The following is a 1,153,433-nucleotide window of genomic DNA, read 5'->3' on the forward strand; positions in this document are numbered from 1 at the left end:
TGTTCAAGCCCACCAGCCACCCTTGGGAACTTTGTGGGGCAGTTCTACTCTGTCCTATAGGGTCATTATGAGTCAGAAAGGACTCAATGGCAACAAGTTCATACTTGTGGTTATAATCCCATTTGGCAATGGGTTTTCTTTGTTATGTTAATAAGACAACATGAAGCTGATCAAGTAGCCAAGGAATAGAAGCTGAAGAGGTAAGGACCTTCCTTCAGAGCTGACAGAGAAAGCCTTCCCCTAGAGCCGGCACCCTGATTTTGGACTTCTAGCCTCCTAACTGTGAGAAAATAAATTTGTGTTTGTTAAATCCACCCACTTATGGTATTTCTGTTATAGCAGCACTAGATAACCAAGACACTCCCCATGCCTGCCTCCTAAACGCAGGCTTTCAAATGCAGAGCCGAGCATGTTGGGGAAGCACCTATGTGTGGAACGGAACCTGCCAATTCCTCCAGGAGCTGAGAGGAAGAGGGAAGGAGAGAGAGTGAGAAAGAGAAAAGGCGGGGTTTGGATTGAATCGTGCCCCCCCAAAATGTGTGTCAAATTAGTTAGGCCATGACTCCCAGTATTGTAGGATTGCCCACCATTTTGTCATCTGGAGTAATTTTCCTATGAGTTGTAAATCCTCCCTCTATGATGTTAATGAGGCAGGATTACAGGCAGTTATGTTAATGAGGCAGGTCTCAATCTACAAGATTAGATTTTATCTTGAGTCAATCTCTTTGGAGATTAAAAGAGAGAAGTGAGCAGAGAGACAGGGGACCTCATGTCACCAAAAATGAACCAGGAGGGGAACGTGTCCTTTGGACCCAGGGTTCCTGTACTGTGAAGCTCCTCAACCAGGAGAAGATTGATGACAAGGACCTTCTCCCAGACCTGACGCAGAGAGAAAGCCTTTCCCTGGAGCTGGTACCCTGAATGTGGACTTCTAGCCTCCTAGACCGTGAAAGAATAAACTTCTGTGTGTTAAAGCCATCCACTTGTGGCATTTCTGTTATAGCAGCACCAGATGGCTAAGACAGATGTTAAGATGGGGGTGCAAGGTAAAGGAGGCTATACGAAGCTGCATCCCACACCCTACACCCTGGACCCTCAGACTGTTTCAAAATACTTGGTGTCAGCAGTCATACTGCTGAAGCAGCCCAGTCTTGTGCACAGGTAGATGTGGGGGGAACCCAGGGACAGCGCTTGAATGCAGTCCCTAGGGGCAGGGGTGACCATGGGGAAGGAGCCCGCCCCACCCCAGGAATGCACAGGAATCAACGAGGGGGGGGGGTTCTCTTCCGTGGGATCCATAATAGTGTGCTTTGAGCACGTTTGTCAACCTTGAGGCGTGGAGGGGGGGCCCGGCTAATATTTAGGTTCTACTTTTCGTTCTTTATTTGATGCTTTTGTCTCCTTGAGGCCAGGCAGCCCAGCTCTCAATTTGGAACCCAAAGATTCCATCCCATTCTGCAAGCCTATTCAGCTCAAGGTTTGTCCAATTGCCAGGTGACCAGGCTCTGCCTTCAGATGAAAGGAGGTGCGTGTGCTGTGGTATATCAGAGAATGTTCCTTTCAACAGAACACAAGCCCCAAGTCCAGGCGCAGGCAAAGGTTTCTAAAGTTTCAGGCCAGACTCTCACGTTGGATAAAAGGTAACATTTTTTTGTCCCCGCTCCTTCCCCCACTCACAAACCTGTCTACTGCCCCGTCTCTGGAACAACTCTTAATGACGCCTTTGGAAAGATGAGTCACAGCTCCCTGTGACAGGAGCCAGGCCTCTTCTATTTTTAGCAAACACCCCCACATCCTCTCCGAACGGCTGCTAACTCTGGACTCAGGTTAACAGGAGGACTGGTCTTTGCACCGGTGACACGACAATGCCCGACTCGGGTTACCTCCCGGACTACCCGCTCAGCTCAGACTTAGTGAAGAGATTAAAGCTGGCCCTGGACTCCAGGGACGAGGACAGAGTGGCAGACGTGATCTGCTCTGAAGTCAAGCACGTGGACGCCGTTATAGAACTGTCCAATGACGACTGGATGAAGGACCCCTCGGCCCAGCTGCCCCCCGGGGTGCTCCTAGGTAACCAGAAGGCATTGGCTACGTTTGAAACTGAATTTCCACCACACGGGCTGATACGCAGCTTGCGTTTCAGGGGTGGGTCGTTCCTGGGCAAACGATACATACTTGGGTATCAGTCATGTGTACGTATGTGTTCGTATTTATACGTATATGTTGCTGTTAGTTGCCATGTATGCATTGCTGTTGCTAGGTGCCGTTGAGTTGATTCCAACTCGTGACACCCACCACGTGTGCACAGAGTAGAACTTCGCTCCATACGGTTTTCAAGGCTGCGGCCTTTCTGAAGCAGGCCACCAGGCCTTTCTTCTGAGTTGCCTCTCGGTGAGTTCAAACCGCCAACCTCTCGGCTAGAAGTGGAGCACTTAGCCATCCGCGCCACCCAGACGGTGGTGCATGTATGTATGTATGTACACACACACACACGTGCGCACACACTCACACAAACATACTGTATCTACTGTGTGTATACATCTGTGTTGCACAAGCAACAATGGGCACAACACAAAAAATTTAAAAAGAGAAAAATTAGTCCATCTCTCACCATCCTAACATAGCAGCTGTTTTCGTCTATTTTTTCCCAACCTTGTCCATTTGCTTGTGTAAATTTCACCTACTTATCACCAAAGCATAAAGATAATTTTTTTTTCTTTTGAGTTAATGCTTCTAAAGTATTTTCCACGTTCCTACAAAGTCTTCTTCATTTCAGTGGCCGATTAAGGTGACTGGGAGCCCTTGTGGTGCAGTGGCTAAGAGCTCAGCTGCTAACCAAAAGGTCAGCAGTTCAAATCCACCAGACGCCCTTTGGAAATCCTACAGGACGGTTATACTCTGTCCCGTAGGGTCGCTATGAGCCAGAATTAACTAGAAAGCAGAGGATTTGGTGCTTTGATTTTTTACTGTGTGCACAATAGTGCAGAAGATGGAGAACATAAACCTGAACGACACAGGACTCCCTCCCCGGAGCTTATGGTCCAGCCAATGTCACCACAGGGAGGTTGTGGGGAGTCTGGAAAAGCACAGACCTGGAGTGAGGCGCTCCAGCTGGCTGTACAACCTCAGGAAAGTCACTTTCCTTCTCTGGGCCAATCCCCACCTTCTTACCTAGGGTGTGAGATTAGATTGGTCCTTCCATATCAAAGGCCCACAAGCTTCCTGAGAAAGGCCGCCATGCTGGAATGAGCTTGGAAACGTTCCATGCCAAGTCCCTCTCTCCAAGGCTGTGGTTTTGCCACAATGGACAAGGTTACAGCTGCATTGGGCATAGTTTCTTATCTGACCCCAGAATTTTGCTTTCACATCAAGTGACAGCACGTAGGATTGGTGTTTGTGGACACCACCAATGGTGGCTTTGGGAATGGCTGTTCTGGGTCAACGTTTAGGTCCCTTCTAGCCCCATGTTTCCCGATGATCACAAAGATCCTGCTGCAGCCTGAGTCGGATTCCCTTTGCCTGAGCATGGAGCAAACAGTCTCTCTTGGTCAGCATGAGTCCTTGGAGAACACCCAGATCAGAACAAGAGTTGTTTGGATTCAAGTGTATTTGTGGGGTCGTTAGGAAATCTTGAAGTGTGGTTAGAATTCATGGTAATAGACTTGAAATGCAGTCTGTGTAATAAAGGATTTGGCTGGCCTGATTCCTGGGAGGTAGCCTCTGAATCCTTGGAATTTCCAGAGTGATGGAACGTCTTTGTTATTGACGGTGGACCCTCGGACCACGCCTGACAGTTTACTCCGATGAAATGATTCATGGTGGTCCCCTAGGTAGTTTATGCAAACAAGACCACTCAGAGTGGGGGCTGGCCGCACCAGAAAGGCTGACCAGGTGATTAGAGGGTTGGTGCTTTGAACCAAGTGACATCAGCTTGATCCCCAGGGATAAGAGGGGACTGGAGATCAGGTTAATCACGTGACCAAGGATTCAGTCCATCACTCCTGTGTAATGAAACCTCAACAGAACCTGGACAGCTAGGGCTCTGGTTGACAATGCTCTGCCTATTGCCACACAGTGGTGTGCCTGAAAGCTGGCATATCCTGACTCAACAGGGAGAAGATAAAAGATGTTTCACGTTTGGGGCCCTCTCAGACCTCGCCTCATGTGTCACTCCCTTCCACTGGTTCTGAGGCTCTAATAAACTAGAACCCTAAGTACAGCACTTTCAGGGAGTTCTGTGAGAGTTCTAGTGAATTCTCGAAACCGAGCTGGTGGGAGGAACCCCAGAATTTGTAGTCAGCTGGTCAGGCGTGAGTGTGACCTGGAGACCCCTGAGCTGGTGTCTGAAGTGACAGCAGTCTTGTAGACGACTGGGCCCTTAGCCCATGGATTCTAACCCAACTCCCTCCAGGTAGTTAGAAGTCAAGTGCACAGTCCATATTGTGAAGGGATACCATCAAGAATGTATACCCCAGGAAGGGGAACGGGAAGATGAAGAAATGGTGCTGCCCAGGAAAATGGGGCTGGGCCAGGTGACTGGTGAATAAGGCTGAGCCCCAGCCCACCCACCACAGCCTCCCCATCTGAGCCACCCACCTGACCAGACAAGAAGCCCCAGCCAGCCACACCCTGAACCTGACAAGCACCCAAATTTCAGGTCTGTGAGTGTCTCCTCAGCTCACCTACAGCAACCCACCCTTCCTGATGCCCACAGGGGGTCACCTCCTCTTGAAGGCCACCCCTGCCCTCCAAGACCGAAACCTCACCTCACCTCTTCACCTGAATACAACAACTCAGTCTCCATCAGTTACCAAAAGACACGGCCTTGCTGGGCAATTTTCATAGACCAGCTGAGTACATCACGCTCACATACGACCTCCTCAAAGGCAGGAATAGGAACCCTGGTGGCACACTGGTTAAGTGCTCAGCTGCTGACAGAAAGGTTGGTGGTTTGAACCCACCTAGAGGTTCTGTGGGACAAAGACCTAGTAATCGGCTCCCATAAAGATTACAGCCTAGAAAACCCAGTAGGGTAGTCCTACGCTGTCACTTGGGGTTACTACGAGTTGGAATTGACTCAACAGCAACTAACAACAACGGCAAGAGCCTTGCCTAACACTTGGTCGCATCCAGAGTCTGCTTGAGTTCTTGGCCCAGAGAATTAGCTCAAAACCCGGGGCTGGGGGACGGGTGTCGACGGCCAAGCCCTTTGCTGGCCTTCAGCTGGGCTGGCACCGGTGTATTTCCACAGACACTGTCGGGGTTGGGTTGTTTGCACAGAAAATGTTTGAGTCTACATTCTGCCAAAGCCAACTCTCTCCTTGCCAATATCAGCAACAGTTCCATTATCTGTCCTTGCCTCTTTTCGATACCGAGTGGCTCACTAGCCACCAAGTACACGGAGAGGGAGGAAGGACGGCTGGGGGCGGGGCGGCGAGGCCCATCCTGCCCCCAAACGCATAAACTGTACAATTTGGTAACTGGCGTAATCAAAGTACTTAAGAAACAACTGATTACTAATTGCTATTATTAAGGATGTCAGCATTCCGTGATTTTGCTGCCGATATATTATATACAAGTCAAGATGCTACTTGAATTCTTGATTGAAATAGAAAAATAGTGGCATTATGTTGTGTTTGGGGTAATGGTATTTAAGCATCTGGAGGCAAGTTAAAGAAATACTAATTGAGATTTTATTAAGAAATTGCACCCGGCAGTACATATAGGTGAGGACTGCGTGTTGATGAGCCTGTGACAGACACACATGTGTGTGTAAAATGTGGTCAGTCTGCAGAAGACAGCGGACTTCTCGTCCAGAGAGTGCTTCTAAAGGTGTGGCACTGGGCATGCCATGGTGGTGGGCCACATGGCCCCTAGTGTCAGCCGTTCTGCCTTATATGTGAAGAGGTGTAGCCCTTTGGACAAACAGTTGAACGAGTTAGAGGACCACAGCTTCTTCCTGCTGTTGCTGTCAGCTGCTGTCAAGTACGCCCCTGACTCAGGGCAACCCCGTGCACAGCAGAACAAAATGCTCACTGCTCAGTCCTGAGCCATCCCCATGATCAACTGCAGATCAGGCCATTGTGATCCATAGGGTTTCCATTCGCTGGCCCACCTTCCTAGGCCATCTTAGTCTGGAAGTTCTGCTGAAACTCGTTCAGCGTCCTAGCAATGCATGAGGTGTGTTGGCCGGGAATCGAACTTGGGTCTCCCACATGGAAGGTGAGAATTCTACCACCGAGCCACCACTGCTCCTGCCTTCAAGGAGTCATGTTCTGACACAAAGACAAGAGCGCATGTAATGATGGTGGCCTCTGAGACATGGTGGTGTAATGAGAAGGGCACTGCACCAACAGTAAGGTGACTGGGCTCCTGCCTTGGCTCTACCACCAGCTGTGTGACCTTGAACACCTCAGTCCCTCCCTCTGAACCTGAGTTTCCTCATTAAAAAAAAAAATAGATTGCTCCGGCTCATCCCTAAGGTTCTTTACAAATTTGAGTAACTAGGTTCTAAACTGAGCCCTGGTGTTATAGTGGTTAAGATCTTGGCTGCTAACCAAAGAGTAGGCAGTTCAAATCCACCAGCCGCTCCTTGGAAACCTGATCAGGCAGTTCTACACTGTCTTATAGGTTCCCTGTGAGTTGGAATGGACTCGATGGCAGTGGGTTTTATATATATATATATACACACACATAACTGGGATTGGGTTTTATATATATATACATATATATATATATAAACTCTTCTGCTAACCAAAAGGTCAGTTCTACTCTGTCCTATAGGGTCGCTATGAGTTGGCATCGACTCCACAGCAATACGTTTGGTTTTTGTGGGGAAGATGAACTAAACCCCATCACCTCCCCAGGTGTGATGACTCCCAACAGGAGCCTCTGTAGACAACGTCCACCTTCCAGAAGGTCTCCAACGGCCAGGCGCAGGCCTGAGGGCTGTGAGGGTGTCTCCTGGGAGGCTGGTAGGAGACTGGTTTGGGATCTGGGATGTGCGGAATATGCAGCCTTTTGGCTCGGAGTTGGGGCTGTGTGGTGCAGTGGTTAAGAGCTTGGCTGCTAACCAGAAGGTCGGCAGTTCGAATCTACCAGCCACTCCTTGGAAACCCTATAGGGCAGTTCTACTGTATCCTAGGGGGTCGCTATGAGTCTGAATCGACTTGACAGCAACGGGTCTGGTTTGGTTTTTGGTTTTTTGGCTCAGGGTCAGGCCTGGGCTGGTTGTTAGGGGGATAAATCCCCAAACCAGAGCATGTTATAACGAACTGGCCTCGTATGAAGGCAAAGAGCCAAGAATCTGCAGCACAGTAAGACCCTCCTATTCGGGATGCGTTTCTCCTAGGCTATCTTGGGTTGCAGGTCTGAGGACCCAGAGCTGGGTGGCGGCATGAAGCCAACACTCTTCCCAGGGCTCCATGAGGCCTGTAGTCCACCTGTCATGGCTGGAGTTGCGTCCTCCAAAAATATGTTTTGTAAATTCTAACCCCTATCCCTGTGGACAGGAGCCCTGGTGGTGCAATGCTTAAAGCACTCAGCTGTACCCAAAAGGTCGGTAGTTTGAAGCCACCAGCCGCTCTGCTGGAGAAAGATGCGCAGTCTGCTTCCACAGAGATTACAGCCTTGGAAACCCTCTGGGGCGGTTCTACTCTGTCCCCTGGGGTCACCATGAGCCAAAATCAGCTCCGTGGCACCTAAGAACAACATCACAGCTGCTGATGTAATCCCAGGTGAGAGCAGGGTTTTCTTTGTTACGTCGATGAGGCCTTCCCCAGGCCGGGTGTGTCTTACGCCAACGAGGCCGTCCCCAGGCAGGGTGTGTCTTACGCCAACGAGGCCTTCCCCAGGGAGGGTGTGTCTTAAACCTCCTTTGAAATATAAAATGAGCAGATTGGGCACAGAAGCCAGGACACAAGGACGGAGGAAGACAGATGCCACACCACACGAAAATCTCCAAAGAGCTGAGGAACGGGAGCTGAAAAGAGACAAGAACTTCCCCCCAGAGCTGACAGAGGCAGAGAGCCTCCCCCTAGAGCCAGTGCCCTGAATTCAGACTTCTAGCCTCCTAACTGTGAAAAAATTAATTTCTCTGTGTTGAAGCCATCCACTTGTGGTATCTCTGTGATAGCAGCATTAGGAGGCTAAGACACACTTCTGTGCCTCCATTTTACAGATGGGAACACTGAGGCTCCCACTTGGCCACTCACAGGTCAGTAGCAGAACGTAAGCTAGCATGTGTCCCGACTTGCAGTCAAAGGCTCGTGTTGCTTACCCACCCAGAGGCATCTTGCAGAAGGATCTGTGAAAAAATGTCCCCCCTGGAGCCATGTACAACTCTTTGACTTGAACATTATACACTGTTAGGATTGAACTGTGCTCCCCACGAAGATACACTGAAGTCCTAAGCCCTGTACATGCGAACGTGACCGTGTTTGGGGAAATTGGATCTTTATTTGAAGATATTGTCAGTGAAGTTAAGGAGTTCATATCGGAGTAGGCTGTGCCCTAATCTTATATGACTCGCGTCTTATATAGGTGCCCTGGTGGTGCAAAGGTTAAGTGCTTGGCTGCTAAGATTGGTGGTTTGAACCCATCTGGCAGCTCTGTCAAAGAAAGACCTGGCAATCTGCTCCCATAAAGATTACAGTCTGTGGGGGAACATCTAGTTCAATTGGCATAATACAATTTATAAACAAAATATTCTATATTCTACTTTGGTGAGTAAGGTCTGGGGTCTTAAAAGCCTGTGAGCAGCCATCTAGGATACTCCACTGGTCTCATACCTTCGGGAGCAAGGGAAGGATGAAGAAAACTAAAGACATAAGGGAAAGATAAGTCCAAAGGACTAATGGACCACATCTACCACAGCCTCCACCAGACTGAGTCCAGTACAGCTAGATGGTGCCCGGCTACCACCACTGACTGCTCTGACGGGGATCACAATAGAGGGTCCTGGACAGAGCTAGAGAAAAATGTAGAACAAAACTCTAACTCACAAAAAAAGGCCAGACTTACTGGCCTGACAGAGACTGGAAAAACCCAAGAGTATGACCCCAGACAGTCTTTTAGCTCAGTCAAGAAGTCACTCCTAAGATTCACCCTTCAGCCAAAGATTAGACAGGCCCATAAAACAAAATGAGACTAAAGGGGTGCACCAGCCCAGGGCAAGGACTAGAAGGCAGGAGGGAACAGGAAAGCTGGTAATAGGGAACCCAAGGTTGAGAAGGGAGAGTGTTGATGTGTCATGGGGTTGTTAACCAATGTCATAAAACAATATGTGTACTAACTGTTTAATAAGAGGCTAGTTTGTTCTGTAAATCTTCATCTAAAGTACAATTAAAAAAAGAAAGAAAGAAAGCCTAGAAAACCCCATGGGGAAGTTCTACCTGTCACATGGGATCGCTATGAATCAGAGTCAACTTCATGGCACTCAAAAACAACAACCAAAGCCTACAGCCGTCGAGTCAATTCCAACTCACAGCAACCCTCTAGGACAGAGTAGAACTGCCCCTATAGGTTTTCCAAGACTGTAATCTTTATGGAAGCAGATCGCCGCATCTTTCTCCTGCAGAGTGGCTGGTGCATTAGAGCTGTCGACCTTTCAGTTAGCAGCCAGGAGTTTAGCCACTGACCACCAGGGCTCCACAACAACAACAGTGTGTTATAAAAGAGAAGAGCAGACAACGGAGACAGTCACACACAGGGAACAGCACCATGTGAAGATCTGTCTACAAGAGGCAAAGGAACGCCAAGGATTGCGGCAGCAATGTAATCTAGGACAGAGACACGGAACAACCCCTCTCTCAGGAGGAATCAACACAGCCCACACCCTGATTTGGACTTATGGCCTCCAGAGCTGTAAGACAATAAGTTTCTGTTCTTTAAAGCCACACACTTTGTGGTATTCTGTTACTGCAGCCTCCCACGCACATATACACACACACATCAATAGCACGGGGTCCCTGGTTTCAAATAATTCAGCAAAAGTATTCAGAAAAAAAAAACACATGGGCAAATAAGTGGGGTGCTCGGGTGGAGAATAAAAGCAGAAATAAGAAGCAAGAGGTCACCCAGGACAGGAGGAGCAAGGGGAGGGCAGTTCCCTGTTCCCGGCTGTGCACCCTGCGCAGAGCCTGTGGGGGCAGGGGGAGCCTGCTCGGAGCGAAATGAAATTAAACCTTTCTAAGTACTTATAAATCAGCACCTAATGACACTATCCCACCACCAGCCTGAGCGTTGCTCTTATTACTTTGATTCACAAGCCAGGAAAAGATCCGGAATTATGCACAAATTATTGTCCCATCTTCTTAATTAACGCTGATTGCAAAATTCTTGCTAAAGTCCTTGCTAACAGACTCAATTATGCGCTGCCTGAATTGATTCACCCGGATCAAGTGGAAGTTATTAGAAATACACTTTCCTACAATAACATCAGATTATCTTTGAATATCGTTAAATTATTTAGGAATAAAATGGCTCCAGTGCCAGCCCTGGCTTTAGATACAGAAAAAAAAAATCTCCCACCACCTAGAATTAAAGTAATTTCTTTGCTTCCTCCAAGACACACGCTCTAGGCTCTTCTTTTCCCAGAAGCAGGTTGATGAGATCACATACATGCCTTAGAACTAATGGCCCAGCTTCAAAGGCATATGGGCAGGAAGAAAAATTCTACAGGGTCCATCTCAGCTCCCCCCAATATGAACCCTCGCTGCCTGCGGTACATAGTGCAATTGCAATTAGACGAAATCAAGATATTTTCAGAATCAAAATTGAGAAACAGGCTAATAAAGAAATAATGTATGCTGATGACATACTTCTATTAGCATCACTCCCAAGCACACTGGAGGGCTTGGGAAGAACAAAAAGAAACGAGAATAATAGTGAAGAGTCTTTTCTACGTTTCCAAGAGGACACTAGTTCTCTGTGATGGTGTGCACTAATGACATAAGCGTGGCGAAGGAGCTAAGTGGAATGCCAAACACCGTCTCCAGCCTCGTCCTACCTTCCCAATCCAATTTCCCATTATTTTCTAACATAACACCAAATTCAGCAGCTAGATCTTGAACCAGAACTAGGTCTGTTGTGTTTACCATAGGCTGGCACTTATTTGTTGTTGTTAGTTGCTGTCGAGTTGTTCCCGACTCACGGCAAGCTCACGTGCAACAGAACGCAACATTGCCTGGTTCTGCACCATCTTCATGATCGTTGGTGTGTTTGAGTCCATTGTTGTGGCTATCCTGTTACTCCATTTCACTGGCGGTTTGCCTTGTTTTTGTTGGCCTTCTGCTTGACCAAACATGATGTCCTTTTCTAGCAACTGGTCTTCCCTGATGGCACGTTCAAAGTAAGCAAGCCGGAGGCTCGCCATTCTCACTTCTAAGAAACTTTCTGGTCATGTTTCTTCTAAGATCTTGGAGCTTAGTAGGGGCCTAACAAACGTTTACAACCAAATAGCGTATGGAAGACACTATTAAAATCTTGACAGACTGTAATCAAAAGGAAGGGAATCTAAATAAAGGGAGCAAAATAGGCGACCATAGACACATGAGGCCATGGCGTCTTACAGAAGGAAGTGGGACTTGGCTAGAAGTTGGGGTGCATAAATCTGAGGAGAGGGAGGGAAATCCAGGCCAATAAATGGGACTACATTATGGGAAGAGTCATAGAAATTATGGATGATGCAAATGGTTAACACACTCAGCTGCTAAGCAAAAGTCTGGAGATTCAAGTCTACCCAGAGGCACCTTGGAAGAAAGGCCTGGCCATCTACTTCCAAAAAATTAGCCATTGAAAACCCTATGGAGCACAGTTCTATTCTGACACACGTGGGGTCACTAAGAGTCAGAACTGACTTGACAGCAGCTAGTTTGGATGGATATATATATCATATATATATAAATATATAAATATATATACACACACACACACACAGCATGAGACAACAAATTCTAGACATAGGTCTTTATACTTATTTGGACCAGCAATGAAAAGCCATTCAGCAGAGAAACAAGACCATCTAATTAAAAAAAAAATCTCTTTTACGTAAATAGAAAGGACAGAAGTGGAGAGACTGGGGCCAGTAGACCAGCTGTTATGGATTGAATTGTGTCCCCCAAGATATGTGTCAACTTGGCACGGCCATGATTCCCAGTATAGTGTGGTTGTCCACCATTTTATGACCTGATATGATTATCCTGTGTGTTGTAAATCCTAACCACTATGATGTTAAAGAGGCAGGATTAGAAGCAGTTACATTAATGAGGCAGGACACAATCCACAGTATTAAGCTGTATCTTCGGTCAATCTCTTTTGAAATATAAAAGAGAGAATCCAGCAAAGCGGACAGGGACCTCATTACCACCAAGCAAGAAGAGTCAGTAGCAGAGCACATCCTTTCGACCCAGGGTCCCTGCACTGAGAAGCTCCTAGACCAGGGGAAGATTGATGACAAGGACCTTTTCCCAGACTGAGCAGAGAGAGAAAGCCTTCCTCTAGAGCTGGTGCCCTGAATTCAGACTTCTAGCCTCCTAGACGGTGAGGGAAAAATTTCTCTTTTTAAAAGCCACCTATTTGTGGTCTTTCTGTTATAGCAGCACTAGATGACTAAAACAGGCCAAGGAGGTGCTACACTCTTGCTGGCCATCTACTCATGCCCACTCTCACCTGCTTCTTTACTAATTGAATCCCCGTTTTATTTGGCAATACGATAAAACCTGCGAAAGCCAGAAACTGTGTAACGCAGAAACCTGTCAAAGAAGGAAAACTCAAATATTTTCCACTACTTACAGAACAATGAAAAAGTGTTAACTACACCCTGTCAAAAACAGAAAACTTATGAGACCTGAAAAACAAGGCAGTCTTATCAAGTTCCGGCTCTCACAGTTTCAACCATATCTTGTGGAAGGTAGGAACAGCCTTGTCCCACAGTGCTAGTCAACAATGAACTTAACCACAGGTCAAAGAGGGCGGAAGAAAGAGTCAGAGAATTTGAAAACAGAACAATAGAAAGTATCCAATCCGAAGAACATAAAGTAAAATGGTTGAAAATAAAATAAACAGGGACCCTAGAACAATATGGTCCGTGGATGATGCAATCGGTTTGCACTTGGCTACTAACCAAATGGTGGCAGTTCGAACCCAGTGAAAGAAAGCCCCGGTGATCTGCTTCCGCAATGATCACAGCCAAGGAAACCCTATGGAGCTCAGTTCTGCTCTGTGTGTAGGAATTGACTCGACAGCAATGGGTTTGGTTTGGTTTGATGGGACAATATAACTGTCTGGCACTTTGTCGTACTGTGGGGGCTTGCCTGTTGCTGTGATGCTGGAAGCTATGCCACCGGTATTCAAATACCAGCAGGGTCACCCATGGTGGACAGGTCTCAGCTGAGCTTCCAGGCTAAGACAGACTAGGAAGAAGGACCCAGCAGTCTACTTCTGAAAAGAATTAGCCAGTGAAACCTTGTGAATAGCAGGGAAACATTGTCTGATATAGTGCTGGAAGATGAGCCCCCCGGGTTGGAAGGCACTCAAAAGACCACTGGGGAAGAGCTGCCTCCTCAAAGTACAGAACCTTAATGACATGGATGGAGTCAAGCTTTCGGGACCTTCATCTGCTGATGTGGCATGACTCAAAATGAGAAGAAACAGATGCAAACATCCATCAATAATTGGAACATGGAAAGTACAAAGTATGAATCTAGGAAAATTGGAAATCATCAAAAATGAAATGGAACCCATAAACATCGATATCCTAGGTATCAGTGAGCTGAAATGGACTGGTATTGGCCATTTTGAATCAGACAACCATATGGCCTACTGTGCAGGGAACGACAACTGGAAGAGGAATGGTGTTGCATCAAAAAGAACATTCCAAGATTTTTTCCTGAATACAAGTCTGTCAGTGATAGGATAATATCCATACACCTACAAGGAAGACCAGATAACACTATTATTCAACTTTATCCCACAACCACTAAGGCCAAAGATGAAAAAAATGAAGATTTTTACCAACTTCTGCAGCCTAAAATTGATCAAACATGCAATGAGGATGCATTGATAATTCCTGGTGATTGCAATGTGAAAGTTGGAGACAAAGAAGAAGGATGGGTAGTTGGGAAATATGGCCTTGGTGATAGAAACTATGTTGGAGATCGCATGATAGAATTTTGCAAGACCAACAACTTCTTCGTTGCAAATACCTTTTTTCACCAACATAAAAGGCAACTATACACTTGGACCTTGCCAGATAGAATACACAGGAATCAAATCAACTACATTTGTGGAAAAAGACAATGGAAAAGCTCAATATCATCAGTCAGAACAAGGCCAGGGGCCGACTATGCAACAGACCATCAACTGCTCATATGCAAGTTCAAGCTGAGACTGAAGAAAATTAGAACAAGTCCACGAGAGCCAACGTACAACCTTGAATATATCCCACCTGAATTCAGAGACCATCCGAAGAATAGATTGGACTCTTTGAACACTAGAGGAGTTGTGGAATGACATCAAGGACATCATACATGAAGAAAGCAAGAGGTCATAAAAAGACAGGAAAAAAACAAAAGACCAAGATGGATGTCAGAAAACACACGGAAACTTGCTCTTGAACCTCCAGTAGCTAAAGCGAAAGAAAAAAATGATGAGGTAAAAGAGCTAAACAGAAGATTTCAAAGGGCAGCTCAAGAAGAGAAAGTAAATACCTTTGCAATGACATATGTAAAGACCTGGAGGTAGAACACCATAAGGGAAGAACACGCTAGGCATTTCTCAAGCTGGAGGAACTGAAGAAAAAATTCAAGCCTTGGATTGCAATATTGAAGGACTGTACAGGGAAAATATTAAAGGATGCAGGAAGCATTAAAAGAAGACAGAAGGAATACACAGTCATTATACCAAAAAGAACTGGTCAACACTCAACCATTTCAGGAGATAGCATATGATCAGGAACCGATGGTACTGAAGGAAGAAGTCCAAGCTGCACTGAAGGCACTGGGGAAAAACAAGGCTCCTAGAACTGACAGAATACTAATCGAGATGTTTGAACACAGGATGCAGCATTGGAAGTGCTCACTCGTCCATGCCAAGAAATCTGGAAGACAGCTTCCTGGCCAACTGACTGGAAAAGATCCATATTTATGCCTATTCCCAAGAAAGGTGATCCAACCGAATGAGGAAATTATTGAACAATATCACTAATATCACACCCAAGTAAAATTTTGCTGAAGATTATTCAAAAACGGCTGCAGCAGTATATTGACAGGGAACTGCCAGAAATTCAGGCTGGATTCAGAAGAGGACGTGGAACCAGGGATATCATTGCTGATGTGAGACAGATCCTGGCTAAAAGCAGAGAATACCAGAAGGATGTTTATCTGTGTTTCACTGATTATGCTAAGGCATTTGACTGTGTGAATCATAACAGATTATGGATAACATTCTGAAGAATTGGAATTCCAGGACACTTAATTGTGCTCATGAGGAATCTGTACATGGATCAAGAGGCAGTCATTTGAACAGACCAAGGGGATACTTCGTGGTTTAAAGTCAGGAAAGGTATGCATCAGGGCTGTATGCTTTCACCATACCTGTTCAATCTGTATGCTGAGCAAATAACCCAAGAAGCTGGACTACATGAAGAAGAACGGAGCATCAGGATTGGGGGAAGACTCATTAACAGCCTACGTTATGCAGACGACACAACCTTGGATACCGAAAGTCAAGAGGACTTGAAGCACTTACTGATGAAAACCAAAGACTGCAGCCTTCAGTATGGATTATACCTCAGCATAAAGAAAATAAAAATCCTCACGACTGGACCAATAAGCAACATCATGTTAAACGGAGAAAAGACTGAAGTTGTCAAGAATTTCATTTTACTTGGATCCACAATCAACAGCCTTGGAAGCAGCAGTCAAGAAATCAAAAGACGCATTGCATTGGGCAAATCTGCTGCAAAATACCTCATTAAAGTGTTGAAAAGCAAAGATGTCACTTTGAAGACTATGGTGCACCTGACCGAAGCCATGGTGTTTTCAATTGCCTCATATGCGTGCAAAAGGTGGATGATGGATAAGGAAGACCTAAGAAGAATTGATGCCTTTGAATTGCGGTGTTGGCGAAGAAGATTGAATACACCATGGACCGCCAAAAGAACAAACAAATCTGTCTTGGAAGAAGTACAATAAGAATGCCTCTTTGAAGCAAGGACAGAGAGACTGTGTCTCACGTGCTTTGGACATGTTGTCAGGCAGGATCAGTCCCTGGAGAAGACATCATGCTTGGTAAAGTAGAGGGCCAACGAAAAAGAGGAAGACCCTCAACAAGATGGATTGACACAGTGGCTGCAACAGTGGGCTCAAGTATAATGATTGTGAGGATGGCGCAGGATCGGGCAGCGTTTCGTTCTGTGATACATAAAGTCACTATGGAGTCAGAAGTGACTCGACTGCACCTAACAACAACAACAACATAAGCAACTGGAGCCCTCAAGAAGAAGAAAAGAGAGAAAATGGGGCAGAAAAAAACATTTGAAGAAATAATTACCAAATGTCTCCCAAATTTTGTAAAAGACATAAACTTACAGATTTGAGAATTTCAGAAAACCCCAACCAGAAGAGATGTAAGAGATAGAGTCAGACATGTACGTGGATGTCTGGATGCTCGATTACTGTTGTTGAGTCAAGTTTACCTTGAGGCTAACTCTTTTATTACCATTGGGTTAACAGTATACCAGCCACTTTTTACGCCTCTGGATGTTGTAGGTAGTACACTGTTCCAGTTCTAAGGCATTTAGCATCAAGGTGGGTCCCTTTTGAAATGCGTGAAGCTCAGCAGACAGGAGTTGGAGCTTCACTGTTGTGTAGGCTGAGCATTCTTCCTGAATGTGTTAGTTTTGTAAACTTTTGATTTTCTTCCCCTTTATTTCTGTGAGATAAGCCTTACAAGCATAATTATGACTTTCCTATGTGATAGTTCAGGAGCCCTGATGGGTTTGTTTTGGTTTTTCTGTGTCACATTTGGAAAGCCAGAGGTTCCGCATGTAAGCTAATGGAAAGCAGCCCACAATAAATACCTTATCTAGCTCTCACCAGTATGTGGTCGTACGATAGTTCGGTGCACCACTGATGGTTTGTATTACCAGGCCATATTTCTCAAAGTCCGTATTACCAATCGAAAATTTAAACACACTCAATTAGTAACCATGCATTGCAGTACTGAAAACACATGCCATCAAAAAAAAAAAAATTTTTTTTAAGGAGAAAAAATGTAATAATGAAAGGGCTAAAGAACAGGGTTCGTTGGAGGTATGCAGAGAGAAGGGGGCAATAATAGTTTCCTATTTTTTTTTTTATTTGGAGATGAGCCGTGTCACTCTCCTGCTCACAAACCTACTGCCTCTATCAGGGTCAGCACATAATGGTCTGCCACCTGTTTTTGTAAATAAAGTTTTATTGGGACACAGCCACACCCATGCGTTTACATATTGTCTATTTCATGCTACAGTGGCAAAGTTGAGTAGTTGCCACAGAGACCTTACGTATGGCCTACAAAATCTAAACTAAATACTATCCGGTCCTTTGCAGAAAAAGTTTGGTGGCCCCTGGCCAACAGCAAAAAGCTCAAACTTCCCTCATAGCTGATGTCTAAGGGCGGAAAAGATGTGTCATGAGAAAGCTTACCCCTGCCATCTGCCCCAGCGTTCCTTCATGCACCCTACACTCCAGAGCGTGGCTGGAAGCAGCTGTCGGTCTGAAAACTGGCACTGACATCAGGAGTCAGACTTAGAAATCTTTACAGCAATTTGATACACTTTATAACACAACATCCAGGGTGTGATCCGTGGGCTTATAATGAATTACGTACTTTTTCCTCATCTCATTTTTTCCAGTAATTAATTATCATTACATTTTGAAAAAGAATCAGTGTGCAATAAACTGGGAGGGGGGAGGGGAAATCCCTGGTCTTTCACCTCAGCTAGCTGAGCAGTTCTGGTCTAAACCACCCCTCAATTACACTATCCAGGGGTCACCCTTCTCGGCTTTTGCATAGGCCGTCTCCTGTGCTACTTCCTGTCTGTTCCTCACCTGCTCTGACAACACACCCACCCATCCTTCCTGGGGGCTCATGAGCCTCAGCCAGTTTCACAGTTTGACGGTGAGCAGAGTGTGCCTGGCCAGATACTTATTAGGGATAGACAGCTGTGAAAGGCAGATGGAGAAGTTGATCCACGACGCACGCTGGACAGGGCCATGGCCAACCCCAAGGGGCACTTTGAGCCAATAGAACCTGGTACAGTTTTCCCACGTTGGTCAAAATGGCAGACTTTTCTACCATAGCTGGATCAGTCACTGGGTCTGACCAGCCTGGAAGGGCAGCCCTCCGGAACTAACACGGAAGGACTGAAGTCTCGATTCAGGGAGCTGGCTCTGGAGGAAGGCTTTCTCTCTTAGTTGGTTCTTGGGGAAGGTCCCTGTCTCTTCAGTTTCTGTTCCTTGGTTCCTTGGTAACCTTCATGTGGCGTGGCATCTATCTTCCCCCATCTCTGCTCGTTTTATCTGTTCCTTTTATATCTCCAAAAAGCCTTAAGACACACCCTACACTAAAACTGCCCCATTAACATAACAAAGAAAACCCATTCCTAAATCGGATTCTAATCACATGTATAGGGGTCAGGGGAGACCTGGTTGCAAAGGGGTCAAGAATTCGGCTGCTGTCTGGGGTCTTAAAGGTTTGTGAGGGGTCACCTAAGATAATCCACTGATCTCACCCCACCTGGAGCAAGAGAGAATGAAGAAAACCTGAGACCAAGGGAAAGATTAGTTCAAAGGGCTAATGGACCACAAGTACCACGGCCTCCACCAGAGTGAGTCCAGCACAACTAGATGGTGCCCAGCTACCACCACCAACTGCTCTGACAGGGATCACAATAGAGGGTCCCAAACAGAGCTGGAGAAAAATGCAGAACAAAACTCTAACTCACAAAAAACGACCTGGGTTACTGGTCTAACAGAGACTGGAGAAACCCCAGGAGTATGGCCCCCAGACACCCTTATAGCTCAGTAAAGGAGTCACTCCTGAGGTTTACCCTTCAGCTAAAGATTAGACAGATCCATAAAACAAAATGAGACTAAATGGGCACACCAGCCCAGTGGCAAGGACAAGAAGGCAGGAGGTGACAGGAAAGCTGGTCACGGGGAACCCAAGGTTGAGAAGGGGAGAGAGTTGACATGTCGTGGGGGTGGCAACCAATGTCACAAAACAATATGTGTATTAATTATTTAATCAGAAGCTAATACACTCTGTTAACCCTCATCTAAAATGCAATTAAAAAATAAAAAAGATTACATATAAAAAAAAAAAAAGCTGTCTGCTAAACAAAAGGTCGGCAGTTCGAATCCACCATTTGCTCCTTGGAAACCCTGTGGGGCAGTTCTACTCTGCCTATAGGGTTGCTATGAGTCGGAATCGACTCAATTGTGACAGGTTCGGTTTTACAGGGGTTGGGGTTTACAGCACATATATTTGGGGGACATAATTCAATCCAGAATACTGGATCAAACCAAAAAACTAAACCCATTGTCGTCAAGTCCATTCCGACTCATAACACTGGATAAAAACCTGTCTGGTCGCTATGAGTCGAAATCGACTCGACGGCAGTGGGTTTGGGTTTTTTTTTTTTTTTTTTTTGTACTGATGAAAACAGACATTCTGAGCAAAATCAATGGTGGGAAAAAAGGCTACATATGAACACAAGTAGACGATAAAGTTAAAAAAAAATTTTTTTTCAGGAAAAAAATCCAACCATCTAGGAAGAAAACCAGGTTGCCTAGAAAGAAACCAGCAACTTGCAACGTCCAACCAGTGGTTCGTACCATTAAATACCGGAAGATAATGGGGCGACACACACTAAGTTTTGAAAGAAAAGGGCTGTGCCTAAAATTTTATATCCACTAATTACACTATGGAATTTCATCATCTGGTTCTGCCATAGTTTATTAAATCATTTCACTAGAGTTGGTCCTTTAATTGATTTTTATTGTTCTCTTTTGCCAATAATATAGTCAGGAACACCTTTGTACCTAAGTGTTTTGTGCGTTACTTAACATCTCCTTAGAATAATCCCTACCAGTAGAATTTCTGGATAAAGGAGAACAGGCTTTTTAAAGTGCTTAATAAATATTTCCAAATTGTACAGAAGATTTTTCCTACTTGCCCTTCCACCTGCAAACCAGGAGTGTCAGTCAGTTTCATGGAAGTCTTCCAAAACTTGATTTTTAAAAATCTTTCCCGATTTGATAGGCAAATCAAAGTTCTCTTATTATTATAGCTTGTATTTTAAATTAGTAAAATTGGGCATTACCCAAATGTTGCATAGATATATATTTAATGGAGTCCCAGGGTGCCACAAATGGTTAGCCCTGGACTACTAACCAAATGGTTGATAATTCAAATCCACCCAAAGGCACCTCGGAAGTAAGGCCTGGCCATCTGCTTCTGAAAGGGCACATCCTTGCAAACCCTACGAAATGGTTCTACCTTGCATACATGGGGTCTCCATGAGTCAGAATCAACTCAAGAGCAGCCAACAACAACAACAAATGCTTAATTAAAAAAAAAAAGAAAAAAAACCACTGCCGTTGAGTGAATTCCAAGTCATAGCAGCCCTGCTGGACAGAGTAGCACTGCCCCACAGGGTTTCCACGGCTGTAAATCTTTACGGAAGCAGGCTGCCACATCTTTCTCCTGAACAGCGGCCGGTGGCTTCAAACCTCTGACCTTTCAGTTAGCAACTGAGCGCTTAACCACTGCATCACCAGGGCTGCTAAATGCTTAACAGTCATCTTTTTTTTTTTTAAACTTGTTTAAAAAAATGGGAAAAATAGGCACGACATTACAGGAAATATAAACAAAATGCTTCTTAGTCATTTATATTTCCTATAATCCCGTGCCTGTTTTTCTGCTTTTTTTTACCAGTAAAAAATAAATAAGTGTGCTGAACTTTAAACCCATCAGACAACACTGGCCTCTGTTTCCTCTGTTCGGAGTAGCACCACCTGGGGACCTCTGTCCTCAGCCACAGGATGCGCAAAGGTGTCCTTTCGGGAAGGAGAGAAAGGGTGATAGGGCATAACCATCCGGCAAAACCAACTTCAGGAGATAAGTATTTGGCTCCCTGGGTGAGATTCATAAAAAAACAATCAGCCTGAATGTGCAATTTGTCTCAAGAGGCAGACACTGCAATTTTATCATGTAATTAAATCCCCACGACAGTGGTGAAGAAACTTGGTCGCGTTTAGCAGGGAGAGCTTCCATGGTATGGTTTCCAGCAACGCCCCAGACCCCATAAACGTGATTTCAGGGCTGTTGACTCGCGGCTGTGCCTGATGAGGGCCTGTTGGCCCTGCTTTACATTTCACCAGGGTGGATACCAAGTTCTCAAGGGCACCTTTGTCTCTGAGCCTCCAAAAACGCCCTCCTGGGCTCTCGGGGAAAGGAGCACTTGACCTTTGTGCAAGATCACATTCATAATGGGAAGCGACCTTGTTGTTTTGTATTATCTGTGCTGGGCTCCGTAGCAATGTGGGGAAAATAGGTTAGTGAGGGTTTTTTTCTTTTTTATCTATATTGTATTCTTCCACATGGTGGGAATGAGATTCCTTAATAATGTGAAATCAGTACGGACAATTTAAGTCATTATTAATAGCTATAACTTGATTTGAGGAAGCAAAATGTTTTAATGTTTTGTTAAATGAAGTGTGCTGTGCTAACATTGTTATTCAGAGGGAAGGTTAAGATACTTTAACATTTTTGAGATTAAATGCCTGTGTGACAAACACGGGCGAATGTGTGGATGTGTCCTGTGACTCTCAAAAGTAAAGCCTTAGAGACATGTCCGGTTTCTTATTTTAAAGAAAGAAGAAGAAAGGGGAGTAGAGGACCAGTGGTCTTTAGAAACTAAATAGGGAAAATGAGGGCAAAAAATGTGCAAGCAAACCCATTGTAAAACCTGGGATTATTGTGTCAATTGACAGTAATGTTAGTATCCTAAGGTCCTGTTGGGTTTTGCCCATGACCACTTACAGAAACAATTCATTCAGCAAGTACAAAATTGACTGTTGTCGTTAGTTGCCATCCAGTTGACTCCAACTCGTAGTGACCTTACGTACAACAGAATGAAACATCGCCCAGCCCTGTGCCATCTTCCTGATCTTTGTTATATCGGAGCCCATTGTTGTGGCCACCGTATCGGTCCATCTCGTGGGGGTTTCACTTGTTTTTTTCACCCCCCACTTTACCAACCATGATGTCCTTTTGTTGTGATGGGTCTTTCCTATGACGTGTCCAAAGCAAGCGAGGCGAAGTTTCACCATCCTACTTCTAAGGTCGTATTTATTCCAAGACTGATTTGTTTGTTCTTCCGGCAGTCCATGGTATATTCAGTACTCTTCAACAACACTGCAATTCAAAGGCACCAATTCTGCTGTCTCCTTTATTCATTGTCCAGCTTTCACATGCATATGGAGTGACTGAAAAGACCATGGCGTGGGTCAGGCACACCCTACTCATCAAAGTAACATCTTTGCTTTTTTAGACATAATTGGCCAGGAGAGCAACATACATCATCATATTTAAGAAAGCGTGAAGCGGGCACAGTCTCATGATACCTACAAGTGTACTGACTTCCTGGCCCTATTTCGACCATGTACTTGGACACTTGACCTTAGAAAGAAGCCAGACACTTGCCCAAAGGTGAGGAAAGAGTTTGCACGTTTACCTTCCCCCACTGTCGCAAACCAGTAGCTAAGCGTTTGGCTGGAAACCTCATGAGACAGTCTACTCTATCCTATAGGGTCGCTATGAGTTGGAGTCCACTTCACGGCAACTATTTTTTGGTTTTTACTGCCCTTAAGATCTCAACCGTGTGGCGTCCTACAAAGGAGAAAATTCTACCTCCTAGCCTGGACGGTGGGGAGCTGCTGCCTTGGGGAAGTAGCCTGACGCTGCAACACAACCCTCTGTCCCCCCATTTCAGACTCAGCTGGGTTACCCCATAGACAGCACACAGAGTTAATCCTCAGACGTTCTAAGGAAACGAATCATTTGTCGTCTCAATGACAGGCAGCAAAGATGTCTGTGTTACATGAAAGTGATGATTACCGTTCAAATGCTCCCGTCTGTGTGTCCCATTATAATTTCAAGGTGGTTTTTCTTTTCTCTTCTCATTCAGTCCAGAGGGAAACCTCCCTCTCACTAACTACCAACATTATAAGCCTCACCTACGAAGAACTAGTTTTTGTGTCTCCTGAGGATAAAACATCGTGCTTATCGTTTAAGTCCCAAAAATATTTTTTGAAAAACTCTATTCAAATCCAGTTGACTGGCTGGCTAGTTACTAGAGAAATGTAGTCTACTCACCCAGCCATCCAGAGAAAAGCTGGTTATCTTCTCCTGCTTGGACTCCTGTCTTCCTTTTCCTAAGTCCACATGCTGTAATGAAAGGCCATAGACATTCAATCTGCTCAGTGCTGTGCCACGGTCCATCTGTATAAATAACATGCCTCCTTTAAATAGGTATCATTTAATAGTTCATCTGAAGAACTAAGAATATTAAATGCATTGATTTGGAGAAAATTATATTCATCAGAAGGAGTCCTGGTGGCACAGCAGTTAATCACTCAACTGATAGCCAAAAGGTCAGCGATTCCAACCCACCAGCTGTTCCAAGGGAGAAAGGTGTGGCAGTCTGCTTCTGTAAAGGTCACAGCCTTGGAAACCCTGCAGAGCAGTTCTACTCTGTCCCGCAGGGTCCCCGGGAGTCAGAATTGACTCAGTGGCAAGAGGTTTGGTTTTTGGGGGGTTGATATTCATCAGAACCCCTCTCTTTCAAGAAAGGTATATATTTGTTCAGAAGAATTTCCTTGACCAGCTGAAACGCTGTGGGGCCTGAGAATGAAGGGAACCATGCTGAAACGGGAGGGGGAAGATTTTAGTGGTCACACCAGAGAGGGAGAGAGGAAGCCCAGATGGAGGAGCAAGATGAAATACGGCCTCGGAAACTGTGATTGTTGTTGTTAGCTGCCATCGAGTCAGCCCCGCATTCATGACGGCCCCACGCACAACGGCCCACAGCGCTGCCCAGTCCCGCACCATCCACGTGATCAGCGATGGATAGGACCCTGTGCCCCATGGGGTTGTCACTGGCTAATCTTTGGAAGCGGATCACCAGGCCTTTCTTCCTAGTCTGTCTTAGTCTGGAAGCTCTGCTGAAACCTGTTCACCATCACAGTGACACGTGAGCCTTCACTGACAGGCAGACAGTGGCTGCACCTGAGGTCCACTGGCCAGGAATCAAACTCAGGTCTCCCTCGCAGAAGGTGAGAATTCTACCACAAGGTCCACAAAATGTAATGCCCATTGCCGTCTAGTCGATTTTGACTCATAGCGACCCTATAGGACAGAGTAGAATTGCCCCGTAGGGTTTCCAAAGAGGGCCTGGTGCGTTCTAACTGTTGACCCTTTGGTTAGCAGACAAGAGCTTAACCACTGCGCCACCAGGGCTCCACAGAATGTGATAGGCCCCTTCATATCTTCAGTATAGCCACCAAACCCACTAAATGATTATACTAGTGGGTTAGCTTGCAAATAAACAAACCAACAAGGAAAAATGAAACTAGCCAATTTGGTGCACCAGTGTGGGGGCAGGGTAAAGCATACAGAGCCCTCGCAGACACGGAGGGCGGGACGCATGGGAGCCAGAACACAGACAATCTGGGGAATCCTGGGGGGGACTCTAGATCCTACAAAGACAAGGGTCCCAATGAATAAGGGGACCTCAACTGACACCTGACTGACATGCGTTACTTGTACAGACATGCTTTGAATGTTTTACAATAACTTCAATTAATTTACTGCATGTATGCCACCTAAATCTGGGGACCACCGTCAACGTATCCACAGCATCGCAAATCTCTGAGCTTAAAAAACAAGAAAGAGAAATCTATAGTGCCAATAATGGAACTCACAGCCATAAGCGGCAGCTTAAGCCACAGGATGCGCAAGGGCAACTGGATCCCATATGCCTTTTAGTGTCTAGGGTTTGAAAGTTGGCTTGGAGCATGGATTGAGTCAGCCCATTGCTCCAGCCTGTGACCATCTTTTGGAATTCTGATTAGGCCATGCTCCAAGTCACGCACCAATTTCATAAGCTGCCTTCATATCTTCATTCAGACAGACTCATGTTCACTGATAAGTATGTTCTTATACAGGACCAGGTTGAGGACAGATTTCACAGTTTTCCTTCAGAGCTTGTTGTCATTAGGTGTCGTCAAGTCAGTTCTGACTCATAGCGACACTATGTATAACAGAACGAAAAACTGCCCTGGCCTGTGCCATCCTCACAATTGTTTCTATGCTTGAGCGGGTTGTTGCAGCCACTGTGTCAAGCCATCTCATCAAGGGTCTTCTGCTTTTTGGCTGACCCTCTACCAAACATGATGTCCTTCTCCGGGGGCTGATCCCTCCGGACAACATACCCAAAGTATGTGAGACGTAGTCTCACCATCCTTGCTTCTAAGGAGCATTCTGGCTGTACTTCTTCCAAGACAGATTTGTTTGTTCTTACGGCAGCCCATGGTATATTCAGTATTTTTTGCCAACACCACAATTCAAAGGCGTCAATTCTTCTTCGGTCTTCCTTATTCATTGTCCAGCTTTCGCATGCATACGAGGTGATTGAAAACACCAGGCGTACCTTAGTCCTCAAGCAACATTTTTCAGAGCTTGTCTGCACATTTGAAGCACCTGGGAGTTTTTGATGGGCCTGCAGCCCGGGCTGCACTCCTAACCCCTTCTGCGGGAATCTCTCGGGTAGGGTCCGGGCCTCAGTGTTGTCTGCAGCTCTTCAGTTCAATTGTGCAGCCGAACTGAGAGCGACTGCTTTTGAGGTATTGTGTGTACTAATTCTCCACTTGGAGTTATTTAGCCAGACTTCCCTGATGCATGTTGTTGTTGGGTGCTGTTGAGTCAGTTTCAACCCATAGCAACCCGGCGTGGTGGGGAAGAACTGCCCTATAGGGTTTTTCCCTAAGCTGTAAACATTACAGGAACAGGTCGCTGGGAGTCTCTCCCTTGGAGCCAGTGGCTGAGTTTGAACCAACAACCTTTTGGATAGCAGCCGAACACTTAACCATTGCACCACCAGGGCTCCTAGTGAAGGACCCAAGTTTTTTCCGTCTTCTCCAAAAGGCTATGGTGAAACCTGCCATTACAGGTTGAGATACATATATCTGATGCCTGCGTCCCCTCTGCAGAGGGACGGAATAACCACATCACCAGAGAAAACGATGTTCGTCCATCCTGACTCCTCCTAGAACCTACACAGCCCCAAGTGTCCCCACTCCCTTTGTGCAAAACCATCTTTTTCATAATCCATTTAGGAATCTTGCCCAGGCTGGATGTCAAGTTCACCAGTCTGAGGAATCTGAATGATTTTCTTATTTGAAAATGAAAACACTAGTTTTCTGGTCCTTCTTCCATTTTATCGGATTCCTCAAAAATTTTGACAATTGCTCAGCAACTTCCTACTCAAATTCAGTCTTGGAAGAAGTAGAGTCTCCATACGAACTGAAGTAGGCAGAGAAGGTAAGGCTTGACTTGCATCTTGAAGGCTATGAGTTGGCCTTGACTAAGCTGAGGAGGATAAAGACAACAAAAATGAGATGAACATGGCTTGGCCCCAGCAAGGTGTGAATGGCCAGAGTTGGTGCGCGGCAGGCAAGAAAGGGCCTGACCAAGCGCACCGGATCGGGAGCCGGTACTATCCATGGAACTAAAGGATGTGGTTCAGCTGGTGGGAAGGAAGGATAAAGAACTCTTCTGCGTCAGGTCCTTTGGTCCCCGCTTTGTCCGTCTTGTGCACGTTCAGAGTAAGGGCATTGTGTTTGTTGCCTCTAAATCCCCAAAACTTAAGAACTCACCCTGTTAAAAAAAAAAAAAAAAAAAAATAGGTGTTGTTAAATGCCATCAAGTCAGCTCCAACTCGTAGCGACCCCACGTATAACAAGATGAAACATCTCCTGGTCCTGCGCCATCCTCACAATCATTGCTGTGTTTGAGCCCATTGTTGCAGCCACTGTGTCAACCCATCCAGTTGAGGGTCTTCCTGTTTTTCACTGACCCTCTACTTTGCCAAGCATGATGTCCTCGGAGTCCCTACAAGTTGAAATTGACTTGATGGCACCTAAAAACAACACACCCTAGAACACAATAATTATTCCATAAATGTTAATTGAGTGAATAGATGAATGAATAGGTTGGTTTTCCGGTCTGTTTATTTTATGGATAGTTACACATACAGCTATGCTAGTCTTATTCTTTAAAAAAATTAAAAAAGATAGCTCTCTGCCCTGCCCCCACGCCCATGAAATAATCAACATGTCCCACCTACAACACCAATGATGTCTACCATGAGCTATTTTTAAAGTTCTGACAAAGACTCAAGTCTGCTTCTCAACTACTGCTCCCGCCCCACTGAAATCCAGCTTGTGTATTTACGGGAGCTGTTGACAAATAGTGCTTGGGAGGCTAAATTTAGTGCAGAGCGCAGTAGCTTTCAGTCCCTGGACTTGGCTCTCATATACCAGCCCCTTTTAAAAATAACCGATGACAAATCACATCAGGTAGAGAAGAATTCTTCAGTTTAAAGTGAAACGAAAACTCAAGTTGATCACATTACAGTCGTGCATGAATAAACCCTTCAGAAACCTATCTAATTACAATCAGTCTAAGAAAATAATGTGGCAAAATGGCGAGGCTTAGTGAAATGAAATATCCAGAGAGCTTAATAACGCTTTTGGAATGAACAGAGTGACCACAGGGTATTTTAAAGGAAAGAGGGGGAAGAGTAGCTGGCAGAGCAATTTCATTCCGACGTGTGATCGGTAAGGAAACCAGTCTCCGCCGTATCTTCGTCCATCATTTTATGCAAGCAAATGCCTTTTGTGTCCGTAGGGGCTGTAAGTTCCTTGCAAACAGGTCTGTGACTTCTTTACCTCTACATTCTCCGCAGCACCCAGCAGTGTCCTGGGCACATACAAAAATCCAAACCCACTGTCGTCAAGTCTGTTCCAACTCCTGCCAACCTCACCTGTTACGGTGTAGAACTGCCCCACAGGGTTTTCTTGACTGTAATCTTCATGGAAGCAGATTGTCAGGCCTCTCTTCTGTGGCACTGCTGGGTGGGTTCAAACCGCCAGTCTTTCAGTTTGTAGCTTGGCTCAAGCCATTTACGACACTCAGGGACGTCGTGGACCTTCAACAAGCTTCTGCCGTTCCTTGCTGATGACTGCGCTGCTTTGGCTGCTTGCTGCTGCTGTTGATGAAGAGGATAAACGTTAAAACATGGGAAACGAGGTTTTTAAAAGGCCTCAGGAAGCGCACCGACAGCCAAAGCCTTCCTACAGAACTTGGTAAGGTGCAGGGAAGGAGCCTTGGTGGCACAGCACTTAAAGCACTCAGCTGCAAACGGAAAAGCCAGCAGTTCCAACCCACCAGCCACTCCGAGGGAGAAAGATACGGCAGTCTGCTTCCCTAAAGACTACAACCTTGGAAACCCTACGGGGCACTTCTACTCTGTCCTACAGGGTTGCTGAGTCGGGGTTGACTCTGCAGCGACTTTTCTTTTTAAGTTGCAGGGCAGCCCAACAGATCTGAAGTAGAGTCCTATCCCCCAGCATCTGAGCCCAGCCCTAGGCCAGCCAAGGTTCACCTTACTACAAATGTTCTTTCTCAAGAGAAAAAGTGGGCAGATGGCAAAGAATAAGAGAAAGAACCACTGAGGGATTTTAATATGGTTGAGTAAACTTCAATGAGGTCAATTCATTCATTCTTTCAACCGTTTTCACTGAGGGCCCATTGTATGCTAGGCGCTGAGAACTCAACTGCAGGAGTTTCCTAGAGCCACCATAACAAAGTGCCACAAACCGGTTGGCTTATAAGAACGGAAATGTATTGTCTCCCAGTTCTGGAGGCTAGACGTCTGAAACCAGGACGTCAGCCCTGTTGGTTCCTCCTGAGGTCTCTGAGGGAGAATCTGGCCCATGCCTCTCTCTTAGCTTCTGGTGATGGCCAACAACGCTTGGCATTCCTTGGCTCATGTGCGCATCACTCTGATTTCTGCCTCCTTCGATCTGTGTGTTCCTGTCTCTGTGTCTCTTCTCTTTTATAGTGACACCAGTCATATAGGAAAAGGACTCACACTACCCCAGTATGATCTCACGTTAACTAAGAACATCTTCAAAGACTGTGTTTCCAAAGAAGGTCTTGCTCACAGGTACCAGAGTTTAGGGCTTCAACACATCTTTTGTGAGGACACAATTCGATCCCTAACACCAAAAGAGATTAAGAAGCAGTCCCTGCCCCCGAGAAGCGCGTGGTCAAACGGGGTCACAGACAAGTGCTCAGCAGCAACAGTGCAGTGTGCAGGCACCATGGTCTGCTCAGGGGACCCTTGGGACACCCTATGAGCACAGACTCTGGGTCCAGTCATGGAGGTTTGGGGAGGCTTCCTGGACAAATCATGTCTAAGCTGAGTCTTGAAGAATGAGTGAAGACAGCCCGTGACGAATGGAAAATAAGAAACCCAGGCAACAGGGACAGCTTGTACAGACACCTGGGGTGACAGATTAGGCCCCTGGGCTGGGGTGTGGCTGCTCAGGAGACAGCAGGGAGGGAGGAGGCAGGAAGACCCCACTACTTGTGTTAGAGTGTTTGGGCTTTGACATCTCAGGGTTGAGAAACGTTGAGAGTTGCCTGAATCTCTGAGTTCTGTTTTCTCACCTGCAAATGGAGCCCAGGACAACACCCTGCGGGGGTGCCAGGACACAGAGCCAATGCAATGGATGTCTGGGACACCGTGGCTTTGTTATATGCTCACCCTACCTCCCCAAGCACAGAGCGCTGGTGGGCCCTTTCCACCACCCTCTGACAACCCCAGTGAAGACAAACCCATGGCCCTGGGGCAGCCAACTCAGGTCAGGACCAAGTCATCACCTCCATACATAGCTGTCCATCACCAGTGTGCACCCTTCAGCTTTCAAGGTACAGTCTACCCTGTGAGGGCATTGCAGACATGTCCCTCCCCACCCCACACCCCTGTAGCCCTCCTCCCCCAGGGGAAACAGGGGCTTTACCACTTAGGGGAAACCTGCAGGTCCTAGGATAGTCTGTGCACAGGCATTTATGCTTGTCTACCAGGTATATGGGTATATGGGGCCCTGGGGGTGCAGTGGTTAAGAGCTCAGCTGCTAACCAAAAAGGTCCGCAGTGTCTAAATCCACCAGCTGCTCCTTGGAAGCCCTATGGGGCAGTTCTGCCCTGTCTTACAGGGTCTCTATGAGTGGGAAATGGGTTGGTTTTTGGTGGTTATGCTGCATTATAAAGGCACACGGACAAATGGGATTTCTCCTTCCTCCCTTCACTGAAGCCCCTTCTCGGGAAGGTGGGGTGCACTTGTCTGGGCTCCTGTTGTTGTGGAAAATCTCGGTGAAGAGGACAACCCACAGACCAGGAGACTCTTCAAAACAAAGAGCCTGGTTGGAGGCAGACAGCTTTGGGGGAGCTTAGAGAAAGGAGGTGTGTGCCAGGGTGGTTTCACGTGGAGAGGAGGCAGAGAAAAGGGTGTGGGGGAGGAATCTTAGAATTTCAGATCTGAGAAGGCCTGACAAGCCCTACTCTTTGACTCCAAATCTTTTTTCTTCTTGTTTCTGTGTTGTTGTTTGTTTGTTGTGGCCCCTCGTGGAGACAGGTTCTCACAGTTAGCACTGGATGGGTGGGGGTACCTGCTATTCACACCTCCCTGGCCAAGCCTCCACGTTCACAGCTCCTTGGCCAAGCCTGCATGTTCACATCTCCCTGGCCAAGCCTTCATGTTCACACCTCCCTGGCCAAGCCTCCATGTTCACACCTCCCTGGCCAAGCCTCCATGTTCACACCTCCCTGGCCAAGCCTCCATGTTCACACCTCCCTGGCCAAGTCTCTGTGTTAACCCTCTGGGTGTGTGCCCTCAGCTCTTCCCTTCTGTCCATCCAGGCTATGACCTCCTGGCCCTCTTTCCTTCCCTCCAGCCTCTGGTCACACACTTTTAATTGTCACTCATCCGGACAGAGCAAAGGACCCTGTAGCCTAACCTCATTGGCCAGTTCCAACTTCCTGGGGGGGGTGGGGGATAGGGAGAGAGGAATTAGAAAAAAATTATGGGAGTTGTTTATTATCTATGTTATAATAAAAAAGTGAGCTGGTTAATTCGTATACTATAAAATCCTGAACCGAACTGCAGTAACTAGCAAATTATTAATGAAGAGCTGGGAGCCCTAGTGGCACAGCAGTTGGGCACTCAGCTGCTAGCCGAAAGGTTGACAGCCGGAACCTACCTGTCGGCTCCTCAGAAGAAGATCTGGCAATCTGCTCCCATAACAATCACAGCCAAGAAAACCTTAGGGGGCAGTTCTATTCTGTCACGTGGGCCCCTGTGAATACCACCAACACCATTCCTAAGGGGTCATTGGCGGTTTAGGGGCAGAATTCTCGCTTTCCACTGGGGGGAACTGAGCTCCACTCCTGGCCAGTGTGTCATGTTTGTAGCCACCACCCACCTGTCAGTGAAGGCTTCTGTGTGGCTGTCATGCTGAACAGGTATCCGTGGCGCTTCTAGACTAAGACAGACTAGGAAGAAAGGCCTGGCAATATACTGCTGAAAATCAGCCAATGAAAACTCCATGGATCACAATGATCTGATCCTTAATCAGTCATGGGGACGGGGTCCCCATTAGTTCAGGCCAACTCCACAGCAGCCAACAACAGCCATTCATAAGAATAAAATTTGTGACGCTCCATCTCCTCGGCAAGGGAAGCATGTTTTAGGATCAGTTCTCAGCGACTGGAAGAAGCTCACAGGTCACCAGAGGCCCCAGATCATGTCTTTGGGAATCCCTGGGTCTGGCCCTTTGGAGCTTCGCAGCCAGGGGCATTCACAAAGAGCGTGGTCACCTGAAACATCCAGCCGTGCCTCCCTCACGCATCCTCGGGACTACTGCAGTCCGCAGGACACACATCCATGGATCACAGGCCACAGCAGCAGAGAGAGTGGGTGGGACAGACAGCAAGAAGACACCCTTCAAAGCAAGAAATAGAAGGTTCGCTTATTTTAGGTCGGAATAATTTATTAGTGACAATTAGCTGATTCACTGTGGGGCCTTGGCCAAGTTTCTTCACCTCTAGGCCAGGGATCAGCTTTTTCTGTAAAGGTCCAAACAGTAAATATTTACAGCTTTTCAGACCACTCAGTCCCCCTAACAACTGCTCAGCTCTGCTGCGGTGAGAGCAAAAGCCATCGTAGATAATATATAAATGGACGAGTGTGGACGCTGGAATTTGAATTTCATATCATTTCCACCTATCACAAAATAATAGTCTTCTTTTGATTTTTTCTCAATGATTTAAAAATGTAAAAACAATTCTTAGCTCACCGGCCATACAAAACCTGGGAGTGGAGGGTGCCGACCGGTGGGAGCTGTTGCTTTTGCCAGCTCTAACATCGAACAGTAGATCTCACTAAAGTTGGTACCACCTTCCCTCAGGAAGAGGCTAAACTCTGGGCAGCAAAGAGCCCTTTCTGGAAATTGGATCCCAACACCATTGGCCCAGTTTTGAGCAGATCCTATTGGGATCTGACAACTTGGTATGGTGGACCAAGAACAGATTCTGGAGGCAAATTCATGTGGGTTCCAATGCCAGCTTAGCCACTGAGTCGGCTCTGACCCGCGGTGACCCCGTATACAACAGAAGGAAACGTTGCCTGGTCCTGCGTCACCTTCATGATCATTGGCTTGTTTGAGTCCATTGTTATGGCTGTTATGTCAACCATCTCATTGAGGGTTTCCTTCATTTTTGCTGACTCTCTACTTCACCAGCCATGATGTACTTTTGTTGTGATGGGTCTTTCCTGACAATGTGGCCAAAGTAACCATCCTTGCTTCTAAGGAACATTCTGGTTGTATTTCTTTATCCAACTTTCTCATGTATATGAGGCGACTGAAAAGACCATGGCTTGGGTCAGGCACGCCTTAGTCATCAAAACGACATCTTTGCTTTTCAAGATTTTAAAGGTCTTTTGCAGCAGAATTTCCCAAGGCAATGTGTCATTTGATTTCTTGACTCTGCTTCAAAGGGTGTGGACTGATGATCCAAGTAGAATGAAATTGTTGACAACTTCATTTTTGTCAAAATTGCTTTATAGAAAACAACCTACTTCCTTCATGGGGTGGTTACTAAGAGTAAACACAGTAATTCATAAAGAGCAACGACAGTACTTCATAAATGTTTGTTTCTTCTGAATTAAGAATTTCATTCCCAAATTTTATATGCAACACATTGTGTGTGTGCTTTTTAAGTAAAATACAAGAAAATGTTTAATGAGCAAATTCGTCTTAGCAAATATGAAACTCCCAAAGAGAGTTTCACTGTTCTTTTTTTTTTTTTTTTTTACTTGAGAGTCTATTACTTATTTGTTAAGAATTTTGGTCACTGAAGTCATATTACAAGTCAGTCACTTAACCCACACAAACAGGTATGAAATAAATGCTATTTAAGGCTGGGAAAATGCCAGGATAAGGGGGAGTGTGTGCCTAGGGTCTGTGCTTGCCATGTAGAGAGCTGTTTTTGAGCTACACAGGTGTGCTGTCTCTAGAATTCATATCTACATCATCACAAGGTGTGGCTGAGCCCTGGGAAATTTCAGGGGTCATGTGACCCTGGTCGTATCAAGTAACCATTATCACATCGGAGCCCACAGGAGTTATAAATACACCACCATCGAGCCCCAGCTGGATGACAATTGAGTAATGACAATAGAAATAGCACATGCCCTCTATATGATCATCTTTCCCCTTCCTGAAGAGCTTCTCGAAAATCAACTGCTTTGCAATGGAGAGTTGGCCTGAGCCGGCTACAGGGAGGCTGCAGATCTTTCAGATGGACAAAGAGCCTCTGGTTAGAGATGGGTCCCCAGTGCTCGACTACCACGCTGCCTTGGTCACCGGAGACCTGGACCGCCTTAAGCCCCTCATGGACCAGTTCTTCCAGGATGGCAACCTGGTGTTTGAGATCTACACGGATGAGATGGAGTGGCGGGTGAAGCCCCCAGCCACCTTTGGGCTCTCAGGTACCCTTGTTCCTTCCTAAGCTCAGCTGTCTACTTTTAAGAAGCTACTAAGAGTCTCTCGGCACCGTGGTTAACACACGCCAGGGAAAGGACTCTAGCAATGAGAGTCAGTTTGCCCACGTTCTAAGATGCAGCCTTTAGGTGAGGGGAAGGGAGAGAATGAAGTGGGCAGGCAGAACTGTTGGTGCGAATGCCCATCTAAAGGTGGAAGTGCCTGTTCTCGTTCAAAGACAATGTTGCTTTGGGCAGCCCAGGAAGGCGGGGGCAGGAGAGGAACGTCTCTGCTTGGAGCATGTCCGGGAGTGAGGCCCTGGCGTGCAGCTGTGTGTGCAGCAGGGTGGCAGGGCACAACCGGCATCAACAGAGGAGGGGCCACCAAGCTCTGTACCCATCTTCTCCGGGGACCCGGGGACCTGTGAACGGGGTGCAGAGGGGAAGAAATCGGGGGTCCTTATTGTAGAAGTTTGAGTACACTCTTGCCACCTGAACTTGGTGGTGCTGTGCTGGGCAGACAGGCAGGTCCCCCAAGTGGAGGGACCCCCCCACCTCCAAGCGGGGAGACAGCACAGAAAAGACACATGCTGATCCCCCCCAGGCCATCTTGGTAGCACTCTGCAATGGGCACCCCACCAGGTATGGGTTCAGGTGCCAAACATTTACCCAGAGGGTCCGTGTTCTGGAATAAGGCCCAAGTGCCAGAGAAGACCTACCAGAGCAGGAGGGTGTGAGAATCTGCAGTCAGGGGGCCCAGGGCAGTGTCCTGTGTCCCTGACACCCAAGCACTGGCAGGCAAGGAATGGGGAAGGCCGGCTTCAAAGGCCCAACACAGTTCAATTTACACCTCGCACGGGAGAAGGGGAAAAACCCACAACGCTGAAAGGCCTAAGTCCTTCGTAGTAGCCAGTGAGGCGGCAGGAGCTGTGGGGAAGACCCAGGACACGTCCAGTCTGGGCTTCCCAGCTCCCAGCGAGGGAGGACACAGAGCCTTCTGAGCCTCCTCTCCTTACCTGTCCCAAGTGGGGTGCAGGCATCTCCTCCAAAAGGCTGAGACGGCAATCAACCAACAAGGCCAGCGGCTATGCTGCTGTTGTTAGCTGCCGTCATGTTGACGTGGGGGCCGACTCATGGCGACCCCATGTGTGCAGAGTAGAACTGCTCCATGGGATTTTCAGGGTTGTGACCTTTCAGAAGGAGATCACCAGGCCTGTCTCCCGAAGCATCACAGGGTGGGTTCCGACCGCCAGCCTGTCAGCTAGCAGTCAACCCTTAACTGTTTGTGCTACCCAGGGACTCCTTCAGCTTGAATGCTCAGTTAATGTTTACCTTTTTTAAAATCACATACTTCCCGACCCTGGACACACAGATGTCACAATTTCAAACCGATATTCCGTCAGCCCACCTCTTACACGTTGTCTGAGTCCACAGCCTGGTTCTTCTCTTTCACTGGAATCGGTCCTGCCCTGACTCCTGCGGTTTTTCAGGGGAGAAATTGAGAATGTTCAGAATGAAGGACCTTCCTGTTCCTGAGTGGGGAAGCTGCAGCCCCAGGAGTCCGTGCTGCCAGGGCTCAGTGCAGGCTGGGACGAGAGAGAAGGCCGGCGCAGGGGGCTGCCTGGGCCCAGGGCCTCTTCCCCTCCACCACCCGGCTTCCTCGGCAGCAGATTCAGGACAGAAATTATCAAGCTTTATTATAAAACAAGAAGCCCTGGTGGTAGAGTGGTTAGATGCAAACACACCAGCTGCTCGGAGGGAGAAAGATGTGGCAGCCTGCTTCTGTTAAGATTACAGCCTTGGAAATCCTAGGGGAAGCTCTGGTCTGTCCTATAGTGTCACTATGAATCGGTATCGACTTGACAGCAATGGGTTTGCTTTTTTTTTTTTTTTTTCACTATCATTAAGGAGCCCTGGTGGCATGACAGCTATTAACAGAAAGGTTGGCAGTTCGAACCCACCCAGTGGCTCCACAGGAGGAGCACCTGGCGATCTGCTCCTGTAAAGATTACAACCAAGAAAACCCTGTGGGCAGTTCTATACTGTCCTACAGGGTGGTTGTGAGTCAGAATCCACTCGACAGCACACAACAACTAACCTAAGGGTTGACAATTCGAAACCACCCAGTGGTACTTCAAAAGGCCTGGAGACATGCTTCCATAAAGATTAACCAAAAAACCCAAACCCACTGCCTCATAGCAACCCTATAGGACAGAGTAGAAGTGCCTCATAGGGTTTCCAGGAAGCGGTTGGTGGATTCGAACTGCCTTTTGGTTAGGAGCGGAACGCCTGACCACTGTGCCATAAAAATTACAGCCAAGAAAACTCTGTGGAGCAGAGCTACTTTGTAACGCACAGGGTTGCCATGAGTCGGAACTGATTCCACACCAATGGGTTTGGTTTTTGTTATAGAACAGCACTCCCTAGCACTCTGCCCTTGTTTGTATGAAGACTTTCTGGAGGCTAATTCCACCTGCCCCTGAAAGGTGCGGAGGAGGGACGGTGCTCCCAGTACACAGGGCTTGGTCTAACAAATTTGTGGAATGGTCAGTCAGGTACAACTTGGGAAAAAGACAAGGAGTCAGGGAGGTTATGGAAAGTAAAAGCACGTCATGACAGAGGGCACACAGGTGTACTCCTGGGGATAGGGTAACTGCATGTTGGGATTGTAGGGGAGGCTCTTGTACGGCAAGCTGGGTGGGTTCAGCTAAGTTTCTCAGGCTGGGGGAGGGGACGGCATTTTGAATAATTGTGCAGGCTCCAGGGCATAGGAAACCCTGATGAAGTAGTGGGTAAGTGCTATGGCTGTTAACCAAAAGGCTGGCAGTTCAAATCCACCAGGTGCTTCTCGGAAGCTCTATGGGGCAGTTCTACTCTGTCCTATAGGGTCGTTATGAGTCAGAATCAACTCGGCAGCGGGTTCCCCCCACCCGCCCAGGGCATAAGGACTGTCCCTGGTTGTTGGGTATCTGGCCCGGGGCGATTGGGGGTGTGCACAGAGGCTTGGAGTGTGAGGACCTGACAACAGGAGTGGCTGGAGAGTGGACTGAATCAGCTGTTCTGGAAGAATGGACTGGCCTCCAGCAGGGGCCTCAAAACTGGGTCAAGGCAAAATTTTAAGAAAATGGCAGTGCAGTGCACAGAGTGGGTTCACGGTGGCACCCTCGGTACCAGGACTGTGGTGGGGGATACCCATCTAGTAGAACAATACAGTTCTTCCAAGGAGAGCACTGACGTGGGGAGCTGGTGTTCGGGGGTTCTGCTATGGGGACAGGGGAGCCCAAGTCTGTGTTCCTCCTGGTGGAGAGCCAGGTGGGTGATATTAGGAGCTACCTGTGCTTTCTAACAGAGAAAACTGCCCGACCTCAGACCCCGGTGCTCACCCAGGTGCTCAGGAAGGCCTGGTGGAGCTCAAGGCCATCTCCAGGGATGCCGGAGAAGGGTCCTGGCCCTAAGCTATGGCCACATCCCATAGCCCATGGGAAGACTTGGGAATCCAGGGCAGGTGAGCAGAGCTGCTGGGGGGTGCTGGAGCTTAGTCTGCCCTGAGAATGGAGCACCCCCTTCCTTGCCCAGTAAGGAGACTTCACATCTCAGGAAAATTAACCGAATCTAAGAACCAGGACCCAGGTTATTATTAGCATTCATCACCCCTCCAAATGAAAGCCCGGTCTTCACCAGGAAGGGCAGCCCGATCTCGAGCGAACCCCTGTCCCCAGGCCTCCACCACCATCTCTCCACCACCAGGGACCACAGGCCACCATTTGCCCCGAAGGTGGAACGGTCTCCAGCCTTTGGGCAGGCTAGCAGGATGTTCCACCTGCCTACAGGTAATTAACGAGTGGTCCTTCACAACTTCTCAGCATGGGTCCCAGGAAGGAGATGCCTGTGCAAAGGGTCTCCTCTGCAGCTCATTACAGCCTGGGTATCGATTCTTCCATCATTATCAGCAGGCATCCTGCCAGGTGAATTCCTGTCCCTTGATGTGTATTCACCAGGGACTGCTTCCCCATTCCCACCGGTGCACAGTGCCGCTAACAACCCTTCCACCGGCCTTTTGAAAGCTCCCAAGTTTGCAGAGAAGTAAAATGCTCCATTTTATCCCTCAGGAAAGAGCAACCCCATGCACACACACCAAACCCTAAAAAGCGCAAAGAAACAAACCAGGATCGTGCTGACTGTGGTCCCCCAGATCAAAGCGGCCTTCTGAAATGCAGCCGCGCTGGCGAGACTTTCTGGGGTCTTTTCTTGAGCAGACTTGGGGATGTGGGTCACTTTGTTTTGTCTGTGGTCTTAATGGCATAAAGGGGTAACTCTGGGGCTTGAGAAAGGGTTTGATTCTAGAAAAATCCACAGTCCAGTGAGCACTACTCTTCCTCCCCTAAACTGCTCCTAATTCAGAGCCTGGACAATGCAAATATCTCACTTATCTTCTCCCCATGGCCTCTTCTTTGTTCAGAGTTTAACCCCTTGATTCTTACTCTGATTCCTCTGTCACCCCATATTAGGGAAAAACCTCCTGCCTCCCACCCTTCCCAGCCCCACCTCTCTGCCTCCATTTTGTCCTTTTTATTTCTTCTCTCTCTCTCCCTCTCTCTCTCTCCCTCTCTCTGTCTTTTTCAGTGTGTCTGTCAGCTCTGGATCTCTGTCTGTCTCTGTTTCTGTGAACTTTTCTCTCTTTCTTCCATCTTTCTTCACTTCTCTTTCCCTCGATGAGGCTCTCTGCACTCTCTGTCTCTTCACATCTTTGGCTGTCTGTCTCACACTGTGTATCTCTGTATCTGCGGTCTCTACACACACTCCTTCCCTCCTCTCTCTATATAAATATTGTCTCTCTCTGTCGCTACATCTCCTCTCTTTCTCTCCTCTCTCTGCCCAGTAGCTGTGTCTGGCTGATTCTCAAAGTGTCCCTCTGGCCCTAGCCTTCTGGGTCTTTGTACCTCTCTGTACAAGCCCACCTGGCACCTCTGGGAGCCGGTTTCACCCTCATTCGGCCTTCCTGATGGCCAGCACCCCTCCCCCATGGCCCCCAGCTCACCTCTCCCCCCTCCCCGCCCCAGGCCTCTGGACCCTGGAGTACAAGCGCGAGCTCACCACGCCCCTGTGCATCGCCGCGGCCCGCGGTCACACGACCTGCGTGCGCCACCTGCTCGCCCGCGGCGCCCGCCCCGACGCCTGCCCGGGTGGCCGCGGCGCCCTTCACGAGGCCTGCCTGGGTGGCCACACGGCCTGCGCCCTCCTGCTGCTGCGCCACGGCGCCGACCCTGACCTGCTGGGTGCCGACGGCCTGGCGCCCCTGCACCTCTGCCGCACCGCCGCCTCGCTCGGGTAAGGACGCACCGCCTGACCCCTGTCCGGGCCGGGCCTGCGCACCTCGACCCCGCCGGACTCTGGATCCCAGACCCAGTCCCAGCCACCCCGCCCCGACCCAGCCCGGACCCGGATCCAGTCCCAGCCACCCCGCCTTGGACTTCGCCCAGATCTCGCAATCCCTGCCCAGTCCCAGAACCCTGCTCCGGGACCCAGAGGTACCAGCCGCATGCCAGGACCCCGCACCCAGACCCCGAGTTGCCTGCCTGGACCCCAGATCACAAGACCCCACCCTGTCCCTGGACCCGTCTATTCCCACTCCTGGACCCTGACTCCCAGACCTCTGACCATGCCTGGATCCCCTGGCCCCCTCCTCCCCCCAGAACCCCGGCTTCTCCCACGAGGTACCCAGACGAGTCCTCAGCCCCAAGTTCCCACACCCCGCCCCATCACGGCCTGTCCCCAGACCCCGGACCCCGGTCCTCGACCCCCAGACCCCCCGACGCCGGACCCTGATCCCCCAAGCCCCCAGACCGCTGCTCCCCCAGCCCGCCGGTCCTTGGCCCCCGGACCCCGACCCGGGACCCCTGATCCCCGGCCGCTTCCCCCGGTTCCCCGATACCCCGGCCCCCCGGTCTGCGAACCCCCGGTTCCCCGGCCCCCGGGCCCCCCGACCCCCCGGCCCCCTGACCCCACCGGCCCCGGGTCTCCCGGCCCCCCCCCCGGCCCCCGGGCGGGTCTAATTAGCGCTGATTGCCGCGGAGGGGGGAGGCGCCACACCGCGGTAATGAGCGGTGATCACCTCCTGCAGACTTCGGCGCGGAATCACTCTAAAAGGCCACTGACGGGGTTGGAGGCTGAAAAATTAGGGTTTTTAATGATAATTTTATGCAGAATAATTGTCACAGTGTGACATAAATGGTTAGCTTTTCGGGCGGGTGCTTCAGCGGGCTTCGGAGCCCCATAAGGAGGCTGAGCTGGGCCCTGCGAGGGCCGCCCGCCCAGGTCCTGGGGACACTGGGGGACCTGCCCAGGTGTCCAGCCCCGCGGCTGTCCTCAGAGAGCTGCTGTCCCCTCGGGTCCAGTGGGTCCTGGAGAAGCAGCCAGGGGCCACGGCCTCGCTCACACGGTTGATGTCGGCTTCCTGGCTTGCACTTGTGCCATCCGGACGTTTCTTTTAGTCAGCCTGTCCCAGCCCCTGCCCTTGGATTAAAATTTCTTGACCTTTTAGTTCTGTAATGAGGATTACATAAAAGCACCCATGTGAAGTGCATGGAGGAGCCCCTGAGCAGCATAAATGGCTAACCACTCACTACTAGCGGAGAGGTTGGCAGTTCGAACCCACCCAGCAGTGCCTCAGAAGAAAGGCCTGGCAATCTGCTCCCAAAGTCACAGCCTTCAAAACCCTATGGATTAAAAAAAAAAAAAAAACTATGGAGCGGTTCTGCTCTGCACACATGGGGTCGTCATGAGTTGGAATCAGCTTCACCGCCACACAACAAGGAGCTTGGAGCATGGTGGTCTCAGAGAAACTGTGACCCTTGCTGGTTAACCACCTTGTTTCCTACATTGCCCTAGGGCTGCTGGGCTCTCAGAGACCAAGACAGGGACACCATCCAAGAAATGTCACTTGGGTTCAGAATGGAGACTCAGAAAAGAACAGGGAGACTACAGAGAGTCTTGGGAAGCCTGGGCTGTTGAGTCTGAAGGACTGAAAATTCTAACAACATTTTTTTAAAGCAGCTTTTCGGAGGTGTAATTGATACACCGTAAGCCACGCGTGTTTAATGTGTACAATTTGATAAATTTTGACATATGTACAGACTCACGAAACCATCCGCACAATCAGAGAGTGAACATATCCATCAGTCCCCAGTTTCCTGTACCTGTTGGAATCTCTTACCCTGGTCCTCCACCCCTCACCCCCAGGGACACACTGATAGCTTCTTTTCCTATGCCTGTTGTCGTAGGGTCAATTCTGACTCAGAGCAACCCTAAAGGAGAGAGTAGAACTGCCCCATAGGGATTCGAAGGCTGTAATATTTATGAGTCATGTTGGCAAAGTGGTTAAGAGCTTGGCTGTCAACCAAAAAGTTGTCAGTTCAAATCCACGAGCTGCTCCTTGGAAACCCTACAGAGGCAGTCCCACTCTGCCCTACAGGGTCACTCTGAGTCTGAATGGACTCAGTGGCAACAGGTTGGGTATTGGCTTTGCAAGCAGATGGCCACATCTTTCTCCTGCAAAGCCGGGGTTGGTTCCAACCAATGACCTTTTGGTTAGCAACTGAGCGCTTAACTACTGCACCACAAGGACCCTCACATCTGAGTTTTCTATAATTTCATATAAATGGGATGTATTCATTTTTTTTCTGGCTGCTTTCACTCAACATAATTGTTTCCAGATTCATCCATATTGTTGTTTGTATGGGTAGTTAATTCCTTCTTATTGCTAAGTGGTATTCCATCATTCCATGACGTGTTGATCCACTCACTGGCTGAAAGACATTTGGCTGTTCCCAGCTTTTGGTTGTGCAGTGAACATTCATGTGCGAGTGTGAATGGGCAGGTGCTTTCATTTCTCTTGGGAAAATACCTAGGAGTGGAATGGCTAGGCTGTGTCATAAGAGTATATTTAGCCTTTTAAAAACATTGCCAAACTGGTTTCTGAAGTGATTGTACCGTTTTCCATTCCTGCCAGCAATGTAAGAAAGTTCTCATGGACCCCCAGACTCCCCAGTACTTGGAAACCTGATGGGACAGTTCTGCTCTGTCTTATGGGGTCACTATGAGTCGGGACCGATCTGACAGCAATGGGTTTGGCTTCACAGGTGTATAGTGGTAGCTCATTGTAGTTTTGATCTGCATTTCCCTGATGACTGATATAACTAGTATTGTTTTTATTTCAATTTATGATTGCATATAGCTACCATATAAAAATAAAATTGATTTTTTTGCATATTGATTTTTTTATCTGGCTACCTTGCTAAACTCACTTGTTGCTCTAGGAGCATCTTTTGGTAGATTCCATGGGATTTCTACATAGGCAATCATGTCATCTGCAAATCAACACAGTTTTACTTCTTTTCTACTTTCATTATTCCACTTCTTTTACCCCACTTTGATTACTTTTCCCCTTCTTTTATTACTTTTTCTTGCTTTGTTACACAGGCTAGAGCCTCCAGTGCAATGCTGAGTAGTTGTGAGAGCAGGCCTCCTTTCTTGCCCCTGACCTGTGGGGAAGGCACTACGTCTTTCACCACTAAGCATGATATTAGATGTAAGTTTTCGTAGACTCCTCTTTTCGGGCTGAGAAAGCTCTGTTCCATTTCTGGTTTGCTGGACTTTTTCATTATGAATGGATGTTGAATTTTCTCAAATGCCTTTTCTGCATATACTGACATGATCATGTGGTTTTCTTTTTTTAGTCTGTTAATATAGGGAATTACATTGACTGACTTTTGAACATTAAACCGACCTTGCATTCCTGGGATAAACCAATTCCGCGTTTACTAGCTGCGTATCCTTGGGCAAGTTATTTAATTTTTCTGTGTCTCAGTTTTCTCATCTGTAAAATAAGAGTGCTCATTGAAACTACTACCCAGGATTATTTTAAGGTTCAAATGCGTTAACACAGATAAATGCTTAGAAAGAGCACATGGCATATAATCAGATTAGGTAGGTGCTAGCTGCTTTTCTGGGGCTCCTCGAATAAGCATGAAGTCCATTTTATAGGAATTGAAACAGAATTTCACTACTTTAAATTAACAAGGAGGTTTGTGGTTGTTGTTTTTCTTCATCTCTGTATTTGTTGGTCATCAGACTGATTGATTTGCTATAATGTCCTTGGTCAAGAATAGAACCCCCAATTATGACACTGTAGCTATGGAAAATACAACCCATTTCATGATATTCCATGTCTAAGAGTACACCACAGCCCTCTTCCTAAAAAAAAAAAGGCATATCTATATTTACTTTTCCCTAGTTCAGAATTAAGTTCTCTAAATGCAACATGGTTTCCTGGATTGGATCCTAGGACAGAAAATGGACATTAGTGGAAAAACTGGTGAAATTCCAATGAAGTCTACAGTTCAGTTAATAATATTGTACCAATGGTAAGTTCTTAATTTTGATAACTGTACCATATGAGTCGGAATCAACTCGACGGCAGCGGGTTTGGTTTGGGTTTTGTACCATAGTAACGGAAGAAGTTAACATTAAGGGGAAGCTCAGTGAAGGGCATACGGGAACTTCTGTAAATCAAAAACTATTCAAAAATAAAAAGTGAAAAGAGTAAAGTTTGGTTCACAACTTGGGCTCCAAGCCCCTACTTTTGCAGTATTTTTTTTTTTAAATACTACCTTTTACTAAGAAATGAGAAAGCATTACCTACTGCTGTTGTTATTGTCGAGTCAGTTCCGACTCATAGCGACCCCATGCACAACAGAACAAAACACTGCCCGGTCCTGTGCCATCCTCACAATCGTTGCTATGCTTGTGCCCATTGTTGCAGCCACTGTGACAATCCACCTCACTGAGAGTCTTCCTCTCTTTCACTGACCTTCTACTTTACCAAGCATGATGTCCTTCTCCAGGGACTGATCCCTCCCCATAACATGTCCAAAGTATGTGAGACATAGTCTCGCCATCCTTCTAAGGAGCATTCTGGTTGTACTTCTTCCAAGACAGACTGGTTCCTTCTTCTGGCAGTCCATGGTATATTCAATATTCCTCACCAACACCACAATTTAAAGGCGTCAATTCTTCTTCGGTCTTCCTTACTCATCATCCAGCTTTCGCATGCATATGAGACGATTGAAAACACCATGGCTTGGATCAAGTGCACCTTAGTCTTACCTACTAAGAGCACAAAATAAACATAAACTCCTCTGGATCTTGACAACAGCCCTTAAGCCAAACCAGCAAGCTTGCATTTGGCATCCTGAGAGGCTGAGCTACGTGCTGATCGCTAGAGCTGCTCACCTTACACGCAGTACAATAGAAGCCAATTTCCTGGATTCAACTGGGTTTTTCAAAAATCGTACAGATCCCGGACGATTATTTAATGAGAACTTTTAGAACATCTTTTTATTAAAGTGGGGATTTTTAATCTCTGCCTTCTTTTTCTTCTCATTTTCTCTCTTGGCTGTCTGTGTCTCTCCATGAGCATCTCCTTGGCTGTTTAATCTGACAGCCTTAACGTATTTAAATTCTGGTTATTGGAGGAAAGTTTCAGTGATGAATAAGCTCGAAGTTCAGGCAGAACTGTGGGACAGTGGACTCCGAATCCCTTCAGTACGAATAATTACCGTGGAAAACGCTGGCAGGTTTCATTGACCACCTCTGCAATAACACGGGCAACTGTCTTGAAGGATAAAAAGTTAACAGATGTCAGAAGGGGCTTGAGCCTTCAACCAGGGCTTTTCAACTCTAAAGAGTCTTCCTAAAGTTAGACTCTGAGGAGGTCTGGCTTCAGGTAGTAAAAACATCACCACTTTGACAAGAAAGAGCTGCTTTCTCTGGACTCTTTTTATACATAGTAGATTTTAGGCCATCCTTAATTTTTTTTTTTTACCTTACAGTAGAAAGGGGGTCGTTGACCTACGTACAGAGCCATTTCATTTTCTTAGTCTTGATGACAATGGCCTCCACGCCTCGAGCCCAGCTCTGCCCCGTCCCCGTAGTCGGCAATTCACCATGGGCACAGGACTGCGAAACCTTTGAGTCTCCGAGTTCCTAGGATTAAAAAAAAAAAAAAAAACTTTGCTACTTTCCTACCAGCAAGCTTCAGAATTCAACCCACAAAAAGGGATATTGGCGCTTTAATCTAGGAGCTTTTTGAAGAGATTTTCCCCAAAAAATTCCAGTAAAGTTACTCTCTTCACATTAGGTAGTCTGCGTGCCATCCTCACCCTATGTATTAGGGGGGTCCTCTCCCCGACCCTTTTCTTATTCTGAGGTAATTAAAATGAGAAAAGAATTAGTAGGCTCCCGAGTCTTTTTCTTGTCTAGAGCTGTCTTCATTTAAAAGTGGCATGGCTGCTTCCTCTGGGGGCATGCTCATGAACAGCCTGCAGGTTAATTTTTTTCTCCCAGTGTGTTGATTCAATTAAATAAACATAATTTATAAATCCGGTGGACCTGTAAATGCACCTAATATCTTATGTGGGGGAAAAAAAAATCACTGACAATTCTTTGCTATTGCAGACCCAACAGGTTGACACCTGGGCAGGGTGAAATGAAGTACGGCTTTTCCTGAAGGAAGCAAGGCGTTCCCTCCCTGGTCAAGATCAGAGCAGAGTTAACTGGTCAAGGTTCTCATTCCAACCCGTGAGAGCCTTCTGGGCAGGTTAACCTGAGTAGGTGCCAGGTTTACGGGCACTGATACATAATTTCCAATTTCCAGATGAGTGATTGATTCATTTTTCAGGTAGAGGGGAGGAAAACTTGGTCTTGTTCAATAGGAGGTTTAGGCATCTTGAGAAATATTGAAGAATGGGGTGTCAGAGAGGGGCTGCCCCCATCGGATGGTCTGGTATTTATAGAAGAACTTCACATTCCTGAGCACTTTGAAGCAGCTTACTTCATACGATCTGCAAACCATGGCTATTCCCATTCTACAGATTAGAAAAGTAAGGTGGCATACACCAGAAACTGGCAGAGCCAGGACCCAAAGCCAAGTGTTGTCACTGAGGCCTCTGTGCTCCGAGGGCTGTGCTAAAGGAGTGTCTCTCCCTTGTAAATCTAAATTGTTTTAAAGACTGTCTATAGTCAGGAAGCAGCACTGGTGGGCCAGTGGTTAAGAGTTGAGCTGCTAACCAAAAGATCGGCAGTTTGAAACCACCAGGCGCTCCCTGGAAACCCTATGGGGCAGTTCTACTCTGTCCTATAGTACTCTGTCCTATAGGGTCGTAGTCAGAATCCACTCCACGGCAATTGGTTTTTTTTGTTTTGTTTTGTTTTTAATCTCTAACAACTGCCTTTCGAATATGCTCTGTTACAGGTTTATCCCCTCCTTTGCCCATAGGGTTTTTTTTTTTTTTTGCCCATAGGTAGCATCTTCAACAGGTTTCCCAGCTTTCTGGCCACTTGCTGGGTCCCATTTAATACTCAAGACTCACTTTCAGGAATCAAAATCCAGTTGGGGTCAAAGCAAAACTTCACCTTCTGGGCAAAAGCCTTGATCAGACACTTCACAAAAGATGCACAAAAGGCCAGTAAGGACATGAAAAGGCACTTAACAACATCGGGGAAGTGCAGATCGAAACTACAATAGAATATTATTTCACATTCAACAGAATGGTAAAATAAAAAAGACCAACGACACCAAATGTTGGCGAGGCTATGGAGCAACTGAAACTCTCTGTCAGATGTTGTTGGCAGTGTAAAATGACATAGTCACTTCAGAAAACTGGCAGGTTCTTAGGAAGTTAAAGGTACACCTAGCCTATGACCCAGCAATTCTGCTTCTAGGTGTTTACCCACGAGAAATGAAAACATATGCTTGTACAAGAATGTTCATAGCAGCTTTATTAATAATGGATGAGAAACACCCACCGCCATCCAGTCAATTCTGACTCAAAGTGACCATATAGGACAGAGTAGAACTGCCCCATACAGTTTCCAAGGCTGTAAATCTTTATGGAAGCAAGCTGTCACATCCTTCTCCCTTGGAGTAGCTGGTGGCTTCAAGGCATTGACCTTTCAGTTAGCAGCAGAACACTTAACCACTGTGCCACCAAGGCTCCTTCTGGACAAAAAAAATAGATGCTGGCCAAAAAACGTACCCATTTCCATCAAGACAATTCCAACTCATAGAGACTCCATAGGACAGAGTAGAACTGCCCCATAGGGTTTCCAAGGCTGTAATCTTTACAGAAGCAGACTGCCACATTTTTCTCCCTTGGAGCGGCTGGTGGGTTTGAACTGCCAACCTTTTGGTTAGTAGCCAAGTGCTTAACCATTGCACCACCAGGGCTCCTGACCAAAAAATAGAGCCCTCCAAATGCCCATCATAGGAGAATGAATAAACAAACCGTGGCATACCCATACCACTGAATATGACTCAGCAATAAAAAATTTTTTAAAAACAATGTGTTACTCGTATGTGTGCCAACATGGATAAATGTCAAAAACATGTTGAGGGAAAAAAGCCAGACACAAAAAGTAGAAACTTTGAGAAAAGACAAAACTAAAACACGGTGAGAGAAATCCGAACGGTGTTGCCTGTGAGGGTGACAGCTGACTGGTCAGGAACACCAGAGACCTGACAGGGCAGATGGAAAGGATCTACATCCTGCCTGTGGTGTTGCTTACACAGGTATCCTCATTAGTCAACATCTATCCCACTATACTCTTAAGATTTGTGCATTTCTTTGTATGGAAGTTTTACCTCACTTTTAAGTTAGTTGGTGTTACTTTGGCTCCAACTCATAGCAGCCTTAAATATAACATAATGAAATGTTGCTCAGTCATGCACCATCTTCCTGACTGTTGGTATGTAGTCCATTTTTACCTTCCAACCTAGGAGGCTCATCTTCCAGCACTATGTCAGACAATATTCTGATCCATAAGGTTTACATTGCCTAATTTTCACCAGGCCTGTCTTCCTAGTCTGTCTTAGTCTGGAAAGGAACCCTGGTGGTGCGGTGGTTAAAAGTGCTTGGCTGCTAACTGAAAGGTCGGCAGTTCAAACCCACCAACCGCTCCTTGGGAGAAAGATGTGGCAGTCTGCTTCCATAAAGATTTACAGCCTTGGCCTATGGGGCAGTTCTACTCTGTCCTATAGGGTCGCCATGAGTCGGAATCAACTCGATGGCACACAACAAAAACTTAGTCTGGAAGCTCTGCGGAAACCTGTCCACCATGGGTCACCCTGCTGGTATTTGAAATACTAGTGGCATAGCTTCCAGTATCATAGCAACACGCAAGCCACCACAATAGTGGTTGATATACATACGTGTATACAAACGTGCAGAACAGCAATCGGTGTTTATTTTTATACAAACATGCATACATATATACACAAAACTTTTCTCTCATCTAATTCAAAGCTCTCCCACCTCACCCCCACCCCTGCTCAAGAGAGGGATGTAGTCTTTTTCTTCACTTTTCCTCCTTCTTCCCCTCTCATGCTGATGTTGCTGGATCTCCATCTTTATCCAGTGTATTAGGACCAGAAAAGCAGAGAAAGGGAGAGAAAAGGTTGCTGCCCATTTCTTGTTAAGGAAGGGAGGTCACTAGAAGTGAAGCTTCCAGAAAGTCAGATTCCACTTAGTGGCCCTGTGAGGCAAACAGTGAAGCTGAGTTCTCAAAGTTTGTTCCCTAAATCATGTCTCGGTCCACCAAGGTGCAGGGCTTCATTTGCAATCTGGGGAGAAGATACCCAAAACATCGTCATTGCCACACCATTCAACACATCAGAGAAAGCAAAATGGTAGCCATTGCTCCAAGGGAAACCAAGAGGACAAAAATAGTTTGACCTGTTTCTCTCTTAATCTCCTCCTTGCCCTCAAGGATGTGTCTGTTCACAGCAGACAGTTCAGTTGTAAACGCTTATACTTTATAGTCTTGTAGCTTAGAATCCAGGAGAAAGGCAGCGAGAAGAAAACGCAGAAGCGAAAGGGGTGGATGGCAGGTTCCCAAAGGAAAGCCTCAGCAGAAGGTACAGGGAAATAATGTGAGACTGCTCCTCCATCAAAGTCTTGGGGCTATGGCACCCCAGCCCTTCATCCAGAGCCAGCTGGGGAATCGAGCCACAGAGGGAAGCTTCTTGCAACGGCTTCATTAGAAAACCAGGCTGCATATTCTTCCCAGTCTCTTCTCATGCCCCCTGAGGCTCCACAGGTTAGCACATGCCCTTCTGCCTCCACCCACCCCAGGACCCAGCCTGGCTGCTCCAGCCACCTATTCCCTGGGGCGAATCTCCACCCCGTCTGCCACCGTGTCCACTCCAAGGAGGAAAGGTAGCATAGCGATGCTTCCACAAGACCTGCTCAGAGCATCCATTCCTCTCACTGGGCATGTTGCTTCGTGTTAAACCCCATCTGTCTGTCTGTCTATCCGTCTGTCTGCTGGGATTCCAGCAGCGATCGTATGAGGGAAATGTTGTTGTCGTTAGGTGCCATCAAGTCAGTTCCAACTCATAGGGACCCTATGTACCACAGAATGAAACATTGTCCAGTCCTGTGCCATGCTAACAATCGTTATGCTTGAGCCCATTGTTGCAGCCACTGTGTCAATACATCTCGTTGAGGGTCTTCCTCTTCCACTGACCCTGTACTTTACCAAGCATGACGTCCTTCTCCAGGGACTGATCCCTCCTGACAACAAGTCCAAAGTACTTAAGACACAGACTTGCCATCCTTGCTTCTAAGGAGCATTCTGGTTGTACTTCCTCCAAGACAGATTTGTTCATTCTTCTAGCAGTCCATGGTATATTCAATATTCTTCACCAACACCATAATTCAAAGGCATCAACTCTTCTTCAGTCTTCCTTATTCATTGTCCAGCTTTCACATGCACATGATGCAATTGAAAATACCATGGCTTGGGTCAGGTGCACCTTAGTCTTCAAGGTGACAGCTTTGCTTTTCAGCACTTTAAAGAGGTCCTTTGCAGCAGATTTGCCCAACGCAATGCGTCTTGGTTTCTTGACTGCTGCTTCCATGGGTGTTGATTGTGGATTCAAGTCAAATGAAATCCTTGACAACTTCAAACTTTTCTCCATTTACCATGATGTTGCTCATTGGTTCAGTTATGAGAATTTTTGTTTTCTTTATGTTGAGGTACAATCCATACTGAAGGCTGTGGTCTTTGATCTTCATTAGTAAGTGCTTCAACCTCTTCACTTTCAGCAAGCAAGGCTGTGTCATCTGCATACTGCAGGTTGTTAATGAGTCTTCCTCCAATCCTGATGCCCCGTTCTTCTTCATATAGTCCAGCTTCTCGTATTATTTGTTCAGCATACAGATTAAATAGGTGTGGTGAAAAGATACAACCCTGACGCACACCTTTCCTGACTTTAAACTACACAGTATCCCCTTGTTCTGTCCGAACAACTGCCTCTTGATCTATGTACAGGTTCCTCATGAACACAATTAAGTGTTCTGGAATTCCCATTCTTCACAATGTTATCCATAATTTATTATGATCTACACAGTTGAATGCCTTTGAATAGTCAATAAAACACAGGTAAAGATCCTTCTGGTATTCTCTGCCTTCAGCCAGGATCCATCTGACACAAGCAATGATATCCCCCGTTCGACATCCTCTTCTAAATCTAGCCTGAATTTCTGGCAGCTCCCTGTCAATATACTGCTGCAGCCGTTTTTGAATGATCTTCAGCAGAATTTTGCTTGCGTGTGATATCAATGATATTGTTCTATAACTTCCACATTCAGTTGGATCACCTTTCTTGGGAATAGGCATAAATATGGATCTCTTCCAGTCAGTTAGCCAGGAAGCTGTCTTCCATATTTCTTGGCATAGTCAAGTGAGCACCTCCAGCGTTGCATCTGTTTGTTGAAACATCTCAATTGGTATTCCATCAATTCCTGGAGCCTTGTTTTTCGCCAACGCCTTCAGAGCAGCTTGGACTTCTTCCTTCAGTACCATTAGTTCCTGATCATATGCTACCTCCTGAAATGGCTGAACATCGACTAATTCTTTTGGGTATAATGACTCTGTGTATTCCTTCCATCTTGTTTTGATGCTTCCTGCATTGTTTACTGTTTTCCCCCATGGAATCCTTCAATACTGCAACTTGAGGCTTGAATTTTTTCTTCAGTTCTTTCAGCTTGAGAAATGTCATTGTATTACAGTGACATGAGGGAAATAGCACGGGGCATACCAGGATGTTCCAAGGACTCTGGCAACTTCAGGGATAGAAACCCCCACTCACAAGACAGATGCTTCTTAGTTCTAGCAAAAGCGCTTATAAGCAACATCCTTATAAGCAATGCCTTTTTTCCCCTTGGGGGAAAAAAAATGAGTGAATCTTGAATTTAGCCTTATTTTTGTTCTCTGTTTATGGTGTATCTACCAAGAAAATGTGCTTTATTGTCTTGGTGCTCTACTGTCTTGGTCACCTAGTGCTGCTGTAACAGAAATACCACAAGTGGATGGCTTTAACAAAGAGAATTTTAAGTTTGAATACTCTCAGCTTTTAGTCTTGACATCAGAAATTTATCTTTATCTCACTGTCAGTACTTTCTCTCCTGGCCCAGGAGGCAGCCCATTTTAACCATTTTTGAATGTACAATCCAGTGACATGAATTATAGTCACCGTGTCGTGCACCCATCTCCGCTATTCATTTCCAAAATGTTCTCATCACCCCAGACAGAAACTCAGCACCCATCAAACGATAACTCCCACTCCTTGACCGCCCAGCCCCTGGTAACTACAGTAAGCTTTGTCTCTGTGCAGAGATAGTTCATGTAAGTTAGCCTTATTTGTAAATAGCTGCTGATTGCTGTTGTATGGCTTTTTCAGTATCATTTCTGGTGGTTGTTCGGTCCTTCTTCTATTAGCCAGTGGCCGCAGGGGTTCACACCACAGGCAGGAGAACTACCAAACTAGTTTCCAAGAAGTCAACTCTGACTCATGGCGCCCCCATGTGTGTCAGACTAGAACTGTACCCCACAGGGTTTTCAGTGGCTGAATGTTTAGAAAGAGATCACCAGGCCTTTCTTCCAAGGCAGCAGTGAGGATCAAAGGAGTCGTTTGAGAAGTGTTGAGGAGATAAAGTCAGCAGGCAACCCCAGAGTAAAACTGTGCTCCTTAAGGCTGTCGGTGGCTGAGCTTTTGGAGGCAGGTGGTCAGGCCTCTCTTTTCAGGCTCCTCTGGGTGGACGGGAACCAACAACCTTTTGGTTAGCAGCAGAGCACGTTAACTCTTTGCACCACTCAGGGAGAGCTTGTTGTTGTTGTTGTCAGGTGATCATGAAATGTGCCATGCAGAGTTGCTGGCAGGACAAGGCAAGAAGTGTATCACCAGGCCTGCAGTAGGTGCTCCACAGGGCTGCCCCTCCCTCGCCCTGTCCTGCCCTCAATGTCTTGTCAGTCTGTCCAGCAGTTCTCATGGAGTACTCAGAGGAGAAGCACGTCTCCCTGCCTGGAAGGGCTGTTGGTGTACAGAGCATGGGGCATGTTCTCTGCCTACTGAATGAGTGAATGAATGAATGAACGTTTAGTAACAACTAATGGAAACTGCCTAGTACAGTGCCTGACTCAGAAGTGCCCACAGATGAGAAGAGGCAGCATGGTGGGCGGGGTGGCTGAGCGCTCTGAAACCAAGTCAAGCAGCCGAGGTCTCTACTCTCCCACCTCCTGGCTGTATGTCCTTGAGCAAGTCACCTTCTGTGAAGCCTCCCATCCCCACCTGCGGAGTCCACCTGTAACTCAGAGTTGTTTCCAGTACTAAGGATCACATTTGTAAAAAAAAAGGACCAGGTACTGGGGCTTCTAGCTCAGAACCAGGAAGTCGTGCAATACTGTGGGGACAGCTGTGTGCTTAACAGAGTGATCTGGAAGGCTGGCTGGCTGGGGAGAGGGGATGAGGGGCAGCCTTGAGCAGGCCTGGGCTGAGAGAAGAGGCGTCTCCATGGAGCGCATGCAATGCTCAGAGGCACGGCAGGTGGGTTTGTAGGAGTGGAGGCAGCCGGGTCCAGGGAGGTGAGCCGTGAAAAGTCCAGGCTGAGGAGCTGTACCTTCCATACCTGGGAGGGGGCTAGGAAGACGCTGGAGGGTGGGTGGGAGCAGTGTGTGGGGACTGAGGTCTCAGAGTCCTCCTTCTACCTTTAGAACTGAGTTGAAATGAAAGTAACTCAACCGCCCTTGAGGGCTCCTCTCTGTTAACGTCTGCCTTTCTGCTGTCAGGCCTGTGGTCCTGTAACACCTGTCACTGCACACGCTATCACACACGGAGACACGAGGTCGGAGAGCGAGTGTGTTTGTCCAGACTGCTTCTAATCAGAGGCTGTTCAGACAATATAGTGTCCCCTTAATCCTTGTAAGATATAAGACAAAGTCGTTCTGACATCCTCGGATGGGAATTCTACCCCTGCTTCCTGACAGTCATGGCTGACAGGGACTCCAGGCCTTTCTGGCATTTGCTTGTCTAATGGGATAGCAGGAAGCCCGCTCCGAAACTCTGCCTGGGTTGAAGGGCTCAGCCAAAGCCAGCCGCCCACACAGTCCGGTCAAGGACCAATGGAGCCTTCTCTATCCACCAGGGACACAGACACACACAAGGCACTGAATGTGTCTCAAGGATGGGCCTGGTTCCAGGGGCAGGTCTAGAGGCCCCCACGACTGTCTCGTCTCTTCTCATCACTGACTGCCTTGTACCCACCCACCCCTAGACCCCTCTAGGCTTGTCCTTCTGTGGCACTGACGTACGTACTTCCCAGCTGCTCACTCCTGGACCTATCAATGCGAGGTTTGGGAGTATCTGGGGAACTTGGAAAGCTAAGCTGTCATTCTTAGAATCTGTGAGCCTGTTACTGTGGCTGGTGGGGGTGGTTTTGTAATTAATAACCCCTGTTGTTCTTATCTTAAACTGTCGCTCCAATTTTTTTGCAAAGTTTGGAAATGAAAAAAGGAAATAAGAGCAACCATCACGCCATCACTGAGAGGTAAACACACACTGGATATCTCCAGGAGAGACAGAACTAGAGCTAGAGCTAGAGATATCAAGGGGACATTGGTGGTTCAGTGGTAGAATTCTTACCTTCCATGTAGGAGACCCGGGTTCAATTCCCGGCCAGTGCGCTTCACACTCAGCCACCACCGTTCCCTCAGTGGAGGCTTGCATGTTGCTAGGATGCTTAGCAGTTTCAGCAGAGCTTCCAGACTAAGGCAGACCAGGAAGAAAGGCCTGCCAATCTACTTTCAAAAATCATTCAATGAAAACCCTGTGGGTCACAGTGGTCTCATCCACAGCCTCTCATGGGGATGACACAGGACCGAGCAGCGTTCCGTTCTGTTACGCAAGGGTCGCCATGAGTCGGGCTGACTCAACAGCACCTTACAACAACGACAACACAGATACAGGTGTTGTATAGGTGTCTGCTTTTTTAAAATGAGACAGTACAGCGCTGTTTTGCAGCCTGGTCTTTGCGTGTGGGCCCGTGAATCTCTTCCCTGTCGTTGGCGAGGCCTCCGCATTGTGGCTTTAATGACTGGCCATGAGCCAACAGAGATGCATTGCAGCCAACGAGTTGCATTGTGTTTGTCTCATGCCTGTGGTCACAGCCGCTCTAAGGAAGGGCCAGGGTTTGGCAAATTAGAAACTCTTCATTAAAAATGAAAAGGTCACCTCCAGCTCTCCAGAGGATGGGTCGTCCCCTTGTTCTTCTGACAGGTATTGGTGTAGCAAATAACTGGCCATTAGCAAGTTATGTTGTGGAAGTGGGAGAGAGGACAGGTTTTATTTCCCTGGGCTGCTTTAAAAGGAGAGAGAGAGAGAAGAAAATGTTTTGTCATTGTTTGCAAGCACACACAGACTCAGTGGCAAAATGAGACGGAACCCTTGATTTCTAACCTCCTGCGGCACTGCTCAAAATTCCTCCCAGAGAGACAAGTAGGAAGCAAACCTGCAGCACTCTGATTGTAAAATTTGCATTCTCTCTTGGCTGGTTATTGTCCCAAAGGACATTTCACATTAAACTGAATGTTTGTAAAGATCTTTCACCCAAGACAGACCACTTCTCAAGACACCGCTGGTATGGAGGCTCAGAAAATACAAAGAGAGAAGAAAAACGCCAAGAGTCCCTGAGTGGAAAGAGAAATGGATTTAAGGCAGCCGCTTCCAGCCCCGAACTCCCAGCGGACGATCTTGCTCTGAGCCCCACGCAGGTAAAGAATAGCCAAAGCAGCGGCGAGAGGAAGAAAAGCTGGAAGATATTAAAGAAACGCATTTGCTCCACACATTGGCTTTTAGGGAACGCCGTCGTGAGCTGAGCCCTGCAAGCGGCATGAAGAATCGGAGAGAAATACACCCCGTTCCTATACTGAGGAGCCAGCTATCCAAGAGAGGAGTCAGAAGTGCTCACAAACACGGGAGGTGTGGTGTGATGAACACTGTCCAGCCCTTACATACCAGGTGGATGACAACAGAGGTGTGGTCCCTCTGCTGGTGGCCCCGGGATGGCTTCCCAGAGGAAGAGGGGGAGAGATAGGAACATGTCAGCCATGACAGGAGGCAAGGGGAAGCAGCAGCACCCACAGAGGCATGCAGTGTGAACAGCAGCATGTGTTTCTAAGAACCACACCTGGTCAGGTAGGATGCAGGCATCCACCCCAATGCATAGATCACCAAATGGGGTGTGGCATCAGGAAAGGAACCTGGTGAGGTCCCCGGGAGCTGGATCATGAGGCATCCAGTGTCCTTTCCATAGCAAGCAATGGGCGCCACTGGGTATTAAGTAAGCACGTGTCATCAGTTCCCACTGGAATACCTCTTTCTGGGAAGTCTGGAGCTCGTTAGATCAGAAATGGGACACACTGTAAACGGTTGGTCAGGAAATGAATTGGGCCTCAGCAAGGGGCAGTGGGGATGGAGGGAGGAGATAGTAAAGGGATGGAGTGACCACTGAGATGGGCAACCAGGGCAAGGAATCCAGGACTCCCGATGTGTGGGACTGAGAAGCAGACACAGGGAGGGAAGCAGGCTTATGCGGAAGGGGCAAACTCCGGGGTGGACACGCGGTGGAGTTGCCACGTGGGGGCTTTACATACCAGCATCTGGAACCCAGGGAGAGGTCTAGCTGGACGCAGAGACCTGGGGAGCCAGCATGGAGAAGGCAATGGAGCACTCACGGGGTCACCCAGAGAACCCCTCGGGAGCACCGGTGTTATGGCGTGTGCATTTAAGAAGTAGAGGAGACTGCACGAGAGCAAAGGTCAGAGGGCACAGAATGGAACCCAGGGCCAGTAAAGGTTTTAGGAAGAAATAGGTACTATTCAAAAGGAAAAAAAAAAAAGTAAGGTTAGAACTGAAAAGTGCCCGTTGGACGCGTGGGGTCACCCTGAGTCAGAGAACTATCAACAGCAACTGGTTCAGGTATTTTTGAAGCTACTTTCCAAGATCACCACCAGGTGTCCTGGAGTGGATTCTGACTCCTGGCGACCCATGTGTGGCAGAGTAGGACGTGCTCCACGGGGTTTTCAACAGCTGTGACGTTTCAGAAGCAGATCATCAGGGCCTTCTTCTGAGGCACCTCTAGTGGACTCTGCCAGCCTTCTGGTTAACGGCCCAGCGCTTAACCATTGGCACCACCCAGGGACTCCAAAGGAGCACCAAAACCAAAAACCAAACCCACCGCCATCCGGTCAATTCCGACTCATAGCGGCCCTATAGGACAGAATAGGCCTGCCCCACAGGGTTTCCAAGGAGCGCCTGGTGCGTTCAAACTGCACACCTTCTGGTTAGTGGCCCGAGCTCTTAACCACTGTGCTACCAAGATTTCCAAAGTAGCACCAAGCGTTTACCATTTCATCGTAAGATTTACCCTGTGTGTGGATTCCGATGAAACGTTACCGGCCATGACCACCATTTAATAACCGGTGGGACACTACTTAACAAAGCTGCTTTCCCCAGTGTGGTCATGATGTCAGATCTCATTTTTTTTTTTTTTTTTTTCAGTTCCGACTCCTGTGGCCCTTGTATGGGACACATAGGGGTCGCCCTGAGTCAGGATCTGCTGGCTGGCAGCTAACAACAAACAGGTCCCTCCTCTCGGATTACCTTTGCTATCTTAAGGAGCAAATTTGCCCGCTGGGTGTTCCAAGGCCAGCCAGAAAGCAGCCTGCTGGGGGTGGAAGGGGCAGGGGCTTAGGGTCTGGCGCCCCCGGTAACCGCCCTGGCCTCCCCGCAGGTGCGCGCAGGCGCTGCTGGAGCACGGGGCCTCGGTGCACCTGGCGGACAGCGCGGGCGGGGACACGCCGCTGCACGTGGCGGCGCAGCGCGCCCTAGACGAGCACGCGCGCCTCTACCTGGGCCGCGGGGCGCGCGTGGACGTGCGGAACGGCCGCGGCGAGACGGCGCTGAGCGCGGCGTGCGGGGCGCTGCGGCAGCCCGACGAGTACGCGCGCGGCCTGCGCCTGTGCGCGCTGCTGCTGCGGCACGGCGCCGACGCGGACGCGCGCGACGAGGACGAGCGCAGCCCGCTGCACAAGGCCTGCGGCCGCGCGCACCCCGACCTGGCGCGCCTGCTGCTGCGGCACGGCGCCGACGCGGGCGCGCTCGACTACGGCGGGGCCTCGCCGCTGGTGCGCGCGCTGCAGGCCGCCGCCTGCGCGCCCGAGCCCGCGCCGCCGCAGCTCACGGTGCAGGCGCTGCTCAACCACGGCTCCCCCAGCGTGTGGCCCGACGCCTTCCCGAAGGTAAGGGCGCTGCTGAGGCTTCCGTGCGCTGGACCGCAGCCCTGCAGCGCAGAGGCCCCGCCCGTGCGCTGGGCGGCGGGCAGCGCTTCTCAAACTTGAGCGGGCCGGGAACCCCCGAGGATCCTGTTAAAATGCGGATTCCGATCCCGGGGGGCTGGCGTGGGGCCCGAGAGTCTGCATTTCTAACAAGCTCCTGGGCGAGACTGCTGGTTCGGAACCGCACTGTAAAAAGCAAGCTCCAGGAATCACTGTAGAAGCATGCATTTGGGGGTCCCCAAGCATACCAGAAGGTATTCTTTCAAAGTGGTCACCTGGGGACGCTGCCGTCATGGCTTAAAATATTTTGGCAGCTCATCTTCCTGTGTAATTTTCAGAACAATAATAATCGGTTTCTCGTAGCATCTGGCATTTGATATAGAACAAAATTACCCCAACTGAGCCTCCACCTTGTGAATGATAGCACCTTCCACGTTTACGCATTTCTCGCGTTCTGTCCACACCGCACTCCCGTGAGATATCCAGGTACGTGGAGTTGGTGTTCTCACCCAGGCAACTATTTTCTGCGTGGCAAACCTGATGGCAGTTTTTTCGGCTCTAAATCTCACACTAAGTAGTTCTCTTAAGGCTACTTAATGCAGTGATTTCAATGAGTTGAAATCAAATCTGCGGCAACGGGTTTTGGTTTGGACTCTTGAAAGAAATGCTAGCATTTTTATGTTCTACAACACCTATGCTTTATATTCATAACGTGTGTTGTAACGTTTCCCGTTACTAGCAGGCTTAGTCCGTTCCCCTCGAATCCACGGCATGTTTGCATTAAGCGAAGAAGCACACTCCAACCCCTGTTGTATGAACCTGCATAAAGAGCAGAAAGAAACACAGACTTTCTACTCCATGGTTCACAAGTGGGAAACATCTGGGTAGATTCTTTAAGAGAAAAGAAAAAGAGTCAATGTATTTCAGCAGTGACTACAGATAATCCTTTATTAGCCTTGAAGTCATGTCCCTTTGAGTGCTCTTTGCTGCCCACGTTTCAGAGTCCTAAGTGTGGCCCCACAGTTGTCATCCCTGGGGACAGAGCTCTAGCCCCTCAACTCTGGCTTTCAGGGCTGCTCCTACCTCAACCTAGAGACACAGGACAAGGCTCGGTACCTCCCCTCGGGTCTCCCCTCCCCTGGGATCCCCAATACTCTGCCAGCCACACAGCGATGGGGTCCAACCAGTGGGTCTGGTCATTCTCCTGTTCAGGTTGGGGTGGCTTTTAGTTTGGGGCCAGTGGGTTGTCAGGAGAGGTCCTGGGTGGTGCAAATGCTTAACGTTCTCAGCTGCTAACCAACAGGTTGGAGGTTCTGGCCCACCCAAAGACACCTCAGAAGAAAAGACCTCGCAATCTGCTTCCGAAAAATCAGCCACTGAAGACCCTATGGAGCACAGTTCTACTCTGACACACATGTGGGTCGCTGTCAGGGTCAACTCAACAGCAACTGGATGGTTTTATGGTAGTGGGAACCAAGAGGACACGAGAAGCACTTGGCTTTGGGAGGTGACAGCAAATCACCAGTCAGTTCCTCTGTTGGGGGAGGAATTGGAGTTCCCCTGGGCATTCTGAGTACTTTGAGGCTTTCACAAACAGCTCTACCCACCATTGCCTCCCCGAACATCGCACGTGCAAACCTTCAGCTGATGTTTGTTGAATGAACAAAAGGGATCCCAGCAACTCCCGAGTGTGTGGCCTGCCCTTAGATCTTTGGAAATGGGACTTCGTTCTCTTTGCTCAAGAGGGCTCCCCAGCAAAGAAGTGCAGATGAGACCCACAGCCACCAGCGTCCGTGTGCTCCTGGCCAGGAACAGGTTTCGCATGGGAATGTACTCACCAGTCTGAGAATCCCCCAAGCAAAGGTACAAGTGTCCGTGAGTCGCTGGCCTAGCCCCAGGACAACGTGAGCAGAACACGGTGGGTATCCGGCAGAGGTGGCGCCTTCCTCCACCCAGCCCTGTGCGCTCCTTACGAGTGTTCCACCGGGGACAGGTATAATCACTGCACTCAAGATCAAAGGCACAGGCCACTCGGCTCAGCAGCCCCATGGAGCCTGCAGCAAACACGTTCAGACGGCCACAAAGATGCTCGGTGGCAGGACTCCAGCCCCATGGCGAGGCGTACACAGAAACACAAGGGAATGTCACTGAGCATGCTGTCCATGGGCAACAGCCACACTTTAAATAGATGTAAAGAGACACCCACGGCGCTCAGAATTACTGAGGCAAAAGGTTTCACAGCGAGCTCATGGCATAAATCACAGTCCCCCATCCCCAGACAAAGGCAGGATCACGGCGGCAGGCGGACGCCAAGCCTGTCAGAGCGGCGCGCAGTGTTCCACCAGCACACATCAAAGCCGAGTCACGGCTCCGGAAGCGAGCATGTTGACAGTGCCAGGCCTTTGTGCCTGGCTGACCACTAGTTAAGACCATGAGGTAGAGGTGCAGGCAAGGGCAGGTGCCGGGCCAGGCTGCCACCAGGTGTGAATTCTGGAAGGCTCAGGACAGTGTGGGCCCACTGTCCCAGACCTGGAGGAGAGCAGGCAGGAGGGCGTAAATCACCTCCCCTCTCCCCAGAGCATAGACCCAGACCTGTCTTGCAGCTGCCACAAATTGTGGGTGAGATGATTGGTCTGGATAAAGGGGTTTGCTCAAGTGAGCTCTGTTTCTCCTTCCTCCTGTCTCTCACCCAAAAGACAAATTCCTGAAACACTCACGAAGACCCATCTTATCTTTTTACAGGGAAACACTACTTTTCTGGTCCCACCTCTCTGTAGAACTCGTTTCTGGTTCTCCCCCAGAGTAGGATGTCACAGCTGCCGGGGTGCTGTTGTTAGCTGCTGTCCAGGCGCCTCCAACTCGTGGCAGCCTTACAGGTGACGGTGAAACCCTGGCCCGTTCTGTGCCATCTTCACGATGGCTGTTTGTGTCCCTTGTTGCGGCTATTGTATCTCATGGAGGGTTTCCATTGTTTTCTCTGACCCTCCAGTTTACCAAACATGATGTCCTTTTCTAGCGATTGGTCCCTCCTGATGATGTGTCCAAAGTGAGCCAAAGTCTTGCGATTCTCACTTCTAAGGAGCAGTTTGGTTGTATTTCTAAAACTGACTTATTTTTCTTCTGGCAGTGCGCGGTATAGTCAGGATTCTTTGCCAACACCACAGTTTGAATGTGCTCAAGGGCCTTGGAGGGCATTAAGTCCAGCTGCACTCAGATGGGGCGCTACTTACCCGAAGTCACAGGGCTGGAAAGTAGCAGCACCAGGACTGGACCCCACGTCTTCACATCCAACCCAGTGCTCTTCCCTGCCTCCTCACGGGACCCCCTGTGGCTCACAGCTCTGATAAAGCAGCCAGCTTCATTTGCCCCTTGTTATCTCCGGATCCGCTTCCACGACCACTTTCATTTGCAGTCAGCATGTGTGGTTGCCCCTCCAGGCCCATCCCCCATTTTGTGCTATTTCCCAAAGAATGTATTATTGTCTTTTATGGATAGAATTGTGTGCCCAAAACATGTATGTTGTAAATCCTAACCTCTATACATGTGGAGGAGCTCTGGTGTCCCAGTGGCTAAGAGCTCCGGCTACTAACCAAAAGGTCGGTGGTTCAAATACACCAGCCGCTCCTTGGAAACCCTATAGGGCAGCTCTACTCTGTCCTGCGGGGTCACTGAGTCACAATCAAATGGATGACAAAAGGGTTTTTTTGTTGTGTTGTTTTGGTATACACGTGTATGCAAACCCGTTTGGGAATGGGTTGTCTTTGTTATGTTAAGAGGCCATGTCACTGCAGGGTATGCCTTAAGCCAATCACCTCTGAGATATAAAAAGAACAGATTAGCACGGAGAAGCAAGCACAAACGGAGGGGAAGATACAGGACACACACCACAGGAGATTGCCACAGAACAAGGAATAGACGCTGAACAGAGACAGGCCCCTTCAGCCAGAGCCAGAGGAGAGAGAGCCATCCCCCAGAACCGGCACCCTGAATTCAGACTTCCAGCCTCCTGAGCTGTGAGAAGATAATACCCCCTCGTGGTATTCCTGTTACAGCAGCAGTAGGTGACTAAGACACCATCCTACAGAGCAGAGGTCGCCAGCAAACCAGTGGGAATAATATGTATTATCAAACAAGGCAGGGACACCACCAGCCAGGAAATATTTCCCCCAGACCACCTCTTTGTCAGCAGGGCATTCCACAGGTATCCTGTAAACATTTATTCACTCAACAAACATTTCCTGGGAAGTGCTGTGCTAAGTATTGGAGCCACAGTGGGGAACAGGAGCGTATGTACTTCCTGCCCTCATGGAGCTGGTGGGAACCTGGGCAGGTAGCCACACACACCACCTGTCATGAACTGAATTGTGTCTCCCAAAAATATGTGTCAACGTGCTGATCGGTGATTCCCAGTATTGTGTGACTGTCCATTTTGTCATCTGATGTGATTTTCCTGTGTGTTGGAAATCCTAGCTCTGTGATGTTAATGAGATGGGATTAGCAGCAGTCATGTTGATGAGGCAGAACTCAATCTACAAGATTAGATTGTGTCTTAAATCTCTCTTGAGATATAAAACAGAGAAGTGAGGAGAGAGACATGGGGACCTCACACCACCAAAAAAGCAACGCCAGGAGCAGAGCACGTCCTTTGGACCCAAGGTTCCTTCACTGAGAAGCTCCTAGACCAGGGGAAGATTGATGACAAAGACCTTCCTCTAGAGCCAACAGAGAGAGAAAGCCTTCCTCTGGAGCTGACATCCTGAATTTGGACTTCTAGCCTCCTAGACTGTGAGAGGATAAATTTCTGTTCATTAAAGCCATCCACTTGTGGTATTTCTGTTATAGCAACACTAGACTAAGACATTACCATACAGTCACTGCTTTACTTTGGAGAAAGCTGCAACACCAAGGCCCACTGTCTGGGTCAGAGGCCTCCGAGCATGTGATGAGCAAGCCTAGATCTGAAGGCTGAAGACTTAGCTCTGTGAAACTCTGGCAAGAGTGGAGGGAAAAGCCCTCCAGGCAGAAGGAACAGCATGGGCAAATGTCCTGGGGCAGAAAAGAGCTCTGCTGCTGCATACCTGCATGCGCTCTGAAAGACTGCTCAGTGATAGCCTAGGGACCAGAGGGGAAACTGCGGGGAGGAGCCAGGTGAGACCGGACAGGTAGGCAGGGGCCTTGTCGTAAGGACAATGCTGCCACACTGCCTCTCATTGCCGTGGAGTCAACTTGGACTCCCAGCAACCCTACACGTGTCAGAGTAGAACCACGCCCCATAGGGTTTTCAGCAGCCAATTTTTGGGAAGTAGATTGCCAGGCCTTTCTTCTGAGGTACCTCTGAGTGGACTCGAACCTCCAGGCTTTCAGTTAGCAGCCAAGCGCGTTAACCATTTACACCCCCAGGGGCTCCTCTAATGACAATGGGCATCTGCTAAATGGTTTTAAGCAGAAGAGGTGACATAATCGAATCAGTGTATGAAATGATTTCTCAGCTCCAGGGTGGAGAACACCTGGGGTGGGGGGAATGGCAGAAGTCAGACTGTTGTGGAAATCCACTTGAGAGATGGGGGTGGCCTAAACAGTGGAGGATGGCAGCTGATGTAGAGAGTGACAGATTCCAGATGGATCTGGAAATCTCCGTCTGGCCTCACTCACCAGACACTGGCCGTGCTGAACACGAGGACCTCAAGTTTTCACGCCCTGATTACACAGTTCGGTAAGGTAGCTTTGCAGGATGTGCCCCACATCACAGGATTTTAGGGCTGAATGCTGGGGTAGCAGTAGTCAAAAGCCAGGGCCCGTCTCAGGCCTTCCCAGCGGTGTGTATGCCCTGGCCCACTGGACGCTCGGAGAGGAGCCAGCAGGAGCAGCCTCTATTTTCTTGCCCTTGTTTCTTTTCTCCATCTACATATAAAGCAATGTGCCTGTGTGGTTTTCCCCTTAATTTTCTTTCTGCTGCCTCATTAGCTGAAGAGCGTGCGCGTGGCCACTAATGACATCAGCCTGTCAAAGTAATGTGGCAGCCGCGTCTCCGCAGACAGCAAGGAGGCAGCGGAAATTTTTAAACTGTGTTGGCGTAAAAATAATGAAGGCAGCCAGCTGCCTGGCAAATATGAGGGGGCATGATGCTGAGAGGCTGAGGAGGGGCCAGGAGCCCCAGAGAGGTGGAACAGAGGAGAGACAGGAGATGAATTCCCGGAGACAGGCAATAAGGCTCGGTCACAGTCTGTGACCCAGGGAGGAGGGGCCGGGCCAGGAGGGGGTGCTTTGCTTTGCAGGGGAGGAGGCAGCTCATCCCAGGAGCCTCCGTGCTACCTTCCATCACCAGGGACCATTTACATTTTGCAGAGAGAAATAAAGGGCCAATCAAAGGGTCAAGGTGAGCAAGGCCTGAGGAAGCAAGAATTGCCCGGAACCCCATATAAATATAGTCCATCTAGATCCAAAAGAATCCACTGTGAACCGTTGGCCTTAATGGTGTGGTGTCCCCCAGCACAGAAAGAGGGTGGTTGAAATCAGACTGCCCTGCCGGAGTGAAGAGTATGTTAGTGGCGGCTTTGGGGAGCCAGAAATATCAGCCTGGCAAAGCACAGCATAGGATAGGGGAGATGAGGTTTGTTGAGGCCAGAAGTGAGGAACACAGGCTGGACCATGGTCCCCCCTCTGTGGCTGGTCTCTGCGGTCACTCTGTCTCTCTCCTTCCCCGAAGCCTGCTGACGTCAGACTCTATGGCAGAGATGGATTGGAAAAAACAAATGTGGGGTAGGGAGAGGACAGGAAATGATGGTTCTTAAAATGCTGATATGATGCCCCGTTCAGAGCTGCTCCTGTTTGCTCACTAAAGTGTCTGAAGACACAGCTGATGGGAGGGAGGGAAAGGAAATCCACAAGATAGCCTCAGGTCTGAGCCTAGGAAGGCTTGTCCCTCTGCTGTTCTGCTGTGAGTCTTTGACCAGACAGGCACATTAGGGAGGGAAGAAAGGAAGGAAGGAAGGAGAGAGGGAGGGAGGGAGAAGGGAGGGAAAAGGGAAGGAAGGAAGGAAGGTAGAAGAAGGAAGGAAGGGAGGGAAAGACCGGGAAGGAGAAGGAGGGAAGAAAGGAATGAAGAGGAAGAGAAGGAAAAAGGATGGTAGAAGAAGGAAGGAAGGGGAAGGAGGGAAAGAAGGAAGGGAGTGAGGAAGGAAGGGAGGAAGGGAGGGAAGAAGGAAGGAGCCAGCCCAGTTGTAGGGGACACTTGTGGCAGTGCACTGTGGTGGAAACCAGAGTTGCATAGCAACCTGATAATGCTGCCAGAAGAGGCAGGAGAAGAGGCCTCCTCCCCAAGCCCAGGTAGACCAGGGACCAGGGCGGGCCACCGCACTCCACCCTGTTCTCACGTGGCCCCTCCACTGTCTCAGGAGTGGACAGACAGCAGGTCCATGGACCTCCCTGCACGTTATGGAAAAAATTTCAGAAAAAAGAACATGGGACAGCATCCAGAAAATGTAGAGGGAAAGCATACATCTCATCGTAAGATCCAGATGGATTTTCAGAAATTGTGGGCCATCCTCCCTGGAGTACAAGAACACATAGCCCCTGTGATCCATAAAAGTAGAACAGATGAAGATGAGAAGTCAGTAGGATGGCACGAAAAGGAAGACAGAGGGGATAAAGCAAGTTATTCCAAGAAAGGAAGAGCACAATAGTAGACTAAATCAGAGCTTTGAACCGGTTCATTCTGGTTCAAGCCCCTGCTGAGAATTGGCCTTTCCACATGAGGTATACTGAATCAGAATCTACAGTTTAACAAAATCCCCAGATGATTCTTATGTATAATAAATTTTGAGAACCAGTGGTTCTCAGAATTCGTCCCTAATGAGCTGCATTAGCAGTGCCTGGAAACTTGTTAGAAAACCACATTTTTAGCAGGACTTTGAACAGGAATAAACCTGTTTGAAGCCCTGGATTAAACACACATTAAAAAAGAAAAACCAGACCCACTGCCATCATGTCGATTCTGACTCACAGTGACCCTATAGAACAGAATAGAACTGCCCCATAGGGTTTCCAAGGAGCAGCTGGTGGATTTCTAACTGCCGACTTTTGGGTTAGTAGCCGTAGCTCCCAACCAATTGATTCTTGAAAAGAAGAATCAAATCAATGACGTAAACTGGGGTGCTGTGGTGCCCTCTGCCTGTGTGCCCTGAGATCCATGCCCCCCATTCCCCTGCCTGCTCTGTATCATGGGGGGAGGCTAGCCCCTTCATTCCCTACTTCTCAGGTCCCACATCAGTTGGCTTCTGGCTGGATTCAGCCATTGGGAGAAATCAGTGGGAAATGGGAGTGTGGAGAATAGGGAACCAGGGCATTTCTCCTCCTCTGTCTTTGCCTTGGGTAGCTTCTCCAGCAGCCCCTACACCTCCTCCATGCCTCCAACTCCCTCCAGAAAGATCCTCCCTTCATGGTCCTAGCCCCTACTGGGCAGACCCTAACTTGGTCCAGTCCCTGCCACCTGGAGAATGTCCCTGGTCTCTGGACTCTGATACCACCACCTCTTCCCATCATCTGATCAGCTCAAGGGGTGTTAACAACTTCCCATTTTTGCTAATCTCTGGACTACCTCACCTTCCCCTTATTAGCCTCCTAGCAGTTCGATTACCTGTACAATCAATTCCCTGTATTAAATTCTCTCTAGCTGAAATACCTAGAGTAGTTTCTTCTTCCTGATTAGACCCTGACTGATACAGCCAACAGTAGCAGAAAGCCCAACTGAAATTAGTTTTTAAAATAAGGAAATTTGTTATCTTACCTAACAAGACATGCAGAGGTAGGGCAGGCTTAAAATTGGTGGATTCAGGGGTTCAATGAGGTCATGAAGGAACAAGATGCTTTCCAACTTTCTGCTCTGCCTTCCTCAGGGCATTCCCTTTGTCCTCGGGCTGGCTCCTATCTTGGTCACAAGATGGCGTCCAGCAGCCACTGGGCCAACAGCTTCCTTGTTTATGTGTAGTTGCTTCTCTTTTCCAGAAGTCCTATGGAAGTATCTCCTTGTGTCTCATTGGCCCTAGCTAGCATAAACTTACCTCCCCAAACCAGTCACTGGCAAGGGGAATGGAACTACCATGATCTGTTGGAACTAATAATCTGGAGTGTGGGGTAGTCAGCCACCGTTTCACTCTGAAGGAGCACTAATGTTCAAAGCTCTTCTTGGGCTGAAAGGAAAGAACAAAGCCAACAAGCTGAGAGAGGTGATGATGGTGTGGAGGAGAGAGTAGAGAGCCAACCCACAGACAAGTGACATTATGAAGACGAGCCTAGAACAGATGGATCAGAAACAATAACCAAGGACGTGATAGAAGAAAACTTACAGAATTTGGATGGGTGTCTTTGTAAATCAGTGACAGGAGACACATACCTGTATACGTTCTAGGAAAATGTTCTAAAAAATGCCTGGGGAAGAACTTGCAATGCGTGCAAGCAGAAAACAGATTTTTCATAAAAACATAAAAATCAGCCCAGACACAGAGTTCTCTGTTTCAGCATTATTAAAAGACACATGCCTCTTCAAACTGGTTATCTGGTCTCAGTCAGCCATAGAAAGGATCCGAGTCCTCGTGACCAGGAAAAAGACTTTTGTCTGTTCCACGGATACAAGCGGTTTGCACTGGACTACTAACCGAAAAGTTGGAGGTTCAAACCCACTCAGTGGTGCTGTGGAAGGAAGGCCTGGCAATCTGCTTCCATAAAGAAAACAGCCAAGAAAACCCTGTGGAGCTCAGTTCTACTCGGTAACACTTCAGGTTGCCATAAGTCGGAATCCACTAGATGGTAATGGCTTTTTGTTTGTTTGTTTGTTGTCACTAATACAGAGACTCTCAAACTCATTTAAAACAAAGTGAAACAAAAAGGTTAAAATTAAAGAACGGACTTGCTGGCCTGACAGAGACTAGAGAAACCCTGAGAGTGTGGCCCTGGATACCTTTTCAGCTCGGTAATGGGGTCACTTCTGAGGTTCACCCTTGAGCTAAAGATTGGAAGGCCCATGGAAAAAAATAAGACAAAAGGGGCGCACCAGCCCTGGGGCAGGGGCTGGAAGGCAGGAGGGAACAGGACAGCTGGTAATCGGGAACGCAGGGTTAAGAAGGGACAGTGTTGACGTGTCACGGGGTTGTTAACCAATGTCATAGAACAATGCGTGTACTAAGTGATGAGAAACCAGTTTGTTCTGTAAACCTTCATCTAACGTTTATTAAAAAAAAAAAAGAAAAAAATTAAAGAATGGGCGTAGGTAATTCTTATAATACAGACTTTAAAATGATATATTTTAGTATTAATATGCAGCCTTAAAGAATCCCAGAGAAATACACAAAAATGAGATAAAAAGAATTCACTTGCTATTGACCAAAGATACCACCATAGTGAAAACACTATCATGAATCTTGTATGCCAAAAAGACTGTTAAAATAGAGAAACTAAAATAATAATTTTTAATTCATGTCTCCATCTTTCACAAGTCAAGTGGGAAAAAAGGTGTGGAAGCTCTAAGTTATAAATGTGATAAATATACATTGAACTATGAACCTCACAAATAGAATACAACTTCTTTTTCTAGGACCCCAAAAGCAAACTTTGTTTAAAGCCGTAATGCAATATACCAGAAAAGGAATAGCAAAAAGTTAACTTTTAAAATAACATTTTGAAAATTTTATAGCACATTGCCAAATAATTATTGGGTCGATAGGTATTTAATTGCAGACTATTTAAGAAGTAAAGATAAAGAGGGCACTCTGCCTCAAAATTTAGGATTTGTGAGCATAGCTATGTACAAAGGAAGAGTCCTATCATCTTAAAAAGTTGCTTTTTTATCATTCGTCAAGGGGAAAAATGTTACTAAATTAACTGAGCAGTCAATGCAGGGAACTGAAAAGAGAGCAGAGCTGCTACCTAAAGAGAGGGGAGGAAGGGATTAATAAAGACAAAGGCAAAAATTAATGGATTGGAATATTCTGACATAGAACTAATCAGCGAAATCCAACAGCTGATTCCTGGGAAGCAAACCATTAAAGTAGACAGACTTCTAGCAAGACGAAACCAAAATATATATATATCGAAAATACAATTACAGAGAATCACAATGAAACCAAATCAAACCAAAACCAAACCTGTTGCCATCAAGTCTGCCCCCGCCTCATGGCAACCCCATGTGTTAAAGTGTAGAACTGCTCCTTGGGGTTATCTTGGCTGTGAGCCCTGGTGGCATAGTGGTTAAGCACTGGGCTGCTAACTGGAAAAGGGCAGCAGTTCAAACCCACCCAGTGGCTGCACAAAAGACAAGACCTGGAGATCTCCTCCCATAAAGATTGCAGCCTAGGAAACTCTACGGGGGCAGTTCTACTCTGTCCTATAGGATCACTATGAGTCAGAATCAACTCAACGACACCCAGCAACAGTCTTTACAGAAGCAGATCACCGGGCCTTTCTTCCGCAGCACTGCTGGGTGGGTTTGAGCCACCAACCTTTAGGTCAGTAGTCAAGCATGGACTGTTTTTGCGACCCAGGGAGCTTTCCAAATGAGAAGAAGGTGGTTACTCGTAGATACAGTGGCAATATCTCCTATTCGCCCTTCCAGATTTACTGCACACCCATCGGACTACATCTACAAGGCTCTTGGCCCTCTGCCTTCCAGTTGGGTTCAGCCAGTAGGGTGTCCCAGCAGGAAAACAGAGGGAAGGAGAGTGTGGTCAGAGAATTTATTCCTTCAGCTCCGCCTCTGTTTCAGGTTGCTGCGTGTCCAAGGTTGCCCACTCCACAGGGCTCTCTTACCCTTCAGTCCCAGGGTGGTAATAGCTCTGCTACCACCAGCTTCAGGCCGCTTCACTGTCCGTGGAGTCCCACCTTCACTGTGCACACTCTTGCACCCATACACACATGCAATGCTAGATTTACTTACAATGAAATTGCCTTCCAGGCAAAAATAGATAATGAAATCAATTCAAAAAGTCAAAAGTAGATATACCAATAACAATGGAAATTGAAAATATCAAAGAATTAAACCCAGTGCAGTCAAGCTGATCCCGACTCATAGCGACCCTATAGGACAATTACCTGCAGCTAAATGCCAGGCTTTCTTCCTTATCATGATGTTGCTTACTGGCCCAGATATGAGGTTTTTTGTTTTTCTTTATGTTGAGGTATAATCCCTACTGAAGGCTATAGTCTTTGTTCTTCATCAGTAAGTCCTTCAAGTCCTCTTCACTTTCAGAAAGCAAGGTTGTGTCATCTGCATAATCGCAGGTTGTTAATGAGTCTTCCACCAATCCTGATGCCCTGTTCTTCTTCATACAGTCCAGCTTCTCCGATTATTTGCTCAGCATATGGATTGAATAAGTATGGTGAGAGGACGTAACCCTGACACACATCTTTTCTGCATTTAAACCATGGAGTATCCCCTTGTTCCATTGGAATAACTGCCTCTTGATCTGTGTACAGGTTCCACATGAGCATAATTTAGTGTTCTATAATTCCCATTCTTGGCAATTTCAAGGATTCTATTTTACTTGGATCCACAATCAACAGCCATGGGAGCAGCAGTCAAGAAATCAAATGACGTATTGGGCAAATCTGCTACAAAAGACCTCTTTAAAGTGTTAAAAAGCAAAAATATCACTTTGAGAACTAAGATGCATCTGACCCAAGCCATGGTCTTTTCAATCACATCATGTGCATATGAAAGCTGGACAATGAATAAGGAAGACCGAAGAACTGACGCCTTTGAATTATGGTGGTGAAGAATATTGAATATACCACGGACTGCCAAAAGAACAAAAAAGTCTGTCTTGGAAAAAGTACAGCCAGAGAGCTGTGAGGATGGAGAGACTACATCTCACATACTTTGGACATGTTATCAGGAGGGACCAGTCCCTGGATAAGGATATCATGCTTGGCAAGGCAGAGGGTCAGCGGAAAAGAGGAAGACCCTCAATGAGATGGACTGACACAGTGGCCGCAACAGTGGGCTCAAACACAGCAACGACTGTGAGGACGGCCCAGGACCGGGCAGTGTTTCGTTCTGTTGTGCATAGGGTCGCTATGAGTCAGAACCAACTCGATGGCACCTAACAACAACAACAAATCTGGGCTTAGACAATTCCAGGTGGAAGATCTACCATGCCTTCCAAATACCGATAATTGTCTGCTTTTTTAAATCTTCCAGAATATTAAAAAGAAAGAAATCTTCCTAGATAATTTTGTCAAATTAACACAAAATGATATTAAAACCTGACCCAAAAGAGCTCAAAAAATAAAACTATAAGCCGGACTTAGTCATTAAAGAGATGCAAAAATTGTAACAAATTTAATCTGGTGTTATTTCTGAAAGAATAACACATTATAGCTAAATATGGTTTGTTTTATGAAAGCAAAAATGGGTCAATCAGAAAATTTTTTCTATCAAGTTGTTTAGAGAAAGACAAAAAATAAGATTCAGTAATAAAATTTGTAGTAACCTGGGAATAGAAAGATATCCCCTTAACTTAGAAAAGAGTGTTTCTGAAACCAGCACCCCAGATTACACTTACGCTGAAACCTTAGAAACAGCCCCCGTAAAATCAGGTATAAGATGGTCATGCCCGCTATCAATACTGCTTTTTAACATTGGACTTAAAGCTCTAGCCAGTGTCAAGACAAGACAAGAAAATAAGACAAGAAAAATAAATGAGAATAATTTTGAGGAGAATGCACTGTTGTGTATTTGTGAATAATTTATAAATATTTACAAAATGTCTTTAATAAAGTGCACTTACAAATCAATGAAAATTAGCACATCAATAGAAAAATGAGCAATTTGCAAAAGCACAATAAAAAATAAAAAAAGAAGTTAGGCAAGTGTAAGGGGAGCCAGTATCATGTGTGATTTAAATACTTTGTGCGAATTGACTCTGTGTTCAGAAAGCCCCAGCTAGCATGATGCAGGCTAGGCTTAGTTGTTGACTCTGAGCATTTTCAGGTTTCTGTATGTATGTATGGACCCCTGGTGGTGCAGTGGTTAAGAGCTCAGCTGCTAACCAAAAGGTTGGCAGTTCAAATCTACCAGCCACTCCTTAGAAATCCTATGGGGCAATTCTACTCTGTCCTACAGGGTCCACACACACATACATATATATATGCATACATACATGTACATGTATATATACATACGTGTATGTATGCTATATATACACACACATGTGTGTCACATATATCATATATGTGTCGTATACATATATAGATATATAGTACCTGTCTTAGAAAAATTGCCTAACTTCCATTTTCTTAACCAAGAAATAGGAAAAACAATTTTAAAACACTTGTTACATCTTAGACCTCAAAGACAGAGAGCTATGCCCTAGCCCTACCCTCTCCTCCGCAACAAAAACCTGATTTGGATCAAATCAAGCCTCTAAATCTAACTACTAATTTACAAAAATAAAAACACAAGGGAACAACAGAATGTTAGACAATCCCACAGGAATGCAATCAGAAAACTCCTGAGAGCGAGGAACTCTACGGGACCAGAAACTCAGTTTCTTCAAAAAATAAATCTCATGACGCCAGGAAGAGAAGCCTAAAAATACATCATATAATAAATATCACTGTGTGGGCCTTGTTTGGATTATTATTCAAGCAATTTTTTTAATATAATAATAGCATTTAAGAGAAATTTGTTAAATATTTATTAGATATTAGATGACATTAAAAAAAATTTTTTTTACATTAAGGAACTATTAATTTTTCAGGTGTTATAATGATATTGCATTTATGTTTTTTTTTTAAGGGTCCTTTAAGAGAGACACTGATATAAATAAAATGATAGAATACATGGAATTTGCTTTAAATAATATTGGGGAGTGGCGATGGGGGTGTGAATGGGGCAAGATTGGCCACAATTGGTGGTGGGCCCTTGGGGCTATTCAGTCTACTTTTGTGTGTGTTAAAACACTCCATAATAACTCCATGAACTACTGCTTCCCTTGCCATGAGACCAGAAGAACTGGATGGTGCCTGGCTACCATTACTGAAACTTTTGATCAATGACTCAAGAGATGATTCCTGATCAAAAGGGGGAAATGTGGGACAGAATTTCAAATTTCTTGTAGAAGTAGGACTTACTGGACCCATTGAGGCTGGAGGAACACCTGAATCTGTTGCCCTGAGACAGTTTTTTGAGCCTTGAACTGTATCTATCCCCTACAGCATCTTCAAACTAAATGTTGAGCTGAATTAGTAAAGAATATTACCTTGAGCATTGCACTCTTTTAAAGACATGAGATCAAATTGACACAGTAACTCTAAAGTAAGAATAAATAGTTTATGGAAGAGTGAGTCTACGTCGATGGGGGTGAAATGATATGGGGAGAGACAGCTAGAATGGTGATGCAACGTGAAGAATGTAACCAGTGTCACTGAACTCTACGTGTAGAAATTGTGGAATAGGTGTGAGATCTGCTGTGCATGTTTTCACCAAAAATACTCCATAATAAAGAAAAGTTTATTTGAAAAAAAACAAATCATGTTGCCATCTTTAAGATGAAGCCGATTGCCTTGAATTGTAAATTTGCAGGTAAGAAAATAGAAATCCTTTGTCAGTGGGGACTGTGAAAATAGAATGTCAAGGCCAAGTCAAGAGGAAATGTAGCAGTAAAACAGTTCTTCTTCCCCAATTCTCAATTTCCTGACATATTAGAAAATCGAGGGACACCTTGGGAACTCCACCCTTGACCAAACTACTTCCCAACAGAACCTCATTGCCTGCCATGCCATCAGGATCCCTCCTGGGAAGGGGAAGGACCAAGCACCGTGTCCGACTGTTGGTCACAGCCATTGCAATGATAAGAAAGAGTCCAGTGTGGCACCTGCTTGGTGCTGATTTGTGTATTCGTTCCTTTGATCCCTGTAATAATCCATCCTCCTGTTACTGTTGTCCCCTGGGGGCCAAGGCACAGTGAGTTTGTAACTCGGCCCAGGTCACACGACAGAGGTGAGACCTGTTGAATTTGTATTTTATTCTCCAGAACTGCTGGAGTTTAAGAGTTGAAAAGACTTTGTTGTATATTTTTTAAATTTTTTTGGTGAAAATAGACATAGCAAAGAGACACCATTTCAGCAATCTCTACACGTACAATTCAGTGACTCTGATTATGTCCTTCAAGTGGTGAAACCATTCTCAGCCTCCTTTTCCAAATCTTTCAACCTCCATTAACATACACTCACTGCCCCCAAGCTGCTCGTCTAACCTTTTGAGTTGCTGTTGTCAGTTTGATCCCACAGAGCGTGTAGCACAGTGCTAAGAGGCTCTTTAAAGAGGTAAAGAGGCTTGAGTGAGTCCAACTCGCCCCCTCGTTTGAAATTCCTATCTCCCGAGACCTCATCGTTGTATGTGACATTTCCGCCTGCGTGTTTGCTTGCTTGCTTGCTCAGAAGTCTTAGTTCAGACACTGAAGAGACCGTTTTGAACAGGTAAGTGTGTTTTAGCATTCTGTGCATCCTGCTCTTACATGACCCGATAGTATGTCAAATACATGAAAATGTTCTGGGTTGGGTTAAGGTTCTCTCTCCCCCTCCCCCTCCCCCTCCTCCCCTCCCCCTCCTCCCCTCCCCCTCCTCCCCTCCCCCTCCTCCCCTCCCCCTCGCCCTCTCCCTCCCTCGCCCTCTCCCTCCCTCGCCCTCTCCCTCCCTCGCCCTCTCCCTCCCTCGCCCTCTCCCTCCCTCTCCCTCTCCCTCCCTCTCCCTCTCCCTCTCCCTCCCTCTCCCTCTCCCTCCCTCTCCCTCTCTCCCTCTCCCTCTCTCACTCTCCCCCTCTCCCTTTCCCCCTCTCCTCTCCCCCCTCCCTCTCTCCTCTCTCTCCCTCTTTCTCTCTCTCTCTCCTTCTCTCTCTCTCCCTCTCTCCTCTCTCTCCCTGTCCCTCTCTCCCTCTCCCTTTCTCTCTACCTCTCCCTCCCTCTCTCTCTCTCTCTGTCCTTCTCTCTCTCCTGTTCCCTTCTTCTCTCTGCTTTTTTGCTTTTTATAAAAACTCTCAACTTGCTTCCTTCAGGGGGGCACTTCGCGGCTTTGCTGGGAGCTATTACCCCGGTTCATGAATCTTTTCTGAAACCAAATAAACGCTATAAAACTTACCTTGTCAGAATTTTCTTTCTAACAGAACCAAACACACCCCCACACCTCCTGCACCTTTCCCACTTGGACCCCAAACCCAGCCACCTCAGCTGAGCTGTTAACTCTCCCGGTCAGGTGCTGAAAACCTGTGCATCAGCCCCCACCGTCATCGAGGTTCTCTTCAACTCCTACGCTCAGCTCCGTGTGTCCGAGTCCTGGAGGGAGGTGATCCCTGAGGAAGTACTTCAGGTGAGGAAGCTGCCCTTCTTTCTCGCTTTAGTACAAAGCATTTGCCTGTTTCTGCTTACCCGCGTGTGGAGTTGTACGCTAATACCCAAGTAAGTTTGAAACATCTGAAGAAGGAAAGAAGAGGGGAAGGGGGATTGTGTTTGTCTATTTCTGTTTTGCTTCTGGAGGCTCAAAAGTCACACAGCCAAGAGCCTACTGTTCTAATGGAGGGAGGGGGCTGTTGGCTGCAAGGAGCGGAAGACCAACCCAGGCTGACTGAGGAATGTCAGGGGCCGGGTAACCAGTGTCCAGAGAGGGGTACACACAGGGTCCGCCTGATCCAGAGGTCTTGGCTCCATTTGTGAGACGCTGGTCTAGTCTCTGCGTGTCAGCTTCACCCTACTGCTTCAGGGGTGACTGGGGAAGCTGCAGACATCACAGCTGTAAACATCAAAGGCCACAGGTAACTGTCAGCCTCAAAACGGGGAGGGCGTTTTTTCCAGAAGCCTCTAGAAAATTTTTCTTATCATGTTTCGTTGAATCGAGTCCTGTACACATTGTTGTTGTTGTTTGCTGTTGCTAGCCACCGTCGAGTCACCTATAAGTCACAGACGACAGAATGAAACACTGCCTGGTCCTGTGCAATCCCCATGATTGGTTGCGAATCGCACCATTGTGACCTGTAGGGTTTTCACTGGCTGATTTTCAGAAGTAGATAGCCAGGTCTTTCTTTCCAGTCTCTCTTAGCCTGGAAGCTCCACTGAAACGTGTTCAGCCTCCACTGAAGATGGGTGGCGGCTGCACGTGAGGTGCATTGTCTGGGAATCGAACCTGGGTCTCTTGCATGGAAGGCGAGAACTCTACCACTGAACCACACTGCCTCATTGTGTGCACTTCACTTAACACCAGAGCAATACCTGCGCTGGCTGGCTTAGAACGGGGCTCCTGAGCCATTCCCTGGCAGAAGGGAAGGGCTTCCCATGACAGGTTTAGATTAATGGTGTCCACCCTGGAGCTGCAGGCGCTATGGGTGGGAATGGGCAGACCAGAAGTCACCCACGAGGGAGTTCCCTCTCACTGCACTTGAGAAAAGTATACAGGATGTTTCATGCAAAAGGGTGCCTCTCTTTTCAGTTCCCTGCGTGGGGCAAACAGTTAAGCATTCAACTGCTAACCAAAAGGACGGAGATTCTAACCCACCCACAGGTGCCTCAGAAGAAATGCCTGGCAATCTGCTTCCCAAAGGTCACAGCCTTGAAAACCCCTCTGGAGCACAGTTCTACTCTGACCCATGTGGGGTCACCATGAGTCAGAATAGACTTGATGGCAGCTGGTTTGGTTTGGTATCTGGTCTAAGCCATAGAAAGGTCTACCCTGCAACCAGGGACCCTGTGACTGGAGCAAGGACGTCCGTCTGTCCCAGGGTCACCAGCTGACACTCCCCTGCTTCTCTTCGCAGATGCACCAGCCTTTCTACCAGTCCCTCTTCGCGCTGGCCGGCGCCCCACGCTGTCTGCAGCACCTCTGCCGCTATTCCATCCGAAAGCTGTTCGGCAAAAAGTGTTTTCACTTCGTACCCCTGCTACCCCTGCCCAAGTCCCTGCAAAACTATCTGCTCTTGGAGCCACAGGGGGTTCTGCACTGAAAACCAGAGCCGTGCAACCGAGGCTCCTTCTCACCTCCCTCCTACGTGGAGGCCGCGTAGCCGAGGAGCACCCTGGAGCAGGGGGCAGACCCGGGTGGGACCCCTCTGGCTGCCCCTCACTCTCCGTGTGACTGTGGAAGAGCACAGACACGCCAAGCTTCTGGTTCACCCAAAAAGGAATTTGTAATAAAAGCCCTTTCTACCATTCAGGGTTGCTTGTGTGGGACTACACGGAATCATGAACATCACAGTCCAGTACTTTGTATCATAAAGTACATTTTAGGTTGAACTAAAGGGCATACATGTTTTCCTGAGTTTTGTCCCCCACCCCTAGTGAGTTGGCAGCACACATGCCGGTACCCAGCCTCAGACCCTCTGCCTCCTATGAATGGTCCCCCACCCCTGCTGGAGCCTGGTCACCAGAGAGGCACTTGCTTCCATAACAAGAGTACTTTCCTTGGGCCCATTACAGCCTAGGGCTCCTGAGACGGACATTGAAGGAGTGGAAACCAAGCATATTTCACCCCATATGAGCCTCTGTCTGACACCCTCTCCAGCCCCAACTGAGCCAGCACCAGGCAGTAGACCAGGGGGCTGAGCACCAGGAATATTCACAGGTTGGTAGAGAGTCAATCAGCTCAGCCTGAGATGCTCTGAAGGCCAAGGGCACTGTGGTCATCCTCCAAGGATAAGTGGCAGCTCTCTCTTTTATTTTCCAGTGGAGCCACGTGTCAGAAACTGCTGGGAGAGCCTCGGGGCACAGGGTGCACGCCTAGCTGGATGTCATAGTTTGGAAGGGGAGTTCTGACCATGAGTGAAACCCACGGTGGGAGTAGAAAGGAGGGCCAGCAGGTCTAGTTGTATATGAAAGAGGTAGCCAAGCTGAGCCTTGTGGATGGTCAGGCTCAACACGGTGGATCAGCCAAGGGAGTGAATGGATAGCATCCCCCAGCTCCTGCAGCTGCCCACCCACATCCCGCCCTTTGACACATACTGACCTGCTCTACAACCTGAAGCCAGTTGTCGTGGAGTCAGCTCCAACTCCTGGTGGCCCCGTGTGAGTCAGAGTAGAACTGCACTGCATAGGGTTTTCAACGCCTCATCTTTCAGAAGTAGGTCACCAGGTTTTCTTCCAAGGCACCTCTAGGTGGACTCAAATCTCCAACCTTTCGGTTAGCAGCCAGGCGCATTAACTGTTTGAGCCATCCAAGGACTTCTGTTCTACAAAAGAGCTGTATAAACACAGCTTCAGGGTTCTGCTCTACACACACCCCAACAGATGGCTCTCCCGAAGCCCTTCCTAGGTAGACATCCTGGAGTCACCACTGAATGGAAAGGAAAACTTGAAGGAAGGCAGTGGTGTGAAAAAGTGCAGAGCACAGTGAGGGGATAGTGATTCACTCGTCCTGTAGCAGAGGAGGGTCCTAGAACTTCGAAACTGGAAGGAGTTAAGGCGGAGGTGGTGGAGGCAAGTTAGAAGGGCCTTGGCTTCCAGACCAAGGGTGCTGGACTTCATGAGGAGCCACAGAGCAGGTGAGTGATGGCGGTCACAGTGCGACTCTAGGAAGACTGCTTTGCCCTGGGAAGAGATGCAGCACACTGGATGATGGGCATGCAGCCCGTGGCAACACTGTAGGGACAGGGTTTCCAGACCCGGGCTCTGAACTCAGACACAGCTTCAGATCCAAGCTCCTCCACTTAGCAATGGAGGAACAGTGGGCAAGCTCCGTAACCGAAATGCGCTGCAGTTTGCTTATCTGGAAAGTGAACGTATATGCACGTGTCTGCGCCTCTCCCACTGGGTTAACTGGTATAAAATGGAGAAGACGGGGCTAATAGAATCTTGATGAAATGTGGACTTGGACTCTGGAGGTCTGAAGTGGGCCAGGATGCTGCATTTTTAACAAGCTGGGAGGACACCCCTGCTGCTGTTGGTCACCAGCCCACTGAGCGGAGAGACTGCAAGGCTTGGGCCCTGAGCCCTGCCCAGAGGTTTTCATTGGCTGATCCCAGCCCTGCCCCTCATGTGAAGCCACCAACTGCCTGTCAGTGGAGGCCTGTGCGTTGCTGTGGTGCAGAACAGGCTTCAGTGGAGCTTCCAGACTAAGACAGACCAGGAAGAAAGGCCTGGGGATCCACTTTCCCACATGGACGGTGAGGATTCTACCACTGAACCACGACTGCCCCCATTATTATCACAATAAAGACTATTCGAAATGGGAAACAATACCAATGTTTTTTGTAAGAACAAAGAACAGGGGTAAGAATACTAAGAAATCAGAGCTGCAGAAGCCATCAAGAGCCCAGTCCTCCCCAAATTCTTCATGTAAGAGCCTGAGAGAACACACTTGCCCCAGGCAACTATGTTCTGCCGCCCCCACCTCAGAACACTGTTTGCTTAGATTCCTAAAGTGCGTTAAATTCTAAATACGTTTTGGAGAGTCCCAGAACAAAGCAGAGCTCTTTAAAGCTGATGTTGACTTTATGCTTCTAAAAATCTAAAGAATAATAACCAATTACTAAGTTTCCAAAAACAACTTTTTTACAGCTTAAAATAGCATCGTTTATCTCATGGTGAGCCCCAAGTGCCTTTCTGAAATTGTACCATTTTGAAGAAAATTTGTTCCTTTTCACTGTTTTCACCCCCAGTAATTTTCTTTTGAAATTCAGATGGTCCAAGGAAGAGCTAATACAGGACGTTCCTTGGTGATAAACCATTCACTCCTGCATCTGGTCCTCTGTTCCTTCATGTAGCCAGCCTTTGCTGAACACCGGTGGGGCTGAGCCCAGTGCTGGCGGGCTGCAGCCTTCCCAATGAACAAGACAGACTTGGTCATGGCCCTCCTCGCACAGCCCACCGCCAAGTGAATAAGGGCAACTTGTCAGAGGGAAGGTTGTGGGGAGTCTTGGACAGGCCAGGAAGACATGGGAAGGGAAGGTTCCCCTTCCTGGCCACCTTATTTCCAGCTGTCGCTGCATTGAATGAAGACTGCTCTATCCCAGGGTAGATGGCTTCTCTAGCTATCACTGTGACTGAGTCCTACAGGCAACCATGTGACTTCTATGATGAGCACCGCTTCACTCTATTTTGGCCAAGTCAACACCATGTCTAGTTGCATGTGGAATACAATGTCCTAGTCAATACCATGTCTAGGTGTTTATGGAATACAATGCCCAAGTTAACACCATGTCTAATATATGGAACATAGTGTCCTGGTCAACACCAAGTCTAATTGTACATGAGATACAATGTCCATGTCAACACCATGTCTAGTTGTATATGGAATAGAGTGTCCTAATCAACACCAGGTCTAGTTGTATGTAGAATAGAGTGTCCTAGTCAATACCAAGTCTAGTTGTATGTGGAATACAAGTCCTAGTCAACACCATGTCTTGTCGTATATGGAATATAGTGTCCTAATCAACACCATGTCTAGTTGTATATGGAATACAGTGTCCTAGTCAACACCATGTCTAGTTGTATACGGAATATAGTGTCCTAGTCAACACCATGTCTAGTTGTATATGGAATATAGTGTCCTAGTCAACACCATGTCTAGTTGTATGTGGGATATAGTGTCCTAGTCAGTTACAAACTAGTCAATTACAATACCCTGGTCAATTACATGTCTAATTCTATACGGAATACAATGTCCAGTCCCTCCAGCTTAGGACTCTTGGTCAACATGGACCAATAAGCAACAGTTACAGAGCAATGAACCATGCTTCCTAAGAAATCAAGAGTCCTTTACCCTACCCCCAACTCATCAGGGACATCACATCTGCCAGAGAATGAGTAAGGGATAAATTGGCACTAGACGTTAGTTTGGGGTCATCTTGGTTCTAGTGGCTGTTGAGATGTGCTCAATGTTGTTCCCAAGTCATGGCCATGACCAGGTAGGACAAAATAGGTTAGTGTGGCTATTCAGGGCTACCTTAGTCATCAAACTGGACAGGCTTCATTTACAGTTGTGCAGAATTTAATTAAAAAAAAAATTACAGGAAGAGAGGGAAAAAAGAAGGGAGGGAGTAAGTTAATTGATAATAAACATCCTAAAAGGCATTTTAACTTGAGGAAAAATTACCTTAGCTTACTTTTCCTCGGAGAACAAAATACACACCAGTATTTTTTATTAAGGAGCTCTGGTGGTGCAGTGGTTAAGTGCTCAGCTGCTAACCCACCAGCTCTTCACAGGAGGAAGGTGCAAAGTCTGCTTCCCTAAAGATTTACATCCTTGGGAACCCTATAGGGCAATTCTACCTGGCCTATAGGGTTACTAGGAGTCCGAGTCAATAGCAGAGGGTTGGGTTTGTTTGTTTTTTAAAGGATCTGTCTTAGTTATCCAGTGCTGCTATAACAGAAATACCACAAGTGGGTGGCTTTAACAAACAGAAATTTACTCCCTCATAGTCTAGTAGGCTAGAAGTCCGAATTCAGGGTGCCAGCTTTAGGGCAAGGCCTTCTGTCTCTGGTGGCTCTAGAGGAAGGTCCTTGTATCTTCAGCTTCTGCTTCCTGGCTCCCTGGAGCTCTCCATGTGCCTTGGCATCTGTCTCAGCCCAACTCTCTCTTGCTTCCTTTATTTGCTCTATTTTATATCTCAAAAGAGATTAACTCAAGACACCACGCCCTACAGTAATCCTGCCTTATTAACATAACAAAGATAACCCATTCCCAAATGGGATTATAATCACAGGCATATGGGTTATGAATTACAATACGTATCTTGGGGGCATGTAATTCAATCCATAACAGAATCTAAAAAAACTTCTTTTTTATACTGTTCATTTTGAACATCATCATTTTTCTCCTTTATATTATATATACTCAATTCCAGAAGGCCTAATTTTTTCTTTATTTTCAAATTTATTTTTTTATGTAAATATATATATATATGTATTTGTTGTTGTTAGGTGCCATTAAGTCAGTTCCAACTCATAGTGACCCTATGTACAACAAGAATGCTGCCCGGTCCTGTACCATCCTCACACTCTTTGCTATGTTTGACCCCATTATTGCAGCCACTGTGTCAATTCATCTCATTGAGGGTCTTCCTCCTTTTTGCTGACCCTCTACGTTACCAAGCATGATGTTCTTTTCCAGGGACTGATCCCTCCTGATACCATGTCCAAGGCATATGAGGCAAGGTTGCCCCATCTTTGCTTCTAAGGAGCATTCTGCTGTACTTCTTCCAAGACACATTTGTTCATTCTTCTGGCAGTCCATGGTATAGTCAATATTCTTCACCAACACTGTAATTCAAAAGCATCAATTAATTCTTCTTCCGTCTTCCTTATTCATTGTCCAGCTTTCATATACATATGAGGCAATTGAAAATACCACAGCTTGGGTCAGGTGCCCCTTAGTCCTCAAAGTGACGTCTTTGCTTTCTAACACTTGGAAGAGATCTTTTGCAGCCAATTTGCCTAATTCAATACATCCTTTGTTTCTTGGCTGCTGCTTCCATGGGCGTTGATCGTGGATCCAAATAAAACGAAATTCTTGACTGCTTCCATGTTTTCTTTCTTTATCGTGATGTTGCTTATCGGTCCAGTTGTGAGGACTTTTGTATTCTTTCTGTTGAGGTGTAATCTATACTGAAGGCTGTGGTCTTCGATCTTTATCAATAATTGCTTTGAGTCCTCTTCACTTTCAGAAAGCAATGTTGTGTCATCTGCATATCGCAGGTTTTTAATGAGCCATCCTCCAATTCTGATGCCAGGTTCTTCTTCACATACATATATATATATACATATATATACGTATATATATACATATATACGTATATATATACATATATATACATATATATATACATATATATACATATATATACATATATATACATATATATACATATATATATATATATATAGTTTTAGTTGTCGTTAGGTGCCGTCGAGTCAGTTCTGGCTCATAGCAACCTTATGTACAACAGAACAGAACACTGCCTGGTCCTGCGCCATCCTCACAATCGTTGCTTTGTTTGAGCCTATTGTTGCAGACACTGTGTCAGTCCATCTCGTTGAGGGTCTTCCTCTTTCCTGATAATATCATGCTTGGTAAAGTAGAGGAGAGATATATATATATATGTATTTGCCATTTCAACATTTTATACGTACAGGTGAGTGACATTGGCTACGTTCGCCATGCTGTACAGCCATCGACACTCCTTTGTTCCAAGTTTTTCCATCACCCTTAACAGAAGCTCAGTATCCCCTAAGCAAGGACTTCTTCTTTCTTCCTCCTTCTTTCCCCTGGTAATGGCTAGTAACCTTTGGTCTCTGTACAAACGAACCTTGAAAACATTATCCTGAGTGACATAAGCCAGTTGCAAAAGGACAAATGTATGATCCCACTTATATGAAATATCCAATTTGTTTTTTATTGTGCTTTAGATGAAAGTTTACAGAGCCAATTAGTTTCTCATTAAGCAATTAATACACATATTGTTTCGTGACAGTGGTTGCCAACACCACGACATGTCAATACTCTCCCGTGTGTCCACCTCGGGTTCCCCGTTACCAACTTTCCTGTCCTCTCCTGCCTTCTAGTCCTTGCCCCTGGGCTGGTGTGCCCATTTAGTCTTGTTTTGTGTCATGGGCCTGTCTAACCTTTGGCTGAAAGGTGAACCTCAGGAGTGACTTCAGTACTGGGTTGAAAAACTATCTGGGGGCCATACTCTTGGGGTTTCTTCAGTCTGTGTCAGACAAGTAAGTCTGGTCTTTTTTGTTTTTGTGTGAGCTAGAATTTTGTTCTACGTTTTTCTCCAGCTCTGCCCAGGGCCCTCTATTGTGATCCCTGTCAGAGGAATTGGTGGTTGCAGCCTGGCACCATCTAGTTGTCCTAGACTCAGTTTGGTGGAGGCCATGGTTCTTGTGGTCCATTAGTCCTTTGAACTAGTCTTTCCCTTGTATCTTTGGTTTTCTTCATTCTACCTTGCTCCCGAAAGAGTGAGACCAGTGAAGTATCCTAGATGGCCGCTCACAAGCTTTTAAGACCCCAGACCCTACTCACCAAAGTAGGATGTAGAGCATTTTCTTTATAAACTATGTTATACTCATTGAGCTAGGTGTCCCCCAAGACCATGATCCCAATCCCTCAGCCCAAGTAACTTAGTCCCTCAGGGAGTTTGAATGTGTCTATGAAGCTTCCATGACCTCGCCTTGGTCAAGTTGTGCTGGTTTCCCCAGTATTGTGTACTGTCTTACCCATAACCCAAGTTGCCACTTATCTATTGTCTAGATAGTGTTTTTCCTCATCCCTCCCCTTCCTGCTAACTATTAAAGATTGTTTCTTTCAGCGTGTAAATCTTTTCATGAGTTTTTATAATAGCGGTCTCACACAGTATTTGTCTGTTTGTGATTGACTTATTTCACTCAGCGTAATGCCCTCCAGATTCATCCATGTCATCAGATGCTTCACAGATTCATCGTTGTTCTTTATGGTTGCAGAATACTCCATTGTGTGTGTGTACCAGTTTGTTTATGCATTCATCTGTTGATGGGCACCTAGGTTGTTTCCATCTTTTTTGCTATTGTGAACGATGCTACGGTGAACATGGTTGTACATATGTCTATTCGTGTGTTGGCTCTTATTTCTCTAGGATATATTTCTAGGAGTGGGATTGCTGGTTCATATGGTATTCTATTTCTAGCTTTTCAAGGAAGCGCCGTATCATTTTCTGAAACGGTTGTACCATTTTGCATCCCCACCAGCAGTGCATAAGAGTTGCGATCTTCCTGCAGCCTCTCCAACATTTGTTATTTCCTGTCCAATTTATTTTTTAATGATACATTCACATGGTTCAAAACTCAGAAAGTTATTAAAAAAAAAAAAAGGGTAAATTTTGCCTCTACCTGCTATTTCCACTAAAAAAGACAGCAGAAGGGTCTTTTTCCTCCAAACTTTATGGGACATCTTTGATTAGGACTTGTTACCTGACCACAGAGAATTCAGAAACACACTCACAGTGGTCCTGGGGAGGTCCTCCTCTTTCTGTGCCAACCAGACCCTGAGCAGTATGAGATGACCACCAGACACCATCCACAGCCCACTGACACAGCGTGACTATGACGCCTTGTGTTTAAAATTCTAACGGCAGCGTCTTCTCAGTGCGTTGGTGTCAATGTAATGTTTTTATTGTGGTACAAATACACATAAGAAAACTTTTGCCATTTCAACAACTTTTGTGTAAACTACTCAGCCATGGTAATTACATTCGCTACGTTGTGCAACGTCGCTGTTATCCGCTGCCAAATTTCCCATCGTCCTTGACAGAAATTCAGTGTCTCCTAAGCAGTTACCCCCTTTTCTCCCTTCCTCCCACCCCCGGTGAGCCTAGATCAGTGTTAGTCTCTACACTCGCCTAACCTGGATATTTTGTATCGGGGGATCACGCAGTGTTTATCCTTTTGCAACTCTGCATTAATTTCGTTTTATGTTACTGAGTCATCATCCATTCATCATGTCATGAAGAAAATCAAAACTACTGACTCCTTAAGTCTCAGAAGCATTTGCTGCCCCAGTCACTGCGTATAATTATCAGGTTCCAACCTCGGAAATGGCCCTTTAGACAGATGTTCATAGCACAAGCTGTTGAACTTTTGCAACGAGCACTTGACCCCCTAAAGAAATAGTGTAAAAAGTAGGTTTGGAGAATGAGCTGGTCTGCTCCAGGGACCCAGCCTCCTCCGGACCACGCGTGGTTGTTAAGGCACTGGATCACAGCAATTGCAGGAGCTGTTAGCTCACTGAGAGGGCTGGCTTTTCATATTTTCAGGGCTGCCCCAGGACCGAGTGATAAACCAAGATTATTGCACCTTTTGTTCCATTGTTTTAGGGATAAAGTATTCCTTAGTCAGATTTGCTATGTGCAATTAGGATATTCTGAAGCCCCAGTGTTTCAGCCCTAATCAATACTATATTTCTTGGTTTAAGTAAGCTTTAGGAGCATCCAAATACTCTCCAAACTCCAAGATTCACCCTAAAATCAATACCTTTCAGAATTTAACTACATATCCAAAAAATAATTCAACATGACCAAGTGTGATGCATACCAGGTATGCAGAGATGGTTCAACATTAGAAAAAACAATTAATGTAATCCATCATATAAATAAAACAAAAGACAAGAACCACATGATCTTATCAATTGATGCAAAAAAGGCATTTGACAAAGTTCAACACCCATTCATGATAAAAACTCTCAGCAAAATAGGAATTGAAGGAAAATTCCTCAACATAATAAAGGGCATTTATACAAAGCCAACAGCCAACATCATCCTAAATGGAGAGACCCTGAAAGCATTCCCTGTGAGAACAGAAACCAGACAAGGATGCCCTTTATCACCTCTCTTACTCAACATTGTGTTGGAGGTCCTAGCCAGAGCAATTAGGCTAGATAAAGAAATAAAGGGCATCCAGATTGGCAAGGAAGAAGTAAAAGTATCTCTATTTGCAGATAACATGATCTTATACACAGAAAACCCTAAGGACTCCTCAAGAAAACTACTGAAACTGATAGAAGCTGTCAGCAGAGTATTGGGATACAAAAATCAGTTGGATTCCTCTACATCAACAAAGAGATCTTCAAAGAGGAGATCACCAAATCAATACCATTCACAGTAGCCCCCAAGAAGATAAAATACTTAGGAATAAATCTTACCAGAGATGTAAAAGACCTATACAAAGAAAACTACAAGACACTACTGCAAGAAACCAAAAGAGACCTACATAAGTGGAAAAACATACCTTGATCATGGATAGGAAAACTCAAAATTGTAAAAATGTCTATTCTACCAAAAGCCATCTATATATACAATGCAATTCCAATCCAAATTCCAGTGACATTCTTTAATGAGATGGAGAAACAAATCACCAACTTCATATGGAAAGGAAAGAGGCCCTGGATACTTAAGCATTACTGAAAAAGAAGAACAAAGTGGAAGGCCTCACACTACCTGATTTTAGAACCTATTATACCACCACAGTAGTCAAAACAGCCTGCTACTGGTACAACAACAGATACATAGACCAATGGAACAGAATTGAGAATCCAGACGTAAATCCATCCACATGTGAGCAGTTGATATTTGACAAAGGCCCAAAGTCCATTAAATGGGGAAAAGACAGTCTCTTTAACAAACGGTGCTGGCATAACTGGATACCCATCTGCAAAAAAATGAAACAAGACCCATACCTCACTCCATGCATGAAAACTAACTCAAAATGGATCAAAGACCTAAATATAAACTCTAAAACGATAAAGATCATGGGAGAGAAAATAGAGACAACGCTAGGAGCCCTAATACTTGGCATAAACGGTATACAAAATGTCACTAACAATGCACAAACGCCAGAAGAGAAACTAGATAACTGGGAGCTCCTAAAAATCAAACACCTATGCTCATCCAAAGACTTCACCCAAAGAGTAAAACGATTACCTACAGACTGGGAAAAAGTTTTTAGCTATGACATTTCTGAACAGCGTCTGATCTCTAAAATCTACATGATACTGCAAAAACTCAATAACAAAAAGACAAATAACCCAATTAAAAATGGGCAAAGGACGTAACAGGCACTTCACTAAAGAAGACATTCAGGCAGCTAACAGATACATGAGGAAATGCTCACATTCATTAACCATTAGAGAAATGCAGATCAAAACTACAATGAGATTCCATTTCACTCCAACAAGGCTGGCATTAATCCAAAAAACACAAAATAATAAAAGTTGGAGAGGTTGTGGAGAGACTGGAACACTTATACTCTGATAGCGGGAATGTCAAATGGTACAACCACTTTGGAAATCGATTTGGTGCTTCCTTAAAAAGCTAGAAGTAGAACTACCATATGGTCCAGCAATCCCAATCCTTGGAATATATCCTAGAGAAATAAGAGCCTTTACACCAACAGACATATGCACACCCATGTTCATTGCAGCACTGTTTACAATAGCAAAAAGATGGAAGCAACCGAGGTACCCATCAACGGATGAATGGATAAATAAATTATGGTATATTCACACAATGGAATACCATGCACTGACAAAGAACAATGATGAATCTGTGAAACACAACATGGAGGAACCTGGAAGGCATTACGCTGAGTGAAATTAGTCAGTTGCAAAAGGACAAATATTGTATGGGAGCACTATTATAAGAACTCAAGAAATAGTTTAAACAGAGAAGAAAATATTCTTTGATGTTTACAAGGGAGAGACAAGAACTATTTTAGGTGAAGGGAAAGACAACACACAATACAGGAGAGGTCAGCACAACTGGACTAAAGCAAAAGCAAAGAATTTTCCTAAATAAACTGAACACTTCAAAGGCCAGCATAGTAGGGGTGGGGATTTGGGGACCATGGTTTCAGGGGACACCTAGGTCAACTGGCATAATAAAATCTATTAAGAAAACATCCTGCATCCCACCTTGGAGAAAGGCATCTGGGGTCTTAAAAATTAGCAAGCAGCCATCTAAGGTGCATCAATGGATGTCAACCCACCTGGAGCAAAGGTGAATGAAGACCACCAAAGACTCAAGGTAATTATGAGCCCAGGAGACAGAAAGGGCCACATAAACCAGAGACTACATCAGCCTGAGACCAGAAGAACTAGATGGTGCCTGGCTACAACCGATGACTGTCCTGACAGGGAACACAACAGAGAACCCCTGAGGGAGCAAGAGAGCAGTGAGATGCAGACCTCAAATTCTCATAAAAGGACCAGACTTAATGGTCTGACTGAGATTAGAAGGACCCTGGAGGTCATGGTCCCCAGACCTTCTGTTAGCTCTAGACAGGAACCATTCCCAAAGCCAACTTTTCAGACAGGGATTGGACTGGACTATAGGGTAGAAAATGATACTGGTGAGGAGTGAGATTCTTGGATCAAGTAGACACATGAGACTATGTGGGCAGCTCCTGTCTGGAGAGGAGATGAGAGGGCAGAGGGGGTCAGAAGCTGACTGAATGGACACGAATATAGAGGGTGGAGAGAAACAGTGTGTTGTCTCATTAGGGGGAGAGCAACTAGGAATATATAGCAAGGTGTCCATAAATTTTGTATGAGACTGACTTGATTTGTAAACTTTCACTCAAAGCACCATAAAAATTTTAAACAATATGAATAAATATAAGTTTTTTTAAATCAATACATTTCTGTTTTAAAACAAAAAATGAATTTCATTAAGTTGCTAAAATAGGCCTGAGGTCCATTTCTAGAGCCCAACGTTGGATTGCGGTATTAAAATTCATTTTCGTAGAATCCTGCAGGTGGCGCCATAAGCAAACGACTTATGGGCTCCCACCAACCTGCTCTCCCTAGAATTAGAGGAAGAAACAGGAAGATTTTAGCTCACATGATAAAGGCACAGGAGCAAGGAAAACTACATTCGTAGAGTATGTGATACAGAATCGCGCTGCTCCAATAAAAAAAAAATTCCATAATGAAAATATTGATTATGAAATTGGCTTGCTTCCTTTGTATTAAATATGCTCATTTTATAGGCAATATGTTGACAAATAAATACGATTTTAAGCTGACTCCTTTATGATGCCGTAACGACATCCCAGTCCTCATCTGAGTGTCAGGCATTTCTTTAACAAAATCATACATTTGCCATCGCAGTGTAACTGGCTGGGTTTCCAGCCCTCATCCAATCTTCCGGAATGGTATTTCTGCAGTCCTAACGTTCTTTGCTTAATCACTCCAATAAGGAGAGTAGATTTCTTTGTAATGCAATTTGTAAGCAATAAACATGATTGAGAATGCAGTATTTGCTATCCAGGACGTTTAATGCGGGTTTTTAATTCGGAGTGTGATTATTCATTTGGTAGGCACTTTTCCCATTCACCTTTCTTTTTCCTCTCCTAGCAAAGTTGGTAAGTTCGGAGAACATTGGGGGAAACGGGGTTGCAGTACACTTTATGCAAGCCAGAATCTGATACAGATGTTATGAAGAGAACATTTTTTTTTTATCCACTAAAGACAGGAGGTCACATTAACTCCTAATACAGACACATAAAAATGTGATTATGAGTTCTAAACAGAACGCAGTAGGCTCCTACTTAACCCAATGAGATTTCTAGGAAGTGATGCATAAATTCTTCAAAAATGACACATTTCTCACCTTTCATTCCAATTAAGTTACTGAGGCAGCTAACAGCGACCGGCACAAAGTACGGGCTAAAATGAAGGTTTTTTTTTCTTGTAACCGTGTCTCTGTGAAAGTATATTTTTATGAGAAGCAGTCAATATTAAGCTATTATTTTTCAGCTGTGCTGGAAGGGATGTCTGGAGTCTCTCTTGGCAAGCTCTCCCCCGAACAGCCTGCTCCTTTGTCTCTGGGGTTTGCTAACAGGAAGAGGGAACTGCTCCGCAGGGTGCCGCCCCGCTTTCTTTGGGGTGAAAGGGATCAGCATGGGAAGGGCTCCCCTGGTTTGCACCTGGGCTGGGCTCCAATCCCTGCCCACAGGCTTGTGACCGCGGGCCCCAAGGGCGCCCAGCGCTGGCCTTACTCCCCCGCGGCGCCGGGTGGAGGTGGGAGAGGTGGGGCTGGCACCCGCTGTGATCCGTGGACGCGCGGGACCCCGTCCCTCACCCCGGGCTCCCGGCACAGGCCTCGGGGTCCTGGGACCCCAGCAGTCACCCTGGGAGTTGGCAGCCCAGCTCTGGGTAGGGGTAGGAGAGATGGGGCTGGCACCCACTCGGGTCCGCGAACGCGCAGGGCCTGCCCTCCCCCCTCCCTACCCCCACTCCCCTGGCGCCCGGCCCAGGCCACGGACTCCTGATCGTCCACTGGTCACCCGGGATGGGATGGGGGCGTTGTCGGGGGCGCGGGAGCCCCGCTTGCTCCAGGCAGTCTGGGGAGCCCCCACCGAGGTGGAGGGGCCCGGGGGTCCGGTCCCACCCTCCCCAGCCCCGCTCCCAGGGGAATGGGGGTTCGGGACTGCTCCCTGCGACAGGGACACGAGCAGCGCGGGGCTGCCCCGGGGGGAGCCGGAAGGGGGAGTCGGGAGACAAAAGGAGGAGAGCTTTCCTTTCCAAAAGCTGTTTTGCAAAGCCTCGTCCTGGGGTTTGAAAGGCACGGAGAACGGCGGCGAGCAATCCCAATCAGAAATGCGATTTGAAGTCCTAATGAACTTGATTGCGTGAGCATTTATAATTCCCATGGCCCTAAATGAAATCAGATATAATCAGAGGACCCGGGGAAGGGAGTGTTTACAGCGACGCCGGGCTGCGGCCGGGCGCACGGCTCCGGTATTGATGTCGAAAATGATGGATCGCGCGCGAATGGCAAATATACTATTTGTCTAATGGCTCGGCAATTAAATTCCCCTGTAAATGACCCATGCCTCATTTCATCCTAATCTATGGAATTTTGATTGAATTCGTCAGCTCTAATTGAAAAATACTGCACTTTAATGTCTGCATTGCAGTTTCGGGACGAGAGTGGCTTTAATGAGACGATGCCCCTCTGACCCAGGAATATTTGAGACTTTTATTCGGAATTTAAAGCCAGGAGATTGCTCAAAGCAGCCTGGCGATTTCCCCTTCTGGATCCGCGGCGAGCTGTCTCCAGACATGATTTAATAAACGCACTTGAGGATAAATGTGCCCTGCGACCGAGGGGACACCCTCCCCGAAAGGAGGGAGGCTGGGTGGGGGCGTTCCGGGAGGGGCCGAGGTGGCCGCCCTCCCTGCCGCCACGGCCCTGGCCGATTCCTGGACCCCGGCCTCCGCCTTCTCGGGCCAAACCCAGGTTCCTTCCACCCCCAGAAGGAGGCCCAGGAGCTCACGCCCTGCGCCCCCCGAGAAGGGATGCGCACACCCCGAGATTGGGCCGGCCCCCGCTCGCTTTATATGCAAATGAAGAGGCGAAGCCATCCCCGAGAAATTAGCTACTTGCCGAAGCATATTTACTAGATTGAAATGAGTTAAGAAGTAACACTTTAAGTCGTGCAAACGCGATAATTGGACCGCATTAAAACTGGGGGTGTTTGCTCCCTTCAAAAAACAAAACCAAAAAAAAAAAACGCCGGGAGGAGATAAAAGCGCGAGTGGAAACGACGACCCCGCCGCGCAGCGACCCCAAGTCCAGAACTGCGTGGGGTGAGTCCCCGCGGGGACCTTCGGGGCAACCCCTTGGCGCCCCAGCTGGGGGGCAGACCCGCTCCTCCGCTCGGAGGGGCCGATCCCGACCGCGGTCCGAAGGGGGCGCCGTCGAGCCAGGGTTCCGGGGGTGAGCTCAGAGCCCTGGGCGTGGGAGGGGAGGGGGCGAGGTCGGCCTTAGACCCTCGCCGGCAGCCGGGGTCCCGCCCCCAGCTTGGTCCACCCCACCTCCACGCCCCGGCGGTGTTCAAAGCCCCAGCCCTGGGGCCTGGGGATGCAGGGGACGGAAGCAGGAGCCTAACCCACCCCAAAAGAGGAACGTATTCAAGCTTTGTGTAAAACAGAGTTTATACATCTTTATTTAAAACAAAATAATACGAATTGACGTAAAAATCGTCTCCTCGGGACCGATGCGGGACTGGGCTTTAAGCGCAAGCTGCGGACGCTCGGGGTGCGGGCGGACGCTGGGCCAGCCTCAGCGCGTGGCACCCGGCCGCGCTCCCGGCCTCGCTCTCCCGGGAGCGCCTGGAGGTCAGATGCCAGCTGCATCTGTTCAGCTTGGGGGCCTTGGTTTGGTTTTAAATACACAGAGTCCTGTGATGTTCTTGCTCTGAGCGCCCCGGCTTCCCCTGCCCCGCCCCGCTCCCATCCAGGCAGCAGCGCAGAGGGGAGGGGGCCGTGAGGTCACAATTTAGCTACCTGGCGCTCCGCCAAAGCAAGATTGCGCGATCCAGTTCGTTCCCTACAACGACTCGTGACCCCAGCTTTAGGGCCGAGGTCAGGTCGCTGGTGGAAGGGAGCAGGGTTTCTGACCATTTCGCAGAGGGAACAACAGAGGTTGGGGCGAGGGGAGCTGTGCGCCTAGGGCGCTCCGGGCAGATGTCAGAGTTCTTATCCCTCGGCTTCCAGGCCCTGCTTAGGGCGAGTCAGGGAGCCCTGACAGCGTGACACGGGTTTTAAAGAGGACCGAGGTGGATTTTCTATTTTCACGCTCAAAATCTGGTCGTATTTCTTATACCTTCAGCAATCACTTAGGACAAAGGCTTCTCCTGTGGCCTAGACGTATAACGGAAAGAAACTGAGAATCTTTTTTTCCCCAACTTCAGGCATGAGAAAGATCCTCTCACCCCTTTTAATCCCCGCCCCCCCCCCCGCCCCAAGAAGTGGCGCCCCGACATCTGTCTGCTGGGTAGAATCGCCGGGCCCAAACAGGCCCTGAAGCAGGTGCCATTACTGACATGGCCCATAGGGGGCGTGCTCGTCCCTGAGCACCCAGCACACCCAGGGTGTTTTTCAGCTCTTCTCAAACTATGAAGCTTTAGATAAAAACTGTTTCCTGCGTTTCTTCACTGATTTATTAAAACCAGTAGTACTTGAGTTCTGTGTACAGAAACGAATCATGTTAGATTATTAAAATAAAACGTAAATGAAAAATAATAATAAACTGGTTTGCACAATACATTTCCCAGTTCGGTACATTTGAAAGTACACATTTTCAAATAACTTGCAATGTTCTGGGTGGACTGAACGTGAAGCATTTTCTGCTAGAATGAAGCTGAACCTTAAGAAGGCTCCCATCTTTTGAGTTGTATTTGTTTTGTTGAGTTTTTTGTTTTTCTTTTTCAGTTTAAGTGCAAAACACAGCTAAAAAATAAATAAATAAAATTTCCTGCAAAAAATTGGAGAACCAGGAAAAAAATATATAACCAAGAAATAAAGCCAGGCTTTCACAGTAACAAATAGATTCCTGAATATCTGTCTTCTTAAAAATAAATTAAAAAACAGCAGGGTAGGGTAAGCAGAAGAGTCCCTAAACTCAATGAGTGACTCAAAGCTGGTCCCCACGAGGCCCCGTCACCTTCATTCTCTGAGCCGTCCTGATCAGTTTCTGCTCCTTAGGAAGCTGCACGCCCACAGTCGTCACAGATGGACACACTGGATCACTGCTGCTTACTTCTCATCCCAGCAAAGACCAACATCCTCACACACTCAGGAGAAGGAGAGCAGGGGGGCAGACGGGCTGCAAGAGGCGTCTTCACAAAGCCCTGCTGCGACCGACCACCCTGCTGTGGCCTACCACCCTGCTGTGGCTGACCACCCTGCTGTGGCCTGGTCAGAGCAGCCACCCAGCCTCCAGAGGCAGCTCCCAAGCCCCCAAGCCTTCTCCCTCTCCGGGGACAGTGACAGTGTCCTCTGGAGCTAACAATGCACCTTACTCTTACCTCAGTGGCCTCCCCCAGAAGTGTGAGGGTGTGAAGGACCTGCAGGAAAATGACATGTGTGTGCAGCGGCGTTACAACTTCATCGTGTAAACACTACATAGGAAGCTACAAACACCTTTTCTTTAACTCTGTGCTCATCATTCCCCCAAAAGAGCTCTACTCCCTCAACAGAAACAAACTCACACAAGGGGACAGCATGCCACATGCTCTGGTTTCCTACAAAACCCAGAAGTGACCCCGAGGGAGACACTAGGGACAACATTCGGAAGTCTTCTGGAATTTTCCCACTGAGCCTCAAAGAACTGCACTCTCCTCGTTCTCTTGTTTCCCAAGTTGATTGGCATTGCCATTAGCAGGCTGATTGCTGGATGGAAATTCTGTGGGATCTTAGGGTTTGTTCTCTGACCTCGTTCCTGGTTCCTTCTTTTCCTAAAGTTTGGAAACCTCAGACCACACGCATAAGGGAGATGTAATTGTTTGCCCTAAAGTCATGCAAATTGATTCCTGGTTTCTTCCTCAGTTAACAGGCAGTTGGCAAAGCGCAAAGGTTCTTCCGTTTCAAAGGCCAAGAAGGCCGCCATTCCCCATCATTTCTTCGATCCCCACTTGGAAGGGGCTGTACACTTCCGGGACCCAAAGCAGTGGGGACAATTAAAGGTCTCAAAACAAGGATGCTGTCCTTCCTCCCCACCCATTTGGGCCCCTTGGGCAATGGCAGGGATTGACGAGGGCAGAGAACGTGCGCGATTTAACTACGGAATGTTTTGAGACTGTCCAAACCTGGCAAATACAGCTGCCCGCCTACATTTGATTTCTCAGGTATGAAAGAAACCGGCTCATCCCCTAGTGAGCCCATGACCTGCACCCTGCCCCCAGGCCAGTGAACAATGGAACAGGGGGTGGGACAGGGTTCAAGTAGGGGAGGAGGAGTTGAGACCCGGGTACAGCCTCTCCCGACTCTCCTCTTTTGCCTTCTCCTTGGCTCTGGTTCTCAGTGGCTTTCAAGTCCCCCAAACAAGTCCAGGATTAAGGGGTCCCCCTCCAGTGGTTTCTCAGCAGGCAGTCTTCCCCTGGTTCTCCCAGGTGGGTGCTTGGAGTGAAGCGAAGTGTTCCTCTTTACTGTTTGGGAGGGGGCTGGTGTCTTGGGTTGCCTCCATTTCTTTGCTGATCAATAGAATGACCTTCCCACCCCCATCAGCACCCACTCCCTCGCTATTCCCTCCTGGGGAAAGTGGGACCTTTTTCAGGATGGTCTTCCCAGTGAAAGATCCCTAGGTGGTACAAAGAGTTTGCACTCAGCTGCTAACCTAAAGGTTCAGTGTCACCCAGTGGTACCTCTGAAGAAAGGTCTGGCAATCTGCTTTCCTTAAGATTACAGCCAAGAAAACCTATGGGGCAGTTCAACCCCGTAACACATGAGGTCTCCATGAGTCGGAATAGACTGGACAGCAACTAAAGCAACAATAACGCCCTGGTGAGCCAGGCTGGTCAGTTACAGGCATCCCCATCCCTGAGTTTTCCAGATAAGCTTACTTGTGAGGGAACGTTGTGCAGTGATCCCACCAGCCTTCCTTATCAGGGGAGGCAGCGGCCGTTCCAATTCTTCGTCCTGTAGCCAACACCTCTCCCCTCCGTTTACCCCCAATGTCCTGCCTCTGTCTAGTGACATGCTTTCTGGGTCAGGTCTGCTTAGTGGAAGGAGCAGTGATCAGAGGAAGTAGGAGCTCCACTTTGCAGGTATTTCTTGGAGTTCTGGCTAACAGCAATCCCTGCTTTGTATTCAGTCTCTGCAGAATAGAAGTCAGAAGGCCTCCCTGATGTGGGCAGCTGCAGATCCAAATACCTTCTTACTCCCTTCAGTGTGATTTCTAAAGAGTTAAGCAAATGCATTGGAGGCAGAATTCGACCTCTTAAAAGGACAACAACCCTGCAGGGGATCCGACTGGGGCTAGGGGGCTGGTTTGGAAGAGTCGGGTGTCCCTCGAGGCCCCGGCTGCAGCGCCTGACTCGCCGAGTTCTTGGCCAACCTCTCCTGGACACCCTGCCTCTTCGGGGCGTTGGAGTTCGCGGGGCGCGCAGCTGAGCCGGGGCCACCCGTCGCTGGCCAGCCGCTTCCTCCTTCATCATTCATGGGGCGCCGCGTGTGTCCACCCGGGGCCCCTCACGACGTGCCGCCAACTTCCAGGCAGGCAGGTGCGGCGCGGGGACAGCAGTGGAGCCGGCACCCCAGGAGGGCTGCGCAGAGGCGATCCCCGAAGCCCCCGTCGGGCCGGCGCACCCCCTCACCCCTCAGTGCCCTCTGCCCGCGGCCGCGGGATTAGCATCTCTGTGAAGTCCCGCAAACAATGCCCGCTGTGCGGGGAGATGAAAGCCGGGCGCCGCCGAGTGGCGGGGCGCGATTGAAGTCCCCAAAGGTGGGGCCACGAGATCCTGGGGAGCAGATGGGGGAGAAAAATCCTGGTGAGGGGCGCCCCACGGCCTGCGCCTCGCTCCCTCCCTACCGCCCCAGGGCCTGGAGGTTGCTGCCAGGCGCCGCCTCCCAGACCCCGAGACTGTACCAGTCCTCGGCAAGGCGGCAGCGAACCCCAAGCCTGCGGCACTCCTCGCTAGGTCCCAGCCTCAGCCGCCTCTGCAGTCCTGCCGCCCCGACCCCCAACTTGGTCTCTGCCTCGGGCTCCCTATTCCCGACCCGGAGCCCTGCGAGGTGGGCGCTTGGTCAGATCCGATGAGGACCCCCTGGCCGGGTCTAGTTGTGCCCAGGAAGGCCTGCTGTGATGGGCGCGGGAGCTGGACTTTGAGGGCGAAGGCGCCAGGTTGGCAGTTCCCTCCGGTGGTCCCGAGCTCCCCATCCCCCACCCCTAGCGTTGTTCGGAACAGGAACCAGAACCCGGCCCCTGTGCCTTCCAACGCCTGCGCCCCCAGCCCCGGGAGTCGACTCCGGCGTGGAGAGCGAGGGGAGCCCCAGGCTCCAAGCTCTGGCAGCTGGCACCAGGGGGCCCGGTTCGCGGGTCCCGGTCCACCGTCCGGAGGGCTCTCAGGCCGTGCCGGACACCCCTGTACCCCAGATGCTACAAGGGCTACCCCCGGGCCCGGGCAGCTGCGGCTCCCGGTCTCTGTGCGCTGGGGTGGGAGGGCGGTGCAGGTGTGAAGGGTCACGTTTCCAGGCCTTAGGGCCTGCGGAGAACAGTTTCCAATTCCTCTGCGGAAAGGCCAAAAAAAAGAAAAGTCTCCTCCCCTTCACCTTCTTGGTTTGCGGTTGTTTTGTTTCTGTGAATCTGAGGGTGAGGGACAAAAAGCAAAACTTTCTACATAAGAATGTCTTGCGCGCACAGAGTCTGGCAAAGTGTTTCTCCTTCAGGGCGCTTTAGAAAATCCCCTGTTCGCCTTTCCGCATGGCAAAGGAGTGGAATAATGAAACCAAAGACTTTTATTTTATAAACCACTTGATCTTTGCTTGGGAAACTCTATTAATTGAATGGGTTTGCCTTTTTTGCCAGTCCCCTTTATCATTATTTATGGGCTTTAAATTGTTTAAAGTTCCCTTGACGTTCAATTTACAAGTTTGGGGACTTTTTTTGTTCTGCCTTTTGTCCTGGAGAAAGACATCGTGTTGGAAGTGCTTTGAAAAGCCAAACATGAGAGGCTGGCAATGAAAGGGAAGCGGTGAGATCCCTTTTAATTCCGTCCTGTTGGTGAATGGCTCTTTTACATAATTGCAGGAGCTATTTCAAAGCCAGCCAAGGGCTGACTTCACTTAGAACCACATGGAGTCTATTTTGGGCTTTCAGATTTAAAAAAAAAAAAAAAAAAAAAAACCCTGAATAAAATAGTTAAAAAAGATGAGGCTTCAGTGCTTTCTGCTACTTGCAAATTGGTGTGTCTGATGGGGAATTTTACACAAGCAACCCTTTGTAAGTGCGTCTTGGGCTGGAGAGGGGCTGCTCTGGTTTAGCTGGGTGTGAATCTCAATTGCCCTTGCATAAATAAAACCCATCCCAAGCCATTTCCCGACCATTGCCAGGAGCCAGAGCTGCGGCAATGACCGAATGGTCAGGCCACTCAAAATCCCTGTAAATACAAACTACCCGGTTGCCCCAGAAACCAGCTTGTCGCCTGGGACCGGGCGGCGTGAGCGGGCGTGGAGCACGCGAGGCCCGCACATTTCCCGCCGCCCACAGAGACCTGGGGCACCCACGGCCACCCTTGTCCACGACCACTCGCGACCTCGACCCCAGCGGCGACATCGAAGCTCCGGGTTCGCGGGGCTTTCTCCTCCGCTGAGGGCTCGGCAGGTTTGCCCATGAATATGCATTTCTGTGTGCATTTTGCATTTTACACTAGGCTTTCCTACACCTGCGCGCCAGCGGTGACTGGGACAGCCCCGAAGCGCGGGGACAACTTAATTACCATCACTTTTACTGGCATCTCAGGTTTTAAGTGGCGTTTAATAGGATCCTGACACCAGCTTGGCACCGGCCTAGGAGCTGGGCCAACTTCATGCGGGCCGGAGGGAAAAAAACTCCGGGAAGTTAGCTGGAGTTGGGGGACCCAGCTCTCTCTTAGGGTGCCTCCCTCACTTTTCCTAATTGGGGTGGGGAGGGAAGGGACCCTTCCAGCCAAGTTGCAAAGATCTGTGCCGGGTGGTTTTCCCGCGCAGATGGGGCCAAGCTGAGTCACCGCTGGCTTTGCAGTTTGAGGCAGTTAGGAGCTGAGCAGGTAGGGAATCCGAAGGATGGATAAGCCATCTACCTGTCGCTTGCTGCCCATAAATCTCACCGAGGAACTGAGGAAGAACTCGAAAGGCTTTTATTATCTGTAGTCCCCACGCTCTGAAAGCTTTGCAGGTAGCTGAGTTGCCGAATGAATCTTGTTAATCACGCCGAAACACACGGATCCTTTTACGACGCTAACAGTCGTTTTCTAAGCAGTTAAGCATTAGATGAGAAAATATTACTTCATTGCATTCCAGAAAAGGCACACTAGTAAATAAAATTCATATTGATGAGAATTCTCTGAACTCACTAAGAATAGAAGATTAGTATTATAACCTCTGCAGTCAATACTTTCTGCGGCAATTTATGGATGTAAATAATATGCCATCAAATTATTTCAAGTGTAGCTATAATTCAACGGACCTAAATCTCCTTGCTGAACTTTAAATGTAGAATTATCACCTAAACAATCTAAGAAATCCCTGCCTCTTGGAGGGTAATCAGGCGGCGGAAGTCCTTAGAACAATATTTTTGCGGCGAAATAGCAAAGCGAATGGCACCCTGCCCAGGTAAAGTGAGTAACGGCTTACACACACACGCCAGTGGCAAGCGGCAAGGGACCCGGCAGTAGCAACGTGAATCAAGCAAGGAGTGGAGTATTTTTTTTCTTAGTATTTAAAAAAAAAAAAAAAAGGCAAGGTAATGATACTCGAGACTGGGTAACTATCTCTTAATGAGAGGGAGTATTTATTACGCTCATAAAGAAATCAGCCTTTTGCCCTGGGCTTCGTGTTTTTTTTTTTTTTTTTTTTTTTTTTTGTGGGAGTGGAAAAAGGAAAGAGCTTGGAAACCCTACAGAGAAGTCCTTCCCCGTGGATCCCTTCGGGGGTCCCTGTCCCCTCGCACGGCCCGCATGAAGTGAGTGCAGCTAGCGTCCTAATGAATTCCTTTCAAAGCGCCTGCTGCCGCTGGAGCCATCTATTACTGCGGCCTGGAGTGGGGGAACGCGCCCGCGACGTCTTTGTCCCGGTGTTCGCTCAAGAAGAGGAGGAGGCGAAGAGGAGGGCTGCTGGCGGCAGGGCCTGCCAGCTTTCTCAGCGCCCCGGGGCGCCGAGGACGCACCTCCTGTCTCTCCTCCAAGGCTCCTGGGTGGGCAGTGAGTCCGCGGCCAGGCTCCTGGCTGAGCAGGTCTTCTGGGATTAAGACGTCCCCTGGGGAGCCTTAGGGTTTGAGCGAGAGAAAGAGGAAGAGCGAGCAACAAGAGCTTCAAAGACGCGGGTCGATAAATTCATAAAGATCGATTTATCTTTATCTCCCAATTAAATGTGCTTGTAAGTGATACATAACACAGGCCAACGCGGGCCAACTCCCCAACCACTAGCGCCTCGGCGTGATCTGATTTTCAATGACCTGTGCAACAATGCCCTTGTCTTCCTCGCCCGGGCCGGTGCTGTCTGCAGTTACTGGCGGACGCCTAGACCCGCAAAGTTGGAGCCCAAGCCCTGGAGGCGCGTGAACGCCCGGCGAGCTGGCGCGATGCGCACGGTCTGTCCTCGCTACGAAAGGATTCCATTTTAAAAGGGAACGTAAGAGTTGAAAGCTTTTTGTTTGTATATGGGGGAGGCACAGGAGCACCTTTACCCCCCCCCAAATTCTGGGGTCTTTACCATTGTCGAGGCGGGGCAACATCTTGAGGGGATCATCTCGGTCCTGCGGTCAGCAAAGGAGACCCGCGAGCCCTCGAGTCCTCGAGCTGAAGACCAAGCTGCGGCGCGGGGTGAGCGCTCCTTCAGTTCGCAACGTGCTTAATTAGCGCGTATTTACAAACGCAGCTTTTATTTGAGCAAACATCATAAAGCTTTCATCAGATAATCTCACGTTCTGCAATCTGGGGGCACAGCACCTCCGCCCTTCCTCCCCGAGGATGGAGCAGATAAAGGATCCTCTTTATTATCATAATTATCGTGGCTGTTATTTTGGTGTGCGCTGGCAAAGTGTGTAAATAGGTGCGATGATTAAGGATGTCATGAAAAATGAGAGAAGGGCTCGCTCACCGGCGGACCCGGATCGGGATGGGGAGGCGGCAGCCTTCCTGTGCCGCCCGTGACAGCGCAGGGACACGGCGTGCGGCCCGGCGGGTTCCCAGGGGCCCCCAGCGTCCGGGGGGTGAATCTAGAGGTAGGGACTCTGTTTCCCCACCGCGGAGCCTTGTCCGATTACTGGAACAGCCTCGGAGCGCCAAGTGCCCGGCGAACGCGGGCACTTTGCCCTTCGCAAATGCCAAAGGGCAGAAGCGCCCCCAGGCCAGGCGCGGCACTGCGCGCCCTGGAGCTGCCCTTTGGCGGCCTCAGCGAGGCCGAGCCCTGGACGTGCCGGTTAACCGCCCTCTCAAGTTTGAGCGGCGGGTTCGGGGGCAGCTCCGGCTCCAGGCCCGCGCGCTCCGCCGCCCGCGCCCGCACCCGCTCGCGGCCAGCCCGGTGGGGGGCGGGGCTCGCTGGCGTCCCGCCCCCGCGCGGCGCAGCCAATAGGCGGCGGCGCCTGGCCCCACGTGAGGCGAGCCCGGCCGGGCAGACGGCGAAATGTGAATGAGAAAGAGGAGCGCGATTTAAAGGTGCTGGCGGCGCCCGCCGAGACCAGAGCGCCGGCTCCGCGCTCCCAGCGGCCGGCCGAGGGACGGGCGCCGGCACCGACCGGCCGACCGACGCACCGACCGCGGCAAGCCGGGCGAGGGCCCAGCCGCGACGCGCGGGCGCCGGCGCCGGAGGGCGGGCAGCGCTGCACGAGCCGCGAGCCCCGGCGCTCTCCACCCGGGCGCACGGCCTCCCCGCGCCGCCCAGCCGGGCCCCGGGGCATGCGGCGCGCCCGGGACTGACGGCCGGTGGCACCTGCTCTCCCGGCCCCGGCGGCGCTCCCGGCGGGCGTACCGGCGGCGGCAGCGCGACGCGGGGACTTGTCGCCGCTCGCCGGCCTCTCCCGAGCGCGTCTATGAGCGCAGCGCTCCCGCCGTCGCTGATGATGATGCAGCGCCCGCTGGGGAGCAGCACCGCCTTCAGCATCGACTCGCTGATCGGCAGCCCGCCGCAGCCCAGCCCCGGCCACTTCGTCTACACCGGCTACCCCATGTTCATGCCCTACCGGCCGGTGGTGCTGCCGCCGCCGCCGCCGCCGCCGCCCGCGCTGCCCCAGGCCGCCTTGCAGCCCGCGCTGCCGCCCGCGCACCCGCACCACCAGATCCCCAGCCTGCCCACCGGCTTCTGCTCCAGCCTGGCGCAGGGCATGGCGCTCACCTCCACGCTCATGGCCACGCTGCCCGGCGGCTTCTCGGCGGCGCCCCAGCACCAAGAGGCGGCGGCCGGCCGCAAGTTCGCGCCGCAGCCGCTGCCCGGCGCCGGCAACTTCGACAAGGCGGAGGCGCTGCAAGCCGAGGCCGAAGACGGCAAGGGTTTCCTGGCCAAGGAGGGCTCGCTGCTCGCCTTCTCCGCGGCCGAGGCGGTGCAGGCGTCGCTCGGTGAGTCGGCGGCGTGCGCGGCGGGGCGGGGTGCCGGAGGGGTGAGGTTGTGACGCCGCGCCCCCACCGACCCCCAGCCGGCTCCCCCGCCCCCCAGAGGAGTGCCGCGGGGCCTCCGGCGGCAGTGAGCCCACGCAACAAGCGAGCTCCCGGGGGGCGTTTAGCGCCTCCGCCAGCTGCTGGGTGGGCGGTTATCTGGCAGTGTGTTTGGCCCTGGCCCGCTGCGGAGGCCCCCGCCCCCGCCATTGCCGTGACCTGGGGTCCTGGGTAGGTTTCGGCGTCGAGAGGAGGCGGGACGGACAGCGTGCCTAGGCCGGGCATGTGCCCAGGGGCACGCAGATCCACTGAACCCTTCACGGAGCTTGCTGCTTGGCCGGGAGAACCGAGTTCCTGGGCTGTTGTGCGTCTACGTGTGTGTGCCTGTGTGTGTGTGTTGTGGTGTCTGCTGGGAACCTCTAAGGCTATGAAACTTCTTTTTGACCAACATTATGTCTCAAAAAAAAAAAAAAAAGACAGTCTGGGATCAGCACCCCTTACTCTCCCACTCTGGCTACTGTGAAATTGAGTTTCACCACATTTCACTTCTTGGGGGATGAGGTGGGTCGTGACACTCCCCCCTTCACACTGAGCCCTCACCAGCTCCCACCCGGGGACAAAGGGGACGCCCTCTTGGGCCTCCTGTTTCATCTGCTCTCGGCTGCCTGTCGGAGGCCGGGAGGGTGCACGGGCCTGGCGGCCCCTTGAGTGATGGTCCTGGGCAAGGGGCCCCGCCTGTACTGTCCCCTCCTCTCCTTTGAGCTTTCTCACTCCTCCCCCCCCCCACCCCTCAAAGGCCAGGAAATCACAATGTGTTAATGTCATAGAAGGACAACCCGCCAAGGCGGGGGGGAATGCCCAGTGACGATGGGAAGGGGAAGGCAGGCCGGTGTGCGAAATGTAATAAAACGCCGTTTGGTTTTGCTTTCAGTCGGGGCTGTCAGAGGGCAAGGGAAAGACGAGTCAAAGGTGGAAGACGACCCGAAGGGCAAGGAGGAGAGCTTCTCACTGGAGAGCGATCTGGACTACAGCTCGGATGACAATCTGCCCGGCCAGGCCGCGCACAAGGAGGAAGACCCAGGCCACGCGCTGGAGGAGCCCCCACCGAGCGGCGGCGCCGCGGGCAGCACCACATCCACCGGCAAGAACCGGCGGCGGCGGACTGCCTTCACCAGCGAGCAGCTGCTGGAGCTGGAGAAAGAATTCCACTGCAAAAAGTACCTCTCGTTGACAGAGCGCTCCCAGATCGCCCATGCGCTCAAACTCAGCGAGGTGCAGGTCAAAATCTGGTTCCAGAATCGCAGGGCCAAGTGGAAACGGGTGAAAGCCGGCAATGCCAACTCCAAGACAGGCGAGCCCTCCAGGAACCCCAAGATCGTCGTCCCCATCCCAGTCCACGTCAGCAGGTTCGCTATTCGAAGTCAGCACCAGCAGCTGGAACAGGCCCGGCCCTGAGGGTCCAGGGGGCCCTGGGTCTGGTGCCCACTGTGAAGAAGCCACCCCCAGTGCCGGAGGCACCCATGGTGGACTCACTATGTTTGAAGCTAAACTCAAAGCCACACCCCAACTTTGGACATCCCAAACAAATTGAGAATATATTCACGACACCTGCTTCAATGACTGCTTTCGGAGGGGGAAGAGCCACGCCAGAAAGACACACTAAATATTTATTATACTACTGTACTGTGTACATAGATATCTATATAGACTGCACCTCAGCTGCTGTATTTTGAAAGTTACAGGACCAAATGACCCAGTCCTGGTCTTGACCCACATTCCAGAAGAAAACACAGCCACTGCTGTCAGCTGCAGCCCGTAGCAGCCACCCTTCCTTACTTTTCCAAAGGTAAACATCAAAAACAAGAACAAACACTAGGCTTTAAACTTATTTTTGTTACTGTTTTGGCTTTTTTGAGTTGACTGAAAAGCAGACATTGTCGGCAGCCTGGAAATTTGCTTTGCTTCTGTTTGGTTTTGCCTGGCTTTCTTTCCCTGGGGCTGCATATCCGATCTGAGCCATGTCAGAAGCACGTCTCTGTTGTTTTTAATTTATTTCAATGTAGCTTATTTTCTTTTTAAGTTATGACATTTTGACACTCTCAGTCTTGTGAATAATAAAAAGGAGAGAGAGAGAGAGGGGAAAAAAAAAAAAGACCACTCCCTGGGCCTCATCAGTGTGTCCAGAATCTGATGGTCTGGGACCAGTACTGGACAATCGTTCACTGTTCAGGTCATCTCAGGCTGGCTGGGCAGTAGCTACACAGCTCCTATGAGGCTTAAAATCAGAGGGCAAAAGCTGCAATTGGGTTATAAATTTAGGGGTAGAAATCTAACATCTCCCACTTTGCGCAGCCTAATTAGTACTCAAGAGGCTGGCAAACTTTGGTCGGGAGGAGTTGTGTGGCCGGAGGAGGGAAAGCAAGAGCCTAGTGGTGGCTTTGACCAAATTCCTGGTTCTCGAAATTGACTAGAGCCAGGGAGGAACACGTTTCCTTCCAGACCTCTCCGGCCCAGAAAGGAGCGGTGGTTGTGGCCCGGCGGGGCGGAAGGTCCATAAATCAGACGCCAGGCGTTATCTTCCGGCAGGCGAGGACTCCCAGTAAGCCAAGCCGGGCAGCTGCAGCGCGGAGGCGGCGGCGGCGGCCTGCGTGCGCCCGGCAGCTGGGAGCACCCCGGGCCCGGGCACCTGTCTGTCCCGTCCAGGTCGCAGGGAACGGACCTGGACCCCCGCCCACCCCAAGGGGGCCCGGGCCGGCAGCCCCACAGAGTGGGGAGTGGAGGAACACAGCTGGGTTGGGGGTGCGCTCGCCTGACCTGAAAGCTGGGCGGCTTCCAGACTCCGTGGCGCGGCCAACAGGCCCAGGGAGGGGCGCACCGAGAGCCCATGCCCCCGCCGGTGCCGCTTCCCCGAGCCTGGTCCCCCTTTGCCGTGTCTTTCCCCCAGCCCCGCAGCGCCAGGCTGAACGCGAGAGCCAGGCGCGCCGCAGGCGCCAGGGAGAGAACGGCGGTGCCCCGGGGATGCAGCGGGCGACCGCCGTGCAAGAGCCCTGGCAGCCAGCAGCCTGAGGAGCGGAGAGGAGCCGTGGGTTTTGGCAGCCTCGGCCTTCCGAAAGGAGCGAGGCAAGCCCGGGAGTCGGGCGAAGCAACGGCGCGCCGCACCCGCCGCGGCTCTCAGCCCCAGAAGGGGAAAGCATGGCCGAGGACCAACGCTAACGTTGACTCAGGTGGGAGTCACAGCCCCCCACCTCCCTGCGCCGGCCGGAAGGGCCTGGGGACCCGGGCCTCCGATGCCTCGACTGAGCCTCACAGGCACCAGGTGAGGGCCGGGGACCGAGTCACCGCTTGCCGCCGTGCTCCCAGAATTTCCAGCGGCGGGAAACGGTCCAGGCCTGGTTATCCAGCACAATAAACCGAGAGGTCTGTCCCGAGGGCCTCCGCCGGCTCTGCCGGGGCTCCTGGGCCTGCGGGTGCGGGTGCGGGTGCTCCTCGGCCGCCCTGCCTCGGCGCGTGGTGCACAGGGCCTGGGCGTCTCCGCATGCCTCCTGCCAGTAAGCACCCAGAGGCCGGAAGACGCCATCTGCTCGAGGCAAGTCCCCACTGGTCACAAGTCGGCTGCTGTGGCATTCGAGGCTCGTAGGGACACCTCCTACACACACGCACACACACACACACACCCCACACACACACAGAGCTGGGGTGGTTGTTTCCCAGGCCAGGCACGTGTCCTGGAGGGACCCTGGCTAGTAGTGCAGAAGCCGGGTGGGAGGACGTGGGTAGTAGCCTCCCAGAGGTCGGGCGCCCACACCTAACACTCCGGTTCTAGGGGAGGGGTCCCGGGCATTAAGATCCAGGCATTCTGAGAAGATCTTGAAGGACCCCCTTCTGTGCCAGGCCGTAAGGAGTGTAACCCCCAGCCACCTTTTCCAAAAGCCCATTGCAGGGATGGGGGGAGGGGGCGAAGAGGCCAAGCCTTGGCTACATAAACCCCCTATGGTAGCTGCGCCCCTGACCAGCCTTGGGAAAGCAAAGCTCCCCCCAAATCGGGGAGTCTTCGGGGAGCTCCAGCCTGTGCCCAGCTCTGGCCCTTTCTCAGCCTCGGGGATCCGCGCCCTTAGGGAGCACAAGGTGGAGCCGGCGAGGGCTCTCCAGCCCCGTGGAGGTGGCGCCCCTGCCACCCACTGGGGCGCTGCCCCCCACCCCTGAGCGGCGGGGGCCCCGAGACACCGGTGCGGAGGCCAAGGCCGGAGAGACAGGCTGAGGGGAGGAAGATAAACAAGCGGCGCTTGATGGCCGCTGCCACCACGGCCGCCATCATGGCTTTCATTTGGCTGCCTAATGAGTCACATCACAGGCAGAGAGAAAAATTGTCAATCGCCCGGGCCCTAATGAATTTTTTTGCAAATTGTAATCAAGCCAGGCCGTCTCAGCTGGCTGATTAATGAGACCCACGAGGCCCGGCCAGCACCTCAGCTTTTTATTCCATCCCGTCCTCCCTGCACTAAATTAACAGCAACTTGTCTGAGCTTCAAATTAACTCCCAATGATTAATTCTGATGGGGGGGCCTGAAGAATAGCTTCTTCTAATAGGCTCTGGCCGGAGATGCTGCGGGAAATTAATGCACTTCCCCTTTGGCTGCCGGCTTTAATCCAAGGTTGGGTTTTGACATCACTATATTTGTTGTTACAATAAATTCCACTTACATCTGCAGATCAAATAATTACGCTGGAGAGCACCGCGGACCTGCACCCCCAGCTGTTCGCGGGGCGCCTCCGGGCTGCCCCCATCTGGTGCCCACCGAGCAGGGTAGGGATCACAGGGGGCCTCAGGAACAGCCACCAGAGCCGGTGACCCCCTACCCTCTCTCTCCGCCACGCCCCCAGCCCAGCCCCCCAGACCCATGGGAGGGGACTTTGAACCCGGAACTCCACGCTTCCGGGGCGGTGCCCTTTAGATCTGTCCTAAGACTCGGCAACCTGCTCCCGCCCTGCTCCCTGCAGAAGGCAGTACCTGGAGGTGCCCTGGGCGCCCTGGGCCGCTGGGCTGTTATCTCCAGAAAAAAACGTCAGCGGCCTGGGCCGCCTGCGCTTGGGCCTTCCCAACCCCAACCCGCTCTGGAATTTTCGAGAAGTAGTGCAGGCTTGTGCGCCTCGCTTTCACCTCCCGCTTTTCAGCTCCCCTCTCCTCCCGTGGTTCTTTCGAAGGCGCCTTTTCAGCTAAATGGGATGAGATGGGGGCGCTCCATATCCTCACGAGCCCGCATCTGGCTGGAAGGACCATCCCAGCGCTAAAGTTGTCCCCACGCCGGCCTTTCCCCCTCGGTGCGTTGCTGGCGCGACCGGCATTCCAAGACGCCCTTGCTCTCGGGGTCAGTGCTCACTCCATCTTGTTTCTGTTTGTTCTAGCTTAATTGGCTTAATCATTTCAGCTGTGTCTGGCAGGCCTCGGGCAGGGCTTCCCGGCTTCTCTCTCCAGCCCGGGGCGTGTCCCAAGCCGAGCCGCACGCTGGTCCCACTGGCGGGGGAACCTCCCTGTGTGCACCAGAAGCCCAAGTGACGCTCTGGCGCCGCGGCCTAGGGATGCGGTCACCACTTGATTCTTGCCTCAAGGCCTTCCCAGCCCGGGGGCCGCGCCCTCCAGAGCCAGCGGCTGTAGTACTCAGGATCGGCGGCCCTTGCTGCCTCGGCGCCCTTGCCTCTCCCCGGTGGGCCCGGGCGACCAGCGGCGGCCTCCTGGAGAAGGAGCGTCCTGTGTACGCGCCCCTATGTCTGTCCCCAGAGACCAGGCGTCCACCTGGCGCGCCCAAGTCTGGGGGGCCTCTGGTGCGCTTCCTTCCCAGGGAGCCCCATGCCGGGATCTGTGGTGGCCGCGGCCCAGGCTTTGGGGTGCCGCAGCCGGGGGTCTACGGGGAGAGGCCCGGGAAACGACATTAATCTTCATTTCGGGTCCTTATGGTGTAAACAGGAGAAATATGATCTTGGTAAGCGAACATGAATGTAAATCACACCGTCGGAGTAATAAAGCACCTGAAACCCCGACACACAAAAGCAACACCATATGTGTGAAGACAACATAAATTATAAATTACATCATAAAAATTGATTGCCTATTTGAACAGTTCAGAAGCGTGAGACCTAAGCTGACTTCAGCCCTCGGTGGCCTTGGGGAGCGGTCAGTAGGTGCATTCCCCTCCACCGGGGAACCGGAGGACCTGAGAACCTGGGCCCCGAGTCTCTAACCAGCGCTGCGCTCTGGCCGGTCTGCATCCTGGACAGGGAGCGCACTGCGCGCCCCGAGGAGGGGACAGGCCCGGAACCGTGGGAGCAGTACGCGGATCGCTGCCTGCTGGGGGGCGGGGGGAAGCGACACTTGCGCAGGGGCTCCTGAGGTCTTGGCAGGGCCCATCCCCAGCCCAGGAACCGCCCAGCCGAGACAGGCAGCCCTTCCGGCCTTGGAAGCAGGTCGGATCTCTAGCCCCGGCCTGGAAGTCCCTGCTAGCGCCTCCCTCCCTCCCCGAGGATTTGGCTCCGTGATGAGCAGGGGGGTGTGTGTGTGGGTGTATGAGGATAAGTGTGTGAATGTGTGTGTGAGCAAGGGTGAAACTGTTGGTGCACGCGTGGGCATGTGTGTGTGTGCATGCCTGTGTGGCTGTGCGCCTGGCTGTGTGCGGGAACTTGGGCGTGTGCACGCGTGAGTGCGCGATCCCCTCACACTTCCAGCCCGACTCGGCCAGGTGTCCCCACTATCCTGGATGCATCCAACAACCAAGCGCCGGCCTCCACTGGCTAAGCAGAAAATGTGGCTGGGCCAAGCCGAGCGCTGCTGTGGCCGAGCCTGGGCCGCAGGTTCCCGGCCTTTTCCCGGCAGTGATCCTGCCAACCGCAGAAGGCCCTCGCCGGGTCTGAGCCTCGGAACTCCTCCCCCCATTTTTCCCCACTGCTTGCAAGTCTCCTGGGTCTGGTCTCTGCCCCTACCCCTGAGTCCACATTCCCTGGTTTGGACTCTGAGTTTCCAACACCCCCCCACTCCACCCCGCGGGGAGCCTCCACCCCTTCTGGTCCCCCCCTCCGCAGTCCACGTCAAGCACCCCCCCCAGTCTGGTCTTTGGGCTCGCCCCACCTCCCGGCTCTGGGCCCTGAACCGAGCCAAACCCCCACCCCCGCTGTCCACCTTGTCGGGAGCTGCGGCCCAGCCCCTCTCTCTGCCCTTGTCCCGAGCACCAGCGCCCATCGCCCAGGGCTACGTGACACGCTGGGCTCGGGCAAAGGAGAAAAAGGCCAGGACAGCTCAGGGAGAGACTGCGGGACGGGGAGGGGACCCTGTCCCGCCTGCCAACTCGTGCGCCCTGTAGGCCGCGAGTGAGCGAGGCAGGACACCCGGTCGCGTGGGGACCGGCGCTGGGAGCTCCAGGGAGGGTGTGCGGGGCCTGGCGGTCCACCCTGGCGCGATCCCGGCCCCGCGCGGTCTTGCTCCGGTAACGCTTTGGGCAGAGGGCGGCCCTCCGGGGTGCTCCCCTGAGTCCAAAACTGGAGGTCCAGCCCGAAGGCGCGGCCATGGACCGAGGGCGACCCGGGCCTGAGGCAAAGGCGTACTTGCCCGAAGCCGACATCTCTTTATTTCCAGCCACTGGAGGCCTCGCGGCCTTTGTGAAGCCGGCCAGTCTCTGGTGTGGCCGCGCGTCGTCGTAAAGGGCTCCGCGGCCTCCGGAATGACAATAGCTGGAATGGGATTACATCGACCTGATCCCATTAAGCCTGCCCACTCCTCCGCCTCGGCCCGCCTTCTGCGGGCGCACCTGGCACCACCGGGCCCCGTTGGGGTGCAGCCTTCCGGGTGGGAAGAGGCCGGCTGACCCGGGCAGGGAGCTTGGCCCCGGCTCTGCATAACAAAGGCACCCTCACAGCCGCGCGGGAGGGGTGGGGGGGGGCTATCCACTCACGCTACACAGGCACCCTGGCCCAAAGCCCTGGAGGCAAGCAAGCCAGGCTCCCAGAGACCCACTGTGTGTTCTGCAGTGCAGCTTCCATGGCACCCTTCCCGCTGCTCCTGCATGGTACGGGCCTAGGGTGCAAGCAGGGAAGGAAAAGGGGTGACCCCATACCCAGTTCATCACTTGCCTGGGCCCACTCAATCCAGACAGCTTCCAGGGAGGCAGAGGCCAGCCTCCCTCCCTTTCTGTGGATGGAGCAGCCTCCAGATCCAGACGGTCAGGCCGCCCTGGATCACCCCAAACCTGACCTCTCCCCCTCCCAAGCCTTGCGGGCCCTGAGGCCAAGGCCACTGGTGCAAATTCTAGCCTGGAGGTCAGGTGCCTGGGGAGAGCGACTGATGAGTTGGGGAGGGTTGGGAAACGGAGGCTGGGTGAGGTAGGGCTGGAGAGGAAGTGCTCTGGCACATTTTTGCCAGTGGAAACCAGCTGGTGGGGTGGAGTCTGGAGCACTGGGTCCTTGCTTCAAGGCTTCCTTTTTTGTTCTTAGTAAAGTGTATCATAATTATTTGAAATTGGGTAGATCTTGGGGGGTGGGGGGTGGGGGGTGGGGGGTGTGGGGGAGAGGGAGAGAAGGCAGCCCAGAGAAGAGGTCAAGCACAGGAGAAGAGGAATCAGATTCTAACAGAATCTCTCCCCTTAAGTGTTGTTGGGTGCCATCAAGTGGATTCTGGACTCAGCGGTTCCAGGTGGTACAGAGGGGCACTGCTTCATAGGCTTTCTTGGCTGTAATCTTTACAGAATTAGATCGCCAGGCCTCTCTTCCTTGGAGCGACTGGGTGGGTTCTAACCCCCAACCTTTCCATTAGCAACTGAGCGCTTAACCATTGCGCCTTGGTCCACTCACACTTCGGTGTCTTCAGCTGATGAATGAACAGGGGGTGCCTTGCCCAATACCAAGGCTTCTTGGTGTCTGGAGAGGTTAACTGCTGTCATATAGATGCAACGTACCTGGCCTTGGAAGGTGGTGTAAACCTTTTCTGCCTGAGTACTAACCTAAAGGAAACCCTGGTGGCGCAGTGGTTAAGAGCAGGGCTGCTGACTAAAAGGTTGGCAGCTGGAATCCATCAGGTGCTCCTTGGAAACCCTATGGGGCAGTTCTACTCTGTCCTTTAGGGTCACTATGAGTCAGCATCAACTCGGTGGCGAAGGGTTTGATTCTATTAACCTAAAGGTTGGCAGTTCAAGCCCACCCAGCAGCTCCACAGAACAAAGTCCTGGCAATCTGCTTCCACAAAGATTAACCCATTGCCGTCCAGTCAATTCTGATTCATAGCAACCCTTTAGGAGCAGAATTGCCCCACAGAGTTTCCAAGGAGCTGCTGGTGAGTTTGAACTGCTGACCATTCTGTTAGCAGCCAAACGCTTAACCACTGGCACCACCAGGGCTCCAAAGATTACATCCCAGAAAACCTACGGAGCAGTTCTACTCTGTAACACATGGGGTCACCTTGAGTCAACCCACTGAAGGTCAACTTTTTTTTTTAACTTAACGTTGGAGCCACAGGAGAAGTCCACTGAGGGCTAGGTCACCGCTTTGGACTCAGATGCCTGGGCTCCCCTTCTTTGGTACCTCCCTGAGCCTTGGTCTCCCCAGCAGCATCAGCTGGGCTGATTGAAAGAACCAAGGCTGATCAAGGGCTCAGTGCAAAGCTGAGTGTTCTGGAAGCATTAGCCACTGTTCCTATTCTTATCTATCTAGATAAGGTGCCCCTGCTGAAGGCGGCACAAAAACAAGGGCCCCCTGAGCTGGCGTGGCTCCTCCCTGGGCTTAGTGTTTGCTGTGTGTATCCCTGGTGGTCAAGTGGTTAAAGAGCTTGGCTGCTAACCAAAAGGTCAGCAGTTCGAATCCACCAGCCACTCCTTGGAAACCCTACAGGTCACTTCTACTCTGTTCTATAGGGTTGCTATGAGTCAGAATCAACTCAACTGCAATGGGTATCCTTCAGTTTCTTCAAGGAGAGCTCTCTCTCCCAGCTGACTCATCCAAGTTGTTTCGCTACAATTTAATATTATTCTGTTCATTATGGAGATAGTCCAGAGTTTGTAATACCCCTTCACTTGCTTGGCAAACAGGTGTCAGGTGCTTTGCTGGTACCCTCTGTCCAAAAGGAGTCTGATGTTCAGAGACACATGGGCTGGTGACTACAGTGCCCTGGCGTGCCTCCACAGGTTGGTTATCTACCTCCCCCACCAGTGAAGACCATCTCAGCTCAGGCTGTTCCATAAAACCAACTGGCCTCGATTATCAACGTGTTCTGTATCGGTCACTCTAGGCCTGGGAGTGGCAGGGAGGAGGCAGGGACCTGGCTCAGTCTTGTTCTTAGTCTCCGGGACCACACTTGGCAGACGAGGGGCTCTCTAAATGTATAAATTATGAATCATGAAGTGAAGTCCTTCTCCACGAAGGCCTCCATCATTCCCCATATTTGTACAATTCCTCCTTTGCAAGGATCCGCTCCATCCCCCTCCAGAGGTGCCTTGGGGGATAACGCAGAAGGCTGGCCCGGGAGGCTGAGCATCACCATCTCTAGTGAAGGAACCTCTGCAGTGGGAGAAAGGCAGTCGAGCTCCTCAGTGGTTTTCCAGGAGTTCAGGGCAGTGGGCGCCGGACTTGGGGATACGGACCTTAATGTGGCCACCGGCAATGTGTGTACTTCCCGAGCCATTGTTTAAAGTCTAGGCTGTGGTCAGTGCTTTAGAACTTTAGACTATTGATCATTTATAAATGTTTATCAATAGTTTCAAAGTTGTTGTTGTTGTCAGGTGCCCTTGAGTCGGTTCCGACTCATAGTGACCTATGCACCACAGAACAAAACCCTTCCCAGCCCTGCGCCATCCTCACAATCGTTGTTCTGCTTGAGCTCATCATTGCAGCCACTGTGTCAACCCACCTCGTTGAGGGTCTTCCTCTTTCCTGCTGACCCCGTACTCTGCCAAACATGATGTCCTTCTCCAGGGCCTCATCCCTCCTGACAACATGTCCAAAGTATGTAAGATGCAGTCTTGCCATCCTTGCCTCTAAGGAGCATTCTGGTTGTACTTTTTCCAAGACAGATTTGTTTGTTCTTTTGGCGGTCCATGGTATATTCAATATTCTCCACCAACACCACAATTCAAAGGCGTCAACTCTTCTTCGGTCTTCCTTATTCATTATCCAGCTTTCACATGCATATGACGTGATTGAAAATACCATGGCTTGGGTCAGGCGCACCTTAGTCTTCAGGGTGACATCTTTGCTCTTCAACACTTTAAAGAGGTCCTCTGCAGCAGATTTAGAAAGTGGGATTTCCATTATCCATGGCCATGGCTGGAATTTTCCCCCCAATCATGTTCACATTTCAGCATTTTGAAAACTGTAAGTTGCCAGGAAATAAGGATACTCGCCCATTCCTAAGTGAGGATGGTTAATGTGGAATTTATAAAGGACTTTCCTTAATGAATAATAGTTAAGACCGATTTGTCTTCCTGCCTCATTTTGCAAAGTCACATTTGTAAAGTCAGGAGAGCTCCGTTCTTCCCTGGAATTACTCTCTCCCTCCAGAAGGCAGGCCTGTAGTGGAGAGGAGGCCACCCAGGGACATACGGGTGGACTGTACTGGTAACCTCGGGTCTGGTGAGAGTGTGGCGCCGCACAGCTGCCTCAGAAGGCTGCCCCCTCGGCACCCCAGCGCCACCTATATGCAGACCTGGGCTTCTCCACCTGGGCTGTTGGTATTAGGGGCAGGACAATTCTTTGTGGACTGTCCCACAAGTGCCAGAGGTGCATCCCAGTCATGTGACAGCCAAAAGTACCCCTGAGGGGAGCAGAGCTGTCCCCAATTGAGAACACTTGGGCTGGCACTGTGCCAGCAGGTGCCCTTGGCCGAGTCGGGAGACAGGTGGTTCCAGCTAAAGTAGTGTTGGCAAGGCTGTCATCCCCAGTCAGCATGGGCAAGAAAGGGTCTAGGGCAGAGGGCACCTGTGCCAAGGCTGCAGGTTAGCAGGCATTGACCTACGAGTTCTTGGGTCTCTCGTGGGACCCTAGGGAGTGAATCTGAAATGGGTGCTGCTCTGCGGCCCATGGCCTCTAGTCAACACAACAGTGTTATGTCCAAGGCCCTCTCAGACCGGCTGCCAGGGCTCAATGCCCCCTGGCCAGGGGTCTCCTTCCCTCCATGGCCACCTGGTCTCTGCTCACCTGCACCTGCCCTCTCTGTTCCAGCATTCCTGCCCCACCAGGAGCCTCATCCTGCTTCGGAAGCCCCGGCAGCAACTTTGTCCACATGAGCTCCGAAATCTCAGCCAATGCACCTGGGGCAGCTGATAGTGTTGCGGCACTTGGGGCACCTGGGCTTTACAGGTGTTATAGATTGCTTTGTGTCCCTTCAAAGTGTGCATCAACTTGGCTAAGCCATGATTTCCAGTATTGTGTGGTTGTCTCCATTTTGTGATTTGATATGATCATCCTATGTGTTGTAAATCCTAACCTCTATGATATGTTAATGAGGCAGAACTCAATCTACAGGATTAGGTTTTATCTTTAATCAATTTCTTTTGAGATACAAAAGAGGGAAGCGAGGAGAGAGGAGAGGGACGTCATTACCACCAAAAAGAAGAGCTAGGAGTGGAGTGTGCCCTTTGGACCTGGGGTCCCTGTGCTGAGAAACTCCTAGACCCAGGAGAAGGTTGATGCCAAGACACATGAAGATTTCTGAGGAACGGGGAGCCCACAGATGTTGAAAGGAAATAAGGACCTTCTCCCAGAACTGATAGAGAAAGGCTTCACCTGGAGCTGGCAGCCTGAATTCAGACTTCTAGCTTCGTACACTTGAGAGAATAAATTCCTGTTTCTTAAAGCCATCCACTTGTGGTATTTCTCTTATAGCAGCATAAGATGACTAAGACACCAGGTCACGAGGGACTCCATGCAATTCCTCATGTGGGGTTGGCTAGTTCTCACCCACCTCAAGGGAACTGTCTCTTGCTTCCTAGGACACGTCCCTCTCTGCAGAGGTTGGTTCAAGGTCTCACTTCTCCAGGCTCAAAATGCCTCCTCTGTGTCCTTCTGGGGAAAGGGGACCTGCGTGGTGGTCTTCCCTGGTAACCCAGAGTCCTTGAGGTGGATCTGCTGAGTCCTCCTGCCTGGCCAATTGGGCCTTCTTCAAAATGCAGGAATGAATGACCGTAAATGATGACAATGGCCCTTCCACCCCATATGACGCTGCCCCAGCTATCTGACTGCTAAGGAAATGGACACGTTTATAATCTAATTTAGAAACATTTAGCCAAGTCCTTGGCAAGGCTGGAGTCCCCAGTTTCCCAGTAATTTGGCCCATGAAGCCTGCAGTCGGCCAGCATCCCAGAGTGTCCGTTGCTTCAGTTGGAGGAATTAGATAACGTTTTCAGGACATTTTCTCCTTGATGTGATTTCTGCTTGGCAGGGCTGCCTTGGCCTTGAAAGGATGATTTGTAAGACGGGCCCATTTCCCTTCCAGCCCTGAGACAGGTCCCTCCAGACACAGACTGGGAGAATTCCCAGATGATCAGTCCTGGGTCCCCCGTCTGTCCCCACCCCCACCCCTTGCTCTGCTGAGAGACATCAAAGGGGCCTGGAGTGGATGGGAGACCAGTCGTTGGCTGCATGGGAGGACAGGCATCGTAAAGGTGTCAGTGCTTCGCACATTAATGTGTGAGTTCCCTGTAATCCCAATCAGGGTCCCTGCGGAATTATCTTTGAAAATTGACCAAATGATTCTAAAGCACATCTGGTGGCATAAACAGGCGAATGTAGCTGGGAGTTTAAAAGAGAAGTGTAAAGAGAGCAAATGCCCAACATCCATGGTGACAGGCACACTCCCAAGCACGTGGCATTCATTAACTAACTGAATCGTCACAGCAACCCTATGAGGTAGGTATTATGTCCAACCATATGAAATTGCTTCTATTTGACTGTTTTGGGGCCTGCAAAATGACAATTTCATATTCTTATCATCCACATTTTGTGGATGAGAAAACCGAGGCACAGAGAGGTTAAGTACCTGCCCAAGGTCACACAGCAAGCAATTAGTTGATCCAGGAACTAAACTCCAACAGGCTGGCTGCACAGCTAGTGTCTGTAAGATTACGTTACGTCACCAATAGATTCTATCAGCCAGAAATAGGCTTCAGAATATATGAAAATTTAATCTGTGATAGAGAAAGCCCCACACATTCTCAAGAAAGGAAAAATGGTTGAATATATGGTGTTTGGACGACTGGCTAACTCAGGGAAGAGAAAGAACAGATCTTCACCTCCCAACTTGCCACAGATCAATTACTAATTGACCAAAGAGTTCACTGTATAAGTCTTCAAAACCTAGGGAGTTAGCTAAGTAATTATTTGAGAGTGGGAGGGACACACAGTACGAACAGTATAGCTGTCTACGTAAAAAAGTGAAGCTTCTATTCATTAAGGATGTCTTCGTCATCTAGTGCTGCTATAACAGAAATACCACAAGTGGGTGGCTTTAACAAAGAGAAATTTATTTCTTCACAGTCTAGTAGCCTCCAAGTCCAAATTCAGGGCGTCAGCTCCAGTGGAAGGCTTTCTCTCTCTGTCAGTTCTTGAGGAAGGTCCTTGTCCTCAAGCTTCCCCTGGTTGAGGAGCTTCTTTGCTCAGGGACTCCAGGTCCAAAGGACACGCTTTGCTCCCGGTGCTGCTTTCTTGGTGAAATGAGGCTCCTTCACCCCCCACCGCTTCCCTTTCCTTTTATCTCTTGAGAGATAAGAGGTGGTGCAGGCCACACCCCAGGGAAACTCCCTTTATATTGGATCAGGGAGGTGACCTGGTAAGGGTGTTACAATCCCACCCAAATCCTCTTTAACATAAAATTACAATCACAAAATGCAGGACAACCACACAATACTGGGAATCATGGCCTAACCAAGTTGACACATATTTGGGGGGGGGACATAATTCAATCCATGACAAAAGAGATCATAAAACAATTAAAAATATAAAGAGCAACTGGGAGAAAAATACTTATCACCAATATGACAAGGTGGGTTAATATGTTTCTATATAAAAGATATGGAATAAAAGGCAAAGAGAATTGGGAAGGGTATGAATGGAAAATTCATGGAAACTCATTGATTTCCACAAATATTTATGGGGCACTTATTACTTACCAGGCACTATTTTGGTCTTGGTGGGGGGAGCTTGCATTTTATTGGGTGAAGTTGACACTAAACCAACCAACAAAGGGTAAGTAGTGTAATACCAAGCGTTAGGAAGACTTGTACCTGACAGGAAGGAGAAGTCCAGTAAGGAGGTAGGAAGAGGAAGGTGCTGTTCTAGATGAGGAGGGCGGAGACAACCCCACCAGTTGGGTTTGGGTCATGCTCTTAACGAAGCAAGAAAAGCCCAGGTGTGGGGAAGACAACCCAGGCAGAGGAACCGGCAGTCATGAAGGTCCTGACAGGAGAAAGCTCTCCAGACAGGGGGCCAGCAAGGACACTCCTGTGACTTGAGCAAACTAGGCAATGGGGACAGTGGTGGGGCAGTGGGTTCCCAGAAGTTTCCAGGCGCTTGACCATGGAGACTCTTGGAGGCTCTAGGAAGAATTTTGGATTTTCTTTTAGGTGATCAGGAAGCCACTGGAGAGGTTAGAACAGAGGAGTGAATATTTTTTTCTTTACTTGCCAATGTCATTGTTGTTGCAAGCTGTCAAGTCGATTCTGACTCATAGCAATCCTACAGGACAGGGTAGAACCTCCCCATCAGGTTTCCTAGGCTGTGATCTTTGAGAGCAGATTGCCGGGTCTTCTTCCCCACAGAGCAGCTGGCGGGTTGAAATCATCCACCTTTTGATTAGCAGCCGAGCAATTACCCATTGTGCCACCAGGGCTCCTTTATTTGCTAATAGAGATAAAAATGTTCAAACTCAAAGAGGCATAAATTACAACAAAATTACGTGCCACGGTAATTCTTCAAGTCAGCAAATTTTATAACATAAAAATAATATAAAAATTTAGAATATAAAAAATTTTTAAGACCAGGCACTGATACAGGGTAGGAGGTGGACATTCACTCATGGCTAGGGGAAGTACATGCACATGAGCCAGGCAATCTAGTGGTGCAGGAGGCAGCAGTGAACCAGACAGAAGAGGGCCCCTATGCTCATGAGGCAGGCCAACATATTTCTCTCAGCATTTTAGACTTGTTAAAAGATGAGCAACAAAATTTACTGTCAAAAACAGGAACAGGAAGCCACTATTACTACTTTTTTTTAGCATTGTAACTAGAGGTCCTAGCCAAAGCAATAAGATAAGAAAAATAAATAAGAAGGATAAGAATGGAGAAGGGAAAAGTTAGAGTATATCTTTAAACGAAATGTTTAAAAACAACCAAAATAATTTACAAACAACAAAAATCTAAGGCTCTTAGGAAAACTGTCAAAACCTTCTTGAGAGACATTAAAGTACATTAGAATAGATGGAGAGGAAGACACCATGTTCATGGATAGAAAAACTCAATGTCATAAACCGATCAGTTATTGCCAAACTGGCTCTAAGTTTCAATGTGATTCCAATCAAAACTGCATCAAGATTTTTTTTTAAAGAACTTAGGTCAAGAATAGCCATGGCACGCTTGAAGAATAACGTGAAGGGTTTACCCTACCAAATATGAAGCACTATAAAATTCTGGTAATTAAGACGGTATATTATTGATATCCTCCACATATCTGTCAGTTTGTCGTACTGTGGGCGCTTGCATGTTGCTGTGATGCTGGGAGCTATGCCACTGCTATTCAAACACCAAGAGGGTCACCCATGGCGGACAGATTTCAACTGAGCTTCTGGACTAAGACAGCCTAGGAAGAAGTACCTGGCAGTCTACTTCTGAAAAGAACTAGCCAGTGAAAACCTTATGAATAAAACCAGAACATTGTCTCTGATATAATGCTGGAAGATGAGCCCTTCAGCTTGGAAGGTCTCTCTCCACAGATGTAGTTGATTTGATTCCTGTGTATTCCATCTAGCAAGGTCCATGTGCATAGTAGCTGTTCATGTTGTTGATGAAAGGTATTTGCAATGAAGAAGTTGTTGGGCTTACACAATTCTATCATGCTATCTCCTGCACCATTTCTATCACCAAGGCCGTGTTTTCCAACTCCTGATCCTTCATCTTTATTTCCAACTTTCACATTCCAATCACCGGTAATTATCAATGCATCCTGATTGCATATTCAATCAATTTCAGACTATAGAAGTTGCTAAATATCTTCAATTTCTTCATCTTTGGCCTTAGTGGTTGGTGTGTAAATTTGAATAATAGTCGTGTTACCTGGCGTTCCTTGTAGGTATATGGATATTATCCTATCACTGACAGCATTTTACATCAGGATAGATTTTGAAGTGTTCTTTTTGATAATGAACGCAATGCCATTCCTCTTCAATTTGTTGTTCCCAGCTTAGTAGACCATATGGTTATCTGATTCAAAATGGCCAATACCAGTCCATTCCAGCTCACTAAAGCCTACGATATCGATGTTTGTGTGTCCCATTTCATTTTTGATGACTTCCAATTTTCCTAGATTCATACTTCTTACATTCCACATTTCTATTATTAATGGATATTTGTAGCTGTTTCTTTTCATTCTGAGTCATGTCACACCAGCAAATGAAGGTGCCAAAAGGTTGAGTCCATCCATATCAGTAACGTCGACTCTACTTTGAGAACACAGCTCTTCTTCCCGAGTCATATTTTAAATACCTTCCAACCTGAAGAGCTCATCTACTGACATTGTATCAGACAATGTTCCGCTGCTCTTCATAAGGTTTTCACTGGCTAATTTTTTCAGAAATAGACTGCCAGGTCCTTCTTCCTAGTCTGTCTTAGTCTGGAAGCTTTGTTGAAACCTGTCCACCGTGGGGGACCCTGATGGCATATGAAATACTAGTGGCATAGCTTGCAGTATCACAGCAACACGCAGCCCCCACAGTACGGAAACTGATGGACACGTAGGGGATATCCAACAGTCATTAACATTTTATTATTATTTTTGCTGAATAACCCTAATACTTTATGCATGTCCTGAGAATAAAGACATTCTCATATATGACTCTGAATCCATCTTAGAAATTTAACAGTAATACACAAAAATATCCAATATCTACTACATATTCAGATTTCCACAATTATAGTTTTTTAGGACTATAAGAAAACAACAAACCAGTGTGCAAAAGTGTGCAAAGTTGCACATTGCATTTGGTTATTATGAGTTTTTTAAAAAAGGCTCTCTAATTCTAGAATAGCTCTCCTGCCCACCCCCTTCCTTTTTATGACATTGACTTTTTGAAGGCTGCAGGACAGGGTTCTTGAAGAATGTCCTGTTGCCTAGATTTTTCAAAGTTTTTTTTTTGTGTGTGTGTGTGTGTGTGCCATTTGACTCTTTCTTCCATCCCCTGTATCTCCTCCTGTGGATTGTGAGAGTTAATGTTGCCAGTCAACTTGGCTGGGCCAAGGTTCTCAGTGGTTTGGCAGTTATGACGTCGTTTGGCTCAATATCATCAATATCATCAGTCAGAAGAAGGCCAGGGGCCGACTGTGGAATAGACCATCTATTGCTTATATGTAAGTGCAAGTTGAAACTGAAGAAAATTAGAACAAGTCAATGAGAGCCAAAGTACAACTTTGAGTATATTCCACCTGAATTTAGAGACTATCTCAAGAATAGATTTGACATGTTGAACACTAATGACCCAAGACCAGATGAGTTGTGAAATGACATTAAGGACATTATACATGAAGAAAGCAAGAGGTTATTAAGAAGACAGGAAAGAAAGAAAAGTCCAAAACGGATGTCAGAAGAGACTCTGAAACTTGGTCTTGAACGTCGAGCACATAATGCAAAAGGAAGAAACGATGAAGTAAAATTGCTGAACAGAAGATTTCAAAGGGTGACTCGAAATACAAAATAAAGCACTATAATGACATGCACGAAGAGCCGGAGATAGAAAACCGAAAGGGAAGAACACACTGGGCATCTCTCAAGCTCAAAGAACTGAAGAAAAAATTCAAGCCTCAAGTTGCAATAGTAAAGGATTCTATGGGGGAAAATATTAAATGATGCAAGAAGCCTCAAAAGAAGATGAAAGGGCTGTACAGAGTCATTATACTAAAAGAATTGGTCGATGTTCAAACATTTCAAGACGTAGCATATGATTAGGAACCGATGGTACTAAAAGAAGAAATCCAAGCTGCACTGAAGGCACTGGTGAAAAACAAGGCTCCAGGAATTGATGGAATATCAGTTGAGATGTTTCAACAAATGGATGCAGTGCTGGAGGTGCTCACTCGTCTATACCAAGAAATATGGAAGACAGCTACCTGGCCAACCAACTGTAAGAGAGCTATATTTATGCCTATTCCCAAGAAAGGTGATCCGACTGAATGTGGAAATTATCAAACAATATCGTTAATATCACACGCAAGCAAAATTTTGCTAAAGATCATTCAAAAGCAGCTGTAGCAGTGTATCGACAGAGAACTACCAGAAATGCAGGCTAGAGTCGGAAGAGGATGTGGAACCAGGGCTATCATTGCTGAGGTCAGATGGACCCCGGCTGAAAGCAGAGAATACCAGAAGGATGTTCACACGTTTTCTTGACTAGGCAAAGGCATTCGACTTTGTAGATCATAACAAATTATGGATAACATTGCGAAGAATGGGAATTCCAGAACACTTAATTGTGCTCATGAGGAACCTGTACACAGATCAAGAGGCAATTGTTTGAACAGAACAAGGGGATACTATGTGGTTTAAAGTCAGGAAATGTGTGCGTTGGGGTTGCACCCTTTCATCATACCTATTCAATCTGTATGCTAAGCTAATAATCTGAGAAGCTGGACTATATGAAGAAGAACGGGGCATCAGGATTGGAGGAAGACTCATCAACAACCTGTGTTATGCAGATGACACAACCTTGCTTGCTGAAAGTGAAGACGGCTTGATGCACTTGCTGGTAAAGATCAAAGACCACAGCCTTCAGTATGGATTATACCTCAACATAAAGAAAACAAAAATCCTCACAACTGGACCAATGAGCAACATCATGATAAACGGAGAAAAGACTGAGGTTGTCAAGGATTTCATTTTACTTAGATCCACAATCAACACCCATGGAAGCAGCAGTCAGGAAGTCAAAAGACGCATTGCATTGGGCAAATTGGCTGCGAAAGATCTCTTTAAAGTGTTGAAAAGCAAGGATGTCACCTTGAGGACTAAGGTGCACCTGACCTAAGCTATGGTGTTTTCAATCCCCTCGTGTGCATGCGAAGCTGGCCAATGAATAAGGAAGACTGAAGAATTGATGCCTCTGAATTGTAGTGTTGGCCAAGAACACTGAGTATACCGTGGACTGCCAAAAGAGCAAACAAACCTGTCTTTGAAGAAGTACAACTGGAATGGACTACTCACAGCAGATCCCACCATCACCTCCATGGTGGGATCTGCTGTGAGTAGTCCATCAGTTGAAAGAGAGTTTCTTTGGTGGTGTGGCCTGCACCCAATGTAGGTGGACTTTCTGGCAAGGCTGGTGGGCTTTTGCTCACTCTGGATTCTGCAGGTGACTCTTGTTCATCTGACCTCCAGTTCTTGGGACTTGAGCTAGCAGCTTACCTAGAATTTGTCGGCCTCTACAGCCTGTGAGCCAGAGGCCTGCTGTCTGACCTGCCGATCTTGGGTTCACCAGCCCCTGCAGCTACGTGAGTTCACGAGAAGCCTCCAGCCTGACTCACAGACGTGGGACTTTCCAGCCTCGACAACCATGCATAAGCCATTTCCTTGACATAAATCTCTCTCTATATTTTATACTTTATGGGTTTTGCTTCTCTAGAGAACCCAGCCTAAGACTGTGATGCTAAGCTTCATCATGAAAGTGCTGGGAGGGGGACCTCTAAGAAATGACAATGTATTTTATTGTACAGCAATCTTACATTTTTCCCATAGTCAAGTCTGTCCATTTTTCAAAGCTTTTGGTTTTTATATCTTGATGAAGCAGGCCTTTTCCAGTATAAGATTATAAATACATTTTATATTTCTCTAATGTTTTTCTAATTTTTTAAATTTTTACATCTTACTTCCATCTATTTGGTATTTACTTTTACATATATTGGGGCAAGAGTCTAAAAAAAATATACTTGCCCCCAAATGGATAGCCACTTGCCCCCCCTCATTTATTAAATATTTTTTTCCATTGAGTTGAAACGACACCTTTATCATATTCTAAATTCCCATAGAGCTGTGGTCCCTTTTCTAGAATCAAGATATAATTCCCACTGCAACATTGTATCACTTCAGTTTCTATAGTATATTGTGGTATCTGCTATGGCAAGCTCTTCCTCATTGTTCTCCGTTTTCCAATTTTCTTAGCTAACTTTTCACATTTTCTGTTCCAGAGGAATTTCAGAATCATCTCTGAAGTTCTTTTGAAAACTCCATTTCGGGGTGAGGGAACATCTCACAATATTAAGCCTTTCCTTCCAGGGGCCCGGTCCTCCTCTCCCGGTCCGCAGGCAGCTGCTGTCCTTCAGCAACGATTGAGCGTTGTGGTCATATGGGTCTCATATGTTCCTCACGTAGGTTTCTTCCTAGGAATTTTAGTTTGCTATTATAAATGGAGCTCTTTCTTTTTTTTTTTTAACAGGAAAATTTATAATTTGTTACTGGAGATGTTATTGGACATTTTATATGAGTTTTGTCTCTTCTTTTCCAATGTTTATACCCTCACTTTCTTCTTACTGTGTTGGCTAGACCCTCCAATATACTAATGAATGTTGTGGCTGTTGTTGGGTACCGTCGAGTCAATTCTGATTCATAGTGACCTCACATGACAGAGCAGAACTGCCCAATAGGGTTTTCTAGGCTGTAATCTTTACAGGAGAAGATTGCCAGGTCTTTCTCCCACAGAGCTACAGAGTGGGTTTGAACTGCCAACCTGCTGGTTAGTCGCTGAGATCTTAATCACTGCACCACCAGGATTCTTCATAATAAAAAATAGTAATGAACAAGTCTGTATTGGAAGAAGTACATCCAGATTGCTCCTTTGGGGCAAGGATGGCAGACTTCATCTCACCCACTTTGGACATGTTATTAGGAGGGGCCAGTCCCCGGAAAAGGACATCATGCTTGGTCAGGTAGAGGGTCAGTGAAAAAGAGGTAGGTCCTTGATGAGACGGATGGACACGCTGGCTCCAACAATGGGCTCAAACATAGCAACCTAGCAAGGGTGGCACAGGACCTGACTGTGTTTCGTTCTGTTGTACGTAGGGTTGCAATGAGTCAGAACCGACTTGAGGGCACCTAACAACAATAACAGTGGTAATAATGTGTGCCTTCATTTCTCCCTGGCTTTAATGGGAATGCCCAGTTGCATTTTAATCTGTTCCCGCATCAGTTCTAATTTAGCATTTATATACACATGCATGCGCCCAAAGGTAGAACTTGGATCACTCACCTGGGGTTGTAGCTGATCACACTTCAAGGGGCGTCTAGGCCACCATTCAAACACCAGCTTTGCCTCTTCACAGCTTGGCATGGCCTTAGCATTCCCAAACTCTAGCAGCCTCCTTATGCTCTCCTGTAAGATGGAGATTCTCACGCCCACCTCTCTGGTTGACAACTCTAAAGCTCCCAGTGAAGGGCTGCTTAATTCTTATTAGTTCCCTTTTCCCTTCATGGCTGTGCCTTGCTGTCTAGAATCTAACTAATCCAGTATGCCTGAGAGGTTCCCCCACTGGCTGCCCACTAGGGTCACGAATGATGTCCAGAGCCTAACGCAGGCCATTCAATCAGAATCCTCAGAGGTGGGACCAGCATTCATGGCTAGTGCCATCCCTTCATCCCATTCTTCATGCTTTGGACATGGATGCAATGTCTGGAGCTGTGGCAACCATTTTTTGACTGAGGTGGCAACCTGGCTTGCTAACAACAGTGGAGCAGAATGAAAGAAAGAACTCAATTTTTTTTTTTTTTAAATGAATATTGCTGAGGCACAGTCCCTGCCCTGGACTGTCTGTCTCTAGACGGTTTGTTACATGGTATAAAGAAACGTCTTTAATGCTTAAGCCTCTGTAACTTGTGTATTCTATTATTTGCAGCCAAAAGCATGCCTAACTATACATCATTCAAATGACTTTTCAACAGTGGATACAACAATCTAGAACTTGGGAAGTGGGGGCTAAGGCTAGAGATTTAAATTTGAAAGTGAAAGGCAAATGCCCTTCTAGAAAGAGCATGTGGGTAGAGAATATAAGAGGTCAAGGACTGAGTCCTGGGGTCTCCAACATTTGGAAATTAAAGGGGAGGAGGAGGAGGAGCAGCAAGCACAGGACACCAAAGGACAACAGAACGAGCTGTGTGCCTGTGTATACACACATGCACACAGGTGCACATGCATTTGACAGGTGTGTACACACACGTCACATGCACACACACCACCCTTGCTCTGGGGTCATATGGTACCTGTCTACACACTGATCTGCAGCTTGTGTTTTTTATTTACCAGCACATCACGGGCATCTTCCCATGTTGGTACGTACAGGTCTGCCAGGTTCTTTCCAATGGCGAATATCTATCACCTGGATGTTTCATAATTTATGAATCACACATTAAAAAACACTTCCATCCTATTGTTTAATAAATGGAATTGGTACAATTAGCTAACCATTTGGAAAGAATAAAATTTAAATGTAATAAAATACTGGGAGATAATAGAAACATACTAGAAGAGAAATTGAGTTTTGTATCTGCTTGGGTGAGGAAGGACTTTCAAAGCACAGCCTCAAAGGCAAAAATCCAGAGGGCAAGGAATGGTTGATTTGGGGACATTAAAGTTCCCTGCATTAAAGGATTATAAAATTATAAAGGGAATGAGATAATGAGAAAATTTTGTAACACATGATATACAAAGGGTTAATCGTAAAAATAAATAAAAAATGATAAATATTCCAAAAGTAAAGTGAGCAAAGAATATGCAAGGGTAATAAAAAAACAGAACAAATTGCCATTAGACATAAACATTTTCCATCCCGATAGTGAGGAGATGCAGACAAAGGAAGGGCCGCTGTTCTGTGCCCTTAAGCCTGGAAACAAACACCGTCAGCGGCACGTTCGTTGGTGAAGCTGCTGGGCCCAGGCGTCCTCCCTCCGTGAAGCTGCCGGGCCCAGGCGTCCTCCCTCCGTGAAGCTGCCGGGCCCAGGCGTCCTCCCTCCCAGCAGGTGGCTGCGTAGATCCGGTCAGACAGCTTTGCTTTTGGACATGAAAAGTTGTTCCTGATCATTTAAATTTAAAGGAGTAGGTTATGGTGACAATTAAGGGCTCTGCGTTATTATTGATTGGGTCTTGGATAAGGGGGAAATCAGCTATAAAAGACATCACTGGGACAACTGAGGAGATTTGAATGTGGCCACATATTATATCGCAGCAGTGGGAACCGTCCTGGGGGTGATAACGCCGCTGTGACTTGGAAGAACGTCCTTGGGCTTATTTATTTATTTAAGGGTGAAAATCAAGAGGTTGGTAATTTGCTTTCAGATGGGTTAGTGTAACGTAAGTACGTGTGCATGTATGTATACGTGTGTGTATGTATGCATGTGTGAGTGTATATATGTGTGCATATGTATATATACATGTCTGTACATAAATGTAGATACATGTGTATGTGTACACGTATCTGTGTGTGCATATATGTATGCGTATCTATGTGTGCGGGTATACATATGTGTGTATGTATGTGTATATGTATGTATATATGTGCATATATGAGTATTTACATGTATATATATATTCACCTGTGTGTATATATATTTACTCTCTCTATATAGCAAAACCTGTGAAAGCCAGAACGTATGTAACATAGAAACCCACCAGAGAAGGAAAACTCAAATATTTCCCACTAAAAGAAAGTGACAGAAAAGTGGCAGGACTGCAGACTGTCAAAGGCAGAAAACTTGCGAGACTGGGAAAAACTAGGCAGTCCCGTTGAGTTCTGGCTCTCACAGGTTTCACTGTATGTGCATATACGCAGAGAGAGAGAAGGAGAGAGAAAACCAGTACGTTAGAATGTTAACAATTTTGAATACAGGTGAGGCATTTTTGGGTGTTCATTGATAAGTCTTTCAACTTTCCTGTAGGCTCAACATTTTTCAAAACAAAAATTTGAAGGGACGATTGGGCTACAAAATAGTTTGGAGAGCGATATTTTATTTTTAAAATAAATGTGCATACATATTTAAGAAGAGATCGGAAGGATACGTGGCCAAATGCTAAGAGTACCGATTGGGGGAGAGGAGGCTCAATAATCGTTAATTTCTTTTTCTTAAAAAAAAAAAAAGTTATAGAAGTAGTAAATGTTCAGACGAATCAGAAAATCCAAAAAAGCGAAAAGAACAAACGAACATCAAGCTTAATTTCTCCACCCGGAGATACTTTCTGTTAACGTTTGCTGCCTGATCCCTCAGAGCGTTTCCATGCCCCTGTGGAGATATGCGTGTTTAATTGTGTGCGTTGTTTTTCCGTTTGAATAAGGACTACATGTTACATCGTACACACTGTTCAGTAACTTGCTTTTGGCACAGTCTGTTTTATAAACATTTTTCTACCTCCTACGAAGTGATGTTTATTGCTTGCCTGTGGGTTGGGGAGGGGATTTTAGCTATGGTTTTGCCTATTTGGAGGTTCCACATTTTGTCATAATCATGATTATAATTCCTAAGGCTCCAGTGAATGTCTTAAGAACCAGGCACTGTTCTGTGCTCATTCCACATATGAACTCATGTCTTTTCAGAACAACACTAAAACGAGCCCAACCACTTGCTGTGGAGTTGATTCCGACTCGTGGTGACCCCTTGTGTGCAGAGCAGAACCGCACTCCACAGGGTTTTCAAGACTGTGACCTCTGGAAGCAGATCACCAGGCTTTTCTTCCGAGGAGCCTCTGGGTGGGTTTGAACCACCAGCTCGCCTTTTGGTTAAGAGCTGAGTGCTGAACAATGTGAGCTACCCATTTTACAGATGAGGACTGTGAGGACCTAGGAAGTTGCAGAGCCAGTCTTTAACCCAAGCAGCTGGAGTCCAGAGTGCACACCTTAAACAACCCAGCACATCACTTTGACAAGAAGCATGAGACAAAAAGTCACTAAAATGTTCCCTGGCAAACCAGGCCGGGGCTGGTGGAAGCTGCGGCCCCAGCTCTCTGCAGGACTCCGGCGTCCAGAGCACCACCTTATCTTTGGGGAAGTCGCTTTCCTGAGCATGGTTTGGCAAAGTCAAGAGGAATGAATGGCACGAAAGTGACCAAGTCACTATGCATTTCGAGAGCTCACACACCTGGGGCATAGGTGCCAGACATCTCTGCCTTCCCAGGCCCCTCCCTGCTGTGCTGCTGGGTGCAGTCACCTGGACGGATTGCACAGCTGGGGGCAGCCATTTGGGTGCCTGATCTGGTGAGTATCTTGCAAGACAGCGAGGGCCCTGCACACAAATTAATCACCAAATTGCTTAGCCAGGAGCAGTGCACCACCAAGTTCCCCTCACCCCTGTAAGTGTGTGTGTGTGTGTGCGTGTGTGGTTCCCTTTGTAGTGCAGCAATGAGTTATCTTTCCCCTCCAGCTTTAAAAATAAACAGATCTTGAAAGTGAGTGTAGCTAGAAATTGGTCAATACCATATGCAAATAAATAAGTGCTAATTGCCTGCAGTGTCTTTGGGTGTCAGGTACAGTTATTGGGCCACATTTATGGGCCAATTAGGCGCCTTACCGGACTTTAGTGGTGATAAATTGTGGCTTAGTGGCTTCCTAGAACGTGCTGGGGAGAGTGGGGCTGAGTGTAACTCTTCCGTGTTCACTGTGTTCGCAGAGTCTAAGGCTTTTGTCAGGAGTGTGACTTCGCATGTTATAGACAGCCTGCTTCCTGGGAAGTGGAACAGCCCAAGGAAGACTGGTGCAACTGGACACTAGACCCCCCAGTGCCCCAGGGAAGGCAAGGCCACTGGTGGGTGGAGTTTGTACCTTTGTTCACTCTCACATTCATTCAGTGGCTCTTCCAGCTGCGCCCTGGGGCTCCAGGGGGACCCAGACAGACATGGGCCCATGTCCAGGAGCTCAGGGAGGTGCGGGAGGGAGGGTGAGCGATCCCACCCAGAAATGCACACCCTTCCGTGTTCAGAGGTGAAGACAAGGAGAGCGTCCTGTCTGAGCCATTCGCAGAAGAGTCATTTACCTGAGACCCCAAAGATGAGAAGGGGCTAGCCACAGATAGTGCCCTTTCAGGCAGGGGAAATGGTGGGCAAAGGCCCAGAGCAGGAAAGTGGCCAGGCTTGCTGAGTGGCTGGAGCCCAGAGTGGGGAGAGAGGGGGTGCAGTGAGGCTGGTGACCCACAGGGGCAGGGGCACGCTAAGCAAGTTGTTGGGACCATCTTTAGGGTTTCAGGTTTTATCCTCAGAGCAATGAGAACAGGGAAGGAGTTTCAAGCAGGGAGTGGAAGACTGTATCCTTAAGAAAAGGATCATTGGCTCTGGAGAGGGTTTCGGAAGGCAAGAGTGGGCAGAGGCAGAAGCTTCTGGAAGCAGCTTGGTCCCTTGGGGGAGAAGAGGGTGGCACAGGCCAATCCAGGATACTTGGGATGGACCAGGATTGCAGGAGGTATGGGCAGTGGGGGGAGGGAAAAGGCACAGAGGACCCCAGGGCTGGCCAGGCCTTCCAGATGATTCCAAGCTTGTGTGCTGAGGCTGTGGTGGAGGAAAGGGGTGGTTTGAACTTCGTTCCTTCAGGTTCTTTAAGTTACAGCTAGCTCCTAACTCAGCTCTTAACTCTTAACCAATTTGTTTCAGTATCAAAGTTGTCAGTTAATCAAACAATCATTTCATACTTCAGTTGCAGCGTGAGTAAAAAAAAATTAATAAAAAGAACCTCACCACTTTCCATACAAAGTCATGTCAAATAGTGAGCTTCAACATATATATACCTCAAAATAAAAAAAACTCAAAAACCAAAAACCACACCCAGTGCCATGGAGTAAATTTTTTGGCTGTAATTCTTATGGGTCCCACACGTCCGTCAGTTTGTCCTGCTGTGGTGGCTTACGTATTGCTGTGATGCTGGAAGCTATGCCACTGGTATTCCAAACACCAGTAGGGTCACCTAAGGTGGATAGGTTTCAGCGGAGCTTCCAGACTAAAACAGCAAGAAGGGCCTGATGGTCTACTTCTGAAATAAATTAACCAGTGAAAACTTGATGAATAGCAGGGGAACACTGTCTGATCTAGTGCTGGAAGATGAGCCCCTCAGGTTGGAAGGCACATAAAAGATGACTGGGGAAGAGCTGCCTCCTCAAAGTGAGTCCACCTTAATGGCGCAGATGGAGTCAAGCTTTCAGGACTCTCATTTGCTGATGTGGCATGACTGAAAATGAGAAGAAACAGCTGCAAACATCCATTAATAATAGGAATGTGGAATGTACGAAGTATGAATCTAGGAAAATTGGAAGTCGTCAAAAATGAAACGGAATGCATAAACTTCAAAATCCTAGGCATTAGTGAGCTGAAATGGACTGGTATTGTCCATTTTGAATCAGACAGTCATATGGTCTACTATGCCAGGAATGACAAATTGAAAAGGAATCATGTCGCATTCTTCGTCAAAAAGAATACTGCAAGATCTATCCTGAAGTACAGTGCAGTCAGTGATAGGGTGATATCCACATGCCTACAAGGCAGACCGGTTAATACGACTGCTATTCAAATTTGTGCACCAACCACTAAGGCCAAAGATGAAGCAACTGAAAATTTTTACTAACATCTGCAGTCTGAAATTGATCAGATGTACAATCAAGATGCATTGGCAATTACTGGTGATTGGAATGTGAAAGTTGGAAACAAGAATGAGGATTGGTAGTTGGAAAATATGGCCGTGGTGACGGAAACGATGCTGGAGATCGTATGATAGAATTTTGCCAGATCAATGACTTGTTCATTGCAAATACCTTTTTTAAACAACATAAATGGTGACTATAAACCTGGACCTCACCAGAAGGAATACACAGGAATCAAATTGACTACATCTGTGGGAAGGGACCATGGAAAAGCTCAATATCATCAGGCCAGGGGCCAACTGTGGAACAGACCATCAATTGCTCATGTGTAAGTTCAAGTTGAAGAAAATCAGAATAAGTCCATGACAGCCAAAATATGACTTTGAGTATAACCCACCTGAATTTTGAGACCATCTCAAGAATAGATTTGACGCTTGGAACACTAATGACCAAAGACCAGACGAGTTGTGGAATGAAGTCAAGGACATCATACATGAAAAAAGAGGTCACTGAAGAGACAGGAAAGAAAGAAAAGGCTGAAATGGATATCAGAAGACATTCTGAAATTTGTTCTTGAATGCAGAATAGCTAAAGTGAATGGAAGAATTGATGAAGTAAAACAGCTGAACAGAAGATTTCAAAGGGCAGACAAAATAAAGCATTATAATGAAATGTGCAAAGACCTAGAATTAGAAGACCAAAAGGGAAGAACATGCTAGGCATCTCTCAAGCTGAAAGAGCTGAAGAAAAAATTCAAGCCTCGAGTTGCAATATTGAAGGGCTCTATAGGGAAATTATTAATGCAGGAAGCATCAAAAGAAGATGAAAGGAATATACAGAGTCACTGTAGCAAAAAGAATTGGTTGACGTTCAACCATTTCAGGAGGTGGCATATGATCAAGAACTGACGGTACTGAAGGAAGAAGTCCATACTGCGCTGAAGCCACTGGCGAAAAACAAGGCTCCAGGAATTGATGGAATACCAACTGAGATGTTTCAACAAACGGTGCAGCGCTGGAGGTGCTCACTTGTCTATGCCAAGACATTTGGAAGACAGCTACACAGCCAACTGACTGGAAAAGATCCATATTTGTGTCCATTCCAAAGAAATGTCATTCAACAGAATGTGGAAATTATCGAACAATATCATTAATATCACATTCAAGTAAAGCTTTGCTGAAGTTCATTCAAAGGTGGCCGCAGCGGTACATCCACGGGGATTCAAGTCAGATCCAGAAGGTGGGGAGCGAGAAGTATCACTGCTGATGGCAGATGGATCCTGGCTGAGAGCAGAGAATACCAGCAGGATGCTTACCTGGGTTTTATTGACTATGCAAAGGCATTGGACTGTGTGGATCATAACAAACTATGGATAACATTGCAAAGAATGGGAATTCTAGAACACTTAATTGTGCTCATGAGGGACCTTTACATAGATCAAGAGGCAGTCATTCAAACAGAACAAGGGGATACTGTCTGTTTTAAAAATCAGGAACGGTGTGCATCAGGGTTGTATCCTTTCACCATACTTACTCAAACCGTACACTGAGCAAATAATCCAAGTTGGACTATATGAAGAACGGGGCATCAGGATTGGAGGAAGACTCATTAACAACCCGTGATATGCAGATGTCACAACCTTGCTTGCTGAAAGTGAAGAGTACTTGAAGCATTATTGATGAAGATCAAAGACTACAGTCTTCAGTATGGATTACACCTTAACATAAAGAAAACAGAAGTCCTCACAACTGGACCAATAAGCAACATCATGATAAACGGAAAAAAAGTTGAGGTTGTCAAGGATTTCATTTTACTTGGATCCACAATCAATGCCTATGGAAGCAGCAGCCAAGAAATCAAATCTTGGGCAACCCTGCTGCAAAAGACCTCTTTAAAGTGTTAAAAAGCAAAGATGTCACCTTGAAGATGTGCCTGACCCAAGCCATGGTGTTTTCATTCACCTTCTATGCACGCGAAAGCTGGACAATGAATAAAGAAGACCGAAGATCTTCTGCCTTTGAATTATGCTGTTGGTCAAGAATATTGAATATGTATGCCATGGACTGACAGAAAGAACGAACTAATCTGTCTTGGAAGAAGTACAGCCAGAATGCTCATTAGAAGCAAGGACGGCGAGATTTCATCTCATATACTTTGGACTTTTTATCAGGAGCGACTAGTTCCTGGAGGACATCATGCTTGGTAAAGTAGAGGGCTGGTGAAAAAGATGAAGACCCTCAAGGAGATGGGTTGACACAGCGGCTGCAATAATGGGCTCAAGCAGAACAACAATTGTGAGGATGGCGCAGGACTGGGCAGTGTTTTGTTCTGTTATATACAGGGTTGCAGTGAGTCAGAACTGATTTGAGGACAGCTGGTGCTGTGACAGACTTGCTGATCAGTTCGATAAGGATTCTTATTGTTAAAATTTTTTTTTTATTTTTTAACAATAAAAATCCTTATGGAACTGAGCAGCAAGTCTGTCACAGCACCAGTTGGTGGGTTTGAACCGCTAACCTTTAGGTTAGTAATTGAGTACAAACTGCTTAAGCCACCCAGGGACCTATAAAATAACTTCAAAAATGTGTCCTTGTAGAGAAAACGTGGGCAGGGAAGCATAAAGAAGGAAAGAAAAACCACCCACAATTACCCATAATGAGATAACACGGCTAACGTTTGGATTTTTTTTCTGGTTATAAATAAGGATAAGGTCTAACAGTATCTTTATTTAATGGATATCAGTTTTATATACACGTCTGTATCCCAGTTTATTTACATTGTATCATTTTCCCATGTGATAAACACAACTAGAGATGACTACATTATCTTGCCCTTGTTACACACACTGCAGTCTATTCAACTGTCCCTCCACTGCTGGACTTCGAGTTTGTTTGTATTTTGTTATCATAAACACCATAGTCACACACATCTTTTATGTAAAGGTGAAGTGTTGTTCAAATAACTCCTTGGCCAGGTTCCCAGGAGTCGGCTTCGTTCACATCATCAGCAAGCACTGAGTTAGCATTGACTTGATGGCAACGGGTTTGGTCTTTTTTTAACTGTGATGAAGGCAAGCCCAGGCCTGGGTTCTTGGGTCTGAAGGAAGACTCTGGGCCTTTGTGCCCAATTCCATGTTGGTCTGCAGTTACGTTGTTAGCCGCGTAGCCTGGCCAGCACGTTATACAAGCACTTTTGCAATCTTGGCTATAAAATTGAAACACTGTGACGTACCATTCATTCTTGCTTTCCTTACTGGCCTGACAGAGCTTTCCCGGGAACTTGGCTTAAGAACCTGGGCAGGTGAGCGGTTCAGAGATCCCAGCTCTGGGGCCTGGAGGAACTGTGATCTCCCAGGAGGGAGACAGACACTGGGAGGTTGACTGAAGAATGCTGGAAGGGAGGCAAGGTGGGGACGTTGATATGGATGGAGGCAACAAGGCCAGGTGAGCAACGGCCAAGCAGCCTTACCACCTGGGACCCTCTGAGGGGAAGGGAGTGTGATCTGGGTGCTGACAGGATTGTGGGGTGGAATACTGGGGAGCCACAGGGGTGGACTAGCAGAACTGGGGCAATCTCTGCTTTGCCCTTCTTCCTCACCACCTGACCCCACCAGTGGGAGTGTGCCCAGCTGAACATGTTTCCCAGGCTCCCCTGAAGCTGTGAGTGGTCCTGGCCCAGTTCTGGTCAACCCTGCTTTAGTGGAAGTCTTGAGTGGGGCTTCAGGAAAGCTGTTATGTGTTTTGTCCCCCAAAAGATATTTTGAAGTCCTAACTGCTGTACCAGTGAACACAGTCTTGTTTGGGAATAGGATCTCTGAAGATGTTATCAGTTAACACGAGGTCACACTGGAACAGCTGGTGTCCAAGTCCAATCTGAGTGATGTCCTTAAAAAAGACTGGGAGATACAACCCACAGAGGAAAGCCAGCCATGAGAAGGTACATCTATATGCCACGATCACCTGGAGCTACCAGAAGCCAAGCTAGAGGAGACTTTGATCTTCTTCAGTAAGTGCTTCAAGTCCTCTTCACTTTCAGCAAGGAAGGCTGTGTCATCTGCATACGGCAGGTTGTTTATCTTTCTCCAAACCAGTCCTCCAATGCCGTTGCTGTGTTCTTCTTCATATAGTCCAGCTTCTTGGATTATTTGTTTAGCATACAGATTGAATAAGTATGGTGAAAGGATAGAACCCTGACACATACATTTCCTGATTTTAAACCACGTAGTGTGCAGATTCATGCAGAACCTGTACATAGACCAAGAAACATTCGTTTGAACAGAACAAGGGGATACTTCATGGTTTAAAATCATTTTGCCCATAGAATCCTTCAATATCGCAACTCAAGGCTTGAATTTTTTCTTCAGTTCTTTCAGCTTGAGAAATGCCAAGCGTGTTCTTCCCTTATTGTTTTCTAACTCCAGGTCTTTGCACATTTCCTTAGAATACTTCGTCTTCTCGAGCCTGAGCCGCTCTTTTGAAATCTTCTGTTGTGCTCTTTTACTTCATCATTTCTTCCATTTGCTTTAGCTACTCAACATTCAAGAGCAAGTTTCAGAGTCTCTTCTGAGATCCATTTTGGTCTTTTCTTGTCTTTTTAATGACCTTTTGCTTTCTTCATGTATGATGTTCTTGATGTCATCCCACAATTTATCTGGTCTCTTAGTCATTAGCATTCAATGCATCAAATCTATTCTTGAAGTGGTCTCCAAATTCAGGTGGGATATACTCCAGGTCATTATTTTGGACCTTGAGTAAACTCAGACAGCTGTTTAAGAGGGTCTGGCTCAGCTGCCTTTTCTTTCCACCTGGAATGCAGGCGCTGCAGGTGGAACAGAATTTGTGGGTTCCAGTTGGTAACACGTACCCACCACAGATGGCTGAGCAGCGGCTGGAAGCTGGGTCCACAATGACATCCTGGAACTGTCAGTGCAAGCCCTACCTTGCTGACCTCTAGATTTCTTGTGATGAAAATAATCTCTTAATATATGTTGTGAAATATCCATCAGCGGTAGCCAAATAGAATAGTTAGCCGATATCCCTGTAAATGGAACTGACTCCTTCTAAAAGCACATCTTTGTCCTTATCTTCTGTAAGACTTGTAGCCTTTGTAACACCTGTATTTGGGGTGCTGGGTGTCGTGTGCCCAGGGGGTGTGGCGGCCACATTCTCTGCTGATTGTATCAGGCATTTGGGGAAGCTCCATGCTGTCCACGCCATGGGCAATTTCCAACGAAAAATGTAAATATTAACATGTCATGAGATCACGGGGCTCTCTACTACTGACACGGAAGAGTAAAGAAAATAAACACACCCCGTATCTGCAGTCTGGAAGGAATTCACCAAATCGCCGACTACGGTGATATCTGGGCAGTGGTTTTCGAGAGAGCTTTGCTTTCTTTACACTCTTCTGATCTTTAAAAAGATAATGTATTTTTTATGAGAAAAACACAATGGCTCTAATAACAGTAGCATTACTAATAGAGTCCTGAGGTGTTCTGAGGAGCCCTGGTGGCGCACTGGTTAAGTGCTCAGCCACTAACCGACAGGTTGGCAGTTCAGGTCCACCAGCTGCTCCTCGGGGAAAGGGGTGGCAGTCTGTTTCCCTAAAGATCACAGCCTTGGAAACCTTATGGGGCAGTTAGTTCTCCTTGTCCTATAGGGTCGCTGTGAGCTGGATTTGACTTCATGGCAGTGGGTTTGGAGTGGGTTTGAGGTGTTTTGATTTCCTGGTCGCACATGCAGGGTGGGGTGTTGCAGTGCAAGATGACATGAGAAACAACCAGAGCCTCTGGCCAGCCAATCCCTGGCTGGGGGAACCCCGGCCCCTCTGAGCTTTGGTTTCTGATTGGTGGTTCAGTGGTGGAATTCTCACCTCCACGCGGGAGACCTGGGTTTGATTCCGGGTCAGTGCACCTCATGGGCAGCCACCTACTGCCTGTCAGTGGTTGCTTACCTGTTGCCATGATGCTGAACAGTTTTCAGCAGAGCTTCCACAGTAAGACAGAGTAGGAAGAAAGGTCTGGCAACCTGCAACTAAAAATCAGCCACGGAAACCCTTGTCCTTCTAGGCTGTTCAAGTCTGGACCCAAGCTCAACAACACCGTTGTGAAAGGGCTCTCCCTTTCAGTCTCTTCCTGGGCTCTGCATTTTATTTTGGATCACAACAGTCTGATCACAACTGAGCACGGGGATGGCGCAGGACTGGGCAGAGCTTCCTTCCGTTGTGCGTGGTGTCACTGTGAATCAGGGGCTGGCTTGATGGCAGCTAACATCAACAACAAAGTCGAAGGAGTGAGAAGAGATGCCCCAATCTTTCCCTGAGTCCATGAGTGAAGGGTTTGTGGACCCAGTTCCCTCAGGCATAGGGCAGCCTGGGAATAGAACCTAATTAGTTATGACAAATGACCAACATCCAAAAACTCCACGGAGGCTGTATGGACATATTTTCATTTCTTTATTAGAAAGAGGTCTCTACACTATAGCCCCCTCTTCATGACTTTACACATTTTTTCTTTTTTTTTCTCTTAGAATACTGTACAGCTGACACACACACAAAAAAATCCAAGGCAGGAAAATACAAACTGGCATATTTAATCAAAACAAAATCATATGAAATAACAAGCAAAGTGAAATGTCAGTCAATGGTTTTAATTACAGTAAAAACAATATAAATAAAGCCTCACTGACTTGTTGTGAAACATAAACTTGTGGAACGAGGTAATATAAAAAACCACCAAAAGAACCATCTCGGCATAAAGCCCGTGCTGCTCTGTTGGCCTCTATACATTGCTATTTACAGAAACAGAAAAAACGTGCTAAAAAGTGGGCGACGCGCTGCCTTCCCAAAATGGCGTCTCAGTTGTTCCCTGTGACCTGCTCTGATGCCCCTTCCGGAAACACACCCTCGTGGCAAGACGAGAACTCACTTCAAAGCTGGCAGGATGGAGAAGTCAAGGAAAGGAGATTGGGGGGCTGGGTGGTACGGGAGGGTGGACCCCCATCAAGCACCTGGCTGTCCCCGCGGCCCCTTCCGACCGTTCCCCAGGCCATCCCAGTCTGCAGCCAAGCTCAACAGCACTGTTGGAAAGGGCTCCCTCTCCAGTCCCTTCCAGGTCCTGCACGGCACGCATTTTATTACGTACACAGAGCCCCTCCCAGGTGCTTGGAGCTGGTAGGGCTGCCATCTCAGGAATTCAACCTATTTCATACACAAAACCCCCACTTGGGACAGGGGGAGAGAACCATGATGCTTTCTGAGTTTGGGGGAAGGAATTCCAGGTGCAGGTTTCCCCCCTTTTGTCTGCCATGAAGCAGTTTCTAGGTGCGCCTTTGCCTAAACCCCTAGGGTAGCACTCAGCTGTGGCCGAGTACACCGTGTACCCCAGCAGTCATGGGGAGAATGTCTGGGGACCCTGGACGGGGAGGGTGGCTGGGCACTGAGCTATGTGCGAAGGCAGCATGAGGGAGTGCTAGCTGCCCAGAATGGCCACAGCGCACGGCACCTTGGTCTGTTCCCTGTCCCCCCGCCTGTCTGAACAACCGAGGCAGGACACCATTTTCATGGGGGGGCTCCTCGAATGTCAGCGGGCGGGTGGCCGAGAGCTGTGGGGCAGGCTGCCACGCCAGTGTGACTGGCCACCTCGCAGGAGGCGTAGTGGTCAAGATTTCTACAAAGAGCATGCCAAAGTGGTGGAAAGATCTGGAACCAACATTGTTAAGTGGGAATAGCTCCTGGGCGCTTTATACAGGCCACTGAGGGAGCTTCCCGGAGCTGGTGCTCCATCTTTTTTTTTTTTTTAGGTGTCCCAAACAGTTCAGATTTTAGCTTTCTGGGTGGGTTCAGACGCTGCCCAGCACCGCATGGGGTGGGGGAGGCATACTCTGACGTGGGGGCTGTCGTCCCCCAACAACTGGTGTAATTAAAGGGGTTTGCCCCACTGTGAAGATCCCCCAATACACTGACTCGTTTTGTTCCTTCCTTTCACCTGCAGCTCAAGACAAAGGTCACGTAATTCCCACCAGCACTGAATTCTAGATCAGTTCTGAACAAGCTTAGATAAGCCTGTCCCTATCCTATGGCTTAATTCACGACCCCTGGCGGGTGGTCCCCTCTCAGATGCCACATGCCAGGCCAAAATGCAAACATGCCCTGAGTCAACCTCCCACAACTCATATAATGCTTCTTGCTTTGGACAGGTGGCGCAGCTCCGAGCGCTTGTTACGTGGCTTGAAGCCAGAGCGCACCTGCTTGTAGGTTTTGCTGCATTTAACCTGGGCAGCCTCACACACCTGAACATGCGGGGCCTCCGGACCCTCAGCAGAGCCCTCCTGACCACGCCTGCCCCACCCCACCCAGCTCCAGACACTGAAGACCCGTGTGTATGGGATGAGAGCCCCAGAGAGTAGCATCTTAATCAAAGAGGCAGAATTCCTAACACCAAACCCTGGCCTTTTACCAGAATCAATATCTCATTAGTAGAAACGTGGCAGGGAAAGGCTTCCCAAGTTAAGCTTGTTGTATCACTGCTCTGTGGAAGGTATTACTCCACAGGTGGAAACTGTTAGAAACTGGGCTTTTAAAAAAATCTCAGATGATGAAGAAAGACTTGTTTTACAGAGTCCCTTTCCAGATCACCTACCAATGTAAAGATCTTCTAATTTCAACCCTGACATACCACACAGATCCAAATTAAAAAGGGGTGCCAATCTATCTTTAATAAACAGCAGACATCCAGACTAAACAGGGAATTCGTTAATATTAAAAATCCACGCTTTTAAGGGTAGCATTTCTGTTCTATAGGGAAGAACGCAGGGGGTCCTGAAATACTAACGTCTAAGTGGTTGGGTGTTATTTTTTCTCGTAATATGGGGGGTGAGCTTCTTGGTAAAAGACAATGTTGGGGTGTTGTCTCTGAATGGTGCTGCGTCTCTCTAGCCACTGACATCACGGCGTCTTGGGTCCCAGGTTTACTTCCTGTGGATGCAGGGATGGACAGACATCTGAGGACTGCTTTGTAGTTACCTATCCAGCCGTGTTACCAGCCCGCGCCTCTTCTCTCTTCCAGGTGACTGGAAGGAATTTGACGGTTTGGCTGAAAGGTGGTAACTCAGGTGCTTGAATGACAAAGGACCCATCCATGTACCCATTAAGGGTACATGGCAGAGCTGGAGACACACCTGACGGCTGGGCAGTGCCACCCTGGTGACCTGGTCCCCCCTGCGAAGCTGAGCAGCACCCTGCCTGGTTGTCCTCATCTGGGCAGGGGAGGTAGGGTCTGGGAATTAAGGTGTCCCTGGCCACAGGACTTGCTCAAGAAAGCCCCTTAGGAAGCCAAAAAGGAAACACACATCCATAAAGACAACAAGTGAAAACTGAAAGGCTCGATGGGAAGAGCCCTTATTTGTTACTTTTTCGAAAAGGAGGAGGGTAAAAACTCACTTTAAGCCATGACTCAACAACGTGTGGAACCTATGGAGGCAGTGAGAAACAAGATTTTCTTTAAAAGAAAGATGCGTCTCTTCAGTACATAACCACAACCCAGGGGAGTTCTAGAAGCGTCTGGGTGGCCTTGTGGGGTGCATGAGGAATGGAGACAGAGCAGGTGTGTGTGTGTGGGGAGGGATTTGCTTTCCCACATCTCCGCCTTGTGTGAAGCCTGGAAGGCTTGATAACACTCTGTGAGGACTGACATTCTGGCAAGGCTTTCAAACCTCCCTGGGCCAGAATCTGGACATCGCCCTTTTCTGCCCCTGAATGTAGCTCTGATCACAAGGCGGAGGAAGGCTGGTGGAGTTGAACCACTGGCGCCCATGCCACCTGTGAGCAGAGCTCAGGTGAGCAGCTGGGCAGGACATGGTGGCTACAAGAGAGAGGAAGACGAGCTCATGAAGGTCAGAGGAAGGACAGTCGGGGCAGGGGACCTGGGGAGGGAAAGATCGCTCTTAGGTGGACACTCCCCGACCTTGGAGAAACACAGTGGGGGCAGAAGGTGGAAGACCCTGAAGCCACAGCTCTGCCAGCACAGGGAACCCGAGCAAACCCCGACTCACGGGGACCCCAGGTGTGTCAGCACGGAACTGTGCTCCATAGGGTTTTCAGTGCTGATTTTTCATAAGTAGACTCCCAGGCCTTTCTTCTGAGGTGCCTCTGGGTGGACTCCAACCTCCACCCTTTCAGTTAGCAGCCGAGTGTGTTAACTGTTGGTACCACCTGGGGACTCCCTGATGGTCAGAGGAGGTGGGAACAGGGCACCAGAATGAGGAGCAGTGCGTGTGCTGGGGGGGGGGGTTGTCTGAGCCAACATCACAATGGCAAGGTGTGGCGGGAGGAGGACTGTTTGGGCCTAAAGCAGCATGTGTGGATGACACAGGAATAAACTGCAACCCCTTCTTGTCTCTGTTTCCCATCGTGAAAATGAAACTCAGACTAAATAATGCAGGATAAAGAGGGGACCGCAGAGGTGGTAAGTGGGCAGGTTTGGGTTTATCCCTCAGTGGGGCGGTGGTCCCTGGGGAGCCTCACTTCCATCACGCAGGGACAGGGATCAGATAGAGAAGGAAGCTACCAGAGGCTTGGCCAGGAGGAGGGCTGGCAAAGGTGACAATCACTGGCTTCCAGGGCACTGGCTTGGGGACCTGGCATCAGCTGAGAGCAGGTTTCCGGGTGGATGTAGGGTCCTCAGTCCTATCACTTTTCTGTCCTTAATAAAAGCTCCCATCTCTGGGGCCTCCATCCACTGCTGGGCGCCAGGCCGCCATGGATAACACCGATTGAAAACCTCCCTGTGCTACTTTTCAGCTGAAGACTAGATTAGCTTGTAAACTAAACGGTAACACCTGTGAGGAATGTGCACCTTAGAACAATCAACTATAGGAGACCAAATGGGCGACATTTGCCCAAAAGCAAAGATGAGAAGGCAGGACCTGCAGAGAAACTGAAGGGATGGAAACGGGGAAGCAGGGTGACACATCCCGGGGACTGCAACCAATGTCACAGAATAATTTGTGTATAAACTGTTTGAATGGAAAACTAATTTGCTGTGTAAACTTTCACCTAAAATACAATTAAACAAATAGTTCACTGAGTCCCAGAAGTGAATATTTCCCAAGGCGCCTGGGGGGATGGCCGAGCTGGCATTCGAACCTGGGTCCGCAGGCCCAGAGCTGTCGTTTGCATTGGGCCTTGTTTCTCCCTAAGGAACTGAGCAACCTGGATGCAGGTACACAGTCACAGCAATAAGGTGTCAGATGTCACAGAGCCAGGAAGATTGGTGTCTAGGCTGAATCCAAAGAGACTCATTGGGCTGGGCCCAATCTCAGAGGAGGGCGCTTTACACTTGTTTCTAAAAAGCCAGCTGCCCAGGGCTGGCCTGGAGATGCCTAGCCCTGTAGAAAATAGTCTGACTTAAGGGTTTGAGTCAAGGGTAATTTAATAAAGGCCTACTTTCTTCTGTGTCCAAAACAAAACAAAAATTTGCCATTGAGTTGACTCGTGGCGACTCCATGCATACAGAATAGAACTCTGTTTCATAGGGTTTTCAATGGCTATAATTTTTCAGAATGTAGATTGCCAGGCTTTTTTCCCAAGGAGAGTCTAGGTGGACTTGAACTGCCAACCTTTTGGTTAGCAGCTGAGTCTTTAACCATTTGGACCCACCCACGGGCTCCCTCTTCCGTGTCCACTAGCCTCATGATCAGCACACAATCCACGGCTGTCACCTGCCTTTCTAGGACACGCAAATATCATACGCTTTTTGGGAGACATGGAAGCCCACCAGCTGTGGGACCAAAGACTGAGGGCCGGTCACTCGCTCTCCCTCAGGAGCTGCCCATTGTCCCAGGACGATGGGGTGGAAAGGACCGGTGACCACGTTGGGGCCTGATCCTGGCAAGCCCTGCGTCCAGCCCAGTACTAGAGATCTGCTCCTGGGGGGATCAGAATCCCTGAACACTTTCTCTGCAGGGTTTCGTGACCATGGGAGATGTCAGCTAGGCCTGTGATGCCTACATCCCAGTTCAGTGACCACTCGGCCGACAGGGGTGCTGTTTGGACGTGGGAATGGGGAAGTGTCTAGGTTGGCCATGCAGATGCCTGGCACACTGCCACACACCTCCCCCAGCTGGCTGCTTCTAGATGGGGGAAAATTTAAATTTGGAACAAGAAAGGCTAGATGTATTCTGCCATGGTGGTGTCTCAGGTTGTCATCACTTCTTCCAACTTACACAGAAAGAAGCAATGAAAACCTGGTCCCTTCCTGAATGGCACCAGCTCCTAGCTTCTCCAGCCTTAGCCTTAGCAAGGTTTTAAAAGAACAGCGAGAGCAATGGCAGCAAGGTAAAGACTTCTGGTTTGACACTGGAATACAAACAGATTAGCCTCTAGTCACCTTTATTTTAAAAGAAAATCCTTGAAGCCCATGACCATCTTTCCTCTGTTGCCAAAACTTGGGTTCCAGACAGCAGGCTGCCTCTTGGAGCAGATCAGCATTGCTTAAAATGGCAGGGGCTGCAGCAACGTCCCCTGTGCTGGAGGGAGGGAAAAACCAACCTAGCATTCACGTCGTGGAAGATTAAGTGAAAAAAGAAGTCATTTCGGAAAATATTATATTATAAACACATATAATAATATGTACACACTCATATACATCCCAAAGAAGCCGTACAAGAATTCCTTTTTTTTTTTTTTTGTCCAACAGAAGGCTTTTTGCTATGATAAAGCATTCCTATGGTGGGAATTAGCTACAATGAAATAATTTAAGAATCTGATTTTTACTATATCTGCATTCACTACAGAAAGTCTACACTAAAGGCCGTGTGGTGGTCCATGTGTGTGGCTGGGTTAGAACAGTAATGCGTGCTTTAAAAATAGACAATGATTTTTTTTTTTCTGTTCACATTTAAAATAACTACACAGTGACAAAACACAGAATTAAAAAAACGAATGGTGGGATTATGGAATTTTTGTCACAATTCTCAGGCCTATGGCCCCTGCACCTATTTTTCTTGGATACTGGTGAGTTCCAGTGAGTTTAATTAAACAAACAAACAAACAAACAAACAGAAGCCCCAAACCCATTGCTGTTGAGTCAATTCTGACTCATAGCGACCCCGCAGGACAGAGTAGAGCTGTCCCAGAGGGTTTCCAAGGCTGTAATCTCATGGAAGCAGACTGCCACGTCTTTCTCCCAAGGAGCGGCTGGTGGGTTTGAACCGCCGACCTTTTTGGTTAGCAGCCGAGTGCTTAACCACTGGACCACCAGGGCTCCTTGCTGATTTTAATAGAGGTTAGAAATTTCCATGAAACGCTTAGCCACATATAAATCCTCTGTAAAGCTTTATTTTATTTCCACCTATTTTAACTTTTTTTTTTTTTTTAAAAAGTGAAAGAAGAGGAAAAACTCTTACAAAATATAAGGTTTCATAAAGAAGAGCAAGGGGCTTAGAAGAGCAAGGGGCTCTTCCAGTGGTGGCTGGGCAGATAGTACTATGTTCTTCCACACTGTGGTCTTACAGTGTGACATTTTTTCCTGTCATCCTACCAAAGGGCTCTAGGCAACGTTGCCCTTCTTTTTACTCTATGGTATCATGACTTGGTTTGTTCTATTGGACCATCACATTGAAGCAGCCCAATACCACGGTCACGGCAGATCTGGTGACCTCTCAGAAGGAAGAGCTTGGCCACCAGGTCAAAGTCTTAAGGATGCACAGAGCAGTCAGCGGCTGGTCCCGACCTGCCTTGGCAAAGCACCCTGGTCTGGGATTCGGCAAGCACTCTGTCTTGCCGTAGCCCCTGCCTCTTGGTTAGCAAATGTGGTATCTGATCTAAATCATGCTTCTGCTAGTGAGAAATCACACGCCTCCCTCCCCTCCGTCAGATGCGTCATTGTCTTTTTCTCCTTTCTCGATTTTAATAAGCACATTGTACCACCATCTTATCCCGATGTGTTCCCTTTGAAAAGCTGTACATCACATTAATGGAAGTGTTGACTGCTGGGAAGATGCCCGTGTACAATCATCTGTAGCCCTCTTAACTCAACTAGTTGCACATTATTAGTTCACATCCAGTTCAATTTATAAATTAACAGAGGTGCCATTTGTCTGTACAAAAATCGATGCATATTTATGAACGTCTTTTATTCAAATAGATTTTCACACATCTCATCTAAAGACAGAACACAGAAAGCTGTGGAACTCGGGCCACACAGCCCTGGAGTCACCGAGCCCCAACACGTTCACCTTGGCGCAAGGGCAGAAGCTCTGCCTCGCGCCAGGGGGAAAAATAGCCTTTTATATATTTCTTTAGCTTACTGAATGTACTCGAGGTGTTGTGATTGGCCGGATTCATTCTTTCCTTTGGAATTTCTGAGTCACCCCTATTTATTTTTCCCTTTTTGTTTTTACACCAAGGAGACCGGTTTCAAATAATCCTCAGCAACTGATTTCCTCTTTGGACTGAAAAATTAAACAGATACTAAATTATGACAGTGAATTTAGAAAGGAGGGCTCCAAGGGCTCCAAAGAACATGTCGGGATAATATGATGCTTCTAAGAATATTGCAATCCCATTCCGGCAATCACCGAAGCGTGCCGTGTAACTACCTCCTCGGCTAATATGCTTTCTTCTGGGTGATGACTAATCATCTTTTATTAAACAGCGGTAATGCTGGAAGAACTCAACTATACGAGTGTAATGAAGCCAGTACTCTCCCCGGACAGATTAGCTACAACTGATTTGACACACACCATCATAGGGGCTTCAAACCTGACAAACTCTGTGCTTGCTTCTGATTTATGCCGTCAGGCTCCTCGGAGAAGGGATGAAATCCAAGCGTTCCGTTTGGTAGAGGTGAAATGTACTGATGTGCTTAACTGCCAGTTAAGGAAAGTTACCCCTTCTCCTTGCTCCTTGCCTCCCCTCCCCCGGCACCCCCCGTCCCTGTGCCGCCGCCCACCCGCCCACCAAACAGTGTCTGCTGGCCCGGGACGAGGGTCCTGCGGCGGCATCATGTGCTATCATCAAAGGACCGAGGCCCGCCGGTGTCTCCTGCTTGTCACTTGGGAGGTGGTGGGAAAAGGAATCGGTCCTGCGGCCTCCTGCCTCCTCTTCGCCCCCTCAGGACGGTCCGAGTTTTGAGACTTCACGGGGGTGGGGGTGGGCGATGGGGAAGTGACCACCGGGAGGAGGGGGGACGTGGGAGGACTCACGTGCTGTCACTTCCAGGAGAGGCGGTGTGGCCAGGCCACACGGTCGCGGGTATCGGCAGGTGCCGGCGACCCTTCAGATGATGGTGGGTATCCTCCCGCTGCTGTTGTTCCGGTTGTTGTTTTTCCTGGACAGGTTAGGGGTGGCCATGAGGACGAAGCGCTCATCCGGGCAGCCATACTGCAGCAGCACGTCGGTGCACTCCTGACTGGAGGCCTGGCGGGCGTAGGCCAGCGCCGTGTTCCCGTGGGCGTCCCGGGCCATGACGTCCACGCCATACTGCAGGCAACACAGTCCACATTAGTGTCCCTGCTGCCAAGGCAGGGAAGGGGAGGTGGGAGGTGAGGGACAGGGAGGTGAGGGAAAGGGGGTGATGGGAAAGGGAAGTGATGAGGGGGAGGTGAGGGAGGGGGAGGTGATGGGAGGGGGAGGTGAGGGAGGTAAGGGAGATGGAGGTGATGGGAGAGGTGGGGGGAGGTGAGGAAGGAAGTGATAGAGACAGAGGTGAAGAAAGAGGTGAGAGAAAGGGAAGGTAAGGAAGGGAGTGAGGGAAATGGGGGGGTGAAGAAAGAGGTGAGGGAGAGGGAGGTGACGGGAGGGGGAGGTGATGGGAGATGGAGGTGAGGGAGAGGGAGGTGATGGGAGGGGAGGTGAGGGAGAGGGAGGTGAGGGAGAGGGAGGTGATGGGAGGGGAGGTGAGGGAGAGGGAGCTGATGGCAGGGGGAGGTGATGGGAGGGGGAGGTGAGGGAGAGGGAGGTGATGGGAGAGGTGATGGAGGGGGAGGTGAGGAAGGAAGTGATAGAGATAGAGGTGAGGGAAAGGGAAGGTAAGGAAGGGGGTGAGGGAAACGACGGGTGAAGGAAGAGGTGAGGGAGAGGGGAGGTGAGGGAGAGGGAGGTGATGGGAGAGGGAGGTGATGGGAGGGGGAGGTATGGGAAGGGGAGGTGGGGGAGGTGACGAGGAGAGGGAGGTGAGGGAGATGGAGGTAGTGGGAGAGGGAGGTGATGGGAGGGAGAGGTGATGGGAGGGGGAAGTGAGAGAGAGGGAGGTGATAGGAGGGGGAGGTGAGGGAGAGGGAGGTGATGGGAAGGGGAGGTGAGGGAGAGGGAGGTGATGGGAGAGGTGATGGAGGGGGAGGTGAGGAAGGAAGTGATAGAGGTAAAGAAAGAGGTGAGGGAAAGGGAAGGTAAGGAAGGGGGGTGAGGGAAACGGGGGGTGAAGAAAGAGGTGAGGGAGAGGGGAGGTGAGGGAGAGGGAGGTGATGGGAGAGGGAGGTGATGGGAGGGGGAGGTGATGGGAGGGGGAGGCGAGGAAGAGGGAGGTGATGGGAGAGGTGATGGGGGGAGGTGAGGAAGGAAGTGATGGAGAGAGAGGTGAGGGAAAGGGGAGGTAAGGAAGGGGGTGAGGAAAATGGGGGGGGGTTGAAGAAAGAGGTGAGGGAGAGGGAAGGCATGGAGAGGGAGGTGAGAGGGGAAAGTGAAGCGTCCCCCGCCTGCCCCACAGCTTGTATGTGGATATGCACCTGGGATCACACTACAGACCAGGTGGGTGGGGAGGCAGAACTACAAGAGTTGGTGGCACATTTCTCTTAAGGGGAGAATGTACTTTTCACAACTGAAAGCATATCCTTTGTGTAATATAAACAGAACAAAGAACTTTAGTTGGGACATTTCAATTCTGACTAATTGCAAACACAAAAATGAATCACTTTTTGATCTCAGAGGCAATTCATTCTTGGCGGAAATCTGTAAAGTATATAAGAGCATGAGAATAAAAATTACCTAGCATCTTGCTACTCAGAGGTAACCTTGTCAGTATTTTAGTGTATCTCCTTCTAATGCTTGTCCTTGAATCTCAAAGTATACGTGCATAATTGAGACAAAACTACACAAATAATTTCTGTCCTGACTTCTACCACTGAACACGGTGCTGTGAGCATTTTCTTACATCGTTACAAAGTATTCAAAAGCATGATACCAACAGCCATGAAACAGTCACCGTGTGAACATGGTTACTCCATTCCCGATTGCTGGACATCTCATTTGTTCAAAAGTTGTCACTGGTACAAATAAGGCTGTGCCGTGCATGATCACATCAAATCTGCCTCGGGGTCTCTGATTGCAAGAGGCGTGATTACAAGTGGAATTACTAGGTTCAGGAACACAACATTCTAAGCCTCCTGCTCTCCAACAAAGGCAGACTAGCTTCCGCTTCCGCCTCGAACACGTTCGGGAGTGTCATCAGCATGGCGTTAACACTGAAGAAAATCTCGGCCAATTTGAGCGGAAAACAAGGCATACTTTTGCTCCCTAATTTGCATCAAATCACACGTATTACTAGTGAGTAAAAGCGAAGCTGAAACTTCCCTTAGAGTGGTTTTGATACAGTACCTGGGCATCTAATCCTCCCCGTTACCCCTCAAAAAAGTCAGATTAAAAATACACAGAGAGGGGAGGGGGGTGAACAGGCGGGGCGCAGGCATTTTAAGGGCAGTGAAATGAATCTGCACGACACTGTAAGGGTGGACGGTGACATGATGTATCTGTTAAAACCCACAGGACTGACAACACAGAGTGAACCCCAAGGTAAAGAACTAGGACTTTAGTTAGTTACAATGTATCTATACTGGCTCATGAGTTGTAAGAAATGTAGCACAGAAAGGCAAGGTGTTGTTAATAAGAGAACTAAAAGCAGTGGGCGGGAGGCTCTGGGAACTCCCTGTACTTTCAGGTCAATTTTTATGAAAACCTAGAACTGCCCTAAGAAAAAGTGTATTACAATAAAAAACTAAAAACCAAACAAGAACACATATAGAAACTTGCATCACTCTTCAGCTGTGGGTGGCCGACCCCAACTCGTGCCTGGGGGAGAGGACAGGAGAGCGCCCCTAGCAGTGGTGGCCCAGCCCGAGGCCCCCCACGTAGGGGACTTCTCAGCAGGCAGCTTTCTGTGTGCCCTGATGGGGTCCCCTGAGGCTGACGTCCCCAAAGGTGTCCCGCCTACCACTGTGTGGGCACGTGTGCTTCTGCAATGCCAGTCATGGCCGGCTGGGGCAGGGTCTCTTTTTCACTCATTCATGCTTCATGACAAAAGCTTCCAAATGAATTAAAGATAATTTTTTTTTTCTCAGTATAAATTAATCAGAAAAGTCCAAGAGAAGCCTTTTGCAAACTCCTGCCACATCAAATCTCAAGGTTCAGGGCCCTGTATTTTGTGTTAAGTGGATAAAACCACAAAGGTAGGCTAGTGGGAAAACCATGTTCAGTTTATGTCTTTACCGCCACCAAACAAAGAAGATAGGAGTTTTCTGTAAAACCAAGAAGAGGGACACCGGCAATCATGCTTGACCTGAAAAGTGGGGTCATCGAAATGTGGAAACATCCAGAAACTACTAGCCAACAGCTGTACACAGAGCTGCTTGTCTCCTTGAGGAGAGCACCCACTGACCTCATTTCTCCTTCGGTATCAGTCGTTTGATTGGTGCACCTGCGTTTTCAGCCCTCATGTGGTGGAGCTCAAAAGGCATCTACGTTTAAATCCTAAACGCTCTAACGGAATAGTTCTCATCTTCAGACTGGCAGCAATAGCCTTTGTGATGGTTAGCTTATGTCAACGTGACTAGGCGATAGTACCCAGCTGTCTGGTAAAACACTAGTCTAGATGCTGCTGTGAAGGCTGCTATATGTGATTAACACATCAGTTGACTTTGAGTAAAGCAGATTACCCTCGATAATGTGGGTGGGCCTCACCCAATCAGCTGAAGGCCTTTAGAGCAAAACAGGGTCTCCTGAGGGAGATGGATGCTGCCTCAAAACCCTAACATAGACACCCTGCTGGCGTTTCAACCTGGCCACCTGACCTATGGATTTTGGATACAAGACTGCTGGAGTTTCCAGTCTGTCTCCTGACAACTGGAGTTTGGAGTTGCCGGCCCCTACAACTGTGTAAGCCAATTCCAAAAAATAAATCCCTCTCTCTCTCTATTTAACTTATTGGTTTTGTTTCTCTGGAGAATCCTAAGACACCATTCTCCCAAACAGATCCTGCAGAAGCAGACCAAACTGGAGAGCACCCCCAAGGACATGGTTCTTCTGGGCCAGGTGGGGGCCTGGCTGGGAGGCCACGAGGGACTTCAGAGAGAGGCCCAGGTGGGAGGGGCCAAGGGGAGACTGGAGGGAGGGCCACCTACCCAGATAAGGAGCTGTACCAAGACCACGTTCCCCTTCCGGCAGGCCAGGTGCAGGGCTGTGCGGCCATCCCCCTCGCCACACGTCTCGTTCACCTCGTCCCGGGAGCCGTGAGCCAGCAGCAGGATGACCGTCCTCAGGTCCTCGTCGGCGGTGGCCCGCAGCAGGTGCTGGCCCAGCGACAGCTCCAAGCACGGCAGTGGGGCCAGGAAGAGCTTCTGCTCGTACTTGGCCCGGATCCACCGCTCCTTCTCTTCCCTGTGGAGACACAAGCCAGGCTCGTTTACAGTAGGCAGAGGACTGAAGGTGTGGGGATGCCTGGGAACTGTTGGAAACGCCGGCCCTTGGACCTAGCCAGGCCCTGTCTCAGAGCCTGGGGGTGGCCACGGACCCTGCAGGGGCTTCTGATGCGGCCGAGGTGTGAGAACCACTGACCTAAGGCCCATGGCCTGGAACGATCACTTGATTTCGCTCAGCTTTTGGTGCATAAGTTATGTCCTGGGAGAACCACCCTGGTGGTGGGAGCCAGCATGCTTGGATTTCACAGGCTCTGAGATCAGCTTTACCACTGCTGCAAAATTGTGAGTTGTGGTTAAAGGACACATGGCCAGAGTCCAGGTGGAAGGTGGCAGGAAAGCTGGGGAGCTCGCTCCACCTGGGTGTTAATGTAGTGTTTTTAGTTCATGTGTGAGTGTGAACGTGTGCACGCACGTGCGCGAGTATGTGTGAACTCCCCAGGGTCCCTAAACATTTGCAGTTGAAGTGTAGGATCTACCTCCAGGTATGAAAGGTCTGACTTCTAAGGGCAGGCTCAGAAAGAGATACAGACTGAGCTCAGTACTATGTATAATTCTGTAATCTTGCTGGACACTTGAGAAAGGCTGCTGTGGAGGTGGTAAAATGCCACCAGTTCCTTCTATGACCAAGATTGGCAGGGTTTTCTGAGGGAGGTGGTCCTAGGAAATCACACAGCAGCCCCGAGGCCAGAGCTGAGCCTGGACTAGAGGAAGAGGCTGGCTGGGGGGCCACCCCTGACAGTCCAGCCTGGCTGAGGGAGAGCATCCTGGGCTCTGTAGGCGTGATAATGGGACCCCCTTCCACCCTGGGGTCTGAAAAAAATGGGGACACTGCCAAGGGCATCTAGGAGGAGAGCTGATCAGGGAGGAGGGAGAGAAAAGAGGAGAGTGGGATGGGAAGAGAAGCAAAAGGAAGGAAGAAAGAAAGAGAAAAAGAAAAGGAGAGAGGGAGGAAGAAAGAGTGAAAGAAAAGGAGAGAAAGAGGGAGAGAAGAGGAGAAAAGGAAAGAAAAGGCGGGAAGGAGGAAGAAAGAAAGGGAGAGAGAGAGGGAGGAAGGGAGAAGAAAGAGGGAAAGAAAGAAGAGGAAGGAAAGGAGAGAGGGAGGGAAAAAAGGAAAAAAGAAAGGAGGGCGGGAGGGAGGAAGGAGGAAGGACAGAGGGAGGGAGCGAGGGAGGGAGGAGGAAGGAGAAGTGCAGCTCAAGTTCCTATTGGCTGAAAGGCAGAGGCGCTGCTTGGTCCCATACTCTGGGCTCTGCAAATACTTGTGTGGACTCTGGTTTTGGTTTCTCAAAGAAGGATGAATGTAAGAGACTTTAAAAACAATTCGGCAACCCTCAACCATCTGCAGCATCACAGGGAATGAAAAGGCAAAATAAATGAAATAAATAACTAAAAGACCAAAGTGAGATTTTATAAATGGCTCTTGAGATTGGTGAGTCGTGGGGCCTAGATCCACTCATGGCGCTGCACCCTCAGGGCTGGGCAGACGCCCTGCCCAGGATCATGAAAAAAGAAAGAAAAGTGACTTAAATCATGTGCTGCTCTACAACTGCCCCCTCCCCAAATCCGGCATCTTCTCGGGAGGAATAATCAGGGCACACAGCCACAAAGCACACAGAAATTGCTCAGGGCCTTGGCGATATTCTAGAAAGGAAACTCATTTCCCAGGACATTTTTCCTTCTGAAGCACAGAAAAAGGGCCTTGTTGACACCTTTTCCCCATGTTGACACTGCCCCTGGTAATCCAGTGTCGGGTTAGCCCTAATCTGGTTTTAAATACTTAGGCAAACAAAGTCTTCCAGGAGTAAACCTGGATTAGCTTTGCATCACTTCCTGGTACATGGGAGTGACCCCTGAGTGACCCCTGACTCTTTTCATTAGAGATTTCCAGGACAAACACTTGGCCACAGCTGAGAACTGACACCCTAGCTTCCCAAGGGCGACACAGCGCAGGGGCCCTCACACTCACACGCGTTCTGGTTTCTGCAAAACGCAAACACCAAAGTGCCAGCAACATCACCCGATACTGGTTAAGGCCAAAAAAAGGAACTTCTGATGTTATCTAAAAAGGGTCTTTAAAATGTACTGGATTAAAAACTTATGAACGCATTTCATAAATCATTTACAAAAAAGAAGGAGCAAAACTTGAATCAGAGAAAAAAGGACGACAGCAGAGGAGCCGTAGGGATTTTTAAGTGACAGCGCGCTGTCATTTTTGGGTAGTCATTCAAGTCAGAACTATTTTATTCTGTTCCGGTGGATTGTAATAGTCATCGCCAAATTGTCCAGTGATAAAGCAAAGAACTTCCCAGTAGTAACTATAGTCCTAACTGTAATCCTGAAATTGTCTTTCGAATATTCAAACGCCTCAGAGAATAAGCAGGAGCCCAGAGCTTCTAACTCCATTCCTGCGGCCAGTCTGCGCACGCGGAGCCCTGGAATCTGGTCACCCCACAAACAAGCTTGTCTGAACAGATCGAACCCTACACGTGTCTGAGATCATGCACGAGTGCCTCTTTGCTTTTAAAAATTGATGTCGTTTGTAAGACGTCATAAAAGCAGGCCCAGGTGTTGTGGAGCTGAAAGTGTGCATCATTTTTGGGGCCTTCTTTTAAGAGGAAGATTCTAAGATTAAAACAAACAAATAAAAAAACCCAAACCCTTTGCCACTGAGTGGATTCCGTCTCATCGTGACCCTATAGGACAGAGCAGAACTGCCCCACAGAGTTTCCAAGGAGTGCCTGGTGGATTCAAACTGTCAACCTTTTGGTTAGCAGACATAGCTCTTAACACCAGGGTTTCCTAAGACTGAGAAAAAAACTACATATGTGAAATTAGGAATGAGGGACTGGGCATCACAGCTGATCTACCTCTGATCCTTTAAGAGTTGTCTTGGGGTGACAACTATTTGTGAAGGTCTTTAAAACCTCTACAGAGCCCTGGTGGTACAGTGGTTAAGTGCTCAGCTGCTAATCAAAAGATCAGTGGTTCAAACCCACCAGCTGCCCTGTGGGAGAAAGATGTGGCGGTTTGCTTCTGTAAAGATTTACAGCCTTGGAAACCCTATGGAGCAGTTCCACTCTGTCCTATAGGGTGACTATGAGTTTGAATTGACTCGTTGGCAATGGGTTTGGTTTTAGGCTTCTGAAACCTCTAACAACTGAAATGTAGAAAACAGGCTTTATCTCTCTAACTGTGACCAAGGATCACCGTACGCAAAGAGGGTAGCAGAGTTTCCCAGACTTTGACATCTTGGGTGTGTCTGCTTTCCCCTTCCCCCATGGCCACCTGGCCCCACTCACTGCCCAGCAAGGATGCCCTGCAGACCTGCCCAATTCCTGGCTTCTCTCGCCTCCTGGAACCACAACTCGTCACCAAAACTTCTGTGCTGCTTGAAAACAGGCTTCCCACGCCGATTGCTGGGTCCTTCAGGAACACAACATTTCACTCTTTTTTCAGAAACCAGGAGGTGGCCGGAAAGCTAAGTACAGCCACTAAATTTCTGTTCTGTGTCAGGCATAATACTCTCTAACAGCTCAAGTCCAACTAGTACGAAAACAGGCCACAGACAAGGGCATCTGGGTTTGTTTGGGCGCTAATTCAGGAACTGCTATTCCTGTTCACGTGTTTGTTATTATATCTTGTTGTTACGGGCCGTGGAGTGGGTTCTGACTCATAGTGACCCCACGTACAACAGAACAAAACACTGCCTGGTCCCGCACCATCCTCACAATCGCTGCTATGTTTGAGCCCACTGCTGCAGCTACTGTGTTGATCCAGCTCGTTGAGGGTCTTCCTTTTTTCGCTGACCCTCTACTTCACCAAGTAAATTTATTATTATATAATAACATAACATTATTATACTGTTAGATTAACTTACAGCTACCATCTGTGGTCCTTGCCTGCTTTGACAAACCAGGGGTGGAGATCAGCTCTATGTACTTTCTTAAGTGGCCAAAGAGAGGGAATAGGAAACGTCCTGGTCAGTGTAGGCACAGGGTTGCCCAGTCTCCGACATTGCAGAGAGGTGGGTGGGCATGCTACCCCGTTCCTCTTCATGGTGCAGATGTCGGGAAGTCCAATAACTTTTTGGATCCTCGTTTCCTCTGTCCTCATGGTGACAGCTACTGAGCAGGTTGGCTTTAGGATTGTGACTGTGTGTTCACATAATGGCCACAGAGGTCACTCTGCAAATGGCAATTATCCGTGGTAGCTTGACTGGAAGACAGTGACTTCTCTAACAAGTCAACGACACTGTCAAGCACAGCAAAGCCCATCGGTGGGGAAGCGTGTGTGACACCTGGTGGCACAGGCCGGGGACAGGGGTGGCTACCAAAATGCCTGCTGCATGGTTTCCAGTTCTGGATTCTAGTGTCTGCAGATGGGACCTTCCTATGATTCAACGTGCTCAGCATAGCGGGGTGGGGTGCCCTTGGTCAGGGGCCCCGACAGCTACCCCCTGAGGGTGAGAGGTAGCTGGTACTGGGGGTATGGTGGGGTGGTGCTTGGCTGGTTTAAATGGCCGCGGGGTTGGGGATGGTCACTGGGGCCCAGCTGGCCCCTCAGTCCTGAAACGTCCAGGGGCTGGGGGTCACGGGGCCAGTCTGCCCCTCAGCCCTGAGACATCCACAGACTTTTCTGGACAACCTCGTGGCTCAGGGTTCTCATCTGGCTTCTGGGTGAACAGTTAGCACGTGCAAGTCAGAAATAACTTCTTTCCTACGAGAAGATTCTGCCTAAAACCCTCCCCCTCAGAAATATACGATGCAAGAGCACAAATGCTCTAATTGTTACTCTGATGTCCCGGTCTTCCTCTGGGATCCCCAGCCTGGCTTGGCCGAGCCTTCATTTCCCCCAAGGAAGGCCAGTTCAAGAGCAGCATTGCCAGCAGTAGATCACTTCCCCTCGTTCCAATCCCCCAGAGGACCATTGCTCACATCCCCCGTTAGCTAATGAGCTAAAAAATGAATTATTGGAGCGGCTGGCTGTCAGCAGAAAGCAGGGGCCCTGCTCCTCATTCCAGCCTGGTGCTGACACACCTTTAAATAAATCAACCACATGGGAGTGAGAGAAAATGAGAGAACGGGCAAGCCACCAGGAGCGACAGTGAACCAGTCCCCCCAAATAAAAGGGAAGGCTACAACGGAAGCCTCACTAGTAAACATTCTTTTCCCACCTAGAAGGAAACCCCTTTGGGAGATGTCCCTGTCCCTCCTGCTGAAGTACCCGCAGGGCCCAGCAGGTACTGGGGGCACAGGATCAGGGGGTCAGAGGGCAAGTGGGGCCCAGGTCGCAGGAGCTGAGGCTCAGCTGGGTCACCTGGGGTTTGCGGGGCTTGGAGATGGGACGTCCGACGTGGCAACCCCCGACCTTGAGGGTTGGTGACACGACCAGGCTCTGCGCACTCACCGCCAGGCGCCTTCCTCTGCCACGCCCCTGAAACCGCAGATTTAGCGCCTGCCAACACGGAGCCGGCTGCAGGCAGAGCTAATACCGCAGGCAACCGCCAAGCACGGCCCTGCTGATAACAGCAAACTCCAAGAGATGGGAGCGTTCGCCTACTGTGACCAGTGCCCTGGGTGACAGTGACAGTCACTGGCTTTCCTGACAATCCCCGGTGACACGGGGCTCCCGGGGGATCCTGGGACACGTCATGTTTTCACAAATGAACTATGCTTCAGGTGTGGGACAATACTCACCTGTGACGGCGGAGTCCTGCCATGTTTTGAGGAATCATGGCAGGAAGGGAAGACGTCTGGAAAAGGAGGTGGGTCAGTTTAACAAACTTCAAAACAGGAAAGAAAGGGTGGGATTCTGGAACCCACCCAGCTGCTCCTCAGGGGAAAGACCTAGAGATCTGCTCCCATTGAGACTGTGGTGGTTGTTAGGTGCCAGTCAAGTCTGTTCCAACTCACAGCAACTCTGTGTACCACAGAACAAACACCGCCTGGTCCTGCTCCGTCCTCACAACCGTTGTTAGGCTTGAGCCCACCGTTGGAGCCACTGTGTCAATCCATTTCTTTGAGGGTCTTCCTCTTTTTTGCTGACCCTCTATTTTACCCAGGCCTGGTCCTTCCTGATAACATGTTCAAAGTACACGAGGGGAAGGCTCACCATCCTCTATGGGGCGGTTTTACTCTGTCACATGGGTTGCTATGAGTCGGAATGGACTTGATGGCACCCAACAACAAGTACTGGCAAATCCTTTTGGTCAAGTGAAGAACAAAGTGCAGAACCAGTCTCTCAAAGGTCTTCCAGGAAGCTTGGGGAGCTTGGTGGAGAGTCACGCCCAGGCGTGGGTCACCTTCCTGAGAGGTACCATGGTGGTTCGACGCTCTTTGCTGCGTCTTCACGCATGGAAAGCTGCAAGAGCTGCTGCACGGAGCTGCTGCCGCTCAGACCAGTCTGGCAGGGATGCTGCAGTGAGTTGCCAGGGGTAAGGAGGTTAATGAGTTGGAGTCGCAGAAAAGAAACTTTGTAACAAATAACCACAAGGCTTCTAATTGGCTTTAAGCACTGTTTTGTGGCCAGCCAGGATGCAAACCACTAGGTTTACAGACACCAGGAGTGTGTGACAAGATGCCCCACTGGTCCTGGGGGCCCATCACTGTGATAGGACCTGATGATGTCTGGGGTATTTTGATGATATTTGTGGCTATTTGGGAGTGTTGTGGCTATTTGGGGGGTATCGTGGATATCTGGAAACCCTGGTGGTGTAGTGGTTAAGTGCTACGGCTGCTAACCAAAGGGTCGGCAGTTCAAGTCTGCCAGGCGCTCCTTGGAAACTCTATGGGGCAGTTCTACTCTGTCCCATAGGCTCGCTATGAGTCAGAATCGACTCGACGGCAGTGGTTTTGTGGCTATTTGGGGGGCGTTTTGTGGATATTTGGGGAGTGTTATGGATATTTGGAGGGTGTTGTGGATATCTGGGAGTTGTGGATATTTTGGGGCTGTGTGGCTATTTTGGGGTGGCATGGATATTTCAGGGTGGTACGGATATTTTGGGGTGGCACAGATACCTTGGGGTGGTGTGAAGCACCGTCCCTTGATGTCTTTGTCTCCAGCTTGCAAATCCCCACAAATGATCCCTTCACTTAGTGCAACCACCACCTTGGCCCAAAGCCCACCCCACACCAGGTCTAACATGTCCATTTTTATTGAAACCCCTCCCCCCAGAATGTTGAACAACAACAACAACAAAAAATTCAACAAACTTGTTTTGGTGCCTGTCACCTGTCGCACTGTTTCTCTTGGAAACATCCTTTTCCCCCCACAGGACGGGAGAGGATATTTTCAACACTGCTTTGAAAGGCGATGCTAGGGCAGAGCCTGTGCGCTGGAGGATATACTCTGAGATGAGGAGATGGGACTGGAGGAGACCCACCGGAGTCTGAAATGACAGAGCAGGAGAGGAAGCTCAGAGGAGGAAGAGAAAAGAAAGAGCTAGCAGCAAGGAATTTCCAGTGTCCTCTTTCCTGCTGCAAGCAAAACAGGAACCGGGCAGGGAGGCGTGAAGAGGTGGCTGAAACAATACGCTAAGAAAACAGACGGGCTTCCTCTCTCAGCAGGAGGAGCGGCCGGGAGGGCAGCCCAGCGCCTGCATGCATGCCTTCTCCCTGGGCCGCGTTGCTAAGGGTCGGTGCAGGCCTCAGGAACAGCGGGCCAGCAGACCACAGAACCCCGGATGGCATCAAAGACCGATGGCTCTTTATTCCTTAATTACTGAAAGCTTTTAAGAAACTGGCCACTGTAAATCCCGCACTCAGGGACCAGGAGCTGATGGATGAGGATTTATGCTCATGGGGTAAAGACAAAATAAATATCCCCGCCTGACTTCTGATCGATATTATGAGTGTTTTTGCCAACCTGCAGGGTGTTTTATGAGTACAAGGAACACAACAGGATCATTATTAATTAAATAAAGTCAACTATATTAGGCTTATTACTTCTGCGAGTCCCTGTTCGATGTGCTGGCCCAAGGTATGGGAGGTGGCGGGTCCAAGGGCAGGTGCCAGCCCTGGGCAGCCTGGGCGGTGAGGGGGATCCCTGCTTAGGTGCTCCTTCCCAGGGAGAGATTTATGACTCTTTGCACTGCCCTGTGCCCACCAGCTCAGCCTCTTGTCCCTAGACGGTTCCTGGAGAAGGTCCTTGAGTGGTGTAAATGGTTAACACTCGGCTGCTAACTAACCAAAGCTTGAAGGTGCAAATCCACCCAACGGTGCCTCAGAAGAAAGGCCTGGCAGTCTATCTCTGAAAAATCAGCCACTGAAAATCTGGCAGAGCACGGTTCTACTCTGACACACAGGGGGTCACCACAATTCGGGTCAACTCAATGGCAACTGGATTTTGGAGTCCCTGGGTGGTGCAAAGGATTAACATGCTAGGCTGCTAACTGAAATGTTGGAGGTTCGCGTTCACCTAGAGGTGCTAAGAAGAAAGGCCTGGCCATCTCTTTCTGAAAAACCAGCACTTGAAAAACCCTGTGGGGCCCAGTTCTATCTGCTCTGACACACATGGGGTTGCCACCAGTTGGAGCCGGCTGGACGGAAACGGGTTTTTTGGTCTAGTCCCCGAGCTGCTGCTCTGGTCTACTCCTATACCCTTGTCCTAAGTTCAGGGTGGGACCTGGGGCCCTGGTGGCTTTTACAGTGACTGCACTACACCTGTCATGAGCGTTGGGCACCTCCCAACACCTGCCTGCTCAGAACTTGACTAGGCTGAGCAGAAAAACATTCCACAATATAAGCAAAGACGAAGAGGCAACACCACTCGCTGAAGTTTCTAGGCATCTACCGAGATTTTACTTTGAAGTGTCAAAGCAGGCATAAAGGAGAGGCCAGCACTGAGCCACGGGCCTAGGACTAAGGAAACTCTGGCTAATCAATTAACAAAGCCAGCTCAAATTCAATGACCCGTCACCTAGCTACCATGTGCCAAAACCAAGCAAGAGGCCACTGAGTTGATTCTGACTCACAGCGGCCGGACGTGTGACGGTGTACAGCTGTGCTCCGTGAGGCCTTCGATGGCCGATTTTGGAGAAGCAGATCACCAAGGCTTTCTTCAGAGGTGCCTCTTGGTGGACTCCAACCTTTGACGTTTCGGTTGCAATGAGCATGTTAACGTCTGTACCACTCCGGGACCCCCTCCTGTGTGCCAGGCACTCCCAAAGTGCTGAGTGGACAAAGGACCAACCCAGCCTCTCCTGGCAGGGCACCTACTGGCTGTGGGGCCCTGGGCAAGGCACCCATGCTCTCCAAGGCCTCAGTTTCCCCTCTAGAGAGGGTGGATGGTTTAAAGGCTCATTGGCTCTGAAGTTTAGGGTCCCATAGGAGGGTTAGCTCGGGAGCTAACAGCTAGCTAGCTACACGACAGGGTGGAAGTCGTGGCCACACAGCGACCCTAAGAGCTGCTTATGTGCATGCAAGAGCCCTGCTCTGTGGGGTCAGATGCATGTACACCTTCTTCTCACTGGGCCTGCTCAAAGGTGAGTCTCAGCTGAGCTTTGCATTTAGACAAGTCATTCTGAGCTGCATGGTCCACCAGGGCAGCAGACCACTGGTCTTCTTCAGTGACCTGTGTATGAAGCCCAGCACGTTCCGAACAGCCTTGGGGACTCTCCTGGGAGTGATCTTCCCTATCCTCCTAGCCTGCGCTCACGTGACCTGAGACACCCCCCTACTGCCCCAGCACGTGGCCTGCCTCATCTCACCCACCACCTCCCACCATGACTCTACCGCCTCTCGGGCTCCCTTCATGGGAAATGAATCCCAGGTGGAGGAATCCGCCGTGTTCATTCTTCAGTCCCTTTAGATCACAGCACAGCCCCAGGGCTCGTCCATCTCAGACACTTCAGCTACCCTTTGGAAAGCCACCAGGTTGGGACAGGTGGGGGTGTCCACCCTGCTGAGCAGACAGTCTGGTTGGGTCCACACTCACCCCCGCCAGCGAGCACCCAGGCCCCAGGCCACGCCTGGCTGCAGTGGCAGCGGCTCGGTGTCTACGCTGGGCCGGCCTTGGACACCTGGGGCAGGACACCATGTTCCTTGTTCAGGCTAGAAGATGATGCCAGGTTCTATCCAGAGACCAAAGAGGCTTTGAGGCTACGCTGCAATCGCAGTTTCTAAGGTTTCCAAGTAAATTTCTAAGCCCTAGGTTCTTTCTTCAGCTATGTTGTTGTTGTCAGTTGCTGTCGACGGCCCCTGATTTATAGTGACCCCATGCACTACACAACAAAACGCTGCTGGTCCTGCACCACCCCCATGATCTGCTGTAGATCAGACCCTTGTGATCCGCAGGGTTTTCACTGGCTGATTTTAGAAGTAGATTGCCAGGCCTTTCTTCCTAGTCCACCGTAGCCTGGAAACTCTGCTGAAAAGTGTTCAGCATCCTATCAACATGCAAGCCCCCACTGACAGACAGGTGGCAGCTCTGCACGAGGTACACTGGCCAGGAATGGGACCCAGGTCTCCACAGGGAGGCGAGAATTCTACCACCGAGCCACCACTGCCATGTTCATTTCACGTGTGTATACTGAAACATGCAAACGAATGAAGCAGACATACCGATGCCCAGCACCCACAGCCCATCAATCAGGACGTGAGAGCTGGGGAGGACACCGGTTAACTAATATACACACGTGAGGGGCAGGCACGCTGGGGCTGAGGCATCCCAGACTCACTGAGTCTTCATCCCTATCTTTTCCGCGGTCTCCCACCACGCCTCACCTCTCACCTTTATCGGCTGTCATATTAAAATCAAACTTTAATCATGGCTATGGGTTAAATTGTCATTAGGTGCCGTTGAGTCGGTTCCGACTCACAGTGACCTTATGCACAACACTGCCTGGTCCTGTGCCACCCTCACATTCGTTCATGGGTTGAATTACGTCCCCCCAAAAAGATAAACTGAAGACCTAACTCCTGTACCTATGAACATGACCTTCCTCAGAAACAGGGTCTTTGAAGCTGTTCTCAGTTAACATGAGGTCATTCTGAAGCAGAGTGGGTCCTCATCCAGTGAGCGACGTCCTTACAAAAGACAAGAGAAGACACGTAGGGAGACCGCCATGTGACAACAGTGGCGCAGACTGGAGTGATGCAGCTACACGTCAAGGAACCCCAAGGATCGCTGGCAACCCCAGAAGCTGAGCCACAATGCAGGGTCCTCCCCTGGAGCTGTCAGAGCAAGCAGGGCCCTGCCGACACCTTGATTTAGGACTTCAGCCTCCAGAACTGTGGCACAACGAACTCCTGTTGTTTAAACCACTAAGTTTGGGGTGATGTGTTACGGCAGTCCCAGAAACTGAAGGCCATCCCATAGAATGGCCACATACTCTGTTCTTAGCTTTAAAAGGAGGAAAGGGGAAGCCTGTTATTTCTCCATACAAACCAGCTCAACAGCCAGTGCACAAGAATCAAACTGCTTTCGCTGGTACGTGGCCCCTGTTTGATTATTCTTTCTTGCTGGCCTGTGAGCTTAGAAAATGAGCCCCGTCTGCTTCCTAGGATTAAATCGGTCTCCTACCTCCCATGAGTCGGGGCACAGCTTGTGCACGTTCTCCAGCCACGGGAGGCCTGAGGGCTGGGTGGGGACGGGATCTATGGAGTTTAGTAAAATACAAACGGGGCAGTGCGAAACGGGGAGACTCGTACCCTTGGCCCCCCAAATGTGGGTGCCTAAAGGAGTGCACACAAATCTGACAAACCACACTGCGAGTTCAGAGCCGGCTCTGACAGCGGGCCTGAGCCCCCAGGAGTCAAGGGAAGGGATTCACCACTGGGGGACCAGACGTGGCAAGTCCTGGCTGAAGGGGGTGCCCCCTCACTGCCCGGAACACAGCCAGCTCCTTCTCGGCTCTGGGCGGGCAGGGGGCCTTCAGAATGGGCCAGGATTTGTGGCTGGAGGCGGGACTGCATGGAGAGCTGGAATGGCTTGTATCAAACTCCTCTGGAGCCTTCTCAGGGAGCCCTGAGGCTGTGGCTGGGCCTGCCTGGCCACAGTGTGGAGCAGGCACCACGGTGGAAAGCCTCCCCTCCGGCCCTTTCTGCAGGCCTCCCACCTCGGCAGCGCCTCACTCCAGGCCCCCTGCCCAGGGGCCTCAGCTTCTTGCAACTGGGAAGGGCTGGAGGCTTTGGATTCATACAGACCTGGTTTGGAATTCTCCCGACTCTAGTGGAGCGACCTCAGGCCTCTGGGGCTAAAGCCCCACATCTCAGGGACAGGACAAGGGTCGGAAAAGGGTACACATGTGGACCCTGGCCCGGGTCAGCACCCATAAACGTACAAGGGCGGGGAGGCTGGCAGGTACCGAGGGCTAGGGCGGGAGGGGGTGCCAGGTGCTTGAGAGGGACAAGGAGAGCCAGGAGGGAGTGGGGCAGAGGCAGAGGAAGACCCTCAGCAGAGGGTGGTGAGCAGGGCCAGGCTGCCCAGCCAAGAATGAGCAGGATCATGACCAGCATAGCTAAATCTCCCTAGGCGGCTACCCAGTGCCTTGGTGCCCAGGGCTCATACGGGCAGTGGGTCCAAGCCTGTGGGACCGGCACAGGGAACGGCCCCTGGAGTGGCGGGGGACCTTCGTAGGCAGTGTTTTCCTTTCTCTGGAAGGTGGTGGTGGACAGGAGGTGGGCAATGGGAAGGGGAGGCAGGAAGCCTGGAAACCCAGAGGGCAGGACAGAGACAGGGAGCAATGGACAGAGCTGGGTCAGTTAGCAGGGGCTGCCGTGGAGAGGGGGAGCCTGGGGGCCAGGCACATGGCGTGGAAAGCCAGAAGTGGGAGGGGCAGCTGGAGGTGGAAGGCGGGGGAGGGGGCTTACAGTGGGGGTACTGAAAACAATTCAGATCAGTCTAACTTTAAGAGGAGCCCCTGGTTGTACAAACTGTTAACACGCTTGGCTGCTAACTGAAAGGCTGCCAGTTCAAGTCCACCGAGAGGTGCCTTGGAAGAAAGACCTGGCGATCTACTTCTGAAAAATCAGCCACTGAAAACCCTACGGGGCGCAGTTCCACTCTGACACACTCGGGGTCGCCAAGCACCAATTCCAACTGGTACTGGTAATTTTAAAGAAAATAACTTACGAGAAATTTTATATTAGAGAGGAAAAAAGACAAAACATCCAGATTGTCCCAGAAGCAGCAGAGACATTTTTAGCTTTAATATTTTCTAATATTTTTTAACCAACTGCAAAAACTACACAGCCCAAAACCTGTTGTTGTGGGTTCGATTCGGACCCACAGCGACCCTACAGGACAGAGCAGAACTGCCCCATAGGGTTTCCTAGGCTGTAATCTTTACGGAAGCAGACCGCCACATCTTTCTCCTGAGGAGTGGCTGGTGGGTTTGAACTGCTGACTTTTGAGTTAGCAGCCAAGTGCTTAACCACTGCACCACCAGGACTCCCTACAACAACACAAGGAGAGGTTAAAAAGAAAAATCACCCCAGCCACACCACACTACCGTAACTCACAAGCTCCTCTTCTGCCTCGGTGTCCTTTCCTGTCATTTCCCACTTGCATGCTGATTTTCCTAGCTAGAACTTTGGCACAGACACCTTTGCTATTCTGCTCAAAGCCAGTTTTATAAATGAAGATTGCAAGTTAATCTGCACGTTATGTGCGTGTGTGTTTACACGGTCATCGTCACTAAGCTGCACTGGCCGCCTGCACTTGACGTTTCTGCACTTTGGCATTAGGAATGATGCCAGCCACTGCCTGAACGCATAAATCTCGATAAATCTGTGCCTCGCGAGTGAGCCTGGCTGGTGGAGGGAGACAGGCCTCGGTGCTGCGTAATGTGGCATGAAGCGTCCCTGCACCGTGGTGGCAGTCCTGGTGGCGAGCATCCTCACAGCCAATGAAGTTCACCATCACAGTGGCTGATGTGATCTGCTTTGGAACGTATCACACCATAAACAGATAAGAGAAATGGCCTTTTTCCTCTGCTGCGAATACCGTAAAATGGAAACAAGCCCTCGCTGGACGTGCTCCGGAGCTCTGTAAACACTAGGGAGAGGGAAACCCAAGGTCTACTCTTCAACTGAAACGTCAGGGCCAGGAAGGAATGGTGGCAAAGAACCAAGCTCAACCTGGTGGCTTCTCCAAGACTTGCTGGCTAAGGGGTCGTCAAATGCAAGAGAGAAGAAGCTGCAGGTGACAGACTGGCAACACATTTGGAAAGCCACAGAGAAATCTGAGGAGGTTTCTGGAAAAAACTGCCAAGTGGCTTTAGAATTACTATTTTTGGTAATGTTATTATTATTTTAAATAATATTTTATTGTGCTTCCAATGAAAGTTTACACAGCAAATGAGGTTCCCATTTGACAATTCCTACACAAACTGTCCAGCAACATTAGTTACATGCTAATTTTTTAAAAAGACATATAGCATGATTGATTGTGAGCCATACGACGTCTTCTTAAGGTACTTTTCCTTTTAATTTTGGGGAGGGAGGCGTTAAAACAGTCTCATGGTTACACCATGGCCAAACGAATGAATAAACAAAACAATAACAACAACAATAAAACCGGCTTGAACAGAGGAAGATTTCAGGGAGCACAGTATGCAAATAGAAAAGACATGAAAATGCCTTTGCATTTTAACTTGTTTAAAAATATGAAAACATGTAAACACGCCGAAAGACGCACGCAGCCTGAGGATTAGCGGTCTGGGGGCTGCCGGTCCCTGCCGTCAGCTTGATTGACACCACGTTATTTACAGTGGTGATGGCTCTGGAGCAACCCTTCACACCAGCCAAGATTAATTCCATTCCAAGGTAATGACAACAGGAATCTTACTGAAAGCTAGACACCCCTTTTAGAGAAAAACCAACAAATGAATAATAGCTGAGTTTTCTTCCTCCATCAGTCTTAAAGGTTACAAACATTAGATCAAAATCTATAGATGCACAAGAATTTTTTTCTAAGTCCGGTTGTGTACTGGTGGAACTGATCCCAAGCACGGTTCATCATAAGCGTAGAAGCCAATTCTCTAGAATAAGGAAAGCAGTTTGATTTAATAGGCTAAATTCTTTCATCAGACCACCATAGCTCCAGCTAACAGGATCAGGAGGCAGAGAACTGGTCAGATGTTTTGTTTTCCACAACTGACACTGAGTTTAATGCTCAACATCATTGACTTTGATACCATAAAATAAAGTTTGTTTACTCAGCTTCTTCCTGGATAGGGGATCCTAGAACAACAGTGGTCCAGAAAAGGGGTTTGCTCACCTCAGGGCTGGTGTCACAGGTATGTGGCCTCTGGAGTCCCACATGGCCCTGCCCTTATAGGACCCCATGCTTGGTTTCATGCACTTCGGTCACCATCTTGAAATTCTTGGTAATGATTTAACAGGAGGACTCCCTAGGCGGCATGAATGGTTAACCTGCTTGGCTGCTAACTGGAAGGTTGGTGGCTCGAGTCCACCCAGAAGCACCATGATAGAAAGGCCTGATGACCTACTTCCAAAAAAATCAGCCGCTGAAAATCTACGGAGCACAGTTCTACCCTGACACACATGGGGTCACCGTAAGTTGGAACTGACTCAATGGCAACTTTTTTTTTTAACTGAACAAAAACAAACAAAACAAACCCGTTGCTGTCAAATCAATTCCAACTCATAGTGACCCTATAGGAGAGAGTAGAGCTGCCCCATAGGGTTTCCAAGGGACGGCTAGTGGATTCGGACAGCTGACCTTCTGGTTAACAGCCATAGCTCTTAACCACTGTACCACCAGGGCTCCAATTGAACAGAGGTCCCCATGTTTTCATTTGGCCCTGGGCCCCACAAATTCTGCAGCTGGTTCTGGCTAGCCCAGTGGCTCTCAAGTACCCATCAGTGGCAAAACTATCGCCAGTTCACCAAGAAATAGGAAAAGCACAAACCACGTGGTGAGGCTGTCACACTCAATTTTTGAATTTGTAGGATGGCTCTTTCTCTGATACCATGGCCTTCCTACTTCCTGGATGTTAAACTGTCCTTTCTTTTATGAAATGACGGTGACAGAATATGACTTACTTAATGTCCTCAACTCAGCAAAGGTAAGAACCAGCCCCTCTACGTTTACTCCCAAAGACACTGAAACCCTGACTTTTCCCGGATGTCCCCTAGTCTGGTTTTGTCTGCCTCAGCTTAGGTCAAGCATTTTTGCCAAGGGCTCTGCCCAGGTGAAGGTGCTGTTCAGAGGTGACGGTGCTATGCACAGGTGCAGGCGCTGCACACAAGTGTCAGCGCTTCTCTGATGTCCCATCAGGAAGTACTGACCACCATGTTGTCCTGCTGATGCAAGTCCAGTCACAGGCAAAGCAAGGCCCCAAGCCTGTGCTCTGTACAGGGACCTTCTCCCCCTTTATAACTAACTTGTGAACTCTGGGCTGACACCTGAAGCTGCACTTTCTGTTCCTCCGTGACCTTTCCTCCAAGACTTGTGGCATCCGTGGAGGACCCCTGGCTGACTCAACAGTCACAGTCTTGGTCGAAAAATGGAGACTTTCTACTCTCTCATTGCTTCTCTACTCATCAGCTGGGATTCCTTTAAAGTCGATGGATTCTGGAAAATTAAATATGGTATATATACTGTTACTGCTATCATTCTTTTGGAAGCTGAAACTGTTCCAGGTTTGGCCAGGGGAAGCCCTGTGTCCACCTGACATGTCACTGTGTCACCCTTAGTCCTGGACAGTTTCTTGCTTTCTGGTACAGTGGGACGTTGCAGCTCATCACTACCTTCCTGGCCCCATATCCGGAACGAGTCATTTCCCCCAGAAGCCCCGATCCTCTGTTGGACTCACCATTTGTTTTTTCCGTACAATTTTTATTTTGAGGCCACCATAAATCCACGTGCAGTTTAAAGAAATACTACAGAGAGATCCCAGGTACCCTTTACCCAGTTCCCCCCAATAATATTTTGCAAAGGTAGACTCGATTTTTTTTTTTTTTTGGTATAGTGCAAGATCACAAGTAGCATATTGACACAACCCACTCATCTTGTCCAGATTTGCCCAGTTTCACTTACTTGCACTCACGTGCGTGTGCGTGTTTAGTTCCATGCAATTTTATCACCGTAGGTTCTTGTGTCCACCACCACGGTCAAGTCCAGACCATTCCATCACCATGAAGATCCCTGCTGATGCCCTTTGAGAACCACACCCATCTCCTTTCCGCCTGTCCCCTCCATCCCTAACCACTGGCAACCACTAACCCACCTCTATAGGGTTGCTATGAGTTGCAATTGACTTGACGACAAAGGGGTTTTTTTAAAAAAGTATTTCTATATTTTGTCACTTCAAGAATGTTATATAAATGGAATCATACTGCACGTAACTTTGGAAGCGTAGTTCCCTGGAGATTCATTGAGGAGGCTGGTGTGCGTATCAAATGCCTGTTCTTTTCGTGGCTGAGCCATGTCCCGCAGCTGAGTGGTGTCCCGTGGCTGAGTGGTACTCCGTGGCATGGATATACTCTAACCACTCACCCATGGAAAGACATCTGGGTTCTTTCCCGTTTTGGGTTATTAGAAACAAAGGTGCGGTGAGCATTCGTGTACAGGTGTCTATGGGAACACAAATCTTCGCTTTTCTGGGACACTTGCTTAGGAGTGCAACCCTGGGGTCCTAAGGCAGTTGCATGTTTAGTTTTACAAGAAACTGCCCAACTGTTTTCCAGAGTAGGAAAAAAAAAAAAAAAAAAAACAAAACCAAACCCAGTGCCGTCGAATTGACTCCAACTCATAGCGACCCTACAGGACAGAACAGAACTGTTCCATGGAGTTTCCAAGGAGCGCCTGGTGGATTCAAACTGCTGACCTCTTGGTTAGCAGCTGTAGCACTTGACCACTATGCCACAGAAGCAACCACTTTTTAAAACAATAGTTGATAGAATCAAATTCCATTATGAAAAAACAACTGTGAGGGTCCCTATAGAGGAATGTGGCAGCGTCATTTAAACAACAGCTTGGTACGCCGGGGGCTGGCACCCACCGCAACCTCTGCTTCGTCCCTCCAACATTCCCGGACAAAGGCAGAGATGACTTGAAACTTGTTTTTGGAAGGAGATGAGGCATAAAAATGACTACAAACATATAAATGTGTGTGTGGGGGCGGGGAAACGGTATTTGGGTGTCAAATTCACGTGTCCATAAATATGTTGACAATTAAGGATCAAGTTTACAAATTGCCTGGTAAGAAAATGTGAGGCCAGTATCTGTGCCTCCAACAGGACAAAAGTGATGAAAACAGCATAAAAATCAGAACAACTGGAAACAAGTTTGATGCTTAGCGCCTCCCACACGTTACAGCCCCAACGGGAGACACAGGTTTGCTCAGCCCAGCAGGGCCTGCTTTTCCACACCTTTCTACCCTCCTCCCGCATCTCTTCAGGGAACATTTGGGAATTATTTTAGAAGATAAAATGCCTCTGATCTGTTACCCATTAGAAGGCACATGTGAATATTATTTTCTAATTTGTGACTCTTGAGTGTGTGTCTCCAAATCCAGAGAGAAGTAATTGAAATAATTACGTCTGCTCCTGAATATCCCTCTTATGCTCTTGAAATGGAGGGTGGCTCGGTCCTCTTTGCACGATATGCCTGAGGGTTGAATGTATCAAGAACATCAAAGGCCTGAACAGAGCGGCCACGAAACTGCAGTCTCCACCCACCTGTCCTCTGGAAGCCGTCTGTCTCCTGGTCAACTCGCTCCTCCCTACAACTCCTCTCGCCCTCAAACCTCTCCACCCATGTGTGTCCTTTGCCAACAGGGTAACTGTTGTACAAGGTGTAAGCCTGATTTATAACCGAGGCAGCGAGGGTTTTTTAAAATTTTTTTGTCAGGCCTAGTTATAGTGTGACTTGAGTAACTCCTGAAAATTGATAATTTCTTGCTGGTTAACAGCAGAAGGTCCATCCATGAGAGGCAGGTCCCTCTCATAAATTTACAGTGCGTTCTATGCCAATTAGGCCTCGTCAGCCATTCCAAAGGCACAGACGCCAATCAGCTTATCTTTCCGTAAACGCATTCCTTATCGCCTGGAGCCTCGCTGGCCCAGCCCCCCTTTAGATTTCTGAAGAGCGTATCAATGTTATCTGTACAGGAATCAGCCATTTCCACCGGGTCTTTCTTCTTTTTCTTCTGTGCAAACGCCTCTTGGTTCCCCAGTGGTAAACAGGCCTTGGGCGTGAGCACGGAATCTTCATGGGGCAGGATTCGTTTCAGACCTGGGCTTTGACCAACGTGCACATGCTACCGGGGAACCTTCTGGATTACTGACATCACTGGGCTCTTCTGCTAGTAGGTGGCAGCCTACTAGGTGTCTTACTTCTAATGTGTAGTCATTCTAAAGTACCCCTCCCTGTTTTTTTTACCTCGGCCAAGGGGAGACGAAGAAACAGAAAGAAGTATGTCGTTTTTGGAACAGTGGGGAAATGAGCACTTTTGCCCAGGGAAGCAACGTGTAAATTTGCTCTTTGTGTTAAAGCAACTGATCACGTTGTTGTTAGTTGCCCTCCAACTGGCTCTGACTCACAGTGACCCTGTGTACAAGAGTACGAAACGCTGCCCAGTCCTGTGCCACCCTTACAATCGTTGCTATGTTTGAGCCCACTGCTGCAGCTACTGTGTCATTCCATATTGTTGCTGTCTTCCTCTTTTTCGCTGGCTCTCTACTTTACCAAGCATGATGTCCCTCTCCAGGGATTGGTCCCTCCTGATAAGAGGTCCAAAGTATGTGAGATGAAGTCTCACCATCCTCGCTTCTAAGGAGCACCCTAGCTGTACTTCTCCCAAGATAGATGTGTTCACTCTTTGGCGGTCCACAGTGTATTCAATGTTCTTCGCCAACACCACAATTCAGATGCATCAATTCTTCGCCTGACTATTACTGACTTTAATTTTTTTCTTTGGAAAAAAAAGTCATGAAAGGAGTACGTGCTCTTTGGAAAAAAGCCAGCTTTGCGGAAGGGTGCAGAGAGGACTGGGACATCACTGCCCACATAAGCAGTTAGCCTTGCACCCTTTCCTCTTCAACGTTTTCCTGCTCTGCAAAGCACCAGAGAGTAAGGGCGCCCCATCCCTTCTTTCCTTCCTCCAGATGAGCGATGCTGACAATCCTTCCACTTTGCGTACCTTGAAACGTACAAATCGGCCCTTTCTTTTTTCATCTTCTAGTTTGAGTTCTTTGAGTATGATGTTGGCTGCGTGCCTTTGCAATGATCACCACCATCATCTGATGTCCTGATTATCATTCGTTCTTTCACGAAATGTCCATTGGGCACTTGCTGGGAGTAAGGCACCGCATGGATGAGGTGTCTGGGGACAGGTGACGAGAAGCAGAAGGATAAATAAACACATGGCAACAGGAAAAGGGCTGCATTTGACATCCAAGCTGCTGTGAATCGCAGGAACAAGACAAGTCTACTTGGAGAGAGAGTCCATGTTCTCTTGGCTTTTCCTATGTAGATGCCCCTGGATTTAGTTTTTAAAAATCTAAGTGTAGTTAAATCCAGATTTAAAAAATCAACGCTATTTCCTGCAGTTTAAGAACACACAACCCATCAGCAAACACTGGCACATCTATAATCTGGGGATAGCTTGTGACTCGCTGAAACCAATGTTTACATTCAAGGAGGCACCAACCTCATGATGTAATTGATATACCGGTCACTAACCCAATAGTAAACGAAACCTTTGTAGAAATGACAGATAATGGACATGCATACCAGAAGCCTTGCGTGTAGAAGCGTTTTACTTTCCAAAATGGCGGTCCTAAAGGGTGGCAATACCATACCAACACTCCACATGACCTGACTGCTGAAGGGGCCTTTCCAGTTTCTACCAGAGCTGGGAAACATGGTGGAATCACCTGGTTTCTTCTTCAATGTGCACATAAACTCCCTTCAAGACACTGCAAGAGAAAATGTTTCTTTTGCCAGCCTCAATGTGAATATATTGATGACCTCTGATAAGATCAAGTGTTACCATTCTCAATGACACCCCAATTCTCTGCTTAGTGGAGGGCACTCCCTGAGACCTTCAAGGCTGGGGACCAGGAGAGGGAGAATCATTAGGAGGTCCTTGAGTGTCCAGAGCCCTGGTGGCATAGTGGTTAAATATTCCACCAATAACAAAAAGGTCAGCAGTTCAAAGACACCAGCCACTCCTTGGAAACGCTATGGGCAGTTTTACTCTGTCCTACAGAGTCACTAGGAAACCCTGGTGGTATAGTGGTTAAGAGCTACGGCTGCTAAGCAAAAGGTCGGCAGTTTGAATCCACCAGGCGCTCCTTGGAAACTGTATGGGGCAGTTCTACTCTGTCCTATAGGGCCATACTATGAGTCAGAATCACCTCGATGGCCATAGGTTTGGTTTTGGGGTTTACAGGGTTGCTATGAATTGTAATTGACTTGACGGCAACAGGTTTGTTTTTTTTATTTGAGTGTCCAGCCTGGGTGAGTTCCAAAGAGAAAGGTACTTCCATGAAAGGATCACCCTGGAGATGGAGGATCTTTCCTGCCCAAAGGGGAGTCGGGACAGATCTACACATAGCAGACTGTGGATAACCAGGCCCTTTTGACCTGGTGTTCAGGCTGGAGACATCAAGCATGGCCTGTGCCTGATGCTGATGTCTAACCCGACTTACTGCATGTGGCCACGTTCCTTCTACATCTTCCCAGGGAGACAGGATAAACAGCCCTCAAGGTCTTCACTCACCTTCAAGCAGGTTGAAGGTCTCAACCACAGAGGATGATCACAATGACCTCTCTTCCAAAGATCTCTAGTCTACCACTCCCATGGTGGCCCATTCTAGGTTCACGGGACAATAATGGACGGATCTAGTTTAATTTAAGTCATATCCTCTTATTTGGTCCTCTATGAACAAAGAAAATGGCTATGCCTTTGTGTTGTCATCTTACGATAATGCCACTATCATCGGCCTTAAAGTGAAGTCACAGCACCACAAGTAGGCAGAAAAAAAAGCTTTCGAAAATGTCCACATTTTGAAATGTTTACAGGAGGACATTGCTCAGAACAGCCATCCAAGTGGCCCATCCTGGGGAAGGGTACGTGGTGGTCCTAAATCGCAACCTCCATTTTAACATCTGGAGCCCTGGTGGCGAAGTGGTTAGGAGCTTGGCTGCTAACCAAAAGGCTGGCAGTTCGAATTCACCAGCTGCTCCTTGGAAATCCTATGGGGCAGTAATACTCTGTCCTATAGGGTTGCTATGAGCTGGAATTGACTTGAGAGCAATAGGTTTTTTTTTTTTTGGTTATTTTAACATTGAGGTACATTCAGGACGGGATCTCTCTGGAAGGTGTGAGATTTGTGAGACGTGGCAAGCAGGATGTGTCATGAAGATAACACTCCTGAGCAATGAGATTCTCCTTTCTGTGGTACTTCTCTTGTGGCCTTTTCTTGGAGGGGAGTTGTAGGGGACACATAGGACACTTTCAATGCACACAGAACATCCCCCTGGCCTCTGGCTTCCTCCCATTCCCACCTCGCCCCCTAAATAACACTGGGATGCCCATCCCCTGATGGGCTCCATAATGAGAAGCCTTGTCAATCACAGCTCCATTAGCCTGGACAGACTTTCACTTCCTGAAACAATTTATTGGATTCCCAGAAGCAAATGGGCCCTCTTCCTTTTCAGGGCTGTTTTTAGGGAGCTATTCAGAGGGAGTGTGTGTCCCTTCTGCTCCTGCTGGGCGGTCTTTGTCGCCACCACTTACTCATGAAAACAGTTTCCTGAGTTTACCTACCTCCTCCCTCCTGGGTTTCCCCAGTGTTTGCCAAAACTTTTCCCCCACTGTTCAGTGGCTACACAAAACCCACCAGCTGTTTCCAACTACTGAACCAGGGAGGGAGCAGGGGATTTTATTTACAGATTTTTGGAGGGAGGCAGGGCAGGGGGTGGGGGAGGGAAGAGGTGCATGCTTGAAGAAATGAAATTCATACAAAGAAATAAAGAAATGAGGCTGATGAAGGAATGTCAGGAACGCCCTCCTCATATGCAACTCAGGGGTCTGTGCCTCTCCCCCTATTCTGGGTCTGACCTTTCTACTTCTGCCCCAAAGGGTTTCCAGGGCTTTAACTTTCTACAGAAGCTGACTGCCACCTCTTTCTCCTGTGGAGTGGCTGGTGGGTTCAAACCACCCACCTTTCAGTTAGCAGACAAGCACTTTAACCACTGCACTACCAGGGCTACTCTGCTAAAGTTTAACCAACTCTATAACAACAGTGAGGACAATGTCTGATGTAGTACTGGAAGATGAGCCCCCCAGGTTGGAAGGCGCCAAAACACATAGTGGCTGCAACAATGGACTCGAGCACACCAACAACGGATCCTGAAGATGGTGTAGAACCAGGCAGCGCTTCTTTCTGTTGTGCATGGGGTTGCCATAAGTCCGAGCCAACTTGACTGCAACTAACAACAATAAAAATAGTGAAAGATGCCCTAGTTAAAGCTTTATCTTGCGGTCGTTGGTGGCTATCCAGCAGATCCCAACTCATGGCGATCTCCTGTCAGCAGACAGAACTGTGGTCCACAGGGTTTTCAAGGCTGTGACCTTTTGGGAGCAGATCACTAGGCCTGTCTTTGGAGGCGTCTCTAGGTGGGTTCAAACCGTCAACCATTCACTGTTTGTGCCACCCAGGGAGCCAAAACTTCATCTCAGAGTATGTACAAAAAAGTTTTTGACTATATTCACACCACTTATAGGATCTGTTATGAGTGATGACGTAACTGACAAAATTTCCAACTATTAAAACAAACAACAAAAACCACACGACCCACAGTAAAGCTGTTGCCCGAAGAATTGAAAAGGTCGGCCTATCTTTCAGTTTCTCCAGCAAAAAAAGAGGATTCAAAATGACCTAACATATTTTTCTTCTACAGCTCTCCTTAAAGAATAATACACATGGTGCAACCGCGCTTGAGCGTTGAGGCGCCACCCTTTCCGCGTAAATCAGTTTAACTTTTAACCTGGGAACGCGGACCGTGGGTGGCAGAGAGTTATGTCTCGCCTTCTGAGAATTTCCAGTCAATAGTAAATGGGGGGAGGGGGCACCTATGTGCCACAGCGATCCAATCAGCGTGGAATTATGCAGCCATGTAAGAAATAATATCTATTAGGCTAATTCAATCACTGAATACTTTACAGATGAATTGGAATTTAGAATCCAATTATTTCCAACATTCGGACTGTCAGGGCCACTTTTTAAGCAGGAGGTGGGGAGAGAGGGAACTCAGGGTAGCTTTGAAAGTGCAGCGGATGGAACTGATGACGGCAGAGAAATGACAAGTGTCATCGGTGTTTCTGCCATCCCCCTGACCAGCCCCAAAGAGCCCATGGCCAGGATATGGGGATCTGTTATCCCTGACAATGGACAGCCATTGTCCCTGCCAGTACCCAAACAATCCCCCAGGGACCCAGCTCCTCTGGAGGTTCACCTTCACAAAGGGAGTCGCTGAGCCACATCCTGGGGCATCCACGCAGCACCGCTGCCCCCTTGGCCAGGAAACATGCTGGTTGCCCTATGGGCCACCTCGGGGGCCCTCATCCAGCTACGGGCAGTGGGCCTGCTCAGGCCCCCTCCCGCCCCCGGCTGGTTCTCTTTACAGCTGTTCTTGTCTTTATTGACAGCTGGGGTTGCAAGAGGGTGACACAGAAAGGAGGAAAAAGAAGTATTCTGGGACACTGGGCACAGCAGCTTTGTCTGGCCACCTGGAATGGGGTCTGTGGTTCTGGGTGTGGAGAGAGCTGGGGACGAAGGGAAACTGAGTCTGGAGACGTGAGGTGAGCGTTAGCGCAGAGGACGAAACCACTCGCAGCAAGAACAAACCAGCCTTGGAGTTTCTACCTCTTCCCAGAGGATCCCTGTGGAGGGTTCATGCAGCCCTTTAGTATTCTGATGGGCTGAGAATTCCTGAAAGAATGCACGGGATTATTAGACTTTTTTAATTCCCCATTTGTTTAGGCCAGTTCAGGCAAGAGTGGAATTGGGTAAACAGGAATTCTTACAACTGATATTTGAGTTACGAAGAGAAAGATAAATTATTTCAGGGTTTCGGTTATTTAAATCCAAACAGAGGTTTCTCTAGAAGAAAATACTGGAAAATGAATCTTTCCTTCTCCTTCTTTTTTTTTTTTTTGCCTGCTACATTCTTTTTAAAGGATGAGATCCGTGCAGAAGCCGTTCGTGCAGCTATGGCTGGTTTGCAATTCTCACGAATCTCCAACATTCCAAGAGCAGAGTAGGAATGTTGGGGGAAATCGTTGCTTGTGATTCATTCCAAAATGATCCTCACCCCATGAAATGGAGGATTGTACCATGTGCTTAAATCTCAATATGCCAGCAGGTCTGGAGGCTGGCCGTCAGCACCCAATACGCTTGTTTAAGTTGAAGGTGGCTGTGGAGACCCCTTCCCTTTCAGGAAGGCACAGGGAAGCCACCACCAGGAGAGCCATTAACCGCTGGGGCCTCCCAGCCCAGTCCAGGGCGGGAGGGAAATGTGGAGTTTAGGGGCCATGGGGGTTTTATGATGGGGATGCTTCCTGCCTGGCTGTGCAGACGACTCAGCCCTACAGACCCTAGAGGTCCTCATGTGCCTCTCCCCCACCTGGCACACAAAGCACCTATTATCCCTTTAATTACCTCTGGCAGGCCTGCCCCTTCTCCACTAGGACCTGTGTGTGTGAGTGTGTGTGTGTGTGTGTGTGTGAGTGTGCACACGCGTTCACATTTATCTCTTTGATTCATTTAATTGAGGGCAGGTCACAGGATGGGATCTCTCTCAGAAGAGGCGCTCCTTGTTTTAGGGTGATTTATTGCTGCTCTTCAAAACACCTGTTCATCAATCTATCCCTTTGAGAAAAATGAGACTTCCTATCCTGTTTCCTTAAAGTATTTAAAAAAAAAAAAAACCTTCCCATGTAATACATGAAAAGTAAAAATAAATAAATAAATAAAAAACCTTTAAGAAACTCTACTGAAGAATAATCACAAGAAAACCTCCCAGATTTGGGGTCACATTCTCTATGTATCTAAACACATTTGTTGTTGTTGTTGTGTGCTGTTTAGTTGATTCTGACTCCTAGCGACCTTATGTGACAGAGTGGAACTGCCTCTTGGGGTTCCCTAGGCTGTAGTCTTTATGGGAGGGGATCGCCAGGGCTTTCTCCCGTGGAGGGGCTGGTGGGTTCAAACTGCCGACCTTTCAGTTAGCAGCCAAATGCTTAATCACTGTGCCACCGGGGCTCCACACACACAGGTAACTGCTTGAAAAGAAACACTCTCTTCAAAGCAAGTAGAAAACCATCTGCAGCACTTCGGCACCCATTTTGCTGGGTTCAGACCAAAACCGTCAATTCTACATGACAAAACAAAAGCGATCCTTTCCCGTCCTCCAGAGGACAAATCAGCTTCCGAGGTCATATCATCGAAGGAACGAGCTGTCACACGTAACTAACACGGTTCTTCACGCCGATGTTTACATTCCTAGGAACTCAGAGGCTGACTTGGAAAAACCCAGCACCAAGGCCAGGACCCTGGCTGCTGCTTCAGCAGGTCTCCCGAGCCAGTGTAAATGGAAGGTGAGGCCGCTATTCTTTACCAGGTGAGTTTCATAAACCTGTCAGCACTGCAGATAAATTGTTAGACCCTCCTGCGCCTTGTGGGGGTCATCTTCTTTTCTAGGGTGGCTCATGCGACACTCCCCCACCTCCACGCCTCCCTGGGTGCCTCGGAAAGCTCTCCTTCCCTTTGACATCAAATGGGCAGCGGCCGGTAGCAGGACCTGGTCCTCAGCTCCGCCACACGCCTAATTAATGACCCTGCTGGTCGCAGCTGGAAGAGCTGAGCTGGGGTGATTAATTAAATTAGCTGGCAGAGGAAATTACAGTGGAAAAGCCAAAGTTTGATTGCTCCATAATTAACCGCAGTGCAAATAATATCTGCATCTATAACTTGCAGCGATGAGATCAGAAGCCAATTGAATTTGGCACTGATTGAAGCTGTAAATATCCTGTGGTGAAAAATGATAGGTTTGTTCTAGAGGGAAAACTTAGAGAAATGGACATCCAGCAAAAGTGATCAGGGGAAAAGGGCACCAGAGGAAACGGCAGGAAGGAAGCCTTGTCTTTCATGCCGCCTTTTTCCAACATTAAAACAGGCTCTTTTTTTTTCATATTTCTTTTGGATTACTGGCGAGGCCTGCGAGCCTATGTACGCTGCCTCTAAATTTCAGATTTGGCTTCCCACGCACGGAACCTGCGCTAGGGTTCCAATCGTCTTTCTAGTTACAAGGATTAAAACTCCATTCGAAAATAATTTCACAGGCTAATAGGAGGGGTCCGCTTTTATCTCCCCCAGGAGAAGGACGTTCTATTTAGACCATCGAATGAGGGAGCGATCAGTGCTTTTCTGGATAATGACATTTTTTCCCCTCCTTTGTCACAATTTCATGTTCAAAACAGGGTTTCATTAGCAACATGATTCCACTTAAAAGAAAAAGTATTTTATACGGATAATTGCCTGGTAAAAACCGTCAGAGCTTTCAGCAGACGGAAACATTCATTTCTCTACCAGCCACATATTTTCGCTCCCAAGTTATTTCAAGGGGGAAAGTCATACATCTGTGGGAGGAGCTTTGAAAAGTAATGGCTTGGTAGCTTTTGACTAGGAGGCGTGGCATCTGTCTGGCAACTGATCAACATGTTGCCACAGACTTGATACACAGACAGGCTCTCGGTCAAACGAGGAAATGTGGCAGCTGCACCAACGAGACACAAAAGTGACAGAAGAGTTTCAATGGTGATGGCTCGGAAATGTACCCCAGACCTTTCTTCACCTGGGGCCCACAACCACCTGGTAAAGAGGTAGGATGAGTACTGCTATTCTCATTTTTTAAAAAATAAGGAAGTTGAGGCTCTGGGTGGCCGATGGTGTGGTAGCCTGGGTCCAGTTCAGGAAAGTACCAAGTGACAGGGGCCAGGTAGGGACCAGGAACGTGTGAGAGTCATCTACTAAGGTGCTCGAGATGTCATCTCATAGATTATCTCAGGGATGATCCTTTAAAAGGCAGAAGAGCCAAATAAAACGCACCCTGGAGGGCACACGGCTCGCGGCTTCTGCTGGGATGTAATTCACTAAGCAATAGGGAGCCACAGCTGGTCTGTGAGCAGACGAGTGGCCCAGTAATGTGGTGCTTTAGAATCATGAGCCTGGGGAAGTGATATATGGAATGCCTTCAAGGGGGCGAGGACAAGGTCCGGGGGAAGAATGGTGAGAAAGGACAGATGAGCAACACTGCAAAGTTGAAACGTGGAGAGCACCACCTTTCTGGAGAGCAAAGTGGTGATACCGATTGTTGTTTTTAGGTGCCTCAAGTTGGTTCTGACTCATAGTGACCCTGCATACCATAGAACGTAACACTGCCCGGTCCTGCACCACCCTCACAATTGCTGTTATGCTTGAGCCCATTGTTGCAGCCACTGTATTAATCCATCTTGTTGAGGGTCTTCCTCTCTTCCACTGACCCTGGACTTTATCGAAGATAGTATCCTTCTCCAGGGACTGATTCCTTCTGACACGTCTAAAGTATGTAAGACTCAGTCTTGCCATCTTTGCTTCTAAGGGGCATTCTGGTTGTACTTCTTCCAAGACATGATTCTGATTAAACACCTGAAAAGGTCCAGGCCCCAATGCAGACAGACACGTGTACACTAATGCTCATTGCAGTACTGCTGACAACAGCCACAAGGTGGAAATAGCCACGTGTCCACCAACAGGTGAACGAACTAACATGGGGTGTACCCGTACCATGGAGAGACGAAGTTCCGATGCGCGCCACAAGACGGGCGAACCTTGAAGGTGATGCTAAGTGAAGTAAGTCAGACACAGAAGGCCAAATATTGGATGACCCCACTTACATGAAATAGGTGAATGTACAAAGGCCAAGTTTATTAGTAATTACCAGGGACAGAAGGGAGGGGCAGAGAGGGCGTCACCGGTTAGAGACAGAGTTTCTGTCAACGGCGGTGGAGTAATTTGGAAACGGACAGTGGTGATGGCTGTACGACGGATGAATGAAATCAGCGCCACTGAACTGGACACATAAAAAACGCTTAATCAGCGAATGTTTTCTTACATGTTTTTACCACAATAAAACAATTAAAAAAAAAAAGTCCATGCCCATTGACCTAGGATTCCTTCAAGGAAACTATCCTTAGGAGAGGGTTAGCCGAAGCCCCACAAAGACGGTCACACAAACGTGCTCATTACTTCAGTTTTCATCGCAAAGATTCTCAGCGTCCAAAGGTGAATGATCTAACCGACGGCTCGGCCACCTGACGGGGTTTTGTGACACCATTAAAACTAGTGCTTTGAAAGACGTATGATGTTGAAAGATGTTCAGGAGATGGCGTTAACCCAACAAGGGGATTTCAATTTTGAAGAGCGCTGTTTCTTTGAAAAATTTTTGCATAAGAAGATTACACGTAATACAGCAAATTGTTTATTTTGGGGGATGACGGAACCACAGGAAGGTATACTTTTAGTTCTCCATAGGACACTGTCATTTCCCAGAATGTGGCCCTTGACCTTGAGGAGATGTTTCTTCAGGAAGGGCTCCGTTGCCAAATAAGTTTGGGAAATGCTGCATGGGGCTGGGATGTTCACGGCATGATGCTGAGCACCTCGCCGGGAAGTTGTACACACCACAAAGAAGCCTCTTTAATCCGGGTTAATTCCGCTCTCAAACACGTCTCCTCTTCCAGAAACATCCATGATCATTTGCTGAAATTAAAATTCACAGGGATTTTTGGAAATCGCCATTTTGACATGGCACTCTGGTTCAGATGCTGAAAAGGTCAAGGCGGCTTATGGCCCATGTTTAAAATGATCAGGAGATATTTTCAGTATTTAAAAATTACTTCACATATATTTGTACATATATACGTATATGTATATATACGCATGTGTATACATACACATATACATGTGGGCAGAGAGAGAGAGCGCCCTGGCGGTGGAGTGGTTACGTGTTTGGCTGGTAAACCAAAACACAGGTTGGTAGTTTGAATCCACCACGTGCTCCTCGGAAACCCTATGGGGCAGTTCTCCTCCGTCCTTTAGGGTCATTATGAGTCGGAATCGACTCGATGGCAGCGGGTTTGGTTTTCCGGTTTTATATATATCTCTACAGTTTATACATACATACATATACAGATATCTGTATTCTCCTGATCGCGAAAGCGGTCGTATTTCAGTTTTTCAGATCTTACTGAGAAGTATCCGTGAAGGACAGGGTCACCAGTAATTTAGTGGTAGAATCCTTGCCTTCCAGGAGGGAGACCTGGGTTCGATTCCCAGCCAAGGCACCTTATGCACAGTCACCACCTGTCAGTGGAGGCTTGTGTGTTGCTAGGATGCTGAACAGGTCTCAGTGAAGCTTCCAGCTAAGACAGGCTAGGAAGAAAGGCCTGGAGATCCACTTCCAAAAATCAGCCAATGAAAACCCTACGGGTCACAACCGTCCCATTCACAACCCGTCATGTGAGGATGGTGCAGGACCAGACAGTTGTGCACGGGGTCCCCATGAGTAGGGGGCTGACTTCACAGCACCTAACAACAACAAACGTATGCAGAAGCAGAGCTACCAGACACGATGGTTCTGGACGGAGCTGCGCTGCCCTCCACAGGTCCTTCTGCTTCCCTTGTGGGCGGGGTGGTGCCAACACCACCATTTTCATCAGTGTGCACCCACTTGGGCATCCCACAGTGGTCGCTGGGACGCTCATCTCAGGGAGTTTTGCTCTGACAAAAGAATTTTTTTGGGGGGGAAGGCAATTCTCCTTTGCTGTCCTCGCTGCCTCCACTTTTTTTAAAAATAATTTTTATTGTGCTTTAAGTGGAAGTTTACAAATCAAGTCAGTCTCTCACATATAAGCTTATATACACCTTATTACATACTCCCACTTACTCTCCCCCAACGAGTCAGCTTGCTCCCTCCTCCCAGTCTCTCCTTTCGTGACCATTTTGCCAGTTCCTAACCCTCTCTACCCTCCCATCTCCCCTCCAGACAGGAGATGCCAACACAGTCTCAAGTGTCCACCTGATACAAGTAGGTCACTCCTCATTAGCATCTCTCTCCAACCCATTGTCCAGACCAATCCATGTCTGATGAGTTGTCTTTGGGCATGGTTCCTGTCCTGGGCCAACAGAAGGTTTGGGGACCATGACCGCCAGGATTCTTCTAGTCTTAGTCAGACCATTTGGGGTCTGCATCCCACTGTTCTCCTGCTCCCTCAGGGGTTCTCTGTTGTGCTCCCTGTCAGGGCAGTCATCTGTTGTGGCCGGGCACCATCTAGTTCTTCTGGTCTCAGGATGATGTAAGTCTCTAGTTCATGTGGCCCTTTCTGTCTCTTGGGCTCATAATTACCTTGTGACCTTGGTGTTCTTCATTCTCCTTTGATCCAGGTGGGTTGAGACTCACTGATGCATCTTAGATGGCCGCTTGTTAGCTTTTAAGACCCCAGACGCCACACTTCAAAGTGGGATGCAGAATGTTTTCTTAATGCAATTTATTTTGCCAATTGACTTAGATGTCCCCTGAAGCCATAGTCCCCAAACCCCCGCCCTTGCTCTGCTGACCTCCAAAGCATTCGCCCTTGCTCTGCTGACCTTCAAAGCATTCAGTTTATTCAGGAAACTTCTTTGCTTTTGGTCCAGCCCAGTTGAGCTGACCTTCCCTGTATTGTTTTCCTTCCCTTGACCTCAAGTAGTTCTTATCTACCATCTAATCAGTAAAGAACCCTCTCCCACCCTCCCTCCCTCCCCTCTCTGGTAACCACAAAAGAATGTGTTCTTCTCGTTTAAACTATTTCTCAAGTTCTTATAATAGTGGTCTTGTACAATATTTGTCCTTTTGCATCTGACTAATTTCACTCAGCATAATGCCTTCCAGGTTCCTCCATGTTATGAAATGTTTCACGGATTCATCATCGTTCTTTATCGATGCGTAGTATTCCATTGTGTGAATGTACCATAATTTATTTATCCATTCACCCATTGATGGACACCTTGGTTGCTTCCAGCTTTTTGCTATTGTAAACAGTGCTGCAATAAACATGGGTGTGCATATACCTGTTCATGTAAAGGCTCTTATTTCTCTAGGGTATATTCCAAGGAGTGGGATTGCTGGATTGTATGGTAGTTCTATTTCTAGCTTTTTTAAAGCACCAAATTGATTTCCACAGTGGTTGTACCATTTGACATTCCCACCAGCTGTGTAGAAGTGTTCCAATCTCTCCAAAGCCTCTCCACCATTTATTACTTTGTGTCTTTTGGATTAATGCCAGCCTTGTTGGAGTGAGATGGAATCTCATCGTAGTTTTAATTTGCATTTCTCTAATCCGCCTCCACTTTTAAGGGCTGCACAGAGTGTGAAGAGGTGACAGCCCGTCACTGCAGCCCAGGGGGAGTGTCCACGCTGGGGAACCTCCTCCTCCGGGTTTCCGGCACTGAAGAGGCCCCCAAGGGGACCCGGGATTCCTTGAAAGGCTCTGAAAGCCAAGGAAGAGAGACAAGGGCCCAGATTCCTCTGTCCTCATTCCAGGCTAGAATTCTGCCCACTACTGCCATACCAAGGAACCCTGTGAAACGCCTGGATGTTAACTGAAAGGTCGGTGGTTCAAAACCAGTGGACACTCTGCAGGAGAAGGATGTGGCAGTCTGCTTCTGTAAAGGTCATAGCTTCGGCAAGGTCATGGAAGCTCCACAGACACATCCAAACTCCCTGAGGGGCCGAACTGCTGGGCTGAGGGCTGTGGGGACCATGGGCTCAGGGAACGTCTAGCTCAATTGGTATAACATAATTTATAAAGAAAATGTTCTATATCCTACTTTGGTGAGTAGCGTCTGGGGTCTTAAAAGCCTGTGAGTGGCCATCTAAGACGCCCCACAGATCTCACCCCTTTGGGAGCAAGTGAGAATGAAGAAAACTAAAGATACAAGGGAAAGGCTAGTCCAAAGGACTGATGGATCACATCTATCACGGCCTCCACCAGAACAAGTCTAGTACAACTAGATGGTGCCTGGCTACCACCACTGACTGCTCTGACAGGGATCACAATAGAGGGTCCCAGACAGAGCTGGAGAAAAATGTAGTACAAAATTCTAAATCACAAAGAAACAAACACCAGACTTACTAGCCTGACAGAGACTGGAGAAACCCCAAGAGTATGGCCTCCAGGCACCCTTTCAGCTCCGTAATGAGGTCATTCCTGAGGTTCACACCCTTCAGCCAAAGATTGAACAGACCCATGGAACAAAATAAGACTAAAGGGGTGTACCAGCCCTGGGGCAGGGACTGGGAGGCAGGAGGGAACAGGGAAGCTGGTAACAGGGAACCCAAGATTGAGAAGGGAGTGTTGATATGTTGTGGGGTTGTTAACCAATGTCATAAAACAACATGTGTACCAACTGTTTAATGAGAAACTAGTTGGTTCTGTAAACCTTCCCCTAAAATACAAAAAAAAAAATTACAGCCTTGGATACCCTATGGGGCAGTTCTCCTCTGTCACAGGGGTCGCTATGAGTCGGAATCGACTTCACGGCACTTGCAGCAACCACAACATGGTGACATCAGCTGTGAGAGCAGCAGGAACCCTTTGCGGCCTCAGGCCCCATTTATGGTACCTTGTTTTGTCTTGTGCTTTCTTGATAAGCCGGGAGCCCCCTGGGACAGGGGCAGACTGTACTCAGTCTTTTTTTTTCTAGCAGCTTTACTGAGGTATAATTTACGTACCTTCCAAAAACCTGCTCTGAGTGTACAATTAAACCACTTTTTCTAAACTTGGAGCGGTGTGCTCCCATCACCACGCTCCAGCGTGAGAACATTTCTACTGCTGCAAAGAGCTCCTTCCTGCCCATTTGCAGTCAACCCCATCGTCACAGCAGGCAGCCCCTACTCGGCTTTCTGTGCCCACAGATATGCCTTTTCTGGGCAGTACACATAAGACGCATCTAGGCTTGTTGTATCCGGCTTCCTTCACATAGGGACTATTTTATGTTCTCAGGTAATTGTTAGGTAAATGAAAACAGACATTGGAAATCAAAAACAGATCTGAGATGGTGCTTAGTACCGAAGTCATTTTTGGTCACTGTTCAACTAACTCGGCAAATGTGTTTGTCACATTTCTGCATGTTGTTTTAAAAGTGTTGAAAAGCAAAGATGTCACCTGGAGGACTAAGGTGCACCTGACCCAAGCCATGGAGTTTTCAATGGTCTCATCTGCATGGGAAAGCTGGACAATGAATAAGTAAGGCTGGAGAAAAACTGATGCCTCTGAATTATAGTGTTGGTGAAGAATACTGAATATACCACGGGCTGCCAGAAGAAGGAACAAATCTGTCTTGGAAGAAGTACAACCCGAGTGCTCTTTAGAAGCAAGAATGGCGAGACTTCGTCTCATGTACTTTGGACATGTTATCAGGAGGGACCAGTTCCTGGACAAGGACATCATGCTTGGTAAAGTAGAGAGTCAGGGAAAAAGACGGATTGACAGAGTGGCTGCAACGATGGGCTCAAGCATAGTACAGGTTGTGAGGACGGCGCAGGACCAGGCAGTTTCGTTCTGCTGTACACAGGGTCGCTACGAGTCGGAGCTGGCTCTGGCCCCACAGCCACAGCTGTAACCACATTTTGGCTCGGTAATACCCCGTATTTAGGTATTAGCTTTTATGAAGACTATTGTTTAGTCACTATAAGTTGGAATCGACTCGACAGCAGTGGGCTTTTATCACTCGTGAGAGCAAATGGACTCTTTTGATATTTAGAATACACTCAAAATTGCTGAGTTTAAACTTATGACAATCAAGAGCAGCTCGTGGCAGGCTGGGTGAAAACTATCATTAACTTCCTGGAGAGAATAACTCGAATTAACACCTCAGTATCTTTATGCATTAACCAACGATAAAGTCACACGGCTCAGAGGGACCGTCAGGATGATTAAATAATCAGAGAACTCTCCTGTTATGCAGGGTCTTTAGTCTACAAAGAAATGCCTATATCTTTTATAGCTGAATGTGTGTGTGGGTCTGCTTATTTATTTACGGGGAGGGAGTCCCTGGGTTAACGCGCTAGGCTGCTAATTAAAAGGCTGGAGGTTCGAGTCTACCCAGAGGTACCTCAGAAGAAGGGCCTGGTGATCTACTTCCAAAAAATCAGCCACTGAAAACCCAATGAAGCACAGTCCTGATCTGACACACACAGGATTGCCACGATTCGGGGAGACTCCAAGACAGCTGATACAGGGGCAGGGTGGAGAGGGGGAAAGGGGAAAGAAAAGAAGGAAAAGAAAATCACAGACTTTTCAAGCTAGAAGGGGCTCCTTGGTGGCCATCTTTTTAACATTTCTTATTTATTTTTTACTATAACTCCTCACTGCCCCCTCCCCGAGCCCCTGGTAACCACTAATCTACTTCTGTCTCAATGCGTTTGCCGAGTCTAGATATTTTCTGTAAGTGGGGTCATATATTTGTCCTTGTGTGTCTGGCTTATTTCACTCAACACAGTGTTTTCAAGTTCCTCCATGCGTAGCGTGTATGAGAGCTCCACGTCCTCCGCGGCTGAGTAACACTCTTGTCTACACCACCCTGGCGTAGCGTGTGTGAGAGCTCCACGTCCTCCGCGGCTGAGTAACACTCTTGTCTACACCACCCTGGCGTAGCGTGTGTGAGAGCTCCACGTCCTCCGTGGCTGAGTAACACTCTTGTCTACACCACCCTGGCTTTATTCATTCACCTGGTGATGGGCACTTGGTTGTGTCCACCTTTGGCTGCTGTGAATCGTCCTTGGCGGCCGTCTTGCTCAACCTCCCCCTCTTCAGACAAGGCCCAGGTGCTACGGGAATCTGAGAGACCCGCCTGCAGCGTCACACTGACATGTGGTCCAGATGTCCGAGAACCCATGCTTTCTTACCGGGGTCCCCCCCGTGTCAAGCTGCTCCTTCTCATGACCAACTGGTCGGTGAACTACTAGCTTTGAAAGGGTTTGTTACCAAGGACGTGAGGACAAACCTCTAATGAAAACTGCCACCAGCTCTTTAATGAGGAGGGTTGGCTAGTCTAAAGGACTGTCTGAAAGTCAAAAATCACTAGCTGTTTGGTCCCAGGGACGCCCGTGACTTTCTCCACAACTGCACCGCCTTCTCTGAGGGCAGCCAAGAACTTCAGGAGGCCAGAGGCTGCCTTACTTGGTGGCTCTAGATTTTCCAGCACACACGTGCCATAGTGCAAAGGGTAACCAGGATTTGGATGTTTAATGCAACACTCTCAGGAGCCCTGGTGGCGCAGTGGTTAAGCTCTCGGCTACTAACCAAAAGGTCAGCGGTTCAAACCTAACAGCCGCTGCGCAAGAGAAAGATGTGGCAGTCTGTTTCTGTAAAGATTACAGCTCGGAAACCCTATGGGGCAGTTATACTCTGTCCTACAGGGTCACTGAGTCAGAATCGGCTCCACGGCAATGGGCTTGGTTTATTTTATGCAACGCTCATTGCGCCCCTAGGTGGTACACATGGTTATGGCGTGGCTACTAACCAAAAGATTGGCAGTTAGAACTCACCCAGAGGTGCCTTGGAACAAAGTCCTGGTGATCTGCTTCCAAACGGTCGCAGCCATGAAAGCTCTATGGAGCACTGTTCTACTCTGCACCCACAGGGTCACCACGAGTCAGAACTGGCTCTGTGACAATCGGTTTATGCGACACGCAGACACTGCCAAGTCGGGGCTGTCTTACCAGGTCTGTTCTTTGGGAAAGGGCTGGGGTATGAAGCTCAGTGGTCCTCTGGGCTGGCAGTCTCGGGGAAGCAGACCGAGGCAAGAAGGCCCTGCTGGCCCAGGAAAGCTGTGGCCACCAGGCTTCGAGTCCAGGCAGGTGCCATTTCAATACAAGGTCTCGGGACAGCCTGAGACATGGGCATGCTCAGAGGCTGGGGCGCCGGGGACTCATACCTGGAGATCTATCTGCAGGTGCAGGGACCCATCCAGGACCCCAGGCCTTGGGAAGGGGATCCAGGTGTTTGCAGAAATCCTCTGGAATGTGGGCACAGGGCAGCAATAATGATGCATAGTGCTTACCCATCCAGCTATCAGGGAAGGGGCCTGGCACGTTCTAGAACTTGGAACAGGCCTAGGAAGCAGGCATCCCCCTCCCAGGGCGTGGGTGAGAACACTGAGGTCCTGAGAGGTGAAATAATGGCAATGAGTTCATGCCTGTGGATGTGGTTCTGTTTGGGAACAGGGTTTTCCTTTATTAGATCATACCCCGGGAGGAACTGACGCCTTTGAATTGTGGTCTCGGCAAAGGATACTGAACATACCATGGACTGCCAAAAGAACGAACAAATCTGTCTTGGAAGTAAAACCAGAATGCTCCTTAGAAGCAAGGATGGCGAGACTTCATCTCACGTACATTGGACGGACATGTTGTCAGGAGGGGCCAGTCCCTGGAGAAGGACAGCATGCTTGGTAAAATGGAGGGTCAGTGAAAAAGAGGAAGACCCTCAACGAGATGGATTGACGCAGTGGCTACAATGGGCTCACCAAGCATGACAACGATTGTGAGGGTGGCAGGGGGCTGGGCAGTGTTTCATTCTGTTGTGTGCAGGGTCACTAGGAGTCAGACCTGACTCTGCGGCACCTAAGGACGGCAAGTAACCTAATCATGCCTGAGCTACAGAAAGAGCAGATTAGACACAAAGGTACACACACGAGAAGACAAGACGCCATGTGCGGACTGTCTATGAGCCCAAGAAAGCCCGGGGCTGCCAACAAGAAGGAATCAACACGCCGAGACCCTGATTCAGACTTCAGCCTCTAGAATGGTAAGAAAATACACTTCTGTTCTTTAAAGCCCCACCCACTTGTGGTATTTCTGCGACAGTAGCACAAGGAGATGGACTTGGCTGCTCTTTGCCTGGGAAACAATATTTTCTCCAGCTTCATTCAAAGCTTCAGGACCCGCTGCCTTTGGTTTTCCTCATTGCTTAAAATGCGCGGCATACTTTTGTCTTTATCTAACAGTGTTATTGAGATAAAATTCACATACCATCCATGTCTTAGTCATCTAGTGCTGCTTTAACAGAAATATCACATGTGGACGGCTTTAACAGAGAGGTTTATTCTTCCTCAGTCTAGTAGGTTACAAGTCGAAATTCAGGGTATCAGCTCCAGGGGAGGGCTTTCCTCTCCCTGTTGGCTCTGAAGGAAGGGCCTCGTCATCACTCTCCCTTGGTCTGGGAGCATCTCAGCACAGGAACCTCAGGTCCAAAGGATGCGCTCTGCTTCCAGTGCTGCTTTCTTGGTGGTATGAGGTCCCCAAGTCTCTCTGCTCACTTGTTTCTTTTATATCTCAAAAGAGATTGGTTTAAGACACTATCTAATCTTGTTGCTGTTGTTAGGTGCCGTCGAGTCGGTTCTGACTCATAGTAACCCTATGCACAACAGAATGAAACACTGCCGGGTCCTGTGCCATCCTTACAATCGTTATACTTGAGCTCATTGTTGCAGCCACTGTGTCAATCCACCTCGTTGAGGGTCTTCCTCTTCTTCGCTGACCCTGTACTCTGCCAAGCATGATGTTCTTCTCCAGGGACTGATGCCTCCTGACAACGTGTCCAAAGTACGTAAGACGCAGTCTCGCCATCCTTGCTTCTAAGGAGCATTCGGGCCGCACTTCTTCTAAGACAGATTTGTTCGTTCTTTTGGCAGTCCATGGTATATTCAATATTCTTCGCCAACACCACAGTTCAAAGGAGTCAACTCTTCTTCGGTCTTCCTTATTCATTGTCCAACTTTCACATGCATACGATGTGATTGAAAATACCATGGCTTGGGTCAGGCACACCTTAGTGTTCAGGGTGACATCTTTGCTCTTCAACACTGCAGCCGTTTTTGAATGATCTTCAGTAAAATTTTGCTTGTGTGTGATATTAATGATATTGTTCTATAATTTCCACATTCGGTTGGATCACCTCTCTTGGCATAAATATGGATCTCTTCCAGTCAGTTGGCCAGGAAGCTGTCTTCCATATTTCTTGGCATAGATGAGTGAGCACCTCCAGTGCTGCATCTGTTCGTTGAAACATCTCAATTGATATTCCATCAATGCCTAGAGCCTTGTTTTTCGCCAATGCCTTCAGAGCAGCTTGGACTTCTTCCTTTAGTACCATCGGTTCCTGATCATACGCCACCTCTTGAAATGGTTGAACATCGACTAATTCTTTTTGGTATAATGACTCTGTGTATTCCTTCCATCTTCTTTTGATGCTTCCTGTGTCATTTAATATTTTCCCCATGGAATCCTTTACTATTGCAACTCGAGGCTTGAATTTTTTCTTCAGCTCTTTCAGCTTGAGAAACGCCTAGCATGTTCTTCCCTTTTGGTTTTCCATCTCCAGCTCTTTGCACATGTCATTATAATACTTTACTTTGTCTTCTCGAGAGGCCCTTTGAAATATTCTGTTCAGTTCTTTTACTTCATCAATTCTTCCTTTTGCTTTAGCTGCTTGATGTTCTAGAGCAAGTTTCAGAGTCTCCTCTGACATCCATCTTGGTTTTTCTTTCTTTCCTGTCTTTTCAGTGACGTCTTGCTTTCTTCGTGATGTCCTTGATGTCATTCCACAACTCGTCTGGTCTTTGGTCACTAGTGTTCAATGCGTCAAATCTATTCTTCAGTTGGTCTCTGCATTCAGGTGGGATATACTCACGGTCACATTTTGGCTCTCGTGGACTTGCTCTGATTTTCTTCAGTTGCAGCTTGAACTTGCATATGAGCAATTGATGGTCTATTCCACAGTCAGCCCCTGGCCTTGTTCTGACTGATGATATTGAGCTTTCCCATCGTCTCTTTCCACGGGTGTAGTCAATTTGATTTCTGTGCGTTCCATCTGGTGAGGTCCATGTGTATAGTCGCCGTTTATGTTGGTGAAAGAAGGTATTTGCAATGAAGAAGTCATTGGTCTTGCAAAATTCTATCATTCAATCTCCGGCATTGTTTCTATCACCAAGGCCATATTTTCCAACTACTGATCGTTCTTCTTTGTTTCCAACTTTTGCATTCCAATCGCCAGTAATTATCAATGCATCTTGATTGCATGTTCGATCAATTTCAGGCTGCAGGAGCTGATAAAAACCTTCTATTCATCTTTGGCCCTAGTGGTTGGTGCGTAAATTTGAATAATAGTCACATTAACTGGTCTTCCTTGTAGGCGTATCGATATTATTCTATCACTGACAGCGTTGTACTTCAGGATAGATCTTGAAACATTCTTTTTGACGATGAATGCAACACCATTCCTCTTCGAGTTGTCATTCCCAGCACAGTAGACTATATGATTGTCCTATTCAAAATGGCCAATATCAGTCCATTTCAGGTCACTAATGCCTAGGATGTCGATGTTTATGTGTTCCATTTCACTTTTGTCGATTCCCAATTTTCTTAGATTCATACTTCATACATTCCAGGTTCCGATTATTAATGGATGTTTGCAGCTATTTCTTCTCATTTTGAGTCATGCCACATTAGCAAATGAAGTTCCTGAAAGCTCTACTCCATCCATGCCATTAAGGTCGACTCTACTTTGAGGAGGCAGCTCTTCCCCAGTCATCTTTTGAGTGCCTTCCAACCTGGGGGGCTCATCTTCCAGCACTATATCAGACAATGTTCCGCTGCTCTTCATAAGGTTTTCACTGGCTAATGCTTTTCAGAAGTAGACTGCCGGGTCCTTCTTCCTAGTCTGTCTTAGTCTGGAAGCTCAGCTGAAACTGTCCTCCATGGGTGACCCTGCTGGTGTCTGAATACCGGTGGCATAGCTTCTAGCATCACAGCAACGCACAAGCCCCCACTGTATGACAAACGTGACACGTGGAGGTCTAATATTGTAGGTATCCTCAGTGTAACTGCCGCTAATCCATCTCAGTACATCACAGTGACAGGATTTACAACACACAGGCAATCACATCAGATGACAAAACGGTAGACAACCACACAATACTGGACATCCTGACCTAGCCAAGTTGACACACATATTTTTGGGGGACACAATTCAATCCATGACAATACAATCCACTGATTTAAAGTGCAAATTCAAAGGACTCTGGTGTCTTCATTGAGCTGTGCAGCCATCATCACAGTCAATTTTAGAACATTTCATCACCCCGCTAGCAACTACCCCCTTTTCCCCTGATACTCTCCTCCCCCCAGTCCTAGGCAATCACTAACCCACTTTCTATCTCTGTGGATTTGTCTGTTCTGGACATTTCATACAAAAGGAATCATACAATCTGGGATCCTGTGACTGGCTTCATGTCTTACAGGTTCACCCACGTTGTAGCAGGAATCACTACTTCTTTCCTTTTTACTGTTGAATAAAATCCATTGCAGAGCCCTGGTTGTACAGTGGTTAGAGTTCGGATGCTAACCAAAAGGTCAGCAGTCCAAATCCACCAGGCGCTCCTTGGAAACCCTATGGGGCAGTTCTACTCTGTCCTATAGGATTGCTATGGGTCATAACTTATGCGAGGGCAACGGGTTTGGTTTAATATCCATTGTATGAATAGACCACATTTTGTTTAGGCAAATTTTTGTGGGGATGTATGTTTTAATTTCTTTCGGCTATACACCTACAACTGTTAAGGATTGAACTGTGTCCTCTAAAGAGATAGGCTGAAGACCTAACCCCTGTACCTGTGAGTGACCCTGCTTAGAAACAGCTTTCTTCTGTTATGTTAATGAGGCCGTACCAGAGTAGGGTGGGTCCTAACCTAATCCCTTCTGAGTGGGGTCTTGTAAAAAGAGCAGAATAGACACAGACACATACACAGGGGAAGACAGATGCCCTCTGACAGCAGGAGCAGATGCGCCTACAGGCCCAGGAGTGCCAAGCGCTGCCAGCAGCTACTAGAAGCTGAAAGAGACAAAGTAGGACCTCCCCCTACAGCTGATGCCCCCATTTGGACTCTAGCCTCCAAAACTGTGAGAAAATACATTTCTGTTCTTTGAAGCCACCCACCTGTGGTATTTTATGGCAGCACCAGCAAACTAGGACATGCGCTGAGGGATACTTGGATTGTTTCCACTTTTTGGTTATTGTGGGTAACATTGCTATGAATGTTCCCGTACGAGTTCTCGTGGGGAACATATGTTTTCATTTCTTTTGGGTATTTACCTATGAGTGGAATTGCTGGGTCGTAGGGCAGCTCTTAGGAGCCCTGGCGGCCCAGTGATTAAAGCACTCATCCACTAACCAAAAGGTCAGAGGTAAGAACCCATGAGAGGCTCTGTGGGAGAAAGACGTGGCAGTCTACTTCTGTAAAGATTACAGCCTTGGAAACCCATGAGGCAGTTCTACTCTGTCCTACAGGGGTCTATGAGTTGGAATTGACTCGATGGCAGTGGGTATGGTATGATAACTCTATGTTTAACTTCTTGAGGAAGTGATAATTTTTATAGATGTTTCTTGCCTGCCAATAGTCCTTCAGACTTAGTCTGCCTGTTGAACAGAGGTCATTCTCATCATTAACCACACACGAGGGTGGAGCGAGCCTCTGGCCTCTGTGGTGTCCTGGATGTCACCCCTAACCACCCACCCTCTGATAAACTCTGTGCCCCCTAAAGTTCCTATCTATTCTTTCAGATTGCTGTTGTCAATTTGATCCCATAGAAGATCCCTTAAAAGAGCATAGTGCTCAAGGTAGACATACTTTACTAGGTAAGTTAAACTATTGTCTGGTTTTAAAAAGACTCCAGGGGATATTTATGGTTTAAGGTTTAAAGATTAACTCAGGGCAATAGTTCCAGGGGTCCCACAGGGCTTTCAACGGCTGATTTTTGGGAAGCAGATCACCAGGCCTTTCTTCCGAGGCACCTCTGGGTGAACTCAAGCCTCCAAACTTTTGGTTAGCAGCCAAGCACTTAACTGTTTGCACCTCCCAGGGCTCTCAGCCAATAAATCAAAAAAACCCACTGCCGTCAAGTGGATTCAGACTCACAGTGACCCTCTACTAGGGGTTATTATTTTAAGAAATGTAGCCATCTTGTTTACCCACCAAATGTCTCGCCTGGATTTGCAGTTAATTATCTGATTTCAGTTTAAGAGCTGCTCCATCTTACAGGAACACACTCAACGTGCCCCTCTCTCTGCCAGAACAGCTAGTGCGAGACTGAAGGCCTAACCTTCAACGGCCGGCTGCTGCCATTTAGAACACGGTGCAACACGTCCCAGGGATGGCCATTCCTCTCTGGCTTCCATGAGTCACACATGACAAACACTCATTATTCCTGAGTCTCGCCGCCTCATATGTCCATAAAATGTATGCTGCAAAGGGTGCGCCGGACATCTCTACTAAGAGACAGGGTTTGTTCTCCAGACCAGGGGAAGAAATATGACCTCATTCTCTTCCTTAGGTTTGTGCTACTCTCCGTCTCGGCTGCGTAATTGAGTACACAGGAACATATATTATTTCACACCACTTCATAATAATTGAACTGTCTTTTCAGAAACATCCTTCTCGTCTGTCTCAGAGGGTTGGCACAGTGCTAAGTGTTACTGTAGATACTGACTAAATATGTTGACTACTTGATTTAGGACATTGTAGCAAAGACGGTGTACACTGTAATTTTTCAATGAACTTGCTAAACTTGACCCCAAAGTGTCTGGATTCTTAGAAAATTTTCCCCTTTAAAAGCTTGATGGTTTTTCCTTCGATAAAATGTTGTTAGACTCCCTTGTCTCAGGAAATAAGGTTCTCGTAAACATGTACATTAGAAATGTTGCCCCTTTCCCCGTGCCCTGGCCCCTTTCAGCTTCCCTTTCGATAATCCCCTAGCTTCCCCCAGGCAGGATGAGCGCCGTCCCTGCCTACAGAGATGACTGATGGTGTGTTTGCACCATGCCTGAGACCCTGATTTGGGTTTTTAGCCTCCAGAGCTAGGAGACAATAAATTTTTGTTCTTTAATGCCACCACTGGTGCTGTTTCTGTCACCGAAGCCTAGGAGAGCAAGACAGCGGGTCTCCGGGCCTGCACTGGCCTCCCCCACTCCACACCCAGCTCCCCTCTTCAAAGGGGCTCAAGTGATGATGATCTGGGCATGGCCCCCTCCTCATCCAGGCCCCCACCACCTCCTCTGGCCCTCCTGTGATGGTTGAATGGAGATGAGGAGATGGCTTGTCTTTATCTCTGAGTCTCCGGGTGGTGCAAATGGTTCACCGCTCGGATACTAACTGAAAGGTTAGAGTCCACCCAGAGGTGCCTCGGAAGGAAGGCCTGGTGATCAGCTTCCAAAAAAGCAGCCACTGAAAATCCTGAGGAGCACAGTCCTACTCTGACATATATGGATGGGGTCACCACGAGTCGGAGTTGACTCGACGGCCACTGGTCCCGGTTTGTTCTGCTCTCATAGCTGCAGGCCCATCTGGAGGAGCGGTCCTTGCCAAGTCCCACCCGGACAGGGGACCCCACCTGCCGCAGCACGTCTGAGCATGAGTCTGAGAACACGGGGGTGAGCAGCTGGGTCATGCTTACACCCAGGGTAAGGGTCAGGAGTTCGGGGAGGGGAAGAGAAACCAGCTGGAAGGGCCATGAACGGCCGCAGGTCCAGCCCTTGTCTCAGCTTCAATCCCCCTCACACGGAGCCCAGGGCCATCTGAACCCTGCTCTCACGTGTCCCAACAGCAAAGTTGCCATGGGCCTGACAGCCTGGGCTCTGTGGAACTCTGTCAGGCTGCACTGCCCCATGAGCCGCTGATGCTGTGAGCACACATCCAACCACAGTTGCCCTTTTCTCACGGAGCCTCAGCCACACGCTTGTGGGGGCCGTCCTGGGCGCTGCAGGACGCTTAGCAGCATCCCAGGCCTCTACCCACTTGATGCCAGGAATAGCCTCCCAGCTGTCACAACCCAAGGTGTCCCCAGGCATTGCCAAATGCCTGTGGGGGGCAACGCTGCCCGTGGTTGACAACGGTGGCTACATTCCGGTTATCATCTGACCACATGCCCATCGCTGGGCTGTTCTGAGATGTCCTGCATGAAATGTAAGTGGGAACCTCAACGTGCTATCCTTGCATTCTCATAGGCAGACTCACAGGTGCCTCAAGAAGTAGGAGCTATCATTCCCATTTTACAGATGGTGACATGGAGGCCTGGGAATGATTTGCTGAACTGCTATCGGGAACCGAGTGTGGACGAGAACACAGCTCTGCCTGTTTCCAAAGCGGCTGCCCTTGTCCTCTCTGGAGCTGCTGGTCATTGCTCTGTTCACAGCGTCTGGAAAGATGGAAAACCATGATGCTCGCTGCCTTGGTTTTATCTTAAAAAAAAAAAAAAACCCAGAACTCCCAACAAAAAAAGCCTTGGACCAGATGGCTTTACACTAGAGAATTCTATCAAATGTTCAGAGAAGAACTTGCATCAGTACTAATCAAAGTACTTCAGAACACAGAAAAGGAAGCCATACTTTCAAATTCATTCTATGAAGCCAGCATAACCCTGATACCAAAACCAGGCAAAGACACCACAAAAAAAGAAAATTACAGACCAATACAGACCAGGATTATGAATATAGATGCAAAAATTCTCAACAAAATCCTAGCCAATAGAATTCACATCAATAAAATAATATACCACGACCAAGTAGGATTCATACCAGGTATGCAAGGATGGTTCAACATTAGAAAATCAATCAATGTAATCCACCACGTAAATAAAAGGAAAGAAAAGAATCACATGATCAGCTCATTCGACGGAGAAAAGGCATTCAACAAAGTCCAACACCCATTCCTGATAAAAGCTCTCAATAAAATAGGTATAAAAGAGAAATTCCTCAACATAATAAAGGGCATCTATGCAAAACCAATGGCCAACATTGTCCTCAATGGAGACAGGCTGAAAACATTCCCCTTGAGAACAGGAACAAGACAAAGAAGTCCTTTATCACTACTCCTATTTAACAGTGCATTGGAAGTCTTAGCTAGAGCAATAAGGCAAGAAACAGAAATAAAGGGCATCCAGATCAGTAATGAACAAGTTAAACTGTCCCTATTTGCAGATGATATGATACTGTACTTAGAAAATTCAGAAGACTCCACTAAAAAACTACTCGAACTAAGAGAAAGATTCAGCAGAGTTTCCTGACACAAGATAAATATACAAAAACCAGTTGGATTCCTATACACCAGTAAAGAGAATGATGAAAAGGAAATCAGGAAAACAATACCATTTATAATAGCCCCTAAAAAAATAAAATACTTGAGAATAAATCTAACCAGGGATGTAAAAGACCTATACAAAGAAAACTACAAAACACTACTGCAAGAAACCAAAAGAGATCTACCTAAATGGAAAAACATACCATGTTCATGGATAGGTAGACTCAACATTGTGAAAAAGACAATTTTACCCAAAGTGATTTACAAATACGATGCAATACCGATCCAAATACCAGCACCATTCTTTAAAGACATGGAAAAACTTATCATTAACTTTGTATCGAAAGGGAAGAAGCCCCGGATAAATAAAGCACTAATGAAGAAGAATAAAGAAGAACTCGCACTACCTCACCTCAGAACCTACTGCACAGCGACAGTAGTCAAAACAGCCTGCTATTTGTACAATGACAGATACACGGACCAATGGAACAGAATTGAGAACCCAGATGTAAATCCATCCACCTATGGTCACCTGATCTTTGACAAGGGCCCAAAGTCCATCAAATGGGGAAAAGACAGTTTTTTCTAAAAAATGGTGCTGGTAAAACTGGATGTCCGTCTGCAAAAAAATGAAACAGGATGCATACCTCACACCATATAAAACAAAACCCAGAAAGCACCCTACACCACGTGGCATTTTCCTGATCTCAAAACACCTTTAGACCCAAAGCTCTTTGCAAAAAGCTAACTTTGATAGGAAGCCGCATTCCTCAAGTGTCAGGCACAACACTGCCTGGGGCCTAAGAGCTTACCCATCACCTTCCAGAAGCTTCTCTGGCCTTGGGAAACAGACTGCAGACCCACTGCACATAATCCCCTCGCCCCTGCCTCTGGGCCTCTCCTATGCCAAGTGCTCTTGCTCTTTAACTTCACCTGCTCACCAGGAGACTCTTCACACCAGGGGCACGTCCCAGTGAGGTCGATACTTCCAATAAGCGGCACAACGATCCCCTTCACTGCTTTCTCCTCATACAAAGCATCAAAGGACCCATCCCTCAACACAGACAGGAAGGTCCATGTCACAGCAGGCTGGAAACTTCCTGACTTTTTACCTCGGGAGGAAGGTGGGGGAGACCACTGCGAATGAGGAAAATGGACTCAACGTGTCATCCTTCCAGTGCTTGGTAAGCGCAACGTTAAAGCAGGAATTTCAGCTACCCGTGTCTGGCGATTGTTCCCCGTGCTGCTCAGAGGGTATGACAGTCATCAGGCATCTGGAGGCAGACAGGATGTCACTGTGGCAGGGTGTGGGCATGGGGTTGGTGAGGTGAACCCTCCAGGCCGCTCCATTTAACACGGTGAGATTCAGGAGACAGGACCACCGCCACCGGGAAACCCTACTTCCTGCTGACCCTGGTCCCTCTGCGCTGTGTCTTCCTGGGGTCTGATGTCATGTGCACTGACCCTCCATCACTGACCCCACAACTGCCCAGCAGCAGAGGACAGGGGCTTTGAAGTCTGGCTCCTGGGGGATACACTCCATGTCACCAGCTTTGTGACCTTAGGCTGAGCCGTCATGTTCTGTTATACGGGGATAATAACTGCACTTTCTCCAAAAGGGTTCTTGTGAGGGTCAACTAACAGGTACCAGGTAAAGCGCCAGGTGTGGTATCTGTGCTTCCTGGGCATTCAGAGGAGGCCAGGGACTGCTATGACTGTGTAGCATGGGGCAGATGTTGCATGGGCATGGCAGGTCCTGCCCACGTGCCATGTACCGTGAGGACGGCTGCCTGAAGACTTGGTGACTTTTTGTAGCACCAACAGGTCACGTCATCCCCCACTGAAAAAAAAAAACTCACTGCCTTCGAGTCGATTCTGACTCATAGCAATCAACCCTATAAGACAGAGTAGAACTGCCCCATGTGGTTTCCAAGGAGCGGCTGGTGGATTCCAACTGCCAACCTTTTGGCTAGCAGCTGTAGCTCTCAACCACTGCACCACCAGGGCTCCCATCGGCCCCCAGGTTGTACTCTGAGCGTTGTGGCTCAGCCATTAACACTAGTCTTTCCTAGTACTGGAGACCTTGGGGCACGGGGCGGGGGCGGGGGGGAGGCTGGGTGGGTGGCAAACCATTAAGTGCTTGGTTACTAACTGAAAGGTTGGAGGTTTGAATCCATGCAGTGGCACCTTGGAAGAAAGGCCTGGTGCTTTACTTCTGAAAGGTCACAGCCATTGAAACCCTATGGAGCATAGTTCTATTCTGACACATGTGGGGTTTCCATGAGTCAGAATCTCTGGGGAAAGGTACCTGGACTGAGCTGATTCTGCATTGCCCAGCAGTGCCGTGGGGTTGAGTTTTTGGTAGGCCCTCTCCGCGTTCCTCAGTAAGGGTGGCTGGCACCGTGGCCAAAGCAGTTCTTGTGTAGGGCTGTCCTGAACCGTAGCACTCCAGGCTCCCAGGTACTAAAGGCCAGTGGTACCCTCTGCCCCATGGTCATTTCCAAATGTCTGCTGGGGTTGAAAACCCCTGGATGAGTTGGGAAGGCATGGCTAAAGAACCGTGGTCATTTGTATCTATGGCTCCCAGCTTCCAAGCCACAGGGTCCTTTTCTCTGAGGACCTACGGATGACAGGTCTACCATGCTCAGGCCTGGCCTGAGTCACTGGCCTACAACACAGGCAAGTCATTTTCCTGGAGTCTCATTTTCTCTGATTTCAAAAGGTATCTCCTAATTTCATTGAGATTGGGAGGCTCACCACGGAGCCGTACGTGGAAGCCCTTGGAGGTCCTTGAAGAAGTCACAGGTAAGTCATCATGGTTATGTATTTGTCCTGTGCTGTCATTTGTATCGGCTCACGTGCATCAGAGACACTTTTTATACGCGTGAATCCTTAGATTGAATGATGTGTACTCCAGGTAATGTTCGTCTTCCGGACCCCAGGTTGATGAAATTTTGTATCAGTTATAAATGACATTTAATTATTTGAAGCTGTAATGGTGTTGCTGCTGCCGTTCCCGTTCCCTAGGGCTGTAGGTGATTTCTCTGCAGACCAGGACCTGCAGCTGGGGGCGGCATGCTTTGTCCCACCAGGGCTTCAAACCTGGTGGTTCGAACCCCTCCTGAGAATTTGCATTTCCACCTGTCTTAGTCATCTAGTGCTGCTGTAACAGAAACACCACAAGTGGATGGCTTTAACAAAGAGAAGTTTATTCTCTCACAGTCCAGCAGGCTAGAAGTCCAAATTCAGGGCGTCAGCTCCAGGGGAAGGCTTTCTCTCTCTGTCGGCCTTCTCCTCAATCTTCCCCTGGACTAGGAGCTTCTCCACATGGGGACCCCGGGTCCAAAGGACACGCTCTACTCCTGGCACTGGTTTCTTGGTGGTATGAGCCCTTGGCCCCTCACTTGCTTCACTTTCCTTTTAACTCTTGTAAGATAAAAGGTGGTGCAGGCCACACCCCGGGGAAACTCCCCTTACATTGGATTAGGGATGTGACTTTAGTAAGGGTCTTACAATCCCACCCTAATCCTCTTTAACATATAATTACCATCATAAAATGGAGGACAACCACAGGACACTGGGAATCACAGACCAGCCAAATTGATATACACATTTTTGGGGGGACATTCTTCAATCCATGATACAACCCCAGATATAGTGAATCAGAATCTACATTTCACTCACTCCTAGGAATATATCCTAGAGAAACAAGAGCTGTTACACTAATAGACATATGCACACCCATATTTATTGCAGCATTATTCATGACAGCAGAAAAAGATGGAAACAACTTCAGTGCCCATCAGCACATGCATGGATAAATAAACTATGGTATATACACACAATGGAATACTATTCAATGATAAAGAACAATGATGAATTTGCAAAACATCTCACAACATGGATGAATCTGGAGGACATTAAACTGAGTGAAATAAGTCAATCACAAAAGGACAAATGCTGTATGAGACCACTACTATAAAAACTCATGAAAAGGTTTCCATGCAGAAAGAAATAATCTTTGATGGTTACAAGGGAGGGGAGGGGTGGAGAGGCAAAACACTACATAGACAATAGATAAGTGGTAACTTTGGTGAAGGGTCAGACGGTACACAATACTGAGGAAGTCAGGATAACCTGGCCAAGGCAAAGTCACAGAAGTTTCATAGACATATCCAAACTCCCTGAGGGACCAAATTACTGGGCTAAGGGCTGGGGACCAGGGTCTCCAGGGACATTTAGCTCAATTGGTATAACATAGTTTATAAAGAAAATGTTCTACATCCTACTTTGGTGAGTGGTAGCTGGGGTCTTAAAATCTCATGAGCAGCCATCTAGGATACTCCACTGGTCCTACTCTGTATGAGGCAAGGAAGAATGAAGAAAACCAAAGACAGGAGGGAAAGGTTAGTTCAAAGGACTAGTGGGCCGTAACTACCACAGCCTCCACCAGACTGAGTCCAGCACAACTAGATGGTGCCTGGCTACCACCACCAACTGCTCTGACAGGGATCACAATGGAAGGTCGAGGTCAGAACTGGAGAAGAATGTAGAAAAAAATTCTAACTTATGAAAAAACACCAGACTTATTGATCTGACAGAGACTGGCGAAAGCCCGAGGGTGCAGCTGGGACACTTTTAACTCAGTACTGAAGTCATTCCTGAGGTTCACTCTTCAGCCAAAGATTAGACAGGCCCATAAAACAAACAATAATATATGAGCTCAACCATGTACAGGAGGCTGAACAGGCACAGCAGACCCCAGGGTCAAGGATGAGAAGACAGGAAGGGATAGAAAAACTGGACAAATGGAAAAGGTGAATCCAAGGTCAAGAAGGGGAGAGTGTTGACACACCGTGGGGTTGGCAACCAATGTCACAAAACAATATGTGTATTAATTGTTTAACGAGAAACTAATTTGCTTTGTAAACCTTCATCTGAAGCACACACACAAAAAAATCTACATTTTAACAAGATCCCCAGGTGATTCTTACGTACAATAAATTTTGGCCCTTAACCAGCAGCAACTGCATTGCCTGAGAACTTGTTAGAAACGCAAATTCTCAGGACTTCTAACAAGAAGCCGGTTGGATGCTCTGTGTTCCACTGGCCTTGGGCGGTGTGGTTCTGAAGACCAGGGGCTACACTACGAAGCCAATGCTCCGTGCCCAGGAAGCTGGGCCGCGCCATCCTGCTTAACCACTGGATCAAAATCACTGGGCACGAAGGTGTACAGCCGCTATCTCCATTAACACAAAGATCTAATTGTTGAGATTTTATGGCTGAGAGTACCTCTTGTTTGTTCTCGCGCCTATCATTTAAGGGCCTCACTGTCGACCCAATAGCCTGGGGAAGAAAACGAGGCACCATTACCGTTGCTTGTCCTCTGTCATGCTCGCATCTGGCTTGGCTAAGGGTCCTGACTGTGTTTTGGCCCTTGGACCCCTTCAGTAGACTCTGCCTCCATCCCTCTGGCCATCCCTTCCCAGAGTGGCGTTCTGGTCAGGTTCCTAGTTGACAAAATGGGGAGAATGATGCAGGTTTGTTGCGGTGACCACGTGAGGCAGTACCTGGGAAGTACCTGGCTCTCACCTGGCCCCCATGGCCCTCAATACCTTGGGGCTATTATAGTGATTTGGATTCACTTTCTCAACTGGACATCAGGCAACACCTTCCAGCTGGTCTCACCTTCCTTTGGTCTGTTCTACTATGGACCACAGATCTTTGGCTGAAGTGTATGGGTAAACTCCTCCACCGGCTCTCCCTGCCAAATGATAAGAAGACAACTGGCCTACCTGTCCCTGCCACCTGGCACGCTCTCCTGTGCTTTTGCTTTTTTGTCCAGGCCGTTCTCTCTTCCTGGAATGACCTGTCCTGTCTCTTCTCTTTTGGAAATTCCTCGTTTTTTTAAATTGATATAATTCACATGTCATCAAACCCACCCTTTTGAGTTGTATAATTCAGTGATTTTTTAATATGCTCACAAGGTTGTGCAACCATCCCATAAAAAACACTACCGTCGAGTTGATTCTGATTCACAGAGACCCTATAGGACAGGGTAAAATTGCCCTATGGGGTTTCCAAGGAGCGGCTGGTGCATTTGAACTGTTGACCTGTGGGTTAGCAGCCGAGCTCTTAACCACTGGGCCACAGGGCTCCTGTGCAACCATCACCACGAACCTAACCCCAGAACATCTGTGCCAGCCCCAAAAGACCCGTGAGCAGTCACTCCCGCCTCCCTATTCCCACTGGGCCATGGAAAAGACAGGTCTACTTTGTCTCTTTGGATTTGCCTGTTCTGGACACATCATATAAACAACATAATAGGTGGCCTTTTGTGTTGGTTTTTTCCAATCAGCATAATGTTTTCAAGGTTCTTCCAGGTTGTAGCATGTAGCACTACTTCATTCTTTTTACTGGCCCATTGTAGGGATGGACCATGTCTTATTCATCCATTCATCAATTCATGAGCACCTGGACTGCTTCCACTTTCTACCTATTATGGACACTCACGTACAAGCTTTTCCATGGACGTGTGTTTTAAATTAGCGATATACCAACGAGTAGGATTGCCTGGTCAGACATTTAACTCTATGTTTAACATTTTCAGAAACTGCCAAACCGTTTTCCGAAGTGGCTGCACCATTTTCTATTCCCACCAGCACTGTATCAAAGGTCCAATTTCTTTACATTCTTGTCAACACTCGCCACTGTCTGTTTTTGACAACAGCTATTCAAAGCGGGGTGAGGTGGTAGCTCACTGTGGTTTTGATCTGCATTTTCCTGGTGACTAACGATGAGGAGCACCTTCTCATGTGCTTATTGGCCACGTGGATATTTTCTTTGGAGAAATGTCTATCAGATCCTCTGCCAAATACTGTGCTGTTGGTTCTTTTTATTGTTGAGGTGCAGATGTTTTTTACATATTGTGGATAGGAGACCCTTACGAGATATGTAATTTGCAAGTGTTTTCTCCTATTTACGGACTGTCCTTTCACTTTCTTGTTAGTGTTCTTTGAAGCACAGAAGTTCTTCATTTGATGAAGTCCAATTTCTCTATTTTTTTCTTTGGCTGCTTGTACATTAGGTATCATATCTAAGGAACCCATGCCTAATCCAAGGCCACAAAGATTTACACCTGTGTTTTCTAAGCGTTCTATAGCTGTAGATCTTACATTTAGGTCTTTGATCCATTCTGAGTTAATTTTTTTGTATATGGGGTGAGGTAAGGGTCAAATTCATTCTTTTGCATGTGGATCTCCAGTTGCCCAGCAACACTTGCTGAAAAGACTTGTCTTTCCCCCTTGACCTGTCTTAGCATCCTTGTAGAAAATCAATTAGCCATAGACACATGGGCTTATATCTGGACTCAATTCCATCCCATTAATCTACATGTCCACCCATATGGCAGCATGACAGCCTTCACTGCTGCGGCTTCACGGTAAGTTTTGAAATTGGGAAGTGTAAGTCCTCTGACTTTGTTCTTCTTTTTCAAGATTGTTCTTGCAATTCTGAGTCCCCTGACTTTCCCTATGAATTTTTAGGATGAGCTTGTCAATTTTTGCAAAAAAAAAAAAAAGACAGCTGTGATGATTTTGATAGGGGTTGCGTTGAATCCCTAAGTCAACTTGGGGAGTGCTGCCATCTTAACACATTGTCCTCTAATCCATGAATACCGAACGCCTTTCTATTTATTTAGGTCTTTGATTTCTTTCAATGATGGTTTGCAGCTTGTAGTTCTCAGTACACAAGTCTTACGCTTCTTTGGTTAAACTTTTTCCTAAGGATTTTACCCTTTTGGATGCTGCCGTAAATGGACCTGTATTCTTAATTTCATTTTCAGATCGTGCATTGCTAGTGTATAGAAATGCAACTGATTTCTGATTATTGGCTTTGTGTCCTGCAACCTTGCTGAACTCATTTATTAACTGTAATAGTTATTTTGGGGGATTCTTTAGGATTATCTATACATAAGGTAATGATATCTGCAAATAGAAATAGTTTTACTTCTTCATTTTCAGTCTGAATGCCTTTTGGTTTTTTTTTTCCTTGTCTAAGGCAGTGCATATGGCTGTCTTGTTCCTGATCTTAGGGGGAAAACTTTCGGTCCTTCGCCATCAAATATGAGGTTAGCTGTTTTTATTTTTTTTGCAGATGCTTTTACCAGGTGGAGGAAGGTTCCTTCTCCTCCTAATTTGTTGAGTGTTTTCATCATGAAAGGGTGTTAGATTTTGTCAAATGCGTTTTCTGCACCCACTGAGATGATCACGTAGCCACTGTCCTTTACCCTATTAACGCGATGTTGATTGACTTTTGTGTGTGTGTGTGTGCGTTGAACCAACCTTGCTTTCCTAAAATAAATCACACTGGGTCCCAGTGTATAATCCTCTTGAACTGGAGGCAGATACAGAAAGATGCTCTCTGGCTGTGGCAGCTGCTGGGCTGCTGTATTGGATACATTAGGCCGGGCTGGGGCCTGGTGAGAAAAGAAGACTGATAACTGGGGTCTCAGGAGGTGAGGAATGAAGTCCATGGACTTGGGCTACAAGAGGAGGACTCCAGACAGGTTGTGGGCATTTGTTCATACTGCTTGGTGCAGACCAGTGGGTAGGACTCACCTTGGTGTGGACCAGTGGGTAGGACTCACCAGTACACAGGTGTAGACCAGTGCATAGGACTCACCTTGGTGCAGACCAGTGCATAGGACTCACCTTGGTGCGGACCAGTGCATAGGACTCACCAGTACACAAGCGTAGACTAGTGCATAGGACTCACGTTGGTGTGGACCAGTGCATAAGACTCACCGGTACACAGGCGTGGACCAGTGCACAGGACTCACCGGTACACAGGCGTGGACCAGTGCACAGGACTCACCGGTACACAGGCGTGGACCAGTGCATAGGACTCACCGGTACACAGGTGTAGACCGGTACACAGGCCTCACCTCGGTACAGACCGGTACACAGGCCTCACCTCGGTACAGACCGGTACACAGGGCTCACCTCGGTACAGACCGGTACACAGGGCTCACCTCGGTACAGACCGGTACACAGGGCTCACCTCGGTACAGACCGGTACACAGGGCTCACCTCGGTACAGACCGGTACACAGGGCTCACACTGGTACAGACCCGTGCATAGTTAAAACCCAGACTGCTGGGCCCACAGCAGGTGCTGATTTAGCAGACCTGGGGCAGGGGTTGGGGGGCAGGAATCTGCATTTCTAGACGAGGCTGATGCTGGACAAACTGCTCCACAGATACAAAGCAAAATAAACATGGACCCAGTCTTCCTCATCAGCAGACCCCAGCACCTGGGAGGGTGTGGGCACTTGTTCCTCTCACTGTTAGCAAGCAGGATCTAGTACAAAGCTGACTGTGAGTTTTCCAGATTAAAAAGGGGTCCAGGCAACATCATAAATATTATTTCTTAGCATTAAATCTAATGATTAAGTGAGTGGAAACAATAACTAGTTTCATCTTAAAAATAGAGAAAAAAAAGCCCTGTTTTTATCAAAATTGCAGAGGATGGTGGCCATAAAACCAGACCTAGAAATCTGCTGGCCCGGCTCCCCATGTCGTCTCATGCAGATAATAAATAAGATGGTGAACCCTTTGAAACACAGGCTCAACATTTTCAAAATGCAGTGTTGGGTCAAGGACAAGAGACAGGTGTGGTTACATGAACAGCTGAGGCTTGAACCCCACCTCTGTCGGTGGATCCAGGTATTTAGAGTTCTCATCACTGCCTTTCAGGGATGCTCTTAGGGTTAGCACCGACAGCAGAGAACTAAGACTTCAGAATCATGACTGTATGACTCAAAAGGTTAGACTTAACACATGAATGCAAGCTAAAATGAACCATGCTTTACCATTTTTACTTCAGTTACCAAAGTGAAGCTACTAGATTTTATAAATGCAGAGAAGATATAGTTACTATATATAACAAATTTATAGTAATTTATATGTGCACACATAAAACACACATATGTATACACATACATACATGTATACACACGCACATACATATATACATACAGAGTCCCTGGGTTGCAAATGGCTAACATACTTGGTTGCTAACCAAAAGGTTGCAGGTTCAAGTCCACCCAGAGGTGCCCCAGGGAAAATCCTGGCGATGTGCTTTTGAAAAATCCGCCTTGGAAGCCCTGTGGAGCACAGCTCTGCCCTGACATACATGTGGTTGGGGTCGCCATTAGTCAGAGTCAACCTGACTGCAGCTGGTTATCTACACACACAGACACGGATATACAACGGCCGCTGGAAGAGAAGCAGAGCCGGGCGTAAGGGGAGGAGAGGAGAGGGATGCCGCTGAACCGCGGTGTGGCTCTTCCTGTGACTGCCCATCGGACTGGACTGACAGCAGAACAAGGACAGCGGGAGCAGAAGCGCCGAGACTGGATTTCTGGGTTCAGATCCTGGGCCCAGGTGGTTCTCTGCTTGTGCCTGTGTGGCCCGGCAGATGATTTACGGATCCCCACTTCCCACTTCCTGCATCTAGAAATGGGCGTTAAGGAAAAGCACGAGGTGCCCATGGATCCTGTGAACTCTGGATTCATGTTTGCTTCCTTCTTCCTTCATTATTAAGAAGAAAGAAGCTGAGGGGCTCCTTAGAAAAGAAACAATTTCTGGGGCAAAAAATAATCCAACCACCACTGAAAAAAGGGATCCTTTAGGTTTGGGAAATTTCTGCTGCATGAGGAATCAAGATAGAGGCAGTGTTTCAGAGAGCATTTTGGGCCCTTGTTTACAATATCCTCCATGACATCTGACCTCAGCCTCAGAAGGCTAATCTCAGTCGACTCCTTTATACCCACCGGCAGATACACACAGGCTCAACGTGCGCAGGGCACGCAGGAGGAGGCGGGGGGCCTTTGCCAACGACTTACATTTTCGTCTCCCAAGGAGCCCAAAAATTCTCACAAATTCACAAACTCCTTAATTGTTTCCATTGCTACATTTCAAAAATAAGGATGTTCGACCGAGACAGCTCCCTGGCGGCAAACTGGCTCCTGGTACATGCTAGTTTCCTGAAGGACCAAAAAAATGACTGGGGTCCATGGACACCTGGCAGCTACAGTAAACCACTGCACTGTTGTGCCCGTCTGGGTCAAAGGGAAAATGTGAGGGACAGTTGTCCTTTAATAGGCAGGCTCCATTTGACTTAACCTGATGCAGAATCGTCCTAAAATCGCCTTGGTTACAGTCAGAGCTAGTCTGTAAACCGGGCTTGTTCAGAAAGCACCGTGGCTGAACCTAACTTCCCCCAAGCTCCCTGAGCATGGCATTCTAGATAAATGGCTGTATCTGTGGTCCACTGTCATCTACAGGTATTATTTTTAAGGCTGTGTTAATGCACTTCTCATTTGCACATTTACCTAATTGGGTTAATATTTATAGTTGCACGTTTCTGACGAGGGCACGGAGCCCCAGTAAACTCCAGCCTATCCAACAATGTGCTAACGAGGGCCTCCTCATCCTGAACAGCTGCTAAGTGAGTTACGACTCTCACAGTCCGATTCCTTGTCTCCCTGCTTAAAGTGATGTCGCTAAAATATCTTAAGGAAAATCCGAAGGCCCCTAGCAGCTGCTGGGTTGGTGGAACGGCAGATGTGTAAACTTTACCGGCAATAAATGTCCCTCCCTGCAAACCCACGGCTCTTCCGAGTCTGGCCCTGCCGTCATGGACGACCAAGGTGCCTTCCCAGATGGGAGACAGAGAGGGAAACGGCTGACCCGCTGTGCCAGCTGGGGCTGGGGCATGCCCGCCGACAGGCGCACCGCAATGACGGAAATTTGCTTGGAGTTGCAATTAGTGCCACTGTCATTTTCAGGGGCTCCTGCCAATTAATTAAGCCTGTCAAATAGAAAAACCACGGCATTCACATGATAATTTATATTGGAAGAGACGAGCCTCACGTAGCAGCGGCTTCCTGGACACACACAGAATTCTCCCTCCGAGCACTGAGATAAACCCGTGAAAATAAATAAAATAAAACAAAAGAAAAGTGCGGGGCTGGGGGTCGGGGGCAGGGGTTGCCGCACGGGGAAGAAGAAAGTTAAACTGTCCTTGTTATAATTGTTAACTCTGATCGCTGGAGTAGAAGACAGGCTGATTAAAACCCCAAATGAGCCCCCAGCTCCCTGAACCCTCTGCGTCCAGGATGATAGAATCAGGAGTTTATTCATACCATTAAGCCCCAGAGAACTTAATTGAAAGAAGAGCAGATCCCGGACCTTGACAAGCGGGAGGTCACAGTAATTGCTGCCGGACATATTTAACATTAAGATAATCAGGCCATTAATTACCCTTTGGATCATTAAATCAGCCAGTTGCAAAATGAAATTTCTGCCTCTATTACTCACTTGAGAGACCACAGGGGTGGCCTTTAATTTATCAGTGAGTTGGAGATACAAAGGCTGGGGCTGGGGGAGGGCAGCCGGGGAGGGGACGGCGCGGTGGCAGCGGTGGCGGCGGGGGCAGGGATCCATCCGCCATGCTCGGTGATCGTGGCAAATTAACTAGGTAAGAGAAGTCCCGTTTCCAAAGGCAGAAGCTGGGGGAACGTAAATAGATGAGGGCAGACAGGGAGATCAGAGTCTGCACACCACTTAGCAGGATAATAAAGGAAATCATCCTTGATTATCAGTGCTAATTTGGACACTGCCGGTAGCTTGTTATGCGTGTTCTGAGTAGCATTTAATTAATTCAATTGCTTGTTAATGAGGGAAGTGACATGTGGGGGACAGATGCCACCCAAATGCAGATGGGCTCTGGTCAGCATGGCAAAGTCCTTTTTTTTTTTCATTTCTCCCCCTCCCTATTTTTTTTTTAAAAGAAAGAAAACAGGAAAAGGTGTCAAGCACAGGAACGCTCAAAAGAGACAAAACACTGCCTCTCGGGCCAAGAACTGTTGAAAAATAATAAGCTGAGCTGGTCCCCGGGCCGTGTGGGTAGCTGTGTTCCCCAAGGCCACATTTGTAACAGCGCATCTTCACGCCAGAAATTTGAGCCTGAGATTATGGGATTGTGATCTGATGATCAAACCCAACAAGACAAAGACATAGCCAAGTGGTCCTGCTTTTAATATCTCAGAGTTAGCCGTAGGGATCCAATTATTTTCAGTTTGGATACATTTCCCCTTTATCGATATCGCCGTGTGCATAAATAAGATGAAAGCAGTGCTTTGCAATCAAAAGGAGCCAGGCTGGCATCGCGGGGACCTGTGTCTCCACCTGGAAGCGTGGCAGCCAGCTTCTCCCACACAGGTTCCTGGTGCCGGGCCAGTCTTCCTATGGAAGGTGCCATCTTTTTAGAGGTTGAAGACAAGAACGGAGTTTGGGCATGGAGGTGAACTTGCAAACAATGAGAAGGAGAGAAAGGGTGCTAAAAAAAATGGGGAGGGGGCGGAGAACGGGTACTAAATCAGCAAACTCAGTTCTCTTCCAAGTGATACCCTAGAGGTGACGGTGATTTCAATGACGCTGGGAGCTTCTCTCAAGAGCTCTTTCATGGAATTGAAAACACACTTCACCACTTCCAGCTTCCCACTGATTTCCTAGACCAAATCAGCAGGCTCCCACACTACCAGGTAAATAGGCTACCTGCGCTGAAATGCAAATAGGAACCCTCTGCAGATCCTCCCAGGCCAGATGCCCTGATGTGGGGACGGAGAGATGGCACAAGAAGGTGGAGAAGCTGTCCATCCGGCAGAGTGTGGCTTCTGCCAAGAGGCCTGTGTGTGGCACCAGAGGGCTCCCCTCCATCTAGTAGGAAATGATTCTCACTGTAGTATATCCGACATACTGCTCCAGGAGAGGAACCAATGACAAAGCAGGACAACCCAGCTGCGGGGAAGCAGAGCAACCCCTAAAATACAGCCACAGGCAGAAGGTGAAAGCACGTGCTGTTGGCTGTTGCCCTGTCGATTCCGACTCACGGCGACCCTGTGTGTTACAGAGTAGAACTGCCCCATAGGGTTTTCTTGGCTGTAATCTTCACGGAGGCAGATTGACAGGCCTCTCTTCCATAGAGCTGCTGAGTGGGTTCGAACTGCGAAACTTCAGGTTAACAACCAGGTGTACAGCTGTTTATTGAGATGGCTGTGCCGTGTGCTGGGGGTGTCAGAGCCCCCTTTTTACCCTGAACACACAAGGGACCCGAGGCACTGAGGCAGCAAGGTGTAGCACCTGATGTGCGGGTTTCTGGCAGACCAACTTGGTCTGTCTTGTTTTCACCTGTTCATTCATTTGCTCAAGAAATATTCACCTGCCTGCTTTCATAGCTACCTCTGAGCTTACTGGAGCCCTGGTGGCACAGTGAGTAAGAACTCAGCCTGCCAACCAAATGGTTGGAAGTTCGAATCCACCACTAGCCACTCCTTGGAAACCCTACGGGGTAGATCCACTCTGTCCTATTGCGTCGCTATGAGTCAGAATCCACTTGACGGCAACGAGTTTGGTTTTTTGTTTTTCTGAGCTTATTATGGTTCCATTTGGAAGGGTCACCCAAGAGATCGGCGAATGCTGCCTATCATTATACCATCTGTCCCAACACCTGAACAAAGCCCAATTCTCCACCACAACACACTATATATATGATATACAAACTCACACCCTGAGTACCTACAGACAGCAAACGGCCTCTCCTTGCACCCCTAAAATCTTGTTAATCCTGTCCACTGCTACCACCTCCCCACCCCTCCAGCACCCCCATTTAAAATCGATTATTTTAAGCGTGTGCTTAAATGGTATCAATAGCAATTAGAGAGGGGACTTCTGATCCCTGCCCAGATGGAGTCAACTGTAGCATCGATCTACTCCAACATCACTTCTCACTCCAGATGAACCCCCCCATTACCATGGGTACGATGGCATCTTCTCCCCTCCTGTGACGATAAATTTAATATCGAATGCACGGGGAAAAATGGCAGCGGCTGCAGAATCCACCCGAAAAGATTTCTTTTCCCCTTCCTGGGAGTAATTAAAAGATGCTTTTCTTGACTAATGATCCCCCCGTTTAGGAATGGAAAGTCAATATGGCCTCTGCGGCCGTCAGCTTCTATTGATCACCATGCTGCTCAAGTTTGAACGGCAGATCTCAGGGCGGCCGAGAGTCCCTGGAACCAATTAGAAGCTGTCCGAAGCTGCCCTAATCGGGCGCGGACAGCAAGCAGAAGGCTGGCCAGCTGTTCAAAGGCGCCTGTTTTCCTGGCTCACCCTCAGGTCTGGGTGACTCGGATGCACCATTGTTTTGGGGGCTGGTTGTTTCTTTGGGGATGGATCTGTCCTGTTCTGCTTGTCTGTGGTGCGGAGTCTGTGTGTGTTTGGGGGGCGGGGGGAGGAAGGACACATTCTTAATTGTGTTCCACTGTCAGATTGAATCTTCTGAACAAGATGGAATGGACTGGGGCTTCTCGGGTAAACATCTGGGCCCCTTTTTAGAGAATCAAGCAGAATATATTGCCCTTGGCTTTTCCTTAGATAAACATCTATTAAAACATTTCTTTGTAGTCTTAGTTTAGGGCCTTCAGTGAGACAGCCCTGCAGTTGTTTTCTACTAACCTTCTTGGTTCTACAGAAAGACCACAGGCTGGGGTGTGGTCTTCCTTCTCATCCCGGAGAGGCAGCATCTAAACTAGAGGTCCGTTCTCACTTCATGACCTGAATTCCACATGGAAATTCTAGCCCCAGCTTTTAGGGTTTCTTTTTCACCGAATGAATGAGATGGTAGATCCAGAAAGTGGTGATGATGGTGGGTGTTTGAATTGTTATCATGTATTATGATGAGCTGTGTGTGTGTCTTTTAACAGTGTATCTGTTGCTGTTAGCTGTGGAAGAGTTGGTTCCGACTCATGGTGACCCAGCGTACAACAGAATGGAACACTGACCGATCCTGTACCATTTTCAAGATCACTGGTATGCTGGGGTTCACTGTTGCAGCCACTGTGTATTTTGAGTGCCTTTTTTTTTTTAAACCGAGGGGACTCATCTTCCAGCACTATATCAGACAATGTTCTGTCGTGATCCACGGGGTATTTACTCACTGCCTAATTTTTGGATCTTGTACGTAGACCTAGAGGCAGTCATTCAAACTGAACAAAGGGATACTGCATGGTTTAAAATCAGGAAAGGTATGCGTCAGGGTTATATCCTTTCACCATACTCATTTAAACTGTATGCTGAGAAAATAATCTGGACCATATGAAGAACACGCACGAGGACTGGAGGAAGGCTTATTAACCTGCAATATGCAGATGACACAACCTTGCTTGCTGAAAGTGAAGAGGACTTGAAGTATGTACTGATAAAGATCGAAGGCTACAGCCTTCGGTATGGATTACACCTCAACATAAAAGAAAACAAAAATCCTCACAACTAGACCAATACGCAACATCATGATAAACGGAGAAAAGATCGAAGTTGTCAAGGATTTCATCTGAATCTACAATCAACACTCATCGAAGCAGCAGTCAAGATATCAGAGCACTTACTGCATTCGGCAAATCTGCTGCAAAGGATTTCTTTGAAATGTTAAAAAGCAAAGATGTAACTCTGAGGACTAAGGTGTGCCTGGCCCAACAATGGTATTTTCAATCACCTCATTCGCATGCAAAACCTGGACAATGAAGAAGGAAGACTAAAGAAGAATTGATGCCTTTGAATTACGGTGTTGGTGAAAAATATTGACTGTACCACGGACTGCCAGAAGAAGGAACAAATCTGTCTGGGAGGAAGTACAACCAGAATGCTCCTTAGAAGTGAGGATGACGAGACTTCGTCTCACGTACTTTGGACATGATATCAGGAGGGACTAGTCCCTGGAGAAGGACATCATGCTTGGTAAGGGAGAAGGTCAGTGAAAAAGAAGACGACCCTCAATGAGATGGACTGACATACTGGCGTCAACAATGGGCTCCAGCATAATAATTGTGAGGATGGCACAGGACCAGGAAGTGTTTTGTTCTGTTGTACATAGAGTTACCGTGAGTTGGCACCTAAGAACAACAACAATTTTTGGAAGTAGATTGCCAGGTCCTTCTTCCTAGCCTGTCTTAATCTGGAAGCTGTGTGGAAACCTGGCCACCATGGAGTGGTGTGGCTTCCGGCATCACAGCAACATGCAAGCTACCGCAGTGCTACACACTGCCAGATGGGGGTGGTAACAGTGTATCTAGGGCTTTACATTCCTCCAGGATGGGGGCAACACTTTCAACTGGCTACCTGGCCTCTTGTCTCTATCCCTTTTGTTATTTTGGGAACAAGGGAAAATATACATGAACAAATAAATAGAGCACACCACTCACCTTCTGCACCACTGCAAAACTCACTGTCATAACACTGCACCTCATTCCAAAGCCATCCCAGGCATTTACTCTGTTTTCGGCCCTACCCATTCTCACTCTCATTTTCCCCAGAGCCCAACCCCATGGAAAGCGACTCAAGGATTCCCAAACTTCCCACACTGTTGTGAGCTTTGCCCAGGCCATTGGCATCCTCTGGCACATAGACTCTCTGCCCCTTGGCACTGGAAACTGTCCCTTATTTTAAATCTCAGCTCAGGTGCCTTCTCTCCACTGAAACCTCTGTAGAACACACTAGCTGTAGGAATTCCTCCACTCTCTGAATTCTAAGACCTGGCACCCTCAGCTGGTCCTAAGAACACTCCTCACCATCACTGTAGAGTTACAACCACCATGTATCTTTTCTTTCTATGACAAAGTGCTCAATGAGTATTTGCTGAATTTAATTAGAAACAAAACTCCCTGGGAGAACTCCTAAAAGTACAAAGTAACATTCATTTCTCATACATAAATATCTTCTCAGAGACTAGTGAAGTTTTAGACATTCAAAAGTTACCTTTGGAAATACCACATAACAACATCACCATCGCCATCACCTTGGCCCTGGAGAACAACTGTAACTGAGCACTGCTCTTGAGGAAAGTGAATGTGACCGCAAGAAAAGATGGGATTTGGCTCCACTTGTGAAAAAGGAGGAGCTGGTGGTACAGTGGTTAAGAGCTCCACTGTTAACCAAAAGGTCAGCAGTTTGAATCCACCAGCAGCTGCTCCTTGGAAACCCTGCCGGGCAGTTAACTACTCTGTCCTACAGGGTTGCTATGAGTTGGAATTGACTTGACAGCAATGATTTTTTTTTTTTTTTGGCGAAAAAGAAGACTTTGCTATGTCTTAATGTTATAAAGGTGTGATATACGTAATACCAGATAGAAGAGAAAGGTACACACTCAAGAACTTATTAATTTACATGTACCAATTAGAACTATAAAAATACTTGTATACAATCTTAAGAATAAAGATGAAATTAATATAAAATATGTATTGGTTAAAAAAATCAACCCACACATTTGTTTCTAATCATTCTAAATGGTTTCACTAATTATGGTGAGTAGAAACACAAACTTCTCTAATTCATTCAGAATATTAAAGATAGCACATATGCTTCTTTTGCACATACAAGGTAAGGTGTATAAGGTGGTTTTTTTCCCACTTATTTCAATGTTTTCTGCATCCGTACATTAAATTCAATTCAATTTCCAATCATTTTTCATTTTCAGAACTGAAATATCCTTTATGGATACCATATCTAAAAAAACGGACATTAAAACATGAATTAATCTTTTAAAAATGCTGACAGTTGATGACCCAGCATATTTCTGTATGTTAGTGTTAAACAAATCCAGATAAATAATTTTTTAAAGTGTATCATTTCCTCCATTTGTGATAAAGTTACCCAAGTTTACATTACATTGTTTAACTCATATATAAAGAATGCACATATCAGACGGGATGCAATTTTAAACAAACACCCACTCTGCACCTTCCAGCCCCCCGCCCCAAAACATCCAATAGGAGGAGGAAGACTCACACCCTGGCTTCATTCTCTGAGATGAACCAAAGGTGACACGGCAAATTCACTTTTCAGTGTTAATGAAATCAAGTCCACCCACCACTTTTATGTTATTATTACCCCACAGTAGAAAGTGGTTTCTTATCCTTCACTTGGGGCCTCGTCATAGAATTCCACTTGGAGTTTCACTGTATCTGAGCCCTGGTGGCACAGTGGTTAAGAGCTGTAGCTGCTAAACAAAAGTAGGCAGTTCAAATCCACCAGCTGCTCCCTGGAAACCCTGTGGGGCAGTCCTACTCTAGCCCATAGAGTCACTACGAGTTGGAATCGACTTGACAGCAATGGGTTTGGTTTTTATTGATGGGAGTCACTTTCTATCCCTTCATTTCTTCACAACTTGAGAAGGGAATGCTGAAAGCAAACCCTAAACCTTAAACCCCTACCTCATGTTCGGGAGACACACCCACACACCCACTTCCTTCAGGCAGCTATAGAGATGGACTGGTCTATTGTGAGTGTACCAGAAACTCCTTCTATGAAATAGGACTTCTGAGAGGACATACAACTTTATCACCTTTTAGTAACATTAAATATGCATGTATACTCAGAAACGGTTTATAATAGCTGCAAATGAAAAATGTGAATCTAAATGGCCTCAAAATAAATGCGATTTTTACACTGGATAGCAGTTAACATTAATGAGGAGTCACCACACATTATGCCATACTTGGTTGATTAAATGTGTTAGAAATGTATTTTAATATTAAAATACATTTTGTTACCATAAACTCACTTATTTGTGGGGGGGTAGGAGGGGAGCGCCCACTGAAGAGATGCTTATCAAAGATATAAAAATAATAGAACTCAAGAATAAAAAAATCCTAATTAGTGTTAACAGCACAGCTTATGCCCATTAGAAATGTATTAATTACAGTAATATATTCATAAGGTTAGAAACTTATTTCTAAGGGGAGGAGAAGAATCCCCAAGGCCTCAAAACAAACATAAAAAATTAAGGAGTTTGAATTATCTGCATCTGCTGAAGACCAAATTTAAATATGGACATTTCCACGCTGGACTAATCAGCATTCCTATAGGTCACCAGGGCCATTCCAAAGGTGGCTGTTGTTAAGGCCATTTCCAGTGGTTTAACCATTGCCCAAATACATTAGTAACCACACGCCTTCCGAGGTTCCTACCTTGTGGAGTCTAGTGAGGGTTTCGTCCGTCCCTGGCTGCTCTCTTCCCAGACACTGTTGGCCAGCTCGTTCCCAATGGATGACATCACTTTGATAAGCTCAATAGGCCAGTCGTCGAGGTCCAGAGAGCGGACGCGGGAAAGGTGGGTGCCAAGATTTCGGTGGATCCCTGAGCACTCAATGCACATGAGGGCACCCAAGTTCAAACTGGCCCAGTTCGGATCTGCGGAAAGAGGAACAGGGAGCCGGATATGCAATCAGACCATTGTGAGTGGCTCCAGATGCTCTTGGATTCTGAGCAAAATGAATCATCAGGACTCTGTCAACTCAATGTCCAGCAGCCCCTTCCTAGAATCCCATGGAAATGCTCCCTGTCTTGAAAGGTTTGACAGGTTCGTGGCAACCTTCAAAACTTTGGCTTAAGCCAAGCCTGCTCTTGAGATAGTGGGAGTTCCTTTCCTTTCGCACCCAATAAACAATTATGAGTGTTGGTTCGGATGGAGAGATACACTTCCCAATATCTTGATAGCAGCATTCAACTCAAGAGGGCAGATGTTCATGGAAAAACTTGTGTATGACCTGGCATCCACTGGAGAGTTGCTGATAGAGGGAAAGAGAAGAGGTACGAGGGGCAGCTGAGTGATACCCCAGCTCTGTGTCACTCCCAAAGCTGTAATGTCCTCCATAGCTAGCTTGGCAACTGCTGGCACATCAATGTTTTCATTAGTCACACAATGGGCATGTTTAAAAATTTCAGTGAGGAAAGAGAGACACACACCATTAACAAATATGGCTCCTAAGCCCAGCCATAGAGCTGGGACCCGTGGACGGGTGGCATCTACTTCTTCGCCTGGTTACCGGTACTGGGAGCCCGATAGCATCCCCTCTTCCACCCAGTCAACTGCGCTGGGGACTCAAGGACCAGTGATGCCTGCTCCTACACCCAGCCACCTGCACCGAGGGTCCACAGACTGGCGGCACCCATTGCTCTGCCCAGCCACTGGCACTGGGAGCCCACAAACTGGGGGCACCCACTCCAACGCCCAACCATCCATGCTGGGGGTCTGCAGACCAGTGGCACCTCCTATCCCCTCTAGCCACCTGTGCTGGGGACCTGAGGATGGGTGGCACACCCTCCTCTGCATAGAGCTCTAGCAGACAGGGGCATGCCCTTCAGAGGGCACCCATGATCTGGGGGCATCCATCCTGCCTTGTCCTTTGTACTGCCCCTCCCCAACCGGAGGCTTGTGCATGCTCTGACCACTTCTGTGCTGCCCTACCCACCTGCGACCATCAGTTGAGGGTGCTGTACCACCTACCTGGTGACTGACAACCTGGGCACCCTCACCCTGCCAACCTGGCAACCAGCAGTGCACACACATAACACCTCACCCAGCTACCACTGAGAATGCTCCCTGCACCCATGCTCAAGTGACTGGCTGAACAGACACATTACCTAAACAGCAATGCTGGCTACATCCTCAACCACCCTGAAGACCAGAGAACAGAGACCCACACTCACACACCCAGTTACTAACCAATGCTCCCAGAAATAGCTGGTAACAGTCCCAGTGTAGCCAGGCTAGCAACTAGAGTAGCATGGACATCCCACCTACTGGGATGTATCAAAACAAAACAAAACAAAAAATCAGGATGCAGCAAACATATAATAAATAAATATAACAGCACCTTTATGACTCAGAGAAAACAAGACAATATCAAATCACATAAAGAAACAGGACAAAAAGGCTTCAGGAAGTGACCAAAATAAAGAACCAGAAAACCTTTTGGAGGAAGAGATGGTAATGGAACTACCTGACAAGGAATTAAAAATACTAATATATAGGATTCTCTAAGAGATCAAGGAAAACCCAAACAATAGAATTCAGGAAAATACAAGAACAAAACGACAAAATAGACAATTACAAACCATAAAAAACAGCAACTAGAAATCTAAAAGATTAACAATAAAATTTCAGAAATAGAGAACTCAATAGAAGGATACAGGAGGAAAACTGAATCAATGGAAGACAGATTCAGTGAAATAGAGGAGAAATCCCTTGACAACAATTTGAGAAAAAAATTAGAAAAAAAAGTGAAGAAAAATGAAGAAAGGCTAAAAATTATGGGGGGCACTATGAAGAGGAAAAAGTCTATGGGTGATTGGAATTCCAGAAGAGGAGGGGGCCAAAAAAAAAGAGGGGGGCACCCAGGGAGAACTGTCAGCATTGCTGACAGGAAACTTCCCTAATATTGTGAAAGACAAGAAGATATCCATCCAAAAAGCTCAACAAATCCCAAACAAGATAGACCCCAAAAGAAAGTCACCAAGGCATATCATAATCAAACTTGTCAAAACCAAAGACAAAGAAAGAATCCTGAGAGCAGCTTGGGTAAAATAAAAAGTCACCTACAAAGGGGAACCATGCAGGCAAGAAGGCAAAAGGATGGCATATATAAAACCTTGAAAGAAAAAAATTGCCAGCTAAGAATTATATATCGAGCAAAATTGTCTCTCAAATACAATGATGAAATTAGGACATTTCCAGATACACAGAAACTCAGGGACTTCGTGAAAACCAGACTAGCCTTACAAGAAATACTAAAGGGAGTCCTTCACACAGAGAACCAACAACATCAGACGATGACCTGAGATTAGGACACAACCCAGATAAAGAACCCTCAAAACAAACAAACAAAAAACTGAAAGACTGAAAATAGGGAACCAGAGATGTCAATCTGTAAATGATAACATTAAAACAAAAAGGGGGAATAAATGGTGTGTTATACAACTTTCACATGGAGAGGAAGTCAAGGTGATATCAAGAAACAAAAGGCTGCTTTAAACTTAGGAAGATGAAGGAAAATTTCAAGGTAACCACAAAGAAAGTTAATAAGCCTACTCATCAAAATAAAAACGAAGAAAAACATAGTAAACACAAAATCAGCAACTAAAGAAATGAAAAAATAATCCATAAACAAAAAGAACTCAGCACAAAAAAATTAAACAGAATGAAGAAACTGTCAATGCCACACACACACACAGACACAAAGCACAACAAAATGACAGCAACAAACTCATACCTATTGATAATCACACTGACATGGCTTAAATGCACCAGTAAAGAGACAGAGAGTGGCAGAATGGATTAAAAAAAAAAGAGCCATTGATATGCTGTCTACAAGAGACACACCTTAGACATAAAGACATAACAAACTAAAACTCAAAGGATGGAAAAAATATAATCATGCAAACAATAACCAAAAAAGAGCAGGAATGGCAGTATTAATCTCTGATAAATTAGATTTTAAGGCAAAATCCAACATAAAAGATAAGGAAGGGCAATTACAATTACCCTTTATAACAATCACAGACAGGGTCAATCCACGAAGAGGACATAACCATAGTAACTATATCTGCACTCAATTACAGGGCTCCAAAATACATAATATAAACTAACAGCATTGAAAAGAGAAATAGACAGTTTCACAATAATAGTAGGAGACTTAACACACCACTTTTGGTGAAGGACAGAACAACTAGAAAGAGACTCAACAAAGATACTGAAGATCCAAATACTACCATCAACCAACTCAATCTCATAGACATATACAGAACACTCCACCCAACAGAAGCAAAGTATACATTCTTTTCCAACAAACATGGAATATTCTCCAGAATAGGACACAGAGCAAGCCTTGATAAAACCCCAAACATGGAAACAATATAAAGCATTTTCCTTGATCACAATGCTGTAAACGTGGTAATCAGTTAAGAGGGAAGAGCAAGGGGGAAAAAAAATCAAATGCATGGAAACTCAATAACACCTTTTATCATTTCAAAGATGAAATAAAAAAAATTCCTAGAATCAAATGACAATGAAAACACAACACACCAAAACCTTTAGGACACAGCAAAAGCAGTGCTCAGAGGCCAATTTACAGCAATAAATGCACACACCAAAAAAAAAAGAAAAGGGCCAAAATCTAAACATTAACCCTACAACTTGAACAAATACAAAGAGAGCAGCAAAAAGAAGCCCACAGTCACCAGAAGAAAGGAAATAATAAAAATTAGAGCAGAAATAAATGAAACAGAGAACAGAAAAATAACAGAAAGAATCAACAAAACTAAAAATTGGTTCTCTCAAAGGATCAATACAATTGACAAACCACTGGTCAAACGAACAAAAGCAAAGCACAAGAGGAAGCAAATAACCCAAATAAGAAATGAGATGAATGACATTACAACAGAATCAACTGAAATAAAAAAGGATCATGATAGAATAATATGAAAAATTGTACTGAAACAAATTTGAAAACCTATGGGAAATGGACAAATTTCTAGAAATATAGTACCTACCTAAACACAAACTGGAGTAGAAAAATTGAATATGTGCATAACAAAAGAAGAGATTGAATAGGTAATTAAAAAAACTCCCAATACCAACAAGGAAGCCCTGGCTTGGACGGCTTCATTAGAGAATTCTACCAAACATTCAGAGAACTCACACCAATACTACTCAAGCTATTCCAGGGCATAAAAAATGAAAGAATACTCCTGAATTCATTCTATGAAGCCAGCATAACCCTGATACCAAAGCCAGCCAAAGGCACCACAAAAAAGAAAATTACAGACCTATATTCCTCATGAATAATAAACACAAAAATTCTCAACAAAATTCTGGCCAATAGAATTCAACAGCATATCAAGAAATAATACATTATGAGCAAGTGAGATTCATAACAGGTATGCAAGGATGGTTTGACATTAGAATATCAATCAATGTAATTCACCACATAAATAAAAGAATTACTTAATCATCTCAATCAACACAAGGCACTTGATAAAGCCCAACACCCATTCCTGATAAAAAAAACTTGGCAAAATTGGAATAGAAGGGAAACCTCTCAACATAATAGAGGGTGTTTATACAAAACCAATAGGCAACATTATTCTCAACAGAAAAAGAGACTGAAAGCATTCCCTTTGAGAATGGGAATCAGGCAAGGACGCCCTTTATCACCACTCTTATTCAACATTGTACTGGAAATCCTAGCTAGAGCAAATAGACAAGAAAAGGAAATAAAAGGTATTCAAATTGGTAAGAAAGAAGTAAAACTATTATTATTTGAAGATGATATGATCCTATACGTAGAAAATTCCAAAGATTCCACAAGAAAGCTACTGGAACGAATAGGATTCAGCAAAGTAGTGGGATACAAGATCAACATACAAAAACCAGTTGGATTCCTATACACCAACAAAGAGAACCTGGAAAAGGATAACAGGAAAACAATTCCATTTACAAAAGCCCTCCAAAAGATAAAATACTTAGGAATAAATCTAACCAGGGACATAAAAGACCTATACAGAAAAAGCTACAAAAACACTACTGCAAGAAACCAAAAGACACCTACATAAGTGGAAAAACATACTATGCTCATGGATACAAATACTAAACATTGTGAATATGTCAATACTACTCAAAGTGATTTATACATATAATGCAATTCCAATCTGAATTCCAACGGCATTCTTTAATGAGATAATCACCAAATTTATAATGGAAAGGAAAGTGGTTCCAGGTAAGTAAAGCATTATTGAAGAAGAACAAAGCAGCAGGCCTCACACTCACTGCCTGATCTCAGAACCTACTATATACAACCATGGCAGTCAAAATAGCCTGGTACTGGTACAACAATAGACACATAGATCAATGGAACTGAACTGAGAACCCAGATATAAACTCATCCACCTATGGACAGCTGATCTTCAACAAAGGGCCTAAGTCCATTAAGAGGGAAAGAGACAGTCTCATTAACAAATGGTGCTGGCAAAACTGGATGTCTATCTATAGAAAAGTGAAACAGGACCCATACCTCACATCATACACAAAGTTTAACTCCAAATGGATCAAAGACCTAAATATAAAACCTAAAACTGTAAAGAGGATGGAAGAAAAAATGGAACAACACTAAAGACCCTAATTTGGCATAAATAGAATACCAAACGTAACTAAAAACGCACAGACATGAACTAGATAAATACAACCTCTTAAAAATTAAACGTAGAGGGTCAGTGAAAATGAGGAAGATGGACTGACACAGTGGCTGCAACAATGGGCTCAAGAATAATAATTGTGAGGACGGCGAAGGAGCGGGCAAGGTTTCCTTTTGTTGTACACAGGGTTGCCATGAGCTGGAACTGACTCAACAGCACCTAACAATAACGACAAAAATTAAACACTTAAGCTTATTAAAAGACTTCGCCAAAAGAGTAATAAGAGAACCTACGAACTGGGAAAAGAATTTTGGCTACAACATATCTGACAACGGTCTGATCTCTAAATTTTATAAAAAACTTCAACACCTCAAGAACAAAAAGACGATCCAATTAAAAAAGTGAGCAAAGGATATGAACAGATACTTCACCAAAGAAGACATTCAGGTGGCTAACAAACACACAAAGAAATACTCGCGTTCATTGGCCATTAGAGACGCAGATCAAAACTACAATGAGATTTCATCTCACCCCAATAATGGCACTAATTGAAAAAAAAAAAAGAAAATAACAAATGTTGGTGATATTGTGGGGAGACTGGAAGTCTTATACACTGCTGGTGGGAATGCAAAATGGTACAGCTGCTATGGAAAACAGCATGGGTTTTCCTCAAGAAGCTAGAAATAGAAATACCATATGATCCAACAATCCCACTCTCAGGTATATACCATAAAGAAATAAGACCCACGACACAAACAGATATATGCACACCCATGTTCACAGCAGCAATATTCACAAGGGCAAAAAGATAGAAACAACCTATGTGCCCATCAACAGATGTATGGATAAACAAAAACTGTGGTACATACACAAAATGGAATACTACACAATAAAGAGTGACAGGGAATCCATGAAACACCTCACAACATAGATGAGTTTGGAGGATATTGTGCTGAGCGAAATAAATCAATCACAAAACGAGAACTATTGTATCATACCACTATTATAAAGAAACAAGAAAAGGTTTATACACAGGAAAACAAACATTCTTTGATGGTCACCAGGGATGGGACGGGGAGGGAGGGAAAATTACTAACTAGTTAGAAGACACGTGTTAATACTGATGAAAGGAAAGGCAATACACAACATGGGGGAAGCTGGTGCAATATGACCAAGGCAAAGGAAGACCCTGAGAGGAACGCAAGAATAAAAGGCAACTATGGTAATTAACATAGACAATTCTGCAACAACAGTATTAACAAGTAATAATTTATGAATGGATGCATAGGTAGATAGGTATGCTAAAAAGGTGTGGGAGGGTGTAAGGGAGCACACCCAGCTGCAGATATAGGTTTGGTTGTGGATATTTCTACATACAGGATTGTAGGTGCTGCATGTACATTAATATAGACAATAGAGCACACAAGAGGTACAGTTATGGAAACTTCTTAGACATAACCAAACACCTCAAGCAATGAAGTTCCTAGGCTCAAAGGTGAAGGACCATAGACTTGGGGGACACCTACGTCAATTGGCACAACACAGCTCATAAAGATAATATTCTGCATCCTACTTTGATAAGTATTGTCTGGGGTCTTTAAAACTTTCTAGTGGCCCTCTAAGATTCAACTATAGGTCTCTTCCCATCTGGAGCAAAGGAGAATGAAGAAAACAAAAGACTCAAGGGAGCCATTAGTCAAAAGGACTAATGGACCACATGAACACAGCCTATATGACTCTGAGATCAGAAGAACTAGATGGTGCCCTGTTACCACTACCGATCACTCTGACTGGGATCACAACAGAGGGTTCCAGGCAGAGCATGAGAAAAATGCAGAACAAAAAATCAAATTCACAAAAAAAGACCAGACTTACTGGTCTTAGAGAGAGACTGGAGGAACCCCTGAGACTATGGCCCTAAGGGACGCTTCTGACCTGGAACTGAAGCCATTCTTGTAGACTACGTTTCAGTCAAACAATAGAAAGGACCATAAAATAAGCAATGACACCCAAGGGGAATGTGTTCCTTATAACAATTACACAAGATCAAAAGGACACGATTTGCCTAAAAGCAAAGATGAGAAGGCAGAAAGGGGTAGAAAAACCAGATGAAAGGGAACAGGGAGCCCAGGACAGAAATGGATCCTCTTGACCCCACTGCTCTCTCTTCTTGAACATGACAAAAACGTAGACCACCTAATGTCCAAATTTCCTAAGACGTACATGCTCACTATGGAAAAACTAGACAACCCAAATCCCCAAAGACCCTCCCGGTCAAAGATAACTGGAGTTAATAATCCCCTAAAAAGACCCCAAAAGATTCCCTGGGGTCTCCTTGACTTACTGCCCTAAACCCTTATTCATTTAACAATGCATTACGAAGTTTCTCCATCTCAACTCATATATTTTAACATAATTTTTGCAGGTTGCATATTACTTCACTATGAGGAGACATTTTTATTTACTTAACTGATGGTCAATTTTCGACCTCTGGAATGTTTCTAAACAATGCTGTGATGAACATCTTTGTGTCTGCCTGGCTCATTTCCATGGGTCTGGTTCCTGAAGATCTAAGTTGGAGTGAGGGGCATCTATTCTTCAGAGGCTTTCTACGTTCACTGCCAAACTGCCCTGTGGACGTCACCATTAGCAGGTGGGTGGCACAGTTCCCAGCACTTTCACCAAAATTGGATATTTTTACTTTCAAAAAGCTTTGCCAATGTGTGATCTACTGGTGCCCTTGATCTCGGCCTCTCTGGTCTGCTCAGGCCTTTGTTCTCTGAGGAAACACAGCAGGCTCAGCTTGAAGAGCTTCGTTTGAATCCTGCTATATAACTTGCTCCTTTGTGACCTCAGACAAATTACTTGGCCTCTCAGACCCTTCATTTCCTCACTTATAAAATGGGACCTGGCGCGGCACCAGCCATTACAGGGTCAAAAGAAAACACACGTGAGGACTCGGCACAGGCCTGGCAGAGAAGAAGCATTTTTAAGGTCTGGGGGCTTGCTACCTTCTTTCTCCCCTGAATCATCAAACTCCCTCTGCTTGTTCCACTGGTCTCTGTATATCTGCTCAGGTGGCCTCGTCTAAACAATCTTGTCCCACAGCCTCCCCTGAGCCTGCCTCCCTTTTGGACCCCTCCCCATACCCCCTCCACCGTTTGCATTCGTAGGCCCAACCTCCCTACTTCAGAAAGGACTCTGGCAACCTCCTAATTGCCAAATACCATGTTCCTTTGTCCACCTTTGTCTCACCTGACCTCTCTGGCCCTCAGCCTGATTCAAAACTGGGAACTTTATTACTACAGCAATTTTATACAGCTACACACAACAGCAATTCTATACGGCTACACATTACAGCAATTCTAAACTAAACTAAAAGCAGTGGAACTGTCTCTTTGAAAGGAATCGTTAGATATTCTATGGAGACACTTGGCAGACGTTTCTCCTATCGGATCGTCTACTATTTCTTGCATTTTGGGCTGTTAATGATCTTTGTAAATTTCTTCACGAAAAAACACACTTGTGATAATCTACTATTCTCTTCTAACTGCCTTTCACCATGCATTTTGAAAGTAAAGTTTAAAAATGCAAACAACAAAAAAGGTAAACAAAGTACTCCAAGATACTTGAAGGGACCCCGTCCCGAGCCTGAGAGGGATGACTTCTGAGAAGGCTGTCTTCACAGTAGACACAGATGCCAAATCTGTCCTTTCTCCTCCTTGCCAAGGAGCTCTCCTGAAATGGCTCTCCCCCACCCCCCTTACCTGTAACAGCCCAGGATGACTGACCCATATTTCCACATCTTTACCTACTGTCGTCAAGTGGTTCTGACTCATAGCGACCCTACACACTAGCGTAGAACCACCCCACAGGGTTTCCAAGGAAAGACTGATGGGTTCACACTGCCGACCTTCTGGTTAGCAGACGAGCTTTTAACCACTGTGCCACCAGGGCTCCTTCTTCCTCTTTAACCAAAAAAGCCAAACTCTTTGTCATCGAGTCAATTCCAACTCATAGCGACCCAATAGGACAGAGTCTAACTGCCCCACATGGTTTCCAGCACTTGGTAGATTCAAACCGCCTTTTTGGTTAGGAGCCAAGCTCTTAACCACTGCACCATCAGGGTTTTCTCCTTCTCTTCAGTTGACTGTAATTAGCCCATCAGCCTCCCCTTCCTGGCCTCCTTCTCTTGGCCGATTTCAATCTATTTGAAATGGCAGTGCCAGCTCAATCTCCCCAAAGTACAGCTCAGAGCCCATCTCGCCCCTGCTGTGAAAGCCCCAAGGATCTTCCTCTGCTCACAAGTGAAAGTCTTTCCTGGTCTCCACTAAAACCCTCACCCCCCTTGGCTTTAACCAGCTCTCCAGCTTGAGCATCTCTTGCCTTCCTAAATGCGCCCAGAGAAACTGAGATACAAGTCCTGCGTTTTCATGTCCTTTATGGAAGCTGCTCCCTCTGCCCAAGACGACTCCTTCAGTCACGGCCATCTGTCCAAATCCTACCCATTTTCCAGTGCCTCGCTTAATGCTGACTCCTCCATGACGTCTGCTCTAAATCACAATGATGCCAAGTGCTCCCTAACAGCCTTTCTCCATGGCAACTGGTTTCAGGGTCCCTGGGCGCTGGCCTCACCCACTGGTCTCCAGGCTCTGAAGCCTGTTCCCCACCATGCTCATCTTTGTATCCCCAGGTGTACCCAGCTTGGTGCCAGGACCTGCTATGTTGCTGGAACTTCATTTCCGTAGCCTAAATATCCTACTCTCTCTATGTATTTTTTTTTTTTGGTTGCTGTTGTTAGATGCCATCAAGTTGGTTCGGACTCATAGCAACCTTACACACACCAGAACAAAACACTGCCTGGTCCTGCACCATCCTCATAATTTATACATATATATTAAAAAATATATATGTATGTAAAGAACCAGAAAATACCCATTGCCTCTGAGTCCATTCTGTGCCCTAGTGACCCCACAGGACAGAGTAGAACTGCCCCCCAGGGCTTCCAAGGCTGTAAATCTTTATGGAAGCAGGCTGTCACATCGTTCTCCCAAGAAGTGCCTGATGGGTTTGAACCACTGACCTTTCAGTTAGCAGCCAAGCGCTTTAACCACCATGCCACAAATGTTCTTAGGTGCTGTGGAGTCAATTTTCAACTCACAGTGACCCCATGTGACAGAGTAGAACTGCCTCATAGGGTTTCTCAGGCTATAATCTATAGGAGAAGATCGCTGGGTCTTTTTCCGGAGGAGCCACTGGGTGGGTCTGAACCATCAACCTTTTGGTTAGCAGCTGAGTGCTTAATAATTGCGCCACAAGCGTCCTTTGCTTTATATATATAAAAAAGTATTAATGGAAAAAGTTTACCAAATGTGCCCAACACTGTGCTAAGGATACATTTAAAGATTTAAAGGTAAGTCCCCACCCTACAGGACACAAGAAACAAAGCGACTCTCTCAAATGGGAAATAACAGGACACATCACACAACAGAAAGCTTGACGTTAAAGTGGGCAACTTCAAGCAGTGATCTCTGATTGCAACAGTTCAAATTCCTTAGTGTGTCGTGAACTTAATATATTAAAACAACAACAACAACAACAAAAAACCCCAAAGTTGGTTAAATGGGGAAAAGACAGCCTCTTTAACAAATGGTGCTGGCATAACTGGATATCCATCTGCATAAAAAATGAAAAAAGACCCATACTTCACACCGTGCACAAAAACTAACTCAAAGTGAATCAATGACCTAAATATAAAATCTAAAATGATAAAGATCATGGAAGGAAAAATAGGGACAATGCTAGGAGCCCTAATACATGGCATAAACAGTATACAAAACATTACTAACAATGCACAAACACCAGAAGAGAAACTAGATAACTGGAAGTTACTAAAAATCAAACACCTATGCTCATCCAAAGACTTCACCCAAAGAGTAAAAAGATTACCTACGACTTTTCCAATCAGCATCTGATCTCTAAAGTCTACATGATACTGCAAAAACTCAACAACAAAAAGACAAATAACCCTACTAAAAAATGGGCAAAAGATATGAACAGACACTTCACTAAAGATGACATTCAGGTAGCTAAAAGATACATGAGGAAATGCTCATGATCATTAGCCATTAGAGAAATGCAAATCAAAACAACAATGAGATTCCATCTCACTCCAACAAGGCTGGCATTAATCCAAAAAACACAAAATAATAAATCTTGAAGAGGTTGTGGAGAGATTGGAACACTTATACAATGCTGGTGGGAATGTAAAATGGTACACTCACTTTGGAAATCGATTTAGCACTTCCTTAAAAAGCTAGAAATAGAACTACCATATGGTCTGGCAATCCCACTCCTTGGAATATATGTTAGAGAAATAAGAGCCTTTACACAAACAGATATATGCACACCCATGTTCATTGCAGCATTGTTCACAATAGCAAAAAGATGGAAACAACCAAGGCGCCCATCAACGGATGACTGGATAAATAAATTATGGTGTATTTACACAATGGAATACTACCCATCGATAAAAAACAATGATCAATCTGTGAAACATTTCATAACATGGAGGAACCTGGAAGGCATTATGCTGAGTGAAATTAGTAGCAAAAGGACAAATATTGTATGAGAGCACTATTATAAGAACTCGAGAAATAGTTTAAACAGAGAAGAAAATATTCTTTGGTGGTTACGAGAGTGGGGAGGGAAGTAGGGAGGGGGTATTCACTAATTAGATAGTAGACAAGAACTATTTTAGGTGAAGGGAAAGACAACACACAATACAGAAGTCAGCACAACTGGACTAAACCAAAAGCAAAGAAGTTTCCTGAATAAACCGAATGCTTTGAAGGCCAGAGTAGCAGGGGCAGGGGTTTGGGGACCATGGGTTCAGGGGACATCTAGGTCAATTGGCATAATAAAACCTATTAAGAAAACATACTGTACTCCACTTTGGTGAGTGGCATCTGGGGTCTTAAATGCTAGCAAGTAGCCATCTAAGATGCATCAATTGGTCTCAACCCATCTGGAGCAAAGGAGAATGAATAACACCAAAGACACAAGGTAATTATGAGCTTAAAAGACAGAAAGGGCCACATAAATCAGAGACTACATCAGCCTGAGACCAGAAGAACTAGATGGTGCCCAGCTACACCTGATGACTGACCTGACAGGGAACACAACAGAGAATCCCTGAAGGAGCAGGAGAGTAGTGGGATGCCGACCTCAAATTCTCATAAAAAGACCTGACTTAATAGTAGCCAAGGACTGGAACTATTCCCAAAGCCAACTCTTCAGACAGAGATTGGACTGGAGTATAAGACAGAATGATGCTTTTGAATTGTGGTGTTGGCGAAGAATATTGAATATACCTTGGACTGCCAAAAGAATGAACAAATCTGTCTTGGAAGTCCGGCCAGAATGCTCCTTAGAGGCAAGGATGGTGAGACTGCGTCTTACATACTTTGGACATGTTGTCAGGAGGGATCAGTCCCTGGAGAAGGACATCATGCTTGGCAGAGTACCGGGTCAGTGGAAAAAAGGAAGACCCTCAACGAGGTGGATTGACACAGTGGCTGCAACAATGAGCTCAAGCATAACAAGGACTGTAAGGATGGCGCAGGACCAGGCAGTGTTTCTTTCTGTTGTGCATAGGGTTGCTATGAGTTGGAACCGACTCGACGGCACCTAACAACAACAACATAAGATAGAAAATGATACTGGTGAAGAGTGAGCTTCTTGGCTCAAGCAGATATGTGAGACTATGTGGACAGCTCCTGTCTGGAGGGGAGATGAAAGGGCAGAGGGGGTCAGAAGCTGGCTGAATGGACATGGAAATACAGAGTGGAGAGGAGTGTACTGTCTCATTAGGGGGAGAGCAACTAGGAGTATATAGCAAGGTGCATCTAAATTTTTGTATGAGAGACTGACTTGGTTTGTAAACTTTCACCTAAAGCACAATAAAAAACGAAAAAGACACCACTTGATGGCACAGCCCATGACACATGATTCTGAAATAAAACAACCACAATAAGTAAACAGAAATCTCTGGGCAGGAATTAATCAATTCCACTCTATTTTTTATGGAAAAGGCAAATACACAAGTGATCGCTGATTAAGCGAATGGCTGCTTCCCATGTACTGGAAGGATCTAGGCTGGCAGCTGTCTCCGTGGCCCCGGAGGTGGGATCCCAGCTCATCCAGATGCCTGAGACACAACCAAGACTCACAGAGCGCTCAGGAGTACCCGGAAAAGGGCACGCTGCTGTCAGGGAGACTTTATGTGAAGGGCATTGTGTTAAAATAACATCCAAATAAAAATAGTTCAACTCCTTGTTGTTGTTCGCTCCCTTTGAGTTGGCCCTGCACAATGGAACCAAACACTGCCCAGTCCTGCACCATCCCCAGGACTGGCTGTGGATCAGACCACTGTGATCGGTAGGGTTTTTAGTGGCTGAGTTTTGGAAGTTGATTGCCAGGCTTTTCTTTCTAGTCTTTCTTAGTCTGGAAGCTCTACTAAAATCTGTTCAGCAGCACAGCAACAGTCAAGCCTCCACTGACAGATGGGCGGTCACTGTGCATGAGGTGTGCTGGCTGGAAACTGAACCCAGGTCTCCCGTACAGAAGGCAAGGACTCAATTCCTTAAGAGCTACGAAATCACGTATTAAACCTTATATGCTGGATACAATAGATTCACTGCAACAAGGGCAGCAGCCCGCCTCCCAAGGGCCCAAGCCCAGTCCCCCTTTCCCGACACACACTTACTCTGAGTCTCGCAGTCCACACAGTGTGAATTCCCTCTGATGTTTCGTATCGACTGCAGGGCCATGGCTTCGCTCTGACTGGTCAGTCTCGACTGGGCAAAGAAGAAGACGGACAAATGCAAACTGTAAGAGCTCTGAGAGCTAGCAGCATACTTGTGAGTAATGGCAGGGAAAAATCAAACAGATCACGGACATATATAGGACACGGGTGATGTTCAAACAATGACTACTCGTCTGACGTCTTTAGGAAAAAGGGTAACTGACCAAGAACTCATTATACTCCAGAAGAAAGAGCGCATATTAAAACTGACCAGACGAGACCCACTCTACCAGCAACGAGGCGAGAGCTAAGTTCTGGATCATTTGTGAGTGAACACGAGACCCACTGCCACTTGGTGAATGTAACTGGTTGATGTGCTTTTCCTGCCTTGATTCTGCTTGGTATGAAGATTAAAGAATGAGAAAGAAATAATCTGCTTATAAGCCAAGGGTCAGGGCTTAATCAGCGCTGGGGGATATATCTCACAACTCCTCGTCAGGAAACCACGTCCGTGCCACACATCATCCCTCACTGATTCGCTTTTCATTTTAAGATCAGCTCAGTTGCTACAGCAACAAACTGCTACAATTGTTTGTAACTAACCCTCGTGGTGGCAGGGAGGGGCGTGGAGGTGGAGCTGGGTGCACAGCTTCTCAACCTCACCCTGTATTATCTTCTCTAAAATTGATAAACAAACCCCAGCACATGCTTACTGCAGGAAATTTAGAAAATACAGAGAGCGAAAAGAGGAACACAAAAATTTATAAATTAGGGTATGACCACCCATGGTTCGACATTGGTAACATCTTAATATAGTCTTCTAGCTTCTTTTTTCTAAGCACATCTATGTACTTTTAAAAAGACAGCATAGTAGATACTGCTTTGGAATCACCTTTAAGCCTAATAGTATATCACTGTCCTCAAGGCTGCTGTGTCTTTCCCCACACCATCATTTTAAACGGCTGCATAGTATTCCACCAGCAACAACTTACTTATCAGCTCCGCTGTGGAAGGACACGTAAGGTCCTTCCCATTATCCTCTGTTACGAATGGTGCTGTAAAGAACACGCGTATCTCTAAATCTCTGGGTGAGTCGGTGATTATTTACTAAGGATAAATTCCTGCCAGATAAAGGAACTTGTCCCCTGTATGAACTTAATACATTGGTTAAAGCCAAAGCTATCTAATCAGTTTCAGAGAACACTGACCATAAGCTTGAATTTTGGTGTTTAAGACTTTGTGAATTGAACCCCCAAACCACACCCACTGCTGTTGAGTCCATTCTGACTCACAGCGACCCTACAGGACAGAGCGGGACTGCCTCCTAGTGCTTCCAAAGCTGTAATCTTTATGGAAACAGACTGCCACAGCTTTCTCCTGCACAGTGGCTGGTGGGTTCGAACCACTGACCCTTTGGTTGGCAGCCGAGCTCTTTAATCACGGCACCACCAGGGTGCCTTTAAATTGAACCACTGTGTGTCCAATTGTTTCACGTGAAACAGTTTATTGTTTATAAGAGTGATAAATTATAATTTAGTAATTACCATTGCTGAATTAGCATAATGAATTATTGGATTTCTTTATTCCCTTTGGTTCGAAACTTAAGTATTCAAAGTATGTTTAAGACTTTATGTTGAGTTTTCTATATTTTTACAATAAAAAAAGGAATTGATATTGGCATCTGGAGGGTGCGTGAGTACACACATGTGGGGATGTGTCTGTCATTTCTCTGTCCGTCTCTATACGAGTATTTGTACCTGTATAATATCTCAGGTAGATAGGTATCTATGTCTACTGTCAAATCTGGAGCATGTACCAAAAAAAAAAAAAAAAACAAACGAACAAAAAAAACACACCAAACCCATTGCTGTTGAGTCACTTCCGACTCATAGCGACCCTACAGGACAGAGTAGAACTGCCTCAGACGGTTTCCAAGGCCGAGCTTTTGGTTAGCAGTTGAGCTCTCAGCCCCTGTATGTGCAGGCAGCTCCAGGCCCTCAGAGCTCGCTCTCCACTGAGTCGGTATTTTTTTCCTCCAGCTATTCCTGGCTGACATTACTTCTGAGCTTGTCATTCTTACTCCTCATCAGCAAGCATCTGGGGTGCAGGTATGAGTTGTCCTCTTTCAGCTGTACAAGGAGCCCCTTCCCAGGGAAGGTGCCCCCCTGAGAGTGTGCACGCTGGGGCGAGAACAGGAACAGGGAGTTAGGCTGGCGTTTGCATTGGCCCAGGGGATGCAGAATAGAGGGCTGGGAGGAGTCTGGCGTGGGTGTGGTGTGGAAAAGGCAGCGCTGCTCCTGAGTTGCCTGAATCTGGTTTACATGCCACGGATGCAGAGGCTACCTGGACAGTCTGTGACTTTCCATCACGTTTGGACATGCATTTGCCTGGTAAGTTAACACATGTCCTCCCCATTCCTGGTCTGAAGCTAAATCCCAATGCTCGCTGGGTGATATATGCCATTTCTCCCCAAGGACGAGGAGACGTGAAAGCACCCAGTACACATTTCAGGGACCACGAGGGTGGCTGCATGAGGGTGTGACTCAGTAGAGCCAAGGCACTCAAAAATAAAAGGCAATGGTTCTCCCCACCTTGGGTGTAAAACATCTTTGAAAAAGAGAAGCAAATTACATTATAATAACAATGACCGTGGTCTGGTTTACCCTGGTTAAAGAGGGTAATAAAACAGGACACTCTCTCTTTCTCAAAGACAGACTCCCTTCTTAATGACAAAGCTGAACATAAATTGCTGCCAGAAGTTTCTTTAAATGGTTACAGATGAAATCGCAGCTCCATGGACAACGTCCTTTCTTTTACTTTCTGGGTGGTAATAGTTCGAAAAACTCAAAATGCTCTCCAAGAATCGAAAACATCCCAGAAAAGGGACTGGGGCTTAAAAACACCTAAAGCAACAGAAATAATGTCACGGAAGCAATCCTTGCTTCTTCACGTGGGGAGATGACTTTTATAAGGGTTATCACTGGGCAGCAGTCTAGAAAATGCAGGTTAAAGGCTTTTTTTTCCCCCCACTGGCTAAAACACAACAGCAGTGGTAAAACAATAAAAGAACTACCCCTCAGTATTAACTAGAAAGCATATCATATTTTATCAGCAGAGTTTAGAAAATGGAAATTACGATCTTCCCCAAACTCCTCCCACACGCACACATACGCATCTATTATGAGAACATAACAGTGCAAGTTCGGAGTCTGGTTCTTTTTCTGAGTCTCCTCTACGTAAAAGACAAATAAATGTGGAAACAGAAGCCACAAGAACCCAAAGGATTTCCTTATCTACGGCAAGAGGTCATGTTTTCATCCGGGATTATCTGAGAGAGTAATAAATTAAAACAGAACGTTCCGCCACATGAGCACTGTGGAGCCAGGGCGCTCGCACACGACCCACGGACAGACACAGAGCGTGTTTCATCTTTTCAATTATTTAGCCTTCCGCTCGGAAAGAATAACCAGGCCCTGGCAATGGCGTCCGCCGTCTGATTCTTTCCCCCTCCCCTGGGCATACTCTGGGTCTTCAGTTCCCTTTAACGATCAGCGGCTCTTCATATCAGGGGGCGGCCTGCTGTGGGGCTTACCTTATTTTTGCTGCTCTCACATGACTGGAGGCTGGCCAGGATCTGACTCTCGATGGCTTGGACCCACGCATCCCTCTCTTCATACGTGGTGGCTTCAAAGTGCCACGTCTGGCCCGTGAGGGACACAATGATAAACTCAAAGTTTTCTTCTTGTTCTGAAACACAGAGTGGTGGGGATGAAGAGTTGAGCTTTAATGAAACACCAGCCCCTCTGCCAGTCCTCTGCCATAAAAGTGCCTTTGGGTTCCGTCGCGTCCGCCTGGGGCTGGCGGCACACGCAGGACAGACAACTGCAGGAAGGGAGACGGAATCCACAAGCTCTGCACGCTTGAGAGGCAGCCCCTGGATTTCAGCGAGTGTTTGGGGACCAGGGACAGGGAAAGCAGCCTGGGGTGCCAGGGCTCAGCGCTGGACACGGGTGAAGCATCTCAGGGAAATAACTTACTGTTGACCATCAGTATCTGGGGAACGGAAACGAAATCAACCATGCTAATCGTGGGGTGTAGTTTTCATTTCTTTACAAGGGTCTCGGGTAGACGTACAGACACATCACGGGAGGGTCTGTAGATGTCTTTTTAGGGCACAGGACCCTTTAGATTGGGAAAGTGCACTAATGTCCATCACATCCATGCTGGAAGTAAGCACGGGATTCCAGGCAGCCTGGATGAGTCTGGTACAGAAAGGCCTCAGCTGAGACTTGCAGGCCCCGGACTTGGAGGACTCTGTAGGGGCAGCTGTCTAAGCGTTCATGTGGCTATGTCTGAGATTGTGGACACCTTCCTCAATCTATCTGAGGCTCATTTTCCTTATCCATAAAATGGGACCGGAAACCCTGGTGGCATACTGATTAAGAGCTATGCCTGCTAACCAAAAGGCCGGCAGTTCGAATCCACCAGGCACTCCTTGGAAACTCTACCGGGCAGTTCTACTCTGTCTCATAGGGTCACTATGAGTTGGAATCAACTCGACGGCAACGGGTTTGGGTTTTGGTTTAAAATGTGACTGCTGCTTAAATAACATGTCCTCAAAGATGTCACTTTGAGGACTAGGGTGTGCTTGACCCAAGTCATGGTGTTTTCAATCGCCTCATATGTATGTGAAAGCTGGACAATGAATAAGGAAGGTTGAAGATGAATTGATGCTTTTGAATTATGCTGTTGGTGAAGCATACTGAATATACTATGGAATATACTTGTCTTGAACAAGCACCCCAGTAAGTGGGTATATCCAGTTACAAAACGTTTAACAGAGGATTTCTCCTGCTAGAGCGCCCAGCTTCAGGGTTCCCTGGTAACACTTGCCATGAGAGTCTGTGGCTTCCATCAGCTTTGCCACGGCCTGTGATTCCCCCTAAAGATTAGTAACAATGACAGGGGCTGTGGCTGACACCAAAGGGGCAGGTTTCGGATGGAGGTCAGCCCCATGCCCTGGGTGCTGGCTGGTTAGCCCCGTACCCTACACATGGGCTCTGCATTGAAGCCAGCCCCCTTGGAAGGACAGATGGGGGCACACTGCACTCCTCCTGACCCTCCCTCAGGAATGCTCAGGGAAGGGGCTGAGTGGGGACAGAGAGGCGAGGGCAGCTGGCTCCGAGCTGGGTTCCATGAAATAAAGGCACCTTCAGGGAGGAGGGAGCCCTTGAATGGTGCAAACAGTTACGTACTTGGCTACTCATACACAGAAAGCTGGAGGTTCAAGTCACCCAGAGGCGCCTCGGAAGAAAGGCCTTGTGATCTACTTCTGAGAAATCAGCCACTGAAAACCCTACGGAGCGCAGTTGTACCCTGACGCACGTGGGGTTCGCCGTCAGTGACTTCATGGCAACTGGCTTGGTTTTTCTCGGAGGAAGCTGTCAGCTCACTTCTAGGGCACTCAAGGGTCCCTCGCTGTCCAGAGGGCTCTGGCTCCTGAATCTGGGTGTTCTCACTCTCTTTGGTGTCTGAACTCCGGAGAGCTAGTGATCAGAGTTCAGAAAGTGAGGGATTATGTAAAGTTTCACCCCAGTCTAGGTGCCTTCGGGTTTGGAGAAGCAGCAGCTCCGTGTTTATGCAGAAACACGACGCTCCACCTGCTGCAGAGAAGAGGGGGCTGGGCTGGGGGAATTGAGGGGGGCTCCAGACCTCAGCTCCCCCAGTGGTGCCCTCGGACCCTTGGAGACTTGTAGAGATTTTCATTTAAAAAAATTGGCTGTGACTTTCAAACAGGTTTCCCCAGGGCTGACCTGCAATTATGCCTTGCAATTACTGGTTGCGTTCCTGCATCTGTGGGTTTTAAAAAAAAAGTCCAGCTTCTTGATCCATGGGCTTTTATGTTCTCACGCTGTGAATTACAACCTGTCCAATCCTGACTGCTGCAAGGGAGTACCTCAACACTGTCCCAGGGAGCTGACACGTGAGGCCATGAGGAAGGCTCGAGCGAACATGACAGCTGCTCCTTAGGAGTTCTAGGGAATGGGCTCACAATTTTGTTAGTCTGGGACGTTTGAATGCACATATCCAAGCTCCCCTGATCACGATCTACTGGATCTTTGAGTGAGAAAACTTACAACCCTTAGTCCCCCAGTGAAGTTTCTGGACAAGTCGTCTGTCACACAGTGTTCCTGCTCAGTTGTCTAGCCAGAATCTGAGCTACATTTACTAGAAAGAAAGAGAAAAAGGGGCTCAGCTTGCTTCCGTGTGTACCGGGCTTGGTTGCTGTGTTTCTCAGGGGATCCCCTCCCCTATGACGGTTGATGTTATATGTCAACCTGACTAGGCCATGATTCTTAGAATTATATAATTACCCTCTATTTCGTGATCGGATGTAATTACCTTCCATTTTGTCATCTCCTACAAGTAACATGGGTCCCTGGTGGCTCAGTGGTTAATAGCTATGGCTGCTAACCAAAAGGTTGCAAGTTTGAATCCACCAGCTGCTCCTCGGAAACCCTATAGGCAGTTCTACTCTGTCCTACAGGGTCACCAGAGTCAGACTCGACTCGACAGCAATGGGATGTGATAATAATGATAAGTAACATAATTTAATATCTCCATGATGTGATGTGATGTGGTCAGCCAATCAGTTGTAAGGGGAGTTTCCTCGGGGGTGTGGCCTACATTTGGCAAAGCTTGCTTGCCTGCTCTGGATCCTGCATCTGGCTTCTCATCATCTGACTTCCAGTTCTTGGGGCTTGAGCCAGCAGCCTGCCTTACTGCCCACTGATCTTGGAATTCATCAGCTTCCACAGCCTATGAGCCAGCAGGCTGCTCCCTGATCTGCCGATCTTGAGTTTGTCAGCCCCTGCAACTATGTGAGTCAAGAAGAGCCTCCAGCCTGACGTCTGACCCACGAACTTAGGACTTGCCAGCCTCTAAAACCGGGTGAGTCATTTCTCGAGATAAATCTCTCTCTTTCTGTATGTGTATATATAGGCTTCACTGGTTTTGCTTTTCTAGAGAACTCAGCCTAAGACATCCTTCCATGAGCTAGGTACTAACACGGGGTGGAAGAAATTCCATCAGGAGACATAGCTTGTGCTCTCTTCATGTCTCTACGTGACAGGGACAATGCACACACATACACACGGATGATTAAATATAACGCACGCACGTACACGCTGGTGATTTAATACAACGCGCGCACGTACACGCTGATGATTAAATACAACGCGCGCACGTACACGCTGATGATTAAATACAATGCGCGCACGTACATGCTGATGATTAAACATGATAACGAAGGTCTCAAACGCCACGGGCAGAGCAGCAATTTCTCTCTCATTCTAGCGCAGGAGTTGTGCATTGTAACGCTCTTAATATCTCATGGCAAGATATATTACATTAAATACTTTTACATTAAATGGCTAAAGTTCAGTTTGTCCTTGCCCCATCAGCTATGTAAACAAAATTTATCTGTGCATGCAAAATCCACTTAAGAGAACAAATTATTTAAGTGTTCACGGGAATGTAAGAATTCATTTCCTGCAAACGTCCTCCTTACAGTACCTATTCTGTGGCTCCTCGCTCACTTTAAAAATCAATCCTACTACCAACTGGGTGGAAGCTTCCTTTTCTACCATCCTATTACCCTAGTATTCCTTTCCTAGGATCTTCTGGTGGCACAATGGTTAAGTGCTCAGCTACTAATCAAAAGGTTGGCAGTTCAAACCCACCCAGCAGCTCTGCGGGACAAAGACCTGGTGATCTGCTCCTGTAAAGATTACAGCCTAGAAAATCCTATGAAGCAGTTCTACTCTGTCACATGGGGTCACTACGAGTGGAAACGGAATTTATAGCACATAACAACAATGTCAATAAATTTTTCTCTCTCTACTTTCAGTTCATAGTATTTCTTTTCCCTCCATCCTTTCTGCTGCCTTTACCACCTCCTAGGAGACCTGGACCCTGCAATGCTATCCTCGTCGATCCCAAACACAGGTGACAGCCTTCTACAGACTTGGTGACCTCTGCTCAGGCCACTTGCCCCACACAGACACCTCCCTGGACCTCACTCCATCCTCTGAGATGACCTCTTCTCTCTGCGCCTTCACTGCCCACGTTCTCAAAGTCGTGACAGACAACTATACATTCATCCTTTTGTTGGTGGTGTTTGTTGCCAAGTTGGTTCTGACTGTCAGCAACCCTGTGTGGCAGAGTAGAACTGCCCCACAGGGTTTCCTAGGCTGTAATTGTTGCGAAAGCAGGCTGCCAGGTCTTTCTCCCACATAGTGGCTGGTGGGTTCGAACCACTGACCTTCTGTTTAGCAGTCCAGTGTCTAACCAGTATGCCACAAAGGAGAGTTCCTTATCCACCCCTTAACCACTCTCTTTCGTAAAAAAAGTTTCCCCCGTGTCTAGCCTATTGAAGCCTCCATTTACAGGATTACAATGACCTCCCACCAGCCAGGTCCCATAGGTTTTGCTTAGTCTTCTTTCTCACTGACCTCTTTATCTGGGGACTCTTAGACTGTGGTGTGAAACCACCATCCCGAACGTTCTGGCCCTTCGCCTTCTGCCATTTTGTCATAATTTGAGCTCAAGTAAGAAGACAACAATTAACATTAACCAGAGTAATTTGAGATCATATAAAACTACAAATCTGTAATATTATTTAGAAAGGAAAAATATAAAGTGTACAAAAGGGTCACGGCTATGTTTGTTCTGAAAAAATGAATTCTAATTAGTAGGGGAGTAAGTAAGAGAGTAATGGCTTATCCGGAGCCCCGGTGGCACAGTGGTTAAGAGCTTGGCTGCTAACCAAAAAGTCGGCAGTTTTAATCCCCCAGCTGCTCCGTGGAAACCCTATGGGTCAGTTCTACTCTGTCCTATAGGGTCACTATGTATTGGAATTGACTCTACGGCAACAAGTTTGGGTTTTGGGGTTTAATGGCATATTTAAAGTCTTTGCTTCTTTTGTTCAGTCAGATACTACCATTTTCGGCAATATGGCAGACTAGATACGTGGAAGGGCCTCCCTACCGAACAGCTGGATCCTGCATAAAGCATATTTTCTATGGCATTGATGGAATCACAATATGGCATAGTCGCCAAGTCTTCCCCAACCGTCCCCCCCGTCCCCAAATAAATCAAATCCATGAGCTGGAACCAGAACGGTGTGAGATGGTGGACTAACACCTGTGCAGGTGAGACTGCCCTGGGGGCAGAGGCCTTTAATGGGACCACAAGGGTCGTGATAACGTGTGTATATGTTACACGCCATCAAGTCGAATCCAACTCAAAGTGACCTTATAGACAGAGCAGAACTGGCCCATAGGGCTTCCAAGGCTGTAACCTTTACGGAAGCAGACTACCGCATCTTTCTCCCAAAGAAAGGCTGGTGGGTTTGAACCACTGACCTTTTGGTTAGCAGCCAAGCGCTTAACCGCTGCGCCTCCTGGGTTACTTCACGATAAGGTAGGAGAGGTAAACCTAAAAGTCCTGTATCCAGTATTTTGGAAGGAAAGGACTAAAATCTCCCCACGTCAGCAAAGTTGCCTTGGCTCCTAGAACTTCTCTGAACAGAACCACCCCACAAAGAAGATCAACTATGCATGAACACAAAACCAGAGACCACCACACACTCATGGACATGAGACAATGGATGTATATCCACAAATATTACAGGTACAGAATTAAAAATAACTATGTATGAAAGGTTTAAAGAAATAAATGATGGGATCCCCTGAATTTCCAAGCAACAGGAGACCATCAAATGCAACCAGGCAGATTGGAAAAAAGAAGGTAGGCCTTTTGGAAATATAAACTGTAATTGTTTAAAAAATCAAACTCAAACAAAAACTTGAGGGGGTGCATTAAAGAGCTGAGGACAGAACTGGAGAGCTGGGAGACAGATCTGGAGAAAATGGGCTGGAACACAGAACAGAATGACAAGGAGGATGGGCACTGCAAAATACAAATGACAAGGTGTAGAGGAAAGAGTAAGATGGTATACCATATACCTAACTGCCAGTGAGAATTATACAGGACTGTAGAAAGACATGGAACTACAGATAGCACCACATTTACCAAGAAGAAACACAACAAAGAAAACCACCAAAACTGTTTATGACATTGGATAAAACCAAAGACAAAGGGAGGGTCTTAAGAATGTCTAGCAAGAAAAGACGGGCTGCTCTTGAGAGAATCTAAATAACATGACAGACATCTCAAAACCAACAACTGAAGCCACAAAATGGAGAAATATCTTCAGAGTCCTGAGAGAAAATGATGTCAGCAAATTTACATAACAGTAAAGGGCAGGTACAAATTACCCATAAGGTGAACTTACACTGGGACTACCTGTAGAAGCTGAAAAGAGACAAAGACCTTCCCCAGAGCCAACTGAGAGACAAAGCCTTTCCCTAAAGCTGGTGGTCTGAATTTGGACTTCCAGCCTCCTAAACTGTGAGAAAATAAATTTGTTCATTAAAGCCACCCACTTGTGGTATTTCTGTTACAGCAGTCCTAGGAGACTAAGGGAGCTGTCATGGATTGAATCGTGCCCCCCCAGAATGTGTGTATTAACTTGGCTAGTCCATGATTCCCAGTATTCTGTGGTTGTCCTCCAGTCTGTGACTGTAATTTTATGTTAAAGAGGATTAGGGGGGATTGTAACACCCTTACCAGGTCACATCCCTGAGCCAATGTAAAGGGAGTTTCTCTGGGGTGTGGCCTGCACCACCTTTTATCTCTCAGGAGATAAAAGGATAGGGAAGCAAGAAAGCAGTGCCAGGAGCAGAGTGCGGCCTTTGGACCTGAGGTTCTTTCGCTCAGATGCTCCCAGACCAAGGGAAGACTGATGACAAGGACCTTCCTCAAGAACCGACAGAGAAAGCCTTCCCCTGGAGCCGATGCCCTGAATTTGGACTTCTAGCCTACTGGACTGCGACGGAATACACTTCTCTTTGTTAAAACCATCCACTTGTGGTGTTTCTGTTATAGCAGCACCAGATGACTAAGACAGGAGCTCTGGTGGAGCAGTGGTCAAGAGCTCAGGCCGCTAACCAAAAGGTTGGTGGTTCGAATTCACCAGCCGTTCCTCGGATACCCTGTGAGACAGTTCTAGTCTGTTCTGTACGGTCGCTATGAGTTGGAATTGACTGGACGGCACACAACAACAACAACAACAACAGGAGACTAAGACAGTCGATGAGCTGAGGTGATGGATTAACCCAACGTTCTGAGAGAGCGGCCCGAGCAGGCTTCATGGCTGGGCTCCTTGAAGATACAGCTCTGGCTGACTCTGCTCACTGGAACGAACCACGAAAAAGGCACATGAGGGGAAAGGGTAAATGGTCACAAGGCATTCTATGATGCAAAGCCAGTAGACACTGGGCTACATGGGCAGGAACAGGGTTGCAAAGTTCAGCTCAGCCAACAGCCTTGAGTGACCCTAGAAAGCACAATCGAGTTTCATGTTCCAAAGAAGAACAAACACTTGGACCCCGTTCCTCTGGGACAGTCCTTCTTGTTGGACAAGGTATGAGTGTGAGATGGGCAACCATGATAGAAGTGATGCAGTGAATGACAACATGCATCCAAATCCATAGTGCCAGCACTTCTGTGACAGGTTAAAGCACGCAGCATCGTGGTCATTAGGGTCTGTGTGTTGTGCACTGTGCATCTTTAAGGTGTCTGAAGCTTAGAGGACCCCCAGTCATGGTCTGAGTAGTACCTCCCGATTCAGTGATGCGCAGATGAACAGTTCTTTGGGAAATTTTGCTTTAGAGGAATGACTCTGTCTAGCCTCACCTGGCCCTGGAGAGGCCAGAGAGGATACCACTACCCCATCCCACCCCCGGACTCTGCTTTTGTATATAACAAGACCTAGCAACAGCTCCCAAATAAAGGGGCCATGTTGCTGTGAATACTGGATTCTTCCAGGCGACCACACCAATGGGGCTCCAGGGCAAGCCAGAACCATGAATGCAAACAGCTAGGACTCATGTTCAACATGGAAAGAAAGGTAGGAAGAGGGAGATGGGACACCACACAATCTCAGTGCAGAGTGGCCCCCCCCCCCAGGGTACTGCTCTGGGCCTTCGCTGGGATTCCAGCCCCTGCTGCAGACACCTTTGACCAGGAGCTGCGCACTCTTCCCTTCGTGAGTGAGGGATTTCAATCAGTGCGTGAGGACTAGCTGAGATCACCCGTACCACCATCAACGGACGGATTCAGCTTATGTGAGGGCACCCTGTGTTTTCCTCGAGGTGGTCTTTAGGTGGCATTGGTTTTTTCCTGGGCAAGGAAGGTCGGGTAATATGGGAATACCTCCTGATATAGCAACATCATGATAAACGGAAAAAAGATTGACGTTGTCAAGGATTTCATCTTATGTGGATCCACAATCAACGTCTATGAAAACAGCAGTCAAGAAATCAGATGATGTATTGCTTTGGGTAAATCTGCTGCAAAAGACCTCTTTAAGGTGTTAAAAAGCAAAGATGTCACCTTGAGGACTAAGGTGCGCCTGACCCAAGCCATGGTATTTTCAATCAGCTCATATGTATATGAAAGCTGGACAATGAATAAGGAAGACGGAAGAAGAACTGTTGTCTTTGAATTATGGTGTTGGTGAAGAATGTTGAATATGCCATGGACTGCCAGAAGAAGGAACAAGTCTGTCTTGGGAGAAGTACAGCCAGAATGTTCTTTACAAGTGAGGATGGTGAGATTGTCTCACATACTTTGGATGTGTTATCGGGAGGCACCAGCCCTTGGAGAAGGATATCATGCTCGGTAAAGTAGAGGGTCAGTGAAAAAGAAGACCCTCAAGGAGATGGATGGACACAGTGGCTGTAATAACAGGCTCGAACATAGCAACAGTTGGGAGGATGGCGCAGGACTGGGCAGTGTTTCCTTCTGCTGAACAAAGGGTTGCTATGAGTTGGAACCAGCTCGAGGGCACCTAATAACAATGACAGATAGAGCCAGAATTTCCAAACTGAATATCACCATATGACTTTTCTTTGTCTCCCAAGATTTAAAAAAAAAAAAAAAAAGAATAAAAGTATGGAGCAGTTACATATTTAATCATGTCACATACGGCATCCATGAAGGAATAACTTCTTTGTAATGAATAAACTGCATGAAATAATAATGAAAACAATACTACTGGATTCTAACTCTGGGCCAGGGCAGTGCCAGGAAGTTACAACCATTATCCCACTTATTTTTTATCTTAAAATGGTCAGTCATGCTTGATATTAACGCATAACTGGTAGTTTTACATCCATGATTGTGAAAACTAAGTTAACAGCACCTAACAGGTTTTTTTTAACGTTAATGATGGAGCCCTGGTGGTGCAGTGGTTAAGAACTTGGCCGCTAACCAAAAGCCTGGCACTTGGAATCCACCAGCTGCTCCTCGGAAACTCCACGGGGCAGTTCTGCTCTGTCCTATAGGGTTGCTTTGAGTCGGAACTGAATTGATGGCAACAGGTTTTGTTTTGTTTTTTTTGTTTAACACTGAGGATGCTTCATGTTTGGGAGACTATTCAATAATGTAAGGAAATTCTAACATGATACCACTAGGTTTTAAAAAATAAAAACACAAAGCCTTATGTTCTATGATTACCTAGCTGATCTAGCCGCTCTGGCCTTCTCCCGAAGGGTCATCATCTACGTGAAGGGGCCTTCCCCATGTTCGATCTGAGTTGGAGTCACAGAGCCCCTTCCTCTCCTCTCTGGGATGTGCTGGGGTACAGCCCACAGCAGCAGGTGGGAGGAAACCTCTGGGAGCCAGGCCTGGTCCATGGAGAGGTGAGAACACTGCAGGGTAGTAGAGGGAAGCAAGGACGAATGTGCTCAGAGCCCAGTTCTTTCTTGGCCCTGCAGCCAGCTCCCTACAGTTGGTTACACAAGCCAATTTCGCCCCACCTTTTTTTTTTTTTTGACGTAAATCCGTTTATATTAGTGTACTGAGCTGAATAGTGTCCCCCCAAAATTCATGCCCACACGAAACTTAAGAAGTGTCTCTATTTGGAAACTGGGCCCTTTCAGAGGTAATTACAGACGAGGGCACTGGAGTGGGGCGGGTCCTGAGCCGTGACTGGTGGTGTCCTGATAAGAGAAGAGACACGGAGACGCTCAGGGAAGACGGAGACGGAGGCTGACATCAGAGTGATGCAGCCACAAGCCAAGGAGCGCCTGGAGCCACCTGGAGCTGCAAGGAAGGATTCCTGTAGAGTCTTTGGAGAGAACACGCCCCTGCTGACACCTTGATTTTGGACTTCTGGTCTCCGGAACCCAGAGGATAAATTTCGGTTGTTTTAAATGACCCGGTTTGTAGTGCTTTGTTAGGCCACCCTAGGAAACCACCAAGAAGACCCAGTGGAGGGTCCTTCAATGGCTGAGTTTTTGGAAGCAGATCGCCAGGCCTTTCTTCCTAGGCACCTGAGTGGGCTCAGACCTTCAACCTTTTGGTTAGTAGACAAGTGCATTAGGCATTTCCACCACCCAAACCGTACCCATCACCATTGAATCGATTCGGACTCATAGTGACCCCGTAGGACAGAGTGGAACTGCCCCATAGGGTTTTCATTACGGAAGCAGACTGCCACATCTTTCTCCCACGGAGTGGCCAGTGGCTTCGAACCACTGACCTTCTGGTTAGCAGCCGAGTGTTTTAACCACTGTGCTACCAGGGCTCCTGCACAATCCAGGAACTGCAAATACTCGCTGAGCCCTTATAAACTCAGGAGAGGCAGAATTGACTTGAGGGCAACTGGTTTTAATGTGTATCCTGAGGTCACGTAAGTTCTTCATCGGTCAGATGTGGAACCTGAGGTCCAGAGAGAGGAGGGGCTTCGCCTGGGGCTCCCCTGCAATGCAGGGGCCTACGATGCCTGGACGAGTGGGTTTCTGCCATCTCCACATCCAGTCCTGACGATAACACTGGAGAAAAGACCTATTTTATGTGTGTGTGTGGTACACTGCCCAGGCCTCCTTACTGCAACACCTAGTCAATCTCCAGACTCCATCTTTTTTTACACCTATGTATAGTCAAAGTGACTGTTTCTGCTCATTAAGCAAATAGTTCCCAGGCTCTTGGACCCAAATATTTTCTCTTCTTCTGTATGGTCAGAAAAATGAACACCTTCCCCCCTACCATTCGAAGACGAATTTCGACCAGATGACACAACCTTCTTCAAACTGTCAATGGCCAGAAGGATTCCATCACATTATGAAGCAACACGTTAGTGGTCCGTGTTGAGATAAAGTAACTGTCAGGTGAGGCCAAGCCATCAGAAAGACAGGCTGAGTACTGCCCCTCACCATCACCCTCGTTTAAAACGTGAAGAGCAAGTGTTTGAACAGGACCAACATACAGTCGCTATGTTTCATTCAAAGTGGCTTCATTTCACTAATGTTCTTATTGTTAGGTAACGTTGAGTTGGTTCTGACTCATAGTGACCCCATGTACCACAGAATGAAACACTGCCCAGTCCTGCGCCACGCTCGCCATCGTTGTTATGCTTGAGCCCATTGTTGCAGCCACTGTGTTAATCCATCTAGTTGAGGGTCTTCCTCTTTTCTGCTGACCCTGTACTTTACCAAGCATGATGTCCTTTTCCAGGGACTGATCCCACCTGACAACATGTCCAAAGTATGTAAGGCGCAGTCTCGCTGCCCTTGCTTCTAAGGAGCATTCTGGTTGTAATTCTTCCAAGGCAGACTGGTTTGTTCTTCTGGCAGTCCATGGTATATTCAATATTCTTTGCCAACACCACAATTCAAAGGCATTGATTATTCTTTGTTCTTCCTTCGGGGGTCATTTCACTATTACAAATGTACTATTCACGCCCATTATAGTGGCTTAAAACGAGACGTGGTGGTGCAGTGGTTAAGTGCCCGGCTGCTAACGGAAAGGTCAGCAGTTCAAACCCACCAGTTGCTCTGCTAGAGAAAGATGCGGCTATCTGCTTCCATAAAGATTATAGCCTTGGAAACCCTATGGGGTATTTCTACTCTGTCCTATGGGGTCGCTATTAAGTTGGAACTGACTCCACGGCAACGGGTTTTGGGTTGTGTTGTTTTTGCAATTGGTTAAAAAAATAACTGGGAAATATTAAAGATAAAAATGTCTCTGCTGCTTCTGGGACAATCTGGAGGTTTTGCCTTTGGTTTTTGGATAACCCATCGCCGTCGAGTTGATGCCAACTCATAGCGACCCTAAAGGACAGAGTAGAACTGCCCCCACAGGGTTTCCAAGAAGCGTCTGGTGGATTTGAACCGCCTGCCTTTTGGTTAGCAGCCGTAGCTCTTAACCACTACACCACCAGGTTTTTGGATAGTAGCTTATATTTAATTCATTCTGCAAAAACAGAATTGAGGGCACAGAAATCCCGGGCAATATCTGTGTTAAAAGTATGCTCCAGAGGTTTAGATATACACGTGAAGAGCAAAATGGAACCGCTCGCTCCCCTCAATGGTCAGAAATCCAAACACTACCACACCCCAAAGCCTGAAATTAAAAAACAAAACCTGGTGTCCTGTGGACAGGACACGGTCGCTGGGCTTCGCTGCTTAACAGAGCTGTGATTGGGCTCACAGGGATTTAAGCAGTTTTCCATGTTTAACGGTTATTCACGGAAAGGTCCACTATAATAGTATTTTAGCACCATGAACCTGTCGAAATCAACCTGCCCAATTATTCCAAACTACATTAATAACACCGGATATTACACTAATTTTGTCCAGTTTCTATGCAGACGAGGCCCCGTGGGGCTAATTTTGCCTCCTCAGGGGCAAGCAGCTCAGCCATCAGACTGACTTCACAGGAATCCCTCCTCGTTACACAAGTCCAGGCTGTCAAACTTTTTTTTTTTTTTTAAAGGTTAATGGGCCAATCAGTCATCAATTATTTTCGTGGACTGCCGGCAGACAAAGGGTTAATGGGCTCAGAGCAGCTGCAGTGGTCTTGCATGTGAAACCTGTTTTCAACAGGAGACAACTACTAGGGGCGCAGCCTGGGGTAGGTAGGGGTTTAGGGGTGGAGAAGAGATGGACAGACAGACTCTTCCAACTCGGGGAAGGAATCCGGGAAGGATGCCAGTGCACATGTGTCTGCAAAGGCCAGGAGGGTCAACCCTTATGCCAAACAGAGACGCAAAATGGCTGAAAACTGTCTGTGAGGCACGGGAATTTTGAATGCAAGACACGGATCTACTTCTCCTTGGAATTTGGAAGAGCCCAGTGGGTATTTGTGGTCCCTGGGTTTGCAAACAGTTAACATGATCAGCTGCCAACCAAAGGGTTGGAGGTTCAAGTCCACCCAGAGGCATCTCGGAAGAAAGGCCTGGCGATCTACGTCCGAAAAATCAGCCATTGAAAACCCTAAGGAGCAGAGTTCCATTCTTACACGCGAGTTGGAGCTGACTCGACGGCAACTGGTTTTAACAAGTATTCAGAGATCACAAGTTTTACATTGGTTAGACGTGGAACCCGAGGAATAGAGAGAGGGGATGCTTCGCCCAGGGGCCCCCCTGCGATCCAGGGGCCTACGAAGCCTGGAGTACGGACCCCTGATGCCCAGGCCAGTGTTCTATTCCGAAAGCTGCCTGTCCTTCCCAACCCATTTCATGACAAACACACGATGCGAATGCGCTGTCTGAAATGTGCAGAAAGGACAACGTTCAGCGTGGAAGATGGACGTGTCCACCCGCCACAGAGGGGCCACTGTGAGTCCAGGACCTGCAAGGCCCAAAGGCTCACAAACGGTCAGCATTTAAAACTGACCTGACAATAAAACAACCGAGGTCCAGAGGGAAGATAACTGTCCTCTCCATTTCGACTTCTGTTACAATAAAATCGGGACTTTTGTTGTAGGACATACCACTGTAGCCTGATAAACACGTTAATGGCATCTTTTAACCTTTGGCCAATACTCTCCTCGTTTTCACTAACGAGTGAGTATTGGCAATGGGTTTTGCCCACTTCTGCATGGATTCCTCACTTTGTTCTCTTCATGCTCCTTAGGTTTGGGGCTCCCAGTTTTGGGGTCCTCCCTTCTGGAATGCTCCTGTCTCACCTGTTCTTCCTGCCCTGCCACCTGATAACCGTGTTCGCCAGCAGCCCATTTAATGTGATCTAGGCTTTCTTATCTGTAAGGGAGGTGCTGGGCTGGACCAGGAGGGACAAAGCCCCTCTGTGTCCCTTTCTTCTTCCAGGAAAGACATTTGTGACTGATCCTGAAGAGGCTGGCGCAGCGGAGAGTCCTTCTACCTGCACTGTTCCTCCAGGTGGCCACTTCCAATCCACCCCCGTTGGAAAGGGGGACATTTGCACTTGTTTGTCTTCTCTCAGGGTATCTCTGCCTAAGCCACGCAGAGGCCCAGGCTTTTATGCAAGTTCTTGTGAGTCTGGCATTTTGGAATACACTTGGATATTTCTGCTTTAAAAGCACACATTTAATAGGATGTGGTCTAGATATTTTACCCAACTGTGATGAAAACCACACACTTTTAGGGTTTCAGCCAAAGCCCACCACAATGCAAAGCCGCTTTTGAATTTATTTCCAATTTTCTCTCATCTTTTTGTAGAAACACATGGATATGAAGGAAAGCCTGCAGAATACAGTTCGTGATGGAGCAGAACCAAGATGCAAGACAAATCTATCTATATATGTAATACACAGCTATATAGCTATATAATACATATACATATACTATATACGATATGTATACTACATCTATGTCCATATACAGGCAGTCCCTGGATTATGGAGTTCCGGAGTTCCGTTAATAAGTCTGTCTTTAAATCAAGAACAGTTTCAGCTTGTATGTAATGTCAGTTAGTCAAAATGTTTGTCTTAGGATATAATAATAGTGTACCTTTCTATGTAGAAAAAACATTTAAGAAAAAAAAAATCTTCCAGGTACACTAAAACATCTTTAATACAATAATGCGGTAATAATAATACTTATATTTTGATGTGCACTGAGAGTAGCTCCCATCTGTTATTACAAACCATTGTATGTACCTTAAATTTTGAATATAATAGGCTTGAACATAAGTCAAACGTTTGTAACCCAGGGACTGCCTGTAGATACAGACGTATATAAACCAAAAAAACCCCAAACCCATTGCCAACGAATCGATTCTGACTCATAGCCACTCTATGGGACAGAGTAGAACTGCCCCCTTAGAGTTTCCAAGGAGCGGCTGGTGGATTTGAACTGCGGATCTTTGGGTTAGCAGCCATAGCACTTACCCACTAGGCCATCAGGGTTTCCCAGATGTATGTAGTATACCTGTACATAGAAACCACATGTCTATAGATACATATGTATATAGATGTACAAACACACCCACCCATCCTGAAAAGTTATTCATTCTACGCAAAAAGTGAAGATTGTTATTTTTTGCATTATAAACACATGCAATTCACGGTTCTCTGGAAAATATCTTTGGAAACTCTGAGTTTGGTAAATACCTTCTACTTAGCCAAGAAAGTCCCAGAGAAGTTGTGCTGTGGCTGAATTTAGGGGAAGAGCACAATTAATTTTGTGAATGAGCCAATGCCCACAGAGAGACGCCCAAGTCAGGAATGTTTATCGCCGACTGTTAACAAGGGAAGATTCTCATGACCCATGAATGGGGCTTTTATTTTTCAAACACATTTTAAAGGGCCAGGATAGTGTCCTAAGGGCCAGGTGTAAAGAAATTCCACTCTATCGGGCTCCGGTTGCCAGGACAGTAGGGTGCCACACATTTCTTAAGGAGAAGTGTCCACAGCAAACCTCCTGAGAAAACAAACGACTGTATCTAAAACTGAAGACATTTCAGGATGCAAAAGACAAATGCCCTCATGTCCTTCCTTGCCATCGCTCACGTTCCCCAGGCACCCCGTGAAAGTTCCCCAGGCACCCCGTGAAAGCTCAAGGACCGGCTTTCAGTTTAGAAAGACAAACTCGGGGCGTCTGCTATAACTCAGCTAGTTACCACAGAGTCCTTGGTGCACTTACCACTTGTTGCTCATTCTAAGTTAGTCACATTTTTTCCCATGTCCCTTCGCTCTCCCAACTATGGAATATTAGAGTGCTGCCATGCTGGCCTGCCCTGGGCTGCTGCTTCTGCTCAAAGGCCAGCATGAAGTCCAATGACTCTGATCCTCAAGCCCATTGGGACACTGGCTCCACCCTTCGTTGCCACAGGTGTCTGCTCTCCCAGGGGTGCAGGGAGCTTAGATGACAGTCAACACTGTTGTTCTTTTAAAAGACAGAGTAAAATGACCGATGTGGCTTCTCTCTCCATGAAAGAGTTTTGGGGGACACAATTCAATCCATAACAGGTGCTCCTGGCCCTGGGTGAGGTCTAATGGTGGTGAGCATGTCTGAGAGCCCCCTAGGACTCCCCCTCACACCCGTGAAATAGGTCCCACTACTCCAGTTGGAGGGCAGTGGTGGTCCAGTGGTAGAATCCTTGCCTTCCGTTCAGGAGACCCAGGTTCAATTCCTGGCCAATGTACCTCATGCACAACCATCACCCATCTGTGAGTGGAGGCCTGCATGTTGCTGTGATGCTGAACAAGTTTCAGTGGAGCTTCAGACTAAGATGGACTAGGAAGAAAGGCCTGGAAACTTACTTCTGAAAATCAATCCAGGAAAACCTATGGATCACAACTGATTACGGGGCTGGTGCAGGACCGGGCACCATTTCATTCCATTGTGCATGGGGTTGCCATGAGTTGGGGCTGACTCCATGCCAGCTAACAACAGCCCAGTTTAGAAATGGGGAAACTGAGGGACAGAGCAGGTACAACAATGGCCCAAGGCCACAGCCAGAAAGCGAGGCACTGAAACTCAACCAAGACCCCCTGACTGCAGTGCCTGGGCGTGGAGCCACGATCCACACCACCTCTCACACACAAGGTTTGCAAAGTTCCTCGGGGATCAGAAAGTCTGGCCAGAAGTAGAGGAGTGAAGGAGGGTGAATCAGAGCCCTGCTGGAGTCTAGAAACAGTTGCCGCGTGGCCCCAGCTACTGGAGAGCAGCTTGTAGGGATGAGTGTTCTCCGTAGGGTGAGGTGGCCAGTCCCATGCAGTCATACTGCTGTGTGAGTGGGCGGCTCATGTAATGCCGGTGGGCTTCGCACCCCAAGAAAGGCTCCCTTGTCCCCCAATACCTTTCTCCTGTACCTATATGTCCTTTATAAGGGGCACTGATAATGTTTTCTTCTATAAAGGGAGCTGAGCCACCCCTGAGGAGCCCTGGTGGCCCAGTGGTTAAGCGCTTGGTTGCTAACTGAAAGGTCGGTGGTTGGAACCTACCAGCTGCCCCTCAGGAGAAAGATGTGGCATTCTGCTTCTGTAAAGATTACAGCCTTGGAAACCCTATGGGGCAGTTCTACTCTGTTCTGTAGGGTCACCGTGAATCAAAACTGGCTCGACAGAAACCGGGTTATGGGAAGTTATGAGAGCGCCCTTGTATCAGTGACTCACAGTGCGTGGCTGATTCACCTGCACCCAGTTGGCAGGGGAGGCGTGGCCTGGAGACACGTTCATGGCGCCGTAGAATTCTGCGGAATTCCATCTGGTGAATTTGCTGACGCCCTGGCCACCTTCTACGTGGCATCTGCCCTTCTGCTCAGCTCTCTTTGCTCTTAGAAAAATTTACTACACGGTTTACCTTCTCAAGTCCAGCCTCAGCCCCATCCTTAGGTATACTTTTTCCCTTGTGTGTTGACAATGGGGTTGGTAGGCAGCTACTATTTGGGAAATTACACCATTTAAAATATGTCTCTTCCCACTTGCTAGGCTTCTGAGACGGAAAAACGGAGGTTGCACCCTTGTAGAAGGGAACTGAATATCAGCAAACTTGAGGAAGTGTTTTTTTACAAAGCAATGAAGATTTAAAAAAAATTGTATAATATATGTAGAAAGTAAGCTTCCATCTAGGAAACTTGGGTGGATTCAGAGATCATCAGCCTTAAAGGACAGAACAAAAGTAGAGGATGAGGGAAAATGTATTCGTTTCCTTCTTAAACTTACACGTATGTTTCTCAAATAAGTTTTGTTTAGATTTATTTTTATTCACTCCTCACAAACATCTGCTGGGCCTTCCCATGCGGATCAATGAGGGAGTCTGGGCACCCATCCTGCCTTCAGACACCCAGTCTGCCTGTCCTTCAGGGAATTTCTGACTCTTCAAATTCCCAGTTCCTTGGTCTGTAAAGTAATACCTGCCTGCAGGTTGTCCTGAGGATGACAGAGACAATGCAGAGCAGGGGCTGGTGCGGAGTGAGCATAAGAGGAAAAGGGCTTTGGGGAGAGTGCCTCGGTCCAGGGCTGGGCCCTGCCTGCCTCTCAGCAGTGGAATCCCCAGGCAAGCAGCAGACTGGCTGGGCCCTCCCAGCCTGGGAAGGCAGATGTGGACATGTATCCACGGGCTGGGCTAGGGTCCACAGCGATGAGTGAGCATCCATCCACTGAGGACCAAGTGACGTGTGAACACACTCTCTGGGCAGCACCTGCTCACAGTAGGTGCCCTCCCATATTCCAGAAACTCCAGCTCTAACCCCATCCACAGAGAACTTCTGTGTTAACTACACACACACACACACACACACACACACACACACACACACACACACACACACACACACACACACGTTGTTCTTGTTGCTGAGTCAGTTCTGACTCATAGCTACCCTACATACAACAGAACGAAACACTGCCCGGTCCTGCGCCATCCTCACAATCGTTGTTATGCTTGAGCCCACTGTTGCAGCCACTGTGTCAACCCATCTCGTTGAGGGTCTTCCTGTTTTCCACTGACCCTCTACTTTACCAAGCATGATGTCCTTCTCCAATCTACCATCCTTCTTTCTAAGGAGCATTCTGGCTGTACTTCTTCCAAGACAGATATGTTGGTTCTTTTGGCAGTCCGCGGTATATTTAATATTCTTCGTCAACTATATATATATATATATTTGGTACCACTGAATAAATTACTGAAGTGGACCACTTTAAAAATGACTCATTTGGGGATGGATGCATTTAGGCTAGGTAGCCCTGGTGGCACAGTGGTTAAGCACTCAGCTGCTACCCAGAAGGTCAGTGGTTCAAGCCCACCAACAGCTCTGGGAAAGAAAGGCCTGGTAATTTGCTCCTGTAAAGATCACAGCTTAGATAACCCTACGGGGAAGTTCTAGTCTGTCACATGGGGTTGCCATGAGGTGGAATCGACTCGATGGCACCTAACAATAACAACACATTTAGTTTTAACACTCAAAGCTCAACATATAAACTTTCATAAAGGATCACTTTATAGGCAGCGAGTCTGTGCTAACATTCTACATCCAAAGGCTGGAAATCAGAAAGGCGTTCTGATCATTTATTTTACATAATTATACTAACGCTGTGATGTACTATTAAAAGCCGTATAGAATGAGATTACAGGCGTGCATACGTTAGTCTTAAAAGAAACCCAAAGGAAATGGAGAATGATCACGTCACTTAATTGAAAATTCATGAATGTAACTGAAAACCAAACAGAAACTTACAATGACTGAGAGGCCAGAGGAAAGGAGCGGGAGAAGGCTGTGCTGTTGTTATTTATTCCGATGCCCCCAGGACTGCCTAGAGAAGCTGGTGGCAATTGGCCGGAGGCTCCCTGAGTTGGCACCGTTTTCTGGTGGTATTTCTAGACTTTCAGGAGCAGCACACGGCAGGCCATGGAAGGGTGCTGGGCTGGGCAGGTGCTGTGTGTTACCTGACTAGTCAAGGTTGAGAAGGTGGCAAACCATCACACTCAGTGCTAGCCAGAGTCCCGGGCCTTCACCTGCTTTGGCCCACCAGCCATTCCAGGAGGGCCCTCAGCAAAGCTCAGGTGGGAGCTGTGTGCCCTCAAGGTTGTTGGGTGCCACTGAGTCGACCCTGGCTCATAGTGACGCTACAGGACATAGCAGAACTGTAGGTTTTCTAGGCTGAAATATTTACAGGAGCAACTCGCCAGGTCTTTTCTCCTGCAGAACCGCTGTTGGGTTCAAACCGCTGACCTTTCAGTTAGCAGCCAAGTGCTTAACCACTGAACCACCTGGGCTCCTTATCCTCAAGGTTAAGGAGCTCAAACGTGGGTCTCCTTATGGTCCCCCAGTTTTGTATTACAGCCCCAATGAAAACAGGTATCATGATGGTTTTTTTTTTTTAAGTTCCAAGACCGGAAGTTAATAAAGAATTTGTTTTGACAAATGCACACACACGAAAGAAAAAACATTTGGTAAGGACACAGAAAGAAGAAACGATATGCACTCTGGGCTGCACAGCTAACGTTTAAAAAAAGCAAACGAGTACATTAACGGCCTTTAAAATGCAGCAGAAATGATATTTAATGTGACTGCTCCTTGAATTCTATTCTTTCTCTCTGTCTTGTTTTGTCTTTCTCAAACGCTTTGAAGAAGACACCAGCGGGGCAGGCGTCACTGCTACCTTAACAGACAACCATTTTCCCTTGAGGAGCGAAAAAAAGAATTATGATTATTGAGAAATGACGCTTTAACAAGCCGCCGTGCAAGTGTAGTTTTGTTTTCTGGATTCATTTTTTTCTGGCGGAGAGCACGGCTTTCGGCAGCGAGTCAGGAGTAATTGTGAAAGGCAGAAAAAAAGGATGGCAATATAAATCAGCAAAGGTTAATGATCGGGATGTGAAGAGAAGGACTTGTTTACAGAAAGAGCGTGCAATTTAAAATTTACAAGAGATTTAATGCCACTGCTTGGCAATTGCTAAAATCAACAGCCCAGAAAACAGTGACATTAAGAAAAATATTACAGTTATAATCATCCCCAAATAAGTCAATTAGTGTTAGGGCGCAAGCTGGCGATTATTTGACCCATTTGGCTTGCACTTAAGTGAAAAAAAATCTCCCCCTATTATACCGAGATCGCTGGACTGTGACCTATTTTGCATCGCATACACGGTACACCGGCCTCCCTTCCGTGTGTGCTCGGGCTGAGGGGGCTGGTTTTTCCTTGCCTGGCATCAAAATAATTCTGACCCCTGACATTTGTAATCATAAAAAAGAAAGAAAGAAAAGGCAATTTATAATTGTGTTGTTTAAACGAAGGTGGGGGGCAATTCAATCTACTATTATACAAAAGCAATGATGGCTGTCTTTGGTGGAAAAAAAGCAACGCGAGTCAATTTGTGAACTTTGGCACCGGACGACCTTTAGAAACACAACAATATACAGAATTTACAAGCAGTAGCAGCCCATGCAAATGGCCCGGCCCGCCTGCCTCTGGAATGGGGCTGCAGAGAGCATTATGGAGAACGCTGCCACAAAACAAATTAAGACTCTTACTTAAATGTCACGGCACACTATTGTATTTGGCTACAGATCATTACACCTGATACTAACACTTTTAAAAACTGTAATAACTTGGGAAATATTACATTGAGTGCCCACATGTATAAAGGGAAAGGAAAAAAAAAAGAAGAGGAGAAAATAGGTTTCTGAAGTAATTTAAACATCACGACTCTAGGAGGGAAGGGAAAGGTCAAATTTTAAGTAAGCTGAAAGGAACATGAATGGTAAAATAAAACACACAAACAAAAAGATGGAAAGACCACAGAATGGCTGCACACACAATCGGGGCGGGGGGCATGCGGCGGCGGGCAGCGCATCTCCATCTGGGCATCGGGAGGGAAGGAGGGTCGGAAGGAAGGACGGGCGGTGGCAGGGGCAGGCGCGGGCGCGGCGTTACCTTCGGTGTTGGTGCTGCTGCTGCTGTATATATTTCGCAGGCTACCAACACGGTTTAGTTTCCATGCTTTGCGCTTGGCTGCATCCCGAGAGCAGATAGGGGGCAGGGGAAGAAAGAGAGGAAACAAAAAGGAAAAGAAAACCAATGAAAAGGGGAGAAAAGAAAGGTCAAAGTAGCATGTGACGTCACCTCTGAGCCGGAAGGGCAGTTACCTCGAAGCAGGTAGGCCACGACCCCAGAGGAGGGACCCCTCTGTGTCCCTCTGTGGTTATCACGGGGAGCTTAGGAGGAGCTGAGAGGCGCCAGCGTTGTTAAAATCCGAAAAACCAAACCAGTTGCCACTGAGTCGACTCTGACATATGGTGACCCCACGTGTGTCAGAGTAGGGCTGTGCTCCATAGGGTTTTCAGTGGCTGATTTTTCGGAAGTAGATTGCCAGGCCTTTTTTCTGAGGTGCCTCTGGGTGGACTTGAACCTCCAACTTCCAGTTAGCAGCTGAGTACGTTAACTGTTGGTGCCACCCGGGGACTCTGCCAGCCTTGTTAAGTTTGCACAAAATCAAACAGACACCCAGGCAAGGAAGTCCATGCACCCTTGCCCTGCTGAGTTTTACAGACAAACACTGCAGTAACTGGCTTCTTCCCTGGGGCTGGCGGCATCCTTTAAAGAGCTACGATGCTGGCAGCCACAAGCCCACTGACTTGGCAAAACGTGGGGAGCACGTCAAATCAAGAGACCCTGGTTCTTAGTGGTCACGTCTACAATATGTTGCAAAAGATAAGTCTTTAATACACAGGGGCTACTGAAGAAATGAAATGGTTTTCCTGAGCCAAGATTTTGATCTGGGCAGTCAGCTACACCAGCGAAACCCTGGCAGCATTTTGTGGGTCCACTGGTTGAGGGGTGGAGTCTACTGTCTTTCATGCCCAGGGGTTCGGGCAGCTCAGGATGGAGCTCCTGGGAACCCAAAGAGCAAAGGCCATTGGTAAGCCCCCAGCTTGCTAAGAAAGCATGCCCGCAAAGAAGAGGCCCAGCACAGTCCTACAGAAGGAGGCCTGACATGTGCAACTGCTGGAAATGGGCACGGCATGTCCAGGGTTGGTGGAAGGCTGGGCTGAGATGGGGCCCCTGAGCTCTGGGACATTCTTCTCTATGAACACATTCTCCACCCCATCAGGCCCCCACCCTCCCAGCCATGAAGTCAGGAATGCAGACACCTGTGGCAAAGAAGAGGTGGCCCTGTAACTTTCTGCTGGCCCCCCGAGCAGACACGTTATAAACCCTGAAGACATAAACGTGGGGGATCTTTGGGGTGAGTCTCGGGCCAGTGTAGCTGAAGACACAGCCCCAGATTAAAGGGTTGGACGGGTTGGCTGACTCACGCTCAGTAACAGTGAAGGCCATTCAAGTTCCTGGGGAAGGGGGGGTGGGGCCACCCCCCCCCACCCCCAGTTTCCACAGCAAGGCTGAGAAGTAGTCAAACCTTCCGTTAGATTCCATTCGGATAACCGTGTGTCCACTGTAGGTAAGAAGCTCGCACCTGGGAAGGCAGGCGTTTGCACTTCCACAGGTGTGCTGTACCGCGGAACAGGGAGCCAGGCTGACAGCACAGATGGGCAGGAGCAAACGGTCTGCTCTCTAACCTCAACGTCCCCCTGACTCACGAAGTTCAACTGCTCTTCCCTGCTGTGGCCTTACAGTGAGACTCATCTCCAACATTCAAATAGGCTTTGCACGTGAGGTAAGTTCCAGGGTCCAGAAACTGGCTTGCGACCCCTCAGCGTGTCTGACCCAGGTGATGTCCCAGCCTCCAGTGCCAAGCTCTGCTGCTGAATCGAACCTCAAGTACTTCTGTGTGTACCTCGTGTCTTTGTAGTGAGAATACCAAATACACGTGAGAAATAGGAATATCTAAGGAAGCACGGACGATTCTGAAACACAGCCTTGTATACTTGGGATGCAGACTTTATATTAATAATGAGAGCAAAAGTTAAGTTATAGCGGAACGCCCAAGAATTGTTTTGCAGTTTAAAAACCAACAAATGATTTAAGGAGAGATGTAATTACTGACCTAGAAAGCATCTAAAAAGTTGGTGACTAAGGCCCCTTTTCTACAGTCTATGGGCCTGAATTTAACTTCTCACGGGTGGAGAAGTTTCCCTTATCTCTGTATTGTCAGGGTATCTCAACTATCTCTGAGGTCCCACCTAAGCACCAGTCCCAGAAAACACCACACCTGGGCAAGGAGACTTCAGGTAGCCACTAGCGGGAATGTCACGCACAGGAGATGAAGGAAACCAGACTGATGGCAGTTTTCAAGTGTTCAGAAATGTTCTGTCTGTACCGTGTTCCCCAGGTATAACGGACGCTATCACGGAATTACCAGTTATAGCTGCCACTGAGGCGACTCGTGCTCATGGTGACCCCGTGTGTGTCAGAGTAGAACTGGGCTCCAAGGGGTTTTCAGTGGCTGGTTTTTCAGGAGTAGATTCCAAGTTGCCTCTGGGTGGACTCGAACCTCTGACCTTTCAGTTAGTGGCCGAGCAACCATTTCTACCACCCACGGACATCTCGTGGAATTAACTGCATGCTTAATGATTCCCACACGCCGAAGCTGTGGTCTCTTGACCCATATTTCACGAGTTTCAGAAAGTGTAGCCACACACAAAGAGGTTCCATCCCTCAGCGCAAAACTTGCCTCTTTCTGCGTCATTTGCATATAAATAGGCAAAGTCGAGTCTGGGCACCCCTCTGGAAGGGCGGATGCTCCAGTCCAGAAAACCTCTTTCCTCTCTGGCTTTACGCCTTGCATTTTTCATGCCCCGGCCTCCCATTACCAGATAGATGTATAAGCAGGAAGTGAACCTGCAGCCTGGTTTTCTATTAACCTATTGATGAAATAATCAATTCTCATGTGTAAAATGTCATGCCTTTTTCTTTCTCCTTAACAAATGGACTTCTCCTGGCTGATGCCAAGGTCCTGATACGTGCATCTGTCTCCTGGGACATTGATTTCCCTGAGTCCGCTTGTTTAGAAGCTTCTCAACAAGAAAATACAATCATATTATTATCAGTAAAGACACAGGTTAGGTCCAGTGCTGCCGCCTGGATTCTGAGGAATGGCACTTCTAGGGAAAATGGAGACGGGGCCCCAGACAGAACCAGAACACTAATGTGACATGGCCACAGATGGCAGGGCGAGCTGGGTGCTGGCTCACCCAGCGGTTCCACACCATGGCCATTATAGGAGAGGGCCCTGATCTCAGGCCTTTGGAAAACAGAGGATTCTTGGGGACTTCATATGGACTAGCTCAAAAGATTCCACTTTCTAGGTAATCTTCATGTTCATTTGAAAACTTAGGCTTTTTTTGTTTTGTTTTCAGGAATACAGTTTCTTCCTTTAAAAACACCACTAACTTATTTTGATTTTGCACTTGATGCTATTTCATACAAAAGTATTACTTTGGCATCAGATTTCCCTTCACTGGAGGCAAAGGCGGCAGGGTCTGGGGTTCCATTCAAGGTTTCTGCTCAGCTGTTTAGCTTATTTGGTAAGCGACAGTCTCTTCTGAAAATAGGTTTTCACGATGCCTTTCTTAGCTGTTGTCACCCATGTCTGAAGACACAAATGCAAATCTCAATGGACACAAAACCAACCCACAATGTAGAATTTCAGATCCGGTACAAATTAACTGCCCACCAGAATGTAAGTGGCGAGATTGATTTCCTCTTACTTTAGCCTGCAAAGTAAATGGAACTTTCTGAAGCCCAGTTGCGGTGGGCAGAAAAGTCAGCAAGCTTGGGGAAAAGAAGCCATTAGTCAGATGGCATTGTCCCCACAATGGCACCAAAATGTGAACCGTGAGCTGAGACGAGACTGCTAGCTGAAGATCACAGCACAAGGTGGTACAGGCAAACACAGCTGATGGCAGAGAATTAAAAACACAGAGACCTAACCCATCGTCATGCTGATTGGGGCGTATTTTCTAAGGATTAAAAGGATCAACACTTTGAAAAACTCAGGTGGAGACAGTACCGAGACTCATCCACCAAACTGTAAGAAGATGAAGAGTTTAGCCACGTAATATAACAATGTTGTTGCTGGAGCCATTGAGTCCATTCTGACTCACAGCAACCCTGCGTGACTGAGTAAAGCTGCCCCATAGGGTTTTCTAGGTTGTAATCTTTCTGGAAAGGAGCCCTTGTGGCACTATGGTTAAGCGCTCGGCTGTTAACAGAGAACACAGCAGTTCCAACCTACCAGACGCTCCGTGGGAGAAAAGGCCTGGAGATCTGCTCCTGTAAAGATGACAACCTTGGAAACCCTATGGGCAGTTCTACTCTGTGGGCTGGAACCAACTCAAGGGCACACAACAACAATATTCTTTATGGGTGCAGATCACCAGGTCCTTCTCCCCAGGACTTAATCATTCAGGCCACCATGCTCCTTAATATAACAATGGTATTGTTAAAGTTTCCTTTTTTTTTAATACAGAGGAAAAAAATCCTGTAAAAGTTACAAAGGGCCCTGCTGCCTATGCATGCCCAAGGTCTCATTAGTCTGTAAGGCAATCTCTAAATGACAAAGAGAGGAAAGGATGTGATCGGTACCTTCCAGTGCCAAAATGCTCATGTTGACAAGTGTGCTAGCTAACATACTCACGTGGGAAGTCTTGTTAACACAGGCCCTCAAAGTGTCCCTGATGAAGTCCATGTTCAGTGAATTATTTTCTACAGTGGTGCGTCCCAGGTTGGCTGCTGGGGTGCTTACCACCCAGCTCACCAGGTCTGAACTGGACACCCGGATCTATACCTCTGAAGGAAGAAAGGTGGATATAAATTTTAACTCACAGAATATTTCTTTAAGGTGTCTGATACAGGCCAACCCAAAACCACTGCCGTCGAGTCAATTCTGACTCATAGCGACCCTACAGGACAGAGTAGAACTGTCCCATAGAGTTTCCAAGGAGCGCCTGGCGGATTTGAACTGCCAAACTCTTGGTTAGCAGCTGTAGCACTTAACCACTATGCCACCAGGGTTTCCCTGATATAGGCAGTCCCCGGATTATGGACAAGTTCCGTTCCTAAATCTGACTTTACGTTGCGTTTGTACATAAGTTGGAACAGTCAGCTACGGCTCATATCTAACGTCAGTCAAATGTTTGCCTTAGTATACAGTATACCTTTCTAAGCGTAAAAAACATCAAAGAAACACTTCCAGATACACTAAAACATCTTTAACACAATAGTACAGTAATTAATAGTTTCAATGTACGTCACAAAGTAGCACCCATTATTATAAACTATTGGAATTGACTCGATAACACTGGGTTTTTGGGTATTGTATGTGCCTCGAGTTATCAATACAATAGGCTTGCTTTACGGGGGCTGGTTCATAACCAGGGGTTGCACGTAAGTCAGGAGTTCACAACCTGAGGGCTGCCTGTATTTATAAACACTGGATTCCGGGTCGGGATGGTCAAATGAGGGACAGCATAACATACGCAACTCCTCCTGATTACTCACAGACAGTCACCATCTTTTCAAAGAGAGAGAAAGGGAAAAGATGCCAAGGAAGCCCTTCCGCTAACTCAGGGGGCTGGAAATCACCTAAAGTTAACGACTCGCAACTATTATGCATCTCCTTAATTTTGTAAGCTACAACTTTTCATATGGGTTCATGCAATCGTAAGGGACTTGTAATTTTATCTTAAAGGAAATTTCTGTTATTTTGTTCCTCTAAGCAAAATCTTTTTTTTTAAACAACCGCACAGGCACGCCTGAGAACTTATCCCAGACAGTCAGTTTTCAGCGGAAGAGTCTAGATAGGAGCTAAGTGGAAGGAAAATCTTTAGTTTGTTGGCACGCTCAGACAAGCAGGGTTTCATCCTCAGCTCTTTGTCCATCATGGTACCAGGAAACCACAGACTTCGTAATGCCACCTCTGGTCTCCTTCTGACAGCACTCTTTGTTGATTAGATAAATATTCCTCATAGCTGATTAAAAAATGATGCCATCACCAGGCTGTGTGTCCAAGCCCGTCAGCCACGTTGGATGTGAGCGTGGACATGAATTACGACCCCGGCGTGGACCACGCAGGGCTGGCTAAACAAGGCATGCTGCAGCCCTTGGCACTTGTTAGGAGAAAGAATCGGATCTTTTTACCTATGTGAGCAAAGGCTTGGGTTGCAAAGGGGGTGTGCACTCATTTCTGAGAACGTCTTGTCTCTGAACAAAACCAATCACCCTGTCCATTCATACAAGGGAGAGGAAACTTGTGCCTCCCAGAAAAGTCACACGATAACCTTGTCAGATAACGCTACTCTGTCCATGTCAGACTTGTATTTATTTATTTTTATAGGTGCCATCAACATCAATGCCGGCTGTGCAGAGCCGACAGCCTCTGTTCCTCCGAGTATTTCAGTGACCGTGGCATAGGGACACTTCATACAAAGGTCATTCCCCAGGAACCTCCACGGGTGTGAACAGATTCCACTGCTATTTTGTGCGACTCTCACTTTAGTGCACGCCGTCATATCCTGCGATCTTTTGTCCGTGGTGACTGCATTGTGAGGTTAGAGATTGCGGACTTCTTTTGTGCCGGCCATTTGAAAGTTCATTTGCTCAACAAGACTGTGTAAATGTTCTGTTCTCTTAGAAAAGCAGTGGGTTTTTTTTTTCCTTTTCTTCTTCTTCCATAAGATGCAACCCGGAAGATTCTCAGATTTTGTGAACTCGTTACTTTAGCTGTGAAGGGGCTTGACATAATGGTTGCTTCCTGGGGGCAACCACACAGAGAGGTAGTAATGTTGAAACGTCCCTTAAAAGGGCCTTTGAAAGGATTAGACAAAACCTGAGGCCTAGCAAATATGGGGCGTATATTCAGGAAGCAAAATAACTTTGTCGTATTGTTTTCTAGTATAACTAGTATTCTTTTTGCAATTTTATGCCACAGAATACGAAAGGTAAGTTTCCTAACTAAAGCAGCTCATGAAATAAGTAATTGAACCTTAATTATACAATTTTAGTTACATTTTCAATAACTCATAATGGCTTCCTTTACAGCAAATACAATTACAATCTCTATGTTGGTGGCTCCTTCACAGTTCTTATGATTCGGAGACTACGGAAGGCTTCCACGTAGTGGGTTAGTGTAGATGATCACAGTGAACACTGTTAACCCCGGAGAAGAGCGGAAATCAAGTCTCAGCAAAAACTCCAGGAAACGCTATAGAACCAGAAGTTCCAATCAGGTACAGAGCTGGTTCTCCTTTTCGCCTGGAAACATACTGAGTTACAGACCCGGGTTCCACTGCACCCCAAATCCACTGGGTATTCTGGTGTAACACCAAGGGTATAACCCCTAATACGGTCTAAAACAAGAAGGGCTAAAGGAGACGGACCTTTGTGATGAATCTGCAATGTAGGGTTTTAGTTTGGCATCTTTTCAGCTGGAGACCACAAATAGTAAATAATGGAAATTTCTCTCAATGTCTTCGTGGAAAGCAGGTCTTTTTGAGAAGGAAAGCTTTTTTTTGAGGGGGGGATGGTTTATTAGGATGTGGAGATTGGGGTTCCTTGGCCTCTTGGCTTCACTCTCTTGTAGGTACATGATAATAGTGTAAGATAAGAAATGTCCCGGACATTACGAGAAATATTCTGCTTATTGAGACCTGGTAACTCAGACGAACGAGGCACTGGTGGCCCAGTGGAAGAACTCTCGCCTTCCGTCTGGGAGACCTGGGGGTTTGCTTCCCGCTGATGCGCCTCAAGGGCAGCCAGCACCCATCTGTTATTAGAGGCTTGCGTGTTGCTCTGAGCCTCGACAGGCTTCAGCGGAGCTTCTAGACTAAGAGGGACTAGGAAGAAAGGCCTAATGCCCTACTTCTGAAAACCAGCCAATGAAAACCCTATAGATCACAACAGCCCAATCCACAACCGATCATGGGGACGGTGCAGGATCAGGCAGCGTTTTGTTCTGTTGTGCATGGGGCCTCCATGAGCTGGGGCAGCTAACAACAACAGCACTCAGACAAATGGTGTTACAGGCACTCTGTCCATTTAACATTAAAGGACTGAACGCTTGGAATTCCACTGCCAGAAAAGTACTGCAGTGTTAATGGCGCAACAGAAGAATTACAAACTTCTTGCTTGTTTCATTAAAAAAAACCAAATTCTCCCATAAGAAAGAGCAAAGTTCTTATCGGCATTCCCAAGCTGACAGATGTGCGTGAAGTACGCCTTTTGTGGGATCTGCTTGAGCCGAGCAGCCGCAGCCTCGGGAGCCAGGAAGGTCTCCTGACCTCTCTCCGTCACCTGTCCCGCTCTGTGATGTGGATGGAAGGAACCTGGCTGGGCACGCAGGGAGGGGAGGCTGGTGCTCTGTGACCACTCAACCTTCTGGAGGCAGAAATGAGCGATAATGGGAAACATTCTTCTTTTTTTTTCTTCTCAATCTCCTCCAACAGAATGTATTATATGCCTTTTATGGATTTTTCTTTTAAAAAAAAATTTTTTTTTTCCTACAATGCCAGAAGAAATTGTTTTTTAATAAAGCTTGAAATTGCGCTATCATATTTCAAAGGCAATGACCAGTTAAAGCAACTAATCAAAGGTATAATTATCAAATGACTGCTCCTCCTGCTCTCGGAAAGGGGTGTAATTGCAGGGCTGTGATCACTGCCCCACCAGCCTTCACAATGGCAGACAACTGCTTTCTAGAAGCATTTGATCCACCAACTTTGTAGTTCAGTTTCTGCAACTACCGCGGGTGAAACGATACATTTCAGGGTTATTCAGCCGGTCCCATCCTATATGTGGCCATCTGGATTGGAGAAGATTTGTGAAAACACATACTAGCAAAACATTTCTAGCCTTTTGCACTTCTCTGGAAATTTCTAATCCTCTCCTAATTTGAGGCTTGACAAATTGAGGACGCCATGAGATATACGGTGTTTGTGGAGTCAACAAAGTACAAAGATCCAAGTGGGAAAACGAAATAATTCAAAACATTGGACTCATCTTGCGATTATGAAAATATATTCCTTTGACCCCTGTAACAGGTCTCATCCCGTAAGCACCACTCTGACTGTAACCGGACAACGTTCTGGCAGGCTCCTTGGTAACTGTGTGCAATTAAAAAGTCGTTATTACCCTAGGAGGAGCTGGCGAAGTACTGCAGTGTTAATAGCACAACTAAGGAATTACGAACGTCTTGTTTGTTTCATTTACAAAGAATTAAAACTAAATACGCTAACTTTAATTAAGTTTAAGAGATCATGTACGAGAAAAGTCCTTTTGTACCATGGCTGAAGCAAACTTGACTTCATGTTAATTTCACATGACGACGAAGAGCACCATGTCCAGTCCAACAATCCCTTACATTTTCCCTTTAAACGTTTCCATCCATGGTGGGGTCCATCCATATGTACATATAATTATCACACATCGACGCAGCTCAGATACAGACCTGTATCACTTTTTAACGAAATACTCTACATGACCAGGGTTTTCAAAATTATGCCTTTTAAACAGTTGCACCATGGAGGTGGTGTGTCATACCTGCAGCTATTTCTTACTGTTGAACACTGAGTTGTTGCCAATTTTTTTGCTGTTAGAAATACAAAAATAGCTCAGTATAGATAAATGGTTACATACAGGGATATTTATAAATACGTGTGTATACACAGGTGAGTGTACACACATGTATTTCTCTGTTGTCAGCTGAGAGGACCTAAAAGAAATGCTACCCCAGTAGCCATGAGCATACCTATCACTCAGACCTTGGTTTCTAATAATATTCTCCAATAAAGGAAACCAGGGGTCCTTGGACAAATGGTTTTTGATTCTAGGACTGGGCAGGAAATACACAAGAGGGTCTACAGCATCTTCTAGTGCCAGAAAGTAAGGAAGCACTCAAAAAGTGAAAACAAAAAACACCCAATTAGTGGGGGTATGCCAAGCCCTAGTGGCATAGTGGTTAACAGCTACCGCTGCTAACCGAAAGGTCGACAGTTCTAATTGACCAGGCACTCCTTGGAAACTGTGGGGGCAGTTCTACTGCCGTATAGGGTTGCTATGAGTCAGAATCAGCTCGACAGCAACGGGTTTGGTTTTTTTCCCAAAGGGACACAGTAGCAAAGTGAAAGAGCTCCCCGTGGCCAAAGCTGGAATGACTTCAGCAACAAAATCAATAATGTAGTATTCAATGGTAATCTAAAGTATAAACTAAATACCGGCGAGTCCATACCGATATAGAGGACTGAGTAACCAGGAAATGGGGAAGGACAGACACATCTCCCAGGCAGAACTCCAAATACTTTATGTAGCTCCTCTGCCTTCACACAGGTGGAATGTAACTTCCACTCCTTAAGTTTGGGCTGCATAGTGACCACCTTCCAAGGGCACAATATGGACGGGGGAAGTGTCACTCTATAGTAGAGAAAGTGACAAACAGCATTTCAAGTGATCAAGATCAACATCAATAGCCATGAATCATGTTGATAGTACATATCCTTTACATATGATAAATATGGCACTTGAACTCTGTGGTCTTCCTCCTGAAACCCATAACCTCAGTCTCAGCACGAGAAAAATGTGACAAATTCCAATGGGAGGCAGGCTACCGAATACCTGACAAAAATACTCCTCAAAACCGTCAAGGTCATCAAAAACATGGAAAGTCTGAGAAACTGTCATGTAGAGAGGAGCCTAAGCAGATATGACGACAAAATGTAAAGTGGGATCCTGGAACAGAAAAAAAGCAGGAGGCAGGAAGTAAGGAAATCCCTACAAACTATTGTTGTTAGGTGTTGTCCAGTCAGTTCTAACTCACAGCGACTCTGTACAACAGAACGAAACACTGCCCAGCCCTGCGCCATCCTCACAATCCTTGCTTTGCTTGAGCCCATTGTTGTAGCCACTCTGTCCATCCATCTCGTTGAAGGTATTCTTCTTTTTCACTGACCCTCTACTTTTCCATGCATGATGTCCTTCTCCAACGACTGGTGCCTCCTGATAACATGTCCAAAGCATGTGAGACAAGTCTCACCATCCTTGCTTCGAAGGAGCTTCCTGCTTGTACTTCTTCCAAGACAGACTTGTTCGCTGCTCTGGCAGTCCATGAGTCCATGGTCTATTCAATATTCTTCACCAACATCATAATTCAAAGGCATCAATTCCTCTCCGGTCTTCCTCATTCACCGTCCAGCTTTTGTATACATATGGCGGTATTGAAAATATCATGGCTTGTTCAGGCGCACCTTAGTCTTCAAAGTGACATCTTTGCTTTTTAACTCTTTAAAGAGGTCTTTTGGAGCAGATCTGCCCAATGCATTACATTGTTTGATTTTGTGACTGCTGCTTCCATGGGCATTAATTGTGGATCCAAGTAAAATGAAATCCTTGACAATTTCAATATTTTCTCCATTTATCATAATGTTGCTTACTGGTCCAGTTGTGAGGATTTTTGTTTTCTTTATGTTGAGGTGTAATTCACACTGAAGACTGTGGTCTTTGATCTTTATCAGTAAGTGTTTCAAGTCCTCTTCACTTTCAGCAAGCAAGGTTGTATCATCTGCACATCGCAGGTTGTTAATGAGTTTTCCACCAATTCTGATGCCCCATTCTTCATATAGTTCAGCTTCTCAGATTATTTGCTCAGCATACAGACTGAATAAGTATGGTAAAAGGATACAACCCTGACACACACCTTTCCTGATTTTAAACCAGATGGTATCCCCTTGTTCTGTCTGAATGACTTTCTCTTGGCTTATGTACAGGTTCCACATGAGCACAATTAAGTGTTCTGGAATTCCCATTCTTTGCAATGTTATCTATAATTTGCTATGATCCACACAGTGGAATAGCTTTGGATAGTCAATAAAACACAGCTAAACATCTTTCTGGTATTCTCTGCTTTTAGCCAAGATCCGTCTTACATAAGCAATGATATTCCTTGTTCCACATCCTCTTCTGAATCTGGCTTGAATTTCTGGCAGTTCCCTGTGGGTGTACTGTGGCAATCGTTTTTGAATTATCTTCAGCAAATTCTACTTGCCTGTGAAATTAATGATATTATTTGATAATTCCCACGTTCTGTTAGATCACTTTTCTTTGGAGCCATAATACACCAGTATCGGTTCACTACTTGTAAGAATGTACCATACTAATGCAGGGAAAACCGTGTGCGTGTGTGTGTGGCAGGGAGGGGAGTATATGGGAACTCTCTGTACTGTCTTCTTGATTTTTCTGAAAATCTAAAACTATTATAAAAAAAATAAAGTCTATTAAAAATACTATGATAAGCATTTTTGGGCAAGAATATGATCTTTTCCTCTCATTCATTTAAATTGTTTCCTCAGGATAAAATGCCAGGAGTAACATTGCCAAGTTAAAGGCTAGGAATATATGTATTTCTCATCGCTTTACATTCTGAATATTTTATTGTGCTTTAGGTGGAAGTTTACATAGCAAATTAGTTTGCCAATGAATAATTCATACAAAAATTGTTCTGTGTCATTGGCTGCAATCCCTGCTATGTGTCAGCACTCCCTCCATTTCCTCCCTGGGTTCCCTGTTTCCATTCGTCTGGTTTCCCCATCCCGCCTAGCTTTCTCATCTTTGGTTTTGGGCAAATGTCACCCTTTAGGTCTCATATAGTTGATTGTTTGAAGGAGCACATTTTTTGCAGGTGTTACTGTTTATTTCATAGTCCCTTCTATTGTCTGGCTGAAAGGCGGCCTCCGGGAGTGTCTTCAGTTTCAAATTAGAAGGCCGTCTTAGGGCAATAGCCCTGGAGGTTCCTCCAGTCTCTTTTAAACCAGTAAGTCTGGTCTCTCTCTCTTTTTTTTTTTAATTTGAATTTTGTCCCACATTTTTTACCCATTCTAACCGGGGCTTTCTATCGTGGTCCCAGTCAGAGTGTTCAGTAGTGGTAGCTGGGCACCATCTAGTTCTTCCGGTTTCAGGTTAGAGGAGGCTGTGGTTTATATGGGCCAGCAGTCCTTTGGGCTAATTGCTTCCTTGAGTCTTCGGTTTTCTTCACTTTCCTTTGCTCCAGGCAGGGAGAGATCAACAGTTGCTTCTTAGATGTCTGCTTGCAAGCTTTTAAGAGCCCAGATGTTACTCACCAGGCTAGGATATAGAACACTATCTCTATGAGATGTGTTTTGCCAACCAACCTCGATGTCCCAAGACTATGCTCTTGAGCCTTCAAGTTCAGTGCTTCAGTACCAATGTTCAAGTAGTTTCTATAACCGTGCCCCCTGTGCTCTTGTATATATACATGTACACATGGCACCTTTTACAAATACGTATCCAGAAGTATCCACAACCATACCTATATATGTACACAGGTGTGCTCCCCATGACCTCCCTCTCCCTATTAGCATATGTGTTTACCTATGTCTCCACTCACAAATTACTGTTGCTATTACTGTCGTCGCCGGATTATATACGTCCCAGCATTTCCCACAGTTGCCCTTTCTCCTTGCATATCTCTCGGAGTCTGCCCCCGCCTTGGTCACGTTGTGCCAACTTCTCCCAGGTCGCGTGTTAAAGACTGGGAATATTTTATAACTTGGAATATATCCTGGGAAAAGTACTATCTTGTTGCAATGTATCATTGATTCCACTCATTAAATCGGCAACTTTTACAAACTAAACACCATGTGAAACCTTAGTGTGGCATGAACAGCGCATGTGACTCGTGCTATTGAACTTCAACTTGACTGCCTTTCCCAGCTGGCTCCTCGGACTGAAGGCTCTGCAATTCAACGTACGATTGCAAAGACGGGCTTCTTTAAAGGCAATAGTGTACCGATGCCAGCTCTTCCTGGGTACTCTTCTGTCTCCTTTTATTTCATTTAGTATTACTGACGCGGAAATTATGATTACTTTTTTTTTTACAGTGTATATTTAACCAAAATGCACTAGGTTTGAATACTGTTCCTAGCTAACTTTCAGGATTGGCCTTTAATGATGAAAAAATAAGCTCTGATCCATTGAGGTAAAAAAAAAAAAGCCTGTGCTTACGCTGAATTTAGATCCTAGCTTCCAAACCGTACCGTGAAATCACCTTTTTAATATATGTGATAGAGTTTAATAGAGTGACACTAAGCTGGCTTTATGAGATACACAGAGGGGCTTCTGTGATTTCTCTACTCTGGGGAACTTTGAACTCAGGAATGGTCTGAAGAATCCCAAGTCAGGAGTCGGCCAGGTCAGGAGACAAAATCAGCACTTTTTCTTAAACACAGAAGAACTCTGATAAAGTTACATGGTAAGAAGAAGTCTGTAATCACCAATGCATCCAGAAAATATTGTCCAGAATAATTATATATATATATATATATATATATATATATAAATATACACACACACACACACACATAATTTTATTGTGCTTTACGTAAAAGTTTACTGGGCACAGTATTTGAGGCGTCCATTGGCTGTTCACACCAAACGAATTTCATCTACTAAAACTCCAAATAAATTAAAAAAAAAAAAAAGAGAAGAAAACCCATTAAATTGCTTTATTCCACAGAAAACTAGCTCCTGGCCTGATGGTTTTAAGGTTTGGGGCCTTCAGTTCCTCTATGGATATAAACCCATTGCTGTTGAGTCGATTTCAAATGACAGCAGCCCTACAGGACAGAGTAGAGCTGCCCCATAGGATATCCAAGGAGCAGCCAGTGGGTTTGAACTGCCGACCTTCTGGTTAGCAGACAAACGCTAAAACCACTGCACCACCAGGGCTCTACTATGAACATACAATGCAAGAATATGGCACACGGGTGTTATTTGGGAATTTTATATTTTTTTAATTCTTTCAAAAAATTTATATAAGGAGTGCAAGCCTGGTGGCGCAATGGTTAAGCACTCGGCTGCTAACCGAAAAGTTGGTGGTCAGAACCTACCCGATGGCTCTGAGGAAGAAAGACCTGGTGATCTGCTTCTGTAAGGGTCAACCTCTTCATCCCCCACAAAAACAAACAAACAAACAAAAATTCCCATCAAGTCAATCTCTATTCATACCAACCCTACAGGACAGAGTAGAGCTGCCTCATAGGGTTTCCAAGGCTGTAATCTTTATGGAAGTAGACTGCTTTCTCCCTCGGAGCAGCTGGTGGGTTCAAATCGTCAACCTCTCAGTTACCAGCCGAACGCTTAACCACTGGGCCACCAGGGCTCCTTCCACAAAGGTTACAGCCTAGAAAACCCTAAGGGGGCAGTTCTACTCTGTCACATGGGGTCCCTATGAGTCAGAGTCAACTCAACAGCACTCAACAACAACAGAAGGAGTTCACGACGTGAAAACTGCCAAGGAAAATATAACAGGGCAGCAATGAATCACTCCCTTCATGGATGGAGAGCTGGCTCCGGAGTGTACCAGATTTCAGGGGGTTAATGGCAGAATGCGATCAGCATGCTAAGTGTCTCCCATCATCTTCCTCCCAGCAGTACAGGGGCAAGGTAAGATAAAGAACACTCAAGACATGCAGACAAGAGTGGTGTGCTGGGAGGGCTGCTCCCCTCCCACTAGTACATGGTGGCCCCGGGGTGACGCGGGCTCTGTGTCATGGCCCCCTCACCTGTACACAGAGGACTACTTTTTCCCCTCCCAGGCCAAGCGACACTCCAAGAGGGACACAATGCCTGCACCCTGGGGTCTGCTGCTTCCTTCCCTGACTGCATGCAGTCCAGACACGAAGATCTACATTCTCAACAGTGTGAAAAATGTGAGCGAGGCAAACACTGACGTCAAATGCTATTTGAGTAATTTTCCAATTTACTTCTGTATTGGTTCTGCAGACCCTTCACAGTCTTGGTTTTTCTTTGAGGTGAAATTCACATCACAAACAATTAGCCATCTTCAAGGAAGCAATTCAACGGCATTCAGCGCACTGGTCATGTTGTGCCACCACCACCTCTAGTTCCAGAACATTCCATCATCCCATAGGAAACCCTGTGCTCATTAGCAACCATTCCCGAGCTTCCCCAGCCGCTGGCAACCACCAATCTGCCTTCCGTCTCTGTAGATTTGCCTATTCTGGACATTTCATATAAAACGGCGTTATACCATACGTGGCCTTTGGTGTCTGGCTTCTTTGCTGAGCATGTTTCCAAGGCTCAACCACGGCGTAGCACGCATCAGATCTTCATCCTTTTCATGGCTGCATGATATTCCACTGACGGCCAAGACCACACTGTGTTTTTCCATTCACCTGCTGATGGACATTTGGGTTGTTTCCACTTTTTGGCTATTTTGAATGGTGCTGCTGTGAACAGGTGTGGATCCCCTCTGCTGTCTGAGGTCAGCAAGAGCTGCCCGTAGAGCAGCTGCCTCTGGCTATGACTCCAGTCCCTCTGAGGCGACAGCTTGGGAGTTCTTGGCCTGCAGCCTTCCTCATGAACCAGTAACCACACACGTCCACCCGACAACCAGGCATCCAGGGTGGAGAGGGCCTGGCCCACTTAAGGAAAAGGCATCACTAAAGATTGATTCTAAACGTCTCCCTTGTGCAATGCAGGTAAGATTATAGAAGGAAAGAGCAAATAGCTCCCAGCTTGCTTGGGGTCCCTGGTTGGTACAGTTAACACACTCAGCTGCTAACCAAAAGGTTAGAGGTTTGAGTCCATCCAGAGGTGCCTTGAATGAAAGGCTTGGTGATCTACTTCCAAAAAATCAGCCACTGAAAACCCTAGATAGCACAGTTCTACTGACACACATGGGGTTGCCATGAGTTGGAACTGACAGCCATTGGGCTGGCTCTGGTCCTGTTGGTGTACTTGGTAATACAAAAACAGAGCTGCGTACACGTGATCTGGTGCAAGTGACAAAGTAAACTTGTGCTTCCTTCGATCTTTGTGTGTTTGGACAGGTTATATTAGTTATCTTGGAGGCTGACTACACCAGGGAAGCTAGAGCAGCTTAGAAGCTATCAGAATGATTTCTTGTTAATCAACCAAACACCTCAACAGAGCTCAACTCAGGGTAAATCAGTTACCGTATACTGTGTGCATGTCTTGACATAGATGTTATGGGGGCTGAAGGCACAAGACAGAGCTACGGCCCTTATAAAGTGTATTACCGAGCTGGAAACTACAGAAGACTCACCTAAAGATTATATAGAGATATTTTTGAAGATATATAAATAAACTTAGTGATTTTTTTCTCTCCTCGATTTAGCTTTGTTGTTGTTAGTTGGTGTTTGAATCTGCTTCAATTCATGGTGACCTTACGTATAATAGAATGAAGGGTTGCTTGGTCCTGCACCATCTTCATGGTCACTGGTATGCCTGAGCCCATTGGTGCAGCCATTGTGTCAATCCATCTCATTGAGGGTCTCTCTCATATTCGTTGACCCTCTACTTTACCAACCATGATGTCCTGATGGCATGCCCAAAATAAGTGAGTCAAAGTTACCTCCATCCTCACTTCTAAGGAGCACTATGGTTGTACTTCTTCTAAGATTGATTTGTTCCTTCTCCTGGCAGTCCAACATATATTCAATATACTTCGCCAGCACCACACTTTGAAATGCATCAATTCTTCTTCTGTCTTCCTTTTTCATTGTCCAGCTTTCACATGCATATGAGGTGACTGAAAAGCCCATGGCTTGAGTCAAGTGCACCTTAGTCATCAAACGAAGTGACATCTTTGCTTGTGGTAGAATTTTTTTTTTTTTCTGATAAACTAGACTTGGGACATGTTATCAGGAGGGACTAGTCCCTGGAGGACAGTGTACTTGGTAAAGCAGAAGGTCAGCGAAAAAGAGGAAGACCCTCAACGAGATAGACTGACACAGCGGCTACAAACAATGGGCTCAAGTGTAGCAACAATTGTGAGAAAGGCATAGGACCAGGCAGGGTTTCATTCTATTGTGCACAGAGTCACCGTGAGTTGGAACCGACTTGATGGCACCTAGTCTTGGGTGAAAAAGTAAAAAAAACTGGCAAAGATTAGTCTCTCTCTCATTGGTTTCCAGTTTTTAGGCACATGCAGGTGCCTTTAGATGCCATGATTCCACAACATTGTAAAATGCCTGTTTCCCATTAATTCCAACAGCAACACAGACTCACTTCTGTCTCCACAGGTACACAGGTGTATTCCTCATCCTCTCCAGAGGCTTGTCACCTGCAGCCTTAGAGAGACTGCTCCACCCCTGCCCCTTCTTCTGGGTCAACTGGGCTTTACAATTAACAGAAAATTCCAAATGGGCAGCCAAAGGGTTGGCAAAGCTTGGCTCTGCCACAGGTGTAAACAGCAACAATACCACTTCTTTCTAATCAAGATGTCTGGCATTTAAATTATAGGGCAAAATATTTTTAATAAAAAGTCTGGTAGAAGGAAAAAGTACCCACCCATTCACTATTTTCTCAACTAAAATAGAAATTAACTGAGTCAAAGCATAATTTTCAAGAATTTGAAAACACACGTCAGATGCTGCAGTGGGATGGATCACTGTTTTATACGGCCTTTCTCACAGTGGTTTTGTAACTCCTACCAAATGACTGGGTGGGACTATGCAAATGAGGTGGTTGTGGCACACCAAGGGGGTTGGATAGCTTGCTAATAATGCAAACAAGGTGCATGGCATCCTTGTGGGGGTGGGACCATGCAAATAAGGTATATAGAACCCTAACAAGAGACTGGTCAGTTTTGCCATCCTGCTAGGCTTAAAATGGGCCATCCCAGAGGTAGAAAGGAAGGACCTATCACAAAGGAGAGACTGGAGCAGAGCACATCCTTTGGACCCAGGGTCCCTAAGATGAGAACCTCTTAGAACCAGGAGACAGAGAGCGAGAGGTTCAACACCACTGATGGCAAGAAGTGAAGGCAGAGAGAAGGCAGCAGCAGAACCTGGGGACCGGTATGAGACGGCTCAGTGGGCTTCCCAGCTCAAAGAGCAAGGTGGCTACAGTGGAAGAGCTGGCCCACAGAATGAGAGAGCTGAAAGCCTTCAGGCAGGAGGCTTCCTGGCAGAGCGAGGTGTCCCCAGGCACTTATTAGCAGAGCTAAAAAGCTTTGAAATACTTGTCCAAGCAGGGCAGAGGCCAGGCCAGTCCACATGGCCAAGAGGCCGAGGGCCAGGGAGAGGCGTGCCTGCTGGAACAGCTGAGAAGAGGCTGCCCTGATCAAAGAACTGTATCCTGAGTCATTCCTGATCCCGGATTGTAACCTGTTACTTCCCTAACAGACCCTGTTACTGGGAGTATGGACTGTGAGTTCCGTGTGGCCATTGCGATGAATTATGGAACCCAGCAGAGCGGACGGTGTGGTGGGAGGGGCGGCTGGTGTCAGAATTGGTAAGAGGCTGGAAGGTGGGGGCACGTCTGACTTCTGCCTCGCTGAAATCAGCCTTGGGCTGCTGGTGCTGAGGATTCTCCTCCCCGCTCGTGATGCCAGCACCAGGCCATTTTTACAGGTACTTATTATCCCTGAGGTGGCGAGCAGCAGGGACCTGTGTGCCCACTGTGATTCCCATGGAAAGGTGGGTGGAAACGGTGTCTTCAGCTCAGGTGTGGGCGTCGGGTGGCCATTCGGCTGGTAGAAGCCCTGAGCTGTTAACTACAAGTGACTGAACGACAACGGTTGCTGCTAATCGTTCACTGAATAATGAAACTGACGCAACTGCTAAAAGGTTCCAACCGCGAGAAAAATGACTGATGGCTGTTCCATTTCCCGGCACTGCAATTTGCGTGACAAACGGCTGGAGAGCCCTCAGTTCATCTCGGCACACCTCTGCGCCGGCGTCGTGGCGTGGGCGCGCACCTCCAAACAATCAGAACAGCTAATAACCCCGAACCGAGGCTGCGAGGGCCGAAGCCTGGTATTTCATCAAGGCGGATCTCCAAATCAATTTGCACAGTGGATTTTTTTTTGGGGGGGGGGATGCACAATGAAGGAGGGCGAGCAAGAGAAGGGACGGGGGCAAGAAAGAACCACCACCACGGCAACAGCAAAGGGACCTAACCCACGGTTTGCAGCCAGGCACCTAAAACGTGTCTGTAAACTCGGAAATGGGCTCACCAATGGGATCAAGGCAGTATGACTTCTCAGAAGCTCTGTACGGCTTATAGATTATGTGGACGCTGAAATCTGACCTGCGATGTCAAGTGACCTGGGAGGACTGTTGGTTACACCATAGGGTAGTGCCGCTCTGGGCCGAGAATCTGCCTTCCACCACGATGCGTAAATATGTCCTCTTTAGGGAGACCTTTCTTTTTTTTAACGCTGTGGGAGGGAGGTGGGAGACTGGCTTTAAATAAATTACAGGTTTTATTTAGAAGCAACCGTCGGAATAACACAGTGATCTCTGTGAGGATGAAGATACGCCTGACCCAAGCCAAGGTGTTTTCAATCGCCTCATATGCATACGAAAGCTGGAGAATGAATAAGGAAAACCAAGAAGAATTGATGTCTTTGAGTTATGATGCTGGTGAAGGATACCATGGACTGCTAGAAGAAGGAACAAATCTGTGTCAGAAGTACAGCAGAATGCTCCTTAGAAGCAAGGATGGCAAGACTTTGTCTTATGTACTTTGGACATGTTATTGTGAGGGACCGGTTCCTGGAGAACGATATTATGCTTCGCAAAGTAGAGGGTCAGCGAAACAGAGGAAGACCCTCAAGGAGATGGACTGTCACAGTGGCTGCAATGATGGGCTCAAGCATAGCAAGGACTGTGAGGATGGCGCAGGACCGGGCGCTGTTTCATTCTGTTGCACAGAGCGTCACTCACTACAAGCTGGAAGCAACTCAACGGCACCTAACAACGTACGCTGTAAACGGTTAATGCACTGGCTGACTGAAAGGCTGGAGATTCAATTCCACCCAGAGATGCCTCAGATAAAAGGTCTGGCAATCTACTTCTGAAAAATCGGTCATTGAAAACCTTAGGGAGCACCGTTCTATGCTGACATACCCGGGGTCACCATGAGCTGGAGTCAGCTTGAGGGCAAACGGTAGACTGGTAGTGGAAAGCAAAGCTGCCAGGTGGGGAGAGTCTGGTACCTGAGAGACAAGAGAAGAACCTGGACCCTTGCAATGCTGGCTGTCTCTACTTTATGGGCAGTGAGATTCTGAGCATTTTCTAAGTTTTAAGCTTCAGAGAATCTTGACATTTTTTTTCTGACTCAATTCAGGAAGACATTATAGGAGACAATCAGATGCAAAAAGAACATTTTCCAAAGTCGGAGCAACGGGAAGAAATAAAATCCTTACAAGAAATCTTTCCGCAAAAGAGAAATGTCTTTTTCTTCATTAGAATAACGAATTGCGGAGTGAAATGACCTAATTACCCATGGAGCCAGATGACCGTACGTGATTGCCTCCGTTTTAAGAGCCCAAGAAAGGCGAATACCCTGTGTTAGATGCTCATGCATTTAACCAAATGTTGGAAAACTCCCGGTGCCATTCACGAACCTTTGAAAATAACCCTAGACAGAGCAAAATTATTTAAAACCTTTTTATATTTCACTTTATTTTAAACCATTAAAGTGATACACATAAAAATGGAACCACTTTTTTCCCCTAAGCATCCCTCTATGTGGTTCTCTGGACCATTTTTTCAAATTGTACAACTTTCTGATTCATAATGCTGCTTGGGAATAGCCAGTCTTAAAAGTATCAGAACATAACTATATGTGGGGGACAAGCTAGAAATACTTAATTATTTTTATACTTATGCTTCTACTAAAGAAAGGAGAAATGAGAAACACGCAACAATTCTCTAAAAATAAAACCCTTTGAAGTAATTCTCCAGTTATATTAATCCATTGCCGTCGAGTTGATTCTGACTCATAGCAACCCTGCAGGACAGAGTAGAACGGTCCCATATGGTTTCCAAAGAGCGGCTAGTGGATTCGAACTGCCGACCTTTTGGTTAGCAGCCAAGCTCTTAACCATTGTGCCACCAGCACTCCCTAGTTATATTACTAGACAATAATTACAACACTACAGTCTCGGTAAAAGTCACCTTGTTTTAGGCTGTACAGCAGAAGATAAATAAGTATATTTTTGTTGTGGCTGTGTGCTGTCCAGTCCATTCCAACTTATAGCAACCCCATGTGACAAAGTAGAATTGCTCTGTATGGCTTCCTAGGCTGTAATCTTTATGAGAGCAGATCACCAGGTCTTTTCTCCTGCAGAGCTGCTGGTGGGTTTGAACTGCTGCCCTTATGGTTAGCAGCCAAGCACCACCAGGGCTTCTCTCGCTCTCTAGACGATTGTATTAACTACGGCCAAGTGCTGAGATTCACATGGCCACCATAAGGACAGGGACAAGTGTATTCCTCTTCCAGGAATGTGCCGACCCCAGAGGCCCCATGACTCACACCCCCCTTCCCTGGGTATCTGTTCAGAGGTTTCCTTGGTGAGTCTTTCTTGGGCCATCTCAGGTAAAATAATCTTGCCCATCCTGGTGTCTTCAGTCATCTTACTTTGCTTTATTTTGTCCCATTATCACAACCTGGCATATTACATATTTCCTTGTTATCTGCTTTCTGTTAGCAGAAAATTATATTTTCCAAAATGGGCTTCGCAATTATTTCGAGTCCCACACGATCTAGTACATTGCCACTCTCCATCAAGAGGTGGTGTCTATTTCCACTAACCTGGAACCTAGGTGGGACTTTGTGATCATGCCAACTAGTAGAAGTGATACCTTGTGACCTCGGAGGCTGGGTCCCAGAAGGGAAGCTGGCTCCCACCTGGCTCTTTCTCTCCCTTGGAATCCAGCCACCATGTTGGAAGGAAGCCCCGGCCACATGGGGAGGTCATGTGTTGGTGTTCCAGCTGAGAGCCCCAGCTGAGGTTCCACCCAATAGGTGGCCCCCCCTAGTCAGACCTGTGAGCGCATGGGCCTCCAGATGTTTCCATTCCCAGCTTTTGAGCCTCTTCCTGAGTCTTCCACAAGGAGCAGATAAGGTTGCCAGCTGTACCCTGTCCTCATTCCTGACCCACAGAGGCTGGAGCACAATCCATCTGTGAGCTTCCCTTTGGGGTGCTGCACTTGAGGGCAGACCCCATATCTGTTGGTCCCTTTGGCCGGACACGGCGGCACACGGCAGAAACCCTGGTGGCATAGTGGTTAAGTGCTACGGCTGCTAACCAAAGGGTCAGCAGTTTGAATCTGCCAGGCGCTCCTTGGAATCTCTATGGGGCAGTGCTACTCAGTCATAGGGTCGCTATGAGTTGGAATCGACTTGAGAGCACTGGGTTCTGGGTAGCAGCACATGTGGAGTAGTGAGGTGTAGGTGGTTTTTAAGGATGACGACTTGTCTGGAAAATAGCAGCTAATACTCAAACAGCAATTTTGGTATTTTGTTGAACAAGGCAGATCACAATATTTGAACTTTTAAGTGCTGGAAATATGCATTAAACCAATAATGTAGGATAGGAGAAATGTAAGAATGTAGTAGTGGATCAGGGGTTCTACCTGTAAAGCCCTTAGGACAGTGTAATGCCAACTGTCAACTGAGGGAAATATGAAAACATGAGGTTACCAGAAGAACTAGATGGTGCCCGACTACCACTATGGGACGCTGTGATCAGGATCACAACAGATGGACCCTGATAGAAAGGGAGACGAGGGGAAGACGGGCTGGAGGAAGAGCCAGAAGCAAAGGATGGAGTCAACGGAAGAGGCAGGACCGACTTCTCTCCTCTGGGCCCCCTCCCCAGGAGACCTACAGCCTTCCACCCAGGGGGGTATCCCCTCCCTCCCAGCCTCCTTCCACCTGTACCTGGCCTCAGGGAACTGGCCACCAGCTCAAGGGCTTACAGAGCCTTCTCTGTCGCTCACACACAGTACTCACTGACTGTGACAGAGGTGAGGAGTATTTTGAAATAACTTTTTGAGTCTGGAAAAAACGAAGGCAAGAACTAGATTTGGCCTATAAATTAATGATTTTTAATCCTATGTTAGAACTCTTCAAGTAAAAAAACTTGGTGGAGGGGGGAACACCTCTTCTGGGCAAACTAAGCTGATAAGCTGTGACCAGAAATAGAAGGTAGTTAGTTACTGATGATAGCGGCAGTGGAATCGTAACATGTCCAGAAGGGAAGAAAACCAGTCACCCTTAACCGACATCCTGACACCACTCACGGTCCCCGTGCTGTAGGTCGGGGTAAGATGGCAGCTGAGAGAAATCTGGGGAGAGGGGGCCAAGATGGCGGACTAGGTGGACGCTCCCGCGGATCCCTCTTGCAACAAAGACTCGGAAAAACAAGGGAATCGATCACATACATAACAATCTATGAACTCTGAACAACAAGCACAGACTTAGAGACGGAGGACGAACAAATACGGGCAGACAGCGACTGTTTTCAGAACTAGGAGCCAGCGCACCAGGCAGGTGACCTTCGGAGCTCGATCTGGGGCAGAGCCCAGGGGGGCAGACGGCACAGAAAGGGGGCCCACCCCTTCCCCCCCGAACCCATCCCGGGAGGAAGCCTAGCAGGTTGGCGCGGGCGGCGTAGGGGCGCAGCCGGAGGGAGAAACACCCGGGAGGCAGTGACTGATCTGAGAGGGGGGAGAACAGCGTCCCAGCTGGGGTGCCCTGCTGTCCGCCGGGAGTTAGGCGAGAAGCCGACGGGGCGCGCGCGGGGGGGGGGGGTCAGCTGTGTTTCCCTGGAGTGACCCCAGGGCGGGGCCCACGCGTTCGTGCGGGAGGACGCGCACCCAGTCCGCGCGTGTGGCACGGCACACCAGAGGGAGAAATCCCCGGAGGTGTCTGGTCTCAAAACAGGGAAAGCAGCATCCCAGACGGGGAGCCATTCCGCTGCGATCTGGGCACGCGCGCGCGCGCGCGGGCGGGGCATGAGCGCGGGGTCCATTTTTATTACCCTGAATTGACCCAGAGGGCGGGAACACCTGGTCGTGCGAGTGACGCCCTCCCAGTTTGCGCGAGAGGTGCGGCACACTGGAAGGAGAAGTCCCCGGGAGGAACTGATTGGTCCCAAAGCGCAGAAAGTAGCATCCCAGACAAAGTGCCGCCCTGCTGGGGCTTGGGCGCGCGCACGAGCGGGCCGTGAGCGCGGAGTCCATTTTTATTGCCCTGAATTGACCCAGGGGGCGGGCCCACCTGGCCGTGCGGAGGAACTGATTGGTCCCGAAGCGCAGAAACTAGCGTCCCAGACGGGGTTCCGTCCTGCTGGGGCTTGGGCGCGCGCACGAGCGGGGCGTGAGCACGGAGTCCATTTTTATTGCCCTGAATTGACCCAGGGGGCGGGCCCACCTGGCCGTGCAGGTGACGCAACCCAGTTCGCGCGAGAGGTGTGGCGCTCCGGAAGGAGAAGTCCCGGGGAGGAAGTGACTGGTTCCCGAACAGGGAAAGCAGCGTCTCAACCCGGAAGTCATCCCGCTGGGATTTGGGCGCGCGCACAGGCGGGGCGTGACCGCGGGATCTAATTATAATCGCCTGAATAGACCCTGGGGGCGGGCCCACCCGTTCGTGCGGGAAACGCCCACCCAGTGCCCACGAGCGGTGCCGCGCACCGGAGGAAGTCCCCAGGAGGAAGGGACTGGTTTTCGAGCAAGGAAAGCAGTGTCCTAGCCAGGGACCCGTCCAGCCCGGATTTTGGCAAACGGGGGCGGAGCGTGAACGTGGTGTTCAGCTCTATATTCTGTGGTGCTACACTCCTAGCTCTCAGATCCCTCCCCCACCCTCCCCAGGCGACCCCATTAACATCCGAATACCCGGAGCCAGAGAGAGAATTCAGATAGGGATCTGACTGCATTTTTTTTTAGCTGACTACTGGGAAAATCTAGTTTCCCAGTGATGGCTCGGAGACAGCAGTCCATATCAAACCACATAAAGAAACAGACCATGACAGCTTCTCCAACCCCCCAAACAAAAGAATCAAAATCTTTCCCAAATGAAGATACAATCCTGGAATTATCAGATACAGAATATAAAAAACTAATTTACAAAATGCTTAAAGATATCACGAATGAAATTAGGATAACTGCAGAAAAAGCCAAGGAACACACTGATAAAACTGTTGAAGAACTCAAAAAGATTATTCAAGAACATAGTGGAAAAATTAACAAGTTGCAAGAATCCATAGAGAGACAGCATGTAGAAATCCAAAAGATTAACAATAAAATTACAGAATTTGACAACGCAATAGAAAGTCAGAGGAGCAGACTCGAGCAATTAGAATGTAGACTGGGACTTCTGGAGGACCAGGGAAACAACACCAACATAGCTGGAAAAAAATCAGATAAAAGAATTAAAAAAAATGAAGAAACCCTAAGAATCATGTGGGACTCTATCAAGAAGGATAACTTGCGAGTGATTGGAGTCCCAGAACAGGGAGGGGGGACAGAAAACACAGAGAAAATAGTTGAAGAACTCCTGACACAAAACTTCCCTGACATCATGAAAGAAGAAAGGATATCTATCCAAGATGCTCATCGAACCCCATTTAAGATTGATCCAAAAAGAAAAACACCAAGACATATCATCATCAAACTTGCCAAAACCAAAGACAAACAGAAAATTTTAAAAGCAGCCAGGGAGAAAAGAAAGGTTTCCTTCAAGGGAGAATCAATAAGAATAAGTTCAGACTACTCAGCAGAAACCATGCAGGCAAGAAGGGAATGGGACGACATATACAGAGCACTAAACGAGAAAAACTGCCAACCAAGGATCATATATCCAGCAAAACTCTCTCTGAAATATGAAGGAGAAATTAAGATATTTACAGATAAACACAAGTTTAGAGAATTTGCAAAAACTAAACCAAGACTGCAAGAAATGCTAAAGGAGATTGTTTGGCCTGATGACCAATAATATCAGGTACCAGCACAATACAAGGACACAAAACAGAACGTCCTGATATCAACGCAACTCAAACAGGGAAAGCACAAAAACAAACAAATTAAGACTAATTCTAAAAAATAAATAAATAAACAAAATAATACATACAACAGGAAATCATGGAAATCAATAGCTAAACGATCAAAATAATCAAAAAGAGGGACTAAATATAGGAGGCATTGAACTGCCAGATGGAGAGTGATACAAGGCGAAATAGAAGGATACAAGTTAGGGTTTTACTTAGAAAAATAGGGGTAAATAAAAAGGTAACCACAAAAAGGAATATCAATTCCATAACTCAAGAAAAAAGCCAAGAAAAACGTAACGACTCAATAAACACAAAGTTAAACATTATGAAAATGAGGATCTCACAAGCTACTAAGAAAAACGTCTCAGCACAAAAAAGCATGTGGAAAAATGAAATGGCCAACAACACACATAAAAAGGCATCAAAATGACAGCACTAAAAACTTACTTATCTATAATTACGCTGAATGTAAATGGACTAAATGCACCAATAAAGAGACAGAGAGTCACGGACTGGATAAAAAAACACGATCCATCTATATGCTGCCTACAAGAGACACACCTTAGACTTAGAGACACAAACAAACTAAAACTCAAAGGATGGAAAAAAGTATATCAAGCAAACAATAAGCAAAAAAGAAGAGGAGTAGCAATATTAATTTCTGACAAAATAGACTTTAGACTTAAATCCGCCACAAAGGATAAAGAAGGACACTATATAATGATAAAAGGGACAATTGATCAGGAAGACATAACCATACTAAATATTTACGCACCTAATGACAGGGCTGCAAGATACATAAATCAAATTTTAACAGAATTGAAAAGTGAGATAGACACCTCCACATATATAGTAGGAGACTTCAACACACCACTTTCGGAGAAGGACAGGACATCCAGTAAGAAGCTCAATAGAGACACGGAAGACCTACTTACAACAATCAACCAACTTGACCTCATTGACTTATACAGAACTCTCCACCCAACTGCTGCAAAATATACTTTTTTTTCTAGCGCACATGGAACATTCTCTAGAATAGACCACATATTAGGGCATAAAACAAATCTTTGCAGAATCCAAAACATCGAAATATTACAAAGCATCTTCTCAGACCACAAGGCAATGAAGCTAGAAATCAATAACAGAAAAACTAGGGAAAAGAAATCAAATACTTGGAAAATGAACAATACCCTCCTGAAAAAAGACTGGGTTATAGAAGACATCAAGGAGGGAATAAGGAAATTCTTAGAAAGCAACGAGAATGAAAATACTTCCTATCAAAACCTCTGGGACACAGCAAAAGCAGTGCTCAGAGGCCAATTTATATCGATAAATGCACACATACAAAAAGAAGAAAGAGCCAAAATCAGAGAACTGTCCCGACAACTTGAGCAAATAGAAAGTGAGCAACAAAAGAATCCATCAGGCACCCGAAGAAAACAAATAATAAAAATTAGAGCTGAACTAAATGAATTAGAGAACAGAAAAACAATTGAAAGAATTAACAAAGCCAAAAGCTGGTTCTTTGAAAAAATTAACAAAATTGATAAACCATTGGCTAGACTGACTAAAGAAAAACAGGAAAGGAAACAAATAACCCGAATAAGAAACGAGAAGGACCACATCACAACAGAACCAAATGAAATCAAAAGAATCATATCAGATTACTACATAAAATTGTACTCTAACAAATTTGAAAACCTAGAAGAAATGGATAAATTCTTGGAACAACACTACTTACCTAAACTAACACATACAGAAGTAGAACAACTAAATAGACCCATTACAAAAAAAGAGATTGAAATGGTAATCAAAAAACTCCCAACAAAAAAAAGTCCTGGCCCAGATGGCTTCACTGCAGAGTTCTACCAAACCTTCAGAGAAGACTTAACACCATTACTATTGAAGGTATTTCAAAGTATAGAAAAAGACGGAATACTACCCAACTCATTCTATGAAGCCACCATCTCCCTGATACCAAAACCAGGTAAAGACATTACAAAAAAAGAAAATTTTAGACCTATATCCCTCATGAACATAGATGCAAAAATCCTTAATAAAATTCTAGCCAATAGAATCCAACAACACATGAAAAAAATAATTCACCCTGATCAAGTGGGATTTATACCAGGTATGCAAGGCTGGTTTAATATCAGAAAAACCATTAATGTAATCCATCACATAAATAAAACAAAAGACAAAAACCACATGATCTTATCAATTGATGCAGAAAAGGCATTTGACAAAGTCCAACACCCATTTATGATAAAAACTCTCACCAAAATAGGAATTGAAGGAAAATTCCTCAACATAATAAAGGGCATATATGCAAAGCCAACGGCCAATATCACTCTAAATGGAGAGAACCTGAAAGCATTTCCCTTGAGAACGGGAACCAGACAAGGATGCCCTTTATCACCGCTCTTATTCAACATCGTACTTGAAGTCCTAGCCAGGGCAATTAGGCTAGACAAAGAAATAAAGGGTATTCAGATTGGTAAGGAGGAAGTAAAGCTATCACTATTTGCAGATGACATGATCGTATACATGGAAAACCCTAAGAAATCCTCCAGAAAACTACTGAAACTAATAGAAGAGTTTGGAAGAGTCTCAGGATATAAAATAAACATACAAAAATCACTTGGATTCCTCTACATCAACAAAAAGAACACCGAAGAGGAAATAACCAAATCAATACCATTCACAGTAGCCCCCAAGAAGATAAAATACTTAGGAATAAATCTTACCAAGGAAGTAAAAGACCTATACAAAGAAAACTATAAAACTCTGCTACAAGAAATTCAAAAGGACACGCTTAAATGGAAAAACATACCCTGCTCATGGATAGGAAGACTCAACATAGTAAAAATGTCTGTTCTACCAAAAGTCATTTATACATACAACGCACTTCCAATCCAAATACCAATGTCATACTTTAAGGGAATAGAGAAACAAATCACTAATTTCATATGGAAAGGAAAGAATCCCCGGATAAGCAAAACATTACTGAAAAAGAAGAAGAAAGTGGGAGGCCTCACCCTACCTGATTTCAGAACCTATTATATAGCTACAGTAGTCAAAACAGCCTGGTACTGGTACAACAACAGGCACATAGACCAATGGAACAGAATTGAGAATCCAGATATAAATCCATCCACGTATGAGCAGCTGATATTTGACAAAGGACCAGTGTCAGTCAATTGGGGAAATAATAGTCTTTTTAACAAATGGTGCTGGCATACCTGGATATCCATTTGCAAAAGAATGAAACAGGACCCATACCTCACACCATGCACAAAAACTAACTCCAAGTGGATCAAAGACCTAAACATAAAGACTAAAACGATAAAAATCTTGGAAGAAAAAATAGGATCTACCCTAGGAGCCCTAATACAGGGCATAAACAGAATACAAAACATTACCAAAAATGATGAAGAGAAACCCGATAACTGGGAGCTCCTAAAAATCAAACACCTATGCTCATCTAAAGACTTCACCAAAAGAGTAAAAAGACCACCTACAGACTGGGAAAGAATATTCAGCTATGACATCTCAGACCAGCGCCTGATCTCTAAAATCTACATGATTCTGTCAAAACTCAACCACAAAAAGACAAACAACCCAATCAAGAAGTGGGCAAAGGATATGAACACACATTTCACTAAAGAAGATATTCAGGCAGCCAACAGATACATGAGAAAATGCTCTCGATCATTAGTCATTAGAGAAATGCAAATTAAAACTACGATGAGATTCCATCTGACACCAACTAGACTGGCATTAATTCAAAAATCACAAAATAATAAATGTTGGAGAGGCTGCGGAGAGACTGGAACTCTCATACACTGCTGGTGGGATTGTAAAATGGTACAACCACTGTGGAAATCCATCTGGCGTTATCTTAAACAGTTAGAAATAGAACTACCATACAAACCAGAAATCCCACTCCTCGGAATATACCCTAAAAATACAAGACCCTTCACACAAACAGATATATGCACACCCATGTTTATTGCAGCTCTGTTTACAATAGCAAAAAGCTGGAAGCAACCAAGATGTCCATCAACGGACGAATGGGTAAATAAATTGTGGTATATTCACACAATGGAATACTACGCATCGATAAAGAACAGTGACGAATCTCTGAAACATTTCATAACATGGAGGAATCTGGAAGGCATTATGCTGAGCGAAATGAGTCAGTTGCAAAAGGACAAATATTGTATAAGACCACTATTATAAGATCTTGAGGAATAGAAAAAATGGAAAAGAACACATACTTTTGTGGTTACAAAGGGGGGAGGGAGGGAGGGAGGGAGGGAGAGGGCTTTTTATTGATCAATCTGTAGATGGGAACTGCTTTGGGTGAAGGGAAAGACAACACTCAAAACAAGGAAGGTCAGCCTAATTGGACAGGATTAAAAGTAAAGAGGTTTCCGAGATAAAATGAAAGCTTCAAAGGATAGCGAAGCAGGGGCTGGGGTCTGGGGAACTTGGTTTGAGAGGACTTCTAAATCAATGGGCAAAATAATTCTATTATGAAAACACTCTGCATCCCACTTTGAATTGTGGCACCTGGGGTCCTAAATGCCAACAAGCAGCCATCTAAAATACATTAATTGGTCTCAACCCACCGGGAGCAAAGGCAAAGGAAGAACACCAAGGTCACACGACAACTAAGAACCCAAGAGACAGAAAGGGCCACTTGAACCAGAGACCTACAATATCCTGAGACCAGAAGAACAAGTTGGTGCCCGGCCACAATCGATGTCTGCCCTGTCAGGGAGCACAAGAGACAACTCCTGAGGGAGCAGGAGACCAATGGGATACAGACCCCAAATTCTCATTAAAAGACCACACCTAATGGTATGATTGCGACTAGAGGAATCCCAGAGACAATGCTCCCCAGAACTTCTGATGGCACAGGACAGGAACCAACCCCGAAGACAAATCATCAGGCATGAAAAGGACTGGTCAGTGGGGGGGAGAGAGATACTGATGAAGAGCGAGCTAATTAAATCAGGTGGACACGGGAGAGTGTGTTGGCAACTCTTGACTGGAGGGGGGATGGGAAGATAGAGAGAGATGGAAGAAGGTAAAATTGGCACGAAACGAGAGACTGTAAGGGCTGACTCAATAGGGGGAGAGCAAGTGGGAGAAGGGAGTAAGATGTATGTAAACCTACATGTGACAGACTGATTGGAATGGTAAATGTTCACTTGAAGCTTAATAAAAATTTAAAAAAAAAAAAAAAAAAAAAAAAAGATGGCAGCTGAACCAGTCACCCTTAACCAACACCCTGAAACCACTCATGGTCCCCGTGCTGTAGGTCGGGGTAAGATGGCAGCTGAACCAGTCACCCTTAACCAACATCCTGAAACCACTCACGGTCCCCGTGCTGTAGGTCGGGGTAAGATGGCAGCTGAACCAGTCACCCTTAACCAACATCCTGAAACCACTCACGGTCCCCGTGCTGTAGGTCGGGGTAAGATGGCAGCTGAACCAGTCACCCTTAACCAACATCCTGAAACCACTCACGGTCCCCGTGCTGTAGGTCGGGGTAAGATGGCAGCTGAACCAGTCACCCTTAACCAACATCCTGAAACCACTCATGGTCCCCGTGCTGTAGGTCGGGGTAAGATGGCAGCTGAGGGCTGGCTGGGTTTGCATCCCTCCACCAGGAGGCACTGCCCGGCAGTGTGTCTGTGCAGTTCAAAGGGAAAGGGGGCCAACACCAGCTGTATGTTCCCTCCCCAAACCTGGAAGAGCAGAGAAGAGGGTTGCCTTGTAACAGAAATACCACAAGCGGGTGGCTTTAAAGAACAAGTATTTATTTTCTCACAGGTTAGAAGGCTGCTGTTGTTAGGTGCTGTCAGGTCAGTTCCGACTCATAGCGACCTCATGCACAACAGAATGAAACACTGCCCGGTCCCGTGCCATCCTTACAATCGTTGTTATGCTTGAGCTCATTGTTGCAGCCACTGTGTCAATCCACCTCATTGAGGGTCTTCCTCTTTTCCGCTGATCCTGTACTTTGCCAAGCATGATGTCCTTCTCCAGGGACTGATCCCTCCTGACAACATGTTCAAAGTATGGAAGATGCACTCTCACTATCCTTGCCTCTAAGGAGCATTCTGGTTGTACTTCTTCTAAGACAGATTTGTTCGTTCTTTTGGCAGTCCATGGTATATTCAATATTCTTCGCCAACACCACAATTCAAAGGCGTCAATTCTTCCGTCTTCCTTATTCATTGTCCAGCTTTCACATGCATATGATGCAATTGAAAATACCATGGCTTGGGTCAGGCGCACCTTAGTCTTCAAGGTGACATCTTTGCTCTTCAACACTTAAAAAAGGTCCTTTGCAGCAGATTTACCCAATGCAATGCGTTTCTTGACTTCCTGACTGCTGCTTCCGTGGCTGTTGATTGTGGATCCAAGTAAAATGAAATTCTTGACAACTTCAATCTTTTCTCTGTTTATCATGATGTTGCTCATTGGTCCAGTTGTAAGGATTTTTGTCTTATGTTGAGGTGTAATCCATACTGAAGGCTGTGGTCTTTGATCTTCATTAGTAAGTGCTTCAAGTCCTTTTCACTTTCAGCAAGCAAGGTTGTGCCATCTTCCTAATGCAGGTTGTTAGCGAGTCTTCCTCCAATCCTGATGCCCCGTTCTTCTTCATACAGTCCAGCTTCTCAGATTATTTGCTCAGCATACAGGCTGAATAGGTATGATGAAAGGATACAACCCTGACGTACACCTTTCCTGACTTTAAATCAATCAGTATCCCCTTGTTCTGTCCGAACAACTGCCTCTTGATCTGTGTACAGATTCCTCATGAGCACAATTACGTGTTCCGGAATTCCCATTCTTCGCAACGCCTGAATTCAGGGTGCCAGCTCTGGTGCAAGGCTGTGTCTGTCAGCTCTGGGGGAAGATCCTTGTCTCTTCCGGCTTCTGTAGCCCCTGTGTGCCTGGGTTCCTTGGGGATCTTCATGTGGCATCTGCCTCCCCCAACCCCGTCTGTGCCTGCTTCTGTGTATCATCTGTGATTTTTATAAGTCAGATGTGATCAGGTTTGGGACACACCCTACAACGATATGGCCTCTTCAATATAAAAAAGAAAATGCTATTCCTGAACAGGATTACATCAACGGGTTATGATTCCAACACATATTTTGCGGCGACACAATTCACACTATAAATCCATTGCCATGGAGTTGATTCTGACTCATAGTGACCCTACAGGACAGACTAGAACTGCCCCGTAGGGTTACTGATCCTAAACTGTTTACATGAATTAATTGGCTTCCTCAGGGCAATTACATGTCAATTACAAGAGGTATGCTGTATTTGCTCACGAAACTGTACGCTCAAGATTACTGAGTCTTTGATTTTCTTTAAATTGGCCAACTGGATTTATTCGATCAGGTGACATTGTTATTGTCATTGGGTGCCATCGAGTCAATTCTGACTCACAGTGACCCTGTATGACAGAGTACAACTGCCCTATAGGGTTTCCAAGGCTATAATCTTTACGGAAGCAGACTGCCATACCTTTTCTCCCATGGAGCGGCCGGCGGGTTCGAACTGCCGACCTTTCGGTTAGCAGCTGAGCGCTTAACCACTGCACCGCCAGGGTTCCCCCAAGTGACATTTCCAGGCCTTAAATAGATCAACATCATATATGCCATCTTTGTAAATTTATAGCCCTTGACACTTTGATCAACTGAACGTTACAGATTTGATATTTTCCAACAGTTAAAAAACACATTTTGCCAATTTGTTGAAACACAGCCCTGGGTAAGCTGACAAAGTTTTATGGTTGGAATATTACTGTGCTAAAATCTTAAAAAAAAAAAAAAAAAAAATTTTTTTTTTTTTTTTAAGATTAAGAAGTTCTATAACAGACTATTATGAAACCCTTTGAAGCCAGTGCCCTTTACTGTACATGAATTCAGTCCTTATCATGAGTCCTGGGTTAAGTGGAGATCTGGACAGGAGGTAGACTGTAACCAAGTCAGGCACCCTGCCCTCTGCAAGGAGGCACCACTGTGGCGACAGGGCGCAGAGGTGGCCAGCAACGGACCTGAGGCCAGACCTGTCACTTCCTCCATCTGTGGCCTTGAGCAAGTTACTTAAACTTTACGACCCTCAGTTTCCTCAGTTATAAAAACGGGACGACTGGTACCGACCTCAAAGTTCCTGTAAGGGTTGTAAGATAAAGGGTTTATCTTAATAAAGGGCTTAATTGCAGTACCTGACTGGGAGCAAGAGGTCAATAGCTGGCTGCAATTATGATAGCTGGTAGACAGTCACCCGATTTTCTGCACTGCGATTGGTTTCATAAAAAGCCACCACCACATCTAAATTTTGAAATTTTGTTTTCATTAAATTGAGAAGGAGTAAAACCTGTGTGTAACCTGAAGGTAGGAATTCCAGAAAGTTCTCTAAGGGCTACAGCTTTGGGAACCGTGTCTACAGTATATCCTGGCTTCTGCAGAGCCAACTACAAAGGGAAATTACCCCTGCCCACACAGAAAGCAAGAAAGAACCATGTGAAAATCAAGTAAAACAAGAAAGCTATGTATGTATTTAATTAGAAAGAGTCATGTGAAGTTGTTGAGATGCACGACTCATAAACCAGTGGAGAAATTCTAGGATTCTTGACCCTATGTTGCTTAGGGGCCCTTGAACACAAAGCCCTTGGTGGGTTCTTTGGAAACATCTCACACTGTCACTCTCTACGGGGTGTCCATTCACAGTCTCCCACAAAGAGTGCTAATAAGACCTTTGAAGCTTTCCCATCTAGCGAGTCTGAAACAACTATAAGCCAAGAATCTGAATTAAGACTATAACACAAGGAAGCAAAAAGCTCAGTTTGTAAGTTTTCTCTTATATATATATATATATATATAGTCATTTGCTTTACTGCATTATCTTCATAACAGACAATACCATGCAATCATCCTTGTTAGAAAAAACACCACCCTTTCAAATGTTCCTCGGTTCCAAGACCAATAATGGGAAGTAAACCACTGGATAAACTGTGAGGCAACAACTCTCCTGGGCAGAAGGCAGCAGACTGGGCCAAAACCCAACAACGTCCACATTGGCTCCAAGTTACGTAGGGCTGGTCAGTCGGTGGTGGGAAGGATCCATTCCTTCTTCTCTTGCAGATGAAAATCTCTCCGTAATTAATGTTTTTTTTTGCCAAGGTAGAAACGAAGCGACAAAAAGCTCCTCAGAGCTGAGGCCTCACCTGGATTAATGCGGAGTCCTGAGCGCCGCGCTAACACAGTTCAACCTGTCCTCGGTGCCTCACGCGCATGCCCGGCTGCCAGTGCCACGAAAGACCTCAAACATTATCAAACATTCTACCATTGAGCAGAAATTAGACGGAAACAAGGGGAGCCTAAAAATTGCCGAGGAGTTCGGACGCTCTGAACGGCTAATATGTCCGTTTTTCACCTGAAGCCCTCTCCAAGTGCCGTTTTGCCATTAAGCAAAACCCAAAGAAAGGTAATCAATTCCAACTAAAAAGCACTTATCCCGCAATGACAGTGTAGAAGGCGCTTCAAACCCCTGGCTGCCTGCCAAAACCCAGACAACAGCCATCAATGTTTCCGACTAGCCGAGGAGCACAGGGGCCATGCATAATTGACTGGAAGATGGGCTAAAACTGTGCCCAATCAGTGTGTGATCAAAAACGCGTGGAATATTCAGCGCCCCTTGATTACACGGAGGCACGTCCTTTCTCTCTCCTCATGAAATCTCTTCAAGGTCCAGAGTACTGTAATAAGATCATTACTGTCAAGCGGTACGAATCGCAGGCAATGAGTCTTGGGATAGGGAGTCATACTTCACAAGCTCCCCTGGTCTCTCTTTCTTTTTTTTTTTTTGTATTTTACAGCACGCAGAGGCAGCAAGGCAGCGGATAACGATCACATCACTGTGTGGCAACTAAAAAGGCACTTTTAAGAAAAGGCAGAGAGAAATCAGCTTAAGAGAAACTAAAACAAGCTCCCTTTGCCTTTTTTTCCCCCCTTAAAAATTAAATAGAATTAAACTGGGTGCAGAAGTTGCTTTTCATGAACTTGGATGTAATGTCATTGAATTTAACTGTCTGAGAGATTTTCATTTCGCAGCAAAGCCCGTTAGCCCACAGACAAATGGCCAATTTTCCCCAGGTCCCAGGTACAACAGCAGCCGTTGTTAGGTCGTGTGTGTGTGTGTGTGTGTGCATGTGCGTGCGTGTGCAGGGCAGGTTCTAATTTTCACGGTCCCTACGTCTTTCGTTGACGGCACACCCTGTAATAGGTCTGAGATGAGAAAGGGGAGGAGCTGACCGGCAGGAGACCATCTGCAAAGATTACCACACAAACACGCGGCCTTTCTCCCAGACCACAGCTGCTCCAGGGCGTTCACCATACATCTCAGCGCAACCAGGGCCCTGCTCAGAGCCAGCATCCAGGGCGAGGCAGACGTGTGATGAATCCTTCAGTCAGCAATGCAGGATCCAAATGAACGATGGGGGCTTGATTAGCTGCTCCCCTCCTCCCTTCGGCTTCGAACTAGCCTTAAAAATGCTCACTTTCATTAAAAAAAAAAAAAAACAAAAAAACAAAAAAACTCATCCTCAGAATGAACATAAAAGTGGGGTTCAGAGCATATGAGTTAAATGTTCACAAGTTCAAATCAAGAGCCGTCCCCTTGCTACACAGACCCGAGAGTGTCTATTAGATGAGGCTGTACGTGCCGGTGGCTCAGCGGGAGAATTCTCGCCTTCCATACGGGAGACCCAGGTTCGACTCCCGGCTGAAGCACCTCATGCGCGGTCACTAGCTGTCTGTCAGGGGAGGCTGTGTGTTGCTCTGATGCTGAACAGGTTGCAGTGGTGCTTCGGGACTAAGACAGACTCGGAAGAGAGGCCTGGTGATCTACTTCTGAAAAATCAGCCAGTAAAAATGCTGTGGGTCACGACAGCCTGATCAGTTGTGCATGGGGTCACCGTGAATCGGGGGCCGACTGGATGGCAGCTGGCGACAACCACCACCCAGCCTAGCTCTTTGCGTGCAGTGGGTGCTCAGTGTACTTTCACAGAACTGAATCAAATCTCTTCAGTTTGAGTTTACATTAAGGAAAAAGAAATAAAAAGGCGCCCCGAGCCCTTCTCTCGTCCGTTGGCTGGTCATGACGGGAGTCCTCTGTTCTGGCTGTCCCTGCTGTATCTGACTTATCATTGTTTATTCCCAACCTGACAGCTTCCACAAAGGATCTGAGGGGCTTACAGCATGTGTGTGTTTGTGGCAGATGGACTTCACACTGTAGGGTGGCTTCTGAGGTCAACTGTGCTCCATCTAAAACGTCAATGTCTAGGGCAAACCCAGACCTACTCCATTTCACAGGTTCATTCTCTCGGAAGCTGGAGTTACAACTGGAGAACTCTCTTTGGAGAAGTGATCTGGTATGTGAGGAGTAGGTGAGTCCGTCAGACTACGCGGGTCTCCCAGGTTGAAGGGACCCAGGCAGTCTCCTGATGCCCTCATCACAGTGAAAACCACAGCATTTTAGGTACATCTTCCAGGAAGATGGTTTTCACATTCAAGGTATCTGCTTGACTCATCTACCGAGACTCACTAGCCAATGAGTTTAGTGATAAAGAAGTCCTTATTAGGCCAGTTATTACTGTTGGTTCTTTATGCAACTTGAATCTGAGACTTTTGATTCCCTTTCCTTTCACTCCAGGTAGTTGCCAAAATTAAACTCCACATTTAATTGGGAAAGTGCACAAAGATTAAAGGAGGACACCCAAGAACAAGGCATGAAAGTAAGACCTGCATCATTAAGCTCTCGTAAACCTCCCTCACCCCTTCCCTCCAGACACCTCCAAATACACAAAATGAAATGAGAAAACTCCAGACAGGAAACAAACTCTGAAGCCCACTGCTCCTCTGCCCTAACTTCTTGTTCAGCATCACATATCACATAAAATAACCATGGGAGAGAGGAGGGATGAGAGGACCCAGGTCCTAAGACACTTAAGAACCTGTCATATTCTGAATAACAAAAGAAACGGATAGCCCTCCCAATCGCAATGTGCAAACCCCCCGAACGCCATGACAGTCAACAAAACTAAACGGTTTCAGGTTAACCCAGAGCTTCAGCACGCAGACACACCGCTTTCTTGTAATCACGAGAATCCAGGGCAAAAAGCTGTACCCTGCTCAGGCTTGATTCTTCACTTCCTCCTCCAAGTGCCTTCCAAAGCAGCAACGAATGAATAAAAAATCGTCCTAAAGTAAAACGTAGCTGATAAAGAATGCCAACATCTGTTTCTTAGTAACCAAGTAAAAACACAACTCCATTTTGTGACTAATCACCACCACTGGAGATTTACGTTGTTGTAAATCGACAACATTTAAGGAAAACCACCTGTTTTCTGCAGTCTTATTAAATAAGAAAACCATTATGTACTGAGCCTGTAGAATATGACATTACGTTGTACAACAGGCTAGCTTTCCCTAACTTTTACAACTTAATGCTCCTTCTTCTTTCTGAAAGCCCATGCCTCTTTCAAATATTCTGCCTGAAATTCTGGAAACCCTGATGGTGTAGTGGTTAAGAGCTGTAGCTGCTAACTGAAAGGTTGGCAGTTTGAATCCACCAGGTGCTCCTTGGAACCTCTCCGGGGCAGTTCTGCTCTATCCTATAGGGTTGCCATGAGTCAGAATTGACTCGGCAGCAACAGGTACGGTATATGGTGTGCCTTAAAGTCTGCTGCTGTTAGCTGCTGTGCAGCTGGCCCTGGCTCACGGCGACCCAACGCACAACGGAACAAAACGTCGCCTGGTCCTGCGCCAACCCCATGATCAGTTGTGGATCAGGCCATTGTGATCCACAAGGTTTTCACTGGCTGATATTCAGAACTAGATCACCAGGCCTTTCTTCCTAGTCTGTCTTAGTCTGGAAGTTCTGCTGAAACGTGTTCAGCATCACAGCAGCACGTAAGCCTCTGCTGAGAGATGGGTGGTGGCTGCACACAAGGTGTACCAGCCGGGAATCAAACCCAGGTCTCTGCTTGAAAGGCAAGAGTTCTACCACTGAACCCCCGATGACCCCGCCTTAAATTCTAGGCCAGTTTTTTCTGCAAATGTCTTATCTCCATTTTAAGACTCTAAGCTGCTAAGGGTGAGAGAGGAACTGAGTTTTCTTTCTCTTCGTCCCCCACAGAGCCAGACACATAGGACTCTACCCCCCTGGGGGTGATTGCTTGATATTGGGTGAAAGAATAAAATGATTCCCAATTTCAGGTGCTCTCCTGAAAGAGGGAAGGAAAACTAAGTCTGGGATGACATTTGCCAACGCTGGAGTTAAAGAAACTTGTAAACAGCCTCTGTACTGATTGCTCAGTGAGTGCTGGTGGGATAGGCCATTCACTGTGAACCTCAATGGAGACACCTCTGTGTGGCTGGCCCTCGATGAGACAATCTTTCAGTGCCCATCCAGGACCAACCATACGACGATTCAGTAAAGACCCAGAATGCAAAACCAGAGGAACAAGAGGAGAAGGATAAAATAAATAAATAAATTCCCTTCTGAGACATGAAGAACAAAACACCGTGAACCCAAGGGAGAAAACGAGATTTCTGCATACCCTCTTGAATAATAAGACGGGGTAAATCCAGACTGGCCCTGCGTTTTAAAAGAAAGATCTTTGTGATAAAACTTCTAGATATGATGATCCATATAAAAGCCTACGTCTTTACAGAGAATCTGAGGACTATCAAGGAAACTCTTCGGTCTGCACCACTCCTAGATTCAAAAGCCGCTCAACCCACCTCAAAGACGTGCTTTTTACCTGGTGGAAAGAGTTTGAGGCAGAGAATCAAGAGACAGTTCTGTCACCTACCAGCAACCTGACCTTGGACAAGAAAGCCACTTAACCTCTCTCTGCTTCCGACTTCTCACTGGGGAAACGGGGAAATTAATGCTCGATGCAAACTCGTATGCAAGCTACACCGCTAACGAGGATGCTGGGACCTCAGAAACTGTTTCATTTTAGCAAGGATAACCTGACTCTTGGCACCTAGATAAGAAGATACACAAAAGACAATGCCAAAAGATGGCAGGTAATAAAGGTCTGGAGACTTCCTACTGTCTAGTAGCCTCCTCCAGCACGTGCCCCTTACACTTGGTTCTGGTCACCCTCCAGGGCATCTGGTCCCATCCTCCATTCTGGGCCCAAATTCCTCTACAACATCCCAACCAGGGCTGTGTCTGCTGCTGCAGGGGTCAGGGGTCACCGCCTCTCAGGACAGCCCTGCTCTTAGAAAGCTTCCTTTTCATGTTAGAACCAAAATTATCTCCTGGAAGCTTCTACCCAGTGGTTGTAATGAAATCCACCTGGGCTATCCAGAACACTAAAGACAGTCTTCCGCTGGATGGGCCCTCCAGCACATGACCGCAGTTAGAGGCCACCACGTCCTTGACCTTCATCACAGCCCTCCCTCCTCCTAGTGTCTTCAAGGGCCCCCCTCAATGACTCAGGCTTCAGGCCCCATCACCATCCTTACCCACATCAGAATTGGCTTTCATGGTTCTAAAGCAAACCTAAAGTACAGCATCCAGACATGAACACAACTTCGCCCTAAGTATACTTACATTGTTGTTAGACGCCGTGGGGTCAATCCTGACCTGTGGTGACCCCGTGTGTGCAGAGGGGAACTGCACCATAGGGTTTTCAAGGCTGTGAGCTTTCAGAAGCAGCTCACCAGGCCTGTCTCCTGAGGCACCTGTGGGTGGGTTCAAACTGCCAACCTTTCAGCTAGTAGTTGAGTACTCAACCGTCTGTACCACCCAGGGATCCTAAATATACTTAATAATTCCTACCAAATCAATTTAAAATCAAGAGTATCACTGGTATTTTAATACTAATGTTCCTAGTTGTCTGCTAAGGAAATACAATTGGACACAGGATACATAAAATACACAAAATTCTTTTTCAAAAGCTTAATATCACCTTTACTTTCTTATGCAAAGGCCAGGGTGTTGGTTTCTAAGACATTCTTGCTCTTGAAGCTAAACTTAATGGTAAATATCTATTTCTGACATTCTTAACAGAACTAAAAAAAAAACTTCACTGAGTTGGAAAAGAAAATTACAATGAAAAATTCATTAAAAATGGGACCACTAACCCTTATTTCTTCCTGGGATTTTGCATCCAAATCACTGATGGAATTTTAACTTCTTGTCTAGTTTCCCTGGATAGAAACACCAAAACCAAACCCGTTGCCGTCAAGTCGATTCCAACTCAGCAACCCTAATGGACACGGTAGAACTGCCCTGCAGGGTTTCCAAGGAGCACCTGGTGGATTCGAACTGCCAACCTTTTATTTAGCAGCTGTAGCTCTTAACCACTGCACCGCCAGGGTTTCGGATAGAAACACCAGGAAGTTGTAAAGCATTACAAAAAGGACCACCATATTTGAAAGGCTCTCAAGTACTTACATAGGTTGTATAGATGAAAATACATAACTCAGGGGGAGGGTCCTGGTGGGCAGAGGGGAGAGACCTAAATGCTTGGAGTTATGGATTGAATGTGTCCCCTGAAGAGATATGTTGAAGTTCTGAGTCTTGTCCCTGTGAATGCAATCCTACTTGGGGAAACAGGGTCTTTCTTTGAGGATGTTATCAGTTAAGACATACTGGAGTAGGGTGGGCCCTAGTCCTAATCCCTTCTGAGTGGTGTCTTATAAAACGGGAGAGCAGACAGGGAGAAAGCCTCACATCCAGAGAAGGCACCGTGTGAAGAAGCATCTACAAGTAGCAAAGCCAAGCCAAGGACTGCCAGCAGCCACCAGAAACTGGTAGGGGGCCGTGGGGCAGTTCTTCTCTCAAAACCCTCAGAAGGAATCGACCCGGCTGTTACCTTGACTTGACTCCTAGCCTCCAGAACTGTGAGACAGTAAGTGTCTGTTCTTTAAAGCCACCCACCTTGTGGGATTTTTTTATGGTGGCCTGAGGACATGAAGACACCTGGTGTCATGGACTGAATTGTGTCCCCTCAAAATATGTGTCAACTTGGTTAGGTCATGATTCCTAGTATTGTGTGACCATCCACCATTTTGTCATCCTGATGTAATTTTCGTTGTGTTGTAAATCCCATCTCTATGATGTTAATAAAGCAGGATTAGAGGCAGTTATGTTAATGAGGTAGGACTCTACAAGATTAGGTTTTGTCTTAAGTCAATCTCTTTTGAGATATAAAAGACAGACAGGAACAGAGAGACAGGGTGGCTTCACTACCACCAAGCAAGAAGTGCCAGGAGTATGGGTCCTTTGGATTCAGGGTCCACATGCTGAAAAGCTCCTAGACCAGGGGAAGATTGATGACTAGGACCTTCCCCTAGAGCCAACAGAAAGAGAAAGCCTTCCCCTGGAACTGGTACCCTGAATTCAGACTTCTAACGTTCTAGACTGTGAGAGAAGAAATTTGTCTTTGTTAAAGCCACAAGTGATATTTGTTAGATACCACTTGTGGTATTTCTGTTAGAGCAGCACTAGATAACTAAGATAGCTGCTGAGTGGCAGAGCCTGCTGGAGGGATACAAGAAGGCCTTTCGCACCTGACAACCAGAGTGGTCGTCACCTGTCCAGGCCAGCAGCCTCAGGTCCCAGCCGTGGGAACAGTCACGCACACGTCCACCTTCCGGAGGCCCTTCAGCTTCACAAGACACATGACGCCACCATCAGAAAGCAAGCACTCACTGCCCTGGTTCCTTCACCTCCAAGGCAGGGCTAGACACTTTTACATTTTACGACTCTTTCAGATGAGGCTAGCAGTTACAGAAGAGCCCAGCTGAAAAACTAAAGACCACACAAACACCTTTTCAACCAATCATCCTGTAGTCGAATGGATCCACTGGCCAGGTCAGTAACTCAAAATACTCATAAAAACAAGGAATTCTGTAGTCAGAGTCTCTGCTTCTATAATTTACTAAGTTCACTCAGTTCATTTTAAGTGGTAAATATGAAAAAAAAAAAAAAAAAAAAAAGACTGTCCTATGTAAGTGAGGTGGCAGCCATCTTCTCCCATCATGTGCAATATTTATTACTTTTTTTAAATTGTACTTTAGATGAAGGTTTACAGAACAAACTAGCTTCTCATTCAACAGTTAGCACACATATCATTTTATGACATTGGTTAACAACTCCACGACATGTCATTACTCTCCCTTCTTGACCTTGGGTTCCCCATTACCAGCTTTCCTGTCCCCTCCTGCCTTCTAGCTTCTTGCCCCTGGGCTGGTGTGCCCCTTTAGTCTTGTTTTGTTTTATAGGCCTGTCTAATCTTTGGCTGAAGGGTGAACCTCAGGAGTGACTTCAGTACTCAGTTAAAGGGGTGTTTGGGGGTCATACTCTCGGGGTTTCCCAGTGTCTGTCAGGCCAGTAAGTCTGGTCTTTTTTTGTGAGTTAGAATTTTGTTCTACATTTTTCTCCAGCTCTATCTAGGACCCTCTATGTAATCCCTGTCAGAGCAGTCGGTGGTGGTACCGGACTCAGTCTAGTGGAGGCTGCTTGAAGGCTGAGAGATGTGGTGGACAGAACACACTGATTTCCTCACTAAGCGTGCCTGTGGACAGGGGGATTTTGGCTTTTGAGGCAGCATACATATTGATGAGACATAACGTTGGCCTTTTGGTTTCTGAATCGGCGTGCCACAGAGGTAAGAAATATCCAGCATCAGAAGCTTAGGCCTTGGCTGGGGACGAGTACTGATGTCTACTCACAGAGCTGCTGCTGCTCCATCAGTCAGGACTCCGGAGGAGGCCATGTCCCCTGTTGAAGGCCACAGCCTCCGAGGGAGGATTTCCCCAGACAGCTCTGTCCCTCAGCTCTAATGAGCACTCCTTCCCTTCCCCATGTTACCACCCTGGGGTCCACACCATCCCTGGCGCTTCCCCACACCTTTGTAGGCAGTCCCTGCATAAGCTCTCCTCAAGACCCAGGCTGAGGGCAACACCAGATCCTGACTGAATTAGCGGGCTTTCTATGGAGTTGTATTCTTCTTAGGTTGTTGTTAGGTACCGTTGAGTGGATTTTCAACTCAGTGACCCCACGTGACAGAGCAGAACTGCCCTGTAGGGTTTTCTAGCCTGTCATCGTCACAGGAGCAGATTGCCAGGTCTTTCTCTCATGGAGCCACTAACTGGGTTCGAACTGCCAATCTTTCAGTTAGCAGCTGAGCGCTTGACAGTTGCACACCTAGGCTCCTATTTTCCTTGTAATCTAAACCAATCTCAATCTAATCATTTCTCCCAAAGAAATACATGGAAAACCATAAAAATTCAACCACTTTATGGAATCTTCTATTGGACGTTTACATCTCCAAGTGCAACTTTACGGCAGTGGGTGAAGCAATCGGGTAACTACAGTAGCCACCCATTGTGCTCGGCAGAAAAGAGAAACAAACGTTTGCTTAGTGTTAAAACAGTACCTCTAAAAAGAAAATATATACAACTAGCCATAACTTCAAGAACACACCGCTTAACTTAAATGGTTCACACCATGTACTCTGAGCATTGTTGTCAGGTGCTGTTGCGTTGGTTCTGCCTCATGGAATTAGTACGCTAAGTAGGGAGTAGTTTTTTGGGGGGTGGGGGTGTTAAAATGTCTTCTTTTTTTATTCTGCTTAAATGAAAGTTTACAGTTCAAGTCAGTTTCTCATACAAAAACTTATACACACATTGTTACGTGACCCTAGTTGCTCTCCCTACAATGTGACAGCACACTCCTTCTCTCTACCTTGTATTTTCGTGTCCATTCAACCAGCTCCTGTCCCCCTCTGGCTTCTCATCTCGCTTCCAGACAAGAGCCGCCCACATAGTCTTATGTGTCTACTTGAGGTGAGAAGCACACTCTTCACCAGTACCATTTTATGTCTTATTCTCCAGTCTAATCTTTGTCTGAAGAGTTGGCTTCAGGAATGGTTCCAGTGCTGGGCTAATAGAATCAGGGGGCCATGACCTCTGGGGTCCCTCCAGTCTCAGGTAGATCATTAAGCCTGGTCTTTTTACTAGAATTTGAGGTCTGCATCCCACTTTTCTCCTGCTCCATCGGGGATGGGAGTAGTTTTTAAGGCTATTAAGAAATACGGTATTTCACTGAATCTAAAACGCCTTTAATTGTAGGAGGCAATCCGACTTCAGAGATGTAAAAATGTGAAAAACAAAAACAAAAAACATGTGCCTTAGAAAAAATAAAAGACAGCATGCTGCACAAAAAGAACTCATTTATGGTTTGGTAGATTATCTCTCCCAGGGAAAAAGGATACACTTTTTTTGTAGAGAACCTATTGTCTTATTTTCTATTTGAAAGAAGTCACAGCCACTCATATTACAGAAACTAGGTTGCTAACAAGAACGGCGAGGGCCAGGTTCCCCTTTCATCCTAAGCCTTGAACTTCTGAACACATGTCAATGTTACTCATCTGTACTTGAGACAACCACTGTGATTTTCTAACTTGGGTCTCCCTGTCCACGTCACCACCTCAGAGGGTCCACGGGCAGCTGTGGATGATGCATGTCAATCCTGTCTGTCAGACAACGTCGCTCAGGGCACACAGAACAATCCCAGTAAACCAGGAAGTGGACTTGAAATGCCTTAGGCGTCCTAAGCTTGAGGTCTCTTCTCAAACTTCCTTCAAACTCCCCTGGCCGAGGGAGACATCTGTTTGAACCAGCCGCCCAAATAAAATGCAAACGCTCTTATTTTACGTTCAGGCGTATCTTACCTACACAATTTACACGTTAGTCACAAGGGGGTGGGATGATTGAAGTGTGTACAAGGAGCCAGAGGTGGGCTTGATGGTCGGTCTCTACCAAGCTGTGCTTTTAAAAAACAGCCATAGGCATCACTTGGGAACACACCATGAACATAGTAAGACATTTATCTGTGAGAACGGGCGCGCAGCCTTTCCCTAGAGGTGTCTGTGGCGTGGGCAGAGGGCACATGTTACCCGCTCTGGTGAGGGGTCACACATCTGATTTTAATCCCAGCCTCTTGACAGGGCGAGATGCGGCTGCGTGCATGTGGGTGGGAGCTTTTTGCTGGATGGTTGTTTGAAGGGGTCCCATGAGCGCTAAGTGTTTGGGGCTGAGTCCTTTCCCAGGGGAAGGTCAGGAGGCAACTGGGCAGATGCTGCCATCCCATAATCTTCATTTTCCACCACGCTGATCTACTGAATCATGCTCATTTACTGTAACACGAGAAAATCTGCTTTCATTGGCTAAACGACTTAGTAGGAAGCCTTGTTGTCGTTAGGTGCCATCGAGTCAATTTCGACTCACGGTGACCCTATGTGACAGCAGAACTGTGCTTCATGGGGTTGTCTGGCTGTAACCTTGACAGGAGCAAATCACCAGGTCTTTCTCCTGCAGAGTTGCTGGGTGGCTTCAAACCCCCAACTTCTTAATTAGCAGCCGATCACAATATCGCAAGTTGCTGGCACCAACTAGGGACTTTATTCTTAACATGGGTTATCAGAGGCAAAATGGTAAGGAACACGGTGAAGGAGAAGGGCTTTCAGGCCCTTCTCTGCTTGGCCACCTGCTCACAAGAGCCCAGGCAGCGACTGTCCAGCTCTGACCCTCAGTCTCCTCATTATACAGAAACGACGCCGCCCACCTCACAGAATTATGGTCGATAACACCCTCAGGGCTCCATCAACATTCTCGCCTTCTTTGCTAACGCATGCGCTGTGGGCTTCCAGGCTGAGCTCTGGCCGTGAGGGGGAAACAGGCCACTTTCTCTAACATGGTCAACAGTCACACAACGTGCAGTTTTGACCAGTCCAACAGGCAGAGTATTCAGAAAAAGCATGGAGACAACAAAGAGAAAAAAGAAGGCAGGACAAAGATTGTTCCTGCTCGTGTGGAACTCCTGCTGAAGACGGACCTCTTGGGTTATCGACTGCCTCACAATAATGTTTTGAAATTTTAATTTTCTTTTCAAGTATTCCTTATACTTGCTTATTATAACCGCCCTACTTTAACCACTGATGACGCGTCTATATATCTGGGCATTAGAGACGGAGTGTCGGTGGCAGTGGTTAAGCGCTTGGCTGTTAACTGAAAGGTCAGAGGTTTGAATCCACCAGCCACTCCACAGGAGAAAAGACTTGGCTTCTGTAAAGATTACAGCCTTGGAAACCCTCTGGGGCAGGTCTACTCTGTCCTATAGGGTCGCTATGAGTCGGCAATGACCCGACGGCAACAGGAGGAACGCATATACAGTTTTGTGTGTGCAACCAAGTGGCTCACCATCCACCTGTACCTGTGAAATAAAGAAGGTAAGCTCACGTGGAGGAGCTGCTTGGGAAGGGTCACGCTGGGTCATTACTGAGAATAAAATTTGAGGGCTTGGCAATCAAGGAATCAAGACGAACCGCGACAACTGGAGAATTCATAGAGCCCACAAAACCAAAGGGGCCGATGGGCTTTCCTGGAAGAGCCATTTATCATAGTGCTGATTCACACAGCCAGAATTGAGGCAGCTCTCATATTAGAATTCAGACCAACCAATATAGGAGATGATCCCTAAACTAGGAGAGACAACTGTCTCTGTTAGAGGAGTGCAAAGCGGACACCTAGTTAAAGTGGACACTGGACCCAGGTTGCCGAGGTGGGCACTACTGAAGACTTGACAAGGCCCATCAGGGTAAAACAGCGTCACCACCTACAAGCCAACACATGCTGGAAGGCAAGGTAGCTGACAAGGCTGGGCAGTCTCTGGAGTCAGGTGGAGATGTCAGGGCCCCTCGTAATACCTTACCAGCAGAATGCACAAGCAGAGGCCCCCATGAATGTATATTTGGGGTTCTAAGAAGTATCGGCTTTCACAAATTTGAAGAATAACAGTTACTTTTCAGAAATGCAGACTCTGACCCTGGGAGTCCCCAGGAGCCTGGAACCTCACCTTCAGCGGTGCCCGAGAGACCGTCGGCTTTGAAGTTACTGGTACTTTTCTTCCTCCGGTGCTTCTTTCTGTTGGCGTGAGGAGAGGGGGGCGGGTCGAGCTTGGGGCTGGTGGTGCTGGAGATGCTCGGGCTGGAACACACGGAGTCGCCCAGCCCCGTGTCTGTAATGGCACAGAAAAGGCGACAGAATGCAACTCTTTAGCTCTTTGCAAAAAATATTCATGTCTTTCCAAGATCATATGCCCACTGCCCTCAAGTCGATGCCAACTCATAGCGACCCTACGGGACAGACTGGAATTGCTCCACAGGGTTTGCCCCACAGTCTCCTTTATGCAAGGAGACTGCCACATCTTTCTCCTGTGGAGCGGCTGGTGGATTTGAACAGCCGACCTCTCAGTTAGCAGTCAAACACCTAACCACTGTGCCACCAAAAACGAAACCAAACCCACTGCCATCAAGTCAATTCTGACTCATAGCAACCCTATAGGGCAGAGCAGAACGACCCCATAGGGTTTCCAAGGAGCGGCTGGATTCGAACTGCTGACCTTTTTGGTTAGCAGCCAAGCGTACTGTAGCTCTTAACCACTGTGCCAGCAGGGTTCCTCAACACCCTATAAAGCCTTCCAAATAGAATACTATCATTTGGTCACTGGGTAGAGGCCCAGAAGCATCCGATAGTAAAAGATTATGGCGCCTTTTGCTCTCACATGCCAGCCTCCATTCAAAATCAGACATTTATTTCTCTATTATCTTTATGCTTCGGAGAATTTCAAGTTCTTCTCTGCTTGGCATGACGGAGGAGAATAAGGTTAGAGCTTCTGGAAAAAGAAGTGGTGAATTCATGCTTTTCATTCTTATTTTTCTCTTCCCACATGGCACTGACAGAATTAGGAATGAGCCAGAGTCAAGAATACACGTGAAAGCGTCACCTTAAGCGGGCATGGTTGTGTGTGCGTGTGTTTACAAGCACACAGGTTAAATCGTCCCTGATTCTTTCTTCTGCCTCCAACATACATAGACACATATGTACATACACACGGCTGTAACTTCACTTCATTTTGTTCTTAGTAGAAATCTCTGCCATTTGCTTCTCACCAGTGCCCAGCAAGACTTCAGAAATTGACAGAGCAGACCTGCCTATTTCTGATTCACTGCAGCTGTTTATAAAAGTTCTGAAGCCAGTGCACAAACGTGATAACTCACTACAAGTGAAACTCTCAACTTACTGTGCCCATGTTGGTCCCTACCAAAGAGAAGACCAAAATGGTGCTAAACAACCAGGAACGAATACATAATTCAACCGGAACAGGAGCCCCTGAAAAAGGGACGGAGGGGCACAGGTGGTACTCGTCTCCAGTTTTCAGAGCTCTCTACTTTGTGACTCAGCATCTTGATAACACAAAAAAGAGGACGTTCTGTGCAACATATTTCATTCATTCAACTAGTATTATTCTGACCACCTACTGTGGGCCAGTCATTTTTCTAGATGCTTGGGATTCATTTGTGAGAAGACCAGATGAAGAGCCCTGCCCTGCTGGCGCTCACAGTAGCTGGGTTGCAACCCAGAGTGTGCTAGGAAGTGATAAGTGCTACAGGGACAAGGGAATGCAGGGTGTAGAGGCTTGGACGTTGGGGCGGTGGTGGCAGGAGAGGAGGGTGCTGTAAGTAAGGTGGTCAGGGTGGACCTCACTGAGAAGACATCTGAGCCAAGACTTGAAGACGGTGAGGAATGAGGAGACGGATAATTGGGGGAGGAGGAAACAGCTCTATGGCTAAATCTGGTCCAGAGAAAGGCGCATAGCTGGTACGTCCCAGAAACAGAGCCGAGACCAGAGTATCTGGGGCCAGTGAGCGGGGAGGGCGACAGGCTTATAGGTGATGGTGGTAGAGAGAAGAAGGGGGCTACGCTGTGTGGGGCTCACATGAAAAAAACAAAACCCACTGCTGTTGATTCCGACTCATGGCGACCCTACAGGACAGAGTAGAGCTGCCCCACAGGGTTTCCAAGGCTGTAATCTTTACAGATGCAGACTGCCACGTCTTTCTCCCTCGGAGCAGCCAGTGGGTTTGAACAGCTGACCTTTCAGTTAGCAGCCTAGTGCTTTAACCAGTGCACTGCCAGGACTCCTTGTGGGGCTCACAGGCCAATACAAAAAACAGTCAAAACCCAAAGTTGATTTTGACTCATGGAGACCCCATGTGTGTCAGAGTAGGCTGTGCTCCGTGAGGTTTTCAGCGGTTGACATTCTGGAGAAGCCCTGGTGGTGCAGCGGTTACCAGGGCTCAGCTGCTAACCAGAAGGTCGGTGGTTTGAACCCACCAGCTGTTCTGTGGGAGAAAGTTGTGGCAGTCTGCTTCCAAAAAGATTTACAGCCTTGGAAACCCTATGGGGCAGTTCTACCCTGTCCTATAGGGTCACTATGAGTTGGAATTGACTTGACGGCAGTGGGTTTGGTTTTTTTGGTTTTGGGTGACATTTTGGAAGGAGATCACCAGGACTTCTTCAGAGGCACTGCTGGGTGGTCTCGAGCCGCCAACCTTTTGGTTAGTGGCTGAGTGCCTAACCATTTGTGCCACCCGGGCTGCCTTTACTGAAGGAAATTGGGTGGGTGGGGGGGTTGTTGGTGTCCCTGCAAGGTATGAGCAGAGGGGTGATGTGACTTCAAATATAAAAGATACTGGAAATCAAACTGAGTTTAAAATTATTTTGAAAGGTTCTAGAACACTTTAACTCATTGAGAAATGGACAAACATACAACTTAAGGGATCTTCCAAACATGCACAGTTCCAAAAACGCCCCAGGGGGCAACTTTCCACGTGCCCTAACACCGGAGACGTCACCTCTGCATGGCAGGAAGGGGCCACCTTCCTCCCCCTGTGCCCAACACATGTGGAAGGGAAGGCCTTGGCAAGCCCCGCCTGGGGAGCCTGGGCGGCACCTGATGGGAAGACCCCCGACGCCAATCCAACCAAGTCCACTCTCTGTTTGGAGTCTGGCTCACAAATGCGGCTGGAACACCCTTTTCAGTAACTGTACGGCACTGCAGTAGCTGTGAAAATTCAGTGTCTTGGTACCTTTCCTTCAACCTGACACAACACACTGCAAACACCTGTATGCCCTCTGTCCCCCACCTGCAGTGGCCACACAGATGGGTCAGTGTTCTTCAGTGCCAGGGCGGTAGCTACGTCTATGGCAGAGATCAGGCTACAAGCTTCCTTGTGTGGCTCCATCGTGACCGAACACACACCCTGGCTCCGTTTCTTCCTCTCTTAGAGGAAAAGGCTCCTCTCCTCTCGTGAAGGGCGCCCTGGTGGTGCAACCAAAAGGTTGGAGGGGTTCAAACCTACCCAGCTCCTCTGTGGGAAAAAAACCTGGTGGTCTGCTTCTGTAAAGATTATGGCCTAGGAAACCCTATGGGGCTGTTCTACTCTGTCATAAAGAGTCACTCTGAGTTGGAATCTACTCGATTGGCAACAGGTTTGGTTTTTTGGGTTTTGCTCATGAAATTAACCTTCTAGTTTGTATAACGAACACGCATGCACAGCCATGGAATCCAGGATGCATTTCTCAACTGCTAGGGGTCGAGTTGTCCCCCCTCCCCCCATGACATGTTAAAGTCCTAACCCTGGAACCTGTCAAGGTGACTCTGTTTGCAAATAGGGTCTTTGGAGATGTCATCAGTTAACAGGAGGCCATATAGGAGTAGGGTGGTTCCTGATCCTACATGACTGCTGTCCTATAAAAGAGACACAGGAAGGATGCTCTCATGCATTGAACTTTTTCCCCAAAACGTCTGTCAACATTGCTACCCCGTGGTTCCCAGTATTGTGTGATTGTCCACCATTTTGTCATCTGATGTGATTTTCCTACCGTTGGAAATCCTACCTCTGTGTTAATGAGGTGGGATTAATGGCAGTTACGTTAATGAGGCAGGACTCAATCTACAAGACCAGGTTTTACCTTAAGGCACTCTCTTCTGAGATATAAAGAGAGAGGCAAGCAGAGAGACGGGGGACCTCATACCATCAAGCAAGAAGAGCCAGGAGTGTGCGTCCCTTGGACCTTCACTGAGAAGCTCGTAGACTAGGGAAGACTAATGACAAGGACCTTCCCCCAGAGCCAACAGAGAGAAACCCTTTCCCTGGAGCTGGCACCCTGAGTTTGGACTTCTAGCCTCCTAGATTGTGAGAGAATAAACTTGTTTGTTAAAGCCATCCACTTGTGGTGTTTCTGTTATAGCAGTGCTAGGTGACTAAGACAGACACCGCGAGAAGCTGCAGCTGCAAGCCAAGGAGTGTCTGGAGCTACCAGAAGAGGGAAGCAAAGCATGAAAGCATGGAACACATTCTCCCTCAGAGCCCTCAGGAGCATCAACATGGCCAATGCCCTGAGCTGGACTTCCAGCCTCTAGAACTGTGAGACAATGAATCTCTGTTCTTAAAATCCACCTGCTTTGTGGTATTTTGTTACCACAGCCCTGTTGCTGTTGTTGGGTGCTGTTGAGTCGATTCTGACTTAGAGCGACCCTATATGGTAGAAGAGAACTGCCTCACAGAGTTTCCAGATGGCCAGGTCTCTTCTTCCACGGAGCACCTGGTGGGTTCCAACCGCCGACCTTTCCGTTACCAGCCGAGCGCTCAATGGTTGCACCACCAGGGCTCCTTATGGCAGCCCAGGAAACTGACATATCCACTACTGTCAGACCTGCTGCTCCCAGGCGTGGTCTCCCAGGCGGCCCCGGAGCACCACATCTTGCTCCAATTCAGAGGCGAAAAGCTGAGGTACCAGGTGACCTTGGAGGTCATGCAGCAGGTCGGGGGGCCTGGACTCTGAACCTGGCTCCTCATCTTAGAGCCCACGTCGCCGTCTGTGTTTTCTCGCCGCCTCGCCCACACTCCACTCCCCGCCGGCCCCCGGGGCTCTGGTAAGTCTGTTTGGAGTTTCTTGCTGGAGGGGAGACTAATGTCACCACAGCTACCTTCCAGTTGGCGTCTTGGGGCCTGAGGCACTCAGTATGTGAGAGAAACCCACTACTCGGGCTGGGATCACTGGGAGCAGGTCAGTTCAGGACGGGTGGCAGGGCGTGGGCCAGCTGCCGACACAGGAGACATCCTTCAACGGGGGGGCTCTCTGTGCCAGGCAGGCAGATGCCCTGAGAAGGCCTGGCTGCAGCGGCAGGGACACCAGCTGCTGCAAAGCGCCACAACCAGGGGGCAGAGAAGAGGGCGGCAGGGTCAAATCTTGGCCTCGTTCAAGGTGGGGCTAGGCCTTGGTCAAGGGAGGCCACGGCAGGAGCCTGGAGTGCGGCAGAAGTGTGGTCTGGGGCTTGGGACCAGAGAGCCCTGGGTCTCATGGCCAGGCCCCACTTGACCATTCTCAAGGCTGGGGTGACATGGCTGGGCTCACGGGATCATTCTTGAGGCTGGGGTGGCCACGTGGAGACAGCCACGGGTTTCTAGCTCACAGAGCACGGGTGCTGGCATATGAATGTCGTTGGTGTCTAGGTCCTGAGACTTCCCTTCCAATAAGGGGTTTAACCTCCTCCAGTTTAAAATATGAGCAACCAGAACACACTAGGCTTCCATTTGCGACTACCCCTCCTGCCTGACCAGGTATCACTCAACGTGAAGAGCCCCAAAGCCCGGCTCCGAGTGATTCAATGGGCTTGATGCAGGCCACTGCACGCGGTCGCATCTCCTGACTGCATGCAAATAACGCATTTTATTTTGTATCAATTACGGCGCCAGGACAGATGACCACTGTCAGCGGCACTGAGCACAGGAGGGGAGACCCCGCCAGAAGAAAGGCACGCCGAATTAAAAAGTCCAGGCCTCATTACTCCCCTGTGATAGACAGGCCTGGGCAGCCAGGACACGGAGCCGGGACTGCCACTCCACTGCCATCCTGCGCGTTCAATGTCAGCCATTAGTTCTTCCCAATCGGGCATCAATGTTTGACGCACACCCCCAAAAATATATAATCTGAGCAATAATGGTAACAATCTGCAGTCTCTCTGAGCCCCGCACGTGAAGTATGAGTCAGGGAGGCAGCTCCACTTTTCACTCGGGGAGCTGACAAGCATGACCGGAGGGGAAATAAAATAACATTCCCTTCGCATAAATATCACGCGGCCTGCTTGAGACTGATGGGCCAGGAATGTATTCTTAGCTATCATTCCGGCAGACAGGCCCAAGGACACTCATAACTTATTTTACAATCATTTAGTTTCAGCTCAAGTGGAAAACGTGACAACTTATCTCTGCTGACAAGATGCCATATCGAACCGTACAATTAACTTGGCTCCGATTATCTGCCCAGCCGATCATTAGCCGGGCAATTTTTGATGAACTGTTGCAGGGAGCTCGCCTCGGTGATCACCATCAATGCCAGGTGTGCTGATAGGTTTTTGATAACCCTACTGATACCCCAAATAGACTGGGCTCCAGGCAGGTGACTCCCTTGTTCCTGCTGCTGCCAAGGGTCTTGAAGTGCGTCCTCTGGTGGAGGCGTCTGCCTGCACAGTGCCAGGCAGAGGAATGTCTGCGCCTACTGTTACTGCCACAATCACTACTATTATTACTGTGATTACTATTACCACTACAGCTGCTATTACTCTCACTACTGCTATTACTACAGAGCCCTGGTGGCACAGTGGTTAAGCACTCGGCTGCTAACTGAAAGCTCCATGGGAGGAAGACGTACAGTTTGCTTCCGTAAAGATCACACAGCCTTGGGAACCCTACGAGGCAGTTCCACCTTTTCCTGCAGGGCTGCTATGAGTCAGGAGCTACTCGATGGCAGTGGGTTTGGTTTTGTTTTCCGGTACTGCTATTACTATCGTTATTGAAACAACTATTCCTATTATTATATTGCTGTTACCACTATTATTATCATTACTGCTATTACTACCTCTACTGCAACAAGCACTACTATTACTACTGCTATTATTGCCATTACTATTACTACCGCTACCGCAACAGCCATCACTATTCCTACAGCTATCATTACCACTACTACTATTACTACCGCTGGTGCAACAACCATGATCATTACTACAGCTATCATTGCCACTACTACTATTACTACCGCTAGTGCAACAACCATGATCATTACTACAGCTATCATTACCATTACTACTATTACTACCGCTGGTGCAACAACCATGATCATTACTACAGCTATCATTGCCACTACTACTATTACTACCGCTAGTGCAACAACCATGATCATTACTACAGCTATCATTGCCACTACTACTATTACTCTTATCACTACTGCCATAACCATGACCGTTACCACAGCTATCACTGCCCTTACTACTATTACTGTCACCACTGCCATAACCCTGACCCTCACTACAGCTATCACTATCGTTACTGCTGTTATCACTGCGGCAACAGCCATTACTATTCCTACAGCTGTTATTACCGTTACTATCACTGCTGCAACAACCATTGCCGTTACTATAGCTATTACTATCATCACTATTATCACTACTGCAACAACCATTACTACTATTACTATCACCACTGCAAAACCACGACCATTACTACAGCTATCACTATCATTACTACTATTACTATCACTACTCCAACCGTTACCATTATTACTGCTATTACTATCACTATACAACAATCACTATTACTATCACTGCTACAACTATTACTATCACAGCAACTGTTACTATTACTACTGCTATTGTTATTACTGCTACAACAACTGTTACTATAACAACAACGATTACTGTTACCGTTATTACCCTCCTAATGTGCCCTACCAACCCCCACTCTCCCCAGACTCAGAGTCTGTATTTCAGGGACCAGTGGGCCCTCGGAGGCACTGCTCCAACCACTTTTCCTTGGTGGGCTCCATGTGGAGAGGGGGTGCCAAGAATTAGCTACGAAGAGCTGTCCACACAGCCTGGGAGACTGCTAACAGTGCCTGAAGGGCTGGTTGACTACTAACTTCCCACGTGTTTATTAAAGACAGGAAATGCTTTAAAATGTGTTTTCATGAGAATCCTGAATCTATACAAAAAACACAAAGAAAAAGGAAATAGGAAAAAGAAAAGGACGGGCAAAAGCATATTAACTCTCCCTTTTTTCTCTCTTTTTACACATGTTCTAACTTATTTATTGAGCACTATTAGGAAAATTTCCTTTTATTAGGAAAAATATGTTACTAAATACTATACACACACACACATACATATATATGTATATATAAACCAAAAACCCAAATTTGTTGCCATTGAGTCAATTCCGACTCACAGTGACCCTATAGGACAGAGTAGAACTGCCCCAGAGAGTTTCCAAGGAGCTCCTGGTGGATTCGAACTGCTGACCTTTTGGTTAGCAGCTGTAGCTCTTAACCGCTGTGCCACCAGGGTTTCCACATACATATATATATTTCAAAATGATCGAACACAGGGCATCTGTCAGTGCCGGGGGTGGGCAGACCCAGATGTGGACCAAGACTGTCCATAAACTAAAAACGAAGTCATTGTAGGAGCCAGTAAGTTCAAACACGTCTCCTCTGGTAGCAGGTCAACAACGTAAAGCTAACCCTGGATCTTTAACAAGGGCTCTGCTCCCTCCAACGCTCAGACGGATTTGTAGGCTGGTAAATAAGGAAGTGTCCACCTTTGCTATCTGAGGAAATCACAACATCTTGGCCTCTGTTAAAAGCTGAGTGTGAAGTCAAGTTCAAAACCTGGCCCCTTCTCGCAGTCTCTTTGACGGGAGCTTTCAACAGAAGGAGGCTGACTTGGATTTGGATCTCTGAAGGTGTTTCAGAGACTTGAGTTATTGTCCGCTTTCGTCTGCCGCTCGTGGTGCTCACACAGAGGTACACAATGCCGGGAGAAGGGGCAGCGGAGACACGATGGGGGGCTGAGAAGATGACAGGTGTTGGGGGAGAGCAGAGGCCAACACGGTGTCCGCTGAGTTATAAAAGACGGGGAGGAAGGGAAGACAATGGGGGGGGGGGTCAGAACTGACAGATAATACAGGGGAGAAGAATTTCCTACTTGGGCCATTTTCAATCACACCAAGATGTTTCTATAAATTAAATGGAATAAATTGGAACTCAGGAAATCTGAGATTCATATACACCAATCCTTGATTACTGAAATATGTTTATAAGGCCTTAAAAAAAAAAAAAGGCACAAATTCTGATCACTAATTAAATGCTTAATGAGTCAGATGTGCTGAGGGTAATTTCTCTGAAGAGCGTCTGTACAGTGTTCCCCTCAGGTTCTGCCTCTCACTGGGAGACTGAACCACTGTTGAAGAGCCAAGATGGTGAAGGTTTGGGGAGAAGCCGCCTCCTGCAGCCCTGTGAAAAGGGACACCAAAGCTACAATCCCCATGAACAGCCCTCAGAAAGCAACAAGGCTATATCCAAGAGGAGAGCTGTCTGGGGGAACGCTTTCTGATGACAGAACTGGGGAAAGAATAGATGTAAAGAAACAAAAGGGGGAAAAAATCAGACGATGAAGCGGTGAAAAGAGATTAACATCTCCTTAATATGTTAATACCATTAAACGTGGAATTCAACAGCCTTTTCCTTGCTTTCAGTCGCATTGGATTTTTTGTATATCAGCAACTGAAACCAAATTAAAAATTCACAAGAGTGCAATTAGAAAAGACTTGGACTTCAGGACTAAATTGAAAAAAAGAAAAAATATGACAAACTACAACAGCAACAATGACAAAAATGACCTACTCTTTCAGGATCCAAAAACCAAACCAAACCAGTTGGCGTTGAGTCAGTTACAACTCATGGCGACCCACATGTTGCAGAGAACAATGGGGGCCCTTAGAGTCTGCAAGGCTGTGGCCTTTTGGAAGCAGAGTGCCAGGCCTTTCTTCTGAGGCACTTGTAGGTGGGTTCAAACTGCCAACCTTTCAGTTGGTAGTCAAGCACTGAACCCATCTGCACTACCCAGGGACTTCCCTTCTTTAAGGATTGCAGGTCTCATTTTGTTCACCTGAGAATTATGGGTTGGGATAACGCAATCTCCACCACTCCTTCCAGGCCTTTATTGGGGGTGTCCTTCACTCTTTCACAGTCAGAGTTTTCCACAATGAAGATGAGGTCCCAGGTACAGCCAAGAGGAAGATGTGGCCGTGACCACTGAGCCCTGGGACAGGTGCTGTGCCTGGCATTCACCAGACCTCGTGAGAGCACCATGAAGATGAAACGGAAGTTCCACCCCTTCTCAGAGCTCTGAACTCTGCAGCGCAAACGGGACCATCAAAAGACGGGGAACCAGGCAGCCCGGGGTTCCCTGGTAGACAGTTGATATTGACTACTATTATTACCACGATCAGTCTGATGGCAATTACTTTTTAAAAAGGCTGTTGCAAAAACATACATAACACTTGCCAATTCAACGTTTTTCACGTGTGCAGTTTAGGGACACGAGTTACATTAACCATGTGCAACCATCACCAATATCCACTGCCAAATTTTCCATCACCATGAACACAAACTCAATGCTTCGCACAAAATTACCAACACTACATCTTAGTTCTCTCGGAGCTCTAGGATTTGCTTTGGCGCTGTATCATTCATGGAATTTTAGAGACCACTGCAATCTACTGAATCCCCAATCCTGGAGGAATCGACATGGAGAACAAAACAAAACGCTCTCCCCTGGTGATTCTGATGAGCGGCCATATTTGAGAATTACACATTCCTACAAGGACACCGCTTCTCTTTCTCTTATCTTCACCCAAATCTTCTTCATTGTGGTTCTACCTTAAAGGCTGAGGATTTCTAAAAAGGGATACTATGATCTCAGTTATAATGTTATTCTGCCTTCTCTCTTGTTAGTTTCTTTTGTGTAGTGTAAATACTATCATTTCCCAACATTGATTCTTATCATATCTTGGTAGTAACCATGTGAACACACTTACCACCCTAGGTTAGAATCTCAAGTTCACCTTAATTTATTACACGGGAAATAAAACAAAGAAGAAGTAACCTTCAGAGGTACAAGGACCTGGAGAGATTGCTATAGTGGAAGCAAAGGGTGAATTTTATGAAGAAGGGGGAGGGGGGAGAGAGGAAAAGAAGACGGGAGAGGGAAAGGAGAAGGGAGAGAGGGAGATAGGCGGGCGAGAGAGAGAGAGAGAGAGAGGGAGAGAGAGGGAGATAGAAAGAGAGGGAGAGACAGAGAGAGAGAGGGAAATAGAGAGAGAGAACGGTAGAGAGAAAGAGAGTCAGAGAGAGACAGAGAGAGGGAAAAAGAGAGAGAGAGAGGCTGACTGACTTCTGGAATCATAGCATGAGGAGCTCCACGGACCTGCTTCCCAGAAAAACTAGTGAAAATTATTGAAGAAAAAAAAAAAATCGAGCCACTTAAAATCTCTGGAAATGTTCCCAAGCATATCCAGAAAATGAAGAAAGAAGAAAATCTACTTAAAATTCAATAAGAATAGCAACAATCTATGGTATTGGAAATGAGACCCGCCCCCCTCCCTCAGTAATACCAATTCTTCACAAATGCTTCCAAAAACAGAAAAGGAGGGAACATTTTCGAAAGTTGTTCTATAATAAAGAATACTATTTTCAACAAACGGTGCTGGGCCAACTGCATTGTTGTTGTCAGGTATCGTCGAGTCAGTTCCAACTCATAGCAACCCTACATACAACAGAAAGAAACATTGCCTGGACCTGCACCATCTTCACAATGTTGTTATGCTACAGCCCGTTGTTGGAGCCACTGTATCAATCCATCTTGTTGAGGGTCTTCCTCTTTTTCGCTGGCCCTCTATCAAGCATGATACCTCCTCTAGGGACTGATCCCTTCTGATAACACGTCCAAAGTATATGAGACGTAGTCTCGCCATTCTTGCTTCAAAGGAGCATTCTAGTTGTACTTCTTCCAAGACAGATTTATTCGTTCTTTTGGCAGTCCATGGTATATTCAATATTCTTCGCCAACACCACAATTCAAAGGCGTCAATTCTTCTTCAGTTTTCCTTATTCATCATTCAACTGTCACATACATATGAGGTGACTGAAAACACCATGGCTTGGGTCAGGCGCACCTTAAGTCCTCAAGGTGACATCTGCATAGCCACATGCAAAAGAATGAAGTCCGAGCCTTACCTCACACCATATCCAAAATTAACTCAAAATGGATCAAAAACTTGAATGTAAGCACCAAAGCTATAAACCGCTAGAAAAAAACACAGGGTATATCTTCATGAATTTGAATTTGGCAATGGATTATCAGATATAGCACCAAAACCATCAAAAGAAAAAAAAAAGGTAAATTGGATTTTATAAAAATGAAAAACATTTGTGCTTCAAATAACACTACTCAGAAAGTAAAACAACCCACAGAATGGGAGAAAATATTTGCAAATTGTATTTCTGCATATCTCTAGAATCCAGAAATATATAGAGAACTCCAACTCAACAAAAAGATAACCCAATTAAGAAATGGGCAAAGGATCTGAAAAGATATTTCTTCCATATGCATGGCTAATAAGCACAAGAAAAGACGCTCAGCATGATTAGTCATGAGGAAAATGCAAACCCAAACCACAGTGAGAGAGCACTGCATACCTACTGGGATAATCAGAATCAAAAAGTCAGATACTAAGTGTTGGTGAGAATGTCGGGGAACTGGAGCCCTCATACACTGCTGGTGGGAACGTAAGATGGCGCAGCTGCTTTGAAAATAGCCTGGCAATTCTAAAAACAATTAAACACAGAGTTACCATGTTGTTAGGTGCTGTCGAGTCGGTTCCGACTCATAGCGACCCTATGCACAACAGAATGAAACACTGCCCAGTCCTGAGCCATCCTCACAATCGTTGTTATGCTGGAGCTCACTGTTGCAGCCACTGTGTCAATCCACCTCGTTGCGGGTCTTCCTCTTTTCCGCTGGCCCTGTACTCTGCCAAGCATGATGTCCTTCTCCAGGGACTGATCCCTCCTGATAACATGCCCAAAGTATGTAAGACGCAGTTTCGCATCCTTGCCTCTAAGGAGTATTCTGGCTGTACTTCTTCTAAGACAGAGTTACCATATGACCTAGCAATTCACCCCTAGGTATACATATGGCCAAGAGAAATAAGAACACATGTCCACACAAATACCTATACACAAACGTTCATGGCAGTATGCATAACATCCAAACGGTAGAAAAAACCCACATGTCCACCAACTGATGAACAGATAATTAAAATGTGGTATTTTTTTTTTTTTTTTAATATCCATACAATGAAATATTAGTTGGCAATACAAAGGGATGAAATACTGATTCAGGATACAACATGGATGGACCTTGGAAATACTATGCAGAGTGAAAGGAGACAGTCAGGGAAGACCACACGTTATATGACCCCAGTTATAAAAAATGCCCAGAACAGGCACATCTACAGTGATAGAAAGTAGATCAATGGTTGCTCAGAGACAGGGGGTAGGAGGGTGATACCTTAAGAGTACGGGGTTTCTTTCTGAGGTGATGAAAATGTTATAAAATCGAACGTGTTGTGATGTTGCATGCATCTGTGAATATACTAAAAATTATTGAATTGTGCACGTTGAATGAGTAGTTATATGGTATGTGAACTATATCTCAATTAAAAAAAAAGGAAAAAAGAAGGGAGGTCATTGTGTTAAATGCTACAAAGCAATCCAATAAGGAAGACAAAAAAACTCCACTGAGCAATCTAGAAAGGAAGAAGTGAGAGCCTGGAGTCAGGTGGGGACCTGGGGACCCTCGAATGGAGCCAAAGAGTTTTCACAAGACCTGGACCACCTTGGGTGGGTGGGAGGCATTAATGTGGCTGCCAGGAGCTGGACCCCAACTCTGCTGTGCTTGTCTGGGTACCCCAAAGTTGGCGAACCTCTGGTTTAAACTTCCCCAAGCCTCCTCATCCTCATCCCATGGAGCAGCGGACAAGCCCGCGGGCTGAACAGCCTTGATCTTTTCAAGTTCAAGTTTTGTCCTTCTGGACTCACACCCCTCTAGTCTTCAACCTCTTGTTGACTCACATGGTTTTCTTGGCACCCCATCAGCATTTTGCTATCCCCCACCTCTTCCACTAAGACATAAAACAGGCTTCGGAAAGGCATCCTTGTATCCCTCCAGTCATCCCTCATGCCCAATGGCCAGCGGGCATTAAAACCATCATCTCATTTTAGGAGATGAAGGACAGAGCACGTAGTGATCAAGTGAGGCACAAACTCTGGAGGTCAGAGAGGGGAAGTGCAAGCCTGGATTTCAAATTTAAGGGTCAAAACTCAAATTCCTATTAAGTTGATTTTTAGCTGAATGCAAGCTGCAAAGGAAGTTTAAATTAACCCAGTGTACTCCAAAAAAAAATGTACAGGTGCTCAGAGTAGCACTGAGAGGGGGAAATGAAATCATTTCAAGAGATTCCTGCTTCTCTCCAGCCTCATCTCTTTTTACATCATCAGCCACAACCATTCCCCCAGCTTGGTGCTTAAATTACAAAGAGGTTCTGTTTCACACGGAAGGCCTCATGGGCTGACCTGGTGGGGAAGAGCCTGGGCCCCTCTATTGGAAAACTCAATTACATAAAGAAGTTAATTAAATGCACGATCCTTCTTTGGTAACAAAAATTCCCCTTCTTTAGAAAATGTAGCTGCTTCTATTAAAGGTCACATGGAGTCATATTACCAACTGCACAAGAAGGTGTCTTGTCTGAAGCAGGGGAGGCTGGCTTCCCTTAGGCTGAGGCCACAAAAGGGCGCTGTCCAGGGTCCTGAGCGGCTGGTGGTTGCATTCGATTCAAGGCACTGAAATCTACCCAAAAGTGATTCTTCATAGCACACCTGCTCTTAGCCTACTGACATAATGTGGTTTGAAAAAACCAGAGCGGTGCTGTTGTTAGATTTAAGAAAGCCTGACATACAGAGAAGGCCACACCAAAAGAAGGAGGTGATTTGGTTGTGACGTCTCATACCGGTCATCCAGAGTTAAATGTCGTAAAAAGATAAATAATGGAAAAAAAAGTTTTTTTTAAGTTATTAAAGAGCAAGCTTAGTTTGCTTATTTCCCTACTGCTTGGATGAATTTAAAATTTTTGGCCATTATAAATCAACATCTTTGCATATAATATTTTTGATATTTAGAATTGTTACTTCGGTGTAGTTTTTGAGATGTGGGTCTGAGAAAATGAACATTTGGTGGGGTTCTGGGTTCAGGCTACTGGATTGCTTCCTGGGGTTCAGAGCTTCTTCCACCAGCCCTGTGTGAAGGTGCCCACATGATCCTGTCTTTAGAGCCCAGATACAGTCTGTTGGCACACTGGCATTTCACCTCTCTGCTGTCCACAGTCCTCAGGATGGCCGACACTCGGGGACATGAAAGGAAACCGGGAGAGGGCAGTGAGAGAAGCACTCAGTGGGCTCTATGAGAAGAAAAAGCACAGCTGCAGAATGAGAGAGGCGGTTTAGGATCCCCGCCTGGGTGTCTGGCTGTTTGACTTTGGGAAAGCGGTTTCTGGTGGTCGCTGAGTCAGCCTTGATTCATGACGCTCCACGATGTACAACAGAACAGAAACAAACGTTCCTCGGTCCTGCGCCATAGTCACCATCCGTGGTACGTACGCTTGAATCCACTGTTGCAGCCGCTGTGTATTTATTTTGAATGCCTTGCAACCTAGAGGGCTCATCTTCCAGCACTAGACCAGGAAATATTCTATTGTGATCCATAAGGTTTTCATTGGCTAACTTTTGGAAGCAGATCACCAGGCCTTTCTTCCTAGTCTTAGCCCGGAAGCTCTGCCAAAATTTGTCCACCATGGGTGACCCTGCTGGTATTTAAAATGCAAGTGGCATAGCTTCCGGCATCATAGCACCATACAAGCCACCACAGAATGACACCCTGACAGATGACTGGTGGTAGGTAATTTTTAATTTCCTCGTCTGTGAAACGGACAAAACACCACCCCTGAACCCCTGCTCTTGACCTGCCTCACTCCAAGCCTGCAGTCTTCTCCATCTTGGTTAATGGCAACTCCACCCTGCCAGCTCTGCAGGCCAACGACCCTGGGACATTCTTGATGCCTCCCTCTCTCACCCCCAACACCAATCCATGAGAACACAGCACCATACCATCCTTCTACCTTGCACTCAGTGTGGTGCTAGACGGGCTGATGGATGGATGGAAGGACTCACTCACTCACTCATCAGGCTTTCTTCTAGGTGTTGCAAATATAATCCCAAAAAACCAAACCCGTTGCTGTTGAGTCAATTCTAACTCATAGTGACAGAGCAGAACACAGTAGAGCTTCCCCATAGGGTTTCCAAGGTTGATATCTTTATGGAAGCAGACTGCCACATCTTTCTCCCACGGAGCGGCTGGTGTGTTCAAACCACCAACCTTTTGGTTAGCAGCTGAGTGCTTAACCATTGTGCCACCAGGGCTCCTTATTACAAACATAGAAGTAAACAGAACAGAACTCCTCTCCTACAGAGCTTACAATCTAGTGAGGGGCCATAATCAATAGTCAGACATATATCATGAGAGATGCTAGTAAGTACTGTGGATAAAAATAAAGCACAGAGAACAAAGAGAAAACCTAGGTTGGGGGTGCAAGGCCACTGACAGGCTGTTAACTTCCCGTTATCCCGAAAACCTCACAAACACAACTGCAAAGGGTGATTGATTTTTTTTTTAAACCAATACTCACCCAACATAGTTTAAACTAAGCTCTTTCAACACAAAACTGTGACAGAAAACATATACTCCTAACACCAAAGAAGATCATAAACTTAAGGGGAAAAGTTTGGATAACTCTTAGAGAGGATCTTAGAAAATTTACTTTTAAATATGGCAAGGTTAAAGTTAGACCAACTACTGTGCCTTTCACAGACAGCTCACCAGCTCTGGCAGGGGATGGAGCCTGAGGGCCTGGCTGCCAGGGAGACCCTCCCCAGCCCCCCTTGTAAAGGAGGCTGCCCCCTCCCCAGCTCCCTGTTTAACACTGCACCCTTTTTCTAGCTTAACATTTTTTGTGTGTGTGCTCTGCTCCAACTCTAGGTGTTTCTCTCCAGTGTTTTATTTCTCCCTGGTTCCCAGTACCCAGTAAGCATCAAGCACAGAATAGGTACTCAGGAAAGAGTGTCCATCAAAAAACGAAACAAACAACCACAAAACACCCTATGTGCCAAGATCACTGCAATACAAGGAACATACACTCAAGTCAAGTTTTCAAAGCTGAAGGAAAAAAAATCCAGTCTACTGAAAAGCTGGGGGGCTAAACTCTTATCTCAGTATCTCAACACCAGCTGAAAAATCTGTATTAAATGTCCTTACAGTTTTGGAAAATAAGTTAACATATTATGATGATAAATTGTATCTTTAAAAAAAAAATCTATACTCCCCTTGGGCATCACACACTGCCTTTTGTTATGTTTGAAGTGAACAGTGGAAAACATCAGGGAATTTTGGGGCTGAAGCCAAATGCTAATTTGCAAGATCCTCCCCCTCCTTTCTTATCTGCCTTCATGGAAATAATGTCCTGTAAACACTGAAAATTATCCTTGAAAAAATTTCTGTTCCATGAAATTTCACTACTCTCCCCTAAACTGTGGGACAAGAGGTTTGCACACAAAGTGGGACCCTTGAGCTTCCCAAGCCTTTACTGATGGTGGGTGGCAGCCGGAGTCACTAAGGCAAGAGATAGCATCCAGGTATCAAGTGCCTCAAACGGAAGGGCCGGCCACTTGAAAGAGAGGTCCCTCAAGTCACAGGAAACGCCATTCCGTTCCGCCACACCTGGGTCCTAACAATCGCCCCAGTCAACGGGCTCCCAGTTACTGAGTGGGACCCCCTTGCTCCTGGAGCCACTCTGCCCACAGGGCAGCTTTGAAGGGTTAGGTTCCATTGGTAATTTATCCACAGCGACCTTGAGCAGGAAAGTCTGGAGCTGCAGGAGAATGAGGGCAGCCAGCACCCACTCAGCCCTGCAGCGTGACCAAGCTCATCCTTCTGAGAAACATATCCAAGGAGTGTGTGTATGTGACCATCAGACATTAACTGACTCAACAAGCAACAGTGTGAGACACTGCTGCAGACCCTGGGTAAACAGCAGTGAACAGAACAGAAAGATCTTACAGCTTAAAAACAAAAACAGAACAAAACAAAAAACTAACAGCTCAAAAGCCTGATAACAGATTAATCCAATTGTAATTCTACATTGCTACCAATGGATGTGTAGACGCAGAGGTACTCAAGATATCTTTACCTATATCTGCATCACCAGCAGCCTTGGGTTTCCTGTTTTGCACCTGTAGAACCTTTTAACAAAATAGATACTTTTGGTAATAAATACACACACACTTATATATCAAGCCCCCGCATTTAAATTTGAGGATTTCTTCTATGAAATTAAAAAAGTCTGAGATGACTTAACAGTGCCAAGAGAGGATTTTTCTCTCCTGCTGTTTTAGAATTTTGCTAACATGCTGCTAATGACTAATGACTGCGGTATCTATTTTATGAAGATTCCCAAGCTGAAGTTAACCTCTAACTTCCTCTCCCTGGCAACTAGATATTATCAACGGATTCACGTCTCTGAACTAACGGCAGGTGAGCACTGCTCCGGCACCGCTCGTGGGAATAAACACGTTGCAACATTAAGGTTGTGTTATGTGCGCTGAATTTTGGAATCGGTTTGGTCTTCCGTATTAATAATATGAAGCTGATGGCCTTTCAACTTTCAAAATCAAAAACTGTATTTAAAATAATTTACCAAGCCACAGATATGTGGCAGGCAGGGTGATAGATGGAGTCACTGGGTGGTGTAAACTATTAACACGCCTGGCTGCTAACTGAAAGGTTGGAGGTTCACGTCCACCCAGAGGCACCTCGGAAGAAAAGCTGGGCAGTCTACTTCTGAAAACTCAGCCATTGAAAACGCTATGGAGCACAGTTCTATTCTGACACACCTGGGGTCACCATGAGTTGGAACCGACTCAATGGCAACTGGTTGGTTTGGTTTAGGGTGCTAGAAGGCTCCCAAACCTTAACCCAGTCTTGAAAAGTATAGGATGTAACAGATGGCAAATGGTTAGGTCATAGTCTCCATTTTGTTTCCACTAAAAACCTGTAGTTAAGATTGCTCATTCCTTCAACGGAGTCTGATGGTCTCCTGCATTCATCACGTTCTCGGTCTTGATGATATAAAAACTGCCTAGACCACGAAAGACTCTGGGAGGCCAGCATGGTGTGACACTTCTGAAGCCCAAGTTTGGATCATCTATGATTGTGGGGGAATGAGTTCTTTTGTATTCGCATAAGACCAGTGATTCCCTCGGATGCGACCCGTGACAGCCAAAGGCGGTGATAGGGATTGAATTGTGTCCCCCCAAATGTGTGTGTCAACGTGACTAGGCCATGATTCCAGTACCGTGTGACTGCTCACTGTTTTGTCATCTGATGTGATTTTCCGATGTGCTGTAAATTCTACCTCTATGATGTCAATGAGATGGGATTAGAGATGATTACGTTAATAAGGTAGGACTCAAACTACAAGATTAGGTGGTAACTTGAGTCGGTCTCTTTTGAGAGAAGCAAGCAGAGATGGGGCACCTCATACCACCAAAAAAAGTAATGCCAGGAGCAGAGCATGTCCTTTGGACCCATGGTCCCCGCACTGAGAAGCTCCTAGACCAGGGGAAGATGATGACAAAGACCTTCCTCCATAGCCAACAGAGAGAGAAAGCTTTCCCTTGGAGCTGACGCCCTGAATTTAGGCTTCTAGCCTCCTAGACTGTGAGTGAATCAATTTCTGTCTGTTAAAGGAACCCATTTGTGGTACTTCTGTTACAGCAGCACTAGATGACTAAGACAGGCTGCATCTAAGGGGAGTTAGGTGACCCACGTTACCCAGGGTGTCGTTTATCCTGCTTTGCTTGGGGCAATCCCAGTTTATGACTGTCTCCAGCATAATTATTAATATATGGCCACCCCAATCTTAATTCCACTCTATGATCATTTCCAAAAATGATGAAAATAACAATGTTTAGAGTCAATCTGATAGTTACGACTATTCAGCTTTGGGCAAGTGAGTGTTTTAATAGAAATGGAAAAGCCCCTCTAAAAACCCATTTTAGATTTCTGCACTCTAAGCCTCTGAACCCCAAGATGCCCTAGAGCACTGTCATTAAACGGGTCTGGGAGTGGTAAACAAGGCAGGTAATATTGACCTGCCCCGAAATCTGCCAAACATCATACTTGGGACAACTATCTCCACCTGTAACCAAGAATAGTATCTTCACCCAAAGCTGCAGATCTGAGATCACCTCATTTCTCAGTGTTGCTTACAGTACAGACCACCTCAAAGAGTTCAATGAGATCAGTCAAATGGGTCTCTTTGTCTTTTTTCCACAAAAATGAGAAATCACTCAGAGCGTAAACTCTAGCATAAACGAAGGTGCTTAAAAACTAGGATTCAATCTACTTCTGACAAGGAAGCAATTAGTAATTCAGTATTAATTCTAGAAAATTCCTTAAAAAAAAAAAGAGCTGACTTCATCTGCATCACAGTAGTTTTATCTGGTTACTTCTACTTCTTGGAATTTGGGCTTTCTTCTGGCCCAAACAATAACAATAATAAAAGAAAAAACTAACAGCGTTTGGTGACCCTGAGTTGGATCCGCTTTGAGTGTAAAGCATTTTCTTTACCACGTCTAAAATTTTGTCAATATAGTTCAGACAGATACCCTGGTTGATCTTTGGGAAAAAACTGCTTTAAAATAAAGTGAAAGATAAGATTGTGTTCCGAAACATAATAACTGACATTTTTCTCTTTTTCCTGGAGCAAAGCCCCAGCCCCCCGTGGCTGCGGCTGGGGTCAGGGATGGGTGCAGCAGCTCAGCAGGCGAGAGCAATCTGCAGCCGGCCATTCATCACGGAGCCGCGTTCCCCTCCTTCGCCCCGCTGCCATCCTTTAGCCCCTGGGGTGAGGTTGAAAGCCGCGACTACCCACCAGCCTCCCCCGGGAGGACGGGCCCTCCTCCTGCCTCCTGCCTCCTGCCTCGGGAGCACTGCTGCCATTCCCCAGGAACACATCAGACTGCCTCTTCTTCCCGCTCTCCTACAGACGCCTTCCACCCACCATAATTTTCCCCAGAATCTTCCTCCGTCGTTTGCTCCTGTTCACACAAGCTGTGACGTCCCACATTTCAGCATGGCGATGACCAGCCGCCATCCCCTGCTCATCTTTGGGATTCTAGGACTTGCCAGCTTGAGTCCCTTCTTGCAGGTGGAGGAAGGTCTGAGTCAAAGCCCCAGCAGGGAGAGCTTTCCTTGGTACCTGGGCAGGAGACGGTGGTAGGATCTTGGTCCAGATTTATCCAGTTCCCTGGGGCTACAGTCCAGGTGGGGTGTTCACATTCAGCCCAACTCCCACAGTCTTCAAGTCCAGAGCAGATATTGTTGGTAGCCCTGGTGGCACAATAGTTAAGTGCTCAGCTGCTAAAAGAAAGGCTGGCTGTTTGAAGCTACCCAGCAGCTCCACAGAACAAAGACCTGGTGATCTGCTTCCACACAGATTATAGCCTAGAAAACCCTATGGGGCTGTTCTATTCTCTCACATGGGGTCACTAGGAGTCTAAATCGACCACAGCAACAGTCGCTATTGAGTCTGCTCCAACTCATGGCAACCCCATGTAAAACAGAATAAAACATTGCCCAGTCCTGTGCCACCGTCACGATCGTTGGTACGCTCAAATTCATTGTTGCAGCCACTGTGTATTTTTGGTGCCTCCCAACCCAGGGGCGCACCTTCTAGCACTGTATCAGACAATATTCTATTGTGATCCATAAGGTCTTCATTGGCTAATTTTTGGATGTGGATTGCCAGGCCTTTCTTCCTAGTCTTAGTCTGGAAGCTCTGCTGAAACCTGTCCACCATAGGTGACCCTGCTGGTATTTGAAACACTGCTGGCACAGCTTCCCGTATCACAGCAACACGTGAGCCACCACAGTGTGACAATGTGCAGATGTACCAATGAGCTTTTACTAGCTTTCTCTCTCCATCCCTCAGCAGCCAGGGCTTCGGACAGTGGCTTCATGGCTATTTTTAGTATCCTCTCTGATTCCCTGGCTCTGGCCAGAGAGAAGGAAGAAATCACAGGATTCTCTTTCATGAAATCCAAGTTAGTTCTCTAATTCTAGACCTCAGACACTTTTTTCATAGGCAAAGGTGACGCTCTCTTTTCTAATGTCTTTTTCATTCTGCAGGTACCAAGATTCTGAACTCCAGTCCTGTGGATGTCTGAGAAACGAGGGGATTATTGCTCACTCTTGGAGACAGTGCCTGGCTGGCCCTCACTCATTTCTGCCAGGGTATTTACTCAGCTAGAGCAACTAATTGTATTTTGCTCTTATTTTATGAGGACGCGTGGACAATGGAAAAGAGAAAATGCTGATGGGAGCGATAAAGAGCATGGTAATCATAAGCTTAACATACAGAATGGGCCCCAAATGGAATTCGCCAGGCAGGCTGAGAGTGGCAAGTCTGCAGAGCCTCGGATGCTCCCGGGATTTGAGCGGATCTATTCAATTGTGAAGAAAAAGAACAAAACGATGCTGTGGAGACACAGTGCAGAACAGGCTGGGATGGGGTATAAGAGGATTTCATAATATTTCTTAGCTCCTCTAGAAGAGCTCAGCCCTGCCACCAAATTACTTGAAATGCTATGTCTACCATTCTTACAACTTCACCTTTAATACACACTTCCAGGAAAAAAGAATTATACACAAATGTAGGGGCCTGATTGTATCTGACTGCACATCCGCCTCTTCTCAAAAGCAAATCTGATTGTTCAAGCTGTGCTCGGTGGGGGCAAGGAAGGAAGGACTGGAGCAACACGTGACCTAGAACCTTCATTCTAGAATATTCACTGGTATTAGAAATTATAATTTCCTTAATCCAACTGAGGGCTAGGTTGTTGATTCATTCTAGCGTGGACACTTCATGTTTGTTAAAAAAAACAAAACAAAAACATTGCCATCCAGGCAATTCTGACTCATAGTGACCCTACAGGACAAAGTAGAATTGCACTATGGAGTTGCCAAGGAGCAGCTGGTGGATTCGAACTGCCGACCTTTTGATTAGCAGCTGAGCTCTTAACCACTGTGCCACCAGGGCCCCATGTTGTAAACAGTTGCATTTAATACCGGAACGATGTCTCCTTTGCAGGCGAAGGGACAGGCTCTGCAGAACTTTATGCTAATTCTACCCAGGTTTCCTGCACTGGATTGGGTCTTACCGTGTCTGTAATTTTTTCATTGTGTTTTAGGGAACAAAGTTCTTATCTCTATCCTTTCCAATTTCCTTTCCCATTCCTCTGAGAGGATTCAGGTTCATAAAATTTCGGTAAAACTGGTGCTTGCACGCAATTGACTGGTTTCAGAACATAGTCACCGTTTGGCAACGTTCTGTACTGAGTTGCAGGCATGCAGGGCTGAAATCCCTCTCAACTGCTTAACAGCACATTTCCTTAATTATTGGGATCTCAGTTTCCCCTCTTAAAACCACAGAGCAATGCCTGCCAGGATGGGCTGTGAAGATGAACTGAGGTAACACGTCCAGCTCCCAGCTCAGTGCTGGCAGCCTCAGCCAGCCCTTCACGGAGCTCCAGTCATGTAGCTAAGAGGGGCAGCAAAAAGCATGATGGGGACAGGGACCCAGGAGTCCTGACTCTGGTCTAGCACTGGCCCCTATCCACCCTACCCAGCCTCTGCCCTCTTTCTGTCCCCCAAAGCTTCAAACGTCACCTCTGCCTGGCTCTGCTTCACCCTCACTAGTCAAAGACCACCGGCTCCACTGCAAAGACAGGTGCGCCCTGCTCTCTCCTTTCTGATGAAATTCCATGGCAAGTGGAAACCTCCCTGATCACTTCCTCTTCAGCTCCTTCTAACTAGAGAATTCATATTTGAAAATAACGTCTTAGTTATTTAAAACATTTTTAAATGAATAACATGTATTTACTGATGAAAGCTGTAAACAGGAAAAAATTAAAATCTCCCATAATTCCTCTGTCCTTTTGATTCACATGACTGTACACACACACGCGCACACACACACCCCTACACGTACACCTGGGCTGAAAGGCAGCCCAGCCCAATCCAGTGACAAGCTCAGGTTTTGACCTATGTACCAGAGATCTGATGCTTCTCAGCTTCGTGACCCTGGGCAGGTTATTTACACGCTCTAAGCTTCAGTTGTTTTTCTTAAAAATGAGGATAACGGAAACACCTCACAGAGCTGTACTGGGGATGTAATGAGTAATGTATATAAAGCATTTAATCTAGAGCTTACTAAAACTAAAAACCAAACCCACTGCTGTCGACTTGATTCTGACTTATAGGGTTTTCAAGGCTGTAAGCTTTACGGAAACAGACTGCCACATCTTTCTCCCTTTGTAGCAGCTGGTGGGTTCTAATCACTGACCTTTTGGTTGGCAGCCGAGTGCTTTAACCACTGTGCCACCAGGGTTTACCAGACATAAAATTACAGCCTAGAAAATCCTATGGGGCAGTTCAAATGGGGTTGCTATGAGTTGGAATCGACTCGATGGCACATAACAACAATAATAAAAAAGCTATATGGGAATAATATTCAATGACATGATAAGCTTTAATGGGCTATGTGTAAATAAAAAAAGCCTGTTATGATATAGTCCAATATTTAAAAATAAATAAACACACACACATGACCTAGAAAGGTATATACCCCCTAAAGTAACAGCTGAGTGTGGGCGTTATTATTACTCTATTTAAAAGTTTCTCTGCATATTTATTTTTCTGTAAAATGTCATGTTTTACAGTTAAGGGAAAACCCAAAGTCATAATTGTGGAAATCAGCAAAGGGAAATGGTAGTTGACCCAACTGGTAGAGGGAAGAAGGCAAACTTATTAAGATAGTTGGAATACACATAGCTGAGGTCAGTACGGTATGTGTTTTAGCCCCATAATGTCATATCCTCTTACAAGTAAACAAACTCTTTGCGTCGAGTTGATTATGATGCATAGCGACCCTACAGGAAAGAGAACAGCCTCATAGGGTTTCCAAGGAGCAGCTGGTGGATTTGAACTGCCGACCTTTTAGTTTGCAGCCGAGCTCTTAACCACTGGGCCACCAGGTTTCCCCTCTTACAGGTACCCCAAAAAAACACCATTGCCAGGTAGGACTTCTAAAATGGTACATTTATAACCCATATTCTAGAAAAGAAAGAATTTTAAAAATTAAAAGTATAGCATGCTAAGGCAGATTAACACAAATTCAAGGAAATAAAGGACAGTGATTTGAAAAGGACAAACAGTTATTAAAAAAAAAAGCAAAATGAATTGTCCTGGAGCTTGCGTTAAGGTGACTTGATTGCTAACACTCTGGTTTACAATATGACCAGCGGCCTTGAAGCAGGACCTGTATATGAGCCAGGGGCTGGCTGAGGTAACGGCCCAAACCTTGGCTGCCTGAGATGGTGCAGTGCGATGACAATTTGCAGGAATGTGTGTCCTGAATGGACGCAGCCTTACAAATCTCACGGGGGCTGGACTGCCTGTCTCTCTGGCGCTGCCACTGTCACCTGATTGATGGGGGCCCACCTGCCCCGACTTCAATACTCCCCCAACCACCACCATAAAGGCCTCCACACACCGGGATGGTGCAGGTGGCCCTCTGGACCCAGACTCTTCTAGATGTTTTGATGTCAAACCAACAGCAACAGTCAGGCCGATGACTTCTGCGGCGTTGTTTTGGGGTGAGGAGACCCCGAGCTAACTTTTGCATTAATGTGAAGCTGTGACATGCAACGAACAAGAGTGCACACCGGTTCAAAGCTGAATTTCTGATTTGGGGAAACTAAGCTTATAATTTTGAAGCCCTGGTGGTGAGGTGCTTAAGAGCTCAGGTTGCTAACCAAAAGGCTGGCAGTGCCAGTCACCAGCGGCTCCTTGGAAACCCTAGGGGGTAGTTCTGCTCTGTCCTATAGGGTCGCTATGAGTCGGAATCCACTCGATGGCACCAAACAACAGCAATGAGCTTAAAATTATGAAGTACAGAAAGTAATTCTGCTTTCTAATTAGATTATATAGATAAACCATTCCTAAAGAGTTATAATTTTAGAGTTGAGCGTGGGACTATTTGTTCACAAACACTATGAAAAACAGAGTGTCTACCTAAAAGATGGCTGGTAAGCCCAACAAGGTTGTTGGCTTGACTAAATCCTGTGGACAGTGTGTCTCATATTACAACTGAGTGCTGGATCTATAAACAGATGAAAAAAGAAGGTATGGGGATTATACGGAGTATTCACGGACAATATTAAGCCCCCAAATACTATATCTCAAATGTAATTATAATTGTTTTCCTGTAAATGACTTCACAATTTAAGAGATTCTGAAATACAGAACCGTTTCCCTTGAAATGCAGTAAGAGTTTAAAGATCCCACTGCAGAAATAATGTCGCAATTAAAATAGCATTTATAACTAAATGTTTAAGATATTTCTTCATATAAAGAGTAAAATTTTAAGCCATTTAAAATAACCATCTGTTTCCTCGTGATATAAAATTTTTAGTATCATTGCGTAATTAATATTAATATTGATTCCTGTTAATAATCTTATCTGTCAGATAATAAAGCAAAGATGTAATGAAAGACATATTCAGAGAAATCTGAGAACGCAAAGCCAAAGTAATACACAAACGCTAAAGGAGAAAACGCACAGAGTGTTTGAGGAGGCCCCTGATGGCCCATTACACAGCTCTCTGTCTGCCCACATGCATGTACGCATGTTTTTATCTGTTATGGACTGTATTGTGTCCCCTGCTAAAGAGATTTTGGTCTTAACCCCTAGTACTTGTGAACGTGACTGTGTTTGGAAATAGGGTCTTTGAAGATGTTATCACTGGAGTGAACATGAGGTCTTATTGGAGTAGAATGGGTCCCGAGCCCATTTGAGTGGTGTGGTTATAAAAGAGGAGAGACACGGAGACAGACAGGGAAGATGGCCACGTGAAGACGGCAATGCTGCAGCTCTAAGCCAAGGACTGCCTGGGCTGCCGGGAGCTGGGAGAGCTGAGGAAGAGTTCTTCCCTAGAGCCTTTAAGGAGAGTACAGCCCTGCCAACACCCTGAATTCAGACTTCTGACCTTCCAAACTCTGACACAAAGACTTCTGCCATTTTAAGTCATCAGCTTTGTGGCACTTTGTGACAGCGGCCCCAGGGAGCAGATTGTTATTCAGTCATCCCATTCTCGCTCTCCCCCTCTATCTGTGAACCACTCTTCCCTAAGCTTTATTGGATTCCTGCCTTTCTTCTCGGTGCCTCACTCTTTCAAACCCCTTTACGTCTTCCCCTTTTGGCCTTTGTATTTTTAAATTCTCTAATAGAAAGTAGTGGCGGAATTGGAAAAGATCTGGCCACTTTTTTATTCTGATAGTTGACAAAGTCACCAGGGAAACACTATGAAGGGTTTTTCTTGATATCAAACTACCTGATTCCTAGAATGAGGACCTGAGCAAGCCAAAGAAACACAAAGTGAGTATCTTCCTGGCACAGAAGTGTTATAAAGCCACAAGATAAAGGCTTACATTCCTTAAAAAATACATTATTAGAACCTCAAATGTTCTAGCTTTGCAACTGCAAAAGTTCAGTTCATGTTTGTTTTCCGGTTGGAGACACAGCGTGTAATATTGACGAATCTTTTCACCCTACACTACCTGCCTGTAATTCGATGTGGAGGTAGTAAATGACGCTGCCCACAAAAACAAACAAACCAAAACCACCGCCCTAAAGTAGAAACTTTGCAGCTGCAAATGTGAGGGTCTGTAAAATAATAAGGGAAACCCTGGTGGCATAGTGGTTAAGAGCTACAGCTGCTAACCAAAAGGTTAGCAGTTCAAACCCACCAGGTGCTCCCTGGAAACCCTACGGGGTAGTTCTACTCTGTCATACCGGGTCATCATGAGTTGGAATCAACTTGATGGCAATGGGTTTGTGTTTTTAATAAAATACTAAGATATGAAATAATTTTGTAATATTTTAGACTTCTGTATACTACGAAGCTCTTAAAAATGTACTTTACTACACACTAGCACAGAGCTCAGTGAGAAATGATTTTACTAAAACTATGCAAAGTAGAGAGAAAGGGTCACTGAAGGCCTTTCTTGGTGACCATCCCCTCTGGCCTCCCTCTCTCCCCGTCACTGCCCACAGGCCACACGCCCTGCTGGCTTCTCACCCCTTCCAGGAAGTCCCTACCCCATCCCATCTCCACGGGTCCAGCCAACGTTCAAGATGTCTTAGCTCAACTACACACTCTTTCAAAAAGCCTTCCTTAGGTAAAAGTACCTTTGACTTCTTACTGTACTTTTCTCTGCCGTTCTTGTGTACTGACCACGCTCCACTTTGAATTAGGCTATTGGTCATCTCATCTCACGTGCTGGACTGCAGACAGGAGAAACGCAGCAGATACGGCTGAGGGAACTCAAGGCATGCTTGAGCTGACAGTTCTACTGGTGGCTTCTAGATGTCCTAGAGGGACGGCTAGCCAGTTGCCTGGATGGCTACCACTCCGCTCCCCTCACCCATCTCCGCCTCCTCTGTCTGCATGAGGGCTGCAGTTAGCCTTTAATGTCATATCGCTCTCCTCCCAAAAACCGTCAGGGTCACTACTGCCCCCGAGGCTCAAGTGCAAACATTTTTCGGACTGTTCTCCTTATCCTTCGTGGCCTGGCCTTAAGCACCCTTCCTGCCTGCCTCCCCTCCAGCTACTCCCCATTCTCAATGCCTTGTGACCTCCTTCCTTCCAAGAGCTCAGTAGTCTTTGCACACACTCTTCCCTTTGCCCGGGTACCCCGCACACTAGCCCCCTGAGTTCTGACCAGCCTTAAGGGTCCAACTTATGTACTTATCTTCCCTGGGGCCATTTCCACGTACAGCATAGGGCACCACACCACTGCACATGATCAGTGCTATTTATAGTTGTCAAATGGATGAATGAATGAATGAACAGACGAATTGCTATTACAGTCTCAAAAAGGCCTCTTTAAAGTGTTAAAAAGCAAAGATGTCATTTTGAGGACTAATGTGCACCTGACCCAAGCCAGGGTATTTTCAATCGCTGAACAATGAATAAGGAAGGCCAAAGAAGAACTGATGACTTTGAATTATGATGCTGGCAAAAAATATTGAATAAACCACGGACTGCCAAAAGAGTGAACAAAGCTGTCTTAGAAGAAGAACAACCAGAATGTTCCTTAAAAGTGAGGATGGAGAGACTTTATCTCACATAACTTGGACATGTTATCAGGAAGGGCCAGGCACTAGAGAAGGACCTCATGCTTGGTAAAGTAGAGGGGTCAGCAAAAAAGAAGACCCTCAATGAGATGGACTGACACGGTGGCTGCAATGATAGACTCAAATATAAAAGCAAGGACTGTGAGAATGGCGCAAGACCAGGCGGTTGGGGAGTGTTTTGTTCTGTTGTACATTGGGTCGCTATGAGTCAGAACCGACTTGATGGCACCCAATACCACCACCACCATAGTGTCAGTTGAAAATATGCTGAGTAATTCAACATGCAAGCAAGACTTGATTTCAGAACCCAAAGCTGCATGTCTCAGCCACACCCTCACTCCATTCTACTTCTCGCCACTTGACAAAGCATATTTTAATTGGTGTGCTTATTGATTATCTGTCTCTCCCCCCTCCAAGAGACCGGGGGCAGCAGCTGGCACACAGTAAGTGCTCGATAAATATCTGCTGAACAAATGAAATTAAACATGAAATTACGAGCTGTGCGATGCTCCTCATCTACATTTACAGTTATTGGCAGCTGTCCAGCCGGCCCCGACGGGTGGTGGCCCCACGGATAACGGGACGCAGTGCTGCCTGGTCCTGCACCAGCTCCCACCGCCGGGGGTGGATCGGCCACTGCGATAAAGAGGGGTTTCTGGGGCTGATTTTCGGAAGCAGATCACCAGGCCTGTCTCCCCATTAATCTACATAATCTCTACTTAATTTAGCACTGAACAGATTTATGATTCTGAAATGGGTTGAGATAATCTGAGGTAAGAAACTGAGTTGTAAACTCTTCCTACTACTGATTTGAAAATATCGTAACATGCTCCCGACGGTCTGCTGTGAAATTTTTTTGCCAGAATTTATACACACTGTGATAGACGTGCTTTCTGCCACGAGGTGTGCCCGTTCTGAGAGCTCTGCGCACAGTGTTTTGTTAAAAAAAAAAAAAAGTAATAAAAAAAAATGCAAAGAATGCTATCACATGAAATCATATGCCACGCCTTCCCTTGGACCACACGGCCAGTTCCCCTTTGGGGCTGCACCAGTGACTACACACGTCACATGCGTGTTAGTTAACCTGTGAGTGACATCAACTCAGATTCAAGGAGCACCACCAGCGTGCCAGGCACGGCCCCAGGTGCTTAAGAATATAGTAAATTTTTAGAAGTCAAGCCGAGTGAACCAAGCTCATGAACTGGCTACTGGGCTTAAGAGTGGCTCTTTGTGCTTTTGTCTTGAAGATATGAGGGAAAGGCCAGGGAGGAAAGAGGTTCGGGACGAAATCTGTAGTTCTGTGTTGATCATGTGGAGTGTGTCACCTGTCTGACTTCCAGGAGGAGACGTCAGGTGGGAAGGTGGTTGTGTTGAATGGCGTAGAGAGAGGTCATGGCTGGGATGTGACCAGTGAGTCTTCTGAGGTTAGGTCTGCTCAAGGAGGGGGTGCCATTAGAACAGGAGAGAGGACGGGAGAGGAGGGCTGAGTCCCAGGCGACTTGAGTAACCTGAGGTGTAGCAGGAGAAAAGGAGTCCCTGGGTGGTGAAGACTCAAGGTTTGAGTCTACCCAGAGGTGCCCTGGAAGAAAGGCCTGGCGATCTATGTCTGAAAAATCAGCCACTGAAAACCCTACAGAGCACAGTTCTACTCTGACACACAAGACCACCATGAGGAGGAGCAGGCTCAACGGCAACTGACTAGCAGCAGAGGAAGACTATGTAAAGCAACCAGAGAAGAGGAGGAAAACCCAAAGAGCGCGTCATCAGAGGCCAAAGAGAGGATATCAAGCAAGGTGGAGTGGTGGTCAACGGGGCTGACCACTGCTAAGAAGAACACAAAAAGAACCATGACGTGCCTGTGGGACTTGACGAGACAGATGGCCAGCCACCTGGATGAGAGCAGTGCCACCAGAGGGCTAAGATGGAGAAGAGGCTGGCATCCGATGAAGCCAAAGTGGTAGGTTGGGTCACTGGAGAGACAGCCGAGTACAGACAACTGTTCTGGGAAGTTTTGCTGAGGAGGAAAGCTGAAAAGGGGAAGGAAGCAGCAGAGGGACTTGGAGTCGGAGAAGCGCCAGGACAGGTGTGTGCCAGGGGAGGGTTGCGGCACCTGGGGAGAAGGTGATGGCACAGGAACAAGAGGGGAACTGTAGGCACAGAGTTCTCTCGGAGACCAGAGGGGATGGGTCCTGAGGTGGAGGGCCACCTCATTCCTGTACAAGCAGAAAGCAGGTAAGATACTGCTGTTTCTGATGCAGGTGGGTGGGGGGTTTTGATGGGGGAGGACACATCAGTTCCTTCCTATTTCATTGGCGAATATGAAGAGGGTGGGTCACTAGGTGAAGGAGACAGTGGTGGTGGGGAGGTGATGAAGATGCCAGAGGAAAGTTTGAAAGAGTCATTAGGAAACGTGAGTCGTATTACATCACTTTATGTTACAATGTGTCAAAAGGGTCCATCTTGCAACTTCCACCCATTGCTGTTGGCTCAATTCTCTGGATTTATACAGAATGCTGCCAGCCTCTCTTACTCATGATCACCATTTAGCCACAGCACTCATACCCGCCTAACAGGAGTGGTTTTGAACCCTGGCTGCATATCAGGAACCAGAGGGGAACATTCTGGGGCTCAGGCTCCATCCAGACTGAGTGAATTGGGATCTCTGGGCATGGGCTATTTTAATTGCGAGATTATTTCTATGGTGGTATTTTTAAATTCTTATGACATTTGGGCCCAGGCATGGGTGTTTGTAACAAGTAACCAAGTGTGCAACATGCAGCCAGGGCTGAGGTCCAGTCCCTAGAGGCTCCTCCCTACCTCCTGATCCTACAACCACTCTCTATAGGATGTGGGTTTCAGACCCTTCCCTGAACCCTGGTACTCTGCTTTTGGACACTCTGCAATTTGCCAGTATCCTTCTCAAAACAGCCAACCAGTTGCCTTTGAATCAAGCTCAACTCATGGTGACCCCATGTGTGTCAGAGTAGAAATGTGCTCCATAGAGATTTCAATGGCCGATTTTTCACAAGTAGACTGGCAGGCCTTTCTTCCAAGGCACCTCTGGGGGGAACTGAATGTCCAACCTCTCAGTTAGCACCTGAACGCTTAACCATTTGTACCACCCAGGGACAAAAGTGACCCCACAGGAGAACTCAGTAGGCCTGGGTGAGGCGTGTTCAGATCAGAGCCCTGTGAGATGGTGAACGGCCCCTCTCAGACGGAGCGAAGGGTAAGCTAAGACTTCAGAGCCCTTTAACAGAGCCTCACGCAGGTCTCTACCTCCAAGGTTGGTGGCTCTATCTTTGTACAACTGGTTTGTATACCCAACTTCAGGTATTTATTTCCAAGCTGCACTCTGTTAGCTTCCACCTGTTCTGCTGCCTTAAACCGGTAGGATGCTGAGACGACGCCTCTAGATATGTCGCCCACAGACCCGGTGAGCTTGTTGCCCACGTCCGCACACAGGCTGCGGATGGCCGTGCTGGACCGCCAAGGGCAGCCCGACGTCCTCACACAGGGTCCTGGAGACAGTGATTAAGATGCAGGCAGACGTTAGACCTGGACTTGACCAAGAACTGCTGTGTGAACTCAGACAAGTCACTTAACTGCTTTCCATCTCTTTGCTCTGAATCCGGGCTTGGCCACCAAGCTCTGTGTAACCTCCACTTCCTCATCTAAGCTGGAGGTCACGTTAGTACCCATCCTGTGGGGCTCTTGTACCTGCCAAGGAGCGAGTGTTCCACTACGCCACTCAACGTCATTATCGGTAGCAGTAGCAGGGCTGCCTGTTAGCTGGCTAAGGCCCTTCTTCCACCTTAGGGGACTGGATGAGGGCCCCCCCCACAACCGTTGAGTTCCTTGCTGCGGACAAGGCCCTGTCTCCAGGTGACTGCAGTAACCCTCAAAGAAGGAAACGGCCCCCTCTGTTCACTGGGAGGGACTCTTATCTGATTCATGGTGGGGACCAGCAATGGGGGCTGAAAGGGGCCTCAGAGCCAAGGCCCTTATTGTAGAGATCAGGATTTCTTGATCTGGGTACCATGGACGTTTTGGACCAGATCATTCTTTGTGGTGCTGGGGCTGGGGGGGATCGTCCTGTGAACCGTAGGATATTTAGCAGCACCCTTGGCTTCTACTCACTAGGCTCCAGTAGCATTCCCCTACCCCCTAGGTGTGACAATCAAAAAGGTCTCCAAAAGACCCAAACCAAACCTGCTGCCGTCGAGTTGATTCTGACTCAGAACAGAGTACTACTGTCCCAAAGGGTTTCCAAGGAGTGGTCAGTGGATTTGAACTGCTGACCTTTTGGTTAGCAGCTGAACTCTTAACCACTGTACCACCTGGGCTGCAAAACATTGCTAAGTGTCTCCTGGGGGGCAAAGCAGCCCAGGATTGGAAACCATTGGTCTAGATGAAGATACCGAGGGGCAGAGGCACTAAGAGACTCGTGAGGGTATGACAGCAAAAGGCAACAGTATCTTTCTCTACTGCCTGTTTAAAATGATTGCTAGGGTACCGCAAGGTAATTACAGGCAGACTGCTGGTCCTCGGTCACGAAATCCACTGTTCCTATTCTAACCAGCAGGGCAGTGTTTGCCCAACCTCAGTTTCCACTGCTCAGCAGCTAACTGCTGCAAACAGCTGACAGGAAGGAGCTAACGAGACAAAAGTATAATATTAAGTTGCATTTTTCTGACTGGGAGGAAAAAACCCCACACCTTTCACCTCCCGTGGCCAGTTACCCTTGAGAGCTTCTCCTTTCTCCTTTGCCACATGCAGAGAAAGGAAAGCAGGTGGTTCCAAGCATAGATGGGAGCCGGGGTCATCCATTTAATTAGGATGTCCAGCTTGGTGAGGCAAACAGACCGGCAGAGGCTGAGGCAGGAAGTGCCCGGCTCTGAGAGATGAGAGCCCAGGGGCCCTTTAACACTGAGTGAAGCTGAAAGTTGATGACAAGCCCCAGGGAATGGCTTCTGAATCTCAGCCAAGATTTAGGAGGAAATGAAAAGTTCAGGGCAAGTGAGAGAAAGAAAAACATATACCTATGTTGTATTTCCTGAAAAAGCTACCTCTATAAAAAGACAGTTTTTAAAATGCAATGACTTAATGCTAAGCATTCATTTCTCCTCTCAGAAATAACAGCAGCAGAGGGGAAAGACTGTACGCTGTGGAGCCAGAAAGACTTGGGTTTGAATGCTGACTAACTGCTAAGCGTGTAAGGAGCCCGGCTGTTGCAATGGTTAAGTGCTCGGCTGCGATCTGAAGGGTTGCTGGTTTAACCCCCCCAGTACTTCTGCAGGAGAAAGACCTGGTGATTTGCTTCCATGATGATTACAGTCTAGAAAACCCTACGGGGCTGCTCCACTCTGCCCTATAGGGTCGCCAGGAGTCGGGATCAACTCAATGGAACACACCGATGACAACAAATTAAGAGTGTGTTCTTAGCCAAGTTGCTCAAGCTTTTTGGACCTCAGCTATCCAATGAGGAGAAGGACTCTGAGGGAGTATTAGAGGGGAATCTCTGGGCACACGGAGACAGCTAACAATGAGGCAGTCAGTCCACAAACGTAGGTTCTCCCTCCCCCCCCTCATTAAAATCCTCCCATAAATCCAGCCTCCGGGTCAGAGGGTAAGGAGCCCTGGTGCTGCAGCGGTTAAAGCAGTCTGCTGCTAATCAGAAGGTTGGTGGTTTAAAACCACGGTGGCTCTGCGGGAGAAAGGTGTGGCATTCTGCTTCTGTGGAGATTCACAGCCTTGGAGACCCTACAGGGTGGTTCTGCTCTGTCCTATAGAGTCGTTACGAGTGGGAATGGACTCCAAGGCAATGGGTTTGGCTTTGGTTTGGTCAGAGTGCAGTAGTGTCACACTACCACCACCTCGTGGTCATTTGGTAAAATTGCAAGTATAATGTCTAAAGTGAGGAAAAAAGTGCTGAAAGTACAAAAATTACAATGAACTGAGAGTAAACGTTCCTGGAGCCCACAGTGAAGGCAAGTGTGCTGGAAACTTGGTGGTCGCAAATGCAGGGCTACCAACCCTCCTTGGGACAGCTCTATGGGAAGGGAGAAGCAAGAGAAGTGCAGGACAGACAACCACCAAAGCCGCGACTGGTGTTTCTAACCCCAATCGTTAGAACAGCAATACAAAAAAGATTTTCTCCATGGGAAGAAATAGTTAACAGTTAGCAAAAAACTCAAAGGCATCAGAATCAGAATCCGTTGTGTCTAACAGTCATAGATTCTGGTAGGCAGACACACGATGAAGCGGTTAGAAGGAAGCAGGACCCACACACACAGTGGGATGCAGGCACACCTTCCCGGCAGAAAGAGGAAAGATGGATAGGCATCGATACCGGATGCTGACAAGGCTGTACCGTGGCCTGATGGAGGACATTCTGAAATGAGCAGGCTGATGAGAGGTTGAAGAGCTGCGCTACGGAGTAATTTGCAGCGGTGCCATATTGACGGTGACGGCCGGTCAGGGTGGCAGAAGATAAACTGGGTTGGAGTGGGGCCATCAGAACAACCTGATGGCCAAGGAGGCGGCAGGGAAGGGGGCGCTCAGGTGACAGAACTAGAAAACAGGGCACGGCAATGCCTGAGGCTACCAGCCCTAGACTGGTATTCCCAGAGGACCGTGCGGAGGGGCCTCCCGGGCTGCCCCAGCCACTCAGGGATGCACCCAGATGCACACCCAGGGTCCACAGCATTGGGTCTGGCCTTCAGCACCGATGTGATGCACCTCCAAACGCATCTTGCCTCGCAGAGAGCTATGACAACCGAGTATGCTACAAATGACTCCCGAGAGCTCCCACGGCAATGCTCACTGTTGGCTAGCACTTCCAGAGAAAATCACCTACAAAGAAAATGATTAATTAAAAAAAAAAAAAAAATGATTGCAGGCTTCCAATAAGATTCAAGAAAACCCGCGGCCAACAGTTGTTGCAGAGATAATTGCTCTGACTCTATCAATAAAGCTAAGCTGCCCCTCCGTGGACGGCAAAGCCCGATTTCTTTTACCCGGGATGATACGCTGAGGCTCACAGCCCCCTCCTGCCATTCCGGTGATAAACAGTTTAAACTACAACAGGGTCTGACATGTAGATCAATTCTGGGTCCATAAAGAATCTACACAAGAGGTTCCAGGACAGGAATTTACAGCCACCAGTTTTTATTCTCTCTTGCTGCTAAAATTACTTCTGTCAAACACTTAGGAGAGGAAGAAAAAAATGTAAAAAAATTAATTTTTCATGTACTACGGGAACAGCCTTTTTCAAGGCAGAAGCTTTAAGATGAATATGTATCTGTGTTTAAAAAATTACATCGAGCAGCATGGGGTGCTTAGCGGAAGAGGGATTCAATCCTCCAAGTTGCTTGCCAGGCAGCAGACAGCAATTTGAAACGCTGAGCCAAGCTGTCGGGATTTTTTCTACGGGCAGATGTGGGTCTCATGTTAGCAATGCCAAATTATATTAGACATTTAATTTTAAACCTCAGGTACTTAGACGTAGAACCTTGCAACAGTCACAGGTATAAAGCAGTGGAGCACCCCACCTCACAGAATGGATTTCTCTTGCCCTCCCGCCTGCACTTAACCAGCAGCCCCTGGTTTTGCAGTTGTGGCCCCCAGAAAGCTGTTTATCTAATCAGGAGCTCCCTGCAGCTGCTAAAAAGACAGGAGGCTTGGGGGCGGGAGGGGGGACCTGCATGCCCAGAAGGGGAGACTCTGAGCAGTTCTCTGAGGCCAAAGTCTTAATTTAGTATGGGTAAATTTTTTTTTTTTTTAAGGGAGCAGAGAAACACAGGATCCCAGTGTTGTTGGTGCTGATACTACTTTTACAATAAAAGCGTGTGACAATGGGAAGCGTGTGTCTTCATCAGCACAGGGCATTGGGATTCTAGAAGCTTCTTTCCATCCTGCTGCTGGCACAGGGTGAGCCTTTTATGATCCTGATATCCAAACCAGAGACTGGGGTGGGGGAGGTGGGGGGGGGGTGGGAGCAAAAATCATTAAAATAAGAAAGGAGGAGGAGGAGGAGGAAAAGTTTGTTATCAACTGCGACTTAAAAAATACGTGAGCTGATGGAAAAAAACACACAGAGAAAGCTCTTAATTGTGTTTGTTTCTTTTGTGATTATTTTGCAAGTATCCTGGGGAATTCCTAGCAGGTCTTCCGAGGTCGCTGTCAGGCTGTGTGCCTTGATCTCATTAAGTCAATGGGGGGCAGGGGGAGTCTAGCCACTCCATGAATCACCTGGAGTGCGGGGCAGGGACTGTGCTAACCAGAGGGGAGCCAGGACGTCACCCCCCGCCCCCCAAAGGCCGATGGTGAGATGCTTTAGCCCAGGGCAGGCTTCCCAGACATTCCTGAGGACCACCTGGGGCTCTTGCTTGCAGCGCCCATCCAGCGGGACCTGGGGTTCTGCATTTCTAGCCAGCACCCAGGAGACCTCAGAGGCTGCTTGATCTGCAGAGCACGCTTTGAGAGGGAAGTCTGGAGCGGTGGTTCTCAAACTTCAGCATGCCAGGCAATCAGGAGAAGGGCTGGTTACAGCCCAGGCTGCTGGGCCCTGCCCCGGAGCTTTGTTTTCAGGGGGTCTTTTTTTTTTAGGGTGGGGCCTGAGAATTTACATTTCTAAGGGATTCCCCAGGTGATGCAGAGGAAGCATACTTTGGCCACCAGGGTTTGAATCCTGGCTCTTCCCACTAGGTGACCCAGGACAAGCTGTATTTAACCCTTCCTTACCACTTTTTTTTTTTACCACAGCCTGGAGCCCTGAAGACTTGCAGTGGTTATGACCTACTGCTGCTAACTAAAAGGTCAGCAGTTTGAACCCACCAGACTGTCCCTGGAAACCCTGAGAACAGTTCTACTCTGTCCTGTAGGGTCGCTAGGAGTCGGAATTGACTCAATGGCAACGGGTTTGGTTTTTTTTTTTTTTTTTTATTACCACAGCCTATTCATCTGCAAAATGGCACTGACAACGGTGTCCACTGCGTGGGGATCAAACAAGATGATACACACAAAAACCAAAACAAACAAACAAACCCAGTGCTGTCGAGTCGATTCCGACTCATAGCGACTCTATAAAAGCCCTCAATAAATTCCACCAACTACTATTATGACTTCCTTTTCCCTAGAAAAGACAGACATAAGTGAAGATCCCATTCAAACCACAGGAAGTTTATTTTCATGTAATGTTCTGCTTTTCTGTGTCCTATCTGCTATTTAAAACATCACCTGTAAGTCTTAAGAAGCCCTGGTGGCACAGTGGTTAAGAGCTCAGCTGCTAACCAAAAGGTCAGCAGTTTGAATCCACCAGCCACTCCTTGGACACCCTATGGGGCAGTTCTGCTCTGTCCTACAGGGTCACTGTGACTCAATGAATCGATGGAATGGCAACGGGTATTTTTGGTGTCAAAAGACGCCAATTACTTTTGCAGTCCTGACCTCGCAGTACTCTTTGCTCCTCGTTTTGCTGCACCCCAAGTAGCATCTTCCATTTCACTGCAGCTCCTTGGCTGTTCCATTTTTTGTTTCTTATTCTCGGAGTCTTTGCCCAAGTTGCCCCAATGCTTATAACAGCTTCCTCCCACTGTCACATACAAAAAACCCCCATCTGGTTCTTCAAGTCACTGCTCCAGTCTGATTCTCTCCGGGAAGTTTTCCTGGAGTAATGCCCTCCACGATTTCAGCACTGGGCTTTCTCCACAGCTCTCCGTGGGTATCCCTCAGCAGCCTAACACTCAGGGCTGGACGTGTGCTTGTCTTCTGTGGTGGTGCAGTGGTTAAGCACTTGGCTGCTAACTGAAAGGTCGGCAGTTTGAACCCACCAGCTGCTTCTCGGGAGAAATGGCCTGGCCATCTGCTCCCGTAAAGATTACAGTCTTGGAAACGCTATGGGGTAGTTCTGCCCTGTCTTATAGGGTCACTATGATTTGGAATCTATAGGTACAGGTGTTCAGAGTTAAGCCTCCTGAGGTCAGGGGGCATAGCTAGTCTTTAAGAAATACGCCACATGAATGAGTAACTGGTACCCAAGTGCGCTAAGGGAAGTGAACTGGCTCTAAAAACTTAAAAGCAGCATCCCAACGTAGGAGACCTCAGACTCTTACAAACCAAACCTGTTGCTGTCAAGTCGATTCCGATTCATGGCGATCCCACGTTACAGAGTGGAAGTGCTTCATAGGGTTTTTGTAAATGTTGTGATTTTTTTTTTTTTTTTTAATAATTTCTTTGCTTTACAAGTGGGATCAACACAGGTTATGGCTTTTCATTTTGAGCGGCTCTCAACGGAAGGCTCACCAAGACTTCTGTCTGAGCGGCTCTCTAATCTCAGCAGGTTTAAGCCTGAGCTCAGTGTCTTCCCTCCAAATCTGTACGTGGGACACTGGCACGCAACACGCAGCCCGAACCTGGGAATCAGCCTCTCCTCTCTCCACTCTAGTACTCCCAGGAACCAACTAATCACCATATCGTACCACCGTTACCTCTTAAAAGCCAAAAAGCAAACCCACTGCCTTCGAGTCGATTCCGACTCATAGCGACCCTACAGGACAGAGTAGAACTGCCCCATAGGGTTTCCAGGCTGTAATCTTTAGAGGAACAGATCACCAGGTCTTTTCTTCCATGGAGCAACAGGTGAATTTGAACCATCGACCTTTTGGTTGGCAGCCAAGCGCTTAACCACTGCACCACCAGTGTTCCTTTTTTACCTCATAAACACCTACACCGATGATAATTCTCTCTTCTCTAGACACCGTAGTGGGCACAAAGACATTGTTGTTGTTAAGTGCCGCTGAGTTGGCTCCGAGTCATAGCGACCCCGTGCACAAGAGAACAAAACACTGCCCGGTCCCGCGCCATCCTTGTTATGCTTGAGCTCATTGTTGCAGCCACTGTGTCAATCCACCTTGCTGAGGGTCTTCCTCTTCTTCACTAACCCTGCACTTCGCCAAGCACGACGTCCTTCTCCAGGGACTGATTCGTCCTGACAACATGTCCAAAGTATGTGAGACAAAGTCTCATTATCCTTGCTCCCAAGGAGCATTCTGTCTGTACTTCTTCCAAGACAGATTTCTCTGCTCTTCTGGCAGTCCATGGTACAGTCAGTATTCTTCACCAACACTGTAATTAAAGGTGCCAATTCTTCTTTGGTCTTCCTTATTCATTGTTCAGCTTTAGAATGCTTATTGTTCAGCTTTAGAATGCGTATGAGGCGAATGAAAATATCATGGTGCGGGTCAGGTGTACCTTAGTCCTCAAAGTGACTTTTCTGCTTTTTAACACTTCAAAGAGGTCTTTTGCAGCAGATCTGCCCAAAGCATTACATCATTTGATCTCTTGGCTGCTGCTTCCATGGGCATTGATTGTGGATCCAAGTAAAATGAAATCCTTGACAACTTCAATCTTTTCTGCATTTATCATGATGTTGCTCATTGGCCCAGTTGTGAGGATTTTTGTTTTCTTTATGTTGAGGTGCAATCCATACTGAAGGCTGTGGTCTTTGATCTTCATCAGTAAGTGCTTCAAGTTCTCTTCACTTTCAGCAAGCAAGGTTGTGTCATCTGTACAACGCAGGCTGTTAACGAGTCTTCCTCCAATCCTGATGCCCTGTTCTTCTTCATATAGTCCAGCTTCTCCGATTATTTGCTCAGCATACAGATCGAATAAGTATGGTGAAAGGATATAATCCTTATGCACACCCTTCCTGATTGCAAGCCATGCAGTGTCCCCTTACTCTGTTTGAATGACTGCCCCTTCGTCTATGTGCAGGTTCTGCAAGAATACGATGAAATGTTCTAGAATTCCCATTCTTAGCAAGGTTATCCATAATTTACTATGATCCACACAGTCGAATGTCTTTGCAGAGTTGGCACATAGGCGGGCATTATCATTACTATCATCCCAAGTTTGCAGATGAGCAAACAGGCCTACCGAGGTTAAGTAACCTGCCTGAAATCACATAACTAGTATACAGCAAAGTCAATATTCAGGTTCAAGACTGATTCCAAAGACCCTGGTTCTTAAACCCTGTGTCTCTAACTCAGCCATCATGGCTCTGGCTTAAGCCTCATCTTTTCTCAGTCTCCTTATTTGTCTCTCTGGATTCACTGTTTTTTTATAGTTTCTTTTTGCCTTTATTCTACTTTTAAAGCCAAGTTTATAAAGGTATAATATACAAAAATAAAGTTCCACAGAGTTTTCTTGGCTGTAATCTTTATAGAAGCAGATCACCAGGCCCTTCTTCTGCAGCATCGCTAGAAGGGTTTGAACTGCCAACCTTCGGGTTAGTAGCCCAGCACGAACCATTTGGGCCACCCAGGGACCTTCAGTCTCTTACAGGCCCTGTGCGTCACTTTGGCGAAATGTGACTTTCAATAATAGAGCCTCATGATTTGGTGGTGTGGTGATGCCTACTATATACACCTACACTAAAATCTGAGAAAGCCAGAACCTGTGTGAAGCAGAAACCTGTCAGAAAAAGAAAACGCAAATGTCTTCCACTGATAGAGAGCGAGAGAAAAGCGGTAAGACTGCACCCTGTCAAAAGCGGACAACTGGTGAGACGCAGAAAACAAGGCAGTCCCATCGAGTTCCGGCTCTCGCAGGTTTCACTGCACCACCACACGCAGAGAGCTGTGAAGGAGGGGGAAAGTCATCTAGCGAATCTTTATCAAAGAGAGAACTGCGTGAAAGGGAAGTTGGTACCGAATGGATCGTAGACAGAGCAACGTGCCTTTTCTATAAAACCATTCTGATGGGGGAGACAAAGATTTGGGGTGACGGTCTCTTTAGGGAACTTGCTCTTGTAGTCCTCCCTCCCAATATAATTCCTACAGCACTTAAGGAACAGAGCCTAAAAATTGCCACTCTAACCACACCCCACTGGTGACAATTCTCGGTCAAAGTAGGAAATCTTTAGAATGGAACTCTTCAACACGGCAGGGCCTCGTCACTGTCACATGCACCCACAGACACTGGGACGGCCCAGCATGGGGAGCGGGACACCTGAGCTTCCTTCCGCCGTCAAACATGGCTGCTTGTTAGCACCTTACACAGAAATGCGGTGGCAGAACTAAACCTACTTGAATAATAAGACTTGTACTAACAGAAAAATCCGCATACTTTAAAGCATTTGATAATAAATAAGTACGTGAATGGCTTGTGCCTCCTAAACAACACGATGGGGACACTAATCGTAGATGTTCAATAAGGGAAGCCACACCCCAGGTGCTGTGCCATGTACCTCACAGCCACGCCAGGGAGGGAATGACACGCCCATTTAACAGGTAACAGAGGCTACTGCTCAAGGCTGTGACCAGCAGGTGGTGGTGCTGGGCCTGCAGCATTTGTCCAACGACGATAGCTCCCCTCAGCCCAGGCTGTGCTGAACGCGCCCTGGTGAGGGAGGCACGCACACTGCATTACCAGGGAAAGAACAGCATGTGGTTAATTCAAGGAGCCCGGGTGGTACAAGCGGGTTGCAACTGTCTGCTAACCTAAAGGTTGGCAGTTTAAACCCATCCAGTGGCTTCACAAATGAAAGACCTGGCGAACTGCTTCCCTATGGATTACAGCCAAGAAAACTCTATGGTGCTCATTTCTACTCCGTAACATGCGCTGGAATTGACTCAACGGCAACAGGCTTGGTTTTTGGCTTTTGGTTAATTTATAATGACTTTAAAACCCCCTTCATCGGGATTCTCAAGTTGTCGTCATGATTTCAGATCAAAGGCAGAGAGCCTGGAGGGACCTCCCAGAGGCAGATGGCACACATGCGCTACCGACCAAATTGTCTTTTCTTAAATGAGTAAGGAACACTGGCACTGGGGATGCGGTGTGCCAGGAACGGGGTCCCGGGCGACTTTACATTCGTCTGCTCCGCGTCTTGACTCCTCTAGACTCAAGAGCTGACCCTACTGCTTCGACTCCGCCCTCTCACGGGCTTGGGAGGTCTTCCTCTGAGGCCTGTGTGTGGCAGCAGTGTCTGCCTGACGCTCGTAGAGTCACGGGAAGTAGGGGTGCTGTTTACCCACAGCCAGCGTCCTCTTGCAGCAGCTGTGAGGTCTACCGGGAAGGCCCGACGCTCCAGCCTTTTAATTAGAACAAATTATGCTAAAATGACTCTTAGACCCTGTCTGATGGATTGTACACAACCGTGGGAATTCCCTTAAATACTGGTGAACAGGCTGCAGGCAGAGCGCCACAGGCGACACCTGTCTCAGTGAGCACGGCTCCCTCCAAGATGCACACTGCCTGGCTCCACACATGCCAGGGTGCTTTTCAGTGTGCACGTTTCTCTCCCAAGAAGCTGGCCACACTTGTCATAAAGCAAAAAAAAGTAAGGATGATGCAAGTCTAGTAGCAAAAGATCACAGAGAGATCGCTCCAAAAGGTAGAGGCTACACAAGGGGTCATGGAACGCTGACAAGGAGAATGAGTTATTTACTCTGATGAAAAAAGAGAAATATCCCAATGACATTAAGAGGCTCTTGGTGGTGCAAAGGGTGAAACACTCAGCTAACTGAAAGGTGGGAAGTTTGAAACCACTCAAAGGTGCCTCGGAAGAAAGGTCTGGTGGCCTGTTTCTGAAAGGTCACGGCCATTGGACACCCTATGGAGCACAGTTCCCGGCCACCAGGCACCCTATGGAGCACAGTTCCCGGCCACCGGGCACCCTATGGAGCACAGTTCCCGGCCACCGGGCACCCTATGGAGCACAGTTCACGGCCACCGGGCACCCTATGGAGCACAGTTCACGGCCACCGGGCACCCTATGGAGCAGTTCCCGGCCACCGGGCACCCTATGGAGCACAGTTCCCGGCCACCGGGCACCCTATGGAGCACAGTTCACGGCCACCGGGCACCCTATGGAGCACAGTTCACGGCCACCGGGCACCCTATGGAGCACAGTTCACGGCCACCGGGCACCCTATGGAGCACAGTTCACGGCCACCGGGCACCCTATGGAGCAGTTCACGGCCACCGGGCACCCTATGGAGCACAGTTCACGGCCACCGGGCACCCTATGGAGCACAGTTCACGGCCACCGGACACCCTATGGAGCACAGTTCTACCCTGACACACATGGGGTCGCCGTGAGTCAAAGTCGACTAAACGGCAACAGGTTTGGTACGTACGCTAATGGTGGAATGTGAGGCAGCAGGACGCAGGAAGTGTGATATTGGGGTGCCAACTCTGACACGAGTTCTCAGCTGTCACCTCCTTGTCTTGTGACCCCAGGCAAGCCACTTGCCCCTCCACAGCCTTGCTTCCGATCTGTCCAATGGGTATGGAAGTGCTGCCTTCCTGCATCAGAGGGTTTCTCCGAGGGACCAGAAAGAGGATGTGGGTGGGACAGCCCACCAGTGACATGACGCTGCACAGCCAGGAGGCAGGACGCCAGTGCTGACGCGGCCACCCCACGGCTCTGCGCTCGGACAAGAGCGTGTGTTCACCGAAGACCCTGGTGGCCACAGCTCCGTGGCCTGCGCCCTCTCTTACCACTGCTGATGGCCGAGTTTGCAATGACTGTAGCCTCACTCCACTGGTCAGCACTGGAGACAGAGTAGGAACGCTGGTGCATACCATCCGGCCGGCTGTTGAAGGAGACCAGGCTGACGCCGCTTGCCATCTGAGGCCCAGACGCACTAGTGACATGCCCTAGGAATAAACAAGTCAGGTGAACACCACCGCGGACTGCAGACAAGACGCCAGCGCACGCTACCTACGGGGCCTGGAGGCTTGCACGCGGTGTGGTGTCTACGTTCCCGCCGAGGGCAGCCACCGTCCCTCCTACGTGGACGATGGACGGACGTGTCATACAAAGAATGTTCGAAGGGAGAAAATGTGAAGCAGGTCTTAGGTTGCTTACAGAAACATTTTGCAGGAAACCTGGTGCTTCTTATGGCCACACACAAAGCGACCCTAAGCAAAAACACACCACACAACCATAGTCTCTTAGTCCAGCAGGGGTGAGGGCAAGAGACCCTCTGCCACCTAACAGAACATCTCAATGGTGACATGGCCACCGACTGGGAGCCACCTGTTTGGTGCTGGAGGAGGACGCTACTGGTGAAGCTGTACTTTATGATCAACACAAATCAAAATCCCAAGACGCAGACATCGGAGGAAATGTCGACTCTTCAACCACACAAGTTTACTCTTAACGTTGAAAAGACTAAGTGGAGGAAAAATAACCTTAGCGCCATCGTACTGCATACAGACTCTCATGAAAAATGGTTCCACTGTATACTTAATGACTTGATTCAGTTGCTTAACGTCAAAATGAGTTACTACCTGGTCACACTAATTGTAGATTCAAAAACACAATTAAGTGCCCTTCTTGAACATTCAGCCAATCACACCTGGCTGCTAGTGAATCTGTTTGTTAGAATGCTTTATGGCTCTTCAATGACATTAAAAAAAAAAAATCTTCTTCCAATTGCTTTAGTTTAGAACCAGTTACATAAGTTCTAAATTGTTGTGATAGAAGGGTCCCACAATACAAGATCTTAAATACACAGACCACATTAATAGGTCTTAAGTCTGACCAATTACCCGAATTACCACGGAGCTTTCTAAAATTAAAAAACCCAGCCGTCGAGTCGATTCTGACTCATAGCGACCCTAGAGAACAGAGTAGAACTGCCCCAAAGAGTTTCCAAGGAGCGCCTGGCAGATTCAAACTGCCAACCCTTTGGTTAGCAGCTGTACCACTTAACCACTACGCCACCAGGGTTTCCATGTTTCTAAAATTACCCCAAAAGTTCTAAAATTAGAGGCTCCAAAAACTATAGCTTTGGATTCAGAAAGGCTGGGGGTGGAACTCCAGAGAACAGGCCTTTTCAAAAGCACTCCAGGGATTCGCAGGTACAGTGGCTTTACTACAAACAACTGGCCTGACTACAACCCTGCGCGGCCATGGAAAGTCACAAAATCATCTACTGAGACGGTATGTTACAAATACATGAAGCAAGAAGATGAGGAATTTTGCCTTTAAGAATCCCTTTCTACCTAAAAATACGGCGCCCATTTTGTGCTGTTGTCTGAACCGGGGCATTCACTTTAAATATCAAAACGCAAACCACTCATAGAAAAGTCTACCGGATTCCAGAAAAAAGCTAAAAGTAAAATTTAAGAAAGGCATTAGAACAGCCGGAACTTCCATACTCAAAGTGTAGTCCTCAGACCAAGAGCAGCAGTATCGCTGGTGCAGTGGACTGAATCCTGTCCCCACCACCCAAAACACGTGTTGTAAATCCTAACCCCTATACCTGTGGATATACATTTGGGAATAGGGTTTTCTTTGTTATGTTAATGAGGCCATAGCATGCAAGGTGTGTCTAAAACCAATCAACTTTGAGATAAGAAAGCCCAGATGAGGCACAGAAGCAAACAAGCACAAACAGGGAAAGACAGGTACCCCGTGGAGACCACCAAGGGAACCCGGAAAGGGAAGCTGAAGAGACAAGGATGTTCCCCTAAACCCGGCAGAGATAGCCTTCCCCTAGAGACAGCGCCCTGATTTGGATTTCTGGCCTCCTGAACTGTGAGAAAACAACTTGCTGTTTGTTAAAGCCACCCACCTGTGGTATGTCTGTCAGAGAAGCACTAGGTAACTAAGACAGCTGGGGAGCATGTGAGAAATGGGGAATCCCAGGCCCCACCCTGGAATCTGCTTTTTAATAAGATCCCCAGGTCATTCGTGTACACGTTCACATTTAAATAGACCTCATATAGAACTTCGATTAATTAAAAAAGCAACCTCGAACGCAAACCCAGGGAATAACCACTAGCACAAAACCAAGGCTGTAACTAAAGCTGGTCACCACCTGAGACCACGGTTACCAGAGGGGCTGGGCGGGGCAGTGGGCACTGCTGAGTTTAAGCCTCCAGGTGCCCGGTCTACAGACTGGTTCTCATCTCCCCTGTGGCTCTGATGTTCTAAGAGTGTCACTTTAGGGCGTGGACGAGCGCCCTACACAACCCAGAATTGGACGTCCAGAATTACACCCTGAATGGTGGCTCTAATGCCCAGTGCCACCCACCCCATAGCAGCCAGGTGCGGGGCGGAGGGGGGGTGAGCCCTGTGTGCCGTCTCACAGACTCACAGCAGCAATGCAGGGCCAGTGGGGAGGCACCAAGGGACACCTTAAACGCCTTCCGGAACTTTCCATCTGCCATCACTTGGGCCACCCTCTGGGTATGGCCGTGCAGACCACCACGGCCCCTCTCGTCCTGCTCTGACCTGTAGCTGCTCCACTTGCATCTTTTACCCCTAACCCCAACCATACCCCATTCCCAGTTACAGGACTACATAGAAATGACATGACCGAATTTTGGCCAAATCAACGTGTGTGTCTGGACCCAGAGCTATAAAGCAAACTTTCGACCAGATCCACATACCTTAGGCGGGACTCCAGGTTGGGCCCATGGCGTGTTTCTGTTTAGCTGACAATGTTTCTCTTTTTTTTTTTTTAAAGGTTATCATTAATTTGGGAGATTTTGTCTAAAAATCCAAGTTTCTGGCATCCCCTGAAAAATGAGACTAACTGGCAGGCTTGGGCCTGTGTTTGCCTTTGGAAACTGTTACAAATTGAACTGTGTCTCCCTAAAATGATATGCTGAAGTCCCACAGCCCTCCCCTCGACCTGTGAAAGTGACCCTATTTGGAAACGGGGTCTTTGAAGATGTTAAAATGAGTTAACGTGAGGTCATATCAGGGCAGGGTAGGTCCTAATCCAATCTGAGTGGTGTGTCCTGTAGGACAGAAGAGACAGACAGACATAGGAGGGACTGCCACGGTAAGATGTATCTACAAGCCAAGGAATGCCTGCGGCTACCAGAAGCTTAGGGAGCCCTGGTGATGCAACCGAACTAAAGGTTGGGTGGTTCAAACTACCCACTGGCTGCTCGGGAGAAACATCTGGCAATCTGCTCCCATAAAGACTACAGTCAAGAACACCCTACGGGGCAGTTCTGCTCTGTCAAATGGGGTCACCGTGAGTCGAGACCCACTGGATGGCACCCAACAACAGCAACAACAACAACAAGAACAGAAAGGAAAGATCTCCTAGATCCTTCCAAGAGAGCAGGGCCCTGGCGATACTCTGAATTTGGATTCCTGGCCTCCAGAACTGTGAGACAGTAAGTTTCTGTTTTTATAAGCCCCCCAGTTTGTGGTACTCCGTTACAGCAGCCCCCGGTAACTAGTACAGACACAAGGTGCCGAGTTGTTTATATCTCTGTCTGAACCTGCCCATTCTCTCCGAATCCACATGGCTGCATCCAGGACAGATACTGACTCTCCCCACCCTCCCCACTTCATTCAACCACTTGGCCCTCCTAGTCTCCGGCCGTTGGTTACTGGGAGTTATGAAATCTTCCAAAAAGCACGCACCAGGACGTGCTTATTTCAGAAGGAAAACGTTTCTGATTTTCACTCAAGGGAGTCAATCTCTTTTCCATACTCACTCTTTTGCTTTATTTTAATTTCAGTTAAACACTTTTTTTTGAAAATCAGATAATAAAAGACCAATTAGGTACGAGCTACAGAAACAAATGCATCCAGGCACCTGTTTGTTAAACTAACAATAAAAACATTGTGGAGGATAAAAAATACTGTTTCTGCCCCAAACTCGTAGTCTGGGGTTCCACCAACAGGTATGTGCCTTCAAGTGCGAAAGCATAAAGATGTAAGTTTTAGCACAGAGGCCAACCGGCAGTTCACAAAGTCAGTCACGATACTGCGGGAGCAACCGTGCCGGCTGAACATGGTCAGTGAAGCATCTCCCCTGCCCCACCGGGGCACTCCTCAACTAACGATCACACTTCCTGTCATCTCTACTTACTTTTAATAAATCCATCACATCAGTGAAAGAAATCAACTAGCCCCAAATGCTTACTGAATATTTTTAAAATAACTATAGAGATTATACCCCAAAGAATCGAAAGCAGGAAGACAAATAGACCCGTGTACACCAAGGTTCCCCGCAGCACTATTCACAATAGTCAAAAGGTGGGAATGGCCTCAATGTCCATCAACGGATGAACGGACAAATAAAATGCAGGACATAACACACAATAGAGTGTTACTCAGCCATAAAGAGAAACGAAGTTCTGACACATGCTAAGACATGGAAAAGCCTTGGAAACATTATGCTGAGTGAAACAAGACAGTCACGAAGGAACAAACATTGTATGATCCCACTTATATGAAATATCTAGGATGGCCCAGGGGATAGAGACCAGTTTTATTAGTGGCTACAGGGACAGGTGTGAGGGGGAGGGGAAAAGCGGACTTACTGCTGGGGGGGGCCACTGAGCTTGTTACAGGAATGAGAAATCTGCAAACGGACAGTGGTGATGGCTGGATGACATGATAAACACAGCTAATATCACCGAAGTGTACCCGTGAAGAATGCTGAAAAGCCAAGTGGCTTATCACACATACGTTTACCACAATGGAAAAAAGTAAAAACAATCTAATTATAGTGTTTTGTCTTCATTTCTAATGTCTTATTTTTACACACACACAGAGCAACAAAGGCTGGCGGAGGTGAGATTTCATTTCTGTTCCTGAATGAACATGACTAACTGGCCACATGATTCTGCTCCCGCTCCAGGTTTTCACATGTATGTACCCAGTAATGCATGCCCTGTCTGCTACCACAGAGTTTTCACCGCTCTAAAAATACTTTTAAGAATGTAAGTGAGATGCTACATTTAACATCATCCACTTCCATTTTCCCCGTGGCCTTCTCAAACCGAAAAAACAAAGCAAAAACCAAACCCGTTGCCATCAAGTCAATTCCAACTCCTAACGACCCTATAGGACAGAGCAGAACTGCCCTTTAGGGTTCCCAAGGCTGTCATCTTTACAGAAGCAGACTGCCACATCTTTCTCCCATGGAGCTGCTGGTGGGTTCAACTCGCTGACCTTTTGGTTAGCCGACGAGTGCTTTAACCACTGTGCTACCAGGGCTCCTTCAAAGAATGCCAGGGACCCGGTTTTCATTGAATGGTAATCCATTTCAAACGAACAAGTTATTAATTAAGGCTGAGGACCTCAGGTTCTCATTTGTGAAGGAAGCGGGTGACTTTGGCTGACTGAGCAGTTAAGTATATTGAGATGAGACCACCTAGGACGTAAGTGGTTCCTGACACTGCCCTGAGCCCAGTAAGGGCCGCAGTCAGCCTGAAGGACAGCAGGAGGGCAATGCTGGCATGGCTCACTCGAAGCTGACTGCCCAGGGACAGGGCTGAGGTCGAAACCCAGGTGGTCCTCAACGGTCAATACAGACATGTACCTTTGGGGCGTCTACCCCGTCAATTACATCAAATTCTTACATTATACCTCATCAGAAATCAACTAAGCTGTTGCAACCCAGCCATGAAGACTCACAATCCCAGGCTGGCCAGTAGGATTGAAAGCCTGAGATGCCCGGAGTTGGCAGGTCCAAAGGGAAGGTCTTTGGGAAGCCCATCCTGTGAGAAAAAGATTCATGTTCCCTTCCCCATCAGGTGGCCACCTGCACCGGTACCCTCTATGGCTGCACAGCTTCCTTAGTACGCCTGAGGGCTGGGTATGAGGGCTGGGGTCTTTTAGATGGGGAGGAATTCTTGGCAACACGGCTGGGAATTCCTCTCTCTGTATTTCTCTAGAGGGATGAGACTCTAAAGCTGGGTTGTTGTTGTTAGGTGCCACTGAGTATACTCTGACCCACAGCGACCCTATATACGACAGAATGAAACACTGCTCAGCCCTGTGCCCCTCACAATTGTTGTTATGCTTGAGCCCACTGTTGCAGCCACCGTGTCAGTCCATCTCGTTGAGGGGTTTCCTCTTTTTTGTTGACCCTCTCCTTTACCAAGCATGATGTCCTTCTCCAGGGACTGGTCCCTCCTGATAACATGTCCAACGTATGTGAGACAAAGTCTCGCCATCCTTGCCTTGAAGGAGCATTCATGGCTATATGTCTTTCAAGAGAGATTTGTTCGTTCTTCTGGCAGTCCATGATATAGTCAATATTCTTCACCAACACCATAACTCAAAGGAATTAATTCTTCTTAGGTCTTCCTTATTCATTGTCCAGCTTTCACATGTACATGAGGTGATTGAAAACACCGTGGTTTAGAACGTCCCTTTTCCTCGGGCAAATGAGGAAAGTCTAACTCATCAAGCTCGATGCCGTGGACAACTGACAAGAAGCCTTAAGAGGAAGTTGCTGCTCACTGAAATCAAATGGACATGTGTCTCCCCTAGGGACAAGCACCAGGACTGTCACCTCCTTGGTGGGGGGAGGCATTTTCCATTTTTTCCTTCCCATCTTCCTCTACCTCTCCCTCTCTTCATTGCCCCAGTGGCCTATCAGAATCTCGCCCCACCCTACTGGAGACAGACAATTAGCCACGGGCGCCATGTTTCTTCGTGAACACAAGCACCTGCACCCTTTTGTTCTGTATTATCTTTTCAGGGACATCTGTGCAGTGAATGAGGGCAGTGGTGGGCAGTGGTAGAATCCTTGCCTCCCTTGTGGAAGACCTGGGTTCGATTCCCTTCTGATGCACCTCAGGTGCAGCCACCACCCATCTGTCAGTGGAGACTTGCCTGTTGCTGTGATGCTGAACAGGTTTCAGGAGAGTTTCCAGACTGAGATGGGCCAGGAAGAAAGATCTGCTGATCTACTTCCAAAAACCAGCCAAGGAAATCCTTATGGATCCAACGGTCGGATCTACAACCAATCACGGGGATGGTACAGGGCTGGGCGGCACTTTGTTCCATCGTGCGTGGGGCTGCCATGATCTGGAGCTGTCCGGATGGCAGCGACAGCAGTAACAACAACAGTGAACAGACTGGATGAAGTGACCGTGTCTCCCTCCAGAGCAGAGGGTAGGAATGTTTGCCGTCTGAGATAATAAGGATGGTGCTGCCCTCCATGGCAAGGCCTGGGCAGGCTTGCCTGCAGCCCATTATAAAAGACTGGAGTTCCCTGAGCCCCGTCTCCCCTTCTGTAACCCAACACTCTGCTCATGCAGGTGATACCCAGACCTCATGTCAACCTGTGGGAAGTGGAGTTTGGTGAACCAGACAAAAAAGCTGATGCTCTGATGGCTGCCATTGCTGTGAGCAATCAGCTGTCATCTGTCCCGACCCAGAAGCCTCACGTGTGCTACCAGCATACATGAGATTGCTGGGCTAGCTCGTTAGCTTCCAGGTAGGGTAAAATCTCAGACCCTGTTCTAATACTGACTGTCTGGATTTCCGTGTCTCATTGCACTGAGCCACTTCCGTGCTGGGCACACGAAGGGAAGAGTCTTTGCCCTTAGGAAACCTATGACATAGTTTAGTTGAAGGCATAGGGTGAGCGCAGCTGTGGCAAAATGCAAGGCTTAGTAACACAGGAGCCATTAAGAAAGTACAAGAGGCGGGGAAACGACATCTCCTGCTGTGTATTTATTTTATGCTTTGGAACGAGACCTATTATACAAAGGATGGAGCCCTGGTGGCACAGTGGTTAAGAACTTGGCTGCTAACCAAAAGGCTGGAAGTTCGAATCTACCAGCTGCTCCTTGGAAACCCTATGCGGCAGTTCCACTCTGTCCTATAGGGTTGCTATGAGTCAGGATTGACTCAATGGCAACAGGTTTGGTTTTTTATGTTTGATATAAAGAATAACCAATGAAAACTTTATGGACCACGATAGAATACTGACTTGCTTGCTTTGGACACCGCACCGACAGGAACCCATAGCTAGAGGGGGACATCATATTTGGTGAAGTAGGGGGCCAGTGAGGACGAGGACGACCCTTGGTGAGATGGACTGGCACAACTTCTGCAACGAAGGACTCAAACATGCTGGCGATCGCACAACATTTTGTTCTGTTGTAGATTAGGTCACCATGAGTCAGAGCTGACTGAGGGACAGTTAACAACAAAATAACATACAGGGTGGTATGGGAAGAGGGGATTCTACATTCTACCATCCTGGGACAACCAGTAAAGACAGAGTCGGGTCGTACCAGGAGACGGCCGCACGTGCCACCCGTCTGTCGGGGGAGGCTTGTGTGCTGCTATGATGCTGAACAGGTTCCAGACTGAGACAGACTAGGAAGAAAGGCCAGTGATTTACTTTTGAAAATCAGCCTGTGAAAACCCTACAGATCACAACAGAATACTGTCCGATACAGTGCTGGAAGATGAGCCCTTTAGCTTGGACCCCCAAAAAACCCAGTGCTGTCGAGTCGATTCTGACTCATAGCGACCCTGTAGGACAGAGTAGAACTGCCCCATAGAGTTTCCAAGGAGCGCCTGGCAGATTCAAACCGCTGACCCTTTGGTTAGCAGCCCTAGCACTTAACCACTACGCCGCCAGGGAATGCACTCAAAATACACAGTGGCCGCAACCATGGACCTGAGCGCACCAACAATCATGAAAACACAGCAGGACCGGACAGCATTTCATTCTGCTGTACATGGGGTCACCATTAGTCGGAGCCAACTCGATGGAAGCTAACAACAACAAAGAGTGGTCCAACCCTTAACAGTATGGGACCCTGGCTTCTATACGAAGACCCATTGCCATCAAGTTCATCTGACTCATAGCGACACTACAGGACAGAATAGAACTGCCCCATTGGGTTGCCAAGACTGTAATCTTTATGGAAACAGACTGTCACATCTTTCTCCCATGGCGCAGCTGGTGGGTCCGAACCACAGACCTTTTGGTTAGCAGCTGAATGCTTTACCACTGCACTACCAGGACTCCTTCCATATGAAGAAGAGGGTCACAGAAGGACCTATGTGGCATTTCTCTCAGCATTTCCCCCCCAAATAACCGTCTGCCTTAGGATGGACCATTCTGACTCAGAGTCTTCCCTCGAGGACAGCATCCCCACATCAGCTGGCTGCTGGCCCTGATTAGCAGGGGGCGGCCCATTACCATGCTAATCCGCAACTCCAAGCACCGCTTCCTTGATATGGATATGTGTGGATGCTTACAGGGGGGCCGCCTTGATTAGTTCAAGCCTCCATGTGTCAAAGGCACCAGATTCCTCCCAAAGAATGATTTCCCCGTCCTCACATCCCTAAAGTGCACGGGTTGATTTGAAAAGGTACTTACCTCCGCCATATGCTATCTTCCTTTAAACAATTTGCATTTCAAAGTAAGTGTGGTGTTTATATCTGAACGACTGTCTGTATTGTTGACTGCCCCACCTCAAAGGAGCACGGAAAGACGCTGGCTTGTATTGAACAGAAATGTTTTCATCCACTAAATGACATCAAAGACGGCGCTCCTCTTTCCAGCTATGGGCTTATCACATTAAAAACAGCCTTCTCTGATTTTGTTAAAGAAAAAAAACAAATCTGAAACAGTGGCTCTTTCAGAGCATCCGGAAAAAGATTTGTCAACAACCATTTCTTTTAAAATAAAAAATTCTGTTCACCACTCCTCCTAATTCTGGCCTATCTTCACAAACAAGTCTTAACTCTACCAATAAGTTTAACTAGAAAAATAAATAAATAAATAAAGCTTGGATTTTGACTTAAATATGACTAGACAGAGCTGAGCAAGACACTAACTCCTGAGGTTACATGATATTCACGTTTCATGTACGTTGAGAGAAGGGGGAGATGGGATTCTAGAAGCATCTCCAAAAAAAAAAAAAAAAGAACCCCAAACCTGTTGCCCTAGAGTTGATTCCCACTCACAGTGACCCTCTAGGACTGAGCAGAACTGCACCATGGGGTTTCCCAAGGAGTGGCTGGTGGACTGTGAAATCTCATTACTTTAAAAATAGTGATTACCAGAATATGACTGAGGGAAACCAACCTTTCCCCTCAGAAGCCTCACCCTTAGAAGTACAGCAACGACGACTTTTGGGCCCTTCCTCACCCATATCTGACTTTAACTCTTACGGCTCCCAGGGTGCAGCTGTCTGGCAAACCCACAGCGCCATCGGGCCCCGTTCTGGGAAAACCGGGTTTTCTGGAACCAAACCAGATGGTGGAGACTGTTCTAACGGTCACATCACTTCATGTTTGGCCTTCGCCATCTGTTCTGTCCTCTCATTATAAACCCAAAAAGATGACAATTCACAACACCGCCATAAAAAGTGAGATACAAGCGACGTAAGTGCCCGTGAGCAGAGCCATCGGTGGCAGTGTTCGCTATGGAAATCTGCCCACCTTTTGGCAACAGAATTTCTGCCCAAGAGGATTTTTTTTCCCCAAGGCCATGTTCAGTGCCTTTTCTTCAAGATGTGGATGTCCAGGACTGGCTATCACGTGACACTTGTCTTGTAAAAGAGTGCACTTCAATACATCTACTATTGAGAAATTAAAAAACAAAAAGGGAGATAGGAGTCCTGTGTTTCTCAGACTACATGATTCTTTTTTTGTTATGTATTTTCCAAATTATGATTATCAGGGGAAAAAGAACTGACAGAGCCCAGCCCTGGTTGCAATGACAAATGGCATTACCACTGACCACACAGAGCTTTGTGGCCATGCTCAGAACTCAAAATTCTGGAAGTAGAGCTGGAGCGTTCACGGGGACTTCCTAATATGTGCCGAGAGCTAATTTTATTCTGATTTTTTTTTCCTGTTCTGTCATGCCAAGAAAATGGGAGTCCGTTCTATTGTACAAATTTCCTAATACTTATTTTGTGAAATTATAGCTACAAATAATACAATTCCACCGAAGTGAACATATACATAAGTATTTTTCTTATGACCACAGAATATGGAAAACCAAAAACCAAACCTGTTGCTGTCAAGTCGATTCTGACTTATAGTGACCCTATAGGACAGAGCAGAACTGCCCCATAGAGTTTCCAAGGAGCGCTGGTAGATTCAAACTGCCGACCTTTTGGTTAGCACCTGAGCTCTTAACCACTGTGCCAGTAGGGCTCCAGAATATATAAAAATTAAGTTTATATTATACTTCTTTCATATGACCTCCTAATTTTTTTTTCATGTTGTCACACAATCTTCCTCAGTTTTAGACTCCGAACATTTCATTGATTTAAAGTAAATAACTTAATATTACCATTTTCCTATTTCTGGATAAGTTTGGTTATTTCCTGCTTCTCATTATTATAAACACCACCACAAAGGAAATCTTTGGTACTTTCAGGTTTTTTCTTGGGACAAATTCCCAGAAGGTGATTCCTGGGTCAAATAGCATTTCTGACTTGTGATATATGTTGCTAACCAATTTCCTAGTGACGGAATTTGAGAATCCGGAAAACAATTACATTTTGTAATTTGTGACACGGTTGTAATATAATGGGAAGAAACAATGAAAACAATGACGATGATAAGAATATGCCCCATGTGGCTGATACAAACAGCAAATAATGAAAAGCATTTTGTAAATGACAAAGCCCTGTGCATGTATTAAAAAAAAAAATTATTTATTACTAATTTCATCAACAGTGGGGTTTTCCTTTTCTCTAACAGTTTTTTTTTTTTTTTTTGCAAAAGCTTATAATGGTAAGATTGCTAATTTGCTTATTTTTAAAATCTCAAAGTCTGACTATTTTCTTTATGTTTCTCTTATAACAGTGTCTTTCATGTGTGAATAGTTTGTCATCTGCCTGTTACCTGTTTATTTTGGTGTTTTGGTCATCATCAGTCTGCCTGAGTTCACACACCCATCCACTCATGTTTTTACTGAATGGCTACCACCAACCAGTGCATTGCAGCAGGTGGATAAGGCAAGGGTACTCTTCCCACTCACAGCCTTCCTTCCAACACTACAAAGGTGTGATGATCAGGGTTATGCCACTGTTGGCAGAGGAATCATTTGTATAAAGGAAGGAAGAGAGAAAGAAAAGGACAAAGGGAGGGAGGAAGGAGGGAGGGGAGGGAGGGAGGAAGGAAGGAAAGAAGGGAGAGAAGGAAGGAAGGAGGAAGGGAGGGAGGGAGAGAGGAAGGAAGGAGGGAGGGGAGGGAGGGAGGGAGGAAGGGAGAGAAGAAAGGAAGGAGGGAGGGAGGCAGAGAGGAAGGAGGGAGGGGAGGGAGGGAGGGAGGGAGGGAGGGAGGGAGGGAGGAAGGAAGGAAGGAAGGAAGGAAGGAAGGAAGGAAGGAAGGAAGGAAGGAAGGAAGGAAGGAAGGAAGGAAGGAAGGAAGGAAGGAAGGAAGGAAGGAAGGAAGGAAGAAGTCTGTACTTGGGTCAGACACGGGCCCAGCAATGGCTGGCTAACATGATCTGATAGTGAATAAAGGTGAGCTGAACTAGAACCAGGAGTCCCTGGGCGGTGCCAACTGTAACATGCTTGGATACTAACTGTAAGGTTGGTGGTTCGAGTCCACCCAGAGGCACCTCAGAAGAAAGGCCTGGCGATCTGCTTCCAAAAAATCAGCCACTGAAAGCTCTGTGATCCACAGCTCTTCTCTGACACACATGGGGTTGCCGGGAGTCAGAATCGACTCAGTGGCAACTGGTTTGTTAAGTCTAGAAGCACAGACCCGTTGTCCTCCCAACGCTGCCTTGTTGCTTTACCTGGGAGTGGACAAAATGTAGTGTTCGGTACAATTCAAGACGAAAACATAGAGCACACCGGGAAGCAAGTTCCCATTTAAGCGAGTGTACTTTGCAATGAGTTTAAATATTTATTCCAAAAGCAGACCTGCTTTGTGCAGCTCAATGCTCCTCACGGTGCAAAGCTGCCCCCACGGCCCTTCGTGCCCCTTTGTCCCTGGCAACACTTGCTGCTACAACGTAGCAGTGTTTTTATAGAGATGGTCACCGTAATGCTCACCTAGCTACAACCCACAACTTTGTATGGGCTACATGAATGACTTTATACACAATGCAGCCATTGTAACATGTGGCAACATCATACAAAAGAACAAAGCGAAAAACTTTTTTAAAGCAATAAACTTTGGTTACAGCATGCAGGTAACAATGTATAATAAAACATAAAGCCTTAACTTCGAGATGTCCATATCTTATTCCCCTAGTCTCTCACTTGCCACCATGTTGTTGTCAGCTGCCAATGAGTGTATTCCAACTCAGGGTGACCCATGTGATACACAGTAGAACTGCTCCATAGGGTTTTCTTGGCTATAATCTTTATGGCAGCAGATTGCCAGGCCTTTCTTCTGTGGAGCCCCTTGATGGGTTCAAATTGCTAACTTTTGGGTTTGCAGCCACGTGTGCCACCCAGACTCCTTCTTGGTATCATAGTCTCCCAGTAACAAATGTGCAGTTTCTTCATTTGCCAAGCATTAAAACACTTTCTCCTTCTGACATAAATGGATTAGGTGCTTTTTAGACACAAGTCATTTTTATTTGACAGCATTGTTTGGAGGGGAGAAGACAGGGCTCTGCCAGATTTCCCTGGTCATCACTGACTCTTACATCCTTTTTTACAGGACTGGTCCCACGTGTCTGCCCTCCTGAGGACTCATTTCTGTTTCTTTCTCTCCCCTCCAGTCCTTACAAAGCTGATCTCTTACAAACGCATATGACAATCACACGGGAAGCAAGGAGCTCTAAGGAGTAACCGTGTTCAGAGACCTGATGGCACAAAGGACGACTATTTGGTGTTGGCTGAGATGCTTTTGGCTTTTACCACATATTAGAAATATTCTAGGCGTCCTGGTGGTGCAAACAGTTAAGCGCTCGGCTGCTAACTGAAAGGGTGGTTGTTTGAACCCGCCCAGCAGCTCTGCAGAAGAAAAGCCTGGAGATCATAAAGATGACAGCCTCAGAAACACTATGCGGCAGTTCTATGCTGTCACATGGAGTCACTATGAGCCGGAATCAACTTGACAGCACCTAACAACAACGAAAATGTTCCAGAAAGATAAACATTCTCTGAATGAGCTGCGATCACAAGACAAGGGGACACATGGTTTGCAGATGAGACAATGTCCCAATGACTTTGACAAGCTCTTCTCTACCCATGTAGGAAAGAGAATGGAGAGGGAAGTGAACTGTGGCCTTGATTTGAGCGCAAAGAGGCAGGGCTCTGTTCCCAAGTCCCAGGCTCCAGCTGGGGTAGTGCCAGCAAGTGGCTACCTACCGTCTAGAAGTCTGCTGGGACGACTTACTGACACTCTTCTTGGCCCTCCTCTTTCTTAAAGCTCTTCTCCTGCCAACCATTTTGCTGGTCTTGAGAACATCGTTTCAATAGCTGTAACGCTATTCTTTGCGAAACATAAATTTGTAAGAGAGGGAAAAAAGTTTTTAAAACATCCTTTATTTACTTATAGGTATACTGCTGGAATCCTTGTGTGGTGCAAACAGTTAACACTCTTGGCTGCTAACAGAAAGGTTGGAGGTTCAAGTCTACCCAGAGGCACCTCAAGAAAGTCTTGGCAATCTACTTCCAAAAAATCAGCCACTGAAAGACCTGTACAGCACAGTTCTCCTTTGACACACATGGGGTCACCATGAGTTGGGGTTGACTTGATAGCAACTGGCTTTTTTTTTTTTTTTTTATCTGTTACTGCAGAGATGCATAGTTCAGTGTCTTGAACATGCCTCTTAGATGTTTTTAATGAAATTCGTACCAAGAATCAAGTTGCTTTTGTCAGTGTTTACAAAAAGAACAATCCGTTTAGAATTCAAATAACTGGAGAAGGTCTCTTTAAATTGGAAAGTATGATTCTGATTTAGTTTTGAATGGTATACCCCAATGATCTTGACCACAGAGGAATGAAATAATACTTACCCACAATATCCATCAACTTACATCCCATATGATGGATAACAGTCAGTAAAAAAAAAAAAAAACAGTAATATTTACTAAATGAAAAAATAATTACTAGGTCACGTAACTAAGAAAGGGTAACAAAGAAGAAGAAATAATGGTCTCTGCCTCAAAGAGATGGCAATTTAATGATGGAAACAATATAATACAAATTTGCCTAAGCCTCAGAGGGAGAAATGTATCAACACACAAATGAATAGCAATAAGAACTCATTTCTCAGAAAAGCCAAAGAGGCTGCAACTCTTGTAAAGAGTAAAGTATTAACTTCAGTGTCTTTGAATTTCAGATTTAGCTAGCTGTCCCTGAGATTTAGGTCTAAAAGAAACACCACAGTAAGTTCGTTTTCCCATAAAAATAATGAGTTCCTTCAACAGCCCTCGAAATCTATTTCAATGAACAGAATTTCAATTCTCACAAAATCCAGACTTTCTGGAGCCATTGAGGCTGGATGAACCCCCAAAACCACTGCCCTGAGATAATCTTTAACTCTGAAACCATAAACCAAAAACATTCCCTGAAGCATTCCTTAAACCAAACTACAGTCGGAGCTTAACTAATAAAGAATGTCTGCAGTGTTGTTGTTGTTGTTAGGTGCTATCGGGTCAGCCCTGAGTTATAGCAGCAACCCTACGTATGACAGAACAAAACACTGTCCAGTCCTGTGCCATCCTCACAATTGTTGTCAAGCCTGAGCCCACTGTTGCAGCCACTGTATGAATCCATCTCGTTGAGGGTCTTCCTCTATTTCACTGACCCTCTACTCTACCAAGCATGATGTCCTTCTCCAGGGACTGGTCCCTCCTGATAACATGTCCAAAGTAGATGAGACGCAGTTTAGTTTGTTCTTTTAGCAGTCCATGTTGAGCACTGTGCTATTTTAAAGAACTTACTATATGGGATCAAATTGACAACAGCAACTTGAAAGACTAGGTAGGATGCTTAGGGGAGTGAGTTTATATCAATGCGGGAAGAACAAACTGGAAAAGGAGGGTGAAAATGGCTGCCCAGCTTGAAGAATATAATTGGCGTTACTGCGTTGTACACGTAGAAACTGCTGAATTGGTGTACGTTCTGCTGTGTTTAAAAAAAGGACTGCAATGAAAGTGGTTTATGGAAGCAGCTATCACACAACACTGATTTCCTGAGAAATATAATTCCCAGCCAATAGGGCTTCAGGTTGCATGTGTTCCATCTACCAAGTTGCTAGGAAGATATTGGCCAAAAGCATCCATCCAATCTCTAAGTCAAGATTAAGCGTTGTAAACAAAGTCCGAGGTGCGGAGATTAACGGGCAGCTGAGGAAGACACAGTGTGCAAAGCTCTGATGTCCTCAGGAAGCAGGAGCTAGCTGCTCGCCAGCAGGCCCGGAGACCCACGTGGACAGGCACGCGCTCGCGCGGTACCCAGAACCCAGGCCGGGCTCCGGAGTCATTCAAACCTTGCCTAGACGGCTGGAAACTAAACAAAGAAAAACTTTGTTTCCGCGGGACCACAGCGGATCTCGTTTCGACGCTGCATTATTACTATTATTTTTTTGATGGCTGTTTCCACTGGCACAGCAGCTCAGCGCCTGCGTGTCTGCAGTGTGAGCGGTTTTGATAAACAGCCTCTGTGGGCCACACAACGGGGATAATGTATCCTTAAGTACCACCAATGAGCTGCCATTCTGCACAGCCAATTACTTCTGTGCGTCTGTCACTCAAAGGAAAAATGACTGAGCCCATTAGATCAAACCTTTGTCACTGCTCCTAATGCACTCTTAGGCCTCATTAATCTCCGGGAGCAGCAACAGAGCCGCTGGTGCCTCATTGCCTCCCCGAACGGGCCCACGTGAAGCCTCTCATCTCTCCCCCAAGTGCGCCGCGTTAATCAAGCTCTCCTTATTACCCCAGTCCCTGTCACGGCGAAGAGCGCGCTCCCTCTTAAATGCTTTCATTATCAGCCATCTTTAGAGCCGGCTAAGTGGAAAAAGAGAGAGGGAGGAAGAGGACAGCGGAGAAAGGGGAGCAGCAACAGCAAGTCCGATGCCATTAATATTCATGACAATAATTAGTATTCTAGGTCACTGAATATTCATGCTATTAGTTTGGTTTTTTATGGGTTTGCGGATGTCCTGATTGCTGAAGTGTGGAGGAAAACAGCATGGTTGAGACTTCAGATGTCAAAGGCAGTTCAATACTCAAAACACATTTCAGATCCCCGCCCCCCCCGGACACAATCCCCTTCAACCCTCCTGATGGCTTTCCTATTTTGAAACCACTGGGGGCCTAACGTGGAGGGAGGTGGCGAGGAAGAGGGAAAGGTTTCGTCTGACAAAGGTCTAAGCAGCAATCTGGTTAGGATAAAAACATATTCATTGTTGCAAAAACCCAACAAAGACACACTTGAGAGACAAGAAGGGGTCTATCCCTTAGGCCAAAGTATCCTAATCGGGAGTTAGGGAGAACACGGGAATAAAGTGGAGGAGGGACAGACGCCGTGGCCATCCACCTTTCCTTCAGGCTTGCTCGCTACCAGGATAGTTCAGGAAGGCTGTTTGCTGGGAAGGACAGACTTGTTAAGTCTAGCCCATTCTGTCCATTAAATCTACTTATACCCTCTATGGTATTGAAGAAATTCACTCAAAAATATAATTTCTCTGCACACTTCCTTCCTTTTCTTGGCCAGTGATGAGCATAACTCTTGTCAACTCATGATGCACCTCCGAAAAGTCACCCTCAGCAAGCACCGGGCCAGCCTTTTTAAGGAATTCCAGTGTGTTATCCTCACAAGAATCTGGAGACAGGCACAGTTTTCCCATTTTAAGGATAAGAAAACTGACAGAAAGACACCTGTATGAGGTCCCAAGATTGGAGAGGTGGGATTCCACTTAACGTTTCTGATATTCTGATGTATTTCTGAATAGACTTGACCATTAGGTTTTTCTGTTCTCTACCTAAATGTCAAAGTAATTGTCAAAGCTAGTACAAGTCTGCACTCTATATTTTGTGGGTATAGCGCCACTATGAGTTGGAATCGACTCGACGGCAGTGGGTTTGGTTGGTTTTGGTATCTTACCAAACCAGCCTGGCCAAACATGTTAGAAAATACCTTTTATCATTTTATAGCCTTCTCTGGAAGTATACTTGAAAAAAATTTGGATAGATTCTTTCACATGGACAAGAATGGTAACTGAAGACAGTACAAGATCTGTGTCAGAAAAATGGGAACGGATGACAAGGCCATGGACACTGAGAGGAGGGACTGACATTGGAGGTAGGGCAGGCGTGAAGGGTAAGGAGGAACTTGGAACCAAGTCTAGGTAAATCTCTTTTGTATTCTTTTTTTGTTTTGCTGGAACACATCCTTAAGTAATTTTTTCAAGATGTCATTGAGCAGGAAATGTTCTCTATCCCTGTGTGTCAGCTAAAAGTCAATTTTTTTTTCTACCTTCACCCCTGATTGGTAATAATTTGGCTTTGTATGGGCTTCTCAATTTAAAACTATTTGTCCTTTGAAGATAATTCTTCCACTATCTTTTAGCATGCAGTGTTGCTCTTGAGAAGTCTGCAGTATGTCACATTTTTATTTCTCTGTGGGTAATTTTGTTCTTATCTTAGATGCTTTTAGGATTTTTCTCGTTATTCTTATTGGGATTCCTGCTCCATCTAGCTTGATACTTAACTCTTCAAGATGGGCAGACACTGACATGTGCTTCTTCACACCTTTCATTTTCTTCTGTTATATCTTTGATTATCAGCTCTGCCTTTAGTCATGCTCACTATAGCATTTAACCTATCTACTGAATTTTTTATTTTCACATACTTTCATCTTTAATTTCCAGGATCTCTTTCTCCTCAAGGTTTTTATGCAATCTTTTGTTTTGTTTTATGGATACAATAATCACTCAAATCTTTCTGATGATCGTAATTATAATTTCCTCTCAATTTTTTTTTTTCTCAAGTTCTCTTTTTGCTGCCAAATTATTTCTCTCTCTTCTGGGATCCGTTGTCCTTTTGCTCATCCTGGTTCTTCACAGTTGAACTACTGATTTCCACAAACATCTTGGTTGTCCATTCATACTCATGAATAAAAGCCTGGGTAAACTAGACTGAAGAAAAGGTTTTCTCTGCAGCCTTGGGCAACTCCTTCCTAAACAAGGAAGACTGTGGCCTTTGAGTAGGTTTGGGGCAGAAGTTGACCGGCAGGCTTCAGTTTAGACTGAGCGTGTCTGTGTGTGTGTGTGGGCGGGGGGAGGTGGTAATCGGTGAGCAGGTTGCCCATCCTTCTTTCTCCCCAATTCTGAAATAAGGGGAACTTTGGAGGAGGGGTGGCACTTAGTTATGCCCCTAATGATCAGAGTTGCCTTTCCCATCCATTTCTTTGTTTTTCTTGGGACTGAGCAGAGGTCTGACATTCTCCATCTGTTTCCTTCCATTTCCAGCATCAGCGTCCATATCAGCAGGTCCTGCTCTCCCTAGATCTGTTGCTATTCTCTCTGGTGTTATCCTGAGTGTAAATCCATGGTTCTGGTGGAGGGGCTCTAGCCTGCAAGCAATCCTTTAAATAACCATTCAGCCCACTCTTGCCCTGCACCTCTGCCTGACAGAGCTTGAGGCCACCCCTATCTGTATGGCAAATCCTCTGCCCTGGTTAATTTGCCAGGCCCAGAGTGACACCTGGCCTCAGTTATCAAAACATAAGGCAGCTACTTTGATGAAGTATTTTTCCTCCCCTTTCCTAAGCCTATAGCAAAAGATCAGCAAATTGCCAGCATTTTAACATGTGAAATGTAAGCAATTATTTCAGTATTGATAAACAATTCCTCAATACTAGGAAGAAAAAAAGACCCCCCCCCGCAGTAATTTTCTATCCAACTCCACCTTTTGTCCATTTAGCATTTACCACTATCTACACTGATCTTATCTGCACCCTGTTTGTCCTTGAACTCCACCACCCCCACTGCAGTATAAGGTTCCCTAGGGACTGTGTCACAGCACCCCAAATCTCTGAGCACTAATCTGGACCAGGCACATGGAAGATTCAATAAATAATTGTAAATGAATGAACAACACAGGAAGCAAAGCAAGACAGTGTCCAAACCATAAGACTGGTTGGTAGAAATTAAAAGTCAACACTGACGTAAAGTTATACAAAGGTATTTGAAATACAGAAAGCATTATGACTGTATATTAGAAAATCAAGAGAAATATCTGAATCATTACCCCAACTAACAGATTTCAGTACAATAGCTGGATATCAAATATACAAAAACCAGCTTTCTCATTTCTTACCACATAGATGGTATAAAGACCCCCCCCGCCAAAAAAAATAGATTAGCCTTACAATTTCATCAAAAATTATAAACTAACAGAATGGATTAACGAGAGATGCACATTATCTCCGTAAAGAAAAAGGCTAAACTTGGCTGAGGGATAGAAAATAAGTTTTAATATACTGGGAGAATTGTGTTTGATGATAAGAAACTTAATATAGTAAAGATGTCAGTTCTTGCAAAATTAATTAACTGGTTAAAAGCAATGCCAATTAAGGCCACAATGGGATTACTTTTTGAAGAGGGAGGAAGAAAGGTCTCAAGTTATTCTGAAGTTCCTTTAAAAAAAATTAATTGGTGGAAATGGCCAAGAAAAACTGAAGAATAAAAGAATATTAAACTGTGTTATACCACCCAGATGTAAATGAGTCATAAATCTGAGACAACGTGTCAATCTACATGAGGTAAGACAATGTGGTAACAGTAGGCCAGTGGAATACATTCAGCAGCCCAGAAACGTCCAATTTTATTAAATGATGGAGTTGTGAGACAACAGGGACATACAGATTTACAGGAAAGGAAGAAGTCAACAAAGAGAAAGGGCAACTGGTTATCTATGTGAATAAAAAATTTAATTAGATTTCCTATCTCATACAATAGCCCAAAATACATTTAAGTACGTTAAGGGGTTAACATTAAAAAAAAAAAAAAAAAAAAGGAAGAAAAAGAAAAAAGTAGTGAAACTGCAAAACTCAGAACCACACACATGAATTATGACTTGATTTCAGAATTATTAAAGGCTTTCTAAACAACCAAAGTAGAAACAATATAATTAAGAGAGTTATGATTTGATTATATATATAAAAGGGTAAGATCTTTATATAAATACCATAAAATTAAAAAATCAGGTAACATCTGGGTAAGACACCTACAAAATGTATTATAAATGTTAATCTTAATATACAGAGTTGTCACATATAAGAAAAAGACAATTATCTAGTACAAAAATGTGCAAAAGATACAGCTAAGCAACTCATAAAATAAGTATGACCAACAGGTATAAGATTTTTAACTTCAAAGAAAGTCCAAATAAACAGAGCCATGGGATATTTTTACAGCTTATCAGATTAGCATAAATTCTAAAAAGAATACTTAATACCAGTGTGAGCAAGTATACTGAGTGAAATGAGTGCTCCCTTTATATATGGAAGGGTACTTTGTATATAAAACCTTTCTGGAAGTTAATTTGCAAATATGTATCAAGGACCTTACAAATGGTTATTTCCACTGGCTGAGCCATTCCACTTATGAACATTTACTCTAAGGAACTAAAAAGTGATATGCACAAAGACTTAGGTGCAGGCATACATCAGATCTACATGAATTTACCAGAAAATTTACTAGACGGAAAGATACCACACACTGAGCAATTAGCTAAGAAAACAAGAAAGCCAAGGAACCATCAAAAGAAACAAATACTTGCAGTTCACCCAGGTCTGGGAAACAAAACAGCAGAATTCAAATGAGTCAAGAGAGTCAAGAATAAAGCTAAGTAGTATGTTAAGTTCTTTGCCAAATAACTCTACATTAACTAAAATAACTAACAAGTATAAACAATTGAGTGCTCAACTACTAACAGAAAGGTTGGTGGTTTGAACACACCCAGAGGCACCTCAGAAGAAAGGTCTGGAGATGTTTCTGAAAGGTTGCAGCCTTGAAAACCCTAGGGAGTAGTTTGACTCTGCACACATGGAGTTGCCACGAGTTGGAAGCAACCAAGAACAACATTTCTAGCTTAAAGACCATCACTGAAATGTAACATCACTTTACTGAAATTCAATATGTTGGAATTCCTCGTATGAAAGAGCATTCTATGAACAATGATTTTAAATACAAGAAACTTGATTTTCAAAGAGTGATTGAGACTATAAAAGCTCAAATCCCCCCAAAGCTTTAATCTCTTAAAATAGGACGAGCTCATCATTTTACAGATTGATATTCAGTTTTGGATGAAGCCCGTGTAAATTAAATTTTCACAATGTTTCGATCATGTGGCCTCCTCCAGGGCTCAGTCACAGAGTCCGAGGCTGAACCTGACAATGAACAGGGAGTGGTCCACTCCCTGCTGGAGGTCCTTCCACTCTTTCTGGACACCAGCTAGTGGCCTCGCCCAAAGCCCAGACAAGGGTGCCAATCCAGGAGCTTGCCGTGAACCATGCGTGAGGCACTGCCTCCCCCCGAGCAGCACCGTGCCTCTGCTGGTGGCACGCCCCATCCCATGTCCCTACCTGGGATCCAGAGAAGAGGGAGGACCCACGGCTCCTTCATGGGTGTAACCTGGCTGAGGGTTGGCTGGACGTGATAAACGGAGGAACGTAGTCAGGGAAAAGTGACTTCAGTCGTGCCTCAAACCTCTCATTCCTCTAAAGGTGGGGTCTTAAAGAAGCTGTGCATTGAAAAATGGCTTCAGAGGGCACACACCCACCACCTTAACAGAGAGGCCTTGACAGGACCTACTCCACAGCATGGGAAATGGTTTATATGGTATGTTGTACTTGCTCTTGTTTATTTCCAAACATTACATTTTCCTGAGCACAACAAACGTCTGTTCAACCCCAAAGAACCTAAGTCTCAAGAGTGTTGTTGCTGAGTGCAGTCCAGTTGATTCTGACTCACAGTGGCCCTATAGGGACCCTATGGGACAGAGTAGAACTGACGCATAGGGTTTCCAAGGCTGTAATTGTTACAGAAGCAGACTGCCTTCTCCTACGGAGCAGCTGGTGGGTTCAAACCACCAACCTTTCGCTTAGCAGCCAAGTGTTTAACCACTGCGCCACCAGGGCTCCAAAATCTTCCACATCCAACGTGTCTTCAAACCATTGGTGCCCTTCCTCATTCCGTGAGCCTGGCAAACTCCTACCCATTCTTCATGCCCAGCATAGACATCTCCTATGCCCTGAAGCCCTGCCCACCTCCCGGGGCAGAGCTGACCCTGTCATCACTGGCCCCCTTTGTGTGCCGCTACTTTGGCCTGCTAATAGCTGCAACAACGGGCTCAAACATTCCAACAGTTGTGAGGACGGTGCAGGACTGGGTGATGTTTCCTTCTGTTGTACGGAAGGTCACCATGAGCTGGAGCCTACTGGATGGCAACTAACAACTTTCCCTGTAGCCGGTTTTCTCCCTACAGAGGGAGGGATTCTTGAGGGCAGGGAGCATGCCTTATTCTCCTCTGGCCCCAGGGCCCAGGACGGTGCCTGGCACATACCAGAAACTCAGCAAGTGTTTGTTGACTTGAATAAGTAAACAGATAGACTTGACATGAAGGGTCAGAAGGGGAGGGGAAGATGGAGTACACTGTGACTGCCTGCTGTAGACTACAGGTTCTGGAGGTCAGGGACTCCATATCCACAGCATGCTTGATTCCTAACACAGAGCAGACGTTCAATAAATGACTAAATACAAAGTAATGAAGTCCAAACCAAACCCAAAACCGAACCCCCTGCTGTTGAATCGTGTCTGACTCATAGTGACCCCACAGGGTTTCCACGGCTGTAACTGTGGAAGCAGGCTGCCACGCCTTTCTTCTGCGGACCCACTGGTGGTTTTAAACTGCCGACCTTTCGGCAGGAGCTTTTTATTCACCGTGATTTTTTTTCTTTCTTGGGTACTTCCTTTCTCTTCTCCCATCCCATAGAGTTACTGGCACACCATCCTAACACAGGAAGCTCCACGTAAGTCTTAGGAGAAAGATCAGTGGGTCATAAGAGACCAGGCCAAAGAACCTTCTGGCCTTTTTGGAATGACTGATGGTTCCTTTAACAGAAAGTCGATTTTTATTTCAATTAGAAACAACAGCTCACACTTGTGCTATACTTTGCCAGGTTCCTCAGCATTGTCATATATGCCATCTTACCTGGCAGCACACCTGTGAGACAGAAGGCCAGGCAACATCAGCCTGAATTGGTGGCCAAGAAACCGACTCGGTGACCCGCCCCCCAGTGCCGTGCGGCAGAGCCCAGCTTGGTGAACCCCAGGCTCTGGCTACCTTGTCATCACCCTGCTTTCAACAACCTATGTCTTTTACGTCACAAGACCCAGACAGCATAATCTCTCTTTAAATGCACATGACATCTCAGGAGGGAAAGAATACAGCACTGTTAAGAAGAAGAGACAAGCCAGAAACCGCAGCAGAACAGAAATCTATTTTGACAAGACTGGATATAGGTCAGAGAGAAGAGGCTTTTCGCTAGAGGAACAACTAAAAGTTGGGAAGGGATCCCATATGTTGAAGGAGCTTGTGTGTGTTAGTGGGAGGACGCAAACAGTTCTCCACACCATCTGCCTGATACACAACCACAGGAAGACTGCTGACTGCATGCAACCATTTGCAAAGACTTGTAAACCAAAATCAAAAATGGCACTTGGACTGGTTTGCGACCATGCGCCAAAGCTGTCTAAACACATCTAAATTTGAGATAATACTTTCTCTAATCCTGTATTAAAAAAAAAATTCCTTTGAAAGAAAATTAAGTCTAACGTTGTGTGAAATGAAAGAATGACAAATCATAGTTAAGATTTAAAAATGAGGGAATTTAAAATTTTACGGAGGTCAAATGGCTTTCTTTAAATCTTGTTCCAAATGGTTTTTCCACATTCGTATACAAAGTTATTCCAAACTTGTTGCCATTGAGTTGATTTTGACTCACGGTGACCCCATGTGTTACAGAGTAGAACTGCTCTGTAGGGTTCTCAGGCTGTTATCTTTACAGAAGCAGGCTGCCAGGCCTTTCTTCTCCGATACTGATGGATGGATCTGAACAGCCAACCTCTCGGTTAGTTGTCAGGTACAAACTGTTTATGCCCACCAGGGACCTACACAGTTACTAGAAATTAGTTAACAGGCGTCCTTGACACTTTACCAATTAATTCATGTTGTGTAGCAGGCACGTCTATATACCTGGTTCATGTGTGAAACTCCTTTCCACTAACCAACCCCAGGAACACCTAGCTGTCTGGTGTGTGCAGCTGTGGCTCCAAGCACGACTGCGGGCTTGTTGGCAGTCAGGTAACCCGCTGGCGTAGAGACAATGACAAGCCACAGAAGGGATGAGGTGTCTACGCCTTAATCAATAAATAAGAGTTTAAGGTCAATGTTGTCCTCAAGTGAGCACCACACATGTTGCCCTTACACCTGATCCCTTTGGTGCGCTGGCTTGTACGCTTACCTGAATTAGGTGAGATGTGTAAACTGCTCATGTCCTTGGCCAGGCCGTTGGTTTTAGGACTGGAGATGGGTGCGCAGGCCGACGTGGCTCGGGGGGGCCTCTTCCCTGGGACCTTCACAGTGGTTCTCAGGAGGTCAATCTCTTTACCGTGAACATTCTGCATGTAATCCTGTGCAAAATGTCAAATACCCAAGAGTGGTTAATAAGAAGACCCCTTAGAACCTAGGACAACAGTGTCTACTAGATACTGCCAGTTGTACCCCTCTGACCCTTCCAATGAGAAATGCATTTGAAAGATACGAAGCTTTTCATCTGCGTAGTAGTACTGGTGCTTTCAACACTGTACCATGGCATTTATATCAGAGCTTGGCCTCTATGTCCTGAACTGCCCCAGACGCTGGAAATACGTGGTAACATATGAGATGCTTCCCTCACGGGGGATTCAGGGCCAGCTGGAGAAGGGAAGTGTGCACATAGAACTATGTATATCGTTGAATTATTGCTTATTAAATGGCATTAGGAAGCAAGGACCACGCTGTAAATTTTAGGTAAAATTCTATGGAGTAGGGAACTATTTTGTAGTTCTGTCTCAGATGGGAAGAGGCCCTGGGTGGTGCAATGGTTAACATGCTCAGCTGCCAAGCCAAAGGCTGGCAGATGGACTTCACCCAAAGGTACCTCGGAAGAAAGGCCTGGTGATCTATTTCTGAAAAATCAGCTACTGAAAACCCTATGGAGCACTGTTCTACTCTGACATAGACGGGGTCGCCATGACTCAGAGTCAACTCGATGGTCACTGGTTCTCAGATGGGAATGCCATGAGATATTTAGGTAGGACTGAAGCTATCTGGTAGGAATTTAGGTGAAAACTGGTAGCAAAGGGTCAAGCATTTGATGAAAAACCAGGAAGGTATCTGAATGGTGGGTGGTATGCAACTGGAAAAACATGGCGCTTGCAGATGGCTATAAAACAGCTGAATGTTAGAGAAGAAAGCACATCATTGGATACTTGAGTGTTATGTTCCTCCACGTGCACTTGGAGTACCTTCTGCACCTCTTAGGTGAGCGACTAGCAGTTACCAGGGAGCTACAGGGAAGCCTGGTAGATGGTAAAGCTCCTTGTACAGTAATTTCGCAATGCCCTCATGGAGTAAAACAAGTTAAGACTTGGTTGGTGGGTGGGGAAGATGGAAGGTGATTAGGCAATGCCGAATCAGGTAAGAGGACTATTGGTTAAATTAGGTTCCAAAAACCAAACCCAAACCTGTTGCCCTTGAGTCAATTCCAACTCATGCATGGCAACCCTACAGGACAGCGTAGAACTGCCCCAAAGGATTTCCAAGGCTGTAATCTTTACAGAAGCAGGCTGTCACATCTTTCTCTCACTGAGCAGTTGGTGGGTTCGAATCGCTGATCTTTCAGCTAGCAGCCGAGTGTTTTAATCACTGCGCCACCAGGGTTCCTTGCAAATTAGTTGACTTCCTGGATTTTTCTGTAATGAGTCCCCTTGTCTGTGGACACAGAGTACTTCAAGTGCACTGTATGGATACTGGAGTCCTGGGTGGTGCAAACAGTTAACGTGCCCGGCTTCTTACTGAACGTTGGAAGTTCGAGTCCCCCCAGAGGCACCTCAGAAGAAAGGCCTGGCTATCTACTTCTGAAAAATCAGCCACCGAAAACCCTATGGAGCACAGTTCTACTCTGACACACATGGGGTCGCCATGAGTCAAAGGTGACAGACGGCAACTGGTGATGGCATGTAGATTATTAAACTGACATCGCACTTTAAAACAAAGGATATATTCTTACTAACTCCTGAATAAGTAATATTTCAAGTCTGTCAAGACGAAACAGGAAATGAGAATAAACAAGCTTTTTCCCTAGAGGAATCTTGGTGGATTCCCCTTAGCATCTAAAGGGAAAACCCAGCAAGTGTGTGTTATATGTGATTCGGTTGAGGTCCCTGTCCTGTGCTATCACCGTGATGAGTTGCAGAGCAGACCACTGTGATCCACAGGCTTTTCACTGGCTGATTTTCAGAAGTGGATCGCCAGGCCTGTCTTCCTACTCCGTCTTAGTCTGAAAGCTCCACTGAAACCTGTTCAGCACTGGGGCAACACGCAAGCCTCCGCTGACAGGCGGGTGGTGGCTGTGTATGAGATGCCCTGGCTGGGGCTCAAACACAGAGTTCTACCACTGAGCTACCGGTGCCTCACGGATAGGGTGGGAGCTGCAGTATAGGAGCTCTCAAGACAGAGCGGTTCTAAATGCGTCGAGGAGCACAAATGAAAAGCAAAACCAAAAAAACAAACCCGTTGCCTTCAAGTCAGTTCCATCGAAGAAAAAAGCAATCTTGGGTTAGTGCGGGGCGAACAGTCAAGAACTTTCTTTTTTTTTTTTAATGGTTGCTCTTAAGCATCTTTAATTTACTTCCATTAATATCCACAGAAAATATGCAAACCTAGGTCCAAAATCAGACTTACTGCTTGTAAATAATGAATCCCTGCTTGCGTAGTTACTCCTCTGAAAATATCAACTTGCTGTAACTTTCTTCTTTAATGCCAATTCTTAACAAATTAAAATACAATAACAGGAGTGTAATTGAGCATTTATTGCTTATGGGCTCTAAAATGAGGCTAATCAGATAGTGACTAAGCCTCAGCGTGGGCTCTGTTAATAGGCACGTTTTAACATACAATAACCACGATATTTTATTTAAAATGATGATAGAAACGTATCCTACGCCTGCTCTTTCGGTCTGACTGCGGCAAGCCAACCCATTTATCTTTGGCTCAGCATGGGCCAGGGGTCTGTTTTCCTGCTAGAGTTAGATGCTGAAACTGCAGAAGAACTACTTCTATAAATCAGGATATAAGCTTGACAACTCTTGTATTTCAAGCCACTAATTTTTTTTTTTAAAACTTTCCAAAGTGTGCATTTGATAATCAATACAAGTCTTGCAACCTGGTTCTTCATAAACAGCGGACTGCCAGGGTATACTGGTTCTGTGGCTTCTATTTTTTTTCCCAAGAGAAACTACTCGGAGCGCTTTTTTTTTTTTGAAAAACCTCATCTTTTCATCTTGCCTCAGCTTGGTACTTAAGGAATTAAAGCTGCAACCACTAAACAACGTTGCTGCCTTGGAAGTGGGACAAGCAGCTTGGTGCGTCTGTCCCAGGGACCTGGCTGCGAAAAATAATAAAGACTTCGAGCTGGATTTTGATATGCAAATGTTACCGAGACCAGCCTTCTCCTTGTTGGTTGTGGAAAATGCTGATGTAAGATAAAAGGGGAAAAAGCCCTTTAACAAGGCATGAGGGTAATTCAAAGCCAAGTACTTTTAAACAGCACTTAACAAGTCCCCGGGGCCCACTCAAGAACCGGGGGCCCCCCAGAGGTGCCGTCTCCTGCCCCTCAACAGCTTGAAAAAGTAGTAATTGCAAACCTATTTGCATTTTTCTTCTCGAGTTGTCCATGCTCATCATGCGGATTGTTTTTTCCGAGCAGAGGGACCCGTTGGCGAACGCGCCAATAGCCTGGTAACTGCGCGGCTGTCCCCCTGCCGCCCCGCGCCGGAACCTTTGTCGTCCCTTGTTTTTCACATTTCGCTCCTAATTACGTTGCATCTATTGCCGCACACTTAATTAGTTGCATTAATGTGATTTCTTTTCACATAGTCAAGCAATTAAGAGCTATGATTGAGTTTCATTCAATTAGCCTCAACAAACATGCTAATTGATGTCCCAGATGCAAATGAGGTGCGATGAGAGAAACCTGCTAGCAATCGAGAGCTGTGGCAGAGACCCCGGCGCTCAGCTTGCTGACAGAAGCACCGCTTAACGTGCCTTCCACCTTCTGCGGGGCTGTCTTCGGAGAAGGATGCGGAGCCATCAGGGCCTTGGCATTCCAGATTGCTCCCGATACAGAGAATTCATTGACTCCAGGCTGTACAATGCTGTCCTAACATCGCACAATTATGTGTTCCCAGGACTTCCAAGTATCCACTGGGTAACACTTCGCTCCAGCGGAGAGAGCGGTACAGCAGCCTCATCGACATACCGCGTTAGGCTGATTTAAAACGGACTTGTCCCCCAAACGACGACAACCGGGAAGGCCCGTCCATCTCATCTTGGCGATTCCCGAGCCCCCTCTGAGCGTGATAGCCTGTGGTCCTCAGTGGCTGGGGACTTCATCTTAGTCAGCTCTGAGGCATCTGGCACTTGAAGTGAAGCTCAGAATATGGCAATCCATCAAAATTCCCTAAAAATCCTCTTACTGTATTGATTCTCACTGCCTCGCTTCCAGAGGGTTCCTTTGGCTGTCTGGTGAAAGATGGTTTGCCGACGTGTTCATATGGGCACCAGGAGCAGTTAACAAGATCATAAAGGTAAACGGAGACGCTGAACTATGTGACCGGCATCTCCAAATCATATCGCCCAAATAAAGGGTGAGGCGCTCAAAATCTGACGAAGAGACGGTGCAGCCTGCATCGCTCCACTTGGACAGACACTACCTAAACATCTAGCTGCAAGAGGCCTCTTTAAACTGCTAAAAAGCAAAGATGTCACACTGAGGACTAAGGTGTGCTTGACCCAACCCATGGCATTTTCAATCATCTCATATGCATTTGAAAGTTGAACAATGGATAAGGAAGACCGAAGAATTGATGCCTTTGAATTACGGTGCTGGAGAAGAATACTGAATGTATCACAGACTGCCAGAAGAATGAACAAATCTATCTTAGGAGAAGTACAGCCAGAATACTCCTTAGAAGTGAGGATGGCGAGACTGCGTCTCACGTACTTTGGACACGTTATGGGGGGGAACAGTGCCTGGAGAAGGACATGATGTTCAGTGAAGTAGAGGATCAGGGAAAAGAGGAAGAGCCTTGATAAGATGGACTGACACAGTAGACAAGACGGACTCAAACACAGCAAGGACTGAGGATGGTGCAGGACTAGGCAGTGTTTCATTCCGTTGAACACAGGATGGCTGGGAGTTGGAACCGACCTCATGGTACCTAACAATACCAGCATCACCTAAATATTCAGACTCTTGATTCCCACAATTAAATAATGGAAAAAACAACGGAAGTTTTTGTTCCCATTAGGTTTTCCCCGTAAGTGCTGGTCTTTCCTAATCTCCTAGAAAGAGCCCTGAATATTAGAGTTTTGGAAACCCTGGTGGTGTAGCGGTTGAGAGCTACGGCATTCTAACAAAAAGGTTGGCAGTTCGAATACACCAGGTGCTCCTTGGAAACCCTCTGGGACAGTTCTACTCTGTCCTATAGGTTTGCTATGAGTCAGAATCGACTTGACAGCAATAGGTTTTTTTTTTTTTTTTTTTTGGTTTATCAGGTAGTTCCGGTGCCTTTTCTTCTGTCAGCAAGACATCTGGTGTTTTATTTTGGTCACTTACTGAAGCCATCCTGTCCTGTTTTTTTATGCATTTAGATATTGTCTGCTGTCTCTGGGACATTCAGGATATTATTCTGTTTATCGATCATAGATTTGTTTATCTTGCTTTTTTATTTGGTTATGTTTGGGCAGGCAGGCTGCGTGTGATTTGTTGTTTGCTCGTCTGTGGGCATGATACTTCTCACCACCATATCCAGTTGGGCAGGGCCAGTTGCTCAGCTATGGTGCAGTAGGACAGGTCCAGCAGGTGCTCCATCTTCTGTTGGGAGCTCCATGAAGTTGCCTTCCTGTATGCCCTGTCTGCAGTCCTTGATGGTTGAGGTCCAAGATGGTGAATCCATGCTGTGTTAGCTGGTAGGGGACCTCCACTCGGCAGCTCTCCTCATTCTCTGTTCTCTGTCAGTTTCTTATTCCATTCAGTGCTTGGTCAAGTTCTTTATTCCTTCATTTGATGCTTAGGGTTCCAGGACTGATGTTTGTGTCTGTTTTACTTAGTTTTTGGGGCCTTTGCTGGAGAGGGATGGCATGGTACTTCTGTCTATAGCACCATGTTGGCTCCTCGAGACCATACATGCTGATTTAATATTTTATGCAAAGATGCAATTATTTTGTCTAAGTTAGCTAACTCTTAGGATGCACTGAAGCTTGTTCCAGTCTTTACAACATGGCCAATCTAGATGGACCTTTCCTCTTTGCATCATCTAGCTAAGTAGCACTCAACGTGCAGTTCTTTCAGGGGGTCCACGAGTTCAATACTATTAACATTTCTCAAAATAATTCCATGACATTACTGGCTTTTTTCCCCACTGTGTTGATGTTTCCTTTGATGGTGCCAAAGCAATGGTGGGTAAAACTGTTAGCGCCTTAGCAAGGACCAAGGCAGTGGCCTCAGACTGTACTAGGGGTCATTATTCACTGCTATGCTCGCCAGTAAAGATAAAAATCAAACGAGAACACTCTCATTTAAGAATACTCTTAATAAATAAATAAAAAGGTATTGATTTAAAAAAATTTCAACCCTTGAGGGCAGGTCTTATTAATTCTCTGGGTGATGAGAGGGCAAGTACGCCCGAGCAGGTCTGCTGCATACTGCATGATGGCTGTTCCGCACAAAAGCTCTTCTACGATGGTCTGAGTTGTGAGCGTGAAGTAGCCGCTTTTTTATGGGACATGATTTTTACTGGAAAGGACAGCTGTATCAGACACAGACAAACTATGATGGTCTTGGGTATTTGGCAGATTATTTCTTGAAAATGAACAAAGTGAACCTGGCACTTCAAGGAAAACAGCCGACTGTATTTATGGCCAATGATAAAATTTGAGCTTTCCAGCAAAAAACCAGAATTTTGGAAAACTTGTACCCCTCACTATGAGCTTCCCCGTTTCCAAATCCTAAAAGACTTTGCTGACAAGATTGGTGGTGATATTCGCGAATGTGACCCCTTGATGTTATAGGATGAAAAGTGTCACCATTTGGAAATGTGCACAGCTCAGCAAAACACTATTTCCCAAATGACCAACGCATGATGCCAAGGTATGCATGGATAAAAGATTAAAGTGCAAGACAGCTCAATGGGTGTTAACGTAATACAGAAGGAAAAATTTAGTGATATGATCTCAGATTCCACAGTGCATTACCAACCTTTAACAACTATCCAATGCTGACTTCTGATACAGTATCCAAATAGAATTAGTTTTGGAAGAAGTACATCCAGAATGGCCCTTGGAAGGGAGGATGGTGAGACTTTGTCTCACGTACTTTGGACATGTTATCAGGAGGAGGACATGGCACTTGGCAAAGTAGAGGGTCAGTGAAAGTGAGGGGAAACCCTCCATGAGATGGATTAACATGACGGCTGCAACAATGGACTCAAACAAACCAATGACAGTCAAGATGGCGCAGGACTGGGCACCATTTCATTCTCTTACACACAAGGTTGCTGTGAGTTGGGGTCGACTCAACAGCAACAAATAACTAAAATAATAATATCCAAGAAGGATTTTCAAAATTATCTGAAACTGTGATTCAAACGCACCTGCCTCTTCTAACCACATTTATCTGTATATGTATTTTCTTCATATACTTTGACCAAAACACGATATTGCAACAGACTGAAGGCAGACGTGGGAACGAGAGCCCTCTCTTGGACTAAGCCAGCCATCAAACAGATTTGAAAAAATGTTATGCAATGCTATTCTTCTCACAATTCTTCTTTTCTTTCAGAAAGTATATTTTTCATAAACAAGTTTTATTTACATTTACATGTAATGGGTTTATTATTGTTACTTTAAATGAACTACTACATAAATATATAAAAGTTTCTCTTGATTTTAATTTCTAAGATGAGCAGCATCAACAGACACAATCTACATAAAGAAAGTTCTTTGGGGTCCCCAATACTTTTTTAAGAATATAAAAAAGGTCCTGGATCAAAATATTTGAGAACCCTTAGCCTAGCTTAATATTCACAAAACAGCCAATGGCTCTGAGAGTATGATTTTATGTACAACTGATGGGAAGAATATCAGAACCGGACCTATGCAGAGATACTGTAAACGTTTTTCAGGTTTATTTGTCTTCTCTTGGAGGAAGAGAATGACTCATTATCCCCTGTTTTTACTAGACTTCACCAATGTGCAGATTCAAAGAGGAAGCAGCAGTTTGTATAAATACGTTCTATTTTTAAAATCCTTATTTCTGGGCTCAAAATAAAAGTCTGCAAGAGAAGTCGCTGTTAGATACACGTCCATTGCCAGACTCCATTTAATATTACTTTCAAAGGAAACTAATCTATAAAGGCAGACAGAATACCATTTATTCAAAGATCAAGCAGCTGTCCAAGTCCAACATTCATGAAGAATAAACAATAGTCAGTATATATAGTCATATATAGTCACAGGTACAGAGGAACATGACACTCCTAAAAATACTATAAAAAATAGTGTAAAACTATGAAGAATCTTCAGGCCATATCTTTTCAGCTCTCATAACTCAAAAAAGGCAATCTCTCCTTCCTTCCAAAGGATCCCAGGGACAATAGCAAGGTAGCAGGCAGCTTCAAAGAGAAAAATCTTATCAGAAGTAATTTTGTTTCCCAAGACAGGCAACAAATTCCAGTGTTTCACCTCCAGGACTGCCTTTGGACAGACCACTTGACCATGCTGTGGAAATGCCAGTGAACTTGACGGCAGCCATTTGGGGCAGAAGGCACGAGGCCAATGGATATCTATCTAATGGCGATGGTTTTAAGACTTGATTCTTTATTTACTGAATGTTTTAAAAGTCTGGCTAATTGTGTAATAATATTTTCAATGCCCCATATGCATGTGAAAGCTAGACAATGAATAAGGAAGAACGAAGAAGAATTGATGCCTTTGAATTACGGTGCTGGCGAAGGATATTGTATATACTCTGGGCTGCCAGAAGAACGAACGAGTCTGTCTTAGAAGAAGTACAGCCAGAAGACTTTTGGAAGCGAGGGTGGCAAGACTTCATCTCACATACTTTGGACCCGTTATCAAGAGGGATCACCCTGAAGAAGGACATCACGCTTGGTAAAGTAGAGGATCAGCCAAAAAGAGGAAGACCCTCGACAAGATAGACTGACACAGTGGCTGTAACAATGGGCTCAAGCATAGCAAGGACTGTGAGGATGGCGCGGGACCAGGCAGTGTTTCGTTCTGTTGTACACAAGGTCACTCACTATGAGTCGGAACCGACTTGACAGCACCTAACAACAACAATAACAACTGTATAACCACCACCCATCTGTCATTTTGTCACACTATGGTGGCCTACATATTGCTATGATGTTGGAAGCTATGCCACTGTTATTTCAAATACCAGCAGGATCAACCACGGTAGACAGGTTTTAGAGGAGCTTCCAGGCTAAGACAGGTTAGAAAGAAAGGCCAGGCCATCTACTTCCGAATATCAGTCAATAAAAAGCCTACGGATCACAGCAGAATACTGTCTGATATAGTGTTAGAAGCTGAGGCCCCTAGGTTGGAAGGCACTCAAAATACACACTGGCTGCAACAATGGACTTGAGAATAACAATGATCAGGAAGGTGGTGCAGGACCAGACAATGTTTTGTTCTGTTCTGCACGTGGCTGCCAGGAGTCAGAGGTGACTTGGCGGCAGCTAACAACCATTGTGTAATAAAAAAAAATACGCATTGTAAAGAAGGCTGGAGATACGTTCTGGGTGACCAGCGTGTGGCTCGCTTCACATATGCCAGAGAGCTCAGCACTGCAGCAACCGCAAAGCTCTCCAGTGTGTGTGCTGCCCATGCTAGCTACCATCCAGCATTTGTGGGCTACAGTCCAACATTAGCCCAGGCGGATAGGTTAGTACAATATAAATCAAAACAGCAGAAAATTCCAAATTGAATTATGAGAATACCTTTTAGTTCTTGATTGTGTCTTTCTTGATTGACCTAGTATATTGAGCTCTACACTGCAAGAGAGATTTTTCTCATTTTAGTTTAAATTGAATATTACCCTGTTGTAACCCATGCATGGGCAAGCTTGGTCTGTACTGAAGGAGCCTGTCAGATATGGAAATGGCTGCGTGTCTTCCAAATCACGCCTCTTCTACACGCAAGCACGAGCGAAATTTTACAACGAGAAACTTCGGGAAGCCTGCACTATTCTTTTGCTATAAAGCCCATGCTGCTGAGCCAACTCCGACTCATGGAGACCCCATGTGCATCAGGGAAGAACTGTGCTCCGGAACGTTTTCAACGGCTGATTGTTCAAGAGATCACCAGGCCTTTCTTCCCAGGCACCTCTGGGTGGGCCTGAATCTTCAGCCTTTCAGTTAGCAGCCTAGCACTTAACCATTTTCATCACCCAAGGGTGATACTAGTCTTTTAATAATTAAATATTGCTTGGAACAACTGGACCAATAGTTAGATCTTGGATATTTTAACCTATATAGAAATGTTCACCTGAATGATAGTATTTCTAGCTAGATCTCTTTAAAACTTTCTATCTCATCAGAAAGGAGCCCCTGTGGTGCAGTGGTTAAGTGCTTGGTTGCCACCTGAAAGGTTGGTGGTTCGAACCCATCTCCCACTCTGTAGGAGAAAGTCGTGGCTGTTGGCTTCCATAAAGATTACAGCCCAGGTAACCCCAGGGAGCAGTTCTACTCTGTCCTACAGGGTCACTGTGAGTCCACATAGACTTGCCGGAAACATTTTTTTTTCTTTTCACAAATTTCGTAGAATGAATTTTTTAAAAAAAATTTTATTGTGCTTTAAGTGAAAGTTTACAAATCAAGCCAGTCTCTCATACAAAAATTTGTATACACCTTTCTATATAGTCCTAGTTGCTCTCCCTCTAACGAGACAGCACGTTCTTTCCTTCCACTCTCTCTTTTTGCGTCCATTTGGCCAGCTTCTGACCCCCTTGGCCCTCTTTATCTCCCCTCCAGACAGGAGCTGCCCACATAGTCTCATGTGTCCACCTGATTTAAGAAGCTTATTCTTCATCAGTATCATTTCCTATCCCATAGTCCAGTCCAATCTCTGTCTGAAGAGTTGGCTTTGGGAATAGTTCCAGTCTTGGGCTAAGAGAAGGTCTGGGGACCAAGACCTCCAGGGTCCTTCTAGTCTCAGTCAGGCCATTAAGTCTGGTCTTTTTATGAAAATCTGGAGTCTGCATCCCACTGCTCTCCTGCTCCCTCAGGGGTTCTCTGTTGTGTTCCCTGTCAGGGCAGTCATTGGTTGTAGCCGGGCACCATCTAGTTCTTCTGGTCTCAGGCTGATGTAGTCTCTGGTTTATGTGGCCCTTTCTGTCTCTCAGGCTTGTAATTACCTTGTGTCTTTGGTGTTCTTCATTCTCCTTTGCTCCAGGTGGGTTGAGACCAACTGATGCATCTTAGATGGCCGCTCGTTAGCGTTTAAGACCCCAGACGCCACTCTCCAAAGCGGATGCAGAGCGTTTTCTTAATAGATTTTATGATGCCAATTTTGAGGGACGAATTTGATAGAATATGCATCTCTGAATGCAGACACACACCTCTGTTCTCTGAGAACACCAACAATCGCTGTGCCTTTTATCTGACAATTTGACTCAAGGCTGGACAAGCAAACTTCCACTTGGGTTTTTGCCCATCGCGAACGTTAAGTACTTCATCTAATTTTTGAACTTTATTCTAGACTCATGAGTAGCTCAGAAGTCTCACCATATATTTTTTACTCTATGCACTGCTTTCATAGGAATTATTCTGTCTTCCTAAATCTAATGCCCGCCAAAGTAATTCACAGTAACATAATCAGTGACATTTCTAGTAAGTGGCAGTTAATCCCTTGACACCATAATTTCCTGGTTTCCTATTAAAATGAGGAACACTTCAGAAGATGAAAATCAGCCTTCTCTGGGTCAAGGGATGAGGCCTGGGCTCAAGCCTCCACTCTCTTATTAGTCGTGTGCTTAGAGCACGTTTTTTAACCATTCAGAGCCCCATTTTTGCATCCTAAACGTTAAGCACTGCGTTGCCATCCGAAAGGTCAGCAGTTCGAACCCACCCAAAGGCTCCACTGGAGAAAGACGTGGCAATCTGCTCCTGTAAAAAATTACAGCCTAGAAAACCCTCCGGGGGCTGTTCTGCTCCGTCACATGGGGTTGCTATGAGTCGGAATTGACTCAACAGTATCAAACAACAACAACAAAGCAGGGGTAAAAATAGATCCTCGACTCTAAGGAAGAGCTGTGATAATTTAGGAAGTGCTTAAAAGTGTGCCACGCTCTCCATAAATGCTCGCTCGTACTACTTTTGTCCAATAAAAACACAGAAATATTTCCCTTCTGATTCAATGTGGGTATTTCTTGAGGTGAAGGTGGTGTTCTCATTTGAGGTCACTATTCCGACATGATAAGCCATTTTGGGTGACCCGCAAAGCTATTTTTCAGTTTCCAGCTTAGGGGAAAAAAAATTGGCCTCTGCCAATGGTTGGCATTTTCTACTTTTTCTTTCTTCCCCTCTTTTCTCCCCACGCCGCCTTTATTTTTTTTGTGGTGGGGGGGGTGAGCATGGATACGCTAGTCAGACATTTTTATTGCAAAATGCCGTCTGGAAAAGATGCAAACGCAAATTGCTAAAATGCAAAGGGGGAAAAGGGGGGGGAACAAAAGGGCCCCTTCCCTTTGCTTATTGAGTTCAAAGGCATAGCATGCAGTACCCTGGAGCAAACGGGAAGCTACACTAATTTTAAAGCCATAAAACGCTATAAAGTGCCCTGCGGGGCAGGACTATACTGAAGCTAGTGGCACCTAAATAAGACACGGTTCATTTACTTCGCAGCTTAGCCTAATGTAATCATCAGCCGAGTTGTAGCCTAGAGTTGTAACAGGCAAATAGCCACTGTGGTGGAGGCGACACTCCCAGCCACTGATGGGGCTGCCGCTAGATTGCTGTTGATTAGAAAATTTTTCAGTTTTGACAAGCACTTAATGAACATAAATCGCACCTTGATTGGTTTCCATTTGGGGCCACAGGCGCACCTGAGAAGAAGGAACTGTCTCCAGCCTCACCTCTCTCTCCGTTCCTCCCAAGACCTCGGCAACAAGCCGGCAATCAGGTTATGAGCCATGGAAGGAAATATTTATAAAATATCGTAATGAAATGCAATTTCTTAGTGGGAGTGAAGGAGCATTTTCTGGCTGCCTCCCACATCCGCACCCTCCCACAGCGCGTTCGCTGAGTGCCAGGGAGAGAGGGAGGGCTTCTGATGGACTTAGCCTTTTGCCAGGATTCCTGGCCACAATTAGTAGCATTAAAAGGCCAAAAGTGGAAGACAAAAAGAAACAATCTGGGTACAAAGGATGGCCAGGGGCTTTCTGAAATAGCGTGCTGTGTACTGATAAGGCAAAGTCCCCAACGAATCTACTGGAAGCTTTAAGACTCAAATCCACCGGCTACACCCGTAAATTAGCAGAGGTATTTATTTATTTATTTTTATTTATGGTGCTGTTGTTTAACTCACAGTGACCCCATGTGACAGAGGAGAACTGCCCCATAGGGTTTCCTAGGGTGTCATCTTTATGGGAGCAGATCACCAGGTCTTTTCTGCTAGGCAGCTGGTGGTTTCAAATGGCCGACTTTTCAGTTAGCAGCCCAGTGCTTAGCCATTTAAGTCGCCAACACTCCTTATTTATAGGAACACCAAAAACCCAAACCCATTGCCGTTGAGTCGATTCCCACTCATGGCATATATACTCTATCTTTTATTGGAAGGAAAGAAGGAGGGATGGTTTTTCCACATCGAAACCAGGCTAGGCAGTGTCATGGACTGAATTATGTCCCCGAAAAATGTGTGTATTAACTTGCTTAGGTCATGATTCCCAGTATTCTGTGGTTGTCCTCCATTTTGTGATTGTAATTTTACGTTAAAGAGGATTAGGGTGGAATTGTAACACCCTTACCAGGTCACATCCCTGACTGAATGTAAAGGGAGTTTCCCTGCGGTGTGGCCTGCACCACCTTTTATCTCTGAAGAGATAAAAGGAAAGGGAAGCAAGCAGAGAGTTGGGGACCTCATGCCACCAAGAAAACAGTGCTGGGAGCAGAGCGTGTCCTTTGGGCCGGAGGTTTCTGCGCTGAGATGCTCCTAGACCAAGAGAAGACTGATGACAAGGAATCTCCCTCCAGAGCCGACAGAGAGAGAAAGCCTTCCCCTGGAGCCGGCGCCCTGAATTCAGACTTCTAGCCTACTAGGCTGTAGGACAATAAACTTCTCTTTGTTAAAGCCATCCACTTGTGGTATTTCTGTTACAGCAGTACTAGATGACTAAGACAGGTAGGGTGGTGGTTTAAATTTTATAGAAATCCGAAGTCTTTATTTTGTCTCATCTCATCCTGCTTACTTTCACTATGTGTCATCAACATCAAGATGGCGTGCAGTGAGTAAGCATTTTGCCTATTCCATTTGGAAATCCTTAGCATTTCTAACATTCTGGGGGACCATATAAAATAAACAAGGAATTCCTTAGTTAGAAAAAAGACTTGGATAAAGAATCGAACTTTTTTTTCTTTTTTGGCGACAGGAACAAGTTTTTAGTAGCTGATTTTTTAGATATTACATGGAAATATTTATGCCACCATGCCAGCCATTATCTGCCCATGGGTTTGAAAACGCTGATCTATGCAAGGAACAATTTACCATACTGTCTGAAACAGGTCAATCTATGCCAAAAATATTTCCCAGGTCATCCCGAGCACATCTGGGCATGTACTTGGCAAGCACGGGAAGGACCCTTCTGAACTGCAGGTTGGCTGGTTGTTTTCACAGCCACAGGTTCTGGCCCAATATCCAGGATATTAAACTTGCTCAATTCACTATGTTCGTGATAAGGCCCGGCACGTGTTCTAGTGGTTTCTGCCAAGCAGGGTCCTATAAGGCTGGTCAACTTTAAAATTTACCTATCCCCTAGGAGACCCCCAGTGGCTCAAGAGGTTAAGCAGTTGACTACTAACCCAAAGCCTGGTGTTTCAAAGTCAACCAAGAGGCGCCTTGGAAGAAAGCCCTGGTGATTGGGAAAGATCACAGCCTTGAAAACCCTACGGAACCCAGTTCTGCTCTGCTCATGTGGGGTCGCCATGAGTTGGAATCTACTCGACGGCAAAGCGTCTTTTTTTTTGGATAGTTACCCCGTCTTGGGAAGTTTTACATTAAAACCTCAAGTTCTTCTCCACCATGCCTGTCGTGTTGTTGGGTGCCATCGAGTTGATTCCACTTCCTAGTGACCCTACAGGACAGAGCGGAACTGCCCCATAGAGTTTCCTAGGCTGACATCTCTATGGAAGGTGATCGCCAGGTTCTTCTCTCGTGGAGCCCTGGTGGGTTCAAACCATCAACCACTTGGTTTGAAGCCGAGTGCTTAACCATTGCACCACCAGCGGTCCTTTTCTCCGCCACAGACTTTTTTTCAATTCTCAGCAAAAGGAGTCTAAACATGACTGAGAGACATTTCTGTAGCTTAAAGGCACATCATGGCGGCTTCACTTTCCTCAGTTTCAGGAGCTCGGGCTGCACAGATTTGAGAACGAGCCACAATAAACACATGGACTAACTGTGCTCTCATTCATTCATTCAACACAACAGTGTTCTGCTCCATGGGGATTAACTGGATTGCTAGGGATATGTTGAGGACATAACTGACAAGGTAGGTCTCTGGTCACACCAGCTCCCAGTCTCCTGGAGAACCAGGCCAGGAAATGTGCCAAGAGAACCTGGAGAAACACCTAACAGTAAGATACATACAGCAGGGGCCCAAACAGGTCCTGTGCCTTCAAGGAAACTTCCGACAGGAAGTGGCATTTAAGAGTAGACCACAAAGATGAGCAGGGGTGAGTCTGGCCAGGAGGAGGGGCAGGAAAGAACATTCCTTAAGGAGACTACCGCATCTCTCAACACCTGGGACCAGAGAACATGGCTAGTGTGTGGAAGTAGAAGAAAACCAGGAGTGCTGGGGAAGGGATAGGAGGTGAGTCTGTGGAAGGAGCTGGGTAAGGGGAGCCACGGCCTGGTAGGTCATGGTAAGGGAGTGTGGCCTTCATCCTAAGGGAGGTGGTAATACTCTCCACCCATGGAAACACGTTAGAAAAGTAAACAGATGGAAATAAATACAAGTGTGGTCATTATAAGGGGAAGATCAAAAGAATCAGAAATTGTTATTGTAAGGTGCCATAAAGTCAGTTCCGACTCATAGGGACCTCATGTACAACAGAAAGAAACACTTCCTGGTCCTGCACCATCCTTACAACCATTGCTATGCTTGAGCCCACTATTGCAGCCACTGTATCAATCCATCTCATTCACGGTCTTCCTCTTTTTCACTGACCCTCTACCTTACCTAGCATGATGTTCTTCTCCAGGGACTAGTCCCTCCTGATAACCTGTACAAAGTACATGAGATGAAGTCTCACCATCCTCACTTCTAAGGAGCATTCTGGTTGTACTTCTTCCAAGACAAATTTGCTCCTTCTTCTGGCAGTCTGTGCTATATTCAGTATTTTTTGCCAATGCCAGAAGTCAAAGGCATCAATTCTTCAGTCCTCCTTATTCACTGTCCAGCTTTTACATTTATACGAGGTGATTAAAAACACCATGGCTTGGGTCAGGCGCTCCTTGGTCAAGGTGACATCTCTGCTTTTTAACACCTTAAGGAGGTATTTTGCAGATTTGCCCAATGCAACGCGTCATTTGATTTCTTGAATGCTGCTTCCACAGGCACTATCTGTGGATCCTAGTAAAATGAAATCTTTGACAACTTCAATCTTTTCTCCAGTTATCATGATGTTGCTTACTGATCCAGTTGTGAGGATTTTTGTTTTCTTTATGTTGAGGTATAATCCATACTGAAGGCTATATATATAGTCTTTGACCTTTGTCAGTAAGTGCTTCAACTCCTCTTTGCTTTCGGCAAGTAAGGTTGTGTCATCTGCATACCGCAGGTTGTTAATGAGTCTTCCTCCAATCCTGATGCCACATTCTTCTTCACGTAGTCCAGATTATGTGCTCAGCATACAGACTGAATACATGTGGTGAAAAGATACAACCCTGATGCATACCTTTCCTGATTTTAAACCATGCAGTAGTCCCTTGTTCTATTTGAACAACTGCCTCTTAGTCTGTGAACTGGTTCCAAATAAGCACAATTAAGTGTTCTGGAATTCCCATTTTTTGCCATGTTAACTATAATTTGTTATGATCCACACAGTCGGATGCCTTTGCATAATTAATAATACACAGGTAAACTTTTTTCTGGTATTCCCTGCTTTCAGCCAGGATCCATCTGACGTTAGCAACGACATCCCTCCTTCCATGTCCTCTTCTGAATCCAGCTTGAATTTCTGGAAGTTCCCTGTCAATGTACTGCTGCAACCATTTTTCAATTATCTTTGGCAAAATTTTATTTGTGATATTAATGATATTGTTCAATAATATCGGAATTCTGTTGGGTCACCTTTCTTTGGGATGGGCACAAAAATATGGATCCTTCCTAGTCAGTTGGCCAGGTAGCTGTCTTCCAAATTTCTTGATAAAGACAAGTGGGCACTTCCTGCGTTGCATCCCTCTGTTGAAACATCTCAACTGGTATTCCACCCATTCCTGGAGCCTTGTTTTTTTTTTTCACCAATGCCTTCAGAGTAGCTTGGACTTCTTTCTTCAGTACCGTTGGTTCTTGATCATATGCTGCTTCCTGAAATGACTGAACATTATAATCAATTCTTTTTGGTATCAAAAGCCCATCAAGTTGATTCACAGTGACTCTACAGGACAGAGTAGAACTGCCCCATAGGATTTCCAAGGTACACCTGGTGGATTCAAACTGCTGATCTTTTGGTAATCAGTGGTAGCTATTAACCACTATGCCACTAGGGTTTCCCTTTTTGGTCCAATGACTGTGTATTCCTTCCATCTTTTTGTTGATGCTTCCTGCATCGTTTAGTATTTTTTCCATGGAATCCTTCAATATTGCAGCTCGAGGCTTGAATTTTTCTTCAGTTCTTTCTGCTAGAGAAATGTCTTTTGGTTTTCCTTTCAGTTTTCTATCTCCAGATCTCTGCACATGTCATTAAAATGCTTTACTTTGTGTTCTCGAGCTGCTCTTTGAAATTTTCTGTTCAGCTCTTTTACTTTATCATTTCTTTCTTCTGGTTTAGCTACTCTACATTCAAGAGCAACTTTGAGTCTCTCTTTGGTCTTTCTTTCTTTCCTGTCTTTTTAATGACCTCTTGCTTTCTTCATGTATGATATCCCTGATGTCATCCCACAACTAGTCTGGTCTTCCGTCATTAGTGTTCAACAGGTCAAACCTATTCTGGAGATGGTGTCTAAATTCAGGAGGGTTATACTCAAGGTCGTACTTTGGCTCTTGTTGACTTCTTTTACTTTTTTTCAGCTTCAACTTAAACTAGCATATGAGCAATTGATGGTCTGTTCCACAGCTGGCACTTGGCCTTGTTCTAATTGATGATATTAAGCTTTTCCATTGTCTCTTTCCATAGATGTAGTCAATTTGATTCCTATGTATTTCTTCTGGTGAGGTCCACATGTAAAGTTCCCATTTATGTTGTTGAAAAAAGGTATTTGCAATGAAGAAGTCGTTGGTCTTGCAAAATTCTATCATGTGATCTCCAGCATAGTTTCTATCAGCAAGGCCATATTCTCCAACTACAAATCCTTTTTTGTGTGTGTGTGTGTGTGTGTGTTTCAACTTTCATATTCCAATGACCAGTAATTATCAATGCATTTTGATTCTATGGTTGATCAATTTCAGACTGCAGAAATCAGCAAAAATCTTCAATTTCTTCACCTTTTGCATTAGTGATTTGTGAGTAAATCTGAGTCATATTAACTGGCCAACCTTGTAGGTCTACGGATATTATCGTATCACTGATAGCACTAGACTTCAGGATAAATCTTGAAAAGTTCTTTTTGACAATGAATGCATCATCATTCTTCTTCAATTTGTCATTCCTGGCATAGCAGACCATGTGACTGTCCGATTCAAAATGGCCAACACCAGTCCATTTCAGTTCACTAATGCCTAGGATATCGATCTTTCAGCGTTCCGTTTTACTTTTGACAACTTCCAATTTTCCTAGATTCATATTTGGTACATTCCATGTTCTACTTACTAATGGATATTTACTCTACTTTGAGGAGGCAGCTCTTTCCCAGTCGTATTTTGAATGTCTTTCAACCTAAGGCTGTATCTTCCAGGACTATATTAGACTATGTTCTGCTGCTATTCATAAAGTTTTCACTGGGCCATTTTTTCAGAAGTAGACTGCCAGGTCCTTCTTCTTAGTCTGTATTAGTCTGGAAGCTCTGCTGGCATCTGTCCACCATGGTTGACCCTGGCTGCTCTTAACCACTGTGCCATCAGGACTCCAGGTAATACATCCCATTGCCATCAAGTCGATTCCAACTCACAGCGACCCTATAGGACTGAGTAGAAGTGCCTCATAGGATTTCCAAGGAGCAGCTGGTGGATTTGAACCACTTACCTTTTGTTTATCAGCCAAGCTCTTAACCACTGTGCCATCAGGGATCCAGGAAATACATAGTGACCCAAAATTATCTCTACTCCTTAGAAAAACCAGTTGCACTGAGTGGACTCCGATTCGTGGTGCCCTGTCTCAGTTTTCTGGTGCTGCTATAATAGAAATACCACAAGGGGATGGCTTTAACAAACAGGAGGTCATTCTCTCACAGTCTAGTAGCCCAGAAGTCCAAACTCAGGGCGTCGGCTCCAGGAGAAGGCTTTCTCTCTCTGTTGACTCTGGGGGACGGTCCTTGCCATCAATCTTCCCTTGGTCTAGGAGCTTCTCCGGTACAGGGATCCCCAGTCCAAAGGATGTGCTCTGCTCCTGATGCTGCTTTCGTGGTGGTATGAGGTCCCCACCTCTCTGTCCCCTTCTCTTTCCTTTCATTTCTTGTAAGATACAAGGTGATGCAGGCCACACCCCAGGGAAATTTCCTTTATATTGGATCAGGGATGTGAAGTGAATAAGGCTGTTACATCCCACCCTAATCCTCTTTAACATAATCTAATCTTGCCTCATTAACCACAAGCAGAGATTAGGCTACACAACACACAGGAAAATCACGTCCATCACAAAATGGAGGACAACCACACAATACTGGGAATCATGGTCTAACCAAGTTGACACATATTTTTGGGGGACACGATTCAATCCACGACATGCCCTCATATGTATCAGAGTAGAGCTGCACCCCAATGGGTTTTCAGTGGCCAATTTGTTGAAGGAGATCACCAGGCCTTTTTTCTGAGGTGCTTCGATGTTTTGGTTAGCAGCCGAGTGTGTTAACCGTTTGCACCACCCAGGGACTCCATCTCTACTCCTATCCTCCCTCTGGGTAACCTATTGGTTACCGTTTCCTTGAAGATTTGTCCTACACAGACAAAAAGAAAAGCTTCTAATGAGCTGGAGAGAAGCTCAGCCCAAGAACCACGCTAGTCATTGTTACTGCGTGCCATTGGGTCGATTCTGGCTCACATCTGCCCCATGTGACGCAGCAGAACTGCCCGACAGGGTTTCCTTACTGCAGCAGTGTGTGAGGACAAGCCAGGCCCCACAATGCTCTTCTCAGCAAGAAGGGGAGGCCTGTCTCTAAATATTGCCAGTCATTCCAGGATCCAGAGGTTTATATCTGGAATTTGGGGCTCTGGATTTGTCGATTTACTCATCTAGACTAGAGCAAGTCTGGCTTCTGCAGTGTTCTGGGGAAACCAATGAAGAGCTTCTTTGAGAGCAACCGAACATTCACAACCTCAAAAAATTGGAGGCCTTCCTTAGCAGATGTGTGAAGCTAAAAGGAACCAATCGGGCTCTCATGTCATCCTCACCCCTCCAGTAACATGTCCTTACTTTATGTCTGACTTGGCTTTAACGCTGCCTACTTAAAATGACAATCACTAGCAGTGAACACAGTCAAGGCTGCTGTTCTCCCAACACATAGGTCTCTTCTTTTTGTCCTGAATTACTTCTTTTGAGGAGAATGCCTACATAGGAATCATCCCAGACCTTGCCGCTATTTTTCATCGGTACAGAAGAGGGTTTTCTGTCTGATTCTGAAAATGGAAACTTATTGACATCTGTATTCTGGTAACAGTTCAGACTGTTCGAGTTTGACTACTGGCTTGGGGGGAAAAACCTCAACGGCACACAGAATCAAAGGCTTTGTGCGAGGCTGGAGTGTAAGGCACGTGATGAGAAATGGATCTGTCTACTAACAAATAAGCCTACCACCCATCTGTCAGTGTGTGGTACTGTGGTAGTCTGCAAGTTCCTGTGAAGCTGGAAGCTATGCCACCTGGATTTCAAATACTGGCAGGGTCATCAATGGGGATAGGTTTCAGCAGAGCGTTCAGACTAAGAAAGACTAGGAACAAAGACCTGGCAATCTACTTCCAAATATCAGCCAGTTAAAAACTCTATGGATCCCAAAAGGATATTGTCCGATATGGTACTGGGAGATGAATCCCCTAGGATGGAAACACACAGTGGCCACAACAATGGACTCGAGTATACCAATAATCACGAAGATGGCACAGGATGGGGCAACGTTTCGTTCTGCAGTACAGGGGGCACCCATGAACTGGAGCCAACTCGATGGTAACTAACGACAACTCATAAATGTCCTTTAGGGAAGAAAACTCCAGCTCTGCACACGACGCAGAAATGCTTCCCACTTGGGCAACACACAGAACGGGACACAAAGACAGAGTCGGGAAAGCATGAGCCAAGTACGTGATCTGCCCAGTGTGGGGCTGGAAGGTCTGACCGTGGCTGACAGGCAGACCTTCTGAGGACGCGCGGGAGGGAGCTGGGCCTGAGCTTGGAGCAAACGTCCTTGCCGCGGCCCTGTGCTCACTGAGCTCCCGCTTCCAGGTCCATTTAGGACCCCCGCCCCCGTGTCTTTCTAGCTGGAATCTCAGCTGAGCCTTGGACGGCTCAAGATGAATAGGTGGCTACTCTGAACTGTGACGCCCCGAGGTCACGGTGCTTTCTCATTAGCCTCCCCATTTTCTATCAAGGTGGTCCCTAAGGCTCGTATTTAAATCCACTGAAAGGGACTCTGCAGTCCCAGAACAGGCCGTGCTCTGCCCACCTCGGCTGTGATCTGCCAAAGTGTCACCACGCTCCGTGGGGCTCGGGTATCTCCCTCCGGAAAGTCACCCAATTAGGGCTTTTAAAGGCCGTGTGCACGTACGATTTCTCAGAGAAAGAAAAACGTCGACCGCTGAGCAGCAGCACAAGACGGTACACTTGTGTTTCATTACGTTGGTCTTATTTAAGGGACTTAGGTTGCGTTTGCAAAATGTCTAGTGGACATAAAGAAGCAGTTAAGGTGCTCAGTCCTGGGCTAGGCTGACCGACTCCTCCTGGTCTCCTGGAACTCAGTTATTTTCAGCATTACAAGTCCCACGTATGGGAACCCCTTAGTCCTGGGCAGACCAGGACAGCTGGTCACCCCAACTTAGAGTATCCACAAAACCAAAGCAGTTTCATGACTTTAGTTAAGTGTTCCATCTGTTAGCTAAACTGGGTTAAATGTTTAATTTAACAACGGCATCCTTGGAAAGAAAGATGAATCCAGCAAACTGGGTTTTTCTGGGCCCTACCTCCTAACAGCAGTTCAAACCCACCGAGCTACTCTGCAGGAGAAAGACCTGGCCATCTGCTCTTGTAAAGGTTACATCCTAGGAAACCCTACAGGGCAGTTCTACTCTGTCACATGGGGTTGTTATGAGTTGAAACAGACTTCACAGCCCCTAATAATACCACCATCTAACTGATCCCACCCAGCAGTTTCAACCTTGGGACTGTTTTTTCCTCAGAACTTCAAGTACCACCTTCAGTTCACTGAGTGAGAGTTGCTGTTGTTTTCAATTGTGGTGAATCCGCGTGTGACAGAATATCCGCCATTTCTACCACCTTCACGTATACAGTTTAGCGCCATCAGTGATGAGAATCTCGTTGTTTGCTGTCAACCAGGCACTCTTCAGAGTCCCTTACATGACTCTTAATTCTCAGAAGAACACTTACTGTGGCTACTGTCCTTATCTTCTTCTTGGTGAGAGAAGGTATCTGGGTTGTCCGTTGTCATGTTGTTGTTAAGTTGGCTGTGGAGTCAATTCTTACTCATGACATTCACATGTGTACAGAACACAACTGTTCCATAGGGTTTTCAAGGCTGTGATCTTTCAGAAGGAGATGGTCAAGCCTTCTAAGGTGCCTCTGGGTGGGTTCGAATCGCCAACCTTTTGGTTAGTAGTCGAGCACTTAACCGTGTGCACCATCCAGGGACTCCTATCGTGTTGTTTAACCATCACTCTGTCTGTTCTCAAATTTTTCCATCACCCATAACAGAAGCTCAGTGTCCCGCAAGCGCTGAGTCCTCCCCACCTCCCTGTCCTGGTCAACTCTGTTGTCGAATCGATTCCAATTCAGAGCGGCCCTACACGACAGAGCAGAACTGCCCCACAGGGTTTCCAAGGCTGTAATCTTTACAGAAGCAGACTGCCACATCTTACTCTCATGGAGCCGCTGGTGGGTTTGAACCACTGACCTTTTGGTTAGTAGCCAACTGCTTAACCACTGTACCACCAGGGCTCCTAGCCCACCCCTGAGAGCCACAAATAAATTTTGGTCTCACTACACTTGCCTATTCTAGATAATCTGTTTTTAAGTGGGATCATACAGGATTTGTCTTTTTGCGATGGACTTATTTTACATCAAGAGATTCTGATAAAATTTTCAGAGTCACACACTTAAAGTGTGAACTCACCTTAAAAGACAACCTCATCAAACTTCTCAGTGAAATAATTCTTTCTTCAGATTGCCAGGACAGAAATCTTCCAGCCAGCTTCTCAATGTTCACCCTAAAACAAATGGCCCAGGACAGAACGTGGCCTGAGGTTGTGTAGCATGATATGTATGCACGCCGTGGAAGCTCCACAGACATGTCCCAACTCTGAGAAGGCCATACAGCCCAAGTTCATCACAAACCAGCTTACGGAAACAGTGTTGTGGGCATTTCCAGTCTTTCACCCTCCTCACCCTGGCCACTAACCAGAAAAAAACAAAAAACAAAACGTGCTAGAATCAAGTCGATTCCGACTCATAGCGACCCTATAGAAGGGAGGAGAACTGTCCTATAGGGTTTCTAAGGAACGGCTGGTGGATTCAAACTGCTGATGTTTTGGTTACCAGCCAGCTCTAAACCATTGTGCCATCAGGACTCCTGGCCACTAACAGCACCCCTGAAAAGCTGACCCAGCCAGCCCCCATGACTCCAAGAGGCATGCAGTTTGGGAACCACTGATGTTCAGGAAGACCTCAGTGGGGAAAAGAGGCACTGTACCCCAGGACTGAAACCCACATCACCTCTTCCTCCTGTCCCCGCACTGCAGGAGGCACAGGGACCTCCTCAGTTGGAAGCAGGAGTAGCTGAGACAGGCTAGGATATACACGGTGGGTAAAGCGTGGGGTTAAGACTTTAGGGAACCCACATACGACCAAAGATTTTGCTAATATAAACTCTTAGGGCCCATTTTTTCTTCCCTGGTATCCAGAGAAATGATCACCTCCTATGACCTGGTCACGCACAGGCAATCCCATTCCACTGCTTACAGCTGAGGTCCTTTCCTAAGGAAACCATTTAAGGGTCCTAGGGATTGCCCTGAGCAGCAACAGGAAACACATCCAAGTTTTGTAAAAAGGCTTCCTTCCACATCTACTCTCTGTGGTACAGGGAGGGTACTGGGAAAGCCAAAGGCTGTCCAGTGTCATGTTGTTGTTAGTTGCTGTGGGCTTGACTGACTCATGGCGACCCCACGTGTGCTGAGGAGAACTGCTCCATAGGGTTTTCAAGGCTGTGACCTTTCTGAAGGAGATCGCCAAGCCTGTCTTCTGAGGTGCCTCTGAGAGGGTTCGAATTGCCAACCTTTTGACTAGCAGCTGAGCACTTAGCTGCTTGCACCACTCAGGGACCCAAATAAAGGGCCAAGGTGAGGCTGAGCTACATGTCGAAGGAATCCAAGGACTGCTGGTCTCCTAAATAACCTTTTCAGGAACTGAGCTTGGGGATGGGGATAAAGAACAGGAAGTCACATCTAGAAATGATGCCACAGTACTGGGCAGAGTCAGAGCGCTCAGTGAGAAGAGGTCATTAGGGCAGAGGATGGGAAAGAAGGAAGGGCATGTTCGAAGTAATGGGGACCAGGTGGAAAGGGACATCCTGGGGGCCACCAACCCAATGAGGTCCCTTGCTAATTTTCTGAGTTCTGAGTAAGGCAGGCAGGCTATGGAGACCAGCATCCAGTAGCTTCCAAGGCAGTTGACCCATTCCAAGCATACTTGGTAAACTGGTCAACCCTCCACCAATCCAATCTCGTATACAGGAGCACCTGCAATGCCAGGTGTCCCCAATTTTGCGACTGGCGGTTTGCTTCAAAGAGAATGTCAATGCTCTAGGATTCCCCAGCTCGGTGCGCAGCTGGGGCCATGCACCCACTGGTTGCTTTGTCAAAAGGCCAGTTGTGCGTTCTACCACACTTACGCGTGGAAAACATCTGTGTGAATTGAAGCTTGTGCTTCATGCCCAAATGGTGATCTTTCACCAAACTCTTCCAGAGACTTCTGCGTTAATAAGGACACCCTATGTGCTTACCTGGAATTCCCATTCTAGGTAAAGAATTGTGCTCATGAGGAACCTTTACACAGATCAAGAGGCAGTTGTTCGGACAGAACAAGGGGATACTGATTGGTTTAAAGTCAGGAAAGTTGTGCGTCAGGGTTGTATTCTTCCACCACACCTATTTAATCTGTATGCTGAGCAAATAATCTGAGAAGCTGGACTATATGAAGAAGAACGGGGCATCAGGATTGGAGGAAGACTCATTGACAACCTGCATTTTGCAGATGACACAACCTTGCTTGCTGAAAGGAAAGAGGACTTGAAGCACTTACTAATGAAGATCAAAGACCACAGCCTTCAGTATGCATTGCACCTCAACATAAAGAAAACAAAAATCCTCACACTGGACCAATGGGCAACATCATAATAAACGGAGAAAAGATCGAAGTTGTCAAGGATTTCATTTTCCTTGGATCCACAATCAACAGCCATGGAAGCAGCAGTCAAGAAATCAAAAGACGCATTGCATTGGGCAAATCTGCTGCAAAGGGCCTCTTCAAAGTGTTGAAGAGCAAAGATGTCACCTTGAAGACTAAGGTGCGCCTGACCCAAGCCATGGTATTTTCAATCACATCATATGCATGGGAAAGCTGGACAATGAATAAGGAAGACTGAAGAAGAACTGACGCCTTTGAATTGTGGTGTTGGTGAAGAATAATGAATATACCACGGACTGCCAAAAGAATGAACAAATTTGTCTTGGAAGAAGTGCAACCAGAATGCTCCTTAGAGGCAAGGATGGCAAAACTGCGTCTTATATACTTTGAACATGTCGTCAGGAGGGATTAGTCTCTGGAGAAGGACATCATGCTTGGCAGAGTACAGGGCCAGTGGAAAAAAGGAAGACCCTCAACGAGGTGGATTGACACAGTGGCTGCAACAATGAGCTCAAGCATAACAACGATTGTGAGGATGGTGTAGGACCGGGCAGTGTCTTGTTCTGTTGTGCATGGGGTCGCTATGAGTCAGAACCGACTCGACAGCATCTAACAACAACAACAACAACAAATGTGTTTACCGAAGGAACAGAATTGATCTCTTCTGGGCAATCATTTAAAAGAGCATCCAATTTAGTCATTTAAAACTACTACCAAGAGTTTTTAGAAAGTTAGGAAATGGCCAATCTACTGCTTCCATGGCACAAAAGAAGTAAAAGCTGCAGCCCATGCTCTCTGAGCTGCTTTTCTAAGCAAATGTCTTAGAGAACAGACATTGCTGGAGCCTCGTGGTTAAGAGACTGGCCACTAACCAAAAGGTCGGCAGTTCGAATCCACCAGCCGCTCCCTGGACACCCTACGGGGGCAGTTCTACTCTGTGCTATAGGGTTGCTGGGGGTTGGAATCGAATCGATGGCAATGGGTACTGGTTCAGGAGGCTGGGGAGGCAGTACGGCAAGTGACTGGATGGGCAGCTCTGTCCCACCAGCAGGCAGCAAACTCTATCCCTGCCTTGGTCAGCTCTTGGCCCTTGCTTCCTGTCTGTTCAGGGAATATGGCCTAGGGACCTGCAGTGTGATTGACTGCTTTTTTTTTTGGCCTTTCTAGCCATGGTTTTGTAACTCTCACCCAGGTTACTGGGCAGGACTGTGTGATAGGGTAACTGTGGCCCACCAAGGGGGATGGTCAGTTTTGCTTTAAAACGGGGCCAATTTCAGAGCAGAAAGGAGAATCCCAGCACCACCAAGGAAGAACACCCAGGAGGCAGCAAGTTATTTGCACCTGGGATCCCTGCGATGAGAAGCTCCTGGACCCAGGAGGCAGACAGTGAGCTGTAACCTTGAAGACAGTGAGAAGTGGTGGCAGGAGACGGCAAGGTATGCTTCCTGGCCTGGGGACAGACTGAGGGCCAGGGAGCTGCTGCCTGCAAGCACAGCTGGGAAGAGGCTGTCCTGATGGAAGAACTGTATTCTGAGTGCTCCTGAGCCTGAATTGTAACCTGTCACTTCCCTAATAAACCCCGTAATTGTATATGGTCTGTGAGCTCTGTGTGGTCAGTGCAATGAATTATCAAGCCTTGCAGAGAAGTAGAGTGCTGTGGGAGGGATGCTGGTGTCAGAATTGGTAAAGATGGTGGAGAGAGAAGGCGTGTCTGACCATCACCTCATAGGAACCAGCCCTGGGCTGTTGATATTGATTCTGCTTCCCCCTTGTGAAGCTAGAGGAGGTCAGACACTGCCCCCACACCGTTTTTATAGGACCTTGCCTAAACTTTTAGCCTCACTAATACTGGAGCCACCTAGAACTGCCCCGGGAGGAGACTGGAGCCCTACAGACCATGCTATTCTCCACCACAGGCGATGATCTGACTTTGGCCAATACTCCCGAGCACCCCTGTGCCAGGGGTGCCACAAAAGGACAGGACACGGGTGAAATCCCATAATTCCACTTCTTAGGTTCGATCCTGAGAACAGATAAATAATCTGAGATCCCTTTGAGCTTCCGGTAAAAGAAACAACTGTTAGGAGCCTGCGTGGTGCTGGTCTGTTTCCATGGAAACTTGATCCAGGGTTCACTCTTGCTCCAATCTTCCTTGTGTGCCAGGCATCCAACTCTTCGAGTCTATGTGATAACCAGGTCGATGGTGCTAGGGGTGGGGTCAGGGCCCAACCAGGCGGGAAATGATTCCAAATTTCTTATTAAGGAAAGTAGACTCTACCCATGGGTGTCCTCTTGAATACCCTGTCTCAACTTGCAACAGAAGAATGCTAAACGTATTCAGCTGTTATGGATCTGAAGTTCCTCAATAACTTAACAGAGTAGATCCACTCCAGGTACCCTCAGAGAATATACCCAGAATTCACCGCCTGCCCCTCCAAACTTTTATCCAAAACTTGATTGTGAAAATAAAGCCGATGAAGGCCATGTCATCCCTTCTCCTTACCCTGCTAATTAACATCCTTTCCTGGATTAAGCCGCTCCCTTGGGGAGCCATGAACCTGCTTCAGTAATGCCAGTTCCCAGGAGACTTTCATTACCTGAATTGCTCGGAAAATGGCTTTGCCTCTTGCTTGGCATACAATTATGTAACAGACCCTCACTGGACCTCTATACTGAACCCCAATAATACTCATGCTTACTTATGGGGAAAATGGAATTGGCAAATACCGAGGGAGTTCACAAAATGTAGAACATTTTATGAAGCATTGATAGTGACGAACAAACCAAGATATGCAGATGACACAACCTTGCTCGCTGAAAGTGAAGAGGACTTGAAGCACTTACTGATGAAGATCGAAGACCATAGCCTTCTGTATGGGTTACACCTCAATATAAAGAAAACCAAAATCCTCACAACTGGACCAATAAGCCACATCATGATAAATGGAAAAAAGATTAAAATTGTCAAGGATTTCATTTTACTTGGATCCACAATCAACGTCCATGGAAGCCAGCAGTCAAGAAATCACGCGACATATTGTATTGGTCAAATCTACTGCAAAAGACCTCTTCCAAGGGTCAAAAATCAAAGATGTCACCTTGAGGGCTAAGGTGTGCCTGACCCAAGCCATGGTGTTTTCAATCACTTCATGTGCATTCGAAAGCTGGACAATGAGTAAGGAAGACTGAAGAATATTCGATGCCTTTGAATGATGGTGGTGGTGAAGAATATTGAATATATTATGGACTGCCAGAAAAACAAACAAATGTGTCTTGGAAGAAGTACAGCCAGAATGCTCCTTAGAAGCAAGGATGGCGACACTTCGTCTCACATACTTTGGACATGTTATCAGAAGGGACCGGTCTCTGGAGAAGGACATCATGCTTGGTAAAGTAGAGGGTTAGGGAAAAAGAAAAAGACCCTCAACGAGATGGATTGACACAGTGGCTGCAACAATGAGCTCCAGCACAACAATGATTGTGAGGATGGCACAGGGCCAGGCAGTGTTCTGTTGTACATAGAGTCACTATGAGTTGGAACCGCACCTAACAACAATAACAACCAAGAGGTTGGGATGAAAAGTAAGCAGGTATTAGCCCTCTTACAGGGATTTTCCTGTACATACTAGTGTAACCATCTCTTCCTCTCAGCAAGAGGAAGTCAGCGTCCCATGGATGCTACCTGGACCCAGCAGGTGGGTCTGTGTTGACTTGAAATGTCTAAGCAAGGGGAGCTCAGTTTCCATTGGCCAGTGAGTCCGAGCAAGGAAAATACTTTGATTATAATTCTCTAACACAAGCAACTGGGCCAGCAATCAGGCCTTTACTCTTGGACGGGGTCTTAGAAGAGTAAGCCAGGGAGGGGCAGATCCCACTGGTGGTGGAGCAGCTCTGGGAAGGAAACCAGGAAAAGTAGCCCTGCACTGACGTTCTGATGGACAGAACCTGGGTGGGGAGGGGGTGGTACGACTGGGAAGACCTGGAGGGGGCTGTCCTGGAAGAGGTATTAGCCTGGTGACAGTTGGGCCTCCCGGGAATAGGGTTGTATCTCTGATTAGGTTGCCACCCCCCCACATCTGTGAGGACATCATGCTTGGTAAAGCAGAGCGTCGGTGAAAAAGAGGAAGACCCTCAAGAAGATGGATTGACACAGTGGCTGCAACAATGGGCGCAAACATAACAAGGATTGCGAGGATGGCACAGGACTGGGCCGTCTTTATTCCTGTTGTACACAGGGTCGCTATGAGTCGGAAACAACATAACACCACCCAACAACAACCACAATGACAACAGGGTGCCACTCAGCTCTCTGCCCAAAATAACCAAGCAGTAAATAGAGCACCAAGGGATTTTCTCAAGACAATAAAGAACATATATCTCAAAGTCCTCTTGATGGTAATGTGCAGGAGGGATTCCCCTTAACGCCAGAAACAAGTCAAAGACGCCCTATAAACTCTGGGAACCATTTCTGTGTAGCCATTGCTGTAAGACAAGGAGAAAGGCAGTCCACCCCGACAGGCAGGAAACCTCTGATTACCTATCATGTTGGAAAAGACTATTTTAAAGGTCAAAAAAAGTTCATGAGAGTGTAGGGAAAAGCCAGAGAAGGTAAGCTAGCACAATATTTCCCGAAATTTGGTAACCCACAGCCAAAGCATAAAGGTGTACACATTCCTCAACCCAAGAAGCCAGCCGCTCAGGGATGTGAAGAAGGGGCACTGATGAGGGTTACCTGCAATAGGAAGAAGTCAAAGTAACATTCATCAGCCAAATGCCCACTCCCCCTCGCCCCCCATCCCCAAGTGTCCATTTTGAAGCCACTGTTTACTCAGTTAAGACGCACCCAAATGAGGAAATGCTATGGAACCATTAACATGCTGGCCAACAAGTATAGTGGCTCGCCTGGGAAAAGCACGGAATCCACTGTTAGTGAGCAAAGCAGCCCCAGGCTCGGCAGGAAGGCGAACCAACCCCTACGCACAGAGAACGGCTGAGGGTAAAACAGACGTAAAAACGAAGCCAAACCAGCGGCCACTGAGTCAACTCTAATTTGCTGCGACCCCATGTGTATCAAACTAGAACTGTGCTTCATACAGTTTTCAGTGGCTGATTTTTTGGACGTAGACAGCCAGGCCTTTCTTCTGAGGCACCTCTGTGTGGACTCAAACTGCCAGCCTTTCAGTTAGCAGCCAAGCGATGAACTGTTTATACCATCCAGGGCCGAACTATTAACAGTCATGTTCTCTAGGTTGTGTTTTGGAAAGGATTTTCATTTTTTTCAATACGCTTATTTCTCATTACTTGTCGATAAATATGTGTTAACCCGGCAATTGAAAAAAGTATTTAAAACTTCAGAAAATTAAAACCTTAACAGTGATATAACTGAATGACTGGCTAACCTATAAAAACCTATAACCTATAAAACAAACAAACAAACAAAAAAACCTGTTGCCATCGCGTTGACTGTGACTCATAGTGGCCCCATGTGACAGAGAAGAACTGCTCCACAGGGTTTCTGAGGAGCTGCTGGTCAACTGGAACTGCTGGCCTTTTGGTTACCAGCCAAGTTCTTAACCGGGGCTCCGTATAAGCTAGAGATTTCTCTACATCAAGGCAGGTCCACATCCAGCAAGACTCAAGGAATGGGTTGCTACAGAACCAGAAGTAACACCATTATCTTCAGATTTTTATCAAGGCTTGCTGAAAGAATGAATCGTCGGAGGCAGGTCTGCACTTTCCCCCCAAGAATAATATTAATTCTGTTTTTGGATCTAGCTCATATAAATCACTAACATAACTAAAAATAACTAGTATCACCAAAACAGAGAGAGAAGTTTCCTTTGCCTTACGAACCAGTGTGTGCTCTTATTTGACAACAAAGGCTGAGTCTTGAACTGCATTTAAAATTTCCTGTTTTTGTTCTCGGCTGCTCGGGGTTGAATCTTGGGTTCAAATGGAACTGTGTTCTTGATTCTAGATTTTCAGATATACACTCCTGTTCGTTCCTTTCTCGTTTACTACACACTCCTGTCTTTTTAACGTTCATTTAAAACTGTCCTCCGTCTGTGCCTCTTAGGGTAGTTCTTTGTAGAATCTGAGAGCCGCTGCTCAACTGCTAGGGAGGGGCAGACAGAGAATGGCATATGGTCTGATGGAAAGCGAGGGACACTATTATTCATCTCATGATTGAGCGGGAGACCAAGTACGACTTCAACTTCAAACAGAGACAAGAGGATGGACTGCTGTCAGGACCCCCCTGCCCCTGGTGTTTACAGGAAGTCTGCGCCCGCTCATTTCTCCTGCGGCGCTATACTCACATGTAAACTCGGGTGGTAGGTCAGCACGCCATTATCACACAGGGTGACGTACTTCTTCTTCCACTCTTTGTTCAACGATTTGCCACTTCTCTTCAGCAGCATGCCCTACGAGGAAAAAGGAGGCCAATCAATATGAAGTCTTGTTTAAATTAAACAAAACAAAACTGGGTGCATAGATAAGTTTTGGGACCTTTAAAACCTTCTTATCTTTGCCACCTTAAAAAGAGAATTGTGCTGATTTTTTGATGGATATTTCTTTTCTCCTCTCTTTAATACGTGGCATACAGATTCCACAAACTTCTGTGTGTGCGCGCGCAAGCGTGCTCACGAGGACAGTTTGTGATACTGGGAGATGCTAAAAGACGCGCCATGAACTCAACAACTATAATACAAAATGCTATGATGCACTACATTATACGTTTCCTGTAACTAAGTTACTAGCACCTGTAAGTAGAGTTTTAAAGGGTGAAACCTAAATTTTTTTTCTCAAAATAACAACTTTAACTCTGTTCTTACCTTGTGATAATTTGCAAACAGAAACATTTTACTTCACAGTTTCTTTCATTTCAGAGTTTTGATTTATCAAAACAAGTTCCAGTTGCAAACTTTAGCAACAGTATTTAATAAATGAATCGTGTGTAATTTACTTTAATCCATTTTTAATTAAATTGGATGAGGACTTCTCGAAACCATTCAGATTTGAAATTGACACATTTTTGAAGGTGTGTTAAGTCGTCTTTCTTAGGTGACTGACGAGAATTGGCCGCTTTCCTGCAAACCTTCTGCCTCCTTGCCAAGCTTTCCTGGGTTAAGAAAACCTGTTGGGTCTGACCCAGGTACCCCACACTTTTCTCTTTCACGGCTGCTCTGGGAAAAAAATTCAATGTTTGAAACAACTTACAAATAAACCTTTGGAAGATAATTTCTTTGCAAGTCCTTAGTATTTAAAGAAAACCCGTGGCCTAAAGCAGCATGCCTTGCTTTCCTGGACTCTAAACCAACACAGGCCTTCACGGCACTGAGACCAACAAACTGGACCAAACCCACGGGACAAAGTCACCTTGTTACATACCAAGGCAACTGTGAGCTCTGGTTGCATGGTCAGGACTAGGGGACAGGGACAGCCACCACCATTAGCCACGCAATAATAAATACGCAATAGCTGAAAAAAAAATTTTTTTTTTAATAGCTGAAAATCATTACGTTTTTCTCCCTGGTGGGATTCCTAAGATTTTTAAACTTAGCATAACAAAACCTCAAACAAGTTCTCCTATGGGCTCTCATTTTTCCATCATCCATTTCAGATGGAATTCCAACAATACCAGAGGCCGGGGGTCACCGGGGTGTCACCAGAAGATAAGAGATACTCCGGCTTTAGAAAGCTTTGTCCCCAGCACTCAGCACTCAAACAAAAGCTGAGCTGGCAGCTCACACCCCTGGAGCTCGGTACAGATGGACTCAGAGAACTCTGCCAGCAATCTGGGGGTTACTTACACGAGCAAACCCTACATCCTAATTACCCTCCCCCCAGCAAGGGCTCAAAGGCTCCAGGGGGGAAAAGAGGGAAATATTCCAATTAGGAAATGATGTGAAGGGATGAACAGTTGTCTGGGGAATTAAATTAGATCAAATTATTTGGGTGCTAGCAAAACTTAAGTCTCTTCGTGGAAAAAAAAAAAAAAAAATCCAAACCTTGATGATCTCACACAAACTGAATGGCCGGCATTGGCGGAGAACATCTGAGTGCCACACCCTATTCATCATGCCACCACCCCTGTCAGTCTGTCGTACTGTAGTGGCTTCTGTGTGGGTGTGATGCTGGAAATTATGTCACCAGTATCTCAAATACCAACAGGGTCACCCATGGTGGAAACGCTTCAGCGGAGCCTGCAGGCAAAGACAGACTAGGAAGAAATGCCTGTCGATCTACTTCCAAAAAACAGCCATAAAAACTCTATGGATCACAACAGAATGTGATCGATAATACACAGTGCTCAAAATACCCCGTGGCCACAATGACAGACTTGAACATACCAACGATCATGAAGATGGCACAGGACTGGGCAATGTTTTGTTCTGTTGTACATGGGGTCACCATGAGTCAGGGCCAACTCAACGGCAAGGAACAATATTAAAATGCTGCAAAAATCAGCTGGAGCCAAAGAGTGCCCTGGTGTCTGAGGAGCTTGCTACCACACTGAAGCTACAGCCCCAGGGGGGCTTATGCCCACCCCTTGAGATGGCTGCTGGAGGCTGGAGCCCCTGGGTCCCGCCCTCCTCATGCCTCACAGGTACCCCCCACCAGGGCCTGGCCATGCTCACGAGCTGCCAGTTCATGGCAGGGGTGTGTCAAGCCAGGTGGCATCTCTTGAATGGCCTGAGGAATGATACGCTACATGCGTTTCTAAGCAGACCCGTGTTCACTTTCTCAGCCGCTCCCCATAAGCGATACGGGCAGCAGAGTTGTTATAAAACCTGTTGCCATTGAGTAGATTCCGACTCATAGAGATCCCACAGGACAGAACAGAACTTGCCCCATTTGGTTTCCAAGGAGCAGCTGGTGGATTTGAACTGCCGACCTTTTGGTTAGCAGCCAAACGCTTAAGCACTGTGCCACCAGGGCTCCAGAGTTATTAGAGCCGCTCCATTACAGATGAAGATGCCAAGGCCATAGAGGTGAAGGGACTTGTTAGCTACTCTAAGTGCCAAAACCAGACACCCTGCCCTGTGGACTGCTGCTACCATACTGAACCAGTTACCACTGAGCCGGCTCCAACTCACGGCGACCCTGTATGTGTCAGAGCAGAACTGTGCTTAGCGAGTTTTTGCGGCTGAGTTTTCGGAAGGAGATCACCAGCCCTTTTTTCCGAGGGCTTCTGGGTGGACTCCAACCTTTCGGTTAGCAGGCAAGTGTGTTAGCCAGTGGCATCACCCGGGGACTCCTTATGTGTACCAGGAACTTCTAAGCCGCTCAGTTACCGTTTATTCAGTTGGAAAATTTTTATATTTCACTTCGAAAACTCAACACATTATTTGTGTATATTTAGTTTCTGGGTAGTGGGAATTAATGCCATAATGAAAAGGTAGTTATGGTGGCGCCATGGTTAAGTGCTTGGCTGCTCAGCGAAAGGTTGGCGATTCAAACCTACCAGCCGCTGCGCAGCAGAAAGACCTGGCAGTCTGCTTCTGTGAAGGTTACAGCCTTGGGAACCCGGTGGGGCGGCTCTACTCTGTCCGACAGGGTCTCTGTGAATCGGAATCGACTCCACAGCAACGGCTTAATTTAATGAGAACTAAATTTTATCTTATGATGGAACAAATGTTTATTTCCTCAAAAAGTAGCGATCATTACACGCCAGACTCATGGCCGAGATTTCACCACCACCGTCAAATCGCTTGTTTCCGGGGTGAGGGTCTAACGTGCTGATCATTTTCTCAGAGAAGCAGAGCCTACTGTCTCTATACAGCCACACGCCCCATATTGTCTGTCTGGGCAACATCCGACTGCACTGATGTCCGTGGTTCTGTAAGGTTATAAAGCAGCTCAGAAATCCTGACTGGAGAACGAGATGTAGCGATTTAGGCACGCTGCACTCCACAATCACAACGATTCTCAAAAACAAAGAGAAATTCTTCAAGCTGTTAAAGGACTGGCTTCACTGAAAGCTACAAGGCTAACAAAAATTCCAGAGGGACCTATATCAGATATGGAGAAATTGTTAATGATGTGAACTGAGGACCAAACACCAAAGTGAATCCTCTCAGTACGTTGACATCACTGTTAAGGCAGGAAGCTTGCTGGAGATGCTTATAGAAAACGCAGGACCAGACTAGGTGATCGAGCTTAGTACCAGCTCTGGGTGGTTCAGGAGATTCAAACACCGTTTTTTGCCGCATAATGTAAAAACGAGTGGTGAGTCTGCCGCTGCTGATGCAAAGAAGGCAGAAGAATTTATTGAAACCTTAGACGGACGAATTGTGGATGGAGGTAATTTGCCCCAGCAGATTTTTAATATGGACGAAACCTCCTTATTCTGGAAGTGAACGTCTGAAAGGAACTTCACCCATGATACCATGTTAGTGCAACATCCAAATTGAGTAACATCCTATCTCACAGAGCGTATATCGTGGACGTTAAGTGACAGGTCATTGTATTTACTTCATTATCCTATGGACACCTCTTTTGAAATGGCAACTGTTTTTGTTTACTGTTTTCTTAAAGTCAGTATGACGCTTTTCAGCTAACAATTTGTGTAATTCTTGAAATACTGAAAACATCGTAACTCATGTTTAAAGAAGAAGAATGTACTACAACCTGTTAAAAGATTTCGTTATAATTTTTATGATTCTCAGAAACGTGGCTAATCCTCAGACGATAATTCTTCAAAATGGGATTCTGGTCTGTCTCAGGTGAGAGGGTTATAGCCAAGCCCTTAAGTGCTCAACTTTAAGTCTGACCATTTCCCCTCTAAGCGTCTTACTCTACCCACTGGCTCCCTCCAACCCATTAGACTCCTCATGGGTCTGGCATCCCCCCCTGCCTGGGCCACAGGGAACTCCATCCTCTATGCTCAGCTCTTCACTTCCCTGTTCCACCTCCCTTTCCAGTCAACAATCCCTGGGTCCTCAGCTCAGTGAGTGACACCACCAGGCACTCCAACAAAAGCTGGGGTCATGGAGAGTCTTCGGTCTCCATCTCCCTTACCATCCCATCTGACCCATCACTGTGTCCCCATGTTATCTCCTGCATGTTTCCCAAGCCGACGCCCTCCTTTCAGTCCCCCTCCCTCTTGTCCCGGCTACCTCCCTAATCATATCTCTTCCAGACTTGTTTTTCCCAAATACAAGCAGTTTCCAAAACCAAATCAAACCCGTTTCTGTCGAGTCAATTCCGACTCACAGTGGCCCTGTAGGACAGAGAAGAACTGCCCCCACAGGGTTTCTGAAGCTGTAATCTTTACGGAAACAGAGTGCCACATCTTTCTCCTGAGGAGTGGCTGGTGGGTTCCAACCACCAATCTTTCAATAAGCAGCCAAGCACTTAACCACTATACCACCAGGGCTCCTAAGAGCAATTTAGAACCCCTTAAAAGAACAACAATCTCACAGATCCCAGAGAGAGCTCAGTTCCTGGACAGCAGATCAACTCGGTCCCAGTTTTTCTCACATGAAGAAGCCGCCAAGGTCAGACCTTATTATCAAGTCGCCTGGACACAAGATGGCATCACAGGATGCGAGAGGGAACCATGAGTATCAACCACAGCCACCAAACCAAAGGTGTTCCATGCTGCAAAGGACTCTCTGGTCCTAAAGCCTCGCCTCCCTGAGAAGTACAGCACTGGGCTGCAGCAGGCCTGTGTACAGGTCTCAGCCACGGCAAATACCAGGTGGCCTTGGGCAGGCGTGTTGCCTGGGAATTGGTCCGGCTCAGCCAAGAGGATGATGGCAATGCCTACACCTCAGTGAGCTTTTGGAGGAAGATCTCATGAACAAGCAGTGTTGTTCACCTGCGCTTTAAAACAGCAGTGATTTCTATTGTAACTGTTTTTCATACCAGGCATTCTGGAAACGAAAGCCAAGTCTACTGCACTGCTCTCTAGTTTGTAGATGAAGAAGCAGGCAAAGCCATGGCGGCAATGAGGCTGGGAGTGACCTGAATCATAAAAGAGCCTTAAAGCCCAGGTACCCGCCTTGGCAGCGAGGGCAGCAGAGGGGACTGGTCATTGGCTCCCTCCTGCCAGGACTACCAAGAGGATTCCATCTTCAGCCAGTTCTAGCTTCTCTCTTTCCCCCCTGTTTGGATCAGTTCCTGAAGTGTGCACTTCACAAGTCTATCATTCATTTGGAAAACACACTGGGCTACAGTACTGAGACATTCTCTGTTAAGTGGATATCTTAGTACCAGTTACCTCATGGATTGAATTGTGTCCCCCCAAAATATCTGTCAACTTGGCTAGGTCATGATTCCCTTGAATGATTGCCTACCATTTTGTCCTCTGATGTGATTTCCCTGTGTTGTAAACCCTATCACTATGATATAATGAGAGGAATTAGCAGCAGTTATATTGATGAGGTCTACAAGATTACGTAGTGTCTTAAGCCAGTCTCTTTTGAGTTATGAAAGAGAGAAGCGAGCAGAGACACACGGGGACCTCATACCACCAAGAAAGCAGCACTGGGAGCAGAGCGCGTCCTTTGGACCTGAGGTTCCTGCACTGAGATGCTCCCAGACCAAGGCAAGACTGATGACAAGGACCTTCCTCCAGAGCCAACAGGGAGAGAAAGCCTTCCCCTGGAGCCGGTGCCCTGAATTTGGACTTGTAACCTACCAGACTGCGAGAGAATAAACTCCTCTTTGTTAAAGCCATCCACTTGTGGCATTTCTGTTACAGCAGCACCAGATGACCAAGATGAATTATCTCAACTAAATCCATCTGCCTTGATCCAGGAAAAGACAGACAGACAGACACATGCACACACTCACACATATACACACACACACAGTTTGGGTGACCTGGATGAATCCTGACCTGACCCCTGGAACAAGTGGGCGTTCAAGGTAAGGCCAGCCACAGTACCCCAAGAGCACAACCCTGCCCCTCCCAAGCCCACCCACTGTTAGGAGGCTGCCGTCAGGTCTCCAAGATACTTACTGTTACGGACTGAACTGTGTCCCCCCAAAAATGTATGTTAACTTGGCTAAGCCATGATTCCCGGTATTGGGTGGTCATCCACCACTTTGTCATTTGACGTGACTTTCCTATGTGCTGCAAACCCTAACCTCTGGCAATGGGTTTGGGTTTGTATCATGTTAATGAGGTGGGATTAGTGGCAGTTATGTTAATGAGAAGGGCTCAATCTACAGGATTAGGTTGTATCTTGAGTTAATCTCTTTTGAGATATGACAGAGAGAACTGGGCATAGAGGAGAGGGACTTTGTTACCACCAAGAAAGATGCTCTGGGAGTGGACTGTTCCATTGGACCCAGGGTCCTACGCTGAGAAGCTCCTAGACCATGGAAGACTGATGACAAGGACCTTCCTCCAGAACCAACAGAAAGAGAAAGCCTTCCCCTGGAGCTGGCGCCCTGAATTTGGACTTCTAAACTCTGAGAGAATACATTTCTGTTTGTTAAAGCCACCCACTTGTGGTATTTTTCTATTATAGCAGCAGTAAATGACTAAGACACTTGCAAACTCACTCAAGTCCCTCTAGGTACAGAGGGAACCCTTGGTTTGGGAAAGCCATTGTGGCCCCACCCTGGGTCCACGCTTGTCCCTCAGGAAGCGGTCTCAGGGGCCAGGTCTAAGGACTGCTGCACGGCCCCTTCCCAGTCCAGTGTCCTTTTTCATGCATCATCTGTAACCGCAGACGCTCAGTCGAGAACGTGGTGCTGGGCTGACATCCACTTCCCCTGACAGATGCGGGTAAGGGGGATGGGACGATGGCACTGTGCTTCCCTTCACCTTCCTGTCTCACAGCAGGGCTGCTTGGGGCTTCTGTCTTAAAGAACAGCCTACCACAGACCTGGACCTCCTTAACAAAAACAAAACAACAACAACAAAAAACCAAACCCATTGCCATCAAGATGATTCTGACCCAAAGCGACCCCATAGGACACAACAGAACTGCCCCATAGGGTTTCCAAGGAGCAGCTGGTGGATTTGAACTGCCGACCTTTTGGTTAGTGGCTGAGCTCTTAACCACAGTGCCACAGGGCTCCTGGACTTCCTTGGAGGGCTCAAATACCAAGACGGTGCCAGGTTCCTGGACTGCGGACGTAGCGCCCACCAATCTGCAACCCCTCCACCGTCTGTGTCTGCACTTACAGACGCTGACCTGTGACAAAAATACCCTTAACTGCCCGTTTCTTGCCCTCTGCCTTGACCCAACTCTAGCCAGGCTTCTCCCCTCCCCACGGCCCCTACACTTTGCCCCCAAATCTGAGTAGTCACTAAAAGGTAGAACCTGCCTGTTTTCTGAGCTCAGCTGAGGATTGGCTGAGCATGTGGCACTTTTCCTGTCAAACCCTTCTGGTCAGGCTGTCCACTGACTAGCCCCTCAGCTGCTTATCCCATGGATCCTAGAAAAGAAAATCCTTTTTCTGTTCAATTCTGAGATGGCTTGCAGATTTCTGAAATCATACCATTCTCCCTATTGCAATAAAAAAAAAAAAAAAAAAACCAAACGCGCTGCTGTGGAGTCGATTCCAACTCATAGAGACCCTATAGGACAGAGCAGAACTGCCCCAGAGAGTTTCCAAGGAGTGCCTGGCAGATTCCAACTGCTGACCTTTTGGTTAGCAGCCACAGCACTTAACCACCACGCCACCAGGGTTTCCTATTGCAAGAGGATTCTCAAGTTTCTCCCTCTCCAGGCCCAGATTTTGCTTTTAAAAAGGTTAGCCAAAAGTTGAGGAGAAACAAGAAAACTGTGTAATTTCTCTCCATAAATAATAATAATAAAAAAGGCCTGGCCTCAGACTCATGGTTAGATGAGAGCTTGCTGATGGATGAAAGGAGGCAATCGGGGTCCCACCGGACTGCCAATGAGGGAACTCAGGAAGCAACTTCTACTGACTGAGAAAGCATTTTCTTTTTCTTTCTTTCTTTGCTTAAATTAATATTGAGCACTGATTTTTTAGGAGCCATGTGAGCTGCAGAATTTCAGAGTTTAAAGAGATCCCAGGAGTTAAATCTTTCGGTCCTGAATTGGCTACAAAATACCCTTGTATCGTCCCCTGCAGAGGGTCACTGGTCCCTGCTGGAGCATCCCAGAGGACTGGGTGTGTGTGTAGGGGGGGAGGGGGTGGGGTGTCTAAACCAAAATACACTGCCCTCGAGTCGATTCCGACTCATATCGACCCTATAGGATAGAGTAGAACTGCCCCATAGAGTTCCCAAGGAGCGCCTGGCGGATTCGAACTGCCAACCTTTTGGTTAGCAGCCATAGCTCTTAACCACTACAGCACCAGGGTTTCCGGGGTGGGGTGGGGTGGGGTGGGGAGAGGATCTACACAGCTGGACTTGCTGGAAGGTTTTTCCTAATGAGCCTATGGCCGCTGCCCTCCAGGGGGCGCTCCGGGGCCTTAACTAGAGCTGCACCAAGGAAGTGGAGACTTCTCCACGTGACAGGGCTTTGAGTAACCAAGGAGAACCACCACGGAGACCCGCTGAAGATTTCACGTGGCTAAACAAACCACAGGCCTGGTGATTTACTTCTGAAAACCAGGCAATGGAAACCTTATACATCACAGCAGAATACCATCTGGTAGAGTGCTGTGAGATGAGCTCCCTGGGTTGGACTGTACTCAAATACACAGCGTGTTCACAACAACGGACTGGAGCATACCAAAGATCCTGAAGACGGCGAGGCCCAGGCAGCGTTTTGGTCTGTTGTACTTGACAATGGACCCCAACAAAACAAACCAAGCCCTTCTTCACCCCAGACTCTTCCCATAGCAGATGGGTTCAGGTACTTAGCTACCCCAGGCATCCCCATAGGTTTGGCAGATAAATGGAAAGCAAATAACGAGCAGGGAAGAGAAAGTGAATCCATCACCTCCCTTTAGGACAAACTGCTACTTCTAGTAATGTAACCAAACCCCACCAGCTTCCTGGCAGCTCCTCACCGTGTCAGGCCGAGGCTCCTGGATGTGTCTCCTGGGCTTCAGTCAAGCCACAGCTCTGACATCCTGAACTCACACACTCTTCTACTGTAAGTGCCCAGAAAATGTAAAATTCTACAAATAGTTCCCTGTAACTTTTAGAGGACACGAAGTCATGGTCCCATCCGCCAGAAGATGACAGCGGCCGGAAGGCGCTCTGGCAGGGACACATGGGCGGTCAGTTACCATCAGCGAGTGCAAATGGCCCTTATGATTCTAAGTCTCTTTGAGTCCACGTAACCCAGGGCAAAACGGCACGGGAAGATGTCAAATCCAGTGTCCCATCTATCTCTCAGATGCCACTTCTACACATGTGAAACCATCTCTGCTCGAGACTGCTTCCTGCTGACTGGCTGTCACCATGTAGACATCAATTACGGTTAATGTTTAATTTGACTCTCACGTGACTTGAAAATTTATTTGAAAAACACCTATATGTCAGAACACTTACTTGGGGCTCAGTCTGAGCGGAGCCCTGCTCTAACTACCGAGCCACCTAAAGCTCACAACAATCCAACGGGACTTACTCCGAGTATCCCCATTTTACAGATGAGGACATTGAGGCACAGAGGTGTTCTAACTTGCCCAGCGCCTCACACAGCCAGCATGGTAGCTGAACTCCAAAGATGGCTGCTGATGAGCCATGTGTCCTCGTGTTCATGCCCCTGTCAAAATGTGCCAGCACTGACTCTGGGCTGCCTCTGACCCGTAATCTGTTGCCGTTGAGTTGGTTCCAGCTCATAGCGACCCTACAGAAGAGAGGAGAACTGCCCCATATAGTTTCCAAGGCTGTAATCTTTATGGAAGCAGACTACCACATCTTTCTTACACAGAGTGGCTGGTAGGTTTGAACTGCCAACCTTTTGGTTAGTAAAAACAAACAAACAAACCCATTGCTGTTAAGTCAATTCTGACTCATAGGACCCTACAGGACAGAGCAGAACTGCCCCATAGGGTTTCCATGGAGCAGCTGGTGGATTTGAACTGCCAACCTTTTGGTTAGCAGCCGAGAGCTTAAGCACTGTGCCACCAGGGTTCCTTAAGACCTTAGATTTAAGGCAGTGCCTCACAGACCCTTCCAACTAGAACAAAAAGGCCTCTGACCTGTTGTCTGTAGCACACTGGCACCAGGTCCAAGGTTGAGAGGGGCCTAATCACAGACGTCTGTGGACTGGCTCCTGTGTAATGGAGTGGATTTTAATTTGATACAGGGGACACCCAGGAAGTTTTTAAAGGAATTGTACCACTTTAGACTAAAAGACAGAGGCAGTTTAAAATAATGGGAGGCCTTTGGGGCCTTCAACCTTGTACAAGCAGAAAGAAGGCTGAGAAAGCTACTGCCAACACAGGCCATTTCTTATGGAAAAGAAAGGATGGCTGAGAGAGCAGGGCCAAGGAGGATGCCTTCCAGGGAGCAGAACGGTATTCCCTATACCAATGTCACGGGCGGTGATGGCTCAGTGGGAGAATTCTCGCCTCCCAGGCGGGTACCTGGGTTCAATTCCCAGCCAGTGCATGTCAAGTGCAGCCTCCACCCATCTGTCAGGGGAGTCTTGTGTGTTGCTGTGGTACAGTTTCAGTGAAGTTTCTACATTAAAACAAACTAGGAAGAAAGACCTGGCAATCTACTTCAGAAAATCGCCCAATAAAAACCCTATGGATCCAATCCCATTGTGCATGGGGTCTCCATGATTTGACGGAAGCTAAGAGCAACAACAACATACCCAGAGTGGGATGAATTAGCGAGAGGTACCTGGATGGACTTCAGAATTGCTGTGGACCAGTAACCACTAAATGTCTAAATGTCTCCTCTTTTTAGGGACCAGGCTATCTGCAGCAGCTCTCCTGTCCATGGGTCACCACTATGTTGTGGGTGTGGGCACACATCTGGACCCAATGCAGATGAGATCCTGGACTTCAAGCCTGAGCCCGATAACGAAATGGCATGAGACTTTGGAGATCTGGGGAAGGGGTGAGGGCACTTTGCACGTGGGAGGACATGCGTGGGGGTAGACTTAAGAAGCTAGTCTCAGAAGACAACCTCCCAAAAAACCACCACCGCCTTGCTACTCATACCCTGGAGTGGTCCCGAGGCCTTCAGACTCACTTTAACCAACAGAGCGTGGTGGGGAAACCATGCTGTACTATTCCATCCTAAGACACGAGGAGGCCTGGCCGCCCTGCTTCTGTGTCCCTGGGAGCCTGAGCTGCTGTTATGGATTGAATTGTGTCCCCCCAAAATATAGGTTGGAATCCTAACCCCTATACCCGTGGATGTAATCCTACTTGGAAATAGGGTTTTCTGTGGTATGTTAATTAGGCTGTATTAGTGGAGGGTGGGCCCTAAACCTTATCATTCCTGAGTTGTATGGAGCAGCCCAGACACAGAGAGAAGCAAGCATAAATGGAGAGAAGGCGGATGCCACACGAAGACCGCCAGAAACTGAGGCACACACACCAAGGCTTCATAAGCCGAAAGAGATGACAACCTTCCCCGAGAGCCAACACAGAAAGAGAGCCTTTCCCTAGAGCGGTGTCCTGAATTTGGACTTCCAGCCTCCTAACACTTTGTGCTAACGAGGAAGCTGTACATAGACCAAGAGGCAGTTGTTCTAATACAACGAGGGAATACTGTGTGGTTTAAAGTCAGGAAAAGTGTGCATCAGGGTTGTATCCTTTCACCATACCTATTCAGTCTCTACGCTGAGCAAGTAACCCAAGAAACTGGGCTATATGAAGAAGAACAGAGCACCAGAATTGGAGGAAGACTCACTAACAACCTGCAATATGCAGATGACACAACCTTGCTTGCTGAAAAGTGAAGAGGACTTGAAGCACTTACTAATGAAGATCAAAGATTACAACCTTCAGCATGGATTACACCTCAACATAAAGAAAACAAAAATCCTCACAACCGGACCAATAAGCAACATCATGACAAACAGAGAAAAGACTGAAGCTGTCAAAGATTTCATTTTACTTGGATCCACAATCAGTGCCCACGGAAGCAGCAGTCAGGAAATCAAAGAATGTATTGCATTGGACAAATCTGCTGCAAAAGGCCTCTTTAAAGGGTTAAAATGCAAAGACGTCACTTTAAGGACCAAGGTGCGCCTGACCCAAGCCATGGCGTTTTCCATTGCCTCATATGTATGCGAAAGCTGGATGATGAATGAAGAAGACGGAAGAATTGATGCCTTTGAATTATGGTGTTGGTAAAGAATACTGAATATACCACGGACTGCCAAAAGAACAAACAAATCTGTCTTGGAAGAAGTAAAACCAGAATGCTCCTTAGAAGCAAGGATGGCAAGACTTTGTCTCACATACTTTGGACATGCTGTCAGGAGGGACCAGTCTCTGGAGAAGGACATCACGCTTGGTAGAGTACAGGGTCAGCGGAAAAGAGGAAGACCCTCAACGAGATGGACTGACACAGTGGCTGCAACATGGGCTGAAGGACAGCAACAACTGAGGATGGCACAGGACCAGGCAGTGTTTTGTTTTGGTGTACATGGGGTTGCTGTGAGTAGGAACCTACTTGACGGCACCTAACAACCACCCCAAAGGCCACCCAACTGTGAGAAAATAAAGGTCAGTTCTTTAAAGCCCCTGCTGGTGGTATTTCTGTCGCAGGAGCACCAGGGGATGATGACGGCTGCCTTGGAAGAAGCCCGACTGTCCTGCTGGGGAGACCACGTGAGGAAGGAGAGGCCCCCAGCTACATGGAGGAAAACTGAGGCCTCAGGTCATGACTCCAGCTCACCTGTGCCAGTCACCCCGGTCATCTGAGCCATTTTAGCTGGGGCTCCTGAAATCTGAGTGAAGAAATTATCCTGGATGCTTTAGCCCTGCAAGGGATCTTGTGGGGCAGAGGCAGGCTACATCTAATATGCCCCCAAGTTCCTGACCCACGGGAATCACGATAGATAATAAAATGGTTATCGTTTTAATAAGGAGCCCTGGTGGTGCAACGGTTAAGCACCGGGCTGCTAACCAAAAGGTTTTCCGTTTGAACCCACCAGCAGCTTTGCAGGAGATTTGCTTTCGTAAAGATTACAGCTTAGGAAACCCTATGAGGGGGTTCTACTCTGTCCTATATGGTCACTATGAGTCTGAATCGACTCGATGGCACACAACAATTGTTTTAATCCACTAAGTTTTGGGGTAGTTAATGTCCCAGTAACCCGCTGAAAGCCTGTTGCCGTTTAATCTGTTCCAACTCATGGTGAGCCCACGTGTTACACAGCAGAACTGCTCTGTAGGATTTTCTGGGCTGTGATGTTTACGGAAGCAGACCGCCAGACCTTTCTTCCACAGCACCTCTGAGTGGGTTCAGACCACCAATCCTTCGGTTAGTAGGCAGCACAAACCTCTTAGGTTACCTGGGGCCTTTCTACCCAGCAGCAGAGAGCCAAGCTAGCCGGGAAGTGGAGTCGAACCACTGGTCTGGTCACGACCTCTCTGCTGTGCTGTCTCCCCGGGAATCACTTCACCCTCAGGACCAACTTGGATGGAACCTTAGCGTCTTTTACTTGCTCGCGTAGCAAGACATTTAAGGGCTTTGTGACACCTCAAATTATTCTTCTTATTTTACTTGGACATGGCAAACGTTAATCTAATTGCTACCACTGAAGCATCAGAAAGACTGGGATTTTAATGATCTACAACCCAAATCCTAAGATTCCAGGCAGGCACTTCTTGCTTTTTTGCTCCAGGAACTTTTTTCTGCCCTGCAGCAACGAGTGGAACTGTCTTTGGGCTGCAATCTCTTTATTAGTCATGGGTATTCTTGGTCTACTAGTCCCAAGAGGTCACTGAAAGCCAAAAGCAATGTTAAGCATGCAAGCTTTAAATAACTAACAAAGTTAACGTAATGAGCCTAAGTGCTATCTGAAACCCATCACTCAACGCTGGCCGTAGCTCCGAGCTGTGATAAAACACCACTCATAAATTTATATTAAAACTCTGCTCAATAGCAGTTATTTACCAACAAAGATTTATTGAGTGCATTTGCCGTCAGAGACTGGGCGTCTTCACCAGGCCAATCCGTCTTTGTTTTGAGTTTGAGGGGCCAAGAAGGGGTGCCGGTCTCAGTGAGCTGGGCTGCTGCAGAGATCGATACGACCCAGAGGTAACAAGGGAGCCATTAGGGTCCTGTGTGGGATGGGGCACAGCCCAGACATGGGCTGCTCTGTGCAGAGATGTGACACCAGCAGGCATGTCCACAAACCCGCCTTTCCTCTCGAGGTCGTATTTCTCATTGTGGTAACAGGTACGCACGCAGGTGACTGCACCTAAAGGAGAACAGCTGCGCTTCAGCAGGGCCATAAAGGAAAAGACGCTGCTGACTTTGCTGCTGCTGTTGCTGGATACCATCAAGGTGATTCCGACTCCTAGCGACCCCACAGGGTCTCCAAGTTACAGCACTGTAAGTCTCTACGGAAGCAGACTGTCACATCTTTCTCTTGAGGAGCTGCTAGTGGTTTTGAACAGCTGACCTTTGGGTTAGCAGTTGATCGCTTTAACCACTGTGCCACCAGGGGTCCTTAAAGGGGTGCCAACAGCTTCCCAATTACCAAGTTCAAAAAGACAACAGTTTTGCCACGGCTTAACAAAACATCCACACAAGTTCAAAAATGTTTAATGCCTCTACTTCTAAAAAAGTCATGTTTGAACACTTCTTTGATCATGAACACTTCTTAATGGCTCACTCAGGGTCTTACAATTCGAATTCATAATACTTTTGAGCAGATTCTCATCACAACAGTTCAAGGTTTCTAAGGATTCCTAAAATGTCACAGAGAAAGCCTGGTGTCTTGAACTGAGATCCAAAGTGTCTGAACGCCAGTCACTCATTTCTTAGATCTGTGTTTACCACTTTTATTCTAAGATTTCTCCTGTAAGATATATTAAAATTGTGCTTCATTTGTGTCAAACTGGCTTCAAACCAGAAAAGGGTATCTGAGCGGGTGATAGTGGGTGGACAGAACCCCGTCATTAGAAATGGGGGTGCTTGAGGAGCACCGAGGGTCTTCTCCTGTGTGTGTTTAACACCCTGGGTCACCTACTGTTCAGTCAGCCCTTGACTAATGGCGACTCCATGCACAACAGAACAAAGCTCTGCCTGGTCCTGTGCCATCCCCACGAACGGTACAGGGTTCAGGGGTTTTTATTGGCTGAGTTTTGGAAATACATCGCCAGGCCTTTCTTCCTAGACAAGTCTTAGCCTGGAAGCTCTGCTGAAATCTGTTCAGCATCAGAACAACACGCAAGCCTCTGCCGACAGACGGGTGGTGGGTGCCCATGAGACTCATCAGCTGGGAATCCAACCTGGGTCTCCCGCGTGGAAGGCGAGAATTCTACAGCTGAGCCGTCACTGTCCCTTTAAGGTAGTTACCACCACTAATTTATAAATCAAGGAAACGGAGGCACACAGAGACTAAAAGATGACCTTAAGTTACTGGGACACATATAATAGACACATAGCTGTGCTAAAATTTACCAACGATTGATTATCGAGTCAGGGTCCCCCTTTGAGCAGATAAAAACTTTATTTGCCTAACTTTATAGGTAAGGGAATATAACACATTTATTCTTCAGTTTAAGGAGCTCTAGTGGCACAGTGGTTAAGTGCTCGGCTGCTAACTGAAGGGTTGATGGTTCAAACCCACCGGCTACTCTGTGGGGGAAAGATGTGGCAGTCCGCGTCCATAAAGATTAGTGCCTTGGAAACTCTGTGGGGCAGTTCTACTCTGTCCTATGGGGTAGCTTTGAGTAGGCATCGACTCAGCAGCAATGGGTTTCATTCTTTAGATTTTAAGAAGCCAAGCAGCTACTTTTAAGCATTTGCAATGTGTATATTTCCGACTGCTTCAATGTCAAATTTTACTTGAATCCTATTGCGAAGATATGTAATTTTTTAAGATCAAAAGATCTTTTTTGGGTCACCACATCCAAACACTGGTGGTAAAAATTAAAAAAGCCCATTCAAAATTGGTATTGGTGAGCAACTGTCAGGCCTTCCTACTTCTGGGGGGTGACTGTGCAGTATTACTATCGTGTCTCTTTCTCCCCGTAAAATCTCCTATCACAGGTCATGATAAACACATCATTGCAAGAACTGTGATAATGTGACTGTAAAATAACATCTCAACCATACTTGTGGAAAATTTTCGGTCTGGGACAGAACCGCATTCCATTTAACCCTGACCGCTGTGCCTGAAAATGAATGGAGGAGAGGGGCCATCGGAAGGGCCACTGTTTTCTTCCCTTTGCAAGCGTGGACCGTATCAGAACACCCTAAACTTAACTATGATTTTTTATGGATAATCTAAGACTTTTAAACTTTTGTAGAAAAGAAAAGAAAAATGTGTGCAAATCTCTTTGGGCTGATGAAATTCACAACCTACTCCACCCCTCCGAAAAAAAAAAAAAAGGAAGAAAGAAAAATGCATGCTACAAGAATCGGATGAAAAGAAATGACCTATCACTAGCCATAGAAATACACCGTCACTTAACAGTTCTCCACAGGCTTAAAGAGGATACTTAACCCTGTCCGCCACTCCTTCCAGATTAATAACCCATTCCTTACAGACCAAGGCACCAACATCTCTTGGGTATTATTTTCCAATGAATTGTCAGGTTGCTAAGTTGACATTATTTGAAACTACTACGATCGCTTTAATCACAGCCAATTATCACCTGCGACTTCCAGCTCTGGAATTATGAGAAGAGAAGGAATCAGCCAGCCCAGGTGCCTGGCGCACGGTATGATCGCTGAGACCTACGTCAGTCAGGAAGAGCATGCTCGTGCTGAAGGGGACACCTCCCGCGGGAACATCCCCACCACTGCACCCATTCTGTGAACATGTCTGAAGCACTCACGTCGCTCACCCTCTGAAGCTCTAACGCCACTTAAAAATATCAGGAGCAGGGCACGCTGAAAGAATCATCAGAACACTGGCAGATTCTTGTAAAACTATTTTCAAATTGTCGTGGTAAGGGAAAAAATATTTGTCTCCTCGGTGGAAAAAAGAAGAAAATACCCTGAGGAAATCTTGAAACTTTAAGCCTTAAACCAAAACTAACCCCTGAAGTCTTCCTTGAACCAAAATACAGCTTATCTTAATTTGTAAGAGTACGTCGCTTTGAGCATTGCTCCCTTTTGAAGAATTATCTACGTGAGACCGAATTGACAACAGTAACTCGAAAGGTTGAGTGGGAAGCTTAGGGGGCAGTGAGTTTAAGACGAGGGCAGTGGGATAATTTGGAAAAGGACAGCGAGAATCATAGCACAGCCTGAAAAATGTCATCAACGTCACCGAATTGTACACGCAGCAATTGCTGCAATAATGTAGCTTTGGCTGCGCGTGCTTTCACATGCACACACAAAAGGACGTTACCAGTCATCAATGCCAGTGGCCCAGTAGTTAAGAAGTAAGGCTGCTAACCAAAAGGTCGGTAGTTCGAATCCACCAGCTGCCCCTTGGAAACTCTATGAGCCATTTCTGCTCTGCCCTGTAGAGTTGCTATGAGTTGGAATCGACTCAATGGCAATGGATTTGTTTGTTTTAAATAGTAATTTGTTGGTTATATTACCTCCCTTTGGCAGACAAGTTAATTATTAGTTCAGTGTTGGGGAATACTGGCTCTTTCGCTGTGTGTTAAGAATCATTACCCAGGTAAAACTCATCCAGAATACCTGGTCCAATTATACTACCAAGATTACTAACGGTTGGTGATTCAAGGTCATTCCATTTTCACCACGTGTTTAAGTCTGGGAAAGGTACAAACTCCTTGGTTGGTCAACCTGGACACCAGGACGGTGACCCCAAAGGCGGACTGTCTCTCTCCACACCCCCACCCCAGTGTAGCTTCTTCTCCTTCCTGATACTTCATGGGACAAGTCAGGACTGCAAACTGAACCAAAAGATCAGCCGAGCTGAGATGAACCCAGGCTACGGAACAACTCTATACCTCCTCCTCAACTCCAACCTCAGAGTGGAGCTGGGCTCTATTCAATGGCGCTGCCTCTGGGTGGGGCGAAACCCTAAGGAGCTAGGGAGGAGTCTGCTGAGCTGTCCTGGGTCCCCATCAGGGTAGGCTGGCCCCATGCTCTCTGCTGTCCCTGCTGATCCCTGAAGGTGGACTCACCAGCATACAAACTAACACAGACATACAAACACGGATGGAAAGGAAGTCTCAGTATCTCCATGTGCAGCTACCTAAAGCATACAGCTTTGGCAAATTACATTACACTCCTGTTTTCCATTGCATGTCCTATTAGGGTCGCTACCAGCTGGAACTGACTCGACGGGAATGGGTTTTGGTTTTTGGTTCCAGAGAAGGCATAAAGCTAACAGCACGGCTTTTCTCCTCACTGAGTCTATATGGCCAATGGCACATAGCCTTTGGCAGGAACAAGAGAAACAAAAGGATATGAGTGTGGCCAGCAGTTGTTCCCTATTTATTTACAAGATTGAAAGGCAGTGAGATTAAAAGCAAAGCTCCTCCCATGCAAAACTGGCCCTAGATCAGGCTGGTGACAATAGAAGATGCTCCTGGACGCACAGCACTCCAGTGCAGAACACAGCCCATCAGATGGCATCCCCAGTACAGAACACGGCCCATCTGACGGTACTCCCAGTGCAGAACACGGCCCATCAGATGGCACCCCCAGCACAGAACATGGCCTATCAGCGGGTACCCCCGGTACAGAACACGGCCCATCAGCGGGCACCCCCGGTACAGAATGCGGCCCATCAGCTGACATCCCCAGTACAGAATATAGCCCATCAGACAGCAGCCCCAGTACAGAACACGGCCTATCAGCGGTCACCCCCAGTGCAGAACACGGCCCATCAGCGGGCCCCCCAGTACAGAACGCGGCCCATCAGCGGGCACCCCCAGTACAGAACATGGCCCATCAGATGGCACCCCCAGTACAGAACACGGCCCATCAGCCGACACCCCCAGTACAGAACACGGCCCATCAGCCGACATCCCCAGTACAGAATATAGCCCATCAGATGGCAGCCCCAGTACAGAACACGGCCTATCAGCGGTCACCCCCAGTATAGAACATGGCCCATCAGACGGCACCCCCAGTGCAGAACACGGCCCATCAGCCGACACCCCCAGTACAGAATATAGCCCATCAGACGGCACCCCCAGTACAGAACACAGCCTATCAGTGGTCACCCCCAGTACAGAACATGGCCCATCAGCCAGCACCCCCAGTACAGACAGAATACGGCCCATCAGATGGCACCCCCAGTACAGAACACAGCCTATCAGTGGTCACCCCCAGTACAGAATATGGCCCATCAGCCGGCACCCCCAGTATAGACAGAATACGGCCCATAAGATGGCACCCCCAGTACAGAACACGGCCTATCAGTGGTCACCCCCAGTACAGAACATGGCCCATCAATCGGCACCCCCTGTGCAGAACACGGCCCATCAGTGCTCAGTAAGGTACCTCTCTAGTGATGCCACCCGTCCAGAACCACAAGCTACCCATCCTTCTCCTGTTCGCTCATCACGCTACACGTCCCTTGCACATAACAGAGATACACTTGACCAGGAATATGTCTGGACCCAACGGAGTAGAAATTCATGGCACTGAAGGGTCTGTTGTGAGGAGAAAGCCCGTGCAGACCTTCCTCCTCACACCCCTCCATCACTTACACCCAGGGCAGGTCCTGACGCTGGCACTCACCAAAGCCATGCCCACTGAAGGCAGGTCCTGACGCCAGCACTCACCAAAGCCACGCTGTGAGGATCAGACCTATCGTGGCCAGCTTCACACTCATCTCCCTGCTTACCAGGAGCTTTCATAGCCAATGCACTCTGAGGTAGACTATCAGGGTTGGGGATCCTACTGGAGGCCAGGGGCTGACAAAGTACAGCTGCGGGGCCACATCTGGTCTTCTGACTCTCTTTGCAAATAAAGTTTTATTGGAACACAGGCATGCTCATTCTTATGGATGGCTACTTCTGCACTATATTGGCACAGTTGAACAGTTACAACAGAGACCATATGGCCTGCAAAACCTAAAATATTTATGATCTAGCCTATTATAAAAACAGGTTGTTGACTGGTAAAAACACTTTTATCCTTTAAGACCCTGCTGCAGAGCCACATGCTCTGGGCTCCCATGCTGTTGTTGGTTGCTGTCGAGTCGATTCTGACTCATAGCGACCCCATGTGACAGAGTAGAACTGCCCCAGAGGGCTTTCTAGGCTGTAATCTTTACAGGAGCAGATTGCTAGGTCTTTCTCCCATGGAGCCGCTGGGTGGGTTGGAACTGCCAACCTTTGTGTCAACAGCCGAGTGCTTAACAATTGCACCACAAGGGCTCCTCTGGGCTTCCAAAGCCTCTGCTTAAACAAGCATCATGTTATCTCCTAGGTTACGGTGCAGGAACAGGGTGTACACTGCCGTAGGTCTCATCTATGAACACCCCACCATCTCACCTACAGCCACACATCCCCTCCAGTGTCTTCAGCTCTGGGTTCTCCACTCAGCTCCAGAGTCTCCCTTCTCAGTTCCCACTGAATGCCCTTCCCTGAGAACCTATTACACACACACACACACAAATACCTACCGCCGTCCAGTTGATTCTGACTCGCAGCAACCCTATAGGACAGAGTAAGACTGCACCACAGGGTTTCCAAGGCTGTAATCTTTATAACTTATGCTTGGTAAAGTAGAGGGTCACCGAAAAAGAGGAAGACCCTCAACGAGATGGACGGACACAATGGCTGCAACATGGGCTCAAACGCAGCAATGATAGTGAGGACGGCGCAGGACCGGGCGGTGCTTCATTCTCTTGTACACAGCACCATTATGAGTCTGAACAAACTCGATGGCACCTAACAATAACAACAATCTTTATAGGAGCAGACAGCCACATCTTTCTCCCACGGGGTGGCTGGTGGGTTTGAACTTCTGACCTTTCAGTTAGCAGTCGAGCACATAGCCACTAAGCCACCAGGGCTCCGAGCATCTATTCAGGACTCCAAACCCAGCACACCCCAGATAGAAAAATGGATCGTCTCCCCTCATGGACTGGGAATTTGGGGAAGGTTAGGGCTTTCCTATCCCTCCTAGAGGCAACCTATTTTACAAGGAGCCCTGGTGGCACAGTGGTTAAGTGCTCAGCTGCTAACCGAATGTGGCAGTCTGCTTCCATAACGATTACGCCTTGGGAGCCCTGTGGGGGCAGTTCTACCCTGTACTATAGGGCCGCTCTGAGTCAAAATCCACTCGACAGCAAGTTTTTTTGGAGGAGGGCGGTCTTCCAGAATACTCTGGCTGGTGCAATTAATCACTCTTGCTGCTAACTGAAAGGTTAGTGGTTTGAGTCCACCCAGAGAAGCCTTGGAAGAAAGGCCTGGAGACGTACTTCCGAAAAATCAGCCACTGAAGCCCTACAGAGCACGTGTCTACTCTGACACACGTGGGGTCGCCATGAGTCAAATCGTTAGGGCTGCCCAAGCCACAAGCCACTCTGGCTCCCCAATTCCCACGTCAGTACCAGCGCGTGGTTGGTCCTGAAATAATTACCCCATTCATAGACATCCTGGGCTCTAAAACATCTCCGAAAATGGAAACGATCCATCCCAAACCTGAAACCGAACATTAAAAAGTAGGGAGGCAGTAACACGGGGTCGCTGAGTTAAAACCACCCGGGTCAAACTGAACACGCTCCCGCCTCACGCAGCGCAGCGTATAGCTTAGCGGAAAAGAACCAAACGTGACAGACGACAAGACCGCAGGTACGCAGGGATCAAAATGGCTCGGCACGCGAGGTGCAGAAAACACTGTGAAGTGAGAGAAGTGAATGACAAAACAGGATCTTCCACAGTGTGCAAGGAAATGTCCCAATTAACGGCTTCCCCCAGGCCCTCCTCAAATGAAAAGCTTCGAGCAAATTTGCGTAGGTGATGCTACGATTCGCGTTTGGTACGAGGAGACGGGCCACACAGTTTGGCCAGCAGACGGGAGCTCTGCTACTAAGCCATTTTAACTTTCTGCTTACTTTCAAGTGTTTCCATAGAAACAGCAGGAAGCCCCTTCACAGAGCCCCCTTTTTTTCCGTAGTAATATTTGCCACCCTACCCCTCCTGGCGACCACCTATTATTTTACAAATGGAGGCTTTTCCCCAGCTGGCTGGGGACAGTGCAGGCAGCTGGGGGAGGGGGTAGAGGGCTGAGGGAAGATTCTAGATCTTTAACCAGCTCCCTGGTGACCCCCTCCCCTTTCTGGTTCGTAATATTTCTGTCACTCTGCCAGGTTGTAGGGCACAAAGGGTTATACTTTAATTGAGCTGTCAGCATCTCCAACAATCCTATAAAGCCCCGATTATGCACGGCGGGGTTGGTGACACACTTGTTATTGCGGATGCCCTATTTGCGAAACCCAAACCCGCGCCACGCACAGGTCAGCTCACCCGTGCGACCTTGCTGTCATTAGCTGTGTCTATTCCTACCTCACTGCTGAGAAAATCACACGGTGCGCGCTTCAAAGCGCCGGCCAGCCCTGGATTCGACCAGGAGCTAATCACCCACAAATCCAGCTCAAATGGCAATAATTGGCTAAACTGCTCCCCTCTCCAGAGCTCAGCAGTAATTTGGGATAATAAAGACAGGAATTATTCAGCTAACTGCCCCGAAATGCATGCTTTGTGACTGACACACTTCACATTTTAATAACGATGGACGCGGAACCCAATTTAAGGCAGCAGCAACCGAGTAACAAGAGCGAGAACAATGACAGGGAAACGAAAGAAAAGTTCGCTCTATTCCCCCTACCCCTTAAAAACCGTGTTGACCAGAATGCTGAAGGGATTTCTACCTACTCGGGCCAGCCAAGTCCACCCAGAGCCGAGTGCTAATCAAAGGAATTCGAAACTTGGGAGGAGAAAACCACGAAGCTACTATATATTGGAACACCAAAAACAAATCACCTCCCCTTATCAAAAGAACAGTAGATTAAGAAAAAACCATTTTTTTCCCCCACCAGGACTGACAGATACCTTCTCGGCTTTTCTAGTTAATACTATCTCTCCATCACCTCGTTTTTCTTCCCTTTCACCCTGTCTTTCTGTCACACGATTTTCAGCCCCAGAGATGACAATATCTACAGTTAATGGCTGCCGAGTTTGACACTTGGGCTGGCCGCCCCTCAATACTGACCAGCGTCCAGGGACTCGGCGGCCGCTCAGCGGAGCGGAGACGCTCAATCACCTCCTGGCTGCCCACCGTCTCCTCCCACCCAACGCCCCTGAAGGCAGGAACCGCAAACAAAACCAACGGGTGCGCGCTGTGGTCTGGAAATGGACTCCGCTCAAGGAGTCAGGGAGACTGCCACTTTAGCTAGAGGGAGAGTATATGGAATTAAATCGCATGCAGAGAAATGCAGTGATTCCAGGTGCCAGGGCCATAGAGCAAGGCCAGGGATCAGAGCCCTCCATGGACTGCACCCATTCTCACACAGTGAAAACAACCGTGCAATTCAACAGGGACACGGAGAGGTGGCAGGGAGGGATTCCCATAAAAAAAAAACACGGTAAAAACCTGCCTGTGCTTCTTTATCCCAGCAAATGATCTCTCAACACAGCCATCATCACGTGTGTTATGCTGTGATGGCAACTGTTTATTAAATTACGTGTGAATGGCGTGTGTGTGTTTAAACTGGATCTATGGCAGTTAAAAGCTAGTGTAGCAAGTAAGTTGTACAGTAGGTTTTCATATCTACATAAACCGTTTGGAATTCTGCATGGGAGATCTGTCTTTTGCCCCTTAAATAACACTTTCAAATATGTTCTCCTTGAAATACACTCTATTCTTGCTTCTCTCTGCTTGCTCTACTACTTTTCTAGCAATTTCTCGCCCAACCAAAAACCAGTTGCCATGGAGTAGATCCTGACTATGGCGGCCCCAAGTGCGTCGTGGTACAGTGGCGCTCCACAGGGTTTTCAGCGGGTGAACTTTCAGAAGTAGATCACCAGGCCCTTCTTCTGGGGCACCTCTGGGTGGACTGAAACCTCCAACCTCTCAGCTAGCAGCTGAGCACTTAAGTGCTGCCATTCTTCAGTGTCTGTTTTTTTTCGAGTTACGCTCCTCTCCCAGAAAATGGCATCCGTGACTGCAGACGCCACTACCTGGTGTCCCACAGGGGACTCCTCGCCACACCCATACCAGCACCTCCTCCGGCATCCCTGCAGCGCTGAGTGAGCCGTGCCAGCGTCTGGCCCTCACATCTCACCACCTGCCATGCTCCCTGGGCTCTGAAGACCTGCCCCCCGCTGCCTCCCCACCTCCCCAGCTGGGGGTCTCCTGGTCAGCTTCAATACCCCTCACCCAAAGAAGAAGTTGTCTCTGAGCCCCCAGACCTGCCCTGTCCACTAGGGCCACCACGACCCACACGCGGCCAGTCCTGAACTGTGTGCTAAGTGCAAACCGCACACCAGACTTTCAAAACTTAGAAGGAAAAAAGGAATGTAAATGAGTGATTTTATATTTATACTGACCAATTTTTGGATACCTTGGGTCAGATAAAAATACCTTGGGTCAGATAAAACACATTATTAAAATCAATTTTACTTGTATCTTTTTACTTTTTCTAATGTGGCTACCAAAGAAATACAGGAGCATTGGTGGTTCAGCAGTAAAATTCTTGTCTTCCACGCAGGAGACCCGGGTTCGATTCCTGGCCGATGCACCTTGTGCGTAGCCACCACCCGTCTGTCAGCGGAGGCCTGCATGTTGCTAGGATGCCAGACAGGTTTCAGTGGAGCTTCCAGACTAAGACAGATGAGGAAGAGCAAGCTGGCGACCTACTTCTGAAAATCAGCCAATGAAAACTATGGATCACAACAGTCTGATGTGCAACCGATCATGGGGCTGGCTCAGGACCCGGCAGTGTTTTATTCGACTGTGTGTAGGGTTGCCACGAGCTGGGGCCAACTCCCTGGCAGTGAACGACAACCACCAAAGAAACAGAAATTACACACGTAGTTGGTTGGCATATGTTTCTATGTGACAGCGCTGTCCAGATCTTATATAGGATCCCTTCACCGTCTGAGTCCTCAGGTTCTAGTCCTTCTCCTAGCTTACCACCAACACCTGAAATTACTTACTATACTGTCCATCTTTCCAAAACAGATACCTGAGCTCAGCGGTGGTAGGGACCATTCCTTTCTCACCATTTTTGTATTCCTAGGGCCTAAGCACATTAACAGGAGCCCTGGTGGCCCAGTGGTTAAGAACTATGGCTGCTAACCAGAAGGGGAGCAGTTTAAATCCACCGTGCACTCCTTGGAAACCCTATGGGGCAGTTCTACTCTGGCCTGAAGGGTCACTGTGAGTCAGAATCTACTCGACAGCAATGAGGAGTAGGCACATAACAAACGTGAGAGAAACACCTGTTGCACAAATGAACAGATGAGCGCACGCCAACAATCACGGAGGTGGCACAGGACAGGGCAAGGCTTCACTCTGGCGTACGTAAGGTTGCCGTGAGTCATAGCTGTCTCAATGGCAACAACATTACCATGAATGATAAGTCTCAAAGAGGTCGAAGAATTGTGCAGGAAGGATGGCCAGAGAGTAGTAAAAGCCAGATTCGAATTCGTGTTGTCTGTAGGATCCAAACGCTGTGACGGTAACCTCATTCACATGCCTTGCACTAGCTGGCAGAGCTGATGAAAAAGAGAGCTCACCAGGTCCACTGTACCTGCTACAGGTGCAAACCACTGCCTGGGATACACGAAAGAACAGATACCCAGGGCCTGCCCCACAGGGGTCTCAGAGCTACGCAAGTTTAAGATGTGCCCACAAGTAGATGAGGTACTCTAACCCGGACTAGAGGGTACGCTGAGGACAGCAAGGAGGGGAAGATTACTCACCTTCCTTCGGTTGAATTAAAAAAGGGGGTGAGGAGTTTGTAGCAAACAGCCACGTGTGAATTGTAGGCCAAAGCTGAAACCAGGGGTGGCATGGACTTGGCCAGGGCTGCCCCCTCCGTGCCCAGCGCCAATAGCAGCCAGCACTTAGCTCAGGAGGCTTCTCGACACAGCACTCAGGCAGCTCCACAGGGGCTCAGGGCCAGCCCAGGAAATGCGTCCTACAGGTGCCCCTGATAACACCAAGCCCAGAGCTCCGGAAACTCTCCATGGGTCATTTTTTTTTTTTTATGAGCAGTACAAATATTCCCTTATACTACTACTGCCACCACCACTATAATAACAACAAAGATTACCACTGTGAAAACAAAAAACCAGACAGATGCTCTCAGGCCGACTCTGACTCATGGCAATGCCGTGTGTTCCATAGGGTTTTCGATGGGTAGTTTTTCAGAAGTATATCACCAGGCTGTTCTTTGGAAGTTCCTCTGGGTGGTCTCGAACCTCCAACCTTTCAGTCGGCAGCCAAACACAAAGCTGTTTGCACTACCCGGGGGCTCCTTCCAAAAACCCACTGCTGTCAAGTCGATTCTGACTCATAGCGACCCTATAGGACAGATTAAAACTGCCCCATAGGGTTTCCAAAGAGTGCCTGGTGGATTTGAACAGCTGATCTTTTGGTTAGCAGCCAAAGCTTTTAAGCACTACACTACCAGGGTTTCCAGGAGCTCCTGACAACTGCTTAAAAAAAAAAAAAAAAAAAAAAAAAAAAAACCATTGCTGTCGATTCCAACTCATAGTGATCCACAGGGTTTCCAGGGCTGTTAATCTCTACGGAAGCAGACTGCCACATCTTTCTCCCAAGTAGCCACCTGTGGTTTGGAAACGCTGACCTTTCAGTTAGCAGTTGACTTGCTTTAACCATTGCACCACCAGGGCTCCTCTTATCACTGCTAACCCATTGCCGTCGAGTCGATTAGACTCAAGGTGACCCTACTGAACAGAGTAGAACTGCCTTATAGTGTTTCCAAGGAGCAGCTGGTGGATTCGAACCACCGAACTACTGGTTAGCAGCCGAGCTCTTAACCACTATGCCACCAGGGCTCTTTGCCGCTGCTACTATCTAATGGTTAAGTGCCATGGCTGCTAACCAAAGGGTCGGCAGTTCGAATCTGCCAGGCGCTCCTTGGAAACTCTATGGGGCAGTTCTGCTCTGTCCTATAGGGTCGCTATGAGTCGGAACCGACTCGACGGCACTGAGTTTGGGACTATCACTTAATTTCTTGGAAATATGAATACCATTGTAACTGATTAAAAGTTAAAAGAGAAAGCGGTCGTGCTTGTGGAAAAACAAAGCAAACCTCATCGGTGTCCTATTCTGGGGCTGTGCCTGCAGAGACTCCTCGGTGACACCCAGGACAGCAGGGCTGAGCGCTCTCAATGTTCTGCTGGTTATTTTCCCCTCTGAGCGCACCGCCTGTCAGCTGCCATGCCCTCAGGGAAGCCAAGCTCAAGGGGGCACACCTGCTCTTGGACCAAGGAGGTGGCTTCAAGGAAAGGGCCCAGGACACTTAGGAATCTGAAGGGCAGTGTCTGAAATAAGTCTTTCCTTCCCAAATGGTTTTTTGTAAGTGGTCCTATGTCTACAATGCCAGCTATCTCTTTCCTACAGATCCCACCATCTTCCCCATGAGTCTCATTTGAGGAAATGCTCAGTTCCTGTAAACTGTGATCAGATCAAAGTGTGTGCTTATGAACACAAGCCTGGGTGAAAAGTTGGAGGGCTGTCACAGCATGGGTCCCTCGATGAACTGAAGCCACTGTACCTGCCGGTCCACCAGGGACGTGAGTGGATCTTTTCATAGACAAGCTAACAGCTACCCTGTCTGTCCTTTTCTAGAGCCAAGGACAGGTAAGAGACCTGTCGGTATACACAGCCAGCATCTCCTGAGCCGAGGCTCCCAGCTGGGCACGTCCAGTGCATGCAGGTGTCAGAGGTGAGGGTGACATGGGACAGCTTGGATGTGCTTCATTTCTGCCAAACATTCTCTACGTACACCTCTCTCCTCGGCCTGACAGACCGTAACAGAGACCAGTTTCTGTCACCACCAGTAAGAAATACGTTCCCTCACCATGGAGTAAAATTAAATGGTGCCGACAACGCCTTCCTCATTCAAAAACCTGGAGAAAGGCTCAGCAGCCATCAAAAAAGTACTTCTGGAGTGGCCACCCAAAACGGCTGTTTCTCATTTCACTCCCCAACCCACTGCCCTTGAGTCGATTCCAGAATCAACTCAGCAACCTTACGAGACAGCGACCCTATAGGACAGAGGAGAGCTGCCCCATGGGGTTTCCAAGGCCGAAATCTCTACTGGAGCAGACTTCCACATCTCTCTCCCACGGCGCGGCCGGTGGGTTCGAACCACCAAACTTTCAGTTAGCAGCTGAGTGCTTAACCACTGAGCCATCAGGGCTTCTCCATTTCACTCCAAAGCCCTTAAATGCCAACAACCCTGCATGAAAGATGAAGCAGTGGCTAACAAATCCTGATTCACCACATTTACAAAAAATTACTCCAGTGGTCCCACTGTAGAAGCCGACTGTTCATCAGGACAGTTTAATGATGAAACACAGCAAATATTGTGTGTCAGCAAGTTAAAAATGGCCTTGTTGTTTCAACGTAAGAGTCACTTAGTACACACCATATAGAAAGTACTGCATTCCATGCCCCATTGACTGTAACATATTAGTGGGTTCCATCATCAAGTAACAATTGTTTCCTTGACTGGCTCAGATATTGCAGGGGAGGGGGCCCTGGGCAGCAGGGGAAGGGCCTTGGAGGCTGAGACGCCTGTATACACGTATACAGAAGCAGTCGTGTTCGCTTTACGGACCGTCAACAACAGGATATCGCTGCCTGTCCACGTTTCAGCAGACAATGCCGTCTTAGTGAATACTTATTTTTAAACACAATTAATTGATACAGCATTTGGCATGTTCGTTGTTGCTCTTCATTTAATTATTTAAGATGATCCAAAGAGATGACTGGACGGCAGAGACTTCTTGCAACTGTTTAACTGAGTCACTTCACTATCCAAATGTCAGAAATATTTACTGGAGAGAAGAGGTTTTGCACTACCACTTCTCTGTAAAGCAAAAAAAAAAAAAAAGAAAAAAGTACACTCTTTAGTTATGAACTCTGTAATCTCAGTCACTTTTTATAAAAAACAATAATCCAAAATTGAGAAGACAAGGACACTTCGCATGTTGGATTCCCTTTTGTGTAATGCTGTCCTAGATGCAAAGAGCCCTGGTGGTACAATGATTAAGTGCTCAGCAGCTAGTAAACAAAAGGTTGGTGGTTTGAACCCACCTAGTGGCTCCGGGAGAGAAAGGTCTGGCCATCTGCTGTCGTAATGATAACAGCCTAGAAACTCCCATGGGGACAGTTCTACTCTGTCACATGAAGTCACTATGAGTCTAAAGTCAACTTGACAGCTCCTTGGAAACTCTATGGGGCAGTTCTTCTCTGTCCTATAGGGTCGCCCTGAGTTGGAATCAACTCAAGGGCAACGGGTTAACAACAATCAGCCTAGATGGAATCCTTGGGTGGCCCGAATGGTTAAGAGCTTAGCTCCTAGCCAAAAGGCTGGTAGTTTGAATCCACCCAGAGTTGTCTCAGAATAAAGGCCTGGTGATATGCTCCCAAAAGGTCAAATTCATGAAAATCCCATGAAGCACTGTTCTACATTGAAGCCAATGGGGTTGCCATGAATTGAAACGGACTTGATGGCAACTGGATATACTAGATACTCTTAATAAAATATTCACATATGATGTGAGACTATAAGGTGTGGGGAGAGAGACTGGAGACTATAACGGATGCAATTAGAAAAAGCTAACTCATCTTGAATCCAAATCCACCTGCCTTGGAAAAAAAAGTGATTGCAACTCATGGTTTCAGGTATGTGCTAGTTGCCTGCCATTGAGTCATTAGGACTGGGTTAATTTAACGGAAGTACAAAGATCCTTGGAGGCTGGGCTGCTAGCCAAAAGGTTGGTGGTTTGAACCTACCTAGCAGCTCTGCAAGAGAAAGACCTGATTATGTGTTCCTGTAGAGATTACAGCCTAGAAAAAGCCTATGGGGCAGTTCTACTCTGTCACATGGTGTCACCATGAGATGAAACCGGCTTGAGGGCACCCAAAACCAACAAAAACAAAACAAAACCTGTTGCCGCCGAGTCAATTCCGCCTCACAGTGAGACTCTATAGGACAGAGTAGAACTGTCCCTCAGAGTTTCCAAAAAGCCCCTGGTAGATGTGAACTGCTGACCCTTCGGTTGGCAGCTATAGCACTTAACCACTATACCACCAGGGTTTACACATTAACAAGGTAAGTACAGAAAGCACTTACATAAGGATTTCCAGCAGACCTCAGGAAATGTATTTCCCTTTTTGCCTTGACTGCCAGGAACCTCAGAACTAAATTCTATTTAAAATTTCTGAGTCTAGGTTTTCTGGTATATGCCTTTTCCTTTGTTGCTTGGCACTTATCTTTTCACTGTTTTAATGAACACTGGAGTTTCATTGGATGTAAGCTACAAGATGCAAGTTGAAGGAAGGAAGAGAGGGAGGGAGAGGAAAAAAAAAAAAAAAACCGGGAGGAAGGGATAGCCCTTAACCTTAGCATTACGGAGGAAATAAGAAAGTCACCAGGTGGCTGGTTTAAGAGGGGAAGGTAGCCATTTGGCAGTGCTAGCCTATTCATTTTAGTGGTATCCACAGCACCACACACCCTGGGCTCCCTCTCTGGCTCACCCATCAGGACAACAGCAGCCTGGAGCTGTCCTAGAATCTAAGCTGTTTCCTGCCTCTTCCTTCTAGAAGATGCAGCACTCCAGGGCGGAGGCATTTCACAGTTCTTTGAAGGGCTTCCAGCACTGACAAGGGCAGGCTTTTCAGACAATAGTGCAGGACTTGTTCAGCAGCTCAATTCTTCCCTTCAAAGACTGAAATCTGTTCTGCAGATAAAAGTGATGCCTTTGGGGAAAATAACTCCAGGGCCTTCTGGACAAATGTAAATATCTCTAAGCATCCAGTTACAATTGTATCAAGGCACAGCCAGATACAGAAACAGTTACAAATGTGAAGCCCTACCTTTTTTTTAACTGCTAAGAAAACAGAAGAAACTAGAAGTCTGATGATAATTAGTTTCTCCTGTCTGGAAGCTGGCCTGGAGTATCTATTTTTATTGCCCACATGCTTCCATTTTGGAAGGGGAGTGGGGGAGAACTAAAAATAGAGATCTGCAGATTTTAGGATGTGGGCATTAGCAAGCAAATAAGACAGAGTGAGCCTTAAATTAACAAATCATTCCTCCCCTTTTAACTTCTTTTAAAACTTCTCATGGGAGCAGAGTGAGTTAATAAAAGAAACAATATGTATTTAAAAAAAAAAAAAAAAAGCAAGGTGCCCAGAGTACAGCTAATGGAATTTGATGCTGGCTTTAATTTTAATGAAGAAAGTTGCCAGTAGCAACAAAACTGTCAGCAGCCGCTGAGCACCATTAATAAAGATGGAGACAACATTAGTGGCCCTGTATCAGTACAAAAGGGTCCCCTCACTTCATGCTGTGCTAAATTGGCTGCCCAATTTTTCTTAAGTGTCCATTCTATTTAGAAGACAATTTATTAATTTTTGCCATTCATTGTCAGCTGACAGGCCATCATTCTGTGGCCCGAATTTTAGATGAAAACTAATTGAAAAGACTGGCAGTATTTATGAAGGGTGTTATTTGTCAATTACAGTGGCAAATACTCCTTGCTACCACCAACTTCACGCCCTGTTCCCAGGGTGTGGGGGCTGAGTGCTGGCATTAAAAGATGGCTAAGTCTCTCCTCGCTCATCAGCTCATCCATTTCTTAGCATGTAGGGAAACCACCTTTCAAGTTAGATGGATACACGGTAACTTTTGACAAAGGGGATGTACACACCGAGTAATGATTACATACAACGGTGCCTACAAAGAAGAATCCACTGTGGAGGAATTAATGTTGGTTATATTTTCTACCACCTTTGGATAAGAATCATAATAACTATTACAAAGGTCTGCTCCCAAATTTTGTTCAGTTTAAAAAATAATTTCCCCCTATATTTTAAACAAATCCAAGGAGATACAAATGTGCTGCCCATCAGTCTGCCAACTGGAAGGCTCAATGTCTTGTTCTGAAAATGAGAAGCCTTAACCCTTTGAAGGAAAAATTTTTTGGGTCAGTAAAAAGCCTTGTAGAGCTTTGCAACTTAAAGTTTGATAAACGTATTTCTCTAACATTCATTTTCTCCAGCATTATCTTTTCCATTTCTTAACTAATGCTACCAAAGCCCTGGATAAAATGGGTCCTTGTGATGAACAGTAATTTTCTTAACAACTAAAGAAAAATGGAAGGAATTACAATTTTATATGCTCAACTTAAGTTCCCTTTGTGTAGTAATGTTGATGATGGAATTCGTTAAAGAGTGCTATATAGCCTGGATGATGTTCAATTTGAATTTATACAAAGTTAAAGGTTTTAGCAATTAAGATACACGTTCTTCTAAAATGCTAATGCTAAATTAAACGCGGCAGAGCTGTGGTCTCGTGTTCACTCCCCAGTCCTATGTCAGAACAATGAAAGTTCCCCAAAATTGCCCACACGGCAGGCATTATACAATACTCTAACAATCTAACACCAAACATGGCACAGAGCGAAAGGCACATTTCAGGAGGAACCTGAGCAGATTTCTGCGCCGTTCAGTGCTTTTAACTGCAAAACTTTTCTTTATAACCCATCTATTCCTAAAGAACTACAGTGCTGTGGTCTTGGAAATCAGTCAAAGGCACACAAAGCAAACGCCTGTCTCTTTGCTGCTTCCGGGAGCCCTGGTGGCATAATAGTTAATTAAGTGCTCGGCTGCCGACTGAAAAGCTGGCAGTTCAAACCCACCCAGGGCTCCATGGGAGAAAGACCTGGCAATCTGCTTCCATAGATGACAGCCTAGAAAACCCAATGGGTCAGTTCTACTCTGCCATATGGGGTCCGTATGAGTTGAAATTGACTCCACGGCGCCTAATAACAACAGGTGCTTGCAGTCTTTGATTACTGCTAATTGACCTTGAATCTGCTGGTTGGCAAACCTAGAACACGTGTGCTCATGCATGTTATTTATATATGGTGTACCCATGGGGAAGCAGATAATGCGTGTGATCCATGAAGCAGCCAAGCCGCTCATATCAACTTCTGTAGTCTCTGTTTTGCTGAAACAGGGTAGAGTGCTCTGAAACGATGCCCATGCTTGGAGCAACGTGTGCTTGGGTTCCATTATGAGGGTGGGTACAGGTAAAGGGGGAAAGTCCTGTCTGAGGTCCCCAAGAGCAACATCACAGGGATATGCCTGCTCTTGACTGAGATCAACCAAGCTACTGACTGCTGACTTGGAGTCTCGGGGGCTCTAAGGAGGGTACCCCCCTGGAGCCCCTGGCTCCCACACGGACAAATCTGGGCGCTGCTAAGCATGGTAGAGTTGACTTGTATATCTATTTCTCTACAGTAGGGTCCTTTCAGGCACTGTTCTCACCTGACCACGTTCAAGCAAACTGTAGGACATGAACCACGAGGCTTCTCAGGTATCAGGGATCATGGCAGCAGCCGTGAACCGACGCTTTCAGAATGTCTTTAAGACTGAGCCTCAAGCAGGCAGCACTACAGCAAATTGTCAGAGGTTTTGGGATTTAAGGGCAACTCCAGTTGTGAGGGGAGCCCTGGTGGTGCAGGGTTAATAGCTTGGCTGCTAACCAAATAGTCGGCAATCTGAATTCACCAAGTGCTCCTCAGAAACCTAGGGAGCAGGTCTACTCTGCCCTACAGGGTTGCTGAGTCAAAATGGACTCGCTGGCAATGGGTTTTTTGGTTTGCTAGGTGCGTGTGCATGGGGGGGGGGGGCACAAACTGTTTGTACTAGGCTAGTAACTTAAAAGCTGGTGGTTTGAATCCACCTACGGCACTACAGAAGAAAGGCCTGGTGGTCTTGGTCTGTAAAGGTCACAGCCAAGAAAACTACATGGAGCAGAGTTCTCTGTAACACGTGGGGTCACCACCAGTTGGAACGCACTCCAGGGCAATCAGTTTGCTTTTTTCTTCCTTTTTTTGGTTTTGGGGAGGGACAAGTATTGCTGGCTCTCCTGCATCCAAGGAGGCCTGATGGCACACTGGTTAATCACTCGGCTGCTAACAGAAAGGTTGGCAGTTAGAACCCAACAGTGCTCCTCGGGAGAAAGATGCAGCAGTCGGCTTCCATAAAGATTACAGCCATGTGACAGACTACAATGGCCCCACAAAGTTTTCTAGGCTGTAACCTTTACGGGGAGCCCTAGTGGTGCAGTGGTTATGTACTTGTCTGCTAAGTGAAAGGTAAGTGGTTCAAACCCCCCCAGCCGCTCCACTGGAGAAAGATGTGGCAGTCTGCTTCTGTAAAGATTACAGCCTTGGAAACCCTATGGGGCAGTTCTGCTCCATCCTATAGGATTGTTGTGAGTTGGAATCAACTCGATGCTAAGGTTTTTGGTTTTTTTTTTTTTTTAACTTTTATGGGACAGATCACCAGGTCTTTCTCCCATGGAGCAGCTGGTGGGTTTGAACTGTAAACCTGTGAGTTAGCAGCCGAACACTTAACTATTGTGCCACCAGGGCTCCTTACATGAGACCCAGGCCCCGGCAACGAACACATCCACCCCAGTCCTGGCTACCGGCTGAGCCTTGCACAGACACAGGGCCTAGCTGGTGCTGCTCAAAGCCAACAGGAACAGCTTTTGGGACTCCTGTCTGAGGTACAGCAGACCCTCCTGCTGGCCTACCTGTGGGAAGGGCATGGGCTGCAAGTGCCCGGTCTCAGCACACAAGCAGGAGGGCACCCAGGGTCTGGCCATGGGACCAACTCAAAGAGGCTGGAGCCTGGAGCGGCCTCCTGAGGATGCTGTCTGAGCCCGACACCACTCAGCCCCCCTCCCACTGACGCCCGAGGAGGCACGGTCTCTCACACCCAATTGGAACAACTCTGGGTGAGCCACTGGAGATCGGAGCAAACACAGAAGCAGCTCTCGCCGCAGTGGTGTCAAGATGAGTATTAGACACACTCGACACTTCAGGGACAAGGCTGACCCCTGGGAACGCAGCTGCTCTAGGCATCAAGAGACCCCAAAGGAAAAACAAGGTCATGTCTGCCAGGCAGGGGTGTCCCTGGATGGTGCTAACGGTTAATGCGCTCAGCTACTAACCAAAAGGCTGGCAGTTTGGGTCCACCCAGCGGTGGCTCAGAAGAAAGGCCCAGTGATCTACTTCTGAGAAATCAGCCACTGAAAACTCCATGGAGCACAGGTCTACTCCGACACATCGGGGTCTCCGTGAGTCTGAGTCGACTCTACAGCAATCTTTAAACTGTGAACCAAGAATATCCCCTGAAGGTCTTAAACGCTAGCGAGCGGCCATCTGAGATGCGTTAGTTGGTCTCAACCCACCTGGAGCAAAGGAGAAGGAAGAACACCAAGGACACAAGGTAATTACGAGCCCAGGAGACAGAAAGGGCCACATGAACCAGAGGCTACATCAGCCTGAGACCAGAAGAACTAGATGGTGCCCGGCTACAACCGATGACTGCCCTGACAGGGACCACAACAGAGAACCCCTGAGGGAGCAGGAGAGCAGTGGGACGCAGACCCCAGATTCTCATAAAAAGACCAGACTTAATGGTCAGACTGGGACTAGAAGGACCCTGGAGGTCTTGGTCCCCAGACCTTCTGTTAGCCCAAGACAGGAACTGTTCCCAAAGCCAACTCTTCAGACAGGGATTGGACCGGACTATGGGATAGAAGATGATACTGGTGAGGAGTGAGCTTCCTGGATCACGGAGACACATGAGGCATTGTGGGCAGCTCTTGTCTGGAGGGGAGATGAGAAGGCAGAGGGGGTCAGAAGCTGGCTGAATGGACACGAGGAGAGAGAGGGGAGGGAAGGAGTGTGCTGTCTCATTAGGGGGAGAGCAACTAGGAGTATATAGCAAGGTGTATATAAATTTTTGTATGAGAGACTGACTGCACTTGTAAACTTTTACTTAAACCACAAAAAAATAAAAAAAGTCTCCTGAGGTCTTTTTAAAACCAAAAAAATTGTTTAGCTTACCTGGTAAAGAATGCCTGCTTTGAGCACTGTGCTCTTTTTAAAAACTATCTATACGGGATCGAACTGACAACAACTTGAAAGATTAGATAGGAAACTTTGTGGGCAGTGAGTTTATGTTAATGGAGGAGAAACAATGTGGAAAAGGAGGGTGAGAATGGCTGTACAATTTGAAGAATGTAATCAATGTCACTGAACTGTACATGTAGAAATTATTGAATTGGTTTATCTTCTGCTGAGTATCTTTCTCAACAACAACAAAAAATTATAAAAAATATGTATCTGAAGTAAAATAAGTTTAGAATTAGGTTTGGAAAATTATAGTTTTTTGAAAGCGATTTAATAACAATGTTGAAAAATAATAGTGATGATACTTAAACATAGGATAACAGAGTACTAAGAATTTTCATTGACTTTTAATTTTAAATAAAGATGAATGGTGTTGAAATGCCTGTCACACTGCTGTTAACTCCCTGAACAAACTTAACTGGCCATTTTCCAGGCAGACTTCTGCTGTTTGTCTCCTAGCTGACTGACTTCACGTTTCCATTTCCGTAAGCCACCCTCGTGGACTGTAGTACAACATCAGAAAGGCCAGACTCCTCTTTGGAAGACATAAAAAACTGGTGTGATGATGATCACATAGAAAATATCTCACTCTTTTCTTCCTTTGGAAGTTGTTCGCTGCTGTTGGGTTAACGGTCAACACATGGCGATCCCATGATTGGTTGAGGATCAGACTGTTGTGATCTACAGAGTTTTCCTAGGTTGACTTTTGGAAGGAGATCACCAGGCCTTTCTTCCTAGTCTGTCTTAGTCTGGAATTTCCCCTGAAACCAGTTCAACACGAGAGCAACACGCAAGCCTCCACTGACAGATGGCAGTGGGGGTGCATGAGGTGCACTGGCCAGGGATCAAACCTGGGTCTCCAGCACGGAAGGTGAGAATTCTACCACTGAACCACACTGCTCTCTTTTTTTCCTTTACGCATTTTCTAATTTTCTTTCTCTTTACAACATTAGGTAAGGGTCCATTAGTCACCCCAGTTTAAAATAACTGCTCTTGAGATTTCAGAAGTAACGAATTATACAAGGGGGGCCTTATAGCAAGACCTGCTCTGAAGCTGCGTGTCCTGATGGACATGTTACAGAGCTAAAGCTGCCTGTCTGTCCTGAGCTGTGACGGTAGCGTCATCTCAATTTTCAAGTGTATGGTACAGAATATTGGCTCCAAAAAGAAGGATGAATAAAAAATTGCTTCTAGTAATTTGTTCCATTAGCTCCTATATGAAAAATGATAACACTAAGAAACCAAGACAGGGTGGGAACAAGCCATTTCTGGAGATCTTACCATAAGACAACCTATCATTCCAACAACCCAGCATGACAGCCCATGGCTTTGCAGATAAAGCCGGTAAAGCACAGGGAGGCTAAGATGCTTCCCTTGGTTCACAAAGAGTCGGTAGTAGTAGCAGGACCAGGAACCAAGCTGGCCTGAATCCCAAGCCCCCGTCTCCTGTGCTGACTCTCCCATGCTTTAGAGTTGGCTGATTCCTGGTGCCGGGATAGCAGCTGAAGCCAGAATCGGGAATCAGACCCTGCCTCTGTGGATACGTGGAATGAACAGCTAGAAAGTGAAAATGGCAGGTGTGCCCACCTGGTTCCATTTAGAGAAGGGTCCTCACATCTCACATAAGGGGGTAGGGGGATAACGAGCCTCTCCCCTCCTCTCCTTCCTTTCCTCCCCTTTTTTTCTCTCCCCTCCCCTCTCTCTGCTTCTCTGTCTCTCCTCTCCTCCCTTCTGTCTCTTCTTTCTTCCTCCCTTCCCCTTCCTCTTCCTCCCCTCTGTCTCCCCCTCCTCACCACTCGCCCCACCTCTCCTCTCTGCACCTGGTTTGCGGATGGGATGGGGCAGGATTTGTCAGCGTTGATGGGAAGCATGGTCTCCCCTGTGCAATTACTCTCTACCTGTGTAACCTTTTGGAAAGCCTGGTAGCGCAGTGGTTTAGTACTGCGGCTAACCGAAAGGTCGGCAGTTTTGAGTCCACCAGGCTCTCCTTGGAAACTCTATGGGATAATCCTACTCTGTCCTATAGGGTCGCTAAGAGTCAGAATCAACTCAATGGCAAGGGGTTTGGTTTTTGGTTTTGGTGTGACCTTTTAAACAAGGAACTGGGAGCAAGTCCCCAGCTGTGACATGAATTGACAAAGCTTGACAGTGGTTTTCACACTGGCTTTGTAGGCAGTGACCCCAAGAATCATGGGGGACAAGGGAAGGCTGAGTTGGCAGCGCTCCTGCGTGCAACAGGCCAGCTGCCCTGTCTTTGGTTGGGCACCTTGGGCTGCATGTGGAGGTCTCCACCTTTTCACACCTGGGCCCTTTCCTTCCCCAGTTAGAGTAACTAACATAGTCGCTGTATCTCCCCAGTTAGAGTAACTAGCGTAGTCACTGTATCTCCCCAGTTAGAGTAGCTAACGTAGTCACTGTATGTCCCCAGTTAGAGTAACTAACCCAGTCACCCATCTCCCCAGTTAGGGTAACTAAGGTAGTCACTGTATCTCCCCAGTTAGAGTAACTAACGTAGTCGCTGTTATCTCCCCAGTTAGAGTAGCTAACGTAGTCACTGTATGTCCCCAGTTAGAGTAACTAACGTAGTCACTGTGTCTCCCCAGGTAGAGTAGCTAACGTAGTCACTGTATGTCCCCAGTTAGAGTAACTAACGTAGTCACTGTGTCTCCCCAGGTAGAGTAGCTAACGTAGTCACTGTATGTCCCCAGTTAGAGTAACTAGCATAGTCACTGTGTCTCCCCAATTAGAGTAACTAACGTAGTCGCTGTATCTCCCCAGTTAGAGTAACTAGCGTAGTCACTGTATCTCCCCAGGTAGAGTAGCTAACGTAGTCACTGTATGTCCCCAGTTAGAGTAACTAACCCAGTCACCCATCTCCCCAGTTAGGGTAACTAAGGTAGTCACTGTATCTCCCCAGTTAGAGTAACTAACGTAGTCCCTGTATGTCGCCAGTTAGAGTAACTAAGGTAGCTACTGTATCTGCTTCGTTGAAAACTTGCGCCATCAGGTCCTGCTCAGTTACAGCGTCTAGCCTAATAACACAAGAATGTCTATACTGGGTGCTCTGAAGAGAGTCGGCATTTGCTGGGAACTTTGCAAATCACAGTATCTCCCAAATTAATTCTGAGGACAGTCTGAAGTTATTTCCTAGCCAAAACCCCAAACAAACCAGTGAGCCCCCTTCTCTCCATCATAATATATCGGTCTGTGGGTTCGTCCTCTTCCTCCCCACAAAAATGAACTAGTTTGTTCTGTAAATTCCAGCACTTGTAAACGCACTTATCATACTCTGCACCCTAAATGGGGCTGAATAATATATTAGTCTGATTAAATTTTCATTAACGTTCAAAATCATTATTCAGTCATAGTGTCTGATAAAATATGCTGGCTTTTGAGTTCCCAAATAATTACCAAAGGTTCTTGAGAAGGAATACCCTAGTTAAGAAAGAAGACTCTCAACAAGATGGATTGACACAGTGGCTGCAACAATGGGCTCAAGCATAACAATTGTGAGGTTGGCGCAGGACCGGGCGGTATATCCTTCCGTTGTGCATAGGGTTGCTATGAGTTGGAACCGACTCAACAGCACCTAACAACAACAACAGTTAAGACAGAAAAGCAGAAAGGGCCACATAAACCAGAGACTGCATCAGCCTGAGACTGGAAGAGCAAGATGGTGCCTGGCTACCACGAGTGACTGCCCTGACACGGAACACAACAGAGAATCCCTGGTGGAGCAGGAGAAAAGTGGGACGGAGGCCTCAAATCCTAGTAAAAAGACCAGACTTAATGGCCTGAATGAGACTGGAGGGACCCCAGAGGTCATGGCCCCTTGGACTCTCTGTTAGCCCAAAGCTAAAACCCTCTCCTCAGGCAAGATTAGACTGGACTCTAAGACTTAAAAGGATACTGGTGAGGAGTAAGCTTCTTGGCTCAAGTAGACACATGAGACTAAGTGGGCAGCTCCTGTCTGGAGGTGAGATGAGAAAGCAGAGGGGGACAGGAGCTGATTGAATGGACACAAGAAATACAGGCTGGAGAGGAGGAGTGTGCTGTCACATCGTAGGAGAGCAACTAGGGTCACATAAAAATGTGTGTATACGTTTTTATATGAGAAACTTACTTGAATTGTAAACTTTCACTTAAAGCACAATAAAAAAAAATGGAAAAAAAAAGAAAAGAAATAAAAGCCAAATTGTTGTTCAGTCTCCCTGAACTAGGTTGTAACTGCAGATAAAACGACGACTTGTATCCTCCTGTTGGCTTCGCCCCTCGGGTTGGGAGATTTATCTGTACTTGCCTTGAGGTTCATTAGAAAGAAGCACCTCAAATCACAACGAAGTTGACATCACGGGTCCACAATTTTTCTAATTCAGGATCATAAAGAGTAAGACCATGACAGCTGTGTTTGTTAAAAAAAAAACGCTCAGCTTAACCCGCCCAAATCAGACGACTTCAAACCTCCCAAGCCAGCCTGACACCGTCTTTTCCATTCTGTCCCGCACACGTCTTTACGTGAACGCTGGCATTTTCGCCATCACTCGCACCTCAAACACGGGAGGCTCCAAGATGTGGGATTGCTTCTTTTTTTCAACTGGTCCCTCAGAGATGGGCTGTAAACGCTCATTGATTCCCTCCTTTTGTTGGAAGGAATTGCTCTGCTATAGAAATGATGGGCCTTTTGTGAGGGGCCTAACTTTCTGAGGACCGCTCTGTTTTCCCACCTCTACCTCTCTTAACCTCTTTGTGGCGGCATGTCAAAGGCCCATCAAGGATGAGCTGAAGTCAGGACAAACGGTGGCAGCCCGATCAGTCCATCGCGGCTCACCTCTGTGTAACTCCCCCGCTAATTCATCATGGCTGGGACAGCCGGCCCGGGGGCCTCTCGCACAATGAGGGGCTGACCACCCGCAGCCTGGCTGGGGAGGGCAGCTGGCACAGGCCGCACAGCGGAGATAAGTGCTGGCTGTCAGCGCAAGGACAAAGAAGGACAGGCCCTGGGGAGAAAGAGGAGATTAAAAAAACCGCCTCACAACTGCTTTATCTGATGAGGGTTATGGCTAATTAATTATAAACTCAATTACCTAACCCTTACTTCAGCAGTCTCTATTCATTAAGAGATAAAACTTGACTGGCTGCTAAGTTTCCCTCACACACAGAGGCACACAGCACGCAGGCTGCCATTTATCCTTCCTGCCACCTGATTTCCTCAGAAGAGCTCCAAAGGCACCCATACCTGTCAGCCGTGTGGCAAAACATGGCCTGTTTGGGGTCTCTCCCCCCCGCTCCCTGTTTTCAGCCCAAGCCCCCTCTGCCGCACGCTGGGAGGGCCCAGCTCCCATGCTGGGCTCTGCTATTAAAAAGCAAAACCCAGACACTAGACAATAGACATTCTGTAGGCACCCGCTCCAGCTCCTCCGCGCAGTTCTTCTGCATTTTAAGTGCTTCTTTTAATTTAGGTGCTAAAATTGGGTAACTGGCAGCAGAACTGCTTTGTCCTCTTCTCTAGCTGGAGAAGGGAAGACGGGAATTCATCCAGGTAGACGTGATTTTTAAATAGAGATTTCAGTTCCCCTCCTAAATTAAAAAAAAAAAAAAAAAATTTTTTTTTCCCCCTAAATTCTGGCTGGGCCTGACCTGCTCTGCACGCCTAACACCGCGTTTCCGACTCCACAGAACCTCCCAGGCCCTGCTCCATCAATAGGCTCCATTCAGCGAAGGCTGTTAATCTCTTCCACCCTCTCCGCTTTGCCCACTTTAATGTATTTTCATGTCTATAAGTTCTTTTAATAAGCTGGGAGGGTCTGTGAGAGAAATACTTCAGGTTTCCTTACGGCTTGCTCGTCGCCAAGATTTCCTCTGGTGCCGCGCAAATGGGATATCTGGTTGTGCGTCAAACTCTCAGCTTGATCTCCTTCCCTGACGGGAGGTCACCAGCACCCCCCAATTTAATATCGGTGCAATTATTTTTATGATGAGCAATCAAGAGACGCAGCCCCGTCCCCTCTTCTTTCTGATAGCGTGGCCCTCTTGTTTACTATTTCTGGTACGCGTCACCATGGCACTGGGGAGAACATTCCAGGTTCTGAGCAGCCCGCCTGGAGCCCGCAGCAAACTGCCCCGGCATCCTGGACCCAGCAGGGAAGGACCCAGGCTGGAGGGGCTGGAGGGATGCTGGTATGAAGGCACCTGCCGCCACACACCTGGCCTCAAAAGTTGCTGATACCAGCCCCTCCAAACAACCTCACACCCCAGCCCGCTCCGCACTGCACCCTGAGAAGCAATACTGTCGTTGTTCTGTGGTGTTGCATTGATTTCAACTCATGGTGACCCTAAATGACAGAGTAGAACTGCCCCATAGGATTTCCTATGCTGTAACCTTTATGGAAGGAGCCCTGGTAGAGCAGTGGGTAAGCATTTGGCTGCTCACCAAAATGTCAGCAGTTGCAACCCACCAGCCGCTCCACGGGAGAAAGGCGTGGCTGTCTGCTCCTGCAGAGATTATAGTCTCAGAAACCCTCTGGGGCAGTTCTACTCTGTCCTACAGGGTGCCTGTGAGTTGGAATCGACTGTACAGCCATGACTTTTGAGGAAACTTTATAGAAGCAGATCTCCAGGTCCTTCTTCTGCAGAGCTGCTGGTGGGTTTGAACCGCTGACCTTTTGGTTAGCAGCTGACCACTTAACCACTGTGCCACCAAGACTCCTTCCCAAGATGGATAAATGGGAAAAATAAAGTGCAAGGGAAGTGGGTGGACTGGGGCCTGGGAGCTGGGCTAAGCTTCTAGAAGTGGCTGTTCCCACAACTGGCCTTCCCTAATGCGTCCATGACTCTGTGTCCTGCAAGCCCAAATGCCGAGATGTCAGATGGCCACTTTTCCCGCCCGCCCTGAACAGCGGCAGAAGGAACCCTGGCTGGATATTTGGCACACATATTTGGTAACAACCTAGAGTAAGGTGCCCTGTGCCACTGGCTCCTAGGTCTTTAGCCAGGCCACCAGTTCAGAGGTCTGGTGAGGACAGCTGATGGCCAAGGCCCACCAGCTGGGAGAAGGCAGAACTGTGCCCAGAAACCAGTCTGCGGCCCCTTTCTGGCCAGCATCTGTCTCTTTGGGTGGCCTGGACATGGGCGACACCTCTGAATGCCAGTCTGGTGGACCCCTGCCTGGGAGCCTCCCTGTAGGGGGTAAGGACATGTATGAGCGTATACAGATGCTTCATGTGGGGGCAGACCCTGGGCTCAGGTCCCCGTGCTGGGATTTGCTTGCTAAGTATCTCTGGGCAAGTCTTTCATCCCTCTGCCCCCTGCGGGTCAAGGCCCCCAAGTAGATCTGTGCCCAGAAACCCACTCACCAACAGGGTTGACTGCGACATGATGGGATCGGCAACAAGGGCCTGGAACTCCCTGACTCCGCAAAACAGACTGAAAAGCGCAACCATCGTTCCTCCAAGCCTAAAACGTCCCTGATGTGATGGACCCCATCTCGCAGAGGCTGCGTGGAGACTGGGGGTAATCATCAACAGCAGCTTCTTTGGTGAGAACACAGACCAGCTATTCCGGAGGAAAACTATTCTCAATCGTTTCTTCACGGAGCCAGACTCACTAGTAACCCAGGTCCGACTCACAGCGACCCCATGTGTTACAGAGTACAACTGCTTTATAGGATTTTCTTGGCTACAATCTTTATGGCAGCAGATGGCCAGGCCTTTCTTTCATGGCACTGCTGGGTAGGTTTGAACTGTCAATCTTTAGGCTAGTAGTCGACTGCAAACTGTTTGCCCACCCCAGGGACAATCCACTAGCAGCAATCAAGGAAATAAAAAGAAATATCATGCCATAGGTTTTCAAACCACGCCGTAATCTTTCAAACATGGCCTCCAGAATTAATGCTCCCGAGGACCGTGTCATCACCACTGTGCGCAGATGCGTATAGGGGGTGTGGTGAGTCAGTCGGCCAGCGTTTTGCACGGAGCCCGGGACGCACAGGTGCAGGCTGGGGAAGGGGTTGGGGCAAGGAAACCAGGTTCCTGCTCTGGCCCCTGGGAGCTGGTTATGTTTAGAACTGGAGAAACGCCACTCATCTGTAAAGCAAGAGTAGGAAGACAGTTCATAACTTATAGATACTGGTATTTCTATTCCATCGGAGGAAAACACAGGCCATTTTTCACGGGTGTATTCAGGTCATTTCTCCATACAGAGTCAGAACATACCTCTCTTCTTTCTTAGCTCATGGGCAGCAATGGGTTTTCTCCTTGTTTAATTGCCATGCTATTAATCCATGTTTTGCTTCTTGTCATTGTTATCCGGCACCGTGAAGAGGTTCTGTGGACCACCATAGCCCTGGTTCCATGACTCTCAACCACGCTGACTGAAGGGGACTGCGCTGGGAAAACCCCCAGAGGCCTTCTCGGAACACCTACACTTGTCCAGTCCTTTCCCTTCCTCGTCCTCCACTGACAAGACAGAGTCAGCGGAGGAGACAGAGAAGAAGTGAGAAAGGGAGCAGGCAAGGTTTGCACCAAGAGGTGGAGAGAACAGCACCTCAAGGAGTGGTCTGCTGGACACAGGTGAGCAAGGCCAGGATGAGATGCAGGACACAGGGGAGCCAGACCAGGACGAGATGCTGGACACAGGGAAGAGACAGTTGAGCAGGACTGGGACGAGATGCCAGACACAGGCAAGCAAGACAAGGACAAGATGGGGTACTTGGCAGGCAAGCAAAGGCCACCACTGCCAGGCAAGGAGGGCGTGTCACATGCAGAGAGTACACCTCCTTGCTCTCATCCATGTGGTGGCTGGAGGGGGTGTGAAAGGGCAGCAGGGAAGGGCCCTTTGCTCCTGGGCAGAGGAGTCTTGGAGACAGACAAGGGCCTCACCCGGGGAGGGGTGGGCTTGGCCTAGGACTGTGGGACACGGTACAGACAAGGAGAGGGGCCCGGTGAGACTGGGCCCTTTAGGTCTGAGTGGTGACAATCTGCAGTTGGCTGCTTTGCCCCCATTGGGCTGGCCCCTCATGGGAGGACTGAGGAGCCACTTCACACAGGAGTGAGCGTCGAGCCAGAAGGGAGATAAGTGTCTTCATTTCCTGAGGAAAGCTTTCCCAGTCAGGTCCTGAAAACCCTGCCCCCGATGGCGATGTTACGCCACCCTAAGCCGTGCGTACTGTACCTCCACTCCATGGGAGGCGATAGGGACCAGGAGGCTCAGCGTGTGCGTGCTTAAGTCCTGAGCGCCACCTGAGCACAGGCCCCACTTGTAAAGGTGATTTGCAACAATTAACACTTAGAGACACATTCAGAAAAACCCTGATAATGACAGTCCTACAAATACCAGGAAGACAACTGCAGCTTTTCCCAGGGAGCCACATTTCAAATCCTCCGTGAGGTGGACCTTGTCCTTTCCTTGGGAAACGTGATGGCGTCTTTAGTATTCACTGGCATAATTAGGACTGCAGTTAATTTCATTAAATTCTCTTGCTGCTAAATGAAGCAGATTATGAGACATCTTTTATTGCAAGGCGTGAAATTACAGCCTGTCGGCTGCCAATGGTGAGGTGAAACTAATGAATTACGGGGTAAATAACACCAGAATTAACCAGCCAATTTAACATAGCGCCACAGAACAAAGTCATTTCTGCTTTGAGGAACCGCACTGCCAGGGTCCCCAGCCAGGACACGCCCTGACCCAGGAATTCAGCCCAAGGGTACTGCAGATGCCAAGCGCTGAGGGCCAAGGAGAAGGGAGGCTCAGGGAAACAGTTCCCCAGAGCCTCCCCTGGCTGGAAAAGCATGAGGGAGCCCAAAGGAAATAAACTTGCCAAATACCTACGGTGTGGAAAAAGGGGAAAGAAATCAACTATCAAGTTTCGTCTACGTGTCTGCACTTGCTGTGTTTGTAGAGAGGGTCAGGGAAACTTTGTCTGTGTGCCCTGTGAGTACACGCTCCAGTACGCACGAAGATGAGGACGTGAAGGGAAGGCAGTTCACGTTCTATCTAGTGAGTTAAGGGAACACGTACAAAACACTTTGAAAACCAGTGTAAAACCTACCACACAACTGAACTTCTTATCCTTCTCAGAAGTCCTGATGTCATCACCATGGCGCAAAACTTCACAGGCCTCACCATCACTGAATTACCATTTTCACTGTGAGTTATTTCCCCTTTTTGCTAAATGCAAATCTTCCGTTGGGGAAATAATTATTTTCCTTAATCCCGTTCGGATGCCGTGTAGGAAGCTTAACAGCTCCTGGTAATAGGAAAAAGCTATTTGCCTCTGGTGATCCCGAGTGGTGCAAGCAATTAATACTCTCGGTTGCTAACCGAAAGGTTGGTGGTTCAAGTCCACCCAGAGGTGCCTCGGACGAAAAGCCTGGCAATAAACCAGCCACTGCAAACCCTGTGGAGCACAGGTCTACCCTGACACACATGTGGTCGCCATGAGTTGGAGTTTATTCAATGGCGACTGGGATTGTTTGTTTTTTAATTTGCTACTGCATGTTACTTTATCCTTATTCATTTAGCAAGAGTGGACCCTGTCCCAGGTGCTGGGCAAAGCAGGAGGAGAGATAAGAGGATGTGGATTGGACCTAAAGATGCTGTGGGCTGGTGGTGAACAGACACATACATGCTGGTAAGTGAGGTAACAGCCAAGAGAGAGGTGAGCACAGGGTTCTGAACCCCCAGGGGGCAGAGGTGGATCGCAGGTTCCTGAAACAGATCTCTTGGGGCGATCAGGAGAGGCAGGGTAACTGCAGGAACCCACACTTCTAAACCAAAACCCACTGCCGTCGAGTCGATTTCGACTCATAGCGACCCTATAGGACAGAGTAGAACTGCCCCATAGAGTTTCCAAGGAGCACCTGGCGGATTTGAACTGCCAACCTCTTGGTTTGCAGCCGTAGCACTTAACCACTATGCCACCAGGGTTTCCACACTTCTCAAAGCACTGAGAAATGCAGGTGGTGTCTACAAACGATTACCGATCAGAAGTTGGTACACTATATTCTCCTGCAGAGCTGACTAGAAATTATTTTACCTCAAAGCTTTTAACATTTTTGACCACTGTACTGACTGGACCATGAAAATACAGGGCCTTATAATCCTAGGAGTCCCTGGGTGGGTTCATGTGCTCGGCGGCTAACTGAATGCTTGGTTGGAGGTCTGCATCCACCTAGAGGTGCCTCAGAAGAAAGGCCTGGCAATCTACATTCAATAAACTAGCCAGTGAGAACCCTATGGAGTGCAGTTCTGCTCTGACACACATGGGGTCACCATGGGTCAGAGTTGACGGAAGCTGGTTTAAACCTGGAGCAAGACGCAACTTTAAAGGTTGCCTGGTCGGGTCCACTTTTTGATGATGCAAAACGTACGCCAGGAAAAAGATAGCTTCCTGGGGATCTTGCCCGCTCAGTAAGAGAAAGAGTAAGTGCAGCTCCAGGGCAGCAGGGCCAGGCTGCAGGTCGGGTGTAGCGGATGAGCCACTGACACGACAAATACACACCCCAGGACCTAGAAACACAGCTGGGATGACGAAAACGGTCCCTTTTGTGGTACTAGCTTAACTAGTTGAGTGATGTTGAGTGATGAAAACCCTGAAAATTGTTCCTATTGGGTAAAATGACACAGATTAAATTGCTATGGTTAGCACAGTCTTACTATAAACTTGATTCATTTTAACCCTGTCAGATCTTTTCAGAGAGGTAATTTTCTATACAGAATGAACCTGGAGCTAAATAATTTATGAAGCGGTTGGCATTACTTACGAATTTCACAGAGAGTATGTACACTGTGCCACAACATAGCTTTTGCATTTTTTTTTTTTTGCATTTTGGGCAAAATCAAACGTCCTGTGAGCAGAAAGAGGGCTCCATATTTTGGGAATGGTTGGAAAAGCAGAATGGACATAGTCTAGCGGAAAAGGCGGCCAAGTGGTCTTCGGTCAGTTTCCTTTCTGAAACAATGCTGTTTTCTAAACTCAGTCATCTTTTCTTCCTCAGTTTCTTATTCTTTCAAAAGAATCACCATTTTCCCAGGCATACAGTCTCAAAATCTAAAGTCTCACATTGCTGTTGTTGTTAGGTGCCATCGAGTTGGTTCTGACTCATAGTGGCCCCACGTACAACAGAACGAAACACTGCCCGGTCCTGTGTCATTCTCACAATCGTTGCTGGTGGAGCCCATTGCTGCAGCCACTGTATCAATCCATCTCCTTGAGGGTCTTCCTCTTTTTTGCTGACTCTCTATGCTACCAAGCATGATGTCCTTCTCCAGGGGCTGGTCCCTCCTGATAACATGTCAAAAGTATATGAGACAAAGTCTCACCATCCTCATTTCCAAGGAGCATTCTGGCTATACTTCTTCCAAGACAGGTTTGTTGGCTCTGGCAGTCCATCGTATTTTCAATATTCTTCGCCAACACCATAACTCAAAGGTGTCAATTCTTCTTCTGTCTTCCTTATTCACCGTCCAGCTTTCACAGGCAAATGAGGTGACTGAAAACACCATGGCTTGGGTCAGGCGCGCCTTAGTCTTCAAAATGACATCTTTGCTTTTTAACACTTTAAAGAGGTCTTTTGCAGCATATTTGCCCAATGCAACGCGTCCTTTGATTTCTTGACTGCTGCTTCCTCACGGAATGTCACCATGTCTATATTAAAAAAGTTGCCGACTCCCACACCTTGTCTCCCTGTGTACGCCCCCTTCTTTGGTCCCGATGCTACCTCTGCCCAACAAGCTCAACCTGGTAAAAGTCAACCAGCCCATAGTTCTGAAACTCTCGTGGTGGTGGTGATGGTGGGGCCTCTCTGGGGAGATGTACTCACAAACTCTTACGCTCCACTGACAGCGTCAAGGGGCACATAAACCTCAAGGTCAGAATGTACAGTGGCTTACGTCAAGACCTCCTTTCTCTTCTAAGTCCTAGAGTCCCGTTTCCAACTGTCCAGTAAACTGTTCAATAGCATGCCTTGCTAAAACTCACAACTCATGGATAGCGAGCAAAAAAAAAAAAAACAAAAACACACCACCAAACCCATTATACTCGAGTCGATTTCGATCCATAGCTGCCCCATAGGTTTTCCAAACAGCAGCTGGTGGATTTGAACTGCTGACCTTTTGGTTAGCAGCCAAACTCTCGAACACTTGTGCCACCAGGGCTCCCGTGGATAGGGAGACACCTATATATCCATTCTCGATAAAATACAGTAGGTACAATGGAATGAGGTTTGAGATTAGGGAAAGGTTTCTAGAAAAGAAGAGGGTGACTTTAGTCTTAACAGAGCTGCGCAGAAGAAGGCCAGGTTGCTGCAGTGGCAGAAGTCCTGAGCCAGGGTGCAGGTGAGCAGTGCAAGGCAGATGTGCCAGGTAGATGAGAGCTGAGATGAGGCTGGCTAAGCAGCTCAGGCTTCACCCTGGAGGCCACGGGCAGACTGCGAAGGGTGCAAACTCAGGGCGAGACCTAGCTGGATTTCAACAGGGGAAAGACCACCTTGGTGGTGGGAAGGGAGACAGACATATTTGAGGGTACAGATGGAAGGCTTGGAAGGCAGTTAAGAGGCCTAAACTCAAGTCCAGGGGAGAGACTGGAGGGGCTGCACTCGTGGAGCAGGACCCAGGAGGAGGGGACAGGGTGGACAGGTACTTAAGAAAAAACCAGGCAGGACGGAGTGAGGCTTAAGGGCGGGTGGGGAACAGCAATATATGAGACAAGGTTCCCAGGTTTCTACACATTTTTAGAACATTCGAGTTGGACCACAGGGAAGGACATAGTAACCGCAAAAGCCTCAGTATAAAGACGTGGAGCGGCCGGCTTGGAGCTGCCTGGAGCATTAAGTGGGCGGCAGAAGATAAGCCTGGATGGAAAACCAAGGGCTTTCTATGCAAGCAAGAGAGGTGAGAAACAGGAGACGGGTGGAGCAGCCTGGCCCGGAAGCTGAAAGGGGACAGAGCCTGAAGCTCAGGTCTCCCCCTAGCTGCTCACAAAAAGGAGGGATGTACAGACTTACTGGACCCATCGAGACTGGAGGACTCCCAGAAACTAACGTCCTGAGTAGGAAGCGATCACCTAATAAGCAAGGTATGCACGGGCTTACTAATCTGTAGTGCACAATTTCACCTGTTTTTCACCACGTCTTTGATGTGAAATTGTGCACCACAGGTTAGTAAGTAAAGGCAATTAAGCCTCGGCGTACCTTGCTTACTGTAAACCTGTGCTGAACTTGCTTACCGGATAATCCGCCCCTAGTCCTCAGATACTTTTTTAACCTTGAACCAAAACTATTCCACGAGGTCATCCTTTAGCTAACAGACTGGCTCGTAAAATAAACAATATCATCTGTGAGTCCTGTGCTTCTTTTAAAGGTCATCTATACGAGACCAAACGGTCAACATTTACTCAAAAGCAAAGATGAGAAGGCAAGGGGCAGGGAAGCTAGATTACTGGCAATGGAACAACCAGAACGGAAATTATGAGAAAGTTTACACAACTGTGAAAAATGTAACAAACGTCGCTGAACAAATTATGTAAAAATTGTTAAACTGGAACCTAGTTTGCTGTGCAAACTTTTACCAAAAACTCAATAAAATATGTTAGTAAAATAAAAAAGAAAAGAGCAGGGCAGAGGTGATGACAGGCCCTGGGAGCAGAGAGAGGGGCATGGGGAACCTGGGCAGGGAGGTCAACCGTGGTTTGGCAGATTCGCCTGGACTTCAAGGGTTCCATGGTTAAAATCCAAGCAGAGTGACAAGAGGATAACAGCATTTCTGTTTACCTTTGAAGATTCAGCTACTTAATTTTATATAAACGTGACGACAACATTTTAAGTTTACTGAACCGATTGGTAGGGGAACAGGAATTTGCAGGGGGACTCGCCACGGGTCATCCTTGGCAGCTGCCTTAAAGCCCTTCTCAGAAGACTATCTTCTAATTCACAAAATACACAGCATTGCAGAAGAGCCAGCTGTATCAAAAGACTAACCAATACACACGCGAACCATCCGTAATAAACTCCCCTCTCTATTCACACATTAAAGAGCCAGGAGCAGATCTAGTAATTACCACAGTCACGAGAGGTGAGTGGCATAAGCGACCCACCAAATCATCAGTGACAAATGCAATGGGTTTGGTTGCTTTGTTTTTTATACCTATGGCTATACTCCCATTTGGGAATGGGTTTTCTTTGTTACGTTAACGAGGCTGTATTAGTGTAGTGTGTGTCTTCAGTCAACCCCTTTTGAGAATAAAAGCAGCAGGTAAACGGAGCAGAGATGGGGAAGATACAAGCCATGCCATACAAAGATCACCAGAGAGCCAAGGAACAGAAGCTGAAGAGACAAGGACCTGCCTCCAGAGCCAAAAGAGAAAGAGCCTTCCCCTAGAATTGGTGCCCTGAATTCAGACTTCTAGCCTCTTAAGCTGTGAGAAAATTAATTTCTGTCTGTTAAAGCTGCCCACTTGTAGTATTTGTTACAGCAGCACCAGATAACTAAGACATATGGTTATTGTTGTTAGCTGCTGTCAAGTTGGTTGCAACTAACAGTGACCTTAGGTATAGAGGGACACGTTGCCCAGTCCTGTGCCATCTTCATGATTGCTGGTATGCTTGAGTCTATTGTCTCAATCTATCTCCCTGAGGGTTCCCCCGGTTTTTTGCTGACTCTTTACCAAGCAGGATATTCTTTTCTAGTAATAGGTCTTCCCTGATGACATGTCCAAAGTGAGCGAGTCAGTATCTCACCACCCTCACGTCTAAGAAACATTTCGGTTGTACTTCTTCTGAGACTGATTTATTCGCTCCTTTGGCAGTCCACGGTATATTCAATATTCCTCGTCAACACCACATTTCCAATGCTCAGTTCTTCTGTCTTTTGTTTTGCTATCCAACTTCACATGTATATGAGGCAACTGAAAAGACCATAGTTTGGGGCAGACCCACCTTAGTCATCAAAGTGACATCTTTGCTTTTTAAAACTTTAAAGAAGTCTTTGTAGCAGATTTTCCCAATGCAATACATTGTTAGATTTCCTGATTGCTGCTTCTGTGGGTGTTGACTGGTGATTCAAGTAAAATGAAATCACTGACAACTTCGATTTATTCTTCATTTATCATGATGTTGTTTATGGGTCCAGTTGTGAGGGCTTCATATGTCAAATACGACATTTCCTAATCCACTTTTCAAAGTTCTTTAACTCATTAATGAGTGTGTAAGCAGGGCTTCCCAAGGTTAACAATGGCTACACCACAGGTGGGAAGAGTGTGTACAGTATATGGGTGAAGGATCCAGAAAAAAAAAAAAGAAAGAAAGAAAATGATACCAGGATGGCTCTACGAGAAGGGAGGGACATTAGCTTAAAATGATTTATTCTGTCAGCAATGACATGAGACAAGAGAAGCTCAGAGCTGTGTAGAAGGAATCAGCCCTCAGTGAATGTTAAGTGTATTCATGAACATAAAGCCGAATCACACCGCATGGCATGGAGCCACAGGTTGGACACCTACTGGTCCTTGTTTATAAATTGCTAAATGGCAACCGAGTTCCTATTTTTAAAATAAACCTGTGTCTATCCAAGGGTTTCTGAATGAGCGAGTGAGACTGCTGGTAACTTCTTTTTGGAGCAGAAACTTACAACGGTTGGTTATTGTATTGTCTATCACTACATATTGATCAGGAATCTGGGGACCTGTCTCTTTTTCATCAGAAGCGTGGTCTACACTCTGTTCCCGCGTCTTCCCTCCCGCTCACTCAACAGCCTGTAATCCATCTTCCTCTCTGTCACTTCACTGATAACGTCATCGGTGACCTTGTCCCGCAAACCCATGGATACGTTTTAGCCTCTTTCTATTTTATCTCCACCTTTAAAAAGACAAATTCTTTTTTTTTTCCTAATCCCCCACAGGAGCGCATTCTCTCAGTTTTTCTTCTGGGTCTCTGGTCCTGTTTCTTGGCTCTCTCTACAGGCTCTTCTTCATCTGGCTGTTCTAAAAACTGGCATTCCTCGGATTTCATCCCAGCCCTCTGTTCTTCTCATTTGGGGCAGCTTCTTGATCTCATATATTCTTACGTGTTCAATTTCCATTTCCATATTCATGACCCCCAGACAGCCAGCCATGTCCAGCCCAGATTTCCCTGTTCTAGGAAAACATCCATCAGACACCTTGTTGGGATACTCCTCAGGCTCCTTACACTCAAGGGTGTCTAAGACCACACTCCCTGTCTCCTCTGCCACCCCACCCTCCCACTTCTCATGAATGGCGCCAACTTCTATGACAGTGACCAGGCCAGAAATAGCCTTGACATCCTTTCCTCCTTCCTCCCTCATTGGCCACAATCAACAAATCAATCAAGACGGTCCACTCTACGTCCTCAAAATCTCTCAGATATGTCCTCTTCTCCCCATTTCCATATCCACCACCTTCCTTTAGCACACCAGGCTTTCTCTCTTGAGTGACTCCAACCCCTACCTCCTAACTAGGCTCTCAGCCCCTCCAATCCATTCTCCGTTCTGCAGCCTAAGTGACAACTGTAAGGTACATCACTTTTTTGAATGCTGCTGGTAAAACACAGGGTCCCTGGGTGACAGGGCTTCAAACCAGTTCACTCTAGTTTGACCCCCTGCTGAGTGGTGAAAACGGTCAATGCCCTCATCTGCTAACCTAAAAGGTTGGAGGCTAGAGTCCACCTAGGGGTGCCTTAGAAGAAAGGCCTGGTGATCTACTTTAAAAAAATCAGCCATTGAAAATCCCATGGGACACAGTTCTGCTGAGACACATGAGGGCGCCATGAGTCAGAATCAAGTTGACAGCAATGGGTTAGTGAAACACAGGCCAGTGGGTGCCGAGTGCTGACCCATCACACTGCAGGATTTCTAAAGGGACAGTTAGAAAAGGAGGCCGAGAAAGAGGCTGGAAGAGGTAGAGGATGTTTCCAACTCATCCCCAGCGAAGGTAACAACGTGGGAGAGGTACAGAAGTGCTTTCTCCCTCCCTAGATAAGTGTCAGCTGCTAGCTGAAAGGTTGGTGGTTCAACCTCCCAGAGACTTCTTGGGAGAAAGGACCTGGAGATCTGCTTCCTTAAAACTACAGCCTAGGAAACCCTATGTGGGCAGTTCTACTCTGTCCTATAGGGTCGCTATGAGTCGGAATCAACAACAAGAATCAGGTGTCACTGTGCTTTGTCTCTAAGCCATTTCTTAAATGGTCATCAGAATGGCTGGAGCCTACAGAATGGTTGCCACCGGACAGCAGCCCACTGTCACAAAAGACTGGCCATCAACAGGTGCGTCCCCTCAATGGGGAAGCTGCTTGATGCTTACCAAACTCTAAGTCCAGGAGCAGGAAAACCAAAACCCCAGGCTGCAGGGAGATGTGTGTTCCCCAAAAGACCACAATATGATCTGATTACAAACATCCTCGTGAGTGTTTTGAGTAAACAGCTAATACACTCCTAGCTGGAAAATTATTTTACTCATAAATTATTTCAGATTTTAATTTTCCCCTTTTCTGGCTACGCGGCCTCTCTTCACTGACTTTCTCATTTTAAAGGAAGTTCATAATTCTTTATAAGTTTCTCTCATTCCGTGTTGGTGACATCTATTTCTGAGTGGAAATCAAGCTACAACAATGTCTTTCAAAGGGTAAGAATCTGCAAATAAGGTACCATTTCATGTATGAAAAGTCAGATATCCCTTTGCTGGTGGCTCCTGGATAGGAGGGAAAGGTGGCCTCCTATCACCGGCTTGACGTTCCCCCTCCGCAGTGCTTCCTGGGGGATCAGAATGGCTGGGAAAGCCGACTTTCAACAAACCTCGCCTTCCCTGGAGAGTCCACTCACAGGGCCTGGAGTCTGGCTCAAACATTCTGCTTTGATTTATTTTTTAGCTTTCTGTGTGATTACGAATGGGTATCTCTGGCCGAGAATCACCTAGAGAATAGGCACCCAGGGGCAACCAATATCAAACGAGTCTGGATCTCTGTGGATGGAGTGTGTATATGTGTGTGCGTGCATGCACACACACACAAGCATGCATGTGTAGATCCCGAGATCAGCTGTTAACAAAAAGGTCAGCAGTTCGAATTCACCAGCTCCTCCTTGGAAACCTATGGGGCAGTTCTACTCTGCCCTATAGGGTCACTATGAGTCGGAATTGAGTTGATGGCAATGGGTAACCTATGCAACATTTAAAGAGCTCTGGTGATGCAAACAGGAAACCCTGGTGGCATAGTGGTTAAGAGCTACGGCTACTAACCAAGTGGTAGGCAGTTCAAATCCGCCAGGCGCTCCTTGGAACTCGATCGGGCCTACAGAGTTCTACAGGGTCACTATGAGTCGGGATAGACTCGACGGCAATGGGGTTTTTTTTTTTTTTTTTTGGGTGGTGCAAATGGTTAAATGCTTAGCTGCAAAACTAAAGGTTAACATTTCGAATCCCCCCAGCCACTCCACAGGAGAAAGGCCAGGTGATCTGCTTTCATAAAGATTATAGCCAAGAAAGCCCTGTGGGGCAGTATGACTCTGTCACATGGAGTCGCCATGAATCAGACTCCACGGCACCGACAACAATGTCATATTTAAATGAAAAAGCCAAGCCCTGTGCTCTTCAGGCCCTTTATTCCAAGCTCATTCTATCGTTTGTAAGCCTCTTCCACAAAAGAATAAAACCAGCTGCCACAAAGTTGATTCCGACTCACAAGGACCCCATGTGCGTCAAAACCGCAAAAGAATACTTCACAGGAAATTCAGACTCGGGGCCTGGGAGACAAGTCCCAGGTGCATGTCTCTCGGCATCCTGGCCTCTGCCACGTTAAATACCAACTAGGCCAATTTGCTAAATACTGAAAATGCAACAAGCTTTCTATTGAATAAATAAATCCCATTTTCACTGCGAGCTTGAAAGAACGTCTTTCATATCTCAAACTTAAAATCCTGAATGGCAAAATTTCACCAGAAAGCCTTAGAAACTGGGTTTTCACTGTAAGTCTAAAAAATTATGTTCTCTTCTAATTTATGTTAAAAAAAAAAAAGACTTTCACCAGCCAGGTTATAAGAGAAAAGGCTTTCCACTCACTAAAGGCCATCTAAGGAGACCTGACTGAGCAATGGTCAAGTGCTTAGCTGCTAAAGGAAAGGTGGGAGGCTCAAATCCACCAGCTGCCTAAGGGAGGAAAGGCCTGGCTACCTGCTCCCATGAAGATTACAACCTTTAAAACCTCATGGGGCATTCTACTCTGTCCTACAGGGTCACTATGAGTCGGAATCAATTTGATTGCACACAACAACGACGACAAAGGCCATCTACAGAAAGCACTCCGAAGAATGGGGCATGTAATAATACGTGGACCCACAGCAAATGTCCCCCTCGGGTGGCCTGGCCCTTTCTGTCCCAGAACCTGGGAGAGTCCGGAGCACACTGCAGTACTGAGCCAGGTCCACCTGTCTTGCCAGGTTGTGTTTGCTCCTGGAGCATAAACTGTATCACATTCAAGTCGATTTCTTGTCACTAGTGGTGGCCAATCACACACACGATGTCACTGATTGAAGTGTGTCCCCCCAAATATGTGTCAACTTGGCTAGGCCATGATTACCAGTATTGTGTGCTTATTCACCATTTTGGGATCTGATATGATTATCCTGTGTGTTGTAAATCCTACCTCTATGATGTTAATGTGGCAGGATTAGAGGCAGTTGTGTTAATGAGGCAGGACTCGACCTACAAGATTAGGTTGTATCTTGAGTCAATCTGATCTGAGATATAAAGGAGAGAATTGAGCAGATGGGGGGACCTCATTCCACCAAGAAAGAAGAGCCACGAGCAGGATGTGTCCTTTGGGTCCGGGGTCCCTCTGCTGAGAAGCTCCTTGACCAGGGGAATTGGGACTTCTAGACTCCTAGACTGAGAGAATAAATTTCTGTTTGTTAAAGCCATTCACTTGTGGTATTTGTGTTATAGCAGCACTAGATAACTAAGAAATGTGTTCAACAAATGCCGACTGAAATGATTTATAGTTAATTCAGTTATGTCACATTATATTTTGGAACAAAGTATTTTCCCCAGGAAGAATGAATACTTCAGAAAGCATGGCTCCTATTCCTCCTACTACATGAAATAAAGGAAATGAAATGCACAAACATGGATATCATAGGCATTACTGAGCTGAAATGAACTGGTATTGGTCATTGTGAGTCGGACAATCATATGGTCTACTATACCCAGAATGACAACTTGAAGAGGAATGGTGTTGCATTCATCGTCGAAAAGAACATTTCAAGATCTATCGTGAAGTACAACACTGTCAGTGATAGGATAATATCCATACACCTGGCAAGGAGGACAAGTTAATAGGACTGTTATTCAAATCTACCCACCAACCACTAAGGCCAAAGATGAAGAAGCTGAAGATTTTTACCAGCTTCTGCAGTTTGAAATTGATATGCAATCAGGATGCACTGATAATTACCGGATTGGAATGTAAAAGTTAGAAACATAGAAGAAGGATCGGTAGTTGGAAACTATGGTCTTGGTGATAGAAACGACGCCGGAGATTGCATGATTGAATTTTGCAAGACCAACGACTTCATCACTGCAAATACCTTTTTCCACCAACATAAACAGCGACTATACACACGGACTCACCAGATGGAACACACAGGAATCAAACTGACTACATCTGTGGAAAGAGATGATGGAAAAGCTCAGTATCATCAGTCAGGAAAAGGCCAGGGGCCGACTGTGGAACAGACCATCAATTGCTCATATGCAAGTTCAAGCTGAAACTGAAGAAAATCAGAGCAAGTCCACGAGAGCCAAAATATGACCTTGAGTATATCCCACCTGAATTCAGAAACCTGAATTCAGAAACCACCTCAAGGACCGATTTGACGTGTTGAACACTAGTGACCGAAGACCAGACGAGTTGTGGAATGACATCAAGGACATCGTGTATGAAGCAAAAGGTCATTAAAAAGAAACAAGAGAAAGAAAAGACCAAAATGGATGCCAGAAAGAGACTCTGAAACTTGCTCTTGAACGTCAAGTAGCTAAAGCAAAAGGAAAAAATGATAAAGCAAAACAGCTGAACAGAAGATTTCAAAGGGCAGCTCGAGAAGACAAAGTAAAGTATTATGATGACATGTGCGAAGAGCTGGAGATAGAAAACCAAACGGGAAAAACATGCTCAGCATTTCTCAAGCTGAAAGAACTAAAGAAAAAAACTCAAGCCTCGATATGCAATACTGAAGGATTCTATGGGGAAACATTAAATGACGCAGGAAGCGTCAAAAGAAGATGAAAGGTATACAGAGTCATTATGCCAAAAAGGTAGACCTTCAACCATTTCAGGACATAACATATGATCAGAAACTTATGATCCTGGAGGAAGGAGTCCAAGCTGCACTGAAGGCACCGGTGAAAGACAAGGCTCCGGGAACTGACGGAACACCAACTGAGGTGTTTCAACAAACGGATGCAGCGCTGAAGTGCTCATTCGTCTATGCCCAGAAATTTGGAAGAGAGCTATGTGTCCAACTGACTGGAAGAGATCATATTTATGCCTATTCCCAAGAAAGGTGATCCAACAAATGTGGAAATGATCAAATAGTATCATTAATGTCACACGCAAGTAAAATTCTGCTGAAGATCATTCAAAAGCAGCTGCAAAAGTGTATCAACAGGGAACTGCCAGAAATCAAGCCGGATTTAGAAGAGGACATGGAACCAGGGATATCACTGCTGATGTCAGATGGATCCTGGCTGAAACCAGAGAATACCAGAAGGATGCTTACCAAAACCAAAAACCAAACCCACTGCCATTGAGTCAATTCCGACTCATAACGACCCTAGAGGACAGAGTAGAAATGCTCCACAGAGTTTCCAAGGAGCACCTGACGGATTTGAACTGCTGACCTCTTGGTTAGCAGCCGTAGCAATTAACCACTACGCCATCAGGATGCTTACCTGTGTTTTACTGACTAGGAAAAGGCATTTGACTGTGTGGATCATAACAAATTATGGATAATATTCGGAAGAATGGGAATTCCAGAACACTTAATTGTGCTCATGAGGACTCTGTACATGGATCAAGAGGCAGTAGTTCGAACAGAACAAGAGGATATTGCATGGTTTAAAGTCAGGAAAGGTATGTGTTAGGGCCGTATCCTTTCACCATACCTATTCAATCTGTATGCTGAGCAAATAATCTAAGAAACTGGACTACGGGCCATCAGGATTGGAGGAAGACTCATTAACAACCTGCATTATGCAGATGACACAGCCTTGCTTGCTGAAGGTGAAGAGGACTTGAAGCACTTACTGATGAAGATCAAAGACCACAGCCTTCAGTATGGATTACACCTCAACATAAAGAAAACAAAAATCCTCACAACTGGGCCAATAAGCAACACCACGATAAACGGAGAAAAGATTGAAGTTGTCAAGGATTTCATTTTACTTGGATCCACAATCAATACCCATGGAAGTGCAGTCAAGAAACCGAAAGACGCACTGCATTGGGCAAATCGGCTTTAAAAGACTTCTTTAAAGTGTTGAAAGCAAAGATGCCACCTTGAGGGCTAAGGTGCACCTGACCCAAGCCGTGGTATTTTCAATCGCATTATATGCATGGGAAAGCTGGACAATGAATAGGGAAGGCTGAAGAAGAATTGACACCTTTGAATTGTGGTGTTGGTGAAGAATATTAAATACACCATGGACTGCCAGAAGAAAAAATAAATTTGTCTTGGAAGAAGTTCAACCAGAATGCTTCTTAGAAGAAAGGATTGCAAGCGTACGTCTCACGTTCTTTGGACATGTTATAAGGATCAGTCCCTGGGGAAGGACATCATACTTGGTAAAGTAGAGGGTCAGTGAAAAAGAGGAAGACCCTCAACCAGATGGATTGACACAGTGACTGCAACAGTAGGCTCAAATATGGCAATAATTGTGAGGATACGGCAGGACTGGGCAGTGGTTCGTTCTGTTGTGCACAGGGTCACCATGAGTTGAAATCAACTTGACAGTGCCTAACGACAACAATATGTATTTTTTTACCTAAAAAATATTCTTTTGAAGCCAAATATTTACCATGGCCAGCCTGTACTTCATCAATAATACCACTGATGTACATACCTCAGTTGGCTCAGCTGTCAATAAAACAAGTTAAATAAATATAATTGTTATTGTTTGGTGTTGTCAATTCTGACTCAAAGTGACCCCATGAGACAGAGTAGAACTGTCTCATAGGGTTTTCTAGGCTGTAAATCTTGACAGGAGCAGATCACCAGATCTTTCTCTCTCAGAGGGGCTGGTGGGTTTGAATAGCCGACCTTGTGGTTAACAATCGAACATTCAACCACTGTGCCACTAGGAGTCCTTGGATATTTCCTAGAACTTAAAAAAAAAATGTAACCACTGTGAATCATACCTAACCTGAGGCACTCTCAAAACCCTACAAGTCACTATCCACCTACCCGCCTGGACCCTGACGCCCAGTTTTACACGAGCACTCTGAGATATCTGTAGATGTAACCATGGGTAAAATGCTTCATCAATACAAGCTTCTGCCCTTCTTTTTGTGCTCTTATTTTGGTTATATTTCTCTGTCCCTTAGCTAGAAGCCCTGGTGGTGTAGTGGTTAAGAGCTCAGCTGCGAACCAAATGTCGGGAGTTTGAATCCACCAGCCGCTCCTTGGAAACCATATGGGGCGGTTCTACTCTGTCCTATAGGGTTGCTGTGAGTGGGAACTGACTCAGGGGAAATGGGTTTAGCTACAGCTAAGAAGGCATCTTTAGAAGAAGAAGAAAAACAAAACAACCAAGGAGCCCAATTCCTTGGGGTTCTTAGGGCGCAAATGGGCTCAAGTCTTATCAGCCAGGCAGGTGCTGCCTCCAGCATCTCTCTGCAAACCTGCAGAAGGGTGTAGGAGTCCCAAACTTCTGGAATCACCTAACCTGCTTAATTTTAAATCCCTGTCCTTCAATGCAGGGCAACAAAGCCTGAAATCTGAGAATCAAGGGGAGAAAAAAGGACACTGAGATCAGATTTCCAATTTCTGGCCAGGCCCCGTGTTGTACGCTGCCTGAGACACTCACTTTGCTATTATAACGTGAATTTAGAGTGTTTATGCGATAGTGTCTTGAAGCCGTCCTGGTTACAAGTGTAATGATTTCTTAAAAAATACGTTTTTTTTTTTTTAATGCTGGCAGTATTCCCATAGGGAGTGGACTAGAGTCCCACAGGACCACTGCTTTGCATCTCTGCCCTTTCAATTCCTACCAGATTTGTCATTGTCACCTGCTGCGTTGCCCCACTTTGCCGATTACTCATTCACTATGGGTCCTGATCAGGGCACCTTTACCAAAGGACAAAGGTAACGGAAAATTTATGACAGAATTTATGGTGTCAAAAGTTGGCTTCCTCCAAAAGCCGGCTAAAGGGCTTTAGGAGCGTGCTGTTCAGTTTACTGTTTTGATTGCTTTGCCACTATGTAAATCAATTTGTTAATGTTCCTTACAAAATGCATGAGCCAGTTATACTGACAAACACACAAAGCTCATTCGTAATTAGCAGTTAATTAGTAAGAAGGAACAGATGCTGTTGGAGTTTCAGCAGGCGAACAGGTTCTGTAAACAATGCTTATAAATCTAAATGAATTTATTAACCACAATACAACTGTCAACACTGTGTTGGCAACCGTACAAAATATGGCGGAATCCCCAAAATGCCTTTACGATGTATTAATAATCTCGGCGACAGCCGAAGCTTCTCCAGACACTGGCTGGGGCTCCTAGCCGGCTCCTTCGTCCGGCTGAGACTCAGTGTCTAAGTCGTTCCTGTCTCCTAACCTTCTGTATATACTGATTAATAAACTAACAACGTTGAAAGGGCAGTGGTGGTGCAGGGGTGGCATTCCTGCCTTTTATGCAGGAGACCCAGGTTCGATTCCTGGCCAACACACCTCATGCATGCCCAGTACCCCACTGTCAGTGGGGGGCCTGAGTGTTGCTATGATGCTGAACAGGTTTCAGCAGAGCTTCCAGACTAAGATAGACTAGGAAGAAAGGTCTGGCAATCTACTGGTGAAAGTCAGCCAGCAAAAATCCGATGGATCATGACAATCTGATCCCTAATCGATCATGGGGCTGGCACAGGACTGGGCAGAGTTCTGGTCCGTTTTGCATGGGGTCACCACGAATCAGGGGCTGACTTGATGGCGGCTAACAACCACAATGTTTAACGTGATGCGAACTTTCTGCAACAGAGACCTGACCTCATTTCAACATGCCAAGCACTGCACTGGGAGCCAAGGACCCAGAGTTCCCCAGGGCCTCAGTGTCCATGGATATGTACTGCCCTTCACCCCCCTAGAAAAAGTTAACGCGATGCGATAGGAAACTTAATGAAGAAATCAACAAAGCGCTAACAGGATTGTGGGGGAGGGTGACGCTCCATGGCTCAGAAAACTACAGAAGGTTTCAGAAGACAGGGATCCATGAACAGCATCTTCAAGGATGAAAAGGAGTTTACAAGACAGACAAGGGGGAAGGAAGGAGGAACAACACTGGATGCCGCACAGCCTCAGTGTGGAAGGCTTGGTGGAGTCACACACACAGTGTGTTTGTAAATTGAGCCTCTACGGGGTTCCTGGGGAGCAGGAGGGGCCATCTGAACCAGGACCATGCTCTGGAGGGCCTCCAACGCCATCTGATTGCAGGTAGCGGGAGCCACTGAAGATTCTAAGCTACATGGTGACCACCCAAAGGACGTCTCCCCACAGCTAACCTCAGCCTCGGTGTGGGAAGTGGGCCGAGGGGAACGACTGCAGGCCGATCGTCTATCCAGGGAGGATGGTGTACAACCTCTGTGAGAGAAAGAAGGGGTGGCCGTGGGAGACATTTCCACTGAAGGCTGAAGAATGGGGGTGGCCAGCTGAGGTGGGGACGAGGACACGGGAAGCAGGATGACACCCAGTTTTAAGGAAGTTTCTTCTGATTTAGTTTCTAAAAGTTATGACTATTCACTTCAATTTATGAATCAAATGTTACGTTGTTGTGTTAGGTGCGGTGAGTCAGTTCCAACTCGCAGCGACCCAATGAGGCAGAGTAAACCCGCCCTATAGGGCTTCCCAGGCTGGTATCTTTATGAGAGAAGATAGCCAGGTCTTTCTCTCACAGAGGTGCTGGGTGGATTTGAACAGCCAACCATTTGGTTAGCAGCCAAGTGCTTAACCATTGCATTGCCAAGGCTTAACTGTTATGATATTACCCAAGGATTCCAGACGCTTTCTAACTTAGAGCCCATCCTGCTTGCTTAGAGTGATTACAACGGGGTCTCCCCACAGTGGAGGGGCCGTGGCCCCCCTGGCACGTAGCAGACTCTCCACTCTCCCCACAAGTCCCCAGACAGGGAAATCTCCTTTACCACCAGCCTTTTCTTGGGCGGCCTCGTCCAATCTCAGAGCCTCTTGTTCTTGGGTGACCTTTCCCTGCAATGGCATTTGCCTATCCTCTCCCTGGACGTCCTTCAAAATAGTCTGCAAAATGAGCAACTGGAGAAAACGGGCGTGAACCCCGACAGACGGTGCCAAAACAACCTGACGTTCTCGATGATGCCGCTTCTCAAGGCAGGCAAAGAACATGGGGATCCCCAAAAACCAAACCAAACCGTTGCTGTAGATTTGATTCCAATTCATAGTGACCCTATAGGACAGAGCGGAACTTGCCCCATAGGGTTTCCAAGGAGTGGCTGGTGGATTCCAACTGCTGACCATTTGGATAGCTGAGCACTTAACCACTGCACCACCACGGCTCCATGTGGGGATGAGGAGTTGTAATTATGGGTCAGGCCACAGAGGAAGGGAGAACTCTGCCCTCCTATGCTCAGTGACTTGGCATCGTTTAGCAAGGTTACCCAATTCTGCAACTTCAGTGGGTGCCACCTGACTTCCAGGTAGAGCCCTGGGCACAGACGGGAAGTAGTTCCTCACGAAGCCTGGGGTGGGAAGGGGCAGGGAAGGGCACTTCTGAATCCATGGGGGAACGGCTTCCAACAATCCCATTCCTGTGAATTCTGTCTGCGTCTTGTCTGTTCTTACGAAATAAAGACTTGTATCTTGTCCTGAATTCAAGGACATTAAGAACGATGCCCACAACCAGCATAGCTTTTTGTTCTTGTGGATACAACTGAAGACGAGCTGGAACAACCTGATGCACCTGAGCTTTTGTCCCACCAGGTGCCCCATGGATCACTCATGTGATCACAGATGTAGTGCTCAGAACTAACTTTCAGTCATTCCAAGTGGGCAAAAGCAGAAATCAAGGTCAGCGTGGATTTAACGTGGAAACTCCTCTCCTGGAACTTAATCAGGCCGTGATAGCATCGAGAGGGCCAACCTAGGATGAGAGTTAGTAAGCACGCTTGTCAAAGATCCAACGCTTCTTCATACCTCCTCGGATGACTCTTTTCAGGAAAACGGAAAATAGTAAGTGTTGGCGAAGATTTGGAGAGACTGGAACCCTCGTCCATTGCTGGTGGGAATGTAAAATGGCACGGACTCTGTGGAAAACAGTTGGATGGATCCTCAAAACGTTAAACACAGAATTACCATATAACCCAGCAATTCCACTCCTAGGAATAAACCTGAAAGACTAGAAGGCAGGGACTCAGATACTTGTACACTCACGTTGCAGCACTATTCACAACAGCCAAAGGTGGAAGCGGCCCAAGTGCCCATCAACAGAGGAAGGATATGTGGTATACCCACACAGTGGAATATTATTCGGCCATAAAGAGAAATGAAGTTCAGATACACGCTACATGGATGAAACCTGAAAACATTACGCTGAGTGAAGTAAGTCAGACACAAAAGGACAAATATTGTATGATCCCACTTCGGACATTTCTAGAACAGAAAAATGCATAGAGACAAACATTTATTAGTGGTTACAGGGGGGCTGTCATGGGGAGTTATTACCGAAGGGGTACTGAGTTTCTATAAAAACAAAAAAAAACAAAACCCAAACCTGCTGCGGTCAAGTGGACTCCGACTCAGCGACGAGTTTCCATTCAGGGAGATGAAAACCATTCAGAAGCGGGCGGCGGTAACGGTTGTACAAACAGTGAATGTCATGAATTTCACTGAATTGAGCACTTACAAATGGTTGAAATGGCAAATGTTTTGTTATTTATATTCTAACACAATAAAATTAGAAGTAAATAAACACATTTTTCCCTGAAAAGTAAAAAAAAAAGAAAAGTCTGTCTCAGTCCTCTAGTGCTGCTATAACAGAAATACCACAAGTGGGTGGCTTTAACAAAGAGAAATTTATTTACTCAATCTAGCTAGAAGTCCAAATTCAGGGCATCAGCTCCAGGGGAAGGCTTTCTTTCTCTGCCGGCTTTGGAGGAAGGCCCTTGTCATCAGTCTTCCCTGGGTCTGCGAGCTTCTCTGCACAGGGGCCTCAGGTCCAAAGGATGTGCTCTGCCCCCAGCACTGCTTTCTTGGTGGTATGAGGTCCACCCCCACTCTACTCATTTCCTTTTCCTTTTTATCTCTTGACAGATAAAAGGTGGTGCAGGCCACACCCCAGGGCAACTCCCTTTACGTTGACTCAGGGATGTGACCTGGTAAGGGTGTTACAATCCCATCCTAGTCCTCTTTAACATAAAATTACAATCACAAAATGGAGGACAACCCCACAATACTGGGAATCATGGCCTAACCAAGCTGATACACCCATTTTTGGGGAGACATAATTCAATCCATGACAAAACCCCATGCTAATAGCATAAACAAAAAACCAAACCGGTTGCTATGGATTCCAATTCATAGCACTATAAAATTTGTGTGAGTCATGGCCAATTTGTGAGTCATGAAACACATTTAGTGGGTTGCAAATCAGCACTTTTTTAAAAACAGAAGAGTATTATCTCATAACACCTTTGTTTCAGTTACATATGTGTACAAAGCACACACACACACACACACACACACACACACTGAGTGACAACACAAGACGTACTTCTGCTATATGTTGTGGTCAACAAAATCTGGGGCACGCTGAAGCAGTAGGTAAGAGCCAAAGGACAGGGCTGGTTTTGTTTGAACTTTTACCAGTACTACGGCCCTACAGCCTTCAGTACGGATTACGCCTCAACACAAAGAAAACAAAATCCTCACAACTGGACCAATAAGCAACATCACAACAAATGGAGAAAAGATAGAAGGTGTCAAGGATTTCATTTCACTTGGATCCATAATCAACACCCATGGAAGCAGCAGTCAAGAAATCAGACGACGCACTGTGCTGGGCAAACCAGCTGCAAAAGACCTCTCCCAAAGTGCTGAAGAGCAAAGATGTCGCCTTGAGGACTAACACGTGCCTGACCCAAGCCAAGGTATTTTCAATCACCTCATGTATATTCGAAAGCTGGACAATGAATAAGGAAGACCAAAGAAGACCTGAAGCCTTTGAGTTATGGTGTTGGTGGAGAATACCGAATATACCACGCACTGCCAGAAGAATGAACAAATCTCTGTTGGAAGACGTGCAGCCAGAGTGCTCCTTAGAAGCAAGGATGGTGAGGTTTCACCTCAGGTGTTCTGGACATCATCAGGAGGGACCAGTACCCGGAGAAGGACATCATGCTTGGTAAAGCAGAGGGTCAGCGAAAAAGGGGAAGACAATGAGATGGACTGACACAGTGACTCCAACAACAGACTCAAGCGTAACAATGACTGTGGGGATACTGCAGAACCAGGCAGCGTTTCATCCTGTTGTACACAGGGCTGCTATGAGTCAAAACTAACTCGACGGCACCTAACAGCTGCTCTGCAGGAGAAAAGACCTGGCGAGCTGCTTCTATAAGGAAACCCTATGGGGCACTCTGCTGTCACATGGGATCACTCTGAGTCGCAATCAGTTTGACAGCAGACAACAGCACAACCACAGTATCTCCATCCTGAAGGTACTCCTGCCTTTGGAAACCAAAGTGACGCGTCAATGTTGCCCTCATCATACAACGGATATGAAGAAAACAAACCCTTGACTAATAAGGCGGAATTCTGATGACGACCACAGTGGTCCAGCTTTCTCTTTGTGAGAAATAAAATTTACCATCATTATCGGCAAGTCTAGGAACTGTGTAGCGAGGTCCTCCATACACGTACGTCTGCACCTCACATGGCCTGCGCCAGCCAAGGATGGCCCAGGCTTTGCTCCAAGCCACGTGACAAGACGAACCCTTGAAACTCAGGTTACAGAGAAACACCTGGCACCATCCTCCTGCCCACCCAGGGGCCAAGATATTGAAAGACTGCTGAAAGGAGAGAGACTGGCCTTAGAGCAACGTCCATGCTAGTCCACAAAACCACAGCTGTAGACCGAAATATCACAACAGATTCCAAAAACTGATGGGAAGTCTCAAGTAACAGTATCTCCGGAGATACATCTCACAAAAGAGGACACATACTCTGCCCTTGCTGGGAGGTTCTGGAGTCCCTAGTGGCGCCAAAAGTTAATGTGCTCGGCTTTTAGCCAGATAGTTTGGTGGTTTGAACCCACCCAGCAGTGCCTTGGAAGAAAGGCCTGGCAATTGATGTCCAAAAATCAGCCATGAGAAACGCTACAGAGCACAGTTCTACTCTGACACGTGCATGGGGTCGCCATGAGTTGGGGTCAACTCAGTGGCCACCGGTTACTGGTTTTTATCCATGCTGATCTTTGTTTTGGATACCTGTCACATTTCTGTCAACGAGCACTCTCTTCATCTGTAAATATAGCTTTTCATCAGGTGGCTGTGGGGGCCTCGTGTGCATCCCACAGGAGTCTTGCCAGTCCTGTTGCTCCAACCCCAGTCCCCCAGCATCTTTAACCAGCCAGGGAGCGCTTCCCTTGGAGCTGCGCTTTATGGCCCCTCCTCCCACGTCCACAAGCCATTCCCTGGCTGGCCCTCCACGTTCCAGCGTGGGACACGGTCCCTGCTACATCACACCCTTCGGTCTGTGAGGCTCCCATCTCTCACACCTTCTGACAAAGCTTTAGTACAGGCAAACGAGTGTGAAGGGATACCTCCACAACAAACCTTCAGGTGTAAGCCAACGTCTCTGACATGATTCAGTGATGGACTTTATTCTTGGGCAGAGTGGGACACCTATCGCTGCCCCAACCACACCCCCGCTTCCCCCAGAGGGCCATGGCAAAGTGCCCCCGCACAGGAAAGAACTTTTAAAAGTCATCGATAAGGCTCATTAATGTATCAAAATGTCACTGACTCAATGTGGGGCATTAAAAATTATTACTACAAGTATTAGTAGAAATAGTCATTAAAGTGCAGAAATACCATGAGAACTATCTGTGGAAATATCCATCGCCTTGGGCTTCGTTCCCAGCCCTCGCCTGGTGCTCTGACCTCTCAGGCTTGTGCGGCAGGATGTGCACCCAAGAGCCTAACCTGTGGATTCTCCCGTCAGGGCCCCAGATATCTGCGCCTGCAAAGGGCTCAGGTACACATGAAACCACGCATAAGCAAGCCGGTCCCGGTGGAGTCCCAATTTCACTCAAAAAACAACAAGCAATTTTCCGATAAATAATAGAAAAGATATTCAAACACAAGATCTATTATAGAGCAGAAAAAAAAATTCACGAAAAAACGTTCACTGCAGAGTCCTTCTAATCTCAAAGGGACACATTTCCTCTCCTCTGCAGTTTGGTGAGAAGCACAAAGCAGGACTACAAACCTGTCCAGCCACCCTCTTCCCCTTTTTAGGACCAGGTGGTCAGCCTTGTGCTGAATTCTCCCAAAACGGAGAAGCTGCCCATGCCATCTGAGAGTTAAAAGTAGATGACATCACTTAATAGGGGTCCGTGGAACTGGAGACAAGGGTGCTGGGTGGTGCAAACAGTTTCCATTCAGCTGCTAACATCGAGGTTGGCAGCTTGACCCCACCCAGTGGTGCTGCAGAGAAAAGCCCTGGTGATCTGCTTCCTTAAAGATGACAGTCAAGAAAACCACATGGAGCACCGTTCTACCCTGCCACACGTGGGCCACCGTGATGGAGCACCGTTCTACCCTGCCACACGTGGGCCGCCGTGATGGAGCACCGTTCTACCCTGCCACACGTGGGCCGCCGTGATGGAGCACCGTTCTACCCTGCCACACGTGGGCCGCCGTGAGTCAGAACCGACTCGATGGCAACAAGTCTGTTTTTGGTTTGGGAGTCGGGGGGTGGGTTAAAAAACCACTGCTGCTCGGGTCTGTAAATAAATTTTGGTCTTTCAGAGTCCAGCAGAGGAGGAAGTGATGAAGACAGACACGTCCACAGGAACGGTGCTGGATACCTTTTAGGATAACTAGCCCCACGAGAACACGTTTAAACTCCGATACGGAAGAACAGAGCGATGGAGACAGGCTGGTAACAACGACACCAGCGTGCACGATGAGGTCAGACGTGCCGCTCTCCTTCATCCTCGGAGGATGAGGACGCTGTACCTGCCTGAGGTGCACCTCCACGGAGTGGGCCAGCCTGGGCTTCGTGGGCTCTTCATCAACCAGATGGAGTCCCTGGATGGTGCCAACAGTTATTGTGCTTTGCTGGTAACTGAAAGGTTGGAGGTTCAAGTCCACCCAGAGGTGCTGTGAAAGAAAGGCCTGGTGGTCTGCTTCAGAAACATCAGCCACTGAGAACTCTGTGGGGCACAGCGTTACTCTGACACACGTGGGGCCATCAGGAGTCATAACGGACTTGACGGCAACCGGTAAAAATAAACCACGCGGATGCGGAGGCTGCCGGCCACTCCACCTGCAGGCAGCTAAAAGGGTTCTATCTGGAGGAAGGAGCTCCCCAAAGCTCCACCAGCCAATGAGCCAATGGCCCACTGGCTGTCTCTGTGATGGCACCAGCCGGCAACCAGCATGCACCTCTTCCACCCAAGGGTGGCACTCTGAGCTCGGGTTCTCACGCTGCTTCCACTCCTGGGTGCGCCAAAAAATATGAGACGGCTTTCCCACTTCAGGTGAAACATAATCTTTACCACACACACTGACCAATGTGCAAACAGAGTTAACTCAGTAAGTAAGAAACGAATTATTGTGTCAAACTGATGAAAAATTAATTCTGGTCACAACTTCACACTTTTTAATGGAGACACTGCTAAATTCAAAAACTTTCTGCTTTTCCTCACTGAAAAGAAAATATTACCACCTGCTTTTAAAAGCAGGCATTGAATTAAAGCACACAGAATGCCCGAAATTTAGGAAGAGCGCAGTAGTATTTATACACTGTAGGTGAGAGTGTATTGTGGGGAGGGAGGGGGGAACAGGAAAAACAACAGACTGGCATAAAGTTAGTGTCACGATATTTTCCAAAAGGCCTTCTATGTAGCTTTTCAGACCATACACACAGCCAACAAGATATTAACAATGTGTCCCTAGCAAAGAGGTGAGGCCACTGTGCTGAAGGCCCTCTAAATGGCAGGCAGCTTCCTTCAAAGAATTCCAAAAGAGGACACGGTCTGTTTCCACAACAGGAGCACAAATACGTGCCGAAATCCCAAGCCCCGCAGCGGTCACCAGGCAGGGAGGAGACTGGGTGAAACGCAGAAAGCAAGACCAAGAGGCTCTCCCCAACCATCGTTTGGCGGGCTCTCTGTGCTCTGCTCTTTTTTGTTGTTGTTCTCGTTAGGTGCCGTATAGCCAGTTCCGACTCTTAGAGACCGTATGCACAGCAGAATGAAACACCACCTGGTCCTGCGCCATAGCCACGTAGCTCTGCTTTTAGCCACACTCAGTTCCCACAAGGAGAAGCAGGTCCCATTTGCTTCCAGTATCATAACTAGCACCAATGTGCACTTTTCTACAAACGGTCTTTGGCATGGTTATTCCTGCCAAATTGCAAACAGTAGAAATGACTTCTAGAAATCAAGACTACTGAATCCTCTGCGTTGTTGATAATAAAGGAGGGTTTCCATCAGGAAAAAAAAATTTTTTTAAAGTCAGGGAAACCTCCTGTAAACATGAGACATAAAAAGCATGCTATCCTCTGGTGGGAACCGTCCAATCCCATGTACGCACTGGTTACCTTGATGTGCAGGCATATGACAGTGCGCCCAGGGAATAAAAAACAAAAAAACTTACACTGAAGGCAGGTATTTTTTGGCACTGCAAAAGGGAAGCCGGGCAGGCTAAGGGAAGGGCGCATCTAAGTGTGAAAAATATTTTTATTATTATGGGACTCGTCACCGTTAACTGAATGCAACAACAAAAAGGGGAAAAAAGAGAGTGCAGACCCGAGGGGATTACCAAATCAATTAACAAGTAATTCAGGAACTAATTTCTACATTGCCTCTTAGCGCAAAATTGTATCTTTAATTTCTCCGGCAATAAGCATCTCCGTGATGGTGCTAACACACACTGACGCTGTAAATGAGTTTACAAGTATCTCTTTTTGATTGGCTATACAACATTATTTCTTCACAGTTCAATGCAACCGTTGCCAAGTGCTCTGAAATATTTTAATTATACTGGTAGCTACCAGTTACCAATTTGCAAGACCCATAGTGAGTACGGTACATTTCAAAGAACTAGTAATCAACTAATTAAAACCACAGCGAATTCCAGATACTCCAATTACAAACAACTGCTGTAGAATACATTCAGTGCATTTCTGCATTAAGAGGGACCAGATCTCCTGGAAGTCTGGCTGTACCATGGAACACGGATGCCACCAACTGAAGACCTCTCAGGGCTGGTGCTGTTTAGAACACACTTCTGCAGTGGTCACTGGGTGTTGTTCTGCGCCTGCATTTTTAATACGACTGATTAAGTGACACTGGGAGCTTAGGGGCAGACGAGGCTGCTGAAGGTGAAGACTGCAGGGTTTGGAAACAGGCAGAACTGGACTTCAATCTTGCTTTGCCTCTTAGTATTGTTGTTGGGTGCTGGTGAGTTGATTCCAGCCCACAGTGACCTCATGTGACAGACTAGAACTGTACCGTAAGGTTTCCTAGGCTCTAATCTTTATGGGAAGGAGCCCTGACAGCACAATGGTTAAGCGCTTGGCTGCTCACCGAAAGGTCGATGGTTCAAACCCACAGGACAAAGATATGGTAGTCTGCATCTGGAAAGACTATAGCCTTGGAAACCCTACGGGGCAGTTCTACTCTGTCCTATAGGGTCATTATGAGTCAGGATCGACTGGATGGCACACGACAACAATCTTTACAGAAGCAGATCGTCAGCTCTTTCCCCCACAGAGCCTCTGGTGGGCCGCAATCGCCAACCTGTATAATGGGAAAGATGGTGACAGGACCCAAGGCCTGCAAAGCTGCAAGGCTAAGGTGAATTTTCCTGGGACAGAAGGCATGTGAGATGGGGTCCAGGAGGGGAAGATATATTTTAAAATAGTTTTTTATTTTTGTTGTTGAGAATATACACACAGAACATACACCAATTCAATAATTTCTACATGTACAATTCAGGGGCATTGATTACTGCCTTTGAGTTGTGCAACCATTCTCATCCCTCTTTTCTGAATTGTTTCCTCATTAACATAAACTCACTGCCTCCCCCTAAGCTTCCTATCTAACCTTTCCAGTTGCTGTTTCCAACTTCATCCCTTAAAGATAGTTCTTTAATAAAGCGTAATGCTCAACCAAAGCCCAACCTGTTGCTGTTGAGTTAATTCTGACTCACAGAGACCCTGTAGGACAGAGCAGAACTGCTCCATATGGTTTCAAAGGAGTGGTTGGTGGATGTGAACTGCTGACCTCTTGGTCAGCAGCCATAGTTCTTAACCAATACGCGACCAGGGTCTAAGGCAGGCGTTATTTACTAAGTAAGTGTAAACTACTGTTTGGTTTAAAGAAGACATTGGGGGCATATTTTTGGTTTATAGTTTCAGAGGTAAAGGTTATTTCAGGGCAGTAGTTTTGAGGTTTCATTCAGCCTCAATGGCTCCAGAATGTCTAGATTCCATAATAATCTGAAATTCTGTCCCACATTTCCTTCCTTTATGATCTGCGTTCTTCTAAACAATCTTTGATCAAAACCAGGAGGGGATTTTGACAAGCACATTTGCTAAGGGGTAAGGAGTGGGAGTGGCAAATAGGGGAAAGGTATCAACCAAAGCTAAGAGCCTTATGACTACAAGGCAGTGAAGGGAGGGAACCCGAAGTGTTATGGACTGACTGTGTCCCGCCAAAAATATGTATCAACTTGGCTAGGCCATGATTCCCAGTATTGTGTGGTTGTCCACCGTTTTGTAATTTGATGTAATTTTCCTATGTGTTGTAAATCCTAATTTGTGCCCATGGTTAATGAGGCAGGATTAGGTTATACTAAAGAGGATTACAGTGGGATTCAACGCCCTTACTCAGGTCACAGCCCTAATCTGATGTAAGGAGAGTTTCCCTAGCGTGTGGCCTGCATCACCTTTTATCTTACAAGAGAGAAAAGGACAGAGAAGCAAGCAGAGAGGTAGGGACCTCATACTACCAGGGAAGAAGAGCTGGGAGCAGAGCATGTCCTTTGGACCTGGGGTCCCTGTGCTAAGAAGCTCCTAGACGAGGGGAAGAGCACCAACAAGCACCTTCCCCCAGAGCCGACAGAGAAAGAAAGCCTTCCCCTGGAGTTGGTGCCCTGAATTTGTACTTCTAGCCTCCTAAACTGTGAGAGAATAAGCCTCTGTTTGTTAAAGCCATCCACTTGTGTTATTTCTGTTATAGCAGCACTAGATCACTAAGACATCAAGTAACCCCATTTGCCTGGACAGTGGTTCTCAAAGTGTGATCCCCAGACCAGCAGCATCACCATCACCTGGGAACACAGAAATGCAATCTCTTGAGACCCAGCCCAGACCTACGGAGCATCATTCCTTTGGACCCATGCTAAGGTGGAGGACCACAATTGGTCCAGGTGCAGACAGCACAGCTTTTCTGTAAGGCTCCCACATAAACCATTCCGCCCTGTTCTCAGCCCTTGGGGACAGATGACCATGAACTTGATTTTGAATCAGGTATAGAAAGGATGGTCATTGTAAGTAAGCACAGGTTAAACCATGAGAGAACGGGACAGGGAAGTCTTTTTTAGAAGGATATTATAGAGTATTTCTGGATTGGAATCCCAGTTCCACCACTTACTAGCTCTGTAATCGAGGCTGCAGGACAAGCCACCAAGCCTCAGACTCCTCATCTCTCAAATGGCAGTAAGCTGTGTCTTAGGTTGGCTGGGAATTACAGTGTTCAAGGTAACAATTGACGCACACTGTCCAGCTGCCACTGAGCCGATTCCAGCTTGCGGTGGCCTCCCCCGTGGCAGAGTAGAACTGGGCTCCATACTCAAGGGCTGATTTTTTGGTAGCAGGTCATCAGGGCTTTCTTCTCAGGTGCCTTTGGGTAAACTCAAACCTTCAACCTTTCAGTTAGCAGCCATATGTATGAAGCATTTGTACCAACCAGGGGCTCCAATGCAAACTAAGTACCCGGTGAATAATTTCTGGTATTCTTAAGTTAATAAAACAATCATTTGGTTGCTTTTGATGATTTTTAAACAGAGAGACAATTTAGGGAGCAAATATAGCAGGGTGGAGGTCTGACTGGATTAGGGAAGGCCCTAAGATATTACTACCCAAGCCTGTGGCTGTCAAGTCGATTCTGACTCGTAGCGACCCTATAGGACAGAGTAGAACTGCCCCACAGGGTTTCCAAGGAGCCCCTGCTGGATTCAAACTGCTGACCTTTTGGTTGGCAGCTGTAGCTCTTAACCACTACACCACCGGGACTCCAAGACATTAATAGTGTATTTTAATGTTTCTGTTTTCTTTTCTACAGTCTATGACATAATTATGATATTAGGCATTTCATAAAATTGTCAAGCTACGAATGTATTTCCCAAAATAACAAGCTCTTCTGTGCCAATTTTATAATATTCCAACACATTTCCACATCTTTGATTATAGCTGTCAGCTCTGACGTCAAGGGGATACAGTATCCTTGGTTATATGACTTGGCTATCAGTTAAAAATAAATCTCCTCAGTAAAATGTAAGGAAGGAAAATGTGTTTTTGTTATCCAAAACAATCTGACAAAAATGTCCCTTTCCTAGAGGGTCTCAAAGGAGGAAAGTGAAGATTTCTTAAGATGTCACCTTCTTTAGAACTTCCGGAGAATAAGTTTCCGGAACAGATAATAAGATTGTTGTTGGGTGCCACTGAGTCGATTATGACTTATAGCGACCCCATGTGACACAGCAGAACTGCCCACTGGGTTTCCACGGCTATAACTTTATGGAAGCAGATTGCCAGGTCTTTTTCCCATGGAGCCGCCGGGTGGGTTTAAACTGTGAATCTTTCTGTTAACAGCTGAGCACTTAACCACTGTGTCACCAGGACTCTTCAGTAACAACATAAACCCGTATTATCAAAAATAAGCACGGATGAGTGTCAGGCAACCGTACAACCACGTGGAGCTCTAGCGTCTCTGAGCAGGAGAGGACCAAGTGTGGCTGCACTTGGCCAACCTGGGGAAAACGTGTCCAGGCCACCAGCCACACAAATGTCCAGGGAGTCCCACTGTTGCTACTGTTTCAAACACAACATGATACTTGGAGAGCCAGCGTGGTTCCTCCAGCCAGGACCCCAGATGTCTGTCTGCACCAAGGATAAAACTCAGCCTGCGGGGAGTCCCATTCTAAATTCTATGTTCCTAAGTAAGAGAAGGGGCCCTGGTGGCGCAGTGGTGAAGACCTATGCTGAGCTACAGCTGCTAACCAAAAGGTCGGCAGTTCAAATCCACCAGGCACTCCTTGGAAACCTTACGGGGCAGCTCTACTCTGTCGTATAGGGTTGCCATGAATCGGAATCGACTCGACGGCAATAGGTTTTGTTCTTTTGTAAGAGAAACTGCGTCTTCTGTTGGGAATTGATAAATAATGCAGGAATGAAGCAAGACTTGAATGGCGCGATTTTCTCAGGGGACTTGGTAGACCTGGCTCCCTGTAGGATTTGCAAACATGCACAGCCTTAGTGAGTATTCATGGCTCTGCCCGCTGTTCTGTGGCGGAATCTTTAAGGCACGGACATGGTGAGTCTGGGCTGGGATGGGGTGTTCCTGCCCTCCTCCCTTCATCAGAGATCCACATTTCCCTGGCCATCATCTCTCATACCCAGGCAAAATCAACGAAAACAACTAGCAGTACACCCCTCATCACCCTAACCTCTGCTGGAATTTATTTTTTTCCCCTTTGGATGCCAGAAGGGAAGTTACATTTAAAAGAATCCTTTGAATTGCTGGCACCTGATGACTAAACACACTTTTTTCACGGCCATCCCTGGCTCCGGCCCTGCTCCCCGGAGGCACTGCTCAACGTGGGAAAGGACCAGTGAAATCACTCTGAATGATTACCTGGAGCTTTGTTTTTTTCTCCCCCGCCTCCATCTGCCCCAGGTCTTCTCTGAACATGACTAAAAAGCTTAACAGTCAAAAAGAAAAAACCCTGTGTGGAGCAAGAGGTTATGCTTCAGAGATGGACGGGGCCAAATGCAGCGCTGCTTCCGGTGGTAAACCAAAGCCAAACCCACTGCTGTCAAGTCGATTCCGACCCATAGCGACTGTCTTGGTCACCTAGTGCTGCTACAACAGAAATACCACAAGTGGATGGCTTTAACAAAGAGAAATTTGTTTGCTCACAGCCTAGTAGGCCACCAGTCCAAATTCAGGGCATCAGCTCCAGGGCAAGGCTTTCTCTCTGTCAGCTTTAGAGAAAGGTCCTTGTCATCAACCTTTCCCTGGACCAGGAGCTTCTCAGCACAGGGGCCCCGAGTCCAAAGGACATACTATTCTGGTTCTTGCTACTTGGTGTTATGAGGTCCCCATGTCTCTCTGCTTGCTTCTCTCTTTTATATCTCAAAAGAGATTGGCTTAAGACACCGTCTAATCCTGTAGCTCAGTATAGCTGCCACGAGTACCTCTCATTACATCACAGTGATAGGATCTACAGCAGGTAGGGGTCAGATGTCACATCAGACGACAAAATGGTAGACAGTCACACAATACTGGGAGTCACGACCCAGCCAAGTCGACAGACATCTTTGGGGGACACAATTCGAGCCATGACAGTGACCCTACAGGACTGCCTAGAAGTGCCCACAGGGTTTCCTGGCTGTAACCCTTACAGAAGCAGACTGCTACACCTTTCTCTCGCAGAGCGGCCGGTGGGTCTGCACTTGCTGACCTTTTGGTTAGCAGCCGCACATTCAACCGCTGTGCCACCAGGGCTCTCCCCACTTAAAACCAATTAAACCAACTGCCATGGAGTCGATTCCTGCTCATGGCGACCCCGGGTGTATCCAAAGAGAACTGTGCTCCACAGGGTTTTCAGTGGCTGGTTTTTTGGAAGTAGATCACCAGGCCTTTCTTCCAAGGCACCTCTGGGTGGACTTGAACGTCCAGCCTTTTGGTTAGCACCTGAGCACATGAATCTCCCACACCATTAAACTGAAACCCTCAAATCCGAATCTACTGCATCTTGTATGTGTTCTATCCAGTACTTAAAGTCTCATAAAGTAGGTCTCCTTTGGGTTCTCAAACATGGTGGACAGGAATAAAGTAATCTTTATTTAAAGTAATACTTCCTTGTGATACTAGAAGGACTAAGATAGATGAAAACTATGGGCAGAGAGGACAGTACAGATGGCCTTTGGAGCAATACAGACCTGAGCTCCCATCCCAGCTCTGCGTGATGCTGGCTGGGCAAGTCTCATCACTTCCCGAGCCTTAGTTTTCCCATCTGTGAAATGGGTATCTTCACACTTGAATGAGTTTCTAAAGCTCCAGCACAGTTCCTAGCACTCAGTACGGTCAATCAATTGGTTACATCTAATACTCTGTTTTTTTTTTTTAATACTCTGACAGTATGATTAATTACCACCATTAAACCCTACCGCGGTAAAGTGAGAAGAGGGATCAGGAAGAACACATGTGACAGCCACTCCTTGGCAACTACGCACATGGACCTTCCAGCCGCCACCCGCTCCTCCTCACACCTTCCTTCTGAGTCCCCCTAAAGATGGGTGATTCGCTAAGGGCCCGCCCCCCTGCCCTCTGCTCTGCTCAGTCTGTCCCCTCCTGCCTGTGACAAGTGTCCACTTGGTCTTCAAGGTCCAGTTCAACTGACCCATGTTCCTTCCCTCTCCCTCACCCTCCTCTTTCCAGCTCAGTAGAATTAACCATTCCTTAGCCTGGAGGGCACTCAGGGTCCTTCAAATACACCTCCATCATGACAGCCACCCAACAGTGATGGGGCAGTTGTGGTTCAGTGGTAGAATTCTCGCCTTCCAAGCGGGAGACCCAGGTTCAATTTCTGGGCGATACATCTATCAGTCTAGGCTTGTGTGTCATTATAATGCTGAACAGGTTTCAGTGGAGCTTCCAGACTGAGGCGGACTTAGGAAGAAAGGCCTGGCAATTTACATCTGAAAAGGATCCATCAAAAAACCCTATGGATCACAAAGGTTGGATTTGCAACCAATCACAGGGATGGCACGTGACTGGGCCCCATGAGGTCGCCATGCGTTGGGGGCCAACTTGAGGGCAGTAACAACGGTTAACAGTGTTAGAGGCAGGGTTTGGGGACTCTGCTGGTCCTCAGAGCCCAGCCTGGGTGGTAGTTACCTCATGTTTCCCCCAACCCCCAGTACAGCTTCTACGGCTCGTCTCCACCAGCTGGGTGTACAGCGTATGACACTGATTAGGTCTCGTATAAAACAAAGCCAAAAAGTAAGCACTTCACTGATCCATCAAGATAAAAGTGAATTCTGACAACCCACGTGAACGTTAATTTTGAGAGCCTTTCCTCTTTTGTATATGATTTTAGAATCTGGAGCTCACAGGGAATCAGATCTCACCATTACTGTTGAACTTTGAAAGAAAAGTACATCTCGCTAAAACCAACCATTTAGCTGGGTATTCTACCAGCTCTCAGAACAGGGACACACAAGAGGACACAATGAGTCTTAAAATTAACTTCTATTCTTGGAAATAACACAATGCTTCCTTGGCCCTTCACAGTGTATAAAGCACTTCAGCGTACATCACACCTCGTTATCACCCTCACCAACCCTCATGGCCGTGGAAAGTATTGTTTTAATTGCTCCAAGGGTTTATATTTAAATGATAGACTTCACATTTTGGTTCAAGTTATTCCATTAAGCACGTTGAACATTTTGTACAGGTCCTATTGCCATCTACCTCAGTGGCCAAAAGAGGTAGGAGTGGAGGCGGTGGGGGAGAGGGGTGCCCTATGTATTCAAAGTCATGTTACTATGAGGTCGGGGGCAGACATGCTGATGTTTGGAATCGTTTCGCCAAGCATAGGATGATATCCGAGGAATCAGTATGGAGCCTGTGCCATGCCCACCTAGTCCGTTAAATTAATAGTTGTAATTGGTCTGAGGAGTCTGTGTGTGAACCAGGCAGAACACAATACTCTCTGGGAGCTGTTCACCCAAGTGAGGTAAATTAGCTTTTAGGGCACCGGGGTCCATGTCAGTAAATTATCTGCTCTGGGGAGCTAAACGGACCCTTGGTGCCAGGCAGAGTCGATTTGCCACACGGGTGCACACTGTATTTGCGGGAAGCCTTTTGCTCACCTTGGTTCCCCTGTGGTCAGGCTTGTAAACAGGCGCAATCATTCTAATAAGGAGCCCTGGTGGTGCAACGGTTGAGTGCTCGGCTAACCAGAAGGTCGGCAGTTGGAATGCACCCAGCCACACCTGGGGAGAAAGGAGCTGGCGATCTGCTCCCCGAGAGATGACAGCCTAGGAAACCCTACCGGGCAGTTCTACTCTGTCACAGGGGGTCCCTGTGAGTCAGAACTGATACAATGGCACATACCACCACCATCATCCTCACACTCCCCAGGCAGAGCACCGAGGTCTTCATGGACCAGCAGGACTAACCCTTTCCACGTTTCTGAGAGGTGGCGCGAAGTCACACCTTTCTTTCTCTCCATCTGTCAAGTTTCAGTTTGGTCTTGAATTTTGTTTTCTCCATGAAAGCGGCACCTGACGACTGAGCAGAGGACCAACTGGCTGTGAGCTGAGTGGAACTTTCAGGAGCTGCTGGAGTAAGCACTATTAGACAGCTTTTATCCTCTCAACGCCACACAATACACCCCCTCGTGTTGATCCCAGGTACCAGGCGACACAGGTCAGCAGCCTGCGGCAGGCTGGGTGAGGGGATTACCTCCAGTGGCTCCTTTCAGCTAATTGACAATCGTCTCTTTCTACTCAACTGAGAATCAAAAACACGCCCGGCTTCAGAACAGTTCACAAGCCCAATGGCGGAGAGCAGGGAGAGCTCTGATGGGCCTGTGCTTCTGCTGACAGCTTGGCGAGGGTTTTGCTCAGGCTTCAGATGGCTGCTGCAAATCACCGCTCTCACTGGGTGACTCTGCTCAAGAGACCTCTGGGGTCAAGGTCAAAATGAAATGCTTATAAAAGTTTTAGGAAGATGCTTTGTCCATTGAGTGTATCCACTAACCTTCACAAAAATCTCCAGGCTGGTCCAAAGGCCTCTAGCAGGACCTTGCAAACTACAAAGAAACACTCCTCATGGGACTCCGTGGAATAGGGACCAAGCGGAATGGGTGAGCCAGGAGAGTAAAGAAGACCCTCAGCTCGTCACCACCACAGCCACCATCAGGGGTCCTGGCTGCCCACGTCCATCCCTTTGCCTATTATTTCTTTTATCCCAAGAGAGACTGGTTTCTCTAAAGTATCAACCAACTGATCAAATTGAACAAATAAAGAAAAACTCCAAAAGGTCGGCAGATGCAGCGATTTGCCTGTAAACCTCTAAGAGCTTAATGTTGGCATTTAAATTCTTCAAAACCAAAGCCACCAGCCCAAGGGATACTTGCCAAGCTGGGACAGGTGTGTGTGCAGGTGAGGGGCCCTTTAGGAGGGAGACGGCTCATCACCGGAGTCCTCCTGCTTCCGCAGGTCTCCGGCTTGCTAACCCTGAGAACGGCAGCCCCCTCTTCTCCCAACTGTAAGCCCAGGACGGGGAGTAATAGCGAGGTAAAGACCTTCAGCCCGGCTGAAGAAGGAAGACAAGACTCTAGCACAGAAGAAGAATAACACAGAGAAATTTTCACTCTTCACAACCTCACGTGGGACAACGTACTGCCTCGAAAGATTTAGTGAGTAGTTTTCTTTATGCTTGCTTTTCCCCCAAAATAAAAACTGTATACGTGTTTCAGTGTTATAAATCCACTGCCATCGAGTTGATTCTGACTCATGGCAAGGCCATGTGACAGAGCGGAACCGCCCCATAGAGCTTCCAAGGCTGTACTCTTTAGAGAAGCAGACGGCCACATCTTTCTCCTGAGGAGCAGACAGTGGGTTTGAACCACTGACCTTTCGCTGAGCAGCTGAGAGCTCGAACCACTGTGCCGCCAGGGCTCCTCAAGGTTGTAAGCACAATAAAATGAACAGACAGAGATTTTTAAAAATCGAAATACACTCCAGGTTTACAGGGTGGGTGCTCAGGAGAGGCCGGGTGGGCTCCACATTTGCAACGTAAGCGCCGGGGGCAGGCCAAGAGGGCCAGACGCAGGTCAAGTATCTGCGGGGCGCAGGGACGGGGCCAGCACACTGGGCTGTGTGCCTGTGCTCAAATATAGAGATTAAAACTGCAAGAGGAAGAAAGGAAGGAGAGCACACAGCTGCTGTCCCCAAACAGACCTCCCATCTGCCACCCAGGATTTCCATGTCACCTTCTTCAGGCTCATTTGTAGTTCATTAACTGCCATTGACTTAACAAGATTTATGCAAATGACTCCATGGGCGCTCCCCAACTCCCACCGCAATCAAGTGATTATGTATGTACAGGTCTCCACTGCAATGAAAAATTAATACATGACAAGCCCACTCGCCGCGCAGCCGGGCCTCTGGATTTTATTTTTCTTGCTTTGCGTTTTCCATGTTTATTCGGACAGACCTTATCTTGTCGGTAAGAAAGTACTGAACTCTCTGAACCAGTGTCCTCCAAACCCGCCCAAAACACAAAAAAAAGGCGAGGGGGGTCCACGTTCGTAACAAATGAAGACCTATTCTAGAAAAGCCATATTCTTGATGGGACATCTTTTTCGTTGGTGGAGGAAAACAAAACAAGCTAATAGTGCTGACGTAATGATTCGGCTGGCTCCTATGGGGGCGGCGGTGGGGGGGCCTGGTCTTCACAAGGAGCGAGTGGTAGGATGCCAGGGAAACACGGTTAAAATAATTCCCCTGCACGCATATAACCCGTAAAAACACCAGTCGGGAGGCAGAAAGTGTTGAAGGCAGCTGCACCTACATACTACTTCATCCACGACAAGATTCACGTGGGCGAAAAAAAAGGCTCTGCAATGATTGGAAGACCGGCTGGTCCCCAAACCATGGCCATCACCTCTCCATCGAGGTTCTCAAACGCTTCCTCAGCCACAAGGCACAGGGTGGCATTAGCCACTAGGCTCCAATCGTGTCAGATTGTCTTGATCACAGGGTTGGGCATTAAGACAAAGTACTGCTGATGAGAGGGCAGGAAATGCATGGGAAACACAATCCCAACGGAAATGAAACCCCCTCACCCCAAGAAAAAAACGAAAACCCACAGCTGTCGCGTCAACTCCAACTCATGGCAACCTCGTCTGTGTCAGAGTAGAACTGCTCCATGATGTTTTTCATGGCTGCAATGTTATGGAAGTAGACTGCCAGGCCTTTCTTCCGCAGCACCACAAAGTGAGTTTGAACCACCAACCTTTCAGTTAGTAGCCGAGTGCAAACCGTTTGTGCTCCCCCCTTCCCCTGGCGAGAACTGACGCCTTCTCACTGGAGAAACACATTGCAGCAGGTATGGCATAGGAAGTTTCTTCTACACAGGTAGGAAATCACTTTGTCTGAGGTCTGGGTTCAAATATTTAACTTAACATGCATGACTTTGCTTCCTAAGCTTTCTGAGAGCTTTTCAACAGCAAGAAGAAGGAAAGATAGGGGCTCTGAGCCAGAGAGCCCTAGGTCTGAACCCCAGGCCCTCCACTTCCTAGCTGCGCCCACTTTCTCTGGGTTTAGTTTAAAATAAGGATGACACACACAACTACCAACAATGGCAATTCCGAGGATCTAACGGGATGCTATAATGAAAACAAAAAAGCAGACTACTTGCCGCAGAACTGACTCAGACTCAGGCAACACCCCATGGGTCAAAGTAGCACCGCGCTCTATGATGTTTTCAATGGCTGATTTTTGGGAAGCAGATTGCCAGGCCTTCCTTCCGAGGCACACCAGGGTAGACTTGAACCATAGTCTCTCCGTTAGTAGTCAAGCACTTAACCATTCGCGCCACTGCAAAGATTTATGCTCTAAGACAAGCACTTAGTAAACAATAAGCACTCGTTTAATTGTTCATTTATTCAACAAGTAAATCTGCTGAGTGTCTAGAATGTACCGGGCAGTCCCTTCCCCTCCAGTCCTCACATTTCCACGCTGAACCCATCACACTGGGAGCACTAGTGATTCATATGCTCTCTAATGATCCATGTTCTCTTACAAACACAGGCAGGTGAGGTAAACCCCCACCATCACCTGTAAATCCACACCAGTCCCCAGGACCCACAGAGAGCCTCTGACAGAGGGGCCCTGGGTGTTCCTAATTTAGAACTTCAGTTTTTTGCAAAACCTCCGCATCTTAGTGCTTCAAGAAACTAAGGCAGCATCTTGTCCAGCTCCCATTTTACAGATGAGGAACCTGAGGCCTGAGACATGGTTCCAAGCAGGATTGAGGAGAGGCGCCAATTTCAGGAGCCAGTGTGTCCAAAGCAGCAGAGGGGATGGGGGTCGGGTAGGAACGGGACATGGCTGGGAGGGGAAGTGAATCGAAAAGGGGGTGCAGCTGGGGGTGGGGAGATGGGCATGGTGGGGCGGGACTAGGAGTGGGGCCTGACTCAGTGGGGGAATGACTCAGGCGTGACGGTGAGGGGGAAGGCGCGGTAGGTGGGAATGCCTGACTCCAACCCTGAATGGAAGTGGGGGTTTGACAGGCGCCACTACAACTTGGGCCGTGACTCAGACATGAGGGGCGTGACTCAGGTGTGGAGACATGGCTTGAGAGCACACCTTAGGGGTGGGGTCATGTTTCGGCCATGGGGCATGGCATGTGCACAGTGGGCGTGACCCAGGAGTGAGGGGCATGACCCAGGAGTGAGGGGCGTGACCCAGGGGTGAGGGGCGTGACCCAGGAGTGAGGGGCGTGACTCAGTAGTGAGGGCGTGACTCAAGGGTGAGGGGCGTGACTCAAGGGAGAGGGGCATGACTCAGGTGAGCGGCGTGACTCAGGGGTGAGGGGCATGACATCAGGGGTGAGGGGCGTGACACCAGGAGTGAGGGGCATGACTCAGGAGTGAGGGCGTGACCCAAGGACGAGGGGCATGACTCAAGGGTGAGGGGAGTGACTCAGGGGTGAGGGGCATGACACCAGGAGGGGCGTGACTCAGGAGTGAGGGGCATGACCCAGGAGTGAGGGGCGTGACTCAGGAGTGAGGGGTGTGACTCAGGAGTGAGGGGCGTGACTCAGGAGTGAGAGGTGTGACTCAGGAGTGAGGGTGTGACTCAAGGGTGAGGGGCGTGACTCGGGTGGTGAGGGGCACGACACGAGTGGTGAGGGGTTCGACTCGGGTGAGGGGCGTGACTCAGGAGCGAGGGGCGTGACTCAGGAGCGAGGGGCGTGACTCAGGAGCGAGGGGCGTGACTCAGGAGCGAGGGGCGTGACTCAGGAGCGAGGGGCGTGACTCGGGTGAGAGGCGTGACTCAGGGGTAGGGGGCGTGATTCAGGGGTGAGGGGCTTGTCTGGGGCTGTGCAACTCTGTTGCCAGAGCCCGACTGGGAGGGATGACTCAAGCACAGTGGGCATGATTAAGGGGTGAGGGGCATGGCTAGGGAGGGGGGTAGTGACCCGGCCACGGAGGGCATGACTCCTGAGTGTCCGGAGCATTACAGGGCATGGCTAAGGAGGGGGGTCATGACTCTGGGGGTACACAACTTGGGCACGGGGGCATGACTCAGAGTGGGGTGCGACTGGTCATGGAGGGCAGTCGCTGTGCTCTCCATGCCCACCTTTCTCAAGGAAATCAGGTGGAGATTTAGATTTCAACAGAGGTAATTTGAACATTCACAATCAAGACTCCCAAGGAGAAATCACCCAGATTTTATGCCTGATGGTCAGACTGGAACCTAGCCTGTGAGTACACGCCCTCCGTAACAGCTACAGACGGAGTTGGGGTGCAGAGCTGGTGGGCAACAGGAAGCAACATCCTACTACAGCTTTTAGTGATCGAGGAAATACATTTCCCAGTACCCGTTGCTAAACAAGGAAACAAGTTCAGTGATTTGTTTTATAGTTGAAGCTGCATCTCTATAGCATAAACACATAGAGTTGGGTTATGAATAAACACACAGAGAAAGAACAAGCAGCTGTACCTCTGCACCTCCAAGGTAAGGAAACTGGTTCAGAGGGAAGGCGTGGCCCACCCAACACATGGGAGAAACGCGTTTCTTCTCCAAAGCTGCCAGTCCTGACGCACACGCTGGTTACCCAGCATATGAACCCGCCTCTTGTACCAAGGCGTGCTGGCCTCAGTCACGCCCATCAGGCTTCTCTTCTCAGCCTGGGAACGGAACTAGAAAGCTCCTGGGTAGTCTCAGGCACGCCTGCGGTGGAGGTTTGACTTTTGCAATAGTTTCTGGGCTTGCAGGAGACCTGGGGACAAGCTAGTTTGCACCCCCGTTCCCCCAGGATGGGGGGTCCCTCTCTAGCCCAGTCTTCTCCATCTCTCCAAGCTACAGTCACAGCCTCCTTGTGTTAGCTGCATCTCTATTTGTTTCAAATGGGTAAAGGCTGCTATCTTCGCATAAAGACTCCCTTCTTCCTAAGGGCAGCCGGTGCCAACATCAATTCCTAAATTTGTAGAGCCATCCAGGCACCCGCAGGACAGGAGCGCAGAAATGAGGGCGTCAAGGGGAACATATCAGTCAGAGTCCAGGCCAGGAGGCAGAGCTATTATCCTGCCTGCGGATTTGCCCCCCTGCAAGCCCAGTACCCTCACACATCCATTGGCCATCTTTAGCAAACTCAGGGATGGCACTCCCAGAAGCCGCCGTGCAGGGTTGGACTCTTTATTTCCCCTGCAAATATGAATTACAATTGTAGTGGAGACCTGAAGTCATTTGGTATCGGGTTTCTGGGCTAATGGAAACCTATCGGAGGTGAGCGGCAGAGGCCAAAACAAATGCTTGAATTCAAGTCCTGTTGTGTAATGAGGAAGTTTAATTAAAGGCCCCACACTACAGCTGTAAATGTTCCTTTATATAATAAGGTCTAAATGAAACTGAACCTAATCAAAGTTACAATTCCTTCATTAGCAAATTACAAACAAGGCTGCACAGCTGACACACGGGCTATGATTATCACAACTAATTGCCTCGTTGTTACAGGCCAGCCTGCAACGGCGTTCAGATGTCCGTCTGCGAGAGCAAATTAGGGCCACGGCGGGCTGTGTCTGCCATCACAAGGGGCTCTTGTGCCGCGCGCTGGTTTACCCCGTCGCCTGGCGGCCGGCGGCCCAATCAAAGGCGCGCTACAAAGGCAGCCTTTGAAGCCAGCTCAGCCCGGGACGCACTCCATATGCGGGCGGCACACTGCACTTCATTAGGCCTGTTGTCACAGTCCCCCTCTTCTTATTCTAATGATCCTATTTTAATACACACAGGAACCTCTCCTAATTGATGTCAAGTGAACAACTTCCACATTCATCAACAGAGCACATCAAACGCAGCCTGGGCAGGAGCCAGCATCCTGGCTTGGACGACCCGAGGTGTGTTTCCAACTATAGGAAAGGGGAAAAAGGGGAGGCAGCCGCATACCTGTTTAATTGGGATCGCTCTGCCGCTCCCAATGCTGTCTGCGCGACTCTCCAGGCCTTTCTTCTCTTTGTCTGGGTCGCTCCCCTTCCGAGACTGCAGAGCGAAAAGGAAAGTTAGCGTGTGGCTCACGGATGGGCTCAGCCTTATTTGCAGACTTTCTGCAAATCCGTATTTAGAATATGTGCGTGCACAGAGGCCTATCCCCATCCCAGAAGTAGACCCCTAAGTAGTTCAGCGACGCATCATTCTGGAGAGAACGCTCCAACTTTTCCTCCTACTTTCCCATTGCAGAGCTATCTTTTAATTCTTTTTTAAAGAGTTCAAAATTCAATTACTAGAAACCAATGGACCATATAGGGAAGTAACGCCCAACAGGAAAACACATTAGAAAGCTGCAGTTAACACAGCCAAGGAGAAAAAGGGCTTCTCGCCACCTATTTGGAGAACAGTCTACAAAAAAGTATGTATTTCATTAACGTCAGAATGAATTAAAAAATCCCATTAGCCACTCAGCTGTGCTATTTAACGGCACACCTCTGATTAGTAGCAAGTACATTTAATGCTTCTTGCTTATTGCGTTTGAGCGGTTAGGAAATAGCAAATTCTAAGGCAAACTAGTGGACAATACTGTGAAAAAAAATTAATAAAGGGGAAAAAAGTTGAAAAGATCCTGTGGCCAAAATGTCAGTCCTCGGGAAAAAGGAGCAAGCAGCTGTGTTTGCCGAGTTCCAGAAGCGGGTTTACTGGAGGTGCTGTGGCCTCCGGTGAAAGACCCAGCGGCTGGCGCCCGGCCGGGAAGGGCGGCGGTTTGTAATCGGAGGATGCCACTGTTGACAGCGTGGTTCCATCGGGGGGCCACTGAAGGGGTTCCGAGCCTAAGCCTCCATCTGGGACGGCAGGAGCCAGTGTGAGAGCAATGATTTCCTGACAGATTTATTTTATTATGAGAGAAAGATCGGAGACTCGTCCTCCTTAATAACTGCCTGACAGGTGACAACTTCACTCCATTACTTTTCAATGGGAACATTACTCACGCAATATTGAAAATGGAGAAACATTTCCATGTGCTTTTCAAATCTGAGATGATATATGAAATGAATATACTTGGTGGTGTCCGGTGCCGCAGTGAAAAGCTAATGAAATCCACTTTCAAAACGACGTGAAACGGAGCAGCTGATTTCTCTTTTTTTTAAGGGGGCAGTGTCAGAGGGCATAATTAAAACAAGGGCTGGTGGGGCAGCTTTAGACTGCCAGGACAGGTCACTGCTGCAACGAGGGTGGGGGAAAGGGAGAGAGGTTCCCTTGACGGAAACTCAGCTCCAGTCTTCAGAAGGCGACTCTCTCCTGGGCAAATGTGGTCATTAGAAAACATGCTTCTTGCCTGATTACAAGAGCTGGCATTTGGCGAGCACCTACTGGGTGCCAGCCATCGTGCACTGGTTTCTTTGGGCTGCTAAAGACTGGAGCAAGGAGACAGGAAGTGAAACAAGCAAAATATATAAGGTCCAGAAGAACATAAAACACAAGGTTTTCCCTTTGGGCTAAGGAGGGAAAGTGAGATGTTCACCAATTCCTTGCCACCCATTTTAGCTAGGGTTGGGGGCTCACCTTCCGTTTAATTAATAAGAGTAGTTAAGAGTGCCATAATTGCCTTAAGTTCTGTGGTCTCACATCTCACTGCATGGGAAACCTGACATTTGAGGTTTCCAATTGTGAAATAAAATTCAAAGTTCACAGTGATAGTTTTTTTTTTTTTTAATTTTAAACCAATAAGAAACCTTAAAAGTACCTTCAGAATTTTATGAGTTCCAAATGCCTCAACTTGGAAATCCATCTTCATTATTTTCTACTAACCAGTATAATTAACAAAACATTCGGAAAAAAAAAAAAAAGCACCCACAAAAACTAACATCTTCCTCGAGGCAGCACATCTGTGCCCCCGGCCTCTGTTCTCAGAGTGGGATTCCCAGATACCAGGGCCAGCAGGACGGAACAGCCACCTGTATTCCCACAAACACCTTGGGGAACGAACTACAAAGAACTCAACTCAATATGGGAATGAGACAGTCTGCTATGCATGAGGCTGAAATCTAGCTAAGACCTCACTGCAAAAATAAAAGAGACGTCCTGACAGCGACAGCATTCTGGCGGGACAGTCATAAAGCTGCAATTTCAAGGACAAATTTCAAGGACAGCACAGTAGCAGCTGATAGGGGGACGGCCAAGGAGACTGGTTACTCCACTATGCCTCAGACTCGCAATGACTTTCTCTACAATGGGCTGTGTTATACATCAACAGAATTGAAATCCAGCAATGACACTAAAACAAATTCACTGAACGTAAAATGCGGCCACGCATCTAAACCCCCAGGCAGGTCTCCATGTTTTGCTGTTGACTCCGGAGGGCGTATCACAGGTGCCATCCGTACGTTCTCGCTGAGCCCGCTCCGTTAGATCGTTAGGTAGAGAGCGGCTATCAGCACCCACGACACGTGTCAACAGTGGCTGTGTCCTGCTGCCTGCGTGACAGGCACTGCTACAAATGGAACAAGAGTTTATCACATCCAGCCCCGAAGGTTGGTGGATTTAACTCATCAATCGCACAGCAAGCCAGAATAGGGACTGCTGAGCCACCACAAACACTGAACAGAGAGGAAAGACATCTAACGATCACCTCCTTCTTTGCAAAATCATTGAACTTTCCCCCAAGTGATTAAGGAATTCATGAACGGACACCACCATCAACCACCTGTTTACAGGTGAGCATTGCTGCCAAGGGCCCGTTCCACCCAACAGAGGCCTGCTTCTCTGCTGTCTCTCCACTGCCGAAGCCCAAGGCTGCTGGAGCACAATGTAGCGGGGACCTAGGCCCTCCCTCTCAACAGAAAGCCACATACTTTTCCAACAATTCTATTTCACGTGTGTTCTGCGGCCTTATTTTTAGCGTGAGTTTCTATGAGTTGGCCGACAGTTTTCCCACAATCTTTGGTTACTGTGTATGCCTGGCTGTTTGGTGGTATCAGCACTAGATGGTAAGCTTTTAAGAATATTATATAAATGACACCACTCCTATCAAGTTTGGAAACAGGCAAGGCAATGCACTATCTACGGACATAAATGGCCATGTTAAGAGTTTTAAAATGTGGATGGAGAAAATAAACACCAAAATCAAGGTAATAATGGTCCCTGGTCAGGGAGTCAGGGGACTGGTTTCGGAGGCATACACGCAGGGATTCAACTTTGCCCTGCGATTTGTTTATTTCTGAAGACGAACAAGAGGAGGAGGAAGTAACAGCAGGAGAAACGACAAAAGGCCCGAGCCTGACGGTGAGTATGCTTGTTTCTGACAGTTCTCTAGGTTTGAAAACATTTTCTCATAAAACATTTTATGCACATGTAAACTAGGCTACTAAACTAAATTAGCTGTTCTAAGAATCCGTATTTCCAGACTCGGAAGACACGGACGTAGCATTTTGGTATTTGTTTTTATTATTTCTCAAAATGATGACTTTTCAAATAAATAAATGAAATAAGATATAATTTAGCTTGTGACTAGACTAAAATAAAACTAGACTAAAAAGTCAAGTATAATTCCCACTGCAAATGGTAACAGGTGATTTGCTTGTATTAGCAAGATTTTAAGTTTGGACTTCTTTGAAAAAAGTGTATGTGACTTTTATTTAAAAATGCACACAGATGGAACCATATCCCGGGGTCCATGATGCTTACCGCAGGTTGGATATTATGGGTCCACGTTATACCATTTCTAAGCATGGTATTTAAAATACAATGTGTGTGCTACTTAATTAACTACGGCCTCTTCATGACTGTCTCTACAGAAGGTGGAAACCCTGGTGGCACAGTGGTTAAGAGCTACAGCTGCTAACCAAAAAGTCGGCAGTTCAGATCTACCAGGAGCTCCCTGGAAACCCTATGGGGCAGTTCTGCTCTGTCCTATAGGGCCGCTGTGAGTCAGAATCGACTCAACAGCAATGGGTTTTTTTTAATACAGATGGTGGACAGTGCCACTTACACTTGGTATCCAAACCCCCGTCAGCTAAGATCGCAGCCAAATGCTGCATCTATACTCCTGCGAGAAGCTTCTAAATAAACACACTTTTCTTTCTGCCAATTTAAGTCAATAATCACTGACAATCACCAGTGTCCATGAAATTTTACACTATTCAAGACTAAGAACAAACTGGTAGCAGTAAGAAGAATCTGGTTTCTAACTGCTGCTATTTCCAAAGGAATTTGCCTTCTTTCCGTTCCTTGGCTGACACTGACATCTAGTGGAGTTACTATTTCCAGGATCTTCAACTGCAGAATACCAGACCTCCTCCTCATCTTCATCACTGCGTCAACATGGAGCCCAGTAAGGGCTGTCAGTCCGGCCCTGCCTGCGATTTTAGCCCTCTGTTCCTTGAGCACCAACCACGATGATGCAAACTCATCATAAGCTGGCTTCTTTTGTCACCCCAAATTTCTGTTCCAACTAATAACTGGGTTGTGCAACAGTAATTTTTAAAGGATTAAATTTCTAAAATGGTTTGCCCTCCAAACTGTTTTCCAGTATCTAAAGAATAAACACAGATAATACATAGATTCATAGGCAGTACACTGTATTATTAGATACGTGAGTTATGATGTAATATAATTCAGTCACCATAATGATGAGATTTTATGGACGCCTGATACATGCCCCTGCTTGCCCCAGACAGCTCTCTTTCTGGGCTCTTCACAGATGCCTATATGTGTACCTGTGTGTGTGTACATGAGTATGTATACATGTGTATACACACGTGAATGGATGTACATATCTGTAAACATGTCTGTGCATGCATATGTGTGGAAAGGGAGTGGGGACGTGAGGGAGAGGGAAGGGACCCTCATCCAACTGTTCTCTTCTCTTGTCTTCGTGTATGGATCCTTTCTCCTGTCTCCTTTCTCTTGGGTATGGGTCCACTTTGGCAACCAGTAGTCTTGACAGACAGAGAGAAAATCCAGAGCTTTGCAAATAAAGATTACTTCAATTATTAGCATTTTGGTTCTTCTGGCTTAAAGTGTTCTCCACTGAAAGCCACCTGGGTTGTCATAGTTACTTAGTGGACGGGGCTCAGGACACTATTTTCTGGCAAATCCCAGCTCCTGCGCTGCCCTTACAAATGGCAGGGATGGGGGTGAGCAAGAGCACAATGTTCTAAGGATACCTCCTAGCTTTTCTAGAATAATTTTTTTTTAATTTTTTTTTTTTTTTTTACCCAGTGCCATCGAGTCGATTATTGTGCTTTAGATCAAGATTTATAAAGCAAATTAGCTTCGCATTAAATAATTAATATACATATTACTTTGTGACACTGGCTGCCAACTACATGTCATTTCAACTCTCTCCCCTTCTTGACCTTGGGTTCCCCATTTCCATTTGCCCAGCTTTCCTGTTCCCTCCTGCCTTCTCATCCTTGTCTCCAGGCTCTGGTGTGCCCATTTAGTCTCATACACCTGGTTGAGCTACATGTATAATTGTTTGTTTGTCATGGCCTGTCCAACCTTTGGCCGAAGGGTGAACCTCAGGATGACTTCGGTACTAAAATAAAACAGTGTCTGGGGGCCATACTCTCGGGGTTTCTCCAGTCTGGTCTTTTTCTGTGAGTTTGAATTTTATTCTACACTTTTCTCCAGCTCTGTCCAGAACCCTCTATTGTGATCCCTGTCAGAGCAGTTGGTGGTGGTAGCCAGGCACCATCCAGTTGTGCTGGACTCAGTCTGGTGAAGGCTGTGGTAGTTGTGTTCCATTAGTCCTTTGAACTCATCTTTCTCTTGTGTCTTTGGCTTGCTTCATTCTCCCTTGCTCCAGACAGGGTGGGACCAGTGAAGTATCTTAGGTGGCCACTCACAAGCTTTTAAGATCCCAGACACTACTCACCGAAGCAGGATGCAAAACATTTTCTTTATAAACTATGTAATGCCAGTTTAGCCAGATGTCCCCAGAGACCATGGCCCCCAGCCCTCGGCCCAGGAATTTGGTCCCTCAGGGAGTTTGGATGTGTCTATGGAGCTTCCACGACATTGCCTTGGTCAAATTGTGTTGGCTTCCCCAGTATTGTGTACTGTCTTACCTTCACCAAAGTTACCACTTACCTATTGTCTATTTAGTGTTTTTCCCTCCCCACCCCTCCCTTCCCTGGAACTGGCTTTTCATTTTTTTCCCTAGGACAGGAACCAGAGTCAACGACCAGTAAGATGGCCCTTGGATGGTGCCGTGAGACCAGAGTTTTCCCTGGTGCTCCTTGGCTGAAACTAAGATACGCAAAGATCTTGTCCACATATATGAAATGAATAAACCCTCTTCTACCTGCTGGGCTGGCATCCTCCTTGCTGTCCACCTGCTCTGAGCCTGGCTGCATCTTTGGCCATTGGTCTCGCAAGTTCACTCAGTCACGTTAGTGCACAGCCTGCTCTGGGAGGCGAGGAGTTTCTCAACCAGAAGACCCCCAAACGAGGCCTCTCAAAGACTGCTGGGTATTTGACAGAGCCAGGAAGTGGCCTTTTAGGTGACTGCTGTTACCTTCTGTATGTCTGAAGACATTTCACATGCAAAAATCCCATTTTATTCATGCACCAACTAAGCATACCAGGTGATCACCCGTATTTTGCAGAAACCTAAATGCCTACCTCTCAACCTATCCAACGGTCCTACAACTGCTGCGGCTTAACACTATTAGAAGTCATTTCCATAGCCTAACAATGGTAGGTCATGAAACCCTACGGGCAGTTCTTCTATGTCCTATGAGGTCACTACAAGTCAGAATCGACTCAACGGCAAAGGGTTTGTTTTTGTTCTTTTTTTTTTGGTTATCAATGGTAGTAAGAAAAAATTAAAGAGATACCACAAAGACTCTTCGACCACCTGCCATCTTCACGACAACCCCACCACAGAACTACGACTACCTCCAGCTCAAAGAGGTTACGTAACTGGCCCACCCAGCAAGCAGTGGAGGGCTGAGGTCTCGGGCTGGGGTCTACGCCTTCTTCTGCCTGATGGCCCATACTCTCCCCCACGTCACTCTGCCCCTAGGTCAGAGCAGCTGCATCTTCCAGAACTAATGTGGCACCCGGCAATCTCCAACAGAAAGGAGAGGGCCTGGAGGAGGGGGCGTGTACTGTCAGCAACAGGTCTTAGCAGGAATGATTGTCCAGTGGAAAACTGCCACAAACATGGAAGAGAGATGGGGACCTACTGGACGTGCAGCTGCACACAACATCAACAATGTCACACCTCCAGCTAAGGGCAGCTGGTCAGATAACTGATCCCCAGCCACCCCCTCCAGTCTTCCTTTAGCTCAACACAGAAAACATTAAAAACGCTTTGTATCTTAGTAGGAACCATAATAAGAATCAGATGGAGTAAAACAGGCCACCACTGACATTTTCAGCCAGGTAATTTTTTGTTGTGGGGACTGTCCTATTCACTGTAGGATATTTAACAGTGCCCCTGGCCAGTAACACCCACTACTTCCCCAACTGAGAACTGCTGGTTTAAAGGCATATTCTTGTAATGGCACAGGTTGATGTCATTTAGAAGATTCTGAGAGCTGAGAACCAGGAAGCCCCATGAACAAAGTGAATTCTTCAAGTCAAATGGCTCTAGTCACATGGCAGTGGCTGCCTGGAGTTCTGTGCTCAGAGCTCTGGGCTCAACTGCAAAGAGCTCCATGATTGATTGGTGATGTCTGCTATGTGTAAGGGAAGGGGTGGGGTAGCAGCACTGCTCCTCTGCAGAGCTCCACGATTGATTGGTGATGTCTGATGTGTGTAAGCCACAGGTCAAGGTAGCAGCACTGTTGCCTCCTCTGCAGAGCTCCATGATTGACTGGTGATGTCTGCTGTGTTTAAGGGAAGGGGTGGGGTAGCAGCACTGTTGCTTCCTCTGCAGAGCTCCATGATTGATTGGTGATGTCTGCTGTGCGTAAGGGAAGGGGCAGGGTAGCAGCACTTTTGCCTCCCCTGCAGTTCTGCGTCTCTGCATCCTAGTCACCCAGAGGGCTTTGAAAAATACACCCCTGCTTGGGTCGCACCCTCAGACTCTGAGTTCACAGATCTGAGCCCAGATTTCTGAGCTACACATTTTAAATGCTCCACACGTGATTCTGAAGAAAATCCCAAGTGGTGAGCCTTTTTGTCAATGATTTCCTACAAAATACTTCAGGTTTTTGGTGCCAAAACGCCTTATGTTCATTTCTGAGCCACATCTGTCTCTCATCCCCCCGCCCCTGCATCACAGTAGGTAAATTCTCAGACACCCGGACATCGGGAGAGGAGGCTGTGTGGATTTATGGTTTATAAATCTCATCTGATGGGTTGGACACACACGTTTGGGACCTGTGACTGAGTTTTATTATCTCCTCAGGTTCTGTTCAATGTACTCAGTGTGACAAGTCTTTAGCTGGAGGCCACGGAAGTCGCAGGACAATAAACATCTTTAAAAGAACCTGTTGCTCTGTATTTGGTGCATGTATCAGCATTCCACAAAAACTGAGAAATCCCCATTTCACTAACCGGCCAAATCTTCGCTTCTCAGAATTTTCTTAGACGTCCACAGAAACTAGTGCTATTTCCATTCATTGAGTTTGGATTCTACAAGCATCACCAGGCCATGTGGCAACCAGGCTAAGACTAATGGAAATGCTTGGGCAGGTGTGCTGGAGTTTCTTTCCAGGGGGACACTCACGGTGAAAAGGTTGGACCGGCGCTTGGACTGCTTCCGGACCGGCGTTGGCGTGTTGGCAGTGGAAGGAACGTCAATGCGAAGTTCTTTCTGGCTGGTGCTTGGAGTCGACGGAACGGAGGAGGAATAGTCGCTTAAACTCCCGCCTCCATTACTGGTCTGTAATGATTAAGAAGCAGCGTTGGATCAATGACACACTCTGGGAATCTAAGGCCACCACTGTGGGGTGTCATCACCGACAAGTCCGCAGGTCACCCTGCAGAGATGTCTGTGGGGCAAGCTGGACAGCTTCCGTCTTTGTTGGTGGTATTGGCGTCAAGTATACACAGTCTCACCCCAAAACATACCAATCACCTCCTAGAAATGTTTCATCTAAGAACACGGCCGTTTAAAAAGTCTGGAGCTAACGCTAGCTTAACTAGTAAAAAATGTTTGCCCAGAGCTTAATGTTCTTTTAAGAACTACCTGCATGGGATCAAACTGACCACAGCAACTTTGAAATCACATAAGACCTAAGGGGGCGGTGAGTTTATGTTAATGGGGGAAGAACAACTCAGAGAAGGAGGGTGAGAATGGCTGCACAACTCGAAGCATGTCATCAATGTCACTGAATTTCACATGAAGAAATGGTTGAATTGGTGTACGTTTTGCTCTATATATTCTCAACAACGACAAAAGTCTGGAGCCACTGGGGCGGGATAAACCCAATATTATTGTCCTGAGATAATCTTTAAACCTTAAACCAAAAATATCCCTGAAGTCTTCATAAAACCAAACAATAATTTAGCTTAACTAGTAAAGAATGTCTGCCTTGAGCATTGTGCTCTTTTAAAATCCATATGGGGCCAAACTGACAACAGCAACTCAAAAGATTAGATAGGAAGCTTGCAGGGGCACTGAGTTTTTATTAACAGGGGAGGAAGAACTCGGAAAAGGACAGCTAGAGTGGTTGCACAACTTGAAGGATGTTGTCATTGTCACATGTTGAAATTGTTGAACTGGGGTATGCTCTGTTACGTATAGTTTCAACAACAAAAATACAAATTATTTTAAAAAGTCTCTATCATTTAAAATTTAAATTTTAATCTAAACTTCCTTTAATTTAAAATGAAGTCTACCTTTTAACTTAAAAAAAAAAAAAAAAACTTTGAGAGCTGAAATGTATTTATTTTTTATTCCTCTGAAAAATGGAGGGGCTGGGTAAACTAACTGGGCCCTGTGGCTCCTTTCTGGCTCTCATTCTGACACAGAAAGCACACTGGTTCTCCCAGCAGAGTCACAACGAACATTCTGAAAATGGCATCTCGAAAAATCTGAATGTCTTTGGAAAATATTTCAAGAGTCACAGAAGACTGAAGATACCCATGGTGCAGACACTTGTGTCCCTGATGGTGACTTTATGAGCCCTACAGTAGATGCAGTAACTTATTCACTTTCCTAAATAAACAAAGCACACTGTCAAGCCTTCTCACTACACCTTTCCAAAAAGAAGGGAGTAGGGGGGAATCACGCCAGGCTGAGGAACAATCATCAAAGCACAAGTGTGCACGCCTACTGTTGCCTTAATGGGCTTTGATTTGGGTTCTTCAGAGTGACAATTATTTCCTCTGCTTCCAAGTAAATAATTTAGCAAAATGTTGTTATGAAGAGAGAGAGTCGTTTCCACAGGCCTAAGGGAGGTCATAATTATAATTCAATGCTGCTACCAAATTCAAGCCTCAAGTGAGGGTTGGCCATTGAGGTTTACCCACAAACGTTCAACCTATCAGCGGACTAGATCTAGGACCAAAGCTGGTAAGTTCATGAGCAGCAAAGGCAGGGAGGCACCCCAGCAAAGGCAGGGAGGCACCCCAGCATCCTGCGTCAGCAGGACCCATTGCCTGGGCAGCGTGAAGAAAGAAAACACGGAAGAATGCCTCCCATAAAAAACCCTTGGCCACAGCAGTTTCTGAAGGAAATGCTGAGTCAATTACATACACGCTGTTATTATAAAACCAATCTTAGGACGGGCTGTGAACGACACCGAGACAGGCACCTCCTCCTTGGTCCTACCCACACCCTTCGTTCCCAGGTGGCCTGCGCCGCCCACGGTACCTGGCTGATGTGCACAGTGGACATCTGGGCAGAGCAGACGGAGGAGTGGCTGGGCGAGTTGGGTAAGGACTTGCAGGGTCCGATGGACAGCTGCTGCTTCTTCCTCGTGGCAACGATCTTCTGGGCAACTGGTGGGCACAAGGACAACAGACATGAAGGTAAAGCTGGTGCCAAGTACCGGGAGGGTGGCAGAGCCTGCTGGCTGCCCCTGAAATCTGCGATTCCCCTCTTCCAAAGAAAAACGAAACCCAAACCCACTGTGGCTGAGTCAGTTCCGACTCATGGTGACCCCGTGTGCTCTGGAGTAGAACTGAGCTCTGGAGGGTTTTTGTGGCTGTGATCTGTATGGAAGCAGGTCTCCAGGCCTTTCATCTGCAGAGCCGCTTGGTGGGTTTGAACTGCCAACCTTTTGGTTAGTAGTCGAGCACAAACCATTTGTGCCACCAGGGACCTTTTTTCCACAGGAATAGGATTCGTGGATGCTAGCAGGGCAGGTGATTCCCCAGAGCCCGGTCCCCTAGCCCCACAAGAAACTAAACATGGTCAAGGCCATGCAAGCAAGCTCTGGCCAACGAGGAGTAGGCAGAAGAGTGTCTGTGGCAGATTCCAGGACTCTGCCTTGGAAGAGCTCCCTTCGCCCGTTTCCCCTTTTGTCCTCACTGCCTGGCATGCCCATATACTGCTGTCTTGGATCCAGAAGCCGTCTTGAACCCGAGGATGACCTTGGGAATAGAAGCCACGCATGGGGGCACGAGATAGAAGGAACAGCCCCCCCATCTCCATGGAAGACCTCAGCGGCCCTGCCTGGACCACCCCAGAAGCCTCCAACGCAAAATGGAAATATACGTCTATCTTGTTCATGTTATTCTAATCAGATGACTTTTTTCCCAGTTACCTGCAGCAAAAACAATCCTAAATAATACAAGGTAATTTAACCAATCCCCTTCGAAGCTCAAAAAGCTTTTCCTTTTGCAAAGCCTAAAGAGTAACTCTTCACTTTACAAGCTAGTGCATGGAATTATAGTCAAGGACGTGCAATTATATCAAAGACCTTTTCTTTTCTTTTTATTTATCGCTACCCACAGGGGAAGTTTATCTTAATCAATACAAATCTAAATGCAACCAGCCGTAACTTCTCTTGGCAAACAGGCTCGCGGATAAAGCATACTGGATTTAATTGGAAAGGAAGTTGGTGATTAGAAAGCTCTTCCTACCAACAGGTGTCACCACAGGAGAGGAGGCGGCCAGTTTTCATAGGGACGGATGTGGGTCTTTGGGGACTCGCTGTAATTACTAAGTCTGATAATATTCACTCCGTGCCTTTGCCCTGACAGCTGCCATTTTAGCCCAGGCCAAAGAACACCTCGTCTTCCCACCCACAGGTGACGATATGGCAGGAACGCAAATAGTCTTTGCCGATAATTTCTTTTCCAAACGAATACAATTTTAATAAGGAGCTGGTCTGTCCGTGGCTTACAGTTTTCATGTAAATGAATGATAGCATAAATATGATTAAGTGAAAATGCAATATATAAAAAATGGCTCACGGAGACGAAGCAGCAGCTTCATTAGTTACGATCCACCTCCAATCGGCCTCTTATCATCCGGAAAGGATGGTATCAATTAATTCATCTTCCCGTCCCGTATTGATCATAACCTTCATCAGCTAATCACGTTTAAATTACAGAGGAATATGCGGCACTCTGTCATCTTACAACCATTGGCGTATCGATCTGGGTCTTTGAAGACATATATTAGAATATTTTAAAAGTTACTGTGTGAATTCAAGAATAAAATCTAAAATCAGATTCTAGCAAATGAAAAATAGTTGTCCTGTATGTATACGGAGCCCTGGTGGCACGGTGGTTAAGCATTTGGCTGCTAACCAAAAGGTCAGCAGTTCGAATCCACCAGCTGCTCTTTGGAAACCCTATGGGGCAGCTGTACTCTGTCTATAGAGTCACTATGAGTTAGAATTGACTTGATGGCAACAGGTTTTCTTGTCTGTGTACTGAAATTCCAGACCCAAGTAAATTAACTTAAAATTATGATTGTTTAAGTGATTGCCAGTTTCTTTCTTTTTTGGCGAGGTGGCGGCGGGGGGGGGGGGGGAGGAGAGATAGGAAAAAAGGCATTTTTGTTCATCAACCTTGTTGCATTTTCTTTTCACTCCCAACCTCAGAGTTAGTATTCAGCAGGAGGAGTCTGCTGACTTCAATCTCTAAACGCACAGAAAACGTATAAATGACAGAAGGAAACAGTCTAGGAAGCTGGGAGAGCTTTATAGTTATTTTCTAAAAATCTGTTTTCAAAGCTAAGGAGAGAGTTGAGAAACTTTCCAAGACAAAACACATATGTTATTAAGGACCTCATTTTATAAAACCCAAATGCAACTGAATGTCCCACCCTTCCTATCTGAGGCTAGAAAGAGAGCTCAAAGCCAAAGGGATTTTTACCATAAAGCCTCCCGCTGATCTACGGGAGAGGGTTACGGAAAACACGAGCCACACATTAAATACCCAACTTCATCTGTCCACTTATTTATTGTCCCACCCCGGCAGTTACAAACAGCACACTCAGTGTCTAACACCTGCTAACGGCTTTACCTACTACAGCGTTCATTCAGATCTGTCCTATTTCCTCATAATTTTGATGTCCTTCCTACCCCCATGCATAAATGAAGGGAATCATTAATAAAAACACTTCTATTTTCAACATTATCATGCTCTTTACAGTATCAACTTCTCCTCCTGTGATGGTTCACGTTATGCGTCGACACAGCCAGTCTACGATTCTCAGTGGTTTGGCAGACAATGGACTAGGTGCTCCTCAATAACCAAATAGAATGTAATCACTTTCCAGGATGCAATCTGATGTCAGCTGCCAGTGGGCTGAAAGGGGAGTTTCCTTGGGGGTGCGGCCTGCCTGTAGCGTATAAATGGACACCCTGACAAAGCTCGTTCTGTCTCTCCACCTGTGGCCCCGCACTCTTCCCATCACCTGACCTCTGGTTCCTGGGACATGAGCCTGCAGAAGTCTCTGGCCTGCTGCCTGACCTGAAGATTCCGGATTTGCCAGCCCCCACCATTCCGTGAGCCAGCAGAGACCTTCAGCCTACCGCCTGACCTAGGGATTTGGGACTTGCCAGTTCCCACAATTGCATGAGCCACGTCCTTGAAGTAAATCTCTCTCTATACACATATATACGCACCTCACTGGTCACGCTCCTCTAGAGAACCTGGACAAAGACAACTACGCTAGCACGACTGTGTGAGCAGGACAGTTTCTCCTAGACAGGCAAGACTCTCAGACAAGCCATGTCACGGACCAGGTGGCTCAAGTGGGGACAGCGGGGACAGTCAGCTAAGGATGGTGTTGGACGAAGCATGCAGAGGTGACTGACAGCAGGGAGCTGGGATAGATGCAAAGTGGAGACCTGGGGTGAATCCGGCAACGTCTGAGGGAGTGGACGCTTCTCCCTCGATTGGGACAAGCTGCAGCAGACTGAAGCTGATAACTGGGGAGAGGACAACTCTGAGTACGCAATGTTAGCTGGGAAGTAAGTATGGATGGTAACGCTAATAACATTTCAAGTATTTATAACAGACAAATGCTACCCGACGTGAGGCTAAACGTGGATGTTAGTCCACAAAAGCATTTTAAACACACAGTTATGAAGTCAGGGATCGTGACACGAGTTATGTTCAATGCTATCAAAAAAGGTCACATTCATTGAATCTTATTTGCAAAGCTTTTCCGTGAGAACCTTGGGGGTTTTACCTGGAAAACCTCCATCAATAACAAAACCAGCTCAAACTGTCCATCTCCTGGTAACATATAAAACATCCCCTAATGTCTCAACTCAGTTTTAAATTACAATATAGTGATCGTTAAGCTATCTTATTAATTAAGAATAAATTAGTTACCAAATAACCTATGAAGCTCTGAATTTGTGGCTTAGTGAGTCAGGAATGGAAAGAAATCAGAAGTGGAGTTCCTGGCACCACGAAGATCTCAAAGTTAATGAGTGCTGGTGTGGGGTATCCTGTGTGACTGGTGACCTGCGCCTCAATTCTCGCCGTTTTGGTTTTCGCAGTCTCTAAGTTTCAGCACTGAGGACCTTTGCCAGGAAAGCGAAGTAACGTCACACGGAGAGCAGGCGGGTGGGGTAGGTGCACTCTGGAAAGTCTCTCGGGTAGCTCTGATTACACCATGTGGCTTAATGACAATTAGTGAATCACAGCACCCTACAGCCCGGCTCTGCACTCCCACACCTGGGGGGAGCCCCCCCACCACATTGTGCTGCCAACTGGAAGATGTAGCCAGCTCACAGGCTAAGATGATGGGCCCCTGAAACACTCTAGTGGCCAAGGGATGGCTGACACTCAACATTCACCAACTGCGTGGATGAGCAGAGGGGTCCCCAAGTGAATGACCCAGTGGGGAGAGGTGGATATGAGAAGGCAGGGTAGGATGACACTATGGAGAGAACCCGCAGAGACATTTCTCAGGATCTGGGATGCAAAGAAGAGGGACAAGTGTGGGCTTCATGTCCTCAAGGCAACAGGGAGCCATCAACTGTTCAAGGACAAGCAACAAGACCAGGTTCATGCTTTGGAAAGATACCTGGTGATGTGTGGAAGGGGCGGGTCTCCACCTGGACACTGGGAAAAGGGAGTGTGCATGTGTGCTTTAGTGAGTGTACGAATATGCGAGTGTGAGCATGTGAGTGTACTGGAGTGAGCATATGTGTGAGTATGTAAATATGGGAGTGTGAGCATGTGTGTGAGCGTGTGAGAATATGTGAGCGTGAGCATGTGTGTGGGCATGAGTGTGTGAATATGTGTGTTTGAGTGAGCATGAGTGTGAGTGTATGGCAGGGGGAGGGTCTATGGTAGGGCTGCAGGGCCGGGACTCAGAGACCTGCTCCCACAGCTTCCAGAGGCACAGAGATGTCTTGCATTGAAACCTCTCGTATCTAAAAGTGACATTAGTTGACCTTTACATGCGATTCACGTTTTGCAGGATTCTAGTCTTTTTTTTCGATTTTTTGTTTGTTTAGTATGAATATATATCACTTGATGACTCGAAGCTACTAGGAGTTGTTATAACATGATACAAACTCTGTAATGTAGCTTTAGCTAAGCCCCTGCTACGGGGTGAATTGGTCCCATCTCCACAATGAAATATGGTAAAGTCTTAACCCGTGTACCAGTGAATACGGTCTTATCTGGAAATAGGGTCATAGTGGATGTAACCAGTTCCGATGAGATCACACTGGGGTCAGGCGGATCCTTATCCAGTACATCAGCTGTTCTTCTAAGAAAAGGAAGGTGGCAGGGGAGACGCTATGTGAAGAAAGAGGGAGACTGCAGGGCTGCTGTCAAAACCCAGGGAACACCTGGGGGCCACCAGAAGCTGGAGGAGAAAGGGAAGGATCCTCCCCTAGACCCTTCCGAGAGCGTGGCCCTGTCAACCTCCTGAGTTCAGACCTCCAGCCTCCAGAACTGTGAGAGAATAGATTTCTGTTGTTTTAAGCCCCCCAGTTAGTGGTGCCTTATGATGATACCCCTAGGGAATGCACACACCACCAGAGTTTAAAGACCTTCAAAGCAGATTGAGACATTTATCGCTCCCTTCAAAACGCATCTCCTAACTGTTCTCCGCGAGTCCTGTCTCACCCCATTCCAACCACCCTCCACACTAGCGCCAGGTCTTTCGTTCCAAAAACAGATCTGGCCTGAACACCCCCACATTTCAACAAAACAAACTGTAAACCATCAAAGAAATTTTCTGATGATTATTACTGAAGCATCCCTGGTGGCGTGGTGGTTAAGAGCTACGGCTTCTAACCAAAAGGTCGGCAGTTCAAATCCACCAGCTGCTCCTTGGAAGCACTATGGGCCAGCTCTACTCTGTCCTATAGGGTCGCTATGAGTCAGAATCGACTCTACGACAATGGGTTTCAATAAGGGGAAGGGGTGGTATCCTATGACCGAACAGGTCATAAAATTACTATGTTGTCACTGTTGTTAGCTGCCATCCAGTTGGCCCTGAGTCATGGTGATCTAACTCACAAGAGGACCAAACGCTGCCTGGTCCTATGCTACCCCCATAATGGGCTGCAGATCGTTGTCATCCACAGGGTTTTCACTGGCTGATTTTCAGAAGTAGGTTGCCAGGCTTTCCTTCTTAGTCTGTCTTAGTCCGGAGGCTCTGCTGGAACCTGTTCAGCTTCCTGGCCACACGTAAGCTCCACTGACAGACAAACGGTGCCTATGCATAAAGTGCACCAGCTGGGAATCGAACCTGGGTCTCCTGCATGAAGGTGAGGATTCCACCCCGAACCACCACTGGGTGTATAAAAAGGAAGCACGTTTGCTGTTGGGTTATTGTCAGTGAAAACCTAATGAGGGGCTTTGGGGAATATTCTGTGTGGGGAGGCGGGTGGGGGGGAATCCTCTGATGACTTACCTACATATATCTTAGCACAAAACAGACAATATTTCTATTATATTAAAAAAAGAAAAACTTCTGTCCAAGACAGGCCATGGTTAAAAATCCAAACTTGCTTTAATTTCTTCTAGTGGAGCTTTCAAATTTTTCCTCAAGTAATGAAGTCTGAATTCTTCATCTGAGATTCAGTTCTTGTCTGTATTCTTTTTGCCTCGTTGTATTAAAACAAATTTATCTTCATTTATGTCACAATTACCTATTAGGGTTGTTAATTTGCTGGAGATGAAGCTATTATTTAATTGCTCCTATTAATCGGGGGATTTAAATGGTGACTGTAATAAACAGTTACCTTCAGGACGGAACAAAGTCAAGGCTGCTGACATTCATTTTAGAATTTTAGAATGAGGAGAAATTTCTAAGGTGTCCCCGGCAGCTGGATTTCTCTTTTCCTTTTAGACAAAAAGTAAAAAACTCAAATCGAAAAAAGAAAAAACAAAGCTGTGTTGAAACAAACGCGACCTGTCTGTCAGTTTGTACACAAGTACCCAGTTCTGACCTACCACTACCATCTGGCAGTCTGTTGTACCTGTTGGTGTCATGCTGGGAGCTGTGCCACTGCCATTTCAAATACCAGCAGGGTCACCCACGGCGGACAGGGTTCAGCAGAGCTTCCAGACTAAGACAGACTCGGAAGAAAGGCCTGGTGATCTACCTCCAAAAATTAGCCAATAAAAACCTGATGGATCACAACAGAATGTTGTCCGAGGCAGCGCTGGAAGATGAGCCCCCTTGGTCGGAAGGGACTCAAGATACACAGTGGCCACAACAATGCACTCGGGCATCCCAACGACTGAAGACGGTGCAGGACTGGGCAACCTTTTGTTCTGTTGTACCTGGGTTCGCTATGACTCAGAGCCAACTCGACGGCAACTAACAATGACAACAAAATTCTGGTACAGAGTTATTACTGGTGGGCAAGAGCGACGTCAAATCATCCTGTACAACCCCTCCCCCCCACCTTTCTCCCTAACAGTTGTTCCTTTAATAGCCCCAAGGTCAATCCACCAACAGGATGCTGACCACCCGCTGGGGTTCCAGGCCTCTGGGAGGACGGGTCTCTACATCCATACCCACGAGGACTGCAAGCACTCTTTCTTGGAAATAAGCTTCAGTGCACCCTAACCCTCTAACACAGGGCTGTCCTTCCACTCGTTTTGTCTATCATGTCTGAATGGGGGCTCTTGTGGGCTCAGCTCGGCTTCACTCAATCCCCCTCCCCCAACACTGGGGGCAGAAGGAAGGCGTTCCTGCTGGCACTATCTAGAGTCCCTCAGGGACGGTGTCACAGGCTCCAGTCTGTCCCACATTCCTATAGGATGCCCCAGAGATGGGCAGTTCTAGTCTCAGCGATACATTCTAATGTGCGTTGAAAACACTCAGGGACCCTCCAGCGCCCCCACTCCGATCCCCCATCACATCCTGCCCCAACATCACACCTTCCTCAGTTTTCTAAGTCACCTCCTGCCTCATCCCAGACCTGCACCCTGCCACCCTGGTTTATGGTGTGGTCTCCTGCCTGGGCTTCCTCTCTGCACACTTCCCCAATTCTAAATCTTCAAATCTTTCCGGTTTTCTTCTAAGACGTCCTGACTTACTAGACTGTAAGCTTCTTGGGGTAAAGAGGGGATTCATCCAGGTCAAACTCCAGTCTAAAATCCTGTGTCGCTTTCTGTCTTGCTCCCCAGGACATGGGCACCGAAAGTAAAGAACTACATGGGGACCAGCACATGGCACAACACCGAGGTCCAGTCAGTACCCAGAGAAACAGAAACCCATGCTGGGCTGGACCTGCAGCCCTGACTACCCACCTGAAGACTGTACCAACTCACACTGCAGGGACCCTGAAGGCTCCCGTCTCCAAGTGCATGTGGGCACCACCACGCCTCCGAGCAGTGAGTGCCAAGAGCTATAGAGGAGGAAGGGCCACCCCAGCTCTGCCCCTCAGTGAATCCCTCACCTGCGGGAATGAGTCCCGCCCCTCTGGCACCAGTCAGTCAGAACAACACCTGCGAGGTGTGCTTGACGCACAGGGTGCAGCATCCGTGCCAGCGGCCCAGCAGTGCCCTTGGTCACAAGAGTAACCAAAAAAGGCCTGGCCCACAGAAAACAGGCCAGCTGCTGCCCACCCCACCTTTGATATGCGCAGCTGGCTGATTTCCCTGTAACATGTCAAGGGAGGCCTCTTCTCCATGATGTGTGGCATCACTCATTCACTCACTCATTTATTCCTTCATTACGTCACCAGGCAGCCAGTCTACGCCAGGCAACATGGCAGACAGGGGTCGATCCTGGGACCCAGACGATCCTGCAGAAAACCTCCACCAACCCACTGGATTGCTAAGTGTATCTTACACCCTCCTGACCCCCACCCCCAGTCACAGCACACTATGGAAGACATGCCTCCTAGAACTTTCTAGAATGTACTTTTCCAAGGTCACCAGAAGCCACGCTCATCAGCCTTGGCCCCCAAAACCAAACCAGCTGCCATCAAATCAACTTCAATTCCCGGCGACCCCACGTGCACCAGAGGAGAACTGTGCTCCACGGGGTTACGACTGGCTGATTTTTCTGGAGTAGATTGCCAGGCCTTTCTTCTGAGGCACCATTGGTTAGAATGAAATCTGCAATCTTTCTGGTAGCAGCTGAGGGAGTTACTCATTTGCAATACCTAGGGACTAATCCTGGCCCCAAGCCCCCAAATCGCTCCCTGCCCTGCCCCTCGTCCTAGCGCTGGCTCCTTCCCCCAGCCCACCAGGTCAGGGACACCCGGGGGAGCGTAAAGGTGCTGTGAAGAAGGGCACAGACTTAGGAGAGAAGCAAAGTGGGAATGACTTTAAAGAGGGAAATACTGAGAGATTAGGAATAGTGCAGACATGGAAGAATCGTTCAAAGAAGGGGAAAATCCACTAGGATGAAATGTAAAGTATAAGACATGTCAAAAGCGTGGCTTGTGAAGCAGGCTATAATTACCAGGCCATGGGAGAAGACTGAAGGAAGTGGAGTACCTGTGGGTGTGTGCACGTCATGTGTACGTGTGCATGTACACGCATGTGTACGTGTGTGTGCGTGTGTGTATAAACGTGTATGTCCACAGACACAGCAGCAAAAGCACCCACCTGTGAGCCCAGTTCTAACCCTGAAGAAGGTGGGAAGAGCCTGAGAACTAAGGACGACAAGTGGGGGGCTGCTGCCTCCTGTCTGTCACAGGTGGGCAGGCCGCGGGTCCAGCTCCAATCTAGCATCACTGAGGTGCCTGCTGAACTGGCAGGAGCCAGTACCTCGGTTAGGGAACCGAAACCTGGGGAGCGGAGTATCACCTGCCTCCAAAGATGCTCGATAAACTGGCATATTTTGGGAAAAGGTGATGACGAGAAAACGGGTAAGGGTAAAGCCAGAGAGGCCTGACACGTGGCCATTTGTTGCCGACGTGTCCAGCACTAGGGGCTGAAATGTCACAGGGTCTTTTTGCCCCTCTGGACAAACAGACTTCCCCATTCAGACCTAACCTGCTCAGAAGTAAAAGAGCTTCACTCCTCTCTTAATAAAAACCAAACCAATTGCCAAACTAGTCAACTCTGACTTACGGCGACCCCATGTGTGTCAGAGTAGAACTGTGCTCCACAGGGTTTTCAGTGGCTGATTTTTTGGAAGTAGATTGCCAGGCCTTTCTTCTAAGGCACCTCTGGGTGGACTCAAACCTCCAACCTTTTGGTTAGCAGCTGTGTGTGTCAGCCATTTGTACCACACACGGACTCCCTTCTCTTAATAGGACATAATAAAATTAGAAGGCTCAGCATCATTTCACTAGATGTCTACCTAGCATTTATTATTATTTCATTCAACTAAGTAATCATTAAAGCAAGTCAATGGTTTCAAGGCAACTATCTATAGCTTTGCCTCGTTAGCCTGAAATGTACAAAGATATGTAAAGAGCACAAATTTAAGACCTTTGAAAGAGCAAGGCTTTAAGAAACAGGACACTATTACATTCTCACCATGGCAGAAGTTAACATGGAGTTAATTAAGTACGGACTCTGATATTTTAAAAGTGTAACACTTCAAATGCTACAATTAAGCCCAACACAAATCTGCTCCAAAAGCCAGGCCATGACTAACTTTCTCCATCACTTCTTCTCAAGCTGGATGCAAACCGGTGCCTTTCAAGTCGAGGCGAGAGAATATCCCAATAAATTGGCAATACAATGCTGATGGCAGGCAGGGCTCCAAAAGATAAATGGCTTAAACAAAGAGGGGAGAAATGAACCTGTCACTTCTTCTCAACTCATCAAGCTGTCTTGCACAGAAAGTTGATGACTCGGGAGCAGAAATGCCTGACACCCCCTGAAGGTGAAGGCTCCCCCTGCAATCCTTTAATCCGCACGGCTGCCTGCACCGCATCCTTTCTGCACCAGGGGAGGCGACAGGACTTAAACATGTTTGAGCCACGAGTTTTCACAAGGCCAAATTACGGGCTATAAAACAGGATATGGTACAGTCTCCCAAAGAAACGAAAGACAGACCTAGGATCAATGCAAACAGAGTGATATCAGAGGAAGGCAATATCACATGATACAAAGACCTGAAGGGGAAAAGTAACTGCCGTAAAGATTTTAAAATGTGGAAAGAGAAAGTCCCACGTGCAAAACAATAAGTACAAAGTTGATCATGCTAAATTATTCAAGCTCAAGAAACTGCAGAAAGACTTCCAGAAAAACAGATGAAGAGCTCAAGACAAATGGGATTAGGAGGGGACAAGGTCCTAAATACGAAGAATCCCGGGACATACAAGTTGTAATCGTATTTTAAAATCAGGAACCTTGAACAGGCACAGTTAAATACAGTGACAGGTTTCCATTTTAAAACATCAACATAGCTTGATTAACATCCGCTTGGCCAAACTCATCAGACGTAACCTGCTTCCCGTTTTGAGAGGCGGGTGGTAATAGGGGTTTAGAAACTTCTCAAATTTCCCCATTTCACAAGCACCTTCTCCTTCAGGAATCCTCCAGCTTTCAAGAAAAAAATGGACTTATCTATCGACAGCACTGGATGTTTACAAGGGGAGCTGCTGTCCTATATCCAGAAAGAATTATCATCACAACAATCTCCATAAAAAAGACATTTTCTTCTTCAAGTAGGGGAGAAGATGTCCCGGGTGGAAGCTGAGGAAATCACACCTTTCCACTCCCTTACGGAGCCCCCAGCGGGAGCCCCCAGCGGTGGGTAGGCAGCCCCGGGGAGCCTTCAGGGCCGTGACAGTGACACACGCACTGTATTATACAACGTATTGTGATGCAATTAGGAGGAAGGATGAGATGACAAAGCAGATTTCCCCTTGGTCCTCGACAGGGCTTTGCGCATTAAGTCACTGTAACGCTCTATCCACCGCCCATCAATTACTATTATTTTAACAGGGATTACCACCCAGAAACCTACAGCTCCTGATACCTACAAGGCCTTTGAGTGAGCTTTGCCTTTGGTGATATTATAGTCACTTAAACTATACCACAAAATAAATGATGAATTCAAGGTCCAAATAAAATAACAAATAACTATCAAATTCTAGATATATCTTTCTTCTGGGTCCTGGTTACAGAAGAGTTAAGTATATAGTGTAGAGAAAGTTTTCCTAAGTTTTTTTTTTTTTTTTCCCTCCACTTTAATAAGAAATTAAGTTTATCAATTGCCACTGTAATTACTCACAGCACCTCAGGTAATTAAAAGGGATCTAAATCTAATTTTATTTACATTCAGACTACCTGAGGTCATCTCTGATCAAGATTTCCCGTTTGTGACTAATCATGTCGAACTGTTAATTAGAGTTTAGCAGAGAATACTGATTGATTTTGAATTTGTAATCGGCTGTAATTTAATAATAGTGAGGAAGTCAAAGTATCCTTTTCTGTTCCACCAGGTTCTACGAATGACTGGTATTCTTCAAAGAAGCATGCCTTTTAATTCCAGAAATCTGCAATTAAAAAAAAAAAAAAAAGTGGCTCATAACACTACTGCACTCTGCCTACTGTGAATGAGAACGTACTGCACACCAAAGGGAACTTGCCTCGACCCGTCTCCACGCGGAGTCCTACGACGATATTTTAAATGGGCTAACAATTGGATTGATTTCTCCCAACATTTTATTACACACAGTTTTTAAACATATACACAAAGTTGAAAGAACTGTATCGCCTAGCTTCTGCAATTATTACATGTTGCTATCTATACGGACTTCATTACGCAGCAGTTCACTGACCCATCCACCCAATCACCCACCCATCTATCCATCCAACCTATCCAACCACCCATCTATTCATCATCCACCCGTCCATACACCCATCCATCCAACCACCCAGCTGTCAGTCCATCCATTCATCCATCCATCCATCCGTCTCATTTTATGGTGCATTTCAAATAGGTTGCAGATGTCAGTTCACACCGAAACGTTTCTGCACGCACACAATTAACTGGTGTTCATTACATGTTTAAGGTTCTTTTCTGAGATACAATTTACATACTGTGAAATGCACAAATCTTGGGTTTTGACAAACGCCATTAACCCAAACGCCTATGAACTCATGGAAAATGTCCACCCTTCTAGAAAGTTTCCTCCAGCCTTCATCAATCCCTGACTCCCACCATTCCACATTTTTTTTTTTAACTATATAGTAATTCTGCCTGCTGTAGAAATCAATATAAATGGAGCATACAACTGGTACTCTTTGTGTGTGTGTCTTTTTTCACTCAGCACAATGTTTTTTCGGCATATCCGTAACAACAAGTATAACTTCATCACTGACATACCAACACACTAGAATCCTCTGATTACCAAAATACCAGCTGCCACCGAGCTGATTTCAACTCACAGCAACCCCACGTGTGTCAGAGTAGAACTGTGCCCCACGGAATTCCCAATGGCTGATTTTTAGGACGTAGACTCCCAGGCTTTTCTTTCAAGGCACCTCTTGGTGGACTCAATCCTCCAGCCTTTCAGTTGGCAACTGAGCACACCAACCATTTGCGCTACCCATGGACTCCAGAATCATATGATTAGAGGGATCTTAAAGTCCTTCACTGGCCCCTCAACAGGATCCTACAAGAACGGGGCTATCTCCTGCCACAAAGAAAGCCACACCTAATGATCAGTTTTCGCTTCTCTGGTCCTGCCAAGGATGAGAAAGAAACAGCTCGTATCTGAAGAAGGGTAAACCTATTCCTTAATTTATCTGACGCGGGGTACAAAGTGTTAGCCGTAGATATTCGACTCTTCAGACCATTAAGTCCAAATCCTTTCTTCTTAACCCAAAAGTCTTACTTGAATCCATCCTAAGAAAAGCTCCGTTGTTAACAAAAATCTGAGCAACGTTGTCCTTGGTGACACGATGGTTTGGATTCACTGAGAAAAGCTATCAAAAAAATCCAACATGGACACTTCAAAAACCAGTCACAGAATCACAGACAAGAGCCTGACACCCCAACCTACACACACACACACAAAGCCAACCAGTGGCCCACAAAAAAAGAGCTTAATGGTTTCAAATCTTAAAAAAAAAGTTAAAACCTTCTCATTTCCTGCACTTACAGCTGCAAAGTCACTTCCTGTATGATGCCCCGCTCTGTCAGGCAGGCTGTACAGTTACCCTTTAAGACACAAGTGAAAAGCAGACTTCGTATGTGTTCACATACCAGCTGTTCTAGTGAATCTTCTGGGAATTTATTTTGAGGGGAAAAGCCCATCATGGGTAGATAAACAGAACTCAAATCTGTGCTGGCTCGTAACCCAAATCCTTAGTACCTATCTCAGGAATTAGAGAAAGTAATTTGAAAGTAAGGAGCCCCGGCTGTGCAATGGTTAAGTGCTCGGCTGCTAACCGAAAGGTCGGAGGTTCAAACCCACCCAGGGGCTCCGGGGAAGAAAGACCTGGCGATCTGCTTCTGTAAAGGTCATAGCCATGGGGTAGTTCTTCTCTGTCCCATGGGATAGCTATGAGTTGGAATCCACTCAACGGCACCAACCACAACGATCTGAAAGAAACGCTATTGTCACTCCACCACGGACACCCCGTGCCCACCTGCGCACCAGGCGCATCAGCGAGAGACACTCCAGCTCAGAGGATTTAAGAAGCTAAATGGTGACGCTTTCAAACAAATTCTAGAAAATCTGGGAATTTCTTTCCTTCATCAAAAAATAGTACTATAAAATAATATAAATAAGATTTATATTATTTTATAATTAAATTTTATATTATATTAATTAAGTTTTATATTAAAGGCATTGCTTTGTTTTTAAAATAGATTTCTCGTTTGACAGGCAAAATACAAAAAATGGGGCAGGGAAGGTATAATTAGTGGACAACAGCTGGTGGCATAATGGTTAAGTGTTCAGCTGTTAACCAAAAGGTCGGCAGTTCGGATCCACCAGCCTGCTCCTTGGAAACCCTATGGGGCAGTTCTCCTCTGTCCTATAGGGTCGCTGTGCATTGGAATTGGAACCATGGCAATGGGTTTTGGGATCCTTCAAGTACTATAAAAGGCCACCCAACAGTGGCTTTGATCAAATGCGCATGGACAGAAGACTATGCTCCCGAGGCCCTCTTCACTGTGAACCAGAGTCTCTGGAGGAGCCCCCAGCCGAGTTTCTCCAGAGGCTGAGCCCGGTCTCATGAAGAGCCAGGCTTCCTACAACAAAGCCACAAACAAACGGGCTGACGGCAGGGAGTCCAGGGCACTCACTGGGTCACAGCAGGAAGAGCGGCACTGTGGCCGTGACTGGGGAAGAATTAGCTGCGAGCCTCCTTGTCCTGGGAAGTCCTGCCCCAAAGATGCCACTGGAGAAAACACGTCTGATGGGATGGATTTACCTCCTGTTATTGACGGAACTGTCTTCCCCAAAAGCCTATGCTGAAATCCTAACCCCTATACCTGTGGGTGTAATCCCATCTGGGAATTGAGTTTTCTTTGCATGTTAATAAGGCCATAATCCGTGTTTAAAAAAAAAAAAAAAAAAAACCCTTGTGCAGAGTATTCTGACTCCTAAGGCCCTTATCAGTGTAGGGTGTCTTAAAACTAATGACTTTTGAGATATAAAAAGCGCAGATTAGACAGGGAAGCCAGCACAAACAGGGGAGGACAGATGCCACATGGAGCTGGGGGGCTACAGGACCTTCCCCCAGATCGGACACAGAGAGCCTTCCCCTAGAGTCAGTGCCCTGAATTCGAATTTCTAGCCTCCTGAACTACGAGAAAATAAATGTTCCTTAAAACCTTCCACCTGTGGTATTTCTGTTACACACGCATTAGCTAAGACACCTCCTGAAAAAGCAAACTGGGGATGCGAACAGTCATGTGCTACTTGGGTAATTTGTTGAAACAGCTCCAGTTGGCTACGGAGTGGTTCAGAGCACGCCCTTCCAAAAACCCTTACGACAGAGGGACACTGGATACCACGGAGCTTCCGGAAGCTTCTAGGTACCCAATAGATCATTAATACGGAAATTAATAGGTGTCCAATGGAAAGAATTCTGAATTCAGAAAGCATGACTTAGTCTTCAATAAAAACTAAACTCTCCACTGGCGCCTTTCTGGCCTTTTACAAGCATTTAACTGTCATAACATCTATAATTCAGCAAAGAAAAAGGCATCACAGAGCGCTTAGTGTAAATCTTAGAAAACATAGAAGGCCCCTTTGCACTTTAATCATTTGCTAACAGTTACAATAAGATTGTATTAAAAATTTAAACTGCCCTCCTTAAGCAATTTACCTTCAAACGTCCATTTCCAAGGGAATGAATCCAAGGGATATGAACGTCGAACCCTCGATCAGATTTATGGCACCAAAGAATATTTCTCCTGATACTGCTCTGATGAGTGAAGTCAAATGACTTTAGTTTTATTACTTTTTAAGCACTTAATGGGAGAATTTAGACATTTTCACAAGACTGAGCTTCCACAAGAATGGTACATTTTAAAAAATGACAGGCAGGGAGGGAAAGGTCTATGAGATCACTTTAGACAACCCAGATTAAATACAGCCAGCTGAGATTCTAAGGCAAAGACTAATAGCACAGGCTTGCCTCTAAAATTACTAGTCTGTTTGTTTTTTTTTTTAATGTTTCAAATAATAGTCCAGAGAATATTTAGCAAAGACTGGCTATAGAGAATTTTATTATCATGTGTGTAAAATTTTAAAGCCATTAAAATACCCCACTGTATTTAATTTTTCTTTTACCCACACTTAAAACCACCTACTACAGGGAGGTTTTTACCACGGGGAGGTTAGAGAGTAGTACCGTAATTATCTCACCGTAATTACTCGAGCCTTGCTATGTTATCAACTGTTACTACCACCAACCACGCTGTCAGCAGGAAAGCTACCTTTGAGATGTTAAGAAGCAAAAAGAAAAGTTTTGCTTTACTTGAAGTAGTTTTTTTTTTTTTCCTCCCCCTTAACTTAAACCCACAGCTGTGATCCTCAGATTTCAATTAATGCCTAGGCAGTAATCCTATCAATCATGAAGGACTATAAATTTCTTATCTTTCTCATTAGCTACACTGTTGCACAGCTTAAATATAAACATACCTTGCCACGGGACTGTAAATTACTTGTCGAAAGCAGCTCTACCCACCATCACAGGGGCAGGAATGATCTGAGCAAATCGGCGGTGCGCTCGCTACACTGAAGCTGATTTACACTTCTTAAAAAAAATAAACCCCTGAGAATCACACGTGACAGCAGGTCTCTTTGAGTTTGCTTATTTGGCTTAAAACTGGAAAATGGCCTGTCTTTAGTAGGATTACGAAGTTTTATGTGCAAAATCCAATTTTCTGTAGAAACGTATGTTTTTGCTGCGTCTGCCAATAATACCTTTCGCAACTACCTGTAGCTATTAATTTTTTAAACATAAATCCGTCAACTTATTTTTTAAAGCTGCAAAGAAAAAAGACCCCCCAAAACCTATCTTCTTCTTGAAATAAATTGGGCCCAACTCTATCAGGAGATGGCCGAGCTGGGGAGGGGGAGGGACCCCAGGAACCTGTTACCGTCTATTTCAGAGACGATTTTTGATGTGGACATGACGGCACCATTCCTTTCAGCCTCACATTCTAAGGAGATCGTGCAGCCCAATGCTTTAGCGAAATCCACACTGCTAATGCATTTTCTATAGGATATAAAATACTGACGAATTTTACATTCAACGTACAGAAGGTGAAGAGGGTGCCTGGTATTTTGCTGCAAAGCAGACTCTCTGGGTGGTTAAATGGTTAAGCGCTTGACCGGTAACTGAGAGGCTGGAGGTTTGAGTCCACCCAGAGGTGCCAGGGAAGAAAGGCCTGGCTGTCTAGAAAACTCAGCCACTGAAAACCCTGTGGAGTGCAGTTCTACTCTGGCACAAGAGGGATCACCATGAGCTGGAATCGACTCAGAGGTAACTGGTTACTGGTTATTTGGGCCCTGCTGCTTCAGTAGCTGGCCACTCTCCAGCCAGGAGCTCCCCGTTTTCTATCACATCCACTTTATGCCTAATTTAATTAATTGCTTCATTCAAATTAAAATTGATGTATCACATTAACATACTACCGTCTCCGGCCCACAAAGCTGATGGGTTACCCATTTCACCAAAAGGAAAGTGCTGGACAGAACGTTGTTTCTAGACACAGCAGGACTGCCATCTAGTGGCTGCTGCTCTCATTACACTGGCTTTCCCCAGCTCTACTTGCCAATTTAAGAATGGTGGCGCAGCGGTTAAGAGCCTGGTTGCTAACCAAAAGGTCAGCAGTTCGAATCCACCAGCCGCTCCTTGGAAACTGTATGGGGCAGTTCTACTCTGTCCTATGGGGTTGCTATGAGTCAGAACTGACTTGACAGCAATGGGGCTTTTTTTTTTTTTTGAAAGTACTTACAAGAACCAGGGCAAGCCCCTGCCCTGAGTGTGACACAGAGCAGCCAAACATTCTACTTAAAGAGTTTCAGGGGAATATGCCGGGATGAGAGAGAGTTACTTCACGTGGTAGGAAATGTAAACTATACTAATCAGGAAATTGTTTTCAGATTACAAACACACCCAGAGAAGCTGAGGCAAAAAAACCAAACCAAAGGCGAAGTTGGGGGAAAAAAAAAAAAATTCACGGGGTGTCTCTGATGGCATGTGAATTATATCTCAGTACAGCAGTTTACACACGCACACACACACACAGTTCATCATTGTGTCTGTAAGAATTTCCTTTCTCAAGTCCTACAGTTACTATCTCTTTACACACGCGTGCGCACACAAACACACATGTAGTTCACCACTGTTTCTATCGGAATCTTCTTTCTCAAGTCCTACAGTTACTATTTCCCCAGTTACTGAGGATTTCTTTGCTGATTACTCCATTCTGATATCCTTAAAACAGACTTCATTTTTAGAGCAGTTTTAGGTTTGCAGAAAGCTGTGCAGAGGTGGCGAGCTCCCACGCGTACTTCCCCTGTTCATACCTGGCATTCCTGTGCTATGTTTGTTACAGCTGATGGACCGACGATGCCACATCACTGGCCACTAGAGCCCACAGCTGACCTTAGGGTTTGCACTCCGCGTTGTATGGTCCTCCGGGTTTGAGAAATGCATCATGTCCTGGATCCACCATTACAGTACCATGCGGAATAGTTTCACTGCCCTTAAAATAAAACGCCCTGTGACCCACCTGTGTATCCCTCCCCTGCCCCTGCCCCTGCCCCTGCATCTTACTACTGTTTCCAGTTTTGCCTTCACTCTGGTTTTGGATACTTATTTAATTTTTTCTTCCAATTTTGGTGAAAATGTACTTAGCCAAACATACAGCACTCATCAGCATCTACACGTACAACTCAGTGACAGGGTTACGTTCTCCGTGCTTTGCCACTATTCTCACTGTCTTTACCCAGCTGGCTTCACCGCCATTGACTTAAGACTCAACCAAACCAAACCTGCTGCTGTCAAGTCAGTTTCGACTCATAGCGATCCCTATAGGACAGAGAAAAACTGCCCCTGTAGGGTTTCCAAGAAGCAGCGGGTGGATTAGAACCAACCTTCTGGTTAGCAGCTGAGCTCTTAACCACTGTGCCACCAGGGCTCCACTTAAAAACCCCTAAACTACTCACTTATGGTTCAAAGTTACTGACAATTTGGTCTCATATTTACTTACTGACTGACGGTTTGTACTCGGCCACTGACTTAAACGTTGGCAGTTTGAACCCAGCCAGTGATGCCATGAAAGAAAGGCCTGGCAATCCGCTTCCATAAAGATGACAGCCAAGAAAACCCTGTGGAGCAGTTCTGCCCTGTAACACATGGGTCGCCATGAGTCGGAGTTACTCAAGAGCAAGTAGTAATAAAGGCAGCGGAGAAGAGCAGGGACCCCAGATTCCAATTTCAGCTCTGCCATTCATCAGCTGTGTGACCTTGGGCAGGTTCCTCGACCTTTCTGGGCCCCTGTAAAGCAGAGATAAGGGTCTCTGCCTACAGGGCGGTGGTAGAGAATAAACCGGTGGGTAAACATAAAGCGCAGATGAAGCTCTGCCCTCATGCAAGGACAAGGACCGTGATCTGGGGCAGTGATGACGAAGGTGATGGTAACTTGGCACAGGGTGCCAGGGACACTCATTTGGGAGTACAGACACAGTCGTCACTCTCTCAGAGCCAAGAGCCCACGTGGAGAGCCTCAACATCACACACGCCATTCACCAACCCTGCTCTCTGTCGGTGCCTGTTCTAAGCATTTCCAACCATGAGCTCACAGCTTTGAAAAGCAAAGATGTCACTTGAAGACTCACGTGTGCTTGACCCAAGCCATGATATTTTCAATTGTCTCATATGCCTGGGAAAGCTGGATAATGAATAAGGAAGACAGAAGAAGAACGGACGCCTTTGAATTGTGGCGTTGGCGAAGAATATTGAATATACCATGGACTGCCAAAAGAATGAACAAATCTGTCTTGGAAGAAGTACAATCAGAATGCTCGTTAGAAGCAAGGATGGCGAGACTGCGTCTTAAATACTTCGGACATGTTGTCAGGAGGCAACAGTCCCTGGACAAGGACATCCTGCTTGGTAGAGCAGAGGGTCATCGAAAAAGAGGAAGACCCTCAACAAGATGGGCTGATACAGTGGCTGCAGCAACGGGCTCAAGCATAACAACAATTGTGAGCGCGGCGCAGGAGCGGGCAGTGTTTTGCTCTGTGGTATGTAGGGTCGCAATGAGTCAGAACCGACTTGACGGCACCTAACAACAACAAGAGCTCACGGCAGGCGCTCCGACAGGGTCCCTGCTCAGGCCCAGGGGACAGTGCAACGCAGCAGGCAGCGGCCGCACGGGACTGACCCACTGACCGCCTGCAGATCTAAGGGTGAGAACTGCACCTGCGAGGAGGGAGGGAGAAAAGCTTTCTTGAGAAAACGATGCTCGAGCTGGGCTCTGAAGGATAAAGACGAAGGGGTTAGTTCTGGGAGACTCCACGTTTGATAAGAGCAGAGGGTCAGCCAAAATGAGGGAGACCCTCCACGAGACAGACTAACACATCAGCCGCCACAATGGACTCAGACATACCAGCAACCACGGAGATGGCACAGGACCGGGCAACGTTTTTCTGTGGTACATGGGGTCGTCATGACCCAGAGCTGACTAGAAGGCAACTAACAACATTGAGAATTCACCACACACTGGCCTTACGACCCAAACTGAAAGAGCCTTCCTGCTCTGGTAGGGCTTACTCAGGTCAGCCACCGTCTCGGGGGTCTCACACGTAGTACACACTGAAAACGACACACAGTTCAGCCTCCTCTGCGGTACGTCTTACCCCTATACTCCACGTTTCCAGGAAACCAGGAAATAGAATAGAAAACGCAGAAAAGGAGGGGAGTTTACAGACACAGACAAGGCAGCCCCAGGCAGAGGGAGACCCAAAAGGTTCAAAACAATCAACAGGCTCTCTCCGAGTTAGATTTTACTGCCAACGCTGCCTGAAAGGGCGTCTTTGAAAAAAATCATGTTGCAAATTCCTAAAATTTATTTCCAAGTCCTCGACTAGCAAATACAGGGACACTCCCTTTTTCTGCCTTTAAAATGCTTCCAGGAGACAACTTTTTGATTAATGGCACCTACACAGAATTTAAGACAAAATAAGTGCCTTTGAGATCCCATATCCCCTGGAGGAAACTCAGAAAAGCCAAGTACAATTATGACTAAGTTGGAATGCGACCAGGAACGTGGCTGGTGTTAACACTTCAGTGTTGGGGAAAAAGGGGCCATAACAATTCTCAGGGGCGTAAATTATCAAGCGTGTTCTTCTGGCAGACAGAGGAAGGCAGGCTGACGACAGTACAGCAGAGAAGTTTCCATGAAGCCTTCTCATGGGGGCTCACCTGTTCTGTGAGGGGACACTGGAGATGACCATGGTCTGGTTTCAATGGAAAAGAATGTTGCCATGTCGATGATTTAAGAGTTCTTATATCTCCCTAGGAAAACTCTATTTGCACTGGTTTACTGTGTTCCCATGAGAGTTATTTCAATACCAGGGTGCCACACTCAAGGTGCCATCAATGTAAATTTCTTCCCATTAGGAAAGACCCACCCATAACAACCCTGTGCCAAGTCCGAACGGTGTACTATTACAATTTGGGACTCGAGTATTGTCATGGATTGAATTGTGTCCCCTCAAAATATCCGCCAACTTGGCTAGGTCAGGATTCCCAGTACTGTATGACCGTCTGCCATCCTGTCATCTGATGGGATTTCCCTGTGTGTTGTCAATCCTATCACCACGATGTAACGAGATGGATTAGCGGCAGTTACACTGATGAGATCTACAAGATTAGAGAGTGTCTTAAGCCAATCTCTTTCTAGATATAAAAGAGAGAAGTGAGAAGAGAGACACGGGGAACTCAAACCGGTAAGAAAGCAGTCCTGGGAGCAAAAGAGTGTCCTTTGGACCTGAGGTTCCTGCGCTGAGACGCTCCCAGACCAAGGGAAGACTGATGATAAGGACCTTCCTCCAGAGCCGACAGAGAGAGAAAGCCTTCCCCTGGAGCCAGCGTCCTGATTTCAGACTTCCAGCCCACTGGACTGTGAGAGAGTAGATTTCTCTTTGTTACAGCCATCCACTTGTGGTATTTCCGTTACGGCAGCACTAGATGACTAAGACAAGTGTTTACGCAGGGTCACTGCAAACGGTTAAGTGCTTGGCTACTAACAGGAAGGCTGTCAGTTTGAATCCACCCAGAGGTGCCCGGGAAGAAAGGCCTGGTGATCGAGGTCTGAAAAACCACAGCCTTGAAAACCCCATGCAGCACAGTTCTGCTCTGACACACGTGAGACGGCCACAAGGCAGAATCCACAGCAGCTGGTTCTTGTTCCTGCGTTTCACCCGCGCAGGCACTTCACCGCCAGCCCTCATCACTCACGTGCTCATTCCTGGACCACTCACAGGATTGGGAGAGGAGACAAGCAGGGCCTCTCCCCACCCCTCCCACATTCCTTCTCTGTCCTCCCTCAGTTAAGACCAGGCTGTGGCCGACCAGGTAGCCCCCTGCACCCCTTCCAGCACGAATGTTCTACCCAGCTGTGGTCAAGCTGATTCCGACTGATGGCGACCCCATGTATGTCAGAACAGAACCGTGCTCCCTGGGGTTTTTCAAGGCTGTGACTCTGGAAACAGGTTGTCAGGCCTTTCTTCTGAGGGGTCGCTGGATAGATTCAAAATCACCAACCTGTTTTTTTTATTTTTATTGTGCTTTAAGTGAAAATTTACAAATCGTGTCAATCTCTCATACAAAAATTTATATACACCTTGCTATATACTCCTAATTGCTCTCGCCCCTGATGAGACGGCACACTCCTTTCTTCCACTCTATTCTCGTGTCCATTCGGCCAGCTTCTGACCCCCTTTGACCTCTCATCTCCCCACCAGGGACGTGATGTCAACATAGTCTCATGTGTCTACTTGATCCAAGAAGCTCACTGCTCACCAGTATCATTTTCTATCCCATAGTCCAGTCCAATCTCTGTCTGAAGAGTTGGCTTTGGGAATGTTTCCTGTCTTGGCCTAAAAGAAGGTCTGGAGACCATGACCTCCGGGGTCCTTCTAGTCTCAGTCAGACCATTAAGTCTGGTCTTTTTATGAAAATCTGGGGTCTGCATCCCACTGCTCTCCTGCTCCCTCAGGGGTTCTCTGTTGTGTTCCCTGTCAGGGCAGTCATTGGTTGTAGCCAGGCACCATCTAGTTCTTCTGGTCTCAGGCTGATGTAGTCTCTGGTTTATGTGGTCCTTTCTGTCTCCTGGGCCCATAATTACCTTGTCTTTGGTGTTCATTCTTCTTTGCTCCAGGTGGGTTGAGACCCATTGATGCATCTTAAATAGCCACGTGCTAGCATTTAAGACCCCAGAAGCCACTCTCCAAAGTTGGATGCAGAATGTTTTCTTAATAGATTTTATTATGCCAATTGACTTAGATGTCCCCTGAAACCATGGTCCCCAAACCCCCACCCCCGCTACACTGGCCTTCAAAGCATTGTTTATTCAGGAAACTTCTTTGCTTTTAGTTTAGTCCAGTTGTGCTGACCTCGGCGGTATTGTGTGGTCTTTCCCTTCACCTAATTTTTATCTACTATCTAATCAGTGAAAACCCCTCTCCCTCCCTCCCTACCCCACTCTCGTAACCATCGAAGAATATTTTCTTCTCTGTTTAAACTTTTTCTCCAGTTGTTATAATAGTGGTCTTATGCAGTATTTGTCCTTTTGCAACTGACTAATTTCACTCAGCATAACGCCTTCCATATTCCTCCATGTTATGAAATGTTTCACGGATTCATCATTGTTCTTTATCGATGCGTAGTATTCCACTGTGTGAATATACCATAATTTATTTATCCATTCATCCACTGATAGGCACCTTGGTTGCTTCCATCTTTTTGCTATTGTAAGCAGTGCTGCAGTGAACACAGGTGTGCATATATCTCTTCCTGTAAAGGCTCTTATTTCTCTAGGATATATTTCAAGGAGTGGGATTGCTGGATTGTATGGTACTTCTATTTCTAGTTTTTTTTTTAAGGAAGTGTCAAATCAATTTCCAGCAGTGTGTAAGTGTTCCAAATCTCTCCGCAGCCTCTCCAACATTTATTATTTTATGTTTTTTGGATTAATGCCAGCCTTGTGGGAGTGAGATGCAATCTCCTGTAGTTTTGATTTGCATTTCTCTAATGGCTAATGATCGTGAGCATTTCCTCACCTATCTGTTAGCTGCCTGAATGTCTTCTTTAGTGAAGTGCCTGTTCATATTCTTTGCCCATTTTTTAACTGGGTTAGTTGCCTTTTTAGTTTTTGAGTTTTTGCAGTATCATATAGATCTTAGAGATCAGACACTGATCAGAAATGTCACAGCTAAAAACTTTTTCCCAGTCTGTAGGTAATCTTCTTGCTCTTTTGATGAAGTCTTTGGATGAGCATAGGTGCTTGATTTTTAGGAACTCCCAGTTATCTAGTTTCTCTTCTGCATTGTTACTAATGTTTGTATACTGTTTATGCCATGTATCAGGGCTCCTAGCATTGTCCCTATTTTTTCTTCCCTGATATTGTTTTAGATTTTATATTTAGGTCTTTGGTCCATTTTGAGTTAGTTTTTGTGCATGGTGTGAGGTATGGGGCTTGTTTCATTTTTCTGCAAATGGATATCCAGTTATGCCAGCACCATTTGTTAAAAAGACTGTCTTTTCCCCATTTAACTGATTTGGGGCCTTTCTCATGTATCAGCTGCTCAAATGTGGATGGATTTATGTCTGGATTCTCAACTCTGTTCCACTGGTCTGTAACTGTTGTTGTACCAGTACCAGGCTGTTTTGACTACTGTGGTGGTATTAAAAAAAAAAAAAAAAAACAGGTTCTAAAATCAGGTAGAGCGAGGCCTCCCACTTTGTTCTTATTTTTCAGCAATGCTTTACTTATCCAGGGGCTCTTTCCCTTCCGTATGAAGTTGGTGATTTGTTTCTCTGTCTCATTAAAAAAATGTCCTGGGAATTTGGATCAGAATTGCATTGTATCTATAGATTGCTTTTGGTAGGATAAGCATTTTTACAAGGTTAAGTCTTCCTATCCATGAGCAAGGTATGTTTTTCCACTTATGTAAGGTCTCTTTTGGTTTCTTGCAGTAGTGTCTTGTAGTTTTCTTTGTACAGGTCTTATTACATCTCTGGTAAGATTTATTCCTAAGTATTTTATCTTCTTGGGGGCTACTGTGAGTGGTATTGATTAGGTGATTTCCTTTTTGATGTTCTTTTTGTTGGTGTAGAGGAATCCAACTGATTTTTGTATGTTTATCTTGTATTTTTTTTTTTTTTTTATCTTGTATCCTGATACTCTGCTGAACTCTTCTATTAGTTTCAGTAGTTTTCTGGAGGATTCCTTAGGGTTTTCTGTGTATAAGATCATGTCATCTGCAAACAGAGATACTTGTACTTCTTCCTTGCCAATCTGGATGCCCTTTATTTCTTTATCTAGCCTAATTGCTCTGGCTAGGACTTCCAACACAATGTTGAATAAGAGTGGTGATAAAGGGCATCCTTGTCTGGTTCCCGATCTCAGTGGGAATGTTTTCAGGCTCTCTCCATTTAGGGTGATGTTAGCTGTTGGCTTTGTATAAATGCCCCTTATTATGTTGAGGAATTTTCCTTCAATTCCTATTTTGCTCAGAGTTTTTATCATGAATGGGTGTTGAACTTTGTCAAATGCCTTTTCTGCATCAATTGATAAGATCATGTGGTTTTTGTCTTTTGTTTTATTTCTGTGGTGGATTACATTAATGGTTTTTCTGATATTAAACCAGCCTTGCATACCTGGTATGAATCCCACTTGGTTGTGGTAGATTATTTTTTTGATATGTTGTTGAACTCTATTGGCTAGAATTTTGTTGAGGATTTTTGCATCTATGTTCATGAGGGATATAGGTCTGTAATTTTCTTTTTTTGTGGTGTCTTTGCCTGGTTTTGGTGTCAGGGATATGCTGGCTTCATAGAATGAGTTTAGGAGTATCCTGTCCTCTTCTATGCTCTGAAATACCTTTAGTAGTAGTGGTGTTAACTCTTCTCTGGAAGTTTGGTAGAACTCTGCAGTGAAGCCGTCTGGGCCAGGGCTTTTTTTCTATCGGGAGTTTTTCAAATCACCAACCTTCTGACAAGCGGTTAAGTGCTCAGCCGTTTGCTGTTGAGCTAATTCCGACTCATGGTGCCCCCGTGCGTGTCAGAGCAGGACTGAGCTCCGTAGGGTTTTTAATGAGGGATCCTTCAGAAGTAGCTCGCCAGGCCTTTCTTCTGAGGCACCGCTGGGTGGACTCGAACCTTCGATCTTTCAGTTAGCAGCCGAGCACATTAACCATTTGCATTATCCAGGGACTTCAGCGTTCTACCCAGAGGCCTCTCTGTAAAACATTACCTCTTGAATGTTCTCTCAATCTTGTCCAGAATTTACGACACGGAGTAGAAGGGGCATCCTTTCCATGAAAAACCAAAATTGGACTCAGAAAGGAGCTCTAGATTTTTCTAAACTGACACTGCTGCACATAAGCTGTGTACTCATGAAAGTGAGGTCCTCGTTTCTTGTAGCCCAGCGGTCAGCACGAGATGAATGAATGAGTGAATGAACGAATGACCGACTGCGCCCGTCACTCAGATCGTCTCATCGTGATCTGTTGAACGCGTGCCGCTTTCAATTCCAATAATTACTCTGGGATTGCATCTGCTTTCTACTCTGAGGCTTCACTGGAAATACCCAAATAAGTTCATTTGAAATCTCTGATTGGAATCAAAGTGCCACTGCACAGAGAAAGGCAGGCTGCTGTGGCTGAGGTAATTGGGAGCGCCTAACAGCTATTTTAATTACTGCATTTAAGCAGGGCTCTAAGTGCGAGCATTAGCTTCATTTCCATTCTAAACGCTGCATTTCTCAGCCCTCAACAGCTTTACTGCCAGCAATTTTTAGGCTACTACATTTTAAGGTTTTGATTTTTGGTTCTTAGCTTCCCATTAACCTACTTGCCTTGCCCAAATTCACAAAGACTTAAAGGAGGCCGGATAAGTGGGGAGACTCTGGGTGGTACAAACTGTTAATGTGCTTGGCTGCTGACTAAAAGGTTGCAGGTTCCTGTTCACCCAGAGGTGCCTCGGAAGAAAAGCGGATGAGGCACGGCCAGCATTTGTTATGGATTTTCCAGATGCAGGCTCTTGATTGCACGTGTGCCATAACTGGGAGGTGGGCAGGGGTTGGTGTACGTAACACCCACAGTAAAGATACCCATTTACCATCTGAATTTTCTTTTCAGGGTTTTATATAAACAACTTGGCCGTGGATCCTGATATTTAAACGCAAGGTAGTATATCAATAGGAGCCCTAGTGGCGCAGCGGTTAAGCGCTTGGCTGCTAACCGAAAGGTTGGGAGTTTGATCCCACCAGCCACTTTGCGGGAGAAAGATGTGGCAGTTTGCTTCTGTGCAGATTACAGCCTTGGAAACACTATGGGGCAGTTCTAGTCTGTCCTACAGGGTCACTATAAAATGGAATCGACCCAGTGGTAACGGGTTTGAGCACATCACTGTGAGCAAGATGAAGAAACTCAGCCTTTGTTTAAGGAGTAATGATTAACAACAATGTATTGGTCCTGTTTGTATCAGCTAAGGAGCCTATAAAATAACAATGATGATAATAACAACAATAGATTGGTTGAACTGACCAGCAGGTTAGATGAAGCAATATTCTTCAAGTCGGAAAAGAACCCATCCAATGCAATAAGCTGATGTTTTGGTAATATTTCAGAAGGACTTCTTTTTTTTTTTTTTTAAATGCAAGAACAAGAGAAGACAACAACGGATACTCAATTAATTAGTAAATAAACTACCAGGACCCAACAAGAACAACCCTGTCACCTCAGGGAGCTTTAACACGGCAGAATGGAACAAGCTACAGTCATCCTACGATATCCATGGGGATTGGTTCCAGGACCCCTGAGGCCATCAAAATCTGCAGATGCCCAAATCCCTTACATAAAACGGCGTAGTATTTGCATATAACCAAGGCACATTTCCCCTTATGCTTTAAATCACCTCTAGATTACTTATCATACCTAACACGATGTAAATACTATGGAAATAGTTGTTATACAGTGCTGTTCTGTTTAGGGAATATCGACAAGACCTGAGGTGAACAACGCTGAAACATCGAGTGGTGGAGGGAGGCTGAGCGTCTGTGAGCTGGGGGAGGGTACAGCCGGGGACGCTGCACACTGCTTCACTCGTGTGGATTCAGCGTAGTTCTCTGCGCACAGCAAATTCAAGTTTTGCTCTGTGGAACTTTTATCTTTCTGAATATTTTTAATCCAAGGTTGATTGAATCTGCAGATGTGGAACCCACAGTTATGGAGGGCCAACTGTGTTCTCAATACAGCCCACTTTTAATGACTGAATCCCTGTTATTATGGACTAGAATTTACAGTGAGTTAATCTGATTATAAGACACAGAGAGGGAAAAAGTAGCTACAAAAAATGCAGCACTTTTTATCCTACATCCCGACAGAATAGGACAGACCCACGTCAATGCCCTCACTGGACAGCTGATGGAAGCAAGGTTCAGAGGCCAGGGCTCTCTGCAGGCCAGAGCCAGACCAGCTCACAGGTCTGGAAGGCCAGCTCCCACAAAGCACAGCTCTCCGAAGGGCAGAGGCAGGTCAGCTCATAGGTCTGAAAGGCCAGCTCCCAGAAAGCACAGCTCTCCGAAGGGCAGAGGCAGATCAGGTCACAGGTCTGGAAGGCCAGCTCCCAGAGGGCAGGGCTCTCTGCCTGCTCAGGTGTCCGTCTGCCTCGGCTGCAGAATCAGTGTCAGGAAACACTCTCTGCTTTTTGCTCAGTATCAGAGTGCCTTCCCAGGTCTTCCACTGCTTTTATGGTTGCTCTTGTTGTTGCTGTTAGGTGCTGCTCAGTCAGCTCTGACTCACAGCAACCTTATATCCAACAGAATGAAACGTCGTCCAGTACAGCACCATCCTGACAGTCATTGCTACATTTGAGCCCACTGTTGCAGCCACTGTGTCAATCCATGTTACTGAGGGGCTTCCTCTTTTTCACTGACCCTCCACTTTACTGAGCATGATCTCCTTCTTCAGGGACTGGTCCCTCCTGACAACATGTCCAAAGTATGAGACGTAGTCTCTCCATCCTTGCTTCTAAGGAGCATTCTGGCCACACTTCTTCCAAGACAGATTTTTTCATTCTTCTGGCAATCTGTGGTATATTCAATATTCTTTGCCAACACCATAATTCAAAGGCATCAATTCCTCTTCTGTCTTCCTGATTTATGTTCTAGCTTTCACATGGATATGAGGCAACTGAAAATCCCATGGCCTGGCTCAGGTGCACCTTAGACCTCAAAGTGGTATCTTTGCTTTCAACGCTTTAAAGAGGTCTTTTGCATCAGATTTGTCCAATGCACTACGTCGTCTGATTTCCAGACTGCTGCTGCCATGGGTGTTGACTGTGGATCCAGTATAATGAAATCCTTGACAACTTTCATTTCTTCAGTTACCAATTTTATAATAGGCAGACGTTTTCTTTCAGAGTACTCCAGGCAAGCCACAGACAGGTTTCCGTTACTATGATTATCCCTGTTGTTGTTAGCTGCTGTTGAATTAGCCCCCAGCTCGTGGTGATCCCACGCATGACAAGATCAGACCATTTTGATCCATAGGGTTTTCACTGGCTGATTTTTCAGAAGTAGATTACCAGGCCTTTCTTCCTGGTCTGTTTTGGCTGTAAGCGCTGCTAAAACCTGTTCAGCAACATAGCAACATGCAAGCCCCCACTGACAGACAAGCGGTGGCTGTGTATGAGGTACATTGGCTGGGAACCAAACCTGGGTCTCCCGTATGGAAGGTGAGAATTCTACCACTGAACCACCCACCACTGTCCCCGTTTGATTATCCCTAGAAGGCAATAAAGGGGGGTATCTCCATTTTCTACCACCCATCTGTCAGTGTGTCGTACTATGGTGGCTTGCGTGCTTCTGTGATGCTGAAGGCTATGCCGCCATTATTCCAAATACCAGCAGGTCACCCATGGTGGCCAGGTATCAGCAGAGCTCCAGTGGGGGAGTTCAGTGGAGCGTTGTTGGACTCACCTGCTCGGGACTCACCTGCTCTGGACCCACCATCTGGAGCGATCAGCTGCTGGAGGAGGACATAATGCTTGGTGAATAGAGGGCCAGGGAGAGCAAGGAGACCCTCGGTGTTAGAGACTGCACTGTGTCCCCACAAAATCTGTCAACTTGGCTAGGCCATGATTTCCGTATTGTGGGATTGTCCATCATTCTGTGATCTGATATGACTAACCTATATGTTGTAAATCCTAACCTCTATGTTAATGAGGCAGTTACGTTAATAAGGCAGGGCTCAATCTACAGGATTAGGCTGTATCTTGAGTCAATCTCTTTGGAGATATAAAAAAGAGAAACAAGCTGAGAGGAGAGGGACCTCATGCCACCAAGAACGAAGAGCCATGAGTGGAGTGCATCCTTTGTACCCGGGGTCCCTGCACTTAGAAGCTCCTAGACCAGAGGAAGATGGATGACAAGGACCTTCCTCCAGATCCAACAGAGAGATAAAGCTTTCCCCTGGAGCTGGTGCCCAGAGTTCAGACTTCTAGCCTCCTAGACTGTGAAAGAACAAGCTTCTGCTTGTTACATCCATCCACTTGTGTATTTCTGTTACGGCAGCACTAGATGACCAAGACACTTGGTGAGATGGACTGGACCAATGGCCACCATGACGGACTTGAACATGACCACGCTGGTGATCATAAGCATGATGCACGACTGGGCAACATCTCCTTCTGTTGTCCACAAGGTCACCATGAGTAACAGTCAATTCGATGGCAGGCAGCTATCTATCTGTCTTCACTGGGGCAAACTAAGGAAGTGAGACACTGAATCACCACGTATGATAAGAAGGCGAGGAGGGTAGAACCCAGCTCTCTGTCACCCTGCCCAGCAGTAACCCACAAGCCACAGTTTGGGAGCAATGGTTTCCTGGCAATTGGCTCAAGAACATCTGAGATCACAGGACACTGAATTCAGGTGCTCATCAGTGAGCAAACACTCGACAGCAGCTGTCTTTACAGAATTAAACAGGAAGTTCATCAAGAGGAATCGGACCTTCGTGGTATGCTGGGTCATTAGCACCAACTTGGCTTCTCTCGTCACTAGTAAAGTTCTAAGAAACATCTGGGTTTTGGGAGTTTTCATTTACTTCAACTATTTTCTTAATGGGAGAATTAAATAATTCCACCTGAGCTGTGTCTGTGGCACCCTCTGAAGGCTGCTTCACTCTCGTCATACTTTGAAAGCAGGAGGGAAGGCTGGATGGTAAAATGCTAAGATATCACAAAGCGAAATGTTCTGGCTCCTGGACTCATATCCAAATGCTTTCTCTGATGGTTCACAAAAATATCCCAAATCAGCTGCACTATTTTAGACATGTTTTTTTCCTGCTTTTAAAAGGCTGTTTAGGGCAAATGTTCAGCTGGGGGACACTGCGAAGGCTGACCTTGCAGCACACGGCCTGTTAAAACGGGCCGCTGCCCAGGCAGACCTGGGTTAAACCTTCTGGGTGCCACCTCTGGGAGGCACACACTGTGCTCCCTACTAACCTAAAGGTTGGTGGTTCACACCCACCCAGTGGCTCCGCAGGTCAAAGACCTGGCAATATGCTTCCATAAAGATTACAGCCAAGAAAACCCTATGGAGCAGTTCTACTCGGTAACACATGGGGTCACCATGAGTCAGAACTGATTCAATGGCTATGCGTTTGGTTTCTGGTTTGGTGTGGACTAGGGACAAGAATTTGGTATTATGGTTGTAAATGTACCAACGTACACCTAGATACTCAAATACTGAGTCCAGGGCTGTGGCAGATACACACCCAGGAGCTGGTCTTTCCACCTTGTTTCTCACAATTCCAAGACAGTAGCACCCAACACAGTTTCCTGAATGTTATGGACTGAATTGTGTCCCTTCAAAATGTGTGTCAACTTGGCTAGGCCATGATTCCCAGTATTGTGTGACTGGCCACCATTTTGTCATCTGATGTGCTTTTCCTATGTGTTATAATTTTTTTTGTTGTTGTTGAGGAGGCAGGATTACAGGCAGTTATGTTAATGAGGCAGGACTCAATCTACAAGATCAGGTTGTATCTTGAGTCAATCTCTTTTGAGATATAAGAAAGAAGCAGGCAGATAGACGGGGGACCCCATACCACCAAAAAAGCAGCACCAGGAGCAGAGTGCATCCTTTGGACCTGGGGTCCCTGTCAAGGTTTAACCTCTGCCCCTTCAGCACCCGTACCGTTAGCACTGCTTAGAAATGGACTTCCTTCCCACCTTCCTGAGTCACCCTGCCTTCTGCCATGGGTAGCCTGACAGGGCTGCTCTAACAACTCACCACAAACTGGGAGTCCCTGGGTGGCGCAATCAGTTAACGAGCTCAGCTACTAACCGAAAGGACGGAGTTCGAGTCCACCCAGAGGCACCTGGGAAGAAAGGCCTGGCAATCTACGTCTGAAAAATCAGCCACTGGAAACCCTACGGAGCACAATTCTACCCTGACACATACGGGGACTGGACAGCAACTGGGTGCCTTAAAACAATGGAAATTTGTTCTCGGTTCTGGAGGCCAGAAGTTTGAAATCAGTATCACTGGGCCGAAATCAAGAGGTCAGCAGTGCCCAGCTTCCTCCAGAGGCTCTAGGGGAGAAGCCATTCCTTGCCTCTTCCAGCTTCCGGTGGCTACAGCATTCTTTGGCGTATGGCCGCATCCCTGCAATCTTCGAGGCCAGCATCTTCAAACCTCCCTGTCTTCACACAGCCTGCTCCTGTGTGTGTCAGAACCCTCTCTGCCATCCTTAAAAGGACACGGGGGTTGCGTTTATGGCCTTACCCAAGTGGTAAGGGAGCTGGGAGGTAAAGCTGGGCTGAGCAACCAAGCTTTGTGTGCCCTATAGGAGGTGGGTACTTCTGATATCCAGCAGGCGCTAAACAGGTATTTACGGAATGAATGACAACAAGGAAGGTGACCCTGCAGTACAGGCTGCCGTCCCCGGGCTTGGTAACGCACAGCTGGCAGATCCAAGCTTAGAAAGAAATGCTAAGGAATCCTCAGAACAAAGGTTTTAGAAGACAGAGAACATAGTACTGTCAGGTTATTAAGACAGACACAGAACAAAGTCCCAATTTTATTTTAAAATTAAATATTGAATATTGACTAGACAGGCAAACAGTAAAATGCTGATTATATGTGGGACTGCAGCTGATTTGCACTAGCTACTTTATTTTAATATATATATACGTATTCTCCAGCCACCGTGGAGTTGGCTCTGACTCATGGTGACCCCACGTGTGTCGGATTAGAACTCCGCTCCACAGGGTTTTCAATGAATGATTTTTTGGATGCAGATTGCCAGGCCTTTCTTCCGAGGCACCACTGGGTGGACTTGAACCACTAACTTTTTGGTTAGCAGCTGGGGGTTTAGTCAGCTGCACCACCCAGGGACTCCAGCTTCTGCAGAGCTTTCTGGGTTTTTAGAGTCTTGCATTATCATCAGAAAAAAAAAAAATTATATGTACACCTACTGCCGTCAAGTCGATTACGACTCATAGCGACCCTACAAGACAGAGTAGAGCTGCCCCATAGAGTTTCCAAGGAGCACCTGGCAGATCTGAACTGCCGACCTTTTGGTTAGCAGCCATAGCATTTAACCACTACGCCACCAGGGTTTCCAATTATATATATATGTTTGTTTAAATACACGTAAGTAGATAACGTATAAAATACACATCAACTTGTATTCCAGTAGAAATGAATACGAACCATAGTTTCAAAAACAAAAGCCCATTCAAGGATTGGCTAGTATTTCAGCAGCGAAGAGGTAATACCCTCCCAGCCTCCAGCACAGAACTCACACCAAGTAGCCTCCACTCACACGCCCTGACTAGTTAGCCCAGCAGCTGACCAAAAGCCCTGGAGACCAGCAGACCTCGGGCTTCCCTGACAACCAGGTGACCAGGTGAGAGGTATGTGGTGCTTTTCCATCCCATTCCCTTATGTTTCGGCCATGCTAAAAGGACTTCCTTTGGACAGCATTTTATTTCTCCGAGAGCTTCCAAATTGTTCTTATATGACACAACAGTGTGAATTGGAACAAGCAACTGTTTGCGTTTCTTTAATATTCATTTGGGGAAACAGCTTGCCAAGGAGAAGGGACAGAAAAGACAGGAGGGCATGACAGCGTCACACTCTTTTGCGCAAATGTGTTGCTGCTGTTTTGTAAACTATTTAGTGGCATCCTGGTCAAACCTTGCAGGTAGAGAAAAAGAAAGGAATGGAATGCAGACAGACCTTGTGCACGTCACACTCACCTGCCAAGGGGTTGTCCTGATTTTACCCGGTTTAAAAGAGTGGGTGCTGGTGATCATGTACAGATGAGTGCACCTGTGTGCAGGTGAGGCTGTACAGGAAAGCACACCTGTGTGCAAATGAGCAGTGTGCAGGTAAGTGGTATGCAGGTGAGCAAGTACAAGTACATGTACCTGTGTGCAGATGAGGCTGTGCAGGTGAGCGCACCTGTGTGCAAGCATGTGACCAGGGACCTTCCTATTCACCCCAGAAGTTTAGAGTGCTGCTTCTGGCCAGGCACTGTGTTGGGCATGGAGGGATGCTGCTGACACACCTGGACCGCCGAAGCAGCAGTGACAGCCCCATGTGGCCAGAGCAGAAAGATCTGCAGAAAGAGCCCAGGGGAGGGGAACACCCAGGCAAGCACAACAGTCAGGAACATATCCACTGCCATCAACTTCTGATCCCATTTATTTCATGACAATTCTCAATTACCTGTGTTTCTTCCTAAAACTAGGGTATTTAACGAGGTCTGCAGTCAGGGCTTCTATGTATGAGATCAGTGGTTTTCAAACTGTATTTTAGCAGCAGGCTTTTCTCTTTCCTGAATGAAGTCATCCTGGAACTCCAGTAAAGAAGGCCCAGCTGCTCTGGCTGAGATGGAGCCTGGCCCACCTGGTGAGGCAGCCTCCTACCTCTGCAGAACATGCCTGAAACACTGGCTGGTGCTGTCTGCTGTCACCTGCGTGAACGTGGACTCACCAGGCAGTCGGGACCAACCCCACTACAGGCTCTGCTCACTTCCTGTAAGCCCTGGAAACCCCCTCGGTGCCTGCAAACAGCACAAGCAGCTTAATGCGTTTACTGCTTTCCAGTGAAATACCAGACACCTGGGCTGCAGCTCCCCACGCGGGCTTGCTCTCTAATTTTCGAGTTTCCTTATTTTCAGGGGCTGATAAAGCATTCTTCTCAGGTGCCGTGAAAGCTACCCTCCTCCAGGAGCTACTTTCCATTCTATGCCTTTTATTACCCCACTTTGCTTCTCTCTCACCGTCCGCCACATTCTCATTATTCTGAGAACTGAAAACTGTAGATCTCCCCAAATTATATCTCCTCCTTTATAAATTCTGAACAATTTGTAAGTACTCTAATCAAAGAAACTGAACATGTATAGACTATTTAGCTAGGGAATTCATACATTTCTCATTTGAGTGACTTGTCAGTTGCCGTTGTGGGGATTCAGACTCACAGCGACCCCATGTGTCACAAAATATAATTATTCCCCATTTTACAAATAAATTGAAAAATTCCTGCTCTGAGATGCTACAAAGCTAATGGAATTTATGTAGTAGGAGAAAGTAAGTAAGTGGGTAAAAGCGAAAACTTTAGTAAACGGAAAGGGGTGGGAATAAGCCCTCTACCTTTGGGGGGAAAAACTAATACGGAGGAAAAAAAAAAAAAACTTTAAGAAAGTAGAATACTCTATCCAGGCAAAATACACTCCACGTTTTGTAAGGGGCCCTTCTGTTTATCTCCACCATGCTCCCAGCCCCTTTGGTGATCTCATAGAGATGAGGGACTGTCACGAATTCTCTGGAAAGGTCCCCATCCCCTTCAGGTGATGAGAAACCATTTGGCAACCTACCACTTTCAGTAACGGCACCCAGCTCTGCTGAAGAAGAACTACATTTCCAAAAACTGATCAGCTCCTCTCCTTCTCCCCAGGAGTCCTGGCCCAGTTTAGTGATCTGTGTCCTCATCTAACTGCTAGACTGCAGAACCAAAGTCCAGTCTCCCTGCCAGGAAGAGGCAGGAGCTGAGGCAGAGAGGCTGGAGAGCAGCAGGCCCCGCCCAGCCCTACAGAGCCACGCCCTGGGCCCCAGGTGCTCCTCCCAGGCCTCAGCTCTACCTACCTGCCCCCTACCTGGTATCAAGGACGCAGTCCCTAGAGCAGGACGCCTGGGCTGCCACTGCGCCCAGCCACGCCCATAGAGGGGTCTACTCAAAGACAATGACTGGCGACAGAAGAGTTCTGTTCACCTGCGCGGGAACCTACGGCAAAACCAGCAAATGTTTTTGACTCTTCCGTGCAGTGACACCCAGGGCAGAGAGGAAGGAAGAGTCTAGACTCCTTTCACCACTGAATAAGTAATTTCATCTTCTTAATTTTGTTCTCTACCCCCTCCCAGGGAATGAAACTTTCCTTCCTCTGCATCCGTGTACTGCTGATGCGGTAACTTCGCAGACTTTATGGAGTGGATCTTATGACAGGGCTAAATGGTATCTTAAACCAGTGTGTTAGTTTTATTACGTCTGTATTCTCCACAGTGACAGCAAACGGGAAAAATATGCGAATGAGGATAACCCTTACGAACTGTTTTAATGCCCCCTAGTGACAGTTTACTGAATTACACAGCCATGTTCTTCAATGCAAACACTGCCCCGTCCCGTCTCCATTGCAGCTCAGACTCTGTCACAGGGCCGACCTACTGTCCACACATTCCATTCCATGAAGAAAACAGCCTGTGTTCACCGGCTTTTATTAGATTGCTTATTGAAAATAATGTGTGTGTTGACTGTAGTATTGCATTTAACCCGAGAAGACTCAATATTAAAGTGGCTCACACTTCACTGAAAATAATTAGGACTGAAAGGTGCATTTTTAGCTCCCTACTAGGTTTTTTAAAGTGTTGAAAAGCAAAGATGTCACCTTGAGGACTAAGGTGCACCTGACCCAAGCCATGGTACTTTCAATCACATCATATGCACGTGAAAGCTGGACAGTGAAAAAGGAAGACCGAAGAACTGACCCCTTTGAACTGCGGTGCTGGTGACGAATACTGAATATACCATGGACTGCCAAAAGGACAATAAATCTGTCCTGAAAGAAGTGCAGCAAGATTGCTCCTGAGAAGCGAGGATGATGAGACTACGTCTTACGTACTTTGGACATGTTATCAGGAGGGATCAGTCCCTGGAGAAGGACATCATGCTTGGTAAAGGAGAGGGTCAGTGAAAAAGAGGAAGCCCCTCAATGAGGTGCACTGACACAGTGGCTGCAACAAATGGGCTCAAGTATAATGGTTGTGAGGATGGTGCAGGACCGGGCAGTGTTTCATTCTGTCGTACATGGGTCACTATGAGTGGGAACCAACCTGATGGCCCCTAACAACAACCAGGTTTTTAAATGTAATCAATAGTGACCCTATGGGACAGAGTAGAACTGCCCCCATAGGGTTTCCAAGGAGAGGCTGGTGGACTCGAACTGCTGATCTTTCGGTTAGCAGCCAAGCTCTTCGCCACTGTGCCATTAGGGCTCCAACAGCTTTTAGGTATGTTAAATCTTTTGCAGAACGGAAGTAAAACTGTGCAGTGAAGACACACACTTCATTTCCCACTTTTGCATTACTTCTAAATACTTTCTGTAGCCAGGACTGACTCCTGGGGCTGCCTGCTCATCTGTAAACGAGGGGTCACCCTAGACATGGTCTCAGGTCTTTCCAGCCATGAAATTCTGCAAGCCTGTAGGTCAGGCACGAAGTGAATTCAAACGCGACGCTACCTTGATATCCCTGGTGCGAATGGTTAACGCACTTGGATGCCAACCAAAAAAAGGCTGGAAATTTGAGAGCCCACCCAGAGGTACCTGGAGAGAAAGGTCTGGTGATGTACGTCTGAAAGATGACAGCCCCTGAAAACTTTATGGAACACAGTTCTACTCTGCCACACGTGGGATCGCCATGAGCCAGAATTAACTCACGACAACTGGTTCTGGAAGTCCCTGGGTGGCGTGAATGGTTAAGCCCTCAACTACTAGCTGAAAGGTTGACAGTTCGAACCTATCCAGAGGTGCCTGAAAAGACAGGCCTGGTGATCTGCTTCTGAAGGGTCACAGCCTTGAAAACCCTACGCAGCACGCATGGGGTCACCGTGAGCTGAGATCAACTCAACAGTAACTAACAACAGCTTTGATATTTTACTTAATAGAATCTTAGCACAGGGTTGGGAGTATTTCCTAGCATTCAGATGCTTACGTCAGTGTTCCATATCTTTTCTTAAAAGATTAAAACCCATGGCCATCCAACTCACGGTGACCCGAGAGGACAGATGAGAATTGTCCCATAGGGTTTCTAAGGCTGTAATCTTTACGGAAGCAGATTGCCACACCTTTCTCCTACGGAGCGGCTGGTGGGTTTAAACAGCAGACCTTTCGTTTGGTTAGCAGTCAAGCACTTATTAATTTTGTTTACTAATTGTACGCTGGAGGATAAGCTTGCACACACCCCATTTTTCCCAAGGAAGGGCTGGACCCTGGGGGCAGTGTGTAATGGTGACAGAATGGGGCTGGGGCCTGGGGGTGCCTAGAGGGCCTGAAAACAAACTGCTACTCCATGGCCCACACCTTCTGGGACAGAGACATCTGTGCGCGCAGGCCGACCTCCGACGTGACAGAGAAAAGAATCCATGCTCACGTCTCCATTCTCCAATTTTCACTGCAGGGGCTTGCGAGTTACGGACTTCCCAAATTTTGACATTTTAAACATGGAATAACTAATTAAAATTGTCATGCTGTTACGGACTGAACTGTGTCCCTCCTCCTGACCCCCCGCCATATGTGTTGGAGTTCCGAGCCCTCTACCTGCGGGTGATCCCCTTTGGGAAGAGCACTTTCTCTGTTCTGTTAACGAGGGCGTGTCAGTGCAGGGTGCGTCTTCAACCAAATCACTGCTCAGTGACCTAAAGCATGGCACAGACAGGCAGCCACAGAAGATCACCAAGGAACCGAGGATTGTGGGCTACCAGAAGCTGACAAAGGGCCTCCCCCTAGAGCCGGCGCCCTGAATTCCGACTTCTAGCTCCCTAAACTGTGAGAAAATAGATTCCTGCTCATGAAAGGTACCCACCTGCAGCATCTCTGTCACAGCAGCGGGAGGAAGTTAAGGCACATGTTTACCAAAAGGGAGACACGTGTTAGCCATCTGGGAACCACCAACCTAAGCGACATTCTAGGAACTCACTCCAGGTGGACAGCAAGGAGCAGGGGGCGGAAGCCGTAGCCGTCGCCAGCTTGCTGTGTGACCATGCACGGCATGCCACACCCTCCTCTGGGACTCGGTTGATGTGTGTGGAAGGAGGACGGATTAGAGGGTTTCTAACATTGCCGAAAGCTAAGGGGAGCGCCAACTCGAGGAGCTGGGAGGTGTCGCTTGTCTCTTTGCATCCCTTGAACAGATGTCTACTTCATCCCAGGACTTAGCCGAGGTGACTTAGAGCAGCGTGTTCATCAAACCCTCCTTCCAACTAGTCAGAAGTGTCTTTCGGTAATAGCCACAGATGCACCCTACTTCTGATGCCACACACTCGCCGTCAAGGTGTCAGCTAGACCCTGGCCTCAGGGCCCGCTCTGTGCCACCTGCACCTGAGCATCAGGCAGCTGCAGCCTTGGAGAGCCACCTGGTAGCCTGGAAAGGGCATGTCCCTAAAGGCAGCAAGGACCACCCCCACAGCAGCCTCACTATGCCAGACAGCCTTCCCACCCAAGAGACTGGCCGCTGTCTCCCCACACAACAGCTGATTGCTCAGGGCTGACTTACAGGCAGATCAAGTGACAGACCTATTCAAGATAATATGTGAAACAAATTAGCAGGTTTTTTTTTTTTCTATCAGCCGATAAAGGTCTTTAAAATGGAAACATACAGTGTGGCCAGGGTGCAGAAAAAGGCCGCCTGCTGGAGGAAATGCGAATCGCAACGGAATCCCAGCATACTTGCTAGGCAACAAGAATCAGAAGCCTCAGAAGACACTGAGCCAGGGATCCCGCTTCCAGCGATGCACCCACAGGAAACGGCTGAGGATGGAGACAAGGCTGCAGATCACAGGGCATCTGCTGAAACACCACTTCTAAAATAGGTAAGTGGACCAGGAAAACAAACAAACAAAACACCCCCAGTGTCTAAGAGGAGAGCTGTTCCACTAAATGGGACGCGGTCCAAAAATCAGAAGCCACGGGTAGGAAAAGTATTCACGGGAAAGCGCAGGTTGTGAAGCATGACGATGTACGATGATCCATTCTGCAAACATGTGGGCGTGGGCGTGCAGCTGTGAGGACACGTGCACACACACCCACACATGCACACACATGCACACAGGCACACACACATGCTCACATGTGCACAAGCACACACCCATGCACACACAAGTGGACACACACACATGCATGCACACAGGCACACATACATGCTCACACGTGCACACACACACAATGCTCACAGGTGCAAACAGGCACACACACATGCTCACATGTGCACACAGGCACACACACATGCTCACACGTGCACATAGGCACACACATACATGTGCACACAGGTACACACATGCTTACAGGTGCACACAGGCACACACACATGCTCACAGGTGCACACAGGCACACGCATAGATGCTCACATGTGCACATGGGCACACACACGCACTCACATGTATACACGGGCACACACACGCTCACAGGTGCACATGGTCACACACATGCTCACAGGTGCACACAGGCACGCACACATGCTCACAGGTGCACACAGGCACACACACACACATGCACACACATGTACACACATACACCCCCAAACCAAAACCAAACCCGCTGCCATCGAGTCAATTCTGACTCAGAGTCCGTATAGGATGAGTAGAACTGCCCTACAGGGTTTCCAAGGAGCACCTGGTGAATTCAAACCGCTAACCTTTTGGTTAGCAGCTGTAGCTCTTAACCACTGCACCACCAAGGTTTCCACACCAGGCCTTACAAATAACTGTCTCTGAGTGATAGAGTTACGGGTGGTTTTTATTTTCATATTTCGTACCCTTTCAAAATGAGATCTCTCTCTCTCCTGTCCCCTCTGGCAAATTTCACAAAATCCAGGTTGATCATCCATGCTTTCAATATTTTTTCACTTAGAAACAAACAAACGTGTAATCTACTCCCCATGGTTTAATTCTCCTGACACAAGGAAGAGTGATAAGGCCATGAGTATATCATTCTCTCCACAAACTTCCAATGGCTCTGCACTAAATACATGAACCACCCTCAAACCTCAGAGCCTGGACTTCAGGAATGCCCAGAAATCTCAGAACCCCAGGCTCTGCCCTGCCCTCTCGGGGCCAACGCCTGCCCAGACTCTTCCTAGAAGCTTTCACAAAAACTAACGAAATCCTCAGGCAAAGCAGCCCCTCTCAGGGCACAAGGACCGCCCAACTTACAAAGTCACTCTCTTGAGCATGACTTTGCTTTGTGTGGTGAGCCAAGCCCACCGAGTGCTGCTAACCACCTTCCTCCCCGTGGGACGTCCATGTCCACATAGAGGGTTACGTCCCTGTTCTACAGGAATTCACCCGCTGTGACACGGAAACCTTCCAAACAGCTCAGAAGCTTCAGCATGTAACAACTTCCGCCTACCCAAGTTAAGTAACATTTTCATTTTCTTTTGATCCAAGACTCTGTGGAGGGTTAAATAGGTCAAAAAGTACATCGCCATTTCATCATTTTAAAAACATTAGAGAGAGCAGAAGCTGTGGCATTATGAACAGATTATGACAAAAATAAAAGCCATTTGTATGCATTAATGATACATCAAGCTAATTCAAGCTGGCTAAAGTCATTAAGAGAGATCCTGGGGCAAAACACAGCCACGATGCCGCAGTGCAGAAAAGTACTAAAATAACCATTTTCTATGTCATTGATAGAATTAATTCCATGCACAACAGAGATGAGTCTTCACATGAAAACCAAAACTGAGCGTGTTTACTAACGGTGTGTTTAATGATCTAATGCCGGCAATGTGAGAGTTAACGTGGGCATTTCTGAGCAATCCTGGCCCACTGAGCGGTCCTGACAAGAGGCACCGCACGCAGAATTCCAGACCTGGGGTGAGAAACTGCCAGAAGAGAGCAAAGTCTCTATTAATACATTATTCCAGAACACTGAAATAAAAAAAAAAAGATTTATTCTCTCTTGTTTGCAATATCAACCTTTATGAAGACTTTAAGAGGATTTTTGCCTATATTCTTTAAAGAGGAAAAAAAAAGCCTTTCCTTATAACTGTTCCTTCTACCCACGTCGTGGAGCCCTGGTGGGGTAGTGGTTAAAGTACTTGGTTGCTAATTGAAAGGGTGGCAGTTCTAACCCACCAGCCTCTCTATGGGAGAAAGATGCAGCAGTCTGCTTCCATAAAGGTTGTAGTTGTTGTGTTAGGTGCCGTTAAGTTGGTTCCGACTCACAGCGACCCTATGCACAGCAGAACGAAACACTGCCTGGTCCTGCGCCATCCTCGCAATCATTGTTATGCTTCAGCTCATTGTTGCAGCCACTGTGTCAATCCATCTTCACTGAGGGTCTTCCTCTCTTTTGCTGACCCTCTACCAAGTATGATGTCCTTCTCCAGGGACTGGTCCTCCTGATAACAAGCTGCATACCTGACTCCATGTTGTTAAGGCTAGCAGCTGATGTCAGTGAAACACAGGGATAGAGCTACTGTTGACATCTCTGCCCGCCTCCAAACTCTCGTTTTGGATGGTGATTTGAAGCCATCAACTGATATGCTACGGAGAGAACTCCTCTTCAAAAACCTGACCTCTGTGTCCTTTGAGCGGGGCAATGGGCTGGAGATAAACGCTTACAACTGGGCTACTTCTAGGTAGAGAGGCTCCAACAAGAAACAAGCTGATTTCATATTTGTAGCAATTTAATAATAACATTTAAAGAATATCAATATTTAAATAACGACACTATTTAAAGAAATAGGGCTCCCTGAGTGGTCCACCCAGTTTACATTTGACTACTAAGCTAAAGGTTGATGGTTCAAATCCACCCAGAAGTGCTGCGAAAGAAAGATCTGGCAATCTGCTTCCATAAAGATCACAGCCAAGAAAACTCTACGGTGTTCAGCTTTACTGTACATCACACAGGGTCTCCATGAGTCAGAACTGAGTTGACAGTAACTTTTTTTTTCTTTGATTTAAAGAAAAATTTGGGTTATTCAAATGTAATCACCTCAAATTCTCAAACGAGAACTAAATATGTTCGGTGTAACTCAGTAACTAAGTCCATCTTCATACATCCCCTATTTATCGAGGGTGATGGAAAGATCCTGTCTCCATTCCCAGTTTCCCTCACGTGCCAGATACCAGCACCATCTGTAATAAAGCGCCAGCTTTGCTGATTCAGAACCTAAATGCTTCCCAACTATAAGAATTTTTTTTAACTCAAACTAACTCCCTCCCTCCCCCCCCTCAAAATACTAACTCAAAAGATTTTTGAAAACCCCTGAATATACAGTTTGCAACACAGGGAGTCTGTATTTTAGTTTGCGTTTGATTCATCTCCCATTTGTGATTTAACCCGACTACAGGGATGCATAAATCTGGTCAGCAAAGTACCCACATTAAAGAACGCACGCATGATTTCACGAGGGGTACTGACAGTGTCGTGTTTAATGAGAACGATCACCCTAAGACATTAAAGCATTTTCTCATCCAAACGTAAGCCAGGGCGGGCTAAGGCACAAACAGAAAGACCCACACCAAGCCACACATGTACACACCAATCGTCACCAGGCTGAATCCAGGCTTGACTCAAGGTTAGCACCAGAAAGTAATTTCTTTCAATTTGAGTGACTCCTAGCTGTGGGCCAGACGTAGCTCTTCCGCATGCAACCTGCAGATTCTAACTTCTGTGGGATCATACGGTATTAGAAGCTTCCCAGCGTAACAGCCCACGACGCTTGTGGCTAACAATGACAGCCAGGCAGCTGCCAAGCGACGGCCCAGACCCCCTTAGAACGCTTGGCTAGTTAACTTTAGTGGAACATGAGACAAATTTCTTTCTTCATTTTCCCACTTTAACGTCGCCATGTAAGTGCTACTTCAGTCTTGTGTAACTTTTTCCACACCATCCGTGTTCTTAGAAAGATTTAAAATATCGAATTACAACAAAGCAGTTTAAGCAGCTGAGCCTCCTAACCACCCCATACAGTCCCTGGAAGTCCTGGCAACTCATGAGGAGGCACAGAGCAGGGTGGGGTTTGGAGAGGGTGATGCTGCTGCCGTTGGGTGCTGTCAATTCCGACTCTTACGGACCCTACAGGACGGAGTAGAACGGCTCCATAGGGTTTCCAAGGCTGTAATCCTCCTGGAAGCAGACCACCAGGTCTTCCACCCATGGAACCTGTGAGTAGATTGAAACCTCCAACTTTTCAGTTAGCAGCTGAGTGCTTAACCATGGCGCCACCAGGGCTCAGTCATGGCCACAGAAGCACAGTGAAAACAGCAGGAAGAAACATGAAATGCTGGTTTTGCCTGGTACCAGCCATATGATGTGACTCTGGGAAACACATCTCAGAGAATCTGGTTCCCAGCTGTCAACAGGGCTTAGTATAAGATCTGCTCTCAGAGGCCCTGGTGGCGTAGTGGTTTAGTGCTATGGCTGCTAACCAAAAGGTCGGCAGTTCAAATCCACCAGGTGCTCCTTGGAAACTCTATGGAGCAGTTCTACTGTGTCCTATAGGGTCGCTGTGAGTCGGAATCGACTCGATGCAACGGGTTTTTCTTTTTTATCCTTACATCTGTGGAGCCCTGTTGGCGTAGTGACTATGGTGCTCGACTGCTAAACGAAAGGTAGGCGGTTCGAAACCACCAGTGGATCTGAGGCAGAAAGATGTGGCAGTCTGCTTCCATGGAGATTTACAGCCTTAAAAACCCTACCCGGTGGCTATGAGCCAAAACTGATACAATGGCAGTGGGGTTTTTATCCTTACATCATAAGCCCTTGCCAGGCCTTTCTTTCACGATGTCACTGGGTGGGTTCAAACTGCCAACCCTCAGGTTAGCAGTCAAGCGCAAACCACTGGGACCATCCAGGAACCTCATGTAAGTATTAGTCATTGTCTTAGTCATCTAGCACTGCTATAACAGAAATACCACCAGTGGATGGCTTTAACGAATAGAAATTTACTCTCTCACAGTCTAGGAGGCTAGAAGACAGAATTCAGGGTGCCAGCTCCAGGAAGAGTCTTTCTCGCTCTGTCAGCTTTGGGGGAAGGTCCTTGTCATTAGTCTTCCTAGGGAGAGGAGCGTCTCAGAGCAGGGACCCTGGGTTTAAAGGATGCGTTATTCTCCTGGTTGTTGTTTCTTGGTGGTACAAGGTCCCCCTGTCTCTCTCTGCTCTCTGTTATCTCTCTGTTATCCTCTATGTTATCTCTCAAAAGAGACTGACTCAAGATACAACCTAATCCTGTAGATTGAGTCTTGACTCATTAACATAACTGCCTCTAATCCTGTCTCATTAACATCATAGAGGTAGGATTTACAACACACAGGAAAATCATTTATCAGATGACAAAATGCTGGACAATCACACAATACTGGGAATGACGGCCTAACCAAGTTGACACACATTTTTGGGGGACACAATCTAATTCATAACAGTCACTAATACAAACCATGAAAATATACATATATATACACACATATGTGTGTGTGTATATATATATATATATAAATGGACACTTAATGGCTCCCTAGGAGTCCCTCAGCAGCTCAGTTTGCACTCGACTATTAACCTGGAGGTTGGCAGTTCGAACCCACCCAGAGGTGCCTCAGAAGAAAGGCCTGGCAATCTGCTCCCAAAAGGTCACAGCTATGAAAACCCTACGGAGCACCCGTCTCCTGTGCACACATGGACTGCCATGAGTCAGAATCGACTCGACAGCAACTGGTTCGATTTCATGGCTCCCCAGTTCATCTCCTCAAAATATATATCAAATGCCAAATGTACACGTATGTGACTTCCCTTGAAACATGAAAAATCTGGTTCTCGAAAGCACTCCTTCAACAAAGAAAATATAAGTTGCCTCCAATTTAATCTCAAACATCATAAAGAAAGAAGAAAACCAACAGCAACCCATTCGAACAGTAAGAGGCCACCCAACAATGTGAATCAGGCTCGCTCCGGGAAGAAGTGAATCGCCTTAACTGACATAACCCCAAACAGCACCAGCAGAAGACTGTGGTGTCAGCAAAACAAAACGGTATGAGACGAGGACGCAGCACTTCGCAGCTAACCCCCTGAAGATTGCTTAAGCTTAATGAAGCTCCATCGCATGCAATTAGGTTGCATAAACTGGCCTCATTAATACTGCTACCCTCGTCTTGGACACTCCCGTAATTAAGACCAAACAGCTGCAGACGTTTAATGTCAAGTGGGAGTCCCTATACAGCAGAACGTCAATCTTTTGGAAGCAAAGGATAAAAAAACACACTGATACATATTGTATGATCCAACTATATGACATTCTGAAAAAGGCAAAACTATAGAAACGCTGAGAAGCTCAGGAGTGGCCTGAGGCTCAGGGCAGGGATCCCACAGGTGGAGCCCAGGGCGTTTTTTAGGCAAACTATTCTATATGATACCGTAACGGTGGACACGTGGCATGATGCATTTGTCAAAACCTACAGGACTGTACAACACAAACAGCGATACATTAATAACAATGTATCAATACCGGTTCCCTGACTGTAACAAATTACCACAGGAAGGCAAGATGTCTACAGAAGAAGCCATGTGCGGCGGAGGGTTACAGGAACTCTCTACTTTCTGCACAATTTTTCTGCAAACCTAAAGCTGCTCTAATCTTTAAACCTTCGATCAAAAATATCCCAAGTCATCTTAAAACCAAACAATAGTTTACCTTAACTAGTAAAGAATGTCTGTCTTGAGCACTGAGCTCTTCTAAGATCTATCTACATAGGATCAAATGGAAAACAGCAACTCCAAAGATCAGACAGAAAACTTAGGGGGCAGTGAGTTTACGTTAATGGCGGAAGAACAACTTAGAAAAAGAAGGTGAGAATCATTGCATAACTCAAAGAATGTAATCAATGTCACTGGATTGTACATGCAGAAACTGTTTAATGGGTTTATGTTCTGCCCTGTATATTCTCAACAACAAAAATAAAATACGAGGTGAGACTCTCTGACTTAGCACATGACCTTGGGCAAATCACGTGACTTCTCTTGGCTCAGGCTTTTAACATGGGGGTTACTCAGTGGTCCCAAGACTGAGCTATGCACAGAATGTGACCGACAGAGAGACATGTGGTGTGGGCCCCATCTGGAACCTGGCAGACCTCCAGTCAACTGCCCTCTCCATTCCATGCACCCAGCCTGGGGAACCCCTCACCACCCCGTCCCTCAGCTCTCCGGAGAAACAGGGTAACCAGATGGGGAACAATGTCCCGAGTCAGACTGAGCTGCCTGGTTTTAGCAGAAATAGTGCCTATATTACTTCTCACCACGAATCCTAAAGGACCCCTCTGGGGGCGGTCAGACCCATCTGCTCCACAAACCACACAGGCTCACCATTGAGCGACAGGACAAATGAGTCCAGACTGCTAAGCAGGGGTAAGAGAACTCACCCGAGCCCATGACACTTGTCCTTCACCACATTTAGGGAGGGTGCAGATTTGCCTTGCTATGCGACTGTTCAGTGTTTATCCCCCTACAATCAAAAATCCAAACCAGCTGCCATTGAACCGACTCTGATTTATGGCGACTCCATGTGCATCAGGGTAGAATTGTGCTCCATAGAATTCTCCATGGCTGTGAGCTTTTGAAAGTAGATTGCCTGGCCTTTCTTCCAAGGTGCCTCTTGGTGGACTTGAACCTCCAAACTTTCGGTTAGCAGCCAAGTGCCATAACCAGTTACACTGCCTAGGACTCCTTACTCATCCTCCCTGCTGATGCCTAGGACTCCTTACTCATCCTCCCTGCTGATGCCTAGGACTCCTTACCCATCCTCCCTGCTGCTGCCTAGGACTCCTTACCCATCCTCCCTGCTGGATTGATTTTAACTTCATGAAGGCAGGGAGTTGACTTGTGGTTCCCTTTACACCTCTTACCTGACAAGATGGATGCACAGAGTGTGGAACTCAAATATTCGTGGAGTGAATGAACGAATGCCCCAGTCTATTCCCTGTTTCCGGATGCCCTGGTGGCTAACACAGAACCCCCCTCTTGGGTTACCACTTCCAAAAGCAGTTACAAAAGGAAGAAAAGTAAACAGATCTTATAATTTACCTTCTGTTTCAGGACACTAGTAAACCAACAGCTAAGGAAGAATAAAGCCCTGATCTCTTACAAATGAAATCATGGTGGCCAGCTAACAAAGGAGCCCTGGTGGTACAGTGGTTAAGTGCTCACCTGCTAACCGGAAGGTCGGCAGTTCGAACCCACTACCCGCTCCTCGGAAGAAAACACCAGGTAATTTCCTCCTGTAAAGATTACAGCCTAGGAAACCCAGTGAGGCAGTTCTACTCTGTCTTCTAGGGCCGCCAAGAGTCGGAATCGACTGGATGGCAATGGGTTAGGCTGGGTAGCCAGTTAACTAGCAACCTGGACTCAGCAAGGGAAGGGAACGTGGGATATAGAATAATACGCCTGGTTTGTTTTCTTCTTCTGTTTACAAGCTGAACATAATGTAGAAACTATATGCTTTTTCTTTATTTTCTCTTTCTCCAGCATAAAGATATTTTTTATGAAAAGGGAAAAAGTAAGCCCTAGGGCAGAGATCGACGGCATTGGGTGGGTTAGGACAGAAAGGAAGTCAGGGAGTCCAAGGAGAACTCTAAATAAACCGAATGAGTGTTGGCAGTGCTCGCCATGCCCTTTGCTGGGGCTCCCCTGGGCACCCCACATGGCCAAGGGACCGGGATCACTTCCACTTTAGTGCCAGGTGGTGGCTCAGTATAGTGGTTAGGGCTCCAGGCTCCAGGGCTCAGAGGCGGGGCATCCAATCCAGGCTCCGTGTGCTTTAGTTTTAGTCAAGTTCCGTAACTTTTCGGAGCCGCAATTTCTTTAGCCACAAACCTTCCAAGGACCCCTGGTGGTACAAAGGTTAAGCACTCAGTTGTTAACAGAAAGGTCAGCGGTTCAAATGCACCAGCCACTACGCATGAGAAAGACCTGATGTATTACAGTCTGGGAAACCCCACGGGGCAGTTCGACTGTGTTGTCTAGGGCCACCGTAAGGAGGAATAAACTTGATGGCACCCAACAACTACAACAACAGTATAAACCTTACAAACCTTTTTTCTTTTGAGAATTAAGATGGACTATTTTAGTATTAGTAACTGAGTACAGTTCCTACTCAGTCAGCAACTACTTTTGTCATTAACAATTAAATAAGTTATTGATCAACTGATCATTAAATTATTAAATAATTATACTAACAATATAATTAAAATATTATTTGAAACCAAAATCAAACCCATTGCCGTTGAGTCTATTCTGACTCATAGCGACCCTAAAGGACAGAGTAAAACTGCCCCACAGAGTTCCCAAAGTTTCCAAGGAGCGCCTGGTGGTGGATTCAAACTGCCGACCTTTCGGTTAGCAGCTGTAGCACTTAGCCACCATGCCACCAGGGTTTCCAAATATTATTTTAGGTAAACAAAAATAAAACTATTCTATAACTACCATATAAAAGTACAAAAAAAATAGCTTCCACTTTATCTTAAAATTCATCTCCATATAAATAAAAGTAATTTAAGGACAAAATCCCAATGGTCACAGAAGCAGTAGTATCAGGAACGTGATTTCCTTTTCCGTCTCTATAATCCACATATTTAACGGAAATATATTAGTCCTAAAATTAGAAAACACATTTACTGAAAAACGCCTGAGCCCATGAAATCCCACACTCAGGTTCCACCGTGCTTCGTTAATGAAGTCGTTATTTTGGGAGGTACCATGTGAACTGTCAGCCGCAATGGAAACACTATTCATATTTTGATTTTTAATTTGTTAATATTTTCTATTTTAAAATATTTTACATATTTTAATATTTAGAAATAACAGCATTTGGAAATATTACTCCTTAGTCTCTGCTTTGCATTCTTACTCAAAGAGCTCTCAAAGGCACACTGCACTGCCTGTCTCCATGTACCTGCCCACACCTCCCACTTGCACCTGTCCCCATTCACCTGTCCACACCTCCCACACTGCTCCTCCCACACGCACCTGGTTCCCATTCACCTGTCCATGTGTACCTGCCCATACCTCCCACCTGCACCTGTCCCCATTCACCTGTCCACACCTCCCACACACACCTGGTTCCCATTCACATGTCCATGTACACCTGTCCACACCTCCCACATGCACCTGTCCTCATGTCACCTGCCCACACCTCCCATATGGCACCTCCACGGGCACCTATCCATGTGCACCTGTCCCCCAGAGATGAACAAGAATTCTCAGGAAGTGCCTGAAACTTACTCCTCCCCAAGTATTCATTAATTTGGAAGATTATTATTCATGAGTTCATGTTTATGGAAATTCGTGTTTGCCAACCACAATAAACGTAAAAGCAAAGCAACCATCGTGGAGCTTAAGCTCCTCCACACATCTAAGCTCCGCCCATCCACATCTGGGTCGGCAGACTTCCTATACATGGCTGCAGAGCAAACGTTTTAGGCTTTGGGGCCATAAAGTCTCTGTGGCAACTACTCAGCTATGCCGTTATAGCTCGAAAGTAGCCCATCACAGACAGCTGTAGCCTGGAAGCAGAGGGTGAGCCTGTGTTCCTAGAAAAGTCTACTTCCAACAGCAGGCAGCTAGCCAGGTTTGGCCCGTGGGCCGTAGTTTGGGGACCTTCATCCACAATGCTTCATCAGGGTTTGGGCTTACTCAATGGTAAATAGTAGCCTTGCCTGTTGGGACCCATATTTCTAGAAAACTCCAAATGTTTCTGTGGAGAACCCTTCTTCATTCATAACCTCACTAACATTCAGGCAATGACAAAGACTAACACCACACAGGTGCCACAGGTTTACAGTAAGAGACTTGAACCCAACAGGACGTGACCCCAATACCACCTGGCATGAGGCAGCCCACAACAGCTGTGAGGTGAGAGAAGGTGGGGACGCAGAACCCAGGGAACCATCCTGCCTCTCCATGGGATCCCGAGCTTCTTAGGAATCAGTACTGGAAAAGGTCACAGTGAACACTGAGACATAAGGGACCACCCCCACCGCCACCTGCTGCCATCGGGCTGACTCCAGCTCTGGCGCCTCCATGTGTGTCAGAGAACCGCGCTCCGCAGGGTTTTCAACGGCTGATTTTTTGGGTCATAGACCTCCAGCCCCTTTCTTCCCAGGCACTGCTGGAGAGACTCAAACTGCCAAACTTCCAGTTAGAAGCCGAGTGCTTAACTGTTTGCGCCACCCAGAGGCTCTAATAGGATAAATGTGCCGAAAAATGGGGAAAAGGCTGATGAGTAGCTGCGAGGTGGGTAAAAGAGACAGCAAGCTTAGAGAAGCAGCGGCTGTTAAGGAAAATGAAAGAAAATGCGAAAATGTTAAAAACTGATGCAATCTCTGAAATTTAATAAAATGGTGGAAGTGTAGAACAGCTACAACCCTGTCTGAAAGCTAATCTGCATATTTAAAAGAAAAGCGTATGTTGCCTGTTTGGGTGACACACCAGAAAGCGGCAGGTGGCTAATCCTAGATACGCTGTATTTACTGGCACTATTTTTAACCAGTCTGTGTGCAGCGAGGCCGTCTCTGAAGAGTCCAAGCCTGGCTGGCCCACTCTGCTCCCCAGAGGCCCCCTTGCAACACCCACCTCCCAGAGGAGGCTGCAGGGAAAGCCAGGGCAGTGGGTATGGAGGCGGCTTTAAGCCAGGGGAGGGGAGTTCCAGGACTGTCTCTCAAACTCCAGCAGAGGCAGGGCCCTCTGCCCGGAGCGTCCTTCTCCCAAATCTCCAAGTCTAAGAGAGCCACAACGTCCCAGACCTCCCGACTGCCCGGGCTAGAGGCCACCCTGCCCTCCACAATGGCCAGGATCCTCACCCACCCTCTCACAACACTGTCGCCTGGGATTACACTTCTTCACATGAGCAGACCTCCCACACACACGTGTCCATGTGTACCTGTCCCCCACACCCCACGTTCTTCCCGAGGGTCTCTGGCTGCTCCCAAGGTGGGTTGTTCAGTAATGAACGCCATAACCTGGGAACAACTCCTAAGCGGTGGTTAGGCTCTCTCCCAATGAATGACTTGTTTTTGGTTCACACTTGACTCTCTCTCCTTTCAGTTTATTCTCCTCAAACCCATACATCAAATATTTAAACCTTTTGTTAACCAATGCCATAAAACAGTACGTGTACTAACTGATTAATGAGAGACCAGTTTGTTCAATATACCTACACCTTAAACTACAATAAAAAAAAATATTTAAACCTTTTTTTTTTTAAAGATGGGCTCGACTTAAGGATGAGCAATTCAGTGTGTGAGCCTGACAGAGAACGTGCGTAAATGACAGATCCTTCATCCTGTACACAAAGAGGTCAGAGGATGTGACAAACAAAATCCATTGTGGGATCACTGAGAAGTAAATGTTTCCTTGTCCTGAGAACTAAAAGCCCCACAGAACCCTTCGGATTCAACATGAACGCCCGCACATGGAATGATGCATTTCTGTCCCCCCTACGCATCCCGGACAAAGAGGACTGGGACAAGAGTAACCTGCCAGCAGAACGGCTTCCTTGAAGCCCTCCAGGGTCGCACAATCACAACGCGTTCACACAAACGGGCGCTTACCGTCCTGGAAGACCCTCTCGACGTTCAGCCCGTACGTGGCACACGTTTCATAGTAGGTACACCGCTTCAGGTCGTTGGAGAGCTTCCGTGCCCTGGTGTCGTCAATGACCCGTGGGTTCATGGAGCTTATGGCGTCTGAAATGCACAGACAACAAGGAACGGCATGGTGACAACAACCCGCTCTCAGGACTTCCCTCAACTTAGTGCCCCAGGAGCTCAAACCTTGCCTTACTCAGTAGTGATGTAGGTCTTTAAAGAATCTCGAGTTTTAAAAATATAGTTCATCCCCCAAACACTAGTCTCAGACACCGGAATAGTCACTTCGTCAGTAGAAATGTTTTAGTGGAGAACTCCTAAGACAAACCAAAGAATGTCTTAAGAGACTGGGAAGAAGAAATCAAACGTGAAGCCGCAGACAAGGGCTTTAGACAGGAAATAAAGGGGGAAGAACACACGCCGCCACCAAGTGCAGCCACTAAGTGCTGTCCCCCCGATGCACGAAGTGCCCTGCTAAATGTGTCCTGGGCACTAGCCTTATTCTCCCAGGTGTGGCCGCCCATCCATCAGTTCACCCGGTAAATGTCTACTGACTCCTCATTAGGTGTCTGGTCCTGTTCTGGGTGCTTATTTGATACCCATCTCTTCCACTTGGAGCCAGCTTTATGCAGAATCAGTTTTAGAAGCTACCCGCTATAAAACATTGTTTATGCAAATTTTCAAGACTTCATTTGAAATGTACCACCTTTATATACTCATCTACAGAGTGTCATACTATGGTGGCTTGTGCATTGCTGAAATCTGCACCACTGGTATTTCAAATTACCAGCAGGGTCACCCCTAGATAGGGGATAGGGATAGGTTTCAGTGAAGTGTCCAGAATAAGACAGACTAGGAGGAAAAGCCTGGTAATCTACTTCCGAAAAGTAGCCAGTGAGAACCTTTATGGATCACAACAGAACATGTCTGACTCGCTTGCTCTGGCTAGAGCAACTCGGGACCAATTTCTGGAGGCAGACATCATGTCTGGTGAAGTCGAGGGCAGCGAGGGCGAGGGAGACCCTCAGTGAGATGGACTGGCACAGTGGCCGTGACGATGGACTTGAACATGCCAGCAGTCGTGAAGATGACGCAGGACCTGGCAACGTCATGTTCTGTGGTACATGAAGGCACCATGAGCGGGAGTCAACTCAATGGTCGCTGACAACGATGTAAGAACCAAGGACATTTTATTAGTCTTTATTTCCTGTGAACCACTAGAGGGCGCTTTAAGCACAAAGAACCTCTCCTATACCCAGCTTTAGATTAAATGCACCTCTCAACCTGAAGGGTTTGTTATGGGGGTCCGGGTCCATGCTCTCCATGAAAAGCCTGCCCTAACATTTTACACTGAACTTACTGACAGAATGTTGGTACTCTGTGTTACTTTATTTCTTTCAGGACAGACACATCCCCTGATTGCCAAGCTTGCCGGCCCAGATTCCCGCCACAGCATCTGGTTACTTTTGCCTGAGTTCTCTCTTAGTTACACTAAGCTGGTGTTGTTACTGCTGATTCCGACTCATGGCGACCCCAGGCGTGCAGAAGCAGAACTGCTCCAAAGGGTTTTCAAGGCCGTGACGTTTCAGAAACAGATCGCCAGGCCTTAATTCCGCAGCACCTCTGGATGGGTTTGAACTGCCAACCTTCTGTTTAGTAGTCCAGCACTTAAACATTTACACCACCCAGGGACCTGTATACTCCCAGGAGTGAAATGCACATAGTTAACCCTTCCTGTTTGCTCCACAGAGGTAATTTCTTATTTGGAAAAGTCCTACCTCAGGGCATCCCACGTGTGCTAACTATAAACAGAATGAGCAAAAACAGTGTTGACAAAAACGTGTGGGAATATAATACAGTTTTCCTTGACCTGACTAAGTTACCCACATTTCTGACAAGGCAATTTTAATATCAATCTTCATCTTATTTTTTAAAAATTTTATGTGACATCTTAACCAGACCCCAAAGCTAAATGGCACTATAACAATGGACTTGTGATCAAGGACAAGGGTACCGTATCTGATTCTGTATGAAGGTCACTCCATGAAGAGGCCAAGTCTTAAGTGACCAAGGAGAAAGCAAGAAACACGGCCAGAGGGAACTGCTGGGTTAGAAATAAGACACTGACCACCGACATTGACAGAGGAGGATCAAACAAAACTTTGCTAAGCCGAAGCCCAAAGCCATTGCCACTGAGTCGATTCTGACTCCTGCCGACCACCCTGCAGGACAGAGAACTGCCCCACTGGGCTTCCGAGGCTGTAATCTTTACAGAAGCAAGCTGCCACATGTTTCTCCTGCAGAGCGGATGGTGGGCTCCAGCTGCCAACCTTTCAGTTAATGGCTGAGTGCTTAACCACTGCACTGCCCCATCAGTGATCAGTATTTTAAATATGTGTCACATGAGCTTTTACATGGGTTATAAATCATCTCTATACAACAGAGAGAATCAGGACCTCCTAATACAGAAAACGGAGCCCTGCTGGTGCAGGGGTTAAGAGCTCGGCTGCTAACCAAAAAGGTCGGCAGTTCAAATCCACCAGCTGGCTCCTTGGAAACCCTCTGGGGCAGTTCTACTCCATCCTACAGGGTCTCTATGAGTCGGAATCGACTTGACAGCAACAGGTTTGGTTTTTGGGTTTAACGTAGAAAACAGGTTTTTTTTTTTCTAAAGCACCTTGTGTGAGCATGTGTGTGTTTGTGGGTGTTTTGTTTTGCGACTGTTGGCTGAGTGGTTGGTTTCTCCACAGAACCAAATCAGAAAACATGACAGTTAATTTCAGTTTCACAGGTTCTCATTGCAAAATGTGAGCCCTCAGTAGAAATTATTTCCTCCTTAGACTATTTTCAAATTCCTCTACATCCAAGTCCAATAGACCACGAATCCAGTCCATGCTTGGCTGCTGGAATCTTTAAAAAGAAGCCCTGTGGGCACGATGTCACTCACCCTGGGTTCCCACTAGAACCAGCGGGATCTCACTGGTGTTCCGGTACTTGGCCATCCGACTATAGTAGTGGTAAACGGTCTGGAAACTTATCTCATCCTCCAAGCTGAAGACAAATATAACTGCATCCACCCACATGGCAAACTAGGGAAGAGAAGACAGGAGAGGAGAAGAAACAGAGTGAAGAGGAGAGAAGTGGGCAAACGGCCTGTGAGTCCCAGGCACAGGAGGTCAGGCTGGCTGTGAGCCCCCAGACACCATCCGCCACCCACCTGAGGCTTGACTTCTTCTATACCATGTTGTTATTACATCCTTAACGTCCTGACAGCACCCTTCTCCTGAGTATCCCGTGCCTCCATGCTCCCTAGGAGTGGGGCCCTCATCACCTCCCCACCCAGGCCACCTGTCTCCAGGTAACACTACCCATGCATGGTTCCCCTCTGACTCGGCCAACCCCAGACCTGCAGACTGAAGGCAAACACTTCCCCGACACCAGGGCCTTCCACAAGTTGGAGACTGTAAGGGCCACCCTGAGCTTGCCTCTTTCCACTCAATGCCCTCCGCTCCTCTGGCATTTTTCATCTGAAATGACCCTGCCTCCGGTGTCCCTCTAGGAACCCTTGCTGGCCCCTCATGCTAAGATGGGCTTCCTCTTCTGGGCCCCCACAGCCTGATCAGAAACCCCCACTGTCCTGGCCCCTCCCCACCCCTCGGCTGGTGGCCCCTGCCTCGTCAGGAGAGCGCTTCGTATTGTCAAGAACGTGCTTCACTTCATGAATTCTTATAGCACCCTCAAAACAAATTAGCATTTGTTTTCCGCTCATTACATACAAACTTACATCAAACCCACCGCTATCTGACTCTTGCCATTTTATGGTTTTACATGCTTTCCATTTGACCTACAACAAATTCTTTTTCTTGTAGATAACCATACTGTGAGGCATATACTCTCATTTAAAACATAACCCAAACCCAACCTGCGGCTGTCACGTGCATTCCAGCTCATGGCGACCTCGTGTGTTACAGAGTAGAACTGCACAACTACATAGGGTTTTCTTGGCTGTAATCCGTAAGGAAGCGGGTGGCCAGGCCTTTCTTCTGTGGCACTGCTGGGTGAGTTCAAGCTGCCAACTCTCAGGTTAGTAGTCGAGTGCAAACCATTTGCCCCAACCAAGGACCCTCAATGTTGCTAACCATCTTATAACCAAAAGGCTGGAGGTTCAAGCCCACCTAGAGGTGCCTCAGAAGAAAGGCCTGGCAATCTACTAGTCAGCCATTGAAGACCTTGTGGAGCATAGTTCACCGACACACATGGGTTGCCATGAGTTGGAGTTGACCTGATGCCAAGTTTTTTCCTGTCTCTCATGAGTGCGTTTTGACTCCCCAGCACCCAGCAGATAATTGCCGTTACTGGCTGCCATCGAGTCAGTTCCAGCTCCTAGTGACCCATGTGTGCAGGGGAGAACCGCTCCATAGGTTTTCAAGGCTGTGACCTTTCGGAAGCAGACATTCTTCAGAGATGCCTCTGGGTGGGTTCAAACCACCAAGCTTTCGGCCAGTAGTTGAGCCATCAACCATTTGTGCCATCCGGAAGTCCGTATTCAATGAATAAATACCCACCCTTCACCAACTGCAAGGGGACAAAAGGCCAGTTAATTGGCAGGGTTTTACACCGGCCTGAGATTGCAGAGCTAGCCACAAGACGCCTTGTCGCATCCTTTGTGATATCATCACTTTGAATAGACTGCATTAAACAACCTGTAACAGTGAAAAGAAAGGAACCCTGGTGGCCAGCGGTTAAGTGCCCGGCTGCTAACAGAGGGGTCTGCAGCTCAAACCCACTGGCGCCTCCTTGGGAGACAGACCTGGCGATCGGCTCCTGTAAAGATTACAGCCAAGAAAACCCTATGGGGCAGTTCTCCTCTGTCGCATGGGGTCTTTAGGGGTCGGCACCCCACAGCAGCAGCAACGGTGGACAGAAAGATCGCAGTGGCATATACCCAGGGATGGTAGCTGGAAAAGAGTTTTCTACCTCGAATGTTTAAGTTCACTTTGTTTAATTAGGTATAAAATCCTGCCTGTAATTTCAAAAGGCTGTATCTTGATATCCCCAAAGTAGAAGTTTTTAAGAGTAAGCTTCTAGCTAAATAACACTTCCAGAGACAGTAAGGGTTAAAATAGGGACTAATCCCCAGGAAGCTGACTGAACCCCTTCTCATGGTCAGAGAGCAAGACAGAAATTTTGGGGCCTGATTCCACCATTGGCCTACGGGATCACGGCAGGCCCCCAGGTGTGCACCCCAGTCACACCTGTCTTAGTTACCTAGTGCTGCTGTAGCAGAATACCACAGTGGGTGCCTTTCATGAACAGATATTTATTTTCGCAGTCTAGGAGGCCAGAAGTCCGAATTCAGGACACCTGTGGTGGGGGAAGGCTCTGTGGGCTCTGGGGGAGGATCCCTGTCTCAGCTCCTACAGCCTGGAGTTCTTGGATTCTCGGCAATCTCCACGTGGCATCTACCCTCCTTCCCCTGCACCTGCTGGTCTCTGTGTCTAATCCGCTCTTCTCATACCTCAAGTCACCGGTTTACAACACACCTGTACTGATGTGGCCTCATTAACATAACAAAGAAAACCCCATTCCCAAATGGAATCACATCTACAGGTACGTTGTTGCTGTTGTGTGCCAACCAGTTGATTTCGACCCGTGGCGAATCTATAGGACAGAGCAGCACAGGAGCTCTGGTGGCACACTGGTTAAAGTGCTTGGCTGCTAACCAAACGGTTGGTGGTGCGAATCCACCAGCAGCTCCACTGGAAAAAGATGTGGAAGTCTTTTACCGTAAAGGTTTACAGCCTTGGAAATCCTCTGGGGCAGCTCTACTCTGTCCTATAGGGTCAAGTTGGAATCAACTCGCAGGCAATGGGCAGTGTTTACAGGAGCAGACGGCCAGGTCTTTTCTCCCGTGGACTGGCTGGTGGGTTTGAACTGCCAGCCTTTTGATTAGCAGCCAAGTGCTTTACCATTGCACCACCAGGGCTCCATTCCTCAGGTATAGGGTTAGGATTCCAGCACATACCATTGGGGACACAATTCCATCCATAACACACGTCCTAGTCGCCCAAACTTGGGGCACAATTGCTAAACGCCAGTGTCCCCATCTGAAGACCGAGGTGACCACAGCATCTTCCCATAAAGTGGTCTCAGAGGTTAAAGGGGGTGACCCAAATGAGGTGCCCACAACATGTGTGATTTTGAGGCACAAAAAACACACACAAGAGCTGTCTCCCTGTTTGTAATAGGCCTGAATTTTTTTTTTTCTTAAAGAATCCTTTCATTAATCAGAGTGACTAAAAGGAAGAAAAAAGTTCATTTATCAAACGACCATATATTCCAAGCATTTTAAGCTATGTTAAAGATACCCTGGTGGTGCAGCAGTTAAGTGCTTGGCTCCTAACCAAAAGGTCGATGGTACAAACCCACCCAGCAGCTCTGCGGGAGAAAACCCTGGTGATTTGCTCCCATAAAGATTACAACCAAGAAAACCCTTACGGGGCAGTTCCACTGGTAGAGAAGAAAAGATCTCTCTCGGAGGGAAAACACCACCAGAGACGGGACACTGGGATTTTGTCTGCCGACATGGGGGACTACGAGGGACACTTGGTATGGGCTTTGTAGGCAGAGCACAAAAAAAATTAGAAAATAAAACAGGCCATCCTGTTAGCAACAGTGGCCAGTGCTCTGTAGGGTTAACCCCTTGCTGGAGCGCCCCCCCACCACAATGTGGGTTTGCGGGGAGTGGCTATTTCTAATACAGACCATTTTCATCACAATAATAGCACGACCACGGCAGTTGTTCTCACTCCTCCACCATCTTGATGTGGCAAAAGGTTACGTGTCCGTCATCCCCGACCCGCAAGCCTCTTCAGATGCTGTCACTTCCTGAAGACTCAGCACTCTCTGAACTCAAAAACCAAACCCATTGCCTCACGCTGATTCCAATTCATAACGACCCTACAGGACAGTGCAGAACTGCCCCCATAGGGTTTCCAAGGAGCAGCTGGTGGATTCAAACCGCTGACCTTTAGCAGCGGAGCTCTTAGCCACCGCGCCACCAGAGCTCCATACCCCTTACAGAAAGGGAACAGTAACACGACAGAAATTTCTAGGTGCCAATTCAACCGAGCTAACAAATCAATGCAGGCTTTTCTTCTCTTCGCCTCTTAAAAACAGAAGGTGAAATATCAGGCACACAGGACGAACTTCCCTCTAGGGTTTAGGCTCAAGGAAAAACAACTGGTTTCTCCGAGATGAGAAAACCCTTCGTGGGAAATTTCTTTTTTAAAATATTGATTTACCAGGTTTCTATGATCACTTTCTTTTGAGATCACTTGACTGATTTCTAGAGCCACTTATTAAAATGGAACCTTGACACAGAACGCCAGCAAACCAGTTGCCATCTAGACTCTGACTCATGGTGACCCCATCTGTGTGTAAATCAGAGTAGAACTGGGCTCCACAAGGTTTTCAATGGCTGCCTTTTTGGACGTGGATCACCAGGCCTTTCTTCCAAGGCACCTCCGGGTAGACTCAAACCTCCAATCTTTCTGTTAGCCGCCAAGCACGTTAACCATCTGCACTATCCAGGGATTCCTTACACAGGGACTAAAGGTTAAGAGGCTGGTTATCAAGTATGCATGCGTCACTCACCTGTGCCTCTGGGGGGCCCCCTTCATCTCTAATCAGTAGCAGGTAGCTTTGTCCATCAACCACGATCTCCTTCTTGAACCTTCCACCTGCCACACACACCAAAAATCCGGTTACAGAAGAAAAACAGAGCAGGAAGAGGGTAAACAGACGTGGGCTTCGCTTGTGGAAAAATACACCCTAGGTTGTCACCCCGGAGGCAATTCGGAGCATTGTGGAGTGGATTTCAGATCTGTCTCCAGTGACCACTGCATTTTAACACAAATACTGAATTCAGATTTAAATATTTGTTTTTAAGAACCCGTGTTCGTTTCTAGTCACAGCCTCCCATACCATACCAGGATCGCTTAGGGCTGAGGAGAGGAATTTTGATGCAGATTTTACACATAAATTCAGGAATTCTCCCTCCCTGGGAATACTTTGATATACGGTGTTAAGATACAGAGAATACCGAAATTGTCATTCTCTTGTTGGGTTCACAAAACTGAAGCAAATTGGTCATGCTTCATGGGTGCCTGGTCTCCCACCTGTTGCTAAATGGAGGGGCTGAGAACCTGTATTCTCCTCAAGAGAAACCCAGTTCTTGAAAGGAAAACATAGAACATCATGAGGATGGTGTTTCCAGTTCACAGTTAGGGAGGGTGCTACACTACCACACACACATCAGACAGACTACTGGACGGCACCCCGTGAGGGGGACACAGCAGGCGGCTGCTAGCGAGGGGGCGTTAGAGACGACGAGGGTTAGCGAGGGTGCCATGGACCCTGGCAACAGTGCGGGCAGCATCTGGGAAGGTATGAAGGGCTGCCTAGACACCTGGCCACCCACACCCCTGGCGGGAGGGCGACATGTGCCCACCTCACACACCTCCCACCGTGCCAGGCAGGCCCGCCCGGCCAGCTCTGGGCGCCGGGAAGTATTCCCACTTCTAGGCGACTCTGCCACCTCCAAAGGCAAGCCATGTTCCGTGACGCTGGGCCCTGAGTCCACTCTGACCCTCACGGGACCCTGCATTCCTGTGCCAGCGAGAAGGCCGCCTCAGGCCCTGGTTCTCATTGCGGGCCTCTGTGCAGAAGGCTTGCAGGAGCCCAACTGATCCTGACTGGACCCCAGAGAATGGCCCACGTGAGTGGAGCTGGCCCCCCAGCCAGACAGGCCCCGAGCCAGCCCGCTTCCCAGAACCACCCATGCTCCGTTCTCTACCCCAGAGTCCTGGGCCCGGTCCGCCTCCTGCCTGAGAAGAAAGCACTAGATGCCCACCCCAGCCTTCATGACTGTCCAGGATGCTGTGAGCTGAGGCCATGAGGGCTGGCTTGGGAAACTAACCACCACAGTCCATTCTTTCTATGTGTGAGTATGCACACGTGCATAACACACTCACGCTTATACACATTCGCTGACACTCATTCTCTTGTGCACACGCACGTTCACTCACATACACATTCATATACATTTATTCATGTCCACTTACACTCACACACACACACACACTCTCACAGAATTCACTTTCAGTCACATTCAAGTACACTCACACATAGCTTACTGTCACACACATACACACTTGACTGCACTTACACATAACTCACTCACACATATTTGCTTGCATGCACTCACGCACACACTTATACTCACCCCCACATTGGCTCACACACACTCACAGCCACTTACGCTCGCTCACTCCCATACTCACTCACACTCCTTTCTGTAGGTGCTAACTTAACAGGCGAAGCACATTTGCTTTATTTCATCTTCAGCCTGCTCAGTAATAACCCCCCCCCCAAAGAACCCAAAACTCTCCAACATCAAAACAAAACAGGAAATTCTCATTTCAGCTGCCCCTTCCCAAGAACAAGGGGAGAACCCGAGAAACGAGGAGGACGGAGGCCACACCAGAAGAACAGGGACCGGACCCAGACCAGCCAGGGGCCGGTTCCGCACCTGCCGCTTCCCGGCCGCACGAGGGTCCTCGGAGGACTTCACCCGCCCAAACCCAGCCACACCTGGACTCTGACTCTGCCACACAACAGCTGTGCGACCTCAGGTGACCCACGTAGTAGCTGGAAAACGAGGACACCCACGGCACCCACCCAAGGGCCTGAGGAGTGAGGGGCTAACACACAGCTCCCTGCCTGGCGCCGGCCGTGGGGAACCGGGTGGGTGATGGTTACAAGTGCTATTTAAAATTCCTGCTGAGCATTACTCCTTGCTTTTACAGAAAACACACGTTTAATAAAACTGCTACAGGAGAAAAAGTTGCCAAAGTTGCAACAGTAGTTCGTGGTATCTCCCTATGTTTAACCTTTTTAAAGAAACGCGGGAAGTATGCTGCTTCTCTGCAAAATGAACTAGAGACCATCTTAAAAAGCAGAACAAAAAGAAAAACCAGCGCAACTATAACCTTTGCAAAGGAAATTTCCCATTCTTTATTTTGGGAAAAATGTTTTCCTTTTCACACCCTGTTCCTAGAGATCAGTCACGCTTACCAGAACAAGGGAAAAGCAACAGGGTTTTGTGCAAACGATGAAAAATCTTTCCCAATGACATGACTCCCAGCATCTCGATGTCCAAGTTTTCATTTGAACGGGTGCTCTGAGTTAAGGGGAAGGGCGCTGTGGAACTGCCTGAAAACAGTTGGCTTGATTAAAGTTGATGAAGAGCAGAACTAATACAAACATTTAAAGCCCCCAAACAGCAGGAAAATATTCGTGCTCAGAGTTATTTAAATGATTTCAAGGCTGTCCACAGAACTTTGAAACTCAGCAGGGGTTTCTGGGTCTCTCGGGTGGCAGGTACCCCGCCCTGTGGGTGTGAAGAACTGCAAAGGGCAGAGTTGCTTGGTCTGCAGTGGGGGGCACAGGGCCCCCTCCGGGAACCCCTGCAAATTCTGCTGGTGTGCAGGTTCCTGCATATTCTCTTTTCACGAAATCAGTAACCCAAAGGTCAGTGGTTCGAAACCACCTGCAGCTCTCCAGAAGAAAGATGTGGCAGTCTGCTTCCGTAGAGATGTACAGCCTTGGAAACTCTATGAGCTATGAGTTGCAATCAACTTAACGGCAGCAGGTTTGGAGCCTGGTGGCGCAGTGGTTAAGAGCTCGGCTGCTAACCAAAAGGTCACCAGTTCAAATCCACCAGCCACTCCCTGGAAACTTTTGGGACAGTCCTACTCTGTCCTATAGGTTCGCTAAGAGTTGAAATTGACTTGACGGTGGGTCCACCTGATACCTTCCCAGAGAAGCAGAGACTCAGCCTGCAGCAGTAAACTTATCTTTACCCTCACTGTGGCCGTCTTTACCTCCGGCCAAGGCGCCTTCAGCCCCTTTGTGAGGCCCTGGGTCAGTACCATGCTGGAGGAGCCAGAGGGACAGAAAGATCAGGTGGAGGTAGGGGCAATGTGCCCTCTACATCTCATCTGTAAGCACTTGTGTAGTCGGAGTGCACACAGGGGCCTCAACCTCCCTCGAGGCTTCACTGTCTCGTCCCAGTCACGCCAGTCACATGTCTGTCTGTCTTGTCTCCTCCCCGGACAGAGTCCCCTCTGAAGCAGGACCCCTGCCTATTGAGCTTTACGGCCACTGACAAAGTCCCTGGGTGGCCTCCCCTCCCCAAGGCTCCGGGGGGCAGCAGTATGGTGGTGCCACCACCACCCAGCCCCAGCTCTCCCAGCAGAGACTGCACGGGTGACGCGCCTCCTCCTCTCATGCCCCGGCTCCTCCGCAGCTTCCTCCTACCCTCGCTGCTGAGGCCTTGCTCTGTCGTGTTCACACCCATTCACAGAATGCTGGAGAGTCACACGCGCCAGCCCTTCCAGGCGCTGAACCACAGTACCAGAGTCACAGCGCGTTGCCCAGGACAGCACCCTCACAGCTTTCCTGCTGGCTCCTACAACACAGTCTCTGGCTTCGTGACCTCGTGCCAAGGACCCCAGACCTAATTCTCAGCATCCGTGAAAGGAGGGGCAATGCTTTTCTCCACCAGCATAGGCCCTTTCAATTCTAAAGCCAGTTCACATTTCCCTGCCAGACGTATAATCTAGTCAATATTTCTTTTCAATATTTTACACTTTCAAGCATTAGAAAGCTGAAATTGGCTTGTAAAGTTTCTTTGGTATTATATTTCTATCCGGAAACAAAAGTTCAATACTCAAACGCATTGACTATACCAAGGACTGTCAGAAGAAAGAATGAATCTGTCAATTACCTCATATGCATGTGAAAGCTGGACAACGAATAAGGAAGACCGAAGAAGAATTGATGCCCTTGAACTATGGTGTTGGCAAAGCATACTGAATATACCACGGACTGCCAAAAGAACAAACAAATCTGGCTTTGAAGAAGTACAGCTAGAATGCTCCTCAGAAGCAAGGATGGCAGGACTACGTCTCACGTACCTTGGACATGTCATCAGGAAGGACCTATCCCTGGAGAAGGTTATCATGCTTGGTAGAGTACAGGGTCGGCGAAAAAGAGGAAGACCCTCAGTGAAACAGATTGATACAGTGGCTGCAACAATGGGCTCAAGCATAGCAACGATTGTGAGGATGGCGCAGGACTGGGCAGTGCTTTGTTCTGTTGTACATAGGGTCACTATGAGTCGGAACCAACTTGATGGCACCTAACAACAACAACATTTTATAACCAATTTCCAATTATTTTCCTGCAGGACTACTTTATCCAGATTTGAACTCACAGCACCTATTACACAGCCTTGCCCATGGCCCACTGTAAAAGAGACTTGGGGGCAGTGTCTGACCTCCTCCAACCCCATGAAGGGAAATTCGTTGCAATGGGCACACAGAACCCACAGACCATACTCACAACTGGTGGGTGTGTTATAAGGGAGGAAACCCTGGTGGCACAATGGTGAAGAATTACAGGCTGCTAACCAAAAGATCGGCAGTTGAAATCCACCAGGCACTCCTTGGAAACCCTATGGGGCAGCTCTACTCTGTCCTTTAGGGTGGCTATGAGTTGCAATCAACTCCACAGCAACGTGTTTTATTGTGAGACAAGTAACAGTTACGAGTCAGGCTCAAGAACACTCAGAATACAGTTCTTCCATCAGGAGAGCCTCTTCCCAACTGTGCTTGCAGGCACACCTCTCCCTAGCCCTGAGCCCTCTTCCCCTAATACTAATCGCTAGCCAATCGCAGTGGCACTCAGCTTTCTCTCCATAGCCCAGGGCGCTGACTGCTGCCGTGGGGTCTCTCCTACCACTGCTTCTCACCATCTTCAGCGTTACAGCTTGCCCTCTGTTTCCCTCCCTCCTTCCTTCTCTCCTCTGGTCGCCTGCTTCCAGGAGCTTCTCAGTGCACGGATCCCAGGTCCAAAGGACATGCTCTCTGCTCCTGGCCACTCTTCCTTAGTGCTGGTAGGATCCTTCCCTCTGCTCTGGAATTGGCTCTCTTTTAAGGCAAAACTGACCAATCCCCCTGGATTACCCTGTCACACAGTCCCGGCCAATCACCTGGGTGGGAGTTACAAGACCATGGCTAGAAAGGCCACACAAAAGTAATCGATTACTCCGCACCCACACTATAAAATAAAGCCACTGCTGCTGATTCCGACTTAGGGCGACCCCGTGTGTTACACAGTAGAAGTACACAATAGAAAATCAAGCAGGTTCTGTTGACTATAATCTTTAGAAAAGCAAGACTGCCTTCTGCAGCCACTGGGTGGAAGTTGGAAGCCCAGTGCAAACCATTTGTGCCACCCAGGGGCCTATAAACTTGTTACGTAAATGATATTCACCCTTTTTTGACTGCCAAGTATAATTAAAAAAACCCAAACCCACTTCCATCACATTGATTCCAACTCATAGCGACCCTAGAGGACAGAGCAGAACTGCCCCACAGGGCTTCCAAGGAGTGGCTGGTGGATTCGAACTGCCGACATTTTGGTTAGCAGCCAAATGCTTAACCACCATGAGGCCAAGTATAATTAGAAGATATTAAACTACATTAGGGACAATTTTATTTTCGAAGCCCATTTCCAATCTTCCCAAACCTGACCTCCATATAGGAAACTACAGCCAGGGTTGAGTCAGCTTCCCAGCGTACAGGGGAGAGGCAGGCTCCGCAGGTAGGCATGGAAGGAGCCTGAGGCCGCAGAGCCCCACATGGCTGGTCTCAGGCTGATAAACTGGATCCCCTAGCTGTCTGTGCCCCCCACTCTATCCTGGCACCCTGCCTCTGTAGCCGTGATAACATCTGTGAGGCCCCTGACTTGCTCACAGGTGAGGTCACAGGAGTTAAGAGCGCCACGCTAAGCACTCAGGTGACAGGCCGAGTTACCTGCTAAGCAGAGTAAGCATCTTTCTGGGCTTAATTGTCATAACTGAGTTTCGATGAGCAGCAGAACTGAGTGCTTTCACTGCGGCTAAGCTACGTCGGCACAGACAGGTGCCGCTCATCTTGCCTGAACTCAAAGTCAAGGTAACGTAGTAGGATTCAGCTTCGCTCCAAAGGCAAGTTTTCGAGCTTTCCAGAAACTGCCGTTGAGCCTGTCTTTTTAGGTGGCCAGGGTCTTAATCTCTCCCTAAAACCAACTGCACTAAGAAAAGTGGGCGAGAGACGGACCTGAACACCAAGAACAAGGGTGCTGGCTTGGATGCTAACTGCAAGGTTGGCGATTCAAACCCACCCAGCAGCTCTGTGGGAGAAAGGCCTAGTGATCTACTTCTGCAAAGATAGCAGCCAAGAAACCTTACTGGGCCAGCTCTACTCCGTAACACTTGGGGGGGTCACCAGGAGCCGGAATGGACTCAGTGGCCCCTAACAACAGCGACAACTGTATATATATCTGTATCTATATATGGAAACCCTGGTGGTGTAGCGGTTAAGCGCTACGGCTGCCAACCAAAAGGTCGACAGTTCGAATCCACTAGGTGCTCCTTGGAAACTACAGAGCAGTTCTACTCTGTTCTCTAGAGTTGCTTTAAGTCAGAACTGACTTGATGACAATGGGTTTGGTTTTTTTTTTTATATACTTCATATACATACACACACACACACAGGTATATATGCATACATATATCCACATATATAGGTGTGTGTGTGTATATTTTTTCTTTTAAAAAGGCTGAATTGTATCCTTTATAATCAATCTGTAACCAACTACTCAAGAGGCCCCAATGATACTATTCTGCGTCCTGGCCTCATGCTATAGGAATCCATTTTAAATTTGGGATGCTGGATAAATACAACTGGATTCCTTCTAGTATTTAAACTCATGTCGGGGGGAGCTAGGTGGGGGCCCTCTTAAATTCAAGTGCAGTCTACACAGAGAGAGAGAAAGAGAGGTATACTGTGATTCTCATCTGTGTTGTCGTTTCTGCTTTTAATGGAAAAAAAGCAAATTGAATTTTCCTACTCCAAAAAACCAAACAGCTCTGTTGGAAATAAACACAGCAACAGATGCCTGACGTGGCTGTTTCCATCACTCCAGCTAATTGGACTGAGGGCTATTAATGCATCATTAACAGTTCTGGGCACCACAGAAAATGACGATGATACAGCTAGCCTTGTAATGTTTAACTGTTTACAAAGCACTTTTCTCCCCAAATCACCGCAATTAATCCTCACAATGTGACGTGATGGCAACATCGCTGTCAACATCCAAATCTGCTCTGGAGGAAGAGAGGCTGTGGAAGGCTCAGGTGCTGGCCAAAACCCTCACTGCCATCACATGGCGGGGGTAAGACTTGAACCCAGAGCTCCTGACTCCTCCCCCTCCCTTCCTCCACACGCACTTTGGCCAACACAGTTCTACATAAACGGCGCTGTCAATAAATAACCCTCGCTCACTCGGTTTCAGTTTCCAGAGCCTACGGGGCCAAAGTCGAGACAGCGGGGGCATCTATGAGCGTGCACACAGTTTTCCTGACTCCACTCGCAGCTCGGGAAGGACTGACCAGCCTTCCCTTCAGCTCCAAAGCCCACCACTGGGCTTAGGAAATGAAAAAGGAATACACCTGCCTTTAACTTTCTTTCCTATGAATCCCACTCCCACCCCTCTGTCAGTGTGTCACACTGGGGCGGGGCGGGGGGGGCTTGCAAGTTGCTGTGATGCTGGAAGCTGGGATACCAGCAGGGGCACCCACAGTGGAAAGGTTTCAGCAGAGCTTCCAGACTAAGACACACAAGGAGGAAAGGCCTGGCAATCGACATGTGAAAATCAACCAACGAAAACCCTGTGGATCACAATGGAATGTCATCCAACATAGTGCTAGAAGATGAGCCCCCTAGGTTGGAAGGCACTCAAACTACACAGTGGCTGCAATAACAGATTAGAGCACGTGAAGGACGGTGAAGATGGCACAGGGCTGGGCAATGTTTTGTTCTGTTGTACATGGGGTCACCATGAGTCTGAGCCAACTCAACAGCAGATAACAACAGCTTTCTTTCTTTCTTTTTTTTACTGTTGATTTCTAATTTATTCTTTATATTTTCATGCATAAGGGACAAAATTATTCTTGAGTTTAAAATGGCATTTGTCAGGCATACTATTTCTCTTTACCATCTGGAGGGGAGGGGCATTTCTGTAGCATCTAAGCAAGGCACAGTCCAGCAGCTGTGAGCCTTTCCACAGCTGGCCACCGCTTACACAACTTGTCAACCCTCGGAGCTGAGGTTCCGGTCAGAAGGAAGAAGGACCAGGAAGGGCAGAAAGGCAGGCTGATGCAGGGTCTTCTAAGCCACCGTTCAGCAATTCCCTTCCATGAAAACATCTTTTAAAGTCACCTCAAGTTGTCTTCTGTGTTACTTAGCCCCATGAGAAAACAGTATCTGCAAATGTTATTGTTCCTTAATTACTGAAGACAAATGGAATGAAGGGGATAGGTTGAAAAGGACTGTTTTATTTCTTCCCAGAAGAATATTTTTAAAATGACACCACCAGTGTGCCAGAAAAATTAAAAAATTCTTTTTTTTTTCATTAATTTCACTCTTTTAACTCCAATAAAAATACTAAAGCCAGTAAGTAATACATTTATGTTGTGGCTCTGGAAAAGTTTTGTACCGTGACATTTAAAAGGAATTTTGGACAAAGTTATTATTTCATACTTGGAAATAAGTTTCATTGGTAACATTAGTTTACAAAATTCAACTGGCTCAGATTTCATTTCCTCTGCCAATTCTTTCTCTTGTTTGTTTGTTTGTTTTAAAACTTACATGGTGGAAAAAAAGTAACCACTACGAAAAGGCATCAGCTGTGAGGGAGGCTCCCGAGTGGGACTGCTAAGTGCTTCTATGGTGAAACGCTCTGGATTACGGCTTGAGGTGGAATGAGTATTTAAGGGTCGTGGCCTCAGCCAGGCACATGACCTCCCCTTTAACCCAGATCTCAGCAAGACGAAAACGAAGACCAAGAAAGACATCAAGTTTCCGGGCTGGGAGGGCAGACTGAAACGTCACTGTTGCTGAATTTTCTTTCCTCCATTCCTAATCAAATGAAGGGGGAAAAGTAAAAACTAGAAGAAAATTCACCATCAAACAAGGAAAGAAGTATAGTTTTACATAATAAACCTGTTTTAGTTACCTACAACAGAAATACTACAAGTGGATGGCTTCAACAAAGAGAAGTTTAATTTCTCAGTCTAGCAGGCTATAAGTCCAAATTCAGGGAGTCAGCCCCAAGGAAAGACTTTTGCTCCCTGTTGGTTCTAGAGGAAGGTCCTTGTCATCGGTCTTTCCTGGTTGAGGAGCTTCTCAGCACAGGGACCCCGGGTCCAAAGATGTGCTCTGCTCCTGACTCTGCCTTCTTGGTCGTATAAGGTCCCCATGTCTCTCTGCTCGCTTTTCTCTTTTGTATCTCAAAAGAGACTAGCTCAAGACACAATCCAATCTTGTAGATTGCATCCTGTCTCATTAACATAACTGCCGCTAATCCCATCTCATCAACATCATGAAGGGAGGATTTACAACACATAGGAAAATCACATCAGATGATAAAATGGTGGACAATTACACGATACTAGGAATCATGGCCTAGCCAAACTGATAGACATGTTTTTTCGGGGGCACATTCAATCCACAACAAAAACCTCATAAAAACTGGCACTAAGGAATAAAATTGGTTAAGTGCTACGGCTGCTAACCAAAGGGTCGGCAGTTCGAATCCACCAGGCGCTTGGAAACTCTATGGGGCAGTTCTACCCTGTCCTATAGGGTCTCTATGAGTCGGAATCGACTCAATGGCACTGGGTTGGAAGGAATAAAAACATAGACTCCAGAGCTGAGCAAAGAGGGGCACCATGGCTCTTGACCCCACTCCCATGCATACCCCTGGAGTCCCATCACCCCAAAGGGTGGAGAGAAGAAACAGAAAACAGCAATGTGGTCCTTCCAGGGTAGCAGTGGGGGCAGCAGAATGGAATGGGCTCTGAGCCGCCAGCCAAGGGTCGGCTCACACCCATTACTTCAGGCTGGGAGCCCTGGAGTAGCCTACCGTGCCTCAGTCTCCTTATGAAAAAAATCAAGAAACAATAAACCCACTGCCGTCGAGTCGATTCCAATTTATAGTGACCCTATAGGACAGAGTAGAACTGCCCCACAGGGTTTCCAAGGAGCAGCTGGTGGATTAGAACTGCCAGCCTTTTGGTTAGCAGCCGTAGCTCTTAACCACTGCGCCACCAGGGCTCCCAGGTAACAATGGCACCTGCCTTATCAGGCCATGGTGAGGGTTACACACCCTAAGCCATGTCAGGTACCGGTCAGGTTCCAAAAACGTTATAAGTGCCTGATAAAAATTAGTAACTGCCATATTACAGTTACGACTCCATGATTTCCAAACGGAAACTCATACTGAAAGGGAAAGCTTAAAAATGCAAACTGAATGAAAAGGACAAACCCAGATTGCAAGGACCAGATAACAGTAGACTCCTATCTTATACTTCAAAACATATCACCAGGGCTTTCCTCAATACTTAAAGTTCATGACTTTGAAGATCCAGGATAATACTTCTTTCTCCCAAGTCTAAACAGCTTATGAAAGAGCAAGTCTCGGACAAGTGCTTCTGAAATTGCTCCATGGAGAAGATTCGGGAAGTCTCCAGTAACAGAGTCTCAACACTGATCCAAGTGTATGGTAGGCTTCAAACCTCAGACCTGAGCTCCCATGTAAGCAAGTTACAAAAAGCCAAGCATTGCCATCAAGTCAATTCTGACTCATAATGACCCTAGAGGACAGAGTAGAACTGCCCCCATAGGGTCTCCAAGGAGTGCCTAGTGGATTTGAGCTACCAGCCTTTTGGCTGGCAGCTGAGCTCCTAGCCACAGTGCCACCAGGGCTCCCAGAGGGGAAGAGACCTGCTTTACACTCCACCAACGACATAATCTGGGCTCTTGTTATCTGGCAAGGCCATTCCTAGGTAGGCTTCTGTTTTTCAGCTGCACTGTAAGGACTCTGTTGCTGATTTCTGTTTCCTTCCTAAAGTCGGCTGCCATAAAGTCAGTTTTAACTCATGTCGACCCCAGGGTGTCAGAGTAAAACAGTGCTCCACGGGGTTTTCAATAGGTGACTTTTTGAAAGTAGACTCTTTCTTCTGAGGCGTCTCAGGGTAGACTTGAACCTCCAACCTTTTGGCGAGCCGCTGACACCGTAAATCATGTATACCACCCAGAACTGTCTCCTTCCTATATGGGGCCAGTGACATCGTGGTCTACTAAGCCACCACTCAACAAACAGTCATCAAGCTCCACTATGTGCCGGGCATGGTGCCTGGGGCAGGGAATACAGGGAACAAGACAGGATGTCCGAGTCACGGAGCTGCTGCCCGGAGCTGCGGGAAGAAAGGGAGCCCGAGGTGTATAAGAGGAGACCAAGCTGCAGTGGGGAAGCACCAGCACTACGAGCAGACAGAGCCCGGGCCACCCCAGACCCACTGTGTGAACTGGGCGTGGGCGTCTGGTTTTGAACAAGCACAATGAGGAAGAAAACCGCCACATAAGAGTCATCCATTGGGCCCCTCCCAATAAAATCTAATTTATAACCAAATAAACAAACTGTTTACTGAAAATGTTCCAACACCCACCCCTGTAGTCATAGTTGAACGTTTCCGCATTTACAGCTGTCTCTGAAATAACCCGCATGGTCAATGTAATAAATTTAGCCAAGCACATTTGTTTCTTCAGAAGAAAATGTAGTTTTCTTCCATTTGTTTGCTTTGTTTAATATTTTTGCATATTTATTTTAAGCATTATAAAAAAAACAGGTAAAGCGAAAAGCAGTGTACAGTCAGGAGAAAGAACTTCGCTCCTCACCCAGCATACCCGAGGAACCCCTGGGCCGTGCAACGGTGAAGTGCTCAGCTGTTAACCAGGTTTGAATCCACCCACAGGTGCCTCAGAAGAAAGGCCTGGCAATCCGTTTCTGAAAAAACCAGCCATTGAAAACCCTTTGGAACACAGTTATGGGGTCACCATGAGTCAGAGTCGACTCGACACCTGGTTTGGGTTTTTTTTTTTTTTGGTTTAGCGTATCTGAACAAAACTTCTTTGCCAAATATACTCACCCATGCCCTGAGCTGGGTGTCCAGGGGCATGGCTGTGGGAATCCACAGGAGAGGAAGACAGAAAAGGTCAGGGTAGGAGTGAGTGCTCAGAGGAGCCAAACATAACCCGATGGTCAGTTACTGCCAGGAACACAAGGACAAACAGGCCCCTATTCCCCCAGGTTTTGCTGTTTGAAACTCAATTTTCCTGTGTAAAAATAGCCTGCTTATTAAAAAAATATTGTGTTAAGTTCTATTTTTGAATATGTGATTCGAGAGCTGAATATAGAAAAGCACTGGCTTACAAGTTGCTTCTTCACGTACAGCTCTCTGAATACAAATAAGGTGTTTGCTTCCAGAAATTAAAAAAGGATGGGGCTGTCAGATTGGACCGTATGGAGAAGCCAAAAAAACCCGTGCCAAGGTCAACCATGCTGTGTTCCTTCTGCTTCCTGTAAAGAGCCAGAGGCCAGAGAGCAAATACTTCAGGCTTTGCAGGCCACATTCTTTTCTGTATTTGTATGCATGCCATGTGTGATTATTTATACACACATATCTATAAATGTATGTAGGGGCACAGTGGCTCAGTGGCAGAATTCTCGCCTTCTCTGCACATCCGCCTTCGATTCCTAGCCGAAGCACCTCACGTGCAGCCACCATCCATCTGTCAGTGGAGGCTTGCGTGTTGCTACAATGCTGAACCGGTTTTGGCGGAGCTTCCAGGCTAAGATGGACTAGGAAGAAAGGCCTGGCAATTTACTTCTGAAAATCAGCTAGTGAAAACTCTATGGATCACGACAGTCTGATCTACAATCAATCATGGGGATGGTGCATGACTGGGCAGCGTTTCACTCCATCGTACATGGGGTTGCCGTGAGTTGGGGGCTCACTTGATGGCATCTAACAATTATGTATGTATGTGTGTTGATTGTATGTGCATGTATGTGTGTGTATGCTATTTGTTTTTATAGCCCTTTAATAATATGGAAACCATCCTTAGCTCAGGGGCAGTATAAAAACAGACTGGGCAGCGGTCCCTATTGGAGGGTCTCACCTCAGACATTTTGTTTGGTGGTGTTTCAAAGGTGCTGTCCTGATGGTCATGTTCTTTTTTCTCCCTGGGGATCACAGGAAAAAGCAAACCGCTTGCTGTTGCACTTACATGTTGTTGTTAGGTGCCGTCGAGTTGGTTCCAACTCATGTAGCCATGCTTGAGCCCATTGTTGCAGCCACTGTGTCAATCCATCTCATTGAGGGTCTTCCTCTTTGTCGATGACCCTCTACCAAGCATGATGTCCCTCTCCAGGGACTGGTCCCTCCTGACATGTCCAAAGTACGTGAGATGCAGTCTTGCCATCCTTGCTTCTAAGAAGCATTCTGGCTGTACTTCTTCCAAGACAGGTTTGTTTGTTCTTCTGGCAGCCCGTGGTGCATTCAGTACTCTTCACTAATACCATAATTCAGAGGCAGCCATTCTTCTCCGGCCTTCCCTGGTCAGGGCCCAGCTTTTGCATGCATTTACATAGTAAAAGTGTAATGACTTTTAACGGAAAGAATCCAGCAGATTTTGTCTCCAGGCCTCTGTCCCCATCCTACCTGGGACTCTGGCCCCGAAGACGGCCCCTGGGAGCCAGCATCCTCCCTGAGCTGGACACACATGTGGGCTCCAGGACCCCAGCAAGCCTCCATGCAGCAGCAGGACACCTGCCTCCATACGAGCTGCCCCTGCAGCATGCTCCTGGGTGCCGGGCTCACTTCCCTCAGAATGGACCCAACCTGGAAGACTCCGAGACTCCTTCAGGTGCTGAGTCCACCCGACAAGCTGCACTTGCCCCTAGTACACGAGGCAGGCTCACTGGGGTGCCCAGCCAAGATCCCTAGCCAGGTGGAAGGGGACATCTGGGCACGTGGCCCTGGCCAGCCTACACCCTTTGTAGCCAGTTCCTCCTGGAACAGACAGCCACCACTCTGGGGGACAGAGTTGTGGCAGATGACCCCATGGCAACTGGATTTGCAGCTTGTCGCCATCACCCTGTGAATTACTGTCAAGGCCCAGAGGCTGTCTGGGGGTTCCTCCTCTTTGTCCTTAGAGGTCTCCCTCCAAAACCATCGCCTGTGTTAAAACAGCTCACAGACTCTCATCCTTCTACTTTCTAGGCACCAGCTGCTGTCAAGTTGACTCCGACTCACAGTGACCCCACGTGTGTCAGAGCACAACTGTGCTCCACAGGGTTTGCAACAGCTGAGTTTTCAGAAGATCGCCAGGCCTTTCTTCCGAGGAGCCTCCAGGAGGACTCGAGCCTTCGACCTTTCAGATAGCAGCCGAGCATGTTAACCACTTGCATCCCCCAGAGTCCCCTTCTACGTTACCATTCCCCGATACAGCTTCCCCTCCGCCTGTCCCTAGGTTGTTGCTGGGTGCCATCAAGTCAATTCTGACTCATAGCAATTCCACAGGATAGACTAAAACTGCCGCACAGCACTTCCTAGGGTTTTCTTTACGGGAGCAGATCGCCAGGGCTTTTCTTCTTAGCGTTTGCTGTGATCCCAAGTGGAAGTCCACACTGACTGCCTGTGTACCCTGCAAGCAAGAATTACAGGGGGCAACATGGCCTTCAGACAACCTTGGCAATCCCACCTCTAAGAGGTCATGGCTGGGATGGGTTCTCCACATATTCTTCTTCTTTTTAATGTTTTATTTACTTTTGGTGACACTATATACAACCAAACTTGCATGCACTCACGATTTCTACATGAACACTCCAATGGCATTGGTTACAGACTTCGCATTGTGTCGCCATTCTCACTCTTTCCAGGCTGTTTCATTGCTGTGAATTGAGGCTCTCTGCCCCTTCGAGTTCTCATCTGTGCTTCAGTTAACTGTTGTCAGTGTGGAGCCCTGGTGGCGCGGTGGGTTAGCTTGGCTGCTCACCCAAGGCCGGCAGTTTGAATCCACCAGCCGCTCCTGGGAAACGCTAGGGGGCAGTTCCATTCTGTCCTACAGGGTCATTATGAGTTGGAATCAACTCAACAGCAATGGGTTTGGTTTTTTTTTTTGGTTGTCAGTTTACACTCATATAGGTAATTTTTTTATAAGAGCGCTATGTTCAAAGCAAGCATTCGTTGTGAATTGGGCCAAACTATTGTTTAATGACAGCTTCAAGGGAGAGTTTCGGTGCACACTTTGAAGATTATTTCTGGGCATCAGATTTGGGGGTTTGGTTTGGGTTTTTAGGTATAATCTTTATGGGAACAGATTGCCAAGACTTTCTCCCACAGAGCTGCTGGGTGAATTTGAACCACTGACCTTTAAGTTAGCAGCTGAGCACTTAGCCTCTGCACCACCAGGGCTCCTTAAAGACAGTCTGTTGGGTACCCATCAAGTCAATTTCGACTCATAACGACCCCATGTGACAGAGTAGAACTGCTCCAGAGGGTTTTCTTGGCTGTAATCTTTAAGGAGATCTTTCTCCCAAGGAGCTGCTAGCAGGTTTAAACTGCCAACCTTTTGATTAGCAGCCAAGCACTTCTTCAAAGAGAGTCTAGGCCAGTGCAATGAACATGGGCCCTGTGGCTTCCAGCTCAGAGAAGGCAACTGTCTGGGCCAGTGGCTGCCTGGTCTACCTCACTTGGCTCCCTGGGACCATGAGCCATGCTGCCAGCAAGATGGCAAAGTCACATCCAAAAAAACACAGGAGACAGGAGCAGGGGACCAAGGTGGAAGCTCCTCCATGGCTGTTCAGTTTTCATCAGCCCGATCACTATTTTTTGATTCGCAATCAAAAGATGATGCTTTTAAAACAAAACAAAATGTTCCCACTGACTTGACTGTAACTCACAGTGACCCCGTGTGTGCAGAGGAGAACTGCTCCACAGAGTTTTTGAGACTGGCCTTTAGAAAGCAGATTGCCAGGCCTTTCTTCCAAGGTGCTTCTGGACAGATTCAAAATACCAACCTTTGGGTTAGAAGTCGGCCACTTAACCATTTCTGCCACCTTGAAGCTCTAAAAATGAGCCCTGGAGGCATAGTTGTTAAGTGCTCAGCTGTCAACCAGAAGGTCGGCAGTTCAAACCCACCAGCTGCTCCACAAAAGACAGACCTGGTGATCTGCTCCCATAAAGATTGCCACTTAGGAAACACTACAGGGCAGTTCTACTCTGTCTTACAGGCTCACTATGAGTCAGAATTGAGTTGACAGCACACAATGACAACAAGGCTCTAAAAACACCCTTGGAGTTCAACTTCTTTAGGGAAAACAATTACAAAAATCTGAAGCCTTTTTCCTATTAAAGGCATGGTTTTCTAACAACTTCTGATGTCGTGAGGTTTCTCAGGAAAGCAGTGGTGGTGTCCACAGCGCGCACTACGCCGTTTCGGGGGCTCTGTAAGTGGGCCTCTGTGGGCTGCCTCACGAACCTCCGCTGAGGGCTCTCACACTCTCATCTGGGCAGGTGTGAATTACCACCCTGCATTACAGTTATGCACAGAAACCTCTTCTCTCTGAAATGGACACCCCCTCCAGCCACAGCCATGCCCCGCCAAACTGCAGTGTCCCAGCTCTGTAGGCTCCCGGCTTCTTGTTGAATGAATGAAATCTATAACAAGGTAGGGTGATGTGTTCTTGAGTTCCAAACAACCAACTCAAAAACACACTGTGTCCTGCCAATGTTCTGAAAGCCAGAAACATCAACGGCTTCCTTATTCCAACTTCACAGGTTGCTTTTTCTCATTCACAGTGATATAGAACATGCTTCCCTTGTACCAGTTCCTTAAAGTTGCAGCGGTCATCTGAGTACCTTTCACTTAAATTTTAAGTCCCAGGGTGGCACAAGGAGTTTGTGCTCTATTAACCTAAAAGTTGGCGGTCCGAACCCACCCAACGGCACCATGGAAGGAAGGCCTGGCAATCTGCTTCCATAAAGATTACAGCCAGGGAGACTCTATGCAGCAGGTCTACTCTGTAACGCACGGGGTTGGCATCGACGCAACAGCCGAGGGGTTTAGTTTTCCAGTTTCGCTTATTTTCGACACCATCACCTGATCCTCCCTTTGGCTTACAAGTCAGGGAGGTACGGTTACTGGACCATTAACGGGGATGGAGGTAAGGATAGAAGTAAGGGACATCGCCATGGTTAGAGACTGGGATAACACAGGAACTAACTGGAAAGGACTGCTGATCTGACCCGCTTCGTCTGTTAAACTAATAACCTACCAGCGGTTTCGTAATCTTAAAGTTTACAGACCACGCTAATTTAAAAATTATCATGTGCTTAGAACCGCTTGGTCATAAATGGCATCGTAAAATTCTTGTTAAAAAATTTAAATGGCTAGATTTCAAGACTACTCAAATTTTATTAGCGTTTTACAAATTTTTTCATTGTAACATGAAACATACCCAAGAATGTTTTTTAGAAATAAGCCCTGACATCTGTTAGGCAATGGTAGCTGACAAAAAAAAAAAAAAAATTTTTTTTTAATTTATTTGATTGGGAAAGAGTTTTGGGAACGAACAGTTTAAATGCATTTCATGTGTCTTAGGAAATAAGGCTGGGTGTTTACCACATGGTGTGTTTCTAAGGCACTAAGTAAACATTCACAGAAAAAATGTTTTGGAAACATGTGCTCCCGAGAACATATTCACCACCCTGAGGATAGATACATCTGTTAGAGGACAACGCCAGGCACTGAGGAAGGGGCATGGCAAGTCTAATGGGAGGGACTTCACAGCTAACACACCCTCGCGGCCAGGACGCAGTGACCACGAGAACTCTCCTCCAGCGGCTGACACTGCAGCTGTGGCTGGGCAGTGAAAAGGCAGCGGAAACCCAGGGCCCCTCCATCCTCTGCAGCATCGTCTAACTTCGGGGACCCTGGAAACAAGAAGGCAAAGGATGCTGGCTGACATCTATCATGACAGTCCACCAGGCATCCTGCAAGTGCCTAAGTGCTGCCATGACAGAGATACCACAAGAGGGTGGCTTTAATGAACAGAAATTTACTTTCTCACAGGAGCCGGTAAGTCTGAGTGCAGGGCACCAGCTCTAGGGAAGGCTCTCTCGGTCAGCTCTGGGGAAAGGTCCTTGTCTCAGCTTCCAGAGTTGGCCATCCTCGGAGTTCCGGGGTTGTAGATTGGTCAGCTTCCACAACTTCAGGTGACGTCGCTCTTCCCTCCCTTACCCTCCCCATATCTGCCGCCTTCAACGCCTCATCTCCTTTTTTTTTTTTTTAGTATAGTAAAACCTGAAAAAGCTGGAACCTATGTAAGGCAGAAACCTGCCAGAGAGGGAAAATGCAAATATTTTCCACTAATAGAGAGCAACATAAAAGTGGTAAGACTGCACCTTGTCAAAGGTGGAAAACTTGCCAGACCTGGAAAAACAAGGAGGTCCCTTGGAGTTCCAGGTCCCACAGGTTTCACTGTATCTCAGAACTGATTGGTTTAGGACATACCCTAAATGGCCTCATTAACATAACAGAGAAAACCCTGTTCCCAAATGGAATCACGTCTGTTATAGTTAGGGTGCACAACACACACTTTTTGGGGGGATACAATTCAATCCATAACAGCATACTTCCAACCAGAGAGCCTCCTGGTAGCATTTCTTCACAACCCATACAGCACACACACATACACCTCACATGTGGGAGCAAGAACAAACGGAATACAGTGAATATATTCAATATTCTCAGTGCCCTGGTGGCACAGGGGTTAAGAGTCTGGCTGCTAACCAAAAGGCTGGCAGTTCAAATCTACTAGTTGCTCTGTGGAAACCCTATGGAGCAGTTCTACTCTGTCCTACAGGGTTGCTGTGAATTGGGATCAACTTGATGGCAACAAGTTTGTTTTGTTTTTTTGTTTTAAATTCAACATTCACAGACTCAAAGAACTAACACCAATCTAGCAAAATCTATGAGAGGGATGGTTGGCCCACTTTAAATTCTACTCTTTTCTCTAGTTTCCAAGTTATGCCATTAGGTCTCAGGCAACACATACAGTAAGAAGTGACTGACTCTTCCCCAGGGCATACAGCAGAGATGCCTACCTTATCATTTCACCTGTGTGCTTTGCATTTACATACTAAACTTCTTACCTATGTTTCATAATTACTCTTGTCGTTGGGTGCCGTCAGTCAACTCCAACTCGTAGCGACCCCACGTGACAGAGCAGAACTGCCCCACAGGGTTTTCTATATTGTGATCTTTACAGGAACAGATTGCCAGGTCTTTCTCGTGTGGAGCCGCTGGGTGGGTTCTAACCACTAACCTTTTGGTTAGCAGCGGAGCACTTGACTATTGTGCCACCAGGGCGTCTTCATAATTACCTGTTGTTCTTGTTTTTAGATGCCACCAAGTCAATCCTGACTCACAGCGACCCTACAGGACAGAGTAGAGCTGCCCCATAGGGTTTCCAATGAGCGGCTGGTGGATTTGAACGGCCAACATTTTGGTTGGCAGCTGAGCTCTTAACCACTGTGCCACCGGGGCTCCTGAGTACTCTTGGTCCGGAGCATTTTCTCCTAGAGCTTTTCTTACTTAGCAGGGCACTCAGGTCCCTCAGGTCCCTCCTGTCTTCTTTATCTGTTTCAGACCCTTCTCTTCATGTGGGAAAAATTCCAGCGACCTTTTTCATTTGGGAATGGTGGCCGGCTTCCCTCGCTCTACTCAGCGAGATCCCACGTGGAAGACATGTGTTCGTTGCCTCCTCTCTTCAGACTATCTCAGTCTGGGATATTTGTAAAATGAATGACGTGGAGCCAAACTTTCAAGTTGTGGTCCATGTCCTCTATTTGCAGGGGGAGGGTGTGGGAATTCGGGGTAAGGTGCTCCAGGTGGCTGCAACCTCCTGAGGTCACCTCTGGGCATTGAGGGAGCAATACAAACACAGGGCTGGCTGCAGCACTGGGGATGATGGAGGCAGCCCTGTTCTGGATTAGTTAGGGTTGCCAGATTAAATACACGCAATGTTTGGGACACGCTGTTGTCACTGGGTGTCATATCAAGTTGATCCTGACTCATAGCGACCCCATGTGTCAGAGCGGAACTGCTCATAAGGCTTCCTAGGCTGTCATCTATACAGGAGCAGACTGCCAGGTCTTTTCTGCCATGGAGCTACTGGGTAGGTTGGAACCACCAACTTTCCAGTTAGCATCTGAGCACTTAACCGTTGTATACCTGGGCTCCCTGTTTGGGACACACTCATACTAAAAAATTATTCATTATCTATCTGAGATTCAAATTTGACCAGGCATCCTGTATTGCCATTTGCTAAATCTGGCCACCCGACTAAATTGTGTTTTCTGGCTCAGAGCAAGACTTCCATAACAAAAAACCAAACACGCTGCTATCTAGTGGATTCGGACTCATAGTGACCCTAAGGGACAGAGTAGGACTGGCCCACAGGGTTCCCAAGGCTGTAAATCTTTACAAAGCAGATTGCCACATCTTTCTCCCACAGAGCAGCTGATGGGTTCGAAACACCAACCTTTTGGTTTGCAGCCAAGCACTTTAACCACCGTGCCACTACAGCTCCAAGACTTTCATAGCTGTCAAAAAGATGGCTGGTATGAACAAAGCTGAAAAATGGAGATTCAGCCTCAGAAAAACGGTCAAGGAGGAACAGAAAAGGGGCAAAATATCCAGGCATCTGGGCACATCTGTACACAGTGTTTTCTGGGTGGGGCAGGAGGGTGGGAAGGAGTCTGACCACCAGGGAACAGTGAGGAAAGAAAGTACAGCCAGGCTCCCCTTGGCCAAAGGGCAAGTGTGACCAAGTCACCAGGCCAAAGTCGCCACCATCACCCCCCTTGCCACCATTAAGGAACCCCTACAACAACGACAGTCACTGATGACTGAACAGGCTGTGTTCCAGCCCCTGTGAGCAGGCGTGGACAGAATGGGGAGGCCAGCTCTTCTAAGGCTGTTATGAGGGTTAAATGACACAGCAAGACCCTGGGTGACGCTAGATCACTGTCTGATAACTGCTAGTTATCATTATCATACCCATTTTTCAGATGAGAAAAATCGAGTCTCTGATGAGAAAACTGAGTCTCAGCAAGATTAAGTGACACCCCCACGTCCCATGGCCTCCGGCCTTGTGGCATGGAGCCTTAGGGTCCAAGTGACATCTTGAACCTGGGGCGGACACACTATGACCATGGCACAGGCCTTCCCTTCTGCTGGCCAGGCACTCGGCCAGGATCTTGATTTTGAGCACCGACCATGCCAAGCTGTAGCTGCTGCTCCAAGCAGGGACGGCCTCTGATTTCACTCTGCCTTGCCAGCTCGCCGCCCTGCCTGCTTGGCACAGAGTGGGCACGTACCAGATGACTGCAAACGAACCAGCCAGGCCATTCCATAGCCTAAACCAAAGGCACCAGGTTTCCAGCACTTAAGTGCATTCCTTTATTCCACTTGAGCCAGGAGGGAGGGTTCCCACATGGTAGCAGGAGATGAGAACCGACAGTATGCATGTCATACCAGATACATTCACGGAGCGAACGTCCCCTGGCCCACCACCAGTGTGGCCATCTTCAAACAGAAAAGCTACACGGTACAGCTCAGCAGGGCCACAGCCACAGCCACCGAGACGGCCAGGATACAGATGGCGCGAGATGTCAGGGCAGCAAGGATTCACAGCAAAGCCTCTGTCAGGACCTCCTGGCCTGCAGGCAGTGAAGGGTCCCAGGGCACGTGTCCTGTAAGAGCACCACGTGATGCTGGACCACTGGGCTCTCCCTGTCCTTCTCCTCCCCTCTCTCTGCCTCTGTCTTGCTCTATCCCTCTCAGTTTCTCTATTTCTGTCTTCTAAGGAGCATACTGGTTGTACTTCTTCCAAGACAGAGCTGTTCTTCTGAGGGAAGATTTTCTTTTCCTTCTCTCTCTCCTTCTTTCTCTTGTTCTCCCTGTCTCTGTCTCTCTAAGTTATGAACTGAATTGTGTCCCCCCCAAAGTGTATACCCACTTGCCTAAGCCATGATTTCCAGTATTGTGCGACTGTCCACCATTTTGTCACCTGATAATTTTACTGTATGTTGTAAATCCTACCTCTATGATGGTAACGAGGCAAGACTAGAGGCGGTTACGTTAACGACGCAGGACTCAACCTACAAGATCAGGTCGTGTTTTAAGCCAATCTCTTTTGAGACATAACAGAGAGAAACAAGTAGAGAGACACGGAGGGTCTTATACCACCAAGGAAGTAGTGCCAGGAGAATAGCGTGTCCTTTGGTCCCTGCGCTGAGAAGCTCCTAGACCAGGGGATGATGGATGAGAAGGACCTTTCCCCAGCGCCGACTGAGAGACAAAGCCTTTCCCTGGAGCTGACACCCTGAATTTGCACTTCTAGCTTCCTAGACTGTGAGAGAATAAACTTCTGTTTGTTAAAGCCAGCCACTCGTGGTATTCGTCACAGCAGCACCAGGTGACTCGGACGTTCGCAGTCGCTCTCTCTGCTTCTATCTGTCTCTCTATTCATCTCTCTTTCAGGCTCTCTCTTTCGTTTGAAGGGAGTCATCAACTAGAAAAATGAGTGGTGGTCACACAGGGTCCGTGGCGGGGGGAGGCATACAAAGACAATTAAGGACGTAAACACATGAGGCGGAATTCAAATCGCAGGCCCAGAACATCACTCTCAGCTCTCATTAGCAGCCATTAATAGGGTACTAACAGCAACTGAGCAATCTTCATCTGATTCTCTTTACTGCGAGTGAATGATGGCCGTGAAATTTTTGTCAGAAGTGTGAAGGTCACATTTCAGTGAATCCAAGGCTGTGAAGTTCTAGCATTCCAGCAGTGTTCTCAAAAGCATTGCCAGCCCGAAAACTGAGACTCTTAACTGCTCCTTCCAACACCAGGAAGCAATGGACAAGCTCAACAGTTCTAACTCAGCTTCTGCTTAAACACTACATGTATATTGTTGTTGTTGTCAGGTGCCGTCAAGACTCACAGCAACCCCATGTACAACAGAATGGAACACCGCCCGGTCCTGTGCCACACTCGCAACCGTTGCTGTGTCTGAGCCCACTGTTAAAGCCACTGTGTCTGTCTATCCATCTCATCGAGGGTCTTCCTTTTTTTCACTGACCCTTTACTTTACCAGGCATGATGTCCTTCTCCAGGGACTGGTCCCTTCTGATAACACATCCAAAGTAGGCAAGACAAAGTCTTGCCGACCTCACGTCTAAGGAACGTTCTGGCTTTACGTCTTCAGAGACAGATTTGTTCTTTCTTCTGGCAGTCCGTGGTATATTCAGTATTCTTTGTCAGCATAACAATTCGAGTGTGTTAATTCTTCTTCGGTCTTTTTTCACTGTCCAGCTTTTGCATGTATGTGACATAATTGAAAATACCATGGCTGGGGCCAGGCATACCTTAGTCCTCAAAGTGACATCTTTGCTTTTTAACCCTTTTAAAAAGGTCTTTTGCAGCAGATTTGCCCAATGCATCTTTCAATTTTGACTACTGCTTCCATGGTGTTGATCGTGGATCCAAGTAAAACGAAATCCTCGACAACTTCAATCTTTTCTCCGTTTATCATGATGTTACTTATTGGTCCAGTTGTGACGGTTTTCGTTTTATGTTGAGGTGTAATTAACACTGAAGGCTCTGGTCTTTGATCTTCATCAGTAAGTGCTTCAAGTTTGCTTAGCTTTCGGCAAGTAAGGTTGTGTCATCTGCATAACGCAGGTTATTAATGAGTCTTCCTCCAATCCTGATGCCCCATTCTTCCTCATACAGTCCAGCTTCTTGGACTATTTACTCTGCATACAGATTGAATAAGTATGGTGAAGGGATATAACCCTGCTGCACACTTCTCCTGACTTTAAACCACGCAGTATCCCTCTGTTTTGTTTGAACAACTGTCTCTTGGTCTATGTACAGGTTCCTCATGAGCACAAGTAAGTGTTCTGGAATTTCCATTCTTTACAATGTTATCCATAATTTGTTATGATTCACAGGTCAAATGCCTCTGCACAGTCAATAAAACACAGGTAAGCACCTTTCTGGTACTCTCCGCTTTCAGCCAAGATCCATCTGACATCCTCCTTTGAATCCAGCTTGAATGTCTGGCAGTTCCCTGTTGATGTACGCCTGCAGCCATTTTTGAATGATCTTCAGCAAAATTCTGCTTGGTGTGCGATATTAATGATACTGTCTGACAATTTCCAAATTCTGTTGGATCACCTTTCTTTGGAAGGGTCACGAATACAGATCTCTTCGCTGGTTGGATGGGTACATAATGTATTACATACATAGTACACTCTACATATATGTGTATTATGTATGCATCCACACAACACGCATGATTAAAAGAATACTTGGCTGAAGACAAATTTTATTCTTTGGATTACTTCCAGAGAACCACGGGTTGAGTTATCTACTTCCGCACTGTTAATTCACTAATTAAAATACACAAATAATACAAAATTCTTCCCTCATTTGAACTGCATCTTTAAAAATTACCTAAATCTTTAAATCAGCTCTTTTTGCTACAAGAACAAAACATCAACCTAAGTGGACCAGGCAATTAAAACACACCAGATGCTGTGAGAGATGAAGCTAAAACCTGTATCCGATGAAAAGTGCACCGAGGTGTGCCTCTGGAGACAATTCTGCACCAGAGATCTTCCTACCAAGAAAGAACTCTCTCCGGCAAGCAGAAAGCCTTTTCTCCCTTACAGCGCTCAGCCATGTAAACACCCCCACCACGAGTCAGAATAACGCTAAGGATGACTACACATTAACTCAAGCCGAAGAACGACGCACGGGCATCAAGAATGGGGAGGCTCCAGTGAGGTATCTGGACAAGTGCAGCAGGTCAGCATGAAGCTCTTCATTTAAGGTCGCTTCCTGAGTGTGATGGGTAATGTTGCGTGTCAGGCTGGTTAGCCTATGAGTCTCAGTGGTTTGGCAGACACTGGACTGGTTGCTCTTCTATAACGTAATATGACGTAATCACCTTCCATGATGTGATCTAATGTGAGCAGCCAATCAGCTGAAAGGGGAGTGTCATAGGGTTGAATTTTGTCTCCCCAAAATACGTGTATCAACTTGGCTAGGTCATGATTTCCAGTATTGTATGACTGTCTACCATTTTGTCATCTGATGTGATTTCCCCACGTTGTAAATCCTATCACTATGATGGATTGGTGGCAGTTATGCTGATGAGATCTATGAGATCAGACAGGGTCTTAATCTCTTTTGAGATATGAAAAACAGAAGCGAGCAAAGAGACATGGGGACCTCCTACCACCAAGAAAGTAGCACCGGGAGCAGAGCGTGTCCTTTGGACCTGAGGTTCCTGCACTGAGATGCTCCCAGACCACGGGAAGACTGATGACAAGGACCTTCCTCCAGAGCTGACAGAGAGACAAACCCTCCCCTGGAGCTGGTGCCCTACGTTTGGACTTGTAGCCTACTGGACTGTGAGAGGATAAACTTCTCTTTGTTAAAGCCATCCACTTACGGTATTTCTGTTACAGCAGCACCAGATAACCAAGACAGGGAGTTTCCTAGGGGGTGTTCCCATCTCTAGCATATAAATGGATGTTCTGGCAAAGTGCTCTCTCCTTCTCTCGCTCTACCCTATATTATTCTCACCATCTGACTTCCAGTTCTTGAAACTTAAACCTGCAGAAGCCTCCACCCTGCCGCCTGACCTACACATTTGGGACCTGCCAGCCCCTACAACTGTGTGAGCCATTTCCTTGACATTCATCTCTTTATATATGTGTGTATGTACGTGTGTGTGTCTCCATGGTTTTGCCGCTCTAGCGAATACAGACTAAGACACTGTGTATGGCTGGAAGGCACTGGCTACCCTGGCAGTTATAAAAGAAGAGTAGTAGGGCCACTTAGAAAGTAACAGTAATGGGAAATAGTCACACAGCACACTCACAAATCTGCAGCCACCTGGTGTTAACTATGGGTACCATCAGCTGCACACTAACCGTGTATCTAGCTAACTAGTCACAGGTGAGGCTGGCTGCACCCTCCATCTGCCTCCACCTGGTGCTGACGATGGGTACCACCAGCTGCACAGTAACCATGTATCTAGCTAACTAGTTACAGGTGAGGCTGGCTGCACCCTCCATCTGCCTCTTGTTCCCCTGGAGATGAGCCCTGCCCCTCCCATCTCTCTGTGAACCAGACATCGGATTCCAGCCCCAGAATGTTTTATGTGAAGTTCTTAAGTTCAGAAGGCGTGATCTGAATTTATTTTCTACTATAGGACTTCTGACGATGAAAAAGACGGTGGTGTGAGGGAAATCAAGGCGTTTTCTCATTCATTTTCCTTCAGAAACAGCCAGTTAAGGTTCCCTCTCTGCTGCTGTCCTGGGTCTTACCCCATCACATGGACAGGAAGTGGATGCCAGCTCCCTCATCTCAGTAAGAGAGGCAAAGACAGGGACAGGCGGCTGGCTCCAGAAATAAGCATTAGGTGAGGCTAAAGCCACCCTGTGTGGCCCCATCAGTTAAGTACCTGACTGCTAACTGAAAAACTGACCACTCCAACCCATCCAGAGGTGCCTCAGAACAAAGGCCTGGCGCTCTGCTTCCGAAAGGTCACACCCTTGAAAACCCTACGGAGCAGTTCTATTCTGCACACATGGGGTCATCATGAGTCGGAATCAAGACAACAGTAACTGGTTTGGGGATTTTTTAAAGGGGCTTCCGAGCACAGTCCTTTGGGTACTCCCAGAAACCCTGATGCACACCCACCAGCTGTATGCTGCTCTGAGCTCCCCATGTCCCCGTGGAAAACATCACCTTTACCTGGAATCCAACAGGAAGAGGAGAGCTGGTGGCGGCGTTCCTGAAGGGTATGAGAACAGATCAGGGATGACCTGTCCCTTGGCCCAGGGGGCCCCACTGAGGAACTAACAGGTATTTCCACTTCGCAGATTAAGAACGGGTGGTATTTTCATGGACTGCGTGTGTGGCTCTGCTCTTTAAAATACTGTTTCTAGACCACATGCAAGGCTGCGAGATTTCAGGAGAGTAAAACGTGTCACTTGAAAATTGGAGAAGCAGGGCTGTTAGTGGTGGTTCACGTCACCCTACTGGGCACACTCGTCTGTCAATGTGTCACACTGTGGGAGCTTGTGTGTTTCTGTGATGCTGGGAGCTTGCCACTGGCATTTCAAACACCAGCAGGGTCACCCATGGTGAACAGGTTTCACCAGAGTGTCCTGACTAAAGACAGACTAGGAAGAAAGGCCTGGTGGTCTATGTACAAAAATTAGCCAATGAAAACCTGATGGAGCACAAAAGTACACTGTCTGATATAGTGCTGGCAGGTAAGTCCAACACAGGCTTGACAGCACTACACAGTGGCGACAACAATAGGCTCAAACACGGCAATAATCGTGAAGATGGCGCAGGACTGGGCAATGTTCTGTCTGTTGTACCTAAGGTCACCATGAATCAGAGCCAATTTGATGGCAACTAACAACTGGATACAAATTTACTTTTGATACATGAACATTCAGGATAAATCTCTCTGTGTTAAAATATGAGGGCCACTACACATTGCAAGGAGATCATGGGCAGGGTACAGACAAGATGGAAGCAATCTGTGAACCCTGGAAGGGAGGACAGAAAAGCCAAACAGACTCCAGGAGTCAGATGCTGGCTCTAAGGAGCCAGTGGCTTGAGGACAACCAACACCAGCCATCTGGCCCCAAATGGGAGAAGCCAGAGCCACCTCAACAAAGCCAGCGGCCAAGAGAAGAAACTCCTGGGGGTCCCAGACTGGCCTCACGGACAGCTCAAGGGGCGCGAAACCCAAAAATAAACCCGTTGCCATCAAGTTGATTCCAACTCAGAGAGACCCTATAGGACAGAGTAGAACTGCCTCATAGGGTTTCCAAGGAGTGGCTGAAGGATCCCAACTCGCGACATTTTCTGGTTAGTAGCCAAGCTCTTAACCACTGCACCACCAGGGCCAAGGGGCATAAAGGCAGATTTAAGAGATGGTCATTCCATTCACAGTCAAGTTAACCAGTCCTTCATTACTGGCTTCACACACCCTTTACCATAGCTAGCCCTGGAATAACCAGAAAACCCAAGGGAAAAAACTTCCCAAAGACTCTCTAGGCATAACGGAAATGACCGTGGCTAGAATTTACCCCCAGTCACAAAAAAACAACCAGCATCAGCACAACCCAGGGACAGACTCCCGGACAGCGGTCAGAGAGACAACGGGGGGCACAGGGAGGCCAGCCTTCTTCACCTCTCCAGACCTTTTCATTTCTATCATCTGTGTACATGTTTCATTGGCTAGCCATGCTTCTTACATACTTCCACAGATGAGTCTTCATTACAACCTCCAAACTTCCCCAGTCATTTCAATACTGATATTCTAACCACACGCCCTTTCTTTTTTTTAAACAACATGACCGTAAAACGTTTGCAGTACGTTAGTTAACGGCAGAGCCCCGAGCAAAGAGCGCCATCCTTCTCCCAGTGGTTACACAGTCTCCAGACAAGAGTTAAACACTGGAACAGGTGTTACAGGGAGTAGGTGAAGCTACTGATGGCTACTGCTAAAAAGACATCTAAGGGACAAAACAGGGTGGAATGGTTTTTAACTAAAAAAAAAGAAAATGAAACAAAACAGGATGAGACACAGAACGAGTTGAGAAGGGAACGCTACAGTACAAAGTCGTGCCTCCTCCTTTCTCTTCAAAACAAGACAAGCGCTGCCATGAAGAAAACGTATAGTTACCTGCGTCCATATCTGCAAAGAATGGAACAGCCAGTAAGAAAAAGAAGGAACCAGAAATTCAGTGTCTCAGAGTTGGATTTAAAAAGGTTAGACCGAAAGAAAATACAAACTTAGGAAACTTCTTGTGAAATATTACCACGACTAGCGGGTACAGGAGGGAAATGGTTTCCTACCGTAACTGTCTTAATTTTACTTAAAGCAAAAAATAAAATAAAATATGGATATGTTAACTGAAGAAGTAAAAGCCTTGTGGCAAAAGAAACACCTTACGCCCATGTAAAATGGTTATTAAATGTTTATAATAATATAAGGGGGGAAACATATAGTGATGGTAATCGGAAAACGTTAGCTAGAAAAATCTAGGACTACGTTAATATTACGTGAAATCACGTATAAACTCAATATCCTGATCAGAGAAACGACCAACCGATACTTAAAGGAGTTACACTGAATTAATGTCGGAAAGGACAAAACTATGATAAGAAATAAATTCTACGGCATTTCATGGTTCTACTCTTGATCCAAATGCCAAAGTCAATATAATTGGTTTGCTAAGAAAACTATGAGGAAGCAATGTACTTTGACAGCTCTGCATTTTTTATAACTTCCTTGATACACGACGTATCAAAGTAATGATTTAGAATATGCTATAGGTACTTTTTTTTTTTTTTTTAAAGTTGGAAACTGGCTTCCACAGGGCGTACCTTCGGGAGACTCCTCCTGGACGTATGTGCCGGTCAGGTACCTGTGCACCAGGGCGGACTTGCCACTGGCCAAATTACCCACAATTCCCTGAAACAAAGAACAAACAATCGTTCAGGATAATTAAACTGCCTGAACTGGCAACCTGCAAATAAAAGGTTAAAATACAGTTGTTGCTGCTGCTGTTAGCTGTGGTCACTTCAATTCTGATTCCTGGAGACCTCGTGTGTGTCAGAGCAGAACTCTGCTCCACAGGGTTTTCGAGGGGCTAATTTTTCAGACGTAGATCACCAGCTCTTTCTTCTGGGGCTTCTCTGGGTGGACTTAAGCTTCCAATCTTTCAGCTAATACCCATTTGCTCCACCCAGGAATCCTAACACCTAAAACAACCTTAAGGGATCCTAAAACGTATAGAGCAACCTTAAAAATAACCACAAACAAGCACTGGCTGGATGGCCAAGAATGAGCTCACTAAATACTTCTGGTGGAATAAAAGGGATTCCAACACCCAACTGTGGCGTTCTCATCAGGGCCAATAGCTGCATGGTTGTCAACACTGTACAAACACAGGTTGTGGCATTGGTTTAGATAACAAGTGCACAGTCAGCCAGTCAGCCTTCACTGTGTATCTCAGTAGGCTGAGCAAAGTTATTAGGTTAGCTTAACAGTGAAACACAACAGCAGGACAGAACAATAGAGGGTACTGTGGTGGTGTCAACAGTTAATGCGCTCAGCTGTTAGCTAAAAGGTTGGGGGTTCCAGTCCCCCGAGAGGCACCTTGGAAGAAAGGCCTGGTGATCTACAAAAAAAAAAAAAAAAAAAAATCAGCCATTGAAAACCCTACAGAGGAATTCTGCCCTGGCACACATGGAGTTGCCAGGAGTCAGAATGGACTCAGTGGCTGCTGGTTTTTCATTTTTTTAAGAATAATGTGGGGATAATAAAGGTATTCTCATGTATTCCATCATGAAAAGATAAATTTGGGGTTGGATTTTGGAGCCTAGTAGGCCTTGTGGTCTCCAGCCACCTACCCTTTTCACACCAATCACTGCCTAAAATGCTTCCCCTACTCATCATCAGCCTTCTGCTCAGGTGACACCTCCTCTCCGAGAAGCCTTCCTGGTACCCAGAGTCTCAACGGGGCTCCTCTAGTCAGTACTCCCTTGACCCCCTGCTCCTGGTGCTATTTTATGACTTGTCAGTTTATTTTACAAACATCACTACATGGCTCTCTCTCCTATACTAATAATTCCCCAAAGTGTAGGGACTGTGTGTCTTATTGATCTTTGGCCATCTGTATCCCGGAGTAGCAGCTAGCCCCAGGTAAACTCTCAACAACAGCGGGTGAATGAATGAATGAATGACAGCTTCGAATGCTAATGAGTATTAATGAGATGCTTTCTCACTTCTTCTCAAAGCCAGACTCTGCAACAGTGCCTAAACAAAGTCATTTCGCCTCCTGATTTGACTCATGTCTTCTTACTACCTTGGGCCTCTATAATCTGAGAATGTCTACCAATTAATTATCCTTTCGTTCAAGGGCACCTGCTGTTTGTCAGCTTCATGCCGTGAAAATCCAAAACAGCAGGCCAGAGAAGTGAATTTTTAATTAAGATGAGGGTTGCTCTTTCCTGAGGATGAAAATGCTCAAGATCAGCCAATTCAGTCTCTGCTTCACTATTTGGCAAAATTCCTCCCCTCTACGTGTAAGTGGTCGTGCCAAGAATTAGGATTAACCCTGAGGAGGAAGAAATCAGTCAACGTTGAGGGTGCGGGTGGGGAGATGCTTTCTTTGGCTTGAGTGGCCAGCTCACAGACCATCTTGTACTGGGACATACTTTTCATTTCAAACACTGGCAGAAACTGACGCCTGAGCGTGTGAGGAGGAAGCGAAATACAAGCTGAAGGTACTCTTGAAGCTGTAAAGCTACACTGGAACCCAATGAACTGCTCCTGGAACTAAACCTGAGAGTGGACTCAGGCCTGTCGGGTCAAGGCTCTGTGGGTGTAAACGAGGTAACACAGCTAAAGGGGTTCTGAACACTCAAAAGAGCTACGTATTTTAGGGTGGCAGCAGGTCCTCGGAGTTCCTGGGAGGTGCAGAGAGTTAACGTAAAAAGCTGTTAACTGAAAGGTCAGAGGTTCGAGCTCACCCAGAGGTACCCTAGAAGAAAGGCCTGGCACTCTGCTTCCCAAAAAATCAGCCACTGAAAACCCTATGGAGCACAGTTCTACTCTGACTCCAGGGGTCGCCATGAAAAAAAAAGAAGTTGGAGTCAATTCAACAGCAACTGCTAGTAGTTTAGAAGGAGTAGCACTAGGAGGAGGAGCAGTGCAGTAGGAGGAGGAGGAGTACAATAGGAGGAGGAGAAGGGGAAGGAGGAGTATAGTAGGAACAGGGATAGTATAGCAATAGGAGGAGGAAGACTAGGAGGAGAAGGGGAAGGAGGAGTACAGTAATACAGTAGGAGGAGGAGGAGGAGGAGTATAGTAGGAACAGGGATAGTATAGTAATAGGAGGAGAAGGACTAGGAGGAGGAGAAGAGGAAGGAAGAGTACAGTAATACAGTAGTAGTAGGAGGAGGAGGAGTATAGTAGGAAGAGGGATAGTATAGCAATAGGAGAAGGAGGACTAGGAGGAGGAGGAGGAGGAGGAGAAGGGGAAGGAGGAGTACAGTAATACAGTAGTAGGAGGAGGAGGAGGAGTGTAGTAGAAAGAGGGATAGTATAGCAATAGGAGAAGGAGGACTAGGAGGAGGAGGAGGAGGAGGGGAAGGAGGAGTACAGTAATACAGTAGTAGGAGGAGGAGGAGGAGTATAGTAGGAAGAGGGATAGTATAGCAATAGGAGAAGGAGGACTAGGAGGAGGAGGAGGAGGAGAAGGGGAAGGAGGAGTACAGTAATACAGTAGTAGGAGGAGGAGGAGGAGTATAGTAGGAAGAGGGATAGTATAGCAATAGGAGAAGGAGGACTAGGAGGAGGAGGAGGAGGAGAAGGGGAAGGAGGAGTACAGTAATACAGTAGTAGTAGGAGGAGGAGGAGTATAGTAGGAAGAGGGATAGTATAGCAATAGGAGAAGGAGGACTAGGAGGAGGAGGAGGAGGAGAAGGGGAAGGAGGAGTACAGTAATACAGTAGTAGGAGGAGGAGGAGGAGTATAGTAGGAAGAGGGATAGTATAGCAATAGGAGAAGGAGGACTAGGAGGAGGAGGAGGAGGAGAAGGGGAAGGAGGAGTACAGTAATACAGTAGTAGGAGGAGGAGGAGGAGTATAGTAGGAAGAGGGATAGTATAGCAATAGGAGAAGGAGGACTAGGAAGAGGAGGAGGAGGAGAAGGGGAAGGAGGAGTACAGTAATACAGTAGTAGGAGGAGGAGGAGGAGTATAGTAGGAAGAGGGATAGTATAGCAATAGGAGAAGGAGGACTAGGAGGAGGAGGAGGAGGAGAAGGGGAAGGAGGAGTATAGTAATACAGTAGGAGGAGGAAGAGGAGTATAGTAGGAACGGGAATAGTATAGTAATAGGAGGAGGAGGACTAGGAGGAGTAGCAGCAACAGTAGTATAGTAGGAGCAATAGTAGTAATAGCAGTGTAGTAGGACTAGTAATAATATAGTAGGAGCAACAGTAGTGTAGTAGGAGTGATAGTAGTACCAGTAATGTAGTAGAAGTATTAGTAGTAATAGCAGTGTAGGAGCAGTAATCATAGTATAGTAGGAGTAATAGTGTAGTAGGAGTTAGCAGTAACAGTAGTGTAGTAGGAGCAGCAATAGCAGTGGAGCAGTAGTAATCCTAGTATAATAGGAGTAACAGTAATGTACTACAGTAATAGTAACAGTAGTGTAGTGAGAGCAATAGTAGTGATAGTAACATAGTAGGAGCGGGAGTAATAGTAATAGTTTAGTAGGAGTAGAGGTAATAGTAATAGTACAGGAGTAATAGTAATAGCAGTGGAGTAGAAGCAGTAATAGTGTAATAGGAGTAATAGTAACAGTAGTGTAGTGGGAGTAGGAGTAGGCATAGTAATAGCAGTGGAGTAGGAGCAGTAATAATAGTATGGTAGGAGCAGCAGTAGTGTAGTAAGAGTAATAGTAGTAACAGTGGTGTAGGAGGAGTAAGAGTAGTAATAGCAGTGGAGTACGACCAATAACAGTAATAGCAGTGAAGCAGGTGTAGTAATCCTAGTATACTAGGAGTAACAGTGATGTAGTAGGAGTAATAGTGATAGTAGTATAGTAGGAGCAATAGTAGTATACTAGGAGTAGGAGTAATAGTAATAGTAGTGTAGTAGGAGTAATAGTAATAGCGTACTAGGAGTAGAGATAATAGTGATAGCAGTATAGTAGGAGTAATAGTAATAGCAGTGGAGTAGGAGCAGTAATAGTAGGAGTAATAGTGTAGCAGGGGTAATAGTAACAGCAGCATAGTGGGAGTATAAGCAGATGCAGTAATAGCAGTGGAGTAGGAGTAGTAATAATAGTACGGTAGGAGTGGTAAAAAAAGGAGTGGTAGGAGTGTAGTAATAGTAGTATAGTAGAAGGAGTAAGGGTAGTAATAGCAGTGGAGCAGGAGCAATAACAGTAATCGCAGTCAAGTAGTAATAATAGTATAGTGGGAGTAGGAGCAAGAGTAGTAATAGCAGTGGGGCAGGAGCAATGGTAGTACAGCAGTGGGGCAGGAGCAATGGTAGTAACAGCAGTGGGGCAGGAGCAATGGTAGTAACAGCAGTGGGGCAGGAGCAGTGGTAGTAACAGCAGTGGGGCAGGAGCAGTGGTAGTAACAGCAGTGGGGCAGGAGCAGTGGTAGTACAGCAGTGGGGCAGGAGCAATGGTAGTTACAGCAGTGGGGCAGGAGCAATGGTAGTTACAGCAGTGGGGCAGGAGCAATGGTAGTAACAGCAGTGGGGCAGGAGCAGTGGTAGTTACAGCAGTGGGGCAGGAGCAATGGTAGTAACAGCAGTGGGGCAGGAGCAACGGTAGTACAGCAGTGGGGCAGGAGCAGTGGTAGTTACAGCAGTGGGGCAGGAGCAATGGTAGTAACAGCAGTGGGGCAGGAGCAGTGACAGTAACAGCAGTGGGGCAGGAGCAGTGGTAGTTACAGCAGTGGGGCAGGAGCAGTGGTAGTTACAGCAGTGGGGCAGGAGCAATGGTAGTAACAGCAGTGGGGCAGGAGCAGTGGTAGTTACAGCAGTGGGGCAGGAGCAATGGTAGTAACAGCAGTGCGGCATGAGCAACGGTAGTACAGCAGTGGGGCAGAACAATGGTAGCAACAGCAGTGGGGCCGGAGCAGTGGTAGTAACAGCAGTGGGGCCAGAGCAGACCGGCACCACCACCCCCAGGATCTCCTGTGCTGTCCCATGAACTGCCATGGTCCCATGTCTGGTGTGCTCGTGTGGCAAGAGGAAGAGAGCACAGGGCCGGATTTTTAAACCTATTTCTCCATTGCCCACACCTCACTGCTTACCTGCTTACCATGTGGTATGCTGAATAGGGAATCAAGGCTTTTGGTAAAAATCCCAACTGCAGGTTCAATGAGAACACAGAAATAGGATATTACGTGTCTCTGACTAAAGCTCCCCTCTGCAGGCAAGATGCCGAAGGCATATCTATTTACTCTCCAGACCCAGATGTAAGCCTCACGCGCGTGCTGCATCACCCACTTCTGTAGGGAGCAGCTAGGCTGCCTTCCAGAACAACAGATAAGCAATTGGCCATTGATTATCCAACCACAACACAACTTCAGAAAACAGAAGGCATGGTACCACCACTCTTGAAAAGAAAGCAAACACTCAATTCTTTTCTCTGACACATTCTAAGAGATTTACTGCAAAATATTACATAAAGAGTCCATTTGAGGCTGGCTGTTATGTCACTTGATTGCTGCTCTTTGGGAAGCAGGGGCCTGGGTTCCTAAGACGCTGACCTAAAGGACCCCTTGGCTGGGGATGTCACACTTGGGCAGGAAACAATCGCAGCCCTATAAACGCACAGATACTGCCCCACAGGACAAAGGAGCACCTTCTCTGGACACTGAAGACTCCTTAGCACAAAAGGGATCTTCTGGGGGTGGGGGCAGCTGCCTCCACAACTGGGGGGCATGGGGCTCCAGCAGAACCTGCATCCCTGCTGGGGACTTGTTTGTCCACGCACAGGTCCGGCGACTAACACCCCCAGAGCTCAGAACCCTCAAACTTCATCCATGAGATCGAGCAACAGGCTCAAAGACTCTGAGCAAACCTCAAGATGGTTATATTTGGGGAGCCCAATCCAGCGGCCGCCTACACAGCTGGGCAGTTATCCAGAAATGTACAGGGCACTGGAAATACCACCAACAAACACGTTTTTGGTAGTGAGCATCCTCAATTGTGGGCCTGTATGAAGATGCAGGTCACTGCAGGGCCCTCAGCGTGTGACACCTTTACTTTAGATGCCAGAGCTGGGACTAAATCACGCGGTTACATACTAAGGAACACAGCCAAGTTGGTAACGCTCTGTCACTACTGTCACAGGGCGGCCACTAGCCACACATGGCTGTTTAATTTGAATGAACTAAACATAGATTAAATGTTAAAACTCAGCCCCATCAGTTCTCCTAGCCACATTTCAAGTCTCAGTAGCCACACATGGCTAGTGGCTACCGTGTTGGACAGTTTGGATGCACGACCTTCCCTTCACCATGGAAACCTCTATGGGGCAGTGCTGGCCTAGAAGCACAAACTCTGGGTTCAAACCCCAGCTCTGCCACTTATTAATCACTGGTCCTTGGGCAAGTTCTGAATGTCCCTGAGCCTCAGTTTCCTCATCTGTGCAAGGGGGTGGCTGTCAGCATTCCAGGAGATAATCGTGTGACGCACTCAGGACACGTCAGGCACACGGTAAGCACTTTCTAAGCCTCGTCATCATTATTAAAAACTCTTGCAGCTGTTTTCCTCAGATCACAGAAGCTGAATGGCACTTGGGATGTCCTAACAGGGCGTATCTGAAACTGGCTAATCTTTGTTAAAAAAAAATGCTCCCTGTAACAACACGGCTAACGTCCCTTCATTCACTCCACAGCCATTTCCTGGATGTCTTCCATGCGATGAATGCTATGCTGGGCAGAGTGGTTACAAAACACACAAAAGACAGAAAGATGGGGCTGTTTCCAGGCCAGTCTTGCAGAACCCTTGGGCTTCTGAAATGGATGCTGTGACTGGCGGGCTCTTTGTCTTCCATGAGGAAGAAAACCATTGGCGGGCGCTGCAGCACAAGGTGAGAGCTTGCAGTGAGGAATGAGGGAGGGAACCAGGAAGGAAAAGAGCCAGGAAGACGACAGCCAGAACAGGTCAGGGAACGTGGCCAACTGGGACGGAACAGGAGACTTCAGACCGCGGCCTTCCCAGATTTCAAGGTGCTTCCACACCCCTTCCTTCCTTCTTTTAAGTTTAGAAGCACATGTGTTTCATGGTTTCAGATGACATACGTGCCTTCTTCAGACAACTTAAGGAGGCCTGGATGATCAATGTCCTCATCTCAGAAGTGAGAAGACTGAAGGGGCTCTGGACCAGCCCTGTGTCCCTTCCTCTGACCACCCCCCACTGATGTGTGGCCAATGGGAAGGAGTTACCCAGGGCCTCTGGAGCTCCAGCTGGGTCGCCGAGGAGCAAGAACTGGGTGCTACAAACAAACGCAGACCTTGGGAGAGAGAGCAAATGTGGGGTAAGAAACAGGGCCTGGTCTGGGTGTGTTGAGGGTGAGGGGCCCAGGAGAATTACGTAGGTCCACGCTGCAGCTGCTTGGCATCAGAAGTCTCCTGAACGGCAAGTGCTTATCTGACTTAATTTTATAGTCAGAGTCCCTCACTTGAGAACTGTAAACACACACATACACACACAAACCTATATATGCACATGTTTACATATAGATGCAAGTATATATATTTGCATGTGTATATATGTATTGTATGTATACGCATGTGTGTATACGTGTATGTATGTGCCCCAAATACCACATATTTCATGATAAATATCATGCTCTTTTAAAAAGGTACTTTTGATCTGTCCCTTCTTCCCATCCTAAGGTGAGGGCCATGCAGTGGGGAGGGGCCAAAGGTATAGCTGCAAAGACTCACCATTTTTTACATAAGCCAATTTTATGCTCTAAATAATCCAACTTAAAGGGTATTTAAAAGTTTATAACAAAAGCAAGATTCTTCTTTAATGTTATGCCGATACTTTGTAATAAGATAAAAAGTCAGTTGTATTTATTTTTTTTAATGATGACTATGAAAGCTTGATGTTTCATCACATAAACCACTCATGATATCATGCAAAGCACAAATAAACTCACAGTTCTCTGTGTGTGTGTGAAAGAGAAGAGAGAAGGTGGGAGAGAGACAGACAGATGCAGGGAGAATATAAGGTAAAGGACACGTGGATCTTCCTCTGTGCACACAAGCCCACTCCAGCTTTCTGGCCACCACAGTCCCGCTCAGCTCCCCAGACTCAAACTGTCAGCTACACCTGGTCCTTCCCAGTGATACAGTACAGAGACATGCCTCACCTGGGCTGGAGAGATGATCGGGCTCTCTCGGATGTGCTCACACAGTCCAATCCCACTTCTGACACCAACCCCACGCCCTTCCTGCAGGTGAAGAATGACAACCCCCAAGTCCAAAAGGAACCACTCACCACTTTGAGCTCTGGGACAGACCGGCTTAATGTCCATTCCTGGCTGTTCACAAAGGCATCTGTAAAAAAAAAAAAAAAGTTTTTTTTTCTTTTTAAAGAGGAGGGCAAATCCTGAAGTAAATGCTACGATCCGCTTAAGGGCTAAGTCCAAAGCCCACCACATGCCATTTTTTAAACTAGAATGGCATCAAAGGTTGTCCAGCCTCCTCTGCCCACTCTCACCCTAGGAATTCCCACAATGGTCAAAGTTTACCCAGCCGAGCCCCATGCCAACTGGGTGTTTGGATTTCAAGTCCAGGGTCTGCCTTCTGAGATGTGATGCAACGCCACCTGACGGCTTTAAAAGGCCGCTGTCACTTTTAACTTTCCCTTTGCAAACCACTCCCACCCCAGCACATCAGGCTATCAAGGGCATATTTTAAGACCCTTTTTTCTGATTCTACAACTTCTCAAGTGCAGAGGTGACCCTGTAGCCAATCAATCAAGTTTTTTGTAAATGTTAACAGTGTTCATTGCTAGATGATGGGAATGTGATTTGTCTTTTCTTCTTCACAGTTTTCTGTATTGCCCAATTTACTTTTTTTTTTATTGTGGTGAAAACATACATAACAAAACATTTGCTAAACAGCAATTTTTACATGTATAATTCAGTGACGCTGATCATAGTCATCATGTTATACAACCGTTGTTGTTGTTGTTGTTAGTTGCTGTCAAGTCAATTCTGACTCACAGAGACCTCACATGAGCAGAGAAGAACAGCTCCATAGGGTTTTCAAGGCTGCAACCTTTCAGAACCTTGGTGGGTTGGAACTGCCAACCTTTCAGCTAGCAGTTGAGTGCTTAACGATTTATATCACCCAGGGACTCCTGTACAGCCATGAACACTATGCTTTTGCAAGTTATTCCACTGCACTTAACAGAAACTCAGCGCCCCCTCAATCAGGTAACTTTTGATCTCACTATCTTGAAATCCCACAAATTCAGTATGGTAGGTAGTAACTGGATTCTGAAAATCCAAAATCCAAAAGACCACGATACAAGCAACAGTCGACGGGTTAGGAGGAGACTCTGTGCCAGAGCTTTGATCCTCATGTACACATTCAGCAGTGAAGCTTCATCCAGGACTAAGGCTGGACTGAAAAGGTAAGCAACCCCCACCCAGCCCTTCACGAGGGGGCCTGCCCTATACCTAGTCAGCACGGCCAGCAAACAGGCAAAGGCCATCTCTGCCTCTCAGACCCAGGCATGCAGGTCACGGGGACCCACCAACCACAGAAGACCCAAACCACTCGGCTTTACATACAACCTGATTGTCCATGTCCCCCCATGCCATTTCCTGCCATAAATTAAACCCCCACGATAGCACTCGCAATATGCATCATGACCACAGAGCAGGTCAGCCGAGTTGGTGAAGAACACATCCACTGATCCAGCCAGAGCCAAGCTCAGAGCGAACATGTCTCCTTCAAAACGCAAACCACTTTCTGTAAATGTTCGAGTTTTGAAATTTTGCCCCTTATGTCTAAGAGGCAAAGTGATGCACAGAACACCTAATGAGTCAAGAAAGGCCGCCACTTTCAAGCAGATGTGTGCTATTTAGGTCAAATGGGTGAGGAATGGAGGAGGTAAACGGCAGGAGCTCGCAGCTCCACTGTGGGTGGGATATAGGACAAGAAATGTGCTTGGGGGCAGTGAGGTGAATGCAAGCCACAGGATGGAGGGCCCACCACACCAGATGCCGCTAAGCTCATGGTGACTGGGGAAGGGCCTCTGCATGCTTAGGAGGTGGGATGCCCCATTAGACGAAGGCTTTCATGCTCGGGGAAGGAAGGGGTAATGAATTAAGGAGAGGGAGGGCTTAGAAACTGGAGAAGTCACGAGGGACTGGTACTGAAGGACTTTCTGGGACCTGAATGCCTGGCTGTCTCGCAGAAGGGCAGTGTCTCACCTGCAGGGGTTAGGACTCTGTCTTAGTCATCTAGTGCTGCTATAACGGAAATACCATAGTGGATGGCTTTAACAGACAGAAGCTTATCCTCTCACAGTCTTGAAGGCTAGAAGTCCAAATTCAGAGTGAAGCTCCAGGGGAAGGCTTTCTCTCTTTGTAGGCTCTGGGGGAAGGTCCCTGCCATCAATCTTTCCCTGGTCTAGGAGCTTCTCAGCACAAGGACCCCAAGTCCAAAGATGTGCACTGTCTCTGGCACTACTTTCTTGGTGGCAGGAGGTCCCCCTGTCACTATGCTCGCTTCTTTCTATTATATCTTAAAACAGACTGACTCAAGATACGACCTAATTCTGTAGATTGAATTCTGCCTCTAACATCATAGAGGTCAGGATTTACAACACACAGGATAATCACATCAGAACACAAAATGGTGGACAACCACACAACACGGGAATCATGACCTAGCCAAGGTGTTGCACATTTTTAGGGGACACAATTCAATCCATGATGGAAGGTGTTTGTGATGAGGTCAGGAGAGAGCAGAGGCCATTCACTGCCTGGAAGAGTGACTCCTACCCGGTACTGCCCTCACAGATGTCCAGTCCAAACAGACTTCCACCCTCCCCACTGCCCTCCACAATCCCTGTACTAAAACAGACCCTTTGGGGGCTAAATTTTGAGGGGTGCACTCGAACACCCACTCTGGTCAGTCCAGCCACCCTCCCACCCCAACACGCTGCAGATAACAATAAATAGATAACAGGTGGCCAAGTTAGCCCAGGTGCTCAGTGTTAACTAACAGCAGCTTTACTAATTAAACCGCTACACACTTCCTCTTGGGCATCACAAGCTCTCTCAGGACAGTGGAAGTGAGGCCGTGTAGGATCTGCAGGTGGGCAAACTCCGTGAAGACAGACAAGGTCAAAGGTGCGTCCAGGGATGAAACACATGCCTATCAACACCCAGCTGCCTAGAAAGTCACGCCGCAGCTGTCCTTTTAACCAATCCCAACAGTGGGTAAGTAAATATGGACATACCTGTATAATGAATTACAAAATCATCAATAAAAAGATCGAGGCCTCCAGGTACTAGAGGAGAACCCAAGCCACACTAAGTGATAAAAAAAGCTGGCCAAAACCAGCTACCGTCGCATCAGCTACAACCCCCGGCAAGCAGCTGGTATGTGGCCGCATACAGCTGCTCCAGAGGGTTTTCAATGGCTGGCCTTTCAGGCTCAGCTCACCAGGCCTTTCTTCTAAGGCACCTATGGCTGGGTTCGCACCACCCTTTAGTTAGGAGCCCAGCACTTAAGCGTTTATGCCGCCCAGAAACTCCAAAAGCAAGGCACAAGGCAGTAACACACAGAAGCCTCACAACCGTGTGTTTTTAAAAGTGGAGGGGGGTTGTAAAAAGCACCTAAGTGCTCGCTAAGGCCCAGAGTATTCCTGGTAGGATACTGAAAACCACCGAAGGTTGCTGGGTTAGGGTTAGGGAACCATGCAGCTAAGGGCCCAAAGGTAAGGAGGAGGCTTTTCTCATTGCTACCTTTGGAACCTTTTACATTTTATACCATTTGACCTGTTAAGAAATGCTTTCTTCTGCCAAAGACTGAACAGGCCCATGGAACCAAACAAGACTAAAGGCGCACACCAGTCCTGGGGCAGGGCCTGGAAGGCAGGAGGGGACAGGAAAGCTGGTAATAGGGATCCTAGGGGTGAGAAAGGAGAGTGTTGACATGTCGTGAGGTTGTTAACCAATGTCATACGACAACGTATGTACTGTTTGATGAGAAACTAGTTCTGTAAACCTTCATCTAAAGTTCAACTAAAAAAAAGAATTTTTTTTTTTAATGAACCTTATCAGTAGGTTAAAGAGAGTAAAGTGTGAATAAACTAAGCTCAGTTCATTAATGCACTGTTGATTTTTAAACACAGACCACCATATGATTAAATTATCACCACAAATATCAAATATCCAATACAAATTAAGCCAGGGTCCATTACACAAAAATGCAGGATTCTATAAACACTGGAACAATGTGCGGGGCCTTTTTGTATTTATATCCTCACCAGGATGAAATATGTTTGTGTTTCTGGCCACTAGAGAAATAAACGAAATGCTCAACTCAATTGGCAGAAACTCGCCTTCTATAAAAAACATCCAGTTTTCCAAATATTTGATCACTTCCATCAACGTCCAATCAGAAGGAAATGCTGCCTCAAAAAGAAAAAAAAAAAAAAGCTGTTGAGTCAATTCTGACTCATAGCAACCCTGCAGGACAGAGCAGAACTGCCCCATAGGGTTTCCAAGGAGTGCCAGGTGGATTCCAACTTCCGATCTTTTGGTTAGCAGCCAAGCTCTTAACCATGAGCCACCAAGGCTCCAAATGAAAAATAATATAAGATTTAGCAAAAGACTTGCATACTAGAATATTCCTTTATCAAGACCTTTCCGAGGGCTACAGTTGAAGGTTATAGGATGAAAGAGACGGAGCCTTCACCTGAGTCTCAGGTGGGGTGGGGTGGGGCGGGGCAGGGCGGGGGAGAAGCTGTGTGGGGAAAACCAGGCTAGTTTCCCTAAACCCCGCTGCCATGGAATTGATTCTTACACATATTTAACCTATAGGGCACAGTAGAGCTGCCCTATAGGGTTTCCAAGCCTGTAATCTTTATAGAAGCAGACTTTCACATCTTTCTCCCCCGGAGCAGCTGGCGGGTTTGAACCACTGACCTTTCAGTTCGCAACCGAGCACTCAACCACTGCGCCACCAGGGCTCCTTCTAGTTGCCCTATTTCAGTTAAATTTCGTGGTGCAGCAGCACCTGAAGGATGAACACACTTCAGAGGAATATGCTTGGGTGTGTCCAGGTAGAGGGCTGTGTCCAGGAAGAGGGCTGTGGGGGTGTGCGTGTGTGTGTGCCTGTGTGTGTACCTGTGTGTGTGTGTGCGCCTGTTTATGCCTGTCTTCTGGGACCAGCCAGAATCAGAGTCACAGACGATGCAACTCCTTTTCAGGAGAGGCTGCTCTGTGCTCGCTCAATTCCCCCCACATGGAGGAGAATGACACCACGAAAGCCACTCCCCACACACTGGCTTCAATGCCACCAAATTCAATTTTAAAATAAATGGAGCCCCATCACCATCTTTGCCCTGGCCAAGAGAACTGCCACTCCTCAAGCTGCAGTTACCGAGGACCAGCGAGGCCACAGGTGGCCTGGTGTCGTGGGTGATTCCCAGCACCACTTAGGAAAAGAAGAGTTTTAATCATTTCTTCCCAGTAACGTGGTCGGATTCCAAAATTACACTTTATTATTTAGATCATAAAATTAAAAGAAAATCTTAAAGAACTCCAAGACAGGGAACATGCAGTACGACGCAGCCCTCCTCCGTAGTGCAAACGGTTAAGCGTTCGGCTGCTGACCAAATGGTTGGTGGTTCAAACCCACCCAGCAGCTCTGGGAGAGGAAGACCTGGTGATCTGCTTCTATGAAGATTACAGCCTAGAAAACCTTACAGGGCAGTTCTACTCTGTCACTCATGGGGTCACCATGAGTCAGAATCAATCCGACAGCACCCAACAACAAATGTAATTATAGTACAACTTTCATCCCTTTTTTGGTCCGTAATACCCTTGATTAAGTGAGTTACTGTAGAATAAATGTATTTGCACAAGTACCAAAGAGAGAAAATACTGCTTCAATAGAGGTTTATGTATTCAAGCAACTGTCAATTACCAGTACTGCTCGGCTGAGGAAGAAACAATTAGAAGAGCTGTCAACTCAGGTGGGCTCTTGCTAATTAGTCGTCACTTACAGCAGCTGCCTCCATAAAACGAAAATAGCTCCAGCATTTGACATGTGCACACATTAACAAGGGCTACAGATATGACTGCCTACTGCGCTGTGATAAACCGGACTTAGCAGAGAGACTGACAGCACGCCTGCGTAAACTCCCCTCTGACTTCTGCCTGACATTGAACTTGTTTGTGGAATCTGGCTATGTGTTGCCTTTTGATGCAGAACAAACACAGCCAAGTATACACAAAGCCCCTTTGCAATCAGCCAGCCCCGCCTCCCTCCCCACCTACTGCTGTTTCCTGCCCCCATCTTTTCTTTTACAACCTAAGAAACACGTGTGGAAGCCAGTGGCCCAGGAGCCCCCACATTGAGTTGAGTTAGCTCCCACTGAGGAGTACCTGGGTAATGCAAATGATTAAGATGGTAACCAAAAGGCTGGGGGTTTGAGTTGACCCAGAGGCACCTCGGAAGAAATGCCTGGCGATCTACGTCTGAAAACTCAGCCACTGAAAACCTTATGGAGTGCAGTTCTACTCTGACATACACAGGGACGCCATGAGTCAGAGTCGACTCAATGGCAGCTGGGGCTCTCCTCCTACTGAAGAGCCAGGACTGCCTGAGTTCTATCAGCCTGCTCTGACGGGGTGCTGGCAAGACAGCCCTCCACGAGAACAGCTCGGGTTTGCAGCGAAGACGAGCATCGGTGCCCCGACCCTAACGCTGCCTGCTCTCTGGGTCTCCTCCCTACACCTGTGTCATGGATAATCACACCCACTCTTCTCATCTCCCAGACAAACCAACTGAGCCCCTCCAGAGCTGAGCGGGAAAAACAGAGGAGACACAGAAACTAGAATCTCTCATGAGTCTCAGGCAAGCTTTTTGAAAGCTTGCCCCAGACATCCCTAAATCCCCTTCCTGTTTTTTAAAAAGAGACCTAGCTACAAAGAAGTCCAGGCTTATAACAGAGCAAAGCTGCTTTTCCCAGCACACAAGTTGCTTCTCTGAACCGCTAGGGAAAAAAAAGAGGCATGGTGGGGTCATCCTTCCTGCAACTCTGCCCCCAGGGTCACCCCGAGGCCCACGACAATGTGAAGACTTTGGACCCGAGGGATGTGAATTCCCACTGGGGTTACAGGGGCAAGAACAGACCAAAGGCCTTCTGGGGCAGAGAGCTGCAGAAAAAAGCAACAAACACAAACGCAAAACCAACCAGCTGTTTATCTTTACTCCAGGGAGAATGGTTTTGTTTCCCTTGCCTGGACTTTCTTAAAATTCGCCCTGATTACAAATTTCCTACATTCTCTGCTGGCTAGTAACACTGACAACACAGGATTGCCAACGATCCAGCGGGTCCCTCTCTGGGCTCCTGGCCTCAGGGCCTGTTTTGTGAAATATTCATATACAGAACCACAAATTTTCTCAAGACAGGGAAGGCTCTGGTTGCGCTACACACAAAATACCCGCTGCAATCTGAGAGCCTGGAGAGCTCACTTTTGGAAAAATCCCCTTGAAGCAGAGAGAAAGGCACTGAGGCTTGGGCGGAGGCGAGTGATTCCCCACTGCTTCATTCTGCCCCTGCCTCAGCCCTCCAGGGATCGGGGTCAATCCCCCACGGGGGAGAAAACACTGACAATGCAAGCACAGAGAAGGCCCAAGACAGGAAGTCCTCTTCCCTTCACTTGACAAGAACTCAGGTCTTGAAACGGGTAGGGTTTTGCAAAGGAGCTGAAAAATTATATCCTGCCCCTCCGCACTTTCCTCCTGTTTCTCAGGGTTTCTTGGGGCGGGGGGGCACGAAGACGGCCACAGACGACATGAACCATTTGGTTCCAGCAACTATCGGCCATGCTGAGGTCAACATCTACTGGGAAATCACCCTCTTCGTCGCGCTCTACTTCCCCTGAGCCTGGACCCCGCAGCTATGCTTTGGCATTAGGGGAAGCATTGAAGCCATAGTTTGATGCCCTTCACATGCTCTTCATGCTGAAAACAAGCACAGGGAAGAATAAACATGGAAACCGAGTAGTCTATAATGACAGTACATTCCGATCATACTGATTTACTAGGCCAATTCTGGTAGGATGACTGGCGGAGGGATGAACTAAAATTCCAACAAAAAGAGATGTGTTTTGTTTGTTTTGTTCTGGTCCTCCCCTCCTCTGTGGATATTGATATTTCTCTCCCCAAACAAGAGAGTGAAATACAGTTCAAGAGCGTAGAAATGATGAGTCAACACACAAGTTCTTCTTTACAAATGTAGTCAAATCTCTTAGCAGGGCACGTAAACAACGCAATCTTTCTATCACAAATGATTTTGATAATTAAAAAAAAAAAAAAGCCCTTAAAAGACAACTGTCCCCAGGGCTCGGGGCTTTACCACAGCTACATAACGAGGAATGACAACTCGTTAACAATGAACGGAATATGCGGAGAAAACAGAATACAGAGTTTCACTTGTGTTTTGTGGTTGAAGTCGGGATGCTGATGGTCATAAACAGACAGCTCTGTACGTGCCAGCTGTGAACCACGTGCTCGTTAAATACCACCATGGCCCTGACGGGTCCGTTCCCGGCTAGAAGGGTGGGGCTGGAAGAGGGTAGGAAACCACCAAAACCAAACCCAGTGTCGTTGAGTCGATTCCAACTCATAGCAACCCTATAGGGAAGAGTAGAACTGCCTCACAGTTTCCAAGAAGCACCTGGCGGATTCGAACTGCCGACCCTTTGATTAGCAGCCGCAGCACTTAACCACTACACCACCAGGGTTTCCAAGGGCAGGGAGTTTGCAAAAAAGCCCCCAAGGCAGAAGCTGAAGCCCCTGCTCTTCACCCACTGTGATCCTCAATGTGCATTCCTCTACTCCTTGCCTCAGACTCACCTAGCACACCTGGCCACAGGTGAGCATCCCCGAAATCAGCACTTCAGAATCCACATGGCTAACAAGGTCCCACAGGCTTTCTTCACCCCCACTGCATTACTCAAAAGCACCTTCTTTCATTACTCAAGATTGCTAAGCAGATGTTAGCTCTCGGCAACAGGAATTTCTCAGGAAACGTGAAAAGGGAACACAGGTAGGAAACCGCTGCCCTGTTCTCAGCAATACACAGCGTGCCACTGCACAATTACTGAGGTTAAAGCTCGACCCCTATTCCTCCCACCTGGCCAGCAGCCACCTCCAGCCCATCCCTGCTGATGGGTGCAGACGCCCACAGCAGAAGGAGACCAAGAGCAGGAAGAGGAAAGTCAGGGTGAGAGATCTGGGAGCCGGGGGTCCTGGGCTTGACTGTGACCTTGAGCAACTTTTGTAATCTCTCTGAGACCCACTTTCCTCATCAGTTAAAATGGAAGCATTCACCTTGAACAGATGCTAGGCGGGTGTGAAGAGGCTAAGCAGCCCTGTGCTTGGCACAGGACCCCAAAACAGAAGCTCTTCCCGTTGTCTGTGGGGCTGTGATTAAAGGGGAAGGCTTCTGATGTCCCATTTCCTCCAGGCCTCAGTCAATGGAGGGTACCTGAGTTTACCAGAGCTGGGACCACAGGCGAGCCTGATATAACTCAAGGCCCCACAAACCCCTGATTAACTCGTACAACAAATTATACCATCAAAAACCCAGTGCAGTCAAGTCGATTCTGACTCATAGCGACCCTATAGGACAGAGTAGAACTACCCCATAGAGTTTCCAAGGAATGCCTGGCGGATTCGAACTGCCAATTCTTTGATTAGCAGCCGTAGCACTTAACCACTACACCACCAGGGTTTCCAAATTATACCACAGTGGTCGTAAAATGCAGTTCAATGTAACCCATTAACTCTAACGTGAGTAAAACTAGCTCAGATGTGTTGTCAGGGTTAGTTTTCACACTTCCCCTGAGCCAGCGTAAATCACATTGAACCATATGGAATTGCCACTTTGCAGGTCAAAAGGGGTTGAAGGACAGCAATTTCACGGGGTCCAACCTAGAGGAGAAGAAAATACCTAGAAAACGAATTTAACCATGTGGGATGATTACTCATTTCAGAAATCCTGCAGAATTCTGAAACAATCCTGAAAATACCTCCGCCCATTCCATCTGAGCAAAAGATAACAATCAAAGGAGCAGGCCAGGACAGCTGTGATAAACAGAGAGCCCCCTTCAAAGGACCTGAACTAGAATGATCCAGCCTCACCCTCCCGACTGTAAGAAGATGGCCCCTCGAGAGCAGGGAGCAGTGGTGGTTCAGTGCTAGAATTCTCACCTTCCATGCAGGAGACCCGGGTTCGATTCCCAGACAATGCACCTCAAGTACAGCCACCACCCATCTGTCAGTGGAAGCTTGCACGTTGCTAAGATGCTGAACAGGTTCCAACAGAGCTTCCAGACTAAGACATACTAGGAAGAAAGGCTTGGCAATCTACTTCCAAAAAAGTCAGCCAATGAAAATCCTATGGATCACAAAGGTCCAAATCATACCAATCACGGGGTTGGTGCAGGACCCAGTAGCGTTTCATTCTGTTGTGCACGGGGTCGCATGAGTCAAGGGCCAACTCAATCACGGCCAACAACTGCATGACAGAGCCAGGAGCCTCAGCTCAGTTTCTAATCACACATCCTGCCTCCAGCTCCACAGGGTGCGTACTCCTTCCTCAGGGTCTCAGAAGCTTCTGCTAAAGACTCGCCAGCTTTCTCCATTAAACAAGGCTCTGAGCCTCACCATCACTTTATTAAACCAGCCACCATTTGCTGGCTGGTGGGCACCCTCCCCTGCAGAGCCAGGCGCTCCTACTTCCTCCTCCAGGCGACCACCCAGAGTGCAGCAGGCGGCCACAATTAGGACGTTGGCGGTTGTCTCACAGCACCATCCACCCTCCGCCTGGGTCCCATTGGGCTCCAGGGACCACAAACGCACATTCCAGAGAGACTCATGAAATTATACACAAGGGTAGAAAGGGAACCTGAAATTGCGGATGAAATTAAAAAAATTTAGGGATCGGGATATTTCTTTCGAAACCTCAGATTTCACAAAGATTTCTTGTAAAAATCATTCTTTTTTAGCAACTGAAAAATGAAGGGACATTTATTTTTAGTTTTAGGCATTAGTGAAGTCCCAAACTCTAAAATAAAACAATGGAGAAGAGCACGTCCGTGCAGAGAAGTCAAGAGTGGACGAGACTCTGGGTCCCACTGCTGCAACCCTTCTCTGCTGAGGAAAGAATGGACGGGCTTGATAAAATAAATCCATGTCAAGGCCCCGGGAAGAACCACGGCAAATAGGCTAGCACGTGATAGTTTAATTCCTTTCAACAGAGGGCTTAGCAGAAGGTCACTGGCAGAGTGGTCATGGTATGATTGCTTATTTGAAAATCCTTGGATTCTATAAATGGAATACAGCATAAATCCTTGGGAGGCCAGGTCTGTTCTAGGCTTCCCTGGAAGTTCAGGCTGCTTTTCAGTGGCCTCAAAGATCTGTGCAAACAAGGACTCCCACCCCCACATCACCCTCTTATCCCATTCACAAAGCCCTCCCAGGGCTGGGAGGCCAGCACCAGGTCACCAAGCTGCCGCTGTGCCCACCAGGACAGACATAGCACCATGGCCTGCAATCCCAAGCATCTTTTCTGAGCTCTGACATAACTCAGAATCCTTCCCTAGACTACCAGCCCCCCAGGAAACCTCAGGTAAAATGGTACAGCACAGATGACTGGGGCAGAAAAGCTCCCAGGAATTTACAAGTTTGTAACTTCTTGGAGAACGTATGATTCTTTTTTGCTACCTTTTCCTCACCTCTAACTGCTCGGTAATATACAGAGAGGCTCCTCTGCCTTCTGTCCCAGAGCTCTGAGGCCACCTTTCTTGTTACAGGTATGTAAAGGACAGTTTAAAAGACTCATATTTGAGAAGTAGAGAATGGAATGGAAATGATAAAATCATTCCTTTCCTTCTTAAAATATGAAGATAGATGCCTGCCCACAGTCTCGAGGGGAACGAGGCAACAAGCTAACATAGACGCTTCCGTTCCACTCAGCTCTGATACTTTACGTCCAGTTATTTCCTTCAGGAAGGCTCGTGTTTTGTTAGCTGACCATGCCTCAGAATATTTGATTCATAACTGACGACTGGACAATCCTGAAACCTGTGACCTAATTCCATCGATTTCTTTATTATAATACCACTGGGTTCCTGGGTGGTGCAAATGGGTCACACACTCAGCTGCTAACTGAAAGGACGGAAGTTCAAATCCACCGAGAGGCACCTCAGAAGGAAGGCCTGATGGTCTACTTCCAAAAAATGAGCCACGGAGAACCCCGTGGTACACGGTGCTACTCTGACATACCATCCGTGAGTTGGAATTGACTCAACCACAATTGGTTTGTTTTGTTTTCTTTTTAATCATTTTAACATCTAAAATAAAATTGTATAGCTTTGAAAATGAAAATGTTCATGAAAAAGGAATGAATCTGAAACTGTAGAAGAAACCAAATTTGTAGATTAAGTTCACAACTGTTTTTCTGAGATGGAAAAATAGACGGCCTTTTTTTCAAGTGTTTTTCTTCATTTTGTGTAGACACTGAAATATTAATATACAAACATCAACACGTTAAAAGTTAATTTCTCTTACCCAGCATAGATGCTGGTGGTATGCAACAGTCACTTGTAGAAGTAAAGATGAAGTTGAAACAGGCAAGACAAGTTTCCCCTAGTTCAAAACACTGAAGAAAACAGGACAGTAGGCTTCAGTACTTAAAATTCATACGCTGAATTTCTGTCAGCCCTGTGCTGAGTCTAATTGGGCCTGACGCTTTTAATTCCATAAAGGATTGTAAACACAGTCAGTAATATTTTAATTCCTGGTGCAATTAATGTTTATAATAAGGGATGGCTTGATAATAGAGGAAAATGAATCCAGAAGATTACTACAGAATTAACTCATTCCCTGTTGCCCCTAAATTAAAAAAAAAAAAAACAACTAAGACAGTGACAGGGGGCATAGAGGCTGCATGACTCATGTGGCCCAGGGTTACTCAGTCCCCAAGGCATGCATCCAAGGTGCAGGGTACAAAGGCACAGGGAAGCCCACACAGTACTGGTCACACCTGCCAGCCATCACCAACAGAAAGACACCACACTTCATCTGAAATCACAGGGGGCAGCGGGTAGATGGGCAGTAAGGTAGGGGGACTCTTTCTGAAGACTTTTCATGAGGACTAACTACAGGTAAATAGGAGACAGCTAACTCGCAGAACAAAAATCCACGAAATGTGGGGATGTTGTTAGTCGCCATCCTGTCGGCCCCAACTCATGGCGACCTTATAGGTAACAGAACAAAACACTGTCCCTCCCATGCCACTTTCATGACCCTTCACATGCTCGAGTCCATGGCTGTAGCCACTGTGTATACCGAGTGCCTTCCAACCTAGGGCTCATCTTCCAGTGCCGTATCAGGCGATTTTCTTCTGTGATCCACAGGTCATTTTCAGAAGTGGATTGCCAAAACTTTCTTCTTAGTCTGTCTTAGTCTGGAAGCTCTGCTGAAATCTGTCCATCATGGGTTACCTGGTGGTATAGCTTTCAGCATCAGAGTAACTCACAGGCCACTGACAGATGGGTGGGAACAGCTGGTTCAAATCCCCGCCCAGCAGGGAGCACGTGGCCAACTCTGGGCCTCCACCTCTCCATCTGTACAATGGGAGGGCGGCATCTGGTCCCTTCTGGCTCTCACATCCCAGCTTCTGCTCTTCCAACAACACCCTTCTGAACAGACCCACTGTCAGCTGGTGCCTGGGGTTCTCCTGCGTCTCTCTGTTCAATGGGCCCACCCTGGCCAAAAGGGAGGATAAGAGACCCTGGTCCTTCGGCTGGCTTCATAACGACCTTTGGCTAAAACGGCCCTTGACTTAACACGTTGTTGTTGTGTGCAGCAGAGTCCATTCCCACTCACAGTGACTCTACAGGACTCCACAGAGCCTCACAGGTTTCCAAGGCTATAACCTTTACGGAAGCAGACCACCACATCTTTCTCCCCCAGAGCAGCTGGTGGGTTTGAACCACCAACCTTTTGTTTGGCAGCCGAGCGCTTAACTGAACCACTGGGCCACCAGGACTCCTTTGACTTAATATAGATACAAGCAAATCAAATCAAAACAAAGGTGGGCCTTCTCTTTTCATAGATTAACTGTCAGCGAGAGGAACGAATCAGCAACGCTGCCACTGCATCGACCTGTGTGAGACCATTCCGAGAGCTAGCCTGATTTTTTTTCCCCCTCGAATAAGTCTACAGTCCACGCACAGGAAATGGGCAGAGACTTCACGGAGCCACTGCCAATTCTGTGGCTGCATGACATGATGAAAATAAATACTGTGCATTAGGTCCTAAGGCCAGCAAATCTAATCATCCTCCTAGTAGAAACTCTGGGCTGGGCGAGCAGACAAGCATGGCTCCATCCCTCTCTCCCTCTGTGCTTGGTCTTTGGGCTCTTGGGAAAACCCCACAATCCAAGCTGCTAAGTGCAGAAGCTGAAATGTCTGCCTCCATCTTTCATACTTAAACACAGTGCGCTCCAGGATGGTGTATGCCTCTTGGGACCCCATTGTCGCTGACATTCCCGGTAAGTAAGGGTCATAAGCAGTGTTTCTGGTTGGTACAAACTGTTAACATGCTTAGCTGCTAATAGCAAGGTTGGAGGTTTAAGTCCACCCAGAAGATGCCTCGGAAAAAAGGACTGGCAATCTACTTCTGAAAAACCAACACCTGAAATCCCCATGGAGCACAGTTCTATACTGACACACATGGGGTCACCATGAGTCAAAATCAACTGGATGGCAACTGGGTTTTTTAAGGGTCGTAAGCAATAAATTTTTTTATTTTTAAGCAATGGACTAAGGGAACCTTGGTAGCGCAGCGGTTAAGAGCTCAGCTGCTAACCAAAAGGTCAGCAATTCAAATCCACCAGCCACTCCTTGGAAACCCTGTGGGGCAGTTCTACACTGTCCTATAGGGTCCCTATGAGTCGGCATCAACTCATAGAGAAGGGCTTTGGTTTGGAGAAGCAATGGATTAAAAACGAGAAAAACATAACAGTCTTGCACACTCCCCAATCATTACACAGGCAGTCCTGACAACCCCTCCTCCCTCCCCGCCCCCCGAAAGCATATTCTTGGCCCTTCATTGTTCTCAGCACCGAAGAATTTCCCTGGAAACTCTGAAAGGGATTAAAACCTGACGTGCATACTAGCAGGGCTGGCAGGGATAACAAACATTCCTGGTCCCACAGCCTGACGCTGCTGCAAGGGGCCTACAGAAGAACCCACCACACTCCCTCCTCATCAAGCTTCTGGGGAAGAAGGGCAGCCAGGAGCCCAGCCGCATCCCACTGACTCTGGGGGCTTGATACTTGAGAGCTCCATACAGACATCCAGAGCCGCTCTCGGCTGCCTGCTGACTTCCCAGCCCCCTGCAGATCTCTTCCACCCGGCGAGGGGCAGGCACCTCTGCACCTGTGTGCATGCTCTGCTGTAGACTCCAGCACGGAGTTAAACGCTCGACTACTAACCGAAAGGCTGGCAGTTCAAACTCAGCCAGAGGCGCCTCAGAAGACAGGCCTGGTGATCTGCTTCCCAAACAACACAGCCTTGAAAATCCTAAGCAACAGTTCTACTCTGCACACACGGGGTCATCCCATGTCGGAATGGACTCAACTGCGACTAATAACAGACACCACCCCACCAAAAACCAAACCCACACCCTGAACAAAATTTGGCTGATCACAAAAAGAGCCCCACCATCTATCTAGTCAGCATAACACACTAGGCTACAGGACAACTAGTTGTACAACCTGAGCCCGCGTTCGTGCACTAAGTAATGAGTCGGAATGAATTAACTAACTAGACGGAGTACAAGAAGCTGCAGGGAGAGCTCTCCGGAAGACCATCCACCACACCTGTAACCGTGGCTCTCTCTGCGGCAGGATTGCGAGGACACTTTCTTCTGCTTTACCCAGTCTGCTCCTGGTTTAATCCTTTACCGTGAGCTTGTGTTGTTTTCACAATAACAAAAGACAATAAAGATATTTCCAGAGACCGAGGAGCTTTTTTAATGTGCCGTGAGTCTCCCACGTGAGCACAGCCCAGGGCTGCAAACCATTAAGCCTTTAAAGGTCAGTCTGGACGCCCAGGTGTTCAAGAGTGTGATTAGGGGGAAAGCGCAGGAAAAGGGTCCCTATAATTTCTGCGCTTCTTGCTCCCCACACCATGAATGTCAATGATTCTTACCTGGCTCTGAAATGACAAGGTCTGTTTTATAGTAAAATAATACACATTAGATTTTTTAAATATGTTTTTAATATGTTCCCCAACTACTGGAGTCACTCATCCCCCCCAGCCCCGCCGATGTTCTCTGCCCATTAGCACAGTCTTCCTCTTTTCCGCTGACCCTGTACTCTGCCAAGCATGATGTCCTTCTCCAGGGACTGATCCCTTCTGACAACACGTCCAAAATATGTAAGATGCAGTCTCGCCATCCTTGCTTCTAAGGAGCATTCTGGCTGCACTTCTTCCAAGACAGATTTGTTCGTTCTTTTGGCAGTCCATAGTATACTCAATATTCTTCACCAACACCACAATTCAAAGGCGTCAGTTCTTTGCCCTTCTTTATTCATTGTCCACCTTTCGCATGCATATGATGCGACTGAAAATACCATGGCTTGGGTCAGGCGCACCTTAGTCTTCAGGGTGACATCTTTGCTCTTCAACACTTTGAAGAGGTCCTTTGCAGCAGATTTTCCCAATGCAATGCGTCCTTTGATTTCTTGACTGCTGCTTCCATGGCTGTTGATTGTAGATCCAAGTAAAATGAAATCCTTAAGAACTTCAATCTTTTCTCCATTTCTCATGATGTTGCTCATTGGTCCAGTTGTAAGGATTTTTGTTTTCTTTATGTTGAGGTGCAATCCACACTGAAGGCTGTGGTCTTTGATCTTCATCAGTAAGCGCTTCAAGTCCTCTTACTTCCAGCAAGCAAAGTTGTGTTATCTGCATAGTGAAGGTTGTTAATGAGTCTTCCTCCAATCCTGATGCCCCGTTCTTCTTCATATAGTCCAGCTTCTCGTATTATTTGCTCAGCATACAGATTGAATAGGTGTGGCGAAAGAATATAACCCTGACACACACCTTTCCTGACTTTAAGCCAATCAGTATCCCCTTGTTCTGTCTGAACAACTGCCTCTTGATCTGTGTAAAGGTTCCTCATGAGCACAATTAAGTGTTCTGGAATTCCCACTCTTCGCAGTGTTATCCATAGTTTGTTATGATCCACACAGTCGAATGCCTCTGCATAGTCAATAAGACACAGGTAAACCTCCTTCTGGTGTTCTCTGCTTTCAGCCAGGATCCATCCGACATCAGCAATGACAGCCCTGGTTCCATGTCCTCCCCTGAAGCCGGCCTGAATTTCTGGCAGTTCCCTGTCGATGTACTGCTGCAGCCATTCTTGCTATGAGCCGGAGTCAACTCAAGGGCAACTGATTACCGGTTAACTTCAGATCTGAACCAGAGGCTGCAGATGTGCTGAACCTGCTTCTGCATATTGCAGTTGCAACGTGTCAAGTTCCCGGCTCTAAAGGTACATCGCTTGCAAACACAGGCTTCTGTCCGTACCTGGGTAGAGAGCAAGGGCTGCTCCTGGCAGGACAGCCCTGTGGCCGGGTGCCCGGCCCTAAGGGCACATGCAGGCAGGGGAGGGCCAGCCCATGGCCACAACATCCACACCCCGGAGCAGGGTCACCCAGAAAGGGGCTGTGGCCTCAGGCTTTCCTGGGGATGACTCCGTCCTAGGCCCCACCCCGTCCTAGAGAATAACGCCTGGGAGAGGGGACAACTTCTAATAAACACCCCGCCCCCGTCAAGGGCTTGTGGCACCCTGGGCCCGGTGCCCTAAGGTGCCAGGCCCACAGCCTCACCAAGCAACACCCCATGAAGTGACTTCCAGGAAGGCTTCTGGGGCATCTGAAATAGCAGGCGGATTCCATGCCAAAGCCTCAGGCCCGGCCCCAACCCGTGTTTATGTGGCTGCACTTGGAACTCTGAGAATAAACCACGGATTTGAACTTCCCTAAACCAATACTATAACTGGACTAGAGGTAAAAAAAAAAAAAAAAAATGAAGAAAGAAAACACAGTGACTTCACCCAGAGATATTTAAAAAGCAACAAAAATGTTTTAAGGCTCAGGCACCACTCCCAGCCAACGTGAGTCTATCAGGAGCAGGGAAGCAGGCACCCCAAGCTGAGCGTCTGCCCTGGGGGGCACTGCCTCCCCCAGAGCTCTGCAGGGCTGGGGACCCAGACTCTGTAAGACTGTCTCCCCGCCCCGCACCCCCCCCACAAGTTGCATCAAACATGGCTGCTGAAGAGACGCTGGAGTCGGCTCCCAGCCAAGAAGCTAAGAATAAACCACTTTCCTTCTCGGTTACTGCTTTTATCTTAAAAGAGAAACTGTGCCGAAGTGTTTCAAATGTACAATATCAAACACTCCCGCTGGGCTCTGCCTGTGGACCAACATTTGACTGAGGAACAAGGGCTGCGGGCCGAGGGTGGGGTGAGGGTGCTGGGGACCCGCCCCTCCCCACCCTGTACCTGTACCAGCAGCAACTCCAGCCCTGCTGCTCTCCTCCAGCCCTGCTGCTTCCACCTGTGAAAGGTGGGCTGGCAAGGGAAGAAAGGGCCACGTAAACCAGGGACTCCACCAGCCTGAGACCAGAAGAACTAGATGGTACCCAGCTACCACCAATGACTGCCCTGACAGGCAACACAACAGAGAGTCCCTGATGGAGCAGGAGAAAAGTGGGGTGTAGAAGTCAAATTCACGTAACAAGACCAGACTTAACGGTCTGACACTAGAAGAACCCCAGGAGTGGCATAGTGGTTAAGTGCTACGGCTGCTAACCAAAAGGTCAGCAGTTGGAAGCCACCAGGCGCTCCCTGGAAATTCTATGGGGCAGTTCTACTCTGTCCTACAGGGTTGCTATGAGTCGGAACCGACTCGAGAGCAACAGGTTTGCTTTAGTTTTTTTTATAAAACATAAAATGATACTCATGAAGAGTGTGCTTCTTAGTTCAAGTAGATACACGAGACTAAATGGGCAGCTCCTGACTGGAGGCGGGTGAGAAGGCAGAAAGAGTCAGGAGCTGGTTGAATGGACACAGGAACCCCAGGGTGGAAAGGAGGAGTGTGCTGTCAGGTTACAGGGATAGCAACTAGGGTCACGTAACAATGTGTGTATAAAATTTTGTAGGAGAAACTAACTTGAGCTATAAACTTTCACCTACAATATAATTTAAAAAAAAAAAAGGTGGGGTGATGGGAGGGGAGGTCAAAGTCCCTTCCTGATCTAACCTCGAGGCTTTTGTTTGTTGTAGAAACCTGTGTCAAGTATGCCACGTCCTCTGGGTGGCGAAGGCGAAGGAGAAGCCACACGACCAGCCTCTAGCCGAACCAGGAAGCAAGACCCCTCCCTGACCCAGGAGGGGGTGACAGGGGAAAAGCACACCCGTCAGTGCCCAGGGAGGAGTGACAGGTGACAAGGCTGCAGTGAGGACCAGGAGGATGAGACTCAGGGCCCCGCACCCTAGCACTTATTATTATATCTTCACCCAGTACATGCGACCTTTGGATAGCTTTACCATCAGATGAAATGAAGAGAAGCACTTTAAAAATTACTGTAAAAGCCACTGTTGTTGTGTGCCGTCAAGGTGATTTTGACTCATAGCAACCCCGTGTGACAGAGTAGAACTGCCCCTAGGAGTTTCTAGGCTGTTATCTTTACAAAAGCAGGTCGCCAGGTCTTTCTCCCTCGGAGCCCCTGGGTGGGTTCAAACTCCTTAAACTTCACTAAAACCGAAAGCCAAACCTGTTACCATCAAGATGATTCCGACTCATAGGGACCCTATAGGACAGAGTAGAACTGCCTCGTAGGATTTCCAAGGAGCGGCTGATGGATTCAAGCTGTCGACCTTTTGGTTAGCAGCCGAGCTCTTAACCACTGTACCACCAGGGCTCCTAGATTATCTCTGCCTTCATACAGTTCAGGAGGCAAATTATCCAAACCTGGTGACTCGGCTCCAATAACTCCCAGAGGGGCTGCAAAACGCCACCCCACTGCCCACCCTGGTCTCAGGGTGCCAGCTCTCACGCCTATGCGCAGGGTCTCTATGGTGAGCTCTAGTACACACGCACACACATGTACGCACGCACACAGGTGCGCACAAGAGATTTTGCCAACGTCTTAGCTCTACACTGTCTTGAGAAGCAGAAACCTGAACAAAGTGGAAGTACCGCGTGTCTTCTGAGACTTGGTTTGAGGAGACGGAGGAGGGTAAGGGAAAACTGCCCTATGGCAGCCTGCCAATGTGATGTCTGTCAGAAATCATTTGTCTGCAATTACAAGGAAAGGGGGCAGGGCAGCAGAGCAGCAGGCTGAAGACCTGAGAACCCGTATAAGACAAAAGCCACCATGCGAACTGGCTCCTCTTGACTCACAAGCACACCACTCTTTTCCTGCCTGCCCCTGTGTGGTCCAAAAGGGTACATTCTGGGGCCGTACTGAACCTTCTGCTCATTAGGAAGGGACCCACAGTGTGCTCACGATTCCAGGGGCCTGTAGGAGGTGCCAGCTCTCATCATGTCACTGGAAGGACGGGTGAGGACAGTGCGGACAAGGGTGCTTCATCCCCTGCATCGCACCTGCACCCCGGAGCTCAGACGTGGCTCAGCTGGATGGAGGTGAGGGGGTGCATCTGAGCAGGGTTGGTGTCCCCTGTGGAAGGCAGCGCTGTGGAGCTGACTGAGTGGCTTGCTTCCTATCTCTCTATGCCTTCCCCTCCTGTCTCTGGAATGGAAATAACAATAGATACCCAATTAATCCTATTGCTTGGTGGGATTGGATTCCCCGAATCAAATTCATTAACATATATGCAAAGGATTTCCAAGAGTGCATGCTGCGAAAAGCTCCTCCCCTGTTGTTGGCTGCCCTCTAGCTGGCTCAAGGAGCCCTGGTGGTGCAGTGGTTAAACCTTTGGCTGCTAACCAGAAGGTCGGCGGTCCGCTGCTCCTTGGAAACCCTACAGGGCGGTTCTACTCAGAATCGACTGCAAGGCAATGGGTTTTCTGTTTGTTTAGTCGGCTCAGGCTCCTGGTGACCTTACATACGACAGAAGGAAGCACTGACTGGTCCTGCACCATCTTCAGGATCGCTGGCATGTCTGAGTCCATCGTTGTGATTGTTGTGTCAATCCACCTCATGGAGGGTTTCCCTCGTTTTCACCAGCTTTCCACTTTAACCAATCGTGATGTCCTTTTCTAGCAATTGGTTTTTCCTGAGGATGTGTTCAAAGCAAGCGAGCAGAAGCCTCGCCATTCTCGTTTGCACGGAACATTCTGGTTCTATTTCTTCCGGCATCAGGATCGAGGGAAGACTCATTAACCACCTGCGATACACCAATGACGCAACCTTGCTCACCAAAAATGAGGACGGCCTGAAGCTACACTGTGAGGAAGCAACAAAACCAGTCTAAAAATAGACACCAGCTGGTTCTCTCCCTCAGAGAGCACAGTTTGGTGGCATTAGGGCCACCACACAGGACCCAGTACCTGCCACTGAGTCCCTCTGTTTACCTGAGCCCATCCCCCTGAGCGCTCCCCAGCTCATTTCTTAAATGCAAATACCCTGGCCATCCCAAGGAGAGGAATGATGGCTTTCATTTCAGGAGCAGAACAACCCCCCCACCCCCAGCCTTCCCCTCCCCCCCACCCCCACTCCTCTCCATAAAGGCTGCAAGTCAGGATAGAGGTGATTATGGCAAAAATCTGACCTCACCACCCACTCGAGACACGGAATGTTCCCTACAACACATCCTTGAGGAGCCTGGGGTTTGATGGATTGAAGCCTGATCCTTTCTGAAAGCAGCTTGCATCTATCTGCTGGGCATCTGCAGGACCCAGGGGAAGGCAGAAAGTTCTGGAAGTGTATCTAAGGCAGAGGGGCTGCCCATGGGGAAGGCGGCCCTCACTACCTTCCAAAGTATGAGGGGATGAAGGGCACTGCTGGCACACGAGGTAACAGGCCCCCCCCCCGCCCCGCCATCTGCACACAAAGTAACAAGAAATGGGCCAGGGCACAGACACAAAGCCGTTTCCCAGAACAACGGGGCAAGGTATCAGAAAACAGCCCGAAAACTTCTTTTCTTTAAAGTTGTCTTTCAGAAGCAGCTGGAGAAAACCAGGCCCAGGGACATGAGCAGGACATCCACCTGTGACTGCTGTGTGACCTTCCACCAGGGGCAGTGAGGGGTTACAGCCCCAGCTGGGAAATGGAACCCAGGGAGCCAGAGACTCCACAGGCTTGATGCCCCGTAATAAGTCCTACTATGAACCCCAGAGGCCTCTGGGACAAGAGCCATCTTGGAAAGCTGCTGCACAAGCACCTTAGTTAACATACCCCGTCTGTGTTTATGAATAAACATGAATCTCTTCCCGCCCAAGAACTTTTAAAAACCCAGGCCGGTCTTTTGTTCTGTGAGAGGGGGGTATGCGTTGGGGTCTTTTGTTCTGGGAGACGTGCCCTCCTCGTCTCTGCCTGCAAGCCTCTTCAATAAAGCTTTGCTTGTGTGGAAAACTCTACATGCCTTACCTGCTCATTCTTGACCAGGGAGAGTCAAGAGCCTTATTCCGGTAACATGGTGAGAATTTTTCTCTGCACACACATGCTACATACACACACATGCTACACACACACACGACCCCAAAATGCCACGAGGCATACTGGGGAGTCAGACACCCAAAATACTGACACCTCGGCTAGTCTATCAAAAAAAAAACCAAACCCAATGCTGCAAAGTCCATTTGCTTCATGGCAATTCCATGTGTTGCAGAGTAGAACTGAGCTGTAATCTTTATGGAAGCAGACTGCCAGCACTTTCTTCCGTGGTACTCCTGGGGGGGGTTGAACTGCTAACCTTACCGTTGTGCACCATTCAAGGTCCTAGCTAGCCTACAGACCAGGAAAACTAAACAGCAAGTTCAGACCTGATCATCCAAGATCAGAGGACAAAGGTGAGGAGGAGAAATCCAGGAAACATCCTTCCACCAAACAACACCTACACCCCCCCCAGGAAGCTATCCCTCCCCTCAAAACAGATGCTTAATGACTTCAACTGTCCTAGCTTTCCTCAAGTCTGTTCATAACCCAACTAAGGCTCTGGCAAAGTCCTGTGAATGAAGGTGAGTTGATGGAATAAAGATAACCGTCCTGTGTGTTTTGGAAATAAATGAAAAGCTGACAGGTAATCTAAACAAATAATCTGAGCTTCACACATGGCTCCTATGGAAAAAAGACCTATTTGCACGTTTTATCAGATAATAAACAATACACGGTAAATAAATCCAAATTTGGAAACTCAAATGAAATACATTTTAAACCGGGATCTAAGATGAATGGCCTTTTCATGATTTACTCGGCATTTTAAAGACAAATCATTTTGATTATCCCAATAAAGAAGACACATATCCAAGGTGTCCGTGGGGATGAGACCCAAAGCATACAAAGCATTGGTGAAAGCCGGCAACCCAGGAACACCAGGCACTGATTGTTAGCAGAACGGAGCCGGAGAACCAATCTCCTCCCAGGAGACCAATCTCTGTCTCTCAGGCTTTGAAGGAAAAGGGGAACACCACTAAAACCTCCTGCAGTGTGGAAAGGCAACTACTTTGAGAACAGGAATTTGCTTGGTAGCAAATACCTGGATTCTTCTGTCAAAAGTAATCTAAAAAAGATAGGTTCTGGGGCGATATTAAAACACTGCAGTCTGCTAGCTTTTGCTCATTACAAAGGAGCCGAGGTTGGGTTCGAGTGCCCGGAACAGGGTAAACATTGCTGAGTTATTTGCCAAATAAATGAATGAATACAGGAATGAATGAATGAATGAATGAATGAATGAATGAATGAATGAATAAGCAAATGAACATTACAGGGCAAGACAGACAATGGCTGAAACTGCCCAGGTAGGGGACTTTGGTTTCCTTTTAGGAACAATTCCATCCTTACTCGGGCAAGAAAGGTGCTTGTCCAAAGCGTAAGCTGCGTGAGACCTGCGTGAGACAGCAGAGATGGGCAGGATCCCAGAAATTGGCAAAGGGTGGGGGGAGGTCCTCTCTGCGCCAGGCCTCACCCAATATCGCCCAAACCTTCAGGACTTGCACAGGCCTGGTGCTCACACCCCTCTGGGGCAGCTGGAGGTTAAGCCCACAGGGGGCTGAGCAGGCATGCCTGTGCCAGTAGGGTCCCCAAGAACAAGGGCTGGACAATAGCTGGGGGGACCTTGTACACTATGGTCGCCCCAGATCAGACTGGCCTTGGCTGCCTGCCTAATGACATATTTAGCTACCACAGCATGATCCAGAAAAGGCAACGCCTAGTGGCACAGTGAGTAAGACAATCAATGGCTAACGGGAAGGCTGGAGGTTCGAAAACACCAGTGGTTCCATGAGAGAAAGACGTGGAGTGTCTTAGCTTCTGAGCACTGCAGTAACAGCAACACCACAAACCGTAAAACCAAACCTGTTGCCATCAAGTCGATTCCAACTCATGACGACCCTACAGGAGAGGGTAGAACTGCCCCACAGGCTTTTCAACAAGTGGCTGGTGGATTCGAACTGCTTACCTTTTGGCTAGCAGCCAAGCTCTTAACCACCGTGCCACCAGGGCTCCTAAACACCTAAAGTGGATGGCTTTAAAGAACAGAAATTTGTTTTCTCACAGTTTGGGAGGCTAGAAGTCAAAATTCAGAGCTTGGCTCTAGAGGGAGGTCATTCTTTGTCTATTTCAGCTTCTAGCTACTGCTGGCCATCTTTGGTGTTTCTGGGCCTCTACGTGCACCTGCCCCGTCACCACGTCACCACACGGCACCTGCCCCCGTCACCACATGGCACCTGCCCCCGTCACCACACGGCGTCTGTCCCCCCCACCCCGTGTGTCTGTGTGTCTCATCTGCTCCTTCTATAACTCAGAAATGATTTGGTTTAGAATCTACCCTACACTAGTATGACCTCAGCTATCTATTGATTATATTACCCTAGACTGCACCACGGACGCTGATTACATTACATTAGATCACATCCACAGGGGTAGGGGTTAGGATTCCCACACATACTACAGGGGAACACAGTTCAATCCATAACAGCATATCACACACACCAACACAGGCCAAAGCGGACGTCACCTGCTCCCAGCCAAAGACACAGGTCCCAGGAGACGCCACCTTCCTCTCTCAGCACACCTCTAAGTGGCTCCAAAGGCCAACTAAGTACCCTTTCAAGGACCCCTGTGATGAGGGCCGTGGAACACAGTTTCAGGGTACCACGCATCAAGTTACCCATGACCGGTCCAAATGGACACCCCGTGCCCTTCCCAAGTCACCGCTCCCAGAGGAGGCTGCTGGCCTGACCCCTGTGGACATCAGCACTCCCTCTCGGATCCCAGGCCCACTGGCCCCATTGCACTCAGACCCAACACTTCTCCTACGGTCAGATTAAAGCTTCCAGTCCTGCTCACTCTGCTTAACAGCTGAGCCCGTCGCACCAACAGAGAAGGTGCTATCTTATCTTGAGTACCTGTTTAGTCACCGGCACTACAGTCTCTTGGGGAGGCTCCCTGCACTCTGACCTCTTGCATCTAACCCTGAAGTGCCCCTCACTGTGGCTACTCACTGGCCCTGCTGATGAACGCACTCGTGGCATTCTCTTACAGTCAAGTCTCAGTGCTTCCTGCCAAGTCATAGTATTCTGGGTAACAAAAAACAAGTAAAAATATCAGCCTCAGTGCAACACGGGTCCAAGGAACACATTTGCAACATTAGAAAACCTACACATTTCAAGGGAGCCCCTGGGTGGCACAAACAGTTAACGTACTCAGGTTGCTGACCAGAAGACTGGAGGTTCAAGTCCACCCAGAGGTACCTTGGAAGAAAGACCTGGCAATCCACTTCTAAAAAAACCAACCACTGAAAACTCTACGGAGTACAGTTCTACTCTGACACTCATGGGGGCTCCGTGAGTCAGAGTCGACTCAACAGTGGCAACACTTGAGAACAACGTGGAATGCGCCAAATGGTCTTTGTTACACGTCGCCAAACAAACTCCATAAATACACTCTACAGTGCTTATTACTCTAAAGACTGAAAGTCACTTCCAACTAGGAATATCCATTGTTGTGTACAACGACATGAAGAGGGCTTATTTAAGGAGTGAGGCCTGCTCTGATTTCCAGGCCAAGGCAGCCCTCCATCGCCCTCTCTGGGTGCTGCCAATGGCGTCACTAGGGGGGAGCAGAGGTTTGGGGGTGCGGATCGCAACAGTGGGCGCTGTCAGGGTGGGGGTATTGCCAAAATGACTATCTATAAAATTTTTGTGCAGTGTTTCAGCAGAAATTTATTACTTTTTATAAAAATATCCCTGTAGTTACTCAAAACAAGAACATTTTTCGTAGGCCCAGCTTACATGTATCAATATACCTACAGGACTAAATTAAAAGTCCAAGCAAATCTACTTTTTGAATCTTCCAATGTGTTCTGATCAGAGCTGATGTTATTATCCAATTACAATGATGCTTCGAATTGCGTGGTTTCCTCTGTACACGCTACAAGCATTCTCTGTTGTTTTCATTGCTACTGGTGTTTTTAGTCACTGATTCTGTCAAATTTTCAGGTGTTTTCGCTATGATGGCTTGGTAATTACCATGGGGGGTGTTATGGATTGAGCTGTATCCCACAAAAAATGTGTGTCAGCTTGGCTAGGGCATGACTCCCAGTATTGTGTGATTGGCCACCATTTTGTCATCTCACGTGATTTTCCTACGCGTTGCAAATCCTACCCCTATGATGTCACTCAGGTGGGATTAGTGGCAGTTATGTTAACGAGGCAGGACTCAATCTACAAGATTAGGTTGTGTTTTAAGTCAATCTCTTTTGAGATATAAAAAAGAGAAGCGACCAGAGAGTCAGGAGACCTCATACCACCAAGTAAAGAGCGCCGGGAGCAGAGCGCATCCTTTGGACCTGGGGTTCCTGCATAGAGAAGCCCCTAGTCCAGGGGAAGGTTGATGACAAAGGACCTTCCCCCAGTGCTGATAGAGAAAGCCTTCCCCTGAAGTTAACGCCCTGAATTTGGACTTCCAGCCTACTAGACTGTAAGAGAATGAGCTTCTCTTTGTTGAACCCACCCACTTGTGGTATTTCTGTTATAGCAGCACTAGACAAACAAGACAGGGAGCAACACCGTGAGTTACCGCACTGGGTGACACCAACCCTAGTGACGCCACTGGGCGACGCTCCTCTGACATTCCAGAGAGAACACGGATTATGAGAGGCACGTGGACACCTTACTCAGCTCAGCTTTCTGAAATCAAGTGGCATTTCCTTTGTACCAGGAGTGAAGTGAATTCATGAAGCAACAAAGTAACAGATATTCTGCAAGTTACACAAATAAAATGGGGGGGAGGGGGTAAGCCAAAAAATATATATAATTTTGAGGTACAGTCGTCAACAATTTCAAAAGTAGTAGTTAAAGATCATGAGAAAATACACAGTGAAAACAAACTGCGAGGTTAATTAATAGTCATGCGGCTTCTGGAAAATAAGAAATCCACCTTGGCAAACATACCTGTTACAGCAATCACAAAACCAAGAGTGCCCACCTGTCTGGCAGGTTCTGTCTTTGGGTCTTTTCCAAAACCAGTTACAGCAGTCATTCTAAAGCGATGTCACATCGTTGGGCCAGACAGTCCACGGTTCCATTAACAGGCTCTGCTTCTTCTTTTGTAATTGCTCGTTAGGACACAAAGGTGGAAATTGGATAAAGACTCACCATCCCCCACAGCACCCACTGAAAAAGTGGCACCTGAGTAATTGTGACCTTAATCGGGAGGGGCTGCATCAGAACGTCTGGGGGCGCCGTTCACAGACCCGACTCTCAAGTGTCTGGCAGTCAGCCTGCCACTGACAGAAGCCCCTGCAATGACAGGCACAGAGGGTATGCGGGAACACAAGATGCCCTTTGACAACTGTCTCAAACAAAAGACAGGCACTCGCACGAGTCTGTATCCCACCGGTCTCAGAAGACAGCCCAAACGGAACAGAGGGAGAGGTCCTCTGTGTTGACCAAAGCAAACTGGCACCAGAGCTAAGGCAAAATCTGGAACCTCAAGGTCACAGCACCAACAGGTGACCACACTGTAACTCTTCCCAACCAAAGGGATGTATAGAAACTAAATAACTCTCCTTTCCCTTCTGACTCCCAACAACTGAAATGCATTTCTCAAGATTCTCTTCGTTAGATAAGCAGAAGCCGAGATGGTCCCTTCTGGGAGCCTTTGCTGGTACGTCCTGGTACTGAGTGAGTGAAGAAGGGGATTCCATCCTTTCTTGACCCAGGGGAGCTGCTGCTCCAGCCGCCTCCTTTTTGCTTTTTTTTTTTTGGTATGCTTTCTAAGTCTTTAGATCCTATAAGTGACGCCAGAATTGAAAACCAACTATGAAAATGAAGGTAACAAGGCATTCTAAGGAAACAAAGGCCCAAGATGCATCTCTGAATTAAAAGCAGCCAAATGAATAGAATTGCACTTAACATTTTTTATACGATAGGAGCATCTACGTTAATCCTTTTCACAACGGGAGAAAAGAGAACTCACGAGTGTGAGTACCTATATAATGGAAAACAGAATTTCTACAGTTGTCACCTACAAGCCAGTAAACACCAGGGACATCACAGAAAAGGCAAACCCACCGCCCTCGAGTCAATTCTGACTCACAGCAACCCCAAAGGACGGAGCAGAACGGCCCCACAGGGTTTCCAAGGAGTGGCTGGTAGATTCAAACTGCTGACCTTTTGGTTAGCAGCCAAGCTTTAATCTCTGTGCCACCAGGGCTCCGGTGACATCACAGAGTGCTCTGATTTAGACTGAACAACAACAAAAAACACACAACGCCACTGTGCGCCACTGGTAAAAAAAAAAAAAAAAAAACCTAGTGCCGTCGAGTCGATTCCGACTCATAGCGACACTTCCCTCAAAATGACGCAGATACTCATCTCCCCTCTTTTGCTAACCTACTGATGTTAATGGCAATTTTGTTCTTAATCGCCTGGAGATATCACCACAGCTGGGACGGACTTTATCTCCAACATTAAACTGGCCTCAATAAATACATTTTTTTCATTATTTTGCTTATTGTGATATAATTTTAAATCAATTCGTTTCAAATCCTTATTACAGAAAAAAAAATTATAATCTAAAGGAGAGTTCCTATCCAAAAGAAAAACAAAAATCTTATTCAAAAAGCTGTATTTAATAATAATGATGATAATAAAAACTCATTACGGGATGCTTATGCTTAATGTTAATATTAGTCATATAGAACTGGGGAACAAATCTATTCTTAGGTGCTAAGTATAGAAATCCCAACCAACCTGGTGGCGGAAAATTCCCTAGGCTCTACTTGGTAAACTCCTATTGATCCTACGAGACCCAGCTCATCTTACCCCTTTTGTGAGAGGACCTCATTAACTCCTTCCTCCCCTCAAGATCACTTGTTCCCTCTTCTTCCTGTGTCCCCCTAGTCTCCTCATTAATCACCCCCCACCCCAAGCACTGGCCAAGAGTCTATGTACGTGTCAAGCGCTGTGCTCAATCCCACGGTACAACAGAACCACAGCTTTCACAGCAGGAGAAATTTACTGCTGATGCCAAATGGGCACACATGTGATGAAGGTATTATTACACACTCATCAGTGCCCTAATGCAGGTATGCTATGTGGAGAAATACAGTCACACCAGCCCTTAAACGGCCTATGAAGCTCTGATTCATCGCAATTTCTCCGTCTCCCCGGACAGCTATGACCACTGAGGAGAGGACTCATGCCTTTGTTAGCTCCGTTTCCCTGCTGCCTCATTAAATGCACAATGCATCACAGAAGCTGAACAAATGTTTGCTAATGCAATCGAAAAAGAACACATAGAAAAATAGCACCAGAACATTTCAAAACAGTATTTGTTAATTGTAAACCCAACAGCTTGCTGCAGCAGGTCTATGTTAAAAATGGAGTAAGTATCCCATCAGCTGATGTTCACCGTTTCTGTGGCCACAGGACATTCCAGTCCAGGTTGTCATCAACAAAGATGTTAACAGGTGACCTATGGCGACCTTGAGGCTCCAGTGTAAGAAAATACGAACAGTGCGACGCAGCCACTCTGCGTCTCAGAAGAGTCCCTGGCTTCAGTGGGGATTTCCCTCAGCTGCTACCTGGAGTCATTTATAAAAAGCAAGTCAACTCTTTCTAGAAATACTCATTTCTAATCCCAGAAGCTGGGGTATGTAATCAGCTTAAAACGTTTCAGGTGAGAAGCTTTCCGTGTCACAGTTTCTAAGAAATGTGCATTCTTTCCAGTAACAAATCAAATTTCAAAATAAAACCTAAGACAGCCTTTCAGTAATTTTATTTAATTGCCGTTTCCTAGCTTTCTGCACTGAAGGTTTTGTATTTTTTTTTTTTTTAACTAAAACAGTCTATCGCTCTATACAAAGCAAGGGCATCAGAATGAAAGAACAAAGCCTCTCATAAAACGGGCTGTCAAAAATTAGTTGAAAATTACTCATTTAATAAGCTAACCTCAGTCAGAGCTATCAATGAATCACTTTATTGCTGTAATCAATCCTTCCGGACAGGAAAGAAGCCCCTAAAGACACATGAAGCTTTGGGCAGGCACAGTCACTGGCTTCCCCTCCCCCCACAATGGGCTGGTTCCAAGGAATGCCAGCAGGCTTGCAGGGATGCAGAGAGCAGCGCGGAACGTGCACTGTGCAGTACAATTAATTATTTGATCTTTCCTTGTATTAAATTATACTTGGTTCAACATACTGCCCTAACACACCTGCATCAGGCAACGTAACACTGCCCTGGATCTGACTCAGCCAAAGCCAAGCAGGTCTTCTGTAAATCGTTCTGCTGGCTCATGGGAGACCCTGGGTAGTGCAGATGGCTAAGGTGCTGGATGCTAATTGAACCTACCCAAAAGTGCCTTGGAAGAAAGGTCTGGCAAGCCATCTCTAAAAAAAAAATCAGCTTTTGAAAACTCTATGGAGCACAGTTCTGCTCTGCCACACACAGCATGGCCGTGCATCGTCATCAAATCAAGGGCAACTAACTGGTTTACTAGCTAACAGTTACGAACCTTAAAGAAAGCCAGCTGCCCTGGAACTTCGGGCGGAAGGAAGGGAGGCGAAGAACCTAAACAGACAAGTACCAACAGGAATTAAAACACACAAGACAATCACTCTACAAAGGTGCCTAATTCCTTTCCTCCTAAATGCCTTGACCTTTAGAGTTGAAGAAAACAGGTGTGTGTGAGCCTGTGTGCGTTTCCGAGTCCAACCATCTTGCTGCCCCGATACTAACAGAGATAACCTTTCTCAGAGACTAAAGCATGCAACCCCGAGAAAGCAAGGAAATCACTGGATGTAACAAGTACTCAGGTAATCCTTTGAAGTTACTCCCCTATGGTCAGTTCAAAATTTTAATAGATGTTTTTGAAAAGAGAGCAATTTCAAGGAAAACCTCAGTTCCAGTTTCCTTTATACTTTTAAGAACTTAGAATTTTTTAGGACACTTTGGCCAAAATCTAAGGCAAGCTAGTGATTCTTCTCGAGGTGTACCATGCTGGAGGTTCGCAGAATTTAGCTGAAATCCTGAAAATGAAAAATCTCTAAAACTATAAGCTTTACGCGTCAATGTGTGTGTCACACTCTTTCGGTCACAAAGTCGGACTTGAGCTGCCATGTGGCTATTTCTAATCGGTATTTATCCTACTGAGTGTGGATACCCCTGAGGCTGTGTAGCAGAAGGAGCGTCTGACCACGCTGCCAGTCCCCACAGGTGATGGGCCAGAACGTGCACCATATCTTGCCTTCCTAAAATTCAAAGTTTCTGAGCTCTGCACACCCATCTGGCCCCAAGGGTCTGGGCGTGAGGGGGTAGAGGGAAGCCTCTGTGGACTTGAGTGTGTCCTAGGATAGGATATTCACAGGGGACATCGAGTGTGGCCTCTACTGCTTCTGAATTTTACTTTCAAGTAAAAATGTTTACCTTCAAACCAAAACTCCACTTAAATATCACGTAAATACTGAATAACTTGTCACAGGAGCAAATACATAAAAACTGAAAAAGTGTAATAAAAGCGAGGCCCTGGGGGTGGCGAGGGCTGCACCCTGGCCTGAAGCAAATGCTGGCCTTACACAAAAGTGGAAAACGACACTCATACTGCGGGTATTTTAGAAAGACCTGGAGATCTGCTTCCATAATGATCACGGCCAAGTAAACCCCATGGGGCAGTTGTCCTCGGCCACATGAGGTAGCTATGCGTGGGAACTGCCTCAAAGGCACCCAACAACAGCAACACCAACAGCCAAGGGGAGAGGCTGTATCCAGGTGACACGTGCAGCCTTCTCCTGTGATCGGTCAGAACTTCAGAACGGAGCGAGGGGCTAGAATTCTGACTGTGCCGCAGCCCACTTCATTCACACCCCATTTCTCCACATAAACCACAACGTGAGCGTTATGTCTTAGACCAAGTAATGCTGCTCTGAGCCGGACTGGCCACAGGGGACAGACAGGCTGAGCACATTACAGTTATCGCTACGGCATGTTATTACCACCTTAGAGTGTACTAAAGGAGCAAACGCCAAGACACCTGTACTATTTCCAATCTGCTATCAATTCATTTGGCCAGAGGAGAAAAGCCCAAACCTCAAATGCTTTTAACCTGTATCAACAGACACCACAATGGAGCGCTTGTGTTCTAAATACGCACCTGTGTGCTCGTTGTACGCTCTGTTCCAGGGGTGCTGTCTAGAACCCAGGCAGTTAATTACTATTTTCTACGAAGTCCATGACAGCAAAGATGCAAGCCTGCTATTAGAGGCAGAAGCGGGAGCTGTGGGTTTGAGCCTCCTCTGAGCACATCCGATGGCAGTAGCAACTTCATGCAAACCAAAGTAACTCCTACCTTTTTCTAGTATCGCCAAGAGCATGCTGGAAGGGAAAGACGCTTTATGCTAACGTACTGGGAAGGGATGCATACTTTAAAGTACTACAGTCTAGCCCATTTCTATGTACAGCAGGTCAAGCTACTACAAACCTGGTAACGTGATACTTCATATTATATCCTTGCTATTAAAAATGAATTTAGGCTTTATTACTACTAGACATTCAACCACTCGATCTCAAACATAACACTCTGAGGGTCAATATAAGTACATTAAGACACGGGGTCTTCAGTTTTACCTGGAAAATGCTTCAGCAAGGGCAGTGATTTCTCTGCATTTGGTTGTTGCCGATACCTGGATACACACCAGGGCTGTCGGCTAACCCGGGAGACCCGGCAGGAATACTCTCCAGAGGTAGTTAGCTGGCCAGTGGAGGCCTCTGTCTAACCGAAAGCCCTCACTCAACTTCCCTTCATCTCAAAGCAGCATCGGCAGTTTAATTCGCATGAGAGGTGTTACTAATAACCTGCCCTCAGTGAGATGCCGGGTGACAAGTCTGCGGCTTCCCTCCCCTACACCTGAGGGGTGGGGTTAACAATCCACATCCCCCTCTCCACTCCCAGCCTCTGCCACCAGGATGGTGCCCAGGTATGTGGTGAGATGGGTTTTGTGTTTTGCAGTTTCTGGAGAATTCTGAGCCCCAGCTGCTACCAGCAGGTGAAATGAATCCTGCAGAAGCATGTTATCACACCTGCCCCCAGAGCCCTCCTGCAAGGTCCCTGTCAGAAGGTGCCAGAGAACGGAGATGCAAGAACAGACGTCTGCTTTGCTTTTCATGTCCGTTCACTGGTGCCCTTTGCAGGAAGCCAAACCCTACCCAGACTAGCTTTTCTTGTATGCAGATACTCCTTTGTGGGGGAGGTGGATCTACATGCCCTACCCGTCCTGACTACTGGAGGGAACTGTCTTTACCAGGAAGCCAATAGGTGTCAGAGTGGATCTGCTGAGATCACAGCCTAGCACACAGATGGCAGTGCCTAGAAGGAGACTAGGAATCCCTGAGTGTCACAAGGGTTAAGCACTGGACTGCTGGCCAAAAGGCTAGCAGTTTGAACCCACCTGGTGGCTCCTCGGAAAAAAGGTCTGGCAATCTGCTTTCAAATGGTCACAGCCGTGAAAACCCTATGGAGCAGTTCTACCCCGCATACGCGGCTGCCATGAGTCTGAATAGTGTCCGCTGGCAACTAACGACAACGAGACTAGATTTGGGGGAACAAGACGAGGCTGGGGGGAGGTGGAAAAAAACAGCTAAAATGAATGCTAGCCTCACCAGAAAAGAAAATCGAATTCTGGTCGCGCAGCACCACCTGTGCGGAGCTCCCTGCGGCAGCCCCACAGGTACCACAGCCTGGCTCCCCTAGAGAGGTCACAGGCCTTCTATTGGAAGGCTGCGCCAGCATCTGCGGAAAAAAAGCACCTTTTGGCAAGGTACTCTCCCCAGTCGAGCTAGCTCTCCGTCGGTGAGGCGACACAACCCCAAAAGGCAACACCACACCCAGGTAAGGGGAAGGGGCAGCCCAGAACTTCCAAGCCGCTGCAGCACTGCTGAGGAGAACCGCAGCACCCAAGTTCACGTGCAGCGCAACCACCTGCTGGCTTTGCAACCTGAGGAGAGCAGGTGGCTTAGCGGAGCTCAGGTCGCACCGTGCTCTGTCTAGCAGGCCCCCGCGAAGCCGGACCAGGCCCACCAGCCCTGCCCACCTCTGCGCGGAGAGCCGTCGATGCTCTCGGCGCTGGACGAGTGCGTATCGGCCGGGGCGCGCCGCAGGCTGCTGAAGTAGCCGCGGGGCCGCGAGGGGCCGCTGCGCGGGGACCGCCCGCCGCCCGGGCCGCCGGCGGGCACGCCATCTCTGCGCGCGAAGATGCCGCTGAAGAAGCGCAGCAGCCGGCGCTCGGGGGCCGCTCCGGAGCCAGCGGCCGCGCGCGCACGCTCCAGCCGCTGCAGGTCGCTGTTGTCCAGAGTGCGGTGCTTGCTCTTGCTGCGCTCCCAGCGCTCCAGCTCCGAGAGCGCGGCGCCCTTGCTCAGCACCTCGCCCACGTCCAGGGTGTTGCGCTTCTCAGGGGCGGGCGGCGCGGCGGCCCCAGGCCCGGCCTCGGCACCCGGCGTGCGGCCCAGGCTACCCGAGCTACTGTGGCGCCGCCCGCGGCCAGGCGCCTGGCCCCGCGTAGGGTCCGGGCCGCTCCGGTGTCGGAAGCTGAGGCTCCGCCGCAGGGGCGCGGCTCGCGGCACCTCCCCGTCGAGGCTGCTGGGCGCCTCCGCCCCGGGCTCCACGGCCGGGGGGCTGATGGCGCGGCCCTCCGCGGGCTCGAGACCGCGGGCGCATACTCGGAGCCGCCCGAGCTCCAGCTGCCCGGTGCTACGAGTGCGGAAGGTGCGGGCGTGCCAGGCGTGGGGCCGGCCACTCTCGGCGTCCTCGCCACCCGCCGCCTCCTCTGCCTCCTCCACGAGCCGCCCGGGCGCGTCCGGGGAGCGCGCTGGACGGGGACGCCGGGCTGGGCCCGGGTCGGGGCCCGCCAGCTGATCCTTGCGGACCATGGTCACGGAGATGCGGTAGACGGTCTTCCTGGGGGGCGTCCCGCGCGGCATCGCGTCCGCGGGCGGCGACGCAGGCTCGCCGCTGCCGTCCAGCAGGTACATGTCGCCTGGGGCCCCGGCCGGCGCGGGGCGGCCGCATCCAGCGCGCCCGGGAGCCGTGCGCGTGGGGTCGGGTCCGTGGCCGGGCGGGGCGCAGGAATCCGGCCCGGGAGTGGACGCACGCCCCCTGCTTGCAGCCCAGGCCACGCTCAGCGCGCGGGGACGGCACACCTGGCGCCAGCCGGCCCCTGAGCGCCCGCCGCCGCGCGGCCAGAGTACCGGAGTCCGGGGCCCCGAGCCATGGGCCGCGGGCCGGGCTCTCAGGCGTGGGGCCGCTCTCGTCCGCAGGTGCGGCCGCGGCGCGGAGGGACCCAGACGGGCGGCGGCGCCCGCGGTCTCATTGTTCGCGGCGCGGGCCCGGGCGCATCGCCGGGCCTCCGCTCACAGTCCGGCGGCTCCGCAGCCTCGCCACTCCCCGGACCGGGCGCGCGAGCGGTGCGGCGGCCGCGGGCGGGCGGCGGGCGGCGGTTTAAAATGGAAATGCGCGCCGGGGCGGGGCGGCGGGGCCGACGTCCTGCGCCCGGGCCGCGCGCCCAGCCGGCCGGCAGATCCCGGGAGCGCGGAGCGGCCGCGAGCGCGGCCGGCAGGCGCACCGAAGCGCCGGCGTGGATCAGCGCCGCGCGGACCGGAGCCCCTGGCTTGGCGCCCCGCCCCAAATAACGCAAAAACTCCCGCGTTTGGCTTACAAAACCAAACAGAAGGGCATCCGTCACCTGCTGCGGTTTTACACGAGGCCCCTCTCTCCTAGCCCTGCAGGTCGGAACTCAACAACTCCAACAAATGACCTGCACAACAGGCAGAATGCCAGCTGCCTAGGACTCCAACTCATGGCGACCTGGGGTGCATCAGAGTAGAACTGTGCTTCGTAGAGTTTTCAATGGCTGTGATGTTTCAGTAGGCCGCCAGGCCTTTCTTCCGTGGTGCCTCTGGTTGGACTTAAACTTTCAACCTTTTCATTAGCAGCTGAGCATGTTAACCTTTTGCACCCCCCACCCCCGCCCCAGGAACTGTGTCCACGTACTAGGCAGTGGCTATGGGTAAGTTACTTAAATCTCTAGACACCTCAGTTTTTTCGCCTGTAAAATGGGGATGAAAATGGTGCCTAAACACAGAACTCCGTGTGAGGACTAAGTTAGTTAATACAGTCTGTGCCAGGCATTCTGTGTAAGCACGAACTAGTGGCCATGAATATTTAAAGTCCAGCTTCTCCAGCAAATGTTCCCACTCTCTTCACTCTAACACCTGCTGGTTCTGGATATTATCTGATACAGCACAATGTGTGTATACAGTCGATCGACATCAGCCCCACATGATGTCCTGAACATGGCTTTATTGTTTGTGAGTGTGTATAAACGTTTCCTAGAGAAAAATGTCATGAACACCACGTCTGTTAATCAAGCCAGACACTTATATGTCCTTCTCTAAGCCTGGGAACGCCGACAACTGTGTCAAGAAGCTGTTTCTAGGGATGGTCCTGGTGGCAAGGTGAAACCAGGCCAGGTGTCGCTCAGGATGCGCTGTTCGCAAGCCAGACTGTCAAGGACTGATTTTCTCTTCTTTCATCTTTCAACAAATAGTTATAGAACACCTACGGAGCCCTGGTGAGGTAGTGGTTAAGCATTTGGCTGCTAACCAAAAGGTCGGCAGTTCAAATCCACCAGTTGTTCCATGGAAACCCAATGGGGCAGTTCTACCCTGGCCTACAGCATCGCTATGAGCCAAAATCGACTTGATGGCAATGGGTTTGGGTTTTTTTGTTCACTGTGTTCATGGCAGGGAAAGGGATATAAAGATGGATCAGATAAGATTTCCTATGAAAGAGATTATAGCCTAGGGAATCTAGATTTTATCTCAGAGTTAAATATTCAGGTCTAATTACATACAGGAAATCCTAGTAGTGTAGTGTTTAAGAGCTATAGCTGCTAACCAGAAGGTCAGCAGTTTGAATCCACTAGACACTCCTTGGAAACTGTATGGGGCAGTTCTACTCTGTCCTATAGGGTCACTGTAAGTCGGAATCGACTTCATGGCAATTTTTTTTTTTTTTTTTTTTTTTGGTTCTTTAATTAGATACCTCAGAAAGACTGCTTGGTGACTGTGGCTTATTTTTAAACAGATACTCTGAAACATGTTTTGGCTACCCTCAGTGGTCTCTACTCTGACAACATAATTTCTACCACCACAGGGTTGCAAGAGTCCCTCCAAAATGTCCTCAGTTATGGGTGGAGACACAGGAGAGGTCACTTTACTTTCTGAATTTCAATAAAGAAGCCTTCCTTGATGAGGTACAAGAACTACCCCCCACCTTCAACCAAGTTACACATTAGCGCTAACAGGGAGCCCAGAGGTAGTTACCCACAAGAGCATTTCTAGAGCCCAGTGGGTCAGCAGGATGCAGAGGCTCAGAGAGTGTGAGCACTTCCCCCAAAGCTGCCCTGCTCAGCAATGGAACCTGAAGCTAGGGTCGTGGGGTTACACTCCCCGTGCCCATTCCTGCCTACAATGCCCTTTTGTCTCAGTGTCCGCTTTCTTCTTTCTTGACAACGAAGGGAGGAACACATTTGTGAGTATTACTGAACTTGACGTTGCTGTTGTTAGCTGCTGCGGAATTGACCCCCAACGCACAGCAACCCCATGCACAATAGATTAGAACGCTGTCCGGTTGTGCACCACCCCAAGATCGGATACAGATCAGAACGCTGTGATCCATAAAGAATCCACTGGCAGATTTTCAGAGGTAGGTTGCCAGGCCTTTCTTCCTAGTCTCTTTTAGTCTGTAATCGCCACTGAAACCTGTCCAGCATTATAGATAGCAATGCAGATGCCTCCACTGAGAGATGGCTGTACGTGAAGTGTACTGGCTGGGAACTGAACCCGTGTCTCCTGCGCGGAAGACGAGATTTCTACCACTGAACTGCCAGTGCCTCACACTAAATAACATCTCAATATTACCTGGCAATATTTTTTGTAAATTTTCATTTACTCATTTTCTTTGTTCATTTACTCATCCAATGTTTACTGAGCACTCACTGTCATGCTGGGCGGTGACAAGTTAGGTTTCTATCCTCAAAGAACTCACAGACTCAAGAAAAAGGCTGCAGCTCACATAGCCAAGTGATTTACCATAAAAAAAAAAAAAAAAAGCGAGGGCGATAAAACACTCAGTGACAATTCACGAGACGGTCACAGGACCCAGCATTCTTTTTAATGAATGAGCGTGACTAAGATTTGGCAAAGGTCCAAAGTGTTACAGCTGGAGGTCTGCAGCCTTAAAGGTCAACCAAGTCTTTAGCAGGAAAACTGAGGCTCGGAGATGCCTGATTTCTGCTAGGGGCAATGGCGGGGCTAGAGCCCAGGGCTTCTAACGTTTCAGTTGGGGGTCCAATCTCGTTATTTGAGACCATGGCATCTTTCAAATATTGTGATGAATTTTAATAAAATGCAATTAGCTGGTCCATAATGACCTATCTTGCTTGTTATCTAAGGCCCCGATGGCTCCCAGGGTGAAAGAGGTAAGAGCATTCCCTTAGAGCTCAAATACTGGACTGCTTCGGTTTCCCCGTCATTGTACCTTTGTCTGGAATCCACCCCAGGTTTTGTGCTGTGCCGTAAGAGGAGCCAAGCTGCAGGGTAGAAGAATCCATTTGATCCACCTTAGACCACACAGGATCTTCCAGGGAAGGTCTTTCAGCCACAGCAGTATTTCCCCGGCACTGTCTTTCAGTTCGCTGCCTTTCCGTGCTCTCTGCCCCAGAACGAAGCACCTCCGTTCTGCACCAATCATCAAGAGTCCACTATGGCCTGACGTTTGGGTGGAGAACTTGGTCACAGGGAACTGTCTCTCCCCACGGCCCTGGAGACATGGGCTCTCCCGATGCAAAGAGGGCACCAGCTCTGAACAGAACCTGTCACTCCAACATCTAATCCCCTTTTACAAAGCCAGACCTGCCTTTAGAATGATCACCGCATGGACCGATAGCACTATTCTTTTTTTTTTTTAACTGTTGCTTTTTAAACTGACCCCTCAAGACCATCATTTCTCGAATTTTTCCATGCCAGTGGGTATATATCACCATTTTGGCTTAAAAAAAAAAAAACCTGTAGTTGATCTCACAGATACCTCCAAGCAAACAGCAGCAACGCTTCAGTGCTAGGGGCTCCTACTGCAGGCAAAGCAAGGGCTGCAGAGGTGGGCCCCAAAAGTGGGGACAGCTCCACCTAGCCCCGCAGTCACCACCCTCACAGGGACTCCGCTTCCCCGGCTCCAAGTGACATGGTCCTTTGGCCACCCTCCCAGACTCCACTGCCTCGGGCCATTTCTAGCTGTCTATAAATTAAACATCCTCCATGAAAATATTATTTCGCAAGAGTTCCTGGAGCTGATAAGCCTTATTTAAAGGAAGCCACTGGTAGTCAGCAGAGCCATCTGCTTCGCAAGCTGACTTCCCAAATTGAAGAACATGCCAGCGAGGGATCACAACCACAGCATCTTAGCAAACCCGGGGGGTCCGCTGGCAACAGAAACCAGCCCACCAGGGCTCTTCCCGGCCTCAGCACGCCCACCCAGGAGGCCACAAGGAGCCCCTCCCCTGGTAGCATTTCACTGGCAGATACATACAAGAAAAAGGAAAAACACTTATGCTTTACTAATTAAGCATGAGACTGAAGTCAAATCTCTGAGCCTGGGGTGGTCCCTAAGGCTTCTCGTGATGCTTAGTGTCTCTGACTGGCAACCTGGTGAATCAGCCACTGCCGGGACACCCCAGGCCAACTCACCAGTGGCCCCATTTTGCTCATGTCTGAGCTGAAGGTTAGAAGTGGAACCATACAAGAAATGAGGACTTGACCTCATCGGCAAATCCCACAGACCAAGAGCCAGGGAGGGAGGAGTGTGTTCTGTCCATGTTGTTGTTGGTCAGCTGCCTCGAGCCAGCCCCAACTCATGGCAACCCCATGCACACAAGAACAAAACGCCACACACTCCTGGACAATCCCCTTGGTGGACTGTGGTTCACACCATTGTGACCCACAGGGTTTTCATTAATTTTGGAAGTAGATCTCCAAGCCTTTCTTTCTAGTCCACCTGAGTCTGGGAGCTCTGCTGAAACCTGTTCAGCATCTGAGTAACACGCAAGCCTCCACTGACAGACGGGTGGTGGCTGTACTTGGGGTATGTTTTCGGGGAATCGAACCTGGGTCTCCCGCCTAGAAGGCGAGGAGTCTACCACTGAACCACCACTGCCCATCACTCTGTCCTTGTTGTTGCTGTTTGGTGCCGTCACGTTGATTTTGACTCAGAGCAACCCCAAGTGACAGAGGAGAACTGCCCCGTAGGGTTTACTTGGCTGTAATCTCTACGGAAGCAGATCACCAGGTCCTTCTCCCAAGGAGCCTCTGGGTGAGTTCGAACTGCTGACCTTTCAGTTAGCAGCCGAGCACTTAACTGTTATGCCACCAGGGCTCCTTTTACTCTCCACTGGGCCGCTCTCCCTGAATTAGTGGACGTCTACCGACTCTGCAGGGTTAACTTCCCAGCTCCATGCGCAGATAACACCCTCTGAAGCTGGAGAGGCCCACACCACTGCACAGGTGTGTTTGCCTGAGTGTTAACATCCTGTAGTGTTTATCTTTCAGCAAGGACTCTCTGGGGAGACAGCCTACAGAAATGCTTTGTTGCCAGGGTCCTTGCTGGACTCCAGGAAGGTAGCCCTGGGAGGGGGTACAGGGGGTGGGTGATACGCTCCCCCACCCTCCCCATGAAGGAGCCCAGCTTGCTACTCTTTCCCTGCTGCCTGGTACAAAGCTGCCCAATTCTCTGATCTGCAGCTGCATTTAGACGCGAAGTGGACCAAAGAAACCCTTCCTTTTAGAGTCAGACCACGTGTGGTTCTGATGCACGGTCGCTGACCTGTTATCCTCATTCTCGAACACCCAGAAAATGGTAGCCTTCCTCGCTGACGTTAAATCGTGGGGGCTCCTGTCAGGTGTCGCCCCCCCCCTTGTGTTAGGACGTGTGTTGCGGGGTGTTCAGAGCATGAGACATTTCCAGCACTTTGATGGCAGAGAGTGTTTTTGTGGCTGGTCCTTAAGGAAGAACAGAGGCAGGGTGTGGGTGCTGAGAATGACCCCTGAGCGGCTCACCTGCCTTTACCGTCTCCTGTTGCCCACCAGGTAAACAAGAGTGACATGCTGACCACGCTCACAGCCCTCTGCTCCATGGCAGGGGTGTGCGAGGACCACTCTGTCAGGCCCTGGGGGTGGGGGGGACAGCAGCAGTTGGGGATGGGCAAATCTCAGGAATAACCAACACCCAGGAGACCGTGTGCCGTGTGGTAAGGAAGAGACTTGTAAGACGGAGGCAGAAAACGATTGTTTCTAGCTGGAATGCTCCAAGAAGGCTCCTCAAGGGAGGTGGTATTTGGCCTTTCTCCAGAGCAGGATTTCTCAACCACAGCACCACTGGGCTGGACAATGCCTCATGGTGGAGGCTGTCCTGGGCATGGAGGGTGTTGAGCACCACCCCAGGCTGCTACCCACTAGATGCCAGGAGCACCCCTTAGGGCAAAACCAAGACTGCCTCCAGACGCTGCTAGATGTCCCCTTGGGGGCAAAGTTGCTACCATTTGGGAACCAGAGATGCAAAAGAATGGGCGAGACACACTCGGGCGGGAAAGGAACGTATGGTTCCCACGGTTCCCCAACTATTCATTTTATGTTTTTTTAATTCAACCCTTTCTTCCTGCCTCTGCATATATTAATGAAAATTTCCAGCAGAGCTCTCTATAAAAAGAGGATCTATTATTTCCAGCAAGGCTGCTGCCTATCAGTCCTCCTTATGTGATAGGCAAGTCATCAATTAAAATTGCTTTAAATGAACAAATAATCATAGACATGATCAAAATGCTGGAAGGAAAAAAAATGAAGTTTCGCCAAAATTAATCATTTGAAATGTAATGCAACACTGCCTTGTTTTTAATTAGGACGTATCCCTAGTAAGACGGATGAAGGCTCTGACCTGTGAGACACCTGATGGGGGAGGAGAAGAGAACCAGTACTTACTGGGTCCCAAATAGAGCACTTGGGACAAAGTATGAGCTTCACTGAGTTTGCTGGCTCAACCCATAGAGACCTCCTGCCACGAGTCTGCCCGGTGACGGGAGCGTTTCTGCACTGGGCCGGTCCACGGTGGGAGCCACCTGACCTTTCTGCACTGGGCCGGTCCACGGTGGGAGCCACCTGACCTTTCTGCACTGGGCTGGTCCACGGTGGGAGCCACCTGACCTTTCTGCACCGGGCTGGTCCACAGCAGGAGCCGCCTGACCTTGTGGCCCCCTCCCTATTACTCCTGCATGGGGGAAGGGTCACGGTAGCATCACTCACAGGGACGTCACTGTCTGTGAACGGGAACTGCCAAATTACTGTGAGCCCTGGTGGTGCAGTGGTTAAGAGCTCAGCTGCTAACCAAAAGGCCTGACTCCACCAGCCACTCCTTAGAAATCCCATGGGGCAGTTCCACCCTGTCTTATAGGATCGTTATGAGTCAAAATCAGTTCGATGGCAGTGGGTTTAGTTTTTTGTTTTTTGGCTGCAGGGAAAAGGAAGCTTCTGGGGGTTCAAATAGTTAATGAGTTCAGCTGCTAACTGAAAGGTTACAGGTATGAGTCCATCCAGAGGCAACTCTGGAGCAAGGCCTGGCCAGGTGTGGATGATCCAAAAGGCAAAGTAAGCACAGGGCTTACTGTGCTTACCAGATCATCTGTAGTGAACAATTCCATATTTTTTTCACCACATCAAAGCTTCCGCTTCTAGTTATGGCTGGCATCTGTCTCTCTCCCAACCCCACAGCACCTTCCTATAGAATCAAAGCCTCGTTTCAAATTTACAGTCCTTGACAGGGGCAGATGACCCAGTAAGCAAGGTAAGCACAGGCTTACTTGTGCTTTCTTACTAATCTGTAGTGAACAATTTCAATTTCACTACAGATGATCAGGTAAGCAAGGTAAGCTCTGTGCTTACCTTGCCTATTGGATAATCTGTCCCTGGGCCTAGCAATCTACATCTGGAAAACCGGCCACTGAAAACCCTACTTGGACACAAATGGGGTCACCATGGACCAGAGTTGACTCCACAGCACCTGGTTTGGTTTGGTTTTAGAGGGAAAAGGCCTTAGTCCAACCTACTCATTTTACAGACAAGGAAGGCGGTCCACATGGGGAGCCACGTACCTGCCTGAAGCCACACAGAAGGACCAAACCAAAAAGCAAACCCACTGCTGTCAAGCTGATTCCAACTCACAGCAACCCTATGGAACAGGGTAGAACTGCCCCACAGGGTTTCCAAGGAGCAGCTGGTGGATTTTAACCGATGAACTTTCGGTTAACAGCCAAGCTCTTAACCACTGTGCCACCAGGGCTCCCCATGGGAGGACAGGGAAGAGTCTCCAGCCCAGTGTTTTCTCCTGCACACGGCCAGGCACAGTCAGGAAGTGTGCAAAGCCAAACTGAAACTTTTTGTCCATGCAGGTTGACCTATGAGAAGAAAGCCTTAGTTTTAAAAATACACGAACAGATTGTCAGTTATGAGTCAACTCTCACTCTCAATCAAGGAAAAATATCAGAAATTTCTTACTGTTTTTTCTTGCTAATTTTCAGGCAAAGGTGACTAAAGATAACAATCAAATCTGTTAGCAAGTGTTCTAAGGAAACAAATACCAACCACACTTAGACTGACAACCACCTTGTTGTTAGGTGTTGTCGAGTTGATGAAAACTCACAATCACTCCACATACAACGGAATGAAACACTATCCGGTCCCACACCACCTGCATGATCGCTGCTATGTTCCACCCGTTGTTGCGGCCACTGTGTGTGCTGAGTGCCTTCCAACAGTGGGGGCTCCTCTCCCGGCGCTATATCAGACAATACTCTATTGTGATCCGTAGGATTTTCACGGGCTAATCTTTGGAAGGAGATTGCCAGGCCATTCTTCTTAGTCTGTTAGCTCTGCTGAAACCCGTCCACCACAGGTGACCCTGCTGGCATTTCAAATACCAGTGTCACAGCTTCCAGCATCACGGCAACACACAAGCCACCACAGCATGACATACCAACAGACGGACAGACAGGTGATGGCTGATACCCAGAGCAGCTGCCACGCATGGTAACTTCTAGGTGCCAGGCATGGAGCTTCTGGAAGGCCACAGAGTCAGCCACAGCCAGGCCTCTCCTGTCCAGCCTTGGCTTTAGCTCTCTGTGCAGCTACAGCTGAGGACTCAGAAGGATTCCATTAAGGGTGGCACACAAATGCCTGCACCTGTCCCTTACACAGCTGCAAAAAAGCACTGCTGTTTGCATGGAGACAAATGTCTACCAATCACTGAATCTTCCTTTCTTCTGGAGGGAGCCCACGGAGCCAGCCAAGCCTAGCTGGTAGCACTGTCCTTCTCGGCAGCCACAGGAAGGAAGGCTTCTAATAACGGCATCTGTGGGATCACCCTCATACCGTCGTGACTATCAGAACCCAGGGCCAGCTGAGCCCGAAGTGATTCTAACAGCCTCCTGCCATGACCTGTCAAAAGCACAACGACCTAAACATGTCTGACGGCATCTGGATGTTTACCACGCTTTTCTTAGATCCGCTGACATCCAAAGATTTATAAAATCCAGGACTTAAATCAAAACCAAGGCCACAGAGCATGCCCTGGGAATGTGTGCCAGGGCAGTTACAAAACTCAAGCTCTACAAAGGCATTTTTTTTTCTACTTAGCGCTTCTGCACCCCGTTACAGATTTGCTTGCCCAGACAGCTGGAAATCTTTGATCCGTGCCCAGGGGACTTGAAGATGTGATACCCTGTTCTCTAAATGTCCAAAACGAAATGCCTAAGATGCCTGTTTAAAGCATAGCCCCCATCCCTGCGGCTCAGGCCGTGGGGACATGTGACCGTGAGCTCGCCTTTACTAGCCAGCGTCACCAGCTTGGAGGATAAACATGCTACCGGCTGCGGGTGGCAGCAGCCATGCCCCTTGGTAGTTACAATTTGCATTAGAGCGTTTGGGAAAGAAGCAAACTGGGTCACCAGGACCAGCTCTAGTACACTAAAAGGGGATAAAACATCGGCATCCTCTCGTCTGCTCGCCACCGCTGGCCACCGGCAACCAGCATGATGGGGTGTTTCTGGAGCAGGTCAATGTAGGGGCACAGTCGGAAGCCCAGAAAAGTCTTCCAGTGCCAAGCTTCTTCACCGCACTATGATCATGTGCACTCCTGGCCTTCTTTAAAAATCATCACCAATTCCAGAATCTTCTATGAAGGGAGATGGACCAAGTAGGGGTGTCTTAGTCGTCTATAACAGAAACACCACAAGTGGATGGCTTTAACAAACAGAAATTTATTCTCTCACAGCCTAATAGGCTAGAAGTCCAAATTCAGGACGTCAGCTCAAGGGGACGGCTTTCTTTCTCTGTTGGCTCTGGAGGAAGGTCCTTGTCATCAACCTTCCCCTGGTCTAGGAGCTTCTCCGCACAGGAACCCTGGGTCCAATCCAAAGGACGTGCTCTGGTCCTAGCACTGCTTTCTTGGTGGTATGAGGTCCCCCACTCTCTGCTTCCCTTTCCTTTTATCTCTTGTAAGATAAAAGGTGGTGCAGGCCACACTCCAGGGAAACTTCCTTTGTATTGGATCAGGGATATGACCTTAATATGGGTGTTATAATCCCACCCTAATCCTCTTTAACATAAAATTACAATCACAAAATGGAGGACAACCAGACAATACTGAGAATCATGGCCTAACCAAGTTGACACATATTTTGGGGGGACACAATTCAATCAGGGGGAATGATAAGTAAATTGCTGAGGCCAAAGGGTTTATAATACTCTAGATGTCTTGACTGATCCTTCCAGCTTCGTACTATATCTGCAGAAGTGCGGCTGAAGATGACAGTCTGGTCAGTTACGTACCAAGACAAAACTGTCCACATCTGGAAGTGGGAATTAATAATTCCTCATCTGCCCAGCTCTGGGCACTACTAATCAGTAGACCAAAGGTAGTCTGAAAACACACCCTAAACTAAAAGACCCTACGACAATATACCAAAGAAAGAAAGAAACCGGTTGCCATCAAGTGGACTCTGACTCATGGTGACCCCATGTGTGTCCGAACAGAACTGTGCTCCAGAGGGTGTTCAATGGCTGGTTTTTTTATAAATAGATCACCAGCCCTTTCTTCTGAGGTGCCTCTGGGTGGGTTCAAACCTCCAAACTTTCCAGCTGGTTGCTGAGTGTGTTAACCATTTACACCACACAGGGATGCCCCTACATCTTAAGACTCCTTGAAAAAGAGGTAAGAGTCCTCATGTCTTTATTTCCTGCCCTCTCAAGACTCACCTGGTTGGCCCCCTCCCAGTCTTGGTGCACTCCCAGGAAGCCTTCCTACCCTGCATCCAGGAAAATGAGGCGCCCATCCTGACAGGCATTCAAGGCCCCTGCACCCCCACTGCCTCACAGAGGCATAAAGGCTGACAGCTCCAGGGCCAGGTGAGGCAAGCCCTGTGTGACCTGGGGGAAGCAACTTCTGCCTCTGCATCCGGTTTTCATTTTTGCAAAACAGAGGAAATAATAATAATAAAAATCCACTGCTGTCAAGTCAATTCTGACTCATAGCAACCCCATAGGGTTTCCAAGGCTGTAAATTTCTGCGGAAGCAGGCTGTCACAACTTTCTCCCTTGGAGAGGCTGATAATTTCAAACTGCCAACCTCTCGGCTAGCAGTCGATCGCTTTAACCACTGCGCCACCAGGCTGGTTGTAATATCAAATGTGATGACACACATGAAGCGTCTGCCCCTGTGCTTCAAACAAACGTGTGTTGCTGTCTGCTGCAGCCCAACACTCTTTACGCAAACACACCAAACTCCTCTCTACCTCTAAAAAAGCCCCCAAACCTATTGCCATGGAGTCAATTCTCACGAAAGCCCTTCCGTTCCAGAGTAGGACTGCTGCATAGGGTTTTCTTGCCTGTAATCTTTACAGGAGAGCCCTGGTGTGCCACAGTGAAGTCCTCAACAGCTGACCAAAAGGCTGGAGGCTCAGACCGACCTGCAGTTCTATGGGAGAAAGACCTGGTGATCTGCTCCCGCAAAAATTACAGCCTACGAAACCCTACGGGGCAGTTCTACTCTGTCACATGCTGTCGCTCTAAGTTGAAATCAATTTGATGGCATCTGACGACAACAACAATCTTTACAGAAACAGGTCTCCAGGCCTTTCTTTTGCAGCACTGCTGTGTTCAAACCACCAACCTTTAGGCTAGTAGTCAAGCGCAAACCATCTGCACCACCCAGGGACATTGCCACATCCAATCCCACCACCATCTCCTGTGGGGACAGACAAGCTGCCACCTGTTTCCTCACCAAGCTAAATCCTACTGTCACTCTGCCTAGCTCAGGGATCTTCTCTGATATCTTCCCTGCTGGCCACGCCCACTCTCCTCTCCCTTCACACCTGTAAATATCTCCTCTGCACCCATCACTGCCCTGACACTGTATTTACATAACCACCTCCCCCAGCCGAGGGGTCTGTAGCTCTATCTCCACCACCCGGCCCTTATCAACACCCTGGTCAACAGAGACTGCTTGCAGGTGTATGGTGTGATCCACGTGTTGACTCAGGGTGTGCTCTCGAGGGGCGAAGCTGTCCCTCAGTCATATCACAAGGAACTACACTGGGGCTGGCGGAGGCCGGCCGACTTGCACTGGTTGGACCAAAGCTCCACAGTGCCCCATTTACACTGCTCCACCCCACAGCTCCCTGCCCCGCCACAAGTTTATCTAGTAAATCTCCAGTGGTTAGGGAAAGACACAGAGAAGAGTGACTCATTTCTTCTTCTTGCCGCAAAAATCCTCAGCTGCAGCTGATCTTGGGTGGCCACCCCTGAGTGCCTCCCCCTACCGTGGAAAATTTTGGGTGGTGGGGAGTGGGGTGGGGAGGGACCCAGCTCCCCAGTGTGTAACTGCTGGGGAGATCCCCCTCCAGCAGTGGCTCCATCTTCAGGGAATAGGGTGCTGCCAGGAACACCCTAGGCACGGGAGGCTCACTCGGGGGCTGGTCCTTCCCTGTCCACACCAGCTGGCTTGGGCCACACCCCACCGAACAAAAGGAGGCAAATGCTGATTCCCAGAGAGGCCCTGCCCCCTAGGATCTGGGAACAGTTGGCTGTTTCACCAAGATTTAGTGAGCACGGGACCTTTCCTGAGAAATAAACACACACATTATTGATCCAGGTGCTTAGAATATCGATTAAGAAATAGAATACTTGAAATCGCTTAGGACTATTCAAAGCACGGATAATAGCAGGATCTACACCCAGAGCTGAGGTGCAGTGGTGGCTCGGTGGTGCAATTCTCACCTTCCATGCAGGAGACCCAGGTTTGATTCCCGGCCAGTGCATCTCATGTGCAGCCCCCACCTGTCCGTCAGTGGAGGCTTGCGTGTTGCTAGGATGTTGGACAGGTTTCGGCAGAGCTTCCAGACTAAGGTGGACTGGGAAGAAAGTGATTGACTTCAAAAAATCTATCAGTGCAAACCCTACGGGTCACAATGCTCCAATCCACAACCGATGGTGGGGCTGGCGCAGGACCAGGCAGCGTTCTGCTCCATTGTGCGTGGCTCAAGGCTGACCAGGGACCAACAGCCTCCCCTTCTGTCTGAATCTCAAAACCTGACCCTCAAGACTCAACCTTTTCTGTCTTACTTGTCACGAGTTCCTGGAAAAGCTGAGCAAAACCCTTGGCTCCATCCTCCCTAGCTCTTAGCACCAAGCTGGCCCTGCCTCCCACTTCCAGGGCAGCCGTATCAGGAAAGCCAACCCTGCCCCCATCACCAGGTCCACTGCCCGCTGACAAGTCTGTCTAAGGGTCCCACCTCCCCCAGAGCCCCGGGAGCCTCTGGGGATCCCTCTCTGGCTCTGCCCCTTCTCTGCCCTGCCCCCGCTGTGGGTGCCGCAGCACCCTCTCAGCCCTGCCGGTACCCTCTGCAGCTCTCCTGTCTCTTGGCCTCTCCCTGGACACAGCAGAAAAGTCTCTCCATTGCGGACTTCCCCCTCTGAAGCAGAAATGCTCACTACGAGGCTGTAAGTTCTTACCACCGGAAGTGTCCCGGATACTCTTCCATCAGTAGCCAGGCCTGGGCATTAGGAAAAGTCCATGTCTCTCAGAAGAACCCAACCTTGCACAGGTGTGTCAACACGGCCCTCTCAGGGGTAACACTCGCACCATTATTTCTAAATCAAAGTTTCCCCACTTCTCGTCACAGGCAACATTGTGCCAAGAGAAAAAGGTGCCTACCAACAAGCAAAACTGCTTCACAAATGGGATGGAAGAAAACTGTATGGGAACAATTTCCATAAATATTTAATCGGCCACCAAAGGTTTTAATGGCCTTAATTATCAAGAGAAACATTTTACTGTTCGTAACAGTCTTCGAAACAATCTCCACCGTGGTTAGGCGACAACAAGGACTATCCTTACCCTAAAGGGGAGCATTCAGTAGTAATAGTCACACTTGGGTTTGCAAAAGTCTCAGGAAGAATCCAAAGTAATCTGGACATAAACAAGGACCTGTGTGCACAGCTGAGCTCCTGGGCTATGCGGGGTCTCCACCGTAGTAATGACTACTGGCAGGTGAGACTGCAGGTAGAAGAGAAAAGAGGGGGCAGTGGTGGGTCAGTGGTAGAATTCTCACCTTCCACGTAGGAGAACCAGATTCGACTCCTGGCCCATACACCTCACGCGCAGCCACCACTCAGCTGTCAGGGGAGGCCTGCGCGCTGCTCTGACGCTAAACAGGTTTCAGCAGAGTGTCCAAACTAAAAGAGACGGCACTGGGTTTTTTTTTCTGGGCCTTGAGTATTGTGTTCTTTTCAAGAACTATGTATACAGGACCAAACTGACAACAGGAACTCGAAAGGTTAGATAGGAAGCTTGGGGGGGAAGGAACAACTCAGAAACTATGTATACAGGACCAAACTGACAACAGGAACTCGAAAGGTTAGATAGGAAGCTTGGGGGGGAAGGAACAACTCAGAAACTATGTATACAGGACCAAACTGACAACAGGAACTCGAAAGGTTAGATAGGAAGCTTGGAGGGGGAAGGAACAACTCAGAAAAGGAGGGTGAGAATGGTTGCAAATCAATGTCACTGGATTGTACATGTAGAAAAGGTTGAAACGGTGTGTGTTTTGCCCTGGATATTTTCCGCAACAACTGAAAAGATATTTTTCAGTTAAAAAAAAAGTGGACTGCTTCTCCTTTCCTGTAACAGCTCTCATTTTAAAGGACCAGTCATCCATTTCCCATAAATGACAGTGCTACACTTGAAACTGTTTTCTTTCTTTTTGCTTAATGTAGCCCTAAATCCAAGCTTAGAATGACAGCCCTGCAAAAAGCCTGTCTTTTTAAGAACCTGACTGCCTGCCTCCAAAGTGGGGTGAAGATGCGCCATGATAAATGGGAGTGATACCCTCTGCTGCCTGTCCTCATTAGCAGTTATTGCAATGAGGGACCCCAAGGCCAGTGGGAAGGGAGGCTGCGGTCTGCAGGGTCAACGACAAGCTGTGTGTCCCCACAGGGAACCAGGGAAGAAGAGACAGTATTTTCTGGCCAGGCCTGGTGGGGTCTCTGCAGCTCTGCAGGTGCCTTATCCGAGGGGCCAGAGCTCCGAGAATGCCTCCTTCCCTGTCCTGTAATCACTGATCGAAAGCCAGGCCCTGCCTCCAACATTGACTCCCCCAGAGCATCCAGGAGGTGACTCACTGGAAAAGGAAAAGAGCTTGGAAATGTCCACTAAAAAAATTCAAGGAAGAATAAATCACACTTCTGAAACGTGTTAACATATGGTACTGCAGACTGCTTCCCACAAAACAGGGACTCCCGGTGTCGCACTGGCTGAACTAACCCAAGGGTAAGCAGTTCGAGTCTACCAGCCACTCCTCGGAAACGCTGTGGGGCAGTTCTCCTCTGTCCTGTGGGGTTGCTGTGAGTTGCAATCGACTTGACAGCGACAGGTTTGGTTTTTTGGATTTGGTTCCAAAGCACGGAGTTCCTGGTGATGCACAAGGTGAACACACTCAGCGGCAGACCAAAAGGGTGGTGGTTGGAGTCTATCTGGGGGCACCTTAGAAGAAAGGCCTGACAATCTAATTCCAAAAAATCAGCCGCTGAAAATCCTACGGAGCACAGTTGTATTCTGACACGTGTGGGACCGTCACGGGGTCGACTCAACAGCAACTGGTTTGGTTTTGGTTTGGTTCATGGGAACTCAAACAGCACCACACACTCCTGCTGTCGTCAGTACGAGCGCCCTTCCTGCGATCCAAACTCACAGCCGCACATGAAAGGACTGCACACAGGTCTCTTATCTCCAGCTTGGCAACTGGAGGTAAGGAATGGAATATTGATGGACTACAGGGGCAAAGCATCCAGAGACGTGAGACCATGCTATAATTAAGGACTAGACGACGGAGCTGTCCAACTCTCGACTTTGAAAGAAATCCCTGGGCGTCATTAATATTGAAAAGACATAGTAACCCATTCAGGGCACATTCCTTTCCGGCTTTATATCTGTCGTGTTCTTCACACTCACTCAGTTTATTAATACACCATGAGGAATGTACAGACCATGATATAAATTGTGATCTCTTTATAGAACAAAGTGCTTTCAAGAACACAAATGGAGGCAGAGACCCCTCCATCATCCAGCTTCTGTACACTTAATTAATTCCATGTTCTCAATTCTAGCATGAATATATTGTCCCAGCTTATGTCTGCTTTTAAATCTCTGCTGACCTTGTACCAAGTGCACAGAAGTTTCTGTTAACACACAGCTCAAAAAGAAGGGCAAGAGGGACAATCACTCTCAGTATAGTAATTAACATAGTTTATTCCTAAAAGAGCTGTGTTTGAAATTATATGATTCAATCATAAAGTCATTTTCTTTCCGAGTTCACAGCGCTTCCTATGTGAATGCAAATCACAGAGACAATGGCACCAGGAAGGATTGAAAACGCACCGCAGACTCCTCAGAGTTAAGTTTGGTCCTGACAGAGTAGAGAGAAGCAAGTTTGGTCCTGACAGAGTCGAGAGAAGCAAGTCCAAAATTCCGGGGACTAGGTTGAATATTTTTATTTGGGTTTTCTTGAGACCATCTCCCTATATGGGGATGAAGCAGAGACTCAAGATGGAAACCCTTCAGAGGAGGTGACCATCAAGCACTGTCACTTGGGAAGAGAAACAGAAGGGTCTTTAAAAAGTCCTGCGGGTTATGATTGGAAATATGTGTACTTGAGGACTGGAGGGGGCTGGGGGGGGGGGGGACTACTGACTGACTACTACTATTTAGTCAATGTCATTTTAGATCCATCACAGTCCCAGGATGACTATATAATCCCACTAAGCCCACGCATCAGCAATGATATCCCTCATTGTACACCCCCCTTTGAATCCAGCTTGAATTTCTGACAGTTCCCTGTTGATATACTCCTGCAACTGTCTTCCAATTATCTTTAGCAAAACTGATGCACTTGAACTATGGTGTTGGCGAAGAATATTGAATATACCATGGACTGCCAGAAGAACGAGTAAGTCTTTCTTGGAAGAAGTTCAGCCAGTGTGCTCCTTCGAAGCCAGGATGCCGAGACATCGTCTCATATACTTTGGACATGTGATCAGGAGGGACCAGTCCTTGGAGAAGGACATCATGCTTGATAAAGCAGAGGGTCAGCAAAAAAGAGGAAGACCCTCAACGAGATGGACTGATGCAGTGGCTGCAACAATGGGGTCAAAATAGCAATGACTGTGAGGATGGCACAGGACTGGGCAGTGTTCTGTTGTACACAGGGCAGCTATGAGTCAGAACCAATTCAACAGCACCTAACAACAACAAACCCACACACAGACATCTGAAGATAATTCTCCACTTGGGTGACCTACTCGTAACTTCTGGTCTCCATTTTGGGACAGTGACATGCCCCTTATTCAATCCATCGTTTATTAAAATATTCAATTGGAAAATCTGCTTCCTTAGTCTGGTTATTACAGTTACACAGCTAAGCAACCACAGCTGTCCAGGAAATACCATGGCAATGAACACATTATTGAGCAGAGAAGAATCAATCAGGGATCCAGTCGAAGGTTTCATATGCTACACAGAGGCCAGGAAAAAAAAAAAATAATAATAAAAAACACATTACATAAAATATTAAAAAAAAAAAAACATTGCCCTCAAGTTGATTCTGACTCATAGTGACCCTATAAGACAGAGCAGAACTGCCCCATAGGGTTTCCAAGGCTGTAAATCTTTATGGAAGCAGACTGCCACATCTTTCTCCCGAGGAGCAGCTGGTGAGTTCCAGCTGCCGACCTTTCAGTTAGCAGCCGAGTGCTTAATCACTGTGCCACTAAGGCTCTAGTTACATTAAATACACAGTTACAAATAAAATCCCTCAACTAACTTTTACCAGCTTATCACAGTCCTGATTGAAATAAGAGCTAAAGAACACTGATGACAATCTCCTCTAAGTAACCGTAAAATGTCTCTTCTGGTTCTTTATCTCTTCTTCCTAAATTAACATGTACCGCTTTCCGTAAGAAAGGCTATTTTTAATGTTTAAACATAGGCAAGGCTGGCTTTTTGGTAATACTGTTTATATTCTGAACAAAATATAAATAATTTTAAAAACCTCTCTTTACGTCTATCTCCATGGTTTGTTCAAACTGACCCACAACCCCGTTGCCCTCGAGTCAATTCTGACTCATAGCGACCCTATAGGACAGAGTAGCACTGCCCCATAGGGTTTCCAAGGAGCGTCTGGTGGATTTGAACTGCCGACTTTCTGGTCTGAGCTCTTAACCACTGCACCACCAGGGCTCCTTGACAGTTCTCTTTAAATCCTTCTGGGAAAGTTGTCCCTTTACTGCTTAATTAGTCCAATAATAAGCAGTTGGAATGAATCGTATACAAAGGAATGGAGTGAATCTATAGAGAATCTGTACCCTTTTTCCTTAAGTAGCAAAGGAAGGGAAATGGGTTGTCCCCTCAACAGCCAAAACCAAACCCACTGCCGTCGAGTTGACTCCAACTCAATGGCAGTTGGGTATTACTTACTTTTCCAGAGGAGGAAACTGACTTTGATAGGTCAAGTGACTTGCTAAGGCCACAGAGGTGATCGCCAGCTGATAAGGGGCTCAGAGCCAGCTGGGCTCAATTCTGAAGTCCGAACTCTCTTCTTTGCCCGTGCCCTGCTATCTCACCACGCTTGTTGATGGATCAAAGAATGGCCATTAATACAGTGTATATTTTTGTTCAGAGTCCAGGATGGTGCCGACAGTTAATACACTTAGCTGCCAACCAAAAGGTTGGAGGTTTGAGTCCACCCAGAGGTACCTCCGAAGAAAGGCTTGGTGATTTACATCCAAGAAACCAGCCGTTGGAAACCCTACGGAGCCGAGTTGGAGTCTGACACACAGGGGGTTGCTGTGAGTCAGTCGATCTAACAAGCTGTGTAACATAAGGCTACTTTTCATCAAGAGAAGACACTTTTCTTAGATGATATTTCACCTTTATATATTCATCCATCCCGTAAATTGCTTTGTATCTTTTCTGGAATAAAAACCAAACCTTTGCTGTCGAGTCGATTTCGACTCGCAGTCATCCTACAGGACAGGGTAGAACAGCGCCAGTGGGTTTCCAAAGCCGTAAATCTTTACGGAGGGAGACTGCCCCATCTTTCTCCCGCTGAGCAGCTAGTGGGTTAGAACCACCAACCTTCTGGTTGGCAACCGAGCACTTAACCACTGCGCCACCAGGGCTCCTTTTCTGGAATGAGACGGGGTATAAAAATAACTCAGTCCATCAATCAGTGTGAAAATCCCCAATCATTTCTTTAGATTATTGGAAGCATAATTTCTGGGTCAAAGCGTTAAGAGCTTCCATGTGTCCACATTTCCACGCTGCTGTCCTGGAAGGGCAAAGTACTTGGCATCCCGCCATCATTGTTCTGGAGCTCAGTGTCGACCTTCCTCACCTTACCCCCTCCCACAACTGGCTTTTTCTAGGCACAGCCACCCTGTCCCCTTCTACCCACCCGCCCCCATCCCCCAGACACACAACACGGCCATATGACTAGATATTTCTACATCATCACTGGTGGCGTCATTGTTTTTCACCTTTGCTTATCTGTTCAAACAGCAGCAACTCGGATTAACTGTTTCATGTCCAATTACCTTTGGGCATCTTCATATTTTTTGTAAACTATCTGTAAGAGCTCTTTAAGTACCAAGACTAGTCATTTGCCTGTAACATTCATTACAAACGCCCTTCCCTCGATTTGTTAAGATGGGGATCAGAGAGCATCAGAAACACCAAATTTGAAGAATATTGGTGACATATATACTCAGAGTGCCATTTCTTCGATGGCACCAGCTGCCTCTCCTGCTTGGCATGGCCCACCAGGCTGACGACCCGCGAGCCAGCATCCCACTCGGTGTCTCTATCCTTGCCACTTCTTATCAGTGCCAGCATCATCAGTCAGGCTAGTCTTCCAAGCCTGATTCTTGTGCTTTCCACAAAACGTTCCTCAGCAAGTCTCTCTAGCCTGTTAACTGGAGTTAAACCTAAACTCACTGGTCTGTAATTTGCAAAAACCACACCCTTTTCTGCTCTGAAAATTGGTACATTTTTCCACTTGGAGTTTACTGTGTGCTATTTGCCAGGGATTCTTCAGAGCCATTGCCTGGGGTGGGGTAAATGGCAAGCTCATTTGCAAGAGCCTCCAGGGTTTCAGAATGCAGGGCAAGTCTCAGCAGGAGAGCACAGGGTTATATCATCTTCTTCACTGCTGGATCCTCAGTGCCTAGGACCGCAGCCAGAGCCTGCTGAGCCAACATCTAGTGGATGGGTGGGTGGATGGATAGATTGACGGGTGTGTGGGCAGATAGGCTGGTAGGTGGATGGACAGACAGATGGATGGACGGACAGATGGATGAATGGGTGTGTGGGTAGGTAGGTAGGTGGATGGATGGACGGATGGGTCAACAGGTGGACAGAGAGGGATGGATGAATGGGTGTGTGGGTAGGTAGGTGGATACACAGACGGACAGAGGGACGGATGGATGGATGGATGAGTGGGTGGGTAGAATGGACGGACGGATGGACGGGTGGGTGGGTGGATGGGAGGGTGGGTGGATAAATGAATTGATGGATGGATGGATGGATGGATGGATAAAAAAAAACCAGTGCCGTCAGATGAACCCAACTCCCTCAATCTCCCTACTCCCCTTGGGTTCTGATCAATGCTTATTTTAATCTTTTCCATCCAAAGGCCACCCTCCGATTAAAAAGACATTTTTCTGATCACGTAGTATGGTCACCCAGTCTGGTTTACTGAATGCTATGCCTTGAAATGCCCATAAATTAACTTGAGCTAGAAATTAAAAAGCTACTACTTGGATGTGAAAGGCACTCACTCCTCAGAAACAAGAAGAGGAGCCAGCCATACTGATGAGGGGCTGAGGTCCTTCTAACTGATTTCAGTTTTATCAACCCCATGACACCTGGGTATACCCCAAATCCTTATATTAGTGGCACCTGATACACTGTGCATTCCATGAGCTCTTTCTCATATTCAGGAACACTACAGGGACAGTGCTCCTCAGAGTGGGCTCCTGGGACCACCTGGAAACCTGTCAGGAATGCAGACTCTGAGGCTCCATCCTGGACCCTAGAAATCTGAATCTCTGGGGGTGAGGCCCAGGAATCTGGCTTAGTAAGCCCTTCATGTGCTTCTTAACCAAACGATCAAACCCATTGCCATCAAGTAGAGTCCGATTCATGGCGACCCTATAGGACAGAGTAGAACTGCCCCATAGCGTTTCCAAGGCTGTCATCGTTACGTACACAGACTGCCACATCTTTTTCCTGCGGAGCGGCTGGAGGGTTCAAACTATTGACCTTTTGGTTAGCAGATGAGCGCTCAACCACTGTGCCACCACGGCTCCTTCAGGTGCTTCTTAGGCACCTACATATGTGCTCAACTCTGAGAACCACAGCTGTACCGTCCAGCCCTTTGGTATCCTTTCTGACATTTCAGCTGTAATTAGATACAAGTTAGGTAAACATTGACTCAAATGTCTTAAAATGAGTGACTTAGTAAAAAGTCAAATGCTCTCTTTTTCCCCACCCTCCCTCATCCCCCAAGCTGGTGGGGAGGGAGTGTGGGGGCATCATTAAAAGGGTCATTAAAGTAACACATTTTTCAAAGATCGATCCAAGGGCGAGAGGGTTTTAATGCATGAGTCAATGATGGAATAATGGAAAAATTACAGTCTTCTGGAAATGCAAACTCTCACCCGAAATGTCACTTGGACTTACTTTTCATATAAAACAAACCCTTCTCTAGGTTCATTCCCAGTTTAGGGAAAGGCAGGCTTTCTCTTTGCCCATAGCCGCTCCAGCTCCACCCGCAGCACTCTGCCCACGACTCCGCCCGTCCCCTTCCCATCCTTCTTCCACCCTTAAACAGCAACACAATTAAATTCCAGGGGAATTCAAGTCTAACGGTTTTCAATATGCCTCTCAATATGTCTAACTGCCCTCATGTGAGGCCCGTACATACAGCCACCCTGTATCCTCCAAGACCTGGGGAGGAGGAGCTGCCCTTGTGAGCAGGCAACATGCTTAGGATCAATGATGACCCTAAGGAACGTCAGCACCGTCTGGGGGCCTGGGATGCGGCAAGCATCCAGGCACAACCGCTTTAGATATGATCATACTTAGTCCCTACGCTGCCTTCCTAGGGCTGCCAAAACAAAGTGCCACAAATTGGGTGGGTTACCAAAAATCTAAAAACTAAACTCACTGCCATCAAGTCGATTCCAACTCACAGCAACCCTATAGGACAGGGTGGAACTGCCCCATAAAGTTTCCAGGGAGCGGCTGGTGGATTTGAACTGCTGACCTTTTGGTTAGCAGCCAATCTTTTTTTTTTTAATTGTGCTTTAAGTTTACAATTAAGTGAAAGTTTACAATTCAAGTCAGTTGCTCTCCCCACAATGTGACAGCACACTCCTCCTCTCCACCCTGTATTTCCTGCGCCCATTCAGCCAGCTCCTGTCCCCCTCTGCCTTCTCATCTTGCCTCCAGACAGGAGCTGCCCACATAGTCTCCTGTCTCTACTTGAGCTAAGAAGCACACTCCACACCAGTATCATTTTATGTCTTAGAGTCCAGTCTAATCTTTGCCTGAAGAGTTGGCTTAGAGAATGGTTTTAGTTTTGCGCTGACAGAGAGTCCAAGGGGCCATGACCTCTGGGGTCCCTCCAGTCTCAGTCAGACCATTAAGTCTGGTCTTTTTACTAGAATTTGAGGTCTGCACCCCACTTTTCTTCTGCTCCATCAAGGATTCTCTGTTTTGTTCCCTGTCAGGGCAGTCACTGGCAGTAGCCGGGCACCATCTAGTTCTGGTCCCAGGCTGATGCAGTCTCTGGTTTATGTGGCCCTTTCTGTCTCTTGGGCTCATATTTTCCTTGTGTCTTTGGTGTTCTTCACTGTCCTTTGCTCCAGATGGGTTGAGACCAGTGGATGCATCTTAGATGGCTGCTTGCTAGCTTTTAAGACCCTAGACGTTGTTCGCCAAAGTGTGATGCAGAATGTTTTCTTAATAGATTTTATTATGCCAATTGACCTAGATGTCCCCTGAAACCATAGTTCCCAGACCCCCACCACTGAGGGTTGTATAGTTGTATTCTTAGCTTTTGGTTTAGTACAGTTGTACTGACTTCCCCTGTATTGTGTGTTATCCTTCCCTTCACCTTAAATAATTCTTGTCTACTATCAAATTAGTGAATAGCCCGCTCCCTGCCACCCCACCCTCATAGACATCAAAGAATGTTTTCTTCTGTGTTTAAACCTTTTGAGTTCTTATCATAGTGGTCTCATACAATACTTGTCCTTTTGCAACTGACGAATTTCACTCAGCATAATGCCTTCCAGATTCATCCATGTTATGTTTCATGGATTCATTGTTGTTCTTTTTTATTGTGTAGTATTCTATTGTGTGAATATACCATAATTTATTTACCCATTCATCCGTCAATGGGCACCTTGGTTGCTGCCATCTTTTTGCTATTGTAAACAGTGCTGCAATGAACATGGGTGTGCATATATCTATTTATGTGAGGGCTCTTAATTCTCTAGGATATATTCCAAGGAGTGGGATTGCTGAATCATATGGTAGTTCTATTTCTAGCTTTCTAAGGAAGCCTCAAGTCGATTTCCAAAGTGGTTTTACCATTTTACATTCCCAGCGTATAAGTGTTCCAGTCTCTCCACAACCTCTCCAACATTTATTATTTTGTGTTTTTTGGATTAATGACAGCTTTGTCAGGGTGAAATGGCATCTCACTGTAGTTTTGATTTGCATTTCTCTAATGGCTAATGATCGTGAGCATTTCCTCACCTATCTGTTAGCTACCTGAATGTCTTCTTTAGTGAAGTGCCTGTTCATATCCTTTGCCCATTTTTTTGACTGGGTTATTTGTCTTTTTGTTGTTGAGGTTTTGCAGTACCTTTCTTGTAGATTTTAGAGATCAGACACTGATCGGATTTGTCACAGCTCAAAATTTTTTCTCAAGCAGCCGATCTCTTAACCACTGTACAAGAACAGAAATTCATTGTCTCACAGTTCTGGAGACTAGGAGTCCCAGATCAGGGTGTTGGCCGCACTGATTCCTTCTGAGGTTCTGAGAAAGAATCTGCTCCGTGCCTCTCTCTCAGCTCCTGGTGGCTCCAGGCAGCTACAGCATCTCATGGCCTCCTCCTCTGTCTCCCTGTCTCTATGTCTCTTCTCCTTTTATACAGACACCAGCATTACAGGATAAGGACCTACCCTACTCCAGTTTATATTTTTAAAATCTTTATTTCCAAACAAGGCCACATTCACAGGTACTGGGGGCTAGGATTCCAACATACTTTTTCGGGGGACACAATTTAACCCATTACAGTCTCCAACAACTTTATGAAGTACGTACCATTAAAAAAACCAAACAGTTGTTGTCAAGTCGATTCCAATTCATGGCAAACCCATGGGCGTCAGCCTAGAACTGTGCTCCAGAGAGTTTTCAGTAGCTGATTTTTCTGAAGTAGATGGCCTGGCCTTTCTTCCAAGGCACTTCTGGGTAGACTTGAACTTCTAACTTTTCAGTTAGCAGTCAAGCAAGTTAGCCTTTTGCATCACCCAGGGACTCCTTGGGTACTATTATCCCTTACCTTACTTTACAAACAGAGGCTTATGGGGACATTAATTGCAGTCAGAAATCTGAGCCCAGGTCACACTGTCTCCAAAGCCCTGCTCCTAACTGAAGACACAGAAGAGTAGCAGGAGGAGGGGAGAACATTCTGACCAAGATGTCCCTCCCCAATTAGGGCTTTAGGATGGGGAGGGGGTTTCTCACATCCTGGGAGCTGAGGTAACTCCCCACGGCTCAGACTCTGGAGAGGACTTTCCTCCCACTTGGTGTGGAGACAGCTTTCTTCCAATCACAATCACAAGGGCGGACTCCCCCAAAGAAGAGGAAGCGCTTTTGAAGTTGTGGCTGCCTTCGCAATATGAATGTAAAACCCTCTTTCCATGTAAAGAACTACAAAGAGAGAGAGGGAATCTCACCAGAATCTCGCCTTGACCTTTCTCAACCCGAGGCTTAAGGCGCTTTAGTTTTTACAAGTGGGAAACTGTCATCTGCAGACTTTTCCCCGGCGCTTTTCATGTCCTTCTCCATTTGAAACGAGAGGGAAGTGGAGGCTGGGCCAGCCCGAGAACATCCTCACAGTGTAAAGACACCAAACAACAGAGGCACAAGCGGAGAGAGAAGGAACCAAAGATCCCTAACCTGGGACAGGGGAGCTGGCAGGCAGGTGACGCAGGTGATCTGAAAGATGCCAGGAAGAAAGGGAAGACAAGATGGCATGACATGGCATTTCCTCTAGCCCGTCTGCCTGCCAGCCTGGTCAGCACACAGCACAGCTGCCCTCCTGTCCACACTTCCTGCTGCTGTTGCTGTTAGCTGCCGTCAAGTTGGCCCTGACTCCTGGCACAACGGACCAAAACACCGCCTGGTCCTGCGCCATCCTCACGATCGACTGCGGATCAGACTCTTGTGATCCATAAGGTTTCCATTCACTAATTTTGGAAGTAGATCGCCAGGATTTTCTTCCTAGCCCGTCTTAGTCTGGAAGCTCCGCTGAAAACTGTTCAGCATCATAGCCACAGGTAAGCCTTCACTGACAGATGGTGTGAGGTGCTCTGGCCAGGAACTGAACCCGGATCTCCCACGTGGAAGGCCAGAATTCTATCAGGGAACCACCACGGCCTTTTCAATACTAGCCATAACCACCTGTGTTGGCTTTCTAAGAATAACTTGGGGGCAGAGGATGCCTCAGGGTAAGAAGTCCCATGTACTTCCACACCAGTAACCCTGACCCCTTTTTGGACTGCATTTGAGGGGTGGGGGCACATGAACCAAAGGTATTTACTTCTCTGAAATGGCAGAAATCTGCTCTAATCCAGGATGAGTGCAGAAAGTGGGTGGCTTTGTGGTCTGTGGTAAGGACAAGGCGGGGCCCTGGCTCCCAGCGGCTCCCCCCAACCCCCATGGGTCAGCCAACTGCCCAGACGACAGAATACTGACAAGATTAGACCAGAACCACTGCTGAAGGTCACTCCCAACCTAGAGATCTAGAATGTTAAAAAAAAATGCACTAGTTAATTAGTTAGGTGCCCTGGAGTCCACTGCAACTCACGGTGACCCCCATGTGACCGCGCAGAACTGCCCCCAGGGTTTTCTAGGCTGTGATCTTTACAGGAGCAGATCACCAGGCCTTTCTCCTCCGGAGCCGCCGGGTGGGTTTTGGTTAGCAGCTGGGCTCCCTAATTAACGTTAGTTCATTAAGGATTTCTTTTTTAGGGGACGAGAATGTGTTTCCTCAACTGAAAACCTCTAGGAAGCAGGTTCAAAGACCTCTGTCAGTTGTAGAAATTCATATTATTCAAGTGCCCTCATGTAAGTTTTCTCTGGACTCAGCAAATCATTTAAATACCTCGTTGGAGGGCAGGCTGGGATGGATGGTTAAGAGGTTTACAAACTCATTAGCATGCAGTGGTAACCAAATGTTTAGCTGTTGTTGCTTGTTGTGAGCCATCCAGTGGGTTCCAACTCAAAACAGCCCCATGTAACAGAGGAGAACTGCCCCGTAAGGTTTCCTAGGCTGCGATCTTCACAGGAACAGATTGCCAGGTCTTTCTCCCACAGAGCCACTGGGTGGGTTTAAACTGCCAACCTTCTGGTTAGCAGCCAAGCACTTAACTGTCGTACCACCAGGGCTCCTTAAACGTTTAACTAGTTCCTTATAAAGCAAGGAGTCCTGGTGGGACAGTGGATAAGCGATCGGCTGCTAACCAAAAGGTCGGCAGTTTGAATCCACCAGCCACTCCTTGGGAACCCTGTGGGGCAGTTCTGCTCTGCCCTGTAGGGTTCCTATGAGAATCAACTCGACGGCAACAGGTTTTGGTTTTTAATAAAGCAGATAGCTGTCTTTTGTGTTACTGGACAACCTTTTCTGCCTGGACGTGATCTCAAAGTTGACTCTCTCTGATGAAGAGAAGCTTGCTCTTGTTGTGGACACCCTGGAGCCTGGAACCTCCAGACTGGCTGCTGACCTGTGACTCCCACAGTTAAAGGTGGCCTCAGGGGGCTGCTCTGCCCAGTTTCAGCACTGACTTGGAGCGCATTGTTGTGGCTGTTCTTACCGTTACTTGGGCATACGAATGGCACAGTAAGAGAATGAATGAAAAGTGTGCCTGGGAGCCACGCGCAAGCACAGAAGGAGGTACATCACGTTGAAATTCGGTTCCATGACATTCAGCGAACTAAAATGTCCACAGCTCCAAAATGGAGAGAGAGACCGAATCCACCAGAGAACAAATGAGTCAATAAAATCATTCCCAGAGCATATCTCGAAATCACTGCAGGTTAGACAAAACCAGCGAGAAACTGGACATGGTTGTTGTTAGTTGCCATCGCGTCGATCCCAGCTCATGACACGTACAACAGAATAACACTCAAGATCATTGGTTTGTTTGAGTCTACTGCGTCAATGCAGCTCGTGGAGGGCTTCCCTCCTTTTCGCGGACCCTCCACTTTACCAAACACGTTGTCCTCATCTCGTGATTGGTCTTTCCTAACGAGGCGTCCAAAGTTAAGTGAGTGGCATCTTGGACAATATTCTGATACACAGGGTTTCCATTGGTTGATTTTTGGAAGCAGATCGCCGGTCCTTTCTTCTTAGTCTGATGTTCCATTGAAACCGGGCCACCATGGGTGGCCCTGCTAGTATTTCAAACACTGGTGGCATAGCTTCCAGCATCACAGCAACACACAAGTCACTGCAGTACGACAAGCTGGCTAACAAGTGGTGGTTGAATGCAGTAGGCGCTCCCAAAGCACCTGGGCTGGTCACAGGCACAGCACTTTCCTACCCCACTGTCCACCCCGTAAACTCCTGCTCCATACCCTAAGAACCAAAGATGAAGGAAGACCAAGTGAAAACTATGCCATATTGATCAGAGAACTCAATCACCCACCCACACCTCAGGCTCTGCTGCTGAGCTTCACATAGTGAAAGCGTCTCACTCCCATTGATTGATCTTGGATCCTGGATAGCTTCTATTCACAATATTCAATAATGATTCATTATCTTATGGTGGACTATTTTCTGTATGCCAACTAGAACAACCTTCTTGATTTCAATCCAGAAGTCAGAGGCTCCATGGCCCTGGTCTTACCCCTTCTGGTTTGGGGAAATTGTGGCAATGAGCATGAAGAATTACTAGAATCTAAATCACTTATCCTGACCCCTAATTTCCAGACCACAGACTCACACAAAAAGTACAAAAGCTCTCAATGCCAGTTAAAAATCTCCTTCCCATAAATCCTGACATTACAAAGGAATACATGGCAGTGACTGGTTGGCTGCCGACCATAGCCATTTCTCCTTCCCCTGGACGCACGGCTAAACCACACTTCCCAGCCTGCCTTGCAGGTAGGGGCCACTGGCTTGAGTTCTGCCCAATGGGACGCAGGTGGCAGTGCCATCTGCCCTGCCAGGGCTGGCCCATAAAACCCTCCAATGGACGGTCGCCCAAGCTTGGCCCCTTCACAGCGACCTCGCGTGGTTAAGCCCTGTTATGGATTGAGTTCTAACCCCCTGAAATAGGAGCTGGAATTAGGTGGCATAGTAGTTATGTGCTACAGCTGTTAAGCAAAAGGTTGGCTGCTTAAATCCACCAGGCACTCCTTGGAAACTCTATGGGGCAGTTCTAGTCTGTCCTATAGGGTCACTATGAGTCGGAATCAACTCGATGGCAACGGTTTTTTTTTTTTTTTTTTTTGGTTCGGTTATATTTGTGGAAAAGGAGCCCTGCTGGCTCAGTGGTTAAGCACTCGACTGCTAACCTAACAGCAGTTTGAACTCACCAGCTGCTCTGCCGGAGAGAGGTGGCAGTCAGCTTCTGTAAAGATTACAGCCTTGGAAACCCTTTGGGGCAGCTCTACTCTCTCCTATAGGGTCTTATCAGTCGGAATCGACTTTTATTTATTTATTTGTTTTGGTTTGTGGATGTAATCCAATTTGGAAATAGGATTTTTTGTTATGTTCATAAGGTCACATCAGTATGTTCTACACCTCATCACTTCTGAGGTATAAAAACAGCAGGTTAGATGCTGGGGCCAAACCCGTTGCTATCACATGTCGACCCCGTGTGTTACAGAGTAGAGCTGCTCCACAGGGTTTTCCTGGCTGTATTCTTTATGGAAGATTGCCAGGCCTTTCCTATATGGCACCAGTGGGTAGCTTCAAACCTCCAACCTTTAGGTTAGCAGTTGAGAGCAAACCATTTGAATTGCCCAGGGACTTAGACTGACACAGGGTCAAGCAACATGGGGGTGGGACAGATGCCACACTGAGGGCACACCGGGGCTACAGAAGCTGAAGGAGACAAGGATCTTCCCCCACAGCTGACAGAGACAGCCTCCTCCTAGAGCTGGCACCCTGAATTCAGACTTCTGGCCTCCTGAAATGTGAGAAAACTAACTTCTGTTCTTTACCCTTTCACTACTATTGGTGTACCAACACCAGTCACTTTTGATGCCTCTGGACCTCATAGGTAGTATCTTATTCCAGTCCTAATGCATTTAGCATCAAGGTGGGTCCCATTTGAAAAGCATGAAGCTCAGCAGACCGGAGTCGGAGCCTCACTGTTACGTAGGCTGAGCATTCTATTAGGTGATACACTTCCTCCATGTGTTAGTTTCATAAACTTTTGCCCTTTTTTCCCCTTATTTCTGGGAGATAAGGCTTGCAAGCACAATTAGGGCTTTCCTGTGTGATAGTTGGGAACTCCGGCGGAGCAGTGGTTAAGAGCTATGGCTGCTAACCGAAAGGCCGGCAGCTTGAATCCACCAGGCGCTCCTTGGAAACTCTATGGGGCAGTTCTACTCTGTCCTACAGGGTCGCTATGAGCCGGAATTGACCCGACAGCAACAGGTTTGGTTTTTTTGGTTTTTGCGTGAGAGTCAGGGAGCCCTGGTGGGTTTACTTGGCTTTTCTGTGTCATATTTGGAAAACCAGCGGTTCCCCACATAACCAAATGGAAAGGCACCCACAACAAATTCCCTATTTAGTTCTTACTGGTATGTTGCCATACCACAGATCCACAGTGCCACCGGCCTTAATATGGTTTGCATTACCAGACCATGTATCTAAACAATCCATAACTCATATAAAAAATTCCACATTGGTCTTTGAATTAGTGTGCCATAATTAGTGAAGACGCACAGCATCCAAAAAACATTTTTTCAAAAAATAGAAATTTAGTAACAAAAGAGCTAAAGCCACCTACTTGTGGCATTTTGGTCACAGCAGCACAAGAGACTAAGAGAGGCCCTGACACAGAAGGAGCCTGTGCTGGCTTTTCGAGGCTGCCATAACAAATGACCACAAACTGAGTGACGTAAAACAACGGGAACCTACTCTCGCACGGTTCTGGAGGCCGGAAGTCTGAAATCAAGGTGTCGGGGGCCATGCTCCCCCCGAGGGCTCTTGTGAAGGAGCCTCCTCCTGGCTTCTGGCACTTGCCGGCAACCGCTGCCATCCTGGGCTTGTAGCAGCATCAGTCCGGTCTCTGCCTCCACCTTCACGTGGCCGTCTTCTCTGTGTCTGTTTTCTCTTGTAAGGACAGGGGTCACTGGATCAGGGTCCACCCTACTGATGTATGACTTCACTAATTACATCTGTAAATAAGGTCACATTCTAAGGTTCTGAGTAGACATGAGTTGGGGGGAGGGGGGCCCACTACTGAACCCAGTACAGGGTCCCTAAGAAACAGGACCACCTTTTTGAATGAATGAGCAGCAAGTGTCTATTGGGTTAAGCCCCTCAGATTTAGGGGTTTGTCCGTCACTGTTGAATACTGCTGTTGTTGCTAGGTGCTATAGAGTTAATTCTAACTCATGAAACCCCACGTGACAGAGTGCAACCACTCCACATGGTTTCCTAGGGTGTAATCTCTACGGAAGCACATTGCCAGGTCTTTCTCCCACAGAACCAGTGGGTGGGTTCGAACCACCAACCTTTTGGTTAGCAGCTGAGGGCTTAACCGGGCCTCCTTTACTATCTAGTAGTATCTAGTAGTAGTACCCTGGAAACCCTGGTGGTGTCCTGCTTAAGAGCTACGGCTGTTAACCAAAAGGCTGGCAGTTTGAATCCACCAGGCACTCTTTGGAAACCCTACAGGGCAGTTCTACTCTGTCTTAGAGGGTCGCTATGGGTCAGAATCAACTCAACAGCAACAAGTTTGGTTTAGTAGTAGTACCCTAATAACTAAAAAGGGGCCCTGGTGGCCCAGTGGTTAAGTACTCAGCTGCTAACCTAGAGGTTGATGGTTTCAACTCACCAGCCACTCTGTGGGAGAAAGATCTAGCAGTCTACTTCCATAAAGATTTACAGCCTTAGAAACCCTACGGGGCAGTTCTACTCTATCTCATAGGGTCACTATGAGTTGGAATCGACTCAACGGCAATGAGTTTGGTGGTTTGGTTTAATACCTCAAGGCCAGAGATTTCACTTCTCATTGATTCTGTCGCCTAACTGCCCTGATGGAGGTTAAATCTTTGTGAATAACTCTGAGACAGGTATGCGAGCCCACCTTTTATTTTATGCACAGTTCATCATTTCTGAACTTTCATTCTACTTCTTTACCTTACGGTAGAACACAGGTCTAAGCTGGGGAGCCTGACACGTTTACTGGTGGTGTCCCATTACACTCAGATGCATTCTACACAAGTCATCTTAAAGATGTCAATAGCCGACAGGCACCAGAGATAACTCTACGGAAGTCACTACTTCGAAACCAAGGCCCTCTCCCCGCAGGCCCGGCCATAAAGACATACCCAAAGCAGCTGTAAGCAGGAGTGCAAGACACTTACTCACCAATATTCACTGCAGCACTTTTCACGAAAGCCTAATGGTTGAAACAACCCAGATGTCCATCAACAGAAGAACGGACAAACAAAAGGTGGTATATGCATACAATGGAGTATTATGACTCAGTAGTAAAGAGACATGAAGCCTTGACACACGCTACCACGTGGATGAACCCTGAAAACAGTATGCTGAGCAAAATAAGTCAGTCACAAAAGGTCAAATATTGTATGATCCCACTCCTATGAAACAGACAGTTGTGTAGAAACCAAAATGTATTAGTGACGAGGAGTGAGAGGGAGGAGGAGGGGGAGTCTTAGGTCAGGGAGCTCTGAGTTTCTGTTAACAGTGGTGGGATAGGAAACAGAGAGTGTGATGGTTGCATAATACGATAACCTTAAACCTACTGCCGTTGAGTCGATTCCGACTCGGCGACCCTATAGGACAGAGTAGAACTGCCCGACAGAGTTTCCAAGGAGCGCCTGGCGGATTCGAACTGCCGACCTCTTGGTTAGCAGCCATAGCACTTAACCACTTTGCCACCAGGGTTTCCCACATAATATGATAAACGGCATCAATGTCCCTGAATTCTACATGTAAAAAATGTGGAAGTGGCACATGTTTTAGTAGATATATTTTTCACCAAAAAAAAAAAAAAAAAAACAAACAAAAAATAATAATGAGGTTCTCGGTCCACCGAGGATGTGAGAGATACCACCCGGCAGAACCTCACCTCGGTGGTCCAGTGGGCTCAGCTCAGGAAAGTCTCAAAGCCCAGATCCCCTTTCACAGGCCTTCTAACTGATCATCTAGAGATCTGTGTGCCTGGCTCAGCTCTTCCTCACCCTCATTCCACATGGAGGGCAGTGGTGGCTCAGGGGTAGAATTCTCCCCCTCCATGTCAGAGGCCAGGGTTCGATTCCCGGCCAAGGCACCTCACGTGCAGCTACCCCTTGTCTGTCGGTGGAGGCTCGTGTGTTGCTAGGATGCTGAACAGGTTTCAGTAGAGCTTCCAGACTAAGACGAACTAGGAAGAAAGGCCTGGCAATCGATTTCCGAAAGCCAGCCCACAGATTACGATAGTCCAACCTGCAATCCATTAGTGGGACGGCAAAGGACCAGGCGGTGCTTCATTCCATCGCGTATGGGGTCACCATGAGTTGGGGGCTGACTCCACAGCGACTAACAATAACAGCAACAGCCAACACAAACATCTGACTAACTCCCTCCAGGTGGAGGGACTCTGCTCGGCCTCCGACTCCAGGGACTGAGAGTCTGCAAGCGGTGTGTTCATTGTGGAGCAGAAAATGACGACGAGCTGCTCGCAGATCCACCGGGGCTCTCCTCTGTGATTTCAGAGCACAGGCTCCTTGGAAACGCAGCGTTTACGAGGGATGAACACCAGCAAGGAACCCTGACAGGTAGTCCCCACAGACAGGCGCACATCCGCAAACGCAGGACAACAAGAAAACAGAAAGGAAAATGCTTTGGCAACGCACTCTATTCCCTCCTTCCCACTCTTCCTCCTTATTATCTAATCAGGAAGAAATCGAACTTCCCTTCCAAGCTTGCTTCTCCCATCCTTCCTCCAAGGATTTCATACAGTACTTCTCAACCACCTGCGGGGGAAGCAGCTCACAGAGTCCTGTAATGCCTGCGTGCCTGCAGGCTGACCTTCCATGGCTCCAAAGCCTCCTCTTCCCAGAAGGGGGATGCTGCCTCTCCAGGCAGCGGAGGTCCCCCTTGGTGGCTCTGGGGAGCCACTGCTCTGCTCATTCCGGACCTCCTGTACAACAGAGGCACAAAATAAGGGCAATGCACGTCATGGGAGCTCTGTCATGTGTTTCCTTTGATTAAATCATCAGTTTTCTCTTGAAGGAAGATTAGAGGAAGCAGAAGAGCCAAATGTGTGTGCTGGCTCAGATCCCGGGGACCCTATTAAGAGATAGCATAATGGGAAAGATAAGTAGTGTTTTTCACAAAGTATATTTCTAAGCTGTGTCTCAACAGTGCCGTCTCAGTTTCTGGCTTCCCATTCAAAGGAAGAGAAGCGGGGCTACGCTCAGATAGCCTTAGCTCACAGGCCCCTGAGGATGGAAACTGCAAATTCCTAATGATGCTGCCAGTGGAGCTGTGCTGGGTCTTACTCAGCAACCCTGAACCCAGAGACTTTCCCACTTTCTTCCATTTCTCCATATCCCTACAATCATTCCACCCCGACGAATACAATTAAGAGATAAATGGGGAAAATCTTCAATAGCCTTACAGCTCTTAAAGAGCGCGCATGTGTTCACAGACATTCAGACTCCCTGAGCCTCAGTTTCCCCCTCTGCAGTACAAAGGCAGTGGAAATAAGATGGTGTCTACACTAAGTCCCAGAGTCCCTGGGTGGTGCAAACGGCTAACTCGGTCAGCTGCTAACTGAAATGTTGGAGGTTCATATCCACCCACTGGCACCTCGGAAGAAAGGCCTGGCAATCTACATCTCAAAAATCAGCCACCAAAAACCCTACTGAACACAGTTCTGCTTTGACACACATGGGTAGAATCGACTAAATGGCAACTGGATTAAATTCGTTATGCTGGTAAGGTCAGACTGGAAAACCACTCTTTATTTTCTGTAGCATCCTCTTTGGTTTTTTCTAATTTAAAAACCAATACCTCTGAGACAACAGGGACAACAGGAGGCAAAGTCTGTAGATAGAGACGAGGCAGTGTGGGGTTTCTGAGTGAGGCTAGAGAGCAGCCCTGTGGACAGAAAAGCAGAACCACGCGTGCAGAGAAACAGTGACTCAATCAAGACCACGCTTCCAACATTCTGACATTTACCAAAGTGCTGCCTGAATTATTGCCTTGGAATGTGGCATTCTACAAAAAAAAAAAAAAAAAGAAAATCTAATTACTAAAAAAAAATTACTACTTTCCCTAAAATATAGCCGGGATATATTTTTTTTTTAATTCCATATATTGGGAACATACATATACTTCTGCATAACTTTACCTGCCTGAATTCAATCTGTAAGATTATAGAGGTTTTTCCGTTTTTGTTTAAGTCCAAAGCTCCCAAATCACACCGTCTGTTTGGATGTGCAAGTCTGCCCAACTGCATCTCTGTAATTGGCTGGAGGGCCCGGACATGTGACTTACTGGAAATACCGTCTAACCATAACCTGAATAAAACTTCCAGGAGAAGAAAGAGCTGTTGCAGAAGGAACACAGCCAGTCATCACAACAAAGCAGAGCTGGGACACTGTTATCAGGAAGAAAACCATGATGCAGGGAGACACAGCTGCTTCATAAATCTGCCTAAACAGAGTTACAAGTTCTTCTCCTTCCCGTCTTCTCCAGGCTACAGAACTCCTGACAGTTCTCCTTCCGGGGCAAAGAGAAAGAATGCTGCGCTGCCCAGCCCCACCTTCTCAGCCAAAGGGCTGGCCCGCCACTGCTCTTCAGAATGTGAGAAGAAAGATGGCCACAGACAGCAGAAGGCGGACTCACCCAAAACCCACTGCTGTCAAGTCAATTCCGACTCAGCAACCCTGTAGGACAGAGTAGAACTGCCCGTGGGGTTTCCAAGGTGTAGTCTTTACGGAAGCATACTGCCACACCTTTCTCTCACAGCGCAGCCGGTGGCTTCGAACCACTGACCTGTGGATTAGCAGCCGAGCACACATACCCACTGCGCCACCAGGGTTCCTTAGAAGGTGGCCACTTGGGTTAAAGACAGGCAGGCCCGCCCAGCCCGTTTTCACTGCCGTCATTCCCAATTAGACAGCTTAATTACAGACTTCAGCTGTTTACAGACAGGGACTGCCAGTCAACAAGCAGGAAATACAATCCCTCGCTGGTCTCTAATTAAGCCGAGCCTGTCATTCCACAGGTGGTGGACTTGGGGCTTTGGAGTTTGAGGGCTTCCTGGTCCCTAAGTTCAGAGACAGAAACTTGGTGTTTGAGAAGCGAAGCACAGATCACCCCTCTTCTGGAAGAGGGTTCTGCGGCCCTGCATAGCAAGGACCTCTTCAGAGGCTTAACTCCTGCAGGGAGGAGCAGCACCTTCCCTCCTGGCTGGGGGCCAGCAGGGCCATTAGGATCTTCTTTCTTTTTTCACTGCACAGTAAATAAACCAGCTGGATTCTAGGGAGATGGGCCAGTGTGACTCAAGCAAACAGTAGCAAGTGTTAGAGTGTTCTGCTGTTGTTGTCGTTAGGTGCCGTCAAGTCATCTCTGACTCACAGCGACCCTACGTATAACAGAATGAAACACTGTCCCGTCCTGCACCAGCCTCACAATCCATCCCTTCGAGGGTCTTCCTCTTTTTCGCTGACCCTCTGCGAAGCATGATGCCCTTCTCCAGGTACTAGTCCCTCCTGATAACATGTTCTAGGCTTGTGTAACAAGGTGTCCTTCTCCACCTATGAATGTGGGAGGAAACCAACCTGGTCCTGAGCCTGGCCTGCTCTCCCCAATGTCCACCAGCGCCATGGGCATGTAAGTGATTGTGTCCCAGCACACCTGAGGTGGAGAGGTTAAGTGCCTGTAAACAAACAATTAAAGGTTGCCCCAGAGGCTGATAACCCCTCCTAAGGGGAAGCCAAACTGCAGAGATCCTAAGCCCAACAGTGCTCCTTGCAGCAGCTGTGTGTCTCTGAACCCCATATTGGACAACCGCAACTATGAAGACTCATTCCCCAAGAGACGCTGCCTATTCTTCATGATGGATCAACTGCTGGATTCCCCCAAGATCTTACAAATAATTCAAATTCCCCCATAAAGTTGTTATTGCTGTGTGCCTCCGAGTCAATTCCAAGTCACAGCAACCCTACAGGACAGAGTAGAACTGCCCCACAGGGTTTCCTAGGCTGTAATCTTTATGGGAGCAGATTGCCAGGTCTCTTCTCTCCGAGCCGCTGATGGGTTCAAATCATTGACCTTTTGGTTAGCAGTCATGCTGGCATTAACCGGTACACCACCAGGGCTCCTTCCCCCGAAAGTACTAATTTAAAAAAGTACTGTTTAGCCTGCTCTTGGGCATCCCCGGGAACACATACAGTTAAGGGCTTGGCTGCTAACCAAAAGTTTGGAGGTTCAAGTCCACCCAGAGATGCCTTGGAAGAAAGGCCTGGTGATCTATTTCTAAAACTACAGCCACTGAAGACTCGATGGGGTCCAGTTCTACTGTAACACACACAGGGTCTCTGTAAGTTGGAGTCAACTCAGTGGCAACTGGTTAAGACCAAAAAAATAAAATAAAAACTCAAACTCAGTGCCATGAGTCGATTCCCATTCATTACAACCCTACAAGACAGAGTCCAGCTGCCCCATAGGGTTTCCAAGGTTGTAACCTTTACGGGTGCAGACAGCCACATCTTTCTCCTGCAAAGCAGCTGGTAGATTGGAACTGCCGACCTTTCAGTTAGCAGCTGAGCACTTAACCACTGTGCCACCAGAGCTCCTGGCACCTGGTTAACTTGCCCTCATGTTCAGGGGTTTTCAGAGCACTGAGAAGCAGAAATTGCCTGGAGCATGGGTCAAAATCCGGTGCTTTTCCTTTGTCAGACTGAGATGTGACAAAAGCTCTGCTGTTTTCCAAGAGCAGAGTCTTCCCCAAACACACAGGCACCTTCTGTACAGCCTGGAACATGGCAAGCAGCTGCGTGCATGAAGGCAGAGGAGGCCAGCCTGCAGGACGGACAACAGGCAGTCCCACCCAACGTGACATCATCCCACCACTGTTTCCACATCTGCCCACGGCCTAATCCTCACCGGCCAGCAGTCGCCAAGCAACAGCTCGGGCCGGAGAAATAAAATCCCTTCCCAGCCTCCTCTTTCCCTGCCCACCCTGGAAAGGCCAGGATTCCACGGGGCTGTAGCCATTTCTCAGGCCATGCCATCTCCCTGGATGACTTCACCACTCCCACGCCGGTGGCTCCATCTTCCAATGACCTTCAGGTGGACACTGCTGCCCAGATCTGAGCTTGAGGGCCACTTACCAACGGCCTCCGGAACAACAGCACTGCGACATCCCACTGTACCCTCACATTCAATGACGACATGGCCAAACCTGAACTCATCCTGGCCCACCCCCAACCTGAGTGCCACCATTACCCACCCGATTCCCAGTGGGGGGTTACTTTACCCCTCCCCCCCAGGGAGACATTTGGCAACGGAACAGTTTGTGCTCGACTACTAACTTAAAGGTTGGTGGTTCAAACCCACGAGATGGCGCTGTGGAAGAAAGGCCTGGTGATCTCCTTTAAAAATTACACACAGTGCCATTGAGAGATTACTACCTAGAAAACCCTATGGAGCAGTTGCACACTGTAACATATGGAATTGCCATGAGCTGGAACTGACTGGAAGGTCACATGTGCGGTTTGGTTCTGGAGACCTTTTGGGCTGTCACAACAGACCAGTCGTGCTGCTGGCATCTACTGGCCAGGGGTCAGGGATGCCGCTCAATACCCTATAACAACAGCCATCCCCAACAAAAGGTTATCAGCTCAAAACAGCAGTACTGCTGAGGCTGAGAAACCCTGTGTTCAGCCAACACTATCCCTCTCTCGGATTACGACAAGCTTCTGGGCTGGCCTCCTCTCAGTCTCTGCTTTTCTAACCTGTTTTCCATAGGTTGGAATGAAGCCAGAGCAATCAGTGGGCTCCACTACATAGGTGATCAAGGAGCCCTGGTGGTGTAATGGTTAAGTGCTCAGGTGCTAACCAAAAGGTCAGCAGTTCAAACCCACCCAGCAACTCCGTGGGAGAAAGACCTGACAATCTGCTCCTGTAAAGGTTACGGACTAGAAAACCCTATGGGGCAGTTCTACTTTGTCACATGGGGTCACCACGAGTCAGAATTGGTTAGACAGCACCCAGCAACACACAGATGATGTTACAAAATGGGTACAAAATTCCCAATCGAGGAATAAACGCCCACACTTCAGAGGGGGACTGGCCCCAGAGGTGACAAAGAGCCACAGAAAATGCCACCCAGACATCTTCACCACTGTTTCTAATTCAGTGAGGTTTAGGGTGGAGGGGTGAGGAGTGGATAAGTGCTGTTTGCTCCATCTAGTCATTTACACGATAAATACATGCTGAGTGTCCACAACGAGCCAAAGACAGCTTCATAACAACACAACGCCTCCCTAGTGGAACTTTAGCTCCGAGCTCTCCAAAAATGAAACGTGGTTTTTTTTTTTCCCTCTGATGTTTTGAAAAGATGATTCTACTTGGACCAAAATGAAAACCAGTTTTGAATTACACAACTGAAGCAGGGACATGGAGACAATCTGAGCGAAAAGCCACTGGAATGAAGATGTGACGCCAGCCCCATCCTGCAAAGGGTTTGCTGCGGAAGAACGTGCCAGAGTCGCCACGCACACCAGTGAGGAACCCCGGACTGTGGACGGCTCAGCCTTTCTCCCCGGACACAACTGATCCTCAACAAAAGATGGGTGAATTGACTGGAGATGGGCTTAATTCATGGCCTGAGAGTCACAGGGTCAACACAAAACATAATTTTTTGAAGGACAGCGTTATGGATTGATTTGTGTCCCCCAAAAATGTGTGTCAAGTTGGCTAGGACATGATTCCCAGTATTGTGTGACTGTCCACCACTTTGTCATCTGATATGATTTTCCCACGTGCTGTAAATCCTACCTCTGTGGTATTAATGGAAACCCTGGTGGCGTAGCGGTTAAGTGCTGCAGCTGCTAATCCAAGGGTTGGCAGTTCAAATCCAGCAGGCACTCCTTGGAAACTCTGCACAGCAGTTCTACTCTGTCCTGTAGGGTTGCTGTGAGTCCGAATCAACTTGACAGCACTGGGTTTGGTTTTTTGGTTTTTTGGTTTTGGTGATGTTAATCTGGTCAGATTAGAGGCAGTTGTGTTAATGAGGCAAGACCCAATCTACAAGTTAGGTTTTATTTTAAATCAATCTCTTTTGAGATACAAAAGAGAGAAGCAAGCACAGGGACCTCATACCACCAAGAAAGCAACACCGGGAGCAGAGCGCATCCTTTGGACCCGGGATCCCTGTGCTGAGGAGCTCCTACACCAGGGGAAGATTGATGACAAGGACCTTCACCCAGAGTGGACAGAGAGAAAAAGCCTCCCCCTGGAGCTGGCACCCTGAATTTGGACTTCTAACCTCCTAGACTGTGAGAGGATAAATTTCTTTTTGTTAAAGCCGTTCCCCAGTGGTATTTCTGCTGTAGCAGCACTACGTGACTAAGACAGTTTCTAGGAGTTCCTGGGTGGTGCCAACGGGTTAATGCAATTAGCTGCTAACCAAAAGGCTGGCAGTTCGAGTCCACTCAGAAGTACCTCAGAAGAAAGGCCTGGCAGTCTGCTCCCAAAAGGTCACCACCATCGAAAACCCTATAGAGCACAGTTCTAGTCTGACACACACAAGTCAGAGTCATGTTGATGTTAAGTGGTAGGGGGCCCTCTAAGAGCTAAGCTCTTGAGTGTCTGAAACAGTGCCATATACCAAACCAAAAAGAACCCATTGCCATCAAGTTGATTCCATCTCATAGTGACCCTATAGGATAGAACAGAACTGAACCATAGTGTTTCCAAGGAGCACCTGGTGGATTCGAACTCCTGACCTTTTGGTTAGCAGCCGCAGCTCTTAGCCACTGCACCGCCAGGGTGCCATATACAGGACATGTAATTACTGCAATGGTCTTACTGATGCTTGTGTTTAAGACCCCTAAGGATGTGTAGGTGGCAGAGAAAGCTACTGTACATAGATCAACAGGTAACGTGTTGATACACAGAGCTCTAAAAAGCAAAATTTTCACCTAGAAATGCACCAATATAAACTCAGCACGTATTGCAGAACGTACACCAGAATTCCAGGAAGAAATGCAAAGGAGAAACGATTGTGGGAACATCAAGGGAAAAGCCTCACAACTTGTCCTAAAGCCACACTGCTTCTTTCCGTCCCGGTTTGTACCTGGTACCTCAGTCCACCTGCCCGAGGCTCTGAGGAAATTAGGGACTCCAGGCTGCAGCATTTTGGGGAGGGGCTCAAGCAAAACTGAACTCCAAAGCCCCCCAAGCTTGCCCAACATGAGGGGCCAAGGGGCTACACACCAAGTTTCTGATTTTAACTTTATTTTTTTGCTGCTGTTGAGGATATACATAGCAGAACATACACCCATTCAATAGTCTCTGCATGTACAGTTCAGTGACCCGCACTGCACTCTTGGAGCTGTGCAACCATCCTCACCCTCCTTTTCTGCGTTGTTCCGCCCCTGTTAACGTAGGCTGACTGCTCCCTAACGTTCCTATCTAACCTTTCGAGCTGCTGCTGTTGATTTGGTCCCATCTAAACAGATCCTGAAAGAGCACAACGCTCAAGGCAGACATTCTCTACTAGTTAAGCTAGACTTCTGTTTGGTTTTAAAAAGATTTCAGGGGATATTTTTGGTTTAAGGTTTCTGACTTTTAAGGGAATGGAGACCACCCCCTCTGCAAACTTAGGGTGAACAAGCCTTCCGTGACCACCATCTCCATTTCCAGCAGGGCCACCCCTGTGCCTTCCTCTAAAACAATTACGTAAACCTGAGCAGGAAAATCAAAGCCACGGAGTACTTTCATAAACCATACACCAACACGCCACAAGGCGCCACAGAAGGAAACCTGGCCAGATGAACACGCGAGGCCGGCTTCTCTGTCTCTAATCATATCTATTCACACTGCTTCATATGAGAAATACCTCTCCCCACCCATTTCAGCTCAGAAAACAAACCGTATGAATCTTGACCATTAAACAAACTCGGGTGTGGCTCAGAATCTGCCAGCTCAGAAAAGCCCATAACATACAGTGGTTTACTGTTCAGATATAAGCACACAGGCCAAGGGAAGGCTGAGGGCTCCTGAGAGACCCCCCAAAGCTGTACCCTAAAAATGGCAGCACGTCCAGAGTATGGGCGGTCACCCCAAAGCCCAGAAATGGACGTTTTCAGTCCACAGTGGGCAGCTCTACCCCAGGGGGCAAACTCATGTAAACACTGCTCAGGTAGTGAGATCTGAAGTCAGAGAGCCACATTAACTCACCTTGAGACAGTGAACTGCCAGGGTGCCTCACACCTCTTGGGTCTCACCAACAGCCCTTCTCACCTCGTTTATCACTTAGGACCACTTGGCCACATATGACCGAAACCCCAAATAACCAACAGTGGCTCAAACAAACCAGTCTCAGAAGAAATACAACCAGAATGCTCCTTAGAATTGAAGATGGCAAGACCTCAACTCACTTACTTTGGACATGTCATCTGGAAAAACCAATCACTAGGAAAGGACATCATGGTTGGTGAAGGAGAAAGTCAGCGAAAACAAAGGTTTCCTCTCCAGGAGATGGGCTGACACAATAGCCTCAACAATGGGCTCAAACATATCAAAGATCATAGAGATGGTGCAGGAAAGGCAACGTTTCGTTCCGTTGTAAATAAGGTCACGATGTGTTGAAGCCAACTTGATGGCTACTAACAACAACAAGAGAAAAGTGTTTCTCTCTCTTAGTCACAAAGTCCCCAGGTGGGCTGTCCTAGGCAGCTGGCAGCTCCATAAACCCAGTCGCCTTCCAATTCCTAAGTAGACCTCATTGTCACGATCCAAGATGGCGACCAGACATCATTCTGTATCCAGGCAAGGGCGGAAAAGGCCAGGGGGAAGGGGCAAAGAACACACTAGCTATTTTAATGAGGCTTTCCAGAAGCTTCCACAAAACATCTCTAGTTGGATCTCACTGGAGTGACCACAGCTGGCCGAAAGGGGTGGGGGTGGGAGTGTCTATTCTGGGCCACCCAGCTGAGAAGCAGCACTAATGACCTAAACCTAATTAGCACTTCCCCCAGGCTACACGCTCTTCCCAGCATTTTTCACGCATCACCTCACTGAACTGTCACTACAACCATATGAAGGAAATATTACTCTCCGCCTTTCACTGCTGTGGAGCCCCTGGGTACTGCAAACAGTTAATGCACTCGGTAGCTAACCCAAAGGTTGAAGGTTTGAGTCCACCAGAGGCACCTCGGAAGAAAGGCCTGGCGATCTACTTCCAAACAATCAGACATTAAAAACCCTGTGGAGCACAGTTCTACCCTGACACACACGGGGGCGCCGTGAGTTGGAGGTGACCCGATGGCAAACGATTCTTTATACAACTATGGAAACCAAGGCACAGAGCGGTTAACAATGTGGCCAAGCTCACAGAGAAGTCAAGCCTTGGAAGGCTGGCTCCAGAGGAGCTGTTATAACCTCTAGACATAACTGCCTCCCCTGGGAAGATGCCATGGGGAAAGACACAGCCTCTAGTTAGGATGCCCTGAGCCCAGGTTCCAAAGAAGGGGCCGTAGGGTACTGCCCTTCAGCGGAGCGGGCTAGCCACAGCAGGCACAAGGACGGCCCAGTCTGGTCCTTGGGCACAGGCTGCCTCTTCATCCACAGTGCTCAGCCAGCTGGAAAGCCTTCCTCCCTGGCTCCCCCTTCACCTGGCATCCTGACCCCACCAGCCACCCGGCCTCTCCTTGGCTGTTTCCACAGCCTGGCCGGTCACGATGGCCTTCCCATTGTCCTTCCCTGGGACTCCTTTTCCCATTTAGCACTCCTAAGGCCGTCTTTCCTTGTCTTCAGGAAACATCCCTCTCTTGACAGCATTGCTGTTGTTGTTAGATGCCATCCAGTTGATTCTGACTCATAGCAACCCTATAGGACAGAGGAGAACTGCCCCATAGGGTTTCCAAGGCTGTAATCTTCATGGGAACAGATCACCAGGTCTTTCCTCCCGAGGAGCCAGAGCCACTGGGTGGGTTCCAGCCACCAACCTTTACGTTATCAGCCGAGCACTTAACTGTTTGTACCACCAGGGCTCCTTCTGACAGCATTAGACTCACGTCGTTTGCTGTTTGCTCATTAAAACAAAAACATTCAGAGCATTTCCAATGTGTTTATTTTTTCAGGAGTAATGAACCCCGATAATAGCCCCCAAAGTGGATCTTCCCTGGGTTTGTCCCTGGGTACCTAGGCATTACCGATACATTTGCATATGAAGGAGTGAGACGCAGGCCTTGTCAAAATATTTTTGACAGGCCGAAGCCTGGCTCCATGACGTGATTCACAGTTTCGGGGGAATGTGTTCACAATATGTTTCTGCAATCTGCCCATCTCACTTTGTTTTGATCGGGCTGCGCCTGTCACTCGGCCGCATTCATGTATTATGCAGACCCAGGGCCCAGCGGGCAGCACAAGGCTCAAATAATTAGGAGGGGGTGAGGAGGAAGGTGGGGGCCCAGCGTTGCCATGGCGGCAGCAGTGGCAGGAGAGGTGGTCATACCCCGTTGAAGGACAAATGTGCCTTAGGTAAGCCGGTGGTTTGCCTGACAGCAGGCAACCACAATGACCACACACAATCACGAGATATTGACGCTGAAACGCGCATCACCCCACCGTTCCCCCAAACCCAGCCCTGGTTCTTCAAGTGCAATTTAAGCAGGATGTGAATTTGCTACGTTCTGACATCACGGTGGAAAATGCTGATGCCCGAGCTACAAAACCACCTCTGAAACATGTTAAAAAACATACACTGAAAAATATCTAGGAGGAATTCCACCCAAATATAATGATGCACGTTAGGACTCTGGGTAATCAAATAACTTTTCAATAAATGTTTTATTTGCAAAAGGAAAAAAAAAGTCTTCCAACAGTTCTTTTTTCTGACCTTGCCTATGAACATGCATTACTACCCTAACGGGAAAAAATCAGACGCACTACCTGGTATAAAATGATAATAAAACGGTTAATACCAGATGCAGAAGATGATACTTTTGATTAGTAAGGCATCATAAATCTCCCAAGGAATGGACATTTCCTGCCTTCCACAAAGTCTACTTATATCCGATTACCATGGAAGGTTTCTAACGCTTCAAAATCCCCATCCAGTCCCCACCGTAGGCACCAGCCCCTCCTGCTTCCGTCTCCCCACGGCGTCCGACAAGCACTGGCCACCACCTCCAGGGGTCGCTCCTCCCCATCCCCGCCCATTCTTCTTCCGCAGGTTTACGGTGTCTGGCTGTGGCTACAGCATCCTAGCTGGGCCTGCCTTCCTCCCTCCTCGCTCTGCCCAAGTCTGATCATGCTGCGTCTCACTTAGAAGACCCTGGATACCTCCCAGAGCATCTGAAAACCCACTGTCCTTGGGTCGATTCCAACTCACAGCAACCCTATAGGACAAAGGAGAACTGCCCCACAGGGGTTCCAAGGCTGCAATCCTTACAGGACATTACCAGGGTTTTCTCCTGTGGAGAGACTGGTGGGTTGAAATCAGCAACTTTTCAGTTAACAGCCAAGCGCTTAACCATTGTACCACCAGACCAAAAAACCGAACCCATTGCCATGGAGTCACTATGAGTTGGAACTGACTCAAGGGAAACAGGTTTGTTTTGTTTGTTGGTTTTATACCTGTGGTTCCATTTGGGAACAGGTTTTCTTTGTTATGTTAATGAGACATATGAGTGTAGGGTGTGTCTTAAATCAATCTCTTTGAGATACAACAGAGATTAAACAAGCAAGGGAAAGAAGCAGAGATGGGGGAAGAGAGATGTCAATCCCCATGCAAATGGCCCTGGAGGAGGATTTCAAAGAGAAAAGGACCTTCCTTCAGAGTCCACAGAGACAAACCCTTCCTCCTAGAGCTGGTATCCTGGATTTGGACTTCTAGCCTCCTAAATTGTGAGCAAATAAATTTGTCAAAGCTATCCCCTCATGGTGTTTCTACTACAGCAGCCCTAGCTAACTAGGACAGGCCCCAGTGGAGCTGCCCCAGTGCAGTGGTGGGTCTGATGAGTCCGAGTCAAGGCAGTGCCCTGCCCACCCCCTCAAACCCAGACCTGCCTTGTCGCGGAGCAAGTGAACATGTGAGTAAGGGGCTTCCCTGACAGGCTTCCTTGTGCCAGTCAACGACGCCACGTGCCATCTCCTCCCCTTCCCCAGCAAGCATGGAATTTCCTTTTCTAGGTTCAGACCATGAGTGCGCTTCTCCCTCCCTCCAGTCAAGAAGATCCCAGGGCCTATTTTTCCAGTTCTGACCTCGTCCCATCTCCCTTTGGCCAGAACTCAAAAACAACATTCAAACCACTGGGGAAAATCGCCAAGAACTACCATCCCCTTTTCCAGCAACCATTTTGAATCCCCGTATCATCCTGAGCGGGATGATCTCAATAGGTGACCAAGGATGGGGAGGGACGGGGTGTGTTACTGTGGATACCTGAGAGCTTGGCGGACACACGGGCCACAAACATGAGTGTGAGGTGCTGGTTCCCACACACCGCCAGGATGGAGAAGGTACTGGGCAAGGGGCTACAATACACACCCTAAACCATGACGCAGCCACACTCAGAACAAGCGGAGTCCAAAAACCCACTGTTTCCAAATTAACGCATTCTCCATGCCTAAAATACGGTTTGCTTTGTTTACCCACATTGGCATGAGGCAAGGCCAATTTTGATTTGTAGGCAGACGCCCAGAGATTCCAGTGTTGGCTCAGCACCCCACGTCAACAAGCAGAGGTCAGTCTGCACAAGGTGCCTCAAGCCCAAACCCATCAATCAGCTCAGACACACTGTGTCTCAAGCTGTACTGCAAGCAGCAAAGGCCCATTTATTTGAAAAAATACCTTGGCTGTAGCAGCGTGGAGATCAGCGGGCAGTCAACAGGAAAACGAGCTGCCAGAGATACAGCTGTTCCCGGCAAAAGGCTGTCCAAGCCAGCTTCTGACCCCTTCGATTTTCCCCAACTCTGGGACAGACTCCAATTCAAACTAAGGTCATTGTGTTGACTCCCTACCGCCCCCCACTTCCCTCTGGGTGATGGGCAGGCAGGCCAGGGACCACATACCAAGCAGAAAGCTGTCCACACTGCCTGTGTCCACCAGAGACTTTATGACTTCCCCAGTCCTGTGTTCCCTTCACATGGTGATACTGACGGACAGAGAGACCAGGAACTTCACCACTGAGTTCCTACAATGACCGACCAGCATGTGTGAAGGATGCAACATGTGTGCTCCCCAAAATCTCAGCGCAACAGGCCTGGGTCAAGCGAGCTAGCAGGAAGAGCAGAGTCTGGCACTGAAAGGTGCTCACATCAGTGACTATGGCCCAAAGGCTCCCCGCGACCTGGGTGACTTTCCACAGAACCATCCACTTCGAAGCCAAGAAGGACTCCCACAGCTTCACGGGTCAGGTTTCAAAGCTGACGCTGGCCAGGTGTCAAAGCTGACTTTGGAGCAACTGGCCTGGCGGTTCATTTACAGAAAGCAGCACGGGCCAACACCACATCCCACCACGGCTGGCGCACGTGCACGTGTCTCTGCGGGCTGAGTCTGCTCACAAGGTCTCTAGCCATTCCCCACCCGGCAGGTCTGGGCACACAGGGGAAAGGAGAACACCTGTCCTCGGAGCTCGGAAACCTCTAAAAGATGAGGGTTCTCGGACCACTGACCGCCCATGTGCAGTTTCCTTTCCAAGTGGCCAGAGAACATCAAAGATAATTCATTCGCTCACCCCAGGACCCACCAAGCATCCACCCCTGCATCGAGAGTCTATAAGGCCGGCGGCGGGGGGGTGGGGGGGGGTCAGACACTGACCTGTCCTTTCTCAAAGCCAAGAAAGCATCTGAAAAAGAACATCGACGTCTTTTCCCCTGAGCTACCTGAAAGCGAATTTTCTTCAGCAAAAAAATGAGAAAAAAAAAAGTTTAACCGTTTTGGACGGGTTCTGTCTACATGTAACCTAGTCACAATCCACGAGGAAAGGCTGAAGCATGCTAAAATCTGAGCAGGGTTTTATGTAGGGCAGCTGCAAGCTCACCGCTAGCTAGAGATGTGTGTTTTAAAATCCACCTCATATTCCCCAGTCAGCTCCTGCATGAAAGGGGGAAGCCTCTGTGAGAGGCAAGAGGAAATGGCCTCTGACCAGGAGGTCCCTCGTTCTCAGAGGATGGGCGTCTGAGAGTACTTCTCCCAGATGGCCCCCCTCCTCCCATCCTACCTAACCACAGGGCAGGAAGACAGCACTCCTGGGGGTTACAATCTGCAGTCCCCTTCCACTAGACTCGCAGGGCCTCAAAGTAACAGCTGTGGCTTATCCAACTTCACATCCATGGGCTATAAACCCACAGCAGAGAGCAGACACCCCACGTCCCAACACGTGAGCGAAGGATAAATGCAAAAAATGTCCAGCCCTAGCGCCAACGACCACCACTCCTGTCAGCGTGCCGTGCTGTGGAGGCTTGCAGGTTGCTCGGATGCTGGAAGCTACACCATGGGTATTTCAAACACCAGCAGGGTTACCCATGGTGGACAGGTTTCAGCTGAGCTTCCAGACGAAAACTAGGAAGAAGGACCCAGTGGTCTACTGCTCAATCAACCAGTGAAAACCTCATGAATAGCAAGGGAACGTCGCCTGATATAGTTGAGGAAAATGAGCCCTTCAGGCTGGAAAAACAAACAAAAAAAAAACCTCAAACCCATTGCCATCGAGTCGATTCTGACTCACGGCAACCCTACAGGACTGAGTAGAACTGCCCCACAGAGTTTCCAAGGAGCACCTGGTTGATTTAAACTGCCGACCTTTTGATTAGCAGCCAGAGCACTTAACCACTGCGCCACCAGGATTGGAAGGTACACAAATTACGACTGGGGAAGAGATGCCTCCTTAAAGCAGACTCGATCTTACTGACGTGGATGGAATCAAGCTTTCAGGACCTTCATCTGCTGATGTGGCATGACTCAAAATGAGAAGAAACAGCTGCAAACATACAATAACAACCAGAACATGGAATGTACGAAGCATGACTCTAGGAAAGTTGGAGGTCATCAAAAATGCAATGGGACTCATAAAGATCGATATCCTAGGCATTAGTGAGTGGAAATGGACTGGTACTGGCCATTTTGGATTGGACAACCATGGTCTACCATGCTGGGAATGACAACCTGAAGAGCAACGGTGTTGCCTTCACGCACCCAGCACTATCTAATAAGCACTTGACACTGTTAGGCCCACTTATCGCATTTAATCCTCCACACCTCTCTGGGAGGTTGGGACTATTAACACACCCATTTTACTGAAACAGATGGAAAAAGTGAGGCAGAAGGCAATTAAGTGACTTCCAAGGTCACCTAGCCAATTAAGAGGCAGAGCCAAGCTTGAAACAGAGCCATGGGCACCAAACCTCACACCCCAACCCACCCCCTGGCTGCCTTTCCCATCATTGATGAGGTGGGCACCAAGACCCTGTCACCAATAAACTTAGAGGGCTAACAACGTTTGGGAATTATTTACCATTTACGCAAAGGAAGCCAGAGCAAATTCAGGATGACTCATTCACCAGCCCTCCCCCCCACCACCAAATACTGATCAACTACCTGCTGTGGGACCCAGCACCCTGTCGTTAAAGATCTTACACGCCATCCAGTGAGAAGAGAGAAGTAAACAATGTATGTCAGGGCGACTAGTTCTGTGGAGAAATGCGGGTGTATGCGCCCTGACAGGAAATGGACACGTGAGCCACGGGACAGTGATGGAGATGTTCCAGGAACAGCACCCACTGTCCTGAAAAGCAGAGGATGTCTGCTGACCTCCGCAGCTGACCACCTCCCAGCAGACCTGTCCACTTCATGGCAAACCAGCCCAAGACACTGATGAAATTAAGGGACCGGGGGTGAGCAGGGCAGCTTCAACACTGAGCCTTTCTCTGGTCCAGGGCAGTACAGCAGAGGGGTTAAGACAGCAAACAGTCCCAGTTTATAATCCCAGCTCCACCACTCTACTAGCTCTGTGACCTTGCGTGAATTACCAAACTTCTCTGAGCCTCGGTTTATTTGACAGCAAAAGGGGGCTAAGAGTTGTACTTACTGTATTCATTTCCTATGGCTGCTGGGATAAATTACCACGAACTTAGTGGCTTAAAACAACACAAGTCTACTCTCTAACACCAGCCCTTGAGCAGCACAATTAGTTAAGTGCTCGGCTGCTAACCGAAAGGTAGGCAGTTCAAGTCCACCCAGAGACGACTTAGAAGAAAGGCCTGGCAACTGACTTCCGAAAAATCAGCCACTGAAAACCTGATGGTGCACAATCCTTACACACATGGGGTCCTCGCGAGTTGGGGCCGGTTCTACAGCCGTTAGCAATGACAATATACACCAAAATCAGTCCACTGGGCCCAAATCAAGGTGTGGGCAGAGCTGCGCTGCTTCTGCAGGCTCCAGAGGACAATCTGCTCTTTGTCTCTTCCAGCTTCGAGAGGCCGCCCGCATTCCTCGGCTCGTGGCCCCATCACTCGACTTCTGCTTCCACCTCCCTTCTACTTCTCTGACCTGGACGCTCCTTCCTCCCTCCTACAAGGACCTTGTGATGACACTGAGTCCAGGAGGAGAATCCAGGACAATCTCCCCCGTCTCAAGGCTTCACATAATCACACCTGCAAAGTCCCTTCTGCCACGTCAGCCAACACGTCTACAGGTTTTAGGGATTAGGATGTGCACATCTTTGGGGGGCCATTATCCTGTCTACCACACTTACCCTCACAGGGTTGCTGGGAGGATGAAACGATTATCCACGCCACGTAACAAGGGCGTGATACAATTTAAGTATTATCACCAAGAGCTTGTTAATAATAGTGATTAACAGTCATTATTAAAATTAAGTTTCCTAATTTAAGTTTTTACAGCACATTGTCTAAATATCAGCTTAGTAATGGATCTTACTAATGAAAAGAAAGATAATTGAAGCCTTTTTATTTAGCCTTATACATCCTTAAGGGGAGGCTTGGGTGGATTAGGAACAATTTCTGCCTGAATATTTCTGCATTAATATCCAGTGGGTCTATAGGCAAGTAAAGGACAGAACAAGAAGAGACGAGCCCGAGGCCAGTTAAGCTGGACGCATGGGGGCTTCACGTTTCAGAAACAGAGCACGTGTAAAACAACGCATGTATTCACTGCATTGGGTAAATGTGCTGCAAAGGACCTCTTTAAAGTGTTGAAAAGCAAAGATATCACCTTGAAGACTAAGGTGTGCCTGACCAAGCCATGGTGTTTTCAATCACATCATATGCATGTGAGAGCTGGACAATGAATAAGGAAGAGCGAAGAAGAGTTGACGCCTTTGAATTGTGATGTTGGCGAAGAATATTGAATATACCATAGACTGCCAAAAGAACGAACAAATCTGTCTTAGAAGAAGTACAATCAGAATGTTCCTTAGAGGCAAGGATGGCGAGGCTGCGTCTTACATACTTTGGACATGTTGTCAGGAGGGATCAGTCCCTGGAGAAGGACATCATGCTTGGCAGAGTACAGGGTCAGTGGAAAAGAGGAAGACCCTCAACAAGGTGGGTTGACACAGTGGCTGCAACAATGAGCTCAAGCATAACAAGGATTGTAAGGATGGTGCAGGACTGGGCAGTGTTTCGTTCTGTTGTGCACAGGGTCACTACGAGTCGGAACCGCCTCGATGGCACCTAGCAACAACAACAATGTTCATTCCTTGGAGTGGGGCAGAGTTCCCAAAAGCAGGCTGCTCCAAAAATCACCCACAGAGCCACTGTGGCCCCGTAATAGGAGACAGAGATCATTAGCATCCCATGTTTCTGGAGCTCCGGGTCCTGGCCAGAACATCGTCAAAAGTCACAGCTACTGACAGACACAATGGGTTACAAACCACAAGGGCAGTGACGGCAAAAAGGAGCAAAAATGGTGTGTATCAAAAAGACTGAATTCAGACAACCTCCAAAACATACATATGTGATTAAATAAAGGCTTGAACATTCTGAATGCTGACTGTCTCAAAATCAGACAAGCCACAGACACTTGGGTGATGCTCCGTGAAATGCTGGCTCAAGCCAGGGCTTCCACCCAGTTTGGTCCTGCTGAGAATGTATTTTCACCCCAGATATACTGACTCAGAATCGACATTTTAAACAAGATCTCTATGTGTACATAAGAATCACCCGGGGATCTTGTTTTTTTTTTTTAATGTAGGTATGTACATAAGAATCACCTGGGGGATCTTTGTTAAACTATAGATTCTGATTCAGTATAACTGGAGGCAGAAACGCAAATTCTCAGCAGGGGGTCTAACTGAATGAACCCAGTTGGAAGCCCTGGTTCAAGCTGAACTCACCCTCTGTTCCCACTCAGTGGCCACAAAGGATATTCAGGTTTCCAAACTGCTGACTTATTTAAATTCAAAAGTAAGTGTACTAAAACTATCAACTGCGTATATTTAATCAAAGAAACATGATTTCAAAGCGGTTAAAAAAAAAAAAAAAACCTCCTGAAGGTAAGATATGTTTCTACTCAAACCTTTAGGCACATCACAGGCTAAAGATTATTGCTAAAAAACCAATATTCTTTTAAAGAAAATGAAGTAATAGCAGCAAGCAGACTACTGATTTAGGGCTTAGCTATATCAACCCCTGGAGACCTCGAGAAGCCAAAATGGTTAGCATGTTTGACTGTTAACCAAAAGGTTAGAGGTTCGAGTCCACACCGAGGTGCCTTGGAAGAAAGCCCTGGCGATCTGTTTCTCAAAAACATCACCCACTGAAAACGCACAGCTCCACCCTGACACACACGAGGTCGCCAGAGCCGACTCGACGGCAAGTGGTTTACTAGTTTCTACACCAACCGCTACCCACCTTCCTTCCTCTTAAAGTCTGGCATTTTCAAAAATGTTTGTAGAAAAGGGTAATTTTCTGTGCTTTGGACAGAATAAATGTAATTCTCAGGACACTGTCACTCAGGTTTTCATTATTATTAACTGCTGTTCCTCACTGATTCACACATTTTCCTTCTGTTTTAAGAATTTTTTTTCTTATGAGACAATTAATCCTTGAAATAAAAGTCCAAGTTCCCGGGGAAGGCCACTTCTGCGTGTCAAAAATGAAAGCACATGTTTGCCTTCTTCACTGCAAACTCCTAACATGTGAGCCCTGCCCAATCCCTGGAGAGCTGCTGTGACTTAGACTCTTTAATTCACTTGGAGTTTGAGAAAAATGAAAGACTCACATTTGTTTGGTTTACAAACGTCTCCAGGGGAAGTGAATAACGGCATTTAAAAATTACACAATACACCCCCCTCACTTCACGTGACGTAATGAAGGGGCATCTTTGCCAAGATTTTCTTAAGCTGCAAAGTGATTTAAAAAAAAAAAAAAAAAAGTACTACAGAGTTTCTTTTTCTGTTAATTTTTTTTTTAATTTGTTCATGGCAAAACACATGGGAGGTCCACTCCATGCAAAGCACCAGGTGATGTCACCTTGAATAAGGTACGGCTGGGAAGGTGTGAGTCAGGTGGGGCTGGAAGCCGTAAATTGATAAAGCTTCCTGTGCACCCACATCAGAGTTTTCTGCGAGTTGAATTAATCCAGGGTTAAAGGACAGCTAGGAGGAAGTGGAACTGCTGTCAAAGGCTGCATACTTTTTTATGGCTTTTCCTACATTTTGCCAAATTTTTCTCCAGAAAGGCCGTCCCAGTTTACACTGCTTCCATTAATAAGTCGGGGGCCCATTTCCACACACCTTTGCCAATATGGGGTCTTGATTTGTTTTTAATATTGGACTTAACTAAGTGAAAAATGTCACCTCATTGTTTTAATCATCTTCTCTAATTAATGAAGCCAAATACATCTACATCTTATTTGCCCTTTATTTCTACTGTCAGGAATGCTTTTGCCCATTCTTTCGTTGAGAGTTTGTTTTATTAAAGTTTTTTTACAAGCACTTTTTACACATAAAAGACAATCCTTTGTCATAGGTTGTAAGAGTTTCCCAGTTTTTTTCACTTGCCTTTCAATTGTCAGTTGTCAAATCAAGCCTCTTTCTTTTATTCTGTGTCTTTATACCCATCCCAAGAACATATGAATACATGGGGAAAAAAATCTGTTTTTGCAACAGCTATTTTTTTTTTATAAGCAAAAAAAGTCCCTGAGTGGTACAAATGGTTTGTACTTGGTTACTAACCAAAAGGTTGGTGATTGGAATCCACCAAAAGTCTCTGGGGAAGAAAGCCTGGTGATCTACTCCCATAAAGGTTGTTGTTGTTATTGGGTGCCGCTGAGTCAATTTTTAACTGACAGCGACCCCATGTGACAGAGTCGAACTGCCTCATAGGGTTTCCTAGGGTATATTCTTCACAGGAGCAGATTGTCAGGACTTTTCTCCTGAGGAGTTGCTGGGTGGGTTTGAACCTCTAACCTTTCAGTTGGCAGCCAACCACTTAACCACTGTGCCACCAGGGCTCCTTTCCATAAAGATTAAAAAAAAAGCCAAGAAAACCCCACAGAACAGTTCTACTCTGTAACACATGCGATCGCCATGAGCTGGAATCAACTTGATGGCAACGGGTTTGGCTGTTGTTGTTTTTTTTTTTTTTAAGACAAAAAGTAAAGGCAATAATTTGACCTACTTTCATAAGAACCCAGCCCCCCCGCCCCCCGAGACGCGGAGGCATAGCTGTGGAGTGAAGTCAGCAGACAAGAGGACAGCTGACCCCGCGCTGCCTTAAAATACTTTCTCTTGGCATAAAACAGGCCACAATGGCTCAGAGATGAGGATAAGGCCAAAGAGAATTCTGATTCATGTTTATGGATAAAGTTAGGAAGAATGTAATAAATTCTCTGCCTAGGAACACTAGAGATAGAAGGCTTTAAAAACCATCTCAGGCTGTGAGTAAGAAATGGGATCATTTCAATCTTACATCGTTGAACAATACTGGCTAGCTTCTCCGTGGGGTCAGCTAAATGCAAGCTGAGACAGTGGAAAGAGGACAGACTTCGCACTCAGACTCAGTCTGCTATCTGGTTCCCTGACTCCTGGCCGCGTGACCTTGGATGACAGCCTAACCTGGGACACAGCTGGACAGGAGCGGACAATGCCTGCCTCTCTGGGCTGTCCTGATAATCAAACGAAGAAGCACAGGCTACTCATAGCCCTGCTCTTGGAGTGGCTGCTCAATAATGTCGGTATTTCTTTGCTGCTGTTGTTGTTGTTGTTAACTGTTTACTGCCATTCAGTCTGCCCCCAACTTGTTGCTCCCCCCAACCCCGTGCACAATGCAACAAAACGCTGCCCAGTCCTGCACCATCCCCATGATTGGTTGTGGATCCATTCCTTGTGATCCACAGGGTTTTCACTGGTTAATTTTTGGAAGTAGATAGCCAGGCCTTTCTTCCTAGTCTTAGTCTGGAAGCGCCACTGAAACCTGTTCAGCATCATAGCAACACACAAGTCTCTGCTGATGGATGGGAGGGTGGTCGTTCTTAGACCCTTCATATCAAAGAGCATGATCACTTGTTTTATTGGCAGAAAAACCCACACAAAAACCACTCACCCTGGGCAGACTTCTTTATGTGAACATGCCACACACAGGTGGAGACTTCTGTGGACCTTGATTATTTGGCCGTTGGCCCTAGGATTACTGCAGCATTTGTCGTAAGATTGTCACGTGTGGCACATGCTCTGTGCAGAGAAAACGCCCGAGCTGAATGACTAACAAAGACACAGAATCAAATGTAGCCCCTAATAGGCCAAGAAAATGGAAAGAGCACCTCTTGCTACCCAGTGTTTTGTTATCTGGCACAAAAGGACTCAAGGTGAATACAGAGTTAAAGGGCGTAGCCTCTTCCCAAGACCCCTCCTAAGCAAATACGGAGGCTACCCCAGGACGCTGTATGCTGATTCACTGCTAATCACAGCCTCTCCTTAGAACAGGGAAGGAGGGGCATCCTACAGGGAGGAATCCGCCCGTGAGGCACACTCACAAAGGAATATTTCAAAGTAATTACCAGTTTATTTTAATACTTCTTTGAATCTATCAGTATCACCTGGAATAAAAGGCAATGATGGGGTTCAATTTCCCTGTAATACATTTGCTTCTTTTTTTTTTTTCTTTCCAATTTCTAGTAGATCTGGAGGCCAATAAGGAGAAAAAAGCGGACAAGCATCCACACGCAGACTCCTTTGGTGTTGAGTTAAAAATGCTTTCCCAGCTTTTATCTCCTGAAGGGGAGGAAGGGGCTATTTGGTTTCTGAATTAGCTCATTCCATTCAAATAGATATAATACTTCTCATTAGAGAAAGCGCAAAGGTTTCAGGTGACAGGCCTTCAAACACAGGCATCAAGAACCAACAAGTTTAAATTACAAGGGAGGGCCCATTTTCTGATAAAAACAAGTTGCTGTATTATCAAGGTACTCATATCCCTAAGACGAATGATCTCAAAAATTACACACAAAGAGCATTAAACGCAAAACTATTTCAATAAGACCTGTATTTATTTGTTAACCTCACCTTCAGAAACAGATCCACCTGCGTGTACCTGCCGCCAACAAGAACCTCCTCAGCCTCAATCAGAGAAGCCCCGAGACAATTACCCAACCGGCAAGGTACGCACGGGCTTACTTGTGCTTACTCCTCTGTGGCGTACATTTTCACCTGTTTTTCATCACGGCAAAGATAGAGTGAAACCCTTGTGAAATTGTGCACTGCAGATCAGTAAGTAAATACAAGGAAACCCCTGCACACCTTGCTTACTGGTCAATCCGCCCCTGAAGAAACATGACATTTGCAAGACCAAAAGTCACAAAACAACCTGAGCTAAGAGTGTCTTACTGTTACATTTGGCCAGAATTTTTTTTTTTTTTAATAATAAAAATAAAACCGTACCAAAGATTACAGACTCTGGCTGATTTTTGCAGAAGCCGGAATCTGGAGACGCTATATGTTCCTTCCCCGAGATCACAATATCGGCCGGTGGGATGACCCCCAGGTAGGGCCAGGTACACGTCCCAGTGGCTCTCTGGCCACCCCCACACAGTACCACCACCAGGCCCCAAATGGCCCTGTGACATGTCGGTCAAGAACTCCCAAATTCTGTCCTTCTGCAACCCTGCCCTTCTCACACTACTTCTGCGTCTCTTTAGGTCCTACAGGGTCGGGGGGAAGCCCATGGAAATCCAGGCTCTTTTCCCGAGGCACTTGAATACCACTCACTCTTAAGTGTGTATCTGTCAGTTTGAACAAGCACAAAGGCAAAGGCCAATTCATAGATCATCTAGAAGGGCACAGCACTTGGGCAGTGCCACCAAGAGCTCATTACCGGAGCCCAGCGCCCCGGCTGCCATGAATTATTTACTGCAGGCCCGGCCCACTGATTAAGCACAGGCCTGACATGTACGGAAGGTACATCTGAGCCCGGCTCTCCCCAGGCCGAAAGCCGCCGTGCACGGGAGGCCCCCTCCAGCCACAAGCGAGGTGCAATCAATTAGCAAGCGCCCCAGCGTCCCGCTGAGATGTGAGGAGATCAACTCGGGGATTAAATCTGCCTGCCCCTCCCTTAAACCCAGCAAATCCACCAGCCCGCACCTGAGAAGCAAACTCCTTGGGCTTCATGGACAGAACATGAAAGAAAGACCAAGTTGGAAAACAAAGTGTCCTGAAATCAGGCTTGGATGCCGATGACAATTAGAAAATAAAGCATGTCTCCTTTATCTCCGGCGAGACCGTCTGCTGCAGACTGGAAAGATCTTACGTAATTAGTAATGTCAACATTTACGGAGGCGTGCCTGAAGGGCGACCAGCAGCCCAGGACGTAGCTTCAGCCCTTGAGAGACCCCAAAGGCGTAAGGCCCCAATACCTCCCATAATGGGAGAAGGAGCATACGCCCTGAAGCTGGGGCAGAGGAGGAGGGAAGGATGCCTTTGCCTGTTAATGTGAAGGCTCCCACACAGGCACTAAATTCAAACCCTACTTAGAATTCACGAATGACCTTTAGAAAATGAAGACATTTCCACCAAATTCGGATTTTACCAGAAACTCAAGCTTGTGTTTTTTCTCTGGCTGTGACGTACCTACAGCTGTTCTTTGGCTTAGCAATGAGAAGATCTAAGCACCTCTGGACTCCTGCGCCAAGGACACATATGGAGAAGGAGTCTCTAATTGTGCCCAAGTCCACCTTTGCAGGCTGGGCGCCCCAGCTGGCTACAGAGGCGTCATAAATCACAGCCTCAAAGCAGGACTCAGAATCCTCCCCCCAGCATTATCAGGCATGTGTGCAACCCCAGGCAAACCACTTCTCCAGTTCTCTCTCCATAATGAAAGCGCTTGACTGTGACAATGACCTTGAAATATACACAAAGAGTTGATCTTTCCTTGGGTTGCAGTGTCCTGGCCTCAAACAGTTTACGGTCTGCAAGGGAGAAGCTTGAACTCAATGCAGAGTCTTGCACGGCCCAGGAGGGAGCCAGGGCTATGGGCAGAGTCCTCCCCTCCAAGCTATGGAAGGCAAACAGTGTACTAGGCCTAGCAGGACCCACCGTCCAGGGAGCTGGCCTGGCCAAAGGGCCAGAGGGGACTGGCCACAGGCTTCAGTGGGTGATGCTGGGGTTAGGATCACTGAGGCAGTGTCTCGGGAAGAAACACAAGCTAAGTCAGTCAACCGTCCTCCTACAGAGTGCCCTTCAAAGGGGCTGGAGAGAAGATTCTAGGCAGGAAGACAGCTGAACAGAAACTTGGCAATGGGGCAAGAATGAGGAGAGAGTGGTCAAGGGGTGGAAACGGGGCCTGAAGGGACTTCTGGGGCCAGGAGACACCTGCAGTCCTGGCTCAGAGCACTTCATGATCTCGGCTCGGAGGCAGGAGTTCAGGGAGCCCACTGTGGAATGAAGAGTGGGGAGGAAGTTAGGTAGCTCAGAGGAAGTGTGCCGGAAAGTGGGGGTCCAGGCCTCAACACTCTGCTCAGCAGATCCAGCCTGATGGAACCAAGAAGCTTGGGGTACATTCAGTGAACACAGGAAACAGTGAGATCTTCAGAGAAGGAGCAGAGTAGGACCACTGGGGTTCTTTGGAAAGATTCATCAGACAGCAACGTCAAGACAGATCAGGACCCAGGAGCCAAATCTGGAGCTTACTGCAAAGGGGGACATGGTGATTCCCGTCTGCCTGTGACCATGGGCTCCAAGGGGTCAGGGTGCTCTGGGGAACATCTGCAGGGCAAATACAGGAACTGCACTGCTGCTGCGAAGACCTTCACAACCACTAAGTCAGGTGCTGTTCTGTCGACTTCAACACATGGCGTCCCCATGAGTATCAGAGTAGGGCTGCTCCATAGGGTTTTCAATGGCTGGTTTTTCAGAAGTAGATCACCAGGCCTTTCTTCCATGGCGCCTCTGGGTGGACTCGAACCACCAACCTTTCGGTTAGTAGCAGAGCACTTAACCATTTGCACCACCCAGGGACTCCTCCTTAGAATCATTACATTCTTAGTTCAATGGAGATATATGTATGTTTACAAGTTTGTTTTAATGTCAATTATATACAAAAAAAAAAAAAAAATCCTCACAACTGGACCAATGAGCAACATCATGATAAATGGAGAAAAGACTGAAGTTGTCAAGGATTTCATTTTACTTGGATCCACAATCCACAGCCATGGAAGCAGCAGTCAAGAAATCAAAAGACGCATTGCGTTGGGAAAATCTGCTGCAAAGGACCTCTTCAAAGTGTTGAAGAGGAAAGATGTCACCCTGAAGACTAAGGTGCCCCTGACCCAAGCCATGGTATTTTCAATCACATCATATGCATGTGAAAACTGGACAATGAATAAGGAAGACCGGAGAAGAATTGACTCCTTTGAATTGTGGCGCTGGCGAAGAATATTGAATACACCGTGGACTGCCAAAAGAACGAACAAATCTGTCTTGGAAGAAGTACAACCAGAATGCTCCTTAGAAGCAAGGATGGCGAGACTGCGTCTTACATACTTTGGACATGTTGTCAGGAGGGATCAGTCCCTGCAGAAGGACATCATGCTTGGCAAAGTACAGGGTCAGTGGAAAAGAGGGAGACCCTCAACGAGGTGGGTTGACACAGTGGCTGCAACAATGAGCTCCAGCATAACAACGATTGTAAGGATGGCGCAGGACCGGACGGTGTTTCGTTCTGTTGTGCATAGGGTCGCTATGAGTCGGAACTGACTCAACAGCACCTAGCAACATACAAAACAACAAAAACCAAACCCATTGCCACTGAGTCGATTCCAACGCACAGCGACCCTGCAGGACAGAATAGAACTGCCCCAAAGAGTTTCCAAGGAGCGCCTGGTGGATTTGAACTACCGACCTTTGGGTTAGCAGCTATAACAACCACTGCTGCACCAGGGTTTCCAAGTCAATTACATTTACATAGTATTTTGTAATAAGAAAGACCACCTCTTGCTGAAAGTGCAAAGGACTTCAAGCACTTACTAATGAAGATCAAAGACCACAGCCTTCAGTATGGATTGCACCTCAACATAAAAAAAAAACAAAAATCCTCACAACTGGACCAATAAGCAACATCATGACAAATGGGGAAAAGATTGAAGTTGCCAAGGATTTCATTTTACTTGGATCCACAATCAACACCCATGGAAGTCGCAGTCAAGAAATCAAACAACGTATTATGAAATGGATTGACACAGTGGCTGTAACAATGGGCTCAAACACAGCAAGGATTCTGAGGGTGGCGCAGGCCCAGGCAGCGTTTCGTTCTGTTGTGCGCAGGGTCGCTGTGAGTCAGAACCAACTCGAGGGCACCTAACACAAAGAAGAAACTCTTGGCTTTTTATCTTACATTAAATAAGCAGATGCCATGGGTTCAGATGGAGGAAAGCACACCTTAGAGACAGAAGGGAAGACAAAGCGGGCAGCAAGGACCACTGAGCCCTGCAGTGGGAGGAGCTGGGCCCTCTCTGGGTCAGCCTCCCGTGCAGAGACGGACTGAGGGCCTAGCAAGAAGAGCAGGCGGGGTTTGGGACGGAGCCGTGGACGCAGGCCCCAAGCTGCTCAGGGCCCTGGTGCCCTGCCTGGTGAATTTCTCCTCTACTGAAAGTCAGTGTCTACAAACATCTTCAAATGATGGACAACTTTCTTCAACACTCAGAATTAGGCTATGTCAACATTCCTAAATGAGTGAGTTTTTTTTAATAAATATAAATTATTACGGGGCAATGTTTTAACCTCGGCTGCTTATCCACTGGTTTTGCCTCTTGAATTCCCAGAATAGCATTCCAGTTTGAGAACAGAGGGAGGAAAGAGGCTCCCAGCATCACTCACAGTCAACGTGAGGCAGGGGTGGCTGGCGTTCCAGGGGTGGGGGGCCCAGGGCTGGGATGGCTCCATGCGGCTCTCAGTACCCTCCCCGCTGGCCACACCCAGGGGAACCCCTGCCAAGCCCTCCCAGCCGATAACTGCTCAGCAGGTCTCTTACCAGATTACAAAACGGGAGAAAGACAATGGAATTTTACAGAACACAGCCCTGGAGGCAGCCGGCCTGGTTCCAGTCAGGCTCTGGCACCGCTCACCAGTGCTGTTCCCTGCGAGGGTCCGAATGGAGGCGAGATGCGTACCAGGCAGAGGAGTGACTCTGAGGCACAGCCAGAAATAATGCTCCAGAAGAGTCAAGCCATGAAGCCCAGAATGAAAGCTAAAACAGATAGACACAAAGCTAAAAACGACACAGCCTACGTGCATGAGTGGGAGTCTTTAAAACAGCAACACCCCCCCTGCCCACTTACCACAACAGGCATCCTACGAAGTACAGGGGTCACTTCCCCCATGGGCTATGCTGAGTCTGGGGTCCCAGGACCTTCACTGGATGCACGTGTAAACCAAACCGAGAAGATCTAGGTGCGCTGTTTATCTGGCATGTTTTCAAAAGAACATTACTTATTTTAGCAAAACACTAAAATGCTAAAACACTAACAAAATCTCCGAGAATGTTCCCACCACAGTGTCCTGGGACCTGGGAATCCAAACCTTCAGCAGTCTTTTTCCCTAGCCCCTATCACCTGCTCTTCAGCTACCTCGCACCTTCCCACATACAGGACCTCAGCTGTGTGTGTCCCTGGTGTCCTGGCTGAAGGCTCTGAACGGCCCCTCCACCCCAGCATGCCTGAGCGGAAGGGGATCCTGCAAGGCTTGTGGTCCAGCCCCTTCGGCTGACAGATGCAGCAAAGGCTGACAGCGGGGCGAGTCATTCTCAATCACCCCAACTGTGAACAGCCAGGCCTGCGGGTCCTCAGTGAAGCTCACTGACATCCTGAAGCTAAAAACCAAACCTGTTGCTGTCGTGTCCGTTCCAATTCACAGTGACCCCATGTGTTGTCGAGTAGAACTGCTCCTTTGGGTTTTCTTGGCTGTAATTTTTACAGGAGCAGATCACCAGGCCTTTGTTCCATGGAGCCACTGGGCGGGTTTAAACCACCAGCCGTTAGGAGTCGAGCTCAAACCATTTGCACCACCTACCCAGGGACCCTCCCGTGGTACCCAGAAGACCCCTCCGCTTGCCCCAGGCTGTGTTCTTATCACTGTGCGGCGTGTCATCCCTGGAGAGCTGAGACCAGGCAAACATGACTCCACACGAAAGCCCCGAGATTCTCAGGTAAGCGGCTCCATTTTGGGAGTGACACAGTAGAGTCTGATGCTCAGTGCTCTCAGAACGGAGTCGAATAACTGGAACCTGTGCATTCACTGGATAAATCACACAGTGGTCCCATAAAATCTCCCACTTCCCACCTAGGACTGGGCCCTGCACAGCTTGGAAGCAGCCAGGAGTCAGGGGTAGACGGCTCTGGACTCAGAAACACAGGAGCTCAAAGCCCCTCACCCATCAGACCCTGTTTCTCATCCACAGGATTTAACCAAGAATTCTCCTCTCCCCCCAGGCTCACCAGTCAGGTGAGATCACCTGTATGGAAATAGGCTTGCAGACAATTACAACACAAGGTAAGGAAGGCTGTTTCCCTTATAACTCGATGGCACCACCAATGCTTCTGGGGTTTTTCAGGATGGCTTTGGGTTCACTGGGTGAAACTCAGGGTCACTGTGTGCAAAAGACATCCAATCACCTTTCAGAAAAAGGCTCACCTGGAGAGGTCACTCAGCATTCGGAACACAAGGCCAGCGGAGGGTTAGGGCGTAATCAGAGCAGGTCTTGGCCCCCGGACGCTTGAGAGCTATCTCCCCACCAGTGATGGTGGCCCCCACCACCAGCCCCCAAATCCATCAGAGGGTGGCTAACCAGTAAACCACATTCATCTTGAGCAAACTGGTTTTGCTTTCATTAAAACCTGACACAGTATCAGTTCCCAGCGTCTAGCATGCGCTGTGGTCGAGGACATAGAAGGGGGACATGGGGAGCCGCTCAAACACACCTGAACCATGGGTGATATGATGACACCATAGGTAATATCACTTATGCCACAGGTCATAGACAACAATTAAGCACCTGGCCACATCTACAAAAGGCAGTGAAAATGGCCAACCTTGGGAATCAATCAGGAGCCCTGGTGGCGCAGTGGTTAAGCGCTCACCTGCTAACGGAAAAGTTGATGGTTCGAACACTCCAGCCATTACACAGGATAAAGAGTGGCAGTCGGTCCCCCTTGTGTCTTTAGATGCCGTCCACTCGCACTATAAAGGGCTCCTTTTCCAAGCATCCGCCAGGCGCTCCTTGGAAACTCTTTGGGGCAGTTCTACTCTGTCCTATAGGGTCGCTATGAATCGGAATCGACTCGACAGCAGTGGGTTTTGGTTTTGGAAGCTGTGTTGATTATTTTTCTTCATTAAATCATTCAACAAACAGGTGCTGAGCCCCTACAAAGTATCCCGTTCTGGCCTCAGTGTTTGGTCCACATCAGCACCCAAGAGACAAGACCTCTGCCCTTTAGGAGCTTACAGTCCAGCAGTGGTGGACAGGCAAGAAACAACCATTGTGAATAGGAAGTGTTAGGTGCTGACAACCACCATGGGAAAGAGAAAAAGAGCAAGAAGAATGGGTCGGTGGCGGGGGGCCCTGCAGTGTTGAATAGGTGGCGGGCCCTGGTGAGACACCACGGTTTGAGCCAAGACATGAAAACATCTGGAGGAGAGCCTTCTGTGGAAGCGGTCACAGCAAGTGCAAAGGCCCTGGGACAGGTGTGTGCCTGGGTGTTGGGGGAACAGCCAGGAGGTCAGTGTGGCTGAGCAGAGGGGTGGGGGGAATGTGGAGAGAGAGGAGGTCCGAAAGAATGGGGGCTGGAGCAGGGCTTGGCAAACTTCTCCTGCCAAGGGCTGGAAAGCCAGGAGTTTAGGTTTTGTGGGCCAAGAGACACAGCTGAGGGTATTGTGTGGGCCTCTATCACAAGTACTCAACTGGCTGATGCGCGTGAGAGCAGCCAGACAGTACGTAACGAATGAGCACAGCTCGTAGGACTTCATATGATTTTCAGGTACCACAAAATAGTCCCTTTTTTAATTTTCTTTAAAAAAACATTTAACACCCATCCTTAGCTCATGGGCCGTACAAGAACAGGCCGCATGAGGGAGACCTGGAATCTACCCCTAAACAATCCGACACTGAAAACCCTATGGCGCACAGTTACATTCTGACACAAGCGGGGTTGCTGTCAGTCAGCAGCTGGTTAGTGGTTAGAGACTCTTTAAGATGTGAGAAAGGAGCCCTGGTGGTGCAGCGGTTAAAGAGCTCCACTGCTAACTGAAAGGTCTGCGGTTTGAAACCACTGGCAGCTCTGTGGGAGAAAGACGTGACAGTCTGCTTCTGTACATATGTATACCAAAAACCAAACCCAGTGCCGTCGAGTCGATTCCAACTCATAGGGACCCTGCAGGACAGAGCAGAACTGCCCCATAGGGTTTCCAAGGAGCACCTGGCGGATTCGAACTGCTGACCCTTTGGTTAGCAGCCACAGCACTTAACTACTATGCCACCAGGGTTTCCAGACATATGTATAGCCTGGGAAAATCCCGTGGGGTCGCTATGAGTCGGAATCAACTTGACAGCAGTGGATTTGGGTTTTTTTGTTAATACAGTGTGGTGGTGGTGGTGTTGTGTGCTAATGAGTTCATTCCACCTCATGGCGACCCCACCTCCCCCTAAAGTTCAGGGACAGCCTCCCATGATCATTAGTATTTCCACAGTCAAACATGTCCATGTTCACAGCTGGTGCAGTATACGGAGACCACGCGTGGCCTCACGTCAGGACACCAGCTTTGGTTGTGCTTCTATTCTCACAGCTGTCTGGATTTTGGAATGGTAGATTGGGAACGGTGAACCAAGATTTGCTGATTAATTAAAGCAAACACCTCCCCCAGGGTCCTCCACAATTCACCCAGGCTCTCACCTACGCCAGGCACCAGGGTAAAAGGCAGAGGCACTCACCAGCGGCTCCAGGATGACAGGTGAGTCTGGTGGTCCAGGAGGGACGGGAAAGAGGTGGTAAAGGCCCTGGCTGTCTCTAGCACGTCTCTGACCAGGAAACCACAGCCTGCTGAGCTCCGGCCTCCTTGCCTCCCCAGCCCCACCTCCTCCTGCCAGCTGATGCTTCCGGTGCAAAAGTGGGACAGGAAGACAGGCAGAAAGACACACAGTGAAACTGATTCCAGCCTCACACACCCCCGTGGCTACAAACACACACCTGCACAGGTTCTCTCAGTGCAGAAAGAGGGGCTCCAACTGCAGTAACCTGGGCTACCCTGCAAACACAACCTGGACATTTCCACCTCGGCTTCCAGTAAGTTCACACAAATAAAAGGAGAGGTATTTCAAGTCAACTTAGTAAGAGCACTAGAAGGCAAGGAGGGCGTGCGTTTCTACCTGCTCCCACAAAACAATGAGCTCATCGGTGTATAACAGCTCAGGGGAAATGTCAACAGAGGAAGGAGATGGGCTCCCACTCACGAGGCAGCCGAGTATTTAAAGCAGCTGAGCCCATCCAGAGCCCCAAATATTTGGATCAGTGCGTGAAGGATGGGTTTTTCGTGCGCTGTTTAAATAAAAGCATTACTCACGCGCACACAGCAGGCAAGAGGGAACAGAGCCTTAGTTCACATCTCTGCCCCTAAATGTTAGCTGCCATCAGCTGCTACCGAGTCTGCCCCGATTCATGGTGACCCCACACACAATGGAATGAAACGCTGCCTGGTCCTGTGCTATCGCCACGATCGGTTTTGGATGGAACTACTGTGATCATGGGGTTTTCACTGGCTGATTTGCTGAAGCAGACTGCCAGGCCTTTCTTCCTAGTCTGTCTAGTCTGGAAGCTCTGCTGACACCCGTTCAGCACCATAACCACAGGCAAGCCTCCCCTGACAGTGGGGCAGTGGTCGTGTATGAGGCGCATCGGCCAGGAATAGAACCACGTCTCCCACATGGAAGGTTAGGACGCCACCATTGAGCCACCATTGCCCCCATGGCCCTAAGCGAGAAACCACCAAATCTGCCCTTCACCCCTGGGACTTGAGGTGTGTCCGCGGAGAACAGCTCTCCAGGGACAGCGAGAGCCTGATAGTTCTACCATTTCTGGACCACCAGACTCACTGCAATTCTGGGACTCTCTGTTCCCTACCTGTCCCAGGACAGAGTCCCAACTCCTCAACCTACCCCAAGTCCAGCCTCTGGTCCAGCCCCGTCCATGTCTGCATGTGTGACATCCCTAGCACCCCATTATCTGCCTGGACCCCACAATTTCATTACCAGGAGCACACCTCTGGCATCAGGAGTCAAGGCTTCCCATTTGTTGGGTTTCTATCAGCGCAGTCTGTGAGGGGCAAGACACAGTTTCCTATAACTTTGTTTTGTAGTACACCGTTGGAAATGTTTACAGTGTTCACGGATAGCTGTGTCACCCATAACTGATTTGAAATTAAAGGTTGTGGTTATGGGAAATTTCCAGAGAAAGATGGCATCAGTCTGCCAACAACACAACAGGCTATAGGGGCGGACCACGGCAACTCACACAGCCTCTTCCAAGAACAACACAACTTTAGAATCTTAAAAAATGCCTGCAATCCACCGCAGCGTCTGCAAAACAACACGCAACCATCTGCTTCTGAAAACACTTTGACCTTGTGCTTCTCCATCACGTTTTGATAACCTACCTCATTAAACCAAAAACCAAACCCACTGCCTTCGAGTCGATTCTGACTCATAGCGACCCTATAGGACAGAATAGAACTGCCCCATAGAGTTTCCAAGGAGCGGCTGGTGGACTTGAACTGCCAGCCTTTTGGTTAGTAGCCGTAGCGCTTAACCACTACGCCACCAGGGTTTCCTCTACCTCATTAGAAAGAAAGATTAGTGTTGCTTAATTCTTAAAAGCTACTTAGCAAGGCAAGTACACGTTTGTTCATTTTCAAACATGACTTAAACTTTCTTTAAAGCCTGTGCCACTTGATATTGCTGCCAACAGCTAGTTTTTTGCTATTTTCAAATAAATCATCAGCTATAAATATTTCAGCTGGGCCAGCAGGGGACTTATCGGTGAGCCAGCTTTAGGGATGGATTTAGCAACATAAACCCCAAGCCGGCAAAGGGTCACTCTCCTGTTTACTTACACGCCTCACTCCCGCCATCTACTGGACACTGCTGGAAATCCATGCCCCCAAAAACCCAGGCTTATGTTTAGAAGAAACAATGGGCACAGACAAACCTACACAGCACTGCTTTATTTAGTGATAACCAAATGAAGTACCACGCTCATTCCAGAGGATCAAAACAACATGAGCAGGCAGATTAGGGCAAGAAGAGACTGGCGTGTCAAAGTGAGGTGAATTCCAGGCTTACAGAACACCCACCTTCTGAGCACGCATTTCAGTACTTACATTAAACACAGGTGCTACAGATTGTCACCATTTCTGGCCCTGCAGACTGCAGCTCCCCTAAGAAGCCGGCTTTTCTAAGTAAGTGTCGGCTCCAAGAATTAGTGATGAGGCAAGGAGTTGCTTCCAAGATGTCACACCGCAACTGTGCTAACTCCCTAACAAATCCTTGGTTTCCCAGCCCTTACCCTGGGGGTTCAGCTGCCTACACTTCAACCCTCTTCAAAGCCACGTGTTCAAGGCTGCCCTTTTTTACTCCCTAAAACTCATCTTCTGGAGAAATCCCAGCCAGTTCTTCTACCCTGAAAAAGAGGGTCTCCTCTGGGCCCCACACCCGGTTCACCTGGGCCATCCCCTCCACAGGCCATCCCCTCCACAACCCTCCTCCTCTGGACCCCACACCTGGCTCACCTGGGCCATCCCCTTCAGAACCCTCCTCCTCTGGGCCCCACACCTGGCTCACCTGGGCCATCCCCTCCACAACCCTCCTCCTCTGGACCCCACACCTGGCTCACCTGGGCCATCCCCTCTACAACCCTCCTCCTCTGGACCCCACACCTGGCTCACCTGGGCCATCCTCTCGGCACCTCAGAAGCCCCACACTAGCGGACACCCTCCCTCTCCCCCTCCTTGTCAGTGCCAGCTTTGTGGGGTCCTCACCCCAGCCACTACCTCTGGATAGGTTATGATTAAATTTTCTTTAAAAAATATTTTAATGTTCTTATAACCATGTTTATAGCAGAAAAAATAACCTGGAAAAGTACACATCATATTCTCAATGCTTGTGTAAAATGGCAAAACTGCTAAATCCCATGAAACACTGCATGCTCCGCCTGGTCACACAGGCGCTCAGTACACCTGTTGAAGGAAGGACAGGAGAGAGCTAGGAAAAAAACATTTTAAAAATGCGAGAGGCCGTAAAGTTATTCCTTATAGTGTGTCGTGGAGGGAAGGTGGCAGGCAGAAGACAAGAGCGGACCACAATTCTAGCTTTCTTTTTGAAGCTGAATAATAAAAGTAATTAAATATGAAAAAAATCAGAATGCAGCCCCGGTGGCAAAGTGGTTAAGCGCTGGGCTGCTAACCGAAAGGTCGGTGGTTGGAACCCACCAGCCGCTACTCGGGAGAAGGACCTGGCAGTCTGCTCCTCCTGTAGGGATTCCAGTCCAGGAAATCCGACGGGGCAATTCTACTTTGTCACATGGGGTCTGCTGTGGATTGATCCGTGTGTCAACGTGGCCAGGCCATGATGCCCTGTACTGTGTGGTTACCCACCGTTTTGTGACCTGATGTATTAACCCGCGTGTTGTAAACCCTAACCAGTATGATGTTAAGGACAGAGCCCTGGTGGTGCAGTGGTTAAGGGCTCAGGCTGCTAACCAAAAAGTCGGCAGTTTGAATCCACCAGCTGCCCCTCGCCCCTCGGAAGCCCTATGGGACAGTCCTACTCTGTCCATTAGGGTCACTATGAGTCAGCATCCACTCGGCAACAGGTTCATAGGCAGGGTTAGAGGCAAGTGCGTTAATGAGGCAGGTCTCAACCCACAAGATTAGGCTGTGTCGGCTGTGTCGAGTCAACCTCTTTTGAGATATAAAAGGGAATTCAGCAGAGAGGAGGAGAACCTCATGCCACCGAGAAAGAAGTGCCAGGAGTGGAGGACATCCTCTGGACCCGGGCTCCCCGCACTGAGAAGCTCCTAGACCAGGGGAGGGTTGATGACAAGGACCTTCCCGCAGAGCCGACAGAGAGAGAAAGCCTCCCCCTGGAGCTGACTCCTCAGATTTGGACTTCTAGTCTCCTGGGCTGTGAGAGAATCAATTTGTTTCTTAAAGCCATCCACTTGGGTATTTCTGTTAGCGCCGCACTAGATGACTTAAGACAGTGTCACTATGAGGTGAAAATGACTCAATGGCACCCAACAAATGCTACTCAGATAGTCGTGGAATCACTTTAATCTCCACAAGAGGGCAGCATCTTAAAGACGATGTAATAAAGTTATACCAGGTTTCTTAAGACACTCAAATACTAAAAAGCTCATTTAGAGAATGAGAAAACTGTAAAGTTCCCATCGAAATATCTCCATCTCTGCCTCCTTTATATCACTTGAAAAATATCCTGTTTACTGCATGTTGAATCTACAATTAGCTCAAAAATAAGTTTAATATATACCTTTAAATTCAATTTTGAATGTGACTTATCTTTTTCTTACTTCACTGTAGTGCCCTCCTACTAGAGTCTAATGCCTACTTTTTTAAACCTCAAAGACAAAACAGAGTGTATGTTTGAGTATGTGTCTGTACACGCTGAAAAACTATTTGTTACACAGTTAACAGGCATTGTTTGCTTAAATGAAGCAAAAATCTTGAAGACTTTTTTTTTTTTTAGCCAAGTTCAAAAACATTTAAAATGTAAATGAGGCAGGAAAAACTTCAGTGGTCAAAAACAATTAAAATTAAATTCTCTTTTTTCCTTCCAACGTGAGTTTATTAATTACACTGTAACTGGTTCTAAAATTCATTTTGAGCCCCAGCTTCTGGATACAGGCTGTTGGTTTTGTTCTGCTTTCCTTCTGTTCTGATCGGTCTATGTCTCTGGGGGAATGCCACCCATCTGTGTACAAGGGCCCCCATGTTTAACCTGCTAATTGTTCCCACCAGCTGCACAACAGAACCCTCCAGGGAGCCCAGGATACACCTGGGCCTGGCTCAGGAACCACAGGTAATCCCAGTCAGCACACAGGTTGAGGGCTGCTGACAATACAGAATTCCAGAGCCACAGCCTGACCCACAACTTCCCAGCCATCTCACACCTGGTCAGATGGAGAGGCCCTTCAAAAGGATGAGGTCACCTGAAGCTTGTTTTAGAAGCTTGACAGCCCTCCCTGTCACCCTCCGTAGGCCTATCCTCATCTGAGCTTCCTGAACTAGGGCTGGTGAACTTCATGAACTGGTGGACAGGCTTCAGCAGAGCTTCCAGACTAAGAATAGGAAGAAAGGCTTGGTGATCCCCTTCTGAAAATGAGCCAACAAATGCCCTATGGATCACGGAAGGTTGTCCGAGACTTCTGTTTGCTTACTTTGGATGTGTCATCGGGGGGACCAATGGCTGAAGAAGGACATCATGTTTGGTGATGCAGAGGGCCAGCGAGGGTGAGGGAGACCCTCCATGAGATGGACTGCCATGACAGTGGACTGAAACAGACCAGCGAGTGTGAAGAAAGACGGTGCAGGAACGGGCAATGACTCATTCGGTCTCAGAGTCAACTCGATGGCAATGAACGATGATGAATACTGTTTCATTTACTGTAAGAAAAACACTCTACGTGAAGAGTCTGGTGACCGGGGCGGGAGGTCTCTTCTCGTACAGGACTGACACCCGCCTCGGCATCCCGTCTTCTCTCCAGTTTCTTTTCAGTGACACACTCGTCACGACTGACTACTGCCTACTGAAGCGTCATCTTCCTTGGAAGGCACAAACATCTCATGTCTTCTGAAGCCTGCTTGAGTATCTCCGTTGACGAAGGACATCAAACTCAGTTCTGCAAATCTCCTGGGCGACCACGGAACAATACAGCCTCCCTATATGCTACTTGAGCAGTTAAGTTCCACAGTTTTCCTCTGGAATGTCTCAAGTTTTGACACCAATCGAAAGGTTGGAGGTTCAAGTCTACCCAGAGATGCCTCGGAAGAAAAGCCTGGCGATCTGTGTCCTAAAAATCAGCCACTGTGGAGAACAGCTCTACTCTGACACACATGGGGTCGCCACGCGTCGGAGACGATCCCACAGCAAATGGTTTTATGCAGCCACAAGACAGCCACCGTAAGCTCACCCATTCTTTTCTTTCAGCGCGGCTTCCATTAATGTATTTCCAATAGATTTCTACTCAGTTCATTACAAACAGGACAGTAGAGACAAGCAACTCACTTCATGGTCAGAATGTGCACAAACCTGGAGTCAGAGAGCAAGCCTGCATCTCAGCCCCCCCTTACCAGCGCTTGCCCTCTGAGCCGCAGCCTCCTGATAAGAAAAACCTCCCCCATACACAACCTCAGGGGTGATGATTAGGGTCAGAGAGATGTCACGACAGATGTAAGCGTGCTTTGTGAACTGGCAAGTCGTGTTGTGAACACAGCAGTCAGCACTTGGTATTCACCATAACAAGGAGCCCTGGTGCTGCAGTGGTTGAGCGCTCAGCTGCAAACTGTGAGGTCGGCAGTTCGAACCTACCAGCTGCTCCTTGGGGAAAAGATGTGGCAGCCTGCTTCTGTAGAGATTACAGCCTTGGAAACCCTATGGGGTAGTTGTACTCTGGTTTTTTTGTTTTTTGGTTTGCTGTCAATTTGATCCGATACAGATAATTCTTTAAAAGAATGCAATGTTGAAGGCAGACGTTCTTTATTGCTTGAGCTAAACTGTTACTTAGTTTGAAAATGACTTCATGGGATAGTATCATTCAAGGTTTAAAAACTGCTTCCAGGCAATAGATTCCGTGTTCACCTGGTCTCAACAGATCCTAAACTTGGTACCTTTTAACTTCAGCAAATAATAATAAAACCCTATGTTTTTCTAAGAATTAGACTATCAGAGTAAATGAAAAAGAAATCATTAAAATTATAGTTGGATAGATGAGTACATAAAATATAGGTCTAATTTTGACCCCAAACACTGAAAAAACACTGGGATATAAGACGAACATTATATTTAAATAGCTTCTTGTAATTTCTACAGGTTTTCATTGGATCAGTGACTTCTCCCAAAACACCTGTCAGTAGGTAGGGACAAAAGCCAGCTGCCGTCAGGGCGACTCCAACTCATGGCAACCCCACGTATGTCAGAGCAGAACTGTGCTCCGTACAGTTTTTAGTGGCTGGTTTTTTGGAGACAGGCGCAGGTGGTGTAGATGTGGAGGGTGCGGGGCGGTGTATTCGGGGAGGGGTGCGGGCAGTGTAGACAGGGAACTGGAGCACGGTGGGTGGTTCTGTCTGGCTCTGAGGGTGGCAGCTGCGTGCCGTGGGCCTCAGCTCCCACACACGTGAAACCAAAGTCCTCCACAGGATGCAGTGTCTAACACAGCTCTGTGGACCAGCCACAGCCCAGCAGGCCCCAGGACCGAGGCTCCCCCATCACGTTCACGGCCTTCCCCAAGGGGGCAGTCACGCCTGGATCAGACGTCTGGGGTGATCTCAGGTGCAAGCCAGGCCCCTGTCAGAAGTGTGGGCCCCTGTCAGAAGTGTGACCCCCTGCAACACAGGCCTCCCACACAGCCCTATTCAGATCAGGCGCGGCTTTCTGAAAACGCCCTACAAAGGCGATCTATCTGGTCCCGGGCCACAGACACGAGGCTTTTGTGCAGCGCTGAAAGAGGGATTACATTTCAGGAATAGCCAACCTACTCTGGGTCCTGGAGGAGGGCAGCAGGGAGCCTGGGCTCAATGCCCTCCTTGTTTCCCAGCGGGGTTATGCGTGCCTTCGGGGGGACGACGGCACCAGCGGGCCGCTCAGCGAATGCTCAGAATGCTCCAGCTTGCTGGCCGTGCAGAGACAACGGGGCAGGAGGAGAGGGCAGGGGACAGCCAGGGACTCTCGGCCACCACCCACACAGCAAGCGGCCAGGGATGCAGGACAGTCACGTGACGTCCCACGAACACAGGACCCCTCCAAAGAGCGCTTAGCGAAGGCAGCTTGTTGTCTGGAAAGGGATGTAGGCACAGCGTCAAGAGAACTGAGTTTAATCCAAACTTCAAGTCCACGTGTGCAATATCCCTGGTGGCTAAGTAGTTAAGAGTTGGGCTGCTAACCAAAAGGTCAGCAGTTTGAATCCACCAGCCAGCCGCTCCTTGGAAACCCTATGGGGCAGTTCTACTCTGTCCTACAGGGTCGCAATGAGTCAAAATTGACTCGACAACAGCAGTTTTTTTTGTTTTTGTTTTAATTGACATAACAACGAAAGAGCTTATGATGAAAAGCAAGAATTCCTGGTGCTACCCCTTGTTATTTTCGCTGTTGTGTGCCATCGAGTCAATTCCGACTCACAGTGACCCTATGTGACGAGTACAACTGCCCCATAGGGTTTCCTAGGCTGACATCTTCACAGAAGCAGACCGCCTGGTCTTTTCTCCTGGGGAGCCTCTGGGTGGGTTTGATTTGCCGACCTTTCGGTTAGCAGCCTAGCACTTAACCGGCGCCCTACCCCTTAGTACCCCAACTCTGCTCCCCTAAAACAATCTTGTACCTGACTCTACTCTTAGTTCTTCTGGTGGGTGACTTCCATCACTGTTATCAGAGTTCTTTCCAGTTACCAGCTGCCATCAAAGTCGATTCTGACTCATGGAGACCCCATGTGTGTCAGAGTAGAACTGCGCTCTTTAGGGTTTTCAGTGGCTGGTTTTTTGGCCGTAGATTGCCAGGCCTTTCTTTCACTGCACCACTGGGGCCCCATTATATCAATAGCCATAAAGAAACTCCTAAATCACAACAAATATGGCAAAAAGTCAAAAGGGGAAAATGAATGAAATCAGATGGACAGGTGGCTACTCAGCACACCTGTCTTCCCATCTATCTTGCTGTCATCTCCCCCGGACCATCTTCACCCACATTTCAAGTTTCTAAAGTACAAAAAGGCCGATCCCAGAAGCCAAAGGCTCTGTCACAACCAGACAAGTTTTTAAAGTTCTCAGCCACCAGCAGCCTGCTGTGGCTGTCACTGCGACTACTGTGGGTTCCTGTGTCCCAGCTTCTCTGCCCCACCGGCCCACTCACATGCAACCCCCACGTGTCTGTGACAACATCTCTTTAATGTGCGAGAGGTATCTGGCTCCCCAGTTTCCACTCGGCGCTCGCAGGCAAGCCCGCATCAATGGGGAAGGAGGAGGGTTCTGGTCAACGTATTTTCTCCCTCAGCAAATTCTCGGCTTGTTTCCTGTTTCGTCCATCTCTGACTGGGGCCTAGAACACGTGTGAACTAATGAAATGTTGGGACCTGTACAACCCTGCTGCCGCTTCTGAGCCTTTCCTGTGAAGAAGTGCTATGGAAGGGCTTACATAAGTAAGAGAAAGTGACCCTTCTGTCCCCTTTCTGCTGCGTAAGCACCGCTCACCTCAGCAGTTCCTGGGAATGGAGTCTCGGTGCTATTAGACAGGAAGAACATTTTTCTAAGGCTAAGCACGTGTGTTCCCGAAGCTACAGACTGGCTGCTGTTGTGTGCCATCGAGACCCCCAGGGCTCCTTCTGACTCGGAGCCACCTACCGGACACAGTAGAACTGCCCGCATGGGGTTTCCAAGGCTGTGACCTTTACAGAAGCAGGTTGCCAGATCTTTTCTCTCAAGGAGCTGCTGGTAGATTCGAACCTCCAACCCTTTGGTTAGCAGCTAAGCACTTAACTGTTGCACCATCAGGGCTCCTTACGGACTGGTTACCAAACTCGTTGCTGTGGAGTCAATTCCAACCCATAGCAACCCTACAGGACAGAGAAGAACTGCCCCACAGGGCTTCCAAGGAGTGAAATGGAGTCAAACTGCTGCCCATTTGGTTAAAAGCCGAACTCCTAACCACCGTGCCACCAGGGCTTCATGTTGTTGTCAGGTGCTGTCGAGTCAGTTCATGGACTGCTTAGAGGCAGGCTATTCACCCTCCAAAGAGCGCACAGCTGGAAGCAGAGCCTACTTTGGTCTCCCTTAACCTTTTCACAGAAGCCCTCGTGGTGTGGCCAAAAGACCAAACAAATCTGTCTTGGAAGAAATACAACCAGAGTGCTCCTTGGAAGCAAAGATGGTGAGACTGTCTCACATACTTTGGACATGCTGTCAGGAGGGATCAGTCCCTGGAGAAGGACATCATGTTTGGTAAAGTAGAGGGTCAGCGAAAAAGAGGAAAACCAGCAACGAGATGGATCGACACAGTGGCTGCAACAATGGGCTCAAGCATGATAACAACTGCGAGGATGGCGCAGGACTGGGCAGTGTTTCCTTCTGTTGTGCCTAGGGTCACTGAGGGTCGGAAGTGACTCGATGGCACCTAACAACAACAACTTGTGGCGCAGTGGTTAAGCATTTGGCTGCTAATCAAGAGGTCGGAGGTTTGAACCCACCAGCGGCTCTGAGGGAGAAAGATGTGGCAGTGTGTTTCTGTAAAGATTTCAGCCTTGGAAACCGTGTGGGGGCAGTTCTACTCTGTTCTGTAGGGTTGCTAAGAGTCGGAATGGCCTCGATGGCAGTGGGTTAACCTTTTCATATTGTGGCAGCTTTTATTTTTGCTTCTCTTTATATAATCCTTGCTCTGAACCAATTTTGTACCTAAGCACTTAGCAATAGTCTAAGGTCTCAGTGGAAGCTGCCGGTAGCCCTGGCTAACCCTTTCTTAAATGTCTTCCTGGTGACCTAGCTCACTGCCAAGGTCAGATCCTGGCTGGGCTACGCGCGCGCGCGCACACACACACACACACACACACACAGGCTGGGGCAACTTCCCTGGCTGCCTATTCGAGCCCAAGACTGTGCCTGCTTGACCATCTCCCCAGCCTCTCCCGGCAGCTGTTCCTGTCCCTGGGGCAGGGCTGCGAGCACCACCTACCAGTCAGAGCCACAGCCAAGAGTGGGTGGCTGGGCCCAGGGAGCCCTGGCCAGCAATGATCAGCTGCTAGAGCAAAGTTCCAGGGAGCAGCGAGTCACCCACTGTCTCGCCTGTGCCATCACAGCAGCTGATCACGGGCTGGGCACAGTGACAACCAAAGACACCTGTGTTCCCAGGACTAGGAGAGGCACCCAGGGAGCCGCCCTACTTCCCTCCTACTGGGAGGGCACTGAGCTTCTGTTTGAAGCAAGGAAAACTCCGAAAATGGATAGTGGTGATGGAGGCACAACACGGTGAATGTGATCCATGTTGCTGCACTGTACACTGAAAAATGGTGAAAACAGCCAACTTTTTATGATATGCATTTTACCAATACCAGCTGCCAGATTTCACAATAAAATTTCTACAACAATTTTTTCTTTTAAATGTCACTTCTCCATAGATCCTCTTTTAAAAACAGGATGTAAGAAGGGGTGTGTTTTATCTGATGTTGATAGGGGAGAATTCAAAGGACCCACAGAATTCCACCCTCCCCCACCCCCCAGTCTCAGGAAAGAGGTAATTATCTCACGGAAAGACCCCAGAAACGAAAGACAGCCAAGGCAAGCCTACATCTGAAAAGTCAAAGTGGAAAAGAATATTTTCAATAAAGAAAATGCCTATAATCTTAAATAAATTACATTTTATTTAAAGTAAATCATTGAATTTATATTTGTTGCGGCTGGGTTCGAAACAGTAACCTTTCGGTTAGCAGCTTAAGTGTTGCAACACCAAAAAAAAAAAAAAAACTCGGTGCCATCGAGTCGATTCTGACTCATAGCGACCCTAAAGGACACAGAAGAACTGCCTCATAGGGTTTCCAAGGAGTGCCTGGTGGATTCGAACTGCCGACCTTTTGGTTAGCAGCCATACCTCTTAACTTCTGCGCCACCAGGGTTTCCCTGTTGCTCCTCAATTTACTTACTTGTATTTAAAAGAAATACATATATTAAAACTAAAATAATAAAAATAAACCTGTCCATTTATGCCTTTCCCTAAATAGTTAAAAAAAAAAAAAAAAAAAAAGGCAGGTTTTTCTTCTAGACTGTATGGACAGAGTCGAGGTGTGGAACAAGGGTGAACGGGACCACAGGGCCAAACAACTGAGCCAGTGGTGAATGGAACTCCTTGCTCACTTCGCCAGACAAGTAACGAGGACTAGGACAGACCTACAGGACAAGGCGGACATCTGTGGTTACTTCTTCCAGTAGCTTAGAATTGCACTGGTCCCTAAGAAGCCTTCCTTCCATTTCCCTGGATCTGTCTCCCAAACGTCAGGCACTCACCTCCTTCAGGACTTCTGCCACATCGGAACATCACCTATAATATCACTTACTTGATAACGTCCTTTATATCAACTTTAATCTGTTTCAAATCTTAGAGTAATACGATTTCTTTCTAAACTCATCAAAGCGTAAATGTCAATAACCAATGAGCATCGCATGTAATGCGATCTGGGAAACCCTCAATCACCCACAACTACATTTTACACAACTATTGAGCAGTCAAGGAGCTCTGGTGGTGCAGTGGTGACGCGCTCGGCTGCTAACCAAGAGGTTGGTAGTTCAACCCACCAGCTGCTCCAAGGGAGAAGGATGTGACAGTCTGCTTCTGTGACGATTACAGCCTAGGAAACCCTGTGGGGCAGTTCTACCCTGTCCTGTAGGGTCACTCTAAATTGGAGTTGACTCAGCAGCAATGGGTTTTCGGTACTTGGAACCCCTGGGTGGCACAAATGGTTATCATGCTCAGCTGCTAGCCAAAAGGTTGGAGGTTCAAGTCCATCCAGAGGTGCCTCGGAAGAAAGGCCTGGAGATCCACTTCTGAAAAACCAGGCACTGAAAACCCGTGCAGCACAGCCCTACTCTGATACCCAGGGGGTTGTCACGGGCAGAACGGACTGGATAGCAACTGGAGAAAGATGGAGTAGTTGGGGGAAAAACAGTGACTCCAACCATCTCTCATTCTCTAAGTCACTCTTCTAAGTTCAGATTCTCAACCAAGGGTCTTAGAGAACACCCAGAATTTGTTGTTTGTTGTGTTTGGCCGCATGGCTTTTCCTGTTCTTCCTCTTCTGGTCTAATTTCTTCGGAAACGCTTGGTCTATTTTTGCTCTCCGTACAGTTTCTTTAGAGGGTCGTGTACTCCGGCCACTCAGTACCTGGCGCCCAGGATCAAAACGAACCTAAAAGGGTGATCCTTCACTCTCTGACTAGCCTGATGAGGATTTTCAAAACCAGGGAACCAAAGACTTCAGAGGCAGGAAGTGCTTAAAGAGGTTTAAAGGTACAATCTGATCAGTTCTCTTAAACCCCAAGACTCCACTACCCTGAAGGTCCTGTTACTGGTGGGTGAAATTTTCTTTATCAAGTAATGCACCTGAACTAAGCACTTTCTGTTAAATAGATTATGTGCTTACCAGAAAAAGAAAAAGCTTAACATGTACAATGAAATCAATTCATTAAGGTAAGGGGACATTTTTAAAATTTTTAACTTCTGTTCAGAAGATTTTAATGCCCAGTTGGGGGACTTGGGGGGGGGTGGCATTTGAACAGGTGTTTTCAGAGTGAGTGTCCAAATGATAAATTCATCAGTGACATTTAAGAAGAGCCCAAAAACAGTCCATCCAGCCCCAAACTCTCCAGGCTACAGAATGCATTCACACAGCACAAGCTAAACACTCAGCTGGGATTGAGGGGAGCCCTGGTGGTGCAGTGGTTAAGCGCTCGGCTACTAAATGAAAGGTCAGAGGTTCGAACCTACCAGAGGCTCCAGGGGAGAAAGACGTGGTGATCTATCTGCTTCCTTAAACATTACAGCTAGGAAACCCTGTGGGGCAGTCCTACTCTGCCCTACAGGGTCTCTCTGAGTTGGAATCAGTTCAACAGCACACAACCATCACCACTACATGCTGACGGCAGCTTCTGGTGGTGTCCCTACAGACTTTGACCCTGGCGACCAGGCCCGGCTCCAAGTGCTAAAGGTGCCAGGACTCCGAGGGACTCGGCCTTGTGTTCATAAGACAACAGCCAGAGCCCAGCCAAGCACGAGGGCTCCTGGCAACACAGAAGGGTCAGGCTAGATGCACAGATCAGGCCAGGAGGCAGGGACGCTGCACAGACGCCAACTAGGCAGGAGATGGGCATCAGAACACAAACATGCAGGGCCTCCGGCCTCCCAGCTGGCCGACCCCAAGGCCAAGGGTGGGCATGAGAGGGGCGTATGTATTTGGAAACACATCTTCCAAATGGCAAAAACTATCTGTGGTCATTCATAAGGTTTTCACAAGAAGTGAGTGAGATTTGCTTACTCTGGACATGTCATCAGAAAGGACCAATCACTAGAAAAGGTTGGTAAAGTAGAGGGTCAAAAAAATGAGGGAAACCCTCCATGAGACAGACGGATATAACAGCCACAGCAACAAAACCCGACACACCGATGATCATGAAGATGGCACAGGGCCAGGCAGCGTTGTGTTCTTCTGTACGTGGGGTCGCCTTCTGCTGTACGTGGGTCACCAGGAGTCGGAGCCGACTGGACGCCATCTAACGACAACCCCTGATCTGACTCCGTGGGTTAACTGGGGCTCTCTGGTCCTCCTAACGCACACCTGCCAGCCCCACCCACGCTGGGGGCTGGGGGCTAGGGGCTCAGGGCTGGGGTCTCCTGGCTCACTCACACCCTCTCACACCACTTGCAGAGTAACCCGCCCTCAAAAGATTTGTTTCCAAATCTTTTTATTCACATCGTACTTGTCACCATAATTACATCACTTCACTAAATACTACATAAATTGATTAAATAGGCGCTTTCGTAAGAGTTATTGTAATCACATCGTTTAATTAAATATTACACAAATCGACTACATAAGGAATTTAAATTAGAGGGTCCCCCCAACACCCAGGAAAATCAAGCTGAGTATTTTGGAAAGAATCAATGAAGGCAAGTCCTTTAAAAAAAAAAATACTGTTTAAGTAAACGTGGGCAAGACAACTATAAAACCAGAGGTGGGAGTGAGGGCGAAAGTCTAACTGCTCTGTTCTTACTTCACAGCCAGCTGTCGGCCAGTCGGCTCCGACTCACGGCGGCGCCACGTGTGTCAGACCAGAACTGCGCCCCTGAGCGTTTTCAGTGGCCGATTTTGCACAAGTAGACCACCAGGCCTTTCAAAAGAGATCTAAAGAAGCGTTTTCCACTACAGCGTAGCTTCTGTCTCAGAGACTTCACATGCAAAGAATGACAGGAACAGGAAGGTGTGTTTACCTGTAGACTGCGTCCCAGTTAGAAAGGATCCGCATGTGTTTGTGCGGTGGACTTTGTCCCCTTTTGTAAAAGCGCCTTTCTCGGACACTCTAAGAGACGAGTCTGCCCTGCACATTCCTTGTGGCCTGTGTGAGGGGGACCCACCAGAACAAAGCTGCCTGTTCCTTCAAAGGCACGTCCTACCCCCAGCCAGGCTCCTGACATAAATGGCTTCCAAGCTGGAGGCGGGGGCTGGTATGCAGCGACAGCTGAGAGGGGAGCCAGAGTGAGCCATCCCCACCAGGGCAGGCCTCACAGACAAGCTGCTAGGCAAGAGCACAAATAGAAGTCTGCCTTCTGGGCAGGCGCAGCCAAACAACGAAAGCCTCGATGGAAGGACGACTGGGAGACCTTCTGGACTTGGGAAAAATTATTTTCCCAGTGGCTCCCACTTTAAAACACAAAAAGTTGAAAGAAACAGAGAGGAGGGAAAAAAGAAAGAAGAAGCAAGAGCAAAAAAGTCAGATTCTGAAATATGTTTAATCATGAGCCAGTTACCATATGTTGCCTTAAAGACACAATTATGGTTTTAATGATAAATAATTCTATGTTGTTGTCCATCATGGCGACCCCATGCATAACAGAACAAAACGCTGCCCCGTCCCGTGCCATCCTCATGACTCGTTACAGATCAGACCACTGTGAACCACAGGGTTTTCACGGGCTGACTTCTGGAAGGAGATCGCCAGGCCTTTCTTCCTAGTCCACCTTAGTCTGGAAGCTCTGCTGAAACTTGTTAAGCATCACAGCAACATGCAAGCTTCCACTGACAGATGGGTCACCGATGGCTGCACTGTCCAGAATCGAACAGATGAGGTGCACTGTCCAGAATCCAACCCGGGTCTCCTGCATGGACGGTGAGAATTCTACCACCGAACCACCACTGCCCCTAAAGTACTGGTACTTCCACAGAATATGCAGGAAGCTGGGAGCTGTTTTCAGGTATTTGGCCTGAGCAACGGGATGAAAGCTCTCCATGTGAGACACCTGGTGGCCTCCTTGGCCACTGTCTGTCAGGCTACATCAATTTCAGTGGAATATAATGCTCCGTGATAGTAGTCACATCCCTGGAGGGTCTGACAGCTCCAAAGCAACACACAGGGCTGTAATCCAAACCGGGTTTCTCAGCCCAAGGAAAACGCTGCATGATGTCACATCTTGGTGACCAGGAGCTGGATCAATGTAAGAGTCGATGGATACAAGCCACGGTCATGGTCACAAATAAGACTTTAAAAGGCTGTGTGGGCTGAAAACAAGGTGTGTCATGAACAGCAGTAGTGAAGATGGCATACAGACTCCTCCAAGAGATAATTTCCTCTGGACGGAGACCCACACACTCACGGTGGTCCCCATTCTCACCCATGAACAGGCTTGGGGGAAGCTCAGAGAGACCCCTGCCAGAGCCTAGCTCCCCAGTTACACTGCATGGCCTGGAGCATGCTTCCTCACCTGCCTGGGCCTCAGTTTCCTCCCCTAGGTCTCTGGGTGGCACAAACCATTCGCACTCAACTACTAACCGAAAGGTTGGCGGTTTGAACCCACCCAGCGGCACCCTGGAAGAAAGACCTGGAGATCTGCTTCCAAAAGGTCACAGCCATGAAAACCCTATGGAGCATAGTTTAACTCTGTAACACATGGGGTCACCATGAGTCGGAATCGACTCGACAGCAGCAGGTTTGATTTGGTTAGGAGGGACACCACCTGCTTCAGAGCAGCAGGGACGAGGGCTGAACCCAGTTAACACGCTGGCCCACCTGGGGCGGTGTCTAAAGAGCACACTCGGTAAATGCCAGTCCCCTTCTCTCTCACCAGGCAGGGCCCCTTCCCCAGCCATGGTGAATTTAACTAGAATCCAGAGAAGAAGGCAAATTCCTAGGATTTACCTAGAAATCACCCCACTGAGAACAGGATGCTCACTGTATTAACAACCCAAGTAACAAGAGAGAGTTATAAAATGACAGCTTCCTGTCCATCCTACTGTACAAATGGAAGAGTGTTTGCTGAAGACTCTGGACCCAATTAAGGCATGAATTTCCTCCACAGAAGGAACCCAAGCATCTTAGTTTCTGCTGTGTAGAGGAAGTGGGGACCAATCAGCAGGGCGCGGGAAGCCTGGGAAGTGGGGAGTGAGAGCAAGTCTGAACTAAAGCCACAGGGGGAGATGAAGGCAGGAAGGCAGAGCCGAGAGCTGGGAAGAGCGAGGCAACAAGAAAACCCACCACCACCACCAGCTGCCTCCAGTCAGTTCCAATTTACAGGGACCCCACGTGTGGCAGAGTAGGACTGTAATCCACAGGGTTTTCAACGGCTGATCTTCAATTCCGACTGACAGGGACCCCACGTGTGGCAGAGTAGGACTGTAATCCACAGGGTTTTCAACGGCTGATCTTCAATTCCGACTGACAGGGACTCCACGTGTGGCAGAGTAGGACTGTAAGCCACAGGGTTTTCAACGGCTGATTTTTCAGAAAGATCACCAGGTATTTCTTCCAAGGGGCTTCTGGGTAGACCCAAGCCTCCAACCTTTCAGTTAGCAGCCATGTGTTAACCATCTGCGCCACCCAGGGGCTCCACATGAGAACCAGAGGCAGGAGAAGGAACGGACAAGGCAGAAGAGTTGCCTTTCTGAGGTGCTGCTGGGGCACCATGCAACACCCCAGAAACGGATCTAGAGCTTGACAGCATGGCCAGGCCAGGCAGCTCTCTGGGGGTGCAGCCCAGGGGTGGCAGGAATACATGGCGCCCACAAACCTTCAACTTGTGGCTGAGGTACCACCTCTGCTACATGGATGAATTTAAGGGATCCCCACAGCAACCCTAGCAAGCCAGCCAAGTGTAACACAATCATGCCCATTTCTCAGATGGGAAAACTGAGGCACGATGACTCGCCACGGTTCCCCAGTCACTCCATAGCAGAGCCAGGATTTGAACCTGAGCAGTCTGGCTCCAGGGGTCTTGCTTGAACGAGTGGGGCTTTCACAACAGAAGCCACAGGGAAGGAGAGCTTTGAGAAAAGCAGAGGTGCCAGCACCATTGACAGGGGCAAGGGGACGACTAAAGGACAGCTCCTGGGTCTAGCAAGTAGGAGGCCCCAAGAAGTCGCCACTGGCATGGAGAGAGGAGAGAAGCCAGGCCACCTGCAGAGGGTCAAGTGGGCTGGGCTGGGGGTGCTGGGCTGGGGGTGAGGAGGAGAGGCGCTGGGCAGACACCAGAGGCAGGGCAGACAAGGAGGGCGACTTCCTAAAGGGAAAAGCTGTCCCCTCACAACCCCCACTCACAGGCGTGCGTGGGCCACGCTACTCAAAACAGAATGCTCTGCTCCAAAAGGCACCAAGAGAGACAAGACACGGGTTCCAGCAAGGATCCCTACCCAGGGCTAGTGATCAACACTGTTATAAGAGGCCCAGCGGCACCTCCTCAATCCCCAACCCCACCGCAGAAAGTAAAAACACAATCGCGCACTATAACCACTGGATGTGTGCAGCCAGGGCATGTCATGATCTGATGACACACGTGCTTGCTACGGAACATGGAAATAAAGGTACAGCTGCAGTCACACTTAACGTGACAGGTGAATGAAGGGACTCACCTTCAGTCATGGAGCACGGCCTTCGCAGTGAATCACGCCGATTTCCTTTTAGAAGATCGCTTGAGGTGATCTCTTACAGGCCAAAATTTAATAGTACGACTCCTGGATTCGTGTGGAAGTACGCATTCCAGCCCCGAAGCCCAACTCTTTTGTCACTGTGTGTCTGATTCCCGTTTTTGCTCTTTCCTGGGATAAGCGTGTTTGCTTTGGAGGAGAACCTCAAGCTGGACCACGGAACAGCCATAAACGTAAGTTAAAATTATTAAGCTCTGTGTTTTATAAAATATGACAGAAGTCAGATTTGGGAGGGCACAAAGGAAGTTATGTTTCAACTTGACTGGGATTCAGCTGCTTTCCTCCGCAAACAGAAGGCGCTTAGGTGCGAATCTGTCAACAGTTTTTAAATCAAAGGCCTTAGTTTCTGCCTTAAACACTAAGTCAATTACAGTTCTGATCTGAAAAAGGTATTTAAGGGGCCTTTATTTAAGTTCAGAAATGCTTTTTCCAAATATTGAATTAGCTGTTTAATCCCCTCAACATCCTTGCCAGAGAGATGGATAGTAACAGGCTCAGGAATCCTTGCCTGGAGCCTCTGAGGGTCTAGGTTCTAGGAGGAGGCCAGGCTCACAGCCCCTCCCACCCCAAAGCCCTCTCTTTTGGTAGCATTGCTCCCGGGTAGCAGCAGAGGAAGCAGGGATAAAGGATGAAACTACCTACACACTTGAGACAACCAGCAGGACTAAGAAAGACTCTGACATGTCCGGGGACGCACCCACGGCCCCCACATTCAGCAGCAGAACTTGGAACCCCTCCAGCTCTTTCCCCACATAGCCTGGCAGCCCCACCTACAAACGGGCTGGGTTTCTAAAGATCATTTGTTTTTTGGCTGGTGGTTTGGAATTCCAAAGAAACAGGCAATGGTGGTCAGGTCCCCAGATCAAGCAACTGGAAGCCTCTGACCCACAATGGAGCAGAAATACTGTGTTTACGCAAAGCAAACCCGAGAAAGCACTGTCATGATATGACTCTTCAATCTGCCAGAACCCAACAGCTCTAATCTGCGGGGCAGTTGTTCGACACTCTTAGCTCAGAAAGTTAGCGCTTCCTTCCACAGGCTCTTCTCCACCAGGCCCAAACACCAAGGTGACAGAGGACCCTTGGAGGAATCACCCAGGCTTTCGTCTGTGCGATTCCACTCCTTGGTGTACGCCCAGGAGAACTAAGAGCAAATGTCCACACACAAACCTGTACGTGAGTGCTCACAGCATCACCCACGGGAGCCAAAAACTAGGCACAACCCCAGTGTCCATACAATGCGTATCACTCAACGCTAAAACCGCATGAAGTGCTGATACATGCTACAACATGGGTGAACTTTGAAAACATGCTACGTTAAAGAGATCAGACGCAAAAGACCACGTCTGGTATAATTTGATTATATAAAATGTCTAGAATAGGCAAATCCATAGCGTCAGAAAGTCCATTAGCAGTTGCCAGGGGCTTGGGACGGGGAGGAAATTGAGTGCCTGCTAAGGGGTACAAGGTTTCTTTTCGGGGTGATGAAAATGTTCTAGAATTAGACAGTGGTGAAGTTGCACACCTCTGTGAAAATGCTAAAAACCACTGAAATGCACACTTTAGAAGGGTGAATTTTTAGGGTATGTGGATTATATCTCCATACAGCTATCACTGTGAAAAGTAAAGAATTATATATTGTACCTTACAGGCACAGAAAAACCGGGGCAGGATCTACAAAAAATGTAGCCGTGGTGTGACAGTTGAGGCGATGTGTCAACTTGGCTAGGCCATGATTCTCAGTGGTTTGGCAGATACCATGTAATCATCCTCCATTTTATGATCTGATGTGAGCAGCCAATCAGTTGAAGGGGGCGTTTCCTTGTGGGTGTGGTCCGTTGCCAATACACAGGGATATGCTGGCAAAGCTCGCTCACTCTCCATCCTGCATCTGACTTATCATTCTGTAACCTCCGGTTCTTGGGGTGTGAGCCAGCAGTCTGCTGCCTGACCTGCAGAGTTCAGGGCTCTCCAGCTCCTGCAGCCCCGTGAGCCAGCAGCCTGCCGTCTGACCTGCCCATTTTGGATTCATCAGGCCCTGCAAGCACATGAGGCAGGAGACACCTCCCGTCTGACCCACAGATTTGGGAACTGCCGGCCTCCACCACTGCATGAGCCATTTCTTTGAAGTAAATCTCTCTATATAATTCCATATATGCTTTACTGGTTTTGCTCCTCTAGACAACCAGCCTAAGACAAGTGGTGTCTCAGGGGATTGGGATGAGGGATCTCAAGGGATATCCATTTACTTGATATCTTCTGGGCTCTTTAATTTTTCTGCAGTGAGTACACGTTACTTTCATAATGAAAAAACAGACTTAAAATCTTAGAGAACAGTGTTTACAATGCAGGAGTCAATGTTGTGTTGCTGATAGCTGTCACTGAGTCGGTTATGACTCGTAGCGACCCTGTGTACAACAGGATGAAGCATTGTCCTGCCTGCGCCATCCTTAAAATCGTTGCTGTGTTTCAGCCCATTACTGAGGCCACTGTGTCAATCCATCTCACTGAGGGTCTCCCTCTTTTTCGCTGACCCTCTACCTTACCAAGCATGATGTCCTCCTCTAGGGACTGGTCCCTCCTGATAAAATGCCCGAAGTACATGGGACAAAGCCTTGCCATCCTGACTTCTAAGGCGCATTCTGGCCGTATTTCTTCCAAGACAGACTTTTTTGTTCTTCTGGCAGCCCATGGTGTACTCAATATTCTTCACCAACACCACAATTGAGATACATCAGATTTTCTTCAGTCTTTGTTATTCACTGTCCAGCTCTCACATGCATATGAGGTGACTGAGAACACTACAGCTTGGATCAAGCTCACCTTAGTCCCCAAGGCAACATCTTTGCTTTTCAGCACTTTAAGCAGGTCTTTTGCAGCAGATACACCCAGTGTGATGCATTGTTTGATTTCATGACTGCTGCTTCCACTGTGTTAACTGCGGATCCAAGTATAATGAAACCCTTGACAACGTCAATACTTTCTCCATTTATCCGGATGTTGCTTATTGCTCCAGTTGTGAAGATTTCTGTTTTCTTTATGTTGAGGTGTAATCCATACCGAAGGCTGTGGTCTTTGATCTTCATCAATAAGCGCTTCAAGTCCTTTTCTCCTTCACTGCCACCATCATAATCAACCACCCGGCCTAGCAAGCAACCACCTCGCCATGTGAAGCTGTGCCCAGCCCCGCCAGGGAGAAGGGTATCAAGACACAAAGATCACTGCTCACCTCTATGCACAATGACCCAAAGAGCTCCAGGACACCCACATCGTCCCCTCGTCACATTCTTACACATTCTAAACGTACAAATTAAAAAAAAAAAAAAACTGCAGGGAAATGTGTAACGAACATTTTTTTTTTCCTTATTGAAAACAGACTTGTTTGGGGCTGTGGTGGTGACTTCGCAGAGCTCATCTCCCCACAGTACCTTGGGGCTCTGTGTGAGTGCATTTATGGCTCAGAGCATCCCTGTATCGTTACAAATGACCATCATCATCAAACATTACAACGCTGAGTCTTCTGTCAGGAATGCGGCCCCAATTCCTTCTCCTTCGCAATGCAATGCGTTCCTATGGGAAACCCGGGTGAGGCTTCCGGGAACTGGGTAAGGGAGAGTGGGCTGGACTCTCTGGGGTCCTTTTGCTGCTCTTGAAGGCTAGGACAGGAGGGGGTGGCTGGGTTAAAGCTGAATGGGAAAGGAAGTCGATGGAGACGTGAGAACATTCTGGAGGTGTTCTGAGCATGTTCCAGGGCTGGCGAGGTCGGAGTTCAAACACATAGGGTTTTCCTGGTCACATTTTATACTTAGAATCTTTCACGTGCATCAGACACAGGAGAGAGTGAAGCCGAGACACGAAGCAGAAGACACACAGAGACCCACGAGGACAGACACCTGTCGGTGACGACAGACAGCAAACACACTTCCACAAGTAACCAGAAACAGTTGACAGAAGAAATTATCAGGGAGGAAAACTGACTTAAAAAATGAAGTAAAAGTGGTTAGTCACGAGATGAAAGTTGGTAGTGAAGACGACACAGAGTTAAATAAGACATAAGTCAAGAAGGGGGGCCGCCCTGGTCATCTAGTGCTGCTGTAACAGAAATACCACGAGCAGATGGGTTTAACAAAGAGAAATTTATTCTCTCACAGCCTAGTAGGCTACAAGTCCAAACTCAGGGTACCAGCTCCAGGGGAAGGCTTTCTCTCTCTGTCGGATCTGGAGGGAGGTCTTTGTCCTCAATCTTCCCCTGGTCGAGGAGCTTCGCAGGCGCTGGGACCCTGGGTCCAAAGGACGAGCTCTGCTCCTGGTGCTGCTTTCTTGGTTGCATGAGGTCCCCGGTGTCTCTGCTTGCTTCTTTCTTTTATATCTCAAGAAACTGCCTCAAGACACAATCTAATCTTGTAGACTGAGTCCTGCCTCACTAACAAAACTGCCGCCCATCCTCCCTCATTAACATCATAGAGGCAGGATTTACAACATATAGGAAAATCACACAATACCAGGAATCACGGCCCAGCCAAATTGATACACACATTTTTGGGGGAACATAATTCAATCCATGACAGTCCACCCTTTGGCCCCCCCAAAAATCACATCCTTGCAACATGCAAAATTGCAAGTCCAAAATCCAAAAATTCCTCTTCGTCTGTGAAATAAATCTAGAATACGAGTTATCTGCTTCCAAGGGCACAATGGCAGAACAGGCACAAGCTAGACATTTCCATTACAAATGGAAGAAACTAGAGGGAAAGAAGGGATAACAGGTATCAAGCAAGTCAGAACACATTACATTAGCCCTCAAGGCTTTGAAAATAATCCTGCTCTCTGAGAGGATTTACACAATGGCCCTGCCCTCCAGACTCTAGGTATTGGCCACACTCTCTGGATTCTGAATAGAGGCCCCTTGGCCCTGGGCTTCACCTCTGCCTTCCAGGCCCACTGGGACCGCAACTCAAAGCTGCACCATTCTCCTAGTCCAAATGAGTGGCGACTCCACCCTTTGAAACACGAGAGGCCATGGTTCCACCCTTTGAAACCCCTAAGGTCACAGCCATACCTTTTGAGACTCAGGCAGCTCAGTTTCTTGTGTTCTTGTCTCCTCGGCTTCTGCTTCCTGGTTTCTTGGCCTCTCGGCTCCTTGGGCCTCACGCCCCATCTGCCCTGCTGGGGCAAGTGTTCCAAAGCTCTGTAGCTCCATCGATAAATGCCCGGAGGCACTCTACTCCACCAGGACGCCTCCTGCACACAGGCACTCATCTCTCTGGCTCTGTGGGTTGCCTCTAGCACTGTCTCGTGCTGGTCTCCTGGTTCTGCTGCTGTAGGCTCTCTGCTGCGCTGGTCCTCTGCCACTGTCACAACTCTATACGTTCACAATTTCAAAACTGCTTCCACATTTTAGGTATCTGTTAGAGCAGCACCCTACTCTCTCAGTACCAAATTCTGTCTTAGTCATCTAGTGCTGCTGTAACAGAAATACCACAGGTGGATGGCTTTAACAAAGAGAAATTTATTTCCTCAGGGTAAAGTAGGCTGAAAGTCCAAATTCAGGGCACCAGCTCCAGGGGAAGGCTTTCTTTCTCTGTTGGATCTGGAGGCAGGTCTTTGTCCTCAATCTTCCCCTGGTCAAGGAGCTTCTCAGGCACAGGGACCCCGGGTCCATAGGAAACGCTCTGCTCCCGGTGGGGTGGTGCTTTCTTGGTGGTATGAGGTCCCCCGTCTCTATGCTTGCCTCTTTCTTTTATATCTCAAGAGATTACCTCAAGACACAATCCAATCTTATAGATGAGTCCTGCCTCACTAACATCATAGAGGCAGGATTTACAACATATAGGAAAATCACACAATACCAGGAATCATGGCCCAGCCAAATTGATACACACATTTTTGGGGGGACATAATTCAATCCATGACAGGAGAACAGAGCAACCTGTGCCTAAATGGAGTCCCCTGGGTGGTGGGCATCTATGGAATGCTGTCTCTTCTCTCCTAAGGCGGAGGCCACCTGGGGGGGGTCCTGAGAGACCCAGGACAGCAGCCTTCTGGCACCTCAGTAGCTCTCCTTGCCAGGAAAGCCCAGCACCTCCCAAACACCCGGGAGACAGTGCCCCCATACCCACCCTGAGCCTGGAGGCAAGAGCTCGGCTCTGGAGTCATGGCATCCACATGCCCCCAGAAGAGCCCTGAAATGAATCTCACGTGTCCGGTTCACATTTAAATGCCTGTTGAAGAAATCCAAGTAAACAGCAAGGAACAGCTGAGCAGGCCACCCGCTCTGCTTCCATGAACACCCCCGGCAGCCTGGCCCCTGCTAGTTAAAATGAGGTGCTGGGGACTGGAGCTCCCAATGACTACAGACTAACGGGCTGTCTGCAGGCTCCCACCTCCTCCCCCACAGCCCTGCCTTCAACACACCCTGTCTAGCTGTGAAGGCCACTTTCCTCTTCGACCAGGCTCTGGGAGTATTTGGCGCTCACTACAAACACGCTGCCCCAAATTTCTCACCAAGGAAGGCTCAGTGGAGAAGCCTCTGTCCGCCCCACCCCCACCCACCAGCAATGAGCCAGGACATTTGCCCTCAGCAAACCTACCAGTGACGAGGTGGGGGTGGAGTGGGACAGTGGCTCTCTGGTCCCTAAACCCAGTTCCTTTCACACCTCAAGAGGCAGGCAGGGTCAGTGGAGGGAGCTGCTCTGTGGACGCCTCACAGGCTCATGAGGCCCAGGATGGCTCCACACCTGGTACAGGTGCTACCCTTTGCTTCCCCCAAACCCACACTACTGGGGGCTGATGACCTACAGACTCCAGATGCAGACTGTTACCTGGTAACCACACCCAATGTCAACAAGCAGGGCAGGAAAGAGGGCCTGAAACGCCAGGCACTCAATTTGCCTTTTCAACACTGGAGGTGACGGTGACGACGCTGGCAGCGGCAACCACCAAGTGCTCACCCTGTACTAGCGACCTTTAATCTGTTTTTCTTAACTAATCCTAAAACACTGCAAAAAAATAAAACCAGCTGCCGTCGACTCCAACGCATGGCAACGCCACGGACCAGAGTAGAGCCGTGCTCCACAGGGTTCTCCACGGCTGATTTTTCAGGCGTAGGGTCACCAGACCTTTCTTCTGAGGTGCCTCTAGGGGGACTTGAACCTCCAGCCTTTCACTGAGCAGCCAAGTGCGTTAACTGTTCGCACCGCCCAGGGACCGTGAGGCAGTTATGAACGCTATCTTGCAGATGAGATAAAACTAAGGCTTGGGGAGCAGAGTAATTTCCCCAAGTTTACACAGCTGGGCACGGACTAGAACCAGAAACTTGGACCTAGCTGTCTCCATACTCCTCCTTGGGTCACATGAATATGAAACAGACTGTGTGTGTGTATGTGTGTCTTTAGACACGACTGAGAGACAGCATCACCAGGGCCAGGACAAGCACTGTCTCCTGGCCCTGCGTGAGCCCAAAGCAAGCTCCCCAGCCCTCTGTAGTCAGCACCTGAGCCAGGTGAGAGGGACGCAGCCCCCATGGCACCTGTGGGCTCCTAAAGCTCTCCTGTCTTTGGGCACTGTTCTCTCCTGAATCCTCCTCCGCCCCCTCTCTGAAACCTCTGCATCAACTCTTCTTCCGGTGTTTCAGCCTCTTGGCAACCACAGCAGCTCTGCACACCTCAGCCAGGACCCAGCTGCAGACCTCCAACAGGTGTGTGCATCGTCCATCACCGTGCGGCTCTACAGCGGAGAGGCCACCTCTCTCTCTCTGTCCGCTCTGTGGGTGAACGAGGCACACCTCTGACATTTGTGCTGAGTGGGTGACTAACTGGGGGAAGGTGTGGTGAAGCAGTGATGGAAGGAATTCCACGCTTTCCAGGAAGTCCTTCCGGCTTTCTGCACTGCCCCCAGACAGCAAGAGGCTCTGCTTGACCCATAGCTCAGTTGATCGATTTCCTGGCCTCCAACAGCGCCAGGCATTAAACACACAATGGAATCCCACTTGCATTATAAATACACCAGAGAAGCTTTCCAAACCTGGCTTCCGAACCTAGGTTTCCAATTCTGAAATACCCTTGACAGAAGTGCCTGGTATCACTTGCCCATCCTCCCGGAGCGGCTGCATTTCCCAGCACCAGCAGCGTGCAGGGATGCTCAGGGGCCTTCGGAGACCTCCTCCAGATGAACGTGTAACAGCCATTCAGACGCCACTCAAAGGCGCTTCTCTGCAGTCCTCGGCAATCACGTGACAAGTGCCAGATCAAAGTCCTTAGTGAGGTCACCCCACACGAGAGCTCTTTCAAAGAGTGCTGCGAACTTCCTGCATCTACTTAAAGGAGGATAAAATAAACCAAGAGAAGGATGGCATAACAGCCCCTCATTTCTCAGACTCGTCTTGTCTGTCAAAGCTGTCACTTCTAAAGGATGACAGCTGCCCCCACTCTGCGTCTCCTGAAGTGTCTGGGGTTCACTGACATGCTGCACCTTTGGCACTGAAGACCCCTTCTTCACCTCCCACTAGTCAAGGTGAAGAGCAAAAGTGAACCCTCTACCAGAAATTGGACTGCGTCCAAGAGAAGACTTCTCAGGGTTTGTATGTTAGGGCCGCCATAGCAGAACACCACAAACGGTGGCTTAAAACCACAGATTACTGTCTCACAGTTCTGGGGGCCGGAGGTTCCAAACCCAGTCTCAGCAGGGCAGAGCTCCTCTGAAGACCAGGGGCACCCCTGACTTCAGGCTTCTAGCCTCCAGACTCAGAGAATATACTTCTGTTGTTTTAAGCTCCTCGGTTTGTGACAGTTTGTTACAGTATCAAAAAACCAAACTCAGTGCCGTCCAGTCGATTCCGACTCATAGCGACTCACAGGACAGAGTACAACTGCCCCATAGGGTTTCCAAGAAGCGCCTGGTGGATTTGAACTGCCGACCCTTTGGTTAGCAGCCATAGCACTTAACCACTATACCCACCAGGGTTTCCACAGCGGCCCTAGGAAACCAATAATAATAATATAACAAAAAACAAACAAACAAAGAAGTTGCCACTGAGTGCCCCTGGCTCATGGCAGCCCCACACACGTTAGAGGAGAACTGTGTTCCATGGGGTCTTCAGTGTCTGATTTTTCAGAAGCGGATCGCCAAGCCTTTCCTCTGAGGAGACTCAAACCTGTAACCTCTGCATCAGCAGCCAGGCGCTTTAACCATCTGCACCACCAGCACTCCAGGCCACGGTCATCCCCTTCTTTTTAAGGACAAAATGCTCACACTAGGGTCGTAGGGCTGGATGAAGCCCTGTTTCAACCACAGCATTCAGGAATACCTGCACTACTTCCACCATGCGAAGGAAGAGACACCCAAAACGATTTTAAGCAGCAACGGAACGGTCAATACGCCCTTTGAACATCAGGGCTGCTCTTCTGATCAGCTTTGGGGTTGTCTACCTCATTAAGGACACAGGGCCATCTCGCCCACAACAGACAGTGGCCGAAACAACAAGATGGCAATAACCAGGGTAAGGGGGGGCTGTAGGAAATAACCTAACTCTACCATTCAAGGTCATAAAAGATTCATCAGCAGACTGAAGCCACAGCTTACCTCATAAGAATATTTCCTAAAGTAAACCAAAAATTTTAATACCAGGTTATAAAAAGCCTCCACCTACTTTTAGTAGACTGGCTGGGACTGGAGGACTCCCTGAGACGACTGCCCTGAGATATTCTTCAAACCTTGAACCAAAACTAGTCCATGACGTCACCTGGTGGCTAAATAATAGATTGGCTCACAAAGTAAAGAATAACACTCGCTCAGTGCTATGTTCCTTTAAAAAATGATCTATATGAAACCAAACGGTCAACAATTACTTTAAAACAAAGATGAGAATGTAAGGTGGCAGGGAAGCTAGATTAATAAAAACAGAACCAACAGAACAGAAATAACGAGAACGTTCACGTATTGCAAAGACTGTAACTGATGTCGCTGAATGACTTGTATAGAAATTGTTGAAATGGAACCTAACCTGCTGTGTAAACCTTCACTAAAAACACAATAAAATATTATTTCAAAAAAAAAAAACCTCCACCCACAGGATACCGGGCTGTCATATGACCCAGGACCAGTCTCAACCACAAGGAAACAAAGCCATTCTGAAATCTAAGAGGAAAGCCTCACTTCATCAGCATTCCAGCAGGAAGACAGATTTTCGTGTTTAATAAACTGGAAATTCAAGTTTGACGGTTCCAGCCCGGGGAGGGCCTTCCCTGAAGGGCTTTGTGTCAAAAGGACCATTCGTTTTTCAGGTACCCACGACCTATGGGGGTGGTCCCAGGAGGCCCACCCACCTGCACCCTGCCTGGCTCACTTCACACTGCCTCACTCTGGTGCGCCACAGAGGGATGCACACCCCAGGTACTTTACTTTTAAAAGAATGGTGCAAATGGTTAATGGGATTGGCTGCTAACTGAAAGGTTAGAGGTTCAAGTCTACCCGGGAGCACCGCAGAAGGAAGACCTGCGGATCTACTTCCAAAAAATCAGCCACTAAAAACCCTGTGGAGCACGGCTTTACTCTGAGATACAGGGGTTCGCCATGAGTCCGAGCTGACTCAGCGGCAACTGCTTTGAGTTTTAACAAAGTAAAGGGCCAGCGTGGCCTGCGGCTGCCCGGGGAGCCTGACCGGCTTGGTCAGCTCTGCCTTTTGAGAGTTGATTTCCAATGAACTAAGTCCACTTCGGCCAGTGACTGCAGGAGTATCGTATTTCTACCCCAAGGAGCTTGGTCATGCCACAAGGAATCTCCTTGCCTTCAAAACTTTTTTTTCCCCTCTAGTTGCCATCGAGTCAATTCTGACTCAGGGTGACCCCTTGTGTGTCAGAGGAGAACTCTGCGCCACAGTGTTTTCAGTGGCTGATTTTTCAGAAGTAAACTGCCAGGCCTTTCTTCTGAGGAGCCTCTGGGCGGACTGGAGCCTCCAACCTTTCAGTTAGCAGCCAAGAGTGTTAACCGTTTGTACCACTCAGGGCCTCCAGCCACCTCCACAGGGCCAACAAATCCTGAATGCTTCTAAGCAAGTCCTGAGAGCTGCTGGGGGTGTCAGACAGGAAATAAAGCAACATTAGTTGGAAAGGGAACAGAAGGAGCCAAATATGATTGATTGGGTCAGAAAAGTACTTTCTGACATCGCGGGTGCAGATGACGGATGCCTCAGTCTCTCCCTAGGAGCCCCTGTCCTGCTAAAAAAACAACCACAAGAAAAGGTGTCAAAAACTGGAATCGCTACCTTTTCTTAAAAGCCCTGGTGGTACAAAGATTAACTGCATGGCAGCTAACTGAAAGGCCGGTGGTTCCAACCTACCCAGCGGCTCTGCGGAAGAAAAGACCTGGCAATCTGCTTTTGTAAAGATCACAGCCTAGAAAACTCCACGGGGAAGTTCTACGCTGTCACATGGGTCGCCATGAATCGAAAACAACTCAATGGCACCCAGTAACGACGACTAATCTTTTCTTGCTAACTCTGTTTGGAAATCAAATGTAAGGTGTACCTGACCCCACACAGGAGGAACCCGCACTTCTGAGAGTGGAGGAATCTGGGTGCCAGGGGTCCGCAGGGAGTGGGGGCAGGGAGGCAGATGGCAGCACCCCCTGGCCCCAGGGCAGAGCCCAGCCCTGCCTCCCCCAGGTAGCTATGTGCTGGGCCCTTCTCTGATGTAACACCACCCGCCCTCTCTGGAGATGGTTTGTGGTTTGCAGACACACTTCTTTTCCAAAACAGGTAAAACGACCCTTTTAAACACAGGTGCTGCCGGAAGCCTGGTCACAGCAGATCTCCAGGTCTTTCTTCTAAGGTGGTTCCAGGTTGACTCGACCCTCACTGAGCCTTTCAATTAGCAGCCAAGTGCCTTAACGGCTTGCAATACCCAGGGACTCAAAAAGGGGAAAGTGAGCCGCTGACAGGGTGTGCTTCCCCAGGGCCTGCAGGGGGAAGGTTTAGGGGGCCACGAAGATCCGTGAAAAGACAGAAGTCAGCACCTCCGCATACCTTCACTCCTGGCCGGCGGGGCACAGCTCGGGCCTGGACCAGACCCAGGAAACACCCCCAGGGTAGCCACAGCCCCTGCCTGGGGAAGTCCCCAACCCAGCCAAGCCCTGCCTTTCCCTTTCACCAGCTGCACCCCAACCTCTCCTCTGCGTGCCCTGATGTGCCTGTCCTCTCCCCATTAAGACTCAAAGCCTGTGATTCTGACAGCCCAATTTCAGACTCCCATTGAGCACGTTGCATATGTTACACAAGAGTTGAAATGTGACAGCAGTGAGGTAGACAACTGTTATCCGGGAAAATGGATACATTGTAAATGTAGGTATTTTTTACAGGGGAGAGGCAGTGGTGGCTCAGTGGCAGAATTCCACCCTTTCACACAGGAGACCCCAGTTCGGTTCCTGGCCAGTGCACCTCACACACAGCCACCACCTGTCTAAGGCAGACTAGGAAGAAAGGCCTGGCAATCTACTTCCAAAAATCAGCCAGTGGAAACCCTACAGAGATCACAAAAGTACAGTTCCATTGTGCGGCATTGTCATGAGTCAGAGCCCACTCAACGGCAGCTAACAACATACGCACACTCACAAATACACACAAATTATCACAAATATATACAGCACCTTCTTCCTGTGCTCAGGCTGGTCCCTACCAGCCGCTCAAATGCCTGACCCCAGGCCCTCTGACAACTGCACTTTGCTTCCTTGGCCTTGCTCTGAAAACTTGTTGGAATAAAGGAAAGGGAAAGACATAAAGCTGGCAAATAGCTCCGGTGTGAAGAGCAGCAACCCTGCTTCCACCAAGACTTACCAACCTCACACCAACGTCAAGCTGGCAATGCACAATGAGGGTCCCTGGCCATTTAAATTGTCAGATTACACCCAGTCCCAGCAGAGAAAAAGAAAAAGCTGCCATTAGAAAGAATCAGGCTGAGCCACAAAGGGTCTACAGTGTAACTCCTCAAACGGACGCTACACAGCAGTGAAAACAAAGAGACCACAGCTACCTGCGTTAGCATGACTGAACACCAGAAATGCCGTTTAGCCAAAAAAAAGGCACAGAACCACTGGCAGGTAAATCCCACCTACACCAAGTTTATAAAAACAAACAAAACTGGGCAATATATATTTTGGTGATACTGTATTAAGTGGTCAAAGTATAAATGAAAGAATGGGAATAATCAGCACAAAATTTAGGATGGGAGTTACCTCGCGGGAGGGAAAGAGGGGAACTTAGACAGCTCCTGTAAAATGTTTCTTCAGCTGAAAGGTGGGTACGCAGGTGTTCACTAAGAAAAAAATCAAGCCTCGAGTTGCAATAGTGAAGGATTCCATGGGGAAAATATTAAATGATGCAGGAAGCATCAAAAGAAGACGGAAGGAATACACAGAGTCATTATACCAAAAAGAATTAGTTGATATTCAACCATTTCAAGAGGTGGCATATGATCAGGAACCGATGGTACTGAAGGAAGAAGTCCAAGCTGCTCTGAAGGCATTGGCGAAAAATAAGGCTCCAGGAATTGATGGGATATCAATTGAGATGTTTCAACAAACAGATGCAGCACTGGAGGTGCTCACTCATCCATGCCAAGAAATATGGAAGACAGCTTCCTGGCCAACTGACTGGAAGAGATCCATATTTATGCCTATTCCCAGAGAGGTGATCCAACTGAATGTGGAAATTATAGAACAATATCATTAATATTACACGCAAGCAAAATTCTGCTGAAGGTCATTCAAAAACGGCTGCAGCAGTGTATCAACAGGGAACTGCCAAAAATTCAGGCTGGTTCAGAAGAGGACGTGGAACCAGGGATATCATTGCTGATGTCAGATGGATCCTGGCAGAAAGCAGAGAATACCAGAAGGATGTTTACCTATGTTTTATTGATTATACAAAGGCATTCGACTGTGTGGATCATAACAAACTATGGATAATACTGTGAAGAATGGGAATTCCAGAACACTTAATTGTGCTCATAAGGAACCTTTACATAGATCAAGAGGCAGTTGTTCGGACAGAACAAGGGGATACTGATTGGCTTAAAGTCAGGAAAGATGTGCAGCAGGGTTGTATTCTTTCACCAAACCTACTTAATCTGTACGCTGAACAAATAATCCGAGAAGCTGGACTATATGAAGAAGAACAGGGCATCAGGATTGAAGGAAGACTCATTAACAACCTGCATTATGCTGATGGCACAACCTTGCTTGCTGAAAGTGAAGAGGACTTGAAGCACTTACTAATGAAGATCAAAGACCACAGCCTTCAGTATGGATTACACCTCAACATAAAGAAAACAGAAAACCTCACAACTGGACCAATGAGCAACATCATGATAAACGGAGAAAAGATTGAAGTTGTCAAGGATTTCATTTTACTTGGATCCACAATCAACAGCCATGGAAGCAGCAGTCAAGAAATCAAAAGACATATTGCATTGGGCAAGTCTGCTGCAAAGGACCTCTTCAAAGTGCTGAAGAGCAAAGATGTCACCCTGAGGACTAAAGTGCGCCTGACCAAAGCCATGGTATTTTCAATCACATCATATGTATGTGAAAGCTGGACAATGAATAAGGAAGACCGAAGAAGAGTTGACGTCTTTGAACTACGGTGCTGGCGAAGAATATTGAATATACCATGGACTGCCAAAAGAACGAACAAATCTGTCTTGGAAGAAGTGCGGCCAGAATGCTCCTTAGAGGCAAGGATGGTGAGCGTGCATCTTACATGCTTTGGACATGTTGTCAGGAGGGATCAGTCCCTGCAGAAGGACATCACGCTTGGCAGAGCATAGGGTCAGCGGAAAAGAGGAAGACCCTCAACGAGGTGGACTGACACAGTGGCTGCAACAACGAGCTCAAGCATAACAACGATTGTAAGGATGGCACAGGACTGGGCAGTGTTCCGTTGTGTTGTGCATAGGGTCGCCATGAGTCGGAACTGACTCGACAGCACCTAACAACAGCAACAACAATCTGTACACACTCGTCATGTTCATTGCTGTTTGGACAAGGTAAATGTATGTATGCTGCTGCAGGCCGTGGCCAACACGTATTGTTAAATAAAAAACCATACTGCAAAACATTGTACGCTGTGCAACTGAGCACGTCTGCGTTTGCTTTAGATAAGAGATATGTGGCTACATAAACCAAAAAAAAAAACCAAACCCACTGCTGTCATGATAGTTTCACCTCATAGTGACCCTATAGGACAGAGAAGAACTGCCCCATAGGGTTTCTAAGGAGAGGCTGGTAGATTCAAATAGCTGACCTTTTGGTTAACGGCCATAGCGCTTAACTGCTAGGCCACCAGGGGTTCCTGTGGTTACGTAAGCATAGAAAATTCTGGAATACTCTAAAGAAAATTGTTAACTATAATTGCTTTTGGTATTTACACTCCTTTTTTTTCACCATGAACAAGTACTACTTCTATTTTTAAAAAGTGTCTTCAAGTATGTCTATCTAGGCTTTGTTCAAGCAAGTGAATGGCAGCAGCCTAACAGAAATGTTGGGCCCAACACCCTTCTAATTCTGTAACATTTGTGTGTCTGTCTATGTCTGTGTGTCTGTGCGAGAGAGAGAGAGAGAGAGAGAGAGAGAGAGAGAGAGAGAGAGAGAGAGAGAGAGAGAATGTACATAACATAGAAGTAGCCACTTTAACCAGCCGCAACCCTGTAATTCAGTGGTGTTAGTTACATTTACAATGGCATGCAACCATCACCACTATGGACTTCCAAAACTTTTTCATCAACCCAAGCAGAAACACTGTAGCCATGAACCAGTCACTCCCCATTGCTCCCTCCCTCCAGCCCCTGGTAATCACTCATCTGCTTCCTGTCTCTATGCCTTTGGCTGACCTGGATCTTTCACATACGTGGGATGATACCACCTGTGTCTTTGTGTCTGGCCTCTTGCCACAATGTTTTCAAGGTTCACCCACTGCAGCATTTGCCAAAACTGTATTTCCCTTCAGGGCTGAATAATATTCCAGTGCACAAATTATACCATATTCTGTTTATCCATTCATCTCCGGGTAGGCTTTTGCATTGCTTTCCACCTTCTGGGTATTGCAGAAGGTGCTCCAATGAACACTAGTGTGCAAGTATCTGTTTGCATGCCTCCTTTCAATTCTCTTGAGCACTGTTATGGATTGAATCGTATCCCCACAAAATGTGTGTCAACGTGGCTAGGCCATGATTCCCAGTATCGTGGGGTTGTCCACCATTCTGTGATCTGATGTGCTTATCCTACGTGTTGTAAACCCTAACCTCTGTGATGTCAATAAGGCAGGATTAGAGGCACTTATGTTAATGAGGCAGGGCTCAGTCCAGAGGATAGGTTGTATCTTGCTTGAGTCAATCTCTTTTAAGATATAAGAGACAATCAAGAAGAGAGGAGGGACCTCATGCCACCAAGAAAGAGGCGCCAAAAGCAGAGCGTGTCCTTTGGACCCAGAGTCCCTGTGCTGAGAAGCTCCTAGACCAGGGGAAGATTGATGACAAGGAACTGCCCCCAGGACCGACAGAGAAAGAACACCTTCCCCAGGAGCTGGAGCCCTGAGTTCGAACTTCTAGCCTCCTAGGCTGTGAGAGAATAAATCTGTTTGTTCAAGTCATCCACTTATGGGATTTCTGTTACAGCAGCACTAGATAACTAAGACAAGCATATATGGAGGAGCAGAACAGCTGGGTCATATGGTAATTCTACGTTTAACTTTCTGAGGACTGCCAAACTGGTTTCCACAAGGGCTGCATCATTTTACACCAAATCTACAGCTTTTCGATTCTATGCCCTGAAAATACCAGAAGTCGATTTATTTCTCCAGGATGAACTTCATGGACCTGAATGCCCCCCCCCCCCCCCGCCCCCCATCTCGTCTCTGTGCTGTCTTGTCTGGTTGGGGGAGTGAGGAGGACAAATGTGCGGCCCTCACAGACCACCCACTTGCTCAGCTATGCTCCTCCCCTCGCTGGTCCCTCGTCCCAGGCTAACGAAGCAAGCACCTGCTCACCATTGACTTTCACGCAGACACTGTGATGAAGAGGCTGTGCACAGATTTTCTCCTCTCCTCTAACCTCCAAAGAGAAAGCACCCAGGGGAATAAGCAGGGGCTTTCTAGAGTCTTTAAAATCATCATTGCTTTTCCTTTCTGATAAAACCCAAAAAAACCCAAACCTACTGCCTGACTCATAGCCACCCTAGAGGACAGACTGGAACTGCTCCATAGGGTTTCCAAGGCTGTAAATCTTTATGGAAGCAGACTGGCACATCTTTCTTGGCGGAGCGGCTGGTGGGTTCGAACTGCTGACCTTTCTGTTTGTAGCCAAGCCCTTTAACCAGAGTGCCACCAGAGCACTTCCTTTCCTGATAAGCAGGGTCTTTTCTTTTCTTTTTGATGCTGTTGTTGTTGTTGCGTGCCACTGAGTCAATTCTGATGCCTGGTGGCCCCCTGTGACAGAGCAGAGCTGCCCCATAGGGTTTCCTAGGCAGTGACCTTTACCAAGAGCAGATCACTGGGTCCTTTCTCCCACCGCGCTACTGGTCAGTTTGAATGGAGCAGCCGAGCGTTTAACCACTGTACCACCAAGGCTCCTTTTATATGTTATTAGGAAAGGATAAGGAAAAGGGTTGGGAGGTAGGACAGATGTGTTACCCCTCTTCCCTTGGTCCCCTTGCTGTCCCCCTGCCCGAGGGCCCAATGGGAGGGCAGGTGAGGGGGCTACGGAAACAGCACTGGAGACCAGGAATATCAGGGGCTCACCAGGCACAGGCACTAGGTACTTTCCACATCTAAAACCCCAGTGGAAATCTAAATTTCCCTCAATTGCTCTCATTTTCACTCACATTCTCTGTCTCTCTCATATATCCAACAATGGCACCCCAAACTCACACATTCCACCCCCCAGAGACCCCACCCTGACCATGTTCATCCACTGCCATCGAGTCCATTCTGACTCACGGGGACCTCATGTGTTACAGAGAACTGCTCCATAGGGTTTTCTTGGTTGTAACCTAGGCAGGAGCAGATTGCCAGGCCTTTCTTCCACACCACAGCTGGGTGGGTTCAAACTGGCACCCTTTAGTTTGGCAGTGGAGCACAATCCATTGCACCATGCAGGAAACTACAGAACCCCACAGCAATCCTTTATCAGAGCACATTCCATCTGCATATCTCTCCTCAGGAAATGAGATCAGGGAAGAAGTGAAGATGACCCATGTTTCAATCACCTTCGCTCCACAGCTCACTCCTCCGGGGCCACTGTTCCTTAATCTGAGCACGCAACAGAGGGTAACGGCAGCGACGGGGCCACCACACGCCCAAGTCTCTTCTCTCTCATCTTATGGAAAAAAGATCAGGAGGAGGGGGCAAGAGAAAAACTATGGAAGCAGATGCAGCAAGAAAGATAACTGCTCGACACGAAGGAGACAGATGGCATTCATAAAAGCCGAGAGCCGACGGGCAGACAGCAGAATCCTTCCTTCTTACATGGCCAACGGCCTCTTTGCCAGGCAGCCCCGGGCAGGGACAACACCCAGGACCTTCCACAGGCCTCAGGTTCCCACCTGCGGGTGCGAGGTTAAAGCAGATCAGCCACCCGGGACATCCTAAGATGCTAGGCCCACTACCACCTCTGCGCCTGTCTTCTCTCTGAAGCCAACGATCCATCGCCATGTCAGCCGCAGAAGACAACATCCCTAGTGTACCATGTTTGCCTGCTCCGGTTTGCACGGGACGTAATCACTAGCTGTAGTCGGATTTCTGCATACAAATTTGCTGCGATGCTGCGTGTGTTCTGGGCCAACCCAGAGGCTATTTTAAATTAAGAAAAGGCAGACGTCCGCGCTAGCTGGCTGCGCTTTCTGGGGACCTCTGAAAGCAGGTATGTACGAAAGGAGTGCCTACTTTGCCGTGAATGATAAATTTTAATACACATCCCTCACTTTAAAAAGTACTACATGAGACATGACTAAGTTTTTCTTTCTGCCCCTCACCGGGAAAAGCGGTTTGAAAAAGCTGTAATAAATAGCAGGTTTTCAAATGCTATAATAAAGTAATACTATGTGTAAAAAACATTTCTTGTTTTTTTTTTTCTTTCGGCAATCTGATCCTCCCACACTGGTATTCCAAGTCAGCTCCGGAACACTGGCAAGGAGGGAGCCCTGGGAGAGGACTAAAGGAGGATGTGGTTCGGTCTGGACCACAGAGGCCGAAGGTAGTCTATGGGAGGATCCGGTACATGTGGTATGGCCCACAGAGAAGAGTATGGGAGGGGAGCGAGACACCAGGCCGTAATGTGCTCCACGCCCTCAACAAGAAGGCGGCGGCAAGGTGTACAGAAACCTATGCAGAAAGAACTTTCAAGAGAACAGGACCCCTGGGTCTTAGGGGCAACCTCCCATCCTCTGTGCACAGGAGAGCATGTGGATGGACACACAGACACACACATACACAGAGACATACACCCACAAAGATACACAGACACACACAAACACCAGGCAAACACACACAGATACACAGAGACACACGACACATACAGGGACACACAAAGGCACATATATATACAGGCATACACACATATCCACAGAGATACACACAGAGACACATGGGCACATACACACACATACAAAGACACATACAGAGGCAAACACACAGAGATGCACAGAGAGACACACACAGACACACACAGGTACACAGATATACAAAGACACACACAAGCGCACAGATGCACTTATATACAAAGAGAGAGATACACACACAGGCACAGAGATGCCCAGATATACACAGAGACACACACACAGACACACACACAGAGATACGCAGATATACACAGAGACACACACAGACACAAATACACAGAGACGCACACGCATACACACGCATCATACATAGACACACAGACACATGTGCACAGACGCACACAGAGATACGGACAGAGATACAGACACACACACAGAGACGCACGATACATACACACAGACACCACCCCCCCGACTGAAGCTCCCCATTTAAACCCACGAGAAGCAAGCACCTCCTCAGACAACCCGAGCATAACCCAACGCATTCGGTGACCCAATAATGCTAATCTCGTAAAGACAAGATGCCCCCTTTTCTTCTCTAACAGCCCACAGACACGATATGCCTCAGTCAAAAGCTAATCTTGTCCTTGCCCCAGAAATTCACTCCACGTTGGAAACCAGCACAATCTAATCGGTATGACAAACCATAAACACTAAAGGCTGCACGGAAGTCTATAACCCTAGGTTCTTTCCAGCAAGACCCCAGCATGGATTAGTCTTTAAGCAATTCTCTGAATTTATCCTGGGAGAACAGGGTATAAGCTTAGATTTAGCTTTTATCCTGAACGTATAACAACCGTGACTATCTAGCGAGTATCAAACCAATCTCGTTGCAGCTGAGTTGATTCCGGCTCATAGCAACCCTACAGGATAGAGTAGAGCTGTCACATAGGGCTTCCAAGGAGCAGCTGGTGGATTCGAACTGCCAACCTTTTGGTTAGCAGTCGAGCTCTTAACCACTGCACCACCAGGGCTCCATATAGAGAGTATCAGCAGCCATAAAAAAAATATGTGAATTAACAGTTAACATAAAGCCACTTAGTAAGGCTGGTACAAAGTATGAGAAAATAGACTTCAAACCTGCTATTTAGGAGAAAGCATACTAGTCTTCAGACAAGTGCAATTTTAAAATGTGTGCAGAAAAATAGAGGGCAAGAGGGAAAAACACACACCCACACGTGTGCACATGCACGCACGCACACACACACACACCAATGACTACCAGCAGCGAGCCACCAGGATTACTCAGTAACTTCAGCCTCAAAGCTGGGCAGGCTGTTCCTGGGCTGGATTCAGAGTCTAACAATATCCACACGAAACCACCCGCAGGGCCAGCAATATTAACGCTAGGAGCAGTGACTGGAATCACCACTACCGCCCATCTGTCTGTCTGTCCTACAGCGGTGGCTTGCGTGTGGCTATGGTGCTGCAAGCTAAGCCACCAGTATCTCAAACACCATCAGGGTCACCCATGGGAGACAGGTTTCAGCAGAGCTTCCAGATGAAGACAGACTAGGAAGAGAGGCCTGGCAATCTACTACCAAAAATCAGCCAGTGAAAACTCTGTGGGTCACAACACAATGTTGTCGGAGATAATGCTGGTAGACGAGCCCCTACGTTAGAAGGTATTCAAAACACAGTGGCCACAACAACGGACTCAAGCACACCAACAACTGTGAAGCTGTAGGACCCGGTAATGTTTCGTTCTGTTTTATGTGGGGTCGACCCGAGTTGGAGCCGACTCAAAGGCGACGAACAATAACAGGAATGAAATCAATGGTTTTCACGGGGAGAGCTGCAAGTTCTCAATAGGAGCCCTGTCTTACGCAAGGTGGCTAATGGGGAAGTGGAGGTGTGAACCCTGGCTGTGCTGGAACTGCAGCGCTCTCCTCTCCCCAGACAGCAGACAGCCAGTGAGTCCATCAACTCCGTAAGGCCTTCCGTCACCTGGTCCCGCTGGGCTGCCAGCCCCGCCACACGCCACCTCAGGGCCCCACCCTCTGCTGGGCCTCTCGCCTAGAAGCTTCTCCCCCTCCCACGGGTCAGACACTAACCCTCAGCTTCCTCACTTCCCAGGGTCTGCAATCAGATGCTGCCTTCCAGGGTCCCCCTGAGTCTTCAGCCCTTGCCCTGCCCTCACACACATGCACCCCACTTCTTCCCAGCTTTCCCACTACACCTTTTCCCTGTGATTTTTCACACGCTATTGTATATTTTACTTAGTTACATTTATTGTTTCTACCCAAGACCTTTGATCCAGAACGGCAGGTTGGCGTCTGTTTTGTTCACTGCGGCATCTCCCCATAAATTTAATTTAGTGCTCCATTCATTCACTCCACAGGGGAGTGAATGAGTGAGTGAGTGAATGACTTCCTGCACAAAGGAGCTAGTGAGTTAGGTGCCTGTACCGGCGCATTGGCAGAGAAGCGGGGCACTATTAGTCTGTCATATATGGGGGGGTGGTATACAAGCAACAGGACAAGGAAGGAAAGTAAAGCCACCGCGTGGGAAGAAAGATGGACGCTCCAACTCTGTGAACGAGCCACGCAGTTTAAAGACACTTAAACGTGTGTAAGTCCTCTCATCTGCCCAGTCACAGCGACTGCTGACCCCAGCATAGACGCAAGCACCACAGCGGACATGAGGCTGGAATATGCAGAAATCGGACATAGTCCACCCCACGGACTCACATCTGATCACACTCACAGGCCCTGGCAATGCACAGCGCTAGGCAATAATGAGGCAGGCCACAAAGACAGCAGACATGCCCTCCCACCGTGGCAGGGAATGGACAGCCCTCTCATGGGAAACAGAACATCTAATCTGGTCCTTGGATGACGAGGAGGAGGACATCAACTGCTGGAAATGGAGATTACTTTGGATGGAGGAAATGTCATGAGTGAGGGGGAGCGAAACACAACTTAGACGTGTATGCTTTAACAAGGGAGGCACGCTGGGGGCCGAGCAAGTGACCCAGATGGAAACAAAAGCTGTGGAGTCTATTAAGTCCCACATGACAGGGCTGGAAAGACCACCGCAGCCAAAGCTAGAGAGCTTCGCAGACCAGGTGAGCCAGGGACACTGCCCTGGCCGAGAAGGTGTTAGGGTCACCCCTGACACAAGTCCCTCGGACCCAAGCCCCTGCCTGCTGGGATTCTAGGGCAGACGGGAGCACTCTCCCACAGGGTCTGCACAACCTTCAACTCCGCGAGCGCTATGTTATGCCTGCACTGATGAGGCTTGAAGCCACAAGTGTCCTGAAAGGCGGCAGAAAGCCTTTCCTACAGAAAATGAAAGTGGGCGCCTTGAACAGCCAAGAGCATGAAAGGCCCCGCAGCCCAGGCCCTGACCCCCATGGTCTGGTCTCTGAGGAGACCTCTGGCCAGGATGCCGTTCCTTACTACCTGCAGTGCAGAACAGAGAGCGGGAAGGATAAGAGCGGCTGGGCTTCATTTCATGCCATTTCAATCCAAAATGCTATCCTAAGATCCATTCCTCTTGAGCCTCAACGGGGAAGAAAGGGCAGTCGAGTTCTCATTTCATTTACTGGTAACTGGGATAATGGGGGTCAGGAGCCGGAGACCTCAGCACCCTCTCCAGTCTACCTGTTCATCATGTTCAGTACTCGCCTTTCTTGATTCAGTTCTGCTCGAAGTCCGCGCGCAAATGCACACACACAAAGAGCAGGCTGGCTCAGGGGAAACGGAGGCAGCACCAAGGGCCCCATGCAGTCCTCTCTGCATGCACTCTCTCTCCGGTAAGGATGGGAGATCCCACCCTAATACAGACCGTCCTGGCAGCAGGCAGCTAACCCCAGCCGGCCAGCACACACTGCCGGTGAGGTCTGTCGGAAAATCCTGTGGCTGGAGAGCAATCTGTCCACCTCTGCGTCTGGTCCTTCTGTACCTCCACACAAACATGCTTGAATCCCGGCCCAGCAGGCTGGGGAAATGGGTCGAAGGCACCTGCAGAAACGCACCCCTGGGTGTCTCCTAAGAGCTGGTGCTGGCTTCTCAGTCACGCGGCAGAAGTTCGCTGCACTATTTTGGAGAAAATGTCCACGCCACAACTGGTCCCACCACCTGTCTGTCAGTTTGTCGTACCGGGGTGGCTTGCGTGTTGCTATGATGCTGGAAGCTGTGGCACTGGTATTGAAAATATCAGCAGGGCCACCCATGGCGGACAGGTTTCAGAGGAGCTTCCAGACCAAGACAGACTAGAAAGACAGGTCTGGAGATCTATATCTGAAAATCAGCCAAAGGAAACCTTATGGATCACAACAGGATATTCTCCAATACAGTGCTGGAAGAGGAACTCCCTTGGTTGGAAGGCACTCAAAATACACAGTGGCCGCAACAACGGACTCACGCATAAGAACAACCGTGAGGATGCTGCAGGATCAAGCCGCGTTTCGTTCTGTTATACGTAAGGTTGCCCGGAGTTGGAGTGGACTCAACGACAGCTAACAACAGATGCGGCAAATAAGCACCCAGACATCTGCTGCCTCTAGAAGAATGAAAACACCTTGCCTACACCCCATTCCCAGTTGGAGGCTTGTGTGTTGCTCTGAAGCTAAACAGATTTCAGCGGAGCTTCTAGACGAAGACGGACTAGGAAGAAGGCCCTGGCGGTCTACTTCCAAAAATCAGCCAGTGAAAACTCCATGTATCCAATGGTCTGATCTGTAAGTGACCACAGGGATGGCACAGGGCCAGACAGCACTTCCTTCTGTTGTCCGTGGGGTCACCACGAGTTGGGGGCTAACTCAATGCAGCTAACAACCACCACAACGTGCGGGAAGTAACGTGCAAGCAGGCTCTTTGTTCGCTCCCCTAATTCTCACATCACCTCCACGATCTGCATGTTGCTTGTCCCGTTCTGCACACGAGAGCACTGAGAATCTGCGAAGTTAAGCCCTGTGCCAAGTCGCACCATGGGTCAGCAGGAGCGCTGGGGTGTGGACACACCAACCGCTGTGGACAGGGAGACAGAAACTACCGCGAGCACACTTGTCCTGCAGTGCACAGGGCGCCCTGGCACCAACCGCGATGGTGCTGGTGAGGGAATGTCAGGTCCCCCAGCAAAGTGCCATACAAACGCCTGCTACAAGGCACTGGTGCGCTTCCCATGTGGCCCCACCCTGGACCCCACTATCTTCCAGGAAAAGGTCTTTGCATAAATGGTCTTACAGGTTCAGCAAGGTAAAAGCCAAGGTTACTGCACTTCACACAGCTCGTGTTTGCCCAAGGAGTCCTGGTGGTGCAAATGGTTGAGTGCTCAGCTACTAATGGAAAGGTTGATGGATCAAACCCACCCCGTGGCTGCATGGGAGAAAAACCTGGCCATCTACTCCTGAAAGGATTACGGCCTAGGAACCTGAAGGGGCAGTTCTACTCTGTTACGTGGGGTTGCTATGCGTTGGAAAACAACTCAAGGGCACCCAACAATGCTTGTCTAGCCCACAGCCTGAACCAACCATCTCTGATTTCAGCCTCCAAACCCCCAAAGGATGCTTCCAGCATAGAGGGGCATGTGGTGAGGTGACTGGTCCTGAGAGGAGTCAGGGAGTGGCCAAGGAGGCAGGAGCAGGTTGGACAGAACCTGACAGCAGAAAACCCCGACACTGACTTCTTGCTTGGCTGTCCTCCCAATGCTATTTTCTAAGCATTTCTTTTCATTAGAGCAGAAGACAAAAGAACAAAGACCAAAAAATAGAGTGAAGCCTGACTGATGACTTTAAAGGCTGCAGCAGGATCTCTGCCAGGGTGTGATTTTATTCAACATTCCAAACAAAATCTTTGTTTTGATCCTCAGCACAAAATGGCACCCAGCATCTAATTATCTGACGTGCTCCTATACAGTGGGTAATTATAATATCGTAAACTAAGGCGTGAATGGGTGTACGCACTTCCCCAAGACAGTGCTCCACAAGTCTGACCCAGAAAAATTAGTCACTGCACTTTCTTATGTAATTTCCTGCCTGCCACGAACGCTTGGGTATTCGTTAATTCTAAAAGGAAGAGAGTCAAAACCTCTTTCATCAGAACCTGGCTGAATGGCTTTTAACAAACTTGGCCATTTCTGATTTTTAATGGACTATTACTAGACCGGGGGAGAAATGTTTTCAACAAAAACATCCAAAGCAGGGCTGGAACGCCACCAATCCTCAGCGCCACTCAACACCATCCTGATATGTGTTCTAGAACCTTCGGCCTCCCAGTACCGTACCACCCACAAGTTTTTTTTTTTTTTTCTTTCTTTGTAAAGATCAGCATCACTTTAGGTTGCTTCTTCCCCACGCCTGACCCCCTCTTCCCCACCACCCGAACAATAATATGGCTCCACAGAAGCACTGATGACAGAAAGGAGCCAAGGAAAGCCAAAGGTGTGTTGGTTAACTCATCATGAAAGAGAAAGGAGGCATCAGGTGGAAGGGGGAGCAAGGCCCTTCATAACCAGGATCACAGCCAGCGCAGGGGGGCTGTGCTGTGTACAGGGACCAGAGAGAGAGCACCTGAGCCAGGGGGCGCCTGGTGTTCACAGGACCTGTGACTACGCTACCTTATCTGGCACAAGCGACTCCGCAGGTATGACTAAGCTGAGCAGAAATCTTAGGCTGTCAAGTCGATTCTGACTCATCGCGACCCCATGTATGTCAGAGAACTGTGCCCCATAGGGTTTTCGATAGCTGATTTTTTGGAAGCAGATTGCCAGGACTTTCTTCCAAGGTAACTTCGGGTAGACTCAAATCTCCAACCTTTTACTTAGTAGCCGAGCATGTTAACTGTCTGCACCACTCTCATTTTTTCCCATTGCCTTTGACTCAACTCTGACTCATGGCGACCATATAAGACAGAGTAGAACTGCCCCGTATAGGGTTTCCAAGGAGCGGCTGGTGGATTTGAACTGCCGACCTTTTGGTTAGCAGCCTGAGCTCTTAATCACTGCACCAGCAGAACTCCTTATACCACTCAGGGACTCCTAAATACCCATTAAATTGCAGATTTATAACCAGCAGCACAGAGAAGCATGGGATACAGACTAAGGAAATACCCGTTCCCTGACCAGGACTTAAAACAATCAGCTTTCCATGATATAAAAGGATCGATATTGCAAATATGACAAAGCAAAGTTCAGTGGATCTTAGGGGCTTTCTCACAAAAAAAAAAAACAAGGCAGCTGGAAATGTTGTGGGCAGAAGAGGGTGTGGCTGGGGGCCACTCCCAAGCAGAGTTAGATTCCAGAGCTGTGAAACTGGGTGTTGTGTAGCCCTGAGAACCGTTTGGTATTGCAGAGAAGGAGGGGAAAATGCACAGGGGACATCAAGTAGGAACCAACAGCCAAACAATGATCACAACAGGAGTGGCACACAAGCACGCCTGCACACAACAGAGTTCACCAAAACAGGCAACTCTCCCAAAGCTGCTTCACCAAGTCAGCTGACCAACGCCAAGTGCTAAGAAGCCAATCTTTCCTGGACTACAGAAGACGACCATCTCCGGGGCATCCCTCCACAGGCAGCTCCCCACACTTTGCCACAACCTTTCCCAGAGTGCCAGGCGCTTTTCCTGTTCACTCTTTCACTCCAGGCTTGGCATCAGCCAAACATCCACACTCAATATTCTTATAATGCAGACGAATAAATGTGGTGGAAAGGGTAGAGGCAGTGAGAGGGGACCTGAGGGCAGACGGTGGCCAGACCCAGGGCTCCTTGGGGTGAAGAATGAACGCAGCACCCTAGGCGCCTGGCTGGGAAGCAGCCACTTCCCCCAGCTTCCTGCTAGAATGTAATGCCCTGTGTATGGGTGGGGAGGGGGCTCAGGCTCCCCACAGAAGGGTATGGGACAAACTTTCTGGAGCCAATGCAACAATATGGTATTTGAAAAAAAAACAAAAACTCCTTTATTCCATTGTTTAGAATAGTGAGAATCACAAGCAACTTAAATGTCCAACCACGTGTTGTTAAATTATGAAACATCCATTCACTTAAAACGATGACAGAGATGCAATTTAGTGAAGATGCTCTCCTATATTGCTAAGTGGGAAAACAGGGAGTGAGGCTTTACCTGTCGGAGGAGGCTCTGTTCTAAGTTGCAGATGGAAGGAAGCAAAGAGCATCCAAAATGACATATATAAAAATGTAAATATTGAAAAGCAGTTTGGCGGTTCTTCAAAACATTAAACATAGAACTACCATACGATCCAGCTATCCCACTCCCAGGCATCCAGGCACAAAAGACTTGGTAGCAGCGACACAAACAGACACACGTACACCAGTGTTCACTGCAGCACTGGTCACAATCGCCGAAAGGTGGAGACAACCTAAACGTCCATCAACAGATGAAGAGACAGACAACACACAGCATATCCATACAACAGAATACTGCTCGGCCACAAAGAGAAATGAAGTCCCGATACATGCCACAACGCGGATAAACTTTGAAAACATTAAGCAGAATGAAGCCAGTCAGTCACAAAACGACAAAAAAAATTGCATGACCTCATCTACAGGCAGTGTCTAGACAAGGCACATGTATAGAGACCAATGTTGATTAATGCTCACTGCTGGCCCAGTGGTTAAGAGCTCAGGCGCTAACCAAAAGGTCGGCAGTTCGAATCCATCAGCCGCTCCTTGGAAACCCTATGGGGCAGTTCTACGCTGTCCTATAGGGTCACTATGAGTCAGGACGGGCTTGAAGGCACACGACAACAACAGGGGCAGAACGGAGGGGGAAAGCAGGAGCCATTGTTTAGGAAGCATTTTATTTCTGTTTATGATGATGGAAACTTTGACAATGATTATTGGTGATGTTGATAGTGACGTCGAGTCGCTTCCAACTCACAGTGACCCTACGTACAAAGGAATGAAATGCCGTCCTCACAATTATCATGCTTCAGCCCACTGCTGCAGACACTGTGTCTATCCATCTCATTGCGGTTCTCCCTCTTTTTTGCTGACCGTCTACTTTACCAAGCATGACATTCTTCTCCAGGGACTGGTCCCTTCTGGTAACACGCATCATAAGGTGTCACTAGCTACCCTTGCTTTTAATGAGCATCCTGGCTGTACTTCCTTCAAGACAGATTCATACACAATATAATTAATGTAACTGATATCACTGACATTGTACACACGAAAAACAATGAGGCAAACGTGGTGTTGTGTATGTCTTTGCAGTAATTAAAGAAAAAAATTAATGCAAATACTGCCTCTTGAAATGCTAAGTTACAGGCGATTTTTATTTTATGACTTGTCTCTACTTTGAAGAATCCTAAAATCAACACAAATTCTAGATGTTTAAAGTAATAGTCTGTTTTAAAAATAGAATGGCACTTAGAGGCTACTGTAATTAAAGGGTATTTCCAGACACTTATCTCACATATGAACAACTTCCTGATTTAGGTTAATTTTAACACGTAACAAGACATGCATCCACACTGCGACTTACGCTCTGCTCCCTGAAACCTGCTCCTAGCCTCACCATAACCCACCATTTCCCAGCTTCTAGGGGATTTTCCAGTTATCTCACCTCACACCTATTCCTACTGACCACTGCTTATTGCCATGAACAAAAATCTAAGTTGACACAAAGACCTGGTTTTTCACTTTGGGTTGATACAAGTTTCCTGGAAGACTCAATTTATAGTGTTTCCATTTCAGAAGAAAAATTAGACTAGCACACCTCCACCCCAGGAGTTCAAAGATGCTGCCCAAAACACAACCACCACACCTGTTCCACTGCTCCAGCAGTGCATGGCCGCACGTGTATTTTTTGGACCAGTAGCATTTCCTCATATTTCCTTAAGATTTGAGAGAAAAACAATGCTATTTATACCTTCCAAGTTTATCACAAATCATAGCTATTCTCAGCCTCAAGGAGAAGCAAGTGCCCAAACCTCCAACCGTAGGACGGCACTGGCTTTTACCTCAGCCGCCTTGTGCACGTCCACACCTGCAGCTTCCTCTGACCTGATTTATACCCAGTCGTCTTGTAATTCCTATTGCTTGTAAGATTTCTTTTTAATTTTCAGGCTTTTTTTCATTCTGTACATAATTCATTCCTTGTCACTTTAACTTATTCTTAAGAAGCTTGTTCTCCTGCGACTTGTTAGGAAGAAATCATTTTATGTAACGGTACCTGCTGTTGTTGCTGGCTGCATGGAGTGACCCCACACACGACGGAATTAAATGCTACCCGCTCCTGCGCCATCCTCACGGCCGCTTGTGGATCAGACGGTTGTGATCTATACGGTTTCCACTGACTGATCTTCAGGAGTAGAGTGCCAGGCCTTTCTTCCTAGTCTATCTTATTCTGGAAGCTCCACTGAAACCTGCTCAGCATCATACCAACACGCGGGGCTTCTGTGACAAATGGGAGGGGCCATGCATGAGGTGCACTGGCTGAGAATTGAACCTGGGTCCCCCGTGTGGAAAGTGAGAGCTCTACCGCTGAACAACCAGTGGAATATCTTACTTTTTCAAAAGATTTTCTTGTCGCAGAAATAAAAATCTAATTCGCAGTTTGCAAGTAAACGAAGATGGAGGAGAGGGACACAGTCAGCTCAGGTGTCCCCGGGACATGACAGCCCCTCCACACGGGCTCCTCCATGATGCCCGTCACAGTAGAGAGCACATAGATCATCACCAACCAGGAGAACCCAGCTATTGCTCTGGGTTCCCTGGGATATGACAGCCCCTTCACATGGACTCCTCTGTGGATGCCCGTCACAGTAGAGAGGACACGGGCCTTCACCAGCCAGGAGAACCCAGCTATTGCTCTGGGTTCCCTGGCTGAGCGTCTCGACTTCAATAAACAGCCATCCAGATTGACTACCTCTGAGCCCACCCACTTTACAACAGGGTCCTCTCTCCTGTAATGGAGACATTTCCTTAAGACCACATGGACTTCTGGAGTTCCAAAGGAGGCGCTGACAGAAAACACAAATTTCACATTACCCAGTTACTGCCCCCAAAAAGGGAAAGTAAATGAACGCAATCAACCCCCACGTTCTTTGCTCACTTTTACGCTCGCCTCCTCTTCGAGAACCTGAGGAAACTTAGCCCTGACATTTTAAAGTGCCATTCACGTTCTGCAGACTAAGGGGGAACGCATGACACAATTTACATCTTTTTTTTTTTTTTTTTTTAAGAAAAATCCTATTTTGCCTAGAATTTGTATATGGAGTTAGTTCATCTAGAATTTAATACCTAGTGTAGAGTAAAAAAAAAAACAAAAACCTGAACCAGGTGCTGTCGAGTTGATTCCCAGCCATGGTGAACCTGTGTATTTGAGAACAGAGTTGGACTCCATAGGGCTTTCAAGGACATGACCTTTTGGAAGCAGACTGCCAGGCCTTTCTTCCAAAGTACTTTTAGATGGCGTTGAACCGCCAGCCTTTTGGTTAGTAGTTGAGCACTCAAGCATTTGCACCACCCAGTTAGCAGCAATATTCAAGAAGTGACCCAAGGAGACACATTTCCCAAGGAGTGCCCTAACCCCAGAACCAGCCAGATGCGCTCCCTAACACCATCAGGCTTTCTCTGGGATACACAGTCCTGTCCTCTGTCCCTCCAGTGCCCGGAGCTGTTGTACAGTGAGGAGCCCTGCGAGGGCCTCTCTCCAGCAGCAACATTTAGCTCTTTACTTAGTGTGATGAGAACACTGACTGGAAACCAGAGATGAGGCTGTGTTATAAACTCGTTTACCAGGAGAAAGTCCTGAGGGAATATGGAGGCCAGGGGACTGGTTATAACCACGGCGGCCCTGTTTCCTAACAGCAATGACGAGCCATTGTCCCGCCACCTCCACGCCTCACTCTAGATTCTTGGCTCAAAGGCTCAAAATTTTCCCCTGTGACAGACAGAGCCTTGAGCAGAAGTGTTTCATACAAATGTCCTCCCTGACTCCCCCGATGCTGCTGTTTGCTAACCACAGGCATGCCTACTGCCAAACCGGAAGGCAAAGTTACATCTGCAGCCGTAGCCTGGGCCGTCCCCCTCACCCTAACGTGACCCCACTCATCCTGAGCAGGACTCCGGGAGAGCCCAGGTCCGTGGGTATCTCTGCAGTGTGGCGCTCAGGCCCTGCCGCACCCGCCAGAGGGACCGGAGTGCCACCAGACACCGTTTGACGATGGTGCGCCAGTGAAGAATATCATGGGTACGGCAGTGACAAGGTTCGCCGTAAGCAGTGGCTGCACGTCTGCAGTGGCTGGGTACGGAGCTCAGAGCTCCACAGGGTCATCCCTTCAACTCAGAGGAAAGGGGTAACATCACCCCCTTTCACAGACGGCGATGCAGAGAGCGACCCCATGTCCTGCGGAGGTCGCACACAGTCAGTGGGGCGCTGACCACTGACCATAGCCTCCCCATCTAACCCAAGTGGTCCCTTCCCTCCCTGCACAGCAGGCCCTTCCCTGTGCACAGCCAGGTTGACCTTCTTCGTGACTGCAGAATACCTGCTGTTTCTTCCTTGGGTGGGACAAAACTTCTCTCCAAATTGGCTCACTGCAGTGAGGCTCACTCAGGGCTGGGAGCAGAGTGAGCAGATAGCTGTACTCCTGAAGCTGTTGTTGTTAGGTGCCGCCGAGTCAGTTCCAACTCACAGCGACCCCATGTATAACAGAACAAAACACTGCCTGGTCCTTGCCATCCTCACAATGATTGTTATGCTTGAGCCCATCACTGCAGCCACTGTGTTAAATCATCTCGTTGAGGGTCTTCCTCTTTTTCGCTGACCCTCCACTCTACTTTTTTCTCTACTCTACCAAGCATGGTATCTCTCTCCTGGGACTGGTCCCTCCTGATAACCTGCTCCCTGTGAGCCATCGTCTGGTGCTTATAAATCCAGCTGTAGGAGACTGTCCCTGTCCCTGAGATGCACTGGCAATCCGTGCTCCAAAGGGTGCGAGGACGAGCCCTGCACATGGCAAGCACCTGCAACAGCTGTGCGGCAAAGGCCACGAAACACAGGTGCCACCATACACCCACAGCATTGCCCTTCACTGCCACATCACACCCACCCTGCCAATGATCGCCAAGCCCACAGGAACTCAGAAAACTCCTTCCTTCTCTCCTCGTGCCTGCTCCCCAGGGAGGAAGGGCTAACCCTTCTAGCTGCATCTACAGACATTGCTACAAACTCCATCCTTTCCAGCCTCAGTTACATCATAAGCCCTGACAAGTCCTGCGTTAGTAAACAAGCCCAGGCACAAAGGCCACCAGGTCCCCCTCCTCTTCCACAAGACTTTGTCACCCCCCTGCTGCATAGCCTTGCTCTTTTCCCTTGCCAGCCAGTTTCTCTACACCCTCCTGGAATCCTGGATGGTGCAAACGATTTGCACCCATTTTACTAACCTAAAGGTTGGTGGTTCGAACTCACCCAATAGCACCACTGAAGAAAGGCTTGGCAATCTGCTTCCGTTAAGACTGTTATTGTTACGTGCTGTCAATTCCAACTCATACCAACCCTATAGGACAGAGTAGAACTGCCTAATAGGACTCCCTAGGCTGTAATCTTTACACAGCAGATCACCAGGTCTTTTTTTCCTGAGGTGCGGCTGGTGGGTTTGAACCACTGACCTTTCAATTAGCAGCCAAGCACTTAACCATTTCACCACCAGGGCTTCTCCGTTAAGTCTACAGCCAAGAAACCCCATGGAGCACAGTTCTAATCTCTAACACATGGGGTCACCGTGAGTTGGAACTGACTCAATGGCAACAGGTTTGGTTTTTTTCTTGGAATTTATTATCCATCATCACTCCATTTCCACCAGGCATCTAGCAGGCAGGAGTCTTCCCATCCTAAAAACACAACCTAACCTTCCCCACGTCCTCCTTCCCTCCCTGGCTCTGCTGCTGTACAGTAGGTGTGGGCTGCTCTGGTGGTCTCTACCTCCCCAGCTTTCTTTCTCACTGCCACTGCCATGGTCTGAACTGTGTCCTCCAAAAATACGTGTCAACTTGGCTAGGCCATGATTCCCTGTGCTGTGTGGTTGTCCTCCATTTTGTGATCTGATGTGATTTTCCTCCATTCTGTAATGTGTTGTAAATCCTAACCTCTATGCCTGTGGTTACGGTCCCATTTCGGAGTGAGCTGTCCATTATGTTAATGAGACAGGATTACCCATTATCCGTCACTGTCGAGTTGATTCCCACTCATAGCGACCCTGTAGGACAGAGTAGAGCTGCCCCATAGAGTTTCCAAGGAGCACCTGGTGGATTCAAACTGCCAACCTTCTGGTTAGCAGCTGTAGCACTTAACCATTATGCCACCAGGGTTTCTGAGACAGGGTTAGGTCATGTTAATGAGGATTAGGGCAAGATGCGACATCCTTACCCAGGTCACAGCTTTGATCTGTTAGGAGAATTTCCCTGGGGTGTGGCCTGCATCACCTTTTATCTTGTAAGAGATAAAAGGAGAGAGAAGTGAGCAAAGAGAGAGGAACCTCCTACTGCCAAGAAAGAAGAGCCAAGAGCAGAGCACGTCCTCTGGACCCAGGGTCCCCGTGCTGAGAACCTCCTAGACCCAGGGGAAGATTGATGCCAAGACAGCAAGAAAACAGACGCTAAAAAGACAAGGACCTTCCCCCAGAGCTGACAGAAAGAAAGCCTTTCCCTAGAGCCACTGCCCTGAATTTGGACTTCTAGCCTCCTAAACTGTGAGAGAGTAAACTTGTTTGTTAAAGCCATCCACTTGCAATATTTCTGTTACAGCAGCACTAGGTAACCGAGACAACACCATCACTACCATCACCACCTTCACCTCCATATTCTTTTTCATCACATTGTCACTATGGGCTAGAGATTGACAATGACTGTACCATCAAGACCATACAAGGCACAGAAAAGTTGAGTTCCTTGCCAAGGTCAGGCACTCGTCACAGGACAAGGTGGACGGAAGACCAGGAGGTCTAACCCCAGTGCTCTTACTCTTCAACACTATCCCATGCTAGGTGGCCACAGCCACTCCCATTGATACCTGTCCCCAAAAGCCACTGAACCTATCCTCATTAAGGCTACTTACTGCTGTTGTTGGGTACAGTTGAGTCAATTTCAATTCATGGTGGTCCCATGTGACAGAGTAGAACTGCCCCATGGGGTTTCCCAGGTTGTAATCTTTAGGGAAACAGATACCCAGATGTTTTTCCCGTGGAGCCAATGGGTAGGTTTGAACCATCAACCTTTCAGTCAGCAGCCAAGCACTTAACCATTGTGCTACCGGGGCTCCTAAGGCTACTTACTAGTGACCTCCTTCCTGACAAGTCCAATTAGCTCTTGAATGCCCACCCGTCATGGTCACCACTCCCTCTGGGCTCCCCATACACACCTCCAGCTCCAAACACAGGTCTAGGCAGAAGGCGGGCACGTGAATGACATCTACCAACACCGAGGGAACGGTCAGAAGCCTCATGTTCCCCAAGGAGATGGTAAGTTCCTTAAGGAAATGTCTTAGGCTTCTCAGAGCCCAGCACACCTCTAGGAACCGAAAAGACTGTACGCCCTGATTACACCCAGCGCAACGAAAAGCCAAGCCATGAACCTATCAGACTGGCAAAAAGCCAAAGGTGTGGCAACGCCTTGGTGTGAGGAAACAGGTGCTCACGTGCATTGCTGACGGGCGTGCAAAATGGTACAAGTACAATGCATAAGAGCTTGGCAACATCTAGGAAAATGACACAGTAACCACTGGGCCCAGCAATCCCACTTCCTAGGAAGGCCATCCCCAAAATACAGTGACAAATACAAGAAAAAGACGTGTATACATTATGGCAAAACTAAACCCGCTGCTGTCGAGTCGATTCTGACTCATAGGGACCCTCTGGTGTACATTATACGGTACCATTTTTAAATTGAGGAGCCCTGGTAGGGTGTTGGTTAAGAAATTGGCTGCTAACCAAAAGGTCACCAGTTCAGAGCTCCTCCTTGGAAACCCTATGGGGCAGTTCTACCCTGTCCTACAGGGTCGCTATGAGTCAGAATTAACCTGACAGCAACAGGTTTGGTCTCTGGTTTGGTGGCGCAGTGGTTAAGTGCTCAGCTACTAACTGAAAGGCCAGTGGTTTGAACCCACCATCCGCTCCATGGGAAAAAGATGTGGCAGTCTGCTTCTATAAAGATCACAGTCTTGGAAACCTTAGGAGGCAGTTCTGCTCTGTCCTACGGGGTCACCAACAATCAGAATCAACTTGACAGCAAGGGGTTTGATTTTTTGGTTTTATTTTTAAATAGAAAAAAAAAAAAAAACCTGGCTACATACAAGGCCCAGTGATAGAGGACTGGCTGAACAAGCTGTGAACATTCACACATGGACACGTTCCCAAGCCTGCACTCTAGGGTGAGACCCAAAACGTACTCTTTAGGAGAAAATCCAAACGGAAGAGTGCATAGCTCGCTACACGTATCAGGGAAAATATGTGAATACCCACACAGACATACCTACTTGTATTTATAGGAGGCAAGAATAAATCATATTTTTAAAATATTTATTTAAGAGAGCAGGGAAGAAACAGGGAGGAGACGACAAGGATAGAGGCTGAGTCTTTGAATTTATTTTTCGTGATTTGACATCGGTACCATGTTGAAGTATTTTACCTAATCTACGTGACTTTTTTAAGTGATTCCTTAAAATTAAACATAAATGAAGGAAATGAACCTAATTATGTACCAAGTTGGATGCATAATCACAAGAGAAGCACAATTCCAGGTGACCTTGAACACAATAACCAGATTGTATAACCCGAGTGAGAGAGACACTAAAGATAAAAAGCAAAGGGGAAAAAAGCCAGAACGGCTTCCGGTGATCGTATCGCCGGTAGCTGTGTTGGCGATGTTATTCTGAAACTGTTGTGCGGTGCAAATAACTCCATGTCTTCGCTTTAAATCAATATGAACTCATGACACGCTTGGGAAATACTCAGCTCAAAAAATTCAAGCTTAAAATGTTTCTTTCTTCTGCCTCCACTCATTACAAACACAACATACATACACACAAACACAAATGTGTGTAAGTGTATGTGTGTGTAGGTGGCGCACTGGTTAAAGCCTGGCTGCTACCCAAAAGGTCAGCGGTTGGAATCCACCAGTCACCCTTTGGAAACCCTGCAGGGCAGTTCTACTCTGTCCTACAGGGTTGCTATGAGTCGGAATCGGCTCAATGGCAACAGGTTTTACATATAATTCTATACCTTCTATGCTCACCATTAGACCTTTCCCTTAGGTGGAAAAATCAATTAAGGTGTCACATCTATAAAATGGGCATTCTACCTATATCTTTGAACTGCTGTGAGGGTTAAAGGAATTAATAAACACAGATTAATTAACATGACCCCCGCGTATCTGTCAGTTTGTCGTACTGTGGGGGGTTTTGTGTTGCTGTGATGCTAGAAGCTATGCCAACAGTATTGAAATACCAACAAGGTCACCCATGGCAGACAGGTTTCAGCTGAACTTCCAGACTAAGACTAGGAAGAAGGAGCTCGTGGTCTACTTCTGAAAAGAATTACCCAGTGAAAACCTTATGAATAGCAGCAGAACACTGCCTGATACAGTGCTGGAAGATGAGCCCCTCAGGCTGGAGGGCACTCAAAATACAAATGGGAAAGAGCTGCCTCCTCAAAGTAGAGTCGACCTTAATGACATGGATGGAGTCAAGCTTTCAGGACCTTCATATGCTAATGTGCCACGACTCAAAATAAGAAGAAACAGCTGCAAACACCCATTAATAATCAGAGCCTGAAATGTACAAAGTATGAATCTGCGAAAACCGGAAATCATCAAAAATTAAATGGAAGATATAAAAATCGATACCCTAGGCATTAGTGAACTGAAATGGACCAGTATTGGTCAGTCCGAATCGGACAATCATTTGGTCTACTCTGCCGGGAACTACAACTTGAAGAGGAATGGTGTTGCATTGACCGTCAAAAGGAGCATTTCAAGAACTAGCATAAAGTATGACACCGTCAGTGATAGGATAATATCCATATGCCTACAAGGAAGACCAGTTAATACAACTATTATTCAAATTTACGAACTGACCACTAAGGCCAAAGATGAAGAAATTGAAGATTTTTACCAACTTCTGCAATCTGAAATTGATCGAACATACAATCAGGATGCATTGATAATTACCGGTGACCGGAATATGAAATATGGAAACAAAGAAGGACGGGTAGTTGGAAAATACGGCCGTGGTGATAGAAACGATGCCGGCAATCCCATGATCGAATTTTGCAAGACCAAAGGCTTCTTCATTGCAAATACCTTTTTTCAGCAACATAAACGGCGACTATACACATGGACCTCATCAGATAGAACACACAGGAATCAAATTGACTACATTTCTGGAAAGAGACGATGGAAAAGCTCAATATCATCAGTCAGAGTAAGGCCAGGGGGCAATTGCAGATCAGACCATCAATTGCTCATATGCAAGTTCAAGCTGAAACTGAAGAAAATCAGAACAAATCCACAAGAGCCAAAGTATGACCTTGAGCATATCCCACTTGAATTTAGAGACCATCTCAAGAATAGATTTGACGCACTAAACACGAATGACCAAAGACCAGAGGAGTTGTGGAATGACATCAAGGACATTATACATAAAGAAAACAAGAGATCATTAAAAAGACAGGAGAGAAAGAAAAGACCTAAATGGATGTCAGAAGAGACTCTGAAACTTGCTCTTGAACATCAAGTAGCTAAAGCGAATGGAGAAAATGATGAAATAAAAGAGCTGAACAGAGGATTTCAAAGGGAGGCTCAAGAAGACAAAGAATTATGATGATACGTGCAAAGACCTGGAGATAGAAAACCAAAAGGGAACGACACTCTCGGCATTTCTCAAGATGAAAGAGCTGAAGAAAAAATTCAAGCCTCAAGGATTCTATGGGAAAAATATTAAACAACACAGGAAGCGTAGAAAGAAGATGGGAGGAACACACAGAGTCACTATACCAAAAAGAAGTGGTTGATATTCAACCATTTCAGGATTCAACACACGATCAGGAACCGATGGTACTGAGGGAGTAAGTCCAAGCTGCACTGAAGACACCGGTGAAAAACAAGGCTCCGGGAATTCACGGAATACCAACTGAGATGCTTCCACAAACGGATGCAGTGCTGAAAGTGTTCGTACCAAGAAATATGGAAGACAGCTACCTGGCCAGCTGACTGGAAGAGATCCATATTTATGCCTATTTCCAAGAGAGGTGACCCATTCGAACATGGAAATTATTGAACAATATCATTAATATCACATTCAAGCAAAATTTTCCTGAAGATCATTCAAAAGCAGCTACAGCAGTTTATCGACAGGGAACTGCCAGAAATTCAGGCCTGATCTAGAAGAGGATGTGGAACCAGGGATATCACTGTTGATGTCAGATGGATCCTGGCTGAAAGCAGAGAATTCCAGGAAGATGTTTACCTGTGTTTTACAGGCTATGCTAAGGTATTTGACTGTACAAATCATGTAAAAAATTATGGATAACATTGCAGAGAATGGGAATTCTGGAACACTTATTGTGCTCATGACGAATCTGCACATGGATCAACAGGCAGTCATTCGAACAAAACAAGGGGATACTGATTGGTTTAAAGTCAGGAAAGGTGTGCATCAGGGTTGTATCCTTCCACTATAACTATTCTATCTGTACGCTGAGCAAATAATTCAAGAAGCTGGACTATACAAAGAACGAGGCATCAGGTTTGGAGGAAGACTCATTAACAACCTGCGTTATGCAGATGACATAACTTTGCTTGCTGAAAGTGAAGAGGACTTGAAGCACTTACTGATGAAGATCAAAGACCACAGCCTTCAGTGTGGATTACACCTCAACATAAAGAAAACAAAAATTCTCACAACTGGACCAATAAGCAACATCATGATAAGTGGAGAAAAGACTGAAATTGTCAAGGATTTCATTTTACTTGGATCCACAATCAACACTCATGGAAGTAGCAGTCAAGAAATCAAAAGACGCATTGCATGGGGCAAACTAGCTGCAAAAGACCTCTTTAAAGTGTTGAAAAGCAAAGATGTCACCTTGAGGACTAGGGTGTGCCTGACCCAAGCCATGTGGTGTTTTCAATTGCCTCATATGCATGCAAACACTGGACAATGAGTAAGGAAGACAGAAGAAGAATTGACACCCTTGAAGTGTAGTGTTGGAGAAGAATATTCAATATACCCTGGACTGCCAAAAGAAGCCACAAATCTGGCTTGGAAGAAGTAGAATCAGAATGCTCCTTAGAAGCAAGTATGACGAGAGTACATCTCACACACTTTGGACATGTATCAGGAGGGATCAGTCCCTGAAGAAGGACAACATGCCTGGTAAAATGGAGGGTCAGCGGAAAAGAGGAAGATCTCCAATGAGAGGCACTGATGCAGTGCCTGCAACAATGGGCTCGAGCATAACAATGATAGTGAGGGTGGTGCAGGACCAGGCAGTGTTTTCTTCTGTCCTGCACAGAAATGCCATGAGTCAGAGCAGACGCGATGGCACCTAACAACAGCAATTAACACGATACTTAGTGCACAACATGTAAGGTGCTGTGAGCAAGGTTTCCACCGACAATTACGCTACCCAGAAAAGTGTGGGGCCACTGGCCGTGGCCTCCTGCTGCTTTGGCCGTCAGCTCAGCCCAGGGGCAGGAGATCCTTCAGCTGAAGGTGATGCACCCTTACCTCAATGTCCCCCCATTTGGAAGCGAAGTTTCTATGCCACCATTCCTTCTGGTTTAATCTATATTATAGAGAGAATATTATTTTGAGAATGTGAAAAGTGCTATTTTTTTTTTTTCTTTCCCATTTGGGTGTGGGTTGGGAGTTGTTTCCCTATTAAAACACTCCAAACAGTCTGTGTTCTCTCCCTTTGTCCTGTAGCAGAAAACACTGGCGGAAAAGACGTTTCAAGCTCAGCACGGCTCTCGAGGCCTGGCTGTGTATAAGGCTGGCCTGGGCTCACCTGGGACAGCCGTCCTGACTCTGCGCCAGAGTCACCAGAGATCCCAGCAAATCCTACAAAGCCCAGGCAGTCAAGATGGCCAGCCAGGGACCGAGACTCAGTGTGGTATTTGGAGCGAAGGTGCTTCAGGGAGGGGGACAAGACGAGGCCAGGGAGGAAGCAGGCCCATCACAAAGGCCCTGGTGTTAAGCTCAGCACTGCCATCTTCATTTCTTTATTTACCTTGTGACTTGTTTGTTCCTACGGCTCAGGGGTGAGGCCGAGGAATTCAATTTCATCCTGAAAGCCTTGGTAAGCCATTAAAGGATTTTAAGCAGGACAAGACCTGGCCAGGTTTATGGTTTGTAATCTATGGGTATTCAGGAGCCCTGGTGGCGAAGTAGTTAAGACCTCTGCCAACCAAAAGGTCAGCAGTTCGAATGCACCAGCGGCTCCTTGGAAACTCTATGCAGCAGTTCTACTCTGTCCTATAGGGTTGCTATAGTCCAAAACGACTCAATGGCAATGGGTCACCAAGCAGTCAAGCACGAATTGCCACATCTCCGTTCTCAGAGTAGGGTACCTGTCATGGATTGAATTATGTCCCCCCAAAAATGTGTGTATCAACTTGGTTAGGCCGTGATTCCCAGTATTGTGTGGTTGTCCTCCATTTTGTGATTGTAATTCTATGTTGAGAGGATTAGGGTGGGACTATAACAACACCTTCACTCGGGTCACCTCCCTGATCCAAGGTAAAGGGAGTTTCCCCAGGTGCGGCCTAAACCACCCTTTATCTCTCAAGAGATATAAGGAAAGGGAAGCAAGCAGAGAGTAGAGGACCTCATGCCACCAAGAAAGCGGCACCACGAGCAGAGCACATCCTTTGGACATGGGGTCCCTGTGCCTGAAAAGCTCCTTGACCGGGGGAAGATTGAGGACAAGGACCTTCCTCTAGAGCCAACAGAGAAAGACTTCCCCTGGAGCTGACACCTTGAATTTGGACTTTTAGCCTACTTTATCATGAGGAAATAAATTTCTCTTTGTTAAAGCCATCCACCTGTGGTATTTCTGTTATAGCAGCACTAGCTGACTAAGAAAGTACCAGTGCACGTGCACACGGTCGTTGCTGGCACACAGGTGAGCTTCCTTTGGCTCACCTGTACTTACTCAGGTAAACATAAATACGTGTTTATTACACACACACATCACATATGCAGGGAACACGCATAACCAACTGAGCTGAGCGAACCATCTGAACACAATCCTGGGGTTATCAAACTGTCACAACTCGAAAAGCTACAAAATCATCATTTATTCAGAAAACCGAAAAAAACCAAACCCCTTGTTGTCGACTATGAGTTGGAATCGACTCATCGACTATGAGTCAGAATCGACTCGATGGCAACGAGTTTGGTTTTTTTTGTCGTCGTCAAGTCGATTACAATTCACAGCGACCCTACAGGACTAAACAGAACTGCCCCAGAGGGTTTCCAAGGAGCAGCTGGTGGATATGAACCGCCCACCTTTTGCTTAGCAGCCAAACACTTAACCACTGCGCCACCAGGGCTCCATTTATTCAGAAGGGCTCATCAATTCTCACAAAGGGTTAATATGGAAGGGTTGTATATTGTTGGGCTTTCATTTATTAATGAATGTCTGAAGAGCAGTCCAAACTCACAGCAGGCACATGCTTGCAGATCGGTACTGATGGTTCTAGGTCCTGTTGGGGTCTGTGCTAGGGGCGGGGGAGGGGATCCTTGGCCCCACCAACAAGGGATGTATCCATAAATCGCCCATCCACCAGGACTTGGGTCATTCACCATTCCTCATAACATGACACCTGTGTTGGAGACCCTAGGGCAGCGGTCCCAAGGTGTGGTACCCAAATTAGCAGCAGCAGCCGCCTCCCCCGGGAGCCTGTCAGAGCAGCAACTTCTCAGGCCCCACCCCCAAAAAACCAAACCCATCGCCATCAAGTGGATTCTGATTCACAGTGACCCTTTAGGACAGAGTAGAACTGCCCCATAGGGTTTCCAAAGAGCTGCTGGTGGATTTCAATCTGCTGACCTTTTGGTTAGCAGCCGAGCTCTTAACCACTGCACCATCAGGGCTCCAGGCATGCCCCAGGCCTGCAGAATCAGAGACTCTAGGTGAGCAGGATTTGTAGCAGCAGGGCTGCCAACTGGTTGGTCTGGTTTGAACCCCTGCTGGCTGAGAATCTGCATTTATAACAAGTTCCCAGGAAGTTATGGGTAAGAATCACCTGAGGGGTCTTGATAAAATGTAGATTCTGACTCAGTATACTCTGCAAATTCTCAGCAGGAGTTCAATCCAGTTGGAAGCCCTGGTTCTAACAGGGCCCCTGAGATCTCTGGGGTCTGAGAACCAGGCCTCTAAAGACTCCCAGCTCTAAGGCCAGCCCCGCTCCTGCTGGCAGGTGCAGGGAGTAGAAGACGCCCATGTTTGCACACAGAAGGGGAGGCCAAGACAAGCCAACAGGGACAGAGCACTGACAACGACCCTCTCGAATGCAATCACACAAAACATGCAAGGGAAGAAATAACACCCAGTATAGCTTCAAATTTCCTGATCTAAACCCTGGAAGATCATTCGGTATTGGGAAAGGGCTAGTGCAGCCACGTTCAAATTAGAAACGTGCAATCAGACCCAATAAGACTACAGACAAGATGTGGAAAGAAAGTGACCAAGACTGACGTGACCCGAGCCAGGATGGTCTACTCTAAACAACCACTGCCAACCAGGGTATCCCATGCCTTTAGCAGCAGGCCTGACCAGCCAGGAAGCCCCTGTTGTTATTACCCACAAAGGGCAGTTTTGGGTAACAACCAAAGCACTTAAAAGAGTCATGTGTTCAACTCGTGGATCTTAACAATATCTGGAGAGGGAGGCAAAGACAGGTTCTCTAGCTGCCGCAAAGGTTAAGTGGCCCACGAGTGACACAGGAGCTGCTGGGCAGCGGTGGGATGGGTGGGCCAGTGAGGTCAGGGCCGCTTCCAGTTCAGGGTCAGTGGGGTTAGGGCCGCTTCCAGTTCAGGGTCAGTGAGGTCAGGGCCGCTTCCAGTTCAGGGTCAGTGAGGTCAGGGCCGCTTCCAGTTCAGGGTAAGGTGAGGGTCACTTCCAGTTCAGGGTCAGTGAGGTCAGGGCCGCTTCCAGTTCAGGGTAAGGTGAGGGTCACTTTCAGTTCAGGGTCAGTGAGGTCAGGGTCACTTCCAGTTCAGGGTAAGGTGAGGGTCACTTTCAGTTCAGGGTCAGTGAGGTCAGGGTCATTTCCAGTTCAGGGTCAGTGAGGTCAGGGTCACTTCCAGTTCAGGGTAAGGTGAGGGTCACTTTCAGTTCAGGGTCAGTGAGGTCAGGGTCACTTCCAGTTCAGGGTCAGTGAGGTCAGGGTCACTTCCAGTTCAGGGTAAGGTGAGGGTCACTTTCAGTTCAGGGTCAGTGAGGTCAGGGTCACTTCCAGTTCAGGGTCAGTGAGGTCAGGGTCACTTCCAGTTCAGGGTAAGGTGAGGGTCACTTTCAGTTCAGGGTCAGTGAGGTCAGGGTCACTTCCAGTTCAGGGTCAGTGAGGTCAGGGTCACTTTCAGTTCAGGGTCAGTGAGGTCAGGGTCATTTCCAGTTCAGGGTCAGTGAGGTCAGGGTCACTTCCAGTTCAGGGTAAGGTGAGGGTCACTTTCAGTTCAGGGTCAGTGAGGTCAGGGTCACTTCCAGTTCAGGGTAAGGTGAGGGTCACTTTCAGTTCAGGGTCAGTGAGGTCAGGGTCACTTCCAGTTCAGGGTAAAGTGAGGGTCACTTTCAGTTCAGGGTCAGTGAGGTCAGGGTCATTTCCAGTTCAGGGTCAGTGAGGTCAGGGTCACTTCCAGTTCAGGGTAAGGTGAGGGTCACTTCCAGTTCAGGGTCAGTGAGGTCAGGGTCACTTCCAGTTCAGGGTAAGGTGAGGGTCACTTTCAGTTCAGGGTCAGTGAGGTCAGGGTCACTTCCAGTTCAGGGTCAGTGAGGTCAGGGTCACTTTCAGTTCAGGGTCAGTGAGGTCAGGGTCATTTCCAGTTCAGGGTCAGTGAGGTCAGGGTCACTTCCAGTTCAGGGTAAGGTGAGGGTCACTTTCAGTTCAGGGTCAGTGAGGTCAGGGTCACTTCCAGTTCAGGGTAAGGTGAGGGTCACTTTCAGTTCAGGGTCAGTGAGGTCAGGGTCACTTCCAGTTCAGGGTCAGTGAGGTCAGGGTCACTTCCAGTTCAGGGTAAGGTGAGGGTCACTTCTCATTCAGGGTCAGTGAGGTCAGGGTCACTTCCAGTTCAGGGTAAGGTGAGGGTCACTTTCAGTTCAGGGTCAGTGAGGTCAGGGTCACTTCCAGTTCAGGGTAAGGTGAGGGTCATTTCCAGTTCAGGGTCAGTGAGGTCAGGGTCATTTCCAGTTCAGGGTCAGTGAGGTCAGGGTCACTTTCAGTTCAGGGTCAGTGAGGTCAGGGTCACTTCCAGTTCAGGGTCAGTGAGGTCAGGGTCACTTCCAGTTCAGGGTCAGTGAGGTCAGGGTCACCTCCAGTTCAGGGTAAGGTGAGGGTCACTTTCAGTTCAGGGTCAGTGAGGTCAGGGTCACTTCTCATTCAGGGTCAGTGAGGTCAGGGTCACCTCCAGTTCAGGGTCAGTGAGGTCAGGGTCACTTTCAGTTCAGGGTCAGTGAGGTCAGGGTCACTTCCAGTTCAGGGTCAGTGAGGTCAGGGTCACTTTCAGTTCAGGGTAAGGTGAGGGTCACTTTCAGTTCAGGGTCAGTGAGGTCAGGGTCACTTCCAGTTCAGGGTCAGTGAGGTCAGGGTCACCTCCAGTTCAGGGTAAGGTGAGGGTCACTTTCAGTTCAGGGTCAGTGAGGTCAGGGTCACTTCCAGTTCAGGGTCAGTGAGGTCAGGGTCACTTCCAGTTCAGGGTAAGGTGAGGGTCACTTCTCATTCAGGGTCAGTGAGGTCAGGGTCACTTCCAGTTCAGGGTAAGGTGAGGGTCACTTTCAGTTCAGGGTCAGTGAGGTCAGGGTCACTTCCAGTTCAGGGTAAGGTGAGGGTCATTTCCAGTTCAGGGTCAGTGAGGTCAGGGTCATTTCCAGTTCAGGGTCAGTGAGGTCAGGGTCACTTTCAGTTCAGGGTCAGTGAGGTCAGGGTCACTTCCAGTTCAGGGTCAGTGAGGTCAGGGTCACTTCCAGTTCAGGGTCAGTGAGGTCAGGGTCACCTCCAGTTCAGGGTAAGGTGAGGGTCACTTTCAGTTCAGGGTCAGTGAGGTCAGGGTCACTTCTCATTCAGGGTCAGTGAGGTCAGGGTCACCTCCAGTTCAGGGTCAGTGAGGTCAGGGTCACTTTCAGTTCAGGGTCAGTGAGGTCAGGGTCACTTCCAGTTCAGGGTCAGTGAGGTCAGGGTCACTTTCAGTTCAGGGTAAGGTGAGGGTCACTTTCAGTTCAGGGTCAGTGAGGTCAGGGTCACTTCCAGTTCAGGGTCAGTGAGGTCAGGGTCACCTCCAGTTCAGGGTAAGGTGAGGGTCACTTTCAGTTCAGGGTCAGTGAGGTCAGGGTCACTTCTCATTCAGGGTCAGTGAGGTCAGGGTCACCTCCAGTTCAGGGTCAGTGAGGTCAGGGTCACCTCCAGTTCAGGGTAAGGTGAGGGTCACTTTCAGTTCAGGGTCAGTGAGGTCAGGGTCACTTCTCATTCAGGGTCAGTGAGGTCAGGGTCACCTCCAGTTCAGGGTCAGTGAGGTCAGGGTCACCTCCAGTTCAGGGTAAGGTGAGGGTCACTTTCAGTTCAGGGTCAGTGAGGTCAGGGTCACTTCCAGTTCAGGGTAAGGTGAGGGTCACTTTCAGTTCAGGGTCAGTGAGGTCAGGGTCACTTCTCATTCAGGGTCAGTGAGGTCAGGGTCACTTCCACTTCAGGGCCAGTGAGGTCAGGGTTACTTCCAGTTCAGGGTCAGTGAGGTCAGGGTGACTTCCAGATCAGGGTCAGTGAGGTCAGGGTCACTTTTAGGTCAAGGGTCAGTGGGGTCAGGGTCTCTTCCAGTTCAGGGGTCAGTGAGGGCAGGGTTACTTCCAGGTCAGGGGTCAGTGAGGCCAGGGTCACTTCCCGTTCAGGATCAGTGAAGTCAGGGTCATTTTCAGTTCAGGGTCAGTGATGTCATGGTCACTTCTGGTTCAGGGGTCTTCGCCTAGCAGCACACACTACAGTGAATCCTAACAAGGAAATCACAATAGGGACAGGGAAGGAAGGGCACGAGCTATTTTCTTATTCCTCTGTCAACAAAACCAGTGTTTCTCATCGTTGGTATTCTCCCCCAAAAGGAAAAACACCAAACTCCCAAGGAAGACAACAGTCAGCTCTTCTGCCCTTTGCTGGTGGCGCTCAGGGCAGGAAGTGACCCCCAGTACAGCCGCGGACGTGAACACTGACCAGCACCCCCCACACAGCGATCTCGTCAATGGAAAGCTTTGTGGGAACAAAATCCCCACTCTGGGGAAAGTCCACGGGTTTTTCTCCCCAGCCCCGTACGCAAGAAAACTGCCCATGGCACTCTCCTGAGTGTGGAGTTGTAAAAAGATTGACATATGAAGTTTCCAGGAGGATTCCGCTTTGCCAGAGAGCTGTGACTAATCCCCTGGAGCCAAGCAAAGGTTAGTAATCTTAACAGAAGCTCCTTAAGGACTGCCCTGCGCTCACCCGCCAGGAGGTGAGTCATAAAGAGCAAGGTGGAATGTACTACCAGGGCAGCTCAGGAGAGATGGGAGGAAATCGCATCCCCACAGCCCAGTGGGAGAGGGAAGGCTGATGAGCCTCATGGGCCTCTCCCACCACCTCCTCTGAGGCCTGGGTCAGACCCGGGAAGCAAGCCAGAAGTACAAGTATCCCCAACTCAGGGCACATTCAACTGACAACCACACTTACGGCCATCAGTTTAAGGGTTTTTTTTCTTTTTCTTTTTCACATTTAATCGCTAGTCAGGAGCCCTGGTGGTGCGGTTGTTAAGAGCTCAGCTGCTAACCAAGAAGTCGGCAATTTGAATCTACCAGCCGCTCCTTAGAAACACTATGGGGCAGTTCTACGTGTCACATAGGGTGGGGTCACTATTGAGTCGGAACTGACTCAACAGCAACAAGTTTGGGTTATCGTTAGTAATATGTACTACATACAACGTTACAGTTTGTAATTTCCTGATGTCATCGTACCTGTAAGTTTATATGTAATGTTTTGAACCCCCAAAGACAAATGAAGATAGGATTTATAAAGATACTGGTAATAATAAAAGACAACAATAATGAAAGCTAAAAAAACAAGTTATTCAACTTACATCAGAGCTGGCTTATGATGGAGTCGTTGGAACAGAATCCTTCTGTAAGTCCAGGATTACCCGAGACCTTGCCCTCAGCACCCCAATGTCCCTCCTCCTCTGTTACCCAGAATGCCTTCGAGCACCAGGTACAGACACCTCCAGACAGCTCCACCTGTGCCCATTAAAGAGGAAAGGTGTGCCAGGAGCCCCTGGCTGGCATGGTTCTCAGCCCGGCAGAGCCCAGAGCTGGAAGGGACCACAGAGGTCAACCTCACCTGGGGCTCTCGGCCTTAGCACCACAGTGTCTCGGCCGAATCCTTCTTCACCAAGGGGCCGCCCTGTGCACCGTGGGAGGCTAAGCACCAGCCACGGCCTCTACCCACCAGATACCAGAAACAACCTTCCCCTGCCCTCCCCCCCAGGCCTGATGACCAAATTGTCTCCAAACCCACAAAAACCCACTGCCATCCAGTCGATTCCGACTTTCAGTGACATAACAAGGCAGAGTAGAACTGCCCCCATGGGGTTTCCAAGCTGTAATCTTGACAGGAGCAGGCTGCCACATCTTTCTCCTGAGAAATTGTCTCCAGACATTGCTAAATGTCCCCTGGGGAGCGAAATTGCCCACCCGCCCCATCTCCCACTGATCCTGGACAAACACCTGCATTTACAGACAGGGAAACTGAGGCCAGGGGTCAAAGTGATATGAAGACCCAGCTGGCCTCTGTCCTTCCACCAGCCCCACCCCACTCCTGCCCCTCAGGCCTGCTGCCTGGGAGGCCATACCAGTTGTGCTCTCTGACTCCTAGGATGTTTTGAATCTTCTTATACACACGTGGGTAGGTGTGAGTTTTACGAACATGAATACACATATGTGAGGCTCTGGGTGGTTTCCATCCACCTCCACCGGCCTTCTCCTTCCTCCAGGGCTCTGATACCTCTGAGCCCATCTCCCCCTCTTTCCCACACTGCTCCAGCATCACCATTTGGACAAGACACTCCACGGCCCATGAGATGTGATGGCCAGTCCTCTTTGTCACAAACCAGTGGACCAGTGGCAGGAGCCAACGAATCCTGAAAGGCTATCCCTAACCACTCACTTCCGTAGCCTGCTGACCTTAAAGCCAAAGCAGAAACTGACCCACACTGCTGCTGGGAACGTATCTTGGCACAACCAATTTGGAAAAGAGCTTGGCGGCTTTTAAAACCTACCACATCTCCCTGCCATTCCAGTCCCAGGTATTTACCCAACGGCAGCATATGTTCCTAAGTAAACAAACGTAAAAAAAGTAAACAAATGTAAATGTGTAGACAAATGTTCAGAGCGGCTTTGTGTGCAAAAGCCCAAAACTGGAAACAACCCCAAGGCCCATCGGTAGGATAAACACCCATCAACGGTGGGGAATCCTGACAACCAACGGGATACCATCCAGCAGTGAGAAGGAACCAGTCACTGCTGCATGCAACAACCTGGCTGAGTCTCAAAGTCATGGCGCTGAGTGACAGAAGCCAGACAAAGAAAGGGTACATGACCGCGTGGCTTCATTTCTATTAAATTTTAGAAGGAAGATCGGTACGTGCTGAGGGGGTAGGAGGAGCAAGGAGTTGCCGAGGGGACAAGGTAGCTTTGGGGTGACAGGAGCGTTCAGTATTCTGACTGTGGTTTCATGGCGTCTACATCTGTCAAAGCTCATCAGGTTGTCGACCTCACATACGTGCAGTTTATCGTCTGTAAATCCCAACTCCACAACACTGTGGGAAAAAATACAGCAAGTGCAGAAAGAGCATCTCAGCTGTAAAACTCACCGACCACTCGTGGCAGTAACTGCTGGTAATCGTTCATGGCACAGGTGAGTCCTGCCTCCGGCAGGTGCGAACCCTTCATACCAGTGCCCACCACAAACACTCTCAGGTCATGCCCACTGCACACAGCCTACGCAGTTCAGGAGCCAGTGAGGATAAGGGGCCACAGCCACCACCTACCTGCCCACGCCCTCCTGAACCTCACAGGCACGAGGCCCTGTTTGCCCTCCCCAAGCCACGGACGGGGTGGTGTGGCCATCTCCCGCACACAGGTAAGGACCTAGGCACAGACGAGTCCATGACAAGCCCGTGCCTGACGACTTCTCGCCGTTAGCCGCCATCAGGTGGGCTCCGACTCATGGCAACCTTATGCAGAACAGAACAAAACACTGCCCAGCCCCGCGCCATCTTCATGATTGTTGGTGGGTCTGAGTCCACTGTTGCGGCGATTGTCAATCCATCTCACTGGGGGTTTTTCTCATTTTCACTGACCTTCTGCTTTACCAACCATGATGTTCTTGTCTAGCACTCAGTACTTCTTGATGATGTGTCCAAAGTAAGCCAGCTGAGGTCTCACCATCCTCACTTCCAAGGAACAATCTGGCTATGTTTCTCCCAGGAATGATGCGTTCATCCTTCTAGCAGTCCACAGTACAAGCAGTCCCCGGGTTATGAACATCCTGACTCAGGGACAACTCATACTTGCACTTTAAACAAAAAAAACCAAACCCACTGCCGTTGAGTCAATTCTGAACCACAGCGACCCTACAGGACACAGTAGAACTGCTCCACAGGGTTTTCAAGGAGCGGCCGTTGGGTTCAAACTGCCGACCTTCTGGTTAGCAGCTGAGCTCCTAACCACTGCACCACCAGGGCTCTGCTTGCCTTCGCTCTGAAACCCTTGAACTAACCCCTACTCACGACAAAGTCTTCATCACGATCACCTTCACCTGCTGCACGTGCAGCTTTGAAATCACTGAGGCAGCTTCACGCCTTTCCGTGCACTAAAGTGAGGCTAAATGAGAACCGTGTATCTGTTCTGACTTAGCTACAGATTCAACCGAAAGACAGGAACGGAGCTCGTTCGTAATCCGGGGACTGCCTGTATATTCAATATTTGTCACAAACGTCCCAACTCAAATGCGTCAATTCATCTTTCCTCGTTACTGTCCAGCTTTCACATGCACATGAGGCGAAGGAAAAGACCGTGGCTTGGATCAAGTGCGCGCCTTAGTCCTCAAAGTGATTTCTTTGCTGTTTAACACTTTAAAGGGGTCTTTTGCGGCAGATTTCTCCGATGGAATACACTGTGTGGTTTCTTGACTGCTGCTTCCATGGGTGCTGATTATGGATCCAAGGAGAATGAAACTGTTGACAATTTCAATTTCTTCTCCATCTATCATGATATTATTTATCGGTTGTGAGGATTGTTGTTTTCTTCAAGTTCAGGGGTAATCCATCCTGATGGCTAGTCTGGCCTAAAACAGAATGGGATTCCAGAACGCTGCCAAACTCCTTAGGACAGAATGCCAGGGGTGGTGCACTGGGCCAGGAATGTGAGAACCGCGGTCCTGGCCAAAGTCTACTGCCGGCCGGCCCAGGGAGTCCAGGCCTTTCTTTAACCTCTGTACTCCTTACCTACAAAAGGAATCGTGCCATCTGCCCTCCGACTCACAGCTGTGGTGGGAAAAAACAAGCTCTGAATACACAGGGAAAAAAAGGAAAATAAATAAACAGTTGCCTTCGAGTGGATTCCGACTCATGGTGACCCACGTGCGTCAGAGTAGAACTGTGTTCCATGGGGTTTCCAATGGCTGTGACCCTTCTGAAGTAGGTCACCAGGACCTCCTTCCAAGGCACCTCGGGGTGGATTTGAACCTCCAACTTTTCAGTTAGCAGCCAACTGTGTTAACCATTTGCACCACCCAGTGACTCAATGTACAGAAAGTGTCTCCCAAAGGGAAAAGGGGGTCTGCTCTTCCCTTAAATCGTGGACAGTGTGAGCACTTGGCATTAGACGTGCACTGGATTTGGCTACTTCCGGCTCTGCTGGTTCCCTTTTGCAGGACCCCAGGCGACTCACTTTGATTTCAGGGCATCCATTTCTCCCTCCTACCCTAATTACAGTCCAGGGGAAAGCAACTTCTATTTACACGTGTAAAAAATTAACAGCCTGCCAACATCTTCATTATTAAAAAATGTCACATAATTCATGGGGCTTAAATTTAAGAGCTGTATTTTCAACCAACCAGGATTAAGGTGTGGGGATTTGCTGAAGGAAAGGGAGTCTTCAAAGTCGTTTGAAAATCCTCCTCCCCAGCTGGGGCACCTGTAATCACAGGAGCGGGCTCTCATTCTGTCCTCCCCCAGGAGCCAGCCCGAAATTCTGTCCCCGCCTCCTTCATCCAAACTGTCACTCAGCATCCACCGCCACCCACCCAGCAACGAGAGGAAACTGAGCCAACAGCTGCTGTTTCCTTTATAGCCTCAGGGAGTCAAAGCGAGTGTAAATGTGAGTTTGAAGTCACAGAACCAAACCCGGCAAGAAAGCTGCAGGCAGCAGAGAATCCCACAGGTACCCTCCCAGACTCTTGGGCTGATCCAAGACAGTTCCTTTCTGCATTAGGAAGATATCAAAACCACAGGTGGCTGGTGTCCTGGGTTCGAATCCTTGCTTGGCCGCTTTGACATGTGAGTGGATTTGGATAAGGGTTTAAACTCTCTAGGTCTCAGGGCCCTAACCTGTAAAACAAGAGTGTTATGGGTCGATCTGGGTCCTAACCCCCCGTACCTATGAACGTGACCTTGTTTGGAAAAGCAAGATGTAATTAGTTAACGTGAGGTCACACTGGAGCAGGGTGGGCCCTCATCCAATACGAGTGGAGTCCTTATAAACGATGAGAAGAGACACAGAGCCACACAGAGGGAAGACAGCCATGTGAGGAGGGAGGCAGAGACTGGAGTGATGCTGCCTCACACCAAGGAACACCTGGGGCCGCCAGACGCTGGACAGGACAAGGAGAGGTTCTCCCCTAGAGCCTTCAGAGAGAGCACAGCCCTGCCCACACCCTGATTTTGGACTTGCAGCCCCTAGGACTGTGAGACAGTAAATGATCTTCCAAGCCACCAGTTTATGGCTCTTTGTTACAGCCACCCTAGGTCGGCAGGTTCTGACACCTCCATCCCGGGGTGACCAGGAGGCTGAAATGACACACGGCACGGGTCCCGTGGGTGGCAATCACGCAGTAAACAGCAGGTGCTATCAGGGACTGTACTGTGAAGTGAGGGAAGGGGAGAAACTGGGAGGGAGCTCAAGAAGTTTTTAATAGAAATTTTTGGAATCTGAGGCAGGCGCAGCTGTCGGACAGGCCTCTGGGCAAGGGAGTCATTTACTCTAAGGCTGCAGGGGCTGGCAGGGCGGGCCTCACAGGTGGCCAGCCCCAGGGCCCTGCCAGGGCTTGCCACCCTCCCGGCGACCTCCTCCTTCCTTCCGAAACTTATTCTCCTGCAAGGCGTGCCATTTCTAGGTAGTCGCTCATTCTTCTCGTCTTGGAATCTGGAGGCCCTGGGCAGTGCAAACGGTTAACACACTCGGCTGCCAGGCAAAAGCCTGGAGGTTCCAGTCCACCCAGAGGTCCCTCTGAAGAAAGGCCTGGTGACCTGCTTCCCAAAAATCAGCCACTGAAGACCCTACGGAGCACAGTTCTGCTCTGACACACACGGGGTCGCCATGAGTCGGAGTCAACTAGCTGGTAATTGTTGTTTGTGTCTGTTTTTTCCTGACAACTAATTCGGACCTAAAATCTGAAATATAATTACAGGGGTTACACCATTCCTTTGCCCCTCAGCCCCAGTGCTGGACCTGGAACGCTGGAACCCTCCGTCTACCAACGAGACGACAGAATACAAACAGCTGCTTCATCCGGGGCCTTCCAGATACAGCAGGTCACACCAAAAACCAACCTGTAACAACCACCAAACATCCCACAAGCGAAAGAGCAGGGAGTCCCGAGGGACTCGGTCCAGCAGCGTGTGAACAGGCTGCCCCCAGGCTTTAACCGGAGAGAACCGGCAAGTGGCTGGCTGCCCCCAGCTCCAGCACCCTTCAGGCTAGAAAACAGGCTGCACTGTGGAGGCCTTAATACACACGGGACTGCGAGAAGCCGGGACACACCCTCTGTCATGCTCCTAAGGAATTTCTACATAAGGTGCTCTGTCCCTGGTGGCATAAATGGCTATCACACTCAGCTGCTAACCGAAAGGCTGGTGGTTTGAATCCACCCAGAGGTGCCTCCGAAGAAAGGCCTGGCAATCTACTTCCAAAACAATTAGCCACTGAGAACCCTACGGAGCACAGTTCCACCCTGACACACATGGCAGCGCCATGAGTCGAAGGTGACGGCAACTGGTTTGGTCTGTTCGATTGCCTGGCCCACCTCGGCCTTCGCTTCTCCCACCTTTGCGGGGTGCAGCATAAAGGCCGAAACGGATTCGGGTGGGGAAACAGGAGTCCATGCTCGGCTTTCATTGGTGGCTTGGCGTCTCAGTGGCCTCGTTCACCACGTGGAAGCTTCTGACAGCTCATAACCAAGGATGTTCCATGCCACCATATTTTCAAACCGAGAAACTCTTGGTCAAATAAACTGGGACGTCTGATTAAAATTCCTGTTTTTAGGTCCAGAAGGTCCCAAAAAGGCGCTATCATAGTTTTCATGGCTTAAGTCATCTATACTTTTTTAATTTTAGTTTTTATTATTGTTGCGAATATACACAGCAAAACATTCACCAATTCAACAGTTCCTACGTGTACAATTCAGTGACACTTACCGCGTTCTTCGAGTTTTATAACCTTTCTCACCCTCCTTCCCTGAGGTGTTCCTCCCCATCAACATAAACTCACTTTCCCCTAAGGTTCCCATCTAATCTTTCAAGTTGCTGTTGTCAATTTGATCCCACATTGTCAGCTCTTAAAAGAGAATGATGCTTAAAGCAGACATTTTTCATGACTTAAGCTAAACTATTGTTTGGTTTTAAGAAGACTTTAGGGGATATTTTTGTTTTAAAACTTAAAGATTATTTCAGGGCAATGGTTTCAGAGATTTGGCCAGCTTCCATGGCTCCAGAAAGTCTGGATTCCATGAGAACCTGAAATTCTATTCTTCATTTTCTCTCTTTTGATTGTATATATTTTTTAGATATTGGAATCCAAGCTTAAAACCCCCAGTATTTTAATCTAACAGGAATTATGTAACAAGAGCCAAGGTAACGGTAACCATGGAAAATGGAGCCTCTAAACACAAGTTTCTGGAAAAGTTCAATGCAACGAGCTGTCTCTCCCTGAGGAATTCCTAGCCTGGGGTTTAAGAAGCAACATGCCGTTGAGGCAGGATGGGAAATATGTCCCGTGATAACGAAAGGGATACACCCCACCACAAGGTATAAGCACCCAGTCCTCCCCTGACCCAGCAACAACATCTGCCAAAGGCTGGGCTGGACTCCAGGGATAAAATGAGAAGAGGAAAGATATGGTCCTGTCCCCTGGAGGGAAGAGACATCTTAACACCTCCACACAAACACCCACACATGAATGTAACTACACACTGTGCTGAGTCTCTATGACAGAGATAGAGAGGTGGAGAAGGATGAAGAAAACAGGAGAGAGAGGGAGAGACAGAAAGTTTACTAATGAACAGGAATCTCGCTAGACAGGAGGGTCCAGGGGACCTCACTGAGGGAGTGGTATTGAAGATAAGGCCTCAAGGATGAGAGAGGCCTTTTAAAACAGGGAGAGAGCCGAGCTGTAGTAAGAAAAATTATCCAATGAAATGGATGGGCAAATAATCTAATTAACTCCTTGTTACAGACTGAATGTACCCCCATGAAAGATACACTGAAGTCCTAACCCCTGGTATGTGTAAATGTGACCCTTGTCTGGAAATAAGGTCTTCGAAGATGTGATCAATTAACATGACATCATACCAGAGCAGGGTGAGCCCTAATCCCATCCCAGAGGTGCTCTTATAAAAGAGAAGAACATAATGGTTAAGCACTTGTCTGTTAACCGAAAGGAAAGTGGTTCAAACGCACCAGCAGCTCCGAGGGAGAAAAGACCTGGCGATTTGCTCCCATAAAGATCACCGCCTTGGAAACCCTACAGGGCAGTTCTACTCTGCCCCACGGGGTTGCTGTGAGTTGGAATCGAGTCCACGACACCTGAAAACAACAACCAGAAGCTGGGGAAAATGAGGAAGGATGTTCCCCCAGAGACCAGGGGGACAGCATGGCCCAGCCAACATGCTGACCTGGACCCTGTCATGGATTGAATTGCGTCCCCCAAAAATAGCTTTCAACCTGGCTAGGCCATGATTCCCAGTATTGTGTGATTGTCCACCATTTTATCATTTGATGTGATTTTCCTATGCATTCTAAATCTTACCTCTATGATGTTAATGAGGTGGGATTAGAGGCAGTTATGTTAATGAGCCAGGACTCAATCTACAAAACCAGGCTGGGTCTCTGTTCAATCTCTTTTGAAATATAAAAGAGAGAAGGGAACAGCGAGGCATGGGGACCTCACACCACCAAGAAAGCAGCACCTGAAGCAGAGCACATTCTTTGGACTTGTGGTCCCTGAGCTGAGAAGCTCCCAGACCAGGGGAAGATTGATGACAAGGACCTTCACCCAGAGCTGACAGAGTGAGAAAGCTTTTCCCTGGAGCTGGCACCCTGAATTCAGACTTACAGCCTCCTAGACTGTGAGAGAATAAATTCCACTTTGTTAAAGCCATCCACTTGTGGTATTTCTCTTACAGCAGTGGTAGATGACTAAGACAGACTCCCAGCCTCCAGAGCTGTGGGACCATACACTTCTGTCCCTGGAATCCACCCCAGCTTGTGGTGCTTTGTTAAGACAGTCCCAGGAAACGTCTCCCTTCCACCTTGACAATACATGTGAGAAGCTGGGCCGTTATTTGACAAACTGAACTGTCTGACTGAAAGAATACCTGTGTCCTCTGCAGAGGATGTTTAGAAGCTAAGCTTTTTCCACTGTTTTTGTGGGAGGGGGGTCATGGTGAGAAGGTGAGAGGACTGGGCGGGAGCGGGGGAGAACATTGGGAGCCACCAAGCTTTTACAACTGAGCCTTCAGATGCAATTAAAGGTGTGACAACTGAAATCTATTTTGCCATAAATTCCCCCGCTAAAAGCCAGCTTGGACTTCACACAGATGACCAATTACAAAATGGAAATTAAAATCCCAGGCTTCAGCTAAAGATCTGAGCCCTGCAGGCTTCTTCAAGTGGAAACCTGGAGCACAAAGGCAGGGGGCTGGGAGCACACACAGGCTTGAAGTCCCCAGGCCAGGGCTGCAGACTCACCTGCACCACATGGGCACATTGCTTAGGGTCCCAGCAACAGGGTCCCCTTCACTGTGGCCTGGAGAGAGCAGCACAGAGCTGCAGCAAAGACTGCAGGAGAGCACACAGGAAGGAAGTTACCAGCTAACACCTGGAAGGTGGTCTGGGTATTGGTCAGCTCCGGGCAGGGTAGGGGGAGCTGGGGTGCCAGCTGAGGGGGAACCTGTCGTGAGGTCATTATTAGCTCAAGGAACACCCCCACACCATCTGAGCCCAGTCTGAGTCAGGTCTGAGGGACAGGAATTTGGGCCAAAGCAGGTTCTAGGATGAATGCTGCAGAGACAGGGATCGCTCCTTTATCTCCAGTTCAGCCCCAGAATTTGGAGATCACTCCCCTAAAACTCATGAACCAGGGAGGTGATTCAGAGCTGAATTAGAGCTCCAGGGCTTGCCTTAACACCTACCATCTACGTATCTATGTAATACCTAGATGCATGACAAGTTCATTAATTACGTATGTGGCATCGACCAGGAATACACCATAGTTGTAACACAGCATCGCCGGGGTTACAGCAGGTTTACATCCGCGTTTACTGCCTGTGGTTACCTCTGGAGAGACTCCAGTATTGTGCAGACCCTGGAGGTTATCTACCCATGCATTTCCTTCTGCAGACTCCGCACACAGACTCGGGCATCCCAAGGAGGCTGCAGAAGTGTGTGCATGTTACATAAGGACACAAGTACCAGATCACCCACACACTACACGAATGTCACACCTGCATACTATGTGTTTCCTTCTCTTTGCGGGGATATGATGCTGCTGTGTGCAATTTCACTCTCTGACCATGTCTCTTGGGAGATGATGATTGTGAATGAAATGGCTGGATGCAATGCAGCAAGTCAACCTGGCCTCAGCGGACCCCTACTCTTCCCACCCCCATCTCCACCAAACCAGCCAAACTGGTCCTGACTCCAGGGACTAAGGAGCAATGGATGGGGCAGTGGCAGTCACTTTAGACTCCGGAGGAACCTTGAGACCAAAATTCAACCCCATGGATTCAAGATGCTGAAATCAGGCCCTGAGGGGCAAGAGCATTTCCCAAGGGTAATTGTGGTGAGTCAGAGTGGGGGGAGCCAGTCTCAAACCCCCAGGCCAGGTTCTTCTGTCCCCTAAAGGCTACATCATCCTGCGTGACATCATTCTGTATCTAGGAAGCAGTCACAGTACAACATGTTCTGGCAAGAAAATATCTGTGCTCCACATGAATGCACTGGCTACTCCTCAAAGCAAAGTCCTCAGGCGTAGAGGACTTTGTGTCTGTTGACCCACCAACCTCTGAGGCCCAGAAGAAGAGCTTGCTCCTCACCTGGAATTGAACCCCCAGCACCTGGAACTACAATTTCTCCTGAAATCTTTTACATTCTAAGCCAAAAATTAAATCAGTCTTAGAAACTATGTTCTGTTGAATATGCTAGTTAAAATGTCCTCAGGAGAGTTTTCCAACAATATCAACAACCAAAAAAAGAAAAAAAAAGGGCAGGATGGGGGTGACTTCAGATGCTGATACTAATTAGACATAACCAATTACCTCATGGGGTGAGTTCCCTTGGTTTGGGGGCTTAGGGCTGTGGTCTCACGGGACAATCTAGTCAGTCGGCACAATAGAGTTCTTAAAGTTTACGTTCCACCTCCCAGTACAGTGAGTAGTATCTGGGGTCTTAAAAGCTTACGAGCGGCCATATAAGATACAATGGTTGGTTTTTATTAGCGTGGAACAAAAGAGAAAGAAGGAAACCCAAGAATCAGAGAAGGAACCAACTACAGGACAAACTGTCCCCAGAACCACTCCCTCCTCCACCCTGAGGCCAGAGGAACTAGATGGTGCCCAGCTACCACCCTGAATATTCTGATCAGGAGCACAGTAGATGAATCCTGATAAAAACGGAGAAAAATGTGGAACAGAACTTCAAACCCTTAAAGAATCCAGGAGTAGTCCCCAAGACTATGGTCCTGAGTTGCTCTTCAAAATTCTGAATGGAAACTATTCCCTGAGGTCACCTTTAAACTAAGTAACAGTTTAGCCCAAAGACTAAAGATTGGAGTACTGTATATTTATATATGTACATAAATTTTATACACGTATTTTATATATACATAAAAGACCAAAGGGTCAGCAGCTATTTTAAAGCACAGATGAGAAGGCTGGGGGGACAGAGAGATTAAGTAAATCTAAGTGAAACGAGAACAGAAATAAGGAAAAGGTTGACACAATGTGAAGAATTTAAACAATGTCACTGATTATTATGTCTAAAAACTGTGGAATGGGGGCAAGTTTTGCTGTGTATATATTTTCACCAAAAATCGTTTTTTAAAAAAAATGTCCTCAGGAGGGATGGCGAGATAAACGTTAACAAATGGAGGTTTAAGGAGATGGTATGTAAGCTTTCACTCCAGACACTGTGCAACTCCTCTGTATGTTTGGAATGTCTCAAAATAAAATACTGAGAAAAAACCAAGATCCTCCTCAAGTTGTGGTCGATCAGCAAATTTAGTCTGTTAGTAAGAATTTTTTGATCCCACAAATCCCAAACCACAGACTAGATAGTACGGGTCCTTCCCCAGCCAGACCCAGAGGCGGTGGCGGGAAGGTCCACACGGCCGGGTAAAGGTCTGTTCCCAGGTGAACGTTCATTCTTTCCACGCCCCACACATGCCAAAGCACCCCGATGTTTATATCAAAGGATCCTGCCCACAAGTGGACGAGTGCCTGACCTTCCAGACAAACAAGGCTGCAAGGCTTTGATCTCCATCCAGGCAACTGGCAAACTGAAAACTGAGCGCCACTTCAATGCATACACCACGGAAGTAGTGGAAGCTTCGTTTCTGGAGAAAACAGAGGCTCCATCATCCTCGAGGCCTGGAGTTCTGGACTCCTGTCAAGAAAAGTGGAGTCCCTGTGTGGTACAAACAGTGCACTCAGCTGCTAACCAAAAGACTGGAGGTTCGAGTCCGCCAAGAGGGGCCTCAGAAGAAAGGTCTAGCGATCTACTTCCAACAAAAACCAGCCATTGAAAACCCCATGGAGCACAGTTCTATTCTGACACACTTGCGGTCACCATGAATCGGAGTCAACTTGATGGCAACTGTCTGTCTTTTCAAGAAACGCTGAACCTCCAGTGAGCTCAAAGCCAGCTCACCGTCCAGACGGGTCCTCAAAGGCTCATAAAGGGAAACACAAAACAGCTCTGCCCACAATTCGGGTATCGTGATTCTCAGACTCTCCTGGCAAGCTAGAGAGTTTGCTGGAAATGCCTTAGGAAAACGAACAAAAGACTAAGCTTCAGACCATGGGCAGAAAGACAGGTCTTTTTTTTTTTTTTTTCTTCCTACTCCCAGCATAAGGTGACCACAGGGCAAATGCAGCTTAAGAAACCAACTGAAGTTTTCTAAGCGAAAAAATGGGAAGTGACCACAATCTGACCATTATATGTGAGCGCGGTGGTGTTTCTTTGCACAAAGTTGAGAGTTTGCCGGGCTCTCCTGCCAGAGCAAGGTGACATGATGTTGTCAGTGATCCCCACAATGTCCTCTGGGGCTCAAACAAGGTTTCCTCCCTGGGCAGTGGGGACAGAACTGGGCATGGTGGGGCGAGCAGTACCCTGCATGTGGGCAGCCAAACACAGCCTTATGACCCTCCCACCACGTTCTCTCTTCTCTTCTTGAAAGGGTGACACCTCCATCAACATTGCAAAGGCCACCCCTCTACAAATGGGGACACCGTTTCCATGTGGCCAAGCCCCTCCTGCCCAAACCTGGAGGCATCTAAAGGGGCGTCCTCCCCCCACGGCCCCCACTCCTATATTCCAGGATAAACCTCAGTCCCATCCCCTCCTCCTCCTCCCTCCACTGAGACTCACGGGGGACCTCAGGCCTGCACCTCCATCTGCATATTTTGGGGTCCTCTCTGTAGTCCCACTCCCCTGCCCAGGCCCCACCCTCCCTCACAGCACCCCTGATCCTAGTTTTGAGTCCCCCCTGCCACTCCTCACCACCACAGCCACTGGCCCTACAGCCCCACCATTGCTGTCCTGCACAACCGCTGAACCTCCCAGCACTCCACTCCCCAGAGAGGAACCCAGAACCCCTGGTTTCCTGCTCTCTGAAGCCCTCAGGCTCTTCCCCATCATCATTCTGCCCCCACCCCCACCCCCACCCCCACCCCAGGTGAACTTCAGAGCTTCTGATCTCCATGCTTTTGCTCCTGTAACTCCACCAGCCCAGAATGCCCTCCACTGCCTCACTCCTACCCAGTTTCCAAGGCCCCTCACTGCCACCGGGAAGCCCTCCCTGACTATCCCAGGTCTAGTGCATCTCTGGCCACCCTGTGCCCCTGCCTGCCTGCCCCTCTCCCATGCTGCCTGGCATAACCTGTTAGTTGCTGTCGAGTCCGCAGAACTGTCCATAGGGTTTCCTAGGCTGTAACTTTACAGGAGCAGATTGCCAGGTCTTTCTCCTGAAGAGCAGCTGGGTGGGTTCCAATCACCGATCTTTCAGTTAGCAGCCAAGCTCTTAACCCATGTGCCACCAGGGCTGCTACCTGGCATGACTATCTCCATCTGTCTCAGTGTGGTCTCCTGGGCTGGAGGAGAGCTAACGTCCCCCCACATCTGTGTCCCCCAGCTTCAAGCCTGCATTCCGCCCATTGTAGGTGCTTGATAAAATCTCATCTATTGGTTCTCACACTGGCCACTTCCCATACCAAACAAAGTGAGGATAAACACAGCCCTCCCACCACCATCCCTCAAAATAAATATTTGCCTTTGTAAAGCCATTGGAGAAATTCACACACACACCCTCTCCGTCCTGGCTGTCCCCAAAAGCACCCCTGGTTGGCGTATGGGGGTGGGGGTGGACAGCTCCCAGGACGCAGTAGAGGAACAGAAAACACCCCCACCCCCAGAGAATAACTGCATGCTAGCAACACCTGAAGCCCTGATGGTGCAGTGGTTAAGAGCTACAGCTGCTAACCAAAAAGGCTGGCAGTTCCAATCTACCAGCTGCTCCTTGGAAACCATTTGGGGCAGTTCTACTCTGTCCTAGAAGGTCAGGTCGCTATGAGTTGGAATCCACTCAAGGGCAATGGGCAATGGGTAGCAACATCTAGCTTTCCTTTTTTCTTTTGTGTCTTCAACATAATTGCTACAAATAACAGAAACTGAAGAGTGCTAATATGTAACTATTCAGGCTGCAAAACAGTTCTGGCAAGAGTAGAAAATAAGTTTCCTTTCAAAGACCCACACAGTGATCTAGAATGCTGGACAGAGGTGGGAGACCAAGTCGGTGCTGGTAGGCTCAGCCAGGAAGAGCACCCCCAAGCTGATAGCGGGTACCTGCCGGGAGCCGGGAGCCGGGAGCCGGGAGCCGGGAGCCGGGAGCCGGGCAGGCTGAGCCGGGCTTTCTCGGGGGACTGTACCGTCCAGTTCACAGGAAAGGTCCCCTGGCTGAAGGCCTCACTCACACAGCTCCATGGATAAACCTGTGACTATTCAACGAATGAGGAGCTAAGAGCCTGGAGAACATCCTTAATCTAAAAATCCCCATGTCTAAGGCAGAGCCTCGTGATCAGCCATTTAAGTACTTACTTATGGACAAAGTCTTCAAAGAACCAGAAACCGAGAAAGGCAGCAGTGAAACCACCATCCAGAGCACCCTCGGATGGACCCTGGACAGCAATGAACTGAACCCTTCAGACAGGTAGGTGGCTGCCTGCCTGGGATGCGGGTTCTGGCTGGGTCAGACAAGGTCAAGGCGGGGGGTGGAACACACCCATCACTGCACTCCTAGGCCCAGCAGAAACGGGGACATATGGGCGCCAAAAGGCCCGTACAAGACTGTAGACAGCAGCACTATCTGTAACAGCCCCAGACAGACAACCCCCCAAATGCCCATCGACAGCGGAATAGATAAATGAAGGGAGGCAACCACTCTCAGCTGCACGCAGTATCAGGTGGGTCTCACCAGCAACACGGAGTGAAAGAAACCAGACGCAGGAACAGCGCGTGCTCTATGTGTGACTCCGCTTTTAAAGTTCAAGGCAGATGAAAACTAATCCGAGATGTTAGAAGTCAAGATAGAGGTTCCTTCCCCTCAGGGTGGGAGACCTAGGGTGTGCAAATGGTTAACGTATGGCTGTTAAACGGAAGTTGGAGTCCACCCAGAGGTACCTTGGAAGAAAGGCCTGGCAACATACTTCGGAAAAATCAGCCATTGAAAACCCTATGGAGTACAGTTCTACTCTGACACACGTGGGGTTGCCATGAGTCAGAATCAACTCGACGGAAACTGGTTTCTTCCCCCCCGTCAAGTGGGTAGTGAACAAGGGGGGGGCACATGGAGGTGGAGGTGGGGCGGGGAATAGAGGGGGCCCTGGGTATGCTGGCCTCTTATTGCTTCCCAATCCAGGTGCTGGTTACACAGATGCGTAGTCTGTGGAAACGTCATCGCGCAGGACCCCGAGGATTTGGGCGTCTTTTTATGTCACACATCAAAAAACAGTGCAAGTAAATCAGGATGTTTAAGGAGGTCTCAACCCCACTGATTCCAAGCTGAAACTCCAAATAACACATAGATACTCAGAGGCCTAGGCTTGTTTATAGAAGCTAAAATTAAAGCAATGTTCTGTTTTGTTTTGTTTTGCTGTAATCGGGTTCATCAGCCTGAACTTCTACTAGGTAGAAACAGTGATGTTATCACAGCTCCTGGCAGCACCCAGACCTTTCAAAACAACAACACCCATGGGCAGCCAGAGAGGGGCTTCCGGAAGTGCCCTCCCTGGAAAAGAGGCTGGACTCGCGGCTCGCATACAGTGATGGCTACAAACGCCAGCAGCAGGGGATTCCAGCACAATCAGTTCTTCCAGGCCCATTTCTTTTCCATAAAAAAAGCTGGCAGGTTATTTCCAGTAACCCCACATTGTGCTGAAAGCCACCATTTGCCCTCACACTGAAACCATGCCACTGGCTTACCCTGAAGAACAAGGAAAATTCTCCCAGGAAACTAAGGTGGGTTTGAGTATCCTCCTGATGGAGGCATTCATAAGCATAAATATAAACCGATCACTGTCGAGTCAGCCCCATAGGACAGACTAGAACTGCCCCACAGGATTTCCAAGGAGCGGCTGGGGGATTCAAACTGCCGACCTTTTGGTTAGCAGCTGAGGTCTTACCAGTGCACCATACTTATGTATGCTTATATGTTCTTTAATGTCTTCTTTTCACATATCCTCAATGCTGTTAACACGGCCACACTAAAGCTCACTGAATGAAAACTAAATTCACACCCCAAAGATCCTATTCCCCTTTTCGGGTGATTATTTGAGAAAATGGTGACAGCGGCTTCAGTGTGGCTGAGTCCTGAGCTGGGAATCAACATGGGTCTATTTGCTGGTTGAATGTTGACATTTCTCAGGGCAAACATGAACCGTCTGTGAACACGGCCAGTAATTATTCAGAATTCTTCTCTCAAAACCATGGGAAGTGTTTCCCACCCTTTAAAATAAAAATAATAATAGTTTAAAAAAAAAAAAAAAAACCCTAACCACAATGCTAATGAAAATCAGACAGCATGAGCAGCTTTAAAGACCAGACAGTTGCTTGTGTAGAAACACTGTAGGAACACTCCAACACTGCAGCCCAAAAAAGACCATCCCCAGCAAACAGCCGAGAAGTGAGAAATGTGCAAAGGAGCCCCCGTTCAACAAAAACACCAATCTGTTCCCAGAGAGCTGGGCTGGCCACCTGTTCGGGGCCGGTGGCGAGCTCTGGTTCTCAAGGGAAGAGACAACACTGAAGCATTGGCAGGCCCGCCCCCCTGCCCCCTGCCTTGAGCCCTGATCCCCACCCTCAAGCCTAAATTTGCTCTGCTCCTTCCGGAAAACGTCCCGACCTCACACACAAGCAGGCCGTTTGGCTGGTGATTCAAAGCATCCTTCAGCAACCTCTTCTGACAGGGGTGGTATTTGTACTCCTTCCTCCTCAGCCCCCAGACACAACCTAGACACCCACATCTGGCCTTGCCAGAGTCCCTGGGCAGTGCAAATGGGTCACAAGCTCAGCTGCTAACTGCAAGGCTGGGAGTTCAAATCTAACCACGGGCATCTCCGAAGAAAGGCCTGGTGTTGTGGATTGAATTGTGTCCCCTCAAAATATGTGTTGTAATCACTAACCAATACAGTGGTTATAATCCTATTTGGGAATGGCTTTTCTTTGTTATGTTAATGAGGCAGTATTCCTGTAGGGTGCACCTTCAGTTAATCTTCCTTTGAGATATAAAAGCAAGATGAAGCCAGCAGAGAAGGAGGAAGATGATGACATACCACATGAAGGTCATCAAGGAACCAAGGAATGATGGCCTTCACCCAGAACCCCCAGAGAGAGAAGGCCTTCCCCTACAGCCGGTGCCCGGGATTCAGACTTCTAGCCTCCCAAACTGTGAGGAACTAAAATTCTGTTTGTTAAAGCCCCCCACTTGTGGTATTTCTGTTACAGCAGCACTAGTTAATTAGGACACCTGGCAATTTAGTTCCAAAAAATCAGACATTGAAAAACCCTAAGGAGCAGTTCCACTGTGAAACACGTGGGGTCGTCATGAGTCAGAGTGGACTGGATGGCAGCTGGGTTGTGCGTTTGTGTGTGTGGTGGTGTGCTCTTTGTTTGTTGTTGCCTTGGTCCGTGGAGTGCAGCACACTGGGGGATGGAAGGCTTTGGGCCCAAACACCAGCCCTGCTGATAGGCGAGTCAGCCCCCGCACCTCCTGCAGACTTCCCACGCTGGAAAACAGGAACCGGGGGACCTCTCTGAGGTCCCTGAGCAGCACCCAGCTCCCGGAAGCACAGGGCTCACTGTAGCACACACAGGGCCTGCACTCAGTACTGTGCAGGACGATACTAGAGGCTGCAAAGATTCAATTAGCATCTGTGCAGAGCGGTTTGTTTCACAGAGTGAGGAGGTACTTAACAAAGGGAGGAATTATGGAGCTAAGCACCAGATCAGAGCACAAACTCTGGATTTTAAAAATAGCTAAGCCTGATCCGCTTTGCAAAACTCAGTCACTTAAGCTACAGGCTCCAGGGTTCCACAGCCAGGTAGGGGGAAGGGAACAGGTTTATTTGAGTGTTGAGAAACACAAGACCAGACCAAATCAGTCGTTAAAGCAAGCCTGGGCCAGTCTGCAAACGACAAACACTTGCAGGGGATCTACAGGAAAAAATCAAACCAAACCAAACCAAACCCGCTGCCTTCCAGTGGCTTCAGATTCACAGCGACCATGTAGGACAGAGTAGAACTGCCGCCGAGGGTCTCCAAGGCTATAAACCTTTACAGAAGCAGACCACCACATCTCTGTCCTGCAAAGTGGCTGGTGGGTTCAACCACAGGACTTCTGGTTAGCAGTCTGGTAACCACTGTGCCACCAGGGCTCCTAAGAGAAAAAAGAATGCAAAAATAATGGATTTTTAGTCTTAACAACATAAAAACTCTTGTTTGGGCAAAACACAGAGGTAGCAGCAAGTTGCAGGGCCCCAGGGCTTGTTTGGAAGGTTTCTGCAGCTGCCAGTCTCCTTCTTCCTTCTGAGTCACTTCCTCGGGCTCCTCCAACAGCTCTTTTAAGCCATTAATAACATAGAAAACCAAGGCAGTTGCCTTGAGTCAATTCCGATTCCAACTCATAGTGACTCCGTGTGACAGAGCAGAACTGCCCCTATACCGTTTCCTAGGCTGTAATTTTTACGGGAGCAGATCGCGGTGGTTTCAAACCACCAAACTTGCAGTTAGTGGTGGTGTTGTTAGATGACGCCCAGTTGGTTCCAACTTACAGCAACCTTATGTACAACAGAAGGAAACACTGCCCAGTCCTACGCCATCCTCACAGTCATTACTACGTTTGAGCCCACTGTTGAAGGCACTGTGTCAATCTATCTCCTTGAGGAGTAGTCCTCTTTCTCCTCGACCTTTATGTTGAGGTGTAATTCATACTAAAGACTGTAGACTGATCTTCATCAGTTAAGTGCTTCAAGTCGTCTTAGTTTTCAGCAAGCAAGATTGTGTCATCTGCATATCGAAGGTTGTTAATGAGTCTTCCTCCAATCCTGATGCCCCGTTCTTCACATAGTCCAGCTTCTTGGATTATTTGCTCAGCATACAGATTGAATAAGTATGGTGAAAGGATACAACCATGACACACACCTTTCCTGACTTTAAACCATACAGTATCCCCTGGTTCTATTCAAACAACTGCCTTTTGATCTATGTACAGGTTCTGCATGAACACAATTAAGTGTTCTGGAATTCCCATTCTTTGCAATGTTACCCATAATTTGTTATGATCCACACAGTTGAATGCCTCTGCGTAGTCAATAAAACACAGGTAAACATCTTTATGATGTTCTCTGCTTTCAGCCAAGATCCCTCTGACACCAGCAACGATATCCCTTGTTACATGCCCTCTTCTGAATCTGGCTTGAACTTCTGGCAGTTTCCTGTCAACGTATTGCTATAATCATTTTTGAATGATCTTCAGCAAAATTTTACTTGTGTGCCATATTAATGGTATTGTTCAATAACTTCCACATTCTGTTGAGTCACCTTTCTTTGGAATGGGCACAAATATGAATCTTTTCCAGTTGGTGGCCAGGTAGCTGTCTTCCAAATTTCCTGGCATACACGAGTGAGCACTGCATCCATTTGCTGAAACATCTGAATGGATACTCCGTAAGTTCCTGGAGCCTTCAGCGGAGCTTGGACTTCTCCCTGCAGAACCATTGGTTCTTGATCACGTGCTACCTCTCCTGAAATGGTCAAATTCGACCAATTATTTTTGGGACAGTGACTCTGTGTGTTCCTTCTATCATCTTCAGATGCTTCCTGCGTCATTCAATACTTTCCACACAGAATCCTTCAACATTGCTACTCACGGCTTGAATTTTTCCCTCAGTTCTTTAAGAGTTCGGCTGCTAACCAAATGGTCGGCAGTTCGAATCTACCAGGTGCTCCTTGGAAACCGTACTGGGCAGTTTCACTCTGTCCTACAGGGTTGCTGTGAGTAGGAATCTACTCGGCGGCAACAGGTTTGGGTTTTTTTGGTTGTCTTCTCAAGCCGCCCACTGAAATTTTCTCTTCAGCTCTTTTACTTTACAATTTCTGCCTTTCACTTTAGCTACTCTATGTTCAGGCGCAAGTTTCAGAGTCTCTCCTCACGTCCATTTTGGTTTTTTTTTTCTTTCTTTCTTTCCTGTCTTTTTAATGACCTCTTGCTTTCATCCATCATGTCATTCCACAACTCGTCTAACTCATTTTGTCTTTGGTCATTTGTGTTCAATGCGTCAAATCTATTCTTGAGATGATCCCTAAATCCCGGTGGGAGATACTCAAGGTTGTACTTTGGCTCTCATGGCCTTGTTCTAATTTTCTTCAGCTTCAACTTGAACTTGCGTCTGAGCAATTGACGATCTGTTCTGCAGTGGGTCCCTGGCCTTGTTCTGACAGATGATATTGAGCTTTTCCATCATCTCTTTCCACAAATGTTGATTTGATTCCTGTGTATTCCACCTGTAGAGGTCCAAGTGTACAGGCACCATTTATGTTGTTGAAAAAAAGTATTTACAATGAATAAATCCTTGGTCTTGCAAAATTCTTTCATGTGATCGTTTCAATCACCAAGGCCATATTTAATTAACTACGGATCCTTCTTCTTTGTTTCCAACTTGCGCATTCCAATCACCAGTAATTTTCAATGCATCCTGATTGCATGTTTGATCAATTCCAGTCTGCAGATGTTGGTAAAAATCTTCAATTTCTTCACCTTTGGCTTTAGTGACTGGTGTGTAAATTTGAATAACAGTCATATTAAATGATTTTCCTTGTAGGCATATGGATATTATCCTTTCGCCGGCAGCATTATACTTCTGGATAGACCATGAAACATTCTTTTTGACGATAAACACGATGCCATTCCTCTTCCAGTTGTCATTCCCAGCATAGTAGACCATATGATTGCCTGATTCAAAATGGACCATACCAGTCCATTTCAGCTCACTAATGCCTAGGATATCAGTCTTTACCTATTCCATTTCATTTTCGCTGACTTCCAATATTTCTAGTTGCAGACTTCGTACATTGCCCGTGCCGATTATTAATGGATGTTTACAGTTGTGTCTTATTTTGAGTCATGCCACATCAGCAAATGAAGGTCCTGAAAGCTTGACTCCCTCCACATTATTACGGTTGACTCTGCTTTGAGGAGGCAGCTTTTCCCCAGTTGTCTTTTGAGTGCCTTCCAACCTGGGGGCTCGTCTCCAGGAACTATACCGAACAATGTTCCGTTGCTATTCATGATGTTTTCATCGGCTAATTTTTCTAGAAGTAGATCACCAGGCCCTCTTCCTAGTCTAAGTCTGGAAGTTCCCCTGAAACCAGTCTACCATGGGGACCCTGCCAATATTTGAAATACCAGTGGCATAGCTCCCAGCACCACAAAATGCACGCTACTGCCATACAGCAAATTGACAGACATGTCAGTAGTCAAGCACAAATCATTTGTAGCACCCAGGACCCTAACAAGACATAGCTCCTCTCTTTCCAGAAAGGCTCTGTTAGCTTAGAAACAGCAGTCACAGAACGCATCAGCTGCCAAGTTATCATAAAAAATGAATACTGAACCAGCCCATCTAAATATAGACGGACTATATAAAAATCAACAGCCCCCAGGAAGAGAGGAAGGAAAATCCACTCAGAACTAGAAGGAACCGGGACCCCTGCTGGTCCTCCCGACCTCCAGGATGCTCTTGGCAATGTCCATCCTCCACTTGCCCACAGCCAGGAAGCTCAGCACCCCGAGGGCACTCAGTCCCTCCCTGACATACCACAGAGGGCGCATGAGTGTGGACTTTGAAATCATGCAGACTTGTGGTTAATCCCGCCTCCACTATGGTTCGTTTGAGCTGTGTGTCCACCGGGCCCAGGGTGTCTTCATGTTGAGCTGCAGCGCAGGCTGACAGGAGCCTCCCCTACCCCGTGCAGACAGAAGGACTGCTGGGAAGAAGGAGCAGCGAGGTGCTGGCCTGCAGAGATGCTGAGTCAGCTTTGAGCTCTATCTAGACTGTTAAAGGGCTTCTCAAAGCGAGCACCAGGCCTGTGGTCTCAGCATTCCAGGAACCTGGTAAGAAGTGCAGATTCTCAGGGCCCCACCCCAGACCTCCAGAATTAGAAAGTCTGGGGGTGGGGCTGTAGGCCCAGTAATTTGTTTTTACAAGCCCTGGGGGTGAGTCCCATGCAAGCTCGGGTTTGAGAACCAGTGCTCTGAGGGTTAAGCTGAAGGTACTATATACATCAGAGGAGCCCTGGTGGCCCAGGGATTAAGCCCACCAGCCACTCCTCAGGAGAAAGATGTGGCAGTCTGCTTCCATAAAAGATTTACAGCCTTGGAAACCCTATAGGGCAGCTCTAACTCTGTCCTGCAGGGTTGCTATGAGTTGGAAACCACTCAATGGCAACAGATTGGGTTGGGTATGTTTGTCTGGAGCCCCTGGGTAATGCAAACATAAAGCACTCAGCTGATAACCGAGATACTGGAGGTTCGAGTCCCCCCAGAGGCACTTTGGAAGAAAAGCCTGGTGATTTACTTCCAAAATATCAGCCACTGAAAACCCTATGGAGCACACTTCTGACGCACAGGGTCGCCGAGTCGGAGTCAACTTGACAGCAGTTAAATGATTGTTAATCATTCGTCCCAATCAATAACACTGATTCTGCGTCTGAAATTCATTTACACTCCTCCAAAAAAAAAAAAACAAAACAACCTTTTGCTGACAGCAGAGTTAAAAAAAAACCTGCCAAAATTTGGCAAATAGATCTTTTTCTTCCCCATCTAAAGAAAATGCCATTCTGCTCCAAACAACACATGACATTTAACTCACGTCCAAGCTAACTCACCATATCCAACCCACCATATCCAAAAGGTACCCAGCCCTAACTTCTGTGCTGCCGTCACCAGCTTCAAAATGCCCTCCCTTCTGTCAGAAGACAAGCTCTGCGTCCTTTACCGGTGAGGAGAAAGGCCCAAGCTTCAGAGAAAGTGTCAGCCTCTCTGGCAAACCTATCAGTCAACAAACAATTCCCTGGCATCCTCCCGGGCCGACATGATCCTGGGCATCCTCCACGGCAGAAATGATACATCCAATCTCTGAGGATATAAAAGCAAACAAACCTACCAGTGCAGGGTTATTCACAATAGCCAAAAGGTGGGAATGACCCAGGGTCCATCAAGAGGTGAAAGAATAAACCAAATGTCGTCTATAACCAGGCAATGGAATACTATTCAGCCACAAAGAGAAACGTGTCTTGGAAGATGTACAGCCAGAATGCTCCTTAGAAGCGAGGATGGTGAGACTTCATCTCACGTACTTTGGACATGTTTTCAGGAGGGACTGGTCCCTGGAGAAGGACGTCATGCTTGGTTAGGTAGAGGGTCAGCAAAATACAGGAAGACCCTCAATGAGATGGACTGACACAGTGGCTGCAACAATGGGCTCAAGCATAGTAACGATTGTGAAGATGGTGCAGGACCGGGCAATGTTTCATTTTGTTGTATACAGAGTTGCTATGAGTTGGAAGCAACTGAAAGGCGCCTAACAATAACAAAGAGAAATGAAGTCCTAATCCATGCTATGACACAGATGAACCTTGGAGACAACATGCTGAGGGAAATAAGCCAGACCCAAAAGGACAAATACTGTATGATCCCACTTGTATGAGCTGCCTAGAATAAACAAATGTATAGAGACAGACCCCCACATGTCTGTCAGTTTGTCGTACTGTGGGGGCTTGCATGTTGCTGTGATGCTGGAAGCTATGCTACAGGTATTCAGATACCAGCAGGGTCATCCATGAAGGACAGATTTCAGCTGCGCTTCCAGACTAAGACTAGGAAGAAGGACCCGGCAGTCTATTTCTGAAAAGCATTCGCCAGTGAAAACCTTATGAATAGCAGTGGAACACTGTCTGATATAGTGCTGGAAGATGAGCTCCCCAGGTTGGAAGGCACTCAAAAGATGACTCGGGAAGAGCTGCCTCCTCAAAGTAGTGTCAGCCTTAATGACATGGATGGAGTAAAGCTTTTGGGACCTTCATTTGCTGATGTGGCATGACTGAAAATGAGAAGAAACAGCTGCAAACATCCATTAATAATTGGAACCTGGAATGTACGAAGTATGACTCTAGGAAAATAGGAAATCGTCAAAAATGAAATGGAACACATTAACATCGATATTCTAGGCATTAGTGAGCTGAAATGGACTGGTATTGGCCATTTTGAATCAGACAATCATATAGTCTACCATGCTGGGAATGACAACTCAAAGAGGAATGGTGTTGCATTCATCGTCAAAAAGAACATTTCAAGATCTATCCTGAAATACAACGCTGTCAGTGATAGGATAATATCCATACGCCTACAAGGAAGGCCAGTTAATACTATTATTCAAATTTACACACCAACCACTAGGGCCAAAGATGAAAAAATAGAAGATTTTTATCAGCTGCTGCAGTCTGAAATTGATCGAACATGTAATCAAGATGCATTGATAATTACTGGTGATTGGAATGAGAAAGTTGGAAACAAAGAAGGATCAGTAGTTGGAAAATATGGCCTTGGTGACAGAAACAATGCCAGAAATCGAATGACAGAATTTTGCAAGACCAACAACTTCTTCATTGTAAATACCTTCTTTCACCAAAATAAATGGCGACTATACACATGGACCTCGCCAGATGGAACACACAGAAATCAAACTGACTACATCTGTGGAAAGAGACAATGGAAAAGCTCAATTATCACCAGTCAGAACTAGGCCGGGGCCGACTGTGGAACAGACCAGCAATTGCTCATATGCAAGTTCAAGCTGAAACTGAGGAAAATCAGAGGAACTCCACAAGAGCCAAAATATGACCTTGAGTATATCCCACCTGAATTTAGAGACCATCTCAAGAATAGGTTTGACATGTTGAACACCAATGACCGAAGAGTGGACAAGTTGTGGAAAGACATCAAGGACATCACACATGAAGAAAGCAAGAGGTCACTGAAAAGACAGGAAAGAAAGAAAAGACCAAGATGGATGTCAGAGGAGACTCTGAAACTTGCTCTCAAACATCGAGCAGCTAAAGCAAAAGGAAGAATTGATGAAGTAAAAGAACTGAACAGAAGATTTCAAAGGGCATCTCGAGAAAACAAAGTATTATAATAACATGTGCAAAGAGCTGGAGATGAAAAACCAAAAAGGAAGAACATGCTCGGCGTTTCTCAAGCTGAAAGAACTGAAGAAAAAATTCAAGCATCAAGTTGCAACAGTGAAGGATTCTATGGGGAAAACATTAAACGATGCAGAAAGCATCAAAAGAAGATGGAAGGAATACACAGAGTCATTATACCAAAAAGAATTAATTGACATTCAACCATTTCAAGAGGTGGCATATGACCAGGAACCGATGGTACTGAAGGAAGAAGTCCAAGCTGCTCTGAAGGCATTGGCGAAAAACAAGGCTCCAGGAATTGATGGAATATCAATTGAGATGTTTCAACAAACAGATGCAGTGCTGGAGGTGCTCACTCGTCTACGCCAAGAAATATGGAAGACAGCTTCCTGGCCAAATGACTGGAAGAGATCCATGTTTATGCCTATTCCCAAGAAAAGTAATCCAACCGAATGTGGAAATTATAGAACAATATCATTAATATCACATGCAAGCAAAATTCTGCGGAAGGTCATTCAAAAACGGCTGCAGCAGTATATCGACAGAGAACTGCCAGAAATTCAGGGTGGTTTCAGAAGAGGACGTGGAACCAGGGCTATCATTGCTGATGGCAGATGGACCCTGGCTAAAAGCAGAGAATACCAGAAGGATGTTCACTTGTGTTTTATTGATTATGCAAAGGCATTCAACCATGTGAATCATAACAAATTATGGATAATGTTGCAAAGAGTGGGAATTCCAGAACACTTAATTGTGCTCATGAGGAACCTTTGCATAGGTCAGGAGGCGGTTGTTCAGACAGAACAAGGGGATACTGATTGGTTTAAAGTCAGGAAAGGTGTGCGGCAAGGTTGTATTCTTTCACCATACCTATTCAACCTGTATGCTGAGCAAATAACACGAGAAGCTGGACTACATGAAGAAGAACCGGGCATCAGGGTTGGAGGGAGACTCATTAACCTGGGTTATGCAGATGACACAGCCTTGCTTGCTGAAAGTGAAGAGGACTTGAAGCGCTTACTAATGAAGATCAAAGACCACAGCCTTCAGTATGGATTGCATCTCAACATAAAGGAAACAGAAATCCTCACAACTGGACCAATGAGCAACATCATGAAAAATGGAGAAAAGATGGAAGTTGTCAAGGATTTCATTTTACTTGGATCCATAGTCAACAGCCATGGAAGCAGCAGTCAAGATATCAAAAGACGCATTTCATGGGGTAAATCTACTGCAAAGGACCTCTTCAAAGTGCTGAAGAGCAAAGATGTCACCTTGAAGACTAAGGTGCGCCTGACCCAAGCCATGGTATTTTGAATCGCATCCTGCATGTGAAAGCTGGACAATGAATAAGGAAGACCGAAGAAGAGTTGACGCCTTCGAATTGTGGTGTTGGCGAAGAATATTGAATATACCACGGACTGCCAAAAGAACGAACCAATCTGTCTTGGAAGAAGTGCGGCCAGAATGCTCCTTAGAGACAAGGATGGTGAAACTGCGTCTTACGCACTTTGGACATGTTGTCAGGAGGGATCAGTCCCTGGAGAAGGACATCATGCTCGGCAGAGTACAGGGTCAGCAGAAAAGAGGAAGACCCTCAGCGAGGTGGATTGACACAGTGGCTGCAACAATGAGCTGAAGCATAACAACGATTGTAAGGATGGCGCAGGACCGGGCTGTGTTTCGTTCCGTAGTGCATAGGGTCGCTATGATTCAGAACCGACTCAACGGCACCTAACAACAACAATAGAGACAGAAGTTAATTAGTGGTTACCAGGGCCTGGGGGGGAGGGGGAATGGGGAATTATCGCTTAATGGGCACCGAGTTTCTGTTTGGGGTGCTGACAAACTTCGGGAAACAGATAGTGATGGCAGCTGTACAACATAAAAACAAAGCCCACTGATGCTGAGTTGGTTCCGACTCACAGCAACCCTACAGGACAGAGGAGAACTGCCCCATTCGGTTTCCCAGGCTATGAATCTTTAAGGAAGCAGACTGCCATATCTTTCTCCCACAGAGCAGCTGGTATGTTCAAACCACCAACCTTTTGGTTCGCGGCCGAGAGCTTTAACCACTGGGCCACCAGGGCTCCTTGCACAACCTGGTCAATGTAATTAATGCTACTTAATTACACCTTCAAAATGGTTAAAATGGCAATTTTTTTTGGTTATATATATTTCACCAAAAATAACTTTTTTTAAAAAGTTATTTTTAAAAAAACCTGATTTCTGCCCACAAGGAGCTCCCAGACTACCGGGCTGGAGTGGTATGAGAAGGTGAGCTGAAGAGGGCTAGGGGCACACGGCAGGGAAAGTGTCACAGGCCAGTGACATCAGGGATGGGCCTGGGAGGATATGGGACAGGCGGGGCAGCGGGCATTTCAGAGTCTGAGGTGTGAATCTGGATGTGTAAGGGGTGCCCAGGCTGTGGGGGCCTCGGATGCCAGGTGAGGTGTGGGAGTAGACCTGGAAGCAACTAAGAGCCCACTGAGCAGGATTCTTAGGGAGGAGATTGTACAATTTGTATCAATAGTTTAAAGTTCCCATCCCTGCGCCTTTGCGTAGACTTGAAATAGTATTAACACGGTCAATATTGTTGTTAGTTGTCATTAAGTCGATTTCAACTCATAGCGACCCCATGTGACAGAGCAGAACTGCCCCATAGGGTTTCCTAGGCTGTCATCTTGCGAGAGCAGATGACCAGGTCTTTTTCCTGCAGAGCCACTGGGTAGGTTCGAACCACCAACCTTTCAGTTAGCAGCTGAGTGCTTAACCACTGTGCCACCAGTGCTCCTTTTATATGGTTGATAGTGACAAAGAAGATGCTTGTTTCAATAATCACACACCTGTAGCCACTAGACTAAATACATTTCAATGTGAACATAAACTCAAAAAAGCTTTGCCAAGGTAAGCAACTTGGCAGAGAGCACAATGGCTTCTGGTTATTTGCAGCATTCTGGAGCCTTCCACCTTGGGTGAAGGGTTCACATACATGTAGCACATCCTTGCATGGTTTGCACACAGCTTGTAAGGTGTGGTGCAAACAGTTTGTGCTCGACTACTAATTAAAGGTTGGCAATTTGAATTCACCCAGCGTTACCACAGAAGAAAGGTCTGGCAATCTTCTCCCGTAAAGATTACAGCCAAGAAAACCCTACGGAGCAGTTCTACTCATAACACATGGGGTCGCCATGAGTCAGAATCGACTTAACAGCAACGGGTTTGGGCTTCTTTGTTTTGTTTTGTTGAGGGGATTATTAATAACCAGGGCTCAATTCACGTCCAATAAGGAGGTTAGAGGGTCAGCACTCAGGTGGGCTCAGCTCAGCTCATCTGTCAGAGAAGTTTCTGGAACTGTACGCACCTCAGAGACAGCAACTATGTCACGGGCCTGCTACAAGGGTGAACTGAAATGATGCAGGTGAGCACTCAGCATGCTGCCTGGCAGAGATCTCAGCCTTAAGTGGGTCCCTGCCCGTGGGGCTCCCACAGGAAGAAAAGTGTGGGGTGCCTTCTCAGGTCCGCAAATGTCTGGCCTTGAACACTCTGAGGGAGCCCTGGGATGCCCCCCTCTCTGGTGAAGACGCCCTTCCCAAGCAGTTGGGCAGAGTTCTCAGCCAGCCCAGAGTTAGACCTCTGGAGCCCCTGGGAGAAAGCACACAGGTGGGGCCAGGGGAGAGCCTACCACTGCCTGGGGAGGGTGGGGGCTCAGTCTTATGAACTGCCAAGCTTCCCAGGACCTGGCATTGCTGCTTCCCTGCTGCCTAAACTGGCCGTGTTATCATTCAAATCACAGTGCCACTGCTGGCATGCGGAATTACTGCGTGAGATGCTAATAGAGGCTTTAGCCTTAAACGAAGAACAAGCTTTATTTAACAAGAAAAGCAGTTGACTCATTGCCCTCAGCCTGTCAGCCTGGACCAGCACGGAAAACCTAGACAAGCTGTTCAAAGTGGAAGCAAGGGTGGATTCAGGCTCATTTCTGGGCAGGTGAGGTGTGGAGAATGCCAGGTTACCTGGCTACATTACACAGCATGCTGTGCCCCTAGAAGACACCCCAGAAATCCAATTAGTCTAATCTGACAACAATTGGCGATGCTTCCTTAAACCTCAGGGATTTGGGGGAGGGAAGACGAAATCTCTCAAAGTATAAAATCAAGATAGAAAATGACTCCACTGCGATTCCCTGCCTGTATACCTCATGCACAGACAGCACCCGTCTGTCAGTGGAGGCTTGTGTGTTGCTGTAATGTTGGACAGGTTTCTGTGGAGCCTCCAGGCTGAGACTAGGAAGAAAGGCCTGGCAATCTACTTCCAAAACAATGAAAACCCTATGGATCACAACAGTCTGATCTGCAGCCGATCCTGCAGACTGGTGCACGACCAGGCAGCGTTTTCATTCCGTTGGGCTTTAGGTCACCAGGAGTCGGCAGCCAACTGAACAGCAGCCACAAGAACAGAACAGCATTTTAAAACAAGACTGAGGGCAAGATGACACGTCCCGTGGCTGCAAAGAGGACCCCGGTACCATTTTTATTTGGGGAATCTTGGTGAACTCTATTAAAATATATTAAATTCAGTGGCTCTGTGAGAGATTTCCAACCAGACCCACTTCGACTGACTCCGAAATGAGCATCAGCCAAAACGCCCTTCCCTCCGACAAGGCCAGGGCTCACTCCAACAGCCAAACTCCCTGAGACACCAGAAAGTGGGACGCTTTAAATAAATCACGGTGCGAGCAAAAGCTGGGATAGTACGCTGCCACGAAAAATCACGTCTTCAAAACCACTTCCCATCGCTAGGCAGTGCTCTGTAGGAACCACTCCAATTTTTCTCTGTAACTGCAGAAGAAAAAAAAAATCCCAGCTAGATCCAATCTCAAATGCGCACAGTTCTGTCTGCTGGGATTACGGTGCTTTCTGAGCTATTTGCTATGACACACATACACCGTTGTCAACTGGTTACATCTGAAAACTCAGGAAGGTTTACATTTTGCGTGAACCAAAAGGTTGAAGCACCTCTGAAGAAAGGCCTGGCAATCTACTTCCAAAACATCAACCACTGAAAACCCTATCGAGCACAGCTGCACTCCGGCGTACGTCACGTCACCACAGGTAGGAATGGACCCCGCAGCAACCAGCACCGGCACCATCCTAGCCGTCAAGGTTTACAGGCAGAAGCAGACGGAGGTACATTTTTTGGGGTGAAACACACTTCAGTTACTGTGATGTTAGTGGCACAGATCTAATTACCAGACTGGGTTCCTGCAACCTCCTGCACTCTCAGCACCCCGCAGTGATGCCCTCAGCTTCAGCCCTAGTGACTAGCCCACACCCCACGAATCTGTGCAAAAGTGTTTCTGCAGAGTTCTGGTCTCATCCAAAAATGTCTTCCTGCCACAACTGAGCTATCCTTTCAATGTCCAACATGTCAACTCAGTCGCTATATGTCACAACCGGATCAGGAAATGTGCAAAGCCTGGCAGAACATCTCATGGGACAAACGAACTCACATTTCATTAGAGGCCGCAGGGTAGGATGCTCAGAAAGTGAGGCTGAGGCGGGCTGCAGGCCTGGGCTCTCCTGTAACCACCCCTGCTTCAGATTCCACTCTGAGCAACTGCACTCAGAGGTTCAGGGGTCTTTATCCTCCCTGCACCTTCTCCCCTCCCATACAAAGTGTGGAGAGCAAAGCTGCCCCGCCCCCATACACAGACAGGCTTGTAAGAGACTGTGAATACAAGAAGATTGCTGCAGAACTACTATACAAATGAAAGGTGGTATCATCATTCATTGGAATGCGTAGAACAGCAGCACAGCTGAGCAGTCCTGAAGCCTCATTAAGTTAACTGCAGCTCTGACACGATACAGGTATTCCTTTTCCTAACAGAAAAATAGGAGCGCCATCAAAGCCTAAGTAGGCTTAGTCCACCGATTTTCAGTCTTACTAAAAAGACAAGGCTTCCCACCAAGAAAGAGCCTAGAATCTCAAATATTAAATGAAAGCACCAAGCTATTGAAAAATCGTCATCTAGGAACCACGCAAACATAAAACTCCGAGGAAAACTGCAACCGCACCCTCTTGCCAGAAAGTCAAACCGCTTTGCTGGAGCCGCTCGGAACTCCAGTGCTCAGCTTCAAGACAGGATGTGGACACAGGACGCCGTGAATCACACTCTGCCAGAGGTCTTCCTAGAGCGCTACGGTGTCTCAGCCAGGTGTGCTCAATCCTTGGCACCAGCTTTCAGAGTGTTTCATCAGACTTCTGCGGAGGCAGCCCGGGAGCTAAAAAGAGGCACCATTCACGTCTACCACAACAGAGAGACTGGGCTCTCAATGAATCTTTCTGCACCATCAACTGATGCCCAGCAGGTGGGTGCAGGTTCAATGGGTTCCCCTCTTCAGTCCTGCCAGAGGCACACAGCACTGTGGAAACACCTTCAGCAGCCCACAGAGTGGCCAGGTTTCCTGGGGTGAGTGACACGGACAGCCAGGCCCCCTGCAAGTCCTGGAAGAAGTAAGTCCCCTATGGATACCACTGTCCGGTCAGCCAGGATGGCCAAGGAACAGTTAAAGTTTATGGGGCTGCCAAATGCCAAGTGGGCCAGCCACTCAATATCCACCTGCTCCACCTAACTGGCAAAGTTTCCAACCAGAAGGCAGTGGGGTTAGTGGTTCAGGCTACATGGTGCCCCCTCACAGGCAGATGGAGCAGAACTGGGCCAGGCCTGCAGCCAGGCCTTCAGACACACTCTGGCCAGGTCTTGGCACACTCTCAATGTCTCTCAACAGAGGCACTGACGGCCTCTGGGTAGGACAGGTCTGCACTGTGGACAGCCCACCCCAAGGCCTCTGACCACCCCTGGTCAACAGTGACAAGAAGGGGCAGACTGTTGCTTGCTTGTGGCTGGAGTATGACACCACATTCCCTGATGTACTCCACCTGGTCTCCCAGGTGAGTCTTGGCAGGACCAAAGGGACAAAGCAAGGAGACCATTCCAGAGCCAAGAAGCAGAAAAACCAGAGCACTGGTGATCCAGAGTGAACACAGCCCTCTCCTACGGGGGCCAAAGCCCAGCCGGACCTCGGAGAGGATGGCCTGGTTCAGGATCTACAGCGGGGCAACAGCTGACAGCAGCCTCCGCTTCGGTGACCTCCCAGGGCCAGGCACTTGAAAGTGAGACCCTCAAGCGGGGGTAGAGCGCTTCCTCTAATGTGGCCCAGGACTTGAGCCCGGAAACACTACCCCAAGGCCAGATTTGCATAGGGACAGCTGGACCTGCCCAGACACGGGTCCTAGCTAGCTTTCTGCATCGACCAATTTCAACGCCTCCACTCTATGGGCAAAGAGAAGGGGGCAGCCCCGGACCGTCGAGCTCCTGGCAGGAGCCTCACCCCAACAGCAGTACTTCTCAACACACGTCTTCAACGTCCAGTAGGACGCTCGCTCAGCGCAGGCTGAGAACCAACCTGTCACGGGCCCGGAGGCGCCACCCTCCAGCTGCCCCCAGGCGACGGTAGGACCCGGCCACTAGGGCCCCGCGACTCCCCTCCGCGGGCGGCCCAGGACGCGGCGGCCCCGAGCCACTTTCTCACCGGAGGCTCTATTGTCCATTATCGAATTAGCGCTGCCGATCCATCCTCCCGGGCATTGCTTCCGGCGCGCCGGGAGCAGGCGGCGCGGCCAGGCTCCCGCTGCCCGGCCCTGGGCCTCGGCCCGCCTGGCAGGAAAGCAGCCCCGCAGGGTGAGCCCGCGGGGAGGCCGAGCGGGCGCGAGTACACCGCGCGCACCCCGCGCATTCCAGCCCGCGGCGCCGGCGCTCACCTTCGATGGCGATGACGTGCTCCCGAATCTGGCTCTGCAGCACCGGCTCCTCCACGCGCTCCAGCAGCTCGTAGATGGAGTAGATGTTGGGGTGGACCGACTCGAAGCGCTGGATCTCGGCCCGGATGGCAGCCGAGTTGGCCAGCTGCTGCTGGTAGTTCATGGTGCAGACGCCGCGCCCGGAGCCGCGCGCCCTCCGCCGCCGCCGCCCCGCGCCCCGGGGCCCGCGGGCCACCGAGCCCGGGCCGCCGCAGCCCCCCGGGAGCCGGGCCCGCCGGCGGGGCACGGAGCAGCGAGAAGAAAGGGCGGGCGGAGCAGGCGCGGAGTCCGCGGCTCAGTTCATGGCCGGACGCGCGGCCGCGAGCGAGCGGGCCCGGCACCCAGGTCAGCGGGCCGCCCGCGGGGAGCGCGCCCCCATGGAGCGCCGGCGGGCGGGCCGCCGGGAGAGGCTCGCGCGGGCACCGGCCCTCCACAGCCGCCTTCCAGCCTAGGAGCTGCCCGGCCGGGCAGCCATTAAAGCCCGGGGCCCAGGGCCGCCCCGGCAGTGGCCGCGCCGCTCGGGGCGCCCGGCCGCGCTGAGTCCGCGCGCTGCGTGCTGCGCCGCCGGCGCACCGGGCCCCGCGCCGAGCCGCCGTGCGCCGCCCGCCGAGCCGCCCCGACCGCCGGCGCCTTGCAAGCCGCGGCCCGCTCCGCGCCGCCCCTCCCCGCACGCAGGGCTCCGGCCACGTCGGCCCCGCCCCGCCGCGCCCGCCGCCGCCGCCGCCCTCCGGCCGCTGCGTCCTCCGCGGCTTCCCAGCGCGCCGGATCCCGGGGAATTGCGCCAGGCTCCGCCCCCTCCCGGCTCTGGGCTTCCTGGGACTTGTAGTCCGCGCCGCGCCGGGCCCCTCGGGACGCGCGGACAGGGCGCGCACTGCGTTCTCTGCTCGGCGCGCGGCCGGGGCGCGGGGCCAGGGCGCTGGAGCGGGCGGCGGGTGGGCCCTGCTGCTAAACCCCCTCGCCCTCCTGGTTCCGCTCTTGCCGGGCCCGGCTCCCCTCTCCGCGACCACGCTCACCCGGGCTCCGCACCCCCCCGGCCCCGCATCCCCTGGCACCGGTCCCTCCTGGCTCCGCTTCCCTCGGTGCGGCTCCCGCCCTCTGGGCCCACTGCCCTCGGCCCCGCACGCCCGGCTCCGCTCCCGCCCGGCCCCGCTCCCACCTGGCGGTCTCGGGGCCCCGCGTGGCCCGGCCCCTGTCCCAGAACCTCGGGCAGGGGACGCAGTCTGTGGACCTCGGTTTGGTTTATTCCCAAGCGTCCGGGGCATCTGGGACTCGCCACGGTCATTCTGTTTGCGCCCTCCCTCCCCCAGTTTGTTTTTTTGTTTTTTACTTTCTGTCCCCTTTTCCAAGTGACATGAGTGTTTCTTCTTGGTAAGACCCTCCTTAGCCTTGGGAACTCGGCGTCCATGCTCCACGAGTGAACTGAAATTTAGGCGGGGGTGCGAGGGGCACCAAAACACCAGGGGGCTTCCTGGGCATCCTTTCCATTAAAGAAAACGAGAGAGATGGGTATCTGGCTGCAGCCAGCCTGAGCGCCGCCGCCTCCTCGGCGGTGTCCCCAGCTCGCCCCCTCGCCTCTCCGCAAGCTCAGCGCCCGCCACGGGGGGACCGCACCGCAGCAGCCCCGCGGGCAGAGGTCTGGTCCTACAGTCTCGGGACAAACAGGGTGATTATAGTTTTGCCGAAGCGCTGGGACTGCTCAGCGCTCTCACAGGACCTTGGTTTGTGCGCACTGGCCAGTCCCTGCGCCGACTCATCCCAGTGATTTTTTTGAAGCCTAACTGATACTCCCACGCTTCCCTGCTTATAGCCAGGTGGGCCCTCAGCTGGTTCGCATGCCACCTTCTGGCTACGCACCCTGGTACCCAGCCTCATTGGGGTACACTCCCTGAGCTCCGCAGTGCCCCTTACAAATGTGCCAAGCAGTTTCCTGTTCTGTGCCTTTGCTCCTGGACTCCATCCCTGTCTCCCGGTTCCCAGCAGAGTCCCTGACACACCTAGGTAGAGCTTCTAGCTCCATCTTTGATGAGCCTCTATTTTACACTTGTCATAAATCCCTGTATTAACAAGATGCTGAGATTTCAGTGTGTATTTGTTGTTGTGTGCCTTTGAGTTGACTCATAGAGACCCTTGAGGACAGAGTAGAACTGTCCCAAAGATTTTCCAGGACAAAAAGCTTTGTGGGAGCAGATCGCTAGCTCTTTCTCCCACTGAGCAGCTGGTGGCCGGCTGACCTTTGCATTAGCAGCCCACTGCTTTAACTTTTGAGCCACCAGGGCTCCTTGGACCCTGTGTACATGGACGCATTTACCTGACCTATTAGCAGCAATTTCTCATTCTCCCACCTTAAAGCCCCTTCTCTGGTGTTGGAGACAACTCACCTGGTTTTGGTTTTCCTACTTCCTTTCTGGCCTTTCGGTTACGTCCGTCAAAGGACTTACCTCCAAGCATGGACCTCCATCAAGTATGGAGAAGATGTCAATTTGAAGAATGTTTACAACATAGTGCTACAACCTAGACCACAAAATTACTAAGCCCTGTCTTATCGCACATACTTATGGTCACCATGGAAACTGTATTGTATTTCCTTCCAGGAATGGTAAACACAGAGTTAACTCTTCAGGTGAGCACCTGATACCATCGGGAGTCCCCAAGAGGAATGATTTGGTCCCACTTAGAAGAGACAATGGTCCTACTCTGCCTCCTACCAGTTCAGCACATCTTAAGTTTTGTGTCTATTCTGGGCACACCGATTAGTCAGAACACTCACAGAAGGTGCCCAGGATGGGGTTGTTCTGCAAACCACGCTTTACGTGCAACTGTTTAAAGAACTAAGACTGCTTGGGCTAGAGAAGAGAAAAGTAAAGGGGAGCTTGATGACTGTCTACAAATGCTTGAATGGCTCTCAAAAAGTATCTATGACTGATGAGAGATAAAGAGATATGACTTGCATTTAAACTCCACTGCTGTTGAGTCAATTTCCTCTCCTAGCAACCCTATAGGACAGGGTAGAACTGTCCCATAGGGTTTCCAAGGGTGTAAATCTCTATGGAAGCAGATTGCCACATCTTTCTACTGCTGAGCAGCTGGTGGGTTCGAACGACCAATCTTTTGGTTAGCAGCCGAGCGCTTAACCACTGTGCCATCAGGGCTCCCTGACTTCAATTTAAAACAATGAAAATGACTAATCATGGGAACTGTCCAACCTGGGAATGGCTGGCCCCCAGAGCAGTGAATTTCTCCTGCCGCCACAGTATCAGAGGGTCAAATGACCATCCCTTTCGTTCATTCATTCATTCATTCATCCCCTCCCTTTAAGGATGGCGTGGCGACAGTGTCTGACTTCTTTGTCTGCCTCCACGAGGGGAAGGAGAGAATCAAGATGAACATCAGCTCAAGGCTGATTCCTATTAGGTGGAGGTCAAACAGACCTTCACCCTCCAATTATTTTTTACCAGTTCTGCCACCAGCTGTCCCTCCCAATGGATTCTCTACTTCTCTCCTGGGTTCAACAATTCGTTGCAGTGGCCACACAAATTTCACAGACAATACTCACGATTGTGGGGTTTATTAGGGAAGTAAACAAAACCAAAAATAACCTATTGTTGAGTCAATTCCGACTCATAGTAACCCTATAGAATGGAGAAGAGCTGCCCCTATAGGATTTCCAAGGATCGACTGGTGGGTTTGAACTGCTGACTTTTCAGTTAGCAGCCATATCTCTTAACCACCAGGTTGCAATTCAGGCTTAGGAACGACTCAGGATACACTTCTTTGGTCAGGACAGCTTCTTGGCCGTGCCCACTGTCAGGCATTTCCCTGGCCCTTGGCCTGTCAGCCCTTGGCCACTCAGGCCACTAGAACCTCTTGAGTCAGCCCAGCCTCTTCACTGCTCAGGCAATGTTACAAAGCTCTTTAGCTCCACTGATAAGTGCTCAGAGGCACCCTACTCCACCAGGAGGCCTCAGCCTGAAGGCACTAAGCCCTCTCACTCCATGGGTTGGCACACCCACTGTAGCCACCTGACTCCCTGTGCCAGGAAGCCTACTGCACTGTCTCTCACTGGTCTCTCATTCCTGCTTCCACCGTTTCTCTGCCACAGCTTCTCACCATCTCATGATGTCTCCGATGTTACAAGTCCCTCCCTCTGCCTCCTGGGTGTAGGCAGCTCTCACCACCAGGGCCCCAGGTCCAAAAGACATGCTCTAATCCTGGCTCTTCTTTCTTTGTGGTAATAAGGTTCCCCCCCCCCAAACCTGCTCTGGAATTGGCTGTCTTTTAAGCCTAGCGGAATAGCAAAACTGACCAATCCCCTCATTAGTGTTCTGTACACCTTATTTGCATGTCCGACCTCTACAGGGGTTCCATACATCTTATCTGGATTATTAACAAGCTGTCCAATTCCCTTGGTGGGCCACAAGCACCTTATTTGCGTAGTCCCACGCAGTCACTGTGTGGGAGTTACAAGACCATGAGTGGCTAAAAGGGCCATATTAAGTAATTCACTACACAGCACCCCCTCACTTATTTACTCAGTCAACAAGTATTTAATAAGCAGCCACTATGCTAGGTAGGGAGCTAAGTTCTAGGGATACAACAATAGAAAGCAGACTCCTACCCTCATGGAGCTCACATTCTTGGGGACCATCTACTGAAGAGGCTACAATTTCTGAACCCAACTCTGAAATTATGAACAAAGAATATGGCTGAAGGCGGCCCTGAAGACTCCAGGAGCTCTTGCCCAACAAGCATTCAGGGGCAGAGTTAGGGTTGGGTGAGTAATTCTGGGAGCGTCTAATTAAAGCTGTGAATTAGGGACAATACGGCTAGTGACCAGCCATAGACAAGTGTGTTCTCCTAAAGGAGAGCAGTGTAAGCTCTGTCCTCCAAAGGAGTGCCACTACGTCCAGAACTTCAAACACCAAAACCCTCCCCGTGCCCCAGGCCTGTATGCTGCTCTTCCTTCCTGTGCTCCGCAGGGCTTTCTGTGCCCCCTAAATTATCTCTAAGAAGTGTTTTAGAAAACTGATGAAACCTTACGTGTTTCTGGATTTTCAGTGCATTGTCTATTTGCCTGCCCTTGAATTGATTCCATTAGATTACTTTGCACACATGGTTGATTTTTATTTGACATACGTGGCTTGTAATAAGACAGAGTTTGATTCATATCCTGGGGTCATCTGCTAAGGGCAGGTCTTAGAAGCCTGGTAGTGGGGAGCTTAGGGTCACCAATGTCCCAAAAAGGCACTGGGCTCCTAATGGTGGATGAGAGTCATGTGGGGGCCGGAGAGGAGAGCAGGGCTCAGGAAAAGGGGAAATTCAGAAGATACCACAGATGAAATTTCCTTTTCTCTGTCTTTGCTTCTGTGTAGATTTGCCCTTTTCCAGTGAGAGGACGCTGGGATGAAGACCAAACCACACACACAGTGTGTCTGCAGATTTGCAGTTTGGGCACGGGGCTAAGGATTGGTATCATGAGCCATCAGTATCACTTAGGTTTGGTCACAAGAATGCAGCATGACTGACAACCACCTGATCTCAGCAGCACACAACGTAAGTATTTATCTGGTTCACACTTCCGGGGCAGCTGGGAGTCAGCTGATCGGGCTGGGCTCTGGTGGGGCCTTTCATCTCTGTTCCATAGGCCTGCAGTTTCCTCCTGCCAGCTAGACCAGGCTCACACATCTCTTTGTGACAGCAGACTGCAAGAGAACAAGCCCATGGACAAGCCCGTCTCAAGCCTCTGCATCTGTCTTAGTTTCTCAGTGCTGCTGTAACAGAAACACCATAAATGGGTAGCTTTAAAAAAAACAGGAATTTATTTTCTTACACTTCAAAAAAAGAAAAAAAAACCCAAAACAAAAACCATTGCTGTCAAGTAGATTCCGACTCATAGCAACCCTATAGGATAGAGTAGAACTGCCCCATAGAGTGGTTTCCAAGGAGCAGCTGGTGAATTTGAACCGCTGACACTTAGGTTTGCAGGGCCTGATATGTGTCAATTCCCTCCTTGTACATAGCCCCAGGCGTTCCTTGGCTCATTGGCTTGTAGACAGTCCTCGTGTGGCATCTGTCTTCCCCGAGTGTGCCTGTCTCTGTGTCTAATCTGCTCTTTTCATAACTCAGAGGTGATTAGGTTTAGAGCCCACCCTACTCAGGTATGATCTGGTTAACATAACAAAGAAGACCCTGTTTCCAAACAGGATTACATCCACAGGGAGAGGGGGTAGGATTTCAACACAAACTATGGGGAGACACAATTCAATCCATAGCATTGGTCAAAGCCAGTCCACAAGACTGACCCAGATTCAAGGGGAGGGAAGAACACCCCACCCACAGGGAGGGCCCCACGAAGCTACTTGGCAAAGGTGTACATGTTATTGCCATCTTATTGCTGGGAGATGGTGAAGAGCTGGTTCAATATGCACGCTGTCATACCACCCTGGGCCATGCAAGTGAGCAGTTTAGCTGAGGTTGTGTTCATTGTTCAGTTGTTGTTAAACCCGTTCAACTCACAGTGACCTTATAGGACGGACTAGAACCACCCCATAGGGCTTCCAAGGCTGTAACCTTTACAGAAGCACACTGCCACATCTTTCTCCCACAGAGTGGCTGGTGAATTCGAACTGCCAACCTTTTGGTTAGTAGTCGAGTGTTTAACCACTGCACCACCAGGTAGTCTTCAGTTCCTGTTAGGTCCAGTGGAAAAAAAGCAATGAGACCTCACTTGGTGGTTGTCTTAGGTACCTAGCGCTCCTAGAAGAGAAATAGCACGAGTGTATGGCTTTAACAAACAGAAACTTATTCTCTCACAGTCTAGGAGGCTAGAAGTCCAAATTGTAGGTGCCAGCTCCAGGGGAAAGCTTTCTCTTTCTGTTGGCTTTGGGTGAAGGTCCTAATCATTGATCTTCCCCGGTCTAGGAGCTTCTCAGCACAGGGACCTTGGGTCCAAAGGATGGGCTCTGTTCCCAGCACTGCTTTCTCGATGGCATAAGGTCCCTCTCCTCTCTGCCCGCTTCTCTCTTTTATATCTCAGAAGAGACTGACTCAAGAAACAAACTGATCCTGTAGACTGAGTCCTGCCTCATTAACATAACTGCCTCTAATCCTATGACTTACTAATATCATAGAGGTAGGATTTACAACACGTCAGAGCATAAAATGGTGAACAACCACACAATACTGGGAATCACGGTCTAGCCAAGTTGATACATATTTTGGGGGGACACAATTCAATCCATGACAGTGGCTGTGAACATCAAATGAGGTAAGAGTGCAAATGCTTTGTCAGCTGGAGACAGTATTCCAAAGATGGAGCCAAAGAGCTCTTTCAGCCTGTTTTCTTATCTGTAGAAGATAATAATACCTAAAGGTGAAAAACCGGCCGGCACAGAGTGGACTCTGACTCCTGGTGACCCCGTGTGTCAGGGTAGAACTGCGCTTCCCACAGGGGTTTCAAAGGTGGATTTTTCGGCAGTAAATCACCAGGATTTTCTTCTAAGGCACCTCTGAGTTGCCTGGGATCTCAACCTTTTGATTAGATGCCAAGTGCATTAACTGCACCTCCCAGGCAGTCCAATTGTCCCTAAAGCATTGGATTATTACTCTGAAAGAGCTGGAGTCAATTTCCCAGGGCCACACAGATCATAAGTGATTGAGCCAAGTTGGAATCCAGACCTGACTTACTCCACTTCCCTAAAGGAAATAATAGATACGAGGTGTCCGTATTTTCTGTACTTGTAACTTCCCCAACGGCTAGGATGCAGCAAAAGCAATGATACAGGACTTTTGAGGTGAAGTCATAGGAAGCAATGGGATTTCCACCTACGTCTTTATCTCTCTCCGTCTCTCTTGTGACCCTTGCTCTTGGCACCCAGCCACCACGTTGTGAGGAATCTGCACAACACGAAGAGGCTGCATGTGGATATAAGAGCCTTCGGATGCTTCCAGCTCCCAAGCTGGGGCCCCAGTCTTAGAGGAGCCAGACAAGTTATCCCCATTGGGCCTTGTCTCAATTCTTAACCCACAGAAGCTCTGAGGTAAGAAATGATTATTGTTGTGTTAAGCCACTAAATTTTGGAGTAACTTGTTATACGGTGACAGGTAACTAATAGGTAACAGTTCCCACAGCACCATGAAAAGGTATGAAAATCACCGTACCCACCATGACTGAGTACTTCGAAATGTGTGATATTTTTATTTCGTGATTCATCCAACACTTATCAAACGTTGCGTGTTGTAAAGGCCACATGTTTACCGTGAGTAAGGGACCCCTTGAGAGGGAGCCCACTTCTTACGTTGGCTCTCCCTGGTGGCCCTTTCCTGAGGGCCGTTGCTGGGCTTCTGAACTAGTAGGTTAATTTTCTGTTGTGGCTGCAAACTTAGCGGCGTAAACAACACAGGTAGATTCTCTCACGGTTCTGTAGGTCAGAAGCCTGAAACAGGTCTCGCTGGTCTGAAATCAAGGCGTCAGCAGGTACATTCCTTTGGGACGCTCTTTGTCAGGTCCCTTCCTTGCCTTTCTCAGCTTCTGGAGGCTGCCTGCATTCCTTGGCTTGTAGCTCAGCTTCTGTCTTCGAAGCCAGCAGCAGTGGGTTGAGTACTACTCATATAGCCTTACTCTGACACCCTCCTCTAGCTCCCAATTTTCAGGATGACTTTTTGGGCCCACCCAGATAATCCGGTGTTATGCAGATGACACAGCCTTGCTTGATGACAGCGAAGAGGTCTTGAAGCACTGATGAAGATCAAAGGCTGCAGCCTTCAGTATGGATTACATCTCAACGTAAACAAAACAAAAATCCTCACAACTGGACCAATAAGCAAAATCATGATAACCAGTAAAAAAATTGAAGTTGTCAAGGATTTCATGTTACTTGGATCCACAATCAACAGCCATGGAAGCAGCAGCCAAGAAATCAAAAGACGCATTGCATGGGGCAAATTTGCTGCAAAAGACCTCTTTAAAGTGTTGCAAAGCAAAGCAGTCAGCTTGAAGACTAAGGTGCACCTGACCCAAGCCATGGTATTTTCGATCGCATCATATGCATGCGAAAGCTGGACAATGAATAAGGAAGAAGAAGAACTGACACCTTTGAATTGTGGTTTTGGCAAAGAATATTGAATATACATGCCATGGACTGCCAAAAGAATGAACAAATCTGTTTTGGAAGGAGTACAGCCAGAATGCTCCTTACAAGGACTTTTCGTCTTATGTATTTTGGACATGTTATCAGAAGGGATCAGTTCCTGGAGAAGGACATCATTCTTGGTAAAACACAGGGTCAGCAGCAAAGAGGAAGACCCTCAAAGATACGGACTGACACAGTGGCCGCAACAATGCGTAACAACGATTGTGAGCATGGTGCAGGACCGGGCAGTGTTTCTTTCCATGGTACATAGGGTCACTATGAGTGAGAACTGACTAGACAGCACCTAACAACAAAAACAACAAAAATCCAGAATAATCTTTCCACGTCAAGGTCAACTGATTAACAACCCTAATTCTACAGGCAGCCTTAACTCCCCTTTGCCTGTTGGGTAGCATATCCACAGGTTCTCGGGATTAGGATGTAGACACGTTGGGAGGTCATTACTGGGATTACCATACAGTAATACATTCTTGCCACTATCCAATACGCATTTACTGATTCCTATTGAGGGTTGTCAAGTGTAACAGTAATTGCATTTGGACCTACACCTACACGTAACCAGAAGAGTTTTCAAAGGAAGCATTGGGTTGTAGATCAACCTGGGGCTCACCCATGCCCCTCCGTGTCAGGTAGGCATTCTGAATTCACAAGCTTTACATAACCTGGTAAGTCACCTGCCACTAACACGTGTAGAATTCCACCACAAGGCCCCATGGATGCCGGCCCAGAGGGATAGAAAACAGAAAAACAAGTGAGTACAGTTATTTTGTACAGACTTGGTTCCTTTATTTCTTTCGCACTTACATTTTTAGTTGGGTAAGTGCTTACGGTGTTTGTAAGGTTAGAAAAATATCTTCCCAATGTGCAAAGATAATCAAATGAGTAGTAGCAGTATTTAGTTGAAGGTCTTTTCACATTTATTGAGTATTCTTAAAATTAACTGACGGGATTATATATGGCTTTTAACAAGATTTTTACCTGAAAATACAAATGATTCCTACATGAAACCTGTAGAAAAATGGCGATGTGGTGTCAGACCTTGCCTAGCTTCAGGCAGAGTGAAGACAATCATCACCAACATCAGCCCAAGGCTGATTCCTATGAGGTGGAGGTCAAACATGCCTCCACCCTCCAATCTTTGCACCAATTCTGACACCAGCCATCCCTCTCACGGCACTCTCTACTTCTCTGCTCGGTTCAATAATTCCTTGCAATGGCCACAGAACTCACAGACAATACTCACGGTTATCAGGTTTATTAGGGAAGTAACAGGTTACAATTCAGGATCAGGAAGAGCTCAGGAAACAGTTCTCTGGTTGGGACAGCTTTTTAGCCATGCCCGCAGGCAGGCCTCTCCCTTAGCCCCTGGGCCTGGCCTCTGCCATGCTCAAGTGAGTGTTACAAAGCTCTTTAGCTCTCCCATAAGTGCCCAGAGGCACCCCACTCCACCAGAAAGCTTCCTGCCTCAAGGCTCTCAGCTCCCTTGCTCTGTGAGACAGCAGGCCCATTGTAACCAACTTGCTCTGTAGACTGGGAAGCCTACTGTACCGTCTTGCACTGGTCTCCTGGTTCTGCTGCTGTTTCTCTGCTGAGCTTGTCGCTGCTTCTCACTGTTTCCAGCGTTACAGCTCTCTCTCTGTCTCTTGGGTCTAACAGGTTATCAGGGCAGGAACCCCATGTGCACAGGAAGCTGTCCACTCCTGGCTCTTTTTTCTTAGTGGTGGTGAGGTCCCCCTTTTGCTCTGGGATTGGCTGTCTTTTAAGTCTAGCGGGATGGCAAAATCGACCAATCCCCTCATTAGAGTTGCAGACACCTTATTTGCATGGTCCCACTCCCACAATTAATATTGGTTCTTGATCATGTGCTACCTCCTGAAATAGCTGAATGTCAACAAATTCTTTTTGGTACATTGACTCTGTATTCATCTTCTTTGATACTTCCTGTGTCTTTCAAATTTTGCCCACAGGCTCCTTCAATATCACGCCAGTCTCGAATTTTTTCTTCAATTCTTTCAGCTTGACAAATGCTGAGCATGTTCTTCCCTTTTGGTTTTCTAACTCTAGGTCTTTGCATATTTCATTATAATACTTTATTTTGTCCTCTTGAGCCACCCTTTGAAATCTTCTGTTCAGCTCTTTCACTTCATTTCTTCCTTTCGCTTTTGCTACTTGACGTTTCAAGAGCAAGTTTCAGAGTCTTTTCTGATATCTATTTTGGTCTTTTTTTTTCTTTCCTGTCTTTTTAATGACTTCTTGCTTTCTTCACATATGATGTCCTTGATGTCATTCCACAACTCATCTGGTCTTCGGTCATTAGTGTTCAATGCATCAAATCTATTCTTGAGATGGTCTCTAAATTCAGGTGGGATATGCTCAAGGTTGCTTTTTGGCTCTTGTCATAGGCTGGGTTCTCTAGAGAAGCAAAACCAGTGAAGCATCTCTCTATATACACATAGAAACAGAGAGAGAGAGAAAGGAAACAGCTCACATGGTTGTAGAGGTTGGAAAATCTCTAATCCGTGGGTCAGGCTGGAGGCTTTTCCCAACTCATGTAGCCACAAGGACTGGTGAGCCTGAGACCCAGACCATGGAGGCTGACCAATTCCAAAATCTGCAGGCAAGCCTCTAGTTCGAGTTCCAAGAACTGGAGGTCAGATGAACAGGAGCCAGCTCCAGGACCCAGAGCCAGCAAAAGCCAGCAAGCCTTGCCAGAAAGTCCACCTATATTGGATGCAGGCCACACCCCCAAGGAAAATCCCTTTCAACTGACTGGCTACTTACAGCAGATTCTCATCATGGAGGTAATCACACATTATACAACTACCAAACTACATCATAACTGTCAAACAACTGAGAATTGTGGCCCAGCCAAGTTAACACACAGCCCTAACTATCATAACTCTCATGGACTTGTTTTAATTTTCTTCAGCTTTAATTTGAACCTTTCTATGAGAAATTCGGCCCCTGGCCTTGTTCTGACTGATGATGTTGAGCTTCTCCATCTTCACTTTCCACAGACATAGTCAATTTGATTCCTGTGTGTTCTCTCTGGTGACACCCACATGTATAAAAGTCACCATTTATGTTGTTGAAAACAAGTATTTTCAATGAAGAAGTTATTGGTCTTGCAAAATTCAATCATGTGATCTCTGGCACCATTTCTATCACCAAGGCCATATTTTCCAACTACCCCATTCTTTGTTTCCAACTTTCACATTCCAATAGCCAGTAATTACCAACGCATTCTGATTACATATTTGATCAATTCCAGACTGCAGAAGTTGGTAAAAATCTTCAATTTTTTCATCTTTGGCCTTAGTGGCTGGTGCATAAATTTGAATAATAGTTGTATTAACTGGTCTTCCTTGTAGACATATGGATATTAGCCTGTCACTGACAGCGTTGTACTTCAGGATAGATCTTGAAATGTTGTCTTTGATGATGAATATGATGCCATCAGAACACAACCATCTGATCAACTGACTGGAAGAGATCTGTATTTGTACCCATTCCAAAGAAAGGTGATCCAACCAAATGCGGAAATTATCACATAATATCATTAATATCACACACAAGTGTAATTTTGCTGAAGATTATTCAAAAGCAGCTGCAGCAGTACATTGATAGAGAATGGCCAGAAATTCAAGCCAGATTCAGAAGAGGATATAGAACAAGGGATATCATTGCTGATGTCAGATGGTTCTTAGCTGAAAGCAGAGAATACCAGAAAGATGTTTGCTTGTATTTTACTCACTATGCAAAGGCATTCGACTGTGTGAATCATAACAAATTAGGGGTAATATTGTGAAGAATAGGAATTCCAGAACACTTAATTGTGCTCCTGCAGAACCTGTACATAGATCAAGAGGCAGTCTTTCGAACAGAACAAGGGGATACTGTGTGGTTTAAAATCAGGAAAGTTGTGTGTTGGGGTTGTATTCTTTCACCATACTTATTCAATCTGTATGCTGAGCAGATAAACTGAGAAACTGGACCATGTGAAGAAGAACAGGGCATCAGGATTGGAGGAAGACTCATTAACAACCTGTGATATGCAGATGACCCAACCTTGCTTGATGAAAGTGAAGAGGACTTGAAGCACTTACTGAAGAAGATCAAACACCATAGCCTTCAGTATGCATTACACTTCAATATAAAGAAAACAAAAATCCTCACAACTGGACCAACAAGCAACATTATGATAAACTGAGAAAATATTGAAGCTGTAAAGAATTTCATCTTTCTTGGATCCACAATCAATGCCCATGGAAGCAGTACTTCAGAAATCAAAGGACATAGTGCATTGGGCAAATCTGCTGCAAAAGGCCTCTTTAAGGTGTTAAAAAGCAAAGATGTCACCTTGAGGTCATACCCAAGCCATGGTATTTTCAGTTTCCTCATATTCATGCAAAAGCTGGACAGTGAATAAGGAAAACAGACGAAAAACTGATGCATTTGCTTATGGTGTTGGTGAAGAATGTCATATACCATGAACCGCAAGAAGAGTGAACAAACCTGTCTTTGATGACATACAGCCAGAATGCTTGTTAGAAGCAAAGATGGTGACACTTCCTCTCATGTATTTTGGACAGGTTATCAGGAAGGACCAGTCTCCGTGTGTGATTGTTAAGGTTGTGTGTCAACTTGGCTGGGCCATGATTCTCAGTGGTTTGGTAGTTATGATGTAGTTTGGCAGTTGTATGATGATGTGATCACTTCCATGTTGAGATTTGATATAATGAGATCACCTCCATGATGGGATCTGCTGTGAGCAGCCAATCAGTTGAAAGGGTGTTCCCTTGGGGGTGTGGCCTACATCAAATATAAGTAGACTCACTGGCAAGGCTGGCAAGCTTTTGCTCCCACTGGATCCTGCAGCTGGCTCCTGTTCATCTGACCTTTGGTTCTTGGGACTTACCTGCCGTCTAGCTTGCCGATCTTGGAATTCCTTTTCACAGCCTGTGAGCAACAGCCCTGCTGTCTGACCTTGCCAACCCCTGTGGCCACATGAATCAGGAGAAGCTTCTATCCTGACCCAAGGACTCAGAACATTCCAGCCTCTACAACATTGTGAGCCATTTCCTTGATATAAACCTTTCTATATATATTCATAAGGTTTTCACCGGCTAATGCTTTTCAGAAGTAGTCTGCCGGGTCCTTCTTCCTAGTCTGTCTTAGTCTGCAAGCTCAGCTAAAGTGTGTCCTCCATGGGTGACTCTGCTGGTATCTGAATACATGTGGCATAGCTTCCAGCATCACAGTAACACACAAGCCCCCACAGTATGACAAACTGCAGATGACACGACCTTGCTTGCTGAAAGTGAAGAGGACTTGAAGCACTTACTGATGAAGATCAAAGACCACAGCCTTCAGTATGGACTGCACCTCAACATAAAGAAAACAAAAATCCTCACAACTGGACCAGTGAGCAACATCATGATAAACAGAGAAAAGATTGAAGTTGTCAAGGATTTCATGTTACTTGGATCCACAATCAACAGCCATGGAAGCAGCAGTCAAGAAATCAAGATGCATTGCATTGGGTAAATCTGCTGCAAAGGACCTCTTCAAAGTGTTGAAGAGCAAAGATGTCACCCTGAAGACTAAGGAGCGCCTGACCCAAGCCATGGTATTTTCAATCACATCATATGCATGTGAAAGCTGGACAATGAATAACGAAGACCGAAGAAGAGTTGACGTCTTTGAATTGTGGTGTTGGTGAAGAATATTGAATATACCATGGACTGCCAAAAGAAGGAACAAATCTGTCTTGGAAGAAGTGCGGCCAGAATGCTCCTTAGAGGCAAGGATGGCAAGACTGCGTCTTACATACTTTGGACATTTTGTCAGGAGGGATGAGTCCCTGGAGAAGGACATCACGTTTGGCAGAGTACAGGGTCAGCGGAAAAGAGGAAGACCCTCAACAAGGTGGATTGACACAGTGACTGCAACAATGAGCTCAAGCATAACAACGATTGTAAGGGTGGCGCAGGACCGGGCAGTGTTTCGTTGTTGTGCATAGGGTCGCTATGAGTTGGAACCAACTCAACGGCTCCTAACAACAACAACAACAAATATATATATATTATACTTGTAAGCTTTACTGATTTTACTTCTCTGGATAACCCAGCCTAAGACACTAGAGAAGGACATCATGCTTGATAAAGTAAGGGGCTGTTGAAAAAGAGGAAGATCCTCCATGAGATGGATTGACACAGTGGCTTCAACAATGGGCTCAAACATAGCAATGATTGTGAGGATGGTGCAGGAACAGGCAGTGTTTCTGCCCGTTGTACACAGGGTTGCTATGAGTTAGAACCGACTCGATGGCCCCTAATAACAACAACCTCAGCAAGAGTGCCATGCACCTTACTTACAATATTAGCGATGCTGTCTAATCCCGTGGTGGGCCACAAGCATCTTATTTGCATAGTCACATCCAATCATTCTGTAGGAGTCACAAGACCATACATGGCTAGAAGGGCCATAGTAACTAATTCACTGCACTGTAAAACCCAAGTGATCATGTCTAAATCATAATAAGGGTGTCCTGGTTGCACCGTGGTCAAGCACTCCGCAGTTAATCCAAAGGCTGGCAGTTCAAATTTACCCAGCGGCCCTGGGGGAGAAAGACCTGGCCATCTGCTACCATAAAGATTACAGCCTAGGAAACCCTATGGGGCAGTTAGTTGTACTCTGTGAGTCAGAGTGGATTCCACAGCAGCTAACAACAACAACAACAACAACGTATAATGGCAGGATACACCTTCCCCCTCTGCCTCCCATTCTTGGCTACTCGCCCAGAGGTCACCGTTTCCTCTCTGTTTGAACGGCGTGCCCTTGAGTGGTCCTCAGGCAGCACCTTCTTCACAGCACCCCCACGCCAGCTTCCTGTGCCCATGGCTTCACCTCAGGCCCAACATCATGCTGCTTCCTCCACCTGTCCCATGAGGGCATAGCGTTTAAGGGTTCTCAGAAAGCTTGAGGGTAACAGGAGATGGCATGGGGCAATTAGAGTTCAGGACAGCCATGGGCAAACTACAATCAAACACTGAACATTACCTTTCTTGAATGTTCCTTGGTCATGGCCATCTGGTACCCTCATGCCTGTTGTGTTTCCAGAGGACCTAGCTTTGACCCTTTTACCAGCTCTCTCCTCTCTCCTGAGTATGGGCAGTCTTTCCTCTCCCAAGTCTCTGCCCACTTGAGTTACCGGGAGGGAATTTACCCCAAGCCATGATAATTTATAATGTTTATGGTCCCTCTTTGGATAAAGGCCCAGGGGACAAAAGGAAAAAAAAAAAATCCGCCACCATGTTTTCCTAAATAAAGGAATAGTTGTTACTCAGAATTGACTTCTACGGGTCACAATTCTTTAATAAGTTGAGAAATCAACCCTATTAATAAAAAGAAAGGAATGGAGTGAAATAGAATAGGGTGAGGTAGGATGGGATGGGATGGGATAGCACAGCACAGCATGGCACAGCACAGCAAAGCACAGCCCAGCACAGGACAGGACAGGACAGCACAGCATAGCACCGGACAAGACAGGACAGGACAACACAGCCCAGCCCAGCCCAGCACAGCCCAGCCCAGGACAGCACAGCACAGCACAGCACAGCACAGCACAGCACAGCACAGCACAGCACAGCACAGCACAGCACAGCACAGCACAGCACAGCCCAGGACAGGGCAGGACAGCGCAGCCCAGCCCAGCCCAGGACAGCACAGCACAGCCCAGACCAGCAGAGCCCAGGACCAGCCCAGCACAGCCCAGGACCAGCCCAGCTCAGCACAGCACAGCCCAGCCCAGGACAGCACAGCCCAGCCCAGCCCAGCCCAGCACAGCCTAGGACAGAACAGGACAGCATAGCATAGAGCAGAGCATCAGCACAGTGAAACGTTCGTGCCTTTTATATCACCACATGTACCGAATGGATTATGAGATGGATTACTTACTGTGGATCGCTGTTACAAGGATTGATATACATAGCGACCTGCTTTAAATCTTATTTCATCCAGCCCGTTTCTTGGATTTTAACCGGCTACTTTTGTAAATGTTGTTGATGTTGTGGGCTGTCAATTCCGACTCATTGTTGTTGTTGTTAGGTGCAAATGAGTCAATTCTGACACACAGCAACCCTGTAAGGCAGAGTAGAAACATTCCATAGGGTTTCCTGGGCTGTAATCTTTACAGAAGCAGATTGCCAGGTCCTTTCTTCTGAGGAGCCACTGGTCGGTTAGAACTGCCCATCTTTCAGTTAGTAAAGGAGTGCTTAACCAATACATCATCTGGGCTCCCACATTTATAAATTGTTGTTGCTGTTGTTAGGTGCCCGAGAGTCAGTACCAACTCATGAGAGACCTGTGCACAGCAGAATGAAACACTGCCCGGTCCTGCGTCGTCCCCACCCTCATTGCTATGTTTGAGACCATTGTTACAGCCACTGAGTCAATCCATCTCATTGAGGGTCTTCCTCTTTTTTGCTGACCCTCTACTTTACCAAGCGTGATGTCCTTCTCCAGGGACTGGTCCTTCTTGATGACATGTTCAAAGTACGTGTGATGAAATCTCACCATCCTCACCTCTAAGGAAGATACTGGCTGTACATCTTCCAAGACAGATTTGTTCATTCTTTTGGCAGTCCATGGTATAGTCAATATTCTTCACTAACACCATAATTCAAATGCATCAGTTCTTTTCTGGTCTTCTTTATTTATTGTCCAGCCCTCGCAGGAATGAAAACATCACGGCTTGGGTCAAGCACGCCTTAATCCTCAAGGTGACATCTTTCTAATAGTTTAAAGGGGTCTTTTGTAGCAGATTTGCCCAACACAATGTGTCTCTTGGTTTCTTGGCTGCTGCTTCCGTGGGTGTTGGTTGTGGATCCAAGTAAAATGAGATCCTTGACAACTTCAATCTTTTCTCCATTTATCATGATGTTGCTTATTGGTCCAGTTGTGAGGATTTCTGTTTTCTTTATGTTGAGGTGCAATCCATACTGAAAGCTGTGGTCTTTGATCTTCATTAGTAAGTGCTTCAAGTCCTCTTCACTTTCAGCAAGCAAGGTTGTGTCACCTGCATAATGCAGGCTGTTAATGAGCCTTGCTCCAATCCTAACGCCCTGTTCTTCTTCATATAGTTCAACTATATGTCCTTCTCCATTGACTGATCCCTCCTGATGTAGAGGCTGGAATGTCCCAAATCCGTTGGTCAGGGTGGAGGCTTCTCCTGATTCATGTAGCCACAGGGGTTGGTGAACCCAAGATCAGCAGGTCAGACAGGAGGGCTCTTGCTCATAGGCTTCAAAGACCGACTAGTCCCAAGATTGGCAGGCAAGGTGGCAGGTAAGCTGCTAGCTCAAGTCCCAAGAACCGAAGGTCAAACGATCAGGAGCTGGCTGCAAAACTGAGAGCAAGCAAAAGCCAGTGAGTCTTGCCAGAGAGTTACAGGAAGTCTACCTATATTAGATGCAGGCCACACCCCCTAAAAACTCTTTTTCAATTAATTGGCTACTCATAGCAGATCCCATCATGGAGGTGATCACATTATATCAAATCTCATCATGGAAGTGATCACATCATCTTAAGACTACCAAGCTACATCATAACTGCCAAACCACTGAGGCTCATGGCCCAGCCAAGTTGACACACAACCTTAATGATTACACTCAGCACATAGATTGAATAAGTATGATGAAATGATAAAAATCTGGCACACACCTTTCCTGACTTTAAACCTGCAGTATCCCCTTGTTTTGTTCAAATGGCTGCCTCTTGGTCTATATACAGTTTCTGCATGAGTGCAATTAAGTGGCAATCCTATTTTTTGCAATGTTATCCATAAATAAAAGCCAAACCAAACCCGTTGCCATTGAGTCGATTCTGGCTCATAGCAACCCTATAATACAGAGTAGAACTGCCCCATAGGGTTTCCAGGGAGCACCTGGTGGATTTGAACTGCCACCGTTTTGGTTAGCAGCCATAGCTGTTAACCACTATGCCGCCAGAGTTTCCATCCATAAACAGAAGATCTAATTAATAAGTTATTATATATTTAAATTATACATCTAAACTTGAATACACAACACTTACCATATAACATAGCCTGTGTTATCTCAGTTCATCATATGGCACCTCTGAGTTCTTGCTATTTTTATCTCAGTCATCCAGATAAAGAAAGTGAGACTTAGCGAGGTTAAGTGACAGCCCAGGTACCTCACAGCACCTGAGAGTGTGGGGCACCATCCCAGCTGTCAGTCTCTCCATCTTTCCTCCACAAGAAGGAAGGCAAGAGGACAGACAGAAGGCACAATCAGCTCGGATTCCAGCTGCCTTGGGCTCGTGTGCTGGTTCCATATACACTTCCCAGATTCTCACCTGTAAATTAGCAATAAAAATTCCTGCCTTCCCGAGCTCTCAGGACTGACTTAAGAATCAAATGTGGTGATGAAGTTGAAGATACTTGTAAGCCACAAAATGCTATGGTAATGTAGTCAGTTGTTGTTAGTTGTTACTGAGTCAGCTCTAACCCACGACCATCTTACGTAGGAAGGTAGGCATCACGGATTGAATTGTGTCCCCCAAAAATATGTGTCAACTTGGTTAGCCCACGATTCCCACTATTGTGTGGTTGTCCTCCATTTTGTGATTGTAACTTTATGTTGAGAGGATTAGGGTGGGATTGTAACACCAACCTTACTTGGGTCACCTCCCTGATCCAAGGTAAAGGGAGTTTCCCTGAGGTGTGGCCTGCACCACCTTTTCTCTCTCAAGAGATAAAAGGAAAGGGAAGCAAGCAGAGAGTTGGGGACCTCATACCACCAAGAAAGCAGCACCAGGGGCATAGCGCATCCTTTGGACCTGGAGTCCCTGCACCTGAGAAGCTCCTCAACCAGGTGAAGATTGAAGGCAAGGGCCTTCCTCCAGAGCTGACAGAGAAAGAAAGCCTTTTCCTGGAGCCTACGCCCTGATTTTGGCCTTTTAGCCTACTTTACTATGAGAAAATAAATTTCTTTTTGTTGAGCTATCTGTTATATTCTGTTATAGCAGCACCGGATGACCAAGACAGTAAGTCAAAAAGCATTCCTACAAAATCACAGAAACATGTATTAAACAAAAATATCAAAACGGGAAGCTATTGTTTCTCAACACATTCTGCATGTAGGTCTATACGCTTCCATAGGCAGTGTTTCCATCTCTCTAACCCTTCCCAGAATCCCGCACTCTTTGATTTATACCACATCAAATGGCAGTTTTGGCATCCTTGAGAGATTCAAATTGTTTTCCTTTCAAATGTTCTTTGCGTGTTGGGCACACACACACAAAAAAGCCTGATCAGAGCTGTAGGGTGAATGGGGTAAGGTTTCCCACTGAAATTCTCATAGGACAGGCCTTGCCATCCCTGAAGAATGAGCAGGTGCATGATTGTGATGGAAGAAAATTCCTGGGCACAGCTTTCCTGGTCTCTTTCTCACCAATGCAGTTTTCGATTTTCTTAAAACTTCCTCATAATAAGCCCCAGGAATCATCCTGTGTCCTTCAACAAAATCTATGGAGATTTTCCCTTTGGAATCCCCAAAAACAGTCACCTTAACCTTCTGAGTGGTCTTCCCTCTCTTGGGTCATCTCTGAGGTCTTCATTAAAAAGCTTGATTCATCTAAAAACTGTTGTTTTATGTGGGGCAGCATTTCCATAAACTTGTTGCAAAGCTTCAGTGATTTGGGAAGACGTCCACTTGTGTTTGTTAAAAATTTGATATTAGCCCTGACCTGCAAATTGTTTTTTTCCACGGCACTAAAAGTATCTTTTTTTTGAAGGCACCCTGCTGAGACGAAGGCAAGTCTATTATTGAGAGAATCTGTCTGCAGCCATCCATTGATCACAGAGACATGTTTAAACACGTTTTGTTTGGAATAAACCTGGGCATGTCCGAACTGGAACCCTAGTAGCGATACTTTTTGACTTGCCCTTGTATAACAGAATGAGATGTTACCTGGTCCTGCACCATCTTCATGATCATTGGCATGTTTGAACCCACTGTTGAGCCTATTGTGTCAGGCCATCTCATTGAAGGTCTCTCTCATTTTTGCTGCTCCTCTACTCGACGGCACCTAACAGCAACAACAACAACTTCTCTACCACCACGATGTCCTTTTCTAGCAATTGGTGTTCTCTGATGACATATCCCAAGTGAGCAAGCAGAAGTCTCACCACTCTCGCTTCTCAGAAACCTTCTGGTTGTATTCCTTCTAAGGTCGATTGGCTTGTTCTTTTGGCAGCCTGCCGTATATTCGATATTCATCACTAACCCTATAGTTCAAATGCATCAATTCTTCTTGCACTGGGCAAACCTGCTGCAAAACACCTCTTTAAGGTTTTAAATAGCAAATGTCACTTTGATAACTAAGGTGCATCTGACCCAAGCCATGGTCCTTTTCAATTGCCACATGTTGTTGTTAATCACCGTCAAGTCGATTCCAAATCATAGCAACGCTAAGTACAACAGAAAGAAACACTGTCTGATTCTGTGCCATCCTCACAATCTTTGCTATGGCTGAGCCCATTGTTGCAGCCACTGTGTCAATTCATCTCCTTCACGGTCTTCCTCTTTTTCACTGACCCTCTACTTTACCATGTATAACGTCCTTCTCCAGGGACTGGTCCCTCCTGACAACAACTCCAAAGTATGTGAGACGGAGTCTTGCCATCCTTGCTTATAATGAGCATTCTGGCTGTGCTTCTCCCAAGACACATTCGTTTATTTTTCTGACAATCCATGCAATTCAATATTCTTTGCCAACACCGTAATTCAAAGGCATCAATTCTTCTTCCATCTTCCTTATTCATTGTCCAGCTTTCCTATGCATATGAGGTGATTGAAAACACCATGGCTTGGGTCAGGTACACCTTAGTCCTTAAAGTGACATTTTTGCTTTTTAACACTTTAAAGAGATCTTGTGCAGCAGATTTGCCCAGTGCAACAAGTCGTTTGGTTTCTTAACTGCTGCTTCTGTGGGCGTTGATTGTGGCTTTAAGCAGAATGAAATCCTTGACAACTTCAGTCTTTTCTCTGTTTGTCATGACGTTGCTTACTGATCCAGTTGTGAGGATTTTTGTTTTCTTTATGTTGAGGTGTAATCCATACTGAAGGCTGTGATCTTTGATCTTCATTGGTAAGTGCTTCAAGTCCTCTTCACTTTCAGCAAGCAAGGTTGTGTCATCTGCATATTGCAGGTTGTTAATGAGTCTTCCTCCCATCCTGATGCCCCATTCTTCTTCATATAGTCCAGCTTTTTGGATTGTTTGCTCAGCATACAGACTGAATAAGTATGGTGAAGGGATACAACCCTGACACACATATTTCCTGACTTTAAACCACCCAGTATCCCCTTGTTCTATTAAAAAAACTGTCTCTTGGTCTAAGTACAAGTTCCTCATGAGCACAATTAAATATTCTGGAATTTCCATTCTTCGTAATATTAGCCACAATTCGTTACGGTCTGCTTTGTATATTCAATAAAACACAGGTAAACTTCTTTCTGGCATTCTCTGCTTTTACCCAGGATCCATCTGACATCAACAATGATATCTCTTGTTCCTTATTCTCTTTTGAATTCAGCTTGACTTTCTGGCAGTTCCCTGTCAAGGTACTGTTATAACTGCTTTTGAATGATCTTAGCAAAATTTTACTTGTATGTGATATTAATGACATTGTTTAATCATTTCTGCATTCTGTTGGATCACCTTTCTTTGGAATGGGTACAGATATGAATCTCCTCCAGTTGGTTGGCCAGGTAGTTGACTTCCAAATTCCTTGGCATAGACGAGTGAGCACTTCCAGTGCTACTTCTGTTTGTTGAAACATCTCAGTTGGTATTCTGTCAATTCCTGGAGCCTTGTTTTTTGCCAGTGCCTTCAATATGGCTTGCACCTCTTCCTTCAGTACCATCAGTTCTTGATTATATACTACCCGCTGAAATGATTGAACGTTGACCAATTCTTTTTGGCACAGTGACTCTGTGTATCCTTTCCATCTTCTTTTGATGCCTCCCGCATTGTTTAATATTTTCCATGTAGAATCCTTCAGTATTTCGACTTGAGGCTTGAATTTTTTCTTCAGGTCTTTCAGCTTGAGAAATGCCCAGTGTGTTCTTCCCTTTTGGTTTTCTACCTCCAGGTCTTTGCACATGTAACCATAATACTTTGTCTTCTCAAGCCGCCCTTTGAAATCTGTTCAGCTCTTTTACATGACCATTTCTTCCTTTTGCTTTAGCTAAATGATGTTCAAGAGCAAATTTCAGAGTCTGTTCTGACATCCATTTTGGTCTTTTCTTTCTTCCTTGTCTTTTTAATGACCTCTTGCTTTCTTCATGTACAATGTCCTTGATATCATTCCACAGCTCATCTGGTCTTTGGTCATTAGTGTTCAATGAGTCAATCTCTTCTTGAGACGGTCTCTAAATTCAGGTGGGATATACTCAAGGTCGTACTTCGGCTCTTGTGGATTGTTCTAATCACCTCATATGCATTCGAAAGTTGGACAGCGTGAACAGGAAGACAGAAGAAGAACTGATATGGTAATGTTAGCCAGTATTATAACTAAGCAAACCCATTTGCCCTCCTTTAGTGGGGTTGCTGAGTGGAAGACAGAGAAGAAGTACTATTTCTCAGAGGACAAGTGCAGAAGCAAATCCTCGGCCTGCCTCTTCCGTGGGAGCCTTTGCCAAGCATAACTATTCAGGAGTTCCCACGCTCCATTAATTTCCTATGGCTGGTGTAACACTTTACCACAAAGTAATGGCTTAAAATAACACATCTTCACCATTGCGGAGCTCAGAAGGCTAATGCTGGTCTCGCTGAACTGAAATCAAGGTGTCAGAGGAGCTGAGTTTCTTCTGGAGGCTCTAAGGCAGAATCTGTCTCCTTGCCTTTTCTAGCATCTGGAGACCACCTGCATTCCTTGGCTTGTGACCCTCTGTCTGTCTTCAAAGCCAGCACCATAGCATCTTCAAGCCCCTCTCTGGTCCTCCTGCTTTCCTCTTTTACTCATAAGCACCCCATGATTACTTTGGGCCAACCTGGGGACCCAGGATCATCTCTTCTCCTTGAGATCCTGAACTTAATCACACCTGCAAAGTCCCTTTTGCCATGTAAGGTAACATATTTGCAGGTCCGGGGATTAGGACGTGAGCATTTTCAACGGCTCATTATCCTATCAGGAGTCCCTCAGGGGTGCAAATGGTGAATGCGTTTGGCTGCTAACGGAAAGGCTGGTGGTTTAAATCCACTCTGGGCACCTTGGAAGAAAGGAGAAAAATCAGCCACGAACACCCCATGGAGCACAGTTCTACTCTGCACACACGGGGTCACCATGAGTCGGAGTTGACTCGACAGCAACTTTTTTTCCTTAAATAGACTCAAAAAGACTGTGTTTCCAGGAACTGAGAGCAGAGGGTAGTGCTGGCCTCAGAGATAAGGAAGAAGGAGAGATGAAGAAAGCCCCCTGCTCCATGGAAACCGTCCCTGCCCCCTTGCCTGATAGGAGAGCAGCCACAGAGAGAACAATTTCCTAAACGTTTCCACTGAACCAGCTGTTGCTGCTTTTCCACGTGAAGGTAAAGGGCAAAGATGCCTCACTCTTCAAAGAACCTTCTCAAGCCATCTTCCGCACGCGCCGTGATAGCAAGGGTCCATCTTACTGTCAACTACTGGTGGCTTTACGATTCGTCTGTGGTTCACACACCCACCTCAGATTTGCAACAGTGTGTACAGTGGATGTTTGTAGAGACACATGGCGACACAGTCATGGACATCCTTCCCTCTGTGTATCAAGTGCAAAATGCACGATGATTCTGCGGGTATGAATTCTCCTCGTAAAATGGGAGATTAATTTGCTTACACACAGCCTACGAGTTGATTAAAAGGCTGGTTAAAAAAATTTTTTTTTCGTTTTTTTTATACACATAGCTTTGGCTGATAAACAAATAACACATGGAGAAATCAGACATAAACGAGTAGTTTACAGACATTTTTGAAATTATGTAACCGTCCTGCCTATCATGTGAGAACCAAGAAGCCAATTGAGAACGGATGTACGGAGGCAGTTGAACGGAGAGTTTCTGTAATGTGTACTTTTTGCCACCATAGCTGCCATATAGTTTTTTTGTACGCATCTTTGCACTTCAGCTTTTTAAAATTGGTTATCTACCGTATCTTTGGGATTTCTGTTAAATTTTAAGATTTAATAACTTGGTAAAGTGTTCCTTTTGACACACCCTCTAAAGAACGTGTACACAAAGCAATAGCAACAAAAAAAGATTGCTTGTCTCCCATTTTCACTTTGTTTCCCAATACAGAGTTAGCTTAAATATTTACCAAACAACCACTAAGCACTATTCAGGAGGCCTGGTGGCACAGTTGTTAAGAGCTCGACTGCTGATCAAAAGGTCAGTGGTTCGAATCTACCAGCCGCTCCTTGGAAATCTCGTGGGGCAGTTCTACTCTGTGCTGTAGGGTCGCTATGAGTTGGAGTTGCCTCAACTACAATGGATTTGGTTTTGGTTCCTAAGCACTATTCTGGGGACGTTGGTGGTTCGGTGGTAGAATTCTTGCCTTCCATTCAGGAGAGCCAGGTTTGATTCCCGGCCAGTACACCTCACGCTAAGCTGCCGCCCGTCTGTCAGTGGAGGCTTGCATGTTGCTGCCATGCTGAACAAATTTCAGTGGCGCCTACAGACTGAGACGGACTAGGAGGAAAGGCCTGGTGGTTCTTTTGAAAATCAGTCAATGAAAAACTCTACGGATCACAATAGTCTAATATCTTTGTGCATGGGGCCACCATGAGTCGGGGGCTTGCCCAAGGCAGCTACCAACAACAACAACAAGTTGTTGAAAACTGTGCTAGGCACTTTTCAAAGTTATTTCATTTAACCTTCTGTGGCCTTACAATCTAGCTAGTACTATCCACAGATGGGGACCTGATGGCTAGGGAGATAGTGACCTACCCAGGGCTACAAAAGAGGTGACACACCCAGGATTTAAAGCCCGGTCTTCAGAGTGTAAGGAGCCTTGGTGGCACAACGGTTAAGGGCTCAGCTACTAACCAAAAGGTTGGCGGTTCAAACCCACCCAGCGGTTCTGCAGGAGGAAGACCTGGTGATCTGCTCCTGGAAAGATTACAGCCTAGGAAACTGTATGGGTCAGTTCTATGCTGTCACGTGGTGTGGCCGTGAGTCAGGATCTACTCAGTGGCACCTACCAACAGTAATTTCTGAGTGCAGGTGTAGGTATCTTCCATGCTAGCCACAGGTATCTATTCTAACTTTCAAATTACAATGAACGATTTTATCTGCACGATCCCAGAGACATATTTTGTGATATGGATGACCAGCCCACTCCAAAACACGTCTAGATCGATGTGCTTGGTTACTGCATGGTTTGCTGTGTAGGTGAGTTTTTACCGCCTTAAGGTGGCTGTCTGATCTTCACACAAGGAAATGCTTTTGACTGTAACCTGATGCTTTGCTAAGCTTCTTCACCTGGGCCATACGACCCCCTCAGCTCAACATGCCAACTAACAATCCCTTCACAGTGCGTGTCCTCAGTTGTAGCCTAAATAAATGTCAGGCATTGTTCAGAGTGTGAGAGCACCCGGAGAGGACACACGTGCCCAGTGGGAACCACGGCCACACCTGTCGTACAGTATGCAGTACGACACACAGCTGGACAGAGCTCTGCTGGTGCTGTAGAAGAATCATAATTTGGCACCCACCCAGACCAATATTCATTAAACTGTCATACGTGTCTAGATGTGAAGTTGGGTTGTGCAAGGAGGGCAAGAAAAAAAAAGGATGGTTTGGTGATAGTGTGAGCCAGCCCTCACCTCTACCCTCCCAGTGGTTCAGCTCTGCCCCAGATCTGCACACTCCACTTAGCAGGGAGGAACTGGAAGCCTCCCTCCTAGAATGCAGTGTGGTGGCCGTCTTGGTTTCCAGAGCTTGTCCTTTAGACTTCTCACCCTCTGCCTAGTTGGATTCCTTCAGAAACAGACCCTGAGACAAGGACTTGAGGGCAAGTGGTTTATTTGGGAGGTGGCTCCAGGAAGTCCAGAAGGCATGTTGGGAAGTGAGATAGGGAAAGATATCAGTTTAGGGTGGGCTCCTGGGCAGGGTGCTGCAGCAGCAACTGGGGCTTCATCTCCCTGGGCTCTAGGAGATCCCACAGGAAGAACCCCAACTGGTCCCTGCCCTCAAGGGGTGAGGAAGTGGAGGTAGTGATCCACCAGGTGGTTGCTTAGGGCTAAGGCTAGAGTTCTCTGATACTTCAAGCTGGGCTGCTCCTGTAGTCAGGAGAGAATCCAGGGTTCCCACAGGGACAAGCCACGTATGTTCCCAGGTGAGAGAAGGCACCACTGTGCTCTCTACACCTTCACCTCCTCAGCAGGCTTACCAGAGCTTTCCTTCCAACTGCATGTCAACCACTCCCTGGGAGGATCCTGGGGAACACACCTTCTCCACCTCAGTTTGTCCATCTCAGCTCATTCTCAGCGGTGCTCTGTGTCCGGAGTAGGCTGCTGCTCAAGGAGGGTGTCCAGCTGGCCCCCTCCTCCCTCTATCTCTGAGACAAGGACCTTGTAACCATGGAGGAGGGGGTGGGCAGGGGGCTAGAGTAGTAATCAGTGCTTCAGTTGGGGGTGGGGATGTGCTGTCATCACCTGGAGTAAGTTACTTCCTGTCTCTGGGCCTCAGTTTCCCCACTTGAGAAATGTCCGATGGACCGGATGACCTGGAGGCCAGCCCTTCTGAGACGTTAGTAAGCCCGAGAATGACCTGAGGACCTTGCTAAAATGCAGATTCTGGTTCCGCAGGTCTCAGGTAAGGCCTGAGACTCTGCACTGCTAACGAGTTCCAGGTGAGGCCCGGGGGCCAGTCTGCTGATCTCGCTTTGCGTAGCCAGGCTGTCGTGTACCTGTCTGCAGGAAAACTCAAATTAATCAAGGTAATACAACAATGGTGTCTTTTGGCTTACATGGCTGCTCGTGGAAGCACCTCTTTTGTTCTAATCCTGGCTGTTAAATATCTCTCTGAGATGTTTTGGACCATATCCCTGTTTTTAGAAAGCCCAATGTATTTATGAAAACCAAACAGTGCCTACAATTGTCTCAAAAGTGAACAGAATCCCTGTTTCTTTCTCTCAAAAGGCATTTCTATGAGACCAAAAGTTCCTGCTTATGCCATTATTCCACACTTCCTGCCTGGTTATCAGAAGCAAAACGTCATTTCCAGGTTGATAGGGTAAAATGTCCTAATTGATCACCAACGAAGATATATCAATGACCAACAAGCACATGAAAAGATGCTCAACATCGGTAGTCATTACCAAAAAAAACAAACTCATTGCAACGTTGTAGTCATTTGTCGTTGCCCGTTGCCACTGAGTCGATTCCAACTCGTAGCGACCCTATAGGACAGAGTAGAACTGCCCCATAGAGTTTCCAAGGAGCACCCAGTGGATTTGAACTGCTGACCTTTTGCAGCTGTAGCGCTTAACCACTACGCCACCAAGGTTTTGTTAGGAAGATGCAAATCAAAGTCACAGTGAGATACCACTCCATCCCAGCTAGGATGGCTACTATACAAAAAAAAAAATGTGTTGGCAAGAATGTGGAGAAATAGGACCCCTCATCCATTACTGATGGGATTGTAAAATGGCACAGCCACTGTGGAAAAGTTTGGTGGTTCCTCAAAAAGTTAGATATAGAACTACGATACGATCCAGTAAGCCCAATCCTAGGTATATACCCAAAAGAACCCAAAGCAGAAACGCAAACAAGAATTTCTACACCAGTGTTCACTGCAGCACTTTTTGCAGTAGCCAAAAGGTGGAAACAAGTTAAAAGTCCATCAGCAGATGATGGATAAACAAATGTGGTACACACATGCATACAAACATATATACATACATACAAACATATATACATACAAACATATATACACGCATACAAACATATATACACGCATACAAACATGTATACATACATACAAACATATACACATACATACAAACATATATACATACATACGAAGGACTGATGCCCAGCCACAAAGATAAACGAAGCCCCGATACATGCTACAGCACGAACGAACCTTGGAAACTTTATGCTGAGTGAAATAAGTCAGACACAGAAGAACAAATATTGCATGATCCCACTTACATGCAATGCCTAGAACAGGCAAGTGTATAGAGACTAAGCTTATTAGCGGTTACAGGGGGGAAAAGGAGGTGGAAAAGAGAAGTCACTGCTCAGGGGGCACTGGGTTGCTATAAATAGTGGTGGAATAATTTGGAAACAGATAGTGGTGATGGTACATAGAATGATGAATGTCATCAATGCCTCTGAATTATGTATGTAAAACATGTCAAGTGGCAAGTGTTTTGTTATATATATATATTTGTTGTTGTTGTTAAGTGCCTGTGAGTCGGAATCGACTCAATCGCAACGAGTTTTTTTTTTTTTGCTGTATATTCCAGAGCCCTGGTGGTATAGTGGTTAAGAACTTGGCTGCTCTCCAAAAGGTCAGCAGTTCGAATTCACCGGTCACTCCTTGGAAACCCTATGGGGCAGCTCTACTCTGTCCTACACAGTTGCTATGAGTAGGAATCGACTCAATAGCAACGGGTTTGGTTTTCCTTTTTTTAAATATACATTTACCACAATAAAACTAATTTTAAAAAAAAATTTTAATTAGGGGGAGAAGGGTTGGATGTCCTAACTGGTTCTCTTCCCCAAACCTGGACTAGAACCTTGTGGTCCTTGAATTCTGGCAGGGATTCTGGTCCTGGGCAGGTCACCGGCCTCCAGTCCCTGCCAGCGTACTGGATCACAGCCTAGGATATCTCTTGGCCAAACTGTTAATCCTGGAAGTGAATATTGGCTCAACCAGTCTTGGCTCTGCGATGTCTAGCAGGTCAGAACTGTGCCCAGCACCACCAGATGGCTCTTACTTATGGGCGAGAAAACAGAGGCTTTAACACTACCCTCAAGTCACCCAGAGGCCAATGGCAGAGTGAGGAGTAGACCAAAATATCTGGTCCAGTGTCTTCTCCATGGAACCAAAAAATCTGACCACGAATAGAATGTTGCATGGGCCAGTCCACTTGAGCTCAAATTCTGGCTCTGCCATGGGTCGCTCTGTGACCCTGGGTGAACTCATGAACCTCTTTAGGCCTGAGTTTGCTCGTCTGTAAATGGAGACAGTAAAACACCTACCACATACAGTGTTATTATTATGTTTCCAAGAACTGATCTCACTCACAATGTTATTAGTAACATTAATTTGTTGTTCTAATTGCTAGCTGCCATTAAGTCAACTCTGACTCATGGTGACCCATACACAACAAACCAAAACACTGTCTGGTCCTGTGTCACCCTCACAGGCAATCAACAACGTGTTCGAGTTCATTGTTGCAGTCAGTCACTGTGCCAGTCCATCTCACCAAGGCTCTCTCTTGCCCTCACCGGCCCTTACTTTACCAAACATGATGTCTTCCCCCAGTGATTGGTCCCTCCTGATGACATGTCCAAAGCAAATGAGTCAGACAATGTTGTGTTGTGATCCATAAAGTTTTCATTGGCTAATTTTCAGAGGTAGATGACCAGGCCTTTCTTCCTAGTCTGTCTTAGTCTGGAAGCTCTGCTGAAACCTGTCCACCACGGGTGACCCTACTGGTATTTGGAATGCTGGTGCCGTAACTTCCAGCATCATGGCAATACACAAGCTGCCATAGTATAACAAACCGACAGATGAGTGGTGGAAAATTAATTTAGATATATACAATTACGATTTTTAATGTCCTTTTACATTGGTTCTCAAAATCAAGCTACGTCTAACTGAGCTTAGGTTAAATATGCTCTCTGCAATCTTATTTTGTTTTTCACAATATATACACTCACAGGCTGGGCTGAGTTACCAGGCAGCAAATGTTTATGCTCCCCCACCTCTGCCAGGCACTGGGCTGGAGATGCAGGACACCACAGAAAAGGAGACAGAAAAACAGTCACTTCCTTCTCGGTGCTGTCAGAGAGGACCAAGAGTAAGGAAATACTTCTTCATAACTAATTAACCAATTTCAAGCGGCCACTGGAGTGGACTGGAGGTCAGCTGCACCTGACGCCTGCTTTAGCTTCTGCAGTCCAATGGTCAGGCCGGATTTCCGTTTTCCTTCCCCTGGGTTCATTTGACACAGAGGCTTCCCTTTGACCTTGACCTTCAAGCTTGGGTGAGAGGAGGCCCTGGGGTCATGCATGAGGAGCAGAAGCTGGGCAAGTCTGGAAAACAACAGGGTTATTCATTTCTTGTTAGTTCTGAAAAAAAAAAAAAGAGAGGGGTAAATGTTTGCAGAAGAGTTGAAAAGCCTCAGGTGGTGGACGGTGATTCTTCAAGGATCGAGGAGACGAGGGGGAAGGGAGAAGAGACCAGTGAGGTGGGAGTCCCGAAACCCAGAGAAAGTGATGGATGGGATTCATGGGGAGGTTCCATTAAATTTTACAATGAGGCATGTGACTTTCTTTCTTTTTTTAAATTTTAAACTGTATGGCATTCTTTTCTTTCTACGGAATATCAGTAAAATTCACATTACTTGCACGTGATGGGTGTGGATAGGGGTTGATTTTGGATGGAAACAAGTGCTGAAAGTAAGGGGAAGCAAGCAGCAATGTCCCAGGCTGGTGGCCCCCACCAGCACAGGTGTGTAGGTGGGTCAGCATAGGGTTTCCTGGTCTTGCCTTGCTAGCTTGGGCAGCCTCGTCCACCAATTCTGGTCTCAAGGACACCTACATGGACCCTAGTGTTAATCCTTGGGAAGCTTCCCAGTACTGATGGGCCAAGACATATCAAAGGTCCTGCAGAGACAAGAAGTGGGCGAGGGGCCCCTGTGCAGGCACGCTTCTCCATCCTGTCTTGCTGGAAATGGGATGTTGTCATGGTGATGGAGGGGAGGTGGCTGAGCTGGAGGAGTCTGGGAAAAATGATGCAATGCAAATCAACTTCCTTGAAGCTGGCTCCTTTGAGCCCCGCTGGAAGTATTGCATCACCTGTCTCCAAGGTGTTGACTTTGTCACGAGGCCAATAACGCTTTCAGAGATTCTAGAAAGCAAACAAACCTGTCTTCACTATGCTACCCCAGGATCCTGGGGACGCTGGGAGGAATCTGATGTTGGTATGAGATCAACCTAAAAGCTGAGAGGATTAGAGGTGGAAGGATCCTGCCAGGTGATGGTTGAGTGGCAGATTTAGGATTAGAACATAAAACTGTCATTTGCAATATGCTTCAGCTGAGCTGGTATCTGGTGACCACTGTTCTTAGTCTAGGTCCTCTAAAGGAGAGAAACCAGTGAAGCATAAATAGACATATATAGAGAGAAATTTACTTCAAGGAAATGGTTTGCAATTGTGAGGAAATGGCTCACAAAACCGTGGGGGCTGGCAAGTCCCAAATCTGTGGGTCTGGCAGCAGGCTGAAGACCTCTGCTGGCTCACATAGTTGCAGGGGCTGAGGAGCCCAAAATCTGCAGGTCAGGTGGTAGGCTGGAGACTTCTGCAGGCTGACACTCCGAGAACCGGAGATCAGGCTGATAAGAAGAGTGCAGGGTCGAGAGAGAGTGAGCTTTGCCAGAACACCCATTTACATGCTGGAGGCAGGCCATACCCCTGAGGAAACTCCCCTTTCAGCTGATTGGCTGCTCACATCAGATCCCAAAATGGAAGGTGGTTACATAGTGACTACCAAACCCATGTCTTAGTCTGGGTCTGGTTTCTCTAGAGAAAATGGTGTTTGCATCCACTGAAGTGTACATAGAGAGAGAGAGAGAGAGAGAGAAATTTATTTCAAGGAAATGGCTCATTCAATCGTGAGGAAATGGTTCACCGCCTAGTCAAGTTGACGTGTGCAGTTAACCATCACACCAATAAACCAGGTTGGACTCAGTCTTTTGGTCTCAGTATGGAAACCCAGCCCCCCCAACCTCTGGTTGACTTGCCCCCTCACTCTGTTGTAGGTACAGAACTCCTGCCTGCCTCCCACACATCACACCAGCTCTCCTCCCCTGACGGTCCAGGAGCTTCCCTAGTGGGCAGGGCTACGTTTCCCAGCTTCTCGGCTCCATCCTTGCCAAATTTACTCCTCTGGGGACTCATAAACACTAAACACCTGTCTGTAACCCAGCTGGGAAACAACGCAGCAACATGTTGCAAAAATGTTTATATCTTCGGCCTTGAGTTCCGGTCCTGAGTATTTACCTTTAGGAAGTAATATAAAAAACCAGTTCCCACCCAGTTGATTTTGACTCATGGCAACCCCATGCATTTCAGAGGAGAACTGTGCTCCACTGGGTTTTCAATGACTGTGATTTTTCTGAAATAGATTACATTACCAGGCCTTTTTTCTAAGGTGCTTCTGGGTAGCCTTGAACGGTCAACCTTTATGGTTAGTAGCCAAGTGCTCAGCCGTTTGTGTCACCCAGGGACTCTAGGAGGTAATTTACTAGAAGGAAAAAACTGTACACATTGAAGATGCTCCTTGCAGTAATAGCTTTAAGGTTATAAAATCAAACGTTCAGAAATGTCCAACATCAGGGAGTAATGTTTCAACTAGGCGAAATATTGTACATCAAAATTTTAAGTAGGGAGACTATGCAGAGGTGTGGAAGACATATTTCATATGGTTAAAAAAGGCAGAATGCTACATTTGGTATACATGTAAATCATAAGTTTAAAAACATGTAATAAGGAAGACTGAAGAAGAATTGATGCCTTTGAATCGTGGTGTTGGAGAAGAATATTGAATATACCATGGACTGCCAAAAGAATGCACAAATCTGTCTTGGAGGAAGTACAACCAGAGTGCTCCTTAGAAGCAAGAACGGTGAGACTACATCTCACATACTTTGGACTTGTTGTCAGGAGGGATCAGTCTCTGGAGAAGGACATCACGCTTGGTAAAGTACAAGGTCAGCGGAAAAGACCTCACTGAGGTGGACTGACACAGTGGCTGCAACAATGGGCTTAAGCATGACAACGATTGTGAGGGTGGCACAGAACCGGGCAGTGTTTCATTCTGTTATGCATGGGGTCACCATGAGTCGGAGCTGACTTGACGGCACCTAACAACAACAATAACAACAACATGTGAAGGAAGATTGGAAGAAATCATGCCAGAATAAAATGAATTAACATAGGGTGGTAGGATGTTGTTGTTGCCATTGTTGTTAGTTGCCAACTCACGGCAACCTTGTGTATAACAGAATGAAGCGTTGCCTGGTCCTGTGCCGCCTTCAGGGTCACTGGTACGTCTGCACCCATTGTTTTGGCTTTTCTGTCAATCCACCTCACTGAGGTGGAATGTTAGAGAATTAAAAAAAAGTTCCCTGATCATTGGAGTTCTATTGTTTCTACAGTGAATAAAAGAGTGTTATACTGTCTGCTTCCAGCCTCAGCCACCTCTCTCCAGCCTGCTTGCCTCCTTCAAGCCAAGAGTTTCCCGGCCCATGAGAGACCTTCCATGCCACAGTCCCTGGGGACTCTATTTTATAATAGAAGAGAACATTTGCTTGCCACCAGAACTGTGTCCTATATAGCAGTGACAACGGTCCCAGCGGTCCCCGAAGGTCTCCTTCACACCTTTTCCACTAACCCTGCACCTGAGCTCACCTCCGGTTAATAGAAAAACCTCCTGGAAACCCAGAGCCAACACCCGTTTTAATTTTCCACGGTGACTCTGGCCAGCCCTTTCTTTCACTGCAGCAGCACATAATTTGTTCTCAATGACAAAATTCCCTGGAACCAGATCCTTCTCTGAGTCAGAGTTGGGTCCTCCTCTGAGTATCTGGTAGCGGCAGTTATGTGACACCTGGGCTGGCCGTTTTGACATTGAGACAGCAGCTACTGGGTGCTTTTGTTTCTCTGGTGGCTTGTAGCAGTACCTTCTGCCTTCAAGGACTTTGGAGGCAGAGCTCATTCTGACAGCCTCTAAACTCATCCTAGTCACTTTATCTCCATTCTCCCCAGCACACTATCCTTTTGGATTTAAACGTATGCAGGAAATGATGACTATTATATATATATACATATTCCATTGCCATCAAGTTGATTCTGACTCGTGGTGACCCCATGTGTTACAGAGTGGAACTGCTCCATAGGATCTCTTGGCTGCAGTCTTCATGGAAGCAGATCGCCAGGTCTTTCTTCCGTGGCATGGCTGGGCGGGTTTGAACTGACAACTCTTTGGTTAGTAGCCGAGTACAAATCATTTATGCTGCCTGTATAAAAAAAAAAAAAAATTTTTTTTACAGCACCTTTATTAATTTTTAAAAACCATGATCAAATACACATAACATAAAATTTGCCATCTGAACCACTTTAAGTGCTCTGTTCAGTGGTGTGAATTATATTCACCGTAGGGTACAACCATTACCCCCTTGATTAATTTTTAAAAACGATTTTCTTTTTAGTATAAACAAATGAATGCATGTGGTAAATACATCAAAGGTAACAAACAGGTCTACAGTGAAAAGTCAAATGTTCTTCCCACCCACCAGCTCCGTTCACCTGGAGTAACTACCGGCAGACTCTTGTGTCTGCTCGCCTTCTATGCACGCACCCTAGTGCCTATATTCTGCTTGCCTGTATTCTGCCTATCTTAAAAAACAAAACAAAAAAGCTAGAGCCATACTGTGCGCAGTCCTAGCCTTATATTCTTCACCTAATACTTAGTGGACCCTCACCTGTCAACATGTATGTTTTTAATGAGTGCATAGTTTTTCACCGAACGAGCGTAACATAACTTACTTAAATGTTGTTGCTGTTAGTTGTGGTCAAGTCCTGTCTGACTCATGGCAACCCCAAGCACAAACAGAACAAAACGTTGCCCCGTCCTGTACCATCCGCATGACCCTTGTCTTGTTTGAGCCCATCAGACAGTAATGTGTTGTGATCCGCAGGGCTTTCGTCAGCTGATTTTCAGAAGTAGATCACCAGATCCCCACTCTATGGAAGTCCAGAATGGGAAATCTATAGGAACAGAAAGCAGATTTGTGGTTGCCCAGATCTGGGAAACGGGAGTGGTAGGGTAGGAAGATGACAGCTGTAGGACAGGGTTTCTTCTGTAATGACAACATTCTAAAACTGACCATTGTGATGGCTGCACCTGTCTGTGAGTGTACTAAAAACCACTGGATTTTGCACTTTAAATGGGCAAATTGCATGGTGTGTGAATTATATCTCAATAAAGCTGTTAATAACAAATACTGCAGTGGGAATCTCTTCCCCTCGTCTCCCAAATGCCTCATCAGTGGTCGCAGTATTATCTTCTGAGCCTACCTTTCCCCGCAGTTTGGAATATCACTATTATCATATACTCAATACCTGTGGGTATTTGAGTCTATTTCTGGGTGCTCACTTGGCTCCACTGATTGTACAGAACCTTTATATCTACAAAGAGCTTTCAGGTCCCTTCTCGAGTTACCGTGTCTCAGGGAATTAGGATTACTTAACAGAAGCGTCTATTCATTGGCCTTCGAGTAGAAGACAATTCTTTCTTTGTCACGGTCTACCTTTTTCTATCCCATTCTATTTTCAACCTAACATTTAACATTTAATGCCTAAACTCTCAGTGATGGCAAGAGCATAGAAGACAGCTGGAAGATAGGCAGGAGAGATTTTAAAACCTAAACACATACACACACACACGCATGCACACTTGCACACACGCACACAATTTCCAAAAGTTTCATAGGGAGCCAGCTCAAGGCTAATTAGGATTGGAATAGGGGTGAGGCTCAGCTTTAGCACTTTCAACTCTACGTGATATTTCTAGGCCCTCCCATCCCAAACAGCAGTTATTCCCCACTCATCCTAGTCCTTCCCACCATCACCCCAGCCCCTGCTCCCTAGCTCAGGGCCTTCAGGAAAGGACTGTGTCAAGGCCTTCACCCACAGGCCTAAGGGGTTCTCTCCAGTGATCTGCGTTTCAAAGGGGGGAACGTCTCTGCCTTTCAAATAATAATAAAGGCAAATTATTGTGGAATTTCTGTTACTACCTTTGAGATGGTACAAATAGTTGGGCTGTTAAATCACCTTGTCTCCCAAGATGGTCCTTGAGATTGGGGTCCCTGAGATTCTAAGAGTGAGGAAAAACCATATACACGTATGAAAGAGCTGGCAACTGCTCCCGTAAAGATTGTTGTTGCTGTTAGGGGCTGTTGAGTCACCTCTGACTCTTGGAGACCATGTGTAACACAGAATGAAACATTGTTGCAGCCACTGTGTCAGTCCATCTCCTTCAGGGTCTTCTTCTCTTTCAGGGACAGTAAAGATTACAGCCTAGAAAACCCAATGGGGCGGTTCTACTCTGTGACATGGGGTCCTTATATGAGCTGGAATTGACTCAAGGGCACCTAACAACAATTATATGTGTATGTATATGCACATGTATATGTGTGTGTGTGTGTATATATGTCAGTGGTGGGTCTATGGTAGAATTCTCGCCTTCCATGAGGGAGGCCTGGGTTCGATTCCCAGCCAGTGCACCTCATGTGTAGCCACCACCCATCTCAGTTGAGGCTTGTGTGTTGCTATGATGCTGAACAGGTTTCAGCAGAACTTCCAGACTAAAAAGGTCTAGGAAGAGAGGCCTGGTGACCTACTTCTGAAAAGCAGCACATGAAGACCCTATGGATTACAACTGTCCGTTCCTGTCGTTCATGGGGTTGCCATGAGTTGGAGCCAACTCGACAACAGTTAACAGCTATCTGTTGCTGTTGTTGTTAGGCGCCGTCAAGTCAGCTCTGACTCATAGCGGCCCTGTGGACAACAAACAGAAGGAAACACTGCCCCACTCTGTGCCATCCTCACAGTCTTTGCTATGTTTCAGCCCATTGTCGCAGCCTCTGTGTCAGTCCATCTCATTAAGGGTCTTCCTCTTTTTCGCTGACCCTCTACTTTACTAAGCATGATGTCCTTCTCCAGGGAATGCTTCCTCCTGATACCACGTCCAAAGTATGTGACACGAAGTCTTGCCATCCTTGCTTCTAAGGAGCTTTCTGTTTGTACTTTTTCCAAGACAGATTTGTTCATTCTTCTGAGCCCATGGTATATTCAATATTCTTCCCCAACTCCATAATTCAAATGGATCAATTCTTCTTTGGTCTTCCTTATTCATTGTCCAGCTTTCACATGCGTATGAGGCAACCGAAAATACCGTGGCTTGGATCAGGTGCACCTTAGTCCTCAAGGTGACATCTTTGCTTTTTAACACTTTAAAGAGGTCCTTTGCAACGGATTTACTCAACGCAATGTGTTGTTTGATGTCTTGACTGCTGCTTCCATGGGTGTTGATTATGGATCCAAATGAAATACAATCTGTGAGAACTTCAACCTCTTCTCTGTTTATCAGGAAATTGCTTCTTGGCCCAGTAGTGACAATTTTTGTTTTCTTTATGTTAAGGTGTAATCCATATTGAAGGCTGTAGTCTTTGATCTCCATCAGTAAGTGCTTCCAGTCTTCTTTGCTTTCAGCAAGCGAAGTTGATGCATACCACAGGCTGTTAATAAGCCTTCCTCCAGTCCTGATGCTGCGCTGGTCTTCCTGTAGACCAGTTTTTTGGATTACTTGCTCAGCATACAGATCGAATAAGTATGGCGAAAGGATACAACCCTGACACACACCTTTTCTGATTTTAAACCACTCAGTATTCCCTTGCTCTGTTCGAACGACTGCCTCCTGGTCTATGTACAGGTTTCGCGTGAGCACGATTAAGTGTTCTGTAATTCTCATTCTTTAAAATATTATCCTTAATTTGTTATGATTCACAGAGTCAAATGCCTTTGCATTATCAATAAAGCAGAAGTAAATATCTTTCTGGTATTCTCTGCTTTCACCCAAAATCCATCTGACATCAGCAACGATATCCCTCGTTCCACATTCGCTTCTGAATTCAGCTTGAATTTCCGGCAGTTCCCCGGCAATGTACTGATGCAACCATTTTTGAATTATCTTCAGCAAAAATTTTACTTGTGTGTGATATTAATGATATTGTTCAACAATTTCTGAATTCTGTTGAATCACCTTTCTTTGGAATAAAGCAAACCAAAACCAAACCCTTTGCCGTCCAGTCAATTCTGACTCATAGCGACCCTGTAGGCCAGAGTAGGACTGTCCTGCAGGATTTCCAAGGACCGCTGGTGGATTCGAACAGCCAACCTTTTGGCTAGCAGCCAAACTGTTCACCACTGCACCACCATGGCTCCTTCTTTGAAATAGGGGACAAATATTGATGTCTTCTGATTGGTTGACCAGGTGGCTGTCTTCCAAATTTCTTGGCATAGACAAGTGGGCACCTCCAGCGTTGCATTCATCTGTTGAAACATCTCAACTGGTATTCTGTCGTTTTCTGAAACCTTGTTTTTCACTGATGCCTTTAATGCAGCTTGGACTTCTTCCTTCATTGCCATTGGTTCTTGGTCACATACTATCTCCTGAAATCGTTGAATGTCAACCAAGTCTTTTTGGTACAGTGATCTATGTATTCTTTTCATCTTTTTTGGGGGGGGGTACTTCCTGCATCGTTCAATATTTTGGCCATAGGATCCTTCAGTATTGTGACTAGAGGCTTGAATTTTTTTCTTCAGTTCTTTTAGCTTCAGAAATGCCGGGTGTGTTCTTCCCTTTTGGTTTTCTAACTCCAGGTTTTTGCACATTTCATTATAATACTTTGTCATCTCGAGCTACTCTTTCAAATACATTCAGGTAGTCCCTGAATTATGACATATGCAAGTTACGAGGAAACGCAGTAAAGACCATCATTTTTTTTTTGTGTGTGTGTGTATCTTACCGTTAGTGGTATGTACTACATACAGTGTTGCATCATCCGCTGATGTTATCATTCCTGTATGTTCACTCACGGACATCCCATTTTATGATTTACTGCTCAGAACAGGCCTGGTCTAAATGAAGTCGGTGTGGATGTTGGTGTCAGGAGTTGTAAAGGACAGAAAGTTGGGCAACGTTCAATTCTAATGACATGACAATGGAACTGCGCAGAGCCTGAAAGCTGTTATGACTCTGATTTCATTGTTATGACACCAACGCCAACTTCAGTGTAGATCAGGCCTATAGCGCGATGTTCCTCAGTGTTTCCTACCATAAGAAGCATCAGTTGTTCATTTGAAGCCCAGTTGTTCAAGTTTCCGTGTCTATAATAACTGCACTGCTTATGTCTCCAACAATACGCCTAGCAATAGAAGTCAGGTCACTGAAGGCATAATGCAAAAAAGAAGGTGAGGAAGACTCTAGACATGGACATAAGGATGAAGATCATTAAGGCCTACGATAATGGAAAGAAAGTTGGTGAAACAGCACGTGAGGAAGGACTGTCTTAGCCAACAGTTTCAACAGTCGTTAATGATAAGAATAAGATTTTGGAGGCAGTTAACAGTGTGACTGGCATGAAATGGACAATTTTAACAAAGAAGAGGCAAGGGTCAGCCACGAGATGGAGAAGCTGCCGATGATTTGGATAGGAGACCAAATCCAGAAGAGGATTGCTATAAATTTACTGATGATTCAAACATAAGCCTTTCTGAAAACCCGAAGGAACAGCAAGGAGAGGACCACCGGGAGCACGTTCATGCTGGCAAGGGCTGGCTACGTGGCTGCAGACACAGACTTAGCTTACAGAACAAGGAAAAGAGCAGCTTAGGCACAGAGAAGCAAGCACGAGTGTGGAACTTGGAGATTGCCACGTGGAGATTGCCAGGGAACGGAGGAACGCTGGGACAAGGACCTTGCCTAGAGCAGATAGAGAGAGCCTTCCCCTAGAGCCAGTGCCTGAATGTGGACTTCTATCCTCCTGAGCTGGAGAACTGGACAAACAAGTTGCACCAATGTTTAACCTGACAAAAAATTCAAGAATGAGCTGGACAAGATAAAGATCAGATTTATAAGGATACTGATAATAGAAAGCAATAACAATGAAAACCAAAAAAAAAAAAAAAAAAAATGAGGTATTTGACTTACGTGGGAACCGACTTACGATCGAGTTGTCAGAAAGGAACTGCGTTGTAAGTCGGGGTCTCGGTGTATGTATGTATTCATGCACATACCCACACACATAAAATCACCACATGTATGTCATATATAGACTTCCTTCCTCTCAAAGGATGAGCCTGCTTTTGGATCTTCCCTCGTTTCCTTTCCCTTCTCCCTCTCATCCTCTGGACGTATCCTGGTGCTTTTCTCAAAGCTTCTGAACTTATTTCAGAATAAAACACAAGGACAACCATCAGGAAAATGAAAAGAGAAATGAAAGTGTTTGCCATGTGAAGGCACAGCTCCAAGTTGTCTCTCTCTCTCTCTCTCTGTCTGCAGGGCTGCTGCGAAGACTTTCTGCTCTCCAGCAGGAACAGCCCTTGCGTCCTCCCTCCCAGCTCCTGTGTGCAGGCAGCACCTGACGGCCAGAATCCTACCTGGCAGGGCTGCAGCTGGCAGGAGCCAACCCAGGAATCCAGGTAAAGAGCAGAGCTGCAGCAAGGCTTACAGAGCTACAGGCCCTTCCCATGGGGACAGGCGGACATTACACTGTGTTCAGGTAAGAGGTAGCTAATTAATTAGAAATTTAAAGAAGACCCAATTTGCGCTCCATGGTGTGCAGTCTGCTTATACAAATTTTACAAACCCTTGGCTATTTAGGGACAACACAGCCGTAATGGGCCCGATTGTCCTTTATGGAAAAAACAGTCCAGCACAGTTAGAGAGTTAGGAACAGTTTGGGGAATCCGTCCTGCCAAGTTTCACATTCACTTTCTTCCGTGGCTTGTGAACAGATTCTTCTCACACAGGAAAAACAGAAGATTATTTTCCTCTGCACTGATATTGGATTTAGAAAATCAGGCCAGAGGCCTCTCGGTCTCTGATTTAAGGGCAGCAATAAAAATCTGTAACTGGAGCGGGTCTGACGACTTTGCAAGGTTGGGACGCCTGAACACGGCTCCAATTTGTAGTCAAATTACTAAAATCACGTGCTTCAGAATTTTCTCTTTGACGGGGCAATCGTTTTGTCTAACGTGCATCCATTTAGGAGGGTTAATGACAACCGCCCAAGTGAGGAGAGGCAGGTGGGGGGAGGAATCAGAAGGAGTGGGTTCTAATCCTGACTTTGGGTGTAACTCTGAACCCCTCCAGCCCTGGCTTCCACTGTTGGAATACTGCCTATGAGGGTCCCGAGGAAGGTCTTTGGTGCCAAGCACTGCTCGACCCATTTTTCTCTTGATATCTAAAAAAAAACCCACTGCCGTCGAGATTAAGCTAACTGTAAACCAAACCAGTTGCCATTGAGTTGGTTCTGACTCAGGGCAACCCCACGTGTATTAAAATAGAACTGTGCTCCATAGGGATTTCGATGGCTGATTTTTCTGAAGCGGATTGTCAGGCCTTCCTTCTGAGGCACCTCGGGGTGGACTTGGACATCCCACCTTTTGGTTAGCAGCAGAGCACGTTAACCGTTTGTACCACCCCAAAACCAAAAACCCATTGCTGTTGAGTCAACTCCAACTCATGATAACCCTGTGTGTGCACAGTAGAACGGCACTCCACCGAGTTTTCAAGGCTGTGACCTTTTGGGAGCAAATTGCCAGGCCTTTCTTCCAAGGTACCTTTGAGTGGGTTCAAACTGCCAACCTTCTGGTTAGTAGTTCAGTGCTTAGCTGTTTGCGCCATCCACGGACTTCAGTATCTAGCTACTCTATGCATAATCGTATCCTCTCTGGTCCTCTCGAAGGGTGTTCCTGGGCCACTAAGGGCAGACCAGAGCTCGTAATTAGTATTTTTTATTTGGTTCCCCCCCACCAAAAAAAAAAAAAAAAAAATGAAAAAACAAACTAATGCATAACAAACAAATGTGGAGGGTCACAATTGTCTACCGATTGAACTAGTCGGTTCCCTGGGTGGCGCGAAGCATTAAGCACTTGATTGCTAACTGAAAGGTCAGCAGTTGGAACACGCTCAGAGGCGCCTCAGAAGAAAGGCCTGGAGATTCACAGCCTTGAAAACCCCATGGAGCACAGCTCTACTTTGCACACATGGGGTCCCCATGAGTCGGAATCACTTGAAGGCAACTAACAACAACAGCAGCAGCACCAACAAAAACAACTATCTCTCCTCCACAAATCTCAAAATCTTTCTAACCACTGGCCTTTGTCCGAACGAGTTGTGACCTTCTTCCCTTGATGTCTTCCCTTCTGAGGCCCAGAATGGATTTCCACATGCAAGAACAAACATGCCCTGTTTCTTCTGAATTCTGGTCCTTTCATGTCCTTTGTCACCAACACCCATCCTGTTTCCCGTGTTAACAGACCAACGGCACGCTCTTATCTTTCCCCCGGCGGCATGATTCTGAGTTGTGTGTTCCTAGATATGGTGTAGTTTCCATGGAACGTTCCACCTACCCCATCTCCTCTGACAAGCCCTCATCTTGTTCAGTTTGAGAACACCCAACTGGCCACCGCCGGTGACCAAGGCGGCAGGGGTGACCCAAGAGCCACACCTGAGGCGAGTGGCTTTCTCTCCACACTCACTTCCCCTGGGCTTTAGCATAACTTGGTTCCAGTCTCTGACGTTGTCAATCTCTCCCACTCGGCTCTTCCAATAGCTGGGCTGGTCACTTGGGAATTCCTAATGTTGATCTCTTCAGGTCTTTCCAGCCAGGACTCCACCAGCATCCTGCCTGCAGTCCAGGTCCTTGCAGCCCCTGCTCGAGAGCTGTTGGAGGAGACGAGCTAGGGTCTTCGTACCTAGCATGAAAACACACACGTCTGAGTCTGGTACCTGGTTGGGAGGTCACTTGCTTTGCTCTCTTCTGAGCATACGCTTCCAGATTTTTACAGAGGTTGGGAAGAGGTATCTACTCAGCTGGGTGGGCTTCAACCACTTCCCCTCTTTTTAGCACTCTACTGCCCCTCCCCCACTTGGCCAGGTACCTGGGTCTCCCCATTCCCAGGCCTTTGGGGATCCCGCACCTCGCATCTTAGCCTTCTGTCCGCCTGCTTAAAGTTTGTCAGCTCTCCAGGCCATTCATCACGCGTAGGTCTGCTTTTTAACTTTCACATCTTACTGCTTTTGTTCCCTCTTCCATTTCTCTCATTCTGACGACTTATAACAGCCTTTTACTGTTGTGTGACTCTGCTGTAATAAGTTAACTAATCAACTATTGTTGGATATTTAAATTGTTTCCATTTGGCATTATTATAGAGTCTTATGTATTTGTCGTTACAGTTATTTCACTGTTTCTTAGAATCAATTCTCTTAAGAGAAATTGCTGGATGCACACACATATCAGTTACATAAAATCAACCTCCCTCCCCAAACCAAACACATTGCCGTTGAGTCAATTCCAACTCCTAGCGACCCTATAGGACAAAGTAGAACGGCCCCACAGGGTTTCCAAGGCTGTGTCTTCACAGAAGCAGACTGCCACTTCTTTCTCTTGTGGGTTGGCTGGTGGGTTTGAACCATGGACTTTTTGATTAGCAGCTGAGCACTTAATCGTTGTGCCACCAGGGCTCCGTATCTACGATATAAGATACACACACACACACACAGACTCAGGATTATATCCACTACACAGACGTCGTAGATAAATAAGATGCATAAGTATTGTTTTGATGCTTTTCTTTTCGCACTAACTTTAGGGTTTTGAAGTTAGACAACTTGGGTTCAAACGTCGGCTATTTCATTCACAATAAAACAGCTGCCGTCGAGTTGATTCCGACTCGTGGTGACCCCGTGTGTGTCAGAGGAGAACTGTGCTCCACGGGGTTTCCAGTGGCTGGTTTTTCAGATGTGGATTGCCAGGCCTTTCTTCTGAGGCACCTCTGGGTGAACTCAAGCCTCCAACCTTTAGGTTGGCAGCTGAGCGCATTAACTGCTTGCCCCACCCAGGGACTCCCTTCCGTTCACAGCCAGTATAATAGTACTTAACCTCTCTGTGCCTCACTCATTAGTAAAATGGGGATGATAAATTGCCCACCTTTTGGGTTAGCAGTGAGCATTCAATGAATAACGCTTGTAAAGTCCCTGGCACAGAGAACAGCATAGAGCCAGCCCTTCAGTAAGCGTTAGATATCAGGGGTCAATCAAGGGCACTCCCTTCACCACCTGACTTCTGAACAATCGTAAACTGGGACAAAGTAATCAGCAGATAGGGACCTCCATATGACTTCATTACTGACAAAGTCGGGTTCAAGATACAGCCTTCTAGCTTCCTGCCTGCAGTTTAACCTGGGGATGGGCCACAGAGGGAGAGCCTGTGTCTGTGCCCAGCTGGCACACCTGCCACTGCCATGGCCCTGCACTGGCCTGGGTGAGAGACAAGAAAAGGCAGACTCTCAAGTGCTTGGACTTCAGATCGGTTAGCTTTATGCACAGGAAATGAGTATGGATGGGGGCTGAGGCCAGCAGACAGCCTGCTATCGTGCTGTGGGAAGGAGTCAGGGGTGGGCAAGAGGCTCAGAAGGTTCCGGGAGGGATTTTCCCTCTGCAAGAAAGCCAGAGAAGTGGCTTCCATATTCCCAGCTTCTGGTCCTTGCTATTCATTGGGCTTAACCAATGGGTTAACCATTGGGCTTTACCCATTGGGCTTAAGCCAATGGCCAACCACTGGGAAGCCCCCACCCCTCAGAGCAAGAAACAAGTAGTTTGTCAGGGCAGCTGTTCCCACCTCCATAAGATACCAACCCCCATCCGCCCCAAACTAGATCCTGTTATTTCATGACTTCTTTCAGAACTTAGCACAGTGCGGGCTCTGCTCCCAAGTAGCTCTGAAATTGGACATAACACTGCACAGGTTACGTCAAACCAAGGTCACTTTCTCCACAAGGCCGAACATTCACCAGCTCCCATCTCAAATTATATTTCACCAGGCTGTTTGACTCAGACTACAGAGGCTGTGCAATGCGATCCAATGACATCCTAAATATACTCCAAAAATTAAAAGCCAGTAATAAGTCTTCTCATACTTGAATAGAAGCCCTCTCTTCGTTACCAAGTTCCTGGGGATAAGATAAAACCAGAGCATTAAGTCCCCTTGCTAGTTAAAGTTCAAAGAAGTTAAAGCCCAAAAGGAATCAAAGTTGGAATTAAAAATTTTCTTGCCTTTGTGAATTAAAAGGCAAAGGAATTGAGGAACAAAAATCAAGCTCCCCAGCTCCTAATTCCTCTCTGGCTCACCCAGAGATGTTCTTGATGGGATGGCTGGACGGAGCCGGGGATATTTGTACAACTGGGCTCTCTTCTACTGAGAAGGGGCAAGTTCCAAGGGGGCAGGGGTAACAGCCTTGGCCAAACTCAAACTCCACCCGTTGCCATTCAGTCAATTTCAACTCCTAGCAGCCCTACAGGACAGAGTAGAACTGCTCCCTAGGGTTTCCAAGGAGCAGCTGGTAGATTAGAACTGCCAACATTTTGGTTAGCAGCTGAGTTCTTCGCCACTGTGCCACCTGGGCTCTGTAGCCTTGGCCACACAGGACAATCACCTGTGTGTTCATTTCCTAAGGTGGCCGTAACAAAGTACCAGAAACCAGGTAGTTAAAACACAGATTTATTCTCTCACAGTTCTGGAAGCCAGAAATCCAACGTCAAAGTGTCAACAGGGTTGGTTCCTTCTGGGGACTCTGAGGAAGAAACTGTCCCACGCTTTTCTCCTAACGTCTGATTAAAAAAAAAAAAAAAAAAAACCCATAGGCAATTCTTGGCATTCTTTGACTTGTAGACACAACACTCCAATCTCTGCCTCCATCTTCACGTGGCCTTCTTCTCTGTCTAAGAATGTTCCCATTGGTCTTCAGGCCCTCCATCATCCAGTATGTTCTCAACTCAATCTTTAACTAACGGCATCTGCAAAGACCCTATTTTCAAATACGGTCACATTCTGAGGTTCTGGATGCCCACGGGTTTGGAGTGGGGGCACCATTCAACCTGGGACATTTGGGGGGCATTGAAAACTCCCAATGCCCAGGCCATATCCCACACCTGTTCAATCAGGATCTCCAGGGTGGGAATCCAGGCACCAGTAAGTCTTAAGACCTCCTCAGGTGATTCCAGTGTGCAACCAAGGTTGAGAAACTGATGCAACCCTCAGGAAGTTGAAGGAGTCTCCTGTGTTTGTTTCTTAAAGAGTCCTGAGCTAAAAGGACAAGAAGAACAACAGAGCCCCAATGTCACACCTACTTCCTCTAGGAAGCTAGCTCGTACCCAGCCCACGGGGTGGTGACCCCAGGCTAAGCCCTTGGGGACATCCAACAGCATCTGCGTCTGGAAGATGTAGAGAGTCTCACTTTCATCCCTCAGGATGCTGTCAGTCTATGAAAGTGTTATAAATTGAATTGTGTCCCCCCAAAATATGTGTCACCTTGGCTGGGCCATGATTTCCAGTATTGCGTTGTTGCCGTTCATTTTGTGATCTGATGTAACTATCCTCCATTTTGCAATGTGTTGTAAATCCTAACCTCTGCCTGTGGTTATAATCCCATTTGTGAATGGGTTGTTTGTGGTATTAATGAGGCAGAATTAAAAAAAAAAAAAAAACCCACTGCGTTGAGTCAGCTCCGACTCATAGTGACCCTATAGGACAGAGCAGAACTGCCCGATAGAGTTTCCAAGGAGCACCTGGCGGATTTGAACTGCCAACCTCTTGGTTGGCGACCGTAGCACTTAACCACTATGCCACCAGGGAGGCAGGATTAGGTTATGTTAATGAGGATTAGGTTGTGGCTGTTACGTTAATGAAGCAGAACTGGGGTGTGTCTTAGTCATCTAGTGCTGCTGTAACAGAATACCGTACGTGGATGGTTCTAACAGAGAGAAATTTATTCTCTCACAGCCTAGCAGCAGGGTAAGGCTTTTTCTCTGTCAGCTCTGGAGGAAGGTCCTTGTCATCAGTCTTCCTTGGTCTGGGAACATCTCAGTGCAGGAACCTCAGGTCCAAAGGATGCACTCTGCTCCTGGCTCTGCTTTCTTAGTGATTTGAGGCCCCCCTATCTCTCTGCTCACTTCTCTCTTTTATATCTCAAGAGAGATTGGCTTAAGACACTATCTAATCTTGCAGATCTCATCAATATAACTGCCCCTAATCCATCCCATTACATCATAGTGATAGGATTTAAAACACATAGGGAAATGACATCAGATGGCAAAATGGTAGACAATCACTAACAATACTGGGAATCATGACCTAGGCAAGTTGACAGATGTTTTGGGGGGACACAATTCAATCCACAACAGGGTGTATTTTGAGTCAATCTCTTTTGAGATATGAAAGAGATTAAACAAGCAAGCTAAATAGTAGAGATGGGGGAAGAGAGATGCCAAGCCACACAAAGATGGCTCAGGAGCAGAAGTTCACAAGAGACAAGAGCCTTCCCCCAGAGCCAACAGAGAAAGCCTTCCCCTAGAGCTGGCACCCTGAATTCGGACATCTATCCTCCTAAACTGTGAGAGAATAAATTTCTGTTTGTTAAAGCCACCCACTCGTGGTATTTCTGTTATAGCAGTGCTAGGGAACAGAGACAGATAGTTGTTGGTTTGGATCCTTGACTTGTGAATGAAACTCCACAGGGGAACCTGCCATCGAGACATTGTTGCAGTGCTGGGTTTACCTCATGGGGAAAAATCCGCTTGCAAATTTGAGACATTGCGGCCTTCTTGCAAAGCTCAGGGATTTATAGTGATGGCCAACTCTGTTCCCAGGGCTTATCGGAGGTGCCATTTCCCTCCTTCTGTATACTGGGGAAACTTCTGCCTTGGCCTTTTCCCTTTGAGTCCATGTTCCTGGCCCCGGTGCTGGCTGAGTGTGCTCCCTTTACAGGGCCCTGGTCTCCGCAGTAGAGTCCCTGGGTGGCGTGAATGGCTAATGCTCTCGGCTGCTGACCGAAAGGTTCAAGTCTGCCTGGAGGTGGCTTGAAAGAAAGGCCTGGTCATCTACTTCTGAAAAAAAACTCCTATTGAAAACCTTACGCAGCACAGTTCTACTCTGACACACATGGAGTTGTCATGAGTTGGAATCAATTAAATGGCAACTAGTTGTACTTTTTCGTTGTTGTTTTTGTAACATAGTCCTCCACAGCCTGCCTTGTGAGGCTGCCACAGTGAGAAAAATGGTATAACATGCTAGGTCTGTCACAGTTGTGCAGTGTTTGGAAATTCTCGTCTCCCTACAACCTCCCGAGTTGGCCAATCCCACCCAGGTGATATTCTCCGTGAGAGGAGTGTGTGAGCCAGGCCTGGACTTGATCTGCGACTGGCCTTCTTGGTTTGGGACATTGTAGGTGTTCCTTTTCTGAGACCCAGCTTCTGTACGTCTCTGAGGCTTGTTCCTGTTCTCACAGGGCACAGGCCGGCTTCGAGCCACCCATGATGTCACCTTGAGAGCCACCTAACGAGGCTGCTCTGAATGTTTCACATGGATCTTGGCAGCTTCCCCTGAATCTGCTCAGATTTTCCGTAACCACTTGGGTATCTGTCTAACCTTGAATGGCGGTTTCCTAGTTGGTCTTACGACTGCCTCTCTCTGACACTGAGTGGTCCCCCTCCATGGAAGGAAGTCCTTCCATTGCAGCTCATGAGGCCGTGCATAGGTCTCTGTGGGTGTTTATGATCTGCTAACCAAAAGGTTGGCAGTTCAAATCCACCAGCTGCTCCTTGGAAACCCCACGGGGCAGTTCTACTCTGTATGATAGGGTTGGAATTGACTCAATGGCAATGGCGATGGGTAACTTCTTCCCCATTTCAAGTTCCCTTTGTAAGAGCAGTCAGAGCTGGGTGCATCTTCTTTCCTGCTTATCGTTGCCTTCCCTGACCCGTAGATCTCATTTTTGTCTTTAATACTGTTCTGTATGTCTGCTGAAATCCCAGCCTTTTACCTACCTCTCGAAGAAATCGCTCTTTCTCCAGTTAAATCCTCCCAGTCCACTTTATCTTATTTTTATTTTTCCAAGGCTTCTGTTCTGATTGTAAGATTCATGGTTTTGTTTTGTTTTCATTTGTTTTGTTTTGTCTTTAGGATCACTGTGAGTCGGGATCAACTCGACAGCAGTAGGTTTTTTGGGTTTAGGACAAAGATCAACTGCCATCGGGTCGACTCCGACTCCTGGTGAGCCCACGTGTGTCAGAGGAGACCTGTGCTGCGCGGGGTCTTCAGTGGCTGTGACCTTTCAGAAGAGGGTCACTGGGGCTTTCCTTCAAGGTGCCTCTGGGTGGGTTTGAACCACCAACCTTTTGATTAGTAGCTAAGCGCTTAATTGTTTGTGCCACCCAGGGACTCCTGTTGTCGTTCTTAATATCACTTGGCTTTGGCCTTGATTTTCTGAGCAAACACGATTCCTAGAGGCACAGTTAACAGGGATGGGCCTGTCTAGCTTTGGGGTTTGTGATAATTTCCCTGAATTGTCTTACAACCTAAACCCAAAGAAATAGCACATTTTTTGTAACAGGGAGCCTGTTTCTTTTTGTTTGTTTATGACTGAAAGTCCACCACCTTCTCAGGGTGTGTCAGTCTGGGTCTCTGAAATCTAAAGCCAAGATCAGAGGCTTTGTGACAGACAATCCAGAGCCTCCTGGAGACCCCACGGAGAAGCCACGTGACTCAGGCTTGATCTCCCAGTTTCCTTCTAGCCATGCATTCAGAGTGGAATTGGGGCGACCTAGCTAGTGCTGCCCACCTCCCCAGGTCCAGCGCCCCCATTCTAAAGCTACAACTAACTCTGTAGTGAACACACAACTCATCTGCCAATCAGATTAAAAGCAGAAAATGTACCTGCCAAGGTTAAAGAGAGCCTCCTCTGGCCTCAGCTGCACCAGGGATGCCAATGTGCACCTTCAAACATCAGCTGTGGCTGCACAGTTCAAGGCCAAGCAGGAGCAGCCGGGCAGCCAAGGCCACCCACCCAGTGTTTGGCAGACTCACCTGCCTGGTCCCTGCAGTACACGCCTTTGCTCACACCTGGGGTCTGTGCACCCTCCCCGTGGCTCGTACCAAGTTTGCTAAGTCTGCACAGCCTGGAAGCCTCTGCTAATGTGTGGGTAGCTTGTCCTTGGCCAAGGTCAGGACCTGCTGCCATCACTGTTTAAAAAATACCACTTGCCTGGGAACAAAACTGCCCAAAGCTGCAATGATTCACCAAGGTCACAACCTCACCGGAACTAAGTCTTAAATGTGTCCGCACTGCAGACATTACAGGAAAAGGCCATTATTCCAGACCTGCAAGCTCTGACCTCAGAAAAGCCTCCATCAGCTCGTGTCATTGGCAGTCCAAACTCTCCGCCTCGTCTGTTTCTCGGTTTCTGGTCTCCTGCAGCAGATGGTGGCCTAGGTGTGCAGCAGCACCAGGCTAAGATTTAGGCTTCCCGGCTTGACCTCGGGCAACAGTGATGAACTGTGGTCTCCCCCCGTGCAGTTCTGGAGCTGGATGACTTGGGGCTGGGAGGGGCAGGCCAGACGTCTGCTCCTTTCCCGCAGGACGAGGGACAGGGCCAAGCCCTGCATATCCGTGCTTTCTCCCAAACTTCCCAAATAGCTCACAACCCCAATTCCCTTGGGAGAAGTAAGGGGTAGGTCAAGGAACCACAATGTTTAGGGACAATCCCTCTCACTGAAATCAGCACAGCAATGGCTTATTAATAACAATAATAGTTATTATTGTTACACAAGAGATTACTGCCTTTTCGAGTTTTAAGGGCATTTTGGAGTTATCATTGACAAGTCTTACATTAGCTAGGAGTCCCTGCGTGGCACAGATGGCTAAGGGCTTGATTACTAACTGAAAGGTTGGCCGTTTGAACCCACTGAGAGGCACGTCAGAGGAAAGGCCTGGAGATCGGCCATTGCAAGCCCTATGGAGCACAGTTCTACTCACACACATGGGGTCTCCACGAGTCGGATTTGACTTGAGGTAACTGTTTTTTTTAATTATTCAAAATTGTCAAGGTCATGAAAGACGGGGAAAGACTGAAGAACTGTCAGGAGACGGGAGAAGTCAAAGGAGAAATGGCAGCTGAATGCAATACGGGATCCTGGAACAGAAAGAGGGCATCGGTGGAAAAACTGATGGAATTCCAACAAGGACTACAGTTTAGTTAGTAATACTGTAGCAATGTTAATTTCCTCTTCCTGATGATACTGTCTTTACATTAGCGGAAGCAGGGTGGGGGTACAAGGGAACTCCCTGTATCACTTTCACACTTTTCACAGGTCCAAAATGAATTCCAAATAAAAAGTTTAAAGGAAAATAAAGTTCTCTCTTCATGGCTTTACGCAGGGGGAGATACAGATTTTGTGGAGCCTGAAACATTTACGATTCGGGGGGTTCATCATTAAGAAGAAGAATACAAAATTATCAATGCAAAATTAGATGCAAAAATGAAAATCTATTTAGAAGGCATAAATTGGAATTGATTTCGATTATGTATAATTGAACCCATAAATGAATTGCCCTCAGACTATGAACTCGGATTTACTGAAAAACATGACATTTCCAAGGAAAACCTTGGTTTTTTAGACCATTTGTCTGCATCGGTGGCAATTTTGCGTCTTGCTTCATCTAGAATCCTCAGACTCTGTTAGGACAAGAAGCGTCAGATACGTGGAAACATGATCCAAAAAGCCGGGGTGTGTAAAACACGCATCTTTTCACATAGAGGCGCCTTTTGTTTGTGTAACTGCTGCAGGTTACTGCCTGCTTACACAGACATTCTGCTAAGTTCTTTCTACACAATGCCCATTGTGACGGGTTGAATTGTGTCCCCCCTCAAAAGGATATGTTGAAGCCTAACCCCAGGGCCTGTGAATATGACCTTGTTTAGAAACAGGGTCTCTGAATATGTTATTGGTTCAGTTAACATGAGGTCATACTGGAGTAGAAAACAAACCCAAACTCGAGTCGTACTCATAGTGACCCTATAGGACAGGGTAGAACTTCCCCATAGGGTTTCCAACGGGCAGCTGGTGGATTCGAACTGCTGACCTTTTTGGTTAGTGGCTGCAGCTCACTGGAGCTCTTAGCCACTGTGCCACTAGGGCTGGGAAGAGCCAGAGACACACAGAGGGAAGACGACCATGCGGCTATGGAATTATGCTGCAGCTGCAATCCTGGGGAAGACAAGAGGCAAGAAAGGGCCTTCCTCTGGAGCCTTCAGAGAGAGCAAGGCCCTGCTGTTGCCCTGGATTCAGATTCCTGGCCTCCAGAACTGTGAGATGATAAATCTCTGCTGTTTTAAGCCATTTAGTTTGTGGTACTTTGTAATGGCTGCCTTAGGAAACCCACAGAGCCATGTTGTTGTCGTTGTCAGGTGCCGTTGAGTTGGTTCCGACTCATAGCATCCCCATGCACAACAGAACGAAACACTGCTGGGTTCTGTGCCATCCTTCCAATCGTTGTTATGCTTGAGCTCATTGCTGGGCGCGGTGGCATGCACCGTAGTCCCAGCTGCTCGGGAGACTGAGGCTGGAGGACCGCTTGAGCCCAAGAGTTCTGGGCTGTAGTGCACTATGCTGGTTGGGTATCTGCACTAAATTCAGCATAATATGGTGGCTTACCTGGAGCAGGGGACCACCAGGTTGCCTAAGGAGGGGTGAACTGGCCCAGGTTGGAAACAGAACAGGCCAAAACTCCCGTGCTAATCGGTGGTGGGACCACTCCTATGAACAGCCACTGCACTCCAGCCTGGGCAACATAGCAAGACCCCGTCTCTTTAATAGCATGGGAATTCCAGAACACTTAATTGTGCTCATGAGGAACCTTTACATAGATCAAGAGGCAGTTGTTTGGACAGAACGAGGGGATACTGATTGGTTAAAATCAGGAAAGGTGTGCATCAGGGTTGTACCCTTTCACAGTACAGCCATAGATAAAAGAAATATGGCACGTTTATGGCTGAGCTGCATTAGGGGTATATTCTTGAGGTGAGAGGAGCCCACGCTGGGTAGACATCAGTGAGAACTGAATCCTTAGCCTATCATCTCACACGTGTTATGACTGGAGGAATTTTTCACAGACCACCTGCTGGCTGCTTACTTTTAAACTTGTTTTTGCTACTCTATCCACAAAAAAACCAAGAAAAAGAAACCCACTGCTGTTGAGTCATTTCTGACTCATAGTGACCCTACAGGACAGAGTAGATCTGCCCCATAGAGTTTCCAAGGAACGCCTGGTGGATTTGAACTGCCAACCTTTTGGTTAGCAGCCACAGTTCTTAACCACTATGCCACTAAAAAAAAAAAAAAAATAGGGTTGCTATAATCACAATCGACTCAAAGGCAATGGGTTTTACCCACATACTTGGTCCTTGGGTGGCACAAATTGTTGCCCTCACCTGCTGACCAAAAGGTTAATGGTTCGAATCTACCCAGTTGCAGCACAGAATAAAGTTCGGTGAACTACTTCCGTAACAGTACCCAAACCCCGTGGCTGTCGAGTCGATTCCGACTCATAATGATCCTGCAGGACAGAGTGGAACTGCCCCTTGGGGTTTCCTAGGCTGTAATCTTTGTGGAAGCAGACTGCCACATTTTTCTCCTGAGGAGCAGTTGATGGGTTCCAACTGCCGACCTTTTGGTTAGCAGCTGAGCGCTTAACCACTGTGCCACCAGGGCTCCCTCTCTGTAAGATTACAGTCATTGAAAACCCTGTGGAGCACAGTTCTACTCTGAAACACGTGGCGATGCCATGAATTGGAATCAACAATTACGCTTCTTCCTTGCCGATTTTTAACTTTGTTGGTGGTGGTAGGTGCGTTGAGTCATTCCGACTCGTTGCAACTCTACGTACAACAGAACAAAGCACCACGCATTCCTGCACCGTCCTCACAATCAATGCCATGCTTGAGCCCATTGTTGCAGCCACTGTGTCAGTCCGTCCTGTTGAGGGTCTTCCTCTTTTTCCCTGACCCTCTACTTTACCAAGCATGATATCCTTCTCCAGGGACTGATCCCTCCAAAATATATGTGAGACATAGTCTCACCATCCTCGCCTCAATGAGCATTCTGGCTGTACTTCTTCCAAGACAAATTTGTTTGTTCTTTTGGCAGTCCATTCAATATTCTTTTCCAACACCATAATTCAAAGTCAAAATCTTTTTTTTTTTTTTGCTTGTTTATATATTTATAGTTCTGTTTTGAGTAGGTAAAAAAATTTTTTTACTGTGCTTTAGATGAAGGTTTATAGAGCAAATTAGTTTCTCGTTACACAATTAAAACACATATTGTTTTGTGACATGGGCTGCCAACCCTGCAATGTGTCAACACTCTCCCCTTCTCTTCTTTGAGTTCCCCCTTTTCAAAGTCAAAATCTTTAAGACATCTAATGTTTGCAAATTTTTCAAAAACATTTATGACCATGTCCACAGATCATTTGGCCCCTCCTGGAGTCCTGGAAGGCCCCCCCCAACCCCCGGCCAAGAGTGAGAAGCCCAGGGTCTTAGGTCTCCTGAGGTCACACTAAGTCAGCCTCTGGTGATCCCCCTCTGACATTTCCTGAAACTAGCTCTTGCCCACATTTCATCCCTAAGCAAGGCTTTCCTGTCTCCATTCCTATCTCCCACTCTGTGGAGGTCGCCTTCGACTCCCTGGCTTCCTTGGTTTTTCCTTTCAAGACACTGCAGATAAGAACCCTTCTGCCCTGGAAGCCGGAGTGAAGGTCACTGAGCTGTGTGTGCGCTAGTACTGCGCATCTCTGTTTCACACTAACAGTGCAGTTTCTATTCTAATCACAATTTATTACTGCTGGTTCAGTTTTACTGCAGGGCCCTGGTGGCAAACACTCAGCTGCCAACCAAAACGTTGGTGGTTTGAACCTGCCCAGCAACTTCTTGGGAGAAAGACCTGGCAATCTGTTCCAGCCTTGGAAACCCTAAGGGGCAGTTGTACACTGTCCTATAGGGTCTCTATGAGTCAAGTGGACAGCACCCAGCAGCAACGACAACAACTAGGTGCCGGGTGATTTCTGTGCATTGTCTCACTGAATATTCCCGACGACTCCATGAGCTAGGCAAGGGTGATGTGCAAATTATTCAGTCTTGGTGGAGCGTGAGCAATGATTAATCAACGGTGGACTTTGCCACAGTGATGAGGCAGGGCTCTAGAGGCATAAACCCTTTAGTTGCCACATTGTGGGAGAGTTGGGGGAAGAGCTCTAGGGAAAGGACTGGAGGCAAACAAGGAGGGGGAAAGGCAAGCGGATGGGACTGTGGCTATTTACCAACAGGTCCAGGAGTATTTCTCACCACCTGTCTGTGGTTTTGTCATGCCGTGATGGCTCGTGTGTTGCTGTGATGCTGGAAGCTATGCCACCGGTATTTTAAATAGCAGCAGGGTCACCCATGGCAAGCAAGTTTCAGCAGAGCTTTCAGGCTAAGACAGACTAGGAAGAATGACTTGATGATCTACTTCTGAAACGTAGCCAACAAAAACTTTATGGATCATGGGACCGGGCAATGTTTAGTTCTGTTATACATAAGGTCATCATGACTCAGAGCAAACTTGAAGGCAACTAACAACAACAAAGGAATATTTCAACATTTTATGGCCCTCTTGAACTGCCAGAAGAACAAACAAATCTGTCTTGGAGGAAGTACAACCAGAATGCTCCTCAGAAGCAAGCATGGCAAGACTTGGTCTCACGTACTTCGGACATGTTATCAGCAAGGACCAGTCCCTGGAGAAAGATGTCATGCTTGGTAAAGTAGAAGGTCAACAAAAAAGAGGAAGATCCCCAATGAGATGGATTAACACAATGGCTGAAACAACAGGGCTCAAACACAGTAACGATTGTGAGGGAGGCACAGGACCGGGCAGTGTTTCATTCTGTTATACATAAGGTTGGTATGAGTTGGAACTGACTTGAGGGCATCTAACCACAGCGTGGTGCCAACAGCTGAATACCAGCCCTGGAGCGGGGGCGGATGAACCAGAAAGCACAGTATGCACTGGCTTAGAGTAGGCAAGGTACGCACAGGCTTCAATGTGTTTACTTCCTAGTCCGTAGTGCACGATTTCACATGGTGTTGTTCATAGGAACTGATGTAACTGTCATTTAGAGAGGAGAGAATGAGGTCTGGAAGGATTACTAACTTGTTTTTCAACCACACAGTTGTGACTGGTGGAGGCAAGACCCAACGCCTCGTCTCTTAGCCATGGGCCTTCCTGCCAGTGGGGTAGCCCCACCACCCTTCTGTCGTTTGTTCTTTCCCCCACGATGCTGCACGCGGACCTGCAGACGCAGCTGGAATGGCAACTCCAGGACTTGAAGGAGCTGAATTAGTGAGCCGGCCTCTTTCTGGGAACCCACAACGAGCTTACTGCACCTGGGAGAGGCTTTCTTGTTGGAAAGATGCTGCCCATGACCCCTCGACCTCTGGATCGCTGAAGGCCAAACCAGCCTTGGCATAATTGTTTTTTAAAAAAAAAACAAACGGTAGATATGGCAAGAAGAGCCTGACAAAATGAGCGGGGAAACCTCTTAGACATGCTGCCACCCAGTGTGGGAACACCTCCTCTCTCACCCTCACCACCTGGGTTACCTTCACACTGGTTCACCTCTGACAGAGAGGGAGCTGGAAATGGTGTTGCAGGGTTGTTTTGATGTGCGTTCATATATAAGTGAGGCTGAGCCTCTCTAGAGTAAATGTTTAGCACATTTATCACAATTTTAACTGAGTGTACTCTTCACACGTGAATTTTATTTACAGAAATTCTTTATTCCTGAACAAGAATACAGCTTATAATAATAATATTCAGCAATTATTGTCTGTTTAAAACATGCTTCGGGCCCTGTTCTAAGTGCTTTACATTATTATATCATTTCATCCTCACCACAAGCTAGCGGGAGGGGCTACTTTTATTCCCGTTATACAAATAAGAAGACTGAGAAAGAGAGGGGTTAATTATCTTGCCCACCAGTTGCAATGTTAATTTATTATGGCACTATTTTATATATGATGGCAACATATTATTGTATGCTTAAGCAAACAACTCGAGTGTTTTTTGTTGGTTTGCCAATGGCACCCCCAGGTATTTTTGCAAGTGCTATGCTGATGTAAAAAATTAGCATACCATGCTTAGCAACATGCCTGTGTGTGTGGTGGGGGAGAGGGCTCGGCTGGCAAACAAAAGCAGACCACGTGCGTTATTCGCCCAAAATACAGTATTGTTGTCAGGTGTCGCTGAGGCGGTTCCAGCTCATACCCATCCTATGTAGAACAGAATAAAACACTACCTGGTCCTTCGCCATCCTCACAATCATTGTTGTGGTTGAGCCCATTGTTACATTGACTGTGTGGTGGAAACAGAGTACAGCTATCTATATAGTTATATCTATATAGCTATCAATTAAAAAAATTTATTTGTATCAATTAGGAAACTGGTTAAATACATTTTAGAACGATCATTCGATGGAATACTAATTGCTTGGAAGAATAACATTGATGTCTGTTTACTCAGAAGGAATGATGTCCTAGGTATGTGTGACAAAAGCAAGCAGCAAAATAAGACCAGTTCACTTAAAAAGGAAAAAGGTATATATTATAAATGTAGTCATGTATGGGTCTGCTTTTATCTGTATGGAAATTACCTGCAAAGACTGACGCAGAGATTGGAGTGCTCTGGCTACAAGCTAAGAATGCCAAGAACTGCCAGTTACCATCAAAGCTGGAAAGAGTGGGTTCTCTCCTAGAGCCTTTGGAGGGAGCGTGACCCTGTCAACACCTTGATTTTGGACTCGTCGTCCCCAGAACTGTGAGAGAATAAATTTCTGTTGTTTTAAACCACCCCATTTGTGGTACTTAGTTACAGAGGCCACCAGAAACTGATACAGTTTTTTTAAGTGTATTTCTGTTAGCTTTCATGGGGAGGCCAGTTTCTTACAGCCTACTAGGCAATCCGGGAAAGTAAACAATTTTCCTGAACGTACTGTTTTTAAAATTTTATTTTGTCCTTACAGAAAAGATACTAAAGGTCCTCGGGTGGTGTAAGTGGTTTGTGATTGGCTGCTAACCTAAAAGTTGGCAGTTAGAGCCCACGCAGTGATTCTGAGGAAGAAAGGTCTGGCAACCTGCTTCCATAATCATTACGGCCAAGAAAATCCTGTGGGGCAGTTCTACTCTGTAACACATGGGGTGGCCATGAGTCAGAATCAACTCGACGGCAACGGTTTTGTTTTTTAAATTAAAAAAATAACTTTTTCCATTCTCAAAAACAGTCTATGCACAGGGTGAAATATGTGGAGATGTTGTCGTTTTGTGGTTTGAGTTAGTCCCGACTCACATCGACCCCAAGTGACAGAGCAGAACTGCCCCATTAGGGTTTTCTTGGTTGTAACCCTTATGGAAGCAGATTGCCAGGTCTTTCTCCCACGGAGCCACTGGGTGGGTTTGAACAGCCAGCCTTTTGGTTAGCAGCCAAGTGCTTAATGGATGTGCCACTAGGGCTCCTTTGGAGAAGAGATAAGAGGACAAAAATTACCTTTAAGCCTACCACCAGAATACAACAAGCATTTTCGTTTATGTTTTTCTCAAACTTTAAAATCTCTCTTCATATATATGCTTATGTAACTTGCATATGCTATTTTGACACAAGTTTTTGATAGAAAAACCCAGCCAAGCCTCCTTTCCCCAACAGGAATAGAGGTGGCAGACTTTGCTATTTGAAATCCCTCAGGGAAGAGCCAGGAAGCAAAACTGCTCTCTGCAAACAAACTTTCTTCATGAACTTCCAAAAGACTTCAACAGCATTTAACCTTTTTTTTTTTAATGACAAATTGGAAGGAAAAGGAGGTTTTGCTAGACATTCTTTCACTTTTCACTTTCCGCCCTTCTGCTGCCATTTTCTAACTTGGGGTTTGGCGCCCACGCCATGAGTTGTTGTTGTTAGCTGTCATCGAGTTAGACCCTGACTCATGGCCGCCCGTGCACAATGGGACAAAATGCTGCTCAGTCCTGAGCCATCCCCGTGATCAGTCACAGATTAGACCGTTGTGATCCACAGAGTTTTCACTGATTTTCGGAAGTAGTTGGCCAGGTCTTTCTTTCTAGTCTTAGTCTGGAAGCTGTGCTGAACACTGTACAGTTCTCCCGCATGGAAGGGGAGAATTCTACCACTGAGCCACCAATGGGAAGCCACATGGTATTGGAAGTGACTGATGGTCTCTGAGGACTGGCACAGATTCCAAACACAGTGGCATCAAGTGGGGTAGCTCAGAGTCACTGCCCCTCCCCCCGCTAACCTCCTGTACCGGACTGTTAATGACTTTTTTGAACTCATAAATCGTAATTTCTGTATATCACTTCTTCTTTTCCTTTAATAACTACTTCATTCTCAAAGAAGCTACTGGTACAAGTTCACCAGTAATAATTACCATGATATTGTAGCTAAGCAAAGTCAGCAAAGATAAAAACACCGGTCTCAACAAAAACAACAGGGCGTGCTTGTCGCGTGTGCAGATGAAACCGGGTGATCTGAAGCATCGTTGTAGCTGGGTAATAATGATGGCTCTGACCAGAGCGCATTAAAAATGAAAACAAAAACAAAAAAAATCCATCGCCATCCAGTCGATTCTGACTCATAGTGACCCTGTGGGACAGAGTAGAACTGCCTCTGTGGGTTTCCAAGGAGCAGCTGGTGGATTCGAACTGCCGACATTTTGGTTAGGTGCCGAAGGCTCAATCGCTGCATCTCCAGGGCTTCATTAGAGGGTTTAAAAAGTAAATTAGCACAAGAGTTTTGGCCTTGTAGGTATATTGATACATGTAAGCTGGGCTTATGAAAAACATTTTTCTTGTTGTAACTCACTACAGGGATGTATATATATTTTAATTTTTTATTGTGTTTTAAGTGAAAGTTTACAGCTCAAGTTAGTTTCCATACAAAAATTTAAACAAACATTGCTATGTGACCCTAGTCGCTCTCTCTGTAATGTGACAGCACACTCCACCTTTCCGTGCCAGGTTTCCCGTGTACATTCAGCCAGCTCCTGTCCTTTCTGCCTTCTCATCCCGTCTCCTGACAGGAGCTGCCCATTTAGTCTCATGTGTCTACTTGAATGAAGAAGTACGTTCCTTACCAGTAACATTTTATGTCTTATAGTTGAGTCTAATGTTTGCCTGAAGAGTTGGCTTTGGGAATGGTTTAGTTCTGGGTTAACAGAGAGCTCACAGGCCATGTCTTCTGGTGTCCCTCCAGTCTGAGTCACACCGTTAAGTCTGGTCTGTTTACCAGAATTTGAGTTCTGCACCCCACTTTTTTCCTGCTCCATCAGGGACTCTCTCTTGCGTTCTTTGTCAGGGCAGTCATCGGCGGTAGCCAGGCACCATCTAGTTCTTCTGGTCTCAGACTGATGGAGTCTCTGGTTTATGTGCCCCTTTCTGTCTCTTGGACTCATGTTTTCCTTGTCTCTTTGGTGTTCATTCTCCTTTGCTCCAGGTGGGTTGGGACCAATTGATGCATCTTAGATGGCTGCTGACTAGCTTTTAAAACCCCAGACACCACTCACCAAAGTGGGATGCAGAACATATTACTACAGGAATATTTTTATAAATATAATCAATTTCCACGGAAACACTGCACAAAAATTGCATAGATAGCCATTTTGGTGTCACCTTCTCTGACAGTGCCACCTGGTGTGCCCAACACCCCCACATTCTGCTACTGATGCCACTGTTGAAACATGAACCCACATCCACTGGACAGAAAGCTTGTTCTCCATATTAGCTGGTTTTTAAAACTCTGAAAGAGTGAGCGAGCAAACCAGAGAGAGACAGAGAGAGAAACATTCTCCACCGTATGAGACATGCTCTGTCCTCAAAGGAGAAAGAGGTTTCTTTCACCTTCCTGTCAGGCAACAGTCTCTTTCCCTTCTCCTTTCTCCAGGGTACCGTACCAAACCAAACCCATTGCCTTCAAGTCGATTCCAACTCATAGTGACCCTATAGGACAGAGTAGAGCTATCCCATAGAGTTTCCAAGGAGTGAATGGTGGATTTGAACTGCTGACCTTTTGGTTAGCAGCTGTAGATCCTAACTGCTGCACGACCTAGGCCCCCTCTCCAAGGTAGCTTCTACTCATTCTTTGTAAGCATCTGTCTTCATTACCTAGTGCTGCTGTAACACGAATACCACAAGTGGTTGGCTTTAAAGCACAGATGTTTATTTTCTCCCAGTTCAGGAGGCTAGAAATCTGACTTTAGGGGGAGGTCCTTCCTTATCTTTCTGCTTCTAGTAGCCACAGCAATCCTTGTATATGCACCTGTCTCTGTCGTCTGTCTTCCTCTTTTATCTCTGTGTCTCTCTGTCTCATCGGCTCTTTTTATAACTCAGAGGTGATTAGATTCAGAACCCACCTTGCCCTGGTATGACCTAACAAAGATAACTCTATTTCCAAATAGGATCGCATCCATAGGAATTTCAGTATATATATTTTTGGGGACACAATTTAATCCACAACAGTACACCTGGGGACCCATAATTCTGATGAACTCAACCAACAGGGTTCAATGTAAGCTTGTTGTTGTTGTTAGGTGCCGTCGAGTTGGTTCCAACTCATAGCAACCCTACGCACAACAGAACAAAGCACTGCCCGGTCCTGTGCCATCCTTACAATCATTGTTATGCTTGACCTCATAGTTGCAGGCACTGTGTCAATCCACCTTGCTGAGGGTCTTCCTCTTTTCCGCTGACCCACTACTCTACCAACCATGATGACCTTCTCCAGGGACTGATCCCTCCTGACAACATGTCCAAAGTATGGAAGACACAGTCTCACCATCCTTGCCTCTAAGGAGCATTCTGGCCGCACTTCTTCTAAGACAGATTTGTTCGTTCTTTTGGCAGTCCATGGTATATTCAATATTCTTCGCCAACACCACAATTCGAAGGCGTAAATTCTTCTTTGGTCTTCCTTATTCATTGTCCGGCTTTCACACGCATATGATGTGACTGAAAATACCACGGCTTGGGTCAGGCGCACCTTAGTCTTCAGGGTGACATCTTTGCTCTTCAACACTTTGAAGAGGTCCTTTGCAGCAGATTTGCCCAATGCAATGCGTCTTTTGATTTCTTGACTGCTGCTTCCATGGCTGTTGTTTGTAGATCCAAGTAAAATGACATCCTTGACAACTTTAATCTTTTCTCTGTTTATCATGATGTTGCTCATTGGTCCAGTTGTAAGGATTTTTGTTTTCTTTATGTTGAGGTGTAATCCATACCGAAGGCTGTGGTCTTTGATCTTTATTAGTAAGTGCTTCAAGTCCTCTTCCCTTTCAGCAAGCAAGGTTATGTCATCTGCATAATGCAGGTTGTTAATGAGTCTTCCTTCAATCCTGATGCCCTGTTCTTCTTCATGTAGTCCAGCTTCTCGGATTATTTGCTCAGCATACAAACTGAATAGGTATGGTGAAAGAATACAACCCTGCCGCACACCTTTCTCGACTTTAAACCAATCAGTATCCCCTTGTTCCGTCCGAACAACTGCCTCTTGATCTATGTAAGGGTTCCTCATGACCACAATTAAGTGTTCTGGAATTCCCATTCTTCACAGTATTATCCATAGTTTGTTATGATCCACACAGTCGAATGCCTTTTCATAAACAATAAAACACAGGTAAACATCCTTCTGGTATTCTCTGCTTTCAGCCAGGATCCATCTGACATCAGCAATGACATCCCTGTTTCCACATCCTCTTCTGAAACCGGCCTGAATTTCTGGCAGTTCCCTGTCGATACACTGCTGCAGCCGTTTTTGAATGATCTTCAGCAGAATTTTGCTTACGTGTGATATTAATGATATTGTTCTATAATTTCCACATTTGGTTGGATCACCTTTCTTGGGAATAGGCATAAATATTGATCTCTCCCAGTCATTTGGCCAGGAAGCTGTCTTCCATATTTCTTGGCATAAAGGAGTGAGCACCTCCAACGCTGCATCTGTTTGTTGAAACATCTCAATTGATATTCCATCAATTCCTGGAGCCTTGTTTTTCGCCAATGCCTTCAGAGCAGCTTGGACTTCTTCCTTTGGTACCATCGGTTCCTGATCATATGCCACCTCTTGAAATGGTTGAATATCAACTAATTCTTTTTGGTATAATGACTCTGTGTATTCTTTCCATCTTCTTTTGATGCTTCCTGCATCGTTTAATATTTTCCCCATGGAATTCTTCACTATTGCAACTCCATGTAAGCTTAGAACCGCTTAATTGCTACCCTTGGGGTGGGACATGAGAATTCTTATTTAAATGACAGTGGAATATTTAGGACTGAATTATACCTCTGAATTTAATTTTTTTTTTTTTTTTTTGGCAATGACGAAATTAGTTCCCGTGTAAACATTTAAACCTGCAAAAAGGTCAGGGAAGTACAAGGAGATGTTTCAGAGACAGTCGGAGATTGTGTTCTGGGCTCTGATTCCGTTTTCATTTGGGTGAGGACACAGGTTTGAACTAATGGCCCTTCTCCCTTTGGAAAAGTTATTTTTGTAAGTCCCAGAAAGTCTTGGTGGAGTCTGGGCATACTGCATGCATCTTGGTCGTGTTTTCCATCAGGGGAGAACGCCTACCTTTTTGGGAGAAGGCCTTCTTCTTGGGTTGAGTCCTGTCCAGGAAGTCAGAGTGGAGCGAATGTTGTTCTTGGCACTGCAGATCTTTCGTGCCCTCAGAAACCGTGTTCTTTCTTTTGGGCTCTTTCCAACATGATGGTGTATGCGTACGGGTGCCAAATGACCTAGAAACGGAGGCAGCCATTCGAGTTCGAAGTGGAAAGCCGCCTTCTACCCTGACACCCACCCAGGCAGTTCAACTTCACACACAGTTTACTTGAACAGCCCAGGCTGAAAACTTCCTTGTGTTCACCATGGGGAGCACTGCTGAGTTTCTCCTCCCGTTGCATTGTCTACATTCGGGCTTTTCCTTCACCAGGGAAGGCAGCTGCAGGTCACTAACCCTACGCCTCAAGGTGCTAATTCCCCCCTTCCCCACCTCCTCCACTCCCCGGAAATCAGCACCTTGCAGGGTTGATATGCTACACTGACAAGAAAATAGACCTATATTTGTAACCACTTAAGATATGTTAAAAGAGAGAGAAAGGAATTCTGCTTGAGAGCTGGCACATAAATCAGGTTGTCTTACTAAATAAAAGCTCCTTTTGAACCTTTTTTATTTTGGAGTTTTTTTTTTTTTTTAAATCAGCTCAGCCTCTCACACAAGAACTTATATAAACCTTGCTACATACTCCCAGTTGCTGTCCCCCTAATGAGATAGCCCACTTGCTCCCTCCACTTTCTCTTTTCGTGTCCATTTCGCCACCTTCTAACCCCCTCTACCCTCTCATCTCCCTTTCGGGGAGGAGATACCAACATAGTCTCAAGTGTCCACCTGATCCAAGAAGCTCACTCCTCACCAGCATCCCTCTCCAACCCATTGTCCAGTCTAATCCCTGTCTGAAGAGTTGGCTTTGGGAATGGTTCCTGTCCTGGGCCAGCAGAAGGTCTGGAGGCCATGACCACGGGGGTCCTTCTAGTCTCAGTCAGACCATTAAGTCTGGTCTTTTTATGAGAATTTGGGGTCTGATCCCATTACTCTCTTGCTGCCTCAGGGGTTCTTTGTTGTGTTCCCTGTCAGGGCAGTCGTCAGTTGTAGCTGGGCACCATCTAGTTCTTCTGGTCTCAGGATGATGTAGTCTCTGGTTTATGTGGCCCTTTCTGTCTCTTGGGCTCGTAATGACCATGTGTCCTTGGTGTCCTTTGTTCTCCTTTGATCCAGGTGGGTTGAGACCAATTGATGCATCTTAGATGGCCGCTTGCTAGCGTTTAAGACCCCAGGCTCCTCTCTCCAAGGTGGGATGCAGAATGTTTTCTTAATAGATTTTATTATGCCAATTGACTTAGATGTCCCCTGAAACCATGGTCCCCAAACCTGCGCCCCTGCTACACTGGCCTTTGAAGCATTTAGCTTATTCTGGAAACTTCTTTGCTCTTTGTTTAGTCCAGTTGTGCTGACCTTCCTGTATTGTGTGTTATCTTTCCCATCACCTAAAGTAGTTCTTATCTACTATCTAATTAGTGAGTACCCCTTTCCCACCCTCCGTCCCCCCTCTCGTAACCAGCAAAGAATATTTTCTTCTCTGTTTAAACTATTTCTTGAGTTCTTATAAGAGTGGTCTTATACAATATTTGTCCTTTTGCAACGGACTAATTTCACTTAGCATAATGCCTTCCAGATTCCTCCATGTTATGAAATGTTTCACAGATTCCTCTCTGTTCTTTATCGATGCATAGTATTCCATTGTGTGAATATACCATAGTTTATTCATCCATTCATCCATTGATGGGCACCTTGGTTGCTTCCATCTTTTTGCTAAACAGTGCTGCAATGAACATGGGTGTGCATATACCTGTTCCTGTAAAGGCTCTTTTTTCTCTAGAATATATTCCAAGGAGTGGGATTGCTGGATCATATGGTAATTCTATTTTTAGCTTTTTAAGGAAGTACCAAATCAATTTCCAAAGTGGTTTTACCATGTTACATTCCCACCAGCAGTGTATAAGTGTTCCAATCTTTCCACATTCTCTCCAACATTTATTGTTTTGTGTTTTTTGGATTAATGCCAGCCTTACTGGAGATAGAATCTCATTGTAATTTTGATTTGCATTTCTCTAATGGCTAATGATCATGAGCATTTCCTCACATATCTGTTAGCTACCTGAATGTTTTCTTTAGTGAAGTGTCTGTTCATATCTTTTGCCCATTTTTTAATAGGGTTATTTGTCTTTTTGCAGTTGAGTTTTTGCAGTATCCTGTAGATTTTAGAGATCAAGTGCTGATTGGAAATGTTATAGCTAAAAACTTTTTCCCAGTCTGTAGGTAACCTTTTTACTCTTTTGGTGAAGTCTTTGGGTGAGCATAGGTGTTTGATTTTTAGGAGCTCGCAGTTATCTAGTTTTTCTTCTGCATTGTTAGTAGTGTTTTGTATACTATTTATGCCATGTATTAGGGCTCCTAACATTGTCCCTATTTTTTCTTCCATGATCTTTATCGATTTTGATTTTACATTTAGGCCTTTAGTCCATTTTGAGCTCGTTTTTGTTCATGGAGTGAGGTATGGGTCTTGTTTCATTTTTTTACAGACGGATATCCAGTCATGCCAGCACCATTTGTTAAAAAGACTGTCTTTTCCCCATTTAACTGTTTTGGGGCCTTTGTCAAATATCACCTGCTCATACATGGATGGATTTATGTCTGGATTCTCAATTCTGTTCCACTGGTCTATGTATCTGTTGTTGTATCAGTACCAGGCTGTTTTGACTACTGTGGCGGTATAATAGGTTCTAAAATCAGGTGGAGTGAGGCCTCCCACTTTGTTCTTTTTCAGTAACGCTTTACTTTCCCTTCCCCATGAAGTTGGTGATTTGTTTCTCCATCTCATTGAAGAATGTTGCTGGAATTTGGACTGGAATTGCATTGCCTCTATAGACCACTTTTGGTAGAATAGGCATTTTTATAATGTTAAGTCTTCCTACCCATGAGCAAGGTATGTTTTTCCACTTATGTAGGTCTCTTTGGGTTTCTTGCAGAAGTGTACTGTAGTTTTCTTTGTATAAGTCTTTTACATCTCTGGTAAGATTTATTCCTAAGTATTTTATCTTCTTGGGGGCTACTGTAAATAGTATTGATTTGGTGATTTCCTCTTGGATGTTCTTTTTGTTGGTGTAGGAATCCAACTGATTTTTGTATGTTTATCTTGTATGCCGATACTCTGCTGAACTCTTCTATTAGTTTCAGTAGTTTTCTGGAGGATTCTTTAGGGTTTTCTGTGTATAAGATCATGTCATCTGCAAATAGAGATACTTTTACTTCTTCCTTGCCGATCTGGATGCCCTTTATTTCTTTATCTAGCCTAATTGCTCTGGCTAGGACCTCCAGCACGATGTTGATGTTGAATAAGAGCGGTGATAAAGGGCATCCTTGTCTGGTTCCCGATCTCAAGGGGAATGTTTTCAGGCTATCTCCATTTAGGGTGATGTTGGCTGTTGGCTTTGTATAAATGACCTTTAGTATGTTGAGAAATTTTCCTTCTATTCCTATTTTGCTGAGAGTTTTTATCATGAATGGGTGTTGAACTTTGTCAAACGGCTTTTCTGCATCAATTGATAAAATCATGTGATTCTTTTGTTTTATTTATGTAGTGGATTACATTGTTTTTTTTTAATGTTGAACTATCCCTGCATACCTGGTATGACTCCCACTTGGTCATGATGAGTTGTTTTTTTGATATGTTGTTGAATTCTATTGGCTCTAATTTTGTTGAGGATTTTTTTCACCTGTGTTCATGAGGGATATAGGTCTGTAGTTTTCTTTTTTTGAGGTGTCTTTACCTGGTTTTGGTATCAGGGATATGGTGGCTTGATAGAATGAGTTTGGTAGTATTCTGTCTTTTCTGTGCTCTGAAAAACCTTTAGTAGTAGTGGTATTAACTCTTCTCTGAAAGTTTGGTAGAACTCTGCAGTGAAGCCGTCAGGACCAGGGCTTTTTTTTTGTTGGGAGTTTTTTGATTATCTTTTCAATCTCTTCTTTTGTTATGGGTCTATTTAGTTGTTCTACCTCTGTTTGTGTTAGTTTAGGTAGGTAGTGTGTTTCTAGGAATTCATCCATTTCTTCTAGGTTTTCAGACTTGTTCGAGTACAGTTTTTCATAGGAATCTGATATGATTCTTTTAATTTCAGTTGGGCCTGTTGTAATATCGCCCATCTCATTTCTCATTCAGGTTATTTACTTCCTCTCCTGTTTTTATTTTGTCAGTTTGGCCAATGGTTCATCAATTTTGTTGATTTTTTCAAAGAACCAGCTTTTGCTCTTGTTAATCCTTTCAACTGTTTTTCTGTTTTCTATTTCGTTTACTTCAGCTCTAATTTTTATTATTTGTTTTCCTCTAGTGCCTGAGGGTTTCTTTTGCTGCTCTCTTTCTGTCTGTTCAAGCTGTAGAGATAATTCTTTGATTTTGGCCCTTTCTTCTTTTTGGATGTGTGCATTTATTGATATAAATTGGCCTCTGAGCACCGCTTTTGCTGTGTCCCAAAGGTTCTGATGGGAAGTGTTTTCATTCTCATTGGATTCTATGAATTTCTTTGTTCCATCCCTAATGTCTTCTATAATCCAGTCTTTTTTGAGCAGGGTATTGTTCAGTTTCCAAGTGTTTGATTTCTTTTCTCTGCTTTTCCTGTTATTGATTTCCACTTTTATGGCCTTATGGTCAGAGAAGATGCTTTGTAATATTTCCATGTTTTGGATTCTGCTAAGGCTTGCTTTATGACCTAATATGTGGTCTATTCTAGAGAATGTTCCATGTGCACTAGAAAAGAAAGTATACTTGGTTGCTGTTGGGTGGAGTGTTCTGTATATGTCTACAAGGTCAGGTTCATTGATTTTGGCATTTAGATCTTCTGTGTCTTTATTGAGCTTCTTTCTGGATGTTCTATCCTTCACCGAAAGTGGTGTGTTGAAGTCTCCTACTATTATTGTGGAGCTGTCTATCTCACTTTTCAATGCTGATAGAGTTTGTTTTATGTATCTTGCAGCCCTGTCACTGGGTGCATAAATATTTAATATGGTTATGTCTTCTTGGTGTATTGTCCCTTTAGTCATCATATAGTGTCCTTCCTTATCCTTTCTGATGGATTTAACTTCAAAGTCTATTTCGTCAGAAATTAATATTGCCACTCCTGCTCTTTTTTGATTGTTGTTTGCTTGATAAATATATTTTCCATCCTTTGAGTTTTAGTTTGTTTGTGTCTCTAAGGTGTGTCTCTTGTAGGCAGCATATAGATGGATCTTGTTTTTTAATCCATTCTTCCACTCTCTGTCACTTTATTGGTGCATTTAGTCCATTTACATTCAGTGTAATTATGGATAGATATGAATTTAGTGCTATCATTTTGATGGGTTTTTTTTTTTGTATGTTGTTTACAGTTTCTTTTTCCTATTTAATTTTATGTACTGAGTAGCTTATCTTTATGTATTGTCCTTTCTTCATATTCGTTGTTGTTGATTTTATTTCTTCTGAGTCTCTATTTTTTTCTTGTATTTTATTTTAATGAGTAGGATAGTTTGTCTCCTTTGTGGTTACCTTATTATTTACCCCTATTTTTCTAAATTTAAACCTAACTTTTACTTCTTTTTATCGCCTTATCTTACTCTCCATATGGAAGATCTATGACTACATTTCTTAGTTCCTCTTTATTGTTTTAATGTTGTCTTCTTTTATATCATAACATCACTGTTATCCTGTTCTGAGTGCCTTTTTTTTTTTTTTTTAAATCTTGCTTTGTTTTTTGATTTCCCTGTATGGGGTGACTTCCAATTGCTCTGCCCAGTGTTCTACTCTTGGGTTGATACCTGATATTATTGATTTTCTAACCAAAGAACTCCCTTTAGTATTTCTTGTAGTTTTGGTTTCGTTTTTATGAATTCCCTAAACTTCTGTTTATCTGGAAATGTCCTAATTTCACCTTCACATTTAAGAGACAGTTTTGCTGGATATATGATTCTTGGCTAGCAATTTTTTTTTCCTTCAATTTTTTAAATAGGTCATCCCATTGCCTTCTTGCCTGGATGGTTTCTGCCGAGTAGTCCGAGCTTATTCTTATTGGCTCTCCTTTGTAGGTGACTTTTCATTTATCTTTGGTTTTGGCAAGTTTGATTGTAATATGTCTTGGTAACTTTCTTTTAACATCTCCCTTAAGTAGAGTTCGATGAGCATCCTGGATAGACATCTTCTCATTTTTCATGATATCAGGAAAGTTTTTTGCCAACAAGCCTTCAACAATTCTCTCTGTTTTTTCTGTTATCCCTACCTGTTCTGGTACTCCAGTCACTTGTAGGTTATTTCTCTTAATAGAGTCCCACAAGATTCTTAAGTTTTCTTCATTTTTTTAAAATTCTTTTATCTGGTTTTTCTTCATATATATTAGTGCCAAGTGATTTATATTCAAGTTCAGAAATTCTAGCTTCTACTTGCTCAATTCTGCTCCTCTGACTTTCTATTGAGTTATCTACTTCCGTAATTTTATTGTTAATCTTCTGAATTTCTGATTGCTGTCTGTTTATGGATTTTTCCAGCTTATTAAACTTTTCATTATGTTCCTGAATAATCTTTCTAATTTCTCCAATTGCTTTATCTGTGTGTTCCTTGGCTTGTTCTGCGTATTGCCTCATTTCCTTCCTGATGTCTTGAGGGGTTTTGTATATTAATCTTTTGTATTCTGGCTCTGGTAATCCCAGGAATGCACTTTCATCTAGGAGATCCCTGGATTTTTTGTTTTGAGAGCTTGTTGAGATGATCATGGTCTGTTTCTTTATGTGACTCGGTATTGACTGTTGTCTCTGAGCCATCTATAAGTTATTGTATTAATTTATGCTTGTTTGCTGTGTCGTGGTTTCTTGCTTTGTTTTGTTTCGATATGCCCAAAATGGGTTGCTTGAGTGAGCTAGCTTGGTTATTTTCGCCTTTGGAGCTCTGACATCCTGTCCCCAGATGGCTAGAGGTGTTATCAGGTATATCAGTCTAGGAGTCCATTCAGCTTTCTTGTATGAATTCAGCTCAGGTGTCCAGGTAGCTGATCATCAAGTGTGTGGTATAGGCTCTGTCCTACAGTCTTAGAGGTGCAGGGGTGATTGGTGTAGGTACTGGTATCTGGTTGCAGCAGAGAGTTACGCTCTGAACAAGGCAGGGGGCTGAGAATCGTCCCCCACATGCCTCTGAGGAAAGTATGTCCCTGTTCCCTAAAGTGTACAGGTGGGTGGGTTCTGCAGACAGACCATGGGCACCCAATGTTTTTGGTTTTAAAGTCTGGGAGGTACCAGTAATCCTTGGACCCATGTCGCAGGTGGCTGGGTGACGTGAGTGGACCTACCAGTCCTTAGGCCCCTGATGTGGGTAGGTGAGGACCGTGTTTAACAGGCAAAGCACTGTCAAACATCAAACACCCACCTCTCCACTGCACAGCTGAAATGGTTGGAGTCTGCCAACAAGGGCTTATTCTCCTGAAATAGGCCCACATAGGTCCATGCAGAGGGGAAAGGTACTCAATGTCCACAGACCTTTTATGTCTGGACAGGAGCCGCTTTCGTCCTGAGCTCCCCCAGTTAGTGGAGCTGGCAAATTATCTTTTTCCCTAATTGCCTATTTATTCCTTCTCCAAGGCCAGGAGGATGGCTCTAGGTGCTCAACAGGGCCTATCTCAGGCCCAGGGAATTCAGCTGCTGAAGCCAGCTTGGGCGTGGGGGCGGGGGGCGCAGGAAAATATATGCAAGTACTTAGCTTTTGCCGAGAGTGCCCTTTTTCTCAGGTTCCGGAGGTGTGGGTGGGCTGTGTGGCTGGCTGCTTCTCCCTGAGGAAGCTGTGGCAAAATGCTAGGACCAGCCCAGTGCTGCTGCCGCCGCTCCGGGAATGGTGCCTGAGGGCTCCCCACGATTCAGGTCCGGTAAGTCTTCTCCACTTCCGAACAGTCTCCTCCTCTCCCTGCCCCTCAGTTTGTTGTCTAAGCTTGTCTTTGAAGCTCAGGGCTCCCAACTTGTCACAAATATACTTGTTTCACTTGTTTTTTCAGGTCTGTTGGAAAGAGGGCTTGCCGGAAGCGTCTGTTTATTCCGCCATCTTGGCTCCACCTCTCCTTTTGAAGCTTTTAAGTTTCTTTATTATGCAAGTAACATAGGCTTAAGGAATCCTGGTGGTGCAGTGGTTAAGTGCTCAGCTGCTAACTGAAAGGTAAGCAGTTTGAACCCACCAGCCGCTCCTCGGGAGAAAGATCTGGCAGTCTGCTTTAGTAGAGATTACAGCCGAAGAAACCCTAAGAGGAAGTTCTACTCTGTCCTATAGAGTTGCTGTAAGTCAGAATTTACTCAATGGCAAGAGGTTTAGTTTGTGAACATATGTTTAAGGGAGCCCCTGGGTTGTGCAAACATTTAAGCTCTTGAAGACTAACCAAAAGGTTGACAGTTTAAACCCACCCAGAGGCACCTCAGAGGATAGGCCTGGCAATCTGCTTCTGAAAGGTCGGAACTTTGAAAACCTTATTGAGCAGTCCTACTCTGCACATACAGGGTTGCCATGAATCGGAATTGATTTGATGGCAACTAACCATAATTTTTTATAACCATAATAACTAAAAACAAAAATCCTCATACCTGGCCCAATAAGCAACATTATGATAAATGGAGAAAAGAATGAAGCTGACAAGGATTTAATTTTACTTAGATCCACAATCAATACTCATGGAAGCAGCAGTCAAGAAATCAAAAGATGCATTGCATTTTGCATTGGGCAAATCTGCTGCAAAGGACTTTTTTTTTTTTTTACTTTGGATGAAGGTTTACAAAACAAACTAGTTTTTCATCTAGTTATGATGATATTACACATTGTTGTATGATACTGGTTAACAATCCCGTGATATGTCAACACTCTCCCTTCTCAACCCTGGGTTCCCTATTACCAGCTTTCCTGACCCTCCTGCCTTCTACTCCTTGCCCCAGGGCTGGTGTGCCCCTTTAGTCTTGGTTTGTTCCATGGGCCTGTTCAGTCTTTGGCTGAAGGGTAAACCTCATTACTGAGCTGAAGGGGGTGCCAGGGGGCCATACTGTCAGGGTTTCTCCAGTCTCTGTCAGGCCAGCAAGTCTGGTCTTTCTTTTTGAGTTAGAATTTTGTTCTACATTTTTCTTCAGCTCCTTCTGGGACCCTTTATTGAGATCCCTGTCAAAGCAGTCAGTGGTGGTAGCTGAGCACCATCTTGTTGTACTGGACTCAGAAAAGGACCTCTTTCAAGTGTCGAAAAACAAAGATGTCACCTTGAAGACTAAGGTGCGCTTGACCCAAGCCCTGGTATTTTCAATTGCATCATAAGCATGGGAAAGCTGGACAGCGAATAATGAAGACTGAAGAAGAATTGACGCCTCTGAATTGTGGTGTTGGCAGAGAATATTGAATATACCATGGACTGCCAAGAGAACAAACAAATCTGGCTTGGAAGGAGTGCAACCAAAATGCTCCTTAGAAGCAAGAATGGCGAGGCTGCATCTTACATACTTTGGACATGTTGACAGGATGGACCAGTCCCTGGAGAAGGACATCATGTTTGGTAAAGCAGGGGTCATCAAAAAAGAGGAAGACCCTCAATGAGAAGGACTGGCACAGTGGCTACAGCAATGGGCTCAGTCATAACAATGATTGTGAGCATGGCACAGGACTGGGCAGTGTTTAGTTCTGTGGTACACAGAGTTGCTATAAGTCAGAACCCACTTGACGGCACCTAACAATAACAAGAACAATGTGTGTTTATTGCTGAAACGCTGTAAGCTATAGATACACTAGGAGAAGCAAATTTATAATACCGTAGGTAACATTTAAGGATTTGCTATATATCCTTTCAGAATAATCTCTCTGAATCTATATGCTCTATGAATGTTCTCTATGAAGTATGTATGAATCATTTTGTTGTTGCTAGTTACTGTTAGTCACTTCTAACTCATGGTGACCTTATGTATAACGGAAAGAAACGTCGCCAAGCCCAGTGCCATCTTCTGATTGTTAGTATGTTTGAATCCATTGTTGAATTCTATGTACTGTTTTATAGCCTCCTCTTTTTTTTTTATTTACTGAATGTCATGAATAGTTTTCCTTGCCAATCAATTTATTTCTACAGTGTAATTTTTGTTGTTAGGTGCCATTGTGTCCATTCCAATTCATACTGACTATATGTACAGCAAAATGAAACATTGCCTGGTCTTGTGTCATCCTCACCATAGTTGTTATATTTGAGCCCATTGTCACAGCCATTGTGTCAATCCATCTCATTGAAGACCTTCCTCTTTTTTGATGACCCTTTACTTTACCAAGCATGATGTCTTTCTCCAGGGACTGGTCTTTCCTCATAACATGCTCAAAGTACATAAGACAAGGTCTCACTATTCTCACTTCCAGAGAGCATTCTGGCTATACTTTCAAGGCAAATTTGTTCGTTCTTCTGGCAGTCCAAGGTATATTCAATATTCTTTGCCAATCCCATAATTCAAAGGCATCAATTATTCTTCAGTCTTCCTTATTCATTGTCCAGCTTACGAATGCATATGAGGCTATTGAAAATACCATAGCTTGGGGCAGACGCACCTTAGTCCTCAAAGTGACATCCTCAAGGTGTAATTTTTAATGGCTGCATTATTATTTCATCATGTGGATGTACCATAATTTGTTTGAATGACCCTTTAATTCTTGGATGGCTAAGTAGTTTGGAATCTTTCTTAACTATTCCTATAGCAATAGTTGTGTAGCTTTGTAATTTTTCGTTGGTTTTTGTCTCTTAGGTGCAGGAATTGGATTGGGCATTATCTCCCGTTCAGGGTACTCCATTTTCACTAATCCATGATTAGATTCACATACATGTATTCATTTTTAAAATTTCCTCTTCACCCTTTTCCATCTTTTTTCACTCTCATTCAAAGTCTTGTTCCATTTTTTCCTTAATGTTCCCACTTTCAAGTAATTTATGTGTGTTTTTCTGTTCTATTTCCTATACCTTTATTTATTGTAAATAAAGGTGTGAACCCACCTGTCAGTGTGTCCTACTGTGGTGGGTTGCATGTTGCTATGATGCTAGAAGCTACGACACCAGTATTTCACATACCAGCAGAGGCACCCATGGTGGACAGGTTTCAGTGGAGCTTCCAGACTAAGACATAGTATAAAGAAAGGCCTGCTGGCCTACTTCTGGTCTATAGCCAATGAAAAGCTTATGGGTCACAACAGAACATTGTCCCATTCTCTTGCTTTGGACATGTCATCAGGAGGGATCACTCACTGGAGGAGGACTGTCTTAGTCATCTAGTGCTGCTATAACAGAAATATCACAAGTGGATGGCTTTAACAAAGAGAAATTTATTTCTTCACAGTAAAGTAGGTTAAAAGTCCAAATTCAGGGTATCAGCTCCAGGGGAAGCCCTTCTCTCTCTGTTGGCCTTCTCATCAGTATTCTCCCAGACTAGGAGTTTCTCCCCACAGGGACTCCAAGTCCAAAGGATGCATTCTGCTCATGGCACTGCTTTCTTGGTGATGTGAAGTCTCTCTATCTCTCTCTTGCCTCTCTCTTTTATATCTCCAAAGAGATTGGCTTAAGACACCAACTAATCTTGTAGACCTCATCAGTGTAACTGCCACCAATCCATCTCATTACATCATAGCGATAGGATTGACAACACACAGGAAATCACATCAGATGATAAAATGGTGGACAATCATACAATCATACAAGGGAATCATGACCTAGCCAAGTTGGCAGATATTTTCGGGGGACACAATTCAATCCATGACAAGGACATAGTGCTTGGTGAAGTAGAGGGCCAGGAAGGTGAGATGGATTAACACAGTAGCCACAACGATGGACTCAACCATGCAGGTGATCGTGAGGAGGACCCAGAACTGGGCAATGTCTCATTTTGTTGTCCATGGGGTCACCACGAGTCAGAGTGGAGCAGAATTTTACCAAGCACTTTGGTGAGGATCAGCACTGGGGCACAGACCTCATCTGTGTCCAGAGGCTTGAGGCCAAGTCCTGCTCTTTGCAGAAAGGGAACTCCATCTTGAAATAAAGCATTAATATGCTGCCACTGGTCTTGCTAGGGAATCATCGCTGACTTATATTAACAATCAGCATGCTACAATCATATTTGATTGGCACATGCTTGCTTCTTACTCAGAACTACATACTTGCTTGTAGTCTGAGATAGCTTATCTTCATCTTTCTATCATAGCAAGTGACTTGTATGTTTGTTACGTTACTGTTAGGTACTGTCAAGTCAGTTCCGATTCATAGTGACCCTATGTACAACAGAACAAACTACTGCTTGGTCCAGCACCATCCTCACAAGTGTTGTTACGCTTAGAGCCCATTGTTGCAGCCTCTGTGTCAGTCCATGCCATTGAAAGGTTTTCCTCTTTTTCGCTGACACTCCACTTTGCCAAACATGATGTCTTTCTTCAGGGACTGGTCCTTCCTGATAACGTATCCAAAGTACGCGAGATGAAGTCTGGCCATCCTTGCTTCTAAGGAACATTCTGGCTGTACTTCTTCTAAGACTTGTATGTCAAGCCAGGCCCAGTGCTGTCGAGTTGATTTCGACTCATAGCAACCCTATAGGACAGAGTGTAGTTGGTGCTAATTATTTATTGAATAGAATGGCAAACCAAAATGAAACATTCTCATTTCTTACAATTGACGGTTCCTTTCTCTTTTAAAATGCCATTCAAGATCTGTACTGGGGTCGTCTACATGAACCCTGAGTCTTGCTAGCTCCCACTCGTCCCATGCAGGAGGACCTGCTTTTACAGCTACCTCTCTCCTTCTGAAACTTGCTTTCTTCCTGGGAAAAGAGCTCCAATGTGAACATCTATTCCTTGGTGGAAAGGGGTGTGGGAGTTGGGTGGAGCAGGAGGAAGGAGGAGGTGTTGAAGCACCCTGGGAGCAGGATGCATTCAAATAATTGAGGGGCAAGGTGGCAGCTGTGTCTCCCCATTCAATTACATGACTAACATGGCTATTAGCAAAATTGAGCTTCAGGGAATGCACTGGCCCAGCCTGGCTGACTGTCATGAGAGCCACAGGGGTGAGCATCTGACCCGGAAGGCGGCCATGGCTGGGTGTTACAGCCTTGTCCTGCCTGTACCGTGTCCCGGGCGGGGGGGAGGGGGGGTAAGACACAAGTCCAGGTGGCAGATGGGCAGCGGGCTTGATGGTTGGCCTCAGCAGTCCCCAAAATTTGCCTTATCAGGGATGGTGTTACGGCTTGAATTGTTGTTGTTGTTAGGTGCCATCGAGTTGGTTCCGACTCATAATGGCCCTGTGCACAACAGAACGAAACACTGCCCGGTCCTGTGCCATCCTTACAGTTGTTGTTATGCTTGAGCTCATTGTTGCAGCCACTGTGTCAATCCACCTTGTGGAGGGTCTTCCTCTTTTCCCGCTGACCCTGTACTCTGCCAAGCGTGATGTCCTTCTCCAGGGACTCATCCCTCCTGACAACATGCCCCCACAGTATGACATACTGACAGACACGTGGGGGATGGATTGAATTGTGTCCGCCAAAATATTGCTGTAAATCCTAACCCCTATACTTACAGGGTCACTATGAGCCTGATTTATACTTACAGGGTCACTATGAGCCTGAATCAACTAGATGACTGGGCTTTGTTGTTGTTGTTGTTATACCTATGGCCTGGTGGTGCATTGGTTAAGTGACGGGAAGCTCGGCAGTTGAGCCTGCCAGCTATTCTGTGAGGGAAAGATGTAGCAATCTGCTTCTGTAAAGATTACAGACTTGGAAACCCTATGGGGCAGTGGGTTTTTGCTTATAGTGTCTTTCTGAGTCAGAATCTACTTGATGACACACAACAACAGTATCTGTGGCTATAATCCCATTTGAGAATGGGTCTTCTTTGTTATGTAAATGGTGCAATGTCAGTATAGAGTGTGTCTCAAATCAATCTGTTTGGAGATACAAAAGAACAGATTAAGCAAGCAAGCACAGAGGAAAAGATACAGGTCACATGACCGCCAAGGAACCCAGGAACAGAAGCCGAAAAGAGACAAGGACCTTGCCTAGAGCTGACAGAGAGAGAAAGCCTTGCCCTGGAGGCGGTGCCCTGAACTCGGACTTACAGCTCTCTGGACTGTGAGGAAATACACTTCGGTTGGTAAAAGCCGCCCACTTGTGGTACTTCCGTTACAGCAGCACTAGGTGACTGAGACAGGTTGTAAGACACAGACTGGGAAAGGCTAACGAAAGACGAAGTTCACTGTACTCGCCTTGCCCTGTTGGCGATACCACCAGGCAGGGCACGTGGGGGTTTCTGCTGGGGACAGGATAACTGCACAGTGGAATACAGGAGACGCTCATATAGGGCAATCAGAGCGTGGTTAGCAGGCTTTTCTGGCTTCCTGGGGACTGGGGATTTTAAATAAGTGTGCAGATTCAGGGGGCCTAGGGGCTGTCCCTCGTTGTTGGGTACCTGGCCCCAGGTGATTGGGATGGGAACCTGATAAAAGGGCGTGCCAGAGAGGACAATCAGCAGCTCAAGAAGACAAACAGACGGACCTCCAATCAGGGCCTCAAAAATGGGTCAAGACAGCATTTTAAGAAACAACTGTATTACAGCTGGATGATGAATAAGGAAGACTGAAGAAAAATTGATGTCTCTGAATTGTGGTGGTGCTGAAGAATATTGAATATACCACGGACTGCCAAAAGAACTAACAAATCTGTCCTGGAAGAAGTACAGCCGGAAAGATCTTTAGAAGTGAAGATGGTGAGCCTACGTCTTCTTTGGACATATTATCAAGATGAGAAGGGCATCATGCTTGGTAAAGTAGAGAGTCAGCAGAAAAGAGGAAGACTTAAGGAGATAGATTGACACAATGGCTGCAACAATGAGCTCAAGCTTAACAATGATCATGAGGATGGTGCAGGGCTGGGCAGTGTTTCCTTCTGTTGCACACGGGGTTGCTTTGAGTTGGAACCGACTCGATAGCACCTAATGACAACAATATTACAGCAGATTGCTTTATGTCTCTGCCATTCAATGTCCGTTTATAAAAGGGTTGGACAAGTTAGCCCAGGCCCCTTTAACCGCTGGCATTCTGAACCTGTGATCTCCCTTGTGTTCTAATGGTCTACGGTTGAGAGGGCAGAACATGAGAGGATGACATGGATTCTGCGGCTGAGAGGCGGATGGGGGAGGTGGACGTGGGCACACACACGTTAGCGAAAGTCTCCCATAGCTCGCGGTGCAAAGGAAGGCCTGCCCAGTCGCTCGGCACTCCGAGATTCTCAAGCCATCGGGGTGGTTAATGATAGACTTTTTCTAATTTTTCCATGAAATACTATTGAGGACACTTACAAAAATCTCCTTATACGCAAGCCATGGACCAAAACTTTTGTATTGAGTTTCTATGTTACACACCTTCACAGACAAACCCAACAAAAACCAAGCCAAACACCGCTGAGTTGACTCCAGCTCATGGAGTCTCCATGTGTGTTGGAGCAGAACTATGCTCCCTAAGGTTTTCAGTGGCTGGGTTTTGGGAAGAGGATCATCAGGCCTTTCTTCTGAGGCACCTCTGGGGGAACTTGAACCTCCAAGCTTTCAGTTAGCAGCCCAATGCTTAACTGTTTGCACCACCCAGGGCCTTCTAAAGCAATGGCGATTTGCCTTGGAAAAGTAACAGGTCAACTGCACTTGGCCTGACAAAGTGTCTTGCCAAAAAAAGAGAGCCAAACATGAAGGTGTGTTCAGTGTGGGAAAATAATTTTGTTCATCATCAAATAATATGCAGGGCCTGTGGAAAATAATATTTTGCAAAATAACTTCAGAGAGATCATGTTTAAATATCCTCCACAAGGGGTTAGTTTGGGAAGATTAAAGCTGAAATGAGCTGGGCAGCAGACAGACTTACCTGGGAAACATTTTTTTTTAATGGACTCAAAAAATGATGCCATTTGGGGACATTAATGTTCCCAAATAGCATCAATTTTTAAATTATAAAATTAATGTAGCATTTTGGGGGTTAATTTGCAGTTGAAAAGTATCAAATGAAAACATAAAATGTTGAGGCATTCATAGATAAATACAAGCACAGGGATGCACACATAGTAAGAGTTTGAAACATGTTCTTACAAGTATTTGTGTTCTCCAGTAACTTACAAGAGCTGGAAGATTCTAGAAGCAAGAGGGATATCATTTGTGAATAAGTAATCCGAGAAGCTGGTCTATATGAAGAAGAACTTGGCATCAGAATTGGAGGAAGACTCATTGACAACCTGAGACATGCAGATGACACAACCTTGCTGGCTGAAAGTGAAGAGGACTTGAAGCACTTACTGATGAAGATCAAAGACCACAGCCTTCAGTTTGGGTTATACCTCAACATAAAGAAAACAAAAATTCTCACAACTGGACCAATGAGCAACATCATGACAAACGGAGAAAAGATTGAGGTTGTCAAGGACTTCATTTTACTTGGATCCATGGAAGCACCAGTCAGGAATTTGCATTGAACAAATCTGCTCCAAAAGACCTCTTTGAAGGGTTAAAAAGCAAAGATGTCACTTGGAAGACTTAGGTGCACCTGACCCAAGCTGTTGTATTTTCAATCACCTCATATGCATGTGAAAGCTGGCCTCCAACCAGGGCCTCAAAACTGCGTCAAAACAGCATTTTAAGAAACAACTATATTATAGCTGGACAATGAATAAGGAAGACCAAAGAACTGACACCTCTGAATTATGATGTTGGCAAAGAATATTGAGTATACCATGGACCGCCAGAAGAACAAACAAATCTGTCTTGAAAGAAGTACAGCCAGAGTGCTTCTTGGAAGCAAGGATGGTGAGACTTCATCTCACGTACTTTGGACATGTTATCAGGAGGGACCAGTCCCTGGAGAAGGACATTGTGCTTGGTAAGGTAGAGGGTCATGGAAAAACAGGAAGACTGTCAATGAGACAGGTTGACACAGTGGCTGTAACAATAGGCTCAAATATAGCAATAATTGTGAGGATGACGCAGGACCCAGTAGTGTTCCGTTCTCTTGTACATAGGGTCACTATGATTTAGAACTGACTGGATAGCACCTAACAAAAACAACATGCTGCAGTCTCAAAAGACGTCATTTACCTTATGGAACGTGTATTTTTGTGGACTCCCTGGGTTGCATAAATGCTTAAGTGCTGAGCTACTAATTGAGAAGTTGGCAGTTTGAATATATCTGGAGGTACCTTGGAAGAAAGTTCCGTCTGTCTGCTTCTGAAAGGTCAAAGCCATGAAAACCCAATGAAGTGCAATTCTACTCTGAAACACACGGGGTCACCATGAATTGAATTGACTTGACAGCAACTGGTTTGGTTGGATGTGTGTTTCTTGGAAAGCAACCTAAATTAATAGTTAACCTTTGTTAGTTGCTTAAAAACAAACAAACCAATTGCCATCGGGTTGCCATGGCTTGGTACTAGGTATCGGCAGGAAAGGACTCCAGGACCGGCTCTATGGGACCTTTGCTCCCTCCTCCAAGTCAGCTTGGCACGCCTGGGATGGGAAAGGAGCTGATGGTGTCAGTAAGACAGTGGTGCTCTTTCCATCTCTGCAAGAGGTGACCACCCATGAGAAAAAACCACAGCAACTGTCTTAGTTATCTAGCGGTGCTGTAACAGAAATACACAAGTGAGTGTCTGTAACAAATTGAAATTCATTTTCTCGCAGTTTAGGAGTCTGGAAGCCTGAATTGAGGGTGCTGGTGCTACAGGAAGGCTTTCTGTCTGTGTTGGCTCTGGGAGAAGGCCCTTGCCTCTTTTCAGCTTCTTTTCTTTGCTCCTTGGAGATCCCATGTGGCATGGTACCTATTTTCCCCCATCTGTGCTTCCTCTTGCTTGTTTCATCTGCTCTTTTATACCTTAAAAAGGATTGACTTAAGACACACCCTATACTAATACTGCTTCATTGACACGACAAAGAAAACCCATTCCCAAATGGGATTATAACAACTACTTTTTGTTGTTGTTGTTAGGTGCCACTGAGTCAGTCCTGACTCATAGCGACCCTATGTACAATGGAACAAAACACTGCCTTGTCCTGCACCATCCTCACAATGGTTGTTATGCTTGAGCCCATTGTTGCAGCCACTATGTCAGTCCATCTTGTTGAGGGTCTTCCTCTCTTTCACGGACCCTGTACTTTATCAAGCATGATGTCCTTCTCCAGAAACTGGTCCCTCCTGATAATATGTCCAAAGTACCTGAGACGAAGTCTTGCCATCCTTGCTTCTAAGGAGTATTCTGACTATGCTCTTCTGGGACAGATTTGTTCATTCTTCTGGCAGTCCATGATATATTCAATATTCTTCACCAACACCGTAAGTCAAAAGCATCAATTCTTCTTCAGCCTTCCTTATTCACTGTCCAGCTTTTGCATGTATATGAGGCAACTGAAAATACCATGGCTTAGTTCAGGCTCACCCTAGACCTAAAAGTGGCATCATTGCTTTTTAACACTGTAAATTCCATGAATATACCAAGGACTGCCAGAAGAATGAACAAGTCTATTTTGGAAGAAATACTGCTTTTTAATGATCTTCAGAAAAATTTTACTTGTGTGTGATATTAAGGATATTGTTCCATTACTCCTGCATTCTACTGGACCACCTTCTTTTTAAGATGGGCACCAATATGGATCTCTTCCCGTCGGTTGGCCGAGTGGCTGTCTTCCGAATTTCTTGGCATAGATGAGTGAGTGCTTCCAGCACTGCATCCGTTTGTGGAAACATCTCAGTTGATATTCCATCAATTCCTGGAGCCTTGTTTTTCACCAATGCTTTCAGGGCAGCTCGGACTTCTTCCTTCGTATGCTACCTCCTGAAATGGTTGAACTTAACCAGTTCTTCTTTTGATGCTTCCTGCATCATTCAACATTTTCCCAATGCAATCCTTCAGTATTGCAACTGGAGCCTTGAATTTTTTCTTCAGTTCTTTCAGCTTCAGTAATGCTGAGCGTGCTCCTCCCTTTTGGTTTTCTATCTCCAGCTCTTTGCACATGTCATTATAATACTTTGTCTTCTTTAGTTGCCCTTTGAAATCTTCTGTTCATCTCTTTTACGTCATCATTTCTTCCTTTTACTTTAGCTACTCAACGTTCAAGAGCAAGTTTCAGAGCCTTTTCTGACATCCATTTTGGTCTTTTCTTTCTTTCCTGTGTTTTTAATAAACTTTTCCTTTTTTCATATATGACGTCCTTGATGTCATCCCACAACTGTCTGGTCTTTTTGGTCATTAGTGTTGAATAATCACTATGTTGTTGCTGTTAGGTGCTCTTGAGTCGGTTCCGACTCACAGTGATCCTATAAGACAGAGTAGAACTGCCCCTTAGAGTTTCCAAAGAGCGGCTGGTGGATTTGAACTGCCAACCTTTTGGTTAGCAGCTGAGCTCTTAACCACTATGCCAGCAGGAATCCAGCCATTGTAGGGATTAGGATTTTTTGCACATATTTTGGGGGGATGCAATTCAATCCATAACACCAACCATGAGCTGGACATTGGGAATGCCAAGAGCAGCCATCAACAAGACCCCTGACCTTCACATTTAATCAAACGAGGTCACATTGGCTTCAGAGCAAGGATTTAGAGAGGCCAATTTTTACCACCATATGTTCAGCTCCATGTAGATTCTGTGTACAGAAAGTTTTGACTCACCTTCCTTTATTCCCATATAGGTTCCACGGAGCACCTGGTGGATTCAAACTGCTGACCTTTTGGTTACCAACCGTAGCACTTAACCACTATGTCACCAGGGTTTCCCTTTACTCCCTAGGTACTTTCTAAGCCTAAGCCTTGCTCACTTATCACTTTCCCTTTGGGGAGAAGCAATGCCCTTCCCCTCCAATCCTCCAATTCTTCCTCCTCTTCTGACTCTCAGCTTAGGGACCAACATCTCTACAAACTGCCCAGAAAACTTGGATCTTAGGGTCTCCCCTGAGCAAGCAGCAAATGTTCTCTGTGTCACTTCAACCATCTCACCAATCTTTGGGTCATCCTAGGTCTTGGTAAGTCCTAGGGGTTGGGAAGTCCTTAAGGTCAGGGGACAAATACAATCAGATGCTTCTCTGAACTTTTGCAGTTGCTGAGGGGCAGCCTAGGAGGAGGCTCAAGAGTGTTTGTTGATTGGATCAACAACCCCACCCAACACTGTGGCTCTTTAGCTCTTGCCAAGCAACTAAGCGAATTCCATTAGAAAACCGTTTTTCAGACCCAGGAAGCATGTAGCAAATATGAAATTCATGACAAAGTGCTGCCTACCAATAAGCTGGTCCCGGGCAAGTATCAGGAGAATGAGAACAAAATGTGGTAAATGACCACAAAGTGACAGGTGCTTTTATGTATTATTTAATTTAGTCTCTGTAATAAGCCTGTGAATTGGGTATTCTTTTTTCTATATTACAGATGAGAAAGCAGAGCCTTATGGAGATTGTGTAACTTGCTGTACAATTAATAACCTGCAGGATAGTATGTAAAATTAACGTTTTTCTGATTTCTCAGTCTACGATTTTTTTTTTAAAGCACTGAAGACTTTTTCAGATGTTATACATATATCAGTTGCCCTCGAGTCGACTGTGGCTCCTGGGGCCCCAAGTGTGTCTCAGTAGAACTGTGCTCCATAGCAGAACTTTTCAATGGCTGATTTTTTTGACAGTAGATTGCCAGGCCTTTCTTGCCACGTGCCTGTAGGTAGACTCGAACTTCCAACTTCTTGATTAGCAGCCAAGCACATTCACTGTTTGAACCGTCCAGGGACTCCATTATACAAATATACTTACTCTAGGTAAATTTCAGATTGAAAGCGTTCTCTTCAACATCAGGAGTTAAAGGCACTCCGTTCTGTGTAACAGGTCGTGAGTCGACTCGCTGCTGTCAGCTGCTGTCAAGCTGATCCCGACTCTGGCGACCCCACCTGCGCAGAGTAGAACCGTGCTCCGCGGGGTTTTCCAGCCCGTGACCTGTCAGAAGCAGATCGTCAGGACTTCCTTCCGAGGCACCTTTTGGTGGGCTTGAACCACCAGCCTTTTGGTTAGTCGAGTGCTTAACCATTTGCGCCACCTGTTGTGGATTGACTTGTGTCCCCTAAAAACATGTGTCAACTTGGCTAGGCCATAATTCCCGGTATTACCTGATTGCCTACATTTTGTCATCTGATGGGATTTCCCCATGTGTTGTAAATCCTGCCTCTCTGATGCTGATGAGGCAGGATTAGAGGCAGTTATGTTAATGAGGCAGGACTCAGTCTATGAGATTAGATTGCATCTTGAGTTGATCTCCTTTGAGATATAAAAGAGAGAAACGAGCAGAGAGACAGGGGACCTCTTACCACCAAGAAAGCAGAGTCAAGAGCAGGGCATGTCCTTTGGACCGGGGGTCCCTGTGCCTGAGATGCTCCTAGACTAGGGGAAGATTGATGACAAGAATCTTCCCCCAGAACTGACAGAGAGAGAAGAAAGCCTTCCCCTGGAGATGGCACCCTGACTTTGGACTTGTAGCCTCCTAGACTGTGAGAGAATGAATTTCTTGTTAAAGCCATCCACCTGTGGTATTTCTGTTATAGCAGTGCTAGATGACTAAGACAGAATTCGGTACCAGAAGAGTGGGGTGCTGCTCTAATAGATACCTAAAATGTGGAAGCAGTTTTGAAGCTGTGAGTGGGTAGAGGCTGGAAGAGTTTTAAGATTGCCTTGAAGAGACTGTTGGTGGAATTAAGGATGTCATGGACAATTCTGGTGAGAACTCAGGAGGACGTGAGGAACACTGTTACCCTGGAGACTGTCCAGATGGCAAGAAGCATCAGCAGCGAAATGGCAGCAGTAGGACCAGGAGACCAGCTCCAGACAGTGCTGGAGCCCACCCATGGAGCGAGACAGCTGAGTGCTTTTGTGCAGAAGGCTTCCTGGTGGGTTGGGGTGCATCCAGGTGCTTATCGGTGGAACTAAAGAGCTTGGGAACACTTGCCCCAGCAGGGCAGACACAAGCGGTGAGGCTTGAAGGGCCAAGAGGCCAAGGAACCAGAAATCAGAAGTTGAAGAGATAAGAAACATAAGAAGCAGAGCTGCCCTAGTCTCGAAGGGTGGACTAGGAGAATGGTGCACCTAAAACCCAGGAAGCAGAGTTGCCGTTCCAATGGGCCTGGAAGATGGAGCTGAAGCCTAGAGCCGACGGGCCTCCACTCAGAATCTGGAGAGTGTGGCCAATACCTAGAGTCTGGAGGGCAGGGCCATTGCCTAAATAGTCCCAGAGAACAGAGGATTATTTTCAAGGCTTAAGCGCTAATGTAACTTGTTCTGCTGACTTGCTTGGTGCCTCTTATGCCTTCTTTCCTTCCAATTTCTCCCATTTGTAATGGAAATGTCTGCCTTGTGCCTGTTCCACCATTGTGATTTGGAAGCAGGTAACTTGTATTCTAGATTTCACAGATGGAGAGGAATTTGGGATTTTGGACTGGAATTGATTTAAGACTTCTGCTGTGATTTGATGGGGTGAATGTGTCTTACATGTGGCAAGGACAAGAATTTTGGGGGGCCAAGAGGTGGAATGATGTGGATAGAGCTTTGTCCTCCCAAAATGTGTGTCAGCGTGGCTAGGCCATGATTCCCAGTGTTACACGATTGTCCACTATCTTGTCATCTGATGGGATTTTCGTATGTGTTATAAACCCTATCTCCACGATATTAATGAGGCAGGATTAGAGGCATTTATGTTAATAAGTCAGAACTTAATCTACAAGATTAGATTGAATCTCGAGTCAATCTCTTTTGAGATATAAAAGAGAGAAGCAGCAGAGGGACAGGGGGACCTCATACCACCAAGAAAGCAGAGCCAGGAGCAGAGTGTATCCTTTGGACCCAAGGTCCCTGTGCCTGAGAAGCTCCTCCACCAGGGGAAGACTGATGACAAGGGTCTTCCTCCAGAACCAACAGAGAGAGAAAGCCTTCCCCTTTAGCTGGCGCCCTGAATTTGGACTCCTAGCCTCCTAGGCTGTGAGAGAATGAATTTCTCTTTGTTAAAGCTGTGCACTTGTGGTGTTTCTGTTACAGCAGCACTAGATGACTAAGACATCACCCAAGGACTTTACTCACCTGGAGAGCTGTGACTAATCCCTTTAGGGTCATGTCATTTCTGGGTCAGGCAATGCTTTACCTATCCAATCTGAAGTGATGTTCTACAACTCCTTCATGCCACTTCTTAAATCAAGAAGTCAGCTGTTTATAGACCTTGAAAGAGTTACTTTAAAAAGAAAGTACAAGAATATGAAAGATGCTTAATATCATTAGCCATCAGGATTATGCAAATGAAAACAACAGTGAGATGCCACTTCACAAACACCGGAATGGCTAGCATAAAAGACGGTTGGTGAGGTTGCGGAGAAACTTCCTGCACTGCTGGTGGGATTGTAAAATGGTGTGGCTGCTTTGGAAAAGTCTGGCAGTTGCTTAAAAAGTTAATTGTGGGGTTACCATTAAAAAACCAAAACAAGCAGACAAAACCAAACTTATTCTGTCTAGTTGATTTTGACTCATAAAGACCGTATAGGACAGAGTAGACCTGCCCCATAGGGTTTCCAAGGAGTGACCGGTGGATTTGAACTAAACCTTTGGGTCTGCAGCCTCAGCTCTTAACCACTGCACCATGACCCAGTAATTCCACTCTTAGGTATATACTCGAGAGAAATGAAAACCTATGTCCACCCCAAAACTTGTACCCGTGTGTCCCTAGCAGCATGATTTACAATAGCCAAGAAGTGGAAACCGCCCAAATGGGAATGAGTGGGGGAAAGGTGTGGTTGCTAATGGGAAGAAGATTTCTTTTGGAGAGATGAAATAATCTAAAATTAGAAAGTGCCAGTGGTTGCCCAGTGCTGTGAACATACTACCCAGTGCCCCAGTGCCATCGAGTCGATTCCGACTCCTAGCGACCCTGTAGAACAGAATAGAACTGCCTCATAGAGTTTCCAAGGAGTGCCTGGCGGATTCAGAACCATTAAATTTTGCAATTTAAGTAGATAATTCAATTTAAATAGATAATTATGTATGAATTAATCTCTGTTGTTTATTAAACAAAAAGTCTCTAGGTGGCGCAAATGGATACACTTTTAGTCAAGGTTAACTGAAGGGGGGAGGTTCGAACCCACCAGAGGTACCACAGAAGAAAGGCCTGGAGCTCTGTTTCTGAAAAATCAGACATCGAAAGCCCTACGGAGCACAGTTCTGCTCTGATGCACATGGGGTCGCCATGAATTGGGATCTACATGATGGCAACTAGTTATCAAAAAAAAAAAAAAAAAAAAGAGAGAGAAAGGAAGGAAGAAGAAAGAAAGAAATGAAGGAACAAAGGAAGGGAGAGAGGAAAGGAGGGAGGAAGGGAGAAAGTAAGGAAAAGAATGAAAGGAAGGAAGGATGGAAGGAAGGGAGGAAAAAAGAACGAAGAAAGGAAAGAAGGATGAGAAGGGATGATCTGTTTCCTGTCCTTGGAGAGCATGGGTTTTAGTCTCTTCAGGAAACTGGCCCGCCAATAGTATTGTGAGTCCACCATGCACCTACTCCCACCACACCTCTTTTAGCTTTCACCTACCTGGAATGCTGTTCCTACCCCTGCCTGCTTGGTAGACTCAGTGCTGGGCCCACCAGGCCCAGTACCTACCACGCTCCCTCTTCTTCATGGTTCCCCACATCGACCTGGCTGGGGGGGCCTTGCTCTCGTAACTGTGTGTCTAAAGACCATGCTTCTTTTGAACCTGCCACTTGGTATTATGGCTACCAGCTACCTGTCCATCCTCCTAATGGCTGTGTGAGGCTCCTGGAGAGCCCAGACTCTGCTAAATTAATCTCCACGTGCCCAGCAGCTGCTTCAGGGCCTGGCAGACAGCAGGGTGAAGTCAAGGGGTGTGGAATGGAACTGCACAAACCCACACCAAAAAATTCCAGAAACAACCTCAGGGGAAAAGCCAAGGCAAGATTCACTGGATTTCTTTTTAGCCAACTTCCTCCTTCCTGTTAAGAGTTTGGGCATGTGATGAGACGCACAAGTTGCCACGTGCTAAAAACAATCTCCAGGTTGGAAATCAGGAACTTGGAGACTCAGCTCACCAGGGCTGAGAAAGCCTGGCCAATTCTGGTATTGCAGAAATTCAGAATGCCAAAAAAGCCAAAGGCAACTGTAAAAATAGCAAATCACCGTAGGCTACCGGTATATTTTGCCTTGTATATAATAGACAAGTTGGTGTAATTTAATAATTTGCTTGCCAATTCTAAGGAAGCTTGGTCAGAATAGTAAATAATCTCTTGTGAGATAAATATTTGCTGCCCAGCTGCCAAATTAATTTGGTCAAAGTTTAGAAATAGTCTGCCAAGGCTCTGGAGAGAATGGATGAAAAATTCTGACTGCTAATTGATCAACGGTGGCCTTCATCAGTTGCAAGTTGTATTACTTAAGGATTTTGGCTGCAAAGCACAGAATGTCATGTGAATTGCTTAAGCAAGAAGGAAAATTTGTTTTAAAAACATGGGGCATTGCTGAACCCAAGGGCTGGGAGGCTCCTGAGTTTCAGGGGGAATAGAACCAGGAATTGGACCTGAAGGGACCCTCAGGGGACTACTCCCAGAGACCCCAATGTCTGCTTCCCTTGGTCTCTGCTTCAGTCTTTGCTCTGCTGCAGAAGGGTCATCTCTGCATCCTACTCAACACAGTTGAAAATGGTGCCCCCAATGGGTGCCAAGTCTACCTCTGCTCCACTCAAGACAACTATCAGTCTGACAGTAGAGACAGTCTCATTTCCAAATTCCCCACTTCCAAATTGTATATACATGTAGACTTAATCTTGCTAAACTTCAGATTAAAAACATCCTCTTTAATACCAAGAATTAAAAACACTAATGACTTCTCAGAACCTCCCTCCCCATGCAAAGAGCTCTTTGGCCTGGTATGAACGTATGAACCTGGCTGTGCCCAGCGGACCATGTAAATGGACAGAGGGGAGCTAATTCCAGCAGGAGGAAGGCGCTTGCTGGGCAGATGAAACAAGAGGGTCCTTTACAGGGAGAAGTGGCCCTTTGCTCCTCCTCAGCCATGTTGGCACCGCCTTCCCCCAGCCATACTGGCATTTCCCTAGACTTTGCTCACTCAGCTCTATTTCCTTGAAAAAGGTGTTTTGTTCCCTGCTGTTTTGCTAGGCGCCCTTGAGTCAGCTCCCGCCCGTGGCGACCTTGGGGACAACAGCGTGAAACGTTACTGGTCCTGCGCCGTCTTCATGATCATTGGTATAGTTGGGTCCATGTCGCAGCTGTTGTGTCAGTCCATCTCATTTAAGTTTCCTTTATTTTTCCAACCCTCAACTTTACCAAACATGTGTCCTTTTCTAATGATTGTTCTTTCCTGATGACGTGTCCAAAGTAAGTGAACTGAAGTCTTTCTATCTTTGCTTCTCAGGGGCATTCTGGCTGTATTTCTTCCAAGATGCTATCTGTAAGACTTTTATTCACGGATTTTCAGAAGCCGGTCATCAGGCCTTTCCTCCTAGGCTATCTTAGTCTGGAAGCTTCACTGAAACCTGTCTGCTCTGTGTGACCCTTGCCAGTATTTGAAATACCAGTGACACAATTTCAGCATCACAGCAGCACAGGAAGTAAGTTACCAGAAACTGACAGACTGTGGTGGCTTTGTTCCCTAGCTTTTCATAAATCTCAGTGTTGCAGAAGGATTATTTTACAGGCAGCACTTGAAAGGCTGAGGGTCCAGGGAGACCCTCTGGAGGGGCAGAGGTCTTGCTGGTGATGGGATGCCATGGGCAGGCCCAGGGAATGAGGAGAGAGAGTTAAGACCTCAGCCCTCCTGTCAATATCTGGAGTTGGCTTGCATTCCCCGCAGTAGACTGATGTTGGAATCAGGAGTTGGGTCAGATGTCCAGTCTGCAAGATGAGAGCCTGCAGTGAGTGCAAGCATTCGGGAGGAGAAGGGGGATCTGGCTGCTTGCACAAGTGTCTAGGGCTGGTTCACTGGAAACCTGGGCATAGGTGGTTATAAGATATAGACCTCACCCCTGAGGGATCACACCCCTGGTATCCTGTAGGGGTACCAGAGCTGGTGGTTGGTGGACTGTCGAACCAGGGATTCTAGGGGCCTGACCACCAGCCTGTCCAGAGATGACAATCTTTGTGGAGAATGGAGAGAGAGTGGGCTGGCAGATTGTTATAGATTTTCCGGCTCTGAAGCAGGATGGAATTCCGAGAAGGCTCAGATTCAGCAGAGAACTTGAGTTTGAATCAGGAAACCAGGATCAGCTGAGGCTTAGTCACAAGGCCTAAGTGGGCAGGGAGAGGCATCCTGGGACAGTGAAAACATCGCCCCCGCCCACTGGTGGGATTGTGGCTCTTACTACCCTTTTTCCCCACAAGGATTGGGCCAGAACTGGGTGGGGCTGAGCTTATGGTTATAAAATGACCTGGGAAGGAGGGGCTGGCCACTTGGAGCAGCAGAGGACACTGCAATCCAGGCCTGTGAAGACCCAGGGTCTCACGTGGTCTCTCCCTTCACCAGTCGTTGACCTTGAGGAATCACCTACCCACCTCCCTCTCTGAGCACATCTCCTCACCTGTGAAATGGGAAGAGCAGTGACTACCTCTGAGACTCAGCTATGATCACACACCTCCAGGCCTAGGCACACAGCACTTGGCACATAGCACAAGCTCACTCAGCCTTAATGCCCTCCCTTTGGCTTCTTTGTGACCCTGAACAAAGAGCTCCTCTCCTTGTCTTACAAAAGGGAAAAACAGTGCCTTCCCTTTTTGACTTCACAGGGATTTTACAGGTACAAGTGTCATAAAGCACATCAGGTCGTCAAGTGTCATAGCAATGACCCTTAGTGATTGCCTGATAACCCCTTCTCTACCGTTCCCTGTATCTCTTCAAGTTCGGTTGTAACCAGGTTCCAACTCACGGGCTGTGAATATAAATTATGTGAGCCACTTCCAAGCCAGGATGTTAGAACATCCTTCCAGATTCTCCAGTTCTCTCTCTTGCCTGGTCATAATGACCTTGGAAGCCACAGAAGGATGCCCAAATTGCATTGTAAGAAATAAACCTTTACTGGGCACTTGCTATTGCCTGTCTGTCTTGGAAGAAACACAGCCAGAGCGTTCCTTGGATTTGTGATTGTAATTTTATGTTAGAGAGGATTAGGGTGGGTTTGTAACACATCTACCAGGTCACAACCCTGATCCAGTGTAAAGGGAGTTCCCCTGGGGTGTGGCCTGCACCATCTTTTATCTCTCAAGAGATAAAAGGAAAGGGAAGCAAGCAGAAAGTTGGGGACCTCATACCACCAAGAAAGCAGCACCAGAAGCAGAGTGCGTCCTTTGGACCTGAGGTTCCTGCGCTAAGGTGTTCCCAGACCAAGGGAAGACTGATGCATCATAAGGACCTTCCTCCAGAGCTGACGGAGAGAGAAAACTGTCCCCTGGAGCTGACGCCCTGAATTTGGACTGACAGCCTACTTTAGTGTGAAAGAATAAACTTCTCTTTGTTAAAGCCATCCACTTGTGGTATTTCTGTTATAGCAGCACTAGATGACTAAGACATCGGTGTTCCCAGCCTGTGAGGAAGAGCCCTACTCTCTGACCTGCTGATCTTGGGTTTACCAGCCCCTGAAGCTACATCAGTCAGGAGAAGCCTCTATCCTGATCCATGGACTTGGGACGTTTCAGCCTCTATCACCTCATGAGCCATTTCCTTGATATAAATCTCTCTCTCTCTGAATATATATGCTTTACTGGTTTTACTTCTCTAGAGAACCCAGCCTAAGACGGAGGGGAACAGACGTGGACAGGTGACATACAGTGGGAAGATAGATGAGAATCACCATATACTTTAGTGAGATAAGAGCAAGTATGGGGGCCCCAGAGAGCTCTGAGCAGGGGATAATGATCTACTTTGAGGGTGTTAACCTCTACAGCTTGTAAGTACGACCATCTGTTGTTGTTGTTAGGTTCCATCAAGTCAATTATGACTCATAGTGACTCTATAAGACAGAGTAGAACTGCCCCATAGGGTTTCCAAGGCTGTAATCTTTATGGGAGTAGATTGCTAGATCCTTTCTCCCACAGAGCTGCTGGTGGGTTCAAATCACCAACCTTTCAGTTAGCGGCCGAGTGCTTAACCATTGCAATCTGGCGGACAATGTTTAGACCTTTCAAAAACTCATAAGGAAACTCTCCTTGGGCTATTTTTCTTCCTTTGTATGGTTAGAATATGTAGAAGCAGCAGGGCGATCTCAGAAAGTTTCTATTGAAACGTTTACTCTGAAAGCATCTTCTCGCCTTGTGGCCGAAGGCAATCTTCTCAGTCCAAAGAAGAACCATCTCTGTTCCAAGTTCAACGAGCTTATCACCCACCTGGGTGTCTTCAGAGCACTGACCTTATGCCCAGGGAATGTGTGGATGGAGCCTTCTGCAAAGTCTCCCTCCTGGCTGGGAGATTGTGGGGAGCCATTCAGCCCCCTTCTTGTCCTCCAGGAAGGGTGGGGCAGGGAGGGTCGGTGACAAGGGCTTATGTGATCTCAGGTCTCCCGGGACTCCCCTTCCCGATCCTGCCCCCCACGGCCACCACGTCTCATCTTCTCCCTTCCTTCTTTGGAACCCTTGGGAGCAGCTTCCTAGGTGACTTAGGGCCACCGTTGTGGTACCCCTGATTCTTGCTGTCCCCTGCCCTCTGGTATGGGGGAGCAGGGAGAGGTTTGAGCAGTGGTGTCACTAGGGTTGGTGTCACCCAGGGTGGTAACGTATGGTGTCACCCCATGCTAATTACTGCAATATTCTTCACCCAGTGCGGTCACTCGTGGTATCACCTCTCCCACGCTAATTACCACAACATTGGAGCTAAAACACCAGAAAATTTGACAAAATCAGTGACTATAAAAACGCCAGCAGCAAGGAAAACAGCAGCTGGTGCTTCTATCGAGTGTGGACAAAGTCAAGTGACTCGAAGTGTCATTGTAGTTGGGTAATGATGACAGCTCTGACCAGAGTGCATTGTTTTAGCCTTGTAGGTGTACTGATACCTCTGAGCTTGGCTTACAAAAATTATTTTTTGTTGTTAAAACGAACTACAGGGATATTTTCATTAAAAAAAATACATTTCTGCTGAAACACTTCACCAAAATTCTGTATACAGTCATTTTGGCATCACCCCTTCTGACAGTGTCACCCAGTACGGTCCGCACCCCCCCGAGCCCCTGTAGTGACACCACTGGACTTGGGATCTGGAGGCCTCTAATTCAGCAGATTGAAATGGTGTTCCCAGGCATCTGCCAGAGGGCCGGACTTTTTAGTGTTCCCATGTAACCCTTGGTTATGAGCTGACACCTTCAGGGCATGTAAGTCTAACAACAACAACAAAAAAAAAAACCCTACTAAAGCTGCCCACAGACACACGTGGGGGGAAGATGAGTGTACAGACTTGGGTCAGTCCCTGCCAAGCCAGGGCCACCTGTGATGGGCCTCTGACACCTTCCCATCCTCTGTTTCTTCTCCTCTCTGCTCTTTCTTTTTCCTGCTTTCTTCCCCTCTGCCCTGTCTGCGTAGTTAGTGGTAAAGAGCTCGGCTGCTAACCAAAAGGTCGGTAGTGCGAATCCGCTAGCTCCTCCTTGGAAACCCTACGGGGCAGTTCTACTCTGTCGTATACGGTCGCTATGACTCGGAATCGGCTTGACAGCAAGTGGGTTTGGTTTGGTTTGGGGGTCCTGTCTGCAGCCTTGCGTGGTCCTTCACACCCGGTGGGTTCCCTGGAGGAGATTTTAGATCCTTTAGATTCTGTAGACTGAAATACTTCCAAGATCAGCAATGCTTATTTCTTAGTAATATTTTCCAGCTCTCAGAGCATAACTTGGATTCAGTGAATTGGGCCAATGACGTTTCTGTTCTTTTGAAAGCACTGCCCCCAGAATGGAGGGCTGGGAAGGAAAGAAGGAAGAAGGGGCCCCACAGAAGATTTCACTGAGAGGCAGCGTCCACTGTTTTAAAAGGAAAGAAGAGAAACAAGAACAAAAGGAGGATGAAAGGGAGGAAGGAAGAAAGGAAAGAAGAGAGGAAACAGGGAAGAAGAGAAAGCAAGCAAGCAAGGAAAGATGGAAGGAAGGAAGGGGCAAAGAAAGAAGAAAATGAAAAGCGGGGTTTGGAAGCTGCTACTCGCGGTCAGTGTCAGCAGGTCCAGCTAAGAAAGCGGTGACTCAGCATCATGTCTGTGGGGACTCTGGAATGTGCTGCATTTGGGAGCACGGTTTTTTTTTTTTTTTTTTTCCTTTCTGGAGCCTGGCACACGGTATCTGTAGAAGGTTTTACGTCTGCTAACCAGAATGGCCCAATTTAGAGGGATGACCCAGCACCGTAGGGAGCCGAGGTTGGTTTCCACAGGTCAGGACAAACACAAACACACACGTGCATTCAGAGATGGGAGGGGGGTACCAGCTGTACCCTCGGAGAATAACGAGCCTCGAGCCACCTGTGACCGTCACATGAGGGCTCACATTCACACTGAGGCTGTGGGGGAGAGCCCTTCCATCCCTCGCTGCCAAGACTCACAGGAAAGAAACCGAGGTGCCGGCGTTTGTGTGTGAGGTCATGTCCCAGCTCTGGAGTCCTTGGACGCGGGGCTCTGAATATCCTTCCAGCAGCCCAAGTAAGACCCTCAAGTGGGAATCTCTGCCTGTTACTTTTTAAAAATTTAGAGTTTGCTGTAAATGTCTAGTTGTTAAAAACCATAATTTTTTTTTTAGGGGGAAGATAAGGAGTGAGCTGAAAAATCTTCCCTTCTTTGGTCAATGTTTATCTGCATTCGGTCCTACATGAAACCTTTGTAATAAACATGCACAGGGCATTTCTTTTTTAATACCAAACCCAACGGGAACGAAGCCTTCAACACGATCTCAGCATCATGAGAATTGCTTCCATCTTGGAGAGGCACCTACAATTCCAGAACCCTAATGCAGGTGGCAGACAGGGGAACTGAATCTCATAAGTCGTGGAGCTGGCATCCCGCCCTGACTGCTGTGGAGAAGAACCGGAGTAAATAAAGTTTCCTCCGCTCCTTTCTCTTAGTGCTACATTACATTTAATAGTGCTTTCTAGATTCAAAGCACTTGACTTGCTTCATACCAACCATATGAGTTTGGGAGGCACAGATTTTCTCATTTTACAGTTGTGGAAACTGAGGCACGAAGAGATGAAGTGACTTCCCTACCCTAAGATGAAATCTAGAGCCAGAGCCAGGATTTGAGAGAAAAATCCTCTTTATTCTCATCTTTGCCAGAGGTTTACAAGCCTTTCCACTGGCTTTTTGCTCAAATGGGATCTGTAGTCACCACTTAGATTGCTAACAGTGACTCAGATTAGTGGTTTTCAAGCACTGCTTTTCATTTTACTTTTTCCCCTCCCTCCTTCCCCCCTCCTTCCCCCCTCCCTCCCTCCCTCCTTCCCTCCCTCCCTCCTTCCCTCCTTCCCTCCTTCCTTCTGTAACAGTGGAATGCTTCCTTTCAGTGAAATTTTATGTGGCGTCTCCTTATGCCTTCTTTTCCCTCCCAACTGCCCTTTCTGGGAGGCCTAACTCGTCGAATCGAACTTATGCTCCGGGAGCTGGAAAATATTAGTAAGAGAAAGAGGAACAAGAGCAGTTCCGTTTTTGTAGGTTTCGTGTATCAGAGTGCGCACTGGAAGACGTTGATTACACTTGTAGAAAATAGCTCCTTGTACCCCTGAGTCTCCGTCCCTCTGTTGTGTCTGCTTTGTTCCCTTGGGGCCACGTTTGGCATGGAGCCTTGGGCAATCGTTCCTAAGGTGAAAGGTTACTCTTGGGGGGCTTCCTCCACCCAAGGGCCTTTGCACTGAAGAGAGATTTATACTGTCACTGCCTTTAAGATCCAGAGGAACGAACCTCAGAGATGGTGGCATCCCAGGCCCGAGACAGGGCGGGTGCTAGGACAGGTCTCCAAGCGTTTAGTTTTTGGACAGTCGGTCACATGGAGGTCATGTGATGCTGTTGTTACAGTGTTCTCTAGTCCAGTTAATAAGTATTTACTGAGTGCTAAAGTAGTCTGCTGCTAACCAAAAGGCCAGCGGTTCAAACCCACCAGTGGCTCTGAGGGAGAAAAGACCTGGTGACCTGCTTCCATAAAGATTACAGCCTTGGAATCCCTATAGGGCAGCTCTACTCTGTCCTACAGGGTTGCTATGAGTTGGAATCGACTCAACGGCAGTGGGTTTTGGTTTGGTGACTGTGTTTTGATACTCATATCAAGATTCCAATCTATCTTAGTAATCAACGAATCGAAATAAGCATGCTTTAAGAACTAGTGGGTATTTCACGTTGCACTCGTGCTAATATTCTGCAAAAGTCTTGAGCTCCTCACAGCCCTGTGGCTGGGATTTGAGGCCTTTGAGACAGGCTGGGTGGTGGGACCAATCATCCAGTTTGCCTGGCACTGGGGGTCCCCAGGACATGGGACTTTTAGTACTAAAACTGGGGGTTCCGGGGCAACGAAGATGGTTAGTTGCCTTGTGGTAGGAATGAGGCTCTGGTTGAGAGGTTTTCTTTCTTCTTAGAGCCTGTTTTCAGAGCTTAAATTCCTTTGAAAATTGTTGGTCTTGTTAGTTTCCATCAAGTCAGCACTAACTCATGACAACCTTATGTATAACAGAACGACACATTGACCGGTCCTTTGCCATCTCCATGATCTTTGATTTACTTAAGCCCAATGCTGAGGCTATTGTGTCAATCCATCTCACTGAGGATTTCCCTCGTTTTCACTGATGCTCCGCTTTACCAAACATGATGTCCTTTTCTAGTGTTTGATCTTTCTTAATGATGTCTTGCCATCCTTGTTTGTAAGGAGAATTCTGGCTGCATTTCTTTTAGACTCTGAGAACTAAAAAAAAGCCAAAACCAAACCCATTGTTGTCGAATCAGTTCTCATAATGACCCAATAGGATGGTATAGAACTGCCCCGCATGGTTTCCAAAGCTGCAATCTTTGTGAAAGCAGACAGCCACATCTTTCTCCCATGGAGCGGCTGGTGGGTTCGAAGAGCTGACCTTCTGGTTAGCAGCTAAGTGCTTAACCGCTTTGCCACCAGGGCTCCTTTCCTGAGAACTAGTTGACTTTAAGTTGATCGTGGTTGCTCTTTACTGGGAAGTATTTATGCAATACCAGTTTACACTCCCAAGAAGAGTACGTCAGTGTAAATGGCTGCTTTCCAAAAAAAGATTTTAATACATTCATTTCATTCATTCAATCAACCAACAAATATTCTTTGATTTACCTATGATGTGTCAGGTGCTCTGTGGATAACATGGCAAGTGACACAGATGTGGACTCTGTCCTCAGGTGGGTGACTGTCCAGTGGGGTGTCATGGTAAGCAAAAGGGAGGTGGACCCTGCCCTCACGAAGAGGGATGTGTAGCTGTTCCTAATGAGAAAACGTGCCTCGATATATTTGTGGGGTTTGCATGTTCATTTACTATTTACTCACTGCTTTGCACGTGCCCTCCAGGACTATAACATCTATTTTGTTGCATAATTATTTGTTCGGTTGTCTCTTCTTATCAATCTCGAATCTTCAAGGTATAGCAAGGATCTGGCCAAGAACTTATTCTTAATAACAGTTGTTGAATGAATGAATGACTATAAAGATGCAGGCTTTTCTGTCTTTTGGGATATCGGTGATGACCTAAGCATTATCTCAATCGTGTCTATATCCCTATAGGATAAACAACCTTCAATACCAGCTCATTTTAGACGTGGAGGACTGGAGTTGATTTATTTTTCATCCAGCTTTAATTGTGTCCATTTAGTCTCCCATTCAGATTTAAAAAGCAGCTTTGTTATTTTCAGGTACAGAAGATTCCAGCCCACTTTTACTACTCTGATTCATTTCTGTCTTTATACCTCACATTCTAACACAGTTTATGGACCCAGGCAATCTTACTCATCACCTTTCAACTTATTCTATGCTTTTATCAATCTCACTCTGACCTATCCTCATTAAATAAAATTTCTAGTGGCTAGAAATTTGAGATTCAGGATAAAGGAAACATTTACTGTCTAGGAAAGAAAAGAAAAAAATACAACCCAATCCACCCAAAACTCAGGCATTCTGGCAGGAACTTCCTAAAAAAAAAAAAAAGCTGTTTTCTATTTTTTGACATTAAATAAAGTTTTGTTACATATTACCCATGAAAGTAACTTAAAGTCTATTAAAAAAATAAACCAGAAACACCCAGCCTTGTTTAATAACGTTTGTTGTGAAATTTTCCCCAGGGATGGGTAGTATCAGCTACCAGATTTTCACTTTCAATATCCGTGTACTGCTTGAATTTTCTAAAGGCAAGTTTGTATTACTTTTGTGATCAGAAAAAGCAATAAAAAGAAATGATTTCCTTGGGGGTAAAAGTGTTGTGAAGGAGTAAGAGTCTTTTAGAAAACAATGTCTGGGAAGCCTTAAAAAATTTCAGATAGGCTGTTGCTAGGGAGTTGGTAAGGAACATCAAGTTCAAATATAATCTACTGAATGGTGATCAGTCGGAAGAAGAAAATGTCATGCTTCTTTGATAAGTAAGAGAGCCTTCTTTCCTTCCAATCGGAAGTGATCTCGGCCAAGTTTAGGCTTCTTCTTACCGGGAGAGGATGCTGCCTGTGCTGCCTTTTGGCTCTATGCTTATGAAAGCCAGTGAAGAGGGTTAGGACCAGTGGAGGTGAAAATAAAGCAGGTGCCATATGGAACACCTGTGGCACAGAGACTAGCACCACGCAGACACCGCCCTGCAAGGTAAGTAAAGTAAGTAATGATATCTACTTCAGTAGATGGGGGAGCTCAGAAATAGTCATTAATTTGCCAAACTCTACAGCTACGAAGTCCCTGGGTGGTGCAAACAGTTACGCATTTGACCGCTGTCATGGATTGAATTGTGTTCCCCCAAAATAAGGACATCATGCTCGGTAAAGTACAGGGCCAGAGAAAAAGAGGAAGACCCTCAGTGAGATGGATTGACACAGTGGCTACAACATGGGCTCAAGCATAACAATGACTGTGAGGATGGTACAGGACCGGGCAGTGTTTCGTTCTGCTGTACGTGGAGTCACTGTTAGTTGGAATCGACTCAACAGCACCAAACAACAACAACAAAATATGTGTCAACTTGGCTAGGCCATGATTCCCAGTATTGTGTGATTGTCCACCACTTTGTCATCTGATATGATTTTCCTAAGTGTTGTAAATCCTATCTCTACGATGTTAATGAGGTAGGATTAGAGGCAGTTATGTTAATGAGATAGGACTCAATCTATAAGATTGGTTGTGTCTTAAGTCAGTCTCTTTTGAGCTATAAAAAAGAAGTGAGCAAAGAGATGTACAGACCTCACATCACCAAAAAAGTAGTGCCTCTGTGCGTTCTTTGGATTTGGGGTCCCCACACTGAAAAGCTCCTAGACCGGGGGAAGGTTGACGACAAAGACCTTCCTCCAGAGTCGACAGAGAAAGCCTTCCCCTGGAGCTGGCACCCTGAGTTTGGACTTCTAGCCTACTAGACTGTGAGAGAATAAACTTGTTTGTTAAAGCCATCCATTTGCGGTATTTCTGTTACAGCAGCACTAGATAACTAAGACAGTCACCAACCGAAAGATTGAAGGTTTGTTCAAGTCCACCCAGAGGTGTTTCGGAAGAAAGGCTTGGTGACTCACTGAAAAATCAGCCATTGAAAGCCCTGTGGAGTGCAGTTCTACTCTGACTCGCATGAGGTCGCCATGAGTGGCAGTTGACTCAACTACAAATGGTTTTTATAGCTATTAAATGCAAGCCTAGTACTCAAACCTAGGTCTGCCTGATTCCGAAGACTGTGGCCTTTTCACCGTGCGATTCCTCCTCCTAAACAGAAATGGAAAATGAGAGATGAGCCCTGATAAATGCAGTGAGGGAGAGCAGCTGCAGAAGTGAACTAAAATATTCAAGCTCAGCAGACACTAGGTTGTCGTCATTAATTGGCTCAGAGGCCGCGGGGCCAGGTTTCGCCCGGGAGCATTGGATTCAAGAAAGGACGAACCGTTGTAGGTTACAGAGACACGTTCTAATCAATGTGTCTGCCTAATATCAAACCAAACCGGTTGCCATAGAGTCGATTTCAACTCATAGTGACACCACAGGACAGAGCAGAACTGCCCCCTAGGGTTTCCAAGGCTGTAATCTGTGTGGTAGCAGGCTGCCACATCATTCTCCTACGGCACGGCTGGTGGGTTTGAACCACTGACCTTGCAGTTAGTAGCTGAGCACTTAACCACTGAGCCACCAGGGCTCCTCTGCCTAAGAGAATCGGAAAAGGTTCACAACAGTTAAGAAATAGTGACAAATGTATGAAATTGAAATCATGCGTTTTTAGAATTCAAGAAATTGTTGTGGAAGGAGAAAGAGTTAACGGCTTTGAATTTGGAGGAATCTTTCTGTCACTTCCGGAGCCTTCAGGAATTGATCACCACGGTCTGATCCGAAGCCGATCGCATGGGTGGGGGTGGGGGGTGCCCAGAGCCGGGCAGCGTTCCGTTCCCTTGTGCGGGGGGTCACGGTAAGTTGGGAGCCGACACGTGGCAGCTAAGAGAACAACAACAGCCCAGGTCCAAACCCACCCCTTACTCCAGACCCTTCTTTTATGGGAGGGCTCGCGTTTGCCTGACTGGGCCCCAATCAAGTGGCAGAGGTCAGGGGATTGTATGAGGGGTTCTCACCAGAGGCAACCACTAAAGAAAGCCAATATTCAAATGACAAATAGTCAAATACTTAACTGCCATCTGTAAATGTCGTGAGACAGGACTGGAATCAGGATCGCAGCATCGAGAGCATAGGAGTTGAACATGCGATCAGGGTCATATGAAGCAGAGAAAGTGAAGGTGAATGCCCTGATCATTTTAGGATCCCCCCCGCCAAAAAAAAAAAAAACTAGCTGGTGTTGAGTAGACTCCGACTCAGGGCCACACCGTGTGCGTCAGAGCAGAACCGGGTTCCACAGAGATCTCAATGGCGGATCTTGTGGAAGTAAATTGCCAGGTCTTTCTTCTGAAATGCCTCTGGGCAGACTCGAACCTCCAACCTTTTAGTTAGCAGCCAGGCATGTTAACCATTTGCATCACCAGGGACTCCTAGTGGAGACAGGGCCTGAAAAGGTACTAATCCAAAGCCTGTGCTGGCTCCCAGAGGGTGCCTCTGCTTTCTTTTGACTCTTGGAAGAAAGTCAGGGGTTGATGGGGGTCCTGGAAGTCAAGAGAGATCTGTCAGAGGAAAGCTCACACAGGTAGAAAGAGCCAGCAGGCAGCGGCTGCACTGCCCACGGGAACGTCCTCTCCTGCAACAGGACCTCCCTTCTCCTGTTCAGCTTACTGACTGCATGACCTTGCCCTCAACTCGAATGTCATTTGTCGCCTCCACAATTTACGCACGCTGGTTGCCGCCTGTGATGCTTCTTATCCGTCACACTAGGAGAGGTCCTTCCTTTCATGGTTTCTAGCCCTTTCATTTTATTTTTCCTGATTCTTTGAATTCTGAGTGAACCGCTTCACCACCCCTTCCTTCACAACGGTTGTGTGGTGTTGGCAAGCACATGGCAGACTCTGAAAACATTTTGTTGCTGTGTTGTTGTTAGGTGCTGTTGAGTCGATCCCAACTCATAGCGACCACAGGTGACAGAGTAGAACTGCCCCATAGGGTTTCCTAGCCTGTAATATTTATGAAAACAGATTGCCAGATCTTTTCCCCCGTGCAGCGGCTGGTGGGTTCAAACTGACAACCTTTTGCTTAGCAGCTAAGTGCTTATCTGTTGAGCCACCAGGGCTCCTTCTCTGAAAACTATTCTGTGGCAAATACCTTCTAATTGAAAACTGAGGCCCACAGCCTGTAGGATGGCTGAGTGTCTTAGGAAAGTGTTTTCTAATTAGAAAAAGAGATACATGTCCATGGCAAAAACTTAGAACCAAAAGATGTATAACGAATATAAAATTTTCCCTCCTACCTCAGGACCTCAATTCTCCTTCCCATGGGAACTATGCTAAACACTTGCCTGTGAATCCTTCCAGAAATTTCCATGCATGTATTCAATTTTGAAATAAGAACCAGTCCCTCTGAATCAGCTGTTACTGTTTTCCTCTGGTGATTCTGTCTCAAAGCCTGGCCGGTGCCAAGGGAGAGCTCAGCTATGGAAAGAGCCTTCGGCCTGCCACCCCTGCCAGGCGCCCCTAGAAAAACCCCATTTCCCCCCTTGAAGTTAATTATGTCTCTGAATCTGTTACCTTTCTCTGACTGAGATTGTCACAGCTGACATGGCTGCCAATCATTCAGCCTCAATGCTGCTTTTCAAATATTTTAAATTCATCTTGTCTGGCCTTATGCTTGTCAGGGGTACTTGTTCCTCTCTGTGCAGATTTCGATTTCCTTGAGGCTCTTGGAAAAAGAGGCCTGCTGGTGAAGTAGTTAAGCCCTCAGCTGCTAACTGAAAGGTCAGTGGTTCAAATCCACCAGCTGCTCTGCAGGAGAAAAGGCCTGTCAATCTGCTCCTGTAAAGATTATCGCTGTTAGGTGCCGTCGAGTCGGTTCTGACTCATAGCGACCCCTATGCACGACAGAACGAAACACTGCCCGATCCTGTGCCATCCTTACAATCGTTGCGATGTTTTAGCCCATTGTTGCAGCCACTGTGTCGATCCATCTCGTTGAAGGTCTTTCTCTTTTTCGCTGACCCTCTTCTTTACTAAGCATGATGTACTTCTCCGGTGACTGGTCCCTCCTGATAACATGTCCAGAGTAAAGATTACAGCCTAGGAAACCCTGTGGGGCAGTTCTAGTCTGTTCTATAGGATTTCTATAACCCTATAGGACAACAGGTTGAGAGGCACTTGGAGGTCCCTGGTGGTGCCAATGATTTACACTTGACTACCCAGTAAAAACGGGTTTTACTAAGTGGAGGAGCCCTGGTGGCACAGTGGTTAAGAGCTTGGCTGCTAACCAAAAGATCAGCAGTTCGAATCTACCAGCCGCTGCTTGGAAACCATGTGGGGCAGTTCTACTCTGTCCTATTGGGTCACTAGGAGTTGGAATTGACTCCATGACAATGGGCTTTTTTTTTCTTTTTTTTTTAAGCTAAGTGAAGGCCCTGGTGAAGCAATGGTTAAGTGCTCAACTGCTAACCAAAAGGTTGGTAGTTTGAACCCACCCAGCAGCTCCAGAGGACAAAGACCTGGCGATCTGCTCCTGAAAAGATCACAGCCTAGGAAACTCTGTGGGACAGTTCTACTCGGTAACAAATGGGGTCACCATGAGTCGAATCAACTTGACAGCAACAAGTTTTTTTTTTTTTTAATTTTTTTTTTTTTTGAGGCACTTGGACCCACGGAGATAGGAAGACTTCACTTCTTAGACACACATTCAAGTTCTTCCCCCCTGAGTCAGAGTCAGGCCGTGACTAACCAAAAAAAAAAAAAACAAAAAAACCCAGACCTGTTGCTGTCCAGTCAGTTCCGGCTCATTGTGACCCTACAGTGACATATCTGTTTCCTAAACAGCAAACTGCACACACTAGACTAGGGAAGGGGTGATAATACCTATCTGTCTTGAATGGGAAGGAAGACATCCCAACAGCACGAGTGCAGCAGGTGACGCTAGCCAGGGTGCGGGCTCCGAGCCACGGGGCCACGGGGTTAACGACTGAGAACGCCAGCCAGTGCTGACAGGCAGCTTCCACTCTAGGCTCCCTTTGAATGTATCGTGGAATCACTTGTGGCCGATGGCTGTGTCTTTCTGTGCAAAGGTATCGATAGACAATCACGCAGGTGGAAAGAGCACTGAGTGCTGCCATATCCGGGCCACGAGCCGAGCGGCGCATTTCATCCTGTCCCCCCGGGAGTGGAATGCTACTGAGACAGCCCTCGTTCTTTGCAGAAGTCTTCCTCATGTGGATGTTTGTAGCTGTCTGTCTCGCCCGCCAGCCGATTTCTAGCTTGTAGGAAGAGACGGTTGCCATGGAGAATGTGCGTGGCTTCACGCGCTTTCCTATCTTTTATGACATCTGTGCCCCTAAAGGTTAAAATCCCAAGAAAGTTTGCACGTCGCGCTCCTCCTCCACCGAAGAAATCGGGCCAGGCCAAACGCTAGAACAGGCCCTTGTGTGTTGATTTTCCTCGCAGCTCAGTGGAAGTCAGCTTTGAAAGAAGAGTACCGACAAACGCACTTAATGTATTTATCCATGGGCAGGGGAGTGCCTGGAAAGTCATATCTTTACAGCACTTCATATATTTACAGAAAACAAACATATGGTTTTGTGGTGTGGTGAATATGTATTACGCATCTGTATGTATTTCTATCTTTATTTCTTATATAAAACTGTAAATTTATTAAACCTGAAAGAGCCTCAGGGTGGGGGACATGCCCCCATCTGTCCTTGGAAGCTGTGGCTGCATGAATGCCCAGCTGTGGAGTGAATTCCATGGCTGGGTGGAGACCTGGCTCCCGGATCTCACAGAGCAGCCAGAGCTGGGAAGAGAGGTGGCCGGCTGCCCTGGGGAGAGGGAGGGCAAAGGAGGCCAAGCCACCTGCCCGTGACTCTGGCAGCGGAAGGACAGTGACCTGAGAAGGGATCACTTTGGTTTCGGGGCCAGATGCCATGTCAAGTTCTCCTGAAGGGACAGCATCCCCAGCTGGGTAAATCACAGGGACATGGAACAGAGAAGACCTGTTTATTGACGTAAAGGAGGAGTCATTTTATAGTCATTGTATCATTGGGGAGGAAAGATCTGCTGGTTATCGTGGGCTCCTCGTCACGTTACCGCAACTTTCTGAGCTTCAGTTCCTTTACGTGCAAACTGGAGCTAGTGGTCCTTCCCCGCTGGTGTGATTGTCAAGGCAAAATAGGAAAAGTCAGTTTGTAAACTATTATTAGATTGTACTGAGCAATGTTTGGGTCTAATTGCCGGACACTTGGTAGAGTGTTTAGGAAGTGTTTGCTGAAGGAATGATACCTTTTATTTTTGCCAGGGCCTATTATGTGCTTGGAAACCCTGGTGGCATGGTGGTTAAGAGCTATGGCTGCTCACCAAAAGGTCGACAGTTGGAATTCATCAGGTGCTCCTTGAAAACTCTGTGGGGCAGTTCTACGTTGTCCTATAGAGTCATTATGAGTTGAAATCAACTCAACGGAAAGGGGTTTGGATTACTTTTTTTTAAATTATGTACTTGGAGTTAGCTCACTTGGCTGCTAACCGAAAGGTTGGAGAGCAGAGTCCACCCAGAGGCACCTCAGAAGAAAGGCCTGGTGACCTGCTTCTGAAAAACCAGCCATTGAAAACTCTATGGAGCCCAGTTCTACTCTGACAAACACGGGGTCACCAACAGTTGGGGTGGTGGTGGATTACATACTCTGTAATTTAACCCCCATAGCCATCCCAGGAGGCAGATTCCCTTTTGCAGTTGAGGACACAGGCCCTGAAAGAGCTGGGAACTCACTCTGGGAAGTCCTGGCCCTGCTAGGGCCCAGTCAGTGTCTGATGGAATGCAGGGTCTGTGCTCCTCCTGAGCCCTCCCTACCTGCTCTGCAGGGTCTTAGCCAGCTGCATTACGCCTCCCTGTCCTACCCCTGCCCTGCTGACTCCCTCCTACAGAGGACGTTTGTGTGGATGGCTCGATGTGACCAGTGTGGCAATCAGTGCCCTGGGGGTGCTTGATCTCTGCATCCCTGGTGGCTCCCCGATCTCGTGGTGGCTGCTCTGGCCCCTCTGCTTCCCAGCTTTGTCTGGAGCCTGGCGGAAGCGTGGCTTCCCCAGGCCTCCCGCAGTGGAGGGAATGTGTAATGAGATCCCCAGGCCCCGAAAGAAAAGGCCTCTGTTCCATGGGTGGTGGGGCTTGGCCGCAGGGCTTGCATTGTACAGCTCCAGCAGCAAAAAATAAAGTGGCGACTGTTTAGGGCATGTCATCTGGCCTGGCAGCTCCAAGCAGGGGCCTTCATTTCCGTCCTGTGTCCTCACCCCCTGCCTGACTCTGGGGCGGGTGACCACACAGTGGCCCGTCTGCTTTCTGCAGGGCTGGTGCAGGCCACCTGGGAGGAAGAGCCCAGGTTTGCACTTTTGCCCACAGCCACGCCAACCACAGGGTGGAGGGTCCACCATGGCCGGGGGGCTCCTTGAGGCTCCCGGTTCATGCCACAGGGCCCAGAAGCCTTGTTCTTACCAGCCTGCTTTCACAGGGACAGTGCCTGTCTTGGCCCTGGGATGAGGTCATAGGGGCTGTGGGCTCTAAGTCAGGGTGGTGGCAAATGGCCAGGCACCTAAGGCCATGTGCCCAGGCAAGCCAGAGTAGGGGCCAGGCCAGTCCTCAACCAGCTCAGAGCAGACAGCACATCCCAGCAGACAAGAGGGATGCAGAGTCCACAGACCCACCCACGTCCAAGCCCACAGTAGTGAGCAAGGGAAGAAGGGTCATGGCCAGGGTGGGGTGAAGTCTGTCTGGGTCAGTTTCTCAAATGGTCTAAGGGCCACCTGCATCAGAACCACCAGAGGAGTCTGTTAAAAACATAGACTCCTTGTTTCTCCCCAAACCAGTGGAAAAGATGCTTCGAAGCTCTGCCCCAGGAGCCAGCATTTCAGCTAGAGCTAGTGGCTATGGGAACACATTAAAATCTGAGTCTAAAAAATCAGCAGAAACGTTCATAGGTTGCTTTTCCTGGGGAACTGGGCGCCCAGAACTTTATAAATTATAAAACCATCTCCCTTCTTGTGCTTTCCTTATTTATGTTGTCCCCCAGCCTACATTCCTATTTTAACTGCCCCCATCATAAGCACTCACGTTAATGGGTGAACATGTGGCTTTTTATTTAAATGGATCCTTAACAAATGTGTATTTTTTTGGTGTGTGCCTGTATTTTTGATTCTATAAATAGGGGTGCATTACATAAATCAAAAAAAAAAAAAAAAAAAACCAACAATGACACTGGTTGCCATCAAGTTGATTCTGACTCACAGTGACCCCACGTGTACCGAGCAGAACTGTGCTCCACAGGGTTTTCAAGGCTGTGACTTTTCAGAAGCAGGTGGCCAGGCACCTCTGGGTGGGTTTGAACCTCCAAACTTTCGGTTAGTAGTTGAGAGCATTTACTGTTTGTGCCACGCAGGGACACTTGCATTACATAACAGTTTCTTAATTTTCCATTCTGCAGTACATTTTAAAGATACATCCATGTCACCAAGTGTGTGTCTCTGTCACACAGAGCCGCTTGGTGTGTATCTCCTTTATTCTCTCTACCCACTCCCCCAGGGATGTGGGCTCTGCTCCGGCTGCATGATGCTCCGCTTTACCACAGACACACACACAACTTGGCTGTGCCCTATGGACAGGTAGGAGAGTGTGTGCATGTGTGTGTGTGCATGTGGTCAAAAGCAGAATTGCTATCTCATACATGAGCTCTGCCAGATTGCTCTTCCAGTGGGTATGCCAGTTGACACTCCGAACAGCAGTGCCTGGGGTACCTGTATCCCCACCACATCCCTGCCAACACCTAGCAGAACCCAGCCTCCATTTGTTTAATCTTTGCCATCCTAATAGTTACAAGACGATGTCTCACTGTGGTTTAATTTGCATTTCTCCTTTTACAAATGAGTCGGAGCTTTCCTTCATATGACAGCCATTTGTTAAATTTTCTTTCCTGAAAATCGCCTGTTCGTATCCTCTCCTTGTTGATTTGCAATATTTTTCTAGGTCATCCAGGTATTACTTCCTTTTCAGTTTTAGACGTTACAACTGTCTTCTCTCCGTGTGCTATATTTTTGTTAAATTTATGGTATATAGTTTGAAAAAAAAATTCTTAATTTAATGTAAACACACTCACTAGGGTTTTTTTGGCAGGTGGTTGTATTTTGTGATGTTGAAGTTTTGTTTAAGAACTCCTTCCCCTCCTTATGCCATAAGGACACACACACACACACGCACACACACACACACACACATGCACCCCAGAGCCAACCTTCTAGTTTATCTTTCACATTTAGGTCTTTAGTCCAATTGGAAACCTTCTTTGAATGCAATGCTGAGTGTGGTCACCTGGCTTCATTTTTTTGCAGGTACTTTGCCCATTTTCTCAGCACCATTTACAAAGCAGCCTGCCTTTCGGCATTGATGTACTGTGCCATCTTTATCATATGTTATGTTTCCAAATAGACCTATGTTTGCCCTCCGAGCTCTTTCTTTTATTTCATTGGTCTACTCTATTCTCTTCGTCTGTTTTCTCACTAATTCCACACTGCTTTAAATAGCCAGGTCTCTTTTGAAGGTGTCCGGACCTCACCTCCATGGAAGCCCTCCTCAGTCTTGAAGGTACAATCCTCTGATCCTTGAAAAATATTTCTTCTCTACTTGATCTGTGATTACTCACTTTGGAATTCCTAGAGTCTTTTTATCACCTTGATGTCCTCCGATTATTCTTGCTGCTGTTAGCTTCTGTCAAGTGGGGGGCCAACTCATGGTGACTCTGTGCTCGACAGAACGAACGCTGCCTGGTCCTGCCTCATCCTCGTGATTGGTTGTGGATTGGACCACTGTGATCCGCAGGGTTTTTACTGGCTGATTTTTCAGAAGGAGATAGCTGGGCCTTTCTTCCTAGTCGGTCTTAGTCTAGAAGCTCCTCTGAAACCTGCTCAGCATCACGGCAACATACAAGCCTCCACTGACGGCTGGGTGGTGGCTGCCCATGAGGTATGTTGCCCAGGAGCGGAGCCCGGGTCTTCTGTATGAAAGGCGCGAATTCTACCACTGACCCACCAATAACTCCTCCTCCTATTTCTCTAGCTTCTCCGTACCACAGCCAAGGACAGGCTGTTGGGTCTGTGGTTAGTGCTCTCCCATTAACAGCCCCTTGACTAGCTGCTTGTTTTAGTAAGCCTACTGTGCCTCCAAATACCCTGTCTTGCCAGTCATTTTTTAGGGACATCTGTAAAGGAAAACTGTAATGGCTAGTGCCCAGAGATGGCAACTCGGGGTCCATGGCCCATGCCCTACTCTCAGGCACCTGAGACGATGCTTGGCCCTGGGTCCTGGGTGTCCCCAGGTGCTGTGGATGAGGAAGGAGCAGTGCTGAATAAGTGGAGTCTGTGGATTGTGAACAACTCTGGGAGCGATCTCGCACCCGTTGTCTTTTTATGGATGAGGTATCTGTGACCTTGGAAGTGACTGGGTGGACAGTTCAGTATAACACACCACCTCTCAAGCCTCAAGCTTACCAAAACATTGCACTTTACAATTGTCCAACATTGTACAATATGAGAATATTTGCTTGTTATTGCTTTAGACCCTTAGTACCCCTGGAGAAGTGTTCAAGAACCCATATTATTAGCCCCATTTAAAAGTGGAGAGGCTGGATTACAGAAGTGATGAGTGATGGTTCAATATCCCACAGCTTGTGAGTGATGGGCGCAACCTGGAAAAGACCTCAGCTGTCCTGACCTACATTATGCCACTTTGCCTGTGAAGTCTCTCTTTATGCTGTAATTATACTCACCCTCTCTCTGGAAAGTTATAAGCCATGTCAACCAAGATCCAAACACTCATATGTATGCGAAAGCTGGACAATGAATAAGGAAGACCAAAGAATTGGCGCCATTGAATTATGGCGTTGGTGAAGAATATTGAATATACCATGGACTGCCAGAAGAATAAACAAGTCTGTCTTGGAAAAAGTACAGACAGACTGCTCCTAAGAGGTGAGGATGGTGAGACTTTGTGTTATTAGGAGAGACCAGTCCCTGGAGAAGGACATCATGCTTGGTAAAGTAGAGGGTCATCAAAAAGGGAAAGACCCTCAATGAGATAGATTGACCCAGTGGCTGCAACAATGGGCTCAAATATTTCCCAGTAATTAAGCTAGAGTCACCAATAAAAAAAAAAAGTTATTTTATTGTTGTTGAGAGTATACACAGCAGAACATATACCAGTTGAACAATTTCTACATGTACAGTTCAGTGACATTGATTACATTCCTCGAGTTATGCAATCATTCTCACCCTCTTTTTCTGAGTTGTTCCTCCCCCATTAACATAAACTCACTACTTCCTAAGCTTTCTATCCAACCTTTCTAGTTGCTGTTGTCACTTGGATCCCATGTAGGTAGACCTCAAACCCATTGCCATCTAGTCAATTCCGACTCATAGTGACCCTATAGGACAGAGTAGAACTGCCCCGTGGTGCTTCCAAGGAGTGGCTAGTGGATTCAACCTACCAACCTTTTGGTTAGCAGCCAAGCTCTTAACTATGGTGCCACCAGAACTATATGAAGAAGAATGAGGCATCAGGATTGGAGAAAGGGTCATTAACAACCCGCATTTATGCAGATGACACAACCTTGGTGGCTGAAAGTTAAGAAGACTTGAAGCATTTACTGATGAAGATCAAAGATCCCAGCCTTCAGTGTGGATTATACCTCAATATAAAGAAAATAAAAATTCTCACAAGCGGACCAATAAGTAACATCCCGATAAATAGAGAAAAGAGTGAAGTTGTCAAGAATTTTGTTTTACTTGGACCCACAATCAACAGCCATAGAAGCAACAGTCAGGAAATCAAACGACACATTGCATTGGGCAAATCTGCTGCGAAAGATCTCTTTAAAGTGTTGAAAAGCAAAGATGTCACCTTGAAGACTAAGGTGCCCCTGACCTAAGCCATGGTGTTTTCAATCGCCTCATATGCATTAGAAAGCTGGATAACGAATAAGGAAGACCAAAGAAGAATTGATGCATTCGAATTATGGTGCTGGCAGAGAATATTGAATATACCATGGACTGCCAAAAGAATGAATAAATCTGTATTGGGAGAAGCACAACCAGAATGCTCCTTAAAAGTAAGGATGGCAAGATTACATCTCACATACTTTGGACATGTTATCAGGAGGGATCAGTCCCTGGAGAAGGACATCATGCTTGGCAAAGTAAAGCGTCTGGGGAAAAGAAGAAGACCCTCAACAAGATGGATTGACACAGTGGCTGCAACAATGGGCTTAAGCATAACAATGATTGTACGGATGGATTAGGACCAGGCAGTGTTTTGTTCTATGGTACATAGTGTCAGTACGAGTCAGAACCAACTCGATGGCACCTAACAACAACAAGATATACCTCAGGGCATATTTTTGGTTTAAATTTTAAAGATTAACTTAGGATAAAAGTTTCAGCGGTTCAGCCAGCCCCCACAGCTCCAGAAAGGCTGGGTACTATGAGAATTTTAAGTTCTATTATGCATTTTCCCCCTTTTTGATCAGGATTCTTCTATGGAATTTTTGATCAAAATGTTCAGTTATGGTAGGTGGGCACGATCCAGTTCTTCTGGTCTCATGGCATAACAGGCAGTTGTTCTTGGAGGCAATTAGCCACACATTCAATAACCTCCTCCTATGTTGTTCCTGCTTCCCTGGAGAAGGACGTCATGCTTGGCAAAGTACAGGGTCAGCGGAAAAGAGGAAGACCCTCAGCGTGGTGAATTGACACAGTGGCTGCAACAATGAGCTCAAGCGTAACAATTGTGAGGATGGTGTAGGACCAGGCAATGTTTCGTTCTGTCGTGCATAGGGTCGCCATGAGTCGGAACTGACTCGAGGGCACCTAACGACAACGACAACATTGTTCTTTTTATGGCCCCTTCTAAGCTTTTACCACCCCAGAGAGTACGTAACGAACTAGGAGGTGGAAAGGAATCACTAAACACGTTATTAGGCCAGGTAACTGGATGTCCCATGAAACCATGACCTCCAAACCAAGGAACCAAATCCCATGAAGATTTTGCTTGTACATAAGCAGTCTCAGCAGCTTCACTCTTTATTTATTTATTTTTTGTTGTTGTAAATATATCTATCACACAACTTTGGTCAATTCAACTTTTTACAGGTGTACAAGTTACTGACATCAATTACAATAATTGGCTGTGCAACCCTACCCTCAATCAATGTGATTTTCCCATCACCTTTAATCCTCCTATTCCCCCTCCTTCTTGCCCCTGGTAACCACTAATAAAATTTGGCCTCTACATTTGCCTTTTCTTGTCTTTTTATGTAAGTGAGGTCATAAGTATTTGTACCTTTGTGATTGACTTATTTCACTCAGCATCTTGTCTTCAAGCTCCATCCACATTATGACATGTGCCAAGACTTTGTTTCTTCTGCTGGCTGGGTAGTGTTCCGTTGTGTGTATATACCATGAATTTTGTTTATCCATTCAGCTGTTGGTGGGCATTAGGCTGCTCCAATTTGGGGCTATTATGAATAGTGATGCAATGAACATAGGGGCACAAGTCTCTGAGTCTCTGCTTTCAAACCTTTTGGGTGTATGCCCAGGACTGGAATTGCTGGGTCTTATGGTAGTTTGAGAGAGCCTGGTGGCAGAGTGGTTAAGAGCTTGGCTGCTAACCAAAAGGTCGGCAGTTCGAATTCACCAGCCACTCCTTGGAAACCACACGGTGCAGTTCTGCTGCGCTCTATGGGGTCGTCAGGGGTTGGGATTGGCTCCAGTTGCCGCTAAGTCGGCTCTGACTCACGACGACTCCACGTGTGGTGTCTGAGCAGCACTGAGTTCCTGGGGTTTTAAAGGGCCGATTTTTTTGAAGTAGATTGCCAGGTCTTTCTTCTGAGGCACTTCTGGGTTGACTTGAACCTCCATACTCCAGACTTTCAGTTAGCAGCTAAGTGTGTTAACTGGTTGTACCATCCAGGGACTCCATATAGATATAATGTGTAAAATAAAATAAGATAAAGATAATGAAAATTTACACTATACATATATTTATATATTTTTATACATGTAGTGTAAATTTTCATTATCTTTATCTTATTTTATTTTACACATTATATCTATTATATTTTTACACTATATATGTAAAAATATATAAATATATATATAGTGTAAATTTTCATTATCTTTATGTTATTTTATTTATTACAACTGCTATTCTTGTGGAAACGCTTGGTAGTAAGTTGGGAATATCACCATCTTTTACCCCTAAATACTTCCATGTCTGTCTCCTGAGAACAAGGACATGTGAACTAGGTTCCTTTTCGGGGAATCTAACATCCACGTGACACCGCTGTCTAATACATGAGAAGAGAGATAGGCTATATCAAATTTCGCCATGCCCTCAATTACGTACCTGCCCTTTTCTGTTTCCAGCTCCAGTCCAGGGCCACTCATTTGCATTCGGCTGTCTTGTCTCTCTAGACTCATTCAATCTGGAACCGTTCTCCAGCCCACCGTTTGATGACGTGGACGTTTTTGGAGGTGCAGAGGCCAGTTGCTTTACAGAATGTCCCCGAGTTTGCGTTTGCCTGAATGTTCCCTCATTACTGGAATCAGGTAATTCAGCTTTGGCAGGAAGGCTGTGTTCTTCTCAGTACCTCACATCAGGAGGCTTCTGAGGTCAGCTTGTACCTCATTCCTTTTTAACAACTGCATGATAATTGCATTCCGCCCTGTGGATGCAACAGCATTTCTCCAGCCCTTTCCCTATGGATGGACTTCCAGGGTGTTCCCAGTGTTCGGCTAATGAAAGCAATGCTACAGTGAACACCACAGGGAGTGCTCTAAATGCCAGAATAATTAGAGTGAATGTGGTCTAGGAAATGTGAGAGAGAAGAGAGAATAACGGAGAGAAACATTTTAATTGACGCTGACTTGGGTGTGAAGCATGATGGAGGGATGGTTGGCTGTGCTGGGAAAAGACTTGGCTGGTATTTTAGACTGATCGCTTTGGCTGCAGTAGAGAAATGGATTGCAGAGAGCAAAGACTGGAGACCACTTTGGAGGCTGTTCAAACAGGATACAGAAGAAAAGATAAAGATCTCCTACGGAGCTTCCATTCTAGACAGACAATAGCCAGTACACGTAATGAATGGGTGCATAAATTAGGCAGTGACAAGTGCTGTGGGAATAAAGACTAGGCAGGTAGCGGGGATTGGGAGAGAGGGGGTGGGTGGGTGGGGAGGGGGCAGCAGGATGTAGTTTCAAACAGTGGTGGGGCAGGACTCCTGAGAAGGTGTTTTAGTCACCTAGTGCTGCTATAACACAAATACCACAAGTGATGGCTTCAGGAAACATAATTTTTTTCTCCCAGAGTCTAGTAGGCTAGAAGTCAAAATTCAGGGAGTCGGCTCCAGCAGAAGGCTTTCAGTCTTTGTTGGCTCTGGAGGTTTGGTGTCCTTGTCATCAATCTTCTCTTGTTGTAGGAGCTTCTCAGCACAGGGAGTATGGGTCCAAATGACATGTTGTGCTCCTGGCACTACTTTCTTGGTGATATGAGGTCTCCATGACTCTGTGTTCACTTCTTTCTTTTACATCTCAAAAGAGATTGATTTAAGACAGAACCTGACCTTTTAGATTGAGTCCTGCCTCATTAACATAACTGCCTATAATCCTGCCTCATTAACATCATAACCCAACCCATTGTTGTCGAGTTGATTCTAACTCATAGCAACCCTACAGGACAGAGTAGAACTGCCCCATAGTGTTTCCAAGCCAGGCCGGTGGATTCGAACTGCTGGCTTTTTGGTTAGCAGCCAAATGCTTAACCACTTTACCACCAGGGCTCCCATTCACATTGTAGGATTTACGACATGTAAGAAAATCACATAGGATGACAAAATAGTGGGCAGTCACACAACACTGGGAATCATGGCCTAGACAAGTTGACACAAATTTTGGGGGGACAATATCATCATCCTATCCCAACAGCCCTCCCCACCACCACCCCACCCATTGTTTCCATATATGGAGTTGAGACACCTTTTTTGGTAGACACCAAAAAAGGAGTTGTCCTATGAGGAGTCTACTTTGTGAACCTGGAGCTCGTGAGATGTCTGGCCTGCAGAAAATGATCAGAAAGTTGATGAGGTTATGTTGAGCAACGGTTTCCAGCCATTAGGTTGCTGGTTCCAACCCCAGAATTTCTGATTCTGTAGGTTTGGGGTGGGGCCTGATAATCTGCATTACTAACAAGTTCCCAGGTGAGGCTGCTGGCCCAGGTACCCCACTTGGAGAACAACTGGTGTGGAGCAAAGGCAGTGAAGTTTGGAATCCTGGGAAAAAGGAAAGTGGAGGAAGAGACCTTCAAAGAAGATAGAAGGAGCAGAGGTGGGGGAAGTGAAAGCAAAAAGAGCAGAGGGAGGAGATGGGAGTGCGCAACAGAGTTAAATAACCTGAACGTGGGTCAGAGAAATGCTTACTGGGTGGGAAATGTCACGAAAGCTATTTCAGTGAATTGGGAATTGTGAGTGAGAAGAAGCTAGTTCTCTACCAGGAAGTGAAGGACACTGTGGGGGAAGGTTAGATGGAAACAAGGGCTCTTTCTCTATTTCATTGTATCTTCTTGATGGCTCGCAATTTTGAAGTGAATGGTGACTCAACTGCAAGATACAGTTACAGAAGGAAAAAAAAAGGTCTCTCCTACACTGACTGGTTTAAGCCTATGTTCTTTAGTTAGAGTTGTGGTGGCTATCAGGCACTGGGTTTTACCATAAGGAATATTTGACTTGAATCTATCTGCAGGGTAGTAGCAAATTTCTCATATTTTACAAGATAATTGACTCCTTTGGGGAACTGATGCTTCTTATACAGAGTCATAAAAATTTATGCACTAAAAAAAAGTCCCATTAGGAGTAGATTTGATCAATATATAATTACTGGTGTTGCTGTGGTTAAACTGCTGGGCTTCAAACCAAAATGTCGACAGTTTGAACCCACCAGTTGCTTTGAGGGAGAAAGATACGGCAGTGTAGTCTGCTTCTGACTTTGGAAGTGCCATGGGGCAGTTCTACTCGGTACTACAGGGTTGCTATGAATCGGAACTGACTCAACGTCAGCGGGTTTGTCCTAACGTGTGGGCTTGTGTGTCTCGGTAATGCTGGAAGCTAGCTATGCTACCAGTATTCAAATACCAGCAGGGTCACCCATGGCAGACAGGTTTCAGCTGAGCTTCCAGACGAAGACAGACCAGGAAGAAGGACCTGGCAGTCTACTTCTGAAAAGCATTAGCCAGTGAAAACCTTATGAATAGCAGCAGAACATTGCCTGATATAGTGCTGGAAGATGAGCCCCCCAGGTTGGAAGGCACTCAAAAGACGAGTGGGTAAGAGCTGCCTCCTCAGAGTTGATCTTAATGATGTGGATGGGGTCAAGCTTTTGGGGCCTGCATTTGCTGATGTGGCATGATTCAAAATGAGAAGAAACAGCTGTAAATATCCATTAATAACTGGAAAGTAGAACGTACAAAGTAGGAATCTAGGAAAATTGGAAATCATCAAAAATTAAATGGAATACATAAATATTGATAGCCTATTTTTTTATGTATTACTGAGCTGAAATGGACTAATATTGGCCATTTTGAATCAGACAATCATATGGTCTACTGTGCCAGGAATGACAACTTGAAGTGGAATGGCGTTGCATCCATTGTAAAAAAGAACGTTTCAAGATCTATCCTGAAGTACAATGCTAATATTTATACACCTACAAGGAAGACCAGTTAATATGACTATTATTCAAATTTATGTACCAGCCACTAAGGCCAAAGATGAAGAAACTGTAGAATTTTACCAACTTCTGCAGTCTGAAATTGATAGAACATGTGTTCAGGATGCATTGATAATTACTGGTGATTGGAATGAGAAAGCTGAAACAAAGAAGAAGGATTGGTAGTTGGAAAACCCAGCCTTGGTGATAGAAACAATGCCGAAGATCGCATGATAAAATTTTGCAAGACCAGCGACTTCTTCATTGCAAATACCTTTTTTCACCAACATAGATGGCGACTCTACACATGGACCTAGACAGATGGAATACACAGGAATCAAATCTACTACATCTATGGAAAGAAGTGTTGGAAAAAAGAAATGTTGGAAAAGCTCAATATTATCAGTCAGAATAAGGCCAGGGCCAACTATGAAACAGACTATAAGTTGTTCCTATGTAAGTTCAAGGTGAGGCTGATGAAAATTAGAGCAAGTGCACAAGAGCCAAAGTACGACCCTGGGCATATTCCACCTGAATTTAGAGACCATCTCAAGAACAGGTTTGACACGTTGAATGCTAATGACCGAAGGCCAGATGAGTTGTGGAATAACATCAAGGACATCATACATGAAGAAAGCAAGAGGTCATTAAAAAGAGAGGAAAGAAAGAAAAGACCAAAATGGATGTCAGAAGAGGCTCTGAAACTTGCTCTTGAACGTCTGAAACTTGCTCTTGAACGTCGAGCAGCTAAAGCAAAAGGAAGAGGAGGATTCAGAAGAGGATGTGGAACGAGAAATATCATTACTGATGTCAGACAGATCCTGGATGAAAGCAGAGAATGCTAGAAAGCTGCTTACCTGTGTTTCATTGACTATACAAAGACATTTGACTGTGTGGATCGTAACGAATTCTGGATAACATTGCAAAGAATGGGAATTCCAGAACACTTAATTGTAATCATGAGGAACCTGTACATAAATCAAGAGGCAGTTATTGGAAAAGAACAAGTGGATACTGTGTGTCTCAAAGTCAGGAAAGGTGGGCGTCAGGGTTGTACCTTTTCACCACACTTATTCAATCTCTATGTTGAGAAAATAATTGGAGAAACTGACTATATGAAGAAGAATGGGGCATCAGGATTGGAGGAAGACGCAGTAACAACTGTCATTATCCAGATGACACAACCTTGCTTGCAGTGAAGAGGACTTGAAACACTTACTGATGAAGATCAAAGACCACAGCCTTCATATGGATTACACCTCAACATAAAGAAAACAAAAATCCTCTCAACTGTGCCAGTGAGCAACATCATGATAAACGGAGAAAAGATTGACATGGTCAAGGATTTCATTTTACTTGAATCCACAATCCACACCCATGGAAGCATAAGTCCAGAAGTCAAACAACCTATTGCATTGGACAAATCTGCTGGGAAAGACCTCTTTAAAATGTTAAAAAGAAAAGATGTCACCTTGAAGACTAAGGCGCTTCTGACCCAAGTTGTGGTGTTTCAACTGCGTCATATGTGTGTGGAAGCTGGACAACGAACGAGGAAGATGGAAGAAGAATTGAAGCCTTTGAATTACGGTGTTGGCGAAGAATATTGAATACACCATGGAATGCCAAAAAAAAGGAACAAATCTGTCTTGGAAGAAGTACAGCTAGAATGCTCCTTAGAAGCAAGGATTGTGAGGGACGGTTCAGTCCCAGGAGAAGGACATCATACTTGGTAAAGTAGAAGGTCAACAAAAATAGGAAGACCCTCAATGAGGTGGATTAACAAAGTGGCTGCAACAATGGGCCAACCATAACGACAATTGTGAGGATGGTGCAGGACTGGGCAGTGTCTCATTCTGTTGTATGTAGGGTCGCTATGAGTCAGAACTAACTTGATGACACCTAACAACAACAACAACAGAACAATATAGCAGAAGGTATTAAATGCACAGTGGTTTAAAATGTAATTTAGCAAAGAGGTACCATTCTCCAAAGCAGGAAACATAAAGCAAAATATTGGTAGATTTTACTATGCATAAAACATACTTTATTATGCCAACACACATGGTATTCAAAATAAAAGGTAAACAATAAATTTTTAAACACGTAATATATGTATTTTATGTATGCAATAAAGTAACAGTATCTTGCGTTTGAATTGAAGTGTTGGCAGAGCATATTGAATATAGTGCGGACTGCCACAAAGCAAACATATTAGTCTTAAAAGAAATATAACAAGCAAGGATGGTGAGACTTCGACTTGTTTACTTTAGACATGTCATCAGGAAAGATCAATCCCTAGAAAAGAACGTTGTGTTTGGTAAAGCAGAGAGTCAACAAAAATGAGGGAAACCCTCAACGAGATAGATTGACACAATAGCCCCAACCATGGACTCAAACACACCAACAATCATGAAGAAGGTGCAGGACATGCCAATGTTTTGTGCTTATATATAAGGTTGCCATGCGTCAGAGTCGATTTAGTGACAACTAACAACGTCTTTAAAAGATTAAGAAACTCTTTGCAATCAGTAAGAAAAGAAAAATACTGTCATAGAAAAACAAAGACAAGAAACATTCTCAATGAAGAATTAAAAATTGTCAATAAATATTTCTTAAAGTACATATTTATTAAGATTCTTAGGAATAGAAATCAAAGTAATAATCAAATTTTCACCTTTCAAACTGACATAGATTCAGAGAAAAATGTTGAAGCCCATCATTTCAATCTGCCAATTGTACATGTGGTATTTTCCTGAGGGAAATATTATTTTTAATTTTGGAAGATTCCAAAAGGTTTAGAATAGGAAAAAAATTGAATAACAACCTAAATGTGCAATAATAGAAGAGTGATTTTCTAAATTTTGAGGAAGCCTTCAAATGGTCTTCCTTGTAGCCATGAAAAATGATGGAATGGAAGACAAAAAGCTGGTGTGGATGAGTGACCCTTTTCTTTATCTCTTCGGTTAGCTCAACCTTCAGGATGCAGCTCTGGGTGGCCATCTGGGACTAGCAGGCCAAACTGGCCTCTTCGCTGAGCTCCTATGAAACTTTGGTATTACTTTTAATAGAGACCTGTTCACTCTGTATGGTAATGATTTTATTCAGATTTCTATTGTCAACAAAAAGCTTATTTATTTCATGGACCATGTCTACTTAATTTCTCATAAATTCTCTCCCACTTCCTCTACTTCCTTCCCCCGTTGCCCAGGGCCCAGTGCCCAGTGCCCAGTGCCCAGTGCCAACTCAGAACATCTGTGTTGACGAAATGAAGACTGAGGCCACCTTGCAGTTTCTTAGCAAACCCCAATGTCAGGCACAGAACACAGGACCAATGTCCACAGGATAAGGGACGGAGAGCGTGGGCAGTGTTCACAAACTTGGTGCTGTCAGAACCAGCTAGGGCACTTCTGAAAAAAATGATCCCCAGGCACCAAAGCTAACACCTATACCTGTGGATGTAATGTAATGTGATATGATGTCGTGTGATGTGACGTGACGTGACGTGATGTGATATGATGTGATGTGATGTAAAGGAGTGTTGGTGGCACACTGCTGAAGTACTTGCCTGCTAACTGAAAGGTTGGCAGTTCGAATCTACCAACCACTCTGCGGGAGAAAGATGTGGCAGTCGGCGTCTGTAAAAATTAGTGTTAGGTGCCGTTGAATCAGTTCTGACTCATAGCGACCCTATGCACAACAGAGCAGAACACTGCCTAGTCTGCACCATCCTCACAATTGTTGCTATGTTTGAGCCCATTGTTGCAGCCACTGGGTCAATCCATCTCACTGAGGGTCTTCCTATTTTATGATGATCTTCTACTTTGCCAAGCATGATGTTCTTCTCTAGGGACTTAGTCCTTCCTAATATCTCCAAACTAAGCAAGATGAAGAAGTCTCACTATCCTTGCTTCTAAGGAGCATTCTGGCTGTACTTCTTCCAAGACAGACTTGTTTGTTCTTCTGGCAGTCTGTGGTATATTCAGTATTCTTCTCCAACACCATAATTCAAAGGCATCAATTCTTCCTTGGTCTTCCTTATTCATTGTCTGGTTTTCAAATGCATATAAGGTGATTGAAAATAACATGGCTTGGGTCAGGCGCACCTTAGTCCTCAAGGTGACATCTTTGCTTTTTTAACACCTTAAAGAGGTCTTTTGCAGCAGATTTGCCCAATGTAATACATCCTTTGATTTCTAGACTGCTGCTTCCATGGGTGTTCATTATGGATCCAAGTAAAATGAAATCCTTGACAACTTCAATCTTCTCTCATTCAAAGACTGAAGTTTTCTCCATTTGTCAGGATGTTGCTTATTGGTTGGTCCAATTGACCTCATGCTACCAAGAATGAGGAACCAGGAGGGGAGTGCATCCTTTAGATCCAGGGTTCCTGCATTGAGAAGCTCCTAGACCAGGGGAAGATTGATGACAAGGACCTTCCTCCAGAACTGACAGACACAGAGAGCCTTCCCCTGGAGCTGGGGCCCTGAATTCAAATTTCCAGCCTCCTGGACTGTGAGAGAGTAAATTTCTCTTTGTTAAAGCCATCCATTTGTGTCATTTCTGTTACAGCAGCACTAGATGACTAAGGCAGAATTTGGTACCAGGAGTGGGGTGTTTCTCTAACAGATATGTAAAATGTGGAAGCAGTTTTGAAACTGTGGATGGGTAGAGACTGGAAGAGCTTTAAAGTGCCTAATAGTAAAAGCTTAGATTGCCTTGAAGAAACTGATGGTGGAATTATGGACATCAAAGACAATTCTGGCGAGGACTCAGAAGGACGTGAGGAGAGCTGTTATACTGGAGATGGTGCAGATGGCAAGAAGCAGAGCAGAGAAACGGCAGCAGCCCAGGAACCAGCACAAGACAGCACCGGAGCTGACCCATGGATTGAGAGAGCTGAGTGTCTTTACGCAGGAGGCTTCCTGGCTGAGTGGGGTGCCTTCAGGCAATTATAGGTGGAGCTACAGGGCTTTGGAACACTTGCCCCAGCAGGGCAGATGCTGGTGGAGAGGCTTCAAGAGCTGAGAGGCCAAGGAACCAGAAAGCAGAAGATGAAGAGATGAGGAACACAGGAAGCAGAGCTGCCTCAGTCTCAAAGGGTTGGGCCAAGGTCTCAGGGGTCTCAAAGTGTGGAGCCACGGCCTCTGGGGCTTCAAAAGGTGGAGCTACAGCTTCCTAGGTTTCAGAGAGTCAGATCTTCACCAAACTCAGCTATGGAGCGTAGGGCTGCCTTTCATCAGTGTCAGTGGGATGGGGCTGGAAACGCTGCCCAACACTGAGGGGTGGGGCTGCCATGCCCAAGTGGCAGAAGAACAGGGCCTGCTGGGGCTGGTGGGGTAGGGTTGCCACTCAGGTGGGCTAGGAGAATTGGGCCACCCAAATCTGTGGGAACAGAGTTGCCATTCCAGTGGGCCTGGAAGGCAAAGCTGAAGCCCAGGGCTGAGGGATTTCCATCCAGAATCTGGAGACTGTGACCAGCGTCTAGAGGGCAGGGCCATTGCCTAAATGGTCTCAGAGGACAGAGGACTATTTTCAAGCCTTGAGAGCTAATGTAATGTGTTCTGCCGACTAGCTCGTTGCCTATTATCCCCTCTTTCCCTCCAATTTTATTACCATAACAAAGACAGCCCATTCCCAAATGAGATTATAACCACAGGCGTAGAGGTTAGAGTTTGCATCGCATACTTCTGGGGGACACATTTCAATCCATAACACCATCCAAACCTTAGCTTGGGCAATTATGGCACCTCAAGGCGTTGTCTCCACATCTCTCTCGTCCCCAACTGTCACCTTCATGTGTAAGGTGAACAGCTAGATTTCATCCTCCTTTTTTATTTATAAACTTACGGCTAGAGAGGCAAGTTGCTCATTCTACTCTAAATCACTCACACTTCAGCGTTCCTCTCCTTCTCGTGGATGATGACTCTCCACAGAAAATGTGATAATTCATTTTGCTCCGAGCCCACAGCATGAACTCAGGGTGTGTTGATGCTCTTTGTGGTAACACTCTCATCCTTGTTTGCGAAATGAGCGAAGACCTGTGTTAGTCAAACTCATTTTCTCTCGCTTCGGTGCGAATCCTGACAGACTTAACTCGCTGCGCCCTGGCGCTGGGGAAACCTTGGAGTACCACTGGGGCTGCAGCCTGGACACACACCTCCGTCAGAGAGTTCCACAAACTGATGCAGCATTTTCTGATTTAGCCGTGGGGATTGATGGATGCGGCGTTCTCTGGGTTTTCCCTAGGTGTTTTCTCTGACATGCCACAAAGCGTGTTTTCCTTTGTCATTTCCTTTCCTCATTCCAAATCTCTTCATAAATTGTAGCCTGTTGGCAACGCCATCAAATCTCCTGACGTGCCTCGCTTTCTGCTGGAGACACAGAGCCGAACGTCCCTAGCCGAACGTCCCTCCCGTGGGCCTGCCTGTCTCCACTCTTACCACTTCCTCGCTGAGGGGCCTCAGTGGCTCTCGCGACTGAGTGGCGCCTGCATCGAGGACTCACTACTTATGAAGTCCCAGTCTTGTCGCCAGCATGTTAAACTGAGACTTTGAGAACTTTAGATCCTTTTGCAGTCTCCCCTGCTGCTCGGCCTACCCAAGACTTTTTTGGGGAACAGAGCATAGCCATGTAATGTTGGGCTTCCACATTTTCGTCGTTGCTATTTATATGAAACTCAAATTTAACTGTGAATCCTGTGTCTTGATCTGCTGCGTCTGGCAGCCTCGTGGTGGCTGTGAGCCACCATCAGGCCAGCTCTGACTCATGGCCACCCGTGTGTGCAGAGCAGAACTCCAGGTTCTCACGGCCGTGACCTGTCGGAAGTAGATCACCAGGCCTTTCTTCCGAGGCACTTCAAGGCAGGCGTAAATGTCCCATCTTTTAGTTAGCAGCGAGCATGTTAACTATTCGGACCACCCAGGGGCCCCTTTCGACCCATAAGGGAGTTGCAGTTGGATGACTGCTCCTCACCTTTCCCCTGCAGGCCTAGAGTTGATGAGTCTTCCACGCTGGGCTCCCCAGGAACAGATTCTGGGGTGGAGATTCGTGTGCAGGTGGTTTATCTGGGAGCGCTCCTGGGATCAACCCTGGGCAGAGGGAGATTTGGTTGCAATGATCCTCTAAGAGGCCTCAGCCAACCCCAGGTAGTTCTGAAGCTCGGTAGCCCTCAGAATGGTCTCGAGTTGAGGCCAGGGGTCTACCTCTATCATTTCCTGCTAGGACCCTGAAAAGCCAGAAAGTCTATGGGGCAGAAAAGCCAGTGGTGGTCGAAAATGAGGCTGCAGGGGGCACAAGCAGCCAGTGCTTACAGGGCTTGGTGACCGTGGCGAAGATTTCTAACTTCCCAAGTGAGATGGGAAGTTGCTGGAGGATGTTCAGCATGGAAGTACCATGATCTAGATGATGTTGAGGATGGGTCACAGGGACAAAGCAGAAGGAGAGAGCCCAGTTAGGAGATGTCGCTGTTTTGTGAGAGGAGATAGTGCTTTGGACCAGGGTACGTAGGAGAGGTAGGGCTGAGACTTGGTCATATTCTGGATACACTTTGAAGGTAAAGCTGACACAATTGCTGATGAATTGTGCGCAGGAGAAGACTCCTCATTAAGAGAAGAGTCAAGGAGGTCCTTGGCCTGAGCAGATTGGTGACTGGGTCTGCCCCCTGCTGATGTGGACTGTGCTGGTGGAGGAGCTGGCGCGAAGAGGAAAGTAGGTGTTCTGCTTTGGATGCAGAAAGTTTGAGAAGCTGATGAGACATCCAAGTGGGACCAGGAGTAGGCAAGAGCGCATGTGGATGAAGAAGGTCAGGGAAGAGACGGGGCTGGGAGAAGCGCATTTAGGAGTGAAGTGGTCACTGTACTTGGCAATGTGGACGACGTTGGTGATCTCCACAAGGTTGGTTCAATGGAGTCGTGGGGAGAAGAGCTGTTCGACTGGGTTCAAGGGTGGTTGAGGGTAAGGATGATGTGAAGGGCACTGGTGATCTCAACAAGCTTGATTCGATGGAGTCAATGGAAAAAAAAACTTTTGGACTTGGTTCAAGAGTGGCTGGAGAGTAAAGACAATGTAGACAGCATTGGGGATCTTGACAAGGTTAATTCAATAGATTCATGGGGAGAAGAGCTGTTTGGACTAGGTTCAAGGGTGGCTGGAGGGTAAAGACAATGTAGACAGCATTGATGATCTTGACAAAGTTGGTTCAAAAGATTCACGGGGAGAAGAGCTGTTTGGACTGGGTTCAAGGGTGGCTGGAAGGCAAGGACAGTGTGGAGGCAGTGGTTCTGGAAAGCTCTTGTCAAGAGCAGGAAAATGGATCAGAGGGCGGATGTGGGGTGATTAGGAAATTGAGCTTGCTGAGATGAATTCTATGACCTTGGCCCCACCCTGCCCTGGTTGCTGTGTGTTTCCTCCAGTCACCCATAATGGCTCGTGCCCATGGAAACCTGCCCAGGACAGGTGTGAGTTTGCATTCCTGGGCTTAAATGAGGTACTTCATTAAAGCTGACACACTCTTCTGGAATGATGTCTCACGACTCAAACCCCGTGACTAAAAATAACAATACCGAGGAAACTTACCCAGCACTTTGCCCCCGAATTAGCTTATTTGTGACCCTTAATGATTTGATTTCTGTCATTCCTCCCTCAGTGAGGCAAGATCCCAGGGGAGGAGACTCAGAGATCCCAGGGAACGTGCCAAGGTTTCCACTGAGTGGTGGGATTGCAAAGATAGACCTAGAACCCTGATTCCTGACTCACTGGTGGGTCCTGAGTTCACGGAGTGGACCCCAGCCCTATCCAGTCTCTGGCTGGGTGGTCAGGAGGCTGGCCTCCCTGGGGCTGCAAGAAAGGGCTTCAACACTCATGGCACAGAGATGGTGGAGTGGGGCGGGGAGGGGGGTGTGGTTGGGGCGGGGAGGGGGGTGTGGTTGGGGCAGAGAGGGAATAGGAGACTTATTTGCTCAGTGGGACTGGAGGGCAAGGTGGAGTCCAACAGTATCAGCTGGGAGTTGGGTGTGAACAAGTTTTGCCTTATTCTAACACTTCCCCTGGGCTTACCTCACACCCACCCAAGCCACCACTTTCTAATAAGGCCCGGGGCTGAGCTTGTTGGCTGGTTTTACAAATGTACTTACTCAGTTGCACCTCCGCCTTGTTCTGAAACCAGGTGTTCTAAAAGTGATCTTTGGCTTGCTGGGTCTCAGGGCTGTGAAGGGCCACGTACAGGCTGGGCCACACTCCAGGTGCACGGCGGGCAGATGGTGGCCGATGGTCAGACACAACCTTTACCTAGTTACTTGGCCCATTTCCCACACCACCAAGCCCCTCGCTGCCATTCTGTATGCATCTCTGTAGACCAGGCCACAGGGCTGGGGCTGAAGAGGAAAACGCTGCTGCTGCCATTTAGCCAAGAGCTCACTGCTCCCTGGAGAAGTCAACGTCAATTGACAGCCAGAGAAGAGGACACTGTGGAAGAAACTGGATCCTGCCTCACCCCTTTGGGGGAACTTTAAACCACTGCTGTGATCTACCCAGGCACACAACTAATGTTGAGAAGTCCTTATATTGAAATCGAAAAGGGACTTTCACTTCGCCCCCAATTTTCCAAGAATCTGGAGGTTTCTTTTTCTCAGAGCCCGGTTCTGCATCTACGTGCTTCTGTAGAGCAAAGCTGGAGACCCTGGGTTTTGGCTGCCGGTGCCTCTGCCAGCCTGCATGGTGCTGGAGAAAGCGGCACTTACCTTGTCTGGGGGAGTCCCTGGGTGCTACAAATGGTGAACAGACTTGGTTGCTGACTGAAAGGTTGGAGGCTCGAGTTCACCCAGAGGCGCCTCGGAAGAAAGGCCTGGTGACCTACTTCTGAAAAATCAGTCGCTGGAAACCCCATGGAGCACAGCTCTGCTCTGACACACACACACACACACACACACATATATATATTTTCCACCTTGTCTGGAGTGTGTGCCCCCGCTACAGGACGCCCTTGTGTTGCCGGACCCCCGCCCAGCTCGTGGTGGGCACTCTTCCTGGGCTCTTGAGGTTCCAGCTTTCCCCTTTGACCCTCGTGTTCTGCCCCAGTGTGCGGGTTTGGGGGAGGCTTCCAGCATTCACTCCTCCGTGTGGAGCACGCCCTCCCCATATGGCAGATGGGCTTGGGGCACCCAGACCCCCTTTCCTCGCAGTGACACCTGCCTCAGGCCCTTGAACATTTTCCTGCAGGACAGTGCTGAGGAAGGACCCTGGGAGACCCCAGAAGTGTAACGGTTTTCTTTTCTAACTGGGGCAGGTAAAACTCATAGATCAGAACATCGTTCTTAATCAAAGCGATGTCAAGGTTGCTGTGACTTTTCTGGACTGTGAGCTTCAGAACCTAAACCGGCTGCTGTCGAATCAATTCCATCTCACGGTGACTCCCACAGGAAAATAAGACTGTTCCAGAAATCGGGTGCTAAAAGCGGGAAAGTTTGTTTAGAAATCCTGTTTCTCACCTCTGTCTCTCTCTCCCTCTTTGTGTCTCTTTTTTTTTGTTTATTCTACATGCATGTCTCCATGAACAGGTTACGAAGAAACCTGTCTTTTGCATCCCAAAGACGGGAAAAGGAAGTTAAAATTGGACTTTCACTATGGCCTACAACCTTTGTTTCAGGGTGTGTGATAGAAAGAGTCAGGACCCCCGACACATACACAGGAAGGGAGTTTGTGGCCCCTGCAGGTCATAGGTGAGGCCCTGGTCACCCACTCTCAGTCCCCTGGTGAGACCCCCTGTGACTCCTGGGGCTCAGTCCCTCCCAGGGTGGAAGACTCCCTCCCAGGCACAGGTCGGGGCAGTTTGGCAGCTTCTGGGCAGACCATGAAGCTGCTCTTGATAGGGGGCGGAGGGCAGAGACAGTCCTTTAACAGCTTCATCTGCTGTGTCTGTGTGATGGTAATCAGAACATCAATGTGGGGGGCGCTGTCTGAAGGGGAGGCCGTGCCTCGCCTGGGAGACGCAGTGACAGGTGCATGTCTCCTTGTGTCGGAAGAAGGGGCCCAGGTCTCAGAGCCTTTCCTCCCAGGCTTGGTCAAGCCACCAAAAAGGGTCCTTCGCACCTACCCCAAGGCCACGGCTAGTCAATTACACTGCTTCCCTGACAGGAGAGGCCGCTCAAGTGGTTCTATCCCAGGACAAAGAAGACACTTGAGGTGACTGCTGTCCACCAAGTTAGAGGAACCGCTGGCGATTTTAGGGGCAGTCTTCTTGTTGACCATTTTAAAGCCCCCTCCTCAGATCAGCCCCAGATAAAGAAGACAGCAGGAACAGTGGCGCTTCAGTGGTAGAATCCTCACCTTCCCTGAGGGAGACCGAGGTTTAATTCCTGGCCAATGCATCTCACGCACAGCCGCCGCCCATCTGTCAGTGGAAGCTTGCATGTTGCTCTCATGCTGAACAGGTTTCAGTGGGGCTTCCAGACTGTGTCAGACTAGGAAGGAAGGTCTGGAGATCTACTTCTAAAGTACATCAGCCAATGAAAACCCTACGGATCATAATGGTCTGATCTGCAACTGAACATGGGGCTGGTGTAGGACCTGGCAGCGTTTCCTTCCATGGTACATGGGGTTGTGGTGAGTCAGAGGCTGACTCAGTGGCAGCTAACAACAGCAACAACAGAGAAGACAACAGAGAGAGGAATAGTGCTAACTTCCCTGCAGTCCATCTTCTCTTGGATCATGATTTGGAAGAGATAGGGCCTCAACAAACCATTTAAGTTGCAGACCGTCTACCAGAAAGAGCAGCGGACGGCCTCAGAAGGCAAAGAGCTTTTACTGCCTTAGTGGAAGTATTTGCAATGCTGAGTCCTGTGGCCACACAGGTGGATTTTTCAGCGTAGACTATTTGATGCTTATTCTTGATCCCTCCCGCAGTAATTGTCTTGCCTGTGAAAAGCAGGCTGGAATTAAGACATGAAGGTGATTTAGTCAGTGGCTGATGAGACTCTGTGTTTGTCCGTCTGTCATCAGTCCTTCCACAGACACTAATCCTGATCTTGAGCTCTCCTGACATGGAACGGGGGGTCACCTCCTCTCCTGCCTTCCCCTCGGCGCCACATAAATTCTGGTCACCTCACGCAGCATCTCAGATTGTTCCCATTGTTAAGTGATGTGTTCCCTATGGCGTGCCGGTGAAGCTTTTCTTAAACAATGTCGCATGCAACACTGGGTCTCTGGGAAATCCATGGATGGAGGGAAAATATCATGATTTGGGAAATACCAGGTGTAGTGGGTTGAATACTGTCCTTCCAAAATTCACATCTACCTGGAGCTTCAGAATAGTTCCTTATTTGGGAATAAGGTCTTTGTAGATGTAATTAGTGCAGGATCTTAAGGTGAAATCACCTGGATTTAGGGTGAGCCCTAAATGCAATGATGGGCATCATTATAAGATGAGGAGAGGACACGGAGAAACATAGAAAAGAAAGCCGGGTGAAGACGGAGGCAGAGATTGGAGTGGAGTGAAGCAGCCCCAAATCAAGGAATGCCAAGGATTGTCAACAACTACCAAAAACTTAATTTGGAAATGTTATCAGGAGGGACCAATCCTTGGAGAAGGACATGATGCTTGGCAAAGTAGAGGGTCAGTGAATGAGAGGAAGAAAGACCCTCAATGAGATGGATTGATACACTGGCAGCAACGATGGGCACAAACCTACCTACTATTGGCTTGGGACCAATTGGCATTTTGTTCTGTTGTACAGGTGCCCCTATGAGTCAGAACCAACTCAATAGCACCTAACACAACAACAACAACAGAAGCTAGGAGAGAATCAGGGGACAGATTCTGCCTCAGAACCTCCAGAAATGACCAGCCCTGCCAACTTCTTGATATTAGCCTTGTAAAACTCATTTCAGACCTCTGACCTCCAGAACTGTAAGAGAATAAATTCATGTTGTCTTGAGCTACAAAGTTTGTGGTCATTTGTTACATTATCAATAGGATACCAACATACAGGTTAAACAGGTTTCCTCACTGTGGGACTGCTCAGGGTCCTTAACGTGTTGTGTGTGGGAGGAAATAGATGGCACTTCCTGAGCTTATTAAAGGAACCATTTTGGAGGAGAATACCCCTTGTAACTCTTATTCTCAGGCATATGTTTTGGAAAATACTGTCCTAAAAGGAACTACAGTCTCTTAGCCATCCTCCAAGCCAGCACTGTCCAGTAGAAACATAATGGGAGCCACATTTGTAATGTTAATTTTCCAGTATCCACATTAAAAGGAGTAAAACGAAGCAGGTGAATCAATAATTTCATAATGTATTAACCCAATGTTTCCAAACTCTTTTACCATTTTGAGATAAAATTGATATAAACACTATTAATGAGATACTCATTCTTTTTTTCCTACCTAGTCATCAAAATGCAGTATGTATTAGACACTTATGGCATCTCTCCTTTAAAGATGTCAGCAGTCATAGGTGGCTAGGGGCTGCCATGTTGGCTGCCATACCAGACAGTGACTCAACACAGGCTCCCTTCCTCATGCAATACCCCATCAGTGGCCATGCAGACTCAGTGAGATTCCTATAGAGGCACAGTGATGAAGATCATTGCCATAAGGGGCTTATACTGCCTTGGTGTTCGGCACATCACTCATCCCTCTGCCTAATACCCACTAAGACAAAAACCAAACCAAACTCATTGCCGCCGAGTCGATTCTGACTCGTGGTAACTCCATGTGTTACAGAGTAGAACTGCTCCACAGAGTTTTCTTGGCTGTAGTCTTTTATGGACGCAGATATCACTCATGAGCATTGAGCGAGTGGTCTTCAGACTTCTCACTGTCTTGATGCTCTGCTGATTTCCTTGGCTGGTATCACACCTGCCCAGTTTAAGGTGAGTGGAAAGGTGTCGATTCCTCAGTGACTCAGAGACACAAGTCTGAATGGAAAAAGCACAAAGCCTCCTGTAGCTGTCATGGCTTTTGATCTTGGGTTGTCTCAGTGAGCATCTCTCTCTAGCACATAATTTTCAACTCTGCCTCTGGGTTGGTGTTGTCCATATCTGAGTGACGTTGAAGGAGATGCCTATGGGACCTCATAATAACTGTCTCTGTAAGAGAGATCCCACACTTTGGTAAAACCAAGGAAATGAAAAGTAAGCTTATTAGTTAAAACTCCCTGAAGGCATGGCATTCATACTAACATGGCCTTTCTCCTAAGAAGATAACAGAGATTGTTTCCTTCTCTGTCTTTTTTCTTGGTATTTCCTATAGGTGGTGTTATGGATTGAACTGTATCCCCCCAAAATATGTATTGTAAATCCTAACCCCTATACCTGTGGTTGGAGCCCTGGTAGCCCGGTGGTTAACAGCTCAGGCTGCTAACCAAAAGGTCAGCAGTTCAAATCTACCAGCTGCTCCTTGGAAGCCCTATAGGGCAGTTCTACTCTGTCCTACAGGGTTGCTGAGAGTTGGAATCGACTCAATGGCAACAGATTTGTGTTTTTCATATTGTTGTTTTTAGGTGCTGTTGAGTCGATTCTGACTCATAGCGACCTGTGTACAACAAAATGAACCACTGCTCTGTCCTGCGCCATCCTCACAATCCTCGGTACGCTTGAGCCCATTGTTGCAGCCACTGTGTCCATCCGTCTCCTTGAGGGTCTTCCTCTCTTTTGCTGACCCTCTGCTTTACCAAGCACGAAGTCCTTTTTTATATCTGTGGCTATAATCCCATTTGGGAAAGGGTTTTCTTTGCCATGTTAATGACTCAGTGTAGAATATGTCTTAAGTCAATCTCTTCTGAGATATAAAAGCAGATTAAGCCAGCAGCAAAAAAGCAGAGAAGGGGGAAGATAGATGCCAAGTCACTTGAAGGTCGTCGAGCTACAGAAGTTCAAAAGAGACAAGGACCTTCCCCCAGAGCTGACGCAGAGAAAAAGACTTCCCCTAGAGCCAGCATCCTGAATTCGGGCTTCTAGTCTCCTAACTGTGAGACAATAAATTTCTGTTTGCTAAAGCCACTCACTTGTGGTACTTCTGTTATAGCAACACTAGGTAACTAAGTGGCAAAAACAAAACAAAAAAACACAGCCCCCCGAATCAGAAAAAAATCCTCAAACCATCAGGCTCTTAGAGTCCAAAAAATGAGGCTGAGTTGCTGTAATGGTTGCAAGATGAACACTGCAGAAATAATTCCCACAGTCAAAGGCTCTCTTAATATTTTACTACATTCCTTAAAGCTTGGGAAGGCAGGGGCCTGCAGAGAGCAGCTCTTTGAACATATGAGGCATTTTCATTGAAAAATCAACTCTGACTTTATATCTATTTTCATTTAGATTTCCATTTATGATGGAAGTAACAAAATGCTACCAAAAAATCAAGCTTGACATCTGATTAAAACATTCAACCAACTTCTTTATCCGTTACCCTATGCAAGATGTGAGGTTATGTTTTCCTAATCTTTTAAAGAAATTCGTTGGCCAGTTTTCATTATTTCATTACTTTTTCCCTTTTAAATGCCCTCAAGGTACCAATCTTGGAAAGTGTTTGTGTTCTGGCAGTAGGATTATTTCCAGTTCTAGCATGTGATAAGATGATATGCAAGTTGATGAGGCAGAAGGTCTAGATAAAAATTTAGTGGGTTAAAAAAAAAAGCTGCCTAATGTTTGCCAGACTCACATTTTCTCCCTCACTCTGACCTCAGCTTTTCCGATGTCATAGCATTAAGGCAGAAGAAAATAAAACACGTACGTAAGTAAAGCTTCCTACCATTTTATTAGGAAATGTAGCATTTGCTTGATTCCCCCAGCGCCCCCCCCCTCCCCCGGAGATAGCGATTGCCTAGATCTCTTCATATTGTCCGATTTAATCTCTTTGGACCGGGGTTTCTTAACCTCAGCTGTTGACAACTTTTGACATTTAGGGCAGGATATTCTCTGTTGCATTGGGTAAATCTGCTGCAAAACATCTCTTTAAAGTGTTAAAAAGTAAAGATGTCAACTTGAAGACTAAGGTGCTCCTGACCTAAGCTATAGTGTTTTTAATGGCCTCATATGAATGGGAAAGCTGGACAATGAATAAAGAAGACCAAAGAAGAATTGATGCACTTGAATTATGGTGTTGGTGAAGAGTATTGAACATACTATGGACTGCCAGAAGAAAGAACAAACCTGTCTTGGAAGTAGTACAGCCAGAATGCTCCTTAGAAGTAAGGATGGCAAGTCTTCATCTCACACACTTTGGACATATTAGAGGAAGGACCAGAAAGAAAGCCATCATGCTTAGTAAATTAGAGGGTCAAGGAAAAAGAGGAAGACCCTCAAGGAGATGGATTGACACAGTGGTTGCAACAATGGGCTCAACGATAGCAATGATTGTGAGGATCATGAGGATGGGGCAGTGTTTCCTTCTGTTGTACATAGTGTGGACAGGACTCAGAACGGACCCGATAGCATCAAACAACAACATTCTCTGTTGTGAGAGGCTGTCCTGTGCACTGTAGGATGTTCAGCAGCATCCCAGGATTCTACCCACTAGATGCCAGTAAAATCTTCCGGGTTGAAGGAATCAAAAATGTCTCTACACATTGCCACGTGTCTCCTGGTTGGGAGCAACCTCACCTCTGTTGAGAACCACTGCCTTAGACTACAATGTCTTGAATTGCTCTTAGAATGCTCCCTTCTAACTTTCCCCCTGAGAGATAGTAGGGTTCAAATTAATGCTGCTATTAGCTGCCGTCAGTCAAGTCAACCCTGACTCCTGGCGACCCTATGTACAATAGAATGAAACATTGTCAAGCCCTGCATTATCCTTAAAATCCTCGGCATGTCCCAGCCCATCCTTGCAGCTACTGTGCCAGTCCATCTCACTGAGGGCTCCCATGCCTTGTTCCCCCAAGTGTCTGTCAGTGGGGGCCTGTGTGTTGCTGTGATGCTGGACGTTATGCCTATGATATTCAAATACCAGCAGGGTCACACATGGTGGACAGGTTTTAGCTAAGCTTCCAGACTAAGACAAGCAAGGAAGAAGGACCCTGCAATCTACTTCTGAAAAGAATTACCCAGTGAAAACCTTATGAATAGCAGCAGAACACTGATATAAAAAAAAATACCAGCAGGGTCACACATGGTGGACAGGTTTTAGCTAAGCTTCCAGACTAAGACAAGCAAGGAAGAAGGACCCTGCAATCTACTTCTGAAAAGAATTACCCAGTGAAAACCTTATGAATAGCAGCAGAACACTGATATAGTGCCGGAAAATGAGCCCCTCAGGTTGGAAGGTACTCAAAATACGAATGGAAAAGAGCTGCCTCCTCAAAGTAGAGTCGACCTTAACGACGTGGATGGAGTCAAGCTTTCAGGACCTTCATCTGCTGATGTGACAAGACTCAAAATGAGAAGAAACAGCTACAAACATGTACCCTGTATGTTAATGAGGCTGGACTCAATCTCTTTTAAGATATAAATGAGAGAAGCAAGCAGAGAGACAGGGGACCTCATGCTACCTAGAAAGTAGTGCCAGGACAGAGTGCTTCTTTTATAACTGGGGTCCAGGCATTGAAAAGCCCTTAGATCAAGGGAAGACTGACGACAAGGACCTTTCCCCAGAGCTGACAGAGAGAGAAAGTCTTCCCCTGGAGCCGGCGCCTGAATTTGGACTTCTAGCTACTAGACTGTGAGAAAATAAATTTCTCTTTGTTAAAGCCATCCACTTGTGGTATTTCTGTTATAGCAGCACTACATAACTAAGACACAGTTTGGTACTGGAAGAATGGGGTGCTGCTCTAACAAATACCTAAAATGTGGAAGTGGTTTGAAACTGTGAATGGATAGAGGTCGGAAGTGTTTTAGTGTCTAATGGTAAAAGCCTAGATTGACTTGAAGACTTGAAGGCTGTTGGTGGAATTATGGACATCAAAGACAATTCTGGTGAGGATTCAGAAGGAAGTGAGGAGAGCTGTTACACTGGAGATGGTGCAGATGGTGAGAAGGAGCAGCAGTGAAATGGAGCAGAACCAGGAGACCAGTGTGAGACAGCTCTGGAGCCAACCCACGGAATGAGAAAGCTGAGTGCCTTTGAGCAGGAGGGTTCCTGACGGAGTGGGGTGCTTTTGGGCACTTATGGGTGGAGCTAAGGAGCTTTGGAACACTTGCCTCAGCAGGGCAGATGTGGATGATGAGGCCCAAGGGGTTGAGAAACCAAGGAACCAGGAAGCAGGAGCTAAAGAGACAAGGAACACTGAAAGCAGAGATGCCTCAGTCTCAAAGGGCAGGGCCACGACCTCTGGGGTCTGAGAAAGAGGAGCCATGACCTCTGTGGTCTCAGAGGGTGCAGTTACAATCTCTCAGGTTTCAAAGAGTTAGATGTTCACCAACTCAGTTCTGGAGTGTGGGACTGCCTTTCACGAGTGCCAACGGGATGGAGCTACGTCCACTGCTCAAAGCTGAGGGGGTAGGGCTGCCATGCCCAAGGGGCTGAAGAACAGGGAGTGCTGGGGCTGAGGGGGCAGAGTCGCCACTTAGATGGGCTAGGAGAATGCAGCCACCCAAATGTGAGGAAGCAGAGTTGCTGTTCCAGTGGGCCTTGAAAGTGGAGCTAAAGCCCAGGGCCAAGGAGCTTCCACCCAGAATCTGGAGAGTGTGGCCAACACTCAGAGCCTGGAGGGCAGAGCCATTGCCTAAATGGTCTCAGAGAACAGAGTATTATTTTGAAAGCCCTGAGAGCTAATGTAATGTGTTCTGCTGACTTGCTTGGTGCCTCTTATCCCTTCTTTTCCTCCAGTTTCTCCCATCTGTAATGGAAACGTCTAGCTTGTGTCTGTTCCACTATTGTACTTTGGAAGCAGATAAGTTGTATTTTAGATTTCACAGATGAAGAGGAATTTTTGGATTTTGAACTTGGAGTTGAAATAAGATTTTTGCTACGATATGATGGCGTGAATGTATTTTCCATGTGGCTTTGTTGGTAAGACACAACTAGCTGAAATGACCAAGTCTCTTTCTCAAACTCTTACGTATGTCTCATTTCCTGTTATTGAGCAAGCCTTTAGATACTGCCTAGAGTCCATTGATGAGATATTTTCTTCTGATTTCATATGTAAAATGGTATCTTTGCTGGTCCTTGAGAAGCTGAATGATGGTCATCTTAGAGCTCCGGGGTTGGGGTTTCTGAGTCACAAGGGCCTGGCAATGTTTCAGGGAGCAGTGACTCAACACCCTCAAGAATGCAACTTGATCAGATTTTCTATAAAAGAAAAAGAAAGACCGAAGTTTGATGGTAAAGTCTAGGATTATTAAGACTACTAGACAGTTGGAGTTGCTTTTCAGAAATGGGACATTTAGACTTTGATCAGTGTTGTGTATGTTGGCTGTCTTAGTCATCTAATCATCTAGTGCTGCTATAACAGAAATACCACAAGTGGATGGCTTTAACAAACAGAAGTTTATTTTCTTGCTGTTTAGGAGGCTAGAAGTCTGAATTCAGGATGCTGGCTGTAGGGAAAGACTTTCTGTCTCTTTTGGCTCTGGAGTAAGGTCCTTGTCTCTTCCATGTGGCGTGGCATCAGTCTTACCCCATCTCTCCTCTGCTCACTTGTTTTATCTCTTTTATATTTCAAAAGAGATTGACTCAGGATATACCCTACACTAATCTTCCTCATTAACATAACAAAGACAATCCATTCCCAAATGGGATTATAACCACAGGCATAGAAGTTAGGATTTACAACACATATTTTGAGGGGACATAGTTCAATAACAGCTGGGGAGGGGATTGCTTTGGGAGAGTTCTGTATGAGGGTGGAAACATATGACTGGGAAGCTGCCATGATATCTAGAAGGACTCAGCACTCCCGTTCAAAATGGCAGCCCTGCCCCAGCTGGTGACCATGGGCTCTGAAGGAAGAGGCAACATGCCCTGGAGAAGGTTGTAAGTACAACAGTGTCCTGGATAGGGAGCCAGGTTTCACCAAAGCCAGGAGGTAGTTGAAATAATCCGCGAGGATATGGTAATATTGGGGTTTATATTTTCCATAGAACAAAGATTCCAGAAGGCAGAGAGAAAGTTCTTACAGGAGGAAGATGGGTTGGAGGAGCGAGCATGGAACAGAAGAGGAATGGGGGCATCCCAGCTGAATGGCCGGAGATGCTGGCGTTGGGGTGGTGGCTGCCATGGTGAGGAGTGTGGGGTGACAAGCCTCCTTGAGGGTTAATAGGGGTTCAGGCATGGCTGTGCTCCTATGAATTGGTTCAACAAGGTTCTTTTCCTGATGGCAACTGAAGCTTGGATGAAATGGGAATTTAGAGGTGAAGAAATGAGAAAAAAGGTATGTTTACAACCTGTGTATATCAGTCAGGGTCCTGGCAAGATGTAGATGGTACAAGATGCTACACTCAGGTTGGGGAGAGCTTGATGAGTGGCTATCTACAAAGGTGTGAGAGGGCTGCAGGGAAAGCACCAGAGGTGGTGCACCAGCCTGGGGCTCGGGACCGTCGGGAGTCCTTAACTCTGCTGGGCCTGGATGCCATGACAGAGGATAGGAGTGAAAGGAAAAAAGACTGCATTGGAGAGGCCCTTTAGGGAAGCTTAGATTTGGGGGTGGGGGTAGGGGAGGCAGCCAGTGGCAACTCTGTAGGAGGAGTAAGGAGGACACACACCCCAGCCTCTGACTTGTCCCTCCTTCCCATGTCTTGCCTGGGCTGCACTGGCCAGAATCCAGGTGGTGAAGGCCCTTGTTGATGTGGTCCATATCGCCTGGGACAGAAAGCAGGGCAAAACCATGGGGAGACCAGGTCTGTGGGCATCCCCTGGTGCTGGAGTGGCTGAGGTGCCTGCTGTGCTGTTCTGGGATGTCATCATTAACCTCCCCCATGCTCCTTTGAGGAACTTTTTCCTTTCTGTGAAGAGCCTTCAGTAAACAGGCTGCCATGTAAGTCTCAGGAGCGGTGTCCTCCCCGTCTGTCTTGGTTTTTGGTGCTGTTGTAACAGAAATACCACAGATAGATGGCTTTAACAAACAGAAATTTACCTTTTCATGGTGCAGGAGAAGTCCAAATTCCTGGCATGAGCTCTAGGAGAAGGCTATGCCTTCTCTGGGGGAAAATCCTCGTTTCTTTGGGCTTCTCTTCCTTGGCTCCTTGATGGTCTCCACATGGCATCAGTCTTTCTCCATTTGTGCTTCCTCGCTTCTGTGCTTAATCTTTTCTGTTCTATCTCAAAAATGGTTGGTTTAAGACACTTCCTACACTGATATGGCCTCATTAGCATAACAAAGAAAACCTAATTCCTATATGGGATTACATCCATAGGTGTAGAGGTAGGGGGACATAATTCAATCCATAACACTGGCTTATACCTGTCTCATTCTCCATGACTGCCCAAAGAAGGACAAATTAAATGACACCCTGAAGCCACATGGTGGTGGCTCTGCTGCCCCCACGCTTGGGTATCTATTCTCTGCTGAGTGTTCCCACAGAATCAAGCACATTCATTTCTCCCTCTCCATTTTTTGACTTAAAAAATATTTTCTTGGCAAAGGTATTCTGAACATAGAGCCTTAGGAGACACACTTGAGAAGGAAACCAGAGTTTCTCTGGGAGTAGAGAATCCTGGATTTGCACTGTCTGACCTCCCGATGTTCCCGGACACCTCCACATGGCCCAGTCATGGACATCTTCTCCAGGAAAGGGAAAGAGCTGCTCCTGGGAAGGGGGCTGTTTTGACATTTCAAAATCTAATGTGTTCACAGCAGTTGATGGGAAAACGTGAACTTTAATCTGCCCTTACATTGCACTTGCTTAGAAGAATAGTGATTGGGTAATTTCTATTTACAGAAAAGAAATTCACCTTTGGGTTAGGCCCAAGCTGAGAAAATGATATGAAGGAAGAAAACTGGAAAATCTGAGAAAACCCAGAAAAATGGGAATTTAGAGAGAAATTTCCTTTTCAGTTGCGGCACTGCTGCTCTGGACTCTGTTATTTTCATGTACACACCACCTCCCCGCCACCCCCTACCTCGCATATAGACACCACACACAGACACCACACACACACACAGATACACACAACACACACATATGCACACACCATACCACACAAACACATCACACATACACACACGCCACACACATACCACCATACTACACATACGCATACATGCCACACCATACATACATGTACACACACCTCACACGCATACACATACACCAGATACTACAGATACCATCACCACACACACATATGCATGCAAGACACACATCACACCACGCCACACACACATCTTACATACACACCTCACACATACACAGCACACACACATACCACCCACACACACATATATGCACATACCACACAAACACATTACACACACACACCACACATACCACCATACTACATATACACACCACACTGTACATCTATGTACAAACACACCTCACGCTATACACATACACCAGGTGCATATACCACCATGCACACAAAGGCATGCACCAAACACGTCACACCACACCACACACACATCTCATGTACACACCTCACACATACACAGCACACACACACACCACCATGCTCCATGTACACACCGCATCATACATACAAGCGTACACAGCCCCCCCCCCCCACATAAGTCACACAGACTTCTCCCACCCCCTACATACACCAGGCTGTTTGCTCCAACAGGCAATTAGATTCTCAATATGGAGCTGAGTGATTTTTCTCTTCTAGAAAAAAAGGTGGTCACAGAGGAAGTTGCCTAGCAGACCACACGTCATAAAGTCACAGTTGTCCTGAGCAGCCCTGCCTAGATGGTTCGTCCTGACAGGACAAATGCGTGAATCAGAGCCGCACTGACGGCAGCTCAGCAGTAGCTTTGACCTTCACTTCTTCGTCAAGGTTCTGCAGCTGCGTCTTGTGTGTAACAGAGTGTGCATATCATGTGTGTGTGTGACTGTGTGTGTGTGGGAGTGTGACAGTGAGCACTTGTGTGTATGTGACTGTGTGTATTTGTGTGGGAGTGTACGGAAGTGAGCATGAGTGTGTGTCAGCATGTGTGTGTGTGTGACTGTGTATTTGTGTGGGAGTGTACGGAAGTGAGCATGAGTGTGTGTCAGCATGTGTGTGTGTGTGACTGTGTATTTGTGTGGGAGTGTACGGAAGTGAGCATGAGTGTGTGTCAGCATGTGTGTGTGTGTGACCGTGTGTGTTTGTGTGCATATGTGACTGTGTGTTTGTATGGGAGTGTATGAGCATGAGTTAGTGTTTGTGTGTGTGTTTGTGTGAGCATGTGTGTGGGTGTGTATGTTTGTACGGGAGCGTGTGAGAGTGAGCGTGAGTGTGTGGGGGGTGTGAGCATGTATGAGTGTGTGATTGTGTGTGTGGGAGTGTATCAGAGCAAGTGTGAATGTGAGTGTCTGTGTGTGTGACTGATGAAGGGGGCGGAGAGAGACAGTCATCCCATGTGTGGGAACAGAGCTCAGTACAGTCAGCTTCATAAATAATCTCGTTAAACTCAATGGTTTCCAGGAATATGTCTGAGCAAATTGCTGCAATCCCCATTCTCTTTGAAAATCTGGGTGGAAAACTCAGAAGCAGCAAGCTATCAAATTTCCAGATTTAAAATCTTCCCACACCCTCAATCCCTTGAAGCCACAAAGCACCAGCTACAAATCATCCTTGTGAACATGAGCATTTTGGCAGCTCTGGAAACTGCCACCCACCCACTGGGAGTTTTCGGTGGAAAGAGCTGAGGGTCACTGGCCACTCCTGCCTTGGACCTCAAGAGGACTCTCTGTGTGTGGGGAGGGGGCTTTCTACTGGGTGAAAAAGACAAGGAGACTCTCCGAGTTCCTGACCTCCTATTGCCCCTTTTCTTTTTCCTGGAGTTAGTACGATCTGATCGGCTTAAGGGGTTCCTCTTTTGGGGTGCCCTGTCATGTAGGAGTGGGGAGGAGCCCAGATGAAAGGACAATGGGGAGGGCAGCTCATCAGTGATTCCCAGACTTGGTGATCATCAGCATCATCTGAGAGCTTACTTAAAAAGCAGATTCCTTATCTATGTGAGATCAAATTGACAACAGCAACTCGAAAGGTTAGATGAGACACTTAGGTGACAATGGGTTTAAGTCAATGGTGATGGAACAATTTGGAGAAAAGATGGTGAGAATGTTTGTACAACTTGAAGGATGGAATCAATGTCACTGAGTTGTACATGTAGAGCTTATTGAAATGGTATAACACTATGTATATTTTTACAAAAATAATTTTTTAAAAAAGCAGATTCCCCAGGTATTCCCAAATGGCTCAGAATTTCCAGATGTAGCCCACAACATGAGTATTTCCAAGCATCTTCCCAAGGGCTAGTGAGACAACCACAATTTATCTTGAAATTTCTCTGTGGTTCAACCCAACTCACCAGTGGAGGAAAGAAAGGATTTGAGGCAGGAACTCCATCTTGAAAGATGTGCTTTTGCTGGCTCATGTCCTGTTACATCTCTCTCTGTGTGAGATGGATGCTTCCTTCCACTTCTGGTTGTTCTACTCTTTCCTCAGGTCTCAGTTTATATTTTACTACTGTCACGGGTTTAATTGTGTCTCTCCAAAATACGTGTCAACTTGGCTAGGCCATGATTCCAAGTATTGTGTGATTGTCCACCATTTTGTGATCTGCCATGATTTTCCCATGTGTTGTGTTCTATCTCTGTGATGTTAATGAGATGAGATTAGTGGCAGCTATGTTAATGAGGCAGGACTCAAGCTACAAGGTTAGGTTGTGTCTTAAGCCACTCTCTTTTGAGATATAAAAAAGAAGCCCGCAGAGAGACATGGGGACCTCATACCACCAAGAAAGAAGAACCAGGAGCATAGCGTGTCCTTTGGACCTGGGGTCCCTGCGCTGAGAAGTTCCTCAACCATGGGAAGACTGATGACAAGGACCTTCCTCTAGAGCTGACAGAGAAGGCCTTCCCCTGGAGCTGGCACCCTGAATTCGAATTTTTTGCCTCCTAGACTGTGAGAGAATCAACTTTTATTTGTTAGAGCGATCCACTTGTGGCATTTCTGTTGTAGTAGTACTAGACGACTAATATAACCACCTTCCGTGACTCTATAGCCTGGCTTGGTATCCCTCCTATGTGGTCCCATAGCAGACTGACATTTTTCTATCATTGTCCCTGGACCTCTGAAGTGTGATTTCTTATTAAGTTATCCACGGCTCTCATTAGACAGTAAGAGGGCAAGGACAATGTTTTATTTACATTGAATTCCCAGGGACTGGCAGAGAGGTATTTAAGGAAGATTTTCTGGGGGAAAAAAAAAAAACCTGAGCACAGAAGGCGGAGAAGGAAGTGGATAAATGGAAATAAAGCAAGGATGAGAAAGATGATCAACATCTGAAAGGCTTTCCTTATTTTCAGGCTCTGACGCACAATAGCGTCATTTCATCACACATCAGTCATCTGTTGTCACAATAATGCTGTGTAACGAGCTGTTCTGGAGCCCTGGTGGCACAGTGGTTAAGAGCTTGGCTGCTAACCAAAAAGTCGGCAGTTCGAATCTACCAGCCGCTCCTTGGAAACCCTATGAGGCAGTTCTACTCTGTCTTGTAGGGTCACTATGAGTCGGAATCAACTCAACAGCAACAGATTTGTTTTTTTCTTTTTATAATGAGCTACTCCAGAACCCTGTGGCTTAAAACAACAAGAATTTATTTTTACATGCATGGGTTGACTACTGCTTAACTGGGCTAGTCTGGACTTTGGGCTCCAGATTGCAGGCTGAGCTCAGGTCTGATCCACAGGTCTCATTGCAGCTCCTAGGCTGTATGGGGAGTGGGCACCTAGACAAGTTCTTCTCTTGGAAGAGTCTAGAAACCTCCAGAATTCAAGTCAAATTAGGAAAGCATGTTTAAGCTTCTGCTTGCATTATCCCACTAAAATCCCATTGGCGAAAGAAGTCACATGGCCAAGCTCAGCCTCAGTGGGTGGGGTAGTATGCTCCACCCACAATGTGAAGAGAGGAGAATGAACATTTGCTGAACAATAATCCAAACTATCAAAGAATTTAATTCTATTATCTTAACATTTTGATCACTTGCTGTAAGGAGGGATAATAATAATGACATTTACCATTTGTTGAATCCTAATTTTTTGAGAAATGTCAAATGTAGTTCTAAAGGCTTTACATACATTTTCTTATCTTGTTAGCTGCTGTCAAGTCAGCTCCTGACTCATGGCAACTTCATGCACAATGGAACAAAATGTTGTCCGGTTCTGTGCCATTTGCACGGTTGGTTGTGGATCAAGTTGTTGTGTTCCAAAGGGTTTTTAATGGCTGATTTTTAGAAGTAGCTTGACAGGCCTTTCTTCCTAGTCCATCTTAGTTTGGAAGCTCCACTGAAACCTGCTCAGCATCACAGCAACTCGAAAGCCTCCACTGATGGCTGGGTGGTGGCTGTGCTTGAGGTACGTTGGCTGGGAAACTGGGTGTCCTGCATGGAAGGCAAGAATTCTACCATTGAGGCACCATTACCTTCCTTCTCTGGTTTTCCTTAACTAATCCTCATCAAAATCCTGTGATAGGTACAATGTTTATGTGACCTGCCTGAGTCGCACAGCTGGAAGAAGCAGGATGTCAACGCAGGCACGTCTGATTTCCGAGCCCAATGTATAACCACTACTCAGTAGACGCCTTTCTTTCTTTTCTGAACTTGAAGTTGGGCAAGTTTTCAAGTTTGTTGCCAGTGCTTTCCCCTAAGTATGAGTGCTCAGAGAGAGGTTATGGTGGGGAAGAGGGAAGGAACACCATTCTGGAGGTGAGGTGGAGCCAAGGGAGGCTAAGGAAGCCAAGGACAGGTTCTCCTTGCCTCACTACCTGGCCTCGAGCTAGTCCTGAATGAACACATACATTTCCAGAACAACTGATGGCCAATTACCAAAACGTAGGATGTGACAGATGGCAGGTACCGGGGTGTTTGGCTAGTCAAACTCTTCGTTTGTTGGGCGAGGAATTGCAGGCTGAGTGGGGGAAGTAACTTGCCCAGGACATATGGCTCATTAATGGCAGACCGAGAAGAAAAACTAGATTTTGCCATTCCAAGTCCATTTCTCTGTTTCTGCCTGCTCTGTGGGAGCCGTGGAGGTGGAGTTGGGTACCACCGCCTGGGGAGGACTTTCTGGTTAATTGATCATGACGGAGTATTTGATTGATTCTTCAGAAGCAGTCAAAGCATTTGCATTGTTTTGTGCAGCAAAGCGAACAGACTGAAGTTTTCAATTTACAGCTGATTGCCTGGTATCCTGTAGGTGCTGCCTTGATGAGTTTTGCTTACCGTGCGGCCACCTGGCATTTGTACATTCCAGCAAATTATTTAGTGGGAGGGATGTAAATATTAGCTGTCAATTGGTATGTTACTTAACACTGAAAAAATACAAAGCTAATTGAATGATAGTTTTGAAGAAGCCAAATTACCTAGAAAGAGGCTTTATTGTTGATATTTTTATGCATTTAATATCTACTCTTTCCAAAACCTATCCAGGTGCTATTTAGAGTGAGATGGTTGGGCTGGCTTTCATCGTGGTGTTTAAGGGCAAGACAGTATGAGAACAATGAAGGGAAGAAGTATGGAAAGTTTTGTATATTTGCACAGGTGGCAATATTAAAGGTGCATAAAAATAGATGTTTAGCAGAGAAACAATAAAATAACATTGAATATATGTTAAAATTTACCTACTTCTAATATAAATCAGATTAATTAAATTTATTAAAAAAAAATAACTTGCTCTGGCAACACACAATTAGGGGAAAATCAGCACAACTTGACCAGGGCAAAGTCATAGAAGCTTCCTAGACACACCCAAACACCTTGAGGGACCAAGTTACTGGGGTTGAGGGCTGGGGATCATGGTCTCAGGGGACATCTAGGTCAATTGGTATAACATAGCTCATAAAGAAAATGTCCTACATCCTACTTTGGTGAGTAACGTCTGAGGTCTTAAAGGCTTTTGAGTGGCCATCTAAGATGCATCCATTGGTCTCATCTCCTCTGGAGCAAAGGAGAATGAAGAAAACCAAAGACACAAGGAAAATATTAGCCCAAAGGACTACTGGACCACGTGAACCACAGCTTCCACCGACCTGAGCCCAGAAGAACTAGATGGTGCCTGGCTACTACCATCGACCACTCTGACAGGGATCACAATAGAGGGTCCTAGACAGATCGGGAGAAAAATGTAGAACAAAATTCAAATTCACAAAAAAGACCAGACTTACTGGTCTGACAGAGACTGGAGGAACTCCTGAGACTATGGCCTCTGGACACACTGCTAACACAGAACTGAAGCCACTCCCAAAGTCTACCTTTCAGCCAAAGATTAAACGGCCCATAAAACAAACAATAACACATGTGAGGAACGTGCTTCTTAGTTCAGTCAAGTACATGAGACCAAATGGGCAACACCTGCCAAAAGCAAAGATAAGAAGGCAGGAAGGGACAGGAAAACTAGATGAATGGACACGGAGAACCCGGGGTGGAATGGGAAAGGAGGAGAGAGCTGACACCACAAAACACGGATTTGAGCTGCCTGCTGCAAAGCCAATACTGAGACGGGGTGAGATAAGCAGCAAGAGGGCTTTATTGTACACCAGTATACAAGAGACAGAGGGGAATGGGCTCCTCCAAAGTCTGTCTGCTGGAGACCGACAGCCGGGTTTTATAGGGTTAGGGTTTAGGCTTGAAGAATCTGGAGAATGGCAGTTCCCTTCCGAGGCGGGGCATGTTGACCACATTTCAGACATGTTGACCTTCTGTGGGTATTCTTTAGAGGTCCTCTGATGCCATCCTGGTTTCAGTCACAAGATGGGCCCCCATTGTCTGGCTGTCTCTTCCCAGATTTTATTGATTGTTGTTCTGCTTGTTCAAGAGGAACATAGGTTAATTTTAAACTTTATAGAATCATGGAGAATGGGAGCGGGAGGGAGGAAAAAAACCACAAATCACAAAATCACCGGGGTGTGCAAAAGCGAACTGTGCAAGCCATGCAGAAACAATGCTACAATGCCCAGGATGTTAGGCCCCTACACTCTCTTTCTCACGCTGTCCCTTTCAACACATTGCTGGGATTGCAACCAACGTCACAAAACAATTTGTGTATAAATTAATTTGCACTGTAAACTTTCGCCTAAAACACAATAAAATTAAAAAAAAAAAAAAAAAACTTGCTCTGGAAGGTAGCGGTTCTTCCTCCTCGCTGTTTCCATTGTTCTGGAAACCCTGCTTGGCATCTTGATATTCCGGTCTAGAGTTGTGTCTCTTACTCACCGCTGTATCCGGAGCCATGTTCACAGGGTCTGCTATGTAACCACTTCTCAACACACATGTGTTGAATGGGGCTTTCTTCTTCGTGTTAGGATGCAGGAAATGGTAAGGGACCATCACCAGCACCACAAAGAGCTAGAAAAAGACTCCGAAAAGCAGAAAATCATATATTTAAAAAAGCCATCTAAGAGCTGTGACTGAAAGAGATCTAAAGGAACAAAATTCAAGACAGATAAATTGTTCCTCAGGGAACTGAGATCAGCAGATACTCTCCTCTCTGAGGGTAATTGCCAAATTAGGGCAAGAGCAGGCAGAGGGTCAAGCCTTCCAGAAAACAGTTGCCGTGGAGTTGATTTCCACTCATGGCAACCCGCGTGACAGAGGAGAGCTGCTCCATAGGGTTTCCTTGGCTGTTATTTTTACGGAAGCAGATCACCAGGTCTTTCTCCCATAGAGCCGCTGGGCAGGTTTGAACCGCCAACCTTTCAGTTGGCAGCTGAAAAGTTAACCGTTGCACCCTCAGTGTGACACTCAGGAGCCTTATTTTAGGATATGAGTGATGCTTTTTCTAGCTTTCTCCATCCTAGAAGGAAACAGAACTCCACATTTTTCCTGTGTTCAACTTTAGTCTTTAAGATTTTCCTCTGAATATTTCTGAAAAAAAAAAAAAATCTTGATTTCTTCCCAAATTTGATTTTCAGACCAGGGGAAATTGCTTTGGGTTTGCAATGCTGGGACTTACGGGCTTGGCCGAAACACCCTGTTCTGTAGGCTCTCTGTGTCTCTGTGAAGGGCTCCCAGTGACTGGATTTAATTTTGGTGTTTGAATTTATGGCACATTCAGCCTTATCATTAAATGCCTTTGGATGATCCTAAATTGTTTTTAATCCCTTGGGCTTGATCTATTTGGGTGCCTCATTGTCAGAGATCTGATTAGCCAACATCTGAAAGTGTCCTCCTTCACGTCACTCCCATGTCATACAACAAGTCCTGCTTTTCTGAAGACATCCTTCTGGAAATAAAGATGTTCTGGGAAACCCAGAGCAAAATTAACTACCCGGAAATCACAACCCCGTGAGGCCTCATTGAACTAGCTCTTCCGGAATTCCAAAGCTATGGTGGTGTTCCTTAAGAGGTAATTACTTCCGCTTGCCATTTTCTCTGTGTGACGCTTTCCCTGTGGTGGAAGCACAGGCTGCTTGAAGATGCGGGGACTTAGAGGAGAATGTCCCAGCACTTCTGTGGGCTTGGGGCTGTCTCCAAATCCTCCCATTGCCTCATAAAGCATAGGCCTTTGGGGACCCTTGCTGAAATCTCAATTTAATGGCCACTGGAGTCATTTCCCTCTGGTGCCCTGGTGGTGCAGGGGTTAAGCCCTTGGCTGTTAACAGAAAGGTCGATGATTCAAACCCATCAGCCACTCGAGGGAGAAAAATGTGACAGTCTGCTTCCATGAAGATTACAGCCTTGGAAACCCTAGGCAACAGTCCACTCTGTCCTATAGGGTCTCTGTGAGTCAGAATAGGCTCAAGTCAGTTTCCAGAACTGACTGTTTAGGGTGGCAATTAATTTGGTTAATTAACTCTGATGTTAACCAGGTAAGCTTAGGCTTGGCAATGATGCTTGATGTTTAAGGAAGGCGGGAAAGAAGAGAAGCAGGGATTATCCAGGCAAATGACAAAACCTCACAGGAGGACCGACGGAGAGGAATGTTAAGAATGTATGCAGGGTAAAAAGACCAGATCTGATGGTCTGACTGAGACCGAGGAACCCCAGAACTCATGGCCCCTGGACTCTCCGTTAACCCAGAACTGAAACCATTCCCGCAGCCAACTCTTCAGACAAAGATTAGACTGTACTATAAAACATAAAATGATACTCGTGGAGAGCGTGCTTCTTAGTTCAAGTAGTTACATGAGACTAAATGGGCAGCTCCTGTCCAGAGGTGAGATGAGAAGGCAGAAAGGGACAGAAGCTGGTTGAATGGACACGGGAAACCCAGGGTGGGAAGGGGGAGTGTGCTGTCACATTATAGGGAGAGCAACTAGGGTCACATAACAATGTGTGTGTAAATTTTTGTGTGAGAAAATAACTGGAGCTGTAAACTTTCACTTAAAGCACACACACCACACACACACACACACACAAGATCTATAGAAGAAATAAACACACAAAAAGAATGTAAGTGGGCATATTTGGTATCACTGCTTCTGTGCAAGGAGCCTTCATTAGCTGATGCTGGTGGTTAGAGGGAAGTGGTGAACAAGTGTGTTTTGTTTGACTAAGAGTATTGGATTTAATAATGAGCAGTATTGTTAAGAACTGAGCAAGGCTTCATTAGGCAGTGAGAGTCATTAATAATGCATCCACGGTTCTAGGGCTTCCTCTGGGAAGTAAAAAAAACTCAAACCAGTAGCCACTGAGGAACAGGTGATAAGAAAGAGGGGTATTACTTGGGCATCACCACCTGGCTACCTAGATGGTTACACAAAAAGGTGCCTACCTTAGCCCATTCTTTAACATCCAGGGTTTGGTCCTCAACTTTGCATCTTGAGAAACTTGATTTTGCCATCGCATTGAGGGTGAGGTTTTCCTTAGAGGCAGGGTCACCTGGATCCCCGTGGCTGATGCTCTCTTTAGCTGGTTAGGCGGTTACGGAGACGCAGACGCAGGCAGGTGGACACACTGATAGGTGTATATACACCCACACACATTAGTGGATCATATGCTAGTCTGTTAAGTTTCAGGAGACATATGCCTGTGAAGGGATGCTTGAGACAGTCCGGCAAACACGTTCTCCTTCCTGAGCCTGCCTCGATGGAAGTCCGGTGCTAGCAATTTCTGGAGGGGCACAGCCAGCACAATCTTAGCTGATATCAGGAAGCAGCTCCCAGCTCAGGTGGCTTGAGTAACTGCCTAAAGGGTGGCCTTGCCAGACACATAGCGAGGATAACGAGTGCCCAGGAGCATCTCTAAGTTGTGCCCACTCTCCAATTTCAAGATGAATAGGCGCTGATGGCGGTGACGTGTCGGCAGAAGTGCCTTCCTGCCTCTTGTCCAGCTGCCTCGGTCAGGAGCCTCTCATATTTGTGGTGCCTAGAATGTCACTCTGTGCATCATCTGGCACCCCCTTGGATTTGCAAGTGGGGGCAAGTGCCGCTCTCTGCCTCCCCCTTGCCAGACGAGTTGTTATGGTTGATCTTAGGATGCTGGCAACACTTGCTTCTAAGAATTTCCGTGTTTGTTTTTCTAATAATTTCTACATGTACACTTTAATAACATGGATTGCATCCTTCATGTTGTGCAACCACTCTCGCTTTCCTTTTCCAAATTATCCCCCCACTATTACATAAACTCAATGTCCCCTAATAAAAAAGTGCTCTTTTTCCCCCTCCCTCCCATCCCTTGTCACCACTATAAATCTTTTCTGTATATTTGCCTTTTCCATATAAGTGAGATCATACAGTATTTGTCCTTTTGTGACTGACATCTTTTGCTCAGCATCATGTTTTCAAGGTTCATCCATGTTGTGGCACACATCGGGACTTCATTTCTCTTTATGGCTATGTAGTATTCCATTGTGTTTATGTACCACATTTTGTCTATCCATTTGTTCGTTGATGGACATTTTGATTGTTTCCACCTTTTGGCTATTGTAAATAGTGCTGCAATGAACACCGGTGTACAGGTTTCCCTTTGCATACCTGCCTTTGCTTCTTCTGGATATATACTAGGATTGGGATTGCTGGCTCATATGGCAACTCTGTGTTCAACTTTTCGAGGAGCCACCAAACTGTTTTCCACAGTGGCTTCACCATTTTACATTCCTGCACTCCTATGTCTCACTTACTTTAGACATGTTATCAGGAGGGACCAGTCCCTGGAGAAGAACATCATGCTTGGTAAGTAGAGGGTCAGCAAAAAAGAGGAAGACCCTCAACGAGATGGACCGACACAGTGGCTGCAATGATGGGCATAATAACAATTGTGAGCATGGCACAGGACCGGGCAGTGTTTCATTCTGTTGCACGTAGGGTCTCTAGGAGTCGGAACTAACTCGACAGCACCTAACAACAACAACAAGCAATGGATGAGGGTTCATTTTTGCTTTTTGTTTCATGCTACCAGAGCTGACAGGCGCCTTTTTGCATACAAACAGTCTGCCATACAAATGAGTAGGTTTCTGCTTATTACATGCCACTCACAATGCAACCCTGCCTTCCTGAGCTTCCTGCTTGGTCTTTTGGGTGTTTCCAAACTTCTCTGTCACACTTTAGCAATCTCTCAGTTTGTTCCTACAGATGGCTAATCACATCCATTGTGTGAAAGTTTTACTAGTTGAGCTCAGGGAGGGTTTATATGCAAGCTCTTTGGGCATAACTTTCTGTTCTGCCCTCTGCCCCCATCACTAAGTGACAACAGGTAAGACTGTATTTCCTGTAAATAAGACAAGGGCTATAGAACATTATTGGACTAGGGCCATGGGAATCTCAGAGATAAAAATCTGAAGAAAACATCTACTTCTGCAGATGACACAATGTTGAGAGAAATCCAAGAATATCTTGACAGCCTGGAGCAGTGGACTGACTCTAACAAGATGAAGTTTGATTGGGGATAATTGTACAGTCTGGTACTTGCATTAAGACAATTCGACTGTAAAATGGAAGACGAAGGAGCTGTGGCTTCACAGCAGGGGACAGACAGAGATACTTCGGTTGACAGGGAGTTTGCTGTGTGTCAATAGTATCTCAGTTCCCCAAAGTCAATGCCAGCTTAGCCACTGTTATGTGGGCACTTTGTCTAGAATGAGGGAGGCAGTAGTCTCATTGTTCTTGGGACAGGTCAGATTATTCTTGGACTAATTCCTCCAGACATGGGTACCACACTTTAAATGGATGATGACAAAGTGGAGTAATGGTTCTTGAAACCACGTCCTGTGCAAAAAGGGAAGAAGGAACAGGGGATGTTACAGAAAGAAGGCTTGCGGGAGAAAGAGCATGATGGCCACACTAAAATATTTGCAATAGAAGTAGAAGATAGTAGAAGGTATTAGTCAAGAAGAAAATTGATTAGACTCATTCTATGTGGGTATAACACTAAGAACATTGGGTGAGAATTAAGGAGAATTTGATTATTCACCAATATAGTATTTAACAGATACATCAGAGGTTGAAATCCTTAAATTGGAGATGTTTAAGCAGAAACTGGGCAATTACTTGGAGGAGGTATTGTAAAGGAGATACAATTATTGAGAATAAAAGAAAAAATCACGGCTAAAAAACAGAAAACAATATGGAAAAAATAAGTCCAGATATATCAATAATTACAAACATAATGAGTGAACACATCTATTAAAAATGCAAAATCCAAATAGATATTGTTTGCAAGAGTAAAATTTAAGCTGACACAAAAAAGTAGATATTTAAGAGGTAGATAAATATTAACAGAATGAAAGCTGGAGTAGCAATATTAATATCATATAAAATATAATTCAAGGTTACATTAGTTTCTCTCTTTTAATTTTTTGCATTTTTCACTACCTAATATTTTCTGTTTTCCTTTTACTCCAAGCTAGACTTTCGATTCTGTGAAAACAGGGACCTTGTTTGTTCTCTTCATCACTGAATCTTGATTGCCTGGAGTACTTCTTGGCCCATAGTAAGTGCTGAATAAATATAACTTGAACGAAGGAACAACTCCTAAAGCTCTTTTGAGCCTGAGATTTTAAGGGAGGGACGTGTGATAGGCTCTTGATCTGGTTATTTATTGCCGCGTAACAGACTACCCCAATACTTAGTGGCTTAAACCACTAACTTGTTATTATCTACCTTTGTTCTATGGGTTGACTGGGCTTATTTGGGTGGTTCTCGTTTGAGATATCTCTGCATTGCCGTCAGATGATGGCTGGAGCTGGAATCATCCCTTGACTATACTGGACATCCAAAATGATGCACTTATAAGGTTGGCTGTTTTTGCTGGTTGCCAGTGTGGATCTCCGCAGGGGCTGTTCACCAGAGTGTCTATATGTGGCCTTTGCATGTGGCTCCATCTTCTCAGAGTCTTGTGATTAGAAATCAGTAGTAAGTGTTGTAAGAGGCAGGAAGTAGAAGTCGTCAGTCTCTTAAAGCCTAAGCCCAAAAACTGACCCATTGCTACTTCCATCACAGTCTATTGGTCAAGCAGTCACAGAGACCACCTGAGATGCAGATCCCTCTTTAAGAGAAGTGCCATAGAATTCATGGTCATCTTTAATCTGCACCAACATCCAAATGAGGGGGACTTTTTTTTATCTCTAAAAATGACAGTACTTGACAGATATGATTTGCTGAGTCTGGGTCCTATCTCTTCCCAGGGAAGGAAAATTCTACAATGTAAGGAAAAGAGAGCTGTTCTAGAGTCTTTGCAGGATGTGTGGGCTGGACGAGATGCCTTCTAAGGCCCTTCCCAGTGTGCTGACATTCTTAGATGGAAACTTCAATGAGCAGGCCAAGGAGGAGGCCACAGGGATCCAGTTAAACCTCAGAAGGTTGTGGGTTTCACCAAGGGAAAGAATTTGAGGTCTGCCACTAAGAATTACACACTTCCTGCTCTCTCTCTTCACATCAGTCTAAGATTATCTAGGGCTTCTTGTCTGGAATCCGATGCCAGGGATGGCGCTCTAAGCAACGCAGCACCCGTCCTGGTGGCTGTAATTCCTCAGTGAAATGCCATATACTTCCTCAAAGCCTGACACTCACCTGGTCCCCTGTTTGATGGAGTTGGCACCTGTGACTTATTGTACATTTCCTCTCAAAAAGCAGTAAAAAAGTAATAGTAGGCTTACTTTGGACATGTAATCAGGAAAGACCAATTGCTAAAAAAGGGTATCATGTTCAGTAAAGTAGAGGGTCATCAAAAATGAGGGAAACCCTCCATGAGATGGACTGACACACTAGCCACCACAATGGGCTCAAGCATCCCAACAATCACTATGGCACAGAGCAGGGCAATGTTTAGTTTTCTTGTATGTAAGGTCACCATGAGTCAGAGCCGACTCGATGACAACTAACAACAATAGTCCACTATATGAATGCTCTTTAGGTCATTTCACCCATCTGCAAGTTTTGTGTTTCTATTTCTTTGCCACAATAAAAATGATATAAGGAATATCTTTATAGATAACACTTTGTGCCCACCCCCAGACTGAATTCCTAGAAGTGGAATTTATGGAACGTGTTCTTTACCGCATAGTCCAGTTGAGACAAAGTTGAGAATGGTCAAGTGGGGTGGCACCTCATAGACTTGGTACCTCAGTATGCATAAGGAAAGATATTTATCACCATCAACAAAAGAGAACCATGCTGTGATACTCTATGATACCCAGCTGTCTTCAGACATGCATAGATGGCTTACTGGAGAAGAAGTGGCTCATGGAATCCAGTGTTGCCACTGCGGGTTGCCCCTCAGTTGCTGTCTTAGTCTGGGTTCTCTAGAGAAGGAAAACCAATAAAGTGTATAAATAAATATAGAGAGATTTATATCAAGAAAACAGCTCATGACATTGTAGGGGTTGGGATATCCCAAGTCCTTGGATCAGAATAGAGGCTCTTCCCAATTCACAGAGCTGTGGAAGCTAGTGAATCCAAGATGTGCAGGTCGGAGAGCAGGGCTCCCGCTCACAGGCTGTGAAAGTTGAGGAATCCCTAGTTTGGCAGGCAAGACTGCAAGGTTTCTCCTGATTCACAAGATTAGCAGGTTGGGGAGCAGGACTCTTGCTCGCAGGCCGTGAAGATCGACCAGATGGAAAGGTAAGCTGCTAGCTGAGGCCCTAAGAACCAGAGGTTGGACAAGAGACATCTGCTGGATCCAGAAAAAGCCAACAACTCTTGCCACGTAAGCAGTAAGGAATTAGGTGGTGGCAGGCAGAGAGATGAAGGCTGAGGGTGTGGTGAGCCGCCGCAGGCCCCACCCCAGCCAGCACCACTCTGCAGATTCCATCATGGGGGTGATCACATATCAAATTTCGACAGGAAAGTGATCACAATATTATGCAACTGCCAAAACACTGAGAAGCATGGCCCAGCCAAGTTAACACACAATCTTAACTATCATAGTTGCCAAGCTCACTCTTCACTGCCCACATACGGGCTCCCTTCTTTTGGGCTCTGGGCATTGCCAGAATGCTAGTTGGTACAGGAGACCATTCCAAGCGTTATACGCATGCAAATAAGAACATGTCCAAATGAGTGGCTGTTTAGCCAAGGGCTCCTCCCTGGAAGGAGGTGTGGTTGATTATTTAACAAGTGATAGGTGATTTCTGCAACAACAATTATATGCCAGGCCCCATGCCCAGGGGCTCATCTTTGTTGTCTCCAATCGGAAAACAGGTCTGCTGGGCAGGGTGTCTACCTCCACTGTATTAGCAGTTCTCAATCAGTCGAACCATGAGATAGCAGAGCTGAAATCAGAGCTAGGGATTCAGCCATTTTATGAGCAGCCTAAAATAAATCCCCACCAACTGGACAGCTTAGAACAACAAAAATTTGTGTCTCACAGTCCTGGAGGCTAGAAGTCCAAATTTGTGTTTGTGGGCAGGGACGGGCTCTTTTTGAAGGCTCTAGGGGAAGATCCTTTCTTGTCTCTCCAGCTCTGGTGGCCCCAGCTGTTTTTTGGTGTGAGGCCTCATCACTCCAATCTCTGCCTTCTTCTTCACATGATCATCTTCCCTCTGTCTCTCTGTCTCTTCTTTTTTAAGGACAACTGTCATTGGATTAGGGCCCACTCTAGTCCACTATGACCTCATCTTGACCTGATTACCTCTGCAAAGACCTTCGTTCCAAATAGGGTCACATACATACACAGGTACGTGTTTTGTTGGGGGACACAATCAACCTGTAAGAGCTGCCTAAAAAAAACACAAAAACCAGTTGCCGTAGAGTTTATTGTGACTCATTTTGACCCCATGTGTGCGGAGTAGGATTGCTTCATAGGGTTTTCAAGGCTGTGACCCTTGGGAAGTAGATCTTCAGGGCCTTTCCTCCAAGGTTCCTCTGGGTAGTTTGAACTGCCAACCTTTCATTTAGTAGCTGAACACAAACCATTTGTACATATATTCCCTTTAATGTTGGCAGTTTCCGTATTTACATCCTCATTCTTCTTCTGTTTCCAATCTGCCTCCTTGTCTTTTGATGCTCCAGTCAAAGGCTTGGTGGCTGTATGCCCTCACCTCTGTGAAAGTGACAGCCTGCATCACCTGGGCATCTTCTGGAAGTCCAGCACTCAGCTCCTGAGATTGGCCTTACCTTGGAGGACAATTTTCTATTTCTTTGGCTCAGGACTGGGGGTACGGAATGAGTGTGGCTCTGAAGAGCTAAGGAACTTGAGGCATGTAAAGCTGGGGGGTTCCTTCATGCCAAGGGATTCATGCTGGTTTTTAATTAACCCTGGGCAGGTAGCCCAGCAGTTTGCTGGCGAAGCTGAGGCCCTCTCCCAGCGTGACCCTGGAGACAGTGCAGAATGGCTGCTTTACTTCCTCCAGGCTGGGCCCACTGCTCAGGGTGATGGTATTGTAAAGAGGAAGCCGCAGAACAAGTGCATGAAAACAAAGGGGCGGCCGCCCACTACAGGTGCCACTTGATGGTAGGGGGCGCCAAGCAAGCACTAATTAACACCCAGTGAAACCTTGGACGGAGTCCCTAGGTGGCGCAAATGGTTAAGAGTTTGATTGCTTGGCTACTAACTCAAACATTGTCAGTTCGAACCCACCCAGAGGCACCTTGGAAGAAAGGCCCAGTGATTGCTTCTGAAAGGTCACAGCCTTGAAAACTCTACGGAGTACAGTTCTACTCTGCACACACGAAGTCGTCATGAGTTAGAATCGACTCCCTGACAACTGGAGAGATGCTGTGGACACAGGCATCTCAGGGGGGCGAGAATGAGTGTGCATGTAATTTTCCAGTGTGCGGTGAGTTTTAAGCACCTTTTTTTATTGTGACTGCTCCCATGACGATGAACTAAGAGTCCTTAAACTTGCATCGTCCTATCTTACTAAAAACCAAACCACACCTGTCGCCATCAAGTCGATGGCACCCTATAGGACAGAGTAGAGTTTCCAAGGAGTGGCTGGTGGATTTGAGCTGCTGACCTTTTGGTTAGCAGCCATAGCTCTTCGCCACTGAACCACCAGGGTTCCTGTCCTATTTTATATGGTGGAAATGAACGGCTTGCTTGGAAGTCTCTGGGTCACATTAAGTCTCTGGGTCTCATTCTCTACTACTGTCTGAGGACGGCACAGTCTTAGTCTTCCTGGGATCAAGTTTGGCCACTGTCAACAATAGAAATTTTGTGTCTGAGGTAGCCCAGGTCCCATAGGAGAATTTGGATGCCAGGCAGGCAGAGTGTGGGTAAGAGTGCACCCAAGAAATGACTCCACAGAGAAAGAGTCCAGGCGAGAGCAGCTATAACACAATGGAGGACGTGTGGTCCTCCTCCAGGCTGGGTGCAGATGTGCTGACTCCTTGGTTCTGTGGGGGCCCGTATGGCTCCCTTCCCACAAAATACAGATCCCTGAACTGGAATGGAGGCTGGGTGAGGGCCTTGCCTGGCCTAGTGTGGCTGAGACGAAAGCTGCTCTGCAGAAGGCTTTCTGTTAGATGCCTTTGAGTCAACTCTGATGCTTGGCAACCTTCCTGTAGCAGAACAAGACATTGCTGGGTCCTGTGCCTTCTCCATGATCTTTAGTGTGTTTGAGTTCACTATTGCAGCCATTGTGTCAATTCATCTCATGGAGGGTTTTCCTCGTTTTGTTGACCCTCTACTTTGTTGTTGTTATGGGGTCCCGTTAAGTTAATTCCTACTCATGGTAACCCCATGTGACAGAGTGGAACTGCCCCATAGGGTTTTCTAGGCCGTAATCTTTACAGAAGCAGATTGCCAGATCTTTCTCCCTCAGAGTCACTTGGTGGGCTCCAACTGCCAACCTTTTGATTAGCATCCGAGTGTTTAACTATTGTACCACCAGGGCTCCTGGACCCTCTACTTAACCAACCACAACTTCTTTTTCTAGTGACTGGTGTTTGCTGATGATGCTTCCAAAGTGAGTGAGCTGAAGTCTTGTCATCCTCGTTTCTAAACTTAGAGGGGTCGTGAAGGCACCTACTACCCTACGTGTGATTTCTGCACAATCAGGTGGCAACCACAGGGGAGTGAAAGGGACTGTGGTTTGGGGGAGTGTCCTTCTGGCCCTCACTTCTGCTAGTCCCTGAGGCTGAGGCCTGAGACCCTACTAGGCACCTGTTTTGTCTCCTTCCTTTACCTTTTTGGGATCTTCGGTTTCAATGGCCTTAGTTTCGAATGACCTCTAGGGCTTTTTGCACTGTTTTGATGATATTTAATGATTTTAATTATATGTTACTGCTCATTTCACTCAAGTTCTAATTATTTTTGCATTTAGAAGTTTTAGAGTTTCTGCTCCTTTTAAAACTGGCTCTACTTTTAAATCTTTATTTATTTATATTTTCTCTTGTAACCACCACTTGTCTGTCAGCTGGTTGTACTGTGGTGACTTGTGTGTAGCTGTGATGCTGGGGTCTATGCCACCAGTATTTCAAATACAGCAGGGTCACCCTTGGTGGACAGGTTTCAGCGGATCTTCCAGACCATGATGGACTAGGAAAAGGACCTGGCAATCTACTTCTAAAAAAATTGGCCAGGGAAAACCTTATGACTAGCAGTAAAACATTGATACAGTGCCAGAAGATGAGCTCCTCAGGCTGAAAGGCACTCAAAATACCACTGGGGAAGAGCTGTGTCCTTAAAGTAGAGTCGACCTTAATGATGTGGACAGAGTCAAGCCTTCGGGACCTTCATTTGCTGATTTGGCATGACTCAAAATGAGAAGAAACAGTTGCAAACATCCGTTAGTATAGGACCAGGCAATGTTTCATTCTGTTGTACATAGGGTTGCTGTGAGTCAGAACCCACTTGACAGCAACTAACAACAACAATAATGATTATTAATTTCAATTATGTACCTTTTAATTTTTAAAAGCACCCTTTAGTTTGTTACATTACTCTCTTATCTGCATTCCTCTGGAAGGTACTCAGTTACTTCTATTTAATTTTCATTATATCATAGATTCATTAGTTTTATTTTGGCTATAAAAAATTTAAATTATACTTTACTGTCTTCACCTAATAATCCAAGAAGCTGGGCTTTATGAAGAACATGGCATCAGGGTTGGAAGAAGAGCCATTAACAACCTGAGATATGCAGATAGCACAACCTTGCTTGTTGAAACTGAAGACTGCTTGATGCATTTACTGATGAAGTTAAAAGACTAAAGCCTTCAGTGTGGATTACACCCCAACATAAAGAAAACAAAAATTCTTACAGCTGGAGCAATAAACATCATGACAAGTGGTGAACCCAATATTACTTGTGGATATCGAGTTGTCCCAGCACCATTTGTTGAAAAGGCCACTCTTCCTTCCATTTAATTATTAGTTCCCATATGAAAAATCAATTAACCACAGATGTATGGATTTATTTCTAGGCTCTCAGTACTCTTTAATTTATCTATTTGCCTATTTCTATGCCAGTATCGGAAACACTGGTGGCATAGTGGTTAAGTGCTATGGCTGCTAACCAAAGACTCAGCAGTTCGAATCCGCCATGCACTCCTTGGAAACTCTATGAGGCAGTTCTACTCTGTCCTGTAGGGTCCGTATGAGTCAGAATCTACTTGACGGCACTGGGTCTGGTCTGGTCTGGTCTATGGTATGAGTCAGAATCTACTTGACGGCACTGGGTCTGGTCTGGTCTAGTCTATGCCAGTACCACATAGTTGTGATTACTGTAGCTTTAAGTATTTTGAAATTGAGAAGTATGAGTTCTCTAATTTTGTTATTCTTTTTCAAAATCGTTTTGGATAGACTGAGTCCCTTGTATTTCCATATGAATTTTAGGATCAGCTTATCAATTTATGCAAAAAAGGCAGCTGGGATTTTGATAAGGATTACATTAAATCTGTAGATCAATTTGAAACCTATTGCCATCTTAACAATGCTAAGTATTCCAATCCATGAATACAGGATATCTTCCCATTTATTTAGGTTTTCTTTTATTTCTTTCAGTGATGTTTTGTAGTTTTCAGAGTATGAGTTCTGTTCCTTTACAGATTATAAATTCTTTTGTTAAATTTATTCCTAGTTAATTCTTTTTGATGCTATTCTAAATGGAATCATTTTCTTAAATTCATTTTTGGATTTTTGTTGCTAGTGTATAGAAATACAATTGACTTTTGTATATTAGTCTTGTATCCTGCAACTTTGCCAACCCAGTTTATTAGCTCTAATGGTTTTAGCAGGTTCTGTGGGATTTTCTATATACAAGATCATGCCATCTGCAGACAGAGATTGTTCTACTTCTTCCTTTCCAACTTGGATGCCTTTTGTTTCTTTTTCTTACTTAATTGCCCTGAATAGAATCTCCAATACAATGTTGAATAGCCGTGGTGAGAAAGGACATCCTTATCTTGTTCCTGATTTTAGGGGGAAATCTTTCAGTCTCTCACTATCACTGTCTTAGTTATCTAGTGCTGCTATAACAGAAATATCACCAGTGAATGGTTTTGACAAGGAGACATTTATTGTCTCACAGTCTAGGAGGCTAGAAGTCTGAATTCAGGGTGCCAGCTCTAGGGGAAATCTTTCTGTCTCTGTTGGCTCTAGGCGAAGGTCCTTGTTATCAATCTTCTCCAGTTCAGGAGGTTCTCCGCACAGGGACCCCAGGTCCAAAGAACATGCTGTGCACCCAGTCTGTTTTCTTGATGGCATGAGGTTCCTCTGTTTCTCTGCTCCCTTCTCTCTTTCATATCTCAAAAGAGATTGGCTTAAAACAACCTAATCTTGTAGATTGAGTCCTGCCTCATTAACATAACCGCCGCTAATCTTGCCTCGTTAACATCGTAGAGGTAGGATTTACAATACACAGGAAAATCACATCCGATGACAAAATGGAGGACAATCACACAATACTGGGAATCATGGGCTAGCCAAGCTGACACATGTTTTTTGGGAGGACACAATTCAATTCATAACATTCTACCCTTTGGCCCCCCAAATTCATGTCTTGCCACATGTAAAACACATTCACCCCATCATGTCATCCCAAAAGTCTTAAATCAACTCCAAGTCCAAAATCTCATCTTCTGCAAAATTCCTCTCCGTCTGTGAAATCTAGAATACAAGTTACCTGCTTTCAAAGTCCAGTGGTGCAACAGGGCCAAAGTAGACATTTCCATTACAAATGGGAGAAATTGGAGGAAAAGAAGGGATAACAGGCACCAAGAAAGTCAGCAGAACACATTACGTTAGCCCTCAAGGCTTGAAAAATAATCCCCTGTTCTCTGAGGCCACTTATACAATGGCCTTGCCCTCCTGTTTCCAAACTCAGGGTGTCAGCTCGGGGTGAAGGATTTCTCTCTCTGTCGGCTCTGGAGGAAGGTCCTTCTCATCAATCTTCTCCTGGACTAGGAGCTTCTCCGTATAGGATCCCTGGGTCTGAAGGATGTGCTCTTCTTCCAGTGCTTTTTTTCTTGGTGGTATGAGGTCCCCCCTTGCTGCTTGCTTCCCTTTCCTTTTTATCTCTTAAAAGATAAAAGGTGGTGCAGGCCACATCTCAGGGAAACTCCCTTTACATTGGATCAGAGATGTGACCTGGGTAAGGATGTTACAATCCCACCCTAATCCTCTTTAACATAAAATTACAATCACAAAATGGAGCACAACCACACAATACTGGGATTCATGGCCTAACCAAGTTGACACGTATTTTGGGGAGACACAATTCGATCCATGGCAGACGTTATTTAAGCATTCACTCAGAGATTCATCTCCTGCCCAGGAAATGGAATGTAGCATGGCCTTATTAGCCACTTATACCAACCTTGCCTTCCCTTTAAGGCCCTGGCACAGAATCAGAGAGAAGGAATACTGAAAAATGAAAGAAAACTCCAATGCAGCCTTTCCAAGCTGCCCCAGACATCTATTATGCAGTGAGAAGCAGCAGAGGTGACTCATGGTTTCAAGCGCCAAATGGACAAATACCTCTGATATAACCGCTGGCTTCAATCACGCTTTCTTCCAGGAAATCTGATTCCCGTCTGGTATCATCTTGGGTCTTCCTGTGCCGGAGAAAGCAGTTAGGAACTCTGTGTCTGGTTCTCCTGCTAGCGAAGATATGAACCAGCCCCAGGAGTATGTTGTTAATGTTTAATAATCATCTCTCCGGGAAAAAAAACAAAGCCCTGATTTTTAGCACTGGCCAATTTCCATGGTGTAAATGTTCCCAGTGCATCAGCTTCGAAGCTACCAATAGTTTAACAACTGGATTGCAAAACTCCTGAAAATTTACTAATTGGTTCTCCAGCATATCGCTGTCAAAGAGACCCCTTCCCTCCTGGACCCCAGTGGTTCAGGACAGTCTCTATCAAGAGTGTCAACAGCACAAACCAACTAGACCAGCTCTGGAGGGAGCAGAGGAAGAAGAGGCTGCCCAGATGCCTCTGCTGAGGGGACCAGACCACACACTGCCCTGCGCAGGTGGTTCACAGACCTTTGCCAGCCCTGAAAGCCAGAGGTAGCATGGAAGATGACAGTGGGAAAGACCAACCAGCCAAGGCAAGGATGTAGAAGCTGACAGCTCCACGGGCAGTCCTTCAGCCGGCTAATAGTCAAGTGCATCAGGGTGATTGCTCAGCTGTTACTCTTGGAGCTGCCAGAGTCCCAGCACACCCTAGTGGAGGCGATCAAGTCCAATTTCAATAACATTAACTTCACCTGAGTTTGGTCATGCTTCACGAATCGCTTTTCCTTTGCTTCAACAGGAGCTAAGTTAACTTTGGAGTCCCTGGGTGGAACAAATGATTAACGATCTTGGCTGCTGACCAAAATGTTGGAGGTTCATTCAAGTCTACACAGAGGTGCCTTGGAAGAAAGGCCTGGTGATCTGCAGGAGTGCAGTTCTACTTTGACACACAGGAGGCCTCCCACAAGTTAGAATCGACTCTATGGCAACTGATGTGGGGACAAGTGCAGTTCAGTGGTAGAATTCTTCTCTTCCCTGAATAAGACTTCACATGCAGCCACCGCCCACCTGTCAGTGGAGGCCTGTGTGTTGCTATGTCACTGAACATGTTTCAGTGGAGCCTCCAAACTAAGATGGACTAGTAGGAAAGGCCTGGCAATCTCCTTCCAAAAACCAGCCAACGAAAACCCTATGGATCACAACAGGCTGGTCTGCAGCTGATCATGGGGATGGTGCAGGACCAGGCATTGTTATGTTCCAGTGTGCATGGGGTCGTCATGAGTTGGGGGCACCTAACAAGACAACTTTTGAGTGTTGAACAGAACCCATTGTCTGGGGGATAGCTAATCTCCATAAAGTGAAATGTTTATTTGCAAGTGGAGAGGGCTTTTTGTGTCCCCCCCAGAAAACCAAACCCATTGCCGTCGAGTCGATTCCGACTCATACCTGATAGGACAGAGTAGAGCTTCCCCATAGAGTTTCCAAGAAGCGCCTGGTGGATTTGAACTGCCGACCTTTTGGTAAGCAGGCATAGAACTTACCCACTACACCGCCAGGGTTTCCTTTTGTGCCCCAGAAGACAATAAATCCAAACTATCAAAACTTCAGGTTTTGGGGAATTACAGTTAAATTAGTTGGCTAGTTATATGTAAATCAACTGACTAATTTTCTACGTTGATATTTCACTAGAACACCAGGACAATGCAGGTGGGGGAAAAACTAGCTTACTGTTATACTTGTTGCTGTCGAGCTGATTTCGATTCATAGCGACCCTGTAGAACAGAGCAGAACTGCCCTGTATGGTTTCCAAGGAGTGGCTGGTGGATTCAAACTGCTGACGTTTTTGGTTAGCAGCTAAACTCTTAATCGCTGCGGCACCAGGGCTCCAAAAGCTAGGTTAGGAGATATACAATGATACCTCATTTGAGAAATTACTTTTGGAGATTCATTAGAAACATTTTCTAATTAATAGCATTTGTTTTGAACCTAAGTTTCTAACATAACTAACACATTTGCACTAGAATATTGTATGTCTCCACCGTGCTAAATTGACATCAGAATATTACGTGACTTTTGAGTGCTAGAAGAGCTTGATAGCAGAAGTTAGTAGTTTTTGAAGTTGGCAGTTCCTGGCTGAGGAAGGATGCCTGGGCTACCAAAGGCAACTTCTCCTGCTGTTCTCTACTCCAGAGCTGCTAGATGATGGTCTTCCTAGCAGGCTGCCTCACCAGGAATGAGCAAGTAGTTCTGTTCATTTTTTATCTATGATATAGTATCTCAGGGCTTGCAGACTGGAGCAAAACAACATGCAATAAAAGAGAAGGAAAGATTTCCTCTTCACTTATCCTTCAAGCTTCCTGGAGATGACAGTTACACCATTGATGCCAAATGACCCAGAGATACAGGATATGGGCTATATATACAGTGGGGGTGGGGGGGCATCTTATGTAAATTAATCCATTTTGAAGTTGGTTTTAAATGCCTAAAACATCTTTTGAAAATCTTGTCCCTCTTGCGTGTGTATTCTACCTTATCAGTTTTTGCAGTATTGCTAATCGATGACGTCTGCCATAGATGATTGAAAATGATGAAAATCTTCTCATCAAAGCTCTCAGATTTGCCTCCAAATAGACATATATTGATTTCACCAAACTATTGAAAAAGACAGAAAGAGAGAGAGATTCATTGAAGGTTTGGAAAAGGAAAATGCCTTCTTGTGGAAGATCTTTTGGGACCACGAGTGTGGCCCTTGTGGGCAGTAGAATGCTGATAGCAATGATGTGGAAAGCCAGACGAGATGCGGTCGATTTCTTTGAAATTAGATTCTGGTACTCAAAGTGTTATCTCTCGTTTTCTCTCAGGGGCCTGGAGCAGCTGGCAGCTGGGGGCTGGGGTTGCTGTTCTTAGTTGCTGTCGAGTCAGTTTCGACATATAGTGACCCCATATGTGCTGTGTAGAGCTGCTCCATGTAGTTTTCAAGGCTATGACCTATCCAAAGCAGATCGCTAGGCCTTTCTTCTGAGGTGCCTCTGGGTGGGTGCAAACCACTAAAATTTGGGCCAGTAGTCAAGTGTTTTACTCTTTGCACCACCCGGGGACTCCTTGGAGATGTTTTAAAGGGAAGGTGATGGGGTTTGGAGAAGGAGAGAGGGTAGTGAGAACCAAGCTGCAGGTTTTCTGCCCAGCCTTACACCCAGACTAGCTGGGGCTGCCCCTGTTTCTCACCTGGACCTCCCCACCAGCAGTAACTGCCTTCCTGCTTGGCCCCTCTCTTGACCCTTTCAGTTGCTTTCCACCCAGCCAGAGGCAAACCCAGGTTTCATCCGCGTCACTGACCTCTGCAAACGTGAGGGCTTTCCTATTGCACCTGGATGAGGCTAGGCAGTGTTCCCTCCTCCTCTTCTCCCCTCCAACTTCACCTCTTGGCCCTTTCCTTCAAATCATGTAGCCATGCTGTTCTCTTCTGGATTGTTCTTCAGCTGCATTTCCAATGGCTGCCTCATTCCACTGGGTGTGGGGTCGCCATGAGTTGGGGGCTGACTCAATGGCAGCTAACAACAACAACAACCTAAGTCAGTAGGAGGTGATGAGAACGCGAGGGGAGAGAGGGGAGAGGTTGGAAGAGGTTCCAACATCTCCTTCTCTCTTCTCTGAGGTGCATCTGGGTGGGGCCCTGGTTTCCCTTCTGAGAATCACCTCAGCTAGTGTTTTCCGTGAGCCCCCTCCATTATGCCTGGCTTGCAGAAGGAAATATCAGTGGATGGGGTGAAATCTAAAGAAAGCTGGGCAAGGTCACCATTGGCTCCTTCCAGAAAACAGCCATTTGAAGTCTCTCTTGGTTTATGGATCACTTTGAGAATCTGACAAAAGCTAAGACCTTCATAGAGAAATACACATGAATGCCAGGGGGTCTGTGGCTTCTGTGGGGCCAAAGATGCCAGATGAATGACCACTGTCCTAGAAGGTCTTCTCCTGCAAGGTTGGAGAAGGGCTGTGTGTGGGAACTCTTTTGCTCAGAGTTTCCAAAGGGAATCCAAAAGAAAAGAGGTAAACCATCTTAAGCTTGAGACAACTTCATTTTCTAGAGCAGAAGTTGGAGCAGCATTGAATACGTTTTCCCACTTTTAGGAGCATACCATTTGGCTGGTCACCAAGAAACGGTGATGGTGGTCAGTGGTGGAGAGTGGACTTCGGCTGATGTGTGCACTGGGGCAGTCACTTGGATGATACGAACAGCGTGACCAGCTCAGCATGAACAAGCACCCAAGTGCCCTGCTGGTACCAACTTCTGTGCATGTCCTTTGAGGGTGTTTCCTTCACAGACTTTGTGAATTCCTTCATCCTGACATTAATGACCTTTCACCACAACTGTGCTTCCAGGAGACAGCAGTGTGCTGGGGGAAGAGGAATCATTATTAATGAGACCCAGGTGGCAGAGCTTGTTCCTTGGGGCCATCTGGTTGCCATCATGGCAAAGATACAGTGAGGAAGACGTATTTAAAACTCAAATTTCCAGGTAGTGGCTATTATATAGTCTATATACCCCGTTGTCATCGAGTCGATTCCAACTCATAGTGACCCTATAGGACAAAGTAGAACTGACCCATAGGGTTTCCAAGGAGTAATCATATGGGGATGTACTAATTAGAACAGTTTTGGGGCACTGTTGCTGTTGTTAGGTGCCATCAATTTGGTTCTGACTTACGGTGACACCATGTACAACAGAATGAAACACTACCCGGTCTTGCGCCATTCTGACAATCGTTGCTATGTTTGAGCCCATTGTTGCAGCCACTGTGTCAGTTCATTGCGTTGAGGGTCTTCCTCTTTTTCTCTGACCCTTTACCAAGCATGATGTCCTTCTCCAAGGACTGGGCCCTCCTGATAGCATGTCCAAAGTACGTGAGATGAAGTCTTGCCATCCTTGCTTCTAAAGCATTCTGGTTGTACTTCTTCCAAGACAGATTTGTTTGTTCTTCTGGCAGTCCATGAGGAACTAAGCCTCTGTTAACATAGTTATCTGGATAAATAGGGGCTTGGAGAAACTTGGGATCAGCGATTATAGGACCTTAACAGGAGGAGAGAGGAGCTCTTTCCACCCAGTGCCTTTTCCACCCCATTTTCGGGATTGTGGCTTACCTGTCCTCCATTCCATTTCTTGTTTTGAAGCAGGCGAGCATTCTTTGTGTTTGGACTTGAAATTGAAAAGAAAAGCCAGGCTCTTTCAGGTGCCAGAAATTTAAACCTACCACTGTGGTTTCTGCCATGTGGAACAAAGCAATGAAAGTAGCTGGGTGGGGAGGCGAGGGTGGAGACTCATGAAAGTGCATTTTTCCTAAGATTCATTACTTTCTGAAGTCCAGATGAATTCTTACTTTTAAGTTCTTGTGACATCCCATGATTCTTTAAATGTTGTTGCTGTTGCCATCGAGTTGGCTCTGACTCATGATGACCTCATGTATAACAGAACAAAACATTCTCAGTCCTGGGCCATCTTCATGAATGTAGGTATGTTTGAGCCAATTGTTTTGGCTACTGTGTCAATCCATCTCATTGAGGGTTTCCCTCATTTTGCTGACCCTGTACTTTTTACCAAACGTGATGTCCTTTTCTTGGTCTTTTCTGATGACATGTTCAAAGTGAATGAGTCAAAGTCTAAGGAGCATTCTGGTTATATTTATTCTAAGACTGATTTGTTTGTTCTTCTGGCAGTCCATGGTATCTTTAGTATTCTTCACTAACACCACAGTCCAAATGCATCAACTCTTCTTCTCTCTTCCTTTTTCATTGTCTGGCTTTCGCATATATATGAGGCAATTGAAAAGACCATGGCTTGGGTCAAGCACACTTTAGTCATTAGTGACATCTTTGCTGTTTAATTCTTTAAATAAACTCCCCTTTTTTCTTAATACTTAGAGTTGGGTTTCTGTTACTTGAAACCCAGAGATTGCACACTGTTGACAGCTTAAAAAATTCACGTTCAGTCTCTTGAGGACATGACCCCAGCTCCACTGAGGGGAGCAATGCTAAGTCTGGGCCCATAGCAGAGGGAGGAGCCTCAGGGGGTGAAGCTGATCATTGAAGGCAGGACAAGAAAAATGGTGGAAGGAAGTCCCATAGAGGGTGAAAGGCCAGGAATGAGTCAGACATCTTGCCTAGAAAGGAGATTAGGGGAACCTATCTCAGGAGACTTGCTAGCGAGGGGGCCCTCAACCCAGAGCACAATCCTTGGACTCCAGTGTTTCTATTTATCTAATCAGACACATTCTCTTCTTGGGTGTGAGCTACATAAAAGGAAATACATTGCTATACGTGAAGAACGGAGGTAAAGCAACGGGCTAAAATTTCTCCCTGATGAGTGCCTTTTGGATTCAATACTAATAATAGACATGGATTGATGATTATCAGAAACGTGCAGATAGGAAAATAAAAGCAAACACAGTGAGACAAGTGGGCAGGATGTATAGGGGACAAACTCAAGCACGTGTTAGGAAGTAGGAATAAGAATTTCAGAACATGGAAATATTTGTGGTCTTAGAAAAAATGTAAAGTATGCCCAGCATCCAGCCGTACCCGATAGCCTTTTTCCCACTAGCATCTTACCATTCCTTTTTCCCAAGTCTTAGTTGAATGAGACCCAGGAGAACTGTGAAAGGGCAGGCTGCACTTCAGGGAAGCTGACAGCTTAATGCCTCCCACCCACTCCTCCAAATAGGCATTTCATCTTGGAATTACAAAACTCAAGACCTGGGAGATAGCTCAGAGGTCACCTGAGGATTCTTCAGCAAGGATTCCAGAAAGGGTTTATCTTGTTCCACAAGCCCCGGAAATGGTACGTGTTGTTGTTAGCTGTCATCTAGTTGGCCCTGACTTGTGGAACTCTTATATATAACAGAACAAAATGTTGCTTGGTCCCGTGCCATCTTCATGACCGCTGACACGTTTGAGCCAATCGTTTTGGCTATTGTGCCAATCCATCTCATTGAGGGTTTCCCTCGTTTTCGTTGAGCCTCTCTGTTGCCAGCCATGGGGTCCTTTTCTAGTGATTGGTTCTTCTCGATGATGCGCCCAAAGCAAGGGAGTTAAAGTCTTCCCATCCTCATTTTTAAGGATTGTTCTGGTTTTATTTATTCTAAGACTGATTTGTCTGTTCTCCTGGCAGTTCATAGTATAGTCAATATCCTTCACCAACACCACAGTTTACACACATTAATTCTTCTTCTGTCTTCCTTTTTCACGGTCCTGCTTCTGCACGCATATGAAGTGATTGAAAAGACATGAAATGTTATGTATTGCTTTTTTTTTTTTTTTGGAAGAAGGTTCACAGCTTTCTTTCATCAGGTACTATGGTGAAATGAGTTCCTTTATGTGGCCTTTGGCCTTGGCTCTTAGGAAAAACAGCTAGAGAAATTTTTCCACTAAGCCCTGAAGAGTTACCCTTGCCCTAGTTTTCTACCCCAGAGGGTTTGTTACTTTTTTCTAGGCTATTTTGACATTTCCTGGGTAAGCTGTAGATAACTTGTAGTTTGATACTTTTTGTCTGGCCCTGGGCTGCAAGTTGCCCTGTGATTGGTCTGTTTTACACACCTTGCAGGGATTGGTCAATATACTTGTGCAAATGAGGTTACTATAGCCTACGGAGCAAATGAAGTGACTGTGGCCTACCAAGAGGGAACTGGTCAGTTCATTGCCCTGGTGGGAGGACCGTGCCTTGAAATTGATGAGGAGTTTGTTTAGATATGTAGCCAATCCCAAGGAGGCAGGCAGTCAGAAAGAGAAGAAAGTAAGAAGCAGGAAGGAGAAAAGGCAAGAGGAGAGAACCAGCAGAAAGAGAGAAGGTGAGGAACCTCCTAAAAGAGCCCTTCACGTGAATCAAGTGCCGTAATACAGAAGACAGTAACAGGCCCAGAAGGGGCCCTGTGGCAGAGTTGGTGGTGACAGCAGAAACCTGGTGCTAGGAACGCAGCTCAGAGAGATGAACAAAGCTGCTACACCTGCTGTGAGCTGGGTCAGTTCGCACTAGAGAGGCTGATGGCGGGGAGGCTGAAGGCAGAGAGGCCTGTCCTGAAGGGGCCGAGAGGAGGCCTGTCCTGAGGGGGCCGAGAGGAGGCCTGTCCTGAGGGGGCCGAGGGGAGGCCTGTCCTGAGGGGGCTGAGGGGAGGCCTGCTTTGAGGGGGCCAAGAGGAGGTCTGCGTGGCAGAGAGAAGGGCCCATTGCTTGCTCAGCCAGAGGAGCCGAGAGAGCTGTCCTGCACTGAAGAAGGGAGGGATATGCTCTCCACTTCAGGGGAAACTTCCAGACTTGGCTTATGTGTTTCCCGATCCTGATCCCAAGTTGTACCCTGTTGGTTCCTGAATAAACCACTTAACTGTACATATGGTCTGTGGGTTCTGTGTGGCCATTGCAATGGATCATCAACTCCAGAAGAGAAGTAGAGAGTGCCGTGGGAAGGCCAGTTGGTGTCAAAATTGATGAAAAGGTTGGAGAGTGGAGGTATGTCTGACCTTCACCTTACGGGAATCAACCTTGGGGTGATGGTGTTTCTCTCTCCTTGTCCTGAATTTAGAGGACCTCAGGCACTAGTACTAGATGACTACAGGTACTAACAGGACTTGTGGACCCAAACTGGTTAAGAACTACATCTTACTTGCTTGCCTACGGCTGGAGAGCTGGAGGCCCAGGGAGAGGACAGCTTGGCGAAGGTCCTGTCAGCAGGTGAGGACAAAGCCTTGATGAGGAACAAAACCTCCTCAGTCCCAGCTTGCTCCCTCCCCACATTGTTATGCCTCTCAAAGGAACACAGCAAGGCCAGGTTCTAAAGAAATTTAGTTTGCTTTAGAGAAACGTGTCAGGCACAGCCATGCTTTCCTTAACTGGGAATTCATAAGTAAAAACGAGCTTTCCAGCTTCCAGAACTGGAGAGGTTATTATGTTTCTGGTTGTGACTTTGTATTAAAAAAATACTACTCACCCATGTTCTCAAAGGTCTGTGCAAATATTAGCTCATTAATCTTCATACTGACTCTGCAAGACTGAGATTTTTTTTTTTTTTTAACTTGAAAAGTATCTTCTTTTAACTTCTTTTAGGATTTAAGGCATCTTAAGAATTAAAAGACATCTTAAGAGTATATCCCACCTTAATTTGGAGACCTGTGTTTCATTAACTATGCAAAGGCATTTGACTGTGTGGATCATAACAAATTATGGATAACATTGCGAAGAATGGGAATTCCAGAACACTTAATTTGTGCTCATGTGGAACCTGTACATAGACCAAGAGGCAGTCCTTGGAACAGAACAAGGGGATACTGTGTGGTTTAATATCAAGAAAGATGTGCATCAGGGTTGTGTCTTTTCACCATATTTATTCAGTCTGTATGCTGAGCAAATAATCTGAGGAGCCAGACTATATGAAAAAGAACTTGGCATCAGAATTGGTGGAAGACTTATTAACAACCTACAATATGCAGAAAGTGAAGAGGACTTGAAACACTTACTGATGAAGATCAAAGATCACGGCCTTCAGTATGGCATATACTTCAACATGAAGAAAACAAAAATCCTCGCAACTGGACCAATAAGCAACATCATGATAAATGAAAAAAGATTGACGTTGTTAAGAATTTCATTTTATGTAGATCCACAATCAACACCCATGGAAGCAGCAGTCAGGAAATCAAACACCATACTGCATTGGGCAAATTTGCTGCAAAAGACCTCTGTAAAGTGTTAAAAAGCAAAGATATCACTTTGAGGACTAAGGAGTGCCTGACTTGAGCTATGATATTTTCAATTGCCTCATATGCGTGTGAAAGCTGGACAATGAATAAGGAAGACAGAAGAAGAATTGATGCATTTGAATTATAGCATTGGTGAAGAATGTTGACTATACCATGGGTTGCCAGAAGAACGAACAAGTCTGTCTTGGAAGAAATATAGCCACAATGCTCCTTAGAAGCGAGGACAGCGAGACTGCATTTCGTGTATTTTGGACATGTTATCAGGAGGAACCAGTCCCTGGAGAAGGACATCATGCTTGGTAAAGCAGAGGGTCAGCAAAAAAGAGTAGTTCCCTCAACAAGATGGAATAACACAGTGGCTGCAATAATGGACTCAAACACAGCAATGATTGTGAGGGTGGCACAGGACCAGGCAGTGTTTCATTCTGTTGTACACAGGGTCTCTAACGGTCAGAACTGACTCGTTGGCACTTAACAACAACGAGAGTTAAAAATCATAAAACAAAACAAGATACCTTGAACTAAATTAGAAAATAGATATCTAACAGGAGGAAGAGGATCTGACATGAGCCATTTACTACAACTGGGCACTGAATTTGGCAGTAAGATTCCTGGTCACAAAGGCAAAAAGGAAACATAGCTTTCATTTTTTGTTCATGTACCCAAGACTAATCAATATTGTTTCCATTTTGCCATATAAGAAACATTGGAATTTATTTAACATGTTCTCTTCAGCAAATAACTTGGTATTTCTTCCTCGATTTACCTATTTATAGAATATAGTAAAAAAAAAAAATCAAGGATTTATAGGATATAGTAGCAATGGGTATTGTCCCCTTCCCAGTATGGTGAATGTAAGGGACCCCATAAGCACATTGCCATCCAGACAGTCCTCCAGGGCATGGGAAAATTTGGGTCTTTGGTAATAATGATGATTTTTATCAGCTCGTATTATTTCCGTGTTCTGAGAGGTTCCTCAGAGATAGGCCCTCATCTGACTCCTATTCCTCATCAGCTCAGTTCCATTTGTGTGTCCAGGCTTCTGGCTTGTTCTCCAGTCATAGTAAGTGACTTCTCACCTTCAGTTCCCTAAATCACTCCCATTCTGGTGTCTGAAGCACTGTGTCTCTGCGCTGCAAACCCACTGTTACCAGTTCTGATACTGGAAGTCAGTGCAGGAGATCTCATGGGATTACTATAGAAATGCTTGTTGTTGTAAAGTGCTGTCAAGTTGGTTCCCACTCACAGCAACCCCATGTACAACAGAATGAAACAATGCCTGGTTCTGCGCCATCTTCACAATCATTGCTATGTGTGAGCCCATTGTTGCAGCTACTATGCCAATCCATTTTGTTGAGGGTATTCCTCTTTTTTGATGACCCTCTCTTCTTTACCAAGCATGATGTCCTTCTTCAGGAATTGGTCCCTCCTGATAACACGTCCAAAGTATGTGAGACGGAGCCTCACCACCCTTGCTTCTAAGGAGCATTCTGACTGTACTTCTTCCAAGACAGCTCTATTTCTTCTTCTAGCAGTCCATGATATATTCAATATTCTTTGCCAACACCATGATTCAAATGCATCAATTCTTCTGTAGTGTTCATTGTCCAGCTTTCATATGCATATGAGGTGTCCAAAAGCACTATGGCTTGAGTCAGGTGTACCAAAGTGTTACGTTTGCTTTTTAACACTTCTCAGGGAGATCTTTTGCAGCAGATTTGTCCAATGCAATATGTCACTTGATTTCTTGACTACTGCTTCAGTGGGCATTTTTTGCGGCTCCAAGTAAAATGAAATCCTTGATAACTTCAATATTTTTTTTTTTTTATCATGATGTTGCTTATTAATCCAGTTGGGAGGATTTTTGTTTCCTTTATATTGAAGTGTAAGCCATACGGAAGGCTGTAGTCTTTGACCTTCATCAGTAAATGCTCCAAGTCCTCTTTGCTTTCAGCAAACAACCTTGTTAATGAGTCTTCCACCAATCCTGATGTCAACTTCTTCCTGTAGTCCAGTTTCTTGGATTATTTGCTCAGCATACAGATTGAATAAGTATGGTGAAAAGATACAATCCTGATGCACAACTTTCTGATTTTAAACCATTCTGTTTGAATGGCTGTCACTTGGTCTATGTACAGGTTCTGCATAAGCACAATTAAGTGTTCTGGAATTCTCCATTCTTTGCAATTTTATCCATAATTTGTTGTAATACACACAGGTTGAATTCCTTTGCATAGTTAATAAAACACAGGTAAACATCTTTCTGGTATTCTCTGTTTTCAGCCAAGATCCATCTGACGTCAACAATGATATTCCTCATTCTATGTCCTCTCCTGCATCTGGTTTGAATTTCTGGCAGTTGCCTGTTGTTTATGAATGATCTTCAGTAAAATTTTACTTGTGTGTGATAGTAATGATATTGTTGAATAATTTTCTCATTGTTATATCACAGTTCTTTGGAATGAGCACAAATATGGATCTCTTCCAGTTGGTTGGCCAGGTAGCTGTCTTGCAAATTTCTTGGCATAGACAAGCGAGTACTTCCAGTGCTGCATCCCTTTGTTGAAACATCTCAATTATTATTCCGTCAATTCCTGGAGCCTTGTTTTTCTGCCTTGTTTTTCACCAGTGCCTTCAGTGCAGCTTGGACTTCTTCCTTCAATACCATTGGTTCCTGATCATATGCTACCTCCTGAAATGGATGAATGTCAACTAATTCTTTTGTTATAGTGACTTTGTGTATTCCTTCCATTTCTTTTAATAATTCCTGCATCATTCAACATTTTCACCATAGAATCCTTCAATATTGCAACTCAAGGCTTGAATTTTTTCTTCAGTTCTTTCAGCTTGAGAAATGCTAGGCATGTTCTTCCCTTTTGGTTTTCTAACTCTAGGTCTTTGCACATTCGTTATAATACTTTACTTTGTCTTCTTGAGCCACCCTTTGAAATTTTTTGTTCAGTTCTTTTACTTCATCGTTTCTCCCATTTCCTTTAGCTACTCTATGTTAAAAGGCAAGTTTCAGAGTCACTTCGGAAATCTATTTTGATTTTTTTTCTTTCCTGTCTTTTTAGTGACCTTTTGCTTTCTTCATGTATGATGTCCTTGATGTCATTCCACAACTCCTCTGGTCTTTGGTCATTAGTGTTCGATGCATCCAATCTATTGTTGAGATGGTCTCTAAATTCAGGTGGGATATACTGAAGGTCGTACTTTGGCTTTTGTGGGCTTATTTTAACTTTCTTCAGCTTTGACTTCAACTTGCCTATGAGCAATAGAAATGCTATGATGAAGTAATTTTATAGCCATGTTAGGATTTTCCAAGGGGGGACATGGATGATATCCAACAATGGTGTGTTTAACATGTACGACCAAAAGAAAGCAAGAAATGAGCATGAGGCTGAGGGCAGTTATCCCAATAAAAGTGGCAATTACCCACCCACTTCCTGGACCTAACCCATGTTTCAGACATGGAATCCATTGATCCATGAGGTCTCCATGTGGGACAAAGTAGGGACCCTTGACATTACTACAAGTATATACTATAAAAATTCCCTCCATCTTCTCCCAAAGGGACTTACAGCAATTTTTTCAAGTGTCTATTCCCTGGGGGAAGGGGAATACCTAGAGTTTGAGAAAATCAGAAAACGGGTCTATTAGAAAGAGGGTCTGTAAAACTCAAAGACCCAAAGGGTCTCCATAACCCTTTGTTAGAGGGCCCCAGGAAAACCTGGTCACCCTAGCAGTGCCCATGCATCTGAAACTGTCCACCACAAGCTGGGTTTGAGGAACCCATCAAGTCATAATGTTGGAAGGCTCCAACAGCAATCCAATGCATGATGTAATAATGGTCTATCCAGGGTTGAGCCTGAGGAGGACCTGAAGGCACAAGCCAACTGCAAGCAGGTAGCCCAGACCCCCAGGCCACCCATCAGAATTGCAAAAGTACCTCTTCCTCAGTTTGCACTTATGGCCATATTTGGTGGGGATGGGATGGGAAGATGGTCCCATACAGCCAGCTGAACAAGGAGAAAGGACCTCATCTTGGTCCACAGGTGGATTAGCCGTACATAAGGGTCAAGTTAAAAGTACCTCTTGGCTGCACTACACCCTCACTCAGGGGTGGCTTTGAGAAATCATGGAGAGCATGAATTATCCCAAAAGGTGCTTTCCACTTTGGGTAGAAAGGGAAGTGTTTGAGGTGACAATACAAGGGCTCATGGGCAGTGTGGGGATCTAGAAAGAGAAAGTCTAGAAAATGAAAGACAAGAAGATCTGGGTCAGAGAGATGTTGATGGACTTGCAGAGATCTTTGCACGGCATGTTAAAGCCCTCTGGAAACCATCTATCTTGGCAGAGGCACTGGACAGCCAAGTAGACAAAGGGCTCACTTGGCTCACATTAGCCAGCCTTCATCATTGGCCACCCCGGAACACACAGGATGGGCACGTGGGTGAAAGACCATCGAAGCAGAAGTGAGCCTGTGCCTGGGTCCAACAGCATAGACCCCACCTTCCAAGGCCATTCTAACTACTGCTGCCTCTGCAAGTCACACTGCCACCCCCATACGGCACTCTGCCTGAAGGAGGCGAACTGACCGCTTGGTGACAATTTAATGACATTTGTCCTTTCCTTTCTGGAAGAGCCAATCTTTGTTCTAACAGGGATAGACATCTGGTTCAGATATAGGCTTGCCTTTCCTTCCCACAGAGCCCCAGACTCCTCTGCTCCCTGAGTATTTTAGAAGTGCCTGGTCGACAAGCATGGAACCCATACAACATAGATTTGACCAGAAGGACCAGAGGAGGGATGGGAGCGAGCCCACAAGCATGGAGTCTACTGGCTGTATTAGAAATCGCATCATGCAGAAATTGCCAGCCTTGTAAATTGCTGAAAGGGTCTGCTATGCCACAGCTTAAATGCCAGCTCAGAGGCATGCATGTGAGGATGGTTGCCATTCTGCAGGACGAAGTACACACACAGAATCAGAGATCTCTATACTCTGCCCTGTAGTAAGACGACAGCCTCCTGGGACCAAGGGTGGAAGCAGGATTGGCCTTTTGTAGCCCTAATTCCCAATGACCCACTGCAGGGAGTCACACCCCTATAACTCTGCGCTCTGCAGGATTAGATGTTCTGGTCCCTGAATGGGCATGCTGTTGTCAGGGGCCACCACGAGAGCCCTACTGAGCCACAAGCTGTACCTACTGCTTGGGTACTTTGGATCCTTGTGTCCAGGGATCAAGCAGCAAGAGGTGGAGTCGCCATCTTGGCAGGGTAATTGACCTAGACATGCAGGGGGAGGAGGACAACTGTTGCACAATGAGCAGGAAGACGCATGTAGAGCCCAGGTCATCCCCCTGGACACCTCCTGATGCTCCCTTGTGGGAAAACATCTCACCTTTCACAAAGTCACTTCTAGATGACTTAAAGAACTAAAAAACATGTTAAAGTTCAAATGGAAAAGTTGTAAGAAACTAAAGAGTTCCTAAGTGGCCCTGGTGGCACAGTGGTTAAGCACTCAGATGCTAAGTGAAAGGTCAGCAGTTCAAACCCACCAGCTGCTCCATGGGAGAAAGCTGTGGCAGTCTGCTTCCGTAAAGATTATAGCACTGGGAACCCTATAGGGCAGTTCTGTTCAGTCTTACAAGGTTGCTGTGAGTCAGAATTGACTTGATGGCAACAGATAAAGAGTTTCCGGAGCCCTGGTAGCGTGGTGGTTGAGAGCTTGGCTGCTAACCAAAAGGCCAGTGGTTTGAATCCACCAGCTGCTTCTTAGAATCCCTATGGGGCAGTTGAACTCTGTCCTATAGAGTTGCTGTGAGTTGGAATCGACTGGATGGCAACAGGTTTTTTTGGTTTGGGTGGTGCAAACAGTTAATGTGCTTGGCTGCTCACCAAAAGGTTGGAAGTTCAAGTCCATTCAGCGGCACCTCAGAAGAAAGACTCAGCAGTCTACTTCCAAAAAATCAGCCAGAGTCCTACTCTGACACACATGGGGTCACCATGAATTGAAGTCCACTCAACAGCAACAGCTATCAAAAAACAAACAAACCCGTTGCTGTTGAGTTGATTCCACTCATAGCAACCCTGTAGGATAGAGTACAACTGCCCCATAGTGTTTCCAAGGAGTGGCTGGTGGATTTGAACTACCAATATTTTGGTTAGCAGCTGAGCTCTTAGGCACTGTGCCACCAGGGCTCCGCAACTGGTATACAAAGCTAAAATTGACTTTTGTAGAGGAAGGATGATAAAACAAATCTACAGACTGGAATAAATAAAAGTGAAAATTAAGAATGTAAAAAATGCAAAAATAAAAAAGGCAGAGAACAGCTGGGGACAAAATAGTGCTAACAAGGACCAAATATTTGTTGTCTGACATTGACGCTGTGATAACATTTTCTGTTTTTCATGTTTTTTCCATTGTGGTTATGTAACTCTTCCAAGAAGTACAGATACTCATTTAAAAAAGAGAAAGAAAAACACAGCGTTTTTGCTTTTTCTGAGGGAAACAGCAAAACTTACAAAACTGGCAATTTAAGAAATATTGAGGGAAAGGATTTCAGAAAGCTAAATAAAGAAAAATCCACTTGGGTCCTACCTCTAAACTAGTTGTTAGGTGCCATCGAGTCATTTCTGATCCGTAGCGACCCTATGTACAACAGAATGAAACACTGCCGGGTCCTGCACCATCCTTACAATCATTGCTGTGTTTGAGCCCGTTGCAGCCCCTGTGTCAATCCATCTCGTTGAGGGTCTTCCTCTTTTTCACTCAACCTCTGCTTTACCAAGCATGATGTCCTTCTCTAGGGACTGGTTCCTCATGATAACATGTCCAAATTATGTGAGATGAAGTATCAGTGTCCTCCCTTCTAAGGAGCATTCTGGCTGTCGCTCTTCCAAGGCACGTCTGATTGTTCTTCTGGCAGTCCATGGTCTATTCAGTAGTCCTCTCCAACACCATAACTCAAAGACATCAGTTCTTCTTCTGTCTTCCTTGTTCATTGTCCAGGTTTCACATGCATATGAGGTGATTGAAAACACCATGGCTTGCATCAGGCACACCTTAGTCCTTAAAGTGACATCCTTGCTTTTTCACACATCAAATTAAACTAGATTAATACTAAATTTAAACACAAATTTTAGAATTTTGAATTATTTTAAATGACTTTCTGCACCCAACAAAGACAGTACTGAGGTCACACACGTAGTTTATAGTTTTCTCTCTCTCTTCCAAAAATCATGTGAAGAGAAACTTTGGATGGTGACGTTGGGACATAAACATTCAAAATACTAAACATGGGATTAGAATCTTCATCACCCTTCAAAATCCCCTGAATGGATAGTAATCGGTGAGCAGACAAGATAGTGGAAATTGCGATTTGACAAACAAACCAAAATACAGCCTCCATCCTTGCATGCAGACTCAGCGCTGCAGCTGGGAGACAAAGGGCGTGAGTGGAAACCCACAATTTTAATTTCTCCTTCCTGTGTTTTCCCAGTTGCAACGACTGAGTAGGTTATTCAGCCAGGGTGGGTCATTAATTGAATTTCCTACTGGGCCGACTCTGGAATCTGGGAAACCCAGAGCTTGGATTAGCAGCAGGGATGCTGAGGGTTTATATGATTAAAATTATTTATTCAGGTCGGGAAGAAGTCATTACTCGCGTTAGAGTCATTCAGGGGGACTTCCAAACAAACAGCGAAGCTAACCGTGCCCTGATGCCCACTACAGGTCACCTTGGTATGTTTCCTCCGAGCAGCAACGAGGAACACCCAGTATAAGAGAAGCACTGCAAGTGGCAGATGTGCATGGACTCAAAGCTATGATCTGAGAAATCTAATTGTGTGTTCTTTGAAGAGGCAGGCAGAATTGTTGGTGCTAATAAATCTTAGTGGCTATTTCCAAGGAGGAAGACTCGGGACAGTTTAAGCACCATCGACCCACTGGCTTGCAGAAGAATGCTGGCTTCCTGCATGTCAACTTTCTCTGCAGGCTGTCGTTTAAAGCTGCAAAGCAGTTCCACTAGTCTGGTAGCTCTTGCGGCCCCTTCAGACCTTTATCGGCCATGGTATTTGATGTGCCTGGTCCCTGGTGGTGCGAACGAACGGTTTGTGCTCCTCTACTGACCTCAAGGTTGGAGTTTGAATCCACCTAGTGGTGCTGTGGAAGAAAAGCTGGGCAATCTGCTTCCGTAAAGATTACAGCCACTGAAAACTCTATGGAGCATAGTTCTACTCTATAACAGGTGGGGTCACTGTGAATGGCAATCAGCTTGCTGGCAAAGGGTTTATTTGATGTGCCTAGCAGTGATGAGGCCAAAGAGAAACAGAATTGTTCAGAGAACAAATAAATTTCTTGTTCTATGCTTGGACATCAGGATCAAGCTCTATCCCAATTTGGTTTTAAACAATGGAAGACTCTTTTTTTATGGGTTGAGTAGTAGAAGTTGTGAAGGATCTCGTTTTACTTGGATGCACAATCAATGCCCTTGGAAGCGACAGTCAGGAAATCAAAAGACACATTGCATTGGGCAAATCTGCTGCAAAAGATCTCTTTAAAGTCTTAAAAAGTGAAGATGCCACTTTGAGGACTAAGGTGCCCCTCACCCAAGCCATGGTGTTTTCAATTGCCTCGTATGCATAATAAAGGTGGACAATGAATAAAGAAGACTGAAGAAGAATTGATGCATTCAAATTACAGTATTGGTAAAGAATATTGACTCTACCACGGACCGCCAGAAGAACCAACAAATCTGTCCTGGAAGAAGAACAGCCAGAATGTTCCTTGAGGGAATGGTGAGACTTTATCTCACATACTTTGGATATTTTATCATGGGGGACCCAGCCCCTGGAGAAAGAAAAACATCATGCTTGGTAAAGTAGAGGGGTCAGCAAAAGGAAGACCCTCAATGAGATGGATTGACACAGTGTCTGTGACAATGGGCTCAAACATAGCAATGATTGTGAGAACGGTGCAGGACCCGGCAGTGTTTCGTTCTGTTGTACATAGGATCGCGGTGAGTTGGAACCAAATCGACAGCACCTAAAATTAACGACAACAACCAATGCCTGTGAAAGTGTCTAACAATAGCGATGTGACCACATTGGGTGGAGGAAAATAGCAGGTGTTAATGTAATGAGATATATTCCATCAGAAAGCCAACCAAAAAAAAAAAAAAAAAACCCACTGCCGTCGAGTTGATTCCGACTCATAGCGACTCTGTCGGGCAGAGTAGAACTGTCCCATAGAGTTTCCAAGGAGCTCCTGGCGGATTGGAACTGCTGGCCTTTTGGTTAGCAGCCATAGCATTTAACCACTACGCCACCAGGGTTTGCAGAAAGCCAACAGAAAATACAAAAGTTGATTACTCAGAAATGAATGGTATATGCGTAGTATCTAGACATACAGACTTGTCACTGGGAAAAAAGAATAACAAGTTAAACAGTGTTGAAACTGTGCACCAGTGTTCACTGCAGCACTTTTCACTATAGCCAAAGCACGAAAGCAACTGAAATGTCCATCAACAGAGGAATGGATAAACAAAATGTGATATTTACATACAATGAAATACCACTCAACCACGAAGAGAAATGAAGTCCTAATGCATGCCACAATGTGGATGGACCTTGAAAACATCGTGCCAAGTGAAATAAGTCAGCTGCAAAAGGACACTGTATGAGCTCACTTACATGAAATCAGCAGAGTTTTATAGAAACCAAAGATTATTAATGGTTATCAGGGATTGGAGGGTGGGAGAAAGAAGGAGTTTTTGTTTGGGGCAGTGTCTTAGTCATGTAGTGCTGCCATAACAGAAGTACCACAAGTGGGTGGCTTTAACAAAAAGAAATTTATTCTCTCACAGTCTAGGAGGCTGGAAGTGCAAATTCAGAGCCCCAGCTCTAAGGGAAGTCTTTCTCTTTCTGTTGGTCCTAGAGGAAGGTCCTTATCATTGATCTTCCCCTGGACTAGGAGCTCCTCCACACAGGAACCTCAAGTCCAAAGGACATGATCTGCTCCTGGCGCCGCTTTCTTGGTGGTATGAATTCCCCATGTCTCTCTGCTCGCTTCTTTCTTCTCTATCTCAAAAGAGATTGGCTTAAAACACTACTTAATCTTGTATATTGAGTCCTGCCTCATTAACATCATATGAATACGATTTACAATACGGGAAAATCACATCAGATGACAAAACGGTGGACAATCACACAATACTGGGAATCATGGACTAGCCAAGTTGACACACATTTTGGGAGGACACGATTCCATCCATGACAGGGGGCATTGATTTCATGTTAATAGTTGTGAAATATATTGGATAGCGATAATGGTGGCACAACATGAAAAATGTAATCGATGTCATTTAGTTGTAAATGTGGAAGTTGTGTTGACAAACGTTTTGGTGTGTGTGTTTTCACCATGATGAAAAAATAAAATAAGTTAAACAGTGTTGGCTCTGGAGCAAGACTGGGGAGGAAGGAGTGGAGCAGGACTGTCTTGCCTTTCATTGTAACTCTTTCCAAACTTCTTGATTTGTTCAAACCATGCGCAGGTTTTATTTGCTAAACAGCAAATCAATTGGAGACACAACCTTCTAGGAAGATTAATAATGAGCATAAATAACCCCTTAATGGATGACCTATTGTGACTTAATCGATGGCACTCCTGGAAAAAATACCCACTTAATCGATGGCACTCCTGGAAGTAATATCTAAAAATACAAGGAAAGCACAGGCATTGAAAACAGGGGAGATGAAGGAAAGGGTTAATTTGGAAATGGGTCTGAATGCCAAGAATAAAATTGACTGCCTGCATCAGAGTTCTAGCGGGAGAGGATGGTTTGTCAGCCTGCATCAGCTGGCTTCTTAATTACACCCTTGCCTACCCAAGACCTCTGGGATTTTGTCAGTCGTCCTTATCTAGTGGACTAATTCCTAGCACAAAAAAAATCCATTATTTAACTAGCATCCTTTATTTGCAAAGGCTTTTTCCATGTTACCGTCGGAGAAAAAACCGGTGAAAGGGTGGAAAGCACAACTGCGCAAACAGCTGTTTGGTTTACAGTCGTTTCACTTATTTCGTTTGGAAGTGGATGGTTTATCTGGATGTCAGGTAGCTGTGGTCTCAGCATCTGAGACGTTCTGAAGTCAAGCTGTATCAGTAGCGCTCGACAGCTGCAGCTGGCGCTGTGGGAATCGGATGCTCCCAGCTGGGGTGGCAGCAATCAAGGAGGCTCAGAGGGAACACAGAGAGACACTGTACAGCAGCCACAAAGACCATTTAATAATCGTCTTCTTTTCTGGCCATGTCAATCTTGTCAAAATTCTCCCCAGGAAGAATCAACATATGGAAGTTCTTGCTGGGTGGAGGGTGCTGATGAGCAGAGCACGCCCATCTATGTATTCCAAGTACCTCTAATAGATTCCACTTCAAGTGCCAGCGTCAATCACTTTGCAGCGACTTCCTGGTGTACAGTTTACAGAGGACTTGGATTTGCTCTGGGTGGTTGGCAGAACAATGGCCCTCAAATATGTCCACACCCTGGTCCCCAGAACCAGTGAATAAGACACCTGATACAGCAAAAGGAATTTCGCAGATGTGATTAAGGTTATGTACCTGAGACCCATCTGTCAGTGTGTTGTACTGTGGTGGCTTGCATGTTGCTTTGATGCTGGAAACTATGTCAACAGTATTTCACATACCAGCAGGGTCACCCATAGTGGACGGGTTTCAGTGGAGCTTCCAGACTAAGACAGACCAGGGAGAAAGATTTGGTGATCTACTTCTGAAAATTAGCAAGTGAAAACCTTATGGATCACAACAGAACATGGTCTGACTTGCTTGATTTGGACATGTCATCAGGAGGGATCAATTACTAGGAGACATCATTTCTGGTGACGTAGAGGGCCAGCAAGAGCGAGGGAGACCCTCAGTGAGATGTATGGGCACGATAGCTGCAGTGATGGACTCGAGCATGCTGGCAATCATGAGGATGGTGCAGGACTGGGCAACATTTTGTTCTGTTGTACGTAAGGTCGCCATGAGTCAGAGCCAACTCGATGGCAGCTATCTATCTATCTATCTGTCTGTCTATCTAATCTATCTACCTATCTACATATCATCTATCTATCTATCTATCTATCTATCTATCTATCTATCTATCTATCTATCTATCTATCTATCTATCTATCTATCTATCTATCGTCTATCTATCGTCTATCTATCTATCGTCTATCTATCTATCGTCTATCTATCTATCTATCTATCTGTCTGTCTGTCTGTCTGTCTGTCTATCTATCTATCTATCTATCGTCTATCTATCTGTGTATCTATCATCTATCTATTTATCATCTTGGGATGAGGAGAATATCCTGGATTATACAGGTGAGCCTAATCTGACCCCCTGAGTTCTCCAAAGTGGAAAAGGAAGGCAGAAAGGTTGCCCAGAGAGATAGCAGGAGAAGGGTTTAACACCATGATGCAGGTTCTGAGCTGTAGGACGCCTAATGCCAGGGCCTGACAGAGAGGCCTCTAGGTGCTAACAGTGGCCGCCAACTAACAGCCAGCAAGGAAATGGAGGCTTGAGCCTTACGACAGCATCGACCTGAATTCTGCCAATAACCTGAATAAGCAAGAAATCAGATCTTCCCCTAGAGCCTCCAGAAAGCAGTACAGCCCTGGTGACACCTAGATATCAGCCCCATGAGACCAGTGCTGGACCTCAGACCTACAGAACTGTAATATAAGGAAATTATAATGTTTAAGCCACCAAGTTTGCGGTAATTTGCTATAGTCTGAATCACATTTAGTTTCAGACCAAACAAGCAGTGATTGATTAGTGATGTCTGCCAAGGGCACAGAACTCGAGAGTTGTAGCATGTGTGCTAAGCATTTGTCATCACATCAGAGTGTTCATCGATTGCTCAGTGATGCAGTGAGTGGTATAAAAAGTAAACATGCTTCACAAACAGAGGAGACACCCAAACTAAGCAGGGCATGTCTAAGAGGTAAAAGGTAAAATCCCTGGTCCAGGAGCACCAAGCCTATTACCAAAGGTGAGGGCATTCTGAGGTAGTGGGGGGAGAGTAGGAAAAAGACTGAAAGATTCAGTTTGAGAACTGTTCTAATATCCCATACTGCAATTAACAATCTTAATAATTAATTTTGTATGGATTTTTTTTTGCTAAGTATAGGAAGGGGGCCCCCGAGTGGTGCAAACAGTTAATGTGCTCAGCTGCTAACTAAAAGGTTGGCTGTTTGAATCTACCCAGAGACACCTCAGAAGAAAGGCCTGGTGATCTGGTTCCCCCAAATTAACCATGAAAAACCGTATGGAGCACGGTTCTGTTCTGACACACACGGGGTCGCCATGAGTCAGAGCTGATTCCTCTGCAGCTAACAACAACGACAAAACTGAAGGGGAGACAGAGGCTAATTGTGCACGGGGCGATTAGCAGGGAATAGGAACACAGTGTTGTTGTTAGTTGCCGCCAAGACAACCGCCAACTCACGGAGACCCCATGCACAACGGAAGGAGACACTACTTGTCCTGTGCCAACCCCACGATTATTTGCTGGTCAGACCATTGTGATCCATAGGGTTCTCATTGGCTGATTTTTGGAAGTAGATGGCCAGGTCTTTCTTCCTAGTTCATCTTCATCTGGAAGCTCCACTAAAACCTGGTCAACATCATAGTGACACGCAAGCCTTCACTGACAGACGAGTGGTGGCCGCGCTCGAGGCGCATGGGCCAGCCCTCAAACTGGGCATCCTGCATGGAAAGCGAGAATTCTACCACTGAATGAGCATGGTAGTCCCTCCCTATTTAATGTAATATTTGCAAGTTTCTTGCATCATCAAAAATCTAATTCACTGCCAATCTAAAAAGTATCCTTTTAGGAGATAATATTTAATGTACTTTAGCAAGTCCTTTCAAAATCCCCAAATACAACTTTAGTTTTATAATTGAGTCCACGCCAAGCCATTATTCCTGTGATTCAAGGAGTCTATTATTTTTTTGGTTCGTTTTGCTTTTCTTATCCCACTACTGGGTCCCCAGTACCTAGAACAGAGCTGGGTACACAGCAAGTGAGCATATTGTCAGGCTTTTGATTTTCTCCCATCTGGTGGGTGAGAAACGCGGGCAGGGGCTGCACAGTTGCCATGGAAGGGCCTAAGGTTTCTCAACAAGCTGGCAGCAGTGAGCCAAGATGTAGGAATCCAATGGCTTGAGGATGAAGCAAAGAAAATGCCTCTCGTGGGCTCCATTTCTCTGGACTTTTAAGAACGATAGGTAAATAGTGATCTTATCTCACACATTCTCGAAAGGAGAGCAATGATTCTGGACAATGACTCTCAGGCCCTGAAGAAAATCTGCCTTCTTTCTGGACGCATTACAGCTACCTGGCAACCTGCACTGATAACAACTTCCTTGTGGTCGAGTATAACCCCAATCTAACTTCCTCAAAGATTCTTTGTGCTGAATGTTTGTGTGGCCGGCCACCGAGGTTGTGGTTGTGTCACTGGCACCCATGTTCTTTGTTTTGTAATTTCTCTGGAATGCCACATGTTGGTACCATATACCCTGTGGAAGTCAGTACTCACTGGACCCACCCACATTCTTTCCATCACTTTCTTGTGAAACATGATCTTTTAACATGAAACAACCCCGAGATACCCAGAAAGACGTTTTCCACAGGAAATACCCAGTTGTATCAAAATTGGGAAAGAACATCACCTTAAATACTCTTCAGTTGACACAAGATAAGCAAATGCGAGTAAAATAATGTCAGTTGCTGGTATTTAACATTGTTACTTTTTCAAAAGCAGCCCTGGTAGTGCAGTGGTTAAGCACTTGGCTCCTAACCGGAAGGTTGGTGGTTCCAACCTACCAGATCTTCTGCAGAAGAAAGATGTGGCGGTCTGCTTTCATACAGATTTACAGCCTTGGGATCATTCTGGAGAAGTTCTGCTCTGTCCTACAGGATTGCTATGAGTCAGAATCCACTCACAGGAATGGGGTTTAGTGAATAATGTCAGTTGCTGGTATTTACCATCAGTTTACTTTTTCAAAAAGAGCCCTGGTAGGGCAGTGGTTAAGAGCTTGGCTGCTAACCAAAAGGTCAGCAGTTCGAATCCACCAACCCTCTCCTTGGAAATCCTATGGGATGGTCCTACTCTGTCCTATAGGATCACTGGGTTGGAATCGACTCGGCAGCAATGGGGCTTTTTAATACGTATCTTAGGTGAGGTAGGTGGTAGAGTGGGCATTCTTGATTTTACAAGTGAAAAAACAGAGGTGCAGAGGGAGTAAAAGGTGATGCCCCAGATTATACCCTTAGTGAGAAAGCCAGAGCTACATGCCCTGCTCAGACTCCTGCCACTATGCACCGCCACTGAGAAAGCGCACACAGTGGTTGTAGGAAAAGACGACCAGGCATTGCAATGTGTGTGACACAGTGTGACATTAGTCAATTCATAACACCTCTTTGAGGCTCAGTTTCTTCATCTCTCAAAGAAGGACAGGAGATGGATTCTAGGATTCTGTCAGGTGGGGGCCGAGGCCCACAGATATAGAGAAATATGATTTTTCCTATTCTACCACGCCATTCATTCATTCTCTTATAAATTTTGGTGGATTGCAGGTCATTAGACAAGAAATTTGGAAGACAGCTACCTGGCCAATTGACTGTAAGAGATCCGTATTTATGCCTATTCCAAAGAAAGGTGATCCAACGAAATACGGAAATTATCAAACAATGTCATTAATATCACACACAAGTAAAGTCTTGCTGAAGACCATTCAAAAGTAGCTGCAGCAGTACATCGACAGGGAACTGCCAGAAATTCAAGCCAGATTCAAGAGAAGATGTAGAACCAGGGATATCATGGTTGATGTCAGATGGATCCTGGCTGAAAGCAGAGAATACCAGAAAGATATTTATGGGTGTATAATTGACAAAGCAAAGGCATTCGACTGTGTGGATCATAACAAATTATGGATAACATAATTATGGATAATTGCAGAGAATGGGAATTCCAGAACACTTTATCGTGTTCATGAGGAACCTGTACATAGATCAAGAGGCAGTTGTTTGAAAAGAACGAGGGGATACTGCATGGTTCAAAGTCAGGAAAGGTGTGCGTCAGGGTTGTATCGTCTCACCATACTTATTCAATCTATATGCTGAACAAGTAACCCGAGAAGCTAGACTATATGGAGAAAAACAGGGGGCATCAAGACCGGAGGAAGACTCATTAACAACCTGTGTTATGCAGATGACACAACCTTGCTTGCTGAAAGTGAACAGGACTTGAAGCACTTACTGATGAAGATCAAAGACCACAGCCTTCAGTATGGATTACACCTCAACACAAAGAAAACAAAAATCCTCACAACTGGACCAATGAGCAACATCATGATAAACGGAGAAAAGATTGAAGTTGTCAAGGATTTCATTTTACTTGGATCCACAATCAACACACATGGAAGCAGCAGTCAAGAAATCAAAGGGCGCATTGCATTGGGCAAATCTGCTGCAAAAGGCCTCTTTAGAGTGTTGAAAAGCAAAAATGTCACCATGAAGACTAAGGTGCATCTAACTCAAGCCAGGGTGTTTTCTATCGCCTCATATGCATGAAAAACCTGGACAATGAATAAGGAAGACTGAAGAAGAATTGACGCCTTTGAATTGTGGTGTTTGCAAAGAATATTGAATATATCGTGGACTGTCGAAAGAATGAACAAATCTGTCTTGGAAGAAGTACAACCAGCATGCTCCTTACAAGCAAGGATGGTGACACTACATCTCACATACTTTGAGGGTATCAGCCCCTGGAGAAGGACATCATGCCTGGTAAAGCAGAGGGTCAGCAAAAAGGAAGAAGACCCTCAACGAGATGGATTGACACAGTGGCTGTAACAAAGGACTCAAGCGTAACAATGATCATAAGGGTGGTGAAGGACCCGGCAGTGTTTCGTTCTGTTATATGCAGGGTCGCTGTGAGTTGGAGCCAACTGCACGGCACCGAACAACAACAACAAAGACGTCGCAGAAGAATCGAAGAAAACACAGTAAATATGAAAAAAAAAAAAATAATAATGACGGTTGAAATTCAGTTTTACAGGAATTTTAATCAGTTGAAAAAACATTTCATTTCTCAGTTTTTAGAAGCAGAAGGAGGGATGGACATAAATAATGATGATAAATATAAATCTGCCAAGTGAAAATATGCTAATTATGGAAATATATTTAGCCAGAAGAAGAAGGGGAAAACAGAAAATGTAGAAAAGTCACCTTAAAAATAGCAGGTGAGAAAAGGAAAAGCAGGAAAACAAGGGGAAGATAACCCTGTAGTCCTTCAGTGAGTGACTCCTGGGCAGGCAGGAAACCGTGGTATCGAGCTCTTTGGAGCAGAAGTTAAACAATGCCTTCAGTTTCCTCTGTAGACCCAGAATGTAAAAGTAGGTTTTCTGCCATCATCGAGTGTAACAACTCCCTGTGCTTCCACAGTCCTGAGCCCCACAAACCCTCACTGAAGTGATAGGGGCCGCTGGTTACTGAGAGATCTGGGCGTGGGCGGGGGGTAGTATGTGTGCTATAGCAGTCTGTCATCGTCACTACGGTTAACACTCCTCTTTGTATAAGTTCAGAGTCCCCAGGCAGTGCAGCTAATTCACTCAGCTGCTAACCAAAAGGTTGGAGGTTCGAGTCCACCCAGAGGCACCTCAGAAGAAAGACCTGGCGATCTACGTCTGAAAATAAGCCGTTGGAAACCCAATGGAGCCCAGTTGTACGCTGACACACATGGCATCTCCATGAGTTAGAGTCGACTGGACTGCAACTGGCTTGGGTTTTGTAGAAGTTCACGACAGGAGCTAGAGTTTCCATATACAGGGAAGGGGAGGACAGCTCAAAGGGCAGAGCACTCACAGGAATGGAGCACCTCCTCTGTGCTACTCAGTGCTGGACACTTCATCCCCATTTTCTTGTTTCTTCCTCCCAGCTGCCCTGTGGGACACCGATCTTTACCTCCGTTTGGAAGATGTGGAGTTTGAGGATCAGAGAGGCTAAGATATTTGATCAAGGATATACAATTAGGAAGTGGCACAGCCAGTATTTGAAGCCTTGGTGGAGAATGACACTGTATCTGATAAAATAATACATGATCAACAGACATCCGTCCGATATTCTGTTCCTGCTGATTGCAAATGGCTGGCATAATGGTTTTTGAGTTGGAGCTCCATGAGCCTACAGACGGTCAGCAGAGGTGTTCAGGGGCTGCCTCAGAGCTAGAGGGAGACTGGACAAGTTGGAATGTTCCTCTCCTCTCCCTGTTCCACCCCATTGCTCTCCTGGCTTCAACCACAGTCTCTTGTCTTATGGGTGATACTAACTAGGTGTCTTAGTCATCAAGTACTGCCATAACAAATACCACAAGTGAATAGCTTTAACACACAGAAGTTTATTCTCCCACAGTTTGGGAACCTAGAAGTCTGAATTCAGGGTGCTGCCTTTAGGGGAAGGCTTTCTCTCTCCGTTGGCTCTGGGGGAAGGTCCTTGTCATCAATCTTCCCGTAGTCTAGGAGCTTCTCCGCACTGGGACCCTGTGTCCAAAGGATGTGCTATTCTCCCAGTGCTTTTTTGGTGGCATGAGGTCCCCTCCTCTGCACTCAATTCCCTTTTATATCTCCAAAGCGACTGACTCAAAATATGACCTAATCCTGTAGAATGAGTCCTGCCTCATTAACATAACTGGCTCTAATCCTGCCTCTTTAACATCTTAGAGGTTAGGATTTATAACACGAAGAATAATCACATCAGATCACAAGATGGTGGACAACCACACAATCCTGGGAATCATGGCCTAACCAAGTTGATACACATTTTTTGGGGGACATAATTTAATCCATAACACCAGGAGAGAAACTTGTAGAAAATAAGGAGACATTGTTAGGTTAGGTTAGACTGCAGTTCTGAGGTTTGCAATACATTCATGCATACTGGGAGTATTTTTTTTCCATTTTGACTTTTTCAATGTGTACAACTCAGTGCCATGAATTGTGTCTACTGTGTTGTACAACCATCACTGCTATCTGTTCCCAAATTATTCCACCTCCATTAACAGAAACTCAGTGTCCCTTAGGCAGTAACTCCCCTGTCCCCCACCCACCCATCCTTGGTTGTTGTTGTTGTTGTTAGGTGCCGTTGAGTCCGTTCCGACTCATAGTGACCGTACGCACAACAGAACGAAACAATGCCCGGTTCTGAGTCATCCTTACAATCATTGTTATGCTTGAGCTCATTGTTGCAGCCACTGTGTCAATCCATCTCATCAAGGGTCTTCCTCTCTTTTGCTGATCCTCTACATTACCAAGCATGATGTCCTTCTCCAGGGACTGATCCCTCCTGACAACATGTCCAAAGTATGTAAGACGCAGTCTCGCCATCCTTGCTTCTAAGGAGCATTCTGGTTGTACTTCTTCCAAGACAGATTTGTTCGTTCTTTTGGCAGTCCACGGTATATTCAATATTTTTCGCCAACACCACAATTCAAAGGAGTCAACTCTTCTTCGGTCTTCCTTATTCATTGTCCAGTTTTCACATGCATATGATGCGATTGAAAATACCATGGCTTGGGTCAGGTGCACCTTAGTCTTCAAGGTGACATCTTTCCTCTTCAACACTTTGAAGAGGTCCTTTGCAGCAGATTTACCCAATGCAATGCAATAGGGTTGCTATGAGTCGGAATCGACTCAACGGCACTGGGTTTAGTTTTTTTTTTTTTTTTAACGTGTCTTTTGATTTCTTGACTGCTGCTTCCATGGCTGTTGATGGTGGATCCAAGTAAAATGAAATCCTTGACAACTTCCATCTTTTCTCCGTTTATCATGATGTTGCTCATTTGTCCAGTTGTGAGGATTTTTGTTTTCTTTGTGTTGAAGTGTAATCCATACTGAAGGCTGTGGTCCTTGATCTTCATTAGTAAGTGCTTCAAGTCCTCTTCACTTTCAGCAAGCAAGGTTGTGTCATGTGCATAACGCACGTTGTTAATGAGTCTTCCTCCAATCCTGATGCCCCGTTCTTCTTCATATAGTCATATAGTCTGTCTTAGTTTGGAAGTTCAGCTGAAACCTATCCTCCATGGGTGACCCTGCTGGTATCTGAATACCGGTGGCATAGCTTCCAACATCACAGCAACACACAAACCCCCACGGCAGGCCAAACTGACAGACACGTGGAGGCCATCCTTGGTAACCACTAGTAAACTTTGGTCTCTATGCACTGGCCTATTTTAGATGTTTCCTGTAAATAGGATCCTGCAATGTTTGTCCTTTGGGGAATTATTTTTAATGCAATATATACTGTGGGTCAAAATAAAATAGATTGATCTTGCAGAATTAGACAAACACCCCTACTGCCCTCAGATCTCCGGCCGCTGGACACACCCACGGTCCTCGGAGGCGGACTTCTCTGCTCCGTGTGGGGTGGGCAGCGGAGACGGATTTGTAGGGACCACTGGAGAAGAGCCAGCACACGTTCAAGGCCGCGCATGGATCCATTTATTTTACAGCTTTAACTAGATTCCAAAGTTAATCATGCATTTCCTTCTAACTTTCTACAAGCTCTTGATCATAGCCTGTGAGCCTTATCAATTTAACACCCTGCCTGGATATCAGTGGCATCACCAGGGGGATGTGGGGCGTGCGGACCGCATCCCCTGATGTTGTCAGAGGAGGTGGCGTCAAAATGACTCCAGGGTTCGTGGTGGTGGCAGTGGCGGGGGACGGGCTGATGCCGCTGGAGGAGGGGCCCCCAAAGCAGTGATGTCACTGGGGTTGGCGTCACCCGTCACCCAGTACACCTGCCATTGGGTGGAAAGGAGGGTTTCTGCCTCGGCCAATGGGACAGCGGAGGAGCTGCAGGGGAGCTGCAGGGGGGGAAGGGGGAAGGGTGTGGCTAGTCCGCTCCGTGGTGGGGGCTTGTGGCACTGTGAGTTACCCCAGTCGGTGACACCAACCCTAGCGACACCACTGTTAAGAGTTTTATAAAAGCCGCCTTATCCTATCCCAGGGAGTTCCTGGGTGGTGTAAAGAGTTAACATGCTAGGCCTGCTAAACAAAAGGGTCGAGGTTTGAGTCCACCCAGAGACGCCTCGGAAGAAAGGCCTGGTGATCTGCTTCCAAAAGATGAGCTATTTGAAAGCCCTATGGAGCACAGTTCTACTCTGATACATAAACTGGAGTCGACTCCATGACAACTGCTTTGTTCTACCCTGAGGGCTGCTTTTTCTGAAATTTTCTCTTTCTACACCATGTAACCCTCTGAGCCTCGGAAGGTTCTGTTGGTGGTCATGCTGGCTTGCTTCAGGGTGTTTATTTTCTAGGAAAGCAGCTGCCACGTGCTGAGTTGTACTACGTATGTGGCATTTTAGATACACTAATTCAGCTGATTATCACAAAACCCGCAGAGTAGGTGTGTTTTTCAGACTTTCCAGACTAAGACCCTGAAGCTCAGAGAGGTTAAGTGACATGAGCAGAGCAGAAACGTAACATGAGCCTCAAATCCAAGGCATACACATACTTTCCAATTTTCTAGTTGCCACATTAAAAATAAAAAGAAAAAAAAGAGAGAGACCAGGTGGAATTAATTTTAATAATATATTTGAGTTAGCCTAGTGACCTAAAATATTATCATTTCAACATGTAGCCAGTAGAAAGAAATTATTAATGAGAGACTTTACTTTCTCTTTTTTCATATTAAGGACACTGCCGTCGAGTCAATTCCAGCTCACATGGACCCTACAGGACAGGGCAGAACTGGCTTTTTCATATTGGGTCTCTGAAAGCTGGTGTCGGTTCTACACTAACAGCCCAGCTCGGATAGGAGTGGCCACGTTTCAGGTCTTCAACAGCCCCATGCGGCCAGTGGCCACAGCCCTGGTCAGCACAGTCTAGATGCTGCTCCACTCGCAATGCCTGCTTTTCCCTGCTTGAACTTCTCTCCGCTCGGGCAACCCTCAAAGTTGGGCTCTTTGCCCGCGGCCCCCCATCCCTGCCTGCTGCCCGGGACTAAAGACAAGATAGACCTGGATGAGCAGTTCAACTTCCATCCTGGGCTTTTCTAGAACAATGATCCAAGCAGCTGAGCCTGTGTGAAAATGAGGATAGCTTGGGTTAAAGAATCTTCATCTCTGGGGAAATTGCAGTTAGAAGGTTGTCCTTTGCATCCCTACAAGAATTCTCCAGCCCCTCCCCCACAGCAAAGGAGCAATTATTCACCATGTACTTCTGAACAGGAGACACTGGCGGCAAAGTCATAACCATGCACACTTTGGAGTTAGATGGACTTGGGTTCAAATCCCGTCTCTCTCTCATTTCCTAGCTGTGTGACCCTGGGCCAGTAGCCTAACCTCTCTGAGTTTCAGTATGGTGGTCTATAAAGCACAAAAAGCATGCCGACTTTTTATAGGTTCTGCGATGACTGATGATTGTATTTAACATGCCATGCGCGTAGCAGGAACTCGGCAAGTGGCAGCTATAGGTCTACGTTGGTGAGACGAAGGTCAGAAGCTTTTCAAGTGTATATTAGACCCTTTTAAGCAAGAGGTTGTCTTGCTTACTTTGGTCTCAGGAGGGACCAGTCACTAGAGAACAACATCATGCTTGGTGAAGTAGAGGGTCAATGAAAAAGAGGAAGACTCTCAACGACATGGATTGACACGGTGGCTGCAACAATGGGCTCAAACACAGCAACGATTGTGAGGATGGTGCAGGACCAGGCAGTGTTTCATTTCGTTGTACATGAGTTGGAACTGACTCGATGGCACCCAACAACAAACTGTACCTTCTGAGAATAAACACAGATTCTCCAGGTCCAGCAGGTCAAAATGATGATGTCAAATAGCTGCCGTGGATGAGAAAAAGTCCTCAGTTTAAAAATGAGGGACAATTGGGGAGGACGGCTCTCCAGCGTGGGAAATCACAGGTTTCCTGCTAGCACGGGGAGGGAGTGGGCTCCGTTGCTGCCTAGCTCTGAGCGCTGGATCCCAGAGCTTCTGTATCAGGAAGACACAGCCCAGGATGCCGCCTTGGACATCAAGGGTGAAAGTGACAGAAGTGAGTCAGAACCAAAGCCAGGAAAATAGCCGTCTGTCCCTGGAGACAAGCAGGCACTCCACCTCCCCGCATGACATCATACTCCCTGTGGCTTTCCCAAACGCACCCCAACTGCATAGGAGAAGCGTGACCTTGTTTTTTGTTTTTTTTTTTCTTTCTTTCTTTTTAAAATTGCTTGGGTAGATCCATGCCATATGCCTGTTTAAAAATTAAAGGGCTATAACTGTTGGGGGAAAAAATCAATCGTGACCTACAAGGAGAAAGCAGTCTCAGACGATGCTCATTAAAGAAATAACAAAACCATTTGATTCCTCTGCTTTTCAAAATTAGACAAACAGATATGAAACATGGTGGGAGAAAATATGACCAGCAATGGACTAAATTCTGGGTAAAGCAGGGAAGAGGGAAGACAGGGGAAAATATTAAAACATGGGGAGTCCCTGGGTAGGGCTCACGGTTAAGTGCTGGATTATTATCTGGAGGATTGGCAGTTCGAATCCACCCAGGGTTGCCTTGGAAGAAAGGCTTGACAATCTGCAGCCATTGGGGGAGGGGAGGAACAAAAAGAGAAAGAATCATAAAGATCATTCAACCCACTGAGTTCCAACTTTTCCAACCCCCATGTGCAAATAAGGGCTTTTTGTTTTTTCCCAACTGGCAGGAATCCAATTCAAACTAACTTTTGTAAAGGAATATAGGCTGTTAGATTTATTTAACTGGAAGTTTCAAGGGCTTACTGACCTCAGGGACAGCCGTGTTCAGAGTCTCAGCCGAGCTATCAGTCTGTGTTGGCTCCCTCTTCTCCCCCTTCTCTTGGCTCCTTTCCTCGGTGATGGTGGTGATGGCGTCATTCCCAGGCAGCAGAGGGCTGATAGGGACACTAGCCTCATGGTGCCCTTGCAGTTCCTTCCAAGACGGGGTAAGAGTGGCTTTCCTTCCTGGATCCATCTCCGTGCACGAGAAGACTCTGCCCCTGCTGGGGTCCCTTCCTACCCCCTTGGGCTAATTACTGAGACAGGAGGGAAGCACAGCCCTCAGGTGAGCTCAGTTGAGTAAGATGCCTACATCTGCGCTGTGGTGTGTGCAGCAAGTCTGTGTTCAACAGGCCTGTGTGAAAGTAGCAACGGGGGAGCAGCCACCTAAAGCAGCAGCTGCTACAAGGAGAGGAAAGGGGTGGGCAGGCTCTGGACTCTCCCCTCCCCTATACTCCCCAATCCCTACAGTTCCCCAAGCACAGTGAAAACTATCCAACACCTTCCCGCAATATATTTTGCAAATATAGAGACTGAGACAAAAGGACAAACCGAATAACTCCCTCTCGGCTTCCCAGGAGGTTCCTGGGCGGTGCAAACAATTACTGCACTTGTCTGCTAACCCAAAGACTGGAGGTTCAAATCCATCCAGAGACGTTGTGATCTGCTTCCAAAAAATCTGCCATTGAAAACCCTGTGGAGCACAGTTTGAGCTTGATACACTTGGGGTCTCCATGAGTACGAGTCGACTCATCAGCAACAACTGCTAGGCTACTGTCTTGGTCACCTAGCGCTGCTGTAACAGAAACACCACAAGTGGATGGCTTTAACAAAGAGAAGTTTATTCTCTCACAGTCCGGTAGGCTAGAAGTCCAAATTCAGGGCACTGGCCCCAGGGGAAGGCTCTCTCTCTGTCAGCTCTGGAGGAAGGTCCTTGTCCTCAGTCTTCCCTTGGTCTAGGAGCATCTCAGCACAGGAACCTCGGGCCCAAAGGATGCACCCTGCTCCCAGTACTGCTTTCTTGGTGGTATGAGGCCCCCAGCTCTCTGCTTGCTTCCCTTTCCTTTTCTCTCTTGAGAGATAAAAGGTGGTGCAGGCCACACCCAGGGAAACTCTCTTTACATTGGATCAAGGATGTGACCTGGTAAGAGTGTTACAATCCCACCCTAGTCCTCTTTAACATAAAATTACAATCTGAAAATGGAGGACAACCACAGAATAGTGGGAATCATGACCTAAACAAGTTAATACACATGTGTTTGGGGGACATAATTCAGTCCATGACAGCTACCCAGAGGGTCCTGAACCTTGGAGACCAGTCCTTTGGCATTCTGCCATATGTAATGTGGGAATGTGGGGCAGAGATACAGAGAGGAGGGAGAAAGAGAAAATGGGGAGGGGAAAGAGCAGATAAGAAAGAGAAAACGAAGCAAAAGATGAGGAAGATGAGGGGAAAGAAGAGGGAACAAGAGCAGCTGAGTAAGCAGAGAGGTGGCTGTCTAAGATGCTAAGTTGTTGGTCAAAAGGCTCTGATAGGCACACTGGACTCATCAAACCATCCCGTTGAAATGGCTTTGGACGTTAGCATCAGAGTCCTGCATGGGATAAAACTTAGCACCCAATACTGCAATTGAGCCTTAGTCTAAGGCCACAAGTTTCAAGAGAATTTAATGAGAAAATCTGGAAGCTGTACCCAAGTGCTTTTGAGAGCTGAAGCCCTTGGTTAGCAAGGATCCTGGTTTAGAAAAATAAGGGGAGGTAGAGAGTATTTGGAGTCCCTGGGTAGGACAAACGGTCGAGTGCTTGGCTTCTGTCTTACTTACCTAGGGCTGCCATGACAGAAATACCACAAGGGGATGGCTTTAAAAAACAGAAATTTATTCTCTCACAGTCTCGGAGGCTGGAAGTCCAAGTTCAGGGTGCCAGCTCTAGGGGAAGGCTTGCTCTCTCTGTCGGTTTTGGGGGAAGGTCCTTGTCATCAATCTTCCCCTGGTCTAGGAGCTTCTTAGTGCAGGGACCCAGGGTCCAAAGGACGAGCTCCCCTCCCGGGGTTTCTTTCTTGGTGGTATGAGGCCCCTCTCTCTCTACTTTCATCTCTTATAACAGAAAAGGTGATTCAGACCACATCCCAGGGAAACTCCCCTTACATGGATCAGGGCTGTGACCTGAGTAAGGGTGTTGCATCTCACCCTAATCCTCTTTAACATAACCTCATCTTGCCTCATTAACCACAGGCAGAGATTAGGATTCACAACACACAGGAAAATTACATGAGATCACAAAATGGAGGACAACCACACAACACTGGGAATCATGGCTTAGCCAAATTGACACATACTTTCTTATTGTTAGGTGCTATTGAGTCAGTTCCGACTCATAGTGACCCTGTGCACAACAGAACGAAACCCTACCCGGTTCTGAGCCATCCTTACAATCGTTGTTATGCTTGACCCCATTGTTGCAGCCACTGTGTCAGTCCCCCTTGTTGAGGGTCTTCCTCTTTTCCACTGACCCTGTACTTTGCCAAGCATAATGTCCTTCTCCAGAGACTGATCCCTCCTGACAACATGTCCAAAGTATTTAAAATTCAGTCTCGCCATCCTTGCTTCTAAGGAGCATTCTGGTTTTACTTCCTCCAAGACAGATCTGTTCATTCTGGCAGTCCATGATACATTCAATATTCTTCGCCAACACCACAATTCAAAGGCATCAGTTCTTCTTCGGTCTTCCTTATTCATTGTCCAGCTTTCACATGCATATGATGTGATTGAAAATACCATGGCTTGGGTCAGGTGCACCTTAGTCTTCAAGGTGACATCTTTGCTCTTCAACACTTTGAAGAGGTCCTTTGCAGCAGATTTGCCCAGTGCAATGCGTCTTTTGATTTCTTGACTGCTGCTTCCATGGCTGTTGATTGTTGATCCAAGTAAAATGAAATCCTTGACAACTTCAATCTTTTCTCCGTTTATCATGATGTTGCTCATTGGTCCAGTTGTGAGGATTTTTGTTTTCTTTGTGTTGAGGTGTAATCCATACTGAAGGCTGTGGTCTTTGATCTTCATTAGTAAGTGCTTCGAGTCTTTTTCACTTTCAGCAAGCAAGGTTGTGTCATGTGCATAATGCAGGTTGTTAAGGAGTCTTCCTCCAATCCTGATGCCCCGTTCTTCTTCATATAGTCCAGTTTCTTGGATTATTTGTTCAGCATATAGATTGAATAGGTATGGTGAAAGAATACAACCCTGAAGCACACATTTCCTGACTTTAAACCAATCAGTATCCCCTTATTCTGTCCAAACAACTGCCTCTTGACCTATCTAAAGGTTCCTCATGAGCACAATTAAGTGTTCTGGAATTTCCATTCTTCTCAATGTTACCCATAATTTGTTATGATCCACACAGTCAAACGTGTTTGCATAGTCAATAAAACACAGGTAAACATCCTTCTGGTATTCTCTGCTTCCAGCCAGGATCCATCTGACATCAGCAATGATATCCCTGGTTCCACATCCTCTTCTGAAGCCAGCCTGAATTTCTGGCAGTTCCCTGTTGATACACTGCTGCAGCCGTTTTTGAATGATCTTCAGCAGAATTTTGCTTGCGTGTGATATTAATGATATTGTTCTATAATTTCCACATTTGGTTGGATCATCTTTCTTGGGAATAGGCATATACGGATCTCTTCCAGTCAGTTGGCCCGGAAGCTCTCTTCCACATTTCTTGGCATAGACGAGTGAGCACCTCCAGTGCTGCATCTGTTCGTTGAAACATCTCAACTGATATTCCATCAATTCCTGGAGCCTTGTTTTTCTCCAGTGCCTTCAGAGCAGCTTGGACTTCTTCCTTCAGTACCATCAGTTCCTGATCATATGCCACCTCTTGAAATGGTTGCCCATCGACTAATTCTTTTTGGTATAATAACTCTGGGTATTCCTTCCATCTTCTTTTCATGCTTCCTGCATCATTTAATATTTTCCCCGTGGAATCCTTCACTATTGCAACTTGAGGCTTGAGTTTTTTCTTCAGTTCTTTCAGCTTGAGAGCCGCCGAGTGTGTTCTTCCCTTTTGGTTTTCTGTTTCCAGCTCTTTGCACATGTCATTATAATTCTTTACTTTGTCTTCTCCAGCTACCCTTTGAAATCTTCTGTTCAGTTTTTTTACTTGATTAATTTTTCCTTTTGTTTTATCTGCTCGACGTTCGAGAGCAAGTTTCAGAGTCTCCTCTGACATCCATCTTGGTCTTTTCTTTCTTTCCTGTCTTTTTAATGACTTCTTGTTTTCTTCATGTATGATGTCCTCGATGTCTTTCCACACCTCGTCCACTCTTCGGTCATTGGTGTTCAACATGTCAAACCTATTCTTGAGATGGTCTCTAAAGTCAGGTGGGATATACTCAAGGTCATATTTTGGCTCTCGTGGAGTTCCTCTGATTTTCTTCAGTTTCAGCTTAAACTTGCATATGAGCAATTGATGGTCTGTTCCACAGTCGGCCCCTGGCCTTCTTCTGACTGATAATATCGAGCTTTTCCATTGTCTCTTTCCACAGATGTAGTCAGTTTGATTTCTTGTGTTCCATCTGGTGGAGTCCATGTGTATAAAAAAAAAAAAAAATGTGTATAGTCGCCGTTTATGTTGGTGAAAGAAGGTATTTGCAATGAAGAAGTCGTTGGTCTTGCAAAATTCTATCATTTGATCTCCAGCGTTGTTTCTATCACGAAGGCCATATTTTCCAACTACTGATCCTTCTTCTTTGCTTCCAACTTTCTCATTCTGATCACCAGTAATTATCAATGCATCTTGGTTGCATGTTTGATCAATTTCAGACTGCAGCAGCTGATAAAAATCTTCTATTTCTTCATCTTTGGCCCTAGTGGTTGGTGCGTATATTTGAACAATAGTTGTATTAACTGGTCTTCCTTTTATGCGTATGGATATTATCCTATCACTGACAGTGTTGTACTTCAGGATAGATCTTGAAATCTTCTTTTTGATGATGGATGCAACACCATTCCTCTTCAAGTTGTCATTCCCACCGTAGTAGACTATATGATTGTCTGATTCAAAATGGCCAATACCAGTCCATTCAGCTCACTAATGCCTAGGATATTGATGTTTATGCATTCCATTGCATTTTTGATGATTTCCAATTTTCCTAGATTCATACTTTGTACATTCCAGTTTCTGATTATTAATGGATGTTTGCAGCTGTTTCTTCTCATTTTGAGTCGTGCCACATCAGTGAATGAAGGTCCTGAAAGCTTTACTCCATTCACGTCATTAAGGTCGACTTTACTTTGAGGAGGCAGCTCTTCCCCAGTCATCTTTCGAGTGCCTTCCAACCTGAGGGGTTCATCTTATAGCACTATATCAGACAATATTCCGCTGTTATTCATAAGGTTTTCACTGGCTAATGCTTTTCAGAAGTAGACTGCTGGGTCCTTCTTCCTAGTCTGCCTTAGTCTGGAAGCTCAGCTGAAACCTGTCCTCCATGGGTGACCCTGCTGGTATCTGAATACCAGTGGCATAGCTTCCAGCATCACAGCGACATGCAAGCAAACTGACAGACAAGTGCGGGGACACATACTTTGTGGGGACACAATTCAACCCATGACAGCTACTCACCAAAAAGTTGATAGTTTGAACCCACGCAGAGGTGCCTCATTAACAACCTACATTATGCAGATGGCACAAACTTGCTTGCTGAAAGTGAAGAGGACTTGAAGCACTTACGGATGAAGGTCAAAGCCTACAGCCTTCCGTATGGATTACACCTCAACTTGGGTCCACAATCAACACCCATGGAAGCAGGAGTGAAGAAATCAAATGACGTATTGCATTGGGAAAATTCGCTGCAAAAGACCTCTTCAAAGTGTTAAAAAACAAAGATGTCGCCTTGAAGACTAAGGTGTGCCTTACCCAAGCTATTGTGTTTTCAGTTGCCTCATATGCATGTGAAAGTTGGACAATGAATAAGGAAGACTGAAGAAGAACTGACACTTTGAATTGTGTTGGCGAAGAATATTGAATATAGCATGAACTTCCAAAAGAATAAATAATCTGTCTTGGAAGAAGTATGGCCAGAACGCTCCTTAGAAGCCAGAATGGCAAGACTTCATCTCACATACTTTGGGAATGTTATCAGGAGGGATCAGTGCCTGGAGAATGACATCATGCTTGGTAAAGCAGAGGGTCAGTGGAAAAGAGGAAAACCCTCAGTGAGATGGACTGACACAGTGGCTGCAGCAATGGGCTCAAGCATAATGATGTGAGCATGGTGTAGGACCGGGCAGTGCTTCGTTCTGTTGTACACGGGTCACTATGAGTCGGAACCGACTTGATGGTACCTAACAGAGGAGGCTCGGAAGAAAGGCCTGGGGATCTGCTTCCGGAAGGTCACAGCCATTGAAAACCCTATGGAGCGGTTCTGCCCTGACACACGTGGGTTCTCCTTAAGAGTCGACTCTATGGCAGCTGGGAAAAAGAGGATCTTTATAAATATGAACTGTAAAATGTACATTAAATTTGTACTTGTTCTCTGTCTTGCCATCAAGCAGTTTTTAAGTCTGTTCATCTAAAGGGGCAGGGAACTTTCCTGCAGCATTTCAAGGTTTGCGTTAACACGTTATCTTCAGAGGAGAGCTGAGCAGTGAGCTGGAGGCCGTGTAGGGATATTAGAGACAGGAATTGCGTTTGTTAAAGTGCTTGACATGGGGAATTGCATCTATTAGCTTCTGGTTGTAAATTATGTGGGTCCTGGGAGAGCGAATGTACTCACCAGGCTCGTGGTGTGATTAATCACAGGCATCGTCTTCACGGGTCTGTCACATTTAACCGCCGATATGTCAAAACTGGCCTCGTAATAAGTAAGAACCGCATCTGACAGCCTCCTTCCCGCGAAAGTTATTTTGATGAGTGAATAAGTGAGTGATACGAACATTAATACTGAAATGTAATTTACATTTTCCCAGCATTTTTCCTTCCACTTATATTTCATTTGAGTCTCTAATCTTTGAAATTGTGATCCTGGAGTTCGAATTTTAGTATTTTAGAATCTGTTCTTTTTTGACCCTGAAAAAGTTGTCTGCTTTTGTTTTCCAATTTCAGATTTTTACTTTTGAAATGAAATTGGGTTTATTTCATTTTCTCAAGGAGTTTGCTGAGTGATTTGAAGATCTGTGAATGGGAAATGTAGGATTTTAAAAGCCATCTCCTCAGGCACCTCCTAAGCCTCTTAGCATTATCTAGGAATTTAGTAGATATATTTGCAGCTCCCTGTTTACAAACGGGAAGCCCTGGTGGCATAGTGGTTAAGTGCTATGGCTGTTAAGCAAGGGGTTGGCAGTTCAAATCCGCCAGGTGCTCCTTGGAAACTCTATGGGGCAGTTGTACTCTACCTTCTAGGCCACTATGAGTTGGACTCAATGGCAGTGGGCTTTGGTTTACATGCATAGACTGCCAAACTGCCTTTGTTTTGGTGGTGGTTGTTTTTGTTTGAAAAGGAGCCCTGGTGGCACAGTAGTTACGCACTAGGCTGTTAACCGAAAGGTTGGTGGTTTGAACCCACCAGCAGCTCCGAGGGAGAAAGATGTGACAGTCTGCTTCCGTAAAGATTACAGCCTTGGAAACCAATCCTATGGGGCAGTTCCACTCTGTCCCACTGGGTCACTATGAGTCGGAACTGGTGCAACAGCACCTGCTTTGGTTTGGGTTTTTTGGTTTTGTTCTTTTAGATTTCAGGTCTGTCTTGGTAGAAGATGCCTGAGAGTTACACCCAGAATTAACATCGATTTCAAGTCATCACCCTCCTTTTTTTCAAAGCAAATCTTGGTTTTCTCATACTTCGGCCTTCGGGTGAGATTCTTCTGGAAAAAACGCTTATGCTGAAGTTTTAGGTGTTTAAAAGCAGGATGATAAGGTAGCCGACCCTCAGTATCACCCATGTGTCGTCATTGTTGTTGTCGTTACTGTCCAGTTGGCTCTGACTCAGGGCACCCCACGTGTAACAGAACCAGGCGTTGTCTGGTCACCTGAGCACACACAGACCCGTGCGGGACTGGGAGGACCGTTGTTCACAGCATGTGCCTTCTGGCAACTTGGGGGGTATGTTTTCCTTTTTTTTTTGTATTGTCAAATTTTAAGTGTGTAGATGTTACTGTTAAAGTGGGAAATAAGTGTACTTTGCTTTCTTTTCAGAATGCGTCCCTGGACTGTCAGCACTCCTGCTCCTTCTGCCGGCCTCTGTCTCCCCAAGTGGCCCGTGAGACCCACTCCTGGGCTTCTGCTTGTGTTCCTGTCCAGAAGCCTGTTTGGAGTCCTGAGAGGAAGGGATCCACTTGCTCCCCACCCCTCCTTGATGAAGGGCCTGCAGCTGGCGCCTGACACCTGCAGACTCACCTCTCAGGTGGCCGCGGCTCTGCTGTGCTTTAGGGCATCAGCCACCTGACTTCTCAGCCATGTGCCATGGCCACCGGGGCACACTGTCTGCAATGGCCAGATGCCCTCGCTGGGCCCCGCAGTGTCTCGGAACACAGATGTTTGCTCTGGGTGGACCTCTTGGAGCTGCCGTAACAAAGTACCACAATCTGGGTGCCTCGCAGTCCTAGAGGGCAGAAGTCTGAAATCAAGGTGTGGGCAGGGCCACGCTCTTTCTGAAGGCTCTAGGAGAAGATGCTTCCTTTTCTCTTTCAGCTTCTGGTATTTCCCAGTAGTTCTTGGTGTTCCTTGGCTTGTAGATTCATCACTCCAATCTCTGCCTCTGTCTTCACATGCTGTCTTTTCTCTGTGTCTGTCTCTCTGTGTCTCTTCGTTTCTTATATGGACACCACTCAGATTGGATTAGGACCCACCCGGCTTCAGTATGACCTCATGTTAACTGATAACATCTTCAGAGCCTTTCATGGTTAAAGTTGTGTGTCAACTTGGCTGGGCCATGACTCTCAGTGGTCTGGCACTTACGATATAGTTTGGCAGTTAGGTAGTGATGAAATCTGGCAGTTATGTAATGATGTAATCACCTCCATGATGCGATCTTCTATGCACAGCCTATCAGTTGAAAGCGAGAATCTTTGAGGGTGTGGCCAGCCTCCAATATATAAATGGATGTTCCGGCAAGGCTTTCGCTCTGGATCCTGCATCTGTCTCATCATCATCTGACCTCCGGTTCTTGGACTTGAGCTAGTAGCTTACTTGTTGATCTTGGGATTCATCAGCCTCTGCAGCCTGTGAGCCCACGGCCTGCTGTCTGACCTGCCCGTCTTGGCTCATCAGCCCCTGTACCTACGTGAATCAGGGGAAACCTCCAGCCTATCGTCTGACCCATAGACTTGGGACTTGCCAGCCTCTATGAGTGCATGAGCCGTTTCCTTGAGATAAATTCCTCTCCCTCTCTCTCTCTCTCTGTGTGCACGTGTTAGAGAAGAATATCAACTATACCATGGACTGCCAAAAGAGGGAACAAGCACAGCCAGAATGCTCCTTAGAAGCAAGGATGTTGAGACTTCGTCTTACGTACTTTGGATATGTTATCAGGAAGGACTCGTCCCTGGAGAAGGACACACTTAGTAAAGTGGAGGGTCGGTGAAAAAGAGGAAGACCCCCAACAAGATGGATTGACACAGTGGCTGCAACAATGGGCTCAAGCATAGCAAAGATAGTGAGGATGGCACAGGACTGGGCGGTGTTTCGTTCTGTCGTACAGAGGGTCGCTGTGAGTCAGAACCAACCCAACAGCACCTAGTGACAACAACAACATATAGTTAGAGCTATTATTTTTTGAAAGTTGATCTTTTAACCAAAAACTTGAACCATCTTATTCATTCTTGTAGTTTGTCTGTGGAGTCTATTAGTTTTTCTGAATAGATAATCACACTCTGTAAATGATACCGGTTTCATCTCTTCCTCCCTTATAGAGCAAAGTAGAACTGTTCCATAGGGTTTTCCAAGGCTGTAATTGCTACAGAAGCCAGCTGCCACGTCTTTTTCCTGTGGAGTGACTGGTGGGTTTGAAACACCAACCTTTCAGTTAGCAGCTGAGCGCTAACCAGTGAGCAACCAGGGTTCCTTAAACTCTGTTTAGTTTTTAGCAAATAAATGCCATTTCTTGTCATCTCTTGCCTTTCGTCAAAGCTAAGTGAGTGGTTCCCAGATATCAGTATATTTGACTGCACTCCTATTTTTAATGGCCATTTCTGGCGAAGCCTCATAGAGCTGACCTGTGCCATGACATAAGCTGAAGGCTGGTGGGTCACCCCATTTGTCTCTGGGAAGATGCGGGTATTTGGTGGCCGTGAGAACAGCCTGTTCTCGGGAGAGGCGTCTTTCACTTCCGGCACAGGATCATCTCTGTCTTGGTTATAAAAGGAAGAGCCCCCACCCCCCTTCTCTCCTTTGGCAGGAAGCCTTCTTCTGTCACATTCGTTCCTGCGGCGGGTTTCGTGGTTTCTCAAAAAGAGCAAAAAATGTGCAGCCGCCCTGGTTTCCTCTTTTTCTGCAAACCCACTATTATCTCCTCATGGCCTGGCATTTGGTAAAATTTGCCTTTTAAAGCATTCTGTGCTGTGAAATGCTTATAGACAAGCCTGGAAACATCCTTCTGTAACGTATGCTGGCAGGCACCAGCAACAGTCCCTGTTTGGTCTGCTGGCATCGTCTCTCTGGTGCCTTTTTATCTGCAGTGGGTGTATAGCCAGAGTTCCTGGGTGGTGCAAATGCTTAAGCGCTCAGCTACTAACTGAAAGGTTGGCAGTTCAAATCCACCCAGAAGCACCCCAGAAGAAAGGCCTGGCAATCTGCTACTGAAAAATCAACCATTGAAGCCCAGTGGAGCCCAGTTTGACTCTGACACGTGTAGGGTGGTCATGAGTCAGAATCCACTTGATGGCAACTGAATTGGGTATGCAGGAAGTGTCTGTGGTTGAAGGAGGGACCCTCCATCTGAGGCCCTAGGCTTTGAGCTCACTGAGAGGGTCCAGGGTCCAGGACCAGTGTGGGCATACTCAGTATGGCACTGCTTCTAACTAGCTGGTGGGCTTGGACAAATAATTTTATTTTTCAGAGCCTTGAATTCATCCATAACAGGAAGTTCAAACTAAATGATCTCCAAGGTCCTTTTCGGCGCTTAATTTTTCATTTCATTTCCTTCTCACCACCATTGCTTTTATCTGCTGGGGAAATGCACAGGAATGCAGAGGAAGCAAGGAGCCCTGGTGGCGCAGTGGTTAAGTGCTCAGCTGCTAACTGAAAGGTTGGCAGTTTGAACTCACCAGCCACTCTGTGGGAGAAAGATGTGGCAGTCTGACTCCGTAAAGATTAGAGCCTTGGAAACCCTATTGGGCAGCTCTCCTCTGTCCTAGGGGGTCTCTATGAGCGCAAATCAACCCCACAGCAACGGGTGTTGGTTGTAGTTAGAAGAGCAAGGCATTCTCTTCACAGAGCCCATGGGCAAGAGTTCTTTCCAATTGCTGTTGACTCTGACTCTTGGAGATCCCACATGTATCAGAGCAGAAATGTGCTCCATGGAGTTTGCAATGGCTGACTTTTCAGAAGGAGACCGCCAGGCCTTTTTTCAGAGGTGCCCCGGGTGGACTCGAACCTCCAACTTTTTGGTTAGCAGCTGAGAGCATTAACTACTTGCACCAACTAGGGACAGTTACATCATGTTATTTCTAAAGTGACACGTCCAGGCTTTGGGAAATGCGGTCTCTCTCATAGCAGTGGGTCACATCTAAAAGAGTCTTTCCGGAGCCCATTTTTATAAGATCTGGGCCCTAATAGAACCCTAGAATGTTCCATAAGGTCATTCTTAAGTGGGGTGGAATAATTTTAGGGGATGCAAACTAGGGTGTCCCCCTCCCCTTTGCCTATTCAAGCAGAAGGCAAGACTCAGACGAGGTTTGGGGTGGTTTCCTGACACTGCTTCCAAATGTCTTGCTGGTTTTGGAATTGAAGACAGGCATTCCAAGGGGCATGACGTGACCCCCAGTACCTCTGGGGAGATGCCAAAAGAAGCTCTCCAGACCAAAGGCTGAGGAGGGGCTGGGGAGAAGGGACCAAGGTCTCCAGGAGCTGCCGGCAGGGGGTCTAGGCCCTGCTCCACAACAGTAACAAAAGCAGTGACCTAATTAAAAACAAAACAAAATTCTAACAAAGTGGGGTTTATGTCAGAAAAGAACTGTTTGTGTCAGCCCTGGTGGCGTCCTGTGTCTAAGCAGCTGCCAAGCAGGGCCTGACCCTCCTGGCTGTCTCCACTTCCGGGAGGATGGAGAAGAAGAAACCAAGACCAAACCAGACCAGTTGCCGTCGAGTGGATTCTGACTCATAGCGACCCTATAGGACTGAGTAGAACTGCCCCACAGGGTTTCCAAGGATTGCTGGTGGATTCGAACTGCAGACCTTTTGATTAGCAGCCAAGCTCTCAACCACTACACCACCAGGGCTCCGAAGGAAGATGGACAAGCCTGTGGCCCCTCCCCTGAGTATGTGCTGGACCCAGAGACGTGCTTCTGACCAACAGAAGTTGGCAAAGGTTGTGGGATGTCACTTCCATGATTATGTGACGCAAGGTTCTGCCTTGGTCCCCCTAGCACACTCTATCGCGTGTTCAGCTTGCACAGTTCGGGGGGAGCAGGCTGCTACACTGGAGGGGCCATGTAGGAATGGAGGGTGGCTTCCAGACTACAGCCAGGGAGGAACCGAATCCACCAACAACCACCCTCGCGTGGAAGTGGGTCCTTCCCCAGCCGGCTTTTGGTTGCTAAACGCCTTGCCACCACCTTGATTGCAGCCTACCTGAGACCTTGGAGCTCAATCCAGCTAAACTGTGCCCAGATTCCTGCCCACAGAAGCTATAATAAATGTGTGTTGTTTTAAGCCACCAAGTTTCGGGATGATTTATTACTTAGTATAGAAAACTAATTAAAAAAAAAAAGTTGCCACGGAGTTGACTTTGACTCACAGCGACGGCATACGTGTCAGAGCAGAGCTGTCCTCCATAGGGTTTTGGGTGGCTGTAGATCACCAGGCCTTTCTTCTGAGGTGCCTCTGGGTGGTTCAAACAGCCAACCTTTCTGTTACAAGTCAAGCCCTTAACTGTTTGCACCACTTGGGGACTTCACAGATACAAACTCCTTACATTCTATTGATTTTCCTCTGAAAGTGTTTTACACCAGTTTTCCTTCCCTAAACTCTATGTTTTCTCTAATTTCTCTCAATAGTTCACCCTCATTTAGGAGAGCACATGGCCCTCGAACTTCTCTCCTAAGGATCTCCCTCTCACGCTACTTGTAATCAAGCAAAGCGCAATGGGATCCCATGTGGAAAAAAGACCCTAAGGTTCAAAACTCGTAAAAGAAGCATAACATATTAAGGAGCCCTGGTGGTGCAGTGGTTAAGAGTTACGGCTGCTAACCAAAAGGTCCGCAGTTCAATTCCACCAGCCACTCCTTGGAAAAGCTCATCTTTGTCGTTAGCTACCGTCAGAGTCTCATGGCAACCCCATGTACACCCAAATGAAACGCTGCCCAGTCACGTGCCATCCCTATGATCACTTGTAGACCAGACTCTTGTGATCCACGGGGTTTTTACTGGCTAATTTTTGGAAGCAGGTCACCAAGCCTTTCTTCCTAGTCCGTCTTAGTCTGGACGTTCCACTGAAACCTGTTCAGCATCATAGCAACATGCAAGCTTTCAATGACAGACGGGTGGTGGCTATGCGTGACGCGCATTGGCTGAGAATCGAACCTGGGTCTCCTGCATGGAAGGTGAGAATTCTACCCCTGAGGCACCACTGGCCCCCAGAGCCCTTCAAGTCCCACTTCATTGTGCAGCAAAAGGAAACAAAACAGAGAAAATGGACTTGTCTTGTGCCTGAGGACGTCAGTGACCTCATTGGCATAAAAAGCCAGGGTGTCTGGATTCTTACCCAGTCTGCTCTAGTTGTCAAATAGAGTAATATGAGGAGACCCTTTGGCAGAGAAAGGTCCAGATTCAGCATGTCTGTCAGGACAGGCTGGGCAGCAGTGACTGGAGGAAGGCTGGCACTGGGGAGCCTGTCTCGGGGCTGTGCTTCCTTAATACTGAGAAACCCTTGATAGTCCATCTCCAAGAACGGACCATAAGTCACACCCCATTTTCTGGACAGCGTGTCTGTTCAAGGGACTTTAAGGCAGAGAATCGTACCCAGCCACCTAGAACTCACCACCACAGATGGCAGCACTTCCTTCGTGATGTCCGTGGCTTCATTTGCTTTATGGCTTCTAGTGAACATTCTCAAAGTTGGCCACAACCATCAACTCACCAACGCCCCGTAAAGTCCCTCAAGGGACCCTAACAAATTGGACGGCCAAATTACTGGGGAGAAATAAAATAAAGGACGAAATGTAGGTGAGCTAACCCTTGGCCTTATCTGGGCTACTAACATTAGGAAAAAACCCATTGCTTTTGAGTCAATTCCAAGTCATAACGTCCTTGTAGGACAGAGTAGAACTGCCGCATAAAGTTTCCAAGGCTGATGGAGTCAAACTGCTGATCTTTTGGTTAGCAGCCGAGCTCTTGACTACTGTGCCAGCAGGGCTCCAACGTTAGAAAGTGAACATTAAACAGCACTGCACACCAGCTGCTGCGAAGCTGGTTCCGGCTCCTGGCGACCCTGTGTGCAGATAGAACTGTGCTCCATAGAGTTTTCAAGGCTGTGATCTTTCAGGAGCAGATCGCCAAGTCTTTCTTATGAAGACGCCTCACAGTAGGTTCCAGCCGCCAGTCTTTCGGTTAGTAGCCCAGCAGTTAGCCATCTGTGCACTCAGGGTAAGTGGAGTGTATTAGTTTCCTGATCAAAAAACCTGAACCTGTCACTTGGTGAGTCCATTCTGACTCATAGCAACCCTATAGGACAGAGCAGAACTGCCCCATAGGGTTTCCAAGGAGCACCTGGTGGATTCGAACTGCTGATGTTTTGGCTAGCAGCTGAGCTCTTAACCACTGTGCCAACAGGATGCCTCTTCTGTCCTAGAGATATTTTTTTTAAAAGCCTGGTTTGGTTTGCTTTCGGTTCTTGCCTACAGACCGTGGTGGCTCTGAGCAGCTCTGATATTGTTAAAAGAGCTGTGCAACAGGCCGGCTTCACCAGCCTGGACAGCCAGCTCATATCATGCTCACATTGTTGCCAAGATTAGGATGCCTTCAAGCCCCTGCCTCCCATTCATTCATTTATTCATTCCAAAAGTATTTATTGAGTGCAGGATGTAGATAAAATGGTGCACAAAACCAGACAAGGGCCCCGACTTCCTGGGTGTACAGTTTACCTGGGGAGACAGACATTCATCAGATGACCGAGTCCCACAGAATGTGAAGGGACCACAAGCACAGGTCCAGGTGCTCCGGGACAGCTTCCCTCAGGCAATAGTGCTAGCACTGAAATCTGAAGGCAGAATGGAAAAGGCAGAGTGCTCCCGCAGAGAGAGGAGCCTGTGCAAAGGCCCTGGGGCAGGAGAGATATGCGAGGCTGCATGAGTCTCCCGACACAAGGCTGGGATGAAGGAGGACCCTGTAAGATTTGTGCAGATTTCGGATCAGAAGTGGCAGGTTTGCATATGCATTGAGTAACCCTCCTTCCTGAAATGCTACCATAATAATAAAAGTGGAGGATTTAAAGAAAGGCTCAAGCTTACAAGGATAACATGAAGGAAGAGAGAAGAGCAATCGAATTCTGGAAGTAGGTGTCCCAGCAGCAGGGAAAGCCAGAAGCAATCTGATTTACCCCACAGCCCTAAAGGCCAGAATACTCAGGCACCTTTGGGGTGGGGGGTCGGCAGGGATAAAACAGGAGGCTTAGTTTAATTACAGTCTGTTTAATTAAAGTTCAGTTAGAGTCTCAGGTTCCTGCCGGGCAAAAGCCCTCCCACCCCAGAACCAGCAGAGAACTGGATGATTGGCCCCCAGAAAGGACAAGACCCAGGCATCCCATCTGGGAGGGCAGCTGGCAGAGCTCCTGCTGGTGACATGTCACACTGAAAACCGTGTAAACCCGATGAAGTTGTTGTTCTTCTTTCTTGACCGTTACTTCCATGGGCGTTGATTATGGATCTAAGCAAAATGACATCCTTGGCAACTTCAGTATTTTCTCCGTTTACCCTGATGTTGCTTGTTGGTCCAGTTGAGCATGTCTCAGGTTGTTAGTGAGTCTTCCTCATCCATCTGTGTTTTATTGACTATGCAAAGGCATTCGACTGTGTGGATCGTAACAAGTTATAGATGACATTGCGAAGAATGGGAATTCCAGAATACTTAATCGTGCTCGTGAGGAACCTGTACTTAGAGCAAGAGGCAGTCGTTCTTGCAGAACAAGGGGATACTGCATGGTTTAAAATCAAGAAAGGTGTGCGTCAGGGTTTGTATCCTTTCACCATACTTACTCAACCTGTATGCTGAGCAAATAATCAGAGACGCTGGACTATAAGAAGAAGAACGTGGCATCAGGATTGGAGGAAGACTCATTAACAACCTGCGACATGCAGATGACACAACCTTGCTTGCTGAAAGTGAAGAGGACTTGAAGCACTTACTGATGAAGATCTAAGACCAGAGCCTTCAATATGGATTACATCTCAACATAAAGAAAACAAAAATCCTCACAAATGGACCAATAAGCAACATTATGATAAACGAAGGAAAGACCAAAGTTGCCAAGGATTTCATTTTACTTGGATCCACAATCAACGCCCATGGAAGAAACAGTCAAGAAAGCAAATGACATATTGCATTGGGCAAATCTGCTACAAAAGTCCTCTTTAAAGAGTTAAAAGAAAAAAAAAGATGTCACTCTGAGGACTAAAAGGCACCTGACCCAAGCCATGTTGTTTTTGATCACCTCGTATGCTTGCGAAAGCTGGACAGTGAATGAGGAAGACTGAAGAATTGATGCCTTTGAATTATGATGTTGGCAAAGAATATTCCATGGATTACCAGAAGAATGAACAAATCCGTCACAGGAAGAAGTACAACTGGAATGCTCCTTTGAAGCAAGGATGACAAGACTTTGTCTCACATACTTTGGACATGTTGTCAGGAGGGATCAGTCCCTGGAGAAGGACATCGTGCTTGGTAGAGGGTCAGCAAAAAAGAGGAAGACCTTCAACGAGATGGATTGACACAGTGGCTGCAAGAACGGGCTCAAGTACAGTGATCGGGAGGATGGTGCAGGACTGGGCAGTGTTTTGTTCTGTTGTACATGGGGCCGCTATGAGTCGGAACCGACTGGACAGCACTTAACAGAAACGTAGTTTATGTTAGGCCTCTGCTCTGTGTTGCATGTGGTATGTGTGTATGGGTTCTGACAAATGTAAAATGCCACATGTCCACAGTTAGAGTATCCTACAGAATAGTTAACTTGGCCGTAACAACCCCCTGGGCTCCACCTAGTCACCTCTGCCCCCTCCCTCTGGCCCCCTGGTAGCCACTGATTATTTCATTGTCTCTTCAGTTTTGCTTTTCCCAGAATGTCATATAGTTGGGATACACAATGTGTACCCTTTTCGGACTGGCTTCCCCCATTAAAAAAACCAGATAAACGAACCCGTTGCTGTTGAGTCGATTCTGACGCGTAGCCACCCTATAGGACAGAGTGGAGCCGCCCCGTGGGGTTTCTAAGAAGCGCCTGGTGGATTCAAACTGCCGACCTTTTAGTTGGCAGCCGTAGCTCTCAACCACTGTGCCACCAGGGTTTCCTTCTTCCACTTACAGTGTGCATTTAGGATTTCTTCGTATCATTCTGTGGCTTGATAGCTCCTTTCTTTCCATTGCTGGATAGTACTCCTTTTTACGGATGGACCACAGCTTGTTTATCCGCTCACCTATTGGAAGACATCTTGGTTGCTTCCAATCTTTAGCAATTATGAAAAAGCTGCTGTAAAGAGTCATGTGCAGGTTTTCCTGTGGACACACATACCCTTCTCAATCATTTGGGTAAGTTCCCAGGAGTGTGATGGCCGGATAGGATGGTAAGCCTATGTGTAATTTTGCAAGAAGCTGCCAGACTGTTTTCCAAAGTGAATGAACCATTTTACTTTCCCTGGATGTTTTCAGACCGAATGCTGAGGTCCCAAGCTCACTCCCCACGTGGCCCCAGAGAGTTCCTCTGGGAAGGAGGCTGGGAGGACCTCTGACGGGGACTCTGATCAGCCAACGATGAACACTGAGAGTATAAACATTGGCAGTTCCCAAAGATCCAGCTCGGGAGACAGCTCTACAGTGAGGACTAGTCCCTGCAGACACGCCCGCAGTGACAGCCCCATGCACACACAGAGCTTCTGGGACCCCACTCTTCAATACCAGCGGGTCACCAAGGACCATACGATCAAGGGGAACAGTTGCCTGGTATCTGGGGGAGATGGAGACAAAGGCTGTGCCTGGCCCCACCCTCGGAAACCCAACTGAATTCACCTGGGGTGGGGCCCGGACAACGCTTTCTGTTTGTTCTTTTGCTTTTTATTGTCCACGGATTGCTTTGTAAACTCTCAGAATGATTCACTGCCCAGCCAGGATTGAGAAACACTTATTTGGTCCGTTGGAAGAATATCTGGCTCCTGGCCTTCATCCCATCATTGACAACTGTAAATATCCTCTAGGGTGGTCCTCCCACTTCGGTGAGCATCGCAATCAGCACAAAGGCTTGCAAAAATACAGGTTGCTGGGGTCCATGCCCGGAGATGCCCGATTCAGCAGTGTGAGGAGGGACCCAAGAATCTGCATCTCAAACAAGCTCCCAAATGACGCTGACTTTGCTGACCAGGGGACCTGAGAACCGTAGTCTGAGTGGTTCAGTGTGCTGTCGTGGGTTCAGGCCCAGAATGGCTGAGCTGAGATGCAGGTGAGCTGAGAGGGGAAGGTGCAGGTGAGCTGAGAGGAGAGAATATACATGAGATGAGGGGAGGAATTACAGGTGAGGTGGCCTAGTGGTTAAGTGCTATGGCTGCTAACCAAAAGGTCAGCAGTTTGAATCCACCAGGCACTCCTTGGAAACTCTATGGGGCAGTTCTACTCCGTCCTATAGGGTTGCTATGAGTTGGAATTGACTCAGCGGCACTGGGTTTGGTTTTTGAGAGGATACAGGTGAGCTGAGAAAGGAGGATGCAGGTGAGCTGAAACCGGGAGGGTGCAGGTGAGCTGAGAGGCGAGGACGGAGGTGAGCTGAGAGCCTGCTGCTGGACACTGCCAGGCTCCTTGCTGCTACCAGATAAGTCCTCGCCCTCACAGCTTCTTTAAAGCCCAAGTCAAATGTTGTGGATTGAATTGTGTCCTCCAGAAAAATGTGTTATAAATCCTAAACGCTTATACCTGTGGATTTAAATCCATTTGGGAATAGGACCTTCTTTGTTATGTTAATGAGACCAAACCAGCATAGGGTATGTTTTAAACTACTCACCTTTGAGATACAAAAAGGGCTGATTAGGCACAGAGAAGGAAGCACTAACAGAGGGAAAGATACAAGCTGCAAGAAGGTCTCCAAGGTACCAAGGAACAGAAGCTGAAAAGAGACAAGGACTTCCCCCCAGAGCGGACAGAGAGAGAAAGAGAGCCTCCCCCTAGAGCCAGTGCCCCAAATTTGGACTTCTAGCCTCTTGAACTGTGAGAAAATAGATTTCTGTTTGTTAAAGCTACCTCTTGTGGTTTTCCTGTTATAGCAAACTAGATAACTAAGATGTCAAGTAAAGCTCACGCAGCCCCGGGAACCCCAGGTTGGGTATGAACACTGAGCTGAAACCTGCCGCTGCTTTGAAAGGCGACCAAGTGCTCGCAGGTGTGAGCCTCCGCTGGTTCTGTTACGGTCACCACAGACCTGGAGGGACAATACTGTCCTGCTTTACGCACCACATAATGCCTTTCCTGGCCTCATTCAGTGGATACTACAGAGCTCACAGGCGGGAATTTTAGCTGAGTGACTTCAGACAGCTTCCACCACCTCCTGTGCCCTGTACCTTCCACTCTGCAGAAGATGGAATAAAGAAGAACCTTACTTCCCAGGCCATTGTAAAGATTGGACCAATTCCCACAGAAGTGTTTTATATTGAAGTTTACCAATCAGAAAAATGTGCAAGTTTTAAAAGTGTTTTTATTATAACCTGTGCTCTTGGAATTGAGATTAAAAATTAATTACTGAATAAAAAAACAAACACACAAAATTAATTATCCAGCATCTCAGTTTAACAGACATATGCTGTCTGTCCTTTCGATAGGAAAAGATGGCCTAGTGGTCTTCCTATTTAAGATGCTCTGGGTTGCCTAACTTATACCACCGAATTCTAGAAATTAATGGTATTCCCAGAGGAAAACTGTGCTTTTTCACACAAATGTTATTAAGATACTAGAGTTTTATCTGTGTACCTAGGATGTCTGCATTCTTCAACAGATACATCCTGAGCTTTGACTCTGGCCAGCCTTGGTGGCAGAGGTAGGATTACACAGGGGAGAAGACACGGCAGCAGCCCCAAGGACTCCTGAGGGCTGCAGACCAGGAAAGGAGCCAGCCCCAGACAGTGAGGGTTGCCACCAAGGCAAGAGGCCAGCTGCCGTGGATCCGCACAGGAGAGCTGGGAAGCCAGGCCTGGGCAGGACACCATGGAGAGGACACCACAGGAGGGGACATGAACTGGGAGTGTGAGGTGCGGGCAACTGGGGAAGGGGTAAGTGGGCAGGGAGCTCCTGCACACAGGAATCCTCTCTGATAAGAAAGAGGGTACTGCGTTTAGAAAACTGCAAAAAGTTCTTGAAACCTGTTTAACTGCTCCTCCTCAGCCTCTACCCCATCTGACAATTATGTGGTACCATTTGTAGCCACATCAACTATTGTCACTTTCTATGTACCCTTAAAGAGCCCTGGTGGTATAACCATTAAGCACTTGGCTGCTAACTGAAAGGTCAGCTTGAACCCACCCATCAACTCCACAGATGAAAAGACCTGGCCATATGCTCCTGTAAAGATTACAGCCTAGGAAACCCTATGGGGCAGTTCTACTCTGTCACGTGGAGTCACCATGAGTTGGAACCGACTCAACCACACACAACATCACTGTGTCCTCACCAGCCCAGTGTACGTGTGTACGTGTGTGCATACTTCACGTTAATGCAGACGTAGTGTGCATGCAATTTATGTTTCGTTCTTATCACCTAAGATTATATCAAAAATAACTTCCAAGTTGCTCCAAAGTTGGCTTAATTATAAACTTCATGACAGGATCAAATTTGTTTAGTGTTGATGCAGTTTATCTAAGGCAGTACTTGTGGCTGGTTGTTTTTATCCTTTTAACCTGTATACATCGTGTTGCGTTGACATCTTCATGTGTGACTTTTGCTTCCTTGGCCTTGGCCATGGAGCACAGTGGCCAGGAGGACGCACCTGGATTTGAACCCTGGCTTTGCCGCTTAGTGGGATAAGTCATTTCGCCTTCGTGGAGTTTGTGTCTTCACCTGTAAAATGACAATAACACTACCTATTTCAGAGGGTTGTTGTTAGGATGAAAGGGGTTAATACTGCTTAGAACATTGTCCAGCACACAGACAGACTATACAGGCATGAGGTTAAATACACCTGCCATTCTCAGTTACCTTTCCACGTGTTGGCTAATAGTGAAGTGTGCTCCATGGTTGAAATTCTTTGTCCACTTCTCAGTTGGGATTCTAAGTATTCTTAACCCAGTGTCCATGAGCTTTTTATCAACTCTGGATATCTACTGGAAGTAACTTCTCAGTCTGTTCTTATATATATATATATTTTAAATTTTATTATCAAAGCTTTTGAACATTTCTTTTGTGATTTTATTACACCAAAGCTCATAAACCAATCCTACATCTAAATCCCACTATTCAGTTGCATTTTTTCCAGCATGATTTGATTTATTATTATAACATTTATTTTAATATGTGTGTTTTATTTCCTACATTTTCCAAAACCATTATCATCAAATTTATTTCGATTGGTGTATAAGTGTTATTTAGGGAAGTGCTTGAAAATTTTTGAGGGGTTGGAGCTTTTCTGGTTTAAATTGAAATATATTAGGGTATATTATATTGGGGTCAATAATATGGATTACAAGACTTCTACCTCTTTAAAATTTATTGAGAATTTCTTCATGACTTTGGAAAAACGTAATCGCATCACGTAAATATTATGCATCTTGAAAATAACTAACACTTTCGTACAGCTTTGCCGGTTACAAGGCTCTCTCCTGTGTCCTGTGGCTCCCCAGCCAACAACTGGAGGTGGTGGTTATCGTCTGAGTTCAGACAGCACTGAGGTACAGTTTCATATAACAATTGTATTTCTGTCAATTTTCCTTGTATGTCTAATAAAATTTCCTTTGCAGATTTTGTGGCCATGCTCTTCAGCTCATGAAATGAAAAGGAAACTTATCAAGCACCTGTTGATACCAAGTGCTGTGGCGCTGTTCTGATATTGCTGTTGGTGGTTGACATAGAGTGGGTTCCAACTCACGGTGACCCCATGTGTGTCAGAGTAGAGCTGTCCACAGGGTTTGCAGTGGCTGATTTTTTCAGAAATAGGTCTCCAGCCCTTTCTTCTGAGGTGCTTCTGGGTGGACTCGAACTTCCAACCTTTTGGTTAGCAGCCAAGAAACACCCAGGACAATCTAGGAGGAAGGAATCCACTCAGCCAGACCCTGATTTTGCCTTTGAGCCTCCAGAACTGTGAGAAAATAAATTTATGTTCTTTAAAGCCACTCACTTGTGGTCTTTCTGTCACAGCAGCACTAGGAGACCAAGACGGGGGTTAAAACAATAACAGAGATAAAACTTCTAGGGTTTATAAAGTTAGTGTTTTGGAAAATAGTTTAGACTGAAAAGGGTGTATGGCTTTTATAGCCCTTGAGCCCAGACGGCAGATCTGTAAGAGAAACAAAATATAAAAAATGAAGGAGAAAATATTACCCAGGTCCCTGGGATCTGTGTGGTGCAGCGAATTACTTAATACGGCCCTTCTAGCCATAGTCTGTAACTCCCACCAAATGACTGAGTGGGACTATGAAAATGAGGTGCTTATGGCCCACCTAGGGGACTGGATGTTGTTGTTAGGTGCTGTCAAGTCGGTTCTGACTCATAGCAACCCTGTGTACAGCAGAACAAAACACTGCCTGGTCCTGCACCATCCTCACAATCGTTGTTATGCCTGAGCCCACTGTTGCAGCCACTGTGTCAATCCATCTCCTTGAGGGTCTTCCTCTTTTCCGCTGACCCTCTGCTTTACCAAGCATAATATCCTTCTGCAGGGACTGGTCCCTCCTGACAACATGTCCAAAGTATGCGAGATGTAGTCTTGCCATCTTTGCCTCTAAGGAACATTCTGGCTGTACTTTTTCCAAGACAGATTTGTTTGTTCTTTTGGCAGTCCATGGTGTATTCAATATTCTTCGCCAATACCACAATTCAAAGGCATCAATTCTTCTTCAGGCTTCCTTATTGATCGTCCACCTTTCACATGCATACGAGGTGATTGAAAGCACCATGGCTTGGGTCAGGCGCAACTTGGTCCTCAAGGTGGCATCTTTGCTTTTCAGCACTTGAGAGAAGCCTTTTGCAGCAGATTTGCCCAATGCAATGAATCATTTGATTTCTTAACTGCTGTTTCCGTGGGTGTTGATTGTGGATCCAAGTAAAGTGAAATCTTTGAGAACTTCAATCTTTCTTTCATTTATTATGATGCTTATGTTGAGGTGTAATCCATACTGAAGGCTGTGGTCTTTGATCTCCATTAGTAAGTGCTTCAAGTCCTCTTCACTCTCAGTCAGCATGGTTGTGAAGAAGGGGACTGGATAACGTGCTAATAATATAAATAAAGTGCATGGCACCCTTGTGGGGGTGGGACCATGCAAATAAGGTGTGTGGAACCCTAATGAGGAGATTGGTCAGTTTTTGCCATCCTGCTAGGCTTAAAGGGAGACACTGGGGGGATGGGGTGGAGAGACAGAGAAGGTATAACATGGAAGACAGCCAGAGGCAGCAGAACCAGGACAGAGAGTGAGAGCTGTAACACGGGAGACGGCAAGAAGCAGCAGCAGAGAAACGGCAGCAGCAGAGGCAGCAGAACCAGGAGACGGCAAAAGACAGTGTGGTGGGCTTCCCAGCCCATGGAGCAAGAAAGCTGAGTGCCTTCAGGTAGAGGCTTACTGGCACAGTAGGTGGCCTCTGGGCACTTATCAGCAGGGATAAAAGAGCTTTGTAACACTTGCCCAAGCAGGGCAGAGGTAGGGCTGACGGTCAAGGGCCAGAGAGACCTGCCTGAGGGCACGGCCGAGAAAAGGCTGGTCTGATGGAAGAACTGTATCCTGAGCATTCCTGAACCTGAACTGTAACCTGTTACTTCCCTAATAAACCCCATAATCGTGAGTATTGTCTGTGAGTTCTCTGTGGCCATTGCAACTAATTATGGAACCCAGCAGAGAAGTAGAGAGTGCCATGGGCGGCTGGTGTCAGAGCTGGTTAAAACGTGGGAGAGTGAAGGTATGTCTGACCTCCACCTCATAGGGGTCAGCCTTGGGCTGTTGGTGCTGACGATGACGCTCCTTCCCTTGTGAAGTTGGACGAGGCGGTCCACCATGCCATTTTTACAATAGCTTAACATTTAGTGCAGAGAAAGAGGAAATAGCTCTCAACGGGGCCATCTAAGAAGAATCTGGATGTGACTCTGGCACCCACCCCAGCCCCCTTTCCTGAAAAATGCTTCCTTTTTTTTTCTTTCCTCTGTGACTTAATTGTTCCATGGAGCTGATTGTATAACAGTGAATATTTTCCTAAAAATGTCTTCAGAACATTTTGCAAAATAGCCTCTAGCTAGGTTTCTGGCAGACAGTGGCTGTTTCTTTGGGGTATTTGAGAACTCATGCCGCTCTTGAGAGACTCCAGCCATCTTTGGAAAGGATGACATTGACACCAGAAAACAGAAGTCTTCTGCCATGTTAACCCGGCGCTTACAGCAACCACAGTCTTCTCGTTCCATGGTCCTGGCACGTGATCGGCCACTGGATTTCCCCTTAATTAATATTGAACACATAATCACTATACAATTAAAACATAATTATACTGTCGAAGGATAATTCCACAGTTACTCTAGCAGAGCGATTTACAAAACCGAAAACATCTTTGAAAACAGTCCTTCAAGTTCCTTTCCACACGGCGTTGCTGAATCCTTTAGTAACTGGTGACTTCCTGGGCTTCTCTCCAACCGCTTCTTCACTGTCACATTTTTAAGGTCAACTGTACAAATATTAGCTTATCATCGACTCAGGACTTCTGAAAACATGATATTCGTTATCTGCAGAGATCTAATTATGGCTCTGGAAAACAGATGATAAATACGTTCTGTTTCTGAAACACTGCAGGTTCCAAGAACTCCAACCTTTGTCGTAATTCTTTAAGGAGGGAGAGCTACCAACTCTTCCTTGATTCTCTGAAGAAACAAAAAATAATAATAATAAAGGAAGAAAAAGAAGAAAGCAAATTTGCTCCCTAGGTTCTTGGTCGAGGAGGCCCCCAGAGGTCTGGGTGTACTGAGAGCCTGTGGGGGATGTCAAAACACTTGCCACCCAGTTGATTCCAACTCATTCACCTTCATGTGCGTCAGAGGAGAACTGCCCTCCAAAGAGTTTTCAGTGGCTGATTTTTGGGAAGTAGATTTCCAGGCCCTTCTCCTGAGGTGCCTCTGTGTAGACTTGAATCTCCAGCCTTTTAGTTAGCATAGCAGCCAAGCCTGTTAACTGTTTGCACCACCCAGGGGCTGCATTGAGTGGATAGTTGTGAGTAACCGAATCTTTGCTTCACTCACATGACAAAGCGGGGTTTGTTGGTTTATTTTTTTCATATGCCGGGGGCAGGGCCATCTGAATGCTCATTTTTCTTTTATAATTACCATTTGCTAAGTTTATATAGCTGTCTCTTTAGGCTATAGGAAAAGGGAAATGACTAATTTTGCTGTAAAAATTCTTTGCCATAAGGCATTTGATTAAGCTCGATCTATCTATCTGTTGCAGCCTTGAATACCACTAATCGCCAAACGGGCATCGAAAAGGTACCACTGAGTGTTTTCAGATTTGGGCGTGCAAACCATGTTGAACAAATATCTTTCTTCTGCAGAGCGGCTGCAGGTTTGAACTGCCAACCTTTCAGTTAGCATCTGAGCGTTTCACCACTATGCCACCAGGCCTCCTTAAATTATAAGAAACGGAATTAAATTTAGATGTCGTTAGTTGCCTGTTGCAGATTGGACCATAGTGTTTTCATTGGCTGATTTTTGGATGTAGATTGCCAGGCCTTTCTTCTTAGTCTGCCTTAATCTGGAAGCTCCACTGAAACCTATTCAGCGTCACAGCAACATGCGAACCTCTGCTGACTGGTGGGTGGTGGCTGCACGCGAGGCCTATCAGCTGGGAATTGAACCCAGGACTCCTGCATGGAAGGTAAGAGTTCCACTGCTCTACCACCACTGCCCCACAGATTAAGGAAAGAGTGGAGTTGTATTATATAGATTTCAAAGTGTCTCATGGAACCAAGAGCAGGAGTGGGGCAGGTGCAGGTGCAGGATCTAGAGGCTGGGAGGACTCTATCTCTCCTCCCGCTCTCTGGGTTGAACTGGTTTGCCTTCATCTCTGCAGGCAGGTTTTGTTTGCTTTGCTGGCCCCTGCAATGGAATAGAGACAACCAACCCTCAACTTTACAAGGCACACCTGCAGTCATTCGCTGACTGATCGGCAGTCTTGCAATCCCCATTTTAAGTTTGTGAGGTGGGAACATGACCTACGTACGTTAGGTCAAGTGACCATCTTGGAGCCACCTGGGTGTGGCCAGGTGGAACAGTGAGTCTGCACAGGGCTGGGCACTGCCATTCAGGGCAGGAGGAGTCCTGTGAAACAGTGGGGCAACTTCACTTGTGATCAGACACAAGAGCGTGCTGGCGCCATGTTGACAGAGCGTGGTAGAACAGAAACGGTCTTGGGCTGGAGAGAAGACTCAGCTGAGGCCTTCCCTGACAGCTTGTGGCCCTTCATCTCGGTTCCCCCATATGTTAAATAAGGACAAACTCATCCTACTCATTTCAGAGAGGCTCGAAGGAGATTACATCTGCAAAAACTGTAAAGCTAGTATGAAGTAGCTCTCCCCGGGTGATACAAATGGTTAACAAACTCAGCTGCTAACCAAAAGGTTGGAGGTTTGAGCCCACCCAGAGATGTGATCTAATTCTGAAAAATAGAAGCTGTAAAGTAGGAGAGAGGCTCACAGAAGAAATAGACATGGCTGAGACACTGATTTGGATTGCCAGTCTCCAGAACTTGAGAAAATAAATTTCTGCTCTTTAAAGCCACTAACTGTGGGTTTTGTTTTGCCAGCACTAGCAGACGAAGACAGCCCCTGACACAGCAGGACTATGCATCTCAGTGAGGAGGGGACAGTGCAGTACACTGAGGACAAGAACACCAAGCACAGTGACATTGAGGACAAGGACACAGAGGACAAGGACACTGAGGACAAGGACACTGAGGACAAGAACACCAAGGACAGCAACACTGAGGACAAGGACACTGAGGACAAGAACACCGAGGACAGTGACATTGAGGACAAGGACACAGAGGACAAGGACACTGAGGACAAGAACACTGAGGACAGTGACATTGAGGACAAGGACACAAAGGACAGTAACACTGAGGACAAGAACACCAAGGACAGTGACACTGAGGAAAAGGACACTGAGGACAGTAACACTGAGGACAAGAACACCAAGGACAGTGACACTGAGGACAAGGACACAGAGGACAGTGACACTGAGGACAAGGACACCAAGGACAGTGACACTGAGGACAAGGACACAAAGGACAGTAACACTGAGGACAAGGACGTAGAGGACAAGGACACTGAGGACAAGAACACCAAGGACAGCGACACTGAGGACAAGGACACAGAGGACAAGGACACTGAGGACAAGAACACCGAGGACAGTGACATTGAGGACAAGGACACTGAGGACAGTAACACTGAGGACAAGGACACTGAGGACAAGGACACAGAGGACAAGGACACTGAGGACAAGAACACCAAGGACAGCGACACTGAGGACAAGGACACAGAGGACAAGGACACAGAGGACAGTGACACTGAGGACAAGGACACAGAGGACAAGGACACTGAGGACAAGAACACCAAGGACAGCGACACTGAGGACAAGGACACAGAGGACAAGGACACTGAGGACAAGAACACCGAGGACAGTGACATTGAGGACAAGGACACTGAGGACAGTAACACTGAGGACAAGGACACTGAGGACAAGGACACAGAGGACAAGGACACTGAGGACAAGAACACCAAGGACAGCGACACTGAGGACAAGGACACAGAGGACAAGGACACTGAGGACAAGAACACCGAGGACAGTGACATTGAGGACAAGGACACTGAGGACAGTGACACTGAGGTCAAGAACACCAAGGACAGCGACACTGAGGACAAGGACACTGAGGACAAGGACACTGAGGACAAGAACACCGAGGACAGTGACATTGAGGACAAGGACACAGAGGACAGTAACACTGAGGACAAGGACACTGAGGACAAGGACACAGAGGACAAGGACACTGAGGACAAGAACACCGAGGACAGTGACATTGAGGACAAGGACACTGAGGACAGTAACACTGAGGACAAGGACACTGAGGACAAGGACACAGAGGGCAAGGACACTGAGGACAGTAACACTGAGGACAAGGACACAGAGGACAAGGACACTGAGGACAGTAACACTGAGGACAAGGACACAGAGGACAAGGACACAGAGGACAGTGACACTGAGGACAAGGACACAGAGGACAAGGACACTGAGGACAAGAACACCAAGGACAGCGACACTGAGGACAAGGACACAGAGGACAAGGACACTGAGGACAAGAACACCGAGGACAGTGACATTGAGGACAAGGACACTGAGGACAGTAACACTGAGGACAAGGACACTGAGGACAAGGACACAGAGGACAAGGACACTGAGGACAAGAACACCAAGGACAGCGACACTGAGGACAAGGACACAGAGGACAAGGACACTGAGGACAAGAACACCGAGGACAGTGACATTGAGGACAAGGACACTGAGGACAGTGACACTGAGGTCAAGAACACCAAGGACAGCGACACTGAGGACAAGGACACTGAGGACAAGGACACTGAGGACAAGAACACCGAGGACAGTGACATTGAGGACAAGGACACAGAGGACAGTAACACTGAGGACAAGGACACTGAGGACAAGGACACAGAGGACAAGGACACTGAGGACAAGAACACCGAGGACAGTGACATTGAGGACAAGGACACTGAGGACAGTAACACTGAGGACAAGGACACTGAGGACAAGGACACAGAGGGCAAGGACACTGAGGACAGTAACACTGAGGACAAGGACACAGAGGACAAGGACACTGAGGACAAGAACACCGAGGACAGTGACGCTGAGGACAAGGACACAGAGGACAAGGACACTGAGGACAAGAACACCAAGGACAGCGACACTGAGGACAAGGACACAGAGGACAAGGACACTGAGGACAAGAACACCGAGGACAGTGACATTGAGGACAAGGACACTGAGGACAGTGACACTGAGGTCAAGAACACCAAGGACAGCGACACTGAGGACAAGGACACTGAGGACAAGGACACTGAGGACAAGAACACCGAGGACAGTGACATTGAGGACAAGGACACAGAGGACAGTAACACTGAGGACAAGGACACTGAGGACAAGGACACAGAGGACAAGGACACTGAGGACAAGAACACCGAGGACAGTGACATTGAGGACAAGGACACTGAGGACAGTAACACTGAGGACAAGGACACTGAGGACAAGGACACAGAGGGCAAGGACACTGAGGACAGTAACACTGAGGACAAGGACACAGAGGACAAGGACACTGAGGACAGTAACACTGAGGACAAGGACACAGAGGACAAGGACACAGAGGACAGTGACACTGAGGACAAGGACACAGAGGATAAGGACACTGAGAACAAGGACACTGAGGACAAGAACACCGAGGACAGTGACGCTGAGGACAAGGACACAGAGGACAAGGACACTGAGGACAAGAACACCGAGGACAGTGACACTGAGGACAAGGACACAGAGGATAAGGACACTGAGGATAAGAGCACTGAGGACAGTGACACTGAGGACAAGGACACTGAGGACAGTGACATTGAGGACAAGCACACAGAGGACAGTGACACTGAGGACAAGAACACCAAGGACAGTGACACTGAGGACAAGGACACCAAGGACAGTGACATTGAGGACAAGCACACAGAGGACAGTGACACTGAGGACAAGGACACTGAGGACAGTAACATTGAGGACAAGAACACCGAGGACAGTAACACTGAGGACAAGAACACCGAGGACAGTGACACTGAGGACAAGGACACCAAGGACAGTGACACTGAGGACAAGGACACCAAGGACAGTGACACTGAGGACAAGGACACTGAGGACAGTAACATTGAGGACAAGAACACCGAGGACAGTAACACTGAGGACAAGAACACCGAGGACAGTGACACTGAGGACAAGGACACCAAGGACAGTGACACTGAGGACAAGGACACCAAGGACAGTGACACTGAGGACAAGGACACTGAGGACAGTAACATTGAGGACAAGAACACCGAGAACAGTAACACTGAGGACAAGAACACCGAGGACAGTGACACTGAGGACAAGGACACCAAGGACAGTGACACTGAGGACAAGGACACCAAGGACAGTGACATTGAGGACAAGGACACTGAGGACAGTAACACTGAGGACAAGGACACTGAGGACAAGGACACTGAGGACAAGAACACCGAGGACAGTGACACTGAGGACAAGGACACTGAGGACAGTAACACTGAGGACAAGGACACTGAGGACAAGGACACTGAGGACAAGAACACCAAAGACAGTGACACTGAGGACAAGGACACTGAGGACAAGGACACTGAGGACAGTAACATTGAGGACAAGAACACCGAGGACAGTAACACTGAGGACAAGAACACCGAGGACAGTGACACTGAGGACAAGGACACCAAGGACAGTGACACTGAGGACAAGCACACAGAGGACAGTGACACTGAGGACAAGGACACTGAGGACAGTAACACTGAGGACAAGAACACCAAAGACAGTGACACTGAGGACAAGGACACTGAGGACAAGGACACTGAGGACAAGGACACTGAGGACAAGAACACAGAGGACAAGGACACTGAGGACAAGAACACCAAGGACAGCGACACTGAGGACAAGGACACAGAGGACAAGGACACTGAGGACAAGAACACCAAGGACAGCGACACTGAGGACAAGGACACTGAGGACAGTAACACTGAGGACAAGGACACTGCGGACAAGGACACTGAGGACAAGGACACTGAGGACAAGAACACCAAGGACAGCGACACTGAGGACAAGGACACTGAGGACAAGAACACCGAGGACAGTGACATTGAGGACAAGGACACAGAGGACAGTAACACTGAGGACAAGGACACTGAGGACAAGGACACAGAGGACAAGGACACTGAGGACAAGAACACCGAGGACAGTGACATTGAGGACAAGGACACTGAGGACAGTAACACTGAGGACAAGGACACTGAGGACAAGGACACAGAGGGCAAGGACACTGAGGACAGTAACACTGAGGACAAGGACACAGAGGACAAGAACACTGAGGACAGTAACACTGAGGACAAGGACACAGAGGACAAGGACACAGAGGACAGTGACACTGAGGACAAGGACACAGAGGACAAGGACACTGAGGACAAGAACACCAAGGACAGCGACACTGAGGACAAGGACACAGAGGACAAGGACACTGAGGACAAGAACACCAAGGACAGCGACACTGAGGACAAGGACACAGAGGACAAGGACACTGAGGACAAGAACACCGAGGACAGTGACATTGAGGACAAGGACACTGAGGACAGTAACACTGAGGACAAGGACACTGCGGACAAGGACACTGAGGACAAGGACACTGAGGACAAGGACAGCGACACTGAGGACAAGAACACAGAGGACAAGGACACTGAGGACAAGAACACCGAGGACAGTGACATTGAGGACAAGGACACTGAGGACAGTAACACTGAGGACAAGGACACTGAGGACAAGGACACAGAGGACAAGGACACTGAGGACAAGAACACCGAGGACAGTGACATTGAGGACAAGGACACTGAGGACAGTGACACTGAGGTCAAGAACACCAAGGACAGCGACACTGAGGACAAGGACACTGAGGACAAGGACACTGAGGACAAGAACACCGAGGACAGTGACATTGAGGACAAGGACACAGAGGACAGTAACACTGAGGACAAGGACACTGAGGACAAGGACACTGAGGACAAGAACACCGAGGACAGTGACATTGAGGACAAGGACACTGAGGACAGTAACACTGAGGACAAGGACACTGAGGACAAGGACACAGAGGGCAAGGACACTGAGGACAGTAACACTGAGGACAAGGACACAGAGGACAAGGACACTGAGGACAGTAACACTGAGGACAAGGACACAGAGGACAAGGACACAGAGGACAGTGACACTGAGGACAAGGACACAGAGGATAAGGACACTGAGAACAAGGACACTGAGGACAAGAACACCGAGGACAGTGACGCTGAGGACAAGGACACAGAGGACAAGGACACTGAGGACAAGAACACCGAGGACAGTGACACTGAGGACAAGGACACAGAGGATAAGGACACTGAGAACAAGGACACTGAGGACAAGAACACCGAGGACAGTGACATTGAGGACAAGGACACAGAGGACAGTAACACTGAGGATAAGAGCACTGAGGACAGTGACACTGAGGACAAGGACACTGAGGACAGTGACATTGAGGACAAGCACAGAGAGGACAGTGACACTGAGGACAAGAACACCAAGGACAGTGACACTGAGGACATGGACACAGAGGACAAGGACACTGAGGACAAGAACACCGAGGACAGTGACATTGAGGACAAGGGCACAGGACAAGGACAGCGTGGACAAGGACACAGGACAATAGCTCATGGTTTTGAAGCTCCCTAGATACAGGCAGGGCTCTCACAACAGCCCTGTGGGGCGGGCACTCTTACCAATGAGGAAACTGAGGCACAAAGAGCAGCGGAGACGCCTTTTCCCAGACTGCGCTGTGAGTTCACAGCCAGCGTCTCACCCCCGTGTCTGCCTCTGGAGTCCCCACTCCACCTCTCCATCCCTGCTCCTCTCCAGCTGCTGAGTTTATATGCTGGTAACTTGTAAATAAAGCTGCAGTCAACGGAATTCAACAAACGTTTCCCACTATCTTAGGGAGCAAGTCCTCCCTGCACACAAGGCACTGTCTGTAGAGAAACTCAAACTGCCCTAAGTTGAACTGGCCTTACTGTGGCCACTTTCTAGAGTTTCCAGAGCCTGGAGTAAAACCAACAAACTAAAGCCTCTCAGGTAAGGGAAGCGAGAACTTCGTGGTCTGGAAATTGCTTTATGGGCGTGCAGCCAAAACCCACCTCGGACTGGTGGTCATACTGGGATGGCACAGACACCGGACTTGAACAAAGACCCTCCATGGTCTGGGGATGCCGCTGGGTTACATGAGTCCTGCCTCCTTGTAATTTCCCCAGCTTACTGGCATTGGCCTTTATAACCAGGCTCTCAGCTTGCCCCCAGTCTATCCGCTGAAGACTCGTCATGGATACAAATAAGAAATGTTGGTTTTGTGCTGCAGCAGTGAAGCAAGACACCGTGCACGTACGTCTTAGCTTTTTTCCTGCTTCCTCCCCGAAGCACTTCAGGAGGCTGGCATCAACCACATGATGCTAATAACATGATGCGGGCATCTGGTCAGCCTCACCGTCTGCAGGGAAGTTCGCAGGGAAGGCTCTGGGATCATTATCAGCTCAGAAACCTCAGGCTCTCCCGTGTTTGCTGAGAACGCCAACGGGGAGATGAGCTGGCCTCAGGACTGTGTCTCCATCCGCAGACTTGAGCTATGGGTTCTCACACACAGAACAAAACAAAGCAAAATAGTTTATTTTTCCTTAGAATTGAACAGAGCCACTCTTGGCTACTGAAACTCCATGAATTTAAGGAGGCAGCAAATGAAGCAAGCTGCCTCTGGAGTAGGATTTTAGGGGTCGTTCTGGCTTTTTGAGGCAGCAGGTGTTACTGGGCCAAATAAAAGTTGGTTGTGCTGTGTGAATAGAGGCGGTGGTAGCTCTGTGGTAGAATTCTCGCCTCCCACGTGGGAGAGCCGAGTTTGAGTCCTGGCCAAAGCGCCCTACGTGTAACGCCACCCACCTGTCAGTGGAGGCTTGTGGGTGGCTGTGACGCTGGACAGGTTTCAGTGGCGCTTCCAGACTGAGACAGACGAGGAAGAAAGGCCGGTAGAAAATCAGCCAGTGAAAACCCTCTGGATCACAATGGTCCAATCCACACCCAACGGGTCGGTGCAGGACTGGGCAGTGTCTCAGTCCGTTGTACGACGGGTTGCCACAAGTTGGGGGCCGACTGTGACAGCAGCCAACGCCACCGCCTACAGCAGCAGCAGCAGAGGCAGCTTCAACAGCAGCTCTGGTGACGAAGTTTTGTATCCCGCTGTCAAGGGGACTGTGGACAACGAATGGATGAAGTTCAGGACCTCATCCTGGTTTTTATCTTGCTTGGTATCTACTTCACCTGTTCGAGTGCCATCGTTTTTCTTCACAAAGTGAGAATAACAAGACCAACCTACTTTGCAATGACTTTTTGTATTGAGGAAAGACTGACGAGAAAAGCTCAGTCTGGTTATACACAAAGGATGGAACATAGAATGTTTTAAAAATTTGCATCAATATGACAAAGATGAATATCCCTGCCCATACCTCTTAAAGAAAAGTGAGAAAAATACAAACAACCTGATGGAAAAACAGGCAAAGAATACAAGCAGAGAAGAAATATAAATGATCACTAAAAGTATATAGGAAGATAGGTTTAAACTTGCTAGCAATCGAAGAATGCAAATTAACGTCATGAAAAAAAATCTTTTTCTACCAGCCTGGAAAACATAAAAAATGGATAATATTTGGTGCTTCTGAGGTCATGGGGAAGTGGCACTTCTACACGCTAATTTTGACTGTGTGGATTGGTATAAGCATGCTAAGAGCAATTGCAAATTACATATAAAAGATTTTAAGTTTCTCATTCTTTGACAAAGGAGTTCTACTTCTCGGAACTTACGGTTAAGGAACAGTAGCACAGGGGCATAGAAGTATATATAAGGATAATAAAAAATAGATATTTTGCCAGAAAAATGTCAACAGGGGGAAAAAATCCCTTTTATTGGCTCTCCAAACTCCACTAAATATCAAACTCAAATTATAGGTAAATATGCACTCAGGACTGAAAAATACATTTAAATTTCTTCCCTAGTATGATAGAGTAAACTGTATTTAGTAAGATCAAATGTGAATCGCAGCTTAAGTTGACCTCACCTTGAAAATATGCCACCTGTGGTTGACCCTTTAATCTCTACAGTAAAAAAAAAAAAAAAAAAATTTTTTTTTTTTTGGATGAAATAGAGCAATTCTTGCCAAGAGTAGAAACTGGTGTCTGGGTACAAATTAAAACCGAAACCCGAACCTCTTGTTGTGGAGTCGATTCTGACTCACAGAGACCCTATTAGACCCTGATTATTTTGTTATGGGGCCCTGGTGGTGCAGTGGTTAAGAGCTCAGCTGCTAACCTAAAGGTTGGCAGTTTGAATCCACCAGCCACTCGTTTCTCGGAAATCTTATGGGGCAATTCTACTCTATCCTATAGAGTTGCTGAGTCAGGATTGACTCGATGGCAATGGGTGTGGTTTGGTTTGGGTTTTATTTTGTTGTGTCGACCCCATCATTTAAGACATTGTAAACTAATATCTTGGAAGACTTAATGAGCTCCACAAAATGGCAGGACTCCATTCAGGGAAAGATGCTGGCTGAGTTTTTGAGAACCTCAGGGAAATTACTGAGTGAACTGATTTCTGTGCGATACATGTGGTTTGGTCAAGTTTGGTGATCAAAGAGATTACAGTAGAAGCGGGAAAGTTGGCCCACAGCCTACTCTGTAAAGAAGGAAAAGCTGATCCAGTGCTCTAGGCTTTATTCTCATACTCCGTAAAATGCTTTGGGGTATATAAAGTCATGAGCCTTTAGACGCATAAATAGCAGAGCACTGAAATACGTCAGAGTGCAAACCAGCATAATTGCTAGGGGGAAATTATCAAAACACAATAATAATGGAAGACATTAACACACCACTCAGAATTTGCCAAAAAGGAGCCCTAATGGTGCACTGATTAAGCACTTAATTGTACTCTAATGGTTATTGGCTAAGAAAGGTTGGCAGTTTGAACTCATACAGCGGTTCCATGGGAAAAAGACCGGGTGATCTGCTTCCATAAAGATTACAGCCTAGAAAACCCTATGGGGCAGTTTTGCTCCATCACATGGGATTGCCATGAGTGGGAATTGACGCATTGGACCTAACAACAAGAAGAACTGAGTTTGCCAGATGGAGACAAGAAATGAATAAATAAGGAAAAGAATCCGAGCAACATGTTTAATAGACTGATACTGAATTTTGCAGCCTGCAGATAGAGACCGAGGGTTTTTTTTTTTTTTTTCAAGTGGCCTTGGAAAATTTACACAATGTGGTTATGTGCAGGCTAAAAGAAAACTTGATTACACACCCCCAGGTAGAAATTACACAGGTGACTTTATTTAACCAAAATGTATTAAATCTAGAAATAGATTGCAAATGAATAATAAAAAATACTGGGACATTTTGAAAGCACCCTTTCAAGTAGTTTTGAGTCAAAGAATAAAGCAAATTTTTGTCAAAGTAAATTTACAAGCTATTTAGAAATTAATAATCAAACCTATGGAATGTTGTCAATTCAAATTCATAGCTTAAAAGTTGTTTATTATACAGGAGAAAGATTTTAAGGAATAAACTATTCAACTCAAGAAGTTACAAAAAATAAAAATAATCAAAATGCGCATATTCATCATAACAAGAGAGTATGATCTGTTTGAAATGAGATGCATAGAAACAATAAAGGAGCCTTGGTGGCACAATTGTTAAGCGCTCAGCAGCTAACCAAAAGGTCGGTGGTCCAAACCCACCCATCAGCTCCTTGGGAGAAAAGACGTGATGACCTGCTTCTGAGAACGGCTGCCGCCGGATTCTGCATCGTCTCTTTTCCTTTCACAGATGTAGCCCCCCAGTAAATCTCTTGTACTCTAACTCTGCCTCAGTGCCTCCTTCTGCAGGAACCTAGCCAGAAGCTATCATTTCACGTTCCTAGGCCCCTCGCTCCTAAATGATAAAGGCCAACTCAAAGGCTTGGCCTCCGTGCCCCAGCATCAAAGGCCAGTCCCTCCTTCCTACACCCTGTTTGTTCTGTGTTCTGAGTTGTGTTGGCAAAGAAGAACAAACAAATCAGCTTTAAAAGAAATAGAACCAGAATGCTTCTTAGAAATGAGAATGGCGAGACTTCGTCTTGCTTACTTTGAACACATCGTCAGGAAAGACCCATCCCTAGAAAAGGACATCATGTTTGGTAGAGAGTCAGTGAAAACGAGGGAAACCCTCCATGAAATGGATTGACAAGGTAGCTGCAACGATGAGATCAGATGTTCCAAAGGTTATAAGGATGCCAAAGGACCAGGCAACGTTTTCTCTGTGATACGTTATGTCCCCATGAGTCTGAGCCGACTTGACAACAACTAGTACAACAATACATTCTACTCATCCTTGAGCAGAAACATTTCCTGTTTGTCGATGTCTTTCCAGAGGCCTCCAGGCAGTCACAGCACCCCCTCCAATCTCTCAGATCACATCCTGGGATTGCCGGAGGCAACTGGCAAAAATTAGGATGAGTGTGGGCAATGGAGACACCCAATCCATTCCGCTGGCGTAAACTCTGCAGTAACAATGTCCCTTAATGTCTCCTGTGCACTGGGTATGTTCTAGGTAAGTATTCTGGAATTATTGAATCTGTATTAGAAGTTTCATGACATAGACTTTCCTCCTTTTCTTTTAATAGAATCATTTATCCATTTAACAGATCCAGTACATTCCCCACAAGTGATCCTAATAAATGGAACTACCTGCCCCTTAAATGCTCAATTATGTTGGCTGTGTGTGCGTATTTTCTTTTACATAATATTTTGCTTTCTTAAAAAATCTGAAACAAATCAAAATTCCTTCATATAAGTTCTGGTAAGTATATTCATGACATCATCACTCACAGCTCAAGGGGAAGCTTGGGAATCATAACCTTACATCAGTGGCCAGGCTGTCATTTCCAGGCTAATTAACCCAGCCGGATGCGAGGAAGGATGCCTGATGACCGGTGTATGGATGGATGTAGTAGCTGGAGTAAAAGAAGTCCCGAGGGAGAACCTGATCAATGGAGGATAAACGCACAGATCGATGTGAGCTCTGGGCCAGGGCTTTAGCGCATTGATTGATGCATTGCCTTTGATTGCATCTTCTTGCATTTATTTCTTAAATCAAAGGAATGAGGGGTACAGTGGGGGTCAACACACAACTCCACCCCATCCTGGCTCTACAACGAATAGAGTCCAAACACCCCCTTTGTTGGGTTCTTCATAAATGAGACAATGGCATATAGAAAGTTATTTGATGGGTGGCTGGATTCTAAGCACAGGATGTTGGAGCTGGATGAGCCTTATACGTTGTCTCGTCCAACCTGAGATTGAAGGCGAGGGACAGAAGCACAGAGGGAAGAGATTGCCTGTCTCGTTCCTGGAAGAGTGGGATCCATGTCTACAAACTTTGAGTCTCGAGCTTCCCACCAGCTCTCATTAATGAAACTTCCAAGTGGTAATTATAATAGTTAACATCCGTTGGGTGTTGCAAATGCTTAACATGCTCAGCTGCTAACCAAAATGTTGGAAGTTTGGGTCCACCCAGAGGCACCTTGGAAGAGAGGCCTGGTGATCTACTTCGGAAAAATCAGCCGTTGAAAACTGTATGGAGGTAGTTCTACTCTGACACACTTGGGTTTGCCATGAGTTGGAGTGGACTGCGTGGCAACTGGCTCAGGTAGCGCTCATTGACTGATCATCCTGGGCCAAGCACTTCTCATTCATTATCTGTTTAATTCTACCAACAACCTTATGATGCTGGTACTATTATTACTCTTTTTCAGATGAGGAAACCAAGGCTTAGAGAGTCGGGTAACTTGCCCAAGCTTATGCAGCTAGAGAATGGCGGTCTAGGACAAGAACTCTGCCCTTATCCATCACCTGATCAGGCCCCTCCCTGGAAGAATTGTACCCTGGCCCAAACTCAGCAGTAAAGAGAGTTTTTATTTCATTCTCAAACAAGTATCACTTGTTGTAATAGTCATTCCCACAGATGAGTAGGAATAGTCATATTAGGTTGCTACACAAAGCATTTTAAGATATATCTTTTTCATATATGCTTTTCTTTTATATTGATAAAATAAAAAAACCCGTTGCCATTGACTCGATTCTGACTCATAGTGACACTATAGGACAGAGTAGAATTGCTCCGAAGGGCTTCCCAAGGAGCAGCTGGTGGATTTGAACTGCCGATCTTTTGGTTAGCAGCCAAACACTTAACCACCAGGGCCGTAATTTTATGATCCATGAAAGAAAACAAGTAAAGAAGACATGAAGTTAAAAAAAAATTATGGATGGATGGATGGATGGATGGGTGGGTGGGTGGGTGGGTGGATGGATGGATGAATGGGTGGATGGTTGATGGCTGGGTAAGTGGGTAGGTGGGTGGATGGATGGATGGATGGGTGGGTGGGTATGTGGCTTGGTGGATGGATTGATGGATGGATGAACGGGTGGGTGGGTGGATGGATGCCATTGGTAGTTTAATGACAGAATTCTCATCTCCCATGGGAGACCTGAATTTGACTCCCAGCCTATGCTGCCTATGCAGCCAACACCTGTCCATCAGTGGAGTCTTGTGTGTTACTAGGTTGCTGAACAGGTTTCAGCAGAGTTTCCAGACTAAGGCAGACTAGGATGAAAGGCCTGGAAAACTGCTTCTGAAAAATCAACCAATGAAAACCATACAGATCACAACACTTTGATCTGCAACCAATCATGGGGATGGCACAGGACTGGGCGGCATTTCCTCTGTTGCTTGTGGGGTGGCCATGAGTAGCGGGCAGACTTGACTGCAGCTAACAACAACAATTATATATGTATGTGTGTGTGTGTCTTTCCCTTTCTTACTTCCTCCTCTTTTAAAAACACCTCTTATTCCCTCCTCAAAATATTTATGTTTTAATTAAAACAGCTTAAGGCAAAACTCATTTTCACAGGGGATTACTTCTTTCTGATGTCCAATTACAGGTAGTTGCTATAGTTAAACCTGAATTAAGCAAGCTACATGATACCATATCTCTGCAACATAGAGAGCATGTCCCAAAAATGTGCATACCTTCCTCCTTCTGCTGGGTAAGTGGTGAGGCTTTTCAGGGCTCCCTTCTGCAAATCAGCCCCAAAGAAAAGCTGAATGTTGTAATAAACAGAGAAGAGAAGAGTCAAAGGGAGATTTAGCAGGTCTTTAGAGTTGCCCTGTACTTCTGTGCCTTCCCTGTGTCTTTTGGGAAGACATTAAATAAACAGTAACTCTTTACCTAAATCTATGATTTAGGCCATTTGACAAGCATGAACAAAAATTTCTGCCAGGACTGAAGTAGGGGACCAACCACTGGGAATACCTTGGCAGCTGCGTGAAAATGGTGTGTTTATAGTTTGTGTTTAATATTTCCTTCATGGTCTCGAGTGATGATGGGATCACAAATAATTTTTAATTTCATAGAGGGAGCTGTCAGAAGAACAGTTACAATGCCTGTGCCATTGAGTTCCGTTAGTTTTCTTAAAAAAAAAAAAAAAAAGACTAATTCCCCGTTGACTTTGTTTAGCAGAATAGAAACCATTGCATGGAGAATGTTGAAAACAAACATCAAAAAGGAGGATTTCTTGGGTATTGGAAAATATTAACCACAAGGGTGAATCAAAGTTACGGCTGTTCTTTCTTTTTTTATCCTTACAGTATATTTGTATTGTTTGATAGTCAATGACAGACATGTTTGGAAGATGTATGTTTTGAATTCCTATTCCATGTATGTCTTGGGAAATTCTTTGGGGAGTTTTCCTAGAAGTCAAAGAGACCATAAACCTGTATCTTGTTCTAGCCTCTTCCCCCATGGCTTGTCTTTTCTACAGGAAAAAGTGAAATAAAGAAGGGAAACATTGATTGAACCCTGCCCTGGGAATCCCTGGGTGGGCCAAATGGTTAAGTGTTTGACTACTCACCCAGTGGGGCCATGGAAGAAAGACCTGGTGATCTGCTTCTGTAAAGATAACAGCCAAGAAAACCCTGTGGAGCAGTTGTACTTTGCAACATGTGTTGGAGTCAACTCTACAGCAATTCGTTTGGGTTTTTGGTTTTGGCACTGTCGTAGTGTCTTCAGGTCACCTCTGCAGGTGGGCTTCATTATCCTTGCTTGGGGACCAGGAAGTCAAGCTTCACATGGGTAGACAATCTGCCAGCCCCAAGGCCTGAGGTCTCAGCACCAGGATTCCATCCTGGAAGTCCAGCAGCCCAGTCCTGAAGCTCCATGCAAGGCTGATCTCCCTCTGGAGCATGAAGGAGACCTTGAACTTGCTTTGGTGCCACACTCTCTACCTGTTGTTGCAGGAATGTAAACATGCAAATATTTCTAGGAGAGAAAGAAATAAACCAGGGACCCCGCACATGTGTTGGCTCAACTTCTAGATTTTTGTTTCCTGTATCTTTTTTGTGTATGCGTTTCCTATATTGTCGCAGCATTTTTCCTATTGTGTTGCCCAATCTCCTCATTCTTATGCAATACTCAGGTTTTGTTTTTCTATTGAAGGGTTCAAATAGTATTATTACTAAAAACACACCATTTTGAAATTTACTCAACCTCTTCTATCCCTTCCTCTCTAAAATATTACTTTCTAACCCATGGTGAGTAATACTTTAGAGAGGAAGGGATAGAAGAGGTTGAGTAAATTTCAAAATGGTGCGTTTTTAGTAATGATAATACTCATGAGGAACCTTTACATAGATCAAGACGCAGTTGTTCGGACAGAACAAGGGGATACTGGCTGGTTTAAAGTCAGGAAAGTTGTGCGTCAGGGTTGTATTTTTTCACCATACGTATTTAATCTGTATGCTGAACAAATAATACGAGAAGCTGGACTATATGAAGAAGAACGGGGCATCAGGATAGGAAAAAGACTCATTAACGACCTGTGTTATGCAGATGACACAACCTTGCTTGCTGAAAGTGAAGAGGACTTGAAGCACTTACTAATGAAGATCAAAGACCACAGCCTTCAGTATGGATTGCACCTCGACAAAAAGAAAACAGAAATCCTCACAACTGGACCAATGAGCAACATCATGATAAACGGAGAAAAGGTTGAAGTTGTCAAGGATTTCATTTTACTTGGATCTACAATCAACAGCCATGGAAGCAGCAGTCAAGAAATCAAAAGATGCATTGCATTGGGCAAATCTGCTGCAAAGGACCTCTTCAAAGTGTTGAAGAGCAAAGATGTCACCCTAAAGACTAAGGCGTGCCTGACCCAAGCCATGGTATTTTCAATCACATCATATGCATGTGAAAGCTAGACAATGAATAAGAAAGACCGAAGAAGAATTGACGCCTTTGAATTGTGGTGTTGGTGAAGAATATTGAATATACCATGGACTGCCAAAAGAATGAACAAACCTGTCTTGGAAGAAGTGTGGTCAGAATGCTCCTTAGAGGCAAGGATGGCGAGACTGCATCTTACATACTTTGGACGTGTTGTCAGGAGGGATGAGTTCCTGGAGAAGGACATCATGCTTGGCAGAGTACAGGGTCAGCGGGAAAGAGGGAGACCCTCAACGAGGTGGATTGACACAGTGGCTGCAACAATGAGCTCAAGCATAACAACGATTGTAAGCATGGCTCAGGACCGGGCAGTGTTTCGTTCTGTTGTGCATGGGTCGCTATGAGTCGGAACCAACTCCACGACACCTAACAACAACAACTCCATGGTGAGAGCTCCGTCAATACCAACTGGTAACTCCTGGTAAGGAGTCTGGCTCTCCTATTCCACCCTGGAGGACGTGTTTTTCTTTCTTCAGTGTCTGTTACCAGGTGGACAATGACTGCTCCTGTTAGCCCATTTCTTGTTTTGCTGCTTCTCTCTAAACCAAATCCAGCCCTTTTAAGAAGGAAAAATGTGTCTGTGTCCTTGAATTATCAGTTCAACAACAGGATTATCTCCCCAAAGTCCCCAAAGCACTTGCCTGGTGGTGAGTTCATCAGGGTAGAACCTTTCTTATGGTCTCTCTCCTTTGGACATGTCAGTGAAAAAGGACATCATGCTTGGTAAAATAGAGGGTCATGGAAAATGAAAGAAAGCCTCCATGAGATGGTTTGACCCCATAGCCTCAACAATGGACTCAAACATACCAATGATCACGAAGATGGCACAGGACCAGCAAAGTTTCCTTCTGTTATACACAAAGTCATCACGAGTTGGAGCCAACTCAATGGCTACTAACAACAACATGGTTCTTGACCCCCTATTGCCCCCTGGTGGACTGTGCTGGGGGCAGAGAGAAGGGCTGAGAAGAACACAAGGGTTGTGCTTCATGGGCCTTACCTCCTGGCTGGGGACTGAGTACCAATTTAAATACAAGTTATTTTCAGGCTATTTTTATAATAGTGCTGTTCTAAAACAGACTCAGGGTGGTTTTCAATTCCTCTTTTATATGAGGTGGCCAATGTCATTTCCAGCAAAATCTTGAAAGATGGAATGTGCATCCTTGTTCCTTCTTACCCCCTTTCTAGAAGGTTTCCCATCTCCTGCTCTCTCTGTCCCCCAAGGCCCCTCATGCCAAGCCCCCTGGGCCTGCCTTCCCATGTCCCCAAATAATCTCTCCCCTTCTTGCCCCCTCTCCCTTAGGCACAGTCCCAATTAAAACTATTTTAATTAGGATTTATGCTTTTTTTTTTTTATGCAGGAAATAAATAAGGGCTTCACAATAGCAAACTAAAGAGAGAGCAGCTCTCCCACATCGCCCTGTGGGGAGATGTGCAACATCACCCAAAAGAACCTCTCCTTCACTAGTTCTGTGAGAAAGATATTATGGAACAAGGAGCAATGAGAACGAGCCCTCGTGTAGCCTTTTCTGTGGGCCGGCACCGTTTTCAGTGCTTTAGCTCTGTTACCAGGGACACCCCCAGCGGAAGAGGGGCTATAACTGTGATGGAACAACAGGCAAAAGGCAGGGCCGTCCCGAGCAACCAGGGACTGTACACACCTATGAAATAGGAACCATTTCTATCTCATGAGAAAGGGTTTAGCTCACAGGAGAGAGTTTAACCTGTGAGAAAACGGAAGCAGAAGGAAGGTAAACCAACTTCCCCAGGTCACAGAGTGAGGAGTGGGAGAGGGAGGAGGAGGTCTTGAACAGCAATAGGGCGTCAGTGCCAGTGCTATTAACACTGACTCTAGTAGCTTCCACGGCCCTCTTTGCTCTCTCTGTTTCGCTGCCAGAAAAATAGGACAGGGAACCTGGCATTCTGTTTCCAAAAGGACTGCTCCAAGACAAAGGCTTCTCCCACGTGTTGGGCATGGATTACCAGGTAGAAAAGACTGAAGTTGTCAAGGATTTCATTTCTCTTGGATCCACAATCAGCACCCACAGAAGCAACAGTCAAGAAAGCAAATGACCCATTGCATTGGGCAAATCTGCTGCAAAAGATCTCTTTAAAGCAAAGCAAAGATGTTGCTTTGAAGGCTAAGGTGAGCCTGACCCAATCCATGATGTTTTCAGTTGCCTGATATGCATGGAAAAGCCGGACAATGAATAAGGAAGACTGAAGAAGAATTGACGCCTTTGAATGATGGTGATGGTAAAGAATATTGAATATACCACTGCCTGCCAGAATAACAAACAAATTTGTCTTGGAAGAAGTACAGCCAAAATGCTCCTTAGAAGTGAAAATGGTGAGACTTTGCCTCATGTAATTTGGACATGTTATCAGGAGGGACCACTCCCTGGAGAAGGACATAATGTTTGGTAAAGTAGAGGGTCAGCAAAAAAGAGGAAGGTCTTCAACGAGATGGATTGACACAGTGGCTGCAGCAATGGGCTCAAACATAGCAATGATTGTGAGGATGGAACAGGACTGGGCAGTGTTTCCTCCTGTTGTACATGGGATGCTATGAGTTGGAACCGACTTGACGGCACCTAACAACAACAATATGACTTCATAAAGTGGACACAGTGAGCAAGAACTAGAAGGGGCCCCTAACTGAAGCTTCTCAGGGCCAGCTTCATGCAGACTCAAGAAGTGTTCACCTGTGTCTCCTTGCCTTACATAGCTTCCCTCTGGTGCCCCTCTCAGGGCCAGCCTTCAGACAACCAGGACTCTCTTGCCAATGGCAAAGGCATCCACCAGCAGTACTGTGTGCTCTTCCCAGGAAGGTCTACAGTTTAGGAGGGCAGAGAAGGAGAATGGGTGTTGACTGTCATGGGGCTTTGAAACAACTCTCATATCTAAGGCCCTGCGGGTCACACCTGGCCTCAGAGAACAGTAGGAAGGTGTAAGGGCTTTGGGAACTGTGTTAGTCTCCAAGAGCTGCTGTAACACAAATACCACAAGTGGGTGGCTTTAAAGAACAAAAATTTATTGTCTCACAGCTCTGGAGGTTAAGAGTCCAAACCAGGGTCTCAGCTGTGTCATTTCCTTCTGTGAGCCTTTCTCCTAGCTTCTGATGTCTGCCAGTGGTACTTGATGTTCCTCTGCTTGTAGACAGGTCTTCCCACATCATCTGTGTTCCCCTGTGTGTATGCCTCTGTGTCTATTCTACTCTGTTTGTAGCTCAGAAGTGATTAGGTTTAGGATCTACCCCACAGTGGTATGACTTCAACGGATTGATTGGTCACCTTACATTAGATTGCATCATGGAAAGTGATTACATTATAACAGATTACATCCACAGGTATAGGGGTTAGAATTCTAACACATATTTTGTGGGGACACAATTCAGTCCATAACAGGAGCTGACCTCAGACCTGGGCTCCAGGGAAGAGTGCCTGAACAATAGATGGCTGTAGAAATGCAGTGGTGGGTACTGCCTATGTCAAGAGGGATCACAAAATGAAGGTGGTGGTGAATTGGGGTCAGATCACTGTGTCAGTGAGTACTGCCTCCTGAACAAAGGCAAGAGTTCTCAGCATGAGTGTTTGGAGTTCTGAGTGATAGGGACACGCAGGAAGTGAGAGTGTGCTTGGATGCTGCTTCTTTCAGTGTCTGCTCAGAACACAGGCTGCTCTTCTGCTCACCTTCTATTAGGTGTGTGATCAAGCTCAAAGCATGAGAGGTGGCACACAGCTCCTGGGGAACCCAGACAGGGTAGGAGAAAGAGCAGAGTTGTGAGCTGATAGTATTGAGCTGATAGAGTCATGAACACTTGACTGTTAACCAAGAGGTTGGCGGTTTGAACTCATCCAATGGCTTTGCTGGGGAAAGACCTCCCAATCTGCTCCTGTAGAGATTATAGCCTGGAAAACCCTATGGGGCAGTTCAACTCTGTCATGTAGAATTGCTATGAATTGGAAGCAGCTTGAATGATACAGGAACCATCAAAAGAAGATGGAAGGAATACACAGAGCCACTGAACCAAAAAGAATCAGTTGACACCCAACCATTTCAGGAGGTAGCACATGATCAAGAGCCAATGATGCTGAAGGAAGAAGGCCAAGCTGCACTGAAGGCACTGGTTAAAAAATAAGGCTCTAGGAATTGACAGAATACTAACTGAGATGTTTCAACAACAAGATGCAACACTGGAAGCATTCAATCATTTATACCAAGAAATTTGGAAGACAGCTACCTGGCCAACCAACTGGAAGAGATCCATATTTGTGCCCATTCCAAAGAAAGGTGATCCAATAGAATGTGGAAATTATTGAACAATATCATTAATATTACACACAAGTAAAATTTTGCTGAAGATCATTCAAAAGCGGTTGCAGCAGTACGTTGACAAGAAACTGCCAGAAGTTCAAGTCAGATTCTGAAGAGGATGAAGAATGAGGGCTGTCATTGCTGATGTCAGATGGATCTTGGTTGAAAGCAGAGAATACTAGAAAGATGTTTACGTGTGTTTTATTGACTATGCAAAGGCATTTGATTGTGTAGATCAAAACAAATTATGGCTAACATTGCAAAGAATGGAAATTCCAAAACACTTAATTGTGCTCATGAGGAACCTGTACATAGACCAAGAGGCAGTCATTTGAACAGAACAAGGGGATACTGTGTGGTTTACAATTAGGAAAGGTGTGCATCAGGGTTGCACCCACTCACAATTCTTATTCAGTCTATATGCTGAGCAATTAATCTGAGAAAGCGGACTATATGAAGAATAACAGGGCATCAGGACTGGAGTAAGACTCATTAAGAACCTGTGATATGCAGAAGACACAACCTTGCTTGCTGAAAGTGAAAAGGACTTGGAGCACTTACTGATGAAGATCAAAGACCACAGCCTTCAATATGGATTACATCTCAACATAAAGAAAACAAAAATCCTCACAACTGGGTCAATAAGCAACATCATGATAAACAGAGAAAAGATTGAAGTTGTCAAGGATTTCACTTTACTTGGATTTACAATCAATGCCTACGGAAGCAGAAGTTAAGAAATCAAATGACATATTGCAGTGGGCAAATTTGCTGCAAAAGACGTCTGTAAAGTGTCAAAAAGCAAAGGTGTCACTTTGAGGACTAAGGTGCGCCTGACTCAAACCATGGTGTTTTCAATCTCCTCATATGCACGTGAAAGCTGGACAATGAATAAGGAAGACCGAAGAAGAATTGACACCTTTGGTGTCGGCGAAGGATATTGACTGTACCACAGACTGCCAGAAGAAGGAAAAAATCTGTCTCAGAAGAAGTACAACTGGAATGCTCATTAGAAGTGAGGATGGCAAGACTTCATCTCACGTACTTTGGACATATTATCAGGAGGTCCAGTCCCTGGAGAAGGACATCATGCTTGGTAAAGCGCAGGGTCAGCAGAAAAGAGGAAGAACCTCAAGGAGATGGATTGACACTGTGGCTGCAGCAATGGGCTCAAACATAGCAAAGATTGTGAAGATAGCACAGGACAAGGTAGTGTTTTATACTGTTGTATGCAAAGTCACTATGAGTTGGAGCCAGCTCGAAGGTACATAGCAACAACAACCCTTTACAACAACAACCAAAACAAAAACTAGGACTACAGCCTATCCTTGGTCCAATTTTGTAGAGCATCTTTCTGCTCCCCACAAGCTCAATCTATGAGTGCTGCCCTGCCTGAGACCTCCAGGAGAAGACAACCAGGGGGGATAGTTCTTTCAGATGGTGCTGAGCATGGTGCTGAGCAGCATAGGAGGCAGTGGGCTCTTCTAAACGTCCAAATCCGTGGAGGCAGGACTTGGAAAAGGCTCTGGCTTTGTAAGGCTGGTTAAGTGGAACAAGGGACACGTAGAAAGTCCCCATCCATGACTGCAGAATCAGCACTGACTCCAGGTGGCTCTGTTGTACGGCCACAAAGACAGAGTCCTGGGTGGTAAAGACATGAAATGACCAATGAGGTCATTTGTAGAATGAGGAAGAGCTATGAATACTGCAAGTTAAAGGGAAGAGCACACACACAAAGAAGAGAGAAAACCAGGGTTCATAGTTATTGAGTGCCCGTATTATTTCACTTCATTCCCTCACAGTCGGAAAGGTAGTTATGGTTATCCCCAGTGTTCAGAAAAGGGAGCTAGGGCTTGGGGAGAGTCTATGACTTGCCCAAGGAGAGTGTGTTCTTTCTGCATTCCACAGGGTCTGCCCAAATTTAGCAGTGATGGTGGAAAAGTGAAGAGTCTAATTTCAGGGGAGATAATGGGAATCAAGATCAGCAAAAGGCTGATCCCTGTGAGGTGGAGGCCAGACATACCTCCATTCTCCAAACTTTTTACCAATTTTCACATCAGCCATCCCTCCCATGGCACTCTCTACTTCTCTTCTGTGTTTGATAATTCATTGTAATGGCCACACAGAACTCACAGACCATACTTACAGGTAAGTGGCTTATTAGGAAGTAACAGGCTACAACTCGGGGTCAGGATCAGGAAGCATGTAGGAAAAGTCTTCTTCAGTGCAGGACAGATCTCTCAGCTCCACCCGGCCATGCAACCAAGCAGGCCCTTCTCTCAGCTGTGCAGGCCCCCTCTCGGCCCCCTGAGGACAGGTCTCCTTTTGGCCATGCACGTCCCTTCTCAGCCGCGCAGACCTCTCTGCCTTCAGCCTCCCTGCCCTCGGTCTCTCCACTGCAAACTGGCCCAGCTCACAGCCAGTGTAGCAGCTTGGCTCAGCTCTTTTAGCTGCATTCCTAGCTGCAGCTTTCTGCTGTCACCACGGCTCTGCCACAGGGCCACTTCCCGGCCTCTTGCTGTGCTCTGTCATAGCCCATGACCCATGTTACAGCTTTTTTAGGTGGTTCCTCACCTCCTCTCTCTCTGCTTCTTTTCTCTTCTTGCCTCTCTCGCTGTTTCTCCTTTCTGTTTCTTTCTATCTTCGTTCTGTCTGCCCACATCTGTGGGGTTGGCTGCATATATAAGTAAACTTCTCACCAATTTCCAGGCGTGGATCTCCCACTAGGGCCGTGAGCTGACCAATCTCCTCTTGGTAGGTGACAGACACTTCATTTGCATAGTAGGCTACAGTGACTTCGTTTTGCATAGTCTATTGACCAATCCCTGCAAGGTGCATACCAATCACAGGGCAGGCTGCAGCCCATGTCTAGACAAACAGTATCAAATTGTCTACAGCGTGCCCAGGAAATGTCAATCAACCTGGACAAAAGTAACAAACCCTATGGAGTAGAAAAGTAGGGCAAAGACAACTCCTCAGAGTTTATGGGAAAAATCTCTCAAGGTGCTTTTCCAAAGAACTAAGCCAAAAGGCCACATAAAGGAACTCCTTTCACCACAGAGAGGGAAGCCTTTGAACAGGAAAGAAGGACAAAACTCATCTCGTTTTCCTGTAGGAAAAAGGATTGCCAGGGTGAGGTACTTCTTATTCTCTGCAGATCTGACAGCCTGGTGTCTTCTGGGTGCAAACGGAAGGACACATGGGAAACGGAGTCTCCAAGGCCACTCTCCCAGAGAGAGCCAAATGGTGTGGGCCAGAGCAAAAGGAAGTTGAGGCAAAGCCTGGGATACAGCCTCTAACTCCCAACTGCCAGCTGAAGTCGTGTCTTCCCTGGACTGGTTTCAGCTGTCAGTTCTTAATTTGGTGACCCAATTATTTTCTGCTTTGAATTTTTTGTTGATACCTTATATTTTCATTAATGGAAATATGTTGAGTTCTTGAGTGTGTCTGAATTTTTGGTAGATAGTCTAGGTTTTTTTTCTTGCCCCCTCCCACAAACCCATACCCTTTGCTGTTGAGTCAATTCTGACTCATAGTGACCCTACAGAACAGAGCAGAACCACCCCATAGAGTTTCCAAGGAGCGCCTGCTTGATTCAAACTGCCAACGTTTTGGTTAGCAGCCGTAGCACTTAACCACTATGCCACCAGGGTTTCTCTCCTCCCACAAAAAGCCTACCCTAAATGTTTAGTGGTACACGTGAAGTACCATCAGTTATATCCCAGAGTCCTCACTGAGGTCTACTGATTATATATGTGTAACAAATAAACACTTTCAAAAATTTTATTGTTCCTATCAGAAATTCAGACACTTCCTATCACATCCTGTAAAACGGTAACTAGTGGCATACATCCATTTCTTTGGTCTCAAACAGTCATAAAGGGCCCTGCCTTGTGGACCTACACACTGTCAGTGGTACAGCAGCTTCCCAACAAGCCCCAGAGGATGAAAAAGCTCATGGTTGCTATATGTACCACTGAGCATGAAAGCATTAACTAGAGCCGCGCCAATGCTTCTGAAATGTCCACCGGTCTGCCTAGTTCCAGCCAGCCAGGGTCTTCCCCATAGCAGGGCTGAGTTGATAGCAGGAGCGTCTTCAAAGGACGGCAACGGGTTACAGGAGGGTGGTCGTGCCTTTCTGCTCGCACAGACACTGCCAGTCCTTAATCTGGATCTTTCTAGACATAGAGTCACCTTTCCCGGTATAAAGCTTCCGTGATCACCAGGGGAAATCCCAAATCCATGGCTACAGTTTACATAGTGCACCCTTTGAGCTTCTGAACTGTCTTCTTTGAAATAAGCGGTGGTACCTGAGTTCTTTGTTCTTAACCTTCTGCAAAGTGAAAAGTGTTTTCTGAGCCTCAGAAATTTCTTAAGTGGATTGATATAAACCTAAAAAAATAAGCCATCCTTTATCCTCTTGGAACTAAGAGCCCCGGCTTGCCAATGAGTCTGGTAGTCAGGTTTTTCCCAGCTGATTGACAGCTGTGAAGGATAGGCCTTCATGGGGGCACTTCATCAATGCAGCTGGTAAATAAGATATTTACCCTAAGATATGTAAGGACTTGGTATGATTCTGCCATGGTCTGCAATTTACTTAGCACAAAGATAGACGAGGCTGCTGAATTAGCTGGATGAGTGTGTGTGGCGGGGGTCTATCCATTTAGTTGCCTCTCCGGTGCTGGGCCAGCACAGAATTCACTATATTCAAATAGGACACTGGGAACAGGTTTGAAGTGCAGACACTTTCAAAGCAACTGTATTAAAGAAGAAGAAGAAGAAAGAAACTGTTTTTGAGGCAATAAGAGGCATTTGATTGGCGTATTGGAGGCCTGGTGGTGCAGTGGTTAAGAGCTCACCTGCTAACCAAAAGGTCGGCAGTTCCAGTCCACTGTCCAGCCCCTTGGAAACCCTATGAGGCAGTTCTACTCTGTGCTATAGGGTCTCTATGAGTCAGAATTGACTCAACTGCAAAGAGTTTGGTTTGGTTTTTGGTATTAGATGATATCAAGAAATTGTTGTTAATTATGTTAAATGTTATTATCATTGTGATTATGTAAGAAGATGCCCATTTTTTAAAGGTGTGCCTACTGAAAACGGTAAGGGTGAAAGGATCTGATGTCTAGAATTTACTTTAATGTATTTCAGGAAGAAAGGGAGGGATGGAGAGAAGGAGTAAGGGAGGGAGAGAGGAATGGAAGGAAGGAAGGAAGGAAGAAAGATAACAAAGAATAGATGTTTCCCACATTAAAAAAAAATAGAGTAGTAAAAAAAAGAAAGAAAGAGAGAGAGATAAACAAAACATAGATAACACAACAGAAAAACAGTCAAAAGACATGAACAGGCACTTTACAAAAAAGAAAATCCAAATATGTGGTCATCTTCATCTTCATTAGTCATTAAAAAAAACAAACCCGTTGTCCTCAAGTCGATTCCACCTCATAGCAACCCTATAAGAGAGAGTAGAATTGTTCCACAGAGTTTCCAAGGAGCGCCTGGTGGATTCGAACGGCAAACCTTTTGGTTAGCAGCCATAGCACTTAACCTCCACTCCACCAGGGTTTCCTCATTCTTCATCAGGGAAGTGAAAATTAAAACCCAAAGGTGCTATAATTGTACCCTTCTCCCATTCTCCTCTCTATTCTCAGTTCTCTCAATTTGAGGGGTGGAAGATGGATTCTTTTCTTTTTTCTTTTCAGTTGCCCTTCAGTCAACTCCAACTCGTGGAGCCCCATGTGTCCCAGAGTAGAATTATACTCCCTAGGGTTTTCAATGGCTGTGAGTTTTCAGAAGCAGATCGCCAGGCCTTTCTTGCAAGGCACCCCTGGGTGAACTTGAACCTCTGACCATTCGGTAAGCAACCAAGCATGTTAGCCATTTGTGCCACCCAGGAAGTCCAGGGTATCATTATGTTCCTTCTTATATTCAGAAACCATTCTGGAGCGAAGCAGGGAGAAAGAGAAGGAATCTGAAGTCTAAGCGACTGAAGAGAATGAGCTATCGTGAGAGACCGTGTCCATTATTGGATCAAGATGAGTTTACAACATTAGACAAAATTTTAATTTTTTTCTCCTGCTACTCATTGTTAGATGTGCAAAGCAAGAGCAGTTCCCAAAGTTCCTTTTTTCTTATTACAGAAATGCAAATGTGTAATGAATCATAACTGGGGTTTAGGAATGCTACTTTCTGGAGTCATTGAGACTGGATGAGCCCTGAATCTACTGCCCCAAGGTAATCTCTAAGTGTTAAACCTTAAATCAAAACTATGCCCTAAAGTCTTCTTTGAGCCAAAAAATAGCTTACCTTAATTAACTGCTTTGAGCATTGTTTTCTTGTAAAGAATTATTTATGTGAGATCAAATTGACAACGGCAGCTCAAAAAGTTGGATGGGAAATTTAGAGGCAGTGAGTTTAAAATAATGGTGGTGGAATAATTTGGAAAAGGATAGTGAGATTGGTGGCACAACTTGAAGAATGTAAGCAATGACACTGAATTATACATGTAGAAATTGTTGAAATGGTATATCTTTGGTTGCGTATACTTTTACCAAAATTAAGAAAGAAAAAAAAAAGCCAATCTTGTACCCATTTATAGGTGCGACTGGATTAAAGGGCAAATCGTCCTGGGAGGATTTTGGGTAAGACTTTCAAGCAGTGACTGTGGAAGGAACCATCACCAAAGGTGGGTGTGACTGGTAAGGATGTGAGCTGGGTGGGGCTCCCGGCTCAGATGGGAAGGCAGAACCACCCAACTACAGGACAGCAAAAAGCAGGAACCACCAGCCAGGTCCTATTGGACAGAACACAACAAGCATTTGACCGTGTATCTACCGAAGAATGGCTGCAAACACGCAATGAAGTTTCTCCAGCTCCCTCCCCATGCCTTTCTGGGTGGTGGCATTAATGAACCCATTGATTGAGTACCTACCAACTTCCTTCTCTCTCCTTTCACTTCTGTGATAGCTTCAGGCCGAGGGTTTGAGTGCAGAAAAGTTTTAGCTTTCCGCTTTCTTGGGAAAAAGACTTGGCCATCTGGTCCTGTAAAGATCACAGCCTAGAAAACCCTATGAGGTGGCTCTACTCTGTTGTATGGGGTCATCACTATAAGTCAGAATCAACTCGATGGCACCTAATAACAATAACAGAGGACGTGGGGGTCTCTCCACCACCCATCTGTCAATTTGTCGCACTGCGGGGGCTTGCATATTGCTGTGACACTGGAAGCTATTCTACCAGTGTTTCAAATAGCAGCAGGGTCACCCGTGGGGGACAGGTTTCAGTGGAGCTTCCAACTAAGACAGACTAGGAGAAACAACCTGGTGGTCTACTTCTGAAAATCAGCCAGTGAAAACCCCATGGATCACAACAGGATATTGTCTGATGCAGAGCTGGAAGATGAGCCCCCTAGGTTGGAAGGCACTCAGAATACTCAATGGCCTCACCAATGAACTCGAGCATACCAGGGGTTGTGAAGATGCTGCAAGGACCAGGCAATGTTTCGCTCCATTGCACATGGAGTTGCCATGAGTTAGAGTCAACTAGCTAGGCAGCAACGAGCAACAACAACACGCAGGGGTCTCAGGGGCCTCAAATCATTAGCTCAATTATTGTCTCCATCCCAGGAAAGCCTGCATTAACCCCTGAGTCACATGTGGAAGGGCAAGAAAATGTCTCCAGCTTCAGGTAGTCAAAGGAGTGCTTCTCCATCCAGGCATCACGAATTACTTTGAGAATTCCCTGAAGAAACTGCCTCACAATTAAGTGAGTTTGTTTGGTTACTCTGGGGTTTTTACAGGAGGTGGAAACCCTCAGAAACCATATGTGGAGTTAAAGTGTTGCTATAGTAGGATTTTTTTTTTTTTTTTCAACCAAGCATCATACCATCAGATGCCCAAGACAAGGACTTGGGAAAAAGTGTGCAGTGACAGGTGCCATTAAGATTTTTTCAATCTGCAACATTCTAAGAACCCAGGGACTAGAAGAAAGACAGGATACGTTTATACGAACTTGAAGTGTACTTGGATGAAGCAAAATTCGACGGACTAGGACGTGAACAAGGAGCCCAGGTTGTGCAAGAGTTAAGCCCTTGGCTGCTAACCAAAATGTCGGCGGTTCAAACCCACCCAGAAGCTCAGCGGGAGAAAGGCATGGTGATCTGCTTCCGTAAAGTTTACAGGACTGGAAAACCCTGTGGGGCAGTTCTACTCTCACATTGCATCGTTATGAGTTGGAATTGACTCGCTGGCACACAACAACGACAACAGGATATGAACCGTTCTTGATGAAAAGCTACAGAAGAAGTTAAAAAAATTGGCCAGAGTCATGAAGCCAGTCTTTGGGGGAAAACCTCACGAATTTCCTGACAGTGGAAGTGTAGGCTCACAGGTGGTGTCTTAGTCATTCGTGCTTCTATAACAGAAATACCACGAGTGGACGGCTTTAACAAAGAGAAATTGATTCACTCACAGTCTAGCAGGTCACAAGCCCAAATTCAGGGCAGAGGCTCCCGGGAAAGGCTTTCTCTCTGTGTCAGCTCTGGAGGAAAGTCCTTGCCATTAGTCTTCTCTTGGTCTGGGAGCAGCTCAGCACAGGAACCTCAGGTCCAAAGGATGCCCTCTGCTCCCACCACTGCTTTCTTGGCGGTATGAAGTCCCCGTGTCTCTCTGCTCGCTTCTCTCTTCTATATCTCAAAAGATTGGCTTGAGACACTATCTAATCTTGTAGACCTCCTCGATACAACTGCTGCTAATCCATCTTATTACATCATAGTGATAGGATTTACAACACATAGGGAAATCACATAAAATGGTGCACAATCACACAATACTGAGAATCATGGCCCAGCTAAGTTGACAGATATTTTGGGGGACACAATTCAATCCATGACAGGTGGCAACAAGGTGCAAAGGTCCTTCTAAGGCAAGAACAGCTGTCCTGTGTCAGCACCACACTGGGTCATGTAATGAGTTTGACTTTTTCTTCCTAACTGTGTTAGTGAGTGTATAAAGACATTCTTAGAAAGTCGCGGAAAGAAACCTAGACTCAGTCTACTAGAGACTCAATCAAGTAGTTCCTTAGACATTCATTTTGTGATACATACAGTAACCAGCTCTATTCAATTCATTGATTAATAATCCAATTCAATAATTTAGAAAAAAATGATCATTTAGGTCTACTAAGTGGCTGTTCCAATGTGTAAGAAATTATCTTTGCCCTCTGTGGATGTGTCATTTTGTTGACAAGTAGAGTCATCTCTTGACCACAGAGAGTAGCTATTTATTGTAGAAAAAAAAAAAATTTATTGTAGAGACAGTTTTAAATGTGAGAGGGGCTTCCGTGTGGGTCCTTCTGGTCCAGTAAACAAAAGAGCAAGACAAAGATTCTTACCCTCCCCTTCCCAAGACCAATGTCAAGACCCCAAAATGTGCTTAGAAAGGAGACCTGTTCTCCATATGTGAACATACGCCCCGAGAAACCACCCTTCAGTCAGCCACCATTTGTGAGAAGGTCTGGCGGTTTACACAACTATTTTGGCAAAGCTTTCAAGAAAGGAACAAGGGAGAAAACAAGGGCAAAGGACACATTTTATGGTAGTGACGACTGAATGAAAAACTTTTTACAAGGAATGTGGTTAGAGTTGGGGAGAAGCTCCCTGAGTAGGTCACCACGGAGTAGATGTTCCCAAAGATGCCCTCAGAAGAGGCAAGCTTTCGAGGAGGTGTTTGCAGGTGGCTCCTCCCGGAACTTTTATGTCTCTGTATTTTATTGTCTGCCCTGCCCCGCCCCCCCACATTACCCACCTATTTTCAATGTGTCCTTGATCTGGGTAGGGATGGCCTGGGGCTCTTCTGGCTAGAGCCTGTCTTCCACACACTTAGGCGGGGCGTCACATGATTCCTGAGAGAGAAATAAGAACCTCGAAAGTTCCCATGCCCAAGACAGCACATCTGGTTGACATTCCCCTTAAGGTCTGGAGTTCCCAGGAACAGTTGTGGGCTTTGTTAGAACAGCAATTAGGAAGAGCGCTTTGGGGACCCTGTGAGGTGGATTCAACAGGACTCTGAGCTCCAGGGTGTGTTTATTCGGGTTTCTGGTGATGGCCCCGTGAAGGCCCTCCTCAGCCAGTGATGTCCACTGAGAGACAACGTGTTCACCTCACTTTTCCTCACTGACCCCTTAAACTCAGACCCTGTTTGTCAATGTCCAGTCATCACCTTCCTCACCCACTGCCCACTTGGAAGGACCCTCACTGAAAAGCCTGCTCAGATCCCAAGGTGTCAATGGTCTCTGGCCAGAACTGCTTCCTGTCCCACCCTCAATGTGAAAAAATGCTCCGTGTCCAAATGCCCACCCTGCATTTGGAAAGTCTATGTGACTGTGTTTGACAAAGAGACATAATTTTGCTCTTTTGTCCCTTTCTCAGAGAATTAACAGTTGTTTCATTTTGCTTTGTTGTGCCAGTGATGTGGGCGTCCCATGTGTGAGCAGGGAGGTACACAAAGAAGATGCCAATACGAAGGAAAACGTTTTAAGTTTTTCCTGGAACCAGACTGATTATAGACTCTTCCAATTAAAACACATGCTATTTCAATGGAAGTATTTTGAAGATGGTTAGAATTTCGGGAGATTGATTTGAATCTTGGATGACACCTCTGAGTAAAAACGTATTTCCCACTAGAGTTGCATTTCAGAATTTACATATTTTAGTGGACTATAATCCAAACTTGTTGAGTGGAAAAAGATGGATTGACACAGTGGCTGCAATAATGGGCTGCAACAATTATGACAATGGCGCAGGATCAGGCAGTGTTTGGTTCTGTTGTACATGGGGTCGCTATAAGTTGGCACTGACTCGACGGCATCTAACAACACCAACAAAGTGGGTTGTGGGCATTAATTTATGCGGGAGAGAAATGCCTGAGCAGACCACTTCGTGTATCAACCAATTTGCAGATTTACTGGGATTATAACCGGAAAAGTTAGGACCAGAGCATCAATCTTGAACTGATGTGCAGAGAGCCCTACAATCGTCACTCTCATGCACTGAGGAGACAGTTCCATCAGAGTTATCATTAGCTAAGCTGGGTGGGTGCAGTCAGGCAGGTCAGTGGGTCAAAGGCCACATCCGCAATGTCTTTTTCAGCCTCAGGAAGTGGTTCAAGCAGAGCGGTCCCACAAGCGTAGCTACGTTTACCAAAGATCACTTGGATGGCCTCAGGGAGCCCACACTGGGTTCAGCAGGAGAGATGCTGATGGAAGAGATGATGGACCACTGCAATTGTCTATGCAAGGTTTGGTGGAGCCTGGAGAGAGGTGGCAGCAGTGGGGGTGGAGTGAGAGAATTTCAAGAGATATGACAGAGAGCAGCTGCTGAGGCTGCTTATGTACAACTAAACACCTCATGGGGTCCGGTTTCTTGGTTTGGAGGTTATGGTCATGGTTTCATGGGACATCCCAGTTAAATGACCAAATATTATTTCTAGTGCCTCTGGTCTACCTCCGAGTTCACTGGGTAGTGCCTAGGGTCCTAAAATCTTGCAAACGGCTATCCAAGGTACAATTGGTCTGTACTCACTTGGAGTAACAGAGGAAGAAGGAGAGTCAGAAATAGAAGGAGGAAATGGAATAAGTGGCTAATTGCCTCCATGAACAGCTGCTTCCTTTGCCGTGAGACCAGAACCAAATGGCATTCGGTTACTGTTACTGAATGTTTTGATCAAAGATTCTATAGAAGAATCCTGATCAAAAAAGGGAAAATGCAGAACAGAATTTCAAATTCTCATGGAATCCAGGCTTTCTGGAGCCGTCGAGGCTGGTTGAACCCCTGAAACTATTGCCATAATATAATCTTTAAACCTCAAACCAAAAATATCCCCTGAAGTCTTCTTTAAGCCAAATAATATCTTAATTAGTAAAGAATGTTTGCCTTGAGCATTCTGTTCTTTTAAAGAACTGTCTATATGGGATCAAACTGACAACAGCAACTTGAAAGGTTAGGTAGGAAGTTTAGGGGGCAGTGAGCTTATGTTTATGTATATTTCCAACATAACAAAAACATAAAATAAATTATTTTAGAAAAAGATGAAGGGGGGTAAAATTGGTAGGAGGAGAGGAGAGAGGGTTGGAGGGACAAGGGGACAGGGTCAGTGGCAGCTCTCAGGTGCCTGGTGGGGCATTCATGGAGATGGAGACCATGCAGAAAGAAAAATTAAACATTCAATGTGCTTTTCTAATTTGGGGCATCAATTATCACACACCCCATTTTGCTTTCCTGGCTTTGCTCTAGCCTTGGCTCTGTTCTGGTCTCAAATGAGAACCATATTTCCTGGTGAAGCCGCCACTCTGCACCTTGGGGTTTCCCCTTCTCCAGGCCATTTGCTTTCTGACCACAACAATGTGTACACCACCTGCCCCCAGATCTCTGCTGAGGTCCATGGTGCACTTGGTCCCCGGTGTTCAGCTCTCACCCCAGATACACAATTACGGATCTTTATCTACTATGATGTGGTGGTCAGAGATTGGGGGTCACATTTACCAAGCTGCTCAACTAAAATTTCAATGTGAGGGAGGGCGAGTTTTGTACATTGTCAAAGTCTTTATAGAAGAAAGTGTCTTGAGTGTTGCTGGAGTTACAAGCTGACATTAAACAGGGTTTTGCCTTGAAGAACTGGCTTATCTCTTGGCATAGGTCAGAATTAAAACATAGAGTTAAAACCATCAGCATATGCCAAGCAGAGGATGAACGGTGGGGCAGTCATACAAGTGTTACAATTGGTATCAGCACAGTGCACGCAACACACACACACACACACACAGAGGTGTATACAGTAACTTATCTGACAACCAGAAATAGCATGTTCATTTGCCACGGAGGATTGCACGAGCCCAGGAAGCAATGCTCTTGTCACTGATTGCTGTGTGTGCATTTGTTGCTGTGTTCCCATGATGGAACAACGGTCTGTAATGATTAGGGTAAGATGCTAGGCATTAGTAGTCTTCACAGGTGATCTGGTGCTCCCTGGCCTTGCACACCTGAGATGAGAACAGGTATACAGTAACAAAACTTTAATTTCTGTGCTGAAGGCTGGACACCAGGGTTCTTGTGTGTCTTATCGTCTAAGTCCTGTGTAGGTAGGTGCTTTGTCTTGTGTTGTTTCCCATCCTCACTGGCCATTCGGAAAGTGTCTTGGCTGTGTGGAAAGAGTACAGGTACAGACACACCTGTAGATGGGCCTGCAGTAAGTCTTTCATCCTCTCTCAGAGTAGGTGTCTTCATCCATCACATGGGTGTCATGCCCTTCGTTTGTTGTAAGGGCTAGAAATTCAATATGGTGGGAGGGACTCTTCCATGCCTAGTGGTTTGCTCATGACTAATTAGGGATTCTAGGATCTGAGACACCTCTGGTTGAAGTAAAGAGGAAATTAGAAGCTAATTACCGTGTGTGTGTGTGTGTGTGTGTGTGTGTGTGTGTGACTGTGCTTACATGTGTAAGTGTATCTTCATGAGTGCTGGTTGGAGACATATTAGGGTACCAAGAATTGGAAGTTCTCTAGAAATGGGCGTTTGTCCCTGGAATAAGCGTCTCAGGGTAAGTACAAACATCTTAGTAAAAACTGACTCTGCTGGTTTGAGTAGCTTTGTAAAGGAGCGGAGCTGTAGAAGGTCATTCCTGCTCTAACCCTGATCTTCGCCCTAAGGGGATTTCCCCCAGAGGCCACCGGGGTGTGATGAGTGCACCAGTGCTGGTGCATGGTTCGGACCTGGGAGCATGCTCCTCCTTCCCCTCCACTGCGCACACATTTCCCCTGACTCCTTGGGCCGCTTTGGAAGGAGATGAAAGGTGCAGAAAGAAGAAGTAACAGGTCAGCGTGCCTGGAAGCCACGTTATATAAAGTATGTTACTCTTTCATCGAGGCTTCAAATAGAGAAGATGCCCAAGTGGCCAAGGAATGTGAACAAATCTAGAACAAATTAGAATGAAGTAGCGGATCGTTAATTAAATCGAACGGCTTCTACATGAACAGATTGGACGTTTATAGATCAAAGTGCGTGGAAACACTTTAAAATGAAAGAACCAGGAAGAATGAACACAGCTGGGTCCAATTCGCTGCATTAAAGCTGGGAAAAAAAGCTGTGCTCATAAAACGCCCTTGCCCCCTTGGGCTGCTTTCGTTTTGGCAGGAAGTGTCTGTGGTGTTTTGTCTAGGTGTCTCCCACAGCTCGGTTCCCAGGGAGCCAGAGCGGGATGGTTCGGCAGTCCCAGTCCTTTCAGGCGGGGACTGTAATTGCATGGTGCCGGTGGAGGGAACTTGAGCAGGGTGGGGAGGGACTTCCATCACAAGCTGCTCAGGGAACAAGGAGCCTTGTCCAGTTTCATTTTCCCTTTAGCATTCCCTGGGTGGTGCACCTGGCGGTTAATGTGCTTGGTGGCTAACCAAAAGTTTGGAGGTTCGAATTCATCCCAAGGCACTTCAGAAGAAAGGCCTGACAATCTCCTTTTGAAAAACCAGCCTCTGAAAACCCTGTGGAGTGCGGTTCTACTCTGACACACATGGGGTCGCCATGAGTGGGAGTTGAATCGACAGCAACTGGTTTCTGGTTATCTATATCTCCTAAACGAATTTGCTTGGGTTGGACCAGAGTAATCTCTCTATTCTAGAAAAGCATGCCTCAGTGGGCCCCGAACTCATTGTCGTTGAGTCGATTCTGACTTGTAGCAAATCTATGTAGTTTGTTGTTGTTAGGTGCCACTGAGTCGGTTCCAACTCGTAGCGACTCGGTGTAAACAGGATGAAACACTGCCCAGTTATGAACCATCCTCACAATCGTTGTTGTGTTTAAGCCCATTGTTGCAGCTACTGTGTCAGCCCATCACATCGAGGGTCTTCCTCTTTTTTGCTTACCTTCTTCTTTACCAAGCGTGATGTCCTTCTCCAGGGACTGATCCCTCCTGGCAAAATGTTCAAAGTATATGAGAAATATCTCATTATCCTTGTTTCTAAGGAGCATTCTGGTTGTACTTCTTCCAAGACAGATTTGTTCATTCTTCTGGAAGTCCACATATTCAATGTTCTTCTCCAACATCACAATTCAAAGGCATCAATTCTTCTTCAGTCTTCCTTATTCATTGTCCAGCTTTCACATGCATAGGAGGTGATTGATAACACCATGGCTTGGGTCAGGCGCACCTTAGTCTCCAAGGTGACATCTTTGCATTTTAACACTTCAAGGAGATCTTTTGCAGCAGATTTGCCCAATGCAATGCTTCATTTTATTTCTTGACTGCTGCTTCCATGGGCGTGGACTGTGGATCCAAGTAAAATGAAATCCTTGGCAACTTCAGCTTTTTCCCCATTTATCCTGATGTTGTTTATTGGTCCAGTTATGAGGATTTTTTTTTTCTTTATGTTGAGGTGTAATCCATACTGAAGGCTGTGGTCTTCGATCTTCATCTTAGTTATCTAGTGCTGCTAGTAACAAAAATAGCACAAGTGAATAGCTTTAACAAAGACAAATTTATTCTCTCACAGTCTAGGAGGCTAGAAGTCTGAATTCAGGGTGCCAGCTCCAGGGGAAAGCTTTCTCTCTGTGTCAGCTCTGGAGGAAGGTCCTTGTCATCAGTCTTCCCCTGGTTGAGGAGCTTCACAGTGCAGGGACCCCGGGTCCAAAGGAGACGATATTCTCCTGGCTCTTGTTTCTTGATGGTATGAGGTCCCCCTGTCTCTCTGCTCACTTCTCTCTTTTATGTCTCAAAAGAGATAGACTTAAGATTCAATCTAATCTTGTAGATTGAGTCCTGCCTCATTAACATAACTGTCACTAATCTCATCTCATAGACATCATAGAGACAGGATTTATAACACACGAGAAAATCACATCAGATGAAAAAATGGTGGACAATCACACAGTACTGGGAATCATGGCCTAGCCAAACTGATACACATGTTTTTTGGGAACACAATTCAATCCATGATGAGGACAGAGTAGAGCTGCCCCCATAGGGTTTCCAAGGACCAGAAGCTCCATTTTCTACTTCTTTATTCCTGTGGTTGCATTTAGCAATACTTTCCACTTTAGCTTTCTCTCTCTCTGTCTCTATATATTCTTTTTGGTCCAGGATGTTCTGGATGTTAGAAGAGACTTCTCTGAGACACTTTTGAGCAGCCTGGGGTCAACTCGAACCTTTTCTTCATACAACATCTTCACTCAAATCCTTCTTCCCACCTGTCTCTTCTTCCACCGTGAGCCTCTCTTCCACGTCTGCCAGACCAGGGGTTTGAGAAACACCACGTGAAGACTAGTTCATTTCCACTCATTAGCTCCAGTTAGCAAGGTGGTATCTAGCAGGCGTGATGATCTGAGAAATGTGCCTTGTGCCTCTTTTTCTTGGTGCACTTTTGTTTCTCTTTATATTTTTCTTCCCTGAGAATGAATGTCTGCTGACCGACCATGCTCCCACTGTGTGGGGTTTCCATTAACTTAACCTAAAGTTATTTGTTCTTTGTCTTTGGTTTCTGAGAAGTGACTCTAAACCCTTGGAATAATTGAGGTGTCTTTGTTATCTACAGATCTCCAGACCACACCTGAGAGTTTATGCTAATGAAGTGACTCAGGTGAAGTCTGGCCAGGTCAGAAAGACTACCTCATGATATCAGCTGACCTCAAGGGAGGTGGATTGATTCAATCAATCATGACTGTGTAACGAGGCTACAATAAAAGCACTGGACATGGAAGCTCCTTGGGCTTCCTGGTTGGTGAAAGGCATTAACGCACAGGGCAGGGTAATGAGTCCGTTTTGGGGACATGGAAGTTTCACATTTGGACCCCTCTAAGACCTTGTGCTACGTGTCTCTTCATTTGTTTCCTTTTTACTATAAGAAACCCGTACTTGTAAGTAGAGTCCTTTTCGTGAGTTCTGTAAGTTGTTATTATGAATTATCAAACCACAAGATAAATAGTGGAAGCCAGTAGGTCAGAAGTAAGGGAGCATAGGTGGCCTCCAAGCTTGTGGCTGGTATTCTGAGGGTGTAGAGAGATACCCTAAATTTGTACCCAGAAGGTCAAAAGTGAGAGTGTCTTGGGGACTCCCAAGCTTGTGGCTGACCAGAGGTGTAACTAAGGTACAGCAGGCAAGGCATGTGCCCTGGGTGCTGCTTAAATGAGCAGTTCCTATTGTCCAGCTGTGAGTGATCATTCAGCAATTAAACACTAATTGCCCAAGCACTTTTTTCTATAGATAGACTCCTATAGACCTGTATCTGAGGTCTTGGGCAGATTTGGCAGTCTGGAGAGCGGTGTCCTTTAACTGCTGAGCTCCGACCTTGCTCTGGTGGTTGGACTCAGAAGAAAAAGTGTTGCAGGTGTAGCTGGTGTCAGGACAAAAGTGGCAGAGAAGTGAAAAGTAGGACTTTGATAGTTTCCCACTTATGCTGTAATAAGCATCGAAGTGGGTTCTTGCTTGATATTCAACTCCTGGCTTAGTGATGCAGTCCAGCTCAGTCCAAATGCTTTCATTCTTCTTCTCATGGTTGTTCAAGTGTTACATTGAGAGCTACTTTGTATGCACGGGAAATTTCTCCCAAACTCTAATAGCTTTTATAGACAATCTGTAAGTTATCTTCACCTAAAAAAAAAAAAAAAAAAATCAGTGAGGCCAATACCTGCCCTGCAGGGTCAATGTAAGGATTAGATTAAATCCTGAGTGTAAAGAACCCAGCACATGAGTAAAACCTCACTAAATATGTTTTATACAAATCAGATTTCATTTGATGACTCTGAAAATAACAACTAAAATTGAAGAGCACATTACGGTTTAATGGGGGCTTCCTCAAGCTTTACCTTATTTAATCTTTGTAGCAACCACGTGAGGTAGTTACTGTGCCTCCAGGAAGAATGCTAATTGCAAATCATCTTTAGGTTAGAAATATTTCCATGTCAAGTAGTGTCTATCTGTAAAATTTTAAGCTTTTCAAGCTGGTGTTCTCTCTTTTTTTCCAGAGTAGAGATCTTGAGCAATGGAGACTGAATGAAACTTTCCCATTTGTTTACAGCCAAAGGCATCCGACTCTCCATATGTTTTGTCTTTTAATGACTCATCCACACACTAACAAAGCAGGTGTGTTGTTTGGGTTTTCTTTTGTGATTGGTGTTTCTTCCCTCCCTTCCTCTTGCTTCTTCTTCCTCATTCTTCTTCAGCAACAGTAATTCTCCTCCCCCGCCTCCTCCCCACGTTTACTTCTGGGGACAAGAAGGAACTTAAACGGGAACCGGTCTCCAGTACATATTTAGGCAGTTAGCTTTTCTTGAAAGAGAGAATAGGAAAATCGATTTGGTCACATGACATTCATCCACAGTCTGGATTCTTGGGGGGATCCTTTTGGACATACCAGGGCGATAAATCCTTATAATCAAGAGTCTACAATAGCTACAGATGCTGGTGGAAAAGTACAAGACATTTTGGTCAAGCTGCTACTCTGGAAAAAGTTGGAAGAGCCCAAACTCTCCAACCCTAGAGGTAGCATGGTGTAGACTGGAGTTGGGGATGACAAGCCTCATCAACACTTCCGCCAGAAGAAATCTGAAGGCACCTGAAACCCTGCAGAACTCTTCTGTCAATTTCTTGCCTCAGATGACCTTCACAGATGGCTGTGTAATCCTTCCCTTAGGTTAAAAATAGACCATCAATTGGTCATACGCAAGTTCAAGGTGAAACTGAAGAAAATTAGAACAAGGCCATGAGAGCCAAAGTATATTCCACCTGAATTTAGAGAGCATCTCAAGAATAGATTTGACACGCTGAACACACATGACCGAAGACAAGACAAGTTGTGGAATGATATCAAGGATATCAGCCATGAAGAAAACAAGAGGTCATTAAAAAGACATGAAGGAAAGAAAAGACCAAAATGGATGTCAGAAGACACTCTGAAACTTGCCCTAGAACATCGAGCAGCTAAAGCAAAAGGAAGAAATGATGAAGTAAAAGAACTGAACAGAAGATTTCAGAGGGCAGCTTGAGAAGACAAAGTAAAGTATTATAACGACAGGTGCAAAGAGCTGGAGGTAGAAAATCAAAAGGGAAGAACACGCTCAGCATTTCTCAAGCTGAAAGAACTGAAGAAAAAATTCAAGCCTCAACTTTACAATAGTGAAGGGTTCTATGGGAAAATATTAAACAATGCAGGAAGCATCAAAACAAGATGTAAGGAATACAGAGAGTCATTATACCAAAAAGAATTGTTCGACGATCAACCATTTCAGGAGGTAATATATGATCAGGAACCAATGGTACTGAAGGAAGAAGCCCAAGCTGCACTGAAGGTATTGGTGGAAAACAAGGCTCCAGGAATTGATGAAATATCAGTTGAGATGTTTCAACAATGGATGCAGCACCAGAAGTGCTCACTCGTCTATGCCAGGAAATTTCGAAGGCAGCTACCTGGCCAACCGAAAAGAAGAGATCCATATTTATGCTTATTCCCAAGAAAGTTGATCCAACTGAATTCAGAAATTATCAAACAATATCATTAATATCACATGCAAGCAAAATTTTGCTGAAGATCATTCAAAAGGGGCTGCAGCAGTATATCAACAGGGAACTACCAGAAATTCAGGCCGGATTCAGGTGAGGATGTGGAACCAGGGGTATCACTGCTGATGTCAGATAGTCCTGGCTGAAAGCAGAGAATACCAGAAGGATGTTTACCTGTGTTTTACTGACTATGCAGAGGCATTCAACTGTGTGGATCAATAACAAATTATGGATAACATTGTGAAGAATGGGAATTTCAGAACACTTAATTGTGCTCATGAGGAACTTCTACGTAGATCAAGAGGCAGTTGTTTGAACAGAACAAGGGGATACTGCATGGTTTAAAGTCAGGAAAGGTGTGCATCAGGGTTGTATCCTTTCACCATACTTATTCAATCTGTATGCTGAGCAAATAATCTGAGAAGCTGGACCATATGAAGAAGAACGGGGCATCAGGATTGGAGGAAGACTCATTAGCAACGTATATATGCAGACGACACAACCTTGCTTGCTGAAAGTGAAGACGATATGAAGCACCTACTGATGAAGATCAAAGACCACAGCCTTCAGTATGGATTACACCTCAACATAAAACAAAAATCCTCACAAGTGAACCAGTAAGCAACATCGTGATAAATGAAGAGAAGATTGAAGCTGTCAAGGATTTCATTTTACTTGGATCCACAATCGACACCCATGGAAGCAGCAGTCAAGAAATCAAAAGATGCACTGCATTGGGCAAATCTGCTGCAAAAGACCTCTTCAAAGTGCTGAAAAGCAAAAATGTCATCTTGAAGACTAAGGTACGCTGTACCCAAGCCACGGTGCTTTCAACCACCTCATATGCCTGGGAAAGCAGGACAATGGATGAGGGAGACCGAAGAAGAATTGACACCTTTGAGTTGTCGTATTGGCGAAGAACATTGAATATACAATGGACTGCCAAAAGAATGAACAAACTTGTCTTGTAAGAAGTACAACCAGAATGCTCCTTGAAAGCATACTTTGGGCATGTTATGAGGAAGGATCAGTCCCTGGAGAAGGACATCATCCTTGGTAAAGTGGAGGGTCGTCAAAAAGTGGAAGCCCCTCAACAAGATGATTGACACAGTGGCTGCAACAATGGGCTCAAGCATAACAGCAGTTGTGAGGATGGCACAGGACCGGGCAGTGTTTCGTTCTGTTGTGCGCAGGGTCAGTATGAGTCGGAACTGATTCAATGGCACATAAAAAACCAACATCTTGATTTCCTACCATCCTTATTTACAAGGATCCCCTTATTTGTTTGATATAAACCTGAATGAATTTATGTCCTTGCAACCAAAAGAGGATTATTCCCATTTCATAGGTGAGAAAGCTGAAGTTCAGAGAGGTTAAGAGCCCAACGTCACACAGATCCACAGATACCAAAACTAACGGTGGACCACCTCCTTGAAGACAGCAATGCCTAGAATCTTGATCTTTGATGAGCATGCAAACTGAGAGGCAGTGTAGGGAACAGGCTGCTGAGCTTTGATAGTAAATTGTGTTCCCCACCTGGGCCGGGATGTGGATCAATACCCTACACTCCACCACCACCCTGGCTGGATTCATGCATGCTTCTCTTGTGTTTACTTGCTTCAGTCTCAGCCTCAGCCTCTTGGGGTCCTGCAAGGGCCTTAGGGTAACCAGAGGCAATGACAGCTGCAGCTTTGTGGTGGAAGTGTTGAAAAGGAATTTGCTCGTTCCCTTCTCAAAATCAAGGCTGAGATTGTGGGTGGGTCTCAGTCCTTGGCATTTCTCTAACAGTCTGATGCGGGAGAGCACATTTCATAGGGGCTAGAGTTTTGACTCTCCTCCCTCACCGTTCTGACTTTAATGGCCATTTGTGGTTAATGCACACAGATGCCCAGGATTTTTCAGAATTATTCATTCCCAGCAACTCTCCCTGGGGCTTTGGCACGAATTGCTTGGTTTGACTTTTAATAATGTTCTTAGCCATAAATGCTATTGACCAGGCTTCATCTATAGGGGTGGGAAGCTTGGGAAGTGATTAGTGGGAATTCTGACATGGAGCCCTGAGGGCTTGTCTTAGGAGAGGATTTATATCAATTGCCTTGAGTATCCTGCCATAGTTCGGATAGAAGACAAACGTTCCTCCTGCTCCTCCCTGTCATCTTTGCAAGATGCTGTTTGCCCTGGCTAATGGCTCACCTCAGGCCATCAGGCACTTGTTTTTAATTCTCATCCTTGGATATAAGCCTGTCTTAAAGGGCAGATTATATAGAATATTCTAGAAATTTACTTGTATTCCAATACTCAGTCTGTGAGTGATTGATAACCTTTAAAAGATCCAATGCCCTTGGGGCAAAAGCTACTGAATAAGGGCCCGAGGCCTCTAGAATTTGTCTTAAGAGGCCTTTGCAGACTGAGTGACAGCATTTGCTGTGTTGCCAGTCTCAGATTTCTAGGACAGAGGTAAAGGGATACAAGTAAGGCAGAGGGTTGCTCATCACTTTTTAATTCACGAGAGTGAACACAGAATTTCCATTTCCTTTGGCTAAGCTGAGTTTGCCACTGGGGAGTCTACCATGAATTGGTGGCATGGGCTGCAAGAAATAGCTCAATTGGGCCTTACCCACCAGGCAGGAAGGTCTCTGGTGTCCCTTTCAATTATACTGAGTTAAGAACCTCCTTCAGAAGCACAGGACCTAGTAGGTAGATGGTGCCCCGGAAGTTCTCAGTCTTTCTTAAGAGCGAGACACGAGCTCTGAATGGAGGATGGAGGCTCTGTGAGCAGTAGGACCCCTGTGTTCCGACAGTGGTTGAAGAGGAACATCTGCGGAATGGAGATGCTCTCTCTGCACTTGCCGGCCAGTCTCCTCTCGGTCGTGAAATCAAGGGCATCAGAACAAAGTCACCCAGCCAAAATGTCCTGTAGCCTGGAAGGTAGGATACTCTGCCTTCTCTATTCTTTGCCAAGTTCCTTTCCGAGTATTTTAGGCCCAAGTTACAAATCAGCTGAAATATGAGCACATGTTGTACTTGCTATCTCTAGACGCTTTGAAGGTCATCTTCCTCCAGTTTATTTTATTAGTGGTGAAGTGTAAAACACGAATAAGCCGTGCTCATGCATGTTTATCCTGGTGTAAATATGAGCAACACCCTGGAAGTGTTCCGGTTTGGGTGATAAGCTATGTGGTTCCCCCCAAAAGAAGAAACATGATGATGCATAACCATCATCATTACTCTTATCATCATCATCATGGCAACCATCGTCACCGTCATCAATGTCACTCTTATCATCACCATTATCATGACTTCACCATTATTGCCATCATCATCATCACTAGCATCATCATCATCATCATTCTACTGGCTTCCCTCACATTCATGCCATTATAGAAAGCTTCATCCAGTAACATAATGTAACGTCAGCCTTATAACCACCCTATAATCAAATACAGCAGGGACTATTGTGCCATTTGACAGGAGGGTGGGGCTCAAACTTGGAGAGGTGAAGCTTTGCCCTACTGCAACTAAACTTCAAAGACTTTTAAACAGGGTGTGACTCTTGACCTAATTATTGACAGAGGAAGTGTGTATCAAGCAGAAAGTAGAAAGAGAGAGAGAGAGTGTGTGTGTATGTGTGTGCGCGCATGTATAAAGGAGAAAAACCGTCCAAGCCAAGGGAAGAAGGGAAGAGTTGGAAACATGAGCCCATGCTATGTGTCTTCTGGTCACTGCCATTCCTGCTGATGTGCAACCTGATCACGTGGCTTCCATTCACCTTGCTCCCATTCTCTAAGCCTGTGATCGTTCTCTATTTCCAGATAAGCCAGAAAGCACACCCCTGAGCCAGGCTGATGGGGTCCTTGCTAACCTGCATTTGGCCTTACCCCACTGCTCTCCCCATCTCTACCTGCTTTCCTCTCACTTTTCCTTAAAGCCTGTGTCACAAACCACCTGCTGCTTGCCATATTGCTTTTTAGAGCTCGCACGTTCACTCACCTTGACAACGCCTCCTTCCTGCTCTCGTGTTCCGCTCTCTGTGAAGCTTGCCTGGACAGCTGGACTACTGCTGCGCCTGTGCCTGCTTGATTCTGACTGCCCGCAGCTTGAGCCGCCCCGCCACTCTCCGTTTTCCAGGGGCTAGGCATGTGTAAGCAGGTTGATGAAATGGTTGGTGTTATGGATTGAACTGTGTCGCCCTCAAAAAGTGCGTCAACTTGGCTAGGCCATGATTCCCACTATTGTGTAATTGTCCACCATTTTGTCATCTGATGTGATTTTCCTATGCGTTGTAAATCCTACCTCTAGGGTGTTAATGAGGCAGGACTCAATGTACAAGATCAGACAATGTCTTCAGTCCATCTCTTTTGAGATACAAAGGAAAGAAGCAAGCAGAGAGACAGGGAGACCTCATACCACCAAGAAACAAGAGCCAGGAGACTATTGTCTCCTTTGGACCCAGGGTCCCTGTGCTGAGAAGCTCCTAGATCAGGGGATGATTGATGACAAGGACCTTCCTCCAGAGCTGACAGACAGAGGTAGCATTCCCTGGAAGCTGGCACCCTGAATTCGGATTTCTAGCCTCCTAGACTGTGAGAGAATAAATTTCTCTTTGTTAAAGTCATCCACTTGTACTATTGTTGTTATAGCAGCACTAGATAACCAAGACAGTTGGGTAGCCTTTACACGGGGGCTAAGGAACATCAAACTGTTCCCTCTGCTGGGGTCCAGACCTACCTCGACTGTTCTGGCAGATGGGGGAGTGAGGGGCTTCCTGACATATACCTGTAGGTAGGGTTTGTGGCCAAAGAGCCCATGAGAAGAGAATTACATGTAGGAGGGGGAGCCAGCAGGAGGAACATAACCCCACAATGAAGTGTTGGTCATCAGCAGGAAGCAGGACTCTGAGAACAGTGTTCTGATTTCAGTAGAGCCAATGATGGCCCTCCCCGTGAACCAATGTCCTTGTACAAGTACAAATGAATGAGCTATGTCATTGGACCCTGTAGCTCACAGGCCCCCAGGCATGGCTGCTTGGGGTCCCTCCAACACGGTGCACTATGATGGGGAGAATGCTCCATCAGGTTTCCTGGACACAGATGCCCACCAGGCAGGGTTGTGGGATCAACTGAGGGCTCTTGAGGAGCAGCACTGAGCAGCAAAATACCTGCAATACCCTGCAAAGTGGCGCTGCTGGCTTGGAGCCACAGCAGTGACCTTGGTCCAGGTACAGCGGTTACGGCAGGGTGGCAGCAGGAGCCACACCTGCCGCATCCATCCATACGGATGCAACATGGTTTTGTGTGCACACAAGAGACCATGCTGGGGACTCTCAGAAATGCTTGGCAGGGAGCGATCTCTGAGTAAGCAGAAAGAAGCCAATGCCGGGGCTATCTACAACTCATGCATTTCTCTCCTACTACTTTGCAAGGTGATGAGGGTGGTTTCTATCTCAACTCATCCTTGAAACTCAAGCAACTAGCACAGCATCAAAACTCAATGTATTTTTGTAGACAGAAGGGGTGAATGAGAGAGACAGGCATTTCGAATCTCTTGAAGGAAAATCAATGCAATCCTTCTGTTGAGAAATGTGGACCCATAGCTGGGCTGCGCCCTGGGAAGGCACCCAGAAATATACGACATGGCTCATTCATCCAGTCATTTACTCACTAAGCAATTTATTGACTGCCTTTCTGTGCTGAGGGCGCTGTTAAGTGCTGGGGCTACAAGGATAGTGGGGGTGGGCTAGACACTCAGATAGCAATCCTGAAAAACACAGAAAGCTGGTGTCATGGATTGAATTGTGTCCCCCCTAAATGTGTCAACTTGGCTAGGCCATGATTACCAGTATTGTGTGGTTGTCCTCCATTTTGTGATCTAGTATAATTTTCCCATGTGTTGTAAATCCTAATCTCTGCTTGTGGTTAAGGAGGCAAGATTAGGTCATGTTAAAGAGGATTAGGGTGGGATGCAACACCCTTACTCAGGTCACATCCCCGATCTGATGTAAGGGAGCATCCCTGGGATGTGGCCTACATCACCCTTTATCTTACAAGAGATGAAAAGAGAGAGAAGCGAGTAGAGAGCGAGGAACCACCTATCACCAAGAAAGAAGAGCCGGGAGCAGAACTTGTCCTTTTGACCTGGGGTCTCTGCACTGAGAAGCTCCTAGACCAGGGAAAGACTGATGACAAGGACCTTCTCCCAGAGCCGGCAGAGAGAGAAAGCCTTCGCCTGAAGCTGGTGTCCTAAATTTGGACTTCCATCTTCCTAAACCGTGAGAAAATAACTTTCTGTTTGTTAAAGCCCCCTACTTGCAGTATTTCTGTTATAGCAGCACTAGGTAACTAAGATAGCTAGGGTAAGATAGTTCAGATGATTGTAGAACTGTGCGATCTGATGACCAGGCTGCAGGCAGGGTTTAGAAAGATGAGATCAAGGTGGGCGAGAGGGAATGGCGAAGGCTTGATGAAAGGAGGGCCCTGTGTCTGTCCTGCTCAAGGAGGGAGCGTGGGGAATGGTATGGGAATCATCTGAGTGTGGGGTGGGGTGAGGAGGTCAAGGAGCGAGGCTATATTCTAATTTGCCTGGGAAATGAGATTCCCAGGTAGTGCAAACGGTTAAGTGTTTGACTACTAACCAAAAGCTTGACAGCTGGAACCCACCTGGTGGTGCCTTGGAAGACAGGCCTGGCGATCTGCTTCTGAAAGGTCATGGCTTTGAAAATCCCATTGAGTAGTTCTACTCCGCACACATGGAGTTGCCAGGAGTCAGAATCGGCTCCGTGGCAACCAACAACAGCAGCGGCAGGTGAGATGAGTATGTGGGGCCTGGATGTACCTGGGTTATGGATTGAATCGTGTAGCCCCAGAATACGTGCTGGGATTCTAACCCCTATACCTGTAGAGGAGCCCTGGTGACTTAGTGGTTAAGCGCTACAGTTGCTGACCAAAAGGTGGGCAGTTCGAATCCACCAGCCTGTCCTTAGAAACCCTATGGGGCAGTTCTACTCTGTCCTATAGGTCGCTATAAATTGGAATCAGAATCAACTCAAAGGCAATGGGTTGGTTACACCTGTGGATGTAATCCTGTTTGGGAATAGGGTTTTATTTGTTATGCTAATGGACCGTATCAGTGTAGGGTACGTCCTAAACCTAATCACTTCTGAGTGATGAAAAGAGCAGATTAGACACAAAAGTGAGCACAAGCTGGGGAGACAGATGCCGTGTGAGGATCACCAAGAACTCCCGGGGCTACCGATAAGGAAAGAATCTACACGGCCGAGACCCTGATTTGGACTTTCAGCCTCCAGGACTGTGAGAAAATAAACTTCTATTCTTTAAAGCCACTCACTTGTGGTATTTGTGTCACAGCAGCACTAGGGAAGCGAGACAATGGGGATCAGGAAACTTTTCTTGTAAAGAATCATTTGGCAAATATTTCAGTCTTTGTTGCAACTACGGGTAGTCCCCAGCTCACGATGAGGTTCTGTTCCAATGGCTCTGTCATAAGTGGGTCCTGACGTAAGTCGAATACCTCACTACAGATGAACAACTGATGCCTCTTGTGGTATGAAACACTGAATAAGATCAGGCTATAGGCCTGGTCTACAATGAAGTCGGCGTCAGTGACATAACCACGGAGTTAAAGTTACAACAGCTTTTGGGTGCATGTGCAGTTCAATTGTCTTATGTCCTTAGCATTGAGCATGGCCCGACTTTCTATCCTTTACGACTCCTGACCCTGACACCAATGTCATTGCAGACCAGGCCATAGCCTGGTATACTACAGTGTTTTGAACAGTAAATCATAACATTGAACATCTGTGAGTGAACATCTGAGAATGACATCAGCAAATTACACGCTACAACATTGAATGTAGTAGTACATACTACTAACAATAAAATGCACAAAAAAGGAAAACCTGAAACAAATGGTCGTAAGTGGGGTCCATTATAACTGAAATAGGTCACAAGTCGGGGACTACCCGTACTCAACTCTGCCTTTGTAGTGTGAAAGCAGCCCCAAACTATACACAGATAAATGAGCGTGGCTGTGTTCTGATAAAACTTTATTTATAAACATCAAAATGTGAATTTCCTATCATTTTCATGTGACATGAAAAACTATGCTTCTTTTTATTTTATTTTTTCAGTAATTTAAAGACATGAAAACCATTCTTAGCTCATGGACCATACAAAAGCAGGTAGTGGGCAGGATCTGGCCGAATGTGTGGACCCCTGGTATAGGTTAGTGTTTAACGTTAAAACACGGACTCTGACTCAGTGGGCCTGAGGTGGGGCCCGAGGTCTTGCATTCCCAACAAACTCTCGGGAGACGCTGGTGCTACTGATCCATGTGTCTTAAGTTTGACCCAAAGGGGATCTATGGGCATCTCGAATGGTCTATCAGGTGTGGCATCAGAAAGTGAGATTCAGGTGGGAAGATCAGAAAACAAACAGAATTTAGTCCTCACAGGTCTCAGAGAGGATACTACAGCACACCCCAACTCAGGGCCACACAGGGGGCTGCACCTGTGGACAAGGCAACAAGTTGGGACTGTAGGATGGACAGGACAGGGTCTCAGAGTTAGCATGTGCTGAAGGCTTATTGGTCACTTCAAAAGCTTCTAGTGCGTTAGCATGGGAAAGGTGAGAAGCTTTTATCATGGGAAATTGTAAGGGACATGGCCCGGGAGGACAAGAGGTGACTATACCATTGAGAGGATGGGTTACGATATAGTAAGAGGTTTTTATCATGGGAAGCTTTATGCGGCATGGCCAGGAGGACCACAGCTGTTGAGAGGCTGTGTGACAAGATAGCAACGGCCATGTCAGAAACCAGGTGAAAGGACAATGAGGAGGAATTAATGGATGCTGAGGTGGCAAACTACGAAAGCTGAAAATGGGCCTCATGACACCATGAGCTGCCCTTTGGAAACCACCGGTGTGGAGTCTGAAAGAACGCGCAGGCATTTAAACCAGGTGTGCTGGGTAACTTGGCTGTACCGTACCAAAAGGAGCCGTGAAGACATGAGCCTGCGGGTTTGCTGATGAGATGGAGCTGCGGAGAGATGACCCTTGAAGGCAGCCATGGCATTTTCACAGCCTGCGAGCCAACGCGTTGGGGAGGAGCAGCCTCCCACTAGGCCTCCAGTGCAAGTCATTACATTCTGGAGCTGGAGAACTGGGCCACTCATACCCCCAGGCGCGCATTGCCAACAGCATTGTGACTTTGCCAACACAGTGCGTACGTGGTGTGTAACAAACGGGCACTGCTGTGTGACACTCATCAAAACATTGTCATTACTCTATGGGCTGAAACATAACAACGATTGTGAGGGTGGCATAGGACCGGGCAGTGATTCCTTCTCTTGTACATAGAGTCACTATGAGTCAGAACCGACCCGACGGCACCTCACAACAACACCACCACCATCATTATGTTGGAGCCCTGGTGGCGCAGTGGTTAAGAGCTTGGCTGCTAACCAAAAAGTTCAGCAGTTCAAATCCACCAGCTACTCCTTGGAAACCGTATAGGGTAGTTCTACTTTATCCTATAGGGTTGCTATGAGTCAAGATCCACTTGATGGCAGCTGGTTTTCTTCTTCTTCTTTTTTAATTGTGTTAAAAATATTTTAGTGTATCTGGAAGTGTTTCTTATGCATAGAAAGGTACACTATATACAATGCATTAAGACAAACATTTGACTAACTAACGTTAGATGCGAACGGTAGCTGTTTTGACTTACATACAAATCCACATTGAAGACTGACTTAGGAATGGAATTCGTTTGTAGTCAGGTAATCTAAACACGGGAACTTGTCCTGATCTCCACGTGTTGCTTTACCATGGAGGATATTTGGCTGAGTATCCAAGGAGACATGCCCTGTCCATACCAGATGGAAGTGAAAATGGTCCACCTGGCACCAGGGGCTGATGTCCCTCCTCTTTGTAGAGACAGTGGAAAGCAGTGTGCAGCCCCACCCAGCAACTTGGGGGACAGGGGCTTCCTGTGGCGCTGGGGAGGCAGCGTGGTCCCCATTGGTCCCCATAGTCTCGGAGGCCCCCATGAGGGTGGCAGCTGACCAGCCAGGCCTGATGCTGCCGAGCAGTTTCCTGAGCTGGGCTAGAGACCTCTTGGTGAGAGTGCCTGTGTCCTCATGTGTGTATGCTTGTGTGAAACAAAGCTAAGACACGCTGTCTTATTTATTTATTTATTTATTGTGTTTTAAGTGAAAGTTTACAAATCGAGTCAGCGGCTCATATAAAAACTTATGTACACCTTGCTAGGTACTCCTAGCTGCTCTCCCCGTAATGAGACAGCACACTCCTCCTCTCCACCCTATATTTCCCATGTCCATTCAGCCAGCTCCTGTACCCCTGTGCCTTCTCATCTCACCTCCAGACAGAAGCTGCCCACAAAATCTTATGTGTCTATTTGAGCCAAGAAGCTCACTCTTCACCAGTATTAGTTTCTATCTTATAGTCCAGTCCAAGCCGTGTCTGAAGAGTTGGCTTTAGGAATGGGTCCAGTCTTGGGCTAACAGAGGGTCCAGGGACCATGAGCTCCTGGGTCCCTCTAGTCTCAGTCAGACCATTAAGTCTGGTCTTTTTACGAGAATTTGAGGTCTGTATCCCACTGTTCTCCTGCTCCAATAGGGATTCTCTGTCATGTTCCCTCTCAGGGCAGTAAGACACACTGTCTTAATAACCACAGCCAACATGTATGATTTGGCTCAAGATGTCAAATGTAATTCAGTCACATTCCAAGTATGAGAGAAAGCAAATCCTTGAAATCCCATGGAAACCAGTTTGTTGTATTTTGTAAATAATATGAGAGTAACAATTGTTTCTTGTAGAAAAATAAAAATACAGATAAGAAAAAGAAGAGTTGGGCCCCTTCCCAAAGGGTTGGCATCTTGTCTGGGAGGCCAGTTCCCAGGGTCATCTTGGTGTGAGGAGCCCATGTCTATTCCCAAGCCCCTCAGTGTGCCCAGGACCTCCAATCCCCATTGCTCCTGCTTGGCCTTCTGGTCACCTCATAATGCTCAGCATGGCTGGGGATTTGGACTTGGACTTCTGCGGAGACATCTGCTGTCACCTCAGCAGGCTAACCTGGTGGGACTGTATGGACCTGGACTTTGAGTGGACCTTGGTCATTGGAATTTATATTCCCTTGCCTTCTGGTGACTTGTAACATTTCCTTAGGCAACCCTCCTTGAGGATTATCGAGGAAATACCAGTTTCTCTTGGTGCTTCTCTGCCCAGACATCTATCATCGATCATATTGGATGGAGGCTGGGGTCAAGGTCAACCTCCTTGGTCCAGCCCATCCTTCTGCCCTCTGGGTATCATGGGAGATTCTGTCCAAGGCCTTGGTGGAGTGAAGGTCCTGATTTTTGTAGCTTTGTTTGGTGTCCAGCCTAGCAATTCTCCGCTCTCTCATTTGCATATATCCCAGCAATTAGAGATGCATTTGGACAAGACATTACTCTTTAAAACACTGATATTCCCAGAAGGATTAAACCTTGGGGTCTTGTGAGTCACTTTATTTAAATACTGAAAGATCAGCAAGTGTATTAGTCTCCTAAGGCTGTCCCAATAAAGCACCATAAAGCAGACGGCTTATAAGAACAGAAATTTACTGTCTCACAGTTCTGGAGGCTAGGAGTCCAGATCAGGGTGTCGGCCATGTCGATTCCTTCTGAGGCTCTGACTGAGAATCTGTCCCATGTCTCTTTCCTAGTTTCTGATGACAGCGGCAATTCTTGGCATTCCTTGGCCTGCAGCTCCCATCTCTGCTCTGTAGTCACATGGCCATCTTCTCTCTGTGTCTCCATCTCTGTGACTCATACAGAGTGACTCATACAGGCACTACTCCAGTATGACCTCATGCTAACTTGTCAGGTAACCTCCTCAAAGACCCCATTTCTAAACAAGGTCACGGTCCAGGTACAGGGGTTAGGACTTCAACACATCTCTTTGGGGGACACATTTCAATCCATTCCACAGGGCTGGGGGAGCCAGCTCTGATGGAGGCAGAAATGCAGCTCTGTGCAGAATGGGCAGTTTGGAATGTCAAGGGAATGGAAGAACACCAGAACACCAGGCACCTTAGAAGGTGGGGGAACAAGGAGAAAGGACAGGAGAATGTGGAAACAGCAGAGGTGGCAATGCTTTGCCACTTAACCACTTTGCCTAGGGCTGTGGTGGCTGCCCACCACCCGTCTGTCAGTTTGTTGTACTGTGGTGGCTCGCCTGCTGCTGCGATGTTGGAAACTATGCCACGAGTATTTCAGATGCCAGCAGGGCCACCCATGGTGGAGAGGTTTCAGCAAAGCTTCCAAAGACAGACTAGGAAGAAAGTTCTGATGAGAGACTTCCACAACTGGACCAGCAAAACCTTATGGATCACAACAGAACATTCGCCAGTGTTCCGCTGAGTCTTCTAGCTTGGAAGGCGCTCAAAATACACAGTGGCTGCAACGATGGACTCAAACGCGCCAACGATTGTGAAGACGGTGCGGGACCGGCAAACGTTTCTTTCTGGTGTACATGGGGTCAGCGTGACTCGTAGCTAACTTCACAAAAACTAACAACACCAGTGGTGCCTGGAAGGCAATGACAACGATGTCTGTGTCTTCATCACCCTCCTGCAGTTAACTAGCTGGCCAATGCTTAGGTTAAAATCCCAAGACTCCAAGACTGGCATGGAAGGTCAAATCCTCAGCCTCCCCTCTTGCTGTTTTCCCATCATCTTCCATTTCCACATTTTCAGTAGAATCCCTCCCCTTCAGGCAGAGACGTGAAGAGAATGGTGGGGGGAGGCAGTAGAAGAGAGAAGCAGCCTGAGATGAGTGCTGTGGTCTTTGGTCTCTGCTCCACGCCCTCCCCACCTTCCTCTCTCCCTGGTTAATGGCCCAGTATCTGAGGCTTATCCTGCCCTTGGGGTTGTCCAGAGCTCAGTGTGGACAGATGCTGGATCTCCTGGCTCTTCTTTCTTGGTATACCTGTACTTGTGGCTGGGTTTGCCAGTAATGAGCATCTTTATAGGAATGTTGGACATCTGGAGGAAAAGAGCATTCTAGTTGTGTGTCTTTGGAATTGAGATTTAGAATCAGCACAGGTTTACTGCGCACTCCCACTGTGCTGGCCATGTGCTGGGGTCTCTCTTCTCTCCTGTCACTTCCCCTCCCCTGTCCTCCCCACTCTTCTCTCTCTTCCCTTTCCCTTTCTCTCTCTCTCCATCTCTCTTTTTCTCTCTGTGTCTCCTCTCTCTCTCTCTGTTGTCTCCTCTCTCTCTCTCTCCTCTGTGTCTCCTCTCTCTCTCTCTGTGTCTCCTCTCTCTGTCTCCTCTCTCTCTCTCTCTGTGTCTCCTCTCTCTCTCTCTGTCTCCTCTCTCTCTCTCTGTGTCTCCTCCCTCTCTCTCTCCTCTGTGTCTCCTCTCTCTCTCTCTGTGTCTCCTCTCTCTGTCTCCTCTCTCTCTCTCTGTGTGTCTCCTCTCTCTCTCTCTGTCTCCTCTCTCTCTCTCTGTGTCTCCTCCCTCTCTCTCTCCTCTGTGTCTCCTCTCTCTCTCTCTGTGTCTCCTCTCTCTCTCTCTCTGTGTCTCCTCTCTCTCTCTGTGTCTCCTCCCTCTCTCTCTCCTCTGTGTCTCCTCTCTCTTTCTCTGTGTGTCCTCTCTCACTCTGTCTCCTCTCTCTCTCTCTCTCTCTGTGTCTCTTCTCTCTCTCTGTCTGCTCTCTCTCTCTCTCTGTCTCCTCTCTCTCTCTCTGTCTCCTCTCTCTCGCTGTTTCATTTAGTCCTTACGCATAGTCTTTGGTTCCAGAATCATCTTCCATCCTGGCACTGACTGGAATATCACTCAGAAGCCGCAGCACGCTGTCCACAGAGGAAGTCGTTTCACGTGCTCCCCGTTGCCAAGGGAACCACTTCCTCAGGATTCAAAACATTCTTATTTCTCTTCCTTCCATTTGTTTTCTGGTCGGATTTTTTCCTGCAGTGACATCTAGTGACCACAGGGGAAAAGAACAAGAATCTATGCCCAGCCTTTTAGGTAACATGAGAGTACTAGAATCTGGGAGTGTGCCTTCCTGGACTGGCCTCCCAGACCCACCCCCAGCCACAAACCCACCACTAGGGCACCTCCAGCCCCTGGCCTTCCTGGGAAACTACCAGCCTTAGACTCTGTAACTTGTATGCAGCAACCGTTTCAGCCCTTTACTGCCACAAAAGCATTTAAAAGGCTGTTTGGATACCCCAGAGATTTGGAAACAAACAGTATAGACAGATTAAAAAAAAAAGACAGATACCTATATTAAAATCAAGGCCCAAGTTCAGTTCCATGGGAGATAACTTGGAATGAATATTTGCCCAGGGCACCCCAGAGGGCCCCAGGACCAAAAAGGAAAAGAAAGCAACCCCAGGCATCCACTGGGAACAGTTCAGAACTGAGTTGTGCATGTCGGCACCGTGGCTGAGGATCTGCCACCCGGAACACCAAAGGGCTGCAAGGGAAGAAGAGGAACTGCCCTCCTGGATGCTCGAAAAATGGCCTGAGGCTCCGGCCTCTGTGTTCCTACACACTCTTGAGGCTCTTTAAGTCTGTTGTGTCTGGCGGTGGGAATCCCAAGTAACAGCGGTGGCCACTGTGCCTCGGCGCCCACTCTGCGGTCAGTGAGTAGCACTGGTAGCTTGAAATTGGCCAGGGTGGGAGCGTTCACAGCACGGAAATAGCCAACGCCACAGAGCAGGGCTGTCGTCCCCCATCCCCAAGGAGCTGGCCGGTAAACATTGACCAGCTCACTGCTGCTCACACTCTACACTGCGCACAGGAGTAAGGGAATAGGCGGGATGGTGTGGTCCCTGTGGCCCAGGTGAGGAGCTATGCAGAAGACAGAAGCAAGAGCAGGTCATGCCAAAGAGAAGACACACATTCACACACACACATGCTTATGCTCATGTTCACACACACGCTCTCAAACTCAAACACACTTGAGTACACACTCACACATGTGCGTGTACACTCACGAGCACACTCACATGCACACACCCACTCATACTCACACATTCGCATGTGTGCACACATTCACACTCACAAACTCATGTTTGCACACAATCATGCACACACACTCTCACACTCAAAATTTCACATTCATAACAATCTTGCACACACTCGCACCACACTTGCACACTCACACATCTGCGCACAAACTCATACACACATGTGCACATTCATACCCATACTCTCAGACACTCATACCCACGCTCATACCCACACTCTCACACTAACTCACACTCACACTTTTCACACCCATGCACACACACTCATCCCCACACTCATGCACTTATACCCACACTTGCACACTCACTCTTACACACTTTCTCACTCACATGCACACGCACACCTCACACACACTCCTGCGGATCGCAGCCCTTTGAGCCAGATGACATGCACTGAGCATCCCCTCAGTTCTTGGCTAGCCCCTACCACTGCCCTTCCTGGTGCAGGGAGGGGTGACTACTGAGCACAGAGGCAGGTGATGTTATCTGGCAGAGTGGCCACCCCAGAGGGCTCTTCCTCCCATCTCCGAGCCTCCACCTGCGGCGCAGGACTTCAGGGCAGGAACTGGTGCCCGCGCTGCACTGATGCTGCCTCGAGGAGGCAGTGTGCCGGCCTCTCGTGGCCAGGACAGGGATTTCCAAGTGCAACTGTGTCAGAATCGGCATACGTGCAGAGCTGAAAACTATTATTAGCTGTTAACGGAGATACATCAGGCTGGGCAAGAAGCAGTGGCTGAATGAAGCTCTGGAGTGAAGCAGAACAGAGACTTGTATGCAGAGGAAATCAGACTTCAAATCCTGACATTGAAAGAATCCCAGAGCAGAATCCCAGGTGAGGCATCAGCAGACACCATTTTGGAGTGAGGCACCTTGGGCCTGCAAGGTGGTTGGAGGATGGAGTCAGAAAAGGTGAGACTGACTGTGCCCAGATTATAAAGAGCAGGAGTTGGAAGTATGACTTGGCAATATGTGTCTGAATCATGGTGCTGTTGAAGAATATTGAACATACCATGGGCTGCCAGAAGAACAAACAAATCTGTCTTGGAAGAAGTACAACCAGAATGCTCCTTAGAAGTGAAAAAAAAAAAAAAAAGGATGTCGAAATTACATCTCACATACTTTGGACATGTTATCAGGAGGGATCAGTCCCTGGAGAAGGACATCATGCTTGGTAAAGCAGATGGTCAGCAAAAAAGAGGAAGACCCTCCAGGAGATGGATCGACACAGTGGCTGCAACAATGGGCTCAAGCATAATAAGGATTGGGAGGATGGTGCAGGACCGGGCAGCATTTTTGTTCTGTTTTACGTAGAGCTGCTATGAATTGGAGTCGGCTTGACGGCACCTAACAACAACCACAATAACTTCAGAATTAAAACTTTAGATGCTCTTTGGTCCAGCAGCACCTCTTATAAATGCATTCACCACCCAGATATTTGCAATGAGGAAAATGGCTACAACCTAAATGGCCCTCCATTAAGAGCTTCACAGTAGGAACCATACAATGGAACCATGCACACCATGGAAAACTCTGCAATTGTGGAAACAATATGGTAGATTTATAACTCTAAACTTGGAAAGGTGTCAGCAATATAGTGTTAATGCCGAAGACAGAGACCGAGAGAGCACAAGAGAGCAAGAGAACATGTCAGATCAAGAGAATGGGGGTCAGTGGCTTCACTAAGGGGGTGCAGGGGGTGCAGACTGCACCGGGCGACACCAAAATGTCCATAAAAATATCCCTGTAGTTAGTTGTAACAACAAAAACATTTTTTGTAAACCCAGCTTACATTTATCAACATACCTACAAGGCTAAAAGTCGAGGCAAATTACTTTGCATCTTCTAATGTGCTCTGGTCAGAGCCACCGTTGTTACCCACCCAGTGGTGATGCTTTGAGTCGGGTAGTCTCATTTCAGGCACTACAAACACGCTCTGTTTTTGTTGGTGCTGGTATTTTATAGTCGCTGGTTTTGTCAAATTTTCTGGTGTTTCAGCTACAATCCTGTGGCAATTAGTATTTGTGAACCTATATCAATAACTTTTGAGAATGAAGTAGTAATTAAAGGAAAAGAAGGAGTGATACACAAGAATTACAATTTACCAGTAACATCATTACGAAAAACACTACCAAGGATTCTGCGTGGTCTGGAATGGGAGGAGGTCCGCGGGGGTGACACCAACCCTAGTGATGTGACTGGTGGGAGTGTGTGTGGGGAGGAGAGGAGGATGGGGGAGGGGAGGAAAAGGTAGAAAGAAGGGAAGGGGAAAGAAATGAGGCAAAGTGAAGAGAAGTCAAGAGAAGAGAGACTGAGAGAGAGGTTTATAGGCATAGATGTTTGGAAGGAAAAATACCAAGCAGTGTCTACCTTTGGGATATAAGGCTGGGAGATAAACTTTCAGGTCTCGTTTTCACACTTTTGAATTGTATATACATTATTTTTATTTAAAAAATTAAAGAGTAAGAAATGATAGCTGGCATCCATTCATTTATTTCTTAGGTCCTGCTTTGCCCTGGCCCTGGGGGGTGTCCTGACTCAATGCTCTGCCCTGTGGCCCCTCTTGCTTTGTGGGCACAGACACCCACCAGCCTCCAAGTGGTGACTGCCCAGGCCAGGTGAACCCCTAGATAAACGATACCGATAGAGACCCCCCAAATTCCCCCTCTGCCCCCATTTCTTACCCTCCTTTAAAGCTTGCTCTCCTCTGGAACTTGGAAAACTAATTTTTGAAAATTGGGGCACTAGTATCACATATTAGTTTGAGGAGGCGAGTCACCTGGAAGTTGTTTGAGGGACAGTTTTACATCCTGCTCAGCTGAAGCAGATATGCATTTCTGGGTGGTGTTGTTGGTTTCTGTGTTTGGAAAATTCAGGTGCTGGCCCAGGAGGGTACAGAGATATGTAGAACAGACTGCAGTACCTGTAAATATGATGTTTCTTGGAAATAGGGTCTGAAGATATAACCAAGATGAGTCCTACTAGATTAAGGTGGGTACTAAATCCAATGGCTGGTATCTTCAGAAAAGAAAGGAGAGACATTTAGACACAGAAAGGCAGAGACAGACACACAAGGAGAACACCATGTGCAGACAGAGGCAGACTGGAGTGATGCATCTAGCAGCCAAGAAATGCCAAGGATTGCCAGCAACTACCAGAAGCTGGAAGAGACAAGAAAGGATTCTTTCCTGGGGCCTTCAGAGAGAGCGTGGCCCTGCCAACACCGTGATCTCAGACTTGGAACCTCCAGAGCTGTGAGAGAATACATTCCTTTTGTTTTAAACCACCCAACTGGTGGTACTTTGTTATGGTGGCCCTAGGAAACTAATACATTTCGTGTGAAAAAATTTTAAAAATAGAGAAAAAAATCCAAATGGCAGTTCAGATGAAGTTCCAGACTCCTGGAGTCAGGTGTGACTCTCAATGTTTAACACCAGATAAGACGTGAGCACAACCAGCTGGCCCAGTGGGTACCTGCTGAACAGTAGCTTTGCCTGAAGGCAGTTTTGGTCTTACTGTTTTTGATTTTTTGGCTCTCTGTCAGAACCAAAGACTGTGAGCTCAACAGTGACAGTGAATGTTCCATGGCATCTGATACATAGTAGGTGCTCAAAAGGACTTTGTAAATTAACTCATTGATACTTCTTCGTGGGTATTTTAATGTATGAACAGAACACTTGTAGGGATAGAAGAGGAGGGATGATGGAATCTCTCTTCAGCCAATGGTTTCAAATTTCTTTCCCATCACAGTTATAACCAGGTTTAGAAGAAGGACTTGAGTTAATATGGGAATGGAGAGAGCAGAGTGTAGGGGTGGTGATCTAGATTTTGGTCCGGGTCTGCTGTTTTGGCCACTTGGCCTGACTTGGCTTCAGTTCGCTCATCTTTAAAATTCAGGGTAACACTTCTGGGTAAAGGCGACGAGCCAGTCGAACAAACACATCTAATTTCTTTCCTGCCGTACATTCCACTACAACTTCAAGAAGTTTTTTTTTTTTAAGGTATGTTTTGTGTATCTTCTAAATTCTCTCTTCAGCTCTTTCCACCTTGCTCTCTGCCCCAGGTCACTGAGCCGTATGGATCACTCAGCTACCTTGTCCTCTGCCCTCTGTTTGAAGGGATCACCAGCTAGAACTCTGAGGACAGGAGAAGAGAGAGGTTGGGTGCCCTGCCGGGGGCCCTTTCAGTACAGACACCCTATCTGGGTTCTGGTGTTGGGCCTTCCCCTTACCCCTTCAGGCTTGGAGGTGTTGTGCTGATAATGGCTCAGAGGTACGACACCGTCACCTCTGGATTTCTCTCAACACTGTGTACCAGCTGCCTATCACTCCATAGCACATCGCCACAAACATGTTGCTTGTTGTTAGTTGCCATTGAGTTGGCTATCGCTTATGGTGACTTTAGGTTCAATAGATCAAAATGTTGCCCAGTCCCACGCCATCTTCATATTTGCTGCTATGTGTGACTCCATTGCTTTGGCGATTGTGTCAATCCTTATAACTGAGTGACTGTATTGGCAAAGAATATTGAATATACCATGGGCTGCCAGAATAACAAACAAACCTGTCTTGGAAGAAGTACAGCCAGAATGCTCTTTAGAAGTAAGGGTGGTGAGACTTCATCTCACATACCATGGACATGTTATCAGGAGGGACCAGTTCCTGGAGAAGGACATCATGCTTGGTAATTACAGGGTCAGAAAAAGAGAGGAAGGCCCTCAATGAAATGGATTGACACAATGGCAACAGCAATGGGCTCATACATAGCAATGATTGCGACGATGGTGCAGGACCAGGCAGTGTTTCATTCTGCTGTACACAGGGTCGCTATGAGTTGAAATCATCTTGACAACACCTAATAATATAATAATAATCTCATGGAGAGTTTCCCTCATTTTAAATGACCCTCTACTTTACCAAGCATGGTGTACTTTTCTAGCAATAAGTTTTTCTGATGACGTGTCCAAAGTCAGGAAGCCAAAGTCTTGCCATCTTCACTTCTAAGGAGCATTTGCAGCTTAACACAAATTCGTTACCTCACAATTCTATAGGTGAGAAGTTCAGTTTACTTGGCTGGTTCCTTGGATCCATGCTTCACAAAGCTGAAATCAAAATGTTGGTCTTTGATTTGGCTTTAAAGAGTTTTGATAAAAAGCAAAAAGACAGGAATAGATGGCTGGAGGAAGAGAGCCTATTCCAGTATAGCTGACGTTTGGTCATTAGAACCCTTCAAGTCCTTTTTAAATGAAGAAAAATACCTTTAATTTTCCTGAAATACAAACTTTAAAGGACAAATGACAAACAAGTTTCATATTATGTGGTGACTGGTCATTTGAACACAGCTGCCTGGGGCACTTTGTTGACAGGAATTCTAACATCTTGCCTGGGCTCAGTGGAAAAGACCGTCATGATTGATTAGTGATGTCTGCCATGGGAGCTGGAGGGGAGAGCATTGATACTCCTGCTATTTACTTGTCACAGTTGATTTTATAGGTGGGCTTTTTAGTAGGAAGATTCTTTTGTTTTCTGTTCCTTTGCATTATACAACAGGAAAACAGACAATGAAACATTTATACAGTAAATCTAGAATCTAGAAGGAGAAAATAATGTTTGACTACATAAGTCCCCTTTCCCTTCCAGATGCTCAGAGTATGTTTTCCATTTCAAAGACACCTACTGTATGGCCGGAGCACAGTATGGCTGGAGCGCAGCATGGCTGGAAGGGCTTGGTTGGCAGGAAAGTTGTCAACGGAAGCCTGTAAGTCAGCTTTGATTATACGTTATTTTAGATTACAAGGGGGTGGGGGACGGGGTGCCAACTCTAGATGGAAGATTGAAGGCTTGGTATACTCGCCTTCCTCCTCAAATCTCATTTGAATGACAGAAGAAATATTTAAATAAGAAAAATCCTTTCAAGTTTAGTGGTGGATATGCAAGACTTTAGTAGACTGTTTTCTCCACTTTCACGTATACTTAGAAATGGCCATATTAAAAAAGCAAGAAGAAGGAGGAGGAGGAAGAGGAGGTCATAGCAATGCTGGGAAAGAGAGACAGGTACCAATAACAGATAGAACATTTTGAAAAATGTCTAAACAATGTAAAGCAGACAGGGTGGGTGTAATAAAAGTCTAGCCCGAACTGAGATAACTCAGACCCCAACAGAGGCTGCAGGAGACGAGTATAGGCTATTTTTTCCTAGACAGCCTCAGAAACTCCCCAGACTCAAAAAGACTCAGTACTGGGGGCAGGCTGCCAGGTTCAAGGGGAGGGTGCTGCGGGTCTGCGATCCTTACGAGAGCATCAGGGCTTGTTAGTCATCTAGTGCTTCTATAACAGAAATACCACAGGTGGGGGCTTTACACACAGAAATTTATCCTCTCACAGTTTAGGAGGCTAGAAATCTGAATTCAGGGTGCCAGTTCTAGGGGAAGGCTCTCTCTTTAGGCTCTGGGAGAAGGTTCTTGTCTCTTTGCAGCTTCCTTTCCTTGGTTCCTGGGTGATTTTCATAGTGTGTATCTTCCCCTCCGTTTGTGCTTCCCTCTCTGTGCCTAATTTGCTTTTTTTTATATCTCAAAGGTGATTGGCTTAAGACACACCCTACACTGATATGGTTCATTAACATAATAAAGAAAGTACTACTCCCAAGTGGAATTATATCCACAGGTATCGGGGTTAGGATTTACAAAATATCTTTTGTGAGGGCAGGGGGACACAAGTCAGCTAGAACATCTCAGGCAGCCCCTGCCATCCCTTCTGCATCCTGTTGCAATCAAGTTGATTCCAACTCATAGAGACCCTATAGAACAGAGTAGACAAAGGAGCGGCTGGTGGATTCGAACTGCCAACCTTCTGGTTAGCAGCTGAGTTCTTAACCACTGTGCAACCAGGGCTCCTCCTCAACCACATAGAGGGGTAAACAGCAGGGAATCTTCAGCACTGTAGTGAGATCCCCCACTTCAGCGGTTCTCAAAGTGTGATCCTTGGAACAGCAATAGCAGTGGCACCAACTGGGAACACGTTGTTGTTGCTGTCAGGTGCCATTGACTTGGCTCTGGCTCATAGTGACCCTATGTACAACAGAAAATAACACTGCCCGGTCCTGTGCCATCCTCATAATTGTTGTTATGACTGAGCTCTCTGTTGCAGCCACTGTGGATGATGTCCTTCTCCAGGGACTGATCCCTCCTGATAACATGTCCAAGGTATGTGAGACATAGTCTCGCCATCCTTGCTTCCAAGGAGCATTCTGGTTGTACTTCTTCCAAGACAGATTTGTTCATTCTTTTGGTGGTCCATGGTATATTCAATATTCTTCGCCAATACCACAGTTCAAAGGTGTCAATTCTTCTGTCTTTCTCACTCATCATCAAGCCTTCACATGCATATGAGTCAACTGAAAACACCATGGCTTAGGTCAGGCGCACCTTAGTCTTCAGGATGACATTTTTGCTTTTCAACACTTTAAAGAGATCCTTTGCAGCAGATTTACCCAACGCAATGCTTCTTTTGATTTCTTGACCACCGCTTCCTTGAGTGTTGATTGTGAATCCAAGTAAAACAAAATCCTTGACAACTTCGATCTTTTCTCCATTTATTATGATGTTGCTTTATTGGTCCAGTTGTGAGGATTTTCGTTTTCTTTATGTTGAGGTGCAATCCATACTGAAGGCTGTGGTCTTTGATCTTCATCAGTAAGTGCTTCAAGTCTTCTTCACTTTCAGCAAGCGAGGTTGTGTCATCTGCATAACACAAGTTGTTAATGAATCTTCCTCCAATCCTGATCTCCTGTTCTTTTTCATATAGTCCAGCTTCTCGGATTATTTGCTCAGCATACAGATTGTATAGGTATGGTGAAAGCATACAATCCTGATGCATACCTCTCCTGGCTTTAAACCATGCAGTATCCCCTTGTTCTGTTCGAACAACTGCCTTTTGATCTAGGTACAGGTTCCTCATGGGCACAATTAACTGTTCCGGAATTCCCATTCTTTGCAATGCTATACATAATCCGTTATGATCCACACGATCAAATGCCTTTGCATAGTCAATTAAACACAGGTAAAAAACATCTTTCTGGCATTCTCTGCTTGCAGCCAAGATACACCTGACATCAACAATGATATCCTGGTTCCACGTCTTCTTCTGAATCCAGCTTGGATTTCTGGAAGTTCCCTTCAATGTACTGCTGCAGCTGCTCTTGAATGATCTTCAGCAAAATTTTACTTGCATATGATATTAATGATATTGTTTGATAATTTCTGCATTCAATTGGATCACCTTTCTTGGGAATAGGAATAAATGTGGATCTCCTCCAGTCAGTTGGCCAGGTAGCTGTCTGCAAAATTTCTTGGCACAGAAGAGTGAGCACTTGCAGCCCTGCATGCATTTGTTGAGACATCTCAGTTGGTCACATGGATTGAATTGTGTTACTCAAAAATGTGTGCCAACTTGGTTAGACCATGATTCCCAGTATTGTGTGGTTGTCTTCCATTTTGTGATTGTAATTTTCTTACGTGTTGTAAATCCTGATCTCTGTTTGTGGTTAATGAGGCAGGATTAGATTATGTTAAAGATGATTAGGGTGGGATGTAACACTCTTACTCAGGTCACATCCCTGATTCAAAGTAAAGAGCTTTCCCTGGGGCGTGGCCTGCACCACCTTTTATCTATCAAGAGATAAAAGGAAAGGGAATCAAGCAGGGGACCTCATACCACCAAGAAAGCAGTGCTGGGAGCAGGGAACATCCTTTGGACCAAGAGAAGACTGATGACAAGTACCTTCCGTCAGACCCGACAGAGAGAGAAAGACTTCCCCTGGAGCTGATGCCCTGAATTTGAACTTGTAATCTACTAGGCTGTGAGAAAATAAATTTTTCTTTGTTAAAGCCATCTGTGATAGCAGCACTAGATGACCAAGACAATTGATATTTTGTCAATTCGTGGAGCCTTGCTTTTCACCATTTTTTTCTTCAGTGCAGCTTGGACTCCTTCCTTCAATACCATTGGTTCTTGATCATATACTACCTCCTGAAATGGTTGGGCATAGACTAACTCTTTTTGGGATACTGACTCTGCATATTCCTTTCCTCTTCTTCTGATGTTTCCTGCATCTTTTAGTATTTTCCCCATGGAATCAACAGGGAAATGCCAGAAGTTCAAGCCAAATTCAGAAGAGGGCATGGAACCAGGGATATCACTGCTGTTGTTAGATGGATCCCGGCTGAAAGCAGAGAACATCAGAAAGATGTTTACCTGTGTTTTACTGACTATGCTAAGGCATTCAACTGTGTGGATCATAACAAATTATGGAAAACATTGCAAAGAATGGGAATTCCAGAACATTTAATTGTGGTCATGAGGACCCATTACATAGATCAAGGGGCAGTAGTTTAAACAGAACAAGCACATACTACGTGGTTTAAACTCAGGAAAGGTGTGCGTCAGGGTTGTATTCTTTCACCATATCTATTCAATCTGTACGCTGAGCAAATAATCCAAGAAGCTGGACTATATGAAAAAGATGGGGCATCAGGATTGGAAGAAGACTCATTAACAACCTGCTTTATGCAGATGACACAACCTTGCTTGCTGAAAGTGAAGAAGACTTGAAGCACTTACTGATGAAGATCAAAGACCACAGCCTTCACTACAGATTACACATAAAGAAAACAAAAATTCTCACAACTGGACCAATAAGCAACATCATGATAAACGGAGAAAAGACTGAAGTTGTCAAGGATTTCATTTTACTTGGATCCACAATCAACACTCATGGAAGCAGCAGTCAAGAAATCAAAAGACGCATTGCATTGGGCAAATCTGCTGCAAAGGACTTCTCTAAAGCGTTGAAAACCAAGGATGTCACCTTGAGGACTAAGGTGCACCCGACTCAAGCCCCGGTGTTTTCGATCGCCTCATATGCATGCAAAAGCTGGACAATGAATAAGAAAGACAGAAGCAGAATTGATGCCTTTGAATTGTTGTGTTTGAGAAGAATATTGAATATTCCATGAACTGTCAAAAGGATGATCAAATCTGTCTTGGAAGAAGTACAACCAGAATGCTCTTTAGAAGCAAGGATGGAGAGACTAAATCTCACATACTTTGGACATGTTAACAGGAGGAATCAGCCCCTGGAGAAGAACATCATGCTTGGTAAAGTAGAGGGTCTGTGAAAAAAAGGAAGACCCTCAACAAGATGGGTGGGCACAGTGGCTGTAACAATGGATTCAAGTTTAACAAGGGTTGTGAGGATGGCACAGGACGAGGCAGTGTTTCATTCTGTTGTACATAGGTTAGCTATGAGTCAGAACCAACTTGACAGCACCTAACACCACCACCAAGTGATTCTCATGCATAGTAGTGTGTTCTGCTCCCAGAAAACATCTATCATTTTTCATCCACCAAAGAGAATCTCCAGTCGACTAGCTGCCTTCCCATCTAAAAAAAAAAAAAAAAATCCCATCTACACATCCTAAAAAGAAGCCCCCTTACAAGGGCACTTCCAAAGCACACATCCGAGCATTGCACCCCAGAGACATATGTGACCAAGGAATTGATCCAGTGACCTTCATATTCACCAAGAAGGCTCACAAAAGCTATCACTACGGATGGATCAAGATCTTCACTGGTAAACAAGGATCAGAAGGCAGCTGAGGAAAACCAACTGCCTGAAAGCAGCAAGTATAGCGACCAACATGCAAGATAACATGGCTGATACAAGAAAGAGGAGTTTTTTTCTTAAAGCCTAATTAATATCCTCAGAGAATTTTGAGAAGTAATATTACATTCATTAAACAAAGACAAGCTGCAATGAAAATGATCAATTAGACATACTAAAGAGCTCTTGAAATTAAAAACAAAAACAACAAGAATAATCAGAACAAGAACCTCAGTGAAGGGAATGAACAGTGAAATGGATGTAGATGAGAAGGAAATTAGTGTTTTAGAGCTCAGAATATAAAGCAAAATTCCAGAGAGAGTGATGATGGGAAAGAAATTCACCAACCTGTTATCAGCAGTTATAAGGGAGGGGAGTATTTTTGTATTTGACTGTGGCTGCTCCTGGTTGTTGAATTGTCTAGAATGAGCACGTGGAGTTTTTGTAATTTTAGAAAAATTAGAAGGATAACTTTGAATTACAGGATCTCATGTATAAAAACTGTGTGTGTGCGTGTGTGTGTACGTGTGTATTCATAGAGAAAGACTTGAAGATGCTCACAGAAATGTTAGCAGCTCTTTTCTGTAAGTGGTGGGATTTTGCAGCCTGCTTTTGCTCCAATAAATATGAATTATTCTTAGAGTAAAATCCAAATTATCCAGTGAAGATCAGCCAGTTTGCAGACAGGCTGGCTGCACAACCTCAGGAACCAGAGCGCTGTCCACCATGGTGGTGAGACTTGGTGGTGAGTGTTGAGTGCTGGCTTTTGAGATGGAAGTTGATTGAGTCAGGTGGTCTAGAGAAGGTCTTCTGCTTAAAGCATGATGGGGAGGCCTTGACTCCACTGCTGCCTTGATCATCCGCCTTGTCCCTGTGAGAGCCCAGGCCCAAAGCCATCTCTTCTCCCAATCCTGAGGGGGTGGGGGCGCTAATCAATTGCTATCTAATTACCAAGCCTGGGAAAACGGTACCTTGCGTGCTCTGCCTCATCCTAACCACAGCTTATGTACAAGCCAACCGTGTTGTGGTTTGAGTTTTGTTGTAATTTATAAAGAGTTATTTATCAGTCAATTACTGCTGTGCAACAAAGCACCTTGAAATCTGTTCCTATTGTTGTTGTTGTGTGCCACTGAGTAGATCTGAGTCATAGCAACGCTATATATCAGAGCAGAACTGCTCCATAGGGTTTCTCAGGCTGTAATCTATCTGTGGAGCCCTAGTGGTACATTAGTTAAGAGCTTGGCTGCTAACCAAAAGGTTGGCAGTTCAAATCCAGCAGCTGCTTCTTGGAAACCCTATGGAGCAATTCTACTCTGTCCTATGGGGTTGCAATAAGTTGGAAATGACTGGACTGCCATGGGTTTTAATCTTTCTGGGAGCAGATGGCCAGGTCTTTTCTCCCTCAGAGCTGCTGGTGGGTTTGAACAGCCAACCTTTCAGTTAGCAACCGAGTGCTCAATCATTGTGCCACCAGGGCTCCCTCCCCAAAACTTCATGGCTTAAAAGAACAATCACGTATTACTTCTTGCAAGCCTTAGTTAGGCTGGATGAATAGGTTCAGCTGGATTTGTTCATACATCTGCATGTTGGCTGGGGGCTGGCTGGTCTAGGATGATCTCAACTAAAAAGACTCAACTCTGTTCCACGCGGACTGTCATCCTCCAGCCAGCTAGCCTGGGCTTGTGAGAAGAGAAGCGTACAAAATGCCTTGAAGCCTAGCTGGTCACTTCCATCACGATCTGTTCCCTAAAGTAATTCAAAAGACTGGTCCATATTCAAGGAATGTGGAAATAAACTCCCGCTCTTGATCAAAAGGGTATAAAGCCACATTGCAAAAGGCATGAAGATGTGAAGGGGTGGAAGATGTGGGTGGTTTCTGCAAACAATCTACCAAAAGTCAACTATATAACCCCACTGGTGTGTCCCTCAGCCTCTGCTGGGGCATGTAGAAACAGAACATAAATAAACATGGAGCCTGGGTGAACTGCTATCTCACCATCAAGGTGGTCCACACAGAGTTACATCTTGATGGTTATCCAGGAGTCCCTCTCTATCTGGTCTAGCATCCCTCCCTTTTTGTTTCTGTCTGTCTTCTCTTTCCCATCCCTTTCCACAAAGCCACTCTCTTGAAAGGCCGTGGAGACTGTAGTTCCCCCCACTGTAGTCCAGGGAGGGCAGCAGCAAGCTGTTATACTCCTCCCCAGAGGCAGCTACGGTCACTCAACTTTTTCATAATGAAGCATCTAGAATGCACACAATTTCCCCTTGCCCTGATGATGCAATGATTAAGCACTCGGCTGCTAACCAAAAGGTCAGCAGTTCGAAACTACTCAGTGGCTCCACAGAAGAGACCTGGTGATCTGCTCCCGTAAAGATTACAGCCTAGGTTTTGAAACCCTATGGGACAGTTCTACTTTGCCCTATAGGATCGCTATGGGTTGGAATCGTCTTGATGGCACACAACAACAACACCGACAAATATTGACCACCTCTCCCTCTGCTCTGAAACACGTGGAGTGGCCATGAGTCAGAGTCAACTCTGTGGACACTGGATTGGTTGTTTGTGAGTCTTATAAGATAACTTTATTGCTTTATTGTCCTAAATGACTCCATTTCCACCAAAGGTGAAGAGTGAAAGAAACAGTGGAGTGAGAGAAGAAAAAACCCATTCCACCAGGCTTACCATAACAAAAACCTTGAGCTCTTTTTATCTGGGTATGAAAAGAGCAGATGACAGATGGGATGGATCCTCTTTGGCAGGGTCGAATCATGTGCACAGGGCAATTCCAGCAAATTCTCACAAAGTTAAGATTCTAGCCATTTTCATTGGTGGTTGGTTGCAGATATCCCTTCTTCTCTCTGGAAAAGAGAAAGAAAGAGCAGCTTTCTCTTCAACTACTATGTTAGTGAAACAATGGTGGCATTTAGTTCCATCGGTTCTTTTCCTAGACAAATGATGATATCATCAAGGCATTTGATTTCCTCCCCAAATAAAAGAAGATTAATGGCTAAGACTACAAGAGGGGCTGTTGTTTGGCCAGCTTTGTTCAAATCGGTGGTTAAAATGCTTTCTTTCACGAAAGTGCAACCTTACCCCTGAGGTAAAGGAAAACGCTTCTTGTGTGACGTGCCTTCCTTTCTGTGAGGAAGACCACACACAAGGAAACTGAGCCCTTCTGAAGCCAAAACCCCTGATTGTCCTGGGGCCAGATTTGTCACCGTTGGCCCCAGCTGCCAGGAAATAAGAACATCGTATGGAAAAGCCAAGGTGAAAGGAACCCATGTGGGCCATGATTAGATAAAAAATGTAAGGTGTGATTTTGTTGTATTCGTGAAACCCAAGGGTCTTTGTTCACAGAGAGGTCCATGCGAGCAGTCCAAGCACTCTGAAGCCTGAAATGCTGAAAGTGCCAAGGTTGAACAGTGACCTGAGTTTGTCTGTCGGGCTCCATGTCTCTTTAAGAGTGATGGGCAAAAAGACCATGGAGATGCAGCTTATAAACCTTATTTCCGAGACCGTGATTCCAGTCAGCTTATTGCGTTACCTGTCACGGAGCTTTTTCCAAGCTATGCGCAGGTTCCACCTTGAAGCCTTCTCCACTGTGTTGGGTCCTCGGGTCTGGGAGCTGTCGACAAGGATTTGCTGAGGCTTTGCAGACAGTGTTTCCTCATGTGTGACTTCTTTCCTGGACTGCCAGCTGCTCCAGGGTGAACAATACCTTCTTTGGGTGGCAGGAGTATTTGGGCCTTGGACTGCTCTACAAATTGGTTCTGCAAAGCTAATACATGATGTGATCACATGCACACACACACCATTTGCTCTCTAGTCCACTCCGGCTCATGGCAACCCCAGTTGCCCCATTCAGCAGGTATGGGAGGGACCACGGAAACCCCTTCAACTCTTGTCTCCTTGACAGGCCAAGGTGGCTCATAATTCTGGAAGGTGACTTCCTGGGAGAAAATCAAGAATGAGTTTTGACAGTACTTTGAAAAAAACAGCAGGGCCTCAATCCCAGACACATTTTTCCATTAAAGATCATGGAAACTTGGTTGTTGATTGGTGCCTTTATTTCTGGAAACCATCACAAGGACGACAGTATGTATTTGATGGTGTCCTAATCATTTCAGGATTCCCAGGACTGGGTACAGTACGTGTAGTTAAAAACCCAGTTGCCACCCAGCCAACTCTGACTCATGGTGACCGCATGTGTGTCAGAGTAGAACAGTACTCCATAGGGTTTTCAGTGACTGATCTTTTGGAAGTAGGCCACAGGCATTTCTTATGAGGCATCTCTGGGTTGACTTCAACCTCCAATAGTTCAGTTAGCAGCCAGGGGGCTGGGAGCCAGGGTGTGGTCCTGAGGAAGGCAGAGACTGAGCATGGTCAGAGACAGAGAGGAAGGAAGGGCATGGATATGGGGGCAGCTGCTACAAGAGGAGGCTCCGTGTGTCTACATTTCAGGGTGAGCCACCCAGGGTGGTTGAGAATGGAGCCAAGGCCATGCCTGGCAGCATGGGCTCAACAGAGAGTCTGGAATTTGCACTCCCTCTCCGGTCCCCCTCAACCAGCAAGAGGGAGGGCAGGGGCTCCACCCCACAATCAAGGTTCAGTCCAGACAAGGCAGTGAGGAGACCAGACCACAGGGATGTTGGTTTTTCATACTGGGTGGAGGCTCCAGGAGCAGCAGAGAGAAGCTGGGGCCACCTGGGAGAAGAAGGAGGAGAGGAGAGGGCCTTGTGTGGGGGAAGCGGTGGTACCAATGGGACAATACAGGGTGGGATTATCTGGCAAAAATTTGGCAGGCCCAGGTGTGGAGCCTAAGGACAGGAGAGCCTGGTTTTGGGGACCTGGACATAGAGAGATGCTTCCTCAAATCTGGTCCTGGGTTCAAGTCTGCCTTTGCAAACACACAAGTCTACTTTCTTTTGTCAGACAACATGACAAGAAAACATAACATGTTCAGCTTTTAACCCAGCCTGCAACAACCAGCCAGTCAAACAACCTTGGAGCTATTTTCACAGTCTTTATCTGGGGTGCCTGGTGAAATTTACTTGTCTGTCCTCTTCAACTGAGTCTTATTTTGGTTTTAATTTTATTCATTCTATTTTATGTTTGTAAACAGCCTCAAATCATTTTTTAAAGACCTATATGCAACCTAAATAAAAATAATAAACTAATTCACAAGACTTTTGAGCTTAATAAATAAGTACAGCTAAATCCCTAATAATAAATTAGCCTAATAACTAGTAATTATTGGCTGCATATTAAATTTCTTTGGGGCTTAAGCTAAATATACACTGGAATAAATCATTCTAATTTGGGAGACAGAGAAATAAACAGACCAGATCCAATATATTTTCAGTGAACTGAAGTTATTATTTCTCAAAAATGGCACTTGAACTTTGTGGTAGGCAGAGTAATGACCCCTCCAAAGATGTTCACCCCACCCCACCCCCAGTCCCCAGAGCCTGTGAGGATATAACTTTACATCGAAAACGGGGCCTTGCAGATATGATTAAGTGAAGGGTCTTCAGATGGGTCCTTATAAGAAAGAGGAGGGAGGGTCAGAGTCAGAGAGAGCAGATGTGACAGTGGAAGCTCTTTGAAGATGTTGGAAGGGGCCACTAACCAAGGAATGCAGGAGGTCTTTAGCAGCTGGAGGAGATTAGGAAATGGATTCTTTCCTGGAGCCTCTGGAAGAAATGCAGCTCTGACAACACCTTGATTTTAGCCCAGTGAGACCCATTTCAGAGTTCAGTCCTTGGGAAGGGTAACAGAATAAACCTGTGTGGTTTCAAGCCACCACTATATTTGTTGTCATTTGTCACAGCAGCCAGAGGAAACTGACAGAATCCCATGAGTTATCATAAAATACCAAAACTGAAAAGGAAGGAGAGTCTCAGGAGTGATCCTAAAACAACCAAAAAAAAAACCACTCAAACCCATTGCCACAGAGTCGATTCCGACTCCGGGCGACCCTACCTGTTACAGAGTAGAACTGTGCCCCACAGGGCTTCCTTGGCTGTAATCTTTATGGGAGCAGATTGCCAGGCCTTTCTTCTGCAGTGCTGCAGAGTGGGTTTGAACCACCAACCTTTAGGTCAGTAAAAACTCAAACCAAACCCGCTGCTGTCATAGAGGCCCTATAGGACAGAGTAGAACCGCCCCGTAGGGTTTCCAAGGAGCAGCTGGTGGATTTGAAGTGCTGACCTTTTGGTTAGCAGCTGAGCTCTAACCATGGTGCCACCAGAGCTCCTTTAGGTTAATAGCTTAGAGAACAAACTATTTGCACCACCCAGGGATGAGAATTGAGCCTAAACTCCTGTTTAATTAATTAATTAAAAAAATTTTTAATTGTACTTTAGGTAAAAGTTTACTGTGCAAATTAGCCTCTCATTCAAGAATTTATACACATGTTGTTTTGTGTCTTTGGTTGCAATCCCTTTAATGTCCCGGTGATCTCCCCCTTTCTACCCTGGTTTCCCCGTGTCCATTTGTCCAGCCTCCCTGTCCCTTCCGGCCTTCCTGTCTTACCCCTGGCCAGGAGTTGCCTGCTTGGTCTTCGTATACTTGATTGAACTAAAAAGCATGTGCCTCACGTGTGTTACCCTTTATTTTACAGGTTCTCCAATCCTTGCCTGAAAAGTGGATTTCTGGAGTGGCTTCAGTTCTGACTCTGCAGGGTGTCCGGTGGTCATAGTCTCAGGGGTTATTTTTAATGCAGATCTAGCTTCCTCCCCAGCCCGTGTAACCGCATCCAGACTTCAAGCTAACAAGGATATCCCGCTCCCTTGAAGAGATGGTGGCTGAGCTTGGGGCCTTCTTCCAGCCTCGCTCACTGGGCTTCAAGGTTGGAAGGGCCCAGGCCCCTGAGAACAGCAGAAGTCCAGTTGTTTCTGTGGCCAGGCTTCTTGCCCCAGGCCCTCTTCGCCCCCGCCCTTTCCTGATTGGTCTTGAGCTCCTGGTCCTGGGCTGTTCCCTCCAGAACCCAGGCCAGCACTTTCCCATGTGAGGTGACATACTCCCAGGGTTTGGGGATTACAATGCAGACATCTCAGGGGGCCATGACTCTGCCTCCCACAGGCCTCCAGTGTCAGTGATGAAAAATAATAATTTTGATCCACTAAAAATATATTGCATATGGTCTGTTTATTTGTCTCCCAAATTAAAACAATTTGTTCCAGTTTATGTTTAGCTTAAGCCCCAAAGAGACCCAAGACACAGCTAATAATTACTAGCTGTTAGGTTAAGTTTTCATTTGGGACTCCACGGAGTTGGGAACAATTTTGTGGAGGCTTGGAAAAGAGCGGGCTTTCAGGAGGTGTGGACTCTGGTATGGGGGACTTGGGAAAAGAGAGTCAGGGCAGTTCAATCCTGGGAGACTCCCGCGCTCTGCAGAAAGCTCGCGGCCTTGCTCACCACAATGCCCAGAAGTCTTCAAGACTTTCCTAAAACCCTGCTCACAAGGAACCCATCACTCCCACACTCCAGAGCTGATTTCAGGAGCTGAGAGGGCACCTTGGCAGCCGCTGTGGCGTGGCCTGTAGAGTCTTCACTGGAAGGCTCAGGAAGACTTTTTCAGGCCTCAGGATTCAGGAGCAGTCCCCGGTGGTGTAAAAGGTTGATGCGCTCAGCTGCTAACCAAAAGGCTAGAGGTTCGAGTCTACCCAGAGGCACCCTGAAAGAAAAAGTCCTAAAGATCTACTTAAAAAAAAAATCAGCCATTTGAAAACCCTCTGGAGCACGGTTCACTCTGGTTTGGGAGGTTCAGGAAAACCAGGCTCCTTGTAGGCAGGCAGTTCCACGTGTGCTGAGCAGAGCTGTTCCGTAGAGTTTCCATGGCTGTGAATGTTCGGAAGCAGATCGCCAGAGCTTCCCTCCGAGGCACCTCTGGGTGGATTTGAAACACCAACCTTTCAGTTGGTAGTCTAGTACTTAGCCCTCGGCACCACCCAGGGACTCACATAAGTTGGAGATGATTCGATGGCAGCCAGGTTTTTGTTTTCTGGTTCGCAGCAGGCAGGGCCTGCAGAAGGAACCCTTCGCTGTTACCAGATCCTGAAGAGCAGGGTTTGGGGTGGCTGAGGTGCTTGTTTGTTTGTTTTTGCAAAGCAGGAGGTCACATTCCCAGGAACTAGGAGTGCTCTCAAAGGCAGTGGGCACCAGGGAGGGCAGAGGGAGTGTCTGTCCATGACACAATAGAAGCAGGGGGCATTGTCTGGAGTAAATTGAAAAAGAATAATAAAACCACCTAAAAGTGTGTCCGCTTTTTATTATCACCACTTGCCAGCAATTCTGAACAATGCCAATGGTACAGTACTCCTCCGTGAAAACATATCTCTTTGTTACGTTATAAACAGGCACTTCACAAGCTCCACAACTCACTGTCTTGGAAGAAGTACAGCCAGAGTGCTCCTTAGAAGCAAGAATGGTGAGACATCCTCTCACGTACTTTGGACATGTTGTCAGGAGGGGCCAGTCCCTGGAGAAGACCATCATGCTTGGTAAAGTAGAGGGTCAACAAAGAAAAGGATGACCCTCAATGAGATGGATTGACATAGTGACCGCAACAATGGGCTCAAACATAGCTATATTGTGAGGATGGCGTAGTGCCAGGCACCGTTTCATTCTGTTGTACGTAGGGTCGCTGTGAGTCAGAGCCGACTCCAGGGCACCTAACAACAACAACGTAAGCAATCACTGTGGTTACCGTTACGAGAATAAGTACGCTAGTTTCCAATTTTGTTGGTGTTGTAAAAACCCTTGATAACTTCAATCTTTTCTCTGTTTATCATGATGCCGCTTATCGGTCCAGTTGTGAAGATTTTTGTTTTTTTTTTTTACTTTGAGGTGTAATCCATACTGAAGGCCGTGGTCTTTGATCTTCGTCAGTAAGTGCTTCAAGTCCTCTTCACTGTCAGCAGTTAAGGTTGCGTCATCTGCATAACGCAGGTTGTTCGTGAGTCCGCCATCAATTCTGATGCCTCATTCTTCTTCATATAGTCCAGCTTCTCAGATAATTTGCTCAGCATACAGGTTGAATAAGCATGGTAAAAAGGTACAACCCTGATGCACACTTTTCCTGACTTTAAACCATGCAGTATCCCCTTGTTCTATTTGAACAACTGCCTCTTGGTCTATGTACAGGTTCCTCATGAGCACAATTAAGTGTTCTGGAATTCCCATTCTTCGCAGTGTTATCCATAATTTGTTACGATCCACATAGTTAAATGCCTTTGCATATAGTCAGTAAAATACAGGTAAATATCCTTCTGGTATTCTCTGCTTTCAGCCAAGATCCATCTGACGTCAGCAAAGGCATACCTCGTTCCACGTTCTCTTCTGAATCTGGCTTGAATTTCTGGCAGTTCCCTGCCCATGAACTGTAGCAACTGTTTTAGAATCATCTCCAGCAAAATTTTACTTGTATGTGATATTAACAACATTGTTCCATAATTTCCACATTCTGTCAGTTCGCCTTTCTTTGAAATGAGCCCAAATATGGATCCCGTTCAGTCAGTTGGACAAGTAGCTCTCTTCCAAGTTTCTTGGCAGAGATGAGTTGGCACTTCCAGTTCTGCATCCATTTGTTGAGACATCTCAATTGGTATTCCATTAGTTCCTAGAGTCTTGTTTTTCACTATTGACTTCAGTGCAGCTTGGACTTAGTGCTTCAGTACCATATGTTCTTGATCATACGCTGCTTTCTGAAATGATTGAACGTCTGTCAGTTTGTCCTACTGGTGTCTTGCATGTTGCTGTGATGCTGGAAACTATGCCATGGTTATTTCAAATACCAGTAATATCACCCATGGTGGACATGTCAGTGGAGCTTCCAGACTAAGACATGCCAGGAAGAAGGACCTGGTGGTCTACTTCTGAAAAAAGTTGCTAGGGAAAACCTTATGAATAGCAGCTGAACACTGTCTGGTGTAACACCAGAAGATGAGCCCTTCAGGTTGGAAGACATTCAAAATACAACCGGAGAAGAGCTGCCTCCTCAAAGTAGAATTGATCTTAATGATGTGGATGGAGTAAAGCTTTTGAGACCTTCATTTGCTATGATGTATGAGTTAAAATGAGAAGAAACAGCTATAAACATCCGTTAATAATTGGAATATGGAATGTGCAAATGTGAATCAAGGAAAACTGGAAATCATCAAAAATGAAATGGATTGCATAAAGATCAATATCCTAGGCATTAGTGAGCAAGCTGAAATGGACTAGTATTGGCCATTTTGAATTGGACAATCATATGGTCTACTATGCTGGGAATGACAACTCAAAGAAGAATGGCATTGCATTCATCATCAAAAAAAACATTTCAAGATCTATCCCGAAGTACAACGTTGTCAGTGAAAGGATGGTATATATAAACCCACAAGGAAGACCAGTTAATATGATTATTATTCAAATTTACTTCCCAAACACTAGGGCCAAAGATGAAGAAATTGAAGATTTTTACGAACTGCTGAAGTCTGAAATTGATAGAACATGAAATCAAGACGCATTGATAATTACTGGTGATTGGACTGCAAAAATTGCAAACAAAGACGAAGAATGGGTTTTTGGAAACTATGGTCTTGGTGATAGAAACAATGCCAGAGATCACATGATAGAATTTTACAAAATCAACGACTTATTCATTGCAAATACCTTTTTTCAACAACACAAATGGCGACTATACAAGTGGACTTCATCAGATGGAATACATAGGAATAAAATTGACTACACCTGTGGAAAAAGACAATGGAAAAGCTCAATATTATCAGTCAGAACAAGGCCAGGTGCTGACTGTGGAACAGACCATCAATTGCTCATATGCAAGTTCAAGTCGAAGCTGAATAAAATTAGAACAAGTCCACAAGAGCCAAATATGACCTTCAGTATATCCCACCTGAATTTAGAGACCATCTCAAGAATAGATTTGACGTGTTGAACACCAGTGATCGAAGAGCAGATGAGTTGTGGCATGACATCAAGGACATCATCTATGAAGAAAGCAAGAGGTCATCAAAAAAACAAGAGAGGAAGAAAAGACCTAAAATGATGTCAGAAGAGACTCTGAAGTTTGCTCTTGAATGTAGAGTAGCTAAAATGAAAAGAAGAAATGATGAAGTAAATGAGCTAAACAGAACATTTCAAAGGGTGGTTTGAGAAGACAAACTAAAGTATTATAATGAAATGTGCTAAGACCTGGAGATAGAAAATCAAAGGGAAGAACACACTCAGGATTTCTCAAGCTGAAAGAACTGAAGAAAATATTCAAACCTTGAGTTGCGATGTTGAAGGATTCTGTGGGGAAAATATTAAATGATGCAGGAAGCATCAAAAGAAGATGGAAGGAATACAGAGTCACTGTACCAAAAAAATTGGTTGACATTCAACCATTTCAGAGGTAGCATATGATTAAGAACAGACAGTACTGAAGGAAGAAGTCCAAGTTGTACTGAAGGCATTGGCTAAAAACAAGGCTTGAGGAATTGACGAAATACCAATTGAGATGTTTCAACAAACAGATGCAATACTGGAAGCTGTCACTCGTCTATGCCAAGAAATTTGGAAGACAGCTACCTGGCCAACCGACTGAAAGAGATCCATATATTTGCCTATTCCAAAGAAAGGTGATCCAAGGAAAGGCAGAAATTATCAAACAATATCATTAATGTCACATGCGAGTAAAATTATGCTGAAGATAATTCAGGTATGGTTGCAGTAGTACTTTGACAGGGAACTGCCAGAAATTCAAGCCAGATTCAGAAAAGGACATGGAATGAGGAGGGATATCTTTGCTGATGTCAGATGGATCTTAGCTGAGAGCAGAGAATACCAGAAACATGTTTACCTGTGTTTTATTGACTATGCAAAGACATTCAATTGTGTGGATCATAACAAATGGTGGATAATATTAAGAAGAATGGAAATTCCAGAACACTTCATTGTGCTCATGTGGAACCTGTCCATAGACTAAGAGGCAGTCATTCGAGCAGAACAAGGGGGATACTGCCTGGTTTAAGATGGAGAAAGCTGTGCATCAGAGTTGTATCCTTTCACCATAGTTATTCAATCTGTATGCTGAGGAAAAAATCCAAGAAGCTGTATTATATGAAGAAGAACATGACATCAAGATTGGATTAAGACTTATTAACAACCTGCAGTATGCAGATAACACAACCCTCCTTGCTGAAAGTGAAGAGAATTTACTGATGAAGATCAAAGGTCAAAGACTTCAGTATGGATTACACCTCAACATAGAGAAAATAAAAACCCTCACAACTGTACCAATAAGCAACATCGTAATAAACAGAAAATATTGAAATATTCAAAGATTTTATTTTACTTGGATCCACAGTCAATGTCCACTGAAACAGCACTCTGGGGTCTTAGAAGCTTGCGAGCAGCCATCTAAGATGCATTAATTGGTTCCAGCCCACTAGGAGTAAAGGAGAATGAAGAAAATGAAAGACACAGGGAAAACACTAGCCTAAGAGACTAAAGGACCACATGAACCAGAGACTCCACCAGCGTGAGACCAGAAGAACTAGATGGTGCCCTACTACCACCAATGACCACCCTGACAGGGAACACAACAGAGAGTCTGGACAGAGCGAGAGAAAAGTGTGGAGCAGAGCTCAAATTCACATAAAAAGACCAAACTTCATGGTCTGACAGAGACGGAAGGAACCCCTGAAACCATGGCTCCCAGATGCACCATTAACCCAGAACTGAAACCATTCCTGAAGCCCACTCTTCAGACAAAGATTAGACTAGACTATAAAACAAAAAATAATACAGACAATACCCGCTTCTTAATTCAATCAGATATACGAGACCAAAGGGGTGGCTCCTGTCTGGAGGCAGGAAGAGGAGGCTGGAAGGGACAGGAACTGGTTAAAGGACACGGGGAACCCAGGGTGGAAAGGAGGAGTGTGGTGTCACATTGTGGAGATTGCAACTAATGTCACAAAAAAAAATGTATATAAATTTTTGAATGAGAAATTAACCTGAGCTGTAAACTTTCACCTAAAGTACAATTGTTGTTGCTGTTGTTAGGTTCCGTCAAGTCAGTTCCTACTCCTAGTGACCCTATGCACAACAGAATGAAACAATGCCCGGCCCTGCGCCATCCTTAAATCATTGTTATGCTTGAGCTCATTGTTGCAGCCATTGTGTCAATCCACCTCGCTGAGGGTCTCCCTCTTTTCCGCTGACCCAGTATTCTGCCAAGCATGATGTCCTTCTCCAGGGACTCATCCCTCCTGACAGCATGTCCAAAGTATGTAAGACGCAGTCTCGCCATCCTTGCCTCTAAGGAGCATTCTGGCGGCGCTTCTTCCAAGACAGATTTGTTCGTTCTTTTGGCAGTCCGTGGTATATTCAATATTCTTCGCCAACACCACAATTCAAAGGCGTCAACTCTTCTTCAGTCTTTCTTATTCATTGTCTAGCTTTCACATGCATATGATGTGATTGAAAATACCATGGCTTGGGTCAGGCGCAACTTAGTCTTCAGGGTGACATCTTTGCTCTTCAACACTTTGAAGAGGCCCTTTGCAGCAGATTTACCCAATGCAATGCGTCTTTTGATTTCTTGATTGCTGCTTCCATGGCTGTTGATTGTGGAGCCAAGGAAAATTAAATCCTTGACAACTTCAATCTTTTCTCCGTTTATCATGATGTTGCTCATTGGTCCAGTTGTGAGGATTTTTGTTTTCTTTATGTTGAGGTGCAATCCACACTGAAGGCTGTGGTCTTTGATCTTCATTAGTAAGTGCTTCAAGTCCTCTTCACTTTCAGCAAGCAAGCAATAAAAAACAAAAAAGGAGAAAAAGAAAAGAAATCGAAGGGTATATTGCACTGGGCAATTCTGCTGCAAAAGGCCTCTTTAAAATGTTAAAAATCAAAGATATCGTCTTGAAGACTAAGGTGTGCCTGACCTAAGCAATGGTATTTTCAATTGCCTCATATGCATTTGAAAGCTGAGCAATGAATAAGGAAGATTGAAGAAGAACTGATCCATTTTAATTGTAGTGTTGGCAAAGAATATCGAATATACCACGGCCTGCCAGAAAAATGAACATACCTGTCTTGGAAGAAGTACAGCAGAACGCTCCTTAGAATCAGGGTTGGCGAGACTTCGCCTCATATACTTTGGACATGTTATCAGGAGGGACAGTCCCTGGAGACGGATAACATGCTTGGTAAAGTAGAAGGTCAGTGAAAAAGAGGAACACCTTCAATGAGACAAACTGACACAGTGGCTGCAACAATGGGCTAAAGCATAGCAACGCCTTTGAGGATGGCACAGGACTGGGCATTGTTTTGTTCCGTTGTACTTGGGTGGCTGTGAGTGAGAACCAACCTGACGGCACCTAAGAACAATCTGTGAGTTGTAATATTTTTGGCAAATGCAACTTTTGGTGCGCATATCAAGTATTTACTGAATTTGAATCATATCTTTAAAATAAAACATTCTCTTGTAATTGTTCATAATTAAAATTTTTTTTTTTTTTTAAACTAAAGGGTAAATCAAGAAAATGAAATTCACAAATGAGATGACTGTACCTTTTGTCAACGTTGTCCTATTGTTAAAATTCACTATTGGTTGCTGGACAATTATTCACATGAAATATTTTCATATCAGACTCTAAACAATGAATCAAAGTTTAAACCCAATTAGTAGATTTTTAAAATTGTTGAAAAAAGAAGTGTTTATTTTTATTGTTGTAGTATAATATTTACTTTTTCTTTGAAATTTAATAAAAAATATTTCACTGTCTACGTTTCTCTTCTGGTTATCATTGTTATTTGTTTCATAATTACGAAGACAGACAACGCCGTTTTGAGGAGGGAGGTGTTGAAAATGGAACCACTCTCGGGGTGGAGCTTGCTGGGTATACCATGTGGCTGCTCCATCCTCCATGGTCCCTGGGAATGTAATCTCTCCAACCAGAAGGTGGCGTTCAAGTGCGCCTCACGAACTTTGGAAGTTAGGCTTCTGGCGCCCTCTGGTGGATAGGTCAATGTTGGTTGCTGGGAAAAAATGGCTTGGAAACTACCCACCTCGCATCCCTATCTCATGATTCATCCTTATTAACAAAGCAGCGTTTGAAGGAACTGAAGTCTGGGGTTTGCCATCTCTCATGGAGCCAGGCATCCGTCTTTTCTCCCCCAGATATTTGCATTTGGGTCTTAGATGCTGCCGGGTTGCTGATGTTATAAGGGTGGAATTGCCACCAGGGAGAAAGTGGGCTGAGACCCCCCTGCCAACCAGTTGCGGTGAGGTCGACTGACTCATGAAGATCCACGTGTGACAGAGAACTGTGCTCCGTAGGGGTTTTAAGGGAAATGTACTGCCAGGCCTTTCTTCTGAGGCACCTCTGTGTGGACTAAAGCCCCCACCCTTTCAGCTAGTAGCCGAGTGCTCAACCATTTGCCCCACCCAGGAACTTCCCACTCCTCTCTACTCCAGGTCTAAAAATATTGAAACTTGCCTGAGGGCCTGGGGTGGCTCTACTGGGATGGACTTGTAGGAAAAGAGCCCAGGGCCTTGAAAGAGAGGAATTGGGAACCATGAGCGTGCTGAAGGTTCGGGCCCTCAGTGGGACAGCTGGCTCCACCCAGCTCAGTGGCGGATGAGGGAAGCCATTTGGCCCAGCTACCCGGTGCCTTTGTGCCTGCTGGAGGAAGCTTGCCCCAGTCTGAATGCTAAGGCTGGACACCCTGACTCCATGCCTTCTCCTCATGGGGAGCCCCCAGGCTCTGCATACAATGCGAATGGTCCACCCCAGCACTGTGGAACAGCTCAAATGCTGGATGGATCCATGGATGCATACAAGTCCCTCTGGGCTTCCTCAGGAATATTTGAGCAGGGAAACATCCAGAAAAGCTTGGATCCATTTCAGCAGTATCAGTGGGACTATTACAGTCAGGGCATAAATGTCAGTGTGGCCTCATTGGTATTCCATGCTGGCGAGGTCTGCAGCCAAGCGCCGATCGCGTATCGCTAAGCCAGCCCCCAAAGCAGTGGGGTCCCTAGTAACACGCACCACAGGGCTGAGCAGCTTACAGAAACTGATTAATGAAGTCATCTCCAATCCACTTCTACAGAAACCGCTATGTGCCCAGGCACTGGGCCACATTTAAGTTGTACACATGCTTGCTTTTTGATCTATAATTATAGCCTGGGTCCAGTAAAACGTTAGCAGTGACACGACTCTCTGGTGGCACTTTTTGGAGAGCTCAGAAATGGGGACAGTACAAGAGAAAGAAGAAGAAACCAGTAAGCAAAAACTGGGGAAAGAGCCAGTGAAAATCAGTCAAGGCAAAACAGGAAAAGAGGTTGCAGTGCCTGGGGACAGTAGCAAGAGGCCGCAGCTGCTGAAGAGGACCCACGCCCTTGCCTAGACTTGACCCCCTGCTCTGCCGGGACAGAGCTGGGGGCTCAGCGGCAGCCACAGTGTCCCCAGTTCCCAGCACCAGCCCTGCCCTCCCTCTAGGACCCCTCTGGCTCCCCACAACTCCTGATGTAATTCTGTCTCTTATCCTACCCTTCCCACCAACCACCACCACCAAAAATGAAAACTTCTCAGCTCAGCCTCTTCATACCCTAAGCCCCATTTCCTGGTAGGTAGGGCCACCTGGCTTCCCAACCCTTCCCACTCCCCGACCCTAGGCATCTTTCACTTCTCCGTGGGTTCCTGAGGAGCAGAGGGACTGAGCAGGCCTGCAGAGGAGGGAGGCTGCCCTTGGCTGGCGAGTCAAAGGGACCTTCACAGCAGCTCTGGTGACGCTATGGTTGGGGAGAAGGGAGTGTCCCGACTATGCGTCAAGCATAGTTTGATTTTCAGCCACAGCACAAATGACAGTGAATGAAAGAAATTACCCAAACGAATGTCTCTTAACCACCATAAGGAGTACTGAATAAAATCAATACTAAGCATGATTTCAAGTCCTAATGAATATGACAAATAACTAGTGATATTTATAACTAGCTTTGTTGTTAGGTGCTGCCAAGACGGTCCCCACTCATAGTGACCCCTATGTACAACAGAATAAAATACAGCCTGGTCTTGCGCCATCCTCACAGTCATTGCTATGTTTGAGCCCACTGTTGCAGCCACTGCATCAATCCACTCTGTCTTCCTCTTTATCAAGGATGATGTCCTTCTCCAGGGACTGGTCCCTCCTAATAACATGTCCAAAGTACGTGAGTCTCGCCATCTTTGCTTCTAAGGGGCATTTTGGCTGTACTGCTTCCAAGACAGATTTGTTTGTTCTTCTGGAAGTCCATGGTATATTCAGTATTCTTTGCCAACACCGTGCTTCAAAAGCATCAGTTCTTCTTTGGTCTTTGTTATAGCTAGCAGAACCTGTTAAAAAAAAAAATCTGTTTTCTGCTCCCCAAAACCAAAACCAAAACCAAAACCAAAACCAAAACCAAACCCACTGCTATTCGGTTGATTCTGACTCATATTGACCCTGTAGGACAAAGTAGAACCGCCCCATAGGGTTTCCAAGGCTGCGATCTTTACAGAGGCAGACGGCCACGTCTTTCTCTCGTGGAGCAGCTGGTAGGTTCAAACTGCAGACCTTTTTGTTTAGCAGCCAAGTGCTTAAACCAAGGTGCCACCAGGGTTCCTTGCTCCCTAAAAGTGCTCTTTAATTATGTTAAGACATAAGCAGGAAAAAATCCAAATGGATCCTGTCTCTTTAAAGTAAAAAATATCCAAGACCAGCGGAGACAACATGGCACTGTAACTGAAGCATTGTGCTGTCCCTCTGTAGCAAAGACCTGAAAAACTAAGTAAAACAGATACCAATGTCACTCCTGGAACCCTAAGTACCAAATGAAGGAATAAAGAACGCAGTCAAGCACTGAATGGAATAAGAAACTGACAGAGATCAGAGAATGAGGAGAGCTACGGAGGTCCCAAACTCGCTAACATGGCCAGATTTGCCATCCTAGGCTACAGCCACCAAAGAACTCAGGGCATAAGGGAAGGCAACTTTACGGAGCTCCCAGCAGCAGACAGAGCACCCAGTAATCAGGGATACAGTCTTTCCCACCCCACATGCTTCTTCCCTGTACTAGACCTCCACCACTTGCCAAGGAGCCATGGTCACTCAGCCTAAGAGACACTAAATCACTGCTGCCGGGATCTGCCCTTCCCCCACTGACTGGCCCCTTCAGCACCATTTTTTTTGTTTGTTTGTTTTTGGGTTTTTTTGATTTGTACCTTTTTTGTTTGTTTGTTTTTTTCTTTTGGCTTGTTGTTGTTGTTACTTCTCTCTCTCCCTTCCGTCCTTTCTTTTCTCTCGCTCAGCTAGCCCCATGTACCATTCCCTTCCCTTCTTGACAGACTATGATTTTCTGTTTTGTTTGCTTTGTTCTTTTCGTTTGTTTTGTGTTTTTTTAATTATTATTTATTTGTTTTTGACCTTTTTGTTGCTTTTCTCTCTTTACCTTCCTTCCTTTTCTTTCTCCCACCCAGCTAGCCCCACTCCCATCCACCAAATCCTACCACACCACCATTTTATTTACTTTTTTCTTTTTTAACTCACTTTTTAAAACTTTTTTGCTTTTGTTTCTCTTTCTTCTTTCACCCACCCACTTAGCTCTGCACATCACATCCTCTCCTTTCCCTCCTGCCTACCTGCACCATGTGCCGAGTGTTACGTACCCGAGCAGCACAGATGTGGCCCTCCTGACCACTCCCTGCACAGCTCCCAGCAGCCCCAGGGGCAAGGACATGAAGGCAGGAAGGGTCAGGAAAGCTGGCAATGGGGAACCCAAGGTAAAGAAGGGGAGTGTGTTGACATGTCATGGGGTTGGCAACCATTGTCACAAAACAGTATGTGTACTAATTGTTTAATGAGAAACTGGTTTTCTCTGTAAGCCTTCATCTAAAGTACAATTTAAAAAAATCCAAAGTAAAAAACATTCAGTCACACAAGCTGTGTGACTTCCTGAGTCCCTGTGATGACTTTTGACACCCATGAGTCCCCACATTCAATCACCCCCTTGACGCACCTGAGTCACCTTGTAGCCGATCCTTCCAGGCACTCCTTCCAAGGGAAACTAGAGGAAAGAGAATGGACAGAAGAGAAAAAAAATAAGCCACGTGGGCCCTGTGTAAACCAAAGGAGGCTATTAAAACCCCTCTGTGCTTTGTTTTAGCTTTCCTTGGGGGCAGGAAGCAGCTTACAGCAATGCACACTTTAATACAGAAAGCACTTTCAAAGTTGTATTTTTATGCCTGGGGAATAGCTTTGTTAGTCATGACCAATCCACAACCCAAACATCCTAACTTCTACTCTAAGGAAACAGATTAACTACGGGTTAATAGTTCCATCTGAGCCCTTGGTAAGTAACAGGTATGTTTGAGGCAGTTAGTAAACTCCAATCGGCATTAGAGTTTTTTAAAGTCTTGATGCTACATTAAAAAATATGTTGTTGTTGTTGTTAGGCATAGTCAAGTTGGCTCCAACTTATGGTGACTTTATGTGAACAGAACAAAATGTTGCCCAGTCCTGTGCCATTCTCATGGTCGTTGGAATGTTTGAGTACATTTTTGAGGCTATTGTGTCAATCCATCTCATGGAGGGTTTCCCTCCCTTTTGATGACCCTTTGCTTTACCAAACATGATGTCCTTTTCTAGCAATTACACCTTCTTGATGAAGTGTCCAAAGTAAGTGAACCAAGTCTTGCCATTCTCACTTCTAAGGAGCATTCTGGTTGTATTTCTTCTAAAACAATTGTTGTTGTTAGGTACCGTCTAGTTGGTTCTGACTCATAGTGAAACTATATACAACAGAACGAAACACTGCCTGGTTCTGCGCCATTCTCATAATCATTGTTAAGTTTGAGCTCATTGTTGCAGCCACTGTGTCAATCCATCTTGTTGAGGGTCTTCCTTTTTTTCGTTGACCCTCTGCTTCACCAAGCATGGTGTCTCAAATATTATATAGCTGCCCTCAAATATTCTTTATTTAAAAAAAAAAAAGCATTGGCAGACCCATACCATTTCAGAAATTGTGATAACAACGATTGATATCTGTACACCTATCTTATTGAAAGGTGGTGTTTTGCAGGAAAAAGAACACCAGTGCCATCCTATTCCTGACATTCTTGAGCTACTTGACTGTGGCTGAGACTCTTCTGCCATCAGGACCTCAGCTAAGCTCCCAGTCACAGCCAGCATCAACTGGCAGCCATATTAGTATGCCATCTTGACAGCCAGTCCAGTTGAACCTTCAGATGACCGCAGTCCCCACCAATATTTGACTGTAACCTCACAGGAGACTCCAAGTGACAACCTCCAGCTGAGGCAGGTCAATGCACAGAACCATGAAAAATAATATAAATTGTTCTTTTAAGCCACTAAGTTTTGGGGTGGCTTGGAACTGGATGACTGGAACACTGACCTTGGGTAAGGCCCTCAGCCTTTCAGACTCTGGTTTTGCATCTGTTAAAAATAGCCAGAGAATGACCTTCCAGGCTGGCTTACGTTTAAGCTTTTTGTGACGGTCAAATAAAAGCATTTTAAGATCTGTAAAGCACTATACATTATTTCTGCTCTTGTTTTCTCCTTCTATTTCTAAATTCCTTAGTATTTCACATTTTGTTCTATTTAAAAATATTTCTCTTCAGATTACAAGAATAATATAATATAAAATTTACTATAAAATTTTGTCAAATACACAAAAACTGAAGGAAGGTTTTATACTTACCTATAATCGTTTCACAGGATTATATGTTAACATTTTAGAATATTTACTGTCAACTTTTTTATAGATATACTAATATACACACATCAGCAATATATGACCTCTTATCTAACGCAATTAAAAGGATTAGTTGTTCACAAAAAAAGTAAAAACAGCAAATCATAGAAATACAGAAATACGTATGTGGTTAAATATTTTGTTTTTATTTAAAACATATTTTAATGTAATGCCTTGTCCCTGTCTGGGATACTGAATCATTTTTTTCTTATATAAACCACACCCATGATATATTTTATGTTGTATCATTTTGCTTTCATTAAGGCCGAGCAAATCCTTAAGGATGCCCTTTAAAAATCTAACTGCCGATCCTTCTAGATTGTATACTTTTTTTTCCAGTCTTTACAATCATCTCACCAACACTTCATCACCGAATTCCATACACATTACTGAGCAAGTCACTTCTGTTTGTCCTTCTAAAGCATTCATCTTAGACTTCTTAGAAACACTAATTTCCGTAGTCTTATTCCATCTTTTTTTTTTTTTTTAATATATAAATTGTTTAATGGCAAAAACAAATGCAGTGGACAAAAACAGGTTTGTGAACAAATAAACTCATTAGTCAAATTTAATTAAAAGAACTGAACACAATTCTTAAACTTGAAATCTGCCCCAACGCTAACAAAAACAGTATTTTCCAGAACTCATAACATATCCACCAAAACATTGACCATGTTTTAGCCAAAAATAAGCTGTAATAGATTCCGTCATGGAATAATATTTAAGACAAATAACAGCCTAAAAAATCCCATATGAGTGGGAATAAGTAAATGTTGGACTTAAAGGGAAACCTCCCTAAAATAATGAGATTCTTAGAACTGAATAATAATAAAAACCTTATGGGCCAACAGTTCTGCCAACCAGAGGAAAAGAATATTTGCAAAAAACACGCAATGTTAATTAAACCCATTTATTGGGGGACAGGAAATGATGCAAACAAGCAAGTTAAGCAGTCAACCTGAAAAGTTGGAAAAAGAACATCAAATCAAACACAAAGAAGAAGAAATGGAACGGGGAGGCCCAACTCAGAAAAGGAGCGTGAGAATGGCTGCACAGCTTGAAGAATGTAATCAACGTCACTGAGCTGTACATGTAGAAACTGCTGAATTGGTGTATGTTTTGCTGTGTATATACTCAAAAACAACAGTAAAATAAATAAAAATAAGAAAAAAAAGAAGAAGGGATGGGATAGTAAAGGTACTGGCAGAAATCAATGAGGTAGAGAATGAAAAACAGGGAAGATAAGCAACAAAAAAAATTGGTTTGGAAAGAGTAACTAGGAAAACACTTACCATGATTAAGAGTAAAAGAAAATACAAATAAACAGTATGTAGAATGAAGAGATAGAAGACTACAGAAAATAAGGAAATACTGTAAAATACACATGCTAATAAATGCTAAAAGAGAGACAAAAAACACATTTCTGGGAAAATACAGAATGCGAAAGTCGACACAAGAAGAAACAGACCTTAAACAGACAATAAACCTTACAAACCTTGAAATGGTAATTAAAGACACATTGACCCTAACACGTAGAACAGAATTAGGGTGCCCACTATTGTTTAAAGAAATACTGACAGTACCGACTTACAAGGTAATTATAGAAAATACAAAAAAAAAAAATTGCCATCAAGTTGAATACCACGTGTAAAAATTGAAAAGATAGAACATAAAACTGCTATATTTGCAGATGATATGATTCTACACATGAAAAATAAAACAACTATGATTGACTATTTGGAGCCCTAGTGGCGTAGTAGTTAAGAGCTATGGCGACCTACGGTTCCTAACCAAAAGGTCAACAGTTCGAATCCACCAGCCACGCCTTGGAAACCTTATGGGGCAGTTCTACTCTGTCCAATAGGGTTGCTATGATTCAGAATTGGCTCAATAGCAATGGATTTGGTTTGGTTTTGGCTTATAATTGACTATTTAGAAAGTTTATTGGATGCCAGATCAAATTATAAAAAGTTAGTCTCATTTTTGTACATTAAAAAAAATAAACTAGAAAACAATACAATTCACAACAGTAACAAAACTATGCCATGCTATGGAATTTCCTCATATATGAGAACACTATGAAAAAAATGTTATGAAAGAATATATAAGAAAAATTTAAAACAAAAATGTAGAACTTTTCTATGGATGGGATGACTTAACAATATAAAGATGTCAATTCATCCGCAATTTTTCTATAAATCCCAAGCATTTCTATTCAAATTTCTGTACAGTTTTTTTTTGGTGAAAATATTAATCATTGTGTTCAAACATTTATACGAAAGAATAAAGATTTGCAATGACTAAGTAAACCTTGATCAAACAAGTGCAAAGAGGCAGACCTGTCTGACCAAATTAGCCCAAAGACATAGTAATTCAACAGTGTTGTATGGTGTCCTAGGATAAAATCACCACAAAGTTATAGTAAAGCAAGAAGAAAGATTTTATTCAGCATTTGTTCAAAGAGGCAAAAGTGGGAAACAGACAAGCATGCTGCCACAGCCATGCCTGTCTGAGTCCAAGGAATGTTACAGAATCACCAGTATCTATTGACATTACAAATGGGTAAGATCAACATAAAGAAAACAAAACTCCTCACCACTGGACCAACGAGCAACATCATGATAAACAGAGAAAAGACTGAAGTTGTCAAGGATTTCATTTTACTTGGATCTACAATCAACACCCACGGAAGCAGCAGTCAAGAAATCAAAAGACGCGTTGCATTGGGCAAATCTGTTGCAAAGGACCTCTTCAAAGTGTTGAAGAGCAAAGATGTCACCTTGAAGACTAAGGTGCGCCTGACCCAAGCCATGGTGTTTTCAATTGCATCATACGCATGTGAAAGCTGGACAATGAATAAGGAAGACAGAAGAAGAGTTGACGCCTTTGAATCGTAGTGTTGGTGATGAATATTGAATATACCTTGGACTGCCAAAAGAATGAACAAATCTGTCTTGGAAGAAGTACTGCCAGAATGCTCCTTAGGAGCAAGGATAGTGAGACTACGTTTCACATACTTTGGACATGTTGTCAGGAGAGATCAGTCCTCGGAGAAGGACATCATGCTTGGTAAAGTTGAGCGTCAGCAAAAAAGATGACCCTCAAGGAGATGGGTTGACACAGTGGCTGCAACAATGGGCTCAAGCATAACAAAGATTGTGAGGATGGTGCAGTGTTTCGTTCTGTTGTGCATGGGGTCACTGAGTCCGAACCGACTCGACAGCACCTAACAACAACAAGACCATTAAAAGTTCTAACTTTTCACAGATTGGCTAAAAACTGCTAAATCACTGTGATTCTACATTTTGAACTGTCTTTCTTAATAATCATTAGTATGGGCTTCAGTAACAACAGTCAGAAGGATTTTCATTGGTCCAATAAAGCTTACTATTTACTAAACTCTAATAAAAAGACACCAACGGGTTTTCTTTTTTAAGAAATCGATAAACCGATTATAAAATTTATACAGAAATGCGAAGAACCTAAAATCAGCACAACAATTTTGGAAAAGAAAAACAAAATTGGAAGACACACTGCCTGACTATAAGACTTATTACAAAACTACAATAATAAAAACAGCTTGGTATTAGACTAAAGAAAACACAGGGATCAGTGGGAAAAAATAGAGGGTCCTGTAGTAGATCTGTACTTACATGGACGATTAATTTTTGTCAAAGGTAGAAAGGTATTTCAACGGGGAAATGACAATCTTTTAAACGAATGGTGCTGGAAAATTGGATAGCCATCATTGAAAGAACCATGGTGGTGCAGTGATTTACCGTTTGGCTGCTAACCAAAAGATGAGCAGTCAAACCTGCCTGCCGCTCCTTGGAAGCCCTGTGGAGCAGTTCTGCTCTGTCCTATAGGGTCACTATGAGTTGAAATCGACTCAACAGCAATGGTTATACATTAAAAAAAAAAAAAAAAGAATCTCATCTTAGGTATCTAGTGCTGCTAAAACAAAAATAACACAAAATAACACAAGCAGATGGCTTTAACAAAGAAACATTTATTTTCTCACAGTTTAGGAGGCTAGAAGTCTGAGTTCAGGGCGCTGGCTCCAGGGAGAGGCTCTCTCTCTCTCTCTCTGACGGCTCTGGGGAAGGTCCTTTTCTATTCCTCAGTTCATTGGTGATCTTCACGTGGCATGGCATCTATCTTCTCCTGTCTCTGCTTGCTTCTTTGTCCTAGTCTGCTCCTTTTATATCTCAAAACAGATTAAGACACACCCTACATTAATCCTGACCCGTTAACATAACAAAGAAAATCCATTCCCAAATGGGATTATAATCACAGATATAAAAGCCAAACCCGTAGCAGTCAAGTCGATTCCAACTCAGTCAAGTCGATTTCAACTCAGTCAAGTTGATTCCAACTCATAAGGACCCTATGATACAGAGTAGAGCTGCCCCATAGAGTTTCCAAGGAGTGCCTGGTGGATTCGAACTGCAGACCTTTGGTTAGCAGCTGTATCTCTTAACCACTAGGCCACCAGGGTTTCCACTCACAGGTATACCAAAAACCAAACCAAAACCACTGCCGTCAAGTCAGTTCCAACTTATAGCGACCGTATAGGACAGAGCAGAACTGCCCCATAGAATTTCCGAGGAGGGCCTGGTGGATCCGAACTGCCAACCTTTGGGTTAGCAGCCATAGCACTTAACCACTAAGCCACCAGAGTTTCTAATCACACGTACAGGGGTTCTGATTTACAACACATGTTTTGGGGGACACATTCAATCCATAACAAACCTCAATGTTTCTGTCACATCATCTACAAAAATTGACTCAAAATAGAACTTACACCTAAGGATAAGTTAAAACTATAAAACTTCTAGAAGAAAACATAGGAGAAAATCTAAATAGCCTTGGGTTTCACAAGGATTTCTTAAATAAGATTTTCAATTCCACTTTGTTTCTTCCTTTTTAAAAAAAGTTTATTGAGTTATAATTGTACGACAAACTGTACATATGTAAAGCGTTGTCTTAGTCATCTAGTGCTATGGCAGAAATACCACAAGTGGATGACTTTAACAAAGAGAAATTAATTTTCTTACAGTCCAGTAAGCTAGAAGTTGGAATTCAGGGTGCGGCCTCCAGGGGAAGGCTTTCTTTCTCTGTCCGCTCTGGAGGAAGGTCCGTCTGATGCATCAGTCTTCCCTTGATCTGGGAGCACCTCAGCGCAGGAACCTCAGGTCCAAAGGATGCACTCTGCTCCCGGCATTGCTTTTTTGGTGGTATGAGGTCCACTTTCTGCTCGCTTCCCCTTCTCTTCTATCTCTTGAGAGACAAAAGGTGGTGCAGGCCACACCCCAGGGAAACTCCTTTTCCATTGGATCAGGGAGGTGACTGGAGTAAGGGTGGTGTTACAATCCCACCCTAATTCTCTCAACAGAAACTTACAATCACAAAATGGAGGACAACCACACAATACCGGGAATCATGGCCTAATCAAGTTGATACATTTTTTGGGGTGACATAATTCGATCTATGGCAAGCCTACACTTTGATAAGTTTTTGAAATGTTTATTCACCCAAGTAAAGATCAAATGAAGATCTAATGAAGATCAAAGCCCACAGCCTTCAGCATGGATTGCACCTCAACATAAAGAAAACAAAAATCCTCACAACTGGACCAATAAGCAACATCGTGATAAACAGAGAAAAGATCGAATTTGTCAAGGATTTCATTTTACCTGGATCCACAGTCAACAGCCATGGAAGCAGCAGTCAAGAAATCAAAAGACGCATTGCACTGGGCAAGTCTGCTGCAAAGGGCCTCTTTAAAGTGTTGAAAAGCAAAGATGTCACCTTGAAAACTAAGGTACCCCTGACCCACGCCATGGTGTTTTCAATCGCATCATATGCATGTGAAAGTTGGACAATGAATAAGGAAGACCAGAGAAGAATTGACATCTTTGAATTGTGGTGTTAGCAAAGAATATTGAATATACCATGGACTGCCAAAAGTACAAACAAATCTGTCTTGGAGGAAGTAAAACCAGAATGCTCCTTAGAAGCAAGGATGGCAAGACTGCGTCTTACATACTCTGCCATTTTAGATTAGTTTGAATTTTATAGAATTTTTTAGAAATGGGATCATATGGTATGCACAGTAAGTCTCCAGGTTATGAATGAACTATTTACGACTGACTCGCACTTACCATTTAATGTTAAGCAAATTTTTCCTCATTTTGAAACGATTGGTTAGCCGCTGTAGCTCTTAACCACTACACCGCCAGGGTTTCCGAACAAACCCTTTAAAAAAAAACAAAACCCATTACAGTCGAGTCGATTCCCACTCATAGCAACCCTATAGGACAGTGTAGAACTGCCCCATAGGGTTTCCAACCAGCACGTGGTGGATTCGAACTGTCAACCTTTATGGTTAGCACCTGTAGCACTTAACCACTGTGCCACCAGGGTTTCCGAAGCAACCCCTCCTCGCCACAAATTCTTCATCACAATCACCCTCTCTTGCTGTACCTGCAGCTTTGAAATCATTGAAAGGCCTCTGAGCCTTTTCTTGTGCTAAAGTAAGGCTAACTAAGGACCCTGTGCACCTGTTCCAGCTTACCTCCACACTCAATTTATAGACAAACTTAGGAACGGGTCTCGTTCCTAACCCAGGAACTGCCTGTAGTCTTTTTGTCGGGCTTCAGATAAGTTTATTTTTCATAATTCATAATTTTATAATTCAGCAAAATTATTATGAGACTCACCCACATGAATACCTAAGAGAAGAATGGCTGGACAGCATGCAAGGGTATATTTAATGCTGAAGAAACTCAAGCTTTTTCAAAGCAGTTGTGCCGTTTTACATTTCCACCAACAGCATCTGAGAGTTCCAGTTGCTCCCCATATTTGGTATTTATTTAGGTATTTACCCAAGAAAAATGGAAACCTATGTCCACACAAAGACTCATACACAAAGTACAAGGTATTTACCCTAGAAAAATGGAAACGTAGGTCCACACAAAACACATACACAAAGTGCAAGCATTGTCTATAATAATATTATAAACTTAAAAAACAAAAATAATATAAATTATTTTAAATTACCATATTAATATTAAAATTATTTTTAATAATCCAAAACTTGAAACAACCTAAATGTTCAACAAGTAAATGGATAAACAAATTGCAGTATATAATTGTAGGACACGGGCCAAAGTGTCGCCCATCCTCACTTCAAAGGAGAATTCTGGTTGTTTTTCTTCTAAGACTGATTTGTTTATTCTCTGGCAGGCCATGGTGTACGCAATATTCTCCAAGACCACAGTTGGAACGTGTCAGTTCTTCTGTCTTTGCGGGCGGAATTCCAGCCTTCTCACATTGTTTGTTACTGTCTTTAATAAGCCTTCCGAATTTGTATGTTTTGTTCACATTTTCCTGTCATACTTCCTGTACTTAATAACCTTTGGAAGTTGTTTAATTTAAAGTCCCCTTTTAAGTAGCAGCCCATTTTCAGCCTGTTTTCATTGACTATGGCATACTTTGTCTTTTACTGAAACAGCTTACCATTTACATTTTCATCTCCATTGTGGGGCCACATTCGTTAGTTTTACGCTTTATTTTTTGATATTTCTTTTCGATTTGCCCATCTGCTCTAGGAGCCTGGGGTTTATTTGCACGTCTAATATAAAACTGTTGGCAAGACACACAATCTATTTTTAAGTCTGTTACTTCAAGAGGGGATGTTATTTAATTTATGCTGATCAGCTCAGATTGATCCTGTATGTGTCTAAAATTAGCTTCTGAGGGTAAAGTAGTATTAGCTAAGGCATGAAATTTTGGTAGACAAAATTATCTTTCAAGTTATACTTTTTTTTTTTTCATTTGTGTAACATTACAAAAGAATTAAAGTTGCCAGACTGGAAACAATATTGTAAGATAAGAGAGAAAAATAAAGAGCAAAGCATATTTCAAGGAGGACCAATGGAGAGGAAGCTACTCATTGTTGGCAACCAGCAGATTGTTTTCCTTATGATCCCTTCCGTTTATATCTGCAATGGATTAAGGAACAAAGATTACAATTGTTGCAGCCTGTTTATTTCCGCCAGGGGGAAGTATAGTATTGCAAATAAAGTAAAACAATTTCACAACTACCCAAAAACCCAGTGCCCTCGAGTCCATTCTGACACTAAAAAAAAAATTCTGACACTAGGGTAGTGAAATAGCTTTGACTCAAAATGTAGTGTTTGCTGCTTCCGTTAAAGGATCGTAGAGGAGGGATAATTCTAAGACTTAGTGAACTGATCTTTCACGCCTAGTACCTGTAGCCATGATAAGGGTAAGAGAAAGCCCTCTGTAGAGATTCAACACTATTTGTCCTGCTTCTTCAGAAAAACCTTATACCATAATTTTTAAACAAATTAAGTATGTATTGATATAAATTTCACCTTTGTATTATCTTTTTCTAATATATTTTTTTCATTTTCAACTAATGTCAACTAAAATTTTCATCAAAGCTAATCCTATGACCTGGTTTAAGAGTTGGACGACGATGTCCTTTTCCAGTGATTGGTCTTTCCTGATGACGTGTCCAAAGTAAGCAACCATCCTCACTTCTAAGGAACATTCTGGTTGTATTTCTAGAAAAAGAACGTCATTTTGGTAGAGGGGGAATGAAAATGAAGGAAATCCTCAATGAGATAGATCGACACGATAGCCATAACAATGGACTCAAATATGCCAGTGATGGCGAAGATGACTGGCAACGTTTCACTCTGTGTGTATGTATATGCCTTTCGGCTGGCAGCCAGACACTTACGCACTGTGTCACCAGGGCTGCTTATCAAGCACCACTCCAGAAGATGTCAGGAAAAGTCTGAGTCAGGGTTGTACCTTTTCACCATACTTGTTCAATCTGTATGCTGAGCGACTATCTGAGAAGCTAGACTATATGAAAAAGAATGGGGAGTCAGGATTAGAGGAAGAATTGTTAATAACCTGCAGTATGCAGATGACACAACCTTGCTTGCTGAAAGTGAAGAGGACTTGAAGCACTTACTGACGAAGATCAAAGACCACAGCCTTCAGTATGGATTGCACCTCAACGTAAAGAGAAGAAAAACCCTCACAACTGGGCCAATAAGCAACATCAGAAGAAAAACCCTCACAACTGGGCCAATAAGCAACATCATGATAAATGGAGAAAAGATCAAAACCGTCAAGGATTTCTTTTTACTTGGATCCACAATCAACACCTATTGAAACTACTGTCAAGAAATCAAATGATGCATTGCAATGGGCAAATCTGCTGCAAAAGATCTCTTTAAAGTGTTAAAAAGAAAAGATGTCAGTTTAAGGACTAAGGTGAGCCTAACCCAAGCCATGGTATTTTCAATTGCATCATATGCTTGTGAAAGCTAGGCAATGAATGAGGAAGACCAAAGAATTGTTGCCTTTGAATTATGGTGTTGGTGAAGGACATTGACTATATGATGGACTGACAAAAGAATGAACAAAACTATCTTGAAAAGCAGTACAGCCAGAATGCTCCTTAGAAGCAAGAATGTTGAGACATCGTCTCACACGCTTTAGACGTGTTATCAGGAAGGACCAGTCCTTGGAGAAGGACATCATGTTTGGTAAAGCAGATGGTCATCAAAAAAGAGGAAGACCCTCAATAAGATGGAATAACACAGTGATTCAACAATGGGCTCAAGCATAACAACGATCGTGAAGATGGAGCAGGATGGGCAATGTTTTGTTCTACTGAACATAGGGTCGCTATGAGTCAGAAGTGACTGGACGGCACCTAACAGTCCATAAGAGAATGACACAAACGATATATAAGGTTGCTATACATGTGTTGCTATATACGTGGAAACCCTGGTGGCGTAGTGATTAAGAGCTACGGCTGCTAACCAAAAGGTTGGCAGTTCAAATCCACCAGGTGCTCCTTGGAAACCCTCTGGGACAGTTCTACTCTGTCCTAGAGGGCAGCTATGAGTGGGAATCAACTCGATGGCAGTGGATTTCTTTCTTTTTTTTTTAGTTTATGTGTTAAAGAATTAAAGGCTGAGATAATTAAAGTGCTATAGGAAATCAAAGGAAAAGAAGAAAGAAAAAATGACAATGTGTTTGGGAAAGATTTATGGAGGAACAAGAGTGGAAAAGAAGACCCTCTATGAGATGGACTGACACAGTGGCTGCAAAAATAGGCTCAAGTAGAACAATGATTGTGGGCATGGCGCAGGACCAGGCAGTGTTTCGTTATGTGGTACATAGGGTTGCTATGAGTTGGAACCACCTCCACGGCACCTAACAACAACCACAACAAGAGCTTGGTTTACTGCCAATGAAGATAGAGAATGGAGAGGCTGAAGCAGAGAGGTGGAAGTCATGGCTTAAGAGAGAGGCTGAATTAGCTTAAAGGTTATGTGCACCAGGCAGGCATCACCTGAGAGAGTGATGTTTCACTCCTGGGAGCGGTAGAGCCTGGGGAAGGTCTGGAGAGGTGGGTATGAATGATGGAGGGCCTTGCAGGCCAGGCCAAGGATGAAGGGTACGGCCATGTGACATGGTAATTGTGGCATCGGCCAGGCAGTTGGGGGAAGAGGGCTGTGCACGATATCTCAGAATTTCATACCAGAGGGCCAGGCTCAGCCAACACTTTCTCGTGCTTACATTATGACCAAGACAAAGAATACCTCACATAAAGCTAAATGAATAATTTCTTTTAATAAGGATCAGCACAAAGCTGGTTCCTATGAAGCGGAGGTTAAAGATATCCCAGATGTCCAACTTTTCCAAATTGCTGTCCCCCTCTGTCATCCCTAACACCAACTACTTCCCCTCCCCTCTGTACTCCTCCTCCCAGTTTTGGGTTCCATAATTCGCTGCTATGTCCCACAGAACTCAAGTACTGTGGTTACAGTTAAGTGGTTTATTAGGGAAGTAACAGAGTACAATTCAGAATCAGGATCAGAAATGAGTCACGATACAGTTCTTCGATCAGCTTCTTGCCCTCTGCCTCTGGGCCCTGCTGGGGCCTTCTTGTGCAAGTGGTACAGCTCTTAGCTCTGTGGGTTGGCAAGCCCCACTGAAGGCCTCTTGTGCAGGTCACCTGGTTCCTGCTGTCTCACAGCACTGTCTCTCACTGTGTTCCCTGTTAGAGCTCCTCTCCCTGTCTCTTTTTCTCTGCGTCTCCCTTTAAGCCTAGTGGGATGCCAAAACTGACCAATTCCCTCTTCAGGGTTTCATAGACCTTCTTTGCATGGTCCCACCCCCCCACAAGGGTACCTTACACCTTATTTACATTATTAGCAAACCATCCAATCCCCTTGGTGAGCCAAAAGCACCTCATTTACATAGGCCCACCCAGTCATTTAGTGGGAGTTACAAAGACTACGGTTAGAAGGGCCATATGAAGTAATTCACAGCACCACAAAGCAACACAGTTTCAAAAACAGACACGTAATTAATGATTATCCAGCTGATTTTCTCTGCCACGTGAAACCCGAGTACATCTCAGTGCCCCCACACGGCCCATCCTCACCACCATGCCATCAAAAGTTGTAAAGAGTAACTCCAACGGCAACTAAAGTTGTGTGTCTCACAAAGAACATTCAAAACAAAACAAAACAAACCCAGTGCCGGAGACAAAGAACATTAAAGGGTATATATCTTACACCCTACAGCTGTCATTTAAAACTTTCCCATTCAGGTGGAAAATTTGGCAAAGGACATCGGCGATGGTGCACAACATGGTTGATGCCGTTGGTATATGTGAAAAGTGTTGAATTGGCAAATGTGCTATCTACATTTTTGCAACACAAAGTCCCTTTCTTCTTTTTCTTTTGCTCTGCTCTATGAGCCCCAAAACTTCTCCAACCCACCCCATTTCCCTTTTCCGCCTCTTCTCCGCCCCCCCCCCCCCCCACCCCACATTTAGCTCCTTATCATGTAAGCCAACTTAGACTTTCTGGGTTTTTTTAGGTTGCTTTCCTCTTTAACCACTGTCAGATTCTCTGCAACCAAGGACATCTTGGAGCTGACTCAAAGCAAGCATGTTGTCTGTCATGCAGCAAGTACTATTTTTATTTTTTATTACCCTTTCTTGATTATATAATATTTTAAATGTAAGCCTTCAGTAGCTTCAATCCTGCTATTATATTTTTTTAGCATCATACCTAATTTTTACAATGGCCTCTCCTAAAATAACAGCCAGTCATGTGATAGTGCTTGTTTGGTCTTCTCCCAAAACCAATCGCATTTGAGTCAACCCCAACTCATGGCGACCCATGTGCTTCAGAGTAGAACTGTACTCCATAGGGTTTTCATAGCTGTGTGAGCTTTTGTAAGTAGATCTCTAAGCCTCTCTTCTGAGGCTCCTGGGTAGACTCAAACCTCCAATCTTTTGGTTAACAGAAACATTTGTACCATCCTGGGACTCCTTCTTGTTGTTTGGTGCCATTGAGTCAGTTCTGACTCGTAGTTACCCCATGTACAACAGAATGAAACACTGTCCTGTCCTGTGCCATCCTCACAATCGTTGCTATGCTTGAGCCCATCATTGCAGCCACTGTGTCAGTCCAGCTCATTGAAGGTCTTCCTCTCTTTTGCTGACCCTCTGCTTTACCAAGCATGATGTCCTTCTCCAAGAATTGGTCCCTCCTGATAACATGTCCAAAGTACCTGAGAGGAAGTCTTGCCATTGTCACTTCTAAGGAACATTCTGGGTGTACATATTTCCAAGGCAGATTTGTTCATTCTTCTGGCTGTTAAGGAGTCCCTTACCATTGACTTCCAGTTCAAGGAAACCCTGGTGGCATAGTGGTTAAGAGCTACGGCTGCTAACCAAAAGGTCAGTGGTTCAAATCCACCAGGTGCTCCGTGGAAACTCTATGGGGCAATTCTACTCTGTCCTTTAGGGTCACTATGAGTCAGAATTGACTCTATGGCAACGAGTTTGGTTTGGTTTTCCATTTCAAGGACATGGATTTTCATGTATATTTTCCTTCCCTAGTACCACTACTTGTTGATGGCTCAAATGACTTTGCCCTCAGAGATAATAATGCAAAAATCAGAGCACGATGATCACCAAAACCACTCACAGAAGTTCAGGTGTAAATGAACAGCAATGTGGTTCCCAACATTTTCAAAATCTACGGGTAGGCATTTCTGTTGACCAGCTAAAATGTCCCTGCTGTAGGACAGAAACATGGATACACTTTAGAATTCATTCTGATTGCCGACTTTGAACTTACACTATGCAATTCCTAGTGATTATATATATTTTCAACTTGGAGGGGATTCATCTCATTTGGAGTGAGATTTTATTAATATTTTCTGTATCACATTATTTTTAATTCATATGATTCAAACACAAAAAAGACACTGTGTGAAAAAGTTAAAGGATGTGGTAGAAGCAAGACAGAGTGTGCTGGATAAAGCCTGAAGAAGCCTGGAATCACATCCCAAAGATCACCCAAAACAGTCAGGCTGGGTAAGTGTGGGCTCGGTGGCAGTACAGGGTGAGAGGACCAAGAAGGGGCCCGGCAGGGGCCTTGTGCATGCCGGGGGCAGCGTCCTTATCTCTTGCCACCCTGCCTGCAGTGGAGCCAGCAGGTGGTCCAGCAGATGCTGGGGGCCCATCCCCCCATCATCTTCCCACCCAACAGGAGGGTTTCCAGCTCTATGGGTTGTTTCTCTGGCACTAGCTGGTCTTCCATGAGGACACCCCCAAAAATCTCTATGTCCAAGCCGAGGTGGGGCTGGCAGTCCTGGAGGCATGGGGCAAGGGGCAAGGGGAGGTACAAAGAGCTAGCTGGAGAATGCTGAGCAAGGCAAGGCTTAGCCAAGGCCCTGTCCCCATGTAAATGCCACCAAAGATAAATCCTTGGAGGAGATGCTCTGCAGGGCTCTGACAGCACTGTAAGAGAAGACCTGATATTTCCTGGGCATCACCTCCATGGGAGGGGCCTTTTGAGATGGGAGCTCAAGGAGGAGGAGAAACAACTAGGATGCTGGGTGTGGGCGTGGGGTGAGGAGGCAGTCTCCCAGGAGGGGCGAGAGGATGGGCAGATGTGAAGGGAGACTAGGGAGTGTCTTAGTCATGCAGTGCTGCTGTAACAGAAATACCACAAGTGGATGCTTTAACGAACAGAAATTTATTCTTCCATAGTCTGGGAGGTTAGAAGTCCGAATTCAGGGTGCCAGCTCCAGCGGAAGGCTCTCTCCCTGTCTTCTCTGGGGGAAGGTCCTTGTCATCAATCTTCTCCTAGTCTAGGAGCTTCTCGGTCCAGGGACCCCAAGCCCAAAAACATACTCCTCTCTGGGTTCTTCATTCTTGGCGGTAGGAGGTCCCTGTCTTCTCTGCTCACTTTTGTACCTCAAAAGAGATTGACTCAAGATACAGCCAATTCTTGTAGATTGAGTCCTGCCTCATTAACATAACTGCCTCTAACCCTCCTCCTTAACATCACAGAGGTAGGATTTAAAGCACATAGGATAATCACATCAGATTGCAAAATGGTGGACAACCACACAATACTGGGAACCATGGCCTAGCCAAGTTGATACACATTTTGGGGGGACACGATTCAACTTGTCACAGGGACTATATATAGCACACTGGATGAAGGGTCAAGGAAGGGGCTGTAGACCGAAGCCCAGAGAGGGTGGAGAGCTGGGAGAGCACTGGGAGATGAGACCGAAGAGTGAGCTGGGAGCCAGAGCAAAGTTTCCAGAAAATTCTCAAGGTGTAGAACAGCCCTGAAGAAATAAAAATTCACCATTTATATCAAATGAAATGTCAGAGTACAAATAAAAAAAAAAAAGAGTACAAATAAGATAGGAATAAATAAAATTGGTTAAAAATTGATTACCTTCATCTAAAAATTTGACTCAACATAATTTCCATAATAAAGTACTAATGATTAATTTTCAAAGTCACTTTTTAAATATGCTTCAATTGAATGAGTCACATATTCTCTGGATTTTCACAATTTTCCAAACTTAGTGGGGAAGAATGGATGGAGTCTTCAAAGGACAAGGAGGGTTGACGGTCTTAGGTTGAGCGCGCTCCCACGTGGGGCTCCTGGATGTTTCTCCGATTTCTATTTCAAGAGAGTGTACAGGATCCATTTGCATTTTCATCCTCCTCAGCATAAAAACTCAGCTGCCTCAGAGAATAAGAAGGCATTTTGGTTTTATTAAGATCACGAATCTGTCCTGGTGGCTTAGGCGAAAATGCTAGGTTCATCCTGAGATGCCTTTCTGTGAAGAAGCTGAGATGTGGCTTCTGGGGGTAAGGCTGTCCTCAATTAGCTTAGCAGAGTTTCAGCACCTGAGCGCTCACTGGGACGCTGTCATTCCAAGAAGCTCACGGTTTACAAGGCCTGGGTTATCAGCTCACGTTTGCCTCACTCCTCTTTCTCCAAGTTCTCCTCTAGAAATCAGATGACCTCTGTTTACTGGACACCCCATTGTTGACACTGACTCCTCCACCAACAAATACCGACCATCATCTAGAAAGAAAAGCTTTATGAAAAAGTGTAGAACCTAACAGCTACAGGGTATCAAGAGGGGACAGTTCACAGTGGTGGCTCAGTGGTAGAATTCTCTCCTTCCAGGCGGGAGACCCAGGTTCCATCCCCGCTCCAAGCGCCTCTTGGGCTGCAGCCACCACCCAACTGTCACTGGGGACCTGCATATTGCTGTGATGCTGAACAGGTTCCAGTGACGCTTCCAGGCTCAGATGGATTAGGAAGGAAGGCCCAGTGATCTACTTCTGAAAAGCAACCATTGAAAACCCTATGGATCACCAGTGGTCCAGTCTACAACTGATCGTGGGGATGGCGCAGGACCGGGCAGCATCTGGTTCCGTTGTGCGTGGGGTCACCACGAGTTGGGGGCCGACTTGACGGCAGCTAACAACAATAGGCTTCACCCGCTGTGTGACCTTGAGCCTGTCAGGACCTGCTCTGTATCATCTAGAGAAGGCGACTGTGGTCCTTGTAATATCTGAAGTCCTTTTAGGTCTCAGAATCCATACATAGTCCAAAGATTTAAAATTATACCAGTTCAAAACCTCAAAATGAGCCTTTGCAGGGTTACTTTCCGACCCTGGAGAAAAAGCGTTTCATCCTGACCCTTCAGATTACTTGTCCAAGTCTGTCTTCCTCACAAGCTTCACCTTTTGACAGGCCAGGACAGTGGGTTCTTGTTCAGCACTTTACATCAGCATCGCCATGGGGTCTCATAAAAAATATCTTCTGATGAATAAATATGTGAATTAGTAGCAGGTAGTTTTGAAGTAAAATTATTTCATGAAGGGTTGTTCTTCTTCGAAGCTTTAGAGACCAACATTCCCCATCTTTATGTTCCTTGGAATGAAGCTCTGCAGATAGCAACATCAACTATGGATTCCATGTTTCTGCTCAGAAAAGAGGAAGGTGCTTCCCAGAAGCTCACTTGAGAATGGGCTTCCTCCTCAGGGAGCCTCACTGATGGAAGCTCCATTATCTTGAAATTGTCAGCCATGTTTGAAATGTCTTGTTAATCTTCTGCCTTAGTTTCCTAGGACTCCCATACAAAAAGTGAAGCCTCGGTGGTGCAGCGGTTAAGAGCTCTGCTGCTAACCAAATGGTTGGCCGTTCATATCCACCAGCCACTCCTTGGAAACCCTATGGGACTGTTCTACTTTGTCCTATAGGATCTCTATGAGTTGGAATGCCCTTGATGGCATCAGGGCTGGGGTGGGGGCGGGCAGGGGATCAGCCATACCAAAAGATCACAAAGTGGATGGTTTTAAAGGACAGAAATTTATTTTCTTACAGTTCTGGAGGATAGAAGTCCAAATTCAGGGCATAGGCAGGGCTATGTTTTCTCTGTCCCATCCAGGGCAAGGTCCATCATGCCTTTTTCAGCTTTGGTAGCCCTGGGTATTTCTCCATGTTCCTTGGCTTGTGGACAGCTCCTCACATGCTGCCTTACCCCTGTGTGTGCCTGTCCTTTTCTTTTACAAAACACCACTCAGAAGGGATTAGGGTTAGGATCCCTACTCCCATACGACTTCCTTAACTGATAACATCTGCAAAGAAGAAAAACCTATTTCCCCAAACAAGGTCACATTCACCCATTCAGGGGTTAGCACTTCAATGTATCTTTCTGAGGGACCCAGTTTAATCCATAATACCATCCCTAACCTCCCTGACCTCAAACCCAATAGTCACCTTTAAAGACAGCATCTCTAAACTAATATTCTTATAAATCTGAATGTCATATATTAAAGCCTGTTCAGGCAAGTTTTACCATAAAAAAACCCGTAACAACATAGTCCCCTAACATTTGTGGGATTTGGGGAAAGGATACTATGGGAGACCCACACAGTATAAATGTTCAAAAGATGTAAATCAAATTAACGAACTAATAAATATGTTTTATCTTTCTTCCTTGAGAAACATAACTTCATAACAATTAAAATTGAACTATGTAGTTACAGCTGTGGTTTTCAATGACGAAAAGCTGGTGAAATATCAAAGACATCTGAGTTTAATTATCACTGTCTGTGTCTGATGTTCTGTGGATGGGCTATGATGTTTGAATAAATAAAGATATACATAATTCATAAGTTATATATTGTCCATAAAATTTTGTCTTTCTTTCATTTCAGCCAAAAACCCCAGTAATTATGTGGTTATAGGCAATCTTTGCATATAATTTGAATTCCTTTGATAGTAATGACAAATTAGACAAGCTTCCTTGAGCCATTAGGGTTCTTAGATGGTTTTCTGTTAGTTTTATTTTAACAAAACTTCAATTTGCAACTGAGATTGTCAACAAAAGTCTTACAGCAATATTTAGATTCAGAAATGAACCAAGAATTTGCATATCTTGTTCAAACATTGTAGTAGAGTTGCATACACCAGACTATCATTGTAGGGAAAAAAAAAAAGAAAATATTTTAATTTCGTCACTTAGATAATTCATCACCACTCGTATGATTCCTGCCGACCCTTAAAGCGCTATCTAGTATTCACAGAGGAAAATAAAGAATTGGCTTTAGCTTCACACTTGTAATGACTACTGTCATGGATTGAATTGTGTCCCCCCAGGAATATGTCATCTTGGTTAGGCCATGAGTCCCAGTTTGTGTCTGTCCTCCATTTTGTGATTGTATGTTAAGAGGATTAGGGCGGGATTGTAAGAGCACCCTTACTCAGGTCACCTCCCTGATCCAAAGTAAAGGGAGTTTCCCTGGGGTGTGTCTTACACCACCTTTTATCTCTTAAGAGATAAAAGGAAAGGGAACCAAAGAGAGATTTGGAAACCTCATACCACCAAGAAAGCAGCACCAGGAGCAGAGCTCATCCTTTGGACCCGGGTCCCTATGCCTGAGACGCTCCTCAAACAGGGGAAGATTGAAGACAAGGACCTTCTTCCAGAGCCGACAGAGAGAGAAAGCCTTCCCCTGGATCTAACACCCTGAATTTGGACTTGTAACCTACTAGGCTGTGAGACAATAAATTCCTCTTTATTAAAGCCATCCACTTGTGGTATTTCTGTTAAGCCAGCACTAGATGACCAGGACACCCACCAAAAATAAACCAAACCAGTTGCCACTGTGTAGATTCTGACTCAGGGTGACTCCACGTGTGTCAGAATAGAACTTACCAACAACAGAAGGTTTTCAAGGCTGTGGCCTTTCTGAAGCAGGTTGCTAGGCCTTTCTTCCAAGGCACTCCTGGGTGGGCTTGAACTGCCAACCTTTTGGTTAGCAGTCACATTTGTGCCACCCAGGGACATCTCAGTTATATCAAGATTTGCACATACACACATTGAAAAGCAATACAAATGGTTTCATATTGAAAAATGCTGGCCAGCCACCATATGCCAGTGCTGGAGTCCCCTGTTCATTTGTGAATATTTCTCAAATCACTAATAGGAGCGCAAAGAGAAACAAGAAAATGGAAGCTCACACTAAATGATACTTCGCTGTGCAAGAATCCATTTCATCGGTGCTATCGGCAAGGAAGACGGTGACAAGCGAATTATTTTGCATTGTCTCTTTCCTACATGCATCCAGAGCACTCCACGCAGTGAGTGGCCACCTCTGCTCAGAGCCCTTGCACAACTCACAATCCTTCACAACCTTCCAATAAAGTCACCTTTGGTCTCAAGGCCGTAAGCCTATGGAGAAGCATTTCCCCGGGGCCTGTTGTTGTTCAGTTGTTAAGTGCTGCAGAGTCGATTTCGACTCATAGTGAAGGAATAGAAGTGCCCCATAAGGTTTTCCAGGCTGTAATCTTTACAGAAGCAGGTTGCCAGGACTTTCTCCCGCCGATCCGCTGGGTAGATTTGAACCGCCAGCTTTTTGGTTAGCAGCTGAGTGCTTAACCACTGCTCCACCAGGACTCCTTCCATGGGGCCTGGGCGGTGTTACGCACTACAGTGGGTGTTTAGGGTTTAGGGTGAGTCTGTACAACACCAAGTGATAGGCCTGAGGAAACAAAAGCAGAGCAAGCCTGTGTATTCTTTAGTGTAGTTATTCGGGGTGTGTGTTTATGATAATTGCGGCCCTACAAAGCTTGGAGCCCAGGGACAGGCCCCTCTTGCCCGGATCAAATGCAGTATTAATTAGCCACTTAGAACCAGGTGGGCAGGGTAGGAAAGACCTCTGGGAAACAGTGGGCTTCCGGGCCAGGAGGCAGCACTCGTTCTCCAACCAGAGGCTCCAATGCCAGCAGGCCAGGTCCAGGGTAACCTTCACTTTCCAGTTCAGAAGTGCAGAGGCCCAGAGCCCTGTTCTTAATGGGAAGGTTGGAGGATGAGTGGGGAGTTCACCTTCCAGATGACGAACTTGTCTAAATTCCTGTTGGACTTGCTTCACTGCGAAGAGGCTACCCCATTCCATTGCTGGCCGATTCCGGATAGAGTAGAACTGCCCCCGTAGGTTTTCCAAGGCTGCAATCTTTATGAAAGCTGACCGCCACATCTTTCTCGTGTGGAATGGCTGGTGGATCTGAACAGCCGACTTTTTGTTTGGCAGTTGAGTGCTCAAAGTCAAACTCTTAGTAGCAGATTCTAAGAGGTGGCATACCACGCCTGCCTGGCTTCTGTGGGTGACTGTGTGTCTGTCTGCTCTGGAGGTGGGGAGCACAGTGGAGGTTTCCAGTGTGGTTCCATTGCCAGGCCAGGTCCCCTCCTTCACCCTCGAAAGGGTTTCAAAAGGTAGGATTTTCAAATCCCGCCATCTGGACTGGAAGGCAGGGCTGTCTACAGGGCTAGTGCCTAGATTTGGGGTCTCAAGATCAGGCCAAAAGGCTGCCCATTTCTAGGCAGATGATCCAGAAAGTTCTGGACCAGGCAGGGCCCTCAAGTCACATGAAAGAGCCCGGGCATGGAATTGGGGTCCACAGATGGTCACCCACCCGGCAGAGAGACAGTGGGCATGGGAGGAGCCACAGTCCCCACCGTGCTGATGCTACTGTCCCAGCCCCGTGCTTTACAAGCATGTCTCCTTTGGGGTCCTCACACAACCCTATAAAATGCATCCTGTTGTTATCACCCCATTTTACAGAAGGTCACTGAGGCTCAGAAATGGCCCCAGGGGTATTAAAACTCATATCCAAGGCCCATGCTCTTAACAACTAATGATTCTCCTGATAGGAGGGTCTTAGGGCCACCATACCGAACAACTATATAATCTAGGTGGTTTAAAACAACAGAAATGTATTCCCTCACAGTTCTGGAGGCCAGAAGTCTAAAATCAAGGGGTCTGCAGCAGGATTTGTTTTTTCCGGAGGCTCTGAGGGAGATTCTACTCCACGCTCTCTCCTAGCTTCTGGTGTTCCCGGCAACCCTCGGTATTCCTTGGCTTGTAGATGCATCGCTCCCAGCTCTGCTGCCATCTTCACGTGGCGTTCTCCCTGTGTGTCTGTGTCTTCTCTCTTTATGAGAGCGCTCCTTGTGCTGGATAAGGGCCACCCTGATCCAGTATAACCTCATCTTAGTGAATTACACCTGCAAAGACCCAAAAAAGAAAAAAAATTGCCAAGGAGTCGATTCTGACTCATAGTGACCCTCCAGGACAGAGTAGAACTGCTCCATAGGGTTTCCAAGGAGCAGCAGGTGGATTTGAACTGGCAACCTTTTGGCTAGCGGCCAAATGCTTAGCCACCTTGCCACCAGGGCCCTGCAACCCCCTATTTCCAACTAATACCACATTCTGAGTCTCTGAGAAGGACACGTATTGGGGATGGGGGTGAGGGTGAGGATACTATGCAGGCCAGTACACTTCTAAACACAGGTAGAGAGAACCACGATAAGAATGATAACAAGAAGACAAGACCACAGGTAGTGTGGGTAAAGGCTGATTCGGGCACTAACCACACTCTTCGCTATCAGCTTCCCCTTCCAAAATAAGCACTGGGCTGAACTAGACACAACCCTTGCCCTGCAATCCCAGCTTCAGGAAAGCCCCCACCCACCCCTCTTATCCTCACCCCTTCCCCAGAAACATAATAGAGTAAAACCTGTGAGAGCCGGAACTGGAAAGGACTGTCTTGTTTTTCTGGGTCTCGAAAGTTTTCTGCCTCTGATAGGGTGCATTTTGACCCCTTTTCTATCCCTCTCCATTAGTTGAAAATATTTTAGTTTTCCTTCTCTGACAGGTTTCCACCTGACACATGTTCCGGCTTTCGCAGGTTTTACCGTAGAAATTCTGTAGCTGTCACTGACCAGCAGGGGGTGCTGGAACAGCCCTTGGACTCACGGGCTGGCAGTGAGGGGACTCACACTTAACCCTCTGCTGGGTACCCAACATCCAAAACCAAAAACCAAACCAGCTGCCATGGAGTTAATTCCGACTCATGACAACCCCACATATGTCAGAGTAGTACTGTGCTCCATAGGGTTTTCAGAGGCTGACTTTTCATTGAAGAAAATGTCTTTGGAAAAGCAATTAATACAAAAGGTAAAGTGTAAAACCAAACAATAGTTTAGCTTCACTAGTAAAGAATGGGAGCCCTGGTAGCACCGTGGTTAAGAGCTACGGCTGCTAACCAAAAGGTCAGCAGTTTGAATCCACCAGCCACTCCTTGGAAATCCTATGGGGCAGTTCTACTTTGTCCTGTAGGGTTGCTATGCATCGGAATTGACTCAAGGGCAACAGGTTTGGTTCTTTTTTTTTTTTTCTTTTTTTAGTAGGAATGTCTACCTTATGGATAAAGAACAATGATGAATCTGTGAAACATTTCATAACACGAAGGAATCTGGAAGGCATTATGCTGAGTGAATTAGTCAGTTGCAAAAGGATAGATATTGTACGAGACCACTATTATAAGAACTGGAGAAATAGTTTAAACAAAGAAGAAAATATCCTTTGATGGTTACGAGAGTGGGGAGGGAGGGAGAGAGAAGGGTATTCACTAATAATTAGATAGTAGACAAGAACTATTTTAGGTGAAGGGAAAGACAACACACAATACATGAGAGGTCAGCACAACTGGACCAAACCAAAAGCAAAGAAGTTTCCTGAATAAACTGAACACTTTGAAGGCCAGCATAGCAGGAGCGGGAGTTTGGGGACCGTGGTTTCAGGGGACATCTAGGTCAATTGGCATAATAAAATCTATTAAGAAAACATTCTGCATCCCACTTTGGAAAGTGGTGTCTGGGGTGTTAAACACTAGCAAGCGGCCATCTAAGATGCATTAATTGGTCTCAACCCACCTGAAGCAAAGGAGAGTGAAGAAAACCAAAGACTGTGAGACAGAAAGGGCCACTTAAACCAGAGGCCACATCAGCCTGAGACCAGAAGAACTGGATGGTGCCTGGCTAGAACTGGTGTCTGCCATGACAGGGACCACAACAGAGAACCCCTGAGGGAGCAGGAGAGCAGTGGGATGCAGACCTCAAATTCCCCTAAAAAGACCAGACTTAATGGTCTAAGTGAGACTACAGGACCCCAGAGGCCATGGTCCTCAGAGCTTCTGTTAGCCCAAGACAGGAACCATTCCCAAAGCCAACTCTTCAGACAGAGATTGGACTAGACCATGGGGTAGAAAATGATACTGGTGAGGAGTGAGCTTCTGGGATCAAGTAGACACATGAGACTATGTGGGCAGCTCCTGTCTGAAAGGGAGATGAGAGTGCAGAGGGAGTCAGAAGCTGGCCAAATGGACACGAAAATAGAGAGTGGAGAGATGGAGTGTGCTGTCTCATTAGGGGGAGAACAACTAGAGTATATAAGAAATTTTTGTATGAGAGACTGACTTGGTCTGTAAACTTTCACTTAAAGCACAATTAAAAAAAAAAAGTCTGCCTTGAGCATTGTGTCCTTTTAAGAACTATCCATATGGGATCAAATTGACAACAGCAACTCGAAAGATTAGGCAGGAAACCTAGGGGGTGGTGAGTGTATGTTAATGGGGGAGGAACAACTCGGAAAAGGAGAATGAGAATGGTTGCACAACCTGAAGAAGGTCGTCAATGTCACTAAACTGTACATGAGGAAACTGTTGAATTGGTGTATGTTCTGCTGTGTATATTCTCAGCAACAACAACAACAACAAGTAAAATAAACGATAAAAAAAGAAAGGCAGAGTGGGCAAAAGAAAAGCAGGCACATTTGACCCAGACAGTGTAACTACAAGGAAAGCAATCTTCAGAGCTGTGGTTTTGCCCCTCTGAACAGGATCCCTTGATTGGGCACAGTGTGGAGTAACCAGTCGGAAAGGCAGAGGAATGGGTTGGTTGACCAGCAATCTACGGGGCTGCTTGCCAGAAACAGCAGCTCTGGAAGGACGTACACGCAGGCTTCCTCCTGGGAATTGTGTTTTGCTAGGATACCATCCTTTTCTTACATCAGTAAACGTACCATCCACGTCCCCTTCTCATAAGCAGAAACACTGATCCCCAAAGCCTCAGCTGCAGCATCTATTTGTTTAACATCATCTTCTGTGGCCAAAGACCAAAGAGGCAGCTGAAACTGGGTCCCACGTTGATGTGACTCTGTTTTTAGTAACTTGAAATGCCCTGATTAGATCTTCTGTTCCCCCTTTATCAGTCCAGTGTGAAACAAAATAAAGTGGAAAAGGAAAAAGACAAACTAGAGAGAATACCTGCTAGAGGCAATTCTCTGCACAATAACATCCTATTCAAGGCAAATGGGAGCACTCGAAATTTCCAGATGAAGCTTCAGGTGACTGAGCAGGAGTCAGCCTTCAGTTCCCCTGGGGAAACGGGAGTTCAGGCAGCACTGTCTCTGAGGACAGAAATGTATGCAGATGACGCAACCCTGCTGGCTCAAAGTGAAGAGGACTCGAAGCACTTACTGAAGGAGCTCAAAGACCGCTGCCTTCAGTATGGATTGCACCTCAACATAAAGAAAACAAAAATCCTCACAACTGGACCAATGAGCAACATCATGGTAAACGGAGAAAGGATTGGAGTTGTCAAGGATTTCGTTTTACTTGGATCCACAATCAGCAACCATGGAAGCAGCGGTCAAGAAATCAAAAGACGCATAGCATTGGGCAAATCTGCTGCAAAGAACCTCTTCAAAGTGTTGAAGAGCAAAGATGTCACCGTGAAGACTAAGGTGCACCTGACCCAAGCCATGGTATTTTCAATCACCTCATATGCATACCGGAAACCCTGGTGGCATAGTGGTTAAGAGCTATGGCTACTAACCAAAGGGTCGGCAATTCAAATCCACCAGGTGCTCCTTGGAAACTCAATGGGGCAGTTCTACCTTGTCCTATAGGGTCACTATGAGTTGGAATCGACTCGACGGCAATGGGTTTGGTTTTTTGACATGTACAAAAAAGCTGGACAATGAATAAAGAAGACCGAAGGAGGATTGACGCTTTTAAATTATGGTTGTAGAGAAGAATATTGAATATATCATGGACGGCCAGAAGAATGAGTACATCTAACTTGGAAGAAGTACAATCTGAGTGCTCCTTAGAGGCCAGGATGGTGAGACTTTGTCTCACCTACTTTGGGCATGTTTTCAGGAGACACCAGTCTCTGGAGAAGGACGTTGTCATGGATTGAATTATGTTCCCCCAAAAACGTGTGTATCAACTTGGTTAGGTCATGATTCCCAGTATTGTGTGGTTGTCCTCCATTGTGTGATTGTAATTTTATATTGAAAGGATTAGGGTGGGATTGTAACACCACCCTTACTCAGGTCACCTCCCTGATCCAATGTAAAGGAAACTTCCCTGGGGTGTGGCCTGCACCACCTTTTATTTCTTCAGAGATAAAAGGAAAGGGAAGCAAGCAGAGATTTGGGGACCTCATACCACCAAGAAAGCAGCACTGGGAGCAGAGCATGTCCTTTGGACCTGGAGTCCCTGCTCCTGAGAAGCTCCTTGACCAGGGAAAGATTGAGGACAAGGACCTTCCTCCAGAGTGAACAGAGAGAAAAAGCCTTCCCCTGGAGCTGACACCCTGAATTTGGACTTCTAATCTACTAGTCGTAAGAAAATAGATTTATCTTTGTTAAAGCCATCCATTTGTATTTCTGTTAGAGTAGCACTAAATAACCAAGACAGACGTCATTCTTGGTAGAGGATCAGCAAATGAGAGGAAGACCCTCAACAAGATGGACTGACACAGTGGCTGCAACAATGGGCTCAAACATAGCAACGATTGTGAGGATGGCTCAGGACCAGGTAGTGTTTTGTTCTGTTGTACATAGGGTCTCACTGCTTGGAGGAGAGGACCCCCCTGCCAGAGCATCCTGCCTTTCTGGTGCAGTTTTAACTCCCTTGAATTATGCTAGGGTTTCTGTAGAAGACCCTCAGCCCCTCTCTCATCGGAAGACACGGGACAGCAGTATGGTAGGAGTTTTAGAAGCAATTTCCCACTCTTTTCCTTCACAGAACTCCAGAGCTGCAGAAATAGGAATTAAAAGACCACAGAGCAGCTTCTCATCCACCAGCCCTGTGTCCTTCATCGCCTTACTTTCCATGGCAGATTAATGTTTGTCAGAGTCCTAGGAACTAACTCCTTGGACACAAACATGACGCCTATTTCCCCATAAGTAACATATATAGTAGGACAGTCTCTGGTGGTTTCGGGGTGTACCGTGCTGATATGGCAGAGAAAGAAGCCTTCCTGGATGTTGGAGAACTGAAAGGTCCAGATGGAGCTGAAAGGACCTTAGAAAGCCTTTGTTGTTGTGTGCTGTCTAGTTGATTCTAACTTATAGTGGCCCCATATGACAGAGTAGAACTGCCTCATACGGTTTTCTAGGTTATAATCTTTATAGCAGCAGATTGCCAGGCCTTTGTCCCTTGTAGCCACTAGGTGAGTTCGAACTGCCAACCTTTCAGTTAGCAGCCAAGAGCTGAACCACTGGGCCACCAGGGCTCTTTTAGAAAGTCTTTAGCCTGCCGTTCCTCAGTTTTTCTTTACCAAAGAGCCTTTGATCTCATCCTCCATTTTGAAAGACCCTCTTCCACTTCCAATTTTTTCCTATTGAGCAACAATTTTTTTTTTTTTTTCGTTTTCAATTAATCAGCTACACCTTTAAGATCATTGTAACATAACCAGTGTTAGGACAGAGTTGATATGATTCCGGCCAAAAGCAACACGAAAGAGTCGTGTTCTGATTAAATGGAGCTGCCCTGATTAGTATTACTTGTAACCCTAGTACCACCATCCCTCGCCCCCCATGTCAACTTCTGGGGTATCAGGAGAGAAAAGAGGGAGGCCTCCCAGCTGCTCCTCGTCCACCGCCTGCAGCTGCCCTCATGGCTGCCTTCTTCTCCATGTCTCCCTCGCTGCTCCTCCAGGGCCTTTCCACTTACCCCTTGCGCTCCTGCTCATTGTCCAGAACTCCAGAATGGCCCCCTAGGTCAACATGGCCATATGGAGCAACCAGACGAGTGCCTAGCACATGGTAAGCACTCAGCAACACTTGTTAAATGAATGCAATGCATGACTGGAGTGAATGAGTGCCTGAATTCTGGTCTCGGTGTGGGCACCCTTGTTCTGTCACTGTCCACCACGCCACTGATGACTGGCTGTGCGTCTGCAACGGACTTCACGTTAGGTGATGACATGGAAACCACGTCAACCTGGAGTCTAAGCAGAACTCATCCAGAGCCCGGGAAAAAAGAAAATCAACAAGCTTCGTCTCTGCAGAGCTGTTTAAGGAAACTCCTCTTCTCTCCCTCTTCTAAGGCAACCCTCTTCTTCAATTCTTTTCCCTTCTTTAGGAAAGCTTCATCCCCTACCTTCTAGGGTTGGAGTATCTTAGATCAGTTTCCTGTTCTTCAACACAGCCAGAGGGCACGATGGCTAATGACAATACCACGACCAGAGTTTGAGTCATGCATCTAGGAAACCACCAGGGACCTCCCTGCTGAGAACATTCCCAGGGGGCCTTGCCCTCCAAGTCTAGTCTGCTTTGAGGTTTACCAAGACCCCCTCATCTTCCTGTGGTTTCCTTGTCTTCAGCGGGCAACTGTCGGAAAATCCACACAAACCCCTCAAAAAACCCCTCAGGAGGGCAATAAATCTCAAAGATAATACAGTCTCAAATTCCTCTTGAAGGAATAAGAATGTTTTCCTGAAGGCAGCATGAGCCACAAACATTTCTCTCCCCTCGGTGGAGGTAGCAGTCTACGTCATTATGTAAACAACAGTGGCCTATCTCTCCTATCGGGCCCCAGACAATGCTCCAAGGTCTACTGGTGTGTAAGGGGTCATGACAGTGCCTTTCCTAACAATGGCTCCTTTTGCTCCAATCCTACAAAGCCTTTCAATCATACAAAGCCTCTTAGAAGCTTTGCGTTACCTCGGACTAGAGGAGTTGGTGGCACAGTGTGGATGCTGAAACTGTGTTTGCTAAATGAATGAACACTCCTATAGGGAAGATGGAGCCCTGGTGGTGCAGTGGTTAAGAGCTCGGCTGGTAACCAAAGGGCCGGTAGTTTGAATCCACCAGCAAATCTTATGGGGCAGTTCTACTCTGTCCTATAGGGTCACTATGAGTGGAAATTGACTCGAAAGCAGTGGATTTATAGGGAATACAAGACAGTATTACCATCTGTACTGGAGAGATGAGAAAGGTCAGACACTCAGAGCTTAGGTAACTTGCCCAAGGCCACTCATTTGTAAGGTGCCAGCCAGCCAGGCAGTGGCAGCACAGGTGTGTTAAGGTACACACACCCACATGAGAAAGGGGTGCCTCCCAGGTTCTCACAACTGGCACAATAAGCAACCTGATGATAAACAGAGAAAAGATTGAAGTTGTCAAGGATTCAATTTTACTTGGATCCACATTCAATACCCATGGAAGCAGCAGTCAAGAAATCAAACGATGCACTGTACTGGGCAAATCTGCTACAGAAGGCCTCTTTAACGTGTTAAAAGCAAGAATGTCACCTTGGAAACCCTGGTGGCATAGTGGTTAAGAGCTACGGCTGCTAACCTAAGGGTCAGCAATTCGAATCCACCAGGCGCTCCTTGAAAACTCTATGAGGTAGTTCTACTCTGTCCTATAGTGTCGCTATGAATCGGAATCGACTCGACGGCAGTGGGTTTGGTAGGTGGGTTGGTCACCTTGAAGATAAGGAGTGCCTGGCCCAAGCCACGGTGTTTTCAGTTGCCTCATATGCATGTGAAAGCTGGACGATGAATAAGCCCATTGCCGTGGAGTCGATTCTTACTCATAGCGACCCTATAGGACAGATTATAACGGCCCCATAGAGTTTCCAAGAAGCACCTGGTAGATTCAAACTGCTGAGCTTTTGGTTAGCAGTCATGGCTCTCAACCACTGTGCCACCAGGGTTTCCAGACGATGAATAAGGAAGACTGAAGAAGAATTGATGCCTTTAAAGAATGGCCAAGGATATTGAATATACCACGGACTGCCAGGAGAACAAACCTGTCTTGGAAGAAGTGTAACCAGAATGCTCCTTAGAAGCAAGGATGGTGAGATTACATCTCACATACTTTGGACATGTTATAAGGAAGGATCAGCCCCTGAAGAAGGACATCATGCTTGGTAAAGTAGAGGGCCAATGAAAAAGTGGAAGACCCTCAATGAGGTGGATTGGCACAGGGGCCACAACAATGGGCTGAAGCATAACAACGATTGTGAGCATGGCGCAGGACAGTGTTGTCTATAGGGTCACTAGGAGTAGAAACTGACCTGATGGCACGTAACAATAACAACAGCAATCTTTAAGGGAGCAGCTCGCCAGCCTTTTCTCCCTCAGAAAAGCTGGGTGCGTTCAAAACACTAACCTTTTGGTTAGCAGCCGGGTGCTTAACTGTTGCACCACCAGGGCTCATTATAACCATCTAAAGGAATCTTACTTGGGGATAAAAATAAATGAACTATCAAGCTATGAAAAGACATGGAAGAACCATACGTGCTTATTGCTAAGTGAAAGAAGCCAGTCTGAAGAGGCTACGTATTGTATGATTCAAATTTATAACATTCTGGAAAAGACAAAAGTATACCTCCCACTGCCTGTGTGTTGATTCTGACTCAAAACGACCCTAAAAGACAGAGTAGAACTGCACCGTAGGGTTTCCAAGGCTGTAATCTTTGTGGAAGCTGGCTGCCACATCTTTCTCCCTTGGAGCAGTTGGTAGGTTCAAACTGCCAACATTTTGGTTAGTAGCTGAACCCTTTAACCACCATGCCACCAGGGCTCCTCAGCAAAACTATAGAGACAGTAAAAAGATCAGTGGTTGCCAAGGGTTTAGAGGGAGAGGGGAGGAATGAGCAGGTGGAGCACAGGGCATTTTCAAGGCAGTAGAACTATTCTTTATGATACTGTAATGGTGGACACATGACAATTTGTATTTGTCAAAACCACAGGACTATATAGCACAAAGAATGATCTCTTATGTGAACTCTGGACTTCAGTTAGCAACAATGTATCAATATTGGTTCATCAGTTGTAACAAATGTATCCACCAGTGCAAGATGTTTGTAACAGGAGGAAGCATGGGCAGGAGGAAGGGGTAAATGGAACTCAGTATTTTCTGCGGTTTTTCTGTAAACCTAACACTATTCTAAAACATAAAGTATATTTAAAAAAAAAAAAAAGTATATTAAGGGGGGGAAAAAAACTCCCTTACTAGATAAATTATACTTATTTTCTGATGTGACTTGTATTTGTTTTCTATTATTGCAACTAATTGCCGGGAACTCAGCAGCTTAAGGCCATACAAATTTATCCTCACACAATTTCTGGGCATCAGCCTGGCTCGCTGGGTCATCTGCTCAGGGTTCACCAGGCTGAAGCCAAGGTGCTGCAGCTGGGGCTGTGGCTTTCAGCTAAGGCTCAGGGTCCTCTTCCAAGTTCTCTGGTTGTTGACAGAATTCACTTGGAGCACTAAGGCCCCCCTCTTCTTCCTGGCTGTCAGCCAGGATCGCTCTCTGCTCCCAGAGGGCACACTCCAGTCCCAGCACATGGCCCTCTTAGAACAGGGCCGCCCGACCCTCGCTGTTTGCTCTCTCAAGAATGCCAGAAGAGGCTCTTCTCAGTCTGCTTCAAAGGAGCCTTAAAGTCTTACATGATGTAAAGGAATAATGGGAGTGACTATCCCATTAAAAGGGCCCTGGTGGTGCAGTGGTTAAGCGTTTGGCTGGTAACTAAAAGGTCGACAGCTCGAATCCACCAGCCACTCCTTGGAAGCCTTATGGGGCAGTTCTACTCTGTTCTATAGGGTCACTGTGAGTCAGAATCTACTCGACAGCAATGGGTATCCTATTAAAAATCCAGTTGTCATTGAGTTGACTTTGACTCATGGTGACCCCATGTGTGTCAGAATAGAATTGGGCTCCATAGGGTTTTCCTGGCTGATTTTTCAGAAGCAGATTGCCAGGTCTTTCTTCTGAGGTGCCTCTGGGTGGACTCAAACCTCCAACCTTTTGGTTAGGCAGCTGAGCATGTTAACCATGTGTACTGTCCAGGGACCCGACTATCCCATCACCTTTGTCACACAGCATAGGTGACCTACTTCATCATGGCCACAGATCCCCCCCAAACCCTTAAGCCGATGGGATCACTCGCAGCATTTCACTGGAATTCCTTTTTCCTTCACAGCTTACGTCATTTCCAAGGAAAACTTCAGCATTTGATTTGTAGAGAGCTCCGCACTGACCTTTGGACGTCTCACAGGTATTTACCAATATTTCATCCGGATATTCCACAGATTCTTCTCGGAACCTGGATTCACTCCTTATGTTTACCTTCCACCAGCAATGGTATGGTTGGAATGTGATCTCATTTAATATCGTCCGTGTTCCCAGCTGCCAAAGCACAGGCAGAAATCTCTCTTGGGGTGGCTCGATGTTGTGACTTTTTAAAAAACCCTCCTCTATCACATTTTGCCTGTGCAAACATGATTATGTGATGGCATACATGGTGGTGTCCCAGAAAGTTCCAGACTCAACTTCCTCGCTCAGCAGTTCCCTCCTCCCAGGGCTGAACTTTGACTTCGTTCTCCCATGGTGGGTGCCCCCGAAGAAGCGAGGTAGATGGGTTAGAATCAAAGCTCTTCTGGAAAACTTCTTCGTCCACTTTGATGTTTTGAAAATTTTACGATTAAAAAACTACAAAGGTCTTTTGTTTCTAGAGCTCTTCATGAATGAAAAGCCACCAGGAGGCAGAACTGTGGGGTTAAGCAAACCAACCCCAAATCTAGGAAGCGGGTGTACGGGGGATCTCTTGACTTACTCAGCACGTGCCCAGTGTGGTGTTTGTGACTGGGTTAAAAAAAAAATCCTTCTCTGAGGGGTTTTTACACATGAGAATGGGAGAAAAATCTATCTTCCTGCCTGCTGATTCTTGGGCTTCACTTTAGTGCCTAACACCAGGCTCTGGTCTCACACTTCTTTTTGTTCCTGAACTTCATCCTGCCATCTGACCTTCAGCAAACCTCCCAGAGAATCATTCAGGTTCTAAGTTATTTATTACAAGCATGTATGTTTGTGTTTACTATTGTGTTTATCTCTAAAAAGAAACAGTCTTTGCCTATTAAAGAAAAGGGTTTGTCTTAGTGGTTCTTCTATCATAAACTATCTCCAGATAAATTATATTATCAGGATAATTATTAATGATTTCTGAAAGCTTAGGGGATTGGGTGTTGTCGGGGGGAGGGGGAGGCAGCTGCTATAAACTCATAAGAGTATGATTCTTACTTGTATAGGCCTGGATTTATAATAAAATCAAACTCTGATTCTCTGAATGCTTGGGGATTTGGTGCTTCAGGGAGTTTAATTTCCTGGTTAGGTAAAAGCCACTCCAAACGTCTGTTTCAGCCGCTGTTGTTGAAAGTCTTTCTAAAACGGGGTGGTTGGACAAATAGGGAGAACCCCGTTTTGAAAAAGAAAATGTAGTTATTTCTGTGGCTGTGATTAAGTTTATTGAACTGAATATAAGTCTCTTTAAGGATCTCTGTGATAGATGGGAGTCCCTGGGTGGTGCGAATGGTTAATGCAGTCAGCTCCTAACTGAAAGGCTGAAGGTTCGAATCCACCCAGAAGAACCTCGGAAGAAAGGCCTGGTGACCTGAAAAATCAGCCGTGAAAACCCTATGGAGCACAGCTCTACTCTGACACACAGTGGGTGGCCACGAGTTGGAGGGGACTCAAGAGCAGCTGGCATACATTGGTGATCAGTACATTTTGGAATGTCTGCCCGGTTAAAAGGGCTCCTCTACACTTCTGTCTCCTGTTTGGCCATAGTGGAGAGGGCAGCTGACCCCAGCAGGACTGGTCAGAGCTTTCCCCTAGGAATTTGGCACTAGAACCAATAGCAATGGAGCAACAGAGGAAGAAGGGGAATTAGGAATAGGAGGAGGAAATGGAATGTGTGGCTAATTGCTTCCATGAACAACTGCCTCCTTTGCCACGATGCCAGAAGAACTGAACGGTGCCTGGCTACCATTACTGAACATTTTGATCAAAGATTCCATGGAAGAATTCTGATCAAAAGGGGGAAAATGTAGAACAAAGTTTCAAATTCTCATGAAATTCAGATTTCCTGGAGCTACGGAGGCTGGATGAAGCCCTGAAAGCATTGCCCTGAGATAATGTTTAAACCTTAAACCAAAAATATCCCCTGAAGTCTTCTTAAAACCAAACAATAGTTTAGCTTAAATAGTAAAAAGTTTTTGCCTTAAGCATTACGTTCTTTTAAGAAATATCTACATGGGATCAGATTGACAACAGCAACTCAAAAGATTACATAGGAACCTTAGGGGGAAGTGAGTTTATGTTAATGGAGAAGAACAACTCAGAGAAGGAGGGTGAGAATGGCTGCACAACTTGGAGAATGCAATCAATGCCACTGAGTTGGACACGTAGAAACGATTGAATTGGTGCATGCTTGGCTGTGTATATTCTCAACAACAAAAAGAACCAGTAGCAAGAGAAAGCCAGCTTCTCCTGGTGACTGAATTGTGAATGTGGGAGCTGGGGCTGCTGTACTTTGTTTGTACAGAAGCAACAGAGAAAGCCAGTCTGTTCAGGAAAACGATGGAAATAAACGGGAAAGATGGCTCTCCGTGGAGGCCCATGGACCCCCAGGACCCAGTCCCGGCCCTTCCTGAGACCTAGCTGCACTTCTGCCATCAGCTTCAATGGGTCTCCCCTCTAGCCTTATAGGAAATTCCCCATTTCTGCTAAGCTATGTTTTGCATCCCAAAGAAATAGACGCTTCTAGTCCCTGAAAGCCATCATTTTGACCATCAGTGCTCTGGTCTGGCCCTGTGTTTAGCTCTTCCCTCCCTGGTCTCTGCTTCATTCCGGCTCCACCCATCATCCCTCGCCCAGGCACGAGACTCTGATGCCAACTTCAATGCCTGTCTGTGCCCACCGCCAGTCAGATGCCGGGTCTGTCCCGGGAAACCTCCTCCCCTAAGCCTCTCCATGTGGCAAATTTTTCCTTAACCTTTATTTTGATATAATGGTACATTCATAAGTAGTTGTAAGAAATAATACCGAGAGATCTCATGGGCCGTTTACTTAATTCCCCTCAAACGTTGTTGTAAGTTGCCATCAAATAAATCGGCTCCGGCTCATGGGGATCTTATGCATAACAGAAGGAAACATTGCCCAGTTCTGCACCATCTTCACGATCATTCCACTGTTGCAGCTACTGAGTAGATCCATCTCATGGAGGATTTCCCTCGTTCCTCTGATCCTCTGCTTTGCCAAACACGATGTCATTTTCTAGTGATCTGACTTTCCTGATGATATGTCCAAACATCTTGCATAAAAATAGTGTGATATCACAACCCCGAAATTGACATTGGACCAATCCATGGACCTCATTCAGATGCGTCATT

The 1,153,433-nt window shown here is 46.8% G+C and overlaps 3 protein-coding genes and 1 non-coding gene across 7 annotated transcripts; 3 read left to right on the plus strand and 1 right to left on the minus strand.

Annotated features, from left to right (window-relative positions):
- Positions 1-1,865: 1,865 nt before the first annotated feature.
- Positions 1,866-76,984, plus strand: ASB18 (ankyrin repeat and SOCS box containing 18). The gene is made up of 7 exons (XM_064286505.1): positions 1,866-2,070; positions 4,715-4,717; positions 34,106-34,225; positions 39,277-39,544; positions 57,403-57,910; positions 75,188-75,301; positions 76,740-76,984. Exons 1-7 carry the CDS (start codon positions 1,866-1,868, stop codon positions 76,923-76,925), a joined length of 1,404 nt encoding a protein of 467 aa, XP_064142575.1. The 3' UTR covers positions 76,926-76,984.
- Positions 54,225-54,295, plus strand: TRNAG-UCC (transfer RNA glycine (anticodon UCC)). The gene has a single exon. It is a non-coding gene; the product is annotated as a tRNA-Gly (tRNA).
- A 24,973-nt stretch (positions 76,985-101,957) lies between the features above and the next one.
- Positions 101,958-104,336, plus strand: GBX2 (gastrulation brain homeobox 2). The gene is made up of 2 exons (XM_023557702.2): positions 101,958-102,480; positions 103,448-104,336. Exons 1-2 carry the CDS (start codon positions 101,958-101,960, stop codon positions 103,969-103,971), a joined length of 1,047 nt encoding a protein of 348 aa, XP_023413470.2. The 3' UTR covers positions 103,972-104,336.
- Positions 104,337-137,281: 32,945 nt separating this feature from the next.
- AGAP1 (ArfGAP with GTPase domain, ankyrin repeat and PH domain 1) lies at positions 137,282-809,778 on the minus strand. Of its 4 annotated transcripts, XM_064286506.1 has the most exons (18): positions 809,590-809,778; positions 608,086-608,144; positions 599,424-599,511; positions 569,506-569,591; positions 564,797-564,938; positions 561,814-561,948; positions 508,231-508,358; positions 506,140-506,295; positions 497,412-497,504; positions 409,607-409,711; positions 377,252-377,420; positions 351,544-351,702; positions 306,723-306,884; positions 235,704-235,858; positions 232,073-232,163; positions 217,302-217,524; positions 150,727-150,982; positions 137,283-146,815 (listed from the first exon to the last, which is right to left on the minus strand). In XM_064286506.1, exons 1-18 carry the CDS (start codon positions 809,750-809,752, stop codon positions 146,612-146,614), a joined length of 2,574 nt encoding a protein of 857 aa, XP_064142576.1. In that variant the 5' UTR covers positions 809,753-809,778; the 3' UTR covers positions 137,283-146,611. The 4 variants fall into 4 exon arrangements, with proteins under 4 accessions (XP_064142577.1, XP_064142578.1, XP_064142576.1 ...); XM_064286507.1 differs by lacking the exon at positions 506,140-506,295 and having other exon boundaries at positions 137,282-146,815; XM_064286508.1 differs by lacking the exon at positions 351,544-351,702 and having other exon boundaries at positions 137,282-146,815.
- Positions 809,779-1,153,433: the final 343,655 nt, after the last annotated feature.

Source organism: Loxodonta africana, chromosome 6 (genome assembly GCF_030014295.1).
Source record: "Loxodonta africana isolate mLoxAfr1 chromosome 6, mLoxAfr1.hap2, whole genome shotgun sequence".
Taxonomy (NCBI): Eukaryota; Metazoa; Chordata; class Mammalia; order Proboscidea; family Elephantidae; genus Loxodonta; species Loxodonta africana.

Bases quoted from the DNA above. Each gene is read 5' to 3' on its own strand.
- AGAP1 (XM_064286506.1), bottom strand. From the start codon at position 809,752: ATGAACTACCAGCAGCAGCTGGCCAACTCGGCTGCCATCCGGGCCGAG. The intron at 506,296-508,230 runs GTACCGTGGGCG...TAATCATTACAG, and splicing joins CCACTGTGCACATCAGCCAG to ACCAGTAATGGAGGCGGGAG. The intron at 351,703-377,251 runs GTAAGCGTACAA...GTTTATTCCTAG, and splicing joins ACACATCTCACCTAATTCAG to GGCATGTCACTAGTGCGTCT.
- ASB18 (XM_064286505.1), top strand. From the start codon at position 1,866: ATGCCCGACTCGGGTTACCTCCCGGACTACCCGCTCAGCTCAGACTTA. The intron at 34,226-39,276 runs GTACCCTTGTTC...TCCCCGCCCCAG, and splicing joins AGCCACCTTTGGGCTCTCAG to GCCTCTGGACCCTGGAGTAC. The intron at 57,911-75,187 runs GTAAGGGCGCTG...TCTCCCGGTCAG, and splicing joins GGCCCGACGCCTTCCCGAAG to GTGCTGAAAACCTGTGCATC.
- GBX2 (XM_023557702.2), top strand. From the start codon at position 101,958: ATGAGCGCAGCGCTCCCGCCGTCGCTGATGATGATGCAGCGCCCGCTG. The intron at 102,481-103,447 runs GTGAGTCGGCGG...TTTTGCTTTCAG, and splicing joins GGCGGTGCAGGCGTCGCTCG to TCGGGGCTGTCAGAGGGCAA.